At 47.2% G+C, this 975,175-nt stretch overlaps 2 protein-coding genes across 5 annotated transcripts in view; one reads left to right on the top strand and one right to left on the bottom strand.

Moving 5' to 3' along the window:
- The window catches only part of DDX11 (DEAD/H-box helicase 11), a 652,402-nt gene extending 466,246 nt beyond the window's left edge, over positions 1–186,156 (bottom strand). For 2 of the 4 annotated variants that reach the window (XM_085652300.1, XM_085652298.1), the window contains exons 1-10: positions 186,027–186,156; positions 171,001–171,144; positions 123,351–123,572; positions 102,067–102,153; positions 93,157–93,311; positions 72,381–72,429; positions 40,298–40,405; positions 37,100–37,187; positions 33,968–34,170; positions 1,994–2,146 (exon numbers count right to left, since the gene is read on the bottom strand). In XM_085652300.1, coding sequence (XP_085508426.1) covers positions 1,994–2,146; positions 33,968–34,170; positions 37,100–37,187; positions 40,298–40,405; positions 72,381–72,429; positions 93,157–93,311; positions 102,067–102,153; positions 123,351–123,572; positions 171,001–171,141 — 1,206 coding nt within the window. In that variant the 5' untranslated portion in view covers positions 171,142–171,144; positions 186,027–186,156. The remainder of the gene's footprint in view (positions 1–1,993; positions 2,147–33,967; positions 34,171–37,099; positions 37,188–40,297; positions 40,406–72,380; positions 72,430–93,156; positions 93,312–102,066; positions 102,154–123,350; positions 123,573–171,000; positions 171,145–186,026) is intronic. The other 2 variants (XM_085652299.1, XM_085652297.1) reach the window with 1 other exon arrangement.
- A 307,367-nt stretch (positions 186,157–493,523) lies between these two features.
- On the top strand, positions 493,524–968,666 carry FKBP4 (FKBP prolyl isomerase 4). Its single transcript, XM_085652302.1, has 10 exons — positions 493,524–494,283; positions 545,590–545,734; positions 603,998–604,140; positions 605,734–605,854; positions 740,476–740,632; positions 770,555–770,645; positions 871,070–871,153; positions 875,000–875,185; positions 951,369–951,608; positions 967,937–968,666. The coding sequence occupies exons 1-10, from the start codon at positions 494,191–494,193 to the stop codon at positions 968,084–968,086; spliced, it is 1,410 nt and encodes a 469-aa protein (XP_085508428.1). The 5' UTR covers positions 493,524–494,190; the 3' UTR covers positions 968,087–968,666.
- Positions 968,667–975,175: the final 6,509 nt, after the last annotated feature.

Below are 975,175 nucleotides of genomic sequence, written 5' to 3' on the forward strand. Positions count from 1 at the left end.
CAGATGAAAAAGTCCGCTCCAGAGGGCAGGAGCATTTTTCCTTCCTCATTTTATAACAGCCGAGCCCCAGGGAGGGGATCTCTGGGGACGAAATCGGCACGGGAAGGGCACCTGGGCAGCCCCCTCCACATTCTGTATTCAGCTGGGCTCCGGGGTATGGAGTCCCAGGGGCCCAATATAGACGTGGGGCCACGCATGTGCACCCCCCTTCCACGAATGTATTAATACATGCACATAACAATGAGTTGTTTTGTTTTTGCACTTCAAAAAAAATAGGCGATAACAAAGCTCTCCCACCCGTGAACAAGGCATGTAGATGCTGAAACGTGGTGGGCTGTTCTACGGCATATGAAGATTGAAAAAAAAATGCATTAACAAGGAGTGCGTTTTTCTGTGCTTTTCAAGCATCTGGAAGTGATTTCGTATATCGATATATATATATATGTATGTATATAAAGAGAGAGAGATCTGTTAATTGCAATATGTACAATAACAAGGGTTACTGCTCCAACCACAATTTTCAAGCTGACCATAATTGGGTAAGTGCATCTTGACATCAACCAGGCTACGACTACGGTGATCAGCAAAGGTGAGAGAATACCTCACCAGCATACCTCAACAGCCGACTCAACTTCCACGCACCACAAAGAACTCTACGATCAGCCCAGCGCTCCTACGTCGTGGTTCCCCGCGCCAGAAAGACCAGATCAGGAGGCCGCTCCTTCTCCTTCCTTGCGGCCAGAGCATGGAACGCCATACCGCTCCACCTCAGACAGACAACAGCGCTCCCGATCTTCCTGAACAACCTCAAAACCTGGCTCTTCGACAGACCCTCACCTTAAAGGACCAGAAACTGCACTCCCCTCCCCCCAGCGCCTTGAGACCCTTGCACGTGAGTAGTCGCGCTTAACAAATCCATGATTGATTAATTGAGAATAAGACAGACATTGAGGACTATTTTACGTAGCAACATACTCCCTTTGAACTATTTAACAGGGAGGGGTAGAAGGATTGGCTCAGTTTAAAAACAGGTTTCAGGATCAAAGCAAAAGTAACCAAATGTGAACCTTGAAGAGATCTGACTTTAGTAGATTTAAGGTAAGGCCTGGAATAATTTCTATTCTTAACAGCAGATCTCTGGAAGATCCTCCTTTCTTGTGAAATACACTGAAAATCTGATCAATGGAATCCTCTAGGAGAGTGGAGTGCTAACCTCTCGAATTTACTGTTTTAGGAGTCGGATAATGAGGTGCATAGGTTGTAAAAATAATTAAATTAATGCATTTCTGTCACTGCCAATGCAACATTTCAACCATGAATTCCAAGCCTAACAACGTGGAATAACTCAAAGCATGTGCATTTTTTAAAGATTTAACGCTATATAACTAACCACAGCAAACAAGCAAGTTTTGGCGTGTTGATAAATTCAGAAAATTTTGAGAAAAATCCCTTGAGGTTGGTTGCTTTATGCATCAAGTTAACAATTCTTTCTACTTACCCATGTTAATTTAATTCTAAGATTTGGTTTCTGAATAAAAGTAAAATCCTTCAGTGGATTTGTGATGCAGCTCCTCTGGTGGCAATTGGTAATGGAAAGCGGAGGTTCTGAACTGAAATATTGATCACCTGGAGTGCATCGTTAAGTTGTGCTTCAATGTAAATAAGAGATTAGAGGCTAAAATAGGACTGAATCGATCCACAGTCAAGCACCACATGCTTTACACCTTCTTTAGTTGTCCCTGTACTAATTAAACCAACCCTGACAGTGCATAACTTTCTTACACTTCTCAGATGTGTGGGAAGTCTATCATGGGAACTTACATGGGCACTTAATGTTCCTGAGGGCAGAGTAGCAAAATGCAAGTAAGCAGGAAAAACGAAAAAATATTTTTCTTAAACAGTATTTGTCAAAGTGAGTTCTCAAACTTCAGTTTTTTTTAAATAAGAAAAACAGTTCCAGCTCGACAGTTCTGTGTCTAGTATACCATCTCACCTGAGAGCCGTTCACCTGGGAGCTGTATATACTGGTTATTGTGTCAATCAAGTTGTGGGCTTCATCAATAATCACCACTTGATCCTTTAATTTGATTCCAGAGGCCTGTCTAGTAGATTCATGCAAAAGCATCTGGTAAGGCAGCACCACCAACTGCAAAATAAAATAAAGGAAAACAAATATATTTTCTGTCTCATTCTCTCAGGTCAGTCACACAGGTCATCACTCTAATAGTAGATTTTGTGTGTCTCAATCTCAACTATTTCATATGGAGTCAATAACTGAGTGGACTACAAACAAAACAAATGTCCAACTCGCTTGAAGAGTTACTTAATGCTTCCAAAGAGCAGTGACAGACTATGATCTTTCAAATGAGTGTCGTATAATACAATACTTGCACTAAATTCCAGCAAGCAAGTGAAGTGATCAAGCACCTCTTCTTCCAGGAAGGTTTGGGGGAAGGTTCTTCCCCAAGAAAATTGTTGAAAACAATTCGGTAAACATTTTAAAGCACAATTTTCACATACATTTGCTAAACAGCTACAGGGTCTGACTGAGCACTCATTAAATATTCAATTACTTTCATGATGTAGCAGTCCAATGAATACTGATGCTCCTCATAAGGTGATTTCTTTCCTCAAAATGTGCAACAATTGTGCCCCCATATATCAATATTTACACCCATTGTGCCACAGCTAGTATTTAGTTGCGTGTCCCCCTTACCTTACGACAATTAAATACAAAAAGGCAGTGCCATAATTTTGCCATTTATGCAGTCCATATACCATTGGTGATCAATATGTGAAAATTACAACTTATGTCAGAGCTATCATTTTGTCATGCTTGCACTTGGTGTCCTTCCTTATGTCAAGAATAACCACCAGTATGCCAGCTCCAGCATTTTGCCATGAGTGTCACCAAATGCCAAGAATTATCTCCAATACGCCAGCCAAAGCATTTGCTATTGGTGCCCATATTTAAAAACTACCTACATTCTCTAGTATGCCATCATCAGCATTTTTCCGTGGGTGCCTCTGTAAGGTACGAATTACCTCCAGCATTCCAGGTTGCAGGCTCTTACACAAACACTCTGATTCACTCATGCTTACTTACATTCAACCAGTTACACTCATTCTCACTCATGGTCACTCCCCCAATCCCTCATTCTCACTTATTTATTCCCACTCACTGTCACTCACTCACTTGCATTTACTCTGAATTATTTTTACTCATTGACTCACTCCATGTTCGTCACGGTCATTCACTCCCCTTCACTCACACATTCACACTCGCCCATACACAAGCACTCAAACACACAAAGGCACACTCTCACCCGCATACACAATTACATTTGAGAGCTTTTTCCTATTTGTTTTTTTACTTACCTTCAGCTGCCTGCCCATTCTGCCGCAAGTCCTCAGTTGCCTGGTGCTCCACGAACTCTCTGGCAGGAATAGGGCTCTCTCTCATCTTGAGCACTGAAGGAAACTTTAAGTTGGAACCAGTGCAGTGCAAATGTCAGGTTGATGCATTGCCCAGGCTCCAGCCTTGAGTTATCTGAAGGAGGCCTCTAGCTTAGAGGCATGGGAACCCACGACTCAATGATGAGATAGGAGAGGCTTGACAAGTACCACTGGCACTACATGGCTGAAGCCTAAAGCAGATGCTTTTAGTCACAGGTGATGCTGTAGTTCCATCACAAATGAAGTGTATCCTGTGTCACGCTCCTGAGGCCAGGTCTGTGGTGCGAACAGGTGACAGCCATCAGACAAGTTCACTGCCTCACAATGCTGCTTGATCCTTGTTTACTGATAATGAATAATAGTTTATTATTTTTTATGGGTATAGTAAATAAAAAAAAAAGGGCAGAAAACAATCATGTCCAAGATCACACCCATAAGGGCAAGATGCCACTGTTCAACAGGCCTGTTTTATGAAGGACTGAGTGGGCAATCAAATAATACAATGCCTATTTGGCCAGTTATGTTATAGGTCACAGACTCACAATCATTTACTATAACACACCATAAAGACACTGGGTTCTTCATTTTGTCAAGCTAAAATCCCTTAAGATTAACTAGGGAAAAGTAGATGGGCAAAGTCAGCCAAAAACGACTTGGATTTAGAAATTTCAAATTGAAAGATCTTTTGAGAGTAGGGAGTCATACGGTGCCTTACAAAACGCTCAAATAATTAAATAATGCTGGCTAGTATTTTCCAATCATTAGCAGGTAGCTTGTCATGGAAATGTAAACACAACAAGATGATGGGCACTTTTCAAACACACACCCCAAGTCACAGATCTGGGTTAAATCCATGGTTCCTTTGCTCATCATGCCACCCCAGTTTGGACCCAGACATATGCAAATCAATCTTGACCCTGTACCCCATGGGAACAGTGTTGCCCAGGTCCTACCTGGACCGGAGAGAGGCATCCTGGGACCGGTTTCAGGGTATCACCCCCCTCATCAGCCTGGTTAGCTTGAATCCAATCATATTTGTTTTGCATTTATCGACCTAAGTGGGAAGGGTAGACCCAGGCATGGGTCCGGTGCTCACCTTGCAACTGGAGTCAAGCTAGCTTAGCTGATGAGGGGCGATACCCTAAAACCGGTGCCCAGGAAGCTTGTTTCGAGCCCTGGAGGGAGAACCTGGCCTGGCAGGTCAGGTGGAATGTTCCCATGGGGAATAGGGTCACAACTGATTTGCATATGGCTGGGTCGAAACTGGAATGGCATGATGTGCAAAAAAGCTGGATTTAGGCCCAGATCTACGTACTGGGGGTAAATGTTTGACATTGTTTTAGCATTCCGTCCATCAATTGTTCTTTTTGCATTTGTTGCTCTAAGTGGGCAGGGTACGCCCAGACAAGGGCCCTGTGCTCACCATGCCACTGTAGTCAAGCTAGTCTGGCTGATGAGGGGTGATACCCTGAATCCGGTTCCCAGGATGCTTGTTTCGGGCCCAGGGAGGACCTGGACATGGCAATTCGGATGGGCTGTTCCCATGGGGAGCAGGGTCAAGTCTGATTTGCATATGGCTAGGTCTAAACTGGAGTGGCATGGTGTGCAAAAAAACTATGTATTTAGGCCCAGATCGCTGTACTGGGGGTGAATGTGTGACATTGTTTCAGCATTCCGTCCATTAGCTGTTCTTTTTGCATGGAAATTTAAAGCCAAAACCAAAAAAATGCAGGGATACTTAAGACAGGCTACACAAGTAATAATTATTAGTACAAAACCCTTAATAGATTTAGGTCTTCTTAGAAGCTGGTGGCCACACACCTAGCAGATATTCCCTTGTCACACAGAGGCTAGACGATGTAATATTATTTAAATGCTGGGAACCCTACTCCAATTAGCACCAAACTAATTCATTACCTTGAACTTCAAGAAGCAGTTTTGATAAGAACTGGTGAAACGTAGCAAAAATATCACTGGACATATCACTGAACAATTTGGGTGATGAAGATTAAGAATATTTTGTGAATAGGATACATTATATTTTTATAAGATGTTGTGGATATACTGCATCATATGTTGTGGATATAATTCTAAGATCAAAAACAACAGGAGAGGAAGGGATCAACACGGCTAGTCCCCTCGGTTAAATATCAATAAACAACGAAGCCAGTGTATAATAAGGGGGCACTCAAATCAATGTGGTTTATCAATCAATCGAGCCACAAACCTCAGATTCCCTGTGAACCGTTATGTTCATTTGGAATATGCTTGGCAACAACAGAATAATACCCAGTGGGTATGAAAAGCCCTCACTCACCAACCTGGTCGGTGACATGCTTCATCATCGGGCTTCCACGGCCCGGCAGCAAGAGGCTGTTTAGGCATAACGCGGGTTGAGAGCAGCAAGGGCGGTGTGCCATATTGCTCCTACCCCCCTACCGGGACCCATGAGGCTTCCAACGGACAGGCCTCGTTAGTAAACTCGTTCCTCTCCCCACATTAACTTATCTGGCGGAGGTCACACTATTTAGTGTGCTTTTTTTGATTTTTCACACATTAGCCCACGGTTGGGTGTACCTTAGAGCGTGCACACCACCGGGTCTACGCACATCCCCCCCTGGTCCTGACGAATGCCCGATTAACAATCTCTGAGGCAGAAACATGTTGACCGCCACGGAGTGAACCAGGTCTTCTATTTTTTTGACCCTCACTCCTTTTTATTTCTTGCCTTTTAAGCAAAATTAATAAAGTTTCTTTTTTGACTTAATTGGTTATTTTAAATTCACTTTCCCCACACAACCAACCCAGCTCCGCAGTAACCTGGCGTCGCAGCACACTGGGATGACATTCGGTCGTCCCAGTGGAAGCCCGATGATGAAGCATGTCACCGACCAGGTTGGTGAGTGAGGGCTTTTCATACCCACTGGGTATTATTCTGTTGTTGCCAAGCATATTCCAAATGAACATAACGGTTCACAGGGAATCTGAGGTTTGTGGCTCGATTGATTGATGAACCACATTGATTTGAGTGCCCCCTTATTATACACTGGCTTCGTTGTTTATTGATATAATTCTAAGTGCAGAGTGAACTGATGCACAGTAAAGAAATACATAATACTTGCACCATATTTACTTAAGAAGGGAATTAGGGAAAGAGGAAAATAAGAGTGAGAAAGTTACATGTAGCTGCTTCCAAGGTTCAGGAGATGAGTCTTCAAAGTAGTTTGAAGATGGAAGGCAGGAGATGTAACCGTGATTAAGAGGGAGCCAACTCCAGTGGTATGATCCGAGTACATGAAAAAGTGTATTCACACTGTAGCACAAGGAGATTTACACAAAGGAGTGAGAATTGTACGGAGACATTTGGGGCACGGACACTCAAAGGGGTAGATGTAGATAGAGAAGAACACTAACACACTGAGGAAGACCATTCAGAAAGGTATGATGAGAACTTGTTGATAACTAGTGCGATAAGTGTGGAAAGGAGGGCAGGATGGTCAAGTACACAAGACTCCGTTCTGCAGAGAGGTTGAGGAGGAATAGTATGGTTGAGAGTTTGCAGTGAAGTGCAGATGTGATCAAATTGCAGTCTTGGTGGAGTGTGAATTTTTAAAACCAGATAGAAACTGGTTGAAAACAAGGTATTCTAAGAGTTTAGAGAAGAATGAGAGTTAAAGGACAGGACCATAGTTTGGTGGATTACATGACTTTGTGGTGTGTTTTAAAGAAAAAGTATGACAGTAGCAAAATGAAAGAGTGGATGAAGAGTGAGTTCAAACAGGAGAGGAACAATTATGATAAAAAGCGCAAGGATAATTTGATGGCTGACAGGATCAGAAGATCCACAAAATAGATTTACATTATACAGAAATTAGCTCAGCAGTGACTGTTAGTGAAAAGGGTGATCGATTGGTTGTATTGTTAAGATGCTGCAAAACTAGGAGGCACTGGAGTGGATAAGAGGAAATCAAGGGTGAATGAAAAATGTGTTATGTTGGAGGAAACGTAGCGGCAACGTCTGATGCTGAGAGATGGGATTGATCATTGAGAATGGGAGAGAACCATAACTGATGAAGCAAGGTCTAGGAAGCAGCTAGACCTCGCTGTGTTCACTGCAGCAGAAAACAGGTCCAGGGCTTTTAAGTATTTATTGCTTTGTTCAATCACCATTTGCAGAGGCACCTCTTGTTTTCATAGAGTGATGCTAGGAGAGATCCAAGATTGAACAGAGGGGGGTTATTGAGGTAAATGTTTGTACATGATGGTGTGAGCCGAAGGCTGGTATAACTGACTCACTGAATTGACTCCGTGAAGGAAGTAGAGTGAAGCAGCGTTCTTTGTCACTATGAATTGGTCAAGAAATGATTAAAGGACTTTAGGGCACATTTTTCTTTTAAAGATGGGATCAGAGACCTTGTGTGATTCAACTCCATTAATCCTTACTTTACACAAACAAAACACTACTTAGATAAAATAAAAAATTGAACTGTATCAATATACTAACATCTTAACCCTTCTTCCAGCCACTGTATGTTTAAGTAGTCTCCTTTGTATTACACCAATTATCTTCTCCCCGAAATTCCCACGAGTGACACTTGCAAACCGTAAAGATTCCCACTGAATGATTTAGCAGTGTATGGCCATCGCTGTGCGACATTTAAAACATACTACCTGTTAGGATACTTTCATTAATAACTCACATCTATCCATCAGTGACTGTCAGTGTGCTTGCCAGTACACTGATAATTTAAATGGGTTAAAAGATCAGAATAGGGGTGCGTGGCCAATTCACAAATGGACTAGGACGTGCGTTTGCTCGGCTCCGTTACTCCGCACCCGTTACAGCTCTCACGCTCAACATTCTCGGGGCTGATGGGCTTATCTGCGGGGAAGAGGCCCCGTGGGTGCATCAGAGGGGCCCCAAAACCCCCTGAGAGCCTCACGGACAGCTTCTGACCCTGAAAGAGGACCAACCGCACCCGGAGCGGCCGCCATCTTGGGCCCTGTCGGAAGGCCTAACACCTGCTCTCTCTCCCACTACTGGCCTTGGGGTGGCCCGACCAGGCGGAGTGTAGCGGAGGAGGGGCTGCCCCCGCCCCTTAACGGAGGTCCCAGAGCCGGGAGAGCCGGAGCGGATCTGGCGCTGGGGGCCCGCCGGCCTATTCACCCATGGAGGGCAGCCTGTGCTATAGCCCCGCTGCCTGGGAGCTCTGGTGGCCAGTCCCCGAGGAAAGTGACGGCACCACAGGTTCTTTCCCGCCTGCCGCATCTGCCACCGGCTGCTGCCAGAGAGGGATCTGCTGCGGTGATAGTGCATCGGGCCGCATACCCCTCCCCCCAACTGCTGGGCCTTTCCTGGACCACGGGCCTGCGTCTGACCTTGGTGTGGAACCCTCCCTCCTGCCTGCGCCTCCTGTGCTGTACGCCTTGGGCCCTCATCATGTGGGTAACCATGCGGGGGAGAACTGGGCCCACCTGTCAATGATGGAGGAAGCTGGAACCTGCCACTGCGCTGTGCGATGACGAAGGAGTGACGAAAAGCTGCCTAATGGTAGGGAGTTCGGCTGCAGGGATCGAGCAGCGGTGGGGCCCTGTCGAATAACTGCCTAAAGGTAGGGAGATGGGCTGCGGAGATTGGGCTGCGGAGATCGCGCAGCGGTGGGCCCTTGACCCCCCTTCCTCCCCTGCTGGGACTGCGGGCCGCCGCTGGGGCCCCGGTCACCTACCTCTTTTCCCCATAACTTGCCAGCTGCATAACTATTGAGGTGCTCTGAGGATGCTTCCTGATCTTGGCCCAGGCCCTGCAGACAGAGTGCCCCGCGAGGAACTTTAATCGGACACATATCATTGCGGCACTCCCAGGTTCTTGACCACTGTGTACGGCGAGAGCCCATGTGCGGCTTTTGTCTTTGCCCTCTGTGCATGGCCCGGAGCTTGCTGCTGGCTGTGACTAGTTGTGGCCGGTGACCCCACCGGGACGGTGGGTCATGTGCGGCACTGTCCCTCTCTCGAGAGCTAGAGCAACCGGCTGTGGTGACTGCACAGCGGGACCCTATCTGAGGTGGGACCCGCCTTGGGACTTAAACTTAAGCCGGCTTCTGCCATGCCGCGCCCCAAAGCAGGCAAAGACTTCGCACCTAATTCAGCTAAAGACAATCCAGTGGCATCCCTATGGTTGAAATCCACTCCCCAGCCGCAGCCTACCTCGGACCCGCCGAATGCCTCCTACTCGGTCGAAGAACCGATGGCTGCCCAGATTACACAGGCTTTCCTGAACTTTTTTCTACAAGAAATCAAGGCTGAAATCTGATTGCTCAAGAGTGACTTTAAATTCTGCCTATGAGAAATCCGACAAGATGTCACCGAAACTGGAGGCCGGGTGGACGACCTCGAGCGCACGATGGACACCCACGTGGAAGACCATGAGAGCCTTTGGCGTAGAATGGCTGAACTGGAAGACCAGCATATTAACCTGCAACTGAAGCAAGCAGATTTAGAACATAGAAGCCTGCTAAATAATGTCCGCATTAGGGGGGACCCGCGGGGAGAAGAGGGCCACGATATTATGGCCTTCACCCTGACCTCCTACACACAATCAGACCAGACGATGATGCTTCCCCACCGTTGATAAAGCGCACCGAGTTGCTGGCCCCTGGGACCGTCCGGGCTGTGTCCCGGACATCCTCAACCGAGTACATTTCTTTGTAGAAAAAGAAGCCATCCTTCGGAAGATACGGGGGGAAACAATTTTTGACGTACAAAGGCCATCCCATTCAAGTCTTTCAGGACATTGCCCCCCATCGCTCTCCATCGCAGTAAAGAATTCAAGCCTATTACAGACAAACTACAGGATCTTCAAATTAAATATCTCTGGGGCCACCCCTTTGCATTGATTTTCTCATGTGAAGGCAAGCACCAAGCTCTCTGCTCATTGTATGAAGCGAAACGGCTCCTTCAACTCTCCCCAGACTCAGACGACAAGGGCTCTTCTCCAACAGGGTCCCCCCGCTGGGGGGCGATGCGGCTGGAATGGTCCACCGTCCCGGCCCCCAAAACCAGGTTACACGCCAAGGAACAGATCTCCCTTCAAACAAAGCAGGAAATCATCAATCGCTACGCACCATGAGCGCTCCTCACTCACCCACTCACAACTCGGAGACCTCGGACAGCCACATTCACACCAATGTACCAGTTACACCCTGAATCATCCATGAAGATCCTCTGCTGAGAGAACTTCTACGATCCTTATTCTAACTACCGTACTCCAACTCACAATCCGTCAACCTGCACAACGACACTGAATGCTTCCTCTAGCTCACTATGCTCAGAAGCAACCCTTGCTCTCCCTCCACGGCCTGAACCTCAACACTACGCAGTCACTCTGCCAGCGAGTATACTCCCTTACATCCGCCCAGGCCACAGAGGGCCGTAGAGGTCACTCTCCTGCCTCTGTTGACTACCCCACTAGTTCCTCTCCCTGGCAGCCAATGACTTGCCTTTTCCAGCCACCATTCTAACTTTGGCAGCGGGGTACGGAGCCTGTGCCATCCACACTAGCTCTTACTACGCCCCCCACACATGTCGTGCCTACTGGAGGGGTGACACCCTCGGAATGACCTCAGTCTTGACTTTCAAACCATTGCAGAAATGGCAGTACATTCTACAGGCCCTGTAGGCCATTACCTGTTCTTTTTCCACCTGTTCTTCCCTTAATACATTGAGGGCAGGGCGAGCTCGGCACACCGATCCTCTTACATCCAATCATGCATGATCTCTCAGCTGGGTATGCCCACCACTCGCCTCACAAGCTTTACCTCTTCTCCCTGGGAGAGTACCAATCTTCCACTCATGACTACAACAACCTCCCTGGACATTCCCCATGACACTATGACCACAAACCCATCAATTAAACTTCTTACTTTCAATGTCCAGGGCTTCAACTCTCCTAATAAAAGACTACCAATTTGGAGATGCCTACTCCTCCAAGACCCTGATATTATCTTCCTTCAGGAAACCCAATTACTCTCTACAGATATCACGGTCGTGGCCCACCTGAAATATCCTCACCAATACTGGGCATTGGCCACTTCCAAAACAGCAGGGGTTGCCATACTAATTAGATCCAGACTGGGAGGGGCAACTTCTCGAGTGACATGGGACACTGAGGGATGATATGTAAAACTCCAAATCCAATTGGGCGCGCAGCCCTTGACCCTTATCAACATCTATGATCCCAACCAGGCGCAAGATGCCCTTCTCAGATCCTTCTTGAAAGATCACCTACACTCTCCAGTGGGTGCAGCGATTCTTGGAGGAGACTTCAACATGGTTTGGGACCCCACACTAGACCGTAGTGCCGCCTCATATCAGACCACAGTGTCAATGTCAGCTGCTTTGAAGAGGGACCTCACAGAGGTTGTCTGATGGACACCTGGAGATATCAACGCGATTATACCTTCTTCTCTCATGTGCACCGTTCTTACTCAAGAATCGACTATTGCTTCCGCTCACACTTTCTGATTAAATCCCTAGACTCAGCAGAGATCTCAGACATATCCATATCAGACCACGTCCATGTGGCGGTAAACTTCCGTGTCCCGGGTAGACGATATGACGCCCCTGGTAGATGGCGCCTTCCCACGTCTTACGGGATCAAGTAGACTCGGCAGAAGTCCGTCGGGAGATCCCGGCTTACTTTGTGGTGAACACACCCCCAGAACCACCCACAGCCATACGGTGGGATGCTTTTAAAGCATCCATCCGAGGTGTTATCTCTTCTATAGCCATCACCCATTCCCGCGAAGCCCACCTGGTTGAACATAGCTTAATCAATGACATTATGGCCTTGGAACGCAAAGATCACGTCACACACACTAATAAAGCCGAACATACTCTTATGTTACTTAGGCAAAGATTCTTTGAAGGGGAGACAATGTGGGGGCTATATTGGCACGTCGTGTCCGGGCCCAGGTTGCTAAAGCTCATGTATCCAACATCAAACGCGTGGACAATACCTGGGCCACATCCGAACGGGACAAGGGTCAGGTCTTTGCTGCATTTTACAATGAACTATACACCGCAGGCCCCCACTTGCCCGACGAGGCTTCCTCCTTTCTCAATGCATGCACCTGGGACCCTCTGGATCCTCAGCATGTGAAACTGCTGGAGGACCCAATTACTTTAAACGAAATTCAAAGAGCATTGAAACAACTCCAACTAAATAAAACTCCAGGACCGGATGGCCTCCCAGTTGCCTTTTACCGTGCATTCCTCTCTCAACTCCAGGAACACCTGCTTCACCTCTTTAATACATTCTCTGACACCACAGGACTTACCCCCACAGTGTCAGAAGCTGAAGTAGGGCTTATACCGAAACCGGGAAAAGATCCTTCTTTATTCACCTCCTACTGGCCCAACGCGCTACTTAACACGGATGCCAAAATATACACAAAGATACTAGCAAACCGCCTTGAGCCTTACCTCCCAAGTATGATTGACCCCGACCAGGTGGGGTTCATTCGCCACCGTCCGGGAGCTGACAATGTTTGGCGAATTGCCCATCTTATTGAAAAGGTCCAAAAGCGAGACATCCCGGCCGGTCTGCTACCTCTCAACGCGGAGAAGGCCTTCGATCGCGTTGACCGGCAGTTTCTTCGTGCAGTACTCCATAAGATAGGCCTAGGTTCCAACAATGATCTCTAAGCTATTGGCCCCTACACTTCTCCTGTAGCGCGATTCTGAATTAATGGCCAACTTACGCCCCCAATCTTGATATGCAAGGGCACCAGACAGGGCTGCCTACTCTTCCCCCATCTCGTTTGCCTTAGCAGTGGAACCCCTAGCTATTGCCATTCGCCAATCACGAGACATAATTGGCATACACTTTGGGGGCCATGATCTTAAAGTGTCCTTGTTTGCGGATGATCTAATACTCTCAATTACCACTCCGGCTACGTCTATCCTAGCCTCATCTTCGCTTCTCCACTCCTTTGAAATAGCCTCATGTTTAAAGATCAACATGTCTACATCTCAGGCACTAAATCCCACCATCTCTACTCCGGATCTACATAGACTTCAAAACCTTTCCCCCATACATTGGGCAGACCAATCAATTTGCTATCTGGCCCTAAATTTGACCCCGCCCCGCTCCACCTGGACCCAGGCCAACTGGCCAGTCTGTTGTAGAGAATTTCAAGAAGAATTACGACGCTGGAAAAAAATCCCTATCTCCTGGTTGGGTCATCTCAATGCTGTAAAAATAATACTTCTCCCTAAGATACTCTACCTCTTCCACAACTTGCCTACCCAGATTCCACGGGTAGATATCCAAATCCTGCAGTGTGATGGAACTTCCTTTATTTAGGGTAAAGGCCGTCCGTGCTTCTCGAACAAATTACTTATGATGCTGTGTGACCACGAAGGCCTTGTGTGTCCTAATCTCTAAGAATACTACTGGACATCCCATCTCCAATATATAGCTGAATGGGTGGTACGGGAGAGTGAAAAGCATTGGTTCCACATGGACAGGGCAGTTGCTTGCAGACCCCTGTAGGACCTGGCATGGCTCTCCAGAACGGCCAGACCCCGCAGTGCACACGCTGCAACCCCCTCGAAAACAGTTCTCAAGATATGCAACAAGGTTGGGGTATCTAGAGGCCTACAACCTTCCCTTCACCTAACACACCCATAGCCCGGAATCCTTTGTTTACCCCAGCTTTACAACCACATGCATTTCCCAAGTGGAATCAGGGAGAGTGCCAAGTTATCCAAGACCTCTTTGAAGGCGATAAATTTAAATCCTTTGACCAATGTAAACAACCCTTCCATGTCAACGAGGCCAGCAGACTTCAATAATATCAACTTCGACACTGGTTGCTCACCCCCAGGTACATTAAGGAAGCCACCAGACCACTCACGTCCTTTGAGTCCCTAGTTTTCACCTTCGAAGGCACAATTGTCTAATTTCTTGCACTTATCAAGTACTACATCACTCGCAATCCCACCGTCTTCATGCATACCAAGATGGACATAGAGGAAGAGCCCTCCCAGAAGAACTGAGAACAACTATGGCGCAGCATCCCAAGAATTTATAAGAGCATTACTCAGCGTGAATCGGCATATAAGCTAATGACTCGCTGGTACTACACCCCCGCACTTTTACAGAAAATACTCCCTGCCCTCTCTCCTCTCTGCTGGAGATGCCAATCGGCAACAGGGGACTTTATCCATATCTGGTGGACGTGCCCACTTGTGATGGTGTTCTGGAAAGAGGTTTTAAGTCACATCAAAGACACCGTGGGGTTCCCTATCCCAAACTCCCCCTTGGTGTCCCTATTGGACATGAGATCAGCGCAACTCAAAGCCATGACGCACTCGGACTGGTGCCTTATCATGCAGATTTTGGGAGCAGGGAAACAAACTATAGCCCTACATTGGAAGACAACATCTCCTCCCCAGATATCGGCCTGGTTCCTATGCCTATGGCAGGTCGTTCCCCCCCCCACCCCCCCCCCCCCCCTGGCTGCAAGCTCTTCAAATTTTGAGGCCTCTCTACTCCCATATTCTAGAGAGATCACCCAACGAGATCCCTGGAGACTAGGGGCAGATGATGGCCCCCTTTCCTAGTGGACAATGTACATAGGGATGAGGGACTGTCCCCGATACCCCTTCCATCAAAACTGGCTCGCCCTCCCTCAAATCCTATAGATTCCTGGTTACGCCCGGTTCTCCTTTATTATTTTAGATGTTTTCATGTTTTAGATTTGGAAACAACATATCAAAAAGAAGAAGCTGATGATTCCTTGGCCCCACTAAGGCCTTTTTGGGCCCTTTATTCGCCTGGGCCTCACTCTACAGATCTTGAATGCTTAGTCTCACCTACACTTTGACATTGTATAAGATATGTCTCTAACCTATATAGCATTGAATGCTCCCTGCAGCGGCCCATTGCATGTCTATATTCAATGTTTGCACTTTATATGCTCGCATGCATACTACAGCGAACTGACCCATACCTGGAAGGACAAGTCCTCTCAGCACCCTTTAACTATACCCATTTCTTTGCAACTTGCTGTCATCCGTTATGCACCACTTGATGCTTGATAGCTAAACGCTACAAGTAAGGCATATACTGATTGATGCCCTGCTTAATTAAGCTGCTTCCCAACTAGCTTATATTGCATGTGATGAAGTAGATACAACTATTGTTTTTGGAGATAAATGTTTTGACTTCTCTTTTGGTAACAGAGCTGTAACAAAAGTCAGCAGTACACAGGACTCTACTCAGGCCCTATAATGCTTCAGAATAGGAGTCAGTTTGTACAACTTGAACTCTTTCGCTCTTAGAAGACTCAGACAATTGGGTTTGAATGCTTATTTATTAAGGAGTTGTATATATCGCTAGCCTGACCCGAGGGTATCGGAGCGCTTCACAACAGTTTTTGAGCCAGATTCATACAATAAGCAGTATTCTACATATAAGTTCGGCAGACCAAGTGTGCTGAGCAGCATTGAGGTAGTATGTGAGTACTGAGACAACCTCATCGAGTGCACATTGTCTTGTGGTTGATATAATAAAGCAGGATTCTACATATAGGTTAGGAAGTCCAAGTGTGCTGAGCAGCACTGAGGTAGTCCGTGAGTCCTGAGATAACCTCAGAGTGCACATTGTCTTGGGGTTGAACCATTTAAGGGGGGTGGAGGAGCCGTTCGGAGTCGAATAGCAGGGAGGAGGTAAGTCTTAGAGCTACAATGGCAGGAAGAGACGACGAGCAGGGAATAGCGTTTTAATGGTGGCTATCCATTCGGGAGGGAGCGGTTGAGGAAAAGGACTTTAAGTTGTTTATTGAATTTTGTGAAGGACAAGATAGTCCTGATACCGACTGGGATGGCGTTCCAGATTTTGGGCGCGTTTCCGGCGAAGGACCGTGCAGCAGTTTTTTGTTTGCGTGTTTTCATGGGGATGAGTAGTAGGGTGCTTTACTTGACGTCCCAAGTGTACTACTACTGCTATGTAATTGCCTAACGAAACCCTCTTTTCTCCTTTCAATTGCATTTCTATTGAAAGGTTTTTTGAAAGATTCAATTAACAGAATCTAAGCAATAAGATCAGAATTGACATTTTAAGAGTCAATATTCTTTTAGTGGAATCATCAGCAGTAATGTAAAACTTCTGAGACAGTATTGCCGCCACAGCATTACTTTCAAAGATAAACAGACCTTGCAAAGTTTGTTGAACAGGGTATCAAAATTCTCTATCCCTCTGTTTCTCCTGTGTGTGAGGTATCAGATAGGGCTGGGTTTTCAATAGGTTTGAGCAGGGAATGTTTTTTGGATGTTACAGCTTTTATAGGGGATGTCTCTGTTTTTTTGTCCAGAGGTTGCTGACATTCCCAGAAACTTACCAAGCCAAACATTTCCAAACAGTAGATATCCAGGGAGAAGATACTTGTATTAATCCAAGCACGTTTGATTACCTAGAATACTCGGCAAATGTCAAAGTATGGGTAAGAAAATCACAATTTGTTCTTTTTTGTCTCGAAAAACTCCAGTCTCCCCTCCAAGATCTCTCTTCGTGGATAATCTGGAAACCCTAGTTTGTGTAATGTGAAGAAAATGAAGGATATTACCATGTTTTGGGAGAAAAATTACTGACAATCCATGAAACTGCATGTTTAATGTATTGTTCTGGTAAGCTAATCAGGGGAGGGAGAAGGGGCACCCCTCAATAGACACCTTGGGATGTGCAGATGTAGAAAATATATAGCTGTGGTAGGTTTCCATGCAACCCAAGACTAATACCAGCAGTCAAAAGCAAGTTACAATACACCAGTATTTTGCTTGAAAATTTCAAAATGTGCTGCTGTTACAGCGTAGAACATCAAATTCCCCCTTTGTCACAGACCAAATACCTCAATAACAAATTCACTCAAATACATTCATTGGTGGGGCCCATAACACCAACACTCATACTTCCTTGATCTGCTTCCCTCGAGGAAGAAGTTTCCAAACGCTGACATGAAAGGAATATCTTTACCTAAACCCTAAATGCATTGAATACTCTATTAACTCCAACCTTGTGATATTCCCCTCATTGGGTGATGAATCAGTTAGTTGTATATATGATTTAGTGATTCAATTCATTTATCTATACTCTTCTGTTATTCTAATTTCCTCAAATAATCGACACAACACAGTTTTAAATTAATCAAACATTATTTATCTAATAAAATTGCAAATTGTTAGAAAATCATTGTCCAAACCGCAGAACATTATATTGACCTAATCTGGCTAATAGTCGTCCTCTAAGTCAGTCAAGTCATGGAAAAATCTTTAAACTCATCAAAGTTAGGCCGCAATTCAGTCTCTCATAGATTCAGGATAACAGCTGTCCAGCAGTGTCACCGTCCTCTCCGTCAGCATAACGTCAGGAAATCAAGTTCGTCAAAGAAGAGAGCGTTTTCTAATTCACTTTCCTACCTACTTTTATAATGAAACTAATGTCAAAATGTATCAAGATTGGGGTTTTAGACAGTCCTCATTGGTGGATTTGGGGTCGATTGGTAAAGTTCTCACATAGTCCGCAAGATTAAGTCATCGCACTTGCTGGTTCCGGTTTTAAAGACAGTCCATTGTTGTAGTTTTGGCGAAGCTCCCAGAGTGTCCTTGGTAGGAACATCGTCTCCTGGGGTCAGGATGAGGCCATTGTTGCTGGCGGTGACGCATGCGCACTTCACCCAGAACCTCGTGTGACAGCAGCAGTCATGTTGTACGTCTCGGTCAGCCATCTTAAGGAAGGCCAAAATGGTCAGCTTAAGCAAAACAAACACAATAACGTAATTAAAACATGGAAATGTCTAATAAAATGTTAAACCCTCACTAATTCCCTTATGTGTAAGTAATTATCTAGCAGAACAGCAACAACATTCAAAGCGTTTATACTCACTCAATGATGCGCAACTTACAATTACATCACAAAAGCAACATAGATCATGCAATATTCTAATTTTCTACCATTAGTATGCATACATATGTTAGTATACAATTAGTTTAGCCACGCAAAATACAAATCCCACGTGTAATTCTTTTGTTAATATAATTGGTAAGTCTTCCACTTCAAACAAATTATTAAGGTTACTATTAGTTGATTATTCAGATTAATATAAACATGCAGAATGGGGGGGGGTATACAAAATTTTGTACTACCCGCTCCAGCAATCCCCCCTTTGGTGATTATATCTCCACACCAACAAAAACATTTTGTATCCCTTTTTACGGAATTTCAAAGTGATTTCTTGTTTCTATTCATATTTCAGTTTCCCCTGTTTCTTCTCTTTTTGCTGATTTATACATACTTTCTTTGATTTCTTCCAATTCTATTTCTTCCAATTCTCTTTCTTGTTTCTTATTTCTTCTCCTTAAATTTTCTCTTTTTAATCTTTTCTGATTTTTATCCTTTTTACGACAAATACATCCTAATCTAATCATTAATACTAAGAAAATCACACATGTTAATGGAAATAAAATCTTACCTAAAAATGTACTACCTAGTTTTACTACAAAATCTTTAATAGCTGCTAATTTCTTTCCAATCTTCTCCCAAACACCTTCAACCTCCAGTGGTGCAATTTCGTCATGCAATTCTGTAATATTTTTAATATAAATTTTCAAATCTCTACTTTCGTCAGGAATGTAAGTACAACAACGTTGAACTTTCAGCATTCCACAGACTCCACCCTCTTTTGCCAATAATATATCAAGGGCAAGTCGATTTTGCATTACCATAGCACGCATGGCAACCATTTCAGTATTTACCAATAAGAATCCTCCAGCGGTGCTTGTTGACCAGTGATCCACTACTGTTGTAAGTCTTCTAATTTTGTTTGCATTCAGAGATATTCCCACTGCGGGTATCAATGCTCCAAAAATGTCACCACAATTTCTGTCCAAGATTCTCTCTTACTACGTGCTAAATAACTACCTAAACTATGTACACCATCTTCTCCTCTATCCATATGAAAAATCTTTGGAAAAACCAGGCCAACATAACATGTGCTATTCCAATGGTCTGGCAAACGATAATAAGCCCTGTTCCCACAAATAAAATACAGTCCTGGAAAAACTGGATCTTTTCCACCTTTAAATCCCCATCCTCCCATGATTCGGTATGTATCATGGCACTCGCTATTCCCTACAAAATAATGATCATATGCGGTTTGATTCCTTCTAATACACAATTTCCCTTTCTGAGGCCAATCTAAAGCCATAGTTGGACTCGTTTCCCCTTTCAAGTGTTTTTCTGTTTCTACATCCAAACTGTTTTCTCCACTTTCCCTTCTGAAGCCTTTCTTTGCATTTTCAATCTCCTTTCTTCAACCATATCTAAAAATGTCTTTTCCTCTTTCTTTAAACTGCAAGTCAAATTATTTCTAAATATGAATTCTAATGTTAGTTCTTTAGTCTCTAAGAAAAATTCACCTAATACTTTTGCAGGTTTTACCTTGTTCAGTTTGTTAATTAACGGTACTTGTGAAAATATAGTGTCTACATCTGAAAAATAATACTCTAATTTACCTGTTTGATAAAATAAACTAGCTATTACACTACATGTTATTCCATAAGTTACTGGAAGGTGATGATAAGTCACTCCCTCAGATACGGATGCAGGTAACTGCATACACACGTAGCAATCCCTTACGTCCATTATCTTTACATATTCATACAACAATTTTGAAAAAACATTATTAGAAAAATCTGTTATAGACCTGTCTTTATATAAATAGTTTTTATCTATTCTATTCGGAACTACCTTTTGAATCTTCCCTATATTAGTTATGTTCTCACTAGGTCCTTCTAATGTATCTATAGTAACTTTAAATTCGATTAGTAGAGCAAGTATACTCCATAGAAGCATACAACAAGAATGAGACATAGAAGCGATAACAATGATACGGGTAGGGGCAGGTATCCGGTAATTGTATTCCCTAAAGTCTCGTGACTCTTATTGTGTATTACAGACTCACGGTAGGAGTTGAGTGGACGAGCCTTGAACGAGTGATCGCAGCTATACACACAAGTGCTCGAGGGTAAAGGTATGCCCATGGTGGGCAATATCCCGGTAAATGCTGTGCAGGATATGCAGTTCGGAATGTAGTATACACTACATTAGTTTCTTTTTAAACCAGATGCCAACTAATTTTGCTAAGTGTTGTTTGTCTATCTTTTGTCTCTCACAGAATTGTTTTTAATAGACAAAGCAGTGGTGCAGGGTGGAACGACAATACCCCACGCCCTGAAGACATTGCCGTGAGTTTATCCTAAGGCAATGAAACATGTCGGCATTTTAAATATGAGCAGTCACACAGCATAGAATAAAAATCGTAAGCCAGTGTGATCTAGCTCAAACTTGTATACAACTGTGGGGCTTAACGTGGTGCACGGATCACTGCACAGCTTCTTTCTTACCACACACCCTAGCACTTCGCTTCTTTGGGTCATTACCCATTTATTTTCTTATACACATTTTTTCTTTGGAGTGTTGGTAGCTGATGATGAGATCTTGAGGTAGCAGGCGAGTACCTTCCTGCTTTACCCTCCCCGGTGTTGCTACCGTGAGGCACCATCACTCCCTTTCTACACTTTTTTCACCACTTTTTTTCACCACATTTGGGTGACAGAGACACAAGTCTTCAGTCATAAAGATAGCCTACTTGTCTTACCTCGTATGAAAAATTCTTGTCTTTTCTTCTTTATTTTTTTTATTTTTTTTATTGGTGAGTCATACCCATAAGCAGCATAGATGATGTAATCACTTGCTCTACAGACTGTCTAAAATATATGACAACTGCAATGGATGTATGAATTGTGTGCTCACTGTGTGAACAGGTCCTTTATTGTATACAGATTTCTGAGTGGGGGACGACCTGTTCTCTGCCCCTTCAGCTCCTTATTGTGGTTTGATCAGAAATCTGTAACCTTCTCCTCAGGGAATTACTTCTGGGGACAAAACTTAAACTCGGTTCGGTTTCCCCCCTTTCAGGGTTTTCTTTCTCTTTTGGCTCTCCGTCATCTGACTCAGTACTGGATTCTGATTCATTAAAATACTCCTTTTCTGTGCTGTCGACTGGATTTGGAATCCTCAAAGTGTGGCTTGCATGGATCCAGTTCTTCAATCCAGCGCACTTCCCAGCTGTTGTTGTGGTCAAGATGACTTGTCTTGGTTTTCCCCACCTGGGAACCAAACAGTTTCTTCTTCTGTGGACTTTTATCCTTACCCAGTCCCCTGGGCTTAGATCATGGGCTGGCTTCATTTCAAGGGTGGTGGCATCCGCTCCAACCTGATGAAACACAGAATGAACTGCGTCAGCCAGGCTTTTACAGTACTCCAACACCATGTCATCAGTTATAGTCATCAGCTTGTTGACTGGTATAAACACGTGGCACATGGCTCGTCCCATGATGATTTCATGTGGACTCAACCCTGTAGTTCTGTCTGGAATTTATCTAATAGTCATGAGTACTAGAGGCAAGACATCAGGTCATTTCATACCTGTGGCTAAACACATTTTCCCTATTCTATTTTTGATAGTACCATTCATCTGCTCCACCACACCATAAGCCTCTGGTCGGTAGGCACAATGTAGTTTTTGGCGTACATTCAATGCTTCACAAATCAGTTTTATGATCTCATTATGAAAATGTCCTCCTCGGTCTGACTCAATTTTCACTGGGAACCCAAATCTAGGGATAAATTCCCTCAAAAGCAATCTTGCCACTGTCATCCCATCATTTCTTCTTGTTGGAAATGCCTCTACCATCTCGACCTATTGTTCCTAGACTCACTACTGTCTTTCTTCCTGGAGTGTATTGCTGACATATTAGACATCTCTGACAAAGACTTTCTGATACAAGTCTGAACTTTGCATTATACCAGGTTTGCTTAAAGGACCGGATCATAGCGTCTCTCCCTATGTGTCCCTGTCCATGATACATCCGTGCCATGGCAGAAATCATGCTATCAGGCATGACTGGTCTTCCATCTCGATAGACCCACACATTATCTTTCTCTCTTGGTGCACATCCTGCTTTTACCACTGTTTTATTTCCTCCTCTCCTGCAATTGTCTTACTTCTTCCCATGTTCCTACTGTGTTAGTAAACATCGGAAAGCAAGAAATCACTTCCTTTTCCTTAGCCCGACTGATTGAATTCTGATTTCGTGCACAGTATTGCGCCATGTCATTTGCAAATTTGTTACCAGTGGCAATATAATCACCACTGCGACTATGCGCAGCACATTTTACAACAGCCAATTGCCTAGGCAGCTGTATCGCCTCAAGCAACTTTCCAACCACTTCAGCATTCTTAATAGGAGTTCCACTTGAGGTTAGGAAACCTCTCTGCAGCCATATCTGGCCGAAGTCGTGGACAACTCCATAGCCATACTGGTTATCAGTTATCACAGTCACTCTCACACTTTTCCCAATCTTACATGCTCTCATCAAGGCAACAAGTTCAGCTACTTAGGCCGATTTCACTCCTTTCAAATAGGATGCTTCCATTACTGCTGCAACTTTACATACTGCATATGCTGCACTCAATACTCCATCATCTGTCCTCAAACAAGATCCAATGACAAACATGACAAAATCACTTTCTGGTAAGGGTTCATCATTTAGGTCAGTTCGTGGTTTTGTACAGAAATCAAGTACATCCAGACAGTCATGATCTGCTTCATCTCTTACTTCCACATTCTCTGCATCAGGCAACAAGGTTGAAGGATTCACATTCAAACATCTCACAAGACTTACATTTGTTGCACATAATATGACCTTTTCATACTTAGTCAGCCGACTGTGTGTCATATACTGACACGACTCCTTGTTAAAAGGATTGCCATGTCATGAGGTACAAACACTTTCACAGGATATCCCATAACAATTCCCTCACTCTGTTCCAAACTTCGACATGTAGCAGCTACTGCTTTCAAAAACCCAGGTAGGGCTACAGCTACTGGGTCCAACATTGATGAAAAATATGCAATTGGTCTCCTCAGTTTTCCATGCTTCTGTACAAGAACAGAGAGTGCACATCCATTTCTCTCACTGTAATACAACTCAAATTCTTTCTCATAATCAGGCATACCCAATGCAGGTGCTTCACACAACCCATCTCTCAACCTTTTGAATGCTGCCAATTCCTCTTTGTTTAAATCAATTGGATCTTTCACATACATCACTTCTTGTCAGTCGTTCCAAAGGTTTTGCGATCAATGAAAAATTGCTAATCCACTGACGACAATATCCAACCATTCCCAGAAACATTCTCACTTCTCTTTGGGTCATAGGTGGACTCATTCTTTTTATGATCCTGATTCTGTCTAGGGTTATCCTTCTCAGTCCTTTTTCAATGTTATGTCCTAAATATTGTAATTCTTTCTTGCAAAATTGTAATTTTGATGGTGACACTTTTAGTCCTCCATCTGCCAAATGATTCAGCAAGGCTACCGTGTCTATCTCACAAGCTTCACGGGTTTTCGATGCCAGAAGTAGGTCATCGATGTATTGAACTAGTACAGAATTTTCGGGCATTTCTAGACTTTCCAAAGACTTTTTCAATAGCTGATTAAATATTGAGGGGCTTTCTGTATACCCCTGTGGGATTCGGCACCAAGCCAAAATACGCTCACCAAAACGATATGCAAAAATTTGCTGACTGTCATGGTGCAAGGGGATGGAAAAGAATGCATGGCATAGATCAATCACTGTATACCATTCTGCGTCATGGGGAATCTGATATAAAATCACAGATGGATTCGGTACAATGGGACAGCATGGTACAACAATTTTGTTTATCTGTCTCAGATCGTGTACTATCCTGAACTTTCCACTAGGCTTTTTCAGTCCCATTATGGGTGAATTACATGGACTACTCATTATTTCTCTCAAAATTCCTTGTTTTATCATTTTCTCAATCACAGGAGTAACTCCTTCGATTATTTCAGGTGTCAATTTATACTGAGGGACATTTGGATAACTTACTTCTTCTTTCACGGTTATTTTTACTGGGTCTACATTTCTCATCAATCCTACCTCTTCTCCAGTGAAATCCCAAACTTCTGCTTTAACAGATTGTTTTAATTCTTTAGGTAATTCGTCAGGGTTAAATACAGCATAGGTTCCAGTAACCTCCTTCTCCCTATTTGCCATTGTCATTTTATACAGCACATCATCATCTGGTGTTTCAAATGCTATTCCATCTGGAGTACAAAATATCGTGCAGTTCATCATGCACAATAAATCTCTACCTAATAAGTTCACAGGACTGGTGTCGCACACGACAAACCGGTGTATTTCAGAAAATTTCCCTATGTTAACTTTCACTGGTTCTGTAAGGTAAGTTTTAATCGGTCTGTTGGATACACCAACTACTTGGATCGTTTCACCCGAGAGAGGAAGATTCTTGACATCAGCTGATCTAACAGTTGATCGAGTAGCACCAGTATCAACTAGGAAAGTCATATTTTCATTATTAACTTTTCCATCTACAAATGGGCCTGTCTGGTCTACTTCTAGAGTTGCGCCAAGTACGCACTCTTCTTCCTCCCTTCGGCACCGTCAATAACCCTCTTCTGAATCGCTTTCATCGCGTTGCAGCCAATACTGCGAAGCAGCGCTAGCGCGTGGCGGTTTATTAACCTGTTCTTCGTTGTAGAATCCAGTTTCCTTACTACACTTCTGGGAATTTTTGTTCTGTGGAAAAGGTGGTTTTGGCACCTGATTCTGTTGTGTTACAACCTGCTGTTGTCGCTGCGGTTGACCACTCACCTCATTCTACACCTGTGGATTCAATGATGCATTTTCATCGTTAGTACTCAGAGGAAATTCACACTCGGATTTCCAATGCCCTATCCTACCGCAATTATGACACGGAAACTTCTTCTTAGCTTCCTCAATATTTCCTTTACCTTTTCCAGGATAGAATTTTTGTCTTGACCCTGCTTGTTCTGCTAATTGAGCTTCCTGTCTCTCTACTACCTTTACTTGTGCCCACATAGCCTTTTCTTTCAATTTTCGCTGTTTTGCTTCAATCTCATCACTGAAATATTTAGCATGTCTCAGTACTTCGTCTATTTTCTTGTTTTGCCAGTCTACAGTATGCTGTTTTATTATCTCACTAATTTCTGGACGAAGACCATATACAAATCTGTATACAAAATGACTCAAATCCTTTTCAATTAGATTTTCATCTCCACTAAATTGTTTAAAGGCCAAAATTAACCTCTCATAATAGGCATGTACTGACTCTTTGCTTTCCTGATGTGTTCTGTCAATTTTTACCCAGTCTGTCTCTTTAGGAGGTACTTTGTTTTTCAGAAATGCCATAACCTGTTAGTATTTCTTCATTACTTCGGGGTCTGAAGCCCCTCTTTTTGGATCCCTTGGGTATTCTTGTGTCGGCCAATCTATCATGATTTTGCACTCTGTCCCTAGATCTGCTGGTACTATTATGTCAAACAAGCTATTTAGATCAATCCACAATAGTTTGGACAATTTTACAAATCTGTCCACCTGTCTATACCACTCGACGAGTTTTTCACGTAGTCGAGGGAAGTCATTTGTAAATGACAAAATATCTTGCCTAGTCCATGGGACATGTACATATCCTCCTCCTGGAATTTCTCTCATTGGGCATTCTGTCACAACCTTCTCTTTTTCTCTAACAGGGAAAGCTGAAAAGGTTTTATCTGAAACTTCATCTTGTTTTAGATACCATCTACTTTTCCATTTGTCCACATCTCCCCATTTTCTCAACAAAATAATTATTTCCTTAATCTGACCTATTCGTCCTGTGGTATTCATGTTTTCAATGTCTTTTTCAGTGAAATCTACCCGATATGGTTTCTGCAGTGCTTTTACCTTTTCAATATCAATACCCATTTCATTTGCCACTTCTTCTAATCTTTCATGGAGACTTTTTGCTCTCCACGTTGAGCTTTTACACAGAAATAACAATTCTTTATCTTGGTAAGTTTTTAACTTTTCCGTAGGGATAGTTCCTACTATTAACTCTTCAAGTACCATTTGTAGTTTAGCCACATCTAGTGACTGAGATTCTTTGTCTTTCTTCTGCAAGCTTCTCAACCATTCACTCAATTCTTCTGTAGATTGTCCTACTGACTTCTCTACATTCCCTTGTCCAAAATCCTTTTGTGTTTCTGATATTGATTCCACTATTGTCATATGCCTTTCTGCACAGTTCTGGCCTACAAACGGGTTATTTGAAACATTTGGTTCAATCATACTCGTCGTCTGTCTCCATGGATTATCATTTTGACTCATTCTTGGTTGTTCAACCTGTTTATTACTTTTATAAGAGACCGTTAAACAATGTTTGCTATCTTTTGGTTTATCAAAAATAGGCATTACTGGACCTATCGTTACTGGGACTGTTACAGCTTCCAGATTTTTGGTCAATTCTTGTATTCTCTCTGTTAATTCTAGGGTTGTCTTTGCTAGTTCTGTTCAATTTTCATCGTTTATTTTACCTCCGGACTTCTTCTCTACCTCTCTAATGGAATTGTTTCTTCCCAAATCTTGGAAGTCTGGTTCCGATTTTATGATTCGTACTGTTTCTTTCATTAGGGCACTTGGGGTTAATATTTCTGGTTCTGGCCAATATGGGGGTGGATTTTTATAGAACATGTCATCGAGAACATCGTCCTCTGACTCATTCACTCCATACCCTCTCGATTCCACATTATGTCTCTTCTCTATGCACTTTCTTCCTTCATTCTCTCCTGCAGTTCTTACGGAAAACCCTCAGTCATACTCGCATTCCGCCACCTTCTCATTCGATCATCATGCGTCTCATGTCCGTATGATCTGCCAAACATGTACCTATATCCTCTACCATTTCTCTGTCTTTCTCAGTCATGCATCTCATCTTCCCACTCAATGCTTCAAATTGTGTTGGTCTAGGTCTTGGTTCTAAATTCATCATTTTCTCTCTTAAATTTCTCAAAATTGACAAATTAAATGAACCATGTTCTGGAAAAGCCAACACTCCGTCCTTTTCAGTATACTTGACCCAATTGTCCAACCAAATACAGGTGTGATATCCATATTTTGCAACCATAAAGGATGCAGGGGTTTTCGGTGGAGGAAAGTAACTGTCCTTCCCTAGTTACAATCGGTTTGTCCTTTTTAAACCACTTTTTAATTCTACCGAACCAGGTCTTTTTCTCCTTTTCTGGTGGATCGTAATACATTTTCCTGTCTTCTGTGTATCGCTAGTCTCTCCTTACAACTGTACCGTTATTCAGTCCAATCGTAGCGCGACTCACACTAACGCACCAATCTGGAGCGTCTATGTCACTTTTACAATTCTCCAATCCCAGCGCGACTCACACTAACGCACCAATACGGAACTTCTACGTCACTCTGTGCTTCTCCACTCCTAGCGCGGCGCACACTAACGCACCAATCCGGAGCGTTCTACGCTTCTGAACGACTGTCCAATCCCAGCGCGGTCGATCTGATGTCAGCAGCCGCTGCCGCAGCTCCAGCTCCTGTCTACCCCTCCGTTACAAAATCCATTCGGTAAGTTTTGTTTCAAATTTACAATTTTGTTAGTAACAACACAAAAACACCACCATTGTCCGCTTCGCTAACCAAAGAATAGCAATAGACCTTTCTCACGAGAATTCCGCCTTTCCCGAGAGCAGCACTTACCTCTGCCCTACTACGGAATCGTTACTTCTGTCGATAAAGTAGCACATCCCTCTTCCTTACCCTTCTAACAAGCATTAGCTAACAGTTTCTCCAGAATTAAGACACATAGTTGGAGACCCAATGCTCCTGAGAAATAAAACTAGAGTTTCACAATTAACCCGAATGCCTTTTCATTCACGCACTTTTACACTAGAAAATGTAGTACATTCACACAGAATCCTGTCTTTCCCGAGAACAGCGAACAGTCTGTCCTACTACAGAATTATGACATACGTTAACAAAGTAGCGCTTCCCTCTACTTTATCCTTCTAACAAGCTTAGAGAACACCTGTTACCTTTCCAGTGATAAGCGTTATCGGAATGCCATTTGGACTCCTGGTACCTAAGTCCAAAATTTCACAGGTGACCTTCGCTATCATACACACTTCTCTCACACAGAAAATGTCTCTAATGGCAACACACGACGATGTCACCGAATCGAACCCAGACAATGCGTCGTGCAACTTCAATCGTTACACGTTTCTCCCCGTGTACCTACAGGGCAACAACAATTCCGTCTTTTCCGAGAGCAGCGCTTACCTCTGCTCTACTACGGAACCGTTACAAACTTCCGACTTCCTACATCCCAGAAGCCGTGCAAACAACATAAAACTCGACGCGACTCAACTTAGAGTGTTAGTACATAAACCAATATAGAATAACCAATAATTAATAAGCAATTTACAAGCAATAATCACCAAACCAAAACAATAACAACCATTACTCTGCTACCAGAAAAACTGTTACAGCGTAAAACATCAAATTCCCCCTTCGTCACAGACCAAATACCTCAATAACAAATTCACTCAAATACATTACATTGGTGGGGCCCATAACACCAACACTCATACTTCATTGATCTGCTTCCCTAGAGGAATAAGTTTCCAAACGCTGACATGAAAGAAATGTCTTTACCTAAACCCTAAATGCATTGAATACTCTATTAACTCCAACCTTGTGATATTCCCCTCATTGGGTGATGAATCAGTTAGTTGTATATATGATTTAGTGATTCAATTCATTTATCTATACTCTTCGCTTATTCTAATTTCCTCAAATAATCGACACAACACAGTTTTAAATTAATCAAACATTATTTATCTAATAAAATTGCAAATTGTTAGAAAATCATTGTCCAAACCGCAGAACATTATATTGACCTAATCTGGCTAATAGTCGTCCTCTAAGTCAGTCAAGTCGTGGAAAAATCTTTAAACTCATCAAAGTTAGGCCGCAATTCAGTCTCTCATAGATTCAGGATAACAGCTGTCCAGCAGTGTCACCGTCCTCTCCGTCAGCATAACGTCAGGAAATCAAGTTCGTCAAAGAAGAGAGAGTTTTCTAATTCACTTTCCTACCTACTTTTATAATGAAACTAATGTCAAAATGTATCAAGATTGGGGTTTTAGACAGTCCTCATTGGTGGATTTGGGGTCGATAGGTAAAGTTCTCACATAGTCCGCAAGATTAAGTCATCGCACTTGCTGGTTCCGGTTTTAAAGACAGTCCATTGTTGTAGTTTTGGCGAAGCTCCCAGAGTGTCCTTGGTAGGAACATAGTCTCCTGGGGTCAGGACGAGGCCATTGTTGCTGGCGGTGACGCATGCGCACTTCACCCAGAACCTCGTGTGACAGCAGCAGTCACGTTGTACGTCTTGGTCAGCCATCTTAAGGAAGGCCAAAATGGTCAACTTAAGCAAAACAAACACAAAAACGTAATTAAAACATGGAAATGTCTAATATGTTAAACCCTCACTAATTCCCTTATGTGTAAGTAATTATCTAGCAGAATAGCAACATTCAAAGCGTTTATACTCACTCAATGATGCGCAACTTACAATTACATCACAAAAGCAACATATATCATGCAATATTCTAATTTTCTACCATTAGTATGCATACATATGTTAGTATACAATTAGTTTAGCCATGTAAAATGCAAATCCCACGTGTAATTCTTTTGTTAATATGATTGGTAAGTCTTCCACTTCAAACGAATTAATAAAGTTACTATTAGTTGATTATTCAGATTAATAAAAACATGCAGAAGGGGGGGGGGTATACAAAATTTTGTACTACCCGCTCCAGCACTGCAACCTGTGGGCACCCGGAACCCATAGAATATTCATATGCATCTTGTACCCATATTCTCAGAATATCCAGAGGAACAAAAATGTGGTATGAGGGGGCAATTGAGCTTTTGCAGGGAAATGTTCCTGCTGAGGGAGACTGGACAGAAGGAATAGGGTTTGAAAAGAAAATTTGCAAAAATCTATTCAGCGCATTCTCACGGTCACACAATTGGGGGGAAGAGAGGTCTTGTGCCCAGTGATAGAAACCTTAGGATGTGTAGATGAGGAAAATATATGGTGCTGGTGTGTTGAGCTTCATTACAGCTCAGAGGTAATACTTGCAAACAAAAAAATGATATACTAAACAAGCATTTCACTTTCGATTGCTTTTCAAATTTTCCAGTTTATTACCTGTGAAAACCCTGAACCCATAGAAAACCACATATGTCTAATACTCCCACATTCAAGAGACCCAGAATACAGATAGGTGTTAAGTCTTGGCAGGGGCAAGCTACTGTACACGCGAGACAAAAGAAAAATACCATGTTTTAAGGAAAAAAAGCTAAAAAAGTGCAAAGCATCATATTCAGTCTTCAAATGACCAGCCAGTGGCAGGGAAAGGGGTTCTGGCTTTCACAAATAGATTCCATAGGAAGTAGAGTATTAGAAAATATACAGTTTTTATACTTTCAATATAATCCTCAATTTGACATCAGTCAGCTAACGAACAGTACAACATAAACAGTTATTCTACAGTAATTTAGTCTTCTGTGCTAACATTACACAATGATTAAAACGACCACAATCCCTAGGAAAACCCAAACCTATTTGGCATTGCTGGTCTCCAGATAATCAGTGCAATATTTCCTTAATTAGCATTTCAGATTTTATGTTTGCCCATTTGAGACATGCTGTAAAATCTTAAGCAAATTTATTTAAAAAATATCAGATGGGATATTGATGCTGTGTTTGCACCACTACACAGCCCGATGGTGTCATTATAACACATACTTTGTTTGGGAGCATCAAGAGACCAAGGAGATGCATGTGTTTACACAACTCAATGCCGATTTTCTGGAAACAAAGGTCTGGCATAGAGAGGTGCATAACACCCCTGGCAGTGAAAGAGTTGACAAACATTACCAAAAGGTTTCATTTTGTCTTTTGCACTAAGAAGGCTAAACCCAGATATTCCTTTTGTCTGGTTTCATTTGAGTAACCATAAAAGAAAAGCATAATTATGCAGATGGTCAGGATTATGTAGCGCAGAGAATGCAGAAGCACCAATGCTTTAACCCTAGGCTGCGAAGTAAATCATGATTAGAAAATGTTGATGCTGGCTCAATACCGTTGAAATGTTTAAATGGAATTACTTCTCTTTTCACCTCACACACCCATCCGAGACACAAGATCAAACCACACGGCACTTAAGCACCATAGTGCTATCTGAAAAACCTAAGCAGAAGCGACAACCTATCATGAGCTACATTAATTCCAGCTCTTAATGCAAACCTACAGGAATGCTGCATATTCATGCTCGGAAGTTGAGATTTCTTTGAGTATTCTGAGAAATATTAAAAATGTAACTGATATATAAAACAAAGCCAGTAAATGAGTCAACTGTAGCTCAGACCAGGATTCATCCACGCAGAGCTTTGGTGCATCGTCCTTTTCCTGGGGCTTTTTTTTTTTTTTTTACAACAGTCAGGCGACACAGACTTCAATCACAACCAAAGGCAACTCGGGAGATACCAGGTCATTAAGTGCTCTATCCAGATCTAACTTTGCTCGGTGTGGCTCTCCATGTGAACACACAACGATCTCCTGCCATATTATCCACAGAGTGCCATAGGATTGCACTGCTGATTTTCAAGGTGTAGGGGTTAGCCCAGTGAACAAATGAGAAAAGCTGCTTCAGAAGACAGAGAACAATTATTGAGGGGGCAAAGGAACCAGAGGAACAAATAGGGATCAGTCGTTTAGGTGGGATCATCAGACAAACACCTGGGTAAAGAAGAGGAGTCACCAAATAAGGTTGCCTCACTTGGCCCACTCACCAGCTATATAGGTGGCACGTAGGGATTGGAAATGTGAAGGACAGTAGCACAACCCAAGGTTTCATATGAAAACTAATGGCGAGAGCCAAGAAAGAAGGCAGCACTTTGCTTAGATTACCCTGATAGAGCTCAAGATGTAGTGGTCATTGAGGATTCAACTACAAAGAATGTGTGCCCCACTAGTGTGTCACATTTTCCCATGGGAGAACAACAAGTGTGGTGCTATGTCACAGACCACAAAGGTTCCTTTGCTTATCAAAGGGCAGCATGCCATATTGAAATATAAGAATCTTTTGTCTCCCTATAACTGGAGAGATTGGCAATCTATTTTTCCAAGTGAAGGCAGGTACTTTTTTGACAACAGAAGTCTCTTTCTCCAATCTACACACAAGAGAATACATACAAACAATTTAAAGGCAAAATGTTTAGGAGAACTTAAAATTCAGAAGTGGCAGTGGGCTATCTTACATGTGCATATGAAAACAAAATGTGTTGGAGAACGTGTTTAAGTGTGCTTGAGTCTTAAAAACATACTGAAGCAATAACATACTAAATACTAAAATGAAATATAATAAAAGCTGCAATATTTGCACAGCCTTTCTGTAACCACGACTGCATCAGTATTTTACAAATAATAATTTAGAGCTGTAAAAGCATGGCAATCCCTGAAAGAGGATTGTCAGATAGAATAAAAAATTGTGAGAAAAAAAACTACAGAAATAGAAAAAGTAGAAAAAACTGTCGCTGAAGTAACAGAAGAGGCGATAGCCTGAACATAGGTGGTTACGAATGGCCACTATAAACTTTGTAGTATGGACACTCGGGAAACAAGGAAAGGCAGACGTCTTGGAAATACAGGTATCATTTAAAGTAAACCGTGGTAGAAGCAGAAAAGAGTGGACCCTGTGTTTAGTAATGAATGAAATTCATTACGTTGAAATGTAAAGTATGCATTTATAAAGAAAATATAGCATTCTGCACAGCCCAATCCCTCTAGTTTAGCTAGACTGGCATAAAATTAACTGGGATTATAGGCTGATGGAGTGATTGCAGAAGAACACCTTCAAAGATTTCAAATTACCAGCTTGGGAGAAAGATCTCAGCAAAGAACCACAGCCCCTTGTCATCGTATCCTTATGTAGAAATAGTTTTCAAAGGCAAATAGTCCAAGGAGAGATTAGCTCTTGAATAGGCATTGTCAAGTCAGGATATTAAAAAGATGACGAGAGACTCAAAGGCTGTTTTGGTTCAAAATGATGGCAATGAAATCCTGTAGCCTTAACTATGACTGATGAAAACAAACAGCAAAGGTATTAGAGAAAGATGTTGCCAGATATAATTGCAAAGTATTGGTCAGCTTTAACATGGTAGAATATATAAGTAAGAATCTATGCACAGATAAGTCAAAATTAACAAGGTCTTATATTCACAAAGTGGATCAGTGATGTGGTTGACAACATTTTCATGATTGTAGTTTACAAGGAGATATAGCAGCTCACTAATCTCAGTGCAACACTGTAGCGGTTAAAGACTGTGAATGTAAAAAGAGAATGAAGTAGTAGGCTACTGCTAAAACAGAAGGCCTTCGAGAGAAGAATTAACAAAGCACCTCACCTGGGCAGCAGGAATGGCAAAACGGCTTCCGTAATATGGACACGCTTTCAGCTCCTTTCCCATAGTTACGAGCTGCTCAATGTCCTTCACCTCCACCAGAGTCTCGTCTCTAAGCAACTGCATCTGCTCATACGAGTAAAATGGGCAAACCTCTCGACTCTCGCGTTTCTTCTTTTTCCCTTCTGGCTCCTCGCTCTTCTTCTCTAAAGGCAAAATACAAATAGAAGACATTTTGTTTGCCGTGTACAAAAATTGAGCCTCTACTTAAGGTGATGCTTGAGTGAATGGAGGTGTTTGTAAGGCACGACTTGCATTCACATGAGACCATTAACTAATCTGGGAGTTACTCACCTTCCAAATATCCCTTCCAAAATGTGTGCATAAACAAGAGAAATTAAAAAACAATGGTTTGATATAAATATATTTTCAAGAAAAATTATCCCCTACTGACTGACCACCTTAGTTCGTTTTTATGACTGGGTCATCCATACTTCACATTTCTCCTTTTCCTTTACATTTAGTAATGCCACTGACACCTTCTGTCCAGTTACTATTGCATACTTTTCCCCTGAAGCATTAAATCTCCTTGTGTCCCTCATTCAGGGTAAAGGGGAAGTACATAAATACAGTACTTTTTGCTTCTCAAGCCAGATGACAATCAGTGCTTAGGTTTTTCGATCTATATTTTATCTAGATTTTCACTGATAACAAATAATACTGATCGATGATGTTACCCTCACAATCCTTGCTTCCTACTAGGTCAGACATTATGTTATCATAGTCTTTTCCAAACAGACAACAACAAAAAACCAGTTACTTACCTTCTGTAATGCTCTTTCTGATGAATACTCCAACTGCAGATTCCTCCTATTGTGAATATTCCCAGGCACCACTCCAGATTCAGAAAACTCAAAAGCAGTGGTCCTACACACCGGTAGGTGCCACCAAACAACTCTGCGTCAAAACAATTCCACTCCAGTCCAAAAAACACAGGTCCCGAACAACAAATGGAGACCTATATAAGCGTCAATCATGTTGCAAAATGTCATCATTTTTCTTAACCCCTTTAGTGCAGGGGAACACCCGCACTACCTCTCCAGTGCATGAGCCAGCCACGGGCAGACACTGGGGAGGGCTAAAAAGCATGCTCGATTCCTTTTTTTGGGGGGTGGGGAGATGAGAAATTACTTCTGTGCCTCTCCGCGTCACCTCTCGCGCCCATCTATGATGGCGCACTGATGTCATAAAACCCCATACTATCATATTGGAACACCGTCTTAAGGAAGTTAAAAAAGATACAAGAGATAACTATCCCAACAGACCCCAAATACATCCTTCTGGGTATACTGACAGAGGTTGACCTTCCCCGATTCAAGCACCTATTCTGCAACCTAGGTCTCATAGTAACAAAGAGAAACGTGGCCAAGTGTTGGGGCGCCGAAGAGATACCAACCATTCAAGAATGGAAAACAGGAATGGATTTTTACATGGCAGCGGAAAAGATCACAAATAAAGTTAGAGGTTGTTCAAGGAAATTCAGTACAATATGGGGGCCTTGGATGAAATATGGTATAGACCTGGGAGAAGAAGAGGGACGGCCCCATTCACACTGACCTATCGCTTGGCAGTATGATTTGGTAATCATGCCATGTCATGTATCGATTATGTAGCTACTGTGCATGATTTGATTAAGATCTGTACTCAGATGAACAAATTACGAATGTATTTCGACTCAAATGCAGCTATGGTTGTTGGTGCATTGTTGAGCCCCTGGTGTTGCTGGTTTCAAAATCTAATAAAACATTTAAATAACAAAAAGTTTGACGAGAAAGGGCAGAGCCCCACCTGGACTTCATGTGTTTCTTCTTCAACTTGCAAGAAGACTTCCATTTCGTAGAAGACCTACCTCCGGAACAGCTTAGAATGCGGCTCCTTGCCTTAAACCTGGAGCAGGACTGGCTTGTAGCCTTCCGATGTTTTGCCACATACAGCTTTGCCTCACGGATGGCCTTCGGGTTAATCTGGGTGCATTCATTGCAGGCCTTGTAGTCATGTTAAGAATGTAAACATCAGAGACATGTTATGGAGATCTGTTACAGACATCTGTTTGCAACATTACCTTCAAGGTTAGACTTAGGTTGTTTTATGGGGTGACATCACTTGCATGCTGCAACATTTTTTGAAGAAAACATTCTTCACAGAGGGAGCTCTGGATCTCCGGCTGATGGAGCAGAAAGAAAGTAACTGATGTTATCACACATGGGTGGTTTCATAAGTCGCTTACGGAGTGGAATAGCATCAACGCTGAGTCACATGGCACCACCTAACCGAGCAGGAACACTACTTCCAGATCCAGTCTGGCGCGTGGGGAAAATTCACAGGGGTGAGGCATATGTGGTTAAAGACATCCAGCTCAAACAGGTGTTTGTGGCTTATGTTCACTGACCATTTCCTGTGTTACTCAAGACCCCAGTTTGTCTCTGCCACTAACCCAATTCACTTCTTAGTGCTTTATCACTGCACAACTCCAACATCTTTTTGAATTACTGTGGTCACAGTGCATTGCGAGATACAATTTCACCTTTGGAAGCATAAGCACTCTTTGTACTGCTGAAGTCTCAGCAATGAGGTAACAAGGATCAGATTCAAAAGAAAAAACTGAACAGTGGATGAACATCTCACACCCGATACTTGAGAGTTTTGGTATCCTCCAGCCCTTGAGCCTCAATTCATATTGCAAGGCCTTTTTTACAATGAATTACATTTTTCTTATGAGAATGACTATACCAACGAATCCCAACGTATCTGAACTCAATACGCCACACAAGGCAATACATCCATAATTCTGAGTACTGCACATTTAGGAAGCATGTTTAGACCTTATGCCTCAGTGTTCACTTTGATCTGGGAAATTTTGTTCTTATCCTTGGAAGCAATACCTTCTCTATGTGATAAAAAAAATACTTTTTTCAATTTGAAGAACAAAAGAGTTATCACAATAAAAAAGCCACCTTTAGATTCTACATGAATGTAAGAAAATTACGCAAACCCATACCTCAATAGTAACAACTTCTGCCTATTTTCTACCATGGCAACTGTTTATTAATGTCAAGAAACGCTTTTTTTTCTTACCATGTTTGTTCTTCTGCATCTCTGTGCAGCGATCATTGATAAGTTGCACGACACCAAGATTCCGCACCTCCTCATTCACACAGAGATTCTGAAAAGTACGACATTTTCAGAATGAAACAGCCTTAAATGTGTCCTCGCTTTCTTTGCAAAATAGTAATAAGAGAGCAAATAATGCTAGAATAGGTACACTCTTGATATATATACAAGGACAAAAGGTCCATTCGAGCAAATTACTTGGCTCTAAAGAAGAAAACTATTTGTATTTGTATCCCAAAATATGATGATCATACTACTGCATATTACCAATACCTATAGAAGTCGTTCAGAGGGTTAAATTTGACATTCATCAATGTTAGGATCTGCCAATTTAAAAAGTAATCTATGAAACTGAAAGCCTCAATTGGTGCTGCTTTAAAATCTGTACAAATGTCACATTGGCCTTTGAAATAAATTCTGTATACTTCGCTAAGGTGTGTTACCTATAAATGTCTTATAGCTCCACGTATGTTGACAGTGGCTGGAAAAACAGTGCAAGAGGAGAGCCCTTTTCAATTCTTCCTTATTACGATGAAGAAAACTACATTCTTCTGGTTTTAAAGGGTGCCCATATGTTAATGCATTAATATATAAATGAACAGGTCTGCCTCAAATTTCATTCATATACGTATACCCAGTAAACAAAATCCAAATTAATATCACTTCACTATGAGGAAAATAACACAATACAGGCAACACCTCGTGAACGTATTTGCTCCAGTATTCTGTACACATTTTGCAAACACTTATTACACCTCTTCCTTACCATAACCCAGCATTTTGGAAGATAAACCCCGTTATCGGCATTGCTTCTCTGGTGTGTTACACAAGAACCTTATTTTTGGGGTGAAGGTTTTGAAAAGGTGAAAATAAACATGCTAATTTCTTCTCTATTTAGATCGCTGCCAGCGTCTGTTTCAGTAGACCACGAATGCTGCTTCTTACAAAATCCTCTTTTTATCCCAATCCTTCACCTTTGTCTCAACATTTATATGCCTTTTTAACCTTTGAGACGATCAGTTTCATACATTACCCACTGCCAAGAGAGTCCTGTGCATCCTTTAACCAGCAAAAAACGAATTCCCAAAACACCGAATAAGCCAACATCACTCCATTTCATATCAAAGTGCTATCAGTCAATCACACAGATCATCTGAAATTGTGTTTTCACCATCCATAGATGGATGTCTACCACCCATGTGAAATGCAACCTAAATAGGATGCAGAATGCTCAAACAGTGGTTCCCTCAAATCCCAGGCAGTCCATGAATCTCCCACTATGTTAAATCTTTAAAATCCCCCAGACTACCATCTGAATTTTAAGCAGCATGCAAAGGAAGAATAACAGACTAGTTCCAATTAAACTTTTGGGCAAACTCCAACCATTTGTTTCCCAAACAACATTTGCTCCACTGTCCAGGTTGTCATCCTGCACTAAATACCTGGTGGCAACTCCCTTCTCACTAACATCCCTAACACCACCCTAGCTCCACTAAAATAGTCTGTTCAATAGGTAGCTTTCATGCTGTTATTTTCTGATAAGTGCTGCGGCAACAAATGATGGAAGTAATGCTGAATAAATTATTAATTCTCCCCCAGTCAAGAGATCTGGGTTACATTCATTATGGCCGGGTCCCAACTGGGGTGGCATAGTGAGGAAAACAACGATGGAATTAAACCCAAATCTCTTGACTGGGGGTGAGTGGCTGAAAAGTTTCAGCACTCCGTCCATCATCTTATTGTGTTTGCTATGTTCAACATAAGTGGCCACGGTTATGCCCAGACGTGGGTCCCTTGCTTTCTGTGGCACTGGATTCGAGCTAGCCAGGATGATGACAGGTTAAACCCCGAAACCGGTCCCAGGATGCTCGTTTCCGGTCCAGGGAGGACCTGACCAGGCATTTCGGGCTGGACTGTTCCCACTGCAGCAGGGTCAAGACTAATTTGCATGTGGCTGGATCCAAACTGGGGTGGCATAGTAAGCAAAAGAATGATGGATTAAACCCAGATCCCTTGACTGGGGGTGAGTGGTTGAAACGTTTCAGCACTCTGTCCATCATCTTGTTGTGTTTGCTTTGTTTTCTAATTAAGCACAATCTACCTGCTCTTGGCAGTTTAAGGCTGCAGTCTCACCGCATCTCATGGAGGTGTTGGCCTCGGTCCTTTGTAATTGGGAACTTCAATTCCAAGAGATATCTTAGGTTTGCTGTTCCAGATGCATAATTTGACAGGAAATATGTTTAGGTGAGGTAATTTATATTTACTTGTATGTGTTCACAGCCTTTTCAGGATGGTTGTGGTTAAGAACATACAGAGAAATTAGATGAATGCAGCCAACTTGAATAATAATGAATGCTGATTTGGGAAAGAGCGATATGGGGGGGCGGGGGGGGGAAGAGAGAGAGAGAGAGAGAGAGAGAGAGAGAGAGAGAGAGAGAGAGAGAGAGAGAGAGAGAGAGAGAGAGAGAGAGAGAGAGAGAGAGAGAGAGAGAGAGAGAGAGAGAGAGAGAGAGAGAGAGAGAGAGAGAGAGAGAGAGAGAGAGAGAGAGAGAGAGAGAGAGAGAGAGAGAGAGAGAGAGAGAGAGAGAGAGAGAGAAAGAGAGAGAGAAAGAAAGAGAGAGAGAAAGAGAGAGAGAAAGAAAGAGAGAGAAAGAGATTTTTGGTAGTCAGATAGTAGTTATCTTAATTTGTATAATATAGAATTGTACCAGTTATGTTTGTGCACCGTGTGTACAGTAAAATATATGAAATGACAACATTTTGCTTCATAGTGAGGTCACTAAAATCCCAGACCATCACTGATGAGCACCCACTAAAACTTCTATCACACCCCTCATACAGCTGCAGCTCCGCCACACCCTTCACTTCACTGCAGCGATCCTCACTGTAAGCTTCAGTCAACCACTCTTATCCTGCCAACTATAAACCTTCACCCGCGATGCAGTATACTCACTCACCCTCTGTGTCAACCAGTGTTAAACCCTATTGTTGACAGCATTATGTTAATTTGGAGCTGGATTTTAACAATGTGTCACAAACATTTATTATACTATAGCAATACTGAAGACTAGCAGTTTTGACAGCTATCCTTTGTAACATTACATACAAATAAAGCACAGAGCCAACATTAAGCATCTTTCCTGGTAACGTTCCGTTAGATACCTGCCGGGAGCCCAATGATACCACTCTTGTATCTTTCCCAAATGGACTCTTCTGAACCTCGTGCACAAACTGGGCCAGTTGAGAGTGTGTTCGGCTACAATAATAGATCTGCAATTGGAAGAATAGAAACAAGGTTTGAAAAAGAACTACCAATGTAAAATATAATCACATCAGTGCAATGTGGCCTGTACAAAGGCACGCAGTCTCTAGACTTGAAAAAATGTAAATGAAAACTCAAATTAATTTAGAATTTGCAAACCAGTGTAGCACTGACAATTTCTCTTCTTAATAATTTTTAGTGCATATATCACTATTTCACCCTGCTTCTCTGCAGCCTGGCTGGAGAATTGTATTTTTTACCTTATTGTCACCAAACTAGGGATCTTTGTGTGGCAAAATCGATTTCAGAAAGACAAGACACTTTCTAATTTGTATGTCAAAGTCTTGGACTAGGTTCACTCGCAGCACCCCTGAATGGCATTAAAAAGGAATGGAGAGAAACCCAATTAATATCCTTGATTAAATAATACAGTTAAATGGCTCAGTATGCAACATAAGAATGCTACATGTGAAATGACTGCAGTACCAATCAATAACTACCAGGGAGTCTAACACAAAAACTCTGACTAAATTGCACATTATATGTCTCAGAGGAAGCACTGCGGTAAAACAGAAGCATTTTCCTATAAGAATAATAAATAATTGGAGTAATTACAACTTTGATCATGCCCATTCACTGCCCAGTATGCTGTGAGCAGGTACAGGATGATCATCTCGAACAGGGGCTGATCTGATGCCATATAAATACAGTGGCAGACACTTGATCTAGCAAACCGTAAAAACAACCTTTTCTTTAAGTTAAACAACATTTGGTACAATTTATAATATCATCTGATTACATTAGTAGGAATATTGGCAAAATATAAATGATTTACCAACATGTTGATAGATCTCAAAGCCTTAATTAGACCAACTGGGTATTTATATATCTTTCAACTACTTGGGAAAGATCGTTCAATTACAACTGCGTTTTGCAGACCCACGCTTTATTTTGTGTACTTTGCACCCCAACATTGCAGTACATAGTGTACGTGTATGTACCCCAAGGGAGGTCATATATACCCAGAGGTAGCAGCCAAGACACATGAGCTACAACCTCCAAAGGGATACAGAGCCAACATATAGTGAAAAGTCTACTCAACATTGCATATACAAAATCTAACCAATAATTTCTCTATGTAAATATTCTTACACTGTATGCAGTGCAACAGAGTTTAGAAAAGTAACTGTTAACTTTACAAAAGCCTATGGGTGATGGATAGTTTGTTTTTGTAACACTTGGTTGTTCTATAGCACTGTTGTGCTATGTTGTTCTTTTGTGGTGTTGTGTTATGCTGCTCTGTTTTTGTTTTGTTGATTTGTGTTTTTTGTTGTGCTGTGATGTGTCACTGTTGTATTGTTTAGTGTTTGGATCGTACTGTTGTGTAGTATTTTTCTATGCAGTTTTTGTTTGGATCTGTGTTGTTCATGCTATTGCTCTTTATTCCTATGTTCGGTTTCGATGCTTTGTCTGGAGCCAGGAGTACATATTTTTACCACGCAGAAGTTGTGTGCTTGCACAAAAGAAGTACTTGTCCTCCATACAGCTGTGATCATTTAGTTTATTTATCCAGCTGCATGAACTTGAACCTTCAGGGGCAAAGACATGCCATTGCCTGGCAGCAGCACAGACGGCAGCAGCACAAATGCAAAACTGTTGGCTTTACTGTAGAAAGGCTTGTCGCCCAATTGGGGAGTACAGAGTTACACACTGACACCTCAGCTGTGCTAACTCTTTAACAATGTGATCAAAGTTGAAACTCCAAGGTATCAAACAACTTATCACATTTAAGCCCGACCTCGATACTCAACTCGAAATCAATGCAACTAGTTGCGGTGTGCAACTTTTGTAAAGTTGGCACTTTGTTGCCTTGACTCTTAACAGTTGCACATGGGGTCTGTCCCCACGACAGCTTTCTGCCATTCTGGAGAGATGTGCTAACGACTCCCAAGAAAGGACACAAAGTATGCCTGCATGTAAGAGGTGTTATCTCGCTCTTGCAGGAAGCCAAATGGATGTTAGCCCAAAAGGCGAGCTTCAAAGGAGAAGCCACCTTTGAAGGGCAAATGGTCATCACTAGGGAGTGGGGATGCTCTATTGTTTAGGTAGACAGGCTGGCACAAGGTAGAGGGAAGGGGAAGCCAGTTGCCAAATTGGTTTTTCAGGGAAGTGTAGCCCCCTTGGTAGCCATACCTCTGGGTTGGGCTAAGGAGCTCTGGACACCAAGAGAGGGCATCTGCCATGCTGGGAGTGGGCAGAATGGTGCACCGTGGGATAGCCAGATGTCACATTTTCCAGGCAGTGATCATCAGGGGGGGAGAGAACAAGTAGCCTATTGGCTATTGACAGCGTCTACCCTATGGGCATTTTCGGAGCAAAAAAATGACACCCCTGGCGCCCAGATCTCAGGTCTCCACATATAACTCTTGACAGACTCCGCCAAGATTCCCTCAGATATAACAGAGTCATCGGTATATATGCACATACCCCAGTAGATAATCTAATACCCCAAGTCGGAGTATGCTCTCATGGAAAATATGGAAGAGGTTCCACCGCTAGCGTGAATAGTAGCAGTGAAAGAGGGCACCCATGTCAAGTACCCTACTGAATCGACCACGATTTAGAGAAGACCACCAGGTCTGTATATATTAGCTGTACCCATCTAAGAATCTTCTATCCCAATCCCTTCTTCCAGATTACAGAAAACAAGAACGGCCAGCCCAACGTGACAGTCTTTCTCCATTTCAAGGTAAGCCACTATAGAACGTGGGAACTCATGCAATGCCTTATCAATTACCAGAAAGAGTTGCCGAAGATTTAAGTGGGTACTGTGCCCTGGAATAAACCCACATTAGTCTGGGTGAATTAGCTCGCTAATGTGTAGTATTGACCGGTTCGCAAGGAGCTTCCCTAGAATTTCGTAGTCATTCTTTAGTAGTGAGAGCAGTTTAGAATACTCAACAACTATTGGGTCTCTCGCTCCGCCATCTGTAGAACCAAAATTGTCACTTCCCTGGTGGTGTCTAGCAAAGCTCTCTTGCAGAATGCAAAATCATATGCGTTTAATAATTTATAAACAAATGAGTCTTCGCCCTAACCAACTAATCAATAGCCACTGTATGGCTCCTAAGTTTCGAAGGGGGGATCTAATGCTGTTCTTTGTAGCCCAGATAATTCCAGGGAATTATGACAGCCACGTGTTTTTCTGAAGCTCCTTTCATTAGCGACAGGAGCAGAGTATAACTTTCAGTTGTAGTCAGCGAAGGCCTTTCAAGTTGCATGTGTAGTACCTCCCAGGTAGGTGACCGAATGACATAAATGAGTTCAAATCTAAAAGACTTCCAATTTTTTCCTCCTCATGTTGTCTAGCCACAAACTCCTTATAGCTCATCCCCTTACGTCTTTCAAGCAGTACTTGATATTACTACTCAGCATCTTGTATCTTTCTAGGATTGTTCACCACCTCCACTTTCCATTCTTGCATCTTTTGCTCTAGGGCAGTTATTTGACAGGTTAACACTATTTTTATCCCCTAGGTGTTTTTAAGACATCACAGTCTTAAACGTGTACCATTCAATGAAGACATCTCTACCTCTCCTCTCATTTTCTGTGAAGCAGTGGGAGTTCTGTTCTCCAACCAATGACCTAAAGGGGTTGTTCAGGTACACAGCAGTTTGTAGTCGTCATGTCGGAATGGAGATTGAGGTCTGCTAATCAATACTCGCATCCACAGAGAACTTTTGTTGGCTAAAGTTTGAAGTACAGGAACTATTCGAATATCTGCCTGGCTTATCAAATGAAGAAGCAAAATATTTAAATGAATATAAAATATGTATTATGAAACTGGATAACCACTATTTATCCAAAATATCCACCATCTTAGAAAGATTTTATTTTGGCAAACGCATGCAAATGAAAAATGAACCGGTAGAAGATTATATGCCTATTTTGCTACAGTTAGCCTCATCCAGTAAATTTGGAAACAAATTAGATAAGCGAATTGTAGACTAGTAGAACAAATTAAGAAAAATGTAATTTGTTCTGTCAGCACCAATGCCATGTGTGTAGTAGATAAACATCAAGCAAGATATTGGGGACATAAGAACAATAAGAACATATATATGGATGGTTTTGCGAATGAGAAAAATGAGAAAAGTCGATTTAACATAATTTGGTCGGATGTGTTATAGATGTGATATTGTAGGTCACATGGCACATAAAAATTGTCCTGGTTGGATAGTAATATGCAAACTACAAGTGTAAAGGTCACTCAAGTGAAGTGTTGCAGAAGCATGAATAACAAAAGGAAAATAAATTACATGTGACAGGATGATGAACGTGAAAAGGGATTAAGGGGCAAATGTGCAAAACTTTTTTTTATTCACAAATTGCCCGATTCACAGAATCGGGACGTTTGTGAACGTAAAAAGGCATTTTTCAACATACAAAGGGCTTGCAGACAGATAACAAACATTGGCATAGCCAATAGGTCTCGCCTTTGGGACCTGCTGCATAACTAAATACTTGTAAGGTCCCAAAGGCGAGACCTATTGGCTATGCCAATTCATGACTGAATGACTGCAGAAATATTATAACCACCTTAAATCACCATTTAAGAGGCCCAGGGGAGTGATCATGGGGCGGGGGATGGAGCTTTTCAGCAGGAGATGCCGTAGTGCTTGATTTACAAGTATGCAGTGGTAGAGGCGCATGTGCCAGTTATTCTCTGCACACGGGTCCCTGGTGGTAAAGGGACATAGATGCAGAGAGGAACACAAGGCCCGCTGCAGAAGTGTTGCGCTGCCCCTTTCTGACTTACCTTCCATGATACTAAAGCCACTGGCACCAGCACAATACATTCTGATGACACGAGGACCACGTGTTAGGGCCAAGTACTGCAGGATACAAAGATTGTGTATGAGAGGGCTGAGGACTGCGAGCTGAAGGGTTCTTGTGTGCGCGCTGGTAACTCAAGGGCAGAGGGGTCGCGTGGTAGGTCTCAGCAATATAGGGTACAGGGGGCAGCTTGCATGGTAGAGGAGCACTCCTGTGTGAAAGGGACTTGAAGGAGTGGTGTGCGCGAGGTTCTGGACTTATGAGCGAGTTGAACACTTCAGATAACGCATCTTGTGTGAGGACTGAGAAAAGTAATGGCATCCAGATTTGAACAATGCTGTTAAAATAAGACAAGCCCGGAGTGGTGCGAGCGCGCTTGTGCCCGTCGTGGCGAAAGTGAAAGCGCCGCGTTTGCCCATGTTTCCAATTAACGCAACCGCGAGACGCGGGGCGATAATTGGAAATATATGGCGCTCATGCTCGCTCCCGTGGACCCAAGGTCACAGAACTGAGAATGCGGGACATGCACCCCCCATGGGCCAATTGCGTGCTGTCTTTCTTAGAAAGACGTGCTTTGCATCATCCCCTTTGGTTTTGCTTTGTTCGCCCTAACTTGGCAGGGTATGCCCAGACGTGGGTCCCTTGCTCACTTTGCCACTGGATTCAAGCTAGCCTGGCTGAGGACGGCTAATTAGCCAGAAACCGGTCCCAAGATGCTTGTTTTCGGGCCAGGGAAGGCATGGCTTGGCAGTTCGGGCTGGACTGTTCCCATGAGGCACAGGGTCAGACTGTATTGCATATGGCCATGTCTGAACTGGGGTGGCACAGTGAGCTAAAGAATGATGATGGATTAAACCCAGATCAATTGACTGGGGGTGAGTGCTTGCAATGTTCAACACTCCGTCCATCATCCCCTTTAGTTTTGCTTTCTTAGAAAGACAGCACGCAAAGCCCAATAGCAAGTGATAAATTCCAAGCACACGCACTGTGGTAAATAAAATCTTCTTTACCGGACTGAATTTCATACGGAATCTTAAAATAAAGTAAAATAGCTCAAAATAACAAGAGGCAGAATCCGTGGTATAAGAGGTTTTCTAAATGGGCTTTATTCCATCAAAAATGGCCGACTCGAGTCGCGGCCTTCAGGTTCCGTCACCACGAGGGTTCAGGAAGTGAAGTACAATACTTTATTGACAGACATGCATTTTTATAATAAGTACATTACAATGAAACGAATGTAGAAGGCGTAACATTTGATAAGAAAAGTGACATAACAGGTACGTAATCGAAACTAGGCGTAATAAGGAATAAAAGAAACATGATTGGTTAGGATTATCAGACATAGGTGGATCTATAAGATAATACTTGGCATAGATGCGCGCGCAGCAGCATGACGTGTGAGTGACGTGCAACTAGGGGGTGAAGGGACTTGACATATAGCTCTACATGTGGAGACGAGAAGTCTGGGGGGTCAAGTCAACCTAATCCCAAATCATATCTAACATCCTATGTTTAGAGAACTATGTTATCCACAAGGAAGGACTCTCGGACAGAATCTAGTCTATACTGACTGTGTGCGTGCACAAACGTCTAAGTGTCTATATGAGATGCGAGGGGCAGAAAACTTTCCATGGCAGCAGGGCTATGAATCACTTGCAGGAGGACGGAAAGGCTGAGTCCTTTGCTTGTGAGCTAAAGGAAATGTTTACCTAAATCACTAGACAGGAATGCATCGGCTGGAGAGCAAAATAGATAATTCGAAGGTGAAATACAGCTTCTTGGCAGGCCGGCGAAAACTGGCCGAGGCAGGCACCGTTAGCTGCGCAGGGAGTAGGACAAAGTTCATGGATACAGATGCGAGCTCAAGCTGAAGCTGTCAAAGACAGAGAGCCGGGAAAGGCTTTGAGGACAGAATCGGGCCTACTTGCCTGAACTGTAAAAATGGAGTAACTTAGCCATATAAAGTCGGTGGCCTTTCATGCTTAGGAATCGAATATCCAGCCCATTGATGGCGGATCTGACAGAGAACATGTCGACGGTAGACACACATATGTTTGCGTCTTAGAAACTGGAACTGGAGGGAACATACATGTACTTGTAACATGCATATAGAACCGTTGGGGTCCAAGATAGGGGACATAACTGATCAGGAAAATCCACATTTCCACATTCCCTCCTTGTCCCCTACTTGCCCTTCAAGAGATATCAATCTTCATCATTCCATCGATTTGCTCATGGAGCATCATTTCTTCTTCCTTCTTCTTCCGGCATTTTGAACGAGAACTGTGATATGGAATGCATGATGTGGCACACAGACCACAAATCGCTGGTCCACATTGCAGGCATAAACAACAACTGAAGAGCATAAGAAGGCCAATACCTAGGAAGGATAGAACTCTCCATCCCCAGGCTGATATCACACTCCAAAACCACCCGGACCACGTCCAAGTGCCTGGATTTTCGTGTATCTGGCTTACAATCTTATGAAGGCGTGTTATAGCTTTATATACAGATGGCGAATTTTCTGGTATGAATATGCAGCAGCTGGATCCGATGACCCTGCAAGCTCCGCCCCTATCGGCCAGGATGACGTCAAGGACAAGACGATTCTGGAGAACAACAATTCTCATCACTGATTGTTCTTCTGTCAGATTGCCTAGGGCGGCTATAGTCTCGTTTACTACAGCTTCAAGAGTCTTGGTGAGTCTGCGTATCAGCTTACTATTTGATATGGTACCTATATAGGGAAAGATACCTTTATTGAAATCTACATACTTGTCCCATGCCGTCTCAGTATAATCGACAACTGGGAGATCTCTACGCTCTCTAGTGTGTACTAAATGAACATTTCGATAATAATCAGGGGGAGCTAGGAAAACAGGTGGCAGAAGAAATGCTATGTAACAGGTACCATCCCAATCTAGAGGCAGACGCATATATGCCGTCTGACCACATATAAAGTAAGAATGGCGAGAAGCTCTAAATGAAGATTTACCTTGATCACTATATTCTACTGTAGTAACGCATTGGCTATGGCCCATGTGTATGGAACCAACTTTTCTTACACATAATTCACCCTTAACTGGAAATACTGACATAGTGGGCAGAATTAGTTCAACTTCGGATTTGACATTCAAAATCATAAGATTAGGCGTAAAATTACCCAATTTATACACTTCATTTTCTAAATCAGTTCCTGTTCTACTGGGATGACCCTCCTTATTGGGGTGACAGACTTTGAATAAAACTAGATTCAGATTTCCCCATATCCAATGTTGTTGATAAACTGCTGTGTCTGGGTCTATGGAATTTAATAAACTAAACCATGCTCCACAGGAGCCATTGTGTGTGAACGGATGTGGAAAGAAAGGCAGAACTCCTTTGTTATTCTGATAGGGAGGGAGTCGGCCACACACCCAACAATTGGTGGCATTACTAGTCTGATGGGAATGATGTAACATACTAATGAATGTGTTATTGCGCAGCGCAAGTCTATAGGACAACTCATGTGGGGGTAATTCACTAAAAGAATGTTCATCAGTTATATTGAAAACACGTTTAGAAACAGGATAATACATATGCAACAATATGCTTGCAGTAACTATTAAAAAACTCAAGGAAAACAAAATTAATAAAGTCACAATACAGTGGCTACGCAGTAATTTACAATAAGCATGTCGTTTCATTATGATTCTGGACTCTACATCATTCAGACCTAAGGGATACATGTCGGGACAGATTCAACCGCTTCACCTTGGAGAGGACTTAAACAATCAAATCGTCCGACAGTTTGGATCTGGACCTGAGTTTCTGCTTATAGAGTTCGGTGCTACTGGCCTCAGCCAAGGGTAGCTTTGAGTCAATGGGGGAAGACACACGGGGAGTACTGTTTGTGTCAGGAGGAAGTCCATGAAATTTCTTGATATGGCTGGAATGCACCCAGCCTTTTCTCCCTTCGATCTTCACAGCTGTTCTGGTCGTCAGCAGGACCAACTTAGGAAGCCTCCACCTTGGCTCCAGTTGGGTTTTCCGATCGAAATTCCTGACGAGAACATAGTCGCCGGGAATTACATCATGAGGTTTCACCTCGGTGTTGTCGGGAAAAGCTGCGACTACCTGTGAACGACAAGATTGTAGTGCAGACATCAAGGAAGCCAGGTAATCTGTCAGCATATTACAGTCAACATCAGTTATTTTACGCGGTATAGGCGTCCCCCACATATTCGGTGGTCTACCAAAGATCACCTCATAAGGGGATAGCCCTGTTCGGGAGTGTGCTACCATTCTCATGTAAAATAGCGCAACTGGTAAGGCTACTATCCAGTCCACACCTTTTTCCTGACATATTTTAGCCAATCTGATTTTTAAAAGTTGATTATGTCGTTCCACGAGACCTGCTGCCTCGGGGTGTCGGACACAGTGGAATTTCCACTGATATCCCAACAAAAGTGAGACATGTTTCATTAATTCGGATGAGAAAGGCTGGCCGTTATCTGAATATACAACACGTGGTAAACCGTACCGTGGGAAGAATTCTCGAACTAGCTGCTTGGCAGTAGTCGGGGCAGTGTAATCTGATACGGGATACGCCTCTGTCCAACGGGAGAGAGCGCAGACAACTACGAGAACATATTTGAATCCTCGACAACGTTCCATCTGAATATAATCCATCTGGAGGACTTCAAAAGGATGGTCAGGAGGCTGAAATCCACCCTGCTCTACGGGAACACTCTTTCCTGGATTAAACTGACAACATATCATACAGGTACGAACCTTTTGTTTAGCTGCTGCTCGTAAATGTTTGTTGAACCAAATGTGCTGAATGCTGTCTAGCATAGCCTTCTCTCCTAAATGTGCTGGACTGTGAACTGTAGCTATAATGGCTTGAACCATGGAATCAGGGAGAAACCATACAGATTTCTCCTTCGTCATCCATCCTTGATCTGTCTGGATCCCTCCTAGTTCAGTCCACTTCTTTATTTCTTCTGCTGTGGCATGTGTCTGTATGTCAATTACGTCAAGTGCGGGATCCTTAATTGTCATACACTGTGTTGGTGTCTGAACTATTGGCTTTGTCATGTCTAATGTGCGATTCTGAGCAGTCTGTTTAGCTGTTCTGTCAGCTAAATCATTGCCTTGAGAAATGGTATCAGTAACCTTCGTGTGTGCTTTACATTTCATAATCGATATAACAGTGGGTAGATGTATTGCGTCTAACAAAGCATGAATGAGGGGTCCGTGCTGAATGTGGGCACCATGGGAAGTTAAATAACCTCTCTCTCGCCACAGCACGCCGAAGTCGTGTACAACTCCGAATGCATAACGTGAGTCAGTGTATACATTAACTTTCTTATTTGTGGCTTGAATACAGGCTTGTGTTAGAGCAATAAGTTCTGCTGCTTGAGCTGACAAAGTATCTATACAATTTGTCTCAATAACTTTAGTGTCTGTTGTGACTGCATACGCGGCCACTAAATCTCCTGTACTTGTTCTCATGCACGATCCGTCTACATACAACGTCAGGTCTGGATCTAACAATGGAACGTCTGTCAAGTCTTGTCTAGGTTTCGTCTTTATTTCAATGATTTCAACACAATCATGAGCTAGTGGGTCTGTTCCAATTACAGGTAATAGTGTAGCAGGATTCAATGTATTACACCGTCGGATCTCTATGTGTGGTTGAAACAATGTCAGTTCATAACCGGTAAGTCTTGCTATGGTCAAGTGTTGTGTTTGTGTTCGGTTCACAAGAACCTCTACTGCATGTGGTACTTGTACTGTCAATGGATGTCCTAACACTATGGCATCGCTTTGTCTGATTGCTAAAGCTGTCGCTGCCACTGATTTCAGGCATGCAGGCAAAGCCTGAGCTACGGGATCTAATGTACTGGAAAAATAAGCACATGGCTTGCGTGATCCTGCTTGATCCTGAGTGAGTACTGACAAGGCAGTACCTTCGCGTTCTGTGACAAAGAGTGTAAAATGTTTGCTATAACATGGTGTTGCTAAAACCGGTGCTTGACATAAAGCTTTCTTTAAGCTTTCAAAAGCTTGTGTATGTTCCTGAGTCCAAGGGAGAACAGTCGATGTGGCTGCCTCCTGTGTGGTTAACTGAATGAGTGGTTTTGCTAGAAATGCGTACTGAGGGATCCACTGCCTACAATATGAAGTGAGGCCTATGAAAGCTCGCACCTCCTTTTGTGTCTGGGGTATTGACATGTTAGCAATTAACTGGATGCGATCTGGTGTAAGCTGCCTTCCCTCCTTGGACAGCGAGTGACCAAGATAAATAACTCGCTGGACACAGAATTGCAGCTTAGAAGGAGACACCTTGTGCCCCTTGTCGGCTAGAAAATGTAAAACTGTCAGAGAAGCTTTTTCACATTCTGGCTCGCTTCTCGCTGTGATCAGCAGATCTTCGACATATTGAAGCAGTGCAGTATTGACTGGCATGTGGATACTGTCAAGTTCTCGTTTCAGTGCTTGGCTGTAGATGCTGGGGCTTTCTGTGAATCCTTGGGGAGCGCGTGAGAATTTAAAACTGCGCCCATTTAAACTGAATCCGAACAAGTATTGGCTTTCCGGATCTATTGGGACGCTGAAAAAGGCATTCTTGAGATCGATTACAGTAAAGAATGTTGCTTCGGAATCAATTGCTGTCAACAATGATGATATATCAGGGACCACAGGGAATTGTGGTATAATGCACTTGTTTAGTTCACGCAAATCAATAACCAATCGGTACACTGGTGGGGCAGTAGGATCAGTTCGTTTAAGAATCGGAATTATCGGTGAATTACATACATTGGAGTCTGTTTCTACAACTACTCCCTGGGCAATCAGCTCCTCAATGATTTTCAGCAAAGCCACTACAGCATCATGCGGTAACTTGTATTGTCGCATTCGTGGTAGTACCACTCCTGCTTTCAGTGTGACTCGATAGGGTGTAATGTTCATGCAGCCAACATCCGTAGGGCCTTGTGCCCATAGATGTACTGGTAAAGTCTGTAGTCGGGGATCCATGTCTCTAGACACATAGTGACCTTTAAAATCACGTAAAAACAACCTTACTCCTTCCGGAGAACAACATATTATGGCTCCTAGTGCTTTCAGAGTTTTAATTCCTAACAGATTTTCTGGGCATGATTTAGTAAGCAATAAATCTGTAGTTCGTGTCAAAGGTCCTATCGTAAGTGGTAGAGGCTGTGATACTTCATTAACAATAGGTTTTCCTGAAAAACCAAGGGAAACATTTTGAGAGCCTGAGAGGGGTGCCCCTGGAACTTCACTACGTTTTATAGTTGTTCGACTTGCCCCTGTATCGAGTAAGAATTTTCTATCTTGACCTAATAATTCACTATGTACATAAGGTCCTTCTTGATCTACAGGAATCTCGATAAGCGGTAAGTCAACTTCCCTCTCTAGGCTGGTTCATGCGTAACGCTGATACTCAGGATATTCATACTGTGCAGTCTGATACATTTGTCGTGTTGTGGTTTGTGTGGCAGTAGCAGGCAACGGTGGTGCAGCTGGCACAAACTGTATGGGTTGCTGTGAGGCTGGCATGGACTGTTGTTGAACTGGCATGGACTGTCCATGCTGCATAGCTCCTTGTTCATTCTGATCTTGTCTAACTAATCGTGGTCTCTCCTTTGCAATACCTGTAGCTATATTACGTTTCAGGACTGGACAATCGTGTACATAATGGCCCAGTTGTTTACAGTAATTGCAGGTTCCCTTTACAGGAACTGCAGAATCACCAGAATGTGTCACACCCCTTTTGTGACCATCTGCTGGTACTGTCTGAGAAACTAGCATTTTCATTTTTGTATCCTTCATGCGTCTATGCTCGTGTTCTTGTTCATCCCTAATTCTATTGTGATGATACTGTAACATTTGTAGCATTTGCGACGGAGTGTTACTTTGCCAGGTACTCTCGAATTTCAATATTCTATTCTTCACTGGAGGCAATGCATTTTCCACTAATTTTGTCACAAATAAATGTGGATATGAGTCACTACTTGCTTTTATACCACTATTTATACCAAAACATTTTTCAAATCTAGCATAATAATCGCTTGTGTCTTCATCTTGCTTTTGTTTGCAGGCTGTGATTGCACCCCAATCTTCCTTTTTTGTAGTTAATAAACGTGGCAGTACCTGTACTAGTAAACCTGGTAACAGTTTAACTTTATCCCCGAGCCCTGAACCTGCAGTTCGGCCCCTTTCTTCCTCTGCTAATGCTGTCCAGTCTATCTTTTGGTCACCCACTTCCCACTCTTTTTCTTTCAGTTTTTCGTAAATGCCAGCAGGCAAAAGCACCTTTAATATCGTCATAATATCAGGAAAGGTGTACTCTCCCATTAGTAACATGTCTTTAATTTCTCGGTGGAAACCCGCTGGGTCTTTATCATGACTAGGTACTACTTTCTTCATTTCTAATAATTCCATTTTTGATATGGGTGTGTAAACAAATACACGGTGAAACTCATTGTCTTCGCCTTTTATTGGGTGCACTTCTCGTAGGGGATTTTGTCTATCCATATAGTACGGCGCTCTTTCTCTGCGGGGCAGCGAGAGAGAATCCGGACTTACAAAAAGGACATACTGCTTACGTGACACTAATATCTCTTTAATTAGCTTGTTACTAGAACCTCTCCATCTGTTCGTGAGTAGTTCCGTTAATATATCAGGTAAAGGACCAGGGTCAGCATGTTGGCTCTTATATAATATGAGGAGTTGCTGAATCATATAGATTCCAGCTAAACGTTGTTCATCTGCACTGAGATTAAAAAACGTGTGTGCTACGGTCTCATCACCGTATTTTTCAGGACTGTCAATCCAGTGAACAGCTGATCTGGCTAATTCTTGCTCATCCATGGAATCGAGGAGGTGGTAACCCCTTCGTTCTCGTAGTATTTTATCTGCCGCTTGAAACGAATGTTCAGGAGACTTCAGATTTATTATAGGCGTCGGATACGTTCTGCTATTATTTGGGCATACTGAGTGTATGGGATCAGAAAAACATCTAGCATTATCACAGGATCCTCCTCTGCCTACATAGGCTATGGTCTCTGACTGTCTTGCGGAATTCCCTGATTCGGACACTTCATCTTGCTCAAACTCGTCTGTTCCCAATCTTTCTTCATGAATACGCTCTATTTCTTTACGTATTTTTCGGCACATGGCTATTATACAATTTTGCTTATCGTGTCTCCCTTCTGATATATTCTGACTCCATCTTGTAAGAATAAGCATTGCATTCGGGTCTACCCCCGGGCGGTCTTGATTTCTGATCACACAGTTTATGAGGAAACGTAACAGTTCCCCCTGTATTTCTACTTTCTGGAATTCCATAGCTCTGTTAATACATCCTGGATCTCGTCCTGTTTGAACAAAATGATATATGTTATCTAGATGCGTAGTCATTCCTGGTAACCTTGCTAAATACTCTGCGGCTCGCCTGATACGTAATGATGCCAGGACCATTTCGTCCTCTTTACCAACCACCGGGTCATATCTACAATTTACAAGGAGTTCTTTAAGCGTACGTTCACTTACGAATTTAGGTGTACGTGAATGCGCTGACTCTTGAAAAACAAGTTTATTTATTCTAGGTGGTGTAAAGGTACTGCTAGCACCTCCCGTGGCCCCATCTGGGGCGTCGGGTGTGAATGGGTTCGTTGAACGTGACACAGCAACTATGGGCGTCGACACCCCTGTAGAATCGACTGCGGAGACAGATGCGGAAACAGATGTGCTTGCCGACGCTTGCGTCGGGACTTGCTGTTGCACGGGTACAGATACCTGATCCTGACGTTGAACCCCTCCGCCAGACGGTCTATGTGGTGTGGCGTTAGCATACTCGGGAGCTGCATCGTCTAGATATGAGGAAAGAAAAACATCTTCTGCGGTTCTGGGATGACCTTTTGGATGTACCTTAATTGGAAATAATGGGGGTGGCAAGTCTTTTGGCATCTCTGTAACAGCCTTAGGTAGTCCTTCGGCTAGAAGGGGATACATACCATTCATAAGAGCATTTCTTTGTCTATTTACTTGTTCTGATTTCACTCGGATACCTTCCTCAATTAATAGATTTTCTTGAACTTTATTTGAACTTTCTTTACTCCTCTCTTCTTGTCTACGTGCTTTTTCTGTACGTCTATGAGATTCTTTACGCCATAACTCAACAGCGTCTTTCTGTGACTGTCTGACCTTTCTTTTCCATAACTCTTCCTCTACTTTCATGATGCACTCTGCATCCCAGGTTCCCGCTACGGGCCACCTTTGACTTTCCGGTAATCCCTTGGTATAATCTACCCATAGATCAAGAAACAATATGGCATCTAAGCCATGCTTATGGTACATAAAATGCCCTGGAGTGTCCCTAGGAGGAATAGGAACTGCTTCTTCAAGCACCCCTTTTCTGGTAGTAATCTGTCTTAACTTCGAGAAGAGCGGCATATTGACAACTGATCTGATACTTACTCTTGAACTTACTTAATACGAAAAACACAATAATGAACAGTGAACAATGAACAATCATTCATACCACAATATGCAAGACATTTAAACACTTTAAATATTGAACATTAAATATTTTAACAATGACCGACAATGATGACAGTCTGCCTAACTAATCACCACGCTGAATTCTTGACAATAACTGCATACTTCGGAATACTTGATATACTGCTAAACAGTACATATACACTGCTAAACAGTGCAGACCGGATTTGTGTACCCAAATCCGTCTTGACCGGCACAACCTATGTGCGCGTCAACACGCCTCCCCGGCGATGGTACTCACCGAGTAGCTCCTTGAAACGGAAGGCCTCAGAGAATGGACAGGACTCGATGACTGCGGACAGCGGACCCTCTGGACATCGGGATTTCGAGAAACCTGGTGGGCCTCTGTATACCTCGGATCTTGCTCTCTCAGCTAGGCTCTGGTCGGGATACTTCGCACTTCTCACCGCCTCGTCTGGGTTGATCGCAGCCTCAGTCGCCCCCGCTTGACCGGAGGGAGCTTACAGGAAATCCTGCTGGTACGCGTTTATGGTCCGTCCAGCTGTGGCAGGAGACCGGGCCTGCAACGCACCGCCGGCGCGTGAGATGAGAAAGTGTCCCTATTCGGGCGCCATTATGTGGTAAATAAAATCTTCTTTACCGGACTGAATTTCATACGGAATCTTAAAATAAAGTAAAATAGCTCAAAATAACAAGAGGCAGAATCCGTGGTATAAGAGGTTTTCTAAATGGGCTTTATTCCATCAAAAATGGCCGACTCGAGTCGCGGCCTTCAGGTTCCGTCACCACGAGGGTTCAGGAAGTGAAGTACAATACTTTATTGACAGACATGCATTTTTATAATAAGTACATTACAATGAAACGAATGTAGAAGGCGTAACATTTGATAAGAAAAGTGACATAACAGGTACGTAATCGAAACTAGGCGTAATAAGGAATAAAAGAAACATGATTGGTTAGGATTATCAGACATAGGTGGATCTATAAGATAATACTTGGCATAGATGCGCGCGCAGCAGCATGACGTGTGAGTGACGTGCAACTAGGGGGTGAAGGGACTTGACATATAGCTCTACATGTGGAGACGAGAAGTCTGGGGGGTCAAGTCAACCTAATCCCAAATCATATCTAACATCCTATGTTTAGAGAACTATGTTATCCACAAGGAAGGACTCTCGGACAGAATCTAGTCTATACTGACTGTGTGCGTGCACAAACGTCTAAGTGTCTATATGAGATGCGAGGGGCAGAAAACTTTCCATGGCAGCAGGGCTATGAATCACTTGCAGGAGGACGGAAAGGCTGAGTCCTTTGCTTGTGAGCTAAAGGAAATGTTTACCTAAATCACTAGACAGGAATGCATCGGCTGGAGAGCAAAATAGATAATTCGAAGGTGAAATACAGCTTCTTGGCAGGCCGGCGAAAACTGGCCGAGGCAGGCACCGTTAGCTGCGCAGGGAGTAGGACAAAGTTCATGGATACAGATGCGAGCTCAAGCTGAAGCTGTCAAAGACAGAGAGCCGGGAAAGGCTTTGAGGACAGAATCGGGCCTACTTGCCTGAACTGTAAAAATGGAGTAACTTAGCCATATAAAGTCGGTGGCCTTTCATGCTTAGGAATCGAATATCCAGCCCATTGATGGCGGATCTGACAGAGAACATGTCGACGGTAGACACACATATGTTTGCGTCTTAGAAACTGGAACTGGAGGGAACATACATGTACTTGTAACATGCATATAGAACCGTTGGGGTCCAAGATAGGGGACATAACTGATCAGGAAAATCCACATTTCCACATGTGGTGTTTGGAATTTAAAAGCCCTTACAAAATGCCTCGCAGAGCAGCGCATGCGCGCTGGCTCAGGCGAGACCTGAAAATGTATCCCCAGCTGATCGAATCAAAGGCTTTGTCTATGTCGGCTAATAAGAGGGAAGCTGGTTTCCCCAGATCTGGTGCCAAAGCATTGTGGACCAGTCTGATGTATGACGGGTGGACAGTTGTGGCATAAAGGCAGCTTGATCTGAGTGAACCAGATCGGTGATATGTTGTAGAAGGCGATCAGCCAGAACCTTGCCCAACAATTTTTCTTCAACATTTAACAATCAGATCGGGTGATACAAAGATGGGTCCTCAGGGGGTGACCTGGCTTGTGGAAAACCACTATTTAGGCATGCCGCCAATCCGGCGGGAGGATTGACATGTCAATCGCCTCCTGTAGTGCCTTCAACAAGTGTGTCCCTAAATGGGGCATATGAGCTTTTAAGAACTTGCATGGAAACCCATTTGGTGTGGAGCCTGACTGAATACTCGCCAACGCCCCCGTCAGCTCCTCCACCGTGAACGGTTTATCAAGTTGCTCACGCAACGAATCCGATACCAACCTGGGAGGCATAGTGCCTACAAAATTGACAAGTTGGTCGCGGGTCAGGACTTCCAGTCGAGCATAAAGGGTCTCATAGTATTCCGCAAACGCCTGCGCCATCTCCCACTGACCAGAGCGTAGCACGCCCACCGCATCACAGAGCCCCGATACTGGTTTTGCTCCCCACGCAAACTGAAACAGGCAGTGGAGCATTTTGCTCGACTTGTCGTCCCACAGGTACATCCGGTTTTGTGCAGCCTGCCAAGCCATCTAGGCCTCTTCTAGGAGTAACTGCTGTAGTTGAGAAAAGTGTAACTTACACAAGGCCTGCGCCCCTCTCCCTCCCGTGGCCTCATCTTAAAGGGCCTGGAGCTGGGTTTCTAACTCCACCACCCTCTCAAGTTTACAGCGCCGCTCTCCTGCACAAAAACTAATGTCTGCCCCTTGTAATGTGGGCTTGATGCTTTCCATAAAACCACTCCTGAGGGAGCTGAATCCTTGTTAAAGGACAGGTATTCAGTGAGTGAACGGTGCAACACCAACCTACACGCGGGGGATTTAAATGCCAGGGTGACATGCGCCAATGGAAAGGGATCCTATGGGGACAATCTGCAGTGTGAGGACCACTGGAGAGTGATCTGATAACCCCCACGGTAAGATCATAACCACCGAGACACTGTGAATGTAAGAACCGGGGAGAAAGATATAGTCCAATTTAGAGACGGACCCATGGACCGACGAGAAGAAGGTATAGCCCAGCTCTGCCGGATGATAAGCCCTCCATGCATCCATCCTAAGGAGGACACCAGAAGGCGCAGCCTGGACTCACTGGGGGTCTGGAAAGGACCAGTTGTACGCCATTGGTCCTCCCCCAGCATCATCACATCATTCCAATCCCCTCCACCAGCGACAGACAGGCTGGAAGCTACCCCCAAAGTCGCATGAGCCTTTCCACAAATGTGAACCCAAGTGAGGGGGAGGTGCGTATACACTACCTTATGTCAGTCATTTTCCATGCAATTGTCCTCTTTCTATAATGTACCTCCCAGATGGGTCCGTCCATACTTTATTGGACGTGCAGGGAACCCTGCGTTGACTGAGAATCGCTGTGCCCCGGGAGGCTCACATAAATCTGGATTGAAAAACCTGATTAAACCCAAACTGTGCTAAGCACTGCACTTTTGAGCCCATCATATGAGTTTCTTGGAGCAGCAATATGTCTGTTTCGAGCCGTTTGGCCTGTCGTAATATGGCGCTGTTAGATCTGGCCTCCTTGGCTTGGTTTTCCCTGACATTTTGCCCCTACCTCCTGTGTTTTTGATGCTGTGCTGGATTTCGTTTTGCTGGCTTAGATGCTTTGGGCACTTTGCCACTGCTAATCAGTGTCAAAGTGCAAGTGCTCCCTGTGTAAATTGTTATTGTGATTGGTTACCCTGGATTGGCATATTTGTTTTACCAGTAGGTTCCTAGTAAAGTGCACTGAGTGTCCCTGCACGGGTAAATCAAATGCTACTAGTGAGCTTGCAGCACTGATTGGGCCACCCACGTGAGTAGCCCTGAAAAGATGTCTCAGGCGTGCCACTGCAGTGCCTGTGCGCAGTTTGTTAACTGCCATTTCGACTTGGCAAGTGCACCCACTTGCCAGGCCTTACCCTTCCCTTTTCTTACTCATAGGACCCCCTATGGTAGGCCCAAGGTACCCCCCTGGGAAGGCTGCAGTGTATGTGAAAGGTAGGACATGTACTGGTGTGTGTAACTTATCCGGATAGTGAAATACTGCCAATTTCGTTTTTCACTATTGAAAGGCTATCTTGCCCGTAGGACAGAATGGGGACTGCTCTGTAACATTTTACAAGCATATCTTCCCATAGGAATAAGATGGAAAATTGGAGTCTGGTATCCCTGAACTCAGAATTTAATAACATCTTTCATTAAGGATGGTTTTTAAATTAAGTGTTTGAAAATAGCACCTTTAGAAAGTGGCTATTTTCTTGTTCAACCTTTCTGTGTGCTTCTGCCGGTTTGTGGATTGACTGTCTGGTTTCAGTGTGACAGAGACAGAAGATGTACATTCCCTGCAGATAGCCTCTGGGGGGTTGAGGTGTGCCTGGCCCTTCCTGGATGACCCAGCCCTGAGCTGAATAGGCCTGATCTGCATTTGGAGTGGTGGGAGGAGTAGCAACTGTACCTGAATAGGGCTGTGCCTGCCTTCCACAATGCTGGCTCCACCCCCCTGTGGGGAGTATGGAGCCAAGGCTCACAATGACAAAGGATGTTGTTGTGCAGTTGCAGAGTGCCCCCAGAACTGGTTTGGACTGGGCTCAGAGCCCCTTGCACAAAAGGATCAAAGACAGTATCAGACCAAAAACCCCTGAACTTTAGACTATTGCTGGAATCAAGAGGAACCTTTGCTGAGGAGAAAAGCTGAAGAAACTGAGAAGAAGTACTGCCCTTGCTGTGTGTCTGGGGTTGGCCTGCAGTTGCTGTTTCAGCCAAAGAAAGGAGAAGGACTTTGCTGTGTGCTGGGTCCCCTGCTTGAAGAAAGTCTCCAAGGGCTTGAAGAAAAGCTTGCCTCCTGTTTTGAAGTCCCAGGAACAAAAGGACTTCTCCCCCCCCAGCTCCCCTGAACTTCATTGCTGGGAGTTCTGATCTGCCAGGAGGTGCCTGTAACTGTGTTGGGCCTCTGGAGGTTGTCTCTGCTGTTGGGAGCTGAAAGAAACCAAAGAGAAGTAAGAAATCCTGTTTCCGACGCCGTCGATGCTGCCGCTGAGGCGCCGCAACCTGCACCGAGGCCCAGGGAGCCGCTCATGAAGTGAACAACGCAGCGCCTGGAATGCTCCGCAGCTCTGACGCCCTACGACGCCCGCCGACGCCAGCATGGATCGGCCGTGCCCAACGCCAGCACTCGTATCGATTTAGTCTTCACCAGCACATGCATCTTGTTATCGGGGTGTCGCTAACCGGTGAGTGTGACTCGAGAATCTTGCCGACGTCGCATCATCACCAGAGCCAACATTGTTTTCAGGGTACTGTTTGTTTGGGGGTCTGTGTGACTCCGCGCCCGACTCCACGATCCTCGCGGGCTGCGCCGTACTGTGGATTTCGTACTGTCCTGATGTCGAGATAGCCCAAGTTGGTGCGATTTGATTTTTACAAGCTTATTTTTGGCAACATCCGTTTTAAAGACATTTTTTCTGAGTATATGTAAGTTGGATTTTTGTCGTTTTGGTCTTGTTTAGTTTAGATAAAGATACTTTATTTTTCTAAACTGGTGTGGTGTCCATTTGGGGTGTTTTCACTGTGTTACCGTGAGTGTTGCTACAAATACTTTACACATTGCTTTTGGGATAAGCATCTCTGCTCGTGCCAAGCTACTAAGGGGGTGAGCAGGGGTTATCTAAAGTGTGTATCCCCCTTAACCTGACTAGAAGCAAGGGTCCCTATTTGGACAAAGGTACCTACCTCTGCCAACTAGAGACACCCATTTCTAACAGGCGCCCACTTGATTTTTTCTAGAAGACTCTTTATATTTCAGGTCATGACATAGACCACCCCGGCCCTGTCAGAGTGTCTGAGGGTTTTAGTGTAACTGTGTCTGTGCCCAGCAAAAACATGCCAACAAGCCCCATAGATAACATAACTCCCCAAGCCAATGGAGCCCCGAACTTTGAACACTCCAACACATGGGTCCCTGGAAACTGCAGGAATGCACTTCTAAGGGGGCAGTCAGACCAGAGAAACCCCACTGGAGTACAGCACCATAGGGCTATAGCGCAGGCACAAGTTCCGGGCCCACATTCATAATCCATACGGAGCCAGCACAGTCCTCAGCGACTTGGATCGACTTGCATCGTGTTGTGCACCGTCCGCCTGTTGCTGAGCAGGCCAATTGGATCAGGAGCAGTGCTGGCGTTTTGACTTCACCGGTCTCCAGCGTGTTTGGTCGGGGGAGCACTGTTTCATCTGTCCATTGGAAGATCGTTTCGGGGGGGGAGGGGTATCAAAGAATATGGACTGCAATTTGAAAAACGACCCGTATCTGTGCAGAGTACAACAGCATGTTTTGGATGTTTAGTACGCTCAGCCGCTTCTTTGCCACCACTAAGAATTGACATTATTGCTGGACTAATCTGGTGTAGTCCCAGAAAATTATAATTAGATGCAAGTCATATCACCTTCCCTTGGCCCCAGCGAAATTTCAGGATGGCATCTCTGTCTGAATAATTCAGCAACTTCGAGATCACTTATCAGGGCCTGGTGCCCAGGCGGGAGAGGGGGGGTGGCTTCTTCATGAGAGCTCAATGAGCCTCATCGACCATAAAGCACAGGGACAGAGATCCTTTGGGCATAATAGAGCGTAGCCATAACGTTAGGAATTCTTCCATCAACGCAACCTCGCATCCTTCTGTGAACCCCACAAAATGCAGATTGTTATGGCAGGCGCGGCCATCGGCATCCTTCACGCGCTCCGCTACCTCTTGCGTCACCACCATCAGTTTATTTACTTTCTGCTGAAGCGACACCACAGAGTCTTCAACCGTTGACACCCTGTTCTCTGCTTTTGTTATGAGGCCTACCGCCTTACAGAGGTCTTGTGGGAGTAGGTAGACTTCCGATCCTACCACCTCTATCTTCGCATCAAGCTCGTCCCATGATTGTGTAATGGCTTCCAGCAGTGTAGCATTCTCTCGGACCTGCCCGGATGCGTCAACTCCACCTGTAGCACATGTGGTTACGGTTGTGTAGATGTCCATAGTGCTCTTTTTTGTCTGCGAGGACATTAAATTATCCTTGGCCATGATGTCACTGGCCGGGCCCTCCCAGACTCAACCAATGGTGGGCCACTTCCTCACACAGTCAGGTCAGTAGTTTCTCTGGCATCCAGCTCAAGGACCGCTCCCTCATCCAGGGTGGGTAACAAATTGGGCCTATTTCTTGCCTTCATGCTATTGTAGGCCGCCAGTCCCAGCACACAAGGGGTCGTAGCCAGATCCTCGGAGGACTCGCCTCGCTGCTTCGTGGGCGTTCCCTCACCCGGGGCAGCGAACTGCGCAGTGTAGATGCCGGGCCAGCACTTCAGCAAATATGCTGATTGAGTATCTAGCAGCGACCCCGCCAAAGGGAAGCTGCTTCACCCAAAGCCCTGCAGCGGAGGGCGCTGCAGGCCCTACAGCCCAGGGCCGATCTGTTGTCAGGTACCGGCCCCTGACCCACAGAGGCTCTCCCAGGAGGGCTGCGTCGGATACAGACTTCTTCGGGCGCATGGATAGCGGTCAAGGAAGCCCATAAGCAGGATAATGGCGGAAAACTAGGCCTGACTGCACGGAGCGCTCTTAACTAGCCATCTTCAAAGAAATCAAGAAAGTCCTCATGCCCACCTGGACAAGGATTGTAAATGCTTCACTGTCACAAGGTGCAATCCCAGATTGTCTAAAAGCAGCTCAGGTATCACCGATACTATAAAAAAAACGAACGCAGATAGAGCGGACCTCAATAACTTCCGCCCCATCTCCAACATCCCCGCCCTAGCCAAACTCCTAGAAAAATGCATTCAATCCCAACTTTGTGCTCGCATTGAAAATTTCCATCTCCTGGACCAGCATCAATCTGGCTTTCGGAAGGGGCACAGTACTGAAATCGGCTCTCACTCACGTTATTGATGACATTTTAAAAACGCTTGACCAAAATGAATCCTGCCTCCTAATCCTCCTTGACCTTTCCTCCGCATTCGACACGGTCAATCACAACAACCTCCTATCCATTCTGAACAACCGGATGGCTTTCTCTGGTTGGGCATTACAATGGTTCTTGCCCTTCCTCCACCACAGATCACAAAGCGTTAAGGTAAACCACTCTCTCCCAGCCCTCCCCAGTTCTCATGGGTGTACCCCAAGGGTCCTCCCTATCTCCTATACTCTTAAACCTTTTCCTGGAACCATTAGCTAACTCACTAAACTCCACGAACATTTTCTTCCATATGTATGCAGACGATGCGCAACTCTATTTGAAAATCTCCTCCCCGGATAACATCATCTCACTCAACTCTACCCTATCGTCTACTCAAAATTGGTTAATTGAGAACAATCTCCTGCTCAACACCTCCACAACTGAATTCCTTCTCATCTCTCCTCTGAACCACATCCCCAATCCAGACCTTGAGTAGGGTAACAATATACATCTGTTATTCAGCGCCTTGAGACTTTCGGGTGATACGTGCCCTATACAAAAGTACATGTTATTTTATGTTAGACCTGTGGTTGAATCACCTCATGGCTTTCAACTGCACCCCCCTCATTATAGCCAAATCTCTCGGAATCACCCTGGACAAGCACCTGAACATGAATAATCTTATCAGCAACATGTGTAGAGGAACAAATCACTTGATGAGGACACTTAGAAATATAAAACCATTCCTTCCACAAACTGATTTCAAGCAAGTGGTTCAAGCGCTCATCTTACAGAGATTAGACTATGGCAGCGCTACGCTCTGTGGCCTTCCCAAATACGCCTTGGCTCCACTAAGGGCATCTCTGAACACTGCAGCCAGACTGGTTACAGGTACCAAACGAAATGTGCACATATCCCCAGTCCTAAAATCTCTTAAAATGGTTGCCCTACGAAGATCGAATCCAGTTAAAGATTGCCGTTCTGGTGCACAAAGCCCTCCACTTGAAAACTCACTGGTACCTAGCGCAAAAATTTGAATTATCCTGCGGGAGTAGAGCCTCAAGAAGAGCTAACACTTTCCTCCTGAAACCACAAATCTTTAGGAAAAAGAGAATTTGCCAGCGAGCCTTCTACGGCGCCGCCCCTCAAAAATATTGAACTCTCTTCCACCGAAAATACGCAGAATCTCCCCAACGATTGCTTTCAAACTGGAAGTCAAAAGATTCTTAATGAACAAATTCCTACCTTAATTGGGCTAGGTTCACCTGCTCATGGTCATTGATCCTACAACCATTGGACCATCCTTGGATGCTGTTCGTCTTTATCTCATTGTGTGCCCCCAGTTTAGCTCGCTATGTACCTGCTTATTGTAGTACTCTCCTTTGACCCATGCGTCTTGTAATTATGTGATTATTCTTGCTTTTATTCCTAATTAATGTCGATATTGTATGTATTATCCTCCTTCCATCCTTTTTTAAAGCGTTCAGATATCCTTCGGGATCTTGTTCGCGCTATACAAAACTTTATAAATAAACTAGCGTCCGCCATGCTGGCTCACCAGGCTACGACCCCTCATACTGGGCTCTTTTGACATCCAATGTAGGTAGAGCCCTTTCTGTAATTGAGTCTGCTTGTGGAAAGAACAGTGGCAAATCAATGGATTGATTGAGGTGAAAGTGGGAGACGACCTTTGGAACTAATTTGGGGTTGGTGCAAACGACCACCCTGTCTCTGTGAAGTTGGAAGAAGAGTCCTTCTAAGGTTAATGCCTGGAGCTCACTAACACGTTGCAGGAAGGTGCAGGTGGAACAATGGGGTGGAAACACTATTTTAAGACCTCCCATGAAGGCTTTAATAACTGGTACATTGAATAAAGACAGTTGTTGTCTATTTTGTAGATAGGCATTTACCGCAGCAAGATGCAACTGCAGTAAGTAACCAACAATGCTTTGTTCCATGGCAATGAATGGATTAATTTGTTTAGCATGACAATAACAAACAAATCTATTTCATTTAGTCGCATAACATGCCCTTGTGGTAGGCTTATGTGCTTCTTTGAGAATGGTCATACATTCTGGTGGGAGATTGAGGCTAGCCAAATTCTGTAACCTCAGGAGCCAGATCGCCAGGTTGAGTGCCTTGAGATCGGAGTGCCTTGAGATCGGAGTGCCTGATTTCTCTAAGCTTCTAAGTGAGACGGTCCGGCCCGATGGGCAGCTACTGGTGGGGAACTACTAAAAGGTCTCAAAGTATTGTGAACAAGGGCTGTCAGGCCCTGTAGGAGCTACTAGTTTGAACGTGAATGATGTTTGCATGAGTTTCCAAACTAGAAACAAAAGGAGAGGGAGAGGGAGAGGCGGAAAAGCATAGGCAAATATCCTTGGCCAATTCATCCATAGAGAGCATTGAACTTGGATAGTGGGTGTGGGAATCTGGAGGCAAAGTTTGGGTATTTTGTGTGGTCTGTGGTTGTTAACAGATCTATGTGAGGAAATCCCCACTTGTGAAAGTTATGGAGGAGGACTTGGGGCTGGAGTGCCCATTCATGGACTTATTGCCGCATGCATCCTGCTGAGGAGGTTGGCAAAATTGTGGTCTATTCCAGGAAGGTGTTCTGCTAACAAATGAAATTTGTGATGTAGTGAGATGGTACAACCTTGCCGATCAAGTGAGACGCTTTCAATGCTAAGTAAACAGCTTGAAGCTCTAGGTAGTTGATGTGAAGAGTTTGGTGCTTGGAGCCCTGTAAGTGTGCACACCAGCCTGTCTGTGATGTGTTCGTTTTCAGAGTGATGTGGGGGAAAGGGTTGAGAAAAGGCTGCCCATTTAACAGGTTGTTGGTATTCCACCACTGCAGAGAGTGAAGTGTGTGACTGTTTATCAACACTATTTCTTCTAACTGACACTGTGATTAAGACCACTGTTGTGCTAGACCTTCCTGTAATAGATGTATGTGTAGTCTAGTATGGGCTACTATGGCAATGCATGAAGCCATCATGCCTAGGAGCCACATGTATTTTCTTACTGTGAGCTGTTGATTGGTTTGAAAACAGGGTATCAATGTTTAATTTTTTTTTCATTCTTGCAGTATTGCTAATCCTACTGCTTTGGAACGCCTGCACGCAATGAGTGGGATTATACCTGAAACATTGGCAGCATGTCCAGCAACCCGTAAATATTCTCTACTGATGAGGGAGGAATCCCGAAACACTGGCGTCTAGAGATACGAATTTGAAAGACGGTGTTAGTTGAAAAATAGTATGAACTTTGCGTGCAAAACTGAATTACAACTATCAAGACTCTATGGTGTAATGGAGCGGATACATGCAAGTAGTGCGTTTCTACTCACTTTCACTAATCCTACTTGTGTGTTTAGGATAGTTCCTAGATACGGTTGAACTTGTAGAGGCTGAAGGTGATATGTGGCAAAATTGATGTTGAAGCATTAGCGACGGAGCAGATCAATGGTGGCTTGATCACGTTGCTGGCATTGATAAGGAGTACTGGCTTTGATAAGCCAGATATCTAGATAAGGAAATACATGGATGTTTAGTCTGCGTAGATGCCCTGCTACTACCGCTAGGCATTTGATGAATACCCAAGGTGCAGTAGGTATTGGTAATGTTTAACATGCTAGCACAAATTTTAGGTATTTGCGATCAGCTGGGTGTATTGAAATGTGAAAATAGGCTCCTTTAGAAAGAGTGCTGCCAGAAAGTCGCCTTCTTAGAGAACTGGGATTCCTTCTTGAAGTGTGACCATTATAAAAGTGCTCTGACAGGATGCAGTGGTTTAGGGGCCTTAGGTCTAGAATGGGCCATAAAGATCCGCCCTTTTTGAGGATTAGGATGCGTTGGGAGTATACTCCTGACCCCTAATGGTGTATAAGGATAGGTTCTATAGCTCATTTGAGAGGAGGAGCTTGAACTTCCTGTTTGAGCAGTGTTTGATGTCCCAGTGATGGCCTGTGGGTGTGAGGTGAAATGTTAGGAGGCGTGGTGATGAGCTCCAGAAAATAGCCATGTTGGATAATGTCCAACACCCACTGGTCTGATTTCATAGACTGCTATGTCAAACACATGACAGGTGTTATATGGTCGGGGGAGGAGAGGGAGGTCATTGTTTGGTGGTGGGTGGTCCACCGCATGGGGACGCACCCTTGCTTCTACGCTTTGCATTGATGCCCCAGTAGGAGCCTCTTAAGTCACCTCTTAAAGAGGAGTGTTGGTTGGGACTACAATGGTAGGAGGTGGAGGCATCTGAAGTAATGGTTTTGGATCCCTCCATGATAGTTGGAGCGGCAAAAGGACCCACGGTGAGTAGCTGTTTAAAGGGCTACCATTGATTTCACCATCTCAGTGTCTTTTTTAATCTTCTCTATAGCCTCGCCATCTTGAGGACCAAAGAGATGTTCTTTGTCGAAGTGCACATTAAGAAAATTCTGCTGTACTTCTCGTTTGAACCCAGAAATACGCAGCCATGCGTGGCATCGAAGCAAGATGCTGGCATTGATGCCTCTAGCTGCAGTGTCAGCAGTGTCTAGGGAACAACGTATGGAGGTATTTGATATTAGCTTGCCCTCTGAAACAAGCTCTTGCCCTCTTTACCTGTGCTCATCTGGAAGATGATGGAGGAGCTTCTCCATTTTGTCCCAGTGAGCATGGTCATGGCGAGCGAGTAAATACGCCAATGGTTTGTTGATTGTGCCACAACCCTTTTCCCCACCCGATCAATGCGCTTTCTCTCTTTGTCAGGCGGCGGGGGGTCTCCACTAACTTGTGAATTAGCATGCCTACGAGCAGTGATCACTAGTGAGTCTGGTGGTACTTGTCCCCCTAATGTATGTGGGAATACGATAGAGGCCTTACATATATTTTTTTTAATCTACCCTGGGAGTTATTATTCTAGTCCTAAAAGGGTCTTTTAAAATATCCTCAGTGTGGCGTAACATGCCTTTTAGCATGTGTAAGTGCTGAGAGGCCCAATGGGTAGATGAAAGGGTCTCAAAGAGGAAATCCTCTTCTTAGAGTTTCTTGTGGAGCTGGACGTCATGAAAGGTAGCAGCCCAACCTATTAGCTTCTGATACGCGGTGGAAAAATCGGGAGGGGATGGACAGGCGGGAAATAAATCCGGGTCAATGCGCCTTGGAGAGTCTATATCCTAAGAGTCCCAGGGGGTCAGGGTGTGGTGGTGTTCCAAAGGTGTCATTTTCAGCACTGTGCTCACCTGTACCATTAACAGGGTATCCCTAAGGGATGAGGTGGAGGAGAATGTGGATGAGGAGGTGGAGGAGGAGGATGTGAATGAGGAGGAGGAGGAGGAGGAGGAGGAGGAGGAGGAGGAGGAGGAGCTGTCCTTTTGATGGTGATAAATCGGAGTTGAAGGCTACGTCCGGTGTGAGGCTGAGTGTGGATCTGCTTCCGTTGAGCGTCCAGCTTTTCTTGTAGTTTATGGAGGATAGGCTCTACTGGTTTGCTGGTAGCTGGTTTCGGAGCAGGCTTCGAAGCTTTCGGATCTGAGCCGTGCTTGTGTTTCGGCACCGAAGTTCCACTCAGTGTCGAAGCGGTGGAAGTCAAAGGTCAGCTCGGCACCAACGGGCGGCTGGGCACTGGGGTGGTTGGAGCTGAAGGCTTTGGCTGGTGTTTTGGCGCAGGGCCAGAGGGCGGGGTCTCCGAACCTGTTGCTCAGTGCCAACCATAGCAAAGAGGCAGTGGGGTCTGAGGCCTATTGATCAAGAAGGGCATGTGTTTTTTAGAATGCCCAACACACTGTTGAGGGACAGAGGATATCATACTCATGGACTGTGGAGTCGGTGTCACATCCATCATCTGGTAGTCTATTTCGGGTTCGGAGTCAGAACTGCCCTCAACGGAAAACAGTTTTTCTTCGGCTCCGGAAGCTTCAGGACCTTGTTCTTCCTTTTCACTGACTTTTTCATGGCCGAAGATGATGGGAATGTCCCAAATGCTGAATTTTGACCCGACGTGCTCAACGGTCTCAAAGTGTTTCCTTCGAGCAGAAGTAGCAACAGGCCTCGCAATCTGTTCCTATGTGTTCCGGTAACAAACACAGATTACATATCTGATGCGAGTCGGTCCATGGATAATATGCATGGCAGCGAGGGCAGATGCGGAAGGGCATCCCATCACCAGCAGGGCATTCTGTGGAGAACCTGGTGGAGAGTGAATATGATGGTCAAGAAGGGCGAGGACCAGTAGGGGCCGCGGTGGCAGCATGTCGGCTCGACGAGCGATGAAGCTTTCCTAGATATGCAGAGTGGTAAAGCGCAATTGAAACAATACTGATGAGGATTAGAGTGTAAAACGAACCGAAAAGAGCAACTTAACTGTCTCGACCCAGAGAGCAAGCACACACGTCCAAACCAAACAGTGGAAAAAAAACAATTTAACAATGGAGTCTAAGCGCCCAGGAGTCATTCGAACGCGTGGCTCGAAAGACTTCTTCGAAGAAAAACACGTGCCTCAAACATAATGTTGCAAATCACTGGGGAAAAAAGGAGATGGTCCACATCATGAAGTAATAGCCCAAGGAAAGATGTTATTTGATTCTGGTGCCAAATTATTTCTTCTTTGGATGTGTTTAAAGATACAATTTAAGTCAAAGTTAAGCTATTGAAGCATGATGAAAGACCCACTGGATGTGGTGGTGCACCCATAAAGCTAGTAAAGTAATTTAAGGGTGAACTACAATACATGAACAGACTTGCTGCAGGGAAAACATATGTTACAGTTAAGGGACACTCTGTGATTAGCTGGTTCCACCAGAGGGAATTGGGTACCGTTTAGGATCCTAATTCAGAGCCACCAATGAAATTAAAGCAGTCCATTGAACTTAAAGTTGGTGGATCAGGAAGATGGTTCATTTCTGTAAAGAATTCCCTAAAGTATTTAGTGAGAAGTCAGGAGGCTTAAGGGGTTATGTTCATAAGATTAAAAGTGAAGAAGGTGCATCACTAAGCGCTTGCAAGGTAGGAAGAGTCTGATAGAGATCAATACGTTGCTGACAAGGGAATTGAAGTAATTAAGAGTTGTCAGGAGTTATTGAGAGGGTAGAAGAAACGGTGTGGTTATTTCCTGTTGTGATTGTGCTAAACCAGAATGGTGATATTAGTCTGTGGGTTTGAAAAGGGCTGTGGTAGTGGATAGACTGACAGGCCTGCTCGGAGATTCCCAGTGGTTTTCCAGGTTGGATTTAGTCTCAGCAGATCAAGTTACACAATGATGCTATGGATTGTACAGCGTTCATTACTTTTAGTAGAACATATAAGCTTAGAACGTTGTCATGTGGGCTAGTTTTGGTGGACTTGAACAACATCCTGTGTGCTTTTTCAGGAGTGAAGCTGTATCAGAATGATGCATTAGTATTTGGCAAGAGGATGAAAGAAGATGATTTCAGAGCAATTGAAAAATTAAACAGATTATTGGACAAGGGCTTGACAGTCATGATTGAAAAATTTAAGTTTCACCAACTTTGCGTACATGGTACATACTTTTTCTAGAAATGTTTTGATAGCTAGGATGGAACTAATCAATTGTATCAATGTAACGCCAATTCCCAGTGAGGAACTTGCTTCATTCATGGGTTTAGTTGCATTATTTTGTTTGTTCAAACATTTTGTGAGAAAACTGCTATGATGAGGAGATTGTTAAACAAAATGTACAGTTTGAGAGGCATGAGCTAAGCAATGAGGAATTTCTGAGGTTAAAAGAGGAAATGGAAGGAGTACAAAGTCGACAGCGTTGCTGTCTAGAATATGAGAATGTAATATGCACAGACACAAGTGTTCAAGATCTACTTGCCACTCCTATTCACAGAAATGGTAATGTGGAAAGAACTGCTACCTTAATTTCACATAGCACCTAATTTAGATTTCGGACGGCAGGTTACTGTGTGACAACAGTGACGGATATCCCGTCTACCGAAATCTAAATGCCAATATTTCCTGTGGGATTTAGATTTCAGCGGACAGGATGTCCATCACCGATGTGACGAAGTAACCCGGCCACCAAAATCTCAATCAAGAACTAAGTCTTAAGATGTTGAAGAAAAGATTCTCAGTGAAAAGGAGAGGCACTAGCTGTGTTTTGGACCACTAAAGAACTCTGTGCTTTGTCTCTAGGGCAAAGAAGGTCACAAGTGACGATGGAGATACTACATGGAAACTAAAACCAATACTCAGAAATACTGTTGTTCACATCATCTATGTTGTTGATGAAGAGTTCATTGAATAGGTAATTTGTTAAGTAGGTTGCAAAGGCATGTGTGTAGTCATGAGCTGTGCAGACTAAAGGTTGCTCCTGTGAATGTCCAATTGCTTATGGTTTCATATAGATTAGAGATGGGACGTAGCCTTTGCAATGCATGAAAAAGTAACAGGAGAACTTAAGGCAGAAATTCACATATTATAGAAGTACATTTACTTTCAGTTTTCAAATATCCCTGTTGTGGATTAAATGGTGATTTAAATGTATTCTACAGCAGAGTATTATCCTCCTTACAGAGTAATAAAGTTACCAAAATCTGTCGTTCAAACACCAGTGCTTTTATAGAAGGTGTTACACACCTTGGCAACATGATCTTCCTCAAAGTCATCTTCATCCTCCTCTTCCACCCTGGAAAAATAAACGCTGCTTTTAGCAGGTTAAGCTTTTCACATAAAGCAGACATTGTGCTTGGTCGAAATGCATGCATTTCTCCACAGGGATGTTTACAACACACAAGGTTTTCTCAACTGAATCAAAGTATAAAACTCATTTCAAAGCAGCTGGTGTATATAAAGATTGTAGGGTATTGAGCACACTTACTGAACAGTTTGCAAGTCTGATCAGCCTACAGAGAGGCATGGGCATTGTTTTCATCTTTCATTCTGGACAGCTCTGTCTTCAATCTTTACTCTGCTTAAAAAACTGTGATGTAACCCTTTCACTTTGGAGTAGCGGTGCCTCTGAGCCTGCTCAGATGCTGTAACTCAGCTTTCTTCCTTTGATGAAATGAAAACGTGCCAGCCAGGGCCAATATCTGCCTGTTTCATACTCCAATGTTTATTGTGATCTACCTAATTCTTTTCAATTTGTGAGGTTTCTGTAGTTAAATACATGAAATTAATGAGTAGGACAACCAGTAAATCTAAGTGCTTTTGCTGCAACCAAATGTTTCTGATTATAGGGAGTCTTTGTTAGAAAGGCTCCTTCATTCTGTCAGGTTGGCTATTGACGTCACATTCCACCACCATTTTGTACACAACCCCTCACTAAATAGTCATATAATGATAGTGATAATGGATATCCCTATTTCTAACACCAAAGGACACACACTGAAGTTGACCTGTCGGACTCTGCAAAAGCTTGATTCCACAGTAGGTTTTCATGGAGAAGGAGACATTACACAGTTTTAGAATGAGAGAAGTCACTGGTTGCCACTTCTAATCCTTCAGATGGTGACATATCCTAAAATCTTACTGGTGTATAAGGTTCGCAAACTGCATCCTGCCCACTACCACAATTGCACTATTTGTGACAGATGTTGAATTTAATCCCTCATTGCCCGTGAGTTTATCTTAGGATGGTGCCTTACATTTGTGGTAGCAGAGGCAAGGGCTGGGTACATGAACAAAGAAAGATCTAGCTGGGTCACTGTGAGAAAGTGCCATCTTTCTTGCATGGTATGCCCCCACTTTTTGCTGAATTGCTGATGTACTTTGACTGAGTGTGCCCTGGGCTCCTGCCAATCAGATGCCCAGGGCCTGTGTTCCTTCCCTAAAACTGCATTGAAGCCTAAACCCAATTGGCATCTCTGTCCACATGTCAGCTCCTGGTAAATGGTACCCAGGGCCCTGTGACCAGAGACGGCCCCTAAGGGCTGCAGCATTTATTGTGCCACCCTTAGAGGCCCTGTACCCTGACACACACACACTGCCTTTGCAGGCTGAGTGTCTTGGTGCAGAACAAAACAGAGAGTCGACATGGCACACATCCCTGTGTGCCATGCCCACAAACACACTGCCCTGGCATACCTCAGTCACCCCTCTAGCTGGGTGTCCTATGCCAGTGGTGTGGGTACAGGTGCATGAGCCCTGTACCCCTACAGACCCAAGGCCCATTCCTGGGCACTGTAAGTGCAGTGCTGCCATTCAGAGTATATGGTGCTGGGAGATCGTCATCACAAACTCCACAGCCCCATGATGGCTGCACTGAAGACTGAGAAGTTTGGTATCAACCTTCTCAGCACATTAAACCCACACTGATGCAAGTGTGGGATTTAATGTAAAATGCACGACAGAGGGCATCTTAGAGATGCCCCTTGAACCTAACCAGCGTCCTGACTGAGAGGCTGTCTAGGCTGCCACCCAGCAGACATGTTGCTGGACCATGAGTAGAGAGCCATCCGCTCTCGTGGGCCTGCAACAATGCACGTCCTGGGCGAGGTGTTTGGTCTCATCCCCCAGGATGGGCAGGGGAAGCTTCAAAAGCATGCCGCCTTTGTGAGCATCTCCAGGCCACTTGCTGTACTCGGCAACTGGCCACCAACGGTTCTGACCCCCACTCTGGCGGAAAGGGGGTGTGCCAGCCTCTGCCAACCGCATCCTGAGGATGGGGATCCCTACCCAATCAGGCCAAGGCTCCTGCCCCCCTCCCACTGGAGAGTGGCAGGATAGGGGGTGTACCCACCCCAGGGAAGGGACCGATTGGGCCCTGAACTTCAGCTACCTGTAGCGTCCCTAAATTTAGTATTTAGGGGCACCCTGAACCTTCCTTCCTCAGATCCCGATTCGGAAACAAGAAAAAGAACAAGAAGAAAGACCTGCCGTGCAGCTGCTAACAAGAGGACGACACCAACTGACTTGGCCCCAGCCCTACAGGCCTGTCGACCCTCGAACCTGCTCCTGCTAAACCCCGGCGTCTCCAGTGGTCAGCAACCTCGAAAACCCCCTGAGGACCTGACTGCCTTGCTCCTCTAAAAGTCTTGGACTCCCACGAGCAGTGGTTCTGCTCAAACAGGCAACAACCCCTGGTGCCAAGCCAGGAACCGCAAATCCAGCACACTCTGCACCGGCCGAGCCCAGCCTGTGCCTGAGTGAACAAAGACCACGAGGAAGTCCCCCCGGCGACTGTGACCAAGAATCCAGCACCCAAGGACCCACCTCGACGCTCCTGACGACGCCTGCAGCCTCACAACCAGGGACCCCCCCCAACCGCGACCAGCTGAGGGTAGGATTTCCCGACGCCAAAAGACACCCCTGCACCCAGCGGCCCAACTCCTGGGTGCCTACCTAACCTACAGCTTCCCAACTTACCTCTCGAAGTGGTGGTCGCACCTAAAGAATCTCCGTCCCCGAGCTTGCAGCCTTTGTTCGTCTTGCAGCTTTCCCATTGAAATACATTGAGCGCCCAATGGCTCAAAAGCACCCTGCACCCAGCCGCCCGAGTGCCCCTGGAAGTGCAGCATCTATCCTATTCTACCTCCCCACTTGCCCTGTGTAAGTGATCAGGAGCTCAGCTCCCACAGTCGTGTGGCCTGCCTGCAAGCAGCCACCAACCGAAGGCCCCCTACCTGCCATAGGCTAACACTGGGCCTACTCTTTCTGCACCTGGCTGCCCCTGTGCCGCTGAGGGTGTAACAACTGTACCTACCTGACCCTGGGAGACCCCTGAGTCTATGCCCAGAACCTTAACTCTGCCAGTCGATTACTTTCCTAAAAGCCGATAACTCACTTTTTCTCCATAGGGTAACATTGACTGGTTTTTACTTGGAATTTCTTTTAAGTGTCAAGTTTTGAAACATTGAAATATTCACTAAAAATCACCCGATCAACGAAAACGAAATTACTCACCTGTGATCAGGAGAGATCCCAGTGCTGGATCTTTGTGCCCAGCACTGACCCTGCAAAGCAATTACAACTGTGATTTTCCGATAACCAAACTTTCCTCCATGGGATAACATTGCCCGGTTTTTGCCAGAAATTCTTCTGTCGATTTTTGAAACATACAAATATTCCTTAAAAATCGCCTGTGTTGTATACACGGCCAATGACGCAGGTAGTAGTAAATAACCATTTATCGGCTGAATTCCCGCTGGGTAGAGGGACAAGACAAGGCTGTCCGTTATCGCCACTTCTATTTGCGATAGTGCTTGAGCCTCTGGCGGCATAGATTAGGCAAGACCTTACGATACAGGGGCTGAGATGGGCCGGTGGCTGGGAGGATCGTATTTCGCTTTATGCGGATGATATTTTATTATATTTAGCGTCACCAGCACGATCCATCAATTGTCTCTTAGATATCTGTGCAGCCTTTGGACGGATGTCAGGATACACCATCAACTGGGAAAAATCGCTACTCTATGTCCTACATGGCCCCCCCCCCCCACCGTGGCTTCCACGTGGGTGCGCACTTCAAATAGTCACGGACGGATTTAAGTACCTTGGGATATTCATAACACATGATCATGCACAATTCACCGAAAATACCTGACCCAACCCCTGACAAGATTAAAAATAGACGTCAAACATTGGCGCACGCTACCTTTGACGCTCCTGGGAAGGGCTGCCCTCTTTAAAATGATGGCACTCCCCAGGTTTCTATACTCGTTACAGAACACACTGTTCCCTGTCCCCTCTACATACTTCACAGCGGTCAATGCAGAAGTGACGACATTGCTTTGGGATGGGAAAACACGCCGTATAGCACTGCACAAACTCACCAGAAGCTGGTATGATGGAGGGATCGCTCTTCCCGACATCAAAGTATACTATTGGGCTTCCCAGCTAGTGGCTATTAACCAATGGCTTCATGTCCCCCAAGAGGACCCAGTATTCCGGTTAGATAGGCAACTCCTAGCCCCATCAGGGATCATGGGTGCCATATACAACAAAAAGAAACAACACAATATTACAGGTCCAACGCTGCACACAATACGCATCTGGTTTGAGGCGCAACGAACACTAGGCTGGGAAGGGGTGGTCACATAAGCAATGCCGCTATGGGATACAAAGCAACTTGGGATGCTGCGCAATACCAAGGGCTTTCACAGTTCGGACTTAATAGGCATATCAAAAGTTGGAGATTTGTGGCAGAAGGGAGGAGTGGTTACCTTTGCCCATCTACAGGCCACTTATGGCCTAGCCCAGACAGAACTATTTCGGTACATGCAGGTCAGACATGCACTTCAGTCCCTACTACCACCAGATACAAGACCCGAAGAATCCTCCCCATTGGAGGATAGGCTTTTAACGGACCACCTACACAAAAAGGCAATCTCACTGACCTACCGGAAAATAGTTAATAATCGCTCGGACCCCACAGTGACACTGAAGGCCACGTGGGAGCGTGAGTTGGGAGACATTGATGCGGCCGACTGGCACGAGGCGCTCGCGTCCCCCAGTGAGGCAGCAATTCCATCAAGACTTAGATTAGTGCAATTAAAAATTTTACACCACACGCACTACACTAGGATACTCCTGCATAAGGTACATCGTGCAGACACACCGCTCTGTCTCAGACAATGCGGAGAGATAGGCACATTCTACCATACAATTTGGCTATGCCCCAAGATAGTACGCTACTGGATGGCGGTGATGCGAACACTCTCCCAGGTCACACGTTACCATACTGCCAAACCCGAGGTGCTGCCTACTCAATATCTGGGAACCAACAGATTTAAATACGATTGCTCAGGACTGGGTTACTTTAGGCATGACGGTAGCAAAAAGAAACATTGCACAACGCTGGGGATTAAGGGTTAGCCCCACTCTCAATCAATGGTGTAAAGACATTGACATGGCGATGATGGCAGAAAGTCAGTATATATCCATCGAGGGTGTCCGAAAAAGTGGGGGATGGTCTGGGGAGGCTGGAACACCTATAGGGGCAATATATGTTAAACCCCCCCCCCCCCCCACTGGAAGAATCAGAATCTGATACTAGTACATGAACAATCTACGATGAATAGTTCCTTAATATACATATTTTTGAGATGCAAATGGGCACAGGGGATGGAACTGCGGGATCTGTACTTTGAGACACGTAAGAATGAATATATGTATAACACTGGATTTGTGTCAGTATGCCATGAAAAATACACTGTCATTTGAATACTATGCAAAATGTCAATAAAAATTGTTTAAAAAAAAAAAAAAAAAAAAATCGCCTGTGAAGCTAAAACGATTTCTTTCAACAGTTTACAGGAGATGCACCAGGGCTGAATCCAGGATCCAGCCATGAGTAAGTAAAACCTATGCAAAGTAATTGATATTGTGTTTACTTTAAAATTCCCATTGAGCTCAATGTTATAATTGTGTTTAATTTGTGTTGCCTATTGCAACTACTGTAACTATTGCATTTAAAAGTCTATTGCTTATTGAAAGTATTTAACTAAAGCATCTCATTTTGAGAAAGTACTTTGATACCTACTTGTGGTTCTAAAATAAAACAACTATATATTTTTATATACAAAACAATTGGCCTAGAGTTCAGTTCTTGAGTGTGTGAGACCATTTGCTGACTGAGTGTGTACAACAAATGCTTTACACTGTCCTCTGATACTGCCTTACTGCTCGACCAAGCTACCACTTTAGAGAGTAAGGCTATATCTAACTTTAACCTCTGCCATACCTCTGGGGAATGTGGACTCTCTGCACACTGAACCTTACGTTGGTGCAGTATATACAGAGCCACTTTCTTACATTGGTGGCAGCGGTGGGATACAAACTTGCATTTGTTGGACTACTTGGTTACCATCTGATCACACGACAGAACTCTTAAATTGCCTTTCGAATTCCGATTTTCCAAAATTGGTTTTTCCAAAATACTAAAAGTCTTGTCAGGGCCTTGCTGAAGTCCCCTTAGAATTTTAGAGAAATAAAAGTCACTGTAGTCAAAGGTAGAGGGTTAGAACTGTCTGGTTAGAATGTCTCAAAGAAACCCAGCTATTAGTGAAGGTAATACCATGCAGGACCTGGTTGAGGAGCTCGACCCTACACCTTACTCACACTTGCCTTTCAAGGAATTGAGGTCCTTATGCAAACTAAAAAGTATACCAATGGGCCTGCATCAAACCAAACAAGGGCTCCAGGAGCTCCTGGCTGAGTATGCCAAGGACCACCCATCTGAACATGGCGATTACCAGTCAGATGAGGAAAGGGAGGAGGATGAGGGGGATAGTGACCCCCCTCGCCCCCCCCAGTAATCCCAAGGGAGGAAAGGCAATACATACCATACCCTTAACTCCAAGGATCAACCTTTGGGGGACTAGAGACCACATAGGTGGGCCGGGTCCCACAGGAAACACTAGGGAACTCCCCAGTGAAGAGGACAGCTTTTTAGCAAAGCTGGCCAAGAGATTGGATCTAGAGTCCAGACTCCAGACTCTAGAGAAAGAAAGGAAAGAGATGGGTTTAGCACCCATCAATGGTGGCAGCAGTACAAATTGTAAGGCTAAAGAGCAGTCTTATGATCCTGAAATCCCCAAAGGGATTGTCACTAAATTTGAGGAAGGTGATAACATCACCAAATGGTTCGCAGCCTTTGAAAGGGCTTGTGACATGAGAAAAGTAAAGAAACCTCTCTGGGGGGGGGGGAACTCCTGTGGGAACTCTTCTCTGGTAACTGCAGAGACAGGCTTCTGACCCTCTCTGGGCCAGATGCAAGGTCCTATGACTTCATGAAGAAGACTCTGATTGAAGGATTTGGGCTCACTACTGAGGAGTATAGAATTAGATTCAGAGGGGCTCACAAAACCCAGTCCGGGATTGACTGGATGGTTGGTTAACTGGACACAATGTGCATGATTTTACTGGACTTTACAATTTGTTTATGAAGGAACATATAGTAATTGCACAAATGAAAAGTTGTATCAGCATTTGGTAGACCTAGGTCTAATTTCCCTCCAAGAATTGGGAAAGAAGGCAGACCACTGGGTCAAGACTAGGGTGAAAAGGACAACCACTGGGGGTGACCAGAAGAAGGTGGTCACAACACCTCCCCAGGGGAAAGGAGGTGAGAATCCCCAACTGTAAGAAGTTGGGACACTTAACTCTAGATACATCTTGCCCCCACAACAAGGCCCCTAAGGCAACCAGTACAGCTACACCTGGGGTGGTAAGTCTACAGATGGGATCAGCAGTGTGCCCAGAGCAAATCAGGATGCACACTGAAGCAGCTCTAGTTTCAGAGGGCGAAGCTGAGTTTGCCACTGTAGCTGTGTGGCCACCCAACTTAAAGAAATACTTACAATACCTCTGGGTTAATGGAACTAGGATAGAAGCTCTGAGGGATACAGGTGCCAGTGTCACTATGGTGAGAGACACACTGGTTTCCCCTGAGCAATACTTGATTGGAAAACGTACCCAATCACCAATGCTGACAGTGTTACCGCTAATCATCCAATGGCTATGGTGACATTAGGCTGGGAGGGGAAGGGGGGTGTTACTGGCCTGAAACAGGTAGTGGTCTCTCAAAAGCTACCAGCTGCATGTCTGCTTGGAAATGACCTGGAAACCTCAGCCTGGGCTGAGGTCGAGTTGAAAATCCATGCAGCCATACTGGGTATCCCTGAATTGGTGTGTGAGCAAACATGAGCACAGAGCAAGAGGAAGGGTGAAAAAATAGGGTTGGAGCCTGAAAGTATGGTCCATCCCACCAAGAGGAAAGGTAAGAAGACTGGGGGACCAGCATCTGTACAGCAAACCACTCAGGACCCCTCTCCACAGGGAAAGGACTTGGACACCCCAGAGGGAACTGAGCCTATGGAGCTTGACCCTTACCAGGTTGAACTCTTGGGCCCAGGGGGACCCTCTAGGGAAGAGCTGTGCCAGGGTCAGTAAGACTGTCCCACTCTTGAAAGCCTGAGGCAGCAAGCTGTTTCAGAAGCCAAGGGAGATGTCAGTGGTACCCACAGTCTATTCGGAAGAGGGATTACTGAACACAGAGGCAAGAAACCCCACTCCTGGAGCCACCAGGAGGGTGGCAGTGCCACAAAAGTACAGGGAGTTCCTCCTAACTTTGGCTCATGACATCCCCCTAGCTGGACATCTGGGGCAAACCAAAACTTGGGAAAGGCTAGTTAGTCACTTTTAGTGGCCCCAGATGCACCAAAAGGTGAAGGAGTTTGTAAGCTCCTGTGTTACCTGTCAGGCCAGTGGCAAGACAGGTGGCCACCCAAAGGCCCCCCGATACCACTGCCAGTGGTGGGGGTTCCCTTTGAAAGGGTAGGTATGGACATTGTGGGTCCACGTGAACCTCCCACAGCCTCAGGAAACAAGTTAATTCTAGTAGTAGTGGATCATGCTACTAGGTACCCTGAAGCAATTCCACTTAAGACTACTACAGCTCCTGCAGTAGCCAAAGCCCTCCTGGGTGTCTTCACCAGGGCAGGGTTTCCTAAGGAGGTGGTTTCAGACAGAGGTTCCAACTTCATGTCTGCTTACCTGAAACACATGTGGAAGGAGTGTGGAGTGCAGTACAAGTTTACTACACCATCCCATCCACAAACCAATGGCCTTGTTGAAAGGTTCAACAAGACATTTAAAGGCATGATCATGGGACTTCCTGAAACACTCAAGAGGAGATGGGATGTCCTGTTTCCATGCCTGCTTTTCACTTAGAGAAGTGCCACAGAAGGGAGTAGGGTTTTCCCCTTTTGAACTTCTGTTTGGTCATCCTGTGAGGGGACCACTCTGTCTTGTGAAAGAGGGTTGGGAGAGGACTCTCCCAGAACCCAAGCAAGACATTGTGGACTATGTGATTAGTCTAAGGTCCAGAATGGCTGAGTACATGGAAAAGGCATCCAAGAATCTTGAAGCCAGCCAGGAGCTTCAGAAGCACTGGTATGACCAAAAAGCTGCACTCGTTGAATTTCAACCTGGGCAACAGGTGTGGGTTTTGGAGCAAGTGGCACCAAGGGCACTCCAAGATAGATGGGGTGGCCCTTACCCTATCCTAGAAAAAAAGAGTGAGGTCACACACCTAGTTGACCTGGGCGCTAGCAGGACACCCAAAAGGGTTATCCATGTGAACCGCCTTAAGCTTTACAATGACAGGGCTGACATCCCCATGCTGATGGTGACTGATGAGGAACAGGAAGCAGAGAGTGAACCTCTCCCTGATCTCCTCTCCCACAGCCCAAAAGATGGGTCAGTAGATGGTGTAGTCTTTTCAGACACCCTCTCTGCCCAACAGCAGACTGACTGCAAGCAAGTCTTGCAACAGTATGCTAGCCTCTTTTCCCTGACCCCTGGTCTGACAATTTGGTGTACCCATGATGTGGACACTGGTGACAGTGCACCTGTCAAAAACAAGATCTATCGACAGTCAGACCAAGTCAAGGAAAGCATCAAAGTCAGCAAGATGCTGAAGTTAGGGGTTATTGAACCCACTGAGAGCCCCTGGGCCAGCACAGTGGTTCTGGTCCCCAAAACTCATCCACAGGGTGGAAAGAGAAAAATTAGGTTTTGTGTGGACTATAGAGGGCTCAACTCTGTCACCAAGACAGATGCTCACCCTATCCCAAGAGCAGATGAATTGATAGACAAATTGGGAGCAGCCAGATTTCTCAGAACCTTTGCCTTAACTGCAGGGTACTGGCAAGTTGGCATGGCCCCATGAGCAAAAGAGAAAACAGCATTCTCCACACCTGATGGCCATTATCAGTTCAATGTGATGCCCTTTGGTTTAAAGAATGCCCCTGCCACCTTCTAGAGGCTGGTGCATCAAGTCCTGGCTGGGTTGGAGTCCTTTAGTGCAGCTTATCTTGATGATATTGCTGTCTTTAGCTCCACCTAGCAGGATCACCTGATCCACCTTGGGAAGTCCTAACTATCAAGGCATCCAAATGCCAGATAGGGCAGGGCACTGTGGTGTACTTGGGCCACCTTGTTGGTGGAGGCCAGGTACAAACCTTGCAGCCCAAGATCCAGGCCATCCTGGACTGGGCAGCTCCAACAACCCAGACCCAAATCAGGGCATTCCTTGGCTTGACTGGGTACTACAGGAGGTTTGTGAAGGGATATGGGTCCATTGTGACTCCCCTCACCGAACTCACCTCCAAGAAAATGCCCAAGAAAGTCAACTGGACAGTTAGTTGGCAAAAGGCTTTTGACACCCTGAAAGAAGCAATGTGCTCAGCACCAATTCTAAAAGCACCAGATTATGCGAAGCAGGTCATAGTGCAGACTGATGTCTGAGCTAGGGATAGGAGCGATCCTATCCCAGACCAATGATGAAAGCCAAGACCAACCTGTTGCTTTTATAAGCAGGAGGCTTCTCCCCAGAGAGAAGCGTTGGAGTGCCATTGAGAGGGAGGCCTTTGCTGTGGTTTGGTTCCTGAAGAAGTTGAGGCCTTACTTGTTTTGGTACTCACTTCCTGGTTCAAACTGACCACAGACCTCTCAGATGGCTAATGCAAATTAAAGGGGAAAATCCAAAACTACTAAGGTGGTCCATCTCCCTACATGGAATGGACTTTGAAGTGGAACACAGACCTGGGACTGCCAATGCCAATGCCAATGCAGATGGACTTTCCAGGATCTTCCACTTAGACAATGAAGGCTCTCTAAGGAAAGTTTAGTCTCATCATCTTTCGTTTGGGGGGGTTGTGTGAGAAAGTGCTCTCTTTCTTGCATGGCATGCCCCCACTTTTTGCTGAATTGCTGATGTACTTTGACTGAGTGTACCCTGGGCTCCTGCCAATCAGGTGCCCAGGGCCTGTGTTCCTTTCCTAAAACTGCATTGAAGCCTAAACCCAATTGGCATCTCTGGCCACATGTCAGCCCCTGGTAAATGGTACCCAGGGCCCTGTGACCAGAGAAGGCCCCTAAGGGCTGCATCACTTATATTGCCACCCTTAGAGGCCCTGTAACCTGACACACACACACTGCCTTTGCAGGCTGAGTGTCTTGGTGCAGAACAAAACAGAGTCGACACGGTACACATCCCAGTGTGCCATGCCCACAAACACACTGCCCTGGCATACCTCAGTCACCCCTCTAGCTGGGTGCCCTATGCCAGTAGTGTGGGTACAGGTGCATGAGCCCTGTACCCCTACAGTACCCAGGCCCATTACTGGGCACTGTAAGTGCAGTGCAGCCATTAAGAGTATATAGTGCTGGGAGATAGTCATCACGAACTCCACAGCACCATGATGGCTGCACTGAAGACTGAAGTTTGTTATCAAACTTCTCAGCACATTAAACCCACACTGATGCCAGTGTGGGATTTAATGTAAAATGCACGACAGAGGGCATCTTTGAGATGCCCCTGAACCTAACCAACAACCAGCGTCCTGACTGAGAGGCTGCCTAGGCTGCCACCCAACAGACATGTTACTGGACCCCTGGATAGAGAGCCATCTGCTCTCGTGGGTCTGCAACAATGCACATGCTGGGCGAGGTGCTCGCCCTCCTCCCCCAGGATGGGCAGGGGAAGCTTCAAAGGCATGCCGCCTTTGTGAGCTTCTCCAGGCCACTTGCTGTACTCAGCAACTGGCCCCAACTGGTTCTGACCACTCTGGCGGGAAGATCGACGGGAAAACCCAAGTGAGGAAAGGGGGTGTACCAGCCTCTGCCAACCCCACCCCTCAGGTGGGGGAGGCGAGGCGACGCACAACTCCGGGCTCTTGCCATCTTGAGGATGGGGAGCCCTACCCAATCAGGACTAGGTTCCTGCCCCCCTCCCACTGGAGAGTGGCAGGATAGGGGGTGTACCCACCCCAGGGAAGGGACCCATTGGTCCCTGACCTTCACCTACCTGTAACGCACCTAAATTTAGTATTTAGGGGCACCCTGAACCTTCCTTCCTCAGATCCCGATTCTGAAACAAGAAGAAAGAAGACCTGCCGTGCAGCTGCTAACAAGAGGACAACACCAACTGACTTGGCCAAAGCACTACAGGCCTGTCGACCCTCGAACCGGCTCCTGCTAAACCCCGGCGTCTCCAGTGGTCAGCAACCTCAAAAACCCCAGAGGACCTGACTGTCTTGGTTATCTAAAAGACTGGGACTCCCACGAGCAGTGGTTCTGCTCAAACAAGCAACAACCCCTCGTGCCATGCCAGGAACCGCGAATCCAGCACACTCTGCACCCGCCAAGCCCGGCTTGTGCCTGAGTGAACAAAGACCACGAGGACGTCCCCCCGGCGACTGTGACCAAGAATCCAGCACCCAAGGACCCACCTTGACGCTCCTGACGACGCCTGCAGTCTCACAACCAGGGACCCCCCAACCGCGACCAGCAGAGGGTAAAATTTCCCGAGGTCAAAAGACACCCCTGCACCTGGCGCCCTGCAGCCCCCGGTGCCCAACTTCTGGGTGCCTACCTAACCTACAGCTCCCCAACTTACCTCTTGAAGTGGTGGTCGCACCTTAAGAATCTCCGTTCCCAAGCTTGCAGCCTTTGTTCGTCTTGCAGCTTTCCCATTGAAATACATTGAGCGCCCGATGGCTCAAAAGCACCCTGCACCCAGATGCCCGAGTGCCCCTGGAAGTGCAGCATCTATCCTATTCTACTTCCCCCACTTGCCCTGTGTGAGTGACCAGGAGCCCAGCTCCCACAGCTGCGTGGCCTGCCTGCAAGCAGCCACCAACCGAAGGCCCCCTACACGCCTTAGGCTAACATTGGGCCTACTATCTCTGCACCCGGCTGCCCCTGTGCCGCTGAGGGTGTAACAACTGTACCTACCTGATCCTGGGAGACCCATGAGTCTATGCCCAGAACCTTAACTCTGCCAGTCGAGTACTTACCTGAAAGCCGATAACTCACTTTTTCTCCAAAGGGTAACATTGACTGGTTTTTACTTGGAATTTCTTCTAAGTGTCGAGTTTTGAAACTTTGAAATATTCACATCACCCGATCAACGAAAACGAAATTACTCACCTGTGATCAGGAGAGATCCCAGTGCTGGATCTTTGTGCCCAGCACTGACCCTACAAAGCAATTACAACTGTGATTTTCCGATAACCAAACTTTCCTCCATAGGAGAACATTGCCTGGTTTTTGAAACATACAAATATTCCTTAAAAATCACCTGTGTAACAAAAACGATTTCTTTCAACTGTTTACAGGAGATGCACCAGGGCTGAATCCAGGACACAGCCCGGAGTAAGAAAAACCTATGTAAAGTAATTGATATTGTGTTTACTTTAAAATTCCCATTGAGCTCAATGTTATAATTGTGTTTAACTTGAGTTGCCTATTGCAACAACTGTAACTATTGCATTTAAAAGTCTATTGCTTATTGAAAGTATTTAACTAAAGCATCTCATTCTGAGAAAGTACTCTGATACCTATATGTGGTTCTAAAATAAAACAACTATATATTTCTATATACAAAACAATTGGCCTAGAGTTCAGTTCTTGAGTGTGTGAGACCATTTGCTGGCTGAGTGTGTACAACAAATGCTTTACACTGTCCTCTGATATTGCCTTACTGCTCGACCAAGCTACCACTTTAGAGAGTAAGGTTATATCTAACTTTAACCTCTGCCAAACCTCTGGGGACTGTGGACTCTGTGCAAACTGAACCTTACTTTGGTGCAGTATATACAGAACCACTTTCTTACAGTCACATATTGCTAATTTCAGCTGAGTTCCATGCCAGAGTAAATGTTGTGAATGAAAGACGTTCGGTTCCAAGGTAGATTAAGTAAGTTGGTTTATTAAGATAGATGATAAGGGCCCCACCAGGAGCAGCCTTCCTGCTGCTCAGCCTTTCCCCCAACTAACACTACAGTCATCCAAGATTCTATGTCAGGACTGGAGGCGAGGATTATGCCTTCTATTCCTCACTTTATTACTCAGCAGCCAATAGTAAAACAACAGACTACATTTCCCATCAAACTCTGGGGAAACTGTAGTCAAACAAAAGAACCAATCGGCACTGTCCACAGTCCACCAATAGGGGTCCTCCAGCACCCAGTTAGTCTGCCCTCACTGGTCCTTCCTCCTCTTTCTTCGCTGCTCAGCAGCCGAGCTAAGTGTTTTCTTTTCTTATGGGTCTATCTGTGGTAAAATGATGTGCTTTACTACTTGTGGTCTTAACACCGTGGCGCTATTTCCCTGTCAGTGATATTATGCAGTTTGTTGGTTTATTGCGAGTCTTCGTGCGAGACGCTGACTGAATTTTATTTGACGAGATTTTGCGTGTGGAGCCTGTTTCGGTTCTTGTGAGCTGTGCGGGTTTCCCCCGCGCTGATTTCGTTTTGTTTATCGTCACGGTATATTGGCGGGCGGGTGCCCGCCCGGTTGTTGAGACCGCGGGAGCCGATCTCCTACGCGGCCTGTCTGGTGTCCCTGGTTCCTCCGCCCGTCAGGGGGCGCGGTGGATGTTTCTGCGGCGCGCACATTTTAAACCCTGAAGGGTCTGTGTGACGCGCCGTACAGGGAATCTGGCCTGAGGCATTACGCGAGCGGGAAGTCTCTATCAGCTATTCCGAGACTTCCGCTCGTTGTACAGCGCTTACGCTCCACTCACTAATAGCATCGGTGGAGTCTGTATTATATATTTCCAATTAAACGCCCGGTTGGGTCTGTATTGCACTGCGTGTATCTCGCTTTGGGGCACCTTCCCAGGCCATTATTGTCCACGAGACTTTCTGTATCTTTTACATTGCCAGACTTTGGTGCCAGTTCATGCGTGATCCCAAGAAGGGGATCGATAGGTCCTGGCGGTCCTGCCAGGACAAGCTCCTGGATGTCCTGGGCCCGTTAACTAAGATCCTCGACATGGCGGAGGAGGCGAAAGCATCTGGTTCCCTGATTTCCCCGGAATCCTTGTCGGGCTGGGCCCAGAGAGCCATTGTGTTCCTGGGCAACGCGAACTGTGCGATCTCTACTGAACGTCGGCGCTCTCTTCTGATTAAGGTGGACCCCAAACTGGGGGACCTTGCGGATACTGAAGCCGGTGCAGTGGCCCAGGGGGGCCTGTTTGGGGAGCCCTTCGTGAAGGAATTGGGGAAGTTTGTCAACACGTTTACTTCCTTGGATAGGGCCCAGTCGACTATTCGGAAGGTCTTCCCTCGGGTTTTCTGGGAGGCCGGTCGAGGCAGGGGCCGCTCGTCCGGCCGGGGTTCCAACAACCAGCCACGTGGACAAAGCCCCGCTAAAGGACAGTACCAGGATCAAAGCCGCTTCGGCAACTTCTACCCCACGAGAGGCAAACGTGGCAAAGGACGAGGCTACCGGGGAGCTGCTACCTCTTCCAACGGTGAGTGTACTCCCTTCTTCCCTTCTAAAAATAGGGGGGCGGCTGGGGAATTTTTTCCAGGCGTGGATTTCTGTCACGACGGATCCCTGGGTTCTTCAAACCATTCAAGGTTTTCGAATAGAGTATCAGGGGACTCCTACCCAACGCACCAGGCCGCGTCCCCTCTTGTTCTCCCTCCACGACTCCGCTTTGGTAGACGAGGAAGTTTCCTCTCTTCTATCCAAGGGGGCGATCGTTCCCGCCGACCTTCACCCGCGGGGTTTCTTAAGCAATATTTTTCTTGTCGACAAGACAGACGGTGGCAAGCGTCCGGTGATCAATCTGAGCAGTTTCAACGAGTGGCTGGTATACCGCCACTTCAAGATGGAGGGTATCCATCTTCTTCGCGACGTGTTGCGCCCCAACGATTGGATGGTCCGCCTCGACTTGAAGGACGCCTATCTGGTGATCCCGATCTTCCCCTCCCATCGCCGTTTCCTGCAGTTCCTTTGGCGCGATCAGGTTTTCGAGTTCGCCCCCCTCCCGTTCGGCCTCTCGTCGGCCCCTTGGTGCTTTACCAAGGTACTCCACCCTGTGGTGGAGTGGTTAAGGGCTCGAGGTATTCGAATGATTGTCTACCTCGACGACATCCTGATTATGGACGTCTGCCCGCGTCGCCTTCTTCATCATCTTCAGGTAGCGGTAGATCTCTTGCAAGGACTGGGGTTTGTCATCAACGAGGCAAAATCCATGCTTTCTCCTTCACAGTCTCGGACGTTTCTCGGGTTCATGATCGACTCAAGGTCTTCTTCTCTCAGCCTTCCCGCTCGGAAAATTGCGAAGATCCGTCACGAGCTACGTCGTACCCTTGCCAGAGCTCAGGTGTCCCTTCGGGACCTGGCCCGTGTGGTGGGCTTGCTTTCCGCCTCTATACAGGCGATCTTCCCGGGGCCCCTGCACTACCGCGCGCTCCAACGCCTCAAGGCGTCTTACCTCCGCAGAGGGCTCCCTTACTCACACAAGGTTGTCTTGTCGGGGGAAGCCAGGGACGAGATCCATTGGTGGCTGCAACACATGGAGGCGTGGAATGGACGCGCCATTTTTGGTTCCGCTCCAGATTTAGTTATCGAATCCGACGCCAGCATGCAGGGCTGGGGTGCCAGGTGCGGCGAGTTTTCCACAGGAGGTTTGTGGTCTCAAGAAGAGCGCAGTTTACACATCAACTGCTTGGAGCTCCTAGCGGGCTCCTTCGCCGTTCGCTGTTGGACCAGGGATCGCATTCAGTCTTCGGTCCTTCTCAAGATGGACAATATCTCAGCGGTCCGCTATATCAATCACCTGGGAGGCACCAGATCCAAAGCCCTCTCCGACTTGGCGGCCAGCTTTTGGCAGTTCTGCCTGGAGCATCATGTCGCTGTGACAGCGGAGTATCTCCCGGGTCGGGAGAATTTGGTGGCGGACTTTCAATCTCGGAATTTCAAGGATTCCAGTCTTTGGAAGCTAGACTCCGGAGTGTTTCGCCAATTAAACGAACTTTGGGGTCCGCTGTCGATCGACCTGTTTGCCTCGAGGCTCGACCATCAATTGCCTCGTTACTTCAGTTGGAGGCCGGACCCTCTGGCGGTGTCCACGGACGCGTTTCTCCAGGATTGGAGCCTGGAAACCGGAAATGCGTTTCCCCCCTTTGCCATGCTGGCTCGTGTAACGGCTCAGGTCCGACGCCAGGGAGATCTCAAGTCTGGTTTCCAGTTCTTCTGGAACTTTCCTGGGATTCTCCAATCCTACTCCCCCTGTTCCCTCATCTTCTTCTCAGTCCCGACGGGGTACCTCATCCTCTGGTTCTGCAGAACTCGTTACGTCTTGTCGCGTGGAGGATTACCGGCGACGCTGGGAAATCCCGGGCCTTTCGGCAGCAGCTGGGGACCTCATGGCTAAAGCATGGGCAAACAGTACTGTCAAGCGTTATAAATCCGCATGGGGCCGATGGTCCCGTTGGTGTCTGCGAAGGGGTTGCAATCCCATGGACACGGATTTAGTTCACATCCTGAATTTTTTAGCCCATTTAGCGTCCGAGCGCCTTGCTTACCGATCCATTAACACCTTTCGTTCTGCTATCTCGGCTGGACATGTGCCGGTGAACAATTCTCCGGTTGGCGAGCATCCCCTAGTCTGTAGACTTCTTAGGGGCATTCAGCTTTCGTTACCTCCGGAACCCCGTTACTCAACCTTATGGGACGTTAACCAGGTCCTCAATTTGTTCCTTTCCTGGCAGCCCAACAGGTTTCTGTCCAGGAAGGAGCTGTCAGCCAAATTGGCTATGTTGCTCTGTCTCGTATCTTGCAGACGGGTTTCTGATGTGAGAGCACTGGATATCTCTTCTAGGATGTTCACTCCTTCAGGGGTGACCTTCACTCTTTCAAGGAGGACAAAGTGTCACACAAGGGTGATTTCCTACCCGGAATTCCCTGATTGTCCCAAACTGTGCGTGGTCTGTTGCTTGAAAGCTTATGAGGAGATGACCGAAGAGTTTCGTCCTCCGGGGGAGCGTCAGCTCCTAATTTCTCTCCGCAGGCCGTTTCAGGCGGTTTCTTCCCCCACCATTGCCAGATGGGTTCGGTGGGTTATGCAGGAAGCAGGAATCAACCTTAGAGAGTTTGGCGCCCACTCGGTTAGAGGGGCTATGGCTTCCAAAGCTTTCGGTTTGGGTGCCCGTTTGGAGGATATCCTCAATGCAGCGGACTGGTCTTCGGACTCCACCTTTAAGAGGTTTTACTTCAAGCCTGTGCTAGATATGGCTCACCTCGTGGTGAGCAGGCTTTGAACTAGCATAATCCTCGCCTCCAGTCCTGACATAGAATGAAAAATTTCCTAGCTAACGTAACGGAAAGTTTCAATTCTATTAAGGACTCGGAGGCGAGGATTATCCCGCCCTAGGGATCATCTCAGGATTCCCACCCCGTATTTCAGTAAGTAACACATTTTGGGGTTTTTGGAATTGCTTTATTGTTTGCTTTGTTCTATGCAGTATCGTGCTGATATTCTGCCGACATCTGTTTCTCTTCTTGGATTGATGGTTCCTTTTGCCTCCGTAGGGTCTGACTCCAACAAACAAGATGGCTGAGGAGTTCGGCTGGAGGACTTCGCGCTCAGAAAGAGGAGGAAGGACCAGTGAGGGCAGACTATCTGGGTGCTGGAGGACCCCTATTGGTGGACTGTGGACAGTGCCGATTGGTTCTTTTGTTTGACTACAGTTTCCCCAGAGTTTGATGGGAAATGTAGTCTGTTGTTTTACTATTGGCTGCTGAGTAATAAAGTGAGGAATAGAAGGCATAATCCTCGCCTCCGAGTCCCTAATAGAATTGAAACTTTCCGTTACGTTAGCTAGGAAATTTTTCATTCCACAGCATCATCACACCAACATTCCACACACCCAGTCACACAGGCTGAGCAGCAGGTATTACAGTAACCTAGACTGTACGTCATTCGAAGTAGAACTTGAGCAGCCGAGTGATATCTGTTAATATCATAAAGCAAAAGAACACCCAAAGCTCTTAGTGCTGCAAAAGTTTTGCACCTTTTTATATCACCATAAAATTTCGTCACATAGGTCATATGTCTCAGATGGTCGTAGCCAGAGAGGTCCACAGGAATCATCTAAAATACACAGCTTTACCACATTCTGTAAAGCTATTTACCTTAAAAGTTTTCATCCAATAGCTCAATGATATTGGCAAGTTATTTTATCTGAACAGATCTTTAATTTGTGTCGCTATCTCCCTCTTAAGAAGTTTCTTACATTACCTCTTCTCTGATGATTTGGATTCTCATCTTCAGTTCAACTTCAGGCAAGCTATAGTTAACCAATAATAATGTTTGTTCCAGTGTCACCGTTAGCACAATTTTGTTAATTCCAGACATTCTATCATCCCTTTAGCCAACAATCCTTAACGGGTCACTAACAACTCTGCTACAAGATGAAGACATTGCATCTTGATGAAAAACACCACTAATAAAGCTTTGGTTTTTATTTTATTTTATTTATCATGGTGCTTGAAAATGGCAAAGGCTTTGAAAAGTGATATGGATGGTTTTAAAGTTCAGGATTCTCCTCTTTGCAACAAAGAAAGAAAACCAGTGGTCTCCAGTTTGCATGTCATCTGGTAGTAGGTAGCAGATTTCAATTAAATGCTCTCCTCTGGGGACAGCAGAAAAGAAAGGTCTTCCACTCTTGACCCACCAGACTCTTCGTAAGGAAGACCAATAAGTCTGAAATGAACTTAATGTCCACTTTTTTTCCTAATCAAATCGGGCCCTCTAGCTTTCTTCTATTGTAGACACAAGTGTCTGTGGGATTCTTTCAGTTTCAGAAATGCTTACTAAGCAGGACTGGTAGATTAAAACATAATGTATGGCTAGAAAGTCAATTTTCAAAAACACCTCCAATATTATAGTCCAATAGAAAATGGAAAAATTCACATAGCAGCATTCTGAAGCTCAAGAAAATCCAAGGACAGACATGTTCAAACTCAGATACAGTTTTTCGTGTACACAAACATCTACAAGCCCTTTCCTATGCACCCAGCATTTAGAGATTTTCTTCATGCAGTAAGCCAAAGTTACGGACTCTGCAGCTGGATGAAGTACACATTTTTCTTTGCAGGCTTGTATGTTTTGACCTGACCTTTAAGAAGGCAGCCGGACTGTCACTAGTGTAAAAAACATTATATAGTACTGAATCACTAATATTAAGATATGCATCCATTTACAATGATTCATTTGCATACGACTCCAATGTATCAACGAGGAAGCTTCTCCACTAGGAACATTAAGTAAGATAACCCTGTAGACTGTTGCATCCCGATAACATCATGGCACACCACACAGTCATACTGAAGATGGCAATTACATATAAACTGCAGGCTGATCCTATTATGGGAAGTTGGGATCAATGACTCCTAAAAAATTCTCATCTGCATATACTGTATCCGGTTAAACTTACTCATAAGAGACATTAAAGTCAGCCTGCTACACAATTCTCAGGTCCACAACAAGCAGAGCATGTACACAATATTGGTTCAGTAGCACTTTATGCCTCTGAAGTTGTAATACACTTTCTGAATTTCAGGTTATTCAAGTATTAATTCAAGCAGCCTTTAACACTTGTCTTACCCAGGTACTTTCTTCTTTTCATCATCACTCTCGTACTCTGCTAGGATCAGCTCCTCGTCACGCTGATCCAATGGCTGCGTGGTTTCAGAGCCATCTGATGCCAACATCTGCTTACTGAGCTGGAGCAGGCGCTCGGTCTCGTCATCTTCAATCCTCTGAAAAGCAGAGTAAAGGAAAGTTACTTTATAGACCCAGTGGGCAAGAGCACTGCCCCTCACATCCCCATGTGCAGCTGCATTGCGGAATCGTGTATGAGATGTGAGCTATTTAAAGCTACATACAAGCCGCAAAAGTTTCATCTGAAAGCATGAGAGGACATAATACTATACCATAGCAATGGTGAACAAATAATTAAATACATAAATCAAGCCTCAACTACTGGCACACATTTTGCTGCTAGTGAACATGGAATGGAACAGGCTGTATGATCACCAAGACAAATCTGGCACAAATTGATTCCACAATATTTTTGCTGTATTTACATAACAATCAAGAAAAGACAATCACTGCTTTTAGCAATAAAAGTTAGAAGTCTGTATGTGGAGAAAATAATCCTCTATAATACATGTGAGAACTGCACTGCATTCCTGCTCCATTTTAATTTCACCTAGCTTTGTTTTTTCCCCTCATAAACTGTAAAATCATGGAAGTCGACAGGAGGTGCTCTATCTTTTCAATGCTATACACCATCGAAGTGCCATCAGATGAATGGTGGACATCCAATGTTTATCCTGATTCTGCTTCAATGTGGGTACTGTCCCCTTGAACCACACTATGCAATGGATGGGGAGTTGAAGGTAGAATGCAGTTTAGTGACATAGCCCTGTCACCTTGTGCGGAGAAGGCCTACTGCATATCGTGGCTTAAGCTCCACCCATGCTCACTTAATTAGCTCTTGCCTTCATCATGAGTTTGCCATGTATTAAGGGTGTGTCCATGTGTGTCTCAGTGTATGTTGGTCTCTGTGTGAGACAGAGTGTGTGTGAGCCTGTGTGTATTTTTCGCTGTACGTCTGTTTGTGACTCCATCTGTCACAACATGTGTGTCGAATAGTAAGGTCCATGTGGACTCCTTGTGTGTGTTCAACAAACTAGTTGTTCAATTTTGAGAAGGGGGGGATATGCCAGCCTACAGATACACACTTATGGGACACCCTCTCAGAATATTATCTACATAGTGGGTGGGGGGGTGAGGGTGGGAGGGAGTCACCATCTTATTTGTTTTGTAAGAATACGTTTTCCCTTGTCTAAGTGACTGTATAAAATTAAGAAGGCCTCTAGCTGACTATCTTCCTTTCGTGACCAAGGCGGGATGCCAAATATTGGTTCAATTAAGCTATTATTTGTTGTAGAGTGTCAGGACACCCAGGTGGCTTGCACAGCAGTAGAGGAGAGGGCATCTCACCAGAAGAAAAAGCTCTGTTGGGAAGCTACCCTAGCTTCAGATTGGGTTTAATTCATAAAACCTCGATAAAAACAAAAGGTGACCCCCCCCTAACAGTTGCACTATGTGCTGAGAGGGAGGGCTCCTATTCAGCCGCATGTACAATGCAGTGAAAAGCAGTACTAAAGGGCATGCAGGGGTCAAGTATAAAGCACTCATGTACATAATCAGCTACCAAGTTCATCATGCACAAACAGAAAAACAAAAAAGATTCTCAACATAGTGTTTCACCACTAAAAAAAAACTACTGAAGTTAATTATAGGCAACCAATAGCTCATCACAAGTTACTCTGACATCATTATTTTAATATGGCATAAAAATAAGCATACATTTGGGAGGCACTCCTACATTAAAACAAACAATAGGTCATATATTAATGCTTATTTTTTTATTCTTGATCTCTCTTTTGATTGTAATTATTTCTCCATCAAAAATTAGATCATATCTTCTAAATGACATGTTTGGAAGACATTCCCCCATCAACAATGGTTCAGTTATTCAATACATCTAATCTAAATCATGCCTGTTGTAGAAGTCATTAGTACTTTTAGTTGCACTTTGAATCATCAAAGTGACTTGAAACAAGGAGTAGGACCTATGTAGCTGGAAGATTTCATCACCATGCTTTAATGATTGCTAATCTCTTGAAATGTATTTTAACGAAGGGACAAAGGGTTTTTAAGATCTAGGCCATGACTCTTCAAAGCAAGGAGATGAACTATCTCACCTGCAACAGTCAGATCTGTGGTTATAAGTAAGTGAGCCGATTCAAACTTTTCCAATAAGACATCAGTGGAAAATTCTGAGAACACAAATTGTGGATGACTTAATGATGTAATTCCACAGAGATCCTGCCGATCAACTAAAAATCCTGCATAATCCTGCATCATCGGCAACAAATACAGCCAATCTGGAGCTATGTGCTACAGCCCGCACAATAATACTGCAAGGTAGACGGAGGATACAATCACAGGGGCGCAAATCGGCCCGAGCTGGGAGTGGACGTCCACTTGGGCGGAGCCTGGGCCTGCATTAGTCAGACTTGGATATCAGGGCTGGGATTTTGGAGCCCGGCACCAGGTCTCATTGAGGTCGCTGAAGAAGAGCGAGGTGAGGCCGGGACCCATGGGCGGTCACTGAAAGAGGTAGCTGCTGGAGGGAGCGGGAAGTTTCCTGAAGAACACAAACGGAGGTGAGCCGGGCACGTGCAGCCATTGAGCGGCCCAAAAGACAAGCATTGGCATAGCCAATAGGTCTCGCCTTTGGGACATTATAAGTATTTAGTTATGCAGCACAATTTCCTTGGCACTGGGTACCAGAGGGCCAGGGGGGCCGTAGAACCCTCTTTATTGCTGTATTTTATCATCCAAACAGCAGCCATTTGTTCAAATTCCTTCCTTGCACTACGACCTGTGATACTCTGGCTGTTCTACTGCCTGAGGCCCTGGATGCAGTCAAGTCTTCCACTTCCGGCATTTCCTTGACATGCATTCTTGGGTGAATCTCACTGCTAGTGCAAGCAATAGGTGCACCCGATGAGATAATAAAGATCCTTATATTGGACACTATAATTTAATAGAGACTATCATTTGCGTGCACATGCTTTAAACAGGCATCAGTGTTACCCAACTATAAAGTACTGGTTTCGTCCTCCTCAAAAGGAAATGTTGGGGGGGAGCTCGAACCTGTGGCACGTGCTTTAAACAGGCATCAGTGTTACCCAACTATAAAGTACTGGTTTCGTCGTCCTCAAAAGGAAATGTTGGGGGGGGGGAGCTCGAACCTGTGGCAAAGAGGCTTCGCGCATATTTCTACAGTGGCTGCCAGGTCCATGGAGCACACCGCGCACACCCCCAATTGACATTGTGGTGGCACGATGGGCTTTCAGTGGGATGAAAATACTTCAGGGGAGGGGTCTCTCAAATGGGAGTGGCAGATATAAGTAAGCGTGTGACTTAAAACATTTATGCTAAAAATATGTGCTCGGCATAATGTGGCACCGACTGGTATTTTGCTGCTTCTGTTGTTGCCTCCAATTATGTTATACAAGTAACATTACACCTACAACAAGCCATGACTATTGGCTTTGTCAAAGGTTGTTAGTTGGATAAGATAAATATACTACATGCATACATAAAACCATGGCTTCGTTGTATATAATATTGAAAATGCTTTGGTTCTTGTGCGAGTGGTTGTGGCGTAATGGCTAGAGCTGCTAACTTTGGAGCTGAGGAAGCAGATTTGAGTCTCAGCATCGGCTCAAGATCCTGTGTTTCTGGGCAAATCAATGAATCGCCTGTGTCTTCCAAAAATAAATGAATATGTCTTTGTTGATACTCAGGTAAAGCACTTTGAGTTTTGCAAAATATAACTACAAAAAAATAAAAGCTACATCAAAAATGGTTTACTGTTGCTGAGTTAAGATTTTTTTTCCCATGCTGAGAGTGAGGACGAAAATGGAGAGCCCGATAGGGACCCGTCTCGGCACCTGCTTTTAAGAATTGCCGATGATGTACCGGCAGGACCCGGCCCACTTAAAGCTCTGGGGACACGTTGCCTACTGTGTGTTTTTTTGCCTGAGGCAACTGTACATTTCTGCATAGGAAGCAAGGGTGGGCGCTGGGGATAAGAGCTGCTTATTGCCACGGAGGCCGCGAGGCGACCTGTCGTCACCTCCAACTAAACTTCTCGCAGGACTAATGTGCCCCCGATGGAGACTAATCTAAATGGAATGGGCAGGAAGCAATACAGTATCCAGAACAGGGGGTGCACCACATTCTGCAATTCGGGGCAAGAGGGGGACGCATTTTGTATTAAGCCTCTGGCCTAAATATCAGAAATAAGCTTGTGGTGGGCACAAAAACCATGCAAGGGGCTTACGTGCGTGATTTAAATGTGTGTGGATGCGGAGAACCGCAGAACTCACAGGGACGCGGCAGAATACGCAACCCGCTATCAGGGCCTAAACACAGACCGGGTGTGGCCAGCCCGCCCTGTTGACAATCCGCAGCAAGTTTTACGTGTTTATTTATACTGCTTACACTTTGGCACACTTGCGCCCCGGCCACTTTCTTCAAAGGCGGTGTCTGTGACGCAGCCTCGGGGGAAATAAAAGGCACACTCTGAAAGCAGGTGTCTGAAAATGTGTAACTTTATTCAGGGCCCGGCGAGCAGAGCGCAGTGTCGGCTCTGGCAGCTACAATCGGGAGATTTACAGAAACATTGCGGTATTAAAGAAACGTCACTGTATCTGACCAGGAGTGTTGAATGTGTAACAGCGGTTGTGGTGGTGGGACCTGCATTCATTTTGCATTTTCCTGCCGGATAATTTGGTCAATCCTGTGTCATAATTTTGTACAGTCATGCCGCCTAATTTCAGTGGCCATAACAGCGCTAAAAACATTGGAACAATGTTAATGGGGTATAGCTCGAACATAATATTGAGCATGTGACCTTCCATATGGACTACTCGACTGCTTCAATTCTATAGTAAACGCGTCCTCAGACAAATGTTAATGATTTCCACATCTCCGCCCTAATCCTTCTGATTGTCGCCATGGATTATACACTGACCTGAAGCAGCGGTAAGTGTAAATGCTGCGATGCCAAAAGAAGCCAAGAGTACACTGCATTCAAAGACAGTCCTGCTCAGTGTTAGCGATCTGAAGAAACACATGTTGGAAGGAAGCATTAATTCGGCACTTTTTTTACAATTCCACAACTGTTATTTTTATCTTTCTTTCAAATGTTTGGGCTTTGCTCAGAAATGAAAGCGCTCATCGTTTAGTCTACAAAAGGTGCACAGATAAATGGAATAAAACTAAGTTTTCAATATCCTGAACTGTTCGGTTGTGCTATACTGCTGCCTTTCTTACAAGGTAACTCAGATTGTATACGCAACTGTTTACCTGAAAGGCGGTTGAGCAGGTTAAACAAGCGCTCGCCATTACGTAGAGTTTTCTCTTTTTCTGCCGTCCCACTTGAACGGCCTGCTTTCCTTCTGAAGTAAAAGGTTTCTTATCTTTATGGGGCCATGTGTTTGGCCCCATAAAGATAAGAAACCTTTTACTTCAGAAGGAAACCAGGCGAGTCCGTCCAAGTGGGACGGCAGAAAAAGCCAAAAGCAAACGTCACAACAAGCTCTTTTCCAATGACTGGCCACCGTTTAGCATACACGGTGATGCCAGCCAATGGAAAAGAGGGGTGGGGCTTAAAACCTTTTACCAAAACTCCTCCAAAACGTTAAATCTCGCCAGCGGGACTGCGCATGTGTGCAGCCCACGCCAGCGGAGACCTAAAAAACGGACTGTCCTGAGCCGCACAGTGAGAAACTGTGGTGTGCGATCAAGGCGGAGGTCCGGTGGCCCCCTTGGCTCGCATGGAGACCCTGGTATGGTCTCCCCGCTGGGGAGTGGTAAACAGTCGAGGGCCCCTGGCTGCCCCCAGGGCATTGGGGGCTCGGCAGGCAGGTGGTGTACCGGGGGTCTGAGGTTCAGACACAGAGAACCGGAGCACCAACCTGCGACGGGTATAATGCTGTTGGCACGGCTGGTGGTCTGCAGGAACGACGGAAGAGACATGGCCTGGTGAACGCCCCCCTGCCCCGACACTTAAAGGAGACGAATCCTCAAGGACAGCCTCGATAAAACCAGTGAACACTTAAAGGGGCACTAAACCCAGCACTGGCTACCTGGTCGTCTCATGGTTGGTGGGTCGTAGCCCACGCATAGATAAAAGTAAGGGCAATAAGAACAGTGGTATACAGTGAATAAATGGCGTTTGAAATGGAACTGAAGGCTGCGACCTGCAGCCGATGTGTGACAAGAGCGGACCCTAGCGACAGAGGTGTCTCAGGGTGCGCACAGAGAAAAACAGTGAGAATATCTGGTGCAAAACCTCCCGCCGGGTGCCACATCTCCCCTGGAACCGCTGCTAGGAGGGTTTGCTGTTCTGGAACTTAATAAGACTGAGCACTGGGTCTGGCGAAACGAAATCGGCATAAGGCACGGACAACGCAGCCGGAACAGTTATGGCCAAAGATAAGGGAGTCGAGTCAGTGCAAACAAACAAGATCAACAGCTATATGACACCACTACAATCTGTTGGAGCGCGGGTGGCACAGTGCCGCCTGCCACAGAGGGGGAGCAAGGTCCTCCAACTATGGCAGAAATTTCTGCCGAAACTAAAGGGATCCAGAGAGCTCATCCTTGCCAAAACAGACACTATGGCGCTGGAAGTGGGTCTGCTACGTGCCCATGTCTGCAAAATCTCTGATAGAGTAACAGACATGGAACAAGGGGTTTCGACCTAACAATCAGAGGTGGCTACCCTTCAGAAAACATAGGCAAAGTTGCGGGCACACTCCATACGCCTGGAAGCACAGGTCAGCCTTGTGGTCTTCTCTGAGAAAGCAGAGGGACAGTCTGTAGAGCTTTTCTTGGAGGACTGGATCATGAACACATTAAGCCTAAAAAGACTCTCGAAATCTTTCACGATTGAGAGAGCTCACAGAGCGCTTGACCCTCCTCCCCGGCCTAGAGCGCCACCATGGGCAATCATAGCGCGCTTTTTTAATTTCTCGGACCGGGACACAATTCTGCAAAATGCCAGGGTGCATGGAGCACCTAAGTTCAATGGTCAAGCCATAATGAATGATATTCCCGGACTACACTCGCAAGGTTCAAGACCCACGAAAAGAATACTGGTAAACGCAAAAGTGCCTGAGAGACAATGACATGAGATACAGCCTCATGTATCCAGCAAACTCAGAATACAACATAAGGGAAAAGCATATTTTTTCACAAGCCCGTCGGAGGCCAAGGACTGGCTAGACACGCTGGGTGTGGCACAACACCGTAATTCCCAGGACCACCCACGCACAAGCCAGGGGACGCCAAGATAGAGTAAACTGATGCGACGGCACTCTGCAGATTCATTGCCAAATTCAAACGCCAGCTGCGTAGGCAGAATGCTTGTCTGCCCTTATGGCACAATGGCAGACTCTAACTGCATTCCGGACACACATGAACCTTAGCCATCCCGTGCAACTACAAAAGGCTGATGTAAAGGGGCCATAGACTGAGAGAAGGAGAGGGACGATACGGGACGAGGAGCAGTGGCAAGGTTCCCCTCCTCTTTCCAATGTACTGAACTGATGGTCTATTTTGCTCTGATCTACTGCTGCCACTGATACTGTATGCATGATGCGTCATAATTGCCACTTAATGTAACGGAATTGGGGTGGGTGGGTAGATTGGGTTTCCTGGTAAACTCATTAACTTATATGCATGTCTGTTTGATGCTTAGAGGTTGCGGTCAGCGGGAGGCTCATGGTTGGCCACGGTCCTACTGAGCAGGCGAAGCGCTTAGGCCTCGCCACTCGTGAGATGTGGGGCTCATTGTTAAATGCGAATGCGAGGGCTTAGACCGTTGTCTCCTCAGGGGGATGGGGCGGTGGAACATAGTTGGGGGCCTAATTGGGGAAGGTTCTCCAGTTTGGACTCCAGCTGGTGGGAGGGGGGTTGCACAAGGATTGGGTCTTGTTTATGTTCAAGGGGGGACAGTTTTGGCTCGGGTCAAAAGGAAGAATGAACATACTAAACTAATGTTGCAAGTGTGCTGTGGTGCGGGAAAGGATGGCAGGCGGGCCTCTCAGCAGGGGGTCTACTGTAGGAACATGCAAGGGATGGCTTCTGATTGGAAGTGTATGACATGGAACGTAAGAGGACTGGGTCATGTAGTCAAGAGACTTAGGGTGCACTCGCACCTGTGCTGATATGGAGTCTCAGTGGCTTTTCTGCAGGAGACCCATACTTGGGACAGCTGCCTATCTGCCTTCGTCGTAGACAGATCTTTGCGACCACTTATTCTAGCTATACGAGAGGGGCCATGATTTGGGTGGCACCCAAGATCCCTTTTGAAACGAAACAGGTAAAAATTGACCCGGAGGGTCAGTATGTACTTGTTGGGGGCACTCTGGATGCTCGATAGATAGGTTTGTTGAATGTGTAAATCATGTGGGAGGTACTCGCTAGTCACAATTCTACATGTGGCTCCAGATTGCTGTATGCTGTTTATTTTCTGAAAAAACAATAAAAATTATATATAAAAAAAACGTAGTGATGTAATTATAAAATAGCTTGGATAAGATTGGAAACAATGAATGATTGAAATCTTGATAAAGAGGTACATGTATCTGCTGGTCCTACAATGGGAAGAAATACTTTAAATGCTGAAGGTTAAAGAATTGCAATCACAACTGAGACAATACATTTAAAAAAAGAAATTGTAAAAGGATTTATTGTTTGTTTTGAAAGTATTTGAGTTTCTCCTAAATATATGGATTTCTTATGGCATGGTGCTACACAAACTAGTTGATTTGGGTACATAGGGATAGTAGCAGTATTGGATATTTTAGCAGAGGAAAATCATGGATATTAAGACCAGATCCACTCTTCAAAACTCACCTTTCTTTTAGAGGCATATTTCAGTTGAACATTGTGGCGAATCTCTTCCAGACGGGCCTCCCTCTTCTTTCGTTTTATCTGCTCCTCCTATGGAGAAAAATGAAAAAAGGAGACATTTACCCAAAAGTGTATATTCTGCACAAATGCAACTCCGTTAATCTGTAGCGCATCAAGGGTAAACGTATTTCCAAACGTAATTGCAACATACAACGCAGACTAGGTCGCCGTAATATTTTACAAAACGCATGTGACAAAAAAAAGTGTTGCCTGCAATACCAGATCTCCAAGTATGTCGATTAAATTCATAAATATAAGATTTTGTTTCTAAAAAAATATGCTTTATCCCAGGACATTTCAATAAATAGAAAAAAATACTCAAAAGGAATTTGAAAATACTTGCAAATGCATTGCTGGTCAAATAAAGTGTTTTATTCTCTCACTTTTAGCAAAAAAAATTAAAGGAAACTGTAACCATAGGTAGGTCATAGCTTAAACAGGAAATTCAGTTTATGGTAACCAAGAAACACCACAAGCCCAAGATGCATCACAGTGGTAGGTGAAATCTGTTTGTTTTGATGATCTAGTGAACAAAGAAGAGACTTTTAGAAAACAGATTCCATTACAGTGGCTCACTTAAGGAGAAAGAAGAGCTTTTATGAATTTGATAGAGATATCCAAGATGGAGGACTGGTGTCACAGATAAATAACGTTTTCAGCATACTATCTACATTGATATTCATAAACATGAGACTAGAATAGCAAGTTGATTCTGGTTTTAGAGGCTATCAAGCAGAAAGCTTGCTCTTGCAGACAAACCTTAACTGTTCCGCAAGTTACAACCTTATAAATGGTCATGAAAAAAATGAAGATTATATAAAGTATGGAAAATTCTTGAAACATTTCCCCCATCCATTTTCAGTCTAGAAGATAACCCTCATGAGTAGACAAAGTTACAGATAATTACAACCTATTTTAGTCATAAATGGTCAAAAACATTTTAGGTACCACAGAATAGAACAATATGAATAAACAATAATAGATATTGTTATTTACTCATAAAATAAGAGCTAGAAGGGATGAAAGGGACAAAAGGCACCTTAGCTCACCCTCACCGTGTAACAACTAAGAATGGCTGACTTTAGTTTTCAAAGTCTTGTCCAGTCTTGCTTAAGTGCTGAAACATACAGTAATTCTATGTCAGTATTCTTGAGAAGACAAGAAATAGAGTTCAAAGTTCGGCACTCCCAGGCCATCCTCTGCTATGGGATGCCACAGTGTTGCCAAGGACACCCTCTGATGCCCCTTTTCCCATACATTTCATTTAATATTTCATAGAGATCAGAAGACGCAAGGAACACCAGAATGGGGCACAGAATCTGAGAAATCTAAGAGCTCGTCCGAGGTTCCCTTCTCTTAGATCTCCTAGTGAGTGGAAAATGTGTATTCCCAAGTATCTAAAGTGAGAGGAAGCCTAGTTAAGATCTGATGGAAGGTCAATGGGGCGGAGGATGGTCGGTGACATGGGAAAAAGATAGGTCTTATTTTTACTAACACATAAGCCAGACATGCGTTCAAATCTATCTAGGAGGTCTAGTGCCACTGCAGAACTCTGTACAACGTCACTAAGATATATCAGGAGGTCATCAGCATAAAGAGAAATGATATGGGCATGGCCCCCCAACTGTCAAATCCACTCCGTTAGCCTCCCAGACGAAACAGCGCTGCTAGTGTTTCTATCACCAGGGAAAATAAGAGGGGTGATAGTGGGCACCCCTGGCCGTGGGGTGTTCGTAAAGTACCTTCACCCATTTCACCTACTCATCACCCAAACCTTTGCGCTTCATAGTTTCGAACACAAAGTCCCATGTTGTAAAAGGCCTTCTCCAGGTCTACTGACAGGAGGGCCGCCCTAGGAGAAAGCCTAATTCCAGGATGATAAAGCACTGAGTATAGTCTGCATAAGTTAAAGGAGGTGCTTCGGGCTGGAATAAAACCGTTCTGGTCTGTATGGATAAACGTAGACATGTGCAGTAGCAAACGGAGCGCAAGTATCTTCCTCAGGATTTTAAAATCCATGTTGAGCATGGAGGGAGGTCGGAAATCAGTGACCTGAGCCCCTTCTGAAGTCGTCTTAGGGAGCAGGACCTCCAGTGCATCCCAGACAGATGCAGGGAGTCGCCCGAGTGACTCAAAGCCTTTCATGAAAGCAACTCCGTGGGTTTTTCTTTTATTTACGAATAGTGGAGGCAGCCGCCTGTTGCAGTAGACCCGGCCTTGAGAAATAAGTGCCGTGCTTAGCACCGGAAAGCACCGGCACAAATTAAGCACTGCCCGAGTCGCATATTTTATCTCCAGGCAGAGAGCTTGTTTCGTTGCGTATACAGAGTAAAATTCAGTAGGAAGAAAGTCTGGGCATAGGCTCTTACCTGTGGCCATGCTCTTAATTGCCACCCGCATTTCATGAGTTTCGACGGGGCCGTTCAACGCGGACTTCACTTGTTGGTATAGCAAGCCAAGTGGCAAAAGGGACAGAAAAGCGCTCTGTTCTTCTTGTAGAACCTGGTGGGGTGTTTTATATATAGATTCGTAATAATCACGGAACAGGGTATTAATAGCCCCTGGGTCATAGATAGATTGGTTCGTTCCTGTTCGAACAGGAGTAAATCGGAGAACCTCATGTTTCTAGTTTAATCAACCATGCCAGTAAGTGTCCAGGTCTCCCCTCTGCTTCTGCACATTGGTAAGGTTCCCCCTGTAATCATAACACCTCAGTATTTGAAGAGCTTAATGGTATAATGTTTGTGTTTCTTTCAGAACCCCCTGGTTTCCATTGCCCGGGCCCTGTGCATTGTCTAACCCGTGATTTTGTCCTCTAGCTCCCAGAGTTCCTGGTGTAGTTCTCACTGCGCTCCAATCGATTGTCCCAGGCAAAATCCCAGTGTCAACACTTTAAATGCTTCCCACTCCATCAGCACTGTGGATGCTGTGTGTGTATTGGTGGTAAAGTAAGCGTCAATTGGGGGAACCCAGGAACTCTTTGAAACAAGGGTCTTTCAACATCAGTGGGTTTAGGCGCCACAATGGGAGAAGTGGGCGCTTCCCTACAGGTTGAAAGGATATCAGTAAGGGACTATGATCTGAAAAGGCGCACCCCAGGTACTCGGTGTGTGTGATGGAATGCCCTAAGCCTGAGGAGCAAATAAAAGCATCTATATTAGTATGTAACTGATGTATAGGAGGAGTAATACGAGTAGTCTGTCGTCCAAGTGTTGTGTCCTCCAAATGCCCTTTAACCCCCAATGTCCCATCCCATCCCTGAATCCTACCGCCTTGCGGTGGGCCTGGGCTCCTGGAAATGGGGGATGCGACAGTCTAGTGTGGTGTTAGCTGCACAGTTAATAATCGCCTCCCATGATCATGTCAGACAACGTTACTTCAGCTATGTGGGCCCAGAGACCCCGACAGACTGCCCAGGGTGATCTTGTGTACAGGGTGATTTCGTGTCTGAGCAGCCTCCCTTCCAGGAATATGTATCTGCTCTCTCTATCCACCAAGGTGTGTAAGGGTTCAAAGGGTACTTATCCAGCTTAACACCCCCCCTGGTATATGCAGAATAGGAAGCGACAAAGATCTACTCTTTCCATCATCTGCGCAATTTCGCTACCTCACTTTGTACAAGATGTGTCTCTTGTAATAAAGCAATCTGCACCCCCCTTCTGCGTAAGGATCTATGTATATTATGCCGTTTTGCAGTCGTCTCCATCCCCCTTATATTCCACGTCAGAAATTTCAGTGTGTAATGTGCAGACGCCATTTGGAGGAATTCAACCCCAGTGCAAACTCCCCACCTCCCGCCAGCCACTCCCACCTTCAAGAAATGGTTTTTCACCTTCCCTGCAACAGAACATAAAACAATAAAAGAAAAAAACACCGGCAAATCCGAACTCCCTTCCTCCGAGCAGTCTGGCAACAGCCAGCATCACAAACTGCAAACCGTGCATCGGTCTCAGCAGAAGACTCCAACCAGTTATGGTCTTCTGAGTGGGGGTAGGCTACGGCTCACAAGCCGTAGAAGTCATGCCGACTCGCGACAGCCCAGGCAACAATAAATCCAGCCCTTTGACTCAAGATATCCAAAGAGCATTCCATTTCACTTCTATGCGCTACCCCATCTAGCAGGACCGCTTTGCTCAGAGATCATCTGCCGTTCTGGGGGTGACTGTAGGCATCCGGACACTGTCTGTTCGGGAGGAATCTGATTCAGAGTCCTCAGTTCCCTTCACCAAGGGCGAGTCAGCCTCCGAGGCAGACTCTCTAGGTTTCATGATTTCGGCCACTACGTGGAGTGCAGCAGATCTTTCCGTCCGTGTTTGAGATGGGCTCAGTTTCTTAGATGGTCTTCTTTTAGGTCTCTTTCAGGCCCTTTTCCTGGTGTGGAAGTCCCGGCGCGCGGCAGCAGAGTCTGCCTTTGGCAGCAGTCCTCCCGACTTACAGGTTTCCAGCCACTTCCAGGCCACCCCAGGGTCATCGCAGAAATGAGTTATTCAGTCAAGTAATATACGGATTCTAGCTGGGACCATTAGGGAGTATTGCAAACCATCTTCACGTAGTGCCTTCTTTCCTTCAGTGAATGAGGCTCCTCGCCGCTGCACCTCGGGGTGTAATCAGGGAAGATTGATGCTTTGCTATTATCGCTCATGAATGGGCCATCAATTCTCGTTTTCTGCAGGAGGGTATACCGGTCTCTCAAATGCAGGAGTCTCGCCACTACCAGGCGCGGTGGGCAACCCGGGACGGGTGTGCAGGGACCTGGTGTGTCCTCTCGAGGGTGAAGAAAGTGGAGAGGCCACCATAGTGCAAACTCAGGTTTCAAGGAATGTTATCATGTCTTTGCCTTCTGTCCCCTCTGGCAGTTCCTCCCGTTATGCCCTTCGGCATCTTCTGCCCTGCGCTCTAGGGTGCGAACCTGCTCAGGGAGATCTTCAACCTGATGTGTCAGCGATTGTTGCGCCGAGTGAAGATTTGCAATGGAGGTTTCTGCTATCCCCACACTCTCCGCTAGTTTACAAACTTCCGCACAAAGCAGTCCCAGCCCAACCAATACAATGCTAATGTCCAGGTGGAGGGTGGTCTTGGTGTCCGCTATGGCCTCAAGTATCTTGACCAGTTGCTGCTGATCCGGGTCTACTACTGCCGGAGCTTCTGGTGGTTGTTCAATGGCGTCGTCTCCCAAATCTGTTGGCGCTCCGGCCGCCTTTACTCCTGGCTTTCCCATCTCCACAAAGAGAGGTGTTCCAGGACCTTCCAAGGGATATCAACAAGAGGTGCCACCCTAATATTGATTTTATAAGTAGAAAGTCACCAGTTCCATCTCGTTCCCAGTGATTCCCTTGTCGCCTTTTTGTGCAATACGTAACATGCCACTCGCTGATGGGAGTAAGGAACTCTCAACCTAAACAGTAGGCGGGCGCAGAGGCAAATCGTGCGTAAATAGCTGGAGGAGGCCACAGTCTGGGGTTCTTGCTTTGCCACGGGGGAAAGAGTCAAGGTCCAGGACCCACGCAGATCTCCCAGCCACCCCAAACAGGTATATGGAATTCTTCAAGGGGTGCGGGGTGGGGACATCGCGTCCATTAGGGAAGTCTAGAGTCTACAATGGTGTTGCACCCATGGTCCCTCACGTTAGTCTATCCTCAACCCAGCCTTCCGCGAGCCTGTCCAGGGTTCCAGACAGAGTCCCGGTCCCAATCGGCATGTGTCAGTGTTCCAGATAGGAAGAGCAAAGTGCAAAGGGGTGTGGGGAGATCATTCACTCCTCTTTCTTTCTCAGAATGGTCACCGGTTCACTGCTGGGCCCCGAACCGGGCCCCGAATTCCTGCAGTCCTGGCCAACCCTCGATCACCTCTGCAGACGCCCTCTTCAGGGGGGTGCGCGTCTTCCACCCTTCGTGTCTCTCCAAGGGCCCCTGTCACCAGGCAGAAATCATGCGCTCCCATGAGGGAGAGTCCAGTGGAAATCTCCCCAGATGGTGTAGGGTGTCCAAGACTAAAGGGGCAGCTGCCTCGGGAGAAACACTAGGTTGTGGGGAGGTCTCTTACTCGGGTCAGCAATGGCCCAGGTTCACCAACTGTCCAAGGTGGGGGCCATTCCCTCCGCTACGCTCAGCCCAGGCCCCTGAGTCCGACCGAGTAATCACAGCTCCTCCCCATCGTTCACCCGCTTGGAGGCCTGTAGAGTCTCGGCCCGGAAAGTATGACATAGGTCTCAGATGGCATCACCATGCCAGCCCAGGCCAGGTCTCGGCTGGAGCTCCGTCTCTCCTCTGGCCTCGCCAGCAGTCGTAGGTGGTCACCCATCCAGGTAGGTGTCCAGTGGCCGTTTCCTGCTCGTATGAGCCGCCACAGCTCCCAGAATGTCACAGCATCTCCACCAGTCTTCTGTTGCAGAGTGGCTTTGGTTTTCTTCCTAAGATTCGCTACGTTGCAGCCGGGGTGGGCTGCCCCCAAGTTTCCTTCAGGTCTGCTGCTGTTCCGTCGCTCACCAGTTGCGGTTACTTCCTAGAGCGACGAGCCCCTCCATACTTCAAGCTGATTGGCCTCCGCCAACCAGGACCGCCATTTTGTTGGTTTCGGCTCACGACCGGACACGGACTCTTGACCGCCATTGTGGCGATTTCGTGGTTTCGACCCTGTATACTCGGGGTACGTAGCTCTCTGGAAGGGTGGACAGCTTGCCCAGAACTCACTGCTCGCTCTGCTGCCAGATATTGCAGGATTATAATTGGGCCGGCGCAGAGCAGCAGGCTCATGCGTTTGCCATATTTGGCATCCAAGCCACACCGCCCCCCCTCCCCTTCACAACACCCCTCCCCCCGAAAGCCCTAAATCTGTACTAACGCAAGCACATATCTCATGGGTGCACTTTGTGACTTTCTTTAGGAAATGGGCCCCTAATTATGTCTGGTGTTAACCAAGACTTTTTGTTTTTATTAAAAGTCTATCTCTCTGTCCATCGCTGTGAGGGACCGCATTCTGCTCCTTCACAACCAGCAAATTGGCACACAATGTAGTTTTGTTGAGTGCCAGGGACTACTGTGGCAATGTGTGCTTTTGGAGACCAAAAACTAGGTTTGCTTTTTGTCAATGTTTGTTATAATGAGGAGGCTCCCACAACAATAAAGTTTTACAAAAACCATGTCAAAACAAGACACACATTGACAAAACCAAAAGTCTGACCACCAATGTCAGACCAACTGGCTTTGCCAATGCTAGTTTATTTTCATGTTTCCCATTAACTTATTGCCCTTGGTTACAATGATTTTCCTTGAAAAATATTTTTGGAAATACTAGCATGTATCAACACATGTTAGTAAATGATGCTTCAAAAAAATATTACCAAAAATCTCACAGTAGTGTAGCAAAACAGGTTTTCCCTATTTGCATATTTGTGTCAACATTTTATTTTGAAAGCAAATCATCACTCTAGCTTTCAATCGTCTGAAAATTCTTGCATCTAATTAGGGAGCATTCTAAAAGCATTATATGTAGGGTATAATGTTAAATTTTGCAAATGTGTACATATTTTTATACTGGTACCACTGTCAGCAGTGCAGCCCAAGCTTACAACATTTCCCTAGAGTGCTCACCAAAATAATAAGGACTTTGAATTAAGGAACCATAAATACAAGTTTGAACAGTGTTCATATATGGATACAAATGTTACTTTAACTGAAGGCAATCCCTTCCAAGATCCATAATGTGGTACTGTAAACTGGCTGACAAAGGGGTTGTACTGCAGGAGTTGAGCCTACTTGTCCCAAAGGCAAATTAAACATGAAAACTTGTTGTCCTTGAACCCAAACAATATGCCTTGGGCATCGGGCTATAGGCATTCTACACCTCTGCCCTATGGGCCTAATTGTCCAGGTGAACACAGACCACTACCACTTGGGGAAAGAAAACAACTCAACAGCAAGGACAACTGCAACCAAAGTGGATTCACAAACCCTTTACCTGTTCCGAGACCACCATTACCATCATGTACGTCTGCAGCCACAGGTGATACTTCTATGCCCCCTATGCAGACCAGCCAATAGACAGAGAGAGTTTTCAGCAATGGCTTATAATGGAGATGAGGCAATGTTCCCTCCTGCACAGCTCAAGAAGCCTGAGAGCCCAATGCTAGAGTTCCGTGGAAACAGCTCAGGCCAATCTCATAGATGAATCGTCGGGTGGTAAAGATGAACGGAACTCCACTGCAGCAAAGGGTTTCAACGATATAGAGACTGAGCGTATCTAAATGTACCACGCGCCAATGCTTGTGATTTTATAGGGTAGGACTATGTGACTCAAGCAACAACACCAATTTGATAGCTGCTTCCAGGCATTCGGGTGATCCCTTATCATACCACTTTGTGCTGACACTGTTTACTTGCATATAAAGTTGGTGCAGCATGGCAAGAATGTGATGAGGAACGTAGTGAAGGAGACAAATTCTCTGGAGGAGCACCAAGCCTCCAATGCTTATTTTGGGGTACCTCTGCAATCAGTGAAGAGTGAGAGGGGCCCCCACATCAGTAGTGCTTAAGAGGTACAGGGAGGCACTACAAGGTGCACAAGGGGTCAGAGTGGGGAAGATCAGAGCACCAAGTGAGAAGCCTAGTGTGGTCAGGGAGGAAACTGCTGGAGAAACAAAGGACCACATGTCTAGCTTACTTTATTTTTGACAATCCCATTTAATCTTCGTACACAACTGACATAGGGGAAATCTCCATTACCAAATGATGCCTTTCAGAAGCGGCAGCAAAGCTGTACCATATGAAAGCTTGGAACAATAGGGTGATATTTAGGGTGTCCTATGATATAGTGCAGTCAGCAATCTGTAACTATTGCCAGCTTTGCTGTGGTCACAGGTTTGCACAGATGTGCTTTATTAATACTTCATGCATGAAGAATATCACGGTAGAGACGTACATCAACCATCTAAAGCACATGAAGTCTGAGAAGCTGGCAATGTTGGCACAGGACTGTAGCTATTATTGTATGGAGGGTATAGAGGAAAACAACTTTAGTTAAGCATAATAAATGCCAGGATTGTCAATACCGAACTTCAAAGTCCTTCTGGACAAGTATGGTCCTTGAACAAGGGAGTTTACTACCACCAGGCACAACACACAAATGTAAGTGTTGTATTCCAGAACCAAACACTCTCAGCAAGGCCTAAAGCACACTTCAATAGGGGGAAAGTAGCTGCTTTATTAAGCAATAGCCCTATTCCAGAAATTTACAAATCAGCTAACTGGAAATCAGTGCATACATTCTCTAAGCACTACTGCCTAGATTCTGATGCTAGAGCAGATGCTCAAATAGGGCAGGCTTCCATCAGAAATCTATTTGCCTAAGCTTCCCATTTGATCCTCTGTCTCATCCACCACGCTATATGGGGATGGGCTTGCTACTCTTTTCAGTGTTTAGGACTATAAAAGGAAATCCCCTATGACAGAAGGAATAGTTTCTTAACTATATCTCCTGTTCTCTTGTAGGGGAATTTCTATTAGTCATAAACAGCCCTCCCTCCTCCCGGTGGAATAGACGGAGGTATTCATGTAATCTACATATATTAACACATGACCTTCAAAAAGAATTGAAGCAACTGCCACCCGCTGTGCATGATGGGATACTGGTGGTCTCTTAATTCTTAAAGGCACAGCTTCTTTTTTAGCCATATAATGACAGCCTAGGAGGCTACTCTGTCCTGCTCTCCTTCATATCTATTATAAAAAAGGGTTTGTGAGGAAGATTCATGCTTTCGCAAATCATCTTAAATTGTCCTAATTTACCTTATTCTGGCCCTTTTTTGTCTTCATGATGAAGAATTTGGCCATTGTAGCCTAGGTATATAGGCTGCATAATCTGTCTTTTGCTTACGTGTCTTTGCAGGCATTCCTGAAGAAAGGTGAAACTACACACTTAAGAAGACAATTGAAGAACTGCTCCGGGGTGCCCGCACGTGGGAGGGACTATTCAGTGCTTAGGACTATAATGGAAATCCCATACGAGAGAACCTTAGTGACTGTAGCACGGTGTGACTGGTGAAAACTGGTCTACATGAAAAAAGTGCAATTGCAGACCTGAAACTTCCACAAGCTGTGTTTGCCTTCCTGGGACACAACACGTCTCCCAAAGAGATTAAACACAAAGGAGCTATGGAGAAAAAAAGGCAAATGCTACTTACCAGTATGCATCTGTTCTTGGCATGTAGAGCTGCAGATATACACACTGTGCATAGATCGCCAACTGGTTTTGGGCCTGGATGTTTGCAGTAGTTTTTCCTCTTGGAAAGTCTTTGGAAGTCACGAGGTATGTGACTCCTCCTTTGGATCGTATTGCGCATGGGCTTCGGCTCCATCCTCAGATTGTTTTTCGCCAGCAGGGAAATGATGGAGCGTAGTAGGAAACAGTGAAAACGCCCATGTGTATCTAAATAAGATAAACTGGAACAGATAAAGGTAGGCGGGTGGGCGTGTGTAGATCTGCAGCTCTACATGCCAAGAACTGATGCACTCTGGTAAGTAGCATTTGCCGTTCGAGGCATATGAGCTGCAGATTACACACTGTGCATAGATTATATAGCAGTACCCTTCCTTAGCGGCGACCACCAGTATCTGTTGCAGTAGTTTGAAACAATGTCTTGAGTACAGCCTGGCCCACACTAGCTTGTTGCTTAGTTTGCACATCTACACAATAGTGTTTAGTGAAAGTGTGCGGTGTTGACCATGTAGCTGCTTTGCAGATATCATCTAAGGGGATGTTCCCTAAGAATGCCATGGAAGCCCCTATCTTACGTGTAGAGTGGGCTTTAGGGGGAACGGATAGCGTTCGTTTTGCTTTGTGGTAGCAAATCTGAATGCATTTAATAATCCACCTAGCTATCCCAGATTTGGAGATGGGGTTGCCTTTATGTGGTGGTGAGAAGGAAACGAACAGTTGTTTGGTTTTACGAAAAGGTTGTGTTCTCTCGATGTAGTAGAGTAAGGCTCGTTTGACATCTAGTGTGTGGAGAGCTCTTTCTGCAACGGTCTGTGGTTGAGAGAAGAATACGGGTAGTTCCACAGATTGGTTTAGGTGAAAGGGAGAAATGACTTTAGGGAGGAATTTGGGATTAGTACGTAGAACAACCTTGTTATGGTGCATTTGCAGAAAGGGTTCTTGAATAGTGAGCGCTTGTATCTCACCGACTCTTCTGAGGGAAGTGATGGCTACTAGAAAAGCAGTTTTCCATGTTAGGAATTGAAGTTCAGATTTGTGTAGAGGTTCAAAGGGAGGCCCCATTAGTCTGGTGAGAACGATGTTTAGGTTCCACACAGGTGAGGGTGGCACTCTGGGGGGAATTATTCTTTTGAGGCCTTCCATGAAGGCTTTTATGGCTGATATTTTAAAGAGTGATAGGTGCTGCCTGTTTTGTAGGTAGGCTGCTATGGCTGCAAGGTGCAGTCGAATAGACATGTAGGCTAGATTGCATCTCTGTAGTGTAGTAAATAGCATATGATGTGTTGAATGGACACATCTAAGGGATTGAAGTAGTTGCTGTGACAATAGACTACAAATCGTTTCCACTTGGCTGCGTAGCAGGCTCTAGTGGTAGGACGTCTAGCTTCTCTAATGACGTTCATACAGTCTGGGGGAAGATTTAGATAACCGAATTCTAGGATTTCAGGAGCCAGATCGCAAGGTTAAACTGAGCTGGGTCCGGGTGTCTGATCTCTCCATGGTTCTGGGTTAAGAGGTGTGGAGAGAGGTGTAGCTTTTGGTGCGGTACTACTGATAGTTCCAGCAGTGTGGTGTACCACAGTTGTCTGGCCCAAGTCGGAGCTACTTGGATTAGTGTGAGGGAATGTTGTTGTAGTTTGCGCACCACTAATGGAATGAGTGGGAGAGGCGGAAAAGTGTACGCAAATCTGCCTGACCAGTTCATCCATATCGCATTGCCTTTGGACAATGGGTGTGGATACCTGGCGGAGAAGATTGGGCATTTGGCGTTTTCTTGGGTGGCGAAGAGGTCTATCTGTGGATGCCCCCACCTTTGAAAGTATGGTGAAGAACTTGTGGATGGAGTTCCCACTCGTGGATCTGTTGAGTTTGTCTGCTCAGGAGATCTGCTATAGTGTTTTGGACTCCTGGGACATGTCGGGCTAGGAGAAAGATTTTTCGGGGTCTGGCCCATCTCCATATGCTCTGTGCTAGCTGAGAGAGCTGCGGAGAGTGTGTGCCTCCTTGCTTTTGTATATAGTACATGGCTGTCATGTTGTCTGTGCGGACTAGGTCAGCCCTGCCCGAGATTTGTGTTTGAAAAGATTTTGAAGCTAAAAATATGGCTAGTAACTCCAGATGGTTGATGTGGAGTAACTTTTGTTGCGGTGTCCACCTGCCCTACATGGTGTGATGTAGTAGGTGAGCTCCCCAGCCGGAGAGCGATGCGTCCGCTGTTAGTACTATCTGAGGAACCGGGTCCAGGAACGTTCGCCTTTTAGAAAGGTTTTTGGTGGTCCACCACTGCAGAGAGCAATGGGTACGACCGTCTACCAACACCATATCTGTCAGCTGACCCCGGGCCTGGTTCCATTGGCGTGCTAAGCACTCTTGGAGAGGACGCATCTGGAGTCTTGCGTGAGGTACTATGAATATGCAAGAGGCCATCATCCCTATTAGTTGCATGAACACTCTAGCTGGAAGAGAGTGTTGTGGCTGAAATTTGGCGCGTAGAGCCTGAATGCTTGTTATCCTGGCAGGACTGGGGTAGGCTAGCGCTCGAGGCGTCTATGGTGGCACTGAGGTATTGTTTTACGTGGGATGGTTGTAGATGGGACTTTGAGTGGTTTACTGTGAAGCCCAGTTCGTGAAGTAGCTGTATAGTGGTGTGCCTGTGTTGTACACACTGGTTGTATGAGCTGGCTTTTATTAGCCAGTCGTCTAGGTATGGGAAGACATGGATGTGTTGTCTTCGCAGGTGTGCGGCCACTACTGCTAGGCACTTGATAAATACTCGTGGTGCCTCCGAATGGGAGCACTTTGAATTGATAGTGTTGGCCGTCCACCACAAATCTGAGGAACTTCCTGTGAGCGTTGTGAACAGGAATGTGGAAATAGGAGTCTTTGAGGTCTAAAGTGGCCAGGAAATCGTTTTGGGAGAGCAGGGGAAGTACCCGCTGGAGTGTGACCATGTGAAAATGGTTTGAGTGGATATATTGGTTCAGGGGCCTGAGGTCTAAGATTGGCCTTAGCGTGTCGTCCCTTTTTGGTATGAGAAACTATAGGGAGTAAACCCCTATATTGTGTTGGTTGATAGGAACTAGTTCTATTGCCCCCTTTTGTAGGTGGGAAATCACCTCCTGCTTTAGTAGTGTTAAATGTTCCTGTGACATGTTTGGGTGGGATGTTTGGGGGGGTAGAAGTTAGTTTGAGGCAATAGCCTGACCAAATTATTTGTGTTTACCCATTTGTCTGAGGTGATGGTAGTGCAGACAGTAAGGAAATTGTGGAGTCTGCCCCCGACCGGAGTGGGATGGTCTAGGGGGAGTGGAGGGAAGTAATTGGGTAGGGGTGGAGGCAGAGCGGGAGGTGTTTGTCTTGCCTCTGCCTTTGTTATTGTTGCCTCTGTAGCCGCCTCTTTGGTAACCCCTTGTAAAGGTGGATTGGGTAGGGGCCTTATAGGAAGTGGAAGCGGTGTCTGAGGAGTAGTCTCTGGATGTGCTTCGAAAGGAAGAGCGGCGAAAAGAGCGCCTGGGAGTGTGTGATTGTAAGGCTCCCATAGACTTCGCTGTATCTGTGTCTTTCTTCATTTTTTCCAGGGCCTCATCTAATTTTGGGCCGAACAAATGTTCCTGGTCAAAAGGGTGGTTCAGGATGGAAGCTTGCACCTCTGGTTTGAAACCTGAGATCCTTAGCCAGGCATGGCGATGGAGGAGGACGCTGGTATTAATTGCCCTAGAGGCGGTGTCAGCTGCATCTAGGGCACAGCGGATGGAGGTATTGGTGATGGTTTTGCCCTCCTGAATTAGTTCATTGGCTCTATTTTCAGATTTGTCAGGGAGGTGTTGCATTATGGCTTCTAGTTCGTCATAATGGGCCCGGTCGAATTTTGCCAGAAGCGCTTAGGTATTTGCGATGCGCCATTTGTTGGCAGCCTGGGATGCAGTGCGCTTGCCCAATGCGTCCTAGAGTTTGGACTCCTTATCAGGTGGTGGTGCTTCGCCTGATGCTTGGGAGTTTGCTCGCTTTCGTGCCGTATACACTACTAGGGAATCTAGTGGTTCTGGCCCTCTGATGTAGGCGGGATCTGTAGGGGCGGCCTTATATTTTTTGTCTATGCGGGGGTTGATGACCCTGGCTCTGACTGGATCTTTAAAGACCTCCGGTGCGTGCTTGATAACTCCTTTGATCATGGGCAGGATGGAGGTGGCTCTGTGTGTCGTGTCGAAAGTATCAAGGAGGAAGTCCTCCTCCACGGGGTCGGTATGGAGATCCACACTGTGGTAGTGTGCATCCCTCTGGAGTAGGTGGTTGAAACCCAATGAGTCTTCTGGTGGGGATGGTCTCGAAGGGTAGAGATCATCCTGCGGGACGTTAGGAATGTCAGGAATATTATAGTCGTCCCATGGGTCTGGGGAGCCTGTGGGAGTGGGGTCTCCTGTAGGTTGGTCATGGGGCTCGTCCCCTATGTCATCATAGACATCGTCATTGTCATCATCCGGAGAGGGTGTGGGGGAATAATGAGGTGGGGGCGGAGAAGGAGGTGGTGGAGGAGGGGGGAGGTGGAAGGGGAGGGGGTGTAGGAGGGGACGAAGGTATTCTTAGAGGGGAAGTAGCAAAGTCTTTGTTCTTTGGAGGTGGAGCTGGGGCAGGCTTGTCCAGCTGTCTCTTTTTGATGCTGAGCATCAAATGTCCAGTCTTAGGACCCTTGACCAGTATTTTTTGCAATGGATCAGGCTTAAAAAGTTCTTCGGAAAGTGGCCGGTCCATCGACGCCGAAGGCATCGGGCCGTAGGTTTTTTGGTTTTAGAGTCTGCACTAGTGCGCTGTTTTGCACTATGCGGCTTCTAAAGGGGTTGTTGGTTACTCGGCTCCGAGATGGTTTTTCGGCTTCGAGATATGGGTGTCGGTGGCCTTATGTTTTTTGCTCGGTTCCGGGGATGGTGTCGGTACCGCGGAGCTTGAGCTGGTTTTCGGTGCAGAGTGTTTCGGTAAGGAGCTGGGTGCCAAGGAGGAGGCCATTTTCTTTTTTGGCGTCGGTGCGGAGGAGTGTTTCTCGGCACCGACGGTGGGCTGGCTCGAGCCCAAGCTGCTGGAAGGCTTAATAAGCTTCTTTACCGGTCCCGAAGGTGCGGTGTGGGAAGCAGTGTTCTTGGTCGTGCCTAGGCTCGGAGGCGAAGGTGTGACCGAAACCATTTTCGATGCCGTCGAGGGTGTGGGGGGGTGGATTTCAGCACTCACGACCCTCTGTGCCGGAGTGATGTCCTCCACATCTGAATCGTCGGCTTCGGAGGCGCTAATGGAGGCCCTCGTCGGTGTGTTGTCCTTCCGGAGCGTCAACGCCTTCTCCGAAGAGGTCGTCCGGGATCGCCGTCGACTAGAGTGCCATAGTTCTTCGTGCCCTTCGGTCTCGAATGGTTTTCTTGGACCGGAAGGATTTGCACGCCGGACAGTCTCGAGCCTCGTGTTCAGGGGAGAAGCAGAGGTTGCATACTTCGTGGAGATCGGTGTGGGGGAATTTGGACCCACATCGAGGGCACTTCTTGAATGGAGTCCTTTCCATTAGCCAGGACCGGAGCTTGAGTAGGCCCGAAAGCAGTAGTCGACGACTGGAATCGAAGGTCTTGATCGATGACAGCCGCGTCGAGTGAGGGGATCGCGATCGAAAACAATACCGCGAAGGGGGGTGAGGTTTGTGCGTCGATTGGAGAACAGGACATTGTTAGGAACCGGATCGCGGAAATCACATCCGAGCCCGATGGCGGAAAAAAAACAATCTGAGGATGGAGCCGAAGCCCATGCATAATACGATCAAAAGGAGGAGTCACATACCTTGTGACTTCCAAAGACTTTCCAAGACGAAAAACAACTGCAAACATCCAGGCCCAACACCAGATGGCGATCTATGCACAGTGTGTAATCTGCAGCTCATATGCCTCTAACATACCTTTTTAGGTCGAGGACTACCGGTCTGCCGAAGGCAGAACTGGAAGTCGGAAGATTTAATGTTTCCTAGAGTGGCTATTTAGCCTGCCTCTCTTTTTGCTTCTCCTCCATTGGCTGGCTTCCTAAACGGAGGCCCGCCATTGGAGGAGAGAGCCGTCCCTCCAAATAGGCTCCGTCTTTTTCAGATTCGGGGGCGTGTTCCTTGCTGTTCTTTCCACTTTTTAGCCACGCCCTTTTAGAACAGCAGGAACACGCCACCGAATCCGAAAAAGTTACGATTCTTCCAGCCGCCATTGTTTTGCTGTTCTCTGGCTGTGACGATTGTTCTCTGGCTGTGGGGATCTTTTTTTGCTGTTGTGCGTTATTTGTAAGGCATTTTCCTTGTTTGTTTGTCTCGTCTGCCACCGATGATCGTTTTGCTTTTCTTTCCATTCGCCTTTAGCAAAGTCAGCCGTCTGTTTACTTGTGCATTGCGGTTTCACTTTTGCGCGATGCGTGTTGCTCTGACTTGTCATTGATAATGGTGTTGCTGGGACCCGTGTGTTGACGTGTTTGTTCCTGCTTGCCTTGTTTAAAGTGTGCATCTCATTGCTTCCTTTTGGAGATACTGTAGAGGCTGAGCGAAGAGGAGTGTGTTCGAGGGGGGAAGGTTGAAATGTCTTTCACGGACGGCAGTCCATGCGGTAGATTAAACAAAACCGGAACTGCGTCTCCACATTTAGCTGACAACCACACGATTAGGGGAAAGCGGCAAATAGCAAGCTCTACAAAGCTAACAAACCTGCTTTACAAAGTTAACACACCTATTTAGGTGCAAGCTCTTTTTATACAATAGATTTCAAGGATAATTTATATCTTGGAAAATAAAATCAAGGCAGTATTTAACGTTTATGTAATTACTTCCTTTGTGGCGACGGGGTTCTTTCTAGGTGTGCGTTTGTTATACGTGCAAACCATATCGCAGATGTGTGCAGTACAACGTACTTTTATCGGCCTAGCACAGGTATTTACCTATCATGACACTGCATGACATGTCACTGTCCAATATCGGCATGCTCCCGACACCAGACTAGCGCGTTTCATTTGTGGGTTGGGTACTTTGCTTTGGATCAGTAAGCTTCCCCGGAAAGCTAAGCGCATTCTTGAGCAACTTTCACAGTAAGGTCCTCTGTCTCATATTCTATCTCTAGCAAGACACCTCACCTGCACAAATTCGCTTAGAGTTCGTATTACAAGGGCTGGTACAAGCGCCCTTAAGTAATTGTCCTCTCTAAGAGCGGGTGCTCCGAACACAGTAAAATCTCTTACCTCGAAAGAAATTAGAGACCTCTGCAAAGCGAACTTCCAAGCCAGGAATGAAACTTTAGAGGCGATGGACTCGCATCACCTCTGGGAAGCAGCTTTTACCTCATACCGCTTTTAAACTGGCAATGCTCGACTGTATAAACACATACAAATTGCCAACCCCACAGAGCTATCTGTTTAATTGTTTCAAAGATTTCAACAAATCCATGTTTATAGCTTTAAGGCTCGACCTACCACCCACGAGTGATACATTGCTACCATGGGGTCCCAAACCCAAGTTCGCTGCTATTCAGGCTGTGCTTGTGGCCTGAAGAATCCCTTTCGCACACATTATGCATATGCCCCACTTTGCAATTCGCACGTAGAAAGCCTTTGCGTAACATCTTCAACACTCCCAAGAATAAGAACATATCATCAAGGCCTTCTTTAATGATAACAAGGCTCTAGTGCCAATCAGGTTGTCCTGTTGCATATAATGTAGTCTTGGTTTGTATAAAGGTAACAAAAATGCTTAACCCTTTTTATTATAACTTTTCAATATGATGCACAGCAGCCACAATGCTCTACAACATGGCCAAAAGTTCTGGCTAAACACAAGGTCCCAAAGGCGAGACCTATTGGCTATACGTAGCATATAAACATTTTTTTTTTTGCATGGCAGCTTGAGAAGGGTACAGTTTAGGAATGTTGGAGGCGTGTTAATATTTATAGGTTGTACCTTATGCAGTATATACAGCTTATTGTGTGCTAAGGAATGAGTTAGATAATTCCACCTGAAGTACACTTTTGCTGGTTTTATAATTTGCTGAGGTTTACTGCGCCCCCAAACCCCCTCCTGTACCGTTCCAAATTTCTACTTTAACTTAAGTGAGTGTGTTATAAACGTTTGGGCTTTATGAGCTTTGGAAAGGGCCCTAATGGAGAGAAAAATGGAGGGAGCATTTTTAAAGAGGAAAAGCAAACAGTAGCAGCACCTAATAGAGGCAGAAGGGGCCTAATGAAGACAGGGAGCGAGCGAGCAGTAATTGAGCGTATGTCCAGAGCTGGTGCATAAAAAAGATTGGTTTTGAAAATGTTGTAGCATAGAATGGAGGGCAGAAAGACTGTTGGAAAAGGAAATAGATTGTAATGAAGGGTGAATGGAAGGCTGTATGGAAGGCAGCTATTGTGTTTAAGGTGGGACAAATGAGCGCGCAGGGTAGGAAAAAAAGTGGCAAAGGGTGAGTGCACGAATATGAATGAATGTAGAAGGGGCACTATATAAGGTAAGCATTAAGGTATGACTGGGACGAAACATAGTAACTGAACGCGTGGCATGTATAATATGTATTGTTTTTAGCAGTGGTGTTAAACATATAAAGTGGCAATGTATAACATTGTTTGTGTTTGTGCGCGTAGGGAAAGGAAGTGTGTATGGAACGGCACTACTGTGTGTTGAGGCGGCAAAAGCGACGTGCATAACAGGAAGAAAGTGGTAAAGATGGAGGGAGAAAAGGGAAAAGCGAATGGTGAAAACCAAAAGTAAATACGAGCGGCAGTTATAACAGCAAGAAGCAAGAGGAGCTTGATGACGATAGGGAGGGAGCGAGGGAATGGTAGTTGGGCAAATGCCGCGAGTTCAACGTGTGCATATGACCAGTGCTGCATGCGCTGGGTAAAAAGCATACGTGGGGGCATGTATTGTTGTGGTAGGGTGGGCTATCACAAAAGCAGAAGGGGCCTGATAGAGGCCGTAATAGAAAGTGTGCCTTTGACGAGCGCTGATCTTGTTACATGTTGCAACACAGAATGAAGGGTAACAAGCATTTACAATGCAACGGTCTCGGCATTGTTAAAGTTAGAGCTATTGGCATTGCTCATGACAATGCCGTTTCTTTAAATGTTTTAAAAACAAAAACATAAACAAAAATAATGTCATGAGCAGTGCCAATAGCTCTAACTTTACCAATGCCGAGACCATTGCATTGTAAATGCTTGTTTTCTTTAAGTTAGAGCACCCCCTCGCAAAGCAATGATTAAATAGATAATTTGGAGGACCCATGTAGCGCCTACCTGAGCCAGGCTGAATCTTTGTTGAAGGGCCTACCACAAGAGTTGGACGCCACCACTAAAAAGGTTGCAGTCACTACTAACAATTTTGAGCAAAAAGGGTCCTCAAAAGAGGGATATCTATAAAAAAATGATTGCTTCAAAGGCCCTCGTTGGAGGGATGGAGCAGTGGCATACAAAGTTAGAGGGCTAAATGGAAGAACAGGATGGGTCCCTCCAGCAATAGAGTGCATTTAGAGAAGGTTTCATGCAAGGAATGAGGAGATTGAAGAGTGGTGTGTAAAGGCTCGACAATGAAGCCTGCCGCAATTTGACAATTCAGCTGACATTTCAAACCTGCTTCAAAAGTTCCTACAAGTCGAAGTGCTGGAACAGGGTGCCCAAATAAAATCAAGAGGTCCACAAAATAACAAAAGGGATCTATAAGGGGGCTACTACTATACTACATGGCATCCCAATATGATCAGAGGCTGTCACCCGCGCAGCGTCTGAAATCACAGAGATAAGATTGAGGCAACAAGATAGTGATGCTCCCTGATCTCAGCAGAATAACTCAAATTAGCAAACCTTGGCTAGCTGCTACTCTATTAGAAAGGAACTTTCAGCAGCCAGGCACAATTCCTCAGTTTGGTATTCAGCTAAACTCCACATCAGGTATGACGAAAAGGATTTTTCCTTCACATGGCGACAAGCAGCACAAAACACTGGCGCAAGCAGGAACCTCAGTACCAAGTGGAGTCAGATTTAGGCGGAACCAAATTTGGAACGAGGAGCTTTTCTCTTTTGTTGGGATTGTATGTTGCTGTCTGATGAACGAGCAACTATCCATAAAGCAAGGCCCAAGAGAGACCCAAATCCCTGAAATCATAAAGGTTTAAATTAGTATCTGCCCTTTACCTCTTCCCACCCTTACAGAGTTGTACTTTTCGCGGTTGAAAATAAGCGTGTGTGTGATACTTATTTCTTAGTATCGGAAGTGATATAACAAAAGAATAATGAACAAATATTCTTTTAGACATTGTTTCTGCAGTCTTATGACAATTGAACTATGTCCAATAAATCAGAATGAACACTAAAAAATGGTTTCAAGAGTGTTCACTTTACCATAATTACATTCTCATTTCCCCTGTATGAGTCGGGCCACTGATGCTTCCCAAACTTTTAGTGGAGTCAAATACACATCTATCATTTGTTTACATGCAAATAAATAAGACTTCCATTAAATCCAGACCATTTTGGCCGCAGAAGATCATTCTACTCACTAATGATTACACCTCCCTCTGCATCCCAGTTGGATAGGCCACAGTTTTCATAAGATGTGCAGCAACTAAGACTTACACTGCCTGCCTGCATTTCACTAGATGGCAGTTCTAATGAGCATTTGTAAAGAAGTATCCTTTAAGGACCTCTTTGCACCTGGAGAGACGTGAGCAGCATGCCATGTGAAGTATCATTGTGAGCGCACATTGTGCACCTGGAAGTGGGCCCCTTAAGCACGACTTTGGGGATTTCTCACCACCTCCACCCCTCCCTACCCCCGTATTGACAAAATGGGCATTTTCCTGAGGAGTGCCAACTGAGAGAATATCCTTCAAAGATTAACAGAAACCAAGAGTTACCAATTGTGCCCTCTGAAAAAGGTTCTCATTGTCAACAAATGTGATCAACCACAACAAGGTTGCTGTAAAAAACAAAACTAGAAAAAGCAGAATACAAAGTTAAAATTAGAAGCCAACCTTTAGCCTATCCACTAGATCCCTTTCCTCCTTGTTCTGCACAAACTGTGTGATCCAGTCAGGTTCCGCAGGGGGATCTGAAGGCTTAGTGCCATGTTTTGTGTCATTTCCATTCTGCTCCGTGTGAACTCCTGCTAGGGCTTCAGATTCTTCTCGCTTCTTCTTCTCTTCAAAATCCTTGAGCCACGTAAGAGCACCGCAGATCAGGCTTAAGGACTTCCCCTGGATGAACAGGAAAAAAGCCTCATTAATTATTTCAAGCAGCTAAAAAGTTGGAATGTTTCAGTTGTAGAATGAAATCCACCATGCGCTCTCATCTACTATCCAACAGGCAACAACTCATCTCTCATGGAATAAGCCTCCGATCTGTTCACAAACCAACCCAGCGTAGACCAACATTTTAATATTCCGAGCAGACTGCAATTTCAAGTAAGACACACTGAAATCAAAGTATTAGCAGAACCCAGCCAGACTTCAATGCCTCTAAGATGCAGAATTGATCCGGCAAATATAAGTAAGCCCCATCTCCTTACCACAGGCCATCATGAAAATTGAGATCCAGCAAGGCACGCCAGATCATGCATACTAAATTCAACTTCAAAAAGCACAGAGGGGAATCTATAGACTTTAGGGGCTCAACTACAGAACTTACTACAAGCCGACTGAAGGAACCTCATAAATTTGGCATCTTTCAAATAGAAACCACCTGTTTCAAGAGGCTTTCCCGTTATCTAGTTAAACATCCACCCCACTGTGGTAGGGACAAGGCCCAAAGTACCAGATAGGAACTTCTGACTCAGAACTAACCTCAGGAGATGCTAGACCAACCTCATCGTTTTTCTTTTTCATCATATTTAGGAGCATTTTATCGTACACTGATACCAAAAAAGTAACAAAAAGAGAAGAACGCAAAGTAGAACAGGGGAGTTCACATACCCATAAGCCTCATAATAGGCAACAATACTCAACAGTGCACTGAAATGCCTTGGCATCAGCTGTGTACATTGCTTCAATTCAATGTCTCAAGGGGGTGAGGTATTATTCCTAATCATCATAATACTCAATTTTCCCCCAAAACTATTATCTTTATGTGGCTACCCTGTGTCATCGTATACTTAATAATCAAGGACAGAGGTCTTCAATCTGTGGGGGCAACCCTCAGGGGGGACATGGAGTCCTGGGAAGGGGTGGGGGCGCATTCCCCAGCCTCACTTGTGTCTAGAATCCAAATCGTTTGCTTTCGTTTTGGAAACAGACAACTGTCCCGGGATGTCTAATTTCCATGATTAAAATGCTTCAGCTGAAGTTTCATTAATTGAGTCTCCTGTGTGTGAAAACTCTTCGTGCCAGGGTTCTTGCTTGCCTGAATGAAATGCAAATGTGCGCTAGTAGTTAATCTGCAAATGTAAAGGGTGTTTGGGAGCCGGTTATGGCTTTAATTAATTGAATCACTCCAAGCTTTGTGATGACAAAGATTTGTTTTTTGGAGTGGTAGTGCAAAGAGTTAACAACTAGGTTGTGAGGGGCGTGCTTTAAATCATAATTGTATTTACACAACCCTTAGTTGTCCTAGGGAGGTGTTGACGGGTCAGTTATGTAGAAAAGAAATTGTATTACTTACGCTCCGGTATTACTAAAATCTATATTTTGGAAGCACTATTTTATCGTAAACTATTTTCACCTTTTGTATCAGTCTATCTTATACTGTGAGAAAAGCAAGTATGAAATAAGGACTTACATATTCACCGTGCTTTCTGCCAAAGGTTGTGACCTCGTAACACTTAAAATACACAGGTCCCTATTCTCCGCTGCACCAACCAAGATTTAATTCTATGGCTCTCTGGTTACACATAGACCTCTGCAGTGTATTGACTAATAGAGGTTTCATAATGTACTACAGTGTATTTCCCACTGAGTAACAACTTTTTACATTTATTTTTCATTTAAGCTGCCCATTATTTTATATGCAGCTACCTGATGGTGAAAGACCTAAAAAACTTACAAAATATTTTGGGGCTAATTTATGAGAGGCTTGGGCCACCAGAGCATCACTTTTTGTAATGCTCGGCGGCGCAAGGGTCTCAACCATACCCTTGAGGTGGAGCAAAGTCACCCTGCATGGCTTTGCATGGCCTCATAGATATGGATTAAGACAAAGCAGCGCAAGTCACTGCGTTGCCTTATTTTTTAGTCAAGGAGGCATTCTATGGGCGTTGTGTGGGAGTTCCCATGCAACACCCATGGTTTTTGGTGCTGCCCCAGATTTACAAAATCATGTAAACCTGGAGCCGTGCCAAAACCTTAAGCCTTTTTCATTCTCCTCGTGTTTTCCTGGATCCATGTTTTCTGCATTCTGCAGCTCACACAGATAGAGGAAAACGCCTATCAGGATTCATTTTGTCAAGGAAATTGCCCCTTAATGCATAAAAACAATCCTGTCTATGTTTGTGCTAGGCAGCAATTTGTGTGTGTCAAGAATTCCTGTCATGCGAGGGGAGGAAAACGGTAACCAGCGAAAACGGACTACATCTCCCAGGATGCTTAGCGGTTGAGAGGTTATGTAAACAGGAGAGCTGTTACATAACTCAAGGAAAACACGCCCTTATGTAAACAGGAGAGCTGTTACATAACACAAGGAAAACACGCCCTTATGTAAACAGGAGAGCTGTTACATAACTCAAGGAAAACAACGCCCTATAAAGGGAGGAACCGGGAGGTACAACGCTGTCGGATATTGTGTTTACACCGACGTACCTGCTTAGTGAAGAGCAGTGTTCCGGAGTGGTGCTCCAGTAAGGCAAGAACGGAGGTAGGTCGAGTCGTTACTCCCTGGGCCGTGTCTTGCCCCATCGTCACCTGTGAAGGACCCGGAAGCTCTACCGGATAACCATTGAGCTTCGCTTTTTGACTCGGCTGAGTCAAAGCGCAGTGGCGCTTTTGCTGGTTGGAGTCGTAACTCCCAGCCCGACCAGAGATACAGGGACTGCCAGCTGTAACGCACACCAGGAGGTGTTTGCCGCGTTACAGACTCGGAAGTCCACAGGATCGATCGAGCGGCTGCTCTCGGTTCAATCTTCTTTGCTTGTGATTGGGGTATCGGTGACGCATCACCAGGAGGTGACTCCGCGTCCCGGTGCAGTCTGAGGAAGAGGTTGAGCGGCTGCTCCCTTCAGGTAGAGACCCCGGCTGGGTGTTTCCCTGACTCCTCGATTCTCCCCAACACTCTTCGTGCCCCTCACAGCCTACCGATTGGCATTGTCGGCCATTTCATTTCTGCCCTCTGTTGGCATACGCCGGGATCGGCGTATATGCAGAGGACGGTTAGGACCATCCGTGCTGTGGGCTGGTAACGTACTTAGCCTGGAGGATTCCAGTGACTATAACCTTTGTTTATTCCTTGTATTATTTTTGCCTTCATTAAAATAACTAAACCTTCACAAGTGGTTGCGTTCTCATTATCGTGTCTGTTAAACGATCCTGAGACGTTCAGGGCGTTACAGTGTGACAACGCAAAGGGAAAGGACAGGAATGCACTGTATTTCATAAATCCGGTGCATTCCTGCCCTTTCACATTGGCATTGGGCAGCGCTGCCCTACGCCAATTCCTCATAAAGGAGGCCCTTGATTTCTAGCTACACCTTCGACCACCTCCCCACGCTCACTGAACTTTGGTTTGCTAAACACGGTTTAATATTTCCCCACCATAAAAAATGATTTGCTGTGGGAATTGGGGGTGTTTATGGTTGTCGAAGAGGTGAACCAAGTTCTAGAAATGTTTGTCAGGAGGGGTCCTTACGCCTAAAAATATTTGACAACGGGGTCTCAGCATCAAAAAGTTTGAGCGCCGGATGGTTTTAAATACCTAGGCATTCACATCACACCGAACCCGGCACATTTCATTGAACGCAACCTACTTCCGCCTTTGCACAGATTCAAAAGTGATGCGAAGAATTAGCACTCCCTCCCACTTACAATGTTGGGGCGGGCTGCGCTGTTTAAAATGATGGCTCTCCCTCGGTTTCTGTACGTAATACAGAATACACCCATGCTAATACCCGACTCCTATTTTAAAGCTATTGTGACGGAGGTGGGTCGCCTGATATGGGCAGGGAAGCCCCATCGCATAGCCATGCGTAAATTAATGCGGAGCTGGTACGACGGTGGCATTGCATTGCCAAACGTCCATCTCTACTACTGGGCTTCCCAATTAATAGTGATCAACCAATGGCTCCATGCCCCCAGGATGAACCGGCTCTACGCATGGACAGGCACATCCTGGGACCGGACGGCATAATGGGTGCTCTATATAATAAATCAAAACTAAGCAAACTTATCGGCCCTACGGAGCATACGATACACGTGTGGTTCAGGGCACAGCGGGCACTAGGGTGGGAGGGGGCGATAACCCAACAGACACCGCTGTGGGATTCTCCCAGGCTTGGTAAGCTACGAATGAGTAAAGGTTTTAGACAGTGGGATCTTATAGGGATCTCCAGGGTGGGCGATCTGTGGACCAAGGGGAAGGTGGTCACATTTGCGCATCTCCAATCCACATACCAGATGGCAAAGACAGAGCATTATAGGTACCTACAAATTAAACATGCCCTTACAAAGGTAATACCCTCAGGAAGTGATTTGCCCGCGGCCTCACCTCTAGAGGACCGTTTGCTAACTGATTATCTCACTAAAAAAGCGATCTCATGCACATACCGCAAGCTGATTAATAACCAGAAAGACCCTACAACAACCCTTCGGGAACGATGGCAGGCGGAGGTGGGGGAGATGGACGAGCAAGAGTGGCAGGAGGCGCTCGCGTCCCCGAGAGAGGTTGCGACCCCCTCCAGATTAAAGCTTATACTGCTGAAAATACTACACAGAGTGTACTTCACCAGATCCACACTGCACAATATAGGAAGGACTGATACGCCACTTTGCCTGAGAGGTTGCGGATCCATAGGCACATTCTATCACACCATCTGGGACTGCCCGAACATACAACATTATTGGGGGGAGGTAACGGCCACAGTGACTCAGGTCTGCGGAATAGATGTCCCACCTGAACCGCGTAGATGCATACTGAATGTATGGGAGCCGACAGATTTAGGTCACGCGGCAAAAGAATGTGTGACACTAACATTCGCATTAGCCAAGCGAAACATCGCGCAGCGCTGGGGAGCGCGGGTGGCCCGCTCCCATCGGCAATAATGCAGAGACCTTGACAGCACCATGGTGGCGGAAAAGACAGTTTACATAAACAGGGGATGCCCACGCAAATGGAAACGGGTATGGGGTAACTGGAATACCTTTCGGGGTAAGATATGTGACCCACCACCGTAAGCTTCTGAAACTGATTTTAGTGGCTGAAGACTGTTCTGGTATCACTGGGGAGAGTTGGAGGGTGCTGAGGGACAGTAAGGAAAACGGGGCAGATGAAAGATGGGAGAACTGGATTTATCTGTATCAGTATGTATAACTTAAAGGTGATGGAATAGCAGGCAATAGATGTTGTCAAGTAATATTTGCATTAATAATGATGATGTATGGCTCGTCTATGTTTGTTTTGATGTTTTATGGAAATAAAGGAAAAACAAATAAAAAAAAAACAAATAAAAAAAAAAAGTTTGAAGATCTCTGCTCTAGGATTATGTATCGATCAAACCTCGGTCTCCATTTTGCAATGTTTGGTGCTTTCGTCGCCCTCCATGATGAGGTTCTGTCTATTGTGGTATTTATTAATTTATTAATCAAAGGCCGATCAGGGTTTTTGTGCATTTATTTGTATTAACATCGCTCGTAGGAATTGAGCTAGAGAACCAACTGTAACTACTTATTTATAAAGTTTTATATAGCGTAAACTTGATCCCGAAGGATATCAGAGTGCTTTACAATTTGAGGGAAATGAAGGTAACAGATCAGTACATGAGTCAAATAGGGAATATACATAGGCGAAGAATGGGCTAGTCGCAAAAACATAATGACAAAGGGGAGCAAATACAATAGTAAAATACAAGATTGACAACCAATATTGTAGTATGTCCGATGTGATTAGAGCTGACAATCGCTCCTCATGTTAAGGTAAGAACTTCTTCATGAGGAATCTTTTTGCCTCCAGTTTGAAAGGAACCTTGGAAGAGATTCTACGGATTTACGGTGGAAGAGAATTCCAAATTTTTGGTGCAGAGCCCAAGAAGGCTCGTTGGCATGTTCTCTTTTTGCGGAAGATCTGGGGTTTCAAGAGGAGGGAATTAGCACTCCTCGACGGTCTACACCCTCCGGATAGTTCTAGCTTTTGCGCAAGGTAGTTGGGGGTTTTGAAGTGGAGGGCTTTGTGCGATGAGCAGGCAATCTTTAGTTGAATTCTAGCTTCGTAGGGCAGCCAGTTTAGAGATTTTAGGACCGGGGAGATGTGGGCATTTCGCTTGGTGCCCGTTATCAATCTGGCCGCAGCGTTCAATGATGCCTTTAGAGGGGCCAAAGTGTATTTGGGGAGGCCACATTGCGTAGCACTGCCATAGTCAAGCCTCGGTAAAACAAGCGCTTGGACCACTTGCTTGAAATCTGCTTGAGGTAGGAAAGGTTTGAGATTCCGGAGTGTTCTCAGATGGTGGTTAGCTCCCTTGCACACATTGCTAATATGAGACTTCATTTTCAGATGTTTGTCCAGGGTGATTCCTAGAGATTTAGCGGAGTCAATAATGCGGGGGAGCATTTGAAGGCAGTGAGTTGGTTCATCCTGAGGTTAATATTAGGAGTGTGTTTCGGGGGAGAAACGAGGAGGAATTCTGCTTTGGAGGAGTTTAGCAGGAGGTGGCTCTCAGTTAGCCCATTTTGAGTAGTCAGTAGGGTGGAGTTGAGTGAAGTGATGTTATCCGGGGAGGAGATTTTCAGGTACAGTTGGGTGTCGTCAGCAAATGTCCATGGATTTTGGTACATTAGCTAATGGTTCCAGGAACAAATTGAAGAGAATGGGAGATAAGGAGGACCCATGGGGAACCACCATGGTGACTGGGGATGGCTGGGAGAGAGAGTGGTTCGCCTTAACTCTTTGGGACCTGTGCTGGAGGAAGGACGAGTACCATTGCAGCACCTGACCCGAGAGGCCCATCCTTTGCTCCAGAATATCTAGGAGGTTGTCGTGATTGACAGTGTCAAAAGCAGAGGAAAGGTCGAGTAGGATAAGGAGGCAGGATTCATTTCGATCAAGCATTATTAGGATGTCATCCATCTCGTGAGTGAGAGCCGATTCAGTGCTGTGCCCACTACGAAAGCCAGATTGGTGTTGGTCCAGGAGATGGAAATTTGGATGTGTGCACATAGTTGTGACTGAACGCATTTTTCCAGGAGTTTGGCTAGTGTGGGGATGCTGGAGATAGGGCGGAAGTTGTTAAGATCAGTACTGTCTGCTGTAGGTTTTTTTAATATAGGAGTTACCTGGGCCTCTTTTAGGCATTTTGGGATCGTACCTTATGACAGATGCGTTGACGATGTTTTTCCAGATGGGGGAGATTGTATCCTTAATTGCTTTTAAGATGATGGGTGGTAAAGGGTCACTGAAGTGATTAGATGGGTTGATACTCCGAAGAACCTTTTTGATATCATTTTCATTTAGGGTGGTAAAGGTGTCCCAGGAAGCGTTGGGTTTGATACCCCAGCTACATGGAGCAGCCTTGTCTGGTAAGGCCAGGGGGGGTGTCGGACCATTGGGTATTAATAGAGTCCTCCTGGTTTCTAGATCAATGTTAATAAGTCTAGTTTTCTCAGTAAAAAAGTCCGCCAGGTCATCACATGAGGGAGGACTGACATCCGAAGCTGATCGGTTCGGGGCTACCACAGATTGTTGTTTAACCAGTTCAAATAGTTTCTTGGGCCGATTAGCCGCTTGGTTAAGTTGGGATCTGAAATATTCCGCCTTGGCTGTCTTAATTTGTTTGTTATAAGAGCTTCTAGCTGATCTAAGGATTTTTAGATGGTCCACGGATGGAGTGGATCTCCAGGAACGTTCGATGGCCCTTAGATTGCGACGTTCCGAGTTTAGGTTGCCATTGAACCAGGGTTTAGATATTTTTGTGGGTGCATTTTTTTTGTTGGAGTGGAGTCATATCGTCCATGATGCTAGAAATCGAAGAGTTATAGAAGTCTGTGAGTGCATGGACTTCGTGTAAGTTCACTTGATGAGAGAGGGCACGTTTACAGCGGGTTGCTAGGTCAATGGTATTGATTTCTCTGAGGTCTCTTTTCCAGATCTTTGGTTTAGTTGTTTGAGCCTTACTCTGAGATACATCCGAGTTAATATGGAAGGAAATGATGTGATGGTCTGACCAATCGCAGGGTATAATGGAGTCCAATGTGATGGTGTGTTCTTTGGAGATGATGAAGTCAAGTTTCCCCTTTACTGTGGGTAGGCTGGTCACAATGTTGAACCAAATCTTGATCCTTCAAGAAGGAATTGAGGCACGCTACGGCTTGGTCATTAGGGTTTGACCAATGAAGGTTAAAGTCCCCAAGGTAGATGTGGGACTGCACTGAATCCACATTGTCAGAGATGATTTCCATTAATTGTTCAATGAATGGGAGGTTGTCGCCTGGGGGGGGGGGGGTGGGGGGGAAGGGGGGGCGATAGAATGTATGTAGTTTGCAAACCAACTGAGAGTATGGGGGGGGGGTGGGGGGGGGAGGAGGGGGGGGGGGGGGGAGTCTGAATGATGTTCACTCTCTTGAGGTTGTCATTGTTTATGACTCTGAGGTTGTGGTAGGGTTCTCTGTTCGGGTTAGAGTGAATGGTTTGAATTATTCCCTTTGGACTCGTGTTGATGTCCGTGCTGGAAGAATAGGACTTGAGGAGGCTGTCAATTTCATTGGGCGCAAGACAGGTCAACGAACATCTAGGCCAAGAAGCTGCGTTATGAAGGGGAATGGTATTGGAGATAGTAGGGGAGGAGGGATGGTCACGGAGAGCTGTGTCGATGGCACTGGCGGGGGTCTGGGCCGGTTTGGACAAGAGAGGAGGGGGCTTAACAAGGGGAGATATTCAAGTGAGAGGGCTTTCAAACCGTGAAATTCGCTGGAGAGAAGGTGCAGTTGGAGGGAGATATCGTTCAAGCGTGCCTGCACGTCTGGGTGTTGAGAAAGGGGCGGAAGTTGAGTGTGGAGAGCTGGAGAAGGGGGAGGGTGTCTAAGTGTGTTAGAGGGATCCGAGGCAGTAATGGGATATTCCAAGGAGAGGGTTGGTCACGGAGTATAAGCGGAGTTCCAGAAAGCCTTGACCAGTAGGTTGATTGAATGTGAGGATCTGGAGAGGGGGAAAGGTGTCTATGTGTGTTAGAGGGGTCAGAGTCGGTAGTAGGAGAATCCAGAGGAGGGGGTTGGTCATTGAGTATTAGAGGTGATCCAGGAAGCATTGACCAGGAGGTTGGTAGTGGTGATAGCGTTAATGGCCTCGCATTATGTGGTTCGAGCAGATCAGAGACCGGCAGGGGCAAGGGAAGGGTAGTGGGTGAGGAGGGAGGTAACTCTGAGGAGGAAATGGGGGCATCGATTTGGAATGACCTTGAGGTGGTTCGTGCTAGATCTTGTCGTAAAGAGGTTGAATTGTTCGCCATAAAGCATTTGATCTTCAGAAAGAGTTTTTGGAAGCTTGAATGAGAACGATCCCATTGTTGTAGATAGTAATGGTGAGATCTACTTTGTGAATAGGAGAGAAAGTAATAGAAAAGGCTAAAGCCATGGGGTGTTTTCCTTATCTGTTTGCACTGGAAAAAGGATAAGGGAGATTTTCTCCAATGGGCTCTCCTGTTCGTGAAGATTAGGTCCGACATGATGTTGCCATTAGACATCCAGAAATAAGTATCTGATATGAGTGTTTCCGGGTTTCTTTTGATTAAGTTGTGTATGAGTTTTTTTGATGCATTTTTATCGAGGTTAGGGGGATAGGTTAGATAACTATTGACAGGAAGGCTGCTACCCTACCCTAGCTCTGCAATGCATTGCATCGCCAGACAGAATGCAGAAAATACACCTTTTCCTAATTAAATCTTAGACATGTGGGTGGTGATTCTCTCCCCATACTCCAGAACTTTTCTGTACTGTAGCAAATTCTGTGATGGGGTATTTACAGTGGATTAGTTTACCTTGTGCTGATACTGTAATTTCCGTAGGGGACCACAAGAACTAATTTGCCATTATTGTAGGTCTTAGTTTGAAGTAGCAGACAAAATTGGATTAAGTAATCAGAATCAGATTGTGCTGCAGCCTATATTCACCTTTGTTGGCATTCTAAGTGCAGGAAAAGCATGCCTGGCCATACTGTGGTTTGCTGCATTTATTTCCTTTGCCAGCCCATTTCTCCAAGAATACCCCTCCACATTCCAAAGATTGTTTTACTGGCCTGGGAAAATCCCAGGTGCAAGCATCATCCATATAGGAAATGTAGTGGTTCCTAAACCCCCATTGATAATTATTCACTATTGCATGCTGGGTCAAGCCTACTGCCCAACAACTAATCATTTATTACTGTTAGAAGAGCAGCAAAGTAGTGGACCGCGAAGTCTACCATGCACAGTGTGTTGACTTCACTGTGTTGAAGCAAAGAGTCTTACTGCTCCATAAAAAGGACCAGGCCATGGGGACTGGCATTGTGAAGATTCGCTTGGGTATTTTGAATGGGATATTATGTAATCAGTAACGTATCCCGCGGAGTGGGACCATTTTGGTTAGAGGGACTCTTCCAATTATGGGTATAGGTAACAGCATCCAACGAGGTCCGTCTTTTTTCAGTTTTCCCATTTGACGTTTTATGTTCTCTTCCCAAGATGGAGTTGGATCTTATGAGACATAGATTTCCACATATGTAATCCTTTACATTTCTATTCTTACTGAGGAATGGAAGACCAAATTGTCCCTCCCTGCTGAGCCCCAAAAGGACACAGATTTTATTTGTTCAAATTAACATGATGGCCTGTGAACAAACTGAAATTATTTCACATCTTCATCACTCGTGGTACTGTATTTTCTGAATGTTTTTGATATAAGAGTAGATCTGTGACAGGACACCCTTGATGGACAACGGCTGGTACCCCGGGGCTGTACTGAGACGTTCCAGGCTACAAGGGGAGGGCGGAGTTCAACCCCGCACTTAAACCTGGAAGTAAACTTGGAGGAGGAGAGGAAGGTGAAGCAGAGCTAAGCAGACAACGGAGTAGGAGAAAAGCGGGTCCAACAAGAAGGAACAGCAGAGACGAAATCGGAGGAAGACGACCGGAGCAAGGATGAGGCAGGAGAGATGAGAACACCACAGGATCGGTGGACGAGGATGTGAACGACCACCCGGAGGCAGAGAACACCTCAGGAGAAGCTGCTAAGGGCGAGGCAGCTGTGACTCGAAGGGTCACGGCTACAGCTAAGTGATCCGCATGACCGGGCGCGGGCTGGGAGCGTGGGTTTTTACACACGCCAGCTTCACGGGTCTTTAAAAGGCGGGCCCTTGGGGTAATAAGGGGAGGGAGAGATATCCCTCTGGGAGTCCATAGGTCACGGCCCGATTGCCCGAGTATAGGACACTAGTTCATACGGGGAGAGAAACAGAGGTTCCGGGTGGCTAGCTTATCCAGATATGTGGCCTTTTCTACCTGTCTAGCGTCGTTGTCATGATTATATTGGTACAAACAATTTGGGTTTTGGTGTTAATAAGGGAGTACCTCGAGAGTCGCCCAAATCTCAACGCTTCCGCCTCTATCTCAGCCATAGCCATTTGAGGATCAGGGGTGACTATCGCAATGTCGTCGGCATTGGCCAAAGTTTTAGTGTTCCCACCCTGAGATTCTATAGGCCTGATGCTCAGGTTACTTTCGAGTTGCCGTAAAAAGGGGTCTCTATACAGTGCAAATAGCAGCGGGGAACTTGGACAACCCTTTCGGGTACCTCAAGTTATTTCAAATAAGTCTGTAAGAACCCCATTTACAGACAGTCTTGCTCTAGGATTAAAGTATAACATTTTAAAAGCCTGTATTGGTTCCTTGCCGACACCGACCCTCGACAGGGCCGCCCATAAAAGGTACCAGGAGACCCTGTCGAAGGCCTTCTCAGCATCCAGCAGTATAAGTGCTGTTGGTGCTCCGCTAATATTGGCGACATCAAATAGTGAAATAACTCTCCTGATGTGATCAGTCGTTCCATGTCCTGGAATAAAACCATGTTGCCGCGGTGAGACTACCTTGTGAGTGACAGCAGCTAAGCGAGTGGTGAAAATCTTTGAGTAAATCTTGCTATCAGCATTGAATAAATTGATAGGACGATAAGAGCCAGGTTCCAGTGGTGATTTGTGTTTTTTAAGAAAGATAATGATCTTGGGCTGTGTCCAGGACTGTGGTGGTTTCCCTCCTTTAAATACATGTATAATTAGCTGTAGCATTATCTCTTTCAACTGTGGGGCACACTTTTTATAAAACTCTAAGGGTATATCATCCAACCCAGTAGCTTTACCGCTCGGATGACTATTAATGCAGAGCAAAATATCCACCCACTGGGGAAGTTCCTCAAGTTGTTCTTGATCTTCCTCGGAGAATTGTACCCCTAAGCCTTGATTAAGATATAGAGTAACATCTCCCGGGCTAACAAGAATATCCTCATGATATAGATTTTGATAATAGGAGTAAAATACCTTGCTAATACCTTCTGGGTCTCTAATTCTCCCTTTTACAGGGTAAATGATCTTGGCTATTATATTTCGAGTTATTCTTTGCCTGGCTCTAGTTGCGAGGTGGTGCCCTACTTGTTCGCTACATTCGTACACCTTTTCAAGACATACCGCTAATCCATCTGTCGCTCTCTTTGTTATTACTTCGAGCATTGCCGATTTAGCTACTATCACTTTCATATGTGCTTCCGTGGCATCTTTACCTTCCTGAAGTGCTACAATCAGATCTTCTTCTGCAACAACCAGACTACACTGCATGTCATTGAGCGAGCGTCGCTTCTCCTTATTGCTAATAAGTGAAAAGCTGAGCGTTCCCACCGTATCTACGCTTTCAGCGTCTCCCAAACTATATCCACCCCAGCACTCCCTATGTTCTCTTTAAAAAATTGGGGTATCTATTTCCTCATATGCCCACAGTATTCCTCGTTCAGAAGTAGAGCTCTCTCAAAACTCCAATTAGACTTATCCTTAGTTCTAGAGCCAAACCCTTTAAGTTCTACTATTAAAAGGGTTGTGATCTGCTAGTATGCGCGGAGCTTTCTCAATTGAGCACTCATGAAGAATAGAATGTGATGCTAAAATAAAGTCTAATCTAGCATGCTTTTGGTGTGGAAAAGAAAAAAATGTAAAACCCGGGTCAGTGGTATTTTGCCAATTCCAGATATCAGAGAGCGCCTGTTCAAGACATAGTGTCCTTAAGGTGCTGAAAACCTTGGGTTTCCACCCGTTATAGTCCCGGCCATTATCAAGGGCCACATTTTGACTAGCAGGCAAGTTTATATTAAAATCCCCACAAACAATAATAGGTAGTGGCCATGTAGCTAACTCATTATTTATGTAGTCAAAAACAGTTGGATAATCTAGAGTACTTCCATAAATAGTGCATATTGCGATTGGCTCCCCATTGTCCCAACGACACTCTGTTAGTACCCACCGCCCATTCAGATCAGCTGTTGTTCGAGTGAATTGAATGGAGTGATTAGCTGTCAATATTGCAATCCCCGTGTCTTAGAATGTTGGGTTGTGGCCCCCACCAATCTATATCCAAGTGTTTCCAATAAATGTATCTGTGCTCTTTCAATGTGCGTTTCCTGCACACATATTATATTAGCTTTTAACAATCGTAGCCCCACCCCAGTGTTCCACCGTTTTTTGATGTTGTTAAGACCACAGATATTAACTGTTGCAATATGCAATTTACTCATTAATAAAAATGCTTTTCTGCCATAATAACAAAACCAAGCAGCTTAGAATCAGCCCCCAAAGTACCAACCCCTTCCCTCTCAACCGCCTCTGCCCCCTAGGCCCCCCACTCTCAGACCCCGCCCCCTCCCACCACCTACCACTGAGGTTACCTGGTGCCGGAAGAGCCAGGATGATGGCATCCGTACCCCTCCCCGGTCCAATCCCTCTACTTTCACTATAATTCTATAGTACCACCCTGTACAAATTGCATCAATGAGCCTTATTTTGTTACCTTCTAGTTTAGAGATATTCGCTCTATTCGTTAGTTAAACAGACGCGAAAAAAGGAGAAAATGACCCTTACTGTTGCTAGTCTCAATTAGAAAAAAAGATGAATGAGAACGAAGAGGGGGGAAAAAAAAGAAACCCAGAAAGAAAAGGAAAATAGCAAAATGAAGACAGTCAGGAAGTATGGCCGGTATCCGCTTCACAGAATTATGTTCAGAGATTATTCATATATCTGAAGTCTGAAATCAGCAGCTTTCGTGCTATTTGTGAGCTGATATTTCTTACAAGTACGCTTGGGCCTGGATTTCCGATGCAAAGCTGCGTGTGGTTACCTTGAAAATAACCTTAAGGCGAGCAGGATTCTGTAAATAGACTGTTGCGCCCAGTTGTTGAAATGGCGCAAAGAGTTGTCTCAAACTCCATCTGCGTTCCACCGTTGCATGGGCGAAATCAGGCCGGGTAAAAAAATGTGATACCATTAAATTCCTTCTTGTTTGTGGGCCTTGCAAGGTTGTACAGCAGTTGTCACAAGAGAAAATTACCAAAGAGCAAGGCTCTGGGATATTGCGAGGAGGTGGTAGATCACTTAGATCCTCAACTATCCCATCGCGTTCCTCACCTTGTGTTTTCAGGGTTGCGAGGTCTTTCTCGAGGTTTTCAGTGCGTACTTCAACTGAGGCCATTCTATCTGCAATCTCAACACATGTCTTGCCCACTTTCCTGATGGTGCCCCGGAGCTTTTGCGTGGTGAGGCGTGACCTTCGGCTGTCTATCTTAACCTCCTCTTGAAAGTTCTTTATGGATTGCAATACTTCTGATAGAGTAGGTTCGCCTTTAGACTCAGCCGCCCCCCTCCGCCCCCCATCAACGGTACCTCCTGTGGGTGTATGGCTCTCTCTTGAACACATCGTTGGTTCCGCCAGTGTTGACAATTGCGAAGCGTAATAGTCCCATCCGAGATCCATCGTACTGCCCTGATCAGGAGTCTCACATTTCTTATGTTGACTAGGTTTCTTTCTCAGCATTTTTTTTGTGCAGAAGGTCTCATGGATAGCTCTAAGTCTGTGCTGCTATCCCAATTTTGACTTCCTCCTTCACTCGCGCTGGATATACTTCCATCCGACATTGCAGACTCCTCCGTGAGCAAATAAAATTTGTCTATATTATCTGCAGTGTGAGGTGGGAGAGCAAGATTCTTTTCCTCAACAAACCCACTGGGAGTCTCCATATCTTCATTAATCAGGTTGCCCTTCTCGGCTGCCGTGTTATTTGGAGTTTGTGGGCTCTGTACATCAGCGTTGGGGCAGGGTATAGGCAGTTTATACCCCTCATCTTTCTGAGCTGTCCCCAGACTGGTAGCTGGGCTAGACTGGAAGATTGGTGCATTTATCCCTTTCTTTTTTTTTTTTTGCAGTGTTTTATATAGCGCGAACTTGACCTGAATCCGATCAGGTATCAGAGCGCTTTACATAGCACCAGTTACGTTACATGAGGACACACATTCATTTTTGTTAGGCACGGGGAGATTAAGTGATTTGCCCAGAATCACAGGATGTTTAGCGTCATTACCGAGACTCGAACCCAGTTCCCCCCAGGTCCGAGGTCGAGCGCCCTAGCCGTTAGGCTAACTCCTCCCCCCTATTGTGTTCTCCCTGGATTGTGCAGCCGCAATGGGACTTGTCCGATCTACTGAACCATCTGTGTCAGCCACTTCCCCCTCCATCACGCTATGTGTATTCCTATCTATCGGAGCGAATATGTTCGAGATAATTGGTTGTCCACCATGAACATTTTGGTTAGACTGACCATTATCTACACCTTTAGTGATCTTCCCTTGTGTTTTTTTCCCTGTTTGACAGTCCGCTCGCTCTTTTCTATAGAATTGGGGTTTTCTCTTTGCTGTTTTTGGCTCCATGTGTGTCTGGGCGTTTTTGGCGATTCTCAGCTGCTGCGGGGTTAGGCTGTAAGAGTTCACTCCCCGGTGGGTCTGTCAGTTGTACAGTTTTGGTCTTATTAACTTTCGCTCCCCGCCCTGCCATCCTTACTTGGTTCGTTACCGTAGACTGGACACAATGTATCTTCCTCGTCCCGCTTGCCGTCCGGAAAGTCCAGCGCCTCCTGCACGTCAATGTCAGCGTAGATCGCGAAAAACACCACTAAGGAGAACGCCGCGGTAGAGTCCCGCCGCAGGGCAGTCGAGGATGCAGGAGCGAGCAACGTGAGCCAACAGAGAAGCCAAGAGAGAAGCATCAGCGTCGCTTCTACCACAGATCGTTCTTTTTTGCTCAGCGGACATCAGGATCGGGATCGCAGTCTAGAGGTACTCAACTTCGCCTCAGATAAGTTCTGAAGAAAATCTTTTAGGCGTTCAGAGTATAGATACAGGGTTGTTTCCGATTCATTTCAGGGCCGGACTGGCAGAGCTGCATCAGTGGCGACTACTCAGGCGCCATCTTGCCTCCCCTTAGCTACCACCTTTTCTATCGTGGGGAGAACGTTGGAGGGTTGGCCAGTATAGAGCATATTTAAAGGAACTGATTGCCTCTCCTTTACTTTTCCTGATGGGAAGACAGACATCTTCGCTGGCGATCGGTGACAGTTCCACGCGGACGAGAAAAACAGCAGTGGCAGCTGTATCTGTGGGAGGAACCTACCCGGGCCACCAAGTTGGAACACTCTACCGTACTAAGGAGTAAAAGTGTTAATAAATCCTCATTCAAACTCATCTTAGTCCCTTGGTGGTACTTGACTCTTAACAAGGTCATTGGCATTAAACGAGACTTCATTTTAGGCACCTGTGTTTGAGTTAAACCCCATTATTGCTCGCTACGCTCTAATCCTGGTCGAGTGACTCAATACAGACTGCAAATAAATGTGGCAAGAGACTGCCCTGTCAAGTCCTATTTACAATTGGGATCAATGGAGACACAATACCATTCATTAGCACGGACACCTGCGGTCCTGTCTAAAAAAAGCATATTTATGCTAGAAATGTTGACCCCACTTTAGGTGATAGAGTTAATTTGTTAGATTGCCAGTGGAGCTTTTAGTCTTTTTGTTAATTTTATTTTATTTATTTTAAGAATTTGTAGAGCGCGAACTGTCGCCGTGGCAGGCATCCTGGCGCTGACAGAGTCTGAGGAGGAGGGGGGGGGGGGAAGAAACAGGGAGGCTAGGGCTAGCCCGGGAAGAGCCATGTTTTAACCTTTTTTCTAAAAGGAAGCAGGTCATCGGTATGTCTAATGTCGGCGGGGAGGGAGTTCCAGAGTCTAGCGGCAGTCACTTTGAAAGATCTACCTCCAGATCTGACCTTCTTGAATCTGGGGGTGACCACCAGTTTGGCATCCGAGGAGCGGAGTTTTCTGGTAGGAGCGTACCACACAAACATGGATTGAAGAGGGGCAGGACCGGAACCGTGGAGAGCCCTAAAGACAATACAGAGGGCCTTAAATTGCACTCTCTGTCTAAGGGGAAGCCAGTGTAGATGTGCCAAGGCGGATGGTCCATGGGATCTAGACGGGAGCCCCAAGGCAAGTTTTGCAGCCGCAGACTGGACTCTTTGTAGCCTGTCTAATAGATACTCCGGGGCCCCGAGCAGGAGGGCATTGCAGTAGTCCAACCTGCTCAGGATAGTGCATCTGACTACTTGTGCGCGAGCCTGGGTGGGTAGGAGGGGTAGAACTTTCCTTAAAGAGCGCAGTATGGCATAACAACAGGCAGAGGTTTTCTGAACATGGGTCTCCATGCTGAGCTGGTGGTCAAGCATGACCCCTAGATTGCGGACAGAGACTGCAGGCTGTACCTTAGCAGCTGTTTCCGGGGGCCAGAAGTTTCTGGGGAACGGACAGGGAGTCCTCGAGCCACTGTTAAAAAGCACCTCGGTTTTCCCTGCGTTAAACTGAAGTGAATTCATCTTCAGCCACCTTGATGTCTCCCGCAGGCAATTGTGTAAGGTCTCTATGGAGATAGAGTCCTCTCCTTCCAAGGAGAGGATCATCTGCGTGTCATCAGCGTAGTTAATGGTTTGGATGCCGAAGCTATTGATCAAGAGAATAAGTGGCCTAAGGTAAATATTAAAAAGTATAGGACTAATGGCTGAGCCCTGAGGGACTCCGTGTGTTACCGGGGAAAAAGTAGATTGGAAAGGAGGTAGAGAAACTGCTTGTTGCCTGTCCTGCAAAAAAGAGTGGAACCACTGCAGTGCCGTATCCCTCACTCCCACCTCCCAGAGGCTACTCAATAAGATCTTGTGGTTCACCGTGTCAAAGGCGGCAGACATATCGAGCAGTATCAAAAATGATGCCTGACTTCTGTCTGCTCGCCTTTGAAGTTCGTTCAAGGCGATAATAAGGGCAGTTCCGGTGCCATGAGCAGGCCGGAAACCGAATTGGGCCCCATCCAATAGTGTATGCCGTTCCAGGTAGTTGGAAAGGGTGTTGCTAACCACCCGTTCCACTATCTTAGCAGGGAACGGCAGCAATGAGATGGGCCTGTAACTTTTTGAGCAGTCAGGGTCCAGGGAAGGTTTCTTCAGTAGAGGGGAGACTAGCGCTCGTTTCCAGTGGATAGGGACAGAGCCGGTCATCAAGGATTGCTGACAAATTAGATGGAGCGGGGGGAAAAGTTCAGTTTCAAATTCTTTCCAAATTTTCGGGGGTACTGGGTCCAGTGGAGACCCAGACACGATCCCTCTAGCTATCTTAGTGAAAAGTTCGAGTGTTAGCGGTGGAAACTTGCAAAGGAAATCTTCTGGAGACACATTTAAGTGAGGTGCTGGATTCTCCAGGGTGACAGTGTTCGAGGGAGGGGGGTTTCCAGCATTAAGAGGAGTATCCAGATCATGAAGGATAAGTTCGATTTTCTCCTTGAAGAAGATGGCCAGATTGTCACAAAGATCTTGGGACGGGATGATCGCATTTTTACAGGACTCCGGATTAGTGACGCTGTTTAGGATGCTGAAAATGCTCCTGGCATTGTTGGTGGTGTTACAGATCAGGGAGGCGTAATGGTCAGCTTTAGATTTTTTGATGAGGGTTTTGTATGCGTGGACCTTGGTTTTCCACGTGTCTTTGCAATGTATTAGTCAAGGGGCATGTGGCAAGGCTCTGTGCAGCATTCAACCACTTTGGTGTCAGAGGACCAGCTTCTCAATTGCTGGATTTAACCGGTTTGTCATCATCTTAGCAAATGTTGTTGCTTCTAACTTGAGTAAACAGCTTGGCTGCTAAGAGTTGCATTTATCTGCTGATCTCTCAGTCTTTGGCAAGTATGAAATTACCACTTCCATGATATCTTTGATGGAAAAGATATTTCCAAGACAGGTGGGACTGGTATAGATGTGCTTGACTTGTAAAATTCTCTAGGGAGGCCATTTGGGTGAGGTGCATTCTCTGACTGTTACTGACAGATTTTCTCTGGGATTCCATCTAGGGTGATCTCTGGTTTACAGTTTTGATATCAGCTTCTGATATTGAACTGGTTTTATATTTGGTTACAAAGTTGTCTAAATGGCTGGCCTTTAGATCTGGGCCCTGAGAATACAGCCTACTGTAGATTTGAGCAAACTCCTGTCGCATGTTTAACCTAATGGCAAAAACCTTATCTCGGGTCGTACAATCTACACAGAGGTGAGACATGTTTTCTGGACTTCTTTGAGGGCCATCCAGCGCGGATACATCCTCGCTGTTTCAAGTTCATATCGGAGAATTTCTGTAACTTGATCCCTGTATTTTCTTTCTATTGCTAAAATGTGGATTTCAGTTAAGTTCCTCTTGCTTCTCTTTTTTGAGTTAAGCTATTAAACCAATTGCCCTGCTTTCAATATAAGTTTATAGGCCTCATTGGCAGCCGAAGTTTAGTTGGAAATAATGTTCCGATTCTTTCATCAGTGCTTCTGGTTATTTAGTGTTTTGCATCCACCTAGCATTTGGACACCACAAACCTGGCAGTTTACTGATCCCTCCAAGAACTGTCATGTGCATTGGAGCGTGGTGAAAAAGCGAAATGGCATGTAGCCATATTTTGTTATCCTATGAATGTCAATCAGAGGCATTTGTGGGGCAATCAATCAATCAGGATTTATTTAGCGCAGCTAATCACCCAATAGGGTATGCAGGCGCTTGCAGGTCACGGGAGGCTTATTTGAACAGCTAGGGCTTGAGGCCCCTTCAGAAATCCAGAAGCCAGGCGATTGTCCGGAGCAGCCTAGGGAGGCTGTTCCGGGCCTTTGCTGCGATGTAGGAGAAGGAGCGTCCTTCACTTCGCTTTAATAGATGAAAAATGTGTGGGCAAGGGATAGGAAGGCGCAGGGTGATTGTCTCAACGGTTGGTAGAACTTCAGGTGGCAGTTGATGTAATCGGGTACTTGGATGTGTAGAGCCTGGTGTGAGTAGGTCAGCATCTTGAAATTGCAGCTCTTCTGTACGAGGAGCCAGTGGAGTTCTCTGAGTGGGTTGTGATGTGGGTTCGTCGGGGGATATAGAGGACGAGTCTGGCTACGGCATTCTGTATGGTTTCAAGTCTCTTTAGGAGGTGTGCGGCGATTCCTACGATGAGAGCATTGCCATAGTCCAGTCGGCTGGGGATGAGTGCCTGTGTCACGATGCATCTGGTGTGTATAGGTAGCAACTTGAAGTTATTACATAACATGTGCTGAGTGAGGGAGCAATTGGAGGAGACAGCGTTGATCTGGGATTTCATGGTAAGCTTGTTATCTACATTGATTCCAAGGTTTCTGGAGTAGTCGGTGCATAGGGGTGCAGGTCCCAGGTCTGAGGAACACCAGGCATTGCTCCATGGGTTGCTGTTGTTGCAGAAGATCACTACTTCCGACTTGTCAGTGTTTGGCTTCCAGCAGCTGCTCAGCCAGTCGACGATGCTGGTCATGCATCTGTGTAAGTTGGTCCCGGTGGTTGTGGGGTCATCAGAGGGAGAGGATGAGTTGGGTGTCATCTGCGTAGGGTATTTTGTTGAGGCCATGAGATTAGAAGATGTTGGCTAGCGCGGTCACATATGCGTTGAAGAGTGTGGGGCTGAGGAATGTGATCTGAAGGACACCGCAGATGATATCCTTGGGTTCGGAGCAGAAGGGTGGTAGGCGAACTCTCTAAGTTCTTCTAGTGAGGAAGGAGGTGATTTACCGGAGTGTTTCCACTTGGATGCCGATGTGGTGGTGTCTTTCAATCAGCGTGAGGTGTGATGCTGTGTCTAAGCCAGATGAGAGGTTGAGGAAGATCAGAGCTGCAGTTTCACCTCGGTCAAGGGTTTGGTTGTCGTTAGAGGCTGCGATCAGGGAAGAATTGGTGTTGTGATTGCTGCGGAAACCAAATTGGGAGGCACTGAGTAGCTGGTTCTGCTACAGGTATGTCGTGAGTTGCCTGTTGCTAGTCTTTTCCAGTACCTCGGCTGAAGATAGGAGCAAAGAGATTGGCCGGGAATCAGCATAGGGTTTTTTTTTTTTTTTTTAATAGTGGTCTGACTTCCGCGTGTTTACATTAGTCGGGAAATGTTGCGGTGGTGATTGAGGTGTTGAGTATAGTGATAAATTCCTGGCTGGTCCTTTGGTTCCGAGGTTGAAGATTTGGTGCAGGCCTGGGTCTGTCGGAGCATAGGAGTGGATGGATTTCATGATGGAGGACAAAACAATATGTTTGTCCTGTAAAGAAAATGTGTAACCACACTTCTCTGTAGTGTACTGTTACCAGACATTGTAGAGTAACAAATGCCGCGAAGGGGGTAGGTAGTACGATCTGATCCTCTGTTGCAATAGGTGTGTCAGTCTCTGTTAAATACCCCACTGTAGGATCCTTCTACCATGGTTACCCCCACTTTTTGCCGGTGTCTGTGTGTTTTTTGCTTAGACTTACTGGGATCCTGGTATTCAGGACCCCAGTCACTGTGCTTTCACCCCTAAATTGACCTTGTAAATACTTTTGTACCTCGACTATTGGCAACTGGTGTACCCTTGTAAGTGCCTAGTATATGGTACTAAGGTACCCCGGGCCGAGGTACATCAGGGGTCTCCCATGGGCTGCAGAATATTTTGTGCCACCCATGGAAGTCTACTTAAACTGTGGATTCAGGCCTACTATTGCAGCCTGTGTGAGTAGGTGCTTGCACCCAATGATCCCTCTATTTTTTTTCCTCTGCGTGCGGCAGTAGAAGGTCTCTGTGCGCTGCAGCCAAGGATATGTGCGCCAAGAACCCAACCGCATGTGTGGGTGCAGCGCCAGTTATCAGTGCAAATATCACTCAAACATTTTCTTAATAAAGTGAAAAGATCGTTATTTCTACACATACAGCATCACATGAAGGGTCTTAAGGCAGGTTTGCAACAAACAATAAACATAGATACAGTATTCAAAAGCATATTCTCCATTCAAGGTCTTTTCATGTAGCAATGTGTCCCTTAATATCACTTGTCAAATGTGAATGCTACATCCCTAAGAGGTGTCTGTGTAATTCAAGATAGCACTACAATGGAATCTGTAAAAATGCATTGTTGTGTGCTATCCTTAGCCAACCACAGAACATTCCTTATATGCGTTTTATCTCCTGCTGCATTTCTTGCATGCCTTTTACAGCCCTGCCAAGTACCATGCATTTGGCTTAGACTAATGCATTTTAGTGAGGTGGTCTGCATCCCTGCACTAAAATGCATTAATCACAAATTTGTAGCGCCTTGACATAACCTGCATGCTGTGAGGGAGAAGCTTGACTGCAGCTGCAAAATGCACGTCATGTGCACTATTGCAGTAGATAACCGTGCTATATTCAAGCTGCCAGTTTGTGGTCTCATTGTGCAACATACTTTTGATCATTCGGATATTCTTCTGCTACTAACACTACTAGACCAGCAGGCATAATCGGAAACAATTAAACAAATGGTAGCCATATTTAACCACTAGCATGTTTCTGTCTTTTTCTAAATCGCACGGAGAACATACTGGCTGTTGGATTGCAGAAAATGCTGCTCAAAGTAAGCGCTGGGGTGACATTCGCAAATAAATGAAGTGTTGCTGTAGAGAAAGTAAAATGGCTGCTATGCAGCCGCGACGTTGAGACCCTAATCTCTTTCTGTTCTGGAAGTGTGGGTGGCCGTACCTGGCTGCTAACTTGGAGGACAATTGCGCCTGTCCGAAAGGGTAGTTAGTGCCCTGGTAGTGATGCACCACTGGAGGCATCATGCAGCAATACGTGAGAGGTAGCACTGCAGGAGAGGGACCCCACTGCTGTGCGGGAAGTGGTGGCCTGTCTCTTGGGGGTGCTCAGTGAGTGAAGGGGCCCAGGTCCACTGGGGCCTCCCCGACTCTGCTCTTGGTGTGAGTTCGAATGGAAGGGCCCATCAAACATTCCACTCACTTCCTGGGTGCAGTACCCAAAAACAGCTTAGTTGTCTGCTCATTTCCAGCAATGCTGTTGCCGCGAACACTCAGCTGCGGTGCTCCACTATGTTTGGGGACAATTTGAGTTGGCCATTGTCTGAACCACCTGGGGAACTTGCAGTCTTAGGAATGAGCAATTGCCAAATAGCCTCTTTGTGAGAAAGCAACAAGGAGCCCAGGACTATTGTTCCACAGGGGAAAGAAAAACACACAAGGAAGAGAGCAAGAGGAGCACGGAGGAGGGAGCGTTTAAAGGTAGGAGAAACACAGGAGGGAGAAAGCAGCATGGAGCAGTTGGTATGGCAGAGAAAAGCACAAGAGGGATAGACAGCATCACTGAGAGCAGGGGTGTTTTGCAGATTGAGAAACACCCAGAGAGGAAAGCAACATGGAGCAGGGAAGCATACAAGGGAAAGAGCAACACGGAGTGCATTGGGTAGTGCCTTGGTGACTGCTTCAAAATGTGCTTTAAAATTTTATTATGAGACCTAGCACACCGCAGTGGTGTAGGTCCAACTACCTCATACCTTGATTTTGCTCGCAAGAAAGTGTCACTCATAGTCATTGAAATGGCACTTATAATACACTGAAATTAAGAAAACGTCTCACGTAGCAATCTGAAGCCTTGGTAACTATGCATTTGTTAATAAAGTGTGGCAGGGGGGGATCTGGGAGTTGGTGGGGTGAGGGTTGGGGGTCTGTTTTTCAACTGAAGTGCATCTTCAAGTATTATACTAATGTAAAATGTCAATGATATCATAGTTGCAATGCTTCGGCAGGTACCTCTGGGACTTGCAATTTATGTGTTTGTTGACGAATAAAAACTATTAAAAAAATTAATAAATGAAGCGTGGCAGATTGTGTGCCTTTTTGAAAGTTTTTATGTTAATTTAAGCGCCCTTCTTGCCTATACACAGCGCTGCAATTAACTTGAATGCTTTCAAAAAGGCACCTAATCTACACCGCTCTATCAATAGGTTGACCATACGTCACAGATTTGCCGGGATAGTCCCGGTTTTTCACCACATGCCCTGGTAGTTTTCAGTAAATTTGGCTCATGTCCTGGTTTTCAGGGCGGGTTGATTAAAAACGGTGGGAGGTGCCTTTTTATGTTTTCCAAAGCAGTAATAGTTAGCAGCTGTTATAAAAAAAAAAAACAATTTAATTAACTGGCATAACACTGGCATTAAAATCTATATTTTATCAAGGTTTTTACTGCCTCTTCTGTAATTCTCTGCTGATGAGCGGAGTTATTAGGTGTGCTCCATTTAAGTAAAAATTGAAGCCAACCCTGCCAAGTAACACGCATCAGGCATTAGACTAATGCAGTGTTACCCAAACTGTGGTCCGCCGACCCCAAGGGGTCCGTGACACATTCCCAGGGGGTCCGCAGAGAGCAGTTTTAAAAACACTGCAAAGTATCTTGTATAATTAGCAGTTTTCAAACAACAATAAAAGTGTCACGATAACACCAGTGATTAATGTACCTGCTGGAGAGAGATAAGAGTTTTGTCCAGTGGCAGCTTTGAATGATCTAATGTAGCACAGAGGGTTAATATGCCTACTGCAAAGAACATGTGTAATGCATTTTAAAAAACAGATTATTTTGTTACTGTGCAGTTCATAAGTGACAATCGTAATCTAGCACAGTGACCTATAAACTGTCATCAAAGAGCTGCTTGCAAACTGCAAGGTACAAGTTAGTGACATGTGTTTCCAAGTCTTTCATTATCCTGATGCTGCTAAAAAAGTTTATTTGGGTGGAAATACATTTTTATTGTTAAAGTCAATGCTAACCACTGAGTTATGTTCTGAATCCTGAGTTTCTGCTTTTCCAGACCAAGCACTATTTAAAAATGCCTACCAGTATGAATGACGTGAATTCTACACTTTGTAGACCCCTTTGCCTTATGTGACATTTTCTATACACTGATTTAAATGTATGATTCACTGTCTCTATATGTGTGTGATGTAAAGTGCTCTGACATCCTACAATGGTATGAGAGATGCTATAAAAAATGTAATACATGTGACAGAGGGGCTATGGAAAGATGAGAGGCACTGTTGGAGGGTGATAGTGGGGGAATCATTTAAGAACCCCAAAAAAGTTTGTTGTATTCTGGTGCATAGTAAGGACTTAATTTACTATTCTTTATAAGCTAATACAATTCAATATGTAATTGTTAGAAATTGAATTTCTGGTTGGCTAGGGCTTGCGCCAAAGCCAGGCAGAAACCACCACTCTAGTCAGGGCTGGGGAGTTACACGCCAAAGATAACCCCTGCTCACCCCCTTGGTAGCTTGGCACGAGCAGTCAGGCTTATCCCGGAGGCAATGTGTAAAGCGTTTGCGCGCGCACCCAGCAACAACACCCAAGGCCCACCACAAAGGAAACTCCACACAAGGTATTATATAAAAATAGCCTTTGTATTATACCAAAACACATTAGATAAAAACACACACTTTACAATGTGCCAACAGGCATGGGCAGAATTTACAAGGGATTAAATGTACAGGGGACAGGGCCACATGGACCACTGTCAGGAATTAGCACTTTTAGAACTTAGCACAAATCACCAATAGTAAATGTAGACATATACCAATGGAAACACAAAGTAACTGTAGAGCACAACCAGTAACTACTGGCGCAATAATGACCTCAGCGTCATCACACTAGCATCAGGTATAAAACCTATCCTGCATCCATCACAGGGGCATAAATCATCTTATGCAATTTCTCATTAGTCTAACGCATTAGACCTACCCACCTAAGTAAAACTATACTAGGGGCGCACATCGGACAGGGAAGTACAATCTCCCTACCATCAACCTAAAAAGGTAAAACAACCTCCTAGGCAGAAAAGACCACACAGGGTGCGCAAGACATGCTATATACAGTACATTTCCTAGCACCAAAAGCATGAACACAGGGTGCGCAAAACATACTACACCGTACATTTCCTAGCACCAAAATCACGGAGTCCAGGTTGCGCCAGGACCTAAACGTAGCAGCTGCCCACTACTTGCTGGGCAGCTGGGGACAAGCACAGGGCCTAAACGCTGCAGCTGGCACTAAGTGCTGCGCAGCTGTGGAAGTAACATAGTAGGCATGGGCTCTCACTAGCCCCTGAAACAATATCCAAAACGATGGAGCCACCTACGCTCTAAAACAGCATGTCCCCCACGGAGCACACGGCTCCTGAAATCAATATGCGCCAGAATGCTGGAGGCCCCTTGGGGCTCTGTAAACATACACGTGCCCTTCGTTGGAGCAACGCAGGCTCAGAAAGTAAATAATGATGCCCCCTCGTTGCAGCTGACCCCTGCAAGGTGGGGCAGCTGGGGAATACTGGCCACACTGGGGCAGTATGGGGCCACGGGATCTCAGGACCCCACGGGGCCCTTGAAACAAATATGGCCATTGTTGGAGCCACCTAGGCGCGGAAAAGGGACATGCCCATGTTGGAGCGGCCCGCTGCACAAACGGAGCCGCTCTGACCAGGTACCTCTGCCAGGCCACATTGAACACGCGCCCCACTCACCTGGGCACTTCTCTCTGGAGGATCTCCTCTCTGCGGCAGGACTCTTTCCCGTTGAGGAGACTCCGCCCAGTGTCCTGCTGCAGTCCCCGGGGCCTGCAAGGTTCCGGTCTTCTATTTCCCGTGCTGCGGGACCGGCGGCAGTTCTCTTGCGGCGCGGGGCATCCCTTTTACTCTTGGGAGCCCCGCGCTGCATCGGCGGCCTTTGCCGCCTTCCCGGCTCCTCTCTCCCGCTCTGGGAGGCGGGGTGGGCTCCCGTCCTCCCTCGTCGAGTCACCTCGGGGGAAACTCTCTTCCTCACTGTTTGTGCGACGCGGGGCTCTCCCTCGAGCATGGGAGCCCCGCGCCACGAACTCACGCCGGCCTCTTCCGGCCTGGGTGCAGGCCCCGCCCACGTCACGGGCGGGCCTGCCTGGCTTCCGGTTTTGCCGCGGGCCGCGGCGGTGACTTTTCCTCAGCGGCAAGAGGGGTAGGCTCCCTCGCAACCGAAAGTACACGGCGAGGCGGGCACCCGCATCCATAAATAATTAGATAAGTGGGGTAGGCACCCGTATTGATCAGGCAACCATCTCGAAGACGCAGGGTGGGCACCTGCGCACCCCAGGCAACCAGATAAGCGGGGTGGGCACCCGCAAGGCACGCATCATGGGGGAATCCCTACGCTGGGGATTCCCTCTCTTGCTCGTAGCAGCGCAACGCTGCACAGCTCCAGCTCCTCTCTCTGGGGGAATAAAGCGCTCTCCAGGCGCTATGTTCAGGACCAGGAAAAAGCACCTTGCTGCAAGGAAAATAAAGCGCTCCCAGGGCGCTAGGCCAGCATCAAGCCTTGGCAAGGTAAAAGGAAAGTCAGAAGGGTCCAGAAGGTCCTGAAGGCATCCAGGGGGCAAGGTAGGGCCCAGGGGCCAGCACACAGGGCCCTCCAGTAGGGAGGTAGCCCCCATGGCGGTCCCTCCTGGGCCCCACCAGCAGCACGCCCCTGGTAGATTCAAGACAGGGCAAGAACATTTTCATGGGGTCACAGCTCCTCTTTTATACACCAAATCCCTTTGTTCTGGGTTCAGGGTGAGGGGGAAAACCAGTCGCAGCTGGAAGGGGAGCACCCTTGATGTGCTCAGCCCCTCACTCTATTCACTGGCAGGGCTAGGGTCATCAGTCGCACCACAGGGGGAGGAGCCAGCATTGTGTGGGGAAAGCCCTGCCCTATTCAGGTCCAAGGTGCACTCCTCCCCAGCCATCCGCATGCTAATCTCACACTCACCACTGGGGCAGACCCACCCAGACTCCTGGAGCCAGGCTCACCAGCCAGCTCCAGCCAATCACACGCCAGACACCTTTTACACTAATATGCCAACTCCTAGAAGTGGCACTTCCGCACATGACATAATCACGCATCATACATCATTGCGAAGCATTCGATCACACGAGTCCGCACATATCAGACTCGACCCTGCACACCCCACGCATCAGGAACTACCAGGGACACATACATTCCCCATGCATTCCTATGGGAGGGCAGGCCTATCTCACCACATGCACTCAGGGGGCGCACGCACTTTACTCTGGGACACAGGGAAAGTGCGCAGAAAGCAAAAATCATTACCACCAAGTCACCAATAAAAGCAAAAAAGTTCAGGGGTGAACCTGCCAGAAGGGCCAAGTCCAACAGTAATGATAACTGTGTTGTAGACTGCACCATTGTTTCCTAAATGTTTTCGGGGGGAGCATCCCAAAGCCCCATTTGTAGTGGTCAGGCTCACTCACTGCACTTGGTGTGCACCGTATGGGGACTGGTCTGAAAACATTTGCCAGGGCTGCTTTGGGTTTCTAGTCTGGCCCTTTTAAAAGCTAGTCACGGAGATGCAGCACCAACCTTCCCATTAATTTTCTTCATCTTTTGCAAATTCTTTCAATATAAAATACAACAGAAGTGGCAGAGTGTCGTTAGCCTCCTTGGCTTAACGACACGCTCCGCCACTTCAGAAACGCAGGGCTGCACCTATATTTACAAGAATATGATGCAGTCCTGCGTTTCCCCTGCGCTCGCGCTACACTTAACTTTGTGGCGCCAATGCAGGCACCCTTGCACCATGGTGCAAGTGTGTCTGCATGCAGGGGAAGATTGTTTATGTACAGCAAGGTCACCCCTTCCTGCATATAAACAATTTTGAAATGCAGTTTTGTCACTTCTATATGTGCTGCTTAATGCAGCACACATGAAAGTTACAAAATGTAATTCTTTTAAAAGATTGTTAATGTGCAGGAAGGGTCACCTTCCTAAACATAAACAATAAAAGGCGTTTCTCAAAAACGAGGAGAATTAAAGCATTTCTCCCTGTTTCGCCAAGTTTAGACCAGGTTTTCCCTGGTCTTAATTTTGGTGCTGCCTCCCATTTACACTGCCCTTGTTAATAGGGGGCAGTGTCAAAATCAATGGGTGTTGCGGTGGAACGCCCACCGCAACACCCACTGCCCACTCCTTTCACGCTAAGCATTGGGTGAAAGGGGGTGTTATTTACAAGCCAGCGTTAAGCCATGTTAAGTGGCTTAACGCTGCCTTGTAAATAAAGCGAAGCCCCTATGGCCATGGGAACATCGCAAAAAGTGACATTCTCATGGTGATAAGACCTTGTAAATATGCCCCTAAAATACTTACTAATTTGAGTATTTGTTTTGTGTGCACACGTGTGTTTCTTTTTTTCGACTCAATGGGGGTCCGCAGTAGTCAAAAGTTTGGGAACCACTGGACTAATGCATTTCAGTGTGGTGGCCCGCATCACCGAACTGAAATGCGAAGTCACGCATTTATAAAGCCTTCTCCGATGTCAAACCCAGTGCCAGCTGGTAATTAGAACCACTTACAGAAAGCTGGCAGCGCCCGGTCAGCCCTGCTTACGCAGACGTGGGGGTTGGCTCAGCTAGGTTTGGGCTGGCTTCAGGGGCTACAATGTAAAAACTTCACCCGTAGTGGGCTGGCGCCGCATTGAGCTTCACTGACCTCACGTGACAAAGCGGGCAAATTATTGTCTGCATGATTTTCCCTTGGCCCAATGTCCGATAGATTGAGTCCGACTACACTACTAGCTATAGGCGCCCTATCGCCTTTTCTTTTTTTGTTCTTTTACGGAGTTTTCTATAACACAAACTTGACCCAAAGGTATCAGGTATCAGAGTGCTTTACACAAGTACTAGTTGCGTTACTTGTGGACACATTAATTTTTTTTGTTAGGCGCAGAGAGATTACGTGATTTGCCCAGAATCACAGGATTTTGTGCGTCCTTGCCGAGACTCGAACCTGGTTCCACAGATTTGAGGTTGACCGCCCTTGCCGTTAGGTCAACTCCTCACCTGCTGTGCGAGCGTACATCATGACAGTCAGTTTACATTTGGCAGTAGGCATTGTTGTGCCGATCCGGGCGGCCCTAATGTGCCTATGGCCACCCGCGACCCGACCCAGACTGCGGCTGCCGCAGGAGTGGTGCTACTTCATGTTTAGCAGATAGCCTGCATGAGTCGTCGCGTTCTGGACCATGGCATCTGCCCGCAGTCTGGCCCATGCAGGCGGAGTTGTCGCGGGGGTCTGCTGGCATCTTAAAAAAATCACAGGTGAGATCCCGGGGTGCAACTAGCCTCGAGTCAAGTATGTTGCTAGTAAACCCTGCCAACCCATACGCATACCAGACATGGTGTTGAAGCGACCTAAGGACGTCGGCCGTAACGCAGGCTGTGCACACCGAGGACCGTGTTAAAACTATCCCAGCACTGTGGCATTTAAATAAAGAAAGCGCACTTATGAATGCTACTTCCTGTACAGCCTGCCATGCCAGTCACTTGCAGGCCCTTGGTAGACTGTGCTAGAAACTGTGAAAGTGTGGTGCAGCCCAGGATGGAGATATAAAATAATTTAATTAAATTCTTACCTGCTCATTTCCTCAGTCCCCTGCAGCCTGACAGAACCAGGCTGATTTTGCTCTCAAGTAAGTGTCACTCATAATTGCACTGTAATTTTTTTACGTCACATATCGCAATCTGAAATCTTGGCAGCTATGTGCTGTCCCTTTTCTGTTTGTATGAAATGTCCCGCTTTTTGGCTTTAAAATTCTGGTCACCCTATCTCCCAACGAGAGGCACGTAGCAAGCCTAAAAGCACGACGTGTGCTTTCACAATCCCTAATATATATTATGGATTGTAAAAGCACACGTCGTGCTGTTAGGCTTGTTGCATGCCTTTTGTTAATAGAGTGAGGCAGATTGCGTGCCTTTCTGAAAGTTTTCATGTTAATTGCAAGGCCTGACCTGCTTACACACGGGGCTGCACTTAGCATGACAACTTTCAAAAAGGCACACAAACTGCTGCGCTCCGTTAAGAAAAACCACGCAGTAAGCCCAACAGCACCAGGTGTGCTTTCACAATCACTAATACATATTAGTGATTGTGTGAGCACTTGATGACCACTTACGGTGGAGAGACCTCTCACCTGTCCTCCTTGCACCCCTCCTATCAGGCAGCCCTTCTGCCGCCACCCCCTACGATACGATACTCAGAAAAACTCCCACAGGGGTCAGAGGTTCCCTAACCCAGGTGGGGGAGGGGCACATTCAGCCCCAGTCAATTAAAATCTTTGTGAGGCTTTTGTTAACATCGCACAGCAGATTGCGTGGCTTTTTGAGTGTGTTCATGTTACTGCAGCTCCCGACCTGCTTACACACGGAGCTGCACTTAGCATGAAAACTTTCAAAAAGGCACGCAAACTGCTGCGCTCTTTTAAGAAAAGGCACGCAGCAAGCCCAACAGCACCACATGTGCTTTCACAATCACTAATGTATGTTAATGATTATGAAAGTACACGTTGTGCTTTTGGGCTTGCTGGACGACTTTTCTTAAGACAGCGCAGAGGGGGCAGATTGTCTGCTTTCCTTCAAGTATTCATGTTAATCGCAGCACCCATCATGCTTCGACACGGCGCTGCGATTAACATGAATACTTGCCTCTCGTGGTGTGTGCGCGCTTCAAAGAGGACACTGCGCGCCCGGATTCACATAGGTGCGCGCGCACATGCGCGCAGCTTAAATGGAACAGTGCTTGCACCTCTCACATCAAGTCTTCCCAGCGCCGACTGGATCGGAGACAGCGTCCCTGTGTTAGCGGTCCCGGGACAGCCCTATATGTGGGAACGCTGACTGAGAGGCCTATTGATGCAGAGTGGTGAGTGTGCGTGCTGCAGCGCTTGCCCGGGTGCTGTATGGCCTATGCCGGCAGCGGGGCACCAGCACCGGAGACTCTTGCGCTGCGAATCCTACCTCCACAGCGGCACAAAGTGTGAGACCGGGAGAGGTGCTGAACATCGGCAAGAAGTGACAGCTTGGGATCGGATGTCAAGGTGAGGCGTGGTGCGGTGGGGGCGGGCCGCGGAGCCGCATCATATTCGCCATGGGGGCCGACCACACTGAGGCGACCGTGTGAGGACAGTGTTGTGTGGAGGAGGCGGAGGGTGCTGGAAACAAATGGAGAGCTTCTGATCGTGGCCTAGTGTGATAGTACGACCTGTCGCGGTGAGTGCACTTCGCGGAGCCGCGGTGCACACTGCCCCAGTCTTCGATCGCACTGAAGTGTTCTGCTGTGGCCACGTTGCTGTGGGGGGCCCGAGACCTTCGCTACCAGGATGCGCAGAGTGGCAGGAGAACGGCGGCGCATACCACACCACTGACAACCGAGCCTGTGGCGAGTCTATGGGGCGTGCTAGCGTGGGAGTTGATACTCGGCAGGACACGCATGCTGAGCTGCAGAGGGACAGGTGAGAACGATTTACTGCATTATTGGAAATCGCGCTACCTCTGCCCGCTCTAATAGTTGCTCCCATATTAAACTGCTTTTTCGCACCTGGTGGTGTGCCACAACTGAGCCCCAGATGGCTTATGAGCCGTAGGCCTGGCAGACCCCCTGCGTATCTGGATAAATGAACACGCTTAAGGCACTGTGACTATAGGAGCGTGGGCTGACCTGGTGCTGATCCGCGGTGCAGTGAGTCAGAGCCCACACAGTACGTCCCACAAGTATCTAATGACTGGAAAAGTCGCTTTCAGCGCTCGAGGAGAGGGACTAGTCATGTGGCGTCCTCTGCTGGGGTTGGGGGCCTGTGTGAAAGAACTGACCTTTTGAACAGTGTGTGTGCAACTCGACATGAATAGCAGTGGACACCGACCTCTCCTGCTCTCTGGCAAGTCAAGGCGAGTGGAGGGCCGGCCACAGTTGGGCAACACTCGCCGACCTGAACCTACTGATCTGGGGCACGCGCTTTAAAGATCCGAATAACAGCAAACATGGGCAAGCCCGACAGGAATCAACCACGCTTTAATTTTGATTTACGCAAATCTGGCAAATAACAACAAACAGCTGCCTCAGATTCAGAACTGGACAATGCCGCCACGGCCCCAACCGCTCTGGAGAAAACCCTCACCGCTATCCAAACTAGCTTGCAATCGATGAATGACAATATGGAAGCTCTCAATGGGCGCATGGATCACATATCAGCCAAACTTGACAGACAGGGGGTGCAAATCGGTGAGGCAGAACAACGCATTTCAAATACTGATGATGGTCTGCAACAAGCAGTTATGAAAACATCCGACCTGTAGAATCTCCTTGCGGTCATTCAAGCCAAAAATAAATACCTTGAAGCGTGCTCCCGGCGCAACAACATACGCATTTTAGGTCTGCCAGAATCCACAAATGTAGGGCGCTAGGAAACCTATGTTGAAAACCTGCTCCGGGACATGTGTGGCACTGACAACCTCTCGGATATGTTCATTGTGGAGCGGGCTCATTGTTCCCTGGCGGTGCGGCCGCCACTGGGGGCCCCGGCCAGACCGATCATCGCCCGGCTGCTTAATTTCAGGGATAGGGATGTAGTGGTCCGCATTTCCAGCCAAAAAGGCAATATTACTCATCAGGGCTACACCCTGTCTTTTTATCCAGACTTCACGGCAACGGTACAGGCGGCTAGGAAGGAATTTCAACCGGCCAAAAAGATTCTGCTCGCCAAAAACGTTCATTATGCCATGCTCTATCCAGCCCGGCTGCGACTAGGCACCGATGACGAGGCCAAGCTTTTCACTAACCCCAAGCAGGCCATGGAATTTACCAAGTCTCTCCGACGCAAAAAGAAAACGTCTCCTAACACTTCGGACACCGAGGACTGATAAACATGTCTCTCCACACACTAAATATTTCACAGCAATGGTACAATCAGGGACTCCGATATCAACGACTCAATGCAACACACAGTTCAGAGCTACTGCTACATTGGATCATCTGTTTCCACTAACTGGGATGGTGCTAGATTTGATTGTGCTGTTGTCCATATATCCTTTGTTGTGTGCTGATCTTTTTCACTGATCTATTTAGTCCTATATAATCTGCTATAACTTGATAAGTTTACCACATTTTTTTAAGACACAGAATTATTGATCTGGGAAGCACATTCTTGTTTATCGGTGGCCACTTCCCTTGTATACCAGGGAGTTGACTGTGCCGCAACGTCCCCCCAAATGGGTGTTCCACACATCTCTTTATCTATCTTCTTTCACATGTTGGGGTATTTTTTGTTTATTGGGTATGGCTTTGGCAATTTGGGGCTGCTAAAGTGGGTGGGGGGGGGATCAGATTTTGTTAATACAGGAATTGTTAAATGTGATTGTATTGACACGAGGAATGGAGACTTTATTTACTTTGCAATGTACGGTGACTGCCAGCTGGCCGCTCCACCTATAGTAAAAGTTGTTTCAGGTGTCAATGGGTGATGGCTACAGGTGTCTAACGTGGCATATCCGAGGGCTGAATTCACCCCAAAAATCCGCCAAGTCTTTGCATATTTGGACCACCACAGCACTCAGGTTGCTCTTTTACAAGAGACACACTTGACCAAGATTACCAAAGCTAAAATTGCAATTAAATGGGCTGGGTTTAAGTTAGCCTCTTCATATTCCTCTTATGCCAGGGGGATTCTCAGTTTGATCAAAAAAGGTATCCCATTTACACCACTTAAACCTCATATTGACGAGGGTCGCTGCACTATGGTTCATGGTAAGCTTGGGAACTCATCGATTACTCTCATAAATGTGTACAGGCATATAGCAGAGGAACCTGAAGTGTTCCAGCGAATGTATGGCGTACTGAGAAAATGGCCCTAGACGGCCACTGTGCTGGGCCCCAATCTAGACCCCAATCTAGACAAATCCAGTCCGCAAGGCGTTCGTACGCCTAGAGTGGCCCAAAGTGTTAATAATGCTATGATGGAATTCGGGCTGGTCGATGTTTGGAGACTTCGCAATGGTACAGCGACAGAGGGTACACACGCCACACCAGCACATAACAGCTGGTCTAGATTGGGTTACTGGCTCCTGAGTGAGGGGGCAACTGAATGGGTCGCTGACGTCACCACTCTTCCACACACTCTCTCCGACTACAACCCGATGCGACTGGTTATTAACATTCCAACCATAATTCACCATCCGTTCACATGGCGCTTTTGATCATAAGCTTTATTGGATCCCATTTATGCTGACACCATTCGAAAAGCAATAAAACAATATTTTGAGGTTAATACAGGCACGGTTGACAGTGCTGCCACCCTGTGGGAGGCCTTTAAGGCGACGATACGGGGGGTATGCATCAGCACCACAGCCAGCATTCTAAAAGATATTAGAGCCCAACTCACTAAGATAGAGACCACGCTAACGGCCCTTGAGAGTGACTACACAGTTAACCCATGCCAAGACACACTCTCTCGTATCTACGAGTTAGTTCTGGAATATGACACATTAGCAGACTCCGAAATCCACTATACATCACGCAGACATGTAGCCAGGATATATGGGAAGGGTGGAAACCAGGCCGTAATCTAGCTGCAAAACTCAAATGTCATGCAGAATATCATCAGATAGATAAAATAACTGACTCTCAGAGGGCGGAATATTACAATCCTTTGGAAATAGTGGAACAATTCTGAGGCTACTATGCTACAATGTACACGTCACAGGGGACAGCGCCGGACTCCGATACAGCAGAATATTTGGAGGACATTGCCTGTGCATGGTTAGCAGACGGTCACCATGATTATTTAAATCAACCACTTGATGAGGCAGACATAAGAGCGGCAATATGTGCTTTACCGAATGCAAAGGCGCCAGGGCGAGATGGCCTTACAGCCGAATTTTATATAGAAAATGCAGATATTATTACACCATACTTGTTAGAAATGTACGCTGAAGGGCACAAATCTGGTACTTTGCCACCGTCCCTTCGTCAAGCTTTAATTATCACCCTTCTAAAAAAGGACAAACCCATGGACCAATGTGAATCATATCAGCCCTTATCCCTGATTAACCTTGATGCTAAAATACTCCCAAAAATCTTAGCCACCAGACTCCAGCCTCTGATACCCTGCTTGGTCCTGCCGGACCAATTTGGCTACATCCCAGAACGATTAACATCTCACAATCTCAGGACCATCTTTGCGATGATGCATGTCTTCGACCCGAATCTGCACGCTCCTGCTGTAATGCTGGACGCGGCTAAAGCGTTCGACTCCATAGAGTGGAGCTACATGTTCCGAATCCTGCAGCGGATGGTATTTCCACCAATATTTCTGGACTGGGTGAAACTATTATATGCCAAACCGTCGGCATGAGTCCGGGTGGGGGGTCTGATGTCAGAGTCATTCCCAATCAAACGCGGCACCCGACAGGGGTGCCCCTTACCACCGTTGCGGTTTGCTATTGCACTCAAGCCCCTGGGGTGTGTGATTCGTCAGAGGCGGCCCTAAACTTCAATCATCGGCCAGTCGGCATATCCCTTTATGCTGATGACATGGTTCTATTCATTAGGGAACCCGTTCGTTTTGTGGCGCAGGTGCTGAGAGAGTATATCAGGTTTGGACTGTTCTCTGGCCTAACTATTAACTGGGACAAGTCAGTGATCATACCTCTGACAGATATCACCCATCCGCCGATTATAGAATATCCCATAGTTTGGACCACAGACCCAGTTAAATATCTGGGTGTTTGGATCCATCGAGACCCCGAAGTGGTTCTAAAAGAAAACTATGAACGAGCATGTACCACACTTGATCGGCAAGTCGACAGATGGAATGCACTGCCGTCCCTGGCCGACCGCATTATAAAAATGGTCATTTTGCCGCGATTTTTATATCTATTCTCCAATATTCCAACAAAACTGACAACATTTTTTCAATACCTTGCGAACATCTCTGCTCAGGCTAATCTGGGGGGCAAAAAGGCTTGTGTGGGTTAGACAACACTTCCAGTCGACTATGCCAGAGGGGGATTCAGTGCACCAGACCCCTATATTTATGATTTAAGTGCCCAAGCACAATATGCATATTTCTGGTTTAATCCACATGCCTACACTCATGTGGCAGTTGAAGACGGCGAGACTTATCCGACCCCTCTATATGGTATCATTACTCACACACGGCGAGGTACCCCAAAAGCCGAAATAAATACACTAGACACAACGATTGCAGCATGGCAATCCATAGGACAGCTAGCTAATAAACTTCCTATATATGCCCCAGCACTACCCCTAGCACACCATGCCACACTGTCAGTGACACAAGAGGCCAGCCCAGTGCAACCGCTCAGGGAGGCAGGCATAGTTACTATGCAGGACCTTTATCCAGATGGCACTTTCATCACCTCTGAAGAGCTACAGTATATTACTGACCCTACATTGCTCTTCTAATTCACTATCCACAGACTTAAACAAGCTATTAAATCGCATTATGCTACATACCCGGCCGAGCCACCAGCTCTACAATCCTTACAGATACTATTAACTACTCCCACACAGAGAAAGCTAGTACTAAACTATATAGGGCAATACGAGCCGAGAAAACCAGCTAACCGGATAGGAGCCTTGCTCGGTGGAAGACAAGCTGACTCTTTCACCCCCCCCCCCCCCCCCCCGACGCTTTCAGAATGGGAACATATCTGCAACCTCACAAGCAAACTCACACCTAATGGCAACCTCCAAATCATACATTTTAAGTACATCCATCAGATATATCACACGCCTCTTTAATTACACATATATGGCTTGCGAGATTCTAGCAGATGGAAGCGGTGTGGCCAATTGGAAGCTGATTTTTGCACCTCGCCTGGGATTGTGGGCGGGTGGCACAATTTTGAGAGCAGATGGTGCACCATATACAGGAAATGTCTGGGTCGGAACTACAATGTACACAGTTGGGATGTCTCTTATGTTATGTTCCTAATGTGAAAGGGACTCTAGGTAAATTTTTACGCATTGCCTTGCTCATGGCCAAACGTCGGGTTGCTATAACGTGGGAAGGCACTCATACACCAAAGGTCGAACACTGGCTTAAGGACATGGTGTATTGCAAAGAAAATCTGGAACTGTATGCGGAAGAACTCCCAATGTCGTCCAAACCCAAAGACATTTGGGAACCACTACGCCAATTTCACCAACAACAAGCCCTGGCCAGATCTCCAGCTGTGGCAGATTGATGCACTGTACGACTTTGTCCTGTCACTCGTGGTGTTAATTAAGGTCACTGATTTGGTATATAATGCTCATGCTCTTCCATTCTGATCAATCACAAATTGTTTATGTTAGTTCTGTGCTGGAGCTACCTTGCATGGTAGAGCTGTTGCCTATGTCTTTTTTAGTGCCGGGACACCTCCTCGGAGATAGCTTTTCGCGCTGTATAAATGGCTGTATCATTATAATTATTATTTTTGAAATACAATAAACAGAATAAAAAGTCACCCCTATGGTTGACCCTTCAGTCCTGAGAGCAGAATGCTGGGTTAGGAGTGTGAGAGTGCCCCTGCATGAGCAGGACACCCCTACAAACCCCGAGTCAATTCTCCAGGCTTTGTAAGTGTGGTCACCCATTTTAATACATAAAGTGGACTTCAGTCATTATGGGAAGTTAACTGTATAGTGGCTGCACCGAGTCCGGTCATGTTTGGTATCAAACATGTTGAAATCCTAAACAAACACCAATTCTAGTGTTAGAAGTATGATCCCATGTACAGGGGGGGCTCCCCTTGGTACCCCTCTCTACTGAAGACAACAGCCTTTCAGGGTCTGCCAGCAAGCTAGTGCTACTGCCAACCACAGCCACGATTCTGCCCTACTGCTGCTGAGCCAAGTTCAAGCAGGGGAATGTAGAACAATAGGTTTCCTGTCATAGAAAGGTGTGATCACCTCTCAGACTTGACTTAGTGTATTGGGCTGGGGTGGAGGCGCTTGCCAGCGCCACCAGACTGCTTTGGTGCCCTCATTGGATACTTCAGTTTGAGCCAGTTCAGGAAGCCCTAAGCGTGAAACAGGACAAAGGACATGGGAATATTCTACAGTCTGTCCAGCCCCTACTCTGGGAGGGAACCTTGAGTTGTTCCATCCGTGTAAGGGCTTACCCGTGGGTGGGTCCTTAGATTCGTCGGACAAGACTCAAGCCTGAAACTACGTCACTCTTCGACTGTCTGGACACTTGGACTTAATTGGATTTCGACTGGAACAGAGACAGCATCAAGAAAGACTCCTGCTGCTCCTGGTCTTTTCTTCGTCGTCTGTCTCTGTGTGGTCAACAGACCTGTGGGCATCAAGGACACTCAAAGAAATCTCCCTTAGAGGGAAGGAGTCATTCACTTGCATCTGCAGGCACCGCAACAAAGCTGACCACTCTGCAGCTCCTGTGGTCCCATGGACTTCCCAAGGCTCAGCAACACAGGTGGTGGTTCTGCAACTCCCTCGAGGCCTGACCTGTGCTCTCTGCAATTTGGAGGCCAGTATCCCTCGTCAAAACCGCTAGGACCAAACACCTGTACAACGTGTCAACTTGCCGTTGCCAAGGCTTGTTGGCTTTGCACTCCAGAGATCTTCGGGTTACAAGAAGCTCCAGCCTCTCTTCCCTCCAAGATTAGCGTCCTCACTGCATCCTCTGCACCCTGCCCTTCATCTTTGGTGAGCTTCTCGAGGACCTCTTGCGGCTTCTGTGCCTTCAGCGAGTGGGTCCACTGCTTCAGTGGGCTCCCCTGCTTGCTCGGGCCTACTCCGACTTTCATGTTGTTGGCAAGTCCCTTGGACCTTGCTGGTCACAATGTTGCTTCCTGTACATTTACACATCAGTTGTGGCTATCAAGCTTGTTGGCGCTCCCACCGGACACCGATCACCTAGTCACCGACATCCGACGAGGGACAGCTCGTGCACTGCTCCTGGTCTTCCTCAGCGTTGCCTGGTCCTCACAGCTGCTGCGACATGGTCACCGTCGACTCTTCTAAACCTTCCGGCATCAGTGGGCATTGTGTCTTTGTGCCTCCCTGTCATTTCCTAGTGGCATAGACCCTGTCCCCTCTGCTTGCAGCTTCTTCACTTCCAGAATCCACCCTTCGATTCCACATGACTTCTTCCCCAGAGACATTTTCTTCCAAGTCTTCCATTTTCGTCTACGGAGGTTTCCAAACTGTCGTCACCCCTATACCCCCGGAGTAGGCAACCTTATTCCCGGGGCATCCACAGGTGGGGTGGCTCTCCAACCTTCCGTCCTCCAAGGGAAATCCTCAGGGTCCTCTGAAAAGGGTCCTTCATCTGCAAAACTGCAACCACAACTTCTCCATTGACTTCCATTGAGCACATGGTGGTGTTTCCAGACTCTGTGGGGTTCCTGGGTACTCGCCTTGGGTGGTTCCTTGTGTCCCCGACTCCTCTGGGTCTTCTGGTCCAAGTCCCGTCCTCCGTTTCAGATCGCATTTCAATTGCTTAGTATATGGTTGGGTCTCCCCCTGACGACCACTGTATTTTGTACTACTTACCAGAGTGCTTTTTAAGTATTCCTGTGCATTGTGTTGATATCTCCGGTTAGGAGATATACCAATGTGTTAGTGAGTGTTGTGTAATAAATAGAAGTATTTTTGTATACACACTGTCTGGCTTCTTTTCATTTAAACCAACACTACAGATTAAACTGGTAAAACAAGCTGCTTTACACTCCTTCAAGATAAACCTGAAGGCTGCTCTCCACCACTACCACTTTGAGAGCTTTCAATGGTAATCAAATGCCACTTAAATAACCATAAGGCTTGCCTGTATTAGTGCAAAGTGCATCACTTAAATAAGTCATCCTCCTACACCCACCAATCAGGGCTTCCATAAGAACTGGGCCTAAATTTTCAAGGAATTCATATGTTAGCAGAAGTTGTGCATAAGTGTTCAGACAAGCCACGGTATCTTCTCCATTTACTCTTCGAGCTATCATTATATAATGAAGTTGTCTCTCTGCAGATGTCCAGATTATATTATAAGAGAATGTTTTCTTTAGCAGTATCGCAACTCCCTTTGAGCAGTTTGTGAATTCTGCATGTTAGATTTGACTAAAACCATATCAGATTAAAAATAAAAATCTCATCTATATCCTACTAGATTGTTTTCTTGGAGCATGAGTAGTAAATCAGTGCTGTAATTCTTAGCATTTTGCAAGACTGACACTTTTGATTTTATTCAAGTGTCCATTAACATCACAGGACAAGAGATTCACATCTCATGGTGAGATACTACAGTGTATATGTGGCTTTCCTATATATTATAAACTCTTGCTCAGGTGTCACAAAAGACCTGATTTAACCTGAAAAGTCACTTTGAACTTGGCCCGTTAGGAACAGTTCATATTTAAGTTGTTTGATGTGTTCACCCGATTCGCATGGTCTTTGGTCCAGTCTAGTGTAGTCAAGAAAAACCAGGATTTAATGCGATTCAAAGGCAATGTCTCCCTTTCCCTTGACCATCTTCAGTATCATGTCTCTATCTGTATAGTTTACGAAACAGGAAATGAGGTGACAAACCTGGTCTCCAAGTAGGGGCCTAGCACTCAGTGCATGATATGCCTTCTCTGTTATGAAACAGGTGGAAAGTTTGTCTTCTGATACGTTTTGTTTCAGCCATGTTTACAGGAACGTCCCTGGCTTGGCTCCTTCCACTCAGAGAAACACAGGAATCTTAGAGTATTGCAACAGGAGTACCTTTACACATCATCCATTCATTTAGTCAATTCTCTGGAAGAGGTTGTCAGTTGTTGCACCATGGATTTGAACTTCTTCACTGTGTCCTTTAGTTCTGAGATGTGGCCTTCCTTCTCTGTAACATCTTGTGAGAAGTTGGCCTGATGTATGATGTCACTAGTTCTAGTGTACACCTTATATCAGTCCAAATACCCTTATGGTGATTGGTTGTAAAGTCAACCTTATAGACCAGCTATCCTAGTGGTAGCATGGACAAGAGCAGTCTTAGGCTAAACTCTGAATGACATGTGAAGCCAGCTGTGATACCATATATAATCCCTTGAATACCAAATGAAAGGACACCACAACAGATATATATATATATATATATAAAATAAAGTGTATTTATTCTAGTCAAACCCTCAGCACTCTTTATGAGATTAGAGGTAAGTACAACACAGTCTTATTTAAGCATACATTAAGTCACACAGGTAAGTAATACAGTTAGGCCCTAGGGGCCACGCAAACCATATACTAAGTAAGTGGTATAAGGACCACTGTCACGGAAATAGGATAGGCCTAGGCCTAGGGAATCGCTGGGGCTACACTATACTACCAAAGGTTAGGAAGTGGGAGGCCCACGGGATTCGTGTGCAGAGTGGAAACACTCACGCGTAATGCGTAAAAGTCACTAGCAATAGTACAGTTTAGAAATCGATAGATTTAGGACACTTCCGGAGTAGCTAGGAAGTCGAGACTGGAAAACTAGACACTAGGATAGTCACTATCCTGATGAGCACCGGAGTACCCAAGTTACCTAGCCCACAGGCTGCGGGTGCATAGGGGTGAAGTTGCGTCGGTTTTCGTCGTCGACTCCTATGGATGCCTGAAGAAAGATGCTGACAGGCAGTCAGTGAAGAGTGTCCGGTGGATCCCAAGGCTGGGATCAAGAAGAGAGGAGACCTGCAAGCAGAAGGGACAGAGTCAAGGTCACTAGCCAGTGACCACGTGGAATCAGGAAGGAACCAGGCGATGTCGTGAAGATTGCAGGTGAAGGTGAAGCTTGTCGCTGCAGCCAGGAGGACCAGGAAGCGTCGAGGACGACCAGGACCAGGAGGCGAGCTGTCCCACGAAGGCTCTTGCTGTCGGCGGCGTCGAAGTTGGACTAGGACTCACCAAGCCTTGGCAAGCGGAGCCCACGCAGAACTGAGGACTTGCTTCTGGTGCAGACCAGGAAGGTCTGGGATGCTTCTCTTTTTCAAAGGAGCAGGAGCCAGTCTGGAGGAGCCAAACCAGCGATGAAGATTTCAGGGTGCGTCGTCACAAAGGCCACTAGCCAGCGGGCAAGCAACCGGACAGACGCGGCAAGCAGGAAAATGCTGAAGGGCCCCACGCAGAACTCGTGGAGTGTGGGGGGCTGATCTTCGGTGCAGATGGTGCTTGGGGTTGGGGCTTCTCAATCTCCGGTGCACAACTTCGAGGGTGCCTCAGAAGCTGCGTTTGAAGATACTAGCCACTTTTCCCAGGTAGCCGGTCCCACGTTGCTCGTCGCCTCCACGGATCTCAGCTCTGCTGTGGATGTGGATCAGGGTCGGAGAAGTCTGGAAGTCAAGGCTCTGGTCGGGCTCTGCAGTCGGTTCCTCGTAGAACTTGGGCAAAGCAAAGGGTAGTCTCTTGATGGTGCCTGTTTGCACAGGGTAGCCACTCCTTGGCCACAAGGGAGATTCTTCAGTCTTCTTCTTTCGTCGAATGTCGAAGGTCCAGAGTTTCTGTTCAAGTTTGCAGGTTCAGGATAATCTAAAGTCTTGAGGCCCAACTCCCACTCTTATACTAATCTGGGGGGCTGGGATACCTGCTAGGTCACGCCTTATGGGTGGGACCTGGGAGGGGGTGGTTACACCCACTTCCCTTTGTCCAGTTTCGCGCCAGAGCTGGGGCTGGAGTGCCCCAGCGCCGGTTTGAACTGGACTATGCAAGGAACACCTTGTGTGCCCCAGGCATGTCTCATTCCTTTCAGCCCACCCTGCCCCAATACACTAAAGGCTGTCTGGGGAGGTGCTAGCACCTCCTCAAGCAGGAAACCTATTGTCCAGGCCTCCCTGGCTGGGATCACTCCCAGCTGCAGGAGGTCAGACTTGTGTCGTGGCAGCAGCATCCATTTTGTGATGCTGAGGCTTTGGTCAGAGGCTAACAGTGAAGTATGATTTTAACATGTCTTTCCCTCTAGAAGGGGGGAATAATATCCTCATGTCCAGAAATGGTATGGGGGTATTATTCCACAGTGTTAGACACCTTACACGACATGTTTCGATAAAGCCAAACCATAGTTACCATAACCGTCTAAGATTATAAGGCACTTTAAGAGTATATGGTAGGCTATATCATAGAACAGCTATAAGGACATCGTTCCGAAAGCTGCAGACAGGCTCAGCTCATGCTAGAGCACCATCTCACATGTTACCAAGCACTCTGCCTCCAGGATTGTTAAGGCCTGCCATAGGAGTGACTGATAGGTACACATGGGTCTATATGTAAGTTAGGTATAGGAATACTACACCTAAGCAAGGGGTGATTACACAACCTTGCCCCAGCTGAGTGATCAACCAGTTGTGTCAAAATGGAAGGCCAGGCCAGGGGTGGCATAATACATGCTGCAGCCCCTGGTAGGCCTAGGGTACACCTATGCCCTGGGTACCTAGGGTACACTGTACAGGGGCCAATAAGGTGATCCTATCCAAATGGGTTATGCACCTAAAGTACATAGTATTAATTTAGAGAGAGAACAGCAGGGCTGTGGGTCTGATTGGCAGGCCCACAGCCACATCTAAGTCGAAAACCAGTAAAGCAAAAGCAAAAAGTGTGGGTGAACATAGAAAGCAGACCCTACTCTCCTACACATCTTTACTGTGTTCTTAAAGTCTTGGCACACGAAGATTACATCCATGCCCACTTCCCCTGTTTTTAATGCAGTCTGTGAAGCTTGATTCACTTGCAAGATCAGTTCTGTGGATGATGAGGTATCAAGCTAGCTGACATGAGGCTTTGAAGAGCCTGCAATCACCACCCCTGATATGACTGGTGATGGCATCATCAACTTCTATTTATTCATTCTGCCCTATTGGGAGCAGGGTCTGGCTTGTTTTGGGCCATATATCATCAGTTGTTTGATTTGGTGTTCTGAATTTTAAAAGCAGCTATGAAAACATTTTTAGTAACAGCCTTAGGTTGCACAAAGAGACTAAACGAATCAGACCATGTCAATGTTGGTTAGAGCCCCATTCAGCCCAAAATACTTTTGACAGGATAGACAAAAAGGTTCCTCACTCAAAATACTGGCAGATACACTATGTACGACCGGATTTATTGCAACTTCTGATTCAAAAGCACTGACATCAATTTTGTTAGCTAGGAGATAAGCTGTTGTAGCCAAAGTGGGCATAGGAACTTCTACGTGGTGGATCAAGAAGAAATTGGAGGGAAAGAGTCATTTGAGAATACACGCGAAGAATGGTACAATGATCATGCAAAGGAAAATCTTGTAAAATATATAATTATGCCAAACACTCAATAGACCTCCCTAAAATGTGGGGAGGGACTGGGAGTATAATGATATACTATCATATTGCATAGCATCTAAATATTAATAAATGCTTCTTCATCAAGAAGAAGAATGGAGATAGCGGACGGGGTATACAATGATGATAGAAAATAAAGGGCATGTAGAATTCTGAAATAGACTATTGAAATAAACTGAATGAGTATTAAACGTAACCAATAGAATATTTAGTGCTAGCTATAATATTTTTCATTATGTTCTTTAATTATTGTTTTTAGAGTAGGTCTTTGAGACATAAACGGTAGTCTTCACTATATAATATGAAAAGACAAACATGTTTAAGATAAATTTTGCCAGTAAAGCCACCATATTATTGAAGCTCATTTATGGTATTGATGTTTCTCAAAACATGCCAAGGGACTGCATAGCACCACAGCACTACTTATGTCTGGGGAGTATATAAGGCATGTGTACTGCTCAACTATTACAGGAGTGTCCAGTGCTGCTAATTCAACCGGGGCAATGCACGAGTAGTACTCCTCGTTATCATGGGTGCTGCTAAGTCTCACCACTGTTGAACTATGACAGAAGTAGATGCCGCAGTCAGGATGCACCTCAGTTATTCTACCGGGGTCTAGCACACGACACTTGTGCAACTAGTTTCAGGAGTTTTAAAAGATGGCATACGTAAGAGAATAACGACAGGCTGCAATACAATGAACATACACTTCAAGGCGACCATAATAATTCGTCCCATTTTCCACATGTATATGTTCCACTAATGTTCCTTTTATTTCTCAATCTGAACAAATACAAGCGATTCCTTACCCCATCAGTTCAATGATAATCATCTGGGCACAAAGCTGCTAATAACTCCAGGCAGTCGCTAGATCCAGCCTACGCATGCTTTCTCTCTCCAAAGTACTCTATGCAATGTAAGTTTGAAACTAATCTCAAGTAATGGGAACATGAGGCACTTGAGGGTTTTTTTTGCTTATATTTTTTTTAACAAAAAAATGCGGTGGCTTCTCTATCTTGACAAATAAGGAAACCATTAGTCTTTTGTTCCCCGAATAGGAGCTTCAGGCCATTGAATTAATGAGATAGTCTTAGGGTAATCGGCCCTGCAATAGTAACGTAAATACCCAGTTCATGTCAGAGGGGAGAGAGTAAAGCTCAACGTTATTCCGGTTGTAAAAGGGCCTGCACCTTAAGACACTCTTCGAGCAAACAAAATATTCTCAGATTACCAGCTAAAAGTAATTCCTCCTTTACACTGTTAGAATCCTGTAAATAATCACTATGCAACCAGTAGGGTCTAAGTTATCTCTTCTAGTTTAGCAACTGTGTTTTCTGTCGATTCCAGGATCTGCTCAGTCTCACAGTCTCCAAGTGAATACATCCCTCCTCTCTCATCTCCAACGTTTGGGTTTCCATTACATTGAAACCTGGCTAATCATTTTCAAAGACTGTATAATTAACTGTTCCTATGCTAGTATCTGATGTGTGCCCCTGTATAGGAATGCCCAGCTCCTTTTTGTCAAACTGGAAGCAATGTGTATGGGAGTAGTGCCACTACATAAAACAAGCAAGGACAAGAAGGTTCAGGTGCTGAGAGGATTAATCTTCAAAGCATCTACTACTTCAAGTTAGTCCAAAACAACCTATGAATCATGAAGAAGAACTAAACTGGAGAAAAAAACAAAACACATAAATGAAAAACTGAACTGCATGCAAGGAGAGAAAATCCAGGGAAAGCATGCATCAGAAACAAATGAACAAGTTCATAAGGTTTAGTGCAAAGAAATTGAAACTGAAGTGTTAGTGAGTGGGAGTGCGTGTGACCAGCCACAGCTTTACTTTTTTCTTTTTAATTGTTACATTAGAGCACGGTGGCAACTGTACTCCACAGTTTGGAAGCCGGCGGAGCAGGACAAAACGGAAGTAGAAGAGGAAAACGGGCACTTACGGTACCAGTAGGACTCTCGAAGATGCCAATCTTTCCGGTGTCTAAAGCACGATAAAGGGCAGCCATAAAATCCTTTTGAATAGAATAAGGTTCATAAGGAAATGGAAAGTTGACTGCACCATCTTGTAGTGTCTTGTCCATTTCCTAAAAAAAATATAAACATAATCAATTATAAAGTATGATTAAACACTACTACCAGCTGTATCATTCTCCTTAGAGCAATGGTGACTGTGGAAGAGGAGCATCACCCCCCCGCCAGCAGCAGCCGCTGCAAAATTTGAAAAATAGACCAATAGTTAACCATGTTTGCTATCGTTCTATTTTATCTCCTACCTTGTAGTATTGGAGGTGGTGCCACAGGATGACAGGCAGTGAGAGAGAGTTGAAGGCTCTGCTTTTAGCACGCATGACAATCGGTCGGCCATCTCAAGACGGCCAAACCGTCATATGCACTGAAGCGGTCTCCAACCCGAGCTGCATTGCCGGGTTGGGGACAGTAGGCTCAGGCTCTCAGTCTCCCTGGGAGCGCAAATCAAGGGAGCTCAGGCCAATCCGGATGCTGCTCTCAAGCTTTGAAAGCAGTGTCGGGATTGGCCGCAGTAGAGCCAAAAGAGCAGCGATGCGGGAGGATTCAGGTACGTTTAAAAAAAAAATTTTTTTTTTTTTTTTAGTCCTCCCCTTGTAATGTCCTTTAGGATAGTCCTGTCATGTATGGCCCCTTTTACACATATTGTCCGATCTACATGACAATGACGGTTCAGTATAGGTGACCTTTTACCTAGTAGTTTGCCTCAGTCTCTTCAACACCAGGCTCTTAGTAGTTTATAATAATCCCTGTACCTGACGCACATAAACATGTCCTCAGGCACTGCATAATTATTCTGTATAAGGTTATTTGTTTGGAAAAGCATTTATGATTGTTTTCAAAACATATATATTCTAGAAGAAACCCTGGAGTCACCACTCTAGTATATAAGACCCTTATTTTCCCCAGAAAATTAGAGGAGACTTCCTTCCACATTGACACGGGGTCCGGCATGCTGAATCTTTTACACGCAGCAGTCTGACATCCCTTGCAGGGTGTCATCCTCGGAGAAGAGACGGGGGTCCATCATTCTCTACCATCAGGTGAGAGGGGGTTGGTTCTTCCCTATGGATTCTTGGAAAATATAAATATATGTGTGAATTATGAGATTTGCATGGGAACACTAGATACTTCGAAATGGCCACCCGTTTTGTGATATTCTGTTAAACATGTTTGAAGGTAGTCCGTTTTTTTATGAAATTGACTCCGTAATCTTCCAATCAATTTGATGGATGTTAAATATCACAATCGCAGGGGTAGCGGACATTGGTGAAGGACAGGAAGCCAAAACGCATTTGTCAGTTTGGAGGGTTGTATGCAGATTCTTAAAAACCTTAATTGAATGAATTACAAAGCCTGGAATGCCCAGCATTTTTGTCAGAAGTTGAGGCGTTCGCTTCGCAAGTGTATCCTCGCAAACTGGAAGAACCCGATGCGGAGAGAGTGGCAAATATTGGCGGTGAACAGTTAACAAGATATAGAGATATATATATATATATATATATATCCAACATCACAGGAAACCCATTTGAAGTAGAGCCACACGAAGGGAAATTTTCGCTCACATTTATTGCAGGACAGCCTGCCAGCAGGAACCAACAAGGACAGCAAAGTTCAATGCATCTACGCCAGACGCGTTTCAGGGGTAAACCTTTCTTCAGTGGCGTTTCTTGCTGAATGACTGGAAATGTAGCTGAGAGCACGGCTTTTAATTTCAATCACCTGCCCCAGTGGGCGTGCCCTTTCTCACGGCCTTGTGGGTGATTTCAATCACCTGCCGCAGTGGGCGTGACCTTTCTCACGGCATTGTGGGTGATGTAGTGCTCTGTAATAATCCCCAGTGGGTGCACTCTTTCAGTCTCTATTGCAACTTATTGAACAAATGTCCAAGGCGGGACCTGCCCCGCTTTGTGGCTGACAACCGGAGCTTCGAACTGGCTCCCTCCCTGTAAGGGCTCCAGCTCACCTTCGTTCCTACTGTAGAAGCGCCTTCCTGGTGCTATCAAAGACCCGCAATACGCGGTGGGCTCCTCTTCGCGACCGGGTAAGGGCCGCCTTTACATCCAACATCACAGGAAACCCATTTGAAGTAGAGCCACACGAAGGGAAATTTTCGCTCACATTTATTGGAGGACAGCCTGCCAGCAGGAACCAACAAGGACAGCAAAGTTCAATGCATCTACGCCAGACGCGTTTCAGGGGTAAACCTTTCTTCAGTAGCGTTTCTTGCTGATTATTACAGAGCACTACATCACCCACAATGCCGTGAGAAATGGCACGCCCACTGGGGCAGGTGATTGAAATCGCCCACAAGGCCGTGAGAAAGGGCACGCCCACTGGGGCAGGTGATTGAAATTAAAACCATGCTCTCAGCTACGTTTCCAGTCATTCAGCAAGAAACGCCACTGAAGAAAGGTTTACCCCTGAAACGCGTCTGGCGTAGATGCATTGAACTTTGCTGTCCTTGTTGGTTCCTGCTGGCAGGCTGTCCTCCAATAAATGTGAGCGAAAATTTCCCTTCGTGTGGCTCTACTTCAAATGGGTTTCCTGTGATGTTGGATATAGATATATATATATATATATATCAACACTAGAGCACCAAGCTTGGTGAGCCACGCGTCTTGTGTGTAGATTTCTTTCTGCGAAGCAGCACTGTCTCCATCAATCACTGCTTTGAAATTCGTCTGCCCAATTCAAAGTCCTTACGTGTTTCGAGGGTCCGGCCCTCTTGATCACAGGTGTGGGGCAAAGCATGAAGCAGCATACTTCCGCAGGGACTCGGAGCCACAATTTCTATTTTTTCCAAGTGGGCGTGTCGGCCAAGTGCATCTTGGAACTCCGAGTTCTCTCATCAAGTAAGTACTGTATCGTAGCGGTTGCCGCTTTCATGTTAAAAAATTCAATCACCTTGTAGGTTTCTCCGTCAGTAACGGATGTGGTAGTGCTGTATTTCTCCCTCTGTTGGCAGAAAACACAAGGCTCCGTATCAAGGGTATAATGACCCGATGGACACCACTGCATGCGTGGGGGGGCTCACCGCGACCCTGGCAGGCCGCAATTAAACATCAACACTAGAGCACCAAGCTTGGTGAGCCACGTGTCTTGTGTGTAGATTTCTTTCTGCGAGGCAGCACTGTCTCCATCAATTACTGCTTTGAAATTCGTCTGCCCAATTCAAAGTCCTTACGCGTTTCGAGGGTCCCGCCCTCTTGATCACAGGTGTGGGGCAAAGCATGAAGCAGCATACTTCCGCAGGGACTCGGAGCCACAATTTCTAGTTTTTCCAAGTGGGCGTGTTGGCCAAGTGCATCTTGGAACTCCGAGTTCTCTCATCAAGTAAGTACTGTATCGTAGCGGTTGCCGCTTTCATGTTAAAAAATTCAATCACCTTGTAGGTTTCTCCGTCAGTAACGGATGTGGTAGTGCTGTATTTCTCCCTCTGTTGGCAGAAAACACAATGCTCCGTATCAAGGGTAAGACCCTCGAAACGCGTAAGGACTTTGAATTGGGCAGACGAATTTCAAAGCAGTGATTGATGGAGACAGTGCTGCCTCCCAGAAAGAAATCTACACACAAGACGCGTGGCTCACCAAGCTTGGTGCTCTAGTGTTGATGTTTAATTGCGGCCTGCCAGGGTCGCGGTGAGCCCCCCCACGCATGCAGTGGTGTCCATCGGGTCATTATACCCTTGATACGGAGCCTTGTGTTTTCTGCCAACAGAGGGAGAAATACAGCACTACCACATCCGTTACTGACGGAGAAACCTACAAGGTGATTGAATTTTTTAACATGAAAGCGGCAACCGCTACGATACAGTACTTACTTGATGAGAGAACTCGGAGTTCCAAGATGCACTTGGCCGACACGCCCACTTGGAAAAACTAGAAATTGTGGCTCCGAGTCCCTGCGGAAGTATGCTGCTTCATGCTTTGCCCCACACCTGTGATCAAGAGGGCGGGACCCTCGAAACGCGTAAGGACTTTGAATTGGGCAGACGAATTTCAAAGCAGTGATTGATGGAGACAGTGCTGCCTCGCAGAAAGAAATCTACACACAAGACGCGTGGCTCACCAAGCTTGGTGCTCTAGTGTTGATGTTTAATTGCGGCCTGCCAGGGTCGCGGTGAGCCCCCCCACGCATGCAGTGGTGTCCATCGGGTTATTATACCCTTGATACGGAGCCTTGTGTTTTCTGCCAACAGAGGGAGAAATACAGCACTACCACATCCGTTACTGACGGAGAAACCTACAAGGTGATTGAATTTTTTAACATGAAAGCGGCAACCGCTACGATACAGTACTTACTTGATGAGAGAACTCGGAGTTCCAAGATGCACTTGGCCGACACGCCCACTTGGAAAAACTAGAAATTGTGGCTCCGAGTCCCTGCGGAAGTATGCTGCTTCATGCTTTGCCCCACACCTGTGATCAAGAGGGCGGGACCCTCGAAACGCGTAAGGACTTTGAATTGGGCAGACGAATTTCAAAGCAGTGATTGATGGAGACAGTGCTGCCTCGCAGAAAGAAATCTACACACAAGACGCGTGGCTCACCAAGCTTGGTGCTCTAGTGTTGATGTTTAATTGCGGCCTGCCAGGGTCGCGGTGAGCCCCCCCACGCATGCAGTGGTGTCCATCGGGTCATTATACCCTTGATACGGAGCCTTGTGTTTTCTGCCAACAGAGGGAGAAATACAGCACTACCACATCCGTTACTGACGGAGAAACCTACAAGGTGATTGAATTTTTTAACATGAAAGCGGCAACCGCTACGATACAGTACTTACTTGATGAGAGAACTCGGAGTTCCAAGATGCACTTGGCCGACACGCCCACTTGGAAAAACTAGAAATTGTGGCTCCGAGTCCCTGCGGAAGTATGCTGCTTCATGCTTTGCCCCACACCTGTGATCAAGAGGGCGGGACCCTCGAAATGCGTAAGGACTTTGAATTGGGCAGACGAATTTCAAAGCAGTGATTGATGGAGACAGTGCTGCCTCGCAGAAAGAAATCTACACACAAGACGCGTGGCTCACCAAGCTTGGTGCTCTAGTGTTGATATATACACACATACACATATATATATACACACACACACACACACATACACACACACACACACATACTCACGTACACGCACACATGCTACACCGACATAGCTAGGCTAGGTACATTGAGACAAATTGCGTAGGGAGCACATTATAGGAGTATGCAATTGCTACTGTCTTATCTGAACTGTATATGTTCATCTTCTTAGCACTATGGTAGAAATGTACCTACCGTTTACTATATAAGTACGTAAGATTTCTTTTGTATGCTTCGGTCTCCTGATTGTCGCAGCAAATATGTTTTTCCCCAAGACTGACACTGGACCAATAAATACTTATTGAAACGTCCTAACCGCCTTCCTGTGTATTTCCTGAGAATAAGTAAGCATTAGTGACGGAGCGAAAAGTACTGTACTGTTTCCACGATCCCTGAGGAATCAGGGTTGTCATGTTCAGTGGTTGCCAGAAACTACCTACACCACTGTAAGATACAGGGGACAGTAGTGGCACTGTAGAGCTAGGTGGTCTAACGGCTGACATATCCTGTGGGGGTATCTGGAAGCGGTTTGGATGCCAAGCCCTCAGTTTAGGTCATCCAAAACGCGCAGGTCCTGGGAATTCCTAGGAATTACACGACATGGCGCCAACGTTGGTTTGATTCTTATATTAACAGTTAAAATCGGAGTAGTTCAGTCGTGCTTTTTCAGAAAACCCTCGTCTCACTTTTCAGACGTCTGAAGTGGGAAGGGAGAGCCGACACAGCTTAGCAGATATACCCTGTGTATTGGCTGAAGGTTTAAACAAACTTGTAAGGATTAGAAGTTCCTATTGTGCTAAACCTTAACTCTTAAACTACTTACCTTCTTCTAACAACATGCCATGAAAATCCTTGGGTGGATGTACCCTCCCCTCCCGCCCCCCCACAAGAGATCCTGTTTGGAACAAGAATGTGGGTATCTGTCCTCGACTGTGCAAGCACAGTGGTGGGTGTGAAACCGCCACTGTGCTGGCACAATCGAGGACTGGTACAGTGGGACTCTTCTGTATTGGGGACTGATAGTTTCTGGACTTAATTATACGTTGCTATTGTTGTAACATGATAAGATATTCTTGCCATGGAAATTCATTTCACCCAATCTATTTTGCTACCTTAAATAATGATGTTTTTTTATTTCAATGCACTATTATAGGCTTGTGCTACATAGCACAAGATTTGTCGAAATCTGACAAAAATGGTTTTGAAAAGAAAAAAAATAAAAAGCGAAAAAGAAATGGAAATACAATAAAGAGACACGCAGTGTTGCTCAAAACAGCCAGTTAAAAACCACAATGCAGGAGCATGTCTCTCACACTGGTATGTTCTGCATTCCATAACACAATAACCGCATTTTGGTGGTCATCACACCGGACTTGGAAATACTTTCTACATTGAATCAAAACAAAGACAGCACATTTATTATCACACAGCCTACACTTTGTAGCATAATACCTATGTAGGCAAATGCTTTAGCGCCCCACACAGATAGTCGGCGCTTTAAATGTTGCAATAGAATACTGCCCCACTGAGCAATAAAGAAAATTACACTGTGTACCATGGGATCTGCCTCGAAAAAATGAGTGATAAAGATACAATCAAACAACATTTCTCCTGTCGCGGTACCTGCTATTTTAAAGCCACCACAATCTTTACCTAGGGCGACCTGATGTCTTGTATTTCCCCGGACAGTCCCAGTTTTCAAAGGAATGTCCTGGCATCAAGACGCTTTTCTTAACTTCAAATACATGTCACTGTTTATGGGACAAAGGTCAAGTCATCCTGCAAAGCATATTTAAAATGTATGCTCTATAATTCGGTTAAGTGCTGTGCCAGTAGGTAGTTATAGTTAGGGCCTAGTTTCCATAGGAAAAAGCACTTTTTGACTTGCCTAGATCTTTGGCGCTATTTGACAAATATTCACGAAATTTTCCCCCAAAAAAGTGCCCACATCATTCTAGCTGTGCATGGAAAGTTTCAGGGTGATCTGTCAGCGGGGTTCCAGAAAAGGAGGGAGGGGTGTAAAAAAAAGTGTGTATCCCATATTAATTCCTATAAGGATTTTAGGCACGACTACAGCCCAAACCGCTAAGAGGAATTACACCAAATTTGGCAGAATGCTAGATCGTGGTTCAGCAATCGACCTTTTTTGTGATTTAGTGTAAATTCATTCAGTACTTTTAGAGTTATCCAAAGAAACCAAATTTGTATATCTAGGAACGCGATCCCTCTACAAATCCTTCCGATCTCGGACAGAGATCTGATTGGCTGCCAACACTTCATCCAGGAAGTGTTGGCAGTCATCTCGGGACTCTGACTCAGCCGAGTCCAGAAGAAAAACATACAAAAATAAAAGAGAAAGGGGCAGGGTAGGCCTGGTGCTGTGGTCCCCCAGGGTCCACCGCCAGGGCCAAAAAGTATTTCTTTTTTAATTTTTGCGGCAAAAATCGCGCCTGTTTACAGTATAGCCCCAGGTGGGTTGGGCCCCGGGGACATGTAGGAAATAAGACAAATGGAGGTTGGTGCTCGGTTTCCCCCTCCTAAGGCACTTTTGAGCCCTAGGGAAAACCACCTCACTGGGACTGTTTTTTTACTATATATATGAGGAGGCTGCACGGACCCCCCTCTATGGACTCATTTGAGCCCCTAGGGCTGGAAATCTAATATGGAGGGCCGTGCAGACCCCCCCTTTCTTCGGCTCTTTAGAGCCCCAGGGACCAGCACCTCTCTGGGGCTTAGGTTATGAAATTAGGAGGGGGGCGACGCAAACTTCCTGGGCCTATCAGCTCCTCGGGCCAGAAATCAAAATAGAAGTGGAAGGAGGACACCCACCCGGGACATATACTGCCCCGGGGACCACCACCTCTCCAGGCTGGCACGTTAGAAGTAAAGAAGGGGGGCCGGCTATCATCAGAGGTGCGTACCCTCAGGAGATAGCAGCTTGCTTTCGTGTGACAGAACTTTAACAGCCCAAGAGAGAGCAAACCCCAACTCCGCTCCAAGCTTGCGGGAGCAGGAAAACTGCTCCTGCTTGCTAGAGGAGGAGTTTCACCTGTTTTGACAGCGGGCAGGAAAGCATATGACAGAATTGCCCCAACATGCAGGGAGTGGCATTTCTTTGCTACTCCCCATGTGTGGGAGCAAAGCCAGCTCCCACTGGAGACAGGAGCCAGCAGGTAGTGCGAAGGGCATGGAGGCTCCCCCGCGGTCCCTAGCATAGTACATTAAATCCCCTGGGTAGGCTGCAGAGCACTCCAGGACCAAGAGGCCAGGCCTCGGGGATGGGATACCCCCCACACTCCAACGGCCGAAATCAGCTCGGGTGGGGGTTGCGTGGCCCCCCTCCCCCATTAAGTTTTGGCACGGCCACTCTGGCCCTGATGCTCATTTTACAGAAATTAAACTTCAATGGAAAGCACTTACATATATAAACATAGCAGGTGCCCCACTTCTGTAAAGGACCTCCTGGGCTTCACGAAGGCAAAGTAAGTGTATTTTCTCAGCAATTCCACATTGAAAGACAATCTGGAAGGCTACATGGAGGCAAATGCATCAGTGAGTTATTGGAACGCAATCCGTAGTGACTGTGACTAGTGAGTTCTTTCTTGTCCTTACCTATTGAGAGCAGAGTCCATGGTTCTCCCTTTAAATGACTGAGGATACCAATGTTCAAAATCACATGAAGCTCCGCCCGTTTGGCCCTGCCCCGTTCAACTTAGTAGTATACAATGGTCTTCCCGCTTTTTGCCAGGATGATGGACAGCTTAACAAAAGGAACCCCATCGTGCTTCCTGTCGATTTTGGTGATGCGTTCTTGATGCCGAGTAATATGATCACATTTCCACCAAAGAAGCACTTGATTCATATAGTCAAGAGGAAGTACCCTTGTTTGGGGGAGATTCACCTCTTTGTAGTCTTGTTGTCTTCTCTGTAGGAATATTCATGTTATCAAAGATTTCTGGATGAAGACGCATGAGGAACAATCACACTGCCGGAACACACACAAAGTCGCTGGATGGAGACATTTCCTCCTGGTCCATTACGCAGCTGTAGTATAGAATATGCACTAGTTATTACCTAATGAGTTAGCACTTACAAATTAACCAGAGGAATGTTCTCCTGTAGGGTAGATTTTTTCTACAAAACTGTGGATTCTTGTTCAATAAAGAGGCAGGTGAGGTTCTGTTCTGGCCTAGTCCCTCATAGAGCTACTGACATACCCACACCGATCTGTCACACACCCATTCAGCCCCTCTCATATACACTCCCAGACCCACACAGCTACTCACACACCCACTCACAGACCCATGCAGCCACTCACAAACCCACTCACGGACCCATTCAGTCACTCACAAACCCATTCACAGACCCCTTCAGCCACTCACACACCCACTCACAGACCCATACAACCACTCACACGCCAACTCACAGACCCATACAGCCACTCACACACCAACTCACAGACCCATACAGCCACTCACACACCCACTCACAGACCCATACAGCCACTCACACACCCACTCACAGACCCATACAGCCACGAGCACACTCACTCACAGACCCATTAAGCTAATCACACACCCACTCACAAAGGTTACAGTTTACAGATAAGAAATACAATTTTAAAAACCTTTGAAATTCACTCAGAAAACGAAAGGTTACAAGGATGTTATAATTAGGAAATAAAATGTAAAAGGGTTGATCCCTGTGGCCACAGTGGGTTAAAAAGGGATCGCCATTTCTTCAACATCAAGGTATCCAGGATCCAAAGTATACCACTTCGTCCAGACATCGGCAGTTTGCGACGCCAACGCCTTTCTGTCCGGTCTGTGGATATGGATCCAGTACAGGGTTTACAGGGGACCATTCAACAACAAAACTTGCAAGTTATAATCTCTCCGTCATGAAAATGCTGCACTACCCCATACCACTGATTAACCTACTGTACCAGCAGGAACCCTGCAATTTGATGGAAATGCAGAGAAGATACATGAGTTTCTGGATTCTGTGACTGTGCATTTTGCCGTCCATCTAACCCTGTTTGGCTGGGATTGCAATAAAGTGAGCTATATCATCAATTGTTTGGTAGGAGGTGCCCTAGCCTGGGCTATGCCATTGGTGCCTTCGCCGGATCCTTGTCTGAATGATTATGTCTCGTTCCCAGAGAATGCTTTCTCACCCGAATTTGGAATATTCTGCAGAAGATGCTTTATGTGAAATTCAACAAGGATCTCAAGAAGTAATGGGATATGCAACCCGCTTCAGATGATTGACTACAGAAACCCAATGGGTGGAGCGTACTCTTCTTACTCTGTATAGACGTGGCCTAAAAGAAATTAAGAATGAACTGTTACACGTACCTCAACCTGCCACTTTAAATGAGGCTATGGAAACTGCGCAACACATTGAGTTTCATTTAAAGGAAAGGTTAAAAAAAAAGAGAGAGAGAGAGAGAGGGGAGAAATAAACAAGGAAATTATTCATCCTCTGCAACTAGACCATTGCCTGCTTTGCGACCTAAAACACAAAAACCCACAGAAGCCCCAGTTCGGCGCAAGTTCCTTTGACAGAAGAGGAAAAACTAAGTGTTGTGGGAAGGGTCTTTGCTTATATTGTGGTGAACATGTTCATCTGGTCAAAGAGTGTCTACTGCGTCTATCCAAGCCGTCAGGGAAACGCCCAATTCCATCTCCAGAGAGGAAGGAGAGATTGGCTGAAAGGAATCTTCCTCAAATATCAAGTTCTAAGTTAGTCCCACAAATGGGACACCATTATTCTTGTTACATATCACCCTGCAGTGGGATTCTGGAAGATTGGTGTCAACCTGTGGTCGAAGTAGGCGGGATCGGCAGGGCACGGTGTGCCCCTACTCCTTTAAATCATTAGATCCCGTTCCCCTACTTTTTAATTTCAAACATGTGACATGTGTCCCAGGACGGCAGAAATAGCCCAGGCCTGGAGATAAGGCTCGGCATTCGTGGCAGTTCTGGGACGGGCGAGTGGGCAGAAAAGGACTCCGTCTTTTCCTTCCTACCAGAGAAGGCAATGACAGTGTCCACTTCGGCTCGGCCACTAACAACTGCCCCCCCCCCCTCTCTTTCTTATTGTTATTCCCTCTCTTTCTGTCTAGATCCTCCTTACTTAGTGAGAACTGTCACTTCAAGAAACGGTTCTCACCCTCTCTTACCTCCTTTCGTTTATTTGTTCCTCCGTGAAATGGATCTAAAAAAGGAAAACACTTTTGCTGGAAATGTTGTCTTCTTTTATGTTTCTCTTCCAAAGTGCAGCCTCAGGAATAAAAGGTTCAAAATATGAAAAATAACTAAATAAAGCAAGACAGAGTGGTCGCAAAGTGGCTAGATTGGTGTTATTCACTCTCAACACACATTAGTGTCACTTTACGGAGTTTGCTGTGAAGTGCTACTTTTGTTTTCTTGTCTTTCTCTGAACAGCATTGTTTTCCCCTGGTGCGGAAGTGCACCAATCCTGGAGGTACTGCAATACCTGATTGATGGGTGGATTGGAAAACAAAATGTGTACCCCGGCTCGTTATTCAGCGATGTGGTCTTTTTAAATCATGCTTCTTAGGTTTTTTTAAGAATATAAGCAATGGACATTGAAATGGGTCCCTTCTGGGCCCTGTAGTCATGTCCTTAACTATTTAGGCAAAATAACTCACTGATTTCTGAATAATGAGTGTAACAGCGTTATGGTAACCATGTTGTCCCCGCTTACATTTCACATTATTTACTTAATCTTGAACTCCCTATGAGAGTTTGCTTTTTCCAAGACGTTGTTACTTTTTTTAGGCAGCATATTGCTCGTCTAGTGCTTAATTTGAATTTAGTTGCATCCAGATGTTTATAGCGCGGCATAATTGGGTTGTATAATTTAAATGCAGTGCAGGTTTCTCTCAGTGGGGCACCGTGGTGTTCAGTGGAGGAGAGGATGTGGCACTATGGTCAGAGCTGTCGAATTTGGAAATGGGGGAACAAGGTTCAGCCTTCATGACCAGTCCACCAGACCACTCTCCTGGCAGAGCACATTCCCATGCTAAAACTTAGAAAGCCCGCAAGACCTTAGAAGTCCAGGTGTCTTAGCACCATCAGGTGGACACTAGCGGTGGCAAGTGTGGGTTAACCTTGAAAGCTTGTGCACCACAATCCATGCTGAAGTTCACCTCCAGTCTTGCGGCCAGGCCTATGAAGCAGAAAACTCTAGAGCGACAGTGACTCTGTCACTGAGGTCACAGGAACCTTGAGAATGGCCTGCTCTAGGGCGGTGCAACCGGTGTGACCGCACCGGGCGCTGACTTTGGGTGGGGGCAGGGGTGTCGTGTTACAGCTTGCTCCCTCCTTCCTGGCATCCAGCAAGAATAAAATTGTCATGAAACTCCGGTCTTCCTGAAGAGAGATCAGAGTGCTGTCTAGTGGAAGTTTTGATTCATGGAAAGTAGCGCAGCGGGTTAATGTGCCTGCTGCAAAGCACATGGACCATACAGATTCCAAAGGGCACATAATATAAATAGGTCAGTGGGTTACTGCTTTTTTCAGAGAGATCCTTTTGTTACTTGCAGTTTATAAGTTAAAATCCTAATATAGAACCGCAAGCTATTAACTGTCATCTAAGCTTAGAGCGTTATGGTTTCCCCCCACCTCCCCCCCCCCACAGTCTTTGGTTATCCTAATGTTGCAAATAGTGTTCATTTGGATACAAATCAATTCTGTTTTTAAAAGAGAACCCACAACCATGGTATTACATTCTAAATTCAGAGCTTGTGTTTCTCCAGATCATTCATTTTTAAACTATACTGCCTACTAGTATGGTTGTCATGTGACTCCTACACCTTGTAGTCCTTTGTCTCATGTAACATTTCCTATACAGTGATTTACACATGTATAATTGATGGTCTCTGTGTAATGTGGGTGATGTAAAGTACTCTGACACCCTTCACTGGAATGAGTGACGCTGTAAATCAAATTAATTGCATCTGAGAGAGAGTGTGGTTATGGAGACTTGAGGGGCACCATTAAAGGGTGGCAGTGAGGGAATCCATAGCAGAGGAGGTCATTGGGGTGCATCAACAAACGTTGTTGCACAGGGAACCACCAGCACTAAAGCTGGCCCTGCCCTTGAGGCCAGTCCGCCTCACCCAGTGGTACATCCATTGGCCTTGTTTCAGCAGTAGTAGCTGCCACTCACAGGGATTGGCAATGCAGGATTTGCATGCACACCAAACTAAGTTCACAAACTTCAGTCTCTCTGCTTCATGCACAAGCACTTTTAACATGTGCTGACTGCTTTGGGGCCACTGGAATTATGCAGCAAAGGAGGACAAAATGATGCCACAGTGTTGGCTAAATTATGCAGCAAAAAAAGGCCGCAGCATAATGCAGGATATTTTCTGATACTTAATCATTTTGACATTTTTTCACATGCCAACAGTCCCTGCAAAGATTTTGCCGTATTAGTGCCTGTGTAACATACAAATGCAGCAGTGAGAAAGGTGATCAATCAACCTTTGCAAATGGTTCTCCACTTCACAGCAACACAAATCACATTTTTAGTAACTTTTGATCCGTTTGAGCTGGAAATAATTTTTTTTGTTACATTCTCAGATTATGCAGCAGATGTTTTAGGATGTGGCAAATATGGCAGAGCCATGATTATATAGAAAACATTTGCAAACTAGGATATTTTGCTATTCATGTTTGTACCGCTCTTGTGGAAAATGGGAGAAGTGCTGATGACAGAAACACCATGGCTAAGAGACAAATGGCTTGTGCCTCCACTTTTAAGCGTATTTGGGACATTCTGTGATTGGAAACGTATCCCACTTTGTGAATGTATTTTAATATCAATAAGTCATATTAAACCAAAAATATCCTGGTGTATCCATTGGTTGAATTAAATAACATAATAAGCTGTAACTGGTCAGTGAAATGTCAAACAAATACTAACAATTGAGATGATTTGTGCATTCTGGCCACACCTCTGGCTCCGCCACTGATCCAATACTTGGGTTATTCCCGCCCTCTGATTCTCTGCCCACAGTTCCCCTACTTTTTTTCCCCAGTTCTACCACTGGTGTGAACTAAGGCCCTGCTAGACTGCAGAGTCTAAAGCAATTTTGTGGATGGTACATGGGAGTCTGCTTGTCAAATTCCCAAACAGTCTAAGGACAGGACAGAAGTATTTCAAACGATTAACCCTTTGTTTTCCGGTCCTGTTTCGGAGTGGTCAGCAATGCTTCATAAAATGATCTACAATCATCATGAGCAAATCAGTTTTGATCTGATCAAGTCTCAACATCATCCAGTCATTCTAGGACTTCTGTGATTCTGTTTATGTAATCCATATCTCAATTGGACAGCTCGTACTATCTCCGAGTTCAGTCTACACCAACCAATGCTGTTAAGGGTGCTGCAAAAACCAGTCAATTGTGATATGGCGGGTGTTTATGAACAGAAGCAGACTCCATTGGTGGCTACTACGGCAGCGGTTCAGGAACCCTCACGGGAATTTTTAGATGTTTTTCAGAGCTAACCACTTTGGGACGGGGGGCCCAGGTTCTAGTGTTGGCATTGCTTAACATCCTCTGATTCTAGGCAAATCACGTAAACATCCCGTGCCTTCAAAAACAAACATGAACATGTCTTGTATAACTGGTGCTCGTGTAAAGTGCTCCAATACTTTCGGGTCGAAGTCGCGCTATATGAAAACTGCTAAAAAAAAATGCCCAATGCCTATTTTTCCCTATATAACTAATATGGAGCAGCACTTAAACGAAATATTTCACGTTCGTTTAAACAATAAGTAGCACTGTCAGAAACATGACATTTGCGTTCCCCAAAACACTTACCTACCGACTGACAATTGCTGCCTTCCCATGTACCTTTACAGTTCGGCGCCGATTACTTCGAAGTGTGGTGATGTAAACAAAAGTACCGCCCCGTTACCGCTACCTCCACCAATCAATGGACAGTGACAGGACCCAAAGCGAAGGTCACGTGACAAACACATCCGCAGTCCACAGCACTTTTCATTTTCGGTCTTCATCGTAACTCCTCCCTTTTCAGGCAGAAGCAACACATTTCAGAGCACTGCACGTTTTACAGCTGCTTGGCCGTACTGTGTCAGTCATCGGGGACGTAGCTTTGGGTTCCGGGTGGGGTTTAAGGGATAGGATCCCTTAATAATTTGAAGTGGGGGCGTGGCCTCTCAGTGACAGTCGGATCCACCGTATGCTGCTGGACCAGTGACATAAAATCACTGCAACTGTAGACTGGGTGAGCCACTATGTTAAAAGAAAGAACTGAGCCAAGGGTCAGGGTTGGCTCTGAGAGCCCCGCTCTAGCTCAGCCATGAAAATATTTGTATTGTAGAGCATGCTTCGAACATCGTAGAAAAATATGATTAAGTCGCTTAAAAATGTTACGATTGTATTTTATAGCTCTAACACGTGAACGTACTTCAGATAATATCACTGTATTGAGAGGCTTTTATAAAAAGTGCTAGTTTTAAAACATGAACTTAGAAATATTTATGCCTCAGCCTGGCAGTCGCAGCCGGTGCAGGTAAGAGCGGTAGAGCAGGGATGGGGTGGGGAGTCGACAGACGAAGTAATAGGGAAAATAAAATAAATAAATAAAACCTCTTACCTTGCGCTCGCCGCATCGCCGAGTAGGAGATGCGACGAGTGCAAGGTAAGGGGTTTTATTTATATTTTTATTTTCCCTATTCTGTTGTCTGTCGACTCCTCCCCTTCCCCCCTGCCCCGCCCCACAGCTTTTACCTGAATTAAAAATTTGCAAACATTCGTGACAAGAATTTTCAATTCTATTAAGGACACGGAGGCGAGGATTATGCTTCTCATTTTCTTTACTGAAAATCTCAGCAGCCAATCAGAAAGTAAAAAACACAAATATATACTACAATACCCATAAACCTAGTGCGTATCGCGTGACAACCATAGAGTAGACCCCTATATAAGAGAATACTACATCCTCTTTCTTTGTGTGAAAACAGGTAAGTCAAAATATAGTCACAGTCTGGAATCCAAGAAAAACTGGAAAGAATCCATTCAACTGAAGGAATCCAAAGGCCAACGGCAGGAACGAGAAAACTTGAAGTCAGCTTCAATGAAACAGCATGTCCTGGAAGACGACGAAAGACCTTCTTCAAAGGTGAAAAGGCAGCAAACTTCACTTGAGATCAGAACCTGAAATAGAAATATAAAGCGGTAATACCACACTCCCAGGAAGAGATATAGCAAAAGGGAAGGGAAAAAACATCAGCATAAATATACATTGCATTATAAAGCATTTCAAATCAGACAGTACAGAACTGATTATGGGTGGGATAATCCTCACCTCCGTGTCCTTAATAGAATTGAAAATTCTTGTCACGAATGTTTGCAAATTTATGTCAGGACCGGAGGCTCCGATTATGCTTGTTCAAAGCTGCGCCACCACAACAGATACAACATTTACAATAGGTTTATAATAAAAAGTTTTAAATGTAGAGTCAGAGGACCAATCAGCTGCATTCATAATGTCCAATAAACTGACTCCCATAGAAAAAGCCTTGGATGCCATAGCACCATGAGCAGAATGAGCACCAAATTTGGAGACATCAATACCAGCTTCGCTCATGAGCCAACGCACCCATCTTGCCAGTGTAGCTGGGGTCACTGGACGAAAAGGTGTCTGTAGAGCAATTAACAATGGACCTGCCATATCTTGACGAAAACCTGCAGTACATACCTCATAATCCCGGATACATTGTACCACACTCAGTTTTGGATTGTCAGGAAACGCAGGATAAGTGACAGAAGTGATGTTACTTTTAGTGCGTCTGGTGACCAAAAAAGTAACACCCTCAGGAGCGAATCTGCGACCCGCTAGTTCGAGGGCGCGGATATCAGACACGCGTTTACATGATACCAAACAAAGTAGCATAGTTAGCTTGGCAGAAAGCTGTTTGCGAGACAAACCTTGATTTACAGGCCATGAATCCAAGAAACGTAAGATAATGGAGACATCCCAGAGCTCGGAATATTTAGGACACGGTGGTTTTACCAATCTTTTACCCCTATGTAATTTACACACTAAAGGATGGTCACCAAGTGGTTTGCCCTCAATGGCCACGTGACCTGCCGAGATGGCTGATCGAAAATTATTGACAGTGCGATAAGCAAGACCTGAAGCGGCTAAGGACGCTAAAAAGTTCACTACCAAGGAGACATCTGCTGTAGCGGGATCCACCTCCCGTGGAGAGCACCAATCACACCATCGTTTCCATGCTGTAGCATAACGTTTGTGTGTGTTGGGCGACCAAGCCTCATTGATAAATCTGGTAGAGTCTCTCGAAAGGCCTGGGACTTTCCAACGATCCCCGAAATTCGCGAAGCGACCAGCCGTAGTTGACCTGATGTTATTAAGGGATGTGGAGATTGGAGAGGGTCTAACAACAGATTCCACTGATGGGGAAGAAGAACCGGAACCGCACATAACATTTCTAGAAGTACTGGGAACCACACTTGAGCCCTCCAAAGAGAAGTGATCAGAATCAATTCCGAGCGATAACATTTGGTTCGGGCTAGGACCCTTGGAATCATTACAAACGGAGGGAACGCATAACAAAGCACTGGAGGCCATATTTGCAGAAAAGCATCCGTGGCTAGAGCCTCCGGATCCGGACGCCAGCTGAAGAGCTCCGGAATTTGTTTGTTGAGTCTGGAGGCAAACAGATCGATCCGACAAGGGCCCCACATCTTGTTCAACAATCGGAACATTCGAGGATGAAGCCGCCAATCACTGAAATCTCGGATATGTCTGGAATTCCAATCCACAACTTGGTTGCTGCACCCTGGAAGATACTCCGTCACTACAAAGAGACTGTTCTGAAGGCAAAAGTGCCAAAAGTCTTTGGCAATCTCTGCTAGAATTCGGGACCGAGTCCCACCCAACTTGTTGACATACCGAACCGCCGACACGTTGTCCATGCGGAGAAGGATGCAACAATTTGTCTGACGGGGCGAGAGGCAACGAATCGCAAAGGAGCCCACCAGAAGCTCCAGGCAATTGATGTGAACATTCAACTCCTCTGGAGATCAACGGCCGCCAGTGGACACTTGACCGCATCGGGCTCCCCAACCCCACCGACTGGCATCGGATTCGATCACTACCTCCGGGGTGGTGCCGAATAGGGCTCGACCATTCCACGACTCCATATGTTCCAGCCACCACAACATCTCCCACCTCGCCTCCTCTGAAAGAGGGATCTGATCGGAATATCTGAGGCCTTTCTGGAGATGGCGGATTTTGAGGCGTTGAAGCGCTCGGTAATGAAGGGGACCCGGAAAGATCGCTTGTATAGAAGAAGCTAACAACCCTACGACCCGGGCTACAGACCTCAAGGACACAGTCTGCTTGTTCAAAATCAACCTCAACTCTCTCTTGATCGATCTGATCTTCTGCTGGGGCAAGAGGAGTTGACAAGTGAGGGAGTTGACTAGAAAGACCAGAAACTCCACCGATTGAGATGGAATCAACACCGATTTTTTAGGGTTGATCAAGAATCCCAGATTCTGGAAAAGATACGTGGTCCAGGCAAGATGTTGCAAAACAAGACGAGGACACTGACCCATGATGAGAATGTCGTCCAGATAAATGATGAGGCGAACGCCTCTGGCACGAAGAAACTCGACCACAGGCCTCAGAAGCTTCGTGAAGCACCAAGGTGCTGACGAGAGGCCAAAAGGAAGGACTTTGTACTCGTATCACATCCCCTGCCATTGGAATTGTAGAAAACGACGATCAGGTCCGTAAATGGGCACCGACAGATAAGAATCTTTCAGATCTAGGCGGACCATCCAATCCCCTTCCTGAAGAAGATCGCGAAGAAGATGGATCCCCTCCATCTTGAAGTGACTATATACAACCCATCAATTGAACGCCTTGAGATTTAAAACAAGCCTGGATCCACCCCCCTTCTTCTGAACTAGAAAGACGTTGCTGACAAAGCCCTGAGGATGACGAACCATCCGCTCTATGGCCCCTTTTTGGAGAAGCGAATCTATCTCGCTGGAAATGAAAACCTGATCCAGATGGGAAAAATCCATCGGTCGCGGGGAAAGACTCTGAGAGGGGGAATGCAGAAACTCTATTCTGTAACCCTGTACCGTATCCAGAATCCACGCATCCTGTGAGATCTCTTGCCATTTGTGGAGAAAATACTGGAGACGGCCTCCTCGCTGGGTGCCTCTTTGGCAACCTCGGCCGAACGACCGCCCCCTATGTCGTCCGGCCCGTCCAAAAACCGGGCGAAAAGCCCGCTTTAGGGAACCCTGTGCTTTATCAAGGCCACTGCGGGTTGCGACAAACTTAGTTATTTCCTTTAGAAAAGGTTGACCAAAGAGGAGACCCTGAGCCAAAGGTCCGGAGTCCGAAGAAGACAACTCTGCTAACTTTGGATCGAGTTTTAAAAGAATAGAGCGGCGGCGCTCACTAGACATGGCACAGTTTGTATTGCCTAACAAACATATTGCACGTTGAGCCCAGCCAATTAAATCATCTGGATTGATAATCTGCCCTGAGGCTTTGGATATGTAACCCAAATCCAAAATCTTTGTTAGGGGGCCGGACAAATCAAGCAACTTTTCCTGGCAGGATCTCCATGCACGATCTAGACCCTTCTTTGGATCCTTCGTATATTTTATAAGATATGTGAACATGGAAGGATCCACATCAGGAGTATCCGCCACCTTGTCCGCGAGGTCCGGACGTGGGCGTTCAGAACGCAAACGCGCTCTAACATCCTTATCAAAAGGTTGACGTAAGTGGGAATGGACATAGGTCGCAACTTCAGTTAAGGGGAGCCATGAGGAAGAATTAGGATGGACAATAGTAGAAGGCTCAAAGGTCAATTAAGTGGGATGTGAGGGGGCGTCCACAAACCGCTCTTTACGTGATTTCTGTGTGGGAGGAGGTGAAGGTTCCGACTCCGACGTCGTACCAGAGGAGGTATTACCATCATCTCTTGGAGGAGAGCTAGAAGGAGTATCCTTGGACGTAGATCCATAAGAATGGTCCGACGCCAAGGTTTTTGCGACTTTCGCAAAATCTGAAGAGTGTGGATTTTTGGAACGTTTAACACCAGATGTAGTCCGGGACGTTGAGGCTGGAAGCCAGCCTTGCTGTAAGGCATAATTACATAAATGGCGCTTCAAGGGTTCAATAGCCTTGACCATAGCTTTGTTAACGGAGTGCTAAACTCCCACATCTAGAGCTTCAACAAGTTCATACTCCAAAGACCCAGAGGGTTCCTCCTCAAAATAGTCTGCGTCATCATAATAAAATTCAGACATTGTAGGCACGTAGCAGTGACAATATATACCCACAGGAGGAAAATTATTGGAGTTAATATGCACTGTCAGAGGTGTAACAACTTAAAGGGTAATGACAAGCCAAGCAACACAGGAATGTAGTAATTCCAAGTGTATAAATATGCAAATATTTAATTGTGGAGGGAGGGCTTACCTAACAATGCCACTCTAGGCAGAGCCTATGCAAATTATACAGCCCAAGCCCTACTGTAAACCTGGACGTCACTGGGCAGGCTGGCAAGCTTGTGGGTATAGAGCCAAGAAAAAACGCTGCTCCTGCGTTCCAAAATACCGGTGAATGCTGAGGAGAAATGCCGGTATGCAAATATGGCCGCCGCGCATGCGCGGACGACCGAAACAAGCCAGAAAGAGGACAGCGCGAGCTGCGCACGCGCGTCCGCACTCCCCGTCTCCCGCTCCACTGAAAGGCTAGGCGGGCTCAAAGCGCCGGTAACCGGGAGGCGATACGCGCTCCCCCGCAAGCGGTGCCCTGAAAACGGAGCGGCACCTGAAGATTAAACAATGCGGCAAGCTCCGATACTAGAAACCAACAATGCGTGAAAGAATGCGGACCCGATATGAGCGGCAGCGCCGAAAGCGCACACAGGGAAAATATGGCAATGCGAGCAGCGCACACAACAGTCCTACAATCAGACGCTGAAACGGTAAGCAAATAACTTTAAGCAAGCATGCATATACTAGGAAAGGTGAAAAAGCACTTAACTGGCTGCGGAGCAGCAAAGAAAGAGGATGTAGTATTCTCTTATGCTCCTTATATAGGGGTCTACTCTATGGTTGTCACGTGATACCCACTAGGTTTATGGGTATTGTAGTACATATTTGTGTTTTTTACTTTCTGATTGGCTGCTGAGATTTTCAGTAAAGAAAATGAGAAGCATAATCGGAGCCTCCGGTCCTGACATAGAATCGGCCGTGACTGCAGCCTGCTCTGGCAACAAACCCTCTAGTGAAATCAGAGACAAGTCAGGTGTTATGTGTGCCCCATGTGTGGCCTAGTTTCTTATTGATGGAGCAACAATATAGTCGGTTAAAGCCAAAAGGTTTTTTTACAGCATGCTTCATGAATTTATACATTCAGAGCATACATGCTAACCCTCCCGATTCAGGCGGGAGATCACCGATTTGAAGTCTAGTCTCCTGCCTCCCAATTCATGCAAGCAAAAACCCGCTTGCCGAGTGTCTTCTGCTTACAGGGACAGGTCTTCTGTGACTCCGAGCATATACTGCCAGTAACCTGTTCCTGCAGGCCAGTGTACAACATTTTTGTCGTGCTCTCTCTGCATGCTATAGTGCTTTCTCAATGCTCCTGACAGGTAAGACATTTTCCTTTTTTCCTTTTCTGATATCCGACCTTGCAGCATCACACTTGCAAGTCAAATGCATGACTGTAGACCCGATTAAGGCCTTGTCCACAATAGAAGTCAATAGGAGAAATACATTCTCCCGATTATCTTTAAAAAATCTCCTGCTTTACTCTTCTAAAATGTTGGCATGTATGTCAGAGGTGCTATGTGATAATAGAGAAAAAATAGACTTAGTGTGAGAAAGTGCTCTCTCTCTGCATGGTTGCCCCCACTTTTTGCTGAACTACTGATGTACTTTGACTGAGTGTGCCCTGGGCTCCTGCCAATCAGGTACCCAGGGCCTATGTTTTTTCGCTAAAACTGCATTGAAGACCAAACCCAATTGGCACTCTCTGGCCACAGGTCAGCCCCTGGTAAATGGTTCCACTGGTACCCAGGGCACTGTGACCAGGAAAGGCCTCTAAGGGCTGCAACACTTATTGTGCAACCCTTAGGGGCCCTGTACCTTTACACTCACACACTGCCTTTGCAGGCTGCATGTTTTGGTGCAGTACAAAGTGAAGAGTTGACATGGCACGTGTGCCATGCCTACAACCCACTGCCATGGCATAGATCAGCCACCCCTCTAGCTGGGTGTGCTGGAGCGGGTAATTCAAAAAAGATTTTGTATACCTCCCCATTTTGCATGTTTACATTAATTAAATTAATTACTCAATTATAATCGAACTAATGGATTGAAGTGGAAATTATTAATCAACCTTATTAATGACTGAAATACACGTGGGATTGCTTTGCATGACTTTATTAATTCGTAAACTAAATTATGTACGCATACTAATGATAGACAATTAGAATATTGCATGATATATGTTGCTTTTGTGATGTATTTGTGATTTGTGCTTTATTCAGTAAGTATAAACCGCTTGAGTGTTGCTTATTGCTAGATAAATACATACACATATGGGTATTAGCGAGGGAATAACATTTTATTCGTTATTTCTAAGTATTAATTACATTTTGTGTTTCTTTTGCTTAAGTTCACCATTTGGGCCTGCCACAAAATGGCTGCCTCCGGTATCTAACTTGACCGTCGATGCTACACGAGGTTTGGGTGAAGTGCGCCTGCGCTAACGCCAGCTACAGTGGCCTCGTCATGACCCTAACCAGACTGTACCCACCAAGGTCGCCCTGGGAAGCAAGCCAGCTTTTCAGAAAGAACAATAAGACGCCTTTTAAAACCGGAACAAGCAAGACTGATGATCTAAGAGACATTATTTTGTGAGAACCCTGTCAGACGATTTTCGATTGTCCAATCAGAGGAGCTGAAAACCGATACTTGTTACATTTTGTCAATGATTTTTACTATAAATTATGGTAGAATAGAGAGGTTGGTGCGGGTTCATTTTTGGCTTTTCTCGATTTCCTGACATTATGCTGACGAAGAGGACGGTGACGCTGCAGGACTGCTGTTTCCCTGAATCTTTGACGGACTGAATTAATGCCCAAACTCCTGATCAACTGAAATTACTAAATTTGATGAGCATAGATTTGTGAGACTACCAGATTTGATTTAGAGGACGACAATTAGCTAGAATAGGTAAATATGATTGGCGACTTGATTAAATGAATGATTTAATTTGCATTAATTAGATAAAGATTCAATTGATCAACTACAGAATGAGTTGGGTTGTTTATTCATTGAAAATGTATTAATTTAAAGGTAAATTAGAGAATTGGAAGTCAACCTAAACCTGCAACTAACTGATCCATCCCGATTTATGAGAGGAATACTAAAAAGTGAAGTTCAGGGCCTAATGAGTATCAGAAGGTTGCGTAGATTTGTTGCTCATTAGGGTAAAAAGGTAATTCCTTTCATGTCAGCGTTTGGAAGATAATCGCCTCCCGAGAAACACAGATTGATGGTGAGTGAATGTTGGTGTTATGGGCCCCACCAGCGAATGTATGGATAGTGTATGTTTGTGAGATCTTTGGTCTGTGACAGAGGGAGGGATTTTGTACTCCACGCTGCAGCAGGTGCACTATACCAGTGGCGAGGGTACAGGTGCATGAGCCCTGTACCCCTACAGTGTATAAGCCAATTCTTAGTCATTGTAAGTGCAGTAATGCCATTAGGACTATATGGTGCTGGGAGTTTGTCATTACGAACTCCACAGTACCACAATGGCTTTAATGAAAACTGAGAAGTTTAGTATCAAACTTCTCAGCACATTAAACCCACACTGATGCCAGTGTGGGATTTAATGAAAAATGCACACAGAGGGCATCTTAGAGATGCCTCCTGAAAAATGACCTAACACTAGTGTCCAGGCTGAGTGGCTGCTTCCCAGCTTCCGCCACCAGGCATGTTTCTGGACCCCTGGGTCGAGAGCCTGCTGCTCTTGGGGGCCTGAAACAATTCACATTCTGGGACAAGGTGCCAAGCGTACTCCCCCAGGATGGGCAGGGTCAACGAAGGGGAAGCTTCAAAGGCTTGCCGCCTTTGTGAGATTTCCAAGGTTTTTTGCTGCTTCCAGCAACTGGTCTCCCTGGCGATTCTGACCCGAGATCTGGTGATCTCAGACCTGCCTCGAATCTCCCAGCGAAGCCTGCAACCTCTTTCTGGAGGATCCCCCAACCGCGACCGGAGCTGGTAAGAGAAACCCGACGCCTAAAGACACCCCTGCACCCAAAGCCCCACGGCCTTGGGTGGCCCAGCATCCCCAGGCATCCCAACTTACCTCTTCAACCAGTGGTCATCTCCAGAAGATCTTCACCTCCGAGCCTGCAGTCTTTGTTGAAACCGGAGAATCCCCATTGAAACCAACAGGGCACCAGACGCCAAAACAGCCGCCGCTGTGGGTGCCCTTTTTGTGCTGAACAGGATCCCCCTTTGCCCTGAGCCTAACACCAGGAGCTTTGCTTCCACATACCAGTGGCGTGCTCGTAAGCAGCAACCAATCGGAGGTCCCCTATCCCCCTTTGGATAACATTGGGCCTCAGCACTCTGCACCCGGCCGCTCAAGTGCCGCTGAGGCTGTAACAAGAGTCCATCCTTGTTCCTGGGGAAACCCTTGTTCTAACCCCAGAAGCTCAACCCCAAAGACCGATTACTTACCTGGTAACCATTAACTGAATTCCTCTCCATAGGAACTGTTTTTTCCCGAAAAATGTTTTGTGTGGAGTTGATTTGTATGGAAACCTGAAAAAGTATAATTGTGCAAAACTGTTTTTACTTACCTTTTCTCTAGGAAATTTCCCAGTGTGATATCTAGTCAAATCACACTAAGTAGAAAAAGTAATCTAAAAAGTAGTCCAAAAGTAACTAAAAAGTAATCTGTACAGTAATTTCAATACCTTGACTTACCTGTATTTCAAACAACTGCATTTAAACTTGCATTCACTTGTAAAAACTGCATAATATTTTGCAAAACATTTATTCCACTTACCTTTGCCAGGCTTGACTTGGTTCTAGAAATAAAATAAGTTTAAACAATTTTTTATACAAACAAAATTGGTCTGAGTTAAGTCTTTGAGTGTGTGGCATCATTTGCTGATTGAGTGTGTACAACAAATGCTTAATACTACCCTCTGATACAGCCTTACTGCTCGCCTACACTACCACAAACAGAGAGTAAGGTGCAATCTACTTTTACCTCTGCCTACCTTTGGGGTTCCACTGGACACTGTGCACACTTTACCTCATTTTGGTATCGTATATGCAGAGCCAGCTTCCTACACTTAGTGAAATACACTTTTCGCCTAGGCTCACACAATATGTTAATGCAGGGAAGCTGGGATTGATCCCATATTTGCAAGTTTCACATTGTGCAATTCAGCTATATGGGTCCCCTGTTTGGAGTGCTTCCATATGTTCTCTGAGAATAGAAGACTTTACTGACTGTTCATTAGCAACCCAACAATTAGTTCAGGGCTCCAAAAATCATAAACATGTTACTAGATCTGCAGGTCTAGTACCTTGAATAATCTACTCGACCAAATGTAATGTACTTGACCCATAAACCCGTCTAAAATTTTGTGATCCTCGGCAAATATTTTATTTTATGGAGCTGCCTTTTTCTTCATTATCACATATGACAGCACCTTCAAATATGCAAGTTCAGCATTCTGCTGTACAAAGAACCCTTTTTTTTTTTAAACTGTACACTGCACTTTTCGAGCATGGCATACACTGGCACATCACGCACGGAAACTTCCAATATACGCCCCGGCACTACCTATTGCTCACCACCCACGACTATCAGTTACGCAGGAGAAAAAGATGTTAACGCTACTGGAGGAAATGGGACTAACTACCATGAGCGATATATTCCCGCACAACAAATTTATCCCACAGGACTACCGATCACTCAACATGCACCACACACCGCTAAAGCTGTTTGCATATCTGTGGCTGCGTGCGGCTACTAGGGAACTTTACCCATCATTCCCAGAAGAACCCCCACAACTGACTGCACTACAAATTCTTTTAACGGCACCTACACGCCAAAGCCTAGTTACACACCTCTATAATGCATCACAAGACAAACGGAGCCACGCCGCAAATAAATCGCTCCATAGGTAGGAAATAGCAATAGATAACTCTATAGATGAACGAGATTGGGATTACAGTTGCACACAACTGCAGTTACTAACGTCCAACTGTAACTTACGCATTATTCACTTTACATTTTTACATCAAATCTATTATACCCCGGCCAAGCTACACAAATATGGACTCAGACCACATTATAAATGCCAAAGATGCGGCGCACCAAGTGCAGACTTTCTGCACATGTCCTGGGCGTGTCCACAGATCCATACATATTGGCAGGAAATCACCAGTACACTGATACCTATGTTGTCTGAACAGATACCTAATACACCGCTTGTTTGCCTACTGGGAATTTGCAAACTCAACTTAGCTAGGAGACGGAAATTTCTAGTTGTAGCACTGTTGCTGGCTAAGCGCCGCATTGCAATGCGATGGAGCAGCAAACGCCCCCCACAGACTTAAAGATTGGTTTTCTGATATGTCATACTGTAAAGAGACATTAGAGATCTATGCAATGGAAATACCGCAGGCATCCAGACCCAGGGATTTTTGGGAACCTTTTATTCAATACCTCCAATCAAGCCAAAGGTAAAGTTTGAATTAAAACAAGGCATATTAATTGCACAGGACGAATTGTAGCCCCCACATGGACGGCTGAATAGACAATGATATGATAGATGAGCAAACAGAAATGGTTGTGTCAACTAAGCTATGTGACAAACGGGTTATGAATCGATAACATTGTTGAGGGATCGCTATAAGGCCATGGTACTATATAACTATGTATGTATCTGAATATCAGTGCTTTTGTTACAATAATGTACACAAAATATGGAAATATGCTGTGTCTCTAAGTCTGTGACCTTTACTGACCAATAAATAAAAAATATAAAACAAAGAACATTTTTTTAAATTTAAGATATTGAATGTTTGATCCACATATTGTACGAATCTATCCTACGTCTAGGGTACACATGATGCCTGACTTGCCTCTTAGTTGACTAATAGCATTGTCATCAGGGCGGGGGCAGGAATATTTCTTAGTTCAGGTTTAAAAACTGTCTTTTAATAAATATATTACTAAATCATGATGTGGTAGTGCATTGCCATTTACAGACAGCACATTTTTTTTATTGAATTGGCCACAACCTTCCACTAACATGCAGGTTTACTGTTAAAACTACATAGAACATAAACAATGTTTGTAAATTGGGTTTCAGCAAAAATATTTGCCATTTTCACATCACCAAGTGAAGTGTTCTGATTTGTTTTCATCCTATAAAAATCGTTTTTCACCACAAAGAATGACAAATGTGCTTTTATAACTACTGAATATATATTTTGAAATGTTTGTGCAAGTTCACTTATTAGCTATTTAAATGTTGTGTTAGAAAAAAAGCCCACCATCTTACAGCCTTTCATTTCACATGCTTTTCACAGCATGATTATCAGACAGTTCACTTTGCAAAATACTCTAACTTTACAGTCCATGAAAGAAAAGTAAATGTAGGAAGAGACAATGACTTTTGACCTCTGTCTCTGAAAGCAGAGCAAATGTGGCAAGATAAAAACAAGATTTAATGGAATCTTTATTGCTCATTCGCTTTATGAATGAACAGAACACATATTATTTATCAGCTCGCCAGAACGGTCCAGTAGGCCCTAAAATAGCTCGCCCTGATGGAATCTGACTCACCATAACAAGTGGGGGGAGTAGATTTCTCGAGGCCTTTAGTTCTTATAGAGCTTTGTGTTGTGCCATTGCGAAGCGCAGTAAACAAATAAATAATGTTCTGATATACCTGGGCACCTGCTTAACCCAATTGCTGGAGTTTCAGTTGTATGTGTGACCTTAAACCTGCATCATTCATGCCAACAACATGTTACACATCATTTAGAGATGGTGCACTGCAACGTTTTCTTTTATGAGCTTGGTTTACATCCAGCAGTGACCATGTCACAATGTCATGGGAAAGACATCATGTTTGTTGGTGTCAAGTCTTCTATTACTGGGGAATGAAACCTGAGTGCACATAAGACAACACCCAGCCATTGTGCAGTATTAGGATTCGTCATGAGGTTCAGTAATGGTGCTTCCCCATCATAGAGATTTGTCATGCATCTATGCCCAGCAGGTAGATATATTACTGCCCTTCAAAGTCACTAGCTCTTTTTTACAGCTCATCTTGTGCACAAGGGAAAAAGCTCCGAACACAACAACAAGTACATTAATCCACAGGCACTTTTCTTTCACATGTACTATGCATCCACATTCACCATTCATCTAATCATCCATTTGTCCATCAAAATTCAGCATTCATCAAAACATGCATTCATCTGTCACCTAGTCTCCCACTCACCCAATTGTCTACCAACTGACATCACCATCCACGTATCTATCCATTAACTCATGTATTAGTACACTCAGCCCTAACACATAACATAACATGAGATATGTATCTGTAGTTGAACATCCCTCCTCGGGGCATCTTTGCACTGAAATAACAGATTTTTATACTCAACCTTCCATGCTTAACCATTTTACTTGCTCAACCATCCATGCTCTTATCAATCCACGCAGCCATACTAAAACATACACATCAAATTGCCAAGGGTGTTAGCACTTCTGCAGTTGTATCTGCTCTGGGACAGTAGGAAACTTGTACTGCTGTTGCAGTGCAAGAGAAAGGGAAGCTTCCACTGCTGTTACCATGCTGTACCTATTTTGTGAATGAAAGAAGCTCCATCGGTCACTGTTGTGTGATGGATGATGTGGTATGTATGAGAAGATGGGAAGATTTTCAACTGAGGCACATGGTATATCTGCCCTGAGCAAGAGGGAAACGCGCATTGTTAATGCCCGGCTGTACCTGTTCTGTAAGTGTCGCTTGCACAGCTGATGGTGTGCTCTACGCATTCTGTGAGGGAGGCAAACTGGTTATCTTATGTTTCAGAAGCATTGTTAACAACCACTGTAGTGTACCTGCCTGTTGATGCCATGGAAGTGCACCTGCCAGCTGCATGATTGTGAGCATCCAGTGGGTGCCCCAGACCTGCAAGAAGAGTTGCCAACATTTTCAAAGACACATTCTGGTCAAGTCTTTGTATTCTATGGTTATGGAGGGTCATGAGTGGTATCAAATAGAATTTGGTTTAAACCTCTGTATACTTTTTCTTTAACATTTCAATTCTCTCTCTCTGTTTGCATTAAAATATTTAGCAATAATTTAGACCGCTGTAACATACTTTTGACATGTTTTCATCTTGTAGTTACTGCTCTATATTTATATTTCAAAGGGGGAAAATACTGGATTGTGATGATTTTTGCAACTTCTATTTTTTATCTGACTTGGCATGAAAACACTGGCAAAACCAACGGTTAAAGTTTCAGTCTTCTTAAATTAACTTGGATGGCTAATGTACCTGCACCAGAGATCAATGCCCATAATGCTAGATCTCACATTTGTAGTCTAATTAAGAAACCTTAATGGGTAACTCCTGAGGCAATCAGCTAAAAGTCACCAAGATGGGTCAGTGTTTGATAAATCAGTGGTGCATCCAGCTCAAGCTACTCTAATACATCTACAGACACACATCATGTCACCTTCATCACAATGCAGCTCAAAGTCATACAGCTGGCGAAGTGTTTGCTCTCTCAGTGGAACATCGTTTCAACCTACATTGACAACTGATATCCTATCATTAATGACATTGCCTTTGTGAAAAAAGGTAGGTTAAGCATACTTCATTCTCAAATACTTAGAATGGCATTGCATCAATACGGAAAGGTAGATAGACACTCAACTTGAAGGTGAGCAATGGGCAATTGTACACCGCAGTAGAACAAACATATGGCAATGTCTTTCCTCACGCGAATCCACAAACATAATCTTAATAATATTGTAATGTCATTTTTATATTTTCCATTAGAAGGAGAAAGAAATAGGGATCACTGCTTCCTTCATGTATAGACCACCGTAGTGTACAAGGTTTTTTTTTGGGCTAGGTACTTTTAAATTTTTCTTTCCTGGAGTTTTAGGAGCTTTCTGTCATTACACATTGCAAGGTATTTTGCAGCATTTTCTATTATTTTGAGAGTTTCACCTAGCCTGCTCTCCCAAATTCCTTTCTTCCTTTAAGTGTGGTCAGCTGCTAGGTCTTGGCTACTAAAAGGCCTGCTCACACCACTCATCCTAAACCTGGTCTGCTGTTGTTAGATGTGGGCTTATGCTAGCTTCTTTCCCCTACATAGCACTAAGGAAGAACTCGACTAGAGAAGAGAACATAGTCCATACTATCCCACAGAGGCCTGACACTCTCTGGCCTTACTCTTCCAAATAATTGAACCTGTAACCCAGTCCATTACCACTGCCCAATGGATAGAACCTGTCCTATACATTTAAGTTGGATACAGCTTGTTGGGAAATTTTATACTCACTCCACCCCCAACATTATTGACTAAGCTATGCCCCTGTCAATAAATCTTTTCCAGTTCATTGCTTTTAGGTCTCAGTTCATAGAACAGTTGTCGACAGATGTAAGGTTATCAACCTAAAATGAACATTGGCAAAAACCAATAGGTTTCACCATTGTTACTAATTGGTGTTCCCAATTGTTTGTAGTCACTATGCACAGTATCCCAGATGCTGTGCAGCTTGGCTAAGCTTGAAAAGAAAGCCTCTGACATAACCGCCCATGTCATTTTTGTAGGTATGCTCACTGTTAGAAATGGGGGTCTCTAGTTGGCAAGGGCTTGCACCTTTACACTCCTAAAATAACCCCTGCTCACCCCCTTGGTAGCTTGGCACGAGCAGTCAGGCTTATCTCAGAGGCAGTGTTTAAAGCATTTGCACATAACCAACAGTAATACAGTGTAAGCACTACAAAAGGACACCACACCAGTTTAGAAAAATATTCAATATTTTATATACTTAAGACAAGACCAAAAACGATAAAAATGCACAATACAGTACTTTAAAAATAGATAGTTCGCAAGATGTCTTTAAATTGCAGAAATACCTTGAAAACACGTTCATACGAATCGGTAGCTCGGTCTGAGCCTACCGCGATGCTGAAAACAACAGGGTCTCGCAGTTCCAGCTGACCGCGTTGGTACGTGCCAGCAACAGCGTGAACAGATTCGGTAACTGTACCTTTCTTGTTGTCGCTTACCCAGAGGCGCGAGCTGGTCGTGGCGTTTGTCGCGGTTGCGGTGCAAAGTGGAAGCGGTGCAGGGCGTGGTGTCCTCTCGATGCGGTGCAGGCAGCGGCTCGGTGACGATCGTCCAGACGGCGTCGGTAAAACCAAGGTTTGCGGTGCAGGGTGAAACGGTGCTCGATGCAGTGCTGGCAGGTTGCGATGCAAAATGGAGGCGTTGCAGGGCGCGGTGTCCTCTCGATGCGGTGCAGGCAGCGGCTCGGTGACGATTGTCCAGACGGCGTCGGTGAAACCAAGGCGTGCGGTGCAGGGTGAGACGGTGCTCGATGCGGTGCTGGCAGGTTGCGGTGCAGGCGACAGAGCCGGTTGGCGGGAATTGGCATTGGTTGACCCGGACGGCTGTGCGGGAAGAGGCGGTCACAGGTGTTGAGCCAGAGGCAACCGTGTCGGTGAGACTAGGCCGGCGAAGTGAAGCGACGAGGCGCGGGCTGCGGTGTCCACAGGTCACGGAGCAACCAGCGGCTCGGTGTCGGCGGCGGTGGTGAGACCAGGGTGGCAGTGCAAGATGCGGACGGTGCGGTCTGCGGTGCCTTCAGGACACAGGACCAGCGACGGAGTCGGTGACAGAGTCAGACGCGATTCCCTTTCACTATGGCAACTGAAACCAGCGTTTCCAGGAGCGGTACCCAGAGGTTGGTGAAGTCTTTGCAGTCCCTGAGACTTCTGAACAGGAGGCCAGCTCGATTTCAGGCCCTTGGAGATACTCAGCACAAGTAGAGAAAGTTCAGTCCAGTCCTTTCAGTGCCCAAGGCAGAAGCAGCAGCTGCAGACCAACCCAACAAAGCAACAGCACAGCAAAGGGGCAGTACTCCTCCCGGCAGCTTTCCAGCTATTCTTCTTGGCAGGTTCCTTGATTCCAGTGAGTTCTAAAGTCTTGGGGTTTGGGCCCCAATATTTATACTAGCAAATCCTTTGTCCTCTAAAGGCAGAGGGGCCTATACCTAGTTCAAACCAGTTCTGGGTGCATTCTGCCAGTGTGCACCTTCTTCCTTTGTCAGTGTAGGCCAGGGTCATCAGACACACCACAGGAGGTGGGGCCACCATTGTGGAAGGCAGGCACAGCCCTATTCAGACCCAGGTGCTACTCCTCCCACCCATCTATCAGCAGATAGGTCTATTCAGCCCCGTGCTGACTCACCCTGTCTCCTGGAGTCTCCCCCAGCCCCTGTCACTCACAAACCAGACAGACAATACACAAGCTAGCAGAGGCAGGCTGGATGTATAGGTAAGAAAATACCTACTTTCTAAAAGTGGCATTTTCAAACACAGAATGTTAAAACCAACTTCACTAAAATATGTATTTTATCATTCTGAGTTCAGGCATACTAAACTCGAATTCCTTCCTTCTTCCCTGGGTCAGTTAGGATTATAGGATGCTATAATCAAACTGCCCATTCTGGCCTATGGGGAACAGGTAGCCTTGCAATAGTGAAAAACGAAGTAGGCTGTAATTCACTATCAGGACATGCCACACACACCAGGGCATGTCCTACCTTTTACATACAATTCACCCTGCCCACAGGGGTATCTAGGGCCTACCTTAGGGGTGACTAACATGTAGAAAAGGGAAGGTTTAGGGACTGCAAATTGTGTGCACTTGCCAAGTCGACATGGCAGCCCCAGGCTGCGCAGAGGCTCTGCAATGGCAGGCCAGAGTCACACTTTAGGGGCTGTTTGCGTGGGTGGCACAATCCAGTGCTGCAGCCCACCAACAGCATTTGATTTATGGGCGTGTTCTGTGCCAGGGCAGTGTCCCACCGTAAAGTCCATTCCCTGTCGGGAGATGGACCACCTCAGCAGTTTATGATTCTCACCCCTCATTTCCATCAACAATCTGGGGGGCCCGTGGTCTGTCTGAATCCAGAAGTGAGTCCCAAACAGGTGTGGTCTCAGCTTCTTCAGCGCCCAGACCACAGCAAACGCTTCCCTTTTTATGGCACTCCACCTCTGTTCCCTGGGGAGTAGTCTCTTGCTAAGGAAGACTACAGCTGGTCTAGGCCCTCTTCGTTCAGTTGTGAGAGCGCCGCTCCCACACCATGCTCTGAAGCGTCAGTCTGCACGACGAATTCCTTGGAGAAGTCGGGGGCCTTGAGCACGGGCGCCGTGCACATGGCTGCCTGCAGGACATCAAAAGTGTTCTGGCAGGACTCAGTCCAGATCACCTTCTCGGGCTGCTTCCTGGAAGTCAGCTCTGTTAAGGGGGCAACGATGGTCCCGTAGCCCTTAACAAATCTCCTTTAGTAGCCGGTGAGACCTAAGAAGGCTCTCACCTATGTCTGGGTCTTGGGGGGCTCCCAAGCCAGAATGGTGTCAATCTTGGGTTGTAGGGGCGCCACCTGGCCACTTAGATCGTGAGGCCTGCCCTCTGCAGAGCCCTCAACACTTTACTGAGGTGCTGTAAATGTTCTTCCCAGCTGGAACTGAACACAGCAATGTCATCCAGGTAGGCGGCACTGAAATCCTCCAGTCCAGCCAACACCTAGTTGACAACCTCTGAAAGGTAGCAGGGGCATTCTTCAACCCAAAGGGCATCACTCGGAACTAGTAATGACCTTCTGGGGTCGAGAATGTTGATCTCTCCTTGGCCCCATTGGTTAAGGCAATCTGCCAGTACCCAGACGTTAAATCAAACGTGCTGAGGAACCGGGCAGCTCCCAACCGATCAATGAGCTCATCAGCTCTGGGGATGGGGTGAGCGTCAGTCCTGGTGATGGCATTGAGCCCACGGTAGTCCACACAAAACCGTAGTTCTGGAGTGGCACCGGGTGCAGCAGCCTTTGGGACTAAGACCACTGGGCTTGCACAAGGACTGTTGGGGGGCTCAATCACCCCTAGCGCCAACATCTTAGAGACCTCCTCCTTGATGCTGGCCCTGACCCGGTCAGTCAACCTGTAAATTTTGTGCTTTACAGGAGGGCTGTCACCAGTGTCCACGTCATGGGTACACCAGTGAGTAACACCTGGGGTCAGAGAGAACGGTGGGGCGAACTGTCTCAACAACTGGTGACAGTCCCCCTGCTGCTCTGGAGTCAGTGTAGGGGAGAGGATCACACCTCCCACTGATCCATTATGCTCCTTGATAGACAGGAGGTCAGGGAGAGGCTCACTCTTCTCTTCCACCCCATCATGTCGCCAAGAGCATCCTCACCTCAGACCTCTCGAAGTGGGGCTTGAGGTGGTTCACGTGGAGGACCCTCAAAGGGCTCCTTGGAGTCCGCAAATCCACCAGGTAGGTGACGTTACTTTTGCGCTCCACTACCTCATATGGTCCAGTCCACTTGTCCTGCAAGGCACAAGGTTTCACTGGGGCCATGACCCACACTTTTTGCCCAGGTTGAAATTCGACCAGAGTGGCATTCTGGTCATACCACCTCTTCATTTCTTCCTGGTTTGCTTCTAGGTTCTCCTGAGCGAGTTTCCTGAAGCGGGCAGTTTGGTTTCTGAAGGCCAGCATGTAACTAAACACATCCTGGGATTTTTCCTGGGAGCTGCCTCCCAGCCTTCGTTTACCAAACTCAGAGGTCCTCTGACAAGGTGGCCATACAGGAGCTCAAAGGGACTGTACCCAAGAGACTTCTGAGGCACCTACCTGTATGCAAAGAGAAGCCATGGCAAGAGGACGTCCCACTTACGCCTCATGGGTTCGGTTAGACCCTTAATCATGCCTTTCAAGGTCTGGTTGAATCTCTCCACCAGACCGTTTCCTTGTGGGTGGTAAGGAGTGGTGAACTTGTAGGTCATGCCACACTCCTTCCACAGGGATGTCATATACTTGGATATGAAATGGGTCCCCCTGTCAGAAACCACCTCTCTGGGGAATCCCATGTGGGAAAAGATCCCACATGGGAGTTGTCCTGAAAGGGATTGCCTCCAGGTACCGGGTGGCATGGTCCACTAATACCAGGATGTACCTGTTGCCCATGGCTATCTTGGGATCTAGTGGCCCCACAATATCCATCACTACCCTTTCGAAGGGTGTTCCAACAACAGGAAAAGGTTGGAGAGGAGCTTTTGACCTTCCTCCCACTCTTGCCACTTGCCTGGCAAGTTTGGCAAGACCTGCAGTGTCCATCTGACTGCCTTTACATTTGGGGCCAAAAGAAGTGGGTGACAAGCCTGTCAAAGGTATTGTCCTGCCCCAAATGTCCTGCCAAAGGCACGTCATGAGCCAGACCCAGTTGGAAGGTCCTGAAGCTCTGGGATACCACTGGCACACGGGCTGACCCAGGCTCAGCAACCTTAGGCTCACTGCATAGGAGACCATTCTCCCAGTAGATCAGATGTGACCCGGACTGATCACTAGCTGCCTGGTCTGCAGCCTGCCGCCGCAGAGCCTCCAGAGTAGGGCACTCTTTCTGCTCCTTGCAGAATTCCTCCCTGGTGGGATCCCCTTCTTGCTGCCAATGGGTCAGCTGAGAGATGTCCCCCAGCTCAGCTACCTGCTCCCCTCTAAGCACCGGGGCGTCCCCCTCAAGGTCTGCCTCCTCCCAGTCCGTGGGAACTTCAGGGGCCAGTTTCCCGCGCTCCCTACCCTTTCTCTTGGCAGGCACTTGGGCCATGGTTCCAGGCCCCAAGTCCTCTTGATCACCCTTTCTGACTGCCATTGACCAAGTAGACACGCATGCCCACTCAACCCAAGCATCTCCAAGTGAGACCTGAGCCCAACATCCTTCCATAAGGACTGCTCCAGGTCGTTACCTAGCAGACAATCTACAGGCATGGTAGGGCTCACAACCACCCTCAAGGGACCTGAGACCCCCCACTCAAAGGGAACCTGCGCCACCATACACTGGCACTCTGAGTTGTCCACAGCAACTACTTGGTGGAATGCCCCTGGGACTGCTTACTTCACAGAGACCAGGTGACACCGGACTGAGGTCATACTGGCTCCAGTATCTCTGAGAGCCTCTACCCTTTTCCCATTGATGGTCACCCAGCTGCTATATTTCTTTGTGTTAGGGGGCACCTGGTTTCCTGGGACCATCTCACTGTCCCCTAGTGAGACGAGGGTCATTTCTGAGGAATCCCCACCCTCCTGTGGGCATTCCTCCTCCCCAAGCGCTACACTAGCCAACACCTTGGACTGTCCACCAGTGGGTGGCTGTGTCCCCTTTGGGCACCTGGGGTCCCCCTTCAAGTGACCCACCTGGTCACATGAAAAACACTTCAGGGGGGCGGTGTCAGCAGGCTTTCCTGTAGAGACCGCTTTCTTCTTATCTCCTGGGGATGGTAACCTTTACCCTGGGTACTAGTTTGGGGCCCTTTAGAGAACTGCTGTGCTTTACCCTTATCCCCCCCACTTCTCTGCTGGGGACCCTGCCCACCTTTGGCTGAGTCTCCCTAAACGCTTGCTTGTGGACCTGGGTACTCACCCAGTGGTCCGCCTCCATAGCAAGCTTCCTGGGGTAAGTCAGCTTACTATCAACTAGGTGCTGGTGCAGATCTGCAAAACATAGACTAGACAAATGCTCCAACGCAATCAAATTGTAGAGCCCCTGGAAATCTGTCACATTACTGCCCTTCACCCAGCCATCCAGTGACCTGCAGAACATATCCACACATTCCAAACAAGTGTTGGTTTCAGACTTTTTACTGGACCTAAACTGATCCCTGTACTTTTCAGGAGTGAGTTCATACCTAGTGAGGAGAGCGTCCTTCATGTCAGCCTAGGTGAGGTTCTGACCCTTACCCAAAGCTATCAGGCTATCCCTAGCTTCTTCTGGAAAGAGAGGCCACAACCCTGCCCCCCAGTTCCTTTCAGGGATCCCATTAATATGAATAGATGACTCGTACCCTTGAAACCACCTTTGTTTGTCATCCCCCTTCTTGTACTCTTTACCTGCATTCTTGGAGATGTGTACAATCCTATCTGTGTGTGCTGAAGAGTTGCTGCCACCATCTGAGCCGGATCTACTTTTTAGCTCCAGCTCCTTGAGACTTTTCTCATGATCTAAGATCATCTTCCTTTCCTTCATGACTATTCTTTTGTCTTCTCTCTCACTTTCTATCCTGAGTTTCTCCAACTCGAACTTCCTTGCTTCCCGCCTGTCCTCCAGCTCCTCTGGAGACAAGCTACTGCTGCCTGGTCTGGAGTGTTCCCCCCTCCCAAAAGCGCATCCACCCTAGAAATAGGCTCCTCCGACTCTCCACCGAGATCACCAGATTGCTCACTGGCATGTCTGGCTGCTACCCAGGCCCTCAGTGCCTCTTGTAGCTCATCCTTCCTGGTGAGGCCTCTGACCTGGACTTTCAGGTTCTTGCAAATCGCTTTCAATTCCTTTACATTGTAGGATTCCAACCTATTCTCCTCAAAGGCAATTTCCATTGATGCAGTCGATGATGCTCTAGATTCAGGCATGTTGAAGTAACAAGTTCAAACTGGCAAGATCAAAAATAGGCCAAACAGAAAAAGAACCAGTATGTGGTACGTAATGGTCTGCGATATGGTTGTAGTGCACACCAATCACTGTAAGTCAAGTGCAAACACAAGTCCTATCCTCACCGCTGACAACCAATGTTAGAAATGGGGGTCTCTAGTTGGCAAGGTCTTGCACCTTTGTCCAAGTAGGGACCCTTCTTCCTAGTCAGGGTAAGGGAGTTACGCTCCTAAAATAACCCCTTGGTAGCTTGGCACGAGCACTCAGGCTTATCTCGGAGGCAGTGTGTAAAGCATTTGCACATAACCAACAGTAATACAGTGTAAGCACTACAAAAGGACACCACACCAGTTTAGAAAAATATCCAATATTCATATATACTTAAGACAAGACCAAAAATGATAAAAATCCACAATACAGTACTTTAAAAATAGATAGTTCGCAAGATGTCTTTAAATTGCAGAAATACTTTGAAAACACAGTTCGTACGAGTCAGTAGCTCGGCCCGAGCCTACCGCGATGCTGAAAACAAGAGAGTCTCGCAGTTCCAGCTGACCGCTTCGGTACGGGCCAGCAACAACGTGAACAGACTTGGTAACAGTAGCTTTCTTGCTGTGGCTTACCCGGAGGTGCCAGCCGGTCGTGGTGTCTGTCGCGGTTGCGGTGCAAAGTGGAAGCGGTGCAGGGCGCGGTGTCCTCTCGTTGCGGTGCAGGCAGCGGCTCGGTGACGATCATCCAGTCGGCGTCAGTGAAACCAAGGCGTGCAGTGCAGGGTGAGACGGTGCTCGATGCAGTGCTGGCAGGTTGCGATGCAAAGTGAAAGCGGTGCAGGGCACGGTGTCCACTCCATGCAGTGCAGACAGCGGCTCGGTGACGATCGTTCAAACGGAGTCGGTGAAACCAAGGCATGCGGTGCAGGGTGAAACGGTGCTCGATGCAGTGCTGGCAGGTTGCGGTGCAGGCGACAGAGCCGGTTGGTGGGAATTGGCGTTGGTCGAGCCGGACGGCTGTGCGGGACGAGGCGGTCACGGGTGTTGAGCCAGAGGCGACCGTGTCGGTGAGACCAGGCCGGCAAAGTGAAGCGAGGCGGTGCAGGCTGCGGTGTCCACAGGTCACACTGCAAGCAGCGGCTCGGTGGCAGCGGCATTGGTCGTCGTCGTCGATGAGACCAGGGTTGCGGTGCAAGATGCGGACGGTGCGGTCGGCGGTGCCTTCAGGACACAGGGCCAGCGACGGAGTCAGTGACAGAGTCGTTGGCGGTTCCCTTTCTCTGTGGCAACTGAAACCAGCGGTTCCGGGATCGGTACCCAGAGGTTGGTGAAGTCTTTGCAGTCCCTGAGACTTCTGAACAGGAGGCCAGCTCGATTTCAGGCCCTTGGAGATACTCAGCACAAGTAAAGAAAGTTCAGTCCAGTCCTTTCACTGCCCAAGGCAGAAGCAGCAGCTGCAGGCCAACCCAACAAAGCAACAGCACAGCAAAGGGGCAGTACTCCTCCTGGCAGCTCTTCCAACTCTTCTTCTTGGCAGGTTCCTTGATTCCAGCGAGTTCTAAAGTATTGGGGTTTGGGCCCCAATATTTATACTAGCAAATCCTTTGTCCTCTGAAGGCAGAGGGGCCTGTACCTAGTTCAAACCAGTTCTGGGTGCATTCTGCCATGTGCACCTTCTTCCTTTGTCAGTGTAGGCCAGGGTCATCAGACACACCACAGGAGGTGGAGCCAGCATTGTGGAAGGCAGGCACAGCCCTATTCAGACCCCGGTGCTACTCCTCCCACCCATCTATGTGCAGATAGGTCAATTCAGCCCTGTGCTGACTCACCCTCATCTCCTGGAGTCTTCCCCCAGCCCCTGTCACTCACAAACCAGACAGACAAACAACAAGCAAGCAGAGGCAGGCTGGATGACTAGGTAAGAAAATACCTACTTTCTAAAAGTGGTATTTTCAAACACAGAATGTTAAAACCAACTTCACTAAAAGATATATTTTATCATTCGGAGTTCAGGCATACTAAACTTCAATTCCTACCATGTTCCCTGGGTCAGTTAGGATTATAGGATGTTATAATCAAACTGCCCATTCTGGCCTATAGGGAACAGGTAGCCTTGCAATAGTGAAAAATGAAGTAGGCTGTAATTCACTGTCATGACATGCCACACACACCAGGGCATGTCCTACCTTTTACATACAATGCACACTGCCCACAGGGGTACCTTGGGCCTACCTTAGGGGTGACTAACATGTTGAAAAGGGAAGGTTCAGGGACTGGCAAGTGGGTGCACTTGCCAAGTCGACATGGCAGCCCCAGGCTGCGCACAGGCTCTACAATGGCAGGCCAGAGTCACACTTTATGGGCTGTTTGCGTGGGTGGCACAATCCAGTGCTGCAGCCCACCAACAGCATTTGATTTATGGGCCCTGGCACTCGCAGTGCACTTTACTAGGGACTGACACATAAATCAAATAGGCCAATCATGGAAACACCAATGCATAACACATTTTACTACAGGAGCACTTGCACTTTACCACTGATCAGCTGTGAGAAAAGTGCGCAGAATCATTACACCAGCAAATACAGAGTCAAAACCGGGAGGTCAGAATGCAAAAACTCAGGGGAAACAAGCCAAAAGGTGCCAAGTCTAACACTCACCATGCTTGCATGCGTCTACAAAATGTACAAAATGACACAGGTGACGTATTTTTCTTTTTAGCTACCAATCCGAGTTGAAACAGTAACTAAAAAGAAAAAAGCGTTGTTTTTGTTTTCTAAAGGGAACTGGGGTTAGAGAATGGTAGCACCACAGGACAGGTTAATGGTGGTAATAATTGCAGAAAAGCATTTTTGTAAAGAAATGCCCCTTTTTGAATGGTGATCCCAAGGTTTTTTGACTGATGCTGCTGGGTTTTTCGACTGAGAGTGCACTGAGGCCTCCTAACCAAATTTCAGTGACAGTGCCCTGACTCCAAAACATGTATATTACATTGGCTATACACAATTAGCATAGACTAACCTACCTATAGGTCCCTAGCATATGGTTCTCAGGGTACCCAGGGACTGTAAGTTAGAGAGCCGCCCCAGGGATTGCATCACGTTGTGCCACCCTGGGTGTGACAAAGGTAAAACGAGTCTCCCAAACCGCCACTGCAGACTGGAAGAGCTGTTTCCAGCTGCTAGCCCGACTTTGCCATTTTGAGCCATGGCAAAGTGAAATGTCCCTCAGAAACATGTGTACGTCACCCTTGTGCCAGGCCTACCGAGCCCCACGGCAGGGGTCAGCATATTTCATGTGCAAACATGTATTTTCATGTTTTGACAGCAAAAACACGAAACTGTTGTTTTTACCATGGAAAGATTCGGTCGCGCTGTTGGCGAGTGATGGATTACACTCTGACCCCACAGCTGTGCTAACTCCTGACTGTTGCAACCAAAGTTAAAACTCCAAGGTGGTAAACAACTAGTTGCATTAAGCTCAATGTGGTTCTTAAGTGGAAATTAATGTAACAAGTTACTGTGTGCAACTTTTACAAAGTTGCCTCCTTGTTGCATTCAATCTCCTTCGCCCTTAACGGTTGCACATGGAGCTTGAACCCAAGATGGCATGGTGCCTTCTTAGGGACACATGTTAACAACTCCCAAGAAAGGAGTTAATATAGGCCTGCACTGGAGAAAGGTGTTACCGCCTCCCTACAGTTAGCCTCACAGGTGTTGGCCCAAAAGACAAGCAGCCTTTGAAAAGCAAATGGGAAACTCTTAGGAGAGGGGCTGCCCCATTTTTAAGGCAGACTAGTTGGCACCCAGGAAGGAGAGTAGAAACCTGTTGTCAACTCGAATTTTCAGGGGCATGTAGCCCCCTTGGTAGCCACACCGCTGGGTTGGGCATGGAGCTGTTGGCAGCAAGAAAGGTGTTCTGCCATGTTGAGAGTGGGCAGAATGGTGCATCTTGAATAACCAGGTGCCACACTTCCCAGGAAGTGGTCATAAGGAGGGAGGGAACCTAGTAGATCATTTGCTACCAACCACATTCAACCCTGAGGGCATTTGATGAGCTTAAATAAGGCACCCCTGGCACCCAGATCTCAGTTCTTCTCTGGAATGAAAGAAGGACTGGCCTGCTGCACCGTGGAACTGGCAAAGATAGGCTAGAGAGGTGTGGACTGCACCTGCTGAAGCTGGTGGCTAGCAAAGGTGAGGGATGGTGCCTTTTGTGTCCTCTTCAGGGAGAAGGTGTCTCCAAAGCCCAGCCATAGCCATAGCTAGCTGATCTTCTGTTCACAATACAGGGCCACAACATCTGAGAGCCCTGCTGGAGCAAGTTGATGGGCCACACTACTCAGATCACCACCAATCGCCACCTTGCAGCACCAGAGACCAGGACCCGATGCTCAAAGTTGCGCTCGGATTTGCTTCGCCCCGGAGAGTCATCGGAGTGCAGCTTGGTCACCCAGAAGCTGAGTTATCGTCCCGAGGAGGATTTGGCTGTGACTGCGATACTGATTGACTGGTAGACAAGAGGTGACTCGACTACTACCAGCACCATGACGACTTTGAGGGGCATCAACCCTATGATCAGGACCATCTCTCCCCCTTTGTGGCCTGAAGAGTAGCTGCCGGAAGACCTAGATTGACCGCATCACACGCACCGCATCCTTGAGTATCTTCAGCATCCTGCATCCCTTGAATCAGGACCAATGCCATAGGAAACCACTGCAACAGTTAAAAGTGCCTGGAACTGACTAAGGATTACTTCTCTCCTTGAGTTAACTGTTTTGAGGACCTTGCTGGTCTCCATGACTGGCTCCCTACTGGAGTTGGTCGCCTAATGTATCTGTAAGTGAGAGCATTACGTCTAGACCAACGTTTTAGTGAAAACGTTTCTAAGTGTCAAATTCCTTGAATTTTCCAGTGTTTGTTCATGGTTGAGGGAAATGCTTTGATTTACTATACCTTGCAAATTCTATATCCCCGGAACCCTCCAGTGGATCTTTTTTGTTGTGATGTCTAAAAATACAGTCTATTTTTATAAACTGGTGTTGGATTTTCTTGAGGTCTTGTCGATTTCTGCTTTAATGGTTTTGCTGCTGTTTAAATGCTTTACACTTCTTTCTTTGTGTAAGCCTTGCTGCTCAGAGCCACAGCTACCCAGGGTTGAGCTGAAGGTTTAACAAACAAAACCTACTGGTCCCAAAGGGGTTGGTAAGTGTATTGCACAGTGAGGTCGCACAACCACACCATATAAAACACCCCATTTCCTCACATTGGTACCTAACAGTGGGATCCAAAACTTATGTTTAGCAGTACCATACAGTTGTTAAAGGCTGAGACCACGAAGAATCTATGAAGTGGGCACCTAGAAGATAAGTTCTTATGCCTCCCCAGTAGTTGTTGAGTGGCTGTCGACTCCAAAATCATTGTTTCAAAGAGTTTGGGAAAGTTGTGGCAACGTTCCACACAGTTCAAAAGTCATAAAAAGCCTGGAAAGAGTTTTTTACAAAGTTCAGGAGACATTTTTCCAGGAAGAAAACATGGAGCTTGACATGGTCAACCTGTCCTCTTCCAAGAGAGATAAGCTGAGAGCCTTCCGTAGGGAGAGGAAGATAAACATGGGAACCAAGGCAAGAAAGAATGAGCCATTGAAGGCCCTCAAAGCTTAGGAAGAGGCCCACAGGGTACCTCCACACCTGAAGAAGGAATTGCCCCAAGTTAGTGGGGAAGAAGATAATATGAAGGATGATGCTAATAGTATACTGTGAGGAGCAGGCAGGAGCTGCCCCCTCACACCAAGCCCAGGTTGGATTCCAGAGCAGGCTCCATCACTAGCCAGAGGACCCTACAAGAAAGTTGAGCATAACTGGACCTGGAAGAGAGACGTAACTCTGCCTGAAAGAAGATTGGCCCTGGAAGAGAGAAGGGCCAGGCTGGGCCTAAAGGCCAGAGAGGATGGTGGCAGCAGGAATGTAACTGGAGGTGCTGACAGGGGTGCCCCTGATGTCAGATTGCCAAAAGGGATTGTTCCTAGTTATATCCAGAGGGATGACATTGACAAATGTCTGGCTTCATATGAAAGAGCTCTCATGGGCGGACGTGGCTAGCAGGACCAAGATGGCAGATGCTTTCTAGCAAGGCTCCGTATATATACCCCATTATCCAGCACCAATCTTGGTTACGAGCCGGCATCGGGCTCTTCACCCTGCACCATCCACCACATCGGATCACCTGGTGATCATAGTGCTGCTCCTCAAGCGAATTGGTGGATTAGGGCGGAAACGGCGTGGAGGGCCTAGCTGCGACCTATACCGTGTGGTGTCCTGACAGCGTGGGGTGTGCAACACTGAACCCCGCTGTTGGCACGGTGTGCTGCAACATTGTGAGGCCCAGCTGGGCGCTGCTCGATAGCTGACATGTCCCATTGGCCTGGACAGATTCATAGTGTAATTCTGGGCAGCGCCACTATCTAGTACGAGTGCCCCTATGCCGCTGAATGACAGGGACCCTGCCACGTTGATGAGAGGCAGGCAGATCCCTGACAAGCACCCGGCTGCTTGTCAGCGGCACCCCCACCACTCCTATGACACTGTGACAAAAGGTGAGCGGGTGCAAAGCGCTGTGCTGTAGAGCCACTGGTCGGTCCTGTAATGCAGCAGGTGCAAGGAGCCTGGAGGCTCGTTTGGGTGCTACTCCCAGAAAGACTAGGGGCACTGCACCCGAGACTTAAATCGTTACCTGCACACACTGAGGAGGCGAGCTCTGCTCAGCTGCCGGTGGGCACTGCCGGACAGCGTGCCCAGCTGCAGTGGGGCTCGGGGGTCAGGACCAGGCCCTGCCACTACCAGAAAGCCGGGACTGCTGTCGTGCTACAGTTCGTAGGGCAGACAGCCATCCCTCTTGACATATCTGGCTGTGGGGAGCTGCTGCCATGCTGTGCTGCCATACACCGGACTGGGGGCCTGACCGGACTGTGGAAATATACCTTTTTAGGGGTACACTGGTGCAGGGTCACCCTTTTGTCCACGGGTTCAAAAACCAACAAAGTAGAGATCAGCACTGGAGTTGGGAATAAATAACAAGTTTATTAATCACTCATAAGTGGGACCACGTCCACACAGCAATCTCAAGTGCTGCCTGAGGTAGTACACTGAAGTCACAGAACACAGAGCTTATATACAGATTTTGTGCATTGTAAGCATGTGAACAGAAATAGGAAGACAAGTTTTAGAAATAGTTTTCAGCAAACAAGGACAGATGAAAAACCACATGGTCAGCAAAGTGGGAGGGGGAGCAGGAGTGCTTATGACAGCAGCAAATGATTGACATTTAACAGGTGTACTGGCAGCTATAAACTCTCAGCACATATATTGCTTTTAGCTGAGTCAGGAAGTCAACTAAAATAGATAGCACAGGCAGGAAAAAAGACGAGCAGCAGAAGACGGGAGAATTATGAAGGAAACAAAATGAACACCTTGGCCAAAATGGCTGTTGCTTATGCCAAGTAAATATTACACGTTTTCCACAGACGGCCCTTTTGGCATAAGCTAAGATATTCTTCTTATGCTTCTAAAGGGGTACGATAAATGTCATATATATCGATTAACATCATATCGCTGACTTCTCGGTCTATTGCTAAACGGGCATTTACATTTTGGACATTTGTTTTAGATGGTAGACAAGTAGTACAAGTGGCAATACAGAGGGAACAAAGCATTGGCCCGCATTGAATACATAAACAACAAGAGAAGAGAATAGCTATAATTATGAACAAGGCCGACAATATTTTCAATCCCCATACAGAAAATACGCTCCAGAACCATCCAGCCCAAGTCCATGTTCCTGAATCTTGATGTATCTCAGTGACTATATTAAGCATTTTGGAAATAACCGCATATATAGAAGGTGAATTGTCCGGTGTGAAGACACAACAGCTGGATCCGATGATACAGCATGCTCCAGTCTATATTATTCCCATGTGGTCTCTGTCTGGTCAACTACAGAGAAATCGATTGCACGTTTTCCCCTACTACCAGCATGGTGATCGAACAATTGCAAATCTTGATGGTAGGTTGGGGAGCTAAAAGCACAGGTGGTAGAAGGAAGGCTATGTTACAGGTACCAGACCAGCCTGGATGCTGGAAGTAGTATGCCTTAATTCCACAAACAAAATAAGTGTGATGTGATGCAAGGAAGCTGCTTCGGCCTCTCATAGACATCTGCAACACTGTAGTACAGTTACTGTGGTCCACTGGCACATCGCCTGTACTTTGTACACAAAGGGGCCAGTGGTCATGACAACAGAGATAACATGGGGTCCATTTCCTTTAGCGGACCTAGAATTTGGATACACATAGTTTGTTGCTGCACTTCCTTTACTATATTCTTCCATTTCGAAAGCAGTCCCTTTTGCTTATGGGTCCCCATCTTCGTTGGGGTAACAGACTTTGTTCATTAGAGGCATATAGAAGTTTGAACCAAGCTGGACATGAGCCATTGTGAGAGAATGGCAACGGTGACAATGGGATTCCGTTTGTGTTCTGATGAGGAGGAATCTTGCCACAAACCCAACAGTTAGTAGCATTACTTAGCTGGTGTATCTGATGCAACATTTGAAGAAATTAATTGTTTCTCAGATTTTGCCGGTATCCCTGTTCATGATGCAGCAAATCAAAATGATGGTGCTCTTTTGGAGCAAGTGATGTAACAATAATGTTAGGTAAGGAGGCTCCAGGCATTACTTCCTCCACTACCCACATTACAGTAGCGATGATGGCAGCAGTCAAAGTTAGACCAAGGATACAGATTGTACAGCCGTTGTATGTTGTCGCAGCGATCTCCTTCTTCTTAGGCGAGCTAATTTTCATAGGCAAACAACAAAATAGATGATGCCCTAAGGTCCTGGGCAGGCGTTGGTTTCTTCATTAACGTTGAGACCAGGACAGTGGCTCAAACAGTCTCTTTCTGCACTTAAATGTCTTTCTTCCTGGATCGAAGCAGATATCTAGATGTACCAGGGATCGCGTGGTCCGGGAAGACTTCCTCAGGTCTTTCAGGTGACACAGCTTGTCCTTTCTCAGTGACCATGATGTCGCGGTGATCTGTCAACACAGCTGGGCTCACGGGGGCATGCAGCATGGAATCGCCACGCCGCAGATCACGGCCTTCACCCTGCGATCTGTCTGGAAGGGCTTCCCGTACCTGTTGATAGCTAGAAGACAAGCTGTCAGTTAACTGGGACAAATAGTCACTCATCAACACATGAGGTACATCATGTATAGGGCGAGGCTTAGGGATTCCCCAAATATTCATGGGCCTGCCAAATACAACCTTGTATGGCGTAAGGCCAGATCGTGTATGTGGTATTGATCTGATAGAAAGTAGTGCTAGGGGCAGAGCATCAGGCCATTTCAAAGACGTAGAAGCCTGTATGTTAGACAATCTCAATTTCAGAGTGGAATTGTAACGCTCCACCAAGCCTGCTGATAGTGGGTGAAAAGCGCCATGAAATTTCAGCTTAATCCCTAACCCCTTCATGACATATTTGACAACTTGCCCAATGGAATTAGGTCCGTTTTCCATTTGCAGGACCTCAAAAGGTGCAGTTGGTGTTGCAAACCCTCCTGTTGGAGTTTGCGTTCACTTTCCGGGATTATACTGGAGACAGACCAGACAAGACTGGACTATCTTTTTAGCAGTGCCGTCAATATCAGGATGATCCCACACTTGCATAAGTTGTTTTGCTATTGAGGATGCATCAACATGTGCCGGCCCATTTGGCATGTGAATCAAGGGATATAAGTAGGCTGTGGGTAACTTCTCTTTGGTCATATCTTTATTCCTCCAACAGCCCTCATCATCCAGTGTTCCCTCCTTAGACCATTGATCTAGTTCATCAGCAGAGACAGATTGTTGCATGTCCAGCACTTCCTGCCTGGCATCATACCAACGTTCAGCTTGTGACTTCACCACATATATGGAGGTGGTACTTCGCTGCATTGTGGTCTCACAGGCTGTGTGATCCGCAAATGCATTTACCTGCACCTATTTTATCAGTCACTTTCTTGTGTGCACTACATTTAACAATCGCTACTTTCTTAGGATAGGTTAAGGCAATAAGAAGATTATGCACTAATTCTCCGTGCACTATCTGTGTCCCATGTGAGGTAAGGAAACCCCTTTCTTTCCATAAGCAACCAAAATTATATGCCACCCCGAATGCGTACTGGCCGTCGGTAAAAATATTGACAAGTAAGTCTGTACTAAGCTCACATACTCTTGTTAGTGAGTGTAGTCTGGAGTTCCTAATACTGGTGCAGAACAAAGAGCTTGGCATGACTGTTAGAAGACATTCTGACATTCAGTAGTCCATGGGAAAACATTGGAGTGTCTTTAGTCAGAAAGGGAAAACAAAGGTTTAATAATGTGTGAAAAACTGCCTAAAAAAAAAAAAAGGTGAGGCCAATCAGTGCACGAACATCCTTCTGAGTGCGGGGTACAAGAGTGTCTAGAATGGTCTGGATTCGGTTTGGTGTGGGTGCATGTCCCCCCTCGGACAGGAGGTGACCTAAATAGGTAACCTGCTGTCTACAAAATTGTAATTTCTTTCTAGAGACTTTGTGATGATGGGAGGCAAGAAATAGTAACAATGACAGTGTTCCTTCTTCACACTAGGTAAGGACGCCAAAGCAGCATCCTCATTGATAAGACAGGATCTCTCAACCATTGGATAATTGTTAGTTAAAATAACATGCACACCTTCCGGAAAACAACGTATTGTGGCACGATAAAACTAATTTCGTTGCGTGCACTGCATCGCATTTGGGGATGCAGTGCACGCAACGAAATTCGTTTTATTAATTTATATGTTTACTTACCTGTAAACCTCCGTAATCCATAGTTTACTACCCCCCACCCTGTCCCTCCCCCTCCCGATGTCACTGCTCTGCAGGAACTCCTACTACCGACCGTGGCTGCTGGAGGGTCAAATCGGGAAAACCGGAAAAGTCACGTCGGCCGGCAAAGACAAAGGTCTCCTCGTGCAGTGCGCTTCCTCAGTGAAATTCCAATCCTCCGTCAAGACCACTCCTTCAGACGGGCCGCGTCTCCAATTGGGCCACACGTTGGGTGCCAACTGTGGAAATATACCTTTTTAGGGGTACACTGGTGCAGGGTCACCCTTTTGTCCACAGGTTCAAAAACCAACAAAGTAGAGATCAGCACTGGAGATGGGAATAAATAACAAGTTTATAAATCCTGATGCCAAATAAATATTACACGTTTTCCACAGGACATTGGCCATGACACAGAGGAGCACTGCTGTGGCTGGCATGAGCGTCGGAGCCTGAGGGCCGACTGAGTCCTGATTTCTGCTGCTGCTAGCACCTCACTGGGCTGCACGACTCTCCCCTGGCTGGAAGCATTGCTATATATGTATTAACTGAAGAAGGAACCTTCTGTCTAACACACTTAAAAGAAAAACTGACTGCCATTTTTAATTCTGTGCAATACACTTCTCTTTTGATCTTCGTGATGTGGGGACACATTGATTTTTTTTTACACATACACTGACTGGGCCTGTGTTTGCTTGGCATAGCTCGGGAACCTGGCTGCCCCCTGCTCTGTCGGAACTCCCTGACTGCCGTAATGCAATTATCATTAGGCTGCCTATCCCAGCGCAGGCACTGCTGGTGGTCAGTTGTCATTGGGGCCTCCTTCCCCCTATGTAGGTTGCTGGCTCCTCTTCTGCTACTGTTGTTTTGTCTCCCTAATAAAGCTCTATATTAATTGCATGTCAAGCCAACACAGACATACAGCAGTGTGAGGACGCAGATGCCTAGTAGATGTCTCTGCTGTACCTCCTGCGACCACACTCAATGCTTTGCCACATTACTGACATAGCATAACTAGCAGAGGTGCAGTTGTCACCTGCAAATCCACTCAATTTGAACTGTGCTACTCAATTGCATGCTTGCCTTGTGACAGCAGTGGTGAACTTCTCAGCTGGATAATATTGTTCATGTCCCCTTCCCACTGCCAGTCCCCCTTAGGTGTCGAACGTCACATTCTTACGTCTGGGAAAAGCGAAGTGTGTGGAAGCAGGCTACTGATACAGCACAGACGGGGGGAGCATAGTGCTGTGTCCTACAATACCACATTGTTACTGCACAGAATAGCGCAACTGGCCTACTGGGCTACAGATCATTCAGACACAACATAGGGCGACTACGCTTGGCCACTCAGATCACGCCTGCACGCTACACTATGGCTCCTAACGCATCGGATGGCGATGTCTTGTGTCTTTGGACCCCAAGTCTTTCAGCAGCAATGGAAAGCAAATTTGACACTCTCTTGGGGGCCTTAGAAAATTCCAGGACCTCCCTGGAATCCAGGATAGATACCTTTGTCACAGACCTGACACTGCTACACGCAGACTATCACAAACCTGCGGGTAAGGTTAACTCGGCGGAGCAGATCATAAAAGAACTACATCCCGCAACCAAAATCATGGAATCCTCCCTAAAGTCACTGACAGACCGTGTACATTCACTGGAGCAGAGACTGAAGATGCTGAGGGAAGGTGCATGATAAACAGCATCCGCGTTATAGGAATGCCAGAGGAGACGGAGGGCCGAGATGCCATTTCATATCTGGAGGGCTGATTGCGCGACCAACTGCCTCTGCATGTTCTGTCCCAATATTTCACCACTGAACGCAAGCATCGTGTCCCAACACCCAAACTCCCACTTGGTGCCTATCTGAGGCCCTTGGTATTTAGGGTGTTGCATTTCCATGACAGAGACTCTATTGTAATAGAAGTCAGGACGCTCACTGAGAAATCAATCAGAAGCTCTCACATGTTATGTTTTTTCCTGATTATACAGTTGCAGTCAAGTGGCAGCAAGTACCTTCACAGCTGTAAAAAGATAGCTCTGCGAATTAACCCTGAAATATGCGGTTCACTTCTCGGCGAAACTCTGTGTGGTTGCAGATGGTGTCACGCATTTCTTTGACTCTCCAGAGTAAGCCTGGCGCTGACTGGAATCCAATGGCCCTCACGCCACTCGACAGTCACAAACTGGCATTTACGCAAACAGGACCACTGAGCATGGACGTCTTCGCAAGCACCGCATGAAGACAAGGGGCGCCCTGCTCCCAAGGCTGCATCAGACTTAGAACAGATAATTACAGAGCACCGCCAGGCACTGGAGAATGTGTCTGCGCTTGTTGAGTCATAGCAGCACTCAAGCCCTGATACAGAATCACTCCACTCTTCTAGTGATGATAATTCTGCCATCACCTAGCCATCCAGGCTGGACGTGGTTCCTTCTCCAGATGTAACTCTGCAAACATCAGATGAGACATTTGAGGCCATCATCATCATACCTAGCCTTTACTCACTTCTGCTGTATACTGCCATACTTAAAATGTCTGATGTCATTGATCTTTGTGGGTGATGCTAGTTTTGTTCACTACATGGTAAGATGTGCGCTTCAATAGTAAACATGCAGGCCTGGGATTGTCTCGGAAGACCATGCTGTATAGTGGCACAATTGCTATGCTGGTAATTGATACTGATTGCGAATCTAGGGGTTTACACAACTGACATGCAACTCTACTTACCCCACCCCATATAACTACACTAGTTAGTGGACACAATCCCTCGTCCTTCATAGGTTGGATGGTAAGCAGATATTAATTTGGAGCCTTTACGCTCCTAAAACAGATCAAACAACATACCTCAGCACCCTCTCTGGGATTATTTTGAAATGGAATAGGATGCCATTGTTGCTGGGTGGTGATTTTAATATTGTCCTTGATGACAATTTAGACCAATTGTTTCCCCCACTACCCTGGACCAATGTATCATCAAATGCTAGAACACTTACCAACTGGCTAAGAAATTGGGGTCTGGTGGATATCTGGCAAACACGTAATACTACGACTAAGGTATAATCCTTGTACTCTGCACCATATTTTCTAAGTGAGGACAGACAGACTGATAGGCACACCCGACCTGGCACAATTTATTACAAGCACGGATTACCTGGGCCGTACTCACTCGGACCATAACCCGCAATATGCACAGATGGTGTGGACCACAGATACTCCCCCGATTCCCACTTGGCTATTACAGCCAATGGCCTTGGAAGACCCCCCTTTCTGTTCATGGGTGAGCAGAGCCATAGTGGAATATTTTGACTCTAATTATTTTTTTTTTGCCCAGTATTTTTATTAACATTTTCTTAAGAGAAACACATTTCATGATAGTACATGTAAATTGGTATTGTTTCGCGTGTTTCCGATCTGCGGAACCACGGTCGTATCTCTGGGTTAATAGTTATCTAATACATAGTATAATTGCTGCCATAAACGGTATCACCCAACTTTGCATGTCCTTTCACATGATGATACATCTCCTTCCCTTAGGTTGCCAGTGTGTTAACTACTGGTTATAATGCTTAATTACTAACTGGGGATTCTAACTGGGGTAGTGTTCATAAATTCTGAGGTGTATGAGTCAGACAGGGTAACAAGGCTTCTGCATGGTCCACTCGCGCTTATGTGTAAAGTCCACGGGTTGGAATCTGGCCTGCCCCCACCGTCTATCTGTTTGAGCTAGTATGCGAGTGGTCGCTCTGTCATGCCTCGGTGTGCACTTACAATTATGTGGGAGCTACTGTGTTGTCGATCTGGACCTGTGGTTGTGAGGGTATCAGGTATTTGCGACAAGGTGTCGGAGTTGTCTGGCGTTGTTTGCTGTTTGAATTGGTGTAGCAATAGGGTCCATTCCATGGATATGGGGTGCTTACGTATTCCTTTTACCTCCTCCTCCCTGAGCGTTTCCTCCTCCGCTGTTGCCCATTTGTTCACCGCTCCCACCAGGCTGCTATCGGTGGTCCTCCGGGAGCTCGCCAGTGCATAGCTATGCCTCTTTTTGCCAATAGTGTTGCCAGTGAAGCAAAGTGAATTGGTACTTTGTGCTGTTTCCATCTCTGGAAAATTCCTAGTGCACAGGTCTCCCATGTGTTCATGCTAGGAAGGCCCGTGAGTTCCCTGAGGGTCTCGTGAATGGTGTGCCAATATGGGCCTATTGTAGGGCTGGTGAAAGTTCGTGTCTGGTGTTTGACATCTGCAGCAAAGAAATTGTGTGGATGGAAAAAATTACTGGAGGGGTGCTGGCATTTGATACGCTCTGTGTAAAATGTATGTTTTTAAAGCGCACGTTTCAAGGAATCTTCGTAGGATATTCGAGTGCTTGCTCCCATTCCTCATTGTGCTGCACCCCAGCTCTTCCTCCCATGTTACCCGTAGCGCATCCAATGGTTTGTTTAGAAGCTCTTGGATGGCTTTATAGAGCGCAGTGACCAGATGTTGACCCGCCCCCATGTGAATGATTGCGTGCAGGACCAGATGTGTTGCTGGTTCTCCCTCGGTCAAATCATGTAATGAGCGGTAGCTTTCTATGATCTGTCTGTGGAGTAAAAATTGGCCGGGGGGGGGAGATCATGATCTTCCACCAGTTGGTGGAACGGTCGCAGTTGTCCATCCTCGAAGGCGGAATATTTTTACTCTAATGATGCCACCACAAGAACACGCTCACTAGAGTGGGACGAGTTTAAAGTGACACTTCGCTGCATCTGCCTCGGTCTACACTGGAACATCTGTAAGCTTCAAACACTGACTTAATGCATATCGAGCGAAAGCAGCTTCATCTGGGAAATGCGACAGCTGACGATCCTGCTAGAGGGTCAGGCCTGACGGAAGGACAGGCAGAGCACGCAGCCTTTTTAGAAAGATTGTGTTGTCATAATTACACTGCCCACTTGACCAAATCTCATGTTGTAGCTGACAGGGCGGGCACTTGCCTTGCCTGGCTGATCTGTTAGGAGCATCCTAGTGGACCCATTAGAGGACTATGCCCTACTGCCGGTTCTCTTGTCCATTCGCTGAGAGAAATTCATGATGCACTAACCCAGCACTACACCTTACTCTATTGTTCCATCACAAATCATTCTTGGCCCTGCTCCTCATAGGAACAGTCCAGCCCAAACTGCCAGACCAGGTCCTCCCTGGACCGGAAACAAGCATCCTGGGACCAGTTTTATTTTTGCGTTTGTCACCCTAAGTGGGAAGGGTATACCCAAATGTGGGTCCTGTGCTCACTGTGCCACCGGATTCAAGCTAGCCTGGCTGATGAGGGATGATACCTTGAAACCAGTCCCAGAATGCTTGTTACTGGTCCAGGAAGGACCTGGCCTAGCAGTCCGGGCTGGGGAGCAGGGTCAAGACTGATATGCATATGGCTGGGTCCAAACTGGTGTGGCGAGCAAAATAATGATGGATTAAACCCAGATCTGTGACTGGGGTTGAATACTTAATTTTTTCAGCATTCTGTCCATCATTTGTTCTTTTTGCTTTTGATCCCTAAGTGGGAGGCTATGTCCAGACATGGGGCCCGTGCTCACTGTCCCACTGGATTCAAGCTAGCTTGGCTGATGAGGGGTGATACCCCGAAACTGGTTTCAGGATGCTTGTTTCCGGTTCAAGGTGGACCTGACCTGGCAGTTTGGGATGGACAGTTCCCATGGGGATGAGGGTCAAGACTGATTTGCATATGGCTGGGTCAAAACTGGGGTGGCGTGAAAATGATGGATTAAACCCAGATCTGTAACTGACCTCACTATGCTGAGTGAGTCAAGCTTGAGAACAGCTCCCTGCCTCAATATTCCTATAGACAATAAAAAAACCTTGGGTAGAATATCTTTCTCTGTTCAAGCAGCCAAACTGGGAAATCCACTCCCACACACATAAAATACAGTAAAAATATTCTCAGCTTAAAAAAATGACTCAAGGTGGCTCTTCCCCACATGACAACTATACTCACAGCACAACAGTGTACCACAACAGTATTCACGAAAGTGACAATGTATGCATCTCACGGTATAGAGATAAAGTTATAATTAAACATATGTCATTGCACATTGAACTATACTTCCTACTATTAAGCAGATACAGTTATATAAGGAAAAACATGTATATCACACCGCAAGATACATGTGTATTTAAGACAATGTCATAATCGCTGCTTCTAAGTTCATATGCATATATAGAGTTTAAATAGAGGAGTTTGCAACCAAAACTTTAAGAAATGTCACAAAATAATTGACATCATTCACCACAAGATAAATGTGCACATCCAACCTTGTAAATATTGTTGCTTCTGTGCAAATATGGGTGTTAATATAGAGGGATTTCCGCCAGCCAATAAAACCTACCAAGTGTCATGTACATATATGTATGTATACAGGGCCGGACTGAGAACTCAAAGTAGCCCTAGCAATTTTCTCTGACCATTGAAGCGCTTGAGGTTTGGGGCAAGTTGAACACTACACCAGAACCCAGGATTAGAGGTTAATAGTTAGTAGATAAGTAATACTTTTTTTCTTTTGTTGCATTATCTGTGTTAGGTTAGTGCTTTTGTGTGTTTAGTAGACTTTACATTAGCGATAGGATGATGGGAATGGATTTGAAAGGTTAAGTAGTAAGTTGTTTTGGTAAGTAGTGGTTCTGTGTTTATGTTAGGTGGATGGCTAAAAAAGAGGGGGACGTTTGAGAAGAAAGTTTGGGGGTTCATAGCAGTGAGAAAGGTTTGGGATGAGCCAGAGGAAGGAGGTGTGGAAGGAACAAAGTTTGAAAAGAGGATTTTTTTACTTAGCAAAAAAAAATGAAATTATCTCATACATAGAGGGCTGACCAACCCCAGGGAAGCACTGCCCGGCACTTGCTGCTTTTGTTACGCCTCCATACCTGCTGCACTATTTGTAGCTACAGCCCGCTGGAAGGGCATCTGCTGATGGAAGATTGGCTGTCATGATAATAGGTGGCTGGTATGTAATTTCGTCTGCCTCTCTTGTTTCTGCAGCTCCTGCAGAAAGTAAACTAACACAAGATTGCACATGAGTTTGTACCACCTCGGAGCAGTGAGAGTGTCTAGAAAGATGCACACGCCTTTTACAGAGCCGGGCATTTCTGGGGTCCATTAATGTTTTTCCTTGCACTCTCTCGCTCAGATTGCGCTGGGTACAGGCAGGGGTTGGGAATTTCCAACATTACTCTTGTTTCCTTCCTTCTTATTGGTCAGATCCTCCTTCTCGCCTTGACTTCTAACTGGGGCTTTATAGGTGTCCATCCCTACCGTGGACCATACTTTCTGTCTGTGACCAGTGTCCTTCCACTGGCCGCTTGCTCCTCCAGGTAAATTATTAAGGTCACACCTAAGCACATCATGTGCTGTCTCTTCAAAACATGCTGTATCTACTCTGTGGGCTTACATTCATTTGTTCCTTTCTGTGTCTTTTCTAAAAGCTTGCTACTATTTGGCTAATCTATGTTGTTGGCCCCTCCTTTTTGTGTTGTGCTGCCTCCCACGGAGCAGTAGCCTGTTACTTGTATCCTTCCACTTTTTGTATGTTTGATCGTGTATGCACACTTTTTTTTTGTTGCTTTCAGACCGTGTTTTTGAAATGTTCAGTTTTGTGTTTCGCTGCTATTTTCATTCATTTTGAGGGTTTTATTTCTCTTACCCCGTCCCTTGCCTCTGTGGCTGCTTGCCCTGTGCTTTTCCATGATCACTTTGCCTTTATTGTTCTTGGTTTATGAGCCGTACTCGGAGTGTTGCTGTTTTCATTCGCTTCGAGCACTGGTTTTGTTTCCTTATCCCGTCCTGCGCCCCCGTGGCTGCTTGTTCTTTACTGATTTTTCATGTCACATTTACAAAGTAACTTGTATAAACACAACGTGGTTGAAGGAGTACCTCCGTGTAGTAACAAGAAGAAAATAAATATTTTCTCTTTCACTGTGTTTTTTTTCCCCGTTCGCTTCCAGAAGCCATTTTTGATTCCCTCGTTTGCACAGAGTACAATGGAGGTTTGTGGGGTAGGGCGTTTGAGAGGACGGGTCTCCTCAGTGCAAACAAAAATGTCAAAAGATCAAGGGAATTGGAAACACGGCAAACAAGCTCGGACATTTCTGAAATGCTGTCAATACACAAGTGATAGTGATAGTGAAGAGATTGATAGAGAGTACAGCTACTAAAGAGTGTCCCGGAGCTATATGGTCTGAGGGGAAAAAAGCAGCAGATGCAGATGGCAATTGTGAGAAGTTGGCCTGATGTATGATGTCACTAGTTATAGTGTACACCTTATATCAGTCCAAATACCCTTATGGTGATTGGTTGTAAAGTCAACCTTATAGACCAGCTATCCTAGTGGTAGCATGGACAAGAGCAGTCTTAGGCTAAACTCTGAATGGCATGTGAAGCCAGCTGTGATACCATATATAATCCCTTGAATACCAAATGAAAGGACACCACAACAGATATATATATAAAATAAAGTGTATTTATTCTAAGCAAACCCTCAGCACTCTTTATGAGATTAGAGGTAAGTACAACACAGTCTTATTAATGCATACAGTAAGTCACACAGGTAAGTAATACAGTTAGGCCCTAGGGGCCACGCAAACCATATACTAAGTAAGTGGTATAAGAACCACTGTCACGGAAATAGAATAGGCCTAGGCCTAGGGAATCGCTGGGGCTACACTACACTAGCGTTAGTTAGGAAGTGGGAGGCCCACGGGATTCGTGTGCAGAGTGGAAACACTCACGCGTAATGCGTAAAAGTCAATAGCAATATTACAGTTTAGAAATAGATAGATTTAGGACACTTCCGGAGTAGCTAGGAAGTTGAGACTTGAAAACTAGACACTAGGATAGTCACTATCCTGATGAGCACCGGAGTACCCAAGTTACCTAGCCCACAGGCTGCGGGTGCATAGGGGTGAAGATGCGTCGTTTTCGTCGTCGACTCCTATGGATGCCTGAAGAAAGATGCTGACAGGCAGTCAGGGGAGAGTGTCCGGTGGATCCCAAGGCTGGGATCAAGAAGAGAAGAAACCTGCAAGCAGAAGGGACAGAGTCAAGGTCACTAGCCAGTGACCACGTGGAACCAGGAAGGAACCAGGCGATGTCGTGAAGAGTTGCAGGTGAAGGTGAAGCTTGTCGCTGCAGCCAGGAGGACCAGGAAGCGTCGAGGACGACCAGGACCAGGAGGCGAGCTGTCCCACGAAGGCTCTTGCTGTCGGCGGCGTCGAAGTTGGACTAGGACTCACCAAGCCTTGGCAAGCGGAACCCACGAAGAACAAAGGACTTGCTTCTGGTGCAGACCAGGAAGGTCTGGGGTGCTTCTTCTTTGCAGAGAAGCGGGAGCCAGTCTGGAGGAGCCAAACCAGCGCAGAAGATTTCAGGGTGCGTCGTCACAGAGGCCACTAGCCAGCGGGCAAGCAACCGGACAGACGCGGCAAGCAGGAAAATGCTGAAGGGCCCCACGCAGGACTCGTGGAGTGTGGGGGGCTGATCTTCGGTGCAGATGGTGCTTGGGGTTGGGGCTTCTCAATCCCCGGTGCACAACTTCGAGGGTACCTCAGAAGCTGCGCTGTAAGTTACTAGCCACTTTTCCCAGGTAGCCGGTCCCACGTCACTCGTCGCCTCCACGGATCTCAGCTCTGCTGCAGATGTGGATGAGGGTCGGAGAAGTCTGGAAGTTAAGGCTCTGGTCGGGCTCTGCAGTCGGTTCCTCGTAGAACGGTCGCAAAGCAAAGGGTAGTCTCTTGATGGTGCCTGTTTGCACAGGGTAGCCACTCCTTGGCTACAAGGGAGATTCTTCAGTCTTCTTCTTTCGTCGAATGTCGAAGGTCCAGAGTTTCTGTTCAGTTTTGCAGGTTCAGGATAATCTAAAGTCTTGAGGCCCAACTCCCACTCTTATACTAATCTGGGGGGCTGGGATACCTGCTAGGTCATGCCTTATGGGTGGGACCTGGGAGGGGGTGGTTACACCCACTTCCCTTTGTCCAGTTTCGCGCCAGAGCTGGGGCTGGAGTGCCCCAGCGCCGGTTTGAACTGGACTATGCAAGGAACACCTTGTGTGCCCCAGGCATGTCTCATTCCTTTCAGCCCACCCTGCCCCAATACACTAAAGGCTGTCTGGGGAGGTGCTAGCACCTCCCCAAGCAGGAAACCTATTGTCCAAGCCTCCCTTGCCAGGATCACTCCCAGCAGCAGGGGGTCAGACTCGTGTCTGTGGCAGCAGCATCCATTTTGTGATGCTGAGGCTTTGGTCAGAGGTTACACAGCAAAGTAGGATTTTAACATGTCTCTCCCTCTAGAAGGGGGGAATAATATCCTCATCACCAGAAATGGTATGGGGGTATTATTCCAAAGTGTTAGACACCTTACACGACATGTTTTGATACAGCCCAACCATAGTTACCATAACCGTTTAAGATTATAAGGCCCTTTAAGAGTATATGGTAGGCTATATCATAGAACAGCTATAAGGACATGGTTCCGAAAGCTGCAGACAGGCTCAGCTCATGCTAGAGCACCATCTCACATGTTACCAAGCACTCTGCCTCCAGGATTGTTAAGGCCTGCCATAGGAGTGACTGATAGGTACACATGTGTCTATATATAAGGTAGGTATAGGAATACTACACCTAAGCAAGGGGTGATTACACGACCTTGCCCCAGCTGAGTGATCAGCCAGTTGTGTCTGATTGGAAGGCCAGACCAGGGGTGGCATAATACATGCTGCAGCCCCTGGGAGGCCTAGGGTACACCTATGCCCTGGGTACCTAGGGTACACTGTACAGGGTCCAATAAGGTGATCCTTACCAATTGGTTATGTACCTAGTGTACATGGAGTCCATTTTACAGAGAGAGCAGACAGCCTGAGACCCTAAATGGCAGGATCTCAGGCCAACTAAGTCGAAAAACCAGCTAGACACTAGGCAAAAAGTTGGGGGTAACCATAGTCAGATATCCACCTTCCTACACAACCCCCCCCCAAACGAAAGGAGATAAGGCTGGCCTTGACAAGGTAAGCCTCTATTGCTTGAGTGGCCATATAAGGAAGAACCAGCACTGGCATGGTTACCCCCTGTCTCATGGTCCACTAAGCAATCCCTCATCCTAAAGATATCATAGGGTCTCCACCATAGGGAATCTCTACCTTTGGTGTGTCTTTGCAAAGTAAAAGGCTGGTGTTGAGATGGAGTACTGAAGTGAGTGTCCTCAAAGTGAGGCCTCAGCTTCCTCCAATCATCCTCCACCATGGATGCCTTTCTTTCTCTAACTGAGTTGCACTGTGCTCTCAGGGTCAGCCTCTGGCTACCTAAAGCTGGAGGCTGGGTCCCTTTTGTGGGCTTACTGGAGGGACAGGTCAGGTTTGGGGCCTTAAGGTCCCATGTTTGCTTGTGCCCAACAGAATCCCTCTGGGGGAGGTCCCTAACTACCTGTAAAGGGGATCCCTCAGGAATGTTTTTACCCATCACCTGGCTAGGGCTACTAGCCAGGCAATCCTCATTCTTTTGATGGGGGGGTTCTTGTGGACAGGGGCCCTCTTGGGGTCCACTGGCCTCCCTGACCTCTGCAGCCCTGGGCTGACTGAGGCAGGGTAGAGAGAGGCAGGCTACCTGCACCAGACTGGGTCCCACCTTGGAAGGGGCCACTGACATCAGAGGCTCTGCCAGGCCAGGCCTGGCTACCTCTGGGGCAGTTCCTTCACAAGGGGTGAGGTCAGATCCCTGAGGAGGCTGACCTTTTCCTAATGTCTGGGGAGAGGGAGACTTTTCTTCCTCCCCACTACTCTCTGTTTGTGTGGAGTGATCCATAGTTTCAGGCTTCACTACACCTAGGTCAGTCTGAGTATGGACTGAGACCATTACAGCCCTGCCAACCTTTTCAGGAAGGCACTCAGTTTGTGTTTGAGCTGTGACTGTCACAGCTCTGCCAATTTCTACAGGGAAGTCTGTCTGTGCCTGGGCGGTGGCTACCACTGCCCTTCCAACCTTTTCAGGGAGGAAAGCTACTTGGACAGGGGTTGTGACTGGCACAACCCCACTACCCTTTTTGGAAAGGCCTACCATTTTGGAATGGGTGTCTTGTTCAACTCCAGCCCAAGCTGAGAGTTCTAAGTCATTCCCCAGTAAGCAGTCCACAGGCAAGGTTGGAGACACTGCCACCCTTTTAGGGCCAGTGACACCTCCCCAGCTGAGACATACCTCTGCCATGGGATGACTGTTCTGTTTGCCATCAATGTTAGTGACCTGGTATGAGAAACCAGGCAAAAGCTGCTCAGAGGGAACTAGCCTATGGGCCACCATAGTGATGCTAGCTCCAGTGTCTCTGTAGGCCTCAGCTTTTCTACCATTGATGTAGGGTTCCTGTCTGTACCTACCCAAAGTGTTGGGACAGGCAGTGAAGTTGGCAAACCCCATGCCACCATCACAGACAAGAGTAGCTGCTGCAGGGGAATTGGCTAAGCCAGGATCCCCCTGTGTTCCCCAAGAAAACCCAACCAAATTTTTGGGGGCACTCCCACCACCTGGGGGATTACTGCTGACAGTAATAGGTGGTGTGACAGGAGTAGTTGGAGGAACAGTTTTGTTTTTAGCCTGTGGACAACTGCTGTCAGTTTTCCAATGCCCAGGTGTTTTACACACATGGCAGTAAGGCTTTTTAACTGTGGTAGAGGAGGGAGCTTGGGACCCACCACCCTGTGTGGAGTTTTGGGGCCCTGAGGAAGATTTCTCTTTTGCTTTATCCCCACCCTTCTCTTGAGGCTTGGTGGTATCTTTCTTTTGGTCACCACCCTGATTTTTAGGCCTAATCCTGGTCCTGACCCATTTATCTGCCCTCTTTCCCAATTCTTGGGGAGAGGTCAAATCTGAGTCTACCAGGTGTTGATGGAGAAGCTGGTTCTGACAATTACTAAGGATCTGCTCCCTCATAATCAAGTTGTACAATCCTGTATAGTCCGGCACCTTGCTGCCATTTAACCAACCTTCCAAAGCCTTAGTGGCACAATCCACAAAATCAGACCAGTCCTGTGTCTGTGTCTTCTGGGTGTCTCTGAACAACAACCTATATTGCTCAGTGGTTAAGCCAAACCCATCTATCAGAGCACTCTTCAGGACTTTGTAATTGTTTGCATCCTCATCACTGACTGTGAGGAGCTTGTCTCTACCTTTGTCAGAAAAGGAGAGCCACAAGATAGCTGCCCACTGACTTTGGGGTACCTGCTGTACTTTGCAGGCCCTCTCCAAAGCAGTCATCCATTTGTGGATGTCATCCCCATTCTGATATGGGGGGACTATCTTGCTTAGGTTTCTATGGTCATAAGACCTATCCCTATCTCTAGGAATGTTGCTGCCACCAGTGGGTTCTGACCCACACAATTTTTACTCTCTAGCCAGAGCAAGCTTCTCTTTGGCAAGGGCAATTTCTTCCCTCTGAATCCTCAGATTAGCTTCCCTCATTCTGGCTTTATGCTCCTTTCTCTCAGGTGAAGTCATTCCCCTGTGAGAGGAAGCATTAGAGATGCTAGAAACATGGGAGTGGATGGATTCCCTTGAAGGGGATCTGTCCCTCCTGCTTCTCTGTGAAAGCCTACTTGGGGGTCTGTATGGGGGGACCCCATGCAAACTCCCATGTAAACTTAGGTTAGCCTGGCTAAGTCTTCCTACTTGGCCCTGGCTGTCTACCTCTCCATCTGAAGCCCCATCTGACTCCTCTGTGGTGGGTAGACCCTCCTCTGTGCCTAGGGCACCTGCCTGAGATGCCCTATGAGCATCATACTCCTCTAGGAGTTGTCTTAACTGAAGGAGGGTAGGGTTTGCACCCTGTTTTATTCCTCTGGAGGTACACAAGTGTCTCATCTCCAGGAATGTTAAGGTATCATATCTAGAGGGGGTCTTTTGCAGACCTGATCCTCCTGATGGAGCATCTACTTGATCTCCTCTCAGAGACATGATCTAGTGAGGGTGTGGTGTGTGCACCTACCTACACTAGTTGTATCTACTAAACCTCTCTAGTAGTTGTAGTCAGGGTGTGTTACTCCCTTCAACCTACAACTACAAAGTCCAGTAGGACTTAAGTATAATAATCTATGTTATATGTACCTAGACAATATCTGTGTGATCTTTCAATTTAGTATCTCAAGATTACAACGGTATTACAACAGCAAGCTCAGATCCCACCGCTGCCACCAATGTGAGAAGTTGGCCTGATGTATGATGTCACTAGTTATAGTGTACACCTTATATCAGTCCAAATACCCTTATGGTGATTGGTTGTAAAGTCAACCTTATAGACCAGCTATCCTAGTGGTAGCATGGACAAGAGCAGTCTTAGGCTAAACTCTGAATGGCATGTGAAGCCAGCTGTGATACCATATATAATCCCTTGAATACCAAATGAAAGGACACCACAACAGATATATATATAAAATAAAGTGTATTTATTCTAAGCAAACCCTCAGCACTCTTTATGAGATTAGAGGTAAGTACAACACAGTCTTATTAATGCATACAGTAAGTCACACAGGTAAGTAATACAGTTAGGCCCTAGGGGCCACGCAAACCATATACTAAGTAAGTGGTATAAGAACCACTGTCACGGAAATAGAATAGGCCTAGGCCTAGGGAATCGCTGGGGCTACACTACACTAGCGTTAGTTAGGAAGTGGGAGGCCCACGGGATTCGTGTGCAGAGTGGAAACACTCACGCGTAATGCGTAAAAGTCAATAGCAATATTACAGTTTAGAAATAGATAGATTTAGGACACTTCCGGAGTAGCTAGGAAGTTGAGACTTGAAAACTAGACACTAGGATAGTCACTATCCTGATGAGCACCGGAGTACCCAAGTTACCTAGCCCACAACATGCGGGTGCATAGGGGTGAAGATGCGTCGTTTTCGTCGTCGACTCCTATGGATGCCTGAAGAAAGATGCTGACAGGCAGTCAGGGGAGAGTGTCCGGTGGATCCCAAGGCTGGGATCAAGAAGAGAAGAAACCTGCAAGCAGAAGGGACAGAGTCAAGGTCACTAGCCAGTGACCACGTGGAACCAGGAAGGAACCAGGCGATGTCGTGAAGAGTTGCAGGTGAAGGTGAAGCTTGTCGCTGCAGCCAGGAGGACCAGGAAGCGTCGAGGACGACCAGGACCAGGAGGCGAGCTGTCCCACGAAGGCTCTTGCTGTCGGCGGCGTCGAAGTTGGACTAGGACTCACCAAGCCTTGGCAAGCGCAACCCACGAAGAACAAAGGACTTGCTTCTGGTGCAGACCAGGAAGGTCTGGGGTGCTTCTTCTTTGCAGAGAAGCGGGAGCCAGTCTGGAGGAGCCAAACCAGCGCAGAAGATTTCAGGGTGCGTCGTCACAGAGGCCACTAGCCAGCGGGCAAGCAACCGGACAGACGCGGCAAGCAGGAAAATGCTGAAGGGCCCCACGCAGGACTCGTGGAGTGTGGGGGGCTGATCTTCGGTGCAGATGGTGCTTGGGGTTGGGGCTTCTCAATCCCCGGTGCACAACTTCGAGGGTACCTCAGAAGCTGCGCTGTAAGTTACTAGCCACTTTTCCCAGGTAGCCGGTCCCACGTCGCTCGTCGCCTCCACGGATCTCAGCTCTGCTGCAGATGTGGATGAGGGTCGGAGAAGTCTGGAAGTTAAGGCTCTGGTCGGGCTCTGCAGTCGGTTCCTCGTAGAACGGTCGCAAAGCAAAGGGTAGTCTCTTGATGGTGCCTGTTTGCACAGGGTAGCCACTCCTTGGCTACAAGGGAGATTCTTCAGTCTTCTTCTTTCGTCGAATGTCGAAGGTCCAGAGTTTCTGTTCAGTTTTGCAGGTTCAGGATAATCTAAAGTCTTGAGGCCCAACTCCCACTCTTATACTAATCTGGGGGGCTGGGATACCTGCTAGGTCATGCCTTATGGGTGGGACCTGGGAGGGGGTGGTTACACCCACTTCCCTTTGTCCAGTTTCGCGCCAGAGCTGGGGCTGGAGTGCCCCAGCGCCGGTTTGAACTGGACTATGCAAGGAACACCTTGTGTGCCCCAGGCATGTCTCATTCCTTTCAGCCCACCCTGCCCCAATACACTAAAGGCTGTCTGGGGAGGTGCTAGCACCTCCCCAAGCAGGAAACCTATTGTCCAAGCCTCCCTTGCCAGGATCACTCCCAGCAGCAGGGGGTCAGACTCGTGTCTGTGGCAGCAGCATCCATTTTGTGATGCTGAGGCTTTGGTCAGAGGTTACACAGCAAAGTAGGATTTTAACATGTCTCTCCCTCTAGAAGGGGGGAATAATATCCTCATCACCAGAAATGGTATGGGGGTATTATTCCAAAGTGTTAGACACCTTACACGACATGTTTTGATACAGCCCAACCATAGTTACCATAACCGTTTAAGATTATAAGGCCCTTTAAGAGTATATGGTAGGCTATATCATAGAACAGCTATAAGGACATGGTTCCGAAAGCTGCAGACAGGCTCAGCTCATGCTAGAGCACCATCTCACATGTTACCAAGCACTCTGCCTCCAGGATTGTTAAGGCCTGCCATAGGAGTGACTGATAGGTACACATGTGTCTATATATAAGGTAGGTATAGGAATACTACACCTAAGCAAGGGGTGATTACACGACCTTGCCCCAGCTGAGTGATCAGCCAGTTGTGTCTGATTGGAAGGCCAGACCAGGGGTGGCATAATACATGCTGCAGCCCCTGGGAGGCCTAGGGTACACCTATGCCCTGGGTACCTAGGGTACACTGTACAGGGTCCAATAAGGTGATCCTTACCAATTGGTTATGTACCTAGGGTACATGGAGTCCATTTTACAGAGAGAGCAGACAGCCTGAGACCCTAAATGGCAGGATCTCAGGCCAACTAAGTCGAAAAACCAGCTAGACACTAGGCAAAAAGTTGGGGGTAACCATAGTCAGATATCCACCTTCCTACAGCAATTACTGAGAGAAAAGCCAGGTCTTAACCTTTTTCTTGAAAACAGCTTCTGCCCTTGATTGACGCAAGTCAAGAGGGAGCTTGTTCCACCCTACAAGGCCCAGAAAAGAAAAAGAGTGACTGCCTGCTGTAGCCAAACGTACCCTAGGGACCTTGGACAGATGGTTACCAGATGAGCATCAGACTCTGAGGGCTATAAAAGGCAATCCTAGCCACAAGATAGTCGGGTCCAGACTGATGGAGGGCTCAGTGCATCAAGAGAGCTGATTTAAAAAAAATCAGTTTTCTATAGGAAGCCAGTGCAGATTGCGCAAATGAACGGAAATATGTTCCCATCTCGGGAGACCAAGAACAAGCCGAGATGCTGCATTCTGAACGATCTGGAGTCTATTCAGAAGATATTTTGGCAGGCCAGCATATAATGCGTTGGTAATGTCCAACCTGGACATCACCAGGGCCAGTATCACAGTAATCTTAGCTGGAAATGACAAAAAGTGTAAAACAAATTTCGTCACACACAGGATGCCAAAGCATACGCCCACCACCGAGATAATTTATTTTTATTTTATTTTATTTTTTACTTATTTGCAGAGTTTTATACAGTGCTGGCTAGACTCGGAGGTATCAGAGCGCTTTACATGAGGATCAGCGAATTACAAGTTAACAAAATGACCAACAGTTACAGGAGCCAAGTATTACATAGGGAAAAACAGACAGTGTTACACAATAACATGAGTTACTAGCACATAGCATAACCAAGACACACGTCCAAGGGGCAAAGAAGGAAGAGGGGGGAAGGTAAAAAGGGATAGGTAACGCAGATTGGGTCAGGCAGACCGGCAAGGGGGAACGTATTTCAGGGGATGGATTCGTCGGAGGGCGGGGGAGGAAAGGAGACACAGCGGAGAGACAAGGGAAATAATGTCCAATGTCCGGCTGGGTAGGTGATGGCCGAGGGGGTGAATCAGAGCCTAAACTCCTCTATAGCTGATAAAACAACTCCACCAGGCAGCCGCCATGATTGTTCGGGCTCCGCGGTTAGCAAAATTCACGGTCCATCGTAAGATCAGAAACCAAAATCGCGGGAATTGGAGAATTGAAGGGCAGCCGTCCATATAACCGTAGGTGAGTCTGAAGGTTCAAGGAGGGGGTAGAACTCAGGGGATTAGAGCCGGAAAGGAGCTCCCGGCCGTTGCGCCTCCCATGTCAGCCATCTTGACCATGGGAGCTGCAGGTGTCTGGATGGTCTACTGCGAGAAGAGCAAACGCCCGGGCTCCTGGGCGTGACTGTGCACCTGGGCTCGACCTCGTGGCACAGTGAGGGACCCCCAGCACCGAACGAAAGCAATCGGCCCAGTCCGATGCTCAGCCACGAGGCCGCCTTCAAAGCCTAAGTACGCCTGACCTCTGCCATTTTAGGGTCAGGCAAACCAGGTTCCGGACCTCGCCGCAGAGATATCCGTGCAGAGCCCTCTCATCAGCCCCTGGGGGCAAAGCGGTGGGCAGCATTATGCCGGATGACCTCTCCCGCACTTTGTGGGCCGCAGTTTCTCACCTCAGGAGCCTTGCGTTATCCGACTGGGCAGCTGCAGCAAAAAACAACAGGCAACTTCAAGAGGCGGTATCGCCCTTCAGGTCGTGTCGGAGTCACTCGTTCTCTGCCGGTGCATCCACGGCCCCCCGCCAGTGGTCTCGCCAGTCGTATGGAGTCTCCGGTCGTCATTCAGGTCCGGGGCCGCCATCTTAGAATAAGTCCCGCAGCCCCGGACCACATAGTCCCCGCTCACAGATGGCTCCCAACGTACACCTATCACCTCCGATGGGAACCCCCACCTCTAAAGTCTCTAATGGCTTGGGGATTCTCGTTCAAAGGCACTTATTTCACCATTGCGATGTTATTGCAGCAACCTTATCGCTATCAGGCAGAGTGGGCCTCAACGCTTCCACCGCACCTTCACCGCGTCCTCCCCGATGTGGGCATCAGCCCCTAAAACTCACTGGTGTAATTTGATTGTGAAATGACATTCTACTGTCAAATTTGAACCCTACATTTTTTTGCAACAACAGCTTTAGTGTCCGGAGGGTGTACCCCTGTAGGCCAGTGGACTTTGTATAAAACAAATTTATGACCAAAACTAAGCACCTTCGTCTTCTTGGTGTTACACTTCAAGTGGTTGCAAGTCAGCCATTGAAAAACAGCTGAGGGACAGGGTAGGATAGCATCAGAATTGATAGATACCCCTTTGATAAAAGAAAAGAAGATCTGGGTGTCATCTGCATAAGAAATAATCTTAGGCCCAAATGATTCCACCACCTTAGCTAGAGGGGACAGATAGATATTAAACATTGTGGGGCTAAATGCCGATCCCTGGGGGACGGACTCCGACTGACACTCTTCGGCTGATAGAGGAATAAGGGGGTAGCCAGACCTCCTGATTTCTATCCTCAAGAAAGGACTTAAGCTATTTCCAGGCATTATCTCTAATGTCAATCTCAAGAAAGCGGGTGAGCAGGCTGGCATGTGGAACCATGCTGAATGCTGCCAACATGTCCAGCAATACCAAGACTGCGCTATCGCCTGCATCAATATTACTTCTAATGAGATCCGAGACCTCAACCAAGGCAGTCTCAGTACTATGCCTAGGTCTGAATCCAGATTGGCTCAGATGAAGAAGCCCATTGACCTCTAAGCGATTGACACATTTTTCAGCTAATTTTGAAGACGCAGGAAGAAGACAAAATGGCCTATAATTGCCTCGGACAATTGGACCTGCACTAGGTTTTTTTAGCAGAGGAGCAATTGTGGCTCTCTTCCAACATAAAGGCAGTGGCGAAAGACTTGTTCAGCACCCGTTCAAGATGGGGTTGATAATAACCACGCCTAGACCCAGACTGGTAGGACAGGGATCATTAGGAGAGCCAGATTTAAGATCGCCGTCCTTGAATCTTCCAGTGAACCCACAACAACTCCCAACTCTCAGTGCATACAATTGTGTAAGCACATCCCAGCTCATGAGAGGAGAATGCAAATACAATTAAACATATGTCCAGTTTTCACAATCATGTTCCTGTTTACAGTCACAAATATACTGCTGCCTTTTTGACATTTCAATAGAAGCCACAAGCTATAGAAAAAACGAAGTATACATTAAACACGCCCATAGCGACCATAGTAACGCGGCCACGGAAGACATTCTGTGGCTAATGCAGGACACAAACGATATACTGCTGTTAGGTGTGGCACAACTGAATTTCGTTTTTTACGCTTACAAATTTGTTGTTCGATTTTTGTAATGTATAGATGGGAACTTTAATTCGTAAAATAAAAAGATGAGTTAGCCCCACTACAAGCTGTCAATTAATTTATAATGAATTTTTGTCTTTTGTGTTGTGACAGAAGCCGGATTATCCGCTTTGTATACGCTTCATTGTGCTTTTGAACAAACATCCCCTTTAATAGGGTTACAAATAACTAGAATATTGTGTTTTCTTTCTTAAAAATGTGGCAACTAAATAAAATACGTTGTTTAAATGATAAAACAATTTTACAGTTATTTAAAACAACCAAATTGAAATTGTACCTGTATTCTGAATATGTTTTACAAAAAGAGCATTGAAGCACGTCATTGTTTCATTACGATTATGAGTGATCACATTATTATTTCACTGTGTATAGGGTGCGGGCATGCCCAATATTTGCTATCTAGCAATACATTTATGGAACATTTAAATCGGTGTAATTTATTTGCTTGAATTTCAAGAAATACTTAGCAACACAACTACCGTTATAAACACAATACTATAATGCATAGCAGTTTACCACGGAGCATTGTTTTAACACAATTGAATACTCAGGTATTTTGTTCAAATCTTACGGACAAAGGCAGTTTCAAATGAACCCCCATATTCTTCCGACTATATTAGAAAACCTTTGCATTTGTGCCTGTTGCTCTTTCAAGTTTCTACCAAGGCTTTCTTTTTGCCAGACACAAATATGTGAAGAAACATTGTATGAATTTGAATGCTTTTGGTTTTAGTTACCACTATTCGTGGCTCGATACATATCATCTCTAATTAACCATACCAATCTGGACATATATTTCACTAACATGATTTGCCACCAAATCTTATGGTGAAGTGAATGCAAAATGTACTCCCATTTGCTAAACATTGCACAAAAACATATTTCAAGTTAAATTTAGCTCTAGAAATCAATCAATCAATCAAGACACTTATAGAGCGCGCTACATACCCGTAGGGTCTCAAGGCGCTGGGGGGGGGGGGGGGGGGGGGGGGGAGTGCCGCTACTGCTCGAACAGCCAGGTCTTCAGCTTCTTCCTGAAGGAGAGGTGGTCTTGGGTCAGGCGCAGGTCGGCCGGGAGGGAGTTCCAGGTCTTGGCGGCCAGGTAGGAGAAGGACCTTCCTCCTGTAGTCGCTCTTCGGATGCGGGGGACGGCGGCGAGGGCGTGGTTGGCTGATCGGAGGTGGCGTTTGGGAGCGTAGAAGTTGATGAGGCTGTTGAGGTAGCTCGGGCCTTGGTCGTGTAGGGCTTTGTGTGCGTGGGTGAGGAGGCGGAAGGTGATTCTTTTGTTGACGGGGAGCCAGTGAAGGTCTCTCAGATGTCCGGAGATGTGGCTGGTTCGTGGGATGTCGAGGATGAGTCTGGCTGAGGCGTTCTGGATCCGCTGGAGTCTCTTCTGGAGCTTGGCGGTGGTACCGGCGTAGAGGGCGTTGCCATAGTCCAGTCGGCTGTTGACGAGGGCCTGGGTGACGGTCTTCCTGGTCTCGGTGGGGATCCACCAGAAGATCTTCCGTAGCATGCGTAGGATGTTGAAGCACGCCGAGGAGACGTTGTTGACTTGCCTGGTCATGGAGAGGGAGGAGTCCAGGATGAAGCCCAGGTTGCGTGCATGGTCTGTCGGTTTGGGTGCGGTGCCCAGGGCGGGAGGCCACCAGGAGTCGTCCCAGGCGGAGGGTGAAGAGCCCAGGATGAGGACCTCTGTCTTGTCAGAGTTCAGTTTCAGGCGGCTGGTCGTCATCCACTCGGCTACCTCTTTCATCCCTTCGTGTAGGTTGGCTCTGGCGGTGGCGGGGTCGTTGGTCAGGGAGAGGATCAGCTGGGTGTCGTCGGCGTAGGAGATTATGCTGAGGTTGTGTTGGCGTGCGATGGCCGCGAGGGGGCTCATGTAGACGTTGAAGAGGGTGGGGCTCAGTGAGGATCCTTGAGGGACGCCGCAGATGACTTCGGAGGCCTCTGACTTGTACGGTGGTAGGCGGACTCTCTGAGTTCTTCCGTCGAGGAAGGAGATGATCCATTCCAGCGCCTTGTCCTGGATTCCGACGTTGCTGAGGCGCTGTACTAGGGTGCGGTGGCAGACAGTGTCGAATGCCGCGGAGAGGTCTAGGAGGATGAGGGCCGCTGTTTCTCCGTTGTCCATCAGGGCTCGGATGTCATCGGTGGCGGCGATGAGGGCGGTCTCGGTGCTGTGATTGGCTCGGAAGCCGGACTGTGAAGGGTCGAGGGATCCATTCGTCTCGACGAAGGCGGCCATCTGCTTGTTGACGGTCTTCTCGATGACTTTGGCTGGAAACGGGAGGAGCGAGATGGGACGGTAGTTCTTGAGTTCGGTGGGGTCCGCTGTTGGTTTTTTGAGTGAGCGCTGAGTTCGGCGTGCTTCCAGCTCTCAGGGAAGGTGGCGGTGTTGAAGGCATATAGAAGGCAGTTGCAAATTCCTCTGTGTATCTAACCACATTCATGTCTAAAGGAATGCATAAATGAAACTCTAATAACTCATTAACAGTTTTTCTTTAGTGAGAGAGTCCACCATAGGAATCATACCATTGGAAAAGGTTAAAATTCTTAATGTCCTGGGTTCTTGAAATATAATGCTTCTACATTTTTATCCCATCTGCCCATACACCTCCGTTCGTGTATCTGTCTTTATAGATTCTGCTCTTAGGATAGCTTTCCTGTGTTAGGCACCAAGCCGAGCAAATAGTGAAAAGGTACTAGAGGCTGCAAGGCCTTGGGAAGCGCTCACATTATTGCTGAAAAAATCAGAAACGGACTCAGATAGGGACTCTACATTGAATGATCTGAATGATCCGAGTGTCCCTGCTTGATGTCTGCTGGGGTGCAATAGATGTGAGGAAACCAGGGCGAGACCTGTAATTGATCTTGGAATTACTACAGACCCTACTGATAGCCATAGAAATGTATAAGCATGTTGTAACTGATTGTCTTGCTATCCCTAGATACTACTTCCATTCAATTTTCATACCAAATGCCACGTCTGATGGGGAGGGGGGAGCGGAAGGTGGGTGGAGTCTGGGGGACGGAGGGGGGGATTTTGGGTTGGTTTTATTCAGTTTTTGCTCTTTGCAAGCTGCTGACTGGAACTTCATCACAGTGGCACAGATATGATGGTCCTGCACTAATGTCTGAGCTGTTTTGTGTTATTCCGGATTAATGACTTGCATTGAACTCTTTGACCGCAGACTGGAACTATATGATGGGCTAGGAATGGGGACCTCTCTGGAGACCTAATTGATTATGTGGGAACATGATATCCTGTGTATGGTGAATGATTCTTTTGTTAAAATGAATAAACAAATGTTTTTTTTTAAAAAAGATAGCTGTCCTGTGTTCTTTCTGCTAGATCTTAATAATGTTGGCTTTTTGAGCTGGTTGTTGCCTCCTAACTGCCTTTGTCTTTTATAACTCATTCTCTTCGTATCTCGTTTCCCTTCACCCCACATCCTACAAAATTCAAACTCTGAATCCTTTTCCCATTCGTGCAACACCATCCTCATAATTTATCATCATATTGTCAGTTGCCAATACTATAATCAACTATCTAATCGCACATAAAACAAATGCTTTATCATATTGTGAAGTACTTTTGATACTGGAAAAACTAATAAAAATGATTAAAATTGTGTTCCGTTGAACGTGAGTGCCAGAAAGTTGATTCTGTTTCCCAAGGTTAGCAACGCTATTGTGTATTGAACAGTTTTTAGAAAACATTCACACATGTATTTTCAATGTTAGGTTATTTTGCAGATTGTAACAGTCTTTTGAACTGGTAGCCAATTTGCGTATCTGTTGGTCAGAGAAATCCTACCCCATCCGAATTAAATATTCATATAATTGTCTGCCAGCAGCAAGAGTCCTTTCACTGCTATCCTAGTATTACAGTTTTGTAGCTCTTTTGTATGCATGTCACATCCATTGTTCCTATTATATGTAGGTGATCCTTTGCTGGGTACACCACTCTTGCTCCACGTAGTTAGGTCTGAGCTAAAACAAATGCTGCGAGAGAATTACACTTTTGAATGCAACCAGAATAAGCCTGTTTAGCAACGCAACAAATACGCTTGCTTCATAGGTTGCATTCATTAACTGGAAATTGTGCATTTTTGAGACTAACATCAGCATAATCTGTAAGAGGTGGTGCCTTCCTGGCTGCCACCAGTGGATTGAAGTTTACCTGGTGATCAGGCCTTCCAGTGGGAACAACAGGAATGTATTACTGAATGAGAGTTGAAACAGATAACTAGACCCACATAGCTGTGTGTTTTGTCATGTGTACAGCCTTGGCATTCCTAGAAGTGCCACAACTTCTTGAGACTGTGGTGCAAACTAGCTAATGCTGTCGTGTAAAAAAACGAACAATCAAACCTCCCCTCCCCCGTAGCAGTGCAAGTGAAAGCAGTATGGAAAGCCCATGTTCTTATCTCAAACTAAACGGGCCTTGCATGTGAGGGCTTGTTTGTGTGAGGCGCCTTCATTCCACCTCAGACAATGCTGCCCTTTCATTTATTTTAGACAGCTTTAAACAATATGTGTGACTGCATCTCAACCACAAACTCAGTTTTCTTCCTCTCGAACAATGCTGTCTTTCAATTCTTTTGTGAGACAGCTTTAACTAATAGTTGCGACTGCAAAAACGCAGGATGTGTGCAAGGTACACAGGGAGATGTTACCCGTCACTTATTTTAGCTTATGGGTGTCCAAAAAGCAACCAATAGGGCAACATTTGCATTCAGCTCTAAAGGCGCCTTTAGTCCACCTCAGATGGTGCTGCCTTTCATGTGTCAAGTTAGACAGCTTTAAACAATATTTGTGACTGCTCATCATCCACAACCTAAGCTTTATATTCAACGACACTGTGCCAAAAAGCGAGTTCTAAGCACACCCTTTTGCTGTGCTTTTAAAAGCAAATAACATTCATTCATAGCTCAAGCACACATATTATAACTAACTAGACACAGTGTTCCTTTTAAAAAGAGTCACCAAGGTAAACAAGATAAACAAGCACTCAAACAGCATTGCCCTTCTAGGAATTTGTGTACACCTTAGTCATGTATTCTTTAGTTGCTTCCAGAAAAGGCTTACCATCCCCCTCACGCCCAGATTTGCCATGCTGCCTCTTCATGCTGAAGTATCACTGCAGGCAGTGGCACCCGCTTCCTCCGCCTGGCTGCCTATTGGCTCCTTCTCGCTCCATTCATGGTTCACCAGTGGGGGGAAAAAGCTTGTTTTACTCATTCTGTTAACTGCAAAATTCTTCCGTAAGATACACTGCCACATCTGAAAATTGGCAGACACGCTGCTGAGTAAAACAGAAGGTTTTGCATTGTAGTTGTAATCATATAGAGATTCATGCCACTGATGTGGAGCCTAAGCGGATTTGGAGACAAGAAGAATGTTGCACATAAGGTATTGTTTTGATGATGTGTGTAAGATTCCATGTGAGGACCGGAGGATCCGATTATGCTTCTTCATTTTTATTGCAAATTTTAACTGCAGCCAATTAAAACACATTAAACTTAAAACTACATTTCCCATGAAGAGGTTGTACGTGTCACCCATCATGTGCTCCATATCCTGTGAAGCTAGTCCTTTAAGTACTGGAACCACCATTTTGATTCCTCTTTCTTCGCTGCTCTACAGCCAGTTAAGTACCTGTCTTTTGAATTTCACATCTATTTAACATTTTTTAAATGCATTGTCTGTGATATGCAAGGTACGATTTTATAACGAGGCCGCCTCAGGCGATATCCTGATAGAAACCAAATTTCCTTAGCCCTGCATACGCCTATTGTTTTTATTTACCAAGGGTTTTTGTTTTGTTTGTTTTGCCTAACACTTGCATTGTGAAGCTAGGGAGCATGCGTAACAGCCTTCCAATACCCAGTAGTTGCCCAACACTGGGCTTTTCAATTGTGAAGCGGGATCAGGGAGTTGGCTGTGCCAGTCTCAGTCCATCATAACAGGCACAGTCCTATTTCTGTGCCGATGAACCTAGTTGGCATGGTCTTTAAAAATACCACTTACGGCCACCTCAAGCTGTACAACTATGGGAGTTGAGAGAATCCAGCGCCAAATTTAAAAAGCTCCTCCAAGGCTCCCCAAAAAACACCCTGATTGGCAGACAGATCTGTGTTATAAAATTTGTCAGGGCCTCCCCCTTAGAGTGAAGGTCGTCAGCCGGCTCCCTCTACATCAGAATAATAATGTTCTAGTCTGGCTCAGCTCCACTCACCCTACTATTGCTTTAAAAAGTTTTCTGACAGACCCCTTTTGGCAGGGCCCGACGATTCTGGGGGTGATCGTCAGGCCATGGTCATTTCCAAGGCTCCCAACAAGACTATAAACCTTGCATATGAGGAAGGTGATATGACACATCAAGTGGCTCCATGTTGCTTCCTTCCCAATTCCGGGGAGGTCGAGTCCATTTCCGTTAAGGAAACTACAAAGGTGTGAAAGGAACAAGTCAATACACTGGATTTGAAGGTGAGAGTTATCCCTCTTTCGAAGATGGTTTTTGGGGGCAGAAATAGATTTTTTCTAGACAACTGGTTAATTATTTCTCAGGAAACGTGAGTCTTAGAAGCAGTCCCGGATTCCAAACTGGAGTTTTACGAGACCCCTCACCAAAATCAACCCCCAAAGAACTGTATTTTTCCCTAACCAAACAGGAATGCATAGACTCCAAGATCCAAGCTCTCATTCAGAAGGAGGCACCTTGTCTGACTGAGCATCACCCAAACGGTTTCATCAGCACCGATTTCTTGGATAATGTACAGGCATTTCAAACTGGAGGGCATCTACCTGTTAAGGGACATTCTGCGAGAAGGCGACTAGATGGTTCGCTTGGATCTGATAGCCACATATCTGACAGTCTCAATTTTTCACTACACAGGAGGTTCATGCACTTCCTTTGGCAAAACTACTGTTTAGAGTTGAAAGTCCTCTTTGGTCTCTCGGCTGCCCCATGATGCTTCACCTATCTGATGAGACCAGTAGTGAAAGCACTTTGAGCATTGGAAGTTTTCCTGATTGTTTATCTGGACAATCCCGTTCTGATGGCATAAGTTTAACAAACAGCGATACTCCACCTATCATGGACAATCCAGTTATTACAAGATCTGGGTTTTGTCATCAGTGAACCACAATCTGTTCTGACGCCCAGCCAGTGCCTCGAGTTCTTGGAATTTCAAATAGATTTAATACAAACTCAATTGATCCTTTCCCCTCAGAAGATAATGACTTTCAAGAAAGAGGTGGAATCTGCAATGAATAGCTCAACAGCTTCATCGGGTCTTTGGCTAGGATTGTGGGCCTTCTGGCTTCTTCGATCCAAGTGATCTTTCCTGGGCCTCTCCATTGCAGAGCCCTGCAACGGTTAAAGATCTAGCATCTTTGGAAAGGCATTTCCTTTACTGATCAAATCAACTTATTGGAGGAAGCCAGGATGAAGATGTCATGGTGGTTGGACCACATGGAGTCATGGAACAGTAAAGCGATCTTTTGCAATTCCCCAGAGGTTATTAAAGAGTCCGAAGCCAGCATGTGGGGCTGGGAGGTGAAAGAGGGCCCATTCTCCGGGGGGTGGGTGATGGTCTGTGTAAGAATTGAATCTACACATAAATTACTTGGAGCTTTGAGTGGGCATCTTTGTCATCAAAAGCTTGTCTCCTACAAAGACGTATTATTGCATTTTGCTGAGAATGGACAAAATATGACAGGATCTTGTACTCCTCAGGGTCCGTATGACGCAATAAGGGGTCCACCCCTTGACATCCCCAACTCCAACTGGAAAGTTACAGAGTGCTAGGGTGATCAAGTGAGGGAAAGGAACGGTTGGGAACAGCAGGGAGGAGAACCTGTAAGACAAAACAACAGAGATCAAAAATACATACTTATATATGGCTACTCTCATATGGTCTCACTAATGGGACATAAATACCTTATCCACAAAAAAGCTATCTCACGCCTGCATCTAGCTTCTGAAAACAACCAGTCCCTTTTGATGGATAATCCTACAAAACATAACACATTGGTTTAAACCACACTCATGCCACATCCATATGCTAACACCATAGAACCTTGTGCCTAGCACCTGCTTGAATCAAAGATCTCCCACTGCTCACCGGTTCTCTTATAGGCATCAAACAAAGAAAAAGGCCAAAGTCTCGATAAAAAGAAAGTATATCAACCCCAAAAGTATAAATGGTCCGTGGACCTAGCCAGAGTGTTATTTGTGGCACACTCCTGGAATTTGCCAACAGACAGTAGCAACTCTTCTTCCAAATAAATATGGAGTTCCATTTGAATTTCCTAAAATTATGAAAGTAACTCATTGGCACATTGTCTTGCTGTACCAGCGATGACATCCATTAACACTCAAGACTCCACGGAATCTGATAGGTAGTCTCAATACTCCAGGAAGCCCACCAGCTGCTCCTTACAAGGAGCGAACACGGTTACGTCACTGCTGCCCGATACGCTCATAGAATTACAGGGGAAATGAAAAGGCTTTCGCTGTTTCATTACTGCTGCCCGCCTCTTCAAGCCAGCGAGCATTCACCATCCGGTGGAATGCGAACGACGCTCTACGCCACCAATGCTCCAGCGCACACTCACCGTCCGACGACAAGTTCAGCCTGAAGGAAATCCTTACCAGGACCGGAACGTGCTCCGCAGAGCACCCAAAACCATGGCTTTTCTCCGCAGGTGCCGCCTCACGGTTCACTAAACTCCTTTGCTGTTCTCACCGTCATCCACCGAATTCAATCACCAAAGCAAACAGAATCACGCATGCTAGCAAGCGCGCGACGCTTCCTCTTATAGACGCTTGTTCCTCCTCCACTTTGCCTTCTGTGAATTATAGTTTAATGGCAAGGCAGGTGCTGCATCGCCATTCCTAACAAAGTATCTCCCAGGTCAGAAGAATATGGTAGTGGATTGGCATTGTCATTACCTCATAGACAAAAGTGATTGGAGACTGCATCAAAACATATTCAGAACCCTCAACATACACTGGGGTCCATGCATAGTGGACCTATTTGCATCCTGGCTTAACTGCCAACTACTGATATTCTTCAGTTGGTGTCTGGACCTGACAGCGCAAGCGGCAGATGCTTTTCTCCAGGACTGGTTGCAGATTTGGGATTATGCTTTTCCCCCTTTCATAATGATTCCCAGAGTTCTATCTCAAGTCAGATGGCAGAAAATGGAGATCATTCACGTGACTTGGATGTGGAAGGTACAGTCATGGTTCCCGTCTCCGTTTGCCCTCCCGGTCATACTTCCAGTTCATCAGAACCTACTGTTGGACTCAGTAGGTCAACCTTATCCTCTGATCCTGTTGGAACAACTCATTTTGGTAGCCTGGAAGGTTTCAAGGAAAGATTGAATACACTGGATATTTTGTAGAAGGCTGCATTCTATATCAAGCAGCCTGGTCTGTAAATATCCATTACATTATGCTTCAGCATGGAGGAGATGGGCAAGCTGGTGTGATGAACTGGGTGCTGATCTCTTGGGAGAAGCCTGTCACTTGATTATTAATTTCTTATCATCATTGGTTCTTTCCGGATTAGCTTACAGATGGATAAATAACTTTCAGTCAGCAATTTCCACAGGTCATCTCCCTGTAGAAGGGAAACAAATTGGAGAACACCCCTTGAAATATAAGCTCATGACGGTCATTAGATTGTCAAAGCCTCCTCAACCAAAATATTTGCTTTTATGGGATGTATACACAGTGCTCAAGTTCTTGTAACAGTGGCCAGGCAACGGTGTATTATTTTGTAAGCAACGTTCAGCTAGATTCACTGTTTTGTCATGTATCCTGTAAAAGGGTATCAGATATATGGGCATTCTCCGGAAGGAGTTTGTTTTTCTATACTAAGCACACTAACTTGAAATCTAGATCTGTTTCATATCCAGTTCTTCCCAATAATGCGAAATTGTGTGTGGTCATCCTAGTGGGCAACTACTAATTGATTTACAGAAGCCATACAAGCCAGTGGCAGTGGTGTCTTTGGCCCGATGGATGCACTGGCTATTAGAAGCAGATATTGATATATCAAGTTTGGTGCTCAGTCTGCTAGGGGAACAATGGCTTCCAATTCATATGCCTTACGTTCCGGGGATGGAAGACATCATGAGGGTGACAAATTGGTCCTCAGAATCTACTTTCAAAGCTTTCTATTACAAACCCGTTGTGGACGGGGTATCATTGGTGGTAGCACAGATTTAAACGAGCATGAGCGGAGCCTCTGGTCCTGGCATAGAATGAAAAATGCTCTAGCTTATGCAACAAGAATTTTCTATTCTATTAAGGACTGGGAGGCAAGGATTATACCACCTTTGAACATTTACATTGACAAACTTTTGCTTACATGAGTTGCAATGATTTAATAGAACATGCTATACACAGTGTTGCTCAAATATACTCACCCTATGTTGCTTTGGTGATGCTGATGTTCATATCATGTTGACAAGGTTTATGGCATCCCTCTTCTATTCTCAGGGAATGATCAGAAGCAAGGATGATGCGAATATGAACACAGCAGGAGCCGGTGGAGGAATTTATCCAATGGATCAGGTCCAGTTCAACGTTGTTGGACTCGCAACGCCTCACATGATCTTGGGCGTCCGTCCGTTCTTCCGGGTCTAGGAAAGAAGTTGTCATTCTATCTGTTGTGAGAAGAGTTGGTTCTTAGTTTGAATTTTGGGCATTGTTATGTTACTACGAATTGTTCAGAAATTTGGATAGGTTATGTGAAGAAGGCAAAGAAAGATGACTCAAAATGTTAGTTCCAGTACTTAGAGGACTAGCTTCATGGTGATTAGAACATGTGATGGGTGACATATACAACCTGTTCATGAGAAATGTAGTTTTAAGTTTAATGTGTTTTAATTGGCTGTTGTTGAAAGTTTCTGTAAATTTGGAGAAGCATATTCCTTGCCTCTGAGTCCTTAATAGAATTGGAAATTCTTGTTGCCTAAGCTAGAAACCTTTTAGCCAATAGTGTGAGATTATCGTGTTTTGTTGCTGTACCTGCACTGTTAAAACGTTGACGATTTCCTAATTTCAAAAGACAATATACAAAGGATTATTTATAATATTACATACATTTAACCTGTAGTACGAAAAGATGAATTACCTTCCCTCTGTGTCTGCAGATAGACCTCCACATTAACCTACACAAAGTACTCCAAGGATATCATTTATACTATCTGTGTACTGTGCATTATAAGAGGAGAAAACAATACAAAAATGTAAAACAAATTAAAAAAAAGGCTCTACTGGCGCAGATTTGCAAATGGTTTGAAAAGTAACCCTCTATGCGCGTTTCTCTGACATACAGATCCTGCAAACTTGGTAAGCCTTCAAATCTCTCCATAACCAACTAACACTACACAATCCTAAGAGATGTCCCATCCCCCCCGCCCTCCTCTCACTGTCCATTGTAGAACTAATTGGTTCTCCCAGCCCCATCCAATCTTTATGTTCGCCACAAAAAACATTAAACAAAGCCAAAATGCTTGTGTGGATGCAAGTTCTATTTGGCTTTGTTTAATGTTTTAGACATATTGCACCACAGCGTGACTGCTGTGCAACATGGCTTAAAGTAAATGAAAAAATGCTATAACACCATCAATGCTCCTCGCGTCATATTGCTTGTTTCCCATACTTTAAGCCAAGTTGCACAACAGCCTGCACTGCTGTGTAACATGTCTATAAAAACATTGACAAGGTCAATAGATCTCGTATTTGCTAAACCTATTGGCTTTGTCAATGCTTTATAGATTCCCACAACCAAAAGAGGAGGAAGCTGAAGGTCTTCTCATTTCGCTGTGCACTGTAAGGGCGATGGCCAGTTTCCATGGCAATCAGAGAGGAAAAGCAAAAGAAAACGGGTAAATGTTTGACCAGCCTGGACAGCTTAAGGCAACAAGTATGGTTAAATGACTCTTGAAGTGTCCCAACCCCAACTTAGGGATGTGCTTCAGAAAGGTTTTCTCTGGCCTTTTTTATTAGCTAGTGACCCTGAGAGTAGAAATATCCATACAGAAAATTCCAGCTGGTCTATTGCAAATGATGATGATTTCTGTTCAATATAGTTGCAGCAGAAGGGTTGTTGACGAGCCAGTGGACTTCACTTTTGCCTTGTGTTTACACACAGTGGTCTAGCTCAGTTTGCAGAATGGTTTCCTAATCTTTGAAATTATTTCTGGGGGTGGCACATTGGGAATGATGGCTTGTTTTAAACCCACTCTGATGCGAACCCTAGCTTTAAGATACCTCCTACATTTTGAATGCTCAAACCGGAATTGAAATGCACCACTTTAAGCACTATGCATATTCACCTCAATCTCAGGACATCAGCCCCAGCAGCACTCTCCACCTGTGCCATTCACCGACCAAACATTCCCCAGGGGCCATGCAGTTAGCAACTATTAACGTCCTTGGAAATGCGGGGTGAAATTGTCCAGCAGAGCCTGCCCGATGCCAACAGCAACTTCTTGTATGAGGACAGGCCTCCTTGTGGTGGGAGGAAGAACTGCAGGAAAGGGCCCCAGAGGGGGAATTCTTTATGGCATCGAATTAACTTCTAAAGGACAGTGAAGTAAAGGATTCACGATGTGTGTGATATTTGGATATGTTTAATTGTTGCGGTGGCCGGGAATCCTCAGGATCGTACGTTGCTCTAAGGGGTCCACCTCTCGACACCCCCACGGTCTGGTTAGATATACACAGACTCCATGAGGTGATCAAGCGGGGGAAGGAAAGGATAGGGACAGCGGGGAGGGAGACCTGTAGAGAGAAGAAGACAGATATCAGCACTAGAATCCACTATGCTTTCCTATCCTTCCCTTTAGTGCCCTCCCCTCCAACCCTAGGGAACCTCGCGTACCTGTAAAGAAAAATAACAATGATGTCGAGGCAGGTACTCATGCCGCGTGGGGTAGTGCTCAGAACTGCATAGAAAAAGAAAGGTGCATTAACTACAGATTACGCCCTTCTAACACATGAGTGGCAGCCTTGAGAAGGAGTTAGAGATGCAGTCTCGACCTACCACTGCGTTACAAAGAATAGGCATATAACAGGGGAGCGTAGAGCCTTCCGTCCGCTCACTCACTGATCCCCTGCTCGGGAAGACATAACAAACATATAGATCATTTCCCAGTTGCTCGCGTACACCCACTCAGCAAACGGTAGGGATGGTTCCACTCATATCCACAATACGTCTTGGGAGGGGCTTGCACTCATCCAGCTAACATCAACAAAAAATAGAAATGTTGTTCCCAATCAGGGCTCAGGCGTTCTCTGTATCGCCTTAGTTTGCATCACGCAGAGCCTGATTGGTTACAATGTCGCGTTCCTTGGAAATAGGAACTCTGGGGTAATGTTTACCTCAAAGGGAGGGTCTTTCCCCTCCTGTTCAAAGTGTCAATGGCAATTCCTAAGGATCAATAACCCGACCCCCAGCTAACTCTCACCACGAGCGACAGCGTAGGAAGACTAGACAGTGTAACGCTGTTCGTAGCGTTCACCAGAATAGAAAACATAGGTCTGACCTGCCACAAAGGAATCCTCTTCTTCATGCAGGTGGAAGGTTGCTCCGCACGGAACCCCGGTAGCGGGTTCCCCCAACGGAGCAACTTAAGTGGCAAGGTCCTGTCCTGCCACCCAGTGCTGTTAGTCGAAACAGCGGTTTTGAGGAGAGATTACCAGCATTCACCGCCACGACGGCCCCACAGCACTGCACCGGATTCAAAGTAATCGGCACCCGAGCGGCGTCTCCGGAAGCTCTCGAGCGCTTCCTGGATGGAACGTCATCACGTTCCCAGCGTGCCGCAGGGGTGCTTGGGTGATGTAGTTTCTCAAGCGTCCACAGCGCATTCTCGGGCGCCGTGGCATTGTGTCAAGAATTCCTGTCATACGAGGGGAGGAAAACGGTAACCAGCGAAAACGGACTACATCTCCCAGGATGCTTAGCGGTTGAGAGGTTATGTAAACAGGAGAGCTGTTACATAACTCAAGGGAAACACGCCCTTATGTAAACAGGAGAGCTGTTACATAACTCAAGGGAAACACGCCCTTATGTAAACAGGAGAGCTGTTACATAACTCAAGGGAAACACGCCCTATAAAGGGAGGAACCGGGAGGTACAAGGCTGTCGGATATTGTGTTTACACCGACGTACCTGCTTCGTGAAGAGCAGTGTTCCGGAGTGGTGCTCCAGTAAGGCAAGAACGGAGGTAGGTCGAGTCGTTACTCCCTGGGCCGTGTCTTGCCCCATCGTCACCTGTGAAGGACCCGGAAGCTCTACCGGTCAACCATTGAGCTTCGCTTTTTGACTCGGCTGAGTCCAAGCGCAGTGGCGCTTTTGCTGGTTGGAGTCGTAACTCCCAGCCCGACCAGAGACACAGGGACTGCCAGCTGTAACGCACACCAGGAGGTGTTTGCCGCGTTACAGACTCGGAAGTCCACAGGATCGATCGAGCGGCTGCTCTCGGTTCAGTCTTCTTGCTTGTGATTGGGGTATCGGTGACGCATCACCAGGAGGTGACTCCGCGTCCCGGTGCAGTCTGAGGAAGAGGTTGAGCGGCTGCTCCCTTCAGGTAGAGACCCCGGCTGGGTGTTTCCCTGACTCCTCGATTCTCCCCAACACTCTTCGTGCCCCTCACAGCCTACCGATTGGCATTGTCGGCCATTTCATTTCTGCCCTCTGTTGGCATACGCCGGGATCGGCGTATATGCAGAGGACGGTTAGGACCATCCGTGCTGTGGGCTGGTAACGTACTTAGCCTGGAGGATTCCAGTGACTATAACTTTTGTTTGTTCTTTGTATTTTATTTGCCTTCATTAAAAGAACTAACCCTTCACAAGTGGTTGCGTCCTCATTGTCGTGTCTGTTAAACGATCCTGAGACGTTCAGGGCGTTACAAAATATCCGACCTTAATAACACTAACTGTCTCCCGGTCGATAACAGACATGGCAACACTTGATGATGTGCTGGCTGCTTTAGCGGCCATGCAAGTTGAAGTGGCTGCCTCTAGGCAAGAAACAGCCGATGTAAAAGCCAGACTGGATGCTATCCAATTGGACCCGCTCACGCCCAGCACCTCCCTCACGAACCAGACCCCTGCGGTAGTAGTGGAAATGCCGGTAGCCATCCCCTTGGCAACACCAGAGAGGTACAGTGGGGATCCTAACACAGTGCAGGTATTCCTCACACAAGTGGCGCTACATTTATCGTGCAAACCAAAGGCGTTCCCCACGAGTCAGGCTCGTGTGGCTTTCCTTATATCCTATTTGGCTGGAAACGCGGCACAATGGGCCGTACCTCTGGTGAGCAGGGACGACCCCCTCTTATGTGATTGGGGTGCTTTTCGCGAGGAATTCCTGAAGGTATTCGACAGAAGGGCTGACTCGTACACGGCGGACCGTGAAATGCTTGAGTTGAGACAGGGATCCAACGACCTGGTGCAGTATCTCAACGCGTTCCGAAGGCTGGTTGCGGAAACCAAGTGGCCTGTTGCTAAACAGACGGCGCTCTTCCATCAAGGGCTGTGCGATGAGCTCAAGGACGCCGTGGCTCATATTGACCCTCAACCCAAGACATGTGAGGGCCTTATCAACCTGGTATTACGGCTGGAACATAGGCTAAGTGAAAGAAAGGGGGATCATGGGAGAAAAGGAAAATCCCTTCCATCCTATGTGACGGTGGGAAGTCCTGAAACTTCCACCGCATCCAAGGGAGAACCCATGGACATCAGCGCAATACGAGCGAGCCTCACAGCCACGGAGAAAGAGTCACGCCGTAAACAAGGATTGTGCCTATATTGTGGCAAAAAAGGCCACTACGTACGTGAATGCCCTGCCAAACCGAAGACGTCACGTTATCGGGACCAACCGGTCGGTAACAGCCGTGGTGGACATACCGGCGGAAAACTAGAGGACTCCAAGACCAGAGAAGGGGCATCTCGGAGTCACTCATCCATCCCTTCACTTTCCAACTCGGTCACTAAGGGACAACGACACCTGTTTATCACGGTGCACGTGGGAGTGCATGACCAGTGGATACCCGTTGTGGCCATGGTGGATTCAGGGGCCACTGGCATGTTTATGGACCACAACGAGGCATGCAGGCTAGGGCTAGTGCTTCTTCCCAAAGCAGTACCCGAAGACGTCTATGCGGTAGACGGAAGGCGATGGGTGACGGGGCCCATCGGACAGCACACGGGGGTCCTTCCGATGAGATATGGGAGGAACCATTTGGAACAAATCGATTTTAACATCATCCGAGCGCCCCAATATGGCGTCATATTGGGATTGCCGTGGCTACAGAAACACAACCCCTTTGTGGATTGGCCAACACATCGCATCGAAATGACGTCACCGTATTGCATCCTGCATTGTGGAATAAGAACGGAATCCCTTGACGCAGATGAGAGCGGGAGTCAGACGGTGGCTACAGCGGCAGAAAAAGATGTGGCTCTCCCCCAGGCTTATCACAGTTTTGAGGATGTATTTGATGAGGTGAAGGCGGAAGTGCTACCACCACATAGACAGTTTGACTGCCAGATCGACCTGGTGCCAGGGGCCAGCGTTCCCAGCGGCAGGCTGTATGCCCTGACGGAGCCTGAAAACGTGCATCTCCGGGGGTACCTGGATAAACTCCTCAAGCTAGGATTCATCCGCCCGTCCAAGTCTCCGGCCGCCTCGCCACTCTTCTTCATCCCGAAGGCTAATGGGGAGCTGAGAGCCTGTGTGGACTTTAGGGCATTGAATGCGATAACCATAAAAAATCGGTACCCCTTGCCTCTCATCAGTGTACTTCTGGAACAGGTCAAGAAAGCTCGTATCTACACCAAGTTGGATTTGAAAGGGGCATACCATCTGGTGCGCATGAGGGACGGAGACGAGTGGAAGACCGCCTTTAAGACCAGGTTCGGCCTTTTTGAGTACCTCGTCATGCCGTTCGGTCTGTGCAACGCCCCGGCAGCCTTTCAGTACTTTTTGAATGAGGTATTCAGAGAGGAGTTGGATATCTACGTGGTCGTATATATCGACGACATCCTCATCTATTCGTCCAGTGTGGAGGAGCACGTACACCACGTCAAAGCTGTGCTCCAAAAGCTGAGGGAAAACATGCTGTTTTGTAAACTCAGCAAGTGTGACTTCCACGTCACATCCGTGGAATTCCTCGGAGTGATGCTGAGTCCAGAGGGACAGGAGATGGCAGAACGAAAGATCAAGGCGGTGAAAGAATGGCCGGTGCCCCAAAGCGTGAAGGACGTCCAAAGTTTCATTGGCTTCGCCAACTTTTACAGGCGGTTTATAGATGGATTTTCAGGAGTGGTGGCCCCAATCACACAGCTACTGAGGAAGTCCAAGGAGTTTGTCTGGTCCCCTGAAGCGAACAAAGCCTTTGAGGCCCTGAAAAGCGCCTTTGGTAAGGCGCCGGTGTTGGCTCACCCCGATCCGGATCACCCCTACGTGGTGGAAGCGGACGCGTCGGATGTGGCGCTGGGGGCTATCTTGTCCCAACGCAACCACGACACAGGGGTGCTTCATCCCGTTGCGTACATGTCCCGCAAACTCAACGACGCCGAACGCAACTACCATATTGCGGAGAAGGAGCTTCTCGCAATCAAGGACGCCTTCACCGAATGGAGGCATTGGTTGATGGGGGCAAGACATGTGGTATCGGTGTACACGGACCATCGGAACCTACAGTTCATGACGGCCACTAGACACCTTTCTCCCAGGCAGCTGCGGTGGATGATCTTCTTTGCGGGGTTCAACTTCCGCATCACATATCGGCCGGGGACGGAAAACCGGAAGGCGGACGCCCTGTCCCGTCAATCTGCAGTTAAGGAACCATTGCCTGCAACCGAGCGTTCCATCATTTCCCCGAGGATGGTATTGGGGGTTATCCAACCGGATACTTTCCTGAGAGGAATAAAGAGAGGGATCAGGTCATTCGCATGGCGGAGGTGGCTCCTCAGTCACAGAGAATGGCAGCTGAAGGACGGGATACCCCTGAAGGGCAGGTGCCTATTGATACCCACGCCTAGGCTAAGGAAACAAGCATTCATCTGGTGCCATGACTCTCCATGCGCAGGTCATTTGGGTTTTGAAAAAACGGTGGCTAGCATGGGACGGCATTTCTGGTGGCCAACCATGAGAGTGGATGTCAGGAGGTGGGGACAGGAGTGTCCTACGTGTGCTACCATGAAGGCCGACCATGGCCGAACCCAAGGGCTCTTACATCCACTTCCGACCCCGGATAGACCATGGGATAGCATATCACTGGACTTCGTGGTGGGCCTACCGGTAGACCAGGGGATGACGGCAATACTGGTGGTGGTGGATTACTTGACGAAAATGGGGCACTTCATCCCCTGCAAGAGAGTCCCTACGGCCGGGGAATTGGCGTCACTACTCCTAAAGAATGTGGTACGACTGCATGGATTACCTGGGGTGATCGTGTCGGACCGGGGGTCGCAGTTTACTGCGCAATTCTGGAAGACTTGGTGCACTGCGCTGCATGTTAAGACCGCCCTGTCCACCAGCTACCACCCTCAAACGGACGGCCAAACCGAGCGCCTGAACCAAACGCTCAAACAGTATCTGCGATGTTTTGTGGACCAGGGCAGGGAAGAATGGGTCGACTTGCTATGGGTTGCAGAGATAGCCTATAACAACGCCACTCACAGCTCCACACAGTCATCTCCGTTCTATAGCAACTATGGCCAACATCCCAGGTTCTTGCCATTTCTACATCCGTTCAGAGAGGACAGGATTCCCGCCACAGCGGACAGGGTGGCACACATAAAAGACACGTTGATGCGCTCAAGGGCTGTCCTAATAGAGGCCAAGAGAAGATACAAGGCTGCGGCAGATAGGAAGAGAAGGCCCGGGCCACTGTACCGCACTGGAGACTACGTCTGGATATCCACAAGAAACATGAGGTTTCGAAAGAACAGTGTGTTCCATCCCAAGTACATGGGCCCCTATCGAATTACCAAGTGTATGGGTCCCGTGAACGTGAAGGTGTGCTTGCCCCAGTCATTGCGGATACACCCTGTCTTTCATGTATCATTGCTCAAACCAGCACCCTCCAAGCCGTCTGGGACACCTAGGCCGGTATGCGTGGAGTCGGAGGTGGAGTATGAAGTGTCGGGCATACGGGCGTCCAAATGGCGCAGGGGGAAGCTGTGGTACCTGGTTGCGTGGAAAGGCTATGGCCCGGAGGAGCATTCATGGGAACCGGCTGAAGGGGTTCATGCTCCGCGCTTGGTCTCCTTGTTCCATCGGCATTTTCCTGCCAGCGCTGGACCCGTGGGGAGCCGCTGAGAGGGAGGATGTACTGTCAAGAATTCCTGTCATACGAGGGGAGGAAAACGGTAACCAGCGAAAACGGACTACATCTCCCAGGATGCTTAGCGGTTGAGAGGTTATGTAAACAGGAGAGCTGTTACATAACTCAAGGGAAACACGCCCTTATGTAAACAGGAGAGCTGTTACATAACTCAAGCGAAACACGCCCTTATGTAAACAGGAGAGCTGTTACATAACTCAAGGGAAACACGCCCTATAAAGGGAGGAACCGGGAGGTACAAGGCTGTCGGATATTGTGTTTACACCGACGTACCTGCTTCGTGAAGAGCAGTGTTCCGGAGTGGTGCTCCAGTAAGGCAAGAACGGAGGTAGGTCGAGTCGTTACTCCCTGGGCCGTGTCTTGCCCCATCGTCACCTGTGAAGGACCCGGAAGCTCTACCGGTCAACCATTGAGCTTCGCTTTTTGACTCGGCTGAGTCCAAGCGCAGTGGCGCTTTTGCTGGTTGGAGTCGTAACTCCCAGCCCGACCAGAGACACAGGGACTGCCAGCTGTAACGCACACCAGGAGGTGTTTGCCGCGTTACAGACTCGGAAGTCCACAGGATCGATCGAGCGGCTGCTCTCGGTTCAGTCTTCTTGCTTGTGATTGGGGTATCGGTGACGCATCACCAGGAGGTGACTCCGCGTCCCGGTGCAGTCTGAGGAAGAGGTTGAGCGGCTGCTCCCTTCAGGTAGAGACCCCGGCTGGGTGTTTCCCTGACTCCTCGATTCTCCCCAACACTCTTCGTGCCCCTCACAGCCTACCGATTGGCATTGTCGGCCATTTCATTTCTGCCCTCTGTTGGCATACGCCGGGATCGGCGTATATGCAGAGGACGGTTAGGACCATCCGTGCTGTGGGCTGGTAACGTACTTAGCCTGGAGGATTCCAGTGACTATAACTTTTGTTTGTTCTTTGTATTTTATTTGCCTTCATTAAAAGAACTAACCCTTCACAAGTGGTTGCGTCCTCATTGTCGTGTCTGTTAAACGATCCTGAGACGTTCAGGGCGTTACACATTGTTCCCCAGTCTCCCCTCCTATGCGCTGTTACACTACATCCCCCTCCCGAGGAATACTGTCATGGGCAGGGTTTATTAGGAAAGCGCTTGTGGAACATCTTGAGAAATCTAGGCGCGTGCACTCCTTCTGCGGGTTCCCAGGAATTCTCTTCCTCCCCGTACCCTTTCCAAGCTTTGAGGTACCACAACTTGGTACGATGGATCTTGGAATCAAGGATGTACCGAACCTCATGCTCCTCTTCCTCATCTACTAGCACTGGAAGGGCCCCCTTTTTTCTTGCAGCCCCTGCGGGTTTTAGCAGGGAAGTGTGGAATGTGGGGTGGATGCGAAGAGAGGAGGGCAGGGCCAATTTTACCACTACAGGGTTTATAAGCTTTACTATCCTATATGGGCCTATGTACTTGGGGTTAAAGACACTGTGTCTTTTGAAGCGGATATTCCGAGTGGATAACCAGACATACTCCCCAATCTTATAAACCGGACGTCGGTATTTATCGGCATAGGCTTTGTATCTTGTCTTTGCCTCCTTTAGTGTCTTCTGCGTGTTTGCCAGCGTCTTCTGTATGTGAAGTATTCTCTCCTTCACCTCGGGTATATATGTTGTGTTCTCCGGATGTATAAACGTCAGGAATCTAGGGTGAAAACCGCAGGTACAGAAGAAGGGAGTGTGCTTCGTGGAGCTGTGGGTAGCGTTATTGTAGGCTATCTCGGCTAGCCATAGACTGTCTACCTATGCTTCTGTGGCCTGGTCCACGTAGCACCTCAAGTACTGTTTTAAAGTTTGGTTAGCCCTTTCTGTTTGGCCGTCCGTTTGGGGGTGAAAACTCGTGGACAGATTGGGGGTTATTTTCAAAGCTGCACACCAGACCCTCCAGAATTTGGCTGTAAACTGGGACCCGCGGTCCGAAACGACCCTCTCTGGCAATCCGTGGAGACGTACCACATGTATAAGCAACGCATGGGCGAGCTGACCTGCTGAGGGAAGATTTTTGCAGGCGATGAAATGGGCCATTTTTGTCAGATAATCAACGACCACTAGGATCACCGTGTGCCCTTTATCAGGAGGCATGCCTGTAATGAAATCCACGGAGATATTTTGCCAAGGTTTCTCAGGGGTGGGCAAGGGTTGGAGGAGACCTGCTTGGCATGTATGTGACGTCTTCATCTGGGCGCATACCAAACACTCCTTGATCCATAAACAGAGGTCAACGTTTATTGTGGGCCACCAAAACTGGCGTTGTACTTTCTCCACGGTCTTTTCTACGCCGTTATGTCCGGCGCTGGGAAGGGTATGGCACCAGGAGAAGATACGTTTTCTCAAAGACGGGACTGGAATCAGCAGTTGTTTTCCACGAAGAGGAAACCCGTTCTTCAGTTTCCACTCCGCGTGTTGGGCCAACCATGTCTTCCACTTGTCTGTTTTCATGCAGCGCGAGATGCTCTTCAGGAAGGGTTTCATGATAGTTGCGCCGATGACATGGAGAGGGCTGATGATGGATGTTTTGGTGCTTTCTACTGGTAGAGGAGCGCTAGATTGGCGGGTGAGGGCATCAGCCTTTTTGTTGTCTTTTCCAGGTCTGTACGTAACCACGAAGTTGTATTCCACAAAGAACAGGGTCCATCGAAATTGTCGTGGTGAAAGTTGTCGAGCTGCTGTCATGAACTGTAGGTTGCGATGATCGGTGAACACGTAACCACATACTTGGCTCCCATAAGGTAGTGACGCCATTCCTGCAAGGCATCTTTAATCGCCAGAAGCTCCTTTTCAGCAATGGTGTAATTGCGTTCCGCTGGGTGAAGTTTACTGGAGCGAAACGCTACTGGGTGCAACTGCCCCGTATCGGGATGTCTTTGTGACAACACCGCTCCAACCGCGTGATCTGAGGCGTCCGCCTCCACTATGAACGGTTGTTCGGTATCAGCATGTACCAAGACCGGGGCAGAGATGAAGGCCTTTTTCAACGCATCAAATCCTTTTTGAGTGTCCGTGGTCCACTGGAAAGGAACCTTTTTCTGTAGTAAACGGGTTTACGGATTGACCAAACCAGAGAACCCTCCAATGAATCGACAATAAAAATTGGCAAACCCAAGGAAGCATTGGATGTCTCTGACAGACGTGGGAACGGGCCAATCCTTCACCGCCGCTACCTTTCTTTCGGACATCTCCTGTCCCCTCGGGGTCAACATCACGCCCAAGAATTCCACGGTAGAGACCCGGAACTCGCACTTGCTTATCTTACAGTAAAGGTGGTGTGTCTGCAAGGTCTGTAGTATGGTGCGCACATGAGTGACGTGACTCTCTACCGTGAGGGGGGTATATCAAGATGTCGTCGATATACATGATGACGAAATGATCCAGATATTGGCGTAAGACATCGTTAAGAAAGAATTGAAACGCCGCCGGCGCGTTGCACAGTCCAAAGGGCATGACGAGATACTCGAATAGTCCATAACGTGTTTTAAAGGCCGTTTTCCACTCGTCGCCCTTTCGCATCCTGACTAAGTGGTAGGCCCCTTTTAGATCCAACCTGGTATATATAACGGCTTTTTGCACCTGCTCCAATAACACCGGGATTAATGGCAGAGGATAACGGTTCTTTATTGTTATAGCATTTAACGCTCGGAAGTCAATACAGGCGCGCAAGTCGCCATTAGCTTTGGGGATAAAAAACATAGGAGAAGCCGCAGGAGACATGGAATTACGGATGAACCCCAGCGCCAAGTATTTATCCAAGTAGGCTCGAAGATCGGTGTTCTCAGGTTCAGTGAGCGCATACACCCTGCTGGTGGGTACCACCGCCCCAGGCACTAAATCGATTTGGCAATCTTATTGCCGATGAGGAGGAAGCGTCTCGGCCTTTTCCTCATTGAAGACTTCCGCTTAATCCTGGAATTCCTTGGGTAACGTAACCGGGTGTTCGGCTGCGGTTGCTACGTGATAGAAGACTGCCAAACACTGCGATGGTCGCTGATGCGGGGGTCTACAATGTACGGAGCAATAGTCAGAGGTAAATAGAACGGTGTTATCCACCCAATCCACCTGAGGATTATGTAACCTCAGCCATGGTAACCCCCATATTATCCCATATTGGGGGGCTTGAATTACATTAAATGTGAGCCTTTCTTCATGACCGAGCTCATGACGGACGTCCACGGCTTTCGTCTGAAAACGGATAGGACCAGCAGCTAGACGTTTCCCTTTTCTGGGGTCTCTTTTTCTTGGAGTTCCAGACCTATTTGGGAGGCCTGTCTTTGGTCTATGAAACATCCCGTAGCTCCGGAATCCAACATTGCCTTTACTTGACACCACTTGCCATTAATCCATAAGGAGAGGTTAATGAAAAAATTTTGTTGGAAAGTCGGGGAATTATCGCTCAAGGAATGAGATATAGGTTATGCTTGAAGAATTCCCTTCTCCCATCGTCAAGCATGCTCGTTTCCCGATCCCCCTTCAGAGGTAGCAGCCAGCTGTCTGCGAGTGTCAGTGCGCGGGGCTTTGTTTCGCAGAGTACATTCTTTAATGTAATGGTCGTTTTTCCTGCAATAAATGCAGAGATCGTTCTTTCGTCGGAACTCTCTTTCTTCGCTGGTGAGTGTGGACCGGACAGCCCCCACTTCCATCGGCTCTGGTCGGGAGACACTCGAAGGGGCGGAAGACCGTGGTGTTTCGAAGCGCCAGGAACTTCTGTCTTTCCGTTTGTTATCCCCTTTTCTTTCATTCAGGCGATGGTCCAATCGAAACACTAACGTGATAAGATCCTCACACGTTGCAGGTTGGGGTTCGATTTGGGCCAGCACGTCTTTCATCTCTTCTATCAAACCACGGTGGAAGAGGGCCGCTTGCTTGGCCTCAGGCCATTCGGTTTCGGTGATCAGCCGCCGAAAGTTATTGGGATAAGAGATAAGATCCCTGTTCCCCTGTCGTAGTTCTAATAAGTCTTTATCAGCCGAGAGAGTGGCCGCTCTTCGGTTAAAGGTTCTCTCAAAATCCCTGAGAAACAAATCTCAGTCGTACAACAGGGGGTCATCTCGTTTCACTAGAGGAACCGCCCATTGGGCAGCATCCCCTGCCAGATAAGAAATCAGGAACGCCACTCTTGCATGATTGGTTGTGAAGGCCTTGGGCTTACAGGAAAAATGCAGCATGACCTGGGTCAGGAAGACCTGTACCTTGCTACCCTCCCCATGGAACCGCTCTGGTGAGGCTAAAGGAACGGGAGTGGGTATTTCTACCACCAAGTGAGCCGAGTGCGACGAGACGGGAAAGCCTGCACTGAAAGGGTTCCTCTGTATTCTATCGACCGTGGCTTGTAAAGCTGCGGTCTCTGCTCGGGAAGCTACTAACTCAGCCTGGACTAAGTGCAAAGCAGCAAGAACGTCCTCTAAGGTCGCCATAGCTCAACGTACGACCGGGAGGATAGAATCCGTGGGCCAATTACTCTGTTGCGGTGGCCGGGAATCCTCAGGATCGTACGTTGCTCTAAGGGGTCCACCTCTCGACACCCCCACGGACTGGTTAGATATACACAGACTCCATGAGGTGATCAAGCGGGGGAAGGAAAGGATGGGGACAGCGGGGAGGGAGACCTGTAGAGAGAAGAAGACAGATATCAGCACTAGAATCCACTATGCTTTCCTATCCATCCCTTTTGCGCCCTTCCCTCCAACCCTAGGGAACCTCGCGTACCTGTAAAGAAAAATAACAATGATGTCGAGGCAGGTACTCATGCCGCGTGGGGTAGTGCTCAGGACTGCATAGAAAAAGAAAGGTGCATTAACTACAGATTACGCCCTTCTAACACATGAGTGGCAGCCTTGAGAAGGAGTTAGAGATGCAGTCTCGACCTACCACTGCGTTACAAAGAATAGGCATATAACAGGGGAGCGTAGAGCCTTCCGTCCGCTCACTCACTGATCCCCTGCTCGGGAAGACATAACAAACATATAGATCATTTCCCAGTTGCTCGCGTACACCCACTCAGCAAACGGTAGGGATGGTTCCACTCATATCCACAATACGTCTTGGGAGGGGCTTGCACTCATCCAGCTCACATCAACAAAAAATAGAAATGTCGTTCCCAATCAGGGCTCAGGCGTTCTCTGTATAGCCTTAGTTTGCATCACGCAGAGCCGGATTGGTTACAATGTCGCGTTCCTTGGAAATAGGAACTCTGGGGTAATGTTTACCTCAAAGGGAGGGTCTTTCCCCTCCTGTTCAAAGTGTCAATGGCAATTCCTAAGGATCGATAACCCGACCCCCAGCTCACTCTCACCACGAGCGACAGCGTAGGAAGACTAGACAGTGTAACGCTGTTCGTAGCATTCACCAGAATAGAAAACATAGGTCTGACCTGCCACGAAGGAATCCTCTTCTTCATGCAGGTGGAAGGTTGCTCCGCACGGAACCCCGGTAGCGGGTTCCCCCAACGGAGCAACTTAAGGGGCAAGGTCCTGTCATGCCACCCAGTGCTGTTAGTCGAAAAAGCGGTTTTGAGGAGAGATTACCAGCATTCACCGCCACGACGGCCCCACAGCACTGCACCAGATTCAAAGTAATCGGCACCCGGGCGGCGTCTCCGGAAGCTCTTGAGCGCTTCCTGGATGGAACGGCATCACGTTCACGGCGTGCCGCAGGGGTGCTTGGGTGATGTAGTTTCTCTAGCGTCAACAGCGCGTTCTTGCGCGCCGTGGCATTGTTCCCCCGTCTCCCCTCCTATGCGCTATTACATTAATGTCTTTTAGACATATTGCACAGTGGCGCGGGCTGCTGCACAACATGGCTTAAAGTAATGACAAGCATTGGCAATGCCAGTAGGTCTGGCTTTGAAGGAATGTTGTATGGTAATAACAAGTAGATACAATGGAAATAGATATGTATTTGCATGGAAGCAAGAAATCTAGAATAATATTGTTGTAGGTAATAAGGTGAGGTGAGGTGAAAATTGCACTGTCAAGCCAGGCCAAAATATCCACATACGTCCGGCCATACGTGATGTTGTTAATATAGCATGCTACAACGCATGCAAATACAGCGTGTTCTGTAACAATGCGGTTGTTACAATGACCGCATTGTTACAACACGATGCCATTGCTACGCAAGTCATTACATCGACTTGCAGTAGATGGCGCTGTAACATTAGGAATGTATAATTTACCATTCCAACTCCAGCCTACGCAACAGTATGGAAGGTGTTGGAATAGTAAATTATACTATTCCTTATGTTAGAGCGCCATCTACTGCAAATTGATGTAATGACTTGCGTAGTAATGGCATTGCGTTGTAACAACGCGGTTGTTGTAACGACCGCGTTGTAAAGGCATCGCCGTCTAATGACCGCGATGTAAAGGTTGTTTCCCGCTGTGGCCTGAGATTAACACCCCAAATTATCTTGTTATCTAAGACATTTTAATAGCATTTCAATACAATACAATACTTCAAACTCAGACAGATGGATAAATAAACAAATGATCACAGCTTTATGGAGGGCTGGCACTTTTTTGTGGAAACACACAACTCCTGCCCAATCTAAACATGTTCTCCTTGCTCCCAACATGTGGGCGGAACCAAACGCCCATCTCCTGGTGGTTCTCACCTAATTTTCTGGCGACTGCTGAGCTGTCAAGCCAGACCATAAAAATCTAAGAGATATGACGTGGTCAGAGCTGGTCGTGTTATATTGCTTTTTTTCTTTTACTTTAATCCATGTTGCAAAGCAGCCTACGCCACTGCACAACATGTCTTAAAAAACATTGACAAAGCCAATAGATATCGCATAGGTGAAACCTATTGGCTTTGCTAATGCTTCTTTCCTTTCCTCCTCTCCTTACCGATAGTCTCACATCTTCAGCCTGGATGATCACTTCCACTGTCTATGTTAATAATCTGCTGTGAAAGATTCAGACAGTGCGATGCAGTTCAACATCTGTAAAGTCTTTGCCCTGTTTGTATTGTCCTTCAATGGCCCACTTAATAAAAGAGCTTTGCAGCACTCAATCTTAGTGATTCATGATGAAAGATCCTTCTGTTGTACCTCAGACCTTAGTACTCTCCTGAGCTATTCCCTCCATTTCAAACCATCATTCCGCAAGCATGTGACAGTTTGTGTGCCACTATATCAACGCTTACAATATCAACATACTGTAGTAATGCATCTACTTCATTGACGTAACCACTACATTTCAAAGTATGTTGTTATTTACTATTCTTATCTCCACAGCTACTGACCTATATGTACCCTGTGATGTAGTTGTTAGGTCGAACTTTAGAGGATGAAGTATTATTGTTATGTAATGTAACTCTTGCTGCGTGGTGCACCTCTATCATGAGAAGTCTTCCATTCTTTCTTTAACTCTCATTCACCCATCCACAGTACCACATCAAATGAACAATTGAGTTATAGGCCACACATTTGGGCTATGCCAATGCTTGTTTCTCTTTGATTTACCTCCTAGTTCTAGACCTGATATGTTCAGTCCTGTTCCTGGCAGCTGGATTCCATGGTGTGCCACTCCTCTTCTGCTGTCTGGTGGTGTTCTCCATCTCGCCATTTCGCTCCACCTTTAGAGGGTTTTTTCTATGGCTTATGCTTATTGCAGTTTCTTTTTGTGGACACTTTTCAGATGGTGTTAGGTGCATTCATTTGGAATAGCGGCTGCTGAAAGGGATTGTCCTTACCTCGGGATCAAGAGGCACAGGGGCGACTGACGCTGGTTCCAGAATCGTACAGTTCCAGTTCGCAGCTCAGATCTTAGGAACCTGTGCTGCACTAAGGTAAGGCTTTGGATATTCGTACAGCCCTAGTTCTCAGCTCAGTTCTTAGGAACATGTGCTCCACTAAGGTAAGGCGTTGGTTATTCGTACAGTCCCAGTTCTCAGCTCTGTACAATACCTACCCCATTGCTTTGATGTTATAAATCTCAAGGGCAGGGGTGGTGATATACAATTTGTTTTTTATTGTCTTTATTGCGTTTTAGACATAAGATACTTATTACAATAGGTATTGCATAATAGAGCTGAGGCAATGCTCCAAACTACAATAGATTGAGGTCCATAAGAATAAAATACCCGTGACATCATTCCACATAATCTTTACAGTGAAACAGGTGGTAGTGTGAGTGGCAGCTATTCGTTCGTGCAATCAGGCACTAGGGTGCGTCCCTACAGAAGAGACCTCTGCCGAGGGCCTAGGTGAGGTGTGGGAGGGTGCAGACACCCCTTGGTCCAAAGTCAGCAAATACGGATGGAAGTGGGAGCAAATATCCTTGTGCTGTGATGTGAGGGGTTGTAGATTGGCGCAAACTTCTCCCAGACTTTCGCATCTGCTCATGTTTCCAAGCCAGTCCTTGGCTGAGGGTGGTCTGGTTCGCCCCCATCTCAGGGATATCTCCCACTTTCCAATGAGCAATGCCATAGAGACTAAGGGGTGGTTCCCCTGGGGTACATTATGAGTATAGCCTAGTAAGGCAACTACCAGGTCGAGGGTCATTTCAAAATCAGTCATGTTGGAAATCTGGGCAAATACATTCTCCCAGAATTTAGCGTTAACCGAGCATGTCCAGGTGAGATGAGCGAAATCAGCACTCGGGGCCTGACACTTCAAGCATGCAGCAGATCTGGTGGAGTCTAACTTTGCGATATCTGCCGGAGAAAGGGTGATTTACAATTTGATTCATAATTTATATCTCTGGAACCCTCCAGTGGAGTTTGTTCAATTTGGTGTCAGATTACCTTTGTATTGCTTTTTATCTTATTGAATTGTGTTGGTACTTCTAAATGCTTTGCACAAGTTCCTTTGTCGAAGCCTGGCTGCTTAAAGCCACAGCTGTCCAGTGTTGAGCTAAGGTTTTACAGACGAGCCTGACTGTACCCAAGATGGGTTTGTGAGTTTATTACACGGTGAGATTGCACAACCACCCCTTATAATATACTGAATTTCTTCACAGTAGGGAAATCCAACATGCAGAAACAACACCCTGGTGGGGGTACTCAAGACCCTGCCCTCCAGACATGTAAGACACCCATAGCTCCCAGACTGTCCGTTTGCCAGCTGGGATGGCAGCTTGGCTTCAGATGGGTTTCATGTATCCATCATTTCTGGCAAAGGAGTTGCAGAGAGCATCAGGAGGCCGAGTAGTAGGAGGTACAGGAGATCAAGGTGCACTGGAACCCTCCAAAGGAAAAGAGGACAAAACTCAGACATAACTAACCTCAAAGAGGTGTCATGGTCAAACCACGGGCAGTCATAAAGCCCTGTCTGTTCAGAGGAATGAAAGTGATGGGGATATCACATAGGACCTGACAGACTTCATCAACTGATAACGACTTTGTGACAATGTTCTCCTCTCACTTGCAAACCTAATCCAACATTATGATGCTAATGTACTTGCATCAGAACCAGCGGCTAGCACTGCTGGGCCCAGCATATGGCCTGGAATGTAGCATTCATTGAGCCATGCCCCAATATCTCATGAACTCTCCCTCATTCTTGTGAGTGAAGGCCAGATGGTGACACTCACTCAGCGGTTATGATACCCGTGCTCTTATGCCCTTCCCATAGCTTTTTCCTGAGCTCAGCCCCCCTCACTGCTTCACTCTTCCAGCCACCTACCAATGCCAGCATCAACTGGGGGAGGCCAATATATAAGGCATTGCCATAGTCTAACCTCAAGACAATAGTGGCTGACACAATCGTCTGTAATGAGGTGGTTGAAAGGAGGGGGACAAGTTTCCGCAACTGCCTCATGAGACCTGTTCATGTGCCGACCACAGAGGTGACCTGGTTGACCCTGGAAAGCTTGGAATCAACTTTTATGCCCAGGCTTTTCACGACCGGCACTGGTGTGGGGGTGACACCTAGCTCCTGGGGCCAAAAAATGTCACTCCAGGGGTTGCTTTTGGTAGGAATAACAAGGACTTCTGTTTTATCCGGGTTGATTTTCAGTGAATTGGCTGTCACTGTAAATTTGAAAATGTTTTGTGCCAGATCATGCGCATGGGAAGAGTTGTCAATACGGAGGATGAGCTGGGTGTAATCCGAGTTGTTGAAGACTCTGCAGTCCAAGCTGGCTAGGGCTGCTACCGGGGGCTGTAGGTACATGTTAAAAAGGAGTAGGGACAGGGCAGAACCTTGGGTAACACCGCAAGTAAGGATGCCACTGTCCAATACCTGCTCACCCAACTGAATCCTCTGGGACCAGCCTGACAAGAAGGATTCTAGCCAGTGATGTGCCAACCCACAGATGCCCAAATCCGTGAGTCTGGCCAGCAGTTGTGCATGGTAGACCGTATCGAACGCCGCTGATAGATCTGGTAAAATCAGGGCGCTTGTTTTTTTATTGTCAGCCATGATTCTGAGCTCGTCGAGTACTGACAGCATCACCAGCTCAGTGCTTTGATGGGCTCTAAAACCAGCCTGTCGCCCCTGGAGTAGCTGGAGATCCTCCAGGAATGACGAGAGTGTCTTAAGAACATGTTGTTCCACAACTTTCGCCAGGAAGGAAACCTGGGAGAGGGGCCTATCGTTTTTGGGGTTAGCAGCGTCTGCCCCTGGTTTCTTTAACAGGGGGGTGAGTTTGGCCTCCTTCAGGTTGGATGGCAAGTATCAAGACTCCAAGGAGTTGTTTAATAGAGCAAGGATCTGCCTTTCAGGCCCGGGAAGGGCCTTTCGGAAAATCCTATGGGGGCAGGGATCTGCTGGAGAACCCGATTTGGTCCGATTCATCAGCAATGTCATAGAGGCTGAGTCTAGGTTGGGAATGGTGGTAAGTAGCTTACAGGTGGGGAGGGGCTTGGAGCTGAACCAGGGAGTTCTGATTAGTTGGGGTATTATCAATCTCGGAGAGGATATCCCTGACCTTCTGGAGAAAGAAAGATTGGAATGCATTGCAGTCAATGGGCGCGGCTGCCGATTTCCGTTCAGACTTTTGGCTGAGTTCTGTTTGTTTGCCGCGACTGTAATTCTTGTCTCGTAATACTCGGCTTTCCTGATCATAATAGATTTTTTTTGTACGAGGTAAGTAGAGTTTTGTAAATTATCAGCTCGGCTGGGTCATATGCTTTACGCCACCGTCTCTCGACTTGGCGGAGTTTTTGCTTCCTTTCCCTCAAGATCTCGCTAAACCAGGGGGCCCCCTTGCCCTTGTCTCTAACTCTGTCCCTCTGCTCTGGTGCCACTTGATCTATGGCTGCACACAGAGGTCCAGTGAGGGCTTCACTTTCCTGATCCAAGTTTCCTATCTCAAATTTTGGGGGGGGGGAGCCTGTGTGGGGTGTCCACTAAGTTCACTGCCTCAATTTTATTCCAACTTCGCACCCTTTTCCACTCTGGGGGTGGTTGTGACAGTTGGCTGTCCATCCAGCAGCTAATTAATGAGTGGTCAGACCAGGCACAGGGGCTAATGTCTATTAGACTAGCCCGTGGTTGCGAGGTCCAGGATGTGACCTTTAATTAGGGTGGGGCCGTCGACCAATTTATAGAGCCCCATCGAGCCCATTGCTGTCTCAAATTGGCTGGCCAGTGGCTCTCTCTGCACCTTATCCCAGTGATAATTGAAGTCCCCAACCACAAGGAGTCATTGGTACCATGAGAAGAGGTCAGTAATAATGTCCGAGAAGAGATCGTTGAAGCTGGGGGTTGACCGCGGAGGACGGTACGCTACCAGTAGTAGAAGGCAGGAGGATTGAAATGAGATTTAGACCCCAAGTATGTCTGCATTATCAATGCTCTTCACCACTATTTTGGCAACCATTATCCGCCTCTTAAAGAAAATGGCCACACCCCCTCCTCTCGTTTTATCTCCCCGGTTATGCCAGAGTGCATCAAAGTCTCCCGGAAGGGCTGCAATGATGTCAGGGACTGAGGTGTCACCTAGCCAGGTTTCTATAAGCGCCAAGAGGTCTATATCTCCATCTTGGAGGAGAGAAAAGACTTTGAGGTGGTGTTTCTGTAAGGAGCGTGTGTTAAGGATTGCCACCTTTAATCTTGGCTGGTTTTCGGGTACGGTATTTTTGTGGGATGCTGGAGGCGGGATTATAGGTATGCCCCCCCCCTTTTTTTTCTCTCAGGATTTTTTCCTCTCTCAGCTTATCTACTACATTACCGCTTAGACCATAGCTTCCCGTGGCTAAAGTCTGTAGTTCTTCTGCTGAGTAAACCAGTGATTGACCAGGGGTCTTGGCTCCTGGACCCGGTCGGGCGCGGACTGGCGCAGACGGGCTTACCTTTGGTGCGCCTTCGGCGTGCCAGTGGCGCGTCCGCTGCGAGCGCCTGCTGCGCCTCCGCTCCAGCGTGGCTATATAGGTACTCCCCTTCCGCCCCCCAACCAATCAACTCTGCGTTGCAGGAGCTGTTCTCCCCCTGAGCACTAGACCGCGTTTAGGCAAGCGAAAGTGCTAGTGACTTGGGAGGGTGCGTCGGCGAGGGAAATGAGCTGCAGGTACCGGTCAATAGCGGTGGATAGGAGTGGTGCAGATACCCTGGGAACACTAGACCAAAAAGTAGAAGTGCAGAAGATTGGCCCAAACTCCCACCCCACCCCACCCCATGTTCGCCACAATGTCTATCATCGGTCCTACTGCGCCAGAGTAAAGAGAAGCACCTAGCACTGGTGGCAACTAAGACCCCCTGTAGACAGTGGTGATAACCTGGTGAGACTCACATTTCAACCTTGTGGCCCACCAGTGGACAGGTAGAGCATGGGGTGGTTTGGTACAGAAGCCCCGTGATGCTATAGGAGAGCCAAGGCCCAAACTGCATGGGGGATCCAACTGATCTTACAGCGCTGTCTTCTTTTGCACTTCACCGCCTGTTCTACTGAACTGCCTGCATGGTGCTTAGAAATACCCGTCGATAGCTGCAAAGACTAGTAAGGCACTGAGAGCACACAGTGCCTGTCAGTGAGGAGATGATGGTGAATTTTCAGAAGCTGTAAGAGGATGAATTGTGAGGTGCTCTCTGCATACCCCACCCCAAACTGATACAATGGGCTTTGAGCTCGCTTGTCTGATACTAAATCAGGGATTCCTCTTCTGGAGTGGAGGGTGCTAAATTACTAACCGTTGCCCAGATAGGGCTACTTGCCGCATATCCTGAATGTATTTGTTCCTTTTGTACTGTGCGTGCTGTGGCTATCATAAGGCCCCATTGGCCTAATAATTTCTGTTTTGTGAATTGCGCTTTGCCTGCATGTTGGGCCTGTCTCCTCCGCACCTGTGTAAGGGGTCAACTAAGAACTACAAGACCCTCACACTGACTGCCTATCCATAGTCGATGTCCAATAACTGTGGTTTTGTGCTTTGATGTACCTCCAAATTGTATTCTGGGATTGCCCCAGACTCTCCACTTGTTCATGGTAGTGAGTGTTGGGGAGCCCAGCTGCATCACTCTACGTTGCTCCTTCATTATTAGCATTTCTCACCTCGATGTGCGATAGAGCGAATGTTGTACTTCTAGATTTTGATGCAAACCCACCCAAAAGAAACTGTACAGGGTGCATACCGCTTCAGGACACTTAGGTGGAGTGATCCAAAGCACCATTACCTCACTGCATGATCTTATGTACTGTCAGAACATCGAGAGACAGCTGCTTTTCAAGGAAGCAGTTCCTGGCAGTCCAAGAAAGGACCAGGGACTCATGATCCCGCCACCACAGCTGATGTCCACATGGAATTGATCCTGAATGATCTCACCTCCATCAAAGTATCCATAACAGCTGTTCAAGAGAATATGACCGACAAGAATAAAGAGATCAAATCTATCTTTAATGGCATCGCTGCTTTCCAAACAAGACTGGATTCAACTGAACATCACCTTGCTACAGTCAAGCACCAGCTAGACCAGCTAAGCAGGATGCCACACTGGGGTCAAGATCTATTAGCACTACAAAGAAAAACTGTAAACCTGGAGAACAGAAGCAGGCAGGACAACATTAGGATCTCAGGTTCTCTAGAGAAGGGCAACATTATCATTTCTTTCATGGCCAACTTTCTCCCCGCAATGATATAAATTACATTTTATCCTCCTTTAGAAAGCCAGCGAGCCCACCAGATATGTTTAAAATGTCTGCCCAAAGCTGGATCCCCTTGACTTATTCTGACCTGTCTTCTTCACTACTAACAGACTTCACCGATTATAATGGCTTCAAAATGGAAAAATGGTCCCATTATATATGAGAGTCACATCTGTGACGAAAGTTAAAAGGAAGAGATGTGGGGTCCTACGTCCACGACTCTAGAAATGTGACTTCAGATATGTCCTGCTGCAGCCAACCACTATGTTAATTACAGTGGACTGCAGGAATAAAGAGTTCTATGAACTGAAGGACCGGAGATGTTTTTTGAGACTTTTGAGGGTGGCCCCAAAGACATGTCGCACCCAGAGAATGCTGACACCACTGGCGCCTTCCCGTCAATGTGACACCTCAGTGGCGGCAATCTCTTTATGGTAAAGTATAGTAAAAAGTAAAAAAGTGAATGAAACTTGAAAAAAATTAGGGCTTTGTTATTTCTTCCTTGGCAAAAATGCTTAATACGTTATTAAAAAGCAAAAGGCTAATGGAGAAGTTGTGACCCCTCTTCCTTGTAGACCCTGGAATAGTGACTGGGCAGCAATTTGGCACTGGCCTGGAGCAGATACCACTGGTCAGTCATGAGGTGAGAGCAACTGCTGGGCTTTGCTCTTACAAAATGGAGGCGCCAGATGTTTGGGACGGAATCTGCTAGGTTCCACTCTGGGCGGTTTGCTCAGTGGGGAATTCTGACTGGATAAAGGTGGACCGCAGTAGCATGAATGTGGACGAGGGGTGATGTACAACTGAGACCCTGAACTTGAGGAAGCCCTGGGGACACTGTGGGTACCCAGATGGCAGTGGCCATCTTGTCTTCTCCCCATTTCTCCTTTGACAGGGTTGATGCCTGCTTACTATAGGTTGTTTTTTCTCCGGACTGGGCGATAGCTACAAATGCACTGTTCTCAGATAGACAATTGGCCTCTCTGTTTGGTCACTGTTCTGTTCCTCCTCTGCACTAGCATCTCTAGCGCCATCCTTGCAAACCCGGGTCAGATCTCGTCAGGTACACAGACAAAAGAGGGCCCTATATGAGCCATGTTTTCTTTCCCTTGTTCCAGCCCCTTGCCTCTCTTAATTTTTCACAGAATAACATAAAATCTGCAATACAAATGTGAAAACTGACAGAGGTAAGAAGGTCTTCCGCAATCCCATAATATAATGCACCAAGGCATTTCAACTTTTAATTTTCCAAATGTCTAGGTGACAGCTGACAGCCTGCACAGCATGTATGGGCATTAATGACCCAGCAACACATCTGTGCAGATTCCTGCATTTTTCCATGCAGAATGAAATCTTGTTGTATTCATTTTTGTTTGAAGAATACTGCATATTGTATTTCCCTGTGCTTTCCCATAAAGGCGCATACTGTAAAAATAACACATCTCTCATATCCCACCCCTACATCACTAACATCAATCAACTTTAAGCATTCTAGAATGCTGCTTTCTTTGATGGCATCTAATGAGAGATGTAGTGACGCCATTCCCTGGAAGCCCCCTATAATATTTATAAGGTTCATTGTGCGGATCGCTGCACAATAAAAGTTTTATTACTGAGACAAAGAACAAGGTTAAAGGTTGGACGATACCACTTCCGGTGATGTCCTTCCAGTCTAAGATAACGCAAGTTCACTTTCGGTGATGTCATTGGGGGTCACGTTACCTGCATGTCACTTCCGCTACTGCTGGCATTTTGGTGCATTGATGTGTATGGGCCAGGCGAGGCCCGTGCCCCAGCTCTATTTGTCCTGGCCGCTCCCTTGGGCCCCACCTCCACAGGTGTTGACTGTTTGTGGCAGAAGGTGAAATACATTAAGTCGGACTACTTCTTACTGCAAAGTAGCGATTGTTTGAGGACTACACGAGCCTACATATTTGTGTAATGTGTTTAATTATGACTTCGCATGTGTGTATATATTTCTAGTCGATATATATACACAGTGGTGTAACAAAACCATAAGGCGCCCCGTGCAAGGCGAAAAGTCTTGAAAAGCATCTCACTACTGTACTGTGTAGTTCAAAAATCGGTCTAATTTGGCATGATTTAGGAAGCAGCTGAAATCTGGGCTGTTAGCACTCCCATATTAGTTTTAGGAATCATTTCAAATTCAGTATTTTACATTCTTTAGTTAGTCTTTTTTTGTCAGTAACCTTGCATATGCTAGCGCCAAGACGCACTCGGGCCTTTGCGCGCTTTATCAATGTCTATATTAAGTAACCCTGAGGGGGTCCTATGATTCAATTACCTTGCGCCTGGTATTTCCTCCTAGGGGGCAGATTTACAAGCTCCTTGCGCCACTTTTGCGTCACTTTTAACATCGGAAAAGTGACGCAAAAGTGGCGCAAGGGGCTTGTAAATCTGCCACTAGGTGTTTAGGTGCAAGGCCCAGGCAATGTTATTTATGCAGGCGCAATTTCACAACCTTTCTGGCATTTTGTATTACAATTGTTACGCAAAACGCTCGAGATTACCCCATTACACCGTAATTTAGTGCAGGTAAAAATACATCATGGGAGCATGAGAATGACGCAAAGGAACTGAATGCGCGCGACTGTTCTCGTCATGTGTGATTTTGTCCGTTTCTTTTAAAAACAAACTGTACCCTCAATTGAAAATTGGACGTGAGGAAGCCGGGACGTGTGCATGAGTAAACCGTACTCCCTATCTTTTGTTAGGTTCCCACTTTCTGCGATCATGGGGTATCCTGTAGGTGGTTGAGGGGCTCCTACATGTGGGATTTACTACAGGGTCACGTGGCTTATTTAAGACCAATTTCCTCGTTCCACCTATGTTGAACATATTTACATAGGCAACGGCAATACATCATGTTGACAGATAGTCTATGGGGACAAACTTGAGCGTTCCTAAACAGCCATGTCCACCCCTCTGTTGAATGTAGAACTGGATAAACGTTGCTCACAGATGGCAACCTTTCCAGCCAGAAGAACGGTGTTGTGTGCGAACTTTAACGGGATGATGTGTGCTAATGGAGCTTTTGGGGGGGGGGGGGGGGGGGGGGGAAGCCGACCGCCTGGGAGGCTTGTACCCCCAGGCTTTTATGGGCCAGTGGTGCGGCCCAGAGCACAATTAGGCTTGTTGGGCGTTTATGGAGCTGGGGGAGTGGGGAATATATAATCTGCCATTTTTTCTGCCTTGTCACCATTTTAGTAAGGTGACATGGCAGCTGGTCCAGATGCTGGGTGTAGGACAGTTTTTTCCCCTCCCGCAATCCCTTTTTGGCGGGAGTGTTTTTTTTTATAGGACCAGATCATTTTTGGGGGAGTTTGGGCAGCTTTGTTGTGCACATGTGGGCTGTTGGGGAAAGCATGTAATTGGTTGTCGCTGGAAGTAGGTGCAAGGCATTTGGTAGCTAGTTTTTTACAGGTTTACAGGTTAAAGTTTATGGTTGGGAACAAGTTAATCCGGGAGCACGCAATAATGGGAAGTTAAGACATGAGATGCTCAAATAGGTCAATGTTTTTAGAAGTAGGTAAGAGGTTACAGGGTTAAAGTTCAACAGTTAATGATTGAGTAGGGGTGTAAATAGTTGCAAGGAATTAAAAAGGGGGAAACCTTAGGGGTTGGGGGAGGAGGCACGGTAGGTGAAAAAAAGTATAGCAAGGATTAGTTTTGTAAGGCAAAGGCGAATGGTAATGTTCTGTGAGGTGCACCTGTCTTCACACATATTTGAGAGTGTTTTGTGGTCTGTGCTGCGCCCCCCTCTTTTGGCCCAACGTGGACCTTCACAGTACAGGGCAGGTAATGTCGGGTGGGCACACAATCATGGCTGCCTCATTGGGTTTGAGTGATCCCTGGAGGGCTTGTAACCCGTAGAAGCTGGAATATATGTTTTATTCTGCAGCGCACGCTCTACAATCGCATAAACTACTTTTTCTTACCCTCACTTGACTTGTACATTGCCTCTGGGGCAAGGATATGAAAAAAAGTGTTTTCTTTTTTTTAGCCATTGCCCTTTCAATTTATGCATAGGCGATGCACGAAGTGTTTCGAAGGATTTGGTGCGTCAACATCTGGTGGCTTACTGACACATGTTTTGCTGAATATGTACGGGTTGAAATTGACTCTTGTATTTTAATATTAATAGTGGTTCGCAGATTCCCAGCAGGCCCAATGGGAGGCGCGTGAGCCAGTTTCATGAGGGAAAGGCATGGTATATTTGAAAGCCAAGGCAGGGAGAGTGACAGAGGTAGTGGACCCTTAGACTCTGAGGGGTGGTCTCTGAAGAGGGGACAGGGGGTTCTTTTCTTCCTATGTATTAGTGGGACCTTCTGTTGTTGGATATGTTATATCACATTAGCACAGACCTGTATCATTAAAACAGCCTTTTCTTGCTTAGCCTGGCACCGTCTTGCCCGAGGAAAGCGTTGGCACAGAGATCACATTCTAATTTTGGAGAGCAAACACACGTCATGTGTCTATTTCTGCTTCCACTGGCACACCACCAGCACTTGGGCAGAAAATGAAAGAGGGAATCCCGTTTCCAGTGGTAGAACGGGCACACCCCTCCTTACTGTATGAAGAAAGCAGCCACTGTGGCACTAGCGGTGCAGACACAGCACATGCCCAGCAGAGACGCCCCTGACAGCCTCTAGCTCAATGTGTCTTCTCATTATGAACTTAGACTTCATTACCAGCTGGGCCGAGGGCTATGTTTACACCTATTAAATTCACAGAAATGCTTGGGGGTGGCTGCAATTACATCATGGGCCGCCTGACCCGTTCTCTCAGACTCTTCCTCTCTGATGCTGAAGGGCTACAGAGAGAGCACAGAGAGGCAACCACGAGCAGGAAAATGGGAGCCCCGTCAAAGAAAAGTCTGCAGCTAACCTACTTCTCCTGGCTACCCCCAAATAACGCCCATGATCGGCACCAGGACAGTGACACTCCTGGCCTCAGGCTGGCACTATTTAATGCTCCGAGGTGGAGAGACTGGAGGCCAGGACCACAGCAGAGCCAGATGTCATAGTCTCAGGCACAAACGGACAACACTCTTCATAACCCCAAGCTCTCCAGCCCGTGTGATTCACCGGTGGAGCTGGTGAAACATACCGACAAACTCCCTTTCTGGTTCAAAGAGACACTCCTCCTTAAACTTGCATCCCACTTCCCTCTCATAAGTTGTCCTTAGAAAGGCCACAGCCTCGCAAAGTGTCCTGCTTTCCCTTTCCACTGAGAGACCAAGAGGCTTCTGTCCCACAACCACAAGGTCCGAGTAAGAGTGGGCTGGTGGACATTATCTTTAGGGAACTCAAGAGTCGGATAGCGCCTTGTTAAAGCAGTGGACCAAAAGCTTCCTGACGTAACCAAATACGACCTGTTAGGGGCTTCACGGTTCCTAAATAGATAAAGTACACTCTAGAATAGATGTCGCTCAAAGTTGAGCACATTCCAGCTGTCTGCTTTATAATATGTACAATGTAAAGCTTCTGGGCTTTGGCATGTAGCATTCGAAGTTTCATGGACATGCGCGAATTGTCACTATAGAGAAACCACGCTGTGAAAATCCATTAATTTGGAATCCCTCCGAAATCATGCTTTCTGATCACAGACATGTGTTTTCTGTTCTCTGAAGCAGTCTCTTGTCAAGAGGAGGAGACGGCTTCTTTTGCTGTGTCCCGTTTATTGCATGGCTCTGCTTTGATAAGTCTGCTATCAGCAGCAAGGTAGAGAGTCAAGCTAACAATGCCTTGCCATCTGTTTGTTTACATCGTGGCGAGAAAGTCACTGCACAGCCTTCAAAATCAACACGGACAAGAAGGACAGGGGGAAAATAAAAAATAAAAACAGTACCTCAATCACGGCGTGATCAGCAAAAAGTCAGCAATCAAGCTGAAACTATCAGTACTTGGTCCATGCTCCAGGTTAAAGAAGAGGAAGTGAACTCCCCCTCTCGTTATATGGCAGATCAGCCATTTTCAAAATGGTGTCTCAGCCTCGCCTACTTTATCGACTGCAAAATTACCCCTTTCCAATTTCCCCGTCGTGGTTTCATCAAATCAATGCATTTTTTAATAGGTTCAATCTACATACTGCAGTGGGATAGCGGCGGCCGACATTCGGGCATACTACTGGGCGTTGCATCTCCTCGTGATAAATGAATGGTGGTATGGCTCACAGGCTGACCCAGCTTATGCAGTGGAATGACTTTTCATGGCTGAAACCCCGCTGCTTCACTTCTTGTATAGTTCCTCTTCTCTGGTGGAGCTTCCCCCGGCATGCAGGACTGTCATTCAGATCTGGAGGCGAGTGGTTCGGCAAATTGGATGGTGGGGCAAGCTGACCGGTGCAACGCCTCTATGGCAAGGCTCACACCTCCGGCCGGTCTTGACACTGGTGGGGTTCCGTAGGTGGGACGACATAGGGATTTCCATGTGGGGTGACATAATGCAGGGGTCCACTCTCAAGTCCTTTCAGAGGCTACAAGAGGATTTTGACCTTCTTAAAACACAGTTTCACAGATATCTGCAGCTCTGCCATGCCGTGTCCCCTTTAACAAGGGGCCTCACGACCCTTCCGGAGTTTCACCCGCTGGAAGACCAGCTACTTATGGAGGATCTTGATGCTCACAAAATTAGACAAATTTACCAAACAATCACTGCACATTCCACCACCACTTTACACTGGACTCGGGCGTCATGGGAGGCGGATGTGCCCACCTGACAGACGATGACTGGGCTGAGGCGTTGGCTAGCCCCCGTTACTCCGCTGTCTCCACCCGATATCGACTGATTCAATTTAAGTATCTCCACAGGATATACTATACACGCCTGCGCCTCTGTAAGATGGGAGCTAATCATTCCTCCATGTGTCTCCGCTGCGAGTCAGAGGAAGGGATGTTTTTTCATACTGTATGGAGTTGCGCGGCACTACAGCACTTCTGGTCGGGCATACGGTCCTGTTTGGGGCAGGTGTTGGCATGGGACATTCCATCAGACCCTAGGCTGGTTCTCTTACACAGCACTGAGGACAGAGGGGGGAACAGATATTAAAGACATCTATTGTTCCTAGGTCTCACACTAGCTAAGCGCGACATTGCGCAGCATTGGAAGGCAACATCCCCACCAAGTATAGGTACCTGGGAAAAGGCAATGGATAGGTGTCTGTCGGCCATAGTTGCAGTATTTCAGTCATGCGGCTGTCCACAAAAGCACAAGAAGATCTGGGCACATTGGGCCACATACCGAGGCATCGATTTGTCTCTCTTGGGGCCTCCGGTATCCCGATACCCCATAGATAGACTGGTTGTGAGCAACTCACCGGTTTAGGGTAATGGTATTGTGCAAGGGTAGTAGAGCAGGTTCACATTATGTTTGTATGATGTTGTATATAAGGTGTATGGTGCGTGGGCAGGGGGAGGAGAGGGGGATGGGTCTGATGTTCTGCAGACCTTCTGGGGGGGTTATATGGTGCCTTGTAATTTTACAATATGTATATCACATGCTTGATTCATGTCGGGCTTCGCCCATTTGGCACTGTGGAAAATCAATACAATTTGTTGTTAAAAAAAAAAAAGAAGAGGAAGTGAAGCTGGCATACACTGGCCAATTAGAAGGCAGCTGTCAGAGTCCCCCAAGTCTTACCTTCTACTTGTGAGGCGATCCTGCAGAGGAGACATGAACTACCACCACCGTCTCCCACCTTACCCTAGTAACGCGTGAATACTGACTAGGATAGAGGGGGTACCAGGGGTAGAAGCCAGACAAGGAGAAGTACAGGTAATAAGTCTGGGGGTCTCACTACGTCTCTGGAGTCTTCCTTGACGCTGGTCTGTATAGGGTGATAAGGGAACCACTGTTACTTCAATGCATTCCCAACCTCCCTACCGCTCTAAGGATTGTCAGACCCACTTGACTACGGGACTACCTCAGTCGTGAGACCCGTGAAGACATCCGTGGCAAACGACAAACCAGCACTCCTGCGCCAGTAACCAATCTGCTCATAGGCATACGGGGAAGTGCTCCGGCGTGTGAGGACCAAAATAAGAAACAAAACCAGCGCTCCTGCGCAATTAATACGGTTGACCTGCAGAGTAGCCACCCAAACACACTACTGTGCGCCCGTGGCTAGGAACGAGGAACAAGGCTTCTACGAAGATAAAACAGGCTTGTAAGACGCCAGCACATTAGGACAGTCCAGGCCAGTCAGAGCTTTTGTATGTGAGAACCAAAATAATAAAACCAGCGCTCCTGCGCAAATAATAAAGTTGGCCTGCAAAGTAGCCCAGCCCACCTAACACACACCTGTGTGCAAGTGGCTAGGAACAAGGAACGAGGCTTCTACGGGGGCACCACTGGCGCTAGGCAGGCAGCAGCAGCAGTCACAATGGCACCAGAAAATGGAGAAACCTTGCAAGGTACGATACCTGAAGGAGGTAGAGTTCCGGATCAGCGTATCTTCGGCAGTGGCATCGGCGTGAATCCAAAGCGCTGGGGCAGCCGGAATCCCCGTCAGTTAAGCGCGTCCGCCCAAAAGTGAGGCATGGTGACGTCCGCTTCCGGTTCTCGGAGCATTGACCGCTAACCCGATTTCCCCTCGGGCAGCGGTAGTGTTACTCGGCGTGAGTGCGAAGGTCACGCCACCCGCGCGTAACCATGACAGCACCCACCACCAAACAGGACCCCCACCCCGCAGCTGGCCGATCACACCGGGGTGGCAGGGCGAGGACAACCAGGATGACCCACATGGACGGCCCGAACCAACCGGGAAGCGTGGCGGACATGCGACAATGGCTCCCAAGACCTCTCCTCCGGACCATACCCTCTCCAGTCCACCAGATAGTAGAGCCGTCCCCGGGTCCTTCGGGAGTCAAGAATGGCGCAGACCTCGAACTCAATGTGGTCACCTCGAAGAACGGGAGAAGGAGGAGAGGAGGCCACACAATCAGGGTGCGTGGCCCGTAGGAGGGAAACATGAAAAACTGGATGGATTTTCATGTGAGGGGGCAGAGACAGTTTCATGGAAACACGGTTGACAACCTTAGCAATGACGTAGGGACCCACGTACCGGGGCAGCAGTTTCTTGGAACCGTGAGCGTTGAGATGCCGTACGGACACCCAGACCCTGTCACCTGCCTTGTACCGTGGCTCTGCCTGTCTGTGCCTATCTGCGAACAGTTTGTAGGATTCTTTAGCTTTGGCCAACTCAAATCGGGCTTGTTGCCAGAGATCACGAAGAAAGCCATGGTAAGCCTGTACTGTGGGTAAGGGACTGTTCAGCGGCACCTCCCAGGGGACCGTACGGGGATGACGCCCTTGGAGGCAAAAGAAAGGGGACATGCCTATAGCGGAATGTTTGCTGTTACTGTAGGTGTATTCCACCAGCCATAGAACCTCCGACCAATCTTTTTCCACGTACAGCAATAAACATCGGAGATATTGCTCTAAGGTCTGATTGGTCCTCTCAGCCTGTCCATTGGTCTGGGGGTGATATGCTGTGGACAAGCGTACTTCCATGGGCAGAATGCGGCATACTTCATTCCAAAACTTGGACACGAACTGGGAGCCTCTGTCCGTGATCACAACGGACGGGATACCATGTAATCGCACCACGTTGTGCATGACGATCACTGCCAAGTCAGCTGCTGAGGGTAGTTTTGCCAGGGGAACGAAATGAGCCATCTTGGAGAGGTGGTCCACTATGGTGAGAATGGTGGTGCATCCCGCCTTAGTTCTGGGCAGCTCCACTACAAAGTCCATGGAGATGGTATGCCAAGGGTACGGAGGCACAGGGATAGGATGCAACAATCCCACTGAGGGTTGAGATGAGCTTTTTCCCTGTGCGCAGATGGCGCAGCGTGCTATATAGGTGTGTACGTCAGCGTCCATGGTAGGCCACCAGAAATGTCTCAGCAGCAGGTCCATAGTCTTATGGCGGCCTGGGTGGTTGGATAGGGGATGATCATGGCACATGTACAGGGCCTGTTGTTGGTGTGTCGGTAGAGGCAAGAAGTAACGATGCCCCCGGTATATGAATCCTTCCAGAGCGGTGAGCCCTTTATGCTCACCTATCCAAGATGAGGTTTCTTTCTGTTGCAAGTCATCGTGTAGTTGGGTCAAAAAGCCAGAAGACAGGATGAGCCCCTGGAAACAACGTTTCGGAATGATTGAAGCTGGTTCAACCATGGGTGTGATGTCATCAGTCTCCTCGAGACGTGACAGGGCATCGGCCTTGGCATTGTCCTTGCCGGGTCGATACGTGATGAGAAAATCATGTTCGTTGAAGAATAAGGTCCAACGCAGCTGCCGAGAGGTCAGGGCCCGTGCAGAACGAAGGAACTGGAGGTTCCTATGGTCTGTGTATATGGTTACTGGGTGTTTAGCATCTTTGAGGTACTGGCGCCATTCCTCGAAGGTGGCCTTTATGGCCAATAGCTCGCGGTCAGAGATCGTGTAATTACGCTCTGCTGGCTGTAGCCTCCTGGAGTAGAACGCCACGGGGTGCAACAGGCCCGTGTTGGTATCTCTTTGGGACAACACCCCTCCCAGGGCGTCTTGGGATGCATCGGCTTCCACGATGAAAGGCCGCTCTGGGTCAGGATGTATTAAGACAGGGGCTGTAATGAACCTCGTCTTCAGGGTTTGGAAGGCTTGTTCGGCCTCATGGTCCCATCCAAAGCGGACGCCTTTGCGCAGTAAGCGGGTGATGGGGGTGACGATCCTAGAGAAACCAATGATAAAACGGCGGTAGTAGTTAGCAAACCCCGGGAACCGTTGTACTTGTTTCACTGAAGCAGGGGAAGACCATTGCAGTATAGCCTCGACCTTCTTGGTGTCCATGGTAACCCCCTCAGGAGTGATGATGTGTCCCAGAAACTCAACTGCGATGGCGTGAAAGACGCTTTTCTCCAACTTGACATATATTCCATGGTGTTGTAACCGTTGTAAGACGGTGCACACATGTTGTATGTGTTCTGCTAGTGTCCTAAAGAAGATCCGTCCCATCCACTGCCTTTACTGTTTCCGGTGTCTTCTTCTGTACGGTGGCTATACCCATACCCCCCATAAACTGGTTGTCAATAAAGTTTCCAGTGGCTCCCGAATCGATAAGGGCTGTTACCTGCCATACCAGGCCCATCCGTGTATGTAAGGTTACTTCTACGCCTAGATGATGGTAACCTTCGCATATGCCAGGGGTCGGTATCTTGATGGATGAAGAACCCAGTAGCCGGACCCCACCGCTTACTGGGTTTCCCCGTTTCCCGACCAGTCACCTTTGGAAACAGGGAGAACAAAGGGTTTCTTTCCCCTTAGTTTAGACGGCTTCACTGGGCATTCTCTAACGAAGTGCCCGCTTTTGCCACAATACAAACACTGGTTCTGTCTTCTCCTTCTCTCCCGTTCTTCTCTGGTGAGGGGTCCTCGAACGCTTCCAATCTGCATCGGCTCCGGTGTGTCAGGGTTTGATACAGAGTCGTCTGTGGTTTTTTCTTTATGCGTCAGGAATCGGGGATCACCGCCTCTGTTTCTGTCGGTCTTCCGTTCCTGTAGCCTGAAGTTTAGCTTCACCACCAAATCAATAAAAGGGCCTATGTCTTCTGGAGGATCCGGTATTTGGGAAAGCAGGTCCTTCATCTCGTCCCGCAAGCCCCTGTAAAACACCGACACTTGCTTGGACTCAGGCCAGCAAGCTTCAATCACCAATCTACTGAAGGTGGTGATGTGATGCAGCAAGTCCGTGTTTCCTTGCTTTAATCCGAGCAGTTCATTATCTGCGGCCTGCACAAAGGTGTGGCGGGCGAACATCCTTCGCATGGTGTCTTTGAAGGCTGGAAGGTTGTATAACACGGGGTCGTCGTTCTCCACCAAGGGTATGGACCACTGAGAAGCATCACCTCCCATATAGGAGAGGATAAAGGCGATTTTAGAAGCGTCGTCCGGGAAAGCTGAGGCTCGCGCCATAAAGTGCAGATGACACTGATGAATGAAGACGCTATACTTCTTGCTGTCGCCATAAAAGCGTTCGGGAGGAGCTAGCTGTACTGCATGAGGGGCTACCACCTGGATGGTGGTGTCCTGAGCGGGAGCGGTGGCAGAACCACCGAGTTGGAACATGGCGGGTCTCAATAAGCCTTCCCGTAGCACCCTAGCCGTAGGGAACTGTCCCCAGGGCCCGGTTCCGCTATCTGCAACTTGTGTCTGTAACGCTGTGATATCCTGACGTATACTGTGGTTTTCCGCCTGCATGGTGGCAAGGATGGCTGCAATGTCCTGTAGTGTGATCTCGGGGTCACCCATGTCGCCCGGGCAAGATAGACTACGTGGGCTTTGGATTCTGTCAGAGTCCCCCAAGTCTTACCTTCTACTTGTGAGGCGATCCTGCAGAGGAGACATGAACTACCACCACCGTCTCCCACCTTACCCTAGTAACGCGTGAATACTGACTAGGATAGAGGGGGTACCAGGGGTAGAAGCCAGACAAGGAGAAGTACAGGTAATAAGTCTGGGGGTCTCACTACGTCTCTGGAGTCTTCCTTGACGCTGGTCTGTATAGGGTGATAAGGGAACCACTGTTACTTCAATGCATTCCCAACCTCCCTACCGCTCTAAGGATTGTCAGACCCACTTGACTACGGGACTACCTCAGTCGTGAGACCCGTGAAGACATCCGTGGCAAACGACAAACCAGCACTCCTGCGCCAGTAACCAATCTGCTCATAGGCATACGGGGAAGTGCTCCGGCGTGTGAGGACCAAAATAAGAAACAAAACCAGCGCTCCTGCGCAATTAATACGGTTGACCTGCAGAGTAGCCACCCAAACACACTACTGTGCGCCCGTGGCTAGGAACGAGGAACAAGGCTTCTACGAAGATAAAACAGGCTTGTAAGACGCCAGCACATTAGGACAGACCAGGCCAGTCAGAGCTTTTGTATGTGAGAACCAAAATAATAAAACCAGCGCTCCTGCGCAAATAATAAAGTTGGCCTGCAAAGTAGCCCAGCCCACCTAACACACACCTGTGTGCAAGTGGCTAGGAACAAGGAACGAGGCTTCTACGGGGGCACCACTGGCGCTAGGCAGGCAGCAGCAGCAGTCACAATGGCACCAGAAAATGGAGAAACCTTGCAAGGTACGATACCTGAAGGAGGTAGAGTTCCGGATCAGCGTATCTTCGGCAGTGGCATCGGCGTGAATCCAAAGCGCTGGGGCAGCCGGAATCCCCGTCAGTTAAGCGCGTCCGCCCAAAAGTGAGGCATGGTGACGTCCGCTTCCGGTTCTCGGAGCATTGACCGCTAACCCGATTTCCCCTCGGGCAGCGGTAGTGTTACTCGGCGTGAGTGCGAAGGTCACGCCACCCGCGCGTAACCATGACAGCACCCACCACCAAACAGGACCCCCACCCCGCAGCTGGCCGATCACACCGGGGTGGCAGGGCGAGGACAACCAGGATGACCCACATGGACGGCCCGAACCAACCGGGAAGCGTGGCGGACATGCGACAATGGCTCCCAAGACCTCTCCTCCGGACCATACCCTCTCCAGTCCACCAGATAGTAGAGCCGTCCCCGGGTCCTTCGGGAGTCAAGAATGGCGCAGACCTCGAACTCAATGTGGTCACCTCGAAGAACGGGAGATGGAGGAGAGGAGGCCACACAATCAGGGTGCGTGGCCCGTAGGAGGGAAACATGAAAAACTGGATGGATTTTCATGTGAGGGGGCAGAGACAGTTTCATGGAAACACGGTTGACAACCTTAGCAATGACGTAGGGACCCACGTACCGGGGCAGCAGTTTCTTGGAACCGTGAGCGTTGAGATGCCGTACGGACACCCAGACCCTGTCACCTGCCTTGTACCGTGGCTCTGCCTGTCTGTGCCTATCTGCGAACAGTTTGTAGGATTCTTTAGCTTTGGCCAACTCAAATCGGGCTTGTTGCCAGAGATCACGAAGAAAGCCATGGTAAGCCTGTACTGTGGGTAAGGGACTGTTCAGCGGCACCTCCCAGGGGACCGTACGGGGATGACGCCCTTGGAGGCAAAAGAAAGGGGACATGCCTATAGCGGAATGTTTGCTGTTACTGTAGGTGTATTCCACCAGCCATAGAACCTCCGACCAATCTTTTTCCACGTACAGCAATAAACATCGGAGATATTGCTCTAAGGTCTGATTGGTCCTCTCAGCCTGTCCATTGGTCTGGGGGTGATATGCTGTGGACAAGCGTACTTCCATGTGCAGAATGCGGCATACTTCATTCCAAAACTTGGACACGAACTGGGAGCCTCTGTCCGTGATCACAACGGACGGGATACCATGTAATCGCACCACGTTGTGCATGACGATCACTGCCAAGTCAGCTGCTGAGGGTAGTTTTGCCAGGGGAACGAAATGAGCCATCTTGGAGAGGTGGTCCACTATGGTGAGAATGGTGGTGCATCCCGCCTTAGTTCTGGGCAGCTCCACTACAAAGTCCATGGAGATGGTATGCCAAGGGTACGGAGGCACAGGGATAGGATGCAACAATCCCACTGAGGGTTGAGATGAGCTTTTTCCCTGTGCGCAGATGGCGCAGCGTGCTATATAGGTGTGTACGTCAGCGTCCATGGTAGGCCACCAGAAATGTCTCAGCAGCAGGTCCATAGTCTTATGGCGGCCTGGGTGGTTGGATAGGGGATGATCATGGCACATGTACAGGGCCTGTTGTTGGTGTGTCGGTAGAGGCAAGAAGTAACGATCCCCCCGGTATATGAATCCTTCCAGAGCGGTGAGCCCTTTATGCTCACCTATCCAAGATGAGGTTTCTTTCTGTTGCAAGTCATCGTGTAGTTGGGTCAAAAAGCCAGAAGACAGGATGAGCCCCTGGAAACAACGTTTCGGAATGATTGAAGCTGGTTCAACCATGGGTGTGATGTCATCAGTCTCCTCGAGACGTGACAGGGCATCGGCCTTGGCATTGTCCTTGCCGGGTCGATACGTGATGAGAAAATCATGTTCGTTGAAGAATAAGGTCCAACGCAGCTGCCGAGAGGTCAGGGCCCGTGCAGAACGAAGGAACTGGAGGTTCCTATGGTCTGTGTATATGGTTACTGGGTGTTTAGCATCTTTGAGGTACTGGCGCCATTCCTCGAAGGTGGCCTTTATGGCCAATAGCTCGCGGTCAGAGATCGTGTAATTACGCTCTGCTGGCTGTAGCCTCCTGGAGTAGAACGCCACGGGGTGCAACAGGCCCGTGTTGGTATCTCTTTGGGACAACACCCCTCCCAGGGCGTCTTGGGATGCATCGGCTTCCACGATGAAAGGCCGCTCTGGGTCAGGATGTATTAAGACAGGGGCTGTAATGAACCTCGTCTTCAGGGTTTGGAAGGCTTGTTCGGCCTCATGGTCCCATCCAAAGCGGACGCCTTTGCGCAGTAAGCGGGTGATGGGGGTGACGATCCTAGAGAAACCAATGATAAAACGGCGGTAGTAGTTAGCAAACCCCGGGAACCGTTGTACTTGTTTCACTGAAGCAGGGGAAGACCATTGCAGTATAGCCTCGACCTTCTTGGTGTCCATGGTAACCCCCTCAGGAGTGATGATGTGTCCCAGAAACTCAACTGCGATGGCGTGAAAGACGCTTTTCTCCAACTTGACATATATTCCATGGTGTTGTAACCGTTGTAAGACGGTGCACACATGTTGTATGTGTTCTGCTAGTGTCCTAAAGAAGATCCGTCCCATCCACTGCCTTTACTGTTTCCGGTGTCTTCTTCTGTACGGTGGCTATACCCATACCCCCCATAAACTGGTTGTCAATAAAGTTTCCAGTGGCTCCCGAATCGATAAGGGCTGTTACCTGCCATACCAGGCCCATCCGTGTATGTAAGGTTACTTCTACGCCTAGATGATGGTAACCTTTGCATTTGCCAGGGGTCGGTATCTTGATGGATGAAGAACCCAGTAGCCGGACCCCACCGCTTACTGGGTTTCCCCGTTTCCCGACCAGTCACCTTTGGAAACAGGGAGAACAAAGGGTTTCTTTCCCCTTAGTTTAGACGGCTTCACTGGGCATTCTCTAACGAAGTGCCCGCTTTTGCCACAATACAAACACTGGTTCTGTCTTCTCCTTCTCTCCCGTTCTTCTCTGGTGAGGGGTCCTCGAACGCTTCCAATCTGCATCGGCTCCGGTGTGTCAGGGTTTGATACAGAGTCGTCTGTGGTTTTTTCTTTATGCGTCAGGAATCGGGGATCACCGCCTCTGTTTCTGTCGGTCTTCCGTTCCTGTAGCCTGAAGTTTAGCTTCACCACCAAATCAATAAAAGGGCCTATGTCTTCTGGAGGATCCGGTATTTGGGAAAGCAGGTCCTTCATCTCGTCCCGCAAGCCCCTGTAAAACACCGACACTTGCTTGGACTCAGGCCAGCAAGCTTCAATCACCAATCTACTGAAGGTGGTGATGTGATGCAGCAAGTCCGTGTTTCCTTGCTTTAATCCGAGCAGTTCATTATCTGCGGCCTGCACAAAGGTGTGGCGGGCGAACATCCTTCGCATGGTGTCTTTGAAGGCTGGAAGGTTGTATAACACGGGGTCGTCGTTCTCCACCAAGGGTATGGACCACTGAGAAGCATCACCTCCCATATAGGAGAGGATAAAGGCGATTTTAGAAGCGTCGTCCGGGAAAGCTGAGGCTCGCGCCATAAAGTGCAGATGACACTGATGAATGAAGACGCTATACTTCTTGCTGTCGCCATAAAAGCGTTCGGGAGGAGCTAGCTGTACTGCATGAGGGGCTACCACCTGGATGGTGGTGTCCTGAGCGGGAGCGGTGGCAGAACCACCGAGTTGGAACATGGCGGGTCTCAATAAGCCTTCCCGTAGCACCCTAGCCATAGGGAACTGTCCCCAGGGCCCGGTTCCGCTATCTGCAACTTGTGTCTGTAACGCTGTGATATCCTGACGTATACTGTGGTTTTCCGCCTGCATGGTGGCAAGGATGGCTGCAATGTCCTGTAGTGTGATCTCGGGGTCACCCATGTCGCCCGGGCAAGATAGACTACGTGGGCTTTGGATTCTGTCAGAGTCCCCCAAGTCTTACCTTCTACTTGTGAGGCGATCCTGCAGAGGCGACATGAACTACCACCACTGTTTCCCACCTTACCCTAGTAACGCGTGAATACTGACTAGGATAGAGGGGGTACCAGGGGTAGAAGCCAGACAAGGAGAAGTACAGGTAATAAGTCTGGGGGTCTCACTACGTCTCTGGAGTCTTCCTTGACGCTGGTCTGTATAGGGTGATAAGGGAACAACTGTTACTTCAATGCATTCCCAACCTCCCTACCGCTCTAAGGATTGTCAGACCCACTTGACTACGGGACTACCTCAGTCGTGAGACCCGTGAAGACATCCGTGGCAAACGACAAACCAGCACTCCTGCGCCAGTAACCAATCTGCTCATAGGCGTACGGGGAAGTGCTCCGGCGTGTGAGGACCAAAATAAGAAACAAAACCAGCGCTCCTGCGCAAATAATAAGGTTGACCTGCAGAGTAGCCACCCAAACACACTCCTGTGCGCACGTGGCTAGGAACGAGGAACAAGGCTTCTACGAAGATAAAACAGGCTTGTAAGACGCCAGCACATTAGGACAGTCCAGGCCAGTCAGAGCTTTTGTATGTGAGAACCAAAATAATAAAACCAGCGCTCCTGCGCAAATAATAAAGTTGGCCTGTAAAGTAGCCCAGACCACCTAACACACACCTGTGTGCAAGTGGCTAGGAACAAGGAACGAGGCTTCTACGGAGGCAACACTGGCGCTAGGCAGGCAGCAGCAGCAGTCACAATGGCACCAGAAAATGGAGAAACCTTGCAAGGTACGATACCTGAAGGAGGTAGAGTTCCGGATCAGCGTATCTTCGGCGGTGGCATCGGCGTGAATCCAAAGCGCTGGAGCAGCCGGAATCCCCGTCAGTTAAGCGCGTCCGCCCGGAAGTGAGGCATGGTGACGTCCGCTTCCGGTTCTCGGAGCATAGACCGCTAACCCGATTTCCCCTCGGGCAGCGGTAGTGTTACTCGGCGTGAGTGCGAAGGTCACGCCACCCGCGCGTAACCATGACAGCAGCAAATAGGAGAGACAATGATGCCAATAAATGGTAAGCAATGGTGGGCTGCAAGCCCCTTATACAATATCTCTTGCACGCAAGAGCACACGCAGTGCATGCGCTGTAGCAGGTGAGATCTAAAATTGCCTTACAGGGGAAAGCTTCCTGTATGTTGTCACCTACGCAAGGACAACCCGAAAGGGAACCTACACCCAGTGTAGCAGTGTCTGGGGCTAGCCATCATACAACAAATAGACTCCCATGCATGTAACACACACTCTGTGAGGAAGTGGGGTCTCTTATATGGTGTGTTTGTGCAACCTCACTGTGTAATACACTTACCAGCCCATTTGGGACCAGTAGGTTTTGTTTGTCAAACCTTCAGCTCAACCCTGAGTAACTGTGGCACTGAACAAAGAGCCTTACGAATAGAAACAAGTGTAAAGCATTTAAACAGCACCAAAACAATAGATGAAGAAATTGACCAGACAATAAAAAATCCAACACCAATTTATAAAAACAGACTGTATTTTTAGTTTTTTTTAGACACCACAGTGAAAAAAATCCACCACCGGGTTCCGGAGCTATAGAATTTACGCGGTCTAGTGAACCAAAGAATTTCACTCAACTTCGAACAAGCACTGGCAAATTCAACAAATTTGACACTTATAAACATTTTCACTAAAAAGCTGGGTTAGTTGTTATGCGGTCAGTTAGAGTCACTTTAGGCAACCAACTCTAGTAGGGAGCCAGTCAGGGAGACAAAGTAAAGTCCTCAGAAACAGTTACTTCCAGGGTAGAAGCAATCCTCAATTTGTTCCAGGCACTTTTATCCATTGCAGTGGTTTCCTATGAAAGTGGTCCTGATGCAAGGGATGCAGGATGCTGAGGAAGCTCAAGGATGCTGTGGATGTAATGCAGTCGATGGGGGTCTTCCTGTGGCCAATCCTCAGTCCACAAAAGAGTTGAGGTGCTCCTGATCACAGGGTCGAAGTCCCTCAAACTCCTCTTGATTCTGGTAGAAGTCCAGTCACCATTGGGCTACCAGTTGCTGGTATTGCGGTCACAGCCAAGTCCTTCACTGAGTGATAACTTGGATTCTAGGCAGCCAAGCGGCACTCTGATAACTCTCTCAGGCTCAACAAATTCATGTACAACGTTGGGCATCAAGTTCTGGTCTCTGGAGGCGGTGGTTGGCGGCCATCTGAAAATACTGGGCTACCAACTTGTGCCACCAGGCTCCTAATCTGTTACTACCCTGTATTGTGAACAGGAGATCAGCTAACTGACCCTTGGAGTCTCTTGACTTTGGCTGGGCTTTGGAGACGACTTCTCCATGAGCAGGACACAGCAGGCACAGCCCCTCTCCTTTGTTTGCCACCAGGTTCAGCAGGTGCAGTCCATGCCATTTCAGCCTCTCCTTGCTGGTTCCACAATGCAGCAGGGCAGTCTTTCTTCAGTCCTTCCTCCAGTCCAGATGAGCTCTGAGTTCAGGGTGACAGGGGTGCTCCTTTTGTGCCCAGAAAATGCCCTCAGGATATGATGAGGTTGGTAGCCAATTGGATACCAGGTTCCCTCGTACTTGATGACCACTTCCTGTGAAGTGTGGCATCTGACTATCCCAAAATGCATGATTCTACCCACTTCCAACATGGCAAGACCTCTCTCTCGGCGTCCTGAGCTCCTTAGCCCAGTCAAGAGGTGTGGCTACCAAGGGGACTACACACCTCGGAAAACCAGTTTGACAACTGGTTTCCCCTCTCCTGTCCCCAATGCCAGCCTGTCTGCCTAAAATATAGAGTAGCCCTTCTCCCAAATGTTTTCTGTTTGCCCTTCAAAGGCAGCTTCCCCTTTCAAGCTCGCCTTTTGGGCCTTTTGTTGAACATGAAATACTCTGAAAAGACAAGAGGCGTTTGGCAAAACAGGAACAGTTTGTTTAGTTAAACAATGAGGCTGGGAGTACAGTCATAGAAATAGGGTCTGAGGACTGTCTCAATCTACAATCGGTCTAACACAGACTTTTATACACTTCATTCAACGTAATAAAATTCTTCCAGCAGTCCTTTTTTGGTAAGGTGTCATTGCGCCTATCTGTGGGATTAATCTGGTATTTCCTGTTCACACATTTATATGCTGGCTACAAGCTGCCTCACCTTTGATCTGCTAATGAGTAACCTTGGGTTTGAGTCTCAGGGCCTGTCTAACCACGTATTTCTGAGTCAGGGTTGATGAGGAGTTCTAAACGGGCAAATTCATCAATAAAGATGCGATCTCATTTTTATAAATGAATGTATTGTTATTCATGTTGACACCAACTTTCTCAATATTAACAGACCAACACCAATTTGGCTTCCTGCAGGAAGAAGATAGCACCTCCTCCCAATGCAGGCCCCTATTATATCCCTTCCTGGGAGTCATTAGCACGTCTCCCAAGGAGAGCAGGACCCCATGTGTAATCGTGTGTAAGGCCACAGGGGATTAAAGGCAACAGAGTATCAACTTTGTAAAAGTTGCACAATGCAACTTGCTATAATAAATTATGACCTGAGAATCAAGTCAGGCTTAATGTAACAAGTTGTTTTCTACCTTGGAGTATATACTTTGGTCGCACCGTTCCAGAGTTAGCACAGCTGCGGGGTCAACATGTAAATCTCTATTCACTATTTGGGCGACCAAGACTTTCCTCACTAAAAACTATGTTTTTGTGTTTTTATGGTCAAAACAACAAAAATAAATGTTCTGCCCAGGCAGTATGCTGCACCCTGCTTTTAGGACTCAATAGGGCTGCCATACCGGTGATTACACATAGTGCAGGGATGACTTGACTTTGCTATTGGTTTAAATGGCAAAGTCGAGCTAGCAGTTTAAAAACTGCTCTTCGAGTCTCCAGTGGCAGACTGGGAGACTCATTTTACTCGTGTCAACCCCAGAGTGGCGCTAGCAGTGCTGCAATCCCCGGGGTGACCATCTAACTTACATGCTCAAGGCATCCTGGGGACCATATACTAACAACTTACAGGTAAGTTAGGGTTGGTCAATTAGGTGTGAGCCAATTCAGCATACAAGTTTTAGCGTCAGGGCACTGGCACGGAAGTCTGATTCTCAGGCCTCAGTGCACTCTCAGTGTCAAAAAGCCAGCAGCATTAGTCAAAAAGAGGCTTTTCCTTACACACGCTATATGGTCACAAAAAGGCATGGCCTAAATGCGGTGTTTCAACAGAATATCAAAAAAAATATTGTGAAAAATATTGTGTCAAGAATATCGTTGACAGGAATTTCGATTGTAAAAATATAATTTTTAGTGTGGTTTTTAATATAGCTGTATACAATAAATAGATGTTAAAATATCGTTGTATGTAATATCATTTGTAAGTGTTAATGTTGTAGTGTGTCGATTGCATGTTTTTAATTTTATTTTCAACTTTTTTTAGTAATGTATTACTTTTTATGAAAATGTTTATTTTTGTTGTTGTAATAATGTACATGATAATTTTATTTTTTTGGCATAGGATATTGGATTTTTAGGGGATAAAGGTGGGGAAATTGTTAAATAATTTATAGGTATGTTTTAATATATAAGGTAAATATATTAATGCTCTGCAAATTCTTTAATGTTGAATATTTAAATATATTTTACATTGATGTTAATTACTATATAGGTTAATGGTATGATTAAAAACATATTAAAAATAAAAACATACACATTAATTTAAAAAAAAGTTGAATATTTAGGAATGTTTGCATATTAAAAGAATTGATTAAACTAAATTTTGTCATTAAAAAAAAGTAATACATTTTATTAAAAACATTTTTTAAATAAAAGTAAACAAATATGAAATGTATACAAAGTGTATTCAAAATGTATAATTGTCAATTTTGTGTTTTTAAAATGTATATTTGTTTATGAATTTTGATCAATATGTTTTTGTTAATAGTAATTCAAATAGTAATTTTAAAATTTAAAATATAACTATGAATATAAAGGTTGGTAGTTAAATTAGTGTGTTTTTGTATAAAAATCACTACATTTTATACTATACAAAAATGTGAGAATATGTATTTATTTATTTATTTATTATTATTTATTTATTTAGGAGTTTTATATAGCGCTGGCTGGACCCAGGGGTATCAGAGCGCTTTACAGCATATACAATTATGTGCAAATAGACGGTACAGGTAATAGGTAGAGCATGAGGGATCGCGCCGGGTAGAGAACAGGTACATAAGCAAAGGGGCAAAGGGGAGGAGGGTGCAAGACAAACCAGACAATCATCCAAGCGTATTCATTGTTCAATTAGTTCGTACACAGAAAGTTTTCTTGATCCAAGACAGTGTCATTAGTACCAAATTAAGGTAAGGTGGAGCGTCGGCTGAGGAACTTCCTTGGCTCTATCGGTTCGTTCGAGAGCGGTCGAGGAAGAGGGCTTTGAGTAGTGTCTTGAATTTTGGAAACAAGGGGGTTGTTCTGATGTGGGGGCGATGGAGTTCCAAATTTTTGGTGCGTTTCCAGCAAATGATTTGGCTGCGGTTTTCTGCTTGCGAGTTTTTAGCGGGATGAGTAGTAGAGAGTTGGAGCTCCTGAGGTTTCTGGACTGGCCGGCCCTTTTGAGTTTGGTGGCAAGGTATTCCGGTTTGCCTGTGTGTAGAGCTTTGTGCGTGAGGCAGGCTGTTCTAAAGCTGGCTCGCATCTCAACTGGGAGCCTTTTAAGTTTGCTGAGAGCGGGAGAGATGTCTTCGAATTTCTTAGTTCCTGTAACCATTCTGGCAGCTGCATTGAAGGTTGTCTTCAGGGGGGCGAGGTGAGATTTTGCTGTCCCTGTCAGGGCAGCAATCCCATAGTCTATTCTGGAGAGCACCAGTGCTTGTGTGGCTTGTTGAAGGTCCTTGGGTGGGAGGAAAGGTTTTATTTTGTATAGTAGTTTCAGGTTGAGAAAGGCACTTTTAGCGGATCTTGAAATGTGTTTCTTCATGTCCAGTTTCGGGTCAAGGGTGATCCCTAGAGATTTTACTGAATCCGCTAAGGTGAGGTTACCATTGAGGGCGTCAATGGCTTTGAGCCATTCTTCGATTTGGGGTTTTTCGTCTTTGTTGGAGATAAGGAGTATTTCCGTTTTCTCTTGGTTGAGTTTCAGGTGATTACTTGTGAACCAGTGTTGAACCTCCTGGAGCGTGGTGTTAAGTCTCTGGATGTCATCAATTGAAGTGGTTTCCAGATAGAGCTGTGTGTCGTCTGCATATAAGTGAAAGGGGATGTTGGATTTCCTGAGTAGAGTGGTGAGGTGTTCAATGTAAATGTTGAAAAGCTGAGAGGAGAGCACTGACCCTTGTGAAACACCCCTGATGACGGGGTGGAGGTCGGACTCGAAGTTTTGAATTTTTATTCTTTGTGAGCGGTTGTAGAGAAAGGAAGTGAACCAGTGGAGGACCGTCTCCTGAAGACCTGCCCTTTCTTGTAGAACCTTGATGAGCTGTTTGTGGTCAACTGTATCAAATGCTGCCGATAAATCTAGGAGGATGAGAAGGCAGCATTGATCCGAGTCAAGTGACTTGAGTAGATCGTCTATGACATTGAGGATTGCGGATTCGGTACTGCAGCCTTTTCTAAAGCCCGATTGATGGGGATCAAGGAGATTGATGTTATCCAAGTTTTGGGTCAACTGAGGGAGTACACAACTTTCCAAGATCTTGGACAAAAGAGGTAGGTTCGATACAGGTCTGAAGTTATTCAGATCCTCAGTGCCTAGCCCTGTTTTTTGCCTACTTTGAGGCAGTCAGGTACGATTCCAGAGCTCAATGAGCTGTTAATGATCCTGCACCATAGCGGGGCTAGGACGAGCTTCAGGTCTTTGGCCAGGTGAGGGGGTAGCTGATCCAGGGCGTGGGATGAGGGTTTAGCATTGGAGATTAGTTTGATTATCTCTGCTTCCTGGATGGGAATGAAGGACGACCAATGTTTTGGGGGGTTCAAGGAGGTGCCAATAAGAGTTTCGGTCAATTTGATCTCGGTCGAGGGGATGAGATTTGAGCCAAGTGAGAGATCTATCTTGGCAATTTGGTTATTGAAAAAGATGGCGAAGTTGTCGCATCATTCTTTGGATGCCAGTGTTGAGGAGGGTATAGGTTTAGAGGTTTGATTCCTGATGATATTGAAAAGCTCTTTGGGACGTTTTTTTGCGGTATCTAGCCCAGAGCAGAAGAAAGCTGTCTTTTTGTTCTTAATGTGCTTTTTGTACATCCTGCGTGCTACTTGGAGTTGATCACGATGGAGGGCGGAGGGATTGTTCCTCCAGATTCTTTCTGCGGCTCTTAGCTGTCTTCTTTCATCATTGATGTCAGAGGAGAACCATGATCTGGAGGGAATGTTCCTGGATTTTTTTAGTTTCAAGGGGGCAAGGTGATCCAGGGTGCGCGTCATATTGCAGTTGTAGAGAGGTGAGTTTGGTAGTTAAGAGGTGGTCAGTGGTGTTGGGGAGGAGCGAGCTAATTCTTTCTTCTAGGTCAGCTCGAGGGATCTGGGCTGTGTTCCTGACCCATTTGGGGGGGTCTTGCTTGGGGATTTGATTGGACAAGATCGCATGGTTGATGTGAAAAAGAACTATGTGGTGATCGGACCAGTCAACGGGGAGGATGTGGTCGATGGAGATTGCATTGCTTTCAGCTATAATTGTGTTGAGGATTGCTCCTCTATGATGAGTTAGTTCTGAGCAGTGTTGGGTCAGATTTTCTAGTAGTAGGTTATTTAGGGTTTGAATGAGCGGGTTTTTTGTTTCGTTCCATCTTAGATTGAGGTCGCCCAGAATTATGTTGTTAGAGTTGCCGAGTGCGCAATGTGCAATCAGGTCAGAAAGGTGAACCCCGAATTCTGAGGAGTTGCCTGGGGGTGGTATAGAAGATGGCAAAGTGTGGGCCTGGTGTCGTGTGTTTTGATGATGACTGAGAGACATTCAAAGGAGCTATACAGACAGGAGGAAGTTTCCGTGATGGAGATGTTGTTCTTGTGGATGATTGCTATGCCCCCACCTCTTTTCACTTGCCTGTCTTTGTTGATCATTGTGAATCCGGGAGGCACCAGCATGTCCATGCTGGGGTAGGAGAGATTATTGAGCCAGGTGTCCGTTATGAATGCTATGTTTATATCATGGGAGAGGATGGCTTCTGCTAGTTCGGTTGCATGTTTAGAGGCTGATCTGCAGTTAAGGAGCATGCAGTTGACGGGGGGTCCTTCTTTGCTCCTGTTCTCAGTGGATTGGGCTCTAGGTAGGAAGGCTAGGTGGGCTGGGGGTCTGGGGACTCTTGAAGGGGGGTGTTCACTTCTAAATCCCGTAATTACTTGGATCAAGGATTTGGGGGAGGAATTCGCCGGAGGGTCGTAGGATGAAGCTAGGTGAGCCACTTCCTGAGGGGAAAGTGGGGATGTTGCTCTTCTGGGTTTTTCGTAGCATTTATCATTCCCTTTTCTGTTGGATCAGAGTCGGGGTCTGAGGGGACCATGAGGCTCGCTAGGGGGTGGAACCTTGCCTTGACTGGGTTGGGTGAGACTAGTTAGCTCGGTGTGTGGCTGTGTGGGCTTTCGGGACAAGGTCAGGTTGGATAGAGTTTTGTTCAGACTTCGGATCAGGATTTCAAGCTAAGTTTCTAGGAGGATGAGGCGTTGCGTCATGTTATCCAAGGAGGGAGGGAGGGTATCCTGGGCAGCGATACCCTTGGGTGAGGGGGGAGGGTCCGAGGTGGGAGGGAGGGTGCCTGGGGCCGCATTGCCCTTGGGGGAGGGTGATGGGTCCCTGTAGAGATGGTCGTTAAAGGAGGGGTGTGTGACCTGGTCCTGATGGTTATTGGGGGAGGAGCTGCCTGGTTTGATTGAGGGAGGGCTCAAGGGCAGAGGGAGTGCTGCCTCGTGACAGGCGTCAGTTCTCGTGTGGCGTGAGGACTGGGGGGTTGTAAGGAGGTTGAGCTAGAGGGTAATACTCGATCCTGGAAGTTGGTAGGGGAAGGGAAGGGGGCAGGGGTGGGCGGGTCTTCTGCCAGGGGGGAGAGATCGTTATTCGGGGGTACAGAGTTACAGTGGGAGTCTCGGGATGGTGGCGAGGGGGATCTCGAAGCGGATGAGAAGGGGGCCGGTGCCTCCCTGTCATGAAAGGCTCACTGGGGGGAGGGATGGGGTCAGTCCTGATCGAGAGGTGATCACGGGGGCCTCTTTTAATGAGAGGAAGAGGGAGTCGAAGACCTCAAGGTGAACGCTCTTAGCCTGTATCAGAACTGTGCCGTTAGCGAAGATGGTTATGGAGATATTGCCGCTCATCGACTGGTGATTCGAGAGAGAGGTCGTCAATTTGCGGCTGTGGTATGTAATGGTGGTTTTATAGATGATGAGATGTGTGTTGAAAATGATGGACCAGTTGTCAGGTCTTTCAGTGTGGAAAATGAAGTCCATTTTTATCTGCCCTCTAGAGGAGCAGTGGTAAGTGTCTACAAATAGTGTCTCGGGATGTTGTCTGAGCAGTCTATGTTTGAAGAGTTTCATCGCTTTACTAGAGAGGTTAGGGGGGAAAGTGATAGCGAAGGAGTTCGGCCCATGGAGACTCAGATAGTTTGGTGTTTGCGGGGCGGCATCCAATTGCGTGTCTGGTGGCATTTTTCTGTGTTGTGAGGGAGGCGGGTACTCTCCAATATGTAATAGGATGGAATGTCGTGCAGAGGAGAGCGTATAGTCTGGTCAGAAAGGGGGAGGTGGGGTTGAGGAGACAGGGGGTTTGCCTCTCGGGAGGGGGGGCAGTGGGGGATGGGGCATGCTGAGAAGGGCTTCTCTGGGCCTGGGTTTGGGAGTTGGAATTGGCCTGATCTCCTGGTAAGGGGGCCTGTGTCAATAGCGGTATTCTCAATAGGTGACAGGGATATCTCTGTCTGGCTGTGATCATGGATCAGAGACTTAAGTCCCGGGTAGGGATAGCGAGGGCACGTACGGTGCCCTATCGGGCCAAGGCTACGTTGGAGGGGCGTTGGGTCAAGCCTTTCTTGTGGCCGGTCCTTTGTTGGACCCAAGTAGCCCGTTAAGGACCACTGACCCTTACTACATTGACCTTGAGTCCTTGTTGAAGATGTCAGAGATATCGAGGCTGACAGGGGGTCTTGTTATGGCCTTATCTTTGGTCGTTTTTGGTGTTGGTTCTGGGAATGTTGGCCATTCCTAGGTCAGGCATCTAGGGCTTCTGACGTGTTGTGTCCTGGGGTTCCGCTCCCATCTCGGGCGATCCATATCCTTCAAGGGTCTCAGGTGACCCGCTTCACTCTGTAGGTGAGGCTTCCAATACCCAGGGTCAACGTGGGGACCTGCTTCTGGGTAGTTACCTCGGTGAATCAGAGAACGGCGGCCATTGCCCAATCAAGCATCGGGGGATTCTCGTGTGTTGTGGCCGGGGCTCCGCTCCCACCTCATGACAGCTTCTGTGGCGTCACGGGTCTCTAATGACCCCTAAGTACTTATCATAAAGATCGCGGTAGTCCAAGATCTTCTAGATGTCTTATAGCCGACCGTTTTCTGTTTCGCTTCTGGCGGCCATTAATGGATCAGGCATCAGGGGCTTGGGTCATAATGTCAGTTTCTTTACGAATAATCATGACAACCATCTCATTCTCCTTGAAGAATACTTGCTGCGTATAATTTTTTGAACTGTTTATCTGTCAGTTTCATTACGAATGATCGTGACGACCATCTCATTCTCTTTGAAGAATACTTGCTGCGTATAATTTTTTGAACTGTTTGTTGGTATTTATCGGTAATGACATTCTAAGTAAATTGTGAAAATTAGTGACCTGAGCAAATGCTTCTGCCGCTTTCTGTTACGAATCTGGCGGCCATTGCAGGGTCATGCATTTGGGGTTCCAGCCACGTTGAGACCCAGGGCTCCATTGCCGTCACCGGGTGTCCCGGTCTCTTTCAAGGGTCGCCACTGACCTGCTTCACCCCAGTTAAGGAGGATCCAGGTGTTCCGGGTCCTCCCGTGGTCTTGGAGCTGGCTGAATCTCTTTGAAGCTCCGAGTATGGCGGCCATTGCCTAGTCAGGCAATGCGGCTATAGTTCGGTGTCTAGATTCGGGAGTGCGGTGAAGCCGTGGGATTGTGCGGTCCGGAGCGTTGATTCGGGAGTCCTTATCTTCCGTAATTGCTGCGCTTCTCCTGTCCTGAACGGCGGTCTCCCTCGTTCACCTCGTTAGCGCTAGGGGCTCTGATGACCTCCAAGAATGGCTTCACTCGGGTGCACTGCCCACACTGCAACCAGGGTCCTTTTCGTCGTAGAAGCTTCATCTGAGATCCACGTTTTCATCTAAGGTCAGCCCGGTGAGTATTGAATTGGTAGTGCCTATCGTCAGGGGGGGCTGCTGTGGTCGAAACGGTCAGAATTTGCACTTTAGTGATCACGGACCTGGAGCTCAGCCCTGCAACTCCTTCCCTGCGGCCATCTTATATGGTTGTCTTTGTAATATTGTTATTTTGGGATAAATCATGAAAACTGTTTTATTTTGTAGTGGATATTTTAATTTCAAACTATTTAGTGTCTGTTAGAAATGGGATTTCTGGTTGGCTAGGGCTTGCGCCTAAGCCAGGCAGAAACCACCACTCTAGTCAGGGCAAGGGAGTTATACGCTGAAGATAACCCCTGCTCACCCCCTTGGTAGCTTGGCACAAGCAGTCAGGCTTATCCCAGAGGCAATGTGTAAAGCGTTTGTGCAACACACACACACAAAGCAGCAACACACTAGACACACCACAACACAAACTCCACGCAAAGTTATATAAAGACTAGTCTTTGTATCGTCATAAACACATTAGAATCATAATCACACATATAAACTCTGTCAACTGGCACCGGGTAATAATTTACAGGGGATTATATACATGACAGGGCCAATCGGCCCACTGTCAGAACCATCAAAAAGCACGAGTAGCAAATATAAAACACAACCAGTAACTACTGGTAAAATACTGTACTCAGCATTAGCACTACCAACAGAAACACATTATGTCTGGATCACATTAGGCATGAAACACATTATACATAAACATCATAAGCATAAATCACTTTTAGGAGTGCACCGTAGTAACACTCCCCAGGTGCATACATCACCATCAGCATACCCACATTATGCAATATCACATTAGTAAGGCACCATAGAAACTCTAACATGGTGCATTCATCCTCTTTGTGCTCCCACTAGAACACAACTGGCCTTCCTCTGGGAACCAATGCCCTTTGTCCCAAATGTCAGGGCTCTAACTGGGACCTTCCACTGGCCCTTTGGCTGCCATGCAGCAAAAGCAATGTTCGTAGTGCACTGGGGCAAGGGGGGGTGCAACTCACCCCTTCCTCATCAAGCGAAGAAAAATGCCCCCGTGTTGCAGCTGCCCGCTGTCCGGCGGGACAGCTTTGGAAAATAGTCTTGGCACTGCAGTGCCTCCTGAGTCCCACTCCGGGACTTTAAAAACAATATTGCCCCCAAAGAGAAATTAGCACTGGCACTACCAGTGCCTCGGGGAGCCACAACACTGCTCCGCTTAGCCCCCACTCACCAGGGCTTCTCCTGGTGCCTTCAGGGCACCCACCAATACTTCCAGCTCTGCCCCACTCACCAGGGCATGGGATGCGCAGGCTCCGTCTCGCTACAGTGCCGATGTGCGGGGCTTCTCCTCCACATGGGTCCCACCTGCCAACAACACGTGGGGCTCTCTCTGGCCACGGGAGGCCCGTCTTGGACCCAGCAGCCTTTTCTTGCTTTTCTGCTTTGCTCTCGGAGACGGGGTAGGCTCCCGCTCTCCTTCAGGTTACGACGCTGCCGCGCCTCCAGCAGCGCTGCTTCCGGCCGGGCACGCCTCCAGTCAGGCTTTGCCTGACTTCCACTTTCATGCCTTTAAGGGTCCGGTTGAATCTCTCAACCAGCCCATTACCTTGGGGATGGTAAGGAGTGGTGAATCTGTATGTAACACCGCACTCCTGCCACAGGGACTTCATATAATTAGATATGAAGTTTGTATCACGGTCTGACACCATCTCTCTGGGGAACCACACATGGGAGAAAATCCCCATCAGTGCACGTCCCACCACGGGGGCCGTCACTGTTCTGAGAGGGATGGCTTATGGGTACCGGGTAGCATGGTCCACCAAGATCAGGATAAACCTGTTGCCTATGGCTGTCTTGGAGTCCAGTGGCCCCACAATGTCAATGCCCACCCGTTCAAAGGGGGTACTGACTACAGGGAAAGGTTGGAGAGGAGCCTTGTGCTTCCTTCCACTTTTCCCACTTGCCTGGCAAATTTAAAAAGTCCTACAATGAGTGTCTGAACTCTTCCGCATCTGGGGCCAATAAAAGTGGGTGACAAGCCTTTCAAAGGTCTTCTCCTGCCCCAGATGTCCAGCTAATGGCACATCATGAGCCAAACCCAGTAGGAAGGCTCTGAAACGTTGGGGTACCATCAGCACATGGTCTGACCCAGGCTCAGCAACGTTAGGCTCGCTATACAGGAGGTCGTTCTCCCAGTAGATCCAGTGTGATCCAGACTGATCACCTGCTGCCTGGTTTGTGGCCTGTTGCCTCAAACCCACAAGAGGAGGGCATTTCTTCTGCTCTGCACAAAATTCCTCCCTGGTGGGGCCTCCTTCCTGCTGCCAATGGGTCAGCTCAGGCAGGTCCCCCTGTTCAGCCACTTGTTCCCCTGTAGGTTCCAGGGCATCCCCCTCGAGGTCTGGCTCCTCCTGGACCGCGAGAACTATGGGGGCTGGTTTTCTGCGCCCCCTACCTCTTCTCTTTAAGGCAGGGGTCTGGGACATATTTTCAGGCTCCAGAACCTCTTGAACACCCCTACTGGCTGCCATAGACCGAGTGATCACCGACGCCCACTCAGGCAGACCCAACATCTCCAAATGAGACTTTCTCTCCACTATAGCCCAAGGGGAGTTCTCTAAATCATTGCCCAACAGACAATCAACAGGCATGGCTGGCCTCACAGCTACTTGGAGAGTACCTGAGACCCCCCCACTCAAAGGGAACTTGAGCCACCTCACACTGGCTCTGCGAGTTGTCCGTGGCAACTACAGGGAAGAATGCATGGGGATAACCTGCTCTTTGGACACCAGCCGGCAACTGACAGTTGTCACACTAGCCCCGGTGTCTCTTAGAGCTTCCACCCTTTGGCCATTAATGGTCACCCACTGCCTGTACTTCTTAGTGTTATCAGGCAGCTGGGTCTTAGGGACCATCTCAAAGTCTCCTAAAGAGACAAGGGACATCCCTGCGGGACCCCACCCACATTGGGTACCCATCTCCTCCCTAATAGGGCGACACTCGCCATCTGACGGGGTGGTGCACGAGGTAGTGCTTTGGAATCCCTCATGGGATACTGTGCATCATACCAACGGTGGCCCACTTGACTACACGTAAAGCACTTAGAGGGGCCCCTGTGAACATGTTTACCTGTCGGGGCCTCTTGCTTTTTCTCAGTGTTTACCCTTGTTCCCCCACTCTTCTGCTGGAGACTCTGCCCACCTTTCGCGAAGTCTCCCACGTGACCCTTGTGGACCCGGGTGCTGACCCAGCGGTCTTCCTCCTCAGCTTCCTAGGGTTAGTTAACTTGCTATCAATAAAGTGCTGGCGTAACTCTGGAAAACAATTAGCAGATAAGTGCTCCTATGCAAACAAATCATAGAGCGCTTCAAAAGTATCCACTTCACCCAACCATCCATAGCTCTGCAAAAGAAAGACACATGCTCCACCCAGGTAGTTGCCTCCTGTTTCTTGCAATTCCTGAACCTCTGTCTATAGAGTTCTGGGGTCAAACCATACCTTGTCATCAGGGCTTCCTTCAGGTGGGCATAAGACATCCTATTCTCACTGGGTAGGTCTAACAATGTATCCTTTCCATCACTCACAAAGCGGCCCCACAACCCTGCTCCCCAATCCTTCTCATGGACCCGGTGGGCCAACATTGCTATTTCATAGGCAGCAAACCACTGCCCAATATCTTCCTGTCTATGGAATTCTCTGATGGCATCTTTGGGAATGTAGACTCTGCCTTCTGCAGGCACAGATGGTGCGCTGCCACCAGAGGGATTGATTTCTAAGCCTTTCGCTTCGAGCTCTATCTCCCTCAACATCTTCTCATGTTCCAATCTCATTCTCTCTCTCTCCAAAGATAACCTGCTATTTTCTAGGTCCCTCTGACCCTCCATCTTGAGCTTAGCCATCTCCAGCTTGTGCAACCTATTTCTCTTCCTGTCCTCCAGCTCTCTTGGGGACAGGTCCTTGGAAGAGACGCTACTGCCAGACGGGGACGGTACCCCTTCCCTGGCTGGAACCAATGGCCTATCCAGCTGCCCATCTGTATCCCCTTCTGGCTCCACCACAAGATATGGGGCATTTCTTGCTTCCACCAAGGCACTCAGCGCCTTTTGGTACTCATCCTTTTTGGCAATGCCTTGGGTAGCAACTTTAAATTTTTTGCAGAAGTGCTTAAGCTGTTTCACATTGTAGGTTTACAACCTCTCTGCCTCAAAATCTATATCCATGGATGCAACGGATGCTGGCCTGCTCATGGCAGTAAGAATTGACAGTTCTCAGAAAAAATAACAGTCCAAGGAGGAACAAATTCTACCAAAAAGTATGTGGTTGTGTTTGGTCTGCATTCACTACTCTGCTCTAAAACTCGCCTGGGAGATATGCATGGCCCATTCTCTTGCCATGCATGTAAATGGTGCAGTCTGGGACAAAGCCAGATGAGAAGGCAGATAGAACCTGACACCCTTAAACTGTCATGCCTATACTTTAATGCAAGATCAGTCCCAAAGCATTCTACCAATATTTGGGACACTCTCAATGAAAGAAATCCTGATCTTGTTTTTATTACAGAAACATAGCTGGACAAAAACAACTCCCCGGATGTCGCTAACGCCCTACCAGCCAACTACAAAATTGTCAGCCAAGACAGGAAAGATCGAAAAGGGGGAGTGGTAGCAATACTGTTTAAAAATCATCTGACCTGCCAGCCCATACAAGTAGCCCCTCAAGATGAGCTCAAAACACTATCCTTCCAAATACTCCACAACGGTCTCATCTTACTCGCCGGCGCCGTGATATACAACCCTCCTGGTTACCAAGCCAATCTGAGCACCAGGCTACTTACCCAACTCTTACCAGTCTGCATGAAACACAAGAACTACTTAGTAATAGGCGATTTTAATGTCCATTACGAAAAACTTGATCATCCGGTGGTCTCACAATTGGAGAGTGACCTGCAAATTCTCCAATTAAAGCAATGGATTAAGGAGCCCACTCATATTGCAGGGCATACCCTTGACCTACTTTTCTCCAACATCGAATCAACTGTTATCCAGGAGATTAAACCACTATTATGGACAGATCACTCACTAGTATCATTCTCATTGGAACTACCAGCTAAACTAATGCATCCATGCAAGCCCAAAGAGACAAATAACAGAGCATGGAGGCTAGTGACTGAAACAACATTCCAACAGCACTTTCCCCTCCCTAATACCCTATCCCTGAGTGAGCTCTCGGCAAGCACAGCCGCAGCACACTTAGAGTCCGAAATCAGAACAACCTTGAACCAAATCGCCCCCAAACTTAAGCCCAGTCGATCAAAAAGACCTCTTACTGAGAAATGGTATACACCTCAACTCAAAGCACTTTAAAGAAAGTGCCAACACACCGAACATCAATGGAGACTGTCCAAACTCGAATCAGACAGATTTCGGTACAAATCTGAACTTAAAATGTACTATCACGCCATTAAAAATGCTAAAAAAAGCTACTTTGTGCAACGAATAAATGAAAACTGCAACTCAACCAAGGAGCTATATAAAATAGTGTAAGAACTCTGCAAACCAACCAGCATGTCCCAAACCATTCCCCCCTCTGCAGAATCCTGCGAAAAAATTAGTAAGGTCTTTTCGGACAAAATTAGTCAAATATACTCCACTTTTAATCCTACTACGGAAATAGATATCATGAACCAGAAATGTCAGACTCCGCACCCAGAAGCGATGTCTGAAATGAGCAACTTCACTCCCCTCACGGAACCTGAGGTTCTGAAGGCAATGGGCGAAGTTAAGTCAGGATCCCTCCGGGATCCATGCCCACACTTCATTTTTGCTCGGACAGCCTCTACCCTCTGCCCATATGTCTCCCAGCTCCTCAATAAATCACTCAACACTGCCACCTTCCCAGATATTTGGAAACAGGCAGTAATTACTCCTCTGTTAAAAAAGGCAGGGGCAGACGTTCTCAATCCTGAAAACTACCGTCCAATCTCCCAACTCCCATACGTATCCAAAGTTCTAGAGAAATTGGTGAGCAAACAATTATCCAATTACCTTGAATCTAATGACCTACTGGACCCCTCACAGGTGTGCTTCGGGGCTACCAACAGCACTGAGGCAACTCTACTGGCAGTATCGGACAACATCAGGTCCTGTACCGACCAGGGAGGAGCCATAGCTCTGATACTTTTGGACCTGTCGGCAGCATTCGACACGGTCTCCCATAATAGACTGCTGGAAACCCTCCATAAAAAGGGAATCCACTCCACAGCGCTAAAATGGATCGGCTCGTTTCTCAACAACCGAACACAAACGGTCCGACTAGGTCAGTTCCAATCCAAACCCAATATCATTGACTGTGGTGTTCCACAGGGAGCATCGCTAAGCCCCCCACTTTATTTACCACCTACATTTCATCCCTGGCGGAAATTAGCAGAAAATGGGGTATTGGCATTTGCTCCTATGCGGACGACACACAGCTAATGGTGGCCCTCAAAGAAAGACCTGAAGCCACCAAAACAAAACTACATTACTGTCTCTCAGAAATGGCACAGTGGATGCAGAAGCACTGCCTGAAACTAAACGCAGGGAAAACTGAAATCCTGCTTTTTGGAGGGGCCAAGTGGATTTGGGACGCCACATGGTGGCCACAAACACTCGGGACTGCTCCAATCCCTAAACATTATGCAAAAAATCTAGGTATCCTCATTGATGATACCTCATCCATGAAGGACCATGTGCGGGCCCTTTGTGGCAAGGGTTTTGCCACCTTGAAACTGCTACACAGGCTTTTTCCTTGGATCCCACTAGACTGTAGAAGAACAGTCACGCAGGGCTTGCTTATGAGTCAGCTTGACTATGGCAATGCTCTATTTGTGGGCATGAACGAGTCTCTCTTCACGCGGTTACAGGTGCTCCAAAATGCCGCAGCCAAGCTGGTATGCAACAAAAACAGACTAAGCTCAGCATCAAAGTGCATGAAAGACCTGCACTGGCTTCCTATGCACCAAAGAGCGGTTTTCAAATTACTCAGCCATGCTCACAGAGCACTATTCCAAAATGGCCCAAAAATACTGCAGGGGAGAATCAAGTTCTATGTCCCGACAAGGAACCTGCGGTCTTCATATCTGGCATTAGCCAGAACTAAACGTATGAAGAAAGTAAGGTCCGGAGGACGCTCCTTTTCATACCTGGTAGCCAAGAGATGGAACGATCTCCCCACAGACCTACGACTTACATCCAACTATCTGGAATTCCGGAAAAAATTGAAAACTCATCTGGTCCCAAAAAACTAACGCCTTCCTGCCTGTTCCAGCAGTCTAATACCCTCGTTTTTGCTATCAGCGCCTTGATATCCCCTGGGATGAATGTCGCGCTCTATAAATATATAAAGATACAAATACTAGTAGTGTACACCAATCACTGTATATGAGTCACAAATGCAAGTCCAGAATCCTCACCGGTGACCATCAATGTTAGAACTGGGGGTCTCTAGTTGGCAAAGGTAGGTACCTTTGACCAAACAGAGACACTTGCTTCTAGTCAGGGAAAGGGGATTACACTCCTGGATAACACCTGCTCACCCCCTTAGTAGCTTAGCACGAGCAGGCAGGCTTATCTCAGAGGCAGTGTGTTAAGAATTTGTGAACACATACAGTAATACAGTGAAAACACTACAGATGGACGCCACACAGGTTTTAGAAAAATAGGTATTCTTTATATAGACTTAACACAAGACCACAAATGACATAAATCCACAATACTGTACTCAAAAGAGACTTAAAGATGGTAGAAGTAACTTAGTTCAAGTTGATGATAAATGCGACACGTTTCTCATAAAAGTACCTGGGATGCGTAACGCAAAACAAACAAAAGGTCCGCAGGGAGGGTGATGCGTCGGTTCCTTGATTCGGGGGAGGTGATGCGTCGCGCCTCAATGCTTGCGCAGAGTAGGGGATGCGTCTGTTCCTTACCGGAGAGGAGGTGATGCGTTGATTCTCGTACTGCGTTCCGGTTACGATGCAGCAAGATGGCTCCTCGATGCCATGCGACAATCCGGGCCGATGCGATAAGATGGCGCCTTTGATGCAATGCGACGATGTGAAGACGATGCATGCATGCCCGACGGCCATGCGGCGAACTCTGTAACTTTGGAGCTGCGACAGGCCCTGCGACACGCTTCTCCGGTGATGCGACGGCGACCCTTGCGGTGGCGACACGCTTCTCCGGTGATGTGACAGCAAACAGCTGCGACGAAGACACGCTTCTCTGGTGATGCGGCGGCATCCTCTGCGGCGGTGACACGCTTCTCTGGTGATGCGACAGCAACAGCTGCAACGGCGACACGCTTCTTATCGTTGAGTCGCACTTCCAACTCCCAGCGACACACAGGCTTCTGCAGACAGAATTCCCAGCAAGGAAATTCAGGGGGGAGCTGGTGGTGAAGTCTTGTAGCCCTGAGACTTCAGCAGGAGGCAAGCACATGTTCAAGCCCTTGGAGAAATATTCTGCAAGATGATGAAAGTTCTTTAAAAGTTCTTTCTCCTTTCCTTGGCAATGAAGACACCACTGCAGGCCAACCCAGCAAACAGCACACTGGCAGGGGAGCAGTCCAAACTCCTGCAGCTTCCTTGGTTCTTCTCCTTGGCAAAGGTTTGTCTTGTTGTTCCAGAAGTGATCTAAAGTCCTGGGGTCTGGGCCCCAATATTTATACTGCAAAATCCTTTGTCCTCTGAAGGCAGAGGGTCCTGTACCTAGTTCAAACCAGTTCTGGGTGTATTCTGCCAGTGCACACCTTCTTCCTTTGTCAGGGTGGGTCAGGGTCCTCAGACACACCACAGGAGGTGGAACAGCATTGTGGAAGGCAGACACAGCCCAGGTGCTACTCCTCCCACCCCTCTACATGCAGATAGGTCTATTCAGCCCTGTGCTGACTCACCCTGTCTCCTGGAGCCTCCCCATCCCCTAGCAGAGGCAGGCTGGACAGTTAGGTAAGAAAATACTCACTTTCTAAAAGTGGTATTTTCAAACACAGAATGTTAAAACCAATTTCACTAAAAGATGTATTTTATCATTCTGAGTTCAGGCATACTAAACTTGAATTTCTACCTAGTTCCCTGAGTCAGTTAGGATTATAAGATGGTATAATCAAACTGGCCTATGGGGACAGGTAGCCTTGCAATAGTGAAAAACGAAAATGGCTGTAATTCACTATCAGGACATGCCACACACATAAGAGCATGCCCTACCTCTTACATACAATACACCCTGCCCTTGGGCCTACCTTAGGGGTGTCTGATATGTGGAAAAGGGAAGGTTTAGGAACTGCCAAGTGTGTGCACTTGCCAAGTCGACATGGCAGCCCCAGGCTGCACACAGGCTCTGCAATGGCAGTTCTGAGTTACACTTTACAAGCTGCTTCTGTGGGTGGCAGAATCAGTGCTGCAAGCCCACCAGCAGCATTTGATTTACAGGCCCTGGGCACACATGGTGCACTATACTAAGGTCTGACAAGTAAATCAAATAAGCCAATCATGGAGTCACTAATCAATACATCAATTTAACATAGGGAGCACTTGCACTGTGGCACTGAATAGCAGTGGCACAGTGCCCAAAGCATCTAAACCAGCAAAAAATATCAAAAACAGAGGAGACAATCAGTAAAACAATTGAAGGGACAGTCACGCCAATGGCACCAGGTCTAACAGGGAGCAAGATGTGGAGACTTTGCCACAGGCGAGCGATGGTCCGCAGACAAATTAAAGTTACACATCAACTGTCTAGAGTTGCTGGTCAGCTCATTTGCAATAAAATCAATCTCCCCTCTGAAGAGCAATTGTTGCATCCTTCTCAGGATGGACAATGTCTCAGCAGTGTGATACATAAATCGCCTAGGAGGGACGAGATCACGACTCCTGGGCAATATTGCGAAGGAATTTTGCCAGTTTTGCCTAGCCCAAAAGATCAGCATTGTAGCGAAGTACATTCCCGGTAAGGACAATCAGGTAGTGGACTGGAACTCCAGGTTTCTGAGGAACTTCAGTGACTGGAGACTTCACCCTCCCCTTTTTGTAAAGATCATGAATACTCAAGGCCCTTGTATGATAGATCTTTTTGCCTCTTGCCTCAATGCTCAGCTTCCCTGCATTTACAGCTGGAGACCGGATCCGATGGCCTTGGGAACGGATGCGTTTCTCCAACATTGGGGGTCTCAAAGGAATTATGCCTATCCCCCTTCGCCTTAATTCCCAGAGTGGCGGCTCAAGTCCGGTGGCAAGAGATGTCTTCAGTGTTAGTCACACCATTTTGGAAGACACAATCGTGGTTTCCGACATTACTGGAATTATCAGTGGACCTACCGTTTCTTCTGCCAGTGTTCCTGATGTTGCTCCAGGACCCAGTGGGATCTCCTCATCCCCTGGTCCTTCAGAATCAACTATCCCTCATGGTGTGGACGCTCTCAGATGACATGAACAAATTGAGGGCCTTTCATTGGTGGCTGCCGAATTTATACAAGCTCGGGCTCCATCCACCCGCAAGAGGTATTCTGCATCCTGGAAGCGATGGTTGGGTTGGTGCCTGTAGGACTTGGCCTTTTTGGCTAAAGTTCCCTAAACGTTTTACTTTCCCCTTAGACCGTTTTCCTGACATATGTTGTCAATTTAGATGCTTTGGGTACCGTGTCACTGCTGATCAGTGTCAAAGTACAAGTGTTCCCTGTGTAAAGTGTAATAGTAAGTGGTTGGCCGTGATTGGTATGTTTGCCTTACTAGTAAAGTCCCTAGTGATGTGCACTGTGTGTGCCAGGGCTAGTAATGCAAAGGTTCACGGAGAAGGGAACTCAGGCCTGCAGTGTAGGGCCTGCGCGCAGTTTGCTAAGTTAGCATGTTGTCCTGACAAGTGCAACCACTTGTCAGGCCTTACTTTCCCTTTTGTGTACACAGTGGGCACCCCTGTGGTACGTCCCAGGTAACCCCTGGGCACGGTGCAGTGTAAGTAAAAGGCAGGACATATACTGAGGTGTGTGCTATGTCCTGACAGTGAAAAACACTCCATTTCGTTTTTCACTGGTGAAAGGCCATCCTGCCCATAGAACAGAATGGGGGAAGCTGGGTATTGTGTTTGTTAGCCTAGTTTCCCATAGGTTTAAAATGAGGGGTAAAGTTTAGTATGTATGAACTCACAGTGTCATAACACATCTTTCTATGAAAGTGGTTTTGTCACTGTGTGTTCAGAAACCACTCTTTTAGAAAGTGGCTGAGTTTTGTACTTTAAGCATTTCTGTGTGTCTCTGCTAAATGTGGATTGACTGTCTGGATCTGAGAGGTGAGAGGAGCTGGGGGAGGTCTTGACCCAGGGAGGGGTTGAGATGGCACCAGGCTGACCGGCATCTGGAGAGTAGGTAGAGGAGAAGCCCGGGAGGTGAAGAGGCCTGGGTTGCTGCTATAAAACAATTGACCCGTCTCCTGCTGAGTGATTAAGGATCCAGACCCCCAGTATCAAAGGGAGAAAGGTGACACTGGGAGGGAGACACCCAGAACTGATTTAGGCAGGGGTCAGGTACCCTTGAGCACAACGAACTTCAAAGACATTTAGGGGTATAACTATGAGAGCTGAGACCCCTGAACGTTGAAATAGAAGTGGATTGAGACTGAAAAGGCTTGGACCCATTTCGTGGTGAAGAGGAACCTCTGCTAAGGAAGGAACAACTGAAGAGACTGCTGGGAAGGACCGACCCTTGCTTGATGATCTGGGGCTGGTCTGCAGTTTGCTGTTATAACCAAGGAAGGGGCTGTTGGGACTGTGCTTTGTGCGCTGCGCCTCCCTGCTTGAAGAAGACTGTGCTGTGTGCTGTGTCTTGTTACCCCAAGGGCCCGAGGTGAGCTGGCTCCCTGTTTGGAAACACAGGAACATAAACGTTTCCGGAGAAGTTTCAAGCGATGCGGTGGTCGCGTGTTGTGGCAGCTTGAGACCCTCAGAAGGTGTGCCCTGTGATATTAGACACACGGAGGAGAAATTAAACTTGGACGCGCTGGGTGCGTGTCGTGGTGCACAGGAGGCGTTGGTGAAGAGCGCCTGGTCAGCGAGTGCATCGGAGGTGAAGTGAGACCCAGACGCGCAGGGTGTGTGTCGTGGTGCACCGCAGGCGTTGGGTAAGAGCGCCTAGTCAGCGTGTGCATCGGAGGTGAAGGGAGTCTTGGACGTGCAGGGTGCGTGTCGTGGTGCACAGGAGGCGTTGGTGAGGAGCGCCTGGTCAATGTGTGCATCGGAAGTGGAGTGAGTCTCGGACGTGCAGGGTGCGTGTCGGGGTGCACCGGAGGTGCTGGTGAAGAGCGCCTGGTCATCGAGTGAGGCTCGGACACGGTGAGCGTGTTGTGGTGCGGCCGAAGGCATTGGTGAAGACCGCCTGGATATCGGGGCACCGGAGTTGGAGTAAGTCTCAGTGAAGCAGTGTGCGTGCTTTGGTGCAACCTGGGACTGTGGAGGTGATCGGCTGATCATCGTGTGCATCGGAAGAAAGTGAGTCTCTGCAGCGTGGTGTGCGTGTCTTGGTGCCAACTGAGACCACAGGAAGGAGTGCCTGGTGAACGTGCACTCGGAGTCGATGTGAATTCCATCAGCGTTGTGTGTGTGGCTTTGTGCCAGAAGAGAACCGGAGGCTGCTGTGGTGAACGTGCACCCGGAGTAATGTAATCTCAGAGGCGTGGGGTACGTGTGCCCTGCGGCCACCTGAGACCTTCCTAACAGTCGCGGCCCGGACCGGCAGCCCCGGAGGAGCTGAGCTGCCAGGCCGAGCCGATGAGGCCCATTGAGAAAGTTCTGCACGGAACACCCAGTTCGCTGAAGGAGGAGAGGAGAGTGGGGTCGTGCCCCCAAGTAACGGGGATCACTACCTGGGTGGGGTGCGGGTTCGGAGGGACACTCTCTTGGCCTCTCAGTCCTTCTGGCGATGTGAGCCTTTGCTTCGGCTCAGATTGGGTCCCGTACTAACCAATGGAGTGGCATTACTGGGGCCAGAGTGAGAAGCTGTACTTTATGTCATCGTGGAAACGTGTGGGGGGGCAACTGTTATCGAAGAGGCTGATTGTCGTAATACACATTGCTAATATTGCTGCTAATGAACTGCCGGGCTGTCTTATGACGCCTGACATTATTTCTGCATAACGAAGTACACAATTGTAGCGCTACGCATTGCAGTATTTCTCCATTGCAAAGTACAGGATTGTTGTGGCCCGCATTGCATTATTCCTTCATTGGAAAGTACAGGATTGTAGCTACGCATTGCATTATTCCTTAATTGCAAAGTACATGATTGGAGCGGTGCGTATTGCATTATTTCTTCTTTGCAAAGCATGTGATTGGGGTGTGACGCACTGCCTTATTCCTTCATTGCGCAGTACATGATTGTAGCGGTACTCATTGCATTATTTCTCCCATTGCAAGGTACCGGGGTGTATCGTTACGCATTGTATTATTTCTCCTTTGCCAAGCAAAGGATTGTATCGTTACGCAGTGCACTATTGTTTGTCCATTGCAACGTGTGTGATTCTAGCATTATGACCAGCATAGCATTTGGAAAGCGGTAGTTGGGATTTGAACCTACCAGCCAGCCGGAACGAATATTACCCTTTATTATATGTTGGCTTTTGTATCGTGTGGTCTGATCGTATATCTTTTCATATAAAGTTTATACTTGTTTTATCAAACTCGTGTGGAGTCCATTTGTGGTGTCACCAGTGGGTTGGTGTGAGAGTGGTTGCACATACTGTACACTTGTGCCTTGGAGATAGGCTTGGCTGCTCGTGCCAAGCTACTAAGGGGGTGAGCAGGGCTATCTCAAACGGTGTCCTTACTTGGCCTAACATTGAGTGAGGAGTCCCGGGTCTCGCATTTGGTGACAGCGGGGCAGGACTGGGACTCTGGCTTCCAATAGTGCCTTCAACGTCAAGTGGATCCTGTGGGATCTGATTTGACGGAGATTCTTAATTTTTTATCTGAATGTGCGGAATCAGGTCTGTCTTACAGATCCGTGAATAACTTCAGATCGGCCTTGTCCGCAGGCCATAATCATATTGATGGAAAGCCAGTGGGAGTACATCCCTTAGTATGTAAGTTACTCAAAGGTATCAGAGTGGCGTGCCCTCCACGACCCAGATATACTACTTTATGGAATGTTTCTAAGGTTCTTTCTTTATTAGAAGCCTCGCCACATAATAACGATTTGTCATTAAAACAATTGTCTGCAAAACTTACCATGCTTCTGTGTCTTAGTTCCTGTCGTAGAGTGTCTGATTTTCACGCTTTAGATTTGGCAGGAAGAATTTTATTTCCCAAGGTGTGTCTTTTCTCATCTGTAGAAGGACTAAAACAATATATCGTTCAGGTGAGTATCACGCTTTTCCTCATAATGAAAAATAATGTGTTTTAAAATGTTTAAAGGTATATGAAGAACGTACTTTGTCTGATCCTCTAGGACCATTACTCTTAGCCATCCAGAAACCGTTTCGCCCTGTCTCGGCAGCCACTCTGGCACGTTGGGTCAGGTGGGTGATGGCTGAAGCGGGCATTGATATTACTGTTTATGGGGCGCATTCTGCAAGGGGCGCTATGGCGTCTAAGGCCTTCATCATGGGGTCTCGTCTGGAAGGTATTTTAAAAGCTGCAGATTGGTCATCTGATCCAGTGTTTAAAGTGTTTTATTATAAGCCTATTGTTCATTTTTCTTCTGTTGTTGTTGGTCAGCTTTGAACCAGCATAATCTGAGCATCCGGTCCTGCCATAGAATACAACATTTTCCAGCATTCGCAATAAGAATTTCAGATTCTATTAAGGACATGGAGGCGAGGATTATCCCACCCGTTGGGACAGGTAAGATTTATAGCTGTCATGTTGTTTAATGATGCATAAGTATGTTATTTCCCACACTGAGATATCAAAACTCTTTTGGTTCCATATTTTCAAACTTGTTTCTGTTTCAGGAGCAGAATCCAAACAGAGTTAATTCGACGCGTCTTCATATCAAATACCTCTTCTCGGTTGGAGAATGGCTGCCTCGTTTGGGACTGGTCGAGAGTTGCTCCCCGTTGGGAGCCTGATCTGCTGTTTATTACTCTCCGTTGAGAGCCAGGACTATTGCTTTATATTTTCAGACTTTTTTTAACTGCTTATAGCAAAGAAAGAGGAAGCCAAGATGGTGCCTCGTTATTTTGTATGCTTTATTCATGCTTGATAGTTTAATGAAGGAGGCGTGGTTCAAAGCATCATGGGATGTGTAGTGTTTTTACTGTTTTACTGTTTTTTCATTGGCTGCTGTGGAGTAGTAAAAGAAATTGAGAAGCATAATTCTCGCCTCCGTGTCCTTAATAGAATCTAAAATTCTTATTGCGAATGCTGGAAAATTTTGTATAACTTCATTGATGCGCATACCAGGAAATAATAAGCGCGTCAAGCAGTGTTTGCATTTGCATTCTTTTCACGCGCTGTCTCACCCGGAAGCATAGCGGGGTAAGAGGCAAACAGGAAGAGGAAGCACACATTTGGGGCATGACTCATATCTCGGTGATATGCACACCGGTTAGTTTTGAAATATGGGCATCAATCTGAAGTCGGTCAATATGCATAGAGCAACCTGACAAGACTCGCATTACCTGCTGTGGGGGTCCTGCTGCTACTTCGCTCCTTCCGTTCCCGTTGCTGGGTACCTTTCGCTGTTTGTCTCCCCTACTGCCGCCTATCCATCACGCGGCCGCGAGTAGGGGGAGACTACAGCCCCCAGGTGACTTAGCGCCTGTTGACGCCACGCACGCGCCTGGAGGCGCAGAAAACTCCGAGGCTCCCTCGGTGGAGCGGGAAACCTGACAAGACTCGCATTACCTGCTGTGGGAGACCTGCTGCTACTTCGCTCCTTCCGTTACCGTTGCTGGGTACCTTTCGCTGTTTGTCTCCCCTACTGCCGCCTATCCATCACGCGGCCGCGAGTTGGGGGAGACTACAGCCCCCAGGTGACTTAGCGCCTGTTGACGCCATGCACGCGCCTGGAGGCGCAGAAAACTCCGAGGCTCCCTCGGTGGAGCGGGAAACCTGACAAGACTTGCATTACCTGCTGTGGGGGTCCTGCTGCTACTTCGATCCTTCCCTTGCCGTTGCTGGGTACCTTTCGCTGTTTGTCTCCCCTACTGCCGCCTATCCATCACGCGGCCGCGATTAGGGGGAGACTACAGCCCCCAGGTGACTTAGCGCCTGTTGACGCCACGCACGCGCCTGGAGGCGCAGAAAACTCCGAGGCTCACTCCGCGTCGCGGGACGCGCGCGGGCGGCGCCGGGCGAAGCCCGGGCAAAGGGCGGGCCGTCTGTGGCCGTCCGAGGCTGGGCTGGGCCACCTCCCTTCCGCCCTCTCCCCGAGGATCTTGGAATCGCTCGCTGGGTCCTACTACATCAAGGTACCCTGTTTGATTTATACATAGCTGTTGCCTTTATGTATTGACTGGTTTAGCCCAAGTCTGATCTTTGTGCTACACTTGACTGCCCAGGACTCTGACTTGATATTGCAATTGTACCTGCTCTCTGGCACCTAAGATATACTTGTTAAAAGATGACGAGTAAACCGGGCAAAACATCTAAGCTTGCTGTGTCTCGCCCAAATACCAGATTACATGCAGCTGCTCCCCAGCCCCTACCTACACTTACGGCCATCGATAAAATGTTACAACAAACAATTGGAGTTGTGGCCACTGCAATTGAAAATACCGAAAGAAGATTATCTCTCACTCCTACTGTATGTTTGCAAGACTTTGAAGGGGATTGTTCTGTACTAACTACTGACCCTACGGTCTGTGATTCTTTCCTTGCCCCCACCTTTGCTGAGCTGCCATGCTCCCAGATGCTTTCTGAATCACTAAGTGGTGTGGAGTTGAGGCAGGTTACAAAGGAGTTCCCTAGCAATGTTGTGGATTCCCATGCTACCCTGACTCCCTCTTCCCCCGCATTAATATCGAAATCTGGGAAGTTAGATTCTAAGCTGAGGAAAAATAGTCTCCCCAAAAAAGCTAGAAAGCCGGGTAAAAAAACGCTGGCCAACTATAATCATAACTTGGTGACCCCACTGGATAGCACTCCAAATTCCCAACGAGGGGTGCCATGTTGGGTCACAAATATGGTGGCGGACTTACAGGCATGCCTGGAACAGACTATTGTTGCACACATTAAACCTCTAATGTCAAAATTGGACAGAATTGTTACCATTCTAAATAATAAGGTAGTGGGAACAAAAAAGTTAACAATCCCCCCTGAAAAGTTGGCATCTTCTGTTTCTGGTAACTTGGGGGCTGATCCTGTTGACATTCCAGTGGCCCAGAACACAAATTTAGGGAGCGCAATTACCATCCCCAACCCTATAACTTCTATGCCACCACCTCCTTCTATTTCTAATAATTTAGGTCATTCCACCCAGACCTCAAGGGCCCAAGCCGACAGTTCTAGCCTACACTTTAAGGAGGTTGAAGTCCCTGGAAAAAGTGCTACAACCTTGCCAATGAGATCCGCCCAGCGTAGGGCAGATCCTTGCCAGCTGCCTACAATAAATCTGCCCCCAGAAGCTCTACCTTACGTGGTCGTCTTAGCGGGTGTTCCAGCTCTAAGAGAGGGGAAAAAAGAATTTGAGATTGACCTTAAGAATAAATGCATTAAGTGGCTAAGTATAAATAGACCCCTCCCTCCTAATATTTCGGGGGAAATCTTGGCGGTGAGAAGAATAGAGTGGATTGGAAGGGGTCCCAAAACAGTGGCAGGAGATGCTATAACAATAAACTTCAGGGATCCTACTGCAGTGGATTGTATTTGTAAATCTTCCATGTGGCGGAATTCCCAGATATTGTCTCTCCATTTGTCTTATTTTTATCCCACCTCCAATTATAATCAGACTTTTACTCACTGAAAATGGGGTATTGGCATTTGCTCCTATGCGGACGACACACAGCTAATGGTGGCCCTCAAAGAAAGACCTGAAGCCACCAAAACAAAACTACATTACTGTCTCTCAGAAATGGCACAGTGGATGCAGAAGCACTGCCTGAAACTAAATGCAGGGAAAACTGAAATCCTGCTTTTTGGAGGGGCCAAGTGGATTTGGGACGCCACATGGTGGCCACAAACACTCGGGACTGCTCCAATCCCTAAACATTATGCAAAAAATCTAGGTATCCTCATTGATGATACCTCATCCATGAAGGACCATGTGCGGGCCCTTTGTGGCAAGGGTTTTGCCACCTTGAAACTGCTACACAGGCTTTTTCCTTGGATCCCACTAGACTGTAGAAGAACAGTCACGCAGGGCTTGCTTATGAGTCAGCTTGACTATGGCAATGCTCTATTTGTGGGCATGAACGAGTCTCTCTTCACGCGGTTACAGGTGCTCCAAAATGCCGCAGCCAAGCTGGTATGCAACAAAAACAGACTAAGCTCAGCATCAAAGTGCATGAAAGACCTGCACTGGCTTCCTATGCACCAAAGAGCGGTTTTCAAATTACTCAGCCATGCTCACAGAGCACTATTCCAAAATGGGCCAAAAATACTGCAGGGGAGAATCAAGTTCTATGTCCCGACAAGGAACCTGCGGTCTTCATATCTGGCATTAGCCAGAACTAAACGTATGAAGAAAGTAAGGTCCGGAGGACGCTCCTTTTCATACCTGGTAGCCAAGAGATGGAACGATCTCCCCACAGACCTACGACTTACATCCAACTATCTGGAATTCCGGAAAAAATTGAAAACTCATCTGGTCCCAAAAAACTAACGCCTTCCTGCCTGTTCCAGCAGTCTAATACCCTCGTTTTTGCTATCAGCGCCTTGATATCCCCTGGGATGAATGTCGCGCTCTATAAATATATAAAGATACAAATACTAGTAGTGTACACCAATCACTGTATATGAGTCACAAATGCAAGTCCAGAATCCTCACCGGTGACCATCAATGTTAGAACTGGGGGTCTCTAGTTGGCAAAGGTAGGTACCTTTGACCAAACAGAGACACTTGCTTCTAGTCAGGGAAAGGGGATTACACTCCTGGATAACACCTGCTCACCCCCTTAGTAGCTTAGCACGAGCAGGCAGGCTTATCTCAGAGGCAGTGTGTTAAGAATTTGTGAACACATACAGTAATACAGTGAAAACACTACAGATGGACGCCACACAGGTTTTAGAAAAATAGGTATTCTTTATATAGACTTAACACAAGACCACAAATGACATAAATCCACAATACTGTACTCAAAAGAGACTTAAAGATGGTAGAAGTAACTTAGTTCAAGTTGATGATAAATGCGACACGTTTCTCATAAAAGTACCTGGGATGCGTAACGCAAAACAAACAAAAGGTCCGCAGGGAGGGTGATGCGTCGGTTCCTTGATTCGGGGGAGGTGATGCGTCGCGCCTCAATGCTTGCGCAGAGTAGGGGATGCGTCTGTTCCTTACCGGAGAGGAGGTGATGCGTTGATTCTCGTACTGCGTTCCGGTTACGATGCAGCAAGATGGCTCCTCGATGCCATGCGACAATCCGGGCCGATGCGATAAGATGGCGCCCTTGATGCAATGCGACGATGTGAAGACGATGCATGCATGCCCGACGGCCATGCGGCGAACTCTGTAACTTTGGAGCTGCGACAGGCCCTGCGACACGCTTCTCCGGTGATGCGACGGCGACCCTTGCGGTGGCGACACGCTTCTCCGGTGATGTGACAGCAAACAGCTGCGACGAAGACACGCTTCTCTGGTGATGCGGCGGCATCCTCTGCGGCGGTGACACGCTTCTCTGGTGATGCGACAGCAACAGCTGCAACGGCGACACGCTTCTTATCGTTGAGTCGCACTTCCAACTCCCAGCGACACACAGGCTTCGGCAGACAGAATTCCCAGCAAGGAAATTCAGGGGGGAGCTGGTGGTGAAGTCTTGTAGCCCTGAGACTTCAGCAGGAGGCAAGCACATGTTCAAGCCCTTGGAGAAATATTCTGCAAGATGATGAAAGTTCTTTAAAAGTTCTTTCTCCTTTCCTTGGCAATGAAGACACCACTGCAGGCCAACCCAGCAAACAGCACACTGGCAGGGGAGCAGTCCAAACTCCTGCAGCTTCCTTGGTTCTTCTCCTTGGCAAAGGTTTGTCTTGTTGTTCCAGAAGTGATCTAAAGTCCTGGGGTCTGGGCCCCAATATTTATACTGCAAAATCCTTTGTCCTCTGAAGGCAGAGGGTCCTGTACCTAGTTCAAACCAGTTCTGGGTGTATTCTGCCAGTGCACACCTTCTTCCTTTGTCAGGGTGGGTCAGGGTCCTCAGACACACCACAGGAGGTGGAACAGCATTGTGGAAGGCAGACACAGCCCAGGTGCTACTCCTCCCACCCCTCTACATGCAGATAGGTCTATTCAGCCCTGTGCTGACTCACCCTGTTTCCTGGAGCCTCCCCATCCCCTAGCAGAGGCAGGCTGGACAGTTAGGTAAGAAAATACTCACTTTCTAAAAGTGGTATTTTCAAACACAGAATGTTAAAACCAATTTCACTAAAAGATGTATTTTATCATTCTGAGTTCAGGCATACTAAACTTGAATTTCTACCTAGTTCCCTGAGTCAGTTAGGATTATAAGATGGTATAATCAAACTGGCCTATGGGGACAGGTAGCCTTGCAATAGTGAAAAACGAAAATGGCTGTAATTCACTATCAGGACATGCCACACACATAAGAGCATGCCCTACCTCTTACATACAATACACCCTGCCCTTGGGCCTACCTTAGGGGTGTCTGATATGTGGAAAAGGGAAGGTTTAGGAACTGCCAAGTGTGTGCACTTGCCAAGTCGACATGGCAGCCCCAGGCTGCACACAGGCTCTGCAATGGCAGTTCTGAGTTACACTTTACAAGCTGCTTCTGTGGGTGGCAGAATCAGTGCTGCAAGCCCACCAGCAGCATTTGATTTACAGGCCCTGGGCACACATGGTGCACTATACTAAGGTCTGACAAGTAAATCAAATAAGCCAATCATGGAGTCACTAATCAATACATCAATTTAACATAGGGAGCACTTGCACTGTGGCACTGAATAGCAGTGGCACAGTGCCCAAAGCATCTAAACCAGCAAAAAATATCAAAAACAGAGGAGACAATCAGTAAAACAATTGAAGGGACAGTCACGCCAATGGCACCAGGTCTAACAGGGAGCAAGATGTGGAGACTTTGCCACAGGCGAGCGATGGTCCGCAGACAAATTAAAGTTACACATCAACTGTCTAGAGTTGCTGGTCAGCTCATTTGCAATAAAATCAATCTCCCCTCTGAAGAGCAATTGTTGCATCCTTCTCAGGATGGACAATGTCTCAGCAGTGTGATACATAAATCGCCTAGGAGGGACGAGATCACGACTCCTGGGCAATATTGCGAAGGAATTTTGCCAGTTTTGCCTAGCCCAAAAGATCAGCATTGTAGCGAAGTACATTCCCGGTAAGGACAATCAGGTAGTGGACTGGAACTCCAGGTTTCTGAGGAACTTCAGTGACTGGAGACTTCACCCTCCCCTTTTTGTAAAGATCATGAATACTCAAGGCCCTTGTATGATAGATCTTTTTGCCTCTTGCCTCAATGCTCAGCTTCCCTGCATTTACAGCTGGAGACCGGATCCGATGGCCTTGGGAACGGATGCGTTTCTCCAACATTGGGGGTCTCAAAGGAATTATGCCTATCCCCCTTCGCCTTAATTCCCAGAGTGGCGGCTCAAGTCCGGTGGCAAGAGATGTCTTCAGTGTTAGTCACACCATTTTGGAAGACACAATCGTGGTTTCCGACATTACTGGAATTATCAGTGGACCTACCGTTTCTTCTGCCAGTGTTCCTGATGTTGCTCCAGGACCCAGTGGGATCTCCTCATCCCCTGGTCCTTCAGAATCAAATATCCCTCATGGTGTGGACGCTCTCAGATGACATGAACAAATTGAGGGCCTTTCATTGGTGGCTGCCGAATTTATACAAGCTCGGGCTCCATCCACCCGCAAGAGGTATTCTGCATCCTGGAAGCGATGGTTGGGTTGGTGCCTGTAGGACTTGGCCTTTTTGGCTAAAGTTCCCTAAACGTTTTACTTTCCCCTTAGACCGTTTTCCTGACATATGTTGTCAATTTAGATGCTTTGGGTACCGTGTCACTGCTGATCAGTGTCAAAGTACAAGTGTTCCCTGTGTAAAGTGTAATAGTAAGTGGTTGGCCGTGATTGGTATGTTTGCCTTACTAGTAAAGTCCCTAGTGATGTGCACTGTGTGTGCCAGGGCTAGTAATGCAAAGGTTCACGGAGAAGGGAACTCAGGCCTGCAGTGTAGGGCCTGCGCGCAGTTTGCTAAGTTAGCATGTTGTCCTGACAAGTGCAACCACTTGTCAGGCCTTACTTTCCCTTTTGTGTACACAGTGGGCACCCCTGTGGTACGTCCCAGGTAACCCCTGGGCACGGTGCAGTGTAAGTAAAAGGCAGGACATATACTGAGGTGTGTGCTATGTCCTGACAGTGAAAAACACTCCATTTCGTTTTTCACTGGTGAAAGGCCATCCTGCCCATAGAACAGAATGGGGGAAGCTGGGTATTGTGTTTGTTAGCCTAGTTTCCCATAGGTTTAAAATGAGGGGTAAAGTTTAGTATGTATGAACTCACAGTGTCATAACACATCTTTCTATGAAAGTGGTTTTGTCACTGTGTGTTCAGAAACCACTCTTTTAGAAAGTGGCTGAGTTTTGTACTTTAAGCATTTCTGTGTGTCTCTGCTAAATGTGGATTGACTGTCTGGATCTGAGAGGTGAGAGGAGCTGGGGGAGGTCTTGACCCAGGGAGGGGTTGAGATGGCACCAGGCTGACCGGCATCTGGAGAGTAGGTAGAGGAGAAGCCCGGGAGGTGAAGAGGCCTGGGTTGCTGCTATAAAACAATTGACCCGTCTCCTGCTGAGTGATTAAGGATCCAGACCCCCAGTATCAAAGGGAGAAAGGTGACACTGGGAGGGAGACACCCAGAACTGATTTAGGCAGGGGTCAGGTACCCTTGAGCACAACGAACTTCAAAGACAATTCAATTCAATTTAAAGCTTTTATTCGATTTGTACATACAAATCATACAAGCAAAAGAATACATAGTTAAAAATGTGTAAAATCACCATATGACCTCTTATATGAATCAATGAGAAGACATTGTACAAAAGGCTAAAGTGCAACAATTAGGAAATCATGCCAGTTTGGGTCAACATACTGTTATAAAAGAAAAACGTAAATGAATGAACAAACAGGTGATCAGTGGAAGTTACTCAATGGGCCTATCCTAGCAGCTGTACATCAAAATTTATAAATAGTCGTAAAATACTGTGATCAAAAAACAAAAATAATACCCTAATTACAAAGAAGATATAAAACTTGGAACTTATATATATAAGCAAAAATATAAACAGTAATAGCAGCATAATACAATGCCTGGCGGCTGTATAACATAAGTACAGACAGGTAAGTATAAAAATCTTATAGTACAATACTTTCCCTGGCAGCTGTACATTTCAAAATAAAAGTAGCCAGGAAAAAACAAATCTCTTCGTTCTCTAATGAGGATAAAAGTATCATTGCTGTTTCTGTATTACGAGTATTATATTTGATAAAAATTGGCTTAAGGTATTTTAACCTAAGAGAATGATAAAATTTACAAAGAAGTAAAAAGTGGCGACTATTCTGTCGGGAAATACTATCGCACGGACAGGGTATATCTGAACTGGTTCTTGTTTTTGGAAATGCAACCAGATGGTGAACAATACCCAATCTGACGCGTGTTAAAACATACTGATGGGAGGGACGGGTCACATACGCAAGATAGGATTGGAACCCCGAAGTTAAATTTAAATCTTTATAAAATTTCACGGTAACAAGATTGCCAGAAATTTTATCTCGCTCTGCCTTTCGAAAGTTTAAAAACGTTGTCTTGATTTCTTTTTTTGAAATAGAAACAACCTCCTCTGGCTCGCGAAATGCATCTATATTGAAAAGAAGGAGATACCAGCGGTGGATGTATCTCAACCACTGTATGCGTGAGGAGTGGTCCAGGCCTATACAATCAAGAATGATATCCTGAGTAAATCGAGTCTCTGGTTTAGCCCAAATAGAACGCCACAATAAAAGTGGCCGGACTGCTGCTAAATCAGAGATAAACTCGATCCCAACTTCTTCATGAATCAGCAGAGTGGAGGCAGAAGGGGGAACACATAACAACCTTCTTAAGAACTTATTTTCCTCCTTCTGCAGAGATGTACCCACACTATGGCCCCATACACCTGCCCCATACAGTGCAGAGGAGACACAACGAACATTGTATATGTTCATCATGTCTAAAATGCTTCGTGAGCCGAGTTTAGAGGCAAAACGAAAAATACTGCCAGTAGATCGCAGCATTTTTAGTCTTATGGAATCAAATTCCGAGGTCCAAGACCCGATATTATTAAATGTAATTCCTAGATAGCAAAAGGACTTGACAGGAGTCAACTTTTCCTTATCCAGAAAAAAGGTATGCTTTACCTGCTTAGCTGCCCGACCGCATGACATAACATACGTCTTAGTTTTATTCACGCGTAGCCGCCTAACTTGAATAAAATGCATAAAATTATCAATTAGGCGCTGAAGGCCCAACTGTGTACGGGATATGAGAACAGCGTCGTCCGCGTAAAGTAACAACGGAACAGGTTTACCACCAATCAAGGGGGCATCTGCTGGGATGTCAACCAGTGAACGGTCGACGTCATTAATAAAGAGGGAAAATAGCAACGGGGCCAAAACGCATCCCTGGCGTATGCCCCGAGACACTTTGAAAAACGGGGTACATTCGCCGAGGGTGCCATAGCGGACCTTGCAGGAAAGTTTTTCGTAAAGTCTAGCTAAAAAGTGGACTATTTCCCTCGGAGCCCCTGCATCTAGCAAAACCTCCCAAAGAATAGTGTGGTTAACCAAATCAAAAGCGCTGCTCAAATCAGCAAAACATAAAAAAAGGTTGCCATTTTTAGCCACAGTGTATTTATTAATTAAAAGGTCCAAATTTACACATTGGTCCAATGTGCCTAGGCCTTTCCGAAAGCCATATTGGACTCTAGTTAAAATGTTAAAATCGGCTGCCCAATCTTCCAGCCTCTTGAGCAAAATCCTACTCATCACCTTCACAGAGGCGTCCAATAATGAAATTGGACGATAGTTAGAGGCCTCTGATTTGTCACCTTTCTTGTGTAGAGGAATAATGACTGATTGACCCCAAGTGGGCGGAGGATTAGTTTCTGCCGCACAATTAAATAACCTCGCCAGGATGGGAGCCCATAGAGCTGGTTCGTCTTTGTATAGATCCAGCGGGACCCCATCGGGGCCAGGGGCCTTACCTCCTTTGCTTGAAGAAATTGCTTCATGGCTTTCTTCTAATGTAATTCCCAACGAGAGGGGTAGCCATGAGATAGACTCAGGTAACATTAGCTCAAGAGGTAACCCGTCTGGATTAAAGATTTTGGAGAAGTGACTGACCCAATCGCTACATGCCACATAAGATGTTAATTCTGGAACATCTTCCTTATTAAGAAATGGGCTGTTAATGGTTTCCCAGTACAGTTTGCAGTTTTTGGTCTCTGCTGCTTCCTTCAGCTTATCCCATGCTTCGGTCTGTAATACCCTTTTCCTGGTATTAATTGCTGTTTTATATCTTGCCCTAAAAAATTGTATGTCCGTCTTAACACGTGGGTTAGTGCCTAAGGCATTCTTTAGATCATGGAGGGCGACTATACAGGTCTTATCGAACCACCCCTGCTTCGGACCGCTATTGGATAACGAGGTCTTAGTAAAAATACCATCAATAATACTATTCATGGAGATAAAGTGAACTAATAAACAGCCTAGGTCACAATCATCCTCCAAGCAGGAACTAATTTGGTTCTTACATCTGGTGATAACCTCCTTCTGCTTAACCTTAGAATTTAGACCAGTCCATTTGATCCTTAGACCCTTCGGTCTAATAGGTACTAAGTCAGTAGAACATTTCCCACCTGAAACCGTCGAGGTACCATGCCTCAAAAGGGTAACACGAAGGCTATTATGGTCACTGAGACTTTCTTCATTTACATGCAAATCGGTGAAACCTCCACTGCTAGACAACAGAATATGATCTATAAATGATCCTGCATCTCTGCCTGTAAATGTAGGGCATATTTTCGCCTGATTGTTTGTATTACAATTTAACAGGGTCATGTCTAATGTGACTAGCATATTATTTAAGGTGGAACCATAACTGCAATGTTGGAAATGAGGGGAATCCTCCCTCACGCCCAAACCCCCCCAATGACTACTCATTGCTGCACCAAAGCCACAGATGTTCCCGTTGGACAAATGGCAGGGTTGCAAGTTAAAATCCCCTGCCCAGACAACCTCGGCCATTCTTTTCGAGATACCGAGGGCTTTAGTTATTTCCCTTTCTAGAGGCGGTAGAATATCCCCTCTAGTAGCATCAAAGAGATTATTATAAAAATGTATCACAACTAAATCGATATTCTTTTTGCACTCCAACCTTATAACTTGGCTATGAGCCCCAACTGTCGTGCTGTATTTAACTGTACAATCGCACAGCTTGGTAGATATAAGCAACAGGAGGCCCCCCTTAGCCCTACCCGAGCTAGATTTGGTGGCTCTGAGACAATAGGATATGTACCCTTCGATGTTAATGGGATCCAGACACCAAGTTTCCTGCAACAAAATTAGGTCAAATCCCTCCCCCAAAAAACTGGTCCAGAAGGGTGTACCTAATTTACTGGCAAGGCCAGCTATGTTCCAGGAAACAAGGGAGAGACCTGCTGGTTTGCCAGAATCACCAACTACAGATGGCTCTGGCTGAATTGCTCGTGATAGATTAGGACCATCTTCCCGAGAGATGATATCTGGGCTTAATCTGGGTATGACAGTATCTGTGCATGCATCATAGCTATCCCTGTTTTTTAAACACGAGTGGGGTATTACTGATGACACCATTGGGGATTCGGGGAGTGCGATTAAAGGTGTAGCAGGAGAAGCACTCGCCATATCTGAACAGGACAAAGAGATGTTTAAATCCAAAGCTTCAGTAGAGCTCAGTCAATCTACCTCATCCAACACAGCATATCTGTTGGGGTGAGCAAATTGTGAATACAATAAGTCTTGGGAAGGGGGCAGGTTCTGCCATGCTTGCTGCCACTGGGGTTTAACTGGTTGTAGTGGCTGAAAGGGTTGCTGCCACTGATGGCCAGACTGAAATGAAGGTGGTGGAAAATGGGGAGGATGTGACCAATGGGAATTAACATGGTGCTGGGGAAAAGATGGAACATGTAGTGGCTGCTGGTGAAAATTGACAAAATGTGGAAAAAAAGAAGAAGAGGGATATGGTGGTTGCTGCCATGGTTTGGTGGTATGCTGCGGGGGATACACAGATCCTCTGTTACTTTGTAAAGTGGAGCAGGGAGGGTTTGATCTTGAAGGCATCGGTAAAAAGTAAGATAGGGGGAGTGGGTTAATTTGAGTCGCAGGACCACTGTTGGGAACATTACATATATAACTAACTGTCCCTGTATCTCTAAAATTAACTGTAATTACATCCCCTACTATTGTTTTCTTGCTTCTGCCCACCCAGTCCCCTCTACGTACAGTAAGAATTTCACCATTCATACCGTTGGGTAGAGGTTTATGTAGGTGGAACCATTGGGCACATTTGTTTCTTAGCTCGACATGACTTTCTTTTACTCCCTCCTTCAACGGGGGGACTGCTGTCAACACGACCACAAAAGGGGAAACCTCTGGTGGTAAAGTGATTGACCTAAAGCGTGCCTGCTTTGGCTTAGGACCTTCAGGTATGTTCGTGGAAAGGGAAGGTGCTAAAGGGGTATTAGATTTCCCTACAACATCTTTTACTTGTGTAGTGGTAGTATTATTGCCAACAACAAAGTGTTGAGAAGTCGAAATCGGTCCCACCACCCTCGGAGTGGGTATAGATGTGGATTGAGCAGAATTACTCCCGGTTTGCAACAAATGAGATATAACTGGATTCCCGGGGGCTACAGTTACTTGAACGTTAGTTAATACATCTTTAGGGGGCTGGATACATGGTGAACATTTAGGGGCTGCTTCTGTACTCCCATGTGGCTGATCAGGCCCTTGCCCATTCGTTTTTTGTGGCCATTTCGAATGTATTAAAGACGTAAGCCTATCCAGTTTGGAAATTAGAGGCTTGATTTGTGCTGCTATTGTAGCTTCAAGGTCTAGTTTTAAATCTATTACCAAGTTTTGCACCCAACAAGGAATACCTGAAGTCATTTGTGGAGTAGGGGAAATCAAATTATGATTCCTAACTGTAACTTTAGCTTTGCTTTTTCTCTTAGATATAGCCTTTGGGAGACTGGTGGCCCTTCCCCGAGAAGCTATAGGTACAGGAGCTGTTACCACCTCATTAGACCCACTCAGACATGGGGCCGCTATGCCGGAAGACTGACAGGCCTCTAGGTCTGGAGTAACCTCTAGGTCCGAAAAAGACGGGTCCAAGTCTGATAGGGCAACCGATAAATCAACAATATTTGGCACAATCGGAGCACTATTGGTGGGTATGGTTAAGGGTAGGGAGCAGACATTCGAAGGCTGCAATGCGGGTGATTTGGCATTGGCAAGGGAACCCAAGGATGAACGCTTAGCATTTGCAAGATCCATGGAGACTCTTTTTTCCAGTACAACAATGCTTTGATCAATAGTCTCATTTACACGGGAAATAAAGAGGTCTATAGGTCCTGTCACCTGTGTGACCGCCGCAGCTTTTTCGCACAACTTCTAGTTCTGTTGCGCATGGCCGACATCTGAGCACAAAGTCAACAATAAATGATGTACAAGGTAGTGGCCGTTAATGTTGATGTTGATATGCGAAGAAACAGTACACAGTTCCGCCTACCTTAGTCGTTGGATGATAAATATAGGCAATAAGGCAGGGGTTCAGGGCCAGGGCCGTCCTCAGCCGTCCTTGAACGGCCTTAAACCGCCCGCTCTTTGCCCGGTCTTCGCCCCGGGCTGCGTCCCGCGCGCGTCCCGCGTAACGCGGTCCAAAGCGCGCACTTTAAAGGGAAGTAGGTTGTGGGGGCGTGGCGCTGTGAGGGGGCGCGGCTCACGCGGGAAGAGGACCAGCTGGAGCTATGGAATGCTGGTCCTCGCAGTCCCGGGGCCTGTGCCTCACCCTCCTCGGCTGCTGGGCAGTTGGTGCCGGCGTCCCAGCGGCTCCTCCGGTGATAAATGGATCGTTGCGCTACTCCAGTAGCGTGACAGGGACAGCAACTGACGTGTAACAAACCAAAGCGAGTGGCACCCGCGAAGCGGGTGCCGCGAGTTGTTGTAGGGCTTGGCTGGGGGCGTGGCGCTGTGAGGGGGCGCGGCTCACGCGGGAAGAGGACCAGCTGGAGCTATGGAGTGCTGGTCCTCGCAGTCCCGGGGCCTGTGCCTCACCCTCCTCGGCTGCTGGGCAGTTGGTGCCGGCGTCCCAGCGGCTCCTCCGGTGATAAATGGATCGTTGCGCTACTCCAGTAGCGTGACAGGGACAGCAACTGACGTGTAACAAACCAAAGCGAGTGGCACCCGCGAAGCGGGTGCCGCGAGTTGTTGTAGGGCTTGGCTGGGGGCGTGGCGCTGTGAGGGGGCGCGGCTCACGCGGGAAGAGGACCAGCTGGAGCTATGGAATGCTGGTCCTCGCAGTCCCGGGGCCTGTGCCTCACCCTCCTCGGCTGCTGGGCAGTTGGTGCCGGCGTCCCAGCGGCTCCTCCGGTGATAAATGGATCGTTGCGCTACTCCAGTAGCGTGACAGGGACAGCAACTGACGTGTAACAAACCAAAGCGAGTGGCCTTCAAAGACATTTAGGGGTATAACTATGAGAGCTGAGACCCCTGAACGTTGAAATAGAAGTGGATTGAGACTGAAAAGGCTTGGACCCATTTCGTGGTGAAGAGGAACCTCTGCTAAGGAAGGAACAACTGAAGTGACTGCTGGGAAGGACCGACCCTTGCTTGATGATCTGGGGCTGGTCTGCAGTTTGCTGTTATAACCAAGGAAGGGGCTGTTGGGACTGTGCTTTGTGCGCTGCGCCTCCCTGCTTGAAGAAGACTGTGCTGTGTGCTGTGTCTTGTTACCCCAAGGGCCCGAGGTGAGCTGGCTCCCTGTTTGGAAACACAGGAACATAAACGTTTCCGGAGAAGTTTCAAGCGATGCGGTGGTCGCGTGTTGTGGCAGCTTGAGACCCTCAGAAGGTGTGCCCTGTGATATTAGACACACGGAGGAGAAATTAAACTTGGACGCGCTGGGTGCGTGTCGTGGTGCACAGGAGGCGTTGGTGAAGAGCGCCTGGTCAGCGAGTGCATCGGAGGTGAAGTGAGACCCAGACGCGCAGGGTGTGTGTCGTGGTGCACCGCAGGCGTTGGGTAAGAGCGCCTAGTCAGCGTGTGCATCGGAGGTGAAGGGAGTCTTGGGCGTGCAGGGTGCGTGTCGTGGTGCACAGGAGGCGTTGGTGAGGAGCGCCTGGTCAATGTGTGCATCGGAAGTGGAGTGAGTCTCGGACGTGCAGGGTGCGTGTCGGGGTGCACCGGAGGTGCTGGTGAAGAGCGCCTGGTCATCGAGTGAGGCTCGGACACGGTGAGCGTGTTGTGGTGCGGCCGAAGGCATTGGTGAAGACCGCCTGGATATCGGGGCACCGGAGTTGGAGTAAGTCTCAGTGAAGCAGTGTGCGTGCTTTGGTGCAACCTGGGACTGTGGAGGTGATCGGCTGATCATCGTGTGCATCGGAAGAAAGTGAGTCTCTGCAGCGTGGTGTGCGTGTCTTGGTGCCAACTGAGACCACAGGAAGGAGTGCCTGGTGAACGTGCACTCGGAGTCGATGTGAATTCCATCAGCGTTGTGTGTGTGGCTTTGTGCCAGAAGAGAACCGGAGGCTGCTGTGGTGAACGTGCACCCGGAGTAATGTAATCTCAGAGGCGTGGGGTACGTGTGCCCTGCGGCCACCTGAGACCTTCCTAACAGTCGCGGCCCGGACCGGCAGCCCCGGAGGAGCTGAGCTGCCAGGCCGAGCCGATGAGGCCCATTGAGAAAGTTCTGCACAGAACACCCAGTTCGCTGAAGGAGGAGAGGAGAGTGGGGTCGTGCCCCCAAGTAACGGGGATCACTACCTGGGTGGGGTGCGGGTTCGGAGGGACACTCTCTTGGCCTCTCAGTCCTTCTGGCGATGTGAGCCTTTGCTTCGGCTCAGATTGGGTCCCGTACTAACCAATGGAGTGGCATTACTGGGGCCAGAGTGAGAAGCTGTACTTTATGTCATCGTGGAAACGTGTGGGGGGGCAACTGTTATCGAAGAGGCTGATTGTCGTAATACACATTGCTAATATTGCTGCTAATGAACTGCCGGGCTGTCTTATGACGCCTGACATTATTTCTGCATAATGAAGTACACAATTGTAGCGCTACGCATTGCAGTATTTCTCCATTGCAAAGTACAGGATTGTTGTGGCCCGCATTGCATTATTCCTTCATTGGAAAGTACAGGATTGTAGCTACGCATTGCATTATTCCTTAATTGCAAAGTACATGATTGGAGCGGTGCGTATTGCATTATTTCTTCTTTGCAAAGCATGTGATTGGGGTGTGACGCACTGCCTTATTCCTTCATTGCGCAGTACATGATTGTAGCGGTACTCATTGCATTATTTCTCCCATTGCAAGGTACCGGGGTGTATCGTTACGCATTGTATTATTTCTCCTTTGCCAAGCAAAGGATTGTATCGTTACGCAGTGCACTATTGTTTGTCCATTGCAACGTGTGTGATTCTAGCATTATGACCAGCATAGCATTTGGAAAGCGGTAGTTGGGATTTGAACCTACCAGCCAGCCGGAACGAATATTACCCTTTATTATATGTTGGCTTTTGTATCGTGTGGTCTGATCGTATATCTTTTCATATAAAGTTTATACTTATTTTATCAAACTCGTGTGGAGTCCATTTGTGGTGTCACCAGTGGGTTGGTGTGAGAGTGGTTGCACATACTGTACACTTGTGCCTTGGAGATAGGCTTGGCTGCTCGTGCCAAGCTACTAAGGGGGTGAGCAGGGCTATCTCAAACGGTGTCCTTACTTGGCCTAACATTGAGTGAGGAGTCCCGGGTCTCGCATTTGGTGACAGCGGGGCAGGACTGGGACTCTGGCTTCCAATAGTGCCTTCAACGTCAAGTGGATCCTGTGGGATCTGATTTGACGGAGATTCTTAATTTTTTATCTGAATGTGCGGAATCAGGTCTGTCTTACAGATCCGTGAATAACTTCAGATCGGCCTTGTCCGCAGGCCATAATCATATTGATGGAAAGCCAGTGGGAGTACATCCCTTAGTATGTAAGTTACTCAAAGGTATCAGAGTGGCGTGCCCTCCACGACCCAGATATACTACTTTATGGAATGTTTCTAAGGTTCTTTCTTTATTAGAAGCCTCGCCACATAATAACGATTTGTCATTAAAACAATTGTCTGCAAAACTTACCATGCTTCTGTGTCTTAGTTCCTGTCGTAGAGTGTCTGATTTTCACGCTTTAGATTTGGCAGGAAGAATTTTATTTCCCAAGGTGTGTCTTTTCTCATCTGTAGAAGGACTAAAACAATATATCGTTCAGGTGAGTATCACGCTTTTCCTCATAATGAAAAATAATGTGTTTTAAAATGTTTAAAGGTATATGAAGAACGTACTTTGTCTGATCCTCTAGGACCATTACTCTTAGCCATCCAGAAACCGTTTCGCCCTGTCTCGGCAGCCACTCTGGCACGTTGGGTCAGGTGGGTGATGGCTGAAGCGGGCATTGATATTACTGTTTATGGGGCGCATTCTGCAAGGGGCGCTATGGCGTCTAAGGCCTTCATCATGGGGTCTCGTCTGGAAGGTATTTTAAATGCTGCAGATTGGTCATCTGATCCAGTGTTTAAAGTGTTTTATTATAAGCCTATTGTTCATTTTTCTTCTGTTGTTGTTGGTCAGCTTTGAACCAGCATAATCTGAGCATCCGGTCCTGCCATAGAATACAACATTTTCCAGCATTCGCAATAAGAATTTCAGATTCTATTAAGGACATGGAGGCGAGGATTATCCCACCCGTTGGGACAGGTAAGATTTATAGCTGTCATGTTGTTTAATGATGCATAAGTATGTTATTTCCCACACTGAGATATCAAAACTCTTTTGGTTCCATATTTTCAAACTTGTTTCTGTTTCAGGAGCAGAATCCAAACAGAGTTAATTCGACGCGTCTTCATATCAAATACCTCTTCTCGGTTGGAGAATGGCTGCCTCGTTTGGGACTGGTCGAGAGTTGCTCCCCGTTGGGAGCCTGATCTGCTGTTTATTACTCTCCGTTGAGAGCCAGGACTATTGCTTTATATTTTCAGACTTTTTTTAACTGCTTATAGCAAAGAAAGAGGAAGCCAAGATGGTGCCTCGTTATTTTGTATGCTTTATTCATGCTTGATAGTTTAATGAAGGAGGCGTGGTTCAAAGCATCATGGGATGTGTAGTGTTTTTACTGTTTTACTGTTTTTTCATTGGCTGCTGTGGAGTAGTAAAAGAAATTGAGAAGCATAATTCTCGCCTCCGTGTCCTTAATAGAATCTAAAATTCTTATTGCGAAAGCTGGAAAATTTTGTATAACTTCATTGATGCGCATACCAGGAAATAATAAGCGCGTCAAGCAGTGTTTGCATTTGCATTCTTTTCACGCGCTGTCTCACCCGGAAGCATAGCGGGGTAAGAGGCAAACAGGAAGAGGAAGCACACATTTGGGGCATGACTCATATCTCGGTGATATGCACACCGGTTAGTTTTGAAATATGGGCATCAATCTGAAGTCGGTCAATATGCATAGAGCAACCTGACAAGACTCGCATTACCTGCTGTGGGGGTCCTGCTGCTACTTCGCTCCTTCCGTTCCCGTTGCTGGGTACCTTTCGCTGTTTGTCTCCCCTACTGCCGCCTATCCATCACGCGGCCGCGAGTAGGGGGAGACTACAGCCCCCAGGTGACTTAGCGCCTGTTGACGCCACGCACGCGCCTGGAGGCGCAGAAAACTCCGAGGCTCCCTCGGTGGAGCGGGAAACCTGACAAGACTCGCATTACCTGCTGTGGGGGACCTGCTGCTACTTCGCTCCTTCCGTTGCCGTTGCTGGGTACCTTTCGCTGTTTGTCTCCCCTACTGCCGCCTATCCATCACGCGGCCGCGAGTTGGGGGAGACTACAGCCCCCAGGTGACTTAGCGCCTGTTGACGCCATGCACGCGCCTGGAGGCGCAGAAAACTCCGAGGCTCCCTCGGTGGAGCGGGAAACCTGACAAGACTTGCATTACCTGCTGTGGGGGTCCTGCTGCTACTTCGATCCTTCCCTTGCCGTTGCTGGGTACCTTTCGCTGTTTGTCTCCCCTACTGCCGCCTATCCATCACGCGGCCGCGATTAGGGGGAGACTACAGCCCCCAGGTGACTTAGCGCCTGTTGACGCCACGCACGCGCCTGGAGGCGCAGAAAACTCCGAGGCTCACTCCGCGTCGCGGGACGCGCGCGGGCGGCGCCGGGCGAAGCCCGGGCAAAGGGCGGGCCGTCTGTGGCCGTCCGAGGCTGGGCTGGGCCACCTCCCTTCCGCCCTCTCCCCGAGGATCTTGGAATCGCTCGCTGGGTCCTACTACATCAAGGTACCCTGTTTGATTTATACATAGCTGTTGCCTTTATGTATTGACTGGTTTAGCCCAAGTCTGATCTTTGTGCTACACTTGACTGCCCAGGACTCTGACTTGATATTGCAATTGTACCTGCTCTCTGGCACCTAAGATATACTTGTTAAAAGATGACGAGTAAACCGGGCAAAACATCTAAGCTTGCTGTGTCTCGCCCAAATACCAGATTACATGCAGCTGCTCCCCAGCCCCTACCTACACTTACGGCCATCGATAAAATGTTACAACAAACAATTGGAGTTGTGGCCACTGCAATTGAAAATACCGAAAGAAGATTATCTCTCACTCCTACTGTATGTTTGCAAGACTTTGAAGGGGATTGTTCTGTACTAACTACTGACCCTACGGTCTGTGATTCTTTCCTTGCACCCACCTTTGCTGAGCTGCCATGCTCCCAGATGCTTTCTGAATCACTAAGTGGTGTGGAGTTGAGGCAGGTTACAAAGGAGTTCCCTAGCAATGTTGTGGATTCCCATGCTACCCTGACTCCCTCTTCCCCCGCATTAATATCGAAATCTGGGAAGTTAGATTCTAAGCTGAGGAAAAATAGTCTCCCCAAAAAAGCTAGAAAGCCGGGTAAAAAAACGCTGGCCAACTATAATCATAACTTGGTGACCCCACTGGATAGCACTCCAAATTCCCAACGAGGGGTGCCATGTTGGGTCACAAATATAGTGGCGGACTTACAGGCATGCCTGGAACAGACTATTGTTGCACACATTAAACCTCTAATGTCAAAATTGGACAGAATTGTTACCATTCTAAATAATAAGGTAGTGGGAACAACAAAGTTAACAATCCCCCTGAAAAGTTGGCATCTTCTGTTTCTGGTAACTTGGGGGCTGATCCTGTTGACATTCCAGTGGCCCAGAACACAAATTTAGGGAGCGCAATTACCATCCCCAACCCTATAACTTCTATGCCACCACCTCCTTCTATTTCTAATAATTTAGGTCATTCCACCCAGACCTCAAGGGCCCAAGCCGACAGTTCTAGCCTACACTTTAAGGAGGTTGAAGTCCCTGGAAAAAGTGCTACAACCTTGCCAATGAGATCCGCCCAGCGTAGGGCAGATCCTTGCCAGCTGCCTACAATAAATCTGCCCCCAGAAGCTCTACCTTACGTGGTTGTCTTAGCGGGTGTTCCAGCTCTAAGAGAGGGGAAAAAAGAATTTGAGATTGACCTTAAGAATAAATGCATTCAGTGGCTAAGTATAAATAGACCCCTCCCTCCTAATATTTCGGGGGAAATCTTGGCGGTGAGAAGAATAGAGTGGATTGGAAGGGGTCCCAAAACAGTGGCAGGAGATGCTATAACAATAAACCTCAGGGATCCTACTGCAGTGGATTGTATTTGTAAATCTTCCATGTGGCGGAATTCCCAGATATTGTCTCTCCATTTGTCTTATTTTTATCCCACCTCCAATTATAATCAGACTTTTACTCACTATGGTAGGAACCACTCTTTGCCATCTGGTGGGACTCGACAATGGAAGCCATCTGTAGTGCATCCCTTAATCCCCATTCCGCCTTTCCAGTCGTACGTCCATTGGAATAGGTTTAGCGTCCTGGAAGAAGTTGATTGACTGGCCCAGATTGAAACTCCTGTTTTGAAATTGAGTTATAGGGACCGTACGGACGGATCTGGATCTGGGGAGAATATACCCACCCTATCTATTGGTGATGATCCTTGTTCCATCGATAGTGGGCCGGTGGATAAGAGTGTAGGAGATAGCCGAGATCAGAGCCCCCTAAAAGAGCAGGGGTTTGACCATGGTTCTGATAGAGTGATGGAAGGGTGTATCAAGATACTTTCTTGGAACATAGCGGGACTCAAGAATAAATTACTTGACCCAGAGTGGTTCGTATTTATGGCAAAGCATGACATCTGTTTGATGCAAGAGACTTGGGCCCTGGAAGGGAGCGAATGTCCTGGTTTTGCGACCTTTGACATCTCCGCTGTTTCAAGGGGTAAGGGTCGCTCCTTGGGCGGGTTATCCATCTGGGTGGGTACACATTTAGGACTACGGGCCGCCCAGCTTGAAACAAACTCGCCTGACATTCAATGCGTCCTTTTAACCTCACCTGATAAGTCACGTGTGGCCATTATTAATATTTACTCTAGGCCTACTATAAATGGAAACGAATCAAGTACTTTTATTGCTCTTGATCTCTTCATCCAATCATTTGATCCTTCAATAACAATAATTGTGGGAGGTGATTTTAATTGCCAGTTTGAACCCTTGAGTTTCCCTGAATTAGATAACCAAGATGAAGTAGACTCGCTCTGGTGTATTCCGGCTCCTGCTATTACCCCAGTGAAGGCCTGGACCAAGTTGGTACTGCAAATCAAATCCTTCACACTTGCAAAGTCCTTATGGGCGTGCAATGGAAGGTCTGATAATGCTAATTCTGGTCTACCCACATTTAATAGGTCTAATAGTACTTCCATCATAGATTACATTTTATTGGAAGCCAAGCACTGGGATAAACCCAAAGATTTCCAGGTTGTACTAAGACAAGATAGTGATCATAATGCTCTGCTCCTGACGCTTAAGCCTGGCGCATTTGGTCTAACCAATCCAGAGCTAAACACAGTATTGTCTGTATTACCCCTTACTATATCCAATAATAGGAGAAGGGTTAAATGGGCAATGTGCCTGGAAGGAACGACACGTCTTGCTGAAATTTATCGGATTGCCATCCCGCTAATAAGTGAAATGGGGGGTCCCCTCTCTCCTAAGCAGGCTCCAGACATACATAGAAGGTTGATTACGAGCCTTGGGGAGATATTTTATCCTGTATTTAGGCCCAGGCAATCAAGGCCCAGAACACATCCTTGGTATGACCATGACTGTAAATGCGCAAAGAGGAATATGCTTGTAGCAATTAAATCTAAAGATGGACCTATTATTAAGGCATCTAGATTGCTGTACAAAAAGGAGTTGACCAGGGCTAAGAGTGAGTGGGAGGAATTCAAGTGGAACGATCTAAGAGACGCACTCCTCTCTATGGATTCTAGGACTTTCTGGGCTATTGCCACCTCAGCATCGAGTGGCGAACGAGAGCTAGGGGTTCCAAACATCGCCCCTCTAGTTTGGGAGGCGCACTTTAAAGAACTATATGCAAGTCCGGAGTCAAGGGCATTTCTGTGCCACGATCGGGACAATAGAGCATCTCCTGGGACCTTTGTAGCCTCAGACCCTACACCCGAATATAGCCAGCCTGGACCCTTGGCCCTTCGGACAGGGTTTAGTTTACCGGATCCTCAGGTTAGGACTGAGGGCAACTATCCAGATTCAATTACTTTTAAGGAGGTAGAATCTGTGATTGAGGGTTTGCCCCCAAACAAAGCCCCAGGACTCGATAAGCTCCCGGGGGACCTCTTTCGCTCTCAACCTAAAATTTGGGCCCCATATCTGACTGTTCTGTTTAATGCGGTTCTGACGGGTTCTGCATTGCCAGACACATGGCTAGGGGCTGAGATTGTACCGATCCTTAAGAAGGGTTGCCCACTAGCCCCATCCAATTATAGACCCATCAGCCTATTGGATTCCACTCAAAAATTGTTGGGCCGAATTTTATTGAACAGACTGCTAGACTGGATGGAGGCGAACAAAGTATTGACTCCCCTACAAGCTGGCTTTAGAGCCGGCATATCTACCTTGGACCAGATCTTTCGGCTCCAGGTCCTTTTTTGGAAAACAGCAAGAGTGGAGGGTGGCAGCCTCTACCTTGTTTTTGTGGACCTGCGGGCCGCATTTGATCTGGTCCCTAGGCAGAAACTTTGGATGGTACTGAAGGACCTTGGTCTCCTACCATACCTACTTGATGTGTTGATTCGCCTCCACACAGGGAACTTTGCACAGGTGAGGTGCGGGAAGAATGGGAACTATCTGCACGTTTCCCTGTAACTCGGGGGGTACGACAGGGCTGCGTATTGGCCCCTACATTATTCAGCCTGTACGTCAATGGATTGATTGACGAACTAAATGGTATTAAGGATACTGATGCCCCACGACTGGCTTCTGGTCGGGTGCCCGCTTTGATGTTCGCGGACGACACATTGTTGTTATCCCGGACATCATCGGGCATCTAGCGTGTATTGGACGGGTTCGCGACCTTCTGTGCTTCGCGGGGATTGGAGATCAACTTGGGGAAAACCAGGTTTATGATCTTCAATCCCCCGAGGCACACACGCCCGAACCCTGTACTGGGGGGTGTACCCTTGGAAAGAGTCAAGACCTTCACATACCTGGGGGTCACGCTTACTGAGAACTTTGCCTGGGATGCTCAAGTGGTAAAATCTTCTTTGAGGCTATCTCAGATATCGGGGGGTATTGGTAGACTTCACAGAACTTCTACTTTCAAACCTGTTACCCCTGTATTAGAGATCTATAAAACCCAGGTTAGGTCCGCAGCATTGTACGCTGCAGAACTGTGGGGTCATACAAACACATCCAATCTTCGGAAGGTGGAACAAGCCTTCATGCGTGGTCTGGTTGGCCTCCCCCAGAGTACGCCTCTAATACCATTACGCTTGGATATGGATTTGGTTCCCGTTAATGACTTGGCTGCCGCACGACCACCGCTCTTTTGGAGAAGGCTCTGGTCTGTTCCTGAGCTTGAATTCTTCAGAGCAGAATTTAGTGCAATCTGGGGGATGCTAAAGTGTAAGAATATTCCCTGGCTACTCCATATAAAGTCTTCCTTTTACCAAATCGGCCTGCCCCAACTTTGGGACACCCCGGATATTAGCTGTATGAGGACTCAAAGGACTGAGATATTGGCAGCTGTCAGACTTTTTAACTCTAATATATTAAGCTGCTCAACGTCTCTGGGCAGGTTGACCTCCGAGTTTCTATTGATGAAAACTGAATCTAAATTGGAAGTATTTCTGGATGTAGTACAGCCTCCACTGGCGAGAAAACTTTATACCCAGTTGAGATATGGTTGCCTCCCAATTGGGGTGTTTACATCAAGCTGGGGAAAATCGATCGAGGCCAACTGCCCAATATGCAAAACATGCAAAGAAGATGTTGTGCACATTTTGTTCTTTTGTCCAGCATACAGCACGACCCGAAAATGCTGGCTTTTCCCTTTGTGCAAAAAATTGGGCCTCAGAAAATGTGTACAAGCTCTAACCTACGATACCAACCCACTTATTGTCTATGCAGTTTCCCGTTTTCTATTTGCCATGTGGAGGAGAAGGATGAGTTTTATTAATTCATAGCAATGGCTATCAGTTTTTATTTTTCTATCAACTGATCATGATAACTCATTGTTTAATAATTGTCTTTTAAATTAACATTTTTCTATTTATGATCTTATTTTTGTACTTGTATATATTTTATTGTACTTTTATGGTCTTGCGACCGAAATAAAGTTATCAAAGTGAAGCATAGAGCGATGTCACACCACACAGTTATTACAAGGCTTGAGGAAGTCATATTTTTTTTCTCTCCTGTACATTTTGCTGGAGTTAAACTTTAGTGTTAATAGTGGGTATTGAAGCAACATTCAGCATTACACCATCAGCACCCTTATTTTTGTTAGGAAGTTAATCACAATATTGTACTAGCCCAGTGTTCACATTTTTTAGTAAACCCTTAATTACGGTCAGAATAAGCTCCCAGAATTGTGGACTCACTCCACCAGTTACTTTTCTAGCACATCCAGGGTAACCAATCTTAAAGTGGCCAGAGTGGAAGGATATTTTCTTGAATTATTTATCTGCCTTAGAAGGGGAAAACAAAGATGAATTCTCGGCATTTAGGAAGACAAAGATGCTTTTACACAGTTTGGGCCCGGAAAGGCTACGAATTTTTAATCAAATGGAAAAGAAGGCTAGGTCGGGTGAAAATGCAAATCTTTTCTTAGAAGCACTGGAGGATTTAGGCATTTACTATCACCCCACAGTGTGTGTAGCCATAGGCAGATACTCCTTCTTTCAAAGGAAGCAAGCAAGTACGGAGAAAGTTAAAGATTACATTTCTGCATTAAAAAAAATTGCCATTTCGTGCAAATTTGGATCTATTCATGATGACTTTATAAGGGACCAATTAGTTATGGATTCTAACAATTCAGGCATTCAGGAGAAATTGTAGGTGTGCGGCAAGCTCCTTAGAATGAGGTTATTGCTTTAATTAAGAAAGCTGAAATGTATAGAAGATGTGCCAAAGCAGCCCTAAAAATGATAGTGAAGTAGTAGGAAAAATCTCCACTTTTCCTAAAGGGGATAACAAAAAGGGTGAGAGACAGGACTACAGTGATACAAATTGGAAGGGCACAAATAAAGGGAAAGCAGACAAGGAGGATAAATGCCCGGTTTGTTTTGGGTGTGGGAATAGGGGACACATAGCTAGAGACAGGAGCTGTCCTGCCTGGAAGTCCAAATGTACTGTTTTGTGGCATAATGGGACACTTTGCCAAGGTATTCAGAAAGAAGTTGAACAAGCCTGAGAAGAAGCATGTGAAATGTGTGTGTGACAAGGAAGATGAGAACAATCCCTGAATTCTGTGGTATATATACGAGACAATGTTCCTTTGGAAATCAATCACTCTGTAACATGCATTCATTTATTGATGTAATTAATTCAAACTGCGCTGAGATTTCTAGGTCTGCATCTGTGGATACAGAGACATCAGTTGGGAACAGAGTGGTGTGGGGAAAATAAGGCACGTGACTGACTTCTGCATCTCTCACAATCTCCCCCTTGGTTCAATTACGCGGTATTCGACTATTGGGACTGAGCCTGGCTGACTGGTTGCTGTGCTCAGAGCACCTGGGGCTGCTCCTCCGGATCTCTGCTGTGATTTCCTCGCTGTATTCTCCCTCGTCCTGCTTTGGGCTTCGGTTTCGGCAGTACTGAAGAGAATACTTTGGTTTCCTGATGTCGAGTAGAGGTGGAAAGACAGCAAAGATGCGGGCCTAAGGCCTTCCCTCTGGCGGTCTTGTGGTTGCGGGAAGCACTCAGCCCACAACCACGGGTGAAACAAGCATGGACTCGAAGCAGCGTACAGGTCATGGCAAAATGAAATGGGAAATTGGAGCAAAGAAAGCATCACTGAAGACTATACCACAGACAGAAGATGGGTCCACACAACCCTCTGTGGCTGCTTTGTTTTCTCTCCCCTTGGCAGCTGATCTAAAAAAAAAACAACTCAAAGGCTGAAGAGAATTTTGGCGGTAAGCAATCAATGGAAGAAACCATTGAATCATTACAATTAATGAGGGTGCTGCTAACGCAACAAACCAGGATGCAGGGGATGATCAGTACAGTACAACTATCAGTAAGGATTCCCTCCCCCTGACAGCTACATTGGTGTTTAGGTTGCCTGGGCCAATGGAAAAAAACACCCAAAGCTGCACCCAATTGATAACTGGTGATTTTGCAATGCAAGGAGCAGACAGAAATCAATTTGGAAGAATAAATATGGACATTGGTGATCCAATATATCTATAAATCCCGGTCCAGTCAGCACCATTTATCACCGACTGGAGGCCCTTTCTACAGACCTACCTGGAGAAAAAAAATGTCTCTTTAACTGATGACTCAGACTCTGCTAAGCAGGACAATACTTCTTCAAGCAATGATTCTCTTTAGGACTCTAACAGTATTACCTCAACTGATGATTTACGACTGACACAAAGCAAGAAATCTTCTACAAAAAAAGGAAAGAGAATCAATCGGGGACTAGTTGGAAACAATTAAAATGGGACTACTCACATACCCAGATAACTCCTCAGGAATACTGCTTGGACGATAGTCCAAATATTGGTATACAGACCAAAGAACCTTCACTGATTACCATCTTTTTGTCGATTAAACAAATGCAAGAGGAGGCTAGGAATGATAGCCGTAGGGCAAAAATTGCCTTCAAGAAGTTACAAGCTGGGATTCAGAAGCTAAATAAAACTTACGGAGAGATTGCTGACCAACTAAGGCTGTTGAAGCATGAACGGATTCCCTTGAAGTGGAGGTGGAGTCCCTGAAATGACAAAATACCACCCAAGGAGCAGGTATGTCTGACGTTATGTTAAAACTTGAAGATCAAGAAAATCACCCGCGCCGGAACCACTTAAGCTTTCTCGGGATCCCAGAAGGAGTGGAGGGAAGCAAACCCAGAGCCTACATGGCTAATTTACTGAAAGGCGCATTCCCTGATCAATCTAAATGGGACTGGGATTCAGAAATTCAGCTAGCCCATTGATTTCCTTTAATGCTGAAAAAGTACTCACGAAATGAGACGAAAGGCCTAGAGCTATGTTGGTGTACTTCAGCAACTTCTTGTTGAGGCAATGTGGGAGGGCGGGCCTAAAAAACAGATGTGGAGGCTGTATATATTGGGCAAGTGTACGGCTTATATTTAAATTTTCTATTCTTTGAGCTGCGTGTGATCGGGGCGGTTCTACTTTCTTCTTCTGGGTTTCCTCTTTTCTCTGTGTAACCTCGACTTCGGTTGTCGTCACCTTTGTCCGGTCTTCTGGGTCTGGGGATCTCCCACGGAGGCTCATAAAGAGGGAAGGAAAACACAAGGAGCCGCCAATCACTACTCAGCGGTATGACCGTAGGTTGTAAAGTGCCCGTCACCACACCTGATGGGTGCTTGTGGATTTAGTATGATTCAGGGGAAAGCGTGAGGGAAGGGGCGGTTTTTGTTGAGATTAGGCGTAAACGATCAAAAGGGTTCCTAATTGGTGCCTAGTGTATCTTAATAAACAAAACAAAGAGACGTGAGGGATGGTCTATCAGGGTGTGCGCAACGTTCTTTACTGCCCTCAGTTACTCACCGGCTCCGCCGCAACTCTCTTAAGTTGCGGCCGCTCCCCAGCATCCTCCAGAGGGCACCACCCCTCTTCACTCCAACTCTTGTCTTCCTCTCCGGTTTAGTCTTCTTCCTTCTCCGTCTCACCGTCCGTCTTCTCCACACGTTCACGTCTCATGACTCCTCACCTTCTCCTGCACGTTCGTGCCCTTCCTTGTTGGATTCGGTGTTTTTCTCTTTCCAAAGATTAGTACTTCTGGGGTCAATCCTTCCCCTTTTCGCTGTGTCGTCTCGAGCTGCTCTTTCCTGTATGGACAGAGTCCACGGGGGTGGGGTTCTCCTTTCAGAGGACGTTTGGAGGGAACTCCGATTCTGTTGTTCGCGTATAGAATGAAAACAGTCTTGGACAGAGTGCCGTGGAATATCAGGTAGGAGGCGTGTCCCAATCGGTACCCGGTTACAGGCAACTTGTTTACAATCAGGCTCACCCTAATGCCCGGAAGTTATTCAATGGAGTATCAAACCCGACTTTGCACATGCAACTGTAGAACGAAGGTGGCGTCTCCCGCAGTTGTTCACACCTTTTAAAAAAATTGGGACAGAGGTATTTCTTCAGAATCCAGCCAGGCTCAAGATAAAATTTAAGGGGTCCACTCGTAGCTTTACTCCGAGGTCTAAGCTCAAGAATACCTAGAAGAGATCAGTCGAAAGGATAGGGGGAGCGTTCCACCCCTAACGAACATGAAAATGGCAGTTGTTTTGCTATTTACCTTCGGTTGCTTGATGACCAGTGCAATTTATTAGTTTGGTAAATCTTTGTCGTTAGCTATGGGGGAGGGGAGCGGTGGGGCAGCAGATCAAACGTTCATCGTTCATTGCCTGTTTTGTGGGGGCGGGGTGGTGGGGAGGGGTGGATCACACACAAAGGGTTGAACAGGTATAAAGGGCTGCATTTGTTTTCTAGGTTTTGTCTTCTCTCTTTTTTGTGTGTTTATGTTTTTCATTGGAATTGATTTTAGGGCTAAAGGTACTACAAGAATGGGGAAGTTGTGGATAGCTAAATTGAATGTTTGTGGTTTAAATGATGTCAGAAAAAGACAGATGGTCCCTCAAGGACCCCAACTGTTGCAGACAGACATTGTTTGCTTGCAAAACCCACCTAGAGGACGCACGGAAAGGCCTTTTAAAGAATTTAGGATATAGAGTACCTATCTATAGCAACTACCCAAGGGACACTTACACGACGAGTTGCAGTATTAACCCAGCTGCTACAATTTGTTCAAGTTCTGGTGGATTTACTAGGACGATGGGTTATTGGTTTTTTTTTCAAATCTTGTTATTGACATTTTTGCATAAACTTTCCGAACAAGAAAATGAGTGCAGTGGGATCATACATCATTAAAGCATTAGGATGATGCAGCTCATGATGCAGCATTCAGTGATACAGTAACAGCTTACTTTGAGAGTATCATTACGCTAGAAAAAATGACTTTGGTAAGACGTTGTGGTACCCAATGTATCCATTTTCTTAACATGATGCCTCACTTATTGGAACTGTGGGAGTAGGTTACAACAAAACGGGGACAAAGCAAACAAATCAGGGGTAGGGTGATTGCCTGAGACCTGTTACCTGGTATGCTCTCAAGTGAAATCCCTGTCAGTTGTAGCTGTTTATAAATCACTTGACGCCGGGACATAGCCTACTTTGTTCTTCTTGGGCTTCTACATGTGCACCTTCTGAACCCAAGTGTTGGTTAGGTTGGCGCTGCGTCTCCCCTTGTATTTCCTCAGCAACTGCCCCTAGGCCCTGTAGGTCTGCTACTATGGCCTTCCAGGTACTAGCCAAGAGAAACTTACGCAGTCCCAGCAGGTCTTCTCTATGCAGGGACACCCCCTCTGACCTAGCCTAGTTGAGCAGTGATCGCTGCCAGGCTATTGTGTTGGGAGCTATCAGGGATTCCCATCTCTTGGTGATCAAGCGTTTCGCAGTAACTAGGCCCAAGTCTAAAAATCGGGAGGAAGCTCTGTTTTTCCTATCTCTACTAAAGAGGTGTAAAATGTATATCTCCCAACGGAAAGGGATGTTGTGTCCTGTGCTGTTGGCCAATGTAGCTGCTACGTTAGTCCAGTATTCGCATAGAGCAGGGCAATACCATAACATGTGTAATATGTCTGCGTTCGGTAAGAGGCATCTGGGGCAAGCTGCGTCAGTTAGGTGAAAATACTTATTAATCTGGGCCGGGGGCGAGGTAAGACTGGTGCAGTATGAAAAATTGAATCTGCTTGAATTGCTGATTACGAGGGACATATGCTGGACCCTCCAAAGCAGTCACCCATTCCTTGTCCATGAGTGCGTGTCCTAGGTCGTCCTCCCAGTGCTGTCTTAGGGGGGTCAGGGTAATTGCCATGTGCTGGCGTAATGATGCTGCAAACCAACGAGTCAGGTGTCCCCCGTTTCCCATCACAAGCAGGTATTGAATTGTGTGGTGCGTGTGCGGTTCCGAGTCCAGATTGCCCCACTTAGATGACCAAGGGGCTATGAGTGCACAATGTAGTAGGGTTTGTCCAGGCTGCATGTTTTCATCAGATATAAGCCATCAAGAAAAAGGTTCCCCATGTCACGAATACTCACTCTGTCCCAGCTACGCAGTTCAGCTGCTGTGGTGTATATGCTTCCTCATGGCGTCCCCAGTAAGGGGATAGCTGGGGCATACGGTATAGTGCCTTTTGTGAGAAAGAGGCATCTGCAGTAGCATTTGTATGCTATTTTGACCCCAGGTTTCGCACATGTAAAATACGCTAAGTAAGGTGTGGTGTGATACTGGAGGTTGCAAAGAGGCTGTATCTGTCAGGTGTTGGGAAGACAGCCATCTGGCCATCCACTGCAGTTGCGCGGCTAGATAATAGTGTTCGAAATTGGGTACTGATAGCCCTTCCTGCCCTGTTGGCAAATATAGTTTCCTAAGGAAGACTCTATGTCTTGATGCCCCCCAAATGAAATCCCTGATTGTCTTTTACCACTTACGGAAATAGAGGGGTGGAATGAAAATAGGTAGGGTAGTGAAGTAATAAAGGAGGCGAGGGAGGATCACCATCTTTGTGAGGGCAACTCTCCCCAAGACGGCTAACGGGAGGGTCTTCCAGAAGCCCATTTGTGACTGAATGGCGGTGGTGGCTCTGATAATGTTTCCCTCAAAAAGGTCCTCCCTGCCACGGTACACTCAATCAATCAATAAATCTTTATTTCGATGTATAAAACCATAAAGGATGCAAACACACGAGTCCTTGTTGATATTATTCGGAATAAGAATACTGTAAAATGCTCCATATACAAGCTCTTAAAGATAAGATAATCGTGTTACATTGTATAGGCACAGGAGAAAATCAACCCTACACAGGCTCGCTTTTTACTGGTTCAGCCTATACGGACACTGACTAAGGAGCTAGTGCATAAATAAATATTATTTGCGTCACAGGCACTGCAATGTACAGCCTAGCTAAACATCATCAGCCATTATAACACCCTTGTCACAATAACCAATTAAAAGAAATAAAAGCACTTAAAATATTACCATAAAACCAATTCACAATAAAAGTATTAACATTTTTGAGAGCACACCCATCTTAACTAATCATTATAGATTCAGTATGTTTAGTCCACAACAGTCAGGGAGATAAACAAAGACCTCCTTCTAAAAGCCCAGAACTGGCCTAAAGATTTTGCGACTGCACAAACAAAAAGTGGTCTCGTATCTGACTTTAAAATACTCATGGCTTCATTGTGGCTGTGTGTCCCAAGTTGTCTACATACGGGGGCTAGCCAATTTCTTCTCGGTCTGGCATAAGCAGCACAGACAAAGAAGACGTGGCCTATAGTTTCTTGGGGACATAAGCAGAAAGGACAGCCCTTTGGCTGAGAGTTGTTTGTCAGCCAGGAGTTGGTTAAGGCATTTATAGGTAAACTGCCATGTCTGAACTGGGTGTACAATTTCCTGTCTACCAGCACCTTAATGATATCGAGGTAGCTTTCTAACCGATTAATGGATTTTATGTCGGTGAAGACATCAGTTAAGGTGCCGAAACAGATTTTTCGAGAAGTTATTCTGCTCTACCCATGCCCAGTACTGAGTTTTTATTTGATCCTTAGAGTATGAAGGCAAAGGACCAACAAACTCCTTTGGCAGGCCTATACATGCCCGGAGGGTGTCCACATGTTTAATCCACTCAATCTTTTGGTTTCTGTCCAGGGCAGAAACTTCACTGTAGGCAGCAGCATAGGGAGCCAAATCAGGGGTGCCGACCAGTCTATGCCAAAAGAACAATGGGAGTAGGCTCACTTGGTCATTAATGGGCTTAATGCCCAAATCTAGTTTCAAGGGGAGGAGAGGGGTGCTTTGGGGAAGTAATACCAAGTCCTAAGGAACTTATTTTCCACTATTGAAAGCATGTTTGTATTAACTGCACCCCACCACTCAGCCCCATAAAGCATGCTACTCACTACCTTAGAAAAATACAGTTTGAGGGCGGGGGCTACAGGCTTGGTGTATGAAAGGCTGTGCTCCCGCCGTAAAGCCCCTGTGAGCTGGCAACATTTCAGGGACGCCTTCTCTAGATGGTTCTTCCAGGCCATTCCCTCAGACAGCCTAAATTCTAGGTACTCAAAGGAACTGACCCTCTCGAGCGGGACATTATCAAAAACCAGAGTACCTTTAAAGGATTTGTGAGGGTTCAACATCATCAACTTGGTTTTGGTAGTATTGATGACCAAACCCCTCAAATCGCAAAAGGCCTTGAAGTGGTTTAAGAGCTTTTGGAGGCCCACAGGGGTTTTAGACACCAAAAGGGTGTCATCCGCAAACAATAATGTAGCTATTTTATGATTTACTAGGGAGGGGGCGTCGGCCGGAATGGAACACAAAAGGTTGACAACTTAATTTACATATAGGGAAAAAAGGGTGGGGGCCAAAACACACCCTTGTCGTACCCCCCGCCGGATCTTAAATGGCTCGGTGGTTTGCCCCTGATTTCCCCAGCTCACACGAGCAAAGTTGTCCTCGTGTAACCTGACCAGCAGTTCTAAAATTTCCAAGGGCATTCCTATGTTGCGGAGGACCTGCCAAAGTAAGTCCCTGGGGACTAGGTCGAAAGCTGTTTTGAGATCTATAAAGGCAAGATATAAACTGCCTTTGCCCAACACAACTACCTTCCAATACAGTAAAACGAGGCGAAACGCCTGGTTGATAGTGCCGGTCCTCTGCCGAAATCCCGCCTGGAGTGGGGAGAGGATGTCATTCTCGTCCATCCAGGTCTGGATTTTAGCTAAGAGCAACCAGCAGAAGACCTTGTGGGCACAATCTATCAGGTTGATTGGGCGGTAGTTAGCGGGCTTCGACCTTTCCCCTTTTTTAAAAATGGGTATCACTTCGGCCCCCTTCCAAGTGTCCGGGATACTCCCCCATGGTACACATGTACCCCAGATATCTAAAAGCTCCAGTGCACCATGGCACCGAGACCTCCCTGGGTCCGCTGTTGTCCTCAGGAAAGGAGAGAGAATGGAGTGTGTAGCATTTACGCACAGCCCTGACGCTCTGGCGAACATTGTTAGCACCAGGTCAAGCGATGGCGGGATAGCTCTCACATACAGCAGCAAGTCATCTGCATATAGCGAGATTGTATGGCTGCCATCTCCCAGGGGGATACCCATGTCAACGTGGGCCCGGATGTAAACCGCCAGTGGCTTCACTGCAAGCAAGAAGAGAAGAGGGGACAACGGGCAGCCCTGTCCCTCGCCCTCTTTTATAGGTCTGAGATATAAGGTCCGTCTTGACCTGGATCGTCGGGCCTTTGTATGGTAGCCTAACCATGTTAAGAAAGTAAGGCCCTATGCCAAATCTAGGCAAGGATGTAAAGTGATACTCCACTCCAGAGAATCGAAAGCTCTCTCGAGGTCAAGAATCAGGCAGCCCGAGCAAGGTCAAGTCAAAAGGGTGTACTCCGCCACCCTAAAATAGTGGCGGCTTTTAAGAGTAGTGTTACGGGCAGGAACAAACCCGTTCTGGTCCAGGTGCACTAGGGCGGGGATACATGGCGCCAACCGGTTTGCTAGAATCTTCGCTAATAATTTATAGTCTGTGCTTAAGTTTTCTAGAGGTCTATACAATCCAGGGGACAACGGATCTTTGCCTGGCTTCAGTAATGAGACCACATTAGATGTGCACATTGATGGCGGTAGGGTCATGTTACTTATTGCCAATGGAATATAAGTCATGCAGTCGGGGCACTGGGGTTCTTGCATGTGTCTTGAAGAATTCAGTTGGGAGCACGTCTGGTCCCGGGGTTTTTCCGGACGCCAGCGACGTTAGTGCTTCCCGGACTTCATCTACTGTTAAGGGGGAGTATAATTCAAGGTGCTGGTTAATAGTCAATGTAGGCATTTGATGCCCCGATGTGCTGATCGTCCCCTCGTGAGCCAGATGTGTATTGTTTGGCATAATGTTTCATCATTACCACATGAATGTCTCTTTGTGTGCATCTCATTTGCCCTGACTCATCCACTAACAGGTGTATGGGTCGGTGTGGGTGTTCCCGCAAGATTAAATAGGCAAGTAATTGGCCTGGTTTGTCTGTGCGAGCTGAGTGACCCAGGTAGTTGTGACAGCGCACTCTTTCTAGTAATTCTGCCCATTCAGCATGAATGACGTCCAGTTGCGTTTTTGCTTCAGGGTTGGTGATGGCTAATGTCTCTAGTCGTAGGAGTTTCCGCTCGACTGCAGATAGGGATGTGTCTAGTTGCTTGCGGATGCCCCATGTGTGGCCCAAACAGTGCCCCCTGGTTACGACCTTGAAGGCCTCCCACTCCGTTAAGGGTGAGTCAGTGTGCCCACGTGTTAAAAATAGTCAACTAGGGATTCAAGGAACGTCTTATCTTCCAATGCTGCTATTTGTAGCAACCATGCAGGGACCGGAGGGCGTCCTGCCTCCCAGCCAAATTGGATTATCTGGAGATTATGATCGGAATGCGTTCGACCCAGGTATTCCATGTTTTGGATTAGGGGGATCAGGGCTGCCGAGGACAGTATGCGATTTAATCGCACATGCAGGTTATGGACCGTAGAGTAAAAGGAGTATATCCGTATGTCAGGGTTATGTTGACACCAGACATTTGCCAAGGACCAGTGCCCCATCCAAGTGCGTAGGAAGTGTGCATCTGAAGAGGCTGTAGTGCGGTTTAGGGGAGGGAAGGAGCGATCAAGTGAGACGTCCAATACCGAATTGAAATCTCCCCCCACGAGCCAAGGAATGTCTTTCCAGCGGGTCGGGAGTGCTGAAAGTCCACTAAGGAAGGCATTCTGTTCTGTGTTAGGTGCATAATTGGAGCCCAATAGAATGGGTTGCCCATTGAGTCACCCCTGAGGAATACGTAATGCCCCGCGGGATTTGTCACCACCTCCTCTTCCTCCCATGAGACACCCGCCTTCACCCAGATCAAAACCCCTCTCACTAGGGATGAATAGTCAGTGCTGTACACGTGCCGCGCCAGCGGAGGTGTAGCTGGGCAGTCTTTGAGCTTGTCAGGTGTGTTTCTGCAGCAGAGTGATGCTAGTTGCTCTACGTTTCTACCACATCCACCTCAAACACTCAAAACATACATCATCTCATTTCTCAATATCAACATTTGGCAAATTCTAAAAATCCTTTCATATAAGCCATAGAAAAATGCTAAACAAAGTTGTAACTATGTTCGACACTTTTAAATTAATTTGTAGTTCTTATGGCCAGAATAAAGGTCTTCGCGTTTCAAGCCCCCTTCAATCACGGGGCTCTCATCAGGACCTGTAAACTCAATTAAACGGTGGATAGATCAGCCGATCTATAACACAGGACAAATATTTTAAGTGTATTTTCTTTCTTTACATGGGAGCGTGTCTTTTATTATTTCGATACTTGAGAAGGCGTTAGTGAAAGCTCGCTCGTTTCTCTTTGATGGTTTAAAGAACCATGTTTCAGATGGGAGGTGCGATCTTTTCGCCAGCTTAATTCTTTGACCGGCAGATGTTAGTCCTTCTCATTATATCCGGCGGACTCACTTTTATCCCACTGTATTTCCACTTCTTATCGCCAACTGAATCCTTTCGACATTGGGTACTGCTCTTTCTCGCTGTGTTCGGCGGTCTGACTCACGCCGACTGTGTTCACAGAATTAAGCTGGCGAAAAGTTGCTTCTGCACATGGGCGGTGTAGTCGGGAAAGAAGGAGATGGTGACATTGTGTACTCTCGGGCCTGGGTGCTTCCCCACTTCCCTTAATATCGCATCACAGTCTCGGAAGATCAGCAGGCAAAACAAGAAAGGGCATGGGTTGGCTCCTGGTGGAGGCTTCGGGTGGGGACCCTATGTGCACGTTCTACAACAAAGTGTGGAGAATGCAAACCAGGGGGAGTAACTCTTTCATCAAGGTCTCTATGTAGCCCTCTGGGTTCAGGCCCTCCACCCCCTCCGGCAGACCAATTACCCGTACATTGTTGAGTCATGACCTCCCTTCAGCATCATCGACCTTCTCTTCTAGGGTTGCTGTATGATTACGGAATCTAGGCTGGAGGTCCGCAAGGGCAACTTCATTGTCATGTACGCTATCTGCCAACTTGTGATGGTCTGCTCGCAAGAGCGTGAAGTCTGATGTGATGCCGTCTATTCTGCTCTCTAGGGAAGCACGGGTCTGTTCCAGCACCGCGCCTATTTTTTTCTATGCTGCCAGGACTGTATCCAACTTAACCGAGCGGTCTGGGTGGCTAGGCTCTGAGGGCTTCCCCATGCCTCTGGGGGCTCTGTCGCCCATGTCATGTGATGCATTGTCTTGCTGGGAGGTCGATCGAAGATGTCCCATGACGTCATGTGGCATTTGGATCAAGTTATATGCAAATCTGGCCTGAGACCGGTGCTATTTTCTTTATGCTCCTCACAAGAGCATACAGGATTTGCAGATGGTGCCCCACTCTCTCTAAGATGAATGCGGTCCAGTCGTGATTGAGACTCCTGACATTCCGGTGTCTGCTGAGGACACACTCGCTCCCCGGCTCCCAAAGATGAAGCCGATCTTGTTAGCAAGAGGAGGGGGGGAGCCGGGAAGCCACGCCCCATCAACACCCCCACTAATCCGGTGCTCTGCCTGCTCAAAACTGTCCCCTGTCCATAGAAACTGTCTCCGTGGCGCGGGTTTGGCTTGGTGTGCCCCAGGGCCCGTATCCGTTACTGGCGGGCCCCGTATCTGGCCAGGAGATTCTGTCAGTACTCCACAGTGTAGAATCACGGCACCGGCAGCCCCGGGGGGAACTAATAACACACCAGGACCTCCACCCTCCGCTAAAATTGAATGATTGAGGCGAGCCCAGGGGCTGACGACCACAGCAGCACCATCTCGATCTACTCCAGAGGCCGCTGCAACTGCAAGGGGGGACAGGACGCGCTGCGCCGACCCCAGTGGTGAGTCCAGTCAGTCACACCCAGAGAGACCGCCCCGCTCAACAGAACTCCGCTGGACTGCGGCTCCCCACAGTACTTGGGTCTGACCGGTCTCCGGGTCTCCTATTGACCCTGGCGTCTCTGCTGCAGCCTCTGGGAATCGGCCTCCTGGGGGAGTCTAGGTCTGAGCAGCCACTGGACCTCCACTCAGCCCAGTCCGAAGCGTCTCCAACGACGGAGCCCACTCGAGTATCAGTCACCAGGAGTAGGACAGCTTAGGCCCAAAGCGGCCCCCGTGCTGTTTGCACGCGCCGAATGACCCACTTCAGGTCGCTGAGTGCCCCGTAGTTCTGTATTGCTGCAGCGTATCACCACACAAGGAGGGCCTGGGCCCGACCGACCCCCGTACTCCCCCCAAATTTCCGCAGGCAGCCAAGCTCCAGTCCCCGGGCTCACCTGTACCGGTGGCTCCCCAGCCGAGGAGCAACAGGCGTCTCGGAGCTGCCCCACTCACGTCGGCAGGGGCCTCTTTTGTGGCCGCATGGGCGGCAGGTAGCAGCTCCGCCGACACCGCCGATGCTAGGCTCCACTCACGCCTTGCACCTGTCTGCAACGGCCCCCAGCAGCACCATGAGTCACCTAAAGGGCAGGGGGGCTCGACTCTTCATAGTGCCTGCTGCCATTTTCAGAAGGTGCTGGGGCAGCCACGAACTGCCACTGATAGAGAGTCTGATGCAGAAACCGGCCCCTCCCTGGCCGCAGCAGGAGCTCCTATTCACCTAGTTTTCCAGTCGGGTCAGTATGCAGTAGATTTATGATGTGATGATCAGGATAACTGGGGGATGGGACCCAGAGCTCCACTAGAGCACGTCCGCCATCTTAGGTGCTTGGCCACGCCCCCCTAGGACGATGGGTTATTGTTGTGTGCAGGGCCTCAGGAGCTGCCATATTTACGCTATGCTCAATGTATGGTACAATGTAGATGACCCAGCAGTGTTTGACTGGCTGACTAATGAGTTAGCACATTGGCCGCTACCTATTATTTTATGCGTGATTTAAATATTAATTTGCCAAATAATGGGGGTCCGGATCAAAAATATGTAGGAACGAAGCTCAAAGTGTTTCAATCACTGCTTAACCTATGCTACACACATGGGTTCTGCGATGTATGGTGCAAATTGCGACCATTGAAACATGGGTTTACTTTTTACTCCGCCCCACACCAAAAGCATGTCAGACTGGATTATTTTTTTGCTATACCTTCGTTAAACCAGGAGAGTAGAATTGAATGTTTCCCAAGATTTTTATGCGATTATAATCCACTAATTCTGGAACTGACAGGGTTGGGGCTGATTAAAATTACCCCTTCATGGACTTTCAAGAGGGCATTATTGTATGATGAGGCTTATGTGAGGCATATAAAGGAGTGGATCCCTGAGTATTTGGAGAGGAATTTGGGAACGGCTCCTTTGGACATAGTCTGGGATACTTTAAAAGCTGGCATTTGGGTAGAAACTATTCAGCTCTCCATAAGAAAGGTGAAGAAGGAAAAAGACAGCTTGCAGGATTGTCAGCTAAAATTGGCTCGAGCGAGAGAAAACTTTGTTGTAGCGTTGCAGCAGAAGAAAAGAACCGAGAAGGCTCAGACTGAAGTGGCTTTCGCTAAAGCTGCAATTGGGGAAATTCTTTTGAAAAGGTCACTAGACAAATCAGTTGCTTATCGGGAAAAGATGTATGTAGTGAAAAAGTGGGACACTCATTAGCAGTGAGAACTAGGTGGGAGCTTACCTGCAATGAAATTGTGACAGTTAGAGTTCCTACACTTGGGCTGGTATCAGAACCAAATAAAATTCGAGCTGCTTTTCATAAAGATTATCAGGCTTTACACTCGGAAGATTCAGAATACTTGAGGGTCCAGTGAGAGGACTTAATCCATATCACGGAATTATTGACTTAACAGGAGCAGCTTGATTGTTCCTTGACATGGGATGAGATTTTAGTGGCAATGTCGAATCTGCCCAAAGTTAAAGCTGCCGGTCCCGATCTAATCCCTACCGAATTTTATAAGATCTTTGGGGATCAGTTAAAGGAAGTTATGACAATTCTGTTTAAACAAATCTTTATTGGAGATGTTTCACTCAAGTCTTGGGCTTTAGCGAAGATAATTGTTTTCCCCAAGAAAAATAAACCCATCCAGGAGCCCGGCTCCTACAGTTCAATTACATTAATTAATTGGGACTCAAAAATCAATTCTAAAGTATTAGCTTCCCGCTTATCGCAGGTTATCCATAGAATAGTATCAGTGGGGCAACATGGTTTCATACCCGGCAGGTGAGCAATGGATCACATTAGAAGGATCACATTAGACGGATCATTGCCACATTTGATGCTGGACAGGTCTCAGGAGACCCTATGGCAGCTATCTTGCTTGATGCTGAAAAAGCATTTTATAGGGTCTGCTGGCAGTTTCTCTGGACTACGATGCGAAGGAAGGGGATGGACCCTGAATTAATTGGGGCAGTTAAAGCTCTATATAGGGATCCGGCTGCCAGTGTCTTTATAAATGGGAGATGGCTGAGCCATTTAAAATCACAAGAGGGACGAGGCAAGGTTGCCTGTGTTCTCTGCTACTTTTCGCAATATACATTGACCCAATTTCAAAGTGTTTGGAATTAACCACTAATATTCCCCCCATGGTATTCCACAGACATGGTATTACGCCAATGATATAGCTTTAGTCACCCCTCATCCTGAACAGGTTATAGTGGCAATAGAAGAAGAAGCTCTGAAGTATGGTGTGCTTTCAGGGTATTCTCTGAATAAGAACAAGACACGGATTATCACTAATGAGTATGCATCCCTGGTTGATGATAGAGTAGTCAAGAAAGCCGTATATATGGGAGTTATTACAAGATCTGAGCTGGATGAGGTTATTATTGAAAATTTGCTCTCACTAGCAGATGAAACTGGGAAAGCACTGGCAAAGTTAGACAATTTACATTTGACACTGATTGGCAGATGCAATCTAATTAAGATGTTTTTCCCCAAAATTATGTATTTTATATGAGCTATTCCCCTTGTCTTCTCTAGCCAATGGCTGAAGAAATTTGAAAATATATTTTCACAATTCATCTGGGCTTACTCGAGACCAAGAAGATTGTATAAATTCCTGTCGCTACCTAGCAAGCGTGGGGGGATGGCCATCCCTAACCTTAAATTTTATTGGTGAGCGGCTTCATTAGTACATTGCACTGCACTTTTGCGGGAAGCTCCTAGCAGTAAAAGGTGAAGATACCCCTCCACGTATGAATTACTGATTGGTCCCGAAACTTGGGGATGTCTATGGCGTTAGTTGGACTTTGCTATTACAAAAGGTTTTTTTTCAAGATCCTTCTTTCAGCTTTAAAAGTGTGGACTTCCGTACATCGTGTATTAGGGCTCAGAAGATTGAATTTGTATACTCCCCTCCAGGTTAACACTAATTTACCTGAGATTTATGATGACTCTTATATGAATAATTGGTTTAAGGCCGGGATTAATCAAATAGGATGTTTTTATTCAATATTTGATATTATTTCTTATGATGAACTTAGATCAAAGTTTAATCATACCCATAGAGAGCTTTTTAAACTCCTTCAAATGAGAAACTTTTTACAAAGGAAGGGTGGTGGGGCAGGGGGAATTGGTAAGAAGGAGTTTGTTGACAAACTGATCAGGTCTATTCCCCCACGTATTGGCAGTATTTACAATTTGCTTAGCGATCGTATGAAAGATGATATAGAAAAGTGCTCCGCTAGATGGCAGGTGAAATTAGATATTACTGATGCGGCACTTCAACAAGCCTTTGCATGCGCTCAAATGGTTTCAATGCCTGCCAACCTTCCAACTCAATTCTATGAGACCTGTTTTGCGTTCTATTATACCCCGTACCGAATTGCCAAGTGGGGTGATGGGAAAGGAGTGCATTGTCCTCGCTGTGTCCTCTATAGGGCAGACATGGTACAGATGTTTGCACCCTGTAATTTACTTGTGCCATTAATTAACTTAACAATTTTTTAAGAAACAAATTGCTTTTGAATATTGACATAACCCCGCTATTTTTATTGAGAATAAATCATGTAAATTTGGAGGCTGGAGGGGCCCTGTTAAGTGTTGTAATGGCTGTTTATAAACTGTCTATTGCTTCAGCCTGGCTGGATTCAACCCCCCCTTCTTTTCAACAGTGGCTGGCCTGGCGGTTTGTGGTATCTATCCTGGAGAAGGCATCTATACTCAAAAGGGCTACCAGGCCAGGAACAAGCATTTGCAATGCAATGGTCTCGGCATTGTTAAAGTTAGAGCTATTGGCATTGCTCATGACATTATTTTTGTTTATGTTTTTGTTTTTAAAACATTTAAAGAAACAGCATTGTTATTTACAATGTCAATAGCTTAATCACTCTCAAATGCGAGACCTATTGCATTTGCACCCACACAGAGCCACACACAAAGCCACCCACACACACAGCCACCCACAGAGCCACTCACAAAGAGCAACCCACACACAAATAGAGCCACCCACAGAGCCACCTGCATCAAGACCCGAACTGAAGCTCCTGAAAAGTATTTTCTCAAAGAAGCTCGCTTTTACCTAATGAACACCTTCTCACTCGCCCTTCTCCTTATTAAACTTATTTCGGACCGAACCTACCCACTGAACCTCACTGGGTGAACCTCCACTTTCTGACCCTCTGCTCTTTCAACCTCTCGTCACTGAACCGTATCATCATAAATGACTTGCACAGTACATAGAATCTGCTCGCTGAATTTTCATCACTGGACGGACTGACTTTGTTGAATCTCTTCCTCACTGAAGTGCCCTCGCTGAAACTCTCCCTCACTGAACCTCACTCTTAATAAACCTCCCTCATTGAACCTCTCCCTCGTTGAACCTTGCTCTCACTAAACCTCCTTCACTGAACCTCTCCCTTGTTGAACCCCTTTCACAGAACCTTGCTCACAGAATCAGATTCACTGAACATACCCTCACTGAGTCACCCTAACTGAACCCCTGCCTCACAGACCCGCACTCATGCAACCTTTCTCAGTAAACCTCCGTCACTGAAAACCCTTCATAAAGCTCCTCTTTAACCTCTACCTCATTTAATATCTCTCTTGTTGAACCTTTCCCTTGATGACTCTCCCACTCACTGAACCTCTCCCTTTCAAGCTTTGCTGCATGCTTGCCAAATGCCTGTTATCCAGCCCAGTGCTATTAGAAGTCACTGCTTTTTGGGGGACATAATTCAGATCCGAAAATCAAGATTTGAAAAATGATCCATCAACACTGGATGCGTGGTTTTTGAGGTACTTGGATTCATCCGGCCCACGTATTCTCACTAAACCACTCCATACCCGTTCCTTACCAGGCCGAGTCCTTGCTGAGCGGGACCCTTCTCCGCACTACACACGTCTTTGCTCGGAGAGGTTAGAACATATCCATCCCCCACCCCTCCCTCGCCGAGGCTGTCCCTCGCTGCCTCCCTTTCTCATACTCGGCACTGTACACGGCCCCTCAGAGCGGAACTCTCACCCACACGCTTAGACGTCATGTGGCATTTAAACTGAAGTCCTTGTCCATGCACCGCACCCCATCTACAGATAGATATATGTTTATTGTACGATTAATTGAAATCATTACAGACTTCATATAGTGAAATCAAATGTGCTTACAAAAGTTAAAACAAGCATTTACAATGCAACAGGACTCGCATTTACACGAGTCCTATTACATTGCAAATGATAATCATCACGGACAATGGGAGGGAGGAGGGGAGAAGGGGCGGACAACGGGAAGGGGAAGAAGGCACGGACAACGGGAGGGAGGGCGGGGGGCAGGAGTCATGGACAATGGGAGTGAGGAGGGGAGAAGGCGCGGACAACGGGAAGTGGAAGAAGGCACGGACAACCCACGGAAGGCACGGACAACCCAACCTTTCCACCCATTGAAGAACACTTTAGTATTTCCCGGTTTATGTTGCTTAATTTACGACATTGGAAAGGACAGAAAATTAAAGAAGGCTTTCCTAGGATTCGAACTCGTGAACTGCCAATCAGCGCTCTTTTCAAGGAACGAGAATTCAACTGGATGAGCTAGATCGCCAGAATGACGTAATGATTTCCCAAACGGAAGCAGAGTGAAGCACTTTAGAGCCGACAAAGAAAATGAACACTACCCCGTTAAATATGCCAACACGCAACTATACGTAATGTTAAGCCAATGCGCTCTAAACATACCGCCCCAGATAGAAGGCGGACAAGTAAAAGTCACTCTTTGCAAAATAAATCTATTAAATGGGGAGTTTTCTGCTGAAATGGAGATCCTGAGCAGCCACACTTAAATAACAAAGCCCTGTCTTGTCGAGTTTGCTAAACGAAGCGCTGCACAGAATGTGAAACATATTTTAAAACAATGGTACTGGCGAGATCAACAAGTGACCATACAACTGACCTCACGCCGCACTTCGCTGAATCAAACGTATACACATAAGAAGTGCACGAACATTCCTAGTGGCCACGCCATGTTCTGTAATGGTTTTTTTTGAACTAATATACTATTTTTCAATAGAGGCCACAACGGTTTTACCAGTGCTCCTTTCTGTGCCCACTAGCCCTCTAGTAATAACTTCCTTGGCCGCTGCTGCCTGCCCTCGTCGCAGAGGGCACCGGCCTGGAGGTGTGTACATCAAAACCCCCAGTGAGTCACGGGCACGTGCTGTGTTTACTCTCTCGGCTCATGTCATGTGCAGTCGCTAAGAACTACTTTTAATCTCCTCTGATTTCCTGAAGCCGGGCGATTGAGTCACCACGCTTCACAGGCCCTGTGCACGCGCCAGCCCCGGGAGCGATCTTTGAAAAGATGAAAAAGGCCCAATTGCTTCCTTTATCGCATCTGAGAATGTGTTTCTTTCCGGGCAGGGGATGGGGGAGCGGAGGCCCTTGTATAAATGAGCTGTCCCGGCTGAGCTCAGCGTTAGTCAGTGCCCGGAAGCGGGCCTGGAACAGAGCCCCCTCACTTCTCATAGCTCCCGTTTCTGGATCTGCGTGTGTCAGGGCACTGCTAGAGTCTGAAGCGCCGCGCTTCAAAGCGCCCTGAAACCTGTGTACCTGCCCACGAAGAAGAGAGCGTCCTTTGAGAGGACATTCCAGACAGATTTCATGCAGACGCCGGTTGTGCAATCCACGTCTCCATGGCTCATCCGTGCCTCTTCCGCCCCCCTCCTGCCCGGAATGAAAACACGTGCTTTCTAAGTCTAGGGTGTTGTCGTGAAGCAGCCGTCCCCGGCCTCCACGGACCGCGATGCACCCCAAAGAAGCGCTTACGGGCTGCGAGGAGCAGCGGCAGATCGGCACAAACGCCTGCAGGGTAAACAAGACACATCACACAACGTGCCAGTCGGCTCTCCGATTGGTTGACAAGGTCCACCAATCACATTGCTTATTTGGTAGTTGCCAAGCAATCAGAGAGCCGACTGGCGCGTGTAGGCAGCGTGAAGACATGCTGTCTTGTGGGCGTGTAAGGGGCGGGCTGCCAAAAAGCAAAAAGCAACAAAAAAGCAATAAAAAAAACGCCCCCCAATCCGAAAAGGACGGGGCCTGTTCGGAGTGACAAACCTCTTCTCCAATGGCTGGCCAGCATTCAAGAGGCCAGCCAATGGAGAAGAGGAGAGAAGAGGGGCGGGTTCAAGCCCTCTTCTCCAAGTCATTAAATCTCGCGAACGAGACGGCGCAAGCACAGCCTTTGCTAGCCGAGACCTAAAAAGGGAATAAGAATTTGGAAATGCTTATCTAACTGGGTTAAACCGCCGAATATTTAAATTGCATGGGCACTTTATGGATCATTTTGTTTTAAATCTGAACCAGATGAGTGTGTGGATTCTAATCCCCAAATTAGTGCACTTTTTGAATTCTAAACCGGGTGTTAAAGGATTAATTTAACTGATATATGTTTTTCTTGTTTGTTTTTAGAATTTATGATGTTAGGAATTCTTTTTGTGTTATTGGTGATTGCCCTTTTTCCATTGTTTTTCTTGTGATAAAACTATGTGTGGGGTAAGGTGGGGGTGGAGGTGGGTTAATTCGTCATTGGCAGTAATGGCCTCTCATAGTTCTATAGGTGAGCGGACCTTGTAGTCAGGGCTGGCCTTAGCACTAGTGGCGCCCTATGCGGCAATCTTTTTTGACGCCCCCACCCCTATTCCCTCCTCCTCCTCAGATTCCCTCACTACTACCGGGCAAATAAGCCCCTCATCTCTCCAATCATAATTTAATGCTAAACACAGCGCTCCCCCTGAGGTCAGCGCCCCCCTCCAGAGGTCAGTGCCCGGTGCGGCCGCACCTGTTGCACTGCCCTAAAGCCGGCCCTGCTTGTAGTCAAACTTTATTGATTGAAAAACTCCAAAACATAACATGACTTATCAGAGGTGACACATTGGTACCATTTCGTACTTACATCGGTCAAAGATCACAGCCGTCTGAATATCCAACTCATATTTCTTGCCTGTCCTTATTAGACTGCAGGTGCTGCTTGCCCTTACTTACAATGTTGTCGATGTCTTCTGCGTCATGTGGTGTGGTATCATTCCAATCTTGACGAGTTATGTCAGGCATGTGATGATGGCATAAGTAGAGTGTTAGGATCAGCACGTCTGACTTCATGTTTTTTGTCAATGTCTCTCAGCATGTACGTGCAATCCTAGCCCTGCTGCCAGTACTGTTACTCATCTTTTTAAGAGAAGAGGTTCTGCAAATGGCCAGTGGGAGAAAGTTCCAGTGCAGTGTTGCACCCCCAGAAAATGACTGTTTCAGACAGCGTTCTTGTCTGAAAATCAAGAGAATCGAGCAGGAGGGATTCAGCATTTTTGATTCTCATTAGGCACACGGGACGCTCAATTTTCTGACTTGGTAGAAATGTGTGGAGCTGTGAAGGACCTTATTTGGGTGATGCATGCAGCCTTAAATTAGGTTCTTGCCCCAATGGGGAGCCATTTCTTGTGGCCTGTCACAAAGCGGACAGCACCATCAAGTACTGCTCTCAGGGGCACACGATGTGCTTTAGGGAGACTGGAGAGGAATGAATCTCCACAATCCAGCCTCGAAAGAACCAATGCCTTAACGAAAGATTTCAAGTCCAGGTCAGGGAGAAACTGCCTGACGCTCCAGAGGAGTCTTAGTTAGTGGCATGCATTTTTGGCCATCACTGAGTTTTGACTCTGAATTTTCAACTGGTTGTCGAGTATAAATCCCAGTGAGTTGGCATTCTCCACAATAGCCGGATTGCAGTCCAGGGGAGAGAAAGATTACAACTACTCTTGAATCTTGAATAGGTGTTGGACCACTACGAACCTTACCTTCAGCCTGAGGCATGGCCATGCAAAGATAATGTGAATCAACTCCACGGTCCCTTACCTCTTCTTTGTATGTATGTAAGACAAGTAAGAATAGCTGGGGTACCGTGGGGGTGGTCCTGGGTGTGGGTAATGGAAGTCTCTCGGAATGGACAGCTGTGGCACCTTAAAGAAGTTAGGGACAACATCAGTACCAAGTGTTTCACCCTCTGTGAGTTCCACCTTGCAATAGCCCTTTGTAACTACCCAAATCCTAATGGGTGCAGGCTTGTGTACACTTTTATGAAGAAGGGGATGAAGTGATGGGCATAGCCGGTCTTGAAACGAGCCAGGATCGATGGTATCTATAACACAGCACGTTCCATGAATAAGTAGGAGCCGCTCCCATGAGGAAGAATCAGAGCGAAGCAGCATCTGGACTGTGGGCACACCATACGTATCGGTCTCTGTGCACCACAGTCCTGACTTTGTCGCAACACACTGTGATCATGTGTGTTCTCACTATTCGGAGGCTAGACATAGCTAACCTTGTAGCGGTAGTCGTGTCGTGTTAGACCTAGCATCTTCTGCTGTGGTTTACCCCGTCTTTTTGCCTCTAACTTCCTGCTTTTGATTGTGTGCTGAATTTCGATTTTGCTGGCTTCATGACTCTGGGCACTTTACCACAGCTGGCCAGTGCTAAGGTGCAAGTGCTCTATGTCTAAAATCTGATGGTGAATTAGTTTCTCTATGATTGTCCTATTTGGTTTAATAGTAAGCCTTAGTACCATGCATCAGGTGTGCACAGGGCCTGTAAGTAAAATGCTACTAGTGGGGCTTATGTAATGCGAGCTGGGCTGGTGCCACTCAAAGAAACCATGGAATCTGCTCATGGAAGTGCAATATAATTAAAGAAGGAACATAATTTCAGATTATTCAGACATCCAGCATTTCACCCGTTTTCCATCCGGTGGATACTGCTTATCAAAGCGTGATGTACGGAATGTTTTGAAAGAAGGAGCATATTTTCTGATGATTTAGACATCCTGCACAGCATCCGTTTTTCAGCAGTCTTTTGTGAATAATACCCATCTTGAAGTTATTTCACCTACCTGAATTTGGATTTCCATTTGTTAGTGCTATCTCCTGCCATACTTTTTGGTGCTTTCTGTACATTTTATGTCCTGATGATGACCCTGCTCTAAATTATTTATGCCCCAGGGTCGGAACATTGATGAAACAATATATGTGGACTGAGTTTAAAAAACATTTATGAGGGTGTTTATATCAGTACTCGCTTGACGAGTATTGACTTCAAACACTCTACTATCCCTATCAGCCACATGTATATATTTTTGTACATGGCATGTATGCACTTTTTTGACTATTGGTCACTTTCACGGGGGAACACATTTTACATAATTACTGTCCAGCCAGGTCCCTGGATTACTGGGTTGTACCATTTTTTCTAGAGAACTAGTGGTCATGTAGCACCAATTGTGCCACCGACATGGGTAGCCCGGCACACCTGTCTCAGGCCTGCCACTGCAATGTCTGTGTGTATAGTTTTAAACTGCCATTTCGACCTGGCAAGTGCACCCACTTGTCATGCCCAAACCTTCCCTTTTATTACATGAAAGGCACCTCTAAGGTAGGATGAAGGTAGCCCATGGGCAGGGTGGAGTGTAGGACATGTACTGTTATGTTTTATATGTCCTGGTAGTGAAATACTGCTAATTTCGTTTGTCACTACAGCAAGGCCTATCTCTCTCTCTCTCATAGCCTAGCATTGGATCTGCCTTGTAAAATCTTACAAGTGTATATTACAATTGGGAGCTGATAGAAAATTGTAGTTTAATGTCTCTGCACTCACAATTTAAAAATACATCTTTTAGTGAAGTTGTTTTTTAAATTGCATGTCTGAAAATTGAATTTTTAGAAAGTGAGCATTTTCTTACTTTAACCATTCTATGCCTCGTTCTGTCTTTGAATACACATCTGGGTGCCAGTTAGGCTCTTGTACATTCACACTAGATAGTCACACAAAGGGATCTGAGGTGTGCCTTGCATATCCTTATGGCCATCCCCCGGCTGATGTGTCTTCCTGAGCTACAGGGGTGGAAAAAGTTGACACTAACACCTGACTAGGGCTGTGCCGTCCCTGCACAAAGAAATCTCCACACCCTGTAGTGTGTCTGGAGCCAGGGCAAGGAAGGACAGGGTCTAGTGCACTCCAAAGGCCATTCTTTGAAGTTTGCCTACTTCAAAGGCTGAATTGGGTATAAGTACTGGTTCTCTGACACCATATATTCAGAACACTTCTGGACTGAGGACATTCTGCCAGTAACAAAAGCTGTGTTACTGTCAGGAGGGACTGCCACTTTGCTGTTTGCTTTGCTGTGCTGGCCTCCAGCTTGCTGCTTCTATCTTGGAGTGATAAGACTGGACTTTGCTTTCTACATCCGGATTTCCAAGTTTCTCCAAGGGCTTGAGTTGAGCTTGACTGCTGTTGAAAATCTCAGGGCCATCAAAAACTTCATCTGCCAGCACCTGGGCTCCTCGGCTGAGAGTCCTGCACTGCCAAGTGGTGCCAATTCCATTTCTGGGCCCTTGGAAATGAGTTCTGGTGCAACAAGAAGAAAAATCAAAGGATCAACTCCAAGCATCATTTGGAATCGGTGCATCATCGCAAAACTCGTTGAATCGCCGTTGTCTGCACCAAAGCATGGTCCCTGTTCAACGCAACAACTACAGCTTTCAACCCAAGCCTCAACCTTTTGACACAGGGCTTCCGAAGGACCACCAGTGTATGAGTCTCGAGCACTGCTTCACCAAAGTCCGTAAACGCATTGCACCAACGCTGACCCAGCGCAAGGCTGTGAAGCTGTGGAATGGACACAGCGCGACTTAACTTATGATGCACCATCGACGCATCGTCTCTGGGCCCCAATTTCATCATCGACACTGCACCTCAGTAAGGAACAGAGGTATCATGCCTGCAAATGACACATCACTTCCCCTGTGCCACGCATCATACCCACGCGTGGACGGCTCAGCGACTCTGCACCGCCTTAAGGAACTGATGCATCCATGTCTACAGGGATGCATCGCCTCCTCTGTGCAACACCCTCTCCCCGGGCATCACTGTGACTATGAACTGCATAGCAGTAAGGAACTAATTCATCATCGGATTTTCCAATGCCTCACCTCCCCTGCGCCACACATCGTCTTTGATTTGTAACGCATTTAAGGTACTTTGTCCTGATCAAGAGCAACCATTGATTTATGAGACCTATAACTTTATTTAACTTTGAAAATTCATATCTTGAGTTGTGTATGGTGGATTTGTGTCATTTTGGTCTTGTTTTAATCAAATACACATAGGCTATTTTTCTCAACTGGTGTGGAGTACTTATGTGGTGTTTTCACTGTGTTACTGTGTGTGTGTGTGTACAAATACTTCACACATTCCATCTAGGGATAAGCTTAATTGCTCTTGTCAAGCTACCAAGGGGGTGAGCATGCGTTATCTTTAGTGTGTAACTTACCCTGACTAGATTGAGGATCCCTTGGACAGGGTGCATACCACTGCCAACTAGAGACCCCATTTCTAATAGTGTAGAAACAAATGAAAAACACTATAACAATAAGCACCATCATGGGGAAGGTAGTTGCCTACACCACCATTCCGCACAATTCAAACATACACACTGCGCCACTCGTATCTAGGGCACTGAACTGGGTGATGCTACGGTTATAGGTCCAGTACCATGACAATCGGGAAGTTGGATTTTTTTGGGTTAGAGTAGTAAAAATTCAGTTTTTATTGGACTGAATTTTAACTGATGGTCAGTCATCCATTCCTGGAACCTTCTGAGTGATGGAAAGACGGCTGATATCTTTAGATTGGATCTTCAGATAAAGCTGTGTATCCTCCGTATATTGATGATAACGTATTGCAGATTGCCTCAGAATCTTGTTGAATAGTTCAATTTAAAGATGAAACAGGTTTGAGGAAAAAAACTGTGGACCCACTTGCTTTACGGAGGTTTTGCTCGAGAGAAAGCTCCCTATTTTCATACAGTTGTGAATGGTTAAACAAATGTGATTTGAGCCACTTTATTTGCACATTCATTACATTTTTTAGTTGGTATCGAGGCCATGCTTGTGGGGAAGTAAGAATTGGACTGTTTAATGATACCAAAGGGGAGGTTGAAGGTTTTTAATAGCTTGAAGCATAGTTTTATTATGACTAGATTTGTGAGACTGGCTGGATAGGGTACTTGTCTCCAACTTTTCTCAAAAAGGTTTCTTTTGGCATACAGTTCCCTTGAGTACCAGGGGACAAAAGGTTTGGAACTTTTCTGCTTGCTTCTCATTGTGGGTACCAACTTTGTATGTGGTTTCAGTTTCAGATATTTTTGTCAGTCCATTACATTTACCAAAGTTTCCCTTTCAACCAGGCTTATGAGACGCAGTCCTATGTGGGCACTTAGGCAGTGGCTTTCTGTAGCCGGATGCTTTGTCAGCAAAAGAGATTAGGAATACACCTCCCTTGTCAACTTCCACATTAGGTATTCGGTTATTCACCAACAAAGTGGGGTGGTTCAAGACATCTACCTAGTTTAATGTCACCAAGGGTAGCGACCAAGGCATGGGTTTCTGTCTTTGAGAGCACAACACACTCTTCGAAAGTGGTTTGCTCTACTACTGTTTTTTATTGCTTTTGTCAATTACAGTTGCAGCATCACAGTCATTGGTATCTGAAGGAACATCGTAGAGTGATTGTCATGAAACAGTGGTAAACTTTATTAACAGACCAGACAGTGTGGGTGCGTTTGACCAGACCCTTCTCCCCATAATGGTTAAGGTTCCCCAGGTGTTCCCACTACTGTGGCTTGTTTCTCATCGTGGGACTGTGTCTTTTCCTTCTGCCCCCATGGGGAGTCCCATCCAAGGGCCCCATATTTTGGTAAATTTCCTCAGACACCCGCTGGTCTTATATGTCACCTTCTCAGCTGTCATGTACATATCCATCCACCCTTTCCACTCTTGTAGTGTGGGTGGGTCCGGTGGCCCCCAATGCTTTGCCATGTCTCGTGTAGCCACTATCATGCCTAGTTTTGCAAAAAGTAGTTTGGTTCTAGAGAGGTCTATTTATGTGGGTATTCCCAATATCACTTATTTGGGGTCCATAGGTATTGTCTCTCCCAGATCTCACTAAGTTCTGATGTTAGGGTCTTCCAATACTTATGAATAATAGGGCATTCCCACAGTATGTGTAGTTTCCCCTCTCCATGCTGCAACAACGGCATTCGATTGTTTCTGCTTCCCCAATCTTGTACAGGCGGACTCTGTCAAAGTACTACCCTATGCAGTTTTTTTTACTGTATTAAGCGGAGGCTTGTTTTAATGGTGACCTCTCTGGGGTGCCTCAAAGCTGTCTCCCAGTGGAGTTCTTCTAGGGATCCTAGTTCTGATTCCCTCTTCGCCCTTAATCTTATTAAGGTGTCTGGCTTGTTGTTGATAAGTGTTCTATAAGTCCACGAGACTGCCTTCTCACCAATTTCCCCCATAGTCTCCCCTCCAGTGGTGCGCACTCGGGTATATCTTCCAAGTGAAACCCCTGCGCTTTCCAAGCATGTGCCATTTAGAGGTACTTGTAATATTGTTACGCGTGTAAATCGTATTCCTTTTGTAGGGAGGTGAATGGGATATGGCCCTTTCCCTCTACTATATGGCCCACTTTTGAGATGCCCGGCGTGTTCCATGTCCTAAATCCTTTTTAACTTAGCGAACTCCCTCAGTCGCCATGCTACCCACAAGTGGGTTTTCCGTGTTATTCAGTCATACCAATCATACCACCGCATCCACCTTTCCGCCCCTTTCCATGCGGCTACAGTCAATTGCGTCGCTGGCAGTAGTTTCCTCACACTCTTGCCTCTGTATAGGTAGTGTGTGTGCGGATGAGGACTAAATTGGGTGCGTTCTAGGTCATATGTGGGATGGTCTCCTGGCAAGTGTTCCCAATCATTGATAACAATCAAGTGTGCTGCCCAGTAATAAGCTTTAATGTCCGAGAGGGATATGCCCCCGTTGTATTAGTTTCGTTGTATGGTGTTGAGTGTCCCTCTTTGTGTGCCGCCTTTCCATAGAAACTTTCTTAGTGTCCCCTCTACCTTGGTAAAGATCTATTCTGGCAGTGATTGGTACGTGTTTTGAAGGACATACAGTCATTTCGGTAACGTTTTCATTTTATACATTGCTGCTTTCCCCAGGAGTGTCAGTGGTAGTGTTTTCCACTGTTTCAAGTCCTCTTTAAACTCTAAGATGACCCTTTGGATATCACGATAAAGGCTATATAGTCTGTTCATGGAGATGTACATGTCCAAATACATGATCATTTCCTTTTCTATTTTAAGTTGCCTGGGAGTATCGCTTGGGTAAAAGGTTTGGTTTACCAGGTATAGACTGGATTTTTCCCAATTTATTTTGTAGCCCGCTGTCATGCTTCTAAATTGACATACCTAAACCCTGCACTTCCAAGAGGAGGCAAATGCACCACTGCACCTTTAAATAACACAAGTAAAACAGCACTCCCAAAACACGAGGCAATAAAACAGGCGAGGCAAGAAAACAGATTCAGGTGCATTTAAAGTGACATATACATATTTATTGATTCAATACTTTGAAAACGAATGCAAAATATATTGGTTAATGCAGATTCCCAAATATCAAGTAACTTAGGCACAAAACCAGAATAACATGTAGCATATATACAGTAGAGAAGCTTAGAAATGAGATACATAAAGTAAATAACACCTCACCGATCGTTCATGCAACATCCTTGCCAACTCCAGTTGGAGGAGCCCTTCGACAACATAGGCCGGAGTTCGATCAGGACTCAAATCCAGATTCTCTTGTGATGACACGTCTGCCTCACAAGTGAGCTCCCATCTGCCTGCCAAAATCCTCTGCTTTTAATACCTTTTACTCAACATGAGGCGAAGGTTCTAGAAACCTCGCCCCCTTTCTTTTTTTGCGAAAAACCGAGCTAACCGTACTGGTCTATGTCAAGGTCAAGACAGAAGCTGGCCAGGCCATTGTATTTTGACTCAGAGACAGAGCTGTACATTCCACACATTTCTCTGGCAATAACAATGTCTGCCCTGAAAGGTACCAAGCACGCATTACACACAACATGTTCCAGTTCACTCTGATCGGTGAGGAGTGAAAACAAGTAAAGAGCAAAAACATCCCCTCCCCACTTTGCAGCTACGTGCGAGCACAGAAAATGGAGTCTGTTACGCAAGATGGAGTCAGCAGAAAAAATGGAGTCAGTTAATCAAAATGGAGTCATTGGTCAATACATCATTTTTAATAGAGCTACATTCCACCTCTTGACCATTGACTCTCATAACATATTGGTCTGAAATTGATTTAGGTCGAAGCATAGATAAGAGATTAGATACACACTGGATACAACAACATAATGATATCAAGATACATATTGCTAATATTATCCTGCCTAAAACAGAGCGAAGTTTACCAAAATCTGGCAACCACCCAAACAACCAATCCCACCATCCTTTTTCTACATCCTGCTTGACGTCTTTAACTAACGTGTGTAAAGCTTCAATTTGGGACTGAATTGATTTAGAATGATCTGAGAGATTAAAGCAACACATTCCCTCGAAGTTTGAACATCCGGGATCATGTTTCAAGAGTAAATAATCAATAGCAACTGTGTTCTGTAAGATAGCTTTTCTTGCCTCCCGCACATCCAATAATATTTCTGCTAAAGCAACTGATGTATGTATGATTAATATTTCTCACCATTAAACATGTTAATTCACTAACAGTCCTAGAATTATAAATGGTTAAGCCTGGAATTCCTACTATTGAAGGAGCTAAACTGATATATTCAGACTTAGATAATAAATTAACTTCAGAGTCACACTGTTCACTGAGTTGAACAGCTTCTCTTGTATTCCGGACATGTGATGATGGATATAATGGGAACATCATGAGGCCTAACCTAGTAAAGGTACATGGTCCACCTGCGATATTTGCTGGAATGTACGTGTATGTAACATTACCACAAGAAAATAACCACCCTACAGGCAATTTAACATGCCTAAAATGACTGGCAGCAGATACTAAATTTTTACGTCATATTGTTATGCATATTTTTACATGTACTCTCATATCGATTTTTGCATAAAATATGTTGTTCCCATATCATTTTTGATTCAGTTCCTTCAAGTCGTATTTGAGCATATTTACCAATGTTAATTGGGTCACAGGTCAGATAATAACAAATGTCGCCTTCAGTGACATCGTACGCTATCATTTGTGTTAGATTATTTCAAGTACCATCAGTAGTTTCTGGACAAAATCAGCAAAACTCATAAGGTGACAGGTGAGTTCTCACATCATTTTCCTCCACTGCCTCGTCTGCATTTGTGACTTTGAATGACTGTAGCAGTACATTGACGGGGTAGGTATAGCTACTAGGCATGTGGAAATAATATCCATGGTGCTCTACATGTTCGTCATGCAAAAGTATGACCTGTTGAGGACTTTTTGTGCAAGATAAGACCACACGTTGTCAGGTCGAGTCAGCAACGCTGTCAGTCTGCGCTGTAGGCTGGCCACTTCGGAGTAAGGGGCTCCCGGTCCCTCCCGGCCCCACTCAAACACGACCAAACACACTCCAGCGAGGGCATGCAGAGCATAAACACGCCATGCTGTGATCTAAAAGAACAGAGAACAAACAGGTATTATTCATTCTCGCAAGTTACATTTATCAGTAGGCACATACTTCCACTTTTCCTGCCCTGGTTTCATGATTACCAGGACGTTGCCCTTTCCTGTTGCAATAACTTATGGCTGTTTGGGGGGACTATTTAGAGATTCTACCCACACCTTGGTGCCTGGATTCTTGTCAGTGGAGCCAAACCCTCCTTTCCCTCGCACGGTGAGAAGAGCTGGGGCAGTCCCCTTCTTGACTATCCCTCGGTTCATTGGCACAATCACTATTTGAGCAATTCTGTCTCCAGGTTGTATTATAAAATCAGCGTCTCCACTGTTCAGTAGGATAACCTTGATTTTACCTTGATAGTCTGCCTCAATGACCCCTCCGAGCACTTGAATGCCTTTGAGAGCCAACCCAGACCGAGGGGCAATCAAGCCAAAGTGCTCCGGGGGAATCTGGATTCCCACTCCTGTCTCAATGAGTGCTATATCTCTTGGTCTGAGCTTGTACAGTTTCAAAGCATGCAAATCAAGACCTCCAGGAGTTGTCCCCCAGTAGAGAATTGTATTAGTGGCTACATGGGGCTTAATCTGCAAGGCTGGGGTTTAGCATCCGTATCAGAGGAGTTTATGCATTTGCTAAGGGTCTATTGTTCAGTATTTGTAATGCTTCATTTAAATGATCTCTCCAATTTTTCAATGACTCATCAGACAACTTTCTCATTTGATCTTTCAACAATCCATTAATGCACTCGATTAGACTCGATTAGGTAATACAGAATGTGAAAGACCCACTCAATATTGTGTTGTGCACAAAAATCCGGCACCAATTTGCCTTGAAAATGAAACCCATTGTCACTTTGAATATGCAACAGAATTCCATAGTACAAAATCAACAAGTCTAATCTTTTCAATGTGTTCAACTGAGTAGCACGTTTACATGGCAATGCTATCAAATATCCAGACTATGTGTCTACAGCCATGCTCACATATTGACATCCTCGACTAGTTGGCAGGGGTCCAATGTAATCAATCTGCCAAATCTGTGCTGGTAATTTTCCTCTGCATAGCCGGCCTCTCACTATCTGTGGGACTGATCTATGTTGGGTATGCTGACAAATAGGGCATTGTAGGAATACGGTTTTAATCAGGTCTAGGGGAATGTGTATCCCTCTATTCTCTGCCCACCTGCTAGTAATTTTCTCTCCAAAGTGTCTGCACTTCTGATGTGCCCATTTTGCAATCCCAACCAGGTCAGAATCCTTCCTTGCCACCTCATCCTCTGTTATTTTAGCTTTTTCATCTGTGAGGGAATTGAACCAGCAGTCTAGTGAGCCCGTGGGAGAGTGAGCATCTACATGATACACAGTAACTTTGCTTTGCGGCAACATGGCCCAGATCTCTTTCCACAATTCTTTACCCCACACTTCCTTTGAATGTATTATCCAGTTATGGGCATGCCACGTGGTAAGCCAAGTGGCTAACCTGTTGGCAGTGGACCACGAGTCAGTGTATATATTACATTTTCCTGGCAATTCTTGTTTCATAGCTTGATACACAGCATATAGTTCTGCAACCTGGCTACTTTTTCCCTCTCCAGTAGTGGTCAACAATTTCTTGGTCACTGAATTGTATGACACCGCTTTCCAGTGCCTTTTAGCCCCCACATACCTGGCTGAACCATCAGTAAACCACACATGCTTCCTGTCTTCTGAAGACAATTCTTCGAATGGCCCACCCAACTTCACAAGAGGTTCTTGTATCTCAGGCACATCATGCAACACCTCTGTATTTCCCATTTGGGTTTGTGCCACCTGCTTATGCAACACTGCAGTGCCTTTGGGACCTACTCGGGCCCTGTCCTTTATGTACCATTTCCCCTTGATTATGCTGGCTTCTTGCGCATGTCCTATTCTGTGAGTCTTGGGGGAACTCATCACCCATTGCATTATAGAAATCTCAGGTCTCAAAATTACATTGTGCCCTATGGTCAACTGCTCAGTATCCACCAGGGCCCAATAACATGCAAACAACTTTTTCTCAAAAGGAGGATATCGCTCTCCAGCATCTGGTAACTTCTTTGTCCAAAATCCTAAAGGCCCCCTTATTTTTCCTTGCTTATCGCACAGACTCCAATTAACATACGCTCCTTGCACTGTCACATTCAGCTCCACATCCCCATCTCGCACTGGCCACAAATCCAAAGCATGCTGTATAGCCTCTTTTGTTGATTCAAATGCAATTTGTTGCTGCTCTCCCCATTCAAATGCATTTTTCTTTCGCGTAACTTTGTACAAACGGACCAAAATCTGACTCAAGTGAGGGATATGCTGTCTTCAAAAACCAAACAATCCAATGAACCTCTGAGCTTCCTTTCTATTTCGTGGCACAGCAAATTCTTTGATCTTTTGTCTCACCTGTGTCACCACTTCTTTGTGTTCCTGATGCCACTGAGTGCCCAAAAACTTCACACTTTGAGATGGTCCCTGTACCTTTGCGGGATTTATCTCCCACCAATTACTCTGCAAATGCTCCAGAATCCTGTCCAGCTGAATCTGCACTTGCTCTTGTGTCTCTCCCTGAATCATCACGTCATCAATGTAATGACAAAGCTGTACCCCATGGCACCTCATTTAAGTGCTCCGCCACCAGTTGGTGACAGATAGTACGACTGTGCAAAAACCCCATAGGCAGTTTTTTAAAATGTGTATTGCCTACCATTCCACGAGAACGTGATATGCTCTTGATTCTCGGGGGCTATTGATATAGAAAAGAAAGCATTGGCAATGTCAATAGTCGCATACCAAGTCCCAGGATGCTTCTGTTTTTTCTCAATTAAGGAAACATAATCTGGGACAGCCGCAGTCAAAGGAGGTGTGTGCTTGTTCAGTTCGCGATAATTAACTGTAATGCGCCAACTATTTTCAATTTTACGCACAGGGTTATTCCAGGCAGTAGTGACTGGAATCACCACCCCAGCCTCTATCAAGTCTTGTATGGTTGCACCTATCTCCTCATGCTCTACTGGAATTCCGTACTCTTTCAAATGAATTACCTTACTGGCATGGGGCACCTTCACTGGAGGAATCTTCAAGTGACCCACCCTTACGGCACCAATTGATATGTACCTTTTTGACCCAAATTGATAGTGCCCGTCCTCCAAAAACAGAATCTTCCCCTTCAAAATATAAATTCCAATAATATATTCAGAGAGGGGCACAATCAATACAGTGTACTTTCTTTTTGGTATTCTCCCTATTTTCATTTGGAGCTTTGTCTGCACAGCTGGTGTCTCTTTTCGCCTAAGTCTGTAATGGTGAAATACTGTCCTTTAAACTTTTTGGGATTTCCATATATTAAATTGGCCTCCGCTCGGGTATCGACTAGGGCTCGGGCCTTCTGAACATTATGATGTTTCCAATAAATGTCTATGTCAACATAAGGTCTATTGTCTTTGCGAGCCCATCTCTGTACCGGAGCTTGATCTATTTCCTAATCTGCTTTCAACCTGTCAACCCTTGCCCGGGTCTAATCCGGGTACAACCTGTCATACACTTGGGGGAACTCCTCCCCCCTCTGGTTCTCAATGAGCCATTCACTTTCTGAATCTCTCCCTTCCTTCATCTTCAAATGGGCTGCTCTCTCACCCTCCTTTTCTTCTTCATCCCCCTCTGGCTATCTTCATATTTTATTTTGTTTATTTACTCTCATGCTTCCTTCCTTCTTGTGCAACCCTCTTTTCCAATACACCTCCCACAGACTTTTAGTCTTTATTCTATCTGCTCTTTCTTCACTCCATCATTAAACATAGCCAAAAACATAGCTCTTCACGACAGCCTGTTATTATCTGTACGAGTTTCAGACCTGGAGGCTCTTTCAGTCTTTATCCAGTCTCCCAACTCTCCCAACTCACGGAATGCCGCAATCACCTGCGCCAAATTATTACCAGTCTGGTTAATTAGCAATGTCATCATCACCTGTTTGTAAGCAGTGGGAGCCAAACAGATTATTTTATTTCGCACTGACACAGTAAACAGTCCATCCATCAACTTATGTGCATTATCGAGAAAAATAGCAGTTTTCATCACTTCCTCCTTCAGCCTCTGTATTGCATCTCTCAATGTATACCAAGGTGTAAGATTCACTAGCCAATCTGACTGTGTTGGATATTTATGATTGCATCCAACCACTGCCAATTGTAACAGGTTAGTTTGCTTATTGCCCCTGTAATTCCTAAACTGCTCCTGCACTGTAGGATCAGTTCTGAGTGTGCAGAATTTCACTGCATCTCCGTGCTCCAACAATACCCCAGAGGCTCCCATATCAAACAGCCTCACCATCCATGTAAGCAGAGATTCTCCAGGTCTTTGTCGGAATCTGTCTAAAATGTCATTACTCTCCTGCTGAGTAAAATCCTTCCTGGAATTCATTGCAACCCCCTGTGGAAAATTTGGACCACTCTGTATTTTCCGATGATGTATGGGCTGTGCCTGAACCACTTTTTGTTCTTCTGACTCACCCTGGCTTCTGGATTGATCACATTCTCCTCCAGAGTCTGAAAACTCTGAAGTGTCCCAAAAATGTCCATCCCACGTTTCTGGGTCCCAGCCAATTACTACCTTTGCGATAGCTAAATGCACCTTTCTCTTGTTAACCCTTACCCTTCCCTCCTTTTCTTGCACTTGTATTGTGCGATACATACCGCCACCTTTTCCGCTACAGTCTGGTAAGTTTCCAACTTATCTTGTAATAGCTTATTTTGACACGTTAATATCGTAGAGGTATTTTTGGCTTCAACAAATTATTTTTCTATTTTTTCATGATCCTGCTGCAGCGGGACACATTTTTCATGCATTTTACGATAAGCACATTAGAGGATCCAGCCTTGTCGCCCTAACGTGCTAAGCTCTTTCCCCTTCTCAACAGGCACTTTTTGCAAACACGCAACCACTTGTGCTGATTCAGCGTCAGCTAAACACACATTCCAGTTTTCACTCAGCCCAGCACAATGAGCCCACTTGTGGGCAAGCATACCATAGGGAGCTTTCTCCCACCGAGGTATTTCAATTGGTATCTGTGAATCTGCCTTCGTTTTTCTGGAGAAAAAAATTATTTCCCCTTTTAATTTTTCGAACCCTCAAGTGACGCCAAAATGTTGTGCTTCTAATTTGACACACCTAAACCCTGCACTCCAGAGAGGTGGCAAATGCAACACTGCACCTTTAAATAACACACGAAAAACAGCACTGCTTAAAGACTAGGCGATAAAACAAGACCCAGCACTCTCCTAAGGTGAGGCAAGAAAACAAATTCAGGTTCATTTAAAGTGACACACATATATTTATTGATTCAATACTTTGAAAAGGAAGGCAAAATATATCAATTAATGCACACTCGCAAATATCAAGTACCTTAGGGACAAAACCAGGATAATATGTAGCATATATACAGAAGAGAAGCGTAGAAATTATATACATAAAGTAAGTAACACCTCACCAATTGTTCATGCAAAATCCTTGCCAACTCAAGCTGGAGGAGCCCTCTGACAGCACCTGTCGGAGTTCGATCAGGACTCAAATCCAGATTCTCTTGTGACGACACGTCTGCCCCACAAGTGAGCTCCTGCCAAGATCCTCCGCCTTTAATACCTTTTACTCAATGTGAGACGAAAGTTCTAGAAACCTTGCCCCCTTTTCTTCTGTTATGAAAAACCGAGCTAACAATACCGGTCTGTGTCAAGGTCAAGACAGAAGCTGGCCAGGCCCCTGTATTTTGACTCTGAGACAGAGCTGTACATTCCACACATTTTTCTGGCAACAACAATCTCTGCCCTGAAAGGTACCAAGTACGCATCCCACATAACATGTTCCAGTGGATATATGTAATTACCACGCGTGGTTTTACTCCGCGCGTCTTTACTCCGCAGATTTTACCATGCATATCATTAGCACGCTAACATTCGCATACATTAAAAAAGAACACTTGCCAGGCAAACTACTAGCACGCACACTGTCACCATGCGTTTCATTACTACGGTTATGTAATATTACTTTCGTGATCAGACGTGCTAACAAATACCAGAATTTCACTGACAGAGTAACACTGCCACCAATGGATTTCGAAGTTTTAAAATAGCAGATTTCCAAAAATATCAGCAACAACAATATTGCTGCAACTTAAATTAATTGAGCAGAATTGCATAAATTCACTAGTCTTCAATATAGTATTGATATTGCTGGTGCACTGTGGTAATAGTAGGATTTTGCCCTGGTCACATGTTCACTAGGATTTAAGGAGGCAACTAATTGTACTACGTAATTGCTCACCTGTAATCAAATCTATTTTATTAGCCGAAACGCGCAAGGAAAGGACATGCTGACAGCACTGGAGAATAAAATGCCATTGAGTTGAGCTTCGTTATGTTCTTTGCTGCTGGGAATGTTATGCGTGGAAAATGTCCCAAAAATGCATACATTTTATAATACTAATTAAATTAATGTTCAGGTATTTAAAAATAATACCAGAGTGTCAACAGCTTCCCAAATGTCACCAAAACAGTCCCCCAGAAACGTCCTGCAATATGAATATTTTCAATGCCCATGCTGCGCATCACACGCACCACCATTAGCTGTGCCGGCATCGTGACCTGAGAGCAGATAGACAGTCCTCATTCTCTTCATAATCACCACTATTATACATGCTGCCAATATTTGTACAATCTATTAGTACCAACATTTTTAACATAGAAACTTCTTCCTGCTTGTAAAAAAAAATATTTTATGGTCACTTCAACATAATTCAAGGAAAGTTGTTTCTCTTTTTTTGAAGTGTGACAGCTGTGTTAAATTATTGCCATGTGTTTCCACTATTGCATGTTTGACATCCTCAATGGAAATAAAAAAAATATGCAGGGGGAAAAACAACAAAAGGGAAGTACCTTTTACTAATTTTCCTCTTTGAAACAGTAATTATGGGAATTGCGGGGTAAAAACTTACGTTGTAGTGACATGCGCTTGAAAAAGTAATTGTGATGTAAAAAATGCGTGGTAATTGTAGCTCGTACTAAAAACTTTGTGGAAAAGGCTGTTTCCCGTTCCAGTACATCCCCTCCCCACTTTGCAGCTACGTGCGAGCACAGAAAATGGAATCTGTTACACAAGATGGAGTCAGCACAGAAAATAGAGTCAGTTATGCAAAATTTAGTCAATGGTCAATATATCATTCTAAATAGCGCTACACCCGCGTATGCCCCATATGTCTCGGATACATTAAATATGCATGTGAGAGTTGGTCGAGGGTTAGTTACATACAAAAGGACATCGTCTGCGTATAGAGATAATTGTTCGTCCTACGCCCTCTGTACCTCTTCTTGTGATTTCGGGATGTGTGCGGATTATACATGCTAAGGGCTCAAGTATCAGTGCAAATAATAGTGGAGATAGGGGACACCCTAGCTTTGTGTCCTGTCCAATAGGGAATTCACTCGACATTGCATCATTCACTTGCCCTCAGGTGACTGGGCTTTCATAAAGTATGTCTATCCATGCCTGGAATTTGGGTCCGAACCTGTACTTCTGGAAGGTTCGTTTTAGAAAGGGCCAGTGTACTGCGTCAAACGCTTTTTCAGCGACTAATGATAATATTAGATATGGGTCTTCTCTAGATTTTGTAGCTTCCAGCCAATTATGCAGGTGATGCTGATTTAATCTGGTCGATCTTTTGGGCATAAAGCCTGATGGGTCATGGTTGATAAGAGGGGATATGACGTTCGTCAATCTATGGGCCAAAATTAGAGCCAGAATTTTGGTTTCAGTATTTTTGTAGGTAAATTGGGCGATGCGAACTCTAGGCTATGGGTGGCTTTCCCGGTTTGTGGATTACCACCATCGTGGCGCTTCTAAGATCGTGGGGGAGGGTAGCTGTTTCTTTTGCTTCCAGGAATAGACTTAACAGGTATGGCTCAACAGATCCGCACTCTGTTTATAGAATTCCCCTGGTATGCCATTGGGGCCTGAGGTTTTCCCAGGTTTCAGGTTATCTATGGATGTTCTTATTTCAGCCAATGTGATCTCCTCCTCCAGTAGCTGGACGGCAGTGGCATTCAAGGTAATGGTGGAAATCTCTGTAAGATAGTTTTCTATTTGTGGGGCACTTGCTAATGTCTATAGGTATAACGCTGATATGGCCCTCTCCGATTCTATATGTGTTACCCAACATGCCTCTGATACTTTTTTGCTCAACCACACCAACAACCTTCCAGCCTTATCTCCAGCATCATAAAGTCACCGGTGTGGGGTCTGGATTGCAATGTGCTCATGCCTGATATTCCTTGCGGAGGATCATCATGGCTCGTAATTGTGAGGGGTCTACGGATGTCTTCATCTGGCTTTCGATTTGGAGGAGACGTGTTTCTATTCCCTCCATCTCCCCCTTTTCCCTCCTTTTTTATACGTTATTATGTTCTGCACCCTGTTGCGGAGGACTGTCTTGTATGCCTCTCAGAGAGTAACAGCTGACGATAAGGAGCCCACATTTTCATTAAACTACAGCTCCGTATCTGTTCTAATCTCCTGGGCTACCCTGTTATCTCTAAGTTTCCAGGCATTGAGTTTCCAGCCCGATTCAGCAGCACAATCTCTCCTTCCTAGTGTGAACTATAATGGGGAGTGGTCTGAAAGACATCTGGCTAAATACTCTGCTTTGTCTATTTCTTCCACTTTGCCCACCGGAGCCAGGACGTAGTCTATCCTTGAGAAGACTATCTGCTCCGAAGTAGTATGACTAGACCCGGATACAGTGGTGGCGTCACCTCCAAAGTTCTGTCATTCCCATTGTAGTGAGGAAGCATTTGAGTTGTGTGTCCCTGTGTGTGGCAGTTGTGTGGGTGCTATGGTCCATCAGGGGATCTACCACATCATTGAAGTCTCCTCCAACTATGTGAGTGCAGGAGCCCACCTCCAACAGGGTTTCTATCAGTTTAGTTAGTGTATATGTTTGTAGGCGCTGGGGTGCATAAACACTGATCAGCGTTACATCGCGTCTATGCCATGTCCGCTTAACTGCCACGTATGTCCCATTTTCATCTATACAAGTGCGCTCTGCCATTAATGGGCGGAATTTCCTGATAAGGATTGTCACTTCCCGTGCACCAGATGAGAAGCCCGCGTGTGCCAATGTTTTGTGTGCCCCACTGCCGAGGAACCCCACATTGCGTACCTCTCAAGTGTGTCTCTTGGAGGAGAATCTCCTCGGGTTTCAGCCGTTTGAGGTAAGCAGCCACCAGGCCTAGTTCTACCTTGTTTTCCAGTCCATTAACGTTCCATGACAGGATGGAGTATTTACTGTATTTATGTGACCCCCTCTGCTCATCAAAGTATCGAGTACTATTGTCTTGGGTGGTCCTTTCTCGCTGTCTGCTTGTGTCACTATAGTTTTTGTGTGTCCCCCGTGCACTAACTGACCCCCATTCATTCTCCCCAACTCTCCCCCTTCCCCCAAGCACCTTCCCCTGTATGTTAACATGACAACTGTGTCATGGGTGGTTTAGAGAGGTCTGTCGCCCACCTTCCCCCGAATTTCTGTCCTATTATCCCTCCCTAATTATGCCAGTTAGACATGTGTAAAGTCTGCAATAGGAAGGTATGTGAAGCAAGTAAACGAATAAACAAGCAAACAATTAAACTTTCACATGAGTATGGGGTAGTAGTCTCTCACAAGCACCGGGCCGTACCGGTGAAGGGTTACCGTCTCTCGTGTTGCTGCCGGGCTTCGACCACCCCCAGTATCGTCAGATTTCTTCCTCCCCGCCTTGTGCTTCCATATCTTGTCCCAGATGTGTGTGGGGAGAGTGTTCCAGGTTCAGAATTGAAGTCAATAGACGGTGCTCCGATTCAGAGTCAGTTGAGGGAGAACTGACTGAAACATTTGTGTCTTCATCTTCCAAGTCCGTTTCATGGGGCATCACCCTTTCGTGATTATGTGCTCCATTTTCTGCATCCAGGGAGAGTCCCATTCATCAGGCGCTCCCCCCAGGCAGCGGTGGAAGGCATTGTAGCTTGGGCTGGGTCCGGAACCGCCCAAGCTTTCGCTCGGACTGCTTTGGTTTAGGTCTGATCCTTTGTTGCCAGGTCCCTGCGGAATCCTTCGGTTCTGTCTCATCTGGCCGTTGCTATGAGCGTTCTTCTACACATGTCCAAGCTTCTTCAGGGGTCTGGAAGAAGAACTTCTGGTTATAAATGACTTTGAGCTTAGCTAGGAACAGGAGCATATATTGTATTTGCATTGCCAAGTTTTGTTTTCACTGAGTCAAAGGTGCGCCTTTGTTTTTGCACCTCTCTGGAGCAGTCTGGGAAGATCATGATTTTTGCCTGTGGGTTCCTTTATTTTCCTCATTTCCCATAGTAATAAGTCTCTGTCTTGGTAGTTAAGAAATCAGGGTATTAGTGGACGCGGGGGGGGGGCCCCACCGGTGGTTTGGCGTTATGGGCTCTATGTGCCCACTCGATCACCAAGCAGGATGAGAAATGGAGCTAGTTCTTCAAGAACACCCCCGCGTCTGGGCCCTCCGCCGCCTCTGGGAATCCAACAAAATGCAGGTTTTGTTGGACAAAGCACCCGTTTTTTCAGCATCATCCACCTCTTTCAGTGTTCAACGCATATCAAGGACTTCCTTTCGCAGCATGGTGGTCATGTCCTTCTCCTCTGAGTTTCTGCCTTCCGTTTTCGTCACCCTTTCGGACACCTGTTGCAGGTCTTGTTGTAGTAGTGTTACCTCAGATCTCACCTCGCCTACCCTACCTTCCACAGCATCTCTGAAGGCGTTTATGGCCTGCAGGGGTATTGCGTTGTCCGGGCTGGGGGTTTGTGGCCCACTCAGGTCCGCCGTTGTCTCTATAGGTTTCGCATATTTGTCAAATTTGCCTTGCTGTTTGGGTTCCTTGTCTTTGGAAGGGGGTGGGGCACTGGACCTGCCTCACTCCTAAGCATCAGGGATTCCCTTTGCCTCTCTGTAGATGCGGGTGGCTTCAACACTGGGGCCATTCACTTCTTTGCTCCCCCGGGAGGCTCCTTCCCCTCTTCTCTGAAATGCTGCCTGACTTGCCTGGCCTCACTCCATACCTTTGCCATGCCGTAGTCTTCAGGCCTGCTCTCTGGCTTGGTGGATTCACAGGGTTAGAGCCACGGGGGAGGAAGATGTCACTTTCTTCACCACCTCAGATCACCACAAGCCGCGGCCTCTCCTGCAGAAGATGTCGTGTCTCGGCGTCTCTTCCTCTGTATCGCCTATAGGGCGGACGCTGCTCCTTCTGTCATCCAGGCCCGCACCATGGGCCGACCACGGGGCAGTTCCGGTCGGTTCAGGGCTCTCTGCACCATCACCTGGCTTTCACAGCAGGCCTCCACTCAGCTCTCTGCGTTTGTCAGCGCTCTCCGTAAAGGATGAGAGAGGCAGCACGTCACTGTCAGGTCTTCGGCACGTGTGCCCCAGCAGGCTCGTGGCACACAACTTGTCTCTGTTCAGTCTGTCAGACGGGTCGGATTTCGGTCCAATACACCATTTCACACTCTTGCCGGACAGTGAGTACAATCTCAGGGCACAGTTTCTTGGCAAAAGGATATATTTAAGCAGGATTAGGTGTCGGATTATTCCATGGGCTGGCGGAACCGGCACTTAGAGCTGCTAGTCGGCCATCTTGCAGGTCACGCCCATGCTCTACTACAGTTTAAGCAAGTCTTGCCATGTGTGGGACAGTCAGCAGCATAGTGAGGCTTGGTGGGGGAGTACAAGTAATATGTTTTATCTGAAGAAAATTCACTCCATGTTTGGATGGCTTCACTTGGAGTTTGGCACCCACAGATAGCATTGACTGCCCTAGTCTTGGTATACTGTGGTTCTTCTATTTCAGCCTTTATGGATGGCTTGGCAATGGTGTATTCAATTTCATCGGTCCCGTAGTTGGATAGCTTGTGGGCCCTTCCCAAGGTCAGTATCAATCAATCAGAGATTTATAAAGCACAGCAAATCACCCGTGAGGGTGTCAGGGCACTGGAATTGCTAACTGCTTAGTGGTGACCTGTTCATTCGAACAGCCAGGTTTTGACTCCCCTCCTAAACTCCCGTAGCGATGAGGTGGTCCTGAGATGCAGGGGGAGGTGGTTCCAAACTTTGGCCTACAGCTGTGAGAAGAAGCATCCTCCATTGTTGCTTTGGCGGATCCGGGGGGTATCTTCGAGGAAGAGGGAGGCACTTCACAGGTGTCCAGTCGGTTGTTGGAAGGTCATGCGTTTGTGGATGTATGCTGGTCCTTTATTATGCAGGGCCCTGTATGCGTGGGTCAACATCCTGAACTGGCATCTTTTCTGGCTCAGGAGCCAGAGTAGCTTCTTGATTTAGGGTGTGATGAGGGTGGATCATCTGCGGAGGTCGAGAATGAGTCTTGCTGCTGTGTTTTAGATTGTCTGTTGTCTCCTACGTAGAGTGATTCTGTAGTCAAGCCTGTTGGTGGCAAGGGCCTGTGTGTCGGTCCTTCTGGTGTTGACTGTGAGCCACCTGCAGGTCTTGCAGAGCATGCGTAGGCTGTGGAAGCAGGCTGACAAGCCTACATTTACCTGTTTCTTCAAAGATAGCTTGCTGTCCAAGATGATGCCGAGGTTGTGGGCGTTGTCTGTTGGGCGGGGAATGGGCCGAGTTTAGCAGTCCACCAAGCATCGTTTCATAGAGGTATTGTTCCCAAAGACGAGGTCTTCTGTTTTGTCCGTGTTGTGTTTGAGACATTTGTCCTTCATCCAGTTGGCGCAGTTCATCATACATCTGTGGAAGTTAGCTCTGGTGGTGGAGGGGTCTTCTGACAGCGAGAGGATGAACTGGGTGTCATTGGCATAGGAGATGATGTTGAGTCCGTGTGACCTGACGGTTTTGGCCAGGGGGGTCATGTATGTGTTGAAGAGGTTAGGGCTGAGGGATGATCTTTGAGGGACACCGCAGATGATCTTCTTGGGTTCCGAGGTAAACAGTGGGAGACAGATTTTCTAGGTTCTTCCGATGAGGTATGAGGCGGACCATTTGTGGGCGTCTCCCTTGATTCCAATGTGGTGGAGTCTGTTGATCAAGGTGTGATGGGAGATGGTGTTGAAAGCAGCTCATAGGTCCAGGAGGATGAGAGATGCAGTTTCACTGCGGTCCAGAAGGGCCCTGATGTTGTAGGTGGCTGCGATCAGGGCTGTCTCGGTGATGTGGTTGGCTCAGAATTTGGATTGAGAGGAGTTCAAGAGGTTGTTGTGTTCCAGGTGTTCGAGGAGTTGCTGGTTGATTGCCTTCTCGAGTATCTTCACTAGAAAGGGGAGCAGGGAGATGGGCTGGTAGTTCTTCGAATCTGCTGGGATGGCGGATGGTTTCTTTAGGAGGGGCCTCACTTCAGTGTGTTCCCAGTCTTCAGGGAAGGGGGCAGAGGTGATGAGGTGTTCAGGACTTCCTTGAGCTTGTCGCCAATTGTCTTGCTCCTGAGGTTGAAGATGTAGTGGAGAAAGGGGTCCATGGGTGCTCCCGAGTGCATGGAGTTCATGATGCATGCTCGGAAAGCAGAGAGGTGGCCTAAACATCACCTGCGGATGCTGCCGGTGTCTTTGGAGCTCAGAAGCAGCATAGTCCTCGGCATAAACCGCCACCACGGCAGCAGTGTTTGCGCGCAGAGGAAGAATGCGCGCCACACACCTGGCAGTAACGGATGTGACAGTGGCTGGACTGGAGTGATGCCGCATACCTGTCTTGAGCCCACGGGTGGCTCCCCCCGCTGGGGGTAATCAGGAGCTGAACACAGTGAGTGCGCTAACTAAAGGAAGGTGGAGCGCATTTGCGAATACCCGCCGCACTGTCGTCTGGAGCCCTGACGGTGATTGCCGGACCCGGCAAACGGCCCACAGCATCAGGGGAGGGGCCACGCGCAGGAACAACGGGGACCCACACCGGACGGCGGGCTCGTGAATGGCAGCACCAGAACGGAGGTTCCTGAAGGCGAACGCAGACAATATTAAACCGCCGCCAGCAGTAATGGCCGTGACTTCAGCCGAGTCAGAAGTAATTTGAGACCTGACTGTGCAGTGGATGACGAGGCCGAGAGGAGAAACCAGTGTTACTGCACACCTGCTTCAAGCCTGGGGTTGGGCCCTCCGCCGGGGGGGGCCCTGAGATTATCTGCAGAGCGCGCACCCTAAAGGAAGGAGGAGCACGCGAGAGAAGGGCCAACGCACTGCACTGGACCCGGCCTGCGCCATCAGGTGAGAGGCCGCACGAAGATGCAATAACGCCCTCCTCCTTAAATCTTCTCCTGTGAATGGGAGAATCGGTGGGGTCCAGACAATTCGGTGAAGGAGATCCAGCGCTGACACAGTGGACACTATGGGCGAGCACGGACACCTGCGCCAAGCTGGGCCTCAATAATGCACCGCAGAATACTGGAGTTGTGTAGGGTACTGCGGCCAGACTGCTGTCGCTTGAAGACACCTGCGACATCTGCCAGAGACATTTCACTGCAAACTCAGGCCATCCTTCGGATGCTGGACATCGCTGGTGTTGGGGAAGACGCTGAAGGAACACCCCAGATGATCGAGCTGCTGCTTGGAATCTGGTAGAGCCCGCTGACACCATGTTTCCCGGTGGAATCGTTGACTGAGTGGTGCCTAGCTAAGAGGCACATGCAGGTAATTGCGGGGGACCCAGCGACAAGCACCTGGTCCTCAACGGTGCGGTCAGGCAGGACGCACTCGTAACCTTGCTGCGGACACCCCTATTGCCTCCCATACCTACAGAACAGAACACCCATGAAAGGCCTGGCTGGAGAAGACCGCCGCTTGTCGAGTGTCCAGTCCTCGCTGTCCCACGTGACTCCTAACTGACATGCACGACGTTGCTGGTGTGGGTGCCCGCTGTGCATAGTATATGCCTTCAGCGCAGCAACTGGCAATGGGCCGATTGCGTATGAATGCCCAGCAAACGTGCACACGTGCCGGCAGCTCAGAGTCGGGACAAACAGAGGGTAAATGGACACACGGCGAGCCGCATATATCGCTCTCTGCTAAACTTGACTGAGTACTTGCGGCAGTAGAGAAAATTAGAGCCACTTTAGACCAGACGCGGACCTCCTTGGAGTGTAAAATAGACAAGGTCACCTCGGACTTCACCCTGCTGCAGGCCGACCACCATAACCTGACAGAGAGAGTCCATATGCAGGAACAATCACTACAAGAACTGAAGCCCATAACCCATAGTCACACTGCGGCCTTACAAGATCTGCTGGACCGTATGCATGCGCTGGAAGACAGAGCTGAAGACGCTGAAGGGCGCTCACGCCACAATAATATCCGAGTGGTGGATCTTTCATTGGACGAGGAGGGGCGCAGCCCAGAAGAATATGTTGAGCGTTGGCTAAGTGACATCCTGCCGCCTGTAGCTCTGCCGGCACACTTTGTGTTTGAGAGGGCACACAGAGTACCGGCCCACAGGCCTCCCCCAGGTGCCCGTCGGCGCCCCTTCCTTTTCAGGCTCCTCAACTACAGGGATAGAGATGTGGTGCTGCGGGAGACCCTCAAACTAACAGACATCAAAGTCGGCGGCAGCCCAATCATGGTATTTCTAGACTACATGGCACAGGTACAGCGCCGCTGGAGCACCTACACTGCAGTAAAGAAGCAGCTCCGCGAACTGGAACTCAACTACTCCCTGTTGTTTCCAGCTAAACTGAGGGTGGTGGCGAAAGGTGTGACCCATTTCTTTGACTTGCCCGATGAGGTCTGGGACTGGTTGGAGGAGTCTGGTCTGCTGTCGGGCCGAGACCTACGGTGGATGCCCCCAGGGCACCGGGAAGAAGAAATTGTTGTCAAGGTAGACGTGGAGGCCATCGCAGTGAGACTGTGCCCTCCGTGGCTCCTGACCCTGAGCAGTGGAGAGTGGAACGACGGGATGCCATACAAGTGGCAGCGATGATTGGGACCACAACGTATCGGGGAGACAGAACTCTGAGCCCCCCTGAGTCGTCGATCTCCAGTGGCTCGTCATCCCCACGAATGGACGATCTGGACAATCCGCAGACACCCGCTGTCACCCCACAGACGGCTGATGACATTATCTGACCGATCGTGGGCCTCGAATCCAGGGAGTGGAACTATGCATGCAAGTACTGACTCAGTTACCATGCCTGGTACGGGGCTAACTAGTTCTCATGAACAATGCTCTTTACTAAAGTCTAGGAAACACATATATGCATGTTGTGCGACACTGTAGGTGAACTAACACAGAGGTCTCACAAGTAACCATACATATATAATGGCCAGGATAGCTAATAGTGGCACTCTGACACAGAGGGAGAACTGTACCCTATGCAGCCATACCATACACATACTCTCAACAGGATTCACACTGCAGCTGTGAGTCACCATATGGCATTGTTAGTTGTTTGGGCAGGTGCATGTTGCCTCTCTGCTCTTTACCAGTTATGGCACACAAAGTTTTTATCCACACCCCTGGTTAATGTTAATACACTCGCCCACCAATGGATCTCGCAGTTACATCTCGTAAACTCATGATACTTACCATGTTGCCACCTAACTAATCGTATAATAAGCCGACCATGCGGTGGATGGTCATCTAATCATGTTACATTCCGCCTACAAACATAGTGACCTGGAATGTCACTGGAATCCATGCACCAGCCCGTAGGTATGAAATATATGCGTACCTTAATCGCCACACTGCACCCTTAGCGTTCAATAAGAAACGCACATCTCACAGCCAGAAATTCGCAGATTGAAACAGAGATGGAAAGGCCAAATACTAGCCACGGGATACTCGGCCTATGCTAGGGGGGCACTAATATGGATTCGACCAGGTACCCAGTTTGAATCGGGAGAGTTCGAAATAGACACACACGGCAGATATGTACTCACAAAAGGCTGCCTCAATGTGCATCACATTGTGCTAGGCTCCATATATGCCTCCAACACTGTTGCGGGGATTCTGCTCATGCACAGAACTATGCACAGGAAACCAGGACCTCAGTGAAATGCGGTGTACCAAAAACTCACCTCAGTACCCAGAACCCCTATCCGACCAGCATCAGTGTCTCAGTCGCTCTTCATACCATATATAAGCTACCAATGATTAGACAACCCAGAACATGCGACTTTAGAGTACTCTCAGGAATGGTGGGAATCAGAAACACCTGTTCGTTATTATTCTCATATCAGTCCACAACAAGAGTATTCAGAGACACAGTAAAGTTTAAAATGTTTATTTTATAAACTACGTGTCCTAAGGTGCAGTACTTTGGCTAACATAAGCATACAAATGATTACAATTAAAACCATCAGCATTGTTACAATACCATAGAAAATGAAGGGAGAAATCATATTACAAATGACAGTGGAATACAACCACCCTCCCTTCGCTAGTAAGCTAGTATTATTAGACTAATAGAAGGTCTCTTGGTTTGAATGGGGAACCCCATACCGTAAAGATCTGCTTAGGTGAATCACATCACAGGATCAGCTTTGCTCTGCGCCTGGAAAAGTTCTTCTCCAGAATGTCTATCTAGTGCATGCAAACTGCAATATTAAAGGTGCTCGACTTTCTGATATTTGCAGCTGTGTGCGTGTTATGGCTAGAGCGTGGGCCGATCAACCTGAACTCGAAAACATACATTGTTTGGTGGCTCAGACTGTTTCTGCACACAATGTTCAGACCAAGGTCGCAGTGCACGTCTAGGTATGTGAACAACAGACAGTTCTCATGTGAAGAAAAGGCAAGCAAGCAGTTTTCAAATAACATCTATCTGCAGTGTCGTGTGCAAAAGCAGCAAAAGTGGCAAGATGGTGTTTCTAACATCTAAGACGCTTATGCTAACATAGCAATGTGTGTCATTTAAAACTCCGCCTCCACTACAACACGGAACAGGGCACCTTCTGGTCCACACTGACAGACCTCTTCTCACGCTGGAGCGAAGTTCTCAGGTTATTGGGGGGTGATTTTAACTTGGTCCTAGATACTATGCTAAACAGATCGTTCCCACCACTACCGCAAACTGTAGCAACATTCAACGCTAGACATTTGGGCGAGTGGCTGCGCTGCTGGGATTTCGTAGATGTGTGGAGGGCCCTCAATCCACAGGCACGCCTATATTCATACTATTCACACCAATATGGCCTACATGTCCGCATCGATCGCTTTGCAGCAAGTATGTTACTAATAACAAAATGCCTCAGTGCGGATTATCTTCGCATTCAGACCACAACCCACATATACTGTCATTGCAGGGAGAGATTGAGGGTCCTATCAGCCATATCTGGCGGCTGCAACCTTTAGCACTAGAGGACCCCGCATACAGAGCAGCAATCGACGCAGCAATAGAAACATATTTTGAACATAACGAAGGGTCAGACACAGACACAGGTGTTCTGTGGGATGCAGGCAAGGCAGTAATCAGGGGCAATGCATGGGGTTGACCGGGTGTATCAGAAGACAGCTAGATAGTGAAGTGAAACATATTGTAGACGACCTGACCTGGCTTGAGGCAGAATTGTCACAGGGCCCTTTTGTACAGCTGGATATAGACGAGAGGCGTAGACAGCATGCTGAAGTATTAGAGCGACTGCATTGCCTGAACTACACGTCACACGCCGCACGTACCCACACGGCGGCGGACATAGCCAGTAGATTACTAGCGCGCATGATTAGGCAGGAATGCACGCGGAGCCGGTGCTGCGACTGCAGTCAGCGTCTGGGCAGGTGCTTACCACGCAACAAGATATCCACGGAGCATTCATTACACATTACACCAGTATGTATCAGTCGTCAAACCATGCAACGTCAGCGGATATCGACTCCTTTCTTTCTCCCTTGGCCCTACCCCAAATCACAATGGTGCAGGGGGATGAGCTGAATGAGGCGATTACTCTGCAGGAGGTTCAAGACGCGATACGCACGCTGGCTACCCAGTCGAATACTACAAAGCATACCAATAAATTCTGGCGCCGCACAGGAAACTGGTTATATATATGGGTAGACCCAATGGTACTGGGACCTGGGTTATAGTCGATCCAATGGAAAGTGACCAGTAAAATGTACTTTGCCACAAAGCTTAAGAAGAATAATCACAGATTTTGGAAAAAACATACATAGAGTGAAGGATTGAACTGTGTTATTTATTCACACTGTCATGTTCTCAAATACATCTAATACATAATCAGAATGCATACACAAAGTGCCCAGAGCGACAAGGAAAGAAGGGATGATAAAAGAAGTGATTTTGTGAAGGTAAAGTGTGTGAGCAAGTGATAATTGTGCAGACAATTATTTCATAGTCGTCAACGAAAGATTCGAAATTCAATTTATGCCATTAATGCATCATAATATACATGATTTCAATGTAGCCAGGCCTAAGAATTGCAAAAACACAGTGGAACAATCTCTCTTGTTTTGTGGCTGGCTCAGAAGGGAGTGTCGACGTTTCGACCCCTATTGGATGTAGGGGGGTCTTCATGGAGGGGGTGGAGGGTGCGGGTGGTGTAGGGCACCGTAGTAGCCCTACGGACAGGGCTATAGTGGGGCAAGGGTGCGGGCCCGTGGGCACCAAGGAAACAAGAGCGGAACAAACTGCACGCTAATCCAAATAAATCAGACTTGTCCAAGCCATATTCTGAAGGAAGTCCTGCCAAAAAGTATCAGCTAGAGACTAAGCAGCACAAATCTGCTCTTTACACCAAATTACTGCATACACGAGGGCAAAGCATCGCTCCTCGTGGTATTTAAACGTCAATGCCGGGCAGTGCTCGATCGCTACGTGTCGGCGTTGGACTGTGCCAGAAACACTTTGTGAATCCCTACTTGTATTCCTGCCCAAACCCAACAGAGATGCGGAGCTGATCGGGTCATATCGACCACTAGCGCTGCTCAACACAGATTATAAAGTATTAGCTAAGGGGCGTGGCCGACAGCCAAGCATGGCGGCTGCCTTTTAGCGGAGCTCCGGACCTGGGCTCATGAATCCTGCCCTAAATCTGCTTCATGCTGCACCTGAACCCCCTTTTCAGTGTACCCTGGCCCAACGGAGAAGTGGCGACATTCGGACCGGCTCTCGGCCCATCCGCTACCCGGGATCGACGTTTGCTGGTGCCCGGGGCTGACACGCTGACTGTGGGGACGAGGCGGGCCAACCAACGGGAGCCCCTCTTCTCGCCTGATCGATCGGAGCCGGCCCCAGACGGTGGCTGCCCTACAGAGGAGGGCCGGCAGAAGGTGTCCGGATGAGGACAGAGTGCCCTCCTGGCAACCGTGCACCCGGCGGCGGAACGGACCAGGTGGGGTTGGCGACGGCTGCCGCGCGACAGAGGGAATCCCCGGGGCTGATTTACGCAAGTCCCGGGGCTGAATTGTGGCCTACGGCAGACGCGCTCGAACAGGGCGCTGCCCCGAGAGTGCTGTGCCACGGCGGCCCCCTTGGTGCAGAGACGAGTGCACCAGCAGTGGGGGCCCTCCCGAGGGAGCGCCCACTGTACTACCGGCCCGGCACCGGGGCTTCAGGATTGCTGGAAGGTGCCATCACAGCGAGTCAATATGGACACCCTGCTGAGAGAGGGGAGGCGGTGAGTTGCGGAGCACATTGGTGGAAAGTGTATGTCCTTGGAAGCAGGGGGCCTACCGCATGCCTGCTTGAGGCAGTAGAAACCTGAGTGCCACGGTGCCTGGACGGCCCTGCTATCGGCCCTGGTGGGGTACCTACACATATTGCGCTGCCGGAGTAAACGAGGGGTTCCACGGAGCCCTGACCTGTGGAACGTCGTGACCAGCGTTGTCCCTAGTGAAGCCTACCTGTAGTGTACATCCCGGTAGTTGTGGAGCCGCCCTCGCTGGGCTGTGATACGCCCGACTCTCCACCTGCTCCTGCTCCATGGAGCGAGAACGCACCGGTGGCCTCCCGCTGAGACGGGACCTGTGGACAAACTAGGCCTCATCTTGCAGGAGGTCAGGGAATGGAGGAGGGCCATTGGACATCAAATAGGTGCTCCCATGACGGGTCTCACAATACTCAAGGCAGACCACGCTAAACTGGCGGACAAGGTGAAAGATAATACCATGGCGCTGGCAGATCTTTCCCAGCAACAAGCTCAGACCACGACCCATGTACAGCAGCTACAGAAGGAAGTCAACACCCTACTGGACCGAGTGGAAGATGCAGAGGGAAGGACAAGACAGAACAACGTCCGCGTCATTGGCCTGCCGGAGCGCTGGGAGGGACGAGACCCGGCTACGTACATGGAACAGTGGCTCCGCGATCACGTTACCCTGGAGGGCCTCTTCACCCAATACTGTGTGGAACGTGCTCATAGTATACCCACCGTTCAGCCCAAACCGGGCCCCCCACCGCGACCCCTCATTGTCCGGCTGTTAAATTATAGGGACAGAGACACACTACTGCAAAAAACACGGGAGCTGGGTCAGATAAACTTCGAGAATTCACGAGTGTCACTGTACCCAGACTACACACTGGTGCAGCGGCAGCGCTCTTCTTTCATGGCTGTTAAAAGGAAATTGAGGGATTTGAACCTCAAATATGCACTTCTCTTTCCGGCCCGTTTAAAAGTCATTTATGAATGCAAGACGCATTTCTTTGAAAGCCCAGAAGACGCTGAAGAATGGTTGGAGTTAATGGATCCCACTGGGACTGGTGATGACGCCTCCCAAAGTACTCAACACAGCTCCAATCGTACGGAACGGAGTGGCGTCCGCCGAAGTAGATGAATATGTGGAAACTCCCGACGACCCAATCCGACATCACAATAACAGCAACAGGGCAAGGAGCAGGCACTTATAGCGGCCGCTACATTTCAACAGCCTGCGCTTGTAGAGGACTCAGCCTCTTCCGAGGAAGATTTGAACAAGTCAGACTCTGAGGGAAGTGTTTCCCTCCGTAACCCCTCAAACGGCAGATGGACTGTTTGGCTGAAAATAGTATGGTGCAACCACTTACGAACTGGTCCTGATCGCTGGTGTAATATCCTTTCTGGTTTTTCATTATGCTAAATGTATGGTGCAGCGTTATGTACTGTGTTTATACTCTCTTGAGCCCAGGTTCCGTGAGGTTCTGAACTCGCTGACAAAATGGAGCGTGACCCGCACTCTGCGGACGGCGTTCGCGATGTCCCGCAATTTGCGAATGCTGTTGTAGTACAGGCTATAGTTCTTTTTACCGTGCTTTGTTTTGAGGTCCGGTATAGTTCTTCGACCGGACCGAGTATTGGAGGTTTTGGGGGGGAGGTACAGTCCTATTTATCTGCTAGTTCCACAACGTCTGGTCACTGTCACAAATGCGTCATGGTCTGACTATAGGACCAATGTAATATCCCAATGCATACAATTAGTCCGTATAACATTGTAACGTGGAACGTTCGGGGACTGGGCTCCATACAGAAACACCATAGAATACACGCCCAACTACTAAGGCGCAAATAGTATATTTGCAAGAATCCCACATGTTAATTCAGGAGGCGGTGAAGCACCGTAAGAAGTGGAGGGGGCAGGTTTTTACCACTAGCTACTCCGGGTATGCATGGGGTGTCACCATCTGGATTCGTCATGGGGTGCCCTTTACACCACTGGAACACTGAGTTGACAAGCAAGGGCGCTATATATTTATACGTGGGTCCCTAGATGGCCAAATGGTAGTGCTTGGTAGCATATATGCACCAAATACCGACCAGGAACGATTCTTTACCACCCTGAACCTAGCACTGGCGGGATGGGAAGCACACCCCTGGATTATAGGAGGGGACTGTAACACGATTATGGACATTTCCTAAGACAGGTCCCACCTACCCCCCCCCCCGAATGGTGCGGGAGTAATTAAACAGGCGAAGGCGCTTTGTGGCTGGGGTGCTGGTTGGGCCCTGTGTGATGTGTGGAGGATGCGGCACCAGTCGCACAAAGAATACTCGTTTTACTCCCCGGTTCACATGTTGCACACCAGAATAGATAGGATTTATTGCTCTAACAATATAGCAATGCAGGTTACACATACTACATATGTCGCAAAACCCTTCTTGGATCACAATCCACTAGAGCTAACGATCACATGGGGCAGAGTACCTACTCCGGTGCCAACCTGGAGATTATGGCCACAATTGTTAGAGCACACAGTGTTCCGTGCCGCCATGGCTGACACCATGACACCATTACAAATTACTTTACTGAAAATCGCAACACATCTTCTAGCGGCTCAATTGAATGGACGCCTTTAAGGCAGTAATACGCGGAAGGGCCATCAGCACGACTGTCGGAACTAGACAGGAGGTTAATAAATCCCTCATAGAAACGGAACGTAAGATGGATCGTCTAGAACAGGAGGCAGCATGAGACAAGGAGAAACAGGGGCCACTCCAAGAAGCCCACATACAACATGCGGAACTTCTAGAATCCCTTCGAACTATAGATTACCGGTGATACACACAGAGAACTCACACTGAGGTAGACAAATCAGGGGCGCTGTTGGCTAAACTATTGAGAGATAATCCCCCGGCCACGGTGATTAGGGAGGTCACTACCTTGGAGGGCGGTACAGCACATACACAAAATGACATCAACACAGCCTTCTGCCAATATATGCCAAGCTCTATAGCAAACCTGCAAATAGTGTGGACACACAAATAGACGACTTCTTACACACACTGACGTGCCCACAACCGACTCCAGCTGCCTTAAAAGACCTTTCGGGGCCCGATTACCAAAGCTGAAATAAAAATGGCAATCAAAGGACTCTCCCGCAATACAAAACCCTGGACTGGACGGGTTGCCTGCAGAATTCTATGACACTTTCAAGGATTCACTCCTGCCCCACCTGGAACTCCTATATAACACGGCACCGGAGAAAGGCGACTTGCCACTCACTACGACACAGGCGTTGACGGTCACACTCCTGAAACCGGGTAGGGACCCCACTGACATGGCAGGCTACCGTCCACTGTCGCTACTGGCAACGGAATATAAAATCCTTAGCAAGATTCTAGCGAATAGGCTCCTACCCCTCCTACATAAATTAATACACATAGATCAAATGGGTTTCCTACCAGCCCGTAGCACGTCTTTGAACACCAGGAGATTGCATTACTTAATGTCGGCTGCCCCACCACACTACACTCACGCTGGATGCGTGTCACTGGATCTCCGCCAAGCGTTTGACACGTTAAACTGGGAATACTTGTTTAAAGCGCTGGGAAAGTTTGAGCTACCGGAGGATTATCTTAAATGGCTCTGCTTGTTATACCAAGCCCCCACTGCTCGTGTCCGTACTGGGGGCCATATCTCAGCTGCATATCCGATATTCCGAGGGACGAGACAGGGGTGCCCACTATCGCCACTCCTGTTTATATTGGCGCTGGAGCCCCTGGCTATTAAACTGCGTGCAGATGCACAAGAGATGGGTATTCCGATTGGGCCCACCATACACCTTTTTTTGGCATACGCGGATGACATTATCCTATATGTCAAAGACCTTAGATCCGATTTAGCACCTCTGGCTGAGATATTTACTGTCTTTGAAAGTATATCGGGACTGGCCATTAACCCGATGAAATCTCACGCCTTTTTATTCCGAGAACAGGCACTACCGACGACGTTTTAATTCGTGCCAATAGCGCTACAAGTCGCACCACATACATTTAAATACTTGGGCATACATGTATACCGGACTCCCACTCACCTGTTGGTAGGGTAGCCATTACAAAAATGGTAGTCCTTCCAAGACTGATTTACTACTTTACGAATCTGCCAGTGCTTCTCCCACAGCGTACTTTTAAACTCATAAACGCCATGCTAGTTGATCTCATCTGGGGGACTGGTAGGCGGAGGATTAGTCTCAAGAAGCTCCAACTTGGTACAGACAAAGGGGGGCTCGGGGTTCCAGATCTTAGGGCCTACTATTACACCTGCCATTTGCAATGGCTATCCTTTTGGACGGCCGGACGTAATCTACAGGAAATAGGGTACACCGAGTGTGATATAGCAGCAGGAGCCTTGCACACGCTGTTACTGCCACGCTGCAAACTCCCACAACTGCTCCCTACATTGTTGCGTACAGCACTGCAATGCTGGAAAGCAGCACTTCACTACACGAACACACACCCTGCCTATGCAGGTAATATCCCCCTGGTGGGCATACCATTGACGGCTGGGCGTATAACGCTACATGCCATCGCTCCCTGGACTGAAGCAGGAGTTAGCACGATGTCGGACCTGTTCCATGAAGGGTAATTGCTAGATTATGGTAACTTTGTCAGGGACACGGGAGTGCCAGATCATCTGTACATCCTACATGCAGCTGTAACGCAATATGTGAAGACACACTGGGCCCCGCACTGACAGGAACCAGCTACGCATGAATTAGTCAAGATGCTATACTACATGGGAAGGGGCAGACAACTCGTGAAATGGCTGTACGTGGGCATCCGTGCACATGCAGGAATAGCCCTCACCCAGTTACAAGATGCATGGTCGGGAGACATTGGGCGGGCCATAGAAGACAAGGAATGGGGAACAATTATAGAACACCCCAGGAAGCTTACCAGGAACGCCAATTTTAAATTTATCCAAACCATGGTGCTTCATAGGGCCTACCGTACCCCTCATAGATTGGACAACATGTTTCCGCAAACACAACACCATTGCCCTAGATGCTACGCAGTTGGCGTTGAGCTAGCACACATGTTGTGGTCCTGCCCTCATAAAAGGGTTTTTTGGGACTCGGTCAGACGGCTCATTTCTGCAGCCATACAGAGGGACATAGCCAATACTATGGAGGAATGTATCCTGGGCCTTCATAAGTCCCCCTCGAAACACTAGGTACAATACAGATTTGCGAACCTGTCGTTCATCCTAGCGATACGAGCCATCACTATGCGGTGGAAGTCCAAGAAACCACCCCCATACATATGTGGCATAGCAAAGTGATCAAGTGGGGTAGTGCAGAAAGTGCGGCCCTAAGGCGAAAAGAGGCCAGGGGATTACGTAAAACCCCAATAGCATTGGAGTGGGATACAATGTTAGAATCCTTAAAAACGCAGGAGGTGGATGTGGTGGAATCTCGCAGCAACTCACAATAATGCCTGCGGATTCCAAGAACCTGTATTGTACACGTTACTACTACCCACATGATTGTATTTCACTGACTGAGGTTGATTAGTGCGAAATATCGCTTCACTATTGACTTTGTTTGATAAGTGGAAATGTCAGCTGGGCTTTGTGTGGACAACCACTCTAAAGGTGATATTTACATGTACATAAAGGACTGTAGGGAGGGGAGGGGAATTTGGTTGGGAAAGTTATGTTTTATTATCGCAGACTGTGACACGATGGGACGAGAAATGCACATGGTCACCCAGACAATGATATGGATGTATTTGTCCTTGCTAGAACGAATTATCCACGAACTATTCGGATAGTAGGTAAAAAATGCTAATAACACCCGTTTAAGATGCACAACAGTTTATTGTACATGTCACAATTACTATGACTACAATGCTGAGGATAACGTCCCATATGTCTAAGGCATAATAGTACTTGTATTGTATAACATGAAGAACTGCTAATAAAACATTGTTTAAAAAAAATAAAGTATTATCTAAAATCTTAACGATTAGGCTGGCCCCATTGGTGCTGCGGCTAGTACACACGTATCAGAACGGTTTGTGCCAGCCCACAGCACGTCACTAAACCTGCGCTGGTTCTTCCGAGTGGCGCATTACACTAGGGATAGCTGGGCACATGCCGGGAGCATAGTTTTAGACTTGGAGAAGGCGTTCGACACCTTGGAAGGGGGGGTCCTATTCGCAGTGCTGCCATAATACGACATAGGAGATGTGTTCCCAGGCCTTGTTAAACTACTGTACACTTGCCCGGTAGCCAGAATTAAGACGGGTCATTACCTATCGGATAAGATCCCTATCGAACCCAGAGTGAGGCAGGGCTGCCCACTCTCTCCACTGCTGTTCGCACTGGCTGTGGAGCAATTGGCTGAGGCACTATGCGGTAGCCAGGACGAAAGGGGAATCCCGTTGGGAGATGGCACGCATGCGGTCTCGCTGTATGCAGATGACCTATTGATATACCTCAGGAATGTTGGGCGGCCGTGTGTGTCAGTCGAGGCTACACTATCAGAATTCTAGTCAGTATCAGGACTGAAAGTAAACTGGGAGAAGTCATGTTTGTACCCCTTCGCGGAATCTACCCCAGATCTGCAACTAACCATCGGCAGCAAGCCGTTGCACAGCGTTCCGATACCTCAGGATCCATGGAGGCCTTTCACTGTCTAACATGGAACAATATTGTTTAGCAGCGCAGCTTCAATGGGTGGCATGCTGGCTGAGCTTGAGTCATCTTGAGGAAACAGCAACAAAAAACACCTGGGCTCACTCAACCGCAGATAGTGACGCTGTTCCAGCCCAATAGAAGGAGTAACGCACCTACACAGTTATTGGTACGAGTGGCATGCCAACGCTACTGCCGCTGCCTGCGCATCACGCGTCTAGTACCACCATATGCCCTATCTCGCCCTATACTGGGCACACCCAGGAGACATCAAGCGATATCTACTGCGGAACTGATACACTGGGAGGAGGCGGGTATATTAACACTGGGGGATTTATATAGCGATGGCTAACTCATTCCATTTGCAGACCTAGAAGCTAGCTCAGACCTACTGCAAGGCCAGTTCCTGCTTCACGCCCCAGTAACGCGCACACTGAGTACGTCATGGGGGAATATGATACAGGAACCGGCCACTCATTTAACCATACAGTATTTGCATGATCTAGGCTCAGGCCGCCACCTCACTAGATGGTTCGCAGAATCCCTCAGAGCCCACACGACACCACAGCTGCTCTCCTTGCGCGCTCACTGGGACATAGACCTACAGAGACCCGCCACGGACCAGGAGTGGATGTAAATACTTGAAAGCCCCACACGGATTCCCCGGAATGTCAGGTTTAGGCTTATCCAATATTTTATAATACATAGAGCCTACCTGACACCGGCAAAAATAAATAAATATTTTTGTGCATGCGGTGAGGCAGGGGCAGACCTACTACACATGCTGTGGTCCTGCATATCCAAACATATTGGGGAAATGTCACTACGTGCCTATCCAAGTGCACGGAACGTACTTTAGACTTGACCTGGTAGACATGCATACTGGGCCCATACCAGAGACCCAAGAAGTGCACAGTGACGTCTAGGTACATAGATCTAGGCTTGATAGTGGCTAAGCGTTTACTCACACGTCGCTGGAAGTCCCCTGTTCCTCCGGAGGCTGAGGCCTGGTACCAACTGTTATTATGCTGGGCGCAGGCAGAAGGCATATCACTCCGCCGCGAGAACGCACTAGCACTAGCGGACACACCTGAGAGCGATGGGGAACACACAGCAGGGGAACCAACACATACTTAGACCACGGAGTCAATATGCTGATAAGGAACCCAGACAGTGACAGGCACATGAATCTAAAAACTGCATAATACACAAGCAAGGCTGGGCGGCTGAGACACCTTGAAGACATGGGATAGCATCGAGTATGATTAGGGATGATGTACAAGCACAATACAGAGAATGCGAGGTTGTGAGATATACGTTATGTAATGTTACTTTGGTTACAAACCAAAATCTGACTGCCAAGACTCTATGCCTGCTGATCGCGCACCGGACTAGAAAATAATGGAACTAGCTGTGCTGTGTCTTCTCGTAACTTTACCGTGTAACGCAGTTTTATCATGCTAATTATGCAGACTTGCAGATATATCAGATGTTATATAAAATATATAAAATACAATAAAAACAAAGTTAAAAAAAAGAAAATGAGGCTGGAAGTTGAAGTCTGGTGCCTGGGGTTGTGGGCATATGGTGCCTGTCATTTCAGGTGTGCTGCTGCAAGGCTAGACATGCTGGATGAGATGATGAACCCTGGGCTGTCCTCCCAGAAGAATGTGGCCTCTAGTGACACAGGCAGCAGGTGTTCCCAGGAACATGGCTGTGTGATCAAACATTGTGTCAGTGTGTTGTAATGCACACTGGCTTAACTTTTTCTAAAGACAATTTTACTCTGCAACTAAACAAGAAGTTTATGCACCTGATATGTTTGACTGTTCTGTTTAATATTTTTGATGGATGCTATGCACCACCATCAGCACTTGCATCTGAATTAAGACACTGACGCTGCCAACATATTCACCATGGCTGGGCGGAACTATGCAGGCAAAATCAAGCGGACATGCACATGTATTTATATGGTATTTCTAGAGAGTGAACCTAGCCAAAAGGGAGTGGGAGCACAGCTGACATTCAAACAAGGGCTCACGTGCTGTGGGCCCCATTGAAGACATGCATCCACAGGGTAGAATACAAAAAGAGTTCTCATATGTTTTGGTCATGATGGCTGTAGTCTTTTCAAAATATCCTAGAACACCACTCACCTTCAATACATCAGAGGTCACACTAAATTCTCCCTATTTTAATTCAACTTCTCTCCCTGTGTGAGTTCCACCATATATTTCTACTCTTCCCTACTCATCTGGGGCCAGATGTATACGTAGCTTTGGGTTTGTGATTTCATAATAGATCATTTTTGCAATACGCTATTAGGAAATCGTAAACAACTATAGACAACCGTGTGTTTTACACTGCTTGCGATTCCCAGTGGGACACAATTTGCCTACCTCATTAATATTCATGAGGTAGGTCGCAAATTGAGATCCACTGGGAATCGCTAAAAGCATAGTGATGGTGACCTGCTGGGGACAGTAGACCACCATGTCTGTGTTGGCTTTTTAAATAAAGAATTTTTTTTAAATACAGCCCGTTTTCCTTAAAGAGTTGTGGACCACTGCTTGCTCTAAAAAAATGCTGGCCTCACATACACGAAGAGGAAGGGGTCCCCAAGGGACCTCTTTCCATTTGTGAATGGGTTACCACCAACTTGAAGTTGGTAGTAAAATGCCAATGTTTTTCGACTGCATTTTAGTTGCAAAACATTCATACACAACCTTGCAATTTGGTATCAGGAAGGGACTCCCTTAAGACACCCCTTGGAACATTTAAAAATGCTTTTTTCTGGTCGTAAACAGCCCAATTCTGGTAATCGTACATCTGGCCCCTAGTTCCCAATGCTCCTCCATGATACAAGTCTGGGGAAGCAACATTAATTTGATATAACTTGGTTGTCTATTAACATTGTGCAAACCTTCATTCTGACACTCAATGATTCGAACTATGCAATCAGAGTTGCCAACTGCCCCACAGAAAAAGTCCAGGCATCTGTCATGTTTCAAGGTTCTGCAAAGGCTGGACATAAAACTTAGGCATAGATTTATCATAATTTTTTTTTTTTTTAACATGGTCTTTGTGTCTTGTTTTCAATTTAAGTATTAGTCAGGGGTCATTAAGGCTCCACATTATAAAGTGCTGCTTTCTATAATGATTGAAGACAGATTTGTAAATAATTAATGTTATATGTATGTACTGTTAAGGGAGAAAAAAATCCCAGCTTAAGGGATAGCCCTAAGTTTTGTACCAGCTGGGACTTAAAAATACTGGTAATTCCAGTAAATATTAAATGGCATGCTGCAATCCTATGTGCAAAATGTAATACTCTATTTGTCACAGAAAGAGCTTGAACACCTGGGAATGGCTGCGTAGATCCTCCATTGCGGAAACCTTCTGTTCTGCCTCAACTTAATTTGGTGTCTTCCCAGCTTTGCACCTGTGCTCTTTGTGCTACTCAATATTTATGATGATGTATTATGTAACAATACAGTGCTACTTTAACGCTCTCTAAGACCTTTGAGTAATGTCAGCGTAATATAAAACTACATTAATAAATAAATACCCATATGCATGTCACATTGCTTTTGCAGTGCCTAGCTTTTCAGGTAGAAGCCAACTAGAAAGTGCATGTGCAGTCGGTTGTGAGACCTACTACTAGCTTACAGTGGGCTTATAGCCTACCCATTGCTTACTATTAGTTGGTTTTATTGTTACTCTCATTTGTCTGCTTCTTACTCATAGTTTGTGTGGACTTTCCTTCTCCTGATTGTGTTTGTCCCTCCCCTGGAGCAAGGACGCATTACTTGTGATGTTCCACTGCCTGCTTTTGAAGCAAAACCTTTTTCTTGTGTTTAAAGACTGAGAATGTGTGTTTTACAATTATCTCCCTTGTGTACATCTCTCCTCTCTTCACATTGTTTGGTGTTCCTCTCCTGCCTTTGTGATTCTTCCCTACTCCCCCATACTCCTATGTTGCATTCCTGTCTGTTAAAACTGTCGAACATAGAAAGGTAAACACTTTGACAATGTCTTTTTATACTTTTCCAAATACAGTTTACTTTAGAATGATTCAAACATGCCATTTCTTTCTATTAAAATAAGCAGTAGCAGTCTACTCAGTGGACAGTTTGTTTGGTAATATTCAATTCAATATTTTACAGTCGAGCTGAGCTCTGATGGGTCCAGTGGAAAAAGAAAAGACCAATTTTTCAAATGAAGTCGATGAAGAATGTTTCATATTTAGCATGTTGGATCTGGCTGTGGTGTAAAAGTCACCCACTCAGTAATGAACATTGCACATATCTGCATATAGTCTTTGCAAACACGTTTTCCACCGCATCATGTTGGAGGATCAGCACAGCTGATTTTTACACTATTTCCTTGTAAGTAAGGTGCATATATTAAATTTACTATGCTGGTCTCTGTAAAATGGGATTTCCTATTGAACCCAACCATTCAACATCATATTATAACTGCAGTGTATTACCGGCCACCCCATCCTGCCTGTCATGCATTTGAAGCAATTTGTGTATTTTTCAGTAGTGCCTTGGGTGCTAAAGGAAACATGCTTACAAAGTGACAAGATAATATTGGGTAGTAAAGTTATGTGGTAGTTGTCAGTATTAGGCTACATGATGCTATATACCTCTTATTACAAAACACACAGAACCCTGAGCCACATGAAAAGGTATACACTGGCTTTCTTCTGTCATGAACCAGGCAAATTTTCTACATACAGAAGGTCTGCCTCTTATTGAAGGCAATAGATTTATCTTGACATTTTGTTTCCATGTATCCAGCTATATCCCAAATCAAGGAGGGCGGAACTTGCAGTGGAGTTCCATAAAAATCTCCAAGAGATTCCACAGAGTTCCACGAGCGGGCTGAATTTGCCATGTCACGTTGATTTTTAGCGCCGTGAGCTTGTTCCGCACTGTAAAATTAGCGTGAACAGCACCATGCGGTGCACCAAAGGGCACTGATGCTTTCTGCTGCTTGAGTAGATTTTTTTACTCAAGCCTAACAATCACACTAATGGACGCAAATTCTCACTTGCCAACTTCACACTGTGGCTCATGCCAGCAGTCAACAGAGCTCTTATTGGATGGGAAGCCCACAGTCCCAGAATCATCACAGTGACTTTCCGCACAAAGAAAAAGAGGATCAACAGAACTTTACTCGGTCCTATTGTTAGACCTGGCATCCTTGGCGTGGGTTTCCACTGTATTTTTGCTTTGGCCTCCTGTATTTTTACTGTGTGTTGGACTTCGTTTCTGCTGGTCTAGGTGTTTGGGCACTTTGCCACTGCTGTTCAGTGACAAAGTGCAAGTGCTCCCTCTGTAAATTGTTGTCATGGATTAGTGTTTCCATAATTGGATTATTTGATTTACTACTAAGTCCCTAGTACCATGCACTTTGTGTGCCCAAGGCCTGTAAATCAAATGCTGTTAGTTGGCCTGCAGCACTGATTGTGGCACTTACACAAGCAGCCGTGCAAAAGGTTCTCAGACCTGCCATTGCAGTGTCTGCGTGCAGTTTAGTACTGCCATGTCGACCTGACAAGTGCACCCACTTGCCAGGCCCTAACCTTCCCTTTTCTCACATGAGAGTCACCCCTAAGGTAGGCCCAAGGTACCCCCGTGGGCAGGGTGCCGTGTATGTGAAAGGTAGGACATGTCCTGATGTGTGTGGCATGTCCTGATTCTAAAATACTGCCAAATGTTGTTTTCACTATTGAAAGGCTATCTGTCCCATAGGATAGAATGGGGAGTTTACCTATGACAACTTATAACTACCCATTGGAACAAGATAGGAAAGTGGAGTTTTGTATGCCTGAACTCAGAATATAACAATGCACCTTTTAGTAAGGATGATTTCTATATTACGGGTTTGGAAATACCACTTATAGAAAGTGGGTATTTTCTTGATTAGCCATCCAGTGTGCCTCTACTAGGCTTTGTGTATTGACTGTCTGGCTTTGGAGTGACAGGGGCTGGGGATGTGCATTCTGTTCAGATAGCCACTTGGAGGGGGGGGGGGTGAGTTGTGTCCTGCCCTTCCAGGGTGAGTAAGGGCTGGGCTGAATAGACCTGGGCTGCATTTTGAGTATGCTGAGATTTCCATTGCACCTGAATGGGCCTGGTCTGCCTTGGACAATGCTGTCTCCACCTCCTGCCAGGAAGCTGGGCCAGGGAGGACAGAACTGGTTTTTGCTGAGCACAGACGCTCTCTGCCACAAGAAAACAAAGGAATTTTGACTATAAAAAGTGGGGTCCAGATCCCAGACTTTTTGATTACTTCTGAAATTCAAGAGGAACCTCTGCCAAGGAGAAGAGCTGGGAAAGCTGAAGGAGAAGTACTGCCCCTTTGCTGTGTGCTGTCTGGGGTTGGCCTGCAGTTTTCTGCCAAGGAGCGGAACTGTGTGTGTATCCTGCTTGACAAGTATCTCCAAGGGCTTGAGGTACAGCTAGCACCCTGTTCAACGAGTCTCAGGAACAGCAAAGACTTCATCATCCCTCTGTGCACCATCTCTGGAACTGTGGATTTCAGTCGGCACATAGGAGAAGAGCAGCTGACTCCATCACCGAGTCTGTTGCTGGTTCCGTGTCCTGAAGGCACCGCAAAAAGCACCACCGCACTTCGCATCACAACCCTGGTCTCACGGACACTGCTGGACGACTGTGTCCGAGCTGCTGCTTGCACTGCGTCCTGGGTGGCCTCGTACTCCGCACTGCCTTGCTTCACTCTGCTGCCCGGACCTCACCGACACTGTCGCTGCCCGCCTGAACATCAACTGACTCCGTCACCTGCACCGTGACCCGCCAGCATCGCATCAAGCACCGCCTCACTCTGCATCGCAGTCCTGGTCTTATCGACGCCGTTGGATGAGCATCACCGAGCGGTTGCCTGCACCTTGCCACAAGGGCACCGTACGCCGCACCGCTTCACTTTGCAACGCAACGGTTGCCTCGACTGACTTGTACGAAGGGGATTGGCCTCCACGAAAAAGGTACTATCTACAAGTCTGTTGACATTAGAGCTGACCAGCACTGACTGTCAGGAATCCCCTCCCGCACATGGATTCCCTCCCACGATGCCACTTCCGTGAACCTGCTGCGCTTGGAGGAGAGCGGACTACAACTCCCAGAATGCCCTCCGGCAACAATTGCCTCATGCAACTCAAGAGTTCTGGTTGCATAACACCAAGGGTAACGCCTAGTTTTCATGTTATACAACGCCGAGAGTACTACTTAAGGAGAAGATCACTGGGACTCGGCGTCGGATATTCTGATCTTTGCCGGAGTACCTGGTTGAGGTACACGGACCCGTTGGAGAGTGGAGCGGCGGAAGGAACATTCTAAGGAGCGGAGGAGAGGTGCTGGCGTGTGCTTCCTGCCCGTGTCCTGTCCCGTTCTGAGAGCCGTATTCAACGTCATTGGGCACAAGTACCGTTGGTAGAGCCGAAGCTCCCAACGGCCTGACAATTTGGAGAAATCGATGTTGGTGCGAGCCGAAGCTCCCAACCCTCGTTACTTGGGTGAACACACGCTTAGAGCTAAGACGCTATCCAGGAGGTGTTTCCGCGTCTTAGCCATCGACACTCGTAGGAGAACTGGGATAGGTAGAGCGGCTGCTCCCATCCATTCTCTGAACCACCTTGGGTATCATCACTTAAACCCGGATACAAGAGACGCACACTAGGAGGTGTTCCCAGCGTCTTTGTGTTGTGGCAGTACTCTGGGGGAAACTGGTAGAGCGGCTGTTCCCAGGTGGTAGAGAGCCCGGCCGGGTGACTCCCACATGCCCCCCGTATATTCCACAACCTTGGAACTACCCTTCACAGCGGTCGAGTGGCATCGTCGGCCACTGCTTAGCACTGTGCCCTCCGTTGGAGCATACCGGGACCGGTGTGCATGCGGAGGACGGTTAGAAGAGCTGTGAATGGGTATCGTACTTTAACTGGTGATTCCAGTACCGGTATTCTTTGTTGTCTGTAGTTGTTTATCTGTTTATTAAATCCTCCTTAACCTCCCTTTCTCTGGTCCGTTGTCTGTTTGTCCCAACCCCGAGAAAGCCAGGACGTTACACTGACACAGTCGGCTGGAACTGTTAGACTCTGTCGTTTTCAGCCTCACTGTAGCCCCTGACAGCGGTACCGACTCAGAGGAATTTCTGCAATTTAAAGGTTGTTGTGCAAAAGACCTATTTTTCAGTATTGTATTTTGGATTTTTGTCATTTTTGGACTTGTTTGGTTTAGATAAAGGCTACTTATTTTTCTAAACTGGTGTGGTGTCCATTTGTAGTGTTTTCACTCTGTTACTGTATGCATGCACAAATGCTTCAAACATGCCTCTGATATAACGTTGTCTGCTCATGCCAAGCTACCAAAAGAGTGAGCAAGGGTTATTTTAGAAGTGTATTTCCCTTACCATGACTAGGAAGAAGGGTCCCTACTTGAACAAAGGTACAAACCATTGCCAACTAGAGACCCCCATTTCTAACCGCTATTTACCTATAAATTACAGCAAAGAAGGAGAAAAAGAAAAGTTTACACAGACTCCAGTCTATCCTGAATAAATGCATTGAAAGAGATATCACCATATGGATGTGAGACCACAATGTCAAGACCGGAAGCAACAACACTGGGTGCAAAGAAGTCATGGGCAACCATGCACTTGGCGACTTGAATGAGAATGGTGAAAGGCTCACAGATCTCTGAGCCCTGAACAGGCTGGTGATAGGAGGCAGTGTATTCAACCACAAAAGAATACACAAGGCAACGTGGGTGTCACCAGACCATTCATAGAGAATGGGATCAACCATGTCTGCATTGCCAAGAAGTTCTGGAGGTCCCGGCAAGATGTGAGAGAGATGAGAGGTGTGGATGTGGCGTCAGCCCAACATCTTGTTGTGGTCAAGGTAAAGCTAAAGCTGAAGAAAGGATGGATGGAAACCACAAACCAACGCCAGTGATACAACATCACCATTCTCATAGATACACAGAAACGGAGTGAATAATCAGTCACCCTTCGTAACAAGTTTCAAGTCCTGCAAGTACTAGAATGCTTCTTAAACTGTGAATAAAGTATATACAAATAGAGAAGCACAATTTAAAATGTGATAACCTTTTCTTTATTTGATAGTAAATAAAAGAAAATATTTCAATATTTGAGCATTTTTTTGGTGTACACTTCCGTTGTTCTATTTTTGTTTATTGGTTTGAAGTTTAAATCATAGAACTTTCTTAGGATGGCGGTCCACAGCTTCCATTAATAACTCAGTGGGGGTCCCCAGAATCCAGTAATGATTTAGTGGGGATCCACAGAAGTCAAAAGTTAAGAACCGCTAAACTAGAGGACGACAGAGACCCAGTAGAACGTAAGTGGGAGAGAATCAAAAAGACAGTAACATCAACCTGCCAGGAGGTACTGGGTCCCAAGAAACACCAGCATTAAGAATGGATCTCTACCTAAACCGTTTGTAATATGCAAGAGAGAAAGGAAAATAAAGATGCATTCAACACCAGCCGAACAAGAGCAGAAACAGTGATGGCTTAAGGCAAATACACCAAGACCAACAAGGAATCAAAGAGAAGCCTAAGAGCAGACAAGCGAAGATTCATTGGTGGTCTTGCCACAGAAGCCCAGGAAGCAGCAAGCTATGGAAACTTAAAAGAACTCTACGACATAACAAGGAAATTCTCTGTCAGATACAGCAAGCCAGAAAGACCTGTTAAAGACAACACTAAGAAGGCAATCATGGGCAACGAAGGCCAACAACGAAGATTTGTGGAGCACTTTGCTGAACCGGCCCGTGCCGGTCTCCACCAGACAAACAGCGAGCTGACAAGGACTTGCCAGCTGACTGGAGCATACCTAACAAGGAAGAAATATGGCAAGCCATCAAACATCTGAGAAATGGGAAGGCAGCAGGACCCGACAACATTCCTGCAGAGGCACCAAAGACACACATTGATACATCAGTAGACATGCTCTACCCCATGTTTGGAAGAACCTGGGAAAAGGAAAATGTGCCATCAGACTGGAAGGAGGGTTGTCTCATCAAGATCCCCAAGAAAGGTGATCTAAGTAACTGTGCAAACTACAGAGGGATAACTCTTCTATCAACCCCAGGCAAAGTGTTCTACAGAGTCATCCTGAACACAATGAAGGAACAAGTCGATGTTCAGTTGGATAGATCCTGCACAGACCAGATTGCAACACTGTGCATCATCATTGAGCAGTTGATAGAATGGAATTGCTCTCTGTCAACTTCTATTTCAACCCCATCAACTATGAGAAGCCATTTGACAGAATGGGCAGATCTTTTAGATACTTCTGTGCCACTATGGTGTGCACTATAACTGTCAGGCCAGGCTCCGCAGGGGTCAGACGTGTAGAAAGAGCGTCCACCTCCTGATATTACCAAGTCCCTGAAGAGTTAACAAAACAGGGCATTCGAATTATCAAGCGAGGGAAAGGAAAGGGAAGGGACAGCGGGGAAAGGGAAACCTGAAACGACAAAGGCAACAGTGTTAAATATGGGAACTGCTGGCTACTCTACACCCCTCTCACTAGTGCAGTAATGCCTCTACCTGCAAATGAATAGCCTGAGGTCCTGGGGTAGAAACATGCCCTCCCAGCAAACATACATCCTTCTCCGAGCAGCGGTAGGAATGGATTGGTAGTCACGGATATCCTTAGGCTCTTTCCCCCATAAGGTTAACTCCACCTTACTCAGAGATTTCAGAGCCAATGGAAAAACAATTCGCCGGCAATCCTGGCATAGTTCCAGAGATATGTACAAGGTTACCTAGAAGGCAGGAAACTTCTATAGTTCGGCACCCCTCGCACCGGCTTGGGATGCAGGACAGAGTAAAGCAAAGGGAACGGGCGATCAGAATACGCGGTTGGGACCGCCTCTGTATTCTGCCGCCTACACAGTCACGGTTCGGTACCTGTTTGGTGAAGATGGAGGGCACCCAATCGAATCGTGCGGCGCTCGGAATAGACTTCTTCCGACCTGCTGTTGACGCGGAGCGAAGGGTGGAGGGGCAGCCCCTCGGAATCAGGAGGTCCGGCACTTCCCGGGATGCTGCCACCGAACGCACTCGCAGACTCACCGTCTGCTCCTGAAATGCGGGACGAGCGGTTGACTTCTCCGCCTCGACCCCCTGTATTCGGGAAGTTCGCCAAGGAGCCGTCAACGTAGCGTTCGACTCCTGGCCGCTTAGGAATCAGTTTCTTCGTTCTCGCCACCGCAAAAGATCCGGGTGACGTCAATTACGCGCGCCGTCTTGGGCGCCATTGGCGCTTAAATCCTGTCATCGGAACTCCGGTCTTCTGGGAGTTGTAGTCCGCTGACGGCTAGGAAGGCGCCTCGGTGCCACGGAGGTGATCCTGACAGTAGGTCCCTCCCCCTAGCACCTCCTAGGCCCGGGTTTGTGGGGGAAGTGGCGATGAAATGACCGGACTGCGGCCGGTGCATGCACATTAGTAGAGGGCTCCCAGGAGTCTTCCTCAGCTGAATAGCCCTTCCAGGAAACCAGATACCATAGCACTCCTCTCCTGATCTTGGAGTCCAAAAGCCTACGGACCTCATACTCCAGGCCTTCATCGGTCACCACCGGAGGCGGGGTTCTTCTGCGTGCCCCAATGGCTGGTTTCAACAGGTTACAATAAAATACAGGGTGGATGCGCAGAGTACCGGGTAGTTTCAATTTATAGGTCACCGGATTCACTTGTCGCAGCACGGTGTAGGGTCCGATAAACTTCGGATGGAAGATGCTGCGAAGTTTAAAACGTATGTTTTTCGTGGAGAGCCACACCTTGTCTCCCACCTGATACTGCGGCCCCTCTCTACGGTGGCGATCCTCCCACCGTTTATACGTCTGTTTGGCCTTGCTGAGATGTTTTTGTATCTTGCGTTGTAGCCTGTGAAGTCTTTTAACGTGATTTTCAACCAAGGGTTGGGAGTCGATGTCCGTAGGAATGTTAAGGGGTAGGATTCGGGCGTCATATCCATACGTTGCATAAAAAGGGGACTGTCCGATAGACGTGTGCCAAGCGTTGTTATAGGCCAGTTCGGCCATCCATAATAAGTCTGTCCAAGAGTTCTGGGCGTCTTCGGCGTAGCATCGGAGATACGTCTTTAAGGTTTGATTTAACCTTTCCGATTGACCATCGGTCTGAGGGTGGAAACTCGTCGACAAGGCGGGTTCTATGTGCAACGCCTTGCACCATACTTTCCAGAATCGGGCCACAAACTGGGGACCCCTATCTGATACAATGACTTCTGGCAATCCATGGATTCGTACTACGTTCGTTAATAGTAACTTGGCGGTTTGACTGGCTGTTGGTAGATTGCTACAGGGGATGAAGTGTCCCATCTTCGTGAGCCCATCGATCACTACTAGGACTGCGGAATTGCCTTTTTCCATCGGAAACCCCGTGACAAAGTCCAGGCTTATGTTTTGCCTGGGGTACTGCGGTGTGGGCAACGGGATGAGTTTGCCTTTCTTTTTTCCTGTTTCATGTTTTGCTCGGGCGCATTCCTCACATCTAGACACCCATGTGGTGACATCCGAGCGTAACGAGGGTCACCAGAAGTGCCGCTGTACGAGGTGGATCGATTTCCGCGTTCCCAGATGTCCAGCCAGCGGGGCTTCGTGGCACCAAGTAAAGGCCTTCCTTCTCAACGCCACTGTGGGAAGGAACAACTTCCCCCCATAGAAAGGTAGCCCTTGTTTCAGGGAGCGCTCCACCTCCCTACTGGCCCATCTTTCCCAGACTGCACGGGGAGAGTGGTCCTTTACCTCTTTCAAAAAAGCTTCTGCTCTGAGGACACACACCACTTTCTTAGGGCTGATGATGGCCTCGTCTTTGGTTTCTTGGCCAGGGAAAACGCTCAATCCCAGACGAGACAAGGAATCCGCCTTGCGGTTCTCTGTTCCGGGTCTAAACGTGACAACAAAATCATATTCGGCAAAAAATAACATCCACCTCATTTGTCTTTGGGTTAAATGTCTGGCTTCCTTCATGTATTGCAGATTTCGGTGATCGGTGTAAACGGTGATGGAGTGTCGGGCCCCCCACAGGTAATGTCTCCACTCCTCAAAGGCTTTCTTTCTTGCCAAAAGTTCTTTTTCGGCCACGGTGTAGTTCTTTTCCGCGGAGTTTAACTTTCTTGAGAGGTACGCCACCGGGTGCAGTTGGCCAGTCCCCGCGTTTCTTTGGGATAAGATGGCCCCAATAGCCTCATCCGAGGCATCGGCTTCTACGATAAAGGGGTGCTCCGGCTGGGGATGTGCCAGTACCGGAGAGGCCGTAAAGGCGGTTTTCAGAATTTCAAAGGCCTCCTCCGCCTCTGGGGTCCACAGAAAGACATGTCCCTTTCGGAGCAGTCGTGTGAGTGGTACTGCGATTTGTGAGAAATGGAGGATGAATCGCCTGTAGTAATTTGCGAAGCCCAGAAAACACTGCACTTCTTTCACGTTGGTAGGGGTTGGCCACTGTTGGACGGCCAATACCTTGCGGTCGGCCATTTGTAACCCCTCAGGACAAAGCATTACCCCCAGGAACTCCACGCTTCTCACCCCAAATTCACATTTGCTTAATTTGCAAAAAAGCTTGTGAGTACGCAACCTGGACAGTACCTGGAGAACGTGATGGTCGTGTTCCTCTCTGGAGCCGGAATAGATGAGGATATCATCTATATAGACGACCACAAAGATGTCCACAAAGTCACGCAACACATCGTTGAGAAAATACTGGAATGCCGCTGGGGCGTTGCAGAGGCCGAACGGCATTACAGTATACTCAAAAAGGCCATACCGCGTTTTAAAGGCGGTCTTCCACTCATCTCCGCTCCTGACACGCACCAAGTGGTAAGCCCCCCTCAAATCCAACCGTGTGTATATTTGTGCCTCTCGCACTTGGTCGAGCAGTACAGAGATAAGGGGCAAAGGATACCTATTTCTGACAGTGTTTTTATTCAGTACCCTATAATCCACACAAGCCCTCAGATCTCCATTGGCTTTAGCTATAAAAAAGAGGGGGGAGGCAGCGGGTGATCTCGATGGCCTTATGAACCCTATGGCCACATAGTGATCTAGATATTCCCTTAAGTGCTTAGTCTCGGGCTCGGACAGAGCATAAACCCTACAGGCTGGTATGGTGGCTCCCTCCACTAGATCTATGCGGCAATCATATTCCCTATGAGGGGGTAGTTGCTCCGCTTGTTTCTCGCTGAACACATCCTCAAAGTGTGCGTATTGTCGAGGTAAGGCTACTTCCTTTTCGGCGGCCGTGGCCACAACATACGAGGGCCTCAGGGCCACTTTCTGTGAAGGGGGGCGAGGTTCTAGATGTCCTTGACATTCTTCCGAGGGGAAGCTGACTGTCCGTGCTCGCCAATCTATGACGGGATTGTGGTAACTTAACCAGGGCATACCCAATATCACATCGTATTGGGATGCTTCAATAATGTTAAGAGACATCCTTTCTCTGTGCTGTCCCCTTGCTAGCTGATATGTCAACTCTATGTACTCTGTCTGTTCCACCACCCGCCCTGACTTCAAAGGTTTCCCGTCCACAGTTAACACCTCTTCGGCTACGGGTTTACGGACTCGTTGCAGTCCTAATCGTGTCACCAGGCCGTGGTCTATAAAATTACCCGTCGCACCCGAATCCAGCATGACTAGGACGGGGCTTAGCTGTAAATTGCGACCAAGGTGCATGGGTAGCATCAGCTCTGTTTCAGCGTCTTTCGGAGGTGACGTAGCTAACGAAGGGAGCTGTAAACCCTTTTTCCCCTCGCTACCTTCTTGAGTTAGGCCCTGGGGTTCAGGAGTATGAGTGACGGACACCGCCACCCGCTTCGACCGGGACCAGGCGTCTGTTGCCTTGGGTTTAGCCGGGCATTCTTGTACATAGTGCCCCTTCTTGCCACAATACATGCATAACCCCTGGATTCGTCGGGTTTCCAGTTCGTCTTTGGATAATGGGGGGCAAATGGCCCCTAGCTCCATGGTTCTGCTGCGGTGTCCGGACTGGGAAGGGGTCTACGGGGAGGTCTATCGGCTCTAGGGCTCCCCCTCTCCCACTTCTTACTCTCCCCCCCACGCTCCAACATTCTCCCATCTAAACATAAGGTCAAACTAATCATGTCGGCACAAGAGGTAGGCTGTGGGTCTATTTGCGCCACCACATCCTTCAGTTCGTCTCGTAACCCCTGATAGTAGAGGGACATCCTCTTTTCCTCCGGCCAGGAGGTTTCGGCCACGAGACGATTGAAAGTGGTCAAATAGGTGACCAAATCCCCTCTCCCTTGTTTGAGTTCCAGAAGCTCTCTATCAGCGCTAAATGTCGTGGCTCTTCGGTCGAACACCTTTTCGAATTCTGTTCGAAAAGCCATCCAATCCGATAGCACTGCATCGTTGTTTCGAAAAGCGGGACCGCCCAACTGGCCGCGTCCCCTATCAAGTACGAAATGGCGAACGCCACACGGGAGTGGTTGGTGAGAAAGGAGGCAGGCCTGCACGAAAAGTGCAACATCACTTGTGTTAAGAAGATCTGCACTTTGGAGGGATCCCCGGCATATCTTTCAGGGCTAGCCAACGGTATTGGTGGGGGCACGGTGACCTGTATTTGGGATGGCCCTGGGCTGGCATCAAAAGGGTTTCGTGCTAGTCTCTCTACCTTTTCTCTTAAGGTGGCGGTCTCCGCCCTAGATGAGGCCAGCTCTTGTTGCACCAAATGGAGTGCCTGAAGAACGTCCTCTATGGACGCCATTCTTCCCACCCCGTCTGAACCGGGCGGAGCCAAATACTTGGGCGCGTAATTCTGTCAGGCCAGGCTCCGCAAGGGTCAGTCGTGTAGAAAGAGCGTCCACCTCCTGATATTACCAAGTCCCTGAAGAGTTAACAAAACAGGGCATTCGAATTATCAGGCAAGGGAAAGGAAAGGGAAGGGATAGCGGGGAAAGGGAAACCTGAAACGACAAAGGCAACAGTGTTAAATATGGGAACTGCTGGCTACTCTACACCCCTCTCACTAGTGCAGTAATGCCTCTACCTGCAAATGAATAGCCTGAGGTCCTGGAGTAGAAACATGCCCTCCCAGCAAACATACATCCTTCTCCGAGCAGCAGTAGGAGTGGATTGGTAGTCACGGATATCCTTAGGCTCTTTCCCCCATAAGGTTAACTCCACCTTACTCAGAGATTTCAGAGCCAATGGAAAAACAATTCGCCGGCAATCCTGGCATAGTTCCAGAGATATGTACAAGGTTACCTAGAAGGCAGGAAACTTCTATAGTTCGGCACCCCTCGCACCGGGCTTGGGATGCAGGAGGACAGAGTAAAGCAAAGGGAAAGGGCGATCAGAATACGCGGTTGGGACCGCCTCTGTATTCTGCCGCCTACACAGTCACGGTTCGGTACCTGTTAGGTGAAGATGGAGGGCACCCAATCGAATCGTGCGGCGCTCGGAATAGACTTCTTCCGACCTGCTGTTGACGCGGAGCGAAGGGTGGCAGGGCAGCCCTTCGGAATCAGGAGGTCCGGCACTTCCCGGGATGCTGCCACCGAACACACTCGCAGACTCACCGTCTGCTCCTGAAATGCGGGACGAGCGGTTGACTTCTCCGCCTCGACCCCCTGTATTCGGGAAGTTCGCCAAGGAGCCGTCAACGTAGCGTTCGACTCCTGGCCGCTTAGGAATCAGTTTCTTCGTTCTCGCCACCGCGAGAGATCCGGGTGACGTCAATTACGCGCGCCGTCTCGGGCGCCATTGGCCCTTAAATCCTGTCATCGGAACTCCGGCCTTCTGGGAGTTGTAGTCCGCTGACGGCTAGGAAGGCGCCTCAGTGCCACGGAGGTGATTCTGACAATAACTCAAAAGCATCATCAGGAACCCTTACGAGGGAATGATCTGCAAGGTAGTCCATAGAAGATAGCTCTGGGAAACTTTCCAAGTGAGGACCGAAGTCCACCAGTGTTGTTTACTTTCGCCTTTTCTCTTCCTGCTGGCCACAGGCTGGATCAAGAAACATCCACAGAAAGAAGAAGAAATGGAATCCAGTGGACACCTTGGACACAGCTTAATGACCTGGACTTTGCAGACAAACTAGCCCTATTGTCCTATACCCATCTGCAGATGCAAGAGAAGACCAACAATGTGGCAGCCACATCAGCACAACTTGGCCTCAACATTCAAAATACTGAAGACTAACATGGACAGCACAACTAAAGTCATTCTTGCAGGCAATGCACTGGAAGAGGGTGAGGCCTTCACCTGCCTGGGCAGTGTAACAGAGAAGAAGGTCTGCACAGATACCGACATCAAGGCAAACATCTGCAAAGCAAGGACTGCCTTAATTCAGCTAAATAAGATCTGGAGCACCAAGGACATACCAAACCAAGATCAGACTTTTAACACCAACGTAACGTAAAATAAGTCCTTCTGTATCGAGCAGAAACTTGGAGCACAACAGCGACCACCACCACGTTCAGACCTTCATTAACACATGTCTGAGTAAAATCCTCCAAATACGCCTACCAAACAGCATTAGCAACAACCACCTATGGCAGCAGACTTTCCAACACACTGCTCATGAAGAAATCCTGAAAAGATGCTGGGGTTGTATAGGTCACACCCTCCGCAAGCCTGCATCAACACCACCAGACAAGCCCTGACCTAGAACCCTTAAGGGAAAAGAAAAAAAAGGCCAAGAAACATTAAGAGCCGAGGCACTGAAGCTGACTGCAAGGAGATGGGTTATACCTGGAGTCAGGCAGAAAGAAAAGCCCAGGACAGAGATGGCTGGAGAGTCTTGATTGATGGCCTATACCACAGGAGGGGTAGTAGACATAAGTAAGCACCTTGTAATAAGTCTACTTTTTCTCCTTTCATGTTGAATTTGAAAACAGAATAGTGTTTGAGAGGGGTTTGTTGCCTTTGCAGTTGAAGCTCCAGGTTCCAGTGTGCCACAATCAGAGATTGCCTCTTTCATGACATCTTTTACCATATTTTGCAGAGTAACCTGATTAATAGATTCTCTATTAAGTAGATTGCTCGACTTGATGGTAAGTTTTTTTCTGCCTTGTTGTTGGCTTGATGTGGCTTGATTTTATCCTTACTTCTAGTTCACTGTAATGCTCAGCAGTGGGCGACGCAAACCAAGTTTATTTGTACTTTTTAATTTTAATATCCAACCCACACATCCAGAGATGAACTCTGCCATTGCTAATACAGAAATAGTAGCATATCCTGTTATTCAATTTAGAAATGTAATAAATTATAAAACCCACAACACGATTTAAGGTTTCAAACACTTGGTTTGCACCATTTATTTGAGTATTAGTGAGCTTGTAGTTTTTTTTTTTTTTAACCTTGTTAATAAATGTATTAGTTCAGCACAGGCCAATGGAATTATGCAATTGGAGAGGGGCAAATTATGTGTCAGGGTCGACTAACTTATGTAGCAAGAAAAGGCAAACTATACATACTGTACATTTTGTGATAGTATTACTTAACTATTTTCCAATTTTTACATTTGTTAGCACTTTCTGGGCATAGGTTGCACCTCATAAGTACTAGTTTAACAACCAAATATAGCAATAAGCAACAGAAATGTGACCAGTCACCCTATGCAAAGGGCCTTCCACTACATGGCAACACCTGTCACTGTCTTTTTTTTATTTTATTTTTTTAACTTTATTTAAAATTATCAAAAACATAACCATAGGTGTGCACACAGTAGCGAGCAAGGGCAATACAGATACATGTAAAACAACGACAATATTGCAAGACATCTGACCCTCCTCCAAATTCTGAGACATGACCTGGACATTTGAAACATTCACTCCCCCTCCTCCTCCTCTTCAGAGCTTCCAGAATTTACCCCTATGGTGGTGCTTTGTGTGCCTATTTTGGAACTACCGGCCAGTAGATCATGGCATAACTCCCTCCAAAGCCTTAAATCATCCCCTAGCTTCTCATCTTTGCAGCACTTCTTCATATGCACCTCCTCAGCCAGGGTCTACTCGCGCACATCCCGTATCCATGCCGAGAATTCCGGGGAGGGCGTTCCCATCCATACTATTGAAATTAGGTGCCTTGCCAGCACCAACAATAGTTGCTGTAGTCTATACCCCATTTTTCTTTGTTTTTTCACTATCCTTATCAGTCCTAGTAGGCAATGTTTTGACGTTAATTGGACTCTTCTGTTCACCTGACCTCTTATTAACTCCGCTACCTCTGACCAAAAATCAATGACCAAGGGACATTCCCAAGCCAAGTGCAAGAAATTGACCCCCGTTGTGTGACACCTGGGACATGAATTAGGCCCGCTAGGGGCCATGCGATGTAGCCTGACCGGGGTCATGTACGTGCGGTGTACGCAATTATAATGTATTAAGCGGAACCGAGTGTTGCAGGAGATCATGCGTGTGAGTGAGCGAGCCCACCACCATCCAATCCTTTTCTTCTAATGGCTCCTCCAGATCTGCATTCCAAGCCGCATATGCGACAGGAGGGGGAGCACCGGCGTCTGCCCTCATTGGCCTGTGTAACAAAGATATGATGCGCCTGCCTGTCCCGCACGCGAGTATAATATTTAGTGTCTGCGTAGTTGCTGATACATGGACCATAATTCTTTAAATATGTTAGCTAGGGCAGCATGTTGTAGATATTGTCTGTGCCCCAATCCAAAATCCCTGCAAGCCTGTTCAAACTTGATGAAGCACTCACCTGGGTACAAGTCAGCTAACGAATCACACACCCCCTCCTGCCAAGCCTTGAATGACATGTTGGCCATTACTTTCCGGACTGGTGCCAAAATCACACACTGACAATTCCCTATGAAAAGGGGGCATGCCTGCTAATTTGCTCTGCAAATAACTGCCACATGCATGCTGTCTGCCTAGCCACATACGGTGCTGCTTCAGAGGCGCCCGCGCCTTCCATGAATAAAGCCGGTAGGTTAGTGGCTGGTACTCTATCGCAGAGGCTCTCTTGGCAAACCACCTAGCAGCGAGCTGCAATTGAGCCGCATAATAATATAGTTCCATTCTGGGAGCCTCGAGCCCGCCCTCATCATATGTATGATTTAGCGGAGCTAGTGCAACTCTGCTTCGCCGTCCTGCCCAGTAGAGGTCTATCAAAAGTGAGTCCAGGGCCCTAAATATTCGTCTAGATATGGGGCACATCGTTTTCTGAAGCATGTAAAGACAAGAGGGCAATACTACCATTTTGGCGATCACCATCCTGCTCATTAAGGAAAGTGGTAGCGTGTTCCAGAAGACAAATGAGCCCCTTAAAGCCTCCATCGTCTTATAGATATTGAGTTGTAGTACTTGGGAATCCCCGCCCGCTGCCTGTATGCCCAGGTACCTAAAATGCCCAGTCTCCCATCTCAGTCCCAGTCGTGGGAACGACTACACACAGTGGCCAGACAAGCGAGCCAGGGGAAAAAGCTGAGATTTGCTCCCATTTAGTCTCAGTCCAGAGCAGTGGCGGTTTCTGAGTGAGGGCGTCGGGGCTCCGCCCCCTTTACTTTCGCCCCCCAGGATCAGCAATTGAAAAAGTGAAAACAAACTGTTTTTATCTGTTTAAAAAAAGAAAAACATGCACGCACACACATACACGTCTAGATTGGAGCAGTGGCTGTTGTTGCAGGGATGACTGATAAGTCTCATGTCATGTGACACACTTCGAGACATTCCAAACCCTTGCATTACCTAAAGCTGCCTGTGGGCGGGTCCTGAGTCTACAGTATTTGCCAGGCTGACGAGCTCAAAGCCCTGAGGTCTGTGATGTCATCAGCTCGGCAAATACCATAGCCTTGAGGACCAGTCTCCACCCCCCTGATGACGTGCAGGTAAAGTTAGCCCCGGGCGCTTAGGCTGAAGCCCTGTAGCGCCAGGGGCTTCACGTCAGTCAGGAACTAGTAAAGAATGGCACCCCACCCTTTCCCAACTCGTCACAAGGAGATGGGTCCCATCCTGTGACGTGTTGGCAAAGAGTGGGGTAGAGGCTGCAGGCAACTGGGAAGCTGTGAAAACGAGTCTGAGCAGTTTGTCATCATGATTTTTGATGACACATTGCGCTCGGTTGTATGCCTTTACCACGCATGCGTTACAACAGGAATGCCATCACCACGCATATCTTTTATCACGAAAATGCCTTCAACACGCATATTTTTACAACGTTTTTCGTTGTTAAACTATGCATGTTAATGGCATTTTCATGTTAAAGGATATCTCCTATCCCTACAAATTAACCCTAATGTGCCCTTAAAATTTACCCCTGCGCGACACCACCCCCATTCCCCCTTACCTCTCCACTCCAAGCACTTCTGATTTGCATGTTACGTCGTTAAGAGGAAGCGGAAGTGTCTTTCCGTTTCCTCTAACACCGCCGATTGCCTCCACATCGTTTCTCTTTATTAACTTAAAACGACGGAAACAGGTGCGTTTTTTTAAACCCACGCTTTATTTTTTTATTTTTTTGGGGGGGGGGGTTAGACCCCTCCAACCCCCCTCTTTTTTTTACCTTTATCACATATGCCTTTACTACGTATCTCGTAGTAAAGGTATGAGGGGTAAGGGCTATTTGTTGTAACCACGCATGCGTTGTAATGCATGCGTGGTTATTGTCATGCGTTTAAACGGCCGCGTTGTAGTGGCTGTTTCCCCCCCGTGCTCCTGTTATTTGCAGGACCGAGTGGACACCATTTGCAGCTCCAGCCTCTGTGTTTGACTGGCAGTGACAGCCAGTAGCTGAGGAGCAGCATTCAAGGTGGTGCGCACAGCAGGTACATTTCGGCATCAACTATATGCTTCTCTGATCCCTTGACACTCAGTGCTTAATTTGGGCCTGAGCTTTCCGGTGCTGAGCACCGGCACTTAATTGGTTTCCGGTGCTCGGCCCCGGCACCTAATTGTCAAGACCACACTTAGGGCAGTCTGCCACAAGGTGGCGCTGCTCATGTAATTTAGAGATTAGCAGTATAAAAGTGTTTAGGAAAACAATATACATTAAAAAATTACTAATACCTGCCTCCCCAGCCATTCCTTTAGCTTTGGGGACCTGGAATAATCTGAACTGTCGCATTCACATGCGAGAGAGATGGTCAGTTGTTGTTTTAGCAGCGGTGACAGGGGCGATGGGTGGTGAAAGCTGCAGTGGCCTTCTGGTCAGAGTCCTGGTACTTATTATTTTACAAATTAAGCACTGTTGACACTCCCGACGGTTCCCTGCAGTGCATCCCCAACCCTGTGAGTGGACCAGGCACCAAGTGAAGGTAAGTAAGTGAAAAAAAGCGGGCTCAGAAAAACTGAAGTATTGGCACAGAGTGAGTCTAGGCACTAGCACACTGAATTCACTGCTGGATGCATTTGCAAAGCCACACAGGATCACCGTCACCGGAACAGAGCATGCTGCTCTGACAGTGACTGTACTGTTACACCAGGGTCCGGCCTCAGCAGCGAGTAACTTGGAGTGCTGTACAAAGTATTTATTTTCAGCTCTATGAAAGGAAATGAGCTCGGCTGTGAGGTGCAAACCCCTCTGAGGGTGGGGGGTCAGGCATGAAGCTATCACTGGCTATAAATCAGCAGCTGTGATCGCATGTGCCAGTCTGCAGAAGTCGATTCGATTAATGCTAATTGCTAACTTTTACAGCATTCCTGCAGTTACATTTTTTGTGGCACTTTTCTGAACTTGTTGAAGGTCAGTTGCAGTGTGTATGATGGCTTAAAAAAGATCTGCCAATAATGCGCTGGAATATCTGCAAGAACGACAATCAAGCTGAACCCCAAGCTTGGGCTATTGTTTGAAGATGCGAGATTTCATATCATGGTGAAGGCCTGGCATTGACAGTCGTAGCATGTGTGCTGTGAGCTTTGACAAATTTGTAGAACTAAGAAACTGTACTCAAGATTACTCCATTGTTTGATGGGTTGCCTTCTCCTACAACTCACAGTACTTCATAGGCCATGTTTGTGAAAATGGGCTTCGTGGGTGGTTAGCTGGGCCAATTACCGAATTTGGGATGTATACACTATTTTTGGTCAACTTTTGCCTGCTTATTCAACTTGATTGACAACTGAAATAGGCGTTTTACTTTTGAAAATAGTATATATTTTTGTTTTAAAAAAAGGAAAACAAAGCAGTGAAGTTTCATAAACACAAAAATGGAGAACAATCACTTAAGGGACTGTGAGACCAACTCTTCTAGCATAGTATTATTTACACTAACCACTCTTGGGTCAAGAATAGGCAGATATTACTTGAGTGGAGACTGATGTATTCACAGTGGGTTTCATCCAAGTGAACCTTTTCAGGAAACTGATATGGTTGAAACTGTGCAAATTATTGTTCTTGTTCTTTACCACCCTGAGTCGGTCCTTTTCATTTTTAAAAGCATTATTCTAAAGCAAGAGTCTTGGTGCCAAAAGGGAAATGGTACCGGTTTGTTGTACTAACTTGAGATGACAGTCTAACTCAGTTCGTAAGCTTCTGCTTGATATTACTTCTTCTGTGAATGAAATGTATCCATGTTCTCTTTTCTAAAGATATCAAAGTTCTGAAGTTCCGGTACTTGGTATACATTAAAGACTATGAAGGGTCCCACACAATGGTGTGTATCTGGCTACCTTAATGGAATGCGGGCATAGCTTTATCTTCCAGATCTGTGCACTTGCAGGACTGCTGCTAGGCTGCACATCTCTCAGTCACTTGTTCTCCCACAGAAGTGCTGCCCGAGCTGCATATTCCGTTGGACATTGGAACCATTTTAAGGGTTCTGGGAACAGCTCAAGTGGGTGGGCAGGAGAACGGCTGTGTATACTCCTGTACAGCTGCTAAGCCAGCTCCAGGGCTGTGTGATTTTGTACACTCCAAAGTTGCATCTAGAGCAGTCTGCAGAATGGTTCCTGTCCCATTTAATTCTGTTTTTGCATTTTAAATGTTCTTGAAGCAGTTTCTTACTTCATTGCTCCTACACCCAAACCATTCTTTTATAGTGCTCTATGTACTCAGAGGAGTAGCAAAGCCTCTAGAAGCAGTGATTCCTACACAATTTGCGTCTCATGGCTCAGTTCTTTGGGTTTCTTTGCTTTAAATTGTCTTTTACATTTATACCCAAAGGATAATGTATGGATTATAAATATGGTATTACTTATTTGTTTTTCACTCTGCATTAGCATTACAAGGTGGGCCTGGTGGTGCAGTACTAGTGAAGAACCATCTTCTTTTCAATGTCACTCCAAACAGCCTTTTATTTTGCACAGGTGAAAAAGTGATTTCAAAGGAACCCCCCATATGTTTACGCTTTCCTCTGCTTTTTCTCCTTCTTCCTCCCGGATCATCATCCCAAGGGTTCACTGTTTGTCCCTCTCAGCAATAATCCTTCCTCTTTCCATTACACTAAGGGTATGTATTGCAGGAGCAGTCCTGCTACTCTTTCAGAATGAGTCAGATGCCAATCGGTGTCTTAACATTCAAGACTGGATCTGAGAGTGAGTCATTCCAGTATTGGCTTGCGAAAACCAGGCGTCTTGTTTTAGTCCAAGAGATACCACCATAACATTGCATTAATAAAACGGCCTCACCTGGATGTGTGTTCAGTAAACAGAAGCTTCTGTGACCTCTCAGGATGGGCCTACTACAGTAGCTAACTTTAGTAACAATGTACTATGTGGAGTCGGTCTGAGGTGCCCATACCCCATGCTTCCCAGGGAGAATCCCTCACTTGGTGGTCTACACCTCATGGTGCCTTAGGATGGTCCTCATAGAAAACTTGTTTGAAAATAGTCTACACTCTGTGGTGCCCAAGGTGGAGACGCTTGTTTGTTAAAAAAGATTTGCACTGAAAATGGCCACTGGCCTCCTAAAAAATGCTGTGTCCCCTTAAAGTGAACTCCAACACCTCACCACTCTCAAACTTCACCAGCCGCCACTGGTTCAGAGCAGTTGCCAAACTTCTCCAACACCTGCAGCAATCTAGGTCTGCTTCCCTGGTCGAGGAGACATTAAACAACGCATCATTCACATACAAAGATATCACCTGAGACGTTCCGCCTACATTAATGCCCCAAGCGGCCAGATCCCTACGCACCTAATCGCCAGGGGCTCTATTGCCAGAGCGAACAGCAGTGGGGAGAGGGGACAGCCCTGCTGCGTTCCCCTCTCTAGCCTCCACTCACCGGATCTGCTGCATCCCACCCGGACTCTGGCGCTGGGTGCTGTATACAGAATCTGTACCCATGTTCTAAAATTCGGTCCAAATCCAGCTACCCTTAACACCTCCAATAAATATCCCCAGTCCACGGAGTCAAAGGCCTTTTCCAGATCTATAGATACTAGGGCTAGATGCTTGTCTCTTTGTCGTGTTTCATGCAGTATGTGGTACAACCTCCTGATATTCATGCCCGTGTTACGAGTTGGTATAAACCCACATTGATCCTCATGCACCTAGTGAGTCATATGAGGGGCCTGCCTGGTGGCCAGGGCTTTACAATGTAAGAGTTGATCATTGTAAGAGGTCGATATGCCGAGGGGTCCTGTGCATTCTCCCCTGGCTTAAGGAGAATGACGATTTCGCCCTTGCGCATTGTGGGTGATAACACCCCTAACTCAAAGGCCTCCTCGTACACCTGCAGTAGGGGCTGCACCAAGTGGTCTGAGTATGCCAGCAAAAGAGCCATAGGGAACCCATCCGCTCCAGGGGCCGTGGATGATCCCGGCATAGCTTGCCGCCTGCACTTCCTCGACTGTGAACTGGGCAATAAGCTCCTTCGCCCTCGCCGGCAAAAGCAGCGGCAGTGCCAAATCCTTGACAATTGGCATATACTTATCCGCAGTCACTCCAGGGTCTGCAGTATAGACCCGCTGCAGGTGCTGCTGGAATACCACTAGGACGTCAGCCCTGGTATGAACAAGTCCCCCTCCCTCTGCAATCAAACAGCGGCAGTGCCAAATCCTTGACAATTGGCATATACCTATCCGCAGTCACTCCAGGGTCTGCAGTATAGACCCGCTGCAGGTGCTGCTGGAATACCACTAGGACGTCAGCCCTGGTATGAACAAGTCCCCCTCCCTCTGCAATCAAGGCAGTGGTCAGCGTGGGAGCCTGCTCCCTTTGTAAAATCCAGGCCGATAAGCAGCCCGACTTGTCACCCTCAGCGGGCAACCGCTGACGATAACGCATCAGGTTGTACTTGTCCAGTCTATCCCAGATGTCAGCAATGTGCTCGCGCTGTTCACGTTCCCTCGTATCCGCTCCCGGGTCAGCTGGGCTTTGCGCCTGTAATGCGGCCAGTGTCTTCTCCTCCTTATCAAGTTCCCCAAGCAGTTGTCTCCTCACCCCACAGACGAGCCCCATACTCACACCGCGAGTCACTGCTTTTAAGGCTTCCCACTCAGGGGCCCTACCAGTCTTGCCCCCCCCCCCAGGTCATCTCTAAACAGTCTGTGATCATCTGTGCTAATGTAGTCTTCCCCACTTGGTCTTCCAAAAGGTCAGGCGGGAGCCTCCAACGCCTAGGGCCCAGAATAGGAGATCCCCACTTCACCGTGCATCGCTCCAGTGAATGATCAGACAAGAAACGCGTCTTATCAGTTACCGCTGCCTCAGGGAATGTTGGTGCTCCCGACACTAAAACCCTATCAAGCCTACTCTGTGTGCCACACATCTGATATTGACAGGTAAACAATGAAAGTGCAGGATTAGTTTCCCTCCATATGTCATGAGCCCCCAAATCTTGTATGACCTTGCTAAGTATTTGGGCCATTCTAGGTTTCATGCCAGCCTTAGAGGGGAATCTATCCACAGCTGGATCCTGTACGCAATTAAAGTCACCCATCCATATGAAGGGAACATCTACTTCGTTAGACAGTAATTCCCGAGCGACCTGGAAAAAAGAGGAGTAGTCTATGTTGGGTGCATACGTGTTCAGTATAACAATTTCCTTGCCATCCAGGGAGCCACGCAACAGTAAATATCTTCCATTCACATCAGCCTTGCTATATGTTACAGTGAATGGCGTGCCCGGCGGTACCCTGACCATGGTACCCCTAGCGTAGGTAGAGTAGGAGGAATGATGTATCTGACCTCGCCACTTCTTAGCAATTCTGGTAGCCCCTATATCATCCAGGTGTGTATCCTGGAGGCAAGCTACCGATACGTGATGACGTTTAAGAAATGTTAACACCCTGTGTCTCTTGGTACAAGTGCCCAGCCCCCTCACATTCTAGGGCAAACGTTTCTATTCAGTCCCCATCATGGACTGTACTCACTTCAAGCCACGATGTCAGGCCCTGCCCACCCCTACATCCGCCACTGCAGTGCACACCTTCAGAACCCCGTCACAGAACACTGCTCCCAAAAGGTGGGGAGAATTAACCAGAGTGAACCCCACTCTTTTCCTCTTGATGTGCCAGGCCGCCCGAGATGAATGGACAAGTGGATTCAAGAAGCTGTAAAATGAAATATAAACCTAGTTAATCCAATAAATAAGAGGCAATTAATTTTATGAGAAGGCACGTGAACAAGTCAAGAAACAGGAGGCTGCTCACTTACCAATCAATGAGCTTGCTGGAGCAATCACTGGGTCTTGGAGGGAAGGAGTTGAGTCACTCCATAATTGACACTGTCGCAAAACAGTGTCATATCCAGGACAGGGCCCAAATAATAAGAAGACTCCTTCAGGAACTTAAATGAACAGTTGCCAGGTTAGTGCAGCGGAAGTCCCAAGTAAAACCTGACTTAAAAAAAATATATAATGGCATCGAAATAGAGTCTGTACCAAAACTGATGTCCACAAATTAAGCAGGGAATTTGCGTTGCTGAGAGCTGTCAGAAATTTATCTCAATGTGCAAAATGAAATACTCTGGTAATGATACGAGTAAAAGGAGCAGGGAAATGGTTACTAGTGATAGCGCTGAGGCGTGGAGGAGCAGCTGCTTCTGGAAGGTAGGGACTATGGAGCTAAGAAAAGGGAGGCAACGTAGGCAGCAAACAAAATACTTCAAAAAACCACAAAGACTAATATGGGTATTGAGTATTGACCCGATCAAAAAACAAAGGAAGATGCGAGGCACAGGAAACCAGCTGGAGGAGATGAAAGCAAAAAAGGGTGGGGAGTGGCTCAGAAAACCAGCCGGGGGACGAGACGAGGACGCGCAAGGTAGAGGGCGCGGAAGCCTCGTAACTCACAGATTCCAGGCGAGATTCAGAACTGGGCGAGGACGAAGGATCCGAGGGTTTCAGGAACAGAGACTCCAAAGGGAAATTTCGAAGATACTCGAGCACAGCGGAAAGCCCAGCGCCCTCTTCTTCCGGATGCGTTATTTTACGTGCTCTAGGGATCGTGTAAAAAGTATCTATCTGGGTCACCTCTCGGAAGGTAAGGCGCCGTCTATAAGTCTCCGACTCCTATGTATTCAGGTGCTTTTTCATAATCACAATCCTGTGACTATACATGTAGCCTGATTCCTGACAGTTCTCCCACCCAAAGGTCGATTCACAGGACGAGGTTTAGTAGGATGAAGGGCATGAAACCTGCGAACTAAGCGAGGTGCATGTACGTTATCAGCAGGTTCCCATGATCGATCTTCTGGGGAGTATCCTACCCAGTCAATGAAATACTGCAACTTCCCCTTGTATCTACGAGAATCCAAAATTCTTTTGACTTCATATTCTCTTTCTCCATTAACCAATACAGGAGGAGGGGTTTTTTCTGGTTCTAGGGAGGGGGCATACTTCTTGATCAAAGAGCTGTGGAATACGGGATGTATTTTCATTTCAGGGGGAAGTTCTAATTTTAGAGTGACAGGGGTTAGAACTTTTTGCACTGTATAAGGTCCTATAAATCGAGGTTGTAATTTTCTAGGGCCTTCTAATCGTAGATTTCTAGTGGATAACCAGACTTTCTCACCTGATTCATATTGGGGTTCCAGGTAGGCCTGGGCCAAAATTCCGTTCCGTTCGCGGAAATTGCGATAATTTGGCATTTTCGTGTTCCGCGGAAAGCGCGAAAATGTCAAAATTCCACATTCCGCAGCTTAGCGATAATTTGTTTCTTGCTCACGCTGTAAAAAAATACATTCTTGCGTTCGCGCGATCGCCTTCCCTGAATCCCCGCGTTCGCTGACAAGTTTTCCCGACCCGGTCGCGTTCTCCACGAGATATTGGACTGTTGGTAGCCATTTTGCGCTGTCTCGCAACAGTTTGCGCTCGCATTGTCGCGCGATGACGTCATTTGTTGCGCGAACACGTCATTCTTCTCGCGATCATGCACCGCGCGAGTATGAGAAGATTGAGATCTCGAACACGTCATTCTACATCGCGAGCGAGAGGGTGAGGACGCGGGCACGTCTAATCGAACGCGAACAGGAGAAAGAGACCCCGAACACGTCATATCCAACGCGATAGGGACAAAGAGAACGCGATCATGTCATTTTCGACACGCCGGCGGAAGTAATGTGAAGCTCGAGAACTCGAACATGTAAAATTTTCAATTTGGAGAGGAATATCAGCTCTAGCAGCATGAAACCTTCTGCAAATGCTGATTTTGGATGAAAACAACTCCTTACATTGACATTTGGCTGTCCTTTTTTGTGCAAGGAGTCCTTTTTTAAAAAGGTGGAGAGAGGGAGGAAGTGACACAGAATCTCCAACTTCCTGTTCCTGTCCAGCAGGCTCCTCCCAGTGCTTTGTCCATCTCCTGCTCATTCTGCCTTTGGATTTGGAGCTGGAAAGATCACTCTTTTTGTCTGCTGCATCATTGCAATTGGATTTGAGGATTTTTGGAATAGGATATTTTACAAGTAAGTGGTTGTGTTGTGTCTGTTTATTGTGGGCATTGCAGTTGTTGTACTTGTAACTACAATTTATTTTTTAAAATTATCATCATTCCTTTTTAAAAAACATTTTGTGGGTAGTAGTAGTAGGCCCGAGCTAGCCATGGGCATGGCCTCATGGGTGTGTGCATGATGAAGCAACTGTTCCTTTTGGTGTTTTTTTAATGTATTTCATTTTCAAGCACATTTAGGGCATGGATGGCATTGGATTGAGTTGGGGAAGTGTGCTTTTTGGGGGTGGCCTTTCTGATGTTGTTGTGCCTGGCCATGTGGCTGGTGGCCATTTTGAAGCCTAGGCCTGCAAGCTTGCCTGGCCTTGTCTGCCAACAGGCCTGCTTTCATCCACTAGGATCAGAGCAGGTAGCCACAGCTTTATTAATCTAGTGTTTTCTGTGTGGTCTGTTGAATTTAGACTTCATTTAGGGCATGGATGGCATTGGATTGAGTTGGGGAAGTGTGCTTTTTGGGGGTGGCCTTTCTGATGTTGTTGGACCTGGCAATGTGGCTGGTGGCCATTTTGAAGCCTGGGCCTGCAAGCTTGCCTGGCCTTGTCTGCCAACAGGCCTGCTTTTTCATCCACTAGGATCAGAGCAGGTAGCCACAGCTTTATTAATCAAGTGTTTTCTGTGTGGTCTGTTGAATTTAGACATCATTTAGGGCATTGATGGCATTGGATTGAGTTGGGGAAGTGTGTTTTTTGGGGTGGCCTTTCTGATGTTGTTGGGCCTGGCCATGTGGCTGGTGGCCATTCTGAAGCCTAGGCCTGCAAGCTTGCCTGGCCTTGTCCGCCAACAGGCCTGCTTTCATCCACTAAGATCAGAGCATGTAGCCACAGCTTTATTAATCTAGTGTTTTCTGTGTGGTCTGTTGAATTTAGACATCATTTAGGACATGGATGGCATTGGATTGAGTTGGGGAAGTGTGTTTTTTGGGGTGGCCTTTCTGATGTTGTTGGGCCTGGCCATGTGGCTGGTGGCCATTTTGAAGCCTAGGCCTGCAAGCTTGCCTGGCCTTGTCCGCCAACAGGCCTGCTTTCATCCACTAGGATCAGAGCAGGTAGCCACAGCTTTATTAATTTAGTGTTTTCTGTGTGGTCTGTTGAATTTAGACTTCATTTAGGGCATGGATGGCATTGGATTGAGTTGGGGAAGTGTGCTTTTTGGGGGTGGCCTTTCTGATGTTGTTGGGCCTGGCCATGTGGCTGGTGGCCATTTTGAAGCCTAGGCCTGCAAGCTTGCCTGGCCTTGTCCGCCAACAGGCCTGCTTTCATCCACTAGGATCAGAGCATGTAGCCACACCTTAATTAATCTAATGTTTTCTGTGTGGTCTGTTGAATTTAGACTTCATTTAGGGCATGGATGGCATTGGATTGAGTTGGGGAAGTGTGCTTTTTGGGGGTGGCCTTTCTGATGTTGTTGGGCCTGGCCATGTGGCTGGTGGCCATTTTGAAGCCTAGGCCTGCAAGCTTGTCTGGCCTTGTCTGCCAACAGGCCTGCTTTTTCATCCACTAGGATCAGAGCAGGTAGCCACAGCTTTATTAATCAAGTGTTTTCTGTGTGGTCTGTTGAATTTAGACATCATTTAGGGCATGGATGGCATTGGATTGAGTTGGGGAAGTGTGTTTTTTGGGGTGGCCTTTCTGATGTTGTTGGGCCTGGCCATGTGGCTGGTGGCCATTTTGAAGCCTAGGCCTGCAAGCTTGCCTGGCCTTGTCTGCCAACAGGCCTTCTTTTTCATCCACTAGGATCAGAGCATGTAGCCACAGCTTTATTAATCTAGTGTTTTCTGTGTGGTCTGTTGAATTTAGACATCATTTAGGGCATGGATTGAGTTGGGGAAGTGTGTTTTTTCGGGTGGCCTTTCTGATGTTGTTGGGCCTGGCCATGTGGCTGGTGGCCATTTTGAAGCCTAGGCCTGCAAGCTTGCCTGGCCTTGTCTGCCAACAGGCCTGCTTTTTCATCCACTAGGATCAGAGCAGGTAGCCACAGCTTTATTAATCTAGTGTTTTCTGTGTGGTCTGTTGAATTTAGACTTCATTTAGGGCATGGATGGCATTGGATTGAGTTGGGGAAGTGTGCTTTTTGGGCGTGGCCTTTCTGATGTTGTTGGGCCTGGCCATGTGGCTGGTGGCCATTTTGAAGCCTAGGCCTGCAAGCTTGCCTGGCCTTGTCTGCCAACAGGCCTGCTTTTTCATCCACTAGGATCAGAGCATGTAGCCACAGCTTTATTAATCTAGTGTTTTCTGTGTGGTCTGTTAAATTTAGACATCATTTAGGGCATGGATGGCATTGGATTGAGTTGGGGAAGTGTGTTTTTTGGGGTGGCCTTTCTGATGTTGGTTGTCTTAAAGACATACTTTTGTTGTATGTGTCTGGTCACTGGTGTGTTGTTGGTGTGCAATGCATGCACCCTGCAGACCTTTTTGGGGCCTGTGAATGTTAGTATTTACATTTTGTTGCATTAAAAAGGCAGAGCAGTGTGCTTTAGCATGCATCCTTTACCTGGCTTTTATAGGCCTTTTGTCAGCTCCTGGTGTTCTGTTCTCCAGGCCCCCGGCTTGTTTGTGATTTGTGAGTGTCCATGTGGGTGGTGGCCTTTTTTGGTGTTTGGACTGGGAGTTATTAGTGTCCTGCTTTTGCCATAGGCCTGCATGGTTTTCCTATTGGCTATTTGGCTTACTGCTTCCATCCATCCACCCCCTTTGCCAGCAGCAGCTCCATGGATGCTGAGATGCTCAAATAATTTAATGTCAAATAGGGTCCACCCCACTTCCATTACATTTGTATTTTGGTGGTTATTATTAACTTTCCTATCCTTACTGAGAGTGTAGTGTGTGGCTGTACACAGTAGTATAACATAGCCGTAGTTAAAAAAAAAAAGTCATAAATGGCTAGACTATCTTTTGTTTGCACTAGTACAGTACTAAGTAACTGAACCACAACAACAAATGCAACATTTCACTGATGTTCTTCTCCTGGCTTATTTGCTTTTAGGTGCACAAAAGACAGAGTAGGAGGTGTCATCAGCATCGCCCGGCTACCCGTTGTACTGCCTGCCAGCCAGACAGAAGTCCTGCTGCGCATCACGTCCACTTGAGACCAGAACTTGTTGTGCATCTGCATCCTGCCTGACATCTGAAGAAGATGGCCCCAAAGAAAGGTACCAGGTCCAGTACCAAGAAAGTTGCCGGTGAGAAGAAGGAACAGAAAAAGGAAGTGCCATTAACCACGACTGGTGGTGTGCCGGCCAATGTTTTTTTTGGCACCCAAAAAGTTACGCCTGCAGCAGCGTTGTCCGGGAACCAAGCTGGGAGCAGCACAGTGGTCCAACCACACCAACCTAGGCACAAGGACTTTAGTGTCGCAGAGGTAGCCAGTCTACTAACGAGCAGCGATGTTGAAGAAATGTCATTACCGCAAAGTAGTACAGAATCAAGTTCAACGCAGGCGCAAACTCAGCAGATCAGTGTGCAGCCGCAACAAGAACAGCAGCAGCCGCCGCAACAAGAACAGCAGCAGCCGCCGCAACAAGAACAGCAGCGGCCGCCGCAACAAGAACAGCAGCGGCCGCCGCAACAAGAACAGCAGCGGCCGCCGCAACAAGAACAGCAGTGTCCGCCGCAACAAGAACAGCAGCAGCCGCCGCAACAAGAACAGCAGCAGCCGCCGCAGCCCACCATAGTAGTTGTTGCTCCTGACGTAGGGGCATTTCAGGAAATCGAGCTTCCTGCAGACAAAGTGGAGCAAAGTGAAACCACTGTTTCAGAAGATCTATTGTCTTCCAGACCACCAGCAAGGAAAAGGAGGCTTAGTCCATCATCTTCTTCTTCAAGCTCCGCTTCTGATGATCGTGATGCCACTTGGCTCCCACCAGCTCAGTCTGAGAGTGATATACGCCACAAGACAATGCTTCTGAAAAGGAAGGTCCCAGAAAAACTTAGAGTTATGGAGGTAGATGTAGAAGAGGGGGGTGATGATGTTGATGAAGACGAGCCAGTCATCACGCACATTACTCCCGCCCCAAAGGGATTGGAGACCAACATTCTCACCCTATCCAGAAAGGCTGCTACTGAGCGGGATGTAGCACGGATATCACCAACACAGGTTACACCACCACTACCTCCAGCTGCCATATTTTCCAAGGCCCGGCAGGGACCTACATCCAGCTCAACCATCTCAGTAGGTAGTGGTAGTAAAAGTCACAGTCTAGGTGCACAGGGTCACATTTCAAGCACCCCCTCCAGTTCATCTGGTGTTGGAAGTGGCACATCCAGCAGTGCCAGAAAGTTCTCCTCCCCAGTTTGGGACTTCTTTTCTGTTAGCGCCGAGGAGGAGAACATTGCTATATGCTCAATTTGTCTGCAAGGTGTTCGGCGTGGTAAGCTTGGTACAAACTATGGTACCGGAGGACAAGCAAGTCATCTAAGAATACACCACACTATCGTGTGGGATGATCACCTACTTAAGTTAAAAGAAAGTAGAAAAACTCAACCCATTGAAGTTGGTCAGGATGAATCAGAGAGCGATATTATTGCGGTGGCAGGTGAAGAAGAGGGAGGCATTTCTAGCCCTGTCCCCAGTAGTGCAGTGGTAACGCCCACATCCTCCTCAGTACCATCAGAGTGGCACCGCAGTAAGAGCCATACTCAGAGTCTGGGTGAGACACCAAGGCGACCGGCGAGTACCTCAATGAGACAATCTGTGTCGTTGAGCCTTAGTGGGTTAATGAAAACAGCACCACTAAGGAAAGTAAGCCAGCCTACCATTGAGAGCATGTTTAGGTTGGAGGGGCAGTTCCAACGCAACCACCCAATGGCACGATTGTACAATGCGAAGCTGGCTAAAATGTTAGCGCTGGACCTTCTTCCTTTTTCATTTGTGGAAGGGGTGGGTTTCCTTGAATTTGTGTCTGCCATCTGCCCGAACTGGAAAGTTCCCAGCCGGTCCTATTTCGCAAGAATTGCTGTTCCGGCACTACATCATGATGTGCTGGAATTGATTGGACAAGCTTTGCAGCAGAGTGCTGTGCACAATATCCACCTGACAACAGACATGTGGAGCAGTTGCCAAGCCACAGATTACATGTGCATCACTGCACACTGGATCTCTTTTGTGGGGGTTAGAGATAAACTATCTGCACGAGGTGTTGTTGACACAGCTGCGATTTTTGAAGGTACTCGGAAACATGTAACTGTAGCCATGTTCGCCATGGAGAAATTTCATACGGCTGAAAACATTTTACACGAGTTTCGCAGCAAGGTTTTGGAATGGCTGCGGCCCAGAAGGCTTGCTATTGGTTTTGTTGCCAAAGACAATGGCAGTAATGTACTTAAGGCCATGGAACTTGGTTCCAATTTCAGGGTTCCGTGTTTGGCGCACTGCATAAACATTATAGTTCAAGACTTTCTGAAAAAGGAATCCATAGTCAGCAATTTACTGGCCATCTGCCGAAGAATATGCACTCATTTCAGCCATTCTTTTAAAGCTCGGAAGCAGCTGAGGATCATCCAACGTGAACATAGGATGCCAGTCAAGGCACTCATCCAGGAGGTGGCAACACGTTGGAACTCAACGTATTACATGCTTGATCGTCTGTATGAGCAGTACAGGTCACTCCATGAATATGTCTGGAACAGAAGAGGGGATGCTACTGTTAAAGGCATGAACCTTGACATGGAGCAATGGAGCCTAATTAAATGCCTGACTGAGATGCTGTCTCCTTTTGAGGTCTTCACACGTGAAGTCAGGAAGGAGGACTGTACAATGGGCCATGCTATCCCATTATTGCAAATGCTAGAGCATGAGCTGAATAATGTGTCTGAATCATACAAAGGTGTAGAGGACAGAAGGCAAGCCCATGACTTGGTGGAGAGCTTATCCCGGCGCTTAGCTGAAAATGTAAGGATACAAAATAAAATGTTGTCACAAGAACATTACATTTGTGCCACAATTCTGGATCCACGTGCAAAATTAGGACTACTGAAGACATTCCTTGCTTTTTCCGACATTGATGTTGCCCGCTACAAAACTTGTATAGCTGAAGCAGCCAGTAAGTTGGAAAACGAAGGGCTGCTAATTAAAAGCCCGAAAGATCAACCCACAACAAGTACTGAAGCAGGCCATGCAGAATCAAGTGCAACTTCGTCGGCTGAGGGCAGTGCGTTTGGCTCACAATCACAACACTCACCATCACTATCGACTACAGAAACAATAACTGGATCATTAGGCCGAGTACAATCATTATCATTACAGGATTGGTATGTAAAGATGGGCCTTTGTAAGCACAGTGCTGATGCACAGAAAAAACAGCACAAAAGCTTACCAGCAGCAACCCTGAACATTGAGCGGATGGTCCAGGCCTATCTGGACGACCCAACAGAGGTGTACGTTGATCAAAACCCATTGCAGTATTGGTATAGGAAAAGGTCTGAATGGCCACAGCTCAGCAGGCTGGCGATAAGCTATCTGGCTTGCCCTGTTGCAAGTGTCTCTTCCGAACGTGTTTTCAGTGCTGCTGGTTCCATTGTAACATTGAGAAGGACCAGTCTATCTCCAAAAAAGGTGGAGAGGTTAACAATGATCAAAATGAATCAGCACTGCATACCACCGAATTACACCATACATGAATCAACGGAGGAAGATGAGGACAGCGGCTCAGGTGACGGAAGTATTGTGTCAGATGATTACCTACTACTGGCTGAACCCCCAGAGTTTGAGGACGAGCTATACTTCCCTGACAATTAGGCTCGCACTTACTGTCTTCCTCCCTTTTTTCCCTCTTTTTTTATGTGTCTGTCGTTCCGGTTATAAACTTGTGAATCACAACAAATCCATTATCACCGTCTTCTACTCTTCTAATTTAATATACAAGTTTCAGGTGTCTGCTATTTGACAGTACAGTCCTCCGAATCCAGCTCCTCCGCTCCATCATACTGAATCTCCTGCTCAATTCCATGTCCCTCATGAATGATGATTGGATGATGGTAACAACAAATTCAAACTTTCCTAGTCCTTCCAAAAGAAGTGGAGCATGAATCAGATGACTACTATAGCTATCCTCCTTTCAGAGCCGAGAGAGACTGGCCATTAACTGAAAATAAGATGGAACAGGTAATGATTGATGCCATGCATTGGACGCAGAGTCGCAGACCGAATGATTTAGATTTTGTTGTGTTTGTTGTGCATGAATTTATGTAATTGTGCACTGCCACTAATCAACTTTCTAAAGAACACACTAAACTTAACTCAAGGTGAATTCAATTTTCCCCTTCTTGCAAATAAGAAATGTGTACTTCTCCTGCAGCTTGGTGATACATTGCTTTTAATTCAATACAGGAAGGGGACTCACTCAATCTGCGCAATGAGTATGATTGACACAACCGCACCGTCCTTCGTGATGATGGCGAAATAGACAGCATGTTAACTTAAGATGAGAAGGAACAGGTAATGATTGATGCCATGCATTGGACGCAGAGTCACAGACTGAATGATTTAGATTTTGTTGTGTTTGTTGTGCATGAATTTATGTAATGGTGCACTGCCACTAATCAACTTTCTACAGAACATACTAAACTTAACTCAAGGTGAATTCAATTTTCCCCTTCTTGCAAATAAGAAATTTGTACTTCTCCTGCAGCTTGGTGATACATTGCTTTTAATTCAATACAGGAAGGGGACGCACTCAATCTGCGCAATGAGTATGATTGACACAACAGCACCGTCCATCGTGATGATGGCGAAATAGACGGCCCGTTAACTTAAGATGAGAAGGAACAGGTAATGACAATTAATGGCATGCATTGGACACCTGACTCTGAGCGATTGGTCTTTGTGTTTCCGTTGTTTGTTTGTTGTGCACAAAGTGATGTCAAAGTGTACTAGTAATCTATCTTTCTGTACACAATAAAGAATGACTCAAGTCAGTAATATTTATATTTCTACTCTTGTTGTGTTGTGTCATAAAAATTGTACTTATACTGCAGGCCGATCTTCACAGTCAGTCAGTAAAAGTATCGGAGATGATGATGAAGTCAGGAGGATGTTTCTTGAGTGGCATAAAACGTAAAAGCCTAAAGGTAAACACGTCAACAACAACCACAGCAGACCCAAATGTCTGTGTAGAAGTGGAATAGAGTGTAGCGGTGGGATGACTGCGGTGCATTGATTTTACTAACTTAAACTGTAAAATGCTATGTTTGGAATGGATAATGTGCTTTGCCTTTGTCCAACTCTTTAAAAAAAAAAAAGTACTCTAAAGTCTTAACATAGGATGTGCTACTGCTAAGCACTGTGGGCCTGCTCTCTCCTGTTATTGTTGAAGGTCAATGCTGGAAACAGACTAGAGTAGACTGAGATGATGCATACATGCCACCTCGGAAAGTTTTCTTGTTGCACTACACCATAAGGTGTGCATTTGTTTTAACTTTCTTTCTCAATATCCCCTTTGGTTTTCCATCTACAATTACAGGCCGGGCCTTGCCCTATACTTTGGAAAACATTACAATGCACACTTACCTTACCAATAAATCAACAATTTTTTTCCAGCCGGGCAGTGGCGAGTGGCGACTCGAGGCGACACATCCAAGATTGATGGACGAGAGGAGCAAGAGGAATGCCGAGATGCAAATCCAGTCCACATTTTTTACCAGGATAACACAGTAACAGTATCCACTTAAATCTTCTTTTAAATAATTTGATTAATATTTTGTATGCAATCTTTACAACAGTGTGTTCTTGGAGTTGTTGTTATCATCATTAGGTTTGCTCTGTGTTTACGATTCGTCCCTACCAATATTTAAAATTTCTATTTGCTATCTGTAAAAGTATTAAGGCCGGAACAACAGAACAAGAACTAGAAGTGTATGTAATCCGGGTCTCTCATCATCATGCATGCATTTCCTTTTTCTCCCTTAACATATGGATATGGTAGTCTTTAATGATTGTCGTTTGTTTGTCCATGCCTACTGTTTTTCTATGTCAAACCTTTCCCAAAAACCCCCTTCCCATCCATTCAACAAACCCTAACCCTCTTCCCCCGGGCTGTGTGACTTATTGTCGAGGTGTGACTAAATTAAATGTACACCAATACTTAATCACACACTTGCTGGGGCGGATGTGGTGAAAGCAACAGTACTTCAATTTCAAGGCAGAGCGATGATCTTCTTCTGCTTGGCCACCCATGAGTAGGATATTTCAGAGGTTATTTTTTTTAACAAAGGAACATATACCTCAGCATGAATTGCCGGCATTGATTGGATTTGTTTGTTGTCATTCCTCATATACAGCACTAACTGTTAGGCTGTAGGCCTAGTCAAGTGACTCGACACAACTATAGTTTGTAACTCTGTCTAGTAGGCTATCCTAACCACCATTCTGTTTTTTTGTCAAATATTTGAGCATATTATTGTTGCTCGGTAAGTTCTGTACTGTACTTCATTCAACTACTCCTCTAACAGTCTCTCAAAGGCGATTGACTGTCTCCTTTTCTTTTTTTTGCAAATGCTGCCGCCCTGCCAGTGTCTACTACTACTACTATGCTACCACCCCCACCACCCCAATCATGGCATGTATGAAAAAGCAAACCATCTTCACCATGCAGCCAGTGCTGTGCCACAGTTGGACATAAACATCAAGCACCGGTAAGAGAGAAGTTTGGGGGAAGGCAGAATTAATAATGGACATGTTGTCAATGATTTCATTTTCACACACCAGTACAAAGAATGCATAGACTAGAGGACAGACTGAAAGTACTAGAAGGACCAGTCAATGAGTGAGGTGTGTCGCATCTATCTGTTTGTGTCTTATACAGTCAGCCAATTATTGAAATCAAACACAGGCTATGGGCGGCCATGCACCAGCAAGGAAACAGTGTGATGTAAAACAGTTACCCCACCTACAAAACATTAACAACATTGCATGTAACATAGAAAAATAAATTTAATTTACCCTAACAAAAATAAACTAAACCCACAAAAGCTGACCCACCCCCCTCCCTAACCCCAACCAATGTCCATAGAATTCCGTAACGCCCAAACAAGTTCCCACCCACCCACCCAAACAAGAATTAAAAAAGGGGCAGAACAGGATGACAGGGACTAAGTGGTGGGGCGGGACTCAAGGAGGACACGCATCTGGCGCATCTCGCCCTCTAAACGGGCGACGCGGCGTCTAAGGGTGCGGCAGTTGCAGCCACAGTGGGGGGGCACCGGAGATGGCACGGTGGCAGCGGGCAGCCGCCAGACGGTGGCGCCGTACCGCTGGAGGGCGGTGGCTGGGGCCCGGACCACTGGAGGAGGCTTCAACAATTGCAGCCGCAGTCTCCTCCTCCTCCTCGGCTAAGACCACCAGCCACCGGTATTCTCGCTGGATTGCCTCCAGCTTCCGGCGCCGTGCCTTGGCGGCCAACTCCTTCAGATTTTGTTTCGGAGTAGCTGTGTATCAAAAAGGAAAAAACAAGACAATTGTAAAATATACTCTTAGAAAAACAGTAGGACAAGGTAATTATTTATACACATAGTGGCATGGTAGAGTAGCACTATAAAATAAAGCACAGTAGTACATAAGGATTAGTTACTTACCTGTAATCCTAGTTCTCATCCAGGGGTATACTCATCAAAGTCATAATCTATGAATAATCCCCGCCCATGTGCGGGATCCCGGAGCATATAGAAAATACATATATATAAATATATATATATATACATATGTGAAAACATATAAATGCAGCCTAATAATGTTCAAAACATGGCAATGCTGTAAATTACATATTTTTGCATAGTAGTGCCCCCGTAACCCGTAAGGAAAAAAGGAAGCATCAGGCAAATTATAACACAGCACTGCTTTATTGCCATAAAGCAACATGTAATTGTAGGCATTCGCCAGTAGGCTGCAGTAGAGTATCAAGAATCCAAGAAAACTGACACCTTGCCTTTAAGGCATTAGAGTAGGGGGACCGTGCCTTTAAGGCCTGCCCGTGACCCCCTGCTCCCATGATGCACTACAGGTGACAGTTGGGCCAGTTCTTTTTGGCGGTGCCTCCGCACCTGAGTAGATCTGCCTTCCATACATCACTTATTTAAAGAGAAAACATTGCTCGTCCGGGGAGGTGGGTGGGTCGCTTATGACTTTGATGAGTATACCCCTGGATGAGAACTAGGATTACAGGTAAGTAACTAATCCTTCTCATCCAGGGGATACTCATCAATAGTCATAATCTATGAATAGAGTAGCAAGCCCATACCCAAAGTCTCGCGGACGAGCAACAAAGCAGTTAAAACATACATTAAAAGACACATCTTGCATTACAGTTATGCAAATAGGTTCCTCAAAGAGGCCTGCCCCACCTGGGCGTCGGCCTGTGCGTCTGAATCTAGGCAATAATGGCGCGTGAAAGTATGGACTGAGCGCCATGTAGCCGCTTTACAGATCTCAGACATGGGAACGTTGCGAAGGAGTGCTACCGTAGAAGCCTTCCCCCGAGTAGAGTGTGCTCTAGGTTTACCCTGCAGAACTTTGTGGGACAGTTGGTAAGCCAAAGCTATACAAGAGACAATCCATCTAGAGATAGATCTCTTGGCCGCAGCCAGCCCGGTATTAGTGGGTCCATAGTTAACAAAGAGCCTGTCTGACTTTCTAAGAGTAAGGGTCTTAGCTAGATAGAATTTCAAAACCCTCCGGAGGTCAAGAGAGTGTAGAGCTCTCTCCGGGGGTGTGGTCGGCTGAGGAAAGAAGGTGGGCAACGTGATCACCTGATTAATATGGAAGTCCGAAACCACCTTGGGCAGGAAGCTCGGATGAGTACGGAGCACCACCCTATTAGCATGAAACACCGTGTAAGGTTCCTTGCAGCAGAGGGCCTGAATTTCACTAACCCTACGGGCCGAAGTGATGGCTACTAAGAAGGCAGCCTTCCAGGTCAGATGTTGCAAGGAGGCCTTATGAATCGGCTCAAAAGGACCTCCCATCAGTTTAGAGAGAACGATGTTCAGTTCCCAGGAAGGGGAAGGAGACCTCACAGGTGGGTAAACTTTCTTAAGCCCTTCTAAGAAATCCTTTACCACTGGCATCTGAAAGAATGAGGTCTGGGTAGGAGACTTCCTATAGGCTGTAATAGCAGCTAAGTGTACTCTGATGGAAGAGTACTTTAACCCAGACTTCGCCAAGTACAGTAAGTAGGGGAGAATAACCTGTTCTTGACCCCGGATCGGATCAAGGGTGTTATCTCTACACCAGAAGCAGAATCTTTTCCATTTAAAGCCATACGACTTCCTCGTGGAGGGCCTCTTTGCCTCCCGAAGAATGCTCATACAGTCCGGTGGAAGATCTAGATGTCCGTACTGGATGAATTCAGGAGCCATGCCGTCAAGCGGAGGGAGGGGAGATTGGGGTGGAACACTCTCCCCTTGTCCTTGGTCAGCAAGTTCGGCAGGCATGGCAACCTCCTCTGTGGTACCTCCGACAGCTGGAGTAGATCCGGGTACCACCACTGCCGGGGCCACTCCGGTGCTATTAGGATCATCCGAGTTCTGGCCCTGTAGAACTTCTGAATCACAGCCGGGATGAGAGGGAGAGGAGGAAAAGCGTAAAGCAATGTCCTCGACCAGCTGATCAAAAGCGCGTTCCCCTGCGACCCCCGTTGAGGGAACCTGGAGGCGAAGACGGGGCATTTTTTGTTGTCCGCGTCTGCGAACAGATCGATGTCTGGTATGCCCCACAAGCGGAAGATGTCTTGAGCGACGCCTTCGTTGAGCACCCAGTCGTGCGCTTCGACGAAGTCTCTGCTGAGGCCGTCCGCCTGCACGTTCAGGGTCCCTGGCAGGTGAACAGCGACGATCGTCAGGTTTCTCGCCAGAAGCCATTTCCAGATTGACTGGGCCTCCAGAGACAGGACCCGTGATCTGGTCCCTCCTTGCTTGTTCAGATAGAACATAGTTGTGGTGTTGTCCGTCTGAACCTGAACATAGTCGGTCTGCAGGGATGGGTACAGGGACTTGAGAGCGAGATGGACTGCTCGTAGCTCCAAGAAGTTGATGTGATAGCTCTGCTCGGTAGCGGACCAGAGACCTTGTACTTGAAGCCGGCCCATATGAGCCCCCCAGCCCTGCATGGAGGCGTCTGTGACCACCGTCTGTGTCGGAGGCGCCTGATGGAATGGGACGCCGTGAAGCAGATGGGAGCGCTTCATCCACCACCGGATGGAATCTTTGGCGGCTTGATGAAGGGTAATGTGATCTTCCCAGCGGCCGGTCCTCTGCGACCACTGATCCTCTAGGTCTTGTTGCAGAGGACGCATGTGCAGACGTGCGTTGGGCACGATGTAGATGCACGAGGCCATGGATCCCAGGAGAGATGACACTTGTCTGGCTGTGGGATATTCCGTGCTGAGAAGCGTGCAGCTTTTTTGCAGCATGGAGGATAACCTCTCCTCCGAAGGACACACGCTTGCGCTTGAGGAGTCTAGAGAGGCGCCCAGGTAGTGGATCCGCTGAGTTGGATTGAGGATCGACTTCCGGTAGTTGACCTGAAGGCCCAACGAGTGTAGAAGGTTTAGGCAGAACGAGAGATGACTCTGGAGTTGAACCGGGGTGGAACTTTTTAAGAGCCAGTCGTCTAGATATGGGTAGACGAATATCTTCCGTTTGCGGAGAAATGCAGCCACCACCGCCATGCACTTTGAGAACGTTCGTGGCGCGGACTTGAGGCCGAATGGCAGGACCTTGTATTGATAATGTTGGTGAAAGATGCGAAATCTGAGAAACTTCCGATGTTTCGCTGAGACAGGAATGTGGAAGTATGCATCCTGTAAATCGATGGCACACATCCAGTCCCCTTGGTGTAGATGTGGGAAGATCTGGTGCAGTGCTAGCATCCTGAATTTTTCCCTTCTGAGAAATCTGTTGAGTAGGCGGAGATCGAGGATGGGTCTGTAGTCTCCGATCGCTCCTCTTTTCTGAACAAGAAAATACCGGGAGTACACTCCCCGATTTCTCTGCCTGTTTGGAACTTCCTCTATGGCGTTTTTGGAGAGGAGAGTGGCAACTTCGTCCTTTAAAAGCTTGTTTTGGCTGAGAGGGAGTGGCTGTTTCCGTGGGGGTACCTGCGGAGGGGGAGATTTGAACCTCAGCAAGTAGCCACGCTCTACAATACTCAGCACCCATTTGTCGTTTGTAATTGTATTCCACTCTGCCAGGTGAGCGGTGACACTTCCTCCCACCGGAGTGGCGAACGAGTGCGGAGGAAGTAAGTTTTCACTGCTTGGGAGGTTGCTTGTTAGAGGACTGCTGCTGTTTAGCATTTCCTCTTCCTCTGCCCCGGCCCCTTTGCTGAAACTGGGACCTCTGTTGGTTTTGAGAGGACCATTGGGGCGTTTGAACGCGCTGGTGAAAGGCACGTTTGTCGCCCTGGCGAAAGCGCTTGCGGAACTCTTTGCGTTTTTCCAGTCCCACAGCCTTTACAGTGTCCAATTCCGTTTTCATCTTGCTCATTTGGTCGTCCGCATGAGCTCCAAATAGCGATGATCCATTAAACGGCAGGTTAAGAATCCTTTTCTGCGCATCTGGTTTGAGGGCTGTTAATCTGAGCCAGGCCGAACGGCGGGAGCAGATGCCATGGGAGTAGCCATGCGCGGCTAGGTCTGATGCATCCGCCGCTGCGCTTATTACTTGGTTGGCCACCAGTCCGCCTTCATGTAGGATCTCCGTGAAGTCCTGCCTGTCCTCCCTAGGCAATTTCTCCACGAATCTGGCCAGGGAATCCCATAGGGAACGATCATACCTCCCTAGCAGGGCTGAAGCGCTAGCGACCTTCATGTGCGCGGCAGATGTGTTGCACATTCTCCTGCCGTAGGAGTCCATCAGCTTGCTGTCCTTCTCAGGGGGGACAGAAGCAGATATTGAGGCTGAGTGAGACTTCATGGCCGCCGCCACTATCACCGAATCCGCTGGCGGGTCCGCCCTCAAGAATAAAGGGTCCTCGGCCGGAGCCTTGTACTTCTTTGCTATTCTCGAGGGGACCGAGCTCGCTGTAGCCGGTGTAAGGAACGTGGCCATCGCTGGTTCTAACAATCCTGGCACCAACGGGAGCAGAGGTCTGGGAGCTGACCGATGGTGTAAAGTGTCAAAGATCACAGAAGTGGGTGCCTGAGGGGCGTGCAGTGCGATGTTCAACTTTTGCGCCCCTCTACCCAGGACGTCCGAGAAAGTTATAATGTCATCCACCGGGGACACTCGCGATGGAGGCGTGGATGAAAAAGTAGGAGAGTAGTCCCGGACTGAGGATCTTGTGGATGCAGTCCCAGTGGACGACCTGGTGCGTCGCCTCTTGTGGGAGCGTTCGCTTTGGTGAGCCCTTGATCCTGATCTGCGCTTGGACGGAGATCTTGGACGTTTTGGCGCGGTGCGACGGTCCCTGGAACGAGACCGGCGTGGTGAAATTGGCCGTGGATCCCTCGGAGGCGATTTACTCCTGCGCGGTGGGGAATACATGCGGGAGTAGTCCGATCCCGGACTCCGACATGCGGCAGCGCCCACATCTCGTAACCAGCGCGGTGACAGTCCAAACCGCTCTGGAGCCTCGGGTGATCTTTCTGGAGATATTTGCACGATGTGCAGTCCCGGAGATGATGACTGTTCTCCTGGGGACCTCTCCGCGGGCGGTCCAGTCTTAGCCCTCGACGTCGAATCCCTTGACGTCGACGACGTCTGCGTCACCATCGGCAAGTGTGAGGTATGCCGTTCTGGTCTCGACGCCGGTCGTGGAGACCTCGATGTCGATCTCCTCTTCTCTGGCACCTGACGTCGGCTAGATGACCTCGACGTCGGCCGTGTCTTCGACGTCGACCTCTCTCGCCGTCGACTGGGCGACTTCGACGTCGACCTCTCTCGACGTCGACTCTTCGACGTCGACCTCTCTCGACGTCGACTGGGCGACTTCGACGTCGACCTCTCTCGACGTCGACTGGGCGACTTCGACGTCGACCTCTCTCGACGTCGACGTGGTGATCTTGACGGCGACCTCTCTCGACGTCGACTTCTTGACGTCGATCTTCCTCTCGACGTCGACCTTCTATGTCGCCGAGTGGGGGTAACCATCGACGGCGACCGGCCCACTCGCGGCGGAATGTACGTCGCCGCATCTCTCGACGTCGACCCCCTCGAGGGTGGCGGAGAGTGTCTCGACGTCGACGGAAGCCTCGACGTCGACGGAGACAGTTCAGATGTCACCAGACTAGCAGCCTTCGAGCCCGAAGGGCCGCCTCTCGACGCCGACTTACTTTTGCGCGGCGGAGACTCTTGATGGTGGGATGAATCCCTTGACGCCGAAGTTCTCTGCCTCTTCGCCGGCATCCTCGACGTCGACGGCGAACCTCTTGGACTCCTGGTCTTCTTGGAGCCCGGGGAGCTGGTATGTCGCCGTTTCTGTACTTGCGTAGCTGAAGAAGGTGGTCTTGATGAGGAATGCTCGCCTTCACGACGGCTTCGTTCCTTCTCCAGTCTTGCATGCAGTTTAATGCGCTCTCTGTCCCTCAGAGTGCGCTTTGAGAACTTCTGGCAGTGGGGACACTGGTCAGGATCGTGTTTTGATGGTAAACACACAATACACACCGAGTGTGGATCCACCAGTGCCATTTTATTACCACAAGAAGGGCATTTCCTAAATAAAGGAGACATTCTGACTGGAAAAAAATTGGAAAATTCACTGGAACCAGCAGAATTAGCCCTTATAAGCCAGAAAACGTCGAAAAAAGCTAGAAAAAGCTGTAATTCAAAATTTCAGTCAAAAAACTGAAGAGCTCAAGCTCCAGGATCCTCACAGAAGGAGCCGGAAAAAAGAACTGGCCCAACTGTCACCTGTAGTGCATCATGGGAGCCGGGGGTCACGGGCAGGCCTTAAAGGCACGGTCCCCCTACTCTAATGCCTTAAAGGCAAGGTGTCAGTTTTCTTGGATTCTTGATACTCTACTGCAGCCTACTGGCGAATGCCTACAATTACATGTTGCTTTATGGCAATAAAGCAGTGCTGTGTTATAATTTGCCTGATGCTTCCTTTTTTCCTTACGGGTTACGGGGGCACTACTATGCAAAAATATGTAATTTACAGCATTGCCATGTTTTGAACATTATTAGGCTGCATTTATATGTTTTCACATATGTATATATATATATATTTATATATATGTATTTTCTATATGCTCCGGGATCCCGCACATGGGCGGGGATTATTCATAGATTATGACTATTGATGAGTATCCCCTGGATGAGAACATTTTAAATGTCGCCCGTCCTTCTTCCTTCCACCCGTTTTTCACTTTTTAGTTGACCAGTGCACCAGGTGCTCTTCTCCATAAAACTTTCAAAGCGGAGTTGAAATCAGATAGATGAGGCCATTGGTTACTCAATACTCCCGCTCCTATGCCAATTAAAGGGAATTCTAGTCTTCTAGTTCACTCTTCAAACGTCCCCAACAACTCATACTTACTTACGACATCGGATAGCGGGCGGACTTTGTCCGCCCGCCATCCTCATGCTAAAAAGGGTGGGGGTCCCGTGGGGACAATTAATTAGGATGATGCGCCCAGCACAGTGGCGGGCGCATCCTGGTTTTTTTTACATTCTGGTTGGCTTTGCTGAAAGCAATGCTAAAATGTTGTGCTGCTTTTACAAGCACAACATGACGGGCCCCGCACGGAGCCTGTCACGTTTTGCTTTGAAAGGCGCGGGGGTACCATAGCATAGGTAGGTACCCTCCATGGGGGCACCAAAGCATACTCTGCAATGTCTGCATGCCTTTCCGTGGCGGACGGAAATGCCGCCACGCAAAGGCATTCCAAAATGCAGATTATATGGCTGGCGGTGTGTTCAGAGAGACACCTCCGGCATATTGAACCCTTTTCCGCCTGGTTGATATGTGGGGGGTCTGAATATTTTCTACAGGGATGGCGGGAGGTTTGCCCCTGCGGTGTCGGCAGTGAATTCCAGCCGGCCCAGCGGGGGCAATACGCCCACCATCCTAATGGGGCCCTAAGTCACAACTGTACAGTATACATATACATACAGTACACCCTTGCAGTGAGTGTACTGTCAAGTTCAACAATAGTTAAGGATTATGAATCTAACTTACCACCGCCTGCCACTGGTGCTGCCACTCCCCCTACCGCTCCATCGTCGGTATCGGCAGCAACTGCCGCATCCTCGCCCTCCGCGTCGCCTTGTTCGCTGGCCCCGGCAATGGTGGTCGGTAGTGCGCCTAGAAAACATTACACATTTATTAGGCGTCATATACACCTCCCCCCTATTGATCAGTAGCAAGGTTGAAAAATGAGTTAATACTAACATACATCACTAGTACAAATCAGGTAGTAGTAGAGTAGACACTAATAGTTATATATGATCATTGTAGCCTTTGCTTAATTAGCCCTAGCCATGCTACCATTTTTCCTTTGTGTCTTTTATTTTTGCACATGTGACGTTACCTTGCAGCTTCTTAAGACACCTTTGAGCCCACATGACCTGCCTCACACTGCTACTGTCTAGTCTACGCGCTGCGTACAAGCGGTCAACAAACATTAACAAGCCACTTTTTTAGGAAGTACTGGTGTACTACTGTTACTGTTAGTCCATATTGCTTATCCATAAATGCTACACTTTTTGGCACGGCTGAGAAATGCTTGCAAGTTGCAATATACTAACGCACACCATTTCATTTTTCGCATTAGACGCAAGATTCCCTTCTACGAACCAGAGCTTCTGAATGATGCAACAACTACCAGTACTAGGTTCTTCTATGGGGAGGGGTCCCTTCACTCACATCTTCATTTATAAATTTATATAAACTAAATTCCTAGGGGATGGTGGTGCTGCCTTCCACCACTGTTCAGTTATCATGATTTAATTCCCAACTGTATAAGTGTAACAATGTATATTGTTTTAATGTTATTGATTTTCCGGTTGGTGCTGCATTTAGAAGAAAACAGTGTACAGACCTTCTCAAATTGAAATTAACATTTTGAACTTACATAGACTTGGTGGTATTTGGTGTGGACTAACTTACACGAGTGAGCAAATTAAAGTAAGGGTGTGCATGTGAATTGCTTCCACGACTGAGAGGTTGGGTGTGTTATGTTCTGGGTTGTCTACTTGTTGGGTATCTTGGGGGGAGGGTTCTGAGACCTAATAGTTATGACAATCCGCTTTTGTTAAATTGTATTGCCTGTTTCTTTTCTGTATTGTGTATTTCCTTCCTGTTTGCCGCTGTTTTCGCCGCCGTTCACCCTCCCTCCCCGCTTCCTGCCACCGCCGCGAAACCCCGCCCCTTTTGCCTTCTGTACCCTCCCCGCTCCCGCCTCCCAGCTGCTCCGCCCCCCGCGCACTTGGCCATATATGGCGACCGTGCGACGCAGGTGAGTGTGACCTAGCTCTAGGACACCTCCGTGCCGCACGGCCACCAGCTGCTGCGTGTGCTCTCCCTCCCTGCCTGACTGCCTCGCTACCGGCACGTGACCACGCCCCCGGCCCCCGAGCGGCGTGGTCCCTGCTCTCCTAACCTGCCCCTGCTGTTTTGCCTTGTCAATCCGCTTTTGTTAAATTGTATTGCCTGTTTCTTTTCTGTATTGTGTATTTCCTTCCTGTTTGCCGCTGTTTTCGCCGCCGTTCACCCTCCCTCCCCGCTTCCCGCCACCGCCGCGAAACCCCGCCCCTTTTGCCTTCTGTACCCTCCCCGCTCCCGCCTCCCAGCTGCTCCGCCCCCCCGCGCACTTCGCCATATATGGCGACCGTGCGAACGCACAGCGGTCACGCGCAGCGGGCGCGCCGATTGTGCGCCGAAGGTGCGCCAAAGGTAAGCCCGTCTGCGCCCGTCCGTGCCTGGACCGCGCCCAGCGCCCGAACCCCTGGCTCCCGAAGACCCCAGCCCACCCGCCAGACGTACGACGCCGCCACCCTCAACGCACTCAACACCGGCCGAACCCCGGGATGCCACCAAGCCACCCCGAGACACACCCACGGACCCTTCAGCTGTCACGCCTGCAAGTTCACCTGCATCCGGACCTGCCTCGCACCAGCACCCGCCAAGTCGAACACCAGCAGCACCCTCCTCAAGTGCATCCTGCTCAACACCCGCTCCGTCCACAGACACGCCATCAAACTCTGGAACCTCCTAGACACCACAGCTCCAGACGTTGCCTTCCTCACGGAGACCTGGATGAACGCCTCTTCAGCTCCCGACATCGCCATCCCAGAGGGCTACAAGATCACCCGGAGGGATCGCACCGCCAACCAGATGGGAGGAGGCATCGCCATCATCCACAGGAACACCATCCGTCTCACGACCAGCACCGACAACACCCTGACCACCGCCGAACACCTGCATTTCCAGATCCACACCGACCCGAAGACCACCCTCAGAGGCACCCTGATCTACCGACCTCCGGGACCACGCACCCAATTCAGCGAGGACATCGCCGACTTCGTCAGCCCGCATGCCCTCCCCTCCGCTGTCTACATCCTCCTGGGGGACTTCAACTTCCACCTGGAGAACAACAACGACCGCAACACCAGCACCCTGCTCGACAACCTCGCCAATCTTGGACTCAAGCAGCTGGTGTCCACCCCCACCCACCTCGCCGGACACACACTCGACGCAGTCTTCTCATCCAGCACAGACATCGACTTCAGCCACGCCACAGAGCTTCAATGGACGGACCACAGCTGCGTCCACTTCACCTTCAAAAGAACGACGACCCACCACCACCAGCAACAGGCTGCCCGCAGAAGCTGGAACAAGATCACAGCCGACCAGCTAGCCACCTCCCTGAGCCAGCACCCTCCTGCCAGCTCAGCGAACCCCAGCCAGGCCGCCGACAACCTCACGAAGTGGATCAGCAGCTGCGCGGACGAGCTCGCCCCGCTGAGGACCCCGCCCAGCAGACCCGGCAGCAAGAAAGCCCCATGGTTCACCGACGAACTCAAGAGCTCCAAGAAGAACTGCCGAGCCCTCGAGAAAGTCTGGAGAAGGGAACCGAAGGGAACCAACACCGGACAACAGGACCACCTTCAAGCTTGCCACCCGGAAGCACCATCAGCTGATCCGCGCCGCCAAGAAAACTGCATTCAGGGACCGGCTGGACAACAACGCACACAACTGCAAGGAACTCTTCAACATCGTGAAAGAGCTTTCCAACCCCAGCGCAGGAAGCAACGACATCACCCCATCGCAAGACCTCTGCAACTCCCTCGCCTCATACTTCCACAACAAGATCACGGACATACACAACAGCTTCAACAACCAACCAACGCACACCACGACCGAACAACCACCCCCCACCACCACCCTCCACGCCTGGACTCCGATCAGCACCGAAGACACCATCCGCACGATGAACTCCATCCACTCCGGATCGCCGACCGACCCCTGCCATCACCACGTCTTCAACAAGGCCGACGCTGTCATCGCACCCCTCCTGCGAGACATCATCAACACATCCTTCGACACCGCCACCTTCCCTGAGAGCTGGAAGCACGCCGAACTCAGCGCTCTACTCAAGAAACCCACAGCAGACCCCACCGAACTCAAGAATTACCGCCCCATCTCGCTCCTCCCGTTTCCAGCCAAAGTCATCGAGAAGACCGTCAACAAGCAGCTGGCCGCCTTCCTTGAGACGAATGGATCCCTCGACCCCTCAGTCGGGCTTCAGAGCCTACCACAGCACCGAGACCGCCCTCATCGCCGCCACCGATGACATCCGAGCCCTGATGGACAACGGAGAAACAGCGGCCCTCATCCTCCTAGACCTCTCCGCGGCATTCGACACTGTCTGCCACCGCACCCTAGTACAGCGCCTCAGCAACGTCGGAATCCAGGAGAAGGCTCTGGAATGGATCATCTCCTTCATCGACGGAAGAACACAGAGAGTCCGCCTACCACCGTACAAATCAGAGGCCACCGAAGTCATCTGCGGCGTCCCTCAAGGATCCTCGCTGAGCCCCACCCTCTTCAACGTCTACATGAGCCCCCTCGCGGCCATCGCACGCCAACACAACCTCAGCATAATCTCCTACGCCGACGACACCCAGCTGATCCTCTCTCTGACCAACGACCCCGCCGCCGCCAGAGCCAACCTGCACGAAGGGATGAAAGAGGTAGCCGAGTGGATGACGACCAGCCGCCTAAAACTGAACTCAGACAAGACGGAGGTCCTCATCCTGGGCTCTTCACCCTCCGCCTGGGACGACTCCTGGTGGCCTCCCGCCCTGGGCACCGCACCCAAACCGTCAGACCACGCACGCAACCTGGGCTTCATCCTGGACTCCTCCCTCTCCATGACCAGGCAAGTCAACAACGTCTCCTCGGCGTGCTTCAACATCCTACGCATGCTACGGAAGATCTTCTGGTGGATCCCCACCGAGACCAGGAAGACCGTCACCCAGGCCCTCGTCACTAGTCGACTGGACTACGGCAACGCCCTCTACGCCGGTACCACCGCCAAGCTCCAGAAGAGACTCCAGCGGATCCAGAACGCCTCAGCCAGACTCATCCTCGACATCCCACGAACCAGCCACATCTCCGGACATCTGAGAGACCTACATTGGCTCCCCGTCAACAAAAGAATCACCTTCCGCCTCCTCACCCACGCACACAAAGCCCTACACGACCAAGGCCCGAGCTACCTCAACAACCGAATCAACTTCTACGCTCCTAAACGCCACCTCCGATCAGCCAACCACGCCCTCGCCGCCGTCCCCCGCATACGAAGAGCGACTACAGGAGGAAGGTCCTTCTCCTACCTGGCCGCCAAGACCTGGAACTCCCTCCCGACCGACCTGCGCCTGACCCAAGACCACCTCTCCTTCAGGAAGAAGCTGAAGACCTGGCTGTTCGAGCAGTAGCGGCACCCCCCTCCCCCCAGCGCCTTGAGACCCTACGGGTAAGTAGTGCGCTCTATAAATGTCTTTGATTGATTGATTGATGACAAGACAGTACTATAGTCAAGCAGTGGAATTGTGGTGGGTGCGGAATTTCTGATTGAGGTGTGCAAGGAAGGTCCAACCTACCATCACCAACATCCTATTTTCTGGTGCAAATGTCTGTGTATGTGCAAGATCCCTACAACAGTAGTATGTCCTATAGGGTATCATATCAAAATAGTAATAAATCAACAAGAGTAACAGTAGTAGAAGACGACGACCCAACGGATTGGACTCAATGGCTCGAGCTACTGGTGAATATGAGTTTTATATTACAACCTTTCACAAAGAGTGGCACTGGCCAACTGGGCAAGACTAGCTACTACAGTACAGACAGACTGATAGTATGTAGTAGTAGTAGTACTCAGAGTCATCATAGCGGAGGCAGGGATAAGATTTTTGAAACCGTACAGATCGAAGGATAATTGGTGGTAAAAAAATAGCATTTGGAAACAAACAATAGTTCGGGAAAAGTATGGGGCAGTAAAAGTTATGGAATAAGAAATATTATTAAAAACAAGAAGACTTACTGGGACCAGCAGAGGAGCCCTCAGCGGTGTCCTCCTGGTGGTGGTGTTCTGAGTGTCTCGCCGACTGCCCAGTCCCTATCGGTCTGCCCCTGGGTGCTGATGAACAGGAAAGATATAAGAAAGAGACAAACCTTGATGGATGGTGTCAAACAAATACAATATTTTTCAACAACGGTCAAAAAACACTTATGTAAACAACAATTGCAATAACTAAATTGACCGATATCATCTGGTCAACAAGTAATATCGGGGGATTCGCAGTTCGACTACTTAAGTTACTATTTATCAACAGTAATCCAGTCTTCCATTCTTATTCCAGAATACTAAGTTACAACTAAGCCTAAGCACAACGTACCACCCAACCTAGCCCACCTATTCCAGGCATGCCAATTGTACATTAAGTATGCATTTCCACTGTATTGCTCAACAATGCATATGGTCAAATCATGGAGAACACATGAACATGACTACATTTTTTGTATACACCAAATTTGGGTTTGATTGATTGATGCTGATCTGCTAGTGCTAAGTAACTGCTAAGCCTACCACCACTCATTGAACAAACTAGAAAAGGTTCTAATAAAGACTGCCGTACTAGCAGCACGTCACGTAACTGAGTGAGGGGGCATCACGCATACCACTAACAAATTAGAAGCTCATACAAAGTACCTAAACCTAAGTATCAATCCGCCCCTATCTATTAGTGACAGGACAAAGTAAGGAGTGGACTAGAGTCACTGTAGCATTACGTAACTTAATTTCTCTAAAATAAACTCGTAAAGAATCACGCTAAGCAAGCGCAAACGCAAAGCTGCAAACAAGTAAGATTAGTAGTAGCGCAGAAGAGCACATGTGTCAAAAAAAATCACAGACTTTTAAACGTAATTAACCTGGAATGTAAGCAGCAACATTCTAGCTGGTTGGAAGAAAAAAAAGATATTCGCAATATAGAACACAGAGCAGAAGAACAGACACAAAGTAGTAATAATTAAATAGGTACTCACCAAGCCCCGGGACCTCCACTCCCAGCAGGTCCAGCAGGTCCTGCTCACGGTCCAAGATGTCGGACCACCGGTGCGTCAGCTCCGCCTGGGTGCGCCGGACACCAGAGAAGCGTGACACTGTCCGGCGCACCTTCCCCCTCCGCTGGCTATAAACAAAGGATTGAAAAGATTTTGGGAGGATTCAAAATCAGGCCCCAGAACCATGCAATAGAGTGAAAAACAAGATGGCCGCGCCCATTGCGACCACGTGCGCAAGTTCGCGCGATATTTTCTCCCCGAGCAAGCAAAAAGCAACGCGATCAAGTAAAAGTGGTCGTGAACAGGAAATATCGACCGCGAACGGGCGCGAACATGCATTGCGCGACCCGGAACAGGAAGTGAGCATTGCGAGAGGGTGGGACAAGTGAAAACAAGATGGCCGCGCCCGTGAGCAACCGCATGGGTAAGTTGGCGACCCGCGATCACGCAAAAAATACCGCGAACAGGCGGGAAAAAACTTCCGTGTCTTTGCGATATTTCCGGCGTGTTTGCGGAGATTTTCAGCATTTTCGCGATAATTTGCAAAAGTTAATTTCGCAAATTCCGCCCACCCCTAGTTCTAGGCTACGCTGTTTATCCGCCTGTTCTTTCATGTCTTCTTTAGCTCGTTGCAATTCTTTCTTTGCAACCTCCCAAGTGGCTAGAAGAGGCTCATGATGATTGTTAACTGCAGGAATATTAGTCAATACCGAGGGCAGTGTACAGGGAAGGAAACGTGGATGATGTGCGCGAGAAAATAAAAGGGTGAGATCCCAGTAGAGGAGTGTGTAGTGTTGTTATATGCAAACTCTGCTAAAGAAAGTGCCTGCACCCATTCACTAGTTATGGTGGTTAGAAGACAACGCAAATATTGTTCCAAGGTTTGGTTGGTGCGTTCTGTTTGTCCATCTGTCTGGGGGTGATATGATGTAGATAATCTATGATCGATCCCTAAAGCTGTGCACATGCCTTTCCAAAACCTCGACACGAATTGTGTACCTCTGTGAGATATAATAATGGACAAGAGTCCATATAAATGCACTATATGCGTAAGGAACACCTGCACTAATTCACTAGATGAAGGTAATTTTTTCAGGGGGATAAAATGGGCCATTTTTGAAAGCATGTCTACCACTACGAATATCGTGTTGTGCCCCTGACTGTGAGGAAGATCTGTAATAAAATCCATGCTAATGGAGTGCCATGGTATGGGGGGGAACAGATGCGGGTCGGAGTAAGCCAACAAGAGCACCATGCAGAGACTTTTGTCTTGCACAAACAGGGCAAGCTTTAACAAAGGCAGTTACATCTTTCCTAATCCCTTCCCACCTAAACCATCTAAGACAGGTCTGTAGGGTTTTATCGCCACCAGGATGTCCAGCAAGGGCACTGTTATGGCACCATTTCATGACCTGCAGCTGCAACGAAGGGGTAGGTACGTATAGTTTATTTTCATGATAATATAACCCCTGATTCACATGATTTGCAGGGTTTTCTTTCCACTGAGATGGAGAAATGGTGATGCAGGCTTTCATCAATTTGTCTACAAATGTTTTCTCAGGTTCCCTTCTAATCTCCCCAAGTCCAACAATCTTGTCGGAGGGTATTATGGGGGGAGGGACATCTAGACCAATTGTTGTATCTGAATCCAACTTAGATAAGGCATCTGCTTTGCCGTGTTGGGGTCCCGGTCGGTAAGTGATCAGAAAATTATACTCGCTAAAAAATGAGACCCATCTCATTTGGCGAGGGGGGAGAGCTCGGGCAGATCTAAAAAACTGTAAGTTTCGGTGGTCGGAGTAGATGGTGATGGTATGTGGGGAACCTACTAAAAAATGTCTCCACTGCTGAAATGCCAACTTGATTGCTAGAAGTTCTCGCTCTCCAATAGTATAATTTTGTTCTGCTGCTAACAAGGTTTTTGTGAAATAGGCTACAGGGTGCAGCTGTCCAGTTACTGGATTTCGTTGGGATAACACCCCTCCCACGGCGTGTTGTGATGCATCAGCTTCCATGAAAAGGGCAATGTGTTGTCAGAGTGTTGTACAATAGGCGCTGTAGTGAATTTTTCTTTAAGTGTTGTGAATGCTCGTTCAGCTTCTTCAGACCATACGAACGACACACCTTTACATAGAAGTTTTGTGATGGGAGTCAGAAGATCAGAGAAATGATCGATGAACTGACGATAAAAGTTGGCAAACCCAATAAAAGACTGCACTTCTTTTACAGATTTGGGACTGGGCCATTTCACTATCGCATCGATCTTCTTGGGGTCCATATAAACACCTTGTGGAGTAATTATAAATCCAAGAAAGTCTACCTGCGTCGTATGAAAGAAGCTCTTATCGAGCTTGGCAAACAAGTGATTCTCTTTCAACTTCTGCAATATTTTTGTCACGTGTTCCACATGTTGTTCTTCTGTTTTAGAATATACCAAGATATCATCGATATACACAATGACAAAAATATCCAGGTATTCGCGTAGTATCTCATGCACAAAGAATTGGAATGCCGCAGGGGCACTGCATAAGCCAAACAGCATCACGCAATATTCGAAGAGACCAAATTTTGTGCGGAATGCTGTCTTCCATTCATCTCCCTCCTTGATTCTGATCAGATGATAAGCACCACGTAAGTCGATCTTGGTGAAGATTTTTGCTCCACGCACTTGATCCAACAATACAGAAATAAGGGGACGGGGATATTTGTTCTTCACAGTTACTTTATTTAAAGCGCGATAGTCTAGACAAGCACACAATCCTCCTTCTCTCTTAGGGATAAAAAATAGGGGCAAGGAGACCAGAGAGCAAGAGGGTCTAATAAACCCATTAGACAGCATTTCATCCAGATAGGCTTTTAAATATTCTGTTTCAGGTGCGGTTAAAGCATATATGCGGCTAACCGGTAGTTCGGCTCCTGGGATAAGGTCAATGCGGCAGTCATAGCTGCGATGAGGAGGGAGTACCCTGGCCTTGACTTCATCGAATACTTCTCTGATGCTGAGTGTGAGAAGTTGGCCTGGTATATGATGCTCACTAGTTAAAGTGATCACCTTGTACCATGCCAAGCAACCCTTATGGTGTGGTTGTAAGTCAACCTTTTCGGACTAGCTGCCCTAGTGGTAGCGTAGGCTAAGCAGTCTTTGAGGCTAAACTCGTGATGCGTGTTAAGCCAGCTGTTTTACCAAATGCAACCCCCTTTTATACCAATGAAAGGACACCACACAGATATATATTCAAAATATATATGTATTTATTTATCAAAGTAACCCCTAGTCTCTTTATGAGCACAGGAGCACAAATCGTCAAACAAGATTATCACAGAATACACAGAAGTTGCACTTTATATGGATAGGCCCTGGTGGCCACTCGAACCATATACTAAAATAGTGGTATAAGTACCACGAACAGAAAAGGGAAAAGGCCTAGGGCCTCTAGAATCGCTGGGCCTTCAAGGAGCTAACGTCAGTTAGTGACCAGGAGGTCCACGGGTGGCGTGTGCAGAGCAAATAGTCACACGCGTGCTCCCATAGGTTTCAATGGGTGCGTAAAAAGTACAAAGTTACTGCAAAAGGAATCTTCCGGATGACCTAGGAACTTAAGATTTGGAACACAGGCACTAGAGATGTAATACTACACTTGGGCACAGGTGTGCCAGCTTTACCTCACCCACAGGAAGCGGTGCATAGGCCTCAAAGTGCGTCGGGTTTCTTCTATCTGTTCCGTTGAGCTTGAAGACAAAGATGCTGCAGGCGGTCGGTCCGGGAGAGATGCAGTGGACCCAAGAGTGGATCGGAGATGTTGAAGACCTGTAAGCAGAGGGGACAGTGTTCACAGTCACTAGCCAGTGACCAGCGTGGCACCAGGTGGGTACCAGGCGATGTCGGGTGCAAACAGGTGATGAGGGGTAGCTTGTCTCCGCAGCCACGTGGTCCCTGAAGGTCGACGACGTCCAGGAGTCGGCTCACGAGCTGTCCCACGCAGGCTCTCGCTGTCGGCGGTGTCGGCGACTTGATCGAAGCAAACAAGCCTTGGCAAAAGCAATTGCAGGAGGATTCGGAAATCAGCTGTTGGTTCTGACCAGCAAGGTCAGAGGGATTGCTCCTTTGGAGGGGAGCAAGGGCCAGTCTGGAGCAACCAGACCAGCGGTGTTTGTCGTAGATTTCGTCGCCAAGATGGCCACTAGCCAGCGGGCCAGCAACCGGTTAGGCGCGTCGAGTGGCAAAATGCAGAAGGGCCCCACGCAGATCGTGGAGATGCTGGAGGGCTCACCTTTGGTGCAGATGCTGCTCGAGGGTTGGGCTTCTCAGGACCCAAAGCACAACTTGGAGGGAGCCTCGGTTGTTGCACTTGTCAGCTTGTCGTAGTCGATCCAAGATGGCTGGCTCCACGTGTCTCGGTGCCTCCACGGGTCTCCTCTTTTCAGGGACTGTGGATCGGGCGGTGAGAGGTCTGGAGGTCCAGGTCTTGTCAGTCTCTGGGCTCGGGCTCCGGCGGGAGGCGGCGGCAAAGCAGACGGTGATTCGCTGGATGGTGCTTGCGTTAGCAAGGTGGTCACTCCCTGACCACAGGGGAGATTTTCTTCAGTCTTCTGTGCAGCAGAATGTCGAAGTTCCCGTCTTCTTCTTAGTTTCAAGTTGATTCCAGGATGTCTGAAGTCTTAGGACACAGCTCCTACCTTTATTCGGATTCTAGGGGCCGGACTACCTGCTAGGTCCCTCCCTATGGGTGGGACCAGGAAGGGGGGTGGTTACACCCCCAATCCTTTGTCCAGCTCGCCCCAGGCCCGGGACTGGTGTGCCCCAGGACCGGTTTGAACTGGCATATGCACCGAGGCTCCTTGTGAGCCACAGGCATGTCTGGTTTCTTTCAAGCCCTACCTGACCAATACACAAAATCCTGTCTGGGGTGGTGCACGCACCTCCCCTGGCAGGAAACCCTTTGTCCACACCTCCCAAGCTGGAAGGACTCCCAGCAGCAGGAGGGCAGACTTGTGTCTGTGGTGGCAGCATCCATTTTGTGGAGCTGAGGCTATGTCTGATTTTACCCGGGTTTCAGGTACTGTACATGTCGTGTCCCTCTAGAAGGGTGGAATGCTAACCCCGTCGCCAGAATTGGCGAGGGGTTAGTATTCCAATTCGTATGACACCTTACTCGACATGTTTTGATAAAGCCAAACCAAAGATAGCATTTAACCGCGAGGTTCATAATGCACTTAAGAGTATATGGTATGACGATATCTGGAAACAGTAGAAGGAAGTTGTTCCGACCACTGCAGACAGGCCCAGCTCATGCCAGAGCACCATCTCACATGGAACCAAGCACTCTGCCTTCAGGATTGTTAAGGCCTGCCATAGGAGTGACTTATAGGTTACCAGGTGTCCCATTTAAGGTTAGGTATAGGTATACTACACCTAAGTAAGAGGTGATTACACCAACTTACCCCAGCTGAGTGATCAGCCAGTTGTGTCAAATCGTTAGGCCAAGCCTGGGGTGGCATAATACATGCTGCAGCCCCTGGCAGGCCTTGGGTACACCAATGCCCTGGGTACCTAGTGTACACTGGTACAGGGGCTGACAGGGTGATCCACTTCCAATTGGTTATGCACCTAGGGTGCATAGTTTTAATTTAGTAGAGAGAACAGCAGGCTGGGGGTCTGATTGGCAGGCCCACAGCCTCAATATGTCAAAAACCAGTGAAGCAAAAAGCAAAAATTTGGGGTGACCATAGGATAGCAGACCCTACTCTCCTACACAACCCCCCCCCAAACGCTGGGACATTAAACTAGCCTTGACCAGTCTCGTCTTCATGTCCTAAGTGGAAGTACCTGGAGAGACCATCTGCATTCCCATGGTCAGTACCTGGCCGGTGCTCCACTGTAAAGTCCATCCCCTGTAGGGAAATGGACCACCTAAGCAGTTTGGGGTTTTCACCCTTCATCTGATTTAGCCACAAGAGGGGCTTATGGTCGGTCTGAATCTTGAAGTGAGTGCCAAACAAGTATGGCCTCAGCTTCTTCAGGGCCCACACCACAGCAAAGGCCTCCCTCTCAATAGCTGACCAATTCTTCTCTCTGGGGGTCAACCTTCTGCTAATAAAAGCAATGGGTTGGTCTTGACCATCTACATTAAGTTGTGACAGCACAGCTCCCACACCCAACTCAGAAGCATCTGTTTGGACAATAAACTCTTTGGAGTAGTCAGGACTTTTCAGGATAGGTGCAGAGCACATGGCCTCCTTCAGGTCATCAAATGCCTTTTGACAGCTTACTGTCCACTGAACCTTTTTGGGCATCTTCTTGGATGTCAGATCATTAAGAGGAGTCACAATGGACCCATAGTTCTTAACAAACTTCCTGTAATACCCAGTCAAGCCCAAGAAAGCTCGAACTTGAGTCTGGGTGGTTGGAGGGGACCAGTCCTTGATGGATTGTATCTTACTCTCCAGTGGTTGAACTTGGCCTCCACCTACAAGGTGGCCCAAATATACAACCTTACTCTGCCCTATCTGGCACTTAGTGGCCTTGATAGTGAGGCCTGCCCTCTGCAGAGCCTCAAGAGCCTTCTTCAGGTGGATCAGGTGATCCTCCCAGGTGGAACTAAAGACAGCAATGTCATCAAGATATGCTGCGCAAAAGTCATCCAACCCAGTAAGGACTTGGTTCACCAGCCTTTGGAAGGTGGCAGGTGCATTCTTCAGACCAAAGGGCATCACCACAAACTGATAATGCCCACCTGGGGTTGAGAATGCTGTTTTGGCCTTAGACTCCTCAGCTAATCTGATTTGCCAATAGCCAGCTGTTAAGTCAAATGTGCTCAAAAACTTTGCAGAAGCTAGTTTGTCTATGAGCTCATCTGCCCTTGGAATAGGGTGTGCATCTGTCCTGGTGACAGCATTGAGTCCTCTGTAATCCACACAGAACCTCATCTCTCTCTTGCCATCTTTGGTGTGAGGTTTGGGGACCAGAACCACTGAGCTAGCCCAGGGGCTCTCTGAGGGTTCAATGACACCTAATTCCAGCATTTTATGTACCTCAGCCTTTATACAGTCCCTGACGTGGTCAGGTTGTCTGTAAAGTTTGTTCTTTACAGGCAGACTGTCACCAGTGTCCACAACATGGGTACACCAGTCAGTTTGACTAGGTATCAAGGAAAACATATGTGAAAATGATTGTAGAACCTGTCTACATTCAGTCTGCTGATGGGCAGTGAGGTTGCCTCCAAGGGTCACTCCTTCAACTGAGCCATCTTCAGGGTTCTGAGACAACAGGTCTGGGAGAGGGTCACTCTCTTCCTCCTGTCCCTCATCTGTAGCCATGAGCAAGCCCATGTCTGCCCTGTCAACATATGCTTTAAGCCTGTTAACATGGAGTACCCTGTGGGGACTCCTGGGAGTTCCTAGGTCCACCAAGTAGGTGACCTCTCCCTTCTTTTCCAGGATTGTATGGGGTCCAGACCATTTGTCTTGGAGTGCTGCTGGGGCCACTGGCTCCAACACCCATACCTTCTGTCCTGGCTGATACTCAACCAAGACAGCCGTTTGGTCATGCCAAGCTTTCTGTAAGGCCTGGCTTGCCTCAAGGTTTTTAGATGCCTTCTCCATATACTCAGCCATCCTGGAGCGGAGACCAAGTACATAGTCCACTATGTCTAGCTTAGGCTTTTTGAGAGGTAACTCCCATCCTTCCTTCACCAAACACAGTGGGCCTCTCACAGGGTGCCCAAACAGCAATTCAAAGGGGCTGTAGCCAACTCCTTTTTGTGGGACCTCTCTGTAAGCAAACAGAAGGCAGGGTAGAAGGATATCCCATCTTCGCCTGAGCTTTTCAGGTAATCCTTTGATCATACCCTTTAGGGTCTTGTTGAATCTCTCAACAAGCCCATTGCATTGTGGGTGATAAGGGGTGGTGAACTTGTAGTTGACACCACATTCCTTCCACATAGCTGTCAAGTATCCTGACATAAAGTTGGTACCTCTGTCAGATACTACCTCCTTAGGAAACCCCACTCTGGAGAATACTCCCAGCAGGGCCCTGGCCACAACAGGTGCTGTAGTGGTCCTAAGGGGAATTGCCTCTGGATACCTGGTGGCATGATCCACTACCACCAGTATAAATCTGTGCCCAGATGCAGTGGGAGGATCCATGGGACCCACTATGTCTATTCCCACTCTTTCAAAGGGGACCCCCACCACAGGTAGTGGGATTAGGGGGGCCTTTGTTGTGCCACCTGATTTGCCACTGGCTTGGCAGGTGACACAGGAGCGACAAAACTCCTTTGTATCTTCATTCATATGAGGCCAGTGAAAGTGAGGGACAAGCCTGTCCCAAGTCTTGTTCCGGCCTAAGTGTCCTGCTAAAGGAATGTCATGGGCCAAGGTAAGAAGGAAGCCCCTAAACTGCAGAGGTATGACCAACCTCCTGGTAGCACCAGGCTTGGGGTCTCTAGCCTCTGAATAAAGGAGCCCTTCATCCCAATACACTTTATGGGTACCTTGAGCATTCCCAGCAGCCTCAGCAGCAGCCAGCTGTCTGAGGGGTTCAAGAGAGGGACAGGATAACTGAGCCTGCCTCAAGTCAGCCCTTGAAGGTCCCCCTGTCCCCAGAAACTCAACCTGGTCAGGTTCAAGCTCTTCAGGGACAGTTCCTTCAGGGTCCTCTAGATCAGCTTCCTGGGAAGGCTGATCATCACTCTGAGGCAGGGGGGAAGGCACAGCCTTGACCCTCCTGTTCTTCTTCTTGGTAGGTGCTTGGTCCATTGTTCCAGGATCCAAGACCTGTGGTTCAGTGAGGCACTTTTTGGCCTGTGACCTGGTCACAGCAAGGACATGTGATGATATACCTAACATCTCTGCATGAGTCCTGTACTCCACTTCTGACCATAGAGAACTCTCTAGGTCATTGCCCAACAAACATTCTACTGGGAGGTCTGCACTAACCACAACCCTTTTGAGGCCAGTTACCCCTCCCCATGAGAAGTTAACAACTGCCACACTATGTGAAGTAGTGGCATTGCTGGCATTGGTCACCAGGTAGTTCTCACCTGGTATGTACTGTCCAGGGTCCACAAAGCCTGGTGTCACCATAGTGACACTGGCACATGTGTCCCTGTAGGCTTGAGCCACTTTGTCATTAATTAAAGGAGTCTGTCTGTACTTGCCCAGGTTACTGGGGCTCACAGTCAGGGACAAATCAATGTCCCCATCACAGATCAAGACTGCCTGTGTCAGGGTTCTGTCTAAGTCAGAATCTCCTTCAGTTCCCATAGTGATTCCCACTACACCCTTTGTCTGGGGACCAACACTGCTAACAGTAGTACTGGGAGCAGGTGCCTTAGGGGCAACAGTGTTGGGGGCTCCACCCTTTTTGCAATCACTAGTCCAGTGAGTTGTATTTTTACAATGATTGCACCAGGGTTTCTTCTGACCTTCTTTCTTCTTCTTGGACTGTTGGGACCCACCCTCCTTAGTAGTAGTTTGGGGCCCTGTTGAAGACTTCTGGTCTTTAGGTTTCTGATCTCCACCCTTTTGGTCTGTTTTCTTCTGATCACCCCCTTGGCCCTGGTTCTGGTTCTTTTGCTTAACCCTGGTTCTGACCCATTTGTCTGCCTTCTTTCCCAATTCTTGGGGAGAGGTCAGATCAGAGTCAACCAAGTGTTGATGCAGTTGCTGGTTTTGACAGTTATTTAAAATCTGTTCTCTCATCATCAAATTATACAATCCTGTAAAATCAGATACCTTACTTCCCAGCAACCAACCCTCCAAAGCCTTAGTGGCACATTCAATGTATTCAGACCAGTCCTGAGTCTGTGTCTTTTGGGTGTCTCTGAACATTAACCTGTACTGCTCAGTGGTTAAGCCTAACCCATCAACTAGAACACTCTTCAGGACTCTGTAGTTTCTGACATCCTCTTCTCTAACAGTGAGGAGTCTGTCTCTGCCTCTTCCTTCAAAGGAGAGCCAGAGGATTGCTGCCCACTGGTCTTCAGGAACCTGCTGTACTTTGCAGGCTCTCTCAAGAGCAGTTATCCACTTGTGGATGTCATCCCCACTTTTGTAGGGGGGCACAACCTTAGACAGGTTTCTATTATCGAAAACCCTATCTTTGTCCTTAGGGACAATGCTGCCACCAGTGGGTATAGACCCACTCTCTCTAGGTTGCCTAGCCTTGTTCAGTTTTTCTTCCATCAGGGCTACTTCTAGCTCCTGCTTCCTGATCCTCAGCTGGGCTTCCTGCATTCTGGCCTCATGTTCCCTCCTCTGAGGGGTGGTCATCCTTTTCCTGGAGTGACCTTGAGAGCCTCTAGAGCCATGAGAAGCATTGGAGTCACCTGAGTGATTCCTCTGCCTCCCAAGCCCTGTGTTAAGTCCACTGGGGAGATCCAATGGGGTGAACCCATTGTCAGTCCCCAATAGCCTTAGTTTAGCTGGGCCAAGTATAATACTTGGCACTGGGCTAGTTCTCCCTTCATCATCACTACTTTCTGTATCCTCACCACTTTCCTCCCCTGTAGTATGGTTCTCATCTAAGGGATGGCTATTGGAACTGGGTACCTCTGTAGTATCTTCAGAAGGGGGGCCTCCTGTTCCTGACCCTAAGGGGGCTAACTGGGAAGCTTTCTTGAGTGCTCTCTGATTCTCATCATTCTGTAAGAGCTCTCTGAGCTCAGCAGAGTTTGGGTTCTTGGGCTGTTTAAGGCCTCTAAGAGTTGCCAAATGCCTGAGCTCATTCTGATTAAGGGTAGCAAAGCTGGATGGTGCCCTCTGGGGGTCACTCTCAACAGAGATGGGTACAGTGGACCCCTCTGCCCCGGCCATTGCTCTTAAGTGTGGGTGGATGTGTTGCAATCTACCTACACTTGGGTTTACCTACTAAACCTATCTAGTAGTTGTAGTCAGGGTGTGCTACTCCCTTTGCTCTACAACAACTAAGTTCAGTAGAACTTATGTATATCTAATCTTGTTTTATATGTACCTACAGGTACCTATGTGATCTTTCAATTGGTAACCAAGAGATTACAATGGTAAAACACAGCAAGCTCAAATCCAACCGCTGCTCACCAATGTGAGAAGTTGGCCTGGTATATGATGCTCACTAGTTAAAGTGATCACCTTGTACCATGCCAAGCAACCCTTATGGTGTGGTTGTAAGTCAACCTTTTCGGACTAGCTGCCCTAGTGGTAGCGTAGGCTAAGCAGTCTTTGAGGCTAAACTCGTGATGCGTGTTAAGCCAGCTGTTTTACCAAATGCAACCCCCTTTTATACCAATGAAAGGACACCACACAGATATATATTCAAAATATATATGTATTTATTTATCAAAGTAACCCCTAGTCTCTTTATGAGCACAGGAGCACAAATCGTCAAACAAGATTATCACAGAATACACAGAAGTTGCACTTTATATGGATAGGCCCTGGTGGCCACTCGAACCATATACTAAAATAGTGGTATAAGTACCACGAACAGAAAAGGGAAAAGGCCTAGGGCCTCTAGAATCGCTGGGCCTTCAAGGAGCTAACGTCAGTTAGTGACCAGGAGGTCCACGGGTGGCGTGTGCAGAGCAAATAGTCACACGCGTGCTCCCATAGGTTTCAATGGGTGCGTAAAAAGTACAAAGTTACTGCAAAAGGAATCTTCCGGATGACCTAGGAACTTAAGATTTGGAACACAGGCACTAGAGATGTAATACTACACTTGGGCACAGGTGTGCCAGCTTTACCTCACCCACAGGAAGCGGTGCATAGGCCTCAAAGTGCGTCGGGTTTCTTCTATCTGTTCCGTTGAGCTTGAAGACAAAGATGCTGCAGGCGGTCGGTCCGGGAGAGATGCAGTGGACCCAAGAGTGGATCGGAGATGTTGAAGACCTGTAAGCAGAGGGGACAGTGTTCACAGTCACTAGCCAGTGACCAGCGTGGCACCAGGTGGGTACCAGGCGATGTCGGGTGCAAACAGGTGATGAGGGGTAGCTTGTCTCCGCAGCCACGTGGTCCCTGAAGGTCGACGACGTCCAGGAGTCGGCTCACGAGCTGTCCCACGCAGGCTCTCGCTGTCGGCGGTGTCGGCGACTTGATCGAAGCAAACAAGCCTTGGCAAAAGCAATTGCAGGAGGATTCGGAAATCAGCTGTTGGTTCTGACCAGCAAGGTCAGAGGGATTGCTCCTTTGGAGGGGAGCAAGGGCCAGTCTGGAGCAACCAGACCAGCGGTGTTTGTCGTAGATTTCGTCGCCAAGATGGCCACTAGCCAGCGGGCCAGCAACCGGTTAGGCGCGTCGAGTGGCAAAATGCAGAAGGGCCCCACGCAGATCGTGGAGATGCTGGAGGGCTCACCTTTGGTGCAGATGCTGCTCGAGGGTTGGGCTTCTCAGGACCCAAAGCACAACTTGGAGGGAGCCTCGGTTGTTGCACTTGTCAGCTTGTCGTAGTCGATCCAAGATGGCTGGCTCCACGTGTCTCGGTGCCTCCACGGGTCTCCTCTTTTCAGGGACTGTGGATCGGGCGGTGAGAGGTCTGGAGGTCCAGGTCTTGTCAGTCTCTGGGCTCGGGCTCCGGCGGGAGGCGGCGGCAAAGCAGACGGTGATTCGCTGGATGGTGCTTGCGTTAGCAAGGTGGTCACTCCCTGACCACAGGGGAGATTTTCTTCAGTCTTCTGTGCAGCAGAATGTCGAAGTTCCCGTCTTCTTCTTAGTTTCAAGTTGATTCCAGGATGTCTGAAGTCTTAGGACACAGCTCCTACCTTTATTCGGATTCTAGGGGCCGGACTACCTGCTAGGTCCCTCCCTATGGGTGGGACCAGGAAGGGGGGTGGTTACACCCCCAATCCTTTGTCCAGCTCGCCCCAGGCCCGGGACTGGTGTGCCCCAGGACCGGTTTGAACTGGCATATGCACCGAGGCTCCTTGTGAGCCACAGGCATGTCTGGTTTCTTTCAAGCCCTACCTGACCAATACACAAAATCCTGTCTGGGGTGGTGCACGCACCTCCCCTGGCAGGAAACCCTTTGTCCACACCTCCCAAGCTGGAAGGACTCCCAGCAGCAGGAGGGCAGACTTGTGTCTGTGGTGGCAGCATCCATTTTGTGGAGCTGAGGCTATGTCTGATTTTACCCGGGTTTCAGGTACTGTACATGTCGTGTCCCTCTAGAAGGGTGGAATGCTAACCCCGTCGCCAGAATTGGCGAGGGGTTAGTATTCCAATTCGTATGACACCTTACTCGACATGTTTTGATAAAGCCAAACCAAAGATAGCATTTAACCGCGAGGTTCATAATGCACTTAAGAGTATATGGTATGACGATATCTGGAAACAGTAGAAGGAAGTTGTTCCGACCACTGCAGACAGGCCCAGCTCATGCCAGAGCACCATCTCACATGGAACCAAGCACTCTGCCTTCAGGATTGTTAAGGCCTGCCATAGGAGTGACTTATAGGTTACCAGGTGTCCCATTTAAGGTTAGGTATAGGTATACTACACCTAAGTAAGAGGTGATTACACCAACTTACCCCAGCTGAGTGATCAGCCAGTTGTGTCAAATCGTTAGGCCAAGCCTGGGGTGGCATAATACATGCTGCAGCCCCTGGCAGGCCTTGGGTACACCAATGCCCTGGGTACCTAGTGTACACTGGTACAGGGGCTGACAGGGTGATCCACTTCCAATTGGTTATGCACCTAGGGTGCATAGTTTTAATTTAGTAGAGAGAACAGCAGGCTGGGGGTCTGATTGGCAGGCCCACAGCCTCAATATGTCAAAAACCAGTGAAGCAAAAAGCAAAAATTTGGGGTGACCATAGGATAGCAGACCCTACTCTCCTACACTGAGGTAATAGGATGGTAGGGAAGACAAGTCAGACGTCGTGTTCAGAGCGCAACATACTGGTTGATTCCAATCACACGCATCCTTATAACAATGTAATAGGCATTGTTGTGACTTCAATGTCACTGTCCTGGTCACCCAATCAATGATCGGGTTGTGTTTTTCTAGCCATGGCACGCCTAGTATGGCACCAAAGGTAGGGGTACCAATCAGATCAAAAGTGATGGATTCTGAGTGTCCATTACTACACACCATGAACAGCGGAGGTGTTTGATACTTGATTAATCCTGATGAAAGTTCTGTGCCGTCTACAGCACTCACTGGTTCAGGTCGCATTATTTGCTCGAATTAGATTCCTAATGCCCGAGCCAGTTTAAGATCAAGAACGTTCCCCGTGGCACTGGAATCCAGAAGGATGGATAGTTGTTGTCTATTTTGCAATGATATGATCAATGAGACGGTCAAGGTAAAATGCTTGGGTAGAGAAGAATCATTGATGGTTCTGGCTTTCGAGACCTTAACATTCGCAACACTTGAAGAAGCGGTCTCTCTTTTCTGCAAGTGATCTAGTTTCCCGACAAGGCTGCACCAGATCCGCTGCTAGCATAACTCTTCATAGACGCGCAAGGTTTGACTGGGCATTCTCTGGCAAAGTGACCTCCCTTGCCACAATAAAGACAAAGATTAGTTTTTCTTCTCTTGTCTTTTGCTTCCGCAGTGAGAGGTCCTCCGATTCCCCCTATTTGCATGGGTTCACATGTTTCTTTGCTGTCCTTAACCTCCTTTTTCTCAGTGCGGACGACTAGGAGTCTAGCAGGAACACTCCGATTCTTTTCTCCTTTTCTCTCACTTAGTCTGTGATCCAACTTAGTTATTTATTTATTTTACAGATTTGTAAAGCGCATGGCTGCCCGTAAGCGTCCCAGCGCTAGTGATAGAGAAACCAAGTGCGAGTGAAGCATTACGGGAACAGCCAGGTCTTGAGTGCCCTACGAAATACGAGTAGGTTGGGCTGGGCTCTGATGTCTGGGGGCAGTGAGTTCCATAACTTGGAAGCATTATATGCAAAGAGTCGACCTCCAGAACGGGATTTCTTAATTCTGGGTACGGATGCCAAGTTGCAATGTGAAGAACGTAACGTTCTCTTGGTGGTATAGGTGATAAGGTTTTTTAAAATGGGTGGGGCCTTACCATACAGGATTTTATGTGTCGTGCAAAGTGCCTTAAATTGTATTCTCTCCTGGATAGGCAGCCAATGCAAGGCGTTCAGGGCAGGTTTGGCTGAACAACGACGATGGATTTCAGTGAGAAGACGGGCGGCAGTGTTTTGTACTATCTGGAGTTTTGATAGTACTTTTTTAGGGGGCCCCAGATAGAGGGCATTGCCGTAGTCTAGGCGGAATCTAAAAGTACAAAGGTATGCTGTTCCTAGAGAGGCTGTTAAAGATTGTGGAAAAGTGTAAGTCAGGAGGAAGTATCTCCTTCTGGAAAAAGACCCTCACACATCCGGCAAACTAGCTGTCATGTATCGTCAGCAGGTGGCCCAGATGTCAAGTATCATCATCAGGTCTGCTCCGAATCGGGGCGGCGCTGCAATCCCCGATCGGTGACCTTAGAGGCGCCTTTTAGTGGAGATCTTTATTCCATTCATTGCCGGTTGGTGAGTGCAAGTGAGGGCCCTATTGTGATGTGCGTGTGAGACTAAGTGTGTTAAAAATAAGTAGTGGAGATCCTAGAAAACAAATTTTAATAAGAAAGGTCCCACTCTTAATTAAAAACAATAACATGCGTAATCTTCCAGTGAGGGTGTCTGAATTACGCTCTAGTGAATAGTGGTCAACATGTTTCTTGCATCGGTCAAGTTGGCCGCAATTCTTCAGGACCAGAAAGTTCACACACTTATTGGTAGTGGTAGCAACTAATACTTACCACCGATACAGCACCCTAATAAGTGGTTACTTTAAGATATAAAATTATACGCCCTGGTATCCCGGGTCTCTGGTGTCAGCGAGATGGCGCTGAGAAAACACTGAAAAGTACAGTGTTGGCAATCCGCGAATCCGAATGCCTTGGTTCCTACCCTCTGACCGCGCCAGCTCGGTGGACTAGGCGGGACAGCACAAGGCCGTGAATCAAAAGTTTTTGTGACTGTGTTGGAAGTAATGGCAGAATTTTTCTAGCGGTCCGTAGAAGGCCATGACACACACCGGCCGTTTTTCTTGCTTGGGTGAAGAAATTGAGGCCTTCATCCAGCCAGATTCCTAAACTCTTGATTTCTTGTTTCGGATTGGGTGGCGTGCCCATACAGGGCGGCCACAGGGATTTGGTTGGTAAAGTGACTGATTGCCTAGGACCATTATCTCTGTCTTATCATTATTAAGTTTGAGATGTGAGATGTTCATCCATTTGGTTATGTCGCTAAGACAGTTGTGGAGGTCGGTGAGGGATTGATCTTGCTGACTTAAGGAGACTACCAATTGGGTACCGTCAGCATACGTTAAAAGCTTAATCCCAAAAGGGGTGACGATCTTCTCCAGGGGGGACATGTAAACATTAAAAAGGGTCGGACTCAGGGACGAACCCTGAGGGACCCCACAGCTGATGGCAGTGGACCTAGAGGTGAAATTACCATCTGCTACCTGGAAGGATCTATCGTTAAGGAAGGATTCCAACCAGGACAGGGCCGTCCCTATGATTCCAAGATCTCTAAGCCTATGGACTAGTGTCGAATGATTGACGGTGTCGAAGGCTGCGCTCAGGTCCAGGAGGATCACTGCCACTGATCCTCCTGAGTCGATGATTTTTCTTGCTTCCTTGACAACCGCCAACATCGCAGTTTCTGTGCTCTGGCCGGGCCTAAATCCCGTCTGAGACGGCTCCAGGAGACCATTGGTTTCAAGGTATTCGGAAAGTTGGTGATTGACATATTTCTCGGCTATCTTGCTGATGCCTGGGAGCAGGGAGATCGGCCGAAAATTGCCTAATTCTAGTGGGTCCAAATGCGATTTCTTGATAAGGGCTTTGACAGTTGCTTTTTTCCAGCTACGTGGAACAACGCCATAGGTAAGCGAGATGTTAATCAAGTTCGCCAGATAAGGAAGAATGGTAGGCGGAACTAACTTTAGGAAATTAAAGGGTGCAGGATCAATTGGGGATCCACTTTTGATTGAATATAGTATTGGGGAGAGAGTCTCTATTGTCAAGGGGGTGAAGTGGGACAGTTGATATGCTGTAGCATGGGAAGTGGAACTAGGCGGATTAGAAATGGAAAGAGCGTCAGATGTTTGTGACGGAAGAAAATTGAGAATATTTTTAATCTTTAATTCAAAAAATTCCGCAAGTTCATTGCATCGGTTAGCTGATGGCTCTACTAAAGGGGGAGGATCCGGTGCTTTGAGAAGTTTTTTTGCAATTTGAAACGTCTCCCTTGATGAGTTGGTAGATGATTTGATTTTTTCCTCGAAATATTTGACTTGGGTGATTTTAAGTGCCTTTTTGTAGTTGAGAATGGTCTGTTTATATTCAATTTTTTTAATAGGGTCAAAAAAATTTCTCCAGTCTCTTTTCGATTTCTTACAGACTTTTTTTAGAATTCGCATTTCCTGAGTAAACCATGGAGAGGTAATTTTACCTCGAGGCTTACAGGAAGATTTTTGGGGTAGGGTTTTGTCCAGTGTCTCGCCTATCCATTTCGAAAACTCAGCATCGGCATGAATAGGGTTGGAGACAAGATTAGGGGGGGGAGCGCTCTAGATTGGCCTTCCATTTTTCTGGGTCTAAGGTAGCCCAAGAGCGAGTGGGCTTATTAGGTAGAGATTTAGGGCGTAGGATGTTGTATAGCTGCAAATTCAGTGAAATTAAGAAATGGTCAGACCATGGTACCGGAGTATGGTCTAAGATAGTAAGATCATTAATGTTGGAAAAAATAGGGTCCAACAGGTGGCCCAGTAAGTGGGTCGGTTGTTTACTTTGTAGCCTAAGCTGAAGGGTTTCAAGGTCTGCTATTAGGTCAGAGGCTGGTTTGACTTCCTCTTTATCAAAGTGAATGTTCAAGTCTCCTAGGATCATAAAAGTGGAGTGGATGGCAGCAAATATGCAAGTATGTTCCATGAGAGATTCACTAAACTGGCCCATGGGTCCTGGAGGGCAATAGATAAGAATTCCAGACAAAGATCTACATGGAGAGGCTTGAATAGAGAATAGAGCATTTTCACAATCTAGGAGGGGGCTGCCTTGCAATCGGCAGGAAAGATGGTCTTTATAAATTATAGCAATACCCCCTCCCTTCCCTTTGGAACGGTCCACATGTTGAATTAGGAAACCGGGAGGGAGGGATTTGACGATGTCTGGGTTGGAATCTGGTCCCAACCAGGTTTCTGTTAGAAAAAGAACGTCTAACTGACGATTTTCTAAAGTGTGGTAGATTTCTATTGAATGCTTGGGGAGTGATCTGCAATTAATCAGGACCATGCGCATTAGGATGGAAGAGGAATGTTGAGGCACAGTAGGTGTAAATTTATACGGGCAGTGGAGGCAGTGGTTGGAGAGGTTGTCCCCAATTACAGAGTGTAAGCAAGAGCTTTTTACCTCTCTATTCAAACGTAGCAGAGCATCCCTTGAGTATCTATGCGTAAGGTGGATAGCATTATCTATAGTGTCTGGCTCTGTGCTCTGCCTAGCGCGGACGAGCTTGCCTTAAGCACGCCTTCGGCGCGCCATCGTCGCGCCCGCTGCGCTCGTCCGCTGCGCTTCCGGCAAAAGCACATGCTTTATGGGATTGCTGAGTGTGTTGGAAGGGGGGTCGTGGCCAGCACAAGTAGGCGTGTCTCGTGGCTCAATGAGCTCGAAGTCAAATGGCGGCAACAAGGAAGCGTTTACCCGTATCAGCGCTAACTCCGCTGTGCGGGGATGCCTGGGTCTGAGGACTGATGCCCAAAAGGATCGGTGAGGGTTTAAAAACACAATATTTACACAGTTTTAAAAATCGCAATTGACTAACGCTGCTCCCGGCTTCCGCCTCAGGAGGTTGCAGTATCAATCAAACTTGACCACTAGATCGATAAATGCTGGACAATCTTCAGGAGGATCCACTATTTGGGATAACAGGTCTTTGAGCTCATCACACAGCCCCCTATAAAAAAGAGAGGTTCTTTTTTCTTCTGGCCAATGTGTTTTGACTACTAATCTATTGAAGCTGGTAATGTACGAAAGCAGATCCTTGGACCCCTGTCTTAGATTTAGTAAAGCATTGTCGCTAGCTAGCCTGAAAGTTTGTTTTGAGAAAAGGCTTTTCATTTTGTCTTGAAACTGAGGGAAATCATTCAATAATGGATCGTTGTTCTCTACTAAAGGAATAGCCCAATCTGAGGCGTTACCAACTAGATAGTAAATGACAAAGGCGACTTAGGCAGCATCGTCTGGGAAGGCGGCTGCCTTACATAAGAATTGCAGATGGCACTGGTTCATGAAGATACTATATTTAGCGCTATCACCGTTGAAGGCATTGCTAGGGGGACTGGGCTAGGTGTATGTACCGTGAAATGCACTGGAGGGATATTCACTTCACCTCTCGCAGAGGCCCCACTACTAGGGGAAGGAATAGAAAAATGAGCAGGCTGGATATAACTCTTCCTACTTTTTGGAATGGTTCCTGGATTTTGGGCTTTCAACTGATCTACCTCTCCACGGAGGTGTTGCTTCTCAGCCTATAGTCTCCCTACCTCTAATTGCAGGTCTACCAATGCTGCTGCGAGGTCTTCCATAGAAGGCCTTTGCAGAGTGGTACGCAATTCGGTGTCTAAGGGAGTCCTAGCGCTGTCTAGGTTCATCTTTGCTTGGGTGGAACACAATTCTTGGGCTTGGCTTTGTTAGGGGTTACCCCTTGTTGTATAGGTGAGGGTGACAAAAGTTCCGCAGGAGCGAAGACAAACTCACCCTCACCCACTGAAAGCAGATTCTAGCGGAACTGAGAACCCCGTCACAGAACACTGCTCCCAAAAGGTGAGGAGACTTAACCAGAGTGAACCCCACTCTTCTCCTCCTGATGTGTCAGGCCGCCCCAGATGAATGGACAAGAGGATTCAAGAAGCTGTAAAATGAAATATAAACCTAGTTAATCCAATAAATAAGAGGCAATTAATTTTATGAGAAGGCACGTGAACAAGTCAAGAAACAGGAGGCTGCCCACTTAACAACCAATGAGCTTGCTGGAGCAATCACTAGGTCTTGGAGGGAAGGAGTTGCGTCACTCCTTAATTGACACTGTCGCGAAACAGTGTCATATCCAGGACAGGGCCCAAATAATACGAAGACTCCTTCAGGAACTTAAATGAACAGTAGCCAGGTTAGTGCAGTTTAAGTCCCAAAAGTAAAACCCGACTTAAACAAAAAATATAATGGCATCGAAATAGAGTCTGTACCAAAACTGATGTCCACAAATTAAGCAGGGAATTTGCGTTGCTTAGACCTGCCAAAAATAAATCTCAACGTGCAAAATTAAATACTCCAGTAATGATATGAGTAAAAGGAGCAGGGGAATGGTTACTAGCGATAGTGCTGAGGCGTGGAGGAGCAGCTGCTTCTGGAAGGTAGGGACTACGGAGCAAAGACAACGTAGCCATTGTAGGCGGCAAACAAAATACTTCAAAAAACCACAAAGGCTAATACAGGTATTGACCCGATCAAAAAACAAAGGAAGATGCGAGGCACAGGAAACCAGCCGGAGGAGATGAAAGCAAAAAAGGGAGGGGAGTGGCTCAGAAAACCAGCCGGGGGACGAGACAACGAGGACGCGCAAGGTAGAGGGCGCGGAAGCCTCGTAACTCACATATTCCAGGCGAGATTCAGAACTGGACGAGGACGAAGGATCCGAGGGTTTCAGGAACAGAGACTCCAAAGGGAAATTTCGAAGATACTCGAGCACAGCGGAAAGCCAAGCGCCCTCTTCTTCCATATGCGTTATTTTACGTGATCTAGGGATCGTGTAAAAAGTATCTATCTGGGTCACCTCTCGGAAGGTAAGAGGCCGTCTATAAGTCTCCGACTCCTACGTATTCAGGTACCTTTTCAAAATCGCAATCCTGTGACTATACATTTAGCCTGATTCCTGACATCCGGGCACAACTGAGCCCTGATCCTTTGCTCCAGAAACCCCTCCGCGGACCTCCCCTCTGCCCTCTCGGGAAAGCCCAAAATGCGAATAGAACTGTGCCGGGTCCGGCCCTCTGCGTCCTCCGCACGGCGCTCGATGGCTTTCTTTGTGGAGGATAGCTGTTACAATTGTTTTCAGGGCAACCACTTCTCCCTTGAGGCCCGATACATTCTCTTCCACCACTATGTCACTGTCCGCCACCTTGCGGAAGTCTGCCTGTAGAAGATTAACATAAATACATCAATAGAGAAAGTATCAATCCAGGCCTTCATGCGCCTTTCGGGATCCCTGTATGGCAGACAACAGTTCAGCCCGCGCCGGCTCCTCCTCCCGCTGCCGTCTTCCTAATCGGTGCTGGCAGTTTGCCCCATTATGCGCTGTGGTGGATACTGAGTCGTAGTGTTTTGCTCGAGGGTGTTGGATGCCCCGGCTCAGGCTGCCTTGTTTTTGCCCATGTGTGAGAAGTTGGGCTGGTATATGATGTCCACTAATTAAAGTCGGCACCTTGCACCAGTCCAAACAACTCTTATGATGATTTAAGAAGTCAAACATAACCTTAGAAAGCTATCCAAGTGGTAGCTGTGGAGCGCAGCGTTCAGGCTTAGTCTTGAAGGAATCTTAAGCAGCTTGTTTTACCAGAATGCAACCTTAATGTATTGGTTAAATGGAGAACACCACATTAGTTATAAAAATATGTATTTATTATTATAACACACCTTAAATACTTCACAGGATCTGCTACACACAGATAAACACAAAGCACACAATACTGTAGCACAGAAACAATCGTAAGTAGCATTAATTCACAGTAGGCTCAAAGGGGAGACCAAACCATATACTGAAATAGTGGTATAAGAACGACGACTCGAGTCAAGACAGTGTCTAGAGGTGGTAGAATCGCTGGGATTCCAAGGAACCACCCAGGGTGAGTAAGGAGAGACCCCACAGAGGACGGGTGCAGTGTGAGAACAAGACTGCGTGCTACGTACAATTCAATGGGAGAGTCACGGTTGCAGTTTTAGTGTTTAAGCACCCTTCCCAGTGGATTACAAAGAAACCAGAGCTACCCCACCCATGGATACCGAAGTACCAGATTTACCTATCCCAGAGAAGCCGGGTGCATAGGGTCGAAGTGGCGTCGGAAACTGCTGTCGTTCTAAATGGGAGCCTTCAAAGATATGCCCCTGCTGGAAAGAAGAAAAGTGTCCGGTGGAACCCACAGGTGGATTCTTGAAGGAAGGGACCTGAGAGCAGAGGGGACAGAGTCTGGGTCACTCAGGAGTGACCAGGGGCTGGGTAGACGAATGCCCACCGATGTTGGGAGCTTCAGGTGTGAAGGAGACCTCGACTCTGCAGCCACAGGGACCAGGAGACGTCGAGGATGACCAGGGGCCAGATACGAGCTGTACCACGAAGGATGTTGAGTGCTGAGGGGGCAGGTGTCCGGCGGGACCACCAACAAGCCTTGGCAGCGGCAACCCACAAATAAGGTCGAGGAAGGTCACGGTCTGGCCCAGCAAGAACCAGAAGACTCACCACAGCAAGGGGAGTCAGGGCAGGCCTGGAGTAACCAGGGAAGCCCAAGAAAATCAGTGTTGTCCCTCAAATGGACACACAGGCCGAAGGCACAGGAGTCGCGACGGGACCGCTAGCTGTTTCACAAAACAACAGCTTGCAGGGCACAGAGTACGAAATGTGCGCAGAGGTTGGGGCAATTGCTAGCCCAATGCACTTAGTTGGGGAACACCAACAAGCATATGCACTTGCAAATGTACGCGGTGCACAGGGGTTTCGGGTTATGCGGTCCCCACGAAGAATACTGCCCTCAAACTCGGTGAGAGGGCAGCTCGACCTCAAGGAACATAGGAACCCACCTCCTGTGTTGCTGGAGCCTTCGGAGTCCGCAGGAGCTCAGGATCAACAGACCGGTCAGTTGTGTTACGGTGCCTGCGAATGCGGGGGAGTGGCTCCTTCACCCCAAGGGAGATACTTCAGTTGTCCTTGATGCTCCACAGGTCCTGCACGGAGCCTGTATGGTGCACGGGCAAAGACCATGCTTTAGACAGAGAGAGACGAAGTCGGGCCCAGTCGAAGTCCAGACAGTCGAAGGTCAGTGGTTTCTTGATTAGAATCTTGTCCACGTCGAATCTAGGGTCCTACAGCCAGGTAAGCCCACAGGAGAGGGTTAGACAGATTCAGGCCAGTGGGGAGGATACTCCCATGTCCTTTGTTCAGTTTCGCGCCAGAGCAGGAGCCAACGGCTCCCAGGAGTGGTTTGAACTGGACTATGCACAGGGACATCAAGGATGCCTCAGATGCAGATTTTCAGGCACTTTGGAAGTGCACCCACCCAGCCCCAATGCACACCTCCCTGTGACAGCATGCCTATTGTCCTGCCTTCCCCTGCTCAAGCTCGGCTCAGCAGCAGGAGGGCAGAAATGTGTCTCTGGTTGGCAGCAACCATTAGGTGCTGCCCGGGTCAAGAAGTCTGGTACCGGGAAGACCAGTGACCCCACGAAGCTTGCTTCAGAAGGGTGGAATCATACCTCCCTAACCGGTTACCGGTGTGGAAGTATGATTCCATGGTGTTTGATACCAAACACAACATGTTTTGTTGTAGCCGTTTTCGAGATAGCATTTTACGCACGCATATAATGCACCTCTACGTCTGACTGTGTCATCGAAAACCCGGGAGAATGGTCTCCGAAGGCTGCAGAGGGGCTCTGCTCATGCAGGGGCACCCTCCCACGTAAAACTCAGCACCCTGCCTTCAGGATTGTCATGGCCTGCTAGAGGGGTGACTGATAGGTTTTAGGTGTAGTGACCTATAGATATAGTAAACCTATATCTTAAGTAAGTGGTGCAAGCACCAGCTTACGCAAGCTGCAATGGAAGGCCTGTAGTCCCATTTTGCATGGACTCTCATGGATGGCTTAATACATGCTTCAGCACGTGGGAGGCCTCTGGGGTACCTATACCCTGGGTACATGTGTATGATATACTAGGGACTGACAAGGGTACCCCAGTATTCAATCTGGAGTGTACCTAAGTACATGCATAACATTTAAAGTAGAAAGCAGATAGACTGGGGTCCTGATTAGCAGGATCCCAGTCAGACTAGTCAAAAACAGTGTAGTATCAAGCAAAAAGTGGGGGTAACCATAGAAGCCGATCCTACTTTACCACACCATGCTTACGTGCAACCAAGGCCACACCGTGCAAAGTCAATAAGCCCCCCTCTCTCTCTGTCCCGCTGGTATGTAAAGCAGGCCCCGCTCCTGTTACTGGTGCCCAGTTTGCACAGAACATCTCCAGTCCAACAGGCCCAAGGATCCCAGTTCTTATTCCCCAAAAATCGGCCCCAGTCCAGATTTAATTTCCGAGTGCTATACCCCTCACTAGGGTGGGCCTACCTTGACTGCGAGTCTCAGACCTCTACTGTCACTGTCTTTTTAATAACTTTTGAATCATCGGAGCTAGAAACAAAAAAGATGTGGGTTAAAATCAGCACATTATGCAGCAAATAATAGATTATGTGACACATTCATAACTATACAAAAATATGTGGCCTCACAATCCAATAATTCAAGTGGCACCAGATTTTGCAATTTTTTTAGCCATGTTTGAGGTGCTGGAGCTTTAATTGATGTGTGTGCTTTAAATTTGTAGCAGTGGGTGAACAGAAGTATCCATCCATTTTAATGGATGCATGCTTGTAGCTTCTAAATAAACTTGCTAATCTCTAGCTAGATGCATTTCTCATTGACATACAAAGAAAATTGCATTTTTCATATGCAGTGTGATCTTGCGTGGATACATAGCTTATTGATAAGGTTAGGAAACGGTGGAGGGTGGTGCCTTCTTAATTAGTCCACGTCAGTGGATAGTCAACATCAAAGACATTAAAGACATTGCTCAAAATGAAATTACTTGTGTTGTTTTTATTTTTGGCAAAAAGTGCAGGTATAGATTGTGAGAGGAAAAGCAACAAGCCGACACGTGTTTCGCCCTAGTGGCCAATTGGCCTTGGGCTTTTTCAAGGCTAAAGTGATTTGAAAGTCAAGAATAAACTGAATGCCAAATAAGGTGAGAAAAAGTGAAAGAGAAAGGGAGAAAGAAAGGATGTGGCGGATTTACCAAGAATATGAATTAAGGGAAAGAAGAGAACGGGAAATTAGTCAGGGGAAAACAGATGGTCATGGGGGAAGAGGAAGCAAAAAGTGCAAGGAAAAAGATAGAAAAAGAGAAATAGAAAAATAGATAAAGGGAGAGAGAGGGAAAGAGAATATGAGGGGAAGGAAAGAGACGATGAAGACGATAGGAAAGAGATGATGGTTCAAGTAAGGAAGAAGAGATCAAATAAAGCTTATTAGCGGCGACATTCCGTTATTACATAAAACAAAATATGAAAGACGGATATATGAAGAGGAAATACCTCATGGTTATACAGTCATGCAAAAAACATTATGTTAATACAAAGCAGATATCAATACAAATGCCTTATTAGGTGCATTGTCACATTGCTGATATAGTAGAATCATTGTATTAGCAAAGACATCCTAGGCACACCATCATACACAGGGCAGAGTAAACAAAGTTATATGAGAGGTGTAGTTATACCTTATATCAAAGATTAGTAAGGTCCTCAAACGAGAACGAGAAGGAAAAGAAGGAAATATGAAAGGCGGAAATGTGTGTCATGATTTTTTGGAAGGCAGAAGGTGAGATGATAAAAAGTCGATAGACGCATAGCCTGCGGATTGCTACGGTAGGTTGACCAAGAAAGAGTACAACTTCTGATAGAGACACCAGAAAGGAGAGTCAAAGAAAAGAACAAACAAACATAAGAGACTCATTAGTTATGCACGTAACAAGAAGACTGCTTACCGCTTTTCAGTAAGTGTCAAGGTCTTCCTATCTGAAAAAAGCAAAAGATTCAAGATATCACTCTTAAAATCGGGATTTAATGGTGATCTATAGTGAGAATCAGAGGCGGCAGAATAGGCATAAATGGGGGCTTAATTAGAAGGGAAAACGCTGGAATGTCGGTTGAAAGTCAAAGATTAAAGAAACCGGCGTGCTAGCCAAAAGAGGCTGTGAGCATTTAAAAATTGTGATTTACCAGAGAGGTAATCTAAGAGTGGGAGAGCGAACGAATATTACAGCTCCATGAGGCATTAATGATTCCAAAAAACGAGAAAAAAAAACGAGAAAAAAAAAAACCTGGTAGCGGTGATGTTAAGATGCAGTGATAAGAGCCTGCGCAAAGTGTTGAAGGCCGGTTAAGTAATAAATAAATAAATCTAGCGCGCTAAGCGGGAGGCTGCATGAAGCATTAGTGTTTCAAAAATGGTAGCATTTATGTTAGAGTACAGTAGTTGAAGATTACGCAAGGTGTTGAGAGCCGGTTAAGTGATAAATAAATCTAGCGCTAAGCGGGAGGTCAATAAGAGCGATGTAACACGGGCGCGCAAATATAATTGTAATGGCTAAAAGTGCAGGGTTGCTTGTTCGCTGAAACGAACACAATTATAGTTAGAGAGATGAGATATCCCAGAAGGGGAAGCGAGGGGCTGGGGGCCTCTCTCACCTGCGGATGTCAGTAGATGAGTCTCTGCGGTCTTGAGGAATCATAAGAATGAACTGTCAGAAAGGTTGGCTCGGGTTGCATTGACGTCAGCAAAATAGAGAATGCTGACGTGCAAGTGGAGCTACTGAAGAGTTACTATGTTACTAGTGACTATTGATACTGTCAAAAAATATGAGAAAAGGGGGAGGAGCCAAGATGGCGACCGGAGCAGACGCTTGAGCGCCCGGCTCCGCCGGCCCTTGGCCTCGGACTATCATCCTGATTCCTATCCTCGCCGATTTTCGAGGTGCAACGTGCGCGACGACGCACTGACCGCGCCGCCGCTTTCCCGGAGTCTGAGCCCGCCCGGATGCCGGAGTTCTTGGTGCCTTTGTTCTCCGCGTTGGACCCCTGCTCTATTGTGGCCTTGGCCGGCCCCCTGGAAGCTCCGCAGTCACTGGACCCCCGGCGCAAATCTGAGCCCCGCGGCCCCGATCCCGCCTCACACCACGGATTGTCGCCAGATGAGCCGGGGGAGAGACGCCCGGACACCTCCTTCACCTTTCACCTGACGGGCTGGAGCTATAGGGTAAGCCCCGGTGTGGCGGGTCTCCTGCTTCGCTCTGTGGCCCGCGCTGTGGAAGGCTGCGGACCCCCTTCTTCTATTGCCTAGTCGGCTGCAAAGAGAGTCCGAGGGAGGGGAAGCGACTGTTGGCTTTCACCTGTTGCGGCGCAGACCTGCGTGGAATTGCCTCCTTGTTACGACCCCCCCCCTGGCCACTGTACCGTCCAGCGGTAAAACATGGCGTTGATTGCCTGCTCGCTGCTGGGGGGCGATACTCCGGTCTCGCCCGCTGCCCGCTTCGCCCTCCCTCTACCAGACTCCAGCTCCACAGTGCCGTCCCGGATTGCTGCCGATGTGGGGGCGCAGCTTCCGCTGACATGCGGCTCCGTTCTGGCTGCCCTGCGGGACCTTCGTCTGCAATTGTGTGTTGGCTTGCAAACGCTGAGTGAGCGGTTCGACTCCATACTGTCGGCTGCGGGTCGTGAGCGCCCCGTTTGTTCTCAACAAGACGTGGGTCTGCCAGTGCTTCAGTCCTCTTGCGGGGACGTAACGACTGTGTATAACCGTGCTGCACTGGTGTCTGCATCTGGCTTTCCCGGCACCCAGGATCAATCGATCTCCTGCTCAATTGTGGACACTTTGTTTCCCCGTTCATTGCTGCCTGCTTTGTTGTTGCCTGCCTCACCGCGTCCGCAAGAGTATCCAACTGAGCGACACCTGACGTCCTCGAGGAACCGTTCACGGTGGCCTACGGCTTCTTTTATGTGGAACTCCTGTACTTTACAGGCCAGGTTTGGATTTTATATGGTGCACAAGGGGACCTCAATAGATGATCGGCGGCCATTTTGTGACTCTACTTCTCCATCTTCTCCCAAGCGGCCATATTGTCTTTGTCTGCACGAGCTGCGGGGCCTTCATGGGGGGGGCTAGTCTAATCTTACGCCCGCGATCGGGCCAGGGCTAGATCGACTTCTATCACCATGGTGTCACGGATGGGCTGGACTGGGACTGGAACTGTCTGCATATGTTGTGCGCACTCGTCGCGATTTGTCTGTCTTCATTTATATTGTTGTGACACGTTATCTACACACGACCGCCTTTGGGTGTAGTGGGTTCTCAGTGTGTGGAGACGTAGTGGGCCGGTGGTTTCGGGCGCTCCGAGGTTACGTGGGCTCCTCCCCGCTTTCTTCTTTGTTTTCTTATTTTCTTTACTCTATTCCTACTTTCTCTCTTGTCTATATTTCGGGTTCATTGGGCGACAGGGGGGGGGCAGGCCGTAGCCTCCGCATTGGTGTAGGGTGGGGGGGTAATTTACCTTTTCTTTTTAGTTCTATGGGCCTCTTTCTTCTATGTCTCTGCGCTATACTGGTTTCCGATTCGGGGTCCGGGTGTGGGGTGGATTGAGTGGGGGCGGCTTTGGAGGGGTGCGTATTTACTCATGTGACTATCCTGTTATATAACTGCATCGCCTCACTGTCTGAGATTTTCCGTTTTAATGATGCTGCTGCTCTCCCGTGTGATGAAGCCATCTTGCGGACTCGAATCTCCTTGGTTCTATCCTCTACTGACTTTTTCCTCGATAAAATTATTTTGAAAACCTTAAAATTAACCTTTACTTCTCCTTCCCCTGGTGTCAAGGATCTCTCCAGTGTATAACTCCTGAATCGTTGCTAATCTTGACCATTGACGCACAGGGGTTGTAATGTGTGTCTCAGTGCTTAACCGTTTTGTGGCCGGCCTTATGGTTGTAGGCCCGTATTTGTCCTTTTCATATGCACAAATAAAGGTTTTTAAAAAAAAAAAAAAAAAAAAAAAAATATGAGAAAATATTTGTGCAACGTTTGGGCTTCCAGAGAATAATGTTAGTATAAAGGGAAGTGGTTCCAACCCCACAAGAACTTATTCTCGGGGCCGCAACGGGAGATCATCTTTGGCGTTTGACCTATGACTGTCATTTTAAAAAGGTCCGGTTTAAAACCCTTAAAGGAATTTATTACATTTGGGGTAACATACGCAAAATATTGGGGATTGGTAGATTTTCATATTATACGACTATCTATGGTAATCAGAATCTCCCCGCAATTTTCTCAGATTCATGTATGAAACGCTGGGTTATGTCAGGAATCTCAAAACTTGGCTTATTTTTCAATTTATCCGGGCTTAAAACATTTGAATCATTAAAGAATACATTTTTATTAGAACATCGCGATTTTTACAAGTATCTGCAAGTAAGAGACTTTCTGTTGAAAAAAGGGGGTGGTAACATAGCTTTCCAGACAATACAGATAATAGACATGATTATAAAGAATACTATTAAAATTGGTGAAATTTACAATAATTTAATTACTAATTTACCTGATGATCTTGACAAACATTTTCAGATATGGCAGGATAAATTAGAAATTTCAGAAAACTCCATTCAAACTGCATTTAACTTTTCGCAATCTATTTTAATATCAACCAAATTGCAAGCACAATTTTACAAGACCTTTTTTCAGTTATATTACACCCCCAAAAAAGATTTCAAAATGGAGAAAGGGTAAGGGGATGAAATGTCCAAGATGTGCACTTCCTGAAGTGGACTTAATACATATGTTTGCTACATGTAAAGAACTTTACACTATTAGACGGGATATTTCGATCTTTCTTTCTAAAATTCTTAAAAAAGATATTGAAATAACAACTGCAGAAATAGTTTTGGGCGTGGAAGGGGATTCTCGACTAACTCAAATAAGAGGATTTATATTTGTTGCAATGTCAATATTGATAATTTGTTTAGCGTCGGCTTGGTTAGACCCACAACCACCTTCATTTCAACAATGGCGGGCACGCTTACTTGCAACTTATAGTTTTGAAAAAGCTATATATAGAGGCAAGGGTTTGAATAAGAAAAAGAAAGGTCTAGCTATCTGGGATCCACTTAGAGTTTGGATAGAAGGTATTGAATAACCAAGATTAAATGAAGCTATGATATAATTTTTTTGGTAAAATTTATATTTATACAAATAAATTGTAACGCCTGTAAGCTGATGGGTGGTGGTGGGGGGGGGGGGGTCGGGTTATGTAAAATAAGTCAAATGATTTAATAAAGAATAGTTTAAAAAAATGGAAGTGGTCTGGACGAAAATGAAGGGAAAAAATAAAACAAAAAACGGCTTCTCTGATTTCTGGTGCCAGAAGGGGGCAAGGTTTACAGAGTTCGAGTATGAGTCTCTCTTGGGTCAAAAATATCAATAAAGGTAAGGGAGGTCCGAAAGGATAAAGAGAGTGTAGTGCTGTAAAAAAACACGGATCAACAAACAAATGATGGACGGAATGCTGACAATGCAGACATTCTCCCCCAGTCAAGAGATCTGGGTTAAATCCATCGTTCTTTTGCCCACTACGCCACCCCAGTTCAGACATGGCCATATGCAAATCAGTCTTGACCCTGTGCCTCATGGGAACAGTCCAGCCTGAACTGCCAAGCCATGTTTTCCCGGGACCGGAATCAAGCATCCTAGGACCGGTTTCTGGCTATCAGCCGTCATCAGCCAGGATAGCTTGACTCCAGGTCTATTCTATATCACTGCACATATAAACCTATCAGTTACCCCTATGGCAGGCCTTATCAATCCTGAAGGCAGGGTGCTGGGTTTATGTGAGAGGGTGCACCTGCATGAGCAGAGCCCCTCTGCAGCCTTCGGAACCTATTTTCCAGGGTTGTTTGTGATGCAGCCAACCATATATAATTAATTGCATTATAACCTCGCGGTAAATGCTAACTTTAAAACCGCGTTACAACAAAGGAGACATGGCTTGGCAGTTCGGGCTGGACTGTTCCCATGAGGCACAGGGTCAAGACTGATTTGCATATGGCCATGTCTGAACTGGGGTGGCGTAGTGGGCAAAAGAACGATGGATTTAACCCAGATCTCTTGACTGGGGGAGAATGTCTGCATTGTCAGCATTCCGTCCATCATTTGTTTGTTGTAACGCTTTTCGCCCTAAGTGGGATGGGTATTCCCAGACGTGGGACCCGTGCTCACTACGCCACTGGAGTCAAGCTATCCTGGCTGATGACGGCTGATAGCCAGAAACCGGTCCTAGGATGCTTGATTCCGGTCCAGGGAAGACATGGCTTGGCAGTTCGGGCTGGACTGTTCCCATGAGGCACAGGGTCAAGACTGATTTGCATATGGCCATGTCTGAACTGGGGTGGCGTAGTGGGCAAAAGAACGATGGATTTAACCTAGATCTCTTGACTGGGGGAGAATGTCTGCATTGTCAGCATTCCGTCCATCATTTGTTTGTTGTAACGCTTTTCGCCCTAAGTGGGATGGGTATTCCCAGACGTGGGACCCGTGCTCACTACGCCACTGGAGTCAAGCTATCCTGGCTGATGACGGCTTCTTTTTCTGGTATTTGTAGTATTCAGTAGTTAGGTCTTTGGAAACTGCTGTATGGAATAGATCAATGGTATTGCCTGGTGGTAGTTGGGGGCAAAAGATGGATTTTGAGGTCAACCCACTGGTGTTGGGATAAGATGTGTGAAATACCAGAAAAAGAAAAAATTCCTTCCAAGAAATCTAAGCAAAAATGAAACCAATGCACTCAAAGAACTAAAGAACCTTCCTGGAGTGGAGATCAAGGAGGCGGACAAGGGGGGTAATGTAGTACTGTTACATACAGATGACTACATAGCGGAAGCACATAGACAATTAAAAGATACATCTTGTTACAAGGAATTATCCTTTAATCCGGCAGTTAAAATTCAAGGAGACCTAAAAAGAAAACTAGACACATGGTATACACAAAATCTAATAACCCCCATGGAACGAGAGGAGCTCTATATAGAACATCCTACTATGCCAACACTCTATCTTCTACCTAAAATCCATAAAAATAAAACCAATCCACCAGGCAGACCAATAATTGCTGGCATCAATTCCATATGTTCTAAGTTGGGTGAATATGTTGACCACCAATTGCAACCCCTAATGAAAGACCTCCCTCATACATTCAGGATACGAAAGATATTCTTTTGAAATGGAACAATATCCCATGGAATGAAGACTGTCTCCTGGCCACGATTGATGTAGTCAGTCTCTACACCTCAATTCGTCATCAAGATGGAATGGAAGCAGTACAAAAATCATTATCAACCAAATCAGTTCATTTCTTGAAATCTAACCAAATGACCCTTGAAATGCTTCATTTCTGTCTGACAAACAATGTTTTCACATTCAACTCGAAATACTACCTACAAATTCAAGGCAGTGCGATGGGAGCCAAATTTGCGCCACCATATGCATGCATCCTTATGGGACTTGTGGGAAAATTCTGGTTATGGGATGACACCTTTGCGGAATACACCGCCCACATAACCTACTGGGGACGATATATTGATGACATCTTGTGCATCTGGCAGGGATCCGAGCACCTACTTAAAGAATTCCTACACAAGATCAACACAAACAGATGGAACATCCAAACCACGAATAACGTCTCACCAAACCAAATAGACTTCCTAGACATAACCATATATGTAGAGGATAACAAACTACAAACGAAAACCATTCGAAAACCTACCTCGGTCAATTCAATACTCCGAGCAGACAGCTGTCACCCCAATAAAACAATTGATCACATCCCAAAAGGGGAATACCATGGCATGAGAAGGAATTGCAGTAAACTGGATACCTTCAAAGAAAGTTCGAATCTCCTAACTCGGAGGCTTCTGAATCGAGGATACCCCAAGAAACTCCTTGACAGAACGTACAAGGACTGTGAAAAGTTGTCCAGGGATGACCTTCTTAAACCCAAAGATATTACAAACAATGAGAGAGGGAATACAATCAGGTTCCTAACAGACTATCACAATGGACATCAACACATAAGGAAAGCCCTAAAAAGACACTGGTATCTTCTGACCTCCAATTCCTCACTAAACATCCAGATGGAAGAATATCCCCAAATGGGTTTCAGAAGAGCCACGAACCTCAAACAAATCCTATGCAAGTCTGAATTTAAGGATAAAAGGATTAAACCCAAGACGAATTTTCTGACGAAACCTCCTGGCTTCTACACCTGCCATGATTGCAATGCGTGCAAATTGGGAGTCAATAAACAAACTGAATACAAACACGACCCTAGTACCACCATCCGAATTAAGGATTGGATCACATGTACATCAACACATGTAATCTACGTCATAATCTGCCCCTGTAACAAATTCTACATAGGGAGCACGATCAGGCCACTAAAAAACAGAATCTTGGAACACTATCGCAACATCAACAAAGAAGAGATAGGACCACCTTTAACTGAACATTTCCAAGAGTTCCACCAACACCAGAAGACTTTTAAATTCTTTGGATTAGAGACTATCAAACCAGCATCACGAGGAGGGAATCGTGAACTTACATTGAGACGCAGAGAGAGTGAACACATCATACGTCTCAACGCGACAACCCTGGGCCTCAACAAAGATGCAGAAATGCATTATTGGCTGTATTAACTTTCCCTGTTGCTTTCATGAACCTATATATAACAACACTGACCTCAAATAATTACTAACTTCCTTGCATGTTAGTCGCTCTTAGGCTCTCACTTGGTTATACTTCCTTACACTATGCTGTCTCTGTTCCTGTCCTTAGTTTATTCACAGATTCCATGATATACTGTGTTATCCAGTTGAAAACTCAAGATCTATCTTCGTACGCCAAGTATGTCTCACATTATTTACAATGCTAATAACAATGTTCTGTATGGGCGAATTACAACCTTTCTTTCCCTTTTTCTTTTGCAGACTACACTAATTATCTTTCATCTGCCATCCCTAACTTTGATGCGTTTCCGTGTTCTTTTACAGCATTACACTCTCTTTATCCTTTCGGACCTCCCTTACCTTTATTGATATTTTTGACCCAAGAGAGACTCATACTCGAACTCTCTAAACCTTGCCCCCTTCTGACACCAGAAATCAGAGAAGCCGTTTTTTTTTTTCCCCCTTCATTTTCGTCCAGACCACTTCCCTTTATACTAACATTATTCTCTGGAAGCCCAAACGTTGCACAAATATTTTCTCATATTTTTTGACAGTATCTATAATCACTAGTAACATAGTAACTCTTCAGTGGCTCCACTTGCACGTCAGCATTCTTTATTTTGCTGACGTCAATGCAACCTGAGCCAACCTTTCTGACAGCTCATTCTTATGATTCCTCGAGACCGCAGAGACTCATCTACTGACATCTGCAGGTGAGAGAGGCCCCCAGCCCCTCGCTTCCCCTTCTGGGATATCTCATCTCTCTAACTATAATTGTGTTCGTTTCAGCGAACACGCAACCCTGCACTTTTAGCCATTACAATTATATTTGCGCGCCCGTGTTACATCGCTCTTATTGACCTCCCGCTTAGCGCGCTAGATTTATTTATCACTTAACCGGCTCTCAACACCTTGCGTAATCTTCAATTACTGTACTCTAATAAATGCTACCATTTTCGAAACACTAATGCTTCATGCAGCCTCCCGCTTAGCGCGCTAGATTTATTTATTTATTACTTAACCGGCCTTCAACACTTTGCGCAGGCTCTAATCACTGCATCTTAACATCACCGCTACCAGGTTTTTTTTCGGTTTTTGGAATCATTAATGCCTCATGGAGCTATAATATTCGTTCGCTCTCCCACTCTTAGATTACCTCTCTCGTAAATCACAATTTTTAAATGCTCACATCCTCTTTTAGCTAGCACGCCGGTTTCTTTAATCTTTGACTTTCAACCGACATTGCAGCGCTTTCCCTTCTAATTAAGCCCCCATTTATGCCTATTCTGCCGCCTCTGATTCTCACTATGGATCACCATTAAATCCCGATTTTAAGAGTAATATCTTGAATCTTTTGCTTTTTACATATAGGAAGACCTTGACACTTACTGAAAAGCGGTAAGCAGTCTTCTTGTTACGTGCATAACTAATGAGTCTCTTATGTTTGTTTGTTCTTTTCTTTGACTCCTTTCTGGTGTCTCTATCAGAAGTTGTACTTTTCTTGGTCAACCTACTGTAGCAATCCGCAGGCTATGCGTCTATCGACTTTTTATCATCTCACCTTCTGCCTTCCAAAAAATCATGACACACATTTCCGCCTTTCATATTTCCTTCTTGTTCGAGGACCTTACTAATCTTTGATATAAGGTATAACTACACCTCTCATATAACTTTGTTTACTCTGCCCTGTGTATGATGGTGTGCCTAGGATGTCTTTGCTAATACAATGATTCTACTATATCAGCAATGTGACAATGCACCTAATAAGGCATTTGTATTGATATCTGCTTTGTATTAACATAATGTTTTTTGCATGACTGTATAACCATGAGGTATTTCCTCTCCATATATCCGTCTTTTATATTTTGTTTTATGTAATAACGGAATGTCGCCGCTAATAAGCTTTATTTGATCTCTTCTTCCTTCCTTGAACCATCATCTCTTTCCTATCGTCTTCATCGTCTCTTTCCTTCCCCTCATATTCTCTTTCCCTCTCTCTCCCTTTATCTATTTTTCTATTTCTCTTTTTCTATCTTTTTCCTTGCACTTTTTGCTTCCTCTTCCCCATGACTATCTGTTTTCCCCTGACTAATTTCCCGTTCTCTTCTTTCCCTTAATTCATATTCTTGGTAAATCCGCCACATCCGTTCTTTCTTTCTTTCTCCCTTTCTCTTTCATTTTTTCTCACCTTATTTGGCATTCAATTTATTCTTGACTTTCAAATCACTTTAGCCTTGAAAAAGCCCAAGGCCAATGGGCCACTAGGGCGAAACACGTGTCGGCTTGTTGCTTTTCCTCTCACAATCTATACCTGCACTTTTTGCCAAAAATAAAAACAACACAAGTAATTTCATTTTGAGCAATGTCTTTAAGTCTTTGATGTTGACTATCCACTGATGTGGACTAATTAAGAAGGCACCACCCTCCACCGTTTCCGAACTTAACCTTTTTAATGGCTCTTGGGTGTAGCCATTTACGAGGATTGTGCCACACATAAAATTGGGCCTCAACAATTGTAGCGCCGCAAGTACAGAATTTTCCACCCATACAGCTTATTGATAAGCCTCTTGGGTTGGAAGTATGATTTGCTTAGTGGTCATTGGTTGTATGACCATACAGTCAACATTTGAGGTTTCACCAATAGATTTTGGGCGTTGTAGGCTGGCAGATGAGGGTTTTGTAGGCTAAATCTGACAAGGACCTAATAGATAAATTGGAAGTTTGTACACCAGTAGGCAGTACATTTTTTCATTTGCTATCAAAGTTGAACTCTGTTTTTGTCATCCATAGCCAACTATCACCATGTTGGATGTGAAGCTAGTTTGGTAATGTATAAACTTTTCTTGGCGGTAAGCCATCTGTGGATTGAACAATTTTCATCTGTACAGCCGTTGCTTCAGGACCCTGTGATTTTATTATGATATTTCTGCTGCTTCCAGAACTCTAAATGTAGACAGACACGAGTTCTTGGTACCTCAGGTGCTCCAGCTACTTGTCACCAATTTTGATTACTAAGTAAACAGCCTAAATTATTTGTCAGGCTTTATTTTTGTTGTCCTTTAGTAGCATCTCAATGCACACTTGTGGCAGCTGCTGTTGTAGGGGTCATATAAGACAGTGCATGTGCCGTCTCCAGCAAGACCTTTTGTTAACTTACAGAGGGCTTAGAGGCATCCCATTGTTTACCACTGGTGGGTTTCATTGTCCCTCTCAGCTTTCGTAGGCTTCCTTCTTTTTTTGTGTTTGGCCCTCTACTGGAGCTTGGCCACATTACTTGCACCCTTCTACTGCTCAATTTCAAGTAGCTTCTTTTTAAAAACTCTTCTCCCTCATGTATACCTTCCCCAGTTCCTGCCACACACCAGCCCTCCGTTGTCCGTTTGTTTGCTCCAGCCCCCTACCCAGCAGTCTGTTTTCCGTGTAGTTGCGCCTGTCCCTCCTGCCCAGCCCGTGTGCTTATCGCCCACCCTCCATAGTCCATCTGCTTACCACTACATCGTTGTCCAGGTGCTTCCACTGACCCTCTCTCCCGCCCTCCCTCTGTATTGCCTCAAGAAAACACAAGGCTATAAATGAAAAAATAAATGCTAAAACTTTGTTTACAAAATGCATTAGCGCTGGCCGCACCATAACTCTTTTAGCCATGCTTCACAGCAAGCACTGCTACTGTACAACATAGCTATAAAACACCCCCAAAGTCAATAGCTTTTAGACGGGACCTATTGGCGTTACCAATGCTTGCTTATTTCGCAGGGTTATTACAATACATTATTGGTAAACGTAGAATAACAAGCAAGGGAGCCGTCAGATAAGCTGCATATGTACCGCATGTTGCGCTGGTACTTTCCAGAGCATTCTCTTCAACTTACACCGGTCCCGGTGTCTTAAGTGTGTTTACCGCACGCACGTGCACACCAGACACTGCACACTCTCCGCAACAGCGCCCTTTACGGCTCTAGCGCCTCTAGGCTCGCTCCGCCCTCTCTGGAAATGTCTGGAAACTTCCGTGATCCGCCTCCTTCCTCCACCAGGAGTGGAAGAGCAGAAAGCTGCAGCCAGAAAGTGAAACGCAGGCAGTTGCTTGGATGCACGCAAGTCGGCGAATTCGTTGGCGCTGCACCCTGCAGGAAACAGCAACTCCGAAAGCGCGGCACCAGCGCCAACCGCCCATTCAGCTTTTATGAGGCGATCTGTGCTTCAGAATTTTATTAGCCGGTCTGCCTCGTTCTAACGCCGTTTTACTATTCCGGTCCGCGCACCTTTTTTTTAAATTCTGTTTTAGCGAAGGTGTTTTGAAACGGGGGAAAAAAAAACAGCGAAGTGAGCCGATCTAGAAAATTCCGCTCTGGACGTTTTCAGAGCCGCTTGAGAACCTTTTGAAAGCGCTGCCTCGCAATCTTCTACGATAAAACTATTCCAGAACGGCTGAGCCACTCTACCAACCGTCCACCTACTGGCTATCCCGCCCGGACTGCGGGTGCTCGGGACGGCCGCTGCGTGTACATCCAGGACTCTCTTTGAGGGGCGGACTCCCCGCTGCTGTTACTAGCGGTGGGCGTGTTACCCGGAAGTAGACTCCCGAGGCGCGTGCGCCGCTTTAACTGCTTCAACCATCCCGTGCAGCGTGAGCACAGAGAACTCGGCGAGCAAATCTCCTGTCAGCCTTTCGCACCATGACCGCCGAAGAGATTAAGACTGAGGCCCAGCAGTCCTTCACCGTGGAGGGGGTGGACATCACGCCAAAGCAAGACGAGGGTATACTGAAGGTGAGGTGGCAGTGCAGGGAGTGGTGTGAAGGTATATTACATGTATGCTTGAGGCGTTGTCCATACCTAAATCTCAGTTCGCCCACCTCAGTTTCTGCTGATTGCTTTGCATGAGTGTTCCCCTGACTGGGATCTGGTATCCAGACACCATACGCCTGGGCCGGCTTTAGGGCAGTGCGACAGGTGCGGCCGCACCGGGCGCTGACCTCTGGAGGGGGGCGCTGACCTCTGGGGGAGCGCTGTGTTTAGCAATAAATTATGATTGGAGAGATGAGGGGCACATTTTCCCGGTAGTAGTGAGGGAATCTGAGGAGGAGGGAATGGGGCCGCCAAAAACGATTGCCGCACTGGGCGCCACCAGTGCTAAAGCCAGACCTGCCATACGCTCTCTCTTAATGCTAGGCATCGGCTACTTTTGTTTGTTCATCACGATACTTTGCTCCTTATGAGCGACAGCAACTGCCCTTGCGCTCCTGGGCCTCTACGTCCACTCGTTGTTATTATTGAGGTATAGAATAACGGCATTTAGAAAAAGAACACAGAAATTTCACTTACTGTAAACTTTAATATTTACTAAATATTGTTATGACTGTACAGTACAGTCTTTAGGTATCCAAGGTTCATTTCATGACTTAACAGTTATGAATCAGTGATGTACCTGCCAGCAGCCAGTTAGTCATTAAAGATCTTTGTGAGTATTTTGTAGTATTCCTTTAATGTGATAGGATTACACGATCATATTTATATAATGTAGCTGTGCCTGTACAAGCATACTACAGATGTGACGTAGCCATAGGCTGTAGCTGAGTGAAGGAGCAGTATTTTGTCGCCCTGGAAAATATAATTAAAATGCTTAATGATTGGCAAAAGACGCTCTTCCAGTAAAGTTCAAACATTTCATTTAATGTGATAGGATTACACGATCGTGTTTATATAATGTCCTATTTTATATAATGTATACACTTCTTTCCCTGGAGTTTTCCAGTTGGTCAGGTGCAGATTGACCATTTTAACCTTCAATTCCGAAATTGGTTTGAGTAACAACTATATATCGTATAAAGCCTTTACACGGCACTGAGCCATAAAAGTACATAAAACGTATAATTTAATTAAATGCAGTACATTAGCAAATAGACAAAAAAAATCATCCCAGCATGAGCTGCAAATTTGCGTACAAAATATGTGCAAGTTAAGCTACAATAGAACCAGGATCACTGGACTGAAAATATTTAGACCTTAATCTCCACATACGAAACAGAAATCATGAGACCGCAAACACTATTGGTTGCCTTGTATCGGTTCTCAATATCCTAGTTGCTGCTTTATATCTCCTATGCCAAGAAGCCGACAAAGTGTAAGTATCCATTTTTTCCCCGCTATCCTTTGTAGGCTGGGCAGAAGAACAGAACATGTTTGATGGTCTCGTTGAACCCAGCACAAAGAGGGTAGGTTTCTTCCAGATTCCTAGAATCTCGCAGCCATTTAGACTTAAAAGAACAAAGAGTAAGAGTCCCGTAACGAAATTTCAACTATGATTCAGCTAAAAGGGGCTCAAACTCATCGAAAAAGGGTTCCAATTTATAATCGAGGAATGCAGAAGCTAGAGACCCTGTTCTGATTGCCAAATATAAGTAGAGGTCTTCTACTGCCAATACAAGCTCTTTATGGCATTCCTATTTATCCCACTAAGGCCTGCTGGAGTAGTCCATAGATTCACACATCTTAGTTGAGTAAGGTATTGCTGGATGTACCTAACCCATGGTATTTTTCGGGCACCAGGTGATCTGAGGACATCTTCTAGACCCTGCCGATAGGCTAATAGCTCTGATGTCACCCAAATTCTGCTCCAGTACAATATAGGGGTAAGCCCTATTTTTAAGCTAAGCGCTGTTAGTCACAGGTCTAAGCGCAAGGGAATGAGCGGAGAGCTAACGGGAACGTTGGTCAGTGAATGCATTAAACAGTTTTCATCTTTATTCAGCAGGCTACAATCTTAGTGGCCCCAAAATTCTGCACTGTTTGATGCAGCCCCCCCCCCCCCCCAGCTTGTATGTTATAAATTTGTAGAGCTGGAGATAGGGTGATATTGGGACCCCCTGAAGGACCTAGTAATTCCACCAGTGTACTGTTCGAGCTTCAACCTGCATTTTCCAATATACGGAGACCAATCTAAGCTTTCAGTAAGTGTGACCCCCTAAGTAAACTAAAATTGGTAATCGCTCCAGCTGCTCTCTGTGCAGTTCAGGGTTGGCCCTAGATGTTGGACAAGGGTCAAAGGCCATATACTTAGTCTTGCTGATGTTCACCTACAAGCCCCTCTGCTTGCAGAAGCACCCAAACTGTGTCAAGAGCTTTTGGAGCCCCATCGGAGATCTAGAAATCAGAAGGGTGTTATCCGCAAACAGTAGGGCCGGGATCCTAACACCCGCAAGACTTGGTGCATCATTCTCACAATCGGCCAAGTACGCCATCAGACCATTAATAAAAAGATAAAATAAGGTTGGGGCCAATACACATCCCTGTCTGACACCCCAATAGACAGGGATGGTTCTGTGAGTTCGCTCTGAGTCCTGCAAAGTTGCTGGATTGTTGCCTGATCAAGACCAACAAGAAATACTTAGGGATGCCCATTTCACCCAAAACTTCCAAAGGACATCCCCAGAAACAAGGTTAAAGGCTGACCTGAGGTCGACAAACGTCACATATAGTCAACAACCCCTGAGTAATGCATACTTCCAATGCAGCAACTGGAGATGAAAGACTTGATTGATTGCACTAATGCCTTCTCTGAAGCCAGCTTGTAGTGGAGTCAGTAAATTGGCATCAATGAGCCACTCACGCAGCCTAGCCAAGATGATCCTACTAAAGATTTTCTGCATTCTGTCAATGAGGCTAATGGGCCTGTAGTTAGAGGGGAGAGACGGGGAACACATTTTGAAAAAGGGAATTATCTTGGCCCCTGCCCAAGTGGGTGGCATTGAAGCACCTTTCAGAACAGCATCACGGGTGAGTAGTCTCGCTTTACAAACTACCGATTGATTATAGAATATAACCAAGTACAGGCACCAGATGTCCTTTTAAGCCCCTAAATAAGTCTCCTGGAACCTTTTCCAAACATGGGGCTTTGTTAGGAATGATCCAGTCCAAAGCAGTCCTAACCTTAGGAAGAGTTATAGGAATTCTGTCGTAATCCGGAAAGCCGCGTGAGGAAAAAAACAGACCCAGTACCCACATGGCCAAAAACATATGAGTTCTCAGGAAATTCAGAAATGGGAGGATAAAGCTCAGAAAAGTGAGCAACCCAATTTTCTGCCACTTCCATTGGCTAGTATATGCCAAAAAGAATGATGGTCTTTCCTTGAAGGCATGAAGCATAGAGACCCATCTATCAATGACCCAATCTTTCTTGGCACAGCCTATAGTAGATTTGTAAGCTTGCTTGGCTTCTGACATCAATGACCTATCCAGACCCTGGATGACTTAAGATGGGATCTGTCTGGCTTCCTTGCATGACTTATTAAATCAGGTTTTAGCAGACTCTTTTTGTTGTTTTGTTTCTTATTTGATTATTATTCCTCAAAAAAGATATCCATCAGTTTTGCAAACATAGTGTTGTGGAGATATTCTCTGCCGTTGATGCATCAGCCTGGGACGGAACCTAGGCTAGCATAGCCTCAAACCCTGCTGCCACTATGCCATAAACCTCCTTGATTGCAACCGGGGAGCCCATGACTGAGCTCCATTTGAGTCTGCGTCTGTTTTTAGAAAGCCTGAACAACCTGTTGAAGGGTTCAGTACAATTACTGGCCAAGGCAATTCCCAATGAGCTCAACTGCAAGTCTTGGACATTATGGTCACTGTCCTGTAAAGGGACTATACACATGTCAACCAATTTAGACCAGAGTCTAACAGTATATAATCTATAAGAGTAGTGTGATTTGGATACTTAAATGTGCGCATCCCTTCTTTGACGTAAGGGGCTCCCCCATTACAGGCTTGGAGACCTTGATTCAAAGTGAGCGCGTTAAACTGAACTACAATAGCTGTCCGCCTCCGGACGATTGTAAGGGTTAATTGGGGGACTAACCAACATTGATCTTCTTCCTATACAGAATCCTCATCGGTATTGACACTCAGAGGCTCAAATTGGCAGTGAAAATCACTAGCAACAATTTTGAAGGCATCCGGAGGAAGGGCTGCCATGTGTGTATTCAAAACATATATAATGATAGACTCCGACCCACTTCCCCCCCCCCCCCGGCCTTCGATATTCATTATAGACCTAGTACACCGCTTTGGCAGGGAATTGCACGCCGACACATAAAATGTCCGGCGATCCCATCTCAACAGCAGCTAAGCTGCATGGTAGAATGTTTTTAACCCAAATAGTCAATCCACCAGGTGGGCGGCCCACCCCCTTAGAAGTAGCAGGCTTTAAAAAACTTAACATAACTGGGATAAAACGACGGTTAAGGACCAAGTCTCCTGAAAAGACACATGTAAAATTTACTAACAAACTTGCGCCATTCTTCACGCGGCAAATTGGAGGCTAGCCCTGCAATACTCCAAGATAGAAGCCTGGTAGGGGGCCCAGATGAACCTTCAACAATGGACGGACCAGAATAAATTGGACTTGCTGCCACAGGGCAGCAAGTGCCGGGGTCAGACAGGAGAATATCATCCCCCTGAAGATCAAATTCTGCCACACTAGGGTCCAAAGGGTTCCCATCGATATCTGATAGAGGAAAAACTAGGATGTGGTGTTCTATCTACCTCACCGCTATTAATGATAGCCGTGGTGTGAATTAATCATTCCCCTGCAACACAGACGCCGCTACACAGAGGTCCAAGTATTCTGCAATTGAGTTAGGGCGTCAATCAACGTGACAGGTCAGACAGAGGGAGGAAGTAATTGAAAGTAGTCATTGCTGGGCTAAGCAACTCCTCAAAACTGAATGCCAAAGGCCTCTGCCCTCACCGGTTGTAAATGCTGATAAAAGTAGCCCAGTGGAACAATATTTATGGGACCTCCTAACAAGTTCTTATTGGCAGCAGATTGTATAAGGCTTTGAGCTAGTCAGGGGTATTTACAAATGACAACACAATCCCCCATTAAGACCTTTTTCCTGAGGGCTAAACTAGCCAACCCTCGTAGCAAGCAAAATATCCTTATACTTATTAGATTGAAAATAAGAGTTGCTGGACAACCAGTAGCAAACGCTGTTTTAAAGTTCTGAAGAGTGTTCCTAGCAGTTCGCAAAAGCGGCACGCTTGTTAACACCGCTACATATGGGCAGTATTCAGGTGGAAGGTTGAGGTAAGACTCGGTGGATCGGATTCCACTTCCTCTTTTAAAACAAGTTTTTTAAAATATCTTAATTCGCTTTTTTTTCGGTTTCCCAAACATACAGATAACAATAAACGTATTTTAAGCAGGGATCAAATAATGACAGCAATATACAATAAGCGGTGTCACATGTACTGCTGAAACATTTAAATTAATTCCGCTACAAACTCCATGTATCAGAAAAGTTGGGGAGTTATATGTACTACCTATGTTACATTGTGTACAGCTATCAACAGAGATGTACTTTTATATCCATTGGAGTGACTTGGTATGTAATCGGTCTCGTTTTAATGCTGTCTTTTGTCCACTCGCCCAGCCGGAATTTCACACGTATTTCTGCACCTAGTTTTCCTATTTGGAAGTACAGGATAAAGCAAAATATGATACAATTTATAATCAAACAGTCAAACTAAACCATCATCAGATCATCACGCCTGGGTTGGTATATGTAACGGGTGAATGCTACCATTTTGTTGCAACTGTGCCAAATTGGTTGTCCCATCTTCTGCAATACACAGTGGGGTAGGCATCTAGACTTCCCCTCTTATGGTGTTTATGTATCGTGGGAACTATCCCCTCCTCCATGTCTGCCCCTAGCTTATCCGAAGCCTGAGGTGTTTTGTGTCTGAGTATCTGTAACTATCTCTCGCTCACCAGCTTCTTGTGAAGAACTATTCCTGGTCTCCTCATTCATGCATGTCAGGTCCCCGAGGATAGTATCCCCAAACTGTGCTATCGGGTATTAGCGTAGCTCAGCTACTTCCTCCCTGTGCAATGATGTGCTTTCTTCTTGTGCCCACACGAGGAGTGAATTTTTCCAACTGTTGACGGCAGGGGGACTAGTATGTTTCCATCTCTTTGCTACTATGAGGCCTAGGTCAACGAACCTGGACTTAACCTTGTGTTACTTTGATCTGGGGAAAAAACCTAGTATGCATGCTTCCCACGTATGCAATATTGGCCTGTCTGTACATGTTGCGAGTGCCGCAGTGATTTCTTGCCAATATGTATGTAAGGAGTCGCAGGACCAAAGCATGTGGAGGAGGTCCACATCTGTATGTAAACAGCGAGGGCATGCCCAGGTGGTCATGTTTAAATATTTATTTAATTTGTCTGGGGATAGGTATGCCCTGTGTGTAATATGTCTGTATGTGGCTGAATTTAGAGTTTCTCGGTATGTACGTGGGGTTTGATAACAGCATGTCCCATTTATGGTCTGTCCACTGTTGTCCCCTATCCGCATCCCATCGTAAACGAAGGGCCGTCATGGCATGCGTTGTGTGAGTAACGCCTCAGCCAGCCAGTGTACAATATAGCTGATTACAGTTCCTCTTTGTCGGGATTAGGCTCGAGCCTCGCGGAGGCAAAGTTCTCCCAAACTCAAGGTAATGGAAGGCGGGGCCCCCACACTAATCACGGTAAGGGGCTGCTTAGCAGATGGTGCGCCACGAAAGATGGTAGAACTAGGGGCAAAAGCTGTAGTGGAGGATGGCACCCTAACAGTATTATTTGCAGTTGTCTGTGCAGCATGCAACTGGGTAAAATATTTAGCCTGTGATGAGGATAGCTGGTGGATGACATCCTCCAGATTCTGTAACCGAGTTATAAGGGGAAAAATCAATCAGCCACCGTGTATTTTATAAGGTCCAAGAACCTGGTCCAATCAGAAGAAGCAATGAAACCAGCATCATTGGGGAAGGGAAACATGGTGTGAGGACCGTAAGTGTCTCAGAACAGAGCAGGCCTGAATCCACGGGAGCGAAGATGATGTCTCTCCTCTCCCCAGAGACCACTCACCCCAGCTAAGTGAACAGCTAAAGAGGTGAGTAATATCAGAGAAGTGGGGAGACCGGAATGAGCCACCAGGAAGGCTCTTGTGGGTTCTGTAGGGGAGATGGTCAATGGGATACGACAACCTGTAGCAAGACAGAAAACATATACAGGGTACAGGTTAGAAATATAACTGCTTCTATGTCTATATGGCAATCCCTCTAATAAAGCAATCGTGTGTACTTTCTCACTTACACATACTCTCCAGAGGAAGTTGTAGAATTGAGGATTGTCACAAGATAAACTTTCCAACTGTGACCAATAGTTAGTACTTGTACAGTGTGTTGCACAATGGTAAAGTGAAATGTCATGCCAAACATCCTCATGGACAGTAACCAGGTGCACTCATGTTTGAGGGAATCAGGAAATAACCAGCTACGAAAGCAGATGAGCCAATAATGAAATGAAGCACAAGAAATAAGGCTCCGCAATCTCTATACAGATCCAGTACTCACATGCCTTGAAAACATAGAAGCGAGTGCCAAAAAACACAATGCGTTCATCCAGCAATGAACAGTACTTGCGGTTTAGAGTGGAGCTACTCAAATGAAGGCGCTTCCTAGCGCGTGAGGAACTGCCAATTGTACTGTGCCGATATAAGTCCCACTCAGCACCAAACCATAAATCACTGAAGCTCCGGAATCACCAAGGCGTTCTCCCAGGGAAGCGCGACCTCGCGCTGAACTAAGGCAGTCAATTTCGAACCACGGGTCCTTGCGTCCGAGCGTAATCTGTGCAGGTAGGAGACAGGGCAACTATGACCAAGAGTTCCGCGCTACTTCGCGCTAGTGGTCGCAATAAAGTACCCAACAACAAAAGATAAAAAAAAGAAATTGAGGAAACAAACGGCGCGTCCTCGCGCTTCTGTATAAGTCTTATACCGGCCACCGAGTCAAACAGTGCGTCCTCGCACTCGATAGCCTCAGGGTTCAGGAAACCAAGATTTCTTCGATCTCTACGAAGAAGTGCAACGGACATCCACTTCACACGCATAGGGAGCAGGGCGTGGCTCAAGCACCAGGAAAAAAAGCCAAGCACCTGGGAGTCGTTACTGCTCGCTTATAAGCTGATCCAGTCAGCTGCTGCTTCCCAGTGTCTTGTGGGAAAGTACACAATCATGCTGTCCCTAATGCTTTATGGGACATGTGGTTTGGGTAGGATCTAACACATGGCTGTGTGGATTTGATCGGGCTCTGTAGTAGTGGGCACTGGTGTTTTGAAAAGATCCCCTTGTGCTCCTACTAGTTGCAGAGGACTCCTTTGTCTGTTAGTCCGCTAGTCTGCTTCTTTTTAGCTGATGGGCCACTGGCGGGCGGGGGGGGGGGGGAGCAGTAGCAAGGTTGCTTGCTGAACCAAGGAGGGTCGATGTTCTGTGTCAATGAATTGGTACTTGGTGGGTTTGCATACCAGGCTGTTGATCACACGATGCAGACGCCATACATCCCTCCCAGTTCTCTATCGCAAGAGGGTCTGACTGATTCACAGTGCAAGCAGGGGTGAAAATAAGAGCCTCACCCAGATTGAGGGAGAGACGCTACTCCGCTAGATCAATTTCTTAAAAAAATTAATTAATTCTTTTAATAATCAAGAAAACAAAAAATGCTTCAGTAAGATTACAGTATACATAGAGTGAGTTTGGCAGATAGTTACAAAATATTACTACAATTTAGCCCTCCCGCTCCACCCATCTAACATGGTTCACAGTCACTCAACAGTAGTCCTGAACATACCTGCGGACCGTTACGAAACTGGGGACTGTCCGGTTCTGTAACCCACGCAGGCCACCCATATCTTCTCCCATTTGCGTGGGCATCCCCATCTCTGATATACTGCCTGCTCAGCCCGTTGGCACCAACCTAAATAATTTTCTCAGGAGTCCACAGTTGGGACTACCCTTGAGCCCCATGCACGGGCCATGTTATGTTTTGCCACCCCCCCCCCCCCCCCCCCCCCCCCGTCAGTGCGAGCCATGTCGGGGCTCATTTGGGCCATACTATTTCTCCTGTCACCCCAAGGATATGCCATCTCGCCTCCCCAACTACCAATGTCCTCACTCTGGCAGCACCCACCCAGAAGGCCTGAATCTTGGGGCAGGCCCACAACATGTGGAAGAAGGTTCCAGTCTCACCACAACCTCTAATACACTGTACCGAGGTACAGTGACCCATGTGGTATTGTGCAATCCTCGAGGCGTACGACCTGTGTAGGATGCGCAATTGGATCAACATATATCCTGCGCGTACAGCTATCTCTCTGGAGCTCTAGATCAATTTCTTTAGCGAGAACTTCCGCTCCCTGATTTAGGAAGGGAGTCGAGTGTTGTTACAGCCCCACCGGTCTGCCCACTCCCGTTCCCCAAGGAGGTTGCATTTTACTATGTCTGCCGGTAAATGTAAGGCGCATACAATGGACTGAAGCACTCTAAAAATTCTAAACACTTTAATAAGCAGTAGAACTCACCATGCCACTGGGGACCAACAGAAAGAAGGAACAAGAGGGGTGGCCCAGCCTGGACTCCTCCGGCTGATGACGGGCGCAGACCGGACTGCTCCCTGCCCACAATGTGCTTTGTTTCTGGTATCTGAGAGCAGAGGGTCTTGACACAGGGGACCAGAAACATGTCTGGTTGTGGCAGGCTGTCAAAAGCCAGTCAGAGACCAAACCAGGGTTGGTAGGTTTTCAGGGAGCACCTTTTGAGGTATGTTTTTTAATATATCCAACACTGGATTTAGTGTGGGTTTATTGAGAGGAGTAATTTGGTACCAAGCACTCATGCGTTTAGTGAAGCCATCATGGTGCTGAAGAACTCGAGTTTCCAGCCCATGCACTCTTTCCGGCTTCCCTGGCACTTACAATATTAAGAATAGACTTAAATATTGTAGGGGCATATTCAGCTCATGCAGATATGCCCAAACCTGTTTTTTTTTTTTTTGTTCTTCTTTTTTCTTTTTTCCGATGCTCGAGTGCAAACAAACGAAGAAAACGTCACCAGAAATAGTTACAATCTGCGTATAACACATTATTGACATTCAAGTACACTGGGTGCAGTATCTGCTTATCATTGAGAGGTTTTCTGGCTACCAAATCTTGTAGGCAACATTCAGTTTGTCGACCTTAAGCGCATAGCACCTACAGTAACTGTTTGTGATGAACAGCTTTCTTCATACGAAGTACCTGCACAGCATACATTTGATTCTGCTGCTGCAATACATTTCTATTTCCAATTATAGAAAAGAAAGAGGGGAGCATTCTTTTACGCACATCTCTTACGTCTAGCTGTGTCTAACAAAGTATTTAGACTTTCTATAATTTACTATACATCTTATTTCACTGTTTATATGCCCACACCTGATATAGTGTACCCTGACTTGGTAATTGTAAGGCTTGTTTGATGGGTGACTTGCCTATATCTTGGGCATTGCTGCTGGACATGGCACAGAGGCAGTGTGTCTTGTCGACTTTGTTGTTTTTCACTGCACCAAGGCATGCGACCCGCTTCAGTGCCCATGCCCTGGGTATCATTTACTAGGGACTTGCAGGGGAGCTGAAGTTGCCCATCGTGGTACAGTTTTAGGGAAGGAGCCCTGGCACAGGAGACCTGGTTGACAGGGACCCTGTGCACTTACAATTGAGACCACATCATTTTCCGGACAAAAGGTGAGGGGCTTACCATGTCAAGAGGCATTTTCTCACACCTTCCAGAAAGACAGTTCTGAAAACTAGACCTCTTTGGGAGTCTAGGATGGTGTGCTTCGCATGCATCCAACATTATTTTTTACCCACAATGCTCTGCAAACCTCAAACGTTGACTAAAAACACACATTTCTATGAAGAAAACATCTGGAATCTGTGGGAAGCCACAAATTTCCTACCACACAACATTCCCCCTAGATTCCTGATAAAAAAAGGTTCCTCAATTATATGGGTGGGCCAAGAGACCTTGACACAAAAGCCCTGAAACTGTTACATGGAGAGATCAGCAATAGGGGTAGCTGCTAGATTTGGGGCCATACTCTGATGCCACCCATAAAACCTACTAATTGCAGACATTTTTGGAAAAGTAAACAACCAGGGGATTCAATGGGGGTGTGACTTGTGTGAATCCCATGAGCTTTTCTTAACCACAATGCCCTGCAAACCTCAAACTTTGACTGAAATCACACATTTCCCTAAATTTCTGTGATGGAAGTTTCCTAAATACACAGGAATCCACAAAATTCGGAACACCCAGCATTGCTCCACTTGTGGCGATAAAATGCCTCACTACGTGTGCAGCTGGGCCTAGTGCTATCGACAGGAATGGATCAAACCGAAGTCGATAGGAGTCTCTATGGAAGGTCACCCATTGATCTTGGTTTGATCTGTTCCTGTTGTGGGCACTAGGCCAGACACACAAGTGGAGCTTCTTTTTTATCGGCACAGGTGCGGCTATGCTGAGTGATAGGAATTTTGTAGATTCCGGAAGTTTCCATCAGAGAAATGTAGGGAAAATGCGTGATTTCAGGCAAAGTTTGAAATTTATAGGGTATTGTGGGTGATAAAAATCTCATGGGATCCATGCGAATCACCCCACCCTGGATTCCCCTATGTGTCTGGTTTTCAAAAATTTGGAGGTTTGCTAGGTTTCCCTTGGTGCTGGCTGAGGTAGGGCCCAAAATCCACAGCTTACCTACATTGCAGATTATATGGGCCAGGTTTGAGTGGAGAAATGTGATGTATCCATGTTGCGTTTTGGACCATATCCAGTGAGGTATCATTTTGATCAGAAGATGTGGGAACATAGAATATCTGTTATTTCTTTATTTTAACAGTTGGTTTCTTTGAGAAATCCCTTAGGGATTTACACATATAACCCCTTGCAGAATTTTGATTTTTTTCATCTTTTCAGAAATCTATAGCTTTTCTTGATCATCCATGGGTTTCACCCTGGTTTCCACCACAAACTAAAAGTCGGTTGGGAGCACAAAAGATAGGACAAATTGGCTAGCTCTTTCAACAATACCAAAACTGTGGTAAAAATGTTTTTTTTTTTTTTAAATTCTGCTCTGCATGTTCCTGAAAGGTGGGAAGATGGTGACTTAAGCACAGTAAAACGTGATGCCTTTTTTATGAGAGAAAAAATACACTTTTATCCAGAGCTCTTTTTTTTTTTTCTATACCACAAAAACTCAAAATGTAGCTATATTTTGCCTGTTTTCATCTTCTCCTATAGGGGAACCTGCAAACCCTGGGTACTTTTAGAATCCCTAGGATGTTTGAAAAAAGGACACATTTGGTGTGGATACCTTATCTGTGGGGAAAAGTTTTACACTAAATTGCCAAAAAAGCACTCGGCATTGCGGAGGGGGTCGGAAGGCCCAGCTGTGTAGGGGTTGAATAACATTATTCTAGGACATCAATTAATTTTTTTTGTAGCATGGCACTACTGGAAGAAAGGACAAAAAATGGAGAATCTGTGTAATGTGTATTTGGGCAACATTGAAAATAATAAAAAGATAAAATAAAAGGGGGCAGAGTGCTTAAAGTCACAAAAATGCATCCATAGTTATGTCCTTGGATTGGAGCTGAATTAAGAGTTTCAAGGATCCACAAAAGTTTATCGAAGTATGCCTGGAATCTGTACTCTTAGCAATTGCAAATTCACTTTCTTTATACCCTCACCCCCCTCTGCCCCCCCCACACACACACTTTGGAAAAATTGTTACTTTTTTCCTTCCCAGGAGTACATTTCCCACCTTTCCAGTGCATCAAGAAGAGTTGGTGAATACCCTTTAAATATGTTAGTTTGTGCATATCCACATATTGAATGGGATTCCAACCCCGGGCAACTGTTACCCGCCTGATTTCAGTCCTTCCGTTTAGACCCGTGAAAGGGTGGAAAAATCAGACCCTTTCTAGAATCCAGACCATTGTATGATGTGATTACTAATATAATTGAGAGGCTGTTATCAGCCGTGATCATCTAATTTTTCTTTTTTAATTGGTCTCTGTTGTTTTTCGGATTATAACCTTTTCTATTTTTACCAATGGTGCACACCTCGTATCATACGTTAATAAACTCCTTTTTATTATCTTTTAGTAAAGGTAGATAAATAATATATAATCATGTGCTTACAACGTATAAGTTATGTATTGAGGCTTGCAAGTTACCTTATTTCACTGTGGTGAACTTTGCACTGTAAATTTATATAGAAGCCCAGTGGTCCACATTATCTTATTTCAAATTTGTGCAACTCAAAGCTTAGTTGCATATCTTAAAGCGAATCAAGACTGATAAATGTTGAAGAATCTTAGTGGGCCTTTTGGGGCTATTTCATGCAGTATCTCTTATTGCAGGAATACAGTAGATCACTTGGAGAAGGAGTGGTGCAATGTTGGGAGAAGCTAATATACACTGGGTTAGACAGGTGTGTAAGGATGGTGCTTATAAATGTTGTCTAAGGAGCTCTGAGTTGTATGCTATGGATAAGGCTTGTGGGTAGGCAGTTTAGGTAGATTGTAGTGGCAGCTGCAGGAGAGGCAACTGTCTCTGCTTGTGGGGGTGATGTGACGTCTCTCACAGTCTTGTCCAGAAACGGTCCCACTCTCTTGGAGTTGTGGCTTTCCAGCATGAAGTAAACTCCAGGTGGAGGCCTAAATTTAGGCACCCAGCTGCAGCCTTACAGTTCTTTAGTCGTTTATAAGCCCAGAGCACAGGCCTCCCAAGAGTCTAGGCAATGCAGTTTGCCAGAATGTTGATTTTGATGGCCTTCTATATCTTATAATGCAAGTCATATGAGGGTAGCACAGCGTGTGCAGAAGGCGTTGGTGCCAGGGAAGATTTTATTTATGTTTGCAGGAGAACAGGATTATCAACTGCGTATCATCTGCGTACAACACTATGTTAAAGCCGTAACTCTCGATGTCAGCCAGGAGGTTCATATAGAGATTGAATAGTGTCTGGCTCAAGGAGTAACCGATATAAATCTCCTCATTATTCTCTTTTTTTCCTTAAAGTGCTTCATATGTATTCAGCAAAATGGCAGCCAACGCGTTTATGTCCGTATACAAATGGACTTCTTTTAGGCTGTTAAAGTAATAAATATTTATAATATGTAAAAAACATGCACAAATAAATTATAATAATAAAAAAACATATTGACATAACAAGAATGATTATGTAACAAAATATAATAAGCACACAATAAGTAAATTTCATATTCTCACAATTGAATTAAATCAAATATACACAACGCCACAGAACATGAGTCTCTACATTATAAAAAGAACATATATCATGACATTTTCTCTCAATATACAAGATATCCCATACTGTTTAAACACCAAGATTTATACACGAATCTCATCCAATCAAATCCAATTTCACAAATATCATAATGTGTAAGTCATGCTTTTTTGGCTAATCTCACCCCACAGACCCAATGTTACGCCATGTAATGCGTGCGCCAATGTGGAAAAAGTATTTTAAAAATTGAAGGTAGAGCCTGAACCTTTCAAAGAGTGGTGAGGGGAGAGCATGGGCATGAAAGTTAAAAAGGGGGGACAATTTCATGCTCCTATCAAGATGAATGTCAGAAGTCTAGAACCCAAGTGTTTAAAAGATGTGTAAGAAGAAAATGGGGTAGAAAAAAAGAGGTAACAAGTTGGGTAAAAGAAAAACCTGTGTGTCTGTCTGTCGTGGAGAATTCAATTAAGTAAGCCATTATTTGTAAATGATTCAACCGTCATTCCAGTTTTAAGTTATTCCATGAATCTTCCGTCTAGTTTAAGAGTCCAAAATCCTAACCATATCCACATTTCACTTGTAAAAGGGATGTTGAAGGGCATGTATCATAACTGAGAAGGAAGCATATGAAGTTGAGAATTTTAAATAGTAACTACCAGAATGTTACAGAGCCAGAGCCTCAATCCGTTTTCTAGTCCATTCTCCAAATATAACTTCTATTTAGATTTAGACAAATGTAAGACAGAGGGCTAATTTTCCCATCATCAAGCACCTAAAAACACAAGGACAAAGTGTCTAACCATAGTATGTATATTGACACGAGCATAGTTTATCCGGCGTGGGCCAAAGCCTTGCCCCCCCCACCCCCCAATATGGACCATATTTGAATTTGTATTTTGAATTTGTAAGGCGCACAGCTACCCCAAGGTGTTGCCAGGCGCCGGCCCAATAGGAGAGCTGAGAAAAACTAGCAGAAGAACTAAGAGTTGTAGAGCCAAGTTTTCAAACCTTTACGGAATAAGCCATAAATGGTTTCCTCACGAAGTGAGAATGGTAAACCGTTCCACAAGGTAGGTCCTAGATAGGAAAAGGACTGGCCACTCATGCAGGAGAGTTTGAATTTACGGACCGAGAACCTCATCTGATGGGTGGATCTAAGAGTACGTGAGGGTTGGTAGCGTTAAGCTAATTTTTGTAAATATTTGGGGGCCACTCCAGTTTTGATTTTAAACATGTAGCAGAGGGCCTTAAATTTAATACGGTACTCCACCTTCAGCCAATGAAGGCTCCGGAGGAGGCTGGAGACTGATGAAGATTTAGGAGCCTGACAGAGTAGTGTAGCGGCCGCATTCTGCACGACTTGAAGACGTTGGGTTATAGCTTTATTGGAGCCCATATAAAGAAAATTGCCATAGTCGAGCCTAGAAGAAACTAGGGCATGGAATACCGTTATTTGAGCAGAGAGGGGGATCATCCATAAGATTTTTTTTCAGCCATTTTAATATGGTGAAGCAAATGACAGATAACCCAGTGACTTGCTGTTTGACCGTGACTTGCTGTTTGACCATATGGAGCCCATCTTTGACATGTATAGTTATACACACCCGAGAGCTTATAGCACAGGCTCCTATTTACAAAGCAGAGACCCATAAAATATCAAAGCAAATTTCTGGAGCGAGGAAAGTCTCGTGCATACATAAAAGAACAAGGTAAAAGTCCCCAACGACATGCTTGGAATAAGCATCTGAACTTTTAGGACTCAAAGCAAAAGTCCCGTTCTCCAATAGTATACGTATCATAATATGGTGAACATGCCCTCCAATCAATAAACCCCTTTCACAAAAACCAAAATGTAATCAAAATGTCTAAAGTATCTCACTTAAGTGTGCATCGGCATTATCACCGCCATGAATGAAATTTAAAAACTCCTCCAGTCACACATAACGGGTCTCTCTAATCTTAGCCGCATGTAGGTAAAATAGGAAGCACACATGCTCTTAAACCTGTCGACCAACTGTACAAAAATGATTGAGAAAACTTACTGCAATAGGTGCCAAGGGGTAACCGAACCACTCCTCTTGGACCGCATGCTAAGAGATTAAAGAAACCAGCAATGAGTATTTCCGGGTCTTTTAAACATTCAACGGGGCCTATAAATGATATTATTCTAGCGACGGGCATCAAACCGGTCGTAGAGCATGTTTCTAAATTCGAGTAATGTGATCGGCCATCTTTGACGATTAGAAATCCCGACAAATAAAATAGACAGCTGATCCTCTCCATGAATCAGCAGGTGCGGACGTTGCGATCAGTACAAATACTAAAAAATCAAGTAAAGCTCCCCACAAGTCATTTGAACTTTCAAGTGGTGGTGATAATACCTATAATGTGAAGAAGTTATAAGATTCATCCATCACGTTGTCCATTAGTATTAATCAAACGCATCTCCAAATAGCTGAATTGGATGTCAAATTAAAGCTTCTGCCATGTCAGAGACCATGCATTGTGTATCAAGCGATTGCACTCAGAAGTACTTTCAAACCAACGTCAGGCTAGCAAAACATTGTGTGTGGATTTACCCTCCATCATGTTGGAGTATGTACCAAATGTGTACACCGATAGAATAGGAAGAGGCCAGCTGATGTATCCCTGGTAATCATCTCATTTGATGTACCACAGTATGCGGTCATATTAAACAACAAAGCAGAGCACGACCACCTAGTTATGTCCTTCAAAAAGGATCCTGTTTCCCCTAATGCACGAACGGTGCTAAGATTGTGCAGACTAAGTCCAAATGACTTCCTAAAATGAATTCATGGTAACGGGGGTCATGGTGGAATAATGAACTCGGATAAGAAAAGTGAAAGAACGAAAAAACATTAAGTAAGTGTAGAGGAGATCAGATTTCAGGACATGGATCAAAGTTTCCATTTAAATGCAAATCAGATAAATAACACTCCTTAGATAAAAAAAATGTTTGGAAAAAGCCTGAAGTCAACAAGCATATAAGAATATCACAAATACTCAGACCTATAACAGAATTCTTGATTGCCACCCTTCACGCCCAGAGAGACATGGTCTATGCCCAGGAACCATACCCTGTTGTCAACCATGTGGTACTCTGTCATATGAAATGTTGTGGGGTACCTCAGATCGTGGTGTGTGGTTTAAAAAGGAAAATAATGATTTTTATGGCCTGAACATGTTCCCGTATACACAATTGCAAAGATCTTACTGTGCTACCCATATACATTTTGTTACAGCCACATCCCATGACGTAGACAACAAATTTGGTCTTAGTTGATGTGGTGTCTAATTTCATATGTTCTGTTGGTGTTGTAATTGAGTTGTTTAGTCCTATTTTTGCCAAATGGCCACCTATTGCATTCCTGACAGGTGTTAAGCTCTTGTACTGGGACTGGGAGCCATATCCCCTCTCTTGCAGTAGTAGTGTAGCTGGGGCACAACTAGTTCCTTATAGGTTTCTCCCTCCGGAAAGTTATTTAGGAGCTGTTTGTTATATTTTCCCTGAGTCCAGGGACTGCCGTAGCAAACCCCAGTGTGTTTTTTAAGGATCCTACATATCTTGTCACTAAGTGTAGTGCGCTGTGTGACAAAGGAGAAATGAATGTTTTTTCTTTTTTTTTACCGATTTGGGTCCCTTAGTTTCTTGTCTGTAAAACATCCATTTCTTGTTTTTACATTGTCAGAGGCCTTTCATCATACTTCCTGTTCAAAAATCTCAGTTTTATATTGGTGATATTGGAAGCAAATGACTCTTCTGAACTGTAGTTGTTCCTAATGTGTGCCATTTCACCAAAGAGTATTTTCATAATAACAAACATAAAATGTGCACTAGTTGCATGAAGGGTGCTATTGTGCGCCGTGGATTTCCTAAACACTTTACTGTGTATGGTGTTGTCCTTCACATAAAATAAGTCCAGGAGCTCCATCTTTTCCCCTATTATGATTCAGGGTTAACCTAATCTTGTAGGGGTAGCCATTAAGTAAAGAACGATAATCGATCAGTTGGTCCCCAGTTCCATTCCATAGTATAATATCATCAGTATACCTCCCCCAGAAGACAATGAAGTCCGTCGGTGAGGCATATCGACTCCAGGCATGCTTCCGCTTTCACAAACCCATGAATAGGCCAGTGTAGGAAGGACAAACCTGGAGCCCATGGCCATACCATGTATCTGATGGTACCAGTTTCTGCCATGTAGTAAATCCTTTTTAGATAAGATGATGTTCATCATTTCAAAAGCATTTCGTTGTGTTCCAGATGATCCGCAGTCCTAGTGCGAAGAAAAAACTCAACCGCCTTCATCCCAAAATGTTTTTTAATACAGGCATATAAACCTGTCACATCCATTGTCACCATAAGTACCCAGGGCCATGTCACATCCTCAAATTTATGCAATACGTCAGTTCTATCCTGTATGTAAGCAGGAAGATTACGAAGAAATGTCTTCAAAAAGGTATCCATACATTCTGAAATCCGTTCGGTGGGTGAGGCTATACCAGAAATTGTCATCCCGGGGGAAAATCCCTCCCCGTTTGACTTTTTGGTACTATATAAATGCACGGATAGCAATGGTCTTTTACAGACAGGTCGCTATATTTCTCGTTTGTCATTGGATAGCTCTCATGCCAGTCTGTTAATCTAATTTATTGTGAGTGGCTAGTACTTCAATGAGGTTATGTGTGATTCGCTCATAGCAGTTGGTATCAGGAAGTTGCTATTTATATCCCCAATGCAGGGGTTTGTAATTTAATTAAATATCTACTTGTCCATGGGGCAGGTTGCTTCATAAATCTACTTGTCATGTAACAAAATCCACTTGCCCCCGTGGTACCACATAATGCAGCGACAAATTATGGCAGCACTCTCATTATATAGGAGCTCTGATATAGCCTCTCTGATTATGCCAGGGCTTATACCATAGTAGTGTCTGAATACTTTTCAATTCCCTTAAGTTGCCACGTTTTCGCAGATCTACATACTGGGGCTGAAGTTAGTGTTAAGCAATAGTTCCATGGTTAAAAAGCCCTTCTGAATCTGCAAACCTACTAACTTGCATGTTTTAATCTTTTCCCATACTGAGAAATGTTGGAAATTTACTCCTGACCATGGCAGACGTAAACATTCTTCCAGAGTTGGGACAAAGTGGTTGGAGGATAAATGAACTTGCAAACACTCCGATTTTTGCATGAGCAAATCTACACATGCATATTTACTCATGCTAACATGCAGTTCACAAATATTTTCTAGGAGTACTATTTCTTGACCTTCTGTAAATTCTTGGGAATTCACGAAAGCTGTATAGCTGCACTTAATGCAAGGACATATACCATGGGTGCACTTTTGAGACATTTGGGCCCCTAGTTTGGTCTGGTGTTGACTGTGACCTTTTGTGTTTAAAGCATATCTCCCTCTCCCTCTCCCTCAAATGCCTAACTAAAAGTCGACTCTGGCAACTGGACGTTATGTAAATGAGTATATCCTGAGTCCGTGTCTCGGGTGGGGTAGACAGTCCTTGAAGGAAAAGAACCAGTAATATCTGCAAGACAAGGAGTCTATGGGAAAGCAGCAAATTCCAGCTTGTTGTTTAGACCAGTGAGAAAGAGACTGTTCAAGTACTTGATCCAGTGGTTTCATGTTGGGATACATATCTCTCTGTGTTAATTTCGGGATTCACCTTTATGATTTCTAACTCTATGAATCTGAGTTGTGCGGTGTTGTTGTCATCCATTCAGTGTGCCACAAGGGGTGAGTTTCTGCTGTTGTCAGATCATACTTTTGTGCTCAGGGATGCGTACCTTAATGCTCAGCTCTGTTTTGCCTACTTTAATTAAATTGGATACATAATGGCGTCGACAACAAATTGGGAGTTACAGACTGCCAATTTTTTCAGTTGGATCAATTTGCTGGCATGTGGGTGATAATAGTATAACTAGAACATTTCCACAATGTATATAATTTTGACACCTCTTCATCCCTTGGACGGCGTAGCTACCTTCACTGGAGGTGAGGACAATATTTCTTTTAAGTCCTCAACACAATAAGACTCTTGAAGACTGATCACGTTTGAAGGAGTTCCCAACGTTGCAGAATGATGTTTGATGGTATTCGTGTGGGTAGAAAATCTTTCCACAAAAACCTCCTGTGCTGGTTTCACACCTTGTTTCTTCTGTAGTAGTGTCGAACTATCCAATGTGGACGTATGATGTAATGTTGTCTCCAACATAGCTTCAGGGTACCCACTTTTGGCAAACTGGTTTTTGAACATGGGGTGAGTGCCTTGGTGCTGACATTGGCCTGGGCAGGCCCCCCTATAGAACTGCATGCTAAGTTTTGTATCTGATTAGTGTAAGCCTTAATGAACAGGTTAAATGTGTTTACTCAAGTGCATAATATCCATTGTTTTATATATAATTGTGCAGGTTCCAGTTAAGAGTGATGTACATACTTGCACTGCAGCAATTTAATGGAGTCATTAGCTACATAACAGAGCAATACAGTCCTCTTGTTTATCAGCCAGGCCCTCTCCAAATCAGTTTCCTATTTCATCGTCGGGGGCATACGCTCTGTATTTCTCGAATAGCTTTATAAAGCATGGCTAGAATTTGCTGCTTTTTGCACCATGGGATTAGTGTGTGCAATGTCTTATCTGTTTTGGGTTCTAATGTTCTGTACCTCTGAGAGTGCTTGACCGACTTTGCTAGTGACGTATATGTGAACCATTTGAATGTGTGCCCTAGTAAAGTCTGTGACCCATTGTTTTAACCACAGCTTTAGTCCATGAAGTCTTGTTCAACTTTTCAACAAACCTGCTTGAAACACTGCAGATTCCATAGTGGCCAATCAGGAGCATAACACACACTGCCTCCTCTCCTTGTTAGATGGCAATTTCAGTTTCTCTTCACCACCTTAGGCTTCACTGACTTATGCATGTTGAATATTCTACCCAGTGGTATAAGTTTGTCTTGCATGCAACCAAGTTTTGATTCTGCACCCGGGACAAATCATGACACCGTACATTGCAGATAGGCCTCTATCTAGTATGATTCAAAATCTGGAGACGCTAGGCCTCCTGCATATGGTAAGGTACAGTTTGCTTAGTGCCTTCTTACATCATCCTGAATCATCTGTAATGTTTCTAGATTTTTGAAGAAAATAAAGGCCAGATGAGCTGCAGTGGTATATTCACAAAAGGTATAGGAACCTGGTGAGTGGTATTTTTTTACATAATACTGCAAGTTCCAACACCGGCCAGGGGAAGTTTGCTCCAGAAAGTGCTATCGATTGCCTCGCAGAGGTAGGTGCCCTACCAAGACTTAGTCTGCTCTGAGCTCCTACTAGGTCTCACAACAAAAATAGTTGATCTGCTCTGCTTTAACCAGTCTCTAGGTTGTTTCAGGAACTGTGGCTCTATCTCATGCTTCAGTGATAGAGTAAGCACAATTTTGTTCAACTGATGATCAGACCGGAGGCCGTTCCAAATCCTAATCTGTACATTTTATTTAGTGGTATTGGAAAGCCCTCTCACATCCTACATTCAGAAATGCATCCACATATAGCTAGATGGCATCTTGGTAACCAGTCACATGTATCCAAAGCTTCTTTCCTAATCACCTCATGTGGCACGCAGAAGGCTTTGTTATCAATGCATTCAGTAATAATATACAGCCCTGTCTTGTTCCTCTTTCCACCGCACAGATACCATTTTGCCAGTCTTAAAGTGGTCTGTAGTGGATATTTATAGCAACTCCACCCGATTTAGCATGTTTTTCGGAAACCCACATTTCACAGAACTTCATAGAGATATCCCCAATCTGGGGTATTGCAGTCTCTCTCCATATTAATGGTGCACAACTCATTACATGACAGTCTTCGGATGATAGCGACTGTGCTAATACTTGAAATGAAGCTGCTCTGGTCATAGTCAACAAGTTGTGGCAGGGCTCTTCCTGTTCTGTCTGCTCACATATTGCTCAAAAGTTTACAAGCTAAATTAAGCAATTACAATAGCCTATATGAACCAGTGTGTGTAAGTTGAGTTTCGGGATCCCCTTTATTGTGGCTTTCTTGGTTGTAGACAGGAGGACACTTTTGTCAAATGCTGCCATATGCATGTTCACTATTTAGAGCTTGATTAGTCTCTTTTTGAACACCTTGTAAAACTTGTAGTCCACTGTATTTTACCCATGTCCATCTGTGATACTGCTGTGTCAGTCTCTTCAGCTTTATCTGTGTTTCTGCTACTTGGTCAGGTGTCAATTTCTGTAAATTTCCATCTATTACATATTGGTTATGTGAGAAGTTGGCCTGGTATATGCTGACCACTAATTAAAGTGGGCACCTTGTACCAGTCCAAACAACCCTTATTGATGATTAGGTTAAAGACCACCTTTATTGGAAGCTATCCTAGTGGTAGCTATGGAGAGCAGCCTTCAGGCTAAGTCTCGAAGGAATATAAAGCAGCTTGTTTTACCAGATTAGAACCTCCTGAATGACTAAATGAAACGAGAACCACACCAGGAATATATAAAATATATGTATTTATTACTAAACACTCTCTACTAACCTCTTTATGAGATTAGAGAACAAAGCCCACAATATTAAATCAATAGAACGGTCCCTACGAGGGATACGGGCCTCAGAATTGCTGAGAGTGCAGATCAACCTCAGAGACCTCGGGAACCCACCTCCTGTGTTGAAGAAATCTTCAGAGTCCTCAGGAGCTTGGGAGATGCAAGCCGTTCAGATGCGTTTAGGTGCCTGCCATGCAGGGGAGTAACTCCTTTACTCCAAGGGAGATTCTTCAGTCGTCCAGCGTCATGCAGGTCGTCGAAGTACTTGGTTTCTGTAGCAGAGTTTAGTCCAGGTAAAATCTAAAGTCCTGTAGTCAGGGGTTCCTACTTTATACCCAAGGAAGGGGTGCGATAAACTCTGAGGACCAACCTATGGGAGGGTCAGGACAGAGGGGTGGCTACACCCATGTCCTTTGTCCAGTTTCGTGCCAGAGTAGGAGCAAATGGCTCCTGCAACCGGTTTGAGCTGGACTATGCACAGGGACAGCAAATGTGCCCCCAGTGCAGACATCAAAGCACTCTTGGAGTGTACCCACCAAGCCCCAATACACTAAATTCTGTCTGGGAGGTGGTCACACCTCCCTGTGACAGGAAACCTATTGTGAAGCCTTCCCCTGCTCGAGCTTGGCTCGGCAGTAGGAGGGCAGACTCGTGTCAGTGGCTGGCAGCATCTATTTTGTGATGCCCAGGTCGAAAGCTGGTACCGGGTAGCCCAGTATGTCACATTTGTTCCTCTAGGAGGGTGGAATCATACCTCCCCTGCCAGTTACTGGCGGGAGGTATGATTCCAAGGTGTTTGACACCAAGCACGACATGTTTCTATGCAGCGGTTTTAAAGTTTTACAACAAACAAATGATGGACGGAATGCTGACAATGCAGACATTCTCCCCCAGTCAAGAGATCTGGGTTAAATCCATCGTTCTTTTGCCCACTACGCCTCCCCAGTTCAGACATGGCCATATGCAAATCAGTCTTGACCCTGTGCCTCATGGGAACAGTCCAGCCCGAACTGCCAAGCCATGTCTTCCCTGGGCCGGAATCAAGCATCCTAGGACCGGTTTCTGGCTATCAGCCGTCATCAGCCAGGATAGCTTGACTCCAGTGGCGTAGTGAGCACGGGTCCCACGTCTGGGAATACCCATCCCACTTAATGCGAAAAGCGTTACAACAAACAAATGATGGACGGAATGCTGACAATGCAGACATTCTCCCCCAGTCAAGAGATCTGGGTTAAATCCATCGTTCTTTTGCCCACTACGCCACCCCAGTTCAGACATTGCCATATGCAAATCAGTCTTGACCCTGTGCCTCATGGGAACAGTCCAGCCCGAACTGCCAAGCCATGTCTCCTTTGTTGTAACGCGGTTTTAAAGTTAGCATTTACCGCGAGGTTATAATGCACTTAATTATATATGGTTGGCTGCATCACAAACAACCCTGGAAAATAGGTTCCGAAGGCTGCAGAGGGGCTCTGCTCATGCAGGTGCACCCTCTCACATAAACCCAGCACCCTGCCTTCAGGATTGATAAGGCCTGCCATAGGGGTAACTGATAGGTTTATATGTGCAGTGATATAGAATAGATATAGTGAACCTATATCTAAGTAAGGGGTGCACGCACCACCTTACACAGGCTGCTGTAGCAGACCTGTGGTGTCATTTTGAATGGTCTCTCAGGGGTGGCACAATTCATGCTGCAGCCCCTGGGAGGCCTCTGCGGTACCTATGCGCTGGGTACATAGTATACCGTATACTGGGGACTTATAAGGGTACCCCAGAATCCAATCTGGAGTGTACCTAAAGTACATGCACAACCAATTTAGGGAGAAAGCAGATGGACTGGGGTCCTGATTAGCAGGATTCCAGTCAGACTAAGTCGAAAACCAGCAAAACACCAGAAAAAAAGTGGGGGTTACCATGCAGTCAGATTCCACTTTCCTAGGTTAGCTATTGCAATGTCGGCCCTTTCCAGAGATGAGTGTAGGTGCCCACATAAAAATACAATGGGTTTATTGGTCTTTCATTGAGTAGTAGCTATTTGGTCATCAGTACTTCGTATGGTTACAATTTCCAGCCACGGGCTTCAAAATGAGCCAATCCGGTTAGCAGTCACCAGTTATATCACCCTCCGTATATCTTATTGCCGTGTACTCTCAGTAGTGAAAGCATCTCAATCTTTCCTGCATTTCTCTGTGGGCACGCCCCTTATCTATGAATTTCTTAGCATCCAAGGAGGGATTCCAAGCTTTGTTACTCCAACTTAACAGGTCTTTCTCTAACCTGGTCTGGCGATCATTTAGCATTTTCCCCACCCTAGTTACATTCTTTTTTTTTGAAACCTTTATTACAGAGTGCAGAAGATATACAAAAATGGGCCTACAACCTTCAGGCCGGCCGCTAGCAAACAGTGGGAGCATAAAACACAATTATGAAACACAAGAGGCAAGTAATAAAGGTCCCAGAAGTCAAATGAAGCGTTGGCGGCCACACCGTCCGGACCCCCCAATTGGCGGTTCAATTTTTTATGAAAAACTACAAACAAATCCACAAGGCAGCAAAAGTCAAAGCACTATTATGAGCTCCCCTGGGGAGGACCCTACCGATCCACAGGAATAGGGGGGGGGGGGGGGGACGGGCCGGGACAGAAACAAGGTGAACGCGATACCCATAGCCAAGGTAACAAGCAGACTAGGGAGACTGGTCCACTGCCAAATCAGGCGTCAGTGGCGGGGCACAAATCCCGCCACGATAGGAGTTCCAGGGGCCCCACACTTTCACCCACTTCCCAGGCTTACCTCTCGCCACATACACTACCTTCTCCCGAAACATACACCAATCCATGTTGTCCTTCCACACCGAGACCGTAGGTGACCTCTGGGAGCCCCACAATTGTGCTATGTCACGCTTGGCCACCATATATCCCAGAGTCACCCACCACGTCTGCGGCACCGTGTAATCAGTCGGCTCCCACACATTTAGCAGACATCTCCTAGCCTCGGGGAACAGCGTCACATGCGTGACCGCCTGCAACACCTCATGTACACCACGCCAGAATCGCACCACCTCCGGGCATTCCCACAAAGTATGGCAGAAGGTCCCCAACAAACCACACCCACGCTTACACCCACGCTTACACAGCCCATCCACGGCATATCCCATACGCATCAGACCCGGCCCCGTAACATAGACCCTGTGGAGTATTTTGAGCTGGACGAAACGAAGGCGGGCCGGTATGGCCACCTCTTTCGGGGAGGCCACCGCAGACACCCAGTCCTCGTCATCCAGCTCCAATCCATCGGCAACCCATGCCTCACGCAGGCCAGTCAGTAGTCCCGAGCGATCGTTGATGAGCTTTTTATAAATCAATGAGATAGTGCCATCCGGTACATGCCCATCTAGCACTCTATCTTCCAGAGGGGAGCACTCCGGGATGGACGCCACATCCGAGAATACAGAACACAGCGCGTGACGGACCTGTATATACCGGAAGTACTCCCTGTCCTGCAACTGGAATTCCATCTGCAGCGCATCGAACGTTTTGAATCCCCCCCTCGTCCAGAGGTCGCCCACCCTGCTGATGCCTATCGTGTCCCACTTCTCGAAACCTTTCGAGGTCCACAAGCCGCCCAATCGCTCGGATGCATACAGTGGCGTCGCCCGGGTCAACCGATCCTTCCACCCCATCGCTAAATTCGCCGCGTGCCACACCCGTACCGCGACCCGCGTCGGACCCGTCAGACGGGCGTCGAGCGAGCTAGAGTAAAGCGCACGGTTATAGTCGCCACCCGGCAGTAACAATTTGTCCATTTCAAAAGCCGGGTTAAGGGCGGGCCCATAAAGGCCGTGGTTGATCGCAGCCAGCTGGGAGGCCCAGTAATACCGTTTGATGTCCGGGAGGGCGACCCCCCCCGTCATACCACGGGAGCACCAGCTTCGCGAGGGCGATATGCGGCCTCCCATCCCAAAACAGGTGGCGCTGCAGTCCCTCCACCTCCCGAAAGTAGCGCGCCGGGACGACGCCCATCGTGTTTTGTAAAGCGTATAAGAAACGTGGCAACGACGTCATCTTAAACAGTGCCGAGCGGCGAGAGCGGCAAGCGCCTCCAACGCGCCAAATCCTCCTTCAGGTGCTGGAGGGGGGGGGGGGGGGGGGGAAGTAAGTTCTGTCTGTATCAAGCCGCAGCGTCCAGGGTAATGAAGACACCCAGGTACTTAAATCCCTGCGGGGCAACCTGGATAGGACAGCCCCGCGGGAGGATAGGAGCCTCCCCCAAGAGGACATACACACAGGATTTAGCCCAGTTGATGACTAAGCCGGAGTTGCGGCCCAATGAACGCAACACATCCACTAACACCATCAGTGATTCACGCAGGGAAGCAAGGTACAAAAGAATATCGTCCGCGTAAAGGGATACGCGATCCTCATACTCGGGGGTCCAGCGGAGACCACGAATCGAAGGGTGCCACCGCAGCCACTCCGCCAGGGGCTCCAAGGCAAGCGCAAAGAGGAGTGGCGACAGCGGGCAGCCCTGCCGCGTGCCCCTGCCCAGTTCAAAAGGAGCCGACACTCTACCATTCACCGCCACCCGCGCCAGCGGTCCGGAATACAACAATTTCACCCAGCCAATGAATCCCGGGCCGAACCCAAACTTAGCCAACGTCGCCCAGATATATGGCCACTCAAGCGTGTCAAACGCCATAGTGGCGTCCAAGGACGTCAAAATGGCTGGCTCTCGTATGAATGGGACCCTCGCGAGCACCCCATGCAGACGCCTCAGGTTGAGCGCGGTGTTGCGATGAGGGATAAAGCCGGACTGGTCCTGATGGATCAGGTCGCACACCACGCCAACCAGCCGATTTAGCCAGCACCTTGGCGAGAATTTTCGGCTCCGCATTCAACAGCGAAATGGGCCTGTAAGACGTGACCCGATCCCGCGGCCTCCCCTCCTTATGAATAACCACAATAGTGGCAAGACGCTGATCCAGCGAGAGGGAACCCGCCAACCGGGCCGCGAGAAACATATCACGGAGATGCGGAGCCAGCGTATCCGGTCGTAACTTGTACAATTCGATGGTAAGGCCATTAGGACCCATGGCCTTGCCAGAGGCGACCGAACGTATGGCGAGGGCAATCTCCTCAGATGTCGGAGCCGCGTCCAACAACAATTTATCCTCCTCCGAAAGGGAAGGCAGCGCGATGTCTTTAAGCAGGTCATGGGAATCCTCTTCCGAGCGGGAAGATACCGGGGAGTACACCCCACGGATATACTCAGCAAAACAATCCACAATTTCCTCCGGCTCAGTGACACACACACCATCCAGTCTCTCAATCGACGGGACAACTCGACTCGCTCTCTCCTTTTTATCCAGCCATGCATTCAGTTTACCCGCCTTATCACCCACATCATACAGTCGCCCCTGTTGCTCTCTACTCAGGCCCCTGGCCGCCTCCGTGACTAGGGCCCTGTAGTCCGCCTGTTTGAGTCTGAGAGCATGCAGTTTGTCATCCGTGACCCCACACTCCAGATCACCCTCCAACTCAGTTATCTCAGATTCGATGCGGGTCACCTCCTCCCGCTCGCGCCTCCGGGAATGGGAAATGAGGGATAGGGCCTCCCCCCGGAGTACCGTCTTGAACGCCTCCCACAAGGAAACAGCAGACGACACAGACCCCACATTGTCTTCAAAATATCGATCAAGAGATTTAACCAAATCCGCGCGAATGGCGGGGTCACGCAGGTACCAGGGGTTGATCGGGACCACCCTCCCCTCCCCCCTCGGGACAATGTCGAAATGCAACAGGAGCGGGGAGTGATCTGAAATACCCCGGGCCAGATGTCGCACCTCCCCAACCCTCCCCGCCTGTGCTGCTGGCATCAGAACATAATCAAGCCTCGAAAGACTGCCATGAGCCCCGGAATGAAAGGTGTATTGTATCTGCGTAGGGTGTTTCAGCCGCCAACAATCCACCAGCCCCAGGGTATCCAAGAGGCCAGACAACCAAGCTTGGGCGCGGGGGAGATCCCTGGGCGGGTGACTATCCTCAGTTCCGGAAATTACAGCGTTAAAATCCCCCCCAACCACTAGAATCCCCTCCCGCAGGCCAAGAAGAAGGCGCCCCAAATCAGCGAAAGTAGTAGTCTGCAACCCTGGCGGGACATAAACAGAAACCAAAACAATCACTTTACCCTCCAGTCTGCCCACCAGAGCCGTATATCGCCCCCTATCATCATGGAGCACCTCATCAACCTCCAGCGGGAGCGAGGTTTTAACCATAATGCCCATACCCCTCGAACCAGATGTGAAGCCCGAGTGAGCTACAAGGCGATAGCCCCGTCTGTTCATGGCACGAAAGGAATTACCAATGAGGTGTGTTTCCTGCAGGAATACTATATCGGGTGAAGTCCGTTTTAAGAACTGCAGGACCACCCCCCGTTTTATCCTGTCCCCCAGTCCATTAACATTCCAGGACAAAAGGCTCAGTCCCCTACCCCCCATCATAGCCAAAACCGATCAACCTCCCCCCCAGAGAGCACTTTAGAGAGAGAACAACAATACTTCTGCCTTGTGGTACAAATAAACAATACCCAACCCCAACCCAACATCCCAAACAAAACTCCCCCCTCCCTGCACCCCTGCATGAGCCCAAACAGCCCCCCCAACTTGCAGTGTGCCTGTCGCCCCTGTGTAAACTAAACTACAAAGACCCCCGAGAGTAGGAAAGAGAACCCCCTCGAGACACAGCACAACCTCCTATGGAGGGGGGACTAGACACAACAGTCAAAAGACCCTAAGCTTGGCCGAGAAGTGGCGTCATCTGGAATGAGCCCCAGTGTCAATACCTCATACCCGGTCCGGTGGGCACTCTCCTCCCGCTGCCCCCATCCCATCCCGATCATGTCCCCCAGACAAAGTGTCCAACCAGTCCCCAGCCGTCTCAGGACGGTCAAAAAAGTGAGTGCGACCATCAGCCTCCACACGCAGCCTGGCCGGGAAAAGCATTGCGTATTTTAAGTTCCTGTCTCGAAGCCACCGCTTGACGCCCATGAAACTCAGTCTCTGCTTCTGGACTGCCTGCGTGAAATCAGGATAAAAGTTCACCTCCATATTCTCCAGCTTAAGCGGCCCTTGCAATCTGGAAGCTTGCAAAATCGCATCCCTGTCCCGAAAGTTGAAGATACGGGCAATAAGAGGCCGCGGGGGAGCTCCGACCTTCGGTCTGCCGCCAGGAACTCTATGGGCCCTCTCCACTGCAAAGAATTTACTCAATCCTCGAGGCTGGAGATGGGTAGAAATCAGGTCCTCCACAAAGAGATCCGCCGCCGAATCCTCCCGGCACTCCGATAATGTGGACGTTATTCCTCCGGGCCCTGCTCTCGGAGTCCTCCAGGCGCCGATCCGCGAGCGCACTTGCCTGCCGGAGCCGGCGCACCTTCGTCTGGAGGGCCGCTACCTCAGTCGTGAGGCCCGACGCGGTATGGGCCAAAGAGCCAACCCGGTCATTTGTCTTAGATAAGTCTGCTCTAACAAGGTTGACATCGATGAGGACCGCATCGAGTTTGTGCGCCAAGGTGTCGAATTGTTGGCCCACTGAGGTCTTCATCTCAGCAATGGCGCCCATAACGTCCTGCAAAGTCAGATCCGTAGGCAAATCCGGGGCATCCGGGGGGCAATCGGAAGTCTTATGCGATCCGCCCGGAGACCCCTTCGGGAGGGTGTAGCGATCCATAATGTTGACTTGAAGCGCGGTGCCACGCCGGGTCGATTTGGCCTTCGGCCGATCTCCATCCTGCTTCGTGGCCATCGTCGTGTATCTCGCACCCCCAGTAGTCACGCAGTGGAAAGCAAGCAATCAAGGCCGAGAGCCCCGGAGGGCACCTCGAAGGCGGAGCGGGTCCCCGCAGGCAGGGTCCCCCAGCGAGGCCACCACCACACAAAGAAGCGCTGCAATCCCACTCGCGATAACGGCAAGGGGACTTGAAAGTGAAAGTGCGGGGTACGCGGCTCGCCAGGCTCTTCCTGCCGTTGTTATTCACTTCTCCACTGGATCACCCCCAAACTCGAGTCCGGGGTCAGGAGAGAAGCAGGCCGCAAACTTCAGTCGATGCTCGCCCCGGCACCCGAGGTCCGATTCGAAAACGGGTACCACCTCGGCTCAGGTTCACCGACACAGTCCCCTCAACCGATTCAGGATGAAGACAGGATAAACGTAGGAGGTTGCGGAGGTCCTCGGGAGCCTCGCACCTACGCGGCCATCTTGGTTGCGCGCTAGGCTCCTCCCTTCCCTAGTTACATTCTTGATGCACATGCCCTGCGTATTCATTCACCTCGAATGTTCCCCATAACAGGAGTAAACATTATTTCATTATTCCATCATTTAGTCTGCAGAATTGTTATATTTCCTCTACCGGTTTATTACAGAATACTGACCCCTCCATCAGTGAGATTTGTCAACTCCATGTGGGGTTCCTGGAAGACACCCCACCCAAAATCTGACATCACTGGCCGGTTATGATCGGAGCATGTTTTACAAAACATTCTGCCCACTGAATCACTCCATTTAGCGGAGTTGTTACGAACATCATGTTAATGTGTCTATGAGAGCATACTTGGTGCATCCTCAATGTCACAGGAAGGACCTAGTACCTCACTCATTGCAAGGGACCAACCTTGGCCTCTGCGCACACATACTAGATTAGTGTGAGGCTAGAGCCAAAGTTAAAAAAAAAAAAAAAAAAACTAGATCCAAGACACACGCAGTCGGGCATTAGAGGCAGGGGACCATGACTCTACACCATGAAGAGGACATTCCTGTCATGAGGTACAAGGAGCAACATCAATTTTTAGCTCGAGGACATTGTTGCTGGACACTTGTTGTAGGTGAGACTAGAACCCTAGGCTTCAGGTTCTGCAACCAAAATGAATACACTTGAATTTAAGGAAGTTAATTCTTGCACTGAGCCGTATTTATTACAAATGCATTTGCCCACTACATCCATACAAAAAGGTGCCTTTCATCATTTGTGAGAATAGAATTTTGAGAAGGAAATATTAAACTACTCAATTTATTATTGTTGTATCTGAACGTAACTGTCTTGCTTAAGAGAATAGCTAGAATATTTGAGTGGATACATGGAGGGTGCCTAGCACACTTACTATTCTAGCCCTTTCCCTTGTAAAAATAGGAGATATCTATTTACTTTTCGGCAATCTAACCCCAAAATATTTGGTGCAGATTGTTTCTTGTGTTCATTTCTTAGCACAGAAGTGCTTTTTTTACATTGTGAGTCTGTGAGCTTTCAGTAGCTGATCAAAAAGTGAATGTCTATCTCTCTACAGTGAGAAAGGTTGTTTACATATGGAGAAAGTTCAGGATGGAAACCTGTCAACCCAGGAATGGGTGTCTCAACAAATTCACACCAAGATCTGACTAGCTTTTGTGGAAGGGTAGCAATGAATAAACTCCTTGTCTTCCATAAGGACAATGCAAAGATATACTTTGCGAATCGGCGCCTTAATTAACTACAACCCAGATCTTTTGACTGGGGGTGAATGTATGATTTATTCAGCATTCTGTCTATCATTTGTTTTCTGTCTATCATTTGTTTGCGTATCACATTTCGTCCTAAGTGGGATGGGTATGCCCAGACGTGGGCCCCTTGCTCACTTGGCCTCTGAATTCATGCTAGCTTGGCTGATGAGGGGTAATACCCCAAAACCGGTCCCAGGATGCATGTTTCCAGTCCAGGGAGGACCTGGCTGTTCAGTTTGGACTGGACTGTTCCCATGAGGCACAGGGTCAAGACTAATTTGCATGTAGCTGGGTGCAAACTGGGGTGGCATAGTGAACAGAAGAACAATGGATTTAACCCAGATCTTTTGACTGGGGGTGAATGTATGAATTATTCAGAATTCCGTCCATCATTTGCGTACCACATAATTTTCCACACGGCATTAAGAACATTGTCATCTGGATAGACCAAAGAGGAGGAGTTTCGGTGTAATACAGCATGGACTTTAAAATAAAACTGTGTAACCATAAGCACCTCCTTCTATCAGTCAAGCATGTTGGGGGGGATGAGTGATGAGATGAGCTTGCTTTTCAGCTGTAGGACCTTACCCTCAGTCATCAAGTATATTTTGAATTTTTATGTTTACCAACGCGCTCTAGATGAAAATAGGAGGCCATCTGGCCATCAAAAGTGTGGATTTTTTTTACCGTTTAACTTCTACACTCTGGGTGGACTTAAAAGTATATACTGCACCATATCCTAACGCTCCTCTAACTGAAGAAAGCATCTTTCCCAACTGTCCATAGGTACCATAGTTTATCGGTTGCCAATGTCTTAGACATCTCAACAGATGATGGGTATGCATTACTGAATCTCTTTCTCACACTCTACTGCATCCATGGTTATGTTTCCAGCAGCATGATCTGAGAAGTCTTTGCCATTTAGCAGAACACAAGAACATTTCCCATACAGGTCACTATTTACTTGCATATCTCTTATGCGTCCAAACACTAGCATTTACTGTCAAAACATTCTCTCCCTTGCTCCTTTTCACTTCATTTTTTAGCATAGTTGCAGCGACAAACCAAGTAAGAGCACAACTGTGTTCCTCATGCACTATATCATACACTAGCCCCATAGGCTGTATGACAGCCCTCTTGTATCACATGCACTCCCACAAAGGAGAGTGCTACCCAACAGCAAATCTTTGGCACCTTTTCAGGGTTATTAAGTGCTATATAACAGCAATTGCAGTACATATATATATATTTATAACAAAAGTACACTCTGCGTCATCTCTATTTTTTTACCTTCTTGCATTCCTATTCAGATCTTCAGTCTCACTGCTGCAACGCACTCTGCTTTCTTTCAGTAGTGTTAGCCAGCAAAAGAATCTGACTCTATTCTCAGTGAATTTTGAGGGCAAATGTGTTAAACAGCTGTTTTACTGACTAAAGTGTTCCAACTGTCTTGATGTTTCTACCATATGGATCTGATTGCTGCCTGCTTTTCACTTTTTAATCTAGACCAGTCATTTGCCATTTAGGACGTTTTAATTCTAAACCTGCTACATCTTAGTGTAATCAGCTGTGTTTCTACCAGTTATGTGGGTGTCGAGTTAAAATATTTAGACGTCCCTTGGACAGCAAGCATTTAACTCTAATACTGAGTAAAGATAAAAACAGCTATATGTATTTATGACAGATTTGTGTTCCGAATGGAAGCATTTGTTGGAGAAACACCTTTCTTTGATAAAGTGTGAGTAGTTTCCAGGTAGAGCTTGATTACTTAATTTTGGATTAGGGCTTCAAATCACACTGATAGTCTACAAACCACACCTAAGACGGTAAGTAAGGAGCTGAGACCGGCCAGAAGGGACTGCTTCAGCTGGTTGCGCCTTGAGCTCGAGACCTTGAACATTGTACTTGGCAGCCATGGTTTTTGTCTTTGCATAGATTACACAAGGCTTATTCCGTAGGGATGGATTGGCAGACCACAGGCATTTAGAAAGCTTGTAGTTACGTTTTAGATTTGAATGCTCCTCTATTTTATTTGTCAATTATCGGTCACACTGAGAAAATTGGAAAGCCTTCAATTTTAAAACTTAAAATCGCAGAATCTTCTTGAAATCCTGTGAACATATGTAGACAAGTGGCACAGTGAGGGACTGAGTCAGGATGAGCGTAAAAGAGCTCAATGGTTCACTTGTGGTCTGCAAGCATCAAATACACCCAATTGTGTTTCAGGGGTGCAGGGTCATTTGGTTCATAGGCACCTAATAAACATCACTTTGAGTCCCCCTAACATAAGCCAAATTTCCACCATAGCAAGATAGTATAATTGTAGTTGACTCTGTATGATGCTTGGATACGGGCAATGTACAGTAGATTTCAGTATCTCTCAATTTAGCTCAAATAGTCCTGGCAGCCTGAACAGATTGGATAAATACAGACTGTCTTCTGGCGTGACAGACATGATGCTTTAAAATCTTTTACGCTATTCAGGTTTATGTATCATGAGATTGGGGATTAAACTGATGGGTAATTTTGACCAAGTCTTGCCAATTATGCTGAGCAACATTAAGGGGGAAGAAGCTGCGGTGGCTGTATGCCAACGCCTAAGGGAAACAACTCCTGCAAATCAGGAGCGGGCATTACCAAAAATTATCGAACACACCTATGCTTCACTAGGCAGAGCAAGTTAGGGAGCCAAACTCAGGAAACCACTAGTGGCGAGTAGTTCTGAAAAAGAGCACTCAAAACAAGCACCCACTTCTTCTAAAAAATTTTTTTTTTTAAATGGGATGATAGTGAAGTGTTTGTTATTTTTAGGTTGACTATCAAGGAGTGGGTCTCCCCAACAGGAGTCCTCTGAAAACAGGTACAACCTTAGGAATCGTGATAACATTAGGAAACCTGACCGGTATCAGGATACTGATACACATTCCTTTTGTTCCTTTCATGGTTAATCAAAAACCTCGGAGAGGACGGTCAGTACAAAAAATTGAAGATAGACCAAAGGGAAATACATCGCACTTCCGATTTCATTATCAAACAGGAAGAGCCACCTTGAACTCAGTTTAAAAAAAAAAAGAAAGTAGCTGGCTTAAAAATTAGAAATGCCCAGGTTACTGAGGACTCTGCTTCTGAACGGGGAATGGGCTCTGACCACGCTAGACAGCGCGGCAGAAGTAACAATAGCTCACCAGAACCTGAAGGAATTTCTGGTGACAGCAATATTGAATGGATACATCACGGTGGAAACACCCGAGACAAGAGTGAGTGTCCCACACCGTCTACACAAAATTAATCTCTGAATAGAGGGGACATCTCAAGAAAAATTTAAGTTGTCTTTTGGGAAAATTTGACATTTAAATACAACATCCTGTTAGCAGAAAAAGATTGGCCGTCTGAATTTATAATGGGTTGCCCAAAAGGTGAAAGTGTCATTTTGCCTGGTTTTTCCGACCTCGTTCCTGTTTCCTCCAAACACTCATACGCGTGGGAGTGGGTGCAAGCGCTAGCTCTGGCATTATACCGCAACCATGTTGGGTGGGACGTGGAACCTAAACACCACGAAATCCCATTAAAAACTACTCCCAACACCACAGACACAGAACCCTATTAAAAATGATGCGAAGAAACAGGTCAAAGAAATCTTAGTTCAACTTGAATACCAAGGTGTGATTGAAACTTGCACCTCACCAATGAACAACCCTTTGTTTCCCGTAATGAAACCTGACAACACATCATTTGGTTTTAGATTACAGACACTTGAACACATGCATAAAAACATTTGCAGTTCAGAACCCACATTGTGCCGCATTAATGAATAACATTGTACCGAAAAAATACAAATCAACACAAGCTATTTCGAATGGATTCTTCTGCCAAAATATAGCTCCTGAAAACCAATATTTGACTGGATTTTCTGCCCTTGGCAGCACTCCGTGTCAATTTTGTCACCTGCCTCAAGGCTATAAGAACAGCCCAGGGTTGTTCTTGGCAAGAGTGTCAGAGCTATTACAAACTTGCGATGAAGAGGCAGTGTCCTAGGTAGATGATATTTATCTGACCGACGATGAATTACTTGAACACTTGTGCAGGGTGAATAACATAATTGTTGTTTTTGCCAATTTGTGCTGCAAATTTAACTTTAAGAAATCAAAAATTGCCCATCTCAGCGTCCTATTTATGGGATATGAGCTGTTAAGTGAAGGCAAAAGCCTGGCTGCAAATTTTCTAGAAAGATTTGCGCTGATACAGGCTCCAAAAACTCTAAAAGCTTTACAATCCATATTAGGATTTCTAAATTTTGGCAGAACATACATTCAAGACTACGCAGAAAGAGTCACACCTTTCTATGACTTAATCAGACCTGATTTCACAGCAAACATGTGGACTCTAAACATACAGACACTCTATGTTCAGTTCAAGCTGACATGATAGCTTCAAAACACTTGCAGACACGAGTAAACGTCCGCAACCTGGTAATACAGGTCGTCACCGGTTTATCAGGGTATACCTACATCCCGTTCAACAAAGGCGAGACAGTTCCTATCGCATACAAATCTCATTTGTACATTAATGCTGAAAATCGATTTACAGCAACAGAAAAAATTCTGACAGCTGTACAGACTGCTGTAATGAGACAAAGAGTACTAGCAGAGGGTAAAGACCTCATTGTTGTAACTCCGATACCGACTTTAGAAGCGATAACTAAAGCCAGCATTCCAAATGCAAAGACACTACATCCATGTTGGATACAATGGACGAATTCTCTCACTGCAACAGATGTAGAATATAGATACAATCCAAGACTTAGAACACAAGCATTCCTACAATACGAACAAGAATACCCTCCACCGAATGAAATCTTGCCTTTAGATCAGTACGAATACATCATTTATACTGACGGTTCTGCGCAAACTGCCATAAGAAGTAAACAGCAGTATAGCGCTGCATGCGCTATAGTGAAAGGTTGGATGGGGGATGGTAAGTTTCACCCAAGCAATATGAGTACACAATCTCTAGGAGATTGTATCGCGCATCTGACAGAACTAAAAGCCCTGAAACTAGCACTACAGTATACGGATCAGGAATTCCCCACACTGATTATGTGCGATTCGTTTTACTGTGTGCAATCTTACAATAAATATCTTCACTACTGGGGCTAGAATGGGTTTAGAGACTCCAAGGGTGGCACGATAAAACAAATTGTTATGGGAACAAGTGGCAAATCTGAAAGCATGCCTGCCACGGGCTCAAGTTATTCACACTTTCAATGTGTTGGCATACACGTTGAAGGGAATTCATTGGCTGATGAAGCCACCGAGGCGACAGTGCAAACTGCTGCCGTTGCCGCAAACACTCGTTCTCACACGAGACTAGGCGGAGATATACTAGTAGCTATCAATGCCTCAAAGAACGGCTCACCCGTCCTACCAAAAGGCTTTCCACTCAAGTACTCCTACAAGTTAGATGCGCATAACACACCGTATGCTCAAATTCCATGAGTATAGAATAATACCGAATAAAGATTGCAGATTAGGTTTAATACTAGCTGCACACAAGGGTCTGTGCTCAGCGGACGCAGGAGTCACTGCAACAATTTCATTATTAAAGCAGAGTTACTGTTGGCCGGGCTGACAAAACAAACAAAGGACTATGGCCTGACGTGCGATATTTGCCAGCAGATGAAGGGTTCCACCATTCACAAGCAACCACTAACACCATTAATGATTTCAGACGGACCCCTCGCAAGTGTCTATTTGGATCACTGCGTCCCCTTAAATTCAGACGGGGCTTACAAGTATATCTTGGTGGTAGTAGATTCATGCTCAAGATTCCTGTGGGTTTGGACCCAACGCTCAGCTGACGCTCGAGCTGTTATAAAGGATTTGCGAGTCTTCATCAGGACATACGGAATTGACATTGTTACATTCCGAACGTGGTCCTGCGTTTATCTCTAGGGCTTACATGGAAGCCATGGAAGGTATGGGCGTGGCCTTGCGGTACTCCTCCCCCTACCATCCCGAGGGAAATTCGGTGGTTGAGAGGAAAAACCGGGACCTAAAGCAATCCTTAACAGCAAGGGTATTGGGTGCAGGTAGTACATGGGTCAATCACCTATATGGGATCCAGAGGGCAATCAAAAAACATGCCAAGAAAATCCTTGGGAGGTTGTACCCCTTATGAAATTCTGTTTGGGACAAGAATGTGGGTACCTGATCTCGATTGTGCCAGCACTGTGGCAGATGCAAACCATTTTAACTGATGAATTCCGAGCGTTACAAAGCAACGTGCAAGTCAAACGCACCGCCACTGCGGATGTCACAAGACCTGCCTCGGTCCCGAAGATTGGGGACCTAGTTGGGGAAAAGATTGTGGACAGAAGAGAGTTTGGGCCATCTTGCAGAACAGCTGTACCTGTCCTGGCGGTTGTGGGAACAAGAACAGTACTACTTCCGCCTCTTGCTGGCAAAAGGATTGGTCTCATTGATCTGATCAAACCGCATCATGTGGCCTATTCTCAACTGTAGGCCATGTGGGGTCCTGTAGCCACAGATCTCCTATTGCTACTATACAGGAAGCTTATTTATTTAGAGGTTTTAAATAGTGCTGGCTGGACCCAAAGGTATCGGAGCGCTTTACATGATAGAGCTAGCTACGGTAAGAAACAAATTACAACATCATGGAATAACAAAACATCAGAGCGCGTTACATGACTGAGCTAGTTACGGTAAAGCAAAATTACAACATCATGGAAAAACAGCAGGTAAAACATTGAGAGAACGGCTTGAGATTATACATATCATGTAAACAGAGTAAAGAGTTAAATCCATATAAGATATGGAAAATCGAATTTCAGGCACAGGTAAAGACCCTCAATATTTATTAAGGAGGTGCATTTAGAGGTCTTTTTTTTTTTTTTTAAAGCTGGTGTAGGAGTGGTTGCATCGTAGGTCTTTGTGGAGGGCATTCCAGATGTAAGGGGCATTTCCGGAGAAGGAGCGGGATTGTGTGGATTTCTTTTTTAGCAGGGGTTGGACAAGGAGGAGAGCGTTCGTGTTTCTCAGAGGTCGTGTGTTGCCCGCTTTGCAGAGTTTATTGGCGAGGTATGGTGGTGCATTTTGATGGAGGACTTTGTGTGTGATGCATGCGTTTTTGTAGGTGGATCTGCCTTCGATGTGGAGCCATTTAAGAGTTTTGAGGGCTGGGGAAATGTGGTCGAACCGTTTACATTCGGTGATGAGCCTGGCTGCAAGGTTGAGTACAGATTTGAGTGGAGCTAGGCGGACCAGGGATTGAACTACTAATTTAAAATCTTCAGTTGGGAGAAAGGGTTTGATTTTCTTGAGATAACTGAGTGAAGAGGGCACTTTAAGCCGAATTTTGGATGTGGAGATTGAGGTTAGGACTGTTATTGATGGAGATATCAAGAGATTTTACTCAGTTGGACAAGGAGAAAGAGCAGTTGCGGGCATTAAGGTCAGAGATCCAGGTTTTAATGGGGAGAGGGTTGTTTTTAGGGGAGAAGAGAATGATATCAGTTTTTGGGGGTTGAGTTTGAGATGGTTAAGGTGGAACCAGTATTGGATTTTAGTGAGGGTGTTATTAAGGTGTATGATGTCAGCGTGGGTTTTGATCTTCTAGTAGAGTTGGGTGTCATCGGCATAAAGGTGGTAGTTGATACCAGCTTGTTTTAGAATGAGGGTGAGGGGTTCCATAAAGAGGTTAAGGAGAGGGGGTGAGAGAATAGATCCCTGGGGGACGCCTAGGGAGACCGGAGTGGGGTTAGACAGTCTCTTGAATTTTAATTTGCTGGGTTCGATGTTGAAGATAGGAGACGAACCATTTGTGGGTAGTAGCATTGAGGCCGAAACGATCTTGGAGCACGTTAAGTAGGGCAGAGTGTTAACAGTTGGCCTAACGGCTAGGGCGGTCGACCTCGAACCTGGGGAACTGGGTTCGAGTCTCGGCAATGACGCTGAACATCCTGTGATTCTGGGGAATTCCCTTAATCTCCCCGTGCCTACCAAAAATGAATGTGTCCTCATGTAATGTAACTGGTGCTGTGTAAAGCGCTCTGATACCCAATTCGGGTCAAGTTCGCGCTATATAAAACTCTGCAAAAAAAAAAAAGCTTCAGAGAGATCAAGGAGGATAAGTAGACATATCTCACCATTATCAAGGGAGTGGTGGATGTCGTCAACAGTGTTTAGTATGGCAGTTTCAGTGCTGCAGCCTTTTCTGAAGCCTGATTGGAAGGGGTCCAGAAGGTTGAATTTTTCTTATGTGTTTGTCTAATTGGAGCAAGACACATTTTTCGAGGGCTTTAGAATGACAGGAGAGGTTAGTGATTGGGCGGAGATTAAGTCATTAGGATCAGCATTAGTGTTTTTAATAATGGGGGAGATTTGACCATGTTGAAGGGAGCTAGGGACACTTCCAGTAGCAAGGGAGGTGTTGATGATTGTGGTCCAGGATGGGACAATGATGTGCTTTAGGTCTTGGACAAGGCTAGAAGGGAGGGGGTCTTTAGTATAGGAGGACGGTTTTAGTTTAGCAATGATGCTGTGGACTTCGTGCTCAGTTACAGGGCGGAAATTATGCCAGGAGGTGTTGTTTTTTGGTTGAGAGTTTTGGTGGTTGGGTATGAGAGGAGGAGTAGTGGTGGGAAGGTGTGGGGGTAGTTTAGGGTGGTAATAGGAGAAGGAATGTGTGAGGAGGGTTAGAGTGAGGTGAGGAAGCTGGTGAGTATGAGGGGGACCAGGGGCTGTCAGTGTGATTTAGAGGTGATGTCAGGAGTAAGTAGGGGGGTTGGTTGGTATCTGAGTTGAGAGGAATGATTGATCTATTTTGGCGATTTATTTATTTATTTATTTTATTTTTTATTTTTATTTTTTTTTCTCCAGAGAATATTAGGGCAATTTCTTCACATCTAGCGGTTGAGGCCGTCTGGTTAGGCGGAGCTGAGAAGGTTTGGTGATAGATAATGTTGAACAGTTCTCTAGGTTTTGGCCAGATCGAGTTGTGTACGGAAGAAGGATGCCTTTTTGTTAAAAATTTGTTTTTTGTATCTATATCTAGCTGATCTGAGAAGTGTCAGGTTTGAGTGGGAGGGATTCTGTCTCCAGGTTGTTTCCATCCGTCTTAATGAGCGTCGTTCATTGTTAAGTTCTAGGTTAAACCATGATTTGGAAGGGATGTTTCTTAGAGTTTTAAGTTTAGGGGGGGTCAATTGGTCTAGGACATCCGTGACAGCTTTATTAAAGTCATCAGTAAGCTCATTTTGCGTTTTGTGAGAGGAGTGAGGAGCAGTTGAGCTTGGAGTTTGGACTCAAGCTCATCAGGAGGGATACATTTTAGATGTCTGGTCCATTTCATAGGTTTAATTTGTTTAGTGATGAGGGGAGGGGGCGTGATAACAATGGTGAACAATATGAGGTGGTGGTCAGACCAGTCAATGGGGATGATGCTGGTCAGGAAGGCCAAGTAATTGTTGGTAATGATGGCGTCCAGGATGGCTCCTTTGGTGTGGGTGGGGGACTGACATTTGTTTGAAGTCATTGATCTCGAGAAGGTTGGTGAAGAGGGTGGTAGTGGGATCATTGGTGTCCTTCAAGTGGAGGTTGAGGTCTCCAAGGAAGAGATTTTTTGAGTTGGATATTAAGGATTGTGTCATCAAGTCAGAAAGTTCATCAATAAAGGGGTGTGGATCACCAGGAGGGTGGTAGATAGTATGTAAACGAGTAGGATGGGTACCTTCAACTTTAAGTTCAGTTTCAAGGTATTCGAAGGTGGAGTGGCCAGAGTTGTTAACCAGGGTAGCAAGGGAGAGCTGAAGTTAGTTTTTGAAGATTATGGCCAGACCACCCCCTATTCTGTCAGGTCTGTCTTTTCTGAGGATAGAGTATGCGGGGGGGGAGGGAGAGTAGATCAAGCATGCTCGTTGAGTGGTCATTGAGCCAGGTTTCCATGAGGAACGCAATGTCAATTGATTCGCTAAGGGCGGATTTGGAGATTTAGGTGGCGTGTCGGACTGCAGATCGACAGTTAACAAGCATGCAGGCGAGTGGTATAGGGTTGTTTTGGGGAGGGAGGGCAGGAGTGGATGGTGGTGAGTTGTGGAGGGGGTCTGGGGAGGCGGGAGAGGAGAAAATTCTGTTGGTACCTAGCACAGGGATGTTGGAGTAGGGGGGGATGTGGGTTGTTGACTAAAGTACTAGGATTTTAAGAATTGCATAGGTCGGAGAGATCGGATAGGGAGAGGTGGTTCGAGGTGCGGCGAGGCCTAGACATCCGGTTGCGGAGGGGTGAAGTATTCCAATGATGACGATTGTAGTTGGCCGGGATTTTGCAGTTGGGGTGGGGGAAATTTGCACGCATAAATTGGGTTCCAGAGCTGAGGGATTTAACATCTTCTCTAAGTCGAGAGAGTTCATTCGTCAGTAAAGAGAGATTGCGTTCAATGTTGCGTAGGGTCAGGGTTATAGGGGAGTGGGGAGAGGGGGGATCTCTGAAGGGGAGGATGAGGGTGAGAGGGAATGGGTAGTGTTTGTTGCAGACAGGAAGCAATTGTGTGTAGGGTGTGTGAGGTCAATGGTGGTGGAATGAGTAGAGTTAAGGCTATGAGGCGTTGGTGGTTGCCTGATGGAGGAAAAGAGATGTGAGAACTCAGGGGATGTGGATAGAGATAATATGAGGGCACAAAGAGTTTGAAGTAGGACTGCGTCGGGGATTAACGGTGGCGAGACATTCGGTGGTTGTGATGGAGGATTAGCAGAGCGTGAAGGTGGGGCCGGAGATGGTACGATGGGAGAGCCAGGGTGGAGGGGTAGGGATTCAGGTTGGGGTATCCAGGAGGGAGGATAAGGGTTAGTTATTTTAGAAGGGGTTGAGGGGGAAAGGTCATTGGAGAATGTGAGTGGTTAGGAGAGGGGGTGTGCAGAGGGGATGTCAAGAAGAGGGAGGATCGTTGGCGGGAGAGAATATATGGGTGACAGTGGTTGGGAGATGGCTTTGGCTATAGAGATGACAGTGGAGGGGGAGTGGGTAGTAGGCGTTTGGAGTATGGTGTTGGTAGGAGGGAACACAGGGGAGGGGGAGAGTGGGGTAGGGGGAAAGGGAGAGAGCGGGGGGTGTTGAGTGGTTGGGTATACAGAGGATTAGGGATAATTTTGACTAGGTGGAGAGACATGGTGCTGAAGTGGCGCTTAAAGATGGCGAGGTGTGATTCGGCGGCTTGTATGAGGATGTTATCCATTTTGAAGATGGAGATGTCGATTTCACCTGGAAAAATTGGGGAGGGAGTAGTGGATAATTTAAATCCATAGGGAATTTTAATTGAGTGAGTGACTGGGAGCTGACTTAGGAAAATGCTTTTCGATTTCGATGGGCGTTTGGAATAGAAGATGTAGTTGGTTTTTGTGTGGGAAGAGAGGCTGAGGTAGTTATAGACCATAAGTGTTTCAGGGTTACGAATGAGTAGTATGAAGTTTTTCTTAGCATTTTTAGACAGATTGGGGGGGGTGGTGGTTTAAAGGATGGTCCAGGAGTTGGGGCCATGTTTGGGAAGAGCATAGTCATGGGGGCTGTGTGCGTGATTGAAGGGGGGCATGTTGGGACGGGGCTAAGAAGTAGAGAGTTAGAAGGTAGTGAGGGCAATTAGGGGTACGGTAATAGGGGATGTATCAGGGGGAGGAGAGTGGGAGGGATACTGAAACTGTGATCCACAGCCTGTGCGCTTCTGCCAAATGTGTTCCTACTCTGCTGCAATTTTGAGCACCAACAAGATTATAAGAAAGTGAAAGTAGTAATATGGCCTCCACAGGAGTGCAAGATAAAGTCTGGACGGTCTGGGACAGAACAATTACACTTACAGATCAGGAATGGAAAGAACAGTGCTAAGTTATTTCCATATATGTCTGGTAAGGGATAAAGCTTAGCAGGGGCTCAACGGGCTAGTGAGTTCAACAACAAAGTCTTCAATAGTGAAAGTAGGCTACTAGATTGTCAACAAGGGATGGGTAACTGTGGAGAAGATATCAGCTTGCTGTTCTAGTATTTCTACATACCACCAGCTAAATGTTGATAAGCTATCACAAATGAAGACATAAAAGCATATAGGAAGATCCAGACAGAGGGTTAAAGGAAATAAGTTCCACAAGAAAACAGTGTTGGTCGATGTTCATAAATAGGCCACAAGGTGGCGCTCCAGGCTAAAGCAAGATCAGAGAATTCTATTAGTTTACCGTGAAAAATAGATCTAGTTTGGTGTAGATCGTTTCCTGAAAAGTAGGGAATTGAAGAGATAAACGAGAAAGATGGCAGCAATGGGAAGATAGTAAGGAGGGGTAACAAATCAAAATGGGGATGAGCGACCTAAGATTCAGTTGGACTCCATCAAAAGTCCTCGAGGGAGCACGCAGAGGTCGGTAATGTGGAACGATCATCCTCCTCATTTGCATGCATTAACCAACTCCATCATCGGCCCATGAGTGCGAAAAGGCTGCAGAGGTCCCGCTCTCCTAACCGGTGGTTAGAAAGGGACAAGTGACACCCCATACCAGCTCCAAGCAAAGCAAATCAGGACTTTGAGGTATCCGGGAGAATGATTATAGCTCAATTTACAACATGTGTGCAGCGCTGGGAGCTGCTGGCATTAATCACATCCTAGATAGCGTCTGCTCAGGAAGCAGGGACATCGCGAGATGGCGGGCTGTGGAGATGAGCAAGTGATCATATGGAGCGATCTCAATATGGCCACTGTGATGACCAGGACGACGGGAGCCACCAATCAGCCCCAGACAAGAACTCTGGCTTATGAAGTCAAGGAGAGTGGGGACTGGAGAGGACAAGAGCGCCCCCAGCCGGTACCGGGAGATGGACTACCTGTCGGACTTCACAGGTTCAGCTGCTGCACAGACGCTCCCTCCAACCAGTCAACAATAGGTCACAACGGCAGCGCAGAGCCCGTTGCCCCCAAACCTCGAGGGCCTGCAGAGCACACCGGGAGCCGATCCGCAGTCCCTGCAGATCAGCCCGAGGAATTCTCCTAGCAGAGAGCTCAGCAACCACCCACCGTCCGCATCCAGATAGTATCTCAATCTCCCCACAAGCCGTCCGATTTTTCAACAGTTTGTCAGGCATGTCGTGCCTTCCACCAGCACAGCAGCACTCACGATCAATGTACAGACTCTCCACGCTGAAGCCTCCTTGGGCAGGGAGCTCACGAGCAGGACTCCGTCTGACGACGATCGTCTCCTTCCCGGTAAATTGTCTAATTTGCTTATAATCCTCTATGACTTTCTTTGTTGCTGATGATGGCTGTGGATGGGGGGGGGGGGCATAACCAGGGATTGTCTCAGATTAGAGATCGCAAGCCCAGGGAGCAAATGGTGAGAGCTCCCAAGCCGTCATCCATCTTGTATTAAGTTCAGATGGAAAGACTGATTACCTTTCAAGACTCCACTACGCAATGTGAAGGAGTAACGAATATTGGAGCACAAATCATTCCAGTTGAAATTGAAAAAGATCAAGAAGAAACAACAATGTTTACATTAATGTGCCTTCAAACAACACATCTGCCAATTCTACTAGACCTGCTGACCTACCAAAGATAGATCGAACCGCGTCTGGATACTTCATCAACTTCGATGATTTCTCTTCAGATCCAAGTAAACCTGATCAAACGCCACCCACCTCAAGGAAAGAAAGATTTTGCCAAATCTATCTTTTGCTCAAAAAGACTTACTTAGTGCCACCTTGGTTGCATATTTGTTTCGCAATAGGGGTAGTGTACCTGTTAATTTGGATTGGCACAGTGACAGTATTTTTTTGCTTCTGAATGGACATGATCTACCAGAACGCTCTGCAGTGCAATCTGTGAACTTGGTCCTGAAACCACATACGTCAGCACACCGTGAACAAAGACACTTTTCCCTGGTGAACATTACAGCAATTCCAGTACCGGATGGTATAGTTTTGGATAACATTTCTTAAGATGTATATGGCCCCACTGAACATTTGAAAATTCCACATTTGTTTAAAATTTCTTTAAATTATTTCATTACCCCAGTACACTATCTGCTCATTGGGACATTGAGACTGGGAATACTATGCTCACAGACTTGGAACAATATGCTGCTTTGTTACCAGCATTATGGTAATCATTTTTTGCATAGAGCAAGTGTACCACGCACTGCTAATATGTACCTTCAATGGGAACATTACCCAACACCACCAAAAGGTAGTTCTGCCACATTCACACGGAAGTTCGCATACTTTTCCGGGTTCAATATATCAAACCCAGAATCATTTTACTACAAACTTGCACAATCTAATGCAACAGCAAAGAAAATTATGCTGCACAAACACAAAGCGGATACATTCAGCACTTTTTATCTCACAACTTCTATACAGGGTTTCTACTACTGGAGAGGCACCATAGACAAAATCCATCTGGGGGACAAGAGAGTGGCAGGTTCAGGGAACTGAGGCTTTATTTAGAGCTTGCCTCATACCATTACAGATGATTTTCCTGAACAGAAAAGTGCAACCGACTACCTGTTATGGGTTTGCAAAAATCAAAGACCTGAAAACACAAGCATCCCTTCACCCACACCTATTAAGGCTTTCACGAATAAAACACTAACAAGTGAAGGGACACCTGGTACAAGAATGTACAATTCATCATCTCCCAATTGGAAGGGTTGGTTGGTTTGGCCTGTAGGCACTAATGTGTAATGCAAGATTCAAGGGTACCACCGAAGAGTTTAGTATCCATAGGCCCGACACATGCTATGTACACATAGACGACACAGGAGTAGTGACTTCCTATAGTGTCGGGAAGTTTCCTAGATTGTCTAAAGACCTTGACACTTTCACAGGTGAAATAACACTTGTCCCTTTTGTCAGACAACATGGATCTTAGGGATTTCTTGTTGGGTCCCAAGAAATTGCGTAGGAAACGCTTATTATACACCATCTATAATGAGGTTTAGAAAGTCTTCCAACAGGAAGCTGCATAGAGACTTCATGAAATAGATAGAATTAACCTAGAAAAGGCCTTGGCTGTGGTAGACAATGGCATGACCACACTCTTGTCTGGTATTTATTCACTGGGCAACATTGTGTCCTCAGCTATCGACATAATGAAACAAGATTTGTCTATTTTACAACATGGGCAATCGCAGCTATGCGCTATTATGCTTCTAAGCTGGACGCTTCAATCATTGCGTTCTGGCCACGTTCCATGGCGATACATTAAAGACACAAATCTATTTTCGGCTTACAATCTGACCAACAGACAATTGTACATGGCATGCAGAGATGTGAAGTACACCATGCTGCTCATTGAAAAACTCGGTTAACTTTTACTGTAGCAGAATCACTGTCTACGGAATGGTTAATCCATGGCTATATCACACTGCCCATCGCAACATTCCAATTCCAGTACTGCATGAAATATTACCCAGTAGGCAGGTATGAAGCGTTGGGCGAAGGGTACATACTAGAAACTTGGGAGTTACCTTACACATATAGGTGCAGGAACAAAGACAAGGACGTTTTTCTGTATGGTTCTAAATGCGAATAGGCCTTGAGTGGGTCTTTAGTTTTTACAGACATATCGCTGCACAGTGCATGTAATGTGTCAATAGCGAACTTGTCCTGCTACCTGAAGGGTTCTCCAGCTGCCACAATTCATCCGGTTTTCAAGTTACTTTCAAATGGCAGTTCACTTAATGTTTAATGACCAAGGCTGCTGTGATATGACGCCCAGCATTGCTTATTTAGTGACCGTCAACTCCAGGGTTATTTGTTGTAAGCAAGTATTGTTTCCCCCAGCTCGCACAGTTAGGGAGGCACCACTGTGGCCTTCACTGAATGTATCCAGCATAGGGTTTGATTCTCTGAGCAGACTGAAAGCCATGCTGTTTCAGCTTAATGCAGCCTTAACCTCAGCCAAAGAGATTTTTGATCTCCAAGTGGCAAGGTCTTTGGCAGAGATACAGGCGTTGGTCCATACGAACGTCCTTCTCCATTTCAGAGAAATGATCCATCGTATCTTTAACATGTCTAATACGAGTGGTATCGTACACTTACTTAAGAGCATTGGATCAGGTCTGTTAACCACCTTAAAAACCATTTTCGGAGTGATTCCATCTTTCATACAATCCGTACTTGGAAGCGTTTTTTGAGAGCTTCCTTTGGTCCTGCTTTCGATTTTACTTCTGTTGCTTCGCAATGGATGTCCGCATCACTCAAGACATGGAGAGAGCACTGCTGGAGCAACGTTGTCGTGAGCGATTGGTGTTCTTAATGGAGTAACCTCGGCTTCAAGAGCTGATTGAGCATTGCTTCCTGTCTTTCAGACTGGCCTGGCTTGACTGCATCCTACCAGTATTCCGCTGCCTCTTTTGCGGACTCTTGAGTGTTGGACCTCTGCCTAACACTTCCATCGGTTGTGCTGCTGGACATAGACTTGCACCTGGCGCCTTTACGGGCCCATGTGCACAGTTGTCCACAGTGTATTCCCATGTTGATGATGGCTTTCCTAGAGCCTCCACAGGACGCTACCAGCTCCTGTTGGACCGGAGAACAGCTCTGCAATGGATGTGCAAACATCAGTCTCAGGCAATCCGGCATCTACTACTTCCCCGACGGCTGCCGTGGGAAACCGCGATGACCACCTCTGCTCACTTGATATTATACTGGAGGGACCGACTCCTGCGGCTCCATGTACAGTGATGTTGAGTCTTTAGCGCAGGATTCTTAAACAATCTGGCTTATCCTGTGCTGGGAACCGTTTGGCCAATTTTTAAACATGTACCATATTGAAGGTCAAACAGACTTTGTTTTTACTTTTTATGAACGCTTTTTAGGGAAGAATACCTTTCAAAAAGACCTTTTTATGGACGCTTTTTTAAAGACCATTTTAAGTGCTTTTTAGTATGCTTTAAATATAAAGGATTTGTTTTTATACTATGCCTTTTTTAGCATTTACTATCATTACCTAGCTGACCTTGTTGACCTTTTATGAGTGGTGGGTGTCATGTCCTTTAGGTTAGTCCCATCATGTACATACCGATTACATACATTGTGTCCTACCCACACAACATAACTGTCTTACACTGGTGACTTTTTACCTAGTAGCTTACCTCTGTCTCTTCGACATCAGGCTCTTGGTACCATATCTTAATCCATGTACCTGACGTACATAAACATGTCCCCAGGCACAGTAGATTTATTCTGTACAAGGGTCACCACCTTTTTCATCCATGGCCAACAGCCAGCTGTGCATGATCATGTTTGTCTAGAGAAGGATTAGCAGGGGTTTAGCAAATGTTTTCAAAACGTATCGATTCTAGAAAACCCCCAGATTGACCACTTTACAAAGGCTGGGGAGAATTCCTTCCAGGCTAGACCGAGACTCTGCAGGCTGATCTTTTGACAGGCAGAGACCTCACATTCCTTGTGGGGTGCCATCCTCGACGCAGAGACTGGGTCCTTTATTCAGAACCATCAGGTAATGGGTTAGTACTTCCCCGGGAAATTCTTGGCTCCATTAGGTTCAATTGGGGAATATCCTAGCACTCACACATACATGCTTCACCTACACATCTAGGCTAGGCACAGTTATGTAGGCTACGCATCGTAGGAGTGCGCCAACGCTATTGTTTTATATAATATGCTTTTATTTATCTTATTAGCACTATGGTAGAAATGTATCTGCTATTTACGATATTAGTACTAGCGATCACATTTGTCTGCTCCCGTCTTTTGATTGTTGCAGCTAACATGTTTCATACTAGACTGACGCTTGATCAATAAATAATTATAGAAACTGTTCCCATCGTCATTCTATGTATTCTGAGAAAAGCAAGCTCGAGTGACTGAGCGAAAGACACCGTATTGTTTCCATGATACCTGAGGAATCCGGGTTGTCATGTTCAGTAGTTGCCAAAAATTACATACACTGCTGTGGAATACAGGGGTTGGTAGTGGCACCGAAGAGCTAGCTGGTCTTAATGGCTGACTCATCCTGTGGGGGTGTCCAAAGTCTGTCTGCATACCAAGCCCTCAGTTTAGGTCATCCAAAACGCGCAGATCCTGGGGTTCCTAGGAACTACACAACACTAAACCGCAAGAAAGCCTAGCCACATAATGAGTATCATAACAGTCAAGCGTTTGGTTGCACAAATCTTATCCAGTGGGGTAGGCTGACCATGACTGTTGCTCCATGATTTCATTACTATTTGTTCTCAAAGTTCTAGATGTTAAGGGTTTGAAAACAGTTATTGACCTGTGACAGCTAATTGTGAAGAGAGATATTTCCAGGAAGTAGTGAGCTAAAGAGGCAGTGATTGTGGGTGAGTGGATCTGCAGCATGGATAAATGCATGATGAAAGTTCCCATTTACGGAACCAGAGGTTGTCCACAAAGGCATGCCAAAGTATGGGGCCGTTGTAAATTTAACTTGATATTAATGTCTAAAAGTAACTACTCCTAAGCGTTAACAAGTTTCTGTATGTGTAATGACACTTGGGTCCTACCAGTACTCTGACCTTGTAATGCCTTATTTGTGTATTAGACTAATGAAATGCAGCTGCTGATTTTTTACTTGTAAAAGATGTGTTAGTACTGTGTGATAAATCTAATAAGTGTAATTTCTACAGATGCACCTATTTTAACACAAGTGCCATGAAAGGTTTTTAGAAAGAATGTCTGTTTTCTCTAGAGCTTTATTTTTGGATGGCATGCTTTATAACTGCTCAATTTATTTTTCAGCTAATTAAAAAAGAAGGCTCTGGAGATGAAACCCCTATGATTGGAGACAAAGTGAGTGTCCATTACACAGGCTGGTTGCTGGACCGGTCCAAATTCGACTCCAGTCGTGATCGTGCAGACAAGTTCAACTTTGACTTAGGAAAAGGTACTGTTTTATTGCCTTACGTTATATTATGTTAATTTAACATCTATCACTATTATGCAGCTCTTGCATTTATTGGATTAGGTCAATTAATGTAGACTCCTTGAGCCTTTTCCCTGCATGTAAATGCTAGGATTCTTTGGACAATTTACCCATGTAAAACTCGTGATTTGAAATGCAGACCCTCAAATTGCCTCTGTCCACTTGTTTAGTGGTCTTCATGCTTTAATTACCGGACCCCATTTTATCTGAGTTTCTGCACTCTAGTCTAACATTGCCTTTGGATGGAGGGCAGGCCATCTCCTAGCTCAGTTAATTCTTAGTGAAATTTCTTATTGTGTAAAAATGATATCCCCTTTAGTTTGTAGCATTAGTCTAAAATGTTACTTCTTTTTATATGGGATGGTTCAGTTTTTGTGTTAATAGATAGTGCTTTAATCATGCTCCTTGTTTAAATGTGATGAAGTAGGTATTGTAAAAAACTTTGATATTATCTGGCAAGCCAAGATCTAAATAGAAATACCAGAACATGTTCACCATGTGAAAGTGATACCATCCAAACCAAATTGCCCAACACTTTTGTAAAAAATTTAATTGGGTGAGTAACACTCTTAACAAATGCTATGATTGCAACCATATTGGCTATGTGTAATGGCATACAAAAAAGTTGAAGAGGAAGGAAAAGTAAGAAAACCCTCTCCTTCACATACTTCCCAACCTCCCTTTGCCCGCAACCCTCTCAGTAAGAATGTGAAGATGACAAGAGGAAGTCTTCACACCCTTGTTAATGGTTTAGGGGCTGCTCGTGCACACTCAGATTATCTAACCTTTATTAGATAAGTCTCGGATGTTATGCACCTAAACAACAAAAACTGTTCTGATGACACCTGGTGGGCTAGTTAAAAAGCATCATCTATCCAATTTGTTTCTGACAGAAATCTTGCTTAAATATCCTCAGGCAGGCCTAAACTGAACAGATTAGACACTTCTGATTTATTAAGCTGTAAGCCAAAAATAGACTTGAGTGTGGGGTTATGTCTAACCAAAAGACAAAAATTAAGCTATAAACATGGCAAATAAACCTAAAACAATATAACTTCACCAGTGGACATAAAACTGCATATATACTTCTTGGAGCGTTTAATGTATTAATGTTTCATTCTTGGATTCAAGCAAGTTTTCCAGCAACTGTTCAGGGTCACCCTGTTCTTGAAGGGTATGTTTTAACTATTATGCTTTATCCTGTATATCAAAAGACCAGATATTGAGAATGCCAGACCTTACTGGGGTGCGTTGGGCAGTGGGGGGTTGTACCATTGCTAGAAAGCCTTTGCAAATTCATACTGGTTTGTTATCTGGCAAAATATTTTGGTGCCTTTCCATTATAACAGTTTATATTTCCTCATATGGACAAACATTAGTGGTGTTGCAGAGGTCTGAAGACAAACACTCTTGGATGCTTTGCCTTTCAAATCTGGACTAGACTGTGTTCATCCTATTTTTTAAATTCTTTAAAAGATCCCTGTCAATGGGCTTGGGATCTAGGGTTAAAAAAATATAACTTTTTACCATCTTGCACTCCTTCAATGATTCCAGAAATACATAAGCGACCTCTTGATTCTGAACCTCTAAATCCAGTACTTCCATTAGCAGCTCTTTAGTTTAGGTTCTAGTAAACCAATTATCCTCTCCCGATTTCGTTTCAGCATCTTCCATTCTGCTGAACCTGAATTCTGTGTCTTAATGGTTAGTGCTCTGAAGTCTTAAACTCATGCTATTTCAACCTGCACTTGAGCAGGATTTGTCTTTTGAGTCCTAAGCAGGATCAAGCATGGCTTCTAATTGTATGAGAGCCAGGTCGATTGTACTTTCTGAATGAACTTTTTGAGGCAGGAATAGAAAACTTCGATTCAGTAGGTTTTATGGGTTTTTTACCCAGACTTCGAGTATGTGATCATTTAAACGAGTGCTATATTTAAACATCTACGTACTGTGAGGACTGTTCCTGTGTCTGAAGTAAAAGTTTGTTATTCACTTAGATGTACTGATGTGGTAACTCTATTGTGGCACCTTAGACAAACAGTTGATCTAATTAGCTTGCATAAAGGTCCGGGTATGGTGGTTCCAGAGACCGTATTTCAAATGTGGGGATCTGAAAAGGTAAGTTGTTTTTTTGTTGGTGAGTGCATTTCAGGTTATTAGCACTATGCAGAGATTAGGGAATGCACCCTCGACAATTTTGAATAATCCCAGTGATAATATTAAATTGGTATGAAAGACGAGTAGCTTGGATCTAATGTAAGTTAGATGTTGAGTGCATGGGCAAGTTCGCCTCTCCTATGCAGCATAAGAAATTCAAGAGCTAAATGTGTTGCTTATTTCTCAAATCGCAGTGCATTCTATGGTTCGTAAAACACCTCCCATTCTGCCCTCGAGCAAATGAATCAGCCTGGGTTTGTAAAGCGCGGCTATTTACCCGTGAGGGTCTTACGGCGCAGGTCTGTCTGCGCTTAAGTGTTCAGTTGAAGAGCCAGGTCTTGAACCAAGTCTTGAGATCCTTCCTGAATTGGGTCAGCGACAGGGATTGTCAAGTGGGTAGGCAGTGTTCAAGGTCTTGGCCGCAAGGTAGGAGACGGATCTTCCTCTGGTTCCTGTTTTGTGGATCTGAGGGATGGTGGCCATGAGTCAGCTGGGCGGAGCGTAGGTGTCTGGTGGGGACGCAGAATGAGAAGTTGTGGTCCTGCGTCGTGTAGGGCTTTGTAGGTGTGAGTGAGGAGCTTGAAGGTGATTCTTTTGTTGATTAGGAGTCAGTGGAGTTTTGAGTTGTGGCGTTTTGAAAGTTATCACATTTCCTGGGGAGTTTCTGTTGCCAAAATTGAGTCTGCTGCTGATGAGTGTGTGGTTGACTGTTTTTCTGAGTTCGGCGATCCATCTAAATAACTTAAGTAGCAGGCGGAGCATGTGGAAGCACGATGAAGCGACTGCGTTGATCTGATCGTTCATTGTGAGCGAGGAGTCCAGTATGATGCCAAGGTTACGTGTGTGGTCTGTGGGGGTGGGCGGGGTTTCCAGTATGGAGGGCCACCAGGACTCGTTCCATGCTAAGGGTGAGGGTCCTAGGAGAAGGACTTTGGTTTGGGTCAAATTCTCTACATAACTCCCTCCAACGTGCAATGTCCTCCTCCAACTTTTTGTCCCTGCGGCAGGCTTTCATATGCAGTGCCTCCGCTAAAGACCACTCTCCACGTCTCTCATCCAATTCACAAAAGAGGGGGCCCGCTCACTCATCCCTCAAATGGTGACCCTTTGTTTAGCCAACACCAGTGCTAGCTGTAATAGCTTGGTGGACATTTTCCATTTTTTGCGTTGCGGTACCAGCCCTAGGAGGCACTGCTCAGGTGTAGCTTCTATCGTGGACCCCCCCTCCCTTCCCCGCGGAGCCGCGCTCCTACCTCAAGCCAATTCTGATGAACTTCTAGACATTCCCACGCCAAATGCATGAACCCCGCAAGGGCTTCACAACATCTATGCCATCAATGCGAACGGGAGGCATCGATGCGATGGAGCCTCGCCGGGGTCATATACACTCGCTGCAAGAACTTATAGTGCGGCAACTTCAGCCGGGCATTACAAGACACCTTGCGGGTTAGCGTGCATATTCTCCGCCAGTCCCTCTCCAGCAACGGCGCCTGCAAATCCTCATTCCAAGCATCCAACGCCATAAGAGCCAAATAACCCGGGTCCGCCCTCATGGCCTTGTACTACAAAGACTGCAATCTGCGCCCACCTCCACATGTTAACAATATGTCCAAGGTCTCGGTGGTCCGGGGCATATCCGGATAAGTGGGCCATGTCACCTTGGCCAATTCCTTCAGACCCGCATAGTGAAGATACTGCCCATGTCCCAGTCCGAACCCTTCACACGCCTGCTCAAACGTAATATAAGTGTCATTTATATATAGGTCTGCCAATACCATGCAGCCACCCTCTCTCCATGCCTGGAAAGACATGTTTTCCACCATCCTGCGCACAGGTACTAACTGCCAACTGGACAATTCCGGGTGGAAGGGACCCCGTCCCAGCACTCATTCCATAACTTTCTGCCACAAGCAGGCCGTTTGACTAACCACATATGGTAAATCCGCGCTCGCCCCAGTACCCTCCATCAAAATCATAGGGTGATCCTCTGGCTGTACTCGCCCAACAAGTAAACGTTTTTCCCAATTATCACCCTCATCCAACTACTGCACAGCATGCTGAAGGATCGAATCTAGGCACCCCTAACCCACCCTTGTCGTACCATTTCAGAAGCACCTGCAGTGCAGCCCTGCAACTCTTTCCCGCCCAAAACAAGGTCACCAGGTGAGCATTCAACTGCCGAAACACTTTGGCGGGAATCGGGCACAACACATTCTCTAGGGCATACAGGCATCTCCGCAGCATACCATCTTTGCCACTGCTATTCTACCCATTAGGGACAGTGGCAGGGTATTCCAGAATTCCACGGAGTGCCTCAGCGACTTAACCACCCTGTTCATATTCAACTGGAGCTGCTTAGCATCCCCAGGAGTCACCTGCACCCCTAGGTATCTAAAATGGTCCGTCTCCCATCTCAGTCCCAGGCTAGTCAGCTCCCCAGCCTCCCTCTCTGTCCTGCTAGGGGGAACGCCAGGGATTTACGCCTATGTGTGCGCAGGCCTGAATAAGTCGCAAACTAGTCCATCAACCTCAGCAATTTCGGTATGGCCTCACGTGGTGACGTAAGATAGAAGAATACATCATCCTCATAGAGTGAGATAAGGTGCGTACTTTGCCCAATATGTATACCCCAGCAGCCTAGTTCCTGCCTTGCCCATGTCGCCATAGGCTCAATGGCCAGTGCGAACAGCAGCAGCGACAGCGGGCACCCCTGCCATGTGTCACGCCCCAACAACCACTGCTCCGAACAGGTTTGACCCATCCGCACACACACACTGCAGGATTTGTATATAATATTTTAACCCATCTACAAAAACGTGGTCCAATCCCCAACTTTCCAAGGATTTCCAGCAAGTACCCCCAATCCACCGTGCCAAACGCCTTTTCAAGGTCGATCGACACAGTCGCAATCTCCTCAGGAGCCTGTTGCGTCTCATGCAAGATATGCGCCAGTGGTCGTATCTTCATGGATGTACTGAGACCCGGAATAAAGCTGCACTGGTCCTCGTGAACCATATGAGCCATGTGCGGTCCCGACCGTTTGGCCAGCACTTTACATAAGGTTTTTATGTCTGAGTTAATAATCGTTGAAGGTCAGTATGCCGCCGGGTCCTGGACGTCGCCAACCAGCTTTGGGATCAGACAAATTTCACCCTCGCCCATCGTACAGGGCAATATTCCACTGTCAAAGGACTCGTTAAAGGTTTGCAACAAAGGCCATAACAGCACCGCTGAATATGCCTGATAATACTCAATAGGAAATCCATCACCTCCTGGCGTCGTGGCCCTAGGTACGTCTGCTATTGCCTCCATCAGTTCCTCCTTGGTAATCTGCGCATCCAGATCTGTCCTCACTTCTTCAGATACCTGCCTCAACTGTAGGCCTTCCAAGAAGAGAATATAAAGGCCCGCACCCACCAGGGGGACTGCCCTGTACACTGTCTGCAGGTGCGGCCGGAACACATCCAGCACGGCTGCCCGAGCATAGACCAGCTCGCCCGACTGAGCTCGCAGACTAGTAACCAAAGGGGGGGCCTGCTCCTTACGCAATATCCAAGCCAGTAATCAACCAGATTTATCGCCTTCTGCATGCAGTCGCAGGAGATATTTCGTAAGTGTATACTTATCCAGCCCATCCCAAGTATCTGCAACCTGCTCACGTAGAGCACGCTCTCGTTCCTTGGCATCATCTTGCCCCTGCGGCCCTGACTGGAGCTCGGCCAACAATTTCTCCCTATCCTGTAACTCGGACTGTAGCTGCCTCCGAACGCCATACGTCGGCCCCTCTGCCGCCCCCCTGATCACCCCCTTCATTGCATCCCACCCGTGGGCTCTGGTGCTCGCTGAGACCCAATTAAGGGACATCTACTCTGTCAATTCGTTCGAGATTGCCTCCTTTTCCGACCGGGTCCTCCAGGAATCTGCAGAGAGCTGCCATCCGCAGGAGTCTTGCTTGCCCACCGCACTGAGCAGCACACAGGCACTTGGTCGGACAAAACCGCGCCAGATGTATAATCTCCGCTGCCATAAACTCTGGATGCTCTGTCGCCAGTACCCTATTTAGGCGACTATGTGTGTTATGAGTGGGTGTAAAACAGGTAAATATTCCCCCCCCCTCGCGCATAGACCACCAGTAATCCTCACAGCAGCTAACACCATTCAACGTTACCACAGTTCCAAGAGTTAGTCCCGGGGCAGCAAGGCCCTGCATTAAGCATTTAATCACGGTCTCTCCCAGGGAGATCTCCCAACAATGTCTCAGGCACAGTATCCATTGACCATTGCACCGCTTGCTCCTGTGCATCAGAGTCAGCAGAGGCAGCTCCCAGGAAGTGAATATCCCCAGTGCCCTCCACAAGGGGATCAGGCTACAATGTTCCATCCTCGCCCACCGTTCTCCTCCATTGCAAGATCTCCGGGGCTCTCTGTGACTCCGCTCGATTTATTTATTTATTTTTTTGTTTGCTGCTGCCGGTGGGCCCCGTCCGGGCGTGTCCCTCGACGCTTGCTTAGGAGTAGTATACTGTGTGATGGTTTTGGAGCCAGACTGCTTCTGGGCTTTCTCTTTGCCCATGACGACCTCTGCCGAGTGTTTGCCACACATAAACCTGCGTAATCTGCGTGACTATAGGACCTCCCCAACAAGCGAGCATTGTTAAAGCCGGACCGCAATTGTGTCCATGCAGAGGGGCTCACTTAATATCCAATTGGCTTTAATTTATCAGGGCCCGAGCAACTGTTCCTTGGACCCCAATATAAAAGATGGGTACTAGGGCCAACCTATCCCAAGGTTGGTCTTGGGTGCAGAAATCCCAGGTCAACCGGCACCCAGTCAAGACGACCTGCACACCAAGGGCGTGTTTTCAAACAGCAGTTCAGCCCCGGGGAGTTTTCTAATTCATGGCTATATTGTTGGCCCCTCGGAGGCCTCCAGCAAATTCACAGGGCCCCCACGCTCTCACCAGGGGCGCCACAGTTTCACGGGGCACATGTGTATGCACCTCTGTCCACTGCATTCCAATCGGGCCAGTATGAAGGAAGCAGGATCTCTTTCAAGTTGAGAAAAATTTTCAAAAGGGGCTTGCAGCTCGCCCATTACTTACCATTTGTGTGCCTGCTTGTCACTCTTAATGCCCTGCTTTTATTGGTTTTCGCATGTTCTTTCCTGTCAGTTTCTGGTTTCTTCTGGTGTATTTCTCTGTTCTGTGGAGCCAGGACCAAGCACCTCTTCGTTTTTAAGTTTTCGTCTGCTTTTTTGGGTTGCTCTATCAACTTTTTTTTCATTCTAATCAAGCTCCTTTGGTGACTATTTTTTGTAGCTGTGCCTTTTTTTAAACACATCTACTGTGTTTCATTCCATACTGACTTTATTTTTTCCCTCCCGTGCTACATCACGTACAATAATTCGCACCCAATTAAATACTTGCAATTAATTATCTCTGCTCTCATGGGATTTATTACTTTTGGCTCACACGCTTTTAGATGCTGAAAAAGAGTGCATGTTTGAGGACACTATGGGGAAGCTGCTGTAGGACGGCTCACTGTTTAATAGGAATCTACTCCCCTGCCCACACAATGCACAAATGAGGCATTCACCTAACAGCTGCACACGAATTGCAAGCACAGAACACTCCCCACATGATTCATACATCTTGCCTGTCACACACAAAACACAGACCAGCTGACATTCAGAAAACTTGTGCTTGTTATAGACAGACCAGATGCGAGCAAAACATGTCATGCACACCTGAAAGTGTACATTCGTACACATCACATGCACACACTGTCCACCCTGATTCCCACCCCTCCCCTGAGAAGATTGCAATTGGCTAATCTCTTGCCATCCAAAATGGATGTTATACAGGCCCTCTTTTTCACAAAATGTTGCACACAGACCCTCCCAGAAAATCCCCCCCCCCTTCAACTACCAACCCCTTCCCGATGCAAATTCATATTCCTTGCTTTACTGGAGATGATCTGAACTCGCAGGCTAGTGGCAGATGTGCTCTCCCCTGGAGATCTTTCTCTGAACAATGGGCTGGGGGGTTAAGTGCCAGAGCCTGGGTGCCAACAGATAGCCTGCCTGCCAGCTGCCAACGGGCCCTACACCCTGAAGGCACCTGCAGCTCCTCTGTCATCTGTTCATGTGACGACACCCAGTAGTATATCAAGAGTATCTTGCCCTCCAATTGAAGATGCAAGAAAACACACCTCCTCACCCCCAACAAACACAATCTCACACCACTATCACCACCTGGTTTAGTACCGGAAAGGCGATTACTGGTTTGAAAAGTGCTACTCTGGTCCCTGGTGCCAAGGCACTCGCTACACTATTGATAGCTATCTGTATGCCGATCGCCTGCTTGCCCCAAGAGCCAATTCGGAGCTAGTGGTGCACACAGTAGTGCAAGACCAGCTTTACCCCAGACAGCCACCAACTCACGCAGCAAGTGAGGAAGGCTAACATGAGGGGGCAGGCGAGCTGCCATCCCCTTTTACTCCTCGCAGAATAAGAACAGATTTCGGAATAGATGCAGGCGTAACGCAACCAAGAATTGCTATTCATTAGCGCACGTTATGGTGTCTCTGCCATTAAATATTTGTACAGTCGATGCAGGCTCATTTACTTTCTCAACGCTGGCACACAAGCTCACCGATGTCAGTCCTGCTGTTCTCCTTGTGTACAGTTGTGACTGTGAAAATTCTCGAGAAATTATGCCTTTATACAAGGAGGGCGAGCAGGTACGAACTTTCCTTTGGTTAACTGGCTCCTGGTGTCCCATGCAGGCCAGTAGGTTGGCCTAGTCTGCAGTCTGGCCCACATGCTATCAAACCTCAACAGCACGTAAATGGAAATTCTTAGCATGTGTTGGTTGCAGAAACGCATGTAGTGCATACTCCTGCCATCTAGTGTTGGGCCTGGACTCTGCTATTTGTTGTTCTTGAGTCTTTATGGTTGGCTTGTCGTATCCTCTCCTCCTTCAGGTATTGTGCATGTTCAACTGCTTCTTTGTTAGGTTGTTGTTTCCACCATTGAGCTCGGATGGATTACGTTCGCGCTCTATAGTTGTTATGCCCTTACGGGCTGAAAGAATTCAGCGGTCAAAGATGGAGGACGAATACTGAGACGTCTCTAGCATACTGTGTATTAAACAAAGTGAAAGTTAAACTTCAAGATCGTCGACGGCCACACCCATTAAAAATGTTTGTATGCGGGTAATGGAGGCAAAGAAGAAAGGTTTGTTCAGGAGGTGCCCTAGATGCGAGGCGAAATATGCATATTCCGATACCCACAAGGTATATAACCTATGCCTGTCGCCGGAGCATACGGAGCAGGACTGCGCAGCTTGCAACTTCTTGATCAAAAAGACCGTACAAGGATGACTGGATCAACGCCTAGTCCACACGATGGAGATGGTAGCCGAGGCGGAATTCTCCTGCAATTAATCCCACAGTGAGGGTGAGATAGACGCTGAGGAACTGGGCCAACAGGGTTATGTAATTGTCAGCTCCCACTACATCGCCTCAGATGAAGACACGAAGAAGCAGATTTGGACGTGCAGGTCAGTGACGAATCCCAGCAAACTTTGTTTTCAGGGATGGGGCGAAAACCCAGACCACCCCAAAGTAAAAACACCGGCCACCAGTTGGTCCCCTCCCCTCACCCCATGCCACAACGAACCATAGCGCTTGGGTTCTTGTAGATACAGAGAGTGAGCCAAGAAGGGACAGCAACATTCTCGATTCCGATTGGTCAAAATGGCCAGAAGAAAGAGAAACCGGCACAACAAAACCATTTGTGCCGAAACAAACATTGATGCTGACAAAATACAAGATCACTGCATCGGACAAACAGTTGGAGCTGAAACACCGATCAGATTCGACTCATTCCCCCAAAAAGTTGACAAAAGACAAGGGACACTATTCGACACCGACGAAAACCTTGCAAACATTAGAAACAAAGGCACCTTCCTCTGCAACATTGTCCATGATTCCAGACAAGACGGCAATGACAATACAAAAACAACCTCAACTTGAAGAGGAAGAAAATGTTTTTGATAGCTTTCTAAAAATCATGAACAGAAAATTAAGAGGCAGGCATATGACAGGGGCAACTGTGCATGTCACATAAGGCACTACCAAAACGGGTGGCAAAAGAGGATAGAGCCACAAGCCCCATGCCCATAACTAAACCTATGTCCCCTCACAAAGGTCACCATCACCAACACAAGAATGTGAGGGAGGCGATGAAAGATGATTATTACTGACTCACACAGAGATGCATAACATAGTCCAGATCCATGGGAGGATTAAGATGTTGTCCTTCTGAATGCTGGCGTACAGCAACCAATACCCAGTAAGGCGTCCCCACCAGATGATACCTCCTCCTACCACAGTGTGATACAAATAGCAGCTTAGTAGCGTACTAATGCATAAAACAGAGGAAGAGAGACATTTCTAAATAGAAGTACTTTCTAAAACAGAGAGGACTGAACAATATTTATAATTTGTTTTTGAAGTTTTGATACACAGAAAACATAGAATGCATCATCTAGCAAACTTGTGAAGAACTGTCCTATCCCATATCGTTTCAAGGACATCAACTGGTAGCATTATACATAGAACAGATGTGGTCATACAAGAATCAAGGTTTGCATGTACACGAAAAGATCAAGATTACATAGAATCAAAAGGAGAAGCATGTACTAAGAGAAAAAAAATAAACCCCAACAGCAACACATTATATCACAGCATGGTTAAATAGAAAGTCACAGCTTCGTATTAATTGTCAGTGATACACTTTTTAAAGGGAAGGCCTATATAAGAAGAAAAAACAATACGGTGACCCCACGACAAACCCCCCCCCCCCCCGAAACCATTGGCCCAACAGTATCATATCCCCACCCAGTCTCTGCTTGCGCCAACAAGTGTCGAGGCCCTAGGACACCTCTGCACCATCCCCGGTCATGGCCCGGGCCCGAACCCAATCTTGAAATTGGCCCCCGATTTCCCGGGGCCTGGACGCTGTCGGCGTCCCAAAAGGTAGTCAGTTGTTCCTGACAGTGTGACATCTGCTATCCAACACTTCGTTTGTGGGACCCCGGCCCTCCCCCAGGACATGGCTACACATCTCTTCGCCAAGAGTAACAGCATGGCCAGTAGGCGTCTGGACTCCACTGGGTATGTCTTTTGTGTACCCCAACAGACCCAGCAAGGGCGATGGCTCCAGTCTTAGGTCAAGTATCTCATTTATGAAGGCAAAAATCGAAACCCAGAATTGCGCTATCTTGGGGCAATGCCAGGCCAAGTGAAGAGAGGGAGCCTGCAAAGCGTTACATCTACAGCATCTGGCATCCCCCCGGAGACCCATATTCATGAGTTGCGCAGGTGTTCTATAGTACCAATGCAGGAATTTAAAATGGATCAAGCGTAGTTTATAGTTCGGGGAGAGCAGCTCTAGCTGCCCTCAGCAGAACTTCCACTGTTCCTCAAGGGTGTGGGTAGTTCCTCATTCCAGCCCTCGAATGACGTATGTTTGGCTATAGGGAAGTCGGTCTGCATCGTAGTGTAGAGGCGGGTGATCAACTTATGCTGAGCGCTATTCGATATCAACTGCTCCAATGCATTTAAGGTAGGTGGGGGGAGGGAAAGGAATCATGCAATTTGCGGCAGGTGGCCCTGATTCTATAATCTAAAAGCAGGTCCGAAAAGTGTGGTGCTCGTCCCGCCGCATCTGGGGGGGGAAGCGGAAGGTTCCCCTTCTGGATACAGATCAGCTAAGGTCGACCAGCCCAGTCCCCCAGCCCTGAGTACTTCTCCTCCCTCCGCCATTGCCGGTATTGGGGGGGTTATATGCAAGGGGAGCAGATTGGGCGAATAATACCATGTCCAGCTCTTAAACGCAGTTGATGCCAAGCCCATCTAAGCGTCTGTTGTATCTATTTTGTTTCTCGGTCTCTGGAATTTAGAAAGTTTACTTTCAAACCAACTCACTGCTCGACCGAAATTAATCGTCCAGAGTTCCTGCATATCCCGACTGAGCCAGACCCCCAAGTACTTAACTGGGCCCTCTGCCCATCCCCGGGGATAATCCAGTGTGAAGGGGATCGTGCTATCGGTCAGAGGAAGGATGGTGGATTTTTTCCAATTAATCTGGATCCTGGATAGGCCACCGAATTTGATCAGTTTCCTCAGCACGGGGTGGGTGTTAGTCACTGGATCTGTGAGAGCGTGATGTCATCCGTGTAAAGCGATCTGGTCAGACACCTAGACGAAAACCCCACTCCTCTATTTGCATGATGTTGTTGAATCCTAGCAACCAGGGGTTCCATTGCTGTAGCGAAGAGGAGTGGGGACAAAGGGTGCCTCTGGATACAGGGAAACTCTGAAAGAAGGCCGTTGACTCTCAACCTGGCTGTGGGACCTGTGTACAAAAGCCTATTCTGATGGATACATCTGCCAGTGGATTTCTCACCTTGTGAATATCCCCTGCGCCAGCATTCCACGTAATTTTTTCCCCAGCTCTCTACGCCGACGTGGACGTCATAATACATCGGCTCCGCTTACGACTCCGTATGACGTCACCGGAGCCATAAGAGAGCCACGTCGGCGTGATGACGTCAGTTCCCTTTTAACCGCGCCGTCGACGCGGAACGGTTTTCCAGCACTCTCCTGCTACTTTGTTGTCTTGCAGTGGGTTACTGTATCTAGATTAACCATGTCTTCGACGAGAAAGTCAGGTTTTAAACCTTGTAGGGAATGTGGGGGCCACATGTCCATTACTGACCCCCACGATGATTGTTTGTGGGGCCTTTCTTCAGATCATGATGTGGATGAACCTCCAGGACCTGAAGGAGAGGGAGGCGAAACTCTTGATGGCCAAGACGACGAAGGAAAGGAGAGGTAAGAAGAAGTCTAGACCGGAGTCGTTGACTTCACGCTCTTCGAAGTCGAAGAAACACAGAAAGAAGAGGAAGCATAGCTCTCTGCGCCGATTGTCGAGTAAGGCTTCGAGGTCGCCGTCGCCTCGGCGTCGAAGCAAGGAAGTTATGTTCGAGGCATATGAGCTGCAGATTACACACTTTTGCATAGATCGCCATCTGGTGTTGGGCCCGGATGTTTGCAGTTTGTTTTTCCTCTTGGAAAGTCTTTGGAAGTCACGAGGTCGGTGACTCCTCCTTTGGATCGTATTGCGCATGGGCTTCAGCTCCATCCTCAGATTGTTTTTTTCCGCCATCGGGCTCGGATGTAATACTTTGCGCTCCGGTACCGAATATTTCCAGTTCGACGATCGAAGCGGAATCCTCGCTCATCGCGGTATTGTTCAGATCCAGATCTCCCCAATCATCGACACATCTTCGATTCCAGTCTTCGGCGGCCTTCGGGCCTACCCAAGCTCCGGTCCCGGCTGATGGAAAGAACTCCTTTCAAGAAGTGCCCTCGATGTGGGTCCAAATTCCCCCACACCTATCTTCATGAGGTGTGCAACCTCTGCCTCTCCTCTGAATACGAGGCTCGAGACTGTCCGGCCTGCAAGTCTTTCAGATCGAAGAAGGGCCAGACGAAACATGGCGCACTCCTCGACCTTCGTTCCAGTCGACATCTTCGGGGACGACGTCGAAGATCCGGGACAGTAGCACACCGAAGAGGACCTAGTCAGTGCTTCCGAAGCTGACGATTTAGATGTGGAGGACATCACCCCGGCGCAGAGGGTCGTGAGTACTATACCCCCTCCCGCACCCGCGCCGACACCCAAAAAGGCTTCGGTCACGCCTTCGCCTCCGGGCCTAGGCAAGACCAGAGACACTGCTTCAAACACCCCACCTTCGGGCCCGGTGAAGAAGCCAAATAAGCCTTCCGGCGGCTCGGGCTCGAGCCAGCCCTCCAGCGGTGCCGAGAAACACACTTCGGCACCGAAAAAGAGATCGGCCTCTACCTCGACACCGAGCCGCGCACCAAAGTCCTTTCGGTATTGACCAAACCCCATAAGGCCCTCGGCACCGACACTTCTACGCCGAAGCCCACCTCGGCGCTGACCAAGAAATCGGAGGTTCCCAAGCCCAGTGCTAAGCACGGTACGGACAAGCCTAAAAAGTCATCGGCCCCGAAACCTTCGGCGCCGACGGAACAAACCTTGTCACAGGAACTGTTTACACCGGATCCCTTGCAAAAGACTCTTACCAAGGATCCAAAAACTGGACATTTGGCACTCTCTTCTAAAAAGAGACATTTGGACAAACCGGCTCCGCCTCCACCTCCAAAGAGGAAGGACTCTGCTACCTCCCCTTTCAGAATGCCTGCCCCACCTCCTCCACCCTCTCCACCTCCGCCCCCTCCGCCTTCTCCACCCCCACCTCATCGCTCCCCGACCCCGTCTCCAGACGATGATGATCAGGGGGACCCATATTACAATCCAGGGGATGTGCCCCAAGACCCCACCCCTACAGGATCCCCAGACCCATGGGACAACTACAATAATCCAGACGTCCCACAAGATGACCTTAACCCTTCCAGGCCATCTCCACCGGAAGACTCATTCGGTTTCCACCACCTACTTCAGAGGGCGGCACATTATCATGGGGTAGAGCTACAAACTGACCCAGTAGAGGAGGATTTCCTCCTAGACACCTTTGATACCGCACATAGGTCTACCTCCATACTACCTATGCTCAAGGGGGTGATAAAACATGCGCCAGAGGTTTTTAAGGACCCAGTCAGGGCTAGGGTCATTAACCCACGCATAGAGAAAAAGTACAAAGCTGCCCCCACAGATCCTGCCTATATCAAAGGGCCAGCGCCACTGGATTCCCTAGTGGTTTCCACTGCACAGAAGAGGTCAAACTCCCAGGCGTCAGGCGAAGCACCACCACCTGACAAAGAGTCAAAGCTACTAAACGCGTCAGGGAAGCGCACTGCGTAACAGGCAGCCTAAATATATGGCGTATCGCCAACACTCAAGCGCTATTGGCCAGATACGATGGAGCGCATTATGATGAATTTGAAACCATAATGCACCACCTCCCAGAAAGATACAAACATAGGGCCAATGAATGGGTAAGACTATAGCTAACACCTCCATACGCTGTGCCTTAGACGCAGCAGACACAGCCTCCAGGGCCATTAACACTAGCGTCGTCCTCCGTCGCCATGCTTGGCTGAGAGTATCAGGCTTCAAACCTGAGGTAGAGGCCTCCATCCTAAATCATCCCTTTGACCAAGAACACCTATTCGGCCCAAAGGTGGATTAGGCCCTCGAGAAAATTAAGAAGGACACGGATACGGCGAAATCTATGGGAGCCCTGCAGTCACACCCTCCTAGGCGCTCCTTTCGCCGCTCTTCCTTTCGGGGTACGGCTAAAGGCTACTCTTCAGATAGCGCGTCCACTTCCTACAAATCCCCTGCTCAGTCCACCTTCACAAGGGGTTATCAAAGAGGCGGCTATAGGGGCAATAACAATAAAGGCAGAGGCAAAACAAATACGTATGTGTACACCACACCGCCACTACAATCCAACTACTTCACCAGCTAGGCTTCACGGTGAACCACCAAATGTCCCAGCTAACACCATCCTACATGAGCAATACCTCGGTGCCACCATAGACACCTCAAAAGCCATAGCCTACCTCAATCCTGCCAGGATTGCAAGCATTCAGGCTTTGCGTCAAAGATTCATACCTCACCACTCTCTTCCAGCAAGAGTGTTTATGCAACTGATAGGGATGATGGCCTCTTGTGTGAGGCACTATGAAAATGCAAGACTCCAGATGCGTCCACTCCAAGAGTGCTTAGCGCGCCAATGGACCCAGGCCCAGGGGCAACTGACAGATCTGGTGTTGGTGGACGGTCGCACCCATCTCTCTCTGCAGTGGTGGAACACCACAAATGTTTCCAGAGGTCGACCGTTCCTGGACCCGGTTCCACAAATAATCCTAACAGACGCATCGCTCTCCGGCTGGGGAGCTCATCTATTACACCTCACAGTGCAGGGCACATGGACGCCGCAACAAAAGTTACTCCATATCAACCATCTGGAGTTACTGGCAATCTTTCTAGCCCTAAAATCCTTTCAAACACAGATTTTAGACAAGGCAGTCCTCATTCGCACAGACATGACTAGCCATGTACTACATTCAAAAACAAGGCGGCACACACTCTCCACAGCTCTCTCAACTAGCACAGAGCATATGGAGATGGGCAATTCCACACAATCTTTCTCCTAGCCCAAAATGTCCCAGGAGTCCAAAACACCATGGCAGATCTGCTCAGCAGACAGACGCAGCAGATCCACGAGTGGGAACTTCACCCACAGGTTCTTCACCCGTTCTTTCAGATGTGGGGGCATCCACAGATAGACCTCTTCGCCACCCACGAAAACAAAAAATGCCCAAGCTTGGCCGCCAGATACCCACACCCATTGTCCAAAGGCAATGCGATATGGGTGAACTGGTCAGGCAAATTTGCGTACGCCTTTCCACCTCTCCCACTAATTCCATTAGTGGTGCGAAAGCTACAACAGCATTCCCTCACGCTGATCCTAGTAGCTCCAACATGGGCCAGACCACCGTGGTACACCACACTGCTGGAACTCTCGGTAGTATCACACCAAAAGCTACACCTCTCAGCATGCCTCCTAACCCAGAACCATGGAGAGATCAGACACCCGGACCCAGCTCAGCTCAACCTTACGATCTGGCTCCTGAGATGCTAGAATTCGGATACCTTAACCTTCCCCCCTGACTGTATGAACATCATCAGAGAAGCTAGACGACCTACCACTAGAGCCTGCTACGCTGCCAAGTGGAAAAGATTTGTTGTTTATTTCCATAACACAATCAATCCTCTAGACGCATCTATACAGCACATCATATGCTACTTGCTCCATCTACAAAGTTGTAACCTAGCATATACATCCATTCGGCTACACCTCGCAGCAATTGCCGCTTACCTACAGAACAGACAGCACCTATCACTTTTCAGAGTGCCTGCCATTAAAGCCTTCATGGAAGGCCTGAAACGAATAATTCCCCCCAGAGTACCACCCTCACCTGTGTGGAACTTAAATATAGTTCTCACAAGGCTAATGGGACCACCCTTCGAACCTTTGCATAAATGCGAACTGCAATTTCTCACATGGAAAACAGCTTTTCTTGTAGCCATCACTTCCCTTAGAAGGGTCAGTGAGATACAAGCACTTACTATACAAGAACCTTTTCTCCAAATGCACCAGAACAAGGTTGTTCTCCGTGCAAACCCAAAATTCCTACCCAAAGTCATTTCCCCCTTTCATCTAAACCAATCGGTAGAATTACCGGTATTTTTCTCACAACCTCAAACTGTTGCAGAAAGGGCTCTGCACGCGTTAGATGTTAAACGGGCATTACTTTACTATATGCAGAGAACACAACCTTTCAGAAAGACCAAACAACTACTTGTCTCTTTCTCTCCACCACACAAAGGCAACCCCATCTCAAAATCAGGGATAGCTAGGTGGATTGTAAAATGCATACAGATTTGCTATCACACAGCAAAACGAACGCTATCTGTTCCCCCTAAAGCCCACTCTACACGATAGATAGGGGCTTATATAGCATTTCTAGGGAACATCCCATTAGATGATATCTGCAAAGCAGCTACATGGTCAACACAGCACACTTTCACTAAACATTACTGTGTAGATGTGCAAACCAAGCAACAAGCTAGTGTCGGCCAGGCTGTACTAAAAACACTATTTCAAACACTATTTCAAACCACTGCAACAGATACTGGTGGTCGCCGCTAAGGTTGGGAACTGCTATATAGTCTATGCCAGTGGTTCCCAAACTTTTGACTCCTGAGGACCCCCATTGAGTCACCACTGGAAGCCGGGGACCCCCAAGCAATTTGTAGGATTTAAATTTCAAACATTAAAACAGTAATTCGAAAAAAATTAACACACGTGTGCACACAATACTCGAATTACTAATGATTTTAGGTGCATATTTACAAGTCCCTATCACCATGGGAACATCACTTTTTGAGACGTTCCCATGGCGATAGGGGCTTCGCCTTATTTACAAGGCAGCGTTAAGCCACTTAACGTGGCTTAATGCTGCCTTGTAAGTAGGACCCCCTTTCACCCAATGCTTAGCGTGAACGGGGTGGGCATTGGGAGTCGCGGTGGGCGTTTCCCCTGCAACGCCCATTGATTTTGACGCGGCCCCCTATTTATAAGGGCAGCGTAAATGAGAGGCAGCACCAAAATTAAGACAAGGGAAAACCTGGTCTTAACTTGGCGAAACAAGGAGAAATGCTTCATTTCACCTCGTTTTTGCAAAACGCCTTGGATTGTTTATGTTCAGGAAGGCGACCCCTCCTACACATCAACAATCTTTTTAAAAAAAATAAAATGACATTTTGTGACTTCCATATGTGCTGCATTAAGCAGCACACATAGAAGTGACAAAACAACATTTCAAGATTTTTTATGTGCAGGAAGGGGGACCTTCCTGTACATAAACAATCTTCCCCTGTGAAGTGTAGCGGAAGCGCAGGGCTGCACCATATTCTTGTAAATATGGTGCAGCCCTGCGTTTCTGAAGTGGCGGAGTGTTATGTTAAGCCAAGGAGGCTAACTACCCTCTCCGCCACTTCTGTTGTATTTTATATTGAAAGAATTTGCAAGAAAACGACAAAAGTTAATGGGAAGGTTGCTGCTGCATCTCCGTGACTAACTTTTCAATGGTTGGTTTTATTTCGCAGTACGAGGCTCCTGCTCCTGCCAGGGCCAGACTGGAAATCCAAAGCAGCCCTGGCAAATGATTTCAGACCAGTCCCCATACGGTGCACACCAAGTGCAGTGAGTGAGCCTGACCCCTACAAAGGGGGCTTTGGGAGGCTCTCCCCTCAAAACATTTAGGAAACAATGGTGCAGTCTACAACACATTTATCATTATATATTGAATTGTATTAGCTTTTAAAGAATAGTAAATGAAGACCTGACTATGCACCAGAATACGACAATCTTTCTGAGGGGTCTTCAATGATTCCCCCACTATCACCCTCCAACAGTGCTTCTCATCTCCCCATAGCCCCTCTGTGACCTGTATTTCATTTTTTATACCATCTCTCATACCATTGTAGGATGTCAGAAGACTTTACATCACACACATATAAAGACCGTGAATCATAAGTGTAAATCAGTTTATAGAAAATGTTACAAAAGGCAAAAGGGACTACAAGGTGTAAAATTCACGTCATTCATACTGGTAGGCGTTTTAAAAGAGTGCTTGGTTTGGAGAAGCACACACTCGGGATTCAGAACATAACACAGTGGTTAGCATTGACTTTAACAATAAAAATGTATTTCCACCCAAATAAACCTTTTTAGCGGCATCAGGATAATGAAAGACTGGGGAAAAAAACATAAGTCACTAACTTGTACCTTGCAGTTTGCAAGCAGCTATTTGATGACAGTTTATAGGTCACTGTGCTAGATTACAAATTGTCACTTATGAACTGCACAGTAACAAAAGAATCTCTCTGACAAAAGCAGTAACCCACTGACCTATGCATATAAAATACTGTTTTTTTAAAATACATGGTACACGTTCTTTGCAGTAGGCATATTAACCCTCTGTGCTACATTAGATAAGTCAAAGCTGCCACTGGACAACACTCTCATCTCTCTCCAGCAGGGACACTAATCACTGGTGTTATCTTGACACTTTTATTGTTCTTTGAAAACTGCTAAGTAAACAAGATACTTTGCAGTGCTTTCAAAACGGCTACCTGCGGACCCCCTAGGAATGTGTCAGGGACCCCTGGGGGTCCGCGGACCACAGTTTGGGAAACACTGGTCTATGCAAAAGTGTTTAATCTGCAGCTCATATGCCTCAACGGAATATGCTACTTACCAGTATGCATCTGTTCTTGGCATGTAGAGCTGCAGATCTACACACGCCCACCCGCCTCCCCGGCTACCTGTATCTGGTGCAGTCTATCTTATTTAGATACAACACACATGGGTTTCTTCACTGTTATTACTACGCCCCATCTTTCCCTGCTGGCGAAAAACAAACTGAGGATGGAGCCGAAGCCCATGCGCAACACGATCCAAAGGAGGAGTCACCAACCTCGTGACTTCCAAAGACTTTCCAAGAGGAAAAACAAACTGCAAACATCCGGGCCCAACACCAGATGGCGATCTATGCAAAAGTGTGTAGATCTGCAGCTCTACATGCCAAGAACAGATGCATACTGGTAAGTAGCATATTCCTTCTCCTTCCCCTTCTCCTCGTGTGTCTCCAGAGAAGACGCCTTCGCCGAAGTTGACTCCGGCGCAGTCGCCGGCGCCAGTGGAATCTCCAGCTTTCGACCTCGAGCCGGATCAGGTTGAAGATCTTTCTCCAGTTCCAGCTGAACCTGCGGCTCCAGTGGAGGATACTTCGGCTCCGGTTCATGATACTCCTCGACCGGATCCAGGGTCGAACCCATACCCGCATTTCCCGATTCCGGGTGCGGATCCAACGCATTTCCTCAATGCGATGTATGGGGTTTTCGAAAGGGCTGCCTTCCCATCTGGTGCACCTTCTGGTCCTGTGGGTCCAATGGCGTATACTTTGGGAGTGCCTCAGCATTATGCTCAGGCTCCTTTTATGCCCTTCTTGCCGATGGCTCCTTCATGGCAGTTCCCGGCGCCGTCTGGTGATCCATCCCGGCCTCGAATGGATCGTTTACCTTCTTCGGAGCCTCCCTCGACGCCGATGCCGACTCCATCTGCACCGCGTCCGGTGACGCCGACTCCATGTTCGGTGCCGCCGACTCTGCGTACGGCGCCGCCGAGTCCTCGGATCCGTTCTGGGATAGAGGCCCAGAGGATTATGGAGGAGGAACGATATAGGGAGGAAGTGGAGGAAGGTGAGATTGGGGATTCAACTGATGAGTTTGAAGGCATTCAGGATGCTAGTGGACTTGATACTACTCCAGAATGGGAGCATTCTTCTGCTAGATCTTCTCCTCCAAAAAAGTTGGCTCCTTATCGTTCAGTCATCTGAAAGGCTGCAGAGTTGTTGGACTTGCAGTTGCCCTCTGCAGAGTATAAGCCAAAACTTCTAACTGAAGTCCTGCATGCACCATCTTCAATTGTTGAGCCCATGTTGCCCTTTAATGAGGCTATTTTAGAGCCTGTAATGGATGTTTGGCGCTAGCCACTTTCTTCGCCTGCAGTCTCCAGACAAGTGGCAAGGAGGTATAGGGTGGCTACGGGGGATCCGAGCTTCCTTTCTTATCACCCTTCACCAGAGAGCCTTGTAGTGCAAGCTTCCTGCTCGAAGCAGTCTTCAGGCGCTTTCCCTCAAGCACCAGCTGATAGGGATTCTAAAAAGATCAAACAATAAGCAAAAAAGGTCTTTTCATTTGGAAGCATGGCTCTTAAGTCGACTAATGCCACTTGTTTATTGGGGCGCTACGTTCATGCTCTGATGGACTTGGTGAAACTGTTAGCCCCTAAACTGCCTGAAGAGGAGAAGGCATCTTTTATGGAGGTTGTTACGGACACTCAAGCTGCTGCCAGGCAGGTTATTCAGTCGGGCCTACACACTGCTGATTCTGTGGCTAGAATTATGGGGTCTTCGATAGCCACTAGAAGGCAAGCTTGGCTTTGTTCTTCCGGCTTCTCTGCTGATGTTCAGGCCGCATTAGTGGACTCACCTTTTGATATTGGAAAAGCTGTTTGGGGAAAAAGCCGTTTCCGCCTTACAGAGATTTAAAGATAGCAGGGTTACTGCGAAGTCTTTGGGTTTGCAGACGCCGGCTAAGGGATTTGGATTAAAGTATAGAGGATTTGGGAGGTCCTCATTTCGTTCCTTCCTTCAGCCTCAATAAAAGCAGCAGCAGAATCCTCTCTATAGGTCATATAGAGGGAGACAAAGGGGCCGGAGAGGTTCTGGCCGCAACCCATCCTCAACTTCTGCCTCCTCTGCTCCCAACGAAGCTTCAGGGAAGCAGCCCTATATCCCCCATCCTAGATCATGTGAGACCTGTGGTTTGGGTCGGGTGTCCCACTTTCTGCGAGGTTGGAAATCTGTCACGACGGACCTTTTGGGTTTTAAACCTCGTAGGGAATGGGTATGCCCTTCCCTTTCGGGAGTTTCCTCCCCCTTACCCTCCTTGCCAAGGTTTTTGCTCAGAGGACCATCTGCTCCTTCTGCAGAAGGAGGTTTATGCATTGCTTAAAAAAAGGTGCGATAGAGGTGGTTCCGGAGCAGGAAAGGGGTCAGGGATGCTACTCCCGGTATTTCCTGATTCCCAAAAAGAACGTCAGATTGCGTCCAATCCTGGACCTCAGAGTCTTGAATTTTTACCTGAAACAGGAGAAATTCAAGATGCTGACCCTTGCACAGGTTCTTTAAGCATTGCAGCAAGGAGACTGGATGGTGTCGCTAGACTTGCAGGATGCGTATTTCCACATCCCAATCCTGAAGTCGCACAGGAAGTATCTCCGTTTTACGGTTGGGTCGCAGCACTACCAGTTTGCGGTTCTCCCGTTTGGTCTTACTACTGCACCTCGAGTCTTCACAAAGGTGATGGCAGTGGTGGTTGGTCATCTCAGGAGGTCGGGGGTTCCGGTCTTTCCCTACCTGGACGACTGGCTTCTGAAAGCAGAGTCCCCAGAGATGGTGCAACATCATCTGCAGGTAACATCTCAACTGTTATTCGACTTGGGTTTTTCGATCAATGTGCCCAAAACTCACCTGGTGCCCTCTCAACGCAACCTGTTCATTGGGGCGGTACTGGACACTACTGTGTGTCGAGCATTTCCTCCTCAAAGAATTCTCGACATTCAGGAAATTATCCCTTTATTCCACAATGGAGCAGTTGTTCCAGTTCTGAAGGTCCTTCGCCTGCTCGGTCTGTTCGCCTCTTGCATTCTGTTGGTCAACCATGCACGCTGGCACATAAGGGGCACTCCAGTGGTGCCTCCGCAGGCAGTGGTATCAGCACAAAGGAGATCTCAGGGAGTCGATCAGGATCTCCAGAAAAGCTGTGGCGGATCTATCTTGGTGGAGCATGGGGGGGGCAATCTGTCTCAAGGAAAGCCCTTTCATCTTCCCCCATCGGTGGCCAAAGTGATAACGGATGCCTCCAGCCTAGGGTGGGGTGCTCATCTGGGGGATCTGGACATCAAGGGTTTTGGTCTCCAGAGGAAAGATTGTCTCATATCCATCTTCTGGAATTGCGGGTGATACGTTCGGCGCTCGAGGCCTTTCTTCCTTCCCTTCGCGGTCAGTCGGTTCAAGTCCTGACGGACAACACTACCGCGATGTGGTATGTCAACAAGCAGGGAGGAGTAGGGGTCGTACCGCCTCTGCAGAGAGGTGTTACGGCTCTGGTCCTGGGCTCATGATCATCGTATTTGCTTGATCTTGAATCATCTGGCCGGGGTGCTGAACGTACGTGCTAACAGTCGCATTCGACAGTTCTCTGCCGACCACGAGTGGAGGCTTCATCCGGAGGTAGTTCGTCGCGTCTTCCAGACGTGGGGGACTCCTCGGATAGACCTGTTAGCCACTCGCGAGAACGCGCATTGCCAGTCATTCTGCAGTCTCCAGTTTCTGTTGCAGGGGGTATTGGGGGACGCGTTTCAGTTGAGTTGGAGCGCACATCTCCTTTACGCGTTTCCTCCCATACCCTTGATTCCTCGGGTTCTGAGGAAAATTCGCCAAGACCGGGCCCAAGTTATTTTGATAGCCCCGGATTGGCCAAGAAGGGTGTGGTACACAGATGTACTTCACCTTTCATCGCACCCTCCGCTCCGTCTCCCGCTCAGGGCAGACCTCCTCTTGCAGTCGGAGGGACTGGTTCTACACCCCCACCTCCAGAGCCTGCACCTTCATGCCTGGAGATTGAACTGGGCAACCTGAGTTTTTTTTCTCTCCCCTGCCTGATGTGGTGGATGTTATTTTTATCGGCCAGGCGACACTCCACCAAATCCATTTACTCCTATAGGTGGTCTAAGTTTGTTAAATGGTGGGAAGAGAGATCCATTGACCCTTTAAAAGCCCATCTTTCCAATGTGCTTCAGTTTGCTCTTTCCTTGGCTCAGCAGGGCTGTGCTGTGGCCACGGTCAAGGGCTATTTATCAGCCTTATCGGCTTTTCTGTGTCTTCCAGATCAGCCATCTTTATTTAAATCGTATTAAGATTTATCAAAGGTCTTACTAACAGGTTTCCACCTACTCCCTTTGTAATGCCACAGTGGGACCTTAATCTTGTTCTAACTTTTTTGATGGGGTCTCCTTTTGAGCCCCTTCATAGTTGTCCTTTGAGGTTGTTGTCTTTTAAGATGGTCTTTCTTGTAGCCATAACCTCGGCAAGGAGGGTGAGTGAGCTTCAAGCTCTTAGTTCAAAGCCCCCGTTTTTATCCTTACATGCTGAAAGAATGGTTCTTAGGACCAGAGCTGCTTTCCTACCTAAGGTAGTTACTCCCTTTCATCTGGGGCAGTCTGTTACTCTCCCTGTGTTTTATCCACCTCCTCATCCTTCCAAGGAGGAGGAAAGACTTCACCGATTGGACCCTAAAAGAGCTGTGAGCTTTTATTTGGACTGAACGAAGGACTTTCGTTTGGATGATCAGCTCTTCGTGGGCTATATTGGACAATCTAAAGGCAAAGCTGTGCACAAGCGCACTCTGTCCAGATGGATCATCCTAGCCATCAAGATCTGCTACGCCCTTGCTGGTAAGGTTCCTCCTGAGGGTATTAGGGCTCTTTCAACTAGAGCCAAATCGTCTACCACTGCTATAGTCGGGGGTGTTCCGGTGGCAGACATTTGTAAAGCGGCGACTTGGGCCTCCCTACATACTTTCACAGAGCATTATTGCTTGGACTCTGAAATGAGGAGGGAGGGCCATTTTGTGCGCTCTGTCTTGCAGGACTCTTTGGTATAGGAAGGTGGACACTCTCCTCCAGGAGTGGGACTGCTGTGGGAATCTATTCACAAGGTGAGCAATCCACTGGCCGATGTATCCATCAGAAGAACAAGTTACTTACCTTCGGTAACGCTTTTTCTGGTGGATACAGAATCTGCCTGTGGATTCCTCACTGGCCCACCCGCCTCCCCGTTGTCCACCTTTGTATACCTTAAAGGATACCTTGCTTGACATGTTGTTTTACATTGTTTCTTCTTTCAATCTGTTACACTTATAGGAAATGCTTATGTTCTTTCCTTTGATACATGTACTATGTATGTTTGTTCGAATATTGTATACTGTGTATCTGTCGTTGGTCCACCTGTTCGCCTCGGAGGCACAGAAAAAATGGGTGGAACTGATGTCATCACGCCGACGTGGCTCTCTTATGGCTCCGGTGATGTCATACGGAGTCGCGAGCGGAGCCGATGTATTCTGACGTCCACATCGGCGTAGAGAGCTGGGGAAAAAATTCTGTGGAATGCTGGCGCAGGGGATATTCACAAGGTGAGGAATCCACTGGCAAATACTGTATCCACCAGAAAAAGTGTTACCGAAGGTAAGTAACTTGTTCATTTGGGCTATAAAGGTGGGGTTGAGGCCCATCTTGACCAATACAGCAAAAAGATAAGACCATTCGAGGGTGTCCAATGCTTTGGTAGCATCTAATAGTATCGACACCGTCAGGGTTTGAGGTGTAAGTAGTGCAGCAGAGCAAAATAAGTTTGCAAGTTATGTGCCGTCGACCAGCCCGGTATGAAACCGGATTGGTCTAGCCTCGCTATCAATGGAAGCAGTGGCTGTAATCTTTGAGCTATGAGCTTAGCTAAGATTTTATTATCCGGATTAATAAGTGATAACAGGCGATAGGAGTCCCGGCAGGAAGGATCTTTATCAGGCTTCAATAATGTAAGTAGAACTGCTTCGCGCATTGATGGAGGGAGGGAGCCGGTTTCCAACAACTCTTGGTAGACGTCCACCAGTCTTGGGGCTAGTATGTCACTATACGTTTTGTAAAAGGAGGCTGGTAGGCCGTCAAGACCTCACGGTTAGCCTCCTCTGATTATCCAGAAAGCAGTTCTCTAGCTGCAGCCATATGCATCCCATTGTCAGAGGTAAAGAAATTCTTGTCAGTATCCTTCAGTCGACTCTCGAGCATGCAGAGCCTCTGTCTAATCAATTTTAGAACCCCTGGCCTGTTTTGCTATACAACTGCCCGTATAACCACTTTGAACGCCTCCCACAGTGCCCCCGCTGTCTCAACTGAGCCTTCATTCTCACTGAAGTAGTTACTTGTATCTTGTCGCATCTCCTTGCGGAATACTTGGTCTAGCAGCACCGTATTAGGGAGCCTCCACGAGAAGGGATGCCTCAGTATTTTGGGGAGATCTAGCTGTAATAGGCATGGGGCGTGGTCTGAGAAAGTTCTGGGGAGAAGGGAAACTTCTGAGGTCCATGCCGCAATGTCTCGGGACACAACCCAAAAGTTTAGCCTGGACCACGTGCTATGCTGTACGGTTATGCATGATCCTTCAACTCCTCGCCGCAAATACTACCTCCGTTTGGCAGAGGGAGCCTTTGAGAACAATAAACCTGCCTTCTATGTCAATGTAGGTCAATATGGCTACACCACACAAATAATTAGAATAGCCTGTGGAGTATGTCTTACCCCAGTGGCCATGCCGCAGCTTGGCACTTGAAGCATCAAGGGGATGCGTGTCCTGCAGGAAGCAGCAGTCTATCTTGTGACGGATAAAGATTGCTTGCATTAACCTAGCATTCCTGTGGTCATTTAGACCTCCGATGTTCCAGGTTAGGAGCCTCAGTGATGTCATTTGAAGTCATTGCTGTGCATGCTGGGTGTGTCTCAGTCCTCCCATTACCAACAAAGCAGGTGATGTGTGACAAGAAAATCAAGCATTGCTGTGTTGCCCCCCACACCACTCCCCCAAATAGGTTGAGTCACAGTATCCCACCCACCCCCCAACTTCAAACAAACCAACAATATGAATATACTCAATAAGAATGGGAGATCTCCCTAGGGGCAAGATGTCGCTGGCTAACACCCTGGTCGAAAACCAGGTGGCTGAGAGTCTTCATGAGAACGTGACTCAAATGAACAGGACTGTCCGGTGAGGGGGGACTAAGGCTAGTAAGACAGCAGAGTCTGTCATAAGGTGCAGTGGAAAGGAGGTATTCCTTTCCCCCGCCGTTAGCACATTAAACGCAGATCAAAACGGAGTGAGCTCAAGTTAATCGTGGTTGCTAAGTGTTCCCACCATGCGCTCTGTGGTTTTCGTCTGCCGTTTGTTTCCCGCGCCGTGTTTGGCAAATTTTAACGCTGATTTTGCATCCGTGAAAAAATGCTGGTTTCCTTTATGAGTAACTCTCAGCTTGGCCAGGTATAGCAGGGCATATGTGACACCTGCCTGTCTGAGGAGACATTTGGCGTGGACAAATTCACGTCGCACCGATTGCTCCGCTGGAGTGAAGTCCGGTGTGAGAAGTTGGCCTGATGTATGATGTCACTAGTTCTAGTGTACACCTTATATCAGTCCAAACAACCCTTATGGTGATTGGTTGTAAAGTCAACCTTATAGACCAGCTATCCTAGTGGTAGCATGGACAAGAGCAGTCTTAGGCTAAACTCTGAATGGCATGTGAAGCCAGCTGTGATACCATATATAATCCCTTGAATACCAAATGAAAGGACACCACAACAGATATATATATATATAAAATAAAGTGTATTTATTCTAGTCAAACCCTCAGCACTCTTTATGAGATTAGAGGTAAGTACAACACAGTCTTATTCAAGCATACATTAAGTCACACAGGTAAGTAATACAGTTAGGCCCTAGGGGCCACGCAAACCATATACTAAGTAAGTGGTATAAGGACCACTGTCACGGAAATAGGATAGGCCTAGGCCTAGGGAATCGCTGGGGCTACACTGCACTAGCAACAGGTAGAAAGTGGGAGGCCCACGGGATTCAGGTGCAGAGTGGAAACACTCACGCGTAATGCGTAAAAGTCGATAGAAATAGTAGTTGTTAGCAATTAACAGTTTAAGGACACTTCTGAAGCAGCTAGAGAGTCGAGACTCGGAAACTAGACCCTAGGATAGTCACTACCCTTGTGAGCACCGAAGTACCCAAGTTACCTAGCCCACGGACTGCGGGTGCATAGGTGTGAACTTGCGTCGGGTTTCGTCGTGGACTTCTATGGATGCCTGAAGGAAAGTTGCTGACAGGCAGTCAGTGAAGAGTGTCCGGTGGATCCCAAGGCTGGGATCAAGAAGAGAGGAGACCTGCAAGCAGAAGGGACAGAGTCAAGGTCACTAGCCAGTGACCACGTGGAACCAGGAAGGAACCAGGCGATGTCGTGAAGATTGCAGGTGAAGGTGAAGCTTGTCGCTGCGGCCACGAGGACCAGGGAACGTCGAGGACGACCAGGACCAGGAGGCGAGCTGTCCCACGAAGGCTCTTGCTGTCGGCGGCGTCGAAGTTGGACTAGGACTCACCAAGCCTTGGCAAGCGGAACCCACGAAGACCGGAGGACTTGCTTCTGGTGCAGACTAGGAAGGTCTGGGGTGCTTCTCTTTTGCAAGGAAGCGGGAGCCAGTCTGGAGGAGCCAAACCAGCAGTGAAGATTTCTGGATGCGTCGTCACAAAGGCCACTAGCCAACGGGCAAGCAACCGGACAGGCGCGGCAAGCAGGAAAATGCAGAAGGGCCCCACGCAGAACTCGTGGAGTGTGGGGGGCTGATCTTCGGTGCAGATGGTGCTTGGGGTTGGGGCTTCTCAATCCCCGGTGCACAACTTCGAGGGTACCTCAGAAGCTGCGCTGGAAGATACTCGCCACTTTTCCCAGGTAGCCGGTCCCACGTTTCTCGTCGCCTCCACGGATCTCAGCTCGGATGTGGATCAGGGTCGGAGAAGTCTGGAAGTCAAGGCTCTGGTCGGGCTCTGCAGTCGGTCCCTCGTAGAACTTCAGCAAAGCAAAGGGTAGTCTCTTGATGGTGCCTGTTTGCACAGGGTAGCCACTCCTTGGCCACAAGGGAGATTCTTCAGTCTTATTCTTTCGTCGAATGTCGAAGGTCCAGAGTTTCTGTTCAAGTTGCAGGTTCAGGATAATCTAATCTCCTGGGGCCCAGCTACCACTCTTATCCAAATCTGGGGGGGCTGGGTTACCTGCTAGGTCACGCCTTATGGGTGGGACCTGGGAGGGGGGTGGTTACACCCCCTTCCCTTTGTCCAGTTTCACGCCAGGACTGGGGCTGGAGAGCCCCAGCACCGGTTTGAACTGGACTATGCACTGGACACCTTGTGTGCCCCAGGCATGTCTCATTCCTTTCATCCCTCCCTGCCCCAATACACTAAGGCCTGTCTGGGGTGGTGCTCGCACCTCCCAAGGCAGGAAACCTATTGTCCAAGCCTCCCTTGCCGGGATCACTCCCCGCAGCAGGAGGTCAGACTCGTGTCTGTGGCAGCAGCATCCATTTTGTGATGCTGGGGCTCTGGTTAACTTTAACCGGGTAAGTAGGTTACAACATGTCTTCTCCCTCTAGAAGGGAGGGATAATATCCTCATCCCCAGAAATGGGATGGGGGTTTTATTCCAAAGGATTAGACACCTTACACGACATGTTTTGATAAAGCCAAACCATAGTTACCATAACCGTTTAAGATTATAAGGCACTTTAAGAGTATATGGTAGGCTATATCATAGAACAGCTATAAGGACATGGTTCCGAAAGCTGCAGACAGGCTCAGCTCATGCTAGAGCACCATCTCACATGTTACCAAGCACTCTGCCTCCAGGATTGTTAAGGCCTGCTATAGGAGTGGCTGATAGGTACACATGTGTCTATATGTAAGTTGGGTATAGGAATACTACACCTAAGCAAGGGGTGATTACACGACCTTGCCCCAGCTGAGTGATCAGCCAGTTGTGTCATAATGGGAGGCCAGGCCTGGGGTGGCACAATACATGCTGCAGCCCCTGGTAGGCCTAGGGTACACCTATGCCCTGGGTACCTAAGGTACACTGTACAGGGGCCAATAAGGTGATCCTATCCAAATGGGTTATGCACCTAAAGTACATAGTATTAATTTAGAGAGAGAACAGCAGGGCTGTGGGTCTGATTAGCAGGCCCACAGCAACATCTAAGTCGAAAACCAGTAAAGCAAAAGCAAAAAGTGGGGGTGAACATAGAAAGCAGACCCTACTCTCCTACATCCGGGAAGATGGAGATCTGGTTTCCCTGGTGCGTGATCTGGCCCATTTCTCTGGCCACCCGCAAGATGGTGTCTCTGCCCCGGTAGTTCAAAATGCGGGCCAGGATAGGTCTTGGGGTACCCCACACAGATGGTTTGGGGGCCAGGCATCTATGGGCTCTTTCCACTATGAGCATCGGTGAGAAAAGATCATGAAGGAGATTTTCAACAAAGCCCTCCACCCTGCCCTTGGCTGTTGTCTCTGGGATGCCAGTTATGCGAACATTATTGCGGCAGGATCTGGCCTCTAAGTCCTCGTTCTTGGCCTTGATGACTTCCAGCACTTTCCCCATATTTAGTAATTGTTCTCGGGACTCCGTGTGGAACTAGTGTGCGTCGGAGACACGGTTCTCAAATCGATCTATCCGGAGTTCGTGCGAATCTGCTTGTTTCTTAACCTGATCCAATCGGTCCGTGAGCTTATCAATTTTAATATCGATAGTTTTAAGGCTGGAACGCACCTCAAGAAGGATAGGTCACATGTTGTCACTTCCCCGCCGTGCCCGATCCATGTTCATTTTTGGGTTCAGTCTCTGATTCCCCGGTTCTGGTATGTCTTTTATTTTCGAAGGGAAGCTTGGTGTGTCTAGTATCTGTCTTCCCCATTTCCTTGTTAGGCCACACTACCAGTTCTCGAGGGTGCGCTCCACGCGATCGCTTAATATTTGCTGCTCGGGCGTGGCGGGCTCACCGGCCTCTCCGCCCGGTTGACCCAGCAATGGGGCTGTTGGATACCAGAGCATCTCGCTTTCAGAGTCGCCGTGGATTTTGCAGGTCAAATAAGGGGAGCCGAAGCCTCTCCCCGGTGACTGAACTGGGAGCAGTAGCACAGGAAGACGCCACAGCCCCTGGTTTGAGGTGCCGTAGGGACACGGTGAGCCGTAGCCGCCTTTTCAGTCGCCCCGTGCAGTTGATGCCTTACACCCTCTGATCCTGCTTTGCAGGTAGGAGTGTGTTGCCAGCGGTTCTCATCCAGGGGATACTCATCAGTCATAATCTATGAATAATCCCCGCCCACGTGCGGGATCCCGGAGCATATAGAAAAAACATACATACACACATACACACACATATATATATATATATATGTGTGAAAACATATACATGCAGCCTAAAATGTTTCAAACATGGCAATGCTGTAAATTACATAGTTTTGCATTGCAATGCCCCCTAACCCATAAGGAAAAAAGGAAGCACCAAGCTGATTGTCACACAGCAATGCTTTATTACCATAAAGCAAACTTGTAATTGTAGGCATTCGCCTGTAGGCTGCAGTAGAGTATCAAGAAACAAAGAAAACTGACACCTTGCCTTTAAGGCATTAGAGTAGGGGGACCGTGCCTTTAAGGCCTGCAGGAGACCCCCTGCTCCCATGATGCACTACAGGTGGCAGTTGGGCCAGTTCTTTTTTCCGGCTCTTTCTATGAGGATCCTGGAGCTTGAGCTCTTCAGTTTTTGAACTGAAAGTTTGGTAATTCTGATTTTCTTTGAAAATTCGACGTTTTCTGGCTCCTGAAGGCTTGTTCTGCTGGTTTCCTGAAGATTTCAAGATTTTTACCAGTCAGAATGCCTCCTTTATTCAGGAAATGCCCTTCCTGTGGCATTAAGATGGTACTGGCGGATCCACACTCTGTGTGTATTGTGTGTTTGCCAACTAAACACAATCCTGACCGGTGCCCCCACTGCCAGAAGTTTTCCAAGCGCACTCTCCGAGATAGAGAGCGCATTAAGCTACATGCCCAGCTGGAGAAGGATAGAAGCTGTCGGGAAGGCGATCATTCTACCTCAAGACCACCTTCTTCAGCTCCACATTCGCAGAAACGGCGACACACCACCTCTCCTGACTCCAGAAACACCAAGGTGCCAGGAGATTCGACGTCGATGGTACCGTCGAAAAAGCGGAGGACGACTTCTGCGTCAAAGGATTCATCTCGACGTCAAGATTCTCCGCCGCATAGAAGTAAGTCGGCGTCGAGGCGCAGTCCTTCGGGCTCGAAGGCTGCTAGTCCGGTGAGGACTGTATTGTCTCCGTCGAGGCTTCTGTCGACGTCGAGACACTCTCCGCCGCCCTCGAGGGGGTCGGCGTCGAGAGATGCGGCGACGTATGTCTCGCCGCGATGGGATCGTTCGACGTCGAGAACCCCCACTCGACGACATGGCAGGTCGACGACTAAGTCACCAAGTCGACTCCATGGAAGATCGACGTCGAGGTCAAGTCGACGTCGTGAAGAGTCGGCGTCTAGGTCGCCGGGTCGACGTCGAGGAAGGTCGACGTCATCAGGTCGACGTCAAAAGCCTGATCGCCGAAGATCGCCGTCTAGGTCTCCACAACGCCGTAGGCGATCAACGTCGAGACCGCCTTCGAGGCCTGAACGCCATTCTCAGCAATCGGCGCCGATGGTGACACAAACGTCATCGACGTCGAGGGGCTCTGCGTCGAGGGAGAGGGCTGCAGTGCCCGCGGAGAGAAGAGTCAGATCTAGGTCTTTGGGAGATCGTTCATCATCTCCAGGCCTGCACATCGTGCAGATCTCTCCGGAAGGGTCACCGAAAGCCCAGGAGAAGTTTGGACTTTCACCTCGGTGGCTGGAGGATGTGGGTGCAGGTACATGTCGAAGTCCGGGCTCGGACTATTCCCGCACATACTCGCCCTCCAGGATTTCTCCCCGAAAGAGAAAATCGCCTAAGGGTAGCCCTGCTCCTCCTCCTCGCCGGTCTCGATCCAGGGACCGTCACTCACCCCCACAGAAGGACAAGATCTACTTCAAAGCACAGGTCACGGTCCAGGGCCCCACACAGCGACCGTCATCACAAAAGGCGACGCACTAGATCGCCCACCTGGACTGGTTCCACAAGGTCCTCGATCCGGGGTTATTCCCCTACCTTCTCTTCTACACCTCCTTCACGTGTGTCTCCAGTTGATGACATCGCCACGTTCTTTGACGTCCTGGGTAGAGGGGCACAGAAATTGAATATCACTCTGCACACCCCTCTGGCACCCACCTCCATCCTTTTTGACACTTTGCATCGCCGGTCAGCACCCAGACCTTTGCTGCCATTGGTGCCAGGATTGCTAGAGCCAGCTATGGCCACCTTTCTCACTCCTGCTACGGTGGGCTCTGTGCCTTCCAGGATAGCCAAGAAATAGAAGGCCCCTGCGGAGGACCCTTTGTTTCTGAGGGCAGATCCCCCAGCGGATTCGGTGATCGTGGCAGCCGCTATGAAGTCCCACTCTGCCTCCGTCTCCTCTTCTGTCCCCCCCGGAGAAAGACAGCAAGCTGATGGACTCGTACGGCAGAAGGATGTGCAACACGTCTGCTGCACACATGAAAGTGGCCAGCGCTTCAGCCCTGTTAGGGCGGTATGATCGGTCTCTGTGGGATTCCCTCTCCAGATTTGCGGAAAAGCTGCCGAGAGAAGACAGGCAGGATTTCACGGAAATTCTCCAGGAAGGCGGGCTAGTAGCCAATCAAGTCATCAGTGCCGCTGCGGATGCATCTTATCTCGCCACACACGGCTATTCTCAGGGCGTGTGCTCTCGGCGATCAGCCTGGCTGAGGCTAACGGGCCTCAAGCCTGACGCGCAGAAGAGAATTCTTGAATCTGCCTTTCAACGGGTCATCGTTGTTTGGGGCTCACGCTGACGACCAGATGAGCAAAATGAAGGCAGAGTTGGACACCGTGAAAGCTGTGGGGCTGGAAAAGCGCAAGGAATACGGCAAGCGCTTTCGCCAGGGCGACAAGCGGCCTTTTCATCAGCGCGTTCAAACACCCCAATGGTCCTCTCAAAATCACAGAGGTCCCAGTTCCAACAGAGGGGCTGTGGCAGGGGGAGAGGTAATGCAAAGCAGCAGCAGTCCTCCACCAAACAGCCCCCAAAGCAGTGAGTTATTACTTCCTCCGCGCTCGTTCGCCACTCCGGTAGGAGGAAGTATCAGTGTTCACCTGGCAGAGTGGGAAAAGATTACAAAAGACAGATGGGTGCTGAATATTGTACAGCATGGCTACTTACTGAGGTTCCGATCTCCTCCTCCGCAGGTGCCACCACGGAGGCAGCACCTACCTCTCATCCAAACCCGCCTTTTACAGGACGAAGTAGACACTCTCCTCTCCAAAAACGCCGTAGAGGATGTTCCGTTTCGACAAAGAAATCAAGGAGTGTACTCCCGGTATTTTCTTGTCCAAAAACGAGGAGTAGCCAAAGAATACAGACCCATTCTCGACCTCCGTCTACTCAACGGATTTGTCAAAAAAGAGAAGTTCAGAATGCTGGCCCTGCACCAGATGTTCCCGCATCTCCACCAGGGGGACTGGATGTGTGCCATTGACCTGCAGGATGGCTACTTCCATATTCCTGTCTCAGTGAAACATCGGAAATTTCTCAGATTTCAGGTCTCCCGTCGGCACTACCAATACAAAGTTCTGCCCTTTGGCCTCAAATCGGCCCCTCGGACGTTCTCAAAGTGCATGGAGGTAGTAGCTGCCTTCATTCGCAAACAGAAGATATTCGTCTACCCTTATCTAGACGACTGGCTCCTGAAGAGTTCCACTCCAGCTAGACTCCAGAGCCATCTCTCCTTTTGCCTCAATCTCCTGCACTCGCTGGGACTGCAGGTCAATTACAAGAAGTCGGTCTTCAATCCCACTCAGCGGATTCACTACCTGGGCGCCTCTCTAGACTCCGCAAAGGCAAGCGTGTGTCCTTCGGAGGAGAGGTTCTAATCCATGCTCCAGAAATGCCGCACGATCCTCCACGCTGCATTTCCCACAGCCAGGCAAGTGTCTTCTCTTGTGGGGTCGATGGCTTCGTGCATTTACATTGTACCCAATGCACGTCTTCACATGCGACCTCTGCAACAAGAGCTAGAGGATCAGTGGTCGCAGAGGTCCGGACGCTGGGAAGATCTCCTCTCTCTTCAACAGGCTGCCAAAGACTCCATCAGGTGGTGGATGAAACGCTCCCATCTACTTCACGGCGTTCCTTTCCATCAGGCGCCTCCGACACAGACCGTGGTCACAGACGCCTCCATGCAGGGCTGGGGTGCTCATATGGGCCGACTTCAAGTACAAGGTCTCTGGTCCAATACCGAACAGAGTTGTCACATAAACTTCTTGGAGCTACGAGCAGTTCATCTGGCTCTCAAGTCCCTATATCCGTTCCTCCAGTCCAACCATGTCCAGATTCAGACAGACAACACCACCACGATGTTCTATCTGAACAAGCAAGGAGGCACCAGATCGCGAGTCCTCTCTCTGGAGGCTCAGTCCATTTGGAAATGGCTTCTGGCGAGAGACCTGTGAATCATCGCTGTTCACCTGCCAGGGACCCTGAACGTGCAGGCAGACGGCCTCAGCAGAGACTTCGTAGAAGCGCACGACTGGGTGCTCAACGAAGACGTCGCTCAAGAGATCTTTCGGCTGTGGGGAGTACCAGACCTAGATCTGTTCGCAGACGCGGCAAACAAAAAATGCTCGTCTTCGCCTCCAGGTTCCCCCAACAGGGCTCTCAGGGGAACGCACTTTTGATCAGCTGGTCACCGACATTGCTATACGCTTTTCCTCCTCTCCCTCTCATCCCAGCTGTGATACAGAAACTGTACAGGGCCAGAACTTGGATGATCCTCATTGCTCCGGAATGGCCCCGCCAGTGGTGGTACCCAGATCTACTCCAGCTGTCCGAGGTACCACACCGCAGGTTGCCTTGTCTACCGAACTTGCTGACCAAGGACCAGGGGAGGGTGTTCCATCCCAATCTCCCCTCTCTTCGCTTAACGGCATGGCTCCTGAATTCATCCAGTACGGACATTTAGATCTCCCAGCGGACTGTATGAACATCCTCAGGGAAGCAAAAAGACCCTCCACTAGGAAGTCCTATGCCTTAAAGTGGAAGAGGTTCTGCATTTGGTGCAGGGACAATGCCCTTGATCCGATCCGGGGTCAAGAACAGGTTATCCTCCCCTACTTATTGTACTTGGCGAAGTCTGGGTTAAAGTATACTTCCATCAGGGTCCACTTAGCTGCTATCACAGCTTATAGGAAATCTCCTACCCAGGCCTCTTTCTTCCAGATGCCAGTAGTCAAGGACTTCTTAGAGGGGCTTAAGAAGGTGTTCCCGCCAGTGAGGTCTCCTTCCCCTTCCTGGGAACTCAACATTCTTCTCTCTAAATTGATGGGAGCCCCTTTTGAACCGATTCATAAGGCATCGTTACAGCATTTGACCTGGAAGGTTGCTTTTTTAGTAGCCATCACTTCTGCCCGCAGGGTCAGTGAAATTCAGGCCCTCTGCTGCAAGGAACCTTACACTGTTTTCCATGCTAATAGAGTGGTACTACGTACTCATCCGAGCTTCCTGCCCAAGGTGGTCTCGGACTTCCACATCAATCAGGTGTTCACGTTGCCCACTTTTTTTCCTCAGCCAACCACTCCCCCGGAGAGAGCTTTACATTCTCTTGACCTCCGGCGGGTATTGAAATTTTATCTTGCCAAGACCGGGCCGACAAATACCGGGTTGGCTGCCTCCAAGAGGTCCATTTCTAGATGGATCGTCTCTTGTATAGCCTTGTCTTACCAACTGTCCCACAAGGTTCTGCAGGGTAGACCGAAAGCACACTCTACTTGAGGGAAAGCTTCTACGGTGGCTCTCCTTCGCAACGTTCCCATGTCTGAAATCGGTTTCGGGGTTTCACCCCGTATCAGCCGGACTAGCTTGAATCCAGTGGCACAGTGAGCTTGGGACCCACGTCTGGGCATACCCAGCGCACTTAGGGCGAGAAAGCAAAAGAGAGACAAATGGAAACACCAATCATTGTTGCATTGTCAATTCGGCAGGCCTCCTGTCAAGATACAATAGGACCACCTGGGATGAATTAGAAGATCTGTTGCAACATCTCCCAGAACAATACAAAAAAAGAGGGGAAGACCTAGTGGATGGGGGAAAACAAATTTCAAACGCAACAATAAGATCCACACTAGATAGTGCAGACACCGCAGCCAGAGGCATCCACTCTTCTGTTATGCTACATAGGCATGCATGGCTCCGCATGTCCGGGTTCAAACCTAAGGTATAACACATTCTCAAAATGCCTTTTGATGGCGAACACTTATTTGGTCTTGAAGTAGATGCTCAACTAGACAATATTCAGAAGGAAACTGAAACTGCTTAGTTAATGGTAGCCTTGCAGTCCGCTAGTCACAGCCTTTTTGCTGCTTCCAAAGCGGGGCAGGGTTCTCCAAGAATAACACCCAAGAGACCCCAGGCTACCACAGTCGGCAGAGTCAATATTACGAACCGGAAGAGGCTGCTACTGAAAGGGTTACAAAGGAAGAGCAAAAAGGTCGCAACACGCCCACAAAACCACCAGCAAGCAGTTACTTGCCAACCATTCCCTCTCGATCACACTTCACCTGTAGGGGGATGACTATAGCAATTCCATCAGCTGTGGCCAAAAGTAACAGATCAATAGGTCTTAGAAATTGTCAGACAGGGATATTGTCTAGATTAGAATTCAAAAACACCCAATATCCCACCAAGGAGACACAACCTCATTCCACAGTACCTGCATCTTCTAAAAGAAGTAAAAGCGCTATTACAAAAAGAGGGTAAAGAACCAGTTGTAGTCAAACATTGGGGAAAGGGAGTAGATTTCCTATACTTCCTAATCCCCGAAAAGGAAGGAATGCTACGACTCCGCCCCCCACCCCCCCTCCTACTTGCATCCACTAAATAAATTCATCTTATCTGAACACTTTAACATAGTAACATTTCAGGATGTAATACCACAACTACAGGACTGCGACTTCCCGACTGCATTAGATCTGAAGGTCGCATGCTTTCGTATTCTGATCTATCTGGCACATCGCCAATACCTATGGTTTGTGGAAAGTGGATGTCACTATCAGTTAAAAGTATTACCCTTCGGTGTAACAATAGCCCCACTTGTGTTCACCAAATGGCTAGCAGTAGTAACTGCAAACCTAAGGAGGGGAAGCATATGTCTTCCCTTACCTAGCTGAGTGGCTAATCAAAGGTTCCAGCAAAGAAAACTACGATCAACCTTTTACACAAATTGGAACCAACAACAAGTGCAACAAAATCCCATTTGCAACCGCTCCAAATACAACCGTACCTTGGAGCAATACTCAATTCAATAACAGCGAAAGCATACACCAAACCCCAGGCTGTTATCAAATCTCCAGAACCAACTGGCTCTTTTGAGCCACATAGTTACCTAGCAGTCAAAATGGTGATGTATCTATTGTGTATTGTAGGGGGCTGGCTCTTTATATGATATATTAAAATAAGATACATCTTTCAAAGAGTCCAGGGGTTCCCTTGTGAGTGCACATAGGCTTGCTCTAGCAATACCAAGGTGCTAATCTAAAGGGTGGTGTGGTCGAGCAGACTTAGGCTTATCAGAAGAGAGTGTTAGACATTCACATATACACATAATAGTCAATATGTGAGACACACGACTCCTATAAGGCGAGCCACACCAATTTATAAAAATATGTATCTTTATGCACATTTCGGCACCAGAAGCAATTCGTTCAGGTAAGTACGTTTTTCAATAGAAATACTTTTTATATTTAAAAAGTGAGCAATTTTGTGAAGCTGCAGTGTTAGCCTATGGGAGGAAAAGCAAGTGCGGCATTCGGGTACAGTACAGCTACTTACGGGCCCAGTCTCCAGGAGTTAAGATGAGTGATGGGCAAGGTTAAAGGCAGCACCAGCAGAACGCCACCAGCGGCACTAGGGCGGCTGGCTTCAGGGGTGCTAAACAGCATGGTGTGCCCAATGTTAATCTATGGAGATCAGTCTGCGTGGAAAGAGGCTGCAGGGTTGGACTGGGAGGGCGGTTGAGCTGGTCCAACAAAGAGGCTCCGGCCTCACGATGCTCGGAAACATAAGGACATCTTTGGTCCTTTTTTCCATGGCCGAGGGGCGACCAGTGCAAAGGTGTCGAGTTTCCTTACCTGGAGCAGTCACAGTAGAGAGGTCCTGCGTGCAGTGGCTGCAGGTTATGTCAGACTTCACAAGGAGGGCTAAAACTGCGGTAGACTTGTCTCTGGAGGGCTGGCACACTTCAACTCTGGCTTGGAGCGGCTGGTGCAGTAGTGTCTTAAGGCATCTGTTTCTATGGTCACAAAGTCCTCTCAGGAGTGTTTGATTGCCTGCAAGATGCAGGGAGGTATTGGTTCCTGGATGAAGTGCTGGCAGATCTCCCAAGCTTTGGGAACTCTGCAACTGCAGGACAAGTGGTCTTTTGGCGCAGTTGTTGAAGTAAGCAGGCAGGCCATCAGGGTTGGCGCCAAGTCAGTTGCTGGGGCTTCAGTTCTTGCTCTTTGTGACTCTTCTGGTCTGTCGTCTTTCAGGTCTTCAGGATCTACTTCTCTCGTGCCAGAGGCTTCCCTAAATACTGAATTTGTAAGTGTTAGGTGAGTGTAGGGAAGTAGCCAATTGGCTACTTAACCTTGGGGTCACTTGCCCCCTATGTCACCACTTCATGTTGGAAATTGGCATAACCCTATCCCAGAATTCCTAAGTGTGCCATCACAAAGATGGCCAACTCTCTGAAAAGTCAGGTCCACTTCAGTTAGCCCACGTTGGGGGTTGTACCAGCTTAAGGGATGGGCATGCCTTCCTGACTGACTAATTTTCCCGCTTATCCATGTGCCAAAGGGCTCTGGACAAAGGGGGTCGGTTTCCTTTCCTGTGAGGAGCCAGATTTGCATTTTAAAGGTGGGGGCTCCTTTGTACCTCACCTGCCTTGGAATCTTAATCGGCAGGTCATTCTGAGGGAGGGGGTGTGAACACCCTCTTCCCATGCAGACTTTGTTTCCGACTTCCTGAGAGCTGAGGCCCTCACCCCTGGAGGTCAGAAATCTATCTCGGGTGGCAGGCTGGGAGATACCAATCAACCAACACAGGTTAGTATGTCTTCACGGGGCACCTCTAAGGTACCCTCTCTTTGCATGTACTCGCAAATTCATCACTGGAATCTGGGTGGGGTTTGTGAATCTGAGATCTTGGATATCAAACATCCCCATTTTCAGTGAAGCCATCATGTAGCTGGGGAATTCGTTTTCACTGGTTTCCAGCACATGGCTCAAATGGCTTCTCTGATCACTTGTACTGGCAGCAATGAAACTGATCTGCACAAGGGCATATTTGCTCATTCAAATATCACCTCAGATGTAACATAAGGCACCCTGCCTTAGGGCTGTAAGGTCTGCTGCAGGGGTGACTTACAAATATTACATGCAGTGTTGGGGGACGTGGCAGACCGGGATGTGTCATTTCGTGTTTTCACTTTCTTGTCTACACCAAAACACGCAGCCTGTGATGGCAGCCCTGTATGAGCACAATTCGTGCTTCAGGCCTTGGGGCTCCTCTTTAGTACTTCAGGCCGTAGGTACCAGGGGTACCATTTAGTAGGGACTTGTAGAAAGTGCTAAAGGTTTTGCCAATTGGGGACACAATTGTACAGTTTTGGGGCAAGAGATCTGGCACTGGGGACCTGGTTAGCAGGAACCCAGTGCTCTTTCAGTCCAAATTACATCATATATCAGGAAAAAAGTGGGGTTGACCATGTCAGAAAGGGGCACTTTCCTACAGGTATGATGGCTTCTTGCATTGCTATAGTACCCCATGCCAGACCACATATGAGACCCCTTCAGGAGTGCTTAGCAACACAATCGGAGGGCAAAATTGAAGATCTTGTGTTGGTTTCACCCAAGGTCTTCCAGGCTCTACAATGGTGAAACACCCAGAAGGGGAGAGCCTTCAAGGACCCAGTCCTGCAAGTGATAAGAATGGATGCATCACTCATGGGTTGGGGGGTCCACGTGGAAGACATCAGTGCGTGGTCACTGGTCAACGCAACAACAGACACTTCATATCAGCGTACTAGAACTGCTAGCCATAGAACTAGCTCAAGTCTTTTCAACCCAACATATTAGGGAAAAATGTACTTCTACGCCCAGACGCGATATATTACATAAACAAGGAGGGAGCTACTCATTGCAACTATCTCAACTAGCACGAGTCATTTGGAAGTAGGCCATCAAACTCAATATTCACCTCCTGGCACAATCCGTACTAGGAGTAGACCATTCTATAGCAGATCTACTAAGCAGAACGCAGCAACAGGTACACGAGTGGGAAGTCAACACTCGAGTCCTAAAAATTTACTTCCTAAGGTGGGGGGACTCCAACAATCGATCTCTTCACCACCGCAGAAAATGCACACTGTCAAACTTTGCATCCAGACACCCACACCCGCAATTCAAAGGCAATGAACTATGGATTTACTGGTCAGGGACATTTGCTTACGCTTTTCCACCTCTCCCCCTTCTACTAATATGTGGTCAGGAAACTCAGTCAAACATCACTAACAATGATACTTAAAGCTCCAACATGGGCACGACCACCATTGTACACAACCTTATTGAAGCTATCCCTAGTACATCACGAGAAGTTCCCGAACATACCAGACCTTTGCATACACAGTGGGGGCAGAGCCGTCTTGTAATCTGATCCTAAGGTCATAGAATTTGGATACTTTCAATTGCCTGCAGAATGTGTAAACCTTTTCAAAGTAGCCAGAAAACAAACAAACAAACATGGTTGTGTTATGCAGTAAAGTGGAAACGCTTTGTTCACTGCTGTGCTGCAAACAACAAATTCTTCTTCACCAACAGAAAAACAACTAATATGCTATTTGTTACATCTTCAAAAAGCACATTTAGCATACACATCAATAAGACTACATCTAGCAGCCATCACTGTTAACCTACAAAATATTAAGCATCAATCTCTTTTTCGTATTGCAGTCATAAAGGACGGAGTTGAGAGTAAGAGTAATGTCACCACATACACCACCTGTACCATATTGGAACTTAAAGATTGTGCAAACAAGGTTAATGTCTACACCTTTTGAACCCATGCACAAATGCAAAATACAATTTCTGACATGGAAGTATAATTTTTCTTATTTTTATAAACTTTTTTTTATTGAAGAATTTGGCATGTAAACAATAAGGGCACAGTATTTCACAGTGTGTTGAGACATTGAGCCCCTTTACCTCGGTTCTACATAATTGTCCACAGGAATATCCCACTAAGTAACATCATCAATAACCTCATCACGACTCCCTGGCGGCACACGTATCTCCCCCAAGAAGGTGTTCCAACACCCCCATATTTGCGACCACTTCTGCGGGCACCCCCTTGAGACATATATAGGTATCTCTGTCACCATACACCAATCCATGTCCCTGGCAGCTATACACGGCGGGTCCAGGGCCCTCCACAATCGTGCGATATTCCGCTTGGCTACTATGAAACCCAAAGTGGTCCAGATCCTTTCCTTAGCCATAAGGTCAGTGGGGTCCCAAATGTTCAACAAAATCAATTTGATATTGCACTGTATCTTCTGCGCCATTACTTCCTCCATCATGAGAACCACCCCCTCCCAGAATTTCAGAATTTTCACACATTCCCGGATTGTATGGATGAAGGTGCCCTCTTGGCCGCATTGTCGTGCACAGCCACCGTCTTGGGCATAACCCATATGGACTAACGAGGGTGCGAACAAATACGTCCTATAGAGGATTTTGAGCTGGACCAGTCGGAGTCTGGAAGAGATGGCAACTTCACGATGAGAAGCCCTGCGGCCTGCCATTCCTCATCCTCCAGGCCCGCAATGTCATGGTCCCATTTACCTCTAAGGTGGGTTAGGGGGTCGGTCATATTGTTAATAAGCTTCTTATATATGAGTGATATGGCTTTTTCTTGCAAGTCACCATCTAGGATCATATCCTCTAGAGGGGAGGAATCTGGGAGGACCGTAAACTTGGGGAGAGCTGCGAGCAATGCGTGCCTGATTTGGAAATACCAGAACTGTTCTCTGGTGCCAATTTCAAACTCTTGCCTTAACTGGGAGAAGGGTATGACATTGCCCGATTTCCAAAGGTCCCCTATCCTGAAAATACCAATGGTATCCCATTTGTCGAAGCCCAGGGAGCACGACAGCCGACCCAGCTGGTCACAGTGCCACAGCGGCGTAGTCCGAGTGAGCCTGTCTTCCCAACCCAAGATTTTAGTAGTGTCTTTCCATACTTGCACTGCATGCTTGGTCGGGCCGGACAAGACGATGTTCTGGGATTTCGTGTACTGCGCTCCCTCAAACCCACTCCCAGGGAGGAGCCAATGATCGATCTGAAATGCCAGGTCATCATGCCGTCTATAAGTGCATTGATTAATGCCAGCGAGCTGTGAGGCCCAGTAGTATCGTTTCATGTCTGGGAGACCAATACCCCCATCAAACCACCCCAGCGTGAGTTTATTTGTGGCAATGCGGGGGGTTTACCCTCCCATAGCAGATCCCATACTGTGCCCTCCAGTTCCCTAAAGTATGATGCCGCAACCGGTAAGGGAGTATTTTGGAAGTATCATTTCTAATTGCAATAACCTCACTAAGCAGAGTGAGTAAAGTGCATGCACTCAATATAGAGGAACCTTACTTCCAAGTGTTCCAAGACAAAGTTCGATTATGCACAACTCAAAGTTTCTGCTAAAAGTTGAATCCCCTCTCCACCTAAATCAAACAAAAGACTTACCAGTCTTCTTTCAAAACTAGAAACAGTCGCGGAAAAGGTGTTGCATACATTGCATGTCAAAAGATCCTAATGTACTACGTAGAAATGACAAAACCACTCAGAAAAACGCAACAATTATAAACCCCAGAAAGGGTAATCCAATATCAAAAGCCAGAATTGTCTGATGGATAGTACAATATATATATATATATATATATATATATATATATATATATATATATATATATATATATATATATATATATATATATATATATATATATATATATATATATATATATATATATATATATATATATATGCTACACCAAAGCAAAATAAACCTTACCAATAATGCCAAGGGCACATTCTACAAAAAAGAAAGCAGACTCAATTGCTTTTTTAGGAAGCATTCACTAACAGTGCTTGGAAAATGTGCGCGGTTTGACCATGTTGCAGCTTTGAAAATGTCTATTGGATGTACAAGCCAGGCAACAAGCTCTAGTGGGACAAACAGCTCTTCGTACATTATTTCAGGCAAATACACCATCTCCTACCTAAAGCCACCGCAAGAGAAGTACTGCTTTACGGTCATGCATAGCATGTGTATCTGCAGCCAACACATACTACAAATGGAGTATGTTACCCTGTAAGCATCTATTCATAATGTGTAGTGCTGCAGATTCACATGCACTCTCCCACCTCCCCAGCAGGTATTAGATGGTGGTATATATATAGGCAATAATGTACAGCATGTCCAACAGCATACAGCTAACTTAGCAGACTTTATCCTCACTTCCCATACAACAGGGGAACACTACAGTCTAACAAAGGAGCTGTTGAACATGCAGGTTTGACCATGTTGCAGCTTTGAAAATGTCTATTGGATGTACAAGCCAGGCAACAAGCTCTAGTGGGACAAACAGCTCTTCGCACATTATTTCAGGCAAATACACCATCTCCTACCTAAAGCCACCACAAGAGAAGTACTGCTTTACGGGCATGCATAGCATGTGTATCTGCAGCCAATACATACTACGAATGGAGTATGTTACCCTGTAAGCATCTATTCATAATGTGTAGTGCTGCAGATTCACATGCACTCTCCCACCTCCCCAGCAGGTATTAGATGGTGGTGTATATATAGGCAATAATGTACAGCATGTTCAACAGCATACAGCTAACTTAGCAGACTTTAGCCTCACTTCCCATACAACAGGGGAACACTACAGTCTAATAAAGGAGCTGTTGAACATACACAATACTTTGAGGTGAAGGGGATGTGATTCACGACGTCTACCATAAAGACTTTCCTGGAGCAACAATTTGCAGAGTCTGTGCCCAACACTAGATGGCAGGAGTGTGCATAGCATGTGAATCTAATGCACCACACGCTATGAATAGATGCTTGCAGGGTAAGTAACCTACTCCTTTCTGCAGGGCGCTGAAAAATAGTGAGCCCATATTTACAAAGTTGCCAACTGCAAGTGTGCACATGACAATGAAATACTAAGTTGCCCCATTACAATGAAGGGTAAAATAAAACTTTTTTTAAGTCAAGCCTGGGCAGCGCATGCTCCTCGAGGCATGCTGTACTCTGGTATGGACTTGGAGCTCCGCCCATCTTTTCAATTGGCTCCTGTTACTGTCCTTTCTAAATGGTTGCTTCTGATTCATTAATAGGCTTGTTAGTCCCTCCTTAGTAACTTCTTGTCTGCATTTGTAACCTCTCATAAGGACAGGACCTTTTACTTGTGTTGTTAAATGGTATGTTTAGTCTGTGAGAACTATTTTCTTTCATTATTTTGACCTACTCCAGACACGATGTGCTTTCCTGCAACAGCCGTGCGTCTTTCTTTATTGTTCCAGTGCGGTCCGCTTTCAATAGACCGGTGGCACGCCTTTCTTTATTTTTCTGAGGTCTGCTTTAAATGGAGCGCCCGCGTTCCTTTCTTTACTAAATGCTTTTTTATCAGCCAGGCACCTTCTTTACACGAGCCGCTTCTAAAGAGATGGACGTGGCCGACAGTAAAGTGAAAGTACAGCATGGGCTGCTTTTACAACAACAAAAAACAAAAAAAGCATTTGTAATGTAATATAGACTTGTAAAGTGCACTGTCACCCCACGGGTATCCTGGCTCTGAGATTAACGGGTTCCCCTACATGCACATATTTACCCACCGGATGATTATCCTGCACTACATCCTAGGGAAGATATAGGTGTTAAGCTTCTTCCTAAACTGAAGAAACTCTTCTAATTGCCTGATGTTTGGCGGAAGATTGTTCCACAGATGAGCGGCCGCACAGCTAAACACTCTCCCTCCAAACCTAGAGGTTCTGATTCTGGCAGTAAAGACCAAATGAGCTGTGGAAGATCGAAGATTTCTTACAGGAGAATGCGAGACAATTCTATTCTGCAGTGGCAGTGGTCTAAGTTCATGAAGGGCCTTAAACAATGCAGAATGATTTGAACTGAATTCTCTGAGCTAGAGGGAGCCAGTGGAGTTAAGGGCCGCAGAAGCACTACGTGGCCTCTTAACCCCTTCCCTGCTCATGACGGAACCGTTCCGTCATGAGCCACGGTTGTCGTGTGCTCATGACGGAACGGTTCCGTCATGACAATCCTGCCGGCGGCCGCTCCGCCTGCGCGGCGCTGTTTCCCCGCCTGTGCGGGGCGACAACGCAAATGGGCGGAGTCATGACGGAACCGTTCCGTCATGAGCACAGCTCAACTGTGGCTCATGACGGAGCGGCTCCGTCATGAGCACAGGCCCGCCGCGCTGCCCCCCTGCCCCCCCCAGCGCTGCAGCGGAATGTCCGCAGCAGCGAAGGGGTTAAAGGCTAACTTTGCGGCTATTGTCTGTATTCTTTGCAGTATCATCATAATGAGAAAATTAGGCGCACATAGTAGCAGGGCATTTGAGTAGTCCAAACAGCTAAGGGTAACATAGGGAGAATTTTCCGCAATGTTTTAATGAGGGAGAAACAAGTTTTTCCAGACTTATTATCAAAGACTACCCCCAGATTACGCACTGGTACAGCCGGTGTAGGAGGCGTATCTGCCTGAATAGGGATTTTCTTAACCGTGCAGTATAAGATTTCCGTTTCCCCCCGTTGAACTGCAGGGAATTGTCCGTAAGCCATCTAGCAGTCTTCTGCATGCATTCATGAAAGTTACTTAGTGAAGTAGACTCATTTCCTTCAAGAGACAGGATAAGCTGTGTGTCGTCTGCGTAATTCACCAGCTTGATATTATAGCATTTAATGATGGGGATCAGTGGTCTCAAATACATTTTAAAGAAGGATCGGAAGGATTGATGAACCTTGGGGACACCATGCTGAACAGTTCTGAATTTAGATAGAAAGGGGATAGGGCCACAGCTTGTTGCCTGTTCTCCAGATAAGACTAAAACCATTTCAGAGCCAGGCTCTCCAACCCTAATTCAGCAAGCCGTCTCAGTTAAATTTTATGGTTGACCTTGTCGAACGTGGCAGACTTGTCCAGAAAATCAGAATGGCTGGCCTCTGTCTGCCCGCATTCTAAGTTTGTCTAAGACCATTACTAGTGCTGTCTCTTGACCCGAGCGAAAACCAAATTGCACGTCTTCAAGTCCCAGGTTGGTTTCCAGGAATTGCGAAAGGTTTTTGCTGACCAGACGTTTTAAAGTTTTTACAGAGTTAGGAAGAAGTGAAACAGGTCGGTAGTTAATTCAACACTGAGGGTCAAGAGTGGCTTTTTTCAGCAGGGGTGTCACCATAGCCTACTTTCAGCAGGAAAGGACTATCCCACTGCTCAGGGATTGGCTGTAGATCTGATGTAGCTGTGGAAATAGCTCCCCACCATACTCCTTCCAAACCTTGTGAGGGAGGTGGTCTATAGGGGACCCGGAATTGGTGCTCATAGCAAGCTTGCAAAACTCTTCTTCAGTAGGTGTTTTGAACTGGTCTAGAGTTACTTCTTTGTTCTCGTAAGCCCCCTTTTTCTGATGGGCTAGTGGTTGTGTCCACACCTCTCATACAGTGTCACTCATATGTTGCTGGTTCCCTGTGAAACCAATAATTATTTTAGAGATTTTCTTCTCAAAAAAAGTAGCAAGGCTTTCGCATAGTTCTTGAGTTGCGATAGTCTGGTTTTTTAAGCTGTCTGGGTTGGACAATTCATTGACTATTTTGAAGACCCTGCGGATTTTGTTGGGTGCCTCTAAGATTGAATTGGCAAAAAACTCAGCTTTTGCTTTAATTTCCCTTTTATAGTTGCTCAGTGTAACCTTCAGAACGGCTTTATCATCTTCATCATAGCTCTTCCACCATTTTCTTTCTGCCAATTTACAGCCCTTTTTTTAGGTTTTTTAGGTTCTCATTAAACCATGGGGCAGATAACTTGCGATTCTTCCTCAGAATTTTTTTTTTACCGGAATAATCAGATTGAGGGCCTTGGTGATCTGTTTGCAGAATTACGAGTAGTTTGTTTCCATAGGTTTGTTTGCGTCAAATATATTCATATCCGTGAATACAGGCAGTTGTTTAGATATGTCGGGCAGTTTGTTCCCTTCCCTGCCTCGGCGGTAATTAGGCGTGGGTGCGGAGTCTGACCTTTTATTGGGATGGCCACCGCAAAAGTAACAAGGAAGTGGTCAGTCCAGCAAAGAGGAGAGATTGCCTCGACTTTGGACGTGTTTTCCTCAGTGAAAATTAGATCTAAGGTGTGACCACCTTGGTGAGTGGGGTCCCTTACCAATTGTTGCAAGTTCAATTTCTCACAGGATTGAAGGAGGTCTTTATGTACCGACCCTGTGTTCCCATTGGTCCAGAGATTAAAATCTCCCAAAATGACCATACGGGAATGAGTGAGGTCCATATTATAGAGAGTATTAATAACATTATGGAATTGAGGGTTGACTGCACCAGGGGGACAATAGTATACCATGCCTGAGAGCAGGTGTCCCTTGGGATCCAACAGGGAGAACCCCATGAGCTCTATTTCGTCAATGGAGAATTGCACAAAATTTCATCTGTCTTTAGATTAGACCAACTCTCCCTCCTCTCCCATTTAACCGTGGTTTGTGAAGCACCTTATAGCTTTATATTACCAAACAAATGTGCTTTTTTTGGTGTAAATTTCATTAGCCACAGCTCTTCTAAGGAAAGGGGCGCGACCGACATTAAAGTGAAAGCGCTGCATGGGCGCTTTGACCAACAAGCATTTGCAATGCAATAGGTTTCGCATTTACGAGACCTATTGCATAGCGCTTAAAAACTCTAGCCATGCTTTAAGCAGCGCTATATAAATAGTTACTTGTATTTGCAGAATGTATTGTTTTGCTTCCCCTTTGTTCAGTGAAGTGAAAATGTTACCACACAATCCATATAAAAGGAAATAAAAATGCTAAATGCAAACGATAGAAGTTATGACTATGATTCATTCTCATTGTACCAGGTTGTATTTACAGCATAAATTATCTTTGTACACCCACTTTGTTTTTTACATGCTGAACAGCAGCTTGCACTGATATGCAACTTGTAAAAGAAAACATTGACAACGCTAATGGATTTTGCATAGACGAAACCTATTGTCGTTGCCATGACTTGTTATTTTGGTCCTGTCATGCCACTAATCTTAACATGCACATAGCTGTTTAGGATGGGCCCAGACTGTGAGAGGTCCAGGACCTTCCCTGTAACCTGAACAGCCACACCACCTGTTTCCTCATTGACAGTGGGTTTCCTCATGGGTTTAGAACCGAGTGATGGTAACAGCATACTGTTAAAGTAGTCAGCAGTGTGACCCGATCTTTTTATGTGAGTCACCTTTGTAAAGTGGGCCTTCTGCCCCACCTGTGGAAAGCTCCCCTTTTTATATGCTTGCCCAAACCCTTGCGCTGACATCCTGAGTGTGTGTGTAAAGCATGGTTGTATATGTAGCCAGCATGGTGTGCAGGGCTCGAAAAATCTGAAAAATGGTACTAGTCCTGCAGGTCTAGTACCTTGAAAAATGTCCTCGACCTAACAGTAACCTACTTGACCTCCGTCTCTGACAGCGGAGCAAAAGTGACAAGATAACAAGATTTAAAGGCATCTTTATTGCACATTTGCTTTGTGAGCAATAAAAAGGCCTTTAAATCTTGTTATCTTGTCACATTTACTCCGTTTTCAAAGGCGGAGGACAAAAGTTAGTATGTTTTCCTACTCGCCATAAAGGGCGAGTAGGACCTAAAAGTAGCTCGACCTCATAAAATTTACCTCGCAAATGCGAGCGGTCGAGTGGATTTGTCGAGCCCTGGTGTGTGAATAACCCGGTGTATGGAGGCCACTGGGATCCAATTTGAATACCCTGGCTTGAACTAGCAAAAGATGGAGTTTAAGGACGGTTATTCCAGACAGTCTAAGTGTATTGCTTCCATTCCTTCAGCTGGAAAGAATCAAGACCAGACACTGAAGTGATGGGAGTGGGGGCAGGCCTTATTTAGATAATCTATAAGGCCTTTTGGTTAGCAAGGAGCTACTGATTAGTCTCCTTGATCACTGCTATTTACTGGATGGTATGGCTGAGTGTTGGGTCTGAGGATTCTGTAGTAAAAGGTGAGGAATTCTTTATGCGAGACCTACCTTTTTGTCTTCCCCGATTACTAATTGCCATGGCTTTTTACAGTCTGGTGCAAAAATTCCACACCACTTTGTGCTTCTGTTGTGCGTACTCCAGGAAGGAGATCGCCCCAATTTTACCTGCTATATGAAACCTCACCTTACAGAAAGACCGTCTTGAGAACAGCTTGGGAAGGACATTTGAAAGAAGTAAAAACCCAGGCCGATTTTATAGTTGGAGACTGTGGATTCACATACCCTGTCTAGAAGATATGGATGAAAAGAGACCCAAACGAACCCACTTTGTTTCAGTTACTCTAACACCAAGGAAGGGGGTGCTCCGCAGAGCCCTCAGACTGCTGTGTAACTACGGCTGGTGCTGCCTAATAGCCAGTTTCCCAGAGGGGACATCATCTGAAGTTTGAATTTCCTGCTGGAGTAGCTGCATGCTTGCTCTGATGTGCGTAGAAGCCTGTCCTGCACAAGGAGGTATTGTCCTGGAAAGGTCGAGTGCCAACTCATCCCCGTTGGCTGTTGAATGCCCAGGTAGAAGCTGGCAGCCTCAAAGGCAGCTAGGCAGATAGCTGCCGAATGCAGCCAGAGCCCATTCCAGCAGAAGGCAACAGAGATCTATAGGTTCTCCTCAACTTTCCACAAGTGTGCCTGAGAAACCTTTGGAATGCAGTGTGGCACTGACGGTACATGGGGCACGTGAGGGAGAAATGTCTGCTCCTTCCAATATCGATTAAGTTTCTCCTGAAAACTGAAACGACTCCTTCTGCTGCTTCTCCCATTTCTAGGTTAGCCTACAGAAAATGCTCAAAGACCAAGAGAATGCACTGTCTCATGTTTAGTTGAAGATTTTGGACTTCTCCAGTATTTGGGGTGTCTTTCATAGATTCACATGCTTGAATATTCCCCGTCGTCGAAGTGGGAGTCCCACGGTATATAAAAAGCAATAAGTGTCATGTATATACATAAACATACATAACCACATAATAGCGTATACATATCCAAATAAACTTTATATACAATTCAGAAATAACATATCAAGTGAAAATACCATTGGATAGTATTGACACATAGGAAAGCATTGAGAAAAAGAATCACTTTACTGACATATCATTGTCGTTTTATAGTCCAAACTCCAGCCAATCAGGCGCAAGCACCCTCTAGAACCTTCTCCTCAGAGGCTCAGGCCCTCAGATTTTCTACCGCACGTCGTGTGAAGGGAGTCTCCCTGAGCTCTGCTCAGTTCTTTGCTCTGGTTTGAGTTTTCTCATCATGTCTTCAAGTAAGAAGTCTCTTTTCCGTCCCTGTTCATCTTGTGGGAAGTTAAGGCTCTTTTCTGAGGACCCTCATGACAAATGTATTTATTGTCTTTACCCTGACCATAAGGTGGCCAACTGTAAAATCTGTAGAACCTTCTCTCAAAAGACTTTGAAGGACAGGGAGGGTCGCCTTTTATTGTGGCTTCAAAAACTAAAGGATACGGATAACCCCCTTTCTGAGGTGGAGAGTGTAGCCTCTATTCGAACAGGAGTCTCCTCCAAGCGTGGTAGTGTTAAGGACTTGCCGTCTCCCTTTCTGAAAAAGAAGAGACTTCATCTTGAGGAAGTGTCTACAGGCCAAGTCTCTGTTACCACGCCAGCGCCCCCGAGACCTAGCTCTCGGGCGTCTCTGACTCCGCCAGCGCATGTTTCCAGTCAAAAACGCGCAAAACAGTCTGCCACTTCATCAACCTCGTCGACGACGGTGTCGAGCAGATTTCCTTCATCGTCGACGACGACGACTTCGTCGACGTCTTCACCGTCGACAGTGGTCTGTGTTTCCCTGAAGACTATTTCGTCGACGATTCCACTATCTTCTTCGTCGACGACTAGGAAGCTGGCGCTTCCGTCAACGTCTAAGGCTTCGTCGACGATATTGAAAAAGAAGAAGTCCTCGCCGTCGACGCTCACAGTAGTCGACGGCGGGCTCGTCGTTGACGGCAGTCTCGTCGGCACGGGCTTCGTCATCGGCACCCTCGTCGACGGCATCGACGGCGGCCTCGTCGGCGACCTCGCCTACGGCGGCTTTGTCGACGACTACTTCATCGACGGCGACTTCGTCGACGATAGTCTCGACGACGGAGGTGTCAAATTTTGCAACGATGCCTTTGGTGCCAATGTCTACATCAGCGCCAGTATCTGTGGACACCTCCTTGTTGCAGCGTCGCCATGCTGCGCTGGACTCTGTTATGCTGCCACCGGTCACTCGGCCATCTCATCAGCTATTCCCCACGGTTGCTGAGGAGATTTCGGACTCTGATGACGATGTTCAGTCCTCTTTTCGAGATGCTCGTAGTCCTTCTGAGCTTCACATAAAATGCCAAGATTTCGAAGATTATGATTATGCGCAAGACTATTACTAGCAGGGGCAACATCCCCCTGCACAAGTTCCCATGACGCAGCTTCCGTTGTCGCTCATCTCCAACCTTCAATTCATGTTGGAAGATTATAATCGGCGTTTTCCAGCTTCCTCTCATAGCTCTTCACGTGAGACGCCATCTGCTGTTCCATCTACCCCTGTGTTGCCAACGATGCCGACACCATCCGCACCTGCATTGGTTCCCCCTGCAACAGATGAGGTGGTGGACAATGTGGATACGGAGGAGGGAGAGCTTCATGATGACGACTCTTTGGCGGACTGGGATGACTATTAAGTCAATTCGCCAGCATCACCTCCAACATCGCCAGTAAATTCACCACCTGTCGACATATCAGGATTCCATCAACTGATGGACAGGGCAGCTCAATGCTTTCACCTTCCCATGATGGTTAGGGAGGAGGACTGCTTTCTGTACGACTTCAAGTCCCAGCCGCAGAAGCAGGTACGAGCCGTGCCCATTATAGACTTTATCTGGAACGAGGGCATTAAACTGATGTAAACGCCTAACTGTCCTTCAGCGACTGGAGAAAAAGTACAAGGCCCCGGACTCTTCCCCAGCTTGCTTAGTGTCTCAGCCTAAGCCAGACTCGGTGATCACCCAGGCGGCGCAACGTCGCTCCAAAAATCCATCGTCTCCGCTCTCGTGACCTCCGGATTGTGATGGCCGCCGCCTGGATGCCATTGGCAAAAAGTTTTCAACCATGGCTTCAACAACAGTCCGGGCAGCAAACTCTTTGGCCATCCTCGGTCGTTACGATCGACAAATGTGGTCAGACATGGCGGCTTTGGTTAAGCTTATCCCGGAAGATTCTAGAGCGGAAGCTCTAAAGATTCTGCAAGAGGGTGAGAGGGCATCCTCCGAAATCATCGACTGCTCCGTCGACATTGCCTCCACGGGTTTTCGTCAATTGGCTGGAGCGGCTGTTTTAAGACGACCGGGTTGGCTTCGTTCCACCTCGTTCCGTCAGGAGGTACAGGCCAAGATTCTGGACATTCCGTATGACGGAGAATCTCTATTCGGCCAGCATGTGGAGGATGCTTTGCAAGCCATCAAGAAGGACACGGAGACTGCTTGCTCCCTCGGCACTCTCCAGTTCCGGAAGCAGCCCTTTCGGGGTGCCCGCGGCCGCGGCACCTCTTCTTTTCGTGGCTCCTCTCCTTTCATGGCTCCTCTTCCCAGTACCGCTCCTACAACCAAGGACAACAACGTTATTCCTCACAGCCACAACAGTCTTACAGACAGCAGTCTGGCAAATCTTTTAGAGGAAAGTCAAATTACAAGGGAAACTCTTCCAAAAACAATGACTGGGTACATCAAACGACCCCTCTTTCAAGTTTTCCCCTTTCTCCTGTTGGAGGACGTATCTCCCAGTTCTATTCAAATTGGTCCTCAATCACTTCGGACGGCTGGGTTCTGGACATTATTTCAAGGGGCCATGCCCTAGAGTTTGTGAAGGTTCCCCCACACACCTCTCCATCCGGACCTCCTCCCGCTCACCTCAAAGAACTTTTCAATCAGATTCAGATAATGCTAAAAAAAGGGGCCATCGAAGTGGTTCCGAAATCACAAAAGGGATTGGGGTTCTATTCCCGTTTTTTCCTCACACTAAAGAAATCTGGGGAGTGGCGCCCCATCCTCGATCTAAGGTCGCTCAACAAATTTCTCAAGGACCAATCATTCCGCATGCTCACGCTAAAGGACATCCTTCAATTCTTCTCTCAGGGCGATTTCATGACGACAATCGACCTTCAGGATGCTTATTTCCATGTGCCCATAATTCCACGCCACAGGAAGTACTTACGTTTTCGTGTGGGTCACAGGGATTTCCAATTCAAAGTCCTGCCCTTCGGCCTCCGCTCAGCTCTGCGGGTCTTCACAAAGATCCTGGCCCTGGTGGTGGCTCATTTGAGACTGACGGGCATACAAATATTCCCGTATTTGGACGATTGTCTCATCAAATCTCAATCCTCCCACCAAGCGGCCCTCGATACTCAGCGCTGTCTCAGTCTGTTTCAGTCTCTGGGCTTGTCGATCAACTTGCAAAAGTCTCAGATCACGCCAGCTCTGTGCAAGACCTTTCTCGGCGCGACCATCGATACGAGCACGGCTATGGCCTTTGCCTCTGCGTAACGTCAAGCACGAATTCGACAGCTTGCAAGCTCCATCGCAGCAAAACAGTCAGCTTCAGTCTGCACATTAAAGTCTTTTCTGGGGATGGCGTCCTCATGTATCGCTTTAATCCCACATTGCAGACTGAGGAGTCGTACCATTCAGGAGGAATTGGACAAGCAGTGGCGTCAGGTCTCCGGTTCCTTCAACGACCAGCTTGTGGTAACACACCGCATGGCTCAGGCGCTGCATTGGTGGATCCGTCCTTCCAACATCGCAGCAGGAACATCTTTTCTAGCAACAGCCCCAGAGCTCGTTCTTACCACGGACGCATCCATGGAAGGCTGGGGCGGACATCTTCAAGATTTATCCGTCAAGGGAAAGTAGACAACGGCTCAGCGTTTCTGGCACATCAACAGATTGGAGCTGATGGCCATTTTCTTGGCGTTGAAATCCTTCCGCCTCCAGCTCCAAGGGGAGTCAGTCCTCATTCAGACGGACAACACCACCTGCATGCACTACCTGAACAAGCAGGGCGGGACAAGATCTCCGCTGCTTTCCCGTCTGGCTCAGAGGATTTCGAGTTGGGCCATAGTCCATCGGATTACGCTCCAGGCAGTCCATCTGCCCGGCATTTCCAATACTCTGGCGGATGCACTCAGTCGGTCAACGTCATCGACACACGAGTGGGAATTGCATCAGCCGACTCTAGACTTTGTCTTTGTCTTTGGCCTTTGGGGTCGCCCGACTATTGACCTTTTTGCAACCCCTCAGAATACCAAATGCCAGTCCTATGCAAGCTGGTTTCCCCACAAAGGGTTGTGCGGAAATGCCCTTTCGATAAATTGGTACAGGATATTTGCGTACGCTTTTCCGCCGATCCCTCTGATTCCTCGAGTGTTGCGGATGATGCGGCAACAACCGTGCCAGATGCTCCTCATAGCTCCACGGTGGCCTCGGCAGGCATGGCTCTCGGAGTTGCTCCTCCTCTCCCAATGCGAACCCATCCTTCTTCTCCCGAGGCCGGACCTTCTAACAATGAACGACGGACGGATATGCCATCCGAATCCCAGTTCACTCAGCTTGGAACCTGAGCACCTTGAATTTGCTCATTTGAACATTCCACCAGCCTGCAGGGGAGGTGTTAGCTAAGGCAAGGGCGCCCTCCACAGTGAAGACTTATAAGCTAAAGTGGAAGCGATTTTGTCTTTGGTGTGCGTCCGCTCACATACATCACGCCTCCCCTGAACACATTCTGCCGTTCTTCCTGCAGTTAGTGTAGTCTGGACTGTCACACTCTACCTTAAAGGTCTTTTTAGCGGCAATATCTCGCTTTCGGCAGGATGGCTCGTCCTCTCTCTCTATTCATCTAGAGTAATACAGCAATTTTTCAAGGGTCTCTTCCGAATGTTCCCGCCCATTCGGCGTCCTCCACCCACGTGGCGTCTAAACATAGTATTGGCTCAGCTCATGAAGGCGCCCTTTGAGCCACTCCACTTGGCGGATTTCAAATTTTTAACTTGGAAAGTGGCCCTCCTTCTTGCTCTGACGTCCTCCCGCAGAGTCAGTGGCATTCATGCCTTTACACTACAACCTCTGTTTCTTCAATTCAGATCGGACTGCGTTATTCTCCGCACTAATCCGGCTTTCATGCCTAAAGTGCCATCCGATTTCCATCTCAATGAACCAGTAATCTTAAAAACCTTTTTCCCGCATCCGCAGTCTCCAGCGGAGCAGAGTTTACACTCTCTGGACTTAAAGAGATGTCTTAAATTTTACATTAGCAGAACACAATCCTTTCGCAAGTCGGATCAGCTGTTTGTGGCCTACGGACGCACTTGTAAAGGACAGTCGGTTACCAAGCCCATGATTGCCCGTTGGCTTTCTTCAGCAATCTCCTTTTGCCATCAAAGGGCTGGCAAGCCTCTTTCTTCTGGAGTAAGGGCTCATTCAACGAGAGCCATGTCATCTTCCACTGCCCTGTTCGCTGGTGTACCCATCCATCAGACTTGCCGGGCAGCTACGTGGTCCAGCAGGCCCACGTTCACGAAGCACTACTGCCTGGAATCGATCAATGAAGCGGACACGGCTGTGGGACAAGCAGTTCTACGGAATCTGTTTAAATAAGGTGAGCCTCTGCTACTTCCCTCCTCCTTGGGAATTCTTAATTGCGTATTAAATACATTGTCATTGTATTTCATGCAATATTATTACGGCCTTGTCAGGCGGCTGCTGCTTACTGCTCACTATTCTATTCAAGCATGTGAATCTATGAAAGACACCCCAAATACTGGAGAAGAACAAATGTTACTTACCTGTAAACTGTGGTTCTCCAGTATTGGTGTCTTTCATAGATTCACATGCGACCCACCCTCCTCCCCTCAGAGGCTCTCTTCTCCCCTTTCGGCTCTTTTGTCACTCTCGTGCTATGAAAATCTGAGGCCCTGAGCCTGTGAGGAGAAGGTTCTAGAGGGTGCTTGCGCCCGATTGGCTGGGGTTTGGACTATAAAACGACAATGATATGTCAGTAAAGTGATTCTTTTTCTCAATGCTTTCCTATGTGTCAATACTATCCTATGGTATTTTCACTTGATATGTTATTTCTGAATTGTATATAAAGTTTATTTGGATATGTATATGCTATTATGTGGTTATGTATGTTTATGTATATACATGACACTTATTGCTTTCTATATACCGTGGGACTCCCACTTCGACGACGGGGAATATTCAAGCATGTGAATCTATGAAAGACACCAATACTGGAGAACCACAGTTTACAGGTAAGTAACATTTGTTCTTCTGTTATACTCATTTTAATTTCACCTGCCATGTACCCTCAAACACTTCGTACTCCTGTAATCTTAATTCTGTAATTTATTTTTTGCCTTTTCAGTATGTTTTCACTTTAGCTGCAAAGGTAACTTCTCATGGATTAAGAAATGCAGCAAATGGTATTGCAAGCAAACAAAATTATACTTTCACCGTTTACAAGCTTTTCACTGAAAATGGAAGGCGGTTATGCTTTGATAGATATTTTGAAGTGAATACGACTATATAATATGTCTGAATTTTTCATCACATAGACTGTTAACTATATCTTCCAATGGTCTTTTTCTCTAGGTCAAGTGATAAAAGCATGGGACATTGCTGTAGCTACTATGAAAACTGGTGAGATTTGCCAGATCATCTGCAAACCAGAATATGCATATGGAGCTTCGGGAAGCCCACCTAAAATACCTCCCAATGCCACCCTTGTCTTTGAGGTTTGTAAATAAGGCACACAGTCAAAGTAATGTAGAGGTTAATTTGCAATGTGCATCTCGCGTTGTTCTGAATATAATCAGTAACTACTTGCAGAGGGCCTGAGTTGAAACTCACAGCACACCGACGATGCAAGTTAGAGCTCCACTACTCATGATTAAGGCTCCCTGTTTTCAGTTTTTACTGATTTTCACAGATAAATACAGACAGAAAAACATTTATTTTCTTGTCTGTATTCATTTTTAAATGCTGATTAAAAACGGAAATATGTGCTTTTTGAGTGATTCTAAATACACTTTACCATGACTACCAGGCCAATAACTGTGTGGATTGATAGGCAAGGTGGTTAAAAAGGAAAGGAATTTTAGTAAAGAGTCTTAAATAGCAGTAGATATGCACAAGGCTGATACTGAAATGTACATATTTTCATACAAGTGCATTGATTTATCTTCTGGCGGGTGTTCATGTTACTGAAACCTAGCAGGCATTCAAGCAGGACTCCTTTTATATTGGTTAAATGTGGAAATATACAAGTTTGAGCTTTATTTGTTTTCACAAAACCCATGCTAAATATGGATAAATCCAGATAAAGTTGACAAAAAATAAATATGGATAATTACAGACGGAAATGTCAAAAAAATAAATACCATAAAACCGGGAGCCCTACTCATGATTAATTGCATCTAATTGGAGCTACTCAATAACTACAGTTATTTTGTTTGATTCTTTTAAGCTTAATATACTAGTCATCCTCCTAATTTTGCAGGAGCTGATAACTACCACTTTTTGCAACTTTAATCATAAATGCTACTCCACTGGGCAAATTTCATGATATGCTGGTTTACATTCAGATACAGAATGGGAAGCAACTTTAGAGAAAGGGTTACTCCAAGTTAGGCATGCGGTATATTAGTGGAAAGGTGCCCGATTGCGAAGAAGAAAATAAGATCTGTGCATGTGAATATTGGCTCATTGAGGTTCTTAGTGAACTGGCACATATATTGCTGGATCTCCATATAATTATTACTACTTTGAACAACATACCAAGTAGCCAGAGCCTGTCCTTTCCTAGGAACAGACAAAGTTCCTTAAACCCTATGTTCTCTTTCTGCATCAGTCATATCACTTCACTGTGTCGTAGAGAAATGGAAAAGGTGTGCCCCTTGTACGTATATATTTTTTTGTCCGCTATTGTCGCTACAAATCGGTCATTTTGGGGATTGTGTTGGTTCTCTCACTTGCATCTTTTTTCTGTTATAATTTTCAATAAGAACATAGACCTGTTTTTACAAACAAAATTGCGGTTAATTTATTCAATGAATTGAAATTAGCTTAATTTGATCTTTAAAATATTATCCCTCAGTTTATTGCTAAGTATCAAATATTTGCTCAGAAAACATTTCCATGTAAAATTGAAAGCAACAATCATGCATATTTAAGGGATGTGATACTTCTGCTTTTAGTGGACTTTAAAACCTCAAAAGTGACTGCAGCAAGATGGGTAAGTTCTATTTAACAGCAAGAGAAGAGGTTTGTCAAGCTGGTTCCTTCTTAACATTGCAGGGTTGTGAGTTCATGTTTTTTGTTTTTTGCAGATAGAACTGTTTGAGTTTAAGGGTGAAGATCTCACAGATGATGAGAATGGCGGCATTATACGACGAACTCGAGTGAAGGGAGAAGGATACAGCAAACCCAATGATGGTTCTATGGTGGAGAGTAAGTCGATTTTACAAATACCTTTTTTTAATGCTGGGTAGATATACACAGTGTACAAATAAAGTACAGCAATGTTGTTGGCATCCAAGTGTTGTGGTGTTAATTGTCATTATTTGAGCATGTTTAGAAGCAATGACTGCCAACTGGAAAGGTTATCTTTGCATTCAGTCCTCCTTTTTCACTAGATTTATTTGAATGGCCAAATGCAGCTTGTTGAACCTAAACCATGACATAGCTAGAAAGTGACTGTCCATTATTGCATTTCCTTATAGCAAGTTGGAGAAAAATTAGTGGGCCTTATCTCACCAGGGCAAATGGTAGAAAGCATTAATATTCTAGATATCTGTACTTTTTCTTCTTCATTTGTTTGATTTTTAACAGAAGAGGTTAAAATCACTGGCCTGGCTAGGTTGTAGCTGGGTACTTGTAGTAAGCATTGTGTTGCCAAATGTCTGTGTTGAAAGGTTTTACTGTTACAGTGTGGTACATTCAATAGCACTGTTTTGCTATTCTTGGGGATTAGGTGGTCAAACGTGACTTGGGTGTTCAAACCTGGCCATAGTGCTTAATTAAGTAAGCATTGCAATTTTGTATTGGCTACAGAATAAAAAAAAAAGAAGTGTGTGTATATATGTGTGTGTGTGTGTGTGTGTGTGTGTGTGTGTATATATATATATATATATATATATATATATATTCACTGAAAAAACCATAGGTTTTACACATGTTATAGTTAGCTGGACATTTTACTGATAAAAAACCATTGAAATTCCCCCGTTATAGTTAGTGCAGGCAACTATAACTCACGCGACCGCAATCCTCTGCTGATGCTAATACTGTATTTAGACACTTATTTGCCCATGTCTTCTTCCATTAAATTTTAGCTATACATATATTGCAAATATTTTTTTTTCATAAAGACACATATGTCATCAGCAGAGGATTGCGGTCGCGTGAGTTATAGTTGCCTGCACTAACTATAACGGGGGAATTTCAATGGTTTTTTATCAGTAAAATGTCCAGCTAACTATAACATGTGTAAAACCTATGGTTTTTTCAGTGAATTTGCAAGGTTTTTTAAATGCGAATTCCTAACTATAACGTGTGTGAAACCTATGGTTTTTTCAGTGAATTTGTACGGTTTTTTAAATGCTAAGTTACTTTACGCCGTTCGTGGCGTGTGCGCCCACTTTACGCAGTTAGTGCCGTGCACGCACGGTGGGCACGCGGTGCGCTATGCGCACCGCGTGCCCACGTTACGCTGGATGGGCCATGTACGCACGATGCGCTTCGCGCACCGTGCGCACATAGAGGACATATTATACGCTTCGTTGTGAAAGGTAATCTTTTAAATTTTCATTAAGAAAAATATGCCATGCGCAACAGGTGTCCTTCGGGCACCATTTGCACACGGGGTGGGGAGAGTATGGATAAATTTTTTTTTTGAAAATTTTTTTACCGTACGCGTACGGTAAGCGTAATCGGCGATTTTTCTAAAAAAAATTAAAAATGATTTTTTGGCCTTGGGGGTTCTTTGGGGACACCATCATCAAGGCTAGGTGGTTAGGAGCTGTCTAAACAGCCCCTTTACATGTTTTTTGCCTTTGTTTGTCCTCCCCCCCCCCCCCCCTCACCCCCCCCCCCCCCCCCCTCAGAGTGCGAGAGAGAAAATGGCGGTCGCCGCTTCCTGGTTTCGACCGATTCGAATGTTTACTAAGATCTAACAGCCAATCAGAATCGCGCACGGCACCGTACGCGTACGGTAAGCTTACCGTAAGCGCACTGTAAGCGCACCGTAAGCTGCCACAGATATATATATTGATTTAAATGCTATTTTCCCAGGATCTACTGAACAGATTTACACCAAACCTACAAAAGGCACTTCCTTGACCTGTAGACTACCTCTCTGCCAAATTTCAAGTAACTCTGTTCAGCCGGTCGGGCTGTAGCTGTGTCTAAAGGTCCTATGGAAAAATGCATGGGAAAAACGCGTTTTGGGACCCCCTTTTTTCTCAGCCCCCGCTTGACGAATCCCCCCGAGACTTTCAGGGTAGGAGCGGAGCGTAGCGCCCCATTAGTTTTGAAAATTTCGCGAGGATTCGTCGACCGGCGCCAAAGTTATTCCAAATAGAATGTTGCGGATTTCCTATGGTAAGAGGGTCCTAACTATAACTACCTACTGGCGACCGCACGTAGGTTATATATATATATATATATATATATATATATATATATCTCCCCTACTGGCGATCCTCCAGTAGGTAGTTATAGTTGGGACCTAGTTTCCATAAGAAAGCGTTTTTTGATTTGCCAATGTCTTTGGCGCCGTTTGACGAATCTTTGCGAAATTTTCAAAACTAATGGGGCGGACCGGTCAGCTCCTGTCTGGAAAGTTTCGGGATGATAAGTCGAGCAGGGGCCGAGAAAAAAGGGGGTCCCAAAATGCGTTTTACCCATGTTAATTTCCATAGGAATTTTGAAACGGGTTACAGCCCGAACTTCTGAACGGAATTACACCAAATTTGGCAAAAAGGTATATATTTTTTAAATGGCGTAAATTCGTTCAGTAGTTTTTAAGAAATTGAAAAAAAATAAATAGTGATATCTGGCCGGAGCCTAACCACACATCTCATCCTGAGATGTGATTGGCTGTCAGCACTCCAAACCAGGAAGTGTTGGCAGCCATCTTGTGTCTCGGTAACCGAGTCACAAGAAAACATTGGGAAAAAAGATAAAAAACAAGAAAAGGGGTCAAGGTAAAAACACCCTGACCCCTAAGCCCAAAAAAAAGCATTAAAAAAAATAATTAGCAGAATTCGCACTGGGTGCGCAAAAATAATTTTAAAAAAGAAGCGCGGGCTCCCGTGCTGTATCTGTAAGCCCCCGGGGGGGCCAGGTCCCGGGGGCTATGCCTAGTAAATCAGCGGGGGCCTCAGGGTACCCCGCAGCCCCAAGGATCACCACGTCGCTGGGGCTTTCTTTAATTATATGCAGGGGCACGCACCCCCCCCACCGCAACCCCGGGGGCCGCCACCTTTGTTTTATAAATGCGTGGGGGGGCTCATACCCCCCCCACCACTGTCCCGGGTACAACCACCTCTGCGGGGCACTGTTTAATTATATGCGGGGGGCTCACTGGTCCCCCCCAAGCCCCAGGGACCGCCACCTCCCCTGGGCTTAATTAAAAAAATTGTGGGGGGCTCCTGCACCCCCCCCCCACAGTGCCCTGGAGACCGCCACCTCCCCAGGGCTTTGAAAATGTAGGGAGGGGGCCCTGTAGCCCTCGATGGCCCCTGGGACCACCACACCCCAGGGCCGGTACCTGCAATGTCCCGGGGTGGCAAACCCCGGGACATTGCTGTTTGCTATGGCAGGGCGGAAGCACGCCTCCCGCCCTGCCATAGCAAACCCTGCTTTGCTTAATTGAAACGAGAGCAGGAAAACCTGCTCTCGCTTCAATGAAGCAAAGCAGGATTGCTTTTGAGCAAGGGGAGCTGCATGTCAGCAGCTCCCCTTGCTCAAAAGCAATGCCGGCTCCCGCAGGAGGCGGAGAGCCGGCAGGGACTGTGGGGGTCCCCAATGCAAAGGGTCGGCGCTGGAGGATGTGGTTCCAGGGGCCAGGAGTGGCCCGGGAGGGGGGGGGCCAACCAGCCCCCCTCCCTTTCAGTTAAAAAAAAAAAAAAAAAAAGAAAAGAATGGCCGGGGCATGGGGTCTCCCAGGCTGAAATAGACATGGGGAGGGAGGCTGCGCGGCCCCCTCCTCAAAAAGCTATAATTTTAATAATGTCCAAGCCCTGGGGGATGGGGTCCCCAGGGCCAATAGTGGCCCAGGGAAGGTGGCGCCATGCGGCACCCCTTCCCTGTAAATATTGAAAAAAAGAAGAGGCCATGCCCCGGGGCCAAAAGTGGCCCAAGGAAGGCCCCCCTTCCCTTTAAATATGTATAAAAAACAGAAGTCCATGCCCCAGGGGATATGGTCCCCGGGCCGAAATCGCCCTCGGGAGGGGGGCCGCGTGGTTTTGTTCAATTTTTTTTTAATTTTATTTTTTATTTTTAAAAGCGGTCAGGCCCTGGGGGATGGCTACCCCAGGGCCCCAAAAATATTAGCAAAAAAAAGCCAGCATCTCACCGTAGGCCACATCCCCTCCCTGTACCACAATGCAAACGTGCCTCCTGGCGCACTGCTGATGGGGCGATGAGGTCAGGACACAAGTGGGCTTCATCCCCCGAGCAGCAGTGCCCCAGGAGGCACGTTTGTAGAGTGGTGTGAAAAGGGGGCATGCCCTCAGATCACCTCTCTGCAATCCAGCTGTGTGGCGCTTATTGAAGGTACCTGTGGGCTAGTTGGCCCCCAGGGACCCTCGGGAGGGCAAGGGGACTTCATCCCCTAACCAAGAGCGCACCAGGAGGCGTGTTTGCTGAGTGGTGGAGAAAGGGGGCGTGGTCTGTGTCCACTCTCAGCAATCCCACTATCTGGGGCTTCCTGGAGGTGTCAGGTAGGCTAGTCAGCCCCTAACTACCCTCAGCAGCGAAGGGGACTTCAATCCCCATCTAAGAGCGCACCAGGGAACACCTTTGCAGACTGGTGGGCAGAGGGGGCGTGGCATGCTTTGAGAACTTACCATTGCTGCTGTATGGGACTTAGTGGAGGTAATAGGAGAGTTTGTTGTCCCCTAGGGTTGTCCTTTGGGGCCAACTACCCCTCCTATTATCTCGAGTAAGTCGCACCCAGTGGTATTACTAAGAGGTCTTCGGAGGCCACGCTCCCTTTCCCCAGCACTCAGCAAATGCGCCTCCTGGCACACTATGGGTTGGGGTATGATGTCCACTTTACCCCTGAGGTGCTTTAGGGGCCAAGAAGCCCTCCTGGTACCTCCTGTAAGTCCTTCGCAGGGGAACTCATGAGCGCTGGTCGGAGGCCCAGCCCCCTTTCTCCACCACTCTGCAAACGCGACTAGTAGTTAAAGAAGCATTTGCAATGTAATAGTTTTCGCTTTTGTGAGTTAGAGCTATTTGCGTTGTAAATGTTAAAAGATTTTTCCTAATTTTTTGGGGAGTGAAGTGAATGTACGTTGTGTGTAGTGGAATTATGTGGTATGTTGTGTAGTGAAAGTATGTGGTATTTAATGTATAGAAATCATGTAGAGTGGGATTATGTGTTAAAGTGAGTAATTATGTGGTTTGGTAGTCTGTGTTGTGGAGTGGTAACCTCAGGTTTAGTCTTCCTTGTCCCTATAGAAGTTAAACTATAAACTCAATGAGACAAAAAAAAAAAGAAGGAATCACTAAAGAGCACTTCCGGACCTAGTCAGAGGTATGACAAGGCCACTGAAATTCTGCAACTGTTTGGCTGCACTGATTTTCGCATAATTATCCATTTACCGCATAATCAATCATCTGCTGTATAATCTGCAGACTTGAACAAAAAAATCTTGTTTCTAGCTCAAAGAGCTCAAACATTACCAAACCTGCAGCGGCAAGTGTTAGTGTTGTGGAATGTCCTTCGCAAAGCGGGAATGGTCCACTGTTACTTATTGCTAAATGTGGGTGTTAAATTGGTACTAATGGTGCGCAAATCACTCTTGCTTCTTTCTGTGCTTCTCTTGCCTCGGTCTGCATCTCACTTCCCTCTGTCTGCACTTCTCTTGCCTCTTTCTGCACTTCTCTTACCTCTTTCTGCACTTCTCTTGCCTCTTTCTGCACTTCTCTTGCCTCTTCCGGACCTCTCTTGCCTCTTTCTAGCCATTGTTTGACTCTTTCTGTACCTCACTTGCCTCTTGCTGCACCTCACTTGCCTCTTGCTGCACCTCACTTGCCTCTTTCTGCACTTCTCTTCCCGCACTTCTCTGCCCTCTTTCTACATTTCACTTGCTGCTTTCTGCACTTCTATTTCCTCTTTCTGCACTTCTGTTCCTTCTTTCGGCACTTCTCTTGCCATTTTGTGCGCATCTCTTTTTATGCACTTCGTTTGCCTCTTTCTCCAGTTCTCTTGCCTCTTTCTGCACCTCACTTGCCTCTTTCTGCAGTTCTTCCCTCTATCTGCACCTCACTCTCTTCTTTGTGCACCTCTCTTGCCTCTTTCTGCATTTTTCTCTTTTCTGCACTTTTCATGCTTCTTTCTGCACCTCTCGCCTCTTTCTGCACTTCTTGTGCCTTCTTTCTGTGCTCATTTTGCCTGTTATTGCACTTCTCTTGCTTGTGTCTGTACCTCTCTTGCCTTTCTCCACCTTTCGTGCCTCTTTCTCTACCTCTCTTGCCTCTTTGTGCACTTCACCTGCCTCCTTCTCTTGCCTCTTAATGCATTTCTCTTGCCTCTATTTGCACCTCACTCTCTTCTTTCTGCACCTCTCTTGCCTCTTTCTGCACCTCACTTGCCTCTTTCTGCAGTTCTTCCCTCTATCTGCACCTCACTCTCTTCTTTGTGCACCTCTCTTGCCTCTTTCTGCATTTTTCTCTTTTCTGCACTTTTCATGCTTCTTTCTGCACCTCTCGCCTCTTTCTGCACTTCTTGTGCCTTCTTTCTGTGCTCATTTTGCCTGTTATTGCACTTCTCTTGCTTGTGTCTGTACCTCTCTTGCCTTTCTCCACCTTTCTTGCCTCTTTCTCTACCTCTCTTGCCTCTTTGTGCACTTCACCTGCCTCCTTCTCTTGCCTCTTAATGCATTTCTCTTGCCTCTATTTGCACCTCACTCTCTTCTTTCTGCACCTCTCTTGCCTCTTTCGGCACTTCTTTCTGGATTTCTCTCCCCTCTTTCTGTGCATCTCTCCCCTCTTTATGCGCTTCTCTCCTCTCTTTATGCGCTTCTCTTTCCTGTTTCTGTACCTCACTTGCCTCTTTCTGCACTTCTCTTGCTTCTTTCTGCACCTCTCTTGGCTCTTTCTGCACTTGCCTTTTTCTGTACCTCTCTTGCCTCTTTCTGCACGTCTCTTCCCTCTTTCTGCACGTCTCTTCCCTCTTTCTGCACGTCTCTTCCCTCTTTCTGCACGTCTCTTCCCTCTTTCTGCACGTCTCTTGCCTCTTTCTGCACGTCTCTTGCCTCTTTCTGCACGTCTCTTGCCTCTTTCTGCACGTCTCTTGCCTCTTTCTGCACGTCTCTTGCCTCTTTTTGCACTTCTCGCCTCTTTCTGCACAAGTTTTGTCTTTTTGTGCACATCTCTTGCCTGTTTCTGCAATTCCTTTGCCTCAGTCTCCACTTCTCATGCATGTTTCTGCCCTTCTCTTGCCTCTTTCTGCACATGTATTACTCTTTCTGCACCTCTGTTGCTTCTTTCTGTACTTTTCTTGTCTCTTTCCGCACCTCTGTTGCTTCATTCTGCATTTTCCATGCTTCTTTCTTTATCGGTCTTGCTTCTTTCAGCACCCCGTTGTCTTTCTAAACTAGTCTTCCCTCTTTTTCTACATTTCTTTCCTGTTTCTGGATCTCACTTGCCTCTTTCTGCACTTTTCTTGCTTCTTTCTACACCTCTGTTGCCTCTGTCTGCACCCCTCTTGCCTCTGTCTGCACCCCTCTTGCCTCTGTCTGCACCCCTCTTGCCTCTGTCTGCACCCCTCCTGCCTTTCTGCACTTCTTTTGCCTCTTTCTGCACTTCTTTTGCCTCTTTCTGCACCTCACTTGCCTCTGCATTTCTCTTGCCTCTTTCGGCACTTCTTTCTCCTTTCTACATCTCACTCTTTCTATACCTCTCTTGCCTCTTTCTGCACCTCTTGCCTCTTTCTGCACCTCTTGCCTCTTTCTGCACCTCTCTTGCCTATTTATGCACCTTACGTGCTTCTTTCTGTACCCCTCTTGCCTCTTTCTGCATCTCACTCGCCTCTTTCTGCACTTCTTTCTTATTTCTGGATTTCTCTTGCCTCTTTTTGCTCTTCTCTTTCCTGTTTCTGTACCTCCTTTGCCTCTTTATGCACCTCACTTGCCTCTGCATTTTTCTTGCTTCTTTCTGCACCTCACTCTCTTCTTTCTGCACCTCTCTTGCCTCTTTCGGCACTTCTTCTTTCTGGATTTCTCTCCCCTCTTTCTGCGCATCTCTCCCCTCTTTATGCGCTTCTCTCCTCTCTTTATGCGCTTCTCTTTCCTGTTTCTGTACCTCACTTGCCTCTTTCTGCACTTCTCTTGCTTCTTTCTGCACCTCTCTTGGCTCTTTCTGCACTTGCCTTTTTCTGTACCTCTCTTGCCTCTTTCTGCACGTCTCTTCCCTCTTTCTGCACGTCTCTTCCCTCTTTCTGCACGTCTCTTCCCTCTTTCTGCACGTCTCTTCCCTCTTTCTGCACGTCTCTTCCCTCTTTCTGCACGTCTCTTCCCTCTTTCTGCACGTCTCTTGCCTCTTTTTGCACTTCTCGCCTCTTTCTGCACAAGTTTTGTCTTTTTGTGCACATCTCTTGCCTGTTTCTGCAATTCCTTTGCCTCAGTCTCCACTTCTCATGCATGTTTCTGCCCTTCTCTTGCCTCTTTCTGCACATGTATTACTCTTTCTGCACCTCTGTTGCTTCTTTCTGTACTTTTCTTGTCTCTTTCCGCACCCCTGTTGCTTCATTCTGCATTTTCCATGCTTCTTTCTTCATCGGTCTTGCTTCTTTCAGCACCCCGTTGTCTTTCTAAACTAGTCTTCCCTCTTTTTCTACATTTCTTTCCTGTTTCTGGATCTCACTTGCCTCTTTCTGCACTTTTCTTGCTTCTTTCTACACCTCTGTTGCCTCTGTCTGCACCCCTCTTGCCTCTGTCTGCACCCCTCTTGCCTCTGTCTGCACCCCTCTTGCCTTTCTGCACTTCTTTTGCCTCTTTCTGCACTTCTTTTGCCTCTTTCTGCACCTCACTTGCCTCTGCATTTCTCTTGCCTCTTTCGGCACTTCTTTCTCCTTTCTACATCTCACTCTTTCTATACCTCTCTTGCCTCTTTCTGCACCTCTTGCCTCTTTCTGCACCTCTCTTGCCTATTTATGCACCTTACGTGCTTCTTTCTGTACCCCTCTTGCCTCTTTCTGCATCTCACTCGCCTCTTTCTGCACTTCTTTCTTATTTCTGGATTTCTCTTGCCTCTTTTTGCTCTTCTCTTTCCTGTTTCTGTACCTCCTTTGCCTCTTTATGCACCTCACTTGCCTCTGCATTTTTCTTGCTTCTTTCTGCACCTCACTCTCTTCTTTCTGCACCTCTCTTGCCTCTTTCGGCACTTCTTCTTTCTGGATTTCTCTCCCCTCTTTCTGCGCATCTCTCCCCTCTTTATGCGCTTCTCTCCTCTCTTTATGCGCTTCTCTTTCCTGTTTCTGTACCTCACTTGCCTCTTTCTGCACTTCTCTTTCTTCTTTCTGCACCTCTCTTGGCTCTTTCTGCACTTGCCTTTTTCTGTACCTCTCTTGCCTCCTTCTGCATCTCGCTTCCCTCTTTCTGCACGTCTCTTCCCTCTTTCTGCACGTCTCTTCCCTCTTTCTGCACGTCTCTTCCCTCTTTCTGCACGTCTCTTCCCTCTTTCTGCACGTCTCTTCCCTCTTTCTGCACGTCTCTTCCCTCTTTCTGCTTTCTGCACGTCTCTTGCCTCTTTCTGCACGTCTCTTGCCTCTTTCTGCACGTCTCTTGCCTCTTTCTGCACGTCTCTTGCCTCTTGTTGCACTTCTCGCCTCTTTCTGCACAAGTTTTGTCTTTTTGTGCACATCTCTTGCCTGTTTCTGCAATTCCTTTGCCTCAGTCTCCACTTCTCATGCATGTTTCTGCACTTCTCTTGCCTCTTTCTGCACATGTATTACTCTTTCTGCACCTCTGTTGCTTCTTTCTGTACTTTTCTTGTCTCTTTCTGCACTCCTGTTGCTTCATTCTGCATTTTCCATGCTTCTTTCTTCATCTGTCTTGCTTCTTTCAGCACCCCGTTGTCTTTCTAAACTAGTCTTCCCTCTTTCTCTACATTTCTTTCCTGTTTCTGGATCTCACTTGCCTCTTTCTGCACTTTTCTTGCTTCTTTCTACACCTCTGTTGCCTCTGTCTGCACCCCTCTTGCCTCTGTCTGCACCCCTCTTGCCTCTGTCTGCACCCCTCTTGCCTCTGTCTGCACCCCTCTTGCCTCTGTCTGCACCCCTCTTGCCTCTGTCTGCACCCCTCTTGCCTCTGTCTGCACCCCTCTTGCCTTTCTGCACTTCTTTTGCCTCTTTCTGCACCTCACTTGCCTCTGCATTTCTCTTGCCTCTGCATTTCTCTTGCCTCTTTCGGCACTTCTTTCTCCTTTCTACATCTTTCTATACCTCTCTTGCCTTTTTCTGCACCTCTTGCCTCTTTCTGCACCTCTTGCCTCTTTCTGCACCTCTTGCCTCTTTCTGCACCTCTTGCCTCTTTCTGCACCTCTTGCCTCTTTCTGCACCTCTTGCCTCTTTCTGCACCTCTTGCCTCTTTCTGCACCTCTTGCCTCTTTCTGCACCTCTTGCCTCTTTCTGCACCTCTCTTGCCTCTTTCTGCACCTCTCTTGCCTATTTATGCACCTTACGTGCTTCTTTCTGCATCTCACTCGCCTCTTTCTGCACCTTACGTGCTTCTTTCTGGATTTCACTCGCCTCTTTTTGCTCTTCTCTTTTCTGTTTCTGTACCTCACTTGCCTCTTTCTACAGTTCTCTTGCTTCTTTCTGCACTTCTCTTGGCTCTTTCTGCACATCTATTTCTTCTTTTTGCACTTCTCTTGCTTCTTTTTGCACTTCTCTTGCTTCTTTCTGCAACTCTTTAGCCTCTTTCGTCACTTGCCTCTTTCTGTACCTCTCTTGCCTCTTTCTGCATCTCACTTGCCTCTTTCTGCACTTTTCTTCCCTCTTTCTGCACTTCTTTTGGCTCTTTCTGTACTTCTATTTCCTCTTTCTGCACGTCTCTTCCCGCGTTTCTCTTCCCTCTTGCTGCGCTTCTCTTGCCTCTTTTTGCGATTCTTTTGCCTCTTTCTGCACAAGTTTTGCCTTTTTGTGCGCATCTCTTGCCTGTTTCTGCATTTCTTTTGCCTCAGTCTCCAATTCTCTTGCATGTTTCTGCACTTCTGTTGCCTCTTTCTGCACATTTATTACTCTTTCTGCACCTCTGTTGCTTCTTTCTGTAATTTCCATGCTTCTTTCTGCATCTGTCTTGCTTCTTTTGGCACCCCTGTTGTCTTTCTAAACTTGTCTTCCCTCTTTCTCTACCTTTCTTGCCTGTTTCTGGATCTCACTTGCCTCTTTCTGCACTTTCCTTGCTTCTTTCTACGCCTCTGTTGCTTCTTTCAGCAATTCACTTTTTCTGCACCCCTTTTGCCTCTTTCTACACTTCTCTTTAATCACTCTGCACTTCTCTTTAATCACTCTGCACTTCTCTTTAATCACTCTGCACTTCTCTTTAATCACGCTGCACTTCTCTTTCCTCACTCTGCACTTCTCTTTCCTCTTTCTGTACCTCACTTGCCTTTTTCGGCACTTCTCTTGGCTCTTTCTGCACTTCTCTCTTGGCTCTTTCTGCACTTCTCTCTTGGCTCTTTCTGCACTTCTCTCTTGGCTCTTTCTGCACTTCTCTCTTGGCTCTTTTCTGCACTTCTCTTGGCTCTTTTCTGTACTTCTCTTGCTTCCTTCTGCAACTCTCTTGCCTCTTTCTGCACCTTACTTCCCTCTTTCTGCAACTCTCTTGCCTCTTTCTGCACATCTCTTCCCTCTTTCTGCACTTCTCTTCCTTTTTTCTGCACTTCCCTTGCCTTTCTGTACTACTGTTGCCTCTTTGTGCACCTCACTTGTCTATTTGTGCACCTTGCCTCTTTCTGCACCTCACTTGCCTCTTTCTGCACTTCTCTAATAATAATAATGTTTTTATTGTTCAGTTAGTTAAAACCATAACAATATTACATACACTAGTTAGAAAAAGGGAAAATTGCATAAAAGTTACATTATTCTAAAAAACATCATAAAATGTATATAATTGTAAAAGTATTCTTCATGTTTTATCATTGCTCTGCTTTAGCTTTCAATTCTTGTTCATGAATACGTAAAAACTTAATCAATTTACAGTTCATTTGGGGGTCGGTGAAGTCCAGTCCTCTTATAGCTGTTCTACATAACATTATGCCCCTGTCCAAGAACGTTCTCTGTAAAAATGTACTTTGTGCTGGTTGCAGTATCTTACAGTGGCATACCAGATTAACCAAATTCTCCTTTTTATAACCACAGTGCCGGCAATTTTCGTTTTCCTTATGCATCCAATGCGGGCGTCAGCAAGAATGGGGAACTGTCCAACCCTCAGTGTTATTAATTTTTCGTTTAACGTAGATGGAGAAAGTGGAGTCCAAATAGGCCTCTTGTTTCAGTGTTTAATAAGTATTGATCACTGTACAAGAATGAGTTTTTTTTTTTTTAGAAAAAATACCTTTATCAACCAGCAACGAATGGAACTTTGCAGCCTTGTTTAATGTTAATTTGAAGGTTTGGTAGGGCATATGTTTTTAATACAAACATTTATAGGCTGGCAAGTGTGTATCCCGTTCCATTTCCTGTGATAATGATTCGTTAAGACTATTTTCCTCTACATTCTGTTTTATCTGATACCATACTTTTATGTATGTGTAAAGTCTGCCCAGTGTCTCGTTTAGTAACTGAACTCTAAGCGCATCTGTGCCGGTGAAGCAGTCTTTGGAAGCTGAAGAACCTTTTTGTAAATACTCGTTGTTGGAAATACTCCCCCTCCCACACCGGAAAGGGTGGTGGTAACGGGGTCTTTCCAGGACATACACAGTGGTAGCTTGGCTCGAGTGGTCAGGAATCGGGCACCGTGCTAAGCATACGACATACCCATACAATAACCATGCGTGCATCCGTTCCAAAAGCGACTCTACACCGTAAAAATTATGAAAATATCTTTCTTTATCTTCTTTTTCTCTTAGTTGCTGATTAGATAAATAATAACACAATCACAATATACAAGGCTTTTTAAATAGTGCAGGTCAAATAAATACTGTCTTAATGATTCAATAAATAGGGGTGATCATAAATAATTAAAGCATAAATATAAGTGCAATACATACAGGCAATTAAATATTCTGAGGCAATAAATACTGTAAACCAATAAATATTGTGCGACAAATACTGTGGAACAATAAATACTGTGGAACAATAAATACAGTGGAGCAATAAATAGGTTAAATACAATAAATACAGTGCTCTCAATAAATAATTAAAAGCTGACAGTGACACGTATAGAATCAGATCACATTTAGATTTCTATGGGCTGATTTGGCCCAGGCACAGCTTGTAGTTATGTGGATGGCTTGAGGGTGTCTACTCCCTGGCTTGGACAAGGCTGAGGCCTAAACTGAGGTAGATCAAGGGGGGAATACTAGAGACCTGGCTCTCTCACTCTACACAACCCCTCTGAATTAGTCTCAGCTGGCACAGTCCAGCTGGTTCCAGCACCTCTCTAACCCCTAGAGTAGTCTTAGGATTCCACAGGGCCTTAGGCGCCCTCTATTCCACTTACTGCCCTTTTTCTGAAGCTCCGACGCCGCTGGAGTCGTGTCGACGCCGTGAGGCGGTTCCGGTTCGATGTCGGCGGCCTCGGCACAATGTCAGTTCTTGACGACGCCGGTAGGCGGTTCCGGTTCGATGTCGGCGGCCTCTGCTCGATCTCGACCTCCGGTTCGATGGCGTCGGGCAGTCTTGGCTCGATGTCGACTTCGGGCGGCTCCGGTCCGATGGCGACCTCTGGTTCGATGACGTCGGCCGGCCTTGGCTCGATGTCGACTTCCGGCGGCTCCGGAGTGCGATCCTCACTCCCGACCTCCGGTGCTCCTCTCCTCAGGTTCCGGCGACTCCGGAGTGCGACCTCACTCCCGACCTCCGGTGCTCCTCTCCTCAGGTTCCGGCGACTCCGGAGTGCGATCTCCACTCCCGACCTCCGGCACGCTTCACCTCGGTCTCCGGCGACTCCGGAGGGCGGACTTCACTCCCCCGTCGATGCCGCTCACTCGACCTCGGGTGACTTCCTCCTCGACCTCTGGTACTTCTCCGACCTCCGCCGGCGCCCTCTCTCGACCTCTGGCGGCTCCGGGTACGACGTCTACTTTTCCAGTCAGCGCCGCTTCTCCACCTCGGGCTCCGGGTCTCTAGGCTTCTCGACGTCGGACTCCAGGGAAACCAGTATCCAGGTCAGGATCTTGCTGTTCTTGGATTCTAAGGCCTGTTCCTGCTGTCCAGGTCCTTAAGATGGTTTTTCTTGCTTCTTCCCACACAGGGCTCCAGGCTGGGCTCAGTCAGTAGGGACTAGTATCAAGGGTGGGTTTATGGACCCCACTCCAGGCACAAGTTTCCACCCCTGCTGCCTCACTCCTTCCTCCTTCAGGTTTCTGCTGCTCACTGCCAGCTCCAACTGCCAACTCTCTGTCTTAGCTTCCCAACATTCTAAACCGCCTCCAACTGTCACAGGGTTCTGGAATGTTCTGGAAGGTGCTAGTAGGTTCCAGTGGGTGCTGGTGATGTCACAGGTGGCCACCATTTTGTGCTCCAGGCCCTCAGACAGAAGCTCCAGGGGTAGATAAAATGGCTCCCTGAATCTGCAGCAACACTAAAGTCTGGTGGTTCCCAAAAAGGAAAAATTCTAACAGGGTTTGAGGCGGAAGTGGGACAAAATAAATAATGATGAGGAGGGACCACCCAAAGGGCTGACAGGTCTAACACTCGTTATTAGTTTGTTTAGGATTTCTGGGTCCTTCTCATGCATTGCAGCGCTGGCATATGATAGTGTTGGCAGTGCTTGAGCACTAATCAATCAATAATGGTCTTAAGGAAGGACCCTACAGTTTCTTTGCAAGTGCTTTTAGGGCAAATGTTAGGGCCCCTGCTCTCTGCGTCATGTATTTTTTCTGGTCTCAAAATAATAATAATAATAAAATCCCAAATATTTGTAGCATGGTGCATTCTCCAGCAAATTACCTTTTAGTCTGATCTTGTGATTCAAGGCTGTTTTTTTTGTAATGAGCATAGTTTTTGAAAGATTTAGTTCCAGTTTATTAACCAACAGAAAATCGGAAAGTTCATTTAGTAGTCTTGTTAAGCCTACCTTAGTCAAGCTTAACAGACCAATATCATCTGCACAGGCTAGAAGCGACAATTAGAGGTTGCCCAACTTTGGTGATTGTGAGTTAATTCCGTCAAGCTTTCTCGAAAGGTCTGAGATGAATAAATTAAATAGGTGCGGAGCCAGTACGCACACCTGTTTCAATCCCGTGTTGGAGTATGCTTTTCTGGATATTCTAGCTCCATTTCCGAACTTCACGCGTACCCAGGTATCTGTATAAAACAGCAATAGACCCTTCAATATTCTCTCCGGTATATTCCAGGATTTTTATTTAGACCACATGAGTTTCCGGTCTACGCTGTCAAAGGCAGCTTTCAAGTCTATATAATACAGGTGAAGATCCTGTTTTCTGCGCTTGCATCTTTCAGCAATCCGTGAAATGGACAGGATATTTGTGATAGTTCCGATGCCCTTTCTAAATCCGGTTTGATTTTTTGATATCAAGTTACATTCTCTTGACCAGTCAGCTAGATCTTTAAGGAGCAATGAGGCAAAATATTTGACTTCTACGTCCTGTAAGGCAATTAGCCTATAATTTTTGGGACTGGATCTGTCTCCTCCTTTATTGATCGGGGTGATAATTGATCCCTGCCAACTTTCTGGTACTTGATTAATAATTTCTACGTCAGTATAAAGTTTCTCTAAAACCGAGCTCCAATACACCGAGTCGTGTTTAAAAGTAGCTTGCGGAATGCCGTTCGGGCCAGGGGCTCTGCCACTTTTGCCTTTCTTTATTATGTTTGCTATTTCTTCTGTTGTGTAAATCGATTGCACTTTCTGTGACATCAATTCATTCTCGATAGTCCACGTCACAGTCGGCAATTGGCAAGTGTCCACGACTTGGAGTTGTTTTTCTTTACATTTATCCCTGAGAAAATTAACCCATTCCTGCTCTTGTATGTACGATGTTAAGGCGTTTCGAGTTCTCGACAGGTTGTCTGTCTGCCAAAATGTATTCAGATTTGAGTGTCTTACTTTATAGATTAGTTTAGACCAGAAACTCTCAGCTTTCGCCTTTTTAAATTCCTATATTCTTTTTAAACTGTTTTCTCAGTTGTTGAAATGTTTTCCAACATAACCCTTTCGATTTGTCCAGTCGCAGTTTCCTTTGTGCTTTTCTTAGTTCTCTCTTTAGCATTTGCAGATCATTTGGTAGATTTTTTTTGTCTGATCATATCTTTTAATCCTAATTTCTGCGTCTTTCATTATTTCTGCTAATTTCTTTAAAAATTGCAATCAAGCTTGTATTCTGTTCGTGGGTTCTGTTTGCTCTGCCAGGAGACCCTTTATTGTTAAAAACAAATCTGTTTTATTTGTGTTGGTCCATTTCAGACGTTTAAGATTAATTGAGGTAATTTCGCCCTCTGGGTCATTTGTGAGATGATATCTTGGTGTGTTTAGATTAAAGATGACGTGTTTTATGAGTGATCACTCAAGGTAGTGTACTATATGTAGAACCAAGCTAATGTTGGGAATAAAGGAAGGGTTATAAGTGTAAAATCTAATGTTGAATGCGCCCTTGGACCATAATACGTTTTTTCCGGCAGGCGCTCTTCGTCCGTTCTTCCGTTAAGGACCTGCATGCCTTGATATTCAAGGTCTGTTACTAGTTACTGACCAATGCAGTCCACACGGTAAATCCCTGCATGATGTTGCTGTGGAACAGACCAAAACGAGTTATCTGCTGCTAAAATTTCATCTTCGTCCGACGTAAATATCAAATTGGAATTAAAATCTCTTGTCACTATTAAATTCCAGGTTGGCTCGCTACAGCGTAGTCTTGATATTGCTTTAATTGAAAGAGCATTTTTTTATTTGGGCTTTCGGGTGTGTATAGTAATTAATAGCGTTGTATTACCTGTACTTGAGTGGTGATCTGAGAATTTTACAATTTGTATACTGGGATCCGTAGATTTCAACTGTTCCCTTATTTTTATAGCTGTCGATACATATACTATCAATCCTACTACTGCGCGACCATAATGACATGCACTTCTCTAGTTTCTTTCTGCACCTCTCTTGCCTATTTCTGCACCTTACTTGCCTTTTTCTCTACCACTTGTGCCCCTTTCTGCACTTCTCTTGCCCCTTTCTCCATTTCTTGTGCCTCTTTCTGATGGATACATCTGCCTGTGGATTCCTCACCTTGTGAATATCTCCTGCGCCAGCAACATTCGGAAACTTTTGTAGCAGTCCCTTTGCTCTCCTGAGGCACAGCCGGGAGTAGCGCTCTTCGCTCTATTTTTTTTAAAAAAAACTGCTTATTGTGTGTATTTTATACTTCTTGATTGCACTTACCCCTGGCATATCTTCATCACTTGGCTCTGACACCCCCCGCACAGCGGAGCTATCACTGCAGCGGGTGAGGTGTTTGAATTGCTATTGCCGCCATTTCGCCGCGAGCCTTAGGCCATGCCCACTCGCGCAGGCCACGCCCCCTCCGCCAGGACTGCTCTTAAAGCCCTGACTACAAGCGCCATCCCCAGACTCACTTTGCTCTCCTGAGGCACAGCCGGGAGTAGCGCTCTTCGCTCTATTTTTTTTAAAAAAACTGCTTATTGTGTGTATTTTGTACTTCTTGATTGCACTTACCCCTGGCATATCTTCATCACTTGGCTCTGACACCCCCCGCACAGCGGAGCTATCACTGCAGCGGGTGAGGTGTTTGAATTGCTCTTGCCGCCATTTCGCCGCGAGCCTTAGGCCACGCCCACTCGCGCAGGTCACGCCCCCTCCGCCAGGACTGCTCTTAAAGCGCTGACTACAAGCGCCATCCCCAGACTCACTTTGCTCTCCTGAGGCACAGCCGGGAGTAGCGCTCTTCGCTCTATTTTAAAAAAAAAAACTGCTTATTGTGTGTATTTTATACTTCTTGATTGCACTTACCCCTGGCATATCTTCATCACTTGGCTCTGACACCCCCCGCACAGCGGAGCTATCACTGCAGCAGGTGAGGTGTTTGAATTGCTATTGCCGCCATTTCGCCGCGAGCCTTAGGCCACGCCCACTCGCGCAGGCCACGCCCCCTCCGCCAGGACTGCTCTTAAAGCGCTGACTACAAGCGCCATCCCCAGACTCACTTTGCTCTCCTGAGGCACAGCCGGGAGTAGCGCTCTTCGCTCTATTTTTAAAAAAAACTGCTTATTGTGTGTATTTTATACTTCTTGATTGCACTTACCCCTGGCATATCTTCATCACTTGGCTCTGACACCCCCCGCACAGCGGAGCTATCGCTGCAGCGGGTGAGGTGTTTGAATTGCTATTGCCGCCATTTCGCCGCGAGCCTTAGGCCACGCCCACTCGCGCAGGCCACGCCCCCTCCGCCAGGACTGCTCTTAAAGCGCTGACTACACCGCCATCCCCAGACTCACTTTGCTCTCCTGAGGCACAGCCGGGAGTAGCGCTCTTCACTCTATTTTTTTAAAAAAAAACTGCTTATTGTGTGTATTTTATACTTCTTGATTGCACTTACCCCTGGCATATCTTCATCACTTGGCTCTGACACCCCCCGCACAGCGGAGCTATCGCTGCAGCGGGTGAGGTGTTTGAATTGCTATTGCCGCCATTTCGCCGCGAGCCTTAGGTCACACCCACTTGCGCAGGCCACGCTCCCTCCCAACCCTCTCTCTCACTGGTATATAACCTGTGTCACCCCCGGCAGCGCAGCGGGCGCGACGATTGCGCGCCGAAGGCGCGCCTAAGGCAAGCCCGTCTGCGCCCGTCCGGTGCCGGCTGGGGCCCGGGGCCCGTTACTCTGCCCAAATCACATCCTATGCCCCTAGGGACCTGATTGCATTACACTCTCTCTGGCCGCTGGAACCCTCCAGCCATTCAAAACTACTCCAACTGGGGATTTTCAACGCCCGTAGTGTTTTTCCAGAGCTCAGGGCCCTTTCATCCTCCATCACCCCTGAGCACACTGCCTCCTTCCCACCCTCTATAACCCGGCCTGCTCAGTCACCTGTCAACATGGAGCTAGCAGTTGCACACCTCAACACCCGGTCTCTTGTCAGTCACCAACACGACATATACCACCTTCTGGACTCAGACCGTCCCGACATCTTGTTCCTAACTGAGACCTGGCTGAATGAGGACTCCTCCCCCGACATCTTGGCAGCTATTCCTCCGGGGTATTACATTCTCCAAGCCAACCGACCAGCTGGCAAATCCGGAGGTGGCGTAGCCGCTATTATCAAACTCTCTCTCAGATTCTCTTCCCTTTCTCTACTCACCATCCCCCAGGCTGACTGCCTGGCTATTAGACTCGAATCCTCGGTGTCCCCTCTTACCTGTGTCCTGGTATACCGCCCCCCTCAACCCATGCCCAATTTCCCCATCCTCTTTGGCGATCTTCTATCCCAGCTCACACTCAATAACTCCAAACTCCTGGTCTTAGGAGACTTTAACTACTGGCCATCTGACCCACATGAAAGCCCCCACTCTTTGGCTTTCACCGATCTATTAAGCGGCCTCAATGGCCGTCAACATGTCCACACAGCTACTCATTCCAAAGGCCACACCCTAGATCAGGTCTGGACTTACAACCTTGAAATCAAATCACTCACGATCCTTCCTTGCTTCTGGTCGGACCATTTCTTAATCTCTTTCTTTCTTCTGGTCCCCCCACCGCCCCCCCGTAGTCGAGGCCCTAGCCTCCTGGCCCGCAACTGGAATAAAGCTAACCTCGACCTCTTTCTCTCCTCCCTAACATCTTCGGCTCCGCCCGGCCTAGGTCCTCTAGACTCCCAGGAAGCCGCACTCGTCGATTGGTTGGAATCTGCCAGCGACAAAGTCGCCCCCCTTAAGTCTATCCGAACTAAGCGCCCTCACGACGCACATCGCTGGTTTTCCGACAGCCTCAAACCCTTAAACTGGGACTTCGCCAAGCTGAGCGTCGCTGGCGCCGAAACTACGACCCCTTAGAAAAAGCCCACTTCCTAAAATTATCCGGAGAATACAAACATGCAATCTCAGCTGCAAAATCTGCCTACTTCTCCACAAAAATTCTCAACTCCGCGCAAAAATCTAAAGACATCTTTGCTATTGTGGAGGAACTTTCACACCCGGATAGGGTGACCATCAAACCCCTCCCCTCTCAGGCACTCTGCGATTCCCTTAACCATTTTTTCATAGACAAAATCAGTAAAATCAAAAACAGTATCTCCTCCGGGGCCCCAGCAATGTCCCTCCCAGAGGCCGCCCCCTTTCTCAACTCTCGCTCCCTGACACAGCTCCCTCCTATACCCGAAGAAGACTTATTCCCCCTGCTCCACAAAGTCTCATCTGGTTCCCCCACAGACTGCTGCCCTCCGGCAATTCTCCGGACCGCTTTTTCGACCTGCCCTGGCCCTCCATTGGCCCTCCTGAACAACTCTCTCCTGCTCGGCGTGGTCCCCAGTCAGTTCAAGAACGCCGAAGTGGTCCCCATATTAAAAAAACCCAACGCCGACCCCACGGTCTTGGGCAACTTCCGCCCCATTTCCCTTCTGCCTTACCTGAGCAAGGTACTTGAGACGCATGTGACCAGCGTCCTCAGCTCCTTCATCGAGGACTCCAATTTTCTAGATTCCCAGCAAGCTGGGTTTAGACCTGCCCATTCGACAGAGGCGGTTATCCTCTCTGTTATGGAGGAACTTCGTAGAGGCGCTGACTCCAACATCAGTCAAGCCCTGGTGCTCTTAGATCTGTCAGCGGCCTTTGACACGGTCGATCACACCATCTTAGTCGACCGTGTCAAAGAGGCAGGCATCAGCGGGACGGCCCTTAAGTGGGTTTGTTCCTTCCTTGCGGACCGCCATCAATCGGTCCGTCTTTCCCAGTTCACGGCAAACCGGACGAGAGTCACCTGCGGTGTGCCGCAGGGTTCATCCCTGTCACCCCTTCTTTTTAACCTTGACTTCACCCCCTTGTCCGCTCCCTCCGCGGTAGGAATGTCACTGCATTTAACTATGCAGATGACATACAGCTCGTTTTCAATCTCGACTCCTCGGACGAAGCGGCTCAAGATTTCCAGTCCACCCTTTGCCATATCAGTAACTGGATGAGCACTCACCATCTTAAACTCAATCCCGACAAGACGGAGCTCGTTCTTGTCGGAGGCCCATCCAACCCCTGGAATTCCACCTTCTGGCCCCTTTCCCTCGGCCCTCCCCCCCACCCTGCTGACAAAGTGAAAAGCCTCGGGGTTTACATCTCCCAAGACCTCTCAATGAAGCACCAGGTCAGTGCCACTGTGTCCTCCTGTTTTTTACAGCTCCGGAAGATCCGGAAAATAGCCCACTTTCTGACCACTGAAGCCCTCACCTTGGCACTGCTGGCGTTAGTCATCTCTCGGATCGACTACGCCAATGCCCTGTACGTTGGCATCCCACCATACCAAATCAACAGATTGCAGCTGATTCAGAAACAGGCAGCTCGCCTTATCTACCAACAACCAAAACATCACCACGTCCGTCCTCTCCTCAAGGCCCTCCACTGGCTTCCTGTTTCGGAGCGCTGCAAGTTCAAACTTGGCTGCCTGACTCAAATCTCTGGCAGGCACCGGTCCCTCCTTTATTTCCTCCCTCTTGCATCCTTATACCCCCTCCAGGAACCTCCGTTCCTCTCATCTTGCGCTCCTTCAGACTCCCCGCTTCAAGCGCAAAAAACACGGAGGTCTCAGATTTTCCTATTTGGTACCCTCATTCTGGAACTCTCTGCCGCTGGAACTGAGACTTTCTCCCTTTCACCTTCATTTCAGGTCTCTCCTAAAAACCCACCTCTTCCATGGCATTTACTCATACATTTTTCTCTCCCCGCTTTCTGCCTCTTGCTGAATAAAGTGAATAGCGCCAAGAAACCGTCCGATGAATGCCGCGCTTTATAAGTAATTTTTGCATTACATTACATTACAGTCCACGCCGATGGGGTCGACGACGACGTCACAGAGACACTGCTTCGCTCGCGACTCCGCTGACGTCATTGGCTCCATAAGAAGACCTCGTCGGCGTGATGACGTCAGTTCCCTTTTTTCCGCGCCGTCGAAGCCAACGGATTTCGGGAATCGCTGTTGTTAGCGTCGTTGATACTTTGTGTATTTTCGTTGTTTTTCCTGTCTTCTTTGAAGATGTCGACAAAGAAGTCTGGATTTAAGCCTTTCCGCGAGTGTGGCAAGCATATGTCCATCACTGATCCACATGAGGACTGTGTGTGGTGTTTATCCTCGGACCACGACGTGGATGGCTATACCAGCTGCTGTAAGATGAGCACGAAGGCTCTGAAGGAACGGGGGGCAAAGCTCTTTATTGCCAGAATGAAGAAGGAGAAGGAGATCGAGATCGAGGTCTCGATCGAAGTCGAGGTCGGCGTCGAAGTCGACTTCGGGGCATGCTTCTCGAGCTAAGAAGCGCAAGATAAAGAGAAGACACTCCTCTCGGCACCATTCAGATAAGAGCACGGCGCCGAAGCCGAAGTCACCTGCTCGGCGTCGAAGGGACTCTATTTCTCCATCTCCTGTGCCGGGTTCGCCTGCTGGTCCTTCATCTCCGGTGGTCTCTTTATCTCCGGCTTCGCCAGTTCCAGCCCGGACCCTGACGCCGGTTCCATTTCCGGCTCCGGTTCCGTCTCCGGCTCCGGCTCCATCTCCGGCCCCGGAAGATCTTCAAACCCCGGGTGAGCCTGCAATGCCATTGATTCCACCGTCGGCACCGGTGGGCCCGAGTCCGGTGGGGCCTGACCAGTATCCTGCCTTCCCTGGGCCAGGTCAGGACCCCTCGCATTACTTAAATGCGATGTATGGGGTATTTGCTCGTGCCATGTATGCCCCTGGTGCACCTGCGGGTCCGATGGGTCCTTTGGAATTTAACTTAGGGTTGCCGCAAGTGTATCCTCAGGCCCCTTTCTATCCATTTTATCCAGCGACGCCGTCTTGGAATCCTCCGGCTCCGAGAAAGTCGACGCCGCTTCCATCCTCGCCGGCTCCGGCTCGACCTCGTTCGCCGATGGCTCAGCCGGATCCACGGTCGACGCCGTCGGAGTCGATTACGGCGACGCCGAGGATTCAAATTCGCTCCAGAAGGGAGACTCAGAGGGTTATTGAGGAGCAGAGATACCTTCAGGAGGAAGCGGAAGATGGAGAACTGGTGGAGTCGGATGAGGTTTTTGACAAGCTTAAAGAAGCTAGTGGCTTGGACCGGTCTCCTGAGTGGGAGATTACTCCGCCATCAGATGAGCCATCCAAGGACTTTGCACCCTACCATGCAGTCATAAGGAGAGCTGCGGAGTTGCTTGATCTCCAACTTCCAACAACGGAGTTTAAGTCGAACATTTTGACTGAAGTGTTGCATTCTCCCATGGCGGTATCAGAGCCTTTGCTTCCCTTTAATGAGGCCATTGTGGAACCTGTGTTGGAGGTGTGGCGCAAACCTTTTTCTGCTCCTGTGGTCTCTAAGACGATCGCTAGGAGATACAGAGCGGCCCCAGGGGATCCAGAATTTTTGTCGTCTCATCCATCGCCTGAGAGCCTGGTAATTCAGGCGGCTTGTTCTGGGAAGTCTAAAGGAGCTTTTCCACAGGTCCCTTGAAGTACTGGGTTTTTCAGAACCCAGCGTTGCCAGGGGACACACCCAAAGACTTCGAGTTCTTCCTGTTTCAGACTACAGAAACACAGAGTCTTCTAGGTGAAGTCAAAGATCGAATTTATTGGCTGCAGCCAGTAACATATATCCTAGAAGTACAACACGGTGTATATTCTCAGGAGACTGCTCAACCTTACAAATCCAGCCTTCTCTTTTATACAAAATATTGTGCTTTAGGCAAACATTCCCTATTTTACAGTTGACCATTCACATACTTTCACTACAAAGAAAAAGCAGAGTCATGATGACAAGCCCACATTTCAGTTTGCCCAGCCCTCAATCAATTACCCGGCGAGGCTTAGTACGTTCATCAGATATCGACGAACCCCCAATAAAAACAGGCACCTCCTCCTCGTAAAGCAAGCCATAAAGCAAGAAACAGGGGCAGGTGTGTATAAGATTAGACATGGCTTGAGTGTGATGAAAAGGGTTTTATGATATGCCTTCCTTGATACTAATCTCATTCGGCCACTGGGAAAGGAACTGGCCGAACAGGTTTGGCTTCAGGCGGTGGAGTCAGCTTGCCCAGGTCACCGAAGAGTCAACGAAGGTGTGCGTGTCCTTCAGACCCATGCTTGGCTTTAGTTCTGGGCCTATGTGAGGGCAATCACAAAATGGCTGTCGTTCTAAGATGGACCCGAGGGATCAGAACGGAAACTATGATTTCAGGGTGATTTCTTCACCCGAACACGGTGAAAATGCTGGTGCATAGTATCCTAATCATTTGCGGTCTGCTGATACCAAAATCGTCATGATACGACGATGTTTATAACACGGGTCCAGAATTTAAAGTACCACAGACCCTCCTTTTGCCCTTACATAGGCAATTAACTTATACTCACGTTAGTCTGAGTCTAGGTCTGAGTCCAGGTCTATATTCATAAAGTCGTTGAGATGTTGCTGTAGCATCATTCTATTACTTAGCTCGTCCCTTGATACAGGTTTCCTTACACACGATGTAGCACAGAGGCATTGCAGGAGCACACTGTATACACAGACAGAACAGGAAAAGAATGGCTAAGATCATCCCAATGACTATCGGAATCTTCCATGCCCAGGCGGATATCAGTTCCCAGAACCACCCCATCAATGACCAATCTCCTTCATCCACATGGATAGATTCGGCGATCTTATGCAATTTGGAAATGGCCTGGTAAACTGTCGGAGCGTTATCTGGAATGAAAACACAGCAACTTGATTGGATCACTGTACATACCCCACCTCGGTCTGCAAGTATGACGTCTAATGCGACCCTGTTCTGAAGAGTGATAAGGCGATCCGACTGGAGCTCAGCAGTCAAATTACCAAGGGCACCGGCGGTTTCATCTACCGTGGATTCAACCACCCTTGTCAATTGCCTTATGTTCCTGCTGTTAACCATAGGCCCCCAAAACGGCAGAAACCCCTTTACGAAATCTCCAAGTTCTTGTCCTGCAGTGTCCTCTTTACTGATGACACCTCTAACTATCCTTGTCTTGTGGTAATCTGCTGCGGCCGTGTAGGTGGGTGGCCACAGGGACAGAACAAAACATGTGCCCGAGAAGTCAGGGGGCAACCATGTATAGGCTCTATTATGGCAGATGAAATAGGTACCCTTAGCTGCTAAGAACGAAGGGGAAGTCTGAGACGCAAAGACATATGTTTCAGTACAGACACTTCTCCCAAATCGGGGAGGATCCCCTTGCTCGCTGGTTCTCACTCAGAGCAGCTCCATATCCTGTTATGTTCCATCCAATATATGCTGGTGTCTCATCTCTCGAGATAGTCTCATAGGAAATGTCTTCCTTAATCATATCTACTATACCCTTAACTAGAGCACTATTCTTAGCATTATCCTTCACAGAACGTAGGGGGTTGGCTTCATGAGCGTATATGAATATCGTTCTATATGCCCACACAGAGCCATTATGGCTGAAAGGCAGGATCAGATAAGGGATACCTTTATCAGTAGTATGAGGCATAAGACCACACACCCAACAGTTAGTTGTGTTAACTACTAATTGGTGTTGGTGTAGAAGCTGAATGCATGAATTATTGACTAATTCTAATCTTCTAGCAGACTCGTGTTCAGGCAGAGGGTGAAAAGAATGCGAGGAAACAGTAGAAGGAGGTATGGGCTGTGTAGTGGGTGCAAATGTCACTTGAAAAGAGAATAAAACATATCCTATTAAAAACGTCAATACACTAAGCAACACGAAAATACATAATATCAAAAATCGTTTCTTTGTCATCATTATACATATTCTAGCTTTAAAGTTCATCTGTTTGGCAGGTCTCTCATTCTCGAAAAACTCCATCCTCTCTAATCGCTGCTCGTGGTGGTAGGGTGTTCTATGCTAAGGAATGCTTCTGTCAGTCCAGGGCAACTGCCTTAGACCGACCAGAACTGTCGACCTAACGTCTTCAGCTGCACTCCAAAGACTTGGGCAACCACGACCCTGCAGCTGAACCCGGATGGCGGTTCGAAAAACAAAAATAAGCAAGTTTCTCAGATGAGAGAGCTGCACTTTCAAAAATAGCAAAGAATTTTTTTTTATTTGTCCATAGTTCTCGACCTCAAATTATAGCGACTCTTTCCAGACACTGTCTGGTCTTGGAACAAGAGTTCAGGCTCTGTAGTGTCTAATCGAATTGACGGTGGCACAGCTTCTTGCAGAATGTTGTCACTTTCTTTCTCAGAAATTGTTCCTTTTACACGTGCATTGCTAAAAGGCAGAAGACGAGGCACAACGACAGTCTGAGTCAGCGATCCCCTCCTGGACCCACCGGTCGTAGGGCAAAGGCAAAGGGACCCTCTTGCAGTGAACGCCGTGGATCCAGTTCTTTTTCCCTTTTACTCGAACAGCTGATCTCGTTGAGAGAAGGACGAGGTGGGGGCCGGTCCAACGGGGCTCATCATTCTTTGTCCTCTTGAAGTTTTTGACCAGTACCCATGATCCAGGATTGATAGGATGTCCTGGAGCTTCAGAGACCTGAGGCAAAGTATCATGCACCTGTTGGTGTAAAACACACAATTTAGCCGTTAATTCATACAGATAATCAAGTAGTACGGGATGTTCGATCTCACTGAATTTTGTCGGCCTTGGCACTCCCCATATGTTGGCCGGGCGGCAGAATACAATTTCATAAGGACTAAGTCCCACTCGCGAATGCACAGTCATTCTTGTTGATAGGAGTGGTAAAGGCAGGGCGTCAGGCCATTTAAGACCAGTGCTCGCTTGTATCTTTGCCAACTTCAATTTGATCGTGCCATTATAGCACTCTACTAGTCCAGCTGATTGGGGGTGATTTGCAGCGTGAAATTTCTGCTGAATACCTAGCCCTTCACATACTTTCTTCATCACACGACCCACAAATTCACTCCTATTATCACTCCAGACCATTCTCGGCATTCCAAACCTAGGGAAGAATTCTTTGGCAAGGGCTTTAGCTGTGGATAAGGCAGTGTTGTCTTTTAAGGGATATGCTTCTACCCATCTTGAAAAGGCACAAACAACAATGAGTACGTATTTCAAATTGTTGCACCATTCCATGTGGATGAAATCTAGCTGCAAAACCTCAAACGGATACGTTGGAGGCGCAAAATGACAAGCTGGAGTTGGAGTTCCCCTACCAGGATTGTATTTCAGGCAAACCATACAATTCTTGACCACATTCTCCGCACATTTAGGAATTCCAGCATTTTACCATACTGGAGCCAACAACTTACAAATCCCTTTCACACTGATATGGGCCATTCCATGGGCCATTGTCACCACTGCAAGCACATACGCATCGGGTAACAACCATCGCTGATGTTCTGACAAGTCAACCCAACAACCCTTTTCATCCAATTTACCCGTACTTTCTCTCCACACATTCAACTCCTTCTCTGAAGCTTCAGCTTGAAGAGACTTCACACTCTCTATCGTATCTTCACACATTCCAACATCACCAACCCATCTTGCAGGGCCTGCAACATACATTCGATTCATCACATCTTTTGCTGTTTCTTTTGCAATTTCGTCAGCAAATGCATTACCACGACCAACATCATCAGTCAACTTCTTGTGTGCACTACACTTCACAATCGCAACTTGTAACGGCAAGGTCAGTGACTCAAGAAGCTCATTCACCAACTGACCATGCTGAATCTTAGCTCCATGCGAAGTCAGGAACCCACGTTCTTTCCACAATCGTCCAAAACTATGAGCCACACCAAACGCATACTGGCTGTCAGTATATATGGTCACCTTCATTCCTTTTGATAACACACACGCTCTCGTAAATGCAATCAACTCTGCTGCTTGAGCTGAATTATGTGGTATACGTGCAGCTTTATCAATCGTATACAAAGTCGTGATAGCATATGCTGCAAGCTTCACCATTCGGAAGCTTGAAGCATGAACCATCCACCCATAAGGTACCATCACACTTTACAAGAGGAGTATCTTTAAGATCTACTCTCCCTTTCGTTTCGTCTTCTGTCCTAAGAAAACAATCATGCTGTTCAACATCATCTGTCTCTACTGAAATCGGCAATAACGTGGCTGGATTCAACGTATTGCACCTCTTTATGCGCACATGACTCGCTAACAGTGTTAACTCGTAACCTGACAATCGAGCACTAGTTAAGTGCTGTGTCTTGGTCCTGTTTAACAACGTGTCCACTGCGTGTGGAACCATCACAATCAACATATTATTCATCACTAACCCAGCAGACTGTCGAATAGAAACAGCTGCTGCCGCTGTGGCTCTCAAGCAACTCGGCAATGCTTTAGCTACCGGATCCAAAGTCGACGAAAAATACGCGCATGGACGCTGCTTGTCTCCACAAGACTGTGTTAGCACTGACAATGCACAACCTTCTTTCTCATGGACATACAGTGTAAAAGGCTTACTGTAGTCGGGGGTACCCAACACAGGAGCCGAACACAATGCATTACGCAATTCGGAGAAACTTTTCTGACAATCTTCAGACCATGGAACGGGATTCGGTGTATCTTTACAGGTCAAAGCTACCAAAGGTTTGGCCAGCAAAGAGAAATTCGGTATCCACTGCCTACAGTATGATGTAATGCCCAAGAAAGCACGTACTTCTCTCTGTGTCCTTGGCACACTTAGTTTTGCAATTGCATGAATTCTTTCTGGGGTCAGTTTCCTTCCCTCCTTCGATAAGAGATGACCTAAGTAGGTCACTTCTTGTCGACAATATTGCAGTTTTGAAAGTGACACTTTGTGATTTAAATCAGACAAATGACGCAACAACGACAAGGTGGCTTCTTTACAAATCTTTTCAGTATCTGCAGCGATTAGTAAATCGTCGACGTACTGAATAAGGGTAACGCCATCAGGTAAAACAACTGCATCAAGCTGTGCTTTAAAGGCCTGACTATATATTGATGGACTTTAACAGTAGCCTTGAGTAGCGCGTTTGAAGCGGAAGCTTCGGCCTCCTAAACTGAAGCCAAAAATATCCCTGCTCTCCTCGGCAATCGGGATGCTGAAGAAAGCATTCTTCAAGTCAATCACCGAGAACCAGGTAGCGGAAGCTGGAATCATAGTCAATAGGGCAGTGATATCGGGAACAACTGGAAACTGTGGCACAACTATTTTATTGACCTCTCGAAGATCAATCACGAACCTGTAAACAGGTGGCTGAGAAGGGTCAGTACGTTTCAAGACAGGCAGAACAGGACTATTACAAACGTTGCCTCTTGTCTCTTCAATTACATCTTTTTCAATCAAATCATAAATGATCGCTAGCAACGCTTTTTCACCTTCACTAGAGATCTTGTATTGGGGAATGCGGGCAATTTAACATTGGCTTTCAGCGTCACAACATATGGCGGTATTTCCAAAAGACCCACATCATTAGGACCAGTAGCCCAAAGAATATCAGGAAGAAACAACAATTCTGTCGGAAGTTTATCCTTCGACAAATACATTGGAGAGATCACTTTCTTACCCAGTGTAAGTTGTACTCCCGAAGGAGAACAATATAATGTTGCATACAATCTTTTCAATAAATCCAATCCTAACAAGTTTTCACCACAACCTGTCGTCAGAATAAGGGGTGCTTCCAATTCACAATGTCCAACAGAAAGGGACATAGGACTAGAGATTGGATTCCTAACCGGGGTGCCAGAAAAACCTACTAAAACATTAATCTTGCCAGACAAAGGTGCGCCAGGGAGTTTTGAGTGCATAATAGAACTCTTTGCAGCACCAGTATCCAACAGAAAAGGTTCTGACACACCTGATGTAGTCACCTTAACATACGGTCCACTCTGATCTACTGGAACTGAAACAACTCCCTCTCTTTGTCTATGGCTGTCCCAGCAATCATTACCTTCCATATTCTCGTCTTCTGCATAGTAGTCATCAGCATAGTACTGAGCCGTCCTACCGGGCGTATTATTTTGCTGGTCAAAACTATTCATTGAATTCTGAGATGGAAGGGGACGCGCGTTCTGGGGAACACTTCCACGTCCTCTACCTCTAGGAGCTTGTTGAACACCTCGACCTCTTGCACCAGAAACACCATTCGCACGCTGTAACAAAATAGGACAACTATACTTGAAATGACCCTCTACTTTACAATATGAACACTGATTGGGACCCACAGGAGCACGTGGTTGAGAATACTCGAACCTTTGCGAGTTTCTCTGAAACTGTTGAGGTTTCGGATGGTTACTCTGACCACCACGTGGCGGGTAAGCCTGTTGTAAAAGAACCTTCGTCTTTAGTTTTCTTTTCTGCTCTATCCTTCTCATCTTTATCCCTATTTTCGTAGTACTGTGCAGTAGCCAATATTTGTGCTGAAGAGGAAACGGCCCAAGAACTCTCTGAATCTTTCAATTTCTTACACAGCTCGGGAAGTAAATTGTGCACAAATTTGTCAATGAACAACCGTTGACCACCTTCTGTACTCATATCTTGACCACTGTGGTCGATAAACGTTTCCTCAAACCTAGTGAAGAAATCAGACACTGTTTCATCTTTCTTCTGCTTACACGCAGACAATTTATCCCAATTCACACGCATCGCAGGCATTAAAGTCTTCATGTAAGCAATGATCCTAGCAGGAAGTTCTGCTACCAAAGGCTCAGGCTTGGCACCACCAACTTGTCTATCATTTGCAGCACTAATGTTAGCCCATGAGTCGGCTAGCTCTTGCGCGTGATCTGTATTACGAATCACTCCCCACAAAGGCTGTGGAACAACGTTCCCAAATAACATGTCTATGTCGGCTAAATTCATAACACATGAGTCTGCAGTCTGTGCTAATTCCTTATAATATCCTGCAGGATTTTTACGGGGGTCAGGCAAAGTCTGCTTAAGGGCTAAAACTTCAGATCGCTTCCAAGGAACATGTACCCAAACACGCTGGAAATGAGCTGGCATAGCAGCAATACCTCGAGCGGCATCAGCCGCAACGGCGTCCTTCCATACCGGAGGGACTTCTCTCATAGGGTATTGTCGCACTTTTTTATCAGATGAGTCCTGTTCAAACAGTGTTTTAGCAGGACCCTCAATCCTAAAAGACAACAATGTCCTAACTGCTTTCTCAACATCGGGACCCACAATTGTGCCTTTTTCAAATTCAAATCGTACGCGGCACAACTCCTGTGGATTCGCTTCCAAATCATTACCCTCCAATTCCTCACAAAGAAAAACACACAAAGAAAAACACACATCTTTTCAAAAACGTATCTCTGTTTCGGTGCTTCCCATTGACGGAAGGCATCCATAATAGACTCCACATCATACCTTGAAGGGTAGATAACCCATTTACGTGCCATTCAGTCAAACATTTCTTTCTCTCGAGAATCAGGCAGTTGACTACGCGTCTGCTTACGTCTTGAATCAGGGGTCACATTAGTGGACCCGAAGAGAGGAGATATAAGGCTGGCAATAGTAGCAGTCATTCTCTGTCGCATAGAAGGAGAAGTTGACAAAAGAACGGGAGGAAAAACAGAGGGAAACAAAGCAAATGCAGATGCAGAAGCAGAGGCAGTATCGGGAACACCACCAGAAGAGGCGGTTGGTTCCACAAACGAAGTCGTAGGAAGTGTAGGTGGAGCAGGTAGCTAAGTCGGCGGCCCTTGAGGGGACTGCGTCATAGGAATAGGAGCCAACTGAAGAGGAACTGGTGGTTGTGGAAGAACTTGAGGCAAAATAACCGGAGGCTGCACGACTAAAGGTTGTGGAGGTGCTGTAGCACTCTGCACATAAGGGGGTGGTGAACTCAACAAGAGTGACATTAAAGGATCTTTCTCAATTTCTTTTGCTGCATCTTGCTGAAGAAGCGGCAAAACTGGATAACATTTATCGATCACCATGTTACGTTGCCTGTGCAACTGCTCACTTATCTGTTCTTCTTCATTATCTTTAAACTGCATAGCAGCTTGCATTACCGTAATACCCTTTTCTCTCTTATTGCTAATTTAATTTCCTTCTGTTTGGCTTCCTTACGCCATAGGCGGAAAGAGTCAAACATCGCTGGCCGGGCTTTCTTCTTAAAAAGTTTAACCTCCAGATTATCCAGAATCTCTGTGTCAAAACTACCATTTTGGGACCACTTTAAAACACCATCTTTCCTGGTGTATCGGATCCATACTTCATTATATGTGATGGGGTCTTCGCCATGTTTCACATATAGTTCATAGGTTGGAGTTCCAATCGGAGGAACCGGACACGAGTCCTCCAATTGGGAATCCCTATTACAACCAAGACAAAACAAATTTCCAAGTCTGCTAAGACCAGGCATCTTCGCTCTCTAGTCTAGCTTCAAACTTCAAAGGATTATCGAATAAGATAGTCTCGTGAATACACGAGTCCCTTGGCTTTGGTACTTGCAAGTTCCAAATCAAAGATCCCAAGGGGATACCAAACTAAGAACCAAACTAAGGACTGGAGACGCTCCACTTATACTTAACTGAGATATCGATGACGTCACCAGAAGACTCGTCCATCGTTTCGCTCTACCAATCATCAAGGGTCCAAAACAGGGCGATAGTCAGGGCAGCAGTCCTTCGTAGCCGTCGGGAAGCCGGGAACCTCGCAGCAAAGACTTTCGGACCACGTCGACATGCAGGGGTCGATGAAGAGGCGGCCTTCCTCCAGAATTTTCACACGAAGCCCCTCACGAACCTCTGGCTTGGACCGGTACCGCTGAAATCGCCCTACGTTGGGCGCCAACTGAAGTACTGGGTTTTTCAGAACCCAGCGGTGCCAGGGGACACACCCAAAGACTTCGAGTTCTTCCTGTTTCAGACTACAGAAACACAGAGTCTTCTAGGTGAAGTCAAAGATCGAATTTATTGGCTGCAGCCAGTAACAGATATCCTAGAAGTACAACACGGTATATATTCTCAGGAGACTGCTCAACCTTACAAATCCAGCCTTCTCTTTTATACAAAATATTGTGCTTTAGGCAAACATTCCCTATTTTACAGTTGACCATTCACATATTTTCACTACAAAGAAAAAGCAGAGTCATGATGACAAGCCCACATTTCAGTTTGCCCAGCCCTCAATCAATTACCCGGCGAGGCTTAGTACGTTCATCAGATATCGACGAACCCCCAATAAAAACAGGCACCTCCTCCTCGTAAAGCAAGCCATAAAGCAAGAAACGGGGGCAGGTGTGTATAAGATTAGACATGGCTTGAGTGTGATGAAAAGGGTTTTATGATATGCCTTCCTTGATACTAATCTCATTCGGCCACTGGGAAAGGAACTGGCCGAACAGGTTTGGCTTCAGGCGGTGGAGTCAGCTTGCCCAGGTCACCGAAGAGTCAACGAAGGTGTGCGTGTCCTTCAGACCCATGCTTGGCTTTAGTTCTGGGCAATCACAAAAAATGGCTGTCGTTCTAAGATGGACCCGAGGGATCAGAACGGAAACTATGATTTCAGGGTGATTTCTTCACCCGAACACGGCGAAAATGCTTGTGCATAGTATCCTAATCATTTGCGGTCTGCTGATACCAAAATCGTCATGATACGACGATGTTTATAACACGGGTCCAGAATTTAAAGTACCACACCCTGGGGACAGAGAGGCAAAAAGGCTGGACCAATCGGCAAAGAAGGTGTTTTCATCAGCCAGCATGGCCTTGAAATCGACTAACGCCACATGTCTTTTGGGACGCTATGTACACGCGCTGATGGATTCGGCTAAGAAACTGGCGCCGAAACTACCTGATGAGGATAGATCTGGTTTTAACGACATCTTGGCTGATGCTCAGGCGGCTGCGCGGCAAGTGATCCAAAGTGGGCTGGACACTGCTGATTCTGTTGCAAGGATCATGGGGTCGTCTGTTGCCACTAGGAGAAGTGCTTGGTTGAGAACTTCGGAGTTCTGTCAAGATGTGCAATCATCCCTATTGGATCTACCGTTTGATGGGTCTGGCCCGTTTGGGAAAAAGGCAGATGCTGCTCTGGAAAGATTCAAAAAGAGCAAGGCAACTGCTAAATCTTTGGGACTCCAGTCTCAGTCGAGAGGGTCTTTTTAAGAGGTACAGAGGTTTTGGAAGAACATCTTTTCGAACCTATAGGCAGACTTAGCAACAGCAGCAAGGTTCCTCGTCAAGAGGTTACAGAGGAAGAATCAGGGGTCGCACACGTGGCCGTCAGCTCGCCTCTTCCTCTTCCTCAGCCCCTCCCACCACCGAAAAACAGCCCTAGATCCGCCATTCCGGATCATGCTGGTCCTGTGGGGGGCCGACTTACCCATTTTCTACAAGATTGGGAATCTGTAACTACAGATCTCTGGGTTCTAGATCTTGTAGAAAATGGGTACGCCTTTCCCTTTCGGGAAATCCCTCCAAATTACCCTCCTTGCCAAGGGGCTTGCTCGGAGGACCACCGTCTTCTCCTGCAGGAGGAAGTCCTGAAGTTGTTTCAGAAAGGTGCGATAGAGGTGGTTCCAGAGCAGGAGAGGGGTCAGGGATGCTACTCCCGGTATTTCCTGATTCCGAAAAAGGACGGCAGGTTACGGCCGATATTGGACCTCAGAATCTTGAATCTTTATCTAAAACAAGAGAAGTTCAAGATGCTCACCCTTGCTCAGGTTCTTCAAGCGCTGAATCAGGAGGACTGGATGGTGTCCATCGACTTGCAGGATGCGTATTTTCACATCCCAATCCTGAAGTCGCACAGAAAGTATCTCCGTTTCACGGTAGGGTCGCAACATTATCAGTTTGCGGTCCTCCCGTTTGGTCTTACTTCTGCACCTCTGGTCTTCACGAAGGTGATGGCAGTGGTGGCAGCCCATCTCAGAAGGTCGGGGATCTCAGTTTTCCCCTATCTGGACGACTGGCTGATCAAAGCGGGGTCTCCAGAGAAGGTGCTGCATCGTCTGCGGGATACAACTCAACTGTTGTACAACTTGGGTTTTTCGATAAACGTGCCCAAATCTCACCTGGTGCCCTCTCAGCGCAACCTGTTCATAGGTGCGGTACTGGACACTGCTGTTTGTCGAGCATTCCCTCCTCCTCAAAGGATTCTCGACATTCAGGAAATGATTCCTTTATTTTACAACGGAGCGGTTGTTCCGGTTCTGAAGGTCCTTCGCCTGCTCGGTCTGTTTGCTTCCTGCATTCTGTTGGTCAACCATGCACGCTGGCACATGAGGGCACTCCAGTGGTGCCTCCGCAAGCAGTGGTATCAGCACAAGGGAGATCTCAGGGAGTCTGTGAGGATCTCCAGAGAAGCTGCAGCGGATCTGTCTTGGTGGAGCGTGGAGGGCAATCTGTCTCAAGGAAAGCCCTTTCATCTTCCTCCATCGGTGGCCACAGTGATAACGGATGCATCCACCTTAGGGTGGGGTGCTCATCTGGGGGATCTGGAGATCAAGGGTCTTTGGTCTCCAGAGGAAAGGTTGCTTCACATCAACCTTTTGGAATTGCGGGCGATACGTTTGGCACTCAAGGCCTTCCTCCCTTCCCTTCGCGGTCAGTCTGTTCAGGTCCTGACGGACAACACTACCGCGATGTGGTATATAAACAAACAGGGAGGAGTGGGGTCTCTTTGTCTCTGCAGAGAGGCCCTGCATCTATGGTCCTGGGCTCAGGACCATCAGATTTGTCTGATGGCAAATCATCTGGCCGGGGTGCTGAACGTGCGTGCGGACAGTCTGTCGGCAGTTCTCCGCCGACCACGAGTGGAGGCTCCATCCGGAGGTGGTTCGTCACGTCTTTCGGACGTGGGGACCTCCTCGGGTGGATCTATTTGCCACCCGCGAGAACGCGCACTATCCGTTGTTCTGCAGTCTCCAGTTTCCGATGCAGGGAGCGTTGGGGGACGCGTTTCAGCTGAGTTGGGGCTCACGACTCCTTTACGCGTTTCCTCCCATACCCTTGATTCCTCGGGTTCTGAGGAAGATTCGCCAGGACCGATCCCAAGTCCTATTGATCGCCCCGGATTGGCCAAGAAGGGTGTGGTACACGGATATTCTCCACCTCTCCTCGTGCCCTCCGCTCCGTCTCCCTCTGAGGGCAGACCTCCTCTCGCAGTCGGAGGGGCAGGTTCTACACCCCCACCTCCAGAGCTTACACCTTCATGCCTGGAGATTGAACGGGGCAACCTGAATTCTTTCTCTCTCCCGCCGGATGTGGTGGATGTTATTTTACCGGCCAGACGACACTCCACCAAATCTATTTATTCATATAGGTGGTCTAAATTTGTTCTCTGGTGTGGAGAGAGGTCCATTGATCCCTTGAAGGCTCGTCTGTCTAATATTCTACAGTTTGCCCTTTCTCTTGCTCAGCAAGGCTTTGCTGTGGCAACTGTGAAAGGATATTTATCGGCTCTATCGGCTTTCCTTTGTTTGCCGGATCAGCCGTCGCTGTTTAAGTCACCTATTGTCCTTCGTTTTATAAAGGGCCTTACAAACAAGTTTCCTCCTACTCCCTTTATTGTGCCTCAATGGGACTTACACCTTGTACTAACCTATCTTATGGGTTCTCCCTTCGAGCCCTCACACAAATGTCCCTTGAGGCTGTTGTCCTTTAAGACAGTTTTCCTCGTTGCAATCACCTCGGCAAGGAGGGTAAGTGAGCTTCAAGCTCTTGGTTCAAAACCCCCGTTTTTGACCATTCATGCTGAAAGAATGGTACTCAGGACCAGGGCTGCATTTTTGCCTAAGGTGGTAACTCCCTTCCATCTGGGGCAATCCATTACCCTCCCTACCTTTTATCCTCCCCCTCACCCTTCCAAGGAGGAGGAGAGACTTCACCGCTTGGACCCTAAGAGGGCGGTGAGCTTCTACCTGCACAGGACAAGGGACTCCAGGATTGATGACCAGCTCTTTGTGGGCTTTGCTGGCTGCAGGAAAGGTCGAGCGGTGCACAAGCGCACCCTTTCCAGGTGGATTGTCTTGTGCATCAAGATATGCTACTCCCTAGCTGGTAAGGAGCCTCCGGAGGGTTTGAGGGCTCATTCTACCAGAGCAAAGTCTTCCACATCTGCCTTAACTAGGGGTGTTCTGGTGGAGGACATTTGTAGGGCGGCAACTTGGGCCTCCCTCCACACCTTTGCAAAACATTATTGCTTAGACACCGAGGTGAGGAGGGATGGACACTTTGCGCGATCCGTCCTTCAGGACTTTCTGGTATAGAAGAGTGGACACCCTGCTCCGGGAGTGGGGACTGCTGTGGAATCTATTCACAAGGTGAGGAATCCACTGGCAGATGTATCCATCAGAAGAACAAGTTACTTACCTTCGGTAACGCTTTTTCTGGTGGATACAGTATCTGCCTGTGGATTCCTCACTGACCCACCCGCCTCCCCGTTGTCCATCCTTCTATACCTACAATTCTGTTGATGGTATTTCAAAATGTGTTTTGTTACTGTCAAGGGCATTATGGTTTTTTTCTTGTGCCTTGCTATTTATTTTCCACACTGTGTGTGTTGATTTGCATATCATGTACTGTGTATATTGTGTGTATATATATATTGCTGTCAGTTGGTCCGTGTGGCTCGAAGGCACGGAAAAAAGGGGCGGAACTGACGTCATCACGCCGACGAGGTCTTCTTATGGAGCCGGTGACGTCAGCGCAGTCGCGAGCGGAGCCGTGTCTCTGTGACGTCGTCGTCGACCCCATCGGCGTGGACTGCTACAAAAGTTTCCGAATGTTGCTGGCGCAGGGTATATTCACAAGGTGAGGAATCCACAGGCAGATACTGTATCCACCAGAAAAAGCGTTACCGAAGGTAAGTAACTTGTTCTTCTGCACTTCTTTCTGCACCTCTCCTGCCTCCTTTTTACACATTTATTACTCATTCTGCACCTTTTTTAGGTCTCGCCTAGCGATGCAGTGCAAAGCCATGCCTGCTATGCGAGATATATTGTTGTCGACTTGGTCTCGATGGGGGACAGGACCTGTGCACATGTATGGCAAGTCCTGGACAGGAGATGTGCATGCGCATGGTGCGTGCAGGAGTTGTAATAACGCCGCAAGCCGTATGTGTGCACATCAACTGTATGTGCCGAAGCTTAACAGACGGGAGATGTGCACGCGTACGGCTTGCGGCTTTATCACAACTCCTGCTCGCACCATACGCGTGCACATGTCCTGTCGAGGCGCGGCGCCCTTTGTCTGCTGCATGTATATCAGCCAGCCGGTGAGCACATACAGCATGCCTCCCGCTCAACCCCACTCACTGGCTCTTGTTGGGACTCTGCGCTTCACCCAGGCTGGTCTCACACGCGCAGCAACACGCAGGGCTCCGTCTTGCTCACAGGAGCCCCGCCTGAAATCCTGTCCGGCCGCACCATGCGGCATTCACGAAGGCGGGGTGGGCTCCCGCCGGACTTCCCTCTGCGGGGTGGGCTCCTGCCTCGCTTCTCCTACAGGCGGGGCTCCCTCAGCTCACAGGAGCCCCGGACACTTCGGCTGCGCGCTCCATGCCCCGCCCATGTCTCAGGCAAGGTTGCCTGACGTCACAAGCGTTAAGCAGTTTCGCTTTGTTAATGCGCATGCACGCTCAGCTCGGGATGTCCTCAGTAGGTAAGAACTTTCCCTGTGCCTTACTATGCCTTTTTAGCGCTTTAGTGCTGATTTTCTATTTTGAAGCGCTGTCGAACGTAGTATAAGACTCTGCAGCTACTACTGCATAGGGTCTAGCAGGGATGTGCCACTCGGCGAGTGATGTCACTCTCCGTAATGTCACGCTCCGTAATGTCACGCTCCGTAATGTCACGCTCCTTGATGTCACACTCCGTGATGTCATCGGGAGCTATAATGTTTCCCGTGACCTAAACTAGCATTTGACTTGTGAGGGTACAAAAAGCATGAAAGCACAAAAATATTACCTTGTGCATTCCTGGACTTTCTGAGCTGCACCCCGCGTACAGTGACACTAAGCCAACATTTAATTTTAAAGCCAGTTTGCTTGCACTGTGGTTTGGACGTGACCTCAGATGTCAGTGCAAATTAGCACATTTATTGTCCCTCTACTTAGGAATGTTTGGAGTTTAGTGCTCGGGTCGTTCGATAATTGGGTAATTGACCCCGTATGTGCCGAGTGCATCAAGTCATCAACGTTTTGTGGACCTTTGGGGATTGGCAGTAACTCGAGGGGTTGGTGGGAGGCTCGTAGGGAGTCATTTTGTAATTAAGTGACCGATCTATGGGGTCCTTTCAAAATCAGGCAATTTGTGTCTGAGAAGTGGGGCGCGGGGGCGTCAAGGGGGAGAGCGTAGAGAAGAAACAGTGCCCCAGCCTAGCCTGTGCGCCTCCTACATCAAGGACTTGGACGACTTCCAGGATAACCACTAAGGGTAAATGTACAGACAGTTACCAATTAATGTAAATGGGGTGCGTTTATAGCGGTAATGCTGGATCAGGCCTAAATTCATCCCTTCTGGACCTACAGGGGACAGCCCTTTTCTGAAGGAATACCCAGAGCCCCAAGGCCGTTCACTGAATGGTCCAGAAATAAAATACTTGTCATGCACAGATACTTTAGTCATCCAATCTCTCAACCATCGAAGGGTTCACGAATCTCTAGAAATATAAATGTTATGTGGTCTGGAGGCAAATGACTAAACCGACAAACTTCAATGGGACCTGTTCACAGATTACTAGTTGGTCATAAAAGTTTGTTCAATACTAAAATGCATCTTTTTTTTTTTACGCCTGCTAGGAATTCACAGAGGGTTCAGGGCCGGTGTAAATCGTTTTACATGAGCGGAAATCTGTGCCACCAGTGCAGAGATGGTCACTGTGAGAAGTTGGCCTGATATGTAGTGCTCACTATTCTAGTGATCACTGTGTATCATTCCAAACGACCCTTATTGATGATTGGTTGTAAGTCAACCTTATAGACCAGCTATCCTAGTAGCGTGGATACGAGCAGTCTTTAGGCTAAACTCTAGAGGGCGTGTTAAGCCAGCTGTTTACCATCACATATACCCCTTGAACACCAAGTGAAAGGACACCACACAAGTTGTTATGAAAATAAAAGGATATTTATTTATAACAAGACTACCCTGGCTCTTTATGAGTCAGGGAGCTAAGCACACTACAAAACTCTTAGGAAAATACTTCAGTTGCACAATTTACACAAATGCCCGAGGGGCACGAGAAACCATCTACACTAACAGTGAAATGCGAATGGTTAGAGTCTGGAGGTACTGATTCCGGAGTGATCCGATCAGTGGGACTAAACGAAAAAAAGGAACTGGACACTTGTAGAGCGAACCTGCGATGGAGCACCGAGATGCTCGAGTTACCTAGCCCGGAGGCTGCGGCTGCGTGAAGTTCGGCAAGATGTCGGGAGTCCTCGTGTAGTCTCAGGAGCCTGAAAGAAGAAGTTGCTGGCAGGCGACCAGTGACGATGTTCAGAGCGATCCAAGCCTGGATCGGTGATGAAGGAAACCTGAAAGCAGAGGGGACTCAGTTCTCAACCGCTAGCCAGCGATCGTGTGGGTACCAGGAGGGTACCGGCTGAAGTCACCTCGACCAGGTGAGTGGGTGACGTCGGACTCGGCTGTTCCTCGGACCAGGAGGCGCGGCGGCGACCAGGATGGAGGGCGAGCTGTCCCACGAAGGTGTCTGCGGTCGATGGTGCTGGGCCCAGGAAGGGGCAGGGGATCTTGGCAGAGGCAACCCAAGCGGGGGAGTCAAGATGGCGTCGGGAGTGGACCAGGTGGGTCCGTGGTACTCCTCTGTTGAAGGGGAGCAAGAGCCAGTCTGGAGCAACCAGACTAGTGATGAAACAATCGTGGTGCGTCGTGAAGAGGGCCACAAGCCGGTCGGCAAGTGGTCGAACAACGCGGTGAACAACAAGGAGCGGAAGGGCCCCCACGCAGATCTCGGGGATGCTGGGGAGGCAGACTTCGATGCTGGAGCTGCTCAGGGTTAGGGCTTCTCAAACCCTAGGTGCACTCACTCGAGGGTCCCTCGGTGGGCGTGCTAGATAAGCGTCGTGCAGGTTCTGAAGATGGCCGGTCCCGCAGGTCTCGTCACACCTACGTCTCTCAGCTGGGCTGATGAGGTAGGTAAAAGGTCAGAGATGGCAGGGACTCGGGTCTCGACGAGCTGGGCAGTCTTGATCCGTAGGAGAGACTTACAGCAAACCGCAAGCGCTTAGGTGGTGCCTGCTGGTGCAGGGTGGCTACTCCTTAGCCACAAGGGAGAGTCTTCAGAAATAGTCAAGAGTTCCTTTCGTGGAAAGTGGTTCGTGATTCGGAGTTATCCGATTATCTGATTATCCAATTTGGGAAGGGGACTCGCTCCTACCTTTATTCTAAGAAAAGGGGCTGGCCCGTGACTAGGTTCTACCTATGGGTGGAGCCAGGAGGGGGGTGGTTACACCCCTATCCTTTGTCCGGCTTCGCGCCAGCTCAGGGGCTGGTGTGCCCCCGAAACTGGTTTGAGCCGGGCTATGCACAGTGAGCACCGGGGTGCCACTTGCAATCACCTTCCTTTCAGCCCTGCCTACCTGGGATACACAAACCCTGTCTGGGACGGTGCTAACACCGCCCTCGACAGGAAACCCTTTGTCCAAGCTCCCCTTGCTGGAAGGTCCCCCAGCAGCAGGAGGTCAGACTTGTGTCTGGTGGCAGCATCCATTTTGTGATGCTGAGGCTTGAGTCAACTTTAACCGGGGTTCAAGGTTACTTCCATGTCGTGTCCCTCTAAAAGGGGGGAATGCTAACCCCGTCACCAGGACTGGCGAGGGGTTCGTATTCCCATTCGTATGACACCTTACTCGACATGTGTAGGTGATGTGAGGCCAAAGTTAGCAAATAACCGCCAGGATTATAATGCATTAAAAGTAGTTGGCCCGCGTCACCATGGAACGGCTATTTAGGACTTGGTTCCGCAAGCCGCCGACGGGCTCAGCTCGCGCCAGAGCACCATCCCACATGACTCCCTGCACTCTGCCTTCAGGATTGATAAGGCCTGCCATAGGAGTGACTGATAGGAATCCATGTGTCCATTTTAGGGTTTAGGTGTAGGAATACTACACCTACAGCAACGGGTGATTACACCACGTGGCCCCAGCTGTCGTGCAGCCAGTTGTGTCAGATTTGGGCGGCCATTCCAGGGGTGGCATAATACATGCTTCAGCCCCTGGTAGGCCCTGGGTACACAGATGCCCTGGATACCTGTGGCATGCTGAGACAGGGACTGACAAGGCGGCCCAGTTCCAATTAGTGGATGCACCTAACGTACATGTGTGTTAATTTCGAGAGAGAACAGCTAGGCTGTGGGTCTGATTGGCAGGCCCACAGCCGGAGAAAGTCGTAAACCAATGAAGCAAAAGCAAAAAATCTGGGTGATCATAGGATTGCAGACCCTACTCTCCTACAGTCACTCTTGTAAATTCCACTCAAGAGGTTGGAAAGGGGCATTCCAGGCTTGGTTTGCCTTGGAAGCGTCAGAAGGCTCACCAACGTGGACATTTGTCCGTTCTCTGATATGACTCCTTTCCACCCTAGAAATGATCGGAGGTTTACTATTTTTGTTTACGAAACTGAAATAAAATGGTTCCGTCGATTTCCACGCTGAAGCACTTAGTAACATTAGACATAGAAAGCTGAATCTTTGTGTTCACAACCGAATCTGAATTCTTGCAGTTGTAGCCCTACAGAGATCGGCTGCAAGGGCGTTGTGCGTGTTGTATCTTTCCAAGCTGTGCGCTCCGGCACTGTGGCATGCCGGCCTCTAAAATCTTGAGCCTCTGAAAAGTTCACCACCTGGGAGTTTCCGCGACTGACGTCTGTAAACATGTTGAGGGTCTGTGTTTTTCTTTTCCACTTTGTAGCCCGCATGTCTGGCGTGGAACCAGTTTGAAATATATATATTTTTTTTAAATGCCCAGGACAATGGGGAGCAGATTGTAGTGTTTCTGCAAAACAAGATTTTTAAGTTCCTTTTCACAACGTGTCTGGTCAGTGCAACAGTAGTTGACAAGCACCCTACGAATGTGAGGTTGGGTTAGTGCAACACGCGTAGGGGCCGGCGAATGCATCACTTCGTGGGTAAGCAGGCAATGGTTTGTAGTAGAGCTTCATTGGGGACCAGTAAATACCGCATAACGGATGGCGCTTCCTCGTTCTCCCCGCCTAGTCATTGAATGTCTTCCCTCATTGTCTATTTTTTTGTTTGTTGCAGTTTTGTACAGCGCGAACCTGACCCGAAGGTTTTAGAGTGCTTTACATGAGCACCAGTGGCATTACAGACGGACACATTCATTTTTAGGCACGGAGAAATTAAGTGATTTGCCCAGAATCACAGGATGTTTGAGAGTCCCGCCAGACTCTATTCTCGTTCCCCAGCTTCAAAGTCGGCCGCCCTAGCCCTTAAGCGACACCCTCTCCTCTGTTTCCACCCAGGGGAGGTGGTGCCCCCTGCATTATGGTTATTATGGAGAACCCAAGGGTTGATGCCCTGCTTGCTTGTTGTCAGGGCACAAACAAGCATTTGCAATGCAATAGATCCCGCATTTACGCGAGTTTAAGCTATTGGCATTGTAAATGACAATGCCTTTTATTTTATGTTTTAAAAACCAAAACCTAAATAAAAGGCATTGTCATTTAAAATGCCAATAGCTCAAACTCGCGTAAATGCGAGACCTATTGCATTGCAAATGTTTTTTCTTATTGCTTATGTGCCACAAGACACTGCGGAGCTTTTCACAGCGCTTTGTTTTCAATTTATTTTTTGTTTGTGTGCGCGCACACAAGCGTATGTGTTTGTATTGGTTACATGCTGCTACACACTGCGAAGCTTTTTGCGTTGCCACGATACCATTTCACTGAACACTGCTAAGCTTTTCACAGCGTTTTGTCCTTCATTAAGCATCACATTGGACACTGCTGAGCTTTTCTCTCAAGAAGCTTTTTGTTACTAAGTACATCACTGCGGTGCTTCCTTTTCCAGTATGTTTTGCTTTAGTAAACAATTAGGACTTACATGATAACAACCACATTTTCCTATATTCATTATTTAATATATATCTACACCAATAGCCCCGTCACCAGGCACCTTAATACAACATAAAAAACACACACGCATTTGCAATGCAATAGGTCTCGCATTATTAAAGTTTGAGCTATTGGCATTGCTAATAATAATGCAACACCAACAGCTCAGACATTCAGTAAAGCGAGACCTATTGCATTGCAAATGCATGTTGCTTCTTTCTGCATGTCTTGTTTTTTTCTACACCCCTGTTGTCTCTTTCTGCACTAGTCTAACCTCTTTCTCTACATTTCTTGCCTGTTTCTGCATCTCACTTGCCTCTTTCTGCACTTTGCTTGCTTCTTTCTACACCTCTGTTGCTTCTTTCAGCAGTTCTCTTGCCTCTTTCTGCAGTTCTCTTGCCTCTTTCTGCCCCCGTCTTGCCTCTTTGTGCAACTCTCTAGCCTCTTTCTACACCTCCCTTGCCTCTTTCTGTACCTCTGTAGCTTCTTTCTGCACTTCTCTTGACTTTGTCCGCACCCTTCGCGCCTCTTTCAGCACCTCTGTTGCTTCTATCTGCACTTCTCTAATTTCTTTCTGCACCCCTCCTGCCTCTTTCTGTACCCTCTTGCCTCATTCTGCACTTCTACCTATTTCTGCACCCCTCTTGCCCATTTTTACACATCTGTTGGTTCTTTCAGCACTTCTCTTGCTGCTTTCTGCACCTCTTTTGCAAATTTCTGCATCCCTCATGACTTTCTGCACCCCTCTTCCATATTTCTCCACCTCTTCCTTCTTTCTGTACTTTTCTTGCTTCTTTCTGCACTACTCTTGCTTTTTTCTGCACCTCGTACAAATTTCTGTATCCCTCTTACCTCTTTCTGCACCCCTGTTCCCTCTTTCTGTACCTTTCTTGCCTGTTTGTGCACCCCTCTTGCCTCTTTAAGCACCTCTGTTGCTTCTTTCTGCACACCCGTTTCCTCTTTCTGCACCCCTTTTACCTGTTTCTGCAACTCTCTTGCCTTTTTCTGCAGTTCTCTTGCCTCCTTCCACACCTCACTTGCCTCTTTCTACACTTCGCTTGTTTCTTTCTGCACCCTTCTTGTTTCTTTCTGCACCTTTCGTCCTACTTCTGCACGCCTCTTGCCTCATTCTGCACGCCTCTTGGTTCTTTCTGCATCTCTTGCCTCTTTGTGTACCTCTGTTGCTTCTTTCTGCACTGGTATTGCCTCTTTCTGCGCCTCTTGCTTCTTTCTGCACCCTTCTTCCTTTTTCTGCACATCTCTTGCCTCTTTTTGCATGTTTCTTGTCTCATTCTGCACATCTCTTGGTTCTTTCTGCACCCCTCGTGCCTCTTTATGCACCCCTCTTGCCTCTTTATGCACCTCTCTTGCCTCTTTATGCACCTCTCTTGCTTCTTTCTGCACTTCTCGCTCCTTTTTCTATACCCCTATTGCCTCCTTGCACCTCTGTTGGTTCTTTCTGCACCTACCTTGCTTCTTTCTACACATCTGTTGCTTCTTTCAGCAATTCTCTTGCCTCTTTTTGCACTTCCCTTGCTTTTGTCTGCACCTCTCTTGCGTCTTTCTGCACCTCTGTTGCCTCTTTCTGCACTTCACTTGCTTGTTTCTGCACCTCTCTTGTCTCTTTCGGCTGTTGCTTTTTTCTGTGCTTTTCTTGCCTCTTTCTGCACCCTTTGCGCCTCTTTCAGCACTTCTGTCACTTCTTTCTGCACTCCTCCTGCCTCTTTCTGTACCCCTCGTCTTTGTGCACCCCTCGTCTTTGTGCACCCCTCCTACCTTTTTCTGCACCCCTCTTGCCTCTTTTTGCACCTCTGTTGGTTCATACTGCACTTCTCTTGCCTCTTTCTGCACCTCTGACTTAGAGGTGATTTTAATTCCCATGCCCTATTATGTACTAGGGCCTTAAGGGGAGTTCATGCCAATCACAGGGGTACCCCAAACCATAGTGTACCCTAGCGTATGTAAATGTTTTCATTGTATTCTGAGTGTCTTTCAGCATAGTACTGGCCTTGCCCCTAGTTAGTCAGTCAGTTACCACCAGTACCAGTCAGCAAAAAGTTGGGGGCACAAGATGACTTTGCAACAAGGCCTCTTTCTTTTTTTTTTTTAACTCTTTATTTTTGATTTTTCATGCAACAAGAAAGGAACCAACAAGCATTACACTTATTCGCAGTAGGAGATACATCAATATCACATTTTCACAGATTACATCACATTGGAGACAGTCATTGGATAGTGGCAGTATCTTCCTCCAAAGAGATATATATGAGCCCTGAAGACCCCACAGGCCGGAATCCCACATGAGGAGGGCATCCATCCACCCTCCACGCCTCAAGCCAACATCCGACACTATCCCTCAGCTACACTAGGGTGAGTCCCCTGGTCCCCATGGGCAGAGAGGTAGCTCGTCAGAGGGGCCCAAATGTCAGGGGGCCGTGACGCAGGTGGCAGCAAATCAGCATACAGCAGAACATTCTCCTGACAGGTAAGCATATCCCGCAGCCACTCCTTAAACTTAGGGCTTCTCCCCCGCCCCCACCGACATGCCACACGCCTCTTGGCTGGCAACAGCGCACAGGTAACAAAGCGACGATCCACCTTGGGTATATCCAGAGTGTATCCCAGCAGGGCCTGAAGTGGGGATGGATGCAGCGGGCCCCCGAGCATTTCACCTATGGCAGCGTAGACTCGGTTCCAATAGTCGTCTATACTCGGGCAAGTCCAGGCCAGGTGTAAAAAGTCAGACCCCGGGGAGTGACACCTATCGCACCGATCGTTGTCACGAAGCTGAAACCTATGCATCTGGACTGGGGTACAATAGAGACGGTGTAGGAATTTGTAGTGAATGATGCGGAACCTACTGCTCGAAGAGATCATTTCGGTTTGCAGACAACAGTACTCCCACTGTGCATCCGTGAGCACTGTGCCGATCTCAGTCTCCCAGCCGGCCCGAGACCTCAGAATTTCCCCCCGTTCGTGGGTGTAAAGGCGCCGATAAAGCAAGGAGACCATGTGCGACGGGGAGGCGGAGTCGAGAAGGTAATGGAACGGTTCCAAAGCTGCAGGCTCTGCAGGATAGGCCGGCAGTATTTTTTGTAGGCCACTGCGAAGACGAATAAACGCAAAAACCTCCAGGGGGGTTGGGACCGCCTCTCCGAATAGGAGCGGGAGGTCGCAAAACCTACCCTCGTGGAACAAGTCCCCCCAGCGCGTTACCCCAGTTTTAAGTTTGATTCACTGGAACAGACCCTCCTCCAGAAGGGGAAGAGCCGGGTGGTAGACCAAGGGCATCAGCGGGGAATAAAGGAGCGGCGCGCCCATGAGTCTCGCCAAAACACTCCAAGCATGCGCCGTAGCCTGAACAGGATTGCGATCGGCCCGAGACGAGGGGACCTCCGCGAGGGCCATGCCTTCCAGCGGGATCGGATCCGCCAACCAGTGCTCTACAGCCATCTGTGGCATGTAAGGGGTGGGGCGATACCAATAATACGCGTAGTGTGCTTGGGCGCAGTTGTAGTAGAGCTCAAAATCCGGGATATCGAGGCCCCCCTGTACGTACGGGCGCGTAAGCACAGACCATTTGAGCCGCGGCCTCCTTCCCCCCCACACCAACCGGATGAGTTCAGTCCTCAGAGCCCTGAAGAAATAGCCCTCCGGATGAAACGGTATATTGAGGAATAAATCGAGTAGTTTGGGGAGTATAACCATTTTGATAAGTGAGACACGGCCAGCCATGGTCAGCGGCAAGGTCAGCCATCTAACTATACTTGTGCGTATATACTCCAGAGTCTTGCCATAGTTCATACGCATCACTTCCTGTCGATCCCTGGAGATCCACATCCCCAGATACTTCACATCAGTGTCGCGCCACTCCAACGGGAAGTCGAGTGGGAATCTGTCGACACCCTCCGTTAGGGGAAAAATCGCAGATTTGCCCCAATTGATGTGTATTCCCGAGTACAACGAGAACCGAACAAGCTCTCTGAGTATGGGGTTCAAGTGTTCTCGGGGGTGTTTGATGTACAACGTGAGGTCATCCGCGTAAAGCGACACCAAGATTTGCCTCTGTTGACAGCGCAAGGAAGCCGCCAGGTAGTTTTGCCGAAGCCGGGACGCCAGGGGTTCTATTGCCAAGGCGAAGAGGAGCGGTGATAGCGGGCATCCCTGCCGAGTGCCCCTAGTGACCAGGAACGGTTCAGAGACACGCCCGTTAATAAGAACCCTCGCCATGGGGCGGTGATAAAGGATTTGGATCCATCTGGAGAAAGCTATGGGCATACCCATGTTACGCAGAATCAAATGGAGATAGTCCCACTCGACCGAGTCGAACGCTTTGGTGGCGTCCAAGAACACCGCCACCAACGCGAGAGAGGGATCAGCATTATTCAGGATCGAGAACAGGGTCTGAAGATTGTGAGAGGTGGACCTGCCGGGGACGAACCCCGACTGATCGGCAGAATTAAGTCTCCAATCAGGAGGTTAACCCGGTTCGCTAGAACCTTGGCCAGAATCTTCACGTCGCTGTTGAGGAGAGAAAGGGGCCGGTAGGAGTCGCAGGAATCCGGAGGTTTCCCCGGTTTAAGGAGCGAGACTATAAGGGTCTCCGACATACTGGGTGGGAACGAGCCAGTCTCATTTGCCTCTTCGAACACCTCGCGTAGAACCGCCGCCAGCGGGTCAATAAAGGTTTTGTAGTAGTCGATAGGGAAGCCGTCTAGGCCCGGCGCCTTCCCCGATGACGTCTGCATTATGGCTTCCTTGATTTCAGCCAGGCCGATAGGGGCCGCTAAGAGTTCCCGCTGGGCATTGGATAACCACCCGAGAGTGAGCTCCGAGAGATAGTCGGACATTTCCAACGGCGTTTCCCGTCTGGAGGTGTACAGGTCCGAATAGTGTGAGACAAAGGAAGAGAGTATAGAGGGCGTATCTCGGCATATGGAACCATCCGGGGCCCTGACCTCTAGAATGTGATTAGAGCCCTGTGGGGGGCGAATTACCCCCGCAAGGAACCTGCCGGGTCGCTTCCCTTCCCCATATGCCCGCGCCAAGAAGTGCTTCCCCCTAAAGTGAACTTCTCTCTCCGCAGTGCGCTTGTACTCCGAGAGCTTCGTGCGATATTCTAGCTGCGCTCCGGGGTCCTCCAGGAAATCTGTGGCAGTCTCCAGCGCCCTCAGATCCCGCTCCAGAGAAGTCAGAGTAGCGCGAAGATAGCGCAGTACCCCTGATCCCTTCGAGATGCACACCCCTCGCATAGTGACCTTGAAGGCCTCCCAAACCGTCGCAACGCTATCCACCGACCCTCTGTTGCGGTCTATGAAGTCCATGATCTCCTGGGACATTTCATGCTGGAAAAGTTCATCCCGGAGGATGTTAGGCTGCATGCGCCACGGGAGTGGTGCGCCTACCAGCCCAGTCCTGGCCAGAGTGATCAGTACCGGTGCGTGGTCTGAAAAGGTACGAGGCAAATGTAGCGCTGTAAGCAGTGAGGACCCCAAGCCCCTAGAAAGCAGTATGTAGTCCAGCCGAGCCCATGTGGAATGTGGTGCCGACCAGTGCGTGCCCTCACGCGCAGCCGGGTGTAACCAGCGCCAAGCGTCTATCAGTAAGTGGTGGGTCAGCAGGTCAGAGATATATGCCTGAGAGCGGGGATGGTGTGGGGTATCTGCACTGTAGCGGTCAAGAGAAGGATTCAAAGGAACATTGAAATCTCCACCCCAGAGCAAGTGAGTGGATCCTACCCCCAATATAACTTCCCATAGGGAGATAAAGTGTGCGGGCTCATCCAGGTTAGGACCATAGGAGGACACGATAGTTATCGTGGCGTTGCCCATGCGACCCCACGCAACACAGAAACGGCCCTCAGCATCATTTTTTTCCCCCAGGGGCACAAAGGGGGTGTGCTTTTTGACCAGGATGGCAGTTCCCCTTGAATAGGTGGAGTACGAGGAGAATAGGCTATAAGACGCCTAGCGGGACGCAAATGAAGGTGTGCTACGTGGGTCCGTATGCGTTTCCTGTAGCAGCGCTATATGTATTTGATGGCGATCGAGATACCCCAGGACTTGGCGGCGCTTACGCGGGTCACCCAACCCCCGTATATTCCAGGCCAGGACATTCACTCTACTATGCGGGTCGCGCAGCGCAATATCCTCATCCTGCACCATCACACAGACTGGCGCCTATTGCCCACTTGCGGATCACCTCTCAGCCATATCCAACCTCCCAGGTGCCCTCCCGCCTCTAGCCCAACTAGGCGGCATACTGCCGACTCCAGGCACCACCACACGCAGCGCCAAACCATCAGCTCCAATGTATATATGTGATTGGTCCAATAGATCAGTGTAATGCTGTATTCACGGACCCTCCCCTCACCCGTTCCATCCGACTCAACCAACTTGTCAGAGGAAAACTTACCAACCCACAATCCCCACAACAACCCGCCCCCCCCCCGCACCCCTCCCCCTCCCACCACGACAGCCCAATCCTGCCGGGAACCATACCCCCCACGACCCTCCCATCAAACAAAGCCAACCTCATGGGGTACTCCCTCTTTGGGTAACACCAGTGAGCTGGACCTCCCCTCCCCTATCCCGATATTTCACCCACCATATCGCCGCCGCTGAGAGCAGGGAGCGAGAGGGGGGTGGGAGGGGGAGTGCCAAGGCAAATAGCAGCCACAACAACCATGCCAGCACCTCCGGAAGAACAGCTGGCGACATGAGTGAGACCCTCAATCTCCATGCTCCCCCCCAACCTCCCCAGAGAAAGACGGGAGTCAATGGGCTGGAAAAGCGCTCTCGTGTAGACCAACAGTCCAGCGCGTGAAGTCCACCAGACCACTCCCACAACCAGAAAGAAGCGTAAGCAAAGTGGAAAAGGGGAGAGGCACGGGGGAGCAGCAAAGAGGGAGAAAGGGAGGAGTGAGAGGGACGCAGAGGAGAGAAGACAAAAATGAACATTATGGCATCATGACGTAATACTCATCAGTCCGGAGCCGACGTCGGGGACCGGGACCGGGACCCAGACCTCGCCCTGGGACTGCGCCGTGGAGACGCGGAGGGCCCTCGGTCCTTGAGGAAGTCCTCCACTTGTTGCGGGTTGCCGAAGAAGTGGACTTTGCCGCGGTGGTTGACCTTGAGCTTAGCGGGGTAAAGCATTGAATATGGGATGTCCCGTTGTTGCAGCTTTTTCTTTACTCCCACAAACTTGCGACGGGCCTCCTGCACCAGCTGGGTGAAGTCCGGGTAGAACGAGAGCGTAGTGTTTTCGTGCTGGATAGGTTGCTGCTCACGCGCCAGGCGCAGCAGAGTGTCGCGGTCTCTATAGTTAAGGAACTTGATGATCACCGGGCGCGGCGGAGCTGCCGGGACCGGTCGGGGACCCAAGGATCTGTGGGCCCGCTCCACCACCAGCTGAGGCGAAAAAGCGTTGCGTCCAAATTTATCCGTCAGTAGGCGCTCTATGAATTCTTCCATACGGCCACCGCCACTGGATTCCGCCAGGCCTACCAGGCGGACGTTATTCCTCCGGGAGCGCGCCTCCAAATCTTCGTTTTTCTCCGCTATGACTTTGAGTAGGCGATCCATCTGCGAGAGTTTAGTTGCGTTAGACCCGGCCCCATCTTCCAGCTCCGAGATCCGACCCTCCGCCTCTTTGAGTCGTTCACCATGCTGGTCCAACCGCTGCACCACCGCGTCCAGCCTGGTATTCATAGTGTCGATCTTCGCATCAATGGAGGACAAACTCCGCTGCATACCCACAAGCAAGGATTTCCAGTCCAGATCCTCCTCGTCGCCGGGACCCATCTCCGCCCCCTCAGCATTTTGGGCACGTGTTTTTGTCCCCCCCCCTTCGCGGGGTTGAAGTGTAGCGTAGTTTGTTTCGCGTCCTTCTTGCCCATAGCGGCAGCAGTCAATGGGGCCAGTACCCACAGGGAGTGAGGTGGGCGATACACGTTATTAGCGCCGAGGCCCGGGCAAGTCTTCAGATCGCACACTCTCCACTCCGCGTCACTCTCCCACGACAGCCCTCCGGGACCAGTCGCTGTAGCCCATCAGGGGATCGCCGCCGAGTGATCTGTTCTGACCCACAGCTGATAGGGGTCGCAGCTTCTCCCGCGCCTCCCCAGTCACTCACAGTCAGCCACACACCTGTCAGTTCAGCTGCAGGGGCAGGAAAGCGCCTCCTCCGGGCAGGGTCGTGGTGCCTCACCCCGGCAAGGAGACCGACCACGAGTGCGTCCAGCTCGGGGCACCTCTCCAGGATCCGGCGCAGACACGGCTCCGCACCAGCAGAGGCAGGGGGGGTGGGGGGGATCACCGTCCGCCGCCGCAGTCCTATCCGGATAGACAGGGGGCCACCCGAGGGGCCACACAGCGCAGGCCGCAGTCCTCCAGCCGCAACAGAGCCACGCGGAGCCAGCGCGATCGCGACACCCAATGGCCGCACCGACTCGAACCACGGACATGCTCCCAGCAGCCTGTGAAGGTTGATCTCGCTGTCCACGAGGCACCGCCCCGCTCAGCACAGCACCGGACTGTCCGGCAATTTCGTCCCGCTCACCAGTGCGCACAGGACCGCAGCAGACTTGGCATACTGCCCCCGGTCAACGGCCCAGCAGGCCCCGAGGATCCCCGGCCCGTAGTGACGCCAGCATCCGCCACGACGCTCCGCCCCTATCCACGGGTCTGTCGCCGCGGGTCTGCAGGAGCCGATTTCTCTGCCTCCCGGCCGCCGTTTCTCCCGAAACTAGCACAGGGTGGGCTCAGGGGGTTCCCACACACGCCGAAGTGGTCATCACTGCAGTCGCTGGCCTGTAGGATGGACTTGCCGGATCGTTATTTGCCTGGCCGGCTGGAGCCTCACAGAAGTGCGGCCATGTCGGTCCAGCGCCACCTAGCGCCCCCCAACAAGGCCTCTTTCTGCACCTGTGTTGGTTCTCTCTGCATATCTCTTGCTTCTTTCTGCAATTTTCTTCATCTTTCTCGACTTCAGTTGCCTCTTTCTGCATTTCTTTTGCTTCATTCTGTGCTTTTCTTCCTCTTTCTGCACATGTCCTACCTCTGTAGGAATAGTTGGAAATTAACATTTAAAAAACCTTTGAAATTCCCTGAAAAAACCATAGGTTTCAGCGACGTTACAGTTCGAAATTAGCATTTAAAAAAACTTTGGAATTCCCTGAACAAACCACAGGTTTCGGGGACGTTCTAGTTTTAGACATTTCGTACAAAACCAGAGAAATTCGGCCGTTATAGTTAGTTCAGCTAACTATAACTCGCGCCCCCGCAATGCACTGCTGATGATGTCACATATTACATCATTCATGACATGTTCAGTGACATCACTGATGACCTCTCAAATGACATCACAGATGACATCATCACGTGATAATCTGATGCACCTCCACATACCCTAATATAAACTTTGATATACCCACTCTACAATACAGACTACCATTTTTGAAACCATAGACACCAATACCAGTTACTACATACCCACTCACTGATTCCTAGGTCTACACACACATCCACTCATTCACTTATACATGCAGTCACTCATCAATACGGCATTATCATATGCACTCATACACCTATACAGACACACACACACACACCGCCACTCATCCATAGTTACTCACACACCTAGTTAGTCATGCAAATAATCAATCACACTCCCATTTACTCACCTACAGTTATACACACACCACCTCACTTATTCATACATATACTAACACATACTCTTATACAAGCACACACTCCTCCATACAGCCACTCTCACAATCACTCTGTCATTTATATACTCAAACACTCACATATACTGCCTTTTACATATGTAGTTATTCACACATGTACCACTGAGACATCCATTCACTCACCAACACACCCATACACACACCCACCCTTACAGTCCATCACAGATGCTTTCTTGAAGCCATACACCCAGTGAATCACCCACTCCCACATCTATGCACAGTCACACACACCCCACCCACGCACACAGACACTCAGGCACCCATACAGATACTCAGACAGCCAATCAATAACCCATATAGACTCTCATTTAGCTACTCACCAACCGATGCAACCGCTTACACTCCAACTGATACAGACATTTACACAGTTTAGTCACTAACCCATGCATTCAGTAAAACACGTTTAATCACTCACTTATAGACAGTCACGCACCTACTAAATCATCCATTCAGACACTTCTACACCCACTCATTCTTCAATATATATATATATATATATATATATATATATATATATATATATATATATATATATATATATATATAATGTTAAATAAAACATATTTAAACTTTACAGAAACAGTCACTGGATGATATCATTAGTGATGTCACTGACCAAGCCATGAATGATGTAATATGTGACGTCATTAGCAGTGCATTGCGGGGGCACGGGTTATAGTTAACTGAATAACTATAACGGCCGAATTTCTCTGGTTTTGTACAAGTGAAATGTCTAAGTATAACATCCCTGAAGCCTATGGTTTTTTCAGCGAATTTTTAAGGTTTTTTAAATGCTAATTTCTCACTATAACGTCCCTGAAACTTATGGTTTTTTCAGTGAAAATCTGTCTCTGATTTAGTGGATGCATCATGAATAACGTTATTTAGTACGCTGTTAGATTTGCCCACTGTCTATATGCATGCGAATACATTGTTCCAAGATGGCCGCGATGGTGATTTCACAAACTAAAGTTTACACCCCCTTTTCTATGTCAATGAATTGATGATGAAACAAAATTTAAATCGTCCCTCTCAGTGTGGATGGTAGACACTGAAGAAAGAATTTCCGAAACGCGTTTGTTGTGAATAAATCCGAAGTAGAAACTTTTCCCCGTGAGTGCTGTACCCTTCCTTTGAGAAAATTGGGGGAGTTTGAAGCGTGGATATTACGTGGGGCACCGCCACGAAGAAGCACCCGTCCGAGAGTGATCCAGTTTTGGAACACAGTGACTCTGTTCAGCGGCTGGCGTCTGGGGTAGACTGCACGACCTTTACTGCTTTTTGGAACTGATGTGAGGTGCGGCAAGAAAGGCCCGCCGTTGTTGCAACTAGAATATATATATATATATATATAATAGTTTTTATTTCTCCTCTCTCCTCCGTCTGTGTGCTACTACTTATTTTTTTCAAAGGTACAGCTCTGATTAGGAATTACGTTTGAATGTAATTACTTGTGCCAGTAAGACTCTGAGTTTCAAAATCGCTACCAGCTCTTATTGCTTCAACCTTTTAAGACTTGGAAAGTAAAGTGTTCTATGGAATGGCATGTTATGCATTTAGAGTTCATCATAACTGCCAAGGTAACACTGGTGGTAAACACTGCCTACCCTGAATTCTGTTCAGTAATCATTGACTGCCACAGAAGCTAGAGACATTGCTGTCCTGGACGAATTTGATATGCTCTATTGGACAACATAAAGATCTTGAGACCCAGTGCTTTGCATGACCCATATTTCAAGTATTGTTTTGTCTCACTTTATTTTATATTCCCTTATACTGGATTTCATTTTATTCCCTAGTCCTTCACTGAAACTGAAAAGCCGTAAAAATGCACAGTCTGAAAAACGTTAACTAAGCACCATTAGATCGAAGTGGGCCTCTTTCCTGTAGAACTAGCCCCATACAATAACCTGAAATATCCCCTTGCTATGTTAAAAGCTTTTGTAAAGTAATGACTTTCACACTGAGGTGCACTTACTTCAGTCTCTGTAAGTAAACTCACCTGCGTTTCATGGCTGAGTTTTAATCCTATTTCCTAAACACCACTTTCCTGGCTCTGTTTTTCCTAATAGTCTTTTTATAGCAAGTACAGGCAGTGCAGAAAGTCTGCTTTAAATGGTTAGAGCATCTGCAGGAGGTGGAGGACTGGCTAGAGTACAATGCAACAAGGATACTGTAGCCAAGCTGTTTGTTTTTCAAAACTAGCTGTCGTGAGAGGCCTTCTTTTCTGCTTTCAGGTGAGAACTGTACATTTTTGGTATCCCTTGCCTAAACCTGCTTCTTCTAGATTCTATCACTGAACTGCGAGGAATTGTATGTTTCTTTATAGGAAAGTGAGTACATTTTAAAGGGAGTAATAGTTATCTTGAATGGGTAATTCTGAAACACTTTTCAGTGATTGAGAGCTTGGAAGTTTGAGAGCATGGCCTGATCTAGCCGTAGTCTTTCTCTGCATGTGACCAGACTTCAGCCTCCATAAATGCAGAACTATACATTGTAAAATTTCACTAGTCCTTTTCAGTAGGCATATATCTCACCTACTATCACATCGACTGCTGTTCACTATAACCCCTTCATTTTTAATACTCTCTTGGCGCCACAATTGTACTGGAGTCCCTAAAAAGGAAATTAAGTTAAGATACACCCCCAATTACCTTGACATAACAGTTCCACTTATTATCTGAGCCTTCAATCATTTGCTCTTTAGATTCCTCGCATTTTGAATGCCTCAGACATCTGGGAACATATCAATAACTCACAGCACTGGTAGGGGGTGTTGGCTCTATCTCTGTACTAGAAACGTTGCCACTGTGCTATCACTGGAGCCATACAGCGTCCCCGCAATTGCACTGACCCGAATTTCCTTCTATTCTTAGCATGTGTTGGCTGCAGATATACATGCTGTGCATACACCTGCCATCCAGTGGCGGGCGCCAGGGAAAAGTAGTGGTGGTGCGAGGATTAAACAAAATAAAAAAATAAATAAAATAAAAGCTCATTTACCTGGGTACGGCCGCGGCCTCTCTCCCGTCCTCCCTCAGCAGCACACAGGCTCCCAGACTCCCCTAATCCAATCACCATACTGCAGTCACCAGCATGACATCCGTGTCGTTATTGGTCTGAGCAGTCTGAGCCCATACAGTGAGTGGGAGCCTATGCATATTCTCCATCTATCTGTTAAATACAGCCGAGTGGCGAAATGGTAAGTGCGCTTGTCTGTTTGGCCGGCCCAAGATAGCTGGTCAAACAGTCACACGTACTTTTGTGCACTGACCGTTCCTCCCCTTGCTTGTCACATATCCCAGCCTCGCCCCGCCCTAACCTGGCTCATCCTAAAAATACAATTCTGATAATGTACGTTATTACATGGTTATCATTTTATATTTCCTTTTGCACTCAGTGAGGCGACGCTCCCCCACCTTAGCGGAGGAGCCGTCGCTGCTGCTATCTAATGTTGGTCCCGGGCTCTGCAAAATGTTTTTCATCCTGGCTGGAAGATTTATGATTGGCACTGTGCGTCGTCTCCCCACCCCTCGATGTATTGCGCATGTTCAACAGCTCCTTTGTTAGAACGTTTTTATCCACCATCGGGCTCAGATGGACTGATTGATTTCTTTAAGATTCGATGCCTACACGGCCTATTGGTAAAGAAAACTCAACTGGAGATCCAGTGAACTACACCCAATGGTCCTGAAACGCAGGAAATGAGGACCCAGCGAGCGACGCAGGCCAGTCGAAAATACCTGTTTCCAGGTGATGGAAACAAAGAAAGGCATTTTTTGACAGTGCCTTCGGTGCGGGGCAAAGTAGCACACACTCGCCGCTCATGAAGAGTGTAACTGTGCTTGTCCCCAGAGTGCAAAGAAGACAAGTGCACAGTTAGTTGCTTGGCACATATCATGGAACAAGCAGCCGAGACGGAGTTCTCGCATGATAGTTAGAAAGAAATCTATGCCGGTGCACCAACAGGAGGAGGGGTAGCCATTGCCAGCCCCCATTATGCCACCTCCAGTCAGTGGGGGCTGGTGACATTTGAAAATGGTGTGGCGTAAAGGTTGGGCATGACTTTTATATAGCGAGCAATGTGAACAATTTCAATGAACAAACCTGAGGTCCAGGGTGAGTCCCTCTCCCGAGAACGAAATAAAACAAAGTGTCAAATGATGCATTTTAAAGCAATGAATGTAGCGATAAAGCCAGGCTTATATAGCAGTGGGAACGTATAGTATGGAAATATTAAACACATTAAAAACTTCCCCATATCTTCCTGCATTAATATGTGCAAGTTACTGTAATGTGAAAATTGTACAGCATCACAACTTTAGCCCTTTGAAATGTATGCTTGCCAGTGTCTTGCACTGCATGCAGCATTAACGTTGGAAAAATATGCTCTAACCAGACTTGGAGAAGCACCCACAGATGCTGGCTGTTGCCTCCTCCATGTACCACAGAAAGGTTTGTATGACGAAATAAGCAAAATAATTAAAATATAGCAGTCTCAGTCTGAGCAACTGAGATGTTCTTAAGTATGTGGCCTGGTCCACTTGTACGTCGCCAAGAATCAAAGGAATGTTACATATTGAATAATTTGAATTTCTACCATGTACATATCTGAATGGCATTATGTCGTCCAGTTGTAAACTAAACACACAATTCTTCAGTGCTGTGAGATTTTCAGGCAGGCCTGCTTTAGGCTGTGGTGCATTGTGGTGCGCCTTTGTTTTGTGAGTTGTTGTTGATGGCCGTAGTTTTCGGCATTGTAGGCCAACATTGTGTACAGTTTGGGTGTGAAAAGAGACAGAACAGAGGTATATGCTTTATATTTTCTATGAAAGTGATGAATACATTACATTTCTGAATCCAAATGTTAGGCTAGGTAGCTTAATGGTGGCGGTGTTGCTGGCAGTCGCGGTGGTGAGCTGGTCTGTGCTTCCCAGTGTTGATAAAGTGAAACAACTGCAGATTAAGCGCATCATGGAGCAGTAGTTACTGGAAATGTTTCCTCGGCTAAGCCCGGCAAGTTCATCCTGAACCTTTTTAATGTCACGGTTCATTCGCAGCACCATCACTGGTAGAAGGAATTAAAATGCCTTGCATAAAAGTCAGTAATTTTAAACCTTTAAGAATCCTATTTCATGCCACAAGATTTGTGAAGGGGTTTTATATTCTGTAAAGTTTTTTAGCACGTCCAATAATTATTTTTTTTTCAAGCGGCAAGCATTTTGATAGCCCCTAAATGAAGAAATAAACTACATTACATCCGCACACGTGTTTGGGGGCAGGGAGGGAGGGAGGGAGAGGAGGAGGTGAATTATTATTGTTTTTTTTAAATACAAATAAACTTAACTTTCCGCCGGCTGGGTCCCGCAACTTTTTGGCTCCTGCTCTCCTGGAACCAGCCAGGCTCCCGCCCTTAAGCCAATCACAACGCTGCCAGCAGTGTTGTGATTGATTGGGACTGCGCCCAGCCAGTTGCCTATGGGAAGGCTATGGTCTACATGTAGGCTACCTGCATAGTGAAGGGCAGAGTGCGCATGACTGGTTTGGGCAGCCCCAGAGGGCTTACTCTTTCAGCACTTAGGGCAGGAGTGGTCACACCACTGCTCCCCTGCTCGCAGAGCAGCCCGCCCGCAACCAAACATAAAATGGTAATAAATGTAAGTTATTACCATTTTATGTTTCTTCTTCTCGCGCTGCGAGAAAGCAGTGGGGCGACGCTCCTCTACCCTAGCTGAGCCCCATCTGCAAAAAGGCTGGGACTGAGAGTTGGGCTTCACCTCGCCTCCCCCCCCTGAGGGGTGGAGTTGGTAAAGGTGGGCACACCTCTTTTCCTCACTTGCTTTTCCTGCCGGTTCTACCGCCCAAAGTGCGGGTCAGAACCAGTGGGGACCAGTTGCTGAAAGCAGCAAGTGGCCTGGGTAAGCTCACAAAGACGGCATACCTTTGAAGCTTTCCCTTCGTTAATCCTGCCCATCCTGGGGGAGGGGGCTTGGCACTTTGTCCCAGGATGTGCTTTGTTTCAGGCCCCAGAGAGCAGCAGGCTCTCGACCCAGAGGTCCAGAAACATGTCTGGTGGTGGCAGCTGAAGGCAGCCACTCAGTATGGACACTAGTGGTGCGTTAGTTTTCAGAGGGCATCTCTAAGATGCCCTCTGTGTGCCTTTTTTATTAAATCCCACATTGGCATCAGTGTGGGTTTAAATGTGCTGAGAAGTTTGATACCAAACTTCTCAGTTTTCAGTGTAGCCATTATGGTGCTGTGGAGTTCGTAATGACAAACTCCTAGCACCAAATACTCTTAACGGCAGCACTGCACTTACAATGTCTAAGAATGGACTTGACTTCTACAGTGTAGGGGTACAGGGCTCATGCACCTGTACCTTCACCACTGGTATAGTGCACCCAGCTAGAGGGGTGACTAATCTATGCCATGACAGTGGGTTGTAGGCATGGTGCACAGAGATGTGCGCCATGTTGACTTTTCACTTTGTTCTGCACCAAAACATGCAGCCTGCAAAGGCAATGTTTGAGTGTAAGGGTACAGGACCTCTAAGGGTGGCACAATAAGGTCACAGTGCCCTGGGTACCTGTGGTACCATTTACCAGGGGCTGACCTGTGGCCAGAGATGCCAATTAGGTTTAGGCTTCAATGCAGTTTTAGGGAAAACATAGGCCCTGGGTACCTGATTAGCAGGAGCCCAGTGCACCCTCAGTCATAGCACATCAGCCATTCAGCAAAAAGTGGGGACAACCATGCAGAAAGAGGGAACTTTCTCACAACATGCCCAAGAGCAGAATCTGCCATTGCCCTCACCAAAGAGCACAGGCCCACAAGCCCAATGACTTTCAGTCACCTGGCTGCCCACAAATACAACCACCCGCTCCGCATGATGAGGATTTGAGGGAGATCACAGACAGATTTACAGAGGACACAAAACACCCACCACATCACAGACCCGTGGGAGGACTATGACCCGGTTTTTCCCGGACCCAGACATGGAACCACCATTCCCATCAAAGGCATCACCCCCATATGACTGGAGACACTTTTGTGCACTGATCGCTCCGTGCAATACTTGCCTGTGAAGGGATCCATACTGAATGTATCCAATATATCTTGAGAGACCCAGTTAAATCCAGGGTCTTAACACCTTGCACTGAGAAGAAATACAGACCGTCATCAACTGACCCTATGTACAGCAGGTGACCCCTCCTTCCTCCCTGACTCACTACTGCCAGGAAAGGGGAAACGCCTCCTCCAGATAAAGAAAGCAAGCAGATAGATGCTGCAGGCAAGAGTGGCAAATGGACATGCCATCCATTGAAAGATTGCCAACTCAGTGGGGCCACTCTCCCGCTATAACAAAGCAACTTGGGATGAGATGCAGAAACTAATGCAACATCTTCCAGACAAATGCGTGGTTGCGCATTTCTGCTTTCAGACCAGAAGTGCGGAAACACATTCTGAAAGTCCCTTTCAATGTGGAAAACCTCTTTGGGCTCGCTATAGATACGCAACTTGAAAAAATAAAAAAAGACATCTTTAAAAAAAATTTATACACAGTTTTATATAGCTCGAACTTGACCCGGATCGGGTATCAGAGCGCTTAACATAGCACCAGTTGCATTACATGAGGACACATTTTTTTATTTTTTTATTTTTGTTAAGCACGGGGAGATTAAGTGATTTGCCCAGAATCCCAGCATGTTCAGTGTCATTGCCAAGACTCTAACCCAGTTCCCCAGATTCGAGCGATACTCAATTCAGTGTCTGGGACAGCATATTCCAATCCACAAAAGGTTCTCCGTCTCCAGAACAAACAGGAACGTTTTCAGCGACATCGTCTCCTACCGGTCAATATAGTGATGCGCCCTCTAGGGATGATGGCTTCATACATAGCAATAGTGCCTCATGCTAGACTACACCTGGGACACATCCAAGAGTGCTTAGCATCCCAGTGGTCACAAGTGGGGGGGCAACATGAACGATCTAGTGTTGATTTCACCCATCAGGCACCACAATGGTGGAACACCTTAACTATGCTGAAAGGGAGAGCCTTCATGGACCCAATCCCACTAGTGACAATCGCAGCCAATACATCACTCATGGGTGGGGGTGCCCATATGAAAGACACTGGTTCAGGGACACTGGACCACACAACAACCGACATTACACATCAGCATGCTGAAACTATTAGCCATTTACATGGCTCTCAATGCATTCCTACCAAACCTAACCGGGAAAAACATCCTTCTGTGAACAGACAATATGACAGCAATGTATTAAATTAAGAAACGGGGAGAAACCCATTCCAGTAAACTGTCATGCCTAGCACAGACCATATGGAAACGGGCAAACAGTCACTAAAGTCCACCTCCTAGAACACATACCAGGATATGGCAATTCCATTGCGGACCTCCTAAGCAGGACACAGCAACAAGTTCATGAGTGGGAAATGCACACTGATTTACTACAACAATACTCCCAACGGTGGGTAACCCCAACAGTGGATCTGTTTGCCGCCGTCAAACTCAAAATATCAAAGCTTCGCATCTAGACACCCACACCCTCAATCCAAGGGTAACACACCATGAATTAACTGGTCGGGATATTTGCATATGGTTTTCCCCTTCTCTCACTCATTCCATACATGGTCAAAACACTGGGACTTCTTTAACCTTGATACTCATAGCTCCCACATGGGCTAGACAACCATGGTACACAACTCTACTACAGCTATACCTAGTTCCTCACGAGAAGCTACCCAACAATCCAAACCTTCTCACTCACAGCCGGGGTAGGATGATGCATCCCAGCACTCAACCCCATGTCCAATTGAAGATCTTAAGCACTGGCAGATGGCCCGGGGGCAGGGAAGCTGCTTCTGAAGACCTGAATCTCATTGGAGACAGATGGCTCAGTCCACACTTTGACGGTCCAGGTATTAACCCTGCAGGTAAGGCCAAAATCTAAGACACTTAATATACTGATTTTCGCACACTTAAATCTTTTTTCTAGCCAAAAACGAGTGCTACATAACCTTTCCAAACATAGTTTAAACCATAAAGCAGATGAAGCAGCCTACTTAGCCTCTGAGGCTGTACTTTGCCTTTTTAACATTACAAATCAAAAGGGGGTTGTGGCTGGGGGCTTGGCCCTGCAGGCCTAACCGCAGTAGAGGGGAAACTAGAACACAAATTTAAACAGTCACTGTGGAAAAAGACAGCAGTTCTCACAACACAGTTTAAACCGTAGGGCAGAAAAAACAGCCTTTTAAACACACACGGCTTAGCCTCTGAGGCTATGCTTTGCCTTTTTAACTTTAAAAATCAAAAATCAAGGTGGGTGTGATTGGGGTTTGCCGCTGCAGGCCTAAGCACAGTACTGGGCAAACTAAGACACAAATTAAAACAGTCATGGGTGGAAAAAACAAAGGTTTTCACAGTACAGATTGCACGGAAACCAAGAGTTCTATTTAAACAGTCTCGATTTGAAAACCAGCAGTTTTAAAGTTTCATGAATTCACAGCACATGTCTGTGTTCTTACCTCCTTCTTTGTTGTTAGTTCACTGGGCTGTTTAGGGCACAAAGAGACTGGGGCTTCAGTGTCTGTGAAAAGTTTCTTGAATGAAGCAACATAAGTGGCACACACGACTCAAGGAGATCCACACCAATTTATAAAATTAGCAAGTATCTTTATATATGTTTAGGCATCAGAGTAAAAATAGTTCAGATACATGCATTTTGAAATATAAATTAATTTCAGTTGAAAAAGTCGACACCGTGCAATATTTGAGTTCTGCTATGTTATCATGTGGAAGGAAGAATAAGTGTTTCAAACATGTATACTACGGAGACTTACAAGACCAATCTCCAGAGGTTGAGGTGAGTGGTGTGCAAGGTCCAAGGCAACACCAACAGTACACCACCAGCAGCACGAAGGTGTTCTGGTGTAAGGTGCAAAACTGTGTTGGTAAACCCAGTGTTGATCTACAGAGATCGGTCTCTGTGAAAAGAGGCTGCAGGCTCTGGCTAGGTGGTCAGTCCGGTTAAACCAACAGGGAGGCTTAGATCTTGCGAGGCTCAGGGCGTAGGACAACCTGGGTCCTCTTCTCCACATTTCAGGGCCGACTGATGCAAAGGTGACGGTTGCGTTTTGGGGGCTGTGGTGTCTACCACACAAGTCCCACACTTAGTTAGGTGTTAACACTGGATTTATTCACCTCATCCATCAACTGCTTCCAGTAACTGACTCCTCCAGAACCCCCTTGCATACCAAGATTCCACGTAGAACCTTGGATTATGACATATTGCACATATTCCCTCTTTACAACAAAAAGAACTTAACAAAGTGACAAATAGCATCCCTTTAAGTCGGGCTTATAAGTATAAAGCATAATAAAAACAACAGAGAACAGAGAAGTAAAACGACAAGCTTAAGTAAACCTAACAAACATAATCTTTCGTATACAAAGGTTGTCTACGCACTCTTTGACTCCTCTCCCTAATATAGCCTGGCAAAGAATGTGACCTTGAGAAGAATCACAGCCATTTTTAGAATAACGATGGCTACCACAACACATTTCCATAAGAGCAGAATTTGAATTGTGCTTGACCACAACAACCCTGCTCTTATTCCAAATTTTCCCATCATCAGTCTTCTCGGCATTCTTGAATATTGTAACAACTCTTCTAACTTTAGTATACTTTGACCATGGTTGACGTCCAACAGGTGCCCTAATTTTGACATATTCACCCATGGTCACATTGGTTCGTACACATTTCTTTTCATCAAAGTACAGTTTCCCTGCCTTCTGTTGTTCAAGTTCTTTACACCTTCAATCACCTATTTTGTTGTTTTTCAACCCTTTGTTCAACACCATCCAACCTGGAGACATCTTTGGGTTGGAAGCCCTTCCTTTGAACAACTCAAAAGGTGGTCTACCCATGGTTGAGTGAGGAGACATTCAATACGCTGTTATCCTGTCTTGCAGGACAGATTTCCAGTTGAGATTACTTGCTCCAGCTAATTGAATGCTCTCTTTGAGAGTTTTATTTACCCTCTCCACAGCACCATTAGTTTCTGGGTGAGAAACGGAACTTCGTTTATGAATTATACCACATTCTTTTAAATATTTATGCATTTCTGTTGAGCAAAACTGAGTACCTAATCTGAAAGAATGGAATTGGAATCGCTTTCTCTCTTAAAAATTTCTTCTAAAAATGTTATCACACTTGCAGAAGAAATGTCTCTAACAAAGCTTACTTCAGTTCATCTCGAATAAAGATTCAACACAACAATCAAATAAGGAGTATCACTCGCACCATGCAACGGTCCAACTATGTCTATAGCAACTTCATCCCAGGGATGATTAGTAAGCTTCCGGCAGACCATGGGCATTTGCTTATTTTTTTAAATCTGATCACTCTCACAGCATTCTAAACAATCCTTGACCATGCTTTCAACTTCTTTTTCCATCCCTGGCCACCAGAATTGCATCCTCAAGCACTCTTTAGTATTTACTATGCCCAGATAACCACCATGTGCAAAATTGAGTAGTTTTCTCCGTACACCTAACGGTGGTACAAGTTTAGTTTCATGAACAAGCATACCATCCATCACCGACAACTCGTCACAAACTATGGACCAAGGTTTTTCAAGATGTTTGTTTTTCCCTAATAACAACTCAATCACTTTTGAAATCTCCACGTCTAACTAGCTCACTTTTCCATTCAATCTCTTCGACTGCGCCCATCGTCACCTCACAGACATTTATAACTTCATCCAGAAGACTCTCCTCTTCCAGATCAACCTATTTTGCATCTACCAACTTTGATCAACAATCTGCCGAATAATTGATCACACCAACTACAAAATCATACTCTTGAAGAGAAATGATCCACTCCCTAATCCTTGACGAAATTGAATCTAGTCCTTTTTAAGAGGAAAACTTCTTTAAGGGCTTATGATCTGAAAGTAACTTAACCTTCATACCCCAAATCAAATTCCTGTACTTTCTCAAAGCCCAAAACCTCGCCAAGGCCTCTTTCTCAATCACAGAGTAATGTAACTCTGAACCTCTCAAGCACCTGGAAGCGCAAGCTATTAAACGTTCCACACCATTTCTCTTCTGAAGCAACACAGCCCCTATGTCGTTGGCACTGGCGTCAGTAATGATATTGCACCTGCCAGTGTGCTGATAATCTCGTCAATGTTGGTTAGAGAAAACCTATCCACAACCACCTCCTTATTGAGAGAACGCAAATCAATATAAAGACTAATATTGCCACTAGCTTTTTTCGCAACGACAATCGGAGCTAACCCCTCACTTGCCTCAACAGATTCGATAACTCCTATCTCAATCAGACTTTCAGTCTCCTTCTGCACACCGGCTTGTTCGTTCAAAGGTATCTTCCTTACTTTGGCAACAACGGAATGGCACCGTCTTTCAATTTTATGTGATGTATATACCCTTTAAGACATCCCAACTTAAAACACATCAGCAAACTGTTCACCCAGAACTGCCATAGGATCATCATCTACTTCCTGGACTTGAACTGGCGGATAGGTATTCGGATTAGGGAGAACACTAAGAAAACGTTGATGTGGCCACCCAAAAAGTGCGTCTCCTCTCTTGGCAACATATACCTTTCCAGCGGTCATTCTTCCACTCAGTTAAATACATGCCGTGAAATACCCCTGCATGTTTATCAGCAACCCTACATAAACTAAGGTGATAGATCAGTGTTACTCTGCTCTAAAGTGAACATCAAACGTATCTTTGTTAATCATAGTCCGGTGTGAACATATATCAAACTTCATTTCAAGTTCAGTTCCTTCAATCATGTCAACATGAGACTGATGTTTGGCTTTTCCATTATCCACCTGATGTACAATCTCTTTAACTTGTGGCTGATCTCTTAACCTTACTTTTATAACATTTTGCAAAGTGGCCTTTCCTCCCATAGGCATTGCAAATGACCTGCAAAGCAGGACATAAAGAAGCATTCGCTCTACGACCTAAGGTACCACATCTAAAGCAGGTTACCCTGTTGTCTTGTGAACTGTTACCTTCTGTGACCCGAGTAGATCTTCTATTGTCTACATCTAAGGAGGTCTTACTCTTAACTTGACATACAACTTCCTCAATATTTGTAACACATTCTTTTGCCTTTTTCTTTTGTATTGCTCAATTCATCTACACATTTCATCATGTGTTATACACATTTAGCAATTGCCAATACTTCATCTAAGGGTGGTTCATCTTTCAACCATAACTCTTCTCTAATTTTATCACGAACACACTTGAACACAAATTGATCCCTTACTCTTTCCTCTACGGCTCCACCAAGTTTGCAAGTGGCCGGTAACTTCCTTAACCCTGTTACAAACTCTTCAACTGATTCATCTTTTTTTGTTCTCGCAAACCAAAATGATATTTCTCCATAATGGTACTGACACGTGGGAGATAATGTCGATACAATTGTAATATGCATATTTCATACTTGTTTAATGTCCTCTGATCAGCAGCACTTGGTTCTGGTAAATTCTCAAGTACCTCCTGACCTTCTCCACCTAGACAATGAAGTAATCAAGAAGGCTTGCGTTCTGCTCTTAAGTTTGTGCCACACACTCTTGCATAGTTCACAAAGATCTTTTTTCATTTCTGCCACTTAATTGCTGGCTCTCCAGGACTGGTAACAAATAAATTACTAAACCTCTGCCAAGAAAGTGGTGTGCCAATCACCGAAATTCCTTCAAATCAGCTCACTAAGACTGAACCTTTGCAAATAGGTGGTGTGCCAATCACTGAAACGTCTTCAAATCGGCACAAAGAGGCAAAACCCTTGCCAATAAAGTGGTGTGCCAATAACCGAAGTTCTTTCCAATCGATACACGGAGAATATGAGAGACTGAACCGTTGCCAAGAAAGCGGTGTGCTATGCAGCGAAGCTCCTTCAAATCAGCACACATAAGAAACCGCTATACAGAGAACAACGTAAAAGCTGCGTTCTCTTGTTGAATTCTTCCCAATTGCACAAAATGGCGGCCGTGCGTAGCTACGCGAGTCTTTAGGCCTATTTCTACTGGCAGTGGGGCTTGTTCTTCAGGTCTTCACTCAAACAGAAAAGTTAAATCGGACTTGTTAGAAAGGTTAACTGGGCAGATAAACGCGTTTATCACAGTGGAACGCACGTGTTTCAACGCTTACCTCTCCTGCCGATCTCCTCACGGATCACCCGAAGACGGTGTATCTCCTGCAAACTCGAAACACTTTAGTACAGGAGGTCTACACACAACTTCTCCACTCAGAAATCGGCCGCTGCAGCAAGTCGAACACACAGCTTCTCAGCCGAATAATATCAGAAAATCTTCTCTTTGGCTCGATGTTGAGGTGACAGAATTGTTACTCTCCAACGCTCATCCCTAAATAATGTGGTGTCTACCACACAAGGAATAAGTAAATCCCACACTTCGTTAGGTGTTAAGACTGGATTTATTCACCTCATCCATCAACTGCTTCCAGTAACTGACTCCTCCAGAACACCCTTGCGTACCAAGATTCCACATAGAACCTTGGATTATGACATATCACAGGGGCCTGTGTGTAGATGCTGTAGGCTCCGTCGGAGGGTTCACGAGGGGTCAGACCACAATGGATCTGGGTTCTGAAAGGCTGGGGGACCTTGTTGGCACCGTTGGCCCACTTTGGCTCGGGCTTGGAGTGATGGGTGAAGTGGTGGCTTCAGGTAGAGGGTTTTGGTGGTTCCGGAGGCCTCAGTCCTTTCTTTTGGAGTTGCTGCAAGATGCAGGGAACAGGTCCGCTGTTCCATGGAAGGTCTTGGTGGTTTGTTGAAAGCAGGCAGTCCTCAAGTTTCTGGGGTCAACAGCTGCAGGACAAGTCGACATTGGTGCAGTTTTTGATGAGGGATGCAGACAGGCCAGCGGGGCTGGTACCAGGTCAGCTGTTTCTCCTTACTGTTTTTGCAGTTCTTTGGTGTCCTCTCTCTTAAGTCGTCAGGGTCTGCTTCTCTGGTGCCAGGGACTCCCCTAAATACTGAAGTTAGAAGCGCTGGGGGAGTGTAGGGAAGTAGCGAATAGGCTAATGACCCTCTGGGTCACTACTCCCCCCTATATGACCACTTCTTGTGGGAAGTGAGCATAACCTTGTCTCAGAATTCCTACATATGTCATCACAAAGATGGCTACTTCACAAAAATAAATAAATCCTGTCCATCTCGGTGTAGCCCACCTTGGGGGTGGTACTAACTTGGACGTGGCACGCTCACCTGACTTGCTAATTTTCCAGTTCGTACAGGTGACAAGGGGGTCGTGGACAAAGGAGAGTGGCTTCCTCTCCGGTGAGAGGAGCCAGATTTGCATTCCAAAGCAGCAGTTGTTTGAAGCTTGCTGGCCCAGGAAGCCTAATCTGCAGGTCATCCTGTGGGAGGGGGTATTGCATCCTCTTCCTGGACAGGTATTTTTTCTGGGCATCCTAAGAGTAGAGGCTTGCACCCAAGAGGTCTGAACAAGGTATTGGGTAGCAAGCTGGCAGAAACCAGTCCGGGAGTACACCAGAGGCTTGTAGGTTTTCGAAGAGCACCTCTGAGGGGTTCTCTTAGTGTCTATATTGGTAAACCTATCACTGGAATCAGTGTGGGTTTATCATTCCCAAATGTTTGATACCAAACATCCCTATTTTCAGTGAAGCCATCCTCTAGCTGGGCAACTGTTATAGAGATGTATTACTCTGTTTCAATGGCATGTGTATTAGAGTCGCGTGGGATCACGCGACTCATGTCTTTTCATTGTGTGCATTCTAGAGCGTTGCCTTCCACTCGTGGAGATTCCTTCTTAACGTCACTCTGGACGTTGGTTTCTTCACGGTTGGATGGCTCCGGTCGTGGGTGCATTTATTATGCAATAAACCACGCTTCCAACTACTCTTACCTTGTCTGGTATTTAATAACTTGGCGACGAGCGGGATTTCTTTCCGCACCCACCACCTAGAGCTACCTTCAAGGATTTCCACCGTGTTTCATCCGAGCAGCTAATCGTTTCTGCCACGTACGTCGAGCGACCTTCCTGATGAAGCGACTGCTCCACATCGTCCTTCATGACCTCGCACTGCTGAAAAGGTTGTATCTATTTGACTTCTTTCCTTTATTATCCGCGCACGGCGGTTTGAACCCAACCGGCTTCTCGCGCTGTGTCTGTTTCGGCAACCCCGCCTGTACGCACGCCTTACGTCACGTCGCGAAACAAGGCCAACTTCTGGTAGAAATCACGTACAGCCGTAACCATGGGTACAGCGTCAAGCGGCCATGCTTAATTGCAGCGGAGTTGTCTCCTGCCTACCGCGATAGGCACGCTTTAACAAACGAAGCGGTCTTCTGCCTACAGCGATAGGCACGCTTTAACAAACTAAGTGTTTCCAGCCTACAGCGATAGGCACGCTTTCACAAACGAAGCTGTTTCCTGCCTACAGCGATGGGCACGCTTCTGCTACCACTTTAATAAGTTATTTCACTCCGTTGTCTCTGCTTTCAGTGGTAAGGGTCAAATTTTTGCAGCGATAGGCACGCTTTCATCATCTCCTATTTCTGCAATATGTACACTTTCATCTGCATGGTATAACAGTGCATGTTGTAAATCAGCGATCTGCACGCTCTTTACTTACTGAAACATTGTTGCAATTGTTTTTGCAATTAGTCAGTGTTATTTATTTATTTTTTATTTTTCTTTATTTGCTTTCTTCCGCCATGGCTTCTTCCCAACAATTCCAAACACCAGCTCCATTTTTACAGACTCCTGGCAAACCATCTTTGGCCTGGCGCAATTGGCTAAAGGGTTTCGAAAACTATTTGGTTGCCATTGATGCAGTCAAATATCCTCCTGCTCGCAAGGTTGCCATTTTATATGGTTGTCTAGGAGTCGCAGCACAACAAGTATTTGAGAATCTTCCACCGATTTCTCCTCCTTCAGATTCAGGTGATAGTTGGAATACATACCAAGAAGCTCTGTGTCGTTTAAAAAAACAATATGATGATGAACCCAGTATTGTTTTGAAACGGCATAACTTCTTCAAACGTAAGCAGAGTGCAGATGAAAGCGTGGAAGACTATATTGCTCAACTCAGAATTCTCGCTTCCACATGTGAATTTGGTCTAAGTACAGATACTTCAATTGGAGACCAATTCATTTTTTCTTGTTCGTCTAAAAAAATCCAAGAACGTCTATTAAGTTGTAAAAATCCCACTCTAGCAGAAATAGTGGATATTGCTAAAGGTATTGAACGTGCAACAATATTTTCAAGAATTTTACAAGAAAGTCAAGCTGCTCAAGTCAGTGTACACACGATTGATGGAGAGTCTCCATCTGCTTCCTGCTCTGTGATTCTAGTCAGTAAGCCTTTCAGACAATCATCGAGGAAAATCACCATTTGCTATAGGTGTGGGTCAAGAAATCATCTGGGCAATTCCCCTAGTTGTCCTGCATCTGGAAAAAAAATTTCTTTGTGCAAAAAAATTGGTCATTTTCCATCTGTTTGCAGAGGTGGCAAAAGATTTACCAGAGTGAATAACCTTGAACTTGATGAGAATCTAGAGTGGTGTTCCACTAGACTCAACGATGTTTCATTGTCTATTGAATGTGATTCTATTGATTTTTCTAAAGTCAAGGGTCCATTGTGTGAATTAATTGTTGGTACCATTCCTTTACAGGTCAAAGCTGACTCTTGTTCACCTATCACTATTTTATCAGACCTTACATTTCATTCAAATTGGGGTAGCAAGGTGTCTCTTTTTGTGTCTGATGTCAATCCCAAAGTTTATGGCGAAAAAGATATTGACATGTCAGGGTACTTCCATTCAAAAATCGAATGCCTTGGTAGAAAAACTTTCACTAAGGTATATGTCGCTCTCAAAGGTAGAAATATCTTGGGTTGGTTGGATCAAGCCAAAATGGGTTTAATTCTCAAACCCAGGTCCGATCAACCCATTACTTTGGGTGATATCCCAGATGATTATTACTCTAATCTTGAACCTGAGTACATTCAGGTGTCTGAATTATCTGTGTCTACTCATAAAGTTGATCATATTCTCAATCAATTTCCAAAGGTTTTTCAAATAAAGTTGGCACAGTTTTGGGTTTCAAGCATGAAATCCGTCTCAAGTCCAATGCCCAACCAATCATCCATAAAGTCCGATCTCTCCCTTTGAGCGCGAGGGATGAATTGAAAAAAGTGTTGAAAGATTTTTGTGATGAGGGGGTTATTACACCTTGTGATTATTCCGAATGGGACTCCCCCATAGTTTTAGTTAGTAAAAAGTCCATCGAGATCAGATTATGTGCTGACTTGCGCTCGTTGAACAACAATATCATCGTTGATTGTCATCCCTTACCCAAGATCCATGATCTACTCGCTAATCTGGGTGGGTCTAAGTTCTTTTCTCTTTTGGATCTTAAGTTGGCGTATCATCAAATTCCCTTGTCTCCAAAGTCCCAAGAATTAAGAACTTTTGTAACACCATTTTGGGGCGTACAAATATTTGAGGCTTCCCTTTGGTCTAGCCTCAGCTGCTAGCATTTTTCAGAAACTAATGGATAATCTATTCCGTGACATTCCTGGGGTACAAGCTTACCAAGATGACATCTTGATTTTTGCCAACAATATTGCGGAACATGATCTGATTCTCTTTAGAGTGTTAGGAGTTTTAGAGAGAGATGTGTTCTTTTCTCAAGACTCATGACATTTCTCATTTTAAGGTTGCTTTATACTCACCTTCTTCTAATGGTTTGGTGGAGAGGTGCAATCGGATAATTAAGGAGGGCATTCAGACTGCAATATCTTCTAGATTAGATCCTTTATCCTTTGTACATGATAAGGTCTGGGCATATAACACCACGCCACATTCCACCACTGGCATTGCACCTTTTACGTTGCTTAGGAAAAGGAGAGTGCATACTCCTCTCAATCCCACTTGGCTTCACAAAGATGATAGTGTCTCACTTAAGCCTGCTTCCATTCAAGAGTATGTTAAAATTAAGCAAAATGCTATGAAAGCACCTTTTGATGCTGGCAAACATTCTGTAGATCATCCTTTGAAAAGAGGAGATTGGGTGCTCATCAAAAATCCTAAAAGGATCCAAAAAGGGTAATCAAAATTCTCTTCTCCTACATTAGTCATTCATGTTAGTAGAGGTTCTGCTCTCCTTGACAACAAAGGATGGTGGAACAAGAGAGCTCTTGTTAAGGTATCTCCCCTTCAAGCTGATGTTATTAGACAACATACCTGTTCAGAGTCAGAGTCTGAACATTGTGACTGGTTTGATTTGATCTATGAGAAACCTTTTTCTGTTGGTATTTCGGTATCATCTGGTACACAAATTGCTCAGCCCGTTGTTACTGACAGTGGTGCATTATCTATACCTCTCAAGTTGTGTTTTGGAACCATCTGGAAGTCAACTTATTCAATCTGTTGCCCCTGAACCTTTGCCATTGTCTCCTGAAATTCAGCCTAGTGCTATGGAGGCTGGTGAATTTTTTGTGGCAACGGCAAAAAGATCATCACGTTTCAGACGAATTTCGTGTAGATTAAGAGACTATGTTTTGGAATAATATGTATATTTATTTATTTTTCTTGTTCTTCAAAGAGGGGAAGGTGTTATAGAAGATGTATTAATCTGTTTCAATGGCATGTGTATTTGAGTCGCGTGGGATCACGCGACTCATGTCTTTTCATTGTGTGCATTCTAGAGCGTTGCCTTCCACTCATGGAGATTCCTTCTTAACGTCACTCTGGACGTTGGTTTCTTCACGGTTGGATGGCTCCGGTCGTGGGTGCATTTATTATGCAATAAACCATGCTTCCAACTACTCTTACCTTGTCTGGTATTTAATAGCAACTTGTTTTCACCAGTGTACAGCACATGTCTTAAAATGGCTGCCCTGTCCAATTGTACTGACAGTAATAGGACTGACCAGTATAGCATAGGGGCATACCTGCTCAAGAAGGTATGCCCTCACATGTAATATTCAGCATTCAGCACCAGCACTCTGCCTTTGGGCTGTTATGCCTGCTGTAGGGGTGACTTAGAAGTATTACATGCAGTGTTAGAAGAAATGGCACACAGCGATGTGTGACATGTCTTGTTTTCACTTTTGTCTGCACCAAGACAATCAGCCTGCAATGACCACCTTGCATGTGTTTGGTGATGGGTCCCTTAGAGTGGCACAATTCGTGCTTCAGCCCTTAGGGACCCTTTAGTACCTCCGGCCCTAGGTATGAGGGTACCATTTACTAGGGATTTGCTGAGGGTGCTAAAGATTTTGCCAATTGAGGGAACAATTGTACAGTTTTGCAAAAGAGTTCTGGCACTTGGGAGCTGGTTAGCTGGAACCTAGTGCACTTCATTTACCAAGCAAAAATTGGGTGGACCATGCCAAAAAGCGGCGCTTTCCTATGGTGCCCGTTAGACCTGCCAGCCCTTAGCTGACCCCTCCTCATTTTCTTTTCTTCCTGTTCACCCTTTTGCCCTCTAATTTTTCTGTCCATTATTTTTTTTAGTGTTGACGTAGAGGCTCTGGGTGCCCCATTTTCACTAACTGAGGGTGAGGTGCAAGGTGCTTCACTAAAATGGAGGGAGGGAGAGAGTTCCTTCACAAAATGGTGGACTAAACGGTCACCTCAGAACCTGGGCCATAGACTGTCATGAGGGGTTCCAGAACCTTCTGGACCACTCTGGCCAGTCAGGGCCCAGGTTATAAATAGAGGTGAGGTGTGTCGGCCATTTGAGAGGAAGGTGTGCTGTGAGGTAGTCAGGAGTAAGGCACCTGAGTGGGGAGGTGGATGCGCTAGAGAGGGAAATTGACAGTTCTTAGGGTCTGCTTTTTCTTTCCCCTCAGCTGATACCACCCTCGACCTCTTGACCTGCCCCCGGCCACTAACTCTGGGGTCACATTAACCCTATGCGCTCTTGTTCAGTCAGGACCCCTGAAGGGAGACAGGGTAAAGAGTCACCAACCTTGGCCACACCCTCCACATCCCTGTCGTTGCCTGGAACGCTGGAGTAATCTAGGATTAGTGACTGATCACAGCTCTTGACTGAACGGGAAGGTGATCTTCGCCATAGACCCAGGAAATTGGAGGACCGATTCGATTGCCCTGAGTGCAGTGCACCCCCCCCCCCCCCTTAATTTTGGCCAACCCTGTACTGAGACCCCGTCAGGAATCACTAACCGCCGCAGCCCAGGGGTTAGAAGATCGTCCTACTGTCACCTGGGGGGGCCGTGAGGAAGACTGGGGCCCCATAGTGCCCGGATACGATCGCGCGGCATAGCCAGAAGTGAGAGGAATCCACCTCAGGGGAAGGGAAGCCTGCATCACCCAGATCACATGCAGGGGGCGGATTGTGGAGCGCCGCCCCCGCCGATTGTGTGAGGAGGCCGCGCCACCGCAGGCCGCGCTGCTTCTGGCGGCTGCGGGCGCGCCTCCCGGCAGTCACTGGGAGTGTGAGCGCCTAGTCTTAGTGATCGTTGTGGGGCCCAGGAACGACTCCACGTCGGCGTTGCCACCCCCCAGGACACCATCAGAGAGTGGAGCATGCCGATGAGTGGGGCTCTGAGGAGCGAGTCCTCAACCACCTGGAGAATCCCACAAGAGGTCCGTAATTAGGGAAACCCTTGGGGGAGTAGGGCGGAAGGCCGCAGTGGCCCTGGATTCACCCCTCCCCCCGGGGAGATCCCTCCCGGAGCATGTTGAGCCCCCACTGCCCCCCAGCAAAAAGAACTCGGCTCCTGGTCTCTTCAAGCATCTACTGAGGAAGACGTGGTACTTTAATAGTAAGCCGGGCATTTTGGGGGTATTCCGGAGTGTGATAAACTAGTGCCAGTTTGCATCCTGACAGACCCGATCTCCTGCTTCACAGGAAATCCATGATTTATACTGTAAAGACCCGCTATGTGTCATGAGCAGAAACAAGAATATATTATGCATCAAAGTATTAGAGCATTGTGAGTGCCAAGTATAGCGCTTAAGGTAACCCGATTTCTAACGCTTTGTGAGTTTGAAGTATAGCGCTTAATATAATGACCTAATTAGAAACACATTGGGGACTCTTCATGCAGTGCAGTGCTTAATGTGTTGACCTGATTTGAAGCGCAGTGTGAATGTTAGGTACAGCGCTTAAAGTAATCACCTGATTTCCAGTGCAATGTGAATGTTATGTGGAGCGCTTCGTTTGGTGACTTTGTTCAACGCGCTATTGAGTTTACTGCGCTGGATCAGGTCACCAAGGGGTGCGCTTAAGTTCTTGCCGGTCTGAAGAAGAAAAGCACTGCTAATTTGGACAAAATGATATGTTTTGAATCTGAAATGTATTGGATAAGAATTGATTAACTTCACCTGATAAGGAAAGATAAAACTTATCTACCTTTTCTAAGTATTTGGTGTAGCGTCATTTTTAGTGGTGGAGCGCTGGAGTGCGAAGTGAGTGTGATGCAAGCACGACATGTAACTCTGGAGTAAGCCTTTCTACCTGAGCCAAGCTACCCTAGGACTCTAGGTCCAACAAGTTGGTATTCAGCGGTGGGATACTGAGCTTGTGCTTGCGTCCACTCATTAGCAGTTTAGCGTGCGCCACGCACCCTACACCTGATTTTTGTTTTTTTATTGGAGTTTTCTCCAGGTTGTCTCCCTGATTAGAATTTTTGAAATTACTCCTGTCCTGTGCCTTCCATTTGAAGGAAGGGTCTCCTAACCTTGAGAGTTCTTTCCCGCAGTGTTTAGGGCCCTACCTGGCAGGATGGAGTTTGAGCTGGGTAGGCTAGAAGACTACACGGTAACCCAGCTAAAAGAATTCTGCCAGGAGAGGGGGGTATTTTTCAAGCAGGGAGCGAAGAAAGTAGAACTCCAGACTAGCTTGAGAGCCTGGGTTATGGCCCACCCTAGCGGGAAACGGGAGGAGGGGGGACCGGGACCGGACACCACGGAAGGGACAGAATCACTTTTCCCCCCCTGAGAGCGGCAATATGGATGTAGGACCTAGTGCACCTTCAAGGGCCGGTAGTAGCGCTTCAGGGGGAAGCCTGTCTTCGGCTGATTTAGCCGACAGGAGGGAGGAGAGGCAATTCAAGATGGATTTAGCCCGCTTGGAGAAAGAGAGGGAAGAGCGGAGGTTCCTCCATGAGCTCCATTTGAAGGAATTGGATCTCAAGGCCCTTCAGTTCGGAACTCCCAGTAGTCCTGTTGGTGGCAGCGTACAGAAAGAGATCACCAGGGAGCCCAGACCCTATTTACCAAAGGACGTAGTTGCCAGCTACGGTGTTGGGGACGACATCGCTAAGTGGTTGGCTGCCTATGAGGTCTCCTTACGAGCCCATGGGATCCCCGAAGCTCAGTGGGGGGGTGGTCTGTATAGGTACATGCCTCCGGTGGGGAGGGATGCCCTTTTAGCCCTAGAACAACGGGAGCAGACCAATTACCCCACCATGAGGGTCGCCTTGATTAGGAAATTTGGGCTGACCCCTGAGAAGTACAGGCAGAGATTCCTAGGTAGCCAAAAGTTGGCCACCCAGAATTGGGTGGACTTCTTGGACTACGCAAAAAAGGCTTTGGAGGGCTGGGTGCAGGGCAGTGAGGTAAAAGACTACGAGGGGTTGTATAACCTAATTTTGAGGGAGCACCTCCTCGAGAAAAGTTTTCCAGAGCTGCGTCAACACCTGGTGGACAGCAAGCTAACTAATCCTAGGAAGCTTGCAGAGGAGGCGGATATCTGGGCAAGTACCCGGGTGTCCTCAAAAGGAACTGGGGGGAGCTTCCAAGGGACTGGTCAGGGCGCCCCCACAGAAGAAAGGGGGGAGACAAAAAGGAGTTCCCTAAAGGCCCCCAAAAGAGTTCGCAAGGAAAGGGATTAGGATTCCCTCCTAAGGTTGGCCCCCACAAACCCCCTTATCCTGAATGTGGTCAGCAACCTAGGGTTGTCCGTTGTTATCAGTGTGGCGAGATTGGGCACTACAAGGGGGATACCAAGTGTCCCAAGAGACCACACCCTCCCACTGGAGGAAAGGCCCCTGGGGTGGCGAGCGTAGTGCTCGGGGAGGAGTTGCCCCTAGATAAGGGAGGTGAGTGGGCAGGGCTAACATTAGTGTCCCTGGGAGATTGCGAGATGGTTCCTAAGACCCATGTGCCCTCGAATACTACCAAGTACAGGCAATGGGTCACCATCAATGCCCAGAGGGTGGAGGCTCTGAGGGACACAGGAGCCAGCATGACTATGGTAAGAAGTCAGCTGGTGTCCCCAGAGCAGGTGGTTCCCAACGTAGTCCACCTGGTTGTGATGGCTGACAACCGAGAGGGTCACTATCTGGTGGCCCAGATTCCCTTTGAGTGGGGAGGGGTTGCGGGTCCTCTACGAGTTGCGGTAAGCCCTGCCATGCCGGTCGACTGTCTGTTGGGAAATGACCTTGAACATACGGCATGGAAGGAGGTAGAGTTCAAGGCTCATATGGAAATGTTGGGAACGCCCGAGTGGACTTGTGCCAACACGCGGTCCATGACTGCCCAGAGAGGGAGTTCACAGAGGTTGGAGCCTGGGATAACGGCCCAACCAGCTGCCAAAAAGGGTAAATGGGGACAGGGGAAGCCTGCCCCGACATCTGCACCTCATAAGAGGGATGGGGCAACTGAGGTGGTCCCAGAGTCCACAGAGGGGGATGTGACTTCCCTGGAGGGCTTACCTACCCCTGCAGAATGGCAGGTGGAGGGAGGACCTACCAGGGAGGAGTTTTGTCGGGCCCAGAAGGAGTGCCCCACCCTTGAGGGCCTACGGCGGCAGGCCGAAGCCCAGACAGCGGGTAACGATTCGGGGAACTTCCACATATATTGGGAAGATGGTCTCCCCTATAGCGAACCCAAGGCTCCGGTGCATGGATCATCCCGGGCCTTGGTGGTTCCCCAACGTTACCGAGCCTTCCTTTTGGAATTGGCTCACGAGATACCCTTGGCAGGACACCTGGGACAGGACAAGAACTTTGCTCGGCTTGTCCCTCATTTCTACTGGCCTCAGATGAGGATTACGTCCGACACTTTTTGTAGGACGTGTGTTACCTGCCAAGCTAGTGGGAAAACAGGGGTGAAGCTGAAGGCTCCCCTGGAACCACTGCCTGTCGTTGGCATCCCCTTTGAAAGGGTGGGCATCGACATTGTTGGGCCATTGGATCCACCAGCGTCTGCCGGTCACAGGTTCATCCTGGTTCTGGTGGATCATGCCACCTGGTACCCAAAGGCTATCCCTCTGAGGACCATTACTGCACCTGCGGTGGCACGGGCTCTGATGGGGATTTTCACCCGGATGGGGTTCCCCAAGGAAGTTGTCGTTCAGAGGTACCAACTTCATGTCGGCATACATGCGGGCTATGTGGAAGGAGTGTGGAGTCACTTACCGGTTCTCCACCCCTTATCACCCCCAGACCAATGGTCTGGTGGAGAGGTTTAACAAAACCTTAAAGGGCATGATCAGGAGTCTGCCCGAGAGCCTGCGGAGGAAATGGGACGTCCTCCTACCTTGTTTACTGTTTTCCTACAGGGAAGTACCACAGAAGGGAGTGGGCTTCAGCCCCTTCGAACTGTTGTATGGACACCCTGTTTGTGGACCCCTCAGCCTGGTGAAGGATGGATGGGAAAAGACTCCCAGAAAACTTCCCCCGGATGTAGTGAGCTACATGCTAGCCTTTCGTAGCCAAATGGCTAGGTTGTGGAAGCAAGCTTCCGAAAACCTAGAAGCCAGCCAGACGGTCATGAAGGAATGGTATGACCGAAATGCTCACCCGGTGGAATTGGAGCCTGGCCAGAAGGTGTGGGTTATGGAACCTGGAGAGCTTAGCGCCCTCCAGGATCGCTGGTCAGGCCCCTTTGAGGTGATTGAGAAGAAGGGCAAGGTCACCTATGTGGTGGACCTTAAGACCCCCAGGCAGCCCCATCGGGTGTTCCATGTCAACCGCCTCATGCCCCACCAAGAGAGATCAGAGGTCACTTTGATGATGGTGACTGATGGGTCAGAGGAAGAGGAAAGTGAACCTCTCCCTGATCTTTTTGCGTCCCAAGAGAAGGATGGGTCGGTAGAGGGAGTGATCCTCTCACCATCTCTAACTCCCGAACAACGGAGAGACTGCCGCTTGGTTTTGGAGCAGTACGCTTCACTGTTCTCACATATCCCGGGAAGGACTCATCTGTGTACCCATGATGTGGACACAGGGGACAGCCCACCTGTGAAGTCCAAGTCCTACCACTTGTCGGATAAGGGGAAGGCTAGCATCCATGGTGAAGTCACCAAGATGCTGGAGCTGGGAGTGATTGAACCTTCAAGCAGTCCCTGGTCCAGTCGGTGGTACTGGTACCCAAAGCTGCCCTGCCGGGCACTACCCCAGAACTCCGGTTCTGTGTGGATTACAGGGGACTGGACTCTGTGACAAAGACCGATGCTCATCCTATCCCGAGGGCGGATGAGCTCATTGACTGGTTGAGAGCTGCCCAATATCTGAGTACCTTTGACCTTACATCTGGGTACTGGCAGATCTCCCTGACAGATGGAGCAAAGGAAAGGTCAGCCTTCTCCACACCTGAGGGTCACTACCAGTTCTGTGTGATGCCCTTTGGGCTCAAGAACGCCCCTGCCACTTTTCAGCAGCTGGTGAACCAGGTCCCCTCCGGGATGGAGGTTTTCTCAGTTGCTTACCTGGATGACATCGCCGTCTTCAGCAGCAGCTGGGAGGACCATTTGGGTCACCTTCAGGCTGTCCTTCAGGCCCTGCAGCAGGCAGGCTTGACGATCAAGGCCAGCAAGTGCCAGATCGGGCAGGGGTCGGTAGTATACCTCGGTCACTTGGTGGGTCGGGGCAAGGTGCAACCCCTCCAGGCCAAGATTGAAACCATCATGGCCTGGGAACCCCCCAAGACTCAGACGGAGGTCCGAGCCTTTCTGGGCCTCACCGGTTACTACCGACGCTTCGTCAAGGGATATGGAACTATCGTGGCTCCCTTGACAGAACTCGCATCTAAAAAGCACCCTCGACGGGTAATCTGGACCGAGGTGTGTCAGCGAGCCTTTGACACCTTGAAACAGGCAATGTGTGCGGCACCTGTCCTCAGGGCCCCTGACTTCTCCAATGAGTTCATCGTCCAAACGGATGCGTTGGAGCATGGCATTGGGGCAGTGCTGTCGCAGCTCAATGAAGAGGGTCTTGACCAACCTGTGGTTTTCCTGTCTAGGAGACTACTCCCCCGGGAACAGAGGTGGAGTGCGATTGAGAGGGAGGCTTTTGCAGTGGTGTGGGCTCTGAAGAAGTTGCGGCCATACCTGTTTGGCTCGCACTTCCTGGTTCAGACCGACCACCGGCCACTCAGGTGGCTGATGCAAATGAGGGGCGAGAATCCCAAGTTATTAAGGTGGTCCATCTCCCTACAGGGAATGGACTTTAGGGTGGAACATCGCCCAGGAGTGGACCACGCCAATGCTGACTGTCTCTCCAGGTATTTCCGCCTTAGTGAAGAGAACTCCCAAGGGATTGGGTAGCTCACCCCACTTTCAGCTGGGTGGGACGCGTGTTAGACCTGCCAGCCCTTGGCTGTCCCCTCCTCATTTTTTTTTTTCTTCCTTTTCACCCTTTTGCCCTCTAATGTTTCTGTCCATTAGTTTTTTTAGTGTTGACGTAGAGGCTCTGGGTGCCCCATTTTCACTAACTGAGGGTGAGGCGCAAGGTGCTTCACTAAAATGGAGGGAGGGCGAGAGTTCCTTCACAAAATGGTGGACTAAACTGTCACCTCAGAACCTGGGCCATAGACTGTCATGAGGGGTTCCAGAACCTTCTGTACCACTCTGGCCAGTCAGGGCCCAGGTTATAAATAGAGGTGAGGTGCGTCGGCCATTTGAGAGGAAGAAGGTGTGCTGTGAGGTAGTCAGGAGTAAGGCACCTGAGTGGGGAGGTGGATGCGCTAGAGAGGGAAATTGACAGTTCTTAGGGTCTGCTTTTTCTTTCCCCTCAGCTGATACCACCCTCGACCTCTTGACCTGCCCCCGGCCACTAACTCTGGGGTCACATTAACCCTATGCGCTCTTGTTCAGTCAGGACCCCAGAAGGGAGACAGGGTAAAGAGTCACCAACCTTGGCCACTCCCTCCACATCCCTGTCGTTGCCTGGAACGCTGGAGAAATCTAGGATTAGTGACTGATCACAGCTCTTGACTGAACGGGAAGGTGATCTTCGCCATAGACCCAGGAAATTGGAGGACGATTCGATTGCCCTGAGTGCAGTGCACCCCCCCCCCCCCCCCTTTAATTTTGGCCAACCCTGTACTGAGACCCCGTCAGGAATCACTCACCGCCGCAGCCCAGGGGTTAGAAGATCGTCCTACTGTCACCTGGGGGGGCCGTGAGGGAGACTGGGGCCCCATAGTGCCCGGATACGATCGCGCGGCATAGCCAGAAGTGAGAGGAAGCCACTGTGAGACGTTGGCCTGATGTATGATGTCACTAGTTCTAGTGTACACCTTATATCAGTCCAAACAACCCTTATGGTGATTGGTTGTAAAGTCAACCTTATAGACCAGCTATCCTAGTGGTAGCATGGACAAGAGCAGTCTTAGGCTAAACTCTGAATGGCATGTGAAGCCAGCTGTGATACCATATATAATCCCTTGAATACCAAATGAAAGGACACCACAACAGATATATATATAAAATAAAGTGTATTTATTCTAGTCAAACCCTCAGCACTCTTTATGAGATTAGAGGTAAGTACAACACAGTCTTATTTAAGCATACATTAAGTCACACAGTTAAGTAATAGTTAGGCCCTAGGGGCCACGCAAACCATATACTAAGTAAGTGGTATAAGGACCACTGTCACGGAAATAGGATAGGCCTAGGCCTAGGGAATCGCTGGAGCTACACTACACTAGCAACAGTTAGGAAGTGTGAGGCCCACGGGATTCAGGTGCAGAGTTGAAACACTCACGCGTAATGCGTAAAAGTCGATAGAAATAGTAGTTGTTAGCAATTAACAGTTTAAGGACACTTCTGAAGCAGCTAGAGAGTCGAGACTCGGAAACTAGACCCTAGGATAGTCACTACCCTTGTGAGCACCGAAGTACCCAAGTTACCTAGCCCACGGGCTGCGGGTGCATAGGTGTGAACTTGCGTCGGGTTTTGTCGTGGACTTCTATGGATGCCTGAAGAAAAGTTGCTGACAGGCAGTCAGTGAAGAGTGTCCGGTGGATCCCAAGGCTGGGATCAAGAAGAGAGGAGACCTGCAAGCAGAAGGGACAGAGTCAAGGTCACTAGCCAGTGACCACGTGGAACCAGGCGATGTCGTGAATATTGCAGGTGAAGGTGAAGCTTGTCGCTGCAGCCACGAGGACCAGGGAACGTCGAGGACGACCAGGACCAGGAGGCGAGCTGTCCCACGAAGGCTCTTGCTGTCGGCGGCGTCGAAGTTGGACTAGGACTCACCAAGCCTTGGCAAGCGGCACCCACGAAGAACGGAGGACTTGCTTCTGGTGCAGACCAGGAAGGTCTGGGGTGCTTCTCTTTTGCAAAGAAGCAGGAGCCAGTCTGGAGGAGCCAAACCAGCGGTGAAGATTTCAGGATGCGTCGTCACAAAGGCCACTAGCCAGCGGGCAAGCAACCGGACAGACGCGGCAAGCAGGAAAATGCAGAAGGGCCCCACGCAGGACTCGTGGAGTGTGGGGGGCTGATCTTCGGTGCAGATGGTGCTTGGGGCTTCTCAATCCCCGGTGCACAACTTCGAGGGTGCCTCAGAAGCTGCGCTGGAAGATACTAGCCACTTTTCCCAGGTAGCCGGTCCCACGTCTCTCGTCGCCTCCACGGATCTCAGCTCGGCTGTGGATGTGGATCAGGGTCGGAGAAGTCTGGAAGTCAAGGCTCTGGTCGGGCTCTGCAGTCGGTCCCTCGTAGAACTTTAGCATAGCAAAGGGTAGTCTCTTGATGGTGCCTGTTTGCACAGGGTAGCCACTCCTTGGCCACAAGGGAGATTCTTCAGTCTTCTTCTTTCGTCGAATGTCGAAGGTCCAGATTTTCTGTTCAAGTTGCAGGTTCAGGATAATCTAATCTCCTGGGGCCCAGCTACCACTCTTATCCAAATCTGGGGGGCTGGGTTACCTGCTAGGTCACGCCTTATGGGTGGGACCTGGGAGGGGGGTGGTTACACCCCCTTCCCTTTGTCCAGTTTCGCGCCAGGACTGGGGCTGGAGAGCCCCAGCACCGGTTTGAACTGGACTATGCACGGGACACCTTGTGTGCCCCAGGCATGTCTCATTCTATTCATCCCTCCCTGCCCCAATACACTAAGGCCTGTCTGGGGTGGTGCTCGCACCTCCCAAGGCAGGAAACCTATTGTCCAAGCCTCCCTTGCCGGGATCACTCCCAGCAGCAGGAGGTCAGACTCGTGTCTGTGGCAGCAGCATCCATTTTGTGATGCTGGGGTTCTGGTTAACTTTAACCGGGTAAGTAGGTTACAACATGTCTTCTCCCTCTAGAAGGGAGGGATAATATTCTCATCCCCAGAAATGGGATGGGGGTATTATTCCAAAGTGTTAGACACCTTACACGACATGTTTTGATAAAGCCAAACCATAGTTACCATAACCGTTTAAGATTATAAGGCACTTTAAGAGTATATGGTAGGCTATATCATAGAACAGCTATAAGGACATGGTTCAGAAAGCTGCAGACAGGCTCAGCTCATGCTAGAGCACCATCTCACATGTTACCAAGCACTCTGCCTCCAGGATTGTTAAGGCCTGCCATAGGAGTGGCTGATAGGTACACATGTGTCTATATGTAAGTTAGGTATAGGAATACTACACCTAAGCAAGGAGTGATTACACAACCTTGCCCCAGCTGAGTGATCAGCCAGTTGTGTCATAATGGAGGGCCAGGCCAGGGGTGGCACAATACATGCTGCAGCCCCTGGTAGGCCTAGGGTACACCTATGCCCTGGGTACCTAAGGTACACTGTACAGGGGCCAATAAGGTGATCCTATCCAAATGGGTTATGCACCTAAAGTACATAGTATCAATTTAGAGAGAGAATAGCAGGGCTGTGGGTCTGGTTAGCAGGCCCACAGCCACATCTAAGTCGAAAACCAGTAAAGCAAAAAGGGGGGGTGAACATAGAAAGCAGACCCTACTCCCCTACAGCCACCTCAGGGGAAGGGAAGCCTGCATCACCCAGATCACATGCAGGGGGCGGACTGTGGAGTGCCGCCCCCGCCGCGGCCCGACTGTGGGAGAAGGCCGCGCCCCTTAGTAGAAGGCTGCGTCAGGCCTTGAAGCCATGATCCTCCGATCACATGCAGGGGGCGGACTGTGGAGCGCCGCCCCCGCCAATGCCGATTGTGCGAGGAGGCCGCGCCCCCGCAGGCCGCGCTGCTTCTGGCGGCTGCGGGCGCGCCTCCCGGCAGTCACTGGGACTGTGAGCGCCTAGTCTTAGTGATCGTTGTGGGGCCCAGGAACGACTCCACGTCGGCGTTGCCACCCCCCAGGACACCATCAGAGAGTGGAGCATGCCGATGAGTGGGGCTCTGAGGAGCGAGTCCTCAACCGCCTGGAGAATCCCACAAGAGGTCCGTAATTAGGGAAACCCTTGGGGGAGGAGGGCGGAAGGCCGGAGTGGCCCTGGATTCGCCCATCCCCCCGGGGAGATCCCTCCCGGAGCATGTTGAGCCCCCACTGCCCCCCTGCAAAAAGAACTTTGCTCCTGGTCTCTTCAAGCATCTACTGAGGAAGACGTGGTACTTGAATAGTAAGCCGGGCATTTTGGGGGTATTCCGGAGTGTGATAAACGAGTGCCAGTTTGCATCCTGACAGACCCGATCTCCTGCTTCACAGGAAATCCATGATTTATACTGTAAAGACCCGCTATGTGTCGTGAGCAGATACAAGAATATATTATGCATCAAAGTATTAGAGCATTGTGAGTGCCAAGTATAGCGCTTAAGGTAACAACCCGATTTCTAGCGCTTTGTGAGTTTCAAGTATTGTGCTTAATGTAGGAAGGTGGATATCTGACTATGGTTACCCCCAACTTTTTGCCTAGTGTCTAGCTGGTTTTTCGACTTAGTTGGCCTGAGATCCTGGCATTCAGGGTCTCAGGCTGTCTGCTCTCTCTTTAAAATGCACTCCATGTACCTTAGGTACATACCCAATTGGTAAGGATCACCTTATTGGACCCTGTACAGTGTACCCTAGGTACCCAGGGCATAGGTGTACCCTAGGCCTCCCAGGGGCTGCAGCATGTATTATGCCACCCCTAGTCTGGCCTTCCAATCAGACACAACTGGCTGATCACTCAGCTGGGGCAAGGTCGTGTAATCACCCCTTGCTTAGATATAGTATACCTACATCTACCCTTAACCCCTTCGCTGCCAGGCCTTATCCCCCTCCTGTGCCAGGCCTTTTTTTGGCTATTTGGGGTAGTGCGCGCTTAGGCCCCTGTAACTTTTTGACCGCATTAGGTAGCCACGCCAAATTTGCATCCTTTTCTTCCAACATCATGGGGATTCTAAAGGTACTCAGGGTTTGTGTATTTCCCTGGAGGGGTCACAGAAAAGAGCCAAAATACAGCAAAATTTAGTTTTTTTTGGAAAAACGGGCTGCAAATGAAAGCATCTGGGTTTTTCCCTGCAAATGTTATCAAAAAAGGGTTTGTGGGGTTAACATCACCATTTTCCCAGCTTTTCGGGGATACTTGACTTTTGTCAGAAACCCAACATTTTTTACACAGTTTTGGCATTTTTCTGGGACATAGCCTATTTTTGCAATTTTTTGTGCTTTTGACCTCCTTCCAGTTAGTGGCAGAAATGGGTACAAAAGCAATAGTGGATCCTGGAAAGCTATACATTTTCGAAAAGAAGACAACATTCTGAATTCAGCAAGGGGTCATTTGTTTAGATCCATCAAGGTTTTTTTATAGAAACAAACAGTTAAATGTAGGATAAATTGAAATTTAGTTGAAAAAAACAGCCTTTTGTGTTAACGCTTTCACCTGTAACTTCTTCTAATTATGACAGCTCTTTGAAAGCAATATACCGTTGCATCCGCTGGACATTACTGGTTGTGGGGATATATAGGACTTGTAGGTTCACCAAGAACCCGACGAACCCAGAGTCAAAAACTGAGTAGTAACTCGCAATGGTTTTTTATTATGTACCGGGTATATAGTAATTATTCTGTAAAAAAGTGTACATGGAAAAATCGGTATGAAAGACACCTATGTATTTCTGAAATGGGAACAAATGATAGAGTTTAGAAACAGTAGATGTTTGCACATTTCTGAAATTGGGAATACTCATACTAGCATGAGAATTATCAGTCATTTTTAGGTCGAGGACTACCGGTCTGCCGAAGGCAGAACCGGAAGTCGGAGATTTAATGTTTCCTAGAGTGGCTATTTAGCCCGCCTCTCTTTTTGCTTCTCCTCCATTGGCTGGCTTCCTAAACGGAGGCCAGCCATTGGAGGAGAGAGCCGTCCCTCCAAATAGGCTCCGTCTTTTTCAGATTCGGGGGCGTGTTCCTTGCTGTTCTTTCCACTTTTTAGCCACGCCCTTTCAGAACAGCAGGAACACGCCCCCGAATCCGAAAAAGTTTGGAAGCTCCCATCCGCCATTTTTTATCTATCGTCTGACCGTGAGGATCTTCTTGCTGTTGCTCTCGCGCGCTGCCCGCCTGCGTCCTCCTCGCTGCCCTGCACACCGGGTTTTCACGCTGTGCTTGTTTTTCCTCCTTTGTGCATTTTCCCTATTGTGCGAGCCATCCGATAGACCCTAACAGCTCGAATTACGAACTTCGTAAGGATCACGCACTTTGCTTGTGACAGAGGAATGAAGCCATTGTCTTGGAGACGCTCCGAGGTTTTTGTGAACCTTCTGTAACTGATGTTATCAGCAGGGCCCTAGGACGAGTTTCGAAGCTTCCATCCACCATATGTTTGATATGCACGGCGCTCTCATGACAGGATTACTCTGCATGGCGCTCTCATGACAGAATATCTTCGTGCCAACATCGCACCCACAGGGTTGATTGTTAACAACTTCCCCAGACTATTTCTTGATGACGCTACCTTCAAGAAGGAGTGGTCCCTGATTGCATGGAAATGCACCAGGGACCTCTTAGTGCTCATCATTAACACAGCAAGACGCTTGGCAGATGCCCTATTGATAAGGATACAAATCGCTGAAGGTGCACTTAAAACTACCATCACGATCTCGGCTTATAAAAGCAAACTTGCTGAGATCAACGCAGAAATTTCTGAAAACAAAGAGTACCTCATGAAACAAAAATACAATAAGCTACAGAAAGATATTCAAAAATTCGATAAGGAAAAAGTATACCCCTACCTCAAGTCAGACTACACATCAGTTAAGAACAGCTATTCTTCCGATGACAACTCGGATAGGAGAAGTTCTTCTGACAGCAACTCCAGCACGGGTATTTGGGGCCCCAATATGGGCCGACGTAACCAACGTGCTAATTACAATTACAATGTCCCCACTTTCCAGGGACCCCCTTTATATCCAGGCCCTCCTCCACCACCATTCTGGCAGTATCAACCTTTTCAACAAGGACACCCGCAATTTTTCAACAATGGCCCTCCTTTTTTAGACAGAGGTTGGGGCAGAGGAAGAGGTCGCAACAGAAGAGGTACCCAAAAACAGGTTCACTGGCAGGACCCCTCAATGGGAGGGATGAATACCAGGAGCAAAACCCAGAACAAAAAGGACTAGTGGTTAACTTATCACAACGCAATCTGTCTGACCTCGAAACTTCACTTTTACAGAAGGGATTAGGCTTTGTACCTACCCCTAACACTGACAAGTTTAGAGATGTCTGCGAGATTCAGAAATTATTCCGCAAAATAAGATTACATGCGTTTTTCCTAGACAAACCCACCCTTCAGGAAGATGACTCGGGATTGAGCATCCCCTCAACCTTTACACCTCACAGTGCCATGGTACCGGTTGAGATCTTAACCTTTGAGAAAGCGGTATTAAAGGATTTGGCCCTCACTCCCTTATCAACCCTTTTCCATAACCTATCTAAGAAAGAAATGCAAGCAGCAAACAATTTGTCTGATGACTCGATTATCATCAAACAGGCGGACAAGGGTGGGGCCACTGTGATACAGACTAGAGAAGACTATGACATCGAATGTAAACGTCAATTAAATAATGATAGGTATTATGCCCCTATCTCTGTTGATCCTACACCTCGACTTGCTAATACCATCTCGATATTAGTTAACGAGGCACTTGCCAATGGGTGGATAAGCAAGAAAGAGGCTACATTCCTGAACGCGATAGAACCTAGGACCCCCTACTTCTACACCTTACCCAAAATACATAAGGGTATCAGTCCGGTTCCAGGGAGGCCCATAGTGTCAGGGATTGGCTCCATACTTGAGCCCTTATCCAAATTTGTGGATCATTTTCTCCAACCTTTGGTGAAACAAATACCATCTTTTATTAGAGACACAACGGACATCCTCCGTATAATTGACTCAATAGAAGACTCTACATGCATTGACTTACTAATAACCCTTGACGTAGAGGCCTTCTACACAAATATTCCTCAGGGTGACACCCTCACAGTAGTAGAGATGGCTTTAAACTCATTGGAATGGTCTTCTCCCACTCCGACCACATTCATAATGGACCTGGCTTCCATAGCTTTGACCGAAAACTTCTTTGAATATCAAGGGCAACTATTCCATCCATGTCAAGGAACTTCGATGGGGAGCACTTTTGCTCCTAGTCTAGCCTGCCTCTATATGGCAGCTTTTGAGGCACAAATCATCAACACCGACCACAATCCGTTTCGGGAACATCTTGTCCTGTGGAAACGGTTCATTGATGACATTTTAATCTTTTGGAAAGGTTCCACTGACATCTGTAAAACCTTTGTACAATGGATTAACCAACAGAATCCTTTTCTTAAGTTTTCCCACACGATCTCGGACACAACAGTAGCTTTTCTGGACCTGAACATTAGACTAACAGAGGGACAGCTTTCAACCAATCTATTTAAGAAACCCACTGATCGTAACAGTCTTCTTTTATATCAAAGCTACCATCCTAAAGCCCTTCGAGACAACCTCCCTATTGGTCAATTTTTACGAATTAGACGTAACTGTACCACGACTAGGGACTACAAAGTTGAAGCAACCTCTCTAGCCATTAACCTTAAGACTAGAGGCTATCCTCATAAAGTAGTAAGAGACTCTATGAAGAGGGCCCTCAATAATCCTAGAGAATCCTTACTTGAGGTACACCACAAACCGCCTGAGGACATTATGACATGTGTCACGTCATTCACACCTAATTCAAAATGGACCAAGAAGGTCATTCTGAAACACTGGGGAATTCTCAATACAGGAAATCTTCAGATACCGAGACCCAGATTTGCTTATAAGAGAACAAGTAGCCTTCGAGACATGCTAATCCACACCAGACCTAAGAAAAAGACTACCCCAACACAGACCACCCTTTGGGGTCTACCCCCAGTCCATGGCCATTTTCCATGCGGCACGTGCACAGTCTGTGATCTAACCACAATCACAAAGGAGGTCATGTTACTCCCTAATTTTAAATGGCACATTAAAAAGCATACCAACTGCAACACCAAACAATGCATCTATTTGATTACGTGTCCATGTGGGTTGAAATACGTAGGTATGACAATGCGAACAGTCAAAACACGTATAATAGAACACAGGAGCAACATACGTTGCCAACGTACAACAACCAAACTCTATAGACATTTTGTGGAATCACACCATTCCCCCGATTCAATACATTGGATTATTCTAGAATCCCACACCAACATTTCCAAAAATGCCTTATTTAGAGTAGAACAAAGATGGGTGCATAGACTGTCGTGTGACTCCACCGGACTCAATGATGATATCCCTTGGAGTGTTCTTCCATAAACTAGCCACTCTAGGTCGTGGCCCATGACTAGTCGAGGTTTTTCTGAAAGTGAACTGCTAAGAATGATGATCACACTAACGATTAGACACTGACAACCCCCTATCCATGGGCTACCCACTCCAAAACGTCCCATTTTCCGTGAGGTATGAAACCCCTTTGAATAACGATCTATTTAATATCTGGACGCTCACTTATGGGGTTGAAAAAGACATATATATCATCCCGATGTGTCACCAAGCCCTCTCCCCACCACTGTCGATACGACAACCACGGGACACTAACTACTAGACACTGTAGTAACATGCATTAGCGTCGATATTGGGCTCCTAGTAACCAGTGAGGTATATATAAATTATAAAACCCCTCTAAATAACGACCTATATAATATCTGGACGCTCACTTATGGGGTCGAAATAGACAAATATATCTTCCTGATATGTCACCCCGCCCTCTCCCTACCACTATCGATACAACAACCACGGGACATTAGTGAGTACATACCCAGCAACCAATAAGATTCAACTAGCAGACGCTGTAGTAACACGCATTAGCGTCGATATTGGGCTCCTAGCAACCAGTGGAGTCTTCACGGGACGTGAAACGTGATGACGTCAGGCTCACACCCACTTTTTGCCGGATATCTTTACGATGGCGGCTTCAGTCCATTACCACCCCGGACTCTGGCGGCTTGGGTAGGTCTGTATGCGAAGCGCTCGTTAGCGCTGGTAAGTACAGCTCATGCCTTATTCATTTACTATATACTGTTTTTATGTGGTCGCGCTACTTTTGGTGTTCGAAATCAATTGATTGGCTACGGACTGTTTCTGAATTGATCTGGTCAGCCATTAGACTAGACTACTCCGGTCAACTGACAATTGTGATATATTTTGACTCCTAGTTTTATCATTTTAACGGTACCAATACCATAACTTACCTAGAGGTAACGACTTCGTTTTCCTTGCCTTTTATACCTTGATTGTTAGTAGTTGTCCTTTCTCTTTCCCCCCCTCCCCGCCCCTGCTCCCTCTTTTTACCCTAGGACCCAGTTGGTGTCCTTTAAAGCCGCCAGCTCCGTTGCGAGCGCATTTAGTTAATACATTAGGTGAGTGGACCTTTTTTTCGTCACAGCTCTAGCGTGTTAATAATTCTAGCACACCAAACACCCTTCTCACTCACAGTGCACTGTTCTTCCTTATAGTGCACCTTGAAGCAGATTGCTATCATCACGTTCTACACGGTGCGTTGTGCACACCATTGCTGACATTATGTGTTCAAGATAGAGATGCAATTGTTTGTACTATTGATGTTGTCACTTCATATTCACAGGTCGCAGCATCGGACGTGGTATGTAGAGTACACATCACCATTTTTAAATGTAGACAGCTATTGATCCTGAAGAATTGCCTTAGATCCTCCTGACTAACATGGCGAGAAACATGTCGATCATTTTAGAGTAGAGCTTTACGCCTAGACACCTTATTTCTAGCATTTAGCCTCTCTACATATTTTAATAGGGTAGTCTACCTTATGAATAAAGTACTATTAGGACTGACCAACCCTTTTTATTACACACTTCTGCTACATTTTCCTTATTAGGCCCCTCACACCCATGCAAATATCGGCAGGAACAAAAGATCCCCGACAAAGAGCCCCGGTTTCGGGTGCCCGTCAAGGATTGCAGCGCCGCCTTGACGAGGGGCAATGCTCATATGATGAAGCATGACACCTAGCTTGCTGGGTGTGTGAGAGCATTAGTTCCACCTCAAGGAATTGCCCTGGTTTCTTTACCTTCTATCAACTACCTTGGTAAATGAGCTTGCCATTTACTGATCGCATCTCTTCCTTCTAACAATTGAGGAACTCTGTACCCCATTTTTGGATATGATATGCACGCGCCACTTTTCACGGTGTTGCCCACCCCACCACCACCGCCCCTCGCTCCTTGTTTGATAAGCCAGGCATGTTCCAGCAACCGGGATTCCATTCAGCCCCTTCACTGCTAGAGAGAGGGGCTGCCCAGCAGGATGTCAGCGTCGAGCCGAGAGGTGCGTTTGAAACCGAAAGGGCTGCTCCGCTCCTTCTCCGTGCAGCTTCACCAGGAGCCTAGTGTCCCGAAGACTGGAGGAGCCCCCGGCCTGTGCCAGCCTCGCCTCTTCGACCCCAGATAACGCTCGCGGTTGTGTATGCCTCCCGCGTGCATTGTTGTTAGCTGATCGCAAGAGCGTGGCACAGGCTTTGCTAACATTGACTAATGATGCTGATTTAAAATGGTGACTGGTCCACTACACATAAGGAGCCTTGCAGCTCGCTCTGCAGATTTTTTGTTTATTTTCTTTGTTAAATTTTTTAAATACCGGAAACTCAACCCGAAGATATTGCAGCGCTTTGGCTAAACAAACACCGTCAAACCGGAGGCTGCCGTGCTAGTTATGCTTTCATTATTGTCTCTTTCCCTGCTCCTCTACCCACTCTCTCTGCTCTCACTCTCCCCTCTCACTCTCCCCTCCCTTCTACCTCTCCCACATAGTCACCGGGCTCCTGCTTCCACATCGGGTACTAACCTGCACGTATTTCTATTGAGGTTACCAGTGCAGTGCAGGATGGAGTTTCAAGTTGTCGGGCAATTGTAATGTCTATGGTCATGCGAGCGGCCCGTGGTTTTACATTAAGCAAGGTGCATGAATACAGATAATGCTCAAAACGCCGGCATTCAAACACAGGCAGTAAAATGTGACTTGCGCTGTTTTTTGTCTCTGTTTTCGCTTTGATTGAAATTGCTGGGACTAAAGCATCGATGCCCCATTGAGTTGTAAGATTAGAGATGATTTTATGTGCAGGGGCAGGAGATACTGTTTTATGCTTGATAGTAAAACAATTCGGGGGGCATCATTAAATCCTAGACTGGTGTTAAAGAAATATGCATGCCCCCTTTTTTTTGGGAGTGGGGGCAGGCTAAACTAATTGCCTATCGTCTACTACACATTACGAGGCACTGAAGTGCATGCCCTGCGGGTTGTACGCTACTTCTTGGAAGCCTTATATTAGTGACTGAACACGTGTGAAGTTTGTTGGTGGTAATTTCGTTTACATTCTGAACCATTCCTATGTAATTAAGCAAAAGACCTCATTTCTGTTTTAAGTGTAAGTGCAATATTTAAAATAAAGCTACGCCCTTATTTACGTTAATTTAACTTCATATTATACAAACATGCCACTTTATAAACATGCCACTTTATAAACATGTCACTGTTATTTTTGCAATCATTTTTGTAGTTTAATGATGGACTGACATGCTTGCACAAGGAAATATTGTGAACTAGCTGTTTAACCTCTTCCCCAAATGATGTCCACAACCCGCCGTATTGGCCCATCTGTGAGATTGCAGTCCATGCTACGGGCAGACACTTAGACAGACAGACAGACCCCTGCAGATAAAGCCTCTGAGAAGCAGGCTGTCCTGTTTGGGATTGCAATATTCAGAACTATAGCCACTGTTGAAATTTTGCTAAGGATTCATAACAGTTTTGTCTCCCAGCCTGCTGTCAGACAATTTATGTGAGGATGGCCATGCCCTGCTGTGTAGTCCCTCACAAATAGGAAAAAGAGTGGATTTTAATCTCGAACTATAAAACAGTACTTCATCATGTGCTGAAAGCTGGCAACCAAACACTTCAAACACGCATGGTTTCAATGGCTCCTCTTTACTCTCGCAGGACTAGCTCCTGACCTGTACTCGCCCCCTCCAGTATAAGTACATGACATACACCACAAAATGACATAATAATGCCGATGCCAAAAGAGGCTTGCTGAGGCTGATTCCATCCAGGGCCGGACTGGGAACCAAAACCGGCCCTGGCAAAGTGCTCGTGTACTCATTTTAACAACATTTAACAGATTAAAAGGACAGCTTTGTAGAGATTTGAATCTGTTACCTGCGTTTCTCGTCAGCGAGTGCTTAGCTCGCTGAGCTACCTAATTTGGTAGTCCAGGCTGCTTCCTTTAGGAAGCCCAGGTGTAGAAGCCACTTACATTCATTAAGGGGGTCCTTCTGCTTGCTGCCTGTTTCTAGTTGCAGCCTGCAGATCTTATCTGTGATTTGTGTTTAAATGTGAGCTCTCGCGACAAAGTTGTAAACCTGATTGATTTGCCGACTTTGAGACACGCCCGTGCCCCCAGGCCTGTATCTCCTGGCCCCGGGCCTCTGCAGACAGTTCACAGGGGCGCCTTTGTCTCCCAACAATAGCCACAGAAGGAGCCCCCGTGGGGGGCAAACAACCCGAAACGTAATATAGTTGTCTGGCGGCGGGGCTTGGCGGCCGCACTTCCGACCACAAGATGGAAATGTGAGCACGTACCGGGTGATGTCACTTAGGTAGGTGCCCCCCCCCCCCTGTCTTGACTCCTTGAGTGGTGCAGAAGTGGGGTGTCTGGCTCTGGACCTGTGGGCTACTGTGGGGGCAGTGTGCAGGCTTCAACTGCTAATCCCGGGTTCCCAGCCAACGTAGATCCTATCTGATCCTGGCTGCTACTGACGCTCAGTGTCTCGCCTTTGTTCTTGCGCACCTCTTTGACTGAACACTCCCGGCCCTGTGGGTGTAAGGTACTCCAAGGAATTCTTCAGCTTTTGATACGGAGTCCGCCGTGTTTTATTACCCTGATAAAGTGATGCAGGGAGACGGAGCACCGGTTGTGTTTCCTGTGTCATCTGTGTCACCGTCAACCTCCTGGTGTGGCCCTAGCGGGCACCCTGCAAATTGACTGTTGTTATATAGTGCCTCACTTATGTTTCAAAGCACTGTAAGCAATAGCTGTTGTCATTACACCGTTTAATATTGACCAATTGGGCCTCGGACACATCACATGCTAGCTGAATTCGCAGGAGTTCAAACTCCTGCCCCGGGCCAGTTAATAGTTGTGACGTACGTCAGATCTCTGGGGCCAGCAGCGCTGCATTCTGGGATTCACCTGGGCACGTACGGGCCTAGGAGCCGCAGAGGGCGAAGAGCTGAAGGTGGGTTGAACTTGTAATGCTGTAATACCCTCCTTTCGAGTTCACTGGCAAGTGGAAGTATCTACAACTAATTTAACCCCCTTTAATTAAGGAAAACCTTTAAAGGACTACTAGTTAATTGAGCCCACGGACACGATGTAAATATTGCCAGAAGATTCAAGCCTATGGTATTTTCCGGTGGGAATGACGTCACACGTATATTGCTGTTTTATGCTTTTAACGTAAATTATGGTGGAACTATTCTAAATTGTGCTTGAGAATCATAACGCAACGCCGCTGCTATAAATAACTAACAGCGGTATTGCCTGCGTCCTTCCATCTTCAACACAGTATTCTTAGTTTAATCGATGCACTCTACAACTGGATCTATGGTAGCGGTGACATTTGAAGTAGCAAAAAGTAAATATGTGTCAAATTTTGAGGTTACTGTGTGGATCTGTATGTGTTGGTGGCTCTCTGTGTGTGTGTGTGGCTCAGTATGTGTAAGTCTGTGTATGTCTGTGTGGTTTTATGTGTGTAGCTGTGCGTGTGTGTAGCTCACTGTATGTGTAGCTCAATAAGTGCATAGGTGCCTCTGTGTGTGTATAGATGGCTCAGTATCTTTATGTGGCTAGCTCGGTATGTGTGTTAAGTGACTCTATGTCTCTGGCTAGCTCTGTATGTGTAAGTCAGTGGCTCGGTATGTGGATGTCTGTAGCTCTGAATATTTGTGTGGATAGCTCTCTATCTGTGTCTGGCTGACTCTGTATGTGTGGCTCTGTATGTATGTCTGGGTGATACACTTTGTATGTGTGTGGCTCTGTGTGGGTGGTTCTGTATGTGTGTGGGGTTGGCTCTCTCACTACGTCACTCTCTCTCCCTAACACTCTCTCTCTCACTACCTCACTATCTCACTATCTCTCACTATACTACACTCTGTCTCACTAACTCTCTACCTCACTCTCTAACTCGCTACTCAACTCTCTCTTTCTCACAGCAACACAATATCACTACCACAGTAACTATCTCTCACTCACTACTTAAAAACTTCACTCTCTCTCACTACCTCACTCTCTATTTCAATACCTCACTCTCTCTCTCTATCTCACTACCTCACTCTCTCTCTGCTAATGCAATAGGTATCACATATGCAAAAAAAAAGCTAATGCCAATAGAAAGGACAATGCCATTTATTTAGGGATGCAAAAATGATAAAAAATAAAGAGCAATACCAATAGCTCTACCTATAATATTGCCGAGACCATTGCATTGTAAATGCTTGTTTAGAATGACTTCTTTTTTACACAATATCTTTCATTTGGAAAGCAGAAATGCATGGAAAGTCAATAGATAATAACAGTTCCTTTACAAATCTGAATTACCCTAAGTCTCCCGATAAAAATGGTACCTCACTTGTGTGGGTCGGCCTAGTGCCCGCGACAGGAAACGGCGCAAAACGCAACCTGGTCACACCTCAATTTCGCAGTGAAAAATGACCCTTTTTTGGAAAAATGACTAGCTGGAGTTTTTGAACCCTAGCTCTGCGGGCACCTTGGGAAACCTAGCAAACCTATACATTTTTGAAAATTAGACACCCAGGGGAATCCAGGATGGGGTGACTTGACTGGCTCCCACCAGGGTCTGTTACCCAGAATCCCTTGCAAACCTAAAGAATTGTCCAAAAAACACATTTTCCCCACGTTTCTGTCGTGGAAAGTTCCGGAATCTGCGTGGATCCACAAATTTCCACCCACCCCGCGTTCCCCAAAGTCTTACGAGAAAAACGGTACCTCACTTGTGTGGGTCGGCCTTGTGCCCGCGACAGGAAACGGCGCAAAACATAGTGAGGTGACATCAAAATTGCCTATCTCAAAACCACCTGGTTTTGCAAGGTGGGTCTCTTGGGTTTTTGGCCCGGTGCACGGCGGCCATCTAGGGAAACCTACCAAACCCATACATTTCTGAAAACTAGACACCCGGGGGCTTCCAGGGAGGTATGGCTTGCGTGGATCCCCCAACGTTTCCTTACCCAGAATCCCCCGCAAACCTCAAATTTACCTGAAAAAAGCACTTTGTTCACACTTTTTTGTGTGGGAAAGTTGTGGCATCACCGGGCTCACTCAAATTTCCCACCTCCCAGCGTTCCCCTGGGTCTCCCAGTAAAAATGGTGCCTCACTTGTGTGGGAGGCCCAAGTACCCGCGACAGGCAAGGGCCCAAAACGTAGTGCTGCAACATCTGGGATAGGCAATGTTGATGTCGCATCACTACTTTTTGGGCCCATGCCTGTCGCGGGTACTTGGGCCTCCCACACAAGTGAGGCACCATTTTTACCGGGAGACCCAGGGGAACGCTGGGAGGTGTGAAATTTGAGTGAGCCCGGTGATGCCACAACTTTCCCACACAAAAAAGTGTGAAAAAAGTGATTTTTTTTCAGCTACAATTGAGGTTTGCAGGGGATTCTGGGTAAGGAAACATTGGGGGATCCACGCAAACCATACCTCCCTGGAAGCCCCCGGGTGTCTAGTTTTCAGAAATGTATGGGTTTGGTAGGTTTGCCTAGATGGCCGCCGAGCACGGGCCAAAAAGACAGTTGACCCCCTTGCAAAACCAGAACGTTTTGACATTGTTTCTACAACGTGAGAATTTCGGCACAATATTGCATGGACAATGTGACAGATATTTTGAGGTTTGCAGGACATTGAGGATAAAAAACCTTTTTGTAATTCACAAGAGAGACATCACCATGAACACCCATGGGTTTAAGACAATATCTACAGTTGGTGGGTTATTTTTACATGGAACATACACCTTGGCAGAGAAACTAAAAAGACAAAGAATCCTGCACAGCCACCTATTCCTCAAACGCACACACATACTGGTTGGATTTGGCACGAAGGCGAGTGATGGTTCAGTATATTAAATTTTATTAACAAGAGATTTCACAAAAATGAAATGCACTGTCAATCATTCAATGGAGAAAAAACTGAACCAATGACTCGCAGCTCGTGAGCTGTAAAGCCACGGCAAGGCACCAACCGCTTTACAGGCCATTCACACATCTTTCATACGTGATACACACAAGACCATTCACACCACCAGGCACAAAAACAACACATTACAAAATTCACAAAAGGGACAAGGTACACCCTGCTTCAGAAAGGCAAATATTACTGCACAGCCATCTAATCCTCAAGCACACACACACATACTGGTTGGATTTGGCACGAGGGTGAGTGATGGTTCAGAATATATAATTGTATTAGCAAGTGATTTCACAAAAATGAAATGCACTGTTAATAATTGAAAGGGCGAGAAACTGAACCATTGACTCCCAGCTCGTGAGCTGTAAAGCCACGACAAGGCACCAACCTCTTTACAGGCCATTCATAAACCTTTCATACGCGTGAGACATACAAAACCATTCACACTGCCAGCCGCGGGCCCATCACATAACAAAACTCACACAAGCACACAGCGCCATTCAAGGGCCCATCACTTTCACACGCCCACATTCCTGACGTAGCAACTACACAAGCAGATGGATTGCGTGGAGTGGCACTCAGCTAGCAGTGTGTGTAGTGACCAGCAGCAAGTCACTACTCACACACAGCCAGCCGAGCGCCAGTCCACGCACACCGCTAGCCGAGCACCAGTCCACGCACACCGCTAGCTAAGCGCCAGTCCACGCACACCACCAGCCAAGCACCAGTCCAGGCACACCGCCAGCCAAGCACCAGTCCACGCACACCGCCAGCCAAGCACCAGTCCACGCACACCGCCAGCCAAGCACCAGTCCACGCACACCGCCAGCCAAGCACCAGTCCACGCACACCGCCAGCCAAGCACCAGTCCACGCACACCGCCAGCCAAGCACCAGTCCACGCACACCGCCAGCCAAGCACCAGTCCACGCACACCGCCAGCCAAGCACCAGTCCACGCACACCGCCAGCCAAGCACCAGTCCACGCACACCGCCAGCCAAGCACCAGTCCACGCACACCGCCAGCCAAGCACCAGTCCACGTACACCGCCAGCCAAGCACCAGTCCATGCACACCGCCAGCCAAGCACCACTCCACGTACACCGCCAAAGAAGTGCCAGTCCACACACACTGCCAACACATTTAGGATTTTTTTAGACAAAAATAGAAACACAAACAAATCACAAATGGATACAAATCTACAAACACAAAATCAGAAACTAAACACATTGCACTAACGGCAACCTTGAAACAGAATCAAATTTTTCAAAGAATACAAACCAGTCGGTTAACTTTACCACTCATGAATGCTCCCAAAAATTCTTTTGCGTATTGTACGCTCTAAAACAAGCAGGGACACACAGCCCAGGTTTAGATGGACAGTCGGGGCAATACATACGAATCTCCTTCCGCGTACCTCTTCGCCAACAGACTCCATCTCCTAGTGGGAAAATCTTTTGCCGGTGTGGGAGGGATGAAATCAGGAAAGTGGCGATCTTTCAATCTAACCACATCCTCCACTACTCCAAATCTAGGAACACTTGTCTGTTCCACAACAACAAAGCTAGCTATCACAGAGTGCTGAAACTGAAGAAATGTCAACTTTGACGCAGGAGAACACTCCTTGAACACAATAAAAGCATTGAACATTGCTAATTCGAAGAAATGGATGGCCAACTTCTTATACCAAACATAAGCCTTCCGAATAGCAGAGTAAGGTTCCAACCTCTGATCTACTCTGTCAACACCACCCATGTGCTTATTGTAGTCTAGAATGCACACAGGTTTGTGCACTTCAGCAACCTGACCCCAAACTGTCACAGGTGAAGTACTCTCATCATGGATGGTAGTCAGCATGTACACATCCCTCCTGTCCACAAATTTTACAGCTAGTAGTTAATCACTACGCAAGGAACTGCACTGCCCCTCTGAAGTTTTTTGCAAACAAGCTCTTTCGGATAAGCTTTACGGTTAGAGCGGATTGTGCCACATGCAAAAGTGTCCACTTTATACAATTCCTTAAATAATTGCACAGCAGTATAGAAGTTATCAAGGTACAAATGGTGGCCTCTGTTAAACAGTCTCCTAGCAAGATCCCACACAATTTTCTCTGCAACTCCAAAAGTGGACGGACAACCTGGGGGGTCATAGCAGAATCTCTACCAGTGTACACACGAAAATTAAAAACATATCCTGTCCTACTCTCAGACAACATATACAGCTTAATTCCATAACGTGCCCTCTTGCTAGGGATGTACGCCTAAAAACCAAACGGCCCTTGAACAAGACCAAAGACTCATCAATAGATATTTCTTTCCCTGGAGTATAGATCTCAGAAAATCGATCCACAAAGTGATCAAGAACGGGCCAAATCTTAAAAAGACGGTCAGTCAGGGTGATCTCGTGGCAACGCCATAGAATTATCAACAAAATGCAGCATATGTAGCAAAAGTAAATACCGATTACGAGTCATAACTGCAGGAAATATGGCAGTTGCCAACAAGGGGCTAGTAGACCAATATGAAGACAAGGTTAGCTTCCTTACCACACCCATGAATAAAGTCAAACCCAAAAACTTCTTAATCTCTTCCAGATATGTGGGAGTCCACCGGGTAGCTCTAGACTGGGGCCTAAGTTTGTCGCTGTTGTTCCTCAAAAACTGTTCAGCATACAAATTCGTCTGCTCAACAATCTCACCCAAAAATACATCATCCATAAACAACTGAAAAAACTGTATAGGCAAAAAGTTTTCACAATTCACTGTACACCCTGCATCACCGCTAAAGGCAGGCAACACCGGCTGCACCATGTTTGGATCAACCCAAAGTCCAGCACTTCCAGTAGGAAGCCTAGCAGCCTCAGACTGCAATCCAGATGCCTCTTGCACCATCGGCACAGCAGTTTCCTCCTCTAAGACAGGCACTTCATCCGCACTGAGAGTTGCTTCATCCACACCAAGAGTACCTTCATCTGCACTGAGAGTACCTTCATCATCCGATGATTCCATGTTGAGTGAAAACTCACTGCCAGAATCCTCCCCTCCCTCCTCTCCCTCAGACGCACTGTCAGTCTCATAATCATGCTCAGAGGAAGATTCAAGAAGCATACCGACCACCTGTTAAACAGTCATTCTACGGCTAGCCATATTGCTTACTAATAAAGGTAACTTGTCAAACAAGTCAACAACAACAAACTCTTTGTAAAATAAGTAATAAGCAAAAAGCACCTTTATCAAAAACTCAAATATACTCCAAAACAATACCACTCACTTGCCAGAGGTAGCTAAACTACTCACCACCACCAACCCTGTACAGACACAGTATGGATCAACAATATCCCACTAAAAAAGAAAGAGAAAAGCAATTACACGTAAGACTATGTAAAACACATCGCAAAGAATTTCATGCTCAAACCACTAACTAAATATGCCGCCATTATGACATCACATACAAAAAAATTCATTCAGACATTATATTATTACTCATTTGGTGTAAATACAACAATAAAAAATTTCTTACCAACACAATGCAACTACACAAAACTGCAGAACAGCCACCGTCGAAAAGCTTTAGACTAGAATAAAAAGAAGAAAAAAAACTTTATTGTAACATGCATATAATGCTCTAGACCATCACGTACTGCGCAAAATGTATTGCTTGACCCTCCCACTTTCAAAAAGGAAAGATCGATGGCCCAATCCTTTACAAGCAACGCGGCGAGAATCTGTAACTGAGCCTCCGCTCCGGACCACCCCCTCCCTCTTCCCAGTCCTTCAAAACTAACCTCAAAGTTCTCCTCCTGCAAAGACACTTCCAAACTTAATTCACACCCTCTCTATTGTGTGAAGGAAGTCTTTACATTATAGGAAATTCTGTTCTCCATGCCCGTAGAAGTGCCTACCCAGTGTGTTCCTGTGTTTTGCGTGTCTGCCATTTATTGCACTTTTATACCTCTACTTGTACTTTGTACTCTTTTGTAAGTTGACACCACTACAGTACACCTGCTTGTGCTAAGACATCAAGCCTTCTAAGGTCTAGTGGGGCCTTCTACGGTGTAGCATGGGAATGTGCTCCCTCAGTACAGTGGTGTGGTGGACTGGTCATGAATGCTGAACCCGGTTCCCCATTTCCAAATTCAACAGCTCCGGCCATAGTGCCACATCCCCACTGAACGCCATACTTGCCCACTGAGAGAAACTCGCACTGCCTTCAGCTATAACCTAATTGTGCCCGCTATAAACTCTTGGATGTGGCTCAATTCAAATTATGCACTTGATAAGAGTAATACGCTGCCTAAAAAAAAAAAACCACTCCTAGGGAATGCAAAGCATGTGAAATGTAAGCAGAAACAACATGGTTGCCTAAACGATCTCTCACTAACTATTCAGAAATCAGCAAGTGGTTTCACCGGAAAAGTTATGGACATGACTAGAGGGCCCTGAAGGGAACCGTTTCACTGTCCATTGCTTACATCCTTACAAAACATAAGCAGTATGGTAGACCACATCCATAAACACAGAACCATGGTGCACATTGTGTTTTCCAATTCACCCATCAACCAGGTATTGCAGTACCTCCAGAAATGGTACACTCTCCCACCCTGGAAACAACAATGCTGTTCAAAGGAAGACGAGATAATGAAAGTAGCAATACACTGGCAAACTCTCATGCGGTGTACTTGGATGCAAATGAAATCAATCTGGCCCCTTTGCAACCCCTCTGTCTTACTTTATTTCGCCCCCCCCCCTGGGAACAACAATGCTGTTCAAAGTTAGATGAGAAAACGAAAGAAGCACTAAACTGGCAAACTCTGAAGCTGGTGTACTTGGATGCAAATAAAATCAATCTGGCCACTTTGCAACCCCTCTGTCTTACTTTCTTTCGCCCCCCCTTGGTACAACAATGCTGTTCAAAGTTAGACGAGAAAACGAAAGTAGCACTTCACTGGCAAACTCTGATGCTGGTGTACTTGGATGCTAATAAAATCAATCTGGCCACTTTGCAACCCCTCTGACTTATTTTGTTTCACCCCCCACCCCCCTACCAGCACCCACCGATCACAAGATGTAAAAGAAATCAATCTGGCCACTTTGCAATCCCTCTGTCTAGCTTTATTTTTCCCCCGGGGAACAACAATGCTGTTCAAAGGAAGACCAGAAAACGAAAGTAGCACTACACTGGAAAACTATGTGATGCTGGTGTATTTGGATGCACATAAAATCAATCTGGCCACTTTGCAACCCCAAAGGCTTACTTTATTTCGCCCCCCACCCCCATCCCACGCTAGTATACAGAAAACAAGAGAAAAAGGGCATCTCTCGAAAACGAGCGTTTATTTTTTGGATCCATTTCACATCGAAGCAACTGCACTTGGATGATCCAAGCGCAGGAACAAAGCGGAGCCTACATAAAAACATTTCTACCCCCCCCCCCCCCCCAACATTGTGCCCCCACCCTACCTAACCCACCAATGCAATAATACCCCCTCCCCAGCCCCAAAACTGACCTTTACTCTCCGACGCGCAGGAAGCAAATGGCTTCCTGTGCCTCGGAGAGCAAAGGGGAAGCCTCCGGTGACGTCAGCGCGGCTCGCGCGCTGACGTCATTGATGACGCGGGCGGGGGGAGGCAGGGGAAGGTCTTCCCCTGCCTCCCCAGTAAAAAAAAAAACAACAAATCGACGAATCACGGGGGGAGCGCCAGCGCTTCCCCCAAGGGTGGGTCCCATGACGAGATAGTCTCGTCATGGGCACAGCGCGACTGTGCTCCATGACGAGACCATCTCGTCATGGGCACAGAAGGGGTTAAAATAGACACATGTGTACCTGTGAGCCACTCCTATGGCAGGCCTTAACAATCCTGGAGGCAGAGTGCTTGGTAACATGTGAGATGGTGCTCTAGCATGAGCTGAGCCTGTCTGCAGCTTTCGGAACCATGTCCTTATAGCTGTTCTATGATATAGCCTACCATATACTCTTAAAGTGCCTTATATTCTTAAACGGTTATGGTAACTATGGTTGGGCTGTATCAAAACATGTCGTGTAAGGTGTCTAACACTTTGGAATAATACCCCCATACCATTTCTGGTGATGAGGATATTATTCCCCCATTCTAGAGGGAGAGACATGTTAAAATCCTAATTTGCTGTTTAACTCTCACCAAAGCCTCAGCATCACAAAATGGATGCTGCTGCCACAGACACGAGTCTGACCTCCTGCTGCTGGGAGCCCTCCCAGCCAGGGAGGCCTGGACAATAGGTTTCCTGCTTGGGGAGGTGCTAGCACCTCCCCAGACAGACTTTAGTGTATTGGGGCAGGGAGGGCTGAAAGGAATGAGACATGCCTGGGACACACAAGGTGCTCCATGCATAGTCCAGTTCAAACTCCAGCCCCAGCTCTGGCGCGAGACTGGACAAAGGAAAGGGGGTGTAGCCACTCCCCTTCCTGGTCCCACCCATAGGAGGGACCTTGCAGGTAGCCCAGCCCACTAGCCCAGTATATTAGTAGCTAGTTGGGCCTTGCTAAATTAGATTATCCTGAACCTGCATCTTGAACAGAAACTCTGGACCTTCGACATTCAACGAAAGAAGAAGACTGAAGAATCTCCCTTGTGGCCAAGGAGTGGCCACCCTGTGCAAACAGGCACCATCAAGAGACTTACCCTTTGCTTTGCTGAAGTTCTACGAGGGACCGACTGCAGAGCCTGACCAGAGCCTTGACTTCCAGACTTCTCCGACCCTGATCCACATCCACAGCCGAGCTGAGATCCGTGGAGGCGACAAGAGAGGTGGGACCGGCTACCTGGGAAAAGTGGCGAGTATCTTCCAGCGCAGCTTCTGAGGCACCCTCGAAGTTGTGAACCGGGGATTGAGAAGCCCCAACCCCAAGCACCATCTGCACCGAAGATCAGCCCCCCACACTCCACGAGTCCTGCGTGGGGCCCTTCTGCATTTTCCTGCTTGCCGCGTCTTTCCGGTTGCTGGCCCGTTGGCTAGTAACCTTTGCAACGACACCCCTTCAATTTTCCACTGCTGGTTTGGCTCCTCCAGACTGGCTCCCGCTCCTCTGCAAAAGAGAAGCACCCCAGACCTTCCTGGTCTGCACCAGAAGCAAGTCCTCCTTTCTGCGTGGGTACCGCTTGCCAAGGCTTGGTGAGTCCTAGTTCGACTTCGACGCCGCCGACAGCAAGAGCCTTCATGGGACAGCTCGCCTCCTGGTCCTGGTCGTCCTCGACGTCTCCTGGTACCCATGGCTGCTGCGACAAGCTTCACCTCTTCACCTGCAATCTCCCGACATCGCCTGGTTCCTTCCTGGTTCCACGTGGTCAGTGGCTAGTGACCCAGACTCTGTCCCTTCTGCTTGCAGGTATCCTGCCTTCTTGATCCCGGTCTTGGGATCCACCGGACACTCTTCACTGACTGCCTGTCAGCATCTTTCCTTCAGGCATCCATAGGAGTCCACGACGAAACCAGACGCAAGTTCACACCTATGCACCCGCAGCCCGTGGGCTAGGTAACTTGGGTACTCCGGTGCTCATCAGGGTATTGACTATCCTAGTGTCTAGTTTTCAAGTCTCGACTTCCTAGTTGCTCCAGAAGTGTCCTAAATCTTAATAATTCTAAACTACTATTTCTATCGATTATATGCATTACGCGTGAGCGTTTCCACTCTGCACCTGAATCCCGTGGGCCTCCCACTTCCTAACTGTTGGTAGTGTAGTGTATCCCCAGCGATTCCCTAGGCCTATCCTATTTCCGTGACAGTGGTCCTTATACCACTTATTTAGTATATGGTTTGCGTGGCCCCTAGGGCCTAACTGTATTACTTACCTGTGTGATTTAATGTATGCATAATTAAGACTGTGTTGTACTTACCTCGAATCTCATAAAGAGTGCTGAGGGTTTGACTAGAATAAATACATTCTATTTTTATATATATCTGTTGTGGTGTCCTTTCATTTGGTATTCAAGGGGTTACATATGGTATAACTGCTGGCTTCACATGCCATTCAGAGTTTAGCCTAAGACTGCTCTTTTCCACGCTACCACTAGGATAGCTGGTCTATAAGGTTGACTTTACAACCAATCACCATAAGGGTTGTTTGGACTGATACAAGGTGTACACTAGAATTAGTGACATCATATATCAGGCCAACTTCTCACACTTAATATAATGACCTAATTAGAAACACATTGGGGACTCTTCATGCAGTGCAGTGCTTAATGTGTTGACCTGATTTGAAGCGCAATGTGAATGTTAGGTACAGCGCTTAAAGTAATCACCTGATTTCCAGTGCAATGTGAATGTTATGTGGAGCGCTTCGTTTGGTGACTTTGTTCAACGCGCTATTGAGTTTACTGCGCTGGATCAGGTCACCAAGGGGTGCGCTTAAGTTCTTGCCGGTCTGAAGTAGAAAAGCACTGCTAATTTGGACAAAATGATATGTTTTGAATCTGAAATGTATTGGATAAGAATTGATTAACTTCACCTGATAAGGAAAGATAAAACTTATCTACCTTTTCTAAGTATTTGGTGTAGCGTCATTTTTAGTGGTGGAGCGCTGGAGTGCGAAGTGAGTGTGATGCAAGCACAACATGTAACTCTGGAGTAAGCCTTTCTACCTGAGCCAAGCTACCCTAGGACTCTAGGTCCAACAGTGCCCCAACTATCTAAGCACCAGCTTTCTTTTGAAGAGGCCATAGACTTGCCAGCGCCTCCTAAAATGGAGGGCATGGCGACCAGTCCTCTGTATCCTCCTGTTCCTTGTGCTCAGCCACCTCCTCCACCCTTTTCTCCACCATCACCTTCACCACATTATTCACATGATGACCCAGGGGCATTACACCATAGGGGTCTCCTCAGTTGTACACTGATGATCATGGGGGAGGAGATTATTCTAATCCCAAATCCACGGATTGTTGGGATTATTATGATATTGATCCCCTGGGTGATACTGACCTCTACCAGCCAGATATTACCCCCCTGATGATGCTTCATCTTGTCAAGAACTCCATGCTAGGGCAGCAGAATATCACCAGGTCCCCTTACACAAAGACCCTATTGAGGAGTTTTTTTTTTTTAAATTGTCCAGTACGCATAATCCTGCCAATATCTTCATATGCTAACGGTCATGCTGGCCCATTCTGATGACTGCATTAGAACACCCAGGGTCGACACAAATGTTAAACTAGCACCCTCAGATCCCATAAAAGGATCAGCTTCCTCCAGACTCACTAGTTGTGTCTAATGCCCTTAATAGGGCCAACTCACAATCTTCAGCGGATGCTCCTCCACCTGACAAGGAGTCCAAACTTATCGACGCTTCGGGAAAGCGGATGTGTCTGCACAATTATCTAATCACTGGCAGATCACCGACACACAGGATTTATTGGTAAGGTATGACAAGGCACATTGGGATCAAATGGATGAACTCCTCCAACACTTCCCTGAAGAGTATAAAAAAAAGGACATTAAATTGTAAATGAGGGCAAATTAATATCCAGTAACTCAATCAGATGTGCCCTAGACTCCGCTTACACAGCTGCCAGGGCAACAATACAAGTGTCCAAAGGCATGCTTGGGCATCAATGCAAGTGTTACATAGGCAGGCTTGGCTCCGTATATCTGGTTTCAAGCCAGGGTTGCAGCAAACACTGTTGAATGTGCCATTTGACAAGGAGCATCCTTTCGGTCCCCAGGTGGACCAAGCATTGGAAAAGATGAAAAAAGACACCTAAGTAGCTAAATCAATTAGGACATTCCAAATGCCTGCTTCGCAAGGCTTCTTTCGGCATACCTCATGCAAACACGGTACCAAAACTACACCCTTTGATGCCTCTACCTCCTCGTACAGGTAGCAAATCAGGACCTCCCCCCACCCCCATTCAAGAGAATACTAAAAGGCACATATAGAGAAAACAATACCAAGGGTCGTGTTAGGGGTGCTTTAAAACGTACTGTATCCTCCACCTCAAAACAGTGGCTTTTCTCATTTCCTCGACCATTTAACACCTGTGGGGGTCGACTACAACATTTGTTCCCCACTTGGAAAACTAGAACATCAGATCAGTGGGTGTTGGATATTATCCAACATGGTTTTTGTCTGGAGCTCATCACCACACCTCCAAACATACCACCTCACAGACGCAATCACTCCATAGAACATCTAAACCTGCTCAAACAAGAGCAGGCTCTCTTGCTCAAAGTAGCCATAGAGTCTGTGCTCTTCCAATACCAATGTTCTGGAATGTACTCCTATACTTTCCAATTCCCCCAAAAAGACTGATCACTATGGCCCATCTTAGATCTCAAATGCAAAAAGAACAATTGATGGACAGAATGCAGAACAATATCATACATTCACCCCGGTACAGAGATCTGGGCCTAAATCCATCGTTTTTTGCTCACCATGCCATTCCAGTTTGAACCCAGCCATATGCAAATCAGTCTTGACCCTGTGCCTCATGGGAGCAGTCCAGCCCAAACTGCCAGGCCAGGTCCTCCCTGGACTGGAAACAAGCATCCTAGGACCGATTTTGGGGTTTCATGCCTCATCAGCCAGAATAGCTTGACTCCAGTGGCATGGAGAGCACGGGACCCACGTCTGGGCATGCGCGTCCCACTCGGGGTAACAAATACAAAAGGGGAACAATTGATGGACAGAATGCAAAACAATGTCACACATTCACCCCAGTACAGAGATCTGGGCCTAAATCCATCGTTTTTTTGCTCACCATGCCATTCCAGTTTGGACCCAGCCATATGCAAATCAGTCTTGACCCTGCACCCAATGGGAACAGTCCAGCCCGAACTGATAGGTCAGGTTCTCCCTGGACTGGAAACAAGCATCCTAGGATATCAGGCCTTTAAATCATTACATAGTATCAGAACAGCTCAGTATGGTCACTCCTCAGGGCATGATCCCACTCCTCCAAAAAAAGGTGAATTTGTCAGCACTAGACTTAAAGGACACCTACTTTTCAAATCCCATTCCATCCAGCTCTCATTGCATATACCTCAGATTCATTTTAGTTGAAAGGCATTACCAGTTCAGTGTACTCTCATTCGGACTAACTAGTACACCCTGTGTGTTCACCAAATGCTTAGCACTACATCTGCGCAGACAGAACATTCACATCTTCCTATATCTGTACGACTGGCTTATCAAAGCAAGTACTCTTGTCATATGTCAACAACATACTCAAAATTAACTGGGGTTTACTATCAACATACAGAAATCACACCTTCGAACTTTACAGATTCAGCCGCTTTTAGGAGCCATGCTCAACACACAGTTGGGCTTAGCATATCCAAATGTGGCCAGGATTCTGGCACTGCTGCAACAGTTTTAAATCCAATCAACACAACAGTCGAAACATTTATGCGAGGCTTAGGCATGATAGTATCTTGCACCCGCTTCAAGAATGTCTGCTGCGTCCGTGGTCTCAATCACAGGGTGAACAAAAAAATCTAGTGTTGGTAGACAGCCACACTCTTCTCTCTCTCTGCAATGATGAAACACACAAAACCTATCAAATGGGTGACCATTTCTCGACCCTGTTCCCCAAATCATTCTCACAGCGGATGCACCCCATCCCTTAAAGGATGGGGTGTTCACCTACAGGATCTCACAGTTCATGGTATGTGGGATACCAAACACCAGGGTCTCCACATCAATTACCTTGAGCTTCAAACTGTTCATCTCGCATTGAAAGCATTTCTAACTCACCTGGTAGGCAAGGGTGCATTGGTCCAGACTGACAACATAACAACCGTGTACTAGTTACAAAAACAGGGGGGGACACGCTCTACAGTTAACACTCCTGTCTCAGACAATTTGGTGTTTGGTAGTGCGTCACAACATCCACTTGGTACTCGAACATCTCCCAGGGATGAACAACCACTTTGCTGACCTCCTCAGCAGGATGCGGCAATAGGTTCACGAGTGGGAACTCCACCCTCAAGTCCTCGTCCCACACTTCCACAAGTGGGGTATTAAAAGCCGGTACGCTGTATGAGATCCAAAGTTAGGCTTTATTGTAAGCAACCACCAACACGAAACAGCTCCTCTTCCCAGCGTCTCTCAGTCCGAATCCCCATCTCACCACCCACCAGAACATTCTCATTCTATCGCCCAGACAACAAGGATTCCACAACCCAACTATAAGTAAATTACAACACATCCCCTTTACAATACAGCAAAACAAAATAATAATAAATAAAGATAACAAATAATTTGGTGCAAAATATGAAGATTAACATCTGCTTAATACATAACATAATCTTTAAACTTAGCTGGTACATGCCTGAGCCTGGCGGAACCATCACAATTCCCATTCCCATTCACAGGAACACAAGGGCGGTTGTTGTCTGAACGCAACCCTACATCAACAAATTTGACCAGCCTCGACATGCTCCAGGTACAGCCATTATCTAAAGTCACAACATTTTTCCTTATCGCCGTGATGACAAAAGGGCCCAGAAAGTTAGACAGACCCTTGTGACCATACCTGGTTCTCTTGACCCAAACACGATCACCAAGGTTCCATTTCTTTTCTTTCACAGACATCTTGTCATCATAGCGCTGTTTGTATCTCAACTGATAATCAGCCAATTTACTCTTCCTCACATCCTCACTCACCTAATTCCCTTTCCACACAGGGAGCCACCCTGGATTCAGCTTAGACATTGCTAACTTTCCCCTCAAAGCTTCAGAAGGTGATTTCTGAGAAATAGCATTAGGAACAGTGCGGTGTGCCCACCATGTTTCCCTCAACATACAACTGAAAGAAACCCCAGTATCAAGTGCCCTTTGAGCACAACTTTTGACCACCCTATTCATTCTCTCAGTGAGGCCATTAGCTTGTGGCGAGTATAGTGCAGTTTTCAAATGAATTACACCAACACTCTCTAGGAAATGTTGCATCTCTTGGGAGATAAACTGCACCCCATTATCTGTAACTAGATACTTTGGAACACCTTCAGAAGTATAAACGTCCTTTAAAAATTCAATAATGGACCTGGAATTGACCACACCCATGCACTTGGTAACCACCCACTTCGAGGTGTAATCCACCAAGAGAACAACACATCTTTCCTGGGCAGGCATAAGTTCAAAAGGACCCATAGTGTCCAACCCCAACTTAGTCCAAACAACATCCGGTACCTCCACCGGCGAAAGAGGAGCATGTCTAATCACATGAGACTTATCATTGATGGCACACAGGTGACAATCTTTCACTACATTCTCCACCATCCGATCCATGCCCGGCCACCAGTACCTCTCTCTGACGCACGCTTTCGTAAGACTCCTACCAAGATGTCCTTCATGAGCCAAATTGACTACTTTCTTCTTGAACATCAGGTGGAATCAATCTTTCTCCTCTCATAAGTTTTTCTCCACAAAAAGTTAATTCATCTCTTACACACCAAAATGACTTCACAGCTGGGTCAATATCCTTGCAATTCATCCATCCTTTAGATATCAAATCCTTCAACACAACAAATGTATTATCCTTAACCGCACAAGATAACCACTCCTCTTCTAACAACGAGTTTTCCATTACCCAATTCACACACACAATCTCATCATTCTCCTCCCCAGAACACGCTGGCAACCTAGACAAACAGTCAGCAGACTTATTATCCAACCCAGAAATGTAATGTACACGGACTATCTGTGACAGCGACGTGTGGCTCTTTGTTTTGGAGACTTTAACAACTGGTTCATGGTGAGGAATCTTTATTTTTTTTTCTCTCTCTCGTTTTTCAAAAAAAGTAAGAAGGGGGAACAAATTTGTTGGGTGTTAAACTTTTCAACAATTCATTTAGGACTGCTTTGAGGTATTGATAAGCCATAACATCATGGCAACTGCTTCCAGTATGTCACAACCTCCTGCTTTTTTGTCAGAGAAAGGAGAGCCTATTCTTCCCTGGAAGAGGTGGAGGAATTTGTTTGATTCCTATTTGGTAGCTATTGGGGGTGAGAAGTTTTCCGCAACAAGGAAACCGGCTATATTGCTACACAATTTAGGAGTTGAAGGCAGGAACACTTACGATAGTATGGACCCCATCACCATTGGCAGTGGTGATGGTGAACCTACAGATGTATATGAGATGTCCATGACCATGCTTGAGCGTTATTTTGGTCCACGGATTAATGTTGTTCTAGAACGTCACAGGTTTTTCACAAGAGTTCAAGGTCAAACAGAACGTGTTGGAACTTATATTGCTTCACTGAAAACATTACCACGCACGTGCGAATTTGGGGAGTTGTCTGACTCTCTTGTGAGGGACCAATTAGTCAGATGCACGAACAGTTCAAGGGTACAAGGGAAACTGTTGTTCAAGAATCCATCGTTAACAGAAGCTATTGCGATTGTTGAGGGTGTCGAAAATACCTCCTCATGGGTGAAAGAAATAAGGAAGAATCGTGAAGATAGTGATCAGGGTAATAGTGAAGGCATAAAGAAAAACCAAGAAAGCGTCCATTCCATGTTGGAGCGTGAGGTTGAAGATGAATTATCTGAAAGCATTGCCAAGGTTTCTTCAGTGTAAAAGGTTAAAGCTGTTGCAAAGAACACTCAATCTCGTGTGGTTTTTAACAAAGATGCTCAACAATCTAGTGAACGAGATCCTCGACAACAACGTTCTTTTGACCGCGAAAGGAATAACAGTGACAAACAGAAAATGAGATGCTACAGATGTGGAAGCTTCTCTCATTCATCAAATTTTCCGAATTGTTATGCTAGGGAATGTGTGTGTATGAATTGTGGAGTAAAGGGACATTATGCTAGAGTTTGCAAGTCGGCCAAGAAGGATCGCAACATGGGAAATTCCTCGGATAATATTCACACAGTGGTCATTTCAAGTATTTCTGAAGAAGGAAATAAGGTGGATTCAGACAAGATTACCATGCCATTTTGTAACATTATGGTGAATAGTGACGAATTTACCGTTTTGGCTGACTCTGGTTCTCCCTTCTCGTTGATTGGGAATAAGATATGGGATGAGGTAGTTGGATTGGAGAATGTAAAGCTTCAATCTCCAGACATTTCACCTTTCAGTTATGGAGGGTCCCGGGTGGATATTCTGGGATATGTAACGGCAAGAATTGTATTTAAACAGAAAGAGACCATAGGGAAGGTTTATGTGGCTGTGAGAGGAGATAATTGGCTGGGTTGGAGACACCAGCGTGATTTAGGCATAATTCTTAATCCTGGTGCTACCAACCCAGAAGACCAAGTTATGTTGATGGATGAGATAAGTGTGAGCTCACCTGGTAAGATACTAGTTGTTGATGAGATGAGTGTGAAAAGGTATATTGAAGATTATCCGGAGGTATTTACTGATTCCCTTGGTTGTCTTAAGGGGTTTGAGCATCGGATTATTCTAAAGGATTCAGCCAAGCCGTGTGTGCATAAGGTGCGGAGAGTGCCAAATTTAATGGTTGAACCGCTAAAACTTGAACTTGAGAAGTTGCTTAAATTGGGAGTGATTGAGGAGATAGAAGCTTCAGAGTGGTTGTCTCCGGTTGTTTTAGCACCCAAGGATGGAGGATTGGCGGTGAGGATGTGTGTTGACTTGCGCGGGTTGAATGAATGGATTTGGATGGATCGCCAACCCCTTCCTAATATTTCAGAATGTATACGTTTATTGAAGGGGGCTAAAATATTTAGTGTTTTGGACTTATCGTCCGCCTATCATCAGGTGAGGCTTCACAAAGACTCCAGACATTTGACGTCATTTGTCACTCCTTTGGGGGTGTATCGATTTTTGAGGATGCCGTTTGGATTGGCTTCGGCCGCAGCTTGTTTCCAAAGGATTATGAAGACGGTGCTTGGGGATCTTCCCAATGTCTTGTTTTTTCAAGATGATAGTTTGGTATATGGGAAGGGTGAGGGTGAGCATGAGATAGTTTTAAGATCTGTTCTGAGTAAGTTGAGGGAGAGAGGTCTCACGCTTAGAAAGGACAAATGCCGCATTGGGCTGGAGTCTGTAACCTATCTAGGACATGTCATTTCGGGGGAGGGTATACAGCCCAAGGTGCAGCTTGCAGAGAGCATAATTAATGCTCCAGCGCCTCAGGACAAGGAACAAGTTGGGTCTTTTTTGTAGTGATTAAGTCAGGATCCAAGAAGTGGTTTTATGTAGATTTATTGAGGTTGGTTACAAGATCAGAAATACAGCCAGTTATAAGCCAGTGTTAAGCCAGTCATTAGCCGGAGTTTAGCCCCACCAGGAGCAGCCTTCCAGGTGCTCAGCCCTTCTCCAACTGTCCATTCCCACTCCCAACATTCCATCTAGCATCATACTGTCAGCATTCCACTGGCACATCTTAACCATACCAGACCAGGATACTACATATCCTCCTTTGTTCCAACAAAAACAAAAAGGAACGCCAAAATCTAGAATGACAAGAGAGAAAGAGAACAGAAGCTAGACACAGAAACGAGAAGACCGGAAAGCACGAGAAAATAGAGGAAGAATATACTGAAAGAAAGTAAGAGAGAAGAACACAAACCAAACCCATCTTCCCTTCCAACCTAACAAAAACACCAGAGAGAGATAGGGATAAGATAAAATGAAAAGACGTAAAACACCCATCTTCCCTTCCAAAGAATAAAAGAAGAAAACCTCCATTCCAAAGAATAAAAGAAGAAAACATCCATTAATGACTGTCCTCTGCATAACCACTGGCCAGGTAAAAATACAAGAAAACAGCTCACCTCAGGAAGAAACAAGGCGACAGAGAAAAAGCGGAAAATGAATACTCACTTTTCCCTGACGACAGCATGAAAAAGAAATCACAATAAGAAGAATACAACTGGGCTATAGCGTGCAAAACCAAACTTAAGACAATTGAAACGCCCAGAGTAACGCAACCCATGCACTGTGGCGACTTAAACCACACACCCACCAAGGGTAACAACATTTGCTTCTGCATGGGCAACCTCGAGTGGAGGTAAATGTGCACTATTGAAAACAAAACAATTTCCAACACTAAACACCTTAAGAAAGGTAAAATGTGCACTAAGTGAAGGCAAAACCAACATAATGTGATGTCCACCTACGGACGCACCTCGACTGGAGGTAAAAATTGATATGCACCGGATAACGGGGCAAAACCCCACAACACACCTCCAGAGAGGTCAACAGATTGTGCATAGAAAACACGGGACACACGTTCTCGCGACGCACCTCTACTAGAGGTCAACTAATATGCACATGAACTAGGGACATAACCCTAAAACACACCTCGCGGAGAGGTCCATAGAATAGCATGTGCGAGTGGGACATTAGTCCACACATAACCATGTGAACATGAGACACAGTACACTGCAATAATGGTGAAAACACCCCGAGGAACAGACCTCGTGTGGGGAACAAAAACTTTATGCAGAAGTGCACAATCACCTCGTAAGGAGGTAATGACAATGTGTACCCCATGCTGTGACCGACATAGTCACCACACCCTATGAATATAAAAACTTAAGAAGTTGCACCCCCACTGGAGGTCAATGTGTATGCACAAAAAAAAACAATAGACTCACCTAACTGAATGGTCAACAAACATTGTGCATAATAAGTAATAGGGTTAAACAGAATAGTATGTAAACGTAACAAAACATTTTAACTGAAAAACATTCAAACCTTCATAATTGAATACAAATACTGAAAGGTAATATATATTGACCATGGAGCTTCAAGCTCGTAATGTGAAAAAATGTCACTAGATGGCAGCATAACACAGAGCAGTGAAAATGTACAAAAACAAGATTTCACAATTTATAACAATATTACACTGCACTCGAGAAAAGAATGCCACCTCCAATTAAAACTAATCCTTGTTGTCAAATGAGTCACCTGTGCTCGTAACCTTCGTCTTGCAGTTTTGTGAAAATCCATGAGCAGGAAACAAAAACAAAGAGCGTATAAACGATGCTCCCACGACGGCTCCGCTGACATAGTGATTGAACTAACTTTATTTGAAACGTGGTTGGCAACCTAAAGACAGAGTGGAAAAAAACGTGGTTGGCAAAACGTGGTTGGCAATTGTATTGAAGTGACAAGTCTCTTGGGCCCATATGAATTGCATGGAGTGCACGGAGCTTCTGGTTCCAGCCACAAAATGACGGCACGCTTTTTCACGCTATACCGGGTGGCTCCCGGCATTAGCGCGCACCAAACGACAGACCGCAGGATAAAGGATCCGAACTCGGAGGAAACGGTGCATGAGGAACAGAGCGGACAGGTATGCGCATGCAAAGCATGGCTCGCGCGTACCAACTGTGAATTTCCATAATGACGGTTGACTTGCCAGATTTAAAGGGTGCAACTGGGGCCATAGTAATAAATAAATAAAATAAACTCACCCCAGAAGTCGCAAACAAAAGCACAACTAGAATAGTTGAAAAACACAGAAACTAAACGCCCTCCACACGGGCGAAGTGTAAAAATGTCTGCGCAGAGTGATAACTTCCCATGTAAATTAGAGCGATGCTTCAACTCTTGAAAACTTCCAACCCGGTTGAAATGCACAAAACTCACGATCCCGGTGTGGGAAGGCAGCAGCGAGGGGAAGGCTGTACTAACTATCCCAGTGTAGGAAGGAAACTCACGAAGATGCCGGTTTTCACCTAAAGCCATTCACAGTTGCTTGCCAACCAAATGTCACACATCCAAAAACACATGAACTCCGTGTTGACAGTCTTAAATAACAACGTGCTTTGCTCCTCTGAAGGCACAGCACAGGAACAAAACAGGCTTACCCTCTCTTGAGGGCACAGCAGAGCAGAGGCTTCGCCTCACTTGAGGGCACAGCGCACAGCAGAGGTTTACCTTCTGAAAGAACAGCACAGGAACAAGACGTAGTAAAGTGTCAGGCTTATCCTATCTTCAGGGCACAGCACAGTCTTACCCTCACTTGAGGACACAGCACTTGACAAAAGCGTTGGGCTTACCCCCTTTGAGGGCACAGCAGAGCAGAGGCTTACCCTCTATTGAGGGCACAGCAGAGCAGAGGCTTACCCTCTCTTGAGGGCACAGCAAATGGATCAGTGCCCACTATCCCAAGGCAGTGCTGTATGGATGAACTAGTTGGGGATATTTGCCTACGCTTTTCATACTCTTCCCTCCTATTCAGTTTGTGGTTCGGAAAGCTCAGGCAAATGTCTGACATTGATTCTAGTAGCTACCACTTGGCTCGCCAGTCATTGTTCACTACACTGTTTTAACTTTCTATAGCTGCCCACAAGAAGATCTGGACCTTCTCACTCAGAACCATGGAGAAATCTGGCACCCAAATCGAAAGGAGCTCAATCTTGTGATTTGGCTCCTGAGGTCATAGAATTCACTTAACTTAATCTCCCACCTGCATGTATGACCATTCCTAATGAAGCTGGTAGGCCTACAACTAGAGCATGTTAAGCAGCAAAATGTTAACGATTCATCTTCTGTCGCAGTAAACAAATTAATTCATTTGCAACTGTGCAAAACATTATTAGCTGCATTCCTCATTGGCAGACAACTGGCCTGGCTTGCACTTCAATACATCTTTATTTAGCTGCAGTTGCTGACTATCTGCAACACAGGCAACATTTATCTTTGTTCAAGGTACCAGTTATTAAGGCATTTATGAAAGTCCTTAAAGGAGAAATTCCATCTAAAGTTTCAACTTCACCTGTATGGAATCCTAATATTGTACTTACCAGACTTACAGGTCCACCATTTGAACCATTGCATAACCGCCCCATCCAATTTTTGTCTTGGAAGGTACTTTTTTGGTACCCATTACCTCACTTGGACGTGTCGGTGAACTCCAGGCATTAACCTTAGAATAACTTTTTTCCAGTTACACAGAGATAGTTGCTTCTTAGAACCTACCCAAAATTCCTTCCAAAAGTAGTTTCATCTTTCCACCTCAGTCAGTTGAATTACACGTTTTCTCTCCGTAACAGGATTCATTTGCAGAAAGATCTTCATACGCTAGATGGCAAAAGAGCTCTGATGTATTAAAATAACAGAACTAAAGAGTTTTGTAAGTCTAAACAAATCTTTGTTGCTTTTTCACCCCCTCACAAAGGAAAGCCCATATCCAAGTCAGGCATTTCTAGATGTGATGTATTCAGCCATGTTATGAAAGCTAAAAAGACTTTGCCTACAACCCCTATGGCACGCTCTACCTGAAAGATAGGGACTTCCATGGCTTTCCTGGGCAAAATCCCAACAGATGACATTTGTTAGGCAGCTGCATGGTACACCTCACACTTTCAACAAACATTATTGTATTGTGTGGGATGTCTTAGCAAGCCAACAAGCCAATGTAGGTCAAGCAGTGGTATGTACTCTTTCAAACACTGCAACACCCACAGGTTAGCCACTGCTTTTGGAGAGGGACTGCTTTGCAGTCTATGCAGAGCATGTGTATCTACAGCCAATAATGCCTCGAATGGAATAGGTTACTTACTCTGTAGGCATCTGTTGGAAAACGAGGCAGCATCTGTGAGGCCTGCACAAATAACATGACTACATTTGTCCTTCACTGGGAACCAAACACCCAATTGTAGCGCCTGACTCTCAGAGGGTAGCGGTGCAGAGCAGTCTGAGGCTCACTCAAGGGAGGTGGTGTGGGCTAGTAATCGCCATTTGCAGGTGCACAAAAATAACATTCAATAATGGATTGTCCAGTCTGTACTTTGCTTTATAAAAGTAAGAGTACATTTATTAAACACACACACCACTCAATACTATGCACCAATTTACAAATATACATAAGCTGTTGGAATGAAATGAAATGAAAAGGAAGGTTTATATAGCGCAACTGTCACTCCTGACGGAGCCTCATGGCGCTGCAGATAACCCGACGGACTCTTACTGTGCAATCTAAATAAAGGCAAGAGAGGCGGTATCTGAAAGACCAAAAATCCAGGTCTTAAGGGCTCGTCTAAACAGATCTTCCCGTTGGATTGCCCTCAGTTCCTTTGGCAGATGATTCCAAGCTTTTGCTCCCAGTATCGTGGCTGACTTCCCTCCTTTTGATGACCGTTTAAACGTACCTATTGCTAAAAGATTAGCCGAGCTTGATCGTAGTGTTCTAGTCGTGATGTAAGGTTTAAATCTGGCAGAGAGATAGGCAGGGCCGACTCCTCGTACAGCTCTAAAGGTTATCAGAAGAAGTTTAAAAAGGATTCTTTTAGGAATTGAGAGCCAATGCAGGATCTTCAGAGCAGCTGAGGCCGATGATTTACGGGGGAGTCCCAAAGCCAATCTAGCATCTACATGTTGGACCACCTGAAGCCGTCTCAGGGAAGATTTATTAGTCCCAACGAGAAGGCTGTTGCAGTAGTCCAACCGTGACAGTATGAGAGCTACTGTTACCGTTTTCCTTGCTGCTGATGGAATGAGATTGAAGAACTTTTTCAGTGTACGAATATAACTGAAACAGATCCCCGTTAATTTTAAGACATGTGGCTTGAATGAAAGTGAGGAGTCAAACAGAACTCCCAGATTTCTAGCATCCTCAACAGTTGATGGGGGGGCTGCGATATCCTCTGGCCACCAATCTTTGGGTTGAAACGTATTGTTTTTACCAATGGGAAGGATCTCTGTTTTATCGGTGTTACAACAGAGATGGTTGTTAGACATCCATTTAATGATCGCTGAGATGCAAGCTTTAAAATTCTCTTCTGCTGATGTTGATCCATCCTCCAGAGACAGAATGAGTTGGGCATCGTCGGCGTAGGATGTGGTCTCAATTCCAAAGGAAGAGATCAATGAGATCAGTGGAGCCATATATATGTTGAACAACAGGGGACTGATAGAGGCCCCCTGAGGGACACCCGTAGAGACAGTGCGTTCAGATGACACACAAGATCCCAAGGAGACGACCTGTTTCCTGTTAGACAGGAATGATGATATCCAGTCCAATGCCCGGTTTGTGATGCCACATGATCTTAATCTGGCTACCAGGATATCATGGGAAATGGTATCAAACGCGGCAGACAAATCCAAAAGAATCAAGACTGCCTTCCTGCCACTGTCCAAGATGAATTTTAGGGTGTCCGATATCTCGAGTAAGGCTGATTCTGTCGAGTGTTTGGGACGAAAACCCGACTGTCGAGGATGAAGGATAGTTGCAGATTCAGTGAAGCTGGCAAGTTGCTGACATACTATTTTCTCAGTGATCTTGCCCAAGATAGGGAGGAGAGAGATAGGCCTATAATTGGATAAAATTGATGACTCTACATTCTGTTTTTTTTTTTAACGGTTTGACAATGGCAAATTTCCAGTCCCTGGGGACAATACCCAAGGTGAGGGAGGAGTTCACTATACCATTGATAACTGGATTAACCACATCGATAATATGATGTAAGAAAGTTGGGGGGCATACATCCAATGGTGAACCTGATTTGCAGGCTAAAATCGCCTCTTTTGTTTGTGCTAATGTGGCAGCTTGAAATGATAGCAAAACAGGAGGGTTGGAATTGGAGTCTGATTCTCTTACGTCAGTAAAATCTTCTGATTTACAAGTCTTAAAGTTCCTTTGAATGTTTTTAACTTTGTCTTAAAAAAAGCATGCAATTTCATTGCAGAGTGCCACAGACGACGGTATGGTGGAGTACAGGGCCTTAGGATCAATAAAAGAGTTTACAATTTTAAATATTTCTTTTTGATTGTTCTTGGCTAAAGTAATTTTATTGCAAAAGTATTCCCTTTTTGCAGTATTAATGGCCAGCTTATATTTCTTCCTGAAAGCTTTGAAGATAAGCAGGCTGGATAGTTCATATCCCCTCCTCCACTTACGCTCCAGCTGCTTGCTATGTAGGTGGAGATCCGCTAGGTCCCTGGAAAACCAGGGATCGTTGTGGATCTTCCTTTTGGATATTCTAGTACCTCTCCTAGGGGGTTCCAATTTATTCCCAATGGATGTGATCCAATTAAACAGCCTGACTGAGTCCTCTTCTGGTTCCCCTATGAGTTCAGATACAGTGTTTTGAGCTGTAGTTGTCAAGAGGGGATCAGAGGCTAAAGAGAGCCATTTCCGCTTAAAAGCGTAGGTGTGATCGCTGTCATTTATACCTGTACTAGCTTTCTGGGGAATAGAAAAGACAAAAGGGATAAAACTGTGGTCCGACCAGACCTGTGGCAGTGAGTTGCTAATCTGTAGGGACTTTAAGTTGGTGCAGACGGTATCAAGCGTATGTCCTCCACAGTGAGATGGACCTTGGACCATCTGTTTAAGTCCCAAAATAGAAATAGTTTCTAGAAAAGATGACACTCCCGGGCTACTCTCGCATTCCAGGTGCAGATTAATATCCCCAAGAAGAGTGAAGTTCGAGTACCTAAGCACTGCCTCACCCAGGGATTCTAAAAAAATGTTGCTATTACCTGGCGGCCGATATAGCAATACCCCAGAGAATGAAAAGGAATTGCCCATGGTACAACAAAAGCCCATGTTTTCTGCTCCTTTAAGGCCTTGGAGGGTAAAAGTCTTCACCTGCATAGTCTCCTTATGTATGATGGCGACTCCCCCTCCCCTGCCATCCTCTCTGTCAAGCCTGCACAAGGTAAAATCTGGCGGCAGAGCGGCCACTATGTCTGGATTACAATCTTCCCTCAACCAAGTTTCGGTGAAAAATAAGAAGTCCAGTTTATTCTCAACAATCAGCTCATTTATATCCAGGGCATGCTTCCTTAAGGAGCGAGCGTTTATTAAGCCCCCAAGGATGGATACCGAGTGAGTGTGTGTGATGTCTAAGTCAGTCATTATATGGTGATTAACAACATTTATTTGGGTCTGGCATTTCAGGCAAGTTATCGGACCCATAATACTATTCACCTCTAACGGGTGACCGCATTGTTTATCTGTATTTAGTTCCTCCAGATGCCAAGTGGTCATGGTCTGGTTTAAGGGGCAACGTGCAGCATGGCTCGCGGACGGGCGCAGACGGGCTTGCCTTAGGCGCGCCGGCGGCGCGCCCGCTGCGCGCGTCAGCGCCATAGCCTGTTTAAATACCGTGCAGGAGAGAGTAGGTCCGTAGACTAGACCGTCACTCTCTCAAGATGGCGGTTGGAAAATGTCCCACAGGAAGTGGGCAATACGATTATAGCGCAAGTTCTCCAGTATTGGGGTGTCTTTCATAGATTCACATGCTTGAATATTCCCCGTCGTCGGAGTGAGAGTCCCACGGTAAATAATATAGCAATATATACAGCCATAATATATATATATATATATATATATATATATATATATATATATATATATATATATATATATATATATATATATACATAAGTAATCATACAAAAACAGATATAAGTAAGTGATCACATCAAGAATGTCCCTATATGAAATCTCCATAGAGATACATGGAAAGAGAAAAAAGACATTCACAGTCTATCTCTGTCATTATGTTAGTCCAGACTACGGCCAATCAGGCGCCAGCTCCTCTCTAGAACCTTCTCCTCAGAGCTCCTCACCTCAGATTTTCTACCGCACGTCGTGTGACAGGGAGTCTCCCTGAGCTCTGCTCAGTTTTTTGTCAGTCAGAATGTCTTCAAGTAAGAAATCTTTGTTTAGACCATGTTCTTCGTGTGGAAAGCTGCGTTTATTTTCTGAGGACCCACACAGTAAGTGTATTTACTGTTTGTACCCAGATCATGAAGTGGCAAAATGTAAATTTTGTAGAACCTTTTCTACAAAGACTTTAAAGGACAGAGAAGGCCGTCTCTTAATATGGCTACAGAGACTGAAGGACAAAGATGACCCAGAGTCTGATATGGAAAGTCTTCTTTCTGGCCGTTCTCAGTCAGCCTCTAAGCGCAGTAGTGTGCAGGAGTTACCATCTCCTTTCCTCAAGAAAAAGAAACTGTCTTTGACTCTGACAGCTGCCACTTCTGCGGTCTCACCTACTGTTTTGTCGCCTTCGGGACATAGTTCTCAGGCTGTAGAGGCGTCTGTTTCCCAGTCCTCAGGAAAGACTGTCCGCCTCGTCGAGGATGCTGCCGACGACGAGATCTGCTGTATCTGGCTCGTCGACGGTGACTCTGACGACGACATCAGCTGCTTCGTCGTCGAGTGTTCTGTCGACGTTATCCTCGTCGACGGTGACCATCAGTACTTCAAGGGCGGTGACTTCTATTTTGCCCATTACATCGTCGTCGACGAAGAAGGTAAAGGTACCGTCGACGCTACCCGTGTCGTCGACAAAGACGTTGTCGATCTCGTCGGCGTCCACTTCGTCGACGAAGAAGAAGAAGATTCCGTCGACCGGATCGTCGACGGTGGCTTCGTCGACGGCGGCTTCGTCAACTAAAGCCTCGTCGGCGACGGCTCCCTCGACGGCGGCTCCGTCGACGGCGGCTCCGTCGACGTCTATTTCGTTGGCACAGATTCCGCCGACGATTATTCCGTCGACCAGCGTTCCATTATCAACAGCTCCGTCGACGAGGCCTTTGCCGAAGACGTCCACAGTGCATACCATGCAGCAGTCGACGGCAGGTTCTTTCATAAAGATAAAGGTGAACAGGATATCGTCTGCCCAAAGGTCAAGGAGGGAACAGCTACCTCATGCAACTTCAGCGTCGCTTTCATCATTCACTGGGGTTCCTTTGACACCATTACCAACTGGTGCTAGCCTCGATAGGCAGGAAGAGATTATTCCTGTAGGGGATGCGCAGCCTCCCTCCCCTTTATTTGCTACGGATTCTGATCAGGAGGGTTTACCGGAGTCCTTTGGAACGGCGCAAAGCCCATCCGACTTGATAATTAAATGCCAGGATGACAGCAGTGAGGGTGAAGACCCAGTTTACATACAGCAGGTGCCTGCGAAACATGCAACGGCGACTCTTCCATTGTCGCTCATAACTAATCTCCAACGCATGTTGGACGACTACAATCAACGCTTTCCTCTATCTCCACAACGTTCTGAGGTCCCGTTAACTCCTGTGGTTCCAACAACTATACCACCGATACCAAATGTAAATCCTTTACCTCTGCTACCGTCTGCACCACCAAGGCAGGTCCCAGAGAGATTGTTGCCTCACTATGAGCCTCCGCAGGAAGTCCCTCAAGAAACAGAAGAGGGTGAAATCCCAGATGATAGTGGGGATGTGGATAACGATGACGATGATATGGCAGAGTGGGACAATTACCAAGCACAAACTCCATCCCCCTCTCAGATAGTAACAGGGGATTCACCTCCAGTGGACATAGCGAACTTTCACCAACTAATGGAGAGGGCGGCGCAACGTTTTAAACTGACAACGGAGCGCAGAGAGGAAGATTGTTTCCTGTATGATTTTAAAAGTCCACCTTTTAAACAGACTCATGCTATTCCTATTGTGGAATTTATTTGGGAAGAAGGCAAGAAGTTGATGCAAAGAAGTTTTTAAAATTGTTCAATCCTTTTTTAAACCTCGTGCAATTGAAACTGAAGTGACTCCGTCGGAGAAACTCTGCGAGGACATCTCGGTCTTTTTTGATAAAAAGATCGAGAAAGTCTACGACACCTTCACCAGTCCCGAGCCCACAATCATGTCCGACACAAATGATAATGTGGCATCCCTCCCCGCCTTAGCTCAATTCCATCCTATTTCCCTCGCCGAGGCCAAAAGGGAACTACAAAAATGTAAATCAGGGGCTCCTGATGACCCATGCCCGCCCAAGCTCTGGAAAATGATGTCGGACTCAATTACCACCTCACTGTTACATATCTGGAACACATCCATTGCAACAGGTCTATTCCCCGATTGTTGGAAACATGCCACACTCCTGCCTTTAAAAAAGAAACCAAACGGTGCCCCGGATGATCTTAGCAATCTCCGGCCAATCTCCCTGTTGGCAGCCCCTGGCAAAATGCTCGAAAAACTGATACAACGCCAACTAAACAGGTTTATAGAAGAAAGAGACATACTGCATGAAACCCAGTCAGGTTTCAGGGCGGGCTTTAGCACCGAGACCGCTCTGATAGAAGTGGCTGAGTTGATCAGGTGGTCTTTAGATTCAGGAGCATCGGCTATGTTGGTGCTCCTGGATCTATCTGCCGCTTTTGATACTGTGGATCATGGGAGGCTACTGTTAAGGCTAAAAAACACAGGCCTGGAAGATAAGGCTCTGGGCTGGCTACAGTCTTATCTCACTGATCGTACCCAGAAAGTAGCCTTGGGCCCCCTTTCTTCAAAACCCAAACCCCTCTGGTGTGGTGTCCCTCAGGGCTCGGCCCTCAGTCCATTACTTTTTAATATTTATCTGGCTCCACTCTTTTCTCTTATTGCTAAATGGGGCGTCAAGGCGATTTCATACGCCGATGACACACAACTAATTTTCCCCTTCTCGGATGTTTCAGAGGCAGCCTTCAGCAATATGAAGGGATGCTTGCGAGATGTTGCCAATTGGATGAATGCAAACAAACTCAAACTGAATGCGAGTAAGACGGAGGTCATCTTCTTTGGCAAACATACTCGGCCCCCCCCAAGCCTGTGGTGGCCCTCCGAAATGGGTTTCCCTCCTCTACCCAGCACTAATGCGAAAAATCTGGGAGTAAGATGGGATGAGAGTCTTTCCTTCTCTCCACATATACAGCAGGTCTCTGCGTGCTGTCTCCATAAACTAAGAAACCTACGCAAATTTCTGTCCCTTCTGCCTGAAGACTGTCGCAAGACGGTGGTCCATGCTACAGTCACTTCCAGACTGGACTACGCAAACGGCCTTTACCTTGGCCTACCCAAATATCTGGTGCAACGATTGCAGATCGTGCAGAACGCGGCTGCGAGACTGCTAAAAAACATCCCTTTTAAACAGCATGTCTCTCCGCACTTGCGCGATCTGCATTGGCTCCCTGTAGCCTGCAGAATCAAGTTTAAAGCTCTAACTCTGGCGTTTAGAGCCCAAAAGGGGACCTGTCCCAACTATTTAAAGCTTAGACTCCCCAGATACTATCAGGAGAGATGCTTGCGCTCTAATTCACGACACCAGCTTTCTATCCCCCGCGCCAGGAGAGCCAGACTCGGAGGCAGATCCTTCTCTGCCTGCACGGCGACACTCTGGAACGCTCTACCGGCCAACATCCAATTGGCTCCAACGGAAGCCAGTTTTAAGAGGCAGCTAAAGACTTGGCTCTTTTCCCAGAATAACTAAACACTCCCTCCCCTTTCTCCGCCCATTCTGCCTGGAAAAATGATCACTCAGCGCCGGGACACCTCCTTGCGAGGTAGCTGTTCGCGCTATATAAATATCGGTATTATTATTATTATTAAACACCGAATACCTTGCCGGCACAGGTGCCTCGATTAGAGAAGAAATATAAGGCACCAATAGGAACCCCAGCATGCCTCACGGGACAGGCTAAACCTGAGTCAGTCGTTACGCAGGCAGCGCAACGTAAGGCAAAAAATCCGGCGTCGACTGTCACCGCACCACCGGATCGTGACGGACGTCGAATGGATGCCATAGGGCGTAAGTTCTCTTCAATGGCCTCTACTGTGGTTAGAGCAGCTAATGCCTTGGCCATATTGGGTCGCTATGACCGACAAGTGTGGGCTGATATTTCAGATGTGCTGCAAGAGTTGCCGGAGCCATCTAAGGCAGAAGCAATGAAGTTGCTTCAAGAGGGAGAAGCAGCATCGGCGGAGATAATTGATTGTGCAGTAGACATCGCCTGCACGGGGTTCCGTCAGCTTGCCGGAGCGGCTGTTCTGCGCAGGCAAGGATGGTTAAGATCAACATCCTTTCGTCAGGAGGTACAGTCCATGATCCTTAACATGGCTTACGACGGCGAGGCGTTATTTGGAAGTCACGTTGATGAGGCACTCCAGTCCATAAAGAAGGATACTGAAACAGCTAGATCCTTAGGAAACCTACAATTTCAAAGGCAAACTTTTCGTGGTGCACGCGGACGCGGCACCTCCTCCAATTTTCGAAGGGGTAGTAATCAATACAGACCCTATAATCAAGGATCCAACCGATATTCGAATGGCCAGCAACAGCAATCTTCACGACAGCAGGCCTCCAAGTCGTATAGAGGGAAATCCTCATACAGAGGAAACGCATCTAAAAGACAGTGACTCTTTCCGGACATGCAGGGTTGGAGGTCGAATCTCTGTTCTTTTCTCAATGGTCCTGCGTTACAAGGGACCGTTGGGTTTTGGACATTGTGAAAAAAGGACACGCCTTAGAATTCACCAAATTCCCTCCTTCCACACCACCCTCCGGACCACCACCTGCTCACATGAAAGAACTTTTGCATCAAGTTCGACTTCTAAAGCAGAAGGGAGCTGTAGAATTGGTGCCAGTATCTCAAAGGGGAAAGGGTTTTTATTCCCGATTCTTTCTGATCACAAAGAAGAACGGAGAGTGGAGGCCCATCCTCGATCTAAGGGCACTAAACAAATACCTAAAGAGCCAATCCTTTCGTATGATGACGCTAGTAGACATCTTGCGTCTACTCTCGCAGGAAGATTTCATGGCAACTATAGATCTCCAGGATGCCTATTTTCATATTCCTATATTACAAAGGCATCGCAAGTTCCTGCGCTTTCGAGTGGGTCAACACGATTATCAATTCAAAGTGTTACCGTTTGGTCTGCGCTCGGCCCCTCGTGTGTTCACGAAGGTACTAGCTCCAGTAATAGCGTTTCTGCGACTTCAGGGAGTGCAAATTTTTCCATATCTGGACGATTTTCTCCTGAAATCTCAGTCAAGCACTCACCTAAAACAACACATACTTCTATGCCAGAACGTGTTTCGCTCATTAGGTCTGTCCATAAATGCAGCGAAATCTCAACCTCATCCTGCTCAGCAAAGGGATTTTCTGGGAGCAACTCTGGAAACGGTATCAGCAAGAGCGTTTCTTTCCCAAGAGCGTCTGCAAAAGATTCTACGGCTGGTGGCTTTGATCAAGTCAAAAGAGTCAGTTTCTGTGAGATTGTTAAAATCGTTTCTGGGGATGGCGTCATCCTCCATTGCCTTAGTTCCCCATTGCAGGCTGAGATCACGTCCTATTCAGGAAGCACTCGATGTTCAGTGGCGTCAAGTAACGGGTTTTTTCCACGACATGGTACGTGTCACAGATCAAATGAGGTCAGCACTCGCATGGTGGACAAATCCAGCCAACTTGACAGAAGGCACGTCTTTTCAGTTGGTGCCGCCGGACTGGACAATCACGACAGACGCCTCATTAGAGGGATGGGGTGCACATTTGGAGGATCTCTCGGTAAAAGGGAGATGGTCAACACACCAAAGAACTTGGCACATCAACAGGTTGGAGTTGATGGCGATTTATCTCGCGCTAAAGTCCTTTCTGCCCTTGATCCAAGGAGAATCAGTGCTAATACAGACAGACAACACAACCTGTATGCACTATGTGAACAAACAGGGCGGAACAAAATCCCCAAGTCTGTCCAGGTTAGCTCAAAGAATTTGGGACTGGTCTCTCAGTCATCAAATCATGATTACAGCAGTACACCTGCCAGGAGTATCCAATGTCCTAGCGGATTCCCTGAGCAGGTCCTCCTCGTCGACCCACGAGAAGGAATTACACCAACCCACTCTAGAGAGGATATTCCAACTATGGGGTCATCCGCAACTGGATCTCTTTGCTACGCCGCAGATCCGGAAATGCCGGAATTATGCAAGCTGGCATCCCCACAAGGAGTCGCTGGGGAATGCCCTTTTGATAAACTGGTGCAATCTATTTGCGTACGCCTTTCCTCCAATTCCCCTCATACCTCGGGTCCTTTGGAAGATGAAGAGACCACCTTGCCACCTGATTCTAATAGCCCCACGCTGGCCCAGACAAGCGTGGTTCTCAGAACTGCTCCTGATGTCCCAATGTCAACCAATGCTCCTGCAACATCGGACAGATCTGCTCACAATGAGCGAAGGGAGAATTTGCCATCCGAATCCCTCCTCACTGAGCTTATCGGCCTGGAACCTGAACACCATGAGTTCGCCCATCTAGACATCCCGCAGGATTGTAGGGATATTTTGGCCCAAGCAAGAGCACCCTCTACAATCAGGACGTACAAGTTCAAATGGAAAAGATTCTGCCACTGGTGCGCTTCTAACGGAGTCCACCCGATACACTCCATGGCGCATCAATTACTACCTTTCTTCTTGCACCTAGCTAATTCTGGACTGTCTTATGCAACCCTACGGGTTTTCCTAGCAGCAATTTCCCGTTTCCGGCAGGATGGATCAAATTCCCTTTGTTCCTCAAGAATAATCCGTCAATTTTTTAAAGGTTTGTTTCCGAAATTCCCGCCAATTCGGCGCCCTCCTCCGTTGTAGCATCTTAACGTTGTGTTGGCGCAATTGATGAGACCTCCGTTCGAGCCCATTCACAAGGCCGACTTAAAATATCTAACTTGGAAGGTCGCACTACTTCTGGCATTAACGTCTTCACGTCGTGTCAGTGACATTCATGCTTTTACCGTCAAACCTCCGTTCCTGCAGTTCAAACCGGATGCTGTAGTGTTACGCACCAATCCATCATTCCTACCCAAGGTGCCTACTGATTTTCATATTAATGAACCAGTAATATTAAAGACCTTCTTTGCCAATCCTCAGACACCTGCAGAGCAAAGATTGCACTCTTTGGACGTGAAACGATGCCTAAAATTCTACATCAGTAGGACAAGTTTGTTTCGAAAATCCGATCAACTTTTTATAGCATATGGACGTTGTCATAAAGGACGTCAGGTTACTAAGCCGACGATTGCACGCTGGATTTCGGCAGCTATTGTTTTCTGCCACCAAAAGGCAAACAAACCCCTACAGTCTTCAGTGAGAGCGCACTCCACTAGGGCAGTATCATCATCTACCGCCTTATTTGCTGGAGTACCTTTGCAACACATCTGCAGAGCAGCTACGTGGTCGACCAGACACACGTTTACTAAGCACTACTGCTTGGCAACTTTAAGCGAAGAGGACGCTGCAGTAGGACAGGCAGTGCTACGCAATCTTTTTAAATAAGGTGAGCCTCTTCCTCCCGCCTCCATATTGTTTCCATTTATAATTGACATATGATGCATTTATACGATTACAGTTATTCAGTACTGTCATATGCATAAGAAGATTGATTGTCATTACAATTTCGAAGCTGCGTGATCATGGAAACAATGATGATTGTTACTGCTAGCTATTCTATATTCAAGCATGTGAATCTATGAAAGACACCCCAATACTGGAGAAGAACAATTGTTACTTACCTGTAAACAGGTGGTTCTCCAGTATTGGTGTCTTTCATAGATTCACATGCGACCCTCCCTCCTCCCTTCAGAGGCTCTCTTCTCCTCATACACTCTAAAGGTCACTTTGGTGCTACGAAAATCTGAGGTGAGGAGCTCTGAGGAGAAGGTTCTAGAGAGGAGCTGGCGCCTGATTGGCCGTAGTTTGGACTAACATAATGACCGAGATAGACTGCGAATGTCTTTTTTCTCTTTCCATGTATCTCTATGGAGATTTCATATAGGGACATTCTTGATGTTATCACTTACTTATATCTCTGTTTTTGTATGATTACTTATGTATATGTATATGTATATATATATATATATATATATATATATATATATATATATATATATTATGGCTGTATATATTGCTATATTATTTACCGTGGGACTCCCACTCCGACGACTGGGAATATTCAAGCATGTGAATCTATGAAAGACACCAATACTGGAGAACCACCTGTTTACAGGTAAGTAACAATTGTTCTTCTCCCTCCACACAACCAGCACCAGCTGTGGTGGACCGGGGAGTGAACTCGAAAGACGAAATTACACAGGCAAGATTTCACAAAGTATATTTCAACAAATCACAATGCGTTTTCTGCAGCGTAATGTAAGGCAATATTGTGTCAAGTTAAAATTAAGAATCCAAACGCCGCAAAATAAACTTATACTGTGAATTAAAAAAAGGTTTTTAAGCACAAAAAGCGAGCCTTATTTATGTTACAGCAATCACAGCACAAAAAGTTAAGGAATTACTTTGTGACATTGCATAACATCCCCACCCCTCCCACAGGGGGGGTGGGGTCTAGTACCACCACTCCCATGTATGCACATCAACTTGCCCCCAATGCAGTTAGTTGAACATAACCTGGAGCGAGGGCCCTGCGCACTGGCACCATCCCAGTGGCGACCCACCCCATTACCTCAACAAGCATTAAAAAGGAGTAAACCTGCCTTGGTGACACATGACCCTGACTGAGCATCTCCTACTGACCATAAAGTATTCACCTCTATATCTTAAGGGCTAGCAGTCTGGGGTCTTCACCTAAGCGCAGCAGCAAGAATCCATGTTTACGCACACTTTAGAATGACAGTACTCATCACCTTGGTTGATCATTTGAATGCATTGCAATTACAGCCCCAAAGGGCATCACAGATGAAATCACAGGATTGCGCATATACAGCCAGACACCCTAGCAGGACTGTCTGGCAACATAGCCCCACTTGGCTTATGACATCTCCTTACACATGTGACTTACAGCAGTCCCTTCAAAAGAAGTACTCCTGGCAACTACACTTCTCCTGCAGTGCGCCTCTTCACTTTAAAAGGAATCACAGGTAAAAGCATGGGATTACGTAAATATAGCCAGGAAGGTCAGCAGGAAGGTCCAGCAACATAACTCCATTTAGCTTAACATCACCTTACACAGGTACTTCACTTTACACATGTGACTTTCAGTCCACCTAAAAATAAATAACCAATAGTAAATGCATTTCGGTGCAATTACACCACTTCACCTCCAGGGGATGCCCTTCTCCAGACATCCCCAACTCAGCCCTTCACTCCATGATGCACTTCATAGTACACCCTCAGCTGTAGAACATAAGTTCCAGCCTAGAAGGTGTTAAAGGCTGGCTGAGCCCTGGAGGGGTTATTCTTTCAGATGCCCCGTGAAACTTAGGGGTGGACTGTTCTTCTTTATGCTGGGGGAGACTGCTGTGCTCCTGCAGCCCCCCTGCACCCCTTTTCACACATGAGGGTGACCCCCTCCTCTGGGGGCCACCAGGCACCAAAATGGCAGATTTCTTCGTGCTGGGGGGGGGGGAGGGGGGGAGACTGTGCCCCTCCAGCCGCTCCCCCAGCACCTTTTCACAAGTGAGGGTGACCCCCCATCCTCTGGGGACCACAAAGCACCAAAACGGCAGATTCCCAAATGTCTGGCGAGACATTATGGGGCGCTTCATGCTCCTCTTTACCAGCCCCCGCCACTGGGAACACTCTCCTCTGCCCTCAGGGTCTCTTATTCAGCAGGGTGCTGTCTTCACTGGCTCCCAGCGCCAGCCTCTCGCCAGGCTCTCCTTCTGGGACTCTCTTCTCCCAGTGCAGAGGCCCCTGCTTCTGTGTTCCAGTCCGGTGCTCTTCTTCTGGTGCTGATAGGGTCCTGGGGGCAGTCAGGGGGTCTCTCCTTCCAACTGCCCATTCTGCCAGGCTCCAGCACCTTCACCCTCAGCAGACCACACCCCAGAGAGACCTTCTCTTCCTGAGCAAGCACTTTTTAAAAGTTGAGTAGGGGGCTGGCAGGAAGTCTCTGTTGGTCCTATCAAACAGCGACACATCACGTCCCTGCCCCTGCTCCCTCCTTCTTGTCCAGCCTCTGAGCTTGTTCAAAATGGCGTCGTCCAGGGTTTCTGCCACATGTCTTGGAAGCACCTTCCCCCCAAGCTGCCTTCCCTCCTTGGTGCAGCCTGGTGCCTGGTGCCTGGCACCCAGCGACAGCGGTTGATGGATTGGCCTGTAGCCCCACCCACCCATCTTCTCTTCGTGGAGAGGAGGCCCTCGCTTGTGGAAGAAAGGTTATCAATCCATCCAGCTGAGGTCAGCCCTCAGCCTGGGTCTGGTCATGGCTGGCTCAGAGAAATATGACAGTTCTGGATGACCCAAAAGCAGTACAAATATGACTTTGGACTCTGCAGAATACTTCTTTTCACATTTGTTACATTGGACTTAAGTGCGTGTTTGGAATCTGTAGGCCTAATTGATGTTGATCTAGCCCCTGGCTCCACATTCCCATAGGGGAATAAGGAAGTGAAAACACAGTAAAACACACTGACTTTCCCTGGCATGTCTCTTCCATCCTGAGTTCACTATGGGTGAGTCCCAACTTATGAGGCTCCCCAACAGTAAAAGCTCAACAATAAGGTGCTCAAAAAGCGAAAAATCCGGGCGGCCCATAGTGTCAGAACCACCTTCTAACAGCATCTGTTTGTGGCATGTAGTGCTGTAGATTAACATGCGCCCACCCTCCTTCCTGGACGCCTGTAGCAGTTGCAGTTTCTTTACACTATTTTATTTACATGGACATCTCTTTACTGATTCTTAATCTGGCTCCATTCTCAGCTGCCTGCGGAAAAACAATCTAACAATGGAGTAGATGCCCATACTCATTATCACCAAGAGGAGGAGGCGCTTCATCTCGTGACTCGAATGGCTTCTTCATAGAAAAACAACTTGCACACATCCGGACCCAACTCTATATGGCAGAAGTATGCAGAGCACGTGAATCTATAGCACTACATGCCACTAATAGATGCTTACGGGGTAATCTATTCCTTAGCTGTTGGGGCAATTTATAGTTCCTCCTTGATGTATGTTGCAAGCACACATATAGGACATGATATTTGAAGATGCTTGTGGCATGTAGTGCCTTCAAGAAAGCACACTGAAAATGTTGTCAAGTTGCTGCTATAGTCAAACAACCTTTTAAGAGATTTCTCATGTTGAACAGTTTTTTAAATGGTTTGCACGGGTTCTTTACACATTTCATTTACCAAATGTCCTGTGGGAATGTGTTAGTCCATTTGCAGGGTTATCATGGAGACCGGTTGTTCGATGAACGAGACGTGCAGTTTGAGGTGGGAGAAGGGGAGAGTCATGACATTCCACCTGGCTTGGAGAAAGCGGTGCAACAGATGGAGAAGGGTGAAGAATCTGTGGTGTACCTTAGGCCTCTGTAAGTCTTGAAATGCTACAAACATTTTTTTGCATGTTTATCAATTTTTGCCTGTTATGGAAAGGAAACAGTGACCGGTATATTAGAGTAAATGTTCCCATTTGTGAGCAGAAATTTTTCTTTTTTAGAGCACTGAAATGTCTTATCTTGATCCTAATGCAAAAATGAGGGTGTATGTATTTTGCATTTAAACGATTACATGGGTAAAATCAGTGTGGTGAAGCAAAATAGTTTGTAAATCTTGTGTACCATGTATCCTAAGTTCAGGCACTTTCCTGCCCTTCCTCCTGCTATGTAGACCATCTCCCAGCAACAGGAAATTGTAAAAGCACTTTTGGATGCTGCATTGTTGAATCGCAGCAACGTATCTATCCCTGGGGACTTTAACATTAGGTTTGTCTGCCAGGATCAAATTTTATCCAAAGTAATTACATGCAACTTCAAGGCATTCAACCTGCACTACATTGTGACTGACCATCTCATTCTTCAGGACTCCCGCTCAAAGTCTAGTTTACCTCCATGGCCATAACATTGTAAAAAGTAACTTGCCAGTAATCTGCTGTGATCTTTGTGATTATTCATAGGGTCAATGTACCAGATTGGAAACAACAACCTAGGAAATCAGCAGCAAGTACTGACAATGGATAAAAAGAAATTGAACTCCCAACGCTGTATTTCTGCCTATCCAAAAAAATGATATCTCAAGCTTTCCGTAAGACAGTCTCCAAGGGGTTATAAAAAATATAGATAAACTAGAAGAACACCTAAAGGAGAAAGCATCAGTCACACCACATGAGAAATAAAGGGACTGCTAACAAAGACTCTGGTCTTTATTTTTAGTCAGTACGCTTTCAGGAAAGCAATTGTGCAAATAGATCGCAGGGCTTAATTGTACAAGCTCTCCAAACGATCCAGCTTTACTAAATGTCTTCAAAATTATTCTTCTGAATACTTGCATCAGACTGGTAGCTGAGTAATCTTAAACAAATTCCTGGATCCCTCCGTTCATACTTCAAACCACTTTATTCACATAGAACATTGAGCCTTAAGCTACAGACTACGGACACATTTCCAATGACCCCTTCCTGGGTAAGGTGACAAACTTATCTGATTAAAATAACTGCTCTCAGATCAATCATCATGATTCTGAACAGGCAGTCACTGAATCAGCCCTGATATGCATTTGGTGCGATCTAAAACTTGGCATTGCAGCTCTCTTACTTCTGAACATGTCATTAGCCTTTTAGGTGGTTCGCTACCAAACACTACTGTTCAGACTGCAAAGGTTCTGAAATGGGATTGCTGCTCTAAAAACAACCCAAACCTAGTAACCATGGCGTAGTTTGTCTTCACCCAGCCGAGTCCATACTTTAGTGTCCTACAGTCACCTTCTCTCTTGCATAAAACCTCTACCTGATCCTTAATCTGATCTGATCAGATACATCCATATTAACATGTTACAATTATCTAAATGACACATAAATCATTCTAAAAATGGACAACCCAGAGTCCCTTCACTCCTCCAGACTGATGGCTTCCTGCATGCCATTGTCTTAAGGATGATGACTGACCAGATCAAACTAGACTGCGTGAAAACGGAGATTATGATTTTGGCAATTGTATGACCTCTAGCCCAAGCTATATGGCTTTAGGAAATTGAAGCCTCGCCAGTGGAAGCAAGAATTCTCGCAGTGACAGTGGAGTAGTACGTATCATCGATCCCACATCTCGTTGTGCTCAAAAGGAACCCTTTATACACTGAGAAGGCAGAGGTGGCTCCACCTCTCTCTGGGCTACCATCTAAAGCTACAAGCCATTGGCACCCTAATGTTTGAGGCATATGAGCTGCAGATTACACACTGTGCATAGATCGCCATCTGGTGTTGGGCCCGGATGTTTGCAGTTGTTTTTCCTCTTGAAAAGTCTTTGGCAGTCAGGAGGTATGGGACTCCTCCTTTGGATCATATTGCGCATGGGCTTCGGCTCCATCCTCAGATTGTTTTTTTCCGCCATCTGGCTCGAATGTGTTCTTCGCGCTCCGGTTCCGAACCGTTTCAGTTCTTCTGATCGGCGCGCAATCCTTTCCCTTTCCGCGGTATTGTTTCGATCGCGATCTCCACACTCGACGCAACTCCTCATTCGAAGTCTTCGATTCCGGTTGTCGACGAAGGCCTTCGGGCCTACCTGGCCTCCTGTCCTGGCTGATGGAAAGGACGCCATTCAAAAATTGTCCTCAATGTGGGTCGAAGTTTCCCCACACCAATCTACATGAGGTGTGCAACCTCTGCCTCTCCCTAGAACACGAGGCAAGAGACTGTCCGGGTTGCAAATCCTCCCGTTCGAAGAAGACTATTCGGGACCGACGAGCGAGGAGAACAATGGCTCACTCGTCGACTTCGATCCCCGACGACATCTACGGAGAAGGCGTCGATGTTCCGGAAGAGCAGCACACCGAAGAGGGCCTCGTCAGTGCCTCCGAAGCTGACGACTCCGGTGTCAAGGACATCACTCCGGCACAGAGGGGCGTGAGTACTAACATCGACACCCACCCTCAACGACATCGAAAAAGGCTTCGGTCACGCCTTCGGGACTAGGCAAGACCAAAGACACTGCTTCCCATACCTCGCCTTCGGGCCCGGTTAAGAAGCCTATCAAGCCTTCCAGCGGCTCGGGCTCGAGACGGCCTGCTGTCGGTGCCGACAAACACTCCTCGGCACCAGCACCGAAAAAGAAGACGGCCTCCCCCTCCTCCTCCTCCTCCTCGCCGAGCTCCACACCGTAGCACTCGGTGCCGAAGACTGGCACTAGCTCCTCGGTACCGACACCATCCCCGGAGCCGAGCAAAAAACCAAAGGCCCTCGAAACCCACACCTCGAAGCCGAAAGTCATCTCGGAACCGAGGAAACAAACAGACATTTCGAAAGACCACGGTTCAAAACAACGAACCGATGCCGAGCCGAAGCCTACGGCTCCGACACCTTCGGCACCGAAGGATCAGCCCCCCACAGATGAACTATTTCGGCCAGATCCACTACAAAAAACACTCGTGAAGGAACCGAAAACCGGACATTTGATGCTCCGCATCAAAAAGAGACTGCTGGACTGGCCTACCCCAGCTCCACCTCCAAAGAGAAGATACTTTGCTACTTCCCCTTTGAGACTGCCTTCATCCCCTCCTCCCCCACCTCATCATTCTCCCACACCCTCTCCTGATGAGGATGATGACGACGTCTACGAGGACACAGGGGACGGGACGAATAATCAGCCCACAGGGAACCTCACTCCTACAGGCTCCCCAGACCCATGGAACGACTATAACATCCCAGATGTCCCTAACGTCCCGCAGGACGACCTTAACCCCCCCCCCCCCCCCCCCCCCCCCCTGAAGACACAATAGGGTTTAACCAACTGCTCCATAGGGCTGCACACTACCACCGAGTTGATCTCCATACAGACCCCGTGGAGGAGGACTTCCTCCTAGATACTTTTGAAATTACACAGAGGGCCACTTCTATCCTGCACCTGCTTAAAGGGGTTATTAAGCACGCACCAGAGGTCTTTAAAGACCCGGTCAGGGCCAGGGTCATCAAACCTCGCTTTGAGAAAAAGTATAAGGCCGCCCCTACAGACCCCACCTACATCAGAGGCCCTGCACCACTAGACCCCCTAGTAGTCTCCAATGCGAGGAAGCGTGCAAACTCCCAGGCATCAGGTGAGGCTCCACCACCCGATAAGGAGTCCAAACTCCTGGACGCCTCTGGCAAGCGAACTGTATCACAGGCTGCCAACATATGGCACATTGCAAACACCCAAGCGCTTTTAGCAAGATATGACCGGGCACATTATGATGAACTGGAAGCCATAATGCAACACCTGCCTGACCAATACAAGAATAGGGCCAACGAGCTAATTTAGGAGGGCAAAATCATCACCAACACCTCCATTCGTTGCGCCCTAGATGGAGCTGACACCGCCTCTAGGGCAATTAACACCAGCGTCCTCCTGCGTAGGCATGCCTGGCTACGAATTTCAGGTTTCAAACCCGAGGTGCAGAGTTCCATCCTCAACCACCCCTTTGACGAGCAACATCTGTTTGGCCCCAACGTCGACGTTGCCCTTGAAAAAATGAAAAAGGATACGGACATGGCAAAATCTATGGGAGCCTTGGCGTCGCAAGCTCCCAGGCGCTCCTTTCGCCGCTCTTCCTTTAGAAGCAACTCCATAGGCTACTCCTCCGACAGCACCTCCACTTCCTACAAGGCCCCTACCCAATCCACCTTCACTAGGGGTTACCAAAGAGGCAGTTACAGGGGTAACAACAACAAAGGCAGAGGCAAAGCTAACACCTCCCGCTCTGCCTCCACCTCCACCCAGTGACTTCCCTCCACTCCCCCCAGACTATTCCACTCCAGTCGGGGGCAGACTCCACAATTTCCTTCCTGTCTGGGCTACCATCACCTCAGACAGATGGGTGCAACAGATAATTCAATCAGACTACTGTCTAGAACTAACATCTACCCCCCCAACCATTCCACCCAAACAGGGCCCGATGTCACAGGAACATTTGTCACTTTTAAAGCAGGAGGTGATCTCCCTCCTACAAAAAAGTGCAATAGAACCAGTTCCTACCCACCAACAAAACAAGGGAGTTTACTCCCTATTTTTTCTCATACCAAAAAAGGAACGGCTCTCTAAGACCCCTTCTGGACCTCAGATCCCTAAACCAATACATACACTCAGACCACTTTCACATGTTTCACTCTAGCAAGTACTTCCTCTGCTCTCCCAGAATGACTTCCTTGCCACCATAGACCTCAAGGACGCCTATTTCCACATTCCCGTTCACAACACTCACAGGAAGTTTCTCAGATTCGTGGTGGACGGTCAGCACTACCAATTCAAAGTACTCCCATTTGGAGTCAACACAGCACCACGAGTGTTTACCAAGTGCCTAGCGGTAGTGGCAGCACACCTGAGAAGACAACAAATCCACGTCTTCCCATACTTAGACGACTGGCTCATAAAAGCCAGCTTATACAATCCAGTGTGTACAACACACTCACGCCACTATCCAACTACTTCACGACCTGGGCTTCACAGTAAACTACGCCAAGTCCCATCTGCATCCGTCCCACGTACAACAATACCTCGGTGCCACCATAGACACCTCAAGAGCGTTAGCCTACCCCAGTCCCGCCCCGATAGCAAGCATACAGGCTCTTTGCGCCCAATTTCAATACAACACTCTCTTCTAGCCCGAGTGTTTATGCAACTTATAGGGATGATGGCCTCTTGCATATTCATAGTACCTCATGCAAGACTCCAGATGCGTCCTCTCCAAGAGTGCTTAGCACGCCAATGGAACCAGGCGCAGGGTCAATTATCAGATCTGGTGTTGGTAGACGGTCGTGCCCATCGCTCTCTGCTGTGGTGGACCACCAAAAACCTTTCCAAAGGACGACCATTCCTAGAGCCGGTTCCTCAAATAGTTCTAACTGCGGACGCATCGCTCTCCGGCTGGGGAGCTCACCTACTACATCACACCATGCAGGGCAGGTGGACACCTCAACAAAAGTTACTCCACATCAACCATCTAGAGTTACTGGCCATATTCCTAGCCCTAAAAGCTTTTCAAACACACGTCTCAGGCAAGGCTGTCCTAGTCCGCACGGACAACATGACAGCCATGTACTACATCCAAAAACAGGGCGGCACACACACTCTGCAGCTCTCTCAGCTAGCACAGAGCATATGGAGGTGTTGCCATACCTCAAAACATTTTTCTTCTAGCCCAACATGTCCCAGGAGTCCAAAACACCATTGCAGATCTGTTGAGCCGTCAAACACAACAGATCCACGAGTGGGAACTTTATCCACAAGTTCTTCAACCATTCTTTCAAATGTGGGGCCAACCACAGATAGACCTCTTCGCCACCCACGAAAACGCCAAATGCCCAAGCTTCGCCGCCAGATATGCACACCCATTGTCCAAAGGCAATGCGATATGGATAAACTGGTCAAGCAGATTTGCGTACGCTTTTCCGCCTCTCCCACTCATTCCATTAGTGGTGCACAAACTACAGCAACATTCCCTAACTCTCATCCTAGTTGCTCCGACTTGGGCAAGACAACCGTGGTACACCACATTGCTGGAACTCTCCGTAGTTCCGCACCAAAAGTTACACCTCTCTCCACGCCTCTTAACCCAGAGTGATGGAGAGATCAGACACCTGGACCCACCTCAGCTCAACCTTGCGATCTGGCTCCTGAAATCCTAGAATTTCGTTACCTTAATCTTCCCCCTGGCTGTATGAACGTCATTAGAGAAGCTAGGCGACCTACCACTAGAGCTTGCTACGCAGCCAAGTGGAAATGTTTTGTGATCTATTGTCACAACAATAACATCATTCCCTTAGATGTGTCTATCCAACACATCATAGGCTACTTACTACACCTACAAACATGCAACCTAGCCTACACGTCTATTAGACTACACCTTGCTGCCATAGCAGCGTATCTACAAAATAGACAGCATGTATCACTCGTCAGAGTACCTGCCATTAAAGCCTTCATGGAAGGCCTTAAGAGAATAATTCCCATCAGAGTGCCACCCTCACCTGTGTGGAACCTAAACATTGTTCTCACAAGACTAATGGGGCCTCCATTTGAACCTCTACATAAATGCGAGCTTCAATTTTTTACATGGAAAACTGCTTTCCTTGTAGCCATTACTTCGCTCAGAAGGGTCAGTGAGATACAAGCACTCGCTATTCAAGAACCTTTTCTGCAAATGCATCATAATAAGGTTGTTTTCCGCACTAATCCAAAATTCCTTCCTAAAGTCATTTCTCCCTTTCATCTCAATCAATCTGTGGAACTGCCCGTTTTCTTCTCACAGCCACAAACCATTGCAGAAAGAGCTCTACACACCCTAGATGTCAAAAGAGCTTTACTATACTACATCGAGAGAACACAACCTTTTCGGAAGACCAAACAACTATTCGTGTCTTTCTCACCACCACACAAAGGCAACCCGATCTCCAAATCTGGGATAGCTAGTTGGATTGTTAAATGCATACAGATTTGCTACCACAAAGCAAAACGAAACACTATCTGTTTCCACTAAAGCCCACTCTACACGCAAGATAGGGGCTTCCATGGCATTTTTAGGGAACATCCCCTTAGATATCTGCAAAGCAGCTACATGGTCTACACCGCACACTTTCACTAAGCACTATTGTGTATATGTTCAAACTAAGCAACAAGCTAGTGTGGGCCAGGCTGTCCTCAAAACATTGTTTGAAACAACTGCAACAGATACTGGTGGTCGCCGCTAGGAGCGAGTACTGCTATATAATCTATGCACAGTGTGTAATCTGCAGCTCATATGCCTCGAACGGAATATGCTACTTACCAGTATGCATCTGTTCTTGGCATGTACAGCTGCAGATCTACACACGCCCACCCGCCTCCCCGGCTACCTTTATCTGTTCCAGCTTTATCTTATTTACATACAGCACACATGGGCATCTTTCCTGTTTCTTACAAAGCTCCATCATTTCCCCGCTGGTGAAAAACCATCTTGAGGATGGAGCCGAAGCCCATGCACAATATGATCCAAAGGAGGAGTCCCATACCTCGTGACTTCCAAAGACTTTCCAAGAGAAAAACAACTGCAACAACCGGGCCCAACACCAGATGGCGATCTATGCACAGTGTGTAGATCTGCAGCTGTACATGCCAAGAACAGATGCATACTGGTAAGTAGCGATTTCCTTCCCATCATAGGATAACATTGACTGTTTTTCTATGAAAAGTTTCTAAGTGTGGAGTTAGAAAATCTAAGAAATCCTTTAAAACTTTCACCTTTGTTCGTTCCTACATTACATACATAACGCGCTGCTAGGACTGACCCTTGACGTAGTTACAGTACTGCTTACAGAACGTGGGGTTTTCCCTGATCATACATTATGCATGAGGATTCTTGGAAACTCAGCGGGACTACCATCTCCTGCATAATAACTATGTACAAGGTTCATTCCCAACGTCATCCTAAGTCCGACAATGGCAAAGCAAGTAGAACCCCTGGGGTTACCTTTGGGTTTATAGACATCACATCATGCTGAGCTAGAGGAGATCAGGACTTCTCTGCTGACACACTGACGCCAGACGCTGAGGTTCTTGAATGCAGATACTCCAGCTCGCAGTGGTCTAACATCCCTTGCAGGTGTCCAGCTCGAGACCTAGACAGTGTCCCACAGTCTCTCACTTCAGGTAATGGGGTTGACTTTATCCTAGAGGGATTCTTGGCTTAACACCTATACACATGCTAGGTACACTTAGGTACATCTAGTTAGGGTAGCATTGTAGGAGTTCATATTTTCATCGACCTATATTTTATATACTTGCCTGTATTCATGGTTATAGCCAAATGGTAGAAATCTTCTATCCTTTTACTTTCTTAGTGCTTCTAATCATTTATATCTGTTTCTGTCTAGTGGTCGTTTCAGCACACCTATTTTACACTCAAATAACTACTGTTCAATACATGCTCATTGAAAAACGTCCATACCGACTATTCTGTGTATCTCTCTGAGACGAAGTGAGCACGAGTGACTGAGAAAAAAGTTGTGCACTGTTTCCAGGGTCCTGAGATGTCAGGGTTGTCATATTCGATAGTTGCCAAGAACTATTCTCTCCTTGGTAAGAGGGGGTTTCTAGTGCCACTGTGAACTAGCCGGTATACAGGCAAACATACCCTGTGAGGGAGTCTAGAATCAGTCTTACTCTAATCCTACAGTGCGAGTTGTCTAAACACGCAGAACTTGTATAGTTTTATAAGAACTACACAACACCTTAATCAGTTGAGTTACCGGTCTGTTTTCCTCAACTGGATTCAGTTGCGGAAAGGTGCTCTTCATACATTAGATGTTAAAAGAGCCCTTAAGTACTACATTGACAGGGCTAAAGCCTTTCACAAAACCAAATAACTGATGCTTTTTCGCCCTCCTCATTAATGAAAGTTCATATCCAAATCGGGCATTGTCAGGTGGATAGTCAAATGCATTCAGACTGATTATGATAAAGCCGAAAGGAATTTACCTACACCCCCTAAATCTCACACTGCTTGCAAATTGGGGGCTTCTATGGCTTTCCTAGGCAACCACTAGCTGATTTATGTAAAGTAGCTACATGGTCTACACCAAACACTTTACCTAAACATTATTATGTAAATGTTCTAGCACGCCAACAAGCTAATGTAGGTCAGGCAGTGCCGCATACAGCTTTTCAAACAACTGCAACACCCACAGGTTAGCCACTGCTTTAGCGGGCACTGCTATACAGTATGCAAAGCTTGTCTATCTACAGCCACACATGCGTAGAATGGATTTTTACTTACCCAGTAAGTAGCTGTTCTTGGCATGTGGTACTGTAGATTCACACGCACCTCCCCTCTTCCCTGGACACCTGTGGCTGTTGCAGTTCCTTTGCTTTACTTTACTTCACATGCATGGACATCTCTTTGTTTATACTTGGGTTACACTCCATTTTACCCTGCCTGCTGGAAAACAGTCTTAACAATGGAGTCGATGCCCATGTGCATTATCACCAAGAGAAGAAAACAAGTTACTTACCTGTAACTGTAGTTCTCCAGTATTGGAAGCTTTCATAGATTCACATGCCTGAATCATTCCCCGTCGTCGAGACGGGAGTCTCCGGTACATAAAAAAGCATTGCTTAGTAGTATAACCAACAGAGAAAAGGCCTAGGCTCATTTTCCTTTGCAACCCATAACCATTGTTATGTAAAAAAGGACTAAACTTGTCTCTGAACCAATCAGAGCCTCTCACCCTCTAGAACCCTCGTGAGAGAACCTTCTGCCCCTCAGATTTTTGTGCACTTGTGCCATAACGCTATATGTGCTAAATCCGAGGTGAGCCTCTCAGGGGAGGAGGGTGGGTCGCATGTGAATCTATGAAAGCTTCCAATACTGGAGAACTATAGTTACAGGTAAGTACCTTGTTTTCTTACTCCAGTATTGGAGCTTTCATAGATTCACATGCCTGAATCAGAATAGCGAGCAGTAAATAGATGCACATTTTTTGTTATCCAGACCCTGAAACCAATAACCATATATAGTGTGATTAAAATAGTATGTTCGAGGCATATGAGCTGCAGATTACACACTTTTGCATAGATCGCCATCTGGTGTTGGGCCCGGATGTTTGCAGTTTGTTTTTCCTCTTGGAAAGTCTTTGGAAGTCACGAGGTCGGTGACTCCTCCTTTGGTTCGTATTGCGCATGGGCTTCGGCTCCATCCTCAGATTGTTTTTTCCCGCCATCGGGCTCGGATGTAATACTTCGCGCTCCGGTTCCGAACTTTTCCAGTTCAACGATCGACGCAAAACCCTCGTTCATCGGTATTCTTCAGATACAAATCTTCTTAATCACCTTCTCTTCGACACTTCTTCGATTCCAGTCGTCGACGGCCGCCTTCGGGCCTATCCCGGCTCCGGTCTCGGCTGATGGAAAGAACTCCCTTCAAGAAGTGCCCTCGATGTGGGTCCAAATTCCCCCACACCGATCTTCATGAGGTGTGCAATCTCTGCCTCTCCCCTGAACACGAAGCTCGAGACTGTCCCGCCTGCAAGTCTTTTAGATCGAAAAAGACTATTCGAGATCGAAGGGCCAGACGCAACATGGCGCACTCCTCGACCTCCGCTCCAGTCGACATCTTCGGGGACGACGTCGAAGCTCCGGGACAGCAGCACACCGAAGAAGAAGACTACCTCGTCAGTGCTTCCGAAGCCGACGACTCCGATGTGGAGGACATCACCCCGGCGCAGAGGGTCGTGAGTACTATACCCCCTCCCACACCGACACCCAAAAAGGCTTTGGTCACGCCTTCGCCTCCGAGCCTAGGCAAAACCAAAGACACTGCTTCCAACACCCCACCTTCGGGCCCGGTGAAGAAGCCTAATAAGCCTTCCGGCGGCTCGGGCTCGAGCCAGCCTGCCAGCGGTGCCGAAAAACACCCTTTGGCACCGAAGAAGAGATCGGCCTCTACCTCCACACCGAGCTCCGCAACAAAGCCCTCGGTGTCGAAACCCGTCCTCTCGGTGCCGACCAAACATCATAAGGCCCTCGGCACCGACACTCCCGTGCCAAAGCCTGTCTCGGCACCGAACAAAAAATCGGAGGTTCCAAAAAAGCACGGCACAGACCAGCCTAAAAAGCCGTCGGGCCCCGAAAACGTCGGCGCCGACCGAACAACCAGTGTCGCAAGAACTATTCACACCGGATCCTTTGCAAAAGACACTTACCAAGGATCCAAAAACTGGACATTTGGCACTGTCTTCAAAAAAGAGACATTTGGACAAACCAGCTCCACCTCCACCTCCAAAGAGGAAGGACTGTGCTACCTCCCCTTTCAGAGTGCCTTCCCCACCTCCTCCACCCTCTCCACCACCCCTGCCTCATCGCTCTCCGACCCCGTCTCCAAACCATGATGATCAGGGGGACCCATACTACGACCCAGCAGATGTGCTACAAGACCCCACCCCTACTGGATCCCCAGACCCATGGGATGATAACAATCCAGACATCCCAGATGTCCCTCAAGATGACCTTTATCCATCCAGGCCATCCCCACCAGAAGACTCGTTAGGTTTTCACCTCCTACTTCAGAGGGCGGTACATTATCACGGGGTAGAGCTACATACTGACCCAGTAGAGGAAGATTTCCTCCTAGACCCCTTTGATACTGCACATAGGTTTACTGCTATACTACCTATGCTCAAAGGGGTAATAAAACATGCGCCAGAGGTTTTTAAAGACCCAGTCAGGGCTAGGGTCCTAAACCCATGCATAGAGAAATATAAAGCTGCCCCCACAGATCCTGCCTACATCAAAGGGCCAGCACCACTGGATTCCCTAGTGGTATCCACGGCTAGGAAGAGATCAAATTCCCAGGCGTCAGGTGAAGCACCACCACCTGACCGAGTCCAAGCTCCTGGACGCGTCAGGAAAACGCACGGCGTCACAGGCTGCCAATATATGGCGTATCGCCAACACTCAAGCGCTATTGGCCAGATACGATAGAACGCATTATGATGAGCTAGAAACCATCATGCACCATCTCCCAGAAAAGTACAAAAATAGGGCTAATGAATTGATTCAAGAGGGAAAAAACATAACTATTACCTCTATACACTGTGCCCTAGACGCGGCAGACACAGCCTCCAGGGCCATAAACACTAGTGTCCTCCTCCTCCGTCGCCACGCCTGGCTAAGAGTTTCAGGCTTTAAACCTGAGGTACAAGCCTCCATATTAAACCACCCATTTGATCAACAACATTTATTTGGTCCAAAGGTAGATGAGGCCCTCGAGAAGATGAAGAAAGACACAGATACGGCGAAATCTATGGGAGCCCTACAGTCACACCCTCCTAGGCGCTCCTTTCGCCGCTCTTCCTTTCGGGGCACGGGCAGAGGCTACTCCTCAGATAGCGCCTCCACGTCCTACAAATCCCCTCCTTAGTCCACCTTCACAAGGGGTTATCAAAGAGGCGGCTATAGAGGCAATAACAATAAAGGCAGAGGCAAAACAAATACCGCCCGCTCTGCCACACCGCCTACCCAATGACTTCCCCCTGCTCCCTCCAGACCATCCCACTCCGGTCGGGGGCAGGCTACAAAATTTCCTTCACGTCTGGGAGACCATCACCTCAGACAGATGGGTGACCCAAATTATTTGTTCAGGGTACTGCCTAGAATTAACATCTACCCCCCCCCCAACATTCCACCCAGGCAACGCCCAATGTCACAAGAACATGCCACGTTACTAAAGCAGGAGGTAATCTCCCTCCTGCAAAAACAAGCCATAGAACAAGTCCCCGCCAATCAGCAAAATTTAGGGGTCTACTCCCTGTACTTTCTGATACCAAAAAGAGACTAGACTCTACGACCTATTTTAGATCTCAGGCCTCTAAACACTTATATACATTCGGACCATTTTCACATGGTAACCCTTCAACAGGTTCTTCCGCTCCTCTCCAAGAACGACTTTCTCACCACACTGGACTTGAAAGACGCATACTTTCACATTCCGGTACACCATGCTCACAGAAAGTACCTCAGATTTGAAGTGGACGGGCAACACTACCAGTTCAAGGTGCTCCCATTTGGGGTCACAACAGCACCAAGGTTATTCACCGAGTGCCTAGCAGTAGTGGCGGCACACCTCAGAAGACAGCACATTCACGTCTTCCCATATTTAGACTGGCTGATAAAAGCCACGTCCTACAACCAATGTGTACACCACACCGCCACTACAATCCAACTACTTCACCAGCTAGGTTTCACGGTGAACCACCAAAAGTCCTAGCTGATATCATCCTACACAAAGCAATACCTCGGTGCCACCATAGACACCTCAAAAGCCATAGCCTATCCCAATCCTGCCAGGATTGCAAGCATCCAGGCTTTGCGTCCAAAATTCATACTTGAACACTCTCTCCCAGCAAGAGTGTTTATGCAACTAATAGGGATGATGGCCTCTTGCATTTTCATAGTGCCTCATGCAAGACTCCAGATGCGTCCACTCCAGTAGTGCTTAGCACGCCAGTGGAACCAGGCCCAGGGGCAACTGACAGATCTGGTGTTGGTAGACGGTCGCACCCATCGCTCTCTTCAGTGGTGGAACACCACAAATCTTTCCAAAGGTCGACCGTTCCTGGACCCGGTTCCACAAATAATCCTAACAGACGCATCGCTCTCCGGCTGGGGAGCTCATCGATTACACCTCACAGTGCAGGGCATATGGACGCCGCAACAAAAGTTACTCCACATCAACCATCTGGAGTTACTGGCAATCTTTCTAGCCCTAAAATCCTTTCAGACGCACATTTTAGGCAAGGCAGTCCTGATTCGCACAGACATGACGGCCATGTACTACATTCAAAAACAGGGTGGCACACACTCTCCACAGCTCTCTCAACTAGCACAGAGCATATGGAGATGGGCAATTCCACACAAAATCTTTCTCCTAGCCCAACATGTCCCAGGAGTCCAAAACACCATGGCAGATCTGCTCAGCAGACCGACGGAGCAGATCCACGAGTGGGAACTTCACTCGCAGGTTCTGCACCCGTTCTTTCAGATGTGGGGTGTGAGAAAGTGCCATCTTTCTTGCTTGGTATGCCCCCACTTTTTGCTAAATTGCTGAATGTACTTTTACTGAGTGTACCCTGGACTCCTGCCAATCAGGTGCCCAGGGCCTATGTTCCTTCCTTAAAACACACAAACTCCAAATTGGCAAACCCTGGCCACATGTAAGCCCCTGGTAAATGGTACCCTAGGTACCCAGGGCCTTGTGACCAGGGAAGGCCTCTAAGGGCTGCAGCACCCATTGTGCCACCCTTAGAGGCCCTGTACCCTTACACACACACACTGCCTTTGCAGGATGAGTGTCTGGGTGCAGGACAAAATGAAGAGTGGACATGGCACACATCTCTGTGTGCCATGCTCATCACCTACACTGCCAAGGTATATGTCAGCCACCCCTCTGGCTGGGTGCCTTATACCCATGGTGTGGGCACAGGAGCAGGAGCCCTGTGCCCCTACAGTACCCAGGTCCATTCCCGGGCACTGTAAGTGTAGTGCTGCCATTTAAGAGTACATGGTGCTGAGAGCTCGTCAAACACGAGCTCAACAGCACCATAATGGCAACACTGAAGACTGGGAAGTTTGGTATCAAACTTCTCAGCACATTAAACCCACACTGATGCCAGTATGGGATTTAATGTACCAAGCACCCCAGAGGGCATCTTAGAGATGCCCCCTTACAACTAACCTACAATCCACGTCTGCTCTGAGGCTGCCCAGGCTGCCACACAGCAGACACGTTGCTGGACCCCTGGGTGGGAGAGCCCCTGCTCTCCCGGGCCTGCAACAATGCACATCCTGGGTGAGGTGATAAATCTCCTCCCCCAGGATGAGCAAAGGGAAGCTTCAAAGGCATGCCGCCTCTAGGAGTTTCCCCAGGCCACTGCAACCCCCCACTCTGGCGGGAAGCTTGGCCGGAAACCCCATACAAGGACAGGGGATGTGCCAGCCTGCCCACCCCACCCCTCAGGTGGGGGAGGCGAGGTGAAGCACATCTCCGGGCTCTCGCCATCTTGAAGATGGGAGGCCCTACCCTATCAGGATTAGGCTACTGTCCCCCTCCCACAGGAGAGAGGCAGGATAGGGGGTGTACCCACCCCAGGACAAGGACCCATTGTTCCCTGGCCTTCACCTACCTGTAACGCCCCTAAATCTAGTATTTAGGGGCACCCTGAACCTTCCTTCCCCAGATTCCAGATTCCGAAACTACAAGAAGAGCGAGAAGAAAAGAAGACCTGCCCTGCAGCTGCGAAGGAGAGGGAGACACCAACTGCTTTGGCCCCAGTCCTACCGGCCTGTCGACCTCGAACCTGCTCCTGCTCCAAACCCGGCATCTCTTGTGGCCAGCAACCTCAGAAACCCCGGAGGACCTGGCTACCTTTGAACTCTGATCCCCTGGGACTCCCATGAGTAGAGGCTCTACTCAGAACCTACCTTTCACCCCTGGCAGCAGCCGGGAACCGCGATCCCAGCCCACTCTGCACTCGCCAAGCCTGGCCGGTGCCGGAGTGGACTAAACCCACAAGGACGACCCCACGGCGACTGTGACCCCGAGTCAGGCACCCAAGGACCCCCCTCGACAATCCTGAAGAAGCCTGCAGCCTCAGAACAGAGTGCCACCCCAACCGCGATCAACAGAGGGTAACATTTCCCGACACCAAAAGGCACCACTGCACCCGGCGCCCCATGGCCCTCTGTGTCCAATCCCGGGGTACCTACCTATCCTCCAACTACCCAACTTACCTCTCGAAGTGGTGGTGTCACCTGAAGAGTCCTCGTCCCCGAGCCTGCAGTCTTTTTCGAAACCGGAGATTTCCCATAGAAATCAATTGAGCGCCCGACGGCTCAAAAGCACCCTGCACCCAGCCGCCCGAGTGGCCCTGGCAGTGATAACTCTACTCTAACCTACTTCCCCACTTGCCCTGAGTAAGTGACCAGGAGCCCAGCTCCCACAGCTGCGTGGCTTGCCAGACAGCAGCCACCAACCAAGACCCCCCTATCCCTCATAGGATAACATTGGGCCTGACTCTCTCTGCACCCGGCCGCCCTGAAACCGCTGAGGGTGAACTAACTGTACCTACCTGACACTGGGGGACCCCTGAGTCTATGCCCAGAACTTCAACTCTGCCAGTCGAGTACTTACCCTTAAACCGCTAACTTCATTTTCCTCATAGGGTAACATTGACTGGCTTTTTCTTGAAAATTCTTCTAAGTGTGGACTTTTCAAAACTCAAAATATTCACCAAAAATCAGCCGGGTATCAAAAACGAATTTACTCACCTGCTCTTACGTGAGCTCCCAGTGCTGGATCTTGGTACCCAGCACTGACTCTGAAAAGTACCCACAACTATACGTACCTCTAACTCATTTTTCTTCCATAGGAAACCATTGACTGTTTTTCTGTGAAATTTCTTCTAAGTGTTGATTTCTGCAATTTCTAAATATTCTTCAAAAATCGTATAACATCTGAAAACGTAATTACTTACCTGTTTTGGATAAAGGTCCCAGTACTGAGTCTAGGCACCCAGTACTGGATTACAAATGTAACGATAACCTACTGTACCTGTAACCTTAAATTTTCTTCCATAGGGAATCATTGATTGTTTGCTCTGAAATATTTTCTAAGTGCTAACTTTTAAAATGGCTAAATATTAGTTAAAAATCATTACAGTACCAAAGTCGACTTTCAACAACTGATTCTGAGAACTGACCCAGGACTGGATCTAGGATCCAGGCCTGGAATTACAAAAGTAATCTAAAAAGTAATCTGTTGCATATAATTAGAATTTATCATTGAGCTCAATGTATTGTGTTTAGAAATAGAGTTGCCTACTGCAACTACTTGTAACTGTTTAATAAAAAGTCTATTGCATATAAAGTATTTTTATGAAACATCTCCTGTCGAGAAAGTATATTTTAATTCCAAGTGTTGGTTCTAAAATAAAACAAGCATATATTTTTTATATACAAACCATTGGCCTAGAGTTCAGTTATTGAGTGTGTGGAACTATTTGCTGACTGAGTGTGTACAACAAATGCTTTACACTGTCCTCTGGTATTGCCTTACTGCTCGACCAAGCTACCACTTTAGAGAGTAAGGTTATATCTAACTTCAACCTCTGTTAAACCCTTGGGGTCTTTGGACTCTGTACACCCTGTACCTATTAAGGAAGAGTATATACAGAGCCACATTCTCACATGGGGGCATCCACAGATAGACCTCTTCGCCACCCACGAAAACAAAAAATGCCCAAGCTTCGCCGCCAGATACCCACACCCATTGTCCAAAGGCAATGCAATATGGATGAACTGGTCAGGCAAATTTGCGTACGCCTTTCTACCTCTCCCACTAATTCCATTAGTGGTGCGAAAGCTACAACAGCACACCCTCACACTGATTCTAGTAGCTCATGGGCCAGACAAACGTGGTACACCACGCTGCTGGAACTCTCGGTAGTGCCACACCAAAAGTTACACCTCTCACCATGCCTCCCAACCCAGAACCATGGAGAGATCAGGCACCCGGACCCAGCTCAGCTCAACCTTGCGATCTGGCTCCTGAGATCCTAGAATTCGGATAACTTAACCTTCCCCCTGACTGCATGAACGTCATCAGAGAAGCTAGACGCCCTACTACTAGGGCCTGCTACGCTGCAAAGTGGAAAAGATTTGTTGTTTACTGCCATAACAACACAATCAACCCTCTAGACGTATCTATACAGCACATCATATGCTACTTGCTCCATCTACAAAGGTGTAACCTAGCATATACATCCATTCGGTTACACCTCGCAGCAATTGCTGCTTACCTACAGAACATATAGCACCTATCACTTTTCAGAGTGCCTGCCATTAAAGCCTTCATGGAAGGCCTCAAGCGGATAATTCCCCCAAGAGTACCACCCTCACCTGTGTGGAACTTAAATATAGTTCTCACAAGGCTAATGGGACCACCCTTCGAACCTTTGCATAAATGCGAACTGCAATTTCTCACATGGAAAACAGCTTTTCTTGTAGCCATCACTTCCCTTAGAAGGGTCAGTGAGATACAAGCACTCACTATACAAGAACCTTTTCTTCAAATGCACCAGAACAAGGTTGTCCTCCGTACCAACCCAAAATTCCTACCCAAAGTCATTTCCCCCTTCCATCTAAATCAATCGGTAGAATTACCGTTTTTTTTCTTGCAACCTCAAACTGTTGCAGAAAGGGCTCTACACACGCTAGATGTTAAAAGGGCTTTACTTTACTATATCCAGAGAACACAACCTTTCAGAAAGACCAAACAACTATTTGTCTCTTTCTCTCCACCACATAAAGGCAAAACGAACGCTATCTGTTCCCCCTAAAGCCCACTCTACACGGAAGATGGGGGCTTCTATGGCTTTTCTTGGGAACATCCCATTAGATGATATCTGCAAAGCAGCAACATGGTCAACACCGCACACTTTCACTAAACGTTACTGTGTAGATGTGCAAACCAAGCAACAAGCTAGTGTGGGCCAGGCTGTACTAAAAACACTATTCCAAACCACTGCAACGGATACTGGTGGTCGCCGCTAGGGTTGGGTACTGCTATATAGTCTATGCAAAAGTGTGTAATCTGCAGCTCATATGCCTCGAACGGAATATGCTACTTACTAGTATGCATCTGTTCTTGGCATGTTGAGCTGCAGATCTACACCCTCCCACCCGGCTACCTGTATCCGTTCCAGTCTATCTTATTTAGATACAACACACATGGGTTTCTTCACTATTACTACTACGCTCCATCTTTCCCTGTTGGTGAAAAACAATCTGAGGATGGAGCCGAAGCCCATGCGCAATACGAACCAAAGGAGGAGTCACCGACCTCGTGACTTCTAAAGACTTTCCAAGAGAAAAAACAAACTGCAAATATCCGGCCCCAACACCAGATGGCGATCTATGCAAAAGTGTGTAGATCTGCAGCTCTACATGCCAAGAACAGATGCATACTGGTAAGTAGCATATTCCTTCTAAACCAAAACACACAAATTAAAAATACTTTGTAAACTGCATTCCATACAATAAAGAACAATAAAATGTGCAAGAGTAGATACCAAAGAAAGGAGGGATGATAAAGAAGGCTCACCGTTACTGGCTAAGGTTCCTCAGCACCGCTTCTCCGACCGCCACATCTCTTCCTGTGGCCGTATCCAAGCAGTAATGCCTGGTGAAGGTGTGCGTATTCATCCAGGTCGCCGCCCTGCAGATGTCCTGGATCGTCACACCCGCAAATAAAGCAGTAGAGGTGGAGACTGCTGTTGTCGAATGTGCACGGACTCGTGCATTCAGAGGTCGCCCAGCTGCCTGATGACAATACTCTATTGCACTGGAAATCCATCTGGCAATTACCCTTTTTGACAAAGGCAAACCCTTTCTGGGTGCACTGAAGGCAACAAATAGTTGCGAAGACTTTCAGAAAGGCTTAGTTTTCTGCAAATAGAACTTTAAACAACGCTGGACATCCAGCGAGTGGAGAGCTCTTTCCGCCGCTGTTGTTGGTTGAGGAAAAAATCGTTTGAGAATTAATGGTTTGTTCAAATGAAAGTCAGTTGGAACTTTTGGAGTGAATCTTGGATTAGTCCTGAGTATTATTCTGTCCTCCTTGAATTGTAAGAAAGGCTCCTGGACAGTGAGACCCTGAATTTCCCCCACTCTCCTGGCTGAAGTGAGCGCAATGAGAAGCGCAACTTTCCACGATAGGAATTTCAGCTCTGCCCTGTGTATTGGCTCAAAGGGCTGTTTCATTAACTGGGAAAGAACAATGTTCAATTGCCAGAGAGGTGGTGGAGGTTTTATTGGAGTGAAAACTCGGAACAATCCTTTCATAAATTGTTTGATGACTCTAGCAGACCACAGAGATGGACCAGAGGCAGTTCTTCTGAAGCGTGAAATTGCAGCTAGGTGTACCGTTATAGATGCATGAGCCAAACCTGACTTAGCCAAAAGCAAGATGTATGGAATAATCTCGTGAACTTCCAAATGCAGCGGATGAATGTTAGACCTTCTGCACCATAAACAGAATCTCTTCCACTTCATCCGGTATGTTTTGTTTGTGCTATCCGCTTTGGCTCTAGATAGAATCTCCCTGCACTCCGTTGGGATGTTAAGATGTTGAAATTCGCAGTATTCAGGAGCCAGGCTGCTAAATGCAGTGATTTCGGATCCGGATGAAGAACTTCCCCCTGGAACATCGTCAGAAGAGACGGTATCGGCTGCAGGCAAATCGGGCGCTCCTCTGACAGTACAAGAAGCTCTGCGAACCAATGTTGTCTGGGCCACCACGGAGCTATCAGGATTATCCTGCATGGTTCTTTCTTGATCTTCATAAGAACCTGCGGCAGGAGGGGGAATTTGAGGAAAGGCGTAGGCAAAGATGCCTGACCATGCCATCAAAAACGCATTCCGCCCAAGACCCCCTTTACGGAAGCCAGCTTGCGAAGAACCGGCATTTTCTGTTCTCCCTTGTTGCGAAGAGATCTACTGTCGGAGTTCTCCATTTCTGGAAGATGTTGTTCAAAATCTCGTTGTCGATCTCCCATTCGTGACAGACAGACTTCAGTCTGCTGAGAGTATCCGCTTTGGTGTTCTGGTCCCCTGGAAGATGTTCAGCTGTAATGGATACTCCGTGTCGTAGAGCCCATTCCCATATCAACTGGGCTTCTCAAGATGATCTTGTTCCCCCCTGCTTGTTTAAATAGTGCATTGCTGTTGTGTTGTCTGTTCTTATTAACACGGCTGCACCTTGAATCCTTGGCAGGAATGCCAACAATGCTAAGCGGACGGCTCTGAGCTCCAAGAGGTTGATATGCAATTGCTGTTCGCTCAATTTCCAGCGACCGCTGACCTGCAGATACTGAAGGAATGCTCCTCAGCCTTCCAAGGACGCATCTGTCATCAGCACGAATGGAGCTGGTTGAGTCAGGAAAGAAAGACCCTGCGAGATGTTCCGTTTCCGGGTCCACCATGTTGCCGCGTGAACCATGATCAGCGTTGCGCTGAGTATATCTTCGAAGGATCCTGTCGCTTGATGCCATTGAAGACCTAGCTGCTCTTGTAACGGACGCATCCTTAGCCTGCAGAAAGGTACGAGGGGAATGCAAGATGACATCGTTCCCAGCAATGATTTGTACTTGCGTACTGAAAGAGACTTTCTTTTTATAAAAGCCTGGGATAGAGATATTATTCCCCGCTGTCTCTCCTTGGAGGAGGAACGCTTTGTTTACCTCCGTTTCCAGAATTGCTCCCAAGAAGGTGATATTTCTTGACGGTTGAAGAATTGACTTCTCCTCGTTTAGAGTCAGACCTAATCTGGCAAACAGTTCCACACAAGCCCTTGTTGACGACCGGGCTGACACTGCCGATGGAGCCTTGACTAGCCAGTCGTCGAGGTAAGGAAATACTTGGTGTTTCTGTCTCCTTAGAACTGCTACCACTGGAGCCAGGCATTTTGTAAAAATTCTCGGGGCTGATTTCAGACCAAAAGGAAGTACCTTGAATTGGTAATGATCTTCGGCCACCACGAAACGAAGGTACTGCCTGTGTGAAGGATAGATTGGGATATGAAAATACGCATCTCGTTTGGTCATATGATCCCCTGGGTTTAATAGCAGCAGAATATCTTGGAGGGAGATCATTCTGAAGGATTGATCCTTGAGGTAAGTATTTAGGGATCGGAGATCCAAAATGGGGCGCCATTGGAGAACGTTTTTCTTGATCAGAAAAAAACGGGAATAAAATCCCCTTCCTCTCTGGGAATTCGGTACCGGTTCTATTGCTCCCTTTCAGAGCATTGTCCGAATTTCTTGACGCATCTGATGCAAATACTTGACCTCTTGATATCTTGGTGGAGTACAAGGGGGGATTTCCAGAAACTCTAGAGTATGACCGAATTGTATTATGTTGAGGACCCATTGGTCCGTCGTTATTTGCGGCCAATCTTGAAGATGATGGGAAATTCTTCCACCCAGGGGAACATGCGACATATGAGGAATAGGTGTCACCAGAGTTAGAAAGGTGTCATTGTCGCCGGGTGGTGTCTTTCCCTTGACGACCTCCTCGACCTCTAGGAGTAGATTTTGTTAAACCTCCTGTTTGTCTCTGTGAATATTGTTGACGATATGGCTGAGATGATGTGGAGTAGGAAGTATACCGGCCTTGTTGGTAACCCACTCTATAGGAGGCTTGGCCCCTACCTCTTGAGCCACGAAAAGGAACTTTTCTATATTGCAATGTTCCCAGAGATTTAGCTGTTTCCGTATCTTTTTTGATACTCTGTAAGGCATCATCAATATGCTTCCCAAACAGATCTTCTCCATTGAAAGGAAGGTCCAAGATCTTATTCTGGACTTCAGGCCTAAAAGATGTTGCTCTCAGCCACCCTTGTCTGCGCAAAACAGCCGCTCCTCCCAAAGATCTGAAGGCCGTGGTCGCAATGTCCATTGCGCAATCTATGACTTCAGCCGAAGTCCTTTCACCTTCTTGGAGGATTTTCCTGGCTTCCTGTCTGTCAGCCTCCGGTATACTGTCTATGTAAGGCGATAGGTTGCACCACATTTGCCTATCATACTTGCCCAGGATGGCCAGGGCATTCGCCGCCTTGACCAGAAGGGCAGACATGGACGAAAACCTCTTCCCCCCACATTATCCAAGCGCCTACCCTCTCTGTCCGGCGGCGTTGAAATTGGAGCGGACGGATTCCTCGTTTTTTTTTTTTTTTTTTTTTTTTGTTGTGCCGCTTGAGTTATAACGGAGTCCGGCTTGGTGTGGCCTAGTAAACAAGCCGGAGCATCCGAGGGCGCTTTATATTTTTTGTCCAGTCTAGCAAGTACTGGAGTAATCGTTGCCGGTGTCTCCATTACCTTGAGACCTTCTTCTCTCAGATGTCTAACAATCGGAAGAGATCGAACTGTCTTGCAAAACGGCTCATTGAAATCATATAAGAAGCATTCTGTTTTGTCCGATGACATATTGAGCGCAAATCTCTGTGCGGCCTTCTCCATAAGATTATGGAACCCCCCGATGTCCTCCAGAGGAGAATCAACAGGCCTCGGTGAAGGAGATGAAGGGGACGGAATCAGATAATCATCCCATTCTTTACTAGGGTCTGTTATCTCCCCCTCTTCCTGCTCCTCATCGTCCGATGTGTCTAAAGCTGGTTGTGGCAATGGTGATATAGGCACGGGAACCGGTACCTCTTGTCTTCGCACAGGTGTACATGGAACAGAGTGCGATGTAGTCACTGGAATCCTTTGGGAAGAAAGGTAAAGGATGCCTCGTTTTATAGTCATCCAACATGAACTGCAAATCAATCAGTAGTGAAGATGGAACACTCACCATCTCTTCCTGATAGTTTTGCTGGGGGCGGTCTTGATAACCCCCATAATCATCCTCCCAGTCATCTTCCTGACATTTATCGTGTAACTGAGAGGGGCTACTTGCATAACCAAAAGGACCCTCATTATCTTCCTCCTGCGAGTCTTCCTCCTCCAACAAGTGGGATGGAACCAGAGGTGTTACCTTACTAGGAGATGTAATGTCCGGGGTAATCTTCCTTTTCCTGGCAAAATCCCGTTTTTCTGGGGGGGGTTTTCTCTCGTCGACGAGATGGCGATTTCGATGGCAAACGACACTGTCGTCGCCGATGCCGCCGTCGACGCTGCCGTCATAGTCTTCTTCGATCCCGTAGTCACTGTCGTCGACGATCCCGTCGACGACGTAGTTGTGGTCGTTGTCAATGTCGCCATCATCGACGCTCTCGTCGTCCACACTGCCATCGTCGACGAGGGTATAGGTTTAATAGTGACCATTACCTCACTTTTCTTCGACGACGCTACTTTCTTCGTTGACGATCCCGTCGACGATGCAGATTTTTCTAATTTCTCTTCAGGCGATGTAGAGGCTGGTTTTTTAAGCAAATGTTTAATTTTAAGGGGTGATTTTGAAGGCTCTGAACTAGTCTTTTTTTTATGTTTTACCCCTAAAGCATGACCCTTGCTCTCCTTTTCCTTAATTTGAGGAGATTTTGAGGGACTGCGCTCTGAAGACCCAGAAGTGATCTGTTTAAGAGCCTTCTCAGGTTTTTCCCCTGAGGTATGAGCCTGAGGAGATCTACCTCTTTTCTGAGACATCCTTGAAGCAGTTGCCGCCTCATTGCTGTCACTAGACATGACGTCCTTCCTGGTCTTAAGATTTTGGAGCCAAATTAACAGTCTACCTTCACGATCCCTCAGAGTTTTATTAGAAAAGGTACGACATACCTTACACTCCTTCGCCTGATGGTGTGGGTAAAGGCAGTATATACAATTTTTATGAGGGTCGTCAGTATATAACCTCTTCTTAGAACAGGTGGCACAGGCTCTAAACAAACCCTTCTTCTCCGCCATTCTCCAGAAGATGATGAAGAAAAATCAGTTGAAAAAACTCTTCAATCTAGAGCCAACTGTAGAATTTGAGCAGAGCTCAAAGGAGACTCCCTAGCACAACGTGCGGTAGAAAATCTGAGGGGCAGAAGGTTCTCTCAGGAGGGTTCTAGAGGGTGACAGGCTCTGATTGGTTCAGAGACTAGTTTAGTCCTTTTTTACATAACCATGGTTATGGGTTGCAAAGGAAAATGGGCCTAGGCCTTTTCTCTGTTGGTTATACTGCTAAGTAATGCGTTTTTTATGTACCGGAGACTCCCGTCTCGATGACGGGGAATGGTTCAGGCATGTGAATCTATGAAAGCTCCAATACTGGAGTAAGTAATTCTACCTCGTGACTCGAAAAGACTTCTTGGAAGAAAAACCACTTTCACATATCCGAACCCAACACTGGATGGCAGGAGTATGAAAAACATGTGAAACTATAGCCTTATATGAAAAGATGCTTACAGGGTAAGTAACCTAATTCATTTCCACCGTCCGTTCTATAGTTTCAGAACAAAACTTTTAGATTTCTGGGAAAGCCCATTCCAGATGGTAAAAGTCTGATGAGGGCATTTGAGATTTACTGCTGCGAACCCTCAAGATAGGTGTTTGGGGGTTCTCCTTATATGTACCCTCTATGTGTTAGGAGCCTGAGATATCCATGCATTGGCCATTGCTATTGTGCAGCTGCATAATCTAGTTCGTAGTGTAGGTCACTCAGTCCTCCCTGATCCATTCGGTTATGTAATGTACAGAAAAGCTACCTTTTTTCTTTCAGTCCCCCATATCCGTTCAGACAGTATATCTTTTAAGCGTGTGAAAAAGCTCCTAGGCAGCGGTACTGGCAGTGCCGAAAAGTGGAGCAGTAGTCTAGGCAGGACTAACATCTTGGTGATTGCCACCCTGCCCATTGGAGAGCATCCTAAGGAGTACCAATCAATTTGGGATTCTTCCCACCCCTCCCCCCAAAAGGCCTGCCCCAAGCCACCTTGTATGTTGTCATCATCCTAGTGATATATGCTGATTCGCAATTAACGGAACGTATCTAGTTTCCATTTGGCAACCAAATGCAGTAGATTAACGGCAGTCGACCAAGAAGCTCTAAAAGGGGGAATAGTACATCTTGACCCAGTTAACTTCAGGCTGGAGCATGTGCCAAATTCCCCTAGCATAGTCATTAGTAGTTGAGAAAATTTCTGCTCACCCCGTAGATAAATCAGTGCCTCATCTGCATACAGTGACAGTTTCCTATGGTTAGCTGCTCAGTACCCCCATCAGGGCCGAACTGGGAACCCAAAGCAGCCCTGGCATTGTTGACTGGCCAGCCCCCCTGCTGCTTTTTTCTGGGGGGGTGGATATAGTAGCACTGCTGCAAAACCGACCCCCAGTAACAAACTGCCCCCACTGCGGCAAAATTGGCCCCCACCCTTCCAGCCTCCTAGGGAAACACCTAATGCCCACTACGGCCAGTCTGGCCCTGCCCCCAAGTCCGGCCCTCTTCGGCTGAATAATCCAGCCAGTGGTTCCGTGGCAAGAGCAGATCATATCTGGGGCTAGTGGACAACCCTGTCTGGTGCCTCTACTAACTTTGAATAAGTCAGATCTCTGGTCCTGTGTGGACCCTTGACAATGAACCGTAGTAGAGAAGGCATATCCATCTCATGATGTCCCTACCCAGCCCCATCTTTTTGAGCACCTTCATTATGTAACCCATTACAGGGTTTCAAAGGCTTTTTCAATGTCTAATGCTATTGCTACCTGCAGGCTGCCTTCCTGTCTTGCCTCTGCCATGAGGCGTAAAAAGTGCCTTAGATTTAGAAACAGATTGCATCCGAATTGACCAGGATAGGTAGAAGGGGAGTTAATGTGTTAGTAATGACTTTCCCTAGAATTTTATAGTCCTTGTTTAATAGAGAAAGTGGTATATATAATTCCACCTCCAGTGCTTTGCGGCCAGGTTTGGGTAGCACAACGATCACGGCCTCTCTAGTGGTTGTTGGGAGAATTCCCATTTCCTTTGCATCTCGGTATATAGCTGTAGTAGCTTCAGAGCCACTTTTATCCTGTATGTGGAGTAGAACTGTAGCGGTAGTCCGTCTTTCCCTAGGGGCTTTTTTAATACTTTCCATTTGGTCATTGGTGGTCCGACTCTCCTCTTTCGTGAGTGTCTCCTCGAGTTTCTGCCGCTGGATTGGGTCCATGCTGAAGGAAGCTGGCTCTTTATATAGTATACCTAAAAGAGTTAAACTGTGCAAAGATCAGGTATTCTCTTAAGAGTGTACAGTGGCTTGCTTGCTCTAGCAAGCCCAAGGTGCTCTTCTAGGGGGTAGTGTGGTCGAGCAGCCGGGGGCTTATCAGACAGGACTGTTAGACATCTACAAATACACAGTCAATAAATGATGCACACCACTACAACAAGCTATAAAAATAACACTTATATTTATACATATTTAGGCACCATAATCAATACGATCAGGTTAAGGTAAGTATGTTTAGAGATAGAAATACTTCTATGTTTTAAAAGTCAACAATTTTTATAGGCGGCAATGTTATCATATAGAGGAAAATCAAAACCTGCATAAAGGTCACCTCTAGCGGCACTAGGGCGGCCAGGTGCAGTGGTGCGATACAGTGTCGGTGGTCAATGGGGATCTGCTGGGTCGAAAAAAGGCTAAAGGTTTGGTCTGGGAGACCAGTCAGGCTAAACCAACAGGGGGGCTCAGGTCTTGTGGTGATCGGTGGCGTTACGACACCTTTGGTCCTCTTCTCCACGGGCCAGTAGTGACTGGTGCAGAGGTGTTTTGAGGCGTTGGGTTTTTGTCTCCGGACGCATTTGCAGTTAGGGGGGCTGCACACACAATCAAGGAGTCACATCTTGGCAAACTCAAGTTGGGCTTCTTCTCTGAAGGGCCGGGGGTCCATGCTGACACCGTTGGCCCATTTCAAGTTGGGCTTGGAGTGACGGGTGCAGTGGTGCTGACTGGTGTCTGGTTTATTTGGTTCTGAAGTCCTCACAGTTCTTCATTTGGTTCCTGCAGAGTACAGGGGAACAGCTCCGCTGCTCCACTGGAGTTTGAGTCTTTGTAGAAGTGCAGGCGGGCCTCCCAGTCTCTTGGAGGCACAGCAGCTTGTATGGCGAGTTGACTTTAGCGCACTTGTCCGGAAAGATGGCAGACTGATGTTTTGCATTCACTTCAGGTAGCCCACTGTAGGGGTGGAACTAGCCTGAAGGTGAACACTACTTTCTGAGAACTAATTTTCCCGCCTGTGCAGGCACCAAGTGGGCCCTGGACAAGGGGGTGGGTTAGCATCCGCTCCTGTGAGGATAGCCAGAGATTCGCATTCCATAGGTGGTGGGCTCTTCGAAGCCACCATGCCTTACAATATTAGTTTGCTGGTCATCCTGTGGCTGGGGATGTAAACAAACTCTGTCCGAGCATTCTTTGTTTCTGACCTCCTGAGAGCAAATGCCCTCACCCCTGGGGTCAGAAACTCATCTGTGGTGGTAGACTGGCTAGGCGGGAATCGAACCCTGGTCCTTGGCCAGAACTCTGCTTCAGGGTCTGCCGCTCTAACCATTGAGCCACACTCCTCCATCAAGGTGGCCCCAAGTGTGAAATGGGCTGACAGGCGGGCACTAAAGTCAAGAGCCTCGCATCCAGCCCAGTCCTCGGAATTGCCCAGATGAAGATCCCATTTATCTTTGTAAATAAGGCCCCAGCGAGAGCGAGCGCTCTTTTTACTGCTGGATACGTTTCAGATAGAGTAAAGGTAAACTGGGCTTCAACTGTAGAAGAATCTTTGTTCTCATTTTGTTGTTCATGCTGGTTGCAAACTAAATCAGATCTTGCAGTGTTAAGTGCTGCTTTGTCAAGGACTGCTATCCTGTTGCCTTACAAATACATTCGGCAAAGAACATAATTGAGTGATACACAGCATTCTACCTCAGTTTCAACCAACGTTGATATTGTAATATGTCCAGATAAATACCTTTGAGATTTAGTGACTAGAGTCTCTTTTGACACATCTGGAGGGGTCTTGCCAAAGAAAACTGTAACTTTTGATGTATGTGATTGAACACAAATCTATTTTGTTTGTTTTACCATAATTGCTCTTACACTGTCTGAGAAATCCTCTTACTCCTAGCTTCCAAAGTTAGCATGCAAAATACTCCATTGTCAAAGCCTTATCTAAATCCCTCGTCTTCTGATGTTGGAAAATCAAGGTTAAATTGTATTAAAACTCTCCTGTTATGAACTGTGGCAGAATATACTTTTATTGCTTTAGTAGTTGTACTTGTTTTAACTCGTAGCTGTGCTTCAGCTTGCTTTATAAAAGAAGTTGTAATTTCATAAGAACAAAGATAACATGGTTGTCTGTAATTGGATATTTGACTACATATAGCTAAAGAAGTAAGATTGTAGGTTTTTATGCTTGCGACATTTTAAATCTGAATTTAACTAAGTACTGTAGTCCTCTTACTAGTAGTCCTCTTACTAGTAAGTTAAACATTTCTAAATCCCATATGTGGTACTTGAGGATATTTAACGTAAGGAGAATTAAATATTTACCAGTGAACACGCAACTTAATATAAAGGGCTTTAATTTAGAACTCAGCAGATCGGTCACACACATGACCGATATCCCATCCTCTATATTACGAGTGCAGTCTATCTAGTGGTACTTTTAATACGGCGATGGGATATTCGTCGCATTTGTAACACTAACCCATCCTCCAAACTCTAAATTAGGTCTTAAGTTACTTGTGATAAAATAGAAAAAGTAATTGTAATCCAAAGAAGGCAGAGGAAGACATACAAAATCCTAAAGGAAGAAAACTCGATGTATGTCATGGATGCGCATTATGAGATAACTTAAATGTATAATGCAAAATGGCATTGTTGTTTAACTTCTAGTGATCTTTGACAACAAAATAAGTATTGTTAGCAAACACGTTTGCTGCTGATGCAGAGAGGAGTGAGCGGGGACAGTGTGAAGTCAGTTTAATGTAAGAAATGTCCGTTAGTTTGTGTTGAAGCCATCCATGACTTTGGAATGTGGTCCTACTTTGCTGCTTTGTTCTCTATCCCATGGTGTAGATACTCTCGAGGGTACATTGTTGAAATAGACTAGAGATAATGTTGGAGCCCGTTGGATTGATTAGGGAATCTTTATTTTAAGCGCTCATAATTGGTGTTGCTTGTTTTGGAAGAGTTAAGCTAAATGCCTTATTTAATGTATTTTATTCTCTGCTAAAAACTAAGTGGTGTATAAATGGTCATTTTAGACTTGCATTGTTCCAGAAGAAATATGTTTTCCATTTCAGGTATGGTTTTGGGAGTGGAGGAAATGAAAAGTTCCAGATCCCTGGAGATGCTGAGCTGCGATATGAAATAAAACTTAAAAGTTTTGAAAAGGTAAGAGCTGAAATTTGGTGTTGGTATATTATCTGTGAACATCATGTTTGAAGCATGTGTGACTGTAGATTAACATGCTTAGCAGAAGTCTGCCATCGAGTGTTTGGCTCGTAAGTGTGCAAGTTGGTTTTCTTCAAAGAAATCTTTCAAGTCACGAGGTATGGTGACTCCACTTGCTTGCAATGCGCATGGTCCTTGACTCCATGGTTAATGTTTTTTTTTTCCCACTGTCTAGTGCGATTGCGGACTCCTCTGCTCTGTCTCGATATTGTCGAAAATCTACCATTCACCATCTGTATTGTCATCGATTGGGGCAAATCCTTATTCTCCAAGTTCTGTTCAGACCATGCCCATATGGTGGTGGAACAGGCACCCTTTTGTTTTCACCCACACTGCCATGCCAAGATGCCACAACCAACCAACACCTGGTGTGTAACTTGTGCTTTTCCCTAGATCATCAAGAACTAATCTGAGTAGTGTGTAAGGCCCTCTGTTTAAAGACGCCCGTGATCGGTGTGCAAGATGCCTCGAAATGACAGTTTTGGATCCTTCTCGCATGGTGACAGTTCGGAGTCCGAGCTCGAAATGTAGAATATTCCACCAGGACAAGCCGCGAGTACTGTGCCTCACCCATCCTGACCATAGTCTCAACAAATCCTCCCAGAGTGTCAGCCATCTGGTTTGGACCGACTGGAGCCATTGCATGGGCCACCACTGCCTTTGGGCCATGGTCTGTACCGAAAACGGCTTGCGCTGGTCTGGTGCCAAAGCGACAGCACAAGGCCCATGCCCACCAGTCATCGGCCTCGAGTCGAGACTCTGAATCGAGAGCCCCGGTGCCAAAACCTGTCTGCCTCGGCACCAAAACCAAGTACATTGGACCAGAATCACTCTCTGCATTGAAATCATCAGTGCCGAAAGCTGTTTGGGAACCGAAGTCCTATAGCTCAGCCACACAGAAGGCCAGCTCCAAAACTGTGGAACCAATAGTTGAAGTTTTGCAAGACCATCTTGATGCCAGGCAAAAACAACTGCTGATTCACCAGACACAGGTAGAATCATAGCTACACATCCCCAAACAAAGGAAAAGGCAGCAGAGTGACAATTAACATTTGATGCAGCCTTGGAGAGCCTGCCCACCAAAGCACAGAAAGAGGTTGGACAAGGCCACCAGTTCAACACCTGTTAGCCCACCACCAGTGACACCAAGAGCACACACACTCCACCACCTTCTGCAGATACACACTACTCCTCAGAGGGTTCTATTCATTCGTTTGGGGGACATTGGGATGATAGAGACCAAGACTCTATTTCCTCTCAAAATGATCTATGGGACACTTACGAAACGGACCTACCTGAAAGCATGGATCCAGATCTGTATCCGGCGAAACCTTCCTCTCCAGATACTAACACATACCATGACATCATAGTTAGGGCAGCTAGTTATCATAAGGTTCAGCTCCACACTAAAGCACTGGATGATGATTTCCTATTTGAGACAATTTTATCAACTCAACGCTTGGCACAATACCTGCCGATGCTTAAAGGTATGCTAAAACATACAACTGGTATTTTTAAGGAGCCAGTAGAAGCACGAGTCTGAATATCTTGGAGCAGGTGCGGCTCCAGCAAGCCTGTTAGTTCGTATTGAACCAAGAATTTTTCTTGAAGACAGTCTCAGTTCCGGGTCGATTGGAGTTATATTGCCGATAAGTGTATCCGGGACTGGCTGATTCTTATTAACACTGTGAAACGACTTATTGAAGAACTTCTTAAAGAAATAGTTGACTTGAAGGAAAGCATTAAAAGAGATACCACTCTTGTTGAAACGAGGAGCAGTTGTTGAGGACCCAGGAGGACCTTTGTGTTACAAAAATTATATAGTGAATCAAAAAATAAAGGGCTTAAAACGTAACCTTTTCCCTATGTAGAGGACAAGTATTATCAACAGGGAACTGAATAGAGGAAGCAAGTGGGTCAGGCACGGGGAGGGAGACAACCAGCCAGACGCACACCATATAACTGGACATTTGATAATACCTCTAGTGAAGATAATGAGGGAGGTGCACAATCAGATAGGGCCAACAGGGTGAGATTTAACCATCAAGAAAAATCCAATGAGGATTTGGGAGCACTGCTACGCTCTTTTTTTTTTTAAGGACAAAATCAGCGAGGCGACAGAGGGGGAGGCGGGAGGGGCAGAGGCCGCACCCTACAGAACCAGGATCCAGACATATTCACCAAGAATAACCCGCAGTCGGGGAAGGAATCAATCGTGAACAATATTGTGGTAAATTTATCTGACCACTTGCTGACACCATGTGAATTACGGGTACTGAATAAGGGGTTAGGATTTGTGCCCAATCCTTCACATGATTATTTTGATTTGTGCCCAATCCTTCACATGATTATTTTAAGTGTAGGACTGAATTTCAAGAAATCATGAGGAAAATCTAGCGTAAAATGTTTCGCCAACAAGTCCTTTGATCCCCCATCTCTGTTCAGCACTAATCTGCACCGACCCTCACAGTTTTGCCCCCCTAATTCGACACTTGGTCCGGAGGTCCTGGTCTTTGAACAAAAAGTACTAGAAGAGAATTAAGAGTTTAGAACAAAATGTGAAGCACCATTCTTTTAATAACATGAGCCGCGATGATTGGCAGGCAATCAGGAGTTTACAAAATAACCAACTGATTACTATAAAGTCAGCAGATAAGGGTGGTGCAGTGGTTGTTATGAACACCACAGATTATGAAACTGAAGTAATGAGATTGTTGGGTGTGTGTGAGAACTACCGTCCGCTACCCGTGACCCAGTTGGAGAACTACAGGAGATCATTAAAGGGATGGTTGGAACTGCTAAGGAGAAGAAATGGATCCCTGTTAAAGAAGCAGAATTTCTAGTGAATCCCAAACCGAGAACCCCGGCATTTTACATTCTGCCAAAAATACATAAGGCCCTTACGGCCACCAACCGGGGCGCCTGATAGTTTCGGGTGTTCAACCGGTTCTCAAACTATTGTCTCAATTTGTGGATTTCTTTTTAAGGGAATCTGTAATAAAACCATCATATGTCCAGGATACCATGGATATCTTTAACATTTAGGAGGACACACAGTTTAACTCCACATGTGAATTCCTTGTCCCGATTGATATCGAGTCACTGTACACTTGCGCACCCCAAGATGCCACGCTGGTGGCAGCGGCACTGGCACTTGGGGAACAAGAGTGGTTTTATGATACCCCCACAGACCTTTGTGTTAGTGTATCGAAATAGCCTTAACAAGGAACTATTTCGGTTACGAAAATGACTTGTTCCTACAAATATTTGGAACTTAAATGGGTGCAACTTTAGCGCCCTGTCTGGCCTGTATTTATGTAGGCCAGTTTGAGGAGAACTCTATGTTCGAGGCATATGAGCTGCAGATTATACACTGTGCATAGCTCGCCATCTGGTGTTGGGCCCGGATATTTGCAGTTTGTTTTTCCTCTTGGAAAGTCTTTGGAAGTCACGAGTTCAGTGACTCCTCCTCTGGTTCGTATTGCGCATGGGCTTCGGCTCCATCCTCAGATTGTTTTTTTCCGCCATCGGGCTCGGATGTAATACTTCGCGCTCCGGTTCCGAACTTCCCAGTTCACCTATCGACGAAAAAAATCCTCGCTCATCGAGCTTCAGATAATAAATCATCTTACTCATCTTCTCTTCGGCACTTCTTCAATTCCGGTCGTCGACGGCGGCCTTCGGGCCTATTCCGGCTCCGGTCTCGGCTGATGGAAAGAACTCCCTTCAAGAAGTGCCCTCGATGTGGGTCCAAGTTTCCCCACACCGATCTTCATGAGGTGTGCAACCTCTGCCTCTCCCCAGAACACGAGGCCCGAGACTGTCCCGCCTGCAAGTCTTTTCGCTCAAAAAAGACCATTCGAGATCGACGGGCTAGACGCAACATGGCGCACGCCTCGACCTCCGCTCCTGTCGACCTCTTCGAGGACGACGTCGACGCTCCGGGACAGCAGGACCTCGAACAGGAGGACGACTACCTCGTCAGCGCTTCCGAGGCCGACGACTCAGATGTGGAGGACATCACTCCGGCGCAGCGGGTCGTGAGTACAATTCCCCCGCCCACACCGATACCGAAAAAGGCTTCGGTCACACCTTCGCCTCCGGGCCTAGGCAAGACCAAGGACACTGCTTCTCATACCCCACCTTCGGGCCCGGTAAAGAAGCCTATTAAGCCTTCCGGCAGCTCGGGCTCAAGCCAGCCGACCACCGGTGCCGAGAAACACCCTTCGGCACCGACGAAAAAATCGGCCTCCACCTCCATACCAAACCCGGCACCGAAGTCTTCGGTGTCGAAACCTGCTCCTCCGGGGCCGACCAAACATCACAAGGCCCCCAGTCCGGACACTCCCGTGCCGAGGCCTTCTTCGGCACCGACCAAGAAAACTGAGGTTCCAAGGAAACACTGCTTCGACAAGCCTAAAATGCCGTCGGCCCTGAAACCTTCGGCGCCGACCGAACGACCAGTGTCGCAGGAGCTTTTCACACCGGATCCTTTGCAAAAAACACTCACCAAGGATCCAAAGACTGGACACTTGACATTGACTTAAAAAAAGAGACACTTGGATAAGCCAGCTCCACCTCCAAAAAGAAAGGACATTGCTACCTCTCCTTTCAGGGTGCCTTCCCCCGGTGCCTTTACCTCCTCCACCTCCTCCACCCTCTCCACCTCCACCCCCCCACCTCATCGTTCCCCCACCTTGTCTCCTGTCCCAGACGATTTGGGGGACCCTTATTATGATCCAGCGGATGTGCCACAAGATCCCACCCGTACTGGATCTCCAGACCCATGGGATGATTATAACAATCCGGACATCCCAGATGTCCCACAGGATGACCTTTACCCATCTAGGCCATCCCCACCTGAAGATTCCTTGGGTTTTCACCATTTGTTACAATGGGCGGCACACTACCACGGGGTGGAGTCACATACCGACCCAGTGGAGGAGGATTTTCTCGTAGACACCTTTGACGATACACATAGGTCCACTGCCATTCTACCTATGTTAAAGGGCGTAATTAAACATGCCCCTGAGGTTTTTAAAGACCCAGTCAGGGCCAGGGTCCTAAACCCTCGGATTGAGGAAAAAATACAAAGCCGCCCCCACAGACCCTTCTTACATTAAAGGCCCTGCACCATTGGATTCCCTAGTGGTATCTACAGCTAGGAAGCGCTCAAATTCTCAGGCGTCAGGCGAAGCACCCCCACCTGACAAAGAGTCCAAGCTCCTAGACGCGTCAGGGAAGCGCACTGCGTCACAAGCTGCCAATATATGGCGTATCGCCAATACGCAAGCACTGTTGGCCCGATACGACAGGGCGCATTATGATGAGCTAGAGACCATCATGCACCATCTCCCTGAAAAGTACAAGACTAGAGCTAATGAACGTATTCAAGAGGGAAAAACAATAACCAATACCTCGATCCGATGTGCCCTAGATGCGGCGGATACAGCCTCCAGGGCCATAAACACCAGTGCTCTTCTCCGTCGCCATGCCTGGCTCAGGGTTTCAGGGTTTAAACCAGAGGTACAAGCCTCTATATTAAACCACCCATTCGACCAAGATCATCTATTTGGCCCTAAAGTAGACGAAGCCCTCAAAGATGAAAAAAGATACAGACACGGCGAAATCTATGGGAGCCCTGCAGTCACATACTCCCAGGCGCTCCTTTCGCCGTTCTTCCTTTCGGGGCACGGGCAGAGGCTACTCCTCGGACAGTGCATCCACGTCCTACAAATCCCCTCCTCAATCTACCTTCACGAATGGTTATCAAAGAGGCGGATACAGAGGCAATAATAATAAGGGCAGAGGCAAATCAAATACCGCCCGCTCTGCCACACCTCCTGCCCAATGACTTTTCCCCCGCTCCCTCCAGACCATTCCACTCCGGTCGGGGGCAGACTACAACATTTCCTTCACGTCTGGGAGACTATCACCTCAGACAGATGGGTGACACAAATTTTTCAGTCAGGGTATTGCCTAGAATTAACATCTACACCCCCCAACATTCCACCCAGGCACCGCCCTATGTCTCAAGAACATACTGCGCTAATAACACAAGAGGTGATCTCCCTCCTGCAAAAAGGAGCAATAGAGCAGGTCCCCATAAATCAACCAAATTTAGGGTTCTACTCCCTGTACTTTCTAATTCCAAAGACGGACGAGACCTTACGACCTATCTTAGACCTCAGACCTCTAAACACCTACATTCATTCAGACCATTTTCACATGGTAACCCTTCAACAGGTTCTTCCACTCCTCTCCCAGAACGATTTTCTCACCACTCTGGATTTGAAAGACGCGTACTTTCACATCCCAGTACACCATGCTCACAGAAAGTACCTCAGGTTTGTGGTGGACGGACAACACTACCAGTTCAAGGTGCTCCCGTTCGGAGTAACAACAGCACCAAGGGTTTTCACCAAGTGCCTGGCAGTAGTGGCTGCACACCTCAGAAGACAGCACATTCACGTTTTCCCCCTATCTGGACGATTGGCTGATAAAAGCCACGTCCTACCAACAATGTGTGCAACATACCGCCGCTACGGTCCAACTACTTCACCAGCTAGGTTTCACGGTGAACCATCAAAAATCCCACCTGGTACCATCACACACAAAACAATATCTCGGAGCCACCATAGACACCTCAAAAGCCATAGCCTATCCCAATACTGCCAGGATTGCAAAAATACAGGCTCTGCGTCGAAGATTCCTATGTCAACACTCTCTCCCAGCAAGAGTGTTTATGCAGCTCATAGGGATGATGGCCTCTTGCATCTTTATAGTGCCCCATGCAAGACTCCAAATGCGTCCACCCCAAGAGTGCTTGGCGCGCCAGTGGAACCAGGCCCAGGGACAACTGACAGATCTGGTGTTGGTAGACGGTCGCACCCATCGCGCTCTGGAGTGGTGGAACACCACAAACCTTTCCAGAGGTCGACCGTTCTGGACCCGGTCCCACAAATAATCCTAACGGCAGATGCATCGCTCTCCGGCTGGGGAGCTCATCTGTTACATCTCACAGCACAGGGCACGTGGACGCCGCAACAGAAGTTACTCCACATCAACCATCTGGAGTTACTGGCGATCTTCCTCGCCCTAAAATCCTTCCAGGCGCAGATTTCAGGCAAGGAGTCCTCATTCGCACAGACATGACTGCCATGTACTACATTCAAAAACAGGGGGGCACACACTCTCCACAGCTCTGTTAGCACAGAGCATATGGAGATGGGCAATCCCACAAAAGATTTTTCTCCTAGCCCAACACATCCCAGGAGTACAAAACACCGTGGCAGACCTGCTCAGCAGACAGACACAGCAGATCTACGAGTGGGAACTTAACCCACAAGTTCTTCACCCGTTCTTTCAGAAGTGGGGGCATCCACACATAGACCTATTCGCCACCCACGAAAACAAAATGCCCAAGCTTCGCCGCCAGATATCCACACCCATTGTCCAAAGGCAATGCGATATGGATGAACTGGTCAAACAAATTTGCATACGCTTTTCCTCCTCTCCCACTAATTCCATTAGTGGTGCGAAAGCTACAACAGCATTCCTTAACTCTGATCCTAGTAGCTCCAACATGGGCCAGACAACCGTGGTACACCACACTGCTGGAACTCTCAGTAGTACCACACCAAAAGCTACGCCTCTCACCTTGCCTTCTAACCCAAAACCATGGAGAGATCAGGCACCCGGACCCAGCTCAACTCAACCTTGCGATCTGGCTCCTGAGGTCCTAGAATTTGGATACCTTAACCTTCCCCCTGATTGCATGAACATTATCAGGGAAGCTAGACGCCCTACTACTAGGGCGTGCTATGCAGCAAAGTGGAAAAGATTTGCTGTTTCTGTAGTAGGGGATCTCTGTGTATAGTCATAATCTAGTGAATAGTCCCGCCCATGTGCGTGGACCCCGGAGCAATAAAAAATAATCTCTAAAAGGTGACAAATCATGCAGACCTGCATACACCTTTAAGAGAGAATTTAATTTAAAGACAGATAATGCAGCCTATACCCACAGGCTACACTGTCCAGTACTTCAACTAGAATTCCACCAACATCCACAAACAGCACTGCCTGTCTAGTTTTTCTCCACATAGGAAAAAACCCTGCCTCTACCAGCAAAAGCCTCTGGAATGATAGAGAGGAAGGAGTGGACAGACAAGCCCCATAGGCTGCCATTATGTGGCTTGGAACAGGATACTGTGCCTTTAAGAAAACTTTCCAGTTTTCCAGAACTTTCCCCAGTATCCCAGAATGCCCAGCAGGTCCCATTTACTTTCAGTTCTTTTTTCCGGCTCCTGCTAGCAGGACCCTGGAGCATTGAGCTCTCCCCTTTTCAAGGGTTTAATTGAGATTTTGGCAATTTTTGTCACTTTTTCTTGTGTTTAGTAGCTGGTGCTGTCAACATGCCTGGCTTGTTCGACAAGTGCCCGGAATGTGGTCGAAAGAAGGCTAAAACTGATCCACACGAGGTGTGCATAGGTTGCCTTCCCCAGTCCCACGTGCCTGAAAGCTGTACCATCTGCCACTCGTTCTCAGCCAGGACCCTGAGGGACAGAATGAAAATCAGGCTTCAAGTTCTGGAGGAACGAAGACTGAAGGCACCAGGTGGGTCTGGAGGGGCTGATTTGGCCCATACTGAGGCCTCTGGGGGGCTCCCCAGGGGCAGGACGACCAGTAAGCGCTCCCACTCCCCGTCGACGTCGAGGGCGTCGACGGCGACGTCGAGGAGGATGACCACCGTCTGTTCGCCGTCCCCCCAGGGCTCTGGGGAGAAGTGGCGTCGACGATCGCCGTCGAGGGACCTGAATAGGCCGCCGTCGACTACATCGGCGTCGTCGGCGACGACGCCGTCGTCGGCTCCGTCCAGCGGTCGTCGTCGAGATGGGACCCGGCGTCGGCATTCGCCGTCGAGGGATCGCAGCTCGCCGTCGATGAAGAGGAGAAGGAGATCGACGTCGAGACGCTTGAGGTCGCCGTCGAGACGCTTGAGGTCGCCGTCGAGGCGCTTGAGGTCGCCGTCGAGGCGCTTGAGGTCGCCGTCGAGGCGCTTGAGGTCGCCGTCGAGGCGGAGGTCGCCGTCGAGGCGAAGGTCGCCGTCGAGGCGAAGGTCGCCGTCGAGGCGAAGATCGACGCCGAGGAGAAGATCGCCGTCGAGGCACAGGTCGCCGTCGAGGCACAGGTCGCCGTCGAGGCGCAGGTCGCCGTCGAGGCGCAGGTCGCCGTCGAGGCGCAGGTCGACGTCGAGGAGTAGGTCGACGTCGAGGAAGAGAGAGTCACCGGGATCGGTGTACTCGGTGGTGTATACGCCGCCTCCGTCGCCTCCTCCTCTCCCGCCTCCGCCGCCGCCACCACCACCTCCACAAACACCTCCGCCACCTCCACCACCGCCACCTCGGCCGCGGACGCTGCCTCCGCCGCCCCAGCCTCTGTCGCTGCCACGCACCCCTGTGGGACCGCCGCCGGTTCCCCCGCGGTCGGTTTCCCTTCCACGGTACCCGACTCCGCCGCAGGGGACCCCGAAGCCACGACGCCCACGGTCGCCTGGACCAGCGGGACCGACGGACAGGCCGAAGCCGAAGAGGTCGCGCTCCCGCTCTCACAGGAGGAGAAGATCACGGAGCCGCGGACGGTCCTCGTCGGGCTCAAGGCGACGCTGTAGGAGGTATAGGTCCAGGTCGCGCACGCGCTCCTCGGACAGAGACCTTTCCCCGACGCTGTCGGACTCCCCGGGGATGAGGGTGTCTCCGGTGGACGACTTGGTCTCGTTCCAAGAGGTGCTGTTGCGAGGGGCTGCAAAGTTGGGTATCACGGTGACGGTTCCAACACCCACGACGTCCGTGATATTCGAGACGCTTCATAAAAAACACCTGTCTCGCCCCCTACTGCCTCTTGTACCAGGACTGGTGGAACCCGCCTTGAAGCTGTTCCTTACTCCCGCGACGACCGCTCCTTCCAGGCTCATGAAAAAATACAGGGCCCCGGAGTCGGATCCGTCATTTTTGAGAGTGGACCCGAAGCCGGATTCGGTGATCGTGACGGCGGCAAGAAAACAACATGCGACCGCCCCGTCCTCCACGGTTCCACCCGACAAAGAAAGCCGCTGGCTGGATTCTGTGGGCAGGAAGGTGTGTGGTACCGCCGCCACCACCATGAAGGCGGCGAGTGCAGGGGCTTTGTTGGGCCGTTACGACCGGGCCCTGTGGGAGTCCCTGCAGCAATATGCAGACCTCCTGCCACGGGACAAGAAGGAGGACTTCTTGGAGACGGTGCGCGAAGGCATGCTGGTGTCGAACCAAACGATCAGCGCAGCGGCGGACGTATCTTTATTGGCCGCCCACGCCTACTGTCATGGCGTCCACCAGCGGCGCCATTCGTGGTTGCGCCTGACGTCCCTCAAGCCAGAGGCGCAGCAAAGAGTGGCCAACCTGCCCTTCTCGGGGGAAACCCTGTTCGGGAAGCATGCGGACGATGAGATGGCCCGCATGAAGGCTGAGGCGGAAACCCTGACGGCCGTCGGGTTGGAGAAGGCCGAGAAAAAGAAGCGCCCGTTCCAAAGGAGGTTCGGGTCGTCGGGCAGAGGGCGTGGGCAGGGCTCGGGACAGCAGCAGCCACAACAACAGCAGTTCCGCAAGCCCTTCCAGAAGCGCCAGAGGGGTAGAGGAGGCCAGCAGGCTACTACCACAACCAAGGGCCCGGCCGGGTCTCGTCCCTGAGCGGTTACTTCCCCCTCAACCGTTACCCACTCCAGTGGGGGGAAGCATTCAATTTTTTCCGGCAGAGTGGAGAAAAATTACTCCGGACAAGTGGGTGCTGAATATTGTTTGCAATGGATACAGTCTTCGGTTTATCAGCCCACCTCCAGCGATTCCGCCGGTCAGCTCTCGCTTCCAGCTGAGAGAGCTCCAGGCGGAGGCAGACATCTTGTTGAGAAAAAAGGCGGTAGAAGAGGTACCTCTGTCTCAAAGGGGAAGAGGTCTGTACTCTCGGTTCTTCCTCGTTCGCAAGAAGGACAAGAACGAGTTCACGCCCATTCTGGATTTGCGACAGGCAAACAAATGGATTCGCAGAGAGAAGTTTCGCATGCTATCATTGCATCAGATTTACCCTCAGCTGCAACGGGGAGATTGGCTCTGTGCCATAGATCTACAGGATGCGTACTTCCATGTGCCCATCACACGGAAGCACAGGAAGTTCCTGCGATTCCAAGTCGGCGCCAATCACTATCAATACACAGTACTGCCATTCGGGCTAAAGTCTGCGCCCAGGACCTTCTCGAAGTGCATGGCGGTGGTGGCGGCACACCTGCGGAGGAACAAGGTGTTTGTCTACCCGTATCTGGACGATTGGCTGATCAAGGCATCATCCTTCGCGGAAGCGCAAGAACACTTCCGATGGACGTGCGAGCTCTTGCACAAGCTGGGGTTACACGTTGTGAGAAGTTGGCCTGATGTATGATGTCACTAGTTATAGTGTACACCTTATATCAGTCCAAATACCCTTATGGTGATTGGTTGTAAAGTCAACCTTATAGACCAGCTATCCTAGTGGTAGCATGGACAAGAGCAGTCTTAGGCTAAACTCTGAATGGCATGTGAAGCCAGCTGTGATACCATATATAATCCCTTGAATACCAAATGAAAGGACACCACAACAGATATATATATATAAAATAAAGTGTATTTATTCTAAGCAAACCCTCAGCACTCTTTATGAGTTTAGAGGTAAGTACAACACAGTCTTATTAATGCATACAGTAAGTCACACAGGTAAGTAATACAGTTAGGCCCTAGGGGCCACGCAAACCATATACTAAATAAGTGGTATAAGAACCACTGTCACGGAAATAGAATAGGCCTAGGCCTAGGGAATCGCTGGGGCTACACTACACTAGCGTTAGTTAGGGAGTGGGAGGCCCACGGGATTCGTGTGCAGAGTGGAAACACTCACGCGTAATGCGTAAAAGTCAATAGCAATGTTACAGTTTAGAAATAGATAGATTTAGGACACTTCCGGAGTAGCTAGGAAGTTGAGACTTGAAAACTAGACACTAGGATAGTCACTATCCTGATGAGCACCGGAGTACCCAAGTTACCTAGCCCACAGGCTGCGGGTGCATAGGGGTGAAGATGCGTCGTTTTCGTCGTCGACTCCTATGGATGCCTGAAGAAAGATGCTGACAGGCAGTCAGGGGAGAGTGTCCGGTGGATCCCAAGCCTGGGATCAAGAAGAGAAGAAACCTGCAAGCAGAGGGGACAGAGTCAAGGTCACTAGCCAGTGACCACGTGGAACCAGGAAGGAACCAGGCGATGTCGTGAAGAGTTGCAGGGGAAGGTGAAGCTTGTCGCTGGAGCCAGGAGGACCAGGAAGCGTCGAGGACGACCAGGACCAGGAGGCGAGCTGTCCCACGAAGGCTCTTGCTGTCGGCGGCGTCGAAGTTGGACTAGGACTCACCAAGCCTTGGCAAGCGGAACCCACGAAGAACAAGGGACTTGCTTCTGGTGCAGACCAGGAAGGTCTGGGGTGCTTCTTCTTTGCAGAGAAGCGGGAGCCAGTCTGGAGGAGCCAAACCAGCGCAGAAGATTTTAGGGAGCGTCGTCACAAAGGCCACTAGCCAGCGGGCAAGCAACCGGACAGACGCGGCAAGCAGGAAAATGCTGAAGGGCCCCACGCAGGACTCGTGGAGTGTGGGGGGCTGGTCTTCGGTGCAGATGGTGCTTGGGGTTGGGGCTTCTCAATCCCCGGTGCACAACTTCGAGGGTACCTCAGAAGCTGCGCTGTAAGTTACTAGCCACTTTTCCCAGGTAGCCGGTCCCACGTCGCTCGTCGCCTCCACGGATCTCAGCTCTGCTGCAGATGTGGATGAGGGTCGGAGAAGTCTGGAAATCAAGGCTCTGGTCGGGCTCTGCAGTCGGTTCCTCGTCGAACGTTTCACAAAGCAAAGGGTAGTCACTTGATGGTGCCTGTTTGCACAGGGTAGCCACTCCTTGGCTACAAGGGAGATTCTTCAGTCTTCTTCTTTCGTCGAATGTCGAAGGTCCAGAGTTTCTGTTCAGTTTTGCAGGTTCAGGATAATCTAAAGTCTTGAGGCCCAACTCCCACTCTTATACTAATCTGGGGGGCTGGGATACCTGCTAGGTCACGCCTTATGGGTGGGACCTGGGAGGGGGTGGTTACACCCACTTCCCTTTGTCCAGTTTCGCGCCAGAGCTGGGGCTGGAGTGCCCCAGCGCCGGTTTGAACTGGACTATGCAAGGAACACCTTGTGTGCCCCAGGCATGTCTCATTCCTTTCAGCCCACCCTGCCCCAATACACTAAAGGCTGTCTGGGGAGGTGCTAGCACCTCCCCAAGCAGGAAACCTATTGTCCAGGCCTCCCTGGCTGGGATCCCTCCCAGCAGCAGGAGGTCAGACTTGTGTCGTGGCAGCAGCATCCATTTTGTGATGCTGAGGCTTTGGTCAGAGGCTAACAGTTGAAGTATGATTTTAACATGTCTTTCCCTCTAGAAGGGGGGAATAATATTCTCATGTCCAGAAATGGCATGGGGGTATTATTCCCGAGTGTTAGACACCTTACACGACATGCTTTGATAAAGCCAAACCATAGTTACCATAACCGTCTAAGATTATAAGGCACTTTAAGAGTATATGGTAGGCTATATCATAGAACAGCTATAAGGACATGGTTCCGAAAGCTGCAGACAGGCTCAGCTCATGCTAGAGCACCATCTCACATGTTACCCTACTCTCCTACACAACCCCCCCCCCAAACTTAGGGACATTAAACTAACCTTGACCAGTTGAGTCTTCATGTTCTAAGTGGAAATATCTGGAGAGTCCATCTGCATTGGCATGGTCAGTCCCAGGTCTATGTTCCACTGTGAAGTCCATCCCCTGTAGGGAAATGGACCACCTAAGAAGTTTGGGATTTTCACCCTTCATCTGATTTAGCCACAAGAGGGGCTTATGGTCTGTCTGAATCTTGAAGTGAGTGCCAAACAAGTATGGCCTCAGCTTCTTCAGGGCCCAAACCACAGCAAAGGCCTCCCTCTCAATAGCTGACCAACGTTTCTCTCTAGGGGTCAGCCTTCTACTTATAAAAGCAATGGGCTGGTCTTGACCATCTACATTCAGTTGTGAAAGAACAGCTCCCACACCTAACTCAGAAGCATCTGTCTGGACAATGAACTCTTTGGAGTAGTCTGGACTTTTCAGAATAGGTGCACTGCACATGGCCTGCTTCAGGTCATCAAATGCTTTTTGACAGCTTGCTGTCCACTGAACTTTCTTTGGCATCTTCTTGGAGGTCAAGTCATTAAGTGGTGTCACTATGGACCCATAGTTCTTAACAAACTTTCTGTAGTACCCAGACAGGCCCAAGAAAGCTCTGACCTGAGTCTGGGTAGTTGGAGGAGCCCAGTCCTTTATGGTCTGGATCTTGCTCTCCAGTGGTTGAACCTGACCCCCACCAACTAGGTGGCCCAGGTATACAACCTTGCTCTGCCCTATCTGGCACTTAGTGGCCTTGATAGTGAGGCCTGCCTTTTGCAGGGCCTCTAAAACATTCCTCAGGTGGACCAGGTGATCCTCCCAGGTGGAGCTAAAGACAGCAATATCATCAAGATAAGCTGCACAATAATCATCCAACCCCGTAAGGACTTGATTCACCAGCCTTTGGAAAGTGGCAGGTGCATTCTTCAAACCAAAGGGCATTACCACAAATTGATAATGTCCTCCTGGGGTCGAGAAAGCAGTTTTGGCCTTTGCACTCTCAGCTAGTCTGATTTGCCAGTAGCCTGCTGTTAGGTCAAATGTGCTCAAAAACTTAGCAGCTGCCAGTCTGTCAATGAGCTCATCTGCCCTAGGTATTGGGTGGGCATCTGTCCTAGTGACAGCATTGAGACCTCTGTAATCCACGCAAAACCTCATCTCTCTCTTACCATCTTGGGTGTGAGGTTTTGGCACAAGGACTACAGGACTAGCCCAAGGGCTCTCTGAAGGTTCAATGACTCCCAGCTCCAACATCTTTTGTACCTCAACTTTTATGCAGTCCCTGACATGGTCAGGTTGCCTGTAGATTTTACTCTTCACAGGCAGACTGTCACCAGTGTCCACCTCATGGGTGCACCAGTTTGTCTGACTTGGGGTCAGAGAGAACATATGTCTGTAGGCCTGCAGAACTTGTCTGCAGTCCTGTTGCTGATGGACAGTGAGGCTGTCAGAAAAGACCACACCATCAACTGAGCCATCATCAGGGTTCTGAGTCAACAGGTCTGGGAGAGGGTCACTCTCTTCCTCCTGCCCCTCATCTGTAGCCATGAGTAGCCCCATGTCTGCCCTGTCAACATATGCCTTCAATCTGTTGACATGAAGCACCCTGTGGGGGCTTCTGGGAGTCCCAAGGTCCACCAAGTAGGTGACTTCTCCCTTTTTCTCAACAATAGTGTGGGGTCCAGACCATTTGTCTTGGAGTGCTGCTGGGGCCACTGGCTCCAACACCCACACTTTCTGTCCTGGCTGGTAAACAGTCAGTACAGCCTTTTGGTCATGCCAAGCTTTTTGGAGTTCTTGGCTTGCCTCAAGGTTTTTAGAAGCCTTCTTCATATACTCTGCCATCCTGGAGCGGAGACCAAGTACATAATCCACTATGTCTAGTTTGGGTTGTCTGAGAGGTCTCTCCCATCCTTCCTTCACCAAACACAGGGGTCCTCTTACAGGATGCCCAAACAAAAGCTCAAAAGGGCTGTAGCCAACCCCCTTTTGTGGGACCTCTCTGTAAGCAAACAGAAGGCAGGGTAAAAGGATGTCCCATCTTCGCCTAAGCTTGTCTGGTAATCCTTTTATCATTCCCTTTAGGGTCTTGTTGAATCTCTCAACAAGCCCATTGCACTGTGGGTGATAGGGTGTGGTGAACTTATAGTTAACACCACACTCCTTCCACATTGCAGTCAAGTATCCTGACATAAAGTTGGCACCTCTGTCAGAAATGACCTCCTTTGGAAAGCCCACTCTGGAGAATACTCCAAGCAGGGCCCTTGCCACAACAGGAGCTGTTGTGGTCCTCAGGGGAATTGCTTCTGGGTACCTGGTGGCATGGTCCACTATCACCAGTATGAATCTGTGCCCAGATGCTGTTTGTGGGTCCATTGGTCCTACAATATCTATGCCCACTCTTTCAAAGGGGACCCCCACCACAGGTAGTGGTATGAGGGGGGCCTTTGTGGTGCCACCTGATTTGCCACTGGCTTGGCAGGTGACACAGGAGCGACAAAACTCCTTAGTATCTTCTGACATATGGGGCCAGTGAAAGTGAGGGACAAGCCTGTCCCAAGTCTTGTTCTGGCCTAAATGTCCTGCCAGGGGAATATCATGGGCCAAGGTTAGAAGGAAGCCTCTGAACTTCAGTGGTATGACCAACCTCCTGGATGCACCAGGCTTGGGGTCTCTAGCCTCTGAGTACAGTAGCCCTTCATCCCAATACACTCTATGGGTACCTTGAGCATTCCCTGCAGCCTCAGCAGCAGCCAGCTGTCTGAGGGGTTCAAGAGAGGGGCAGTCTAATTGAGCCTGCCTCAGATCTGCCCTGGAAGGTCCCCCTGTCCCAAGAAACTCAACCTGATCAGGTTCAAGTTCTTCTAGGACAGTTCCTTCAGGGCTCTCAGAACCATCCTCCTGGGAGGGCTGATCCACCACCTGAGGCAGGGGGGAAGGCACAGCCTTAACCCTACTGCTCTTTCTCTTGGATTGTGACTGGTCCATAGTTTCAGGATCCAGCACTTGTTCAGTGTTGCACTTTTTGGCCTGTGACCTGGTCACAGCAAGGACATGTGCATCTATCCCCAGCATTTCTGCATGGGTCCTATACTCCACTTCAGACCAAACTGAAGTTTCAAGATCATTGCCCAGTAAACACTCTACAGGAAGGTCTGAACTAACAACAACTTTCTTGAGGCCAGTTACCCCTCCCCAGGAGAAGTTAACAATAGCCACACTATGGGAGGTAGTGGCATTGCTAGCGTTGGTCACTAGGTAATTCTCACCTAGTATGATCTGTCCAGGGTCCACAAAAGCAGGTGTCACCATTGTGACACTAGCCCCAGTGTCCCTGTAGGCCTGAGCCATTCTTTGGTTGATAAAAGGTGTCTGTCTGTACTTGCCCAGGTTACTGGGGCCTACAGTAGAGGACAAAGCTAAGTCCCCATCACAGATCAGGACAGCCTGAGTAGGCACTCTGACTAGGCCAGAATCCTCCTCAGTTCCCAGGGTTAACCCTACTACACCCTTTTGCTGGGAACCACCACTTACAGCTGAACTAGGGGGTACAGTTGCCTTAGGGGCAATGGTGGCTGGGGGCTTATCCTTTTTGGTGCACTCACTAAACCAATGTGAGGTAGACTTACAATAGTTGCACCATGGTTTCTTTTGGCCTTCTTTCTTCTTATCCTTTTTGGAACCACCCTCCCCCTGAGCCTTTTGGGGGCCTGGTGAAGACTTCTGGTCTTTTTGTTTCTGCTCATTACCCTTCTGGTCTGCCTTTTTCTGATCACCGCCCTGGTTCTGGTTTTTCTGCTTAACTCTAGTCCTGACCCATCTATCTGCCTTCTTTCCCAATTCTTGGGGAGAAGTCAGATCAGAATCAATCAGGTGTTGATGCAATAGCTGGTTTTGACAGTTGTTAAGTATTTGTTCTCTCATGATCAAATTATACAATCCTGTATAGTCCTTAACCTTACTTCCCAATAGCCAGCCTTCCAGAGCCTTAGTGGCACAATCTACAAAGTCAGTCCAGTCCTGAGTCTGTGTCTTCTGGGTATCCCTGAACAACAACCTGTATTGTTCAGTGGTTAGGCCAAACCCATCAATCAGAGCACTCTTCAGGACAGTGTAATTATCTGCATCCTCATCACTAACTGTGAGGAGCTTGTCTCTTCCTTTCTCAGAGAAGGAGAGCCACAAGATAGCTGCCCACTGACTTTGGGGTACCTGCTGTACTTTGCAAGCTCTCTCCAAAGCAGTTATCCATTTGTGGATGTCATCCCCACACTTGTAGGGAGGGACAATCTTGCTCAGGTTTCTATTATCATAGTGCCTGTCTCTATCTCTAGGAATGTTGCTGCCACCAGTGGGTTCTAACCCACTTAACTTTTGTTCTCTAGCCAGAGCAAGCTTCTCTTTGGCAAGGGCAAGTTCTTCCCTCTGAATCCTCAGATTAGCCTCCCTCATTCTGGCTGCATGCTCCTTTCTCTCAGGTGAAGTCATTCCCCTGTGAGAGGAAGCATTAGAGGTGTTAGAGACATGGGAGTGGATGGATTCCCTTGAAGGGGATCTGTCCCTCCTGCTTCTCTGTGAATGTCTACTTGTGGGTCTGTATGGGGGGACCCCATGCAAACTCCCATGTAAACTTAAGTTAGCCTGGCTAAGTCTCCTTACTTGGCTCTGGCTGTCTACCTCCCCATCTGAAGGCCCATCTGACTCCTCTGTGGTGGGTAGACCCTCCTCTGCGCCTAGGGCACCTTCCTGTGATGCCCTCTGAGCATCATACTCCTCTAGGAGTTGTCTTAACTGAAGGAGGGTAGGGTTTGCACCCTGTTTTATTCCTCTGGAGGTACACAATTGTCTCATCTCCTGGAATGTTAAGGTATCATACCTAGAGGGGGTCTTCTGCAGACCTGCCCCTCCTGAGAGAGCATCTACTTGATCTCCTCCCAGAGGCATGATCTAGTGAGGGTGTGGTGTGTGCACCTACCTACACTAGTTGTATCTACTAAACCTTTCTAGTAGTTGTAGTCAGGGTGTGTTATTCCCTTCAACCTACAACTACAAAGTCCAGTAGGACTTAAGTATAATAATCTATGTTATATGTACCTAGACAATATCTGTGTGATCTTTCAATTTAGTATCTCAAGATTACAATGGTATTACAACAGCAAGCTCAGATCCCAACCGCTGCTCACCAATGTGAGAAGTTGGCCTGATGTATGATGTCACTAGTTATAGTGTACACCTTATATCAGTCCAAATACCCTTATGGTGATTGGTTGTAAAGTCAACCTTATAGACCAGCTATCCTAGTGGTAGCATGGACAAGAGCAGTCTTAGGCTAAACTCTGAATGGCATGTGAAGCCAGCTGTGATACCATATATAATCCCTTGAATACCAAATGAAAGGACACCACAACAGATATATATATATAAAATAAAGTGTATTTATTCTAAGCAAACCCTCAGCACTCTTTATGAGTTTAGAGGTAAGTACAACACAGTCTTATTAATGCATACAGTAAGTCACACAGGTAAGTAATACAGTTAGGCCCTAGGGGCCACGCAAACCATATACTAAATAAGTGGTATAAGAACCACTGTCACGGAAATAGAATAGGCCTAGGCCTAGGGAATCGCTGGGGCTACACTACACTAGCGTTAGTTAGGGAGTGGGAGGCCCACGGGATTCGTGTGCAGAGTGGAAACACTCACGCGTAATGCGTAAAAGTCAATAGCAATGTTACAGTTTAGAAATAGATAGATTTAGGACACTTCCGGAGTAGCTAGGAAGTTGAGACTTGAAAACTAGACACTAGGATAGTCACTATCCTGATGAGCACCGGAGTACCCAAGTTACCTAGCCCACAGGCTGCGGGTGCATAGGGGTGAAGATGCGTCGTTTTCGTCGTCGACTCCTATGGATGCCTGAAGAAAGATGCTGACAGGCAGTCAGGGGAGAGTGTCCGGTGGATCCCAAGCCTGGGATCAAGAAGAGAAGAAACCTGCAAGCAGAGGGGACAGAGTCAAGGTCACTAGCCAGTGACCACGTGGAACCAGGAAGGAACCAGGCGATGTCGTGAAGAGTTGCAGGGGAAGGTGAAGCTTGTCGCTGGAGCCAGGAGGACCAGGAAGCGTCGAGGACGACCAGGACCAGGAGGCGAGCTGTCCCACGAAGGCTCTTGCTGTCGGCGGCGTCGAAGTTGGACTAGGACTCACCAAGCCTTGGCAAGCGGAACCCACGAAGAACAAGGGACTTGCTTCTGGTGCAGACCAGGAAGGTCTGGGGTGCTTCTTCTTTGCAGAGAAGCGGGAGCCAGTCTGGAGGAGCCAAACCAGCGCAGAAGATTTTAGGGAGCGTCGTCACAAAGGCCACTAGCCAGCGGGCAAGCAACCGGACAGACGCGGCAAGCAGGAAAATGCTGAAGGGCCCCACGCAGGACTCGTGGAGTGTGGGGGGCTGGTCTTCGGTGCAGATGGTGCTTGGGGTTGGGGCTTCTCAATCCCCGGTGCACAACTTCGAGGGTACCTCAGAAGCTGCGCTGTAAGTTACTAGCCACTTTTCCCAGGTAGCCGGTCCCACGTCGCTCGTCGCCTCCACGGATCTCAGCTCTGCTGCAGATGTGGATGAGGGTCGGAGAAGTCTGGAAATCAAGGCTCTGGTCGGGCTCTGCAGTCGGTTCCTCGTCGAACGTTTCACAAAGCAAAGGGTAGTCACTTGATGGTGCCTGTTTGCACAGGGTAGCCACTCCTTGGCTACAAGGGAGATTCTTCAGTCTTCTTCTTTCGTCGAATGTCGAAGGTCCAGAGTTTCTGTTCAGTTTTGCAGGTTCAGGATAATCTAAAGTCTTGAGGCCCAACTCCCACTCTTATACTAATCTGGGGGGCTGGGATACCTGCTAGGTCACGCCTTATGGGTGGGACCTGGGAGGGGGTGGTTACACCCACTTCCCTTTGTCCAGTTTCGCGCCAGAGCTGGGGCTGGAGTGCCCCAGCGCCGGTTTGAACTGGACTATGCAAGGAACACCTTGTGTGCCCCAGGCATGTCTCATTCCTTTCAGCCCACCCTGCCCCAATACACTAAAGGCTGTCTGGGGAGGTGCTAGCACCTCCCCAAGCAGGAAACCTATTGTCCAGGCCTCCCTGGCTGGGATCCCTCCCAGCAGCAGGAGGTCAGACTTGTGTCGTGGCAGCAGCATCCATTTTGTGATGCTGAGGCTTTGGTCAGAGGCTAACAGTTGAAGTATGATTTTAACATGTCTTTCCCTCTAGAAGGGGGGAATAATATTCTCATGTCCAGAAATGGCATGGGGGTATTATTCCCGAGTGTTAGACACCTTACACGACATGCTTTGATAAAGCCAAACCATAGTTACCATAACCGTCTAAGATTATAAGGCACTTTAAGAGTATATGGTAGGCTATATCATAGAACAGCTATAAGGACATGGTTCCGAAAGCTGCAGACAGGCTCAGCTCATGCTAGAGCACCATCTCACATGTTACCAAGCACTCTGCCTCCAGGATTGTCAAGGCCTGCCATAGGAGTGACTGATAGGTACACATGTGTCTATATGTAAGTTAGGTATAGGAATACTACACCTAAGCAAGGGGTGATTACACGACCTTGCCCCAGCTGAGTGATCAGCCAGTTGTGTCAAAATGGAAGGCCAGGCCAGGGGTGGCACAATACATGCTGCAGCCCCTGGTAGGCCTAGGGTACACCTATGCCCTGGGTACCTAGGGTACACTGTACAGGGGCCAATAAGGTGATCCTATCCAAATGGGTTATGCACCTAAAGTACATAGTAGTAATTTAGAGAGAGAACAGCAGGGCTGTGGGTCTGATTAGCAGGCCCACAGCCACATCTAAGTCGTAAACCAGTAAAGCAAAAGCAAAAAGTGGGGGTGAACATAGAAAGCAGACCCTACTCTCCTACACACGTCAACATGTCCAAGTCGGTCACGACTCCGGTCCAGTGCATACAGTACCTGGGGGCCTCCATCGATACGCGGTCAGCAAGCGTGTCTCCTTCGGAGGAGAGACGGTTATCACTCCTTCGGAAGGCTCAGGACCTCAGGACTGCTCCATCGACGACAGTGAGGAAGGTGTCGTCTCTACTGGGATCGATGGCCTCCTGTATCTTCCTTACGCCTCACGCTCGGCTACACATGAGACCACTGCAGGAGTGTTTGGAGGATCAGTGGGATCAGAGGACAGGCTCTTGGGACGACAAGATACGTCTGTCGCTGCATGCCCTTCAGTCTCTGAAGTGGTGGTGTTCGGCGGAAAACCTCCTCAAGGGGGTTCCCTTCCACAAGGACATTCCCACGACGAGTGTCGTGACGGATGCGTCTCTCCAGGGCTGGGGAGCGCATTCCGGGGACTTGCAGATTCAGGGAAAGTGGTCTGCTTTGGAATCGACGTACCACATCAATTTCCTGGAACTCAGATCTGTCTTCCTGGCACTGAAGGCCTTCCTTCCGTCCTTCCAGACCAACTCGCTGCTGATACAGACGGACAATACAACCACGATGTATTATCTCAACAAGCAGGGGGGGTCGAGATCGCGCACTCTGTCGCAGGAGGCGCAGGCGATCTGGCGCTGGCTGCTGGCCAGAGGACTGACGATTACGGCCACGCATCTGCCAGGAGTGCAGAATGCTCAGGCGGACGCCTTGAGCAGGCTGATTCAGGAAAACCACGAATGGGTCATAAACGACGAAGTACTAGGAGAAGTCTTCGCAAGGTGGGGGACTCCAGACGTAGATCTGTTCGCCACCGCCGAAAACAGCAAATGCCGAGACTTCGCATCCAGGTACTACCAGCGGGGGACACTGGGGAATGCGCTATGGATCGATTGGTCGAACAGCTTTCTGTACGCTTTTCCACCCATTCCCCTGATTCCGGCGGTGCTCATTAAGTTGTCCCAGTCCAGGGCGCGGATGATCCTGATCGCCCCGGAGTGGCCCAGGCAGTGGTGGTTCACGGACCTTCTTCACCGGTCTCTCCTTCCTCACATGCAGTTGCCGTGCAGGCCGGACCTTCTCACGAAGTTCGGGGGGCGGATGGTGCACCCCAACCTCTCGTCTTTGAGTTTGGCGGCTTGGCTCCTGAAATAGTGCAATATGGCCATCTGAATCTACCAGACGATTGTATGGACATTCTGAAGGAGTCTAAGCGACCTTCCACTAGAACATCCTATGCTTACAAGTGGAAGAGGTTCTGTATCTGGTGTAAGTCCAAGAACTTTGATCCGACAACATGTAAGGAAGATGTCATCCTTCCGTACCTTTTACATCTGGCGCAGTCTGGCCTTAATTTCCATTCCATTAAGGTTCATCTGGCTGCTTTGACTGCTTACAGGAAATGCCCTTCACAGACTTCCTTCTTTCAGATCCCTGTGGTCAAGGATTTTTTGGAAGGCTTGAAGAAAGTGTTTCCTCCCGTCAGACTTCCCTCGCCTTGGTCAAGGATTTTTTGGAAGGCTTGAAGAAAGTGTTTCCTCCCGTCAGACTTCCCTCGCCTTCGTGGGACTTGAATGTGGTGCTGTCCAGACTGATGAAGGAGCCTTTTGAACCCATTCACAAGGCTTCATTGCAGCACCTATCCTGGAAGGCGGCGTTCCTAGTGGCCATTACATCGGCCCGCAGGGTGAGTGAACTTCAGGCATTATGTTGTCAAGAACCTTATACTGTATTTCATGCGGCTAAGGTTGTGATGCGTACTCACCCTAAATTTCTTCCTAAGGTTATCTCTGATTTTCATGTTAACCAGACCATAACTTTACCTACGTTCTTTCAGAATCCCTCTTCGCCAGCGGAAAGGTCTCTCCATTCCCTGGATGTTCGGAGGGTGTTGAAATTTTACCTGGATAAGACCAAGGATATTCGTAGGTCTGACCAATTGTTTGTTAATTATGGCTCAGTCAGGACTGGTCTTGCGACCTCTAAGCAGTCCATTTCTCGGTGGATTGTGTCCTGCATACAATTGTGTTATCAAAAGGCTAATAAGACCTTAGGGGGTAAACCTAAGGCTCATTCCACCAGGGGCAAAGCCGCCACGACGGCTTTGCTGCGTAATGTTCCGATTGCGGAAATCTGTAAGGCGGCCACTTGGAAGTCGGTCCATACCTTTGCTGCGCATTACTGTCTGGACTCGGATGCCAGGGCAGATGCTCAGGTTGGGCAGGCTTCGCTGCGAAATTTGTTCGCACAGTAGTGGTAGTGTCTTGTGTGTTCTCCACCGCTTTTGTTGTGTGGGGATGGGCTTGCCATTCTATTCACTAGATTATGACTATACACAGAGATCCCCTACTACAGAAGGAGTAGTTTCTTTTCTGTAACTCCAGTTCTGTAGTAGGGGTATCTCTGTTATAGTCATAAGCGCCCGCCCTCCTCCCCGGTGGAGAGATAATTATTCATAGGTAGAATGCTACAGGTCTGGCGTGCTACGCCTTCAAAAAGAACTGAAAGTAAATGGGACCTGCTGGGCATTCTGGGATACTGGGGAAAGTTCTGGAAAACTGGAAAGTTTTCTTAAAGGCACAGTATCCTGTTCCAAGCCACATAATGGCAGCCTATGGGGCTTGTCTGTCCACTCCTTCCTCTCTATCATTCCAGAGGCTTTTGCTGGTAGAGGCAGGGTTTATTCCTATGTGGAGAAAAACTAGACAGGCAGTGCTGTTTGTGGATGTTGGTGGAATTCTAGTTGAAGTACTGGACAGTGTAGCCTGTGGGTATAGGCTGCATTATCTGTCTTTAAATTAAATTCTCTCTTAAAGGTGTATGCAGGTCTGCATGATTTGTCACCTTTTAGAGATTATTTTTTATTGCTCCGGGGTCCACGCACATGGGCGGGACTATTCACTAGATTATGACTATAACAGAGATACCCCTACTACAGAACTGGAGTTACAGAAAAGAAACTACTCCTTACTGCCACAACAACGCAATCAACCCTTTAAATGTATCCATACAGCACATTGTTATTTACTCCATTTACAAAGGTGTAACCTAGCATATACTTCCATTCGGTTACACCTCGCTGCAATTGCTGCTTATTTACAGAATAGGCAACACCTCTCACTTTTCAAAGTGCCTGCCATCAAAGCCTTTATGGAAGGTGTAGGAAGGTGGATATCTGACTATGGTTACCCCCAACTTTTTGCCTAGTGTCTAGCTGGTTTTTCGACTTAGTTGGCCTGAGATCCTGCCATTCAGGGTCTCAGGCTGTCTGCTCTCTCTTTAAAATGGACTCCATGTACCCTAGGTACATAACCAATTGGTAAGGATCACCTTATTGGACCCTGTACAGTGTACCCTAGGTACCCAGGGCATAGGTGTACCCTAGGCCTCCCAGGGGCTGCAGCATGTATTATGCCACCCCTGGTCTGGCCTTCCAATCAGACACAACTGGCTGATCACTCAGCTGGGGCAAGGTCGTGTAATCACCCCTTGCTTAGGTATAGTATGCCTATATCTACCCTTATATATAGACACATGTGTACCTATCAGTCACTCCTATGGCAGGCCTTAACAATCCTGGAGGCAGAGTGCTTGGTAACATGTGAGATGGTGCTCTAGCATGAGCTGAGCCTGTCTGTAGCTTTCGGAACCATGTCCTTATAGCTGTTCTATGATATAGCCTACCATATACTCTTAAAGTGCCTTATAATCTTAAACGGTTATGGTAACTATGGTTTGGCTTTATCAAAACATGTCGTGTAAGGTGTCTAACACTTTGGAATAATACCCCCATACCATTTCTGGTGATGAGGATATTATTCCTCCCTTTTAGAGGGAGAGACATGTTAAAATCCTACTTTGCTGTTTAACTCTAACCAAAGCCTCAGCATCACAAAATGGATGCTGCTGCCACGACACAAGTCTGACCTCCTGCAGCTGGGAGTGATCCCAGCCAGGGAGGCCTGGACAATAGGTTTCCTGCTTGGGGAGGTGCTAGCACCTCCCCAGACAGCCTTTAGTGTATTGGGGCAGGGTGGGCTAAAAGGAATGAGACATGCCTGGGGCACACAAGGTGTTCCTTGCATAGTCCAGTTCAAACCGGCGCTGGGGCACTCCAGCCCCAGCTCTGGCGCGAAACTGGACAAAGGGAAGTGGGTGTAACCACCCCCTCCCAGGTCCCACCCATAAGGCGTGACCTAGCAGGTATCCCAGCCCCCCAGATTAGTATAAGAGTGGGAGTTGGGCCTCAAGACTTTAGATTATCCTGAACCTGCAAAACTGAACAGAAACTCTGGACCTTCGACATTCGACGAAAGAAGAAGACTGAAGAATCTCCCTTGTAGCCAAGGAGTGGCTACCCTGTGCAAACAGGCACCATCAAGAGACTACCCTTTGCTTTGCCCACGTTCTACGAGGAACCGACTGCAGAGCCTTGACTTCCAGACTTCTCCGACCCTGATCCACATCTACAGCAGAGCTGAGATCCGTGGAGGCGACGAGCGACGTGGGACCGGCTACCTGGAAAAAGTGGCTAGTAACTTAAAGCGCAGCTTCTGAGGTACCCTCGAAGTTGTGCACCGGGGATTGAGAAGCCCCAACCCCAAGCACCATCTGCACCGAAGATCAGCCCCCCACACTCCACGAGTCCTGCGTGGGGCCCTTCAGCATTTTCCTGCTTGCCGCGTCTGTCCGGTTGCTTGCCCGCTGGCTAGTGGCCTTGGTGACGACGCACCCTGAAATCTTCTGCGCTGGTTTGGCTCCTCCAGACTGGCTCCCGCTTCTCTGCAAAGAAGAAGCACCCCAGACCTTCCTGGTCTGCACCAGAAGCAAGTCCTCCGTTCTTCGTGGGTTCCGCTTGCCAAGGCTTGGTGAGTCCTAGTCCAACTTCGACGCCGCCGACAGCAAGAGCCTTCGTGGGACAGCTCGCCTCCTGGTCCTGGTCGTCCTCGACGCTTCCTGGTCCTCCTGGCTGCAGCGACAAGCTTCACCTTCACCTGCAAGTCTTCACGACATCGCCTGGTTCCTTCCTGGTTCCACGTGGTCACTGGCTAGTGACCTTGACTCTGTCCCTTCTGCTTGCAGGTTTCTTCTCTTCTTGATCCCAGCCTTGGGATCCACCGGACACTCTTCACTGACTGCCTGTCAGCATCTTTCTTCAGGCATCCATAGGAGTCGACGACGAAAACGACGCATCTTCACCCCTATGCACCCGCAGCCTGTGGGCTAGGTAACTTGGGTACTCCGGTGCTCATCAGGATAGTGACTATCCTAGTGTCTAGTTTTCAAGTCTCAACTTCCTAGCTACTCCGGAAGTGTCCTAAATCTATCTATTTCTAAACTGTAACATTGCTATTGACTTTTACGCATTACGCGTGAGTGTTTCCACTCTGCACACGAATCCCGTGGGCCTCCCACTTCCTAACTAACGCTAGTGTAGTGTAGCCCCAGCGATTCCCTAGGCCTATTCTATTTCCGTGACAGTGGTTCTTATACCACTTACTTAGTATATGGTTTGCGTGGCCCCTAGGGCCTAACTGTATTACTTACCTGTGTGACTTAATGTATGCTTAAATAAGACTGTGTTGTACTTACCTCTAATCTCATAAAGAGTGCTGAGGGTTGCTTAGAATAAATACACTTTATTTTATATATATATCTGTTGTGGTGTCCTTTCATTTGGTATTCAAGGGATTATATATGGTATCACAGCTGGCTTCACATGCCATTCAGAGTTTAGCCTAAGACTGCTCTTGTCCATGCTACCACTAGGATAGCTGGTCTATAAGGTTGACTTTACAACCAATCACCATAAGGGTATTTGGACTGATATAAGGTGTACACTATAACTAGTGACATCATACATCAGGCCAACTTCTCACAGAAGGCCTCAAAAGAGTAAATCCACTTAGATTACCACCCTCACCTGTTTGGAACTTGAATATAGTCCTCACACGGTTAATGGGTCTCCCTTTCGAACCTTTACATAAATGCGAGCTGCAATTTCTCACATGGAAAACAGCTTTTCTAGTGGCCATCACTTCCCTCAGAATAGTTAGTGAAATACAGGCACTCACTATACAGGAACCTTTTCTCCAGATGCATCACAACAAGGTTGTACTCCGCACCAATCCCAAATTTCTACCCAAAGTAATTTCTCCATTCCATCTAAACCAGTCGGTGGAATTACCAGTCTTTTTCTCGCAACCCCAAACAGTTGCAGAAAGAGCCTTACACACACTGGATGATAAAAGGGCTTTACTTTACTACATCCAAAGAACACAACCTTTCAGGAAAACCAAACAGCTATTTGTCTCCTTCTCCCCACCACACAAAGGCAACCCTATTTCTAAATCAGGGATAGCTAGGTGGATTGTAAAATGCATACAGATTTGCTACCACAAAGCAAAACGAACGCTATCTGTTTCCCCCTAAAGCCCACTCTACAAGGAAGATAGGGGCTTCTATGGCTTTCCTAGGGAACATACCACTAGATGACATCTGCAAAGCAGCGACATGGTCAACACCGCACACCTTCACAAAACATTACTGTGTAGATGTGCAAACCAAGCAACAAGCTAGTGTACTAAAGACACTGTTTCAAACAACTGCAACGGATGCCGGTGGTCGCCGCTAGGGTTGGGTACTGCTATATAATCTATGCACAGTGTATAATCTGCAGCTCATATGCCTCGAACGGAATATGCTACTTACCAGTATGCATCTGTTCTTGGCATGTAGAGCTGCAGATCTATACACGCCCACCCGCCTCCCCGGCTACCTGTATCCGTTCCAGGCTATCTTATTTAGATAACACACACATGGGCATCTTCACTGTTATGACTACGCTCCATCTTTCCCTGCTAGCGAAAAACAATCTGAGGATGGAGCCGAAGCCCATGCGCAATCCGAACCAGAGGAGGAGTCACCGAACTCGTGACTTCCAAAGACTTTCCAAGAGGAAAAACAAACTGCAAACATCCGGGCCCAACACCAGATGGCGAGCTATGCACAGTGTGTAGATCTGCAGCTCTACATGCCAATAACAGATGCATACTGGTAAGTAGCATATTCCTCATCATCCGTCTAATCCCTTCCAGAGGAACATCCACCTCTGGAAGTGGTATATAGACGATGTGCTATGTATTTGGTCGGGAACAGAGACAGGATTGCTTGAATTTTTAAACTGGCTGAATAGTTTGGACACTAGCCTCAAGTTTACCTGGGCGTTCAGTAACCAAAAAGCAGTTTACTTAGATTTGGATATAGTGGTTGATAATGACAAGTTGAGAACCACGGTACATCATAAAGCAACTGATAGAAATTTCCTCCTGCATTATCAGTCTTTTCACCCCAGGGCATTACGAGATAATTTGCCCTTAAGTCATTCAATCAATCAATCAATCAATACATTTGTAGAGCGCACTACTCACCCGTGAGGATCTCAAGGTGCTGGGGGGGCGGTGGTGCTGCTACTGCTTGAACAGCCAGGTCTTGAGAAGTCTCCTGAAGGCCAGCAGGTCCTGGGTCTGTCGTAGGCGGCTGGGGAGGGTGTTCCAGGTTTTAGAGGCGAGGTGGGAGAATGATCTGCCGCCGGCGGTCGCTCTGCAGATGCGGGGGGACGAGGGCGAGGTCAGCGGAGCGAAGCTGGCGGTTCGGTGTGTAGAAGGTGAGTCGTTCGTTGAGGTACGCTGGTCCGGTGTTGTGAAGAGCTTTGTGAGCGTGGGTGAGGAGCTTGAAGGTGATCCTCATGTTGACGGGGAGCCAGTGCAGGTCTTTCTGGTGGGCTGAGATGTGGCTGTGGCGGGGGATGTCGAGGATGAGGCGTGCAGAGGCGTTCTGTATGCGTTGTAGTCGTTTCTGGAGTTTGGCTGAGGTTCCTGCGTAGAGGGCGTTGCCGTAGTCCAGTCTGCTGCTGACAAGGGCCTGGGTGAGTGTCTTTCTGGTGGCGGTGGGGATCCATCTGTAGGTCTTGTGGAGCATGCGGAGGGTGTTGAAGCAGGAGGAGGAGACGGCGTTCACTTGCTGGGTCATTGACAACGCGGAGTCCAGGATGACTCCCAGGTTGCGTGCGTGGTTTGTGGGCGTCGGTGCAGCTCCCAGTCCGGTCGGCCTCCATGAGTCATCCCAGGCGGAGGGGGTTGATCCGATGATGAGGACCTCCGTCTTGTCCGAGTTCAGTTTCAGGCGGCTGTTAGTCATCCATTCGGCTATGGCCTTCATTCCTTCGTGGAGGTTGGATTTGGCAGTGGTGGGGACCTTGGTGAGGGAGAGGATCAGCTGGGTGTTGTTGGCGTATGAGATGATGTTGAGATTGTGTGGTCTGGCGATGTTGGCGAGCGGTGCCATGTAGATGTTGAAGAGTGTCGGACTGAGGGACGATCCTTGGGGTACGCCGCAGATGATCTTGGTGTCTTCAGAGCAGAAAGGGGGAGGTGGACACTCTGGGTTCTGCCGGTGAGGAAGGAGGTGGTCCAGTCCAGTGCTTTGTCGCGGATCCCTGTGTTGTGGAGGCGTGTGCGGAGGGTGTGGTGGCCGACAGTGTCGAAGGCGGCCGAGCGGTCCAGGAGGATGAGGGACGCGGTTTTTCCATTGTCCATCATGGCCCTGATGTCGTCGGTGGTGGCGATGAGTGAGTGCTGCTTGGGTGCTGTGGTTGCTGCGAAATCCGGATTGGGATGGGCCCAGGATGTCCTTTTCGAGGAAGCAGGTCAGTTGCCTGTTGACTATCTTCTCGATGACTTTCGCCGGGAATGGGAGGAGGAGATGGGCCGGAAGTTCTTGAGATTCTTGGGGTCAGCTTTGGGTTTCTTGAGTAGGGCGTTGATCTCGGCGTGCTTCCAGCTCTCCGGGAAGGTCGCAGTCTCGAAGGAGCTGTCGATGATTTTGCGGGGATGGGATGCGATGGTGAAGCTTGCTTTGTTGAAGATGTGGTGCGGACAGGGGTCAGATGGAGAACCGGAGTGGATGGTGTTCATGAATTTGATGGTGTCTGTCGTTGACGTGGGTCCAGGAGAGCAGGGGGTCGATGTGGCTGGGGGGCGGTGAGTCTGAGGTCTCTGTGTCTGTCGGGGGGCCTGGTTGCTGAAGCTGTCGTGGATGTCTGCGATCTTGCGGTGGAAGAAGGTGGCTAGGGAGTCGCAGAGGTCTTGTGATGGCGGGATGTTGTTGGAGCTGGGCTTGGAGAGTTCCTTCGCAATGTTGAAGAGCTCTTTGCTGTTGTGTGCGTTGTTGTCGATGCGTTCTTTGAAGGAGGTCCTTTTGGCGGTTCGGATGAGTTGGTGGTGTCTGCGGAGGGCGCTCTTGTAGGCTGTTTTGCTGTGCGGTGTCTGTTTGTGGTGCCACTTCTTCTCGAGCCTGCGGCAGGCCTGCTTGGTTGCTTGGAGGTCGGCGGTGAACCAGATGCCTTTCTTTCGGTGCGTCTGGTCGAGGGTTTCTTGATTGGGGTGAGAGTGTTGGCACAGTCGTCGATCTATTGCCTGAGGTTGAGGGCGGCGGAGTCTGTCGGTAGTGTCCGTTGGTGGGTTTTGGGCGAGGGTGGTGACTAGCTGGTCTTCGGTGACTTTGCTCCTGCTGCGGTGTGGGGCCCGTTGTGTGCAGTGGTGCGTGGTAGGCTTCTCGAAAGAGAAGTGGACGCAGCGGTGGTCGGTCCAGTGGTGTTCGGTGGTGTGGCTGAAGGTGACGTGGTTGCTGGCTGAAAAGATGTGCATGTGTTCGGCGGTATTCAGTGTGTCATCAGTGCTGGTCGAGATTCTGAGGGTGTTTCTGTGGACGATGGCGATTCCGCCTCCTGTTCCGTTCGTACGGTCCCTGCGGGTGATCTTGTAGCCATCTGGGATGGCTATGGAGATGTCGGGTGCCGAGGAGGGGTTCATCCAGGTCTCCGTCAGGAAGGCCATGTTTGGGGAGGTGGAGTTGAAGGGGGCCCCAGAGTTCGATGGCGTGTTTGCGGGAGGAGCCGTTGTTGAGCAGAAGGAATCAGAGGCTGTTGCGACCTACCTCTGTGGGCGTGGTGGTGCTTTATAGGCTGGTGTAGTTCCAGTTCCGGCAGAAAGGTCCATGGGTGCGCTTTGGGGTGGCCCGGACGCAGGTGTGTAATCGGCCGGCGTTGAGTGCATTGAGGGTGCTAGCGACGTCGGGTGTAGTGGCGTTCGTTGGTGCCAGGGGGTCTGGCGCTGGCCGCGATCCAGGCGCAGTGGGCGCAGGCGGGCTTGCCTTAGGTGTGCATTTGGCGTGGCCGCGCAGCGGCCCTCATAAGAAGGGGAGGTGGGAGCGGACGAATGGGCAAGCGGGGGGGGCGGGGACGCAGCGGTGGGAAAACGGAAGGGTAGAACGACGAAGGATACAGAAGGCAAAAGGGCACAGTAATAGTAAATCAAGAGGAAACCTACGGCCTACCACTGGCCACCAGGGATGAGGCGCACGTGGTAGCCTGCACGTGGAGGAGGGCCTTGAACTTCCATCAGCAGCAGGCTCAAGGGCACGGACACACAGGTGGTGCTGTGCGGCGTGGGGAGCGACCTACCTGGAAAAGGGTCAATTCTTGCTGTACCACAGGAATTTTTCCTCTACGAATGATTATATACAGCAATCAGAGATATTAAGTGAAAAATTTATGCAAAGGAAGTACCCCAGAAAAACAGTGAATTATGCCAGAAAAAGAGCTCTAAACACTCCCCGGAGTGTCCTGCCGGAGAAAAACATGAGAACTGCTTGCCGGTAGTCTTGACCTTTGATCCTCTGGCAACAAAGATCCGTCAGGCTATTCGTAAACATTCGGCATTATTGTCTACCACGAATTTCAAAATGCCTCAACCAAGGTTTGCCTTCACACGGGCTAGAAATTTAAAGGACAAATTGGTACAGTCTCGTCCTAGAGTTTGTCCAAAAGAGTCCGCTATTCCACCTGGACATTACCCATGTGGATCTTTTTCAGTGTGCAAGCTTACGAAGAAGACAAACTTTTGTGTGCAGCTGCTGAGTGGGAATATGTGGCACTTGACGAAATTTAAGCAACTGCAATACGGTGAATGTGATCTACCGATTGACCTGCGTATGTGGGTTGCACTATATAGGATTGATGTCCAGAAAAATTAAGATTCGAATTCAGGAGCATCTGAGCACGATCCTAGCAGGCAAACTCACCACCCGACTGGTGCAACATTTCTAAGAGATGAACCACGATGCTAGATCATTGACGTGGGTAGTTCTCAAGGGTGGTAGGGGAGACCCACAACATTTAAAGAATTTGACTAAAAGGTAGCCACGCTGGATTTATTTGGAGAAAGCAGACCAACAGGGCTTAAACAATTATATAGAGTGGAATAAATGTAGCGGGTAACTAGCCGTATTAGGGCTCTGATATGGGATAGATTACTGCTCTTTTGAATCCGTGTTGGTACTCTTTTGTAGGACTCCACATATATATAGAAAATTCACCTTGCTCCTCCATTTAATCTAATGAAGTGATACCTCATGTAGTCATTAAAAGTATAATATTGATTGGAAAATCTTTGTCCTGAGTATCTCCCTCAATAATAACCTAGGGGTGGTGCTGCCATATGAAAGATGGCCTTGACTTCTGAGAATATAGGAGTTTTAATTTACTCATATGAATTATGACCGAGAGATATTTAAATGAGTAAGTGAACACATAAGAAGCGGCGTTTAGAACCACCTGCTGTATTATTGTATCACCAAATCAATATTCTCGTCAATTCATTTGTGTTTTTTAAAAGTTGTGCTTGCATCTGTGTAGGAACACACTTTTTAAAAAAAATTGTAAGGGAGTGATATTACATAAGCAAACATGAAACTTCCTTTCAGTAATAGGAGACGTTTGCCACTCCAAGATGGCGCTCACGAAAGAGGGATGGTCACATGACGGAACCCGGCTGGTTTTCGGTACGTGACTTCCCCTATTAAAATCCAATCTTTGATTGCTTACATTTGTGTGGGAAATCATTCCTTTTTTTTTTAATTTTATTTAAATTGTAAGGGATTGGCATGGCAGTGCATAAGTAAATGACAGGAAACTTATTCTTTAATAATCGGGGAAGTTTGCCACTCAAAAATGGCACCCACGAAAGGAGGGTCACGTGACACGGAACCCGGCTGGTTTCCGGTACGTGACTTTCCTCCTTTTAAAATCCGCTCTGACCGCGATTCGCTGTGGAATGAGACAACGCTCGTCCGGATGCAAATACGGTAAGTGGAGATTGAGGACAGGCTGGTTTTGCAGAGACAGCGCTCCGAAATTGGGGTGGAGTGCTGTGAGAAGTTGGCCTGGTATATGATGTTCACTAGTTAAAGTGACCACCTTGTACCATGCCAAGCAACCCTTATGGTGTGGTTGTAAGTCAACCTTTTCGGACTAGCTGCCCTAGTGGTAGCGTAGGCTAAGCAGTCTTTGAGGCTAAACTCTTGAAGCGTGTTAAGCAGGCTGTTTTACCAAATGTAACCCCCTTTTATACCAATGAAAGGACACCACACAGATATATATTAAAAATATATATGTATTTATTTCTCAAAGTATCCCCTAGACTCTTTATGAGCACAGGAGCACAAATCGTTAAACAAGAATACGTTAGAATACACAGAAGTTGCACTTTATATGGATAGGCCCTGGTGGCCGCTCAAACCATATACTAAAATAGTGGTATAAGTACCACGAACAGAAAAGGGAAAAGGCCTAGGGCCTCTAGAATCGCTGGGCCTACAAGGAGCTAACTTTAGTTAGTGACCAGGAGGTCCACGGGTTGCGTGTGCAGAGCAAATAGTCACACGCGGGCTCCCATAGGTTTTCAATGGGTGCGTAAAAGTTACAAAGTTACTGCAAAAAGGATCTTCCGGATGGACTATGAACTCAAGATTGGAAACACAGACACTAGAGATGATACTCTACACTTGGGCACCGGAGTGCCAGCTTTACCTCACCCACAGGAAGCGGGTGCATAGGTCTCGAAGTGCGTCGGGTTTCTTCTATCTGTTCAATGGAGCCTGGAGGCAAAGATGCTGCAGGCGATCGGTCCGGAAGAGATGCGGTGGATCCCAGAGTGGATCGGAGTTGTAGAAGACCTGTAAGCAGAGGGGACAGTGTTCACAGTCACTAGCCAGTGACCAGCGTGGGACCAGGTGGGTATCAGGCGATGTCGGGTGCAAACAGGAAGAAAGGTGCAGCTTGTCTCTGCAGCCACGTGGTCCCTGAAGGTCGACGACGTCCAGGAGTCGGTTCACGAGCTGTCCCACGCAGGCTCTCGCTGTCGGCTGTGTCGGCGACTTGATCGAAGCAAACAAGCCTTGGCAAAAGCAATTGTTGTGGAAAACGAAATAAGCTGATGGTTCTGACCAGCAAGGTCAGAGGGACTGCTCCTTCGGAGAGGAGCAAGGGCCAGTCTGGAGCAACCAGACCAGCGGTGTAGTTCTTGAGGTTCGTCGCCAAGATGGCCACTAGCCAGCGGGCCAGCAACCGGTTAGGCGCGTCGAGTGGCAAAATGCAGAAGGGCCCCACGCAGATCGTGGAGATGCTGGAGGGCTCACCTTTGGTGCAGATGCTGCTCGGGTGTTGGGCTTCTCAGATCCCAAAGCACAACTTGGAGGGAGCCTCGGTTGTTGCGCTTGCAGCTTGTCGTGGTCTTTTCAAGATGGCTGGCTCCACGTGTCTCGGTGCCTCCACGGGTTCCTTCTTTTCAGGGACTGTGGATCGGGCGGTGAGAGGTCTGGAGGTCCAGGTCTTGTCAGTCTCTGGGCTCGGGCTCCGGCGGGAGGCGGCGGCAAAGCAGACGTTGATTCGCTGGATGGTGCTTGCGTTAGCAAGGTGGTCACTCCCTGACCACAGGGGAGATTGGCTTCAGTCCTCTGTGCGGCAGAGCGTCGAAGTTCCCGTCTTCTTCTTGTAGTTAAGTTGATTCCAGGATGTCTGAAGTCTTAGGACACAGCTCCTACCTTTAAGCGGATTCTAGGGGCCGGACTACCTGCTAGGTCCCTCCCTAAGGGTGGGACCAGGAAGGGGGGTGGTTACACCCCCAATCCTTTGTCCAGCTCGCCCCAGGCCCGGGACTGGTGTGCCCCAGGACCGGATTGAACTGGCATATGCACCGAGGCTCTTTGTGAGCCTCAGGCATGTCTGGTTTCTTTCAAGCCCTACCTGACCAATACACAAAAGCCTGTCTGGGGTGGTGCATGCACCTCCCCTGGCAGGAAACCCTTTGTCCACACCTCCCAAGCTGGAAGGACTCCCAGCAGCAGGAGGGCAGACTTGTCTGTGGTGGCAGCATCCATTTTGTGGAGCTGCGGCTATGTCTGATTTTACCCGGGTTTCAGGTACTGTACATGTCGTGTCCCTCTAGAAGGGTGGAATGCTAACTCCGTTGCCAGAATTGGCGAGGGGTTAGTATTCCAATTCGTATGACACCTTACTCGACATGTTTTGATAAAGCCAAACCAAAGGTAGCATTTAACCGCGAGGTTCATAATGCACTTAAGAGTATATGGTATGGCGATATCTGGAAACGGTAGAAGGAAGTTGTTCCGACCACTGCAGACAGGCTCAGCTCATGCCAGAGCACCATCTCACATGGAACCAAGCACTCTGCCTTCAGGATTGTTAAGGCCTGCCATAGGAGTGACTTATAGGTTAACATGTGTCCCATTTAAGGTTAGGTATAGGTATACTACACCTAAGTAAGAGGTGGTTACACCAACTTACTCCAGCTGAGTGACCAGCCAGTTGTGTCAAATTTGTTAGGCCAAGCCTGGGGTGGCATAATACATGCTTCAGCCCCTGGCAGGCCTTAGATACACCAATGCCCTGGGTACCTAGTGTACACTGGTACAGGGGCTCACAGGGTGATCCAACCAATTGGGTATGTACCTAGGGTACATGGAGTCCATTTTAAAGAGAGAACAGCCAGGCTGAGATCCTGAATGGCAGGATCTCAGGCCAACTAAGTCGAAAAACCAGCTAGACACTAGGCACAAATTTGGGGGTAACCATAGTCAGATATCCACCTTCCTACAAGTGCGCAACTGTAGTTTGCTATTATCAAGCACATTGATTTAAGCATTACAAGGGAGAGACTTTGGGCTGTACGTGTGGGGTGACATTCGGATGCATAGGGAGTTACCCCGAGCAGTGAAACTAGCACTTTTTATTTAACTACACATAAGCAAATGTGGGTACGTCCAGTCTATGCAAGGGTGATTTGAGCACGGGCCACAAGGTGGGTTATGGGTCAAAGTAAACCACAGCTGCCTTTGATGCTCAATTGTAGATATGTTCCCTGATATACAAATTGTAGCTGTCTGTTTCTTTATGTAGAATTGGGACAACAGAAGTGTCTCTCACACTGAATATCTCTCCTAGCAGAATTGAGCGCCTATTTTGACGAGGTGGATAGCTGGTAAGAGGGGCGTTGGCTACTTCCTGGTAAATATTAATTGGCAATATAGGCAAACGTGCCGTTATAGTGAGGTAACGTATAAAAAGTGGTTGGTCGTCCCTATTAAAACCACCTTCTTTTTGTGTTTAAGAGTCAGTGATTTTAAGAAACAAGGGTCCAGAAAAGTGGATTGAGACCTCATGCCCTGATGAAATTGCCATCAAGCGAATCAGGCAATGAAACATATTGGCCCATCATTAAATGGTCTGCAAGCATGCAGTTTGTTTTTAAGTTGAATAGGCACGCGAGTTATAAATAAAGTTGACTGTGTGACCTATCTCAGTTTTAAGTTCACGGGGCTTCTTTCTTTTCTATTGATAGTGAAACACATATGTTCGAGACATATGAGCTGCAGATCCACACACTGTGCATAGATCGCCATCTGGTGTTGGGCCCGGATGTTTGCACTTTATTGTCTTGGAAGAAGTATTTGGAAGTCACAAGATGGGTGACTCCTCCTTTGGACAATAGTGTGCATGGGCATCGACTCCATCGTCAGATTGTTTTTTTCCGCCATCGGGCTCGGATGTGTTCATCGCGCTCCAGTTCGGTGTTGTTACCGATCTACTTTTCAACGTGAAATCCTTCACCCATTCTTCGATATTGTCTCGATCGCGTTCCTATTTGGCGCGCATCTCTTCAAACTTGAAAACTTCGATTCCGGTCGTCGACGCAGGCCTTCGGGCCTATCTGCGCCATTAGGCCTTTGGCTCATGGAAAGGACTCCCTTCAAAAAATGTCCTAAATGTGGATCCAAGTTTCCACGTGCCGATCTTCATGAGGTGTGTAACCTTTGCCTTTCACCGGAGCACGAGGCCAAAGACTGTCCAGCTTGTGCCTCTTTCTGCTCCAAGAAGACAATTCGGGATCATCGAGCTCTAAGAACCATGGCTCGATCATAGACATCAATTCCGGTCAACATCTTCCAGGAAGGCCTCAACATACCGGAGCAGGAGCGGATCAGCGCCTCTGAAGCCGACGACATTGACGTCGAAGACATCACTCCGGGGTAGCAAGTCATAAGTACTGACGTCGACCTCTCCCCACCACCCATTCCCAAAAAGGCTTCGGTCACACCTTCACCTTCGAGCCTAGGTGCACACTGGGACAAACCTTCTCACGACCCGCCCTCGGGCTCGGCAAAGAAGTCGACACACAAGCCTCCAGGCCACTTTGGATCGAGCCAGCCTGCCATCAGTGTCGAAACTCCATCCCCAAAGAAGACACCACTGCCTTCCTCCGCACAAACGCCTGCATCCGCATAGGCGCCTTCGGCACGAAATCCACCAGTGTGGATGTTCCGGCTCCGAGAAAATCGTCGGTACCAAGCAAACACCCGGTTCCGAAGACCTGGGAGTCCAAAAAATCCTTGGAACAGAGCAAACAACCGGTTCCGAAAACTCCACCGGAACACAGGAAAACTCCTGATTCCAGGCCTAAGGAGCACAAAATTACTCCAAAACGTGTGCCACACAAACAATCGGAGCCTAAAAAATCGGCACTGAAACACACGCCAAAGGAGGAGCTTTTTCGACCTGATCAACCCAAAAAACTCTTCAAAAAGACCCCAAAACAGGTCAACTCACACTTAGTCCTTCAGAAAAGGAAAATGGACAAACCTGTGCTTTCGTGCCGACAACTCTTGATAGCCCTTTCGGCAAACCTCAACACCTGCCTAGTCTAGAGCAGCAGCATGTCAAGGCTCACCATCAGGAGAAAGAGCTCACAACTCTAGCAAGAGACCATGAGGATCCACAGGCCCCTGCTACCGTAGTCCCACTTCAATTCAGGCCTCGCTTGCTCCAAATTCTTTAGTCAATGGAAGCTTATATCTTCCGACAAATGGGTGTTCGATGTTGTTCGTCGCGGTCACACCGTAGAATTTGTTCAACAGCCCCCGAATTTGCGTCTGCAAAGAACCTCCCGTCCTCCTCTCTAAATTCTCAAAAAGCAAATCCCATAGCTCCTCGCAAAGCAGGCAATCAAAGGTGCCACCTGATCAGCGCAATCTGGGAATTAATTCTCACTTCTTGATAAAGAAAAAGACGGGACAATGGAGGCAGATAATGGATCTGAGGTCATTGAACAAGTTTATCAAATCTCAACCCTTCAGAATGTTGTCGCTCCAGCAAATTCTGCTTCTCATGGATGCAGGGTACTATGTGTTCTCTCTGGATCTTCTGGACGCTTACTTTCATGTTCCCATTCATCCAAAACCTCTTCCTTATCTAAGTTTTGAGGTGGCAGGGTGCCATAATCAATTCGCGTAGTCAAGGCCCCATCGCTCCAGGCTGCCCGAAGATCGACAGATGCCTGTGTTCGGTATTTCACTCCCTGGGGCTCAGATCCAACCCAGAAAAGTCTTCTCTGGTCCTTTCTGGTTCACTCTAGGTCGATAGTATTTTTAGGAGCATCTCGGGACTCTACACTCTCATCCTGTATCCCAGTGATAATGCAGAGTCGCCTAAGGATGAGACCTCTCCATGATGAGCGAGACGGATTCAATCCCGAGGCTCATTCGAGGACATCATTTTAGCAACTCCGGTGATGGATTCAGCAGTGTTGTGGTGGACAGTCCCAGACAATCTCTCTCATGGTCTCTCTGTCCTCACGAAAAAGCCATAGTTGGTTATGACGTCGGACGCTTCCATGGACTGGTGGGATGCCCACCTGCAAGACTTGCAGATCCACAAAAGGTGGTCGGTTCAGGAATCCGTGTCACATAACCCTCTGGGACCTGCAAGGGGTTTTTCTGGGCCTCCAAGCATTCCTGCCAAGAATCAGGAAGTCATCGATCCTGATTTGCACAGACAACACCACTACCATGTTCTATCTGCTGAAGCAAGGTGGGACAAGATCCCAGGCCCTCGGCAGATCTGGGTATGGCTGATAGTCCACGGAATATCGATACAGGTTAAACATGTGCTGGGTCCCTTAGCAGAGACATGAAACAGTGTCACCAGTGGGAGCTAAACGACAAACCGCTGCAAAGTTTTTTTCGCTGTTTGGGGTTTCTAACCCTAGATCGGTTTGCTACGTCACTCAGCACAAAATGCAGATTCTACGCCAACAGATTTCCTCAGCCAGGGTCTCTAGGAAATGCCTTCCAATTCTCTTGGGAAGGAACATTTGCCTATGCATTCCCTCAGTTTCTTCTCATTCCAAACGTTCTTCAAAAGATCAAACAGGAGCCTTGCCGTGTCTTTCTAATCGCCCCGGCGTGGGCGCGACAGTACTGGTTCACAGAGCTGTATCGCCTATCAAGGTTTTCTGCCATTCTGTTCCAGCCAAAAGGAAATCTTCTGTCCATAAACCAGGGTCAAGTGCTTCATCCTGAAATCTGTTCGCTACACTTGTTGGCTTGGCTCCACACCACACAGAATTCGGACAACTAACGATTTCTGAGGAATGTCAAGCAGTACTACAGAAAGCCCAAGCTCCTTCTACGATCAAATGCTACTCGGCCAAGTGGAAAAGATTCTGCGTTTGGTGTGACACACACTCTTGCGATCCTCTCTCATCGCTGCCTGAGGATGTTTTACCCTATCTCTCACCAAGGCTGGTCTGGCACATGCATCCATAAAAGTGCTTTTAGCGGCAATCTCCAGATACAGGCGTTGTTCTGGTTGTTTGCCTTTGTGGTCTAACAGACTATTAAAAGAGTTCATGAAAGGAATTTTCAGGGTCTACCCTCCAGGAAGACCTCCTCCAGTGCTATGGCCATTTAAATACTGTCCTGTCGCAGCTAATGAAATCACCGTTTGAGCCAATTCACAAGTGCGACTTGAAGTACCTCTCCTGGTAAGTGGCCTTCCTGTTGGCCATAACAACTGCTCAGCTCATTAGTTAATTTCAGGCCTTCACTACAACGGATCCCTACCTGCAGTTCTTTCCAGATAAAGTGATTCTGTGCACCAATCCATCTTTTATTCCCACGATACCTTCTGCATTTCGTCTTAATGAAACTAGTGGTTTTGCCCTCCTTCTTTTCAGCTCCAGCTATGCCAGCTGAGAGGGCACTCCATTCTCTGGACATTAAACGATGTTTAAAGTTCTACTTGCAAAGGACTAAGCCTTTCCGAAAATCTACTCAGTAACTCCATTGCCTTCTCTGCCCCAAGGACGCTGGTGCGGGCATCTATCGCTCGCCAGGTCTCATCGACTATCCTCTTTTGTCATGAAAGGGCTGGCTGCCCTCTGGTTTCCAAAGATTCAGCGCACTCAACACTGTATTTGTAGGAGTGTCCTTGCCTGATATCTGCATGGCGATGACCTGGGCGAACGTCCATACTTTCACAAAGCATTACTGCCTGGACACCTGGCAGAAGGCGGATGTAGCAGTTGATCAAGCTGCTCTGGGACGTCTATTCGCTAAAGGCAGGATCGCCTGAGAAATTTTTTCTCTTAAGTGTGCTATGATTGTGATGGGTAATATGTTTTCAAATGTTTTTCTAATTGCGTTTTAGTATATGTATACATTGTTGTGAGCTTATATTATATGCTGTTTGATTATCATTCGTATTATGTTTTCTGGGTCGCATGGTGGGATTGTTCACCTTAACCGCCGCCTCTGACCCTTTGGTACTGCTTGCTATTCTGATTCAAGCATGTGAATCTATAAAAGTTACAATACTGGAGAGAAAACAAGTTACTTACCTGTACACTGTGGTTCTCCAGTATTGATATCTTTTATAGATTCACAGGCGACCCTCCCTCCTCCCCTTTTCAGGTTCACCTTCCATAGCTCTCTTATTGCCTTATGGTACTCGTGTTTGAAATCTGAGTTATGATGGTCCTGCAGGGGAAGGAGACTCTATGGTCGGTGCTCTGATTGGCTAGAGTTTGGATGTGTTATAACAATTGTAATAAGTTGCTAAAAGCTTGTGAATTCTTATGGGCATTTGAATGTTGAAGATTTATACTGCAATTTTACTGTTCATGTGGGAATTCCACCATGACAACGGGGAAGATTCAAGCATGTGAATCTATAAAGGAAATCAATGGTGGAGAACCACAGTGTACAGGTCAACTACTTGTTTTTCTCAAACAAGTAAACAGAGCAGCTGTAGATGCAACCGAACCAGCAGCATCTGGTTACTGCTATGGTGTCACCTTCAGGTGCTCATTGTGTCATGACATTAAAATTGGATGCGCACAGCCTCAACTTAAAATGTTTTCTTGGACATGGCCAAAAGTAAGACTGAAATGCTGTCAAAGCAGTAAGTTTGGAAGAAAAGTTATTTCAAAACCCAATATTTATGTAATTTGTAGAGCGCATGGCTACCTTAATGAAACCATGGGAACAACCATGTTTTGAGCAGCTTACAAAAAACTGTAATTTGCAGATTCTCTGATTGAGATTGAAGGTGTTACACAGTTTTGGTCCCAAATATGCAAATACCCTACCACCTTGGTGAGTTCTCTTGTCTCTGGGGACTATAGCCAGCTCCAGATGGCTAGAGCAGAGAAAGCGTTTAGGTGTGTATCAGGACACTAGAGGTCTCAATTACAAAGGCCCGGTATTATAGAGACATTTATTCAAATAGTATAGCACTTTGAATTGAACCAGACGTTCAATTGACAACCAGTGTAGGGTGTATAACATACTGGCCGATTAAGGTAATCTGGGTGGAACAAGTCCTGCAGCTGCATTCTGTATTGTCTGAACCAGTTTAAGCAGTGAAGTAGCAGCGCCCAAGTATAAAACATTGCCGTAGTACAGTCTGGACGTTACAAGGGCCTGGACTCCTGCTGTAGGAAGGTGGATATCTGACTATGGTTACCCCCAACTTTTTGCCTAGTGTCTAGCTGGTTTTTCGACTTAGTTGGCCTGAGATCCTGCCATTCAGGGTCTCAGGCTGTCTGCTCTCTCCTTAAAATGGACTCCATGTACCCTAGGTACATACACAATTGGTAAGGATCACCTTACTGGACCCTGTACAGTGTACCCTAGGTACCCAGGGCATAGGTGTACCCTAGGCCTCCCAGGGGTTGCAGCATGTATTATGCCACCCCTGGTCTGGCCTTCCAATCAGACACAACTGGCTGATCACTCAGCTGGGGCAAGGTCGTGTAATCACCCCTTGCTTAGATATAGTATGCCTATATCTACCCTTATATATAGACACATGTGTACCTATCAGCCACTCCTATGGCAGGCCTTAACAATCCTGGAGGCAGAGTGCTTGGTAACATGTGAGATGGTGCTCTAGCATGAGCTGAGCCTGTCTGCAGCTTTCGGAACCATGTCCTTATAGCTGTTCTATGATATAGCCTACCATATACTCTTAAAGTGCCTTATAATCTTAAACGGTTATGGTAACTATGGTTTGGCTTTATCAAAACATGTCGTGTAAGGTGTCTAACACTGTGGAATAATACCCCATACCATTTCTGGTGATGAGGACATTATTCCTCCCTTCTAGAGGGAGAGAAATGTTAAAATCCTACTTTGCTGTTTAACTCTAACCAAAGCCTCAGCATCACAAAATGGATGCTGCTGCCACAGACACAAGTCTGACCTCCTGCTGCTGGGAGTGATCCCGGCAAGGGAGGCTTGGACAATGGGTTTCCTGCTTGGGGAGGTGCTAGCCCCTCCCCAGACAGACTTTAGTGTATTGGGGCAGGGAGGGCTGAAAGGAATGAGACATGCCTGGGGCACACAAGTTGTCCCATGCATAGTCCAGTTCAAACCGGTGCTGGGGCACTCCAGCCCCAGTCCTGGCGCGAAACTGGACAAAGGGAAGGGGGTGTAACCACCCCCCTCCCAGGTCCCACCCATAAGGCGTGACCTAGCAGGTATCCCAGCCCCCCAGATTAGTATAAGAGTGGGAGTTGGGCCTCAAGACTTCGGATTATCCTGAACCTGCAACTTGAACAGAAACTCTGGACCTTCGACATTCGACGAAAGAAGAAGACTGAAGAATCTCCCTTGTGGCCAAGGAGTGGCTACCCTGTGCAAACAGGCACCATCAAGAGACTACCCTTTGCTTTGCTCCAGTTCTACGAGGGACCGACTGCAGAGCCCGACCAGAGCCTTGACTTCCAGACTTCTCCGACCCTGATCCACATCCACAGCCGTGCTGAGATCCGTGGAGGCGACGAGAGACGTGGGACCGGCTACCTGGGAAAAGTGGCTAGTATCTTCAAGCGCAGCTTCTGAGGCACCCTCGAAGTTGCGCACCGGGGATTGAGAAGCCCCAACCCCAAGCACCATCTGCACCGAAGACCAGCCCCCCACACTCCACGAGTCCTGCGTGGGGCCCTTCTGCATTTTCCTGCATGCCGCGTCTGTCCGGTTGCTTGCCCGCTGGCTAGTGGCCTTTGAGACGACGCACCCTGAAATCTTCAGCGCTGGTTTGGCTCCTCCAGACTGGCTCCCGCTTCTCTGCAAAGAAGAAGCACCCCAGACCTTCCTGGTCTGCACCAGAAGCAAGTCCTCCGTCCTTCGTGGGTTCCGCTTGCCAAGGCTTGGTGAGTCCTAGTCCAACTTCGACGCCGCCGACAGCAAGAGCCTTCGTGGGACAGCTCGCCTCCTGGTCCTGGTCGTCCTCGACGCTTCCTGGTCCTCGTGGCTGCAGCGACAAGCTTCACCTTCACCTGCAATCTTCACGACATCGCCTGGTTCCTTCCTGGTTCCACGTGGTCACTGGCTAGTGACCTTGACTCTGTCCCTTCTGCTTGCAAGTCTCCTCTCTTCTTGATCCCAGCCTTGGGATCCACCGGACACTCTTCACTGACCGCCTGTCAGCATCTTTCTTCAGGCATCCATAGGAGTCGACGACGAAACCCGACGCAACTTCACCCCTATGCACCCACAGCCTGTGGGCTAGGTAACTTGGGTACTCCGGTGCTCATCAGGATAGTGACTATCCTAGTGTCTAGTTTTCCAGTCTCGACTCCCTAGCTACTCCGGAAGTGTCCTAAATCTATCTATTTCTAAACTGTACTATTGCTAGTGACTTTTACGCATTACGCGTGAGTGTTTCCACTCTGCACCTGAATCCCGTGGGCCTCCCACTTCCTAACCTTTGGTAGTATAGTGTAGCCCCAGCGATTCCCCAGGCCTATCCTATTTCCGTGACAGTGGTCCTTATACCACTTACTTAGTATATGGTTTGCGTGGCCCCTAGGGCCTAACTGTATTACTTACCTGTGTGACTTAATGTATGCATAAATAAGACTGTGTTTGTAGGAGAGTAGGGTCTGCTTTCTATGTTCACCCCAATTTTTGCTTTTGCTTTACTGGTTTTCGACTTAGATGTGGCTGTGGGCCTGCTAATCAGACCCACAGCCCTGCTGTTCTCTCTCTAAATTAATACTATGTACTTTAGGTGCATAACCCATTTGGATAGGATCACCTTATTGGCCCCTGTACAGTGTACCCTAGGTACCCAGGGCATAGGTGTACCCTAGGCCTACCAGGGGCTGCAGCATGTATTATGCCACCCCTGGCCTGGCCTTCCATTTTTGACACAACTGGCTGATCACTCAGCTGGGGCAAGGTCGTGTAATCACCCCTTGCTTAGGTGTAGTATTCCTATACCTAACTTACATATAGACACATGTGTACCTATCAGTCACTCCTATGGCAGGCCTTGACAATCCTGGAGGCAGAGTGCTTGGTAACATGTGAGATGGTGCTCTAGCATGAGCTGAGCCTGTCTGCAGCTTTCGGAACCTTGTCCTTATAGCTGTTCTATGATATAGCCTACCATATACTCTTAAAGTGCCTTATAATCTTAGACGGTTATGGTAACTATGGTTTGGCTTTATCAAAACATGTCGTGTAAGGTGTCTAACACTAGGGAATCCTACCCCCATGCCATTTCTGGACATGAGGATATTATTCCCCCCTTCTAGAGGGAAAGACATGTTAAAATCATACTTCAACTGTTAGCCTCTGACCAAAGCCTCAGCATCACAAAATGGATGCTGCTGCCACGACACAAGTCTGACCTCCTGCAGCTGGGAGTGATCCCAGCCAGGGAGGCCTGGACAATAGGTTTCCTGCTTGGGGAGGTGCTAGCACCTCCCCAGACAGCCTTTAGTGTATTGGGGCAGGGTGGGCTGAAAGGAATGAGACATGCCTGGGGCACACAAGGTGTTCCTTGCATAGTCCAGTTCAAACCGGCGCTGGGGCACTCCAGCCCCAGCTCTGGCGCGAAACTGGACAAAGGGAAGTGGGTGTAACCACCCCCTCCCAGGTCCCACCCATAAGGCGTGACCTAGCAGGTATCCCAGCCCCCCAGATTAGTATAAGAGTGGGAGTTGGGCCTCAAGACTTTAGATTATCCTGAACCTGCAAAACTGAACAGAAACTCTGGACCTTCGACATTCGACGAAAGAAGAAGACTGAAGAATCTCCCTTGTAGCCAAGGAGTGGCTACCCTGTGCAAACAGGCACCATCAAGAGACTACCCTTTGCTTTGCGACCGTTCTACGAGGAACCGACTGCAGAGCCCGACCAGAGCCTTGACTTCCAGACTTCTCCGACCCTCATCCACATCTGCAGTAGAGCTGAGATCCGTGGAGGCGACGAGCGACGTGGGACCGGCTACCTGGGAAAAGTGGCTAGTAACTTACAGCGCAGCTTCTGAGGCACCCTCGAAGTTGTGCACCGGGGATTGAGAAGCCCCAACCCCAAGCACCATCTGCACCGAAGATCAGCCCCCCACACTCCACGAGTCCTGCGTGGGGCCCTTCAGCATTTTCCTGCTTGCCGCGTCTGTCCGGTTGCTTGCCCGCTGGCTAGTGGCCTTTGGGACGACGCTCCCTGAAATCTTCTGCGCTGGTTTGGCTCCTCCAGACTGGCTCCCGCTTCTCTGCAAAGAAGAAGCACCCCAGACCTTCCTGGTCTGCACCAGAAGCAAGTCCTTTGTTCTTCGTGGGTTCCGCTTGCCAAGGCTTGGTGAGTCCTAGTCCAACTTCGACGCCGCCGACAGCAAGAGCCTTCGTGGGACAGCTCGCCTCCTGGTCCTGGTCGTCCTCGACGCTTCCTGGTACTCCTGGCTGCAGCGACAAGCTTCACCTTCACCTGCAACTCTTCACGACATCGCCTGGTTCCTTCCTGGTTCCACGTGGTCACTGGCTAGTGACCTTGACTCTGTCCCTTCTGCTTGCAGGTTTCTTCTCTTCTTGATCCCAGCCTTGGGATCCACCGGACACTCTTCACTGACTGCCTGTCAGCATCTTTCTTCAGGCATCCATAGGAGTCGACGACGAAAACGACGCATCTTCACCCCTATGCACCCGCAGCCTGTGGGCTAGGTAACTTGGGTACTCCGGTGCTCATCAGGATAGTGACTATCCTAGTGTCTAGTTTTCAAGTCTCAACTTCCTAGCTACTCCGGAAGTGTCCTAAATCTATCTATTTCTAAACTGTAACATTGCTATTGACTTTTACGCATTACGCGTGAGTGTTTCCACTCTGCACACGAATCCCGTGGGCCTCCCACTTCCTAACTAACGCTAGTGTAGTGTAGCCCCAGCGATTCCCTAGGCCTAGGCCTATTCTATTTCCGTGACAGTGGTTCTTATACCACTTACTTAGTATATGGTTTGCGTGGCCCCTAGGGCCTAACTGTATTACTTACCTGTGTGACTTACTGTATGCATTAATAAGACTGTGTTGTACTTACCTCTAATCTCATAAAGAGTGCTGAGGGTTTGCTTAGAATAAATACACTTTATTTTATATATATATCTGTTGTGGTGTCCTTTCATTTGGTATTCAAGGGATTATATATGGTATCACAGCTGGCTTCACATGCCATTCAGAGTTTAGCCTAAGACTGCTCTTGTCCATGCTACCACTAGGATAGCTGGTCTATAAGGTTGACTTTACAACCAATCACCATAAGGGTATTTGGACTGATATAAGGTGTACACTATAACTAGTGACATCATACATCAGGCCAACTTCTCACAGTGTTGTACTTACCTCTAATCTCATAAAGAGTGCTGAGGGTTTGTCTAGAATAAATACACTTTATTTTGATATATATCTGTTGTGGTGTCCTTTCATGTGGTATTCAAGGGATTATATATGGTATCACAGCTGGCTTCACATGCCATTCAGAGTTTAGCCTAAGACTGCTCTTGTCCATGCTACAACTAGGATAGCTGGTCTATAAGGTTGACTTTACAACCAATCACCATAAGGATATTTGGACTGATATAAGGTGTACACTAGAACTAGTGACATCATACATCAGGCCAACTTCTCACACCTGCTCTGTCCGGAAGGCACATAAAGATTTTCCTTATGGATACAAAAACAGGTAGCTCTTACTTTGTTGATCTTATGGCTCATAGACCGCTTGTCATCGAGCCATACTCCCAGATGTATTACCGTATGAACTGGTGATGGAGTAGAACCCATAGCAGATGGCCACAGAGGAGGACCCAATGTAATCAAAGGGGTAGATGTTTCTAACCATGCAGTGTTCGACCCCATTGCTATCTCTACCAGTAGACACCGCAGGGCCAGAGGTAATCTGTTCCATAAAGGGCCAAAATTAATAACGGTGCAAGTTCCACCTTGTAACATGTCCGCTGCCAGCCCTCAAAAACCTGTCCGTGATGATTATTTTCCCACCCCATTTTTTGTTCAATTGCAGAAAGAATCATTCATTGTGTGAAACACATGTAATCAAAATAGTATTCCAGATACTTCCTGATGCTAAATAAAGGACCAACGAGAGAATTCAGACCAGTATTAGATCTACAAAGCACCCATAAGTGTGTCAAAAGAAAGGTTATCAATGGTAGCTTGTCACCAGATCTTCCTTTTCCTCCGAGAAGATGATTGAATGTGTGCGATAGATCTTCTAGATGCACGTTTCCACATTTCTGCAAGTTTAGTGGATGGCAAATAGGAATTTGTTGTGGGAAAAAGTGTTCTGAGGACTGTGGGTCTGGGGTGCTACTTTATTTTTCAAATTTATTTTTTCATAACAAACTTTATTGAGTTTTCTGTTGGTATATCCGGGTCAACATGGCCCTCTGATACAAGTAAAGCAACGTAAACCCATTGTTCATACTCCATGAGGTAGTCAAAAGAAATAACAATCCACCATCCCTCCCGTGATCCTCAAAACAATCGTGACATCATCATATATTGCAACCCAGATTACCAGTCTTCCCAACACTGCCAAAGCTTGGTATGTTTTTGTGGGCACAGCCATGCCCGATATACTGCGACTTCCATGCCCATAGAAGGAACCATCCCTTTCTTCCAAGGACCCAAAGTGGGTAGTGTAGGATCCTTCCATAATTTAGTGATATCCCTCTTTGTCAGGGTGGGGCCTAGAAATAACAAGTGCCTTTTATATCTATTCGTACCTATGCTCTCAGTATAATGAAGCAGGAGAGGAGGACTTCTTATTCTAGACATTAAGCTCCACTCAAAAACTCACACACACTTTACCAATGCTTAAGGGGATGCTTAAGCATGCAGATGAGGCTTTAAAATACCCTGTCAGGGCAAGAATAATCGTCATGGGTTGAAAACAAATATAAACCAGCACCTACTGACCCTGCTTACATCAAAGGTCAACTGCCCTAAGTCTCTTTGATGGTCTCTAATGCTCGTAAAAGAGCAAATTCACTAACCGGTGAGGCCCATCCTCCTGATAAAGAGTCAAAGTTAATTGATGCCTCTGGGAAAAGTGTAGCTTCTTAGGCAGCTAATCACTGGGGCATTACCAATGCTCAGGTTTTGCTAGCCAGATATGATAAAGCTAATTATGATGAGTTGGAAAAACTTATCCAATATCTACCTGTGGAGCATAAAGCTAAGGTAAATGATCTCATACAAGAAGGAAAACCCATTGCCAATACCTCCATCAAATGTGCATTAGATGCAGCAGACACAGCAGCAGGTGCAGTAAACGCAAGCGTGTTGCTACGCAGACACGCATGGCTAAGAATAGGTTTCAAACCGGAGGTACAGGCCTCTATTCTTAATCCAGCTTTTGACTAGGAACACCTATTTGGCCCAGCAGTTAACACCTCGCTGGAGAAACTGAAAAAGGAGACTGAGGTTGCAAAGTCCATGGGGGCTTTACAATTACCTGCTAGTAGAGGTTCCTTTCGCCGCTCCTTTTACAGGGGTGGTTCCGAAACTGTTACCACAGAAAATCCCTCCTCCTCTTACAAGGGCAACAATCAATCGCACACATCAAGAGGATATTTTAGAGTAAACAATGGTAAGGGAAGAGGCAGTTGTAACTCCATACGCACTTCCCCCGCTAATAACAAACAGTGACTTGCTTCCACTACCCTCCGATCATTCCACTCCTGTCGGGGCACGTCTCTCTCAATTTCTCCCTGTCTGGAACACCCTCACCTCAGACAAATTGGTTCTACAAATTATCCAATAAGGTTACTGCCTGGAACTTACATCCACTCCCCCAAACATTCTTCCAAGATCACATGCAGTGTCACAGGAACACCTCCCCCTTATTAAAAAAAAAAAAATGTCCAATCTATGTTAAAGGAGCAATAGAGCCAGTCCCATTAGAACATCAAGGAACCGGAGTATACGCCCTATACGTGTTATTTCCCAAGAAGGATAAATCTCAGGCCTATACTGGACCTCAGAGAACTCAATCTATACATTCAATCAGACCACTTTCACATGGTCACTCTCCTGCAAGTACTTCCACCCCTTCAACAAGGCGGCTTTCTGTCCACTCTGGACTTAAAGGAAGTCTATTTCTATATCCCAATACATCCTGCTAATCGCAAATGCCCAAGGTTTGTGGTAGCAGGACAGCATTATCAGTTCAAAGTGCCCCCGTTTGGATTAAGAACCGCACCCAGAGTTTTCACCAAGTGCTTAGCAGTAGTCGCAGCTCACCTTCGTAGACAACACATTCACGTCTTCCCATATCCGGACCACTGTCTCATAAAAGCCAGCTCGCAAAAAAGCTGCCTCCGTCACACTCACAAAACAGTGCAGTTGCTCTATGATCTTGAATTTACAGTAAACCTGTCCAAGTATCATCTGCAGCCATCCAACACACAGGTGTACTTGGGAGCCACAATAGATACACAAAAGGCTTTGGCCTACCCCAATCCGACCAGAATCTGCAACATGCAGGCTCTGCTCTGCCAATTTCAGCCTCATCACTCATTACCAGCTCGAGTGTTCAAGCGGTTACTAAGGATGATGGCGGCTTGCATACTAATAGTCCCTTACGCAGGACTTCACATACGTCCCCTTTCAGAGTGCTTAGCACGTCAATGGAACCAGGGTTGGTTATCCGATCTGTGTTGGTGGACGGCCGCAGCCGTCGCTCTCTGCAGTGGTGGAATATGCAGAACCTTTCAAAAGGGATATCCTTCATCGACCTGGTTCCACAGATAGTGCTAACAGCAGACGCATCGCTCACTGGTTGGGGAGCTCATCTCCAAGTACATACAAATCTGAAAGAGATACGTTAGTGAAAGAAAGATTCCTTACCTTAGAATTACCCCCAGGTGTTAGACTGGATCCGGAAAGTTTTCGTCAGCAATACCCCTGCGTGTCGGAAGGTCGCGTTGTGCGGGTTCGCGTCAGTCGTGATCGCCGGGATGATGTCGCGGCAGCTACTTAGACGCCGCCCTTGCGCGCTGACGTCAGTTCTTGCTTTTTCCGCGCCTTCAAGTGCAGATCCAGAGAGAGCGGTACCCCCAGTACATTTTTGACTGAGTTTTTGGGACTTTTGTTTATCTTTTTTGAGTCTGACTCATGGTGTATAGGGATGCCTGGTTTCAAGTCTTGTGAGGTTTGTCCCCGTATGATGTCGGTGATGGACCCGCACCGTGAGTGTGTCTATTGCCTGGTGCGGGACCATGACCCCACGTCGTTCCCCGACTGCCGGGCCATGGCTCAGAAAACTTTGCTGGAGCGGTCCCGAAGGTTGCATGAGGCCCTGGAGTCGGCTCAGCGCCGTTCAAGGTCCCGTGGGAGGTCGAACCGGTCGTGGAGCTGCCACCATCGTTCGAAGTCTTCGCACTTGGGGTCACGTAAGACGAAGCACAAGAAGTTGAAGCGACGGCGCTCTTCCCCTAGCCTGTCGCCGACATGGCTGAGGGTGCGGGTGGTGCCACTCCCGCGGCTCTGGCGGAGCCTACGCAATTGCCGACGGCCTACCCACCTTTCCCGGGTCCGTCCGCAGCCCAGCTGCAGGAATTTCTGTCTGCTATGGGTCGTCTCTTTGGCCGGTCGGGCCCCGCCGGCGAGCCTTCAGACCCTGCTGGTCCGACTGGGGGTACTCAACCTTCTTTGTTGATGGCACCGGCCCGACGTCTGCTTCGGCCTCTGCGTCGTGAGACTCCCATGGATCAATGCATGGATCCCAGCCAATGTCTGTTGGCCTCGTACGACCTCCACGGAGATGGACTTCTACGAAACCGCTGGCGTGGGCAGGCCCCCTGGCCGATGTCGTCCCCGGCTTCCACCCCAACGTGGAGACGGTGCAGGACCGGTGTCGATCGACGTTGATGGGGAATTTTTATCCATTTCTCCATTCTCCTCCCTCTTTCCCACCTACCCAGCAGGTTATGGAGGACGGAGAAGACTGGGGGGGGGTCTGAGGACCCTCTCGCAGCCCAATGCGAGTTAGACCCGGACTGGGCAGAGGATGTGGAGGACGCAGGTGATATGGATTTCTCTCCAGACCCTGGCACACTGTCTCCTTCTACCGTGGCTACGGAGGAGGGTGCTACTTATTCAGTGGTGTTGCGTAGGGCGTCTCTCCACCTCGCGCCCCCTACAGTGGCCGTCGGGACTAACCTCCTGACAGAAGTGCTTCGGCCGGTGGCTTCCTCTACGGAGCTGCTGCTGCCTTTTAATGATGCACTTTCAGACGTTATTTTGGGCACCTGGTCCAGGCCTAACACAGGGGCTCCTGTGGATAGGAACGTGGCCCGATGCCATCGCCTGGCCCTGGGCGACCCTATTTTCGTCTCCCAACACCCTACCCCTGAGAGCTTGGTTGTCCAAGCCTCTGCGTCTCCGAGCGCATTCCTTTCCGCACCTCCGGACAGGGAATCCAAGAAACTGGAGCAGTTTGGGAAGGAGATTTTCTCTTCCGCCAGTTCAGGGTTGCGGTCTGTGAACACTGTATGCCTCTTGGGCCGTTATTCACACTCTCTGTGGGATACGGTGGCGCAGGTGCTTCCTCAGTGTCCGGAGGAGGCCTGGACAGTGCTCTCCCAAGCTATTGCTAAGGGGAGAGATGCAGCCAAGTTCATGATTTGTTGTGGTCTTGACACCGCTGACTCGCTGGGCAGAGCGATTTCCGCGACAGTGGTGCTACGCCGTCAAGCCTGGCTGAGGACAACTGGCTTTTTTGGGGCTATCCAGAACACTCTGATGGACATGCCTTTTGATGGCACTCGCCTTTTTGGCGACAAGGCAGACAGTGCGTTGGAGCGTTTTAAGGACTCTCAGGCTACGGCCAAGTGCTTGGGCCTTTTGGCCACACGCACTCCTTCGGCTTCTGCTTTTCTCTCCTTTCGTGGCCGAGGAAGGGGCACCCAAACACGTTCGTTTCAAAACCACAAGCCTGCGCAGCAACAGTCTTGGCGCAGCCGCGGACGTGGGACCCGCCGAGGTGGGTCACGGGGCCAGCGGGCTGGTAAGTCCACCACCTCTCCTGCCACCAATGCCTCCAAAACTTCCTAGTCCGGTGTTCCAAACCCACTAAATGCCAGTGGGCGGCAGGATTTGCCATCTCCTCCCCCACTGGCGCACCATCACTTTGGACAGGTGGGTTTTACAGATAGTCGAGACTACCCCTCCAGCCATGCCACCTCAGTTCCACCGCATGTCGGGGGATCATTTGGCGCTTCTCCAGCAGGACGTTGCGGCCCTCTTGGCCAAGTAGAGCCTTAAACCTTAGGAACATCAATCGCTTCCTCCGGAAGGGGAAGTTCAAGATGCTCGCACTTGCTCAGGTCTTGTCTGCCCTAGACCCGCAAGACTGGATGGTAGCGTTGGACTTGCAGGACGCTTACTTTCATATCCCCGTCCTGCCAGCCCACCAGCGTTACCTGCGGTTCACGGTAGGCCACGAGCACTTTCAGTTCACCCTGCTCCCTTTTGGCCTTACCAGCGCCCCTCGGGTGTTCATGAAAGTGATGGTGGTGGTCGCAGCTCATCTGCGCAGATCAGAGGTTTGTCTTCCCCTATCTCGACGACTGGTTGTTGAAGGCGGGCTGCCCCAGGCAGTCTTCTCCCACCTCCAGACTACGGCCGACCTCCTGCATTTGCTGGGATTCTCAATCAATGTGCCGAAGTCACACCTGATTCCCTCTCAGAAGCTCCTCTTTATCGGAGCGGTTCTGGACACGGCGTAGTTTCGGGTTTATCCTCCCGAACAGTGAGTCCGGGACAATCGGGCTATAATTCCGGTCTTTCAGCCCTTATCCTGGGTTTCGGTCAGTATGACCTTGAGGCTGCTGGGCCTCCTGGCCTCCTGCATCCTGCTGACCAATCATGCCACATGGCATATGCGGGCTCTGCAGTGGGACCTGAAGTTCCAGTGGGCGCAGCATCAGGGAAACCTGTCTAAGTATGTCCAGATCTCGGAGGGCACTGCACAACAGTTTCAGTGGTGGCTCACGAACCAGCATTGGGTCCGTGGCAGATTCCTCTCCCTTCCCCAACCGGAGCACACAGTGGTAACGGATGCGTCCCTCCTGGGATGGGGCGGCCACTTGGGAGTGGCCGAGATCAGAAGCCTCTGGTCTTCGGCGGAGTCCAGGCTCCATATCAACCTTCTGGAGCTCTGGGTGATCCTACTTGCTCTGAAGGCATTCCTTCCGTCTGTCAAGGGGAGAGTAGTGCAGGTGTTCACAGACAACACCACCGCCATGTGGTACTGCAACAAGCAAGGCGGGGAGGAATCGTGGACCCTGTGTCAGGAGGCTCTGCATCTCTGGACATGGCTGGAACGTCAAGGAGTTTCCTTGGTGGTTAAACATTTGGCAGGTTCTTTGAACGCTAGGGCGGACGAACTCAGCCGCAGGTGCATGATGGATCACGAATGGCGTCTTCATTCGGAGGTGGCGCAAGGTCTCTTTCAACAGTGGGGAGAGCCTTGGTTAGATCTCTTCGCTACCGAAGAGAATGCGCAATGTCAGCAGTTCTGCGCGTTGGAATTTCCAAGGTGGCACTCGCTCGGCAACGCTTTTCGTCATGAGTGGAGTTGCGGTCTATTGTACGCCTTTTCACTTATTTTTATCATTATACGTTGATTTGTCATGTTGTAATTAATTCTTTCTATGTGTTCAATTAATTGTCTATATTGAAATTATTCTTGTTCAGGAAATCAAACCCATTAACTCAATTGAGACATTGATGTAACAGAACTATTTTGCTTGTGTGTCTATTTCTCACATTTTCATGTTAATATATTACAATTTATTAAAAAAATCTGATTTGAAACAGAGAAAAATCAAAAAAATCTTTATAAATAACAAATATGGTTTTATGAAAACGTTCTGGTTAAGCAAATAATTTGAAGACATGTCTGTTGTATGAGCCTGAGAGGCCAGCTATTGAAGAGATACAGGTCAGCTTAGAGGTTGTTCCAGTTCTCGCCTTTCTGCCTATACCACTTCTACCCAGAGTGCTGAAGAAGATCAGGCGCGACTGGGCCCAAGTCATTCTTGTGACCCCAGACTGGGCTCGAAGAGTTTGGTATCCCGAGCTACTCAGTATGAGCGGGGATCCTCCGATCCGACTGCCTGTTCGGGAGGATCTTCTGTCGCAGCTGCAGGGGATGGTCCTCCACCCGTACCTGTCCAACCTCCACCTCCTTGCGGTGAGATTGAGTGGTGACAGTTGATTCCATTCGACTTGCCTCCTGAAGTCTGGGATATCAGTCTGGCAGCCAGGCGTCCATCCACTAAATCGGTATACGCCTGCAGGTGGAACAAATTTGTGGCATGGTGCATAGCAAAGGCTGTAGATCCCCTTGCTTCCCCTCTTTCAGAAGTCCTTTTGTTCCTTCTTCCTCAGGGCTCTGCTCTGAGCACTATTAAGGACTACCTTTCAGCAATTTCGGCCTTTCTCAGATTACACACTTATGCATAGATCTGGTGTTGGGCCCGGATGTTTGCAGTTTGTTTTTCCTCTTTGAAAGTCTTTGGAAGTCACGAGTTCGGTGACTCCTCCCTTGGATCGTATTGCGCATGGGCTTCGGCTCCATTCTCAGATAGTTTTTTTCCGCCATCGGGCTCGGATGTAATCTTCGCGCTCCGGTTTCGAACAGCTTCCAGTTCGACGATCGAGGCGCAATCCTCACCCCAATTCGCGGTATTGTTTTCGATCGCGATCTCCCCACTCAACGCAACTCATCGGCAAGACCTTCGGTTCCAGTGGTCGACGGCGGCCTTCGGGCCTACCCAAGCTCCGGTCCTGGCTAATGGAAAGGACTCCATTTAAAGTGTCCTCGATGTGGGTCCAAATTTCCCCACACCAATCTCCACGAGGTGTGCAACCTCCGCCTCTCCCCTGAACACTAGGCTCGAGACTGTCCGGCGTGTAAATCCTTCCGGTCCAAGAAAACGATTCGGGACCGAAGAGCCAGAAGAACCATGGAACACTCTTCGACGGCGATCCCAGACGACATCTTCGGGTAAGGCATTGACGCTCCAGAAGAACACCACACTGACGAGGGACTCGTCAGCGCCTCCGAAGCTGACTATTCAGTTGGGGAGGACATCACTCCGGCACAGAGGGTCGTGAGTACTACTCTAGCCCCCCCTCCCCACACCCTCGCCGGCACCGAAAAAGGCTTCGGTCACGCCTTCGGGCCTAAGCACGACCAAAGACACTGCTTCCCACACCGCACCTTCTGGACCGGTAAATAAGCCAGTTAAGCCTTCAGGCGGCTCGGGCTCGAGCCAGCCCACTGTCGGAGCCGATAAACACTCTTCGGCACCGAAAAAGAAACCGGCCTCCATCTCGACACCGAGCCCCACACCGAAACACTCGTGGTCGAGACCCAGCTCCTCGGCACCGACCCCATCTTCGGTACCGGCAAAAGCCCACAAGACCACCGGCACCGACATTTCGAAGCCGAAATCCATCTCAGCGCCTACTAACCAATCGGAGCTTTCCAGGCATGGTTCCAAACAACGAACCAGCACCGACAAGCCTAAAAAATCAACGGCCCCGGCGCCGACGGACCAACCAACCTCTCCAGAACTATTTACACCGGATCCCTTACAAAAAACATCAACTAAGGATCCCAAAACTGGACATTTAATGCTCTCTATCAAAAAGAGACAGTTAGACAAACCTGCTCCGCCTCCACCTCCAAAAAGGAAGGACTCTGCTACCTCCCCTTTCAGACTACCTTCCCCACCCCCACCACCTCCTCCACCTCCTCCACCTTCGCCACCCCCACCTCATCATTCCCCCACCCCATCCCCGGATGATGATGATCAAGGGGACGACATAGGGGATGTACCCCAAGATATACCTACAGGGCACCCCACTCCCACAGGATCCCCAGACCCATGGGACGATTATAATATCCCTGATGTCCCTAACGTCCCACAAGACGATCTTTACCCTTCCAGACCTTCTCCACCAGAAGACTCCTTGGGGTTCAACCATTCATTGCAAAGGGCGGCACACTACCACGGGGTAGATTTACATACCGACCCTGTGGAGAAGGATTTCCTCCTAGATACATTTGACACCACACATAGGACCACCTCCATATTGCCTATGCTAAAAGGTGTTATAAAACATGCGCCGGAGGTCTTTAAGGACCCAGTCAGGACAAGGGTCATTAATCCGCGCATTGAGAAGAAATATAAAGCCGCCGCAACAGATCCCTCCTACATCAGAGGGCCAGCGCCACTAGATTCCTTGGTGGTATCCACAGCACGGAAAAGGGCCAACTCCCAGGAGTCAGGTGACGCACCACCACCTGACAAAGAGTCTAAACTCTTGGACGCATCAGGCCAGCGTACTGCATCTCAAGCGGCCAATATATGGCGTATCGCCAATACACAAGCACTACTAGCGAGGTATGACAGGGCCCATTATGCCGAGCTAGAAGCCATAAGCACCATCTCCCTGATAAATACAAAGCTAAAGCCAATGAGCTAATTCAGGAGGGCAAAACAATTACCAATACCTCCATGCGTTGTACCTTAGATGCAGCAGACACAGCCTCTAGGGCTATCAATACTAGTGTCCTCCTCCGTCGCCATGCCTGGCTAAGGATATCCGGTTTTAAACCGGAGGTACAAGCCTCCATCCTCAACCATCCCTTTGACCAGGAACATCTGTTTGGCCCCAAAGTGGATGACGCCCTAGAGAAAATGAAAAAGGACAGTGACACGGCAAAATCCATGGGAGCCTTACAATCTCACCCTCCCAGACGCTCCTTTTGACACACTTCCTTTCGGAGCACATCCAGAGGCTACTCCTCAGACACCGCTTCCACTTCATACAAATTCCCTACTCAGTCCACCTTTACAAGGGGTTACCAAAGAGGCGGCTATAGGGGCAACAATAACAAAGGCAGAGGCAAAACAAACGCTGTCCGCTCTGCAACCGCGCCTACCCAATGACTTCACTCCACTTCCCCCAGACCTTCACACTCCGGTCGGGGGCAGACTCCAACATTTCCTTCCGGTCTGGACTACCATCACCTCAGACAAATGGGTAACACAAAAAATTCAGTCAGGCTACTGCCTAGAACTAACATCTACCCTCCCCAAACATTCCACCCAGACAACGCCCGATGTCACCAGAACATCTGCGGCTACTCAAGCAGAAGGTAATCTCCCTCCTAGACAAAGAGACAATAGAACACGTTCCTACCAACCAACAAAATATAGGGGTCTACTCCCTGTATTTTCTCATACCAAAAAGGGACGAGACTCTACGACCCATCCTAGACCTTCGGCCCCTAAACAAATACATACACTCAGACCACTTTCATATGGTGACGCTTCAGCAGGTACTTCCGCTACTTTCCCAAAACTACTTCCTCACCACTTTGGACCTAAAAGACGCTTACTTTCACAGTCCAGTGCACAATGCTCACAGGAAGTACCTCAGATTTGTAGTGGACGGCCAACACTAACAATTCAAAGTGCTCCCGTTCGGCGTCACAACCGCACCACGAGTATTCACCACGTGCCTAGCAGTGGTGGCAGCACATCTGCGAAGACAACACATTCATGTCTTCCCATACCTAGACGACTGGTTGATAAAAGCCAGTTCATACAATCAGTGTGTACAACACACACACACACACCACCATCCAGCTACTTCATCAGCTGGGCTTCACGGTAAACCACAAATTCCCATCTCCAACCATCCCACATAACACAATACCTAGGTGCCACTATAGACACCTCAAAAGCGCTCGCCTACCCCAATCCTGACAGGATTGCAAGCATTCAGGCTCTACGTGCAAAATTCATAGCACAACACTCCCTTCCAGCTCGGGTGTTCATGCAACTAATAGGGATGATGGCCTCTTGCAGCTTCATATTACCTCACGCAAGACTCCAGATGCGTCCTCTCCAAGAGTGCTTAGCGCACCAATGGAACCAGGCCCAGGGTCAATTAACAGATCTGGTGTTGGTAGACGGTCGTACCCATCGCTCTCTGCAGTGGTGGACCACCACAAACCTTTCCAAAGGTCGACCGTTCCTGGACCCGGTTCCCCAGATAGTACTAACAACAGACACATCGCTCTCCGGCTGGGGAGCTCATCTATTACATCTCACCATGCAAGGCAAATGGACACCTCAACAGAAGCTACTCCATATCAACCATCTGGAGTTACTAGCAATCTTCCTAGCCCTAAAATCCTTTCAGACACAAATTTCGGGCAATGCAGTCCTAATCCGCACAGACAACATGACAGCCATGTATTATATTCAAAAACAAGGGGGCACACACTCTCCACAGCTCTCTCAATTAGCACAGAGCATATGGAGATGGGCCATACCCCGGAAAATCTTTCTCCTAGCCCAACATGTCCCAGGAGTACAAAACACTATAGCAGATCTACTCGGCAGACAAACACAACAACTCCACGAGTGGGAACTTCACCCGCAAGTTCTTCACCCATACTTTCAAATGTGGGGGCATCCACAGATAGACCTCTTCGCCACCCAGGAAAACAAAAAATGCCCAAGCTTCGCCGCCAGATACCCACACCCATTGTCCAAAGGCAATGCGATATGGATGAACTGGTCAGGCAGCTTTGCGTACGCTTTTCCGCCTCTCCCACTCATTCCACTAGTAGTGCGCAAACTACAACAGCACTCCCTCATACTAATATTAGTAGCACCAACTTGAGTCAGACAACCGTGGTACACCACACTGCTGGAACTATCGGTAGTACCGCATCAAAAATGACGCCTCTCTCCACACCTCTTAACCCAGAACCATGGAGAGATCAGACACCCGGACCCAGCTCAGCTCAACCTTGCGATCTGGCTCCTGAAATCCTAGAATTCGGGTACCTTAATCTTCCCCCTGACTGTATGAACGTCATCAAAAAAGCTAGGCGTCCTACCACTAGAGCGTGCTACGCCACCAAATGGAAACGTTTTGTTATCTATTGTAATAACAACACCATCAATCCCCTAGATGTGTCCATTCAACACATTATAGGCTAATTACTCCACCTACAAAGGTGCAATCTAGCCTATACGTCCATTCGACTACACCTCGCAGCCATAGCAGCTTACCTACAAAACAGGCAACATCTCTCACTTTAGAGTACCTGCCATTAAAGACTTCATGGAAGGCCTTAAAAGAATAATTCCCCCAGAGTGCCACCCTCACCTGTGTGGAACCTAAATATCGTTCTCACCAGACTAATGGGACCTCCTTTTGAACCCCTACACAAATGTGAACTTCAATTCTTAACATGGAAAACCGCTTTTCTTGTAGCCATCACTTCCCTCAGAAGGGTCAGTGAGATACAAGCATTTACTATTCAAGAACCTTTTCTACAAATGCACCATAATAAGGTGGTTCTCCCTACCAACCCAAAATTACTCCCCAAAGTCATTTCTCCTTTTCACCTAAACCAATCTGTAGAACTACCAGTATTCTTCTCGCAACCACAACCTGTTGCAGAAAGAGCTCTTCACACACTAGATGTCAAACGAGCCTTACTCTACTACATCGAGAGAACACAACCTTTCCGTAAGACCAAACAACTGTGTGTCTCTTTCTCTCCACCACACAAGGGCAACCCCATCTCCAAGTCGGGGATGGCTAGGTGGATCGTCAAATGCATTCAGATTTGCTACCATAAAGCAAAACGAACGCTATCCGTTCCACCTAAAGCCCATTCTACACGTAAAATAGGGGCTTCAATGGCTTTTCTAGGAAACATCCCATTAGATGATATCTGCAAAGCAGCTACATGGTCAACACCGCACACTTTCACCAAACACTATTGTGTAGATGTGCAAACTAAGCAACAAGCTAGTGTGGGCCAGGCTGTACTAAAAACATTATTTCAAACCACTGCAGCAGATACGGGTGGTCGCCGCTAGCGGTGGGTATTGCTATATAATCTATGCACAAGTGTGTAATCTGCAGCTCATATGCCTCGAACGAAATATGCTACTTACCAGTATGCATCTGTTCTTGGCATGTAGAGCTGCAGATCTACACACGCCCCCCCGGCTACCTGTATCTGTTCCAGTTTATCTTATTTAGATAACACACACATGGGCATCTTCACTGTTATGACTACGCTCCATCTTTCCCTGCTAGCGAAAAACAATCTGAGGATGGAGCCGAAGCCCATGCGCAATACGATCCAACGGAGGAGTCACCGAACTCGTGACTTCCAAAGACTTTCCAAGATGAAAAACAAACTGCAAACATCCGGGCCCAACACCAGATGGCGATCTATGCACAAGTGTGTAGATCTGCAGCTCTACATGCCAAGAACAGATGCATACTGGTAAGTAGCATATTCCTTACAAAGTCTGGAGGGAGTGTGATAAGTTTGATGTAAATATTTATAGTGTAAAATGCGTAGATTGCCATTCGGTGTGAGCATGCCAGTTAGAGCGCAGCAAGTGGTCCATTCCTCCTCCGTAATGGGGTCATCAAGTGCATCATTCCATCTCGTTAAAGCCTTGTGCGTATTGTCATCTATGTCCTCCTGCAATTTAATATATAGTTTCGACACCATATGTGTGTGACGACGTTCAGTGATCAGCAATTGTAGCGTTGTTAATTGTGGTGGTTCAGCGGAGTAAGAGGGATATAGCTTCTTGATGGCTCCCTGCAACCTATAATTCGTGAATCTAAGAGTAATGTCTGATTACTAATATATGTTGGGTCTTTAGGTTCTGTAAAGGCGCCATCATTGTACAGATCTCCCATTTTATCAATACCCACTTGCTTGAGTAGTCCTATTCCTACGTCTTCCCGAGTGACTGATAGTTCCAGGTGATGATGCAGAGGCATCGCAGGGGCATAGAGAGGCAGTTTGCGTGCCAACCTACCCATCTTTCGCCATGCTGCATTAGTGGCGTCAATGCTATTAATGTCTCGGGAGTGCAGTGGGGGCCGATGATAAGATAGCCGTCAGTGGAGTTGGATGTGCATCACCTATTGCCACGTGTGTTAGGTAGGGGACACTGTGATGCCAGTAGTGCGCATATTGCGCTTGCGCACTTAAATAATAAAGAAGGAAATCCTGAACCTTGAAACCCCCTCTGGAGTAGGGCAGGACAAGGGAACGCATCTCATTTCGGGCCTACTTACACGACCATATCAGTCGTGTTACCATGGCATTCAGCCTTTTAAATACAGCTGCTGAAGGTGCGATAGGAATGTTATTAAAAAGATACAGAAACTTAGGTAAAATGACCATCTTAATAATGGCCAGGCGATCCGCCAATGTTAGTGGAAGTTGAATCCAACGCCCTATTTTGTCCTCCATAGCACCTATCGCTCACCCGTAGTTTGTACGAATCACTATTTCTGGATCTCGGTGGTACCGATGCCTAGATACTTGACGGGGTCTGTATGCCATTCAAGTGGGAACTCTGTGGGATGTGGCTGTGTAGTGTCCGTTAAGGGTATAATGAGAGATTTGGACCAGAGTGATGGCCGAATTTGATATTTTCTCTCAGCAAAGTGGCCAAATATATATCAGGGTCACGTACTTATATTACCATATCGTCCGCATATAGGAAGATATGCAATGGCCTTTGTCGGAATTGAAGTGCTGAGTAGTGATGACCTTGCCGTATTTTGCACGCCAATGGTTCAAGGGCTATTGCAAAAAGCAATGGGGACAATGGGCATCCCTGCTTTGTGCCTCGTGCAATTGGTATGGCATCTGATACATACTTGTTAACCTTGACTTGTGCTGTAGGTGCTGTGTAAAGTATCTGAATCGACTGTAGGAAGATTGGTGGAAACCCCATTTGTTGTAATACTTGTTGTAATACGGTGTGAAGATAGGGCCATTCGATTGAATCAAAGGCTTTTGCTGCGTCCAAAAGGACTGCAGCAGCCTTCGTGTTCAGGGTCAGGTAGTGTGACAACGCAAATAGCGTTCTTGTGTTATGGGTTGTTGACCTACTGGGTATAAATCCCGACTGATCTGGGAGTATGAGATTAGTCATTAGCGGCTGTAGACGTTTTGCAAGAAGTTTGGCCAGTATTTTAGTATCGGCATTTATTAAGGACAAAGGCCTATATGAATCACATTGTTCCGGGTCTTTGTTCGGTTTCAAGAGGGCGATAAGCATGGCTTCTCTCAATGTGGGAGGTAATATATGTTTTTCATGGGCGTCTCCGTACATTTCTACGAGGTGGGGCGCCAATTGGTCCGCAAATGTCTTATAAAATTCGGAGGTAAAGCAGTCTGGGCCTGGTGCCTTACCATTTGGGAGGGATCTAATTACTTCAGTTACTTCCTCTACTGTTACCGGCAGGGAAAGATATTCTCTCTGCGTGTCCGATAGCCATGCTATTGCCACATCTTACAGAGAAGTCATAATTTCAGAGGGTAGAGCAGTATTTTGTGATGCATATAGCTCACTATATGTTCCCATGAACGCATGTAGTATATTCTGTGTATCGTATTGGAGCTCACCTTTATTATCTTTAACGGCCAGGACCGTTTGTGGCGTGTAGCCAGAGCAAATTTTGTTTGCTAGAACACGACCTGGTCTACCCCCTTCACCGTAAGAGCGTGCAGTTTGGTGTTTCGTTAGCTATTTAAGTTTGTCATCTGCAAATGACTGATATTCCGTCATGACGTTTCTAATATCGCCCAGTTTCTTTGCACTGTGCGTGCGTTAGTATTCACATTCTAGTGCTACTAGTGTGGCCTCCCGCTTGCTGAGTTGACTGCGTATATCTTTTAATATTCCTGCGCTGGTGCTAATATATATGCCTCTTATAGTGGGTTTAAAGGCTTCCCACAGTAAACTAGGGTCATCAGTGGATGGCTGGTTTAACATGAAATAGTCAGTGATAGCCTGGCTAATAGTTTTTGTATACAGAATCTAGTAATGCCTTTGCGTTGAATCTCCAGACATTCGGTGGAGGGTGTAATGTTGAAGGTCTATAGTCAATAGCACAGGGTTGTGATCAGAAAGGGTTTTAGGCAGATGGCGTATGTTTCGCGTCCAGGACGCTTGTTGCTCTGTTCCTAGCCAGTAGTCGATACGGGACCAACTGTTATGTATTACTGAGGCATGAGTGGCCTCCAGAGACCCAGGGTTCCGGACTCTCCAAAGATCAATCAGGTGCGTGTCAGACATAATATCCTGTAACATTCCCACAGCTCGTCTGTGGCTCTTTTGAACCGCCCAATCTGTCCAAGTTGTCATTTAAAGCTAGATTTAATTCGCCACCCCAAAGCAGCGCCATTTCGGGTAGCTCATTAATTTTACTCCAAATTAATTTGAAAAAATCGGGTTTTTCCACATTTGGGCCATACGTGTTTATTAAAGCCAGCCGCTGCCCCCTGATACGTCTTGTTATAATAACATATCGGCCCAGTTCATCTATGATAGTGCTATCTATATGAAACTGTGTCCCATTTCTTACCAAAATCAGTACCCCCCTAGAGTATGTAGAATATGAAGAGCTGTGAACCGTTTCCGCCCATTTGTTCCCAATATTACTCTTGTGTGTAGGGGCGAGATGAGTTTCTTGAAGGAGGGCGATATCAATATGAAGTCTGTCAAAATAAGCAAATATCTGGTGTATCATTTTTGGGTTATTAAGTCCCCTAACATTCCATGTCACCAGGTTTATGTGCGTTGGTTGTAGTCTACCTATAGCTGGTGTCAGGAACTGCTATTAGCATCATGGTGTCAATAAACATACTAGCAGTAATCCGGATATCCGCGATGCATCTCAAGCACCACAGTCTGTAGAACATTCCCCGATACCAACCCACCCAATTCCCTCCTACTTTGGCATCCCAATCATGCCAAAGCCGTACTCTTAACTGCATCATCAACAGAACAAACACCTGGGGGGATCCGCCAAGAGCACACAACTTCATCCAGCGTAGTGGATGTGGTCGGGTGTTACGGTAATAGTGCAGATGTAAAGGCTTCCCTAATCCTGACATCTATTGTAGGATGTACAGCCATCATTCGGACTTGACTGTCGTACAGGGTAATACACAGTACAGACCCCACAATCATTACAAATCTATTTGCTTTGTGTCATATACTAAGGAAGCAAAAGATGTGCTATACCAATCCGCAAGGGCCATTCCCAGTTACAGTAATTGTGGAACACATGCAAAGCTGTAGCACTAGTTTGGTTTACAGTTGTTTTTAGTCTTTGGGTTTTGTTTTTTCTTATTCCGACCCCCCCCCCCCCCCCCCTTACAATTCCACCCAAGTCTAGTACCCCATCTTAGACATTATGTTCTATCACAGGTTTGTCCAACGCAGCCTTAGGGCGGCGATCATAGAGAGTAGGCCAGGCTGACCTCATGTCTAGCGTCCTTGACTCCTAGCTGGAATGTGTTAATACATGCACAGTTCATACATTACCACCAGCGGAGGTCAGCGCATTTTGTCTTTACAGCGGCTAGATCGCGTGTCGTCCATCAGCAGATGTTGAATTACACCTCTATCGCCTAGACCACAGCAACAGTGCATAATCGACCGATTAGTTCAACATTTTGTGTATCAGGTGGCTCATGAAATATGACATCTGTAATCAATTCCAGTCTCTCCAGTCATCCGTGGCGATGTTCATTTGAGGAGAGTATCCCAGCTTGTCATGGATTATTCAATATCTTGAGCCTGTTCAGCGTGCTTCTGCTCCTTACGCTTATATATTACCTTTTTATGAAGTCCTGTGCCGCTTTTGGAGTCTGAAGAACCGTGGCCCGCCCATCTTGTGTCACCCTCAGTCTAGCCGAGTAGAGCATTGCATATTCGATACCCAGCTCACAAAGTTTCTTTTTTGCAGGGTTGAAGTCCTTACGTGCTGCCTGTACCATCATCGTAAAATCTGGATAAAAGGCTAGGGTGTTACCCTGATAGGCGATTTGTTGCTTTTCCCTTGCCATCCTCAGAATTGCGTCCCGATCTCTGTAGTTGAGGACCCTTGCAATGATGGGGCGAGGCGGAGCACCTTGCGGCAGTTTCGGGGCTAAGGATCTGTGCGCCCGCTCTGAGTAGTATCGTCGAGGTTGTCGGCGCCAAAGATGTCACGCAACATGGCTTCCACATACGTTTCCATCTTCCCTGTGTTCGTAGTCTCGGGAACACCCGCAATTCTTACGTTATTGCGACGTGATCTTGCTTCTAAATCCTCAGCTTTGTTCTTTAACCTCCAGGATCTTCTCTATTTCCGTGCATTTGCGGGTCGTAGTGTGCGATTCATCCTCCACTGCAGTTATGCGATCTTCACCGCGTCTAGACGTTCACCCTGTTTGTCCAGCTTCGCAGATATATTATCTACCCTTTGGGTGAGCGAATCTAATTTTCCATTGATGTTTTGCAGACTATGCTTTATTGCTTGGAGGACATTTTCCATGGCCTTATTCGACGCGCCTTCCGCTTCCAGTTCTGTATCTGAATGCGCCGTCACACCTTTAGTGCTGCGCTTAGTTTAAAAAGTTAGTTTCGACTGCTGTCTATCTGGTTTACCCATTGCGCCCAAAAGTCAGCCCCGCAGGTAGGCACAGCAGGGCGACTTATATATAGCATCACTACTGTAGTCTTGGGGTAACCCTGAGCGGGCGCGCCGTACTTAACGCCAATGGTATGATTCGTAGTCAAATGTTATAGCAGCTGACAATCATATGATGATAGCGCAGTAGGAAGTTACAAAATCAATCACAGTCTGTGCATACATGGGCCTCCTGGAAGGCTGTCTTCACCTGACAATAATGGTAATGTCAAATACTGTGTATTTCCCTTCAGTGCGCTGGAAAGATCTCTAAGGCACACAGGTTTTATGTCCCTAGTGCAGCGCCATGGGCAGGAATTTCAGAGGGTCCTTATCAGTGTCAGCGAGGCGTCCACAGGGTGTACCATCGTGAGTTACCGATGCAGGCATTCATGTGATATAGTGCCTGAAAGATATCAATACCACCAATCGTTAATGGCGCTGCCAGCCTCGCATGGAGTAGGAACTTGGGCACACACTCAACAGCCCATTGCCCGTCCCGCCTCACCGCCTGGGTGAACCACCTCAGTTTCACAGTGTGGGGGATCTGCAGACAATCAGTCGCTGTAGGCAATCCACGTATCCGGAGCGCAATAGCACCACGAGGTGTTACAGGGTCAGCCGCTATGGCACTCCCCATCCAGTATGCGCAGTAGGGGGGAGGACAGCGCATTCGTGCTGCACAACAGAAACCAGCATGCGGGGAGCGCTGCTATCATGTACGTTCCCCTGTGCCCCCACATCTGCGCATCAGACCTAGGCGACTGTACCTCCAACTTCTCATCCGATGTGCGGTCCCGCCATTTTGTAATGCCCCGTTGCGTGCCTCCTATCATGCAAGTAGCAAAGCCTGTTTCATGGTTTCAGTCTCTCAAATTGCCCCAGCAGCTGTCCCATCGAATTCCGCTCAGCGCCAGCAGTGGTAGCTATTACATTTAGCGATGACAGGCACACGACCAGTCTTCACCGCAAGTATTAGCCGCTCTGAGCCGTTAGTACACTGGGCGCCGCCATTTTGGAAACACCAGACTGTCTCCTCGAGCCGATGTTTTACTCACGATTTACTTATGTTCTGGGCATTTTACGAGCTCCATAGTGCATTTCTTCCGCTGTCGGGTGGTTCCAACGCCTTGCGAACTGCTTTGTAGTTAGTTTGGCATCCGCATCACGCTTGTTTTGTCCGATATTAATCCCAACCGGCGGAGCTGTCTTAAAAGGCAGCCATTCCGCAGTGCGCCCTCTAGCGCCCCCCTTGTTTTTGAATTTGTTTTAGCTTTTTAAACATGGCTCAGCTGCACCTTCTCTGCCCACTTTAAGCAGACCGGTTTTGCAACGGGTCTGTTCTGCATATCTTGTTCTTTGCTTTAACCCTATGCACAAAGGTCAGTTTTCTATGTGCTCTGTCCTATACTTTTTTGGTAAAATAAGACTTTGCTGAATCTTCTCCGCTGGTACTTAGTGATGCCTTCACAATATTGTTTTGTTTAGAAAATCACATATCTTAGTCCTTAACTGTTTATAAAGATTTTTATTAACCACACAATAAAATTGACGATGTCTAAAGTGGATTTTACTAAAAGAACCACAAATGGGTCCTGGATAACAAAACACTACATCCGTTCTTCTTGTAATGGGGTTCTCGAGAGGTGGATCCTTTTGCTACATCAGAAAAAAAAAATGCCAAGACTTGTCCCAAGGCTACTGGAGCCAGGGTCATTGAGCAATGCCGTTTTGAGTCCTTGGTTCAGGACATTGCTTTACACTGTTCCTCCTGTTCATTTAGTTCTTGTAGTAATTCTTAAACTCCAGAAAAGTCATGCAACAATGATCCTCGTTACTGTGGCCTGGCCCAGGCAGTGCTGGTAACCAGATCTTTCAAATGCTGCTCACAATACAGAAGCGGTTGTTATGAAAAGCAAACCTGTTGACCAGGTCTCAAACCAACTCTTCCACCTGACTCGCTCATCATTGATTTTTGCAGCTTGTCCCCCAAGGGTAGACAATATGGCCCTCTGATTCTACCTTAAGCATGCATGAGCTCAGTAAAGGAATGTAAGCATCCTTCAGCTAGAGCATGTTAATTCCTTAAATGTAAAAGTTTATATATGGTGTCAGCTAAAAGACTACATCCCTATCACTTGCCAAGATGATGTATCCTTCATATCTGTTGTATCATGCCCAATCTAATTATAGTTAACTTCAATTAAAGTTCACCTCACTTCTATTACAGAACACAGTAAAACACCTGATTAGACATCTGCTTCAGAAGATCTATCTTCAAATAAAGTGTTTCCTTCTATCAGATCTCCGACTTGTGAGTTAAAGTTAGTATTTCTAAATTGAAAGGTCTAAAAATAGTACTAGTTCACAAGGCTTCAGTGCAGCATCTGTCACTGGAGACTGCTTTCTTCCTAGCAATCCCATCACCTTGTAGAGTTAGCAAGATTAAATGGATTATAGCTCTATTCTGTTCTTGCACAGAAGACTTGTCTCTCCTTTATCCCAAAAGTAGTTCAAAATTCCACATCAACCAAACAATTGCTTTTCCAATATCCTTTTCTCATCCTTCATGGCCAGCAGAGGATGCATTACCATTCGCTTAATGTTAGGCGGATCTTATTTCTATTTAGAAGAACCCAAGACGCTATGCAAGTCCTACCAACTTTTCAGTAATTATGGTCGTATCATCAGTGTAGCTACCGTAAAGCAGTCCATCTCTCAGTGGACAGTAGCCTGCATAATCTTACGTCATCAGTTAGCCATTAAGCATCTACTGTTCAAGGCAAAAGCTCACTTTACCAGGGAAAAGCAATCAAATTGTTTATTAGACATTTGAAAATCAGCTTTCCTCCATTGGTTACACATTACATAGCAGGTTTTACCATACGTGCTGCGATGTAGTCGGTGAAAACATTTGCTTTCTAGAGTCTGGAATTCAGAATAAACAGCCTATTTTAGGTTTTCTGCAACTGCTCAGCAACATATGGACATTTTGGAGTCTATTCTTTCTGGTGACTCGTGGACAAATGACACACATATTTTAGTGTTCGGGTGTCCCAGAGTGCTGCGGGAATTATTCTGACATTTGACTCTCCTTGTGCACCTACCTAACCCTCACAAATTGCCAAAAAAGAAAAAGTTTAACAATTTCTTCCATAAATTGACTTTACAACTGCTCTACAAACCCTAGTACTCTCCCATCTGGATTGTCGTTCGGCCCTGCGCCTTGTACACACGTTATCCACACTAGCACCCCCATAAGAGCATTCCACAAGTCAGGGCATGAAGAAATATAATCACATCACCCATTTCCTGATGGAACTTCTTTGGCTCCCTTTGCCAGTCTGCACAATCTTAAAAACCTGTATAACTTATAAAGCCATAATGACAAGCACCCTGTTTACCTTGTAGTCATGCTCACCATCACTGGTGGATCTCCGCTCATCAGAAGTCAGGACACCATCAGAATGCGGACTAAGAAGTTTAAAAAATAAGGAACAAACCAGCATTTGCAATGCAATAGGTCTCGCTTTTCCGTGAGTTTGAGCTATTGGCACTGTAAATTATCTGTTTTGATAATTAACAGATAAATAAAAGGTATTGTCATTTACAATGCCAATAGCTCAAACTCTTGTAAATTCAAGACTCACTTAATTTCAAAGAAGTGGCCGCCATTATCCCGGGCAACAGTATTCCTCGCACTCCTCAATGGTTGCAAATTGTAAGAGGATGCAAGGCTGGCAACAACCTTTTATCAATTGTTCCTTGGGGTCAGCACAATAGTCCACACACACATTTTACAACAGAGCCAGGTCTTGTGTGGAAGTACAACATTTGTCATGTATGGCTATTGAGCAATAGGGATTTCTTTTTCCAATTTTTTTCTCTGACACGCTGAAGCAGCCGCAAAAGTGACAGACCACAAGCATTTCAGCCACCTTGACTTTCTGATGGTTGTGGTAACATCTGTGTGGCATGTGGTGGTATGTGCATGCGGTGGTATGAAGTCCGAAGAAGACTGTTGTTATGAAGTCCTGTTGGTCAGTACCGATAAGAATGTTTGGTTAATAATTCATAAAGGACGCATGAATTGTCCAAAGGACATATATCTGAATGCTCTGTGGTACTCAGGTTAATGAATGGGGTGTGATTACTCAAGTGCCGCCCTCAATCTATTAACAGGAAACCTATTGCTAATAAGCTGTCTGAGTGCATCCAGTGTTAACTTGCCTGGCTGAGGCCAACATGGTCATCTGCAGGATACCACTGTGGCAGGAAGGTGGCTTTGTTGGGACTGGCTCATGGAATCAGACGCCAATCATTCTAATGAAGAGCTGACATCAGTTCTAATGAGCAGAGCGTGACACAGCGCAGGATTATGTGCATTTGTCTGACTTCCCTGTTGACATTACAATGCATTTATTCGAGAAATGTTTTTTCAGCGGTCTACTGCATCGCAGTGACAGTTATGGACTAAAAAAAGCAGCCTCCGAGAGTTAATGTCCATGTTTCTATTACGCCATACACGGATGGCTCCACTCTTATAATGTATCGGGGAAATATGCCGAACAGCGCATTGCTCCGTGAAACGGCCCGACAGCTTAAAACTATGTTGATGGCCTAAAAAATAAAAAGGCACATCACGGGCTGGGAGACTGCACATTTTGATAGTTTGCCGACAGCAAAGCTGTGGCCAATAAGTGTGTAGTGGTCAGGTGGGCAAGCAAGTGTTGTGGGAGGGGTGAGGGGGACGGCACCGGGAGAGCAAGTGACGTGCGAAGTTATGAGACCATCTGGCACCCATGCGTTGCGATGGATGACAAGGAGGAACCCTAGACTTAATGGGATGGCCATCGCAAGCAAACAATAAGTAAAATCAGTACACAAAGGCTGGAGAATCAGAACCAATACACCAATAAAAACCCTGTATTTCTAAATGGCAGAATGAATGAATGGCAATTCATGGGCATGCTAAAAACCGATAGAAGAGATAACAACAGGTCTTTCAGACAACGCACGCACGCTGTCTAGGCTCGACATCAAAACTACCCATTCATTTGACTCGGCCCCCCCCCCCCCCCCCCTCCATTTCCATCTTCTCGCCCAGGGTCTGAAACAACATACCTATACCCAACATGACCGCCCCAACTCTCTTCCAGTTTAGGAAAGTTGAAAAGACACTTCTTTAAAGAAACACTCATTCACACAGTACATTAACAGCTCAAAAACCAGCTACTTCTCTTATCGCTCGTGGAGTTCATGCTTGTCTGAACATGAACAAGAAATGGTTACGTACTAGTAGTAGTGCACAGATTCATCCCAAGAAGGACAGAGTGTACATTATAATGGATCTGTCGGAGAACTGAGTGGATATATTTAGAAAGTGGCCCAGCTGCATATCTGTGTGCTGGATGCTGCTGAAATTTAATTATATTTTCCCACAAGGCAGTCTTCATATAAACATACTATATACAGGAGCATAGGCACATTCCTAGAATGGTCAATGGAATTGAATTGTGTAACTGTCAAAGGACCTACCAGAGGTTTCCAACAGTTTTGTTGAATTTTCCCAGCAGTGACCATTGGTAGACTGATTAGTAGAAGATAGGTTTTCTATACCACTACTGTCAAGTATTGGGGTTGACGGACATCAATTTGTTTACCATCAGAGAAAATGCAAAATGGCAAATCTTCGCTATGCATCCTACATTTCTGTGACACGTTTATGGACACATTGGCGTGGCACATTTGCTTACACTTTCTGTCTCTTTCTACCTTGCTATGCTAATATGGAGGCAGGATCTTACACCCAAACCACGCTATTAACCTAGCATTTTGGCACATGAAATCTTAAAACTGTCATTTAATGCTCATAAACCAGGCACACCATTTCAATAAAAGAGTATGCCACCTAATCAAAGGGAAATATTTTGCGAAGAACTGTGTTGTACTCCTGCTTCTCTGCAGGACGTTATTAAAAATAACGTGTATGAAGGCATAAATCTGTGCTTGTCTAAACACATGGCCTACATAATACATACACAAAACTTCTTTTAAAGTTCTTGTTCTTGTTGTATTATTTAGAAGCTTTGAGAGAATTGCACCAGATCTGCATATTATTTAAATGTGATAGTTGCATGCCTTGTGGGCTCTCGTTTTTAGCCCAATTGTTTATGCAAGTTTTTACATATAGGCTTTATGTATTGAATATGATGCTTGCATGCTGTAAATTGTTGCCTAAGGTTGTGTCACCATTTCATATTCATTAATTGTTCCCAATATTTTTTTTAACTAAATGTAGCAGGAATCTCATTGTGTGGTAGATATTAGAAGAACTACATTGACCACACTAAAACAGCACAGTCTTGCTTTTGCACAGCACCAGCAGAGAAAGGCCATTTCTCAGTAAATAACTTCAATAGAGGTTGTTGGATATTTGCTGTTTGGTTACACATTGCCAAATTTTGGTCTTCGAAGTACGCAGTAACTGTATTCCAGACTAAAGAAGGGCACTTCAGTGGCTTTTTTTTGGAAACATTCCTTTACTTAACTGTTGCTGGGCAGACGTCTACCTTTAAAGGAACACTCGTCTATTACTATTTTGTGGTACAAAAAAAAAAGAACTTAGTCTAACAGTTTTAAGACTTTGCCTCGGCTACTTAATGCCAGCTGCCATTTTAGGGAGTACAGAGTACATATTTACAATCAGATTTATATACTGTGCCGCATATGGAAGTTGTTTCTCGTAGTAGTCGTACTATAACTTGTTCAATTGCAGTTTCACATGGAAAAACAAAAAATCTATGCTGTAATTTTCAGAATCCAGCACTTGATAGCACCGTGCACAGCCTTTCACTTCTACTGATGGGTGGTTTTCTATGGTCTACTCTAATCCTCCTTAACCTCCCTGTTTCTCAATCCTCTCCTGCTTCCAATCTCGGTTATTTTATTTTTATTTTTTAACTGTAGCTAACAGTGTGGCTGCCCACTAATCTCAACCATGATTCCTGTTGGCTTGGGTGCATAGCTTCCCTGTGTCCATTGCTGTGCTATCTGCATGTCACAGGATCTATCTATCTATTCAAGGCTCAAGGATTTCTGAAGTACTTGGTGGCTGTACCTGCTCCTCTATAGTGATGAGTTCTTGTACCCTAGGATTGCTGGGTTAGTTCACAGAACCTTCCTTTTAGAGTAGATGGTGCACCTCCTAGGAACGTTTTGTGAGGGAATCTGCATTAATTTGAACTACTTTCTTAGATTGAGTCTAGTGATGGCGAGGCACAGGGGAGATCAGAATGGCAGGGCTTTGTTTTTAGGTTGAAGCCTACCAGACAGCGCAGCTATCTGGTTTGTTGAAGACATCTTGGGGACTTTCAGAAAGCTGACCTAGGAATGCAATATGCCCATAACTTACCATTGGCTTTGTGGATTGTAACTCACATTTTCTGGCTTTCCATTTGTTGACTTTGTTTGCGTTGGGCTCACCAACTTGAGCTCGTCCCTGGCCAGGGCTGGTAATGTAAATGCTACTAGTGGGCCTGCAGCACTAAATGTGCTTTCACACGTCGCCCTAAGAAGAGATCTCAGGCCAGCCACTGCAGTACCTGCTCGCAGTTTAACTGCCTTATTGTCCTGTTAAGTGCACCCACTTGCCAGGCCTTACCTTCCCTTTTTATGCACATCAGACACCCCTATTGTAGGCCCCAGGTACCCCCAGGGCGGGGTGCAGTGTATGTGAAAGGTAGGACATGTACTGAGATGTGTACCATGTCCTGACAGTGAAATACTGGCAAATTAGTTTTTCACTGTTTCAAGGCCATCTTGCTCATAGGACAGAATGGGGAATGCTGTGTCCCATGTTTCCTGCAGATCTTCCCATAGGCATAAAATGGAGGGATGGAGTTTAGTGTGACTGAACTCAGAATTTAATAACACATCTTTTTGTGAAGATGGTTTTTAAATTGTGTGCTTAAAAACCACGCTTTTTAAAGTGGCAGGTTTCTTGTCTTAAACCATGCTGTGTGTCTCTGCCTGTTTGTGTATTGACCATCTGGGTTGGGATGTGACCGGGTCTTGGAAGTGTCCTGACCCCAGGGAGGGGAAAGTGAGACAGCAAGGGGCTGGCCTGCATTTGATGTGGGGGGGGGGGGGGGGTAGGAGTAGCCCCCCAGGATGTGAAGAGGGCTTTGTTGCTGCCACAAAAGGATGGCTCCACCTCCTGCTGAGCGTCTGGTCCCCAGACCCAGACTATCAAAGGAAGATGGTGTGCACTGGCAGAAAGACACCCTGGTTTGGACTGGGCTCAGAGCCCCCTGAACACAAAGACTTCAAAGGCATTTAGGGGTATAAATGTGAGAGCTGAAACCCCTGAACTCAAGAGTGAAATCCAGACTGAAGAAGGATTGAACCCTACTTTGTGATCAAGAGGACCCTCTGCCAAAGAAGAGCAGCTGTAGAGACTGAAGAGAAGGACTGCCCTTGCTGTGTGTTTTGGGGCTGGCCTGCAGTTTGCCCATCTGACGAAGGAGAGGCCAAAGGATTTTGCTGTGTCCCCCTGCTTGTGAGGACGTTGCTGTGTCCTGAAGTAGCCTGTCTCCAAGGGCCAGAGGATAGCTGGTCCCCTGTTGTGGAAACCCAGGAACGTAAAAGTTTCCAACCGTGTCTCAGCAATGCGTGGTGCTTTTGCACGCCTCAGACTGCCGTGTGGTCCGTGGTACTGTTTACGAGGTGCCCTGTGATCGCATTGCCTCTGCAGCGTGAAAAATCATCCACGGTGCGGTATTGTTGTTTGTGGCCCGAGCCGTCATCGTAACTGAGGCTGTGAGTAAGGATCACCACCGCGGGCCCGAACCGCAACGTGCTAAAGGATTTCTTGAAGCTAAGAAAGCCGCAAGGTGAAAGGGATCGTGATCGTTGTTCACCAAGAGGAATCTGCCAAGATAGTCAACGAAGGAGAAGGCAGCACCTGTGGAAAAGTGGGTTTCTGTTGCAGTAAACCCCCCCCTTTTCTTTTTTATTTTGTTGTTGCCAGACTGCTGATGCTCTTTGACTTGGTGTGCCCTGGGCTCCTGCCAATCAGGTGTCCAGGGCCTATGTTCCTTCCCTAAAACTGCCTAACAGCCTAAACACAATTGGCATCTCTAGCCACATGTCAGCCCCTGGTAAATGGTACCCTAGGTACCAAAGACCCTGTGACCAGAGAAGACCCCTAAGGGCTGCAGCACTTATTGTGCCACCCTTAGAGGCCCTGTGCCCTGACACACACACACTGCCTTTGCAGGCGGAGTGTATTGGTGCACAACAAAACAGAGAGTCAACATGGCACACAAGCCTGTGTGCCATGCCCACAAACACACTGCCCTGGCATACCTCAGTCACCCCTCTAGCTTGGGTGCAGTATGCCAGTGGTGAGGGTATAGGTGCATGAGCCCGGTACCCCTACAGTACCCAGGTCCATTCCTGGGCACTGTAAGTGCAGTGCTGCCATTAAAGAGTATATGGTGCTGGGAGATAGTCATCACGAACTCCACAGCACCATATTGGCTACACTGAAGACTGAGATGTTTGGTATCAAACTTCTCAGCACATTAACCCCACACTGATGCCAGTGTGGGATTTAATGTAAAATGCACGACAGAGGGCATCTTAGAGATGCCCCCTGAAACTAACCAACAACCAGTGTCCTGCCTAAGAGGCTGCTTAGGCTGCCACCCAGCAGACCTGTTGCTGGACCTCTGGGTAGAGAGCCATCTGCTCTCGTAGGTCTCCAACAATGCACATCCTGGGCGAGGTGCTAGGTCTCCTCCCCCCGGGATGGGTAGGGGAAGCTTCAAAGGCATGCCGCCTTTGTGAGCTTCCCCAGGCCACTTGCTGTACTCAGCAACTAGTCCCCACCAGTTTAGCACCCACTCTGGCGGGAAAGCCCAAGTGAGGAAAGGGGGTGTGCCAGCCTCTGCCAACCCCACCCCTCAGGTGTGTGAGGCGAGGTGAAGCACAACTCCGGGCTCTCGCCATCTTGAGGATGGGGAGCCCTGCCCTATCAGGATTAGGCTCTTGCCCCCCTCCCACAGGAGAGTGTCAGGATAGGGGGTGTACCCACCCCAGGGAAGGGACCCATTGGTCCCTGCCCTTTACCTACCTGTAACGCCCCTAAATTTAGTATTTAGGGGCACTCTGAACCTTCCTTCCTCAGATCCCGAATCCGAAACAAGCAAGAAGAACAAGAAGAAATAAGACCTGCTGTGCAGCTGCTTACAAGAGGAAGACACCAACTGACTTGGCCCCAGCCCTACAGGCCTGTCGACCCTCGAACCTGCTCCTGCTAAACCCCGGCGTCTCCAGTGGTCAGCAACCTCGAAAACCCCAGAGGACCTGACTGCCTTGTGACTCTAAAAGACTGTGACTCCCACGAGCAGTGCTACTGCTCAAAGCAAGTAACAAGCCCCCGGTGCCAGCCAGGAACCGCGACTCCTGCACACTCTGCACCTGCCAAGCCTGGCCTGTGCCGGAGTGAGCAAAGACCACAAGGACGTCCCCCGGCGACTGTGACCAAGAATCCAGCACCCAAGGACCCTCCTCGACGCTCCTGCAGCCTCAGAACCAGGGACCCCTCCAACTGCGACCTGCTGAGGGTAAGATTTCATGACGCAAAAAGACACCCCTGCACCTGGCGCCCTGCGGCCCCCTGTGCCCAGCTCCTGGGTGCCTACCTAACCTACAGCTCCCCAACTTATCTCTCGAAGTGGTGGTCGCACCTGAAAAATCTTCGTCCCCAAGCTTGCAGCCTTTGTTCGTTTTGTATCTTCTCCATAGGAATCCATTGAGCGCCCGACGGCTCAAAACCACCCTGCACCCAGCCGCCCGAGTGCCCCTGGGAGTGCAACATCTACCCTAATCTACTTCCCCACTTGCCCTGAGTAAGTGACCAGAAGCCCAGCTCCCACAGCCGCGTGGCCTGCCTGCTAGCAGCCACCAACCAAAGGCCCCCTGCCCGCCATAGGCTAACATTGGGCCTAACTCTCTTTGCACCCGGCTGCCCCTGTGCCGCTGAGGGTGTAACAACTGTACCTACCTGACCCTGGGAGACCCGTAAGTCTATGCCCAGAACCTTAGCTCTGCCAGTCGATTACTTACCCAAAAGCCAATAACTCACTTTTTCTCCATAGGGTAACATTGACTGGTTTCACTTGGAAATTCAGGTGTCGAGTTTTGAAACTTTAAAATAGTCTCTAAAAATCAGCTGATCAACAAAAACTAAATGTTCGAGGCATATGAGCTGCAGATTACACATTATGCATAGATCGCCATCTGGTGTTGGGCCCGGATGTTTGCACTTGTTTTAGTCTTGGAAAATCTTTGGAAGTCACAAGGTAGGTGACTCCTCCCTTGGATCATAGTGCGCATGGGCATCAGCTCCATCCTTATTGTTTTCCGCCATCGGGCTCAGATGTGTTCTCGCGCTCCAGTTCAGAACCTTTAACGGTTTTCTCTTTCGACGCGCAATCCTTCCCTTCTCAACGGTATTGTTTCGATCGCGTTTTCCCAATCCACGAGACTCTTCAACTTCGAAGTCTTCGATTCCGGTCGTCGATGAAGGCCTTCGGGCCTACCTGGGCCTCCTCTCCGGCTCATGGAAAGGACGCCATTCAAAAAGTGTCCTCTGTGGGTCGAAATTTCCCCACACCGACATGCATGATGTGTGAAACCTCTGCCTCTCACCGGAGCACGAGGCCAGAAACTGTCCAGCTTGCGCCTCCTTCCGACAACACCCTTGGAGCCGACCAAAAAACGACCACCAAAGGGCTCCGACTCCCATTCTTCGAAGCCAAAGACCTCGGAACCGAAAAAACAACAGGTTCCATCGGACAAAGACACAGCAAAACTGCACGGTTCCAAACTAGAACCGCTACCGAGTCGGCGCCGAAAAAGTATACGGCACAGAAGCCGTCGGCTCCGAAGGATCTGCCTCTCACAGAAGAACTGTTTCGCCCAGATCCTACCCAAAAGATTCTTGTGAACGATCCTAAGACTGGTCACTTAATGCTTAGCATCAAGAAAAGACCCCTAGATACGCCTGCACCGGCTCCATCACCAAAAAAGAGAGACTTTGCTATCTCTCCATTAAGGAGCCCTTCTCCTCTTCCTCCTCCACCACACTGCTCTCCTACACCGTCACCTACTCCAGTAGATGATGATGATGATGCCAGCACCTCAGATGATGCAGGGGGAGGTGCGGACGACCAACCCCTAGGGGACCCTACCCCTACTGGCTCCCCAGACCCCTGGGATGATTACTGTGTCCCAGACGTCCCTTACACCCCACAAGACGACATCTATCCCTCCAGGCCGTCCCCTCCAGAAGACAATATCCGCTTCAACCAGCTCCTCCACGGAGCTGCCCAGTACCACGGGATGGCCCTTCATACAGACCCCATGGAGGAAGATTTTCTCATGGACACTTTTGACACCACACAAAGGTCCACCTCAATTTTACCCATGCTTAAAGGTGTCATTAAGCATGCACCAGAGGTCTTTAAAGACTCGGTTAGGGCTTGAGTCATCAACCCCAGAATCGAGAGAAAATATAAGGCTGCCCCTACTGATCCAGCGTACATCAAAGGCCCAGCACCTCTAGACTCCCTCGTAGTCTCCAATGCGAGGAAGAGAGCCAATTCCCAAACATCAGGTGACGCACAACCACCAGATAAGGAATATAAACTCCTGGACGCCTCTGGCAAGTGCACAGTGTCACATGCAGCAAACATGGCGCATTGTTAATACACAAGAGCTGTTAGCTAGGTATGACATGGCACATTATGATGAGCTTGAGTCCATAATGCAACACCTCCCTGACACGTATAAAAACGGGGCCAATGAACTCATACAGGAAGGGAAAACCATCACTAACACCTCCATCCGTTGTGCCTTGGATGTGGCAGATACCGCCTCCAGGGCAATAAACACCAGTGTCCTTCTGCACAGGCATGCCTAGTTACGCATCTCAGGTTTTAAACCTGAAGTCCAAAGTTCCATACTCAATCAGCCATTCGATGAGCAACACCTATTTGGCCCTAATGTGGACGTATCACTAGAAGAAATGAAAAAAGATACAGACACAGCCAAATCTATGGGAACCTTGCAGTCGCAAGCTCCCAGACGTTCCTTTCGTCGCTCATCTTTCAGAAGCACCCACAGAGGATACTCCTCTGATAGCCCCTCCTCTTCTTTCAAGGCTCCAACCCAATCCACCTTTACTAGGGGTTACCAAAGAGATGGTTACAGGGGGAACAAAAACAAAGTCAGAGGCAAAAACAACTCCCGCTCTGCCTCCACCCCCACCCCATGACTTCCCTCGACTTCCCCCCAGACCATTCCACTCCAGTCGGGGGAAGACTCCACCAATTCCTCCCTGCCTGGGCAAACATCACTTCAGACAGGTGGGTGCAACAAATAACTCAATCGGGCTACTGTCTCGAAATAACATCTACTCAAGGGAGTTTACTCCCTCTATTTTCTCATACCAAAAATGGACGGCTTTCTAAGGCCTATTCTAGACTTCAGACCCCTAAACCTATACATACACTCAGACCATTTCCACATGGTCACACTTCAGCAGGTCCTTCCTCTGCTTTCACAGGGCGACTTCCTTGCTACTCTAGACCTCAAGGATGCCTATTTCCACATTCCCATTCACAACGCTCACGGAAAATATCTCAGATTCGTAGTGGACGGTCAGCACTATCAATTCAAAGTACTCCCATTCGGAGTCACCACAGCACCAAGAGTGTTTACCAAGTGCCTAGCGGTGGTGGCAGTACACCTAAGAAGACAGCACATCCACGTCTTCCCATATCTAGACGACTGGCTCATAAAAGCCAGCTCATACAATCAGTGTGTACAACACACTCATGCCACTATTCAACAACTTCACGACTTGGGGTTCACAGTAAACCATGCCAAGTCCCAGCTACAGCCGTCTCACACGCAACAATACCTCGGTGCCACATTAGACACCTCAAGGGCGCTAGCCTATCCCAGCCCTGCCAGGATAGCAAGCATACAGGCTCTTCGCACCAAATTCCAACCACAACACTCTTCCAGCTCGAGTGTTCATGCAACTCATAGGGATGATGGCCTCTTGCATTATCATAGTGCCTCATGCAAGACTCCAGATGCGTCCTCTCCAAGAGTGCTTAGCACGCCAATGGAACCAGGCTCAAGGTCAGCTAACAGATCTGGTGTTGGTAGACGGTCGTACCCATCGCTCTCTGCAGTGGTGGAACACCAAGAACCTTTCCAAAGAGCGACCATTCCTAGAGCCGATTCCTCAAATAGTTATGACGGCAGACGCATCGCTCTCCGGCTGGGGAGTTCACCTACTACATCACACCATCCAGGGCAGGTGGACACCTCAACAAAAGTTACTCCACATCAACCACCTAGAGTTACTAGCCATATTCCTTGCCTTAAAAGCATTTCAAAAACACATATCCGGCAAAGCTGTCGTAGTCCGCACGGACAACATGACAGCCATGTATTGTATACAAAAACAAGGCAGGACACACTCTCTGCAGCTCTCTCAGCTGGCACAGAGCATATGGGGGTGGGCTATACCTCACAACATTTTTCTCCTAGCCCAACTTGTCCCAGGAGTCCAAAACATAATAGCCGATCTGTTGAGCCGTCAAACACAACAAATGCACGAGTGGGAACTTCATCCGCAAGTTCTTCAACTGTTTATTCAAATGTGGGGGCAACCACAGATAGACCTCTTCGCCACCCAAGAAAACGCCAAGAAAATGTCCTAAGGCAATGCGATATGGATGAACTGGTCAGACAGATTTGCGTATGCTTTTCCGCCTCTCCCACTCATTCCACTAGTAGTGCGCAAACTACAGCTACACTCCTTAACGCTCATCCTAGTTGCTCCAACTTGGGCCAGACAACCATGGTACACCACATTGCTGGAACTCTCTGTAGTTCCGCACCAAATATTACACCTCTCTCCACGCCTCTTAATCCAGAACCATGGAGAGATCCAACAACCAGACCCAACTAAGCTCAACCTAGCGATCTGGCTCCTGAAGTCCTAGAATTCGGTTACCTTAACCTTGCTCCTGACTATGTACGTCATTAAAGAAGCTAGACGGCCTACCACTAGAGCATGTTATGCAGCCAAGTGGAAACGATTTGTAATATACTGTCATAAGAACAATACTAATCCCTTAGATGTGTCTATCCAACACATCATAGGCTTCTAACTACACCTCCAAAGATGTACCTGCCATAAAGACCTTTATGGAGGGACTCAAAAGAATCATTCCCCCCAGAGTACCACCTTCACCTGTGTGTAATTTAAACATCGTTCTCACAAGACTAATGGGGCCTCCATTTGAACCTCTCCATAAATGTGAGCTACAATTCTTGACATGGAAAACTGTTTTCCTAGTAGCCGAGAACTACAAGCTCTAACCATTCAGGAGCCCTTCCTGCAGATGCATCACAATAAGTTTGTTCTCCGAACTAATCCTAAATTCCGCCCTAAAGTCATTTCTCCCTTTCACCTCCACCAATCTGTGGAGCTGCCGGTATTCTTCTCACAGCCACAAACAGTCGCAGAAAGAGCTCTTCACACCTTAGATGTCAAAAGAGCACTGCTGTACTACGTAGAGAGAACACAACCATTTCGTAAGACCAAACAACTATTTGTGTCTTTCTCACCACCACACAAGGGCAACCCCATATCAAAATCTGGGATGGCTAGATGGATTGTCAAATGCATACAAATTTGCTACCACAATGCAAAACGTACATTATCTGTCCCTCCTAAAGCCCACTCTACACGAAAGATAGGGGCTACAATGGCATTTTTAGGGAACATTCCCCTAGATGATATCTGCAAAGCAGCTACATGGTCTACACCGCACACATTCACAAAATACTATTGTGTAGATGTGCAAACTAAACAGGCTAGTGTGGGCCAAGCTGTACTCAAAACACTATAAACTACTGCAACAGATACTGGTGGTCGCCGCTAGGACGGGATACTGCTATACAATCTATGCATAGTGTGTAGTCTGCAGCTCATATGCCTCAAACGGAATATGCTACTTACAAGTATGCATCTGTTCTTGGCATGTAGAGCTGCAGATCTACACACGCCCACCTGCCTCCCAGGCTACTTTTATCTGTTCCAGTATTATCTTATTTAGATACAGCATACATGGGCATCTTTCCTGTTTCTTACAAAACTCCATCATTTCCCTGCGGGCGAAAAACAATCTGAGGATGGAGCTGATGCCCATGCGCACTATGAGCCAAGGGAGGAGTCACCTACCTCATGACTTCCAAAGACTCTCCAAGACAAAAACAGGTGCAAACATCCGGGCCCACCACCAGATGGCGATCTATGCATAGTGTGTAGATCTGCAGCTCTACATGCCAAGAACAGATGCATACTGGTAAGTAGCATATTCCTACTCACCTGTTATCAGGAGAGATCCCAGTGCTGGATCTAGGTGCCCAGCACTGACCCTGAAAAGTAATTACAGCCATACTAGGCGATAACTTGATTTTCCTACATAGGAAACCATTGCCTGATTTTTGCCAGAAATTCTTCCAAGTGTCGATTTTTGAAACGTACAAATATTCCTTAAAAATCGCCAGTGTAACAAAAACGATTTCTTTCAACTGTTTTCAGGAAATGCACCAGGGTTGAATCCAGGATCCAACCCTGATTAAGAAAATCATGCGTAAAGTAACTGAAATTGCATTTACTTAAAAAGTCCCCTTGAGCTCAATGTTATAATTGTGTTTGAATTGTGTTGCCTATTGCAACAACTGTAACTATTGCATTCAAAAGTCTATTGCCTAGTAAAAGTATTTAACTAAAGCATCTCATTCTGAGAAGGTACGTTTTGATACTTATTGTTGGTTCTAAAATAAAACAACCATATATTTTTATATACAAACCATTGGACTAGAGTTCAGTTCTTGAGTGTGTGAGACTATTTGCTGACTGTGTACAACAAATGCTTTACACTGTCCTCTGATACTGCCTTACTGCTCGACCAAGTTACCACTTTAGAGAGTAAGGTTATATCTAACTTTAGCCTCTGCCAATCCTCTGGGGACTGTGGACTCTGTGCACACTGAACCTTACATCTGAAAGAAACACGTTAGATTCCTCACCTTAGAATATCCCCAGGCGTCAGACTGGATCCGGAAGATTTTTCGTCAGCAATACCCCTTGCGCGTCGCTAGGCGTCGTCTGCGGCTCCGCGTCCGTCGTCGGCGTCGTGCGCCGGAATGACGTCGTCGGAGTACTTAGACGCCGCCCTCGCGCGCTGACGTCAGTTCTTCTTTTTTCCGCGCCAGTAAGCGCAGATCCGGGAGAGCTACCCCTTTTAGTCTTTTTTGACTAAATCTTTTTTGATCATTTTTGATCCTTGTCTGTCGACATCTGGTGCCGGTAGGATGCCTGGGTTCAAGGCTTGCGAGGATTGCCATCGACTGATGTCGGTGACCGATCACCACCGCCGGTGCCTCTACTGTTTAGGCCCCGACCACGACGCGGAGTCGTGCTCCGATTGCCAGGCCCTGACTTCGAAGGCTCGGCGGGAGCGGTCCCGCAAGCTTCTCGAGCTTCGCCACTCGGCTCCGCGTCGTGCGCGATCCCGGTCCAGGAGGAGGTCCAAGGATCGCTCGCGGAGCCCTAGCCGACGCCACCATCGATCGTCGGGCTCCAAGTCGTCGGGTAAGTCCAAACGCTCTAAGAAGTCCAAGAGGCGACATCGCTCTTTGGACTCCCCTCGCCGGTCGCGCGACTCGGCTGAGGGTCCGGGTGGTTCCACCCCCGCGGCTCCGGCGGAGCCGCAGGCGCCGCGCCCGTCCCCATACCCTCCGGTCCCTGGGACTAACGCGACGCCGGCGGAGGTCAGTGCCTTCCTCTCGGCCATGAGGAGCCTGGCCCCGCCGTCGACGCCCGCTGGCGCGCCTTCGGGCCCCGCGGACTCGACTGGGCGACCTTGCCTGCCGGCGGCCCCGGCGCCGTCGACGACTCCGGTCTCGACGCCGCAGGTCCCCGCGGGGCCCATGCCTGGGCCCCCGTCGACGCCGGTTGACCTAACCACTCCTCCACCGGCGCCGGCGAATGAACCACCGACGCCGCCACCGGCACCGCCGGCGCAGACGCCTACACCTCCGGCGCCGCCGACGCCTTCGGTGCCGACTCCGGACGGCGTCCAACCCCAGTTTAGCCCTATTCCGGACCCGGCGCCGCAACGGCGTCGACCGACGCCGCGTCCGGCGCCGCTTGAGACCTATCATCTCTACAGTCCGGCTCCGATCATTTCTCCTGTTTATCAGGAATCGGAAGATGGGGGCGACTGGGAGGGGTTCGAGGACCCTATGGCTGTTCAGTCGCAGCTTTCACAGGACTGGGCAGATGAACTGGGGGAGGCCAGTGGACAGATATTGGATGGAGGAGTCACTTGAGTTTCAGTGATTCACAGACTGTCGCTGGGACACCTGAAATAACGTTTGGGTCATAGTCGCCCTCATTGCTTGTGTTCCCCACTGTTTAGTTTGACTACCTCCGAGTGGTCCGCCTGATACTTTGAAAGGGGACACTGATGAAAAATGTTTGTGTTTGGGTTAATTGTTGTTTGTTATACATTGAATTGATGGTATGTGATATATGTGTTTGTATCTTTCTTTGTATAAACGCCTGTTTTCTTGTGATATACTGTAAATGATGCAAGATGTATTCTATTTGATTATTTGATATTTTTGAAGGGGTAATTAAATGTGCTCTTTCTATGAACAATTGTAGATATTTTTTCCGTGATACTCTTCTTTTTATATATATATACTGGATACCTCGCCAGACACTGGATTCACTTCTCCTCCGACTGTGGCTTCGGAGGAGGGTGCAGCATTTTCTGTGGTGCTGCGCAAGGCGGCCGCAGCCCTTGGGCTCGAGCTGCCTGCCGTGGCTGTGAGGACTAACATCCTCACTGAGGTGCTTCAAACCGCAGCAAGCTCCACTGAGCCTCTGCTGCCGTTCAATGAGGCCCTCACTGACGTTCTGCAGGGCACCTGGTCCAAGCCCTCCACAGTTCCTCCTGTGGATAGGAACGTTGCCAGGCGCCACCGCCCTGCTCCGGGCAACCCCAGTTTCCTGTCCCAACACCCCACCCCCGAGAGTCTGGTTATCCAGGCCTCTACCTCCTAATCCTCCTTCCCGACCGCTCCGCCGGACCGGGATTCCAAGAGACTCGAGCAGTTTGGCAAGAAACTGTTCTCGTCCCTTAGTTTGGGCCTGCGGTCTTTGAACACCGCCTGTCTCTTGGACCGTTATTCCCATTCTCTGTGGGATACGGTGGAGGACGTGCTGCCCCTGTGTCCGGAGGAGGTCCGGACACGTCTTACCCAGGCTCTGGCCGATGGGAGGGATGCAGCGCGGCACGCCATACGATGTGGGCTTGACACCACGGACTCGCTGGGTAGGGCGATTTCCACCACAGTGGCGCTCCGCCGCCACGCCTGGATGCGGTCCACGTCATTTTCCGGGGATGTCCAGAACACCCTCATGGACATGCCCTTTGATGGCACTCGCCTGTTTGGTGAGAAGGCGGACAGTGCGCTGAACCGCTTTAAGGACTCCCGGGCTACGGCCAAGTCCTTGGGCCTCTCGGCTCCGCGGGCGCACACCTCCGCTTTTCGCCCCTTTCGTGGCCAAGGAAGGGGCGCCTCCTCACGTCCGCCAAGCCACCAGCCGCAGAACCAACCTGGTCGCGGGCGTGGTTTCCGCCGTGGCGGATCTGGAGGACGACGTGGTCAGCCCACATCCACCCCGGCAGCATCCGCCTCAAAGCCTTCCTAGTCCGAGCTTTCAGGCCCATTCCACGCCAGTGGGCGGCAGAGTTCGCCATCACCTGCTCCACTGGCGGTCCATTACATCGGACAGGTGGGTGCTGCAAATCGTCTGAAGGGGCTACTCCCTCCCCTTCGAGACGACCCCTCCAGCCATGCCACCGCAGCACCACCGTATCTCGGGGGATCATTTGAATCTTCTCCGCGAGGAAGTTTCGGCCCTCTTGGCCAAGGGGGCCGTCGAGCGCGTTCCGAGTCCAGAAGTAGGTCGTGGTTGTTATTCCCACTACTTTCTGGTTCCCAAGAAGGGCAAAGGGGGCCTACGCCCCATCTTGGACCTCCGGAACGTCAATGCCTTCCTCCGAAAGGAAAGGTTCAAGATGTTAACCTTGGCTCAGGTTCTAGCTGCCCTAGACCCCGGAGACTGGATGGTAGCGTTGGACTTGCAGGACGCATATTTCCATATCGCCGGCCTACCGGCGTTACCTGCGGTTCACGGTGGGCCAAGAGCATTTTCAGTTTACCGTGCTCCCCTTCGGCCTCACCAGTGCCCCTCGGGTGTTCACGAAAGTGATAGCGGTGGTCGCAGCTCATCTGCGCAGATCAGGGGTTCCAGTCTTCCCCTATCTCGACGACTGGTTGTTGAAGGCGGGCTCGCCCCAGGCAGTCGTCTCCCACCTCCAGACTACGGCGGATCTCCTGCATTTGCTGGGATTTTCCATCAACGTGCCGAAGTCACACCTGAGTCCCTCTCAGAAGCTCCTCTTCATCGGAGCAGTTCTCGATTCGGCGCAGTTCCGGGTCTATCCACCGGAACAGCGGGTCCGGGATATACAGGCCCTGATTCCCATCTTTCGGCCTCTATCCTGGGTTTCGGTCAGGCTAGTGTTGCGGCTTCTGGGGCTGATGGCCTCCTGCATCCTACTAGTGCATCACGCCAGGCGGCGCATGCGGGCTCTGCAGTGGGACCTGAAGTTTCAGTGGGCCCAGCATCACGGCAACCTGTCCGACCATGTCTTGATCTCGGAGGGCACTGCACAACAGTTGCAGTGGTGGCTCACGGACCGCGATTGGGTCATGGGCAGGAGCCTCTCCCTTCCCCAACCGGAGCATGTCGTAGTGACTGATGCGTCCCTCCTGGGATGGGGTGGCCGTATGGGAGAGGCGGAGATCAGAGGCCTCTGGTCTCCGGCGGAGTCTCGTCTCCACATCAACCTGTTGGAGTTGAGAGCGATCCGACTTGCACTGAAAGCCTTCCTTCCCTCTGTCAGGGGAAGTGTCGTGCAGGTGTTCACGGACAACACCACCGCCATGTGGTATTGCAACAAACAGGGCGGGGTGGGGTCGTGGACCCTTTGTCAGGAGGCTCTGCGCCTCTGGACGTGGCTGAAACACCAGGGCGTCACCCTAGTGGTTCAACATCTGGCGGGCTCTCTGAACGCCAGAGCGGACGAACTCAGCCGCCGGTGCATGATGGATCACGAATGGCGTCTGAACTCCGAAGTGGCGCAAGGTCTCTTTCAGCAGTGGGGAGAGCCTTGGTTAGATCTATTCGCCACCGAAGAGAACGCGCAATGTCAGCAGTTCTGCGCGTTGGAATTTCCAAGGCGGCACTCGCTCGGCGACGCTTTTTGTCACGAGTGGAGTTGCGGTCTGTTGTACGCCTTTCCGCCTATACCACTTCTGCCCAGAGTGCTGAAGAAGATCAGGCACGACCGGGCCCAAGTCATCTTGGTGGCTCCGGATTGGGCACGAAGATACTGGTATCCCGAGCTACTCAGTATGTTGACCGATCCCCCGAAACGTCTGCCCCTTCGGGAGGATCTTCTGTCGCAGCAGCAGGGGACGGTCCTCCACCCGAACCTGTCCAGGCTCCACCTCCATGCGTGGAGATTGAGCGGCGGCAGTTGATGCCATTTGACTTGCCTCCTGAAGTCTGTGATATCATTCTGGCAGCCAGGCGTCCCTCCACAAAGACGGTATACGCCTGCCGGTGGAACAAATTTGTGGCATGGTGCACAGCAAAGGCTGTGGATCCCCTTTCCGCCCCTCTTTCTGAGGTTCTCCTCTTTCTTCTTTCTCTGGCCCGGCAGGGCTCTGCCCTGGGCACCCTGAAAGGTTATCTTGCTGCCATCTCCGCCTTCTTGCGGCTTCCTGATCAGCCTTCTCTTTTCAAGTCCCCTGTGGTTACACGCTTTCTAAAAGGCATTACTCACACGTTCCCTCCTGTCCCTTTTGTAATGCCTCAGTGGGACTTGAATCTGGTCTTGACATTCCTGATGTGCGCTCCCTTCGAGCCTCTTCACAATTGTCCTCTTCGTCTTCTGACTCTTAAGACTGCTTTTCTGGTAGCCATCACCTCGGCTAGACGGGTGAGTGAGCTCCAGGCTATATCTTCTAAGCCTCCTTTTCTCTCTGTTCATCCGGACAAGGTTGTCCTTCGGCCTCGTCCTTCCTTTCTTCCGAAAGTGGTGACTCCATTTCATCTTGGGCAGTCTGTCACCTTGCCCACCTTCTTTCCACCTCCGCATCCTTCCAAAGAGGAAGAGAGGCTCCACCGTCTGGACCCAAAACGTGCGCTCTCCTTTTATCTGGACCGCACAAAACAGTTCCGGGTGGACGACCAGCTTTTTGTTGGGTACGTGGGCGCTAAGAAGGGGAAAGCTGTGCACAAACGGACCATCTCTCGGTGGGTCGTTTTGTGTATCAAAATTTGCTATTCTTTGGCAAAAAAGGACCCTCCTGTTGGGCTGCGCGCCCATTCTACTCGGGCCACAGCGGCTACTACTGCTTTGGGACGGGGAGTCCCTTTGCAGGACATCTGTCAGGCGGCGACGTGGGCTTCGTTACACACGTTTGCCAGGCATTATTGCCTTGACAGCCAAGTCCGGAGGGATGGCTTCTTTGGCCGTTCTGTCCTCCAGGACTTTCTGGTGTGATCTTGGTTCGCAGACCCACCACCGGGGATGGTATTGCTTGGGTATCTATTCTAAGGTGAGGAATCTAACTAACGTGTTTCTTTCAGATGAACAAGTTACTTACCTTCGGTAACGATGGATCTGTAAGAAACATTAGTTAGTTAGATTCCTCACCGACCCACCCATCCTCCCCGTTCTGCGAACTGACATCTAGGGTTAAGGTTGTCCTTTTCAGGCCCCTAGATTTTATTTTTGGCACCAGTGTCGGTCTTTGCATGGCTCTGCGTTCCTGGCGCGGAAAGCTATGTACAAGAACTGACGTCAGCGCGCGAGGGCGGCGTCTAAGTACTCCGACGACGTCATTCCGGCGCACGCCGACGACGGACGCGGAGCCGCAGACGACGCCTAGCGACGCGCAAGGGGTATTGCTGACGAAAAATCTTCCGGATCCAGTCTGACGCCTGGGGATATTCTAAGGTGAGGAATCTAACTAACTAATGTTTCTTACAGATACATCGTTACCGAAGGTAAGTAACTTGTTCTTTGGTTCAGTATATACGGAGCCACTTTCTTACAGCGCCGTAACCTGTCCGGCTATAGCATCGCCTAACAATGGAGCTGCAATGTCATCGGGCCGCCCAGCAGGATGTCGAGAGAGACAGAGACAGAACGAGAGAGCGAGAAAAGAAAAAAAGATTTAATCACATTATTCCTGCGTTACGAACTGCATTAGATCATTGTGAACTGCTCGTTAATACCGCAAGAACCTATAATTGATTGCTGGCCTAATAACCGGCAAAGTGAAAGATTACTAATACGCATATGTTGGATTTCTATCGTTTGGTCTCATCGTATCCCTTTTGATAAAGATGCCGCTATTTTTATAAAAAGCAGTGTGGTGTCCATTTGTGGTGTTATCACTGTGTTACTGGGAGTGTGGTTGCAAATACTTTACACCTTGCGTTGGAGATAAGCCTGGCTGCTCGTGCCAAGCTACCGAGGGTGAACAGGGGTTATCTAAGAGGGTGTCCCTCCTTTCCCTTACTAGAAGCAAGGGTCCCTGTTTGGACTACTAGCCAACTAGAGACCCTCAGTTCCAACAGTCACATTTGTTGTGCATTCTGAGACTGAGGTCAAATGTCAAGCTTCCTCTTCTGAGGGAGTTTGGTGTTTACCTTTCTTTCTCTGACTTCAAAGTGAGCAAATTTGTTACCTCCTGCTGAATATTTATGTAGGTGGAGAGGGTATAGGATGGTTCCAGCACACACAAAATAACCCAGCTGATGTTTCAGAATATATCCAAATTAGTACAAATGAAGCACATTTCTTTGTAATTCTGAAGTGTGGTGGAAACTAACATTTGAATCTGATCAAAACACATCAATACACTAGGTATGACATTTGCACACATTATCGTTTATTAGCAGTAAAACTGTTTTTCATTGCAAATGTAATGGTCATTTCAATTAAAAACGTGTTGTCTTTAAAGGCAGTGCACTACCACACCATGCATAATCCACGCTACGCCACTCTGCAACACTCCACTCTACGACATACCACTCAACTCTACGCACCTCTACTGTACGGCACGCCACTCCAATCTACGCCACTCATTCCGTGACACAACACGCCATTTACCCCACTCCTCTGGTTGTATGTTTGAATCACACATGCATTTACTATGGATGCCTTTACAACGTTCCGAACCGTGAATGCGTCTTTACAACGCATTCCTTTACCACCCAAGTCGTTATGATTTGCATCAGCGAAATCGCTAGAATTCGGAATAGTATGCTTTACTATTCCAACTCTGGTCTGCGCAACTGTAGGGATATTGTTGTACTTAAAGTCCAGCATCAATTAGTCTAACATTGTGTTCCCTAAGGCAAGTCTTTGTAACTTCTTGTATGGTAAGGGAATGTGTTGTAACAACCCATTTGTGGTTCCGCCCACGTTGGAAAGGCACAGCGTGGTTCAAGACACATTGTAAAGGCTGTTTCCCCTCCACTCTACCACAATCTATCCCACTCCAGTGCACTCCAATCTACTCCATCCAGCTTCGTCACAATCTACTCCACTCTACCCCTCCCACTCCAATCTACCCACCCCACCCTTCTCTAACCTATTCTGCCCCACTCCAGTACAGCCTACCCCACTCGATCTAACCCAATCTACCTCATTCCACTGCAATCTGCTATACTCCACTCAAATATAACCCACCCTGCTCTATTCTCCTCCACTCTACCCCAATCCACCCCACTCTAATGTATACCCAGTCCAATATATACCTAATCCAACCCACTCCACTCCAGTCTACCTGACTCCACTGCAATCTGCCCCACTCTACTTCAATCTAACCCAGTCCAATTTACCCTGCTTCATTCCAATTTACCATATTGCACACCAAACTCCAATGCAGTCTAACTGCTCTCCACTCCACCCCATTATACTCCAGTCTACCCAGCTCACCACAATCTATCCCACTCTACCCAAATCTACCCCAGTCAACTCCAGTCTGCCCCTCCCCAGCCTACTCCACTCCAATCTAACCTACTCTAATCCTCTAATCTACCCCATTCCACTCTACCCTAATCTACCCCACTCCAATACACCAAATCTACCACACTTCATTCCACTCTACCCCACTTCACTCAAATCTACTAAATGCCACCCAAATTTACTCCACTCCAACCCATTCCATCCTACTGCTATCTACCCTACCCCGCTCCACCCCAAAGTGCCCACTTCAGTCTGTCCCACTCCATTCCTCCCTCTTCAATCTACCTCACTCCAGTCTATCCCTCTTCAATCTAAACCTCTTGACTCCAATCTTCACTGCCCTAACCTACTCCATTCTACCCCACTCCACCCAAATCTACCCCACTGCTGTCCACTCGTGCCCAATCAACCCCACTCAACGGCAGTCTACCCAAATGTATCCCACTTCATTTAACCCCAATCTCCTCCCACTCCAATCTCCCTCACTCCAATCTACCCCACCCCAGTCTACTCACTCCACTCTACCCCACTCCAATCTACTCCACCTCATCCCAGTCTGCCTCACACCATTCCGTTCTACCCCACTCTTCTCAATCTACTCTACTCCACACTACCCCAGTCTAATCCATTCTACTCTACTATAATTTACCCAGTTTACCCCACTCCAGTATATACTACTCTAACCCAATCTGCCACACTATACTCCAAATCTGTCACTGTGCTCCAGTTTATCCCAATCCAATCCACTGTACTCTATTTCACCCCAATCTACCTCACTCCAATCCACCCTGCCCTAATCTACCGCACTACAATACACTCCACTCAATCCAACCCACTCCACTCTCCCTCACTCACCTGTTCCCCAATCTATCTCACTCAACTACAATCCTTACTCCACTTCAATCTATCCAACTCCACCCCACTGTGCTCCAGTCTACCCCACACCAGCATACCCACCCATCCCAACCTACCCCACACTACTCTATCCATTCCAATTCACTCCACTCAACCCCATTCCAGTCTTCCAATCTACCCCACTTCTTTCCAATCTACCCAATTCTAATCCCCCAAATCTACCCCACTACACTACATTCCACTCTACCCACTCCAGTCCTGTGTAACTCACTCCACCCCAATCCATCCCACTCCAATCCACCATACCCCACTCCTACTCCAATCTGCCCCACCCACTCTAATCCAGCCCTCTTTAATCTACCCCACACCACTTTGTCCAATTCCGCTCTGGTTTACGCCGCTCTGGTTTACGCCGCTCTGGTTTACGCCGTTCTGGTTTACGCCGCTCTGGTTTACGCCGTTCTGGTTTACGCCGTTCTGGTTTACCCCGCTCTGGTTTACCCCGCTCTGGTTTACCCCGCTCTGAGTTTCCCCCTCGAGTCTATCTCACTCTGATCCACCCCACGCTCATTCACGACACTTCGCTGAAATATACCCTACCATAATCCAGCCAACCTATCCCACTTCGATCTAACACTCCACTCCACCTTACCCCACCCCACCACACCATACCCCACTCCACTATACCCTACTCTTCTATACCCCACTCTGCTCTGTCCCACTCCTTTTATTCCTCTTCAATGTACCCCACTCCATTCCAGCCTACCCTACTCTACCCAGTCTATCCTACGCCACTCTAATCTACCCTCTATAGTCCACTTCCCTCTACCCCACTCCACTCTTCCAAAGTCTCTATTCAATCAAATAAATCATACCTGTAAAGCGTGGCTTGTCACCTGAGAGGGTATCCAGGCACTACCAGGACTCAGTCGAAGAGCCAGGTCATGTGCCTCTTCCTGAAGTTGGTCAGTGAGGGTGCTTAGGTGGAGGTACATGGGTGCTCCAAGCTTTGGTGGCGAGATGGATGGATGGAAGAGTGTCCTCCGGCACAGCAGTGGAGTATGCAAGGGATATGGGCGAGGTATGCAGAAGCTGCTGTCGGGGGTGTGGGATGTCAGTGGAGCTGTAGGCGGGTACTTGATCTTGGAGGCTCTATTCCAGTCTACCAAACTCCAATCCATCCCACTCCACTGTAATCTAATCTAATCCAATCCACCCTACCCTAATCTACCCCACTCCTATCCGATCTCTGCTTCACTTCAATCTACCCACTCCAATCCAGTCTAACTCCACCCCAACCCAGTCTAACTCCACCCCAACCCACCCCAGTCAACCTCAGTCCATCCCACTCCAATGCACCATACCCCGCCCCACCCCAATCTTCCCTAACCCAATCTACACCGCTCCAGTCTGCCCCACCCCATCCCATCTCAATCCATCCCACACCACTCCAATTTACCCCACTCCACTCTATCCCAATATACCCACTCCAATCCACGTTACCTTAATCTGCCCTGCTTTACTCTTCCCCACTCCACTCTTCCCCTATCTCACTCTACTACAATCTCGACTCTACTTCAATCTATCCAACTCCACACTTCTCCCCTCCACTCTTCCCCAGTCTATCTCAATATAATCAACTACACTCCTCCCCACTCTGCTTCAATCTACCCCACTTCCATCTACCCCCTGCACTTAACTCTAATTTACCCTACTCCAGTCCATTTTACTCAAATCTACCCTAGCCCACTCCGCCCCAAACTACCCTACTCCAATCTACTCCGCTCCAATCTACTACACCCCATCTCGGTCTACCCCACCCCATCTCAATATACCCCACACCACTCTATCCGACTTCACTCCAATTCACTCCACTCCAGTTTACCCCCTTCATTTCAGTATATTTTACCAATCTATCCCACTCCACTCTGCCCCACTGCAATCTACCTAGACACCCCACACTACCCCACCCATCCCTCTCAAGTCTACTTCACTCCATTCTACTCTAATTCACCCAGTCTACACCACTCCACCCCACTATACTCCACTCTATCGTTCCCCAATCCACTCCAATCTATCCAACTCCACTCCAGTCTGCCCCACCCCATTCCACCCTGCCTAATCTACCACACTCCCACCCCCCAGCTACCACATGCCACACAAATCTACTCAGTCCAATCTAACCCACTTCACCCCACTGCATCACACTACATCACATCCCAATCTGCCCTACCGTAGCCTACCCTATCCAGTCCACCCCACTCCAACCTACTCCACTCAAATCTACCCCACCCTAATCCAGTCTACCAAATCTCATCCCAATCTACCCCACACCTCTGTATCCAACTCCATTCTAAGCCACTCATCTCTACCCCACTCCAATCTACTCCACTCCAAAATACCCCACTCAATTCCAGTCTACCCTACTGTAATCCACCCAATCTACCCTACTCCACTCTACCCTTCCCCCCCAATCTCAGTCCACTCTCGACTACACTCCAGTGTATCCACCCCAGTCTACCCCAAACCACACCGTCTGTCCCATTCCAGTCTACCACAGGCCACCCAAATCTACCCCAGTCCACTCCACCACACTCCAATCTACCTTACAAACTCTACCCCAAACTACTCAACCACAATCTATCCCATCCAATCTGCCCCACTTCAATCTACTCCACTCCAACCTGCACTACCCTAACCCAGTCTGGCCTACTCCAGTCTACACCACCCTGTCCTAATCTACCCCACATCGCTCTATCTAACTCCACTCCAGTCTACTCCCCTCTAACCCACTCCTTTCCACTCCTGTCTACCCTACATCCCTCCAATCTACCCTACCCAATCTATCCCACTCCACCCTAATCGACCCCTCTCCACTCCTACCTTCCCCACTCCTACCTTACCCAATCCACTGCTTTCTACTCTTCACCCAATTTTCCCCACTCCACTGCTGTATACCCCAATGTATCCCACTGCACTCTAATCCGATCTACCCCACTCCAATCTACCCCACCCTAATATATCCCACTCCATTCTACTTCTACTCCAATCTACCGTAAGCCATTCCAATCTAATACACACAATCCAATCTGCCCCACTCCCCCAGCCTACCTCACTCCACCCCAATCTACCCCATTCCAAACTATCCCAATTTAACTCACTCATCCATTCCACTCCACTGTAATCCACCCAGTCTACCCCACTTCATTCCAACCTACCCTAGTCTAATCCACCCAATCTACCCTACTCCACTGTACCCGATTCCACTCTAATCTACTCCAGTATATCCCACTCCACTCTAAACTACCCTAATCCTACCTGCCCCACTCTAATCTTTCCAAATTCAATCTACCCCACTCCACCCCAATACATCCCAATTCAAGCTACCCCAGTCCAAACTACCATGCTAATCCCATCCTACCACAATCTACCCCCACTCTACGCCAATCTACCCCATTCCACTTTTACCTCAATCTACCCCACTCCAAATGAACCCATCCCACCTCACTCACCGCCACTAGCCATGCTGAACAGCATCCGCACAGTTGTACATAATGGCTAAAACACATTGCTACAGCCAGTAGTTCTCGCATAGGTGAGACCTATTGGCTTTGCCAGTGGTAGTTTTTCTCAGTTATCAGACATGTCCAGTGGCTGCAGCTGATCAACAATGGCAGGGTACAATAAACAGGCATTTGAGCCCAAGCATAGGCCTCAGTCTAACTCAACTAATACACAGACATAAGGCCGATTTTTCATTGGCCAGATAAAACAAGTGCAAGGTTTCTGAACCTAAGGCGTCCTTAATCGGCTGGCAACTTTTTTTCTACTTGTATGTAGACTTTAGTCCCATGCCTGGAACATGAAAAATGCTTCTGAGAAGAGCAGTATAGCTCAGATTAACATTCTAGCTCCAGTTCTAAAGGAATATAAGTGGCCTCACTACAAATCGTGAAGACAGCTAAAGCTTAATCCCTTGTAGGCTAAAGACCTCACATATGGCCTCTGGTCTGTGATACGGCTGCCAAAGTTGGATATTTTAAGGATTGTTACCATTGGTGGACTCTGCATTTTGGTTGCAGGCCTAGTTTTCTCCAGGATGTTTGCTGTGCTCTCCGTTATAACTAATTGATGCCTGTCTATACAGCTTGGACCTGCTAAAAGCCTTAGTACATTCCATACCAGTGATTTCACACCAGTGTCATTGCTTTTGTGATCATGATCTACTTAAAGTTGCATTTAATTTTTCATATTTGAGGGGTGTAAATCAGCCAATGTCACTTTAAATTTCGAAACAGTTAAGAAAATGGGTGAAAGTAGTTTAGATCAGTTTTCAGAAACAAAAGCTTGTTGAGGTCAAACAGCATAATGAACCAACTAGAGATCCTATATGATACTGGGAATTCCAGCCTGAATATCCTTTTTCCTTAAAGTTAAGGGGTAGGGGATCTAAAAAATAATTAGCCAACCTTTGGATTAAATGCTTCATTGGTGATGTAATACAGTAATTCAGGTGTATGGAGAGGTAACTAAGGAAGACAAGTCAGGAGCTGATCAATTAAATCTAGGATTTGTTGTACTTCGAAGGAATTTAGGAAAGCACAAAACTGATCTGGAAGTCCGTCTCAGCTGCCTGTTAAAAGTGTTCAGAATGCTGACCTAATCTGCTTGTATGAACCGTAAAGTCTGTCGATCAGAGTTGGCAGAGTATTCTGTGATGACATTGAACTGTGGGCTTGTGTTCAAGAGGTGCGGGTTTTAGGACTTTACACAATGTCCCCCTCCCCTAACTCAACACCAGTGGGTTACATATAGGCTTGATTGTGTAAGAGTGGGCCGTCTGGTGGCTCTCCTGCCAATGCGCTAAGCAGTCTGACCTTTCTGTTGACTCCACTGACTTGCAGCAGTCTTTTTCTGCGAGACGGTGATATCCCTTCGTGACTAAACAGGCAGTAACTAAGCCATTCTCTAGATACCACTACTAAGTGTAATGGACTGAATTTAAAAAGGTCGTACTGCCTTAGATTGTCTCCCCTTAACAGAAATGATTAGCTAGGTGTAAATGGGTAGCACCCCTAGGTTAGTAAGTTTTAATTCTTTAATTTAAACATTTTTATTGTTGTGATTTGTGACTCTGAATTCTTGATAAGCTGATGAAATTGTAAACTAGTTTAAATTGATGCATTGCTTATGGACTGAATTTGTTTTTGATAAATTACACTCAAATCTGGCAAGCGTTTGCTTCAGAATTTGATCTTTTTGCAATTCTCCCTACTTATAGCTACAACTGCCCGTTGGTAAACATACTGTGACTAGTATACTTGAAGTGTCATTTGGGTTTGCCCATTGTGCACAAGTTACTGCGTTTTCCAGCCTATCTGTGTTTCTACTTTTCATTTGATGGCTTGCTTCCTTATTCTTGTGTTAGTCTGACAGCAATGGTCTCCTAGGCAGGACAATATTTTCCTTGTTGTGGAAATGTATCCTACCACTGCTGATAAGATGGCCTTGCATTGATGGCCTTGCATTGCTCTGCAAGAGGGGGTATTTTATCTGCTTCCTCGTTGATGTTGGCTCTTCTCTCATCCATCCATCCTTCCAGTTCCAGCATTTCCGCCCGCTTGATATACCTGTGCTTACTCCCCAATTACTCTGTCCATCCCTGCCTGCCTGCTCTCCCAGTCAGCACTAGAGCATCCAGTTGTCCTCTGCTAATCGTTTTGAAACATTTGCTAGGTGGCTGCCTGCCAGGGAAGACCTGGCTTGGCAGTTTGGGCTGGTGTCAAGACTGATTTGCAAATGGCTGCGTCTGAACTGGGTTGGCAAAGTGAGCTAAAAAACGATGATTGATTCAAAACTGATCTGTGACTGGGGGCGAGTGTCTGAAAAGTTTCAGCGCTCTGTCCATCATCTCCTTGTGTTTGCTTTGTTTGTCCCAAGTTGGCAGGGTATCCCAAAACGTGGGTCCCTTGCTCACTTTGCCACTGGATTCAAGCTAGCTTTGCTGACGAAGGATGTTCCCCCGAAACCAGTCCCAGGATGCTTGTTACCGGTCTAGGGAAGACCTAACTTGGCAGTTTGGGCTGGACTGTTCCCATGAGAGACAGTCTCAAGACTGATTTGCATATGGCTGGGTCTGAACTTGGGTGGTGAAGTGAGCTTAAGAATGATGATGGATTCAACCCAACTGTGACTGGGGTGAGAGTCTGAAAAGTTTCAGCGCTCCATCCATCATCTCCTTGGGTTTGCTTTGCCTATAAATGTGCTGCGGAAATCTTTTAATGGTGTTTCATATACTTTACGGAAAAAATCAAAATCGCTGCTGTGCATGCATGGAGCATCCATGTTTTTTAATGGTGAATGTCGCACATGATGGCAAAAAAAACCTTAGAGGAAACTAATCTGCCTGCACCTCATTATCATGATGATACCTGTTGGTTTAGCCAATGCGCATTTTTTTTTATATGATACCATTCACTGGACTGCTGACTACATATAACTATGTACTCTGTGTTGGCAGAGACCTCCATGCACTGCTACTGCTTACGTTCTATTGGTACATAGATTCAGATTGCTCAACTTAGATTTAAGAAAGTTTTGGTGCTACTAAAACATGGAGGTTGATAGTACACGTCAGCAGCAAAAAGATGTATTACTTTTACAAAGTACACCAGTACTCATGTGTCCTAATGCAATCTTTTTTACCTACTGATAGCAAGAAACCACTCCTGTTTTCTTAGCTCTGTGAATGGCTCAATGTTGGGATGAGGCTGTAACTCTTTGGTATTTATTTTTTTTCTCTGCTCTTTACAGTGAGATGCAAATATGTCATCAATTGCTCTTATTGGAATATTTGTATCTGTACAGGCAAAAGAATCTTGGGAGATGAATGCTGAAGAAAAACTGGAACAGGGAGCCATTGTGAAAGATCGAGGAACCCAGTATTTTAAGGTACTTTTTCAAGATTTACATTTTAATGTTTTTTTTATTTGCATTTAAAACAAATAAAAAATGGGCTTTCCAACCTGCTTAAATATCCTACCTGCTAAGCAGAACCACATCCCACCCTCTCAACCTCCCCACTCCACATCGGTGTGAAATTTCTTCATCTCAGCAAATCATCCTTTGGTACTTTTACATTGCCCATCTTCTATGTTACGTAGATGTCCCTATAAAGAAGTTGGAGAACCCGTAATCTTTCATAGCTTATGGATGTTGAGGTTTATCTAGCTAGGACAGTAATATATTGAGGCCCTGGCCCCAGAACCTTAAAACCTGCCAGGAGGATTACTCCCCCTCTGCTGTGCTGTTGCTTTGTTGGGTTGGCCTGCAGTTGCTGCTTCTGCCATGGGCAGTGAAAGAACTGGAATGAACTTTACTAACTTGTTCCTGAGTATCTCAAAGGGCTTGAAGTAGAGCTTGCCGCCTGTTCTGAAGTCTCAGGGACCGCAAAGACTTCACCGACCTGGAACCGTGGTTTCAGTTGCCACAGAGGAAGAAACGCAACCAACTCAGTCACTGACACTGTTGCTGGCTCCGTGTCCTGAAGGCACCGCCTCATCTCGCACCGCAACCCTGGTCTCACCTATGTCGACCACCACCACCGAGCACTGCTTGCACTGTGGACTCCGCACCGCCTCGCTTCACTTCGCCACCCTGGTCTCACTGGCGCCGTCGCTGCCTGCTGACTTCGACTCCCGTGACCACATTGTGGCTGGGGGCAGCACTCGAAGTCTCACGGCGCATCGCCTTGTCCCACACCGCAGTCTGGGCTGACCGACGCCAGCTCCCACCAACCAGCTCTCTGTCGCTTGCACCGGGATCTGTCAGCACCATAACGAGTACCGCCTCACTCTGCATCGCAGCCTTGGTCTCACTGACTCCACTGGTCAACCATCACCGAGCCGCTGCTTGCACCACGCCTTGAGGGCACCGCACGCCGTACCGCTTCACCTCACATTGCAACCGTGACGGTTGCCGCGACCGACTCGTCCTAACGTGATCAGCTGCTGCCAAAATGTACTGTTTACGGGTCTGCCAAAACCACAAGCAACATGGTCAGACGGAACTGATGGATTCTGTTTTCAGTATCGCTGTAGCACCGTACTGAGTTACCCACTTCAAGGACCTGCATTTTAAGTTTATTCTTGCAAAGAGCATTTTATTAAGTACTGTATGTTGGATTATTATCGTTTTAGTCTTGTTTTGAATATATAAAGTATTGGATATTTTTCTAAACTGTTGTGCTGTCCTTTTGTAGTGTTTTCACTGTGTTACTGATGGTTATGTGCAAATGCTTTACACACTACCTCTAAGATAAGCCTGACTGCCTGTGCCAAGCTACAAAGGATGTGAGCAGGGGTTATTTCAGTAGTGTATCCCCCTTATCCTAACTAGGAAGAAGGGTCCCTACTTGGACAAAGATACAAACCATTGCCAAATAGAGACCCCATTTCTAACACTTACATTTAGAATGGACATCACTTTTCTTATACTTACTTACCTTACACTACTTTCTCCCCAGTCTGCAGGAAAACAGTCTAACAAAGGAGTCTATGCCCATTCGCAATATTACCGAGAGGAGTAGTCACTCGGTCTTGTGACTCGAAAGACTTCTTCAAACAAAAACCATTTGCACAGCTCCAGAACCAACACTAGATGGCAGGAGTATGCAGAGCATGTGAATGTATTGCACTACATGCCACAAACAGATGCTTACAGGGTAACATAATCCTTCCAACACCACAATTGGCTGTGCCCTCAATGCAGCTGACACCACAGCTAGAAGCATAAACTCTAGTGTCCTCCTTCAGAGACATGCCTGGCTTCAAGTGTCCGGTTTTGAAACTGAGGTTCAGCAAAACCTTTTGGCTCTTCCCTTCGATGTGGAGCACCTTTTTGGTCTCCAGGTAGACTTCCCCCTGGGAAAGATAAAAAAGGATAATGAAACAGCCAAGGCCATGGAGGGCAAAGCACTATGGGGGCAAAGCACTATGGATGAGTTGGTCTGGGATATTTGCTTACGCTTTTCCAACTCTCCCACTGGTTCGCAAACTTTGGCAGGCATCTCTTACCCTCATCCAAGAGGCTCTCACATGGGCACAACAGCCATGGTTCGCCACACTCTCAGAACAGTCAGTAGTTACCCTCAGTGTGCTGTCTAACAGGCAGGGCCTTCTTAAGCAGATCCATGAAGAAATCGGACACCAAAACCCCAGGTCCGTCAACCTTGCAATCTGGCTCCTGATGTCCTAGAGTTTTGTTATTTAAATCTACCATAACCTTGTATTGGACATTTTTTTAAGAAGCATGCAGGCCCATTACTCATGCATGTTATGCTGCAAAGTAGAAAATATGTGTTTACTATTGTCATTCCAAACCCTTTGATCCTCTAATAGCTAAGGTTCAAGACGTTGCCTGTTTGTTTCACTTGCATACCTCCGGTCTAGCTTTTACATTTATAGAGCTACACCTACCGGCAGTAGACACTTTTCTACAAAACAGACAACACACTTACCTATTCAGGATTCCAGTCATTAAAGCCTTTCTGGAAGGTCTTAACACTCATTCCTCCTAGGGTGCCACCAGCTACCACTTGGAATTTCAATATCGTATTAATAAGATCATTGGGCCCGCCATTTGAGACCCTCCACCCCTACCACCTCCAGTCCTTATCCTGGATGGTAACATTGCTAGTTGCTATCTTTTCACTCTGACATGTCAGTGAGCTTCAGGAATTAACTTTAGAAGAACCCTACCTCCATCTAAATAGAGATAGGATGACACTGTTAAAATTCTTCCATGGTGGTGTCTCCATTACACCTTAATCTATTGAATTGCCAATTATAGAAAGGGCTCTTCACACCTTAGATGTACAAAAAAAAGCCCTTTGTGTTATATTGATAGAACCAAATCATTTAGGAAAACGCAGTTCTTTGTTGCAATTTCAAAACCACACAAAGAAAAAGCCATTTCTAAATCAGGCATTGCACATTGGATTGTCAAATGTATCCAAAGTTGCAACGGTAAAATAACTTTACCTATCCCTCCTAGAGCTCACTTCACTCATAAAAAAGGAGCGTCAGTGGTCTTAATGTTTAATATACTTATCGCTGAAATATGTAAAGTATCTTACATGGTCTACACTGTATAGATTTAAAGAACATTACTGTGTAGATGTGATGGCCCGTCAACAAGCCAATGTAGGCATAGCAGTTCCACACACATTATTTCAAACAATTTCCAACCCCACAAGGTAGCCACCGCTTTCGAGAAGGACTTACTACAGTCTATGCTAAGCATGAGTATCTACAGCCACATTTGCCTTTGAATGGAAAATGTTACTTACCCAGTAAGCATCTGTTTGTGGCACGTAGTGCTGTAGATTCACATGCACCCACCATCCTCCTCCCCAGACACCTGTGTTTGTTGCAGTTACTTTTATAAAATATCACAAATTCATTTAGCTTGGGCATCTCACTAGTCTACGCTATATTTCACATTCCATCTTCACCCGCAAGCAAGAGGAGGATTCACTCTTCCTCGTGACTCAAGACTTTCTCCAAAGAAAAACGACTTGCACACATTTGAGATGGCACGGTTATGCTAAGCATGTGAATCTACAGCACTACATGCTACAAACAGATGCGTACTGGGTAAGTAACATTTTCCTTTCTCACTATGGGCTAGTCTCATTTGAGGGTTATTAGGTTTCAGACAGACTTACAAGTTGTGAATGCATTAAAAACATTGTCTGACAAATTCTTCTTCTAATGGAAATTCCATCTTGATGTACAGGAGGGAAAATACAAACAGGCTTCTCTGCAATATAAGAAGATAGTATCCTGGCTAGAGAACGAATCTGGTCTAACAGGAGAGAATGAAGCAAATGCCAAAGCCCTGACTCTTGCTGCCTTCCTCAATCTGGCCATGTGTTTCTTGAAAACAAAGGAGTATTTGCAAGCTTTGGAAAACTGCAACAAGGTACAATGTTTTTGTGTGTACCGCTTCTGCTTGGCCCATGCCTTATAGCAAAAATGTAGCTTCTTACGGTCTTGCATATGCAACACTTGTATGCATGTGTTATCTTTTGCGTTACTAAATGTAAAATGTGCACGGTCTTTTATAGTAATTTGTTAGGTGTGACGAATGGATGATTCAAGCATATTTTTATTTTTGTTGTATTTTATTTACACGGGTATATCTTCTAAATGAGCAACACAATAGTAAATGGTTGTCATACATATACTTTGTAGTGATGTTTTGCTAAAATCCACTGGTATTTCATTTGGTTGATGGTGAATGGTCTACATTACAACAGAACTCTTCTTGGTTATACTACCATTTATTGACTTCTAAAAAAAAGTTAGCATTAGCCTTGCAGGAATTCAAACACATTGCCTCCAGTTTACGTGTACATGTTTCAAGAAGTTGTCGAACTCACCGAGCTGTATTGTAATTATTCAAATCTTGCAGCCACGTTACATTTGTATGATGTGATTAACCTTCAGTTATGCAAATTTCGTATCTGCAACTTAAGCATTAATACAGTCTTATATCCGGATTCATTGAGATGGCTCATTGGATTACTTGTGTTCCTTCTTCAATAATGTTGTAGACAGCTTAGCATTAAATTGATAAAAAAATATTTTGCAGCTTGAATCCTCTTCTAAATTCACATGCTGTGTATTATTCCATCATCTAGCGGTTGTGCCTCAAAGTGTTTGCACCGATTAGTTTTCCGTTTGGGCGTCTGGCAGAGAGGAGTCCTAGAACTTGCTATGATGCTGACCATAAGCATAGAAGGAAACCGGTTTTGATCTGATTTTTTGACCATATTTAAGAATGTATTTAATGGTGTTTAATGTTCTGCATGAACTGCAAGGGTTATTTTGTTTCCAAAGACAAACGCTAAAATGCATACACTCCTGACAGACTGGTGCTGACCAAGCACAACATAGTGTGGCTTCAGAGGAGGCACAAAAGTTACACCGGCCAGAATCTGACATCTGTGAAATAGGTGTTTTTTTAAAATTGTATTTATTTTTGATGCACTGGATATTGTTCTTGGAAAGAAAGTTACACTCCTAAGACAAAGGAATATGGGTGCACAGCACATCATAGGGAGATTTGAAGTAGTCTGAAAGAGTACATGTGCGTCGTTTTAGTACAAGTGATACAATGCCATGGGCAAATAAAGAGCAACCGGTAGGTGTCAGGAAATGGGCTTTGTTATATGGTGTGGTTGTGCAACCTCACCATGCAGTACACTTAACCAACCTCTTTAAGACACGTTTAGTCCGTCAAACCCCAGCTCAACCCTGGGTATTCTGTATTTTTATAAGAATTTGGACACAAAAATGAAAAAGATCCACTGGAGGGTTCCGGAGATGTGTATTTAACAAGTAATAATAAATCAATGCATTTTCATTCCACTTTGAACAAGCCCTTGGCAAATTAAACACATTTGACAAAAACCCAAGTTTTTCTTAAATAAGTTTTTCAGTGTCAATGCGGTCAGGTAGAAGTACTTGGGGGTGACCAACTCTGGCAGAGAGCTAGTCAGGGGGACAAACAAGGTCCTAAGAAACAGTTGCCTCCACAGGAGAAGCAGTCTTGAAAGAGTTTCAGGCTCTATCTGTTTTGCAATAGATTCCTATGGATCGACCTGATGCAAGGGATAAAGAATGCCTAAGATGCTGTGGGTGCGACGTGGTCGAGGGTTTCTTCCTGCAGGCACTCATCAGTCCACGAAAAGGGTGTGGGGTCCTGGTTGGAGGGTTTCTGTTCCACTAGGTCCTCTCCGGTCTGCCCGAAATCCAGTCACCACTGTACTACCATTCGGCTATTGTCTTTTTAACAAGGCAGTCCTTCCTGAGTTGTTAACTGGCCTTCTGAGGGTCCCAGCAACTTCTCAGACAGGGCTCCTGTGCTCAGCGAACATGGGCGCAACACTTTGTTGGATCTTGGTCCTCGGTGCTGCACTGTGGCGGCTTGAAGACTTTGGGCTACCAATGTGCCCCAGCAGGCTACTACTGCTGTTGTGCCCCTGTGTGGCGAACAGTAGGCCATTCAGCTGGCCCTATGAGTTCTCTTGGCTTGATTGGGCTCTGTATATGGCTTCTCCTTACGCAGGACACTGCAGGCACAGTCCCTCTCTTTGTTAGCCAGCAGGTGCAGTCCACTTTAATGTAGCCTCTTTGCTGATCCCTCGGTGCAGCAGGGCAGGCCTTCTTCCTAGTTGTTTGAGATCTTAGGTGACAGGGGCGCCCTCTTCATACTCGGAAAGTGCCCTCGGGGCAAGATGCGGTTGGTAGTCAAGGGCTAACAAGTTCCCTTCCACCTGGTGACCACTTCCTATGGAGTGTGGCATCTGGGTATCTCAGGATGCCCCATTCTGGCCACCCCCAAGATGGCATAATCCCTCTCTTTGACTCCAGAGGTGTGGGCACCAAGGGGGCGACATGCCCCTGAAAAACCTGTTTACCAGCTGGCTTCCCCATCACTGCCCCTAATGCTAGCCTTTCTACCTAAATAATAGAGTAGCCCCTCTCCCAAATGTTCCTTGTTTGCCCTTCAAAGGTGGCTTCACCTTTGAAGCTCGTCTTCTGGGCTTACAGCCGTGTGGCTTCCTGCCTGGGGGAGGTATCACCTCCTCCAGTGACATGCCTCTATTGTTATCTTTGCTGAGAGTTGTTAGCACGTCTCCCCAGGAGGGCAGAAAGCGGTCTGCATGACAGACCCAGAGTGCATCAGTAAACAGGTATTAGAAACCTTGGGAAACTTAAGTGGCAACTTCTAAAATTGCACTATGCCCAACAGTGATGTTGAATTCAATGTATCCATTAAATCAGATTTAATTCTCTGATTCTTTTGATGTTACAGCACCAACTTGTGTAGTCCTGTTCAAAAGTTAGCAGGACTGAGGTGTCAGCCTGTAACTCTGTACTTGCCAATTGGGCTGTTATCCTTTCCATAGTAAAATCGATATTCAAGAGTTTTTACTGCTGGAACATGTAAACATAAATGTTTGACGTTTTAACATAGCACCCTGCCTTAGGGCTTGTTAAGACTTCCTTAAGGGTGGCTTACATATATTAAATAGGGAGGCTTGGGCTTTGCCTTTACCTTTAAATGGCAAAGTGGAATTAGCAGTGGCAGACTCAGAGCCATGTTTTACCATGTTCCTCTCAGGATGGCACAAAAGTGCTATGGTCCCTGGGTGGAACAGTTTACCTTACAGGCCCTGGGTGTCCTTCAATACCCCTGGTACAGTATACTATGGACTTACAAGTAAGTTAGGCTATGCCAATTGGGAACAAGCTAGTTAAACATGCACCGTTTTAACAGTCAGAGTACATGCACTGTCCTGTTTAGCAAGACGCAGAGCAGTTACACCCAGTAGTCAAAATGGGGTCAAAAAGTGGAGTTAAACCTGCAAAAACATGTTTCCTTACACCCCCTATTCATTTTCCTAAGATTTTCTCACCTGAAGCGGTCACTAACCAGAACGTTGCTTTTACCCAGCCTTTGGTGTGCCTTCAGGCACTACAGATCCTTCGTTGTGTTATCCTTTCCTTACAAAATTAGTAGGTCTGTGTATTAGGACAACATAACTTCACAGTATAGAGACTGAGTCTAAAAATATCCAAAAATATTGGTTTGTTTGGCTAGCTCTTAGTACAACATATAAACTCCTAACCTCACAGAGATATTGATGTTACCGGTAACCTCGAACATGACTGATTCGCAAGGAATTCGTGGAAACAGATCTAACCCTTTCATTTGACACTTTTTCATGCTCACTGTGTTCAACAGAAAAACGGTAATGCATTTGCAAAAGTTTATTGAAAAACTCTAATCCTTGTAAATGGAATGTGAACTGCGATTAGTAGACAGATGAAACGCATCATTTTTATAAGCATTATTAGAATGGTGACATTGTCAAGCAATTCAACTATGTTAATTGTTCTTAATATCTGAAAGAAACACGTTAGTTAGATTCCTCACCTTAGAATGAATATCCCCAGGCGTCAGGCTATATCCGGAAAGATTTTTCGTCAGCAATACCCCTTGCGCGTCGCTAGGCGTTGTCTGCGGCTCTGCTTCCGTCGGCGTCGTGCGCCGGAATGACGTTGCCCGGCGCCACCGTCCTGCTCCGGGCGACCCCAGTTTTCTGTCCCAACACCCCACTCCTGAGAGCCTGGTTATCCAGGCCCCTTTCCGTCTGCTCCTCCGGATCGGGAATCCAAGAGGCTGGAACAGTTCGGAAAGAAGCTGTTCTCTTCCCTGAGTTTGGGTCTGCAGGCCTTGAATACCGCTTGCCTCTTGGACTGTTATTCCCACTCTCTGTGGGATGCGGTTGAGGACGTGCTGCCCCTGTGTCTGGAGGAGGCCCGGTCACGGCTCGCCCAGGCGCTTGCTGATGGGCGAGATGCAGCACGGCATGCCATATGGTGTAGACTAGACACCACGGACTCGCTGAGGCGGGCGATTTCGACCACGGTGGCGCTTCGTCGCCACGCCTGGCTACGGTCCACGTCTTTCTCGGGGGATGTCCAGAGTACCCTCCTGGATATGCCCTTTGATGGCACTCGCCTTTTTGGCAAGAAGGCGGATAGTGCGCTGGCTCATTTCAAGGACTCCCGGGCTACGGCCAAGTACTTGGGTCTCTCGGCCCGCGGCCGCAAACTTCTGCCTTTCGTGGCCAAGGAAGGGGCGCCTCCTCACGTCCGCCTAGCCACCGGCCGCAGAACCAACCTGCACGCGGTCGCGGACGTGGATTCCGCCGAGGCGGTACTGGAGGACAACGTGCCGGTCAGTCCACATCCACCCCGGCAGCATCCGCCTCAAAGCCCTCCTAGTCCGAGCTTTCAGGCCCATTCCACGCCAGTGGGCGGCAGAGTTCGCCATCACCTGCTCCACTGGCGTTCCATCACGTCAGACAGGTGGGTGTTGCAAATCGTCCAAAGGGGCTACTCCCTCCCCTTCGAGACGACCCCTCCAGCCATGCCACCACAGTACAACCGCATGTCGGGGATCACTTGAATCTTCTCTGGGAGGAAGTTACGGCCCTCTTGGCCAAGGAGGCCGTCGAGCGCGTTCCTGGTCCAGAAGTAGGTCGTGGTTGGTATTCCCACGACTTTCTGGTTCCCAAGAAGGGCAAAGGGGGCCTACGCCCTATCTTGGACCTCAGGAGCGTCAACGCCTTCCTTCGGAAGGAGCGGTTCAAGATGCTCACCTTAGCTCAGGTTCTGGCTGCCCTAGACCCAGGAGACTGGATGGTAGTGTTGGACTTGCAGGATGCTTATTTTCACATCCCCGTCCTGCCGGCCCACCGGCGTTACCTGCGGTTCACGGTGAGTCAGGAGCATTTTCAATTCACCGTGCTCCCCTTCGGCCTCACCAGTGCCCCTCGGGTGTTCACGAAAGTGATGGCGGTGGTCACAGCTCATCTGCGCAGATCGGGGGTTCCAGTCTTCCCCTGGCTGTTGAAGGTGGGCTCGCCCCAGCAAGTCGTCTCCCACCTCCAGACTACGGCCGACCTCCTGCATTTGCTGGGGTTCTCCATCAATGTGCCAAAGTCACACCTGAGACCCTCCCAGAAGCTCCTCTTCATCGAAGCGGTTCTAGATTCGGCGCAGTTCCGGGCCTATCCTCCGGAGCAGCGGGTCCGGGATATTCAGGCTCTGATTCCCATCTTTCAGCCTCTATCCTGGGTTTCGGTCAGGTTGGTGCTGCGGCTTCTGGGGCTGATGGCATCCTGTTGGTGCATTACGCCAGGTGGCGAATGCGGGCTCTGCAGTGGGACCTGAAGTTTCAGTGGGCCCAGCATCGTGGCAATCTGTCCGACCATGTCTTGATCTCGGAGGGCACTGCGAAGCAGTTGCAGTGGTGGCTCACGAACCGCGATTGGGTCAGCGGCAGATCCCTCTTCCTACCCCAACCGGAGCACGTAGTAGTGACGGATGCGTCCCTCCTGGGATGGGGGAGGCGGAAATCCGAGGACTCTGGTCTCCGGCGGAGACTTGACTCCATATCAACCTTTTGGAGCGGAGAGCGATCCGACTTGCACTGAAGGCATTCCTTCCCGTTGTCCGGGGAAGTGTGGTGCAGGTGTTCACGGACAACACAACCGCCATGTGGTATTGCAACAAACAGGGCGGGGTGGGGTCGTGGACCCTTTGTCAGGAGGCTCTGTGCCTCTGGACATGGCTGGAACATCAGGGCATCACCCTGGTGGTTCAACATCTGGCGGGCTCTCTGAACGCCAGAGCAGACAAACTCAGCCACCGGTACATGATGGATCACGAATGGCGTCTAAACTCGAACGTGGCGCAAGGCCTCTTTCGGCAGTGGGGAGAGCCTTGGTTAGATCTATTCGCCACCGAAGAGAACGCGCAATGTCAGCAGTTCTGCGTGTTGGCGTTTCCAAGGCGGCACTCGCTCGGGGACGCCTTTCGTCACGAGTGGAGTTGCGGTCTGTTGTACACCTTTATGCCTATACCACTTCTGCCCAGAGTGCTGAAGAAGATCAGGCGCGACCGGGCCCAAGTCATCTTAGTGGCTCCGGATTGGGCACGAAGGTACTGGTATCCCGAGCTACTCAGTATGTCAATCGATCCTCCGACACGACTGCCTCTTCGGGAGGACCTTCTGTCGCAGCATCAGGGGACTGTTCTCCACCCGAACCTGTCCAGTCTCCACCTCCATGCGTGGAGATTGAGCGGCGACAGTTGATGCCATTTGACTTGCCTCCTGAAGTCTGTGACGTTATTCTGGCAGCCAGGCGTCCCTCCACTAAAGCGGTATATGCCTGCAGGTGGAACAAATTTGTGGCATGGTGCACAGCAAAGGCTGTGGATCCCCTTTCCGCCCCTCTTTCTGAGGTTCTCCTCTTTCTTCTTTCTCTAGCCCAGCAGGGCTCTGCTCTGGGCACCTTGAAAGGTTATCGATCAGCTATTTCTGCTTTTCTACGGCTTCCTGATCAGCCTTCTCATTTCAAATCCTCTGTTTCTCGTTTCCTTAAGGGCATTACTCACATGTTTCCTCCTGTCCCCTTCGTAATGCCTCAGTGGGATTTAGTCTTGACCTTTCTAATGTGCGCTCCCTTTGAGCCTCTTCACAATTGTCCCATTCGTCTTCTGACTCTTAAGAATGCTTTCCTGGTAGCGATCACCTCGGCTAGACGGGTGAGTGAGCTCCAGACGTTATCGTCTAAGCCTCCTTTTCTTTCTGTTCATCCGGACAAGGTTGTCCTCCAGACTCGTCCTTCCTTTCTTCCAAAAGTGGTAACTCCCTTTCACATCGGGCAATCTGTCACCTTGCCCACCTTCTTTCCGCCTCTGCATCCTTCGAAAGAGGAAGAGAGGCTCTACCGTCTGGACCTAAAACGGGCGTTGTCCTTTTATTTGGACCGCACCAAACCGTTCCGGGTGGACGACCAGCTGTTTTTTTTGATACGTGGGTGCTAAGAAGGGGAGGGCAGTACACAAGCGGACCATCTCGCGGTGGGTCGTATTGTGTATAAAAGCTTGTTACTCCTTGGCTAAAAAGGACCCTCCTGTAGGACTGAGAGCCCATTCCACCCGGGCCACAGCGGCTACTACTGCCCTGGGACGGGGAGTCCCTTTGCAGGACATCTGTCAGGCAGCTACGTGGGCCTCGCTGTACACGTTTGCCAAGCATTATTGCCTGGACAGCCAAGTCCGGAGAGATGGCTTCTTTGGCCGTTCTGCTCTCCAGGACTTTTTGGTGTGATCTTGGTTCGCAGACCCACCACCGGGGTGGGTATTGCTGGGGTATCTATTCTAATGTGAGGAATCTAACTAACGTGTTTCTTTCAGATGAACAAGTTACTTACCTTCAGTAACGATGTATCTGTAAGAAACATTAGTTAGTTAGATTCTTCACCGACCCACCCATCCTCCCCGTTCTGCGAACCAACATCTAGGGTTAAGGCTATCCTTTCTAGGGCCCTAGATTTTTTTTTGGCACTAGTGTCGGTCTCTTGCATGGCTCTGCGTTCCTGGCGCGGAAAGCTATGTAAAGAACTGACGTCAGCGCACGAGGGCGGCGTCTAAGTACTCCGTCATTCCGGCGCACGACGCTGACGATGGACGCGGAGCCGCACACGACGCCTAGCGACGCGCAAGGGGTATTGCTGATGTAAAATCTTTCCGGATCCAGCCTGACGCCTGGGGATATTCTAAGGTGAGGAATCTAACTGTTTCTTACAGATACATTGTACCGAAGGTAAGTAACTTGTTCGTTACTCCTCTCTATCATTAGTACCTCTACCCTAACGAGAGCATAGCAGGAGTACCCTTCTGCTAGACAGGTTGGAATGCTCTAACCCCAAACCTTGGCACAGTGTGTCAGGAAGCAGGCCTCCATGCATGTGGGAATGTGGGTTTCTGCTGCCTCCTGAAAACTGACCATTCTTGGTGTGGTTTTTTCTGGCATCAGGCAGCCTGCCACCAACAGACAGTTTTCTGGACCCATGGGGTGACAGCCCTTGCTATCTGAGACCAGAAACCAATTCCATCTTGGTTGGAGTGTCGTGCTTTCTCCCCCAAGCAGGCACAGTGCGTGAGAGGGATGCTTCAAAGGCCTAGCCGCCTTTCTAATGCAACCTGATTCTCTGCTGCTAGCAGCAGTCAACAGCCCGGTTCAGAGTCCCACTTTTGGCAGGAGAACAAGATGGAAAACTACGTGAGAATTGAAGGTGTACCCATCGTAAGCTCCCCCGCCGACTCCACGCCTCAGGTGCTGAAGGCGAAGTGAAGCACATTTTTCTGTGCCTACCATCTTGAAGATGGTGAGACTTATCCAATCAGGGCTAGGGCTATTCCCTCCTCCCACAGGAGGGTGGCATTACAGATGGTGTAGACACACCAGGTAAGAAACCCATTGGTCCCTACCTGTCACTCCCCTAAATTTAGTATTTAGGTGGCACCCCCACACCCTGAAAGTAGATTCCTATCTGAAAGAAACACGTTAGTTAGATTCCTTACCTTAGAATATCCCCAGGCGTCAGGCTGGATCCGGAAAGATTTTTCGTCAGCAATACCCTTGCGCGTTGGCAGGCGTCGTCTGCGGCTCCGCATCCGTCGTCGGCGTCGTTTTCGCCAGGATGACGTCGTCAAAGTACTTTGACGCCACCCTTGCGCGCTGACGTCAGTAAGCTCAGATCCGGTAAGAGCATACACTTAGTCATTTTTTGGCTAACTTTTTGGACATTTTTGTCTATCTTTTTCGAGTCGACTTCGACTCCTGGTACTGGTAGGGATGCCCGGATTCAAGCCGTGTGACATCTGTCACCGACTAAAGTCGGTTACCGCCCCCCACCATCGGTGTCTCTACTGCCTTGGGGCAGACCACGATGACAAGTCGTGCCCCGACAGCGGGGCCTTGTCCTCAAAGGCCAGGCAGGAGCGGTCCCGCAAGCTCCTCGAGATCCGGCAGTCGGCTCCGCGCCGCTCGAGGTCCCGGTTGAGGAGGTGGTCGAGGGACCGGTTGCAGAGCTGAAGTCCTCACCGCTCGTCGGGATCCAAGTCCTCGCATTCAGGTAAGTCGAGGCATAGTAAAAAGAAGTCGAAGAAGCAACATCGCTCTGACTCCCCTCGCCGGTTGCACGACTCGGCCGAGGGTTCGGGTGGCACCACCCGAGCGGCTCCGCCGGAGCCGCAAGAGTCGCATCCGGCCCCATACCCTCCGGTCCCTGGGCCTCATGCGACTCCGGACGAGAACTGAGACTTCCTCGTGGCCATGAGGAGTCTCGCTCCGCCGTCGAGGCCTGCCGGTGCACCTCCGGGCCCGCAGGTGCGACTGGGGGTCCTAGCGAGCCGGCGGCTTTGGCCCCGGCGCCGTCGTCTACTTAGGTCCTGACTCCGCAGGTCCCCGTGGGATCCAGGCTTTGATCCCGGTCGATGCCGGTTGACCTCACGACGACTCCGCCGGCGCCGACCCCCATGGTGTCGCCTCCGGCGCCGTCCTCTGACGACGCTGTCCCTAGTTTCGGCGCCGTCTCCGGCGTCGATGGGTGAGCATTTCATTTATGACCCGGCTCCGTCCTTTCTGCCTGTTTACCAGGAGACTGATGAAGGGGAGGACTGGGAGGGGTCTGAGGACCCTCTGGCACAGCAGTGCCAGTTAAGTCAGGACTGGGCAGACGAGCTGGGGGATGCCAGTGGTCTAGACACTTTGCCTGACATTGGTTTCATCTCTCCTCCTTCCGTGGCTACGGAGGAGGGTGCAACTTATGCTGTGGTGCTGCGCAGGGCGGCCCAGGCCTTACACCTGGAACTCCCTGCAGCAGCTGCGAGGGCTAACCTCCTCACTGAGGTGCTTCAACCGCCAGTAAGCTCTTCGGAGCCTCTACTGCAGTTCAAGGAGGCCCTCACTGACGTTCTGATGGGCACTTGGTCCAAGCCCTCCACAGTCTCTCCTGTGGATCGCAACGTGGCCCGGCCCCACCGCACAGCTCCGGGCGACCCCAGCTTTCTGTCCGTACACCCCACCCCTGAGAGTCTGGTCATCCAGGCCTCAACGTCCCAAACCGCCTTCCTGTCCGCACCTCCGGATCGGGAATCCAAAAGGTTGGAGCAGTTTGGCAAGAAACTGTTCTTCTCCCTCAGTCTGGGGTTGCGGTCCATTAATACCGCGTGCCTTTTGGACCGTTACACCCACTCTTTGTGGGATACGGTGGCAGACGTGCTTCCCCAGTGTCCGGAGGAGGCCAGGACACGGCTCGCCCAGGCTCTTGCTGAGGGGCGTGATGCAGCACGGTACTCCATTCGATGAGGACTTGACACCACGGACTCGCTGGGTAGAGCAATTTCAACGACGGTAGCGATTCGTCATCACGCCTGGCTGAGGTCCACGAACTTTTAAGAGGATGTCCAGAGCACCCTCATGGACATGCCCTTTAATGGCCGTCGCCTTTTTGACGACAAACCAGATAGTGCGCTGGAGCGCTTTAAGGACTCCAGGGCTACGGCCAGGTCCTTGGGACTCTTGGCCCAGCGCCAGCAAACTTCTGCTTTTCGTCCCTTTCGTGACCAAGGAAGGGGCACCCCCGCACGTTTGTCCAGCCACAGGCCTCAGAACCAGTCTCAGCGCAATGGCGGACGTGGATTCCGCCGTGGCAGAGCAGGGCGACAGAGAGCTGGTCAGTCCACATCTGCTCCTGCAGCATCCGCCTCAAAGCCTTCCTAGTCCGAGCTTTCAAGCCCATTCCACACCAGTGGGAGGCAGAGTTCGCCATCACCTGCTCCACTGGCGTACCATCACTTCGGTCAGGTGGGTGCTGCAAATCGTCCGAAGGGGCTACTCCCTCCCCTTCGAGGCGACCCCTCCAGCCATACCACCACAGTACCACCGCATGTGGGGGGATCACTTGCAACTGCTGCAGGAGGAAGTTACGGCCCTCTTGACCAAGGGGGCCATCGAGCGTATTCCCGGCCCAGAAGTAGGACGGGGTTGTTACTCCCACTAATTTCTGGTTCCCAAGAAGGGCAAAGGGGGCCTACGCCCTATCTTGGACCTCAGGAATGTCAACGCCTTCCTCCGAAAGGAGAAGTTCAATATGCTCACTTTAGCTCAGGTTCTGGCTGCCCTAGACCCTGGAGACTGGATGGTAGCGTTGGACTTGCAGGGCGCTTATTTCCACATCCCCGTGCTGCTGGCCCACCGGCGTTAACTGCGGTTCACGGTAGGCAACAAGCACTTTCAGTTTACCTTGCTCCCCTTCGGCCTTACTAGTGCTCCTCGGGTGTTCACGAAAGTGATGGCGGTGGTCGCAGCTCATCTGCACAGATTAGGGGTTCCAGTCCTCCCCTATCTCGACGACTGGTTGTTGAAGGTGGGCTCGTCCCGGAAAGTCGTCTCCCACCTCCAGACTACGGCCGACCTCCTGCATTCGCTGGGATTCTCCATCAACGTGCCGAAGTCACATCTGAGTCCCTCCCAGCAGCTCCTCTTCATCGGAGCGGTTCTGGACTCGGTGCAGTTTCGGGTCTATCCTCCTGAACTGCGGTTTCGGGATATTCAGGCTCTGATCCTTATCTTTCAGCCTTTATCCCAAGTTTCGGTCAGGTTGACCCTACGGCTGCTGGGTCTGATGCCCTCCTGCATCCTGCTGGTACATCACGCCAGGTGGCGGATGCGGGCTCTGCAGTGGGACCTGAAGTTCTAGTGGGCTCAACATCAGGACAACTTGTCCGACCACATCCTGATCTCAGAGGGCACTGCAAGACAGTTGCAGTGGTGGCTCACGGACCGCGATTGGGTCAGTGGCAGATCCCTTTCCCTACCCGAACCAGAGCACACAGGGGTGACGGATGCGTCCCTCCTGGTATGGGGGGGGCCACATGGGAGAGGCGGAGATCAGTGGCCTCTGGTCTCCGGCGGAGTCCCGGCTCCATATCAACCTGTTGGAGCTGGGGGCGATCCGGCTTGCACTGAAGCCATTCCTTCCCTCTGTATAAGTATAAAGAACCTTATTAAGCGCTCGAATGACTGAGGCGTCTTGGCGCTAAAGTGTGAAAAGATGACTAAGGTGGAAATTGGTAGCTACTAAAGATTGAACAGCCGGAACTTCAGGGCTATCCTGAAAGAAGAGAAATCTGGCTGAAGACGTAAGGCAACAGGAAGTTTGTTCCATCACTTAGCTGCACAGTTAAAGAATAAGCGGCCGCCCCATCTGGCACGTCTGTATCTAGAAGTGCATATAAGGCCAAGATTGGTCTCGCAGGGGAACATAAAGCCTGAACCTTTTATGACAGTCTATGGAACCACCACCATAGCGAGCCTTGTGCACCAAGCAGAGTGCCTTAAACTCAATTCTCTGTTGAACAGGAAGCCAATGTAGGGACCTCCTTGCGTTGGAGGTGGGATGACCCTTCGGAAGTTGTAAAACAACACGGACAGCAGCGTTCTGCAAAGATTAAATTTTGCTAATCTGATACCTATCAGTGCCCAGAAACATCGCATTACAATAATCGAGTCTGGACATGAAAAGGGCATCCATTACCGTCTTCTGGAGTGCCCTAGGGTTTTGAGCAGAAAAAAACAGGCTGAGGTTATACTGTTCACCTGAGCTGACATGTTCAATTTATTATCAAAGATCACTCCGAGATTTCTCACCTTTCCCACGGGTAGGGGATATTCCCTCGCCTCTGGCGGCCACCACCGGTTGCTCCATATTGGTGGTCCATTCCCAAATTCGATAACTTCAGTTTTCTCTGTGTTAATTTTTAAAAAACTTTGCCTCATCCAGTCCATTATGTCCTTAAGACTAGCATGGAACCTTGCCGCTGTTAACTCTGGTCTGTCAGATAGCGAGATGACCAATTGCGAGTCATCCGCATAAGACACAAAGGTAAAACCGTGCTTCCTCACTACACTAGCCAACGGCCTCACATAGAGATTAAACAAGGTGGGGGACAAGGCTGAGCCCTGTGGAACACCGCAGGGCAAGTTGAAATTGCCTGATTGTAAACCCTCCCAGTTCAGTGATTGCTTTCTGTCATCCAGAAAAGAGGAGAGGAAGTGTAGTGCAGGTGTTCACAGACAGCCCCACCGCCATGTGGTATTGCAACAAACAGGGCGGGGTGGGGTCATTGACCCTTTGTCAGGAGGCTCTGCGCCTCTGGACATGGCTGGAACATCAGAGCATCACCCTGGTGGTTCAACACCTGGCGGGCTCTCTGAACGCCAGGGCGGACGAACTCAGCCGCCGGTGCATGATGGATCACGAATGGCGTCTAAACTCGGACGTGGCGCAAGGCCTCTTTCGGCAATGGGGATAGCCTTAGTTAGATCTGTTCGCCACCGAAGAGAACGCGCAATGTCATCAATTCTGCGCGTTGGAATTTCCAAGGCGGCACTCGCTCGGAGACGCTTTTCGTCGCGAGTGGAGTTGCGGTCTGTTGTACGCCTTTCCGCCTATACCACTTCTGCCCAGAGTGCTGAAGAAGATCAGGCGCGACCGGGCCCAAGTCATCCTTGTGGCTCCAGATGGGCACGAAGATACTGGTACCCTGAGCTACTCAGTCTGTCGATCGATCCCCCGATCCGACTGCCTCTTCAGGAGGACCTTCTGTCGCAGCAGCAGGGGACTGTCCTCCACCCGAACCTGTCCAGCCTCCACCTCCATGCGTGGAGATTGAGCGGCGGCAGTTGATGCCATTTTACTTGCCTCCTGAAGTCTGTGATGTCATTCTGGCAGCCAGGCGTCCCTCCACTAAAACGGTATACGCCTGCAGGTGGAACAAATTTGTGGCATGGTGCACAGCAAAGGCTGTGGATCCCCTTTCCGCCCCTCTTTCTGAGGTTCTCCTCTTTCTTCTTTCCCTGGCCCAGCAGGGCTCTGCTCTGGGCACCATCAAGGGATATCTTTCAGCTGTTTCTGCGTACTTAAGGCTTCCTGATCAGCCTTCTCTTTTCAAGTCCCTTGTTGTAAATAGATTCTTAAAAGGCATTACTCGCATGTTTCCTCCTGTCGCCTTTGTGATGCCTCAGTGGGACTTGAATCTGGTGTTAACTTACCTGATGTGCGCTCCCTTTGAGCCACTTCATAACTGTCCTCTTCATCTTCTGACTCTCCAGACTGCTTTCCTGGTTGCCATCACCTCTGCCAGAAGAGTGAGTGAGCTCCAGGCCCTTTCATCTAAACCTCATTTCCTTTCTGTCCATCTGGACAAGGTTGTTCTGAGGACTTGTCCTTCTTTTCTTCCTAAGGTGGTTACTGCCTTTCACATCTGGCAGTCCATTACCTTGCCCACCTTCTTTCCGCCTCCGCATCCCTCGAAAGAAGAAGAGAGGCTCCACCGTCTGGACCCAAAACGTGCGCTCTCCTTCTATCTGGTCCGCACAAAACAGTTCTGGGTGGACGACCAACTCTTTGTTGGCTACGTGGGCGCTAAGAAGGGGCGGGCAGTGCACAAGCGAACCATCTCTCGGTGGGTCGTTTTGTGCATTAAGGCCTGTTATTCCTTGGCTAAGAAGGATCCTCCTGTGGGGCTGAGGGCCCATTCCACTCGTGCCACAGCACCTACTACTGCCCTGGGACGGGGAGTCCCTCTGCAAGACATTTGTCAGGCAGCAACGTGGGCCTCGCTGCACACGTTTGCCAAGCATTACTGCCTGGACAGCCAAGTCCGAAGAGACAGCTTCTTCGGCCGTTCCGTTCTCCAGGACTTCCTGGTGTGATCTTGGTTCGCAGACCTACCACCGGGGTTGGTATTGCTGGGGTATCTATTCTAAGGTAAGGAATCTAACTAACGTGTTTCTTTCCGATGCACAAGTTACTTACCTTCGGTAACGATATATCTGTAAGAAACATTGGTTAGTTAGATTCCTTACCGCCCAACCCATCCTCCCCGTTCTGCGAACCGATATCTAGGGTTAAGGTCATCCCTTTCAGGGCCCTAGTTTCATGGCACCAGTGTCGGTTTCTTGCATCGCTCTGTGTTCCTGGCGCGGAAAGCTATGTACAGAACTGACGTGCGAGGGCAGCGTCTAAGTACTCCAACATCATCCTGGCGATCACGACGACTGACGCGGAGCCGCAGACGACGCCTACCGACGCGCAAGGGTATTGCTGACAAAAAATTTATCCGGATCCAGCCTGGCGCCTGGGGATATTCTAAGGTAAGGAATCTAACTAACTAATGTTTCTTACAGATATAGCGTTTCCAAAAGTAAGTAACTTGTGCGACGACTTACGAAGCCCATACTGAAGAGACGTGCCAGCAAGAAAGAACGACCAGTAACTGACTTGGCACAAGCCCAACCTGCCTGTCTGCTGCCTTTCACCCCTGCTACAAAAGTCGGCTCATCCTTCAGGCCCAGCGACCTGCAAAACCCTGGTAGGACTGCATGCCTTCAACAAAGGTCAAGATCTCCCGTGGGCAGTGGATGCGTCCAGAATTCCAGAATAAACAGAATTTAAAGAACAAGAACTCTGCCCTGAGGAACCATGAAACCACCTACCGGACTCACCTCTGCACCCAATGTACACGGCCTGAGTCCCAGTGGCCCACCGGTCTTGTGAAGGTTACCCAGCGATTCTGAGCAAGAGTCCATCATGGGTTGACCCCTGCCAGACTCTACGTTGCCACCTGCAGCCTCTGTACATTGACCCCCTAATTGCAACTTGCTCTGGTAAGACTTTTCCGACTTCAAAGGACACTCTTGCACCCAAAGCCCGTGGACCCTGTGGAACTTGACCAACAGTGTCCCTACGTCCCCAAGCACCGTTACATACGTATGCATCTGTAGGTTTTCTTCATCCAGCCTCCTGGCCAGAGCCTGCAGCCTTTTTCCAAAACCGATCTCCCCCATTGAGTTGTATCGGGCACCCGATGCTATGTTGGCATTCTGCACCCAGTCACCCCAGTGCCGCTGAGGGTGTAGTTTGGTGCTGCCTTTTAACTTAGATCTTGTTCTTAAAATAAACCTAGAGAGAAGCTTTTTTTCTTTTTTTTAAGTTGAATAAGCTTTATTGAATCATAAAAATCAATAACATACATTAAAGGCCTAAAGAATAACAAAATGCATAGGATCTCTTGTAAGCAAAATAGAGTAGGCAACAAATCATAGTAGAAAGCTATTTACATTTTGGGAAAATAAGGGAAAGGAAAGAGGGGGAAAGGGAGAAGACTGGGTATAAAATACATTTATAATCATAATCACTAAATAGATGTCAATACTATGCTCCTAAGAAACTTGAAATATAAAGAACAAAAAACTGTTGAGTAAAACCTTCGCCAAATAGTAGAAGAAGAAGAAGAATAAAACAAAGAGGAAGGAATTCAAGGGGGTTGGAAATTTTCTGAACAATAATGAGAAACATTATTAATTGAAACCATATTTAGATAAGTAGTTAATGGCAACCAAAATACATCTCCATTTACATGTGTATTGCATTGTGAGGCATAAGCAACATCTAACCTATGGTTTTGACATACAGTATTCCACCATGACTTAGTTGAAAGTTTGGTCAAACATTTTCAGTTCATCGTAATTTGTTGAAACGCTAAAGCCAACATAAGATCAAACAACCCTCTTTCATAGGAAGGTAAAGGAATGGATTCTGATAGACTTCCCATAAAGAGAAGAATATTGGACATAGGTGTGTGGTTCCGAAAATGTTTAGATAAACGAGCCCAGATTTGTGTTGTAAAAGAAATAACAGGGGGACATGAAAAAGGGAGATGTGAGAGATCTGCTGATGGAAAATCACAGGACCAACATTTCCTATTGTCTGTGTGTGAAATTAGCTATAGAAATGGGAGTGAAATATAATCTGTGATATAGAAAAAACATAAATTGAGTGGTGGAAGCGGATCTTGAGATCCTCAGCGACAGAGCCCAAATCTTATTCCATATATCAGTGCTCCACTGAAAACCTAAGTCTGATTCCCAGGCAAGTTCCACCTTAGTTTTGTCTCATTCTTGATTCGTGGTGTAAAAGAATTTATAAATTAAGGAGGCTTTTGGAATCGATGCTAAGATTTTAAAAAGTGAGTCCTGAGTGATTTGAAGCTTCATCAGAAGGAAGGGAATAAAAAATGCTTAGAAGTAATTCCATAAGTATGGAAAATGGTATGTAAAAAAGATAGAGGGCATTTAAATGTAGCTTGAAAATCAGGAAAAGAACAAGAAGTGCCATCAAATAAATCGTTAACCCAGGCAATCCCCTTTTCTCTCCATGAGGCCCAGTACAGAGGTCTATTAATAATGGTTATAAGACGATTAGGCCACAAAGGAGAATGTAGAAAGGCATTTCTGGATATTAATTTTGGCTGAAAATTGGGTCTTAACAAAGAGCAAGTGTGTTTAAATAGTGGAAGGGATGTGAGGGCATTTTTGGCAGTAAAAGAAATTGATCGAGAAAGGAGTAAACAAACAACGTTCAATAGTGACCCATAGAGGAGTGAAAGGAGAGGATTCCGTAAGAAGCCAATGAGAAGCTTGTTTTAAGCTGAAAGCTTTATGATCTGTCGAAAATCTGGAAAGTTTACCCCACCCACAAGTCTCGGTTTTCTGAGGTGAAGTAAAGAAATTCTGGATTTTTTGTTCTTCAATAGAAATTTGGAAAGAAGAGTATATTTTTTAAAAACGGTGATGGGGATGGGGGCGTGGCTTGCACGCCGCTGCGAGATGGCGTGTTGCGCTTGAGCTCTGTGCCGAGCGAGGGCCGTCGGAGGTTTATCTACCGCTTCGAATTGCCCCATACTTGTCAAAAGTTGACCTCATGTTTCTGATGATGCCGAGTGCTGCATGAGCGAGTTTCCTGCTCTCTGAAGCTGCAGGTGACTGCATTTCTGCCGTTTTAAGGTGGCGCTCGGTGTTTTTACGAGCGGCCGCCATTTTGTTTCCTCACTGACCGAGATGTATTTTCTCCACAACACGACGGCGTTATAGCTACAAACTTGCCAGGAATGATGGCAAACAGGTGCTGGTGGCTATTTTCATACTTATAAAAGTCTATATTGGATTTCTTTCATTCCTCATGTTACATTGCTGCCTATTATAAGAGTATTTTGGATTTTATTCTACTTTACTTCTCTTCAGAGCGCCTCCAATGCCTTTGTATGGTGCTTCTATGCTCTATGATACCCTGCTTCTTGGTTTTTTTGGTTTCGAAAGGCGTCCTTTGATACCTGCAGGCCGTGGTATTTTTGGGATGAGATTCCTCTCCTTTGTCTTGTAAGCCCGCCATTATTATTATCCTGTATTGGTTGCTGAAAGTGCGCTCTCCACTTTTTGCTCATTTCTTTTTGGCATATTGAGTATACTAGTATCCTCTGGCTTCTTCCTTCCCTTCATTATCGGAAGTGGTGTATTTTGCTCCCGCTGTGGCTGTGTGCTCTATGGCTGCGAATATGGGCTTGTCACCAAATGCTAAAGACGCAAAGGACTCTAAAGCTTCTCTTAAGAGGTCCAAACAAGTGTCTCCTACACCTGAGACTGCTCAAAAAGACACCAACTCCACTCTCGAGACTATTCTGACGCGCCTTAATGAGGTTCATGATATTGCGCAGTCTACCAAGACTAACACAGATTTGCTGCAAGTGGAGGTGACAGCCATCAGGAATGATCTCAAGGCTCTTTCCCTTCGTGTTTCAGCCACAGAAACATGTATTAGTGGTGCAGAAGATACTATGCAAAAGCAATCTAGATCTATTTGCCAGTTAGAGCGCTCAATGGCGGCGTTGCGGAGAGATCTCACTGATCAAGAAGATCGTAACCGCAGATCCAATTTGCGCATTTTTGGTCTTCCGGAGGAAGTTGAGAAAGATGCACCTTCTATGATTGATTTCTTATATCAATGGATTCCTTCTACGCTGCAAATTTCTTTCCAAAGAGACTTTGAGTTGGAACGGGCACACCGTGATCCCACCTTTCGCTCTAAATCGGCCACGCAACCAAGAGCGATAATTTTTAAGCCACTGCGCCATCAACATACGGAACAAATTCTGGCTCATATGCGGAAGGTTAAAGCTGTCTCATGGAATGGCCATCGCATTTCAATTTCTCAGGACTTTGCCAGAGACACGGTAATAAGGAGGAAAGGCTTTCTTAATCTCCGGAAGCGCCTCTCTGAGATGAATATCCCCTTCTCCTTTTCTGGCCCTTCAAAATTCCGCATTACCTTCAAAGGTCGTTCCAGAATCTTCCAATGAACCTGCTGATTTGGCCTCGTTTTTGGACAATCAGATGGAGCTGCAGATGGAACTTCAAATGGAAGCTTCGCTTGATCCTGGTCCCTCTGGCACCTGATGTGGTTACTTATAACTGCAATGAGTTTTCTCTTTTCCAGATCTATTAAGTTTGTCTTTTTTAGATATGCGTGGTGGTCTTATTGTCCACTGTAATTGGTGTGCTTTTGCTGTTTTTTGTGCGTGGCTTTGTAAGCTATGTGGTGGGTTGTGTTTTTTCTCCTTTTCCTTATCTGTTCTCCCTTCATATCTTTATGATGTAGTGGCCTACTATCTCCGGTATATCTACTTTATGTATCTTCTAATCTCTCGTGGTATTGTTTTTTTATAGGTTGGCCTCACTCCTGCTCGCTTTTTTCGTGCTTATCAATCTTTTTCCTCCTTGCTTGCTTTTTGTCCATGTCAGGTCCCGGTTCTTCTTGTCTCCCTGACCCCAATTAATGTTATTTCCATTGTCGTATTTTTATTTGGTCCTTTTCGCGTGATGTTTTTCTCTTGTTGTTTTGTCTCTATGGAGTACGCCATTGATTATTAACTGTATTGTGGTATAGATTGGTTACATAAATTGGTTCATAGATGCTTATTAATTGCTATATATAGTGTTAATCTTAATTTCTGTATAGTTAATTTTTATATCTATTTCATTGTTATATCATTGATTGGTTTGTTTACTTATTATTATTAACTGCCTCTCTACTAGGTCTAAATTACTATATTTATATTGCACTTTATAGTCTCGTGTTATTTTACTTCTATGGTTATATATTTAAGATATTCTTTCCTCTTTCAATTAAATTAAGTATAACAAGTTTTATATATTTGTGGACAGTTAACTAGATGCCTACCTTTAGATTTTACATATTTAAATATATAGTTGTTTCTTCTATTTATCTTCCATAGGCCTTCATTGATTGGTATACTTATCAGCTATTTCATGCCTTTCTCTATGATGTCTCATTTATTTTCTTCATACTGTTCCTTATAGTCTTCTTTGGAAATATACTTCTTTCTCTTTATTCTTTCCTGCTCTTCATGATGTCTGCTTCGGTTTCGTTCTACCTAATATTAGAGATAGTTATTAGCTTATTTTTCATCTTCTCCTCATTTGTAGCATTAGATATCTTTCTCTCTTCTGCTTTCTCCACTCCTTTATGAGATACTTTATATGTTACCTATTTATCAATTTGGTATATACATGTCGCCTTTATAGACTTACATGATGAATTGTTTTTGGAATACTCTAATTAATTCTAGTTCATATTTCAGATATTTCTTCTTCTTAATTAAGTATAATCAGTTATGTACTGTATTGGGGCTGTTTATGCTGATTGTATTTATTCCTCGTGATGGTCCCCTTGCTCATCTTCCGATGTTCCCCCTAGTATGAATTTGGTCTTTTTCAGACCTTCCTTGTTGGTTCTTCTCTCTCTTCTTCTTTTTACTTTACTTCTTTCTTTTTCCTCTTCTTTCTAGTTTTCTCTTCGGATTTCCTCCTTGGATTCTCCCTGTTTCTTGTTGTTGTCTAGTGTCTGGAGGCGAATTTCTATGGTTGTTGTACATCCTCTATCATATATGGAGTATCATTTTTTCCTGTTATTGGCTCTGTCTGGATTGAATATACTTTCCCTTAATGTTAAAGGGTTAAATCACCCAGTAAAAAGGTCAAAGATATTAGACTACTGCAAATCTCTTTCTTCTGACCTAGTCCTTTTTCAAGAGACAAAGGTCTCTGCCAGAGAGGCGCTCTTTTTAAAGAAAGAATGGGTTTCTGATGTTGCTTGTTCAGAAGCTTGTGGCAAAAGAAATGGGGTAATTACTTTAGTCTCTAAACATTCTGGTTTGTCTATTGTTTCCTCGGAACAGGATACAGAGGGACGGTGGTTATTATCTAAGTTGTCTGATAGTAATGCTGATCTCTTTGTCATGAATATTTATGCCCCTAACAAGGATGATCTGTCTTTTTGGAAAGTAACCACCAAAAAGCTAAATGACACACCTCATTCTGGTAATCTTATTGTAGGTGGAGACTTTAATTTACCAATGGATCCAATCTTAGATAGGAATTCTGCCTTTAATTTTCGTCCCCCTAAATCACATAAACAAATGATTAATATGTGCTCTTTTAGCCATCTTCAAGATGTCTGGCGTCTTCATAATCCCACTGGCAGTGATTTCTCCTTTTTTTCTTCCCCCCCATTCGTCTTTTTCACGCATTGATTATCTTTTGGTTCACTCCTCTCTTGTTCAATCTTCCTCATCTCTGCTTATTCATCCTATTTTGATTTCTGACCATGCCGCGGTGACTTTCACACTTTTGTCTTTTGCCCCTAGAGCGAGATCTCGATCTTGGAGACTAAACACAGAAATCTTACATGATGATTCCCAGGTTCGAGAGTTTTCCAATGATACTGAGACGTTTTTCCTTGAGAATGTTGGTTCAGTCGATTCCCCTGTTGTTCTCTGGGACTCTTTTAAATGCACTTTCCGTGATCAGGTCACCAAATGTATGTCAAGGAGAAACGCTGGCATTAAAAAGGAACTCATGGACTTAGCAGCTGAGATTAAAAGTCAGGAATCTCTTTTTCGACAATCTAAAGACAAATCTTGCCTACAATCTATTAAGAATTTAAAATATACATACAATACTATAGTCACTAAGAGAGCTCATATAGGTCTCCAGGCTCAGAAATCTAAGAAGTTGTTGTTAAAAAACCGTGCTGGCAAGATTCTTGCGGCTACATTAAAGTTCCAGGAATCTTCTTATAAATCTTCCCAAATCTCTTCTATTAATGACCATCTTGGTAAGAAAAAATTCCAGACTGAATAAATTCTTGAGGTCTTTCGAGATTTCTATAATAATCTATATACCCCCTCTAACCAATCTTCTTTTGAACAATGCCAAGAGTTCTTAAAGACAGTTCCTGTGAAAACTGTATCGGAGGAAGATAATAACTCTTTGAATGGCCCAATTACCTCTGACGAAATTATTTCTGCAATTAAAGCTACTCGCTCCGGTAAAGCTCCAGGTCCTGATGGATATCCTATTTTGTTTTATAAAACCTTTATATCTGTGATTGTGCCGAAACTTCAATCCGTCTTTGATGCTTTTATTAAAGATGGTTCTGTGTCTGGTTCTGCTGCTGATGCTACCATTGTAGTAATCCCCAAAGAAGGAAAAGATCATTCGGACCCCAAAAATTTTCGTCCTATTTCTCTTCTTAACATGGAAGCTAAGATTTTTGCTAAAATTTTAGTTAAATGCTTAGAATCCTTTATTCCTCAATTGGTTCATCCTTTCCAAACAGGTTTTGTAAAGGGTCGTCTTGCCCGTGATAATATCCGTACTTTTTGTCACATTCTCTGTTCAGCCAAGCGATCCAATCTTCCGGCGGCGGCCTTGGCTCTTGATGCTGAAAAGGCCTTTGATAAGGTCTCTTGGCCTTTTCTACGAGCTGTTTTAAGTGCACACAATCTTGGTGATTCCTTTATCCGTATGGTTATGTCTCTTTATTCCCGACCTAGAGCTAACATAAGAGTAAATGGAGCTACGTCGTCCTTTTTTAACCTTCGCCAGGGTACTAGGCAAGGATGTCCCTTGTCTCCTCTTTTATTTTTGTTATCCATTGATCCTCTTCTCAGATTGATTGACTTGCATCCAGACATTAAGGGGTTCTCTATTGGGTCTCATCAGATAAAAACAGCTGCTTATGCGGATGATGTTCTTATTTTCTCTGATGATATTGCACTGGCCATCCCTGCTATCTCTGATACGATTTCTCTTTTCTCAAAGGTTTCAGGATATACCCTGAACAAAGATAAGACAGAGATGTTCCCCTTAAATGCTTACGGTTTCCCTTCTCATATGGGTTCGGCGGGTTTTAAGTGGCAATCTAAACAACTAAAATATCTAGGTATTTATTTTGTTCCACCCTTTATGCTACGGTTACTTATAATGAATCTCAAACTATTCTTAAGGTGCGACGTCTTTTAGAAACTTGGTCTCCGAAGCATATTTCCTGGTGGGGTCGACTGCAGACTCTTAAAATGATGATAACACCTATTATTAATTTTGTTTCTTCTATGCTTCCGGTAAAGCTCTCTGATTCCTTCTTTCACGGACTTGATTTACTTACTTCCAAATTTTTATGGAATGACAAAAGGGCTAGAATTGCTTATAAAGTCTTACGGAAATCTTACGATATGGGAGGCTGTGATCTTCATTATTGGGGGAAATATCAAACTGCTTTTCTGGCGTCTCAGGGTGCGCTCTGGTTTTCTTCTCCCTCTATTCATGTTCCATCTTGGTTGCTAATAGAACAAGAATTGGCCTCCCCTCTGCCGACTGTCTCTTTTTTAACCACGCATACCCTTTCTATTCCATTCTCTCGATCTATTATTTTAGACTTTATTGCTGCGGTTCGCAAGGTTGATAAGAAAGTGGCAATTCCACTGCATAAAACTAGATGGTCGTCTATTTGGCGGAATTCTAAAATCAAAATTAATATTGATCCAGAGTTGATGTCTTATTGGGCTGGGAAAGGTATCTCACTTGTTAAACATCTCTATGACTCCAATAATGATCCTTTCCCTTTCTCTTCCCTTGCTCAACAATTTTCTTTATCTAACTTAGATTTTTATACCTTTCTTAAGATTAAGGTAGCACTTGCTAAAGTGCACCTTCATCCTTCTTCCCCTACGATTACGCTTTTTCAATTCTGGATCAGGACTGGTCATGTAGCGTCTAAGATTTACAAATTCTTGTTGTCCTCTACACTTCCTTCCCAAACTGTCGCACAGCAAAAATGGCTACGTCATTTTGATCATAGTGTTACCGATCATATCTCTTCAGACACATGGCAAGATATTGGTAAGCTTTCTCTTCGTAACAAAATCGCCCCCTCATTAATGCAGTCTAAGTTTTTCTCTATTAATCTTCTTCACTGGACTCCCATTCGTTTGTATTCGCTAAATCTCAAAGAAGACAATCTGTGTTGGAGTTGTGGTCTTTTACCAGGCGATTTTCAACATATGTTCTTTGATTGTTCCCTTCTCCAACCCTTTTGGGATTTAATTCACAAACACCTCATGATTATCTTTAATATTAAGTTTCTGCTTTCTTTTCCATTAATTCTTTTAGGTTCGTTGGCGGCCCCGGTCCCTCTGCCTTTAGATTCCATGGAATTACAATTGTTGGATCTTTTATTGACTATTGCAGTCAAAGTAATTCTCATGGAGTGGAAATCTTTCTCTTCAGTTTCTTACCATACTTGGTGGGCTTGGGTTTCCTTTTTACGAAGTGCTCATACGTCAGTTGATCACGCTCATCTCTCTCCTTCTATATCTACTGGTGTTTGGAAAGCCTTAGATACGTACATGGAATTGGCCTCAGAGGGGTTGGTGGATCTTTTGATTTGATTTGACCTTTTGATTTGTCTGGTTAATGTTGTCTTGTGTGTCGGGTGAATCCTTTGGAAATCTTCTCCTCTTCCTTCACTCCTCCCTGTCTTTCTTCATCTCTTTCCTACTTTTTCCGTCTTTTCTTCCTTCCTTTCTTTTTTCCTCTCATCCCTAATTTGCTATTGGATGGTGATACTTTTGATAATTACTTCTGCCGGTTATCAATTTTTTCTTCCCTAATTAATTTATTTATCTGATATCTGAAGATTAATGAATGGTAATGATGTGTTTCTTATTATTTACTTTCAATCTAACATATTGTTTGTCTTTTGCTGATATCAATTGTATCACTTTTGCTTGTATCCTATGTCCTTATTTGCTCCTTTAAAATAATAAAATTCTTTTGAAATAAGAATAAAAAACGGTGATGGGGATACGTATAGGAATCATTGAAAAGTAATATAATAGAATAGGAATAATCATCATCTTAATGGAGTCAAGACGACCCCACCAGGAGAGAAAAAGAGGATTCCAGGATGAGAAGAGTTTGGAGATACGATCTAGAGCTGCATTCATGTTCAATTTAACCGAATCAGTAATAGAATTGGAAAACCAAATACCAAGATACTTGATTTTAGAACCGTTCCAGGGAAAGCCAGTAGATTCAAATTGTTGTTTGAGGCAAAATTTTGTATTTGGTAAAACTTCTGTTTTATCAGAGTTGATCTTATAGCCTGATACCGGAGATTTCTTGTAATAACGATGGGATAGAAGAATATGGATTGGAAATGAAAAGCAAAATATCATCAGCATAAATAGGTCATTTCAGATCTTCATAATGAAATAAAAAAATAGAGGGATTTTGACGAATACGGGAAATAAAAGGTTCGAGAGAAAGAACAAACAAAAGGGTGGATATTGGACATCCCTGCTTAACGCCTCGATGGAGTGAAAAATGCTGCGAGATTTGACCATTGACGATGGTAGAAGCAGAGGGGGTAGAGTAAAGAAGAGAAATAAATTTAAATAAAAAGGACCAATCCACCCTGTCAAAAGATTTTCCGCATCGATGGAGATCGCCGTAAGAGGAAAATATAAAGAAGGAGCTTTATTGAGAACATTGAAAAATAGACGAGAGATATCAGAGGTTAGTCTACCTTTAACAAATCCACATTGTTCGGGCCTATTAAATGAGGGAGGAAGGATTCAAGGCGCAATGCTAAAAGTTTAGCAAAGATCTTATAATCAACATTTATCAAGGAGATGGGGTGATAGTTTTTTCAAAATTTGGGATCTTTGCCTTCCTTATGAATAAGACAAATAGAAGCTTCTAGAAAAGTACCACTTGCTGCATCTGTGGAACAAAAATGTTGAAAAAGGTTAAAAAGTTTTGGTAATAACAGATTGGAAAAATGAAGATAAAATTCTACAGAAAACCCGTCCGGACCAGGGGATTTATTCTTCTTTAAATAATTCAAGGAGGAGGAGATTTCCTGTAGTGAAAGATCCGTGTCTAGAGAGGTGAAATCTAGATCAGAAGAGGAAGGAGGCGGAATAGTACTAAGATATTCATTAATGAGTGTATCAGTTGGGGGCGACTCACGAGTGTATAAAGCGTTATAAAATTTTGTAAATTCGGCTAATAAATCTTTATCTTGGAAAAGGTGTTTACCATCGGTAGATTGAATGGACTCAATGTTTTCTCCTTTCTAGGCTTTAAATAATTAGCAAGAAGTGAGCCAACTTTAATTCAGCCACCATAGTATCTGGCACTGCTACTAAGCATAGTGAAGGAAGCCTTATTAGTAGAAATTTTATTAAATTCCATCTTAGCACGAATAAGTTGCTGCAGAGTAGAGTCCGATGAAGAAGTATAAAACTGATGTTCTAAGTGTTTAATGGAAGATAATAAAGCTTTTTTTATTGGAGGACTGTTTCTTTTTCTTAGAAAAAAATCTATAATAAAACCTCAACCAGCGACTTTAAAACTATCCCACACCGAAACAGGAGACACAGAGGTATCTTCATTAATAGAGAAAAAAAATTCAGCAAAGGAGGTAAAATAAAAGGAAAAAACTGGATCTTGTAAAAGATCATTATTAAATCTCCACCTAGACATTTTAGAGTGAGGAGGAAGTAAATCGAAGTCAGCGACTGGAGCATGACCTGAAATCAAAATGGGCTCAATCGAGGAGGAAACAAGGTTTTGGGCCAAGGATTTTGAAAAGAAATATATAATCAATCCAGGATAGGGATCCATGTGGAGTGGAAAAAAAGGTACATTCTGATTGGTCTGGATTGCATAGCCTCCAGGCATCGACTAGTTGAGTCTGTGTGATTAGTGTTAAGAAATTGTTTGTGAGTTTTGTGGGGAATAAAACGTACCTGGGATTTGCAATCAGTAAAAGGGTCTATAATTTGATTGCAATCACCTCCAAGTATAAAAAATTCATATTTATTTTGAAAAAACTTGTCTGTAACAGTAGGCCAAAAAGAGGGATCGGAGTTAGTTGGACCATAGAGGTTAAACACAGTGAGAGGGATTTTATTAATTAATAGTTTAACTAGGATCCACCTACCATCTGAGTCAATATCTTGTGTAACAGTGCATTTCAATTTTTTTATGGCATAAAATAACAACCCCATTCTTTTTTGTGTTAGTAGGAGAGACCAATACTGAGCCAACCCAATTACACTTAAGTTTGAGAGCTTCAGCCTCAGATAAATGAGTTTCTTGTAACAGAACTAAATCAGGTTTATATGAGGCTAGATGTGAAAGAATTCTTTGCCTCTTTATAGGATTATTAAAACCTTTTATATTCCATGTAATAACTCTGAATGAAAAAGATTAACATCGTATAAACAGTGTAATATTGACAAAAAAAAATGCAAATGAGCATAAAATGAAAAATGAGCATTTGAAAAATTGAGAGAAATAGGTGACAGGAATAAGGAGATATTTGTTTTTAATTTTTTTTTTGTATTCCTCATATACCAATATGAGCATTCTAGATGGAGAATCCCGCCCTCTCTCCTCTTCCCATGATGTTCCGACTGTGTTGTGTAGACCTGAGGAGAGATGGGAGGAAAAAATCCCTCTAGTAGGAACTGTTTTCTTACTCCACTCCATTCCATTCAATCTACATGACCCTTCGATGGTTTGGAGACAAAGAACCAACAGTGCCCAGGTGAAATCATTGGAATACTCTCATCTGTTCCGCCATGCCACAAGGGCCGCCCAGATCCTATCATAGCTTGTACTATCACAGGCCATATCAGATTCACTTATGTATATGAGATGTTTCAGACACTCTAAGAAATTAGGGGCATTCTCATTTTTCCAGGCCCTACATATTTCTCGCTTTGCCAGGATGATAACATAAAAAATAAATTTGGACGCCATATCGTTAAGATGGAGATCTATAGTTAATCCAAACAAAATCATCCCGGTAGTAACCGCTAATTGTGTATCTAGTACCTCAGCCAGAAAGTCTTGTATTTTAAACCAATAATTTTTTAACATTGGGCATTCTACAAACATGTGCAGATCATCGGCAGCCAGCAATTTGCATCTCGGACAATGGTGTTCTAGACTTGTGATTTTTACTAATTTTGTTGGTGATATATACACTCTGTACATTGTGAAGAGGTGATTTCTTTTGAGAGGGGCAGACTTAACCACTGTGTGGAGCATAGTAAAAGAGTCCGCCCACAGTTCCTTTAAATTGTTAAAGTCTGGATCAATAAGATTACCCCACAGCCTTTGTAGTTCAGGTTCTGTCACTCCCTCTACCTCAATCAAGGCCCAATACCAAAATGATAGCTCTTTTTTCCATCTGCCCTTTCTACTTACTAGATCGAACTTCGGATTGGAAATATTAGGATCCCATGGTAGCCCAACATCCTGAGAGCTGGTAATACTTAAATCTAGTAAGTGTTCCACCAGTCAGACTAGAAAGGGATTCCCAATCTAAAAGTGCTGAATCCTTTTGCAAATCGCTCCAATGTGTTAATCCTGCTGATTTAAGGGGGCGTGAAAGCTGATCCTTAAGGCAATATGGTGTCCCCGGGGAATCCCATATAGGGGCCTTGGGGGCGTAGTAGGGAATTCCCAGCCTTTTCCTAATATACATCCAATTTTTGAGGGCCGTGCCCAAAATTTTTAATCTCACCCTTTTGTAGTACTTAGAATCACCGTATTTAAACAAAAAGTATTCCTGCCCTTGTGGGATACCATGGAGAAGTGCCTGGAACAGTAGACCTAAGGAGGATGCGTCTGTCTTATCTGCCAAGAGTCTAAAGTTTTTGAAATGTAAGGAGTGGCAATATATAAATAAGTCCGGTAAAGCTAACCCTCCAGTTTTCAGATTTCTCCTCATTTTATTCCAGGAAATTCTCGATGTCTTTGTATTCCATATAAAAGAACCAATTTTCCCCTGAACTTTGGCTATGTCGGATGGACTGAACATTAGTGGAATGGAATTAAATAAGAAAGTAATTTTAGGTAGAATAATCATCTTAATTAAATTCACTCTCCCAAAGATGTTTGGGAGAGTGCAGAAGGCTACACACATCCTTATAGACTCTATTTAGGTTTACTTTGGGTATCTCTGAAATATCCTGAGCCAAATGTATTCCAAGGTACCTCATGCGTAATTTTACCCCCGGAGCTGCCACCTCCTGATTCCATTGCATGATCTCAGTTTTTTCCTTATTTATCTTGTACCCTGATATTTTCCCAAAAGACTCTGCCTGATCGAATAACCTGGGAATAGCTTCTTCTGGATTAGAGGTGAACATTAAGAGATCATCAGCATATAAAGCAAATTTTAAAGTAAGATCTGCTATGTTGAAGGATTTAATGACCGAGTCTGATCTTAACTGGCAAACAAAAGGTTCAATGTATAAATTGAACAATAGCGGGGAAAGAGGACACCCCTGCCTTGTTCCACGCGAAATATGGACCCATTCTGTAAGGAGACCATTTATCCGAATTTTTGCCCTAGGAGTGGAATAAAGTAATCTAATTGATGTTATAAAATTTTCTGGGATTCCAAAACCAGACAGTGCCAACCATAGATATATCCAATTGACTTGGTCGAAGGCCTTAGCTGCATCGATGGCTACGATAGTCAAAGGAAGTTTTTTATCGATAGCAACATCTATGGCAGCAATAACCTGAAAAGTTAATTTATTTAACTGCCTACCTGGAATAAAGCCTCTCTGGTCTCTGTGTACTATAGATTTTATAACTTTTTCCAATCTCGCCGTCAGAACTCCAGCAAAGATCTTGTAGTCTGTGTTCAGCAGTGAGATTGGCCTATAAGACTCGATTGTTACGGGGTCCTTATCCGGTTTCAGGATCAGGGTAACTGTGGCTTCTGACCAAGTTTGTGGAGTTGTCTCGCCTGACATGTGTATCTTATTAAACAAAGTCGTAAGAACGGGGGCAACTTTATCTAGGCCGATTTGGTAGATCTCTGCAGGGAGTCCATCTGGACCAGCTGCCTTCCCTTTTGCCATTTTTTTTTTGTCTGGTTATGGACTTCTCCCTCTTGTATTTCTGAGCTCAGGTAGTCTCTATCTGCCTCTGATAGCTGTGGTAGTTCGAGCTGCTTTAACCATTCTTCTGCGCCTTGAATTGGAGGACCTATCTCTTCTGCATAGAGATCCTGCATGAATCGTTTTGCCTCCCCAGAGATCAGAGCATTGTCGTGGGAAATGGCCCCTGTGTCACGTATAGTTAATACCTTGATCAGATTTCTGGCCCTATCAGACCTAACCTTCCAGGCAAGTAGTCGTCCACATTTCTCCCCGTAGGAAAGGTTTTGCAGTTTACTTGCAGCCCATCTATCTTTGACTATTTTATCAATATTGGCCTGATATTCGACTCTCAAGGAATCCAGCTCATTCTGTATGGTGGCTAGATTAGCCTGCTGATCTAACGAGGCCTTCTGCAGCTGTGTCTGTTTTATTTTAGTGAGTCGGTCTTCTTCCCGCTTTATTTCTCCTGATCATTAAAGTGGTTAAATGCCCTCTCAGACAGGCCTTAAAGGCCTCCCATACCGTTTGATCCGTCGCAGTACCACTATTTATCCTGAAGTACTCGGCTACCTCAACCTCTAGGTCTACTTTCACTTCCTCTTTTAAGAGTATTGATCTATCCAGAGTCCACCTTCTTGATTGATCTCCTTGCTTAAACTTGATCTTTAATTCCACTATAGAATGGTCCGAAATTATGGCTGGGATATAGGATACGGTATCCACCCCAGGAAGTAGTGTTTGGTCTAAAAGAAAAAAGTCTATTCTGGAATGATGTCTATATCTGCGACTATAGAAGGAATAATCTCTGCCGCTGCCATTTCTGACGCTCCAGATGTCAAGCAAGTTAAAATCTTTCATGATATTTTTTAGCTAAATTTTTGATTTACGTGAAGGGATAAATTTGGCCCTGGAAGTACGATCCAAAGTTTCATTAAAGATCAAAGTCCCCTCCTATAATAATAGGTGTTTCATTGCTCTGGAGACTCGTTTTTAGACTAAATAAAGCCCCTGGAGAGTCTACATTCGGCCCGTAGTAAACTGCACATGTAAATCGTGAGCGGTCTACCGCTAAGGATGCAGTCAGCCATCTACCTGAACAATCAGTCTCAAACTTCTCTACCTTGATCCTGCTATTAGCACGGACTATAATTGCCACTCCCCTGGTATTTCCTCTCTGATTGGAGCAGAGGAGGTCCTGAATCCACCTTTGATTTCTGAGTGCTCTCTTACATTCTTGTGGCTCCAAATGGGTTTCTTCGAGGAGACAGATGTCAGCCTTTGATGTATTTAGAAATTCACAAATTCTAAAGAGTTTCCTACTTTCCCTTAATCCATTGACATTCCAGCTTACAATTTTTATTTTATTAGCTGTACTTGTCATAAAGTAGGATATTCTGAGATAGGAAGCTCGAAGATGCCCCAGATCTTTTTTCTACCAAGGAGTTGCGTCATGTTTTTCTCAGCCTTTATGGTTACATGAGGAATATTTTTTTTCTTTATTAGTGACCATTCCCCCCCCCCCCCCCCCCCACGCCCCCTGCACCCGCCCTCACAAGCCTCGGCGATCATGTCTCCCCTTGGGAGCCCTTGCCCCCGACTTGGGATCTGCCTCTGTGTCATAAGTGAATACAAAGAAGCGTAGTGCTAATTGAACCGCCTACTACCCCCTTTTTTTAAATATTTATATTTATTTATTTAACTTTTTTTTCTCCTTTTCTTCTCTTTTCCTTCCTCCCCTCTTTCCCATTCCCTCTCTCCTTTCCTCCCTTTCTTCCCCCTTTATTTTCCCCCTCTTCCCTTTTCCTAACCTCTAGCTACCCTATTTGTTCTATGTGTATTCTATATCCATGGTTAATCTATGACTTCCTATCGTGCTGACCACCCCCAATTTTATCTCACTTTCTCCTCTTTCTCTTTTTAAAGAAACAATGGCCAGTAATGAAGTAGGTACAGAAAAGGTACAAGATAACCAATATGTAATTCTAGCGTTGGGTCTCCTTCATACTGATTAAGAAAGTGTCAACCTCCTGAGGCGAGATAAAATTATATGTTCTGTTTCTCCAAACCACCCTCAATGATGCAGGGAATTTCATTAATACCTGAGCCCCTTGACTTCTTAAATCTGCCATTCGAGACCCCAACTCCCACTGCCTTTGTGCAGTAACTCTACCTACATCAGAGCGTATGAGGTATTTAGTGGAATCTATCTGCAGAGATGGATCTACAAGGGCCCTACCCAGTATCAGCTCCTTTATAGCATAGGTATGGAAATTGACCAATATCTTTCTAGGAGCTTTTCTATCAGGGTGCTGTCTAAACGGGTCCCTGTGAGCCCGCTGTATTTCGCTCTCTAAATCTATATCTGGTTTGTCTTTTAGCACTCCCTCTCTCAGTAATATACATACCAGGGATTTTACATCTCCATTTTCAGCCCCTTCAGGTTTTTTTAAGAATTTTAGATTGTTCCTCCTAGCATAGATCTCTAATTTTTCCATGTCCATTTGAAGTGACCTGTTCTGTGCTTTTAGCTCCAATATATCTTTTGATTGGACCTGGGAGACTTGGGCAAGGGCAGCAACTTCCCCTTCCAAGACCTCTGTTCGTGAACATATATCGTCTAGTTTAGTCTCCAAACTGGTACACTTCTCATTGATCTCCTTCTGGTTGCCCTCCGAGATATCAATTTGGGCAGTAATTTCGAAAGAAGATCTTCACGTAGAGATTGGAGGAGTAACTCAAGCTGGGACTGATTAGTTCCCTTTTTCTTGTCTTTAGTCTCCCGAGAAACTGATGGAGAATTATCGGAGATGGAGCCGGCTTCTAGCATTGGGCTATGCTCCAGCGATATCGGACGTATTGAGCCCTCCTCTTCCACTATCGTAGACTCAGGTTCCTCTGCACATAGGTCTGTTTCTGGCTCAGAGAGCAGTTGGGAATACCTATTGTCCAGTATAACCGGAGCCTGAGAGGTTGTGGGGGGGGGAGAACCTGCTTGTCCGCCTTAGCCACCTTATCTACACTGGCAACAGGGGTAGGAGTGATATTCAGGGGGATCTTTTGGGCAGTCATTTTTTCCATTATTTTGAAATAAGACTTCAGTGAGGGAGTGGGCTTAGCTGTGTTTCGGCAGATTTTAGATTTCTTCACCTCCCCTATCTTGCTTCTCTCTGTCCTCACTCTCTTTTTCTATCGTGGAGTTAGGGAGGAAAGAACTGCTCTTTCTCAGGCTTAGAGCAGAGGAGGTATCTATTCCTCTCTACTGGGGGAGCGGTTCGGGCTTGGGCTTGAGATGTCTGTCTCCTACCTACCCTGCCTTCTCTCCCCCCCCCCCCCCCAGTCTCTCCTGTTTTTCTTCCCGGGTGGGTTTCCTGTTCCGCAGGGCACTCTTCAGAGAGGGTTATTTGGGGCTGCTCTATCTCAAAGTCCATCCCTCTGCCACTCTCGCTCCCCTCACATCCAAACCTTACAGTAACCTCGAACCGCCCTAAGGGTGACCCTCCACGGGGCCCACTAATTTCAAAGACGCTACCACCGCTGACACCTGGGGCACCAGCTAAGCAATACACGTCTCTCCCCCAAGCGCCCGGCACCAACCTCGTATCCGTAGTCAGCATTCAAAACCGGCTTGCGGCGCAATGCAGAGGTCGAAAATTGACGTTTGCCACGACCATACGAGTTCTGCGCCAGAACCTTGCTCTTCGTCCACTGTGGGCGCCGGCTCCTAGACCCGCTCCAAGCCCATCCTCCTCCTCCTCCTTTACCAGCGTCAGCGTCTCTGCGCCCATCAGCCGCTCCCCCTTCGATCTTCCCCGGGTCTCGCAGGCAGGAATTGCCGAGAAGGAGAGTGAAAAGAAAAAGGAAATATGGGGTAAATTTTCTTTTTTTTTTTTTTTTTTTTTTCGCGGCTCCGATTCTCTGCATTCTCACCGCTTCATAACGATTGTGCACCTCAAGGCAAACTCCGACAACAGGGCATCACCCAGTCAGGAACGGAGCTCCCGCAGCCGGCGTCAGCCCGCCGCCATGTTCCTCCAGGAATAAGGAGATATGATTAAAAAAAATAAAGAAGTGAAATGAGAAAGGTGGAAAGTAAAGGAGAGTTAAGAAAATAGCAAAATCTTCCAGCATCTGTAGAAGAAGAAACAAAAAGTAGTAAGAAAGAAGAGGGTTATAAAGAAGGGAGGATCAGGCAAAAGAAGAAAAGGGAAGAGTATAGGGGGAAAGGAAAAAGGAGAGAGAGCCACAAGAAAAAGAGACAGTACATATCCAAAAAGGCGACTGAAAAAAACATACCTGAGACACACGAAAAGATGAGATGCCCGAACATAGGGAGTCCGAACCACATCGGGACAAGGAAGAGCAAGGAAATGAAACCATGGTATGGAACACAAATGAACGGACCTATAGAGATAACCAAAGGAAAGACGGTAAGCATCATATACACAAGAAAAGCTACGCGACTATTGAACATAAGATAGACAAGAAAGACAAACTTAAGCAACCGGTAAAACCTTAATTGAACAATATTTAAAGAACTACAACAAATAAATAAATAAATAAAAACACAAAGTGAGCAGCGAAGAGACAACTAATGGACCCTGGGGAGGGTCGGCACAATCCATTTCATAACCAGAAAAAATACCAAAAATTGCATGACTAAACCAACAGAATAAAAAAGTTCCGCAGGGTCTTCAAAGGACCAAGTTCGATTTTCAAAAAGTCACCTTAAATATGCAGGGATGGAAAAGACCATGTCTGGCTCCTAAATATCGAAGAGGCGGACGAAGACTTAGGAACTCCTTCCTCCTAGCTGCCGTAGCGTTGGAGACATCTTGAGAAAGAAACACCTTCTGACCAAGCCAAGAAATTAGTAGCTTGGCCCTAGCTGTAGAGAGGACTGAAAGCAGATTCGTGAATTTTCTAAAAAGAGGATGATGACTCCTCTTGGTCTGACCGGAGACGTAGAGAGCGGAGGATGAGGGCCAAGTCTGTGTGCTCTCTGAATGCTGAGGGATGTGTAGAAGGCATGTTTAAGAGTTTCGGCAAAAAGGTTGTAAAAAAAGAGACAGGGTCGTCACCCTCCGAAGCTTCACGCAGACCATAAATGCGTAAATTATTCCTTCTATTCCCGTTTTCCAAATCCTCAGTATGTTGTTTCAAATTGCGAACTTACTTTTCTAAAGAAGAAAGTCTCTGGGAGTCGCCCTGGACCACTGAATGTTGCTGTTCCATTGAAGACACTCTACTTTCCATTGTAGACTATTTCTCCTCCAGGAATTGCATCTTGTTGTTCGTTTCCTCTACAAACGGACGCAAGGCGTGGATTTCCTCCAACAACAGCTCCATAGAGATGGGAGGGGACGCCTTGTCAGGAGAAAGAGGACCCTGCTTCGGACGTTTAGAAGCTGAAGACGGCGGAGATGATTTAGATGAAGACCATGATGAGGCAGTGCGAATCGAAGACACCCCAGCCATCGATCCTGCTGTAAAAGATGAGTCTAGAGCAGGAAGAGAAGACGTTGATAAAGTACGCCTTTTAGGCACAAAAACTCATTGCGGCTTACGCAGTATACTCGTATACAAGAGTCACCAAAGTAGTGCAGAGGTCGTTGCACAAACTATCAAAAGTCGTGATATTTAAACTTCACAAGAGAGGTGACGTTGGATGTCCACAGGAAGTAACTAAAATACTGACCACACTCGTCTCATGAGGGAAGGCATGGTATAACTTATAGCTGGAAACATCCTGACTGTAAAACCGCCAAAAAATGATGCAATCAAAATTATATCAAAGAAAGGTAAAGCAGAAATCTCCAGCCAGAAAAGTCATTAAAGTACCATAGAATCTTTGAGAAAGTGAAAGATATCTTGAAAAACGCGGCGCTGCATATCATTCAGTAAAGCAGGACAAAATGGAGGGTGCTCTGAGGTAAATAAAACAGCAGAGTAGATGCCAACGAACGCTGTAATGCAGAAGATGTAGTGCACTTTTTCACCAGAGACTGGCTGCAGGCATGAGGGCTGTGTGTCTGGGACAGAGCACTGAAGAAAGGAAAAAACGCAGGCAGTTCATGCTTGAGAATGCGGAGGAGCCGGTGAGCACCTAAAATGGCGGACGCGTTGTGAAAGAGCCGGCCGCGGCTATAAATCATGAATACGCAGTGCGCTTAATGCGGGAAACAGCTCACGGGGATCCCGACATCGTCCAATGGCAGAAATGGATGTTTCCAGAAAGAAAGGGTGCAAAATAACGCACCGGTGAGTCCTAAGAAGTCCCGATGACACGGAGCTTTCCCCTCAGGCAGACATCTTGACCGGCGCCAAAACAACGCCCCCAAAGAAGCTTATTTTTCTAAAATTGGTGTGGATCTCCTTTTTGAGGCGTGTGTCCGTTATTATTCACTTTGTGTATAACAAATGTCTCGCACTCCCCTGTGTTAGGCCTAAGGCTGGTTGACCACACTACCACAAATGGAGCACTTTGGGTTTACATTGAGCCCTGTACGCTTCTAACTCTTTACATGATATAACCAATTATTGGTTTATCACCGTAAGAGCCAGCTTCCTACAGTACATTTAAGGAATACACCCCTGTCTGAGTGTGCAGATCTGCACACCTCTCGCATGGCTAGGCATCTGTTACAGCTCACAGCATCGTCTATGATAACACTGGCTGGAAGTTAAGCACGGCTCACTGAATTCAGTATGGATGCTTGTTAAATTAACACACCATCATTATCTTACTGTGACAGAGGTGCAGAACAGCGTCTTTAATTCGTTTGGAGAGAGAGTTGTCTGCTATGAGCACCAAAAATAGAGCAAGGGCATCACGTTCTAATTGTGTGACCGTGGAACTAATTGTGCAGACTACAGGGTGACGTTGCCTACCATGAATAAATGCATGTGTGGCACATTCTCATATTGGGGAAAATGTGCAAACCACCATTAGAAAAAGACTCCAAGTTAAAAAGAATCCTGACAATCTTACTATCCCTGTCTTTAACCTATCCACACACGTACTTTCCAGCCATGAGATCTCACTATTGAGTAAGGGTTTGTCTTTTGATCCTACCACATATCCCAACTTTCTGGATCTACATACGGAATTACTACGGTTTTTTCGAAAGATAAGGCTACATAGTTACTTTTTACAGAACCCCAGTGCGCCTAAGATGACTAACACTCCACTAAGACTGTCCACTCCAATAATCGCCGATCCACCAAAAACAAAAAGAGTGCCCCATGGTTCTCACACGCGCTAAAATTGGAACTAGGTGAAGTTAGATCACTGGAACGCCGCTGGCGCAGTAACTATGAGGCTAATGACTGTCTCACCTATAAAACAGCACGGAGACAGTACCATATCTCAATCAAGCGGGCTAAAAAAGCCTACTGCCTAGAGGCAATCTCCTCCTCAGAGAATGGCCAAAAAGCAATTTTTAAAATTAACAGTTTCACTAACCCCAAGGTCCTCTCACAGGAAATCCCACCATCCCTGCCTCTATGTAATTCCATTGCCAACTTTTTCGAAAAGAAAATCCAAGATCTGGTCAAGGATTTCCCTAAACCTATATTGACCGCCGTAGAAACTAGTATGAGTGAGTCTATCCAGGAAAATATCAACATGCCCTGCCTAAATGTATTTGTCCCCATCTCCCTAGAAGAGTCATCAGGCTATTCTCCTGAGTAAATCCGGATCCCCTTTTGATCCCTGCCCCCCCCCCCCCTCGTTCCTACAAGCTTTGGTCAACGAGGTAAACCCCGTCATCAACGCTATTATTAATTCTTCACTTTCCTCGGGTGAAATCCCGAGTGAATGGAAGTTAGCAGCGGTCAAGCCCCTCCAAAAGAAGCCCCTGCCTGATCCGACCATCCTCTCTAACCTCTGTCCCATCTCGCTGCTCCCGCTGCTGTTTAAACTGACGGAAGTATTTGTCAATAAACAACTTACAGAATTTCTGGAAAAAAACAACATCTTGCATGCCAACCAATCTGGCTTTAGGGCTAATCATTCAACCGAATCTGCCCTTCTATTCACAGCAGATACCCTGAGAACGGCTCTGGACCAAGGGCAGAAGGCTGTCCTGATCTTGCTTGATCTGCCGGCAGCCTTCGACACGGTCTCGCACTCCATCCTGAGTGATCGTCTTTTCAACTCAGGAATAAGAGAGGTGGCGTTGACTTGGTTCAAGAACTTTCTTGGCCACAGACGTCAAGTTACAGTGCTAGGGGAATTCAGTTCCGAGGAAAAATACATCAGCGCAGGGGTCCCACAGGGCTCTAGCCTTAGCCCTGTACTTTTCAACCTATATATGGTCCCCCTAATCGAGCTGATTTCCTCCTATCAGATCAGCACAATCTCATACGCCGACGATACGCAGCTCATTCTGGTGATGGACAGAGAGCTGCCTGGAGCTGAAGAGAACCTTAAAAACTGCCTCACTGCCACTTTTGAGTGGATGAAGTGCAACCATTTTAAATGCAACTCAGGGAAAACAGAAATCCTGCCTTTCGGGCCACAAAATTTGTTTTCTCCCAAACAATGGTGGCCTGAAGACGCCGAAGCCCCCCCAAACACTATCTCCTCTGCCCGTAACCTAGGCATCAAATTTGATGATGCTTTATCTTTTAAGCAACAGGCAGTGGCCGTGGCAGGCACTTGCTTTCATATCATTAGAACCCTCAGAAAGTTCTTTGACCTCCTTCCCCTTCCAGCAAGGAAAGCGGTAGCGGTTGCACTCATAACATCCAGGCTGGACTACTGTAACACCCTGTATGCAGGAGCAAATAAATCTGTACTCCACCGACTACAGATGGTCCAGCATGCAACCGCCCGTCTAGTCCTGGGCTGGCCTGGAAAGTCTTCGGCCTCGGCAGCCCTTACTATTCTCCACTGGCTACCAATACACAAGCGTATCCTCTTTAAAATCCTGGTCATCACTTTCAGAGCCTTTCACTCACGAGGACCCAGGTACTTGTCGAACAGCTTCAGGCGCTATCATCCTGCCCGCAGCCGAAGGTCCTCTAATCAAAATCTCTTAGTGATCCCTAAATTCAGGCTCTCCGGCAAGGGCGGGAAATCCCTCGCTGTAATCGGCTCCAGGGCATGGAATAAATTGCCACCGCAGCTTCGGCAAATTCCAACAGAAAAACCCTTCAGGAAAGCCCTGAAGACTTGGGTCTTCTCCCTTACAGACACTGCATACAAAGCCTTAGTATAATATGCACAGGATCCTTCGAACAACAGCAGTAGCCAACATGTTCCATCTATGTTGACATCTAGCGCCAAGATGCTCCCTGCAGTGATAGCTGCGCTATATAAATGTACCTTCCATTCCAAGACACCCTTCCACCTTCTCACCCTTTCACCCTTTGCCAGTATGATCCCTAGTGAGATCATCACATTCGAAAAACTGGTTCTCAAAGAGGTAGCTACCATTGCTGCTTCACATCACTATATCACTTATAACATTACTAGAGATGAAAAGGCAGCCATATCCTCACTGCGCCAAAATCCCAATCTAGTAATTAAACCTGACGATAAGGGTGGTGGCATAGTGCTCCAAGGGGTAAACGAGTACAGAGATGAAGTCAATCGCCAATTAGCCAACACAGACCACTACTGTAAGTTACCAACCAATCCCACTAAGGACCTACAGACCCTTATTCGACAAATTACCGACAATGGCCTGCAACATGGCTTTTTGAGCAAACAGGAACATCAATTCCTAAACACCAAATGCCCACGGACCCCAGTCATCTACACACTCCCTAAGGTCCATAAGAGACTTGAGAATCCTCCCGGTCGGCCCATTGTGTCCGGTTGCGGATCTATTCTAGAACCTTTGGGTCACTATGTCAACCACTTTATTAAAGACTTTGTCCCCCACACATAGGGCTATGTCCGGGACAGCATGTCCATGATTAACTTGATTGAAAGCCATCCCTTTGATCCCAACCTGAATATTTTGTGTACATTAGACGTTGAGTCCCTGTACACGTATATACCCCAGAGGGACTCCTTACTTGTGATGGAAACCACCCTCAATCTCAGACCTCGTCCACACACTGTCCCTACCAATTTCATACTCCAACTCCTAGAGGTGTGCCTCACTAGGAATTTTTTCCTATTTGAGGACCAGTTCTATCAACAAGTAAAGGGCACTTCCATGGGGGCAATTTTTGCCCCTAATCTGGCTATTATCTATATGGATTCATTAGAGATGAGCTGGATTTTAACGACAACAAACCCCTTTTCTTGTATTTGCAAGTGGAAAGGGTACATTGACGACGTTTTTATGATTTGGCAGGCCAATGAGACGCTATTAGATCCCTTCCTCCATTGGCTGAATAATAAGTGTGGTGCTCTTAGATTCACCCTTACACATGATAGTTAGTCCATCCCTTTCCTTGACCTCAATATCAGACACAAGGATGGCGTTATTATAACAAGCTTATTCCGCAAACCTACTGAGCGTAATACTTTGCTTAGCTATAACAGTAATCACCCACGCGCCCTTAGACTCTTTATCCTTTTCACAATTCCTACGCATCCGTAGGAACTGTTCCCTAAAGGAAGATTACTTCCATGAGGCAAAATTGCTCTGTATAAAGCTCTCCAAGAGGGGCTATCCGCGCAGACTTGTACGAAATGCAATGAAAAGAGCTTGGTATTGCCCACGAGAGGTCCTACTAGAACCCAAACCCAATGCTACCCGCTTGGTCTGTGTTACCACATTTTGCACAGTATCCAACGCTATACGGAAGACTATCATAAAACATTGGCCTGTTCTGAATGCTGGAAATCTTTCCTTAGAACGACCCATGTTTGCCTTCAAGAAAAACAAAAATATAAAGGACCATTTGGTCCGTGCAGCATTACCCAATACAACCAAAAAAAGCAGTAATACCCTGAACGATATTTGGGCACTTCCCCCTCTAAAAGGTCACTCAAAATGTGGTAATTTTATAGTATGTGCATTAACAATTGAATGTAAAGAATTTGTTTTTGGAGACATTAAGAATGAACTTACAATATTTACAAACTGTAACACCAATAATGTTGTATATGCAATTTTCTGTCCATGTGACAAAATCTACATTGGACAGACTACTCAAAAAATCCGACTACGAATCTCCCAGCACCGCAGCAGAATCAGATGTAAGATTCCCAATGCCCCATTGGTTGAATACTTCATAGAGAATGGACATTCAGAAGACGAAATACGCTGGACTATTATCACCGTCGTTAAACTACCACCCAGGGGTGGAGACATGGCAAAATTACTGAACAAAGAAGAGCTTAAATAGATTTTGAAAACTGACAGTCTCAATACTGGATTGAACCGTCTCGAAGACTGGACCACACTTATCTAGTCGATCACTCAGTTGCATTGCTTTCTCTTTTTGATCATGAGTTTTCATTTCCAACTGCGCTAATATTTCTCTCCAACCTGATTCTGTAGTCACTCTTCTCTCTTTATACTCACTGTCTTTGCCTATTCTCTACTACTCTCCAAGATGGCCCCTTCACTTCCAAGGTACCTTCTGTCCTCCCTCTATTTTCACTCACCTCTAAACCTGAACACGCACAACCAATCACGTCCTTCGCCTGGCTTCTTATATCCCCGCCTACATTCACTCACAGCTCCCGCATTGACGGAAACCTGCATCCCGCTACAGAGGCAGTTCCCCACACCATTACGGTGAGTCCTAGCCACGCCGCCTTTTTGCCTTGCCTACAGCGTTACCCCTGTCCTGGCCATACATTGGCCTAACCCTTGTCCTTTTTTCCAGGCCATTTTGCCCTTGAGCACGTTGCCGCGGCTCCGATCAAACTTGCTAGCCTCGGTGAGTTTCTTTTCAATTGTATTGCCACCCTCCGTGCACTGTTTTTAACGGTCTTCGACCGCGTCCTCCTTTACACTTTCCATCTAATTCCCTCCCCAGTCACAGCTGCCGCTTTACGCTCCCCCGTGCCGGACTATCACTCCCGCCTCCCACATACCGGTAAGCCCGTATTCAGTTTCAGGTCTATAATCTTTCTTCTTCACAATTCTGACTCTGTCCTTCACCTCTACTATTTTTTCGAAACCTAGATCTACTTGGTACTCTTAAAATATGTTGATTGTTATGCATTAAGGGCACTGACCGTACTGAATGTATTTATGCCACTCATGACGCACACGAGGCCCGCCCGAAATGATTTTTTGTATGTTTTCTTAAAAAATGCGCCGCGACCGTCCTGGAATTGATTCCGTTTCTACGCGTTTTGACAGTCTGTGCATGACGACTGGTTCGCATGCTTCTAGCCCACAATTTTGTACAAATATGCCAACGGCAATTCGCTACACCTCACGTGCATGACGATAGCCTCGCAAGCCTTCACCTATTCACTTCCTCTTAACCCACGAGGTTTTTGGCACCAATTGCCTACCGCTATATGCTCTATCGCTAGTCGAATCAACTCTGTCCTTGAAGCGCACACTCTCCCTTGGCAATTTAGATATCACTGTCCTTGGTCACCCACTCCACAGTACCTAAGCACGCCTCTTTCAACACTGCCTAAGTTGTCAGTCAATCTCCCCTGCTTTAACTTAAATGTATAAAATTGTACCCCCCTTTCATTTCTCCCCTTCCTTCTACCCCAGGTTATTCAGGCTCTATCCAACAGGCATAATACTTGTTGTCCTGATGATGATCTGTGTATTTCCCCAATGGATCGAAACGCTGTCGACACTTTAATAACACCTTATATGCCTAAAATATCTCATTTGAAAGTGTAAAGGTGTTCTATGTGATTTGTTTCCTTGTAATTATTTATTGGCTCTTCACAACAAACCATGTGCTTTGCCTGAGCCCCCTGTTGCTTCGTTTTGACTTGCATTCCCTTTTTGTTCCAACAGGACACAGGCTTGTGTCCCACTTTATGTACTAATGTATTAATGTTTGTTTAGCTACTTATAAGTAAATATTTGACCTCTGTCCGGCTGGACAAGTCCCTTCAATATAGCACTGATTGAGTCTATATTCATCCCTCCTTCGTATCTTGAAACTTTCAAGGGACCGTTGTTGTTTAATATAATTAACTCCCAGGGTCCCTGGTCGACCTTTCTTGGGTGCCCTTGTTGTGGTATAATAAGTTAAAAAGGAGAGCTAAAAGGGAGGATAAATGTAAGCTCTACACCACTCTCCCCTTGGTCGGATGAGACGACTTGTATAAAAATGAGCAATAGCAATGAATATATGTAAAAAGACTTGCCTTTAATAAAAACACCTTTATGAGCATAACCAGAGCAAAAGCCATATAAAATGCTAAATTTAAAAAAAACACGCAAATTACTAAAAAGTGAAGAACACAATTTTTGTAAAAAAAACAAATGAGCCAGTTAGTCTAGGAAGCACCCGAATTGAAGAATGGCCTCTCCGCAATGTCCACCACATCCATGTGTACTATCTCTGGGGCCCAGGAAGGAACCTGCATCCACATCAACAGAAGCCTGAAGAGCAAGATCCAAGGAACAAATGTGGTCAGTATGAGCCATTGAGCAGAAGGGTGCAGCCTCCAAATAAGGTCCAGATCTTAGGAAACAAAAGTCGAAGGAGCATCTGACATTGGCGGTGGGGGCTCATAGTAGGCATCTTGCAGCAAAGGAAGTATCATCACAGGCCCACCCAGCTGCTGTGACCGCGAAGGACGCACAAGCAGATTCATAACCGTAGACTGAGACAATTGCATAGCAAGGCATAAGTTAAGTTCACACTCTAAAGAGCACCACAGACGGCGAAACACAGGCTGCACTCTCCGAAGTCGCACAGGCTGGAAGGACAGAGACCAGTTCTCGTATAGTTTCGCTAACAAAGATACTCCAAAATTCTGTATCATGCGTTCCCGTCACAGAAGGATGTGTGGCAGTTCCGACCATTAGGGCCTGTTGTGGGATGTCCGTTAGGAAGCAACAATAATAGAACCAAAATAGCAACAAGAAGATATAGCACTATCTTAATGCTTCCAAAAAAGCTTGAAAACAACTAATGTAATAAAGACGGAATAGCTCCAAGCACAGTCTGAAATGTAAAAATAAATCCAGAGTCCGTCCCTTTAAAAAAAGTGTGCCACTCCAGCGGTGTTAGAAGCTTTGAAAATACAGTATACCAGCTCACCAAAATGCTGTGGCAATTGAGTTTGTAATAGTAACTCAGACGAGGAATGTGCTACATGGAGGACAAACGTTTCTCTGGCAGATATGAATGAATGAATCAACTTCTAAAGCACACAAATACCTGGAGGCGCCTTGGTGCTATGCGGGGGCAAAAAAGGAGCAGACACGAGCTGTAAGATTTCATCAATGATCATTGATCAGTTGACCATGTTTTGAAGCTCTTAAAAACAGAGTGAAGGCGCTGTTTTCAGTTTGAGTGGCAGACGGTTCCAAAGAAGTGTCGTAAATCTGAAAAAAACTTCTTCGCCCCCAGGTGGCACGTCTGAAGGAAGCAACCCTCAAATGACTGGCTGAGTAGGAATGCAACGTACTGCCAGGAATGTTCTGCATAAAATTATTCTTGAGGTAGGCTGAAGCTTTTCCATGCAGGGTTTTATATGCTAAGCAGAGTCTGATGGTGACCCTAAATGACTGAAATTTGGTAATTCCTAGAAGGAGCGTGCGGCCGCATTTTGAGTGGTCTGAAATTTCTTGAGTGACCCCTTTGGAAGGCTGATGTAAAGACTATTGCAATAGTTCAGTCGAGATAAAACGAAGGCGATAACCGTTTTCAAGAGATCAGCCGTAAGAAGTTTTTTTTTTTTTTGTTTTTTTTGTTTTTTTATATAGATATTTTTATTCTACGCCAGTAAGAGGAGCTAGTAATTTGGTTGACTGTTCTTTACATTTTAGTTACCTACCCAGCATAAATCCCAGGTTTTTTTTACTTTGGGTGTTGGTGTAGGAGCCAAACCCAAGTCAGAGGGCCACGAGCTAGGAGATCAGATGGTTGCAGAACTGAATAGCCTCTGTTTTTGAGGAGTTAAGCTTCAGGCAATTGTTGGACATCTATCTGCTCACTGCACCCATACAGCTGTTGACGGTTAGTTACCAGAATAACTTCGCCTTTCTCGCCAATGAAACTATTATTTGTGTGTCATCTGCGTAGGACGCCAAGGACAGACCGAAGGATTTTATTAGCGCGGCAAGGGGTGTTACATAAAGTTGAAACAAAGTAGGGGACAGTGATGACCCCTGAGGAACCCCACAAGGTAGGCAATAGGGCTCAGAGTTGAAAGTACGTAGTGATACTACTGGTTGGCGCCCTGAAAGGAAAGATTTAATTAGCATCAATGCAGACCCATCAATCCCTAGATCCAGCAGAATGAAAACTGCACTGCTCCCACTATCAAGAGAAGATCTCGTTTCCTCTGTAGCAGTAAGCAGAGCAGTTTCGGTACCATGATTCTCTCTGAAGACTAACTGCAAATCTTCTTGGCGATCACTAGCCTCATTAAAGGAGGAGAGGTGAAAATTCATATGGTTTTCTACCAATTTAGCCAGATAGGGAAGTCTTGCCATGCGACGATAGTTTTTGGGGTCTAGATTGTTAAGAGGTGGTGGGGAAGATGCCAGAGTTGAACATGGTGAGAAAGATGGTATGCTATGACCTCTGGGACTAGGTGGACTAACTTTGGGGAGCACGGGTCATCTGGAAAACCTAATTTGATCTTTAGAATAAGTTCAGCAGTCTCTGCGAATGAGGGCATAATAAAGTGACCAAGACTAGCTAGCTTAGGACTTGAGTTTGCAGATCGTGTTTGACGGGCGGTTGCTATTAAAATTATTAAAGATGTTCAGAACGTTTTCTTGTAAGGTGCTGCTTAGGGAGTTGCAAAAAGCTTGATTGTCAATTGCCATGTTTGACACCATTGGGGTACTCTTTTATTTATTTATTTATTTTTAATGGTCTGTAAAATATTTTTAAGGACGTTACTGGCCGAAATTTTTTGAGATGTGTAATATTTAGTTTTAGCCACCAGGATTGATTTTTTTTTTTTGTAATTGCCTAGGCAGGATTTATACTCATCTCTCTCCTCTGTTGCATTCAGACCGCCATTTGCATTCTTGTCTACGGCATTCCTGTTTGATTATTCTGAGTGAGTCATCAAACCAGGGCTGGAATATCTTTTTATTATGCATTTTTGAACCCCTGGCAGGATCAACCTCGTTAATGGCTGAACTGATCCAATTATGATAGTCCTCTGCCATTTGATCGGGACTAGTGTTCAAGATGATAAATGATTGAGAAAGTAGAGTATCAAGGTTGGAGATTTGGATTTTATGCCAAGCATGATTCAACTGGTGACATTTCCAAATCCTTGGGAGAGAGTTATTATGCAATTTTAAATTCCGCAGTGTGGCATAATGATCTGTCTAGGTTAATGGCAGAGTATGAGTAAATTTGATGTTGGAGTTATTAGTAAAAATCCCATCCAGCAGGTGGCCAGCAAAGTGCGCGCCCTTCCATTATCTGGGCTAGGCCAAGGCTGGTCCGCGTGTCTGAAAGATGTTCAGTTACAGTGTCTGTCCGATTTTCCAAATGGAAGGTCCCCTATGACCTTTAAAGTCTGTTTTCAAAAGAAGTGTTTCCAATACTTGGCTGATTGTTTTTTTTCTACAAACAGAGCTTTAGTCCCAGGTGGGCGATAACTGAGCAGGCCATTGAGAGATTGGGTTTTTCAGACTTTATTGAAAATAACTGCCTCTATGCCGTCAATAATAACTGAAGTGAACAAGGTTTGCAAGTGTTCGTTATGGAATATCACCAGCCCGCCATCTCTTTTAATAGGTCTATCTAAATGGAACGCGGAGTATCCAGCAGGCGTCGCTGCGACGATTTCAGGGCCTGAAAGATCATCTGCCCCAGTTTCTGTTTCAAATCGCTGGTCTAAATGCTGATTGGATATAATCAGAGACCTATATGTGGTGCTTAATTAAAGATCTTGAGTTGATAAGGGCACAGAGAAAAGGTGAGTTATTAAATGGGGGTCCCGACTCTTAGCGCAACATCTTTTTGAAACAATAAGGCTTTCCGTCGGCTTAATCTTTGAAAGTTAATTTCTGAAACTAGGACCTTCTGCCACAAACTAACTTCCCCAGTAGAATGTGTCGGAGTATCTAAGACATTCATACAGCTAGTGTCAACCTTGGAAACAGTGATTACATAAGGGACACGTGTTGTCATCCTGTAGCAACTTTAAAAATTGAAAATTAAGTAGCTTCAATTAGAAAGCGACGTAAATTCAGACTTTGTCAATGGTACAAGAACATCCTTCAAATAACATGCAAGGTTAGCCAAAGACTCATTACAAATGTCATGAAGTGTTATCTCTTTACAGACTAAGGCGTGGCACAAAGAAGTTCCACACTCATGTAGACTAACAAAAACTTCTTTGTTCTCGTGCATACATCTGTATTCAAAGGCAGAAACCAAGCCTCAAGTAAAAAAAATGTGTACCTATCTCTTCATATATGCCTACTTGGAAATGTCTAAGACATGATGTGAAATGGAATTTTGAAATGGGGAGAGAAATGAAACCGCGAAAGAGGCAGATTGGGTTTTATCTACAGTAAAAGGCAACTTCTCCAAACGTTCAATACTAAGCATAGTGTAGGTTACATCTGTTTTTTAGCCATGATTTTCTGCATGCGTGTCTATTTATAAGATAATAACAATTCAGTTTGTTCAAATAATTTGTGGCATCTGTACCTTATTAGTGCACTTTATTTATATACATATGTTTTAATGTTACTTTGTACCGGTCAGTTTATTCCATGTATTACCTAGAATAGAATGTTTGGGCCAAGGTTTGGAATTGCTTTACAGGCAGTTGGAGCAACCACCTTGAGCCCCCTACACCTGCTTACTCTGCGTCCTGTTATCTTCAATAAACCAGAACAATGACTGAAGACTCCTCATGTATGTTGTACTATCCAACTCTATGAAAAGAGCACCCTTCAATTTGGCGACAAGTTTGGGATTACATTTTTTTTTTCTTCACCTGTGTTCCTGCTGATCTATTAATTATTATACAGCATTCCTGAGGGCTCAAGGAGTCATTTCATTTTCTCCGTTTCCGATTCATGAAAATAGAGTGGTTTTTGACATCAGTGATTTTCAACTTTCACATGCCGTCCAAGATTAAGTTTTAACTGTAAAACTCCTTCTCCGTAGTTTTACCTATATTACTTGGATTCCTGTGGCATTATAATTTTATTTGTGCATATTTCGGTGAATTTCCATTCCAAATCTGCGCAAGTACCCGTGTTTTGGTTCAAAACGAACACGCACTGTTACTCGCGCGTCACCGATCAATCACCTGGCTGTTCTGGATTTATCCTTATATGTACAGTTCAGCGCGCATCTAAATACGTCAAGCCAAACCAGCCTTGGATGTTAAATAAACATATTCTGCTGGACTTTAACCTTTGATGCGCTCATTCAAGTCTTGGAAACATATTTTCCAGCCCGTGTAGCCAGGTTTGCAGCCAAGTGTGAAAGTAAGTACATATTTATTGTTTCTCATTAATTAAAACCATTACAAAAGTTCCTAATAAGTGCACATTTCATCAATTTCTGAATTTAAGAACAATCTTAAAGCGAAGAAATATTTATAGAATAAAAGTTTAAAAGATGTTCATGATTCTTGTTTCTCTAAAGCACGTCATTTGTTTTGGAATGTTTGAACTTGACTCATTTCAGGAATTTTACCAGCAGTCCATTCAGATGTAAAAGTCTTGGGTCAAAACATGCAATGACTGCTTGTCTCCGTGTGCGTATATTAAGTTCGTTGAAGGTGGTTTTCAGGAGAGCTACTCTTTCCTCTTAACTTTTTGCAGGAGCATATCAGATGTTCCATGTCTTCTTTCCCTGAGGCACACAGCCTACATGTAGACCCGTAATTCCTTCTCAGCCAGGGTTGTAAGTTGGGTATGGCTGGTAAGATTCCTAGCCTGTGTTTGAAAAATGCTTCTTTTGATTTCCTGCAGTATCCCAGTCCAAAATAAGCCTGTAACCCGGGCGATTTATAAGGGCTCAGTATCATCCATGCGTGGCGTCTGTGAGCCAAGGTAGCTTTATCCTCTATAAAGGAGTCGCTTTATGTTCTTATTTACAACACGTTTGAATTGTGCGTTCGGAAGAGAGATTTCCCATAGATCTTTTAGGCCTGTAATTGCTAGTGACTCCTCCAAGTATTTTTTTGCAAATACAGTCGAGCTGTCACGCAGGTTTTCCCAGAGCTGGTGATTCAGTGTATTTTCCGGTGAGTTCTTTATTTTATACCAGCATTTGATGTATGATCCTCGCCTAGCGGGCAGTTGCTTGGTTAATCCAAATTCTAGCCGGATTTGAGCCTGTGAGGTGTATGATGGTTAGGAGAACTCTATAAGCTTTTGAGATAGTGGTGTCCAGCAGTTTTGCATCTGTACCTCTTAAGGCTTCGCTACCACAAGTGATTGATGACTGGATTTTAGCTTGGGCAACACGCAGTAGTGGCAGAAGAGTAGGCCCAGACAGTTTGGTTTTAAGTTGTCTGAGTGTTGTTACAATCAGCATACCTTTCCTCTTGGTGGCCTCAAGGTGATTTGAAAAATGGCCGCCCCTGTCGACGATGACGCCAAGATATTTATATTCAGAACAGTTCGCAATTGCCCTTGTCCCAAGGAACCAGGAGTAGGACTTTTTTTTCCCGGTTATTGTCAGTGTTTTGGTTTTTTCGATGTTAACTTCAAGCAAGTTATCCTCAGCATATCCGTGCAGTGTATTGATAAGGTGTTGCAGGCCTACTTTTGTGTGACTAATCAGGACCACATCGTCTGCATAGGATATGCTGGGCAAGATTCGACCCCCCCAAGACAAGGGGCGTGTGCATTACAGGCATCTAGAGCTGGTGGCATATCAGCTGTGTATAGGTTGAAAGGAGTTGGTGCTAAGACACACCCCTGCTTGAGGCCTTTTGTTGTTGTTATGCGCCTCAAGAGGTGAGTACCATTCCCGAGCTTCACTTCGATCAGAAGATTTAAAAGGGGTGCAGGAATCCTCCAAAGAGCTAGTTTCCTCCAAAGATTCGCTCGATTGACATTATCAAAGGCCACTTTGAAATCCACAAAGCAAAAGTGGAGACTTTGTTTGGTCTGTTTTGCTTTGTCAATAAGTAGTGATGTAGCTAAAAGGTTTGTTGTGGTCCCAGCATCTCTACAGAATCCGGTTTGGCTGGGCGGAATTATGTTGTTCTTGGTAGCCCATTCGCGCAGCTGAATGAATAGGAGCCTTGCAAAATATTTCGCCTCGATATCCAGTAGAGCGATCAGGCGGTAGTTTTTGGGAAGAGCTCTGTCGCCTGCTTTGTATATTGGTGAGATGACCGAGCCCTTCCATGAAGCTGGAAGGCCCCTAGACAAGCAGGCCGAGATTAAAAGTGGGGTCAGAGATTCTGACCAGTATTCCGGATCGTGTTTAAAGAGAGCAGGTGGGATTCCATCTGGCCCTGGCGCTCCATCTTTCCTCCCTTTGGAAATTAATTCCCTGATCGTTGCGACGCTGATTTCAAATGGTATGTCTTCATGTAATGTTATTGTTTGCTGTAAGTTGGCCCCCTGAACATCCTGGCGCCTGTTTATTCCTACAGCCTGTTGATTAAAGTGAGTAACTAAAAAGAGTACCCAGGAATTGTCTGTTACGTGTGATGTTATACCTCCATGTTTGGGATTTAGAAATGTATTCAGGGTGGACCAGAACGAGCACTGTTGTTTGCTTTAATGTCGTAGTGGAGTTTGGCCCAAAAGTCATTTTCTTTGGACCTTTTGATCTCCCATTTAAGTTTTTTAAAGTCAGCCTTTTGTCTGCGAAGCTGTTGGGAAAGGCCAGTGCCCACCGGATGTGTCCTCAGCAGCCTTAGTAGTCTGTTTATGGCGTTTTTATGATGTTTCAAGGCCAATTTCAGAACACAAGAGATCTTCCCTGTGACCGTTGGGCCGTGAGGCGAGTAATGCCGAACTGTGGTTGAATAGAGGTTCGCAAAAACGGCCGTGAAGGTTTCCCATAGGGCTATTGGATTGCCCATGGGGTAATTCAGACTGTTTAATTGAAATTTTGCTACTGAGAGTACCTCCTTTGTGTTGGCAACTGAGTACTTAATTCTTGTAAGATTTATTGTGTGGCAAGCTTGGAATCTTATTGGATTTGGAAGGGTTAGGTCTGGCGAAGCTAGAATGGAGACTTCCAGGGGGCGATGGTCACTGTCCCCTTTGTCTCCTAGGCTGAAGTTTAGTATGTGATGGAAAAATGGAAGAGATACTTGTGTGTAATCTATTGTAGAGGTCACGTTACCTGAATAAAATGAGGCGGCAGATGGTGAATCGCCTGCAAATCTTCCATTTAAAGCTCTCAGCCCTAAATGCTCCATCCCTTCTAGCAGCTCCTTTCCCAATTTGGGGATTTTTCCCTGGCCATTGGTGGATTGGGTTGGGATATTCCAATAGAAAGACTGAGTTTGAATGTCATTGTTTGTGGACGAGCCTAGGATATATTGGTTGAAATCCCCCGACAAAATGAATTTGGAGGCAGTTTGCGTGGACATTAATTGGTGCAAATAATCCATTAGAAATTTCGACTCCAGTTTTTTCTTTTTTGGATTTATATAGGTGTTGATCACCAGCACCTCTTCTTTTTTCCATTTGAGGTTTAATTTGATCTTATCAGTGTTTATAGCTGGGGATTGAGGAGTCAGTTCCAGGGCACTGTGGATTTTTGTGATTTAAATGTAAGAGGCTAAACCGCCCGCTAGCCGGCCATATTTGCTTTTCCTTGTAGCTGAAGAGTAAAAACAGGTGTAACCCTCTACTTGCACAGGGTTTTCTAACCATGTTTCCTGTAATAGGATAATGTCAAATGATTTTACATATTGAAGGAATTCGGCAACTGCAGCCTTGTTGTTTTGCCCATTTATGTTCCACGAACACAGTTTCAGTAGTGTAATATCTAGATTCGGATCGGTCCTTATCGGATTGCCCTGTCATTGTGGATAGTTCGTGGCATTGATCGTCCTAAAAATCCGGAAGTTTTCTAAGTTGTCTGAGTGGGGAGCCATTCTGCTCTCTTGATGGTTCAGCGCCTGCATTTTTAACAGTGGTCGACCCTGGGCACCCCTTAGCACTGACGTAGTCTTTGAATTTTTCGGAGATAGTCCTTCGTGGGGTCTCTCGAGCAGGGGGAACGGATATCCTGTGTTGTAGTATAGGGCTGATTGAATCCCCCATGCTTTAAGGGTTGTTTGCACCTCCAGAATTTTATTAGCAATTTCGGGCGACCTCCAAGTTGCTTTTGTGGCTTCCAGGCTCTGTGTTTTATCGACTTTTGTAAATTCTATTGAGAGAAGATCAGCTGAGCATAAATCGTTTAAGGTTGGCATGGTGCTGAGGAGTAGATGTAGGTTCCCCCTATTCAAAATGTCAAATGGGCCCTTTGATTCGTATTCTGGAGTAAAAATAATAATGGTGGAATTCATGGTTTGGTGTCCCGGCTGAACTATTGGGTAGTTGCCACCCAAATAGGTTCCTCTGTTGTTTGATGTAAACTGTTGTGGGGGTCTCGGATTGGCATCAAAGGTAGGAGGGTCTTGAGACTTGAAGACTGAGGGGGCTTTAAGGGCTCCGTCTGAGTGAGGAGGCGGTTGAGCCCGGGGACCCGAAAGTCCAGATGTTGTGGGCTCCTCGCCCGGTAATTGGGGCGAGTAAAGGATGATCGTAGATTCCGGTACCAAATCAGTAACATATGTGAGTGGCACCTCCTTTGCCGTATTTGATGGTGGTTGTCTAGGGAAGTTAACAGCTTTCCCATTACTAGTCCCAATAAGAACCGTAATACTTTGAGTGCCAGTGTGGCTGCTTGGCTGGGCCCAGCCTGCCCCCAGTATTAGAGCCTCATTGTGTACTGCCGGGTTCCCCCCTATTGTGGGTTCACTAGTCTCAGTGGGAATTCGTTCTGCACTTGTGGGGAGTGCTGTGAAAAATTTGGGTTCAGATGGCTGCTGTCCAGATTCTGTCTTAAAAACGGTGTAAACCTTGAGAGAGAGGCTAAGGTTAGTTTTTTGTTACAGCCTTTCCTTCTTTGATGACGACGCTGCTCGGCATTCTGAGTTGGATTTTGATACTCGGAGGGTGGAAGGGGGCATTTGGGCGAAGTGCACTCTGGAGATGACAGTACAGATTTATCAATAGTTTTGACTACAGAAGGGTCCTTTTTTAAGTTTTCGAGACTAATTTTTATGCTGGTGTTGGTGTCCGGTGCCGCTTTATGGTGCCCCTTTGGCAAACCTTCTATCAGAGTAGATCCTATTTCCGGAAGTGACGATAGTTTGTCAATAATTGGGCCGCAGTTGCAGATCAACTTTGCTTCCTGCAGAGCTCTACCAATTAGAAGATTTAGTTGGCCTAATTTCTCGTCAATCCGCCCCTCAAAGAGGGCCAAGGTGTCAAGTATGGTCAGTTGTAAATCCATTTTGTCGGACTGGTAATGTAGAGTGTCGACCGTTCGTTGCATTGTGTTTAAAAGAATATCCCATGTTTTAGATGCATTCGATGTTTGGGTCCCTAGTTCAACGCAAATTAAATTTAGGAGGCCGGGAGATTCCAAAAGGGCTGAAGAACTTTGTTGGTTTGTTAAAGTTGAATGAGTTGCCTCCTGATGTAAGGCCTGATTAACATGCTGATTTTCTTTGGTTTTAGCTGTAGACAGGGGTTGTTTAGCAGGGGTGACCTGAATGTCGGGAGGAGTTGTGTCCCCCCCCATTCCTGTAGTCCTAAGTATGAGAAATTGATAGGGCTGTCGCACCCTGAGTCCTGTGTGATTTCAATGTCGTCCTTCGACTGCTCGTAGTAGCCCTTTTCGTGTACAATTATACTTGCTTGTGTGAAAGGAAATCGCTTTCATTTATTTCTTTCTACAGCGCGTGTGCTTCAGCGCGTGCTACCAAGCTTCAACATTCTCGCTTCAGATTGAAGATAAACACAGATCTCTGCAACGTTTATCTTCTAAGCAGTCAAGCGAGTGAAAGCCGTCAAGCGAGTGCGAGCGAGTTTAACCAAGCGTTAAAGATTCTCGTCTAATACTATCAATATATTCTGTTAACAGCAACGTTTTTTGTTGTTGTTGTTGTTTCCTCAAACAGTACTAGCATTTAACTGCAATTTATCCTCCTTATTCTACATAGCGCTTCATAGACTGACACTGTTTTCAAGGAAAAAAGTGGTAATTAAACACTGACGCTCGCAATCATTTTTACCCTATTTTTTTTTCTTCTTTTTCTCATGAAAGATCATCATTCAACCACCGCATTTACATTCTTCTTGGCTTTCAACCATAGATTTTCTCCACCTTCTTCATAAAGGAATTGCTCTATAACAAGAACTCCTCTGTATTTTTTCAACGTGCTCATTTTGTCACAGCACACCCTGTTGGATCTTCATATCATTTCTCTTCGCCAGCGATTAACACTATTTTTCATGTGTTGATGCAATTTCTTTTATTCTACTTCTACAACAGTGATCAACACACTACCTGCATTCAAGTTTCAATGTTTATTGCCATTATTGAGTTTTAATTAACTTTTTATTTTCAGGTATTGGGTTTTATTTCATTTACTACTCTGTGGTTGTGTTTTCCAATTGATTGTGGTTGGACATTATGCAATGTGTCACTCCTCCTGCCTTGTTCCTACAGGATCCTGGAGATCCACCACTAAAATGGCGTTTTTGGTTCAGATCCTTTGAAGCTTATCTTGGTGCCATTGATGGTTTAAAGTTTAAACCAGATAGAAAACGTAGCCTTTTATATTATTACTTCGGTGTTGAAGGTCAAAATGTTTTTGATCACTTACCTGTATATTTGGGCCAGGATTTAGGTGATCTGGATGAATATCAACTTGCAGTTAAAAAAATTACCTATTTATTTTGAGGGAAAAGTCAATTTAGCTGTTCATCGTCACAACTATTTTACTCGCATCCAAGGTCTCAATGAATCTATTGACACTTGTATAACAGCACTAAAAGTTTTGGCTAGCTATTGTGATTTTGAACATTTCACATCACAGTTAATTAGAAACCAACTAGTTTCTAGATGTTATCCAAAAGAAATTCCACAAAGACTTTTATATTGTAGGAATCCTTCATTGGATGAAGCTGTTGATCTAGCGAAAAGTATTAAATCTTCTCAGAAAGATTCAAAAAGTTTAGAAATTCAACCTTCACCTTTAACCACTTTTGGTGGTGTTTCTACAAAAAAATTACCACACACTACTGACAGTATATCAAATGAGCCCAGAGGTGCTTTTACCAATTTCAGAGGATTTAGAAGTACATCTGTTGGTCGTAGCAAAATACAATGCTACAGGTGTGTTTCGAATTCTCACATTTCTAGTTTTAAAAATTGTCCAGCTACAGCACAAGAGTGCTGGAAATGCAAAAAGATTGGTCACTTTGGCAATGTTTGTAGAGGAGGCAAACATCATCCTGTTAGATTTGTTCAAAATTCTGATGTTGATAGTGAACAAGTTTCTATAGAAAACAAACTTGAAGAACTAATGTTAGCTGTAGATTGCATTGATATTAACAATGTACATTCTGATGACACAATTTCAGATCCGTTGGTTCAGATCTTTATCGACCGTGTCAACATTCCTTTACTCATTGATTCTGGTGCAAGAACTACAATTATTTCTATTGACCAGTATAAGCAACATTGGCCACATAAAGTGCTTTTACCTCCAGATGTCATTACTACAGCGTTTGAAGGCAGCAAAATTGATTTAGCTGGATATTTTTGTGGCAACATCACTTTTGAGACAAAGCCTATTCATGGTAAGATCTATGTGGCTTATAAAGGCATAAATGTACTAGGTTGGTGGCATCAAGCGGAGTTTGGCATGATTATCAAACCTGGTCATAAACATCCTGTTTCTCTTACAAACTCTGTATCTGATCACACATCTTGGAAAGAGAAATTCATAGGGGTATTTTCTGACAAAATTGGTTTGATTAAAAAATGTTCTCACACTATTAAAATTAAAGAGGGCGTGCAACCAATTAAACATAGGCTACGCAATGTTCCTCATAGCATTAGGAATGAACTTTCTGCAATGTTAAATAACCTGCAAAACAACGGCATCATAGAGAAGGTTGATGCTACACTATAGCTTTCTCCCATTGTTTTGTCCAAAAAAAATAAAAATTGCGAATTGCGTTTATGCATTGACTTGCGCTCTGATAACAACGCAATCTGGGTGGAAAGCTTTCCGTTTCCCCGCATTCAGGAGCTCATCACTGCAGTTGGATAATCCAAATGGTTTTCTAAGCTGGATTTACGTTCAGCATACCCTCAGGTGGAACTGGATGAGTCCTCTAGACATCTGACTACTTTTGTTACACCTGATGGTACATTCCAATTCCGCAGGATGCAATTTGGTTTGGCGTCAGCTGCGTCTGTATTCCAGAAAGTGATGACCAACATGTTTAAGGATATTCCCAATGTTGTCATATTCCAAGATGATATTTTGGTGCACACTGGTTCAAAAGAAGAACATAATGTTGTACTTGAACAGGTACTCGCCACATTACAAGACAATCAAGTTACAGTGAGAGAAGACAAGTGCATTTTTTCTGTAAATTAAATTGAATATTTAGGACATGTTCTTTCCAAAGATGGTGTCAAACCTAAGCCTAGCATTGTGGATGGCATTGTCAATGCTCCTCATCCAACTGATAAAGACCAACTTTTTTCGTTCATTGGGATATGTTCAAAAAGAATTTCGCAAGCCTCACTGAATGTTTCAGAAGTCTGTTAAAGAAAAACTCTGACTTTATTTGGACAGCCACCTGTCAAGATCATTTTCAACGCATCAAAGAGAGTATTCTTTCTGCTCCTGCTCTTCAAGCATACATAGAAGGGCGAGATACATTTATTACAGTAGATGCCAGTTCCTACGGCATGGGTGCTGTATTATAACAAATAGCAGGCAACAATGATTTTACAATTGGTTTTGCTTCTAGACGCATGAAAGATGTTGAACTGAGATATTCTGTTATTGAAAAAGAAATGCTTGCTTGTGTTTGGGGAATTGAAAAATTCAGACCATATTTGTGGGGGAGAAAATTTTGTCTAAGGACCGATCACTAACCATCTGAAAGAAACACGTTAGTTAGATTCCTCACCTTAGAATATCCCCAGGCGTCAGACTGGATCCGGAAGATTTTTCGTCAGCAATACCCCTTGCGCGTCGCTAGGCGTCGTCTGCGGCTCCGCGTCCGTCGTTGGCGTCGTGCGCCGGAATGACGTCGTCGGAGTACTTGGACGCCGCCCTCGCGCGCTGACGTCAGTTCTTCTTTTTTTCTGCGCCAGTAAGCGCCGATCCGGGAGAGCTACCCCTTTTTAGTCTTTTTTGACTAAAATATTTTTGACTCTTTTGTCACTGTCTCGACATCTGGTGCCGGTAGGATGCCTGGTTTCAAGGCTTGCGACGATTGTCATCGACTGATTTCGGTGACCGATCACCACCGCCGGTGCCTCTACTGTTTGGGCCTCGACCACGACGCGGAGTCGTGTTCCGACTGCAAGGCCCTGACCTCGAAAGCTAGGCGGGAGTGCTCCCGCAAGCTTCTCGAGCTCCACGCCCCTCTCGATCCCGGTCCAGGAGGAGGTCCAAGGATCGGTCGCGGAGCCACAGTTGACACCATCGATCGTCTGGATCGTAAGTCCAAGCGATCCAAGAAGTCCAAGAGGCAACATCGCTATTCGGACTCCCATCGCCGGTCACACGACTCGGTCGAGGGCCCGGGTGGTTCCACCCCCGCGGCTCTGTCGGAGCCGCAGGCGCCGCACAAGTCCCCATACCCGCCGGTCCCTGGGACTGACGCGACGCCGGCGGAGATCAGTGCCTTCCTCTCGGCCATGAGGGGCCTGGCTCCGGCGTCGACGCCCGCTGGCGCGGCTTCGGGCTCCGCGGACTCGACTGGGTGTCCTTGCGCGCCGGCGGCTCCGGCCCCGATGCCGCTGGGCCCCCGTCGACGCCGGTCGACCTCGTCACGCCTCCTCCACCGGCGTCGACACCGGTGCCACCTCCGACTCCGGTCGACGTCGTTCCCCGGTTTAGCCCCGATCCGGTGCGGCGTCCATCGACGCCGCATCCGGCGCCGCTAGGGACACGATTTGTCCATCGTCCAGCTCCGATCATTCCTCCTGTTTACCAGGAATCGGATGACGGGGGCAACTGGGAGGGGTCTGAGGACCCTATGACCCTCCAAGGTCAACTTTCTCAGGACTGGGCAGATGAACTGGGGGAGGACAGTGGTCTGGATACCTCACCGGACACTGGATTCATCTCTCCTCCGACTGTGGCTTCGGAGGAGGGTGCAGCTTTTTCTGTGGTGCTGCGCAAGGTGGCGGAAGCCCTTAGGCTCGAGCTGCCTGCCGTGGGTGTGAGGACGAACATCCTCACCGAGGTGCTTCAGTCTGCAGCAAGCTCCACTGAGCCTCTGCTGCAATTCAATGAGGCCCTCATTGACGTTCTGCAGGGCACCTGGTCCAAGCCCTCCACAGTCCCTCCTGTGGGTAGGAACGTTGCCAGCCGCCACCGCCCTGCTCCGGGCGACCCCAGTTTTCTGTCCCAACACCCCACCCCCGAGAGTCTGGTTATCCAGGCCTCTACCTCCCAATCCTCCTTCCTGACCGCTCCTCCGGGCCGGGATTCCAAGAGACTGGAACAGTTCGGTAAGAAGCTGTTCTCCTCGCTCAGTTTGGACTTGCGGTCTTTAAACACCACCTGTCTCTTGGACCGTTTTTCCCACTCTGTGGGATACGGTGGAGGACATGCTACCCCTGTGTCCGGAGGAGGCCCAGACACGACTCTCCCAAGCTTTGGCTGATGGGAGAGATGCGGCACGTCATGCAATCCGATGTGGACTTGACACTACGGACTCGCTGGGTAGGGTGATTTCTACCACGGTGGCGCTTAGACGTCACGCCTGGCTGCGGTCCACGTCATTTTCCGGGGATGTCCAGAGCACTCTCATGGACATGCCTTTCGATGGCACTCGCCTTTTTGGTGAGAAAGCGGACAGTGCGCTGGCTCGCTTTAAGGACTCCCGGGCTACGGCCAAGTCCTTGGGCCTCTCGGCCCCGCGGCCACAAACTTCCGCTTTTCGTTCCTTTCGTGGCCAAGGAAGGGACTCCTCCTCCTCACGTCCGCCTAGCCACCGGCCGCAGAACCAGCCTGCACGCGGACGTGGTTTCCGCCGAGGCGGTAATGGAGGACGACGCGGTCAGTCCACATCCACCCTGGCAGCATCCGCCTCAAAGCCTTCCTAGTCCGAGCTTTCAGGCCCATTCCTCGCCAGTGGGAGGCCAGGTTCGCCATCACCTGCTCCACTGGCGTACCATCACTTCGGACAGGTGGGTGCTGCAAATCGTTCGAAGGGGCTACTCCCTCCCCTTCCGAGCCCAGAAGTAGGTCGTGGTTGTTATTCCCACTACTTTCTGGTTCCCAAAATAGACAAGGGGGGGGGCCTACGCCCTATCTTGGACCTCAGGAACGTCAATGACTTCCTCCGGAAGGAACGGTTCAAAATGTTAACTTTGGCTCAGGTTCTAGCTGCCCTCGACCCTGGAGACTGGATGGTAGCGTTGGACTTGCAGGACGCATATTTCCACATCCCCGTCCTGCCGGCCCACCGACGTTACCTGCGGTTCGCGGTGGGTCAGGAGCACTTTCAGTTCACCGTGCTCCCCTTCGGCCTCACCAGTGCCCCTCGGGTGTTCACGAAAGTGATGGCGGTGGTCGCAGCTCATCTGCGCAGATCAGGGGTTCCAGTCTTCCCCTATCTCGACGACTGGTTGTTGAAGGCGGGCTCGCCCCGGGCAGTCGTCTCCCACCTCCAGACTACGGCGGATCTCCTGCATTTGCTGGGGTTTTCCATCAACGTGCCGAAGTCACACCTGAGCCCCTCTTCCTCTTCATCGGAGCGGTTCTCGATTCGGCGCAGTTCCGGGTTTATCCACCGGAACAGCGCGTCCGGGATATACAGGCCCTAATTCCCATCTTTCGGCCTCTATCCTGGGTTTCGGTCAGGCTAGTGTTGCGGCTTCTGGGGCTGATGGCCTCCTGCATCCTACTAGTGCATCACGCCAGGCGGCGCATGCGGGCTCTGCAGTGGGACCTGAAGTTTCAGTGGGCCCAGCATCACGGCAACCTGTCCGACCATGTCTTGATCTCGGAGGGCACTGCACAGCAGTTGCTGTGGTGGCTCACGGACCGCGATTGGGTCACGGGCAAGAGCCTCCCCCTACCCCTACCAGAGCATGTCGTAGTGACGGACGCGTCCCTCCTGGGATAGGGTGGCCATATGGGAGAGGCGGAGATCAGAGGCCTCTGGTCTCCGGCGGAGTCTCGTCTCCACATCAACTTGTTGGAGCTGAGAGCGATCTGACTTGCACTGAAAGCCTTACTTCCCTCTGTCAGGGGAAGTGTCGTGCAGGTGTTCACGGACAACACCACCGCCATGTGGTATTGCAACAAACAGGGCGGGGTGGGGTCGTGGACCCTTTGTCAGGAGGCTCTACGCCTCTGGACATGGCTGGAACACCAGGGCGTCACCCTAGTGGTTCAACATCTGGCGGGCTCTCTGAACGCCAGAGCAGACGAACTCAGCCGCCGGTGCATGATGGATCACGAATGGCGTCTGAACTCCGAAGTGGCGCAAGGTCTCTTTCAGCAGTGGGGAGAGCCTTGGTTAGATCTATTCGCCACCGACGAGAACGCGCAATGTCAGCAGTTCTGCGCGTTGGAATTTCCAAGGCGGCACTCGCTCGGCGACGCTTTTCATCGCGAGTGGAGTTGCGGTCTGTTGAACGCCTTTCCGCCTATACCACTTCTGCCCAGAGTGCTGAAGAAGATCGGGCACGACCGGGCCCAAGTCATCTTGGTGGCTCCGGATTGGGCACGAAGGTACTGGTATCCCGAGCTACTCAGTATGTTGACCGATCCTCCGATACGCCTGCCCCTTCGGGAGGATCTTCTGTCGCAGCAGCAGGGGACGGTCCTCCACCCGAACCTGTCCAGGCTCCACCTCCATGCGTGGAGATTGAGCGGCGGCAGTTGATGCCATTTGACTTGCCTCCTGAAGTCTGTGATATCATTCTGGCAGCCAGACGTCCCTCCACAAAGACGGTATACGCCTGCCGGTGGAACAAATTTGTGGCATGGTGCACAGCAAAGGCTGTGGATCCCCTTTCCGCCCCTCTTTCTGAGGTTCTCCTCTTTCTTCTTTCTTTGGCCCAGCAGGGCTCTGCCTTGGGCACCTTGAAAGGTTATCTTGCTGCCATCTCTGCCTTCTTGCGGCTTCCTCTTTCTCTTTTCAAGTCCCCTGTAGTGTCACGCTTTCTTAAAGGCATTACTCACACGTTCCCTCCTGTCCCTTTTGTAATGCCTCAGTGGGACTTGAATCTTGTTCTCACATTTCTGATGTGCGCTCCCTTTGAGCCTCTTCACAATTGTCCTCTTCGTCTTCTGACTCTTAAGACTGCTTTCCTGGTAGCCATCACCTCGGCTAGATGGGTGAGTGAGCTCCAGGCTCTTTCGTCCAAGCCTCCTTTTCTCTCTGTTCATCCGGACAAGGTTGTCCTTCGGCCTCGTCCCTCCTTTCTTCCGAAAGTGGTGACCCCCTTTCATCTTGGGCAATCTGTCACCTTGCCCACCTTCTTTCCGCCTCCGCATCCTTCCAAAGAGCAAGAGAGGCTCCACCGCCTGGACCCAAAACGTGCGCTCTCTTTTTATTTGGACCGCACTAAACCGTTCCGGGTGGACGACCAACTTTTCGTTGGATACGTGGGTGCTAAGAAGGGGAAAGCTGTGTACAAACGGACCATCTCCCGGTGGGTCGTTTTGTGCATAAAAATCTGTTATTCCTTGGCAAAAAAGGTCCCTCCTGTTGGGCTGCGAGCCCCCATTCTACTCGAGCCACAGCGGCTACTACTGCTTTGGGACATGGAGTCCCTTTGCAGGATATCTGTCAGGCGGCAACGTGGGCTTCACTACACACGTTTGCCAGGCATTATTGCCTAGACAGCCAAGTCCGGAGGGATGGCTTCTTTGGCCGTTCCGTCCTCCAGGACTTTCTGGTGTGATCTTGGTTCGCAGACCCACCACCGGGGTTGGTATTGCTTGGGTATCTATTCTAAGGTGAGGAATCTAACTAACGTGTTTCTTTCAGATGAACAAGTTACTTACCTTCGGTAACGATGTATCTGTAAGAAACATTAGTTAGTTAGATTCCTCACCGACCCACCCATCCTCCCCGTTCTGCGAACCGACATCTAGAGTTAAGGTTATCCTTTTCAGGCCCCTAGATTTTTTGGCACCAGTGTCGGTCTCTTGCATGGCCCTGCGTTCCTGGCGCGGAAAGCTATGTACAAGAACTGACGTCAGCGCGCGAGGGCGGCGTCTAAGTACTCCGACGTCATTCCGGCGCACGACGCCAACGACTGACTCGGAGCCGCAGACGACGCCTAGCGACGCGCAAGGGGTATTGCCGACGAAAAATCTTCCGGATCCAGTCTGACGCCTGGGGATATTCTAAGGTGAGGAATCTAACTAACTAATGTTTCTTACAGATACATCGTTACCGAAGGTAAGTAACTTGTTCTTTAGTTGATATACTATCTGGCAACAAGATTAAAAAAGCTACTGCCAGGTTGGCCACTAAACTGTTAGAATTCAATTTCACTGTTCAATACATAGATGGATGGAAGAACATCAAAGCTGACTTTTTGTCCAGACATCCTGTGCATGAGGACAATTTTATTGAGTAAGAAGAAGACATCGAAGAATGTATTATTGCAAGCATTGATGACGCAGTAATTTGCCCTAATATGGTAGAATGGTGCAGAGCATTAGAGAGTGATTTACTACTTAAACAAGTTATGGATTTCGTAGTAAAAGGTTGGCCTAAAGAAAGGTCCGTTGATCCTGATTTACAACCATTCTGCAAGATTGCAAATGAATTATCTCTTGAAGGCAAATTAATTCCTCCATTTTGCTTTCGCCAAAGAATTCTTGAAACTGCGCATTCAGGTCACTTGGGTATGACTGCCACCAAGCTTAGGATACGCAATGATTTTTGGTGGCCTTCTGTTGATCGTGATGTTGAAGTACTTGTTAATAATTGTACTCAATGTTTATACAGTGATAATAAACATTTGGTTACGAATTCCCCATCTCCCAAACCTTCAATTTCTCCCAACGGAGTATGGCAAAAGGTTGCAATAGATTTTCTTGGACCATTTCATGTACTTCCAAATTGTATGAAATATTTTAAAGTTTTAATTGACCATTTGTCCAGGTGGGTTGAGGTCAGGGGTGTTTCTGAACCTAACACCAAATCTGTCATTCGTTTTCTCCAAGGTATTCAGCAGAGAAGGCACCCCTGAGGAATTACTCCCAGACAATGGAGTTCAATTTACTTTGCAACTTATGCAAGATTTTTTAACAAAAATGGGCATTAAACATTTACACACACCATTGTATTTTCCTCAAGGTAATGGCAAAGTGGAAAGATTCAACAGGGTCCTAGTTGAATGTATTCAAAGTGGCATAAAAGCAAAAGTAGATTGTGAATCTGCTGTCAGAGATGTAGTTTGGGCATATAGGACCACTCTACATTCAGTGTCTGGTTGTGTTCCTTTTGAATTGATGAGAGGGAGAAAAGTGGTATCCACTCTCAATCCGTTTTGGAAATTGAATTGTTTGAATACTGAATGTAATGTTACAAAAAATTATTTCATTGATAAAAGTCGCAGTGATGAAGCCAGTACAAGCAGGTGTAACAAACTAATTATTCCTGTTTCAAAAAAAAAAAAAAGTCAATCTTGTTGTTGGAGATATTGTCCGTGTCAAGGATCCTTTGATGCTACAAAAAGGTAAATCTAAGTTCAGGGATCCTGCACATATAGTTACTATTAAAGGTAACAGTGCCAAATTAGACAATGGTCAGTGGTGGAATTTTGATAGTTTGGCCAAATCCACTTCTGTTCCTTTTCCTGTTGTTGATGATGGTCAGAGTTCTCCTGCTGTCAGAAGGAGTTCAAGATTTAGGAAGACCCCTAGTAGATACATTGAGTGAGCATTCATTTATGGTTTTAGTTGTTGCATTATTTTTGCATTTTTATTGAAAGGAGGGAGATATGTGGCATCTGTACATTATTTGTTAGTGCACTTTATTTATATACATATGTTGGAATGTTACTTTGTACCTGTCCGTTCATTCCATGTATTACCTAGAAAAGAATGTTTGGGCCAAGGTTTGGAATTGCTTTACAGGCTGTTGGACCAACCACCTTGAGCCCTCTACACCTGTTTACTCTGTGTCCTGTTATCTTCAATAAACCAGAACAATGACTGAAGACTCCTCGTGTATGTTGTACTATCCAACTCTATGAAAAGAGCACCCTTCATAATTCCATGACACTTGGTTTGATTTTAAAACTTGCAATGTCCAATTTATTGCAAAATCGATCACAACTTACTCTGACAATGTTAAAGCATATATGTCATTTTATATGATATCAAAATGCAGATGAAATGACCTAGGACAATGAATAAATGCGAGTGGACAGTGTAGTCGTGCCATTATCTACAACAGCCGAAGCCTTTTCCAAGTTTTCATGATCAATTTGTCTTAAATGTTGAGAAATGTTCCAAATTTCAGTATAGGTGGCATATATAAAACATTTAGAACGAGGAGATTTGGGATCCAACAAAAAAATCCTGTATATTGATATTATCAGAAAGGAGGGACAAGTGATGCTCAACTGCTCATAAGGTGCAATGTTCTAACAATTGTCAGCATAATTTTCCTATGCTTTAGGTTTTAACTACTCACAAGTGTTGTGGCTGAATGCCTTAAACCCGTTGATGAGTTCAAAATACGAGCATTACATCTATTTATATCTACTAGTCATAATATCCACCCATCTGAACCAGAAAGAGAAGAATCGTACGTGCCATTCTATACCATTTCATTAAGCTGTTATTTTGTTCGATTAACAAACTGTTGCAGTTATCAAACCATGCAACAGAGGGAATGCTTGGCGTATTTAAATGTTTAGCATTGTCTAAGACGTGTAGTCTGTTGTACTGTTTTTTTAAAAGGATCATTGAACAATTGATCAGACAAGCCCAAAATAAAGCATCAGTTCCCTGGGCCTGTTGGTGTTGTGTACCCCAAACAGATTTAAAGCCAATGTTCTCTCCAAATCACATAACCCTTTAGGGCTAGTTGTGAAATAAAGTAATCAGAATAAATTAGTTTGAGTGAGCATATTTTTCTTTGCTGGGGAAGGTGTAATCTTAAAATAAGAAACTGTCTGTAGGGACCAAACCATATACTAAAATAGTGGAATGTGAACCATGACTCGAGTCAAAGACTATACCCAGAAGACGTAGAGATGTCGGGGACCCAAGGAACCACCCATGGTAAGTAGCTAGGAGCCCCACGGAGGACGTGTGCAGACTGGGATCACGACCGCATGATCAATGCAAGTCAATGGGTAAGTCGCAGTTGCAATTTTAAAGAAGGACCCTTCCCAGTGGACCCTGAATAAACCCTGTGTAATACAGAAGGTTGGAGAGCCACCTCACCCGTGGATACCCTAGAACCAGGATCCTTCACCAGGGAAGCTGGATGCATAGGTGTGAAGTGGCGTCGGAAACCGCAGTCGAACCCAGTGGAGGACCCCAGGAAGATACCGCTGCTGGAGAAGGAGAAAGTGTCCGGTGGAACCCAAAGGTGGATTTAATTCGAGAAGTACCTGAAAGCAGAGGGGACAGAGTCTTTGACACTTGGAAGTGACCAGGAGGCACAAAAGATAAATGCCCACCGATGTTGGGTACTTCAGGAGAGTTGACGGTGTCCTTGGAGCTGCAGCTGTGTGGACCAGGCGATGCTGTGGAAGACCAGGAGCCGCTGTGGAAGACCAGGAGCCGTACACGAGCTGTCTCACGTCGGATGTCAAGAGGTGATGGGTCAGTGTCCGGCGGGAGTACCAACAAGCCTTTGGCAACTGCAACCAACATGGAAGTGGAGAAAGGTGCAATGTCGGGACCAGCAAGGACCAGGAGACTCACCACAAGCAGGGGAATCATGGCAGGCCCTGAGCAATCAGGGAAGCTCAAAGAATACGAAGATGACTCTCAAGAGGACCCACAGGCCAGAGGCACTGGAGTCGTAAGAGGACCTTGAACAGTTCACCAAAGATGCAAGCCCACAATGCAAGATATGTGGTGAGGGTGAAGATCTTGGTCACTGGAGATGCTTGAGGATGGGGCTACTTGGAGCCTAAAGATCTTGGTGGTAGGAAGCCAACAAGCCTTTGCAATTGTAATTCGATGCTTTGCACAGGGGTTCGGTTCCTGCGGCTCCGACGAGGGATACTGGCCTCAAACTCAGTGAGAGGAGAGGGCAGGCCTCGAGGGATGTGGAGAACCACCACTTGTATTGCTGAGTCCTACAGTGTCCGTAGGAGCCCAGGATCAGCAGACCGGTCAGCTTATTTGCGGTGCCTGTAGATGCAGAGATGTGACTCCTTCACGTCATGGGAGATTCATTCAGGTTTCTTGGATGCCCACAGGCCTTGGAAGGTTCCTGTATGGTGCACAGGCACGGATGTTGCAGCAGACGAGCAGAGCGACGAGATCAGGAGAAGCAGGAGTCTTCCTAGTTGCAGCCTTGATGCCCAGAGCGAAGTCCAGAGTGCCCAGATAGTTGAAGAAGTGGTGTCGGAAATGTATCTCGTCCCATGACGAATCTGAGGACCCACCCACAGGTAAGCCATTAAATACCCTAAGGAAAGGGTTGGAACGATACAGGGGTCCCTCCCTAAGGAGGGGCTGAACAAGGGGGAGGATACTCCCCTGTCCTTTGTCCAGGTTCGCGACAGAGCGGGACCCAACGGCTCCTTGAACTGATTTAAACTGGACTATGCATGGAGGGCAACAAGTGTGCCCTGCATGCAGACTATGTGGCGCTGGCAAGCGCTCACCCCCTGCCCCAATACACTAAATCCTATCTGGGTGGTGGTCACACCTCCCTGTGACAAGATACCTATTGTTCTGCCTTCCTCTGCCCGAGCTTGGCTCAGCAGCAGGAGGATAGAAATGTGTCTCTGGCCATCAGCAGCCCTGACTTGCTGTCCAGGTCTGGAAGACTGGTACCAGGAGCACCGAGGGCCTCCCAATGAGCTTTATGGTGCATGGAATCATACCTCCCACACAGTTTACGGTGTGGGGTATGATTCAAACATGTTTGATACCAAACATGATTGGATTCGTTACAGCCCGTTTCGAGATGGTCACCCCGTAATGAAAGTTGCCCCTCTATGTGTCATATGGCTGTCTCACTTACAACCTAGGAGAATGGATTCCGTAGATCGTAGAGGTATCCTGCTTATGCAGGGGCACCCTCACACTTAAAACCAAGCACCCTGCTCTCAGGATTGAATGGCATGCTCTAGTGACCGTAGATATAGGTAAACCTATATCTTCCGTAAGTGGTGCTAGCACCAGCTTACACAGGCTGCAATGGCAGACCTGTAGTTACCAATTGAGTGGTCTCCCATGGGTGGCATAATGCATGCTTCAGCCCACGGGGACCCCTGGTGTACCCATTCCCTGGGTACCTTAGTACCATATACTAGGGACTGATAAGTGTACACCAGTGTCTAATCGGGGATGTACCCAAGTACTTACCAAACCAATTTAGGGGAGAAAGCACAGAGACTGGGGTCCTCGATCACAGGATCCCAGTCAGACTAGTCAGAAACAGCATTACATCAGCAAAAAGTGGGAGTAAGCATAAAAGCAGATCCTACTTTCCTACAGGTAGTGTGGTAGAGCAGCCTTAGACTTATCAGAGAGGAGTGTTAGACATTTGATTCACATACAAAGTCAATACATCAAGCGCACACACTCAAAATAGCACTTTTTAAAATATAGATCTTTAACACCAAGAACTTCATAATTGGTTAAGTACTTTGTTTGAGATATCACTGTCTTGAAAGTATACAGAAATGCACTTTCATTTGGTGAGTTATCACGTTTTTTCAGTTGCAGAAATACACTGGCATGTGTGTCTGTAAAGCAATAATGTTATCCTATGGTAAAGAAACATTTACTGCATATGGGTACTTAGCAGCGACTTACAGTAATGTCCTTCTGGATTTAAGGTAAGTATGGGGCATGGTCTAAGGCAACACCAACAGGTCACCTCGAGCGGCCCTGTGCCGTCCGAGTGCCGAGGTGCATTCAGCACTGGGTGGCTCGTTCAAATCAGTGTGGAATGATCCGGTCAAAAAGTGGCTGCAAGTAAGGACTGGCGGTACCAGTCAGGGCGAACCCATGTGGTGGTCCTTGAGTCTTTGGCCTGCAGAGATATCGATGGCCCACTGGAACTTGAGCTGGGGGGGCTTGTGTGCAGTGGTTCTTTCTCCTGCTGGGTCACACTGTGGAATGGATATGGAGTGCCCTTCAGGACTTCCCACTAAAAAGTTTGCATCATTTACAGCATTGGTGCAAACATTCTGGACTTTTTTTTTACAAATAAAAGAATAAAGCTGACCTCTTGAATATGCTGCAACCTGTCCATGTTGGTCATGCGGGGCAAGCTGGCGTCTGCTCTTGCGGTGAATCCCCAAGATGCCCTTTGCCAGGTCACCAGAAGTTTGTGACGGCTCATCCATCCTCTGAGTCTTTGTGCATACTTCTTCCTCCTCTTAAACAGATCCCAGACACCCTTTTTTCCATTAAGGAAACTGATTAAAGCAAGAGGAACTCGGCCCTGAGATTGAGTAGACTGTATGCCGGTTTGTTGCTTCTGTACTATGTGGCAGATAAAACAATGGTGATTTCAGATCTTCCGATCACCTCAATTACAATTTTGCTGAAGTTGTACGTGATAGGCCAGATGCAACCCAGCAAATCCTCTGCTCTGGCTTAGTTATAGTGGACTTGTTGTTGCAGGCTTTATGTTCCTCAGTTGATGTCCATCATGCCGGATGCACTCAACCAAGTCCTCAGGCGATGTCAAGGCAAGTCTTATGAACCTGCCCTTTAAGAAGCGCTAGACCTGGACCTATTAGCAATTTGAGACAGACTGCGATGGAGCCCTAGTTGGACACACCAAGTTATGTTATGTTAGATAAATTTATAACGCGCGATAGTTACTCCAAGGAGTGTCCCAGCGCGAAGCCAAATGAGGAGAACTAAAGTAAGAGGCTATGGAAACAGATGGGTTTTGAGGAGACGTTTGAAACAGAGTGGGTCCTTAGTGTTGCGCAAGAAGAAAGGGAGAGCATTCCAGGCCGCGGCAGCTTTGACCGCGAGCGAGCTGCCCCCGATCCTGGACCGGGAGAAACGTGGAACCTTGGCCAGCAGGAGGGCTGAAGAGCGGAGAGCTCTAGTCGGGACATAAAAGGAAAACCGCCTCTGCAGATAGATGGGACCCAGGTTGTGAAGGGCTTTGTGGGCAATGACCAATGCTTTAAACTTAACCCTTTCGGCCATGGGCAGCCAATGCAGGGCACGGAGATGAGCGCGGACGCTGCTGCTTCTGGCGATTCCAAGGAGGAGCCTTGCGGCTGCATTTTGGATCACTTGTAGTTTGTACATGGAGTAGCCAGGTAAGCCCACATACAGGGCATTGGCATAGTCCAGGCGGGAGAGTAGCAGTGCTCGAACAACCGTTTCCTTGGCAGTTCTAGGGAGAAGAGGAAGAAAACCCCTAAGAACCTTAAGAAGGCCAAAACAGCCACCCGAGACCTTCTTCACCTGGGCCGAGAACGACAGGTTATCCTCAAACCAAACTCCGAGATTTTTAACGGAGTTACCATTAGAGGGAGGAGGAGGAAGATCCGGGGGCCAGATCTCACGTCTGAAGTCCAAGGGGAAGTTACCATACAGAAGGATCTCTGATTTGTCTTCGTTGCACTTGAGTTGGGCTCTAGCAAGCCAACCAAATACCGAAGACAGACACTTCTGTACAGGCAAGACGGAGTCTTCCCCCTTGGCCCAGGTAAAAAGAAGCTGTGTGTCATCCGCATAGGCTATCACCTTAGCCCCCAACTTCTCGGCCAAAAAGACCAGAGGAGTAACATAGATGTTAAAAAGGAGGGGGCTAAGGGACGAACCTTGGGGGACACCTGTGGGGACCTCCTGCCGAGAAGAGGCGGCCGGTGGCACCCAAACCTGTTGGGTACGGCCCTCCAGAAAAGACCTCAGCCAAGCGAGGGCCAAGCCAGAAACCCCAATCTCAGAGAGGCGGGAGAGCAGTCTGGCATGGGGCACCGTGTCAAATGCTGCTGACAGATCAAGCATTACCAGAGCTGCTCTGCCACCAGCATCTAAGCAGTCCCTAATCGCCTCTGAGATCTCCACTAGCGCTGACTCTGTGCTATAGGATGCCCGAAACCCAGACTGGGCTGGGTGCAAGGCCTCAGATCTTTCCACGAATTCGGAAAGTTGTCGAGTCACTACCTTCTCACATACCTTAGCAAGGCAAGGGAGAAGGGAGATAGGGCGGTAATTGCCGGGCAGCGTGGGGTCAAGGGACGGTTTCTTCAGTAATGGAAGAATTTTAGCCTGTTTCCACTCCGGCGGAACACAGGCCTCCCTAAGGGAAAGGTTAATAATAGCATTCACCTCAGGGTTGATGATCTCCGCGACCGCGGCCAGCAGTCTGGCAGGGCATAAATCCGAAGGTGAACCGGACTTGAGGCCCTTAAGTAATTTCAGAGTACTAGCCATGTCGACAGGAGGGAAGACCGACAGAGCGTGTATTGGAGCGCCCCGAGAGGGAGCAATCAATCCATCTTCCGCCTGGAAAGCTGAACACACAGGCAAAGACTGCTGTATCATACGGATTTTATCCTTGAAAAAGCAGGAAAGGGTATTGCACCAGTCAGTCGTGGCCGGGCCCGAGCAATTGAGAGCGACGGGGGATGTAAAGCTCTGAACTATATGAAAGATCTCCTTCGAGTTGTTACAGGCCTGTTCAATACGCTCGGTGAAATATTGCTTTTTAGCCTGAGAAATGGCGGCGTAATAGATCTTTTGCTTAATCCTCAGAGCGGCCTTAGCCAGAGGACAGTAGTCCTGACGGCGCCAGGCCCGTTCCAGTTTTTTGCAACTGTGTTTAAGCGTGCGCAACTCAGCCGAAAACCATGGTTTTGAAGGCGCTACTCTCGAGGGCCGAGAGGAAGTAGGAGTAGCCAGCAAGGTCATGGACTTGTCCAGCCAGTTGGAAAAGCCAGCAAGGCTCCCCTCGAGATTATTAATGAGGTAAGGACTGGAGGCCGCCAGGGCCCCAGCCAAAGAAACGGGGTCAACCTTCTTAAAGGCTGGTTTTCGTGTAGTGTAGTTTATGCATACTTTCAAGTCCTGGCTCAAGCCACACTTAACTGCTGATAGTCGGATACACTTCAGGGCCCCGATATGGTGCAACTCTGGCATTCGAATAGGTGGGGGGGAAATTTGCTGCCCAATGGAAATGTCGTAAAATCCGATACTTGACAGACATGATTATAAATGGCACCTGGAAATTATTCATTGTCTTCCAGCAGGGTACTGGTCTCCTGTCTACCAAAAGATGGCTTAATAGTCCGCTATAATGCTTGAGCACTACCCCGGCACAACTCCCTCAGTAGCCCATCGGCCCTTATCTTTTTGCAGGGAAACACTTCAGAGGGATGGTTGCCAGACTTTACATCACCATTGTAGACGCTTTACTCTGTGCCCACCTCCCTCATCCTACGACTCCTGTGAGCCCAGACTTCAACAGCAATTTCAGGGCGACGAGTGGTACCCAGTCATGTGGGACTACAACATGGGACTACAACATGGGACTCCAGGAATCCAGACTGAAATACAGCTATTACGAAGTCCTTCATAGATGGCACTGGTTACCAGAGAAGCTGCATAACGCTAAAGTTAGTCCTCAGTTCAATTATTGACTATGTAATACGCTACACTGTACAAATTTTGTGAGTACCCACATCTAAGAGTTTACTGGCAGGATGTCTCGCCTCCATGCTACCGGTGCTATCCAGTAACCAGAGGTTGACACCTCACATGGCTCTCCTCAGTGACCTAACTGAGCTTCTAACCCTCTCTCAGTGGGTCTCAATGGTGATGGGAGTGGCAAAGATCTGCATTTTACATCTGTGGTGAACAGACAGAATCCTATCCCTTGACTCCTGGGTAAAAGACATGCACGAGATCACAACTTTTGTGAAACTCCTGTGCAAACTAAATTACATGCTCCCATAATTAATGGAAATCTGGGGCCTTTTCTTGCATAAGCGCACATGAATTGAACGGTCAGACTACGTATTTCGAGACTTTTTGGGTGATCAGTCCCATCCCCGGAGATCCTTGGAAGCTTAGGGGTTTGCTCCTGTGGTTGTCTGGGCTCCAGGAAATGTCAACATTTTTCAAAACTCTTTGGCTCAGGAGCTAAAGACCTACTGAAAAAAGCTCCCAACTACCAGTTCCACAGCGTAGGATAGAATTTTACATTCCTTCCTCACTTCCCCTCCCCCCGAAAGTTGCAGTTGCTTAGATCATCCAAAAAGTCTCAATGCATAGAGACTCTCGGGGTGTCAGTCAGAGGCCACCATTAAAGTCCAGTCCATGTTACAATTCAGTCGCGGCTGGCATGACCTGCGAGTGGGGGGGTGGGAGGGTGTTGCGAGGAGGGGTTAATTAAAAAAGATAAATTAACTTACCTTCGCTTCCGGTCACGCGTCGTATCTCATCTCTCTGCTCCTCACTGCCTCCATCTCCTCTCCTAAGCCAATCACAGCGCTGCAATGCCAGCGTTGTGATTTGCCAGGACACCAACCGCACAAGTTTCTATGGGGAGGCCGTTTCCTCCATGTAGGCTGCATGCAGCCTACATGGAGAAAAGGGGAGCGTTTGTATGACTGGTTTGGTCGGCACTGGGGCCGACCAAACAGTCAGCGCCCACAACAGTGGGCAAGCCACTCCTCCCCTGCCTGGAGCAGGACCACCCACCCCCAATCAAACCCTTCTGCTTTCTCGCAGTGCGAGAAGCAGAAATATAAAATGATATTCATAATACCATTTTATGTTTCTGCTTCTCGCAGTGCGAGAAAGCAGTGGGGCGACTCTCCTCCGCCCACGTAGGGGAGCCGCCCCTGTTACAATTGCTTTTGGTCTGCTGTGAATTGTAGGGAAAAGGCCTCTTGCAGAATTTATTGCCCCTATAGCTGCACAGGAGTTCGACTGACCAACCCTTCAAGTCCACTTATTTGTACTGGGTACAAAGGGGTGCAATTCAGTCCTTTAAAGCTCCTCACAGGTCACAGACAGCATGACCATTACTCCTCTTTTCTTCCACAGGTCCAGAAAGTGTACTGGAGAAGGCTAGGTGAGGGTCCAGCTTTGTAGGTGTCATTAGTCTGTGAGTGGGGAAGACTCTTTTGCCCACTCTAACCAATGGAGGAAAGGTTTCTGGGGCAACTCTTGCCAGCATTTATTTCTGAATTTCCTGTTTGTTCTACGGCAAATACCACAGTGCCTCTTATCCTCAAAATCCAAGCTGGGGAAACCCTTCTCCCCTTGCGTCGAGCCTGTGTGCCCAATCAGAGCTGTGGCTAGGATAATCAGCAGTCCTCTCCCGTGGTCACCCAAAACCAGTTCCATCTCCGTAGACAAGTGGCAAATCTAGCTCAGTTTCGGGGGATTGAACTAGCCCACTGGGGTTTTATATGTCCCTACATAGTGCATCATCAGTATAGTAAGACGGAAGCAGCCTACCCCATTCCCAGTTATCACTAATTTCTTAAGGCACAAAGGATTGCTCTTAGACTGGGTCAGACTCTGAGCTAAAGAACCCAATGGCTTTGATGCATAGGTCTCGATTCAGATTCAATTATAACTGGTTGTGCTTGTGTGATCTCTTTGCACGAAATCAGTCGCAATCAGGCCTGTTTCAGGACTGGCTCTATCAGCAGCAGTGAAGTACCTGTGCTTGTATGAAAGGAACCGTGGTGGACCTACGCGCCAGTGAGGAGATGTGCACTAGAATCAGTGCTGATCATGTAAACCGATCTATATTGGGCAGAATGCATTAGGGGCTGACCAATTAGCAGTAGTATAACTGGAGACCCCAGTGGCTTCTTTGGGCCCTTAAGGAGGGCCAGATGGAGTGGAAGTACACTGAAAATCTGCAGCACTGCCTCTGAAGGCCTTCAGCTGCTGCTAGGTTGATGATGACCCATGGAATTCGGCCATACATGGACCAGCTGCGGACCAGTTTGGCATCCAGGGGCCTTGTGCTTTCTCGCCTTACTTTGACAGGCAAGATGAGTCCTGCTTTACCTTTTCATGCTTATGTTTAGACTTTGCCTTACCATAAGACTTTGGGTGGGAATAGCCCCGAAAACACATACACAACTGGGCCTGCGACCTGAAGCACAACTGTGATCTGCGCTTTTTGTGCTCGGTAATGTAGAGTTTCACCTCTGTCACAGATAGTCTACAGGTCCTGCATTGAGCCAAAACATCAGTAGCTGACCTCATACAGGTTTGTGACCAAAGTCAGTTTCCTGCATTCACGGTACAGCTTCAGTCCTGTAGTTTTCAGTAGATACATGGTTTCCTGGCATACTATGAAACAATTTAAGACTCGTCGAATGACTAACATGGGAACAGAGATTCGGGTCAGTGGCGAGGGGCATAGAAAGAAAGGGAATGACATCAGCACACAGGGGTGGTGCCTGATAACGGCTCTATTCCCTCAACTGCACTGTGGTACAGAGCATTGCGGAGCCATATACCATATCAAGCGCTGCTAGAAAGAATCTCCAGTCTGACACTTGGGGATATTCCAAAAGGGAAGAACCTGCAGTTAGAAGTATCCAGCAGAAAGGACGGTTTGTGAAATATTCTCTCAATTGTGCTCTGCTGCGCAGAGACATTTATTTTTCAAGCAAAACGATGATTGCTTACAAGAGTTCTTTCATGATTATGTGGCCTGGTTAAAAATAAAAATGTTCTATTCTCAATGTTTAATGTATGACCCACCCACACCCCATTCAAAGTTTTATAATTGTCTCTGTGCAGTAAACTATCCGCATGGAGGTGGTGTGTTTTTGATCATGCAAATGTTGAATGCATATTCTGGTACAGTCCAGACGTAAACTGAATAAGTATAGGACCAATATTACAGAAGACACTGGATCGGGTTAGAAAATGTTGTTGCTCTCCCATTAAGAATCTTAGATATTCATGTTTGAACACAAGTCAAATAAAAATGTGCTGTTCTTGTATGATTGCGTTTTTAGGGGTAACGATGCTTCCTCTTAAGTCCCTTTCTACTCTTAATTCCTAGGCACTTGAACAGGACAAGAACAACGAAAAGGCACTGTTCAGACGAGGTGAGGCCTATCTCGGCATGAACGAATATGACTCTGCGAAGGAAGATTTCCATAAGGTTCTTAATCTATATCCAATCAACAAGGCAGCAAAAGCACAGCTGGCTGTTTGTCAGCAAAAAATACGACAGCAGCATGAACTGGATAAGAAGACCTACGCCAACATGTTCCAGAGGTTTGCAGAGAGGGATGCCAAAGTAAGTGTTAAGCTCAGCTATCTGCAAAGTGGTGGTGACTTTTGTGCAGCTTGCTGAATCTAGCATGCCAACTTCCAGGCTATTCTACAGAAGGCCTACGGGCAAACATTTAAAAGCTAAATTTCTCAAGTCAGTCTTGTTTCCACAAAAGTATTGTCCCCTTCAAATGTGAAAAGCATGAGGCTGTCAAATTCATAATGGCTAGTGCATCTAGCACCCATTCATTTGCAGGAAGGGTGCCAAGATGAAGGCAAAAGCTTTTTTAACTTTGGTCTTTGCCTCCGTTTAGCTTGTTCACCCTTACAGTCTGACAATACACCAACATGTCTTTAACTTTATCCTATTCTAGCAGCATAATTAAAGCAATCTGTGACCCTGTGTACTACGACACCCTGCTTTAACTCTCGCCCTACCACCCTATTTCTAGTTTTCTGTCGATTTGGCCTTCGCTTTCAGAACCACAATATACTTTATTCTAATAAGGGATTAGAAGTACCTTTTATTTGTAATGGCACCAAAGGCACACGTGGGGAAGGAAATAATTATGTTCGAGGCATATGAGCTGCAGATTACACACTGTGCATAGATCGCCATCTGGTGTTGGACCCGGATGTTTGCAGTTGTTTTTCCTCTTGGAAAGTCTTTGGAAGTCACGAGGTATGTAATTCTTCCTTTGGATCATATTGCGCATGGGCTTCAGCTCCATCCTCAGATTGTTTTTTTTTTCCGCCATCGGGCTCGAATGTGTTCTTCGCGCTTCAGTTCCGAACTGTTTCAGTTCTTCTGATCGGTGCACAATCCTTTTCCTTTCCGCGGTATTGTTTCGATCGTGATCTCCACTCTCGACGCGACTCATCATTCGAAGTCTTCGATTCCGGTCGTCGACGAAGGCCTTCGGGCCTACCTGGCCTCCTGTCTTGGCTGATGGAAAGGACGCCATTCAAAAAATGTCCTCAATGTGGGTCGAAGTTTCCCCACACCGATCTACATGAGGTGTGCAACCTCTGCCTCTCCCCAGAACACGAGGCAAGAGACTGTCCGGCTTGCAAATCCTTCCTTTCGAAGAAGACTATTCAGGATCGACGGACGAGGAGAACAATGGCTCACTCGTCAACTTCGATTCCCGACGACATCTTCGGAGAAGGCGTCGATGTTCCGGAAGAGCAGCACACCGAAGAGGGCCTCGTCAGCGCCTCCGAAGCTGACGACTCCGATGTCGAGGACATCACTCCGGCACAGAGGGGCGTGAGTACTAACATCGACCCCAACCCTCAACGACCTCGAAAAAGGCTTCGGTCACGCCTTCGCCCTCGGGCCTAGGCACGACCAAAGACACTGCTTCCCATACCTCGCCTTCGGGCCCGGTTAAGAAGCCCATCAAGCTTTCAGGCGGTTCGGGCTAAAGCCAGCCTCCAGACTGGCACTAGCTCTTCAGTACCGACACCATCCCCGGAGCCGTGCAAAAAACCAAAGGCCCTCGAAACCCACACCTCGAAGCCGTAAGTCATCTCGGAACTGAGGAAACAAACCGATATTTCGAAAGCCCACGGTTCAAAACATCGAACCGATGCCGAGCCGAAGCCTAAGAAACCTACGGCTCCGACACCTTCGGCACCGAAGGATCGGCCCCCATAGATTAACTATTTTGGCCAGATCCACTACAAAAAACACTTGTGAAGGACCCTAAAACCGCCATTTGATGCTCAGGATCAAAAAGAGACCGCTGGACAAGCCTACCCCAGCCCCACCTCCAAAGAGAAGAGACTTTGCTTCCTCCCCTTTGAGACTGCCTTCACCTCCTCCTCCACCTCCTCCTCCGTCTCCCCCACCTCATCATTCTCCCACACCCTCTCTTGATGAGGATGATGACAACGTCTACGACGACACAGGGGATGGGTCGGATAACCAGCCCACAGGGGACCCCACTCCTACAGGCTCCCCAGACCCATGGGACGACTATAACATCCCAGATGTCCCTAACGTCCCGCAGGACCACCTTTACCCTTCAAGACCGCCCCCCCCCCCCCCCCCCCCCCCCTGAAGACACAATGGGGTTTAACCAACTGCTCCATAGGGCTGCACACTACCACGGAGTTGATCTCCATACAGACCCCGTGGAGGAGGACTTCCTCCTAGATACGTTTGACACTACACAGAGGGCCACTTCCGTTCTGCCCATGCTTAAAGGGGTTATTAAGCACGCACCGGAGGTCTTTAGAGACCCAGTCAGGGCCAGGGTCATCAACCCTCGCATTGAGAAAGTATAAGGCCGCCCCTACAGACCCCACCTACATCAGAGGCCCCGCACCACTAGACTCCCTACTAGTCTCCAATGCGAGGAAGCGTGCAAACTCCCAGGCATCAGGCGAGGCACCACCACCCGATAAGGAGTCCAAACTCCTGGACGCCTCTGGCAAGCGAACTGCATCACAGGCTGCCAACATATGGCGCATTGCAAACACCCAAGCGCTTTTAGTAAGGTATGACAGGGCACATTATGATGAACTGGAAGCCATAATGCAACACCTCCCTGACAAATACAAGAATAGGGCCAACGAGCTAATCCAGGAGGGCAAAATCATCACCAACACCTCCATTTGTTGCGCCCTAGATGTAGCTGACACCGCCTCTAGGGCAATTAACACCAGCGTCCTCCTGCGTAGGCATGCCTGGCTACGAATTTCAGGTTTCAAACCCGAGGTGCAGAGTTCCATCCTCAACCACCCCTTTGACGAGCAACTTCTGTTTGGCCCCAACGTCGACGTTGCCCTTGAAAGAATGAAAAAGGACACCGACACAGCAAAATCTATGGGAGCCTTGCAGTCACAAGCTCCCAGGTGCTCCTTTCGCCGCTCTTCGTTTAGAAGCAACTCCAGAGGCTACTCCTCCGACAGCGCCTCCACTTCCTATAAGCCCCCTACCCAATCCACCTTTACTAGGGGTTACCAGAGAGGTGGCCACAGGGGTAACAACAATAAAGGCAGAGGCAAAACTTAACACCTCCCGCTCTGCCTCCACCCCCGCCCAATGACTTCCCTCCACTCCCCCCACACCATCCCACTTCGGTCGGGGGCAGACTCCACAATTTCCTTCCTGTCTGGACTACCATCACCTCAGACAAATGGGTGACACAGATAATTCAGGCTACTGCCTCGAACTAACATCTACCCCCCCCCCAAACATACCACCCAAACAGCGCCCAATGTCACAGGAACATTTGTCACTTCCAAAGCAGGAGGTTATCTCCCTCCTACGAAAGAGTGCAATAGAACCAGTTCCTGGCCACCAACAAAACATGGGAGTTTACTCCCTATATTTTCTCATACCAAAAAGGGATGACACTTTAAGGCCCATCCTAGACCTCAGACCCCTAAACCACTACATACACTCAGACCATTTCCACATGGTCACACTCCAGCAGGTACTCCCCCCTACTCTCCCAGAACGACTTCCTTGCCACCCTAGACCTCAAGGACGCCTATTTCCACATTCCCGTTCACCCCGCTCACAGGACGTTTCTCAGATTTGTAGTCGACGGTCCACACTATCAATTCAAAGTACTCCCATTCGGAGTCACCACAGCACCACGGGTGTTTACCAAGTGCCTAGTGGTAGTGGCAGCACACCTGCGAAGACAACCCATCCACGTCTTCCCATAAAAGCCAGCTCATACAACCAGTGTGTACAACACACACACGCCACTATCCAACTACTTCACAAACTGGGCTTCACAGTAAACCAAGCCAAGTCCCATCTGCAACCGTCCCACATAAAACAATACCTCGTGCCACCATAGACTCCTCAGAAGTGCTAGCCTATCCCAGTCCTGCCAGGATAGCAAGCGTTCAGGCTCTACGTGCCAAATTTTAACCGGAACACTCTTCCATCTCGAGTGTTCATGCAACTTATAGGAATGATGGCCTCTTGCATATTCATAGTACCTCACGCAAGACTCCAGATGCGTCCTCTCCAAGAGTGCTTAGCATGCCAATGGAACCAGACCCAGGGTCAATTGACAGATCTGGTGTTGGTAGACGGTTGTGCCCATCGTTCTCTGCAGTGGTGGACCACCAAAAACATTTCCAACGGGCGACCGTTCCTGGAGCCGATTCCTCAGATAGTACCGACAGCGGACGCATCGCTCTCCCCGTTGGGGAGCTCACCTACTACATCACACCATGCAGGGCAGGTGGACACCTCAACAAGTTACTCCACATCAACCATCTGGAGTTACTAGCCATATTCTTAGCCCTAAAGGCCTTTCAAACACATGTCTCAGGCAAGGCCGTCCTACTCCGCACGGACAACATGACAGCCATGTACTATATACAGAAACAAGGCGGCACACACTCTCCGCAGCTCTCTCAGCTAGCACAGAGCATATGGAGATGGGCCATATCCCAAAACGTCTTTCTCCTAGCCCAACATGTCCAAAGAGTCCTAAACACTATGGCCGATCTGCTGAGCAGACCAACACTACAGATCAACGAGTGGGAACTCCATCCACAAGTTCTTCACCCCTACTTTCAAATGTGGGGACATCCACAGATAGACCTCTTCGCCACCCACGAAAACGCCAAATGCCCAAACTTCGCCGCCAGGTATCCACACCCATTGTCCAAAGGCAATGCGATATGGATGAACTGGTCAGGCAGATTTGCGTACGCCTTTCCGCCTCTCCCACTCATTTCATTAGTGGTGCGCAAACTACAGCAACACTCCCTCACTCTCATCCTAGTAGCTCCAACTTGGGCCAGACAACCGTCGTACACCACACTGCTGGAACTATCTGTAGTACCGCACCAAAAGTTACACCTCTCTCCACGCCTTTTAACCCAGAACCATGGAGAGATCAGGCACCCGGACCCAGCTCAGCTCAACCTTGCGATCTGGCTCCTGAAATCAAAGAATTCGGTTATCTTAATCTTCCCCCTGACTGTATGAACGTCATTAGAGAAGCTAGACGACCTACCACTAGAGCTTGCTACGCAGCCAAGTGGAAACGTTTCGTGATCTTTTGTCACAACAATAACTTCAATCCCCTAGATGTGTCCATTCAACACATCAAAGGCTATTTACTACACCTACAAAGATGCAAGCTAGCCTACACGTCTATTAGACTGCACCTTGCGGCCATAGCTGCTTATCTACAAAACAGACAACATCTATCACTCTTTAGAGTACCTGCCATAAAAGCCTTCATGGAAGGCCTCAAAAGAATAATTCCCCCCAGAGTGCCACCCTCAACTGTGTGGAACCTAAACATCGTTCTCACAAGACTAATGGGGCCTCCCTTTGAACCTCTACACAAATGTGAACTTCAATTCCTAACATGGAAAACTGCTTTTCTTGTAGCCATTACTTCCCTCAGAAGGGTCAGTGAGATACAAGCACTCACCATTCAAGAACCCTTTCTGCAAATGCACCATAACAAGGTTGTTCTCTGCACTAATCCAAAATTCCTCCCTATAGTAATTTCTCCCTTTCACCTAAACCAATCTGTGGAACTGCCCGTATTCTTCTCGCAGCCACAGACCATTGCAGAAAGAGCTCTCCACACACTAGATGTCAAACGATCCTTACTCTACTACATCCAGAGAACACTACCCTTTCGTAAGACCAAACAACTGTTCGTGTCTTTCTCACCACCACACAAAGGCAACCCCATCTCCAAATCTGGGATAGCTAGGTGGATTTCAAATGCATACAGATTTGCTAACACAAAGCCAAACGTATGCTCACTATTCCCCCTAAAGCCCACTCTACACATAAGATAGGGGCTTCCATGGCATTTTTAGGGAACATTCCCTTAGATTATATCTGCAGAGCAGCTACATGGTCTACACCGCACACTTTCACTAAACACTATTGTGTAGATGTGCAAACTAAGCAACAAGCTAGTGTGGGTCAGGCTGTACTCAAAACATTGTTTCAAACGACTGCAACAGATACTGGTGGTCGCCGCTAGGAGCGAGTACTGCTATATAATCTATGCACAGTGTGTAATCTGCAGTTCCTATGCCTCGAACGGGAAATGCTACTTACCAGTATGCATCTGTTCTTGCCATGTAGAGCTGCAGATCTACACACGCCCACCCGCCTCCCCGGCTACCTTTATCTGTTCCAGTTTTATCTTATTTAGATACAGCACACATGGGCATCTTCACTGCTTATTACTATGCTCCATCATTTCCCCGCTGGCGAAAAACAATCTGAGGATGGAGCCGAAGCCCATGATCCAAAGGAGGAGTCACATACCTCGTGACTTCCAAAGACTTTCCAAGAGGAAAAAACACGGCAAACATCCGGGCCCAACACCAGATGGCGATCTATACACAGTGTGTAGATCTATAGCTCTACATGCCAAGAACAGATGCATACTGGTAAGTAGCATTTCCCTTAAACCTGATTACTTAGGGCTCTCTCCCCCATCAAAATGTATTAATTGTTAACTCTCCCTTACGGCAGACCCCATGCCACTAACATCAGTCGCTCCTACTACCCCTACCCCCTCTAACCGGATCATGACTCATTCTTCCCCCACCCCCAGTAAAGGCCTGCTTGATCAATTGTAGATTACTTCCTCGCCACGCTGATGACATCTGGCTCTCTCTGGAAGCCCTTAATGTTCCTGACTGAAACATGGATCAAGGACAACTCTATCCCTGACTTCACACTAGCCATTCCAGCTGGCTACCGGATTTTGGGGGTTAACAGGGCTGATAATAAATCTGGAGGAGGAGTGGCTGTGATTTTTCGCACTAGATGGGAACTATCTCTCAGAAAACTCACTAACTCTGGACAACCCCTAGAAGCCATGTACGTTTGTATTACGATGGCCCCTAACGCCGTTTTGGCCGGAATCCTGGTCTACAGACCCCCCAATTCACCTCCCAATCACTTGCTAGAACTTTATAATGCTCGCTCAAACATGATAATGTTACGAATTTAGGAGATTTTAATGTACATACGGACGATGTCAACTGCACCAAAGCCCGTCAACTTATAGACAACTTTGAAGTCCTCAATCTGACCCAGCTGGTTAATGGCCCCACGCATTCGGCGGATCACACGTTAGACCTGATATTTACTAACAACCCCAATCTGAAAACAGCCCCCCCTCTACCTCTTACCTGATCCGACCAGTTCTTAATTCTTTCAGCCTGTCACCGCCCTCTCGGACTACCAGACCCCCCCTATAACTCCGCAAACAGAAGGAAATGGTGCAACGTCATGATTAATAGCATGTCTCCTGCACTTTCCTCCACTCGCCTCCAACTGTCAGGGGATCCGGACTCAGACTCAGTAAACTTTAACAGTTGGCTAACCAATGCTCTAGATACTGTCGCCCCCCTCAAACCCAGCAACTCATCAAGACCAATACCATCAGCCCCTTGGTTCTCCCCCGAACTCCGTATGGAGAAAAGCCACTGCAAAAAATTGGAACGTATCTGGAGACTATCTTGCGATCTCACGGCTAAGTCAGTTTACAAAGCTGCCCTAAAAAAGTTCCATAAACGTAAACACTCTATTATGAGAGATTACTTTATTATGATAAAATACACTCTGTAGGTAATTCGGCTAAAACCCTCTTCAAAATAGTGCAGGATTTTACCAAGCCTGCCATCACCACTAGTGTAGTTCCCCCTACCTCGAACCTGTGCAATGGGCTATCCGATTTCAGGATAAAATTCATGATATCTATTCCACCTCCCTCCCCCCCCCCCCCCCCCTCCCCTCCCCTCCAAATTCAACTCAATCCAGATCCCGCTGCTGGGTTGGTCAGCAATGACGCTCTGCCCGCCTTCCGTCCTATCTCTCCCAATGCCTCACTTCAAAAACTATTTACCTGCAAATCCGGTTCTCCAAACGACCCCTCCCCTCAGTTTTTTTTTTTTAACTCCTGGCACCCCTCTTCAACACCCCACTCAATCCGATCTGGAACGCCTCTCTGTGCTCTGGCACCTTCCCCGGTGTGTGGAAGCAGGCTCTTCTGGTGCCAGATTCTCAAAAAACCTGATGCTGACCCCACTGTATTTAAAAATTTTAGACCTATTTCCCTCTTACCGGCTCCGGCAAAATTTCTTGAAAAAATAGTTCAGGAACAACTTTACAACTACTTGGAATCCCGTAACCTTCTCCATGACTCACAGTCCAGCTTCAGATCCGGCTACAGTACTTAGACCGCCCTTCTAGAAGTCTCCGAGAGGATTCGTGAGTGCGTCAATTCGGGCAAAACAGCCATGCTAGTGCCCCTCGACCTGCCCATGGCGTTCGACACGGTTTCTTGTCCTATCCTTCTGGATAGATTGAGCAACATGGATATTCAGGGTACCCCCTATCCTGGATCCGGTCCTATACTGGAAACTGGACTCAGCAAGTTTTCTCCATCAGTTTGTCTCCGAGAAACCCTTGCTCTGTGGGGTCCCCCAAGGCTCTGCCTTGAGTCCCCTCCTTTTTAACGTCTACCTATCACCCCTTGCGGCACTGGTCGAATCCAGCGGGTGAGGGTATTGCCAACTGGTATTCTCTTTTGAAGAACATTTCTAAGCGGCATTCTCAAACTTTAGACACTGCCTGAGTAACATCTCTGCGTGGATGTCACTTAGCACTCTGAAGCTTAACTCTGACAAAACCGAGGTACTCTTCTTCAGTCAAACAATCCGGCCTTCCCCGACACTATGGTGGCCACCTGAGATGAATCCACCACCCAATCCTGTTGACTCGGTGAGGAACCTTGGCTTCCGGTTTGACAACGATCTTTCCTGCAAAAATCAAATCAGGCAGGTGTCCTCTTCTTGCTTCCGGTAGCTCCGCATGCTGTGTAAATTCCTCCACTCCCTTCCCCTGGTGTCCCGCCAGACGGTAACCCATGCCTTAATCACTTCCCATGTGGACTACGCCTACAGTCTTTACCTGGGGGCGCCTGCCTACCTGATTAGGCGTCTACAAATTGTACAGAAGGCTGCGGCCAGAGTGATCTGTTAAATCCCGTTCTGCCACCCGATCACCCCCCATCTGAGGAAACTCCACTGGTTACCGGTGACTAAACCTACTGAATTCAAGGTTCTCGTTCTGGCTTTCAGAGCCTTTCTGGGACATGGCCCTGCATACCTGAGAGCCAGACTCAAGCATTACCAACACAATCGTACCCTCAGATCTAACCATCTTCATCTCCTTGCCACCCCCTGTTTTCGCAGGTCCAAAATGGGTGGCAGAGCCTTTGCAGTCATTACCTTCAAAATCTGGAACGCCCTGCCACTCTTCCTCCGCTCTTCTGAGTCAGAGCCCATGTTTCGCCGAGCCTTGAAGTCTTGGTTGTTCACCAACCACTAGTAACCCACCCTACTCCTATCATCTGCCGTCTGCTTTAGCGCCGGGACACCCCCGTTAGGGGTAGCTGTGCGCTTTATAAACTCCTAAATAAATAAACTTCAGAACCCAAGGAAATCATCTGTGCAGTACCACACAGATCCTCACTCAGCCTCACCCTCTTCAACACTTATGACACACCGGTCCCGCATCGTCAAAACTCATGGACTCAACATCATGTCCTACGCAAACGCCAGACAACTCTCCCTCTCTGAAGATACCACCAGCACCAAGACCAGCTTCCAGAACGGCATGACAGACGTCGCCACCTGGATGAAAGACTGCTACCTGAAGTTCAACACGGATTAGACAGAGGTACTGATCTTTGGAACCTCTGTCATGGGACGTATCATGGTTGCCCTCAGAACTCTGACCTACTCCTACCCCCACTGATAACGCTAGGAACCTAGACATCATTGTGGACAACAAGCTACCCACGACTACTCAGGTCAACTCTGTCTCTGCCTCTTGCCTCTTTAACATCTGCATGCTTAGTAAGATATTCAGATGGCTACCCCAAAGCTCAAGACGCACCACCACACAGGCCTTCATTTTCAGCTGACTGGTCAACGGCAACGATCTCTAGCCGGGATCGCAACTCGCCACCTCTAACGACTACATACCATCCAGAACGCTGCAGCCAGACTCGTACCAGCCTCTACCTAGATGAACCCACATCATTCCCTACCTCTGGGAACTCCACTGGCATCCTGTACAGAAAAGATTCCAGTTCAACCACCTGACCCAAGTATGCAAGGCCCTACACAACTGTGGACCAGCCTACTTGAACCAACGCCTGAACTTCCATCAGTCCACCAGACACCACTGCTTCATTTCCCTTTCTCTAACCCTCTTATCCCTCCACAACCCTCACCCAGCCCTTTGCATCAGACATAGAAGATACAGAGGTCACTCCTCCTCCTACCCAGCAGCGAAGACCTTGAACAGGCTACCTCTTCATCTCTGGACTTCCCTATCTCTTCCAGAGTTCCTAAAGTCCCCGAAGACCTAGCTATTAAGCTAATCCACCAGACCCTGCCAGCGCCTGGATACCTTCACGGGTGAGAAGCGCTCTAGAAATATACTGATTGATTGATTAAGGATCTCTTCTGACAAGTGGTTGATTGGCGGGCCTTTCAGACTACATCTTTTTGAGATGGGAATTTCTGGCATAACCTTAGGAATGTCTGACATAATCTGTGTCCATCAATATGCAAGTCTTAGACGCATTCATATAATCATATAAGGTAAAAACCATGTGAATTCAGGCAACACTGTTATTATTATCTGACCTTGAAATCGAGATAACAAGGTACTTGCCCCAAACTATTGCATTAGATATCTTATTGAGGTCTTTGTATACACATCTGGTGTCGTATCAATGTCTTTGAATGACGTGACACTTTCTCAGATTCTTGGAAAGAGAAGGACTGGCAACATCTTAGACAAATGCAGAGATGTCCATGATTAAGCAAAATTGGAGAAAATTGAATCCCTGCTTGCTCAAGATGGAGTCGGGCCTTAGCGAATTTACATCACTTCTTGGGCTGAAATTCCCACACCTTGTGGGTCAAAGTCACGCAAGTCCTGCCCTTGGTCTAAGACGAGGCCTGAGCAATACTGAACCCTGCCATTATTGATGACAGGGACTCTGCAAAGTTCTCCTGGAATCCACTGATTTGCTCTACGGGGCTATTGCCTCCACACTGGAGAAGTGTGGCTCAATGGTTAGAGCGGCAGACCCTGATGCAGAGGTCTGACCCGGACCAGGGTTCAATTCCCGCCTCGGCGGGTCTTGGGCTCAATTTCCCCGGACCCGATAATTCTCGCCTCGGTGCCTATTCTAATCATGGGTCCCACTCTGCAACTCTGGGCAATCGCTTGCTTAATCTCCACAACGCCCCCAAAAGTGCTAGGATGCCTGGTTTCACCTTGGGGGTGCCCAGGAGTGGGCACTTCACAGGGAAAGGCCAGGAAGGGTTCCACAGCGGTATGTGCACAGCGCCTGAGAGACCCTTTCGAGGGTGTGCGGAGCGCTATATAAATGCACTACATTTACATTTACACTGTTAATCCGCTGCCACACTTTGCTTTGAACCACTGGCTTCTCATAAAATGTCCAGCCAACTATGACAGAAATGCCCTTAGGCTGTCGCCTGTTCAGTGATGAGGCAGATTCAGTGATTGAGCGCTATTAAAGGAGTCTGTCTACCACCAGAACTTTTGGTTCCTCCCTGGCGTCGGCCCGGTCACACTCCGTTTCTCCTGTTTCAGCATTACCAGCCATACCCCCAAAGTCACCAGGCCTCCGAGCCTTTTCGTGGACTTGGGAACCATAGCCAGCATGTTGTGCAGTCCCCCTCCTCTCCAGCTCCTGCAGCCTCTTAGCCCCTTTAGCATAGCATGCCCTCCACACAACATAGGCATGCTGTTGGTGTTAGAATCGAGCACTATCTACCGTGATGGCAAGCAGTAACCTCAAACAAGTGCTTCAAATTGTCTGAAGGGGTTGCACCCTTCCCTTCAGGGAAATCCTTCTTCCTTTGCCAGCTTACCCAGACCAACAGAAGGGGGACCATCAATTTTTGCTCATTCAGGAGGTGCAGACTGTTGGCTAAAGGAGCCATTGAGTGGGTGCCAGTGCCACAGGAGAACTCTGCTCCTTAATAGATCTGTGCCTCCCTCAACGCCTTTCCGAGACAAGAGAAATTCAAGAGTCGCACCTTAGCTCAGGTCTGGTCCGGCCTGGAGACTGGATTGTAGCATAGGACTTGCAGGATGCTTACTTTCAAATCCTCATCCTGCAAGCCTGCATCTATACTTGCGGTTCACAGTGGGGCACAACCATTTCAATTTTGCTGTGCTCTCCTTCGGCCTCACCAGTGCCCCTGCATGTTCACAAAAGTGATGGTTGCAGCTCACTTTTGGAGGTTATGGGTTCCAGTCTTCTCCTGTTTGAACGACTTGCTCATGAAGGTGGGCTCACCCCAGGCAGTCATCACCCACACCTAGATTACGATGAACCTCCTACATTCGCTGAGGTTGACTATCAACCTGCTGAAGTCACACCTGACTCCTCTCGATGAGCCCTTTCATCTGAGCTATTGTGGACACAGTGCAGTTCCGCACCTACCCTCTGGAGCAGGGTCCAGGCCATTAGGGCTATGACCCTTATGTTTCAAACTCTGTTCTGCCCTTTGGTGAGACTGACTCAGAGGCTGCTGGGTCTGATGGCTTCATGCTGGGGAAGCATGCCCAATGGCACATGCAGACTCTAAAGTTCCAATGTGCGCAGCACCAGGGTAATCTCTCTGACCTGATCCAGATTTCAAAGAAGACTTTAAAAGATCTGCATTGGTGGTTAATGAACTACCATTAAAAAAATGGCAGAACCTGTCCTCCCCACCTGAAACTGACAGTGGTAACTAACCCATTGCTTCCGGGTTGGGGCAGCCACCTGGGAGAGGTGGAGATAAAGGACTCTCATCTCCAGCAGAGTCCCAGCTCCACAGCAACCTCCTGGAGCTGAGTGATTCACTGGTCATTGAAAGCCTTCCTCCTATCCATCTATTGAAGGTTGGTTCAAGTGTTGAGACAGCACCACCACCAAGTAGTATTGCAGCAAACTGGGCAGAGAGGGGTCATGGACCTCTGGATGAGGCTGAAGAGACAGGACATCTTCCTAGTCATGCAGCACCTGGTGAGCTATCTTAATGCCAGAGCAGACAACCCAGCCAATGCTGCCTTGCAAATCACAAATGCCATGTACACCCAGAGGTGGTGCAAGGTCTATTTTGAGAATGGGGAGAACCTTCCCTTGATCTGTTTACCACCAGTGAGAATGCGCAATGTCAGCACTTCTGTGTTGGACTTTCTAAAGCGGCTCTTGTTTGCAGACACACTCAGTTAAGACTGGAACCTGGGGCTTCTGTATGCCTTTCTGACGATACAGCTCCTGCCCTTTTGCTCTCCAGAAGATCAGGACTGACCAGACCAAAGTAATCTTAGTGGCTCCAAACTGGGCAAGGAGGGTTTGATAGCCCAAACTACTGAGCATGAGCATCTGCCTTCCAATCAGGCTGCCTCTTCGGCTGCCTCTTCGGGAGGACCCCCTCACGCAGCACCAGGTCAGGATCCTGCTGTTGCCTCTTAAGAAGGACCTCCTGATGCACCAGCAGATTAAGGTCCTGCCCCCGAACCTCCACACACTGCACCTTCATGGGCAGAGATTAAGTGGCAACAGTTGAATGCCTTTGATTTTACTCTTGAGATATGCAATGCCATCTTGGCAGCCAGGCATCCCTCAACAAAATTGTATATGCCTGCCGTTAGAACACATTTGTGACTTGGTGCTCTTATTGTCCTGTTCATATGCTTTCAACCCCCTTGTCAGAGGTTTTACTGTTTGTGTTGTCTTTAGCCCAGCGAGGCCTTGCCCTGGGCACCCCTAAAGGTTACCTTTCAGCCATATCTGCTTGTTTCTGGTTGCCAGATCACCTCTCACTATTAAAGTCCCCCATTGTTACTAGTTCTCTTAAGGGCTTGCAACATTTGTTCCCTCCCACCCCTTCCATTATGCCCCAATGAGACCTTAATTTGGTCTTAACGTTCTTTATTGGTTCACCATTTGAGTTCCTGTATAGGTGGCTGCTCAGACTTCTAACTCGCAAGACTGCCTTCTTAGTGGCAATTGAATCGGCAAGGAGAGTCAGCGAGCTCCAAGCTTTTTTCAGTTAACCCTTAATACACCAGCTTTTACCAAGACAAACTGGTTCTTCGGACACATGCCTTCTTTCTGCTGAAGGTGTTTACTCCCTTTCATGTCAACCAGAACATCATACTGCCCACATTTTTTGTCCCACCTCATCCTTCTAAGGAGGAGGAGAGATTCCACCGCCTGGACCCAAAGAGCGCTCCGTTTCTACATCGATCGCATCAAAGAACATCAGGTGGACGTTCAGCTCTTCATTTGGTTCACCGGAGCGAAAAAGGGCAGAGCAGTGCAGAAACGGACCAACTCTTGGAGAATTGTACTGTGCATCAAGATCTGCTACGAATTTGCTGAAAAGCCGCCTCCTGTGAGGACTTGCGGGCCCCTTCCACTATGGCCAAGACACAGGTACTGCATTAGAATGAGGGTACCTATTCTGGCGTCCTTCCAAACGTTCACGACTCACTACTGCTTGGGCAGTCTGGTCTGTCAGGACAGGCATTTTGCCTATTCGGTCCTCCAAGAGCCATTAGCAGACCCACCTCCTGGGATGTTTTGCTTTGATATCTATTCTAAGGTGAGGAATCTGTAGTTAAAAGTCTCTATCAGCAAGTTATTTACCTTCGGTTACAGTTATTCTGGTAGAGACTTTATCAGCAGATTCCTCAACAGCCTTTTGATACCTGGGAAATATTCGAAGGTGAGCTGTCTGCGGTTAGTCTCTACCAGAAAAAGTGATACCGTAGGTAAGTAACTTGTTCATCTAGGTGGCCTTGTTGGGACTGCTAGCAGGGTGGCAGCAGATTAGTTCAAAATGTAGTAAATATGGTTCTATTAACCAGGCCAGAGGGGAGGATTTTGGATCAAATGTCACTTTGCCAAAAGCATCAAAAATATATACATCCCTTTGCAGCCACTACTACAATGAATCCGACTGATACTCACATCTTCATACACATCACCCAAGGAAATACGCTTACTCTGGGTGGAGGAACACTTCTGTTCTATTTAAAAAATCAAGAACTTGCAATAAAAGCATACAGTAGAATACAATCATAGTACATTAAGAAAAATATGATAAATAATACATTAAAAATATCATAAACTGTACACAACAAAAAAACCTCGGAAAAAGATTGTTACAAGACAATCAAATTTGTCATCTGCTCGTTAATTCGGAACATTACATAGACAGCGCACAGTAGGAGGATATATTCTCGGTCTACGTTTGGTTCTATATTTCACAAATTTAACCTAAAATCAGCGTTGACGCGTTTGGGTGGATGAGCTTGATACGACCACCTTCTTCAGGACTAAAGCATGAATGAATCTTCTCCTTATGTTTGTTATCCAAATCCCTGTTTTTTTTTTTTTGGTTTTTTTTTTTAAAGGGAAAATTTAACTTGAAGTTTACCTACTCACCTGCATGAATCAGACACATATTAGGTGAACGGCACGGGTGATGGAAGGTGTATGGAGTCGTGCTTGTGGGCAACTCACAGAAGGATGTTGGAGCACTTCTGAGAATTTCTGTGTTTTTTTTTTAAGGACTCCTAGAGATGTAAACTAATTTTGATTTTTGGTCTTCAAAATTTCCTCTTTTTTAAAAAAAAACCAGGGACGTTGTGTAACAAACATAAGGAGAAGATTTATTCAAGCTTTTGTCCTGAAGAAGGTGGTCGTATCAAGCTCATCCACCGAAACGCGTCGACGCTGAGTTTTAGGTTAAATTTGTGGAATATAGAACTACACGCAGACAGATAATTTATACTCCTTCCGTGTGCTATCTAGGTATTGTTCCAAATTAACTACCAGATGACAAATTTGATTGTCTTGTAATCATTTTTTCTGGTTTTTTTATTTCGTAGGGTGTGGGGCAAATGGGTGGGAGCGATAGACTAATGTTTTCATTTGACCATTACGGGATGTGGTGGGTGTTTTTCTACTTCTGTTGCTTACTAAAAGCATGTACACTGTCTTACGGATGTTATGTTCCTCATATGCGATGGGACCGGAGCTGGATGTTGATCTCTTGTGTTACTGCGTATGTTTCTGAAAAATCAACAAAATTGGTTATAAAAAAAAAGGCATATGGCATGTGCCAAGTATGGACGTTTTGTTCTTCAAATTAAGACAGATTTTTAGTTGCAAGCTTTCAAATCTGCTCTTTAGAGGATGTATGGAGAAGAAAATACAAGTGTAGATTTTATAAAATTAATTGCAATACTTATTTTTGTTTCCTTAGCTGGAAGCTGAAAAGGGGCACGGAGGCACAGGGGACCATAAAGAAATAAAATCTGCATTGGAGGATGTAGAAATGAAAGAAACAGACAAAACACCATTATCTGAGCAGAATAATGTTGAGAACACAGAAAATGTCGACATGGAAGGATGAAAACGGACTGGAGATCTTATTTTAGATGGATTTAAACCTTTTATTTTTCTAGCTGATTGGGTGAAGGGTAGAAGTCAAGTTAATGGTTGTGGTCAAAGACATGTTGCATTACAGCTGCTTGCTAGCTTTTGTGGAAATTTGGTGATGGCTGGATTTGGCACAATTGTTATCTGTTTGTTATTGCTCTCCTGTCTGCAATTGTTTCCCATCCATCCCAAGTCATTCCTCACTGGCAGATTTATTCTGTGGCTATCTGCACTGTTTAGTGAGCAAAGGTTTTGAATCTTCGAAATGTATGTTTTACTTGAAATGTCAGAAACTCGGTCTGTTGTTCTTAAGAAGGAAGTCTATTGGGGAGGGTGGGATAGGGGAATAAGATCTGTAACCAGACGTTAACCAAACATACCACCTTTTAAGCAAATGTTTCCCTTGGAATCTTCATGCTGTAAAAACAGAAATAATGTGCACAAAGGGTACCGGTTTAAAATCCTCATTGTTTTTGTATATACAGGTTGTAGAAGGTGGATGCCTTCCCTCAAAGTATCTTTTTTCAATAAAGTTATGCAGAAAAAATACAAAATCAACTTTTCTATACATTTTTAGGAATGTGACATACTAGAAATGACAACAATTTCTACTTAGAATAACTTTCTATCTTATGTTTACATGTGTGGTAAATCTGAATAGATGTTAGAAAAAGAAAAAAGTGGGCCTTTTCTTCAAGTAACATTTTGCTTTATTTTTTGCCTTGTGTTTTTGAAACTGCATATTCTGATGGATACTTCAAGCAGAGTACTTCCTGGGCTGTAGACTGATCTGGAAACATTTTCCAGCAATGTTCTTGGCACTGTTAGATGTCACCATGTGCTGGCATTGTGCTGCAGAAGTAAGAGTCAACCCGCGTGCAAGTGCCACCCCTATTTGCTGACGTCAAGTCCTTTCTTTTCCGCACCTTCCAGCACTGATTCAGGGCTCTGATCCCAAATTTGTCAGCCTACTGACCGCTTCTAAAAACAAAATCCAGTGTGCTAGAGAAGGATGTCCCCTCCTAAAACTAAAAGTGTCAAAGCATTCCATGCCTGTAGAAAATAGATGTCAGTCACCAAGTCGCACAAGGTGTCTCTGGTGTTTGGGCTCAGTATGCGCTTATGCATTCAAACACAATTCAGGGCTGAAAATGGAAGCTGTATGTCGGCAAGCATAAGAAAAGGTTAAGACCCATTCGTAAATCCAACTCTAGCTCGTGGCCTCGTTCTCGCTCCAGGGAACATTCCCGCCAGATATTAACCTTTCAGTCGAAGTCCTCTGTTAAGTTTAAATTAAAAGCCAAGTGCTAACAAAAAAAGTGAAGCGGGCCTCTCATTGAGATTGGTTAGTGCAATCTGTTGGTTGCTACACACATGGCCTCTGGGATTTGGCCAGCAAGATCTTGCTGGTTGTCCTGGAAGTTCTTAGGGTCTCTCTGCCTCAAAAATCTCATGATCGTCCGGAAGAGGCCAAATAAGTGCTTTGTTCTGTATTCAATACTACTGACTGCCTGGGATTGGTGTTTGGCACTAGCATTGTGTTTCGTCACCACTCATGGAGTCATTCCACAAGATTTTCTGTAGAGGTACAAGCATCTTTCATGGGTATGACTTTTGATGGCTCATATATTTTCGATGAAAAAGCTGATTCTGCCCTGGAGTGTTTTAAGGGTAATAGAGCCATGGTGCACTCTCTGGGTCTCTTGACACTCTACCTAGCAAGTTCCCACATCAATTCAGAAAATTCAGAGGCTACTCCAGGGGGCTGCTGTATAGATGGTGACAGTCACCCCAACCCCTACAGCAGTCACCGTAGTCCTTTTGAGACTAGAGAGATAGGTCAGGCAAGCATCACGCAGACCAAACCAGAAGGGGCACCAGTCCTCCTAGTCCCGTTCCCCTGCAGTAACAGCCACTAAGCCGCTTTAGTTTACTAGTGGCAGCGCACACTCATTCCATCTGCGGCAGGATTCAGTACTTTACCTTTAGTAGTGATCTATTACGTCCGACAGCATGGCTGTCCATACCCTTCATTTTTGATCCAGCAAGTTTCCTCACACATCAACCGACATTCAAAGGAGCACCTCTCAGCTGTGACAGGAGGTGCGGCTGTTGCACTCAGGGGTTCTACTGGATGTATTTTTGTGTTTTGAACTCTGAAAGAGAAGATTTCCGTGTGCCAAGAGGATGGTGGCATCTAGCCTCTATAGGACTTTCAGCCTCTGAATGCCTGTCTGCAGAAAGACGAATTCAAAATGCTTGTGCTAGCCCAGATCTTGGCTTCTCTGGGTAGGTGGAACCGGATGGTGTCCGATCTGCAGGATGTATTTCATATGCCCATCCAAAAGTTCCACATTAGTAGCCTGTGGTTCAAGGTCGGCTAGGTTAATTTTCAGTGTGCAGCACCCCCCTTTGCCCTCACCAGTGCCCCTTGGGTGTTCACAAAAGTGATGACGGTGATTCAGCGCACCTTTGGAGGTGGGAGAAGTTAGTTTTACCCTATCTCGATGACTGACTGGCTGTTAAAGTTGAGCTTGCCACAGTTCATTGTAGATCACCTCCAGGCAACAGCTAACCTCTTGTAATTGTTGACGTTCATGATGAATGAGCCAAAGCCTCATCTGACTACTTTGCAGAGGCTAACATTTAGTGTACTGCATCCTGGATACAGTGCAGTTGAAGGCACTCCCTTCAACACAATTAGTCCAGTACCTTTCAGCTAAATATCCCAATGTTTCAGCCTTAAACCTGGCTCTCGTTGAGAGCAGCTCTGAGTATTCTTGGCCTCTTAGTTCCAGTGGACCCATCACCGAGTAAATCTTTTAGATGCCATCCAGATTTTGGAAGAGAGTGCTCGTTTAGTATTGAAGACAATGGGTCCAGTGGTAACACCTCTTCCTTCGCCACCCAGGGCTGATTGTGGTGACTGACGCATCACTATTGGTTATGGAGGGCATCCATGGTATGTGAATTTCACAGGACTCTGGTGTAAGCCATATAGGTCTGTTGGAGTTACGAATCACTAGTCTAGCACTGGGGACTTTCCTGCCGTCCATCAAGGAGAGAGGATTGTGCAGACACCTCCACCATGAGGTATAGCATCAAGCAGGTCTGAGTGGGGCCTTGAATCCTGTTCCAGGAGATTGCGCCTCTGTAGTTGGTTGGGCATCATGGCTTTCTTCCTGCTTGCAAACCAGAGTGGACAATACTAAGCAGACCATGCCTGGAAGATCACACATGGCATCTAAATCCCAAGGTGACATAGAGCATCTTCCAACAGTGGGGGGAAAACCCTAGCTAGACCCTTTTGCCACAGTTGAGAATACTTGGTGTCCAAGGTTTTGTGCTGTGGAATTTCTACAAATACACTGTTGTCTGTGAGAAGGGGTTAAATGGACCAATCACGTCCATTCATACCCGCTCAAACGGAACACCTATAACTGGTAGAAGCACTAACGGTGTCTTTGTCTTCCCTCCTGTCTTACCACTCATCTGGCAAGCTGGATAGTTCTATAGAACCCTTCAGTGTCTCTGCGCATTCCTGGCCAGTATAACCAAGGGAACTACCTATCCTGGGTTTTTCTTTCCCCTAAGTGTCTTGCGAAGTGCAATTCATGGGCCAATGACCACAGGAAGTTCCTATGCACCAACGGAACCACTATCTTCTTGCTAGTTCCTAGCTCAGGATTTACTGGTTCACTATAGAGTAGACCATCCTCCCAGCCAACTTAGTGTTTTCCGACCATTCCTTTGCTGACCTGATCCTGGGCTTCCTTTGGAAGTCCAAGAAGTGTAGGGGCTGCTGCTGTGCCTTGTGGAAATCTTCCCTGCTGGGTCCTCCAGCAGCTAACCAATCCTGCAGCTCTGGAAGTGACCTAGACTCCAGCAAATGGTCCACTTCAGGAGCCTCCTACTCCTCTCCCTCTGGAGCAGAAGCAATGACCTCCACAGCCACTGCATTTCCAGTGCTCTTTCCTGCAAACTATCCTTTCCTCGACCCAGCAAATCAGAAATGATCCCAGCCTCACAATGAGACTGACGTGCAGCCTGTTCTCTGGTCAACACAGCTGTACAAGCCATTAAGACTTCTGCTACCAAGCGAGGAGCAATCAAATCATTGCTCAAGAGGCATCCGGCCCCTTGCTTTTCCCTTACCCCCACATCCGTTATGGCCGCCATGCCATTGAGTTCAATCTACATTTTGGCAAGCGGATAATCAATGCCCTCTCCCCTGACTCTTATTGCTGTATCCCTGGTTCCAGAGAGTATGCCCTCAGGCTTAAGATACTGCCCCTCAGCCATAGTGTGGAAGGCTCCAGTATCCCATTGATACTAACTTCCTGAACAAATCCCATTGTTTTAAGATGATTGTGCTTCAGAGCATCTGGTTCCCTCTTCCAAACGTCCTTAACTACTAGGTTGAGGGCAACCTAAACCCTCGTGTAACATGCTTTTTATCACAGGTGTCTCTGTGTCAAGTACCTTCTTTTGACAATCTCTCTTGTAATGTCACACAGTGTCACCTAAAACAATTCATCACCTTGGACTTAGAAGGGCTTCCTTCCCTTCTCATGATGCTCCTTCCCGGACACACCATGACCATTCCCATGTTTCCTGGGCCTGCCTCAAGTCTCATGAGAATTACCCTGACCTTTACCCTCAGGTTTAAAACTAGTCTGTGAAGAGTTCTTCTCCCCTTTTGGCTAAGCACCATGCTGTTGCAGCCCTTTGTGAGCCCTGTTAGCCATCCACTTATCAGCTAACACTGCAGGTTTTGTTGGATTCCTTTGTCAGATCAGACGGGTATTAGCTAAGTTGGGTAGAGCACTCCTCCTTGACTCTCTCGGTCACCATCAACTGCTTAAGGAACTGAAAATCCTTGGTCTCCATCCCTTTTACCCACTCATTCCAATCAGTAATAAATACACCATGAATCCAAGCCTCAAACATAACACCATATACTCTCTTGCAGTCATGGAATTTCTGCAGGTATTGAACTGCCTTCAGCCCAACCTCCTAATGAGAGCCGCTTTCATTTGCTCATTGACCATCTAATCTGCCATAGGCATCCCCCCAATTACGGCTGTCCCTCCCAATGGCATGCGCCCCCTTAAGGCTTCTCCCTTAGACATCTCATTTAAGGCCTACACTTCACAAGTGACCTCAAGGTCAGATACCATTTCAAAATGTCTTGACCTTCCACATACACATGCAGAAGATCTTTTTGAGCCTTGGCAGCAACCTGGCCTCAACTGGAAGTAGTCACTAATCCCAGATGGAGTTGTCATTGCTGCCATCCTAAGTTTCTTTCTCAGAAGGGCTATTTTTTCCCTTTCTAGCTCTTTCCTATTCCTGCTGTTTTTCCTCCCACTCACTCGGTTATCTTCTCTTTCTCTGTTTCTCCTCTGTCTCCCTCTAGAACTCTGTGTTTCTCATCTTCTTCTGTCTTAGCGTTCTGAAGTGCCAACTGCAAGCTCAGGGTCTCTGCTGTACTCGACCCATCCTACTGATTTACTACTGGGATTGGGGACAGTGGTACCCTAGAAATTGAAAGTGATGTACACACCTGAGATATTAAGGTGGTGAGTGTCTTGGTGTAACTCTGGAAAAGCAATTAGGGGACACACTTGGTCTGGGATATAGCTTTGTTGAGGGGATCCTACAGCCTCAGTTCACTGCACTCTCTTCCTGGGTTCCTACCATGGTTCCCGCCCCAGAGTCAGCTAAAGCCTCCTTTTCACCCAGTATCTCAAACTGGTCCTTGTTGGATTTAGCAATGATCTCTGTCCCTATTCCCGGGAATCGTCAACCCTCTGTCTCTACATAAATCCTTCACCTGATATATGTACATGGTGCTGAGGTCAATTCCCAAACCGGTTTTCTCCATTGCTTAAGCGTGTAGCCTTTTTTTATGTAAAAGGAAAAAAAATGTGACCTATTGCAGCACTAAAGCAGATTGGAAATGGCCATTTCCACCTCTGTATCGTTGGCCCCTAACCATTAAGTGCCCCCATCACTTGCTGCCAATTGTCGGAACCCTTTTTAGAGGCCACTGGGCACACGGGCTCCTGGGCCCAACTGTGGTGGTTGAGGCCTTTCACTCCCCATGTGCCGACCTACAATGGATCCTGAGCAGTTGTGCCAAGTACCCCTTTCTGCACTTGACTCTCAGAGGTAGCTGTGGTTGAGCAGTCATGGCTCCCTCAGAGGGGGTGTAGATACAGGGCAGTGAACACCACTCATAACTCAATGTGCCAACTGTACAAGAAATAAATCAATGTCCAGTCCAATACTGCAGATTAAGAGTAGAATTGCTTTCAGATCTTTGGCACAAAAAGCCCTTTATGGAATTGGCCATGAATACCTACAGAATAAAATGAGATGGTACTCTCCCCAAAAATGTCTGCGTTCATCTTAATCTAAGACTATAGTAGTGCCTAGGATCCAGAAAGCCTCTTTGGGCTGTAGAAGCTTTACAAATGCTACAGCTGTACTGCATAATCAACTGCCATGGAATCTTAGACCTCTATCGAACTTGGTTGGTTTTGAAAGACCGATAAAAAACAGACTTTTCTCCTCCCCTTGCTAGTTTTTTCCTTTTCTTTTCTGTCTTTTGCTTCAGTGACTCTTGCAGTTCTACTGCTAGCGCCAAGACGCCCTTTGGGTATTCGCTGGGCTTTATAAATTTAATCTAATACTCCATTTCATAGACAGTTTATTTTTTTCTTTTCTTTTTTATTGTTTCTAAAACAAAATGTTAGAATAATGTAGGTCATATGGTCCACAATTAGACAGAAATACAATACTCTTGAGCAGTGACACTACACGGTGTCAACCTGTGGTAAACAGAGCATGACCTTGGAGAAGAAGAAAAAACACAAAACAATAAGATGAACCGTGCAGCTTCAACAACATTGTGTATTCGCAGATCATGTGGGCCAAACCAATCATAAGAGTGGAAGGCTATTACAATTTCTCCATGGGAGGGGGGCAAAGAGGAGACATCGAGAGAAAGAAACAAACCCTGTTACAAAGGGAGGAGGGTAGAAGTGCACAGAACCAA

Source organism: Triturus cristatus, chromosome 4_1 (assembly GCF_964204655.1).
Source record: "Triturus cristatus chromosome 4_1, aTriCri1.1, whole genome shotgun sequence".
Taxonomy (NCBI): Eukaryota; Metazoa; Chordata; class Amphibia; order Caudata; family Salamandridae; genus Triturus; species Triturus cristatus.

Excerpts from the sequence above, each read along its gene's own strand:
- FKBP4 (XM_085652302.1), top strand. The coding sequence starts at position 494,191 with ATGACCGCCGAAGAGATTAAGACTGAGGCCCAGCAGTCCTTCACCGTG. Across the intron at positions 871,154-874,999 it reads GAGGAACCCAGTATTTTAAG|GAGGGAAAATACAAACAGGC; the intron begins GTACTTTTTCAA and ends CTTGATGTACAG. Across the intron at positions 875,186-951,368 it reads CTTTGGAAAACTGCAACAAG|GCACTTGAACAGGACAAGAA; the intron begins GTACAATGTTTT and ends CTTAATTCCTAG.